Genomic DNA, 1,116,126 nt, shown 5'->3' on the forward strand with positions numbered 1-1,116,126 from the left:
TCAGCTGGAATTAAGCTCCTTACAAAATCGGCAGTTTTCCTTCTCCAGAGATGAAATCTAAAGTCTAATAGCTAAATCAGCCAGACTACGGGAGTCTAGTGGTTTGTAAACAAACCATTAGCTGTTCTTAATTATACATCAATAGATCATGTTTATTTCTGCAGTATAAAATTCTGGTTTCCTACTGAGCAAAATAAAGAAACCTAGAAAAATTGGGATAAGATACTGGAGAACAATGGAAATGTACAAAATCAGCCTTTAAAACTCTGCAATAATCAAGGCAATCTGTCTATATGGTATGGATGTGCCTAAAGCATATATTTGAGAAGCATCTTGGCACTCTAAAAAAAAAATCCCACAAGTGTTGGGTTCCAATCTCAACAAAACTGCTTGTGTAGGGCCGGGGATTTAGCCCAGTGGTTCCGTAGTCTGCCTCCCAAGCACAAGGACCCGAGTTCGATCTCTGGTACCAAAAAACAACAACAAAAAAAAACTGCTTGTGTGACCTTAAGCAATTAACCTCTGACACCCATTCTTCGATGTTTACAAAGTAGTCCCACCACATAAAATTGGCATGAGAATTAAATGAAATAAATTACATAAAACAGCAGCCACAGTATTATAGCACATAACCAACAAATGTATGTGATAATGATTTTTGGCCTGTATTACTGACCATAATGCCTGATGACACAGCGATTATCTCTAAAACTCAAAAATCTGTGATGGTTTTTATTTTTTGGTACTGGGGATCGAACTGGGGTCCTTATGGAGCAGCGGAACCACTGAGCTAAATCCCCAGCCCTGTGGTGGTTTTTAATGCTATTATCCCCAATTTACAAGTAAGAAAACTGAAGTTAAATATTTTATCCAACATTCCATAGCTAGTTAAGTGGTACAACACAACATCTTAATCACTCCACTGCTGATGTGGTTCTCACACTGTCACCATAATCTCAAGAGTAGACAGCAACCACTGTCCTCATCTCCTTACATGGCAGCAGACTCCTACAACCGCACAACCAACAGCCAGAGCCTAACAGGGTCAGGTCACAACGCCAAAGCCAGGGTTCAGCCCAGGAGACAGTGGCTCTCTGCATTATGGTAATAACCCTACAAACACTGAAGGATGTCCCTTTTGCAGAAGAAAGGTGGGTATGTCTGAAAAATAGATGACATGTGATCTATGTTAAGACTTTCTTACAATTACTGTCAACAGGGATGGGGATTTAGCTCAGTGGTACCCTGCCTGCCTCACAAGCAAGCACAAGGACCCGAGTGCATTCCATGTACAAAAAAAAATTTTTATACATATAAAGTTACCTGAAAATATCAGTAACAACTTTATCCAACTTCTATGAAATCTGTGAGAAAATGTCAGTTCTAATCAGAAGGAGAAGATATTTTGATAGTTCTGTTACTGTATCCTGTGGTATGTTTCTAGTTTAATGAATGAGGTCATTTAAATAGAAAACTATAGATTATAATTTTACATTTCTTTGCAAATCATTCAGTGTTTCCTGCAAGTCATTCCCTATCTTTTGAATAAGAAAAGACTACCATCTATGAAGGGCAGGGCCTGCATATAAGGCAGGGCAAGGCACCCAGATACTGAAAGTACTGCACCTACCCTTGTATTTATTTCCTGCTGTCTTCTGGAAAATTAAAGAGAAGCAAGCCAGTCAAACAGTTAATACTGCCATAACATGATCAAACAAAAAATTGAAGACCAACATTAAATTGTCTCTACAATTACCTTTACACTGTCTGGATTCAGTTAAAGAAACACAGCCTGTTCTGCCATGCGAGGGCACAATGAAAAGATGGCCATTTACAGACCAGGAAGTGGCCCTCAGGGACGCTCCATCTGCCTCCACCTTGATCCTGATTTCTCTGCCTCCAAACTGTGGGAATCAGTTTCTGTTGTTTGTAAGTCACTCTGGTCTACAATTCTGTACAGCAACGAATGGACTAAGATAAAGGCTAATGAGACAGGCAACCGGACAAGACGCTTTCTCAGGTAACAAAATACAAGGCTGAAATGTCAGTGGTCAAGTAGCAGAAAGAGCCAAAGTAGTCAAAGGGCATCATTTAAACACTGCAGTTTACCTCTTCCTGAAGTTATTAAGCAGCCTTGACTTTTTAGTTTCAGAAGTTTAAAAAAATTCTCTTTTGCCTGGGATTTAGCTCAGTGGCACTGCGCCTGCCTTGCAAGCACGAGGTCCTGAGTTCGATCCCCAGGACCGGGAAAAAAAAAAATTCTAGAAAATATCTTTGTTGCCTGATGACTTACAAAAAAAAACAAAAAAACAATGAGGGCTAGTGATGTAGCTCTGTGGGAGCTTCCACAGCACATGTGCGAAGTATGAGGGCTGGGGTTTGCTCCCACACACACACACAAGCTAGAGGAAGAACTGAAATGAAAAAGCACTATATATCATTTGTATGCCTGAACAAGCCTGTTAAATTCTACAATAGACTGGCATAAAACTATGATTCTTGGACTGCTGAGATTTTGGGGGTTTGTTTTGTTGTTGTTGTTTAGCGGCGGAACTGGGGATTGAGCCCAAGGCATTCGCACTGAGCTACATCCCCAGCCCTTTTTTATTTTTCATTTTGAGACAAGGTTTCACACTGTTACCTAAACTGGGCTCAAACTTTCCTCTACCTCAACCTCCCCGAGTTCTGGGACTACAGGCACATGCCATCACATCTGGCTCAAGACTGAGTCATTTTTAGCTACATTAACTGAGCATATACTGTGTGTGTACTATGTACTTCGTAAGACGTGACCTCAGCCCTGCATAGTCATCCATCCTGAATGGACACTTGCAAGTAGAGCACAAATAATCCAGTAAGGTCTAGCAAAATGCCCGATGTAAAGATCCTTCCCTAGCTTCAGTTTTTATACCTGTTTCCTTTTTGTTAGCCTGCAGTTTTCCTCAGGACTTGGATGCCGCATTTTGAAAAGGCTTACAAAAATACCGTGAATCTGCACTAGCTTTAAAAGTTTCTTTCTATTAGTACTCGCTTACACAACCCGCACTCCTTCTGCAGGGTTGGTGCTGTATGTTGAACATCTCCACCCCTCCCTCTCCCTTTGCTTTAAAATATTAAAAGCAAGTCTTACCATCATAATCATTATAAAATGAAATTCTACAATGTTGTATTTAGAGTGGTTATGAATTTGTCAGTTCAATCTTTTAAAAGGGCTGCATTTCCACAAATTTTATTCAGTGATTTTTGGCTTTAAAGAATGTTAATGTCACTGGGTGGCACAGCACCTGCCTGGCAAGTGTGAGCCCCTGAGTTTGTTTCCAGGTACAAAAAAAAGAATGTTAGTATCAGGTTTCTTCTAAAGCCCCTAAAATCTGTCCTCAGAATTCTCAGTGGTTTTTGTCAATACTACAATTAAGAACAATGAGGACTAGGAAAAGTCATAAAAGTAGTAAAATAATCAGGAGGACATCAAGATAATGAGTTAGGATATTTTACCATCCCACCCTGAAATATCTGTTAATATCTGATGTTTGATATCAGTGCAGAGGTTTGAATAGCACAAGGCGGAGACCTTCAATCACGTTAAGTAGCTTTCCTCTAAATTCTTACTTTTTTACTGTCATTCTGAGAGCACAAAGCATTTTCACCAGCATGTTAATTCATCTCCAGCCGAATGCTCCACCACCTCCAAGAATCTGCGGAGGAGGAAAAAGCAATCCTGCACTAGTTTCATTAAAACCAGAGCTGGCACAATAAATCAGTCAATTCTGGTTATTCATGGTGGTTCTGTGCTACAAAAGTGCCACAGACACTGAATGAGCAAACACAGAAATTCAGGGTTAAGTTCCTACAAGCCTCGGATCAAACATCTTCAGCCTACCCACACATATCCTTGTTTGCTGTGTTTCCACCTTACTCAGTGTGTATCACTGAACCCTACCTAAAGAGTTTACATAGGAGCACTTCCAGAAACCAGGCAGCCCTCAGCTCTGCACTTGGGAGCCCTGGGGGGCCGTCACCTCCAAAGAGGACAGTAGGCAAGGACAGCAGTGCAGACTGGGAGCGGGAACGGGAAGGCGGCATCAACTTGTTAACCTCAGCAGGAGAGTGCACCTCAGGCCAGAGGGTCTGGAAGCAACAGGAGTTCTGATTTGGATTACAAATAAAATCACAGAGAGCAGAAGAGCCTGTAAACACGAAACACACAAGACAATGCCGATCAACTGTGCTTACACTGTAACCCTAAATTCTACTTACATTTCCAAATTTCTCACTACAAAGTTACAGGGGCTGGGTAATCCCAGCACTCTGAGATGCTGCCAAAGGAGGGCAAGGACCCTGTCTCAAAATAAAAAATAAAACAGGCTGGGTTGAAGCTCAGTGTCAAGGCCCTGGGTTTCAATTCCGAGGGAAGGGAAGGAGAGGGAGATAAAGAGAAGGGCAGGGGCGAAAAATACATGTTGTGAGGGAAAATAGTAAGATCTTTTCTGGGTGATGGGGCTGAGACAGGTCTCACTCTGTAGCTCAGGCTGACCCTGAACTCACTACAAAGCCCACGCTGCCTTCAGGCTCACAGTGAACCTCCTGCCTCAGGCTCACCAATGCTAAGATTACAGACTGCAATAATAACATCTTTTACAGGAAAAAGGTTGGACCCTTTACCCAAAAAAAATACACACAAGACAATCAAATGTGACTCTATTCTCTTGCCTAGGAAAACTGACACATTGACAGAGCCGGTTTCAACACATGCGTGTCTGGAATCCATGCTAAGCACAAACACACTGAAGCATTCTGCAGTGCAGAGCAATCCGCAGCAGCAAGGCTTCCAGAGACGGACCCCACTCCACCTGTGCACAAACTTTTCTGGCCAGCCCCTCATTCTCTAAGTGCGCCGTGGCATCGCTACATCAGAGAAAGCTTTCCCCAGCACCAATAATACTCCCCCGCGCCCCCGGACTGCATCTTCCTAAACTACCCAGGCTGAGCTCCAACTTGCAACTCTCCTGCCTCAGTCAGCCTCCAATTGCCAACTTTTTGAACTTCCTGACTGTCACCCCTTGCCTCCACACAACCAATCTCTATCTCCTTTTCCTTACTTTCAGTTTTCCTCACAGCACTCACTCATCACCACATGACATACAGGTTAGGCTGAGTCACTTTATCTTCCCTTTTTTCTCTTGGTAATGGGGACTGCACCCCAGGCCTAGCAGCCACTACACTGAGCTACCCAACCCCCTGAAACTGACACTTCTGTAAGTCAAACACAGTCACAGAGCAGCAGTTTAATAATAAGCAATTTCAGCTCAACCGGGACACTCTTCTTCACTTTTATACTCCAATGCCTAGGCTAGTACTTGGCGTCCAATACATATTTCTCATTAAATGAATAAAAATCATCACATAAAATATAATAATCTAGATACCTCCAAAATATAAAGTGCAAATGCAGCTTACTGTGTTTCAACAACCATTTAGCATTCCAGTATATTCTCTTTCATTCATTTATTTTTCTTTCTTTTTTTGTGTTACTGGAAACGGAACTCAGACCTTCACACTGAGCTACATCCTTCCTGCTCCCTGTAACCTTTCTATTTTTCATTTTGAGACAAAGTCTCTGTAAGTCTCTAAATTGACAGGCTGGGCTAGAACTTGGAATCCTCCCGTCTCAGCTTCCCAGAGTGCTGGGATGAAAGGCGTGTACTACCACATACAGCTCTCCTATTCTTCTTTCTATGCACATGTTAACATCTGATAGCACTTTGCTCCTATTTAACAAGCCACATGACCAAGGTTTTAAAATTGTTAGAGCCAAAGCCAGGCGTGGTGGCGCACACCTGTAATCCCAGCACTCAGGAAGCCGAGATGGGAAGATCCCCCAAGTCCATGGCAAAGTCTGGGCTACACAGTGAGTTCAAGGCTACCTTGAACTATATAGCCAGATCCGGTCTCAATAGACCAAAAAAAAAAAAATTTGTTAGAGCCATATAAAATCTTATGCATAGTACCTAAATTAACTATTCCCATTCTGTTAAAACATCTGGACTGCTTCTGATACTTAACTCTTATAAAAAAATGTGAATGTCTTGTCACTGATTATTTATAGTGTATTTATTGGATCACAGGATAGAAGCTATTTTTAGGTACTGGAAGGACATTGTCAGATTGCTTTTAAAATAAAGTTGCATTTAGAAGGCTGAGGCAGGAGGATCACAAACTCACAGCCAGCCTGGGCAATTTAGAAATACTCTATATAAATGAATAAATAAATAAATAAGAAGAAGAAGGGTGGAAGGGAGGGGAGAGAAATGAAGGAAAAAAAGAAAAAGACGTAACATGTACAGGTACAAATTCCCTATGATGAATGTTATTATGTATACCTAAAATGTACCAATAAAATAAAATAATTTTAATATTCAATAAATAAATAAGTAGGCCTGGGGATGCAGCTCAGTGGTAGAGCTGCTCATCTAGTGGCAGGCATGAAGCCTCAGGCCTTGATGTCAGTACCACAGAAGCTGCACCTATTAATCAAACTTCTAATTCATTTTTTTAAAAGATTATGCAAAAACTTCATTAAACTATGCCTATGGCACATATTTTGCAAAGTTAGGAAGTTTATAATATGCCTTACTAATTTGCTATCACTCAGTATTGCTGTGTTTCAACAACATTAGCAACGAAAAAGCATTTTAAATTTAGGTTAAGTAATTTGTATTTTCCATGAATTTTTTTCGAATAAAGCAAGTCGGTTCTTAAAATTTAAAATGTCTAATTTGATACTTAGATTGAAAAAGAAAAAAACTCCCTTTCCATGGCATGAGTATGGGGCCAGAGGTTTCCCATTTTAAAAGATTTCCGCAGATCTTAAAAGTCACATCTGATCACTCGAGCAGAAAGATCAGGAAACGCTGCCTTTTGAACTAATATTAATATCTTCAGGTATCCTGGGAAAGCGTGATCTATGCTGTTTAGTTATAAAACCCCTTCAGTGCAAATTCTCTTTTTTGTCTGTTAAATGGGAAATTAAAATGGCTTGCTGTGGAGGAAAAGTCACACCTGAAGATGGCAGGCCATGGAGCAGAAATCACTTAGGAACTGTAACAAGATGGATTTTGCTAGTGACTACTAAAGGCTACAGGACAATCACAAATGCTCATTTTTAAGTGTTTCAATTTATGCAAGGAAAATTTCTTATCTGAAAAATCAGAGCATCTGGACAGTGAGGTCGCAGTGTTTATTGAGAAACACACAGTGCCAGATGCTGAATACCTAATTTATCCTGCATAAAAACTGCCACCCCTCTTTGCCCCACTGTTTTGAGGGCATAGCAAAGAAAACCTGCAGTGTAAACAATTATTTACCATGGACCTGGGGCTGGACCTGCAGGTGCCCATGGCTAACCTGCAGCAGGACAAAGCTTGGCACCTCTGCCTGCAGTTTATACCCAGCTCCTTGACCACCTTAAAATCTAGAGTGCAAGGACCCGAGTTTGAACCCCGGTACCAAAAAAAAAAGTTCCAAAAAAAAAATCTGGAGTGAGATCATGCTCAGCTCTGTATGGAAGCATGGTCACTGAGGAAGGAGTGTGGGTCTAAAAACTACTGCACAAGGTCCGTCAGCCCTAAACGTACCCGGCTCATCACATCACCCTCCAGACTGAGGTCACCGAGATGAGGATTGGCAAGAACACTAGGTGCCAGCTTTCACAACGCCAGCTCCAGACACTGCCCTAAATCTCAAGGCCCTCTCCCCCCAGCACATGCACCCCAGGAGGGAGCATTAACCCTGGGAAGGGACCCAGGCAGAAGCCCTCTTCTCACTACAGGAGGCGAATTGTCCCCTTAGGCAATGCTGGCTCTCCTAGAACCTCACAGAACCAGTCCTGAGATAAGGATCCAGCAGCCCATGCTTGATCAGCCATGCAAACCCCCAACTCTTGCCGCTGTTCCCCCTCTGTAACACCCCAAAGCTTCTGCAACCCCTCAAAAACAGCTCCAAACCTCTTTATCCATCCTCCCAGCTCAGGCTCACAGCTCAGAGCTCTTTTCCTCCCTGCTCCTCATGGGATGGGATGAGTGTGTCCAACCCTGGTCTACTGGAAGCCCCAGAGCCAGGGATTTTGCCCTATTTGTCCTGGGTAAGTGTCATCCAGGTACCTTCTAGAAGTTTCAAGCTATCCTATTAACACAGCCCGGATTTCCAGCTTAGCATCGAACACATCGCTGAGGTTCTTTATGTATCTTTCTCTAACAATGTCCCTTTTTTATCAGTGTGTACGTCAAAGATAGTGAGGTAGGAGAGAAGAAATAAAGACAGGTAGAAAGAGGACAAGGAAAATTTAAAATTGAACTTTGAAGAAAAATTGCCGCTTCCAGACACAAAGTTTCTCAAGCCCTTTCCTCTTCCAGGAAACTCACACCCCCAAAATCCAAAGGGTCCCAGACGTGCTAACCTGTACCTTGGGCTCTGGGCCCGTGGTTCCCGCTAAGTGACACTTCCTCCTCCCACAGCCTCTACAATCGATTTAGCTCAGTGGTTCTGCCGCCTGCCTTACAAGCAGAAGGACCCAAGTTCAATACCCGGTACCAAACAAAAAAAAAGGAAGCAGCCATGAGCGGCAGAGCTCAGCCCCACACAGAGAACTGGTTTGCGTCCTGACGCAGACTGCACAGAGGTGACGCCAGGGCAGGAACACACACCCTAGGTCAGTCACCCATGGCGAAGCACCTCATCCCCACACATATGCCCCCTCCAGGTCACATCACAAGGCGCTTCTCCCGAGGGCCCGTACTCTATTTCGAGTGCAACGCACTTCAAATTTCTGCCTAATAAATCCCTTTATGCTTCTTACTGAGGCACCCAGAAAATGTTTCCAAAACAGGAGTCAGCAAACTTGAAGCTTCATACTATGAGTAGGGTGGGTTTAGGACCCTATCTGGTGACAGTAGCATAAAACTTCTGCAGAGCCAGGCATGGTGCTGCACTTAGGAGGATGAGGCAGGAAGGAAGGAAGATCAGGCTTCAAGGCCAGACTGCCTCAATACATTCATAATGCTGTGCAACCAAGGCCACCATTAAGAGGCAGAATTCTTGTCATTCTGTAAAACTGAAATTCTGGACCTATTAAATAACCCTATCTCCCTCTCCCGAGTCCCTGACAACCACCACTCTACTTTCTGTCTCAAAATACTTCATATATGCCTGGGATGTAGCTCAGCGCCTGCCTGGAAATGGTGAGGTCCTGAGTTCAATTCCTAGTACCAAAAAAAAAAAATACTTCATCTAAACGGAAGCATAAAACACTTGTGTTTTTGTGACTACTTTTTTCACTCAGCATAACATGTTCAAGGTTCTTCATGTTACAACATATGTCTGCATTTCCTTCCTTTTAAAAGCTGAGTAATATTCCACTGTATGGACATACCACATATTGCTTATCTTCCAAAGGACACAGGTTGTTTCCACATTTTAACTATTGTGAATGTTCTGTTCTGAACAGGGTGTATAAATATCTTTTCAAGATCCTGCTTTCAGTTGTTTTTTTTTTTTTGAGGCAGGGTCTCACTATGTAGTTTTGGCTGGCCTTGTACTCACTATGTAGACCAGCCTGGCCTCAAACTCATGGCACTCTTCCTGCCTCAGCCTCCCAAGTGCTGGGACTACAGGCACACACCACCACACCTGGCCTACCCCATTATTTTAAACTCCATCCCCAGTACAATTTCTCCTTACCCCTCAAAGTTGTCTACCATTCTGCACTGATTTCTATTTCATCAATTTACAACTAGAAATACCTGATCTAATAGGAATCATGCATTTATGAATACATAATATACACAAACTCATACTCTTCACTTACAAAAGTTTTTCTGGAGAAATTCAAGAATCCAAATTCCATAATATCCTAAGTATGTTTATTGCTCTCAACTGTCATTATTAAACTGAACTTTGTTTTACACAAAAAAAGAATCACTGGATATCCTTTATTTAAAAAACCACCCAGGGCCAGGAATTTAGCTCAGTGGTTTCACCACCTGCTGCGCAAGCACAAGGACCCGAGTTCGATCCCTGGTACCAAAAAAATAATAATAATAAAATAAAATAAAAAACCAGCCAGAAAACCATACATTCAACAATGGCACAGAAAACCCAGTAAGTTAGCTGGGCATGGTGGCACACAACTGTGATCTCAGCACTCGGGAGGCTGAGGCAGGAAGATTGCTGTAAATTAAGGCCAGCCTGGGCTACAGTGAACTCCAGGCCAATCTTGGACTACACAGCGAGACCCCGTGTCTCAAGAAAACTCAAGAAATTTTCAATATAATGACTGGAAGGCCCTTCTGAGATTACACAAGCCTGAAGATAGACCCTTCCTGGCTTCTGGACACTCAGTCTACCCTGTCACAGAAGGAAATGAATAGGTCACTGTCCATCTACATCTGCTTACAAAAAACAAAAAAGCTGGGCCGGGGATTAGCTCAGTGGCACTGCGCATGCCTCAAAAGCGTAAGGTCCTGAGTTCGATCCCCCATACCAAAGAAAAAAAAGCCTCTCTGAGGAGACATTCCTTTTTATAAAAGAGAAAAGGGTACCAATCTTGAATCATCATCATATGAATAAAATGAGGTGACTATAGAATGCCTAGCATAAACAGGCACTCAAAATTTCAGTTTCCTTTTTCCAAATTAGTGGAATTTCTTAAATCATAAGGTACTCTGCTTTCCATGTTTTGAGTGTGGTTTACATTGTTAAGATATTTTTAAGGATGAAGAAAAAACCGTATGGAAAGGTAGAAAATTTGAATATATGCTTCAGTGACTGGAATTTTAAAAATCACTGTATATAACAAGCTAGCCAAAGAAACATAACCTAGAGACATTCAACAACATAACTAGCCTAAACTCTTAAAAACTGTTAAGATGAAGAAATCTGAGGAGCTATTCTAGAATAAAGACTAGAGCGCCGGGGATTTAGCTCAGTGGTGCCACCACCTGCCTTCCAAGCGCAAGGTCCTGAGTTAGATCCCCGGTACCAAAAAAAAAAAAAAATCAGAATAAAGACTAGAGACATGTTCATTAAATGTAATGTATGAGTTGGGTGTGGTGGCACATGTCTGTAATTCCAGGTACTAAGGAGGCTGAAGCAGGAGGATCTTGAGTTCCATGCCAGCAAGGGCAACATAGCAAGATCCCTTTCTCAACAACAACAAAAAGCAATGCATGGTCCTCGATTTTAAAAAACTGTAAAACTAATTATTAGGATAACAAAATCTAATGTTAATATTGTATTTCCTGATTTTGATCATTGTAACTATAGTTAAGAAAATATACTATTTCTTAGGGAAAACAGTCCAGCAGTACCTGGATTCAATTCTGTCCTGTGGAATAACTCATAACAGCTTTCATTACCTGCAAATAGCTACCTCTCCCTTCCTCCTTCCTCCCTACCAAGTCCTCCCTCTCCACAACAAGAGCTCTCAATTCCTCCCACGGGTGTCAAACACACTTCCTCTCTAGTTACTGTCCTCTTGGTACATCCAGTTTCCGTTTTTTAAGTGTGGCTTCCAGAAGCCAGACCAACATCATGAATGTTTTAGCTCACATGGAATCTATATCCCTTATTAATCTAGAACCCTGTTAGTGCAGTCTGATACTTTGTGTTTGCTTTTTTTTTCAGCAACTCATAATGTTGGATGTCTGAGATTGCCTAAAACCAAACTACCTATCCAGCTATTTTTCTTCCAAAATATAAATTTCTCTTCTCAGCCCACCCATTAAATCCCTCCAAAGCTTTGGACCATTGTCATTCCTTCCTTGCTTTCAAACTCCCACTTTTAACCACCTCCACTTCCTTCTACCTCAGAGACAAGATCTTTTTTCAAGTCTCTTCACCTCCATTTCTCATGCACTGTGGCTCCTCTGCTCTTCCCAAAAGTGCACACGTCCCTTTCTTTCTTTCTGTTTTTTTTGTACTGGGGATCGAACTCAGGACCTTGCACTTTCGAGTCAGGCGAGGTGCCAGTGAGCTAAATCCCCAGCCCTCACATGTCCGTTTCTAATGCTTACTCTGCCTCAATCTTCACCCAAACTTCAGACGCAGACCAGAGTCTCCTGAGAAATCTACTTGTCCCCAAACTACCTTGTACTCAACAACTACAAACCTCTAGCCACTTTTGTCCTGCCCTCTCCCAAGTTATCTCCCTTCTATCAACAAACTCAGTAACAAATACCTACTCACCCAAACTCAAAAACTTAAAAAAGATATTTAAACTCTTTCCTTTTTCTAACAATACAATCAACAAAACTCTGATTATCTCCACAAGGCTCTGGAAAGAACTGTTCTCTTTCAACCTATTTAAACAAGTGTAACTCCTTACTCTCCAAGCCCCAGTTCAATGATCCGTCAGAATTAACTCTTTTCCTGCATTCCTATAATGCTTAATTCTTCTACTTCTGCATCCTATGGTTTGATGTGTCAATATTCACTACTTGACTACAAGCACCTTGATTTCTTACTGAAGAAAATGTGGCTCATATAACTTTTTCTGTCTGAACTCCACACTTTTAAATAAATCTATATTTTACACAACTCACACTATAGGTTCCTGCCAGCACTCCGAAAGTCATTTTAGTCGTCTATCCTCACCAGCTGAGCTGTTGTATAAGCAAAACATTAACGAAAAAATTAAGGACCAGGGATTTAGCTCAGTGGTCCTGTCTGCCTCAAAAGCACAAGGTCCCGAGTTTGATCCCCAGTACCAAAAAAATAAAATAAAATAAAATGGGGAAAACAAATAAACTTTGCAGATACAGTGGACCCTCAAGTTATGACCAGCCTGACATACGAACAAACCAGAAGATTCATCTGCCTCTTGATATTTATAGCGTGTACCCAGATAAATATCCAGATCTCAGCTGTGTTGACTTCCAACCTGAGTTACAACCAGCCCTCAAGAACCGATCGAGTTCACAAGTAAAGGATCCACTGTATTTCTCTCAGTCTGACACTGAGCCTTTCTTAACAGTACTTAGGAAAAGGTATTGGACTGGGATTACAGCTCAGTGGTGGAGCAGGTGCTTATTAGCACGTACCCAGCCCCTGGTCTGATCCTGGGCAGTATTAAAAAGGACAAAGAAAACACAAAGAAAAAAAAGTTACTGTACACTTATTAATGTAATGTTCTTAATGTTGGTGACCTACACTGTATCTCTGTCTCACCTCTTAGGATGTAACTAAGAAAATGATCTCCAAAACTACTCTTTTCTTTTGTAGAAATAAAATTTGTCTGTTTCTGGCCTTCTGGCATACCATGAGTCACTACAAATTAATAAAAGTTATTAATACCTCTTAGTTCCTTCATGTCATTAAAATGATGTACATTACAACCTGTGACATTAGAAAGATAGGTAGAAAATGGAGTCTTAGAATCTAATTAAGTGGTGAAACAACCTGGGTGAGGCTTACAGAACTTGACCGGGAATGGAGTTAAAAAGCAATTAAAAGATAATTATGACAGACCTGAACTTGAACTCAAAAAAAAAAAAACAGTGACTTAAGGCAGTCATGGTGGCACGCACTGGTAGTCCCAGACCTCTGGAGGCTGCAGTCAGGAGAATCACTAATTTGAGCCCCCCTGGGCAACGCAGCGAGATCCTGTTTCAAAATTTAAAAATGGGCCAGGTACGTAGTTCAGTGTGAAAGCCCTGAGTTTAATCCCCAGTACTGCAAACACACAAACAAAAAGGGCTGGCGGTGCAAGACCCTGGGTTCAATAAAGGCCACTGTCTTGGAGTCACTGCTAGGGTTTTGCCGCGTCCACCTGTGATAGGAGAAAAAACTACGTGGACAAAAAAGCAGCTTCCAAGGCCAATGTCCAGCTGCTCATAAACTGTCACAGGAATCTCAACAAAACTGCGCCTTAGGTCCTGTCTGACCCCCAGAACCAACTAGTAGTGTTTAATACTGAAGTATATCAAACCCATAATAACCCATAATGTTAATGTTGATATGCTAAGTTTATAACTATTATTTAAGTTCATTGAAAGTTCAAGGGAATTTTAACAGGTTAGCCTTGTAACTCTAAATGTGAAGTAGAAATTCAATTCAGGCTTATGATATTAAATTTAAAAGTGCATGTGTATTTGCTTTGCTTAACACTACTGAAAAGTATTTAAGATTTGTGACTCACTATATTTACAAGTTTTATTAACTAAATTTAAAATTGCTAATATTAGTCAATTTTAAGTCAATAAAGGATGAGCAAAAAATAAGTTTTAAGTAGTTGGGAAAATTTTGTTGAAATTTAACATTTACTCCACAACGCAAATAAAGTGCTTAAAAATAAAGCAGCATATTAAACGTCTAAATGCAGGGGGTATAATTAAACTGCAGGAGTAGGACTAGTATTTTCCCAGTGCGCAACCTTTTGCTCCCAAGCACTTTACCGTAAGAACTCATGCATGTGACAAACACTGAGCATCCACAGGCAACAGGCACTAATGCAGGCCCTAAGAACTAAAGCAGGGGAGGAAAAAATCCCACCTATGTGGGTCTCATCTTCTAACAATAGGAGACAAACAGCAGGTCTGACAACTGCTATCTCAAAAAGCAATCCACAGAAAGTGAAGGAAGGTGTTCTTTCAGGAGGCTTAAGGAAGGTCACACCTGTGTGCCCAACTCAGGTGGAAGTTAATTAATACCCCTCGGAAAAAGCTCTTCTAGATGGGGTAATGCTGGAACCTGAGAAGTGAGCAAGGAAGCCATGCAAACAGCTGAGCAGAGTACTCTTGGAAAAGAAAACAAGTTCAAAGCCCATTTTACTTGCAAAGGATATTGTAAGGGCTATTTAATCTGTTCAATGAGAACCACTAGGCTATTAATCAAAGTCTTCCTCACTCAGAAAAAGTGTTCTTACTTTACATTAAATTTGCTAGATTAATAGAGTAAAATAAATTCAGCCCAGCACAAGGACACATGCTTGTAAAGCACATACTCAAGAGGCTGAGGTAGGAGGATCAATTTCAAGTTCGAAGCTGGCCTGAGTAACTTAGCAAGACCCTGTCTTAAAAAATGAGGGCCGGGGATTTGGCTCAGTGGTTTTGTCGCCTGCCTGAGCAAGCGCAAGGACCCAAGTTCGATCCCCAGTACCAAAAAAAAAAAAATTTAAGGACCTATATAGTTGAATTGGAAAGTGATTTCAAGACCAGCCTGTACTATATGCTAGACCCTGTCTCAAAACAAATTTTACGAGATTTCTATTTTGTTTGTTTTGGTACCGGGGATCAAACTTGGGACCTTGGGCTTTCAAAGCAGGCAACAGAACCACTGAGCTAAATCCCCAGCCCCTGAAATTTCTTTCTTTTTTTTTTTTTTTTGGTACCGGGCATCGAACTCGGGTCCTTGCGCCTGCACAGCAGGCGGCGAAACCACTGAGCTAAATCCCCGTCCCCTGAGATTTCTATTTTTAAAGACCAAAGTATGAAGTAGGTGGATCGCCATGAGTTCAAAGCTGGCCTGAACTGCATAGCAAGACCCTATTAAAAAAAAAAAAAATTAAAATTAAAATAAATAAAAACCTACGTATTAGCCAATGTGGTAGAGCGTGAATATAATCCCAGCTACTCAGCATACTGGAACAGGAGGATCCAAAGTTGTAGCATAGCCTGGGCAGTTGAGGGAGACCCTGCCTAAACATAAAACAAAAAGGGCTGCCAATGTAACTAAAAGGTAGAGTGATTGCCTAGCATTTGTAGGGCAGCCTGGGTGTAATCTCAGCACCACACACCAAAGTGTGTGGGGCGGGGAACCCTACGTATTCAAACCACAACTATTTCCAGTTCTAACTGTCCCTGAGAATATAAGCCCTTGAAGAAAATTCAAATGTCACTGTGAATTAGGATCCAAGAAATGTACTGTATTGGAAAACAACTGATAATATAGTGCTGGTACAAGGAAGGATTCATATTCACACAAGTGGTCTGAAAATAGCACCTCAGTCTCCAAAAGCAGAATGGGTACCAAGGTTCAAATCCCAAAGCCTGCATCTAGCACCTGTGAGGCTCATCAAGCTACTTAACCTCTGCTTCAATTTGCTAAACTGTAGACCCCGTTACAGGGGTGGAGTGAAGAAAACTGATACTGAGCACACTATTTAGCACAAGGCAAATCTTCAGTAAACTTTTTTAGTATTACTGTACTTTTAAATAGTTTTAAAATCATCTAACATACGCTGTTGCAATCTTCAATATACATTTAAACTACCCAGGAATCCAGTAAAATGATATGCTGTCATTCGGGAGATCTGGGTGGGGCATAAAATTTACATTTCTAATAAGCTCCTAGGTAGGCCTCAAGGAACAATGCCTTTGAGCACAAGGGATAGTTCTCTCAAACTCCCACAAACATCAGAATTTCCTGAAGGGCTACTGAAAACATGTTTCTGGATCCCATCTCCAGAACTCGCCTTTGTAACAAGTTCCTGAGGGCCACCATGCTGTGATGCCCAGACCATGTAATGACTAATATTGAAGGTTCTCAGTCAGGCTGTGTGCCCAAATCACTCTGGTGTGTTAATTTTTTCATGCAGGTCCCCAAGTAGTGGCTCTTGAAGTGTGATCTCCTGACCTAATAAATAAATCTGACTTTTGGGTTCTACCCCTACTGAAACTCTAGGTGAGGAACCCAGAAATCCAGGTAAAAGAATCCTTCTAAATCAGTGATGGCGAACCCTTTAGAGCTTTCAATGATAAAGCTTGATGGCCATGTGGCATGAATGCCATAGGTTTGCCACCACTGTGTGATTATGAAGCATGGTAAACTTTGAGAACCACTACCTTATAGTTACAAACGAATGAAAATTTTCTTGGTCAAAGTCTGCTAACTACAAAAAGAAAAGTTCTTACCTATTTACGTGGCAAAGGTCAATCTAAAAAAATGCACTAACCAGTTCAACAGGTATGAGTAGTATTTATTCAAATTGATAAGTAACTCTCTAACCATTAGAACTGGCAGTTACTCTCTCTTCCATTGAGATAATGGTCCCCTAAAATGTCCTGCCAATTCAGACTTTTAAAATCTCTACACAAAAAGGAAAATTATTAGGCTAAACTTTGCATATCATTTAGTTTCCATGTAAACTCAGCAAATAAAACTTGAGTTGGAAGTATGGGACTCCAAAATACACGTTTCTGTTAAATTATTCTTGAACAAAATCACTAATTTCCATAGCTATAGACTTCTTATAATATTCTGGCCGTAACAATTAATTACCAACTGAAAGTAACCAAAATTCACTTATAAAGCAAATTAAGTGTAATACCCAGACTCATCCTAATAGTTTATAACAGAGCTGGGCAAGGGGACAGAAGCTTGTAACCTGGGAGGCAAAGTCCGGAGTGAGCCAACCTGGGCAACGCAGAGACATCCCTTGCTAAGTCTCAAAACAAAAAAAAAAAAGGCTATGGGGTGTAACTCAGTGCAAAGACCCTGGGTTCAATCCCCAGCACTACAAAAAAGATTTATGTGAAAGAAAAATTCTATGCAGAAATACAGCAATGAAACTTTCAGACTAGCTTTAACATTAAGAGAAATATGGAAAAAAAATATGGAGAATTTCAAGAAACTGTATTTACACTTAAAGCTAGCTTGACAGGGATACTAATTAAATAAGGTTCTTAGCTGATTCTCTATTTTGTAGGAGGCTACCACTTGATTTTTTTTTTTTTTTTTTTGGTACCAGGGATCAAACTCTGGTCCATGAGCTTGCAAGGCAGGAGACAGAATCACTGAGCTAAATCCCCGGCCCCCTACCATTTGATTTAAATCTGCACAGCACAATGTGTTACAATACTGTTCATAAATACAAATGCTATGAAAGCTAACTGGTTTAAACCTAAGCTGGGATTTGTCTTGGTTGAGTGGGCCTCAATTTCTTCGAAATAACAGAGTACTACAGGGTATTATAAAAATTAGGAGAAATCATTGCTTAAGGAATTCAAAGAATGAAAAGAAAGCTACCAAGTCATAAAATCAAAGTCCAAAAAGGCATTAACCTGGTCAAGAATGTTGTATAAAAGTTTTCAAAACAAATATTTTAAATGAGAGGAAAAAATTAAGCAGCTGAAGAATGGTTATAAGCCATCAAGAAAAGAAACTAAGGGTTATCTTTGATGTCCCCTCCTCAGAGTTCTTGAAAACTATTAATGCCATGAGAAAAATGTCTAAGTCAAAATGTTGAGATTTCTAGGTATGAATCTAGAACTTCTCAGGTTACTAGAGAAAAATATAAGACGGCAGTTAAATCTAACAAACAAAAAGGACAAGACACAGAGTCGTCTCACTAAATGATTCTAGGTTGGAAAGCAAAAAAAATTATTATCTGCAGTCCTAGACATCAAAATAGTAGTTCCCAGGACAGGGCTGGGGGAAGAGGGGAGAGAGAGTCTGGGATTTTGATAATGTTGCTTCTGAATGATTATTCTACTAATATGTTTACATTGTGAAAATTCTCCGAGCTGTATACTTACAATTTCATCACATTTTCACATTTTTTAAAAAACCAGGGAAGGAAAGAAAATTTCCCCCCAAGGAAAGAAACACTACCACAAAAGCAACATAAAAATTTATATTTAAAGGGCAAAGTTCAGATAAGAATTATAGTTTGGGAAAGGGGGTGAAGACTTAATATAGGAAAGTCAGGGGCCGGGGATTTAGCTCAGTGGGTCCGCCGCTTGCCTTGCAAGCGCAAGGACCCGAGTTCAATCCCCAGTACCAAAAAAAAAAGTCATACACACTTCTTCAAGGTTGTCAACAGGTACAATCTCACAAACATCTTTTTCAGGAGAAATAATCTTGGTAATTCTAGAATAGAACCAAGGCAACTAAAATCATTCTTTCACTTTATTTATGAAATGCATAAACCTGCTTTCTAATGGGAAAGTGTGTAAAAATACCAGAATCTATTTCCCTTGAACTTCTGGCCAATTAAAAAAAATAATACCTAGTAAGGAGGGTAAAACATGTCAGAATGTAATCAACTATTTCTTGAACCACTTATGTGACATTTCCCACAAGCAACTCATTCCTATGTGGTGGCAGAATGCTAATAGAGGCAAAAGGTACAAATTGGGTTCCAATCCCTTTAAATATCATCATAAACCAAGATATACGGAAATTTCATTGTATCCAGTTTTCCATCTGTAATTCCCTTTAGGTGACCACCAAGCACAGGACACATGTTATTTCAATATTATTATTTCACATTCACACAGTTACTTATATCTGGCCTTTCTTACCAGTTTTAATGTAATCATAACAATCTGTAAACAACAGAAAATGTTAGTCATTATTTAATAAAATAATAGATTTGGAGCCATCAGTTTTTGTAATATAAGTATAGTATCTTTTTACCAATTCAAACAATGACTTTCAAAAAGATAATAAACAACCACTTTCAATATGGAAACTGCTCCTCTTGGCATGAATGCCTAATACCTAAAATTTCTTATGCTATTCCCTATTAAATTCCAGTAAATACAACATATTGTCACTTTTTTGGGGGGAGGTGGTTCTTTTGGTTTTTCGCTATGTATCCCAGGCTGGCCTCAAACTCATGGCATCCTCCTGCCTCAACCCCATCCAGTGCTGGGATTACAGGCATGCGCCACCACACCCAGCCAAACTGTCCTTCTTAACATCAGAAAAAGTATTAAGAATCCTACAATGTCACTTTTTCTAGACACCCAATTGTGAATTACTGCTTAATAAAGGAAACACTCTAAATTGGGAACTCAATCCTAATGCTACAAAATCTTCTGAAGTCATTCTCATTGCAGCCTCTAGTACTATACATATAAGTAGTTTATATTTTTGTATCTATTCAAGAAAGAACAAAATTGCTACTAAATTCTGACATGTGGGAAACATTTCTTTTTTTCTCTTTTTGGTGCTGGGGACTGAACTCAGGGCATTGCACATGCTAAACACACACGGCAACGCTAAGCCACACCACCCCCCAGCCAAGAGTAAGTTTTGGTTTGTAAGAAAAGAAATTATAAAACATTGGTTTGTAAAGAATGTGCTTTATTTCCTCAATTTATAAGTGCTCTTTAAAATCAATACGGAAACATCCACCAAAAAAAGAGAAAACCAAGGCAAACATATTAAACACATTATAAGAATAATCTAAAGGAAATATTTTTGTAAAGTTCAGGATAAAAATAAACAATGTAAAATATAAACACTTAACATGTAAAAATGAAACATTAACAAAACAATGGGAAAATAAAGCATTAATTAATAGCATTGGAACAACTACCAATTTGGAGAAAAACGTTTAGATTCTCATTTTGCACTGATGCATGATGAGGTAAAAAGTTAAATTTATTTAAATCTAACTTAGAAAAAAAGTGTTAAATCAGCATTATTTTTTACATTTCTAGGAGATTTCATAAGATTAACACAACAAAAGTATATTAAAATATTTGATCACACTGGTTTTTAAGTTGTCTTTAAAAATTCACAAATACATCTATTATGCATAATGTTTCACTTTAGTAGTAATCAAAGAAATAAAATGGTAAAATGTGTCCTATGCTTTCATTTTTCTAAGCAATATTGACAAGATATAGAGCAACAACCCACTCCAATAAGAGCATAAACAGAACTCCTCAATAAATACGCTGGCAGTGTGTTTAACAGACTTTAAAATGAACCTAAAAAGTCATTTCTAACAATATATACTTGAAGGAGGATATATACTGGATACTTTATGTATGTTCTCCCCATTATTCACATTCTAAAATAGTGGGATAATAGGATACATCTGCATGAAGAAACATACACTTTTTTTTTTGGTTATTTGCAACAGGGTCTCACTAAATTTCAAGATGGTCTTCAACTATGTAGCTCCAGCTGGCCTCAAACTCTCAGGAATCTCCTGCCTCAGCCTCCCAAGTGCTGTGATTACAGGTATGCACCACCATGCCTGGCTCATACAACCATTTATAATAATGGTTATTATGCCTCATGAGAACAGGAAATTGTTATCTAACATTAGCTTTAAAAGGAGAACATTAAAATAAATGTTTTATCTGCAGGTGTATAAAAAATTTATTTTAGGGCCAGGGATTTAGCTCAGTGGTACTGCCACCTGCCTCACAAGTGCAAGGTCCTGAGTTTGATCCCCATTACCAAAAAAAAATTATTTTAAAATAGTGGAAGAAATATATCAAAATTCTAATAAAGGTTATATTAATTCCCATGATTCAAAGGCCTCAAGTCAGCCTTTAAAATCACTGCAATATATACATACACTTTATACCTGGGCCAAGTACTGCTTATCATCACCCCACCCATGAAGGGAACATACAGCAAAGCAGCAAACAAACTCACTACAAAATGAAATATTCCTCACCTCCAGAAACCTAGCTGGGCTGAGGATAGAGACTTAGTTTCAGGGTTCAGAATGACAGAACTAAATCCTAGAGACAGGTCATTTCCTAATTCTAATTAATTATCTGCTTTACTAATTCCTTCATAAACAAATGTGCTAATGTTTAGGTAACTGGTAATGTATTACTGACTGCAAAATATAAGAGCCTTGTATGGGAGGTAATCCCTTGTAATATTAGATAAAAGCAATAAAATAAAGGAAATTCCATACATACTAACACCATTTTTATTTGGAATCATCAGATAAGGAGCTCTATAAGTCAAATTTTCCAGAAAACGGGAACTTACTGCCATAACAAAGCTTTAAATGTTTACTTGCATAACAATCTTTTCAAAAGACACCAATTTCATACTTCCTTAAACACAAAACCTAGACTAAAATTTTACTTACGATTGAGGTTACCACTATGACACAATAACCGCAAAATTATCCTATACAATTGTTGATTCCCTTTGGAATTATTGATTATAGAAGCACATGTCTTCATGTAATAGTTTTAAAACTCTATTCTACAGCTTCACCTACTTTTTAATAATTATTTTTTTCTGGAAACAAGAGAGCATTTCTGTATGTGTTTCTAACTCCAATGGTCAACACTGTAGATTTTCACTGTAGATTTGAGAGGATAAACTCAAGTCTGAGGCCAGCCTGGGCTACACTGTGAGTTCAAGGCCAATCTGAACTACACACCCAGACCTTTTTCAGGAAAGAAGACGGTATCACCTCCTGATGCCACACCATCTTCGTCTGTGTAAGTTTCTCATGTCCACATAACAATGAATGTGACAACTGCATTTCACTGAACGCTGGCCTCTCACTCGGCAATCAATGTGTGACTACTTGGGTTAGTTACTCTGAAGGCTGAGACCTCTCTGTATGTGCAGGATCTCTGCTATGCTTCAAAAGACAGAGATCACTCAACCTCAATAAATGTTAGATGGACTTCTGACTCAACTTACAAATATATTCTCAAAAACATAGTGATAACCACATAGTAATGACAAAGGAGCAGTTCAATTCATCGTGCAGGGATATTCCACTCAGGGAAAGCCACTGAACTTGTCTCTGACAAGACAAAAAATTACCCACATAAATGAGACACAACATCTGAAAAGAAAGAAAGAACAAAATTGAGGACAGGTTCAAACAAAAGAAACAAAAGAGCCGAGGGCATTTGTGCATGGATTTAGAAGACTTAGAGGACTCCAGGAAATATTTATTCACAGTGTTTTGAGTGGCTGTCAGAGTACAGAAGTAGAGTACAGAAATTGGCCCCATAGGGTAAATGACACCTATACTGCACACTGCTATAGAAACCAGTTTTCTAGCAATTACTTCTTATAGGTAAATTCCAACTGAATTTTTCCAAGAAAAAATTTCAAGTACCATACAGTGTACTTTCGTGGATATTTCTAGCCAAGTAATTCACTATAATTTCTTTGGATACTGATTCAAAAAGTAACCAGTAAAATGTGTATTCTTGATGTAATTAATAAGGAACATAATTACTATACTGTATAGCTTACAAAGTTACAAGTTCTTTTTTTTTTTTTTTTTGGTACCAGGGATCGAACTTGGGTCCTTGCACTTGCGTAGCTGGCGGCAAAACCACTGAGCTAAATCCCCAGCCCAGGTTACAAGTTCTTAAGCAATGATGTTACACTTTCAAGGAAAAAATTCAACTGAGGACAAATCAGTATTACATTATCTCTCATTACTTCAATGACAGTTGAGAAAAAGAAAACAAATTTTGTTGGTTAAGTTTTGCTCAGACAAACTCAGACTATGTAAAATACTTTTTCTCTGCTTCCTTGGACTTTTGCAACATATTTCTACCCTTAGAACCTCAAATTAATGTCTATAAAATTTACACCTGGAAATTTCCAAAACCCACTACCAAAAATATTTATAGAAGAAAAGTTGAGTTGGGAGTGGCAGCGCCTACCCGTAGTCCCAACACTCTCGGAGGCTAAGAAGTATGAAAGATTCATGCCCAGCCTGGGAACTTGACTTAATGAGAGCCTGTGTCAAAAAATGTAAAATAGGACTGGGGTTTTAGCTCAGTGTGAAGGCCCTGGGTTCAATTCCCAGTATGCCTCCCTCAACACACACAAAGCTTTAAGAGGAAGGAACATTATTCCATACATTAGATGCACACAGTGGACCACCAAAGGCCTAAATACTATGCTAAACTTATGCAGATACTTTTGCAAAGGCCACAGTATAAGTATGACCTTCAAATCCATTGCCATGTTCACAATTTCCGTAATAAAATATACTTAACTTGGGCAGGGGATTTAGCTCAGAGGCACCCCACCTACCTTACAAGTGCAAGGTCCTGAGCTTGATCCCCAGTACAGAAAAAAAAAAAAAATACACACACACACAAACTCTTAATGTCATTTAACAGAATGGCTCTACCTAAATAAATAATTCACCAAGTTTCAATTATTAAATTTCAATCGCTGACTTTTAGTACTGGTACTACAAAGTAATTTGGGGGATAGCCTGTAGAACCGCCTAAAAAAATTATTTTAAGAAAAACTTGCTTCTCATACTCTTTCCAAATTCTGGTCAAGTAACCCTGCAACCTTTAAGAGCCTGCCTAGGGCCGGATATTTAGCTCCGTGGTTCTGGTGCCTGCCTCACAAGCGTTAAGGTCCCGAGTTTGATCCCCAGTACCAAGATAAAAATAAAAAATGAGAGCCTGGGGCTGGGGATTTAGCTCAGTGGTTCCGGCACCTGCCTGGCAAGTGCAAGGTCCTGAGTTCAATCCCCAGTACCAAAAAAAAAAAAATAAGAGCCTGCCTGTCTTGGCTGATGGCTCTTGCCTGTCCATCTGCATTCCTCTCTTTTCTCAGCAGCTACAATTCCATTTTAGTGTCAACCAGTGTTCCAGACCTTCTTTCCTCTTTCCCACATTACACCTCTCAGCACTCCAATTCCTCAACATTCCCAGCTGATTGCACTATCACAACAAACACTGCCCAAAGAGTAAACTTTTTTTTTTACATGCTGGTAAGTTTCAAGAGGGGGAAAAAAAAAAACCACCAAAAACAATCATAAAATGATACCTACTTATCAACTTCACTTGAGTAGACTTGTGTTTGTATTAAATGCTAAAATAATGACCTTTGCTCAGTTGAGTTTAATAAATTGCAGGATCAAACTATTGCTTATATTGAGCTGATAAGCTTTTTTTTTTTTTTTTTTTGGCTTTTTGAGACTAGGCCTAGCAGTAATAGTCCGGGCTGGCCTCCAATTCATGAGCTGATAAACTTTTAAAACTTACGGAGAACCCCTAGATTCATACTTGAGTTACTTTAGAATATAAGTAATAAACAGGGCATGGTGGTGCCTGTAATCTCAGCACTTGGAAGGCTGAGGCAGGAGGATCCCAGAAAGCTCAGGCTAGCCTGGGCTGCATAGTGAGTTCAAGGCTGGCCTGGACTACATAGTCATAGTGAAACCCTGCATCAAAAAACCAAAACAAGGGCCAAGGATTTAGTTCAGGGGTACCGTACCTGCCTCGAAAGTGCAAGGTCCTGAGTTCGACCTCTGGTACCAAAAAAAAAAAAAAAAAAGACTGTAAGTAATATAATATATAAAAGTAAACACAAAACATAAACAATATACTGTAAATTTCACCCCAGCATGCTGGCACACTTGTAATTTTAGCACTCTGAGAAGGCTGAAGCAGAAGGATCACAAGTTCAAGTTCCACTTGGACAACTTAGGGAGACTCAAACAATAAGAAAAGGGCTAGGGATACAGCTCAGTGCAAGGCCCTGAGTTCAATTCCCAGTGCACAAAAATAAATAAATCTCAGTGATAAAACAATTTTTTAAACCTTTGTTTCACATGGACTTTTTGTGCAAAACTACCAACACACTAAATAATTTCCACTTCAAAAATAATAGCACGTCACTAGAGATATTTTCCCTTATTAAGTATGTCACCTAAAAATCTGCACAAACAAATCCAAGCAAGCAGGCGTACATCATTTCTGGTAACAGGAACACAGCACTAAGTAAAAATTTAATGGAGTGGAAAACCTGCCAATTGTTCATGCTGTGGGAATATAACATACAACAGACCTTCACTTTGTTCCCTTCATTAAAAACAGAACAACAAAAAAAGCTAAAACGTGTAAGCTATCTGCAGAGTAGTTTCTTAATGGGCAGAGATCTAAAACTGAAAGTAACTTGGTGGTAGCAATGTAACAGGGAGTGTTTTACTCTATGTACCTGTCTGTAGTTAAGTGTGAAGGTAAATAATACATACTACTGTAGTTTTTAAAAAACTATGAATGAATTACTTAGCTATCTGATTAGTTGTGCAATTAACTCACCTCAAATACTAAATAAAACCCAAACACTGATGAAAGACACGAAAAAACAAAGGTATATGGTAAATTCATTTGTGAAAATATATTAGAGCCAGAGAAAAATTAATTTGACTTCAAACTCATTTATGAAAAAATAAGCCCAAACTTTGATGCCAAAGTTTGAGAGGTATACTTTTAAATTTTTTCCATAAAACGGTCCACTGTTACCGTCAATTTGTAACCTAGAACATCCATCCCTCAAAGATGGCAACCTCAGTAACCCGAGTAATCAGAACCCTGCTGATAACTGAGTTCATAAGCCTGTACATGATTAAAAAGCACGATTTTCTTCTGACCTCCGGAACTGTCAGATCAGAGCTGGCGGGGGTCTCCAAATACCGCTGTGCGTTAGTGTAAATGCAAAGTCAGGGTGATGGGGACGTTATCAATGGCCAAATAAATGGGAGGAAATGCTACTCAGGGGGAAGGAATGGACCGCGTCCTGTTTTAGGCGACTGGAGAAAGGTAACTGCAGCAGAAAGGGCGACCGAACGGTTAACAGATCTGGGCTACTTCAGAAGATAGCCAAGGAGAGGAACTGACGGGAATGTTTGGAAGTCAGAGGAACGGCATCCACGGGCGCCTCCCGCTGCGCCAGCCAGCGGAGGATTCGGGCCGCGGGGCGGGGTCCGTGTCGCCCCAATGGGGTCACTGTATTCCCTTCGAGATTGGGGGACGCTCACACAGCATGTCCCCCGGCCCCTCCCTAACAACTTGCCTGGTCCAAAGAGCTGCGGGTCCCAGGCCCCCGGAACCCCAAGCTCCGCCATCCAGGACAACTGCTCTGCCAACAAGGTCCCGCGAGAATCAGATGATCTCGCGATAAAAAGCCCAGAGCCTCTCGCGAGCTTCCTCTAGAAACAACATGGCGGTGGGGAAAAGTCAGTACTTGGGAACTTTAGAAAGTGCTTCCCTGACGGAGGGGAGAACGTGTTAAAACACTGAAAAAAGAAGTGCTTTCCTCCCTCTCGATAACATCCTCGTCCCCTGGTGGAGAACAGCAGCAGCAAACGTCCCTACGGCTTCCAGTGGTCACGGCTACCCAGCACAGAGCAACCCTCCAGCTCCCCAGCCGGTCACATGGGAGCCTCTGGTCGACGTGCGGGTCACGTGGGCCGCCGAGCGAGCGCGCGCCCGCCTCCCTCCTTGGAGCCCTCCCCGCCCCCCTTCGCCCGCGCGCACGTGCGCACGCACCCCCGCCCCACGTGGGGGCTTCGCCGTCGCCGCCGCGTCCAGCCCACCCCCTCCCGGCGCTCGGCTCCATGCCCGGACGGGGAGCCCACCGTCCCCGCTGTCCTCGCTTTCTTCCCCGGCCCCCGCGCCTGGCCCCCGCCACGTGCCCGAGCGCCCACTCACCTTCCGCGCGAGGCCGCACGCCACGGGCCGCTCGGGGAGGCGCCGCCGCCGTGGCCGCGCTCTGCCCCCGCCACGGCACTTGCTCCAGTGGCGGCCGCCGCAGGAAGCTCGACAACGGCGCCGCGGCGCTGCCAGGTGGGTCTCCGCCTCCCGCGCCCGCCACTTCCCGCGGCACCAGCGGCTGCTTCCGGTCCCCTCCTTCCCCCGGCCGGGACGGGCGGCGCGGGCGCGCTCACTGCACCGCCTGCTGGTGGCCCCGGCTGGTGCAACGCCCGCCTGCCGCCGTCCCTGCCCCGCGCTTGAGACCCGCGGGCGAGCACTGCCTCACCCTGCCCTGTGGCCGCCGGAGGAGCTGCGGCGGCTGGCTCGCTCCCCGCCCGCGCCCGGGTGCTCGCTGTACCCTCCAGAGAGAGCACTTCAGCCAGGCTTGGTGGTGCACACCTGTGGTCCCAGCACTCAGGAGGCTGAGATGGAAGGATCCCCGCGAGTTCGAGGCCAGCCTGAATAGCCCAGTATCCATTAATGGAAATAAACGTTTGGGTGGATGATGGTAGCACAGACCTCTTCACCCTGTGTGAGCTGCGGAAAGCTGTTGACACCGTGCACATTTTTGTGTTGAGAAAAAAAGTTTAAATAACTGCCCAAATTGGAAGTGTGGAACATATTATAGGAGCAAAAGAAGGCTTAAATAGGCTTTTTCCAGAGGTTGGCACTTGCGTTACAGCATGACTGCTAAGCAGAGACGACTTCCCAGCTGAAGGGACTTCTGGTGAGTATGGGAGCAGGAGAGAACTCCAGGGAGACCACGAGGCTTAACTTGGGGTCTTTGGAGCAAGCCGGACAGTGTTGATGGAAAAGAACAAGTTCATTATAAAGAGGGTAGCCACGCCCGCCAGTAGTGTATCCAGAGGGCAGGAGGCCCGAAGTTTTGTCACCAGCACCACAAAGAAACAAAATTTCGGGGCATGGGCACCTGTAGTCCAGCTGCGTGGGAGGACTGTGGCAAACAGACAGAGAGCAAGGCTCCCAGCTCAGGAAGTGGGCCGGGTAGTGCAGGTCGTGGGAATGTGTCCGCGTTCCCAACAGTGCGCACTGTAACAAGCACTTCGCAGGAAGTAACAGCGGACTGAGACTCAAGAGTGAGTGTGCAGGGGTTAGGCAGAGGGGGGACATTATTGCACTGCAAGAGCGACTGAAGCATAGCCCCCCACACATGATGTGGGGCTTGTTACTACTTACTGCCACCACCCAGCGCTGCCAGAAAGAAGCTGCCTTTCCCCAGGTGTACACACGGGGTGATCAAGAAAAATGAGTGCTTCATTGTATAGAATTTATTACAGTAAAAGACTTACTGCCATTAATCCCCCTCAAAATGCTCCTCTTCACCTTGAATGCACCCCATCATCCTTGCCACTTTCCGAAGCAGTTCTGGAAGTCCTCTTTTGTGAACGTCTTTACAAAGTGTGATAAAAAGTATGGTGAACGCCACCCGCCAAGTGCCATCCAAGCAAAAGACAGACTTGTAAAAGCAGATGGTGCTTCCTCATCCACCCTATTCACTGGATCTGGCGCCATGCGACTTCGGCTCTTCCCCAAAGTCAAAATGGTGCATGACACTAAGTTTCTGGCAAATTTGTCTAATAAATTAATGTCGAGGATTTCCTTTTTCAAATTTCTTCCTCCCTGTTTATTTGGGTACCACTCTATTCAGTCTTAAAAAACACTGACATTTGCCTGAAGGAGGAGTTACTATTCCCAGCAATAAGACCAAAGAGAAATTTCTCCGAGATCATGGAAATTGATTTTGTTTGGTTGTGTTTTGGAGGGTGGTGGTTGCAGTGTGGTACTGGGGATTGAACCCAGGGCCTTTACACTGAGCTACATCCCCAGCCCTGCTATTTTTTATTTTGAGACAGGGTCTCACTAAGTTGCCCAGGCTGCAGCCCTCTTGCCCCAGCTTCCCAGGGCCAGGATTTGAGGTATGAGCCACAGCACCCAACCTAGGAAAGAAACTCTTAGAGTCTGACTTAGTACAAGGAAAGATTTAAGAAACATTTCAAGTAAGGAAGAAATTGCACATTCTTCAGGTGATTTTCCATTCCCTCACGATCCTCCCCCATTTGTTTCGTTATTATCCATAGACAGGAGTCTTCTGGGTCTCAAGTGACCCCTGAAGCCTGGAGTTGAAACTGGTTTCAAACATCACAGGTTCAGGACTGCTCTGCTCATTTATAGTGAAGACTGTCTTGGAGGAGTCCCTCGGGGAATGTAGGGGCTGGGGGTACAGCCCGTGATGAGCATGTGCTTAACACCCATGAAGCCCTGGGTTTAACCACCAGCACCAAACAAGCAAAAAGGATTACTAGAATTAGAAAACCACCATTTTGTGACCTATAATGAAATAATTAATTCTGGTAAAAGTCATCAGTAGATAAAAACTTAGTTGAGAAACTAGGATATAGGATACAGAAGGCCCTGGGTTTGCCCCAGCACTGCAAAAAAAAAAAGCAATGAATTGAAAAGTTGACCAGCTGAAGGACACTGATCAGTCCTTATATCATTAAAAGTGGGACAGAGAATTGGGACTGGTGATGCATACCTAATCCCAACTATTTAGGAAGCTGAGGCAGCAGGATCACAAGTTTAGAGCCAGACTGGGCAACCTGAGACGATCTCAAAGCAAAAAAGGGATAGGGATGTACCTCAGTACTAGAATGCCCTGGACTCAATCCCTAGTACTGGGGAAAAAAAAATTTTTAATTAGGACAATTATATAATGTGTGGAAAAAAACCCATTCCCTCTTCATTCACTGGGCTGGTCAGATTGGTAGACTGTTATCCTGGTAACTCCTAGTAAACCACTCCTCATGTTATCCATACATTCATGAAGCTCCCTCCCCAAAGAAGATGGCAGCAATGGCAGTGGGTAGGGCACAGTGTCACTCACACACCTGTAATCCCAGCTATGCAGGAGGATGAGGCTGGAATCTCACAAGTTCAAGGTCAGAATGGGCAGTGTACCACAACCCTGTCTCAAGACCAGGAAAGTAATTCAGTGGTAGAAAACTTGCCTACCATATGTGAGGCCCTAGGTTCAAGCCCCAGTGGCAGGTGTCAGGTTAGGAAATGGCATGGTGCCATCTCTAGTTCTAACCTTTTAGAACCCTACAGCATTTACCTGCTTGGAACCCAGCTGCCACAGGCAAGCTATCGTGTTCAAGAGGCAGCAGCCACGTGGAGAGTCCTGGTGGGTCAGATCCTGAGAGAAAAGGCTTGAGAGATAAAGTTGGCATCTTGGCCAACGGTCAATACCAAGGCCCAGTGGTGAGGAATTTTCACTGGTCAACAGTGAAATCAGTGTTTTGTGTCAGTTAAATTTTTTTTCTTTTAATGGTAGCATTTTATTAAAGGTAGGATAAAGGCTCTGCACCTTAATCTCTGGTTGTCTTACTGCAATTGGTGCAGGCCTGCAGGGTTTGGTTTCAGCTTTTCCTCTAAATGAGGAATACTTTTACTACTGTAACAATAAGAATTTTTTAAGCCGGGGATTTAGCTCCATGGTTCCACCACTTGCCCCTCAAGTGCAAGGACCCAAGTTCAATCATTGGTACCAAAAAAAAAGAGGTTATTTTTAAAAATTGGGGGGGGGGGGTCAAGGATTTAGCTCAGTGGTGCCACTGCCTGCCCTGCAAGCGCAAGGACCCGTGTTTGATCCCCTGTACCAAAAAAAAAAAGGGCTCTGCAGAACAAATTTGGCCAAAGTAAAAGTAGGAAAAGAAGTATACCCTACAGTATGAGGGCAGCCACCACGAAAGGGAACAGGGTGGCCATGTGCCAGTTGAATTTGGAGATGCTTTGTTAGGCTATGATAGTCCAACCTGATCAGCACCATGACTTTCCTGCTGCCATATTCACAAACACCCTAACACCATGTACACAGGTCTGTGGCATAATTTCATGTGGGTGAGAGACAAAGAATTGACAGCTTAGAGGGCTTGTCTGATACATCTACGTGGGTAACTGCTCTCATAAATTACAGTGCCTTGGTCATTTTGCCAAACCTACATACTTCTGACATAAAATGATCGTCATCTGGATGGCGACTGTGGGCCTGCTGCCAGCAGTGACCAATGGGAAGCAATGTATTGGGCCGGGGATTTAGCTCAGTGGTTCCGGCGCCTGCTGCACAAGCACAAGGTCCTGACTTCCATCACTGATACCAAAAAAAGAGAAAGAAAAGCACTGTATGATTAGGCAACTGGCAGGGCATGTTGGTTCCACCAAACACTAGGGAGGGTACTCTGTAATCACTACTGCATGTACCTTGTGACTAATACGAAGTTTCACAACAACCCAAGGAAGTAGACAGCCATTTTGTAGATGAGGAAAGAGACCAGAGAACTTTTCAAGGCCACACAGTTAAGTGGCAGAGCCATATCAAGTCCAAGCAATTCACTATAGTAGACTGACTGTATTCATTACCTCTCTAGCCACTTACTTTGTGATGCAGCTTTGCAGTTCCATTTACTGAAAGTAGAATCTGTTCCTTGAATCTAAGTTCAACCATGTGTCTTGCTTTGGCCAATGAAATGTTAGTTGTGACACATATGTTGTTTGGAAAATGACTTGCTCCTCTCCCGTGACAAAAGAAAATGCCTGCGTTGGCCTGCTAAAGGACATAAGGAACAGCCCGTCTCTGTGGAAGTCACCCCAGATCAGCCAAACCCAAGACAAGCCCAGGAAGGGTTATTAGATGCACTGAGCTCAGCTGAGATCAGCCACTGATGCCATAGACTTGGAAAATAAATTAATGTGCACGGATATCTGTTATGGCTGTGTCTAGACACTCCCACCACTCCACATGGTCACAGGTGGGGCTTTTTCAGAGGTGGATGGATCTAGAGTGTGTGACACGGATTGATTCATGGTGCAGTGCTAGGCTCAAAGGCACTAGGATTAAGGGTGTGCGTGCTGCCCACCCTAAGTAGCCTGTGAAAGGTAAAAGGGGCAGAAAGACGATGTTAAGGTCTCTTGTTGCTTTTGCTACCTTCTCCCACACCACCCTGCCTTGGAGCCGGCTGATTATGGACTGAAACCTCTTTAAACTGTGAACTAAATAAACTTTCCCCCTTTAACTTTGGGTGTCAGGTATTGTGTCTCAGCAGTGAGAGAAAAGTAACTAAGACAAAAACCTTTCCTCCTTTAACTCTGGGTGTTAAATATTTTGTCTCAGGAAGGAGAAAAGGTAACTAAGACAGTATCTCTGAGGGTAGCAAAAAGTAAATGATACACTGGATTGGGAGCCAGTACTCCTAATTACTAGTCATATTTCTGTTCAAATTGTTGAGTTTAAGGTGACAGAGCTAGTACTCAGGTACAAGCAGTCTCACTACAATATACTGACTGCACTAATTACTTAGTGTTCACACCTCCTCGCAGACACACCTTCAGTGATAGGACTACCGTGTGAGTGGACAGATCCAGCAGTTAGACAGTGGGGACTTCTACTTGGAAGAGACAATAAAGCTAGTGAAACCGAGCTGAGAATCATCTTGAAGTGGTAGTTGGAACCAGTGGAGTGAGTTCTATTAATGAAGATAATATGTATGTAGGTCAGAGTGACAGATCTAGCATCCAGAGCCAGAATGACAAAGGGAGTTAGACACAGGAGTAGGGCTCACAAAAACTTAGGCTTCAGGCCTAAAGTTGTCAGTGAGATTACTGGATTTCCTGCTTGTGAATTCTGAGAAAATCACAGGTTGTGGAGTCAAGATATATCAGAACTTGAAACTCTGACTGTATACTTGGGCAAATTAATCTCCAATATGTTTAGCACAATGGATATTTAATAAGAACTCAGTAATGGTTAAGAGTAGCAGTGTTGTTGTTATAATAGTTTTCAATTATAACCCACTTTTTCCCTAGAGAACTAGTTTCTTACCCCTTCCACTTTATCCTTCAGAATACTTCAAAATACAAATATTTTCAAACTAATCACCATCTTCCTTTGAGAGGCATAGTCGTCATCTCAAAACACAAGGAAATTACCTCTTTCTGGACAGTAACTAACCACACTATATTCTAAAGTTTGTTATGAAAATAATGATTGCTGAGCCAGGTGTGGTGGCACACTCCTGGAATCCTAGCACTTAAAAGGCTGAGGCAGGAGGATGGCCATAAACTCAAGGCCAACCTGAACTACTCAGTGAGACCATGTCTCAAAAAACCAAAAGAAAAATTGCTAGTATGTTCTGTATGAGGGAGAAAAATAAATTTGAGCAATGTAACAACAATGGAAGCCAGAAAGGAGATGGGGAAAGAGGGTGAACACTAGGGTGGAAATAAAGGATGCAGACAGGCCCAGAAATTTGTTCGTCTTTTGGTATCAGGGATCGAACTCGGGTCCTTGCGCTTAGGAGGCAGGTGGTGGAACCACTGAGCTAAATCCCTGGCTTTAGAAATTTGTACATAAAGTGAAGAAACAGGGATGGCAGACTGGTTAGAGAACAACATTTCCCTCCTAGAAGAAGGGAGAATTTAGCAAGCATGAAGGCTGGGGAAGGTCTATGAAGAGGGAAGGTTTTAGAAGCTCTGTGGCTTGGAGCATGGGTACCTGGTTTTTTCTTTTTAATATATAGGAAAGTGCAGGGCTTCAAAAGTACTCCAAATTGAATTGGTCATGGAGGTACACTCCTGTAATCTCAACACTGGGGAGGCTGGGGCAGGAGGATCACCTTGAGTTCAAGGCCAGCCTGGCCTACACAGAGAGACCCTGTCACAAAAAAAAAGAAAAAAAGAAAAGTACCACTCCAAATGAAAAAAATGACTTGGGATCAGGGAATTTAGCTCAGTAGCGCTGTGCCTGCCTCGAAAGCGCAAGGTCCTGAGTTCAATCCCTGGTGTGGGGGGTGGGGAGGATGGGGTGTGATGACTTAACCAAGGGAGAGGAAGACAGGGAAAGAGAAGGGTACCTTTTAATTTGTCAGTTACATGTTAATAAAACTTCTTTAACCTAGGAAGACAAGATGTCAAATATTAAGAGGCAGCAAGGAGAGGAAGACAAAGACACTTATATTTCAGTCTCAGTAAAATAGGGTTATAAAGTCATTCAGTGAAGCCAGGGGAAGCACACGACTTGCAAGAGCTGGTGTGATATATGCTGTCCCAGACAGCTCACAAAGGATGGCAAAAGAGGTCATTAAACATTGAGAGCTAAACAATGAAAAACTATTATATGATTACCATGTAAAGTTACACAGAAATAGTGAAATGTCTTCCCACCTCCTAAATGTTACAGTACCACCATGTAATTGTCAACATTTCACCATGTTTCTGAACAGGTCATTCTCCCATATGACTAATTTCACATTTAAGAAATTTTTTTTTTTTTGGTACTGGAGATCGAACTTAGGTCCTTGCGCTTTCGAGGCAGGCAGAGGAACCACTGAGCTAAATCCCCAGCCCAACATTCAAGAAATTTAAATGGATATACTGTTACCTAATCTATAGTCCAAGTTTAAATTTCTCCAAGTGTTCCTTATAAATTTTTCTCCCTAATCCAAGTCCCAGTCAGGGGTCACACAGTGCACTCAGCTGTCATGCTCATCTTAGCCCCCGCTCTTGGGTACTGGGGACTGAATCCAGGATCCTTGCACAGAGCTACATCCCCAGCCCTTTCTTGTTTCAGATGGGGTCTCACTGAACTTTGTATCTTCTTGGCTCAGCCTCCCAGAGTGCTAGGATTACAGGTGTGTGCCACTATGCTTGGCTCATAACACTTTTTAAGAATCCCTAGCAGGGATTCTTAAGTGTGTGCACTTTTAAAAGTTATCTTGATTTTCCCTCAAGATTTGATTCAAATTAAACATAGATAATATTGTGTACTTAGGAGTTATATGTTGAAAAGCAGAAAAAATACCACTAACTGCCAATTATGTTAGGTATATTATATATGACAGTTATATAACTATTATACTCCCATGACGGTGTGTGGCAGACATGGAGCTTTGCCATTCAGACCTCCAGGAAAGTTCGTGGGTGATCAAAATTTACAGTCAATGTTTAAATATTTTTAAAATGTTACAGTAAAGAGAAGAGCAAGCTCAAAAAGCATAACTGTGTGTCTTCATCCACCTTATTCACTGGTTCTGGCACCATGTCACTTCCAGCTCATCCCCAAAGTCCAAATGACCATGAAAGGCAAATATTGATTCAGGACACTGACACAGCCACAACACTCAACTAAAGGCACTTATGAAAGAGGATTTCTGAACTGCTTCAGAAAGTGGCAGAAACTCGTGGTGGCACAGACCTATAGTCCCAGCACTCGCGAGACCAAGGCAGGAGGATCGCTGTGAGTTCAAGGGCAGCCTAGAATACACAGCGAGACCTTATCTAAAAAAAAAAAAAAAGTAGCAAAACCCAAGGGATAAGTGTATTCAAAGGAAGGGGGAGAATCCTGAGGGGATTCGTGGCAGTGGGTCTTTTAAATACCATATTTTTCAATCACACCTCATACTTGCTGCCAGCTAAGGATGTGGATGGCTGATAGTTGTTATCTAGCTGTCAGCTCCTCCATGGTCCAGCTGAGCTCGATTTTCTTCCAGATAGCTGCTAGTCAGTGACAGAACATTTAGTGACAGTACAGATTCCTGGTCATTTCTGCCAGTGCAGGACTCCCCCGTTGAGCCTTCTTAACTCTGGATATCCTAGCAAGGCAGACAGAGGCTTTATTACATCTGCATCAGTCTGGTAACTCCTTCCTATTCATTCCTGCTTCCTTGCATTTTCTTTATTTTTAAATCTTTTCATTCATTCATTCACAGGTGTTAGGGATTGGACCAGGGCACGCATGCTCTCTGCCATGGAGCTACACTGTAAGGCACCCTCATTTCCTGTCACTGTGTTACACCACAACAAATCAAATGTACTTCTAACACCATCTCAGTATCTGCTTCCTGGAAAACCCAACCTGCAGTATTCTCATTTAAAAACTGCAAACAACTAAAAATGAAAGAATTATAAATATAATTCCAAATCATGGCCAGAAGATGATATAGTTACTAGGGATTTTTTTGGTTTTGGTCTTTTTTGTGTGTGATAACAGATGAATTTTAATTCTAGCACCTGAAGCTCTACAAGATCAGCGTTATAAACTTCATGGCACTGTTGTACACATTCAATAAAGTCACAACTATGTGATAGATACCACTTAGTATCTCATCATCAGAAATATACTTTTGAATTGTTTAAACACAATCCACAGAATTAAAAACAAAATCAGAAACCATCCACAATTATACTAAATTGTCAATCAAAGGTTTTACATGTAATACTTGATATAGCAGTCAATACCTAGTGGGGGGTCCTGACAGCGATGCAGTCTTGTCCTGCCGCTTCTCTACTAAGAAGGTTTCTCGAGTAGGGACACGACTGGCCAAAAGTGCATACAACCAGGACCAGACTGGCAAGTCAAATTTCTACCACAGTTTCTACGGTTTCCATTTTTTCTTTGTCAGTTAAAAGTGAACAGTGAGAATTAAATACTTATTTTTACATATACACAGGGTATGCTGTGAAAGCATATTTGCTTACAAACATATAAAAATACTTGTTAACTAGTTTGACAAGAAAATAATGTATAAAAGTATACAGCAAAAACATTAATCCTCTCTGACTCTGGAAAGATCAATTCCACATTTTATATTATATCAAACAGAAATACTTGAAAATGAAGACAGAAATTACTCATTCTTACCATTAGCAAGAGTGTGAAAAGCATTAAATTAAGAAACTACAGTAAAATGCCTAAGTCCAGAATGGGTCCAAATACTTGGCCACATAGAATATTATCATCTTCAAGAGGAGGAGTAATAACAAAGGCTTCATTAAGCAGTTTTTAATCCATAAATACAATAGACATTTTGGTATTTTTGGCCACTGGAAAATAAAAGCTGTAGCATCAAGAAAGGTCTGTTTGTAGATTCCATTCAGTGTATTTAAGGTTAGATAAAGTTGACATCAAAATTTTTAAGGATAGGCAAAAATTCACATTTTTTTTTTAAACTCCCTATGTTTCTATTTAGAGTAACAGTAGGCAATGATTCCAGAAGTTAAAAAGTATTTCACAACCTATGACTTAAGCTTGGCAAATAACTTCAGTTCCAAAACTGATTCATCCCTAATAAAACGTAAGCCCTTAAAAAAAGAAAAAAATGTGTCTATGTTTGTAGACAGTATTTTAAAGGAATTAGATAATCTCTGAGGCAGCCTTAGTGTTTCCTTTAAATTGATCTGGAAAGGACCATTGTATTAGCTTCATGCAAAGAATTAGCTGGCTTCTTGGTCTAAGGCTAACAGGGTGATCATTTGTCTAGGGCTAGAAAGGGGTCAACATGATGTAAACCACAAGGAGAGGAGGAGATGAGGGCTTTCCCTGGCAGTTGGCAGCTAAAACTGAAGGGATTCTTAGAAAATGACACAATGGCAGCCTTTCTTGTCTTTCTCTTTCCGTGTTGGTTCTGGTGAAAGGGGACATTCTTGCTCTTGAAATTTCCTTACAACCTGAACAAGTTCATGGAAAGCTTGATCTACATTCATCCTAATCTTTGCTGACGCCTCCATGTATGTTACCTTAAGTTGCCATGCTGTTGTCCTTCCTCCTGTGTCACCTGCCTTTGATGATCCAGGTCCGCTTTATTACCAATTAAAATCTTTGGAAACTCATCGCGATCCTTTACTCTAAGAATCTGTCTTTGAAATTTATAGATTTCTTCAAAATTGCCTCTATCTGTGACTGAAAAGACCAACAAGAAGCCTTCATATACTGTTCTCTCATCGCTCCAAATTCTTCTCGTCCAGCTGTATCCAAAATATCTACTCGGGCTGCTCTGTCATCTATCACACATTGCTTTGTATAGGAGTCCTCAATGGTTGGATCGAAATCTGTTACAAAATAGGACTAGATGAAGTGGGTGGTGAGCGCCGACCTGCCCCCGCCGCCCCCACCGTCCACCACGAGCCGGTACTTCTCCTGGACCAAGCCGATCCGCCAGTCGGCCGCAGCCATGGGGAAGCCGCGAGCCCAGCCTGGCCGCGCCGCCGCCGCTGCCCGCCCTGGGCCCGGCTCCGGAGACGTGTGCGACTGGCGACTGGCGGGCTGCTGGCGAGCGGCCGGGCGGGGAGCGCGGGGCACCGGGGGCTGCCGAGAGGGCTGGGACGCGCAGCCAAGCACCGCCCGAGGCGCGGAGGCGCAGGGTGAGCACGGGGCCAAGGCTGGTTTTGGTCTTTTTGAGACAGTCTCACTGTGTAGTTCAGGATAGCCTTGAACTCATTATGTAGTGATCCTCCTGCCTCAGCCTCCCAAGTGCTGGAGTTATAAGTGTGTGCCATGCCTGGCTGCTACTAAGATTTTAATTTAAACAAAGTGACTTCAAAAACTAATCACTTTCATATTATAAATCAATGTGCTTTTCAGCAAAGGAAACCACTAAGAGTGAAGAGAACCTACAGGATGGGAAAAATTTTTTGCCAACTACCCCTCAAACAAAGGACTAATATCTAGAGTATATAAAGAACTCAAAGAAATGAGACCTCCTAAACTTAAAGACCCAGTTAAAAAAAAAGGGCATCTGAAATACACTTCTCAGATGAAGAAATACAACCAGTAAATACACAAAAAATGTTCAACACTGCTGACCATTCGAGAAATGCAAATTAAAACAACACTGAGATTCAATCTGACTCCAGGAAGAATAGCTACCATCAAGAAATCAATAACAAATGCTAATGAGGCTGTGGGGACAATGGAACCTTCTCCATTGTTGGTGGGACTGTAAACTGATATAACCACTATGGAAATCAGTATGCAGATTCCTCAAAAAACTAAAAGGAGAAATTCCATTTGACCCAGGACTCCCCGTCTACGTACCCTCCCCAAAGAGCCATCATAGCACAGTGACGTATGCATACCCATGTTTACAGCAGTGCCATTCATAATAGCTAAATTTTGGAAACAGCCTGTATGTCCATCAACAGATGAATGTATTAAAAATGTGGTATTTACACAAAATAGAGTACTACTCTGCCATAAAAAAGGATAAACAGGGGCCGAGGATTTAGCTCAGTGGTTTTGCTGCCTGCTGCGCAAGCACAAGGACCTGAGTTCGATCCTTGGTACCAAAAAATTAAATAAATTAAATAAAAAAGGATAAACAAGTTGGATAGGAAAAGATGCACCTTGAGACCATAATGTTAACTCAGACACACGAGTTTAAATATCATATGGATTCTCTTATATGAATTTGTATAACACATACACACACACCAACAAAATAAAAGATAACGGAAAAAAAGTATTATAATCTAGTGCAGACAATGTATCTAAAAGTGTACCTTGACTTAGTACAATTGCCTTACATGATTCATATGTTGTTTGGCCCACTAATCTGATTTTCAATCTATATATATGATAATTAACTTTGCAAGGTCTTATAAGATAAATAAATGTATCTGATGCTGGAAAAATAAAGGCGAGTGGAGGGAGAGGGGCAAAAGAAGGGAACTGAAATGTGTTATGCACATGTAACAATCCCCTACAGTGAATGTAATTATTATGTATTGCAAACATGTATTAATAAAAGTAAAAAAAAAAAAAAAAAAATCAGTGCGCCCCCCCCACCACCCGGCAGGCTTCTTACTGAGCTATATCCTCGGCTCAGTCAAGTAGCTGGGATTATAGGCATGCACCACCATACCTGGATAAATTAATGTACTCTTTAGCATATTCTTTGACTACAGTTTTCCTATTTCTCAGCCTAAGAATCTCTAAGAAAATCATTCTTAGAAAAACCATTTGCTTCATCCCACGTGTCAACAAATACATAAGCCAACCTTTACTGACAAGTCTACTGGACTGCTCCCCCTTTATCACATTATGTACTTTGACAATTTTTATATAAGCATATTTTCATATGATTATATAATACCTAAGTTCTTAGGAACTAATATTCTTTACTATATATTTTATTAACTTCTTACTATTAATGAATGTGACTAGCATAAGCAGTTTCATGGGAATTCACTGGGAAACAATGTATCACACTGAGTAAGAGCATGAGTATGGAGTCACTTTGACTTAAGTTGGAGCCCCATAGCTGCCACTTTGCTGTGTGACTTGTGCAAGCCACATAAGGTACAAGGTTGTCATGAAGATTAAATGTAAGGAAAACACAGCAGTACAGTGACTGAAACAGTGTAGGTATTCAGTAAATGCTAGGCACTATTTTTTTTAAAAAAACTTTTTTGATTAAGTGCCAAGCATTACAATAAATTCTGGTGATTCAAAGACAGATCAAAAATATCACTGATTAACATTACACAATGCATACATGTATTGAACATTACATGGTATCTCACTGATATGTATATATATATATTTTTTTTTTGGTACCGAGGATCAAACTCAGGTCCTTGAGCTTGCGCAGCAGGTGGCAAAACCACTGAGCTAAATCCCCGGCCCTGATATGTATGATTTTGTTTTTGTTTCTCAGTTAACAAATCATTCAATCCTTGAAGAGAATCATAACTAAGAAGAAAACTAAACACTAATTTTTTTTGTTTGAGACAGGATCTCTCTTTACAGTTCAGGCTAGCTTTGAACTCACTATGAAGCCCAGGCAAGCTTCAAACTCATGCCAGTCCTCCTGTCTCAGCCTCCCAATGCTGGGATTATTACAGGTGTGCACCACCATGCCCGGCTTTAAAAACTACATCAACTAGGGCTGGGGATTTAGCTCAGTGGTTTCACTGCCTGCTGCACAAGCGCAAGGACCCGAGTTCGATCCCCAGTACCAAAACAAACAAACAAAAAAACTAGATCAACTAGATCTTAAATGACCAATTAATAAGCTTATAGTTTCATTAGACATCAAAACTTTACTATATCAAATTACTTATTTGCATACTTCTTAGCAAGAAATAATAAGCATCATTATTAACAAACTTTGTCTTTCACCTTTAGTGTGTCAAATAAATTTAACATTCAAGTTATACATTTTTAAACCATTTTTATTGAACTATTTTTAATATTTAGATGGCAGCAGCTGCCCCGAACTGAGACAAAGCCATCAAGAATGTTATTACATTGAATACTCAATGTAATCCAGTATGTTTTTGTACTTGGAATATAAACTTTTGACATTACATAATCAAGCAAATAGTGGTGCATACTATATAATTCAAAAAGACTTTATGTATTTCTCATTAAAAAATCATTTTGCAAGTGGCTTCAGCTTTATCAACGATTTCATCAACACATTCCACACTTCATGCTATCAAAATAAAAAGTGGTCTAAAATTAACTTTATTATTTACTGACATTAATGAATACTATTCAGGGTTATAGGAATTGAAGTTTAACATTTTATAATATAAGCGGCAATAAGTTACTGATACCTGCTAACAAATTTTACTCAATCTACATACATCCATGATACGTTCAAAAAAGACATTTTGCAAATTTCAATATGCTAGTTTATAGGCTGCAGTGCAAAAATGTGACACACTAATGTTTCCTGAGCTTTAGGAAATTAACAATTCTCTGACTACTACTCTGAATTTAAAATAGGCTCCTTGTTATACTAAGCCATGTCAAAACTATACAGTGAAATTAGGTTTCTGGAGAACTGAAATGATTGATCAGTTATGGTAGGTTAGGGAGATGAAAAAGTTTTGAAAGCAAAAATATGTACAATACTACAAAGGGTATTATGGATCTGCATGTAGTACAAAGATCAAAGATAACCTACTGGTTACCAGTTGATCACAACTGTCTCTTTCAAAAATATTACACCAAAAGACTTTATGGTAAGCTATTTAGCATTAAATAGACCAACCTCTAGTATATTATATATATATTTTAACATATTCTTCCATAATGCCCAGTAAGAAATAATAAATGTGGTAAAAGATGAAAAATCAAGAAAATGAACATGCTTTACGGAATGTTGTTGCATGGGTATTTGTCAAAGGAAGTGAAAAGGATTTCTCAATAGAACTCTCTACATCCTCAAAATTATAAAGATCGAGTTTCTACTTCAATTTTTTCTTCTGCTTGTAGAATATCAGGATCAACATGAACAACTGGAGGTCGTAGGATAACTTCAGGCCCTCCACCATATATAGACTGTAGAAAATTCCATGTTTCTTCAGAAATTTGCCCAGAATCTGCTCCTAAAATTATGTGTATGTAGAAAAAACCATGTTTACAAACCTACATATTCAAAGTGCATAAGCTTCATAATGAACCCACCAGCACAAATTCTCTAGGGACATTTGAGAAATTCTGAGACACTGCATACTACCAGCTTGTAGTGTTACAAGCTGTCATGAATGGTCTTAAAAAGTTTTGTTTTTTGAGTCAGGGTATCATTATATAGTTCAGGCTGGCCTTGAACTCACCATGTAGCCCAGGCTGGCCTGAAACTTATTGTGATCCTCCTGCCTCAGCCTTAAAAAGTTTTTTTTTTTTCTTAGCTCCTACCAACAGCCTTAAAGCTTTTTCTCAAGATTAAAAAATAAGGGGCCAGGGATTTAGCTCAGTGGTTTCTCCGCCTGCTGCACAGGCGGCAAGGACCCGAGTTCGATCCCTGGTACAAAAAGATTAAAAAATAAAAGACCAGCTGCATTCCACTGTTTGACATAATTCAAGCATGAATTTCTTCTTTCCTTCCTGTCTTTCTTTCCTTCCTTTCTTTGGCATCACTGAAATTTGGATCTAGGATATTGCACATGCTAGACAAGCATTCTACCACCGAGCTACATCCCCAGCCCAAATACATTCTTGAGCTAGGTAAGAAAGTACCAAGATGGCTAGTGATTATATGTTCCTAATGGTGAGAAATCACTAACAAATAGAGGCTTTAATACTAGGCAGTCTTACCTTGCCTGAGAAGCACATTACCACATTTAGTGACTGCAATTTTAGTGTTGTCAATAGGACCTGGAGGATCTGAATTGAAAGGAAAAAAAAAATTAACAAAATGCACTTTTTTCTTTTTTTTTTTTTTTTTACAAAATGCACTTTTAAAGTAAATATCAAAGAACTACATAATTTTGTGCCTGAAATAATAACCAGATTGTCAGCCAAATTATTATAGCCTATTCTTTTTCTTTCCAGTGCTGGGGACCAAACCCATGGTTTTGTGCATGCTAGCCAGGCACTCTATCACTGAGCCCTCTAATGCAGTGATCACGAACCTTTTAGAACTTTCAATGATAGCAAACAGCCTGCTACAGCAACAATGCCATAGGTTCACCATCACTGCTATAATGTATTCTTTTTTTTTTTTTTTTTTGGTACTGGGTATAATGTATTCTTAATATCTTTTCCAGCACTTCTTCCGTTTTGGGTCTTATCTGTCCCCAAACTGAACAAGGTAAGGCAAGAGACTTCCTCAGTCCTATTTGAAGTATAATAGAAGTGATTTTCTCATCTATCCATTTAGGAATTGCAAATCAATACGTACCTTTAATGTTATAAAAGAGCAATTACTTTGTTATTCAATAGAGAAATTACATAATTTTTAATTTGTTTCAGTACATTAAAGTACATTAAAAATAAAGTAATTACAAAATGTTAAAATACGTTCTTTCTTAATTAAAAAAGGCTTTGTTTTTCCTTTGAATACAAAAGTACAGTGAATGTTCAAAAGTTCTTGAGTAGGCACCTTATCAAAAGTTCTAAAGTAGGCACAAGGAATCTGCAATCTCATTACAGAAGGATATGCAAATTTTTAATATCTGTGTGGTCTTTTTCCCTTTGCATAATGTTTGCTTTAAAAAAACCAAGGGTTCAAATTATACATATGGCACTGCAACCTTTTTTCACATATATTATTAAATATTATCACTTAAATTCTTTTAAAAGTTCACAAAGTATTCCATTATACTGGATAAACCATAATTATTTAATTTCCCTCCTACTGCTGTATATGATATTTTAAATTTTTCAATATTTAGATCACAGACTAATTATATTCAGTTCCTTTATTCCCACTATGAATATGCTATAATAAAACAGGTTTATAAAAAACTAAAAACAGGGCCAGGGATTTAGCTCAGTGGTTCCACTGCCTGCCTTGCAAGCATAAGGCCCCGAGTTCGATCTCTGGTACCAAAAAAAAAAAAATTAAAAACCATAGAACTATAAACTAGACTATAGAATCTCTGATCTCAGAGATCTTTTTCTCTTTTGTTTACTGGTATAATCCTAAGTGCATACAGACACTCAAGAAATATTTGTCAAATGAATAAAAAAAAAGTTCGCTAAGAATTTCATTTTTTGGCTGGGGATTTAGCTCAGTGGTTCCGGGGCCTGCCTCGCAAGCACAAGGTCCTAAGTTCGATCCCCGGTACCAAAAGTAAAAATGAATAAAAAGAATTTCATTTTTCAGTTAACCACTTACCTCCATCTTTACCCTTCACAAAACTCTCCCATTCTCTAAACCACTGCATGCTGATGCAGTAAAAAGTAGCTGGAGAGTCTTCCTCTTGGAATGCTCTGTTGAGCTATGGGGGGAAAAAATTAGTTACCTAACATCTAGAACTTGTTTTGTAGCAGAACAATACAATCACTCTACTTAAGCATCTGGGTTGTTTTTGTGTGTGTGGATTTTGTTTGTTTTGGTTTTTCAAGACACAGTGGCCTTGGACTCACTATGTAGCACAGGTTGGCCTTAAACTCAGAGCAATCCTCCTGCCTCAGCCTTCCAAGTGCTAGGATCACAGGCATGTAAACTCAGCTAAGCATCTGATTAAAGCCAATTTCTCATATACACAGAATATGGTACTATAATAGAATGCATACTGATATTAGCTAAGTAATTTTAGTGTAAGGATATGTGGTAGCAGCACAAGCTGGGCGTGGTGGTGCACACCTATAATCACAGCACTCATGAGGCTGAGGCCAAACAACTGCAGTAAGGGCAGCATGTACTACATAGTAAGACCCTGTCCCCAAAATGAAAGGAAAAATTTAACAAGCTCATACAAAAGGATATAAAAAAGACTGGATAAGTGAAGATGGTCAAGGCAGTCTTCAAAACTACTCCATATAAAATGTATGAGTTACTACTCCATACATTTATAAAAAATTAAACATTCTATATCCATTATCTAGATACATCTTACTTCAATTAAGATACAATCTGCTACTACCACCACCCCACAAATAATCTTACACATGTCACTTTATGGGCAATATACATGTGCAGGCAAATTCTCCACAGTGATGGGACAAACTGACACTGTTCCATTCCCTTCTTCCAGCCCCAAGGCCTAGGGAGAGGGTATGGAATTCCAACTAAGAATAACTCTACTAAAAATGAAACTCTTCAAGGGAGTGGCCTAATAGTTAAAATGGAATCATTCCAATGTCAACTTTTGTTAACTAGATTCTCAGGGCTACCTTGATTCTCAAACTTCTGGAGGTCTGGTTATTCATTTTTATTTTCGATCAATTTCATTTTTGCTTAAGTTAGCCAGTCTGACTTCTGTTGGCAACTAAAGAAATCCCACTGATAGAAAAACTGGTATAGAAAGAGACAGCAGAACCTCAAGGAAAGGAAGGATACTTGGAATTTACCTAAATGTAATAGATTTAGGCCTAAAAGTATTTCATTTGGGCAACTGCCTGCCTGTGGCTTATAACAGCTGTGGACAAAGATAACCAAGTTCAGATTATGCCATTCCTCTAGTTAAATCTAGTCAAGACCCTGCAACTGTCCCCAAAGATCTTTGTAACAGACCAGAAGCATCTCCATGATCTGACTTTATCTTCTGTTTTCTTCCTCATTTTATTTCCAGAACTAATGAGTTGCATTGCTGCTTTTCAAGGCTATGGCACTAGCTAGTCCTTTTGTTTATAGTTATCTAAATGACACCTGCTTCACCTCCTTCAAGTCTTTGCTTAAATGTTACCTTCTCCATGGAGGCTGTCTTGACCATTCTGTTTAAAATGGCAACCTCCCACTATCCTTACTGGCTCAGTATTTTTCCTTTTCCACAGTTTCTGAACTTTTTTTTTTTGGTACCAGGGATAGAACTTGGGTCCTTGTGCTTGCAAAGCAAGCAGCGGAACCACTGAGCTAAATCCCCAGCCCTTGAACTTTTAATATGCAACATGCAATTAAATGTGATCTCTTGGAGGGCAAGGATCTTTCTGGGGGAAAAGTAACTGCTTCAACGGAGCAATGGAAGGGAGTGGAAAATACTGTGGCTGCCTCTGATGGCTTTAGAAATGAAGGCCTGCTTGGATCAAGACCTCAGATTAAGTTAGTGCTTTCCATGAGATAAAACTTGAGAGAAGTAAGATTTCTGAAAAGGTGGTGAGACTGATTCTGCCAGATGCTGAATTATAAGACCTATTAAATTCATATCATTATCAGGTTTAGACTTTCAGGACTTAATCTTTGCATCTAGATGGGGGCTTTTTAAAATTTAGTTAAACACAATCACCCCATCAAGGACATATTCTTCTCCAATTCTGGGAAATTTCCTTAGCTAAACTGTTGCTCTAAGAGTAGTTCTTCCCCTCTATTCTCTCTTCAGAAATAAATATTGGAAATACTAGATTCTACATCTACCCAATTGTGTTGAGAAACTTTTCTTCCTGCTTACCATCTGTTTATCCTTTGAACTTTATCTTAGGAGAACTCCTTCTACTCTCCATCAGTACTTATTCTGCCCCCTCCCCTTATTAATCCATTCCCCTACTGGGTTTGTTTTTAGTATGATATCCTTATTCATCTTCCTGAAAAACATTCACATTTCTGTGGCCACATTCACTCCTCTATCCAGGTGAACGTCTTTATATTTGCTGCCTGGCACAACACAGCAGGTAGAATGCAAAGGTCTTCATGGTATCTGACACTGGCAAGCTTAAAGCTTGTGCTCATGGTGTGGCCTTTGGTTTGCTTCTTCAATTTGATCCCATTTGCTTTTCCAATTTTTCAAAAACTCTACTTAATTTCCAGTTTATCAAGTATACTTATGTTTGTGCATCAGCATTACTTTTTATACTAACACACTTGCTTTGTTAAAACCAATTTGGAAAAAATAAATAAATAAATTTAATAAAATAAAGTAATTTGGGGCAATTTAAGTATAATACTACTATAAACTTTTGTTTACAGATCTTATATGAACATAAGTTGTCATTTTTCTGAGTAAATACCTAGGAATGGAAATTCTGGGTCATATGCTAAGTGTTGAATCTCTAAATTACCAAATGATTTATCATTTAGCATGTAGCGTTTTGCATTATCACCATTAATATTCATATAAGAACCCCCTACTGACTGAGACTGTGTTTCTCCAGGAGCTTATTAGCCATAACTTCTCAGGAGTAATGTCTATTCAAATCTTTCACTTATTTTTTAATTGAAATATCTGCCTACTTACTGACTTATATGAAGTCTTTATGTAGTTTGGGTAGGTATAAGTCCTTTGATGACATGCAACTCAGGATTTGGGTCTACCTTTGTAACCTACACTCATTCTTGGACTTAATGCAAATCTCATTCATTGCCATAATACCCTTACCCACACTGCTTCTGATTGTGACATTTATTTTATACCAAATAAGAAATTGGGTCATATCAATAAGATTCAGTGATCTTATCATGTGCTACCACCCTAAAACTGCTGGTCTATCAAAGACTCAATTTTTGTACCTGTTGGCAACTCTGTAGATTTGGTACTGTCCTACATAATGTGGTAAATGGTCTAAATTACAAACCAACAGGGCCAGGGATTTAGCTAAGTGGTTCTGCCGCCTGCCTGGAAAGTGCAAGGTCCTGAGTTTGATCCCCGGTACCCCCCCCCAAAAATAGAAACCAATATATGTAGTCTTTCCCATAGCCAGAATACCTGAAGCTAGGAGCCAGGTAAATGAAGTGGGAGAGCTCATCTACCACTACCTCCTAACACAGAAGCTTTGCTTCCCATATCCACAACTTTGGCCTATTCTAGTTTGGAGGATTTGGTTTCCAACGTGATATAACAATACCCTTACTGGACTGGAAATTGAGACAGCCCCTTGCCTATTTGGAGTTTCTCATGTTACTGAGCCAAGAGGCAAAGGGGGAGGGGTTATACTACTGGCTAGAATGTGTCCCAGTATAAAAGATGAACCAGATGGCTGCTATACTGTAAGAGCAAAGAGGACTGTGTCTGGAAACCAGAGATTATAACCATTGTGTTAGTTTCAGAAGGCTGCCATAACAAACTATCACAAACTTGGGGGCTGAAAAGAGCTATTTACTCTCATGGTTCTGGAGTCCAGAAATCAAAAATCAAAGTGTTAGGAGGACTGTGTTCCCTGCAGAGACTAGAGGAGATTCTGTCCCTCACCTCTTCACACTTCTGCCTTGTGGAGGCACCACTCTGGTCCTAGCCTCTGTCTTCACATGGCTTTCACTTCTTTCTCTGTGTTATCTTTCCCCTATTGGTCTCTTTAAGGGATCACTTACTGGATTCAGTGCTCTCACATAAATTCAGGATGATTTCATCTTAAAATCTCTACATATGCAAAGGCCCTTTTTCAAATAAGGTCACATCCATCAATAAGGTCAATTCACAGGAACTAGGGCATGGAAATATCTTTTTGGGAACCACCATTCTACCCACTAAGGCACTATTTACCCAGAGGTTAAAAGTTAACAGACTATAGAAATCTAATAAGTAAAAACCACATTCAGGAATGAAGGGCTGAATTACTTTCCCAGGTAGCCACAGCCGCAACCAGCTGAGGTGCTGGCTGAGAACACAGGAAATATGGAATGGGTAGTGACCAGTTGTAGACACGTATTTCTTGCCTGCTCCATGTAAACAACTGCCAATTTCTTTTCTTTTTCAGTCCATTACTATTATTAGGTATAACAGTGGTGGTTAACATAGGTTTTGTTTGTTTGGGATTTTTGTGGTGGTAAGGATTGAACCCAGGGCTTCATGGATGGTAGACAAATGCTCATCACTGAGCTCCACTCCAAACCTTAGTATTATCTAGTTTACAGATTATAAAAGAAACATTGTGACTACACTCAACCAAAGGATAAATGACCACCATTGAGAAATAGTAATGGGTGGGACTTTGGGTCTTCCCAAATTCAGGGAAAAAGTAAATGCAACATGTGCTGGCACATGAGCAAGTTGTATGAGAGGCAGAAGCAAGTTACTACTGTCTGGATGAGTGAGTCCATGTGGGTGACAGAAGCAAACTGTATGCCTTGTCAGCTAACGAGCAACATTTCCATTCATACTTCTACTCCTTTCTGTGAGAAGAAGCCCACATTTTCCAGGACCCCTTGCCAACAGTGCTCTGACTGGCCACTACCAATGACATCCGTGATTTATGGAAGGCACAAGAGAAAGAAAACCTTTTTCCTCTGCTGGCAGCAGTGAGCAGGCTTGGGACATCTGCAGTTAGCTCCAATAGTGTTTTGCCATTACCTCCAAGCATCCTCCCAAGAATCTGATTTCACTTAGCAATGTCGACAACTAAGGGCTGCATCTTGTGCCTTCTGGGCACCCTCTAAATAACCCACCTGGAATATACTGGGCATCTTAATTTGATCTGCTCAACATCTTCTCCCCTGCCTTTACTAACAGAATCTTCATCTTCTCCTGCAATGTTATTTCTCCCCGTGATGCTGCCCTACCAGGACTGTCAATTGCACGACTCTGGGGGGAACGAACGTGAGGCTGTTTTAAGCAGGTGGAGCTGTGTCACGGACAGCAGTGCCTCAAAGAGACTTCTTGCTATCCAGGTAAGTGGAACAATACTGGGCCTTGCCTATAAAAGCTGCTTTATAAGCTCTTTCACTCTGTGAGCAGACTTTCTGAAGTTTACCATCAAGGAATGCCTCATAACATATTCCCTCTGAAGAAACAAGCCATACTGATAAGCAGGGAGTCCCCAAAAGACAATGTATTTCACACAAGGACAGAAAGAGTACAGTCTGGCTATATAACATTAACAAAGACACCTAAAATTGTCCATTTTAATAAGGAAATTTCTTGTCAGTGGCAATACATAAAACAAAATTTATTTCTAATTCATAAAAATAAATACCCACAAAGGGAGAATTTAACCCACTAGAATTATAGTGAGGTCAATGACTCAATAGGGCCAACCAGTAATGTTAGGCAATGAGAACACCTCAAATCTATTAAAATGCTTTCACTCAATCATTTCATTAACATGATATAGTTCTGCTAATTGTGAGGTCCTCATCTTTATCCTACATCATTTACAATTTTAAAAGCTTTATTTTCTTTACCCGAATAAAAATTTCCAACTCGGTTTTTCTTCTTTTTTCAATTTTCTCTGCCTCAATTTGGCAAGTATGACAAATGTACAGATGGTTAACAGCTGGTCCTCCTCCATATCTAAAACATGAAAACCTCAAAATTAAAATCATGACAATCTCAAAGAAAGCTGATGTTCTACAAAATACTGTAGTTTCTAGTTTCTTAGGCAATGGCTGAACTCCCAGTAAGAATAATTCCTCATAGGAAGATTCTCAAAGTAATGTAAAAATCAAAAATTTATATAAGAACTTGATTTTAGAGTAAACAACTTTATCAATGTATTGCCTAACCTTCCTTATCTACATTTCCACTTTCTCTTATACCTACTTCTGCTACAAAATGTCAAAGGCAACAACAAAGTAAAAGAAATGATTTTTTTCAAATTAGCATACAGTAAATTTCAGTTACACATATGAAACCATAGTCAAGTTGGGGGTTTTCTTGGTACTGGAGATAGAACTCAGGACCTTGTGCTTGCAAGGCAGGCTTGCCATGCCGCTACTGAGCTAGATCCCCAGCCCAGTCAAGTTTCAATCAGATGAAACTTGCCTTTCAAGTAAGAAGCATTCAGGTATAAATTTTAATATTTGAGGCAAACAACTGGTATGGAAATTCTGATGCAAAATATTTTACAATAAAACTTAAGAGTAAGGGGCCGGGGATTTAGCTCAGTGGTTTCACCGCCTGCTGCACAAGCGCAAGGACCCGAGTTCGATCCCCAGTACCAAAAAAAAAAAAAAAAGTAAGAATATTCAATTTTGGGAGTATATACATGTAAAATTTTAGTGTTGGGCATATGATACATCTTTTGTTTTGTTTTGTTTTGTTTTGCTTTTTGAGACAGGGTCTTGCTATGTAGTACAGGGTGGCCTTGAACTCATTATGTAGTTCACACTGGCTTCAAAGTCATGGCAATCCTCCGGCCTCAGCCTCCCAAGTGCTGGAATTACAGGCATGCGCCACCACACCCCAGTACAACATCTTTTAAATAAAGTACTTTAAATTAAATAACATAGCTTGTCTTCATGGACAAATAATCAGGACATGAAAATTAGAATTATCTAGACTAGGGACACACTAGCTATATGTTCCTACTTACAGTTCAGAAGAATAAATGAACAAGAAAGGGTTGCTCTACATAAGCAACACATAGCACAAGGAGCATCTGTGAAAAAATCCAATCCCCTTCAAGCACATTTAACTGATTTTTCACAATACTGTACTATTTCATTTAAACAAACCTGCTATATAGGTTATCCCAAATGTTCTGAGGCAGCATCAAAACCAAGTCTTCAATATAATTAGCTTTTCGTGGAGGAACACCTGAAAAAAATTTAGATAGGTCTACCTTATTCTTTAATTCCTTTAAATTATGTTTCCTAAAGACGAATACTGTATATACCTTGAAATTCACATATTGAATTGCGGGGGGAGGAAAGTGGGGGGTGAAACCAGGGCCTTGTACAAACTAAGCATGTCCTTTACCACTGAGCTATATCCTAAGGCCCAGAAATATTTTTAAAGTTTAGGTTTCTATATGCAATATAGGATACCTCATCCCTTGTGGTTTCACTATACATGTAATTAATGAGAATATTGAGACTTCAACCAGAAAGTTTCATTAAAGCATTACACAAAGGTCTTGATTATTTCAGGAACAAACACTAGCACAGCCCATCATAAAGGCATAAGTTGTATTTAACAAAATGAAGGCATTTTCTTCCAGTACTGGAGATTAAACAGAGGGCCTTCATACAAAGCTGCATCCACAGCTGTTCTTTATTTTTTATTTTGAAATAAGGTTTCGCTACATTGCTAAATGGCCCAGGCTGGGCTCAAACTTAAAATCCTCCTGCCTCAACCTCCCAGAGTGCTAAGATTACTGGCATGTGCCACTGTGACTGTCCAAAATGAAGGTTCCTTATTAAATCCCAAATACATTTCCACACTTAGGAAAAGAGCCAATTATTTATTTATACAAAAGCAGTAAGAGGGCCGGGGATTTAGCTCAGTGGTTCCGGCGCCTACCTTGCAGGCACAAGGTCCTGAGTTCGATCCCCAGTACAAAAAAAAAAAAATGTTCAAAAGCACTAAGAACTGGATATAAACAGCAGCTGAAATCACTAACAATGGAATGACTCAGATAAGAATTATGTGAACAGAAGATTTACTGTACCATAATTAGTTGTTTATGCATCTGAATTTGCTATGCAATTAGAGCTTTGCCTACAGAAATAAGGTCTCTGGTATCCTTATGTTCTAACACAGCATTTCAAACAGGTACTCAATAGAGAGGCTACACACTACCCATGATTAGAAAGGCATGGCCAATTTCTGAAACCATACAGAATTAAACTCATTCAACTGGACAGCACATGGGGCAATGGGAAATAAGTGGAAGAGGAAAATTCTCAGATCTTTCCTAATTTACAAAGTAACAGCGAATTTCTTTCTCTACTTTGACAGGATTTCTTACCTCCATGAATGCAGAGAAAGTCATTATTTGAAATAGGGCCAGGTTCAGCAAAGGTCTTAAATTTATTCAGCCACTGTCGAGAAATATAAAACTGAAGGAGGCTTGGTTCCATTATGTTCAACAAATTTGATATCCTTCGTCTCTCTTTTTGTGCCTCTTCACTGCTCTTCCTATTTAAGGACAATGATTCATCAAATTCAGTATTTTTTTTTTACTACATTAGACTAGTAGGTTGATTTTTCCTCTTCCTTTTTACACCTGATCTTAACCAAAAGGCCAAGAAGCGATCCTCTTCCTTTTTAGACTTAGCATACATACTAATACTCTGGGTCTTATCAGGCCTTCATTATTTTTTTTTTATTGGATACCGGGGATAGGCCTTCATAATTCGAAGAGAAATATATGTTGTACTGCCTCTCAAATGTGTTATTCACCTCTAGGGCCAATACAGTGTCCTAACTAGTGGTGCCCATATAACTACTAGCACATGGTAAGTATCCAAATGTTTTTAAGGTCGAGCTAAACAGTTAATCTGTGTTCCTAGCTAGTGTTTCCTTTCAGAAGATATTGAAAGATTTTTATAGTAATATTTCCTTTATTAGCTATTTTAGGAAGAAATTTGATAATTGTTACTGCCTGCTTTTTAAAATTAAAACCAATCTTTCTAAAACAAAATACACCCCTTTGTCTTTCCCTTAAATGATTTAACATTTTCATGCTCTAGACAGACAAATGTCATTCTCTAGACAACCTTTTTAACTATATTTTACTCTAATGAGAATAAATAATTCTTCATCTCCACTCAGCAATCCATAACCCCAAAGAGTGAGATGTTCCTTCGCTGTGTGTAAAGCTAGTTGGTCCATGAGACAGTGACTTCGATTACCTATAGAAAAGAACATAAGCTTCTGCATTCTGTACTGTAGATTCTGAAACTTCAGTGACACTCTGATCGTCAAATTCATACCACAGATTATTTAAATTGTTTCGGCAATAGGCTATATAGTGTCCACCTATGTTTAAGGGAAAAGAAATCATTACAGTGATATAAATTAACACAAGAATGGAGTATAAACTTTTTTTTTTTTGATACCGGCGATCGAACTCAGGTCCTTGCACTTGCGGGGCAGGCGGCGGAACCACTGAGCTAAATCCCCAGCCCTGGAGTATAAACTTTTTGTATCCTCAGTGTCTACCACAGCAGATGAAATATATCAAGAGTTGTGATTTCATAAAGGACAGAAAATTTAACCTTAAAAACCCACAGGAGATTTCTAAGATTATGTTAAAGTTCTTGGTATTTAATCTTATGTAATATAATTTCCAATATTTCAAACATAATAGTAAAAACTATCCAATTTAATGAAATGGTCTGATTTTTCTTTTGCTGACATAATAATTGTACATATTTATGGGACTAGACACACCTTTATATATATAGTCACATTAGGGTAATTACCATTTCTATTTCACTAAACACAACATTTCTTTTGTGTTGGATGTCTATGTTTTTAATAACCAGCAGTAAAATCTATTTTTAAGTTTTTCATCTTATGTATTTTTTCAATCTAAGAACAAATGTCAAACCTGTATACTCACTACTTGCAGTCCCATGATGACAAATGACTGACAGAAGGTCATATGTCACAATCTGAGCTGGACTATCTTTAGCAAGAAATGGCTGAAGATCCAGGCCTTCCAGTGGAAATGAAACATGGGTGCTGATTTTGGTGGAAAACATCAGTTCATGTCTGAATCTTTTAAGGTGGATACATAAAATCTAAAAGAAAATAAAATTCAAAACCCTAATTGTTGTTACAAAACATGAAAAGCATTCAAGTAGTTACACTTAATACATTAAGATTTTAATTCAACAAGCAAGAAATCAAGGTGTTTGGTCAAAATGAAATAAAGTAAATTCTATTTGTAATTTTTAGTTAAAAATTTTCTTTAGGGGCCAGGGATTTAACTCAGTGATTCTGCTGCCTCCCTGGCAAGCACAAGGTACCAAGTTTGATCCTCAGTACCAAAAAACAAAAAAATTTTTTTCTTTAGTTTTACAGCCTAAGGGAATCTATTCATATTGAAGTATCAAGATTAAATATCAACCCTTAGTAGTCAGAAATTTATAACCTGATTCCAGGGATGTCAAAAATATGGAAACAGTGAAACAAGGTTCTTCCTAAGTTCAACGCTATTTGTTTTCTAAATTTATACCTGGCAAGATCTTACCGTGTCTGATTACTCCATGTTCAGCACGGTATACCATTAGGACCACTTACAAAACATAACCCAATTATTTTTAAAATTAAACAATCATAATTAAGTACAAATGACAACTGGTCGATAGAACCATTCCATTCTTGAATCATGGTAACAGAATTTATTACTACACTGTATTTCATTAATGGTTTACTACAGAAAATAAATTTAATTGAAGCTCATACCTCAGGAAACTTTTGTACTTTACAAAACTTCACTCCATTCCTCAACCTAAGGGTGAAAAAAAAGAGGGAAAATGTGTATTTAAATATACCACAAAAATATTTTTTAAAATGAAGATAAAAAGTATGACTACAAATGCTCACTCTGAATTATATTGCATATTTACACTTGGGAGTCCTATACTCTGCAAAACCATTTAAACCAAGATATCAGTAATACAAATTTAGGAAGTTCTGCAATTCTTTGATGAAAAAGAAATTTTTTTTAACAAACGTACTACTGTCTATTATCTGACTTTATCTTTGTAACATCCAGATATTAAATAAAACTGCATAAAGCAAAACCTAAATTTTATAAAATTTTAGTTCAGGTCAATACTGTATACTAAAACCTTTCTCTTTTTGGGGGGGGGTTACTGGGGATCGAACTCAGGACCTTGTGCTTTCGAGGCAGGCGGCAGCACTACTGAACTAAATTCCTGGCCCTTTTCTTTCTTTCTTTTTGGTACCAGAGCTCAAACTCTGGTCCTTGTGCTTGCAGGGCAGGTGGCGAACCACTGCGCTAAATCCCCAACCCTTCATTCTTTTTTTAAGACAGCATCTTGCTATGTTGTCCAGGATGGCTGCAAACTCCTGGGCTCAAGCAATCTTCTTCAGCCCCTCAAGTAGTTGGGACCACGGGCACACATCACTGTACCCAGCACAAAACCTTCTTTTTTTTTTTGTACCGGGGATCAAACTCGGGTCCTTGCGCTTGCGTAGCAGGCAGCGAAACCACTGAGCTAAATCCCCGGCCCTAAAACCTTTATTCATAATGTGGAGGGGAAAAAACCCTTGATATAAAGCACAGTTATTATTAATAATCAGTATTAATGTACACTTGACAGATCTCTACTTTGGATGTGGGAGACTACCTTCTTCACTATTTTCTCTTTTGCAGCCTGTACTGCCTTCTCCAAGGAAGGATCCCTCTCCAGGCAAACTACCTGTTCAGCTGTCAGCGAGGCCTTGAAGGACAAAATGCTGACACATTTCCGAAAATACCAAGCTGCTATTCACCTTCATTGACCAAACAGTGTGTTTTCACGTTCACTGACCAAAGTGACCTTTCTGTCATGAAAAAGACCAACAGCTGCACATCAAGGGCTCCTTGGCAAAAAATATCTGCTGCTGGGCATGGTTACACACACCTGTAATCCCAACACTCAGGAGGCTAAAACAGGAGGACTGCCGTGAATTCGAGGCCAGCCTGGGCTACAAAGTGAGCTGAAGGCCAGCCTGAAGTATATAGCTAGACTTTGTCTCAAATAAAACCAAAGGAAAAAACTGGTCTTTGGTGGGGGATGTAGCACAGTACAAGAGCACTTGCCTGGCATGTGTGAGGCCCTAGATTCAGTTCCTAGCACCATAAAAAATAAAAATTCCCCTTTATCAAGTCGTCAATCATTTTTTATGACTTACCACCAAAAGGCATTAAGTATTAATTTATTATAAGACAGAAATGGCAGCTGATAGTAGATACAAACAAAATCAGGTCCTATTCTGTCATAACAGCAGACAGCATCAGAGTTGGCATAACCTTTCTGAATTTTATGAAGATTTGAAACTACAGTACCTTGTACTTCCTGAATCTGGCCTGTTAATAACAGTAATCAGAAGAAAATGTTGCCTTATTTTAGAAAATGTTTAACACAAACTCACATAGTGCCTCAAAATACATACTTACTTACTCACTTACTTATTTATTTGTTTGTTTATTTGTTTATTTATTTATTTTTGGTACCCGGGATTGAACTCAGGACCTTGCGCTTTCAAGGCAGGCAGCAGAACCACTGAGCTAAATCCCCGGCCCAAAATACATACATTTTTTTTAACATCTTACATAAGCCTATTACATTTGTCAAAAATTTTGCCTCAAATTTGTTTTACAAAGCAATCAAATCTTTTTATAATTACTAAGACAAAGTTTTCTGGCCTGTATTTTTCTAAATGTAGTGTCATGTGTAACTCCACATGCCCAATTCATAACCAAGAAAAATACAAAATATGAAATTAAAAGCTCTGTCACTTACTTTTTACATTTTTCACAACTGTACATATTGTCACCTGCAAAGATAACAGATTAAGTCATTCATCTCAAATTAACAGCAAACTCTTTTCTTTTGGTTCTACAATTCTTTGATTTTGCCACATGCTAGCACAGTAGAACAGGGCTCACTTTTTTAGTCTAAGCTCATGAGTCATCTCATGTTTACCTTACCTAAAACACCCTCCTCCTCCCTCTACTATGAAGGGCTACCTCAAATCACATCTTTCATTTATTCACTGAACAAAATTTACTGACAGCCTGACGGTTCAAGCAAGGTACTGGATACATGAAAACAGTGAAGGACCTTAAGTGGTATGGAGGAGTTCACAGACAATTCAAGATGCAAAAATATGTCCCATTGTTTTGGTTGAGTTTTGCCTTCTTTGAATCCTGAACAGCTTTAAGCCATGTTGTCTGGTACTACAGGAATCTGTATCAATTCCTTCAGGATATGATCTTTCTTCTTGTGTTACTAATGCACAGTAGATACCAGCTTTGGGGTATATGAATAAATATGAATAAATACTATTTAAACTGCCCTAAAATTCAGTTTTAGGCTCACCCACAGCAATTCAGAGACAAAGAGATTCTGATTCTTACCTTTTAGTTCATCTCTGGCGAAGAAGGCAGCAAGACAATCTTGCAAGGTTACTACTGGACCCCAAAACCAGCTAGGGACACATGAGACAACAAACCTGAAACATTATTGACAGAAAGAAAAAGGAAGTGTTCTGCCAGTACAGCAGAAACAGCAGTTTCAGGAATCAATCAAAACAAAGAAAATAAATACATACCTCTTTACATATTCCATGAAAAAAGCTATCCAGCCTTGTGGAGCATACGCTTCCCCACATGATCCTGCTTTGACTATAGAAGTTGGATGACTCGATGAATGCAGCTTAGCAAGGTCTTCCTTGCCAGGAATTGGCAAGGACAGATCTTGAAAGGTCTCGAGGGTTACAGACACCTAAAATTGTTTTGTGTTTTAAAAATGAGATAAAAATAATCCAGTACCAACATTTATAAGGTTAGACTGTGGGTACCAAAGATCAAAGCAAGTTATAATAAGCAAAATAAGCCCAAACTCATATATAGTAATTAGTTTTATAATAATACCAGCAAAAAATTTTGCTCTGTACCAGGTACTGTTCTCACTTTAATCTTCATATAAACCTGTACGGTGCCGCTGCATGGCTCCCGATGCGTAATGGGCATTGTGGCTCTGAGAATACCCCAAACCCAGCCACTGTGGCCTGAACTCCAACTCTGGCTATGTTGCCCAGGCTGGTCTTGAAATCCTAGGCTCCAATGATCTTCCCACCTCAGCCTTCCAAGTAGCTGGGACTACAGGCTGATGACAAGTTTTTAAATGTTGCTTAAAAAGGAGAAGATACAAAACCTAGTAGGTAATTTTAAACACAGTCATGCACTATTGAGCAATGGGGAGACATTGTGACAATGTATTGTTTTAGGTGACCTCATCACTGTGCACACATCAGAGTACTCACACAAACCAAGATAGCTCTAACATCGGCAGGACAGTCTTTCTAGACCACTGTTACATATGCAGTCTGTCACTGACTAAAACATTGTTATGTAGCACATAACTGAAGCTGAAAACATTTGTGAATAGCAAATAACCTCCTTTTATGTGTGTGGTACTGGAGACTGAAACCCAGGAATGCTGGGCTACATCTCCACTCCTTTTTATTTTTCTAAATTTTGAGACAAGATCTCATTGTCTAGGGAAACCTCAAACTTGCAATCCTTGCCTCAGCCTCTGGAGAAACTGAGATTGCAAGTGTTGCACCACACTCAGCCAAAACATCTATTGGGGGGGGGGTCCCCCCAGGTATTGAACCCAGAGCTTTGCACATGCTAGGTAAGCACAGTTTACAACTGAGCTACATCCCGAGCCCCAAATAACCCACCAGACAATGACCCATTGAATGATTTAAGAGTGTAACATAGTAACTGAAAACTCAGTTTTGTCTTTGAGACATCATATTTATTAATTATATTCATTACTGCACTAAAATTAAACCATAATTTTAAAAAGCTAAGAAATTTTGACAGAAATGTTACTAAAGAATTTATTATTCTAATTTATGTCCTTGTTTTTGCCTATGAATTTGACTGTTACTATCTGAGCCCCAATGTTAACACAGGAAATATTTACAAGCCGTAAGTAAAACCAAATGTAAAAGATATGTTTATTGCCTTGTGCCCATGAACAGCTAATTTCCCAGCATACTTCATCAGCCTTGGGAAAATGTGTGCATCTTAACAATTCCTGTTGCTGGGCAACTTCTCACTTTTACTTGTAATCAAAACAGACAAAGCAGTAAGTAGTCTTTCCTGATAACTTATGTCTGTCCAAGGATGGGTCAAGATCCATCCTTTAAAAAGAATACTGCTGGCACAGTTTGTAACAGCTAAAGCTTGGAAGCAGCCCAAGTGCCCATCAATTGGAAACCGGATAAAGACGTGGTTTTTTTATAAAATGGAGTACTACTCAGCCATAAAGAACGAAAAACTAGTCATTTATAGCTAAATAGATGCATACAGAGGCCATACTCTTAAGTGAAATAAATAGGACACACATGTGTAAATACTGAATAGTTTCACTAGTGTGAGAAACTGATAGTGTAAACAAGGGTTAAAATGATTAAAATGAATAACTGATAATTTGAAATAGGAAAAAAGGTCCAAAGACGAAGGGGTGAAGGGAGGGGAAGGAGAAAGGAAAGGAGGGAAAGGAAAAACTATGAGAAAAGAAAAAAAAAAATGTAAATGATGTGTGTGTAAATAGGGAAGGGAGGAGGGGGAGAAGGGCGCACAGGGAATGGGAAAAAACTAAGAACCAAGATACATCATGTACAGGTACAAACACCCAATGATAAATGTAAATGAATTGCATACCCATAATGTACCAATAAAAGAACTTAGAAAGGGGAAAGAAAAAAAAAGAACGCTGCTGATACTTACAAAAAAGTGAATTCTGCTCCTAGCGTCAATTTATATTAATTCAAACACAAGAAATGTATGTATGACCAACAGTAGTAATAAGAAATTAAATCTTTCATATTATTTTTCAGATTAAAAAAAGTATTTGACAGAAATGTTATGTATTGTGATTCCCTCATACTCACCCTATCACAAGTCAGACACTGTACTGAACTGATGATTGTCCCATCAAAGATGTCTGAAATTACACTTCTGTATTTCTTGTGCTGTTTCTTTCTCTTTGGAGATGCAGACTGAGCTAAGATTGAAAAACAAGTGTAGAACATCTCTTAAAAGAACAAAATACTTCCATTACCATTTTTCTCTAGCATATTTAACATTAAAGATTACTATGCTGTAGAGAAATTTTCAAAATACTCTTACAGAACATTTTGTTAAACAAGTAAACCAATGAGACAAGGCTAAGAGGGTTTTGTTTTTACATGTATTTATGATTCTTGGTCACTATAAATATATGTAAAGGAAAATCAAAAAATTCAAAGGGCCCAGGATTTAGCTAAGTGGCACCGAGCCTGCCTGGCATCGAAAGGTCCTGAGTTCAACTCTTGGTATCAGAAAAAAAAAAAAGAAAGAAAAAGAAAAAATTCTGATTTAGTGCAATATTGAAATATTTTTTTCCATTGCAAAATAAGAGTATAGACTCATCACTATGACATTTATGTTCTGCAGGTCAAAAAGAGGGAAAGAGGGCCAAGGATTTAGCTCAGTGGTTCCTCAGCCTGCCTCAAAGTGCAAGGACCAGAGTTCAATCCCTGATACCAAAAACAAAAACAAAACAAAAAGAGGAAAAGAGATTAGAAAGTGAAAAGGGGAAGATTAAGATGAGATAAAGGGTTCTGTCTTGTGACTTCACAGTATTTCTGCTTTCACCGCACTTGCTTGTTTTACATACAAGTAAGGTTTTTACATGATCAAAGGATTTTTTTCTTTCTTTAGTTGGTGATACTGGGGATTGAACCCAGGGCATGTGCACTTAGCTACATCTCCAGCCCTTTTTTATTTTGACACAGCGTGTCATTAAGTCACTAAGCTGCCCAGGCTGGGCTTGAACTTGCAGTCCTCCCAGCCTCCCAGAGTATTGGAATTAAATTACAGGTTGCACCATCGTGCCTGGCTTAGGACTCTATTATTGAGAATCCTTTATGTATTTCTGGATATAAATTTTTTGTCAGCTATGTAATTTGCAAATATCTCCTTCCCCTCCTTTTGGAGACAGAGTCTCACCAGTAGTTCAAGCTGGCCTTGAACTCACTACGTATCCCAGGCTGGCCTGGAACTCCCTCTTGCCTCAGCCTCCCGAGGGCTGGGATTACAAGTGTGTGCCACCACACCTGAGTTTAAATAAACTTTTAAAATCAGTGCCATATACAAAAAAAAAAATTTTAAATCATTGTTGTATAGAATTCTACTATCATTTTTAAAGGATAAATAATATTTCATAAGTAACATTTTAAATTGTAAAATATCACAGTTGGCTTTCTAAATTAAGAACCAAAGCAAAGGAATCTGAGTGAGGAAAACTTTTTACCTTTCTTGTGTGGGGGCGCCAATCCTGGCCACAAATTGCCTGATTTAGGAGGGCTTGCTGATAAACGTGGATTAATACCATCATTTGATGGAAGGATCTGTGGTGTAGACAGTTCATTCAAATGGACATCAGTGATATATTCTGTAATAATTAAAATTTGTATTGTTACCTTAAACAGTAAAACTATTCCATATGTCCAATAATGCTAATTAAATTAAAGGCTGTTTAGCATGATATTCTGAACATAATTCACATTAATAAATGTCAGAGGAGGGCCAGGGATTTAGCTCAGTGGTTTCGCCGCCTGCTGCACAAACGCAAGGATCCAAGTTCGATCCCCAGTACAAAAAAAAAAAAAAAAAAATGTCAGAGGAGATATCTGATCAACAAGTACTGAGCAAAATAACAGTCATTTGCCACCTAGGAATCCATTTGATGTTTATAACACATTACTGTTGTAAGCAATTCTGGAAGTAAGCAGTGGACATAAACCCAAAAAAGGTATTATTTGTCCTAATTTAGGAGTCTTAAAAATAATATCCAGGGCTGGGGATTTAACTCAGTGGTTCTACCACCTGCCTCTCAAGCGCAAGGTCCTGAGTTCAATCCCCAGTACCAAAACAAACAAACAAAAAAACATCCAGAGTGCTGGCTTCAGGAACATATGTATTGACAAATACACACAGGAGTTTATTATTTTCTTATTTACTTACAGATGAAGTTGCCATGTGGCCTGGGCTACTTAAGTCAAATCCTCTGGCCTCAGCCTAATGAGTGCTGGCTGGGGCACCGTCTGCCCTCCACACCTGGCTCTGCTCCCTTTTCTAGTCTTTTTTTTTTTTTGGTACCAGGGATTGAACTTGGGACCTTGTGCTTGCGCGGCAGGCACTAGAACCACTGAGCTAAATCCCCAGCTGCTCCCTTTTCTTTCCATTCTCTTTGCAGTGCCAGGGATTAAACCCAGAACCTCTCACATGCTTCAACTGCTCTGCCACTAAGCTAACTCCCCAGCCTAGGCATTTTGGGTTTTTTTTAAGTAAAAGAAAGAGATTTTTCTCCCACGCTAACATATAAATCAGGGCCAGAGATTCAGCTCAGTGGTTCTGCCGCTTGCCTCACAAGCACAAGGACCCGAGTTCGATCCCCATACCGAAAAAAAAAAACAAACCAGAAATCAAAGTCAAACAGGAAATTCAGGCATAAAGTAATTATAAATATCCTTACTCTACTGTGACAAAAAGGAAATACAAACCTCTTCATAAGGAAAAGATTTTTATAGAACTAAATTATGAAATGAATCAAGCAAATAAGTTCCATGAGAGCTATTTTGATCATGTGTTGTTGGATCCCTAGTACCTAACATGTAATCCAAAGCAAGACGTTACACTCAAGAAGTATTTGAATAGAAAAAAAAAACTGTTCATAAAAGACCCTGAAACAGAAAGAATATTTGTAATCCTATTGGGAAGCTAAGGCAGAAGCATTACCACAAGTTCAAGGCCAGCCTGGGATACATAGTGAGTTCAAGGCCAGGCTGAACTACATAGCAAGACCCTGCCTCAAAAAAAACAAAACCAACAAAACAAACAAAAATCACATAAGTTGAATCTCTGATGGTCTAATTTTATGTACTCTGAAGAATGAAATAGCAGATTAAGGTAACTCTTAAAGCAATTTATATGTTTGTGTGTGTAACGTAAATAATTTAACTATCTTTTATTTGTCTACTTGCTCTTTCTCAAAGGACCTGACCAGGATTATGGCATAATCTCTAATAACAGGGTTCATTAAACTGCTACACGAAATACATCTGATGCAATTCCAATGACAGCAATCTGAATCTAACAGTATACTGTATAGAGTAAGAAAATTGCAATTTGAGTTATTTTTGCTTTTCCCCAAAGTCACAACAGAATTTAAAACAAAATGGAAAATTCTGGGGTCTAATTTGCTAGACTTTTTTTTTAATTTTTAAAATTTTTTATTACCACGTTTGCACTAATGATTACATTCCTCATGGGGAGTTAATACCTGCACATAACACAAATTAATTTTTTACTTTCCCTGCCCCTCTTCTCCCTCTTCCTTTCCTCCATCTCTTGGTCCTTTTATCTTTAAAAGACTTTTGATGAATTTTTAGTTCAAAGAGGATGAATTTCTTATATAATTAAATGACCTATAAAATTCTTATCCTCATATTCCATAATTTTAAGATACATGCAAATATTGCTAAACTATAAGTGTATTAATTAGAAATTCCAAAAATAACAATGACTTAAGCACTCACTGTCTACAAATGAAATACTATCATTTTCATGATCAAATGAAGAAATAGTCACCTGAGGCTCTGCCATGTATCTGCACTTTGACAGTTTCCTGGTTGTTCAAGTCCACTGTTTCAGACACAGAGTCTCTGTCTTTATCTAATTCTCCTTCAGAATTTACTTTATTCATCTTACTACACATCTTCTCTTTTTGCCAATCTTTTGATATTTCGGAATTGTTCTCATCTTGAATTAACATTGTTGTTTCATTATTATCTTCAGAAAAGCCTCTGGGGCCATTTTCATTCTCCGCTTTATCACTGTTGCTACAAGATTCACAGGACTGGAAATCCACATCTGACTGGCTCTTGTCATCTTCCATGGTCTCCTCAGCGGTTATGGTTTGAGGATTCTCCTCTACTTCCATGACCTGCTCTTTCAGTTCTTCGTGGAGCAGATCCATTAAACATCGAAGGAATTCTTGAGCATCCTAATATATCAACAACATGTTACCACTTCATCATACATGTACGTAGGAACCAAGGAAAAACAGAAAAAATGTGGTCTTCAATTGATTCATAAATGTACTGCATTACATGGAAATACCAGTTTGTAAACATAAGACACTACAGCAGTGATGGCAAACCTTTTAGAGCTTTCAACAATATAGCAGCCAACTGCAGCATGCATGCCATAGGTTCACCACCACTGCACTAGAGAGACTGGACACACTAAGTTCTAAAACATTATATGATTAAGGGCAGGCATGGAGGCGCACAACTGTATATTCCCGGGGACTTGAGAGGCTAAGATAGGAGATTCACAAGTTCAAGCCCACAGGGCAACAGAGTAAAACCCTGCCTCAAAATTTTAAAAAAGAGGTCTGGGGATGTAGCTCAGTGGTAGAGGGGTTGCCTTAGCACACATGAGGACCTGGCTTCAATCTCCAGTATCACAAAAAAGTTATGCAAATAAAACAAAAGTTTTAATAAAATGAAAATAATCTGAATGTCAGCTTTTATTAGTGCCATTAATAAGATAGAGAGATAATATACTGAATTAGCCTCATGTGACAATCAGAATTCAGAGAGATGTCCAACACTCAAATACTACAGTATATCAGTTTGGCTTAAATTAAAGCTTTATCCATTCTTAAAGAAGAGTCCATTATCTAACTGAAGTGCTATTGAAAAAAAACTCCTAAGCCCAGCTGGGCATGGTGGCACACGCCTGTGATCCCAGCACCCCGGAGGGTGAGACAGGAGGACTGCCGAGAGTTCGAAGCCAGCCTGGGCTACACAGTGAGTTCAAGACCAGCCTCGACTATATAGGAAGACCCTGTATCAGGGCTAGGGATTTAGATCAGTGGTTCCGGTGCCTGCCTCACAAGCACAAAGTCCTGAGTTCGATCCCTGGTACCAAAAAAAAAGAAACAAAGAAACAACAACAACAAAAACCAAATTCTTGAGCCTTAAATCAAAGCACTAAATTATAATCCTTGGAGTCCCAGAACTTTACATGGGATAAAAACGAACAGGGGTTGGAATGTAGCTCAGTGGTTGAGCACTTACTTGCCTAACATGCTCCAGTCCCTACATTTGATCCCCAGCAACAAATACACATACACACACACACACACACACACACACACACACACACACACACACAGAGTGGGGAGTAGGTAAAGATTTAAAAAGAGTATCATAAAAAAAATTTTTTTAAGAAAATCATGTGTAAGGACAGGTATAAGCACTAAAGACAGCATATAGGACAGGTGTGGTGGTGCACACCTGTAATCTCAGCACTTAGGAGGTTGAGGCAGGAGGATCGCTGTGAGTTTAAGGCCAGGCTGGGCTATATATAGCGAGTTCAAGGCCAAGTGAAGTACATAGCAAGACCCTGTCTCAAAAACCACCAAAAATAAATAAATAATAAATATATAAAACTACAACAACCAAAGGCTGGAAGTATAGCTCAGAGGATAGCACTTAACTAGTGTGCACAAGGCCCTGCATTCCCCAGCCAGACCAAAAACCCCAAAACACCAACACTCAAAACCTGTAACAACTGTAACTACCATGTGATACCAATTGCCAAAAAAATGAGAAAACAAAGACAGAACAATGAGCTGCACTAGAAAGTCCCGACAGCTTGGCCCGAGGCTCCGTGGAGGAGCACTTGCCCAGCATTCACCCAGTCCTGGGTTCAAACCCATGGCGATACCAAAAATGGGAAGAAGAGAAAGAAAGACGTCTTAGATATATACAATTTAGTACAATGTCTTAACTGTGAAAAAAAATTGGGATATTGTAATTCAAAATAAATGCCTCATGTGTTGAAGAATTTTAAAATGAAAGCAAAAAATACTGGAAATACAGGTGAAAACTTACTTGATCTCTGGATGTGGAACTCATAACTAGGGACACTAGAATGAATATATAGTACATATTTACCTACCTTCGAAGTTTCTAGAAAAATATATGTAAAACTTAAATTGTAAAAACATAAATATGTATGATAAAGGATTATTATTCTCACTAATGACACAAGGAGTAATGAATATTTATAGATGCACAAATAAAGGATAACAGCATTTTCCAAATTTATTAAAGATTATTAAGATAATGGGTAAAAAACTATACACTGACCTGCTGACAATACCCCCGAAACATTGGATTTACAGTTTTAATTCCTTGAAACAGATTAGTAGGCACAACAGACCCTGGCCTGAGGAAGAAAACATTTTTTAAAACAAATTTTTGTAATTTTTTTGATCTTAAAAACAATTCAAAGTGATAAACTGAAAAGTGTTCATGTTTCAAAAACATCATTCCAAACTACCCACTATACATTCCAGAGGCTCACAAAACGCCTTATCACTGATGTTTTATTGCTCTCCCCTCAATAATCATGCTCCACTGTATGGTCTTCCAAAAATACAACTTTGTGAATAGTTCTATAACAAAATTAATATATTATAACAAATAATTATTAGCCTAATAAGTTTTACAACAAACAAACACAAACAGAAAGACATTCATAAGGGCTCCCATGGTCTGGCTTTCGCTTTGTGAGAACAGCACTCCTGCAGGAAACTCAAAAACGTCAGGAACAACAGCTGACGCAGTTTAAACATCTCCAGACCACTAAGTCCTGTGTCTCTAAATTTCTATGACTCCTTCATTTCAACACTGTTTCAAATGCAGTACGCCAAATTTAACTGAATCAGCTCAATCTGTCTCTCTTCCACTTTCTTCCAGCTCCACAAGGCTACATCTTTTTAATATTTATATCATTTACTTAACAATAAAAAGATGAATACATTAAGTACATACCTGCTTTTATGCCACAATTCTGTCATCAGTTTGAGATAACTTTTACAAATGGCTGGCTTCTTATCTGTTCTAGCTAATCCTCCACAGTCAAGAAAAAACTGTGTCAACGGTGGGCTAATTTAGAAAACAGAAAAAGAGTGGAATCAAAGCTTAACACTGATTGACTTCTAGTCGTTCATGAGCCGTGAGCACATACATTCCTGCACCTGGTCTTTGCTGCTCCCTTTACAACTTCACATTTATTTTTTCATATCCTTAACAAGCTCAATGCAGTCAAATCAGATTTGGCCAGGCCAGATCAGAGTCCTCTGCACTTTCAGATCCAGTTACACCTTTCACACTCTCTTGGGACCATGTGTCCCTCTCATTCTCTAAACAGACCTTCTCCTGACCAGAGCACTGTGTAATGGCCTTCTCTGCTTTTCCTCTTTACCTCTCTAGCAAGTCCATTTCCCTTTTTATTGTTCTTTCTGCTCTTGTACATCAAAATACAAGGGTGGCTCTGGACTTGATCCTATACCTTGCCCTACCTTCCAAGTATGCTCCTTTCCATAGCTAACCTTAAAATCCCACCCATATGCTAGTGATGGCCAAATTTATATGTCAAACATCTTATCTAAACTCCATCTGTATCAGGTGCCCAAATTGATGGCTGTTCCAAATTTAACATGTTCAAAATTTAACTTTCAATGAACCTGCTCCTCCTCCCCTCTAATTCTAGTACATGGTACTGGTAACCGCCGGTGGCTCAAATCAACAATTTATATTTCTTGCCTACAATTCTATGACAGTCACCTATCTGGTATTCAAACTTCCATTCTCTTCTCCCTCCAATTCACTATCCACATAATAACCACAGTGATCTTTTTAAAAATGTAAGCTGGATTATTTAGCTGCCCTGTTGTAAAAACACACCCTGATGATGAAGACCTACACCCTTCATATGGCCTACGTGACCTGTGCCCACACCATTCACTCCCATGATGACCATATTCCCAGTACACAGTTTCTTCTAATTCCTCCAATGCCTCATGCTCCTTCCTGCCCACGGCTGCTTACAAAAAGTACTCATCTTTCTGCTGAGATGTTCCCCCTGCCCTCATCACCACCTCCTACTCATTCTTCAAGTTTCAGACTAAATGTCATTTCTTCAAAGAAATGATCTTTGATCATTAAATAAAAATTGGATTCCTTTTTTGCATAGGGTTATAGAACATAACCTACCTGGAACCTAAGAAGTTTGATGGTAAAGTATTAATAGAGATTACCTCAATAAAAATATCTAAGTAAAAAGAAGTACGAATATATTTAGTCTCCAACCACTGCTCTAAAATTCAATTTAGTAGAAAGGGCAATGTCAAAGTCAATGATTCTGAATTCCTGAGTAAATACACCTAAACTTAGGAGTAATACCCTATCTAATTGGTATGATAAAAAAGAAATCTGAACGTGTTATTAGAGTTTATTGACAGGGCCGGGGATTTAGCTCAGTGGTTCTGCCGCCTGCCTCAAAAGCGCAAGGTCCCAAGTTCAATCCTCGGTACCAAAAAAAAGATAGTCCACTGACAAAAAAATTTTTTTTCAGAGGCCTTCAAACCAAAAGTACCTTGAAGAATTAATTATCTCAAGCTCTTCATTTTCTGTATGTAAAAGTAACTTGCCCAAAGACACACAACTATCTACCATTTAAGCCAAGAGCAACATCTAAGAAAATTATAGACACATATACAATGACCCCTTAGGAGTAATAATGGATTATGTCCCTAACCCAGATTCTTTTGTGTTTGGGGTTTTTTTTTGTTTTGGGGGGGGGGGTTTGGAACTAGAGATTGAACTCGGGTCCTTGTGCTTGCAAGGCAGGCAGCAGATTGTTTTTGCTTTTGAAACAGTGTCTTGCTATGTATTTCAGGCTGATCTTCAACTCACTATGTAAACCAAGCTGGCTTCAAACTTGTAGTAATCCTCCTGCCTCAGCCTCCTGAGTACTGGGATTATAAGCATGTGCCACCATGCCCAGCCTAACCCAGATTCTTGCCTTCTCTACTTTGGAAGTCAACTACTGTAATCACATCATTTTCAGCTCAAAAAGTGACCTTAAAAATATATAAACAAAAAATTAAATTCTTTACTTACCAATTAGAAAGAGCCTGTAAAGCTGCATTCATGTAACAAGTATTTCCAATATTTTTCAAACCTGTAAGTCCTACCAAGAAAAAAATATGTCATCATTTAATACAAAAATGACTCAATTTTCTGGGAGTTTGTTAAGTATTATAATTCCAAAACTACGTTAACAATTGTGACCCGGTGTGGTGGGACATGCCTTTAATCCCAACTACTTCTGAAGCAGAGGCAAGAGGACTGCAAGTTGGTGGCCAGCCTTGGCAACTTTGCAAGGCCTTGTCTCAAAAATAAAAACAAAAAGGGGCATTTGCCTAGCATTCACGAGACCCTGGATACAAGCCCAAAGCCCCCCCCCACACACACACACACACAAAGTACATGAAAATATGTGTACAGCTTGATGGTGAAACAAGTGCTTACCATGCACAAGACCCTGGGTTCAAGCCCTAGCCCAAAGAAAAAAAAATACAGGGCCGGGGATTTAGCTCAGTGGTTTCGCCGCCTGCTGCGCAAGCACAAGGACCCAAATTCGATCCCCAGTACCAAAAAAAAAAAAACCAGAAAAAGAAATACAAAATAGCAACTTAACTCAGAAAGGTCACACTTTCAATCACCAAATTTTTGAGCGTTAGATAAATTCAAGAACTAGTTAGTTCAGGGATGGAGCTGTAGCTCAGTGGTCAGAGCATATTCAAGGCAGAGTCTGATCCCTAGACCACAAAATAAAATAACTAAATAAATAAATACATACATACCAAGGATTAGTTCAACCTCTGAGATTTACAGAACAACCTTTCCTAATTTGGGGGGGGGAGGGTACTGGGGATCAAACTTAGGACCTTGTGCTTGCAAGGCAGGCACAGCACCACTGAGCTAAACCCCTGGCCCCAATCTTTCTTAATTTTAACTAAGAACAAGTATTTTTAAAGAGCACTAGTTGAGACATATTTCTCATGATAACTAATGTTTAATTATTGTAAGAAAACAGTTTGGTGACAACACAAAAAACTCCTACCCTGACAAATAACACACCGGCATCCTTTCCTTCCTATTTCAATATAGTACACTGAATACTTGCCACTCTGACCCATAAGAAACTGTTGACATTCCAACTACATATCATCAACTTCCTATGAGACAAGCTAATACTATAAAGGAGCCACTGGACAATTTTTCTCTCTTCTATACATTCTCAAATTCACTTTCATCACTTTACTGCATCACTGAACAAAAAGACAGAGTAGGGGGATGTGGCCCACAACTGTAATCCCAGACACTAGAGAGTGAGGCAGGAATATCACAAGTTCAAGTCCAGCCTGGGCAACTTAGCAAGATCCTGTCTCAAAATAAAAAATAAAACGGGCTGGGAACACAGCTCAGTAGTAGAGGGCCCCAACGTCCAACCTCCAGTACTGAGAGAAAAAAGATGAAAAACAAACATTTCAGAAATAAAATTAGGAAGCTCTCTGAATTTGGAACAAAACAAAATCTAAATATACACCCTTCTGCAGTGCTGAGGATAAAACCCTGGGCTTGACACATGCTAAGCAAGTACTCTTATCACTGAGCTACATCCACTGCCCAGAAACTGTAAACTTTTAAGAAAACACATCTTAATAACACCTGCCAGTAAGTCTTCAATTAAATAAATACTCTAGGCTAAATTAAACTAAAAATATAAATATATATAAAGTATATTATCCCTAGTAATTGTTAATTTTATATCAAAGTATTAATTCCCAGATATTTAACATAGTAAATATATACCCACTATCAATTATAAAACAGAAAGTTTAAAGTTTATGCTGGGAAGGAAGGAGATGAAAAAAGAATTAAGATAGGCAGGGGATTTAGCTCAGTGGTGCCGCACCTGCCTGGCAAGTGCAAGGTCCTGAGTTTGATCCCTGGTACCGGAAAAAAATAAAGAATTAAGATGTGTTATGTACATGTACCAACTACCAATGAGCAATGTGATCATTACGTGCTGCAAACGTACTAATAAATATTGAGAAAAATAAAGTTTATACTAAGAACTGTGGAAAATCCTAACAGACTGGTTCTCAGCATGGGGGCTGAGAATGAGGGAGCCATAGCAAAGCAGAGGTGTACGAGAATTGAGAATTAAGAATCAGCAAATTCTTTCTCCAAATGAACGTGGTCCTCAGAAACTGCTAAGGGCAGACTTTATTACCCTCCCCTCCCTCTGTCACTGACAGATGCACGTGAACGGGTAGAGAACCACAGTCCAAGTAGATCTCCGACGTCAAACTGAGCAAAAGGCCAGAAGGCTCAGCTGCTACAGAGTGATTAGGATCCAAGTTTGGTACAGTGACACCAGAGAAACTGTAAGTTTGCTTCACCTGAAAATACAATTAAACTGGGTCCGATTTCTAATTTTTCTGCTTTTGTTATTATTATCTCCATTCCCTTTCATCTCTAGATTCAGAAATTTTCACATTACATCATTTCCTGAAGAAATGGGCAGTACCAAACAAAGGAGTGTTTACACAGAATTAATTTACCTCTTGCCTTAAGTTCATCTTCTTCTTCCACTTCTATATCCAGATCATCAAATACAGCAACCAAAGGAGTTTTCAATGTTGTATTACTAGGTATTTTAAAATCCTTAATACCAAAAAAAACAGCAACTTAACTCAGAAAAGTCACACTTTCAATCACCAAATTTTTGAGCTTTAGTTTTTAAAAAAACTTTAAAATTATATAATATCTATACTATAAAAAGTAGTTATCGATTATTAATAGATGTTATTTTAATAGTACAACCCTAAGAATTTGTGGTGTTAGCAATTATTGTATTTACTAGCATATCATCTTGGCTTTATCAATATATGTACTAAATAAAAAGCCACTTTTTACAACTGACTTTTCTGAATTTAAACTCAACAACTATCAAATTCAGTGATACCACATCTCAGCAATCTTTTTTTTGGTTCAATTGATTAGTGTATATTACTTATACAGAATAATAATTATACAGAATGAGTATCACTGTGAATTTATTTCTTTAAAAAGTGATACTAGGGAGTTTGATCTCCAAACCAAAAAAAACAAAAAACAAAAGAACAAAAAGGGATGCTAGGGCCAGGGATTTAGCTCAGTGGTTCTGCCACCTGCCTCACAAGCGCAAGGTCCCGAGTTCAATCTCCGGTACCAAAAAAAAGTGATCCTAGCTTGGCATGGTGCCACACGACTAAATTCCCAGCACTTGGGCGGCTGAGGCAGGAGGACTGTAGTGAGTTCAAGGCCAGCCTGGACTATACAGCAAGAGTCTGTCTTAAAAAAACTTAATTAAGGGGACTGGGAATGTAGCTCAGTGGTTCTGGCACCTGCCTCGCAAGTGCAAGATCCCAAGTTCTTTCCCCAGTACCAAAAAAAAAAACTTAATTTAAAAAAAAGTGATGTTAAAACTTTTGCCCTTGTACATCTGCTCCTTACATAGCTGAACTTTTAGTTAGCACATCACACTTTTGTTAATATAAGAGCATTAAAAATATTATTTTCATACTGTTAAGACTTTCAAAAACTACTAAACACATTTGTGGATAATAAGCATCAGTGGGAGAAATGGTAATGGTGATTACTAACTAGAGCCATTCAACTGTGAAGTCAGAAATCCAACTAATATTCCTTGTCTAAAATCTAGTTTGCCTTATGTTATAGAGCACTTTTTGGAGCTTATAATACTTTTGAGTCCCATAAAAAATGGAAAAAAAGTATATTGGAAATACTAAAAGCTCTGGAATCTCAGAAAGAAAATATTATGGAAAGATATTTTATAATCTGATGCCTTTAACTTGGTACTTGAAAAATATAAATATCGATTCCAGGAAGCACAGAGTCTGTGTGAAGATGCCCCTTGAAGCACACCCCAGAGTCCAATCCAGGCTTCTGGCTTTTTAAAAATACCAGTGAACAATCTGACACTGGTCGTACTCATGGTGTGTTCAACCTAAGCCTTTAAGAGCAATGCTCGGATGCAGAGGCAATGCTTTCCCTGTGTGACACTGGCCATCACTCCACGCTCCTGAGCCCTTCTGCCACCCTGCGCGTTAGAGCCACCTGTCGCTCCCCACAGCCACGCTGACCATAAGACCTTGGGCTTGGCCTCCACCTTAAATTATATAGTGTATGAGCCAAGCAAAGTTATTGTTACACATGTCCAGGATCGGAAATGTGCTATGAAGATTATAGAAAAATACAAATGGGTGTCAAAGAACAAGTATAGAAATACAACGTGATTTTTATAACACACGAAGAAAACTTCATTTTTAATTAAATCTGAACAAATCCTCAGAATAAGTTAGCAGCTAGCTATGCTAATTTCATTTTTTGTCCTATTTTTATTTGACTAGAAATTTCTGAAAATTAAGTGACCAATCTTACAAACTTACATATGTATTATGAGTCTCTTGCTCCAACAAAAAAAAGATCTTTAAGACTGATGCTAAGTTTTATTATATTCTATCTGGTTTTCAATAATTAGTAAATGTTCACAGTAATACAAATGGGAGTGACAGGAATGGAGGAGAAAAGGATGCTGAATTAGTATCTGCCATTCCCTATCAAAGAAGGCCCACCACCTCTTCAAGACTCAGATTTGCTAAAAAAAGATAAATACTATTTAAACTATTTTTTATAAAAGCTTTTAAAATTCACAGGTGCTTTTTCATCTCTAGATGGGGGGCTTCAATCTCACCTTAATCCATCACTCTGAAGAGCAGGAGCGACACATTACAAAAATGTTTTAAGTATAGGTAGGTAAAGCAGGATTCCTTTTTAAATTTCAATTACATGAAAAAATTCTGAAATTATTACCAAATATTTGATATTTTAACTGAGTTTAGATTACCTGGACAGTGTTTTCTTGTATTTGCTGTTGTCTTACATGAGGCAATGAAGGCTGAGTTCCTAATTTTCTGTCCAAAAATACTTCTTTGCTGCAAGCATAACACCATACTCGAAGAGTAGTAAGGTTCACAGTTAAATAATGCTTTGTCTCCTGTATAATTTCATAGGAGAAAGAAAAGAACCAAAATTGAATATACTTGCTAGAGATTTAGCTCAGTGGTTCCACCACCTGCCTCGAAAGCACAAGGTCCTGAGTTCGATCCCTGGTACAAAAAAAAAAACTGAAATAAATATACTTAAAATATTTCTTGAAAAAAATCAGATAACTACTAGCTTTTGATGAATAACAATATACTCAAAAGAGCCAATCTAGAACAATAAAAACATTTCTTTAAAGACTGCTAAAGTATAGTGAATACACAGTATCTAAGCCTGCTCTCAAAGTTACTCTAGTCCTTTTCCCCCCACTATTCATACACAAAGATAAATGTAAGAGTTTAAGACTGCTCTGCAATAAGCAAACAAATATAAGATATCAGTGGGGATGAGGAAGCCCGAGGGTAAAGCACTTGACTAGTATTGTGAGAGCCTGGGTTTCATACCCACCTCTACCAAAAAGACAGAAAAATAATGAACAGCAATAACTATTCTAGAAAACTAGAATGGCAAAAGAACACAGATGAAATTAGTCAAAGCATAGAACAGCTCAAGAAATAGGGAATGTATGGTCCAGGCTACATAAACCTCCACCCTTTCTCAACCAGAGTTCTGAGAAAGGATTTATCCCTGCAGAAAGTGACTGTTTTGCAATTCTCCTGAGGGTGACATACACACCAAATACTATTCTAGATGAACAGAGAAGCAAAGCATGTGCAGTCATGCCTTAGAGCCTTGGATATCTGGGCTTAATTAATTATCTTGAGGAATCCTGGTTGAGAATAGTAAGTGCTGTAGAGATAGCAATGTGCATTTTAAAACAGTTCACTTGAGAAACTTAGCTTAGAATAAAAATTTACCAAATACTACAGAAGATGCATGCCAGAGTTACATGGAAAGCACCAAACAACCAGAGCAAAGTAGAAAGGGAACTCCAGCTAGGATGATGTGCAGTAAAAGGCGACACGGTATGAAATGGAATATATTAGCTTCGACATGTCATGAGCATAAACATCTACTCTCTCACCCCTATAACCTCCTAATACTCCAGCTATCACCTCCCCACACCTGGATATATGCTACTTCCCCTGCATCTCTCAGTACTAGGGACAGAACCTTAGCACTAAGCACTGAACTACACATCCCCAGCCTCTTTTACTTAGAGATAGGGTCTCACTAAGTTCCTAAAGTCCCTAAAGTCTCACTAAGAGCCCAGGCTAGGCTCAAATTTGCAATCTTCCTGCCTCAGCTCCCCAGAGTGTTGGAACTGAAGGTATGCACCATGCCCAGCTGGATGTATGCTTCTTAAATCAGTATTGCAGCAGGGCATGGTGGCACACACCTGTAATCTCAGCGCTTGGGAGGCTCAGACAGGAAGATCACCATGCATTCAAGGCCAGCTTGGACTACATAGTGACACCCTGTCTCAAAAAAACAAAAAGACAAACAAAAATTTAAATCAGAATTTGAATTAATGTTTTGTTGGCTTTCCCTTTCCCTCAGGACATCTTTAAAAGTTGTTTTGCAGGGCATGGGGTATACAGTCCAGTGGAACAGCACATACCTAGCATGTACAAAGCCCTAGGATCACTAGGGTTCAATACTCAGAAGCAAAAATAAAATAAAATAATTGTCTTTCATTCTACAGTTATCTCAAAATATGATATGTTTTTTTAAAGTCTCGGCAATACAGAGAGAGAGGAGGGAGAAAGTGGAAAAAAGGGGACAGGAGGGGAACATAAAAAGTCTTCAGATGTATTATATACATGTACCAAATCCCAATGAATGTAATCATTCATACTGTGAACACGGACTAACAAAAATTTAAATTAAAAAAAAAAGCCACATGCCTATAATCTCACCCCTCAGGAGTCTGAGGCAGGAGGATCACCATGAGTTGGAGGCCAGCCTGGGTTACTACACAGTAGTTCAAAGTCAGCCTGAACTACATAGAGAAAATCTGTCTCACAAAAATAAATGAATAAATTTATTATTAATGAACGAATTTAAAATTATATACATACCTGAGAGTGTACAGTGCTGTGATCTACTTGTGACTCACCACAGCCAACATACGAACATCTATTCTGTAAATAATTATACAAGAAAAAATATTTTATAACATCTAAATTAATAGTAGCATTAAAATTACATTTACAAAAAAAATTACATTTACAAATGTTCGATTACATGTTTAATGATTAAATACTTTCGATACTTAAGACACAAAATAAAGCCAGAATACAGCTGACTAAAGCTCAAAGTTATGTCACCTCCAATAAAAGGCAAGCATAAAATATCTCAGTGATTTAGTAAAACTCTGCAATAGCACTGTAAGTTAAAAATCCTTCCAAAGTTTGAAGTTTAATTTTTTGTTATCAATAACGATGTTTTAAAAGTATGCTCATTTACGAAATTCTCTTAATTATCAAACATTTCTTTAGTTATCATTTGTGATAGTTAATCTTGTCAGCCAGCTTAAATGTCACCTAGGAGATGAGTAAAGCACACCTGTGGGTATGTCTGGGAAGTCATAGAAATGTGACCTAGGGACTGTGCCTGGCCCTGGCCCTTTCCTCTCCAGAACTCTTCCCCAGTGCTCCACTTCCCAGCCACCATGAAGTGAGCAGTTTCACTGTGCCCTGCCCTTCCACCACCATGCTTCTCCCTTGAAGCCACCAACCATGGAAGTTCCTCAAACAGTGAGCCAAAATAAACCACTCCTTTAATTTGTGAGTGTCAGGAATTGTCAAAGCAACAAGAAAGCTGTCCAATACAACATTTTTCAGATCTAAACTTACAATAACAAGTTTTTCAGACCAAAAAAAAAAAAAATCATATAAATATATATATATATATATATACATATATATACCTCCAGGCATGCCCAAAGATTTGGTCCTCTGACTTTACAATCCTGACAAGTACCCTATAAAAAGAAATTTTAAAAAGATAACATTTTGTTATATTGACATAGGCAAACTATACAATTCACAGGTAATATCATGTACTGTAAAAATTGGGACCCATGAATTTAGGGTACTTTTTTATAATTTATAAAAAAATACTTATTTAGGAAATATAATTTAAGGAAGACTATATCTTACATGTGATTTTTGTATCAAATCTTCTTTTGTTATTTCACCAACTGAATCCAAATGTGGACAATGATTTCGAAAAGTTGACATTTTGTTAGAATGTCTTTCCTGTTTCTCAAGGCTTCCCAAATGAGGTAATACCTACAGGAAAAGTAATTCCCAAAAATTAATTAGAAAATGCTTATATAACTCACATTGAAAACCCTCAAAAACTGTGAAACTAGGAACGAGGGCAGGGCAAGAGAAATGAGGAGGGGTGAAAATGACCAAAGCACGTTATGTGTAAGTACACCTCTGCCAGAATGAAACCCACTAATCTATATAACCAATATGCAGTAATAAAAACAGGTGTGAAACAAAAGAAGATACTAACACACTAAAAATAATTAGGAATGAAAGATACAATAAGGATAATTCAAGTTTACCAGTCTGCCTTGCAAATGTGTATTTTCAAAACATACGTAGGTGAGTTTCATAATTAAATTCATTTGAACATCAAAAATTTCTCTACCAAATAAACATTTTATTAAAATTGACACTAATAAACAAAAGTTTAGTTTTCCATATCCTTTGCTATTTCTCTCCCACTTCACTTTTTATAGATACGTAAAAAGGGAAAAATTCAAGTTATTCAACTTTGAAGTATTCTTATCCTCTTTTTCTTTTAAAAATTAATCCTTAGAGGGAGCCAGAGATTTAGCTCAGTGGTTCCACTGCCTGCCTCGCAAGTGCAAGGTCCCGAGTTCAATCCCTGGTACCAAAAAAAAAAAAAAAAAAAAAATTAATCCTTAGGCTGAAATAGGAACTGGAAATTCACACTAACAGCAGCCCCTACTGACAACACAAATGAAATCATCTGGTGTCCTGCAGTGTACAAGGAGAGGCACTTCCTCTCAGCTTTCGCAGCAGACAGTACTGACACTCAGGGCTAGGCCTCCCTGTCATGGGGATCACTGCAGGGCGTGCAGCAGCATTCCTGCCTCTACCCACAGAAGCTGAACCACCACCACCACTGTGAGAACAAATGTCCCTAACAGAATTCAACTGTGTCTTCGGGGATCAAAAATCTCCCCAGACTGAGAACCCCAGTGTCAGGATCTTTCCAACCCTGAGGTCAGTACAATTATTAACTTCATTTGCACACGATAAGCTAAGCAATACCAAGTTGACTGAGTCTACCTGTTTGGTTCAGCTAAAGTGACTGATTTTCAATTAACAGGCTTGAGCCTAACTCAGTATTTCTCAATCATCCTTTGATTGTACAATCTTAGTAACAGGACTTTTGCGCCTTTGATTCATATTTGGGTCTGAGAACACTACTGGGAAAAAGTTAAGGCACTTACTAAGATACAATGAAAACAGTTAAGTTTGACATTCAAAGACACTGTAAATTTAATTTCTTTTATGATTTATAAAGTATTCATTAAACCCCATCGGTGTATGTAATAAGATGCTGTAATGAAAACTCCTGTTATCCTACAGCCTACATTTTTACCTTTTAAATCCACTACAATAAATTAGCTGAAACAAGAACATGTTGTAAACACATTTTTTTTTTTACAAAAAAGATGATGCAAAATCAAATCAAATGATCAACCCACTACTACACGACAATGTAAAAATATACCAGGAACAACTATAGAGTTAATACTAGAAGCATTTTCTAAATGTTATATTACTATATAATATTAAATAAATCATACTTCAGACTTTCCAGACATGAAGTTAAATTAAAATATGGGTTAATGTTTCTATTTATTCACATCTGGGCGAAGGTTTGGTGATCTTTTTCACCCATCTCTCACCTATCACTCTCTTTTGGTTACAGATCTTTGCTCTTTTACCCAGTTACTTTCACTATCAGCCAAGATGGAATAACAGGATCCAGATTTACCCTCTTACCTTAACTAAAAAGCAGACAAAATATATAAAGCAATGGTTTTTGGACACTGGACAACAGGGAGTCCATAAAGACCAGAGGTGAGCCCTCTGACTGCCTGACTCAGCCTTGAGAGGATTTCTAGGCCACAGTGCAGCAACACACACACACTTTGGCGGTCTCTCAGTTGGTAATGACTCCAGGGCATGCAGAATCATTAGGCATACTAACAGAACAGAGCTGCATACGTGATAAGCAACCTCTAGAAATCTACAGCATGCTACCATTAAGCATTCATTTTACTGAGTCCTGGTCATACGTGTGATTAAACTTCTCCAAGGCAGAACAAGAACGAGAGGGAAGGAACAGACAGGTAAGGCAAATCTCATGGCCATACACAGACAGGGCTGTGTGTTCCCCGCAGCCAGAATTGAGAGATTTTATAAAACAGAGGGAACAGAGTACTCAGAGGGTATTGCCTCAGTAGGAATAAAAGAACTAGTCCTACACTGAAGGCTCCCTTTGTTCTGCCATGTGAGTGTGTGTATGGGAACAGGGGCTTAGGGGGTACTGCGGATTGAATCCCAGGACCTTTACACTAAGCTACATCCTCAGCCCTTCTCTTTTAAAATTTTTTGAGACAAGGTCTTGTTGAATTGATGAATTGCCCAAGCTGGGCTCAAACTCTTGTTCCTCCTGCCTCACCCTTTTATAAAAGCTCAAAAAGAAGCTGGGTGGGATACACGCCTGTAATCCCTGCACTTGGGTGGTTAAGGCAGGAGGATGAGATCTGAGGCTAGCCTACACTACCTGAGAGATCCTGTCTCAAAAAACAAAACAGCTCAAAAAGATGTCTTCAAAGAATCAAACTATTCCCAAGGAACTGTATCTCAGAACAAAGCTTAAGTATATTTAAAGAAATGAAAGAATTTTGTTCCTGATATCCAATAAAAAATTATAGTCACAAGAAGGAAAATTTGATCCACAATAAGAAGAAAAAGAAGATACTCACAAATTATACATAATAAAGCATACTCATGTTAAGGAGAGACATGGAATATTGAAAAAAACAAATCGAAAAAAAAAGAAAAAAAATCAAATATCTAGAGATTAAAAAACAATGTCTAAGGTGATAAATACAGCAGATGAGATTAACAGCAGATTAGACAACACAAAAGAATAAAGCACTTGCAGACATGGTAAAAGGAACCATCCCAAATGAAACACAAACAGACGACTGATGTTACCCAGCACATTTCTCGGCAGGACTTCTCCCAGGCGACCCTCAGGGAGCCACTGCACCAGGCCATTTGAAAGAAGAATGTCACCCAGAAAGGCCTACAGTCCATCGGGAAGACCGTGTGTGACTGTGGGATTGGGCACGACCCTTCAACTGTCCTGTGGCATGAAAAGGACCCCAAGAGCTGCCCCAACATTAAAGCACCATGCCGTCCAATTCTCTGGGCACAGAAAGGCTCTTGAACGTGGTAGGCACATTTAAGAGCCAGTCCCACACCTTTCTCCCTTTGGTGAAACTCTGCAGCAATGCTGTGACCTTTCACAGCTGTGCTTCCAACTTCCTGGAGCTGACCGTGGCAGGAGGATCCAGTACCCATTGAGATGTCTGCGCTCTGAATCCTGACGCCCACATCCTAGAGACTAAGGCAGCATCAAGGATGGAGCATGTTCTCTACTCCCAGGACCGTACACAAATAGCCCCCACCACGCAATCAGCAGGTTCGACAAGAAGTTTCTCTATGATGAAACTGAGGCAGAGATGAATCTGTTTTGATCCAATTCATTTACAAGCTTGTAGGCCAGATTGTCTCATGTAAGGTTATGGCAAGTATAGCAGGAAGATTGGGTTTTTTTCCCCTTGGTGTTTTGAGACAGGTCTCACTATATAGCTCAGCCTAGCCTTGAACTCACTGTGTAGCCCAGGTGGAAGACTGCTTCATTGCTTCTTGATAAACAGTTTAAGATCCAAAGGCAACAATCAGGGAGCCATGACCCACCTCCCACCATCTAACCACGAGGAGAAGCTTCTGAAGCAGAGTTACCTCCAACTTCTGAGCAGGTCGACAGACCTCAACCATCTGATTACACAGCATGTCTCAGCAGCCATGTATGTCTCTAGAACTGGCAACTGGACAATTTGAAAGTGAAGACCTGACATCAATAGTTGAGCTGGCCGACCTCTTGGAAATCAACCGCATGACCCACAAGCTATTGAACAAGAACCTGACACTGGACAGCTTTGATACCAATCACAACATGTCAGTGCTCTATGTGAGAGTCATCCTTCGTGTTCCTGGGAGCTCAACTATGACTACTCTCCTGCCCAACTACTGCTACTGTGGCTCCACCAGCTGGTTTGTTTGAATGGTATTACCATTTAGTTGAAAATTTGAAAGAGATAACCTAATGAAGGACCTAAATATCTACATGGATCCAAGGCTTTGAATCTGACCTGTTCCAGCATTTATGGCAGCTACTGAAACTTCGTGGGGTTTCCACATTTTTATCTGCTGACTACTTGGCTACCAGAGTACCACTATGGTCAAAGAAGACCTGCTGAAGGTTGTCAAGAGCTTGCTACAAGGTACAATCCTGCAGTATGTGAAGACATTAATGAAGGTAGTCCCCAAGATCTGCTGCCTGCCTTGGCATAAGTACATCTCTCCCAGCATCCTGGAGTTCTTTCACCACCTGCTGAAGGACACTGTAAAGTACCCAGAGATGAAGACTGTGCTCCTAGAAATGACGGAAGTGGGGCCTGCCATCCCTTTCTGCTTGCTCATCAAACAGAGCTTGTGTTTAGAAGTACATATGTGATATGTTACATGCCGCCCCTTTCCAGAACATCTTGTTGCAAGTCCATGTGAAAGACGAAGACAGACTTGATTCCAAAATGAAACTGCCTCTTGTCCCACTGACTGAAAGCCTGGGGACACCGCCACAAACTGAAATTCTAAGAGAAGGGGGTCTTACTGACCAAGGAGTATCTCTGTTGTCCTGTTTGAGGTCATCCTGACATAGATCTGGCCCTTTCTAGATGGGCCTCTGCCCAGCAATGTGCTCGTGCATGTGGATGAGTGTGTGCAGTTACACAGGTTGTGGAGTGCCGTGGAGTTTATGACATTCCTTTGTGTCACACAAGTTTATAGGTGAGCAGTGTTTTGGTGATGGGCTCCAATGGGCTGGGTGCACGATCACTGTATTTCTTGGGCAGCAACAGCACTTTGCGCGCTGGATTTCTGCTACCATCTACTCAAGGGCCAAAAGCACAAGGGAAAAGATGAGACTATCAAAAAATGTGACTTTGAAGCAAATGCTGGAGAGGATTTGCAAGCTCCAGTTTCTCAATGATCACCATCCTGGACAAGAAAACCTCAAAGCCAGGTAATGGGGAGAGCACACATGTGGAAGGAGCACCATCCACCAGTCTCTGGCCAGCAGTGGGTTAGGGACGGCAGAAGGACCTCTGGTGGTACCGATTTCTTTCTGTAAACTGTTTTGTGAGATTTTTTCAGGAACTATTTCTCAGTACCTCTACTTGTTCAAGGGGGTATGTTTCTATCTGAAAGTTTATTCTATAAAATTGACTTATTTTTCTGGGCTAAAATTGTATATGATTTTGATAATTAGGAGGTTTGAGAATACTGGCTGCTGTTACCACCACATTCTTAAAAAATTATTTTCAGGCTGGGTATGGTGGTGTGCACTTGTAATACCAGCACTCAGGAGGCTGAGGCAGGAGAATCACTGCAAGTTCAACATCAGTTTGAACTACATAGCAAGACCGTCTCAAAAAAAAAAAAAAAGACCGAAAAATTTTTTTTTGGTACCAGGGATCGAACTTGGGTCTTTGCGCTTGTGAGGCAGCCAGCAGGACCACTGAGCTAAATCCCCAGGCCTATTTTCAGTTTTTCTGAGGAAGGTTCCAGCACTACCTGTATCATAAAATGCTGCTGAGTCATTCATTTCTCCTTAAAAAAAGCTTACTACCTGGTAATGGTTTTAAAATTCTACATCAACTACCATTAACCTGCTGTTTTGTTTTGCTTGTTTGTTGTACCGGAGAGCAAACTCAGGTCGTTGCGCTTGCGGGGCAGGCAGCAGAACCACTGAGCTAAATCCCTGGACCTGTTTGTTTTTTGATACAGAGCCTCACTATGTAGTTTAGGCTGGCCCTGAACCCACTATGTAGCCAAGGCTGGCCTCAAAACAAAGATGATCTTCGTGCCTCAGCCTCCCGAGTGTGAGTATTGAGATTACAGGCATGTATCTTCAAGCCCTGCTTTCAGATGGTCTTTTATGACAATCTTTTTTTTTTTAAACAAAGAATGGAATTTATTCAGAACTTAATGAGGGTCCGGGGATTTAGCTCAGTGGTCCCACTGCCTGCCTCGAAAGCACAAGGTCCCGAGTTCGATCCCAGATACGAAAAAAAAAAGAACTAAACTAGAGCTTCCATTTGACCCAGCTATTCCTCTTCTTGGTATCTTCCCAAAAGAATTAAAAGCATCATATCACAGCAATATATCCACACCAATGTTTATAGCGGCACAGTTTGTAATAGCTAAATTTGGATAAAGCCCAAATGCCCATCAACTGACGAGTGGATAAAGAAGATGTAGGGGTTTTTTTAATACAATTGAATACTACTCTGCCATAAAGAAGGATGAGCTTCAGACATTTCTAGCTAAATGGATAGACCTTGAGACCATATACTCTTAAGTAAAATAAATTGGACACACATGTTTAAATACCACATTGTTTCTCTAGTGTGAGAAACTGAATGTAGAAATAAGGACTGAGATGTATAATGGATGTTGGGAAATGGAAAGAAAGTGTTCAAATGGGAAGGGGAACAAGGGAGGAGGGAGAGAGGGAGGAAGGGACAAGAAAAAAGTGAAAACAGAAAAATGGAAACAAAGCTTTTGTACATAGGGAGGGGAGGGGGGTTGGAGAGATGGGGTAAAATAAAACTTACTAATTAAAAAAAGAATGTAGGGGCCAGGGATTTAGCTCAGTGGTTCCACCGCCTGCCTTGCAAGTACAAGGTCCCGAGTTCAATCCCTGGTACCAAAAAAATAAAAATAAAAATAGAATGTATAATAGTTGCATTAACCACCTTTCTGTTGCTGGTACAAAACATGTGACACAACTTAAAGGAAGGGAAGTTTATTTTGGCTCATAGTTTCAGGGGTTCAGTCTGTGGTTAGCTGGCTTAAAGGAAGAAGCATTATGGCAGAGGACGCTCAGCTCAGAGCAGTCAGAAGCAGAAAGCCGAAGATTGAGAGGAAGGTGCCAGGGACCAGATGTGTTCCCCAAATGTGACAGCTTGTATCCACATGTCCCCACAAAGCCTTTCTGGAGGTGGCTGGATATAGGGTGTGTGATGCTGGGATTAAGGGTATGATGCTGGGATTAAAGGATGAGTCCACTAATGGGTTTAGCATAGTTTGGGGTATGGGTAACAGGAAAGCCCAGCCTGGGTGTGGTGCTGCCTGGATGGCATGTAAAGGGAGGCTTCGGTGCTGCTTCTGCTGTCCCTCTGCCATGCCACTCTTCCTTGGAGCCAGCCAACTAGGGACTGAAACCTCTACAAACTATGAGCTACAATAAACTTTTCCTCCTTTAAAAAAAAAAAAAAAAAGAACTTAATGGACAGAAGGGTCAGAAGCCGGTCTCAGCCAGCAGCAACACAGGATTCCTAGACTCCTGAAACAAAAAGGGGCTTATATACTACACTAGAGAGAGGTATGACTCAAAAAATAAATAAACAAAAAAATTTTGAAGAAATACATATGTATATATATAGGGCCGGGGATTTAGCTCAGTGGCCCCACACCTGCCTCACAAGTGCAAGGTCCTGAATTCGATCCCCAGTACCAAAAAAAAGAAATAATAATAATAATTAGATATATAGAGAGAAATTTTGTATTTCTAGAGGGAAATGAGACTGATCTTGTTGGTAGCATTTTTATTTATATTTATATATTTATTTATAGAGCAAAGTATGTGTTTCTCAGAATGCACTGAGTAGCTCTGAATCTTCAATAGTGGACAGCAGGGTTCTTTTTTATAATGATGATCTGTTCATAAATTATATGAAATCAGCTGTGAAAACATCTGTTACACTGCCTTTTTCAAGGACAAATCTCTCATCACCTTTTCAATCCTTCAGTGGGAATTAATCAATTCAAGTTTTTATTCTTTGGGTCAATTTTACTATTTTGCTGTAACATCATCTATTTCCCCTGGAAATTTCCTTTGGCATCACAGTGTTACATGTATATTCACAAAAAGATATGAGTAAGATTCTGTTGCTCTCTCTTGTATTTGAAGGTATATGGTGTTATTCCTAATCTTGTGTATTTTTAATCCATTTTTTTCCTTCTATGAGGTTTATTAGTTCATTGATCTTTGCAAAGAAACAGCTTTGGGATTTATTTTACCTTTCCTCTATTATTATTTTTGTTCTGTTCTGTTTCCAATTCCAGAGTTTTATCTTTAATCTTCATGCCCTACTTGGTTTGGGTTTTATTCTCCTAATCCCAGAAGATGAGTAATGAGAGCTCTTTTTAATTTATTTACTAAAACTACATTTCTGAGCCAAATAAACCAACCAAACAAAAAACTATACATTTCAGTGCCACATGCCTAAAGTCCCAGCTACTCAAGAGGCTAAGGCAAGGAAATTACCAACAGTTTCAGCTTACACCTTGGTCCTACCAGTTCAACTAATCTGACTGGTCCAAGGGTACAGGGTGCTTATTATGCTTTAGAATTATTTTAATAGTAAAAATGCAATATAATAACCTTATGGCTTATCTTTCCATATTTATAATGAAGAAATATTGCTACCCAATAACTATAAAGAAATCAACTAATGGATATATCAGTGAAGAATGAAATAACAAGCAAAAAATTTTAAGTCAATCCATAGTTTATGGACACTTTTGACCTACGAGATATAACAAATCTTTTTTTTTTTTTTGGTACCGGGGATAGAACTCAGGTCCTTGCGCTTGCGGGGCAGGAGGGAGAACCACTGAGCTAAATCCTCAGCCCTGTACCATGGATTTTAATGAACTCACTACATAGCCCACCACATCTGGCTTCATTGACCCGTAATAGTCTGATTAAATCAATGTGGTGGGGCACATCTATAATCCCAGCACTCAGAAGTCTTGAGGCAGGAGGACTGCCACAAGTTCGAGGCCAGCCTGGGCTACCTAGTGAGTTCAAAGCCAACCTGAACTGAATAGCAAGAGCCTGTCTCAAAAAAGAAAGAAAAGTCTAATTAATAAGAGCTTTACATCCATTAAAAGAACTATATAGTCTCCTAGATGATTTTGGGTTTGTTTTTTTTGGGGGGGGTGGTTTGAGACAGCGTCTTGCTTTGTAATTCAGACTGCCCTTGAACTCACTATGTAGCCCAGGCTGGCTTCAAACTCTTGGCTCCTAGGTGATTTCTCTATGGGCAAACTGCTCTGTTCAAGAATCTATTCTTAACACTGCCATAGTTAATTATGCTAAAGGACAGCTCTAAAACGGCCACCTCTACTCCACATAAAATCCTTTGAGATTTATAAACATTAATTCGCATTTCCTACCAAAAATATCTGTCCATTAATAAAAAAAAAAAATCTGCGGAGGATTTAGCTGTGATTCTGCTGCTGCCTGCCTTGAAAACACAAGGTCCCAAGTTCTATGCCCGGTACCAAAAAGAAGAAAAAAAAACCTATCCAGTGAATGATAAAATATGGTCAATTCTTATCTAGGTGAAATAATTGTGGCACACATTAGAGAAAGGACAAAAATATGAATGAATGAATGAATAAAAAGGCTCAAATATGCTGATGGTAATTTCCACCTTATTGCTGTGTAAGACCAAGGGTTAATAACAACACACTATCATCAAGGACAGTTATTAAAAACACCTACGTAGGGCCAGGGATTTAGCTCAGTGGTTCTGCTGCCTGCCTCTCAAGGGCAAGATCCTGAGTTCAATCCCCAGTACCAAAAAAAAACACCTATGTAGACCACATAGAAACACAGAAATGTATGCAACCACCATATTAAAATGAAAAGCACTTTTTAAAAAAACTGTCAACCTTTTTTGTTTACTGGACTAAAATATTAGTAATGCAATATAATATTAGTAATGAAACTTTATTTATCTAAATAACAACACCAAAAATATTTAAAATTCTTCATGCCTATAATCCCAGCACTCAGGAGAGGCTGCGGCAGGAGGATGGCCACAAGTTGAAGGCCAGCTTGAGCTACATAATGAGTTCAAGGCCAGCCTGAACTACAAAGTGAGACTCTGTCTCAAATTAATTAATTAATTAATTAATTAAATTTTTTTTTCAAGATTTTATAAACAGTTACGAACTATAAGAAATGGTCTTTTTCTTCAATACGTATTTTCACTATACCACTGTCTTTCAGGACTGCTGAGCCCTGGAAGTACAGAGACTGACAGAATAGAGACTAATATAACAATACAGGAGACTAACTTACAATCAAGTATGGGAATGTATTATCCAAGTTGGTGGCACTGTTCAAATCTCCCCTACTCTCCCTTGTGAATGACTCGTCATTAGCGCTCCACTCTATTGCCACTAATTCTTTCCCTCCTGAAACACCTAATTTGGAAGCCAATCAATGATCAACTGTCAAGTACTCTATCACAGACTTTCAAACCTCAGCATCATCTTCGATTTCGTCCTTACTTCCTGTCAGCTGCAAAACTCCTCTACTTTTTTCACTTCTTTTCAACTTCTAGGTCACCTGCTAAATCGGGGCCTTAATTTCTCATCTGGATCATTCAATGAGAAAGCCTGTTAGCAGACACGGTTGCTACCTGGCCTCCTGCCCCTGTGCTCCCCTCAGTTTTGACTTGTAGCTGGTATGCACAGCTTCCCACTTCACACAGTGCTCAGCTTCTCAGCTAAGTTCTCCAGCCCCTCTGAAGCTTGCCTGATCCTACCCAGGGCAGCTGGGGAGTTTGGGGAGCATTTAAGGGGAAATCTCAATCAGTGGGGGATAAGGGGAGGAAGAAAAACACCAGAGCTCTGTTAGGATAATTCTGAGGCAGTTACACAAAATTTCCACACCATTAACCCTTCAATTGCCCATCTACTGTTGGCTTTTTCCTTCCTGTGACTCTACTCAACTCATTCCTTCACTTATGCTTCCTGGCACATTTTACCTACACCCATGTTGTCATCTTTTTTTGTTTGTTTTTTGAGACAGGTTCTCACTATTTAGCCCAGTCTGGCCTCAAACTCAGTGATCCTCCTGCCTCAGCCTCTTAAGTGCAAGGATTACAGTCATGCACCACCATGCCTGTCTCCTATTCTCTCCCTATGATCTGAGTTTAAGATACACTTCAGAGAGCCCCCAGACAGCAATGCTGTCTGCTACATACACGTATTGAAATATCACAATAAACCCCACAATATGCACCATTAATTCATGTTAATAAAAGTAATGTTGCCAGGATCTAGCTTAACCTAAAGCCACCCAAGTAATCTTGCAGTCTCTATTCCAGTTAAAGTTCATTTTGCATGGAATTAGTATGAGAAAATGAAAAAATAGGGAGGGGTGGAGGGGTTGAAGGGAGGGCAGGGGAATGGGGAAATAATAAGAAGCAAGATAGATTACGTAAAGGTACAAATTTCCAATGATGAATGTCATTATACTGTATATACCTAAAATGTAATGATAAAATTAATTTTTTAAATACTTAAAAAAAAGAATAAAGTTCATTTTGCATTCATATGAACCCCATACCTCTTCTGACCAAATACTTTCAATGCAGTCTTTCATAATTTGTCTTCTCTATTAATCATAAATCACTATCAGACAAATTCTTCCACTGATCCTTTCTGAAATATAATTTGTACCTTTCCAGAAACCCATTTTCATCAATCACACTAGAAATGTGCTCCAGGTCAGTGGTGTGGGGGAGGGCAGGGCCTGGGGATAAACAAACAAGAGGGATGGTGTCCTCCAGCAATCACCTGTTGAGCATCTTTCAGGCCTCTTTTACCTCATACCACCATCTCCACCAAGCCCCAACCACCACAAACAGCTCCCTCACCTAACTCTTAAAGAATTTAACACCCTAAGGCACTTACTGTAGTTGTTTAGAAAAAAAAAACAATAAACAGGGCCAGGGATTTAGCTCAGCGGTGCTGCTGCCTGCCTCAAAAGCACAAGGTCCTGAATTCGATCCCTGACACCCAAATAAATAAACGAAACTATCCTACTTGACTACAAGTCAATTCCACACAGAATTCATGCAGGCCTTCCTACAGACAGTGAAACCAACTGTATTTTGATCAGACTCTGCAACATTCCTGCTTAGCAAAATGCTCTGGCAATCACACACGGACTTTAAAAAACTTTTAAAACTACACTAAAGAGAAATGAGCATGGCAGCTCACGCCTGTAATCCCAGCACTTGGGAGGCTGAGGCAGGAGGATCGATGAGCATTCAAGGCCAGTCTTAGCTACATAGTGAGGCCATGTCTCAAAACAACAAAAAGAAAAAGAAAATTTAAATAAAACTACAGAGCTGTTACTTACTTGGGGGGGGGTACTGGGGATCGAACTGGGGCCCTACTCTTTTCTTAACAATGACAATTTACATTTCTCACCAAAAATTTTTCAGCATTTTACATAATTCATTTGGTTGCAGAGTCAGGTCTGTCCTGTTATAGGTCATGCACTCCAATCTTTTTTTTGTACCAGGAATGGAACTCAGGGCCTCGCACTTGCCAGGCAGGCGCTGTACTGCTGAGCTGCATCCCTGGCCCACTCTCATCTTAACCTATCTGAATTTAAATTTGTATCAAAGGCTGCTTTGGCAACATTATTTCAGGCTATAAGGAAATTCTGATTCTTACACAATCTTGAAATGGGGAAAGACTTTATTCCTGGCATTCCTTGGAGGACTGGTATGAAGATCAAATAAGATTATGCAGGAGAAAGGTCACTGAAAACTCTAATGGCAATACAGAAATGTAAGAATTACAATCTCCTTAACTCCAAATTTTAGCTCACCTATTTACTATTACTATTAAACTGCAGTTATGTAAAAACATGTTTATTGGTAGGTTATAAAGAGTGCAAAAAAGAAAATCAAAATCAAGAGTTCAAAATTAAGTTAAAATTGCCAATAAACTAGATCAAAAATAAGAACCAATCTTAAGTAGAGTATCCCTCCTGCACACAGCAGGTCGACTATTTCATTTCAGGAATATTTTTGTACTGTCTTTTTACCAATCCTGCCAAAGTAAATGAAATAACTTAAAACTGCCAGGACAGAATAACTATTCCTTTTTCTTAAAATTGACTCTGTCTTTCAATAAGATTGCTATCTTTCCCTTTATCTGAATTAACGGTATGAATTCACGAACAGTATCTGTACGGAGTTCAAATCAAATAGCCTAAGATCAAATGATCTGATCAGACCTTCCAGAGGATACAAGTGTATCGAGAAATGGAACTAGGTTGGCCTCATTACTTTTAGTAACAGATTTTACTTAAAAGAAAAATAATCCGGTGATTTCAGAATTCCACATTTCTCCGAAGAAGTCTGGCGATCCCTGTAGGAAAATTCACCCTCATTTAGTCTCTAAGGTCCTCCAAGAATGCACGTTCTAGCTCAACTTTCCAGGCCCAATCCTGACTATAGGGGGTGAACCTCAAAAATACTTAAATTAACACAGAACATCTAGAAAAAAGTAAATCTTATTGTCCAACAGCTCAACTTGCACATGTAAATATCCAAATGAAGAGCGAAAAATATGTGAGAGTAAAGGTGTGGGAAACCAGAGTCCGCAAATTCAGTCAGAGCAAAAGCTGCGGGTGGACAGACAGCAGGACCGGACTGAAACTGAACATCGATCAAAGAAAATTTCCAGGGGCGATGACACCTCGGTTTTCCAGTGCTTGACAATGAATAACGGGGCCGCCCAACCGTGCCGCAAAGCGAAGGAGAGCGCGCGGCCGTCGCACTGCGGGCCATCCGGCGTCTACGGCCCAAGGACCCGGGTCCCCGTACGCGTCCCGGGGACCCCGCCTCAGCCCCACCCAGCCCCCAGCCCCATGTCGCTTCTGCAGCGCTCACGCTGAGGAGCTGCGGCCTTCGTTCCCCGCCCTCCGCGCGCGCCCTCTGCTACCCCGGACCAAAAGAGCCGAGGCCGCCGCAGCCCCGGCGTACTGAGCGGCACGGCGCCTGCCTGACGGACGCGGGCGAGTAGCCGCCGCCTCACCTCCTCGGCCTCTCCCGCGGGCCCCGCCAGCGCGGCCCACCGTGGCCTGCGGCCGAGGCGCCACAAACTCCGCTCTGCTCTCCTGGCCTGGGAGAGGAGGCGAGTAGCGCCAGGGGCGCCGGAAAACGGGTCCGCGGCACTGCCCGCAGGGTCCCCGCCTCCGGAGCCGGCCACTTCCCGCAGCAGCCCCAGCTGCTTCCGGTGTCTCAAAGGCCGCCGCAGGCGTCTCGGGAAGGCGAGGCGAGGCGGGGCGGGGCGGGGCGGGGAGGGGAGGGGCCTCCGAGCCAGGCCAGACGCGAAGCGGGGCTGCGCTCGCCGCCCGCCTGCGCAGGTGGCCAGCTGTAACCCGGCCTTCCAGATACAAGGGTTTAAGGCTTAGAGCATTTTTAGTTTTCACGCTATTTTCTCGTTCTTCTAACAGTCGCACTCTAACCAGGTCCTTTTTTCAATGCTTTACAGATTGTATTTTAAGATTGGCTACTGAAAGGCATCAGGTTTCCGACCTTGTGCAAGATTTAGCTCAGTTCAGCTCTGTAATCCCTCCTCTTCAGGACCTAGATTCTCTGGAAGCAATTGTTTCTTTTTTCTATATATGCAAAGAAGAAAGTCATCTCTACCATTTTTCCCTAAGCCAAAATCAAGAAGATCAAATGACATATTTATTGAAACCTTAGTATCGGCTTGGAGCCTAGAACACTGGGAGAGACTTGCCTTCTTATTGTGTAACTTAGAATGCATGCGATTGATTTTAGAATGTATGAATAAAAACCGTCAGGCTAACAGTTTTATTGCCAGTTGCAATCTGATTACTTGACTCCTTGTTGTCAATATGGGTGCCTGTGTCCAAGTCCTGTCCAAGACGTTCAGACTCCGTAAGGAACAGATGGAAACCATAGGCGCATCTACTTATGTTTATTTTTACGGTAAAAGTGAAAGAAGCTGCAATGATACAACATTCTTTGTAGGGCCCCACAAATGAACGCCCGCTCTGGGTGCACGGAGACAGGATGGAGGTTTTATAGTTTGGCTGGTACTCCAGGTGTCACCACTTTTCTCTTGTTTTTCAGCCTATTTCAAAATCTTGCATTTTGCATGTTACAAGCAATATAACTTTTTTTTATTTTAATAAGCACCGAAATGTTTTAAATAATTATACAATGCTGAGTTCCTCTTAGAAATAAGGGCATATAGGACTGTGGGTTTAGCTCAGTGGCCTGCCTTGCAAGTGCAAGGTCCTAAGTTCAATCCCCAGTACCGCAAAAAAGAAAGAAAGGAGGGAGGGAGGGAGGGAGGAGAAAGGAAGGTATATCATGAAAAGCATCTGTTCCTTGATGTCTTACAGCAAAGTACTGAAGAACTCTGTGGCCTAAATCGGTTTTATAGATTTGCTTGAAAAATGACAAGTGTTCTAAATTTAATTTTCTGACTTGTGATGTGGAGTGAAGGATTAAAGGAGTAGGAAACCATGATGGTTAGCAATAAGCTACCTAACAAAAAAATAATTTTAATGCATATATTTAGTCTGGCTTCAGAGAAAAGGGCATGGAGGAATTAACTAGGAGTTGAACCCCAGGGCCTTTGCACTGAGCTACATCTTCAGCTCTTTCTAAAGTCACTAGGCTCAAATTTGCAGTCCTCTTGTTTCAGCCTCCTGGAATGCTAAGATGACTGTGCATCATCACATCCACTAAAAGGAACATTTTTTTAATGAGTAAGAAACTACAATGGACGCTTGACTTACGAACTCAATTGGTTCCCAGGGCCTGGTCATAACTCAAGTTGATTGAAAGTCAATACAGCTGAGATCTGGATGTTTACCTGGGTATGAGCTATAGATAACAAGAGGCAAATGAATCTCCCATTATCCCAAGTTGTTTGTATGTCAGGCCGATCATACGTCAGGCCGGTCGTGACTTGAGGGTCCACTGTAATTGCATTTGAAAGACCTGTGTATTGGAGAGAACATTTTGAAAAATGGAGCTTGGAAATGTTTCCATCATTAAGCAATTTTGCTGCCAAATATTGTGTCACCTATCAAACTCATTTCTCCATCAAAAGACTACTAAGAAATGAAATGTCAAGCTGGAAAAGAGAAGCTATTTGAAACATATGTAACTGATGAAGGGCTCATATGTATATAAGCTACAGGTATTTTTGTTTTGTTTTATTTTGTTGGGGCAGGGTCTTGCTATGGAGTTCAAGCTGGCCTTGAACTCACTTTGTATCCCAGGCTAGCCTGGAATTCACACACAATCCTTCTGCCTCACCCTCCCTAGAGCACTGGGATTACCGGTGTGCGCCACCATTCCCACCAAGATATATGTATTTCTTTTTTTTTGGTACTGGGGATCGAAAGCAAGACCTTGAGCTTGCGAGGCAGGCGGCAGCACCACTGAGCTAAATCCCCAGCCAGAATATATGTCTTTCCACAAGTAAGAAAACAACAACAAAAATCAAAAACAAAACAAACAAAAAAAGAAAACAAACAGGAAAAGTCATCTCTGGGAATTCTGCATTGAAAATGTATCAGAGAAATGCCTACCTTACAGTGCTCTGAAACATGCAGTCCTCCCTCCTCCGGCCTGCGTGTCCTGGAGGGGCTCAGGGCACCTTCAGTGGCTGTTCAAAGCAGCCAAGACGGACACCTCTCCCGAGGATGTAGGCCCAGGTCACCTTCCTGCAGGGGAACAGTCCTCACCAAGCAAATGCCTCTGACCCAGTGCAGGCCTCTGCCACAGATCCTCACCATCCCCTTTCTCAGCTGCGCACTTGCTTTGAACACTCTATCCTCACTCCACAACACTTCATCCTTTCTCAACACTATCTCCTGATGGACTATCAGGGAATGCACTATCATTGAGAAATGAACCAACAGCTCTTCCTCTCAGAGGGAAGAGCTTCATTCCACGGTGCGCAGGCTCCTGAGCTGCAGTAGAATTCTAGAGGGGCCATTTGTGGAAAATATGATGGGAACTGTACGTCCCAGAGTCATGCATCGGACTAGATCCTGAAGGCTCTCCGAAATCAGGGAGAAGAAAAAGTGGAAGAAATAAAGGGAAGGAAGATAGGGAAGAGAAAAGGGGAAGTAGAAAGAGGGAGAATGGCTGGGCATGGTGCCGAATGCCTGTAGTCATAGCACCCCAGAGGAGGCGGAGGCATGAGGATCATCTTGAGTTCAAGGCCAGCCTGGGAATACATACCAAGACTGTGTCTCACGAAAAAAAGAAGGAAGGAGAGAAAGAGGATGGAAGGAAGATAATTGAGTGGTTATATCAAAACAAATACCTTTTTTTTTTTTGGTACTGGGGATCAAACTCAGGACCTTGCGCTTTTCGAGGCAGGCGCCAGAACCACTGAGCTAAATCCCCGGCCCTCAAAGTACACATTTTTAAAGAGGGGGTCCTTAGGGTGGAGCTTAGTGGTAGAGCTTGTGCTTAGCACATGGAAGAACCTAGATTAAATCCCCAGTACCATCAAAAAATCTTTTAAAACTGAATAAAAAAATAAGAGACTGAGTCTTGCTGTGTTGTTCAGGCTGGGCCCAAACCTCTGAGTTCAAGGAATCATCCTTCCTCAGCTTCCTAGCTGGGATGACAGGTGCACACCACTGGGCCTGCTCAAAATAAGAATTTTTTTTTTTTTTGGTACCTGGGATCAAACTCAGGTCCTTGCGCTTGCGAGGCAGGCGCCAGAACCACTGAGCTAAATCCAAGGCCCCAGAATATGAATTTTGATGCTGAGACATTTTGATCTGCATTTGATTGTCCTGCCCTAGCTTCCTGAGTGCTGGAATTATGGATGTGTGCCACCACACCCAGTTTGGGGGAGGGGGTGAAGCATGCAATGGTTTCTCAGGGTCCTGAAAATCTCTGAGGATCCCTTTCTGCTCCTAGAACAAAAATCTTAGGCAGAGGCTTTAGCTTTTCCAGTCTCACCACATAATTTATAAGCCCTCCAGTCCTGTTCCAGTAATAAATAAATGGTCTCCTCCCCATAAAAATAATCCTGAGCGCATGCTTGTAATCCCAGTGCTCTGGAAGGCAGAGGCAGGAGGATCACAAGTTTGAACCCAGACTGGGCAACATAGCGACTTAGTGAGACCCTGTCTCAAAATTTAAAAATTCAAGCTGGATGTAGTGGCACACATCTACCCATAATCCCAGGACCTGGGAGGCTGAGCCAGGACAATGGCTGTAAATTTAAGGGCATCCTGGGCTATTCAATGAATTCAAGACCTGCCTGGAATATGTAGTGAGACCCTGTCTTAACAACACAAAACAACTTTGGCCAGGGATTTAGCTCATTGGTTTTGCTGCCTGCTGCACAAGCTCAAGGACCTGAGTTCCATCCCCAGTACCAAAACAAAAACAAAAAAACTCAAAAAACCAAAAATAAAACTAAAGAGTTTGAAAAGGGCTGAGGAGGTAGCTCACCATAAAGGCCTCAGGTTCAATCCCCAGTACCAGACCAAAAAAAAAAAAATCTTGTCCAATACCATGTCAAAAATCCCATTCTTGTATAGTTCAAAAATTCTTGCCCACCTTTTAGTCCTATTCTATCTTTTCCTTGATGCTTTTCATTTTGTGCTCCTACAGGGCTGAGGAAGAGAACAATAGAAAGGATCGTTCCAGGCTAGAGCAGTTTTAGCCTGGTGACAGCCCCTGAGTGTCACCACTGTGAGAACCCAGCCTTTCTCTGTTCTAGTATCTGCAGGTGTCACCAGGGAGCCCTCACCCTCAGGTGTCCCTTGGCTCAGCGACCTAAGTGACCTAACTTCTGGCCGGTTGCCTCTGACCACACCTCATCCTCTGCTTCTCCAGGACCATCTGTAGGTTGTGGTCATCATGAGGTGAGAGATTAGGGCTGGGACAACCAAAATGACTGCTCCGCCCTGAGCACTGCCTGGGGAACCCAGCAGAAAGTATTCTTTTCAGTCTCTTCTTTGAATCCAGTGCTGTTGCAGGGACCATCAGAAAAGTGGTTTTCAAACCTTCCTGGACCTCAGGAAGCCAAGCAAGACCTTAACATCCAGGAGGTTTTTGGTAGAACAACTGTTCCAATCCCCTGTGTGTATGAGGGTGAAGCCAATCCAAATTTGGGATACCGAAGACCTTCATCCCGGGTGCGGTGAGTCTGTTCACCCTCCTGCTCTCAGCCAGTAGAGTGCACCTCTTTTCCAGCTTCAATAAACGTACACCTTTGCTACCTTTCCCGTGTGTCTTGTCCAACTCTTTGTTCAGGACACTGAGAACCTGGGAAGAGCCCCCACGGGACCCTGCATCCAGTGACAACCTCATTCATGCCAGCAGTCTTGCTGGCCAGGACTCCCTGGACCCCCACCTCAACTCATCCTCCACCCCTGAGCTCCTCCCCCAGCCCAAAGCCTCTCTTAGGACACCCAGGCTGGCTGAATCATAGGGTCTTCCTTGGTCCGGTGAGATCATACACATCTTTTTAAAAAATTTTTATTGGTACATTTTAGGTATACAATATAATGACATTCATCATTGGAGATTTGTACCTTTACATAATATATATTTTTTTACTTTATTAAAATACTGAGTTTATTTCACATGTATATTTTTGTCTCCCCACCATCTCCATGTCTGACCATCAATACTACTATGTCCTAAGATAACATTCCATACATACTTAAATCCAAGCAAAAGGTGGAGTTCCATCTTTAAAAACTAAACAGGCATTTTGGACAACACATTATGGCAATGGAACCTGGGCAATATTTATCAAACACAGTAGGGAAAGTTTTCACTTTGCATTATAAAAAGGATAGCCAGATATCAACTACTACAAAAATGAAATAAGATGGAAAGTTTTAACAAACTGTTTAAATTGTTTTGGTTTTTTTTGGTATAGGGGATTGAACTTAGGTCCTTGTGTTTGCGCATCAGGCGGCGAAACCACTGAGCTAAGTCCCCAGCCCTTAAATTGTTTTCTTAGAGAGACTTTGTCCACTGCCAGAGATCTTGAATAGCCTCCTGGTCAGTCACCTGGAAGCAATGCTTCACATAATTGATGAACTTGGCTTCTACTTTGGAAAGAGAACCACTCTTTTCTATACTTGTTTGTATTTTTGCTTTAATATCGTCTACAAAACTAGGTCCTTTGGGCATTTTAGGAGTCTTTTCTTGTTTTTTGAACAATTCTTGACCTTTTGATCTTGGTGTTGATGGTTTTGAGTCTTTTCCATTCTGGTTTGATTTCTGTGCATTTTTGGCTAGAGTATCTTGTATCGATTTCACTGGTGCTTTCTCCTCAGCTTCCTCATCATCAAAATCATCATCATTGTCACTGTCGTCATCATCTTCAGCAGCAGCTAGTTTTACTTTTGTTTTTTTTTTTTTTGGTACCAGGGATTGAACTCGGGTCCTTGTGCTTGCACAGGAGGCAGCCAAACCACTGAGCTAAATCCCCGGCCCTAGTTTTACTTTTTTTGTGGAATCTTGCTACCACTTCCAGGGGCAGATAGCTTTCCAAATATACTTAAGAGTTTTACATCCTCTTCCTCCTCCTCATCTGATTCTGCATCTTCCTCCACAGCTGCTAAGTGCTGTCCACTAATATGCATAGGCCCTGAACTATGCCTCAACCTTATGACAACAGGTGATGTAATTTCAAAGCCCCCAAGGGAAACCATTGGCTACAGACATTTTCAAAGTTGCTAGTGTTACTTTAATTGGACTGCCTTCATAATTCATTGCCTCTGCTTCCACAATGTGCAATTCATCCTTTCCACCAGCCCCTAAACTGACCATTTTTAATGACAACTGGTGCTTATTTTCATCATTATCCACCTTAAAATGATAATCTTTGTCGGCCTTTAGTTCACAACCAAAAAGATAGTTCTGGAGACTCCATGGGGCTCATGACCATATCCATCAAATGTTCCATGGAGTGGCAGCACGCTTTTAGGTGGGAGGGAACGTGGACGGAAATAAACAGCTACTGCCCCAGAGAACAGACATGCAGGATGGAATCACGCCAGGGCTACATACTCTATCTTGATTCTTATTTTTCCCCATTCCCCTGCCCTCCCTTTAACCCCTCCATCCCTCCCTATTTACAAAGACTTTGTTTCCGTTTTTTCATTTTCTCATATGAATTTCATTCCCCTCTTTCCTTTCCCCTAGCCCTCCCACTTCCCCTTTCCCTTTGCACCTTTTCTTCCTATTTCACATTATCTATTATACCTTTTAGTCCTTATTTACACTTTCAGTTTCTCACACCAGAGAAACTATTCAGGATTTACACATGTGTTCTGTTTAAGATCATACACATCTTGACTACACATATGAAATGTGGGCTGTTCCCAATCAGCCCTGTGTGCATTTCCTCCTCAGGGGCAGCTTTGGTCTCTTGGGACTTTTCAGATGAGACTCAGTTCTAAGTTTCATCTCTCTAAAATTGTAATAGTCATGTATCACTCTTTTTTTTTCCAAAATGGTCCTTTCGAAGCTCCTTGGGCTTGGCTTGAGTGGAGGGGGAAGTATTGTACCTATTTTTCCACCCTCACGGTGGTAGCTTAATTTGGGTATGGAAAGGAAATATTGGCCACTGACATTTGAGGCCCCTGCCAAAAATCTCTTACCATATGTTCACTCTTAAAATAATGGTTCGGGTAACTGTAGCTCAGGGTTTCTCAAAAATGACACTATTGACATTTTGAACTGAAAAAGTATTTGCTGTGGGCCAAGGTTGCTGTATATTGTAGGGTCCTGTGAATGTTTAGCAGAATCATTGGCCTTTACTCACTGCATGCTTCCCCCAGGAATGACAAACAGAAATGTCTCCAAACATTATGAAATGTCCCCCTAGGGAGCAAAATTGTTTGAGAATAATTGTTTTAGCTTAGGTTAGTGCTTCTCAAACTTTTTTCTGATTATTAGATCAGTCTGTTTAGAAGCTAACAGATCAATAGACAAGGGTACTTGCCTTTGGAGGTTTCCAGCAGGGATATCTGCCTTGGGATCTTGTAGCCACTTGAAGCTCATCCATTAGGTGTAGCATAGCAGTCACGATGCTCTGCCTTTGGGCTGAAAAAAAAGATTTTTTTGACTCATGGAATCCAAGGAAGGAATAGGACAATCAGGGACACAAACATTGGTAGGAATCCCTCGTGATTTCTTCCCTACGCATTTTTGTATTTTGCCATCTTGCAGTTTTATTTCAAAAAAGTAAAGTTCTTAGTTAAGAAAAAAAATCCCAGAGATTGGCTTTATTGTCTTCACTTGGGTTGCATGCTTGCCCAAGAATGTTAGAGCAGAGGGGCAGGGGCACGGAAGACTGGACTGCTCCATTGACTGTTAAGAAGATAAATGCTTTGGGCCAGGGATTTAGCTCAGTGGTTCCGCCACCTGCCTTGCAAGTGTAAGGTCCAGAGTTTGATCCCTGGTACCAAAAAAAAAAAAACAAAGAAGATAAATGCTTCCATTATCATAGATATTTGACAGCTTAAATAGCCAATACTGGTTTAAAGGCTGAGTAAGAAAATTCCTATGGGCCAGAGAGAAAAGAACACTTTTGGCAAAAAAAAACAACACAGGCAAAGACACATCAGCAAGGGAGAATATGCCACAGTTGGGAACCTATGAGATGATATTGCTGGACTAGAGAGCCAGGGATGGGGGAAAGCAGATCATGAGTGACTTTACATGCTAAGCAGTTTTCCTTCTGAGGGCCATGAAGAACTTTGAGAAAGGAAGCATCATGCTAAGATCTGTATATTGGTTACTTGGATGGCAGGAGTAGAGGCAGACTGTTGTAGAACCCAGACAAGGGAAGGTAAGGGGGTAGCAGGGGAGACAGCAATGAGAGCCATCAAGAAGACAGAGCTGGGGTGGGGGATTTAGCTCAGTGGTTCCACTGCCTGCCTGCCTTGCAAGTGCAAGGACCGAGTTTGATCCCTGGTTAGCTCGGTGGCACCAGGTGTGCCTCGAAAGCGCAAGGTCCTGAGTTCAATCCCCAGTACTGCAAAAAAAAAAAAAAAGAAGACAGAGTTGATAGACTTCCAACTGACTGTGACTGTGTGAGCTTAGCAAGGCTCCTATGCCCAGATCCTCTTCATTCTTACCCAGATTGTTCTCATCTTTCTTTAATATATTTCTCTGACTAGTCTCAGTCTCCTCCAGTTCAATGCCATACTTCCAAACATTACTCTTTTTAAAACACAAATTCAATCAGGTAACTCCTCCTTACTCCCAAGTTTTTTTGTTTGTTTTGTTTTTCTCACAAAAGGTCTAGGATGAGGGAAGTGAAATGTCTCAAAGGTCTAAGACCCCTAGGAACTACAGAGAATTTCTTCAAATCTCGCACTTTAGGCACCTTGCTTGCTCCATCTGGGTCTCTTAATGGCCTTACTTTCATCCAAATTTATTCTTCTTATCTTTTCTTTTCTTATACTTAAACACCCTTTCCTTAACCAAATCTGCATCCCTTTTCCTGAAAGGCCTTTTTGCCTTTTGTCTTCTCTTTCTGCCTCTCTCTCCTACTCTCTTTGGAAGCCCCTCTGGGGTTGCCCTTTTTCTTGGAAACGAATTCTACTCTTTCTTGAAGGAATATCAGAGGAAGCCTTTTTTTGGCTTTTCCAGGCTGTGTGGGCTTTTCTTTGTACTATGTTCTCTCTTTATTTTTTTCCCAATTTTTATGTTTTTAGTGGTCCATGTCTGCAGTGCATAATGATTGCATTCCTTGTGGGAGGCAGTCGGTCCACGTACATAACACATCTTGATGCTTGTTTCATCCCTTCTCTCTCCCTCCCTCCATCTCCTGGTCCCCTTCCCTTTTGAAAGAGATCTATCTCCTTATTTCCCATTATATATCTTTTATTTTGCTCTTTATTTACACTTTGGGTTTCTCACATAAAAGAAACCATGTGATATTTAAGCTTGTGTGTCTGATTTATTTCACTTGACATTATGGTCTCAAGGTGCATCCATTTACCTACCAATCCTATTGTGTACTACAACATGCTCTCCAGGGATGCTATTATTGGTGATTATACAGTACCTTATAATGTCATTATTTTGTACTTTTCTGTTTCCTATACCAACCTGTGGGCAGGGAATTTTTTTTTTTTACTCAACCTAGTATTTCCTTCATTTAGCACAGTGCATGACACAATGTAAAGAAGTGAACAAATTGGTAACATTATTGAAAAAGATAAATGGGAAAATTTGGAAAAAGTTAAGATATATTTTCTAACTCAGAGAGACAGTAATTGCCTTCTTGTAGTTTTTAAAATCTCTATTATTTGGGCTGGGGATTTAGCTCAGTGGCACTACACCTGCCTCACAAGTGTAAGGTCCTGAGTTCGATCTCTGGTACCAAAAAAATCTCTATTATTTGCTGATTACATATTCATGATGCCTGGTTCAAAAAAAAATCTCCATCATTCAAATACAGCAGATGCAACTTTTCTCAAATTACATTTATTTATTTACTTTATTCTGAGACAGGGGGCCTTGCTATGCTATCCAGGCTGGCCCAAACACTGCGGCTTAAGCTATCCTCTTAAGATGTGCCAGATGGTGGGGGCTCCTCTGCCTACTAGGGAGGAGGCCCTGGCTGCCTGAATGTTAAACTGACTCGGTGTCTCTTTGCCATTCATCCTTGTCTGTGTCCGCTGTGTCCTTGTCCCCCCTTCCCTTCTGGGAGAACAAAGTATTGGCTCTAGGTCCCAGAACTAAGCCAGCCTGGTGGGTTGGCTACAGCTGGGGCCCCAACGTAGGGCTCAGATCCCCAGCTCAGCTACACTTGGGAAGGTCACAAGATTATTTGGAAGTACAAAATATGGTTCTGCCACCTACCTCACAGGGGAAAGGTCCTAAGTTCGATCCCTGGTGCCAAAAAAACCCCAAAAACACTTGCTTCCGTAAAGTTTAATTTAAATTGGGCCGAGGATTTAGCTCAGTGGCTTCACCGCCTGCTGCGCAAGCGCAAGGCCCCGAGTTTGATCCCCAGTGTCAAAAAAAGAGAACACTTGTTTCTGTAAAGTTTAACTTAGATTTTTTTTTTTAACTTAGATTTTTTTTGAGGGGGTGGGTACTGGCTTGCGCTTGTGCAGCAGGCAGCGAAACCACTGAGCTAAATCCCTGGCCCCAGTTTAACTTAAATTTTATTGTTCTTTATATTAACTTTTTTTTTGGCACCAGGGATCAAACTTGGTACCTTGCACTTGCGAGGCAGGCAGCAGAACCACTGAGCTAAATCCCAGGCCCTTCAAAGCTTTTATTTACCTGGCTTTTACTAGAAATATGTCTCTGTTGTTTATTTACTTTACTTTTTATTTGTATTTTGTTTTATGGGTTTTTTTGGTGGCGGGGGGGGGGGGGGTGGTGAACTCAGGACCTTTTGCTTGCAAGGCAGGTGGCAGCACTACTGAGCTAAATCCCGGCCTAATTTTTTTTTTGGTACCGGGGATCAAACTCAGGATCTTGCACTTTTTAGGCAGACAGTGGAACCACTGAACTACATCCCCAGCCCCTCTATTTTTGTTTTTTGAGGCAAAATCTTGGTATGTAGTTCAGGCTATCCTTGAACTCACTATGTAGCCCAGGTTGGCCTCCAACTTTCAGCGATCCTCCTGTCTCAGCCTCCTAAGTACTGGAATTATAAACCTGGGCCACCACACCCAGCTAGCAGGCCAGCATTTTCACATCTGCTGAGGCTGTGCAGTGAAAGCATGGTCTAGAGCAGTAGTGGCAAAACTATGGCATGCATATGTTTAAGATAAAAGACATTAATGTAGAGTTGTTTTTCTAAACTAAAACCTTAGTATTCAGGTTTAATGGCAGTGTGGGCACTTTATGACAAGTAAGTGGCTTTCGGGCTACAGCTTGGGCACTCGTCTCTAAAAGGTTTACCATCTCTGGTCTAGAGCATTTTCTGGCTTAGATCTCCAGCTCTTACCACTTCCATAAACTTTATAAGTCTCTATTTATTAATCTAAAAAAACAGAGGCTGGGAATGTTGAGTGCTTGCCTAGCATGTGTGAGGCTCTGAGTTGATCCCCAGTATGGCAAAAGAAGAAAGATAAAAAAGAAATGGCAGTAAGAATTTGTTTTGGTAACAGCTTTATTGGGATATGATTACATGTCAAAAAGTTCACTGATTTACAGTGGACATCTCAATGGTTGTTAGTATATTCATTTTTGTACAACCACCCCTACAATCCAGGCTCAGAATCTTTTCACCACCCCCAAAAGAAGCACTGTACCCTTTAACAGTCATTTACATTTCCTTCCATTCTCCACCCCCAGGCAGCCATGAATTTATTTCCTGTGTATGGATTGGCTTTTTATGGACATTTAGAATCTGACAGTATGTTGTCTTTTGTGACTAAATGTATTTAGCATAATGTTGTCAAGATTTTCCCATATTATAGCATTTTCTTTTTTATGGTCAACTGATGGACATTTTGGTTATTTTTACTTTTTGGCTATTAAGAATAATGCTGCTATGCATATTCATGTACAAGTTTTTATGTAGATGTCTATTTTCATTTTTCTTGGATTCTACCTATGAGTGGGATTTCTGGGCCATATGGCCACTCTATGTTTAATTTTTTTTCTTTTTGGTACTGAAACTAGGACCTTATATATGCTAGGCAAGTGCTATACAAGTGAGCTGCCAATCCTTTTATTTTTCTGAGATAGAGTCTTGCTAAGTTGCACAAGCTGGCCTTGAACATGCAATCCTTCTGCATCTGCCTTCCCAGTAGCTGAGATTATGGCAAGCTATGTTTAACATTTTTGTGGAACTGAATCTGCATTTTTTTTTGAGATGGGCCCTAGCTATGTAGTTCAGGCTGGCCTTGAACTCACTATGTAGCCCACGTTGGCTTTGAACTTGAGACGACACTCCTCCCTCAGCCTCTGGAGTGCTGGGCAAACAGGCATGAGCCATTATGCCTAGCCCAAATCTGAATTATTTAGATGCATGTATGGATCACCGTGCTCTGAATAGGTGTTCTAAATTAGTGTATGGAACCATCCTCTAAATTCTAGAGGTCTTGGTTGGCTAAGCTCTAACTTGTAGAGTGGTCCTGTAAACACACTTACTTTGGGTGGATGATGAGAGAAAAAAGACACAACTAGGGAGGAAGCACCAAAGAGGAGATTGGGAAAATAAAAATGGCCTTATAAATTCCAGGTTCTTCAAGTCTTAAAGAGCTCCATTTCAAAATATTTTCATGTAGAACTCATTCTGTGCATATTTAGTTATTATCCATCTAGTAATATCACGTTGGTATTCCCATTCTGCCTATATTCCATTGTGCCTAAATGAGAATTTTGAAAACAAAGAATTGTTCATTCTTTTTCCTTTGATAGGAATCGTAACACATGCTCTCATGTTGTAGTTATCCTTACAAAATTATTTTGACTTTTCACCTAATTATGCTGTAAGACCGAGGGCCTTACCAAAGGCTCCGAGGAGCTGGAGTGGAGCACACCCGGGAAGGAACACACCGGCCAAGTTGGGAAACAGACCTTTATTAGTCTGGCCAGACAGCACTCCCGAAGCAGAATAGCTTAGAGAGGCACCTGGCTCAGAGTCCGAGGTTGTTTTATAGGGGGTTAAGGGGGGGGGGGGTTAACATGTGGATTCACAGAAAAAAAGAACAAAGGTTAGTGGCTCACTGTCACATGCTGATGGTCAGCAGACATCCTGACTAACAGTTACGACCACCCTGTTTACAGATTGTCCTATAGATACTGGGCCCCGGGACATTTGGATTTAGGGCAAACAGATGGCTGAGCAATCTCGCCCTATTACTGATTGTCCATTGTCCCGAGGCAAACACACTCCAACCATCAAATTTACAACAGGACCTAGGGGAGTAATTAACTTTTGAATCACACAGTCCCACAATGCTTAGCCACTATGATTCTTAAATCTTTAATCTGTGATGGTGTACGTTTAAGAGTGCATGTACAAGCAGGAGCTCAAAGGTTTTTGTTTTTTTCCTCTCCACTCTCATTTGTTTACTGTGTTTGTGTATTAAACAGAACCTGAGTGCACTACCTTCCTAACACCTCCTAATTGGCCATTGTCACTACAGCTAAAGAGGAAATGAATAATAAATGCACCATTTGTGTGGGTGTGTACAAGCATTTTAACTTCATTCTTTTGAGTGCTGAGGGTCTAGGGTAGAACTTTTTAAAAAATTCTTTTATTGGTACATTTTAGGTATACAACACATTGACATTTCTTATTGGGAACTTGTACCTTTATATGATGCATCTTGGTTCTTATTTTTTCCCCATTCCTAGCTGTCCCTTCCCTATTTACAAAGACTTTGTTTCCATTTTTTCCATCTATGGTAGAATTTTTGTTGTTGTTGTTTTGTATTTGTCCTGGGGATAGAACCCAGTGCTTCATGGTTAGTAACCACACACTTTGTCACTGAGCTACATTACCAGCCTAGAAGTTCTTAATATGGGATCCATGATTGGTTTCTGGGGTTTGAAACTGTACGTGTGTACGTGTGTGTGTGTGTGTGTGAATAATGTATGGATGTCTGTGTGCATTTTTCTGGGGAAAGACTAGTTTTCAATAGATTCGTATAACGGTCCTCTAATGCTGGAAAGTTACCGACTTTGTTACTAGTCCTTCACAGTTTTGCAAAAGGATACAATCCTAGTTCTTACATTCACCAGGCAAAGCCTGAGCCTCGTACCCTAAACAAAAATGGCGGAAGGTGCTTCCCACGCAGCCCCTCACGCAGAAAGGCTAAGAGGCCCCCTCCGCTTTCCCTTCACCTTCCCGCACCTGACCCCGGAAGGACTCCGCCTCCTATAGCCGGGCCCCGCCGCTCAGAGCCAGGCTGCGGCAGGGAAGGCAGGCTTGGGCAAGCGGCGCCTTGCCTGGGCCGACAGGTACCCGGAAGAGAGGGCGGACCGTGGCGGGCTGTGGGGGGGGGGGTCAGGGCGGAGGCCGCGGGGCGAGGAGGGCGGTAAGCGGGCTGCAGCGCTCGTCCTCGCGGTTTGGACTCTGGGGGGCCGGCGGCGCCGGGTGAGTGAGGCCGGCCGGGGAGCACCGAGTCGGGTGGGCGCGGCGCGGCTCGGAGCCGAGGGAGGGACGGCGGCCGGGCAGGGCCCTTTCAGGTCGGCTCGGGAGAAGGCGCGGAGGCGGGCCCTTCGGGGCCGTGTGTGGAGGATGCATCCGGGCAGGTGCTGTTAGGATTGCGGCAGCGGGGACCTTTTGTGAGCTAAATGGTTAGGTGCGCAGTACTTTCTGGAGGGAGCGCTCCAAGACCCAGTGTTTCCGCACAGACCACGGGGACCTTTATTATTTGGTTATTTTTAAGTAAGAATTTTTTGCTACCTTTGAAGTGTCTCCTCAGAGTTCAGTTGTACAGATTTATGCTTCGCGTCAAATTTTCTTGGTATTTCAGACTTTCTTCGTTGGGTTAGTCAAAATTGTAGAATAGAATTTTAGGGTGTTAAACATACAAATTCTGTTTATGACACTTATTAACTCCCCAGTGGTTGGAATAGAAAGAATCGGGGAAAACGGCACAATACAATATTTTGGTAATACTTTAGACTCTTTTACAATTCTGAATAATCTTAAGTACCGCCAAAAATATTTGTCTTAAAAATGTTTTTTTATTAGTACATATTTGCAGTACTTAGTGATTACACTCGTCGTGGGGCGTTGGCACATGGACCTAACACAGCTTAATTCTTTTTACGTCCTCTTTCTCCTCTCTTTCCATCTCTTGGTCCTTTTCTCATTTAAAATCCTTAAGAGAACTATTGAAAAAAACTGAAGGGTTCGTTTTATTTTCTTTCTCCTCTGCTTAAAGTCTTGTAATGCTTTATTATGGAGAAAATTTGATCTGCTCTAAGCCATTTTCTTTCTTTTTTATTGTACAATAACTTACATTACCAAAATTATTTAATTAGTAAAATTTTTTCTCAGTGTCAGAAGTTGTCAATTTTTAGGGCAGAAGAATAAAAGTGCTCTGCTCTTTTACTCTAGTATTTAAAAAATGTATTATGTGGACCCCGGGGATTTAGCTCAGTGGTGCCGCCACCTGCCCCCGCCAGCGCAAGGACCCGACTTCGATCCCCGGTACCAAAATAAAAAAAACAAAAAAATGTATTATATGTAGGCAGTTATTTTACAAAATAGCAAATGTTACAGAAATAGATAATGAAAGCAGTGGTTCCTTGCCAGGCCTCCCACCACCCCCAGTATTATTTCTCAACAGGAACATTTTTCACTGGTTTAATGGTTTGTTCATGGTTTTCTCTTTATTTCTCAAAATGGTGTTGTGTCTGTATCACCATTTGTTGGTTGGAATAAGTATACTTCAGTTAGAATGCATTCTACAGAGTTGAAAAGTTGTAGTTAGAAAAGGAGTGGGGCACGAAGTTTAGCAGTGTCATTGTGAGGATTAAGATAGGTATCAGCAGTAGTGACCCTAACCCCAAGAGCTGTTACTGTGTCTTATTTGAAAGGTAACCACTATGAAATTAGTGGTTTTGGCACTTTCTGAAAAAAGGTGGGTATTAATGGAAGGGAATAGCCTACTGCAGTGTAGGAAGAAAAAAAAAAGTACAGGGATACATGCAATAGGACAGAACAAAGAACCCAAGGAAACTATAATGGAAAAAATTTTCATGGGGATTGTTAGTAATTTTTATTTACTTCTTGAAATTATATACCACTATCTCAATTTGGATTGTTTAAATGTTCTAGCTTCCTCTGTCATTCACCAGAGAGAGTTCTTGATCCATCCATCCCTCCCTCCCTTCTTTCCTTTCTTCCTTCTGTTTGTTTGAGACAGGGTCTTGAGCTGTAGTTCAGATTGGACTTGAACTCATTATGTAGCTGGGGCTGGTCTCGAACTTTCAGTGATCCTGCCTCAGTGCTGGGATTACATGTGTGCGGCAGCATATCTGGCATTGATGCTTTTCTTTTTTTTTTTCTTTGGGGGGGGTACTGGGGATCGAACTCAGGACCTTGTGCTTTTGAGGCAGGCGTTGGCACCGCTGAGCTAAATCCCCAGCCCTTGATGCTTTTCTTGATGAATGAAATTTTCATTCTTCAGGACCCTTTACTTTTATGTTCACCAGGCTACCTTTTGACTCACTAGTTCAGCTTACCACAATCTTTTATTTCAGAGAGGGTATGTTTGGTATAGTGTATATAAGTATTTTAGTCACTAGATAGTATATTTCTTAGTTATAAGTGAATAAATTGGTAAAGTGATTTATGTATTACTATGTGAATCTCTTTTTTTTTTTTCTGGTGTCGGAGATTGAACTCAGGACCTTGCGCTTGCCAGGCAGGTGCAGTGCCACTGAGCTACATGCCCAGGCTGTGTACCTATTTTGTGTGTGCACATGGCTGTGAGTTTTAGGGTTTATAAAACAGAGACCCAGACCCTGAAGTGTCATGTTTCATGACGAGTCTACTACCTTAAGGACCTCTCAGAGTGACGCCTGCTTCCTTTGTAAATACCTGCACTTTTGTGGCAGAGTGCAGTGGCATATATACCTTTAGTCTTCAGCCAGCCTGGATAACATAGGGAGACTCTGTGTCTTAAAAAAAAAAAAGTTTAAATACTTGTCTCTCTTTTTTTTTTTTTTTTAGTTTCAAGAGAAATAGCATGCATTAAACCCTGTCACATGAAACAGCAGGAGAATCTGAAGCTCAGTTACTGAATTCTGACTTTCCTTTCTAGCTCCAGAAGTCTGTTCCAGATCCCATTCAGCAACCCCCCCCCACTCCTGTTAACATGCAAGAAATCTGTGGGAAGATTTTAAATTACTACCTATCTGAAAGCAATAAATACATTGAACCAGAAAAGAGAGAATCTAGAACCTGCAATTTTCTAAGGAAAATTTACTCCCTGAACTCAGTTTTAATTTAGTTCATTTTCATCACTTTCAGGCTGTTTGGTTAAGAGCAAGTGTAAATAATAGTTCATTTTCTCGTTTATTGCTTTGATGATTAATAAATACAGTTTCAGCTCAAGTATAATATCATGAATACACAAAAAACCATAGTTTAAATTTTACTTTGTATCTTCCACTGGTAAAATAACCAGAAATCTTTGTGACTAATAAGTTTTTATGTTTTGTTTAGTGGAGAGTTGAGGAAGAGTCATGTCAGAAGAAATAGTAAGCGAATCACAGTTTTCCTTGAAGACGGCTGCACTCAAAGTGTTTGATCTTCCTCTGTCTTGGTACTATTCTCTCTGTCAGGTAAGCAAAAGAAGCAAATGTGAAGTTGGATAATGAGTTGATTGAGCATGTTTAGTTGATAGAGTTTCAGTTTCAGCTGAGGGATTGATCATTTGGTTGATTGGTATTGGGAATTGGACACAGGACCTTACACAGGCTAAGCAGGTGCCCTACCACTGAATTATGCCTCCCAGGCCTGGAGGTTTTTTTTTCCTTTTGGTACTGGGGATCGAACTCAGGACCTTGCGCTTGCCAGGTAGGTGCTGTGCCGCTGAGCTAAATTCCCAGCCCTTGGAGGTTTCTATATGGTACAGTCAGAATATTTACAAAAACTGTTGGTTTTTATTGTTTCCTGGGTTAAAACTAAAAATGTTACATTTACAGTTTGTAAAGGGACTGTATTAAAATTTGTTTTCCTGGGCTGGGGATTTAGCTCAATGGTTTTGCCGCCTGCTGCACAAGCACAAGGACCCAAGTTCAGTCCCTGGTACCAAAAAACAAATTTGTTTTCCTATCTTAAGCGAACTTACATGGTCCATTACAATTATTTTCAGTGAATTGCATTATTCTGAAAGACTTGTTCTCACTGTTATGACCCTTTTAATTGTATTGTGGTAAAACTGTATACAACATCAAGTTGACCATTTTGACCATTTTCTAGTTCAGTAGCATTCAGAAAATGCATGTTGTTGTGCAGCCAATCTCCAGAACTTTTTTCATCTTGCAAAACTCAAACTCTGTAGTCATTTGTCAGCAATCCCCAGACATCTCCCCAGCCCCTGGCATCTCCATTCCTTCTCTCCCTGTGAATCTCACTGGGAGCCTTACCCCTGGGACCATACAGGGTTATCTATTTGTGACTCACTTATTGTACTTAGCATAACATCCTCAAGGTTCATCCACATTGTAGCATATGTCAGGATTTCTTTTACTTTAAGAGTAGAATTAATATTCCATTGTATAAATAGACCACATTTTCCTTATGTGTTTACCATTGATGGACCCTTGTGTTGCTTCCACATTTTAGCTATTATGAATAATGCTGCTGTGAACATGGATGTATACATTTTAACACTCTGCTTTCAATTCTCATGGCTATATACTGGAATAGAATTGCCGTTTTCTACTTCTCAAGGAACTCCCTTGGTATTTTTCTACAGCTGCTATGGATTTCTACAACAGTGCACAATTTTTCCACATCTTACCAATGCTTGGGGTTTTCTATTTTATTAATAGTAGCCATCCTGATGGGCTGAAGTGAGATCTCATTGTAGTTTTCATTTACATTTCTGTGATGCTTAGTGAGGCTGAGCATATTTTCGTGTTCCGATTGGCTGTTTGCTTATCTTTTTTGGAGAAATGTCTGTGTCCTTTACCCATTTTTAATTGGGTTTTATTGTTGATTTTTAGGAATTCCTATGTATTATATATATTGATCTCTGTCAGACACATGATTTCTGCTGAGTGTGGTGACGCACGCCTGGAAGCTCACCACTTGGGAGGCTAAGGCGGAGGATTGCCGTGAGTTTGGGCCAACTTCAGCTACAGAGTATGTTCAAGGCCAGCCTGAAATACATAGGACGACCCTGTCTCAAAAAAAGAAAAAAAAAACCGCATGATATCCAAATATTTTTTCCCATTTTGTGGGTTGCTTCTTTGTGGGTTATTTATAATATCATTTGATGTTCAAAATTTTTAAAATTTCAAGCCTAGTTTGTGTACTCGTTTGTTGTCTGTGACTTTGATATCATATCTAAGAAATCATTGCCAAATCCAGTGTTGTAAAGTTTGTAGTCTTATTCAGGTCCTTATTTTGAGTTCATTTTTTCTACCTTTATTGTTTTGTGTGTAAATATCCAATTTTCCCAGGATCATTGTTGAAGGCTTCTTTTCCTTGTAAATGGTTTTGCACCCTTGTCAAAATCCTTTGACTGTATGTGTGAAGGCTTGTTTCTGGGCTCCCTGTCATATTCTGTTGATGCATATATCTGTCAGCAGGGTTATTTATTTCGTTGATTGTCTTTGACATGAAACTATGTTGAATGTGGTCAAAAGTTTTCTTTTTCCTGTTTCTCTTCTTTTCTTTTCTTTTTTTCCATGTGTGTGGTACTAGAAATTGAACCCAGGGCCTTCATGTCGAGTTGCCTAGGCTGGGCTTGAGCTTATGATTGTCCTGTCTCAGCCTCTCAGAATATTGGAATTATAGGGGGTGCGCCTGTAGGGGTGCACCACCATGCATGGCTGTCAGATGCTTTTTTTTAATCAGTGGAAATGATCATGTGGTTTTATTTTCTTCATTCTGTTAATGTGGTATATTACATTGGTCAGTTTTATGTTGAATCATCCTTGCATTCCAGGAATAAATTTCACTTAGTCATAGTCTGTAATCCTTTTAATTTGCTGCTCATGAATGTGTGTTTTGCATCAGCATTCATAAGGGATATTGGCCTGCAGTTTTCTTGAATCTTTTTTTTTTTTTTTTATAGTACTGAGGATTGAACCCAGGGACACCTACCACTGAGCTATATCCCCAGCCTTTTCTTACATTTTGTTTTTTATTTTGAGATAGTGTCCTTAACTACTGAGGTTGGCCTTGAACTTGAGAGCCTCCTTCCTCAGCCTTCTGAGGAGCTGGCATACAGGTGCACCGCTGTGCTGGCTTTTGTCATAATTACTTATGCTTGGGCATCGGGAAATTGTTGGCTTTGTAGAATGAGTTAGGAAGTGTGCAAGTGTGAGAAAGAATAGTTCTTTTTCCTTTTTCTTTTTCTTGCTTTTTTAGCAGACAGGGTCTCGGTATGCATTCTAGGCTGGCCTTGAACTCCAAATCCTGCTGCCCCAGCCTCCTGAATGCTGGGATTACAGGTGTGCACCACCATGCCTGTCTTTTCTTTCATTTTTTTAAGAAACTGTTCTATTAATTCTTTAAATGTTTAATACAATTCAGGCAAGTCCAGGGCTTTTCTTTGTTGTGAGACTATTGATTATTGATTTAATTCCTTTTTAGTTATAGGTCTGCTTAGATTTTCTTTTTTGTTGTTCTATTAGTACATGTTTGCAGTACATGGCAATTTACAGTCATTTTAGGGAGTGAGTACATAGTACAGCTTCTTTTTTAAAAAACTCCTTCTCCTTCCCTCTCCCTCTGCTTAGATTTTCCTTTCATGATGTGGTCTTGTTAGGTTTTGTGTTTCTAGGAATTTATCCATTTACTCTAAGACTTAGAATGGCAAACCTATGACACCCACGCCGCACTGGGCTATTTGTATCATTAAAAGGTTCACCATTGCTGCTCTGTTATCTAAGTTATTGGCATACCATTGTTCATGGTACTCTTCTATAGTCCTTTTCATTTCTGTAGAATCAGTAGTAATGTCCTTACCTTCATTTTAGATTTTTAAAATTTTAAGTCTTTTTTAGTTCAGCTGTTTGTCACTTCTGTTGATCTTTTCAAAAAACCAACTTTTTGGATTTCTTTCTTTGTCTTTTGTTTTTTGAGACAGGGTCTCGCTGTTAGTTCAGACTGCCCTCAAACTTGCAGTGATCCTCCTGCCTCATCCTAAGTGCTGGGATTAAAGACATGGGCCGACATACCCGGCTGATAAGCCTTTTCTTATCACTCCTTCCCCTACTCTTCCTACCTTCTAATAACTACCATTCTACTCTCAACTTCTATGGGATCATCTTTGTTTAGAGTGTACATATTTTTAGACTGGCATATTTCACTTAATGTAATGATTTTCAGTTTCACCCATTACCACAAATGACAGGATTTCATTCTTTTTATGGCTAAATAATGTTCTGTTGTGCGTATATGTACTACATTTTATTCATCCATTGATAGACCCATTTCTTTTTGTAAATAGTGCTACAATAAACAAGGGAGTTTATTGCAGGTGTTTCTTTATACTTATTTATTTCCTTTGGATGTATACCCAGGAGTGAGATTGCTAGATCATGTGTTAATTCTGTTTTGGGTATTTTCAAGAACCTCTGTACTGGTTTCCATAAAGGCTGTATTTACATTCCCCTCAACCGTGTGCAAGGGTTCCCTTTCCTCAGCTTCCTTACTGGCATTTATCTTTTGTCGTTTTGATAATAGCCATTCTTACTGGGATGAGGTAATATTTTATTGTGGTTTTGTTTGTTGCTGTTTGTGTTGCTGGGGATTGAATCCAGGGCCTCCTCATGCATGCTAGGCTAGCACTCCACCACTGAGCTACACCAGCTCCTCTTTACGGTTTGACTTGCGTTTCTCTGACGATTAGTGAGATAGAGCATTTTTTCCTATACCTATCAGCCATTTGTGTGTCTTCTATTGGGAATATCCATTCAGGTTGATGGTCTTTTATTTTTGGTGATGGTTGAGAGTTGAACCCAGGGTTTTTGCACCCTGCCAATGAGCTATACCCCACTATTGTCCATTTTTGAACAAAGAATTTGATTCTTTTTCATTCTTTCTTTATTTCTTTCTTTTTTTTTTTTTTGCTTGCTACTGAGGTTTTTTTTTTTTTTGGTACTGGGGATCAAACTTGGGTCCTTGCGCTTGCGAGGCATGTGGCGGAACCCCTGAGCTAAATCCCCGGCCCACTACTGAGTTTTTGAGTCCGTTATGTATTCTGGATATTGAGCTCTTGTCAGATGTTAGCTTTCAAGTATCTTCTCCCATTCTGTAGGTTGTCTTTTCCTTGTGATGTTGTTTCCTTTGCTGTGCAGAAGCTTGTTTTTGCTTGGTTTGTGCTTTTGGGGTTTTGTCCAAAAAACCATCACCCATTTCAGAGTCCTAAAGCATTCCCCTATGTTTTCTCCTAGTCATTTTATAGTTTCAGGTTAAAATGGATTAAATCTGTACCTACTGATTTTTGTAACTGCTAAGAGATGGGGGCCTAGTCTCATTCTTCTGAATGTTGGATACATGACTTACCCTGCACTGTTTATTGAAAATACTGCTTTTCTCCAATGTGTGTTCCTAGCACCTTCGTGAAAATCAGTTGACTCTGGATGAGTGGATTTAGGTTCTCTGTGCTGTTGGTCTTTGTGTGTCAACCTTTTTGCCAGTGCCTTGCTGTTTTGATGATTTCAGCTTTGCAGTGTACTTAGTGTGATGCCTATTGCTTTGTTCCTTTTGCTCAAGTTTGCTTGGGCTATATGAGTTTTTGTTTCCATAGAATTTTTTTTTTCATTGTTTATTGGTACATTTTAGATATACAATACAGTTACATTCATCATTGGGACCTTGTACCTTTACATGATGTATCTTGGTTCTCATTTTTTCCCCTTCCCCTGGCCATCCTTCCCTATTTATAAAGACTTTGTTTTCATTTTTTCCTTTTCTCATATTTTTTCTTTTCCCTTCTTTTCTTTCCCCTACCCCTCCCATTTCCCCTAGTCCTTTAGACCTTTTCGTTCTATTTCATAATATCAATTATACATTTTGATCCTTATTTATACTTTTAGTTTTTCACACCAGAGAAACTATTCGGTATTTACACATGTGTGTGTCCATAGAAATTTCAGGATTGTTTTTCTAGTTCTGTGAAGAATTGGTCATTGGTCTTTTCATTGGGAATGTATTCTCTGTATCTACTCTCTGCATCTACTCTGTAGATTGCTGAGTGTTTTAGCAGTATTTGTTTGTTCAGTCAGTGAACCATGGTACATTTTTTCATTTTTATGTTTACATGTATCCTCTTCAAATTATTTAAATCAGTGTTTTGTGAGTTTCATTTCAGAGATCTTTTACCGCTTTGGTTAAATTTATTCCTAGTTTGTTTTTTTTTCCATAACTATCATAAATTGAATTACTTTCTTTATTTCTAATTCGGTTTTAGTATATGCCAAAGAGAGCACTCTTCATTTCTATTACAGATAATCGGCTATTGATGTATACCAAGACTACAGATTTTTATATTTTGACTTTTGTACCCTGAATCTTTACTAAATTTAATATTCTAATATTTTTGGTGGAGTCTTTGAGGTTTTGTATATATATATGTAAATATATATATGTACATGATCATGTCATCTGCAAACAGTGATAATCTGACTTCCTCTTTTCCAATTTGGATGCCCTTTATTTCTTTCTCTTGTGTAATCACTCTGGCTAGAACTTCTGTGTTGAACAAAAAGTGATGAAAATGGTACCCTTATCTTGTTCCAGATCTTTAAAAGCTTTCAGTTCAGTATAATGTGAGCTGTTGGGTAAATACCTACGGCCTTTGTTACATTGAGATACATTCCTTAAAAACATTGTTCAGTGTTTGGGCTTTTTGTTCGATCTGGTTTTCTGAGACTGGGTCTTGCTGTGTAGTTCAGGTTGGCTTTGAACTCACTATGCAGCCCAGACTGGCCTCCAGCTCATGGGGATCCTCCTGCATCAGCCTCCTGAGTTCATGGCAGGGTCTTTAGGTCATTGAGGGGATGGATACCTTTGAAGCAGATGTGGGACCAACTTGTGCTTGTTGTCTTTCCTTTCCTGGCCATGAGGCAGTGGGGTTGCTCCACCATGTTCTGCCTGGTGATGCGTGGCCTCACCCAGAGCAGTAGGGCCATGGTCACGGACAGACACGCCTGTGTCTTTTCTCTTTATGCCTCGATTGTCTTGGGTGTTGCTGTAACAGTGGAAGCAAACAGGCCTCTTTGGGAATCTAGCTAAAGGTTTGTAAGTTTTATCTTTTTTGGAGAACCAACTTTCTTCCATTGATCTTTTATATTTTTTTAGTCTGTTTCATTTATTTTTGTTCTGATTTTTGTTTTTTTCCTCCTAATTTGGAGTTTGGTTTATTCCTGTTTTTCTAATTTCTTGAAATATGGCCATAGCTTTTTTTAAATGAGTTTCTTCTGTTTTTTCATATAGGCATTGGTTTCTATAAACTTTTTCTTTGTGCTGCTTTTGCAATATCCCATAGGTTTTGATGTTTGTTCCCATTTTTGTTTGTTTCAAGAAATTTTTAAATTTCCTCCTTAGTTACTTCCTTGATCCATTAGTTGTTTAAGAGTAAGCTAATTCATATGTATTTGAGGTTTTGTGTGTGGGGGGGTGGGGGGGTACTGCAGATTGAACACGGGCTTTGCACTGAGCTACATCTCCAGCCCATTTTTATTTTTCATTTTGAGAAAGGGTCTCACTATGTTGCCTAGGCTGGGCTCAAATGTATGATTCTCCAGATACAGGAAAAATATAACCCCAACCTGCTAGATGTCAGATGTGCCAAGTTCATGTCCCCTGAATATTGGAGAATGAATTCCAAGGGGAAAGAAGGTTAAGAGTAGAAAGGTTTATTATGGGGAAGCTCCTGAGAGCCAGGAGGGGTCCGAAGTGGGTGGCTACCAAGGCCCTTTGTCAGTGGTAATTCACACAGCAAAATCAAATGGGGGTACAGCATGGGCCAAATTGCTGTCTTTAGGGTTACAAGTATAGCTAGTTAGCGAACGCTGATCCAATAGGGAAACAAGTCACATAGCAAAGGTATATGGAAAGATCAAAGGCATTCTTGGATAGGGAGGGGAAGATGGGTCCAGGTGTTCTGCTGATGCCTCGTGTCACGCACCACCAGAGCAGGTGGTGCTAATTACAGTACAGTCTCAAGCTGCTGTTTAGCTTGCAGGCCTGGCCATTGCATCTCCATCCTGAGGCCTCCTCTTCAGATTTGCCTCCAACCACAATTCTGAGGTCTGTTTTTGTGCAGACTTCCTTGAGGGCCCAGTCCTTCTCTGACTGTATTTCTATTTAGCTGCCTATAATACTCCTGCTTCAGTCTCCCAGAGAGCTGGGATTATAGGAGTGTATTATCATGTGTTACAGGTTTTCTGCTTACTGATTAGTACTTTTATTGGATTGTGGTCAGAAAAGATACTTGATGTGATTTTATTTTTTAAAAAATTCAAGCCAGGTGTGGTGGCACTCAAGAGGCTGAGACAGGAAGATTGCCACCAGTTTGAGGTATGTAGTTCAAGGCCAGCCTGAACTACATAGTGAGATCCTGTCTCAAAGTCCTCCCCCCAAAAAATAGTTTGTTGAGATTTGTTTTGTAGCTTTTCTCTTTTTTAAAAATAAATTTTGTTTTATTTTATCCCATTTCCCCCTCAACACCCTCCCCTCCTTATGTACAAAAGCTTTGTTTCCTTTTTTTCCTTCTATTTTCACTTTTTTTCTTGTCCATTCCTTCCTCCTTCCTCCCTTGTTCTCCTTCCCTTTTGAACACTTTCTTCCTATTTCCTGACATCTGTTACACATTTCAGTTGTTTTGTAGCTTTTCACGTGATCTGTCCTAGAGAATGTTCCACGTGCCCATGAGAGGGATGTGTGTTCTGCCGTTGGGCGAAGGTTCTATAGATGTCTTTTAGTTCCTTTTGGTCTGGGGTACAATTTAATGCTACTGTTTCCTTGTTGATTTTCTGTCTGGATGATCTGGATTTAAGAAAAGTGGATTGGCTCAGTGGTTTCGCCGCCTGCTGCACAAGCTCAAGGACCTGAGTTCGATCCCTAGTACCAAAAAAAAAAAAAGAAAAGAAAAGTGGAGAACTTGGCCATTTGTCTGGCATTATTTGTGCTGTAAGGTGGTGGTGACACTTTCCCCAGCTCTCGGTATCCCCGCCTGTTAGCTCTGTTTGATGGTTTCACCACTTCGCAGGTGAATGTGGTGGCATTGTCTGCCCCGAGTGAAGGTTAATGGCCTCTTGGAGTGTCAGTGCGCACCCTTGTGTACTGTGTCTGTCACACTGGATTTGATCCTTACCAGGGACTCTCTCCGCTGTCGTTGAACTGCTTGCAGGCAGCAGCCCCGGCCTGAGCTGTCCTGGTCAGAGGCATGCAGTGCTGTGTGTGCTCCTGAGTACAGTGAGGTCGTAGTACTTGCAGTAATTATTTGTTGAATGATTTATGAATAAAATGGCTTATTTATGTGGTACTTAGAAATTAATTTCCAGATATTAACAAAATAGCTTAGTTTAAAAGTCTGATGTAATGATTTCTAGAATTAAAAATCTTTCCATGACTAAGAAGACTTGGTTACATTAATTGTTATTGCTCAAAAAAATGTTCATGGAATTGAATTGATTTGTTCTCCCATTTTGGGTGGTAACATTGTTTGCTTGAGAACTTCAGAACACTGACTAATAAATTATGAGATTTATTTTATTTTATATATTTATTTATTTAAATTATTACATTTATTGAGTAGCCAGCACCTGTAACCCCAGCACTTGGGAGCCTGACGCAGGAGGATCCCTGTGAGTTCAAGACCAGCCCGGACTACATAGTGAAACCTTGTCTCAAAAAACTGAAAAAAAAACAACAACCCCAAAACCAAAAAACCATTTATTGAGAGCTGGGGATCAAAACCAGGGCCTCATGCATACTATGCAGGTGCTTTATCTCTGAGCTACACCCCTGGGGCAATTATTATGTTTAAAAATTTTCTTTAAACAAAAATCAAACTAGGGTATCATTGAAAGAGTAAATTTATAGTATCTTGGAAATACTTGCAAATAAGGTAGATTAGAAATAAATCGTTTTTATGCTTTTATTTTCAGTGAACAAAGTGAAAAAGATTTTTTTAAAAAAACTAAATGTGTCTTTTCCAGATCAAATTTTCACCAGTAGCTAAAAAGGTGTTTGTGGTAACTGCAGTGAGTGCCATATCTGTAATTTTTCTGGCCCATCATTTTAAAAGAAGACGTGGGAAGAAGAAAGGAAAGATATTACCATGGGAACCAGAACACCTCCTGCTTGAATATGCTAAAAGAGCAGCATCAGATAAAGGTATGTGGAAATAGCCGAGTTAAGTCTACAAAAGAAATTATATGTAAAAATCATAGCTGGAGTACAGTGGTTTCAGTGTTTTAGTCTCCAAAACTTTTCTTCCCTGTCATTTAACTCACATATAATAACATTTTAGAAGCCAGGCATGGTGCATGCCTGTAGTCCCAGCACTCTGGGTAGCTGAGGCAGGAGGATCGCCTCGTAGTTCAGAGATTTAGCAAGAATCTGTCTCAAAAAATAAAAAAAGTGTCGGGGGGCTGGGGATTTAGTGCAGTGGTTCTGACACCTGCCTCACAAGCACAAGGTCCCGAGTTCGATCCCCAGTACCAAAAAAAAAAAAGTGTTGGGGTTTAGCTCAGTGTGAAGGCCTTGGGTTCAATCCCAGTACTGCAAAAAGAAACCAATACTAAAACCAAAAAACCCCTAATAAACACATTTTAGAAAGATTAGCACATACAGACAAGGCAACAGAAAAAATCATTTGAAATTCTGCCCAGAAATAATTCCTGATAATACTTTTTTTTTTTTCAGTACCGGGGATTGAACTCAGGACCTTGTGCTTGTGAGGCAGGTGCGGTGCCACTGACTAAATCCCCAGCCCTCTTGATAATACTTTTGATATATATCTGTCTGTTTATATTTACATTTAAATTACCATATTAAAATATAAAATTTGATATATGTAAATAAACATATATATATTTTTTGAGACAGTCTCGCTATGTAGTTCACACTGGCTTTGAACTCACTATGTAGCTCAGATTGACCTCAGACTCACAGCCAAGCTCCTGCCTCAGCCTCCCTAGTGTTGCAATTATAGGTGTGCAACACCACACCCAGCTTTATGTATAAAATATGTGGTCCCGTATTTTATAGCCTGCTTTTATTTTATTTTTTTGGTACTGGGGATCGAACATGGGACCATGCGCTTGTGCGGCAGGCGCCAGAACCACTGAGCTAAATCCCCAGCCCCTGCTTTTATGCAACATACTTTTTTTTTTGGTACCGGTAATCTTACTCCGATCCTTGTGCTTGCGAGGCAGGCAGCAGAACCACTGAGCTAAATCCCCAGCTAACCTGCTTTTAATATATTTGACAATATACAAGAATGTCTTTTTAGGTCAATAAATATGTATCTGTGTTATCATTTTTAATATGTGATTAGTGTTAAAATTGTACACATGTTCCCTAATTTATTTAAACATTTCCCTTTGTTTCATTGAGGATATTTGTGTTTTTCTTGTTTTGCATGTATTTGTCTATTTCCTTAGTATCTAATGTCCTAGAAGAATTTCTGGCCTTTTAAAGGGTTTATTTGGGAGGCTGAGGCAGGAGGATTGCTGTGAGTTTGAGGCCATCCTGGGCTACATAGTGAGTTCAAGGCCAGCCTCAAAAAAAAGCTGTAATTTTTGTTAGAGATACATATTGCTGAGTTGTAGCAATAAAAATAATTTCTTAAGCATGCCAGATGTTTTAGTGGCCTCTCCCCCATTCCTGAGGATTAAAACCAGTTCCTCCTACAGAGCTACATTCCCAAACCTTTTCGTTTTTTTATTTGGGGACAGGGTCTTGCTATGTTGCCCAGACTGGTGTCTCTAATTACAGCTGTATGCACCTGCGCCCAGCTTCTTTTTTTTTGGTACCAGGGATCGAACTTGGGTCCTTGTGCTTGCGCAGCAGGCGGCAAAACCACTGAGCTAAATCCCTGGCCCCCAGCTTCTTTTTTTTATTATTTAATTTATGGTACACTTTTGTAATTCAAATTGTTTTTTTTGGTACTCGGGACCTTGTGCTTGTGAGGCATGTGGTGGAACCACTGAGCTAAATCCCCAGCCCTGCAATTCATTTTCAATCAGTGACTATACATGCGAAGTACAATACGTTATAGTAATAATTGCTGTCATTTACAGATATTTTATTGGGTCTCAACGAAGTGCTATATGTAGTGCCTTATTTAACTTTTTCTGCAGTTCTGTGAATTAGGACTACAGTTTTATGTTATTCCTATTTTATCCAAAAAGAAATTTGAAATATGTAAAAGTTAAATGAATAACTGAAGGCCATATAATTGAACTTGAATCCAGGAGGGTCTTAACTGGTTTGTTAAGAAATACTAAGACATGATGTCTAACCTAGAAGAATGTATAGATGGGTAGAGGAAACAATATAAAAAACTAAATATGCCTTGTAGTCTCAGCGCCCTGGGAGTGTGAGGGCGGAGGATCCCAAGAGCCCAGCCTGGGCAGCTTAGTGACTTAGCAATACCCTGTTTCAAACACCAACAACAACGACAACGACAAACCCTACCTAAGTACAATATAATGCAGTATGGATAAGGATTAGATGTATTTCAGGAAAAGAAGTGGTTATATTTTAAATTTATAATTTGAAGGTTCATAGTTGTCAATATTTTTATGCTGATTACTACAGACGATTCCAAACCATCCTGGTTAATCAGGTGAATGTTTTACTTTTCATTGCAGAAGGGGATTTTAGCAGTGTTAAAAACATGAGAGGTGTAGTTTTTATTGTTACATTTAATAATTATGCAATTGAAAAGTTATTTTAAAAATCAGAAGCTTTCAATGAATGTAATATAAACTTGTAGTTTTGTGTGAAGTTTTTCACTGGAATTATTGATACTTTTAATATGTTTGTTTAAAAGGTTCAAGTTGTTCCAGTAGTAGACAGAATTTGACCTTGTCTTTAAGTTCTGCCAAAGACAAAGGATCTCAGTCTTGCAACTTTGCCATTGGAGGACTTTTCAGTAAATACTCAGGTTCTGCACAGAGTTTGGGCTCTGTAAGTAAAAAATATATTACTACTTTTCTTATTTTTTTTATTTTTCTCTTGTTGACTATTAGCTAAAGTGTCACACACCTGTAACTTAGTACTGAAAGAACCTTCAGAAATCATCCAGTTGAGTTTGTTCTTCAGGCAAGTAAGTTTTGCTTGGTTCCCAGTGCTCTGAGTGACTGTAGAGTCCCTGGGTTCTGTGAGGTGGCTCTGGTGTGGCAGTGCTGTGTCCAGACTAGATCTGTGCAGTACAGCAGCTCGGTGCCGGAGCCGGACTTGTGCTTGGTCCGTGAGGCTGTGTAGGTCAAGGCACCTGCCTTTCTAAAGCCAAACGTGGTTCCTCAGCTCCTTTGCAGCATTCTTCGGGTAGTAACTGGTGAGCCAGAGGCCTCCCTTCTTCAGCTTAATATAATACTGACTGACAAGTGAGGAAGGAAGTTCGTATTTGTTTAATTCCAATAGAGTCTAATTAATTTTAAAAAATAGGTAGGACACGCACTTGCCCCTTAGTACAGAACAGGCGAAATAATACACATTGAAAAATGTGTCCTTCGTCCACTCAGTCCTGGAGTGAACACCAACAGTTTCTTATGTATATTTCTAGAAAGTACAGTACACACTACTATCAGCATGTGTGTTCATCTTCTCCTGCTAGTTTGCACAACTCCATGCTCTGTTCTGAACCTTGCTTCTGTATTTCACTGGAATATATAGCTTCCTATTCTGTAATACCTAAAACTGTGCTTCATCTTTTTTTTATTTAAAGAAATGGGCCAGAAGGGCCGGGGATTTAGCTCAGTGGTTCCACCACCTGCCTCGCAAGCGCAAGGTCCTGAGTTTGATCCCCAGTAACAAAAAAAAAAAAAAAGAAAAGAAATGGGATCTCATTATGTTGCCCAAGCTGGCCCTGAAGTCCTGGGCTCAACTGACCTTCCTAGTTCAGCCTCCTCCTTTAGTTGGGGCTATAACCAGATTATCATGTCCATCATAAATATACTAAATTTTTCAGGCATTTCCAGGGTAAGAACATCTAGATAGGGCCAGGGATTTAGCTCAGTGGTTCTGCCACCTGCCTCGCCAGCGCAAGGACCTGAGTTTGATCCCCAGTACTGAAAAAAAAAGAACATCTAGATAAAGGTCTGCAGACTTCAGTTCTGTGAAACGGAACAGAATAATGAAGAGTATACCTAGTCTATAATCTAGATTTCCTCAGTCAGAGAGCTGCCTATTTAGAATATTCTCAAAGGAAAGTTGAAGCTGTTTTTTTTTTGTTTTTTTTTTTTGGTTGTTTATTGATTTATTTTTGAGACAAGGTCTTGCCACTTACTTCAGGCTGGCCTTGAATTTGCTGCCATCCTCCTGCCTCAGCCTTCTGAGTACTGGGACTCCAGGTGTGCACCACCACACCCGAATTCTCTCTGCCTGGTTTTTCTCTCTCAAGCAGTACCATAGATGCCTACCTTAGGTTCACGCAGCAGCAATAGTAAGGAGGGAACATGGCCCATAAAACTTGGTAACTGGATTTGAAGGACATGGGAAGAGATATGCTGATGATGACTTCTGTTTTTGAGAAATTATGGGAGTGGAAGTAATGTTAAGTGAGCTTGGAGGAGGGGGAGTTTTTCCTGTGGGAAGAAGCTGAGGTCCTTTTATGATAGAGTCAGTTTGAGATCCCAGGAGAAGAGCAAAGTAGAATTACTGGTAGGCAAATGAAATGGCTCTAGGTTTTCCAAAAGAAAACATAACTAGAATGAGGGATTTGGTAGTCATCTGCATCGGCTTAGTGAGTGAACCTTGTTAGGGAAGGACTTGTATGACAGACACTTTGAATTATCATTTAGCAGCTGGGGATTTAGTTCAGTGGTTCGGCCGCCTGCCTTGCAAGCACAAGGACCCGAGTTCGATCTCTGGTACCAAAAAAAAAAAAAATTATCATTTAGCTGAGTTGGCCTGGCCCGCATAGCTGGGTGTGGTGGTGCATGCCTGTAATCCCAGCACTCAGGAGGCAGGATTGCTGTGAGTTTGAGGCCAGTCTGGGCTATAGAGAGTTCAAGGCCAGCCTGAACTACAGGGCAAGATCCTATCTTTAAAAAAAAAAAAAAAAAGAAAAAAGAGAAAGTAAGAAAGAAAAAGAAAAAAGTTCTAAAAGCAGAATAAGATTACTGCCGGATTTTTGATTGAGAAAACCAATTTATGTTCAAAATACTGTTCTACTTGTGTATTTTTACCAGTTACCCATTTTTTTGAGAGGGGGTACCGGGAATCGAACTTGGGACCTTGTGCTTCTGTGGCAGGTGGCGGAAACACTAAGCTAAATCCCTGGCCCCTATCTTTTGTATTTTTGATCAGACTTGGAATTCTTAGGGTCATAGACGTCTAATTTGAATGAAATCAGAATTATACAAGGTGTAAATCGCATGGGTTGTTTTTCTAAGAATAGGATTTATATATGTAAATGGTAAATATAAAAGATCACAACACACTGTTTAAGAGAAGCTTTGAAATAACGTCTGTCAATCTTCATTTTAGGTCCAGAGTGTTAATTCTTGTCACAGCTGTGCTTGTGGCAACTCTAACTCCTGGGACAAAGCAGATGAAGATGATGTTAAACTTGTTAATATTCCTGTGACCACTCCTGAGAACTTGTACTTAATGGGTAGGAATACTGTGATAATGTTTTAAGATATTGTGATCATATTTAATTTGAAAGTAAGAAAAGTGAATTGTTCTAAGAAAAGCAGCTATGATTTTAAATGGTTTTTACATCTGTTGAATCAGCCTATGCAATACATAATACAATACTAGTTGTATTAGTTTTCTGAGGGTGCTGTAACAAATTACCATAAACATGGCTGCTTCAGACAACAAAAATTATTCACTCAGAGTTTGGAAGGCCAGAAGTCTGAGCTCATTATGACTGACCTAGAGTCAGATGTCAGTACCTGTTGTGTGTATGCTGCCTGTTCCTTTGGAGGTGAGGGGAGATGTTCCTTGCCTCCTCCAGCTCCTGCTGGCTGCTACCATTCCTTGTCTTGTGGCCACATCACTCCATCTCTGTCTTGGTTTTCATAGTATATTCTTCTCTGTGCATATCCAATCTTCCTGCACCTCTCTCTTCTGAGGACACTAGTAATTAGATTTAGGGTCCATTAGATAATCCAGAACAGTCTCTGGGTAGGAGCCCTATGGGTCACCTAGACTAATCACTCATTTCTTGTAATTCCCTTTACAAAATTGATGGCATTAAAAAGATTGGTGACAGGGCCGGGGATTTAGCTCAGTGGTTTCACTACCTGCTGCGCAAGCACAAGGACTCAAGTTCCATCCCCGGTACCAAAAAAAAAAAAAGATTGGTGAAATATGTTTGACTTCCTGTTATAAAACTGATAATGTGTGGTAGTCTGAGTCATGTTCTGTAGTGACACAGTGTACTTCCCAAGGAAGCAACTTTTATCTTTGGGCAAGTCTGCTGTTAGGTAATTTTTCCTGTGTTCATCCAAAATAATTAGATGGATAGAGAGAGGACAGTAAGAGAAGAAAGGATGAAGAAATTGGAGCTGTGCAGAAAGGAGGGTGGATATAATTGTCCTTTAATAGAATAATGGGTAAAATTGTCTTGTAAAAGCATAATTTTTTAGGATGAAAATTGAAAGGAGGCCGAGTTTGATCCCTGGTACAAAAAAAAAAAAAAAAAAAAATTGTAAAGAGGTTCTTCACCACAGAAAATCAATAAGAAAGAAAGGCCTACATTGCATATGAAAATTTTTGTTTAGAGTCCTAGATTCCACAGATAATTGAAGAAATAATGACTTTAGGGAAGATGTATTCTTACGTACTGTATCCTAAAAACATTTTGAGAATGTCTTGAATCCAGATTCTTGAGCAGCTTTTTAAAGACCTTTTTCTTTTATATGTGTAGAAAATTTGAAGTTATAGTATGTTTTGATTTTGTTTGAAGTACTTAATTTTAATAAGCTTTTTCTTTCTCACTTGGAGAAAAAAGAGTTATAGTCACTTTCTTTTTGCCCATAAAAAAAATTTTCTCTAAGAAAGGATATGAAATTCCTGCTTGGACTATAGCCAACCGTTTATGGGTATCTTGGAGATTTTTAATTCTGGCCAACCAATTTATTCATCTAAATCAGCAAATTGAGACAGTGGTGGTTTAGGGCACCATTTTTTTGTTTGTTTGTTTTTTGAGACAGAGTTTTATTATGTAGCTTCAGCTAGCTTTGAACTCACTCACTATGTAGCCCAGGCTGGCCTCAAACTCAAAGCAATCCCTGCCTCAGCCTCCTGAGTGCTGGGATTACAGGCGTTCGTCTCCATACCTGGTGATAAACAGTTCATTTGGACTTCTATACTACTTTCAGGTTTACTGTTTCCTTCTGAGAATTTACAAGCCTGATAGAAGTTGTAGTGTTTTTTCTATTTAGAGGGACATTTTGAAATATAATTATGATTATAAAAACCATTAATCTTGAACTTTTGATGAATTAATAATGTTCTAGAAAAGTTCTAAGTACTATTTGCATTTGAATTACTTTTAAAATAAAAAAGAAGACATATTGACCATTTTCTCTCTGAGTTTTGGTGGACTAGAACTGTAGGCCCAGAGGCCGGGGATTTAGCTCAGTGGCTCCGCCGCCTGCCTCGAAAGCGCAAGGTCCCTTTAGTCCCCGGTACCAAAAAAAAAAAAAACTCCAAAATTCCAGACTCCAGGTAATTTTATTTTGGCATTGGTTTTCCTTATTTATAATTGTTCTGTTCTTAATTCCTAGGTATGGAATTGTTCGAAGAGGCGTTGCGTCGATGGGAACAAGCTCTAACCTTCCGCAACAGACAGGCTGAAGAGGACACCTGTGCTTCCATTAAACTGGGTGCAGGAGATGCCATTGCTGAGGAGAGTGTGGATGTAAGGGGGACTCACTGCGAGTCATGTTCTTATTGGGAGAATCAAACTGTGTTCAGTATTAATGTAGTGTCCTTGATTTCTCTGACATTTGGTAGATGTTTTCTTTTTTTTTCCCTTTGGCCTATGTGAAGGGCTCTTGGGTATTTTCTGTTCAGTTATTCATCATTATCTACTTATTGTGCGTATTCTGGAAGTTTTTATCAGTGCTGGGGATTGAACCCAAGGATCACTAAGCTACACCCTCACTCCCTCTCCCCCTATTTTTAGAGACAGGATCTTACTCAGTTGCCAAGGCTGGCCTTAAACTTTCGATCTCCTGCCTTGGCCTACTAAGTCGCTGGGGTTACAGGTGTGTGCCACCATGCCCAGCCTTACGAATTTTTGAAAAACCTGTTTTGTGCTTTGGGTTTCCTTAAGTATTGTTATATTCGTAAAAGTCACAGAGGCAGAACTGGACTGGTCCTTATTGATTATTTCAGTAGACTGCTAATTGGCAAACTTGGGAATGCACCTTGAGGGCTTGCTGAAACTCAGAGTTGGGGCCTCCACACCTAGGTTTGTGATTCATTAGGCTGTGGCCACCCGAGAGAACTGCATTTTTTTTTTTTTCTACCAGGGATTGAACTTGGGTCCTTGCACTTGTGAGGCAGGCAGCAGAACCACTGAGCTAAATCCCTGGCCCAAGAACTGCATTTCTAATGTCCCCAGATGACAGTGATGCCTCTGGCCTGGGGACCTTCCTCTGAGAAGCCCTGAGCTAGTCTGACTCCTTAATTTACACATGAACTGGATCCTGAGAACAGAGACCCAGACCTCCTAACTTCTATTATGATACTCTTCTCTTTCCCTGCCTTTTACTTAAAAGCAAACATTTTCTGTTTGAAATTTTAGCATTGCTATACATAACTTCTTCTCTTCATAGGACATTATCAGTACTGAATTCATCCATAAACTTGAAGCTCTGCTGCAGAGAGCATACCGTCTCCAGGAGGAGTTTGAAGCTACCCTTGGGGGATCTGATCCTGATTCCCTTGCCAGTGATACTGGTAAGATGGACTTATATTTTCATTTTCTTTTTTTTTGGTACTGGGGATCGAGCTCAGGACCTTGCGCTTGTGAGGCAGGTGGTGGCACACTGAGCTAAATCCCTGGCCCCCATATTTTCGTTTTCTTGTACAGATGTTTTTATAAAATGTATGATTTTCATCTTTTATTTTCTTGAAATCATTTGCTTCAGGGTCTTATGTATTAATATATCTGATATATTTTATAGAATAGCCAAGAGAAAAAAGTTCTATTGTATCTATTTTTCTTTCAGTTTTATTTTTCAAGTGAACATAATTACTTTAAGGTACAAATTCAAGCAATCATCATTAATAGGACTGTGACTTTATTATTATTATTATTATTATTTTGATGTTTTGAGACAGGATCTCACTGTGTAGCCCAGGCTGGCCTTGAACTCATAGCAATCCTCCTGCCTCCACCTACCCAGTCCTGGGGTTACAGGCATATGCCACCACACCCAGCAATGTGACATTATTTTAAAAATATATTCTACATGAAAAAATCTCAGTTAGTATTAGAGAGTGTCTTAGTGACTTTGCTTATCACTGAGGCAGAGTATTCACCACCCACAATTTAAAGGAGGAGAGATTTATTTTAGCTCATGTTCTTTGTCCATTGTTGGCTGGCTCCGGGGCAGGAAGGCATGGAGGAAGGGCCTGGCAGAGAAAAGCTGCTTACCTCCTAGAAGCTCGTCAGCAGAGAGTGAAGGGAGGAGCGGGTGGGAGAGAGGCCCTTCCAGGTCCTACCCCAGGGATTCTGCTCTGAGCAGGCCCTCTCCTCACAGCCAGTCAGCCCTGTCACCCCATGGGGGGTCCTGCCCAGAGCCCGGCCTCGAAGCACAGGAGGCTCTTGGGGAGTGTTTTTGTTCTAAACCGTAACAGAGGGAGAAAAATTAAACAGTAATATAAAAATGGGGAGAGATCCACTGCCTCAGAAATGTTTATGTAGTTTGAGCTCCATTTTAATTGGAGGATAGCTTTTGAGGTAAATAGACAACACAAACATTATTATATACTTTTTTTTTTTTTTTTTTTGGCTTTTTGAAAGGGGATCTCACTATTCAGGCTGGCTTCAAACTCATGGTGATCCTCCTGCCTCAGCCTCCCAAGTTCTGGGATTACAGGTGTGTGCCACTGCACCTGGCTTATATACCATTATTTTTATTTCCTATTTTATTTTATTTTTTTTTGGTACCAGGGATCGAACTTGGGTCCTTGCACTTGTGCAGCCTGTGGTGAAACCACTGAGCTAAATCCCTGGCCCTTATTTCCTATTTTATTTTATTATTATTTTTTTGGGTACTGGGGATTGAACTCAGGTCCCTGAGCTTGTGAGGCAGGTGGTGGAACCACTGAGCTAAATCCCTGGCCCTCTTATTTCCTATTTTAAAGAGAAAAGAACTTGGAGGAAACTTCTTCAATGAAATCTTTAAAAAAAAGTTTTTATACTAATATATAGTCACAATTTATAGCAATTATACATCATGGGAAGTCGGTACGTGTGCATAACACATCTTAATTCTTTTTACTTTCCTTTTCAAAGACATTTGTTTTGTTCTGTTTTTGTGGTACCGGGGATTGAACTTGGGACCTTGTGCTTGCAAAGCAGGCGGCCAAACCACTGAGCTTAATCCCCAGCCCAAGGAAGGATTGGGCTGGGGATTTAGCTCATTGGCACTGTGTCTGCCTTGCAAGCACAAGGTTCTGAGTTCGATCTCTGGTACCAAAAAAAAAAAAAAAGGCTTAATTAAATTGTTCTTCGACTTCTATAAATATCCCCAAACAGTGAAATAAGACAAAAATCACATTTTTTAAAAATCAACAATAGTTTAAATCTAGCTGAGTGTAGTGGCCTCTACCTATAATCCTAGCTATACTAGGGAGGCTGAAGCAAGAGGATCACAAAGTTGAGGCCAACGTGGTCAATTTCTTGAGACCCTGTATCAAAATAATTTTTTTAAATGATTTTTTTTTTTTTGAGACAAGGTCTCACTGTGCAGTGCAAGCTGGCCTTGAATTCACTAGGTAGCCCAGTCTAGCCTTGAGCTCATGGTGATCCTCCTGCCTCAGCCTGCCGAGTACTGGGTTTAGGAGCATGTGGCACCATGCCTGGCATACTTTCCATTAACTTTGGTCTTTGCTTTCTCATAATATTATTGTCACCAAGTATTATTTATGTGATCAGTATTTTTAATAGTTTCTCATATTAGCATATGCTTTGATATATCTAGGAAATTTCAGGCAAATTCCACAAAAAAAAAAAGTTGGCAATACTCATGTCAAAAAATACAATTTCCTGCCATCCCAGCACTCAGGAGGGTGAGATACTAAGATCTCCCTCCAGTTCAAGGCCAGCCTGGGCTACATAGCAAGACTGCCTCAGAAAAAAGGGAAAAAATGTATAATTTAAAATCTTATATTTATATTTATTTTTGTATAATTTTCTGATTTTCATTAGAATGTTATTTCTGTTAGTAAGAGAACAGAGAAGAATTTTAAGAGAAATGCAAAATGGAACAATTGGAAAAGATAGGAGAGGGACAAAGAAAGGTACGGAGAAAAAGAAGTAGGAAAAAATTGGAAATACAAGGAGAGGCAGAGGAGCCGGCCCTTTGTCTTTCTCTGTGAGCGCTTCCCCTGTACTGTGCCCATCGCTTGTTGCTCCCAGCCTTGTGTTGAGGAGCACGCGGAGCCCCTGCGGCTGGTCTTGGAACACGTGTCTGCCTTGGGTTTGCTTCCATTGCGCATGCCCAGAATTTCTCTTCTTCCACGGCCTTTCTTAGAGATGGCACGATCTGTCTCTGGTTTTTCAGGATATGAAGGCTTCTTGGCTGCTACTCCACAGCCTCTGCTTAGGTTCACATTGCTTTCTGGACAAGAAGAGCTCTGTGCCCAGGCTTCATTTTTGAGGTCTCTAGGTTGTTTCTGAGGAAATTACCATCAGTTTGGAACTCTAATAAATAGGACTTTTAGAATGGGACCCAATGTACGCAGCCCACATGTCAAGTTAGCCAGGGGTGGAGTGAGTCCTGCCCTCCCTGTCTTACATGGTAGTCCCTGGCTCCCAGCCGCTCACTTTCCTTGCAGCCATGCAGTGCCTTGGCCTCCTATTGCCCGGAGGCTCCTGGTGACATAAAGCTGTTTGTTTTGTTCCTTCTCAGGATTGTTTGGGTATTGTATGTTTCCATTTTTGAACTTGTACATTGAAAGAGCCGACTCTGTGGCCAAGATTCTAGTAAGGGAGTGGCTCTATTGGTTTGTTTGGTTTTTTTTGGTACCGGGAATCGAACTCAGGACCTTGCACTTTCCAGGGAGGTGCAGCACCACTGGGCTATGTCCCCAGCCCTATCCCCAGCTCTATCATATCTGTTACTTGATATTAATCAAAATGGCTTAAAATTCAGTTAACGTTCCTCATTCTCTAAATTCAAATTCATTTTGTACATTTAATTTATGTTTCTGAGAGGCAGTTTATAGTTAGTCCTAAGTTAAGGGAGCCTAACAAATGCCTTAAAAGGCTCAGGATTGAATTTAAACTAAGTCCTGGAGTGGGCATGCCTGGTGGCGCCTGCCTGGAACACTGCCAGCACTTGGCAGGCTGAGGCGGGAGGATCACTGTGAGTTTGAGACCAGCTGAACTACATAGTGAGACCCTGTCTCAGAACAACAACAACAATAATAATAAGTATTGATCTCATTCAATGAATACTTTGTTGCTTTGAAATATGCTTTGTCTTATTTGATGAAATTAGATTTTTCTCTTAAGAACTTGATAGAGGGCCAAGTAATTTATTGTACATTAAAAATATGCTTTAAAAAAGCTAGACAGGGCCGGGGATTTAACTCAGTGGTTTTGGCACTTGCTGCACAAGCGCAAGGACCCAAGTTTGATCCCCGGTACCAAAAAAAAAAAGCCGGCATATTAGTGCATGCCTGTAATCCCAGCCCTCAGGAGGCTGAGGCAGGAGGATCACTGTGAGTTCAAGGCCAGTCTTGGCTACATAGTGAATTCATGGCCAGCCTGGGCTACTACAGAGTGAGACCCTGTCTTTAAAAAATTTTTTGTTTTGTTTGTTTGTTTGTTTTGGCACTTGGGATTGAACTCGGGTTCTTGAGCTTGTGCAGCAGACAGTGAAAACCCTGAGCTAAATCCCCGGCCCTTTAAGAAAAATTTTTTAATTAATTAGGATTTTTTTTTTAAATGGATTAGGTTTTTGTTTTTTGTTTTTTGGTTTTTTTTGGAACCAGGGATTGAACTCGGGACCTTCTGCTTTTGAGGCAGGCTGCAGAACCACTGAGCTAAATCCCTGGCCCAGATGAATTAGGTTTTAAGGAATGAGTTCCTCCCATAAAATGTAAGTACCCCATATTTTGTAATTCATTTTTTACCCTGTTTTTTGCTTGTATTTCCTTAACCATTCTGAATTAGCAAATGATTGTTAGATATATTGCTAAGTTTTTGTGCACCAAAACTTTACTCCTGGCTTAATCAATAGTTATTTGTTCCATTCCTCTTTATTATAGAGTCAATCACAAATAAATGAAGGGCTGGGGATTTAGCTCAGTGGTTCTGCCACCTGCTTTGCAAGCAGAAGGTCTGTAGTTTGATCCCGGTACCAAAAAACAACAACAACAAACAAATAAATGAAGACTTGAATTAGTTTCCTAGTTAATGAGCGTTTACTCGCTGGCGAGAAGGCTCGGTGTGAATCATCACTAGAGGGCAGCACAGTTCATCTGCGCTTCAGGTCCCTGTGCCTCTTGCATCCTGTGCCGCTGCCCTAGCCCTGGGAGTTAAGTTTAGCTCAGCACGTTTTCTGGCTGGTTTTGTACATACCTGCTACTGTAACTCAGTGTGATTGAGAGCGTGAAGGGTATTCACAGGCTGCAAGGGACATCAGTGTAAATTTCCATTGCTGTATTGTTGTTCTAGCTAATTGCACCCAGAGGTATCCGGTTTACTTGTAGATTCTGTTTTTCATAATGTTGTTAAATTACAGGTGTTAAGTTGTAATTTTATTATTGTATTTTTGAAGATGCAACCAAACCCCTCCCTTATGATCTCAGTTATAGATAGTAAAGCTTAGTAGTTAGCATCACCAGCTTTGCAGCCAAACAAACATGGCTTCAAATCCCACCTCTGCCCCTCACTAACTGAGACCATGAGCAAGACTTGGCCTTTCTTAGAGCCACTTTCTTCATCTGTACAGTGCAGGAGTGTGGTAGGCCAACTTTGTTCAACTGTGTGTTGTATTTAGCATAGACTTGTTATCTTCATTAGTGAAATTATATTCCAGGAAATGATTTAAAAATTACATGGCTTAAAGGCTGGGGATTTAGCTCAGTGGGACCATGCCTGCTTTGCAAACATAAGGTTCTGAGTTCAATCCCTGGTACTGGAAAAAAAAAAATTACATGGTTTAAGCTAGTTAGAGGTAGCCTGTTCATAACTTGTTTTACAATGAAACTGTTCAGTCATGGTCTCCACACTGGATTTTTATACTTGGAATTAATTTGATTTTTCTCACATTATGGTAGTAAAATACATTTGCATTGATTGAAACAAGATATTTTAACCATGGTTAAAGTTATTTATTTGGGAAAGTAAACATTGCTCTTAAATCTACTTCTGCTGTGTGTTAGAAAAATAGGTAACATCTGGAAGGTTTGAAAAAGTGATTATTCTAGATATAGGTAAGATTATTGGCTTTCCTTGGGAAGAAAATGTTTGAGAAGGGGAACAAAGAGGAGGGGAGGAAAGAAGGGATGAAAGAAAAAATGGAAATACAGCTTTTGTAAACAAGGAGGGGAAGAGAGGTTGAAGGGGGGAAAGGGGAATGGGAAAAAAAGCAGCAGTATCATGTATGGGTACAAATTTCCTATGATGAATGTTATCATTATGTATATCTAAAATGTACCAAAAATTCAATCCCTGGGACCAAAAAAAAGAAAAAAAAAAAGAATAAAATAAAATAAAATGTACCAAAAAAAAATCATTGGCTTTCCTTGCTCCCTGATCTTTCCATGCATGGAAGAAAGCAAACTGATACAGTAGTGGATCTGTCCTCTCGGCCAGGGTGTCCCATCCATTAGTGACCTCTGTCCATTCCATCTCCCTCGATTCCGATCCCCTTGTCTGCGCTTCTGTACCTGTGTTCAGCCTCGCTGGCTCCTGTATGGACTCCTTCTCCCAGCTGCATCTGCACCTCATCCTGGAGGTGCCTTCTTGTTGTACAACTCTCAGTGTTGTACAACGGTGAGACTACTTTTCTGACCTTTTAATTTATTTTTTTCTGTTTCCCCCACACTCCAGCCAAATAGAACAAAATCTCCTGAACTGAAATTTTTCCTTAATATTTTAGTTGTGTAATCAACTCTGGGTGTTTAGTAAGTTTTCAGTCTGTGTCTCTTTGATTCTGGTGATGCTGTTTCTTTGCCTGGTCCAGCATGTGCTGAACTTTTGCTTGCTTTCTGTTGCTTGGAGAACACAGTTTCATCCAAAGCTGCTTCTTCATCTATTTGCATTTCAAGCCAGAGGGAGTCTCACACCCTCTCTTTTCCTTCATAATGGTACTTGGTGGTTTTGGAGCACCTTTCAGAGACTCCTCTGCCTCTGGGCACTGAATAAATTGAGAACACAAAAAGTCATCTTTTTAAAATTATAAAATAATATTCTTTTTGGGCTTTTCTTAGTACCTGGATTGGACAATGTGGTAAGGCTTCCGATGACTTCTTCCTGTCAAAAAAGTTCTCTGGAGGGCCAGGGATTTAGCTCAGTGGTTCCACCACCTGTCTTGAAAGCGGAAGGACCCGAGTTCGATCCCTGGTACCAAAAAAAAAAAAAAAAAAAGTTCTCTGGAACTGAGGATTTAGCTCAGTGGTTCTGCCGCCTGGCTCGCAAGTGCAAGGTCCCGAGTTCAATCCCTGGTACCAAAAAGGAAAAAAAAAACTTCTCTGGAGAAGAGCTGGGAATGCAGAGCAAATTCCTAGCTGCTCCCCAGCCAGCTAGCTGTGTAGGGTCCGCACCTGCCCTGCAGACCCTGGCAGCTCCCTGAGACCCAGAACAGCAGTGTTGGGGCTGCAGAGCCAGGCCTTTCTCCAGAGGACTGAGAGTGAGCGAGCGAGCACTAGTCCACACCCAGGGCCACCCATGAACATTTTCCTCCAATTCTGCACCTCCTCAGTGGCACTCAGGTTCTCAGCATTGACTGAGCTATTCTCCCAAGGGAGGAACAGATGAGCAGGTGAACGGAGAACTTGGAACGTCCCTCAGCATAACCTTTTGGAGGATCGGGTGGAAGTGCCCTGGCTAATAGTGGGGTGGGGGCGGGCGGTTCATACCCTTCCTCAGTAGCATCGATTACTCTCGCAGTACACTGTATTATCTCTGTATGTACTCACCCTCTGACACTGCTCTCAGGTATGGTAGTGACACTAGTCCTTTCCAGGCTCTTACTGTCCAGGTCAAAGAATTGGGTGGAACAGTCAATAAAAGTGAAAGTTCACTTAGGGCAAAAGATGAAGACAAAGAAGTCCAAAAGAAGTGCTCAGGGAGAAAAAGTGCTCTGAAAAGAAGGGCTATGTAGCGTGAGTGTGGGGCAGTTAAAGTAGGAGGAGAAGTCCGCCCTGCAGAGTGAGGGCTGCTGCTGGGAAGGCTCACAGCAGCCACTGGGGTTGTGGCCAGTGCCTCTTACATCCCCCTTGTGACGTCAGCTTTGAGCTAGCCCAGCAGAAACCCATTTGATCTGGTGCCAGAAGGCTGACATCAGGCGCAGGGCTCGGCTTATGCTCGTGAAGATACCGTGCCAGAAGAATTGAAGACAGGGCTCGCTGATGGGTGTCCGGTGCGGGGCTTGGGGCTGTGGCTCTGCGCCCGTCTCTGTCTCTGGTTAACAAGTCTCTGCAGTGGACAGGTCCCGCCCAGTTGTATAACCCCTTTGCCTTGCCCTAGGCTCCTGCCTCAATACCAGACCTTAAACTCCTTGGGGATAGAAGACATAGTTTTTCTGTTTTTCAGTGCCTCATAATATTGCTTCCACGAAGTATAGACATTAATAGGTTTGTAGGTCTCACCACAAGTACCACAATCACCTTTGTGGTTTTTAAACAACATGGATTCCTAGGCTTTGATCCAGGTCTGCTAAAATCACAGCTTTGGAGTTGATGCTATGAAGCAGTTGTATTTCTTTTTTTTTTTTTTGGCACCGGGGATCGAACTTGGGTCCTTGCGCCTGCACAGCAGGCCTCGAAACCACTGAGCTAAATCCCTGCCAGGGATGTATTTCTTAGTTGAATAGCTGTTTCTCATAGCATCTCTGCTTCTAAGGCCTTTCAAGTAATATTTGAATAATAGATATGTGGATGGGTGATTGGTTAGATAGGTAAGGTGGTGACATAAAGATTTTTTACAGTAAGTTTAAGTATGGGCTGGGGATTTAGCTTAGTGGCACTGCACCTGCCTCACAAGCGCAAGGTCCTAAGTTCGATCCCCAGTACCCCCCAAAATTAAAAAAAGTTTAAATTTGTGTCATAATTTTAGTTTATTATTAAACATAGAACATTTTTTTTAGTGAAGTAGAAATTTAGACAAAACTTATTTAAAGAGTATAGGTAAAATATAGTGCATGGTTAAACTATTGGTGCTTTACTTTTTTTTTTGTACCGGGGATCGAACTCGGGTCCTTGTGCTTTCAAGGCAGGTAACGGAACTACTGAGCTAAATCCCCAGCCCCTTGGTGCTTTACTTTCTTCCCTCTTTTCCTCTTTGTAAGGTTTCTTGGTGGTATTTGGCCTTGTTTTTTCTGTAAGTTCCCATGCTTTTCTGGCTGGATGGTACTGTATGTGCCTGTCACTCCCGCTAGTTCAGAGGCTGAGGCCAGGCCCAAGAGTTTGAGCCGGGCCTGGGCAACTTAGCAAGACCTCATCTAAAGAGCTTCCATGCCTTTCCTTCTCTGCAAACATAGAGAAAAGTATGCAGAATATATTTTAAAGTTTTATCAAATACTAATATTTTTCCACGTATGCTTTAGATTTTTAAAACAAAGAACTATGTTATTACAGATATAGTTGAAGATATCTATGCACATTTATCTAATTCTGTTTCTTTGGCTGTCATAAACCTCTGTGTGTGTGTGTGCTTGTGTTCCAGTGAACATTCTTCCATGTATTTCCTTGTGCACATTTACAAATTTTCCTCTAGGACAGGTTTTTAAAAAATTTTATTAGTACATTTTAGGTATACAATATAATGACATTCATCATTTGAGATTTGTACCTTTACATGATGTATCTTGATTCTTATTCTTTCCCCATTCCCCTGCCCTCCCTCCACCCTTTCCTTCCTCCTTATTTACAAGGGCTTTGTTTCAATTTTTTCATTTTCTCATATTTATTCCTTTCCCTTCTTTCCTTTCCCCTACCCCTCCCACTTCCCCTTCCCCTTTGGACCTTTCCTTCCTATTTCACATTATCTATTATACCTTTTAGTCCTTATTTACACTTTCAGTTTCTCATACCAGAGAAACTATTGGTATCTACACGGGTGTCCTGTTTATGTCACTTAGGAGTATGGCCTCATGTGCATCCTAGGACAGGTTTGCACACTTAATGGGAGTTGAGTCAGAGACCAAGAAGTGACAGGACATTTTTAAAACATTAGTAATGGCCCATTGGTGGTCATGAAATCACTTTCAAGGGTTGCAGCTGACATTAAAATAAACACACATAGTACATATCTGTCTGAGTAAATACACATGCAGCACCTGTGTACGAGTGCACACACACCCAGACATGCATACATACACTTGTTTTATAAATGAAATTTGTTCCATTTCTATTCTACTGACATGTAGCCATTGAGTTTTGAAATGCGGGTAAGCTAGAGTGAGGAACACTGAAGAGGATCAGTGTCTAGAGCATTTGCTCCAGATTAAACTCCCGTCAGCAGTGTGTGAGTTACTTCTGTTTTCATTGGGTTAGGGTGTGTCCGATTGTAGCAGGATTTACACTATATTGTTTAGAAGATGTAAAGATCATTTTAAAATATTTTCTTTAGGGAGTTTTGTTTTGTTTTTGTTTTTTGGTACCAGGGATCAAACTCAGGACCTTGCAGGGCCGGGAATTTAGCTCAGTGATTCTACTGCCTGCCTTGCCAGCACAAGGTCCTGAGTTTGATCCCTGGCACCAAAAAAAATAAATAAATAAAATAAAATAAAATAAAACTCAGGACCTTCTGTTGGTGAGGCAGGCGGTGGCACCACTGAGCTAAATCTCCAGCCCTCTTTAGGGAGTTTTTATTTTTATTTATTTATTTATTTTTTGGTACCGTGGATTAAACTAAGGTCCTTGCACTTGCACAGAGGGAGTTTTTAAGTTTTGGATTTCATGTTTACATCTCCAAAAATGTTTTTAACATTTGGGTAGCCAGCTGCCTCAGCACACTTACTAAGTAATATGTCCTTTTCTTATGGATTTGAAATACCGCTTTGTGATATGTTTCTTCTCTTTGTATGCTTGTGTAGTCCAGGCTGGTCTTGAACTCACTATATATTCCAGGCTGGCCTTGAACTAACTCATGGTGATCCTCCTGTCTCAGCCTCCTGAGTGCTGGGATTACAGATGTGCACCACCATGCCTGGTTCTGGGCTTACTTTAAAAGATATAATGCTGTTGTAATCTGCTTGTCCATTCCTGCATTGGTTTCACTGCGCTTTTGTTATTATAGCTTTATAATAAATCTTAACACCTGCCACAGTGAGTCCATTCACTGTGTTCTTTTTTGAAAGACTGCCTGGACTATTCTTAGCCTTTGCCTTTCCATGGGAAGTTTAAGACAGCTTGTCACGTTTCATGAAGCACTGTCTTGGGATTTGATTATTAGGTTACATTTACAGCTCAGCTATGGGAGAATTTATATTTTCCTAATAACCTTTCTAGTTAAGAACATGATATGGTCCTTTATGTATTTCATGCTGCTTTCTAATCTTCTGTAGTTAGGGCTATATACATGTATTTTCCTAAATCCCTTATTATTTCATTATCATTGTAAATGTTATCTCCTTAAAATTTATAACTTTTATCGATAGTACCTAAAATGATGTTGTTTTTACATTTGAATATTAATCTTGTGAACTCTTACTAGTTTTACCAGTAATTTGTCTTGGGTTCTTTCAGAATTTTTATATAGACTGCCTATTGTCTGTGACTGATAGCATGTTTATTTTTACTTTGTTTCTCCCCTATCTTATCTTATCTCTGGGTAGATTCTTATAGTCTCTAAAAAAGGAAGACCATAAGTTAGTTGGCCTGGCACACAGAATCAGAGACTGTCTGCGTGGCACTAGCCTCCTGCTAAGGTAAAGGAGTGTTAACGATAGGAGACACATGAAGCTGGGCTGTTGTTGCACACCTGTCACCCCAGCACTCTAGGAGGCTGAGGGAGGAAGATCACAAGTTTGAGCCTAGCCTGGGCAACTCAGCAACTCAGCGAGACCCTGCCACAAAATAAAAAATGCAAAAAAGGACTGGGGATTTACTTAGTATGAGTTCAGTCCCTTCTCTCTCTCTCTCTCTCTCTCTCTCTCAACGAAGACCACTAAGGCAAGAAAAGCTTAAAAATCAACCTACAGGGCCTGGGATTTAGCTCAGTGGTTTTGCCACCTGCTGTGCAAGCTCAAGGACCTGAGTTCGATCCCCGGTACCAAAAAAAAAAAAAAATCAACTTCAGTGAAATAAAGGTGAAGACCTTGTCTTCCAGTTACTTATGGTCTGATTGGCTAGTTAAGACATATTCTTATGAGAGCAGTTAGAAAGCAAAACAGGTTAATATATTCTTCAGTATCCAGCTATTTATAGAAGCCTGAGCTACCTCTATGAAACAGGAGATTCTTTTCCTCCCTATTTCTGCTTACCTCACAAATAAAAGTTGCCTGTTTAAGAGCCTAAGATAAGAACTTGAAAGTAAACCGATCTGGTTAGGACTGATCTGGTTAGATCTGGTTAGTTAATATTGTGGTTATCTGCTGCTATTTTTTGCTGAAGTTAAGATTTGTGAAGTTCATCTGGAGACCCAGATATTAATGAATATCAGATAAGAAATGTAGTGTTTTTGTGCATGATAATTTTTTAAGCTTTGAAAAATGGCTGTAAGTAGTTGGTAGATTCAAAAATGTTTGTTTTGTTACTCTGATACAAAATATCCATCTATGCTATATATACATGAATAAAATTTTCATATATACCAAGTATCATGCAATGAAAGGACATGTATTCTAATTCTAAGAATTTTCTGTTGTCAGAATTACTTTGGTAGAAATTAGACTTCAGTTGATCACAACAGCTAACATGAGATTGGTGGCATATGGGATAGAAACCTGACACCAAAGAGTAATTTATACTTTAGGAGACCTTTGCTAGTGACATATGTCCATAGAGTGTATTTTATGTGTTTGTTGTGTGGGGTATATGTCATTACATGGTTTGGTAGTTTATTTTACTAACAGTAATATAGAACATTGAGGAATTATGATTTCCCTTTGTGTGTGTGTGTGTGTGTGTGTGTGTGTGTGTGTGTGTGATTCTAGGTAGTGAATCTAGGGCCTTATGCATGCTAGGCAAATGCCCTAATGCTGAGCTACTTTCCCAGGCCCAGGTTTGTTTTTTACTCACTTAGGCTATTTGGGTAGAACCAAATTACTGAGTTTAATACCAGTTTAAAAATAAACATGATTAATAACAGATGGAGCTTGCTTGCAGTTTCTTGGGGACATTATTTAGCTGGTATGGTTTATGTGAATGAAGTTCAAGTTTATTAATCTATACTTTAGTTTTTTTCTAAAAGTAATTAACCTTCATATTTTGTGTGCATACATTTTCTGTACAGAATAGTATGTGTTTGCATTAGAAGTATTAGCAGGAAACTCTGAAGCCGTAAGTTTGATAAATGTCGTTTTTTTTGGCTGAAGCAAAGAACTTTGAGATTCTTTTATACTGATGTGTAGGAACAAATTTAGACCTTAAAAACAAACCAGGAATTTTTATAGCTTAAGAGCATTGCCTTACATATTTCAGATATGAGGCCTCTTCATAACCTTTTTTTTTTTTTTTTTTTTTAACAAAATGAACTCCTAGATTCTTAGGCTGGAATATTTATTTAGCAAACATCTAATTTCTTAGGATATGTCAAACAGTATAAAGCACTGGAGGGAAAACAATGAAAATCTCACTTCTGCTTTTAAACAATTAGAGTCTAGTACATAATAGACATTAAAAATTATATACCACAGAAGAATAATTACATAATAGTGTGTTTATAAAGTTCTGTGGAAACAATAAAGAAAAACATGTGGTTATTCGTGGGAATCCTCAGGGATGGTTTCACAGGAGTGACACTTGAGACAAAGGGTCAGTCCACCAGGAAGACAGCTGAGGACGTTCAGGCCGAGGGGATAACATGGGTAGGGCACAGCCTGCGGCAGCCTGTGAAGCAAGATGTGGCTGGATATGTTGTCGTGAGAACAGAATATACAGGGGAGTGGTCGGAAATGAATCTAGAAAGGTGCAGGAGATAGCTCGTGAAGGGCCTTGCTTCATACCATTAGGCAAAGGGGAGCCACGAAGGCTGTAAGAAAGTCCTAATTGAGATTCTGGAAGGTGGCTACTACATCTGTCTTTCTTGTTCATTTTTGTATAATAGTATTTTGAGTCAGTGAGATATCCTCTAGGGGAAAATTAGAGGTTTTTCCAGCCTAGTACTGACTGCACAGATTCTGTGGCAGAGAATAGGAAAAGCTCAGAAGTGGGGCCCCTGACTGCTAGAGAGACAGTGCTGTTCTCTTGGCAAGCAACCAGATAGAACATTTAGACAGACTGAGTGGACTTGGCTGCAAGACGAGTACCCGGGCCTCTCGCCTGCAGTAGATACCAGCCCAGAGTTGATGACCTTGTCCTCTTCTTTTCCTGCAGAATCACTGTGGTAAGAAGATAAACTGCGTGAGGGTTTATTTTTAGAGAGTGATATCAATTATAAGCTTAAGTTATATACTCAGATCTCTAAATATACAGAGTAAAAATTGCACAACATAGGAGAAATTTGGCTTAGTAATTTCTTCCCAAGTGGTAAGGCTTGTAATCTTTGCGCCACTGGAGCTCCTGTAATCTTAATTTTGAAGAACATATATTACCCCAAACGAAGCCTAACTGAAGTTATTTATGCAGGTCAAAATAGACAAGAGTACAGTGAAAATTCCTGGGTCCCAGAAACAGAGGGGATTCCTGAAGTGTTACTTCGTGTGTTTCCTATCCCAGTTACATCTTACTGCTTGGATCTCGATCTCGCCCCTCCCTCCACTCCTCTGTCCCCACTCACACTCCTTCTTCCCTGCCTTCTTTCCAGGACTTCACTGGCCCATACAGGGCCTTTGTGGGATGTAGAAAAAGGCACACGTGGGATTCTTAGAAGGGCGCTTTGATAAGAAAATATACGCACTAGGAAGATGCAGACGTCGTATCTGGCCTGGATTCGTTCCCCCTGGCCCAGGGCACTTTGTGCACTATACAGAGTGACCGCTTGTGCCTGGTGGTTCTCTCAAAGTCTCTGTAACAGCAGAACAAATCTTAATTACATCTTGTTCCAGTCCCAACTTTCTTCTCCTTTAAAAAAATGTAAAAAAAAGCTGTTCTTCATCTAAAATGTGAGTGGCCCCCTTCCTTTTTCTCTCCGTTACTCAGCCTACATTGGCAGCTGTGCTTCCCAGTTGAGAGTCACAGTTGTCATGTTGGCCAGTCACAGTGAAGGAAAGTTTTGATAAATGAGGAAAGCCAGGGACAGCTGTTGTGCAAGCCTCCTTTCAGGGCTCGTCTCCACGGCAGGCTGTGTGGGGCCACCGTCCATGTGGTGAGCCTGTGAGCCGCCCACATCCACAGCTGGCCGGCCTTGTGCTCTGGTGCCTGATTGCCACCCTGGGCAGCACTGAGGCACGCTGCGGAAAATTGAGAAAGTATATCACAGCTTAGTTCTTTCACTTACTGAAAGTGTTTTCCATTTTTGTATTCAATCTTGGTTTTTCAAACTCTGCTGGGTTTTTTTTGGGTTTTTTTCCTGTTTTTTGGTACCAGGGATTGAACTCAGGACCTTGCACTTGCGTGGCAGGCACCAGAACCACTGAGCTAAATCTCTGGCCTTGGTTGTTTTTTTGTTAATTGAAAAAAAATTATTCACAACGTGGGTAGGCAGATTGGCATACAAAATATGATTAGCATAATTTTGTAGACTCCTTTAAACAGATTACAGCGGAGTGTTTGCAAGATCATTGTTGGCACAGAAGCGTGTCCATTTTTAATAAAACCTTAGAAAGGACAAGGTTCCAAATTGTGTTGAAACTGCTGCAGAGTAGCGGCTGACATAGAAGTCAGACGACACTATGACATCTGGCAGCTCCCCCTTCTTGGCGGTGATAGGAAGTCTGCAGTGGACAGCCTGCTTTTTTTAAAGAGTGGCATCTTTGGAATCTCCACTAGAGTCTGCTGAGGTTAAAATAGACCCAATGCCTGTTCAGTGACAGAAAATAGAATGTGCCTCAGGATGGCAAAAGTGAGACACAAGACCCACTTGGATTGGTCTGTGGAAATAGATCCAAGCATGCAGTTCTAAGTTCCAGGGCTAAAGTATCTTCTGGTTTTCTTTTTTTTCTTTTTCTTTCTTTCTTTTTTTTAAGCTGTTAAAGCAAATCCTTCTTTGGGAAAGACTTAACATGTGAATTATGAGGTTGTGAAAGAGGGAGGAAGGCTTGAATCCAGTCAGATTTCTAGCCTAAAATATATGACAAATTTAGTTAAAGTAAACATTACAGTTTCAGAGTTCTTCCAAAGAAGAACATTGTTTATATCTATGCATGAATGTTTTAAAAGTTCTGGGTGATTGCAACAGGTCAAGAAATATTTTAAAAAATTGTAGATTTACTTATTTTAAAAGGTCCCCCCCCAAAAAAACCCCCAGTTTTACTGAGAGCCAGTGTGGTTAACTATATGATTTATGGTGTATTTTATTTTTATTATTTTTATTTTATTTTATTTTGGGAGGTTACCGGGGATCGAACTCGGGTCCTTGCACTTGTGAAGCAGGCGGTGGAACCACTGAGCTAAATCCCGAGCCCAATGGTGCATTTTAATTAAACATCCAATTTCTGGAAAGCTTTCTCTTAGATATTATCTAAAGCTTAGTTATCATTCATTAAAAAACATGTACTGTATACTTCAGGTTTAGAAAATAGTATCCGAAGTTTAATTAATTTAGGTTTGAATAGTAGAAATGTAGGAAATGTAACAGCTCTGAACACAAATCCAAGTCGTATTAAAGGCAGAATGACCCAGAAGAAAGAAATGACGGTCTCTTTAGGGATTTTCATGTCCTGGGGATGGTCTGTTTGTAGTAACAAGTAACACATCTTAGTTTATATGAACCAGCATTTGTTTGTAGTATGTTCGATATTACAACAACAATAGGAATTATTAGAAAAGAAGAAAAGAAAATCCCCAAGCCAAGTTGCTTCAGGGCAGCAGTACCCCGGTTTTTTGTATTATACATTCAGGCAGTAGTTACATAATACAACATATATTAACGCATCTAATCCTCACAGTTTTATGAGTTAGGGCTTATTCCAGTTTTACAAACGTCGACCAGAGAAGATAAACTTTCCCAAGGTCACGCAGCTAAGAAGTAGTAGTCAGAATATGAATCCCAGCTGTCTGATTCATACTTTCAACAACTTTGCTATCCTGCCTTCCATAGAAGCAACAAAGTAGATAAGTTTTGGAGAATGCTTACAGGGCATAATACTGTGGCTGAATGTTTTAAAAGGAGTATGCATCATTGAGGCAATACTCTTAAGTGAAATAAATAGGACACACATGTATAAATACCGAATAGTTTCTCTGGTGTGAGAAACTGAAAGTGTAAATAAGGACTAAATGTATAATAGGTCATGTGAAATAGGAAGAAAAGGGGCAAAGGGGAAGGAAGTGGGAGGGCTAGGGGAAAGGATAGAAGGGAATGGGATTAATATGAGAAAATGGAAAAATAGGAACAAAGTCTTTGTAAATAGGGAGGACTGGAGGGGTTGAAGGGAGGGCTGGGCAAGGGTGAAAAAGAAGAACCAAGAGAGACTATGTAAAGGTGCAAATTTCCAATGATGAATGTCATTATATTGTATACCTAAAATGTACCAATGATTAGAATGAATAATCAATAATGTAAAATAGGAAGAAAAGGTCCAAAGGGTAGGGGTAGTGGGAGGGGCAGGGGAAAGGAAAGAAGGGAAAGGAAAAATGATGAGAAATGGAAAAAATGGAAATAAAGTCTTTGTAAATAGGGAAGGGTGGAGGGCGTGAAGGGAGGGCTAGGAATGGGGAAAAAATAAGAACCAAGATGCATTATGTAAAGGTACAGTTCCCAATGAGAAATGTAATTGTGTTGTATACCTACAATGTACCAATAAAAGAATTTAATACAAAAAAATAAAAAATAAAAAAAATAAAAGGATTGTGCATTTCTGGATCGCATGAAGTACAGTGATCTGTCACATACTCTTGTGTAACACTCACATAGATCATAATATAAAACATTCCCAACTCCCACAGAGCTAACTTCTGTCCTGATGCTGATGCTAATTGTTTTCCAGCTTTTCTAAAGAATTTTACTAACAAAGTGTATAACCCTGACCTGATCACTGTAGTTTAGTCTGGATGTGTTTGAGCTTTGTGTAAATGAAGTCATATGTCTAGTTCTTCACTTATTATATTGTGAGATTTGTATTGCTTACGGGTTGCTGTGTTTTAGCGATTCTTCTAGTTGTATTGTGTTTCATTGTATGAACATGGTACATAGTTTGTATGTTCTCTGGTAGATAGCAGGTTTTAGTTTTTTCAGTTTGGGAATATTATAAACAGTATGGTTGGGAACATTCTTATGCATTAAGCACACATTTTTGTAAAACATATCCAAGGGTGGAATTGCCAGGCCTTAGAGAACATAATCTTGAATTTTTGTAGATAAAGCCAAACTTTCCAGATTTGTTCTACCAATTAATGTTTCCACAGTGGTGAGACTTTCCATTGCTGTACATCTTTAAAAAGAACAATAGCCATTTTTTTCCAATTTTAACCATTCTGGTAGGTGCATAGTACTATATCACTCTGGTTTTAGCCTTTTTTTACCACTAAGAAATACTTAGTACACAGTTTCTGAAAATACTAAGACAAAACCTTTGGTTTTCAAATATTTATTCTGTCCCTGTCTTTCAGTATTGCAACCAAGATTGATATGTTTTAGAAAGAGTATTTTAAATTTTAATTGGGTACGCAGAAAGCAGTTAGTTTAGGATATTGCCCAAGATTCTTTTTTTTAAAATACTTTTTATTGGCTTATGTGAAAAACAGATGTGTTATTTCTCTTCATAATTATTAAGCTGCCATTCCAGAAATCATAACAGTTACTGAAATAAAAGGTACAGTCTGTGGTTTATGAAGTTGGACTTAATGAGTAAATCTTTCTAGTTCCTCTGGAATTGAGCCATTTTTCTTTGTTGGATTGTGTGTGTGTGTGTTCTTTTTAAAAATAAAGTGCAGCCATTGAAACTGGTCTGGATGACGTTGAATGGCTGGTTACTGTTGATTGAAGTAGAACAGACTTAGCCGCTCAAGGGTAATGTCTGAAAGGTAAAGTGACACAAGATAAATGTGTTCTAAGCTGAAAATAGCAAAAGGCCAGTGGAACCAAGAGTTAATTGACTTGTATATTTAGTCCCACTTTAAATTTGCTTTAGGATAATAAAAATTTACTATGGTTTCTTTTCTGCACAAGTAATAGAAATAATGAAAAATAACTAGGAAATTAAAAAATTAGGCTTTGATAGTTATAAATGCTGATTAAATTTTTAAAATAATCTTAAAGTGTATGTGTGTATATTTTTTAAAAGTCTCATGTATATAGAAAAGAGAATTATGGAAATTTTTACCCATAACTGAGTATCCAAAGGTACCAGTTTTCTAGCTGTTTATAAGTATAAAATAGTCATGTTGTTTTATTCTCTAGTTTGTGGAAACTACATTTCTTTCTTTTTTTTTTCCATATGGTACTCGAACTCAGGACCTTGCACTTGCCAGGCAGGTGTGGTTCCACTGAGCTAAATCCCCAGCTCAGAAAACTAAATTTCTACAATATTTTTTGTTTGTTTGTTTGCTACAGTAGTTTTGAAATACAATAATTTAACCTCAGTACAACCATTTTGTCCCATGAATATTCATTTAGTGGTAGAAGGAGTTTTTTTCCTGTATGAAGGTTTCACTGTCTTGCCCAGTCTGGCTGAAACTCCTGGGCTCAAGTGATCCTCCTGCCTCTGCCTCCCACATTCCTGGGACTGCAGCTGTGTGCCACCGTGTCTGGCTTTGTAGTAGGACTTTAAGCTGAAAAGTTAGGTCCTGTGCTTTAAAAAAATTGAGCCGGTGTGGTCTTGCAACCCTGTAATCCCGGCACTCAGGAGACTGAAGTAGGAGGATTGCCACGAGTTCGAGGCCAGCCTGGGCTACCCAGTGAATTCAAGACCAGCTAAAACTACATAGCAAGACATTGTCTCAAAAAACCAAAAAAATAAAGAAAAAAGAATGTAAACTTCATGTGAAATCAATTATAATTGAACTTAGAAGGTAAATAGTTAAAATGTAGAATCTTGTCTCACCAAAAATAAAGTGAGGGGGTGGGGATTTAGCTCAATGGCACTGTGCCTGGCTCGCAAGCACAAGGTCTTCAGTTCAATCCCTGGTACCAAAAACCATAAAGTATATGCTACATGTGTGGTTATTTTTGATACTTAGAGGGAATAAATTTTGTACCAGTTGTGGCTTATTTTCTGTTCTGCTTGTCTTAGAACTTGAAAAAAAAAATCAGTTGCATAACTTTTTAATTTAAACTAAATTAATGGTTTGAATTTAAAATAAAGTAAAAGCTGCACTTCCTTTTCCAGTCACAGATGTGATATTTTCTGCTACTTAAGGATTGAAAGAGAACTTGAGAGATTTCTGGTAAAAGTGAATTTTATTTATGGAAGAATGATGGAGTAGAAGTTTTGATAAATGAAAGCCAACATGATTTTAAGTTTCTATTTAAAGACAATAAAATGTCTGACAAATTTCACAGATTGAGAATCAAAATAAGAAAAAGCAACATATATTTCATTCTATGCTTTCTGTACCTGTGATAAATTTTGGTTTCCTTTTGTTTGTGTTTTAAAAATTTTTATACTTGTGATAAATTTTGAAATACATCAGTTGTTTGCTACAGTATAATTAATCAGTGGGTATTTGAAAATTTAATGTCATCAATTAGATTCTTTCTTTTTTTCTTTGTTTTGGTACTGGGGATCAAACTCAGGTCCTTGTGCTTGCAAGGCAGGCAGCGGAACCACTGAGCTAAATCCCCGGCCCTAGATTCTTGATAATAGTATGTGAAGATTTTCATGCCTACATTCAAATGCTGTACATTGCTAATAGGTAGCCTGTCTTTGGCCAGGTAAATCATTTCCAAAATATTTAAGCTTTTCTGCCCTTTTAAGGTCACTGGACCAGTTGTAGTTGGCCTTCAAGCAGAATAAGTATTAAGGACCTAGATCTGATCCTATTCGGGTGTTCAGCATTTTGTTTTGCTTTGTTTTTTTTTTTTGTAGTACCGAAGATTGAACACTGAGGTACTTCCCTGCCCTTTTTGTTTTTTGAGACAGGGTCTCACTAAGTTGCTAGGTTGCACAGGCTGGACTTGAACTTGCAGTCTTCTTGCCTTGCTGCCCCAGAGTGCTGGGATTGCAGCTGTACACCGCTACGCCTGGCTTTGGGTGTTGAGTTTTTTTTGTTTCTTTGTTTTTGTGCTAGGGATTGAACTCAGGACCTTGCACTTGCGAGGCAGGCACGGTGCCACTGAGCTAAATCCCTGGGCCTGGGTGTTCAGTTTTTAAAGTAGGCCTTAAAGCCTGAAGAATACTTAAATTAGTTTTGCTATATGCTGATTTTACCATGTATGGTAGATAATTTAACTTAAGAGTTATGATATACTTGAAGCCCCTTTAATATAAAATTAAGTTTAATCTTGTTTTCGTGTTAAAAGTGATGTCTGGGGCCAGGGATTTAGCTCAGTGGTTTCACTGCCTGCCTCGCAAGCGCAAGGACCTGAGTTTGATCCCTGGTACCAAAAACAAAACAAAAGAAAAGTGACATCTGTGTTACAGTACTTTCACCACTGCTTGTGCTACTTCAGAATCAGGCGATAGCTGTACTTGGAGAGTATTGTTGGGTTCAGTCCCTTGAGGCATTACTATTTTCCTTTAGATCTTTGTACTCTAAATAAATAAAGACTGTGGTAGGTGGGACACAAACTATAGAAAGTGAAATATGGCAGAGACAAGGAAAATCCCTCTCTGAACTTTCCACCTTTTTTCACTTTTAAGATAAAGATACGGATACCACAGTGAAGGGAAACACGGATGACTTTGGCCTCCGAGATACCTTGAGCATTGCGTCAACTGACTCCTTTGCTTCAGCAGCAGAGGTAGGACCTGTCTGCTCCTATGAGAATTTCTCTTTCATTCTACGTAGTGCACTACAGTTTTTGCCATTGTGCTCTAACTTAGTTCCACTGCCATCTGTTTAGCATGCCCCTGTGGTGGGTGCCAGGACACCCCATGAGCGCTACCTGCTCCTGTGCTCACACAGATGCTGCAGCCTCTTTAATGAGGGGGCCACGTAAACACCTCCCCTGGATGGGCTCTGCCAGATGAGGCACAGAAGCGTTATCTTTTAGTTTTGTTTTGGTTTTTTGAGACAAGGTCTCACTATATAGTTCAGGCTGGCCTTGAACTTACTGTGTAGCCAGGGTGGCCTCAACTCACACTGAACCTCCTGCCTCAGCCTCCTGAGTGCTGGGATTACAGCCATACGCCACCATACCTGGCAGAAGTATTTTCTTGATGGAAAGCAATTTCATCTTATATCAAAAAGTTTCAGTGTTCAGAATCTTTAGTTCACAGATGTTACTTCTACATCTTTGTTTCAAGAAAATAATCTGATTAAAAAATTATATGTAATGATATTCATTGTGGCAGTTTAATAATAAAAAACTAAACACAGTCCAATGCCAAGTTACAGACATATGTAATTTGAAATGTTATAGAACAATAAACATGTTTTTAGTAAATTTTAATGACATGAGAACATGATGAAATAAGAGTGTATGCTTTGTGATTTTGAGAAAAACATGCTATATAAGCATGTGGGTAGAGGAAAAAACTGAGTATAAATACACTAATGTGCAAACAGTGGCAATCACTTTTACCGGAAAGCTGTTTCTTTCTTTCTTTTTTTTTTTGGTATGGGAATTGAACTCGGGACCTTGTGCTTACAAGCCAGGTGGCGGGACCACTAAGCTAAATCCCCAGAAACCTGTTTCTTCTTACTTTTACTATTTAATACAGACAAGTCCAAAGTAGTTTTTATGGAGAAGAATTTCTGTTCCCTTTGCGTTTTTTCCCAGTGAGAGAAACAATATACATAAAACCACAAGGCTCTAAAGTTTCTACTACTCACATTTAATAAAATACTTTGGGGGCTAGGCTATAACTCAGGTAGAATGCTTACCTAGCATACACAAAGCCCTGGGTTCAATCCTCAGCAAGTAAAAAAAGAAAAAACAATTGCAGTATTCATTCATTGGATTCACTTTAAAGTTGTTGTTTAAATGAAAAAGGTTTAAGATATTTAAAAAAATTCTCATAGAAGAGAAAATACATGAATATACAGAAGGATGCAATATCCAAGAAATGTCCTAGGAATAGAGTATAATTAATGTATGGTGTCAAAACATGAATGTTCCAGGATAAATTCTTTTATGTAATAAATGTTAAATCTTTTAAAATTATATTTACTATATATGAAACACTTAAAATCAAGAAAACTATTTTTCTTTTGCAGTACTGAGGATTGAATCCAGGGCTTCATATGTGCCAGGCAAATGCTCTACTACTGGTATACATCCTCAGGCCTCAAGAATACTATTTTAGCCAGGTGTGGTGGCACATGCCTGTAATTACAGGACTCGGGAGGCTGAGGCAGGAGGAGGAGGATCACTATGAGTTCTAGGCTAGCCTGGGCTACATAGTGAGTTCAAGGCCAGACTGAACTACATAGTGAACTACATATTTTGTCTCCAAAAATAAAAAGAAATACTATTTTAATGGAGAAAGTTATTAAGAAAACAAGATCAGAAGTCTTTGAGAAGTTAACATTTCTGACCACATGAGAGCAATTTTAGAAATAGAAAGATTTCTTGAGGCTAGAATGTGGTGGCCCTTGTCTTTATTTTGAGACAGGATTTCAAATTAAAAAAAGCTTGGGATATACCTCAGTACGAAGGTACTGGGTTCCAACCCTAGTACAGAAAAAACCAACAGAGCAAAGATATCTTGCCTGTTTAGATGAAAACAGGTACAGCTGTAAGCTTTTCTCAAGCTAGGTTAATTATTTGTGAAAGTGATTAACAAGATTTTCCCATGTAACTTTGCCAAACATTGATTTGGAACCATAGTTGAAAAATTTTTTTATGTTTTTAAATATAATGGCTTTATTGAGATATAATTCATATGCCATAAAATATATCCTTTTAAAGTATACAGTTCAGTGTTTTGTAGTGTATTCATGGAATTGTACAGCCAAGGGTGCTTTTAAATTCCAGAACATTTTTATTACTTCAAAAATAAACTGCTGCCCGTTACCACTCACTCTCCAGTCCTTCTACCCTTGACCCTTGGAAGCCAGTAGACTCCTTTCAGACTCTGTGAATTTATTTGCCATATTCTGGAATGGAGACATACAATGTGTGATATTCTGTGTTTGGCTTTGTTTCACTTAGCATAGTATTTTCCTACAAGTTCTAAAAAGTCTTTTTAAAAACTAATAGGCATTGGATCAAGGATTTAGCTCAGTGCCACTGCACCTGCCTCTCAAGCACAAAGTCCTGAGTTAGATCCCCATACCAAAGAAAGAAAAAAAAAAAAAAGGAACTGAGGATGTAGCTCAGTGGGAAGACCCTGGGTTTAATCTCCATTACCTCAGCCACACTTCCCCCCCTCATATCTTTTCCAGGTTCTGGTAACCACTACTCTTTTCTCTACCCCCCCCCCCCCCGGCCGATCAAGCTCAGGAGCTTGCACTTGCCAGGCAGGCGCTTCATCACTGAGCTACATCCCAGGCCCTCTTTTTTTTCTATGAGATCAACTTTGTAGCTGCTAGGCATAAGTGAGAATATCATATATAGATAGATATAGATATAGATATAGATATCTGCTCCTTTGGGGGAAAATAATTTAGAAATATAGGAAACTTCAAGTTTCAACTAGCAAAAGAACAAATAAGAAAACCCTTTTTCATGGTAAATTGCATGTCTTCATATCTGGCATTAAACCATACTATTTTTTTGTTTGTTTTTTGGGATTTTTTGAGACAGGGTTTCACGTGTGGTTCAGGCTATCCTTGAACACACGACAGTCCTCCTGCCTCAGTATCCCTAATACTGAGTGCTGGGACTACAAGCATGCGCCACTATGCCTGACATAAACAATATTATTGACTTCTACTTCCAAAGTAACATCTCAGCTCTAGTTGTTAATCTTTTCTGAAACCTTTAAAAAAGTATCTGAGAATTTTATTGAAAAATTCAGGGCCAGCCTGAAATACACAGCTCAGTAGTTTTTTTGTATAGTCAACTTGTGTAACCAAGTGTAAAGTGAGCTTGAACTAAATAGTGAAATCCTACCTTTTAAAAAAAGGGTAGAGGGCTGGGGATTTAGCTCAGTGGTTCCGCCACCTGCCTCATAAGCCACAAGGGTCCTGAGTTCCGTCCCGAGTTCAATCCCTGGCACCAAAAAAAAAAAATTCTTCCAACTCCAGTGGACAAATATCGCAATTTAAAAATGGCCAAAGGGTTTGAATAGACATTGCTCCAAAGAAAATACACAAATGTCCAATAAGATGAAAAATCTTCAGTTCACATTCTCTAGGGTCGGTATAATCAAAAAGATGGGGGCTGGTGATACAGCTCAATTTAGACTGTTTACCTAACGTGTTAAGGCCCTGGTTTCAATTCCCAGTACTGAGAAAGAAAAATACATAATATAATCTGTAATCCCAGCTCTTGGGAGGCTGAGGCAGGAAGACTACAAACTTCATATAAGCTAGGGCAATATACCAAGGTCCTGCCTGAAAATAAAAAGGCTGGAGATACAGCTAAGTGTTGTCTGGGTTCAATCCCTAGCACTGAAAAGCAAAACAAAACAATGAAAAACGAAAGATGGATGTTAACAGTTGTTGTTGATATTGTGTAAAATTTGAATTCTCATATGTTGCTGGCAGTGTGGGGAAATGGGCAGCCATTTTGCAAAGCAGTCTTGGTAGTTCCTCAAAAAGTAACACGGAGTTGCCATCTGACCCTCCTATTCCTAGATGAATGTCAGAATTGAAAACGTGTCTGCGCAAGAACTTGTGCACAAGGGCCCATAGTAGCCGTATTTGTGATAGCCCAAAGCCTCTCCACTTGTGAGGAGTACACAGATGTGGTCCATCCACACACTGGAATTTAGACACGAATTTGGAATTTCAGCTGTGGACACAAATGAAATGCTCTGGTGTGTGCTATATCACAGAGGGGCTTTGAAAACATTTTCCTGAGTGAATGCAGCCAAACACAAAGGCCCCACAGTGTTTCATTTCCACAGTAGGACACACCATAGAACCTGCAAGCAGACAGTGGTTTCCAGGAATTGGGGAAAAGGGTGAACTTGGGGTGACTGCTAACGCATAGGGTTATCTTGGAGGAGTGATAAAAATGTTCCAGAATTAGAATGCAGCGTTGGTTGCACAACTCTGATTATACAAAAAAACCACTGAGCTATGTATTTCGAAAGGGTAGATTTTATGGTATGGGAGTATCTCAATAAAACTATTATTAAAGGGCTGGGGATTTAGCTCAGTGGTTTTGCAGCCTGCTGTGTAAGCACAAGGACCTGAGTTAGATCCCCGGTACCAAAAAAAACCAAACTGTTATTAAAAATATAGTGTGTCATTGAATGGATAACTTATTAGAAATGAAGTTACTGTAGAAAAATTTTGTTTAGCTGGCTACAAAACAAGATACAGTGTTTGCAGTTTTTTTGGGTTTTTTGGGGGGTTTTTTGTATTAAATTCTTTTATTGGTACATTGTAGGTATACAACACAATTACATTTCTCATTGGGAATTGTACCTTTACATAATGCATCTTGGTTCTTATTTTTTCCCCATTCCTAGCCCTCCCTTCACGCCCTCCACCCTTCCCTATTTACAAAGACTTTATTTCCATTTTTTCCATTTCTCATCATTTTTTCCTTTCCCTTCTTTCCTTTCCCCTGCCCCTCCCACTACCCTTACCCCTTTGGACTTTTTCTTCCTATTTTACATTACCGATTATTCATTCTAATCATTGGTACATTTTAGGTATACAATATAATGACATTCATCATTGGAAATTTGCACCTTTACATAGTCTCTCTTGGTTCTTCTTTTTCACCCTTGGCCAGCCCTCCCTTCAACCCCTCCAGTCCTCCCTATTTACAAAGACTTTGTTCCTATTTTTCCATTTTCTCATATTAATCCCATTCCCTTCTATCCTTTCCCCTAGCCCTCCCACTTCCTTCCCCTTTGCCCCTTTTCTTCCTATTTCACATGACCTATTATACATTTAGTCCTTATTTACACTTTCAGTTTCTCACACCAGAGAAACTATTCGGTATTTATACATGTGTGTCCTATTTATTTCACTTAAGAGTATCACCTCAATGTGCATCCACTTAGCTATAAATGTCTCTAATTTCTCATTTTTTATGGCTGAGTAGTACTCCATTTTATAAAAAAACCACATTTTCTTTATCCAGTCTCCAGTTGATGGGCATTTGGGCTGTTTCCAAGTTTTAGCTATTACAAACTGTGCTGCAATGAACATGGGTGCACATATATCACTGTGGTATGATTCTTTTAACTCTTTGGGGAAGATCCCCAGCAGTGGAATAGTGGGGTCAAATGGGACTTCCAGTCCTAGTTCTTTGAGGTATCTCCATACTGATTTCCACAGTGCTTACACGAGTCTACACTCCCACCAGCAGTGCAGCAGGGTTCCTCTTTCCCCACAGCCCCGCCAGCATTTATTATTGGTTGATTTCATGATAGCAGCCATTTTTTCTGGAGTGAAGTGGAATCTCAGCGTTTTTTTCATTTGCATCTCTTGAATGACCAGTGATGATGAACATTTTTTCATGTATTTATTTGCTATTTCTACTTCTTTGTGTGAGAAATGTCTGTTCATTTCAGATGCCCATTTTTGGATTGGGTCTTTAAATTTGGGAGGTCTGATCTTTTTAAATTCTTTATAGATTCGAGATGGTAGACGTTTGTCTGAGGAAGAGCAGGTGATTTTTTCCCACATTGTGGGTTGTCTCTTCACACTGCTGGTGGTTTCTCTTGCTGTGCAGAAGCTTTTTAATAAGAAGAGATCCCATTTGTTGATTGTTTGTGCTAGTTCACGGGCAACTGAGGTTTTGTGCATAAAATCTTTTCCTACGCCGATGTCTTCAAGGGTTCTACCTAACCTCTGTTCCAACTGGTTCAGAGTTTCTATTTTAATATTTAGATCTTTAATCCATTTTGATTTTAGTTTAGTGCATGGTGAGAGATATAGGTCTAGTTTTAATGTTTGGCAAGTTGAAGCCCAATTTTTCCAGCACCATTTATTAAAGAGGCTATCTTTCCTCCAGTGAGGGTGTTTGGCTCCTTTATCGAAGATGAGATGGCTGAGTGTGTCTGGCGTTGTTTCTGCATCTTCTAATCTGTTCCACTGGTCCTCAAGTCTTGTTTCTTTGCCAGTACCATGCTGTTTTTATCACAGTAGCTTTGTAGTAGAGTTGCAGGTTGGGGATTGTGATAGACCCTGCCATGTCTCTGTTACCTAGAATTGCTTTTGTTATTCTGGGTCTCTTCTTGCTCCAAATGAATTTTTGGATTGTTTTCTCGAGGTCTATGAAGTATGCTGCTGGGATCTCAATTGGAATTGCATTAAATCTATATAGCAGTTTTGGAAGTATGGCCATTTTCACTATATTAATCCTTCCTACCCAGGAGCAGGGGATGTCTGTCCATTTTCTGATATCATCTCCAATCTCCCTTTTCAGAGTGCCATAGTTTTCAGAGAAAAGGGCTTTGATTTCTTTCGTTAGGATGATTCCTAGGTATTTCAGTTTTTTGGATGCTATTGTGAAAGGAATTATTTTCCCTATTTCTCTCTCAGTGAGTCTGTCATTCGTGTAGAGGAAAGCTATTGATTTTTGTGTGATGACCTTGTAACCAGCTACTTGACTGAATTTGGTTTTTAAGTCTAGAAGACTTTTGGTGGAGTTCTGTGGGTCTTCTATATAGAGTATCATTGTCATCTGCAAATAATGACAATTTGACTTCTTCATTTCCTATCTTTATTCTTTTTATTTCTTTCTCTTGTCTAATTGCTGTGGCTAATGTTTCCAAAACTATATTGAACAAGAGTGGTGATGGTGGACATCCTTGTCTTGTTCCTGATTTTAGTGTGAAGGATTTCAGTTTTTGACCATTTAGTACGATACTGGCTGTTGGTTTTTCACAGATGGCTTCTATCAGTTTGAGGTAGAGACCATCTTTTCCAATTTTTTTAGAGTTTTTATCATAAATGCATGTTGGATTTTGTCAAATGCTTTTTCTGCATCTATGGAGATAATCATACGGTTTTTGTCCTTGGCTCTATTAATATAGTATATTACATTGATTGATTTGCATATGTTGAACCATCCCTGCATCCCTGGGATGAATCCCACTTGATCAGGGTGTATGATCTTCTTGATGATCTTCTGCATTGTTTGCCGGTATCTTATTAAGGAATTTTGCATCTGTGTTCATTAGTGAGATTGGCCTATAGTTCTTCTTTTCAGTTGGGTCTTTCTCTGCTTTGGGGATCAAGGTGATGCTTGCTTCCAGGAATGAATTTGGGAGTATTGCTCCCTTTCAATTTCATTGAAGAGTTTAAACAGTAGTGGCAGCAGTTCCTCTCTAAATGTCTTGTAGAATTCAGCAGTGAAGCCATCAGGGCCTGAGCTTTTCTTAGTTGATAAGTTATAATTACATTTTCAGTTTCATTGGTTGATATTGGGTTGTTCAGAATTTTTAGGTCTTCTTTGTTCAACTTTGGTAATTCATATGTATTTAGGAATCCGTCCATTTCTTCTGTGTTGTCCATCTTATTGGCGTATAGGTTCTGGAAGTAGGTATTGATGATCCTCTGGATTTCTGCTGGGGCTGTTGTAATTTCACCCTTTTCATTCCTAATTGTATGGATTTGGGTCTTTTCTTTCCTTTTTCTGATAAGGTTGGCTAAGGGTTTGTCAATTTTGTTGATTCTTTCGAAGAACCAACTCTTGGCTTCATTGATTTTCTTTTTTTTTTGTACTGTTCTCTTGGTCTCCATTGGATTGGTGTCTCCTCTGATCTTTATAATTTCCTCCCTTGTATGAGCTTTGGGGTTGTCCTGCTCTTCTTTTTCTAGAAGCTTGAGGTTCAGCATCAGGTTGTTTAATTGGGCTCGCTCTGTTTTCCTAATATGCATATTCACTGCTATGAATTTCCCTTGTAAGACTGCTTTCACTGTGTCCCATAGATTCCGATATGTTGAATTGTCATTGTCATTTAATTGAAGGAACTGTCTGATTTCTTCTTTAATTTCCTCTGTGACCCACTGGTTATTCAGAAGTGTGTTGTTCAATTTCCACGTGTTTATGAAATTTTTTGAGTTTCTTTTGCTATGGATCTCCAATTTCATCGCACTATGGTCTGATAATATACAGGGGATAACTTCAGTTCCTTTGCACTTACTTAAACCTGTTCTATGAGTGAGTGTGTGGTCTATTTTGGAGAATGACCCATGTGCAGCTGAGAAGAATGTATATTCTGATTTTGTGGCGTGGAAGACTCTGTAAACATCTGTTAAGTTCATTTGTTCAAGAGTTCAATTGAGTTCTAGTATTTCATTACTTATTTTTAGTCCAGTTGATCTATCTATTTCTGACAGTGGGGTGTTGAGGTCCCCCACTACAATTGTATTAGTGCACAGATGACTTTTCATGTCCATTAGTATTTGTTTTATATAGTTGGGCGCACTAGTGTTTGGTGCATAGATATTTATGATTGTCATCTCTTCCTCTTGGATTCTTCCCTTTACAAGGATGTAGTGTCCTTCTTTGTCTCTCTTAATCAGTGTTGGTTTGAAATCTACTTGATCTGCCAAGAGGATAGCTACTCCTGCTTTTTTGGGGGTTCCCGTCGCATGTAGTATTGTTTTCCACCCTTTAACTTTCAGTCTGTGAGTTTCATTTTGAATTAAGTGTTTCTTGTATGCAGCATATTGTTGGGTTTTGGTTCTTGACCCATTCTGCCAGTCTATTTCTTTTGATTGGTGAATTGAGACCATTAACGTTGATGGTTATAACTGAAACATATTGACTTGTCATTGCCATGACTTTTTCTTTTTGTTGGGTTCTCCCCCTTTCCATTTAATTTCTTGTCGTGCCAGATGGGTTCATTCTGCTTTGCTTCCTGGGGCTGTGATCCTCAATGTCTGTTCCTAGGATATTGTGTAAAATTCTTTGGAGTGCTGGTTTGGTATTCACAAAGTTCCTAAGGTGCTCTTTGTCATGAAAGTATCTTATTTCTCCATCCATTTTGAAAGACAGTTTTGCAGGGCACATCAATCTGCGTTGGAGGCTGTTTTCCTTTAGGGCTTAGAATATGTCACTCCAAGGTCTTCTTGCCTTGATGGTTTGTGTTGAGAAGTCTGCTGTGATTCTGATGGGCTTTCCTTTGTATGTGATTTGTTTCTTTTCTCTGACTGCTTGGAGAATTTTGTTCTTCTGTTGTGTTTCTGGAATCTTAACAATTATATGCCTATGTGTAGATTTGTTTTGATCAAGGCTATTTGGAGTTGTATATGCCTCACTTATCTGTATGTCAAGCTCTTTTCCCCTGCTTGGGAAGTTTTCTGCCCTTATTTCTGTGAAGAATTTTTTTATGTCATCTGCACTCTCCTATTTCTTCATTGACTCCAATCAGTCTTATGTTATTCTTCTTTGCATCATCTAGCAGCTGCTGGATTGATTTCTCATGTTCCCTTATAATTTTGAAGCAATTTTTCTTTTCCTGGTCATTAATTGCAATCTTATCTTCTGTATCTGAAATTCTGTCCTCACATTGGCTCATTCTGCTGTGTAGACTTTCAGTGGAGTTTTTCATGTCCTGGAAATCTATTTGCATCTGTTTTATGGATTCCATTTGTTTCTTATGTTGGGATTCCATCATGTTCCTGAGCTCCTCTCTAGATTTATTAATCATGTCTTGCACTAGGAGCAGAATTTCTCCTGTTATCTGAGAAATTATTTCTGATTTCATTTTTTCCAGATCCCCTTTTGTTGCCAGTTCAGTGGGTCGAGGTGGTTGAGTATCAGAGTGTTTCATCTCATTTCCCTTTTGGGTTGCTGTAGGTGATCTGGAAGTCTGGTTTTGGGACTTATTTACGTGTTTTCTCATTTCGACTGGGGGCAGTGGGTGCTGTTGGTGCCTGCACGGATTACCTCCTCTGAGCTGGGAGAGGTGGGACAGGGGCCGGGAGCAGCAGTAGGGATGGTGACCCAAAAGCCCTTTCCTCTGGGCTGGGAGCAGCGGGAGGGATGGTGGCCCAGAAGCCCCTTCCTCTGGACCAGGAGCAGTGGGACGATGGATCAGAAGCCCCTACCTCTGGGCCGGGAACAGTGGGACTCAGTACCTTTCTGGTGGTCTGGAGTCCTCTGCGTCTTTGTAGTGTGGAATCAGGTGGCTGCCTGTCTGTAGCAGGGTGATTTGGTGTCTTCCGCGCGACTCAGGACCTCGGTAGGGCGTGCACAGACCTGCCTGTCTGCAGCGGGCTGATTCGGCGTGTGTTCCATGCGACTGGGGACCTCAGTAGGGTCTGCAGTTGTTTGTAAGGTTCTGTTAGAGGACTGGAATCCTAGCCAGGCGTGGTGGTGCAGGCCTGGAGTCCCAGCACTCAGGGCTGAGGGGAAGCAAGAGGATCATGAGTTCAAGGCCAGCCTGGACCTCAGAGCAAGGTCTTGTCTATTCTTAGGGCTGCTCTACTAGCCAGAGGAGCTGGCTATACAGAGATTATACCAAGAACAGTCTGACAAAGGTTAATCAAAGCTACAGATAAGATGGAATAGCTAAATTGAGCTTATTTTCATGATTTTTTAGAAAGTTTTGCTTAATGAGTTAATACTACTAAGTACTCCGTGGATGATAACCTCCCCCTATGCTTCCTCTTCAGCTCTTCTTACTGATGAACAATAAGATGATTGCTGTTTTGTGCACCCTGTGGATTTAAGTAGTTGGATTACAAATGAACTAAGCTTGTTACAAAGTTCTCTTTTGAACAAGTGGATTCTGACCTAAAAAGAAGTTAGGTTTTATTTGCGCCAGAATGGTAATGGATGATTTTTATGGTTTTGTCCAATTTCATGAGTCTTGATAATAGGGAGATACTATGACAGGCTCCTGCCAGCGTAGTCTGTGTTAACTCAACGCATTCTTAGCTTGCAGAACACGGAGAAGCACGGCAGACCTACAGCCTGGAGTCTTTCTGCCGCTGCCCATTTTATGAAGAAGCCATGCATTTAGTTGAAGAAGGAAAAATTCACTCCAGAGTGCTGAGGTACCATGCCAGTTTTGCTTATGGTCGTGAAACATAGTGAGGTGCTGTTGCTATGTTTGTGTGATACTGATTAAATTGTGTTTATGAGAATAGGGGAAATATGGTTTTGGTCTGAGTAAAAAAGAAAACATTTGTACGTATTCTGCGAGGATGGAGTAGACATATGTTTTCTATTAAGGTCTTGCGATTAAACCTTTTGTGAGTCCAGATTTGCAGTAGGGTGGATCCTGAGTGAAGTTTAACAGTTGTCTCCTGTTTATTACACAGAACTGAAATGTTGGAATGCCTTGGAGACAGCGACTTTCTTGCCAAGCTTCATTGTATTCGACAGGCTTTTCAGGTATTTTTACCCCGAGTGGCCTTCCTTCCTGCTCATCTCCATCCTTCTGTGTGAGCCCTGCCCAGGACCTGGACAGCACCTTGCCTTTGTACCCCCGGTGCCTAAGTGCATTGCCCTCCTGCTACTTTGTCTCCATTTGTCATTGTCCTTTCCTGTGGCTTCCCAAGGCCCCCACACTTTGTCAAAAACAGGATATTTTGGGGCGGAGGATTTAGCTCAGTGGCATTGAAACTGCCTTGCATGCACAAGGTCCTGAGTTTGATCTCTGGTACAAAAAAACAACAATATTTTGATGTTACAGGTGTGTAAAAATGGCTGCTTAAAAATCTTCTTTGTAAAAAAAAAAATCTTCTTTGTTATTAGTGTGTAATTTAGTTTTTGTTTTAATTTGAGAAAAACAAAAGTTATTGATTTCCTTTAAAAAGGAAATAAATGTGTTTTATGTTTTGGTGCTATATAAAATTTATTTTAGGTTTTCTAATTATGTTAAGCAGATTTAAATTTAAAATCACTTCCTTTTAATTTTTTATTATAAGTTTGAGGCTCTTTATACTTTAATGAATTTGTGCTTTCTCTGTGATCCGCCAGTTGACATAGCACTGCATGTGGTGCAGACTGTTTTCGAGATTTATGTGTAGATGTGCTATAAAGCTGGCCAGCCGATCAGATGCCTGTACCTATCTTTTTACTTCTGTTTGAAAATGGATTTTTTTTAGGTAATTCTTTCAGAAACATCCAACAGGATATTCCTGGCTGAGAGTGGAAGGAAAATTTTATCAGCTTTAATTGTCAAAGCACGAAAGGTACACTTGTTTTGTTAGCAAGTCTTTTATTGTTTTGGCTTAACTGAAGGCTAAAATGCATTACATTTTTAATAGTTGAAAAAGTTTGAGTAGATAGCTACAAAGAGCATTGATTTCTTCTTAGGTTTCTTTTCTGTATATAAAGTCCACACCCTTTGAGGCAATTGCTTCTCATAAATTATTCACAATATGCCATGAAATCTGTGAATGTCATGGTGAGAATCCATCACTAGCATCACTGTTACTGTAACCACCTCCGTTACACTGCTGTCACCTCCCTGAACCTTGTTGGGGAAGAGGGTTACAGGTCACAGTGGGATCAGAAATCTGGAATACAAACTGAGCTGCCTCTTAGTCACCTTCATGGGTCTGACAGAAGTAGAAGCAAGGGCAGGAGCTCGATTCAGGCTGTGGGGACCCACTTTACTTTATGCAAGTTTGGTCCAGATGATGAGAACAAAACAGGTCTTCCCGGAGCCATCCATGCACCTGGTTTTCCAGTCCAGACCCTTGAACCTCAGTTCTCTCATTCATACAATGGTATTAGTGTTATTTCAGAGAGTGTTAAGATGACTAAGTGATAAATGGGAAAGGAACTTAAAGTCTGAAGTAGTAAAAGGTTGTAGTAAGGACTCACAATTCCCACCATAAAGCTTACACTGCTTTCTTGGCTTTCCTGGGCAGACAAACCCAGGGATGGGAGTCGGTCCTTGCAGGGAGCATCAGAAGCGTCCCTAGGGGACTGTGGATGTAGCTCAGCAGCACTGCGCCTGCCTCCCATGCACAAAGTCCTGAGTTCGATTCCCAGTGGGGCAGGAGAGATTGTCTCTGGTGTGTGTGGTGCCAGGTCTCACTGAAGGACTGGCCTACACAGGGGACTATCAGAGTCATCGTTTGCTGTGACCTCTGCTAATGTTCTTGGCTTCTGCAATATATGGGAACAACAAAAGAGTAAATGAAAGAAGTTTGGTATATCTCGAAAATGTATTCTGATTCACTTACTTACCTGAGAGAATACAGTCCAGCAAACTTACCTGGAGAATAACTTACTTTTTATAAAATTGAGTTAAGAATGAAAATTTGTTTTTTTCTGCAGAATCCAAAGAAGTTTGAAGATGTTTTTGATGAAATGATACATTTTTTAGAGCAGACTGATCACTGGGATAGTACTGAAATGGAACTTGCTGCTAGAGGGGTAATTCAAAATTTTTTATAGTATTTATTCCCTTTAGTTGCACATATTTACATGAGTTGAGGCCATTGTTTCTTTGTCTTGTTAAATGACAGTAAAACAAATTGTGAGCCAGGTGTGGTGGCACATGCTTGTAATCCCAGCACTCAAGAGGCTGAGGAAGGAGGATTGCTGTGAGTTCAAGGCCAGCCTGAACTGCACAGTGAGACCCTGTCTCAAAAAAGAAATAAAAAATGTGTGGTAGTAGGGGCAATGGTTGTCTGATGGTCACAAAAAGTAGAAGCTAGACTCTTACATTGGGTGAGTTGTTAGAAATAATTTCTTTTAATCCTTCCTTCCCTTTGTCACCTTTCCCTCCCTCTCCCTGGCCTCCCTTCACTCCATCCAGAAGTCAGTTGGAAGCAGTAATGGTGCCACGCAGGGACAGCAGGCAGCTCCGAGAAGTGCGGGATGGGTTACGTGCACAGAATTGAACGATTTACTGAGAAAAATCAAAGCTAGATTCTGTCAGTGAAGGGAGCTATAAAATAAGGGTTGGAATTAGAGCTTTCAGTGTGAATTCTGAATGTTGTGAATATATGTATACTCATAGAAGTAAATACAAATAGAAAGGTCTGCATGTGTGTGGATGTACATCCTGGCTGTGCTCATGAAGAGGGTCTGGAGCAGCCCCACTATAAAAGGACTTACTCCCAGCAGAGATCCTGGCTTTCCAGCTCCCCTCCACTGACAGGAACTGGGACTCTGGACGAGTGGCAGTGTCAGCTTGGGGGCAGGAAAACATGGGAGTGAGCTGGAGCCTGCTGTAAGCCTAGGGAGTATGTGCACGGTGGGGAGGCATTCGGCAGAGCATGAAGTGGGTGCAGATACCCAGAGCCCAGTGACTCGGTGAATGGAATCAGTTTCCCTCAGCTCTTCAGGCCAGGAACCCAAGCTCATCCTCCATCCTTGCCTGTCCTCATTCCCATTTTCATACTCATTTTTAAGTTTGGTTATTTCATCTCCTAAATATCTTAATTTCTTCAACTTCCCCTATCCCTACTGCCTCTTTTTGGGCCTCAGTATCTATTACCTTTCCCCGCCCACATCAGTACCTTTCTGTCCCCACTCCCACCACTCCTGGCTTCACTCTCCCCCCTCTGCACTTTACTCATTGTGCTGTGGCAACATGATTGTTTCCTGATGTGTCTCTCTACCTTCACGTCCTCTTACCCCTCACTTACTTCCTCTTGTCTATCCCTTCTACTCTCATGTCTTCTTTTAGATTCCACATATTAGTGAAAACATATGATACTTATCTGAGTCTGGCTTACTTTGCCTAACATGATGATCTCCAGTTCCATCCATTTTTCTGCAGTTGGCATAATTTTGCTTACTTTTATAGCTTTGTATATACCAAGGAGTGGTGTAGTTGGATCACAAGGTAGTTCTATTTTTAGTTTTCTGAGGAATCGCCCTACCAGTATTCCTACTGATTTACATTCCTACTAGAAGTGTATGAAGTTTCCTTTTCCCCTGCATCCTTGCCAGCATTTATTGTGTGTGTGTGTGTGTGTGTGTGTGTGTGTATGTACTTGATAGCCGTTCTGACTCTGGTGAGGTGAAATCTCAATGTAGTTTTGATTTGTAGTTCCCCATTGGCTAAAAATGTTAGAACAGTTTTTCATATACTCAGTTGGCCATTTCTCCTTCCTTTGAGAAGTGCCTGTTTCATTCATGTGCCCATTTATTGATCGTGTTATTTGGGGGTTCTCTCCCTTCCTTTCTTTGTTAAATTCTTTATATATTCTAGGCATTAATCCTCTGTCAGAAGGATAGCTAGCAAAGATTTTTCTCCAATTCTATGGGCTGTCTCTTCACTCTTTTTTTTTTTTGGTACTGGGGATCGAACTCAGGTCCTTGCACTTGCACAGCAGGTGACAAAACCACTGAGCTAAATCCCCGGCCCTGTCTCTTCACTCTTGATTGTTTCCTTTGTTGTTCAGAACTTTTTAATATGATGTAAGCCTGCCCATTTGTTGATTCTTGCTATTATTTCCTGTGCTATCAGGAAGTCTTTGCCTGGCCTGTGACTTCAAATGCTTCCCCTATGTTTTCTTCTGGCAGTTTCAAAGTTTTAGGTCTTTAAAGTCTTTGATCAATTTTGAATTGATTTTTGTGTGAAGTGAGGAAGCTCTAGTTTAGATATTCTACATATAGATATCCAGTTTTCCCAGCACCATTTATTAAAGAGGCTGTCTTTTCTCAAATGTATGTTACCAAGAATTAGATGGTGTAGTTCCATTGATTTGTTTCTGTGTCCTCTATTCTATTCCAGTTGTCTCTGTGCCCGTTTTTCTGCCAGTACCATGCTTTTTTGTTGTGAGTTCATAGTATATTTTGAAACTGGGATGCCTCCAGGATTGTTCTTCTTGTTCAGGATTTCTTTGGCTATTCTAGGTCTTTAGTGTTTCCATATGAATTTTGGGATTGTTTTTTCTAGTTACTTGAAAAATGCCATTGGTGTTTTAATAGGAATTGCATTGAATCTGTTACTTTGAGTGATAGGTCCATTTTAACAACATGAATTCTGCTGATCCATGAACATGAGCAGTCTTTTCATCTTTTAGTGTCTTCTTGAATTTCTTTCTTCATTGTTCTGTACTTTTCATTGTAGAGGTCTTTCACTTGGGGTTAGGTTGATTCTCAGGTTTTATTTTTTTAAGCTATTACAAATGGTATTATTTTCCTGATTTCTGTCTCATTCTGCAGTTGTTGGATGGAATCTTCTGTAACCACCTGTTAAATCCATTTGATGTATGGCATAGTTTAATTCTATGTGTCTGTTGTTTTTGTTTTTGTTTTTTTGTCAGATCGTCTTTTTATTGAGATATCTTCTTTTGGGCTGGGGCATCTATTGGTTTTTTGTTTGGATGACCTTATCTATTGTAAGAGTGGAGTATTAAGGCACTCACTATAATTGTATTGGGGTCTATGTCTAGTAGTGTTTGTTTTATGAAATCGGGTATAACAGTGTTCAGTGTATATATTTTTATATCTTAGTGGATTGCTTCCTTTACCAATATGTACTGGCCTTTTTTTGTCTTTTTGACTAATTTTGTCATCTTTGTTATATACGGGTGTAGCATGGAATACTGTTTTACATCCCTTTGCTCTCTCCATCTGTGCATGATTGTGGTGATGAGGTATGTTTCTTGGAGACTGAAAAAGGTTGGGCCTTTTTAAAAATCCAGTCTGCCAGCCTGTTTTGATTTTTTTTGGTACCAGGGATCGAATTCAAAACCTTGTGCTTGCGAGGTAGGTGATGGAACCACTGAGCTAAATCTCTGGCCCCTGTCTGTGGTTTTTTTTTTTTTGGTACCAGAGATGGAACTCGAGTCTTTACGCTTGTGGGGCAGGTGGCAGAACTACTGAGCTAAATCCCCAGCCCTGTCTGTTTTTTTTTTTTTTTTTTTAACTGGGGATCGAACTCTGGTCTTTCTGCTTGCAGGGCAGGTGGCAGAACCACTGAGCTAAATCCCCGGCCCCTGTCTGTGTTTTTTAATTAGAGAATTAAGACCATTTACATTCAGAGTTAATGTAAAAAGATAGATACTAATTCCTGTTATTTGTTGTTTTTTTCCTAATTCTCATTTGCTTATCTACTCCTCCTCTTCTGTATGTAGAATTCCTTTAAGTATCTTCTGCAGTGCTGGCTTAGTGGTCATAAATTCCTTGCATGCTTATTTGGAAGGTCTTTATTTCTCCCTCAATACTGAAGGATAGCTTTGCTGGATATAGTAATTTGTCTTGGCACTTACTTTCTTTTGGGGCTTGAAATTCATTATTTCATGGTCTCCTGGCTTTTTAGAGTTTCAGTGGAGGAATCTGTAGTTATTCTGACAAGTACATCATTACAAGTGATTTGCTGTTTCTCTCTTGGAGTTTTCAATAGTCTTTCCTTATTTTGTACTCTTGACCTTTTAACTGTAACTTGATGTGGGAAGGGTGTTTTCTGGTCATGCCTGTTTGAGGTTCTAAGTGCCTCGTGTACCTAGATGTCCATATATTTCCCAAGGTTTGAGACATTTTCTGGTGTTATTTCACTGAGTAGATCCATCCATCCATCCATCCACATCCATCCTTCCTTCCTCTCTTCCTTCCTCCCTTCTACACTAAAATTTTGTAGGTTTGGTCTTTTAATAGTGTCTCAGAGATCTTGGATATTTTGTTCCTCTTCTCTGACAACTTTTTCTTTATTATGCTCTGTTTGTAATAATTCATCAGCCTTGTCTTCAAGCTCAGAATTCTGTCTTCTGTTTTATCCAGTCCATTGATTAGGGGTTTCCCAGAGTTCTTAATCTGACTTAATGATCTTTTAACTTCCAAGATTCCTGTTCAGTTCTTTTTAAGAATGGCTTATCTCTTTGTTAAATTCCTCCATGTTTTTCATTGCCTTCCTTAATTTATTCAGCTGTTTATTTATATCCTGTTTGAAGTCACCAGTCCTTCTAAAGTCAGTTGCTTTGCATTGTTTCTCTTGCATTTCATCTATTTTGACAGCTTGTCTTTAGTAACTGAGGCGTGTGGACTTTGAAGGCCTCACCTTGCCTTGTTTGTGTTAGGATTTGCGCATCTCTCAGGGCGGATACCTCCTCCACTTTTATGCAAGCTGCTTATTAGTGACCAGCCTTCTTTTGAGGGCTTTGTCCCCAGAACCACGCAGAGAGGAGAAAAGAAACTGCAGTGATGATGATGAAACCAGGGCAAGCCAGATAGTGACATATGGCAGTGACCAGTTAAAAGCAGCAACTATGCCACTCTTAGCACAGAAAAGAAATGGCAGTAATAACATAAAGTAAAAGGCCAAATAGGAATAAAGATTAAAAGCAATAAAAAAAAATAAAGGAAGGGGTGGGAAAAGCAAAAAATGAAAGAGGCACTTTGCTGACGATATGATACTTTACACAGAAGACTCAAAAGACTCTGCCAGAAGACTTCTAGACTTAATTGACAAATTCAGTAGAGTAGCTGGATACAAGGTCAACACTCAAAAAACAATAGCCTTCTTGTACACAAATAACAGACTCATTGAGAGAGAAATTAGGGAAACAATTCCTTTTACAATAGCATCCAAAAAAATGAAATATCTAGGAATCAATCCAACAAAGGAAGCAAAAGACCTCTACATTGAGAACTACAGCACTCTGAAAAAAGATCGAAGAGGATATAAGAAAATGGAAAGAGAGGTCTGCAGACGCCCTACTGAGGTCGCGAGTCATGTGGAACAGGAGCCCTGGCAACAATCCACTGGACACACATGCCCCCAACCCCACCCTCGCTCCTCTGTACAGCCACCTGTTTCCACACTACAAAGACGTAGAGGACACCGGACGACGAGACCACGGTACTGAGTTCTGCCGCTCCCGCCCCAGAGGTAGGGGCTTCTGAGTCGCCATCCCACTGCTCCTGGTCCAGAGGAAGGGGCTTCCCGGCCACCATCCCTCCCGCTGCTCCCAGCCCAGAGGAAAGGGCCTTTGGGCCACCTTCTGTCCTGCTACTCCTGGCCCAGAGGAAGGGGCTTCTGGGCCACCATCCCTCCCGCTGCTCCCAGCCCAGAGGTAGGGGCTTCTGAGCTGCCGTTCCACTGCTCCTGGTCCAGAGGAAGGGGCTTTCCGGCCACCATCCCTCCCGCTGCTCCCGGCCCCTGTCCCACCTCTCCCAGCTCAGAGGAGGTAATCCGTGCAGGCACCAACAGCACCCACCGCCCCCAGCCGAAATGAGAAAACACGTAATACAAGTCTCAAAACCAGACTTCCAGATCACCTACAGCAACCCAAAAGGGAAATGAGATGGAACACTCTGATACTCAACCACCTCGACCCACTGAACTGGCAACAAAAGGGGATCTGGAAAAAATGAAATCAGAAATAATTTCTCAGATAACAGGAGAAATTCTGCTCCTAGTGCAAGACATGATTAATAAATCTAGAGAGGAGCTCAGGAACATGATGGAATCCCAACATAAGAAACAAATGGAATCCATAAAACAGATGCAAATAGATTTCCAGGACATGAAAAACTCCACTGAAAGTCTACACAGCAGAATGAGCCAATGTGAGGACAGAATTTCAGATACAGAAGATAAGATTGCAATTAATGACCAGGAAAAGAAAAATTGCTTCAAAATTATAAGGGAACATGAGAAATCAATCCAGCAGCTGCTAGATGATGCAAAGAAGAATAACATAAGACTGATTGGAGTCAATGAAGAAATAGGAGAGTGCAGATGACATAAAAAAATTCTTCACAGAAATAAGGGCAGAAAACTTCCCAAGCAGGGGAAAAGAGCTTGACATACAGATAAGTGAGGCATATACAACTCCAAATAGCCTTAATCAAAAAAATCTACACATAGGCATATAATTGTTAAGATTCTTGAAACTCAACAGAAGAACAAAATTCTATAAGCAGTTAGAGAAAAGAAACAAATCACATACAAAGGAAAGCCCATCAGAATCACAGCAGACTTCTCAACACAAACCATCAAGGCAAGAAGACCTTGGAGTGACATATTCCAAGCCCTAAAGGAAAACAGCCTCCAACGCAGATTGATGTACCCTGCAAAACTGTCTTTCAAAATGGATGGAGAAATAAGATACTTTCATGACAAAGAGCACCTTAGGAACTTTGTGAATACCAAACCAGCACTCCAAAGAATTTTACACAATATCCTAGGAACAGACATTGAGGATCACAACCCCAGGAAGCAAAGCAGAATGGACCCATCTGGCACGACAAGAAATTAAATGGAAAGGGGGAGAACCCAACAAAAAGAAAAAGTCATGGCAATGACAAGTCAATATGTTTCAGTTATAACCATCAACGTTAATGGTCTCAATTCACCAATCAAAAGAAATAGACTGGCAGAATGGGTCAAGAACCAAAACCCAACAATATGCTGCATACAAGAAACACTTAATTCAAAATGAAACTCACAGACTGAAAGTTAAAGGGTGGAAAACAATACTACATGCGACGGGAACCCCCAAAAAAGTAGGAGTAGCTATCCTCTTGGCAGATCAAGTAGATTTCAAACCAACACTGATTAAGAGAGACAAAGAAAGACACTACATCCTTGTAAAGGGAAGAATCCAAGAGGAAGAGATGACAATCATAAATATCTATGCACCAAACACTAGTGCGCCCAACTATATAAAACAAATACTAATGGACATGAAAAGTCATCTGTGCACTAATACAATTGTAGTGGGGGACCTCAACACCCCACTGTCAGAAATAGATAGATCAACTGGACTAAAAATAAGTAATGAAATACTAAAACTCCATCGAACTCTTGAACAAATGAACTTAACAGATGTTTACAGAGTCTTCCACGCCACAAAATCAGAATACACATTCTTCTCAGCTGCACATGGGTCATTCTCCAAAACAGACCACATACTCACACATAGAACATGTTTAAGTAAGTGCAAAGGAATTGAAGTTATCCCCTGTATATTATCAGACCATAGTGCGATGAAATTGGAGATCCATAGCAAAAAGAAACTCAAAAAATTTCATAAACACATGGAAATTGAACAACACACTTCTGAATAACCAGTGGGTCACAGAGGAAATTAAAGAAGAAATCAGACAGTTCCTTCAATTAAATGACAATGACAATTCAACATATTGGAATCTATGGGACACAATGAAAGCAGTCTTACGAGGGAGATTCATAGCAGTGAATACGTATATTAGGAAAACAGAGCAAGCCCAATTAAACAACCTGATGCTGCACCTCAAGCTTCTAGAAAAAGAAGAGCAGGACATCCCCAAAGCTCATACAAGGGAGGAAATTATAAAGATCAGAGGAGAAATCAATGCAATGAAGACTAAGGGAACAGTACAAAAAAATCAATGAAACCAAGAGTTGGTTCTTCAAAAGAATCAACAAAATTGACAAACCCTTAGCCAACCTTATCAGAAAAAGGAAAGAAAAGACCCAAATCCATGCAATTAGGAATGAAAAGGGTGAAACTACAACAGCCCCAGCAGAAATCCAGAGGATCATCAATACCTACTTCCAGAACCTAAATGCTAATGAGATGGACAACACAGAAGAAATGGACAGATTCCTAGATACATATGAATTACCAAACTTGAACGAAGAACTAAAAATTCTGAACAACCCAATATCAACCAATGAAATTTTAAATGTAATTAAAAACTTATCAACTAAGAAAAGCCCTGGCCCTGATGGCTTCACTGCTGAATTCTACAAGACATTTAGAGAGGAACTGCTGCCACTACTGTTTAAACTCTTCAATGAAATTGAAAGGGAAGCAATACTCCCAAATTCATTCCTGGAAGCAAGCGTCACCTTGATCCCCAAAGCAGAGAAAGACCCAACCGAAAAGAAGAACTATAGGCCAATCTCACTAATGAACATAGATGCAAAAATCCTTAATAAGATACTGGCAAACAATGCAGAAGATCATCAAGAAGATCATACACCCTGATCAAGTGGGATTCATCCCAGGGATGCAGAGATGGTTCAACATATGCAAATCAATCAATGTAATACACTATATCAATAGAGCCAAGGACAAAAACCGTATGATTATCTCCATAGATGCAGAAAAAGCATTTGACAAAATCCAACATGCATTTATGATAAAAGCTCTAAAAAAATTGGAATAGATGGTCTCTTACTCAAACTGATAGAAGCCATCTATGAAAAACCAACAGCCAGTATCGTACTAAATGGTCAAAAACTGAAATCCTTCACAGTAAAATCAGGAACAAGACAAGGATGTCCACTATCACCACTCTTGTTCAATATAGTTTTGGAAACATTAGCCACAGCAATTAGACAAGAGAAAGAAATAAAAGGAATAAAGATAGGAAATGAAGAAGTCAAATTGTCATTATTTGCAGATGACATGATACTTTATATAGAAGACCCACAGAACTCCACCAAAAGTCTTCTAGACTTAAAAACCAAATTCAGTCAAATAGCTGGTTACAAGGTCATCACACAAAAGTCAATAGCTTTCCTCTACACGAATGACAGACTCACTGAGAGAGAAATAGGGCAAATAATTCCTTTCACAGTAGCATCCAAAAAACTGAAATACCTAGGAATCAACCTAATGAAAGAAATCAAAGACCTCTTCTCTGAAAACTATAGCACTCTGAAAAGAGAGATTGAAGATGATATCAGAAAATGGACAGACATCCCCTGCTCCTTGGGTAGGAAGGATTAATATAGTGAAAATAGCCATACTTTCAAAACTGCTATATAGATTTAATGCAGTTCCAATTGAGATCCCAGCAGCATACTTCATGGACCTTGAGAACACAATACAAAAATTCATTTGGAACAAGAAGAGACCCAGAATAGCAAAAGCATTCTAGGTAACAGAGACATGGCAGGGTCTATCACAATCCCCAACCTGCAACTCTACTACAAAGCTACTGTGATAAAAACAGCATGGTACTGGCAAAGAAACAAGACTTGAGGACCAGTGGAACAGATTAGAAGATGCAGAAACAACTCCAGACACACTCAGCCATCTCATCTTCGATAAAGGAGCCAAACACCCTCACTGGAGGAAAGATAGCCTCTTTAATAAATGGTGCTGGAAAAATTGGGCTTCAACTTGCCAAAGATTAAAACTAGACCTGTATCTCTCACCATTCACTAAACTAAAATCAAAATGGATTAAAGATCTAAATATTAAAATAGAAACTCTGAACCAGTTGGAATAGAGGTTAGGTAGAACTCTTGAAGACATCGGTGTAGGAAAAGATTTTATGAACAAAACCTCAGTTGCCCGTGAAGTAACACAAACAATCAACAAATGGGATCTCTTCTTATTAAAAGCCTTCAGCACAGCAAGAGAAACCACCAGCAGTGTGAAGAAACAACCCACAATGTGGGAAAAATCTTCACCTGCTCTTCCTCAGACAAAGGTCTACTATCTCGAATCTATAAAGAACTTAAAAAGATCAGACCTCCCAGATTTAAAGACCCAATCCGAAAATGGGCATCTGAAATGAACAGACATTTCTCACACAAAGAAGTAGAAATAGCAAATAAATACATGAAAAAATGTTGAACATTACTGGTCATTCAAGAGATGCAAATGAAAACAACACTGAGATTCCACTTCACTCCAGAAAGAATGGCTGCTATCATGAAATCCACCAATAACAAATGCTGGCGGGGCTGTGGGGAAAGAGGAACCCTGCTGCACTGCTGGTGGGAGTGTAGACTGGTGCAAGCACTGTGGAAATCAGTATGGAGATACCTCAAAGAACTAGGACTGGAAGTCCCATTTGACCCCACTATTCCACTGCTGGGGATCTTCCCCAAAGAGTTAAAAGAATCATACCACAGTGATATATGTGCGCCCATGTTCATAGCAGCACAGTTTGTGATAGCTAAAACTTGGAAACAGCCCAAATGCCCATCAACAGGAGACTAGATAAAGAAAATGTGGTTTTTTTATAAAATGGAGTACTACTCAGCCATAAAAAATGAGAAATTAGAGACATTTATAGCTAAGTGTATGCACATTGAGGTGATACTCTTAAGTGAAATAAATAGGACACACATGAATAAATACCGAATAGTTTCTCTGGTGTGAAAAACTGAAAGTGCAAATCAGTACTAAAATGTATAGTAGGTAATGTGAAATAGGAAGAAAAGGGGCAAAGGGGAAGGAAGTGGGAGGGCTAGGGGAAAGGATAGAAGGGAATGGGATTAATCGGAGAAAACGGAAAAATAGGAACAAAATCTTTGTAAATAGGAATGGAGGGGATGAAGGGCGGGCTGGGCAAGGGTGAAAAGGAAGAACCAAGAGAGACTATGTAAAGGTGCAAATTTCCAATGATGAATGTCATTATATTGTATAACTAAAATGTACCAATGATTAGAATGAATAATCGATAATGCAGAATAGGAAGAAAAGGTCCAAAGGGGTAGGGGTAGTGGGAGGGGCAGGGGAAAGGAAAGAAGGGAAGGGAAAAATGATGAGAAATGGAAAAAATGGAAATAAAGTCTTTGTAAATAGGGAAGGGTGGAGGGGTTGAAGGGAAGGCTAGGAATGGGGAAAAAATAAGAACCAAGATGCATCATGTAAAGGTACAATATGAGAAATGTAATTGTGTTGTATACCTAAAATATACCAGTAAAAGAATTTAACAAACGACAAAAAAGAAAATGGAAAGACATCCCTTGTTCCTGGGTAGGAAGAACCGATATAGTGAAAATGGCCATACTTCCAAAACTGCTATACGGATTCAATGCAATCCCGATTGAAATTGCAACAATATACTTCACGGAACTAAGGAAAACAATCCAAAAATTGTTTTGGAACCATAAGAGACCTAGAATAGCAAAAGCAATTCTAAGCAACATGGCTGGGGGTATCACAATCCCCAACATGAAGCTATACTACACGGCTACTATGATAAAATCAGCATGTTATTGGCAAAAGAACAGACCTGAGGATCAGTGGAATAGATTAGTAAATGCAGAAACAACTCCAGACATACTCAGCCACCTCATCTTTGACAAAGGAGTCAACCACCATCATTGGAGGAAAGATAGCCTATTTAATAAATGGTGTTGGAAAAACTGGATTTCAACCTGCCAAAAATTAAAACTAGACCCATATCTATCACCATGCACTAAACTAAGATCTAAGTGGATTAAAGATCTAAATATTAAAACAGAAACACTAAACTTGCTGGAATATAAGTTAGGTAGAACTGTTGAAGACATTGGCATAGGAAAAGACTTTATGAACAAAACCTCATTAGCATGGGAACTAGCAGAAAGAATCAACAACTGGGATCTCATCTTATTAAAAAGCTTCTGCACTGCAAGAGCAACCACCAACAGAGCTAAGAGACATCCTACAATCTGGGAAAAAAATTTTAGCAGCTGTACCTCAGACAAAAGTCTACTATCTAGAATATACAAAGAATTGAAAAAAGTCAGACCCCCCGCAAATTTAAAGACCCAATTCAAAAATGGGCATCTGAAATAAACAGACATTTCTTAGACAAAGGAGTAAAAGCAGCAAATAAATATATGAAAAAATGTTCAACATCACTGGTCATTCGAGAGATGCAGATGAAAACAACACTTGAGGGCCGGGGATTTAGCTCAGTGGTTTCACCACCTGCTGTGTAAGCGCAAGGACCTGAGTTCGATCCCTGGTACCAAAAAAAAAGAAAACAACACTTGAGATTCCACCTCACCCCAGAAAGAATGGCTGCTATCAAGAAATTAACCGATAACAAATGCTGGTGGGGCTGTGGGGAGAAAGGAACCCTTCTCCGTTGTTGGTGGGAGTGTAGACTGGTGCAACCACTATGGAAATCAGTGTGGAGATACCTCAAAAAACTCAGGCTAGAGGTCCCATTTGATCCAGCTATTCATTCCCCTGCTGGGTGTTTTCCCAAAAGAGTTAAAAGAATCATACCACAGAGATATATGTCTACCCATATTTATAGCGGCACAGTTCGTAATAATTTAAGCTTGAAAACAGCCCAAGTGGGGCCGTGGATTTAGCTCAGTGGTTTTGCCGCCTGCTGCGCAAGCGCAAGGACCCAAGTTCGATCCCCGGTACCAAAAAAAAAAACAGCCCAAGTGCCCATCAACTGGAAACTAGATAAAGAAGATGTGGTTTTTGTAATAAAATGAAGTACTACTCAGCCGTAAAGAATGAGAAACTAGAGACATTTATAGCTAAATGGATGCACATTGAGGCAGTACTCTTAAGTGAAATAAACAGGACACACGTGTAAATCCGAATAGTTTCTCTAATGTGAGAAACTGAAAGTGTAAAAAAGGATTAAAATGAGTAATAGATAATTTGAAATAGGAAGAAAAGTTTCAAAGGGGTAGAAGTGGGAGGGGAAGGAGAAAGGAAAAATTAGGAGAAAAGAAAAAAATGGAAACAAGGTCTATTTAAATAGGGAAGAGGGGAAGGGCACACAGGGAATGGGGAAAAAATAAGAACCAAGATCCATGATGTACAGGTACAGGCATCCAATGATAAATGTAAATGTATTATATACCTAAAATGTACCAATAAAAGAACTTAAGCAAAAAAAAAAGTGGAAGAGGCAAGATTACACAAAAGGAAGATGAGAAAAGAGAAAAAATCCAATTAAAGAATAAAAAAGTAAATACAAGTAGAGAAAAGTAAGAGGAAAAGTAGAAAAAGAAAAAAGAAAAGAATAAGAAATGAGCCAGCTATCATAACTTTCTATGAGAGCCCACGCTGTGTTTCCCACAGCAAGTTTATCTTTGCTCTCTCCCTCTTTTTCTATTTACTCGGTCCAAACTCACTCTGCAGAGCCAGTTTGTCTCTCTCTCTCTCTTCATTTTTGCTTTCTTTAATAAATTTTGCCGCTGTTTTTTGCTCCAAAAAAAAAAAAGAGCCTGGAAAGTCCCTGCACACGAGGCGATTGGTGCAGTTTCCATGCAGCACTGGCATCCTGGAGCCAGGTGTGCTGGGCCCCGTGTGAGCTGAGCTCTGCCTGTCTTGTGGGCAGGTGACACTGTGACCACCTTGGGGCTGTGCTCCTCCAGAGGCGGATTAAGGTTGGTTCCCTTCTGTGCGGGAGCTGCTGCTGTCCCCAGCTGGCCCCAGCCGTGCCCCTCTCCGTGCAGAAGCCCTGTCCACGCTCCTGGGGGTCCCAAGCAGGACGCAGATTGGGGAACCCTGTGCTGGGTTCTGAGCTGGACAGGGCAGCGATGGGAACCAGGAAAGCTCCAGGGCCTGACTCCATCATCCCCCAGCCACCCCAGAAAACCCACGCAGCAGACCTGGCTTCTCACTGAGCCCCACAGCCAGGTGCCCCCCTGCGTGAACTTGCTGGTTTTGACTGATCTTCCCCGGTCCGAAGCAGCCTCTCTGTCCAGTCATGTGGCAGTGTCACCAGGGACCCTGAGGTGCAGTGATTCTGCAACTTCTAATCACCATGTACAGTAGCTCAGCCTCAAATGGTAAACTCCTCTCGGGACAGCTTCTGTCACACTGCTCGAAGGCATGGTGAGGGCATTTCCTCTCCAAAGCCCGCCCTGGAGCAGTCACTTCCAGAGCCAGTCCCCATGCTGGACTCCTGGCTTGCAGGAGCCCCAGCTTTCTCCTGCAGTGCAACGCAGCTGCAGCTGCTGTTCCTCATTCAGTGCCAGCTCTCAGGCTCAGCCAGTGCTTGGGGATCAGCTGGGAGGCAGACTGCTCCCTGCTTGTCTCTGCATTGCCTTTCTGTCTCTGTACTTTTTAGCTTTTTCTCACCTCTTGATTCCCTGAGCTCTTTCTCTCTTCTCAGAATGTAGTTGCTCCTTTCCTATTTTTAGCTTTTCACTTGCAGAGGATTCTTTTTTTGTTGTTGTTTTGTTTTTGTTTTTGGTACTGGGGATCAAACTCGGGTCCTTGCACTTGCACAGCAGGCGGTGAAACCACTGAGCTAAATCCCCGGCCCTGCAGAGGATTCTTCTGTTCCACCATCTTACCTGAAACTCCCGGGTCTTCCCACTGAGTTACAGCCCCTACCATCTTTTCTTTTTCTTTATTATTTTGAATCAGAGTATTGCTAGATTTCCCAGGCTGGGCTTGAACTTGCACTCATCTTGCTTGCCTGAGGATGGGTGGATTATAGGTGCGTGCCACCACACTTGACTCAACATCTCCCATCCATCACAGCCCCGTCCCCACACCACAGGTGGAGTTGACGTAGAGCCCTGGACCCTGGCCATCCATCCCTGAAGGAGCTGGCCCTCTCTCCTCGTCTCTGACCACTCTTCTGTGCCTTCTGGTAGCGGAGGCTACAGCTCACTTTCAGTTTACCACCTTGCGTCCTCCTTACCTGAAGCTCGTGACCGCCATTTCCTCACTGGGCACCTCAGTCCCTAACGAAAGTCCCTCTGACTACCACTTCCTGTCCCTGGCTTGCGTTAATCCGAGTTTGTAATTGGGTACTTGTGGGATTGGTTTGTGTTGTGTGGAAGCCTGAGGACCTGCTTCAGCTTGGCAGGCACAGCATGTGGGAGAGGGGTTAGGGCGGGGCGGATGGACAGTAACCAGTACTGTAATGGAGCGGAGGGCCAAATGGAGAGTGAGGAGAGAGAATTCACTGTGTTGGGATCTGGGACAGAGCCCCTATCGTGTGAACTGAACTGCCTAGTAGTGAGTTTTCAGATTTATCTCCTGTTCCTCTTGTTCTATCAGAAATATAATCTGATTTAACTGAAAAAAAAAACACCTTACTGTTATAAAATATGAAGCCTTGGTCAGATTTTATTTCAGCTCTCTATAATAATAATTTGTTTTTAATTCACAATTTAATGCAGGTGAAAAATCTAAATTTTTATGATGTTGTTCTGGATTTTATATTAATGGATTCCTTTGAAGATTTAGAAAATCCGCCCACGTCCATACAGAATGTAGTAAATAATCGCTGGCTAAACTCTTCCTTCAAAGAAACTGTAAGTGGTGATTTACCTTTCTTAGCCATTTAAATTTGATGAAAAGTGGTCAGAACTGGGCTGATTAATGAGATTTACACATTCTGTATTCTCCCTGTGGAATGACTGGTGTGGGAACCAGACTCATTCTCTGGCATTGGGGTCAGATATGTACAATTTCTGACACTTTTTTTTTGGTACCAGGGATCGAACTCAGGACCTTTTGCTTGCAAGGCAGGTGCTGTGCCTCCGAGCTAAATCCCCAACCCAGCTTCTGACACTTTGGTGTGAATTCTCCTTTTGGCCAACCAACCCTTGTCCTGTAGAACTGTTTCCTCAGATCTCTACAGAAATTTAGATTCAGATTAATTCAGGCCTAACAAAAAACCAACTACAACAGAACTGGCTGAAATATAGCAGTTACGGTTTTGTAAAAATGGCAATCTGTATTCTTAAGAAGAAAGTACAGAAATTCATGTTTCTAAATACTGTCAAAAATTAGGAGAGAAAAGATAGGTGCAAAAATACGACTGGTGTAAACTGTACTTTATACTTGTAATGTTTTCAGTTTTTCAGTTTCTATTTCTTTTGGTACTGGGGGTCGAACTCAGGACCTTGCATTTTCGAGGCAGGCGCCAGAACCACTGAGCTAAATCCCCAGCCCAGTTTCTATTTCTTTTTATGTTGAAATCTGTTTGACACTGGTTTTTGTTGCACCTTACAAGTGTGCACCTAGAAATAGTGAGGTGTAGGTATCATGTTTAAATGAAATTTGAATGCCTTTTAAAAAAGCTCTATCTGGGCGAGGTGGCACATACCTGAAATCCCAGCACCCAGGAGGCTGAGACAGGAGAATTGCCGTGAATTTGAGGCCAGCCTGGGCTACATAGTGAGTTTAAGGCCAGCTTGAATTACAGAGTCAAAAAAGTGCTTGTTCCTCATGTCTGTAACTGATCAGAGTTGAGTCATATGAGAATAGGGTTATGTCTCTTCAGGATCTTCTGAAGAAATTTTGCTTTTTTGTCCTGTCATGCTTGTAATTTCTTAGATCTTGAATAAAAGTCTTCACTCAATCCACAGATATTTCAGCGATACTATTCTTGAAGGAAAAATACTACTTTATCTTTATTATTATGCAGAGCACATATATTTGTGTATTCTACATGGGTATATTTTCACTTTTTCCCCATAATAATAGAGCTTAAGAACTCTTGAGAATTGCATAGCAACTGACAAGATCCTTGGTACTAAAATTCAGCCTTTTTCCCTTAATGGCTTTGTATTTAATTTTAAAATGTATATAACTGAAGCATCTTTTCATTACAAACAATGTAAGGAGCCAGGGCCAGGGATTTAGCTCAGTGACACCGTGCCTGTCTCTAAAGTGCAAGGTCCTGAGTTTGATTTCCGGTACCCACCCCCCAAAATAGTTGAACAAACAATATAAGGAGCTGGGACTAGTTTTTATTGGTAGTTAATAGCTTGAACTTTTTAGAACCATAATCTGAATTAGAGTAAAAAACACTTTTTTTTTCTAAGTGCAGCATTTCTGTAGCTGTGAAGTTAATGGTGCTTTTCTCCTCTGCATGTGCTTAGGCTGTGGCTTCCAGTTGTTGGTCCGTGCTGAAACAAAAAAGGCAGCAGATGCAGGTAAGGGACTGTCTATGTCTGCTTTTCACTGTGCACTGTGTTGCTGTAACACAACACCGGAGTCTAGGTAATTTGGCAGGAAAGAAGTTTACTAAAGGCTGGGAAGTCCAGGATCTGCCCGCTGCCTCAGGAAGGAAAGGAGGGCAGGACACTGGGACACCCTTGCTTCTGGTCTGGCTGGTGCAGAGCAGAGCGCCTTTGCTGGGGAAAAGCTCTAGGAGTTCCCAGTTCCGGGGTTCCTCATGAGCCAGGCATCCCCCCAGGTGCCGCCTCTGGCCCTGCTGCCTCAGAGACCTGGTGGGGCCTATGGAAGTGTGCCTTTCAGCTTGCCCTCTCTGAACTCCCAGCACAGAGGAGTATTTAGAACTTTAACGACTGCTGAGCATCTTAGACTAGAATAACTTGGGTGCATTCCTGATGAGTTCAGCCTTCACTAACCAGCTACGTGTAATTTGGGGCAGGTTGTTTAACCTCTCGCTTGTCACATACTTAAAGTGATGTTAATGTGACCTACTTTTGCAGGAATGTGTTAGCAAATTAAACCGGACCTGTGTATTGTCTGGAATGTAATGAGTCCCCATGAAATGGTAACTGCATCTGTTTTTTGCTGCTGCTGTTGTTGAGACTGGGTCTTACTGTGTATCCCAGGCTGGCCTTGAACTCCTGCCTCAGCTTCTGCAGTTCTGAGGTTACAGATATGCTGTCACCATGCCCAGCCATTTATCTTTTTTTTTTTGTACCAGGGATCAAACTCAGGACCTTGCGCTTATGAGGCAGGTGGCAGAACCACTGAGCTAAAACCGGGGCCCATTTATTTTTTTTAAGTGAGGTTTAAAAGATTGCCCTGGAGACTATAAAATAGAAACTAATCCCCCCAAAGACAGAACTCTAAGGCATGGAGGTCCACAGTAAGTGCTTTTTGACAGAACCTGAAAGTCAGAAAGTTACTGATAAACTTAGTTTCCTAAGACACAAATATATGTACTAGGAGTTCATAGGAGGAGGTAATTATACAACTAAATGTTTAAATAATACTAGATTTCTTTCTTTCTTTCTTTCTTTTTGGTACCAGGGATCAAACTCGGGACCTTGCGCTTGCTCGGCAGGCACCGGAACCGCTGGGCTAAAGCCCGGCCCTAGATTTCTTTCTTAAATGCTAGGTTTCTAAGCATAATTTAGTGCTTAAACTTGTTTTAGTATTTTTCAATTAATACACTTAAGTGATTGAGTCAAACTTTTAAATAGTTGGAACCATGAGAGCTGTAAGACTCCTGAAAATGATGTGGCTCGGGGACACTAATGCTGTCATTGCTGGGTTCCAAGACTACGATTGTTGAAGTAGATCCTGAGTATCCCTGATTTGTTTTTTTTTTTTTTTGGTACCAGGGATTGAACTCGGGACCTTGCGCTTGCGAGGCAGGCACCGGAACCACTGAGCTAAATCCCCGGCCTGAGTATCCCTAATTTGAAAATAAAAAATCTGAGATGCTCTAAAACCCAAAAGGTTTTGAGAGTCAGTCTGACGAGTGGAGAATTTCACACTGAACTTCATAGGCTGCTGCTCAGTCAGAACGATGGTGCACCAGAAGTAGTGCAGTGTCCTCAGGCTGTGTGTGTAAGGTGTGCATGAAATATGACTGAGTCTCGGGTTGTAGACTGGGACCTCATCCCCAAGATGTGTCATTGTGTATATGCAAATATTTCAACATTAGAAAACAGATCTGAAATACTTTGGGCCCTGAGCATTTTGGATAAGGTGTATTTCTTTTTTTTTTTTTTTGGTATCAGGGATCGAACTCAGGTCCTTGCGCTTGCGCAGCAGGCAGCGAAACCACTGAGCTAAATCCCCAGCCCAAGGTGTATTTCTATGCAGTGAAAAATGCCCTTAAAGAAATAATGTTTCAGGTAGGCGTGGTTGCCTATAATCTCAGCACTCGGGGAGGCTGAGGCAAGAGAAGCACAAGCGCAGCTTCATAAGTCCAGCTCGGGCAGCTTAGTGAATTTGGAAGACCATGTCTCAAAATAAAAAATTAAAAAGGGTTGGGGATTTAACTTAATGTAAAGGCCCTGGGTTCAATCCAGTACTGGCCAAAATATCAGCACACCTGAAACTGTTGGCTGGGATATGAAATCTACATAAAAACAGTCTTTGACTCTTAAAAGTTACTTGTGCATTTATTAAATTTTTGAATAGGCTGGCTCATGAGTGACCCTTGGTCTGGCCTCAGAAAAAGTTGGTCATAGCCAGGCATGGTAGTGCATGTCTATAATTCTAGCACTCTGGGAGGCTGAGGCAGGAGGATCAAAAGTTCAAGGGGCAACTTGGCAGTTTAGCAATATCCTGTCTCAAACAATTTTAAAAGGTTGGCGATATAGCTTAGGGTCAGGATCCTGGGTTCAATCTCCAGTACTGAGGGAGGGGTCATATCATGGGCAACAATCTCAATTTCTCTCCTAGAGAAAGAAGTATAAGAAGATAGAAATAACCAGATTCTCTTTACTTCCTAACAGATCCCAGATGGGTTCTTTGCCCATTTTTATGCCATTTGTGAGCACATAAGCCCTGTCCTGGCCTGGGGCTTTTTGGGACCTAGAAATTCTCTCTATGACTTATGTTGTTTCTTTAAGGTATGTTCATCATTGAATCATTGCTTTTTTTTTTCTAAATCAAAAAGTGGACAAGGGTTTATCCTGTTTTATTTTTGATTCTGTAGAAGAAAGAATGTTATTTTAAAATGTTATTTAGCCAGGTGTGGTGCATGCCTGTAATCCTACCACTCAGGAGGCTGAGGCAGGCGGATTGCCATGGATTGCCATGAGTTTGAGGCCAAGATGGGCTACATAGTAAGTTTGGGGCCAGCCTGAACTACATAGCGAGACCCTGTCTCAAAAAAAAAAAAAAATTTATAAAAGTCACCTAAGTCCATTGTTTAAATGCCGGTATTAAATTAGTGGCATTTCATAACACCTCTGCCACTGTACCTGACCGGTGCTCTGGGTTGATTTTGTGCCTTGTTCTAGAGTATTTAGTGTAGGTGCCTACCGGGCAAGCACCTCCACCCTGTCAGCTCTGTGCTGGTCTTCATGGTCTTGCTATGCACAGTTGTTCTTTAAGCCTGGACACTCGCACGCATGGCACTACAGAAACAAGCCCCGGCTCAGTGAGACGCAGACGGGAGCCTAGAGCGGTGTCCAAATGTCAGGAGTTGGTTTTCCAAACCCAAGTTACAGCTCACTGCAAAACTGGTGAGTGACGTGCCAGGCAGACTTAAGGTAATAGTGTAGCTTTGAGCTGAGGTCAAGGAGCAAGTAGGAGTAAATGTGACTGGGCCCGGGATTTAGCTCCGCGGTGCTGCCACCTGCCTCACAAGCAAAGGTCCCGAGTTCGATCCCTGGTACCAAAAAAAAGAGTAAACATGACTGAGTCTGAGTCTGAAAGTTCCATGACTCACTGTGCAATGTACTTTTGAAAATCACAAATGGCTGAGTGTGCCGTTGAGGGATTGTTGCCTTTTCTGTGGCCCAGAAGTGACTGAGCACATGCTGGGGCCAAGGCTCCGACGACTCCTGGTTCCGTCTGGAGGGTCTGCGGAGGATGCGGAGTGCAGCCTTCTGCTCGTCGACACTGTTTGTAGCAGACGGGATGAAGAGCTCCTGCGTCTGCTGTTCAGAAGGCCCCTTCCATGCCACCGTATTGCAGGGCTTTGGTGCTGAAGACTTGCCGCTCGCTCAAAATGAGTTTCAGCATAAGACCGACTTACTGATACAAACACTACGATCTTCGCTGCTTTGAGAGTGGGGATTATTTGTATTTTTCCTGTTTTCGCCCAGAGCATGCGCCTTTCAGAGGTTTCTGTGCTGAGGAAAGGACCTGCTGCTCGGGTGCGGGAGCGGGGCTGGAGTGGGGCTGGAGTGGGGCTGGAGTGGGGCTGGCACGGTGCTGCAGTGCGCTCGGTTACAGGTGCACCTCGGTCACAGAGGTGGTGATTATTATTACTAATTATTATTACTATTTTAGCATCAGGTCAGCCCTGAGTGGTAAAGAGGGCGGGTGGGATTGTCCCTCTCTTTACAGAAAGAAAATTTTAAAGATGAGTCCCGAAAAGGTGTAAAAAATCTTGCTCAAGATGGTTTTCTGCCCGCCGAGAGGCCCACGTTGGCCGACCGTGCAGTTGGTCAGAGATCGGTCCTGGGGCACCTCGCTCGGGCTAACAAACGCTGTCTGCTGTGCTCCTTTCCAGAGCCAAGTCCTCTTCTTCCTGAAGGACATCTTTGACTTCGAGAAGGTGCGCTACTCCAGCGCAGAGATGCTGGCCGAGGACCTGCTGCAGCTGCTCCTGCGCCGCACCGAGCTGCTGCTCGCTTGCCTGGGCGCCGACGGCCTGCGCCTCCCCAGCGGCTGCGCGGGCGGCCGCGGCCACCTGGTGTCCCCGGGGCTGCTGCAGGCCAAGGTGCAGTGAGGGCCCCGGCGCGGCTGAGGCGAGGAAGCCTGTGGAGAAACGCGCGGTTTGGGCAACGGCATCGCCTCGGGCTCGGGAGGCGGACAGCCAGCCGGGAGTGACCTCTGCGGGGCAGCAGAACTTGGTGGACGAGCCGTGTCCCGGTCCTCTCTCATCGCGGAGTGTCTGACGCGGGCATGCGGCTGTTTCCTCGGATGGACGCGGCCCCCGGACTGACTCCCGGGCCGGGCCACGGTGCTGCCTGAGCTGCTTTCCACCCACCCGAGCGAGCGAGCGAGCGAGCGAGCTTCACTTGCGGTGTAAGTAGATTTAGGCAGTCGTGGTGTCGCTGTGTACTGCTTAGCTATTGTTTGTGCACTTATTTATGTATTTGCATCAAAGTAATCGGAAAACAGTACTGTTGTGAATCATTTAAATGGACAGACACTGAGAAGTTCACAGTTTACAACTTTAGTTTTCAAAATCTGTTAACTCTTGGTCCTGTAAGTCACACTAAAGAGACCCGAGTACTTTATCTTTTTATATAATCTTGTCTCTTGAATGAATATTGACCTAAAATATAACATTTGTTTACCAAGAAAGGCAGTTAAAGTTTTACCCTTTTTGAGTGAAGTTTGAGACCGGCTCCCAGCATCTGAAGATAGTAAATGTAAAGACACCAAAATCCTTTCTCCTTTGTCCCCCCCCAGAATGGTCCCTTAGCTGTCCCCACGGGGGTCAGCGCCCTGGGAGTTTGGCACATTATGCCCGCGTTTTAGGGAAGGCTTTTGTTTTCGCCTCTGATAGAGAACAAAATATTTTTAATGATAAAGTATATTTTGTGTCCTTACAATGAGTGTATGAACGAATGGGTTTTCTCATGAGAGTCCTCACGAGTTAGATACTTCGAGCTGCGTGAATTCTGCTTCTAAATCAGATCCTACTTGTGTAAAGTGACGGACTCAGTGTGATGATGGGTTAGATTTGTCCATTTTGCTCCTTATGTCGGCTTTATTCATTTTAGAAGTGAGTGACACAGAAGGATCTAAAAAGCATTTTTTAAAATGCATTTTTAGGCCGGGGATTTAGCTCAGTGGTGCCGCTGCCTGCCTTGGAAGCGCAAGGACCCAAGTTCGATCCCTGTACCCTAAAAAATACATTTTTAGATTGAAGTGCCTAGTTTCAGATTAATGAACAGAATAGGAAAAGTGAAAAAAGGCGTCCTTTTTAAGATTCTAAGTTTTATGTATGTGCCACAATTACATGAAGTGACTACAAGGTATAACTTTGAGAATCATTGTAGAGTTTTGAATGTACTGTGTAGATTAGAATATTACAAATATGAAGCATTACTCTTAATTATTTTAGAATATAAAGCTCTGTGACGTTTTCTTATTATTTGTTCTGCTTTGTTTCGTTGGTTTGTTGTTTTGGTTTTTTTTTTGAGACAGGGTCTCACTAAGTAGTTCAGGCTGGTCTCAAACTCTTGGTGATCCTCCTGCCTCAGCCTCCCTAGTGCTGGGATTACAGGAATGCACTACCACACCGGGCCCTGACTTTCCTTATACAGTGTAGTTAACAATTGCCTGTTCAGTTCTCACTGATGGAGGAGTGTGATTAGAAGAACCAAAATGAAACATCCCATTATGTAATGTTTTGGTTTTTGTTAGCTGTTTTGACCTTGTTGAAATGTCACTGGCCTAGACTGAAACACACACACACACACACACACACACACACACTCCCACCACCATGTAGGCAGGACACTCACTGCTAATATTAGTTTACTCACTTTAGGGCTAAATGTTTTATGCTGTGGTTTTATAAACAAAGGTATGAGTAAACTTCATTTTTTTATTTGAGAAAGATACTGTTTGAAGTCACTTGAAGAATTGCACTATTTAATAATGCTGCTACTACTACTTAAGATAACTCTGGGGAATTTGTTTCATCAGATAAATGACTTTCTAGAAGGTGGATTTTTATTTTGTATTTCTTTTTTCTTTTCTCTTAATTTCTAGGGTTTTTTTGTTTTTTGTGGGTTTTTTTCGAGACAAGGCCTCACTATATAGTCCATGCTAGGCTGGCCTTGAACTCACTCTGTAGCCCAACTGGCCTTGAACTCAGAGTGATCCTCCTGCCTCAGCCTCCCGAGTGCTGGGATCACGGGTGTGTACCACCATGCCCAGTTTATGGTGATTTTTTTTTTTAAGGAAACATCTTCCTGAAAAGAACATCTCTGACTGCAGAAGGGTACTTGAAACATACCAGTTTTCATTTGGCTTAAAAAGTTGGATTAAACAACAAACGCAGTGCTTTACAAAGTACAAATGATTAAACTCAACCAGAGCTTTAGGCCATCGGGCCCTCGCCAACCTGGGGAAGGCAGTGCCTCATCTCGGGAGGAAAAAGCGAAGGCTCAGGTGATTCATGGCCGGCATTTCCTTTTCCTGTTTTCGTTCTCTGCCCTTTTGTGTACTCACAAAGTAGGTCTCCTTCCCAATGGTTAACAGTATGTTTATCAACTGTCAAAATGGAACTGACTTCATAAAAAGAAACTAAGCCTTCCGTATTGTTGGAGTCAGCTCCAAAGAATGATATTCTCCAAGAATAGTATTCTACATTTGCATTCACTTACTGTGAGCCTATTTGTGGAATTATCTGACTGTCAAAAGTATTTACAAATGTTTTCTTGCCTTACGATGTAACCTTTTCTACATAATTTCCAAATGAATGTGAGTGTGTCATTTCTTGAGGCCTAGGAAATAGAAATGCCAAAGTAATAGTTAATATCCTTCCCGGGACCTTTCACAACCAGAAATCTAAGTTACGTTTGTCGTTCACTTTTATTTTGATGTGAACAGGTGTTCAGAAATCAGTTGGGATGGAAATTTCAGAGTATTGTAAGAATTAGGCTGAATTCAGATCTTTTGTTTTTTATTTGGATTAATCAGATTAAGAAATACGTATGTGAGATGTAAAACTTTATATAGAGTATGTCATAAACGGAAATAAGGACACCCCCCTTACCTTGTTCCTAATGACTAGTATATTGTGTTATTGTTTTGTTTAATTTTAGAACAACCATGTTTTAGCTGCACTTGGCTGTGTCAGTAAATACAGTATCTTTTTCTTAAAATGTAAGGACTGAACTCATTAATTTATGTAAAAGTAAAACACTACAGTAGCAGAAAATATAGCACTGGTTCCATAGCCAAAATAAGCACTATAACTTGGATGTATTTCTATTATTGCCAAATAAAAAAGCAATGGTACATCTATATTGGTGATCTATGGCTTTGTTTATTTTATTTTATTTTCTTGAGACAGAGACTCACTGTGTAGTTAAGGCTGGCTTTGAACTCACGATCCTCCTGCCTCAGCCTCCCGTGTGCTGGGATCACAGGCGTGCGCCACCATACCCACTTTATACCGCATGTTTTAAACAATGACAATGCGTCTATCTGTCTAAGCGGGAAGCTGTAATTGTTCCCCTTCGGCCCTTCGCTCTGAGAGTTCTGGGTCACAGAAGACGCCATGTCCGTCTGCAGCCTGAAGTCGCAGAGTGCTGCTTGGGTGTGGGAGCTGGATATGGCTCTTTGTGACCGACTCAGGAGAAAGGCTAGTGCAGTGTGGCTGAAGCATGAGCCGGGGCCGGGCGCAGCCTCCCTCGTCCCCCCTCGCTAAGTGCACAGACCACTCGGCCTGCGGCAGGAGGCAGAAAGGGTCCCCTGGATTTAATTTGGGTCTGCAGAGCAGTCGGCTTAGGAGCAATTCACTGCGTATTATCTAGATAAATGTATACTTGTTGGCCTTTTTTTTTTTTTTTTGGTGGTGCTGGGGCTCGAACCCAGAGTGCTGTGCTTCTCTAAAATGTTCTACCACTGAGCAACACACCCAGCTCCTTCTGTTTTTTTAATTGATGGTGGGGGGGGGTGTCTCACTATGTAGCCCTGGCTAGTGTTGAACTTGTAATCCTCCTGCCTCAGCCTCCCAAGTGCTGGGATTGTAGGTGTGCATGTGCCGCCATGCCTGGCTTAGCAAGCCCCCCCCTTTTTCGAAACAGGGTCTCACTATGTAGGTCCGGGTGGCCTGAAACTCATGGTGATCCTCCTGCCTCAGCCTCCTGAGTGCTGGGATCACAGGTGTGCACCAGGTCATGCCCAACTTAGGCTCCTTTTTAAAATGTTTTCAATTAAACATATAAACTACAGTATATTATTTCATGTGCAGATCATGTGACATGAGGTTGAGTCTTTGCCCGTCTGGATAAAGGGCTGAGAGGAGCAGAGTGGGGACCTAGCTGAGCATCTGCCATCACGCTTGCTGTCCCCTGCACTGTGAGGCTCTGAACTAACCCCACCCTTGACCCCCCTGCACCCGCTGCATGTCCACAGGGCTGGCTGCACAGGGCCCGGGTCAGCCAGCCACCCCCTCCACCCATGTCCCCTCCCCAAGCTCATCCTTCCTGGCCCGGCCCTGCTTCCCTCGAGCCTGGCTCCTGCTGGCTCTGATTGGGCTGCACACCCTGGCCTGTGGGCCAGCTGAGCACGGAGAAGAACCCCATGCTCTCTTTCCTGGAGTCAGCACAGGGAAGAACAGAGCCGAGCTTTCTTCTGTGACACTTTCTACTCTTACCTAAAAGCCACAGTAAAGCCTCTGACATCAAACCCTGCCTGGACGCGGTGCTGTGAGTTGTTTGTTCCGCCCGGCCCTGAGCCAGCTGCTTGTAGCCACCGCAGTGCTTGGACTAGAGCAGTGCCCCAGATGCCCCATCCACGCTGGACTCTGCGCCCCGGAACCCAGAAGGGCGCAGTGCGCTGTGGCAGAAGATGGGGTACAGATGTAGGTCACAAGTCAGCGCCCTCCTCTCCGCTCCCCTCCCCTGGCTGCAGACTGGGGCTCAAGTCGCCCTGCTGGCCGCTGGGGACCCAGATGTGGCGGCGCCCCTGGCTCCCAGCAGCTTGGGCACACGGGCCAGCCCTGACCCGGGAGAGGACTGCACAGACTCGAAAACCAGAAGGTGATGCTTTGTCTTCTTGCTGGCCAGATACTGCGGCAGGGAGTTAGATGATGTAGATGTTTTGATTTTGCATGAATAAGTGTACGTTCTTTGGCCAGTCTTTTGATATGGCATCAAAGCTTTTAGCTGGAGTATTCACTTGCTATTTCAAGATGGCTTTGTTACTGTAACTAAACCCGTATGGCATCATCTGGGATTTTAAGACCCTTCATGTTTTAAAAGAGAAGAAACTGGCTGGGCATGGTGGTGCACACCTGTGACTACAGCACTGTGGGAGGCTGAGGCAGGAGGGTCACAAGTTTGGGCCCAGCCCAGGGAATTTAGCAAGACCCTGACTGTCATGGCTTGTGTCTAGATGTCTGCAGAGGCTCATGTGGTCCTAGGTGGGGCTTTTCCAAGGTGGCTGGATCTAGGGTGTGTGCTCCTGGGGTCAAGGATGTGATGCTGGGATTGATTCACCTTGTGATGCTAAGATTAAGGCTGCCCCACCCTGGGTGTGAGATAAGGGACAGAGAGGGCCACTGCTTGTCACTTGTCATTTGCTCCTGCTTCCTTGCTGCTTCACTCTTTTGCTGCACCCTGCCTTCTGCCCACCATGAACTGTTTCTCCTCTGCGATGCCCCTCTGCCATGCCACCCTGCCTGAAGCAGCTGACTATGGACTGAACCTCTACAAACTGTGAGCCAATTAAACCTTTCCTCCTTTAACTTTGGGTGTCAGAAAAGTAACTAGTAACTGTCTCAAAAAGAGGTGTAGGGTTGAGAATGTAGCTCAGTGCTCAGGGTTCAACCTCCAGTGCCAAGAAAGAAAGACGGGAGGGAGGGACTCAGGTATATGAAAAACAGCCAGTCCAGATTGTTAGAAATGTGTGCCCCATTTTTCACATTTGTCTCCCCACACCCTATCCTGATGGTAGTTTTTGTGGGCTATTTGGCTTTATCATGTCTTTTCAGAGCATTCAATTTAGCTTTTATAAAAACTACAATTTTCATTTTTCTGTTTCTGTGTATTGCTTCTGGGATGTTGAAGGAGGTTGTCGTGGGCATAGTGCACCCGTCCAGCAAGGCGAGCCCTGGGTTTGAATCCTGGCGCTGTTGGGGAAAAGCGCTGATGGGGCTCAGAGCCGGTCGGAGCCTGCGGTGGGTGTTTACGGGCACGACAGGACAGAACTGCCCTTGGGCCCAGGCCTGGGAGCAGCTACAGAGGCCCAGCTGCCGCTCCCCAGTTGCCATCAGAGTCCCGCCCAAAGCGAACCCAGAACTGGCTGAGCCTGGCAGTGTCGCCCCTTCCGGGTCACCACATGCGCTGTCTGCAGTTGGCGTCGGGGCTCGGATGTGGGGGGTTGACGAGTTGGCCCCTTGGTACTGGGGTGCCCACCAGAGCTCCTCAGCAGAGCCTGGCTCAGGCTGGCACCTGCTCTTGGGCCCAGAATTGTGAACCAAATAAACCTCCCAACGTGAGCCAGCCTCCTGCTTGCTTGCTTGTTTTTGTGACAGTGTCACTGTGTAGCCCAGGCTGTCGGCAAACTCAGGTCACCCTCCTGCCTCAGCCTCCTAGTGCTGGGATTATGTGCAAGCCCCACCCGGTCCCCTGCCAGCCTGGGGGATTTTGTGACAGTAACAAAAGAGGCAAGTGCGGAGAGGGCTTCACTTTCCTCAAGAATCCCTCCTGCTAGGCCTTCTCTGCACCGCCCCCCTTCCTGGTCCTGAAGCCCCAGCAGGCTCTGCTCCCTGTCTCCTGATCTCCGGCACAGCCTGGAGCACCGCACGGCTCACTCACTGTTCTCCCACTGGAGGGCACTCGTGAGCGGGATCCTCGCTGTTGCGGGGACCTTGGTAGGTGACACTGACGTCCCCTGAATGAGAAGACCCAACCCCACAGCTGGGGAGCCTGGGGGGACCAGCGGGGCGGTTACAGACCACATGAGGAGGAGGGCCGAGGGCACCTAGGGTGGACGCGCCTTGGGAGGAAGTGACACGGAAGCGGGGAGTCGGGGAGGGAGGCAGAGGGAGTCTGTGCAGGGGAGTGGGTTGTGCAAAGGCCCTGCGGCCAGGATGAGCCAGCCAGGGCAAGGGACTGAAAGCCGCGTGCTGGGAGAGACCCTGTCTGGCGCTCCGCCTCCAAGCTAGGTGAGCGGCCTGGTCCACAGCGGAGGAGAGTGGCTGCCACTCACAGGCCTTCTCCCAGGGGACAGGCTGGGCACAGCGGAGGGCCGGCCAGGAGGACCAGGCCTTCTGGGAGCTCAGCCGGGCCTGGCCGCCCACAGTGACCTGCGGTGTGGTAGGCGGCGGGTGGCGGGCGGGGGCCTCTCGGGTGGGCGCCTTCCCGAGCTTAGAAGTGGGGGTTTGCTATGAGTTAAGAAAAGGTGAAGCTGGGCGTGACGAGGACGCAGACCCCGAATCCCAGCGCGCTAGAGGCCGAGGCAGGAGGCTCACAGGTTCGAGTCCAGGCTGGGCAAGTTCGCCACTTAGGGAAACCCGGCCTCAAAATATAAACGGGCTGGGGGGGGACAAAGGGCCTGGGCTTGGTCCCCAGTGACACACACACACCCCGAAGGTGGAAGTTAATACAGAAAAGTCCCTCCTCCTCCACCTGCAACTTTTCTGTCAAATCTTCCGTGGCCTAGAAGGGGGGAGCCGCAGGCAGGTGTTGCCTGGGCGGCCCGCTGCTGTCCCGGCGGGGGCCAGGCCGCCCGGGCACTGCTTTGGCGCGGGTAGTGCAGGAGCGCGCTCCAGGGCCGGGCGGCGGGGCGGGCGGGACAGCTGCGCGAGGAGTCAGGAATGCGCGGCCGGCGGCGCCGGGACTTTTATGGAAGCACGGCCGGCGCGGCCTGGGCGCTCGGCTCGGCTCGGCTCGGCTCGGCGGACTCGGCGGCGGGTGAGGCGGCGCCCGGGGTCGGGGGCTCAGAGCCGGCGTGGCTGCACCCGCTGGGAGGGAAGGAACCGCGCGGAGAGGTCGGTGGCTTTGCGGGGACTGAGGTGTTCGTTTCGCGTTTGTTAAAGGTCGCGGGGACGGGGAGTCGGGGAGAGGCCGGGAGCAGCGGGACCCGGGGACCGAACCCCGGCCGGAGGGGAGCAGCCGGGCCGGGGACCGAACCCCGGCCGGGCCGGCACCGCCGGTTTCCTTTGGGACGAAGCCAACTGAACTGTTCATGCCGTCTCAGTCGCACGGCATTAAGTGGACCACACAATTTTCCCTTTCGGGATTGCCTACCCTTTCACTGGTTAAATTGCTGCGATTAATCAGTCAAGATAATCGTTTTTGAAATTCTTTTGCCTTTCCGGGTATTGGCAAGAAAAGAAACGTATGATTTATCAAATGAAGGAAAGAAATTTTAGGGAAAGAGATCTCTAGTATAAATGAACTTTGATTATTTATTGTAGCTGATTTCAGTTTCGTCTTCCTTGGCACCAGTTTCTGAAAGTACCTTATTTTTGTTTTTTTGCCCCGGTACCGGGAATTGAACTCAGGACCTTGGGCTTGCAGGTCAGGCGTGGCACCACTGAGCTAAATCCCTGGGCTGGTGTCTTACGTTTTGACTGATGCTTCTAAAGAATAATTTTTTTCCTGAGGAATAATTTCAAGAAAAATGTGTGTAATTCTTGTTTTATGAACAACAACTTGCCTAAAGAACTGTGAGCAAAAATCACAACAAATTCTTTTAAATCCACTTTTCCACATTAGTTACTGATATAATGCACTTTTTATAAATTTAAATTCATTTTCAATTGAAATGTAGTGAGTAGCAATAATTCCTGTGCACCTTAAAATGGAATCTGTGCTATTTTTGAAAATTTGACATGTAAGGCTGATCCTTGTCAAATGTATGTCATCGTGAGGTGACTATATTTAGCATCAACAAAGGAATGCATTATCTAGGTTTCTGAACAGTACTTTTCTCCTGAAATTTCTCTTGAAGTTTTTAGGTTAGAATTTCATCTGTGAACAAAATGAAAACTAAATATGTATATTTGGAAGGGATTGGGGATTTAGAGTGCATAGAACCCAAGTGGCTTGAAATGGTATATGTACTTCATCTATGAAAAAAACCCAAAAAACTACCTGGTATCTTTGAAACACCCTACAGGAATAAAAAGTGTTGCTGAAATAAATACGTAAGAGCTGTATATGTCTAAAGAGAGAAAATCCAGTGAATATAGAAAAGTGCGATGGGCCAGGGATTTAGCTTAGTGGTTCCGCTGCCTGCCTCAAAAGTGGAAGGACCCGAGGTTGATCCCCGGTCCAAAAAAAAAAAAAGAAAAGTGCGTAGCAGATAGGCAGCTCTAAAAGGTCAACAGGAAAGAGAGCTTTGGGCGAATTTTGTAATTATGTAGGCCATGCACACAGCCTGGTAGTTTATAATTCAGAGGGAAAATGACTTTCAACATTCGTAACTATTTCATGTTTCTGCTCCTGTTTCATCAGTCTGTGTCCCCATCACCTTGTAGCTGCTGTCGGGTTTTCTGGTTTTATAATATATGTTACAGGCCTCACACCCGCTCGAGAGGGTTACTCAGATTTAAGCTGGTGGCGTAGTTGCTGGCGACCTTGTCCGTGGGATGGCTGCAGGGCCATGCCGCTCATCCAGAGCCCGCCTCCCTGTCTCCGTGGCTGGATCGACACGTTGACACACTGTGTTTTATTTAGAGTTTAAACCGTGGATACTAGAGAAGGTGTTCTCCTATTAAGGTAGGCCCATTCACCAAGTTGCTAAATTGCCCAGGCTGAGCTCAAACTTTTGATCCTCCTGCCTCAGCTTCCCAGAGTGCTAGGCTCACAGGCCACACCCCGTGAGCACTTGGATGTTAAATGTAGCCATCCTAGGTTAGCAATTGTTCTTGGATCCTGTGCCTTGGGAGAGGAAGAGTTAGCATTCATCGACAGTTTGTTGATCCACCCTGGAAGGGATCTAGATCTCTATCAGTAACCAAAACAAATCAAGAATTTCACTTTCGGGGTAGAGAAAGCCTAGGGGAGATATTTCAGGTAAACAAGTCTGTCCTGGGAGCTCATTCCCTTTGCATTTGAGAAGTGTTCAGGAGCCTTTCCAGATGCCCAGAGCTTGGCCAGGAAGAGGAATGAATCACAGTGCTGACTTCCTTCTGCCTCCTGCCCCTGATCTGTTGGAGCAGGAGGCCTGGGCTGCTGTTGGGCTCTGTCCCCAGCTCTGTCCCCTGTGCTGCCCTTGTGGCGACACCACAGCCCTCTGCTTGGGCGGCTTCTGACTCCGAAAGCCCAGGTTTCTGACTGTCCCTGATGCTCAGCTGAGCGTGAGCCCTCCCGTGCCCGTCCAATTATTAGCTCAGTCACTTCAGGCGGCCTTTTGTAGGCAGCAGTCATTTCTTACCGGGGCTCATTTTGGGTCCCACAGTTTTACTGCTGCCCCTTCATCCCCTGGCTCCAACACGAGTGCAGCTTGTCCTGCTGTGTGTGTTCGTGGTGCTATGTGGGACGCAGCAGCTTTCACGTGGGGGGGCCTTGGAGTGGCCAGAGCGCTGTGTAAAGTACATGTGAACGCAGTGTCATGCAGTCACTTCAGGAGAATGTCAGGCAGACCAAAAGTAAGAGTCTTGGGCCGGGGATTAACTCAGTGGTTCTGCTGCCTGCCTGGCAAGCACAAGGTCCCGAGTACCAAAAAAAAAAAAAAAAAAGTAAGACTCGATTTTCAGTGAGAAATGGTGTATTGGTAGGAGCAAAAAGTCTATTTCCAATAAGTAAAATAGGATCTGATTTCATATTTTTGTGTTGTGATGAGGCTTTGGCAGGTTTTATAGCATAATTCTCTTTTTTTTTTTGGTACCCGGGATCGAACTCAGGACCTTGTGCTTGCCAGGCAGGCGCCAGAACCACTGCGCTAAATCCCCACCCCATAGCATAATTCTTAAACTATAGAGTTGCAGCCTTCATTAATTAACTATAATAAAGCTAAATATTTACATTTATGTTTCCTGCGCGACAATAAAAATTTAGGTTCACCTTTTATGAAGCTCAGAGCAATTTTGTTGTTTGTTCCGAAGGCAGTAAGAGTTGACATTCACTTGTGGCATAGAGTTAGTTAAGAGTTGCAGTTAAACCTGTCTTACAAGTTGAGACAAAGCCGGCTTGAGTTCAGTGTCATGTGCATTGAGAGCTAGCTGTCTGTTCTCCCCAGGAAAAAGCTAAGGTTTCATACAGCGAAGCAGTTGCTGTAGGTGGTAAAGAGCTGTGCTCCCAAATTCTTTTCTTGATTCCAGCATTACTTGCTACTCTTGAAATATTTTAATTACATATCTAAAACGTGAAGGGAAATTAAATTTAGAAAAATTAGAGGTTAAACATAGGTCTGCTGCAATTCTAGAGCGGAAGCATGACCATGTGTATTTTGGGAAGGATTTGCCGTGGGCGGGGCTGAGTGGGAGAGCACGTGTTGGGGTTCGTGGGGCCCGGAGTCCCTTCCCGAACACGGGGAGATTTGCTACATTGTTATATTCCCCAATGAAATTTAGGTATGTTCTTATATGGTAGTTTGAGCTCCGTATCTTAAGACAGTATCCAACCTGGAAATTTTTTTATCCCAGAAACATAATTTATCAAGTCATTAAGTCATTTTCAAACACTTCTTGAGGTCTATTTCATAATTACTATCCCATTTGACACCAACATCGGTATCGCCATAGGGCATATTATTTTATATATGTAATGTCTTATGTTAATTATGGTAGTGATAGAATGACTAAAAGTCAGGAGGCCTGGAGTCTAGTTCTTTGCTTTGCTACTCAGCAGCTTATAACCTTCACTAAGTCCCTGAATATCTTTGTGCCCCTCGTTTCTTCCATGGTAAATAAAAGGGTTGGACTATGTGACTTGGAAGAACCTTAGAAAATAAGTCCTAGGGCTGGGGATTTAGCTCAGTGGTGCCACACCTGCCTCTAAAGCTCAAGGTCCTGAGTTTGATCCCCGGTACCGGAAAGAAAAAAAAGAGAAAATAAATTCTAAAACTCTGTGATTCCTGATCCGTGTGTAACTCGACTCAAGACCTAGTTCTGACAGGCAGTCGGACCTGAACTCGTTTTCTGCCTCAGACGTGCTTCTCAATTGGATCTGGGCTGGCAGGCGGCCATTTGCCCGCCCCAGAAGCCCCGGGCTCATCTAGGCAGTGCCGCCTTCCCTCCTCACCTCCATCCCTGCTGACCACCCTGGTCACAGCCCCGGGGGCACAGCACCCCGTGGCGTGGCCGTGTGAGTGTCCCTGTCCCGGAGGAGAGAGGGCCTGTGTCTTTTGATTCTCTTTTATCTCCCACAGCCGAGGACAGTGCCTGGCACAGAGTAGGAGCTTAATAAATGCTTGTGAAATGAATAATGGGTCGCTATGTCCTGTCAGCTCCACTTCTCAAATGTCTCTTCTAGCTTTTTGTTTCTGATGCTGCTGTCCTATTTCTGTCCCTTGTCTTCTCTGGGCAAGATCACTGTACTTATCCTCTTGCTCGCCTTCGCCCACCTCATTTCCAGGCTCTGCACTGTTAGAAGCCAGTCCTCCCTCCCTCCCTGAAGGGTGTACCTGATTAAGGCCTGCTTCTGCTAAAAACAAATCTTTTCCTGACCTGCTGTTGCCTGCAGTCTCAAGTCTGAACTGTCTAAAATGTGGCATCAGGCTGGGGATTTAGCTCAGTGGTTGGGCCACCTGCCTTCGCAAGCGCAAGGTCCCGAGTTCCATCTCCGGTACCCAAAAAAGAAATTACGGCATGAGACCTGCCCAGTCTGTGCCCAGCTTGTCTTTCCGGTTTGGCTGCTGCTTCTCTTGCGTGCACGCCCTCACCCCGGTGTACGTCCTCACGCTTTCTCCCCCTGTCTTCCTCTCTTCCGCAGCCCAGCCCCCTCATCCACACCAGATCCTTCCCTTGTTTCCAGTAAACACCGCGATTCCCTCCCCCACTTCCTGCCTGGACCTGGAATTCGTTGCGGGCCCGTCAACTTCTCCCGCCAACCATACTTGGTTTCCAGGGCTGTCTTTTCCTCGGATTTGTTCAAAGAGGGATAAAGTTCGGCAGGCAGGAGATTCTCTGTCTTGTAAACATGGACCTAATCTGTCACATACGGAGAAAATGTGACTCTTCTGATAAACCATGTACAGGCCATCATAATATTGCAGTATTCCTTCTGAACCCCGTGACGGACCCTTGGTCGTCTGAGTGTAACGTGGATACTGTTATGCTGGAAAGGTCTTCCTAAGTCTTCTTTGCTGTGACCAAACTCTGGCCGATGGACCATCTGTTCACCTTGCCGTAAGCATCGGTCAGCGTTTTCTCTCTAATCTTAATCTTCTTTCATGCGTGTGCGTGCTGGGCACTGAAGCTGGGCCTTGCACTTGGCAAGCCCACTTTCGGACACTGCCGGCCCGGCCCGCTTATTCTAGATGACCTTCCAGCGGGCTGGAGGAAGCGCACTGGGCGGTGCTTCTGTCGCTGCCCGCCCCCCCCGCCCCCCCTCAAAGGCGGTCAGGGACCGTGGGCCTCTGCTGCTCAGAGGAGAAAGTCACTTAACTCTACATCCGGAAGGGACGAGACTCCAGATAGAAACCTGTAGGAATTAAACTGTTAAACCAGTTTTTGCCGGGTGTGGCCCCAGCACATGGGAGGCCGAGGCAGGAGGATCACTGCGAGTTCTGGGCCAGTCTGGTCTACACAATAAGTTCAAGAGCAGCCTGAACAACATAGTGCCTGTCTCAAAAAAACAAAACACTTTTCATTTCTCATTCTAAAATATAGTGAGAAGTGCTTAGTCTAACCCCTGCCTTTCCAGTGTGAGAACTGACTTGTTTGACAGGAAGTTCATTTCCATAATTCAGCAAATCTCCAAATGTGACCTAGAGTCTCTGGGACTCCCCAGCACCCTTTCGGGGTCAATGCGGTTCCTCCTTCTCTAGCTACTTAGCTGCATGAGGTTGTATTTTCTTTGTAGAGACTTCAATCAGAACAACAGATCCCAATAGCTTGAATGTGGAAGCAGATATGAGAATGTATGTCTTTTTTTGGTACTACAGATCAAACTCAGATCATTGCGCTTGTGAGGCCAGCGGCAGAAAGAATGTATTCTTTTATCAAGCCAGATATAAAGACATTAAAAAAAATAAAACAGTGACACTTCTTATTTTTATTTTGGAAAAGAGTTATTTTTTTTAAATTTTTATGTTGATAACGGGTTCTTATTTTAAATGACTTAGTATATACTTGAACATTTTCTGTTTTCTTTTTTTTTGTGGTACCGGGGATTGAACTCAGCACCTTGCACTTTCGAGGCAGGTGGCAGAATCACTGAGCTAAATCCCTGGCTCAAAAGTATGAACTTCAGCATTCAACATTTTTTTTTTTGGTACTGGCACTCGAACTCGTGACCTTCTGATTGCAAAGCAAGCAGTGGAAACATTGAGCTCAATCCCTGGCCCTGTTTTAATTACTAATACATATCTATAGATATAATTTATATAAACAAAAGTTACTTAGGGTCCTCCATAACAGGGCCACACTTTTGCCCTGGGCCTGAAGAGTTTGAGATCCAGGTGTATATTTCATAGGCTTTCTTCCAATAGGGGCATTTTCTTATGTGGTTATATACTTTCACATGTTAGCTAAATAAAGCATTCTGTAAACTAAAAATGTAAGCCTTCTGTTTTTTGGCAATCTTCTTTTTTTTTGGTACCGGGGATCAAACTCAGGACCTTGCACTTGCCAGGCAGGTGCAGCGTCACTGAGCTACAACCCCGGCCCTGGCAATTATCTTTTATCGCGGGTAGTCTTGAGCTCTATAGGAAGAGAGGTTTGACCCCACCGAGGCTGCCAGGCCCAGCTGAGCTTGGTCGACAGCGGGGTGGGAACCTCAAGGGCCTGGAGGGCAGCAGACAGAGGGCCAATTCCTTCTCTAAAGAACTGTGGGCCCGGGGATTTAGCTCAGTGGTTTCGCTGCCTGCTGTGCAAGCGCAAGGACCTGAGTTCGATCCCTGGTACCAAAAAAAAAAAAAAAAAAAAGAAAGAAAGGATAGCGTGCAAATGTGCACTGGGATTCTCAAAGAAAGAAAACTGTCAATGCGAGTACTCTGGATTTTGGAGTTTCTCACTTTGTAAGATTATTAATGGAAATTATAGTAAGATGTGAATAGTAACTATAACTGAGGGCTCTGGTGAGGATAATGTGAGGAATTAGAGGAGGAGCTGGTGCCACTGTGCTGAAGAAAGGCAAATTCTATATAAATTTATGGACTTGCCAGTGAATTGGTGGCTGATAGTGTGCATAGGCAGGAAAGTGAGAGAGCAGATGAAATGTGAGTTCGAGGCCAGCCTGGGCTACATAGTGGGACCCTGGCTTAAAACACCAAACCAAACCAAACCAACCCAACCCAACCCAAATATTATTGAGGCATGATTGTTGTACCAAAAGCTGAACCTATTTAATGTACAATACCTGGGATTTGAGAGTGTTTCCAAGAGAAAAAATGAAATATTTCTGTAAATATTCCACGGGTTGGGCTGGGGATTTAGCTCAGTGGTTTCGCCTCCTGCTGTGCAAGCTCAAGGACTGGAGTTCGATCCCCAGTACCAAAAAAAAATATTCAACGGGTAATTTGAAAACATAATGTGGACAGTTTCTTAAGAGAATAAAAGTTGAATTAAAAGAACAGAGCATCCTTTACTCTTCTCAGTTTTTTTGTGGATACTGGAAGGGTTTCAGAGTTTGTTTTCAACTGTAACTTAAGTGCTGTAGTCTGGCAGGGAGCAGGAAGTAGCCCGGTGCGGCAGCGAGAGAAGGGCCATGCGCGGATGGAGGGTGGAAGTCACTGACCTTAGGCATCTAATGAAGGTCGGAGTGCAGCATGTGCCGCCTGCCAGTCTATCTCAGGTCTCATGTTCGAGCCTTGCCAGTGTTGTTCAACAGTGTGCTAGACCACTTCAAAATGCAGTCCAAAAGCTTTTGTTGAGAGATTTCGCCAAGAGGCCATTAACAACACGCAAATAGATGGCTAGGGGTGTGGCTTGTGGTAGAGCACTTGCCGAGCCTGTGCAAAGCCCCTGGGTTCAACCGCTAGTACTGTAAAATCAGTCAACAAAACAGCCATAAGAATAGGGACCGCTTCTGTCTGTTCAGTACTGTGTTTCTCAATGCCTGGCACATAGTAGATGCTTAACAAACGTTGATGGAATGAATGGCATGTTCAGTTTATATCATGTTCCTTCATGGCAGTAACCATGACAGCTGGATGTTATATCCACACAGTCTTTAACCATTCACAGAGCTTCACCTGGGAGTTGGAAGGCTTCACAGTTAGCATATAATGATTCCACAGGTCTCCTATGGCTCTGCACATGCTAGGTGCTATGGATACGAGGGTATACAGAAATAGTCTTCACTCAAAGACCTCAAATTCTGGGGAGGAGGTGGTCAGGAGGGCGGGGTGGCACTGTAGATGGTGCCCTGGGCTCTGCAAACGGGAGAGGGCTGTGCCTGGCCTAGTCACGCAGAGTCACAGGATACTTCCTGGGGCCAGCGACAACTTATCCGAGAACTAAAAAGTGACTAGGAGTTAGCTAAGGGGCAAGGGGATGAGAAGATCATTAAGCTAATGCAGCTGGGGAGGCTGTCATGGCAGGACTTTGGCAGGAGGGATGTGGGAGGGAGGGCTAAAGAGAGGAGGGTGAGGAGGTAACTGGAGCTACAGAGTGCATTAAGTCACTGGAGAAAAATTAGAGTGGGAAGGAAAGGACAAGGGCTGAAATCTGGGGCAGACACCCTGAGCAGTGAAAAAAGGCAGACGGACGGGATGGCCGGGGACAGGAAAGAATGGTGAAACGGCTGGAGAAGGACCCGAGCAGGAAGACAGGCAGGCTGTCATATGTAGGGGACAGGAGGACAGAACTGCCCATCTGATCGGGCAGGACAGCAAGAAGAGCAGTCGGGGCCGGGAATGTAGCTCAGTAGCGCTGTGGCCGTCTGGAAAGCACAAGGTCTTGAGTTCTAGTCCCTGTACTGGAAAAAGAAAGAGAGATAGGAAGGAAGGAGGAAGGAAGGAAGGAAAATAGTCACAAAAGGGACAGGGATTTAGCTCGGTGGTTCCACTGCCTGCCTCGAAAGCACAAGGTTACTGAGTTGTTGGTTTTTTTTGGTACCGGGGATCGAACTCGGGTTCTTGAGCTTGCAAGGCAGGCTGCGGAACCACTGAGCTAAATCCCCGGCCCAAGATTACTGAGTTTGATCCCCAGTACCAAAAAAAAAAAAAGTCACAAAAGGTAACTGTCTTATCTAATGGCTGACTAAACAGAACCTCATTGAGTTTCATGTCTCAACTCCAAAGGTCCTCCTCCACCACTGTCTTCGTGTGTGTGTGTGTGTGTGTGTGTGTGTGTGTTTTACTGGAGATTAAACCCAGGGTCTTCACACTGAGCTACATCTCCAGCCCTTTTTTATTTTTTATTTTGAGATGAGTGGTCCGTGGGCCCTGCCCTGGCTGGCTAGAGCGAGGGAGGGAGGCTGGCAGGAGGCCGGGGTGTGAGCATGGTGGGCCCACAGGAGGCGGGAGGGAGGCCCGTGCTGCAGGGGGCCCAGCGACTGTGCGCGCCGGGAACTGGGGGCCGCCAGTGCGGAGCCGGCGGAGCTGGGAGTAAGGAGAGCGACCCGCGCAGGCCTGCAGGAGGCGCCGCTGTGCGTGAAGCTGTTTCTGCCTTCCAGCGGGGAGGCTTGCAGAATAACTGGCAGGTTTCCGCAGCGTTGGGCTGGACGCTGGACTGGGACCTGCTCACGGGGCCTGTGCTCAGGAGGGCTCGGGTGGCTCCCCCGTGACCCCGAGTTCTCTCCGGCGACAGTGAGGCCGAGTCCCAAATCACTCCGGCTTCCTAGCTTGCGGTCTCCCGCTCGGACCCGCGCTCCTGCTTCAGGGATTTTCTCACAGTGATAAAAAGCAATGGACTAATACACGTTCAACCAACAAATGTGAATGTGTTTAGATCTGGCAAGAGATGTGAAGTCCTGCATATCGCAAAGCAGGAAAGATCTTGGAGAGAAGCTCCAGGAGGCGTGGAGGAGTGAGGAGGCAGGGTTCGGGCACGAGAGGAGTGTTACGGACCTGGCAGTTCTCCCTAAGTCCACGTGCAGGTTCAGTGCGACTGCGATAAAGAAAAAAACCCTCATAAATTGTTTCTTTGACCTTGACCAACAGAGTTTATGTGGAGAGGGGAAAGATCCAGAATAACCAGCACGGTTTTGAGGGAGCACGAAGACAACAGACACTAGGAGTTTAAGATGTCCAGCAGGTTACGCGCCGAGACCGCGGGAGGCCTGAGGCCATGGGACGTTCCATCCCTCTCCTCTCCATGCTACCTTCTTTCCCATACACAGTGCCTTTGAGAAAACTCCATTTACAAAGTAGATACAGTTCGAGATGAACAGCAATACTAAATAATAAATAGGACAATTAGTGTGGTGGCTGGTGCACATCTGTAATCCCAGCACTCGGGAGGCTGAGGCAGGAGGATCACCATGAATTTGTGGCCAGCCTGGGCTAAATAGTGAGTTGAAGGCCTGCCTGAACTGCATAACGAGACCCTGTCTCAAAAAACCTAAACAAGTAAGTAAATAAAGCGATCATAACAGCATACTTAATAGAAGTTCAGGGAATGTGATCTCGCAAATATCTTACTGTACGACAGCGCCCCCTTGTGGTGACGAGCGATGACTCCAGTGCCCATGTGATTGATGGAGCCGGAGTAAGGTGGGAGCTGAGGCCGCGCAGGGCCCTCACAAGGGTTGGCTGCACAGGGCGCTCGACTGATAACCCCAGTCTGATAACCGCGACAGCCGCGGATGACCCTGGGAGTCCCGACAGGGAGCTCGGAGGTGACTCACAAGTGGGCAGTGCAGTTGGGGAGCAGTGTTCTCCCAGCAAAGGCTGCTGGACAACGGTACAGCCACACTGGAAAGAGAAAAATTCTAGGCGCAGCTTCCCTTCCTCACGGAATCCACCCCAGAGGAGACCACGGGCAGATGTAAACCCGGACGGGTAAACTCCTGAGGGGCAACAGGAAGAGCGAGATGACCTCGGGTCTGGAGCTGACGCTTTAGTTATGACACAGAAGGCCCAGCCCATGGAACGCAAGCGGGACTTCTGTAAAAGTGAGGAGAATGAACTGCCAGTGAGAGAGGAAGACAGAGGGAGAGAGGGGAGGGAAGGGGAGGGGGGGGAGAGAATAGGCCGGGATACAGTATTTGCAAAGGACGTATCAGAGCAAGGACCTTTACCCAAAATATACAAGGACGTTCTTTTTTGGGGGGGGGTACTGGGGATCGAACTCGGGGCCTTGTGCTTGTGCAGCAGGCGGCAAAACCACCGAGCTAAATCCCCGGTCCCGAAAAACATTTTTAGAATAGGGATATGCTTAAAGTGAAGGCCCTGGGTTTGGTCTGCAGTGTCTCTCTCTCTCTCTCTCTCTCTCTCTCTCTCTCACACACACACACACACACACACACACACACACACACACACACACCCCACACTGAGATACCACTGTCCACTTGGAAGAACGGGCAAAATCAAGAAGACTGACATCAAGTGCGAGTAGCATGTGGAGCAAGTGATTCGCATCCATGCTGGGGGACGCACACTTTTATAGCCACCTTGGAAGATAGTTTGCTGGTCTCTTGAAATCTAAATGACCTCCTACCATGTGGCCCAGTAATCATGCCTCCTGGTAGTTACGCTGAGGGAATTGAGATGTTACGTCCATAAAAAACCTACACATGGCTATGTACAGTTGCCAAAACTTGGAAGCAACCAGCGTGTTCGGTAGATGAGTGGGGAAATAAACTGGTGCATTTAGACCAGATAATGGAATATTATCCAGTATTAAAAGTAGGTGAGTCAACAAGCCACACGAAGACTGGAAGGAACTGGAATGCACCTCACTAAGTGAGAGAAGCCAGCTGAGGCCGCAGCTTCCTGGTAAAGTGTGAGCTTAGGGTTCAACAGGCCTTGCATTTGATCCAAGCACAAAGAAGGAAGCGAATCTGCAGGGGGCTACACTGAGGGCCTGGAAGAGGCAAGTAAAGGAATCTGCAGTTGTTACTGGGCACATGGCACAGGAAGGGCGAGGGGGACACGGAGGGCTTGGGAGCAGCAGAATCCCTGGCACTGCATGCACCCCACTCCCGCAGTGCGATCGGAGCTTGGACTCTGGGCGGTAAGGACGGTCCTTCTCAGATGTGCTGTCTGGGTACTGGTAACCAGGAGGCCGTGCTCGCGGGGTGGGGTACGTATGGGCTTTCACGCAGATGCGTGACTTGCCTCAGTGTTTCGGGGACCTCGAACTGCTCTACAAATAAGGTCTATTCAAACAGCTGCCTGGAGACCCAGCTACCCGGGAGGCAGAGACAGGAGGCTCAGCGGAGCCCAGGATTTTGAGACCAGCCTAGGCAACATAGTGAGACCCCAACCTCAAAAAATTAACTATAAAATAGTAGACCCAGTGGTCATGAATGAAATACTGAAATTAAAAGGCAGACATAATAAAAATTGATTTTTAAAAGCAAAGTCCAGTTATATGCTGTGTCTAAGAGAAATTCTTAATCTATAAAAACAGAAATAAGTTGAAAGTAAATGGATAGAAAATTGTACACCAAACTGTAGACCTAGGAAAGTTGGTATGGTTATTTTAATATTAGATAACTTCAAGACAATGAAGTAAGAAGAGGGAAATTTCTTTCTTCCTTCCTTTCTTCCCTCCTTCCTTTTTGTTTTTGAGACGTCTCACTCCGTAATTCAGGCTGGCCTTGAACTCACTACATAGCCCAGGCTGGCTTCAAACTCACAGTGATCCTCCTGCCTCAGCTTCCTGAGTGCTGTGATTATAGGTTGCATCACCTTGCCGGGTGAGGAGGGAAATTTCATACCGATGAAAGGATCAATTCCAAAAGAAAATGCTGCAATCATGTGTATATGTTTAAAAGAAAACCTGAAATTACAAAAAACAAAATGATGAAATTAAAGGGAGAGACAGAAAATTCTTGGTAGGTGAAGACTGATAGAAGGTCTAAAAACATGATCATCCACCTTAATCTATTTGATATTTTTTGGGCTAATACATCAGATATTTACAGAATACACACCCTTTCAACCTGCTATGTTTGCCCAGGGATCTCTAACACCATGGACCTGTGTTGCCTGTACCCTGACTCTTGGGAAAAGGTGCTGAAGGTTATCACAGTTTTGTTACTTGCTTGCATTATTTAGGAGAAATTCAATGCTGTTTCTATTGACAGAAATGCATAACATTTTAAAGTGGGGTCATTAAAATTCTTATAAAATACTTAAATTTATTTTGCAGGTGCAAAAATATATAAAGCATCATCAGCCTAAAACCACACAGAGCAAACATGAATGATATTTCCCAAAAGGCTGAGGTAAGTCTCAAAAACTTTAAAAAAAGAAAAAAAGGGCTGGGGATTTAGCTCAGTGGTTCCACTGCCAGCTTCCCAAGCACAGGGACCCGAGTTCAATCCCTGATACCAAAAAAAAAACAAAACAGAGGGAAATGGAAGCTTGACTGTAGCATCGCTGAAGGGCACTCATTTGATGGCAAGCTCATGATTAACAATGTAATGTGAGATGAAAAGGAGAAGAGATACGAACCACAGGCTGAGCTTGGGTCAGTATTTTCATTTGGAGTCCAGGAAGCATGATTACTAAGCTTGTGAGTGGAGTGGGGTGGACATAATGCCTGGCTGCTTCAGCAGAATTTTAAATGTCTTGGTGAGTCTTAGAAGTTATTCTCAGTGCTAAAAAAGCAAAACAAAACAGATACGACCTACACTCACAGGAGAAAAAGATAATGATTCTTCTGTGAGGAGCCTTCTTTTAATAGCTGTAAAAATGTTTCTCTTAGCTTTTTCTTTGGTTCTTTGCTGTAGTTACTGAGAATTTTTACATGAGCTCAGTTACAGATATCCTAACATGACAAAGTTTAAAAAAACCTCAGCTTGGGAGGCTGAGACAGGAGGATGCCTCGAGTTTGAGGCCAGCCTCGACTACATAGCAAGGCCCTGTCTCAAAAACAAAATCAAATTTATAAAATAAGACAAAACACCACATATTTTACTGAAGTTAGTCTTAGTAACTTCTAAGCAAGTGATGTCAGATCTGAATCTTTAATAATGAAGGAGGAAAATAAAATATAAGTTGTTTTCTCATTAGATTTCAGTTTTTGATTTTTATATTCTATTGTTGAGTGGAATGCTACCCATAAAATGGGACTTCTCTCCTAAAGAAGAATTTTATGTTGATGCAATTTCTTCTATTTTCTGTAATTTCATGTTCTATGCTGGAGTTGTAGAGATTACCTAATCAGGTTGCAGTGGTTAAAATAAAGGTTTCAAGCTCATTTCTTTTTCTGTTTCAATAAGTACTTTTATATTGCTTATCTTCACCTAATTTTCTTCCTATCTTTTAAAAATCTTTCTTCTCTTTATTTTCTTCTAACGAAGATTCTGCTTTCTTCATCTAAACCTGTCCCCAAATCCTATGTGCCCAAACTTGGCAAGGGGGACGTGAAGGATAAGTTTGAAGCCATGCAGAAAGCCAGGGAAGAAAGAAACCAAAGGCGATCTAGAGACGAAAAGCAGAGAAGAAAAGAACAATATATTAGAGAGAGAGAATGGAACAGGAGAAAGCAGGAGGTTATTTTATTTTATTCTCGTGCTAACTTTCATTTTCACTTTTACCGTACACTTTATTTAATGTTATTGTTTAATATTCACAGTAACATTTCCTGTTTACTAGAACTGCAGGGTTTCTCTGTATCTGTAAGCTCATTTGTGGCCTGCATACTTAGTAGCCCTCCTTATCTGCGGTTTTACTCTCTACCCTTTCAGTCACCTGCAGTCAGTCTTGGTCTGAAAAGATTAAATGGACTGACTATTCAAGAAGTAAACAGCGCAGAGATTTTAAATACCTTTGCTTACACATACGGGTACAATCATTCTACTTTATAATTCGTGGCTGTTACGCTCTTTCTGAGCCTGTTTATAAATTACATTTCCAGGGCTCGGACTCTTCAGCTGCAGCCCCACTGGGGTGCGGGGAGGCATCCCCTGCAGATGACAGGGCCGCGGTCGGTTGCAGGGTTTAGCCTAACTGGGGGCCTGTGCTCACCCTGACTTATCTAACTGTCTAGATTAAGGACATGCTTGCTTCTGATGAGGAGGAAGAAGTGTCTTCTAAAGCAGAAAAGGCCTATGTCCCGAAGCTAACAGGTAAAAGAACCCAGAGGGGAAAATTATGAATGAAATTGCAAAAGAAACAGCAAAATATCAAATGTTTTTTCATGTACTCTTAGGTACTGTGAAAGGTAAATTTGCTGAAATGGAGAAGCAAAGACAAGAGGAACAAAGGAAGAGAACAGAGGAGGAACGGAGACGCAGGATCGAGCAGGATATGTTAGAAAAGAGGAAAATACAGCGTGAATTAGCAAAAAGGGCTGAGCAGGTACATATGCAATGTTAAGTTGCTATTTGCTTCTGAAACTAATTTTCCTCAGGAAAACTAATCAGTATGTTTCTTAATTAAATACTTTAATGTAACATAAACCTAGTAATAGCAGCTAACCTAAAAACAGTATTTTAAGGGCTGGGGATTTAGCTTAGTGGTGCTACTGCCTTGCCTCGCAAGTGCAAGGTCCCGAGTTTGATCCCCGGTACCAAAAAAAAACCCCACCAGTATCTTAAGTAAAAATATTTAAATATTCAAATCTTCTAGTCCTTAATATTAACATTCATTTTGAAGTGAAGTTTTACCAGAAAATAAAATTATAATATATGAGAATTATTATAAATTATAAACATATATAGGTAACATAATTATTTTATTAAAAATTACAAAATAAGAGAATAAAATATATAATTTAAATATATGGTGTTTGGCAGAAAATAGTGCATTTGTACATGAGATTAGTCTACTTTAAGTTTTTTGTTTTTAATTCTTTTATTAGCACATATTAATATATAGACTATATAGAGAATAAAAGGACTATGCCATTTTCATACATGCATATAACATACTTGGATGATAGCCTCTCTCCCACTGCCCTCCCTTTTTTTGAGACAGGGTCTTGCTGTGTAGCCCAGGGTGGCCTGGAACTTGCAGTGATCCTCCTGCCTCAGCCTCCTGAGTACTGGATTATGGGCGTGCACCACCATGCCCAGCTACTTCTTTAAATTTTGTATCCTTTTTTTTTTTTTAATTTTGTATCCTTTTGCAGCACCGAAAGACTTTCAAAGCCAATTCAACCTCAAGAATAGAATATATAGGCAGTGGTTTTTCAAAAAAAGTGTGTGAGCCAGGTGTAGTGGCACATGCCTGTGCTTCCAGCCCTCGGGAGGCTGGGGCAGGAAGATCATCGAGTTCAAGGTCAGGCTGTACTACAAAGCAAGACCTTGTCCCCAAAAAAGAAAGAAAGATTTTAAAAATTGTGTGTGTGTGTTGAAGAAACGGGTTTGAATATGATGAAGACATAGGATTTTCAGAGAGTGATGGAAACAAAATCTGATCCTAAAAATAACTTGGTTACTCTAAGCTACTCTTTTTTTATTCTAAAAAAGAATTTAGTTACTCCAAATATCTGCTAACATGGCAGGGGCCAGAGAACCCTGGTTAATAAAATGTTGGGGCTGTTAAATTATGGGTATGTAGGCAGAGTATTAGAAATACTTTCATCTTGTAAATATGTGAAGTTTAATTTTAAATCTAAGTATATTTTCCACTCCGATATAATATAATCCACAGTATCTTTGAAGATAAGGAGTAGAAGCTGGCAAAGATAGTCAAGAGAGTCTTAATGTTTGTTTACAAAGTCCAGTTGTACAAATCCACAAGCAAGAATGCTACAAAAGGGAGCTGGGGATTTAGCTCAGTGGCACCGCCTCTTCCTTGCAAGCACAAGGTTCTGAGTTCTATCCCCGGTCCAAAAAAACCCCCAAAACAAAACCCTCCCTGGGATTTCTGCGTTTGGGGGTTGGGGCGAGGGAGTAGCTGCCAAGATTAGCACCGGTTCTAGGGTTGTAGGATCTAGGCCAGGGTTGGCGCACCCCTGTAATCCCAGGACTCTGGAGGATCACAGCCGCGAGTTCGAGGCCAAAACAAAAAAATTCTAGGCTCTTATGATGAATTAAAATTGGATATGACTTGTATATTGGATGTTAGAATGAAAATTTTGAGGAAAAATCTTGATATTATCTGGTGATCTTTAAAGATAGTCTGATGGGCAAAATTAAAGCCCATCAACTTAGAAAAGGAGAAGTTATAGGTGGGGGAAAGGATCTTGAAATGAGAGGGGTCAAAAGAAACCGACTTGGGAAGAAACAAAGGAGTTTTCTTTCCGCGAGTTACAGGGAGAGGAGGGAGTCGCTCTTCAGCGCTGGCTTCCGGAAGGCGGAAGGCGGAAGGCGACGGCGCAACTGACCTGAAGGAAGACCTGTTCTCTGTGAAGGCGCGGGCACCGCGGCCCCTTCCACACCTGCATCTTTTTCCTTGTTTACTGAAGAAAATTATTTTATCTTTTGCCCCTTGGGTAATAGTTTAAAATGAGCAAAAGAAAAAAACTCCAGATACACCCGAGCACCGAGCACCTTGTCTTTAGCTAAGGAAGACGGGGTGTGGGGTGTGGGGGGGTGTGGTGGCCACAAGGAAAAAGGAGTCAGGACCCGAACATTTGCATTTCTCTTTCCTGTGCTCTCAAAGTCTGGATCTTTTTTTGGTACCGGGGATCGAACTCCGGACCTTGTGCTCGCGAGGCAGGTGCGGTGGCACTGTGCTAAATCCCCAGCCCAGTCTGGATCTTTTTATTGAGAACTTAATGTAATTTTTATAGGAGTTGACAGTATGGTTTTTTTGGTACCGGGGATCGAACTCAGGACCTTGTGCTTGCGAGGCGGGCGGCGGCACCACTGAGCTAAATCCCTGGCCCAGTTGACAGTATTTTTAGAAGGCAAGTTATTTTTAAATTATTTTACTGTAGATTTGTTAAATTTTTTCTTTGTATAATACATCATTCAATAAAACCTTTACCATTTACATGGCAAATCAGTGTTAACAAGTAATTCTGTAACAAAGGAAATTATCCTGAATGAAATTATTATTATTATTATTTTGTTTTTTTGAAACAGGGTCTCACTGTGTAGTTCAGGCTGGCCTTGAACTCACTCTGTAGCCCAGGCTGGCCTCAAATTTGCAGCAATCCTCCTGCCTCAGCCTCCCAAGTGCTAGGATTACAGGTGTGCACCACCACAGCCGGCTTCTGAATGAAATTATTAAAAATAAATTATTAAAGTATAAAGTAGACTTTTAAAAATAAATGATTTGCTCAGAATAATTTATTTATTAATATACTGGGTATGTGAATAAAATGTCTTATTTCTTCCATGACAGAGAATATAGGAAAGAAAAGTCAGATGAGAGGCAGGTCCTTACACAGCCTGCTTCCTAATGTAGGGCATAGTACAGCAGGATTCCCTTAAGGTGCACGAGGAGCAAACTACTTCCAAACTCACTAATATTATAAATAATTAAAGCAATTAAAAATTTGAAGCTTTACTTTTTTTTTGGTACCAGGAATCTCTACGTGCCCACCCAGCCCATGAAGTTTTACTTTATTGTTCCTACTTTCCTCTTGCTTATGTTTTGTTTTTCTAAGATATCAAACACTGCAGTATTTAAAGCAGACATCTTCTTTCAGTTATTACCATGGAAAGCACACTGGCCTGCCTCTCAGGCAAGCCAATATGTTTCCTAAGAGGAACGGCCCAAGTGAGCGCTGAGTGATCAGTCGATTGTCTCCACTGAGCTATGTCCCCAGTCCTTTAAAACCTTTTTAAATTTTTTTTTTAAATTTTGAGTCAATGTCTTATTAAATTGCTCAGGCTAGCCTCAAACTTGCAATCCTCCTGCTTCAGCCTCCCAAGCTCCTGGAATTACAGGCATATACCACTGTGCCCAGTGAGTTCTCTTTTTAAAAAAAATTTTTCTTTTTTTTTGGTACTGGGGATTGAATTCTGGTCCTTGAGCTTGTGAGGCAGGTGGTGGAACCACTGAGCTAAATCCCCAGCCCCAAAATTTTAAAAATAAATTTTATTCTATTTTATCCCCTTCCCCTATCAAGCCCCTCCCCTCCCTATGTACAAAAGCTGTTTCCATTTTTTTCCTTCAGAATTCTCACTTTCGTTTTCTTTTTTGGTACCGGGGATCGAACTCCGGTCCTTGCGCAGCAGGCGGCAAAACCACTGAGTAGTTCTCACTTTTTAAATGAGTCTTTCCTTTTTAAATCTGTTCAAAATACAGAGAAAACACTATGAATTCCAGAATTCTTTTCCCTTCTAAATTAGCCTACACATTATACCACATTATTGTGTCACTTATATTTTTGCCCTATATTTATGTTGTAAATATAATCATGACAAATATTTGATTGCTAATGATCAATTTTCCTTTTGTTGGGGCAGGGGCAAATAATGGAAGAATGTTTCTGTGCATTCAGTTTAAACTGCTAATTAAATTAACAATTGCTGGTGGTAAGCTCACAGCCAGGTCAGAGTCTGGTCCATTATTCAATTTCCAGATTTACAAAGGTAGGCATTATCTTAATTTTCTCTTAACATGCTGTTCCCTGGATATTGACCTCAAGATGCAAAAATTTAAGGTTTAATTTCCATTTAAAAGAACATTCGGCTAATCTGGAACAACATAAAATATTTCCAAAATTACATATTTGAAAATTTACCATAAGTCACAGCTAAATTACTTTTCAGTTGTATGTTTAAAACCAAGAAGCAGAAATTCAATGTAACGTAATGATTTGAAATTCTCATTCAATAGATTGAGGACATAAACAATACGGCAACTGAATCAGGATCCGAGGTAAACAGATGTTTCCTTTCATGAAGCACTCACCTCCAACTATCTGATTCGCACATTATCTTGTAATCTAAGAAAATTAGAAGGGCTTCTATTTACCTCATTTTATATAACAGTAGCTACATAAAAGAAATCTGTTTTTCAAAGGCAAGGTTATACTTTTGTACTTTCAAACTCTAAAGCTTAGTGTTTTTAAGGGAAAATGTTTTGCTCTCATAGTTGGATTAGAAAAGCAAGTCTCAGTTTGGGATACTCTGCCAAGACTATATATTTCTTGAATTCTTACTAACAGTTGAGATTGTTGAAAGCTAACATTTAAAAGACAGTTTTCATTATTTGTCTTTTTCTCCTCAGCGCTCCTGATAGTTTATGTTTTGGTTTTTACATGCTAGTAGACAGGGCAGTGTGTATTACTACGTAACAACATTCACGTTTCGGTTATACCTTTTCATCTAACAGAGCAAGTTAAAAATCAAACAATTTGATGGTGTGCCTAAAACTACAGCCACATAAATTGGAAATGTTTAAGGACATGTATTACATTTTAGAATTTTCTTATTTTTGAGAAAAGTTGGAAGGAATAATAGATTATGTGGTAGGGCTAACTGAAATCAATTAAAAATATTTTAATAGACAAAATACTAAAGATTTTTATATTGTAAATGTTTAGTCAATCAGTTGGGTATCTCATGGGGTTTTTAAGAAATTAAACACTAGCTTAATCAAGTATTTTAAAACCTACATAAAGAATCATACGAAGAAACTTTTTTGTGTGTTTTTTTTGGTTTTTTTGGTGCCAAGGATGGAACTCAGGACCTTGTGCTTGCAAGGCAGGCGCGGGAACCACTGAGCTAAATCCCCGGCCCTTTTTCATGTGTTTAAGCTAAATGTGTCCACCATCAAGTTGACTTTGAGTCCATTCATGTGCATACCAGCTGTGTGGGATTCAGGCGATTCAGCCTGCCGATGTCACTTCTGCTTTGTTATCTGATTAGTTAATAACTCCACTTTTTAGGGAATGGAATGCTTCTCCAACCTTGTCAGCAATGGATTTCAATAAGTTTAACTAACAATGCACACTGACTTTCAAGAAAGATATCTAAAAGTAATTAGTAGAAAACTCTAATTTTTTTGTTTTTCATAGTAACATTCATGGCAATGTAATGAAACTCACCATTGATGGAGGTAAAGTTCCCCAAGACCTGAATTTTTACTAAGATATAAGCTAATTATCTGTCTTATACAATAGGAAGGGGATGACTCACTACTAATAACAGTGATACCTGTCAAATCATACAAAACATCGGGAAAAATGAGGAATTTTGAGGATCTAGAAAAAGAGCGAGAGAAAAAAGAAAGGCTAACCTGTGAAGAAGATAAAATACGATATGAAGAGCAGCAGTGCTCTCTCAAGGAAGCAAAGTGTCTTTCATTGGTCATGGTAATTTTTTTGTTTAAAAGAACAAATTAAAATAGTTTAGTTAACAGCATTTCCCTTTATGGCTGATAGGTAGATCTCATGTTTTCTTAGGATGATGAAATGGAAAACGAGGCAAAAAAAGAATCACCTTTTCCTGGAAAACTGAAATTGACTTTTGAAGAACTGGAGCGACAAAGACAAGAAAACCGAAAGAAGCAAGCAGAAGAGGAAGCCAGGCAGCGTTTAGAAGAAGAGAAGCGAGCCTTTGAAGAAGCCAGGCGGCAGATGGTAAGGAATGTACTACTTACTTTATATTAATTAGGGAAGCTGGCTAGCTTCAGAGATGGGTCATTACCAGGCATTCAAGGCTGATTTGGAAACTATATATATATATTCAACATATAAAAGGCATCTGTAATGTTTTCATGTTTCAACTTTGGGGCATTTTATATCTAATATGCTTTGAATTTTTATTTTATACTGTTACTATATATGTTTGCAAAGTAGTGACTCAGTAAACCTAGTTTCTTTTCTGTAGTTCAGTCTGTAGTATATTTAGTGTCATAGTTGCAGGACATTTTCAAGTCTCACTACGAGTGTATATTTGGTTTCAGTGCAGTTTGCAAATATTAGAACATTAAAATAAGAGTGTACTGAGGAATATGCACTTTACCCAATAAAGTGTGCGGTGTGTGTGTACGTGTGCGTAATGTGGTTAAGAGCACAGACGAGGGAGCTATACTGCTTGGATTCGGGCGTCAACTGTTTATTGATTGGATAATTAGAGGCAAATTATTTAAACTCTGTATGTCTTGGTTTCATTGCTAAAATGATGAAAATAATAGTGCTGGCATTTCCTAAATGCTTTAAAATGTTAACTAGTCATAGTATGGCGTTAACAGATTTATCAATAAAAAAATCAAACTGATGCAAGCGCAAGGACCCGAGTTCCATCCCTGGTACCAAAAAACAAAAAACAAACAAAACAAAACAAAAAAATCAAATTGAAGGGCTGGGGATTTAGCTCAGTGGTTCTGTCGCCTGCCTCATAAGCAAGGTCCCGAGTTTGATCCCCAGTACCAAAAAAAAAAAAATCAAATTGAAATAAAAAATACTGGTTCCCAATCGCATTTGAAGAATTTTGAAAATGGAACATCTGTAATTTTAAAAATTACCACAACTTTCTTAATTGGTTTTCATCAGTGATAGTCTAAGGATTATATCTCAAAAATCTTAATACATGAATGGATAAAGAAGTTTGCATGGCCGGGGATTTAGCTCAGTGGCACCCTGCCTGCCTTGCAAGCGCAAGGTCCTGAATTTAGTCCCTGGTACTGCAAAAAAAAAAAAAAAAAAGTAAGAAGTTTGGTATTTATAATACAATGGAGTACTACTCTGCCATAAAGAAGGATAAATTTGAGTTATTTGTAGGATCCACTTTGAGACCATAATGTTAAATGAAATAAATCAGACACACAAGCTTAAATATCACATGGTCTCTCTTATATGAGAAACCCAAAGTATAAATAAAGAGCAAAATAAAAGATAGATAATGGGAAATAAGGAGATAGATCTCTTGCAAAAGGGAAGGGGACCAGAAGATGGAGGGAGGAGTAAAAAGAATTCAGATGGGTTATGTCCATGCACCAACCCCTCACAAGGAATGCACCCATTATGTACTGCAAATGTAGACTCATAAAAATGAAAATTAAAAAAAGATTCTTACTCTTGTGGAGCAGTTTAGGGAGGAGGTAGATGCTGAATAAATAGGTAAATGCCTAGGTTCAAAAACATTTTAAAATTTTCTAGACATTTACTGAAAATGTTACTACTTTTTTATATAGTCACATAACTACACATTTTATATATTGCTGGTAGTTAACTTAAACAGAAATATAATAACCAAATAATACATTTCAATTAATATTTAAACTAATTAAAAAATGAAATAAAATCATGAAATTTGAAGTTTTTGTTTGGTTTTGGTGGGCATGGGGATTGAATCCAAGGCTTCACAAATAGGTAAGCACTCTACTACCGAAGTACAAAGCAGCCCAGAATTTGAATTTTCTATAAAATAGTTCCAGGTAATAATCTGATCACTATGACGAAAGTGTCATAGTTCACAGTGAAAAAAATTCTTTAAAAATTAAAAAAAGAGAACTTTAAAAGGCTCTATGTAGGTACACCTAAGCATCAATTTAGGTACACACACACACACACACACACACACACTTTGAGTTAATGTTCAGTATGACCCCTTCAAGTTTTTTGAAATATTTCATTTTGTTTAAAACGTGACTTGATGGAGAAGTTCTATCTAACTTGAGTATATCTCTATTTGGAATTTTTTCCATTTTAAATATTTTATCTTATGTAGAATGCTTTTCCTATAGTAAAAGGGAAGGGGATTTGGCTGGGTACATTAAGGGACAGCAACAGTCCTGTGTGCAGCAGGATTCTGTGCCTTGTGAGTGACAGCTCATTCCCCTCGTTAATGAACCTCAGTTCTCAGGAACGAATTGTTTCTTTGAGTAGGTAAGCGAAGAGGAGGAACATGAAGACACAGAAAGAAATTTTAAAGAGTACCGCCCTGGTAAACTCAAACTCAGTTTTGAGGAAATGGAAAGGCAACGGAGAGGAGAGGAGAAAAGGAAAGCAGAAGAGGCAGCCAGGAGGAGGATAGAGGAAGAAAAGAAGGCATTTGCTGAAGCAAGGAGAAGCATGGTGAGCACCAACCCACAGGCGTCTGGCCTGGGCTCTGGGCTCAGGAAGCACCAGGCTGGGGCAGGTGTCCTGTTATTTCTAGGACCTGGCTGAGCAGGGGTGGCGAGTAGGTTCTAGTTTCCCGTGGGACAGCACTGCTCACTGTTGGTGCAGTTTCCAGTTGAGCTGCCGTGCCTGGGTGAGGGGGACGCTGCCTTCCTTCTTTTCAAGGCAGGGTTTCTAGGGCCCAGTACCTAAGCAGGGAGCTCCCCACTCTCACTCCCACTCCTCGTCCTGTCTGGCCTCTCCTCCCTACCTCTGTCACACCGTGGCCCTCACCTCCTTCCTCCTTCATTCTTTCTTTTCAATTTTCATCCCGTCCAGTGTGCAGTAAGCAAGGAGTCATTTAATAGCTAACCCTCCAACATGCTGGCCCGTGGTGCCTGGATGCTGACACCCAGCTGACACCAGTGACACTTTCTGTATCACTGACAGCATTTTCAGGTCATGTGACACACGAACCCTGCCTCCTTTTCTTGTTACATTTTAACTGACTTCATGGTAACCTGTTTCTCTTCCTCTGCCTGGCCAAGCTTTAAACGCATATCCAAGGGTTTATTTGGCCTAATCAGCCACCGAAGGGCTCAGTGGGTGCCAGAAACACAGTTTCTCATTCATGCCTGTAAATGAGGATATTAATATTAACTTTCATAAAGTTATAGGATTAAATAAATTAGTACATGTAAACTGCTTATAACTGTACCTGGAAGCGCTAAGTAAATATGAATTATATTATTTAAAATTATCTTGGCAGCAAATAAATCAGTACAATAAAATTGTAGTATTTGATTATGAAAAGCTCATGATGGGCTATTTATTCAGAAATCTTGACTTAACTGAAATGTTCTATTTTAATTACCAGAATGGAGATTCATTTTAATCCATTAAAATGTTCTCAATATTAATGAAATATTAATATATAATTCAAATTACTCATAAAAGCAAAGTATTTCAAAGCAAAGTTTATTGGAATGGAGAATAGTTATCATTTCTTCTATAACCACAAAATATGTCTTACATTTTCTAATAATTCTTCCCTTACACTTTTACATTTCCTAATAATTCCTCCTTTATTACCTTTGAACAGAATTTTTGATCTGGTTATTAGTTCAGTTTGAAACCTTTCTATTCAAGTAATTCCAGTGGGTATAGGAAATATTTCCTTTTGGGCCAGGGATTTAGCGCAGTGGTTCTGCCGCCTGCCTTGCAAGCAAAAGGTCCCAAGTTCGATCCCCAGTACAAAAAAAAAAATTCCCTTTTTAGTATGTAGAAGGTAAAAGTGATAATTATTTTAAAAAGGTAGTAGATGATGACTCCCCAGAGATATATAAAACAATCTCTCAAGAATCTCTTACACCGGGAAAACTGGAAATTAATTTTGAAGAGTTATTAAAACAAAAAATGGAAGAAGAAAAACGACGAACAGAAGAGGAACGAAAGCATAAACTAGAAATGGAAAAACAGGAATTTGAACAACTAAGACAAGAAATGGGAGAGGTAAGATTTTAAGAAATATCCATTTATGCCATTTATAGTTAAGCGATTTATATGGTCTGACAGTAACCTTGTACTATTATTCATGTAAAGATATTCAACATACTCCTGAGATCTAGACTTGCTACAGGCTTCAGCAGTTACAGGTGTCTCCAAGTCTGCTACAACTCTACTCCTTTCCTGCTAGCTTGAAAAATATAGAAAGGGAGGTGAGACGATAGCTCCGTGGCAGAGCTCTTGTCTAGCATGTGTGAGGTGCTGGGTTCGATCCCAAGCATGTATCTCACACAAATACATATATATATATATTTTTTTTTTCTACATCAAAATACATCAAGTATCAAATGAGGTACTAAGCAGTCAAGTACCAAGGTATGTATAGGAATATATGCATATAAGTTTGCAAGTGATGGAGATATTATAGTTTAAGTAAATATTTCTTCCTCTATAGCTCAAAATTGTGTACAGGCACACCATGATTATGAACTGTACTTAATATACTCATTTATACAAATTTTCCTTGAAATAGGCATACTGCTAATTTAATTAAAATAAAACTCCAGGAGTACCATGGATTTTTTTTTTTTTTTTTGGTACCGGGGATTGAACTCGGGACCTGCACTTGCGAGGTAGGCAGTGGAACCACTGAGCGAAATCCCTGGCCCTGTACCATGGATTTTAATAAGCTCATCAGTTTGGCAAGGCTTTGGGGGCTGGTGACTGTACCCAGGGCCTTGTGCACATCAAGCACACAGTCTACCACTAGGCTTTACTGACAAGTACTTGAATCATTTTATTTTACTAATTATTCTATACAGAACCCTGATGTTGAATTGTCTAGTGTTGAAATGAATTCAGTACACACATGTACAGGACCAGTCACATGGGCATACAGCTCCTGCACCCACAAGAACCCATGCTCAGAGGGCACTGTGTGGCAATGCTCTGAGGTCACCACCTTGGAAGGCTAACTGTCCTTGATGATGGGTGTTCTAAGTAAAAGCTGATTGGTCAGGGGAGTATGTGATTGGGCACTGGATCCCTGGCTCACCTACATCTCCTGCTATTCCAGTGGGTTCTCAGTGGCCTCCTTCCCACAGCCTTGCCTAACCTTCTTCCCATGTCTGGACACTGTTATCTTCTGTGGGTTCAGACTTTGCAGCAGCAGAGAGGAAGGGAGAAGACTCTGGCAGGGCAGGGATGGGGTCAGGGTCCAGCACACAACCCCCCCCCCCCCTTGGGGCAAGGTGAGCAGTGACTGTCCTGGCCTCAGAGTGGCAGTGCCATGGTCTGCTTGGCAGGCAACATGGTGGTGGGCTGTTCTTACCAATTTCTCCTGATCTACAAACTGCACGAGTCTCTGAACAGGGGCTGCGGTCTCTTGGAAGTTGCTTGTTTGTCACAGGTTGGGGCAGGAGGCTGTGGAAAGGAGTTTTACTTCCCTATCCTGGCTGTAACCTAGCTTGCAATGATAATATAATCACCATATGGATAGAAATGTATAAATTTACTATAGCAAAGTCTTTCCTTCCTTCACCTCCCCCAAATTTAGTAATACTTATTTCATGAGGGAAGCTGGAAATGAATAGTCTAATTGTCTGTGGAAACTCAGTTCTAGGAAAATGCAGGAATTTACCAGATTATAGTTCTAATATTAGCTTGAGTATTAATAGTGATGTCTAACCTTATAAGATTACCATAAAACGAAAGGAGAAATTTGGAGGTACTCTGCCTCTAGTTATTGATGAAGAAAGTCATGCCCAGTGGGTTGAACACTGAGGTGAAAGGCCACACACACATCATCAAAACTGAAATTCGTGTCTTAATACTAGCCTGGTATTCTCGCAGTTCTACTTCTTTCCCTTAATAAAACTCTTCCTATAATTCTTAGTAAACATTAATTTTGCCAAGCACATTTTAATCTTAGCAAATTCTGGAAATGTTAGAGAATTGTAGCTATGCTTCCTGACCAAAAATATTTAAAATGGAATATTTTCTAGTTTTAAATATGTTGCACCAGGGCAATTAGTTTTAGTTTTAAATATGTTGCACCACGGATTTAGCTCAGTGGTTTCGCCACCTGCTGCACAAATGAAAGGTCCTGAGTTTGATCCCTGGTACCAAAAAAAAAAAAAAAAAAAAAAAAAAAAAAAAAAGTTGCACTTTTTTTTTTTTTCTCTGGTACCAGGGATTGAAGTCAGGACCTTGCACTTGCAGAGCAGGTGTGATGCCACTGAGCTAAATCCTCAGCCCTGTCACACCACTATTAGATTTGGACATTATCTTTTTTTTTGTTCCAGGGATCGAACTCGGGTCATTGCGCTTTCGAGGCAGGCGGCAAAACCACTGAGCTAAATCCCTGGCCCAGATTTGGACATTATCTTTAGGGAAGAGATTAAGCTTCACATAAGAAATGGTGCACGCTTTTTATTGTACAAACTATAGTCCCCTCCCCTTTCTGCATTTTCAACCAGTCTCAAAATACTCAATGGAAAATTTCAGCAGTAAACAACTCACAGGTTTATACTGTAGGACTGTACACCGTCCCATGTAGTGTGATGCCATTTCTTGCTGTCCCCCTCCATCCTGCCGGAACACGAGTCCTCCCTTGGTCCAGCACATCTGTGCTGTTACACTACCTGCCCATTAGTCACTTCTCTGTCATCAGATTGATGTCACAGGAGAGCAGGGCTTGTGTTCAGGTAACCGCACAACAGCACTGAGGGTAGTATTTTGAATATGCCAGGCAGAAGCTGGAAAGGCTTCCGTAAATGAAATGGTGAAAGTTCTGGATTTAATAAGAAAACGAGCAGGGCATGGTGGTGCACCCCTGTAATTTCAGCACTCAGGAGGCAGAGCGAGGAGGATCACCATGAGTTCGAGATCAGCCTGAACTACACAGTCAGTTCAAGATCAGCCCACTACACAGGAGACCCTACCCCCAACAAACAAACAGATAAACAAAACAAAACAAAAACCCAAAGCAAAACAAAACAATCTGTATGCTGGGGTTGCTAAGATCTACAGGTAGAATGAGTAGTAAAGAAACAGCACATATAGGATTATCTATTGGGTGCCTTGAAAAATCTACTCTGTGGATAAGGAAAGAACTATGGAATTTGGGCACAGCCAACATAAAAATCTTAATTTCTTGAAGGAAGAGGAAGAAAGTGAAACTTTTGAGCTGAGCAGAGAATATGAAGAATTAATCAAATTGAAAAGAAGTGGCTCTATTCAAGCTAAAAACCTAAAAAGCAAGTTTGAAAAAATTGGACAGTTGTCTGAAAGAGAAGTACAGAAAAAGATAGAAGAGGAACGAGCAAAGAGGAGAGCAACTGACCTTGAAATTAAAGAGCGAGAAGCAGAAAACTTCCATGAGGTACATTACTCTCATATTTAACAGTTATAGCACAGTGGTAATGAATTTAACAAACATTGGCTTTGGAATGTTTTAGTACTTACAATTAATCACTGGAAATATAATACTCTGGAAATTAGCAAGATCACATTAAGACCTGAAGAAATTTTGTCAGACTTTCCCACTCTAGCATTGTTTCAAAGTGAGATTTATCATATAATGAACATCAAATAGTTCAGTCTAAGCAAATGTGGTTCAAAAACATTTACTGTGATATTTTAGCTGATTCAGTAAAACCATTGTATGTTCAAGTCTAACTCCAGTGACTATTCATACTAATGTTTGTGTTTTACTGGTGAAGTCCACAAAGCCCTTAGGACCTGCTTGACATCACAGCAGTAGTTGAGTGGGAACAGCCTTAATCGGAATTCGGAGGACTCAAATTTGAACCAATTTCGTATGTAAAATAGAGAGGCAAGCATTGTGATGTTGCCAGTTAAGGAGTACGTCCATGGCTAGAAGCACTGGTTTCAGTGAGATCTAGAATTTATTTTCTGCCAGAATTGCCATTCTATAGTATTTAACAGCATCTGACCTATATTCTAAAAATACATTAAAAAAATACATTTTTATCAAACCTTCAACTAGCAAGGAGGTGTGGGAAGTTGGGAGGGCTTTCAGAGGGGACTGAAAAAGTGGGCAGAATGAACATGTTATGTGCACACCATTGGGACCAGAAGCAACTCATTAAGGTAAGCACGTGCAAAGAGTGAAACAAGCTGCATGTGGCGGTGCAGCCTGTAGTATCGGCTCTCTGGGAGTGCTGGCAGGAGCATTCCAAGTTCAAGCCCAGCCCCAGCAATTTAGTGACTTAGCAAGAGCCGTTAACTCAAAGTAAAAAACAAAAGAAGGGAAGGGGATGTAGCTCAGTGTCAAGGCCTGAGATTCAATCCTCAGCACTGGAAAACCACCAGTCAGGTAATAAAGATGCAAGCACAGGTGAGATGATCATTCATGAAGGTCTCAAGACAGTACGTGAAGGGACTTTTAAAACGTGGGTTACCAGATGTGGTGGCATGCCTGGGAGGCTGAGGCAGGAAGGTTTAGCAAGAGCCTGACTGAAAATAAAAATAGAAAGCATTGGGGATATAGCTCAGTGCAAAGCCCTGGGCTCAATTACCAGTACTGCAAACAAAACAAGAAAACTTGCTGACACTCAGTGTGGCCTGATTGCTGGCTGTGCTCCAGGGACTGGTCCGTACATGGGGTCGCCTTGGGGACCAAGCTCGAAATCCCTGCTCACACAGTGCTTAGAATCTAAAGATGGGCAGAGCCGGAGCGTGGTTGCAATGACAGCTAGAAATTAACAAAGCAGGGTGAGGTAGAGCTTGTAACTTCTCCTGTGTTGGGCCCTTAGTTGTTCTGGGGACAGATGAGTGATATGCTTGAAAACAACTGTTAGAATCAAAAAACCATTAGGGATCAAACTGGATGGAGTCATTTTGCCAAGGTGAGGTTTTTGGTTTTTTGGTACTGGGATCAAACTCGGGACCTTGCACTTGTGAGGCAGGCACAGTGCCACTAAGCTAAATCCCAGCCCTTTTGTTTTTTGAGGGTCTTGCTGTGTCACTCAGGCTTTCCTTGAACTCACGATGTAGCCCAAGGTGGCCTCAAACTTGCAGTGATCCTCCTGCCTCAGCCTCACAAGTGTTGGGATCAAAGACACCATCACACCTGGCTAAGGTGAGGTTTAACAGGGCCAAGAAAAAGGGCACTTAAGCCGAATGGGAAGGCTGCATAAAGGGATATATTCAATTGAGGGGACGATGTGAGTCAGCAGAGGTGGCACATTTTTCTGGGGAGCAGACTGTAGGTCCAAAGAGTGTAAGGCAACAATCATAGAATAATGGCTGATGGGTGACAAAGATGCAGAAGTAGGTTGTGGTTGGTGAAGGGCCTAGCCTTGCAGGGCTATGACCTGGGCACCAATGTTATTCAAAAATTTTAGTAGGACAGGAAAGTATTTATTAAAGAGTTCTGGGATCTTGATGAACAAGACAGGCAGGAAGGTATGAAGTTGGGGGCATGGGAGAAAGCTTTTAACAACACTTGAGTAAAAGATTCCTTCTGGGTAGATGGGTAGTTGCTGCAGAGCATGATGTTACACCAAGATTATCGAGAAACCAGATAAATTCTAGAGAAATCAGTCCTGGAAAGGCGTGGTGAATAAACTGTTTTGGATACTGCACAGGCAGTCTGTCAAACGTAAGTCCTGAGCTTAGATCAGAGGCAAGATCTCAATTTCTTTTGTTTATGGATTGTAGCTTAAAGTGGTAGACAAAGCATGTAGAAAGAATTATAGGTGGAAGTGAATAAAGGCCTGGACACCACCAGTATTTTAGTGGCTAGATGCTACAAGATCAGTTAAAATGAAGCCTTTAGAGATTAAATGAATCAGAAGATAAAGTTCCATCAGCATGGAGTTTTTTTGGGAGGGTTAAAGGTACTGGAAGCACAAGAGCAGGCACACTGTTCCTACAGAGTATGGAGGTAAATTAGGAATAAATAAGGCTGGGTGGGGTGGCACATTCCTGTGATCCCAGCACTCGGGAGCCAGAGGCAGGAGGATTGCTCCAATTTCAAGGCCAGCCTGAGCTACAGTAAGTTCAAGGCTGCCCTGAACTGCATAGCGAGACCCTGTCTCAAAAACAAACGGAAAAAAAATAAAAACAAAAACCAAACAAACAGGGGCAACCCATGTCCGGTCCCCCTTCTTAGACAGAAGCTTTCTTTCACTCAATAAATTTTTCCTCCTCTTAAAACAATCAAAGGCTAAATAAGGTAGCCAGGTGAGTTGTCTGCCAGCTCTCATACATGACAGCAGGGCACAAGTGAAATCCTCTAACCCATCAGGATGTCCCGGATGGAGTTTGCCCAAGGATGCCCAAATCCCTTCATCTGACTTTCCCCAGAAAGGTCATTGGGACAGGCTTTAAAACCTTGTTAGAGTAGTTGCGGTAGAGAGCAGCCAACTTCCTGAGCAGGTCCTCCCACTAGCAGTAATTTTTTTTTTTTTTTTGTACTGGTGATCGAACTCGGGACCTTGTGCTTTCGAGGCAGACACCAGAACCACTGAGCTAAATCCCCGCCCCTACACTAGCAGTAATTTGAATCCCTACAGAAATTCCATTCGTCTGATCATCTAGTTTCCTTTAGAAAATATCAGTATTTAACATGTCTTCAAATTGTTTATATTCTATAATTCAATAAAAAATTTTTTGAAACAAGGTTTTGCTAAGCTTCTAAGTAGCCCAGGCTAGGTCTGAACTTGAGCTCCTCCTGCCTCAGTCTCTCAGTGAGGGGTGATTTCAGGCCTGTACCACCTGCCTAAAAGTTTCTTTGCTTCAGTCTCAGAGTTGTATGGATTGGGCTCAAACTCCTGATCCTCCTGCCTTGGCCTCCCAGACAGCATCAGGCCTGACTTGTTCATGTAACTTCCTCCAATTAAAAAATTTCATTGCAGTGCCTGTAGTGCTGAACCCAAACCACTTACTTACTTGGGTTTTAAACCAATCAAATGCTTTAGACTGTGTTTGACTTTATAGTTAAGTCTTTCTAGTATACTCCGAAACCATGACGTATCCTGCAGGTCACCTCAAAGATAAATGCGTGTCTGCCTTCAGTATTTGCCGGGGCAATCAGTGCCCTACAAATAACGGGCCTGGAGAGCAACAGTTCTCTCCATTCCCCAGGACGCTGTAGGCCCAGACGCTAACTCAGCTTTTCGGGGATTCAAGGGGCCTCGTATTTAACTGGCTGCTCACATGCTTTCTCCCTTTAGCAAATGAATTTTCAGACTCAAATTTCTCTTGTTCTAAGTGCACATTTGAGGCAGCTAAATGTGCAATTCTGAATTTGCAAATTTTTATGCTAAAATCTTAAAAGTCCCAGTTATTAAATGGGACTCTGTCAGAATAGCGGTTATTTATAGGACTGAAATAAGCAACACATATTTCTTAGTCTTATCTTCTAAGTGTAACAGTTAACACATAAGTGCAGTCACATAGCTTTTTTTTGGTACCAGGGATCGAACTCAGGTCCTTGCGCTTGTGCAGTAGGCGGCGAAACTGCTGAGCTAAACCCCTGGCAAGTCAGTTTTTACCACGTGAAAATGGCAGATACACTCTACCATCCGGCATCTGCCTGTGCCTGATGTTCCAGGATTTCCTTACATGAACTCTGCAAAACTTCCCAACTTTCTACTCCTTTCATTGGATCATGAGTACAAAACCTCTCACTACTGCAAAACGCCACACAAATTAAGGTTTTCTTATATAACTAACCTGTCTTATTCCACCATTTCCCTTTAGTTGGATCTGGTACCCTAAAGCAGTTTCTCCACATAAACGCTAAGACTTTGAGACAGACACACAAAAACCTAAGTACAGTAGTCTGGAAACAAGTCAGACCACACTATTTTTGAAACATGAATTACTGTACCTGACCACCACTCTGCTGCTTTCTGTACAGGGACTTAACCCAGGAGCTCACACTCTCTACCACTAAGCTACATCCCCACCCGTTTTATAAAAATTTTGAGCAAAGATCTTACCAAGTTGCTCAGACCGGCATTAAACTTGGGATCCTGCCTCAGCCAAGGCAGGAGTTACAAGGGTGCACCCCACACCTGGGCTGTAACTCCTCCTGATGCCCATCGGGGGATGTCACACCACCAGCCTGCCTGACAGTTGCTTCTGCTCTTCACTCACTCTTTCACCTCCCCACATTCTAGATATTGCCTTTCATTTCTAGGATACACATGTAAGAATGAAGAAAAATCATAAAGTGAGAAAGAAGTTACATTTTTCATAATAGGGTGAAGTATGGAGTCTTTTGTGAATTTCAACTGTTAAGAGCTACAGTACTTGTTGCCGCACACCCCCCCCCCGATTATCTAGTATGATCAAAAACAATCAATCCATTTACTGGGCAGTTATGTGATCTTTACATTGGGAGAAAAAGACCACAATTAGGTGTCTCCCAGCCTGAAGAACAGCACAAAACATGTTCATTTTTTGGTGCCTACAGTGACAGAACTATTAACATTTTAGTTCTGGGTTTTCAGAAAACAATTGTTAACCTTGGTCCACTTTCTTAAAGGAAGAAGATGTTGATGTAAAGCCTGCAAAAAAAAGCGAGGCTCCATTTACTCATAAAGTGAATATGAAAGCGAGATTTGAACGGATGGCTAAGGCAAGAGAAGAAGAAGAGCAGAGAAGAATTGAGGAACAAAAGTTACTAAGAATGCAGTTTGAGCAAAAAGAAATTGATGCAGCACTACAGAAGGTACCAGTACCAGGCTTATTTTCCAATAAATGTGCTTAAAAACCAGTTACATGAAGAACTTTAAATGTTTTAATAGCTTTCAAGTCACTAGAATGTTCAGTACTCTGTAGTTAGTATGTTCTTTACTTTTACCTTCAAAATCCAATTACAAAATCTGTGCTCTGCTAACACTGTGATGATCATAAATGCCAACCTGAATGTGCTTATTTTAATACAGAAAAGGGAAGAGGAGGAGGAAGAGGAGGGTAGCATCATGAGTGGCTCTACTATTGAAGATGAAGAGCAAACCAGATCAGGAGCTCCATGGTTCAAGAAGCCACTAAAAAACACATCAGTTGTAGACAGTGAGCCAGTCAGATTTACTGTGAAAGTAACAGGAGAACCCAAACCAGAAATTACATGGTGGTTTGAAGGAGAGATACTGCAGGATGGAGAAGACTACCAATACATTGAAAGAGGAGAAACGTACTGCCTCTTTTTACCAGAAACTTTCCCGGAAGATGGAGGGGAGTACATGTGTAAAGCAGTCAATAATAAAGGCTCTGCAGCTAGTAGCTGTATTCTTACCATTGAAAGTAAGAATTAATCAGTCTTTTCATCTTCTGCTCTATTTATAATGTGTTTTTCCTTCAAAAATAACTCTTCTTCTCCTTCTCTTTTTAGCTGACGACTACTAGGCTTCCTTCTCCCCTTGGAACTTTCTCTCTCCCCAACTTTCTTACTACTTAGTATTATCCATCTTTTCTGTGGCGGGGTCCAAAAAGGAAACCAGAAGGGCCATATGTTGACTTACTTCCTTTTCCTAACAGTTTTCAAAACAGAAGCTTATCTAAAGAATGCCTTCTTTTCCAAACGAGCATCACCTTTATCACCATATTCTGCAGAAGTCAATAAAATGTATCTGAACGGGATGGGAAATTTAGTCCATTATTCTATCAAAAATGGATACAAAAACCATGTATTTCCCCTAAGTTTTATATCAATTCTATTTTTAAAAGTATACATTATTTTGCATGAAAGAATGTCATTTATGAACTTTTATGGCTAAAATTAGTCCAAAATAGCTAAGGCAATGAATTTGGAACCTACAAATTTGAGTGGACTTTTTTTTTCATAGTAGTACATAATTTTGATTGTGATAGTTTCAGTCTTTTTGAAGCAGATATAGAGGGGAAAAAGTATCATTCTTTTCATGGGAAAAAGATAGCATGGATAGAAACAAAATTAAAGTAAGATGTTTAAGAAACTGCCAGACAAAATTTGATAGAAACCAGTGTTCTGAATATTTAACATGTACTATTCAAATATGCAATATATAAAGCCACACAACAAGCTTTTGTGATCTTGTCTGAACAAATTATACTTTAATGAGAAAACTATGTATTAATAGTTTATGCAGGAGAAAAGATTTTCAACATCACCGAAGGTTTCAAGATCTAAGAGGATTAGACTCAGAAGTGGCCCAATTAAAAATAAATTTAAAACCCTAGTCTTTAAAATAAGTTTGTAAATAAGTAGCTATTATGTTCTCTTATCAAGTTGTTTTATATTTTAACTTTCTAAAAGACAATTTTATTTTACAATGTGAAGCCATAATAAAGTAACTTCTGTATTAAAGGGGAAAAAAATGGTTCTTTCCTCAAAGACTTGTGTAATCAAATGCTTATCCTTCATGGTTTCTCAGTTTGTAAACCTTTAAGGGGAAGTATAAGGCAGAAAAAAACTTTTTAGTGGGTATTTATGTATCAAAGACACAAAGTACTCATGATATTTGTCAATGTACATTTATTTTTTTATTGAGACCATAATGAATACAAAATCACAGCAATCACGTATCCTTTACATACAGCGTCATTAAAGCAAAGTCTAAACCACAGTTTGTAAAGTATTCAATTTACCTCAAGTCCAAGCTGCATCTCCCTAAGACACTGTTCCCATCACAGTAGCCATTTTAAGCCAATCTTCTTTTTACACACGGGTAGTTTCTGTAGAGAACACTTTTCTCAGGACGAAAATGCATTGAGCATGCATAAGAAAAGAATATATATTCGGCAAATACATTTAACTGTTTCTTTAGGGGGTATTACCAAAGAAAATAAAACCCCGGGTTTTGCTTTGTAAAAGCACCAATTAAAAAATCCCTCAAAAGTTTGTTGTGGTAAGAAAAGTCAAGTGACTGATTAAACAAAAAGGTTATTTTCAGAGTCAAAATTATCTTTAAGTATTGTTAAAATGCATTTTAAAATGAGGCAGAATTTGCAGACAGAGAACAAAAGTAAGACATCTTCACTGATGGCTAAACTCTGTATCATTATTCTAGACAAGAGATAACTTTCCAGATAGAACTGGTTCTATTGGCAGAGTATTCAAACAAATTGTGTTACCACTTTTTAATATACTAATTCCTTCTGAAGGTACTCTATTTCTACTGGAACTTTCCCTTATTAATTATCTACCAAGATGTTTAAGGATGTATTTTACAGTGTTAATAAACAACTAGAACCAAATCACTAGTTTTAATATTAAAACTATTTTCATTAAAAAGCAAAACTATACTTTCTCATTTCTAAAAGAAACAAATGATAGAAGTATTATCACCACACTAAGATGTCTTTTAAAAAGTTCTCAAATTTTTGCTTAAGTGCTAAATCAAATAAATCAGTTTAACTTCAATCTAAACTAAACATTATTTTTCCACCACCCCTGCACATACACTGCATTCAAGTCAACTGGCTCACCTTTTCGGCTTTCCATGTATTTCAAGGTTAAGATTAGCGCCATTTAAAAAAAATGCTCGTAGTACCAGTGAAGGCTTATGATAACGAACTAAAAAAAAAATCTCAGGAGATATAAACAATGCCCAAATACCTATTAGCATTCATCTATATTCTTTAATAAAAATGCAAACTACAACTACTTAGAACTTGACAAGCTCTTAAGGCCCTTTACTGCTGTCAATTTTCACATACCTAGCATTGATCATCAAAACACACAAACACATAAATGTGGTGCAGTAACTATATAACTTAAGAAATTTAACAGTTCATGGGACATTAAAAATCAACCAAATAGCACTTTAAAAGGAAAAGTGATCAAAAGCAGGTACATTACACCCTATACCATATTATGTATGGGAATACATTTCATATTTCTCAATGACTTGCCAATTTTACCTTCTACATGAGCCCTTCTATGGTCCATGCTCATCGGCTCACCAATGGCATACACTCAAAGGATTCCTCTTTATGGGTAACTATCTCAGGACCTGATTTTATGAGCTATGATTTGGTGCTTGCAGCATCTTCAGCACTGTGTGTGAAAATGAAGGCAGTATTTTTGAATATTTTTCTTTGTTTTAGAGATAAGCAGGAATTTTAAAAGGATCAGCACATTTTAGAAATCGAATAAACAAAACTGCTATGATGCTGCTTTAATACATTCATCTTAACTCAAAATATGTACCAGTTAAAATCATCTACAACACACAAACATTTTAAACTGGCAAAAAAATAAAATAAATGCAGCGACAGTTATTAAATTATTGTAAGTCAGAAAAATACTGGTTGCTACACAGATTATGAAAGGTTATTTGCTATACAGTTAACATTTCACTGATGCACAAGCCTTTTATCAAAACGTACTGCCAGTATTCCTTATAATTTTTCCTTTTTCAGCATATAACAGAATTATCTAAGAAAAATCATAGTGAAATTGACCCACAATGTTCTTACTGAATTATTATAGCTTAAGAATAAGAAAAAATGAATCATAGCTTTGCAGGTAAAGAAAATGTCCTGTCAATCAAATAAAGCGACTGTGAAGGCTGTTGAAGTTTCTGACCAAATTATTTCCTAAATCTTGACAACTATGTAACTGTCCTTTAACTGTAACACTTCTGTACTTTTGGGAAAAATACAAAAAGATCTGGATGTAGTTCAGTTACAGCAGCAAGCTACTCATTATTTTCTTGCTTTAATTAAAAATAAAATAAAAAACATTACCCAGAAATGTAAACAGTTGCGTGAACAACTTAACAGACTTTCCACTAAAATGGTAGCATAAATAACAAAATACATTTTGGGGAAGCAATAGCAGATTGCTTTTGAGTACACAACCACAAAAACCTCACAGGGACAACATTAATGTACTGAAATATTTATTTATATATGTCCTTAGGTTGTGCTTACCTGTTGCTTTTTGCAGCAGAACCTAAGGTGGAAGGTCTGGGAAGGCACTGTGAAGTATAAATAATTGCACTGTTCGCAATTAATAAAGATTTTAAACCTTAAACGAATCAAAATCAACAGCCTCCAATTTGTGAGTTATGATACTGAACTAACTGAACTATTTCTTCAGTTTAACTAATAAATGCACCACTTTCCTAAGTCATCTACATAACAGTATCATGCAAAATACTGAAATTGTTCATGTCAATACCCTACTCTTAAAGATAATAGGTAACTCCTTAACTATTAAACTTCAAACTAGAACTACATACCCAGATCTAAATAAAGGTAAGGGAAGTCACTCTAGGTTACATAAAACAATCAACATTTCAAAATATCTACAATGAACTGTACTGCTATTTTCCACCCTACAGGTAATCTCAACATTTATGTCCTCCTTTAAAGTATATTTGAAACAACGAATGGTGCTCCCCACCAATGACAGAACTAATATAGTACTTATGAATGGTGTTAAAAAGTGCTACATTGCTTATCTGCAAACAGAAAACCACATCTGCCTTAAACATTTCAAGTTTTTCATATTAATATATAAGATATGCATATTTTACACTGAAAAACAATATTTTAGGAGCACCAGTAATACTATTCAACTTTGTTAATGATCAGTTTTCTTTAGCTATAGCTAAAGCATTATCAAAAATACTTACCCATTAAGCTCACTTTAAAAAAAATACAGAACTATGTATTATTATTCTACATTACGAAGCAGTTATGGTTTTCCAAGATATCAGCACTGTATTCCAACATAATAGTCACACAAAATAGGCATTTGCATTATGTGGAACATTGACAAAAAGATACTGTTGCAGTTCATCAATTTGTCATTCTGATGTACTTACAGTGCAATGCTCCTTGAAGGAACACAATCAAGGATGATACACAGCACAGTCCTCCTCACCCCTACAGAGCTAGTTCTATACTGGCTGGATCAAACCTGCACTTCAACAGACAATGGCAAGACAGACTGTATTTGCACGTAGTCTAATATATTAATATGCAAGAGCCAACAAATATGCAAAGAGTAAAACAATGGATTTCAACAAAATATCAGAACTTCAGCATGAGTGTTAAAGAGTAATAAAATGATTTCAAGTACATAAAAAAATTAACTTGATTTAATGACTGGACTTGTGCATTTACAAAACAAAGCTTATCTATACTGCAAAAAGGAAAAAAAGAAAAAAAGCTTGAACGTTTCCATACCCCAATTATGTTTCAATGGCAGATGCAATGTAGCTATACTTTTTGCATGCTATTCACTTTTCTATCCTACATTTAGAAAGAAACACTGATATTATTATATACATTGAAAGAGTTGCTTTACATGAAAAAAAAACTTATTAGACTATTCAAATTCACTATCTGAAAACTGTTTAAAATCAGTTATGCTGAAACAGTCTTGGAAATCAAGTAATTATCAAATTAAAACAGAAAGGTTAACTGTTATAGCAGCAGTACAGGTCTGCAACAGTGGTCAGGTATAAAAGGAAATGTCACTGTTAATGCAATGGAAGTATGCCAGAAGATCACTGTACACACATGCAGTTTTAATCAAACAGAAGGAAAAAAATGACGATATCAGGATTACTTGTGCTGAAATAGCCAAATACAACAAATGGAAAAGTCTTCCAATCTACCACTATACTGCAAGGGGGAAAAACATGCCAGTGTTTAAAAACTCAGTAATTCATGGGGAAAGCTTATATATTTGTGTATATGTATCTTAATTATAATTGCTAAGAAATTATGAATCCTTTAGCCACATATCCAACTTACCGACACAGGAGGTTTCATATCATTTATTGTAAAGCACAAAACAGGCATTTTAAAAGTGAAAGTATACATTGAAAAAGTACATTTATATCACAAAGCATTGACCACATAATAGTTGCAAATACATTTGCTGGAATGTGTACATCTACACTAGGTACTAAAAACAAACCAATTTTCATTTCTACACAGAAATATTAACCTCCTATCAGTAGTGATAGATATTTTGTACATTTTCAAAAAAAAAAAAAAAAAGAAAACAAAAAAACACTACTTTAAACCAAAAACAAAATTAAGATCTTCATCAAGTCGTCTGCATCCATATATTTAACAAAGGTTTTTCCCCCACACAATGAAGCAAATACTGTATTGTCCACTTCTTATTATTGGCCCTGTGCAGAAGAGATACATAAGAAATACACAAAAAGTTAAAGAAAATCCTTTAAACGGAGGTAACTCAGGAGTGAATCCTTTAAGAAAGAAAAACTGGTTAATATAAATGGTGGTGGCTTCTTGCATGATTTGCAAATCCCTGGGGGGAAGAAAATTTATTTTTAAAATCAAAGGCATTGTAGAAATATTCAGCACTCAGATGCCAGAAAGCATTATAAAAACAAACATAAAACCCAAACAACACACCACAATACTTCATTTAGTTATACTTTGCCAGATGAAAATTTAAAAGGTGAACATGTTCCCAAACAGACAGACAGTACACATGCAGGAAGCATGACTGGAGTAAAAGACCAACAGCTTAGCAAATGCACAATACCTGAGGTGCAGGCGGGTGCTGCGGCATGCCCTGGGGACTTGTTTGAGCATAGTAGGCGGCCTGCTGTCTATAGTACTCAGCCCAGGCTGCGCTGTAATCAGGCTGGCCACCGGGGGGCGCACCAGCAGGCGCAGGAACCGCTTGACCTGTGAGAAAACAGAACTATTGCTGTAACCACAGTTAAAAGCCCAAGAGAATCTCATTTCTATAAACACAATACCTTGCTTCCTGTAATATTCCTCCCAAGACTTTGAATAATCTTGTGCCTACCCTAGTTGACCTTAAAAAAACCCTAAATTTTAATACAAAATTTTATCTGAAGTACAGCTTGTGACAAAAGCACAGAGGGGATAACAACTGTTCTTGTTTACCTATAAAACTACCCTGAACTTAAAAAAACAAAGAAGAATATTCTTTTTGCCTTGTGTTAATTATAAATTTGAGTTCTAGGGTATTACTATTAATAAAACCAAAACCTTGGCAAAGTCCCCACAGCTTTAAAGAAAAGGTTCAGGCATAATCCTCAGCTCAGTTCCAGAGGGCTTCAGTAGCCTGGAAACTCTCAGATGGTGCCCTGGCAGTGATGAACAGGAGAGAAAGATGGGAAGAAATCCTTTATTTTTTTGTCTCTTAGCCATTTGGATTGATTGTAAACTACTGGTCTTAAACTACAAGTTCTCAATAGTGAACTACAAAAGAACCTCTAGCAAAAACAAACAGAAAAGACCAAAGAGTGATGAGTAAAGACTTGATGTGTTTTAAACCACAACACAATTCTTACGTGACATAAGGAACACGATCAAGGAAACAAAACTCTGCTTCCGTGGGGTCTTTTTCTAAGCAAGGTGACTTTCCTAAATTGTGAGACTACAAAGAGATACAACCACTAAATACAATGCATAATCACTAACTGGGCTCTGAATTGAAATTAAGGGAGGGCCGGGGATTTAGCTCAGTGGTTCTGGCACCTGCCTTGCAAGCGCCAAGGTCCAGAGTTCGTTCCCCGATACCAAAAAATAAATAAATAAAATAAAGGGATCTTTACACAAATAACTACATATAACATTTTCCTGACACATATGAGTATTTAAACCTAGTCTCTTGTGTGGAGGGTGGTTTCAGAACAAGCTGCCTGCAACATTCTCTGTAACAGGCTTCATGCACATAAAGGACTTACGGCAAATTTTTAAAAAATGGTGGAGTGTTTGCTTTTATATTATTCCAATTTTTGAAGGCATTAAAAAAAAATCAAAGCAAAAAGAGAGCATGAGCTTTTTATTTAGCTCCTTTACATGAATACCTGGCTCTATGACCTGATTAAGGACAAAAAACTGGAGCACAGACATCCTGGAAGCTATTTCTATGTTTACTGCCAACAAGGGAACTTTATAATTTCAAAAAGTAGCCTATTACTATTAGAAAACTGGTCACAGAATAACAGCAACCAAGGGAATAAACATTTTAGATTTATGACTATTAACTTTAAAAACTTTTAAGAGGGGCAACACAGAGCAAAATTTCATATACTACCAACCCCCCTCAGATTTTCTTCCAAAAAACTCTTCCCAAGAGGAACTGTATTTAACATTTTGATCTTATGAGGAGATACACATCAAGCAAATCTGAAACAAGTTTCAACAGGTTGAAAAGTTGAACACCCAGTAGCAAGAGCAACAGACTGCACAGCAGAGCCTCTCACAAACTGCACACTGGTTAACAAAGCCACAACCTCCACTTCAGAGGAATGAAAGGAACTGAACCTCATTTTAAGATACACTCATCTTAGAGGCAAAATGACAATACAGGCCAAGATGGCAGGAACAGGCACATGAAAACTCGTCAGATTCAATGTTACCTAAAACACACACGCACCCCACTTTCAAATATGCCCACTGAAAGCTAAAGTCAACACACTGTATCTCCAAGAAAAACAAACGTGGTAATAAAAGTAACCAACACATGTCATTTCAATCTTAAATACGTATGTCTTTTTTTTTTTTGGTACTGGGGATTGAACTCAGGTCCTTGAGCTTGTGAGGCAGGCAGTGGAACCACTGAGCTAAATCTCTGGCCCTTCAATCTTAAATAGATGTCCAAGGAAAACTCATCCAAAAAACAGCCTCTTTTAACAAATGGTACTGGGAAAACTGGTTTTCTACATGCTCACCCTGTATGAAAATTCAAATTGAACGGACCCAAGACCTAGATAAAGACTCACCCTTCCAAGAGGCAAACAAATGGAACAGACATTTCCCAAAAGTACAAATGGGCAAGGGTTATGTGAAAATTATTCAACACCTTTGGCCAACAGGGAAATGTAAATCAAAACTACTTTCAGGAACACCATTTAGCCACAAAAAGGGGAAAAAAGTCATTTACCAGAAAGAGGATGGAACTAGAGACCATTGTGCTAAGTGAAATGAACCAGAGTGAGAAAACAATCACATTTTCTCTTTTAAGAAAACAAACAAGCAAACAAATGGAGAGATGCCAGGAAACCAGATGGCAAACTTTTGGAGAGAGTGGTGGGGAGGAAAGGGAAAAGAGGGGTAATGGGATTTAAAACAATCGGGATGTTAAATGAAACCAACTAAAAAAATACAACAAACTACTTTGACATTCCATCTCACCCTAATCAAAATGGTTATCAACATGATGGGGAGGGGTTCCCTACACTGCTGGTTGTAAACTAGTAAATTAGTATGGAAACCAGTGTGCAGACTACTTAAACTAAAACTAGGCCAGGCAAGGGGTGCTACATGCCTGTAATCCCAGCACTTGGGAGGCTGAGGCAGGAGGACTGAGTTGAGTGTGAGTCCATCCTGGGCTACATAGCAAGACCCTGTCTCAAAAATTTAAACAAACCAAACCAACAACAAAAAAACTACCCTCAAGCCCCCAACATAAACAAACAAAAACTAGAAATACCATTTAATGCAGCTATACCACTTCTGGGTATACTCCCAAAAGAATTAAGACAGCCTACTGCAGTGTTACCTAAATACTCATGTTTGTAACATCATGAATCATAATAGCTAAGCAGTGGAAATAACCTAGACATTGTCAACAGATGACTGGATAGAGAAAATGTGGTGTTAGAATCACAATGGAATATTATTCAGCCATAAAGAATAACACCATGTCACCTGCAGGAAAATGGTCGGACCTGGATACCATCATGTGAAGTGAAATAAGCCTGATACACAAAGTCAAATATCACACTTTTTCACTTACTTGAGAAACGAAATGAATGAATGAAGTAGGAGGGAGGAAAAGGAGGAGGTTAATGTATTAAAAATACATCAAGATGTCATATGTACACATTATTTCCCAAAATGAACCTCATCATTCTATTACTAACATGCACTAATTAGAGAAAATCATTCACCCTTACACACTCACTCCACTTTTCCAATCCCAAAGTCCAAGTGTGACAGATTTTGCCAAGCTGAAAGCAAAAAGGCCTTCTGCTTAGTCTAACAGAGACCTGGCTCTCTACCTCTCCTGCCTCCTGGTCCTTTCAGGCATGTGTGTATCTCAGTCATTCCTCTCCCTAGTTACTGATCCATTGGTTTCTTTTTCCTGGGGGTAAGGGAGTAGGGGGAATGGAAATATTGAATCCAGGGCCTTGCACTGAGCTACACCCCCAGCCCCTTTTAAAATTTTGAGACGTGGTTTTGCTATGTTGCCCAGGCTGGCACTGAACTTGCAATCCTCCTGGGTTGCTGGTATTATGGGCACATGTACTGGACCTGGCTAGTTAACTATTCTCATGCCAGAACTTAGCCTGTACTTCAGTAGAACACTATCTACTATTTACGTACAGCTTACCAACAGATACAATTTTACTTTAACTTCACTCAGTAGATAAAAGACTTGTCCTACAGTTCACCTGTAACATTCTATCTGGCTTGACTATATCATCATACAAAATCATCTCTCCATACACCTGCATCTTTTTCCACAGCCGATCGTTCTCTCTTCCTTCAGACTGAAGGTACCAATGCTGAACACTGTAAAGGCCCTCTTGAAGTCAAACTTTTCTCACAATGTCTTCACTTAGCCTCCTCCAGACAGGAACTTCCTCTCTTTGCTTTGAAACCTTCTCTTATGGGTGTCTACAGATCGAAAAGTTCCTTTTATCTAGCTTCAAAAACACCCACTTCCAGATAGCTGCAATTCCTTGTATGGCTTAAAATTCCTTTAACTATCTAGAATCTGATCTGTAAGAATTTCTCAAGCTGGGCATGGTGGTGCAAGCCTGTCATCTCAGCACTCAGCTGGCCGAGGCAGGAGAATCACCAGGAGTTTGATGCCAGGCTTGACGAGTGAGTTCAAGGCCAGCCTGGAATCTGGGCTACATAGTAGTGAGACCCTGTCTCAGAAAAAAAACCAACACACCCCACACCAAAACCTAGAAAATTTTAGAATTGTTTCAGAAAACGAAACTAAAGACTTATCCACTATTAAGTAAACAACTGCAGCTTTACAGTCCGCTAATGGAGTTTTCTGTTATTAACAGAAGTTGAAATTAGGATTCAAAAGCTCTGACAGTGAGACTTTACACACACTGGTGAACTGCACATAAATGGTAGATGACGTCTATGCTGGGTGGGAAATTAAGAATCAGGAAATGCTAGTCAGGCCACTGGAAAGAGTAAGTGGATCTGCAAAGAAAAGCCTTTTTATTTCCCAATTTTATTACTCCTTTTTTTCCTTCCATTTAAGATACGTGAAAAATGAACCATATTAGTTTTATGCTTTAAAGTCTCTTATTTGTGGTTATCCCAAAAAGGTCCTGAGAACGAGAAAAAATTAGTTAAGCAAATCACAAAAAAGAACTTTTATAGAAAATTGTGTAGCTACCATACTATGAAAAATGTTTATTAAACACCTGAATTATCTCACATGACCTCCTTAAGATTTATATATGAGAAAATTTCCCACCCAGTCCACTTTGCTCATAAAACCAACAGGTCATCACTGTGGTACTACAGAAAAACACAACAGGAAAGACAGTGGAGGACAATCTTCAAATGTATGTACTTATTCCTATGCCATCTTTTCACATAAAGGAACTATGACATTAGGCAACTACCTTAGATTAGGATTTTGGAGAACAGCTGGCAGGGAAACCGGTTGTAAAGGAAAAGGCAAATGAAAATGTCTACCTTGAATAAAAATCAGAATATAACATACCCACTCATTTTGGGCCGTGTGAAATGTGAAAGAACTAAACAAAAAAAAATTACCACTCATGGTATAAAGAAATAAAAGGCTTTAATAAGGCACAGAAGCCAAACTATTCCATAATGATTACCTGTGTTAATCACCAGGCCTTTGTTTTTACCCATTTAATGACAGTAGAAACATATTTGGCATATATTATATATTGTAAAAATACAAGTTGGAGCTAATGTGCTTTAATACACTCAATTCTAAAAATGCTGATTCTATTTCATTAATGTTAAAGGTGGCTACAGGTCCTGACCACTGTGTTGCAAGGGTATGATTTTTGATAGCATCCTTGTTCAAAAGCATTGCAGTTCAGACAATAAAGTATAGATATCCTAAGCATACTGTTTTTCGCCCCCAGAGAGAAGTTTTTATTTGCTTTTAGAGATTTATTTTTTGACATAATAGAATTTTTTTAGTTTCCTTTTTGCCCAAGTATACTATTTTGAGGTTAAAGTTAAATCATTTTAGAAATTTAGCTGCTGTGAGAAAAAGCCTGAGAAAAATTAGGTCACTAAAACAAAGTTATGTTAGGAATAAAACGGAACACGACTTATCTAGAAGGCCACTGTAATTGCTTTCTTTAAACAGAAATCAACTTCGGAGAAATCTTTTATCACAAAGGATAAATACTTTAACATACAAAAAAAAGATTATCATCATCCTGAAAACTTCTTTTGGTGCAAACCTAGACATGTGCTTTGGCAGAGAACAGTGAAATTTACACTGAGAATCTTAAGTTGACTATCTTAGGACAAAAATTCTACCATTTTCTATGCCAGTGAAGATGGGCAAGTTTATCCAGTTTTTATTTTTGACAACTGGCCATGGTATGTGCTACTGTTAAATGAGTATGAGCAAAAGCATCTGAAAAATTTGTATCTGTCTAGAAGAATATTGAGTCCCACATGATCCTTTGAAAATACAAATAAATCTGGAAGACAGGCTTGGGACTCAAGACTCTTGAGAAGTAAAATTCTGATTCTGTCACTCAGTAGTTGTGTGACGTGTTTCTCAATCCACGAGTCAACTATCAGTGAAGGTAGAGCTCTTTTGTTTCACATAGCAATTTGTAGTAATATGGCTGCAAATTACTTAACTGTAGCCTCCTGTGGGGCAGGGCTCCTAGCTGTTATGCTCATAATCGCATCCTCAGTATCCATCACTATTCTAGGCATGCAGTGTATTCTATAAATGTTAATACATGTTTTTTGTTGTTTAGCTCTTTTACATTTTACATGGCCCAAAATGAGTGGGTATGTCAAGTTCTAATTTTTATTTAAGGTAGACATTTCTACTTGGCTTTTCATTTACAACCGTTTCCCTACCAGCTGTTCTCTAAAATCCTAATCTAAGGGCTCTCCTAGGTGACTGGTTCTTTCTCATATACAGCATTCAAGTGTTATTAACTCTAACTGTAGATTGCTTACCTGTTTTTGCACCAAAAATGATACCACACAGTGGTGCTCAGTGCTCTAAAATTTAACCTTATGCCATTACTGTTAGTAATACAGTAACTGTCTCTGATGGGAGTATAGTAATAGTGAATGTCATATATGCTAGTGGGGAAATTTCTAGTTTCAAATGACAAGTGGATTTCCTTGTTATAAAACCAAAAATTTAAGAATTATTATTTATAATGGTCTTGGTATACCTAAAAGTCCAGTGATTTTAGAATGTAATTTCAGTCAGTTACTGTCCTCAATATTATAAAATTAAATGGATTGATGTCACCGAAGCAAGTCAAAACATAGTGCAAATATGCTTTTATCAAAACCTCTAACTCCTAATGTGTATTTATTAACTGCTTCCATTTAATTTTTAAGTATATGTACACACACATACACAACATACCCATTTTCTTGTAGTATTCTTCCCAGGCCTTGGTATAATCCACCTGTCCAGCTGGAGCTGGATTCTGTTGATCTCCTTATTTAAGAAAAACAAAACAAGATTAAAGATTTTCAAAGGCAATGTGGGGCCTCCTGTCTTGAGTGTAGGAGTTGGGCGTGGCTCCTATGGGCAGAAGTAGGGGAGGTGCTGTGTGGCACTGGCGTCCCTCCTGGTGCGAAAGACACAGACAGTGGGGGTGCAAAAGCCATGAAGAGAGAACATGGGTTACATCGAGTCTGTAAGTGAATCAAAGTCAGAGAAGGACATACACTGAGAATACGAGCTTCTCACCATTTAAGTAAAAAAGGGGAAAAGGCAAGTAAGTTTGCTTTCATTTTGTGGTGCCATGCACACAGTAGGCAAGCACTCTACCACTGAGCTACATCCTCAGTGCAAAGAACTTTTAAGTGCTAGAATGGTGTTGGATGAACATAAAGGTTTCAAAATATAGCACAGTACACATAAACATAAATATATATGCATGCATGCCCATACAGACATGGGCATTTAAGTCTTTTTATGTGAGTGGGTACACATGTAGTACTGATTATATGTAAATATATGGTATTTCCTAGTTAGTCCACTGAAAGGAGCTAGAAACTATTATACTTCAGCAGTAACAAAGATACTTAGTTTGGTTTCTAAACAACATCCTCCACTAAAAGTAAGTCAGGAGCCAGGCACATGCCTGTAAATCCCAGCACTCTAGCAGCCTGGGCAGGAGGATCACAAATTCAAGTTCAGCCAGGGCAACTTGGAGACCTGGAGAGATGCTGCCTCAAAAAAAAAAAAAAAAAACAAAAAAAAAAACGGCTAGGACTGTAGCTCAGCGAAAAGGTCCTGGGTTCAATCCCCAGTACCACAACAACACATTAAAACAAACAAAAATAACGCAACAAAAAGTCCTTAATGTGCCAGACAGTAAGAAATTGCTTTAAAAATGACAGGCATTTCAAAAGGATACAGGAGTCACCTTGAAGATAGTCTTGACTGGTCAAATCTAGAACAATCTGATTACTAAAGTAATAAAAAGCTTAAAAATACAACCTATTGTACAAAAACAGGGATCCATACTGATTCAAAGAATTAAACAGATGAAAATGAAAGCTCTTCCTTATATAAAATATCAATTAATAAATGTACAATGAGGGATATGGAAAATTAACACAATTGGGATTTAATATGGCCGGAGTTAGATTAATGAAGACTAAGGCTGATAGGTACGTAAGTTGGATGAACAGGATAATGCATCATCTCAGTCTAATGTTCCAGAAAATACTTATTAATTTTAGAGACAATGGTGATATTACACAGTACAAAAACTTGGCAGACAACAATTAATGATCAAGGTTATTATCTCCAGGGACAGAATATTTAAACATTTTCTAACTGCTGATATACAAGGAGTATATCATGATTTCTGAGTTTTTCCTGCCAAGTAAGCATTACTGCCTGATCATTAAAAAAAAAGTCAAACAGGCAGGTGCAGGGATGCACACCTGTAATCCCAGCTACTAGGGAGGCGAAGGAAGGACCACTTGAGGCCAGGTGTTCAGAGACAAGCCTGGGAAACAATGGGAGACTTGTGCAAAGAAAAGGTTGGAGAGACCATGGCTGATAATCACCTAACAAAACAAAAGGTCTGTAATCTTTATAAAATGGAAGAGAAAAAAAATACAGAAACTATTCCAGATTGGAATAAATCGAGATTTAACCAACCTGACAACTAAATGTTACCAGATAGGACCCTGAATCAAGGGGGGAAAAAAAATACTGAGATGACTGGTGAATTCAAGGGCCGCGTGCTGGGACAGTAAAGAGCAGTGTTGATGAAGTCATGTGGAGGCTGTACGACAGTGATGTATTTGTTGAAGAAATACATAAGCATATTTAAGGATAGCATGGCATTATGCCTTCAATTTAGTTTTCAATGATTCTTTTCAGAAAAGATAATGGGTATGGGCACACACATCTGTTAAGAGCGGGTAATCGTGGAAATGAGGGTAAAACACTAACGGCTGGGCCAGCTGGGTCTTCCTGGTATTATTCTCACAACTTTTTATTTTTTTGAAATTGTATGCTGGGAATCAAAGCCAGGCCCTAAAGCATGCTAGTGCTCTGCCATTGAGCTGAATTTCCAGCTCTGTTCTTACAACATCTATAAAGTTAGAAAAGGCTGCTTACTGAATGCCAGAAGTTTTAGGTACTATACAGGGATGTACTTCCTATATAATTCTAAACACAAACTCAGGCTTTTGAATAAAAAATAAAAATTTCAGTTACCACAGTTACCTTGTCCATTCGTCTGGGTTGGAGTTGGTGCGCCTGTAGGTGCTGCAGGTGGTGGCTGTGCTTGTTGTTGATAATAGTGAGCATAATAAGCAGCCCAAGCTGCTGAATTTGGATCCGTTCCTGCCTTGGCTAAAATTAATAAACACAATTCAATGTTTGCATCTGAAGCCTATAACCTCTCACAAACATACACTGGGCTTTCTGACAAACATAACCAAAAATTTGCCACCAAACAAATAAATGAAAACTTTAAATTTTGCTAATATTTTCATTGTCACCAATGGCATTTATAGAAAACTGAGGTCCAGGCAAAGACTTTCCTAGTAGCAAAACTAGTGAGCAGCAGAAGTAGGATATGAATGGAAGATTGTTTAAATCCAGTGCTCTGCCTCAAACCATCCTGGGCCACTGTTTTTTTTTTTCTAACCTGATTTATTTAGGGGCTAATTTGTGAAAGAAACAAATTTCAGAACTATGAACTTTGTCCTGCTTGTTTTCAAGTAAGAGACTAGAAACCTTAGAAACAAAAAGCAGCTACATCTCATCCTATTACAAATTTGCTGCCCTTCATTTTATTTCACTGTAGTTGTCCTAACCTTGATATTACTGCCCTATTTGAAATGCATTTCTTTTCTAGACCCTTAGTACAGCCTATCATTCAACATCTTTGGTTTCTTTTCTAGTACAGCCTCATGTCTCCCTCCTGTCAGTATCTTCCCATTAAGCCTTGCACTACTCAGAAGCCAGCATGTCCAAGGCTGGGCCTCGGGTCATGCTCAGTTCCCTCTGCATGTTGCACATCTTCACTCAGCCCCCAGAAATCAACTGATTATGACAGTTTGAGACCTCTTGGTCAGAAAGCCTAAGTCTTATTATGAACCTGTCCTTTATAACAGAAGTCACATAATAATAAACTCTTATCTTTAGCTTGTATCCCCAAAGAAAGTGTAACTTCCTCAGCAACAGAGTCTACATGTGCGATCTGCTTAGGCTTCATTCCAAGCAGACAGTAATTCCTAGCCGCTTAATAAAGATTAGTGAACTTGGGGGGGGGGGGATGACACGGCGCCAAGTATTTCTAGAAAAAGACAATCATAAAGTGATACAATCAAAGGTGGTCTTAAATTACCCTCCAAACCTTTTTCAATTGTTCAATGTACTGCTTTTCTATGTAGGATATCTATCTATCTATCAGCAGTATCATCTGTATATTAATACTTTGCTAGGTATAATATCTGTATAGAGAAATTAAGATACAAAATGTGTGTGTGTGTGCGCGCACGATGGAGACTGAACCCAGAGCACTGAGCTCCAGCTCCAGACCTTTTTTATTTTATCTTGAGACAATCTTACTAAATTGCCAGGGTTGGCCTTGAATTTGCAATCCTGCCTCAATGGCCTGAGAAGCTGGGATTACAGTTGCTTGTCACTGTAACTGGCAGCTAGAACTGAAGAATACTTATGCTCCTTCGTGTTTACACTGTACGAGAAAACTAGTTTCACAGTTACATATAACATGTACAGAGAACTTACTACGTATTTACTCAACAGAGTATTTATTCGTTTATTACCAATTTGTAGAGAAAACAGGGCTAGAAGGATTAAAAAACTTTGATATCTCTGAGTTGAATTACAGGACTGGGAATGATCTAGGCCTGCTTGAGGTGTAAATTCTCTACTATATAACTCGATCACTAATTCTTTTCATGGAGACAGATCCCAGAGATTTAGTAACCGAGACAGTGCTCCTAAATACAATCCAGGGCATCTCGGTTCCCAATATAAATCTCCCTCTTAACCTGTTCAAACTTGACTCTCACATTCCTTTGCTGTATCATGCCACCTTAATTAACCAAGAGGGAAAGAAAACCCTTTTCATTCTTCAAATGGACTTTTAAATTGTTACAGAGCGAGTATTTGATGCTTCTTCTATACCCTATAGGCCGTCACAGTATTGCTTGCACTGGAAATGCATTCTTTTGCTATGAAACATGGAATCATCTGTATATACCCAGATGTTAAGACAACTTACGCTGTATATTTAATTTAAATGAATGGACACTTGTTATTTGGTGACTGTCCTCCTTGGTCATCACACAGAGCAAATTGTCTAGGAAAGTGGATTATTTTAGAATATAAGATCATATTTAAACACCAAATTTTTAACCAAATTCAGTTAAGACAATTTCATGTAAATCAGTTACTTGGGTTATTTAAAAAAAAAAAAAAGCTATGTGTAGAAAGTAATCCACAACTCAGAATACCTTCTTTGAAATGCCTCCAGTGAAAGAGTACTCAACAGGTAGATAGGTTAAAATGGGGAATCATTTATAAATTAGTTGGTTTCAAAAGAATGTCTTTTTGACCAAGGTGGGGAAAAAAACTACAGGGTCTGCGATGATAATAGAATATATACATATTCCAATTTTAATAGAGAAAACAGTTAATTAAATACATTTTAGAGTTCCAGTTCCACAAATGAATCTGATTTTAATGTATGAAGTCTTATTAAGAGTATGAGAACAGACAGTTTGCATTTTACTTAAAAACTAGGGAGTGTAGGGTAGGGGATTTAAGCTCAGTGGTGCTGTTGCCTGCCTCGCAAGCAAAAGGTCCCAAGTTTCATCCCTGATACCAAAACAAACAACCCCCCACCAAAAAACAAAAAAAACTAGGGAGTGTAAATCCCAAGAATTTAACATTGTTAGAAACTTAACCTAAGACACTGTACTTCTGTAGCTTTTTGGACTTTGCTGTATCAATTTTAAAGTAGAGAAAGCTAGAAAACAGTTCCATAAAAGCAGAGATCACATCTGTATAATGGAAGCAGTGCCTAACACTACTGAAAGAGTAAAAGAAAATAGACAATATAAAAATGTAAAATCAACAAGAAGAAATTTAAGAAGGGACACACAAATGTTAAGTATTTTTACCTGGATCAGGAGGAGCCTGTTGCTGCCAATGTGGATATGCATTCCCCCACCCCTGGGGAGCATATGGGGCTGGAGGACCACTGGGGGAAAAAAAGCAATATTAAAAACAGTATTTACCACAAGTTGGAATCTTTGTTGAAAACGAAGGAACCAAACCAGGAACTTACTGAGGAGCTGGGCCAGGTGGTCCTGGATTATAAGGTGCAGGATTGTACGGTCCCATTGGAGTTCCAGGCCCTGGAGGCCCAGGAGGCCCATGGGGGCCTGGGACACCATGGGGCCCATGGGGTACAGGTGGCCCTAAAGGATTTACAGGGCCCTGTAAAAAACAAGACAATATAAAAATCACAAAAACAGTCTTGTTCAAACAACTCAAAGGCCAAATAATCTTCCATTTTATCCTGTTATAATCACAAGTAACAAACTTTAGATTTTTTCTCACTCACGTTGCAAAAAAAATTTTAAATGCCCGAGACATGAATAATATATTAAACAAGTGAATGCAAAAATTGATATACTTCCTTTAGTTTGTTTTATTCAGCTACTACTATCTTTCTCGCTCCGTTAAACTTTACATTTACAGTCCTTTATCATCTTACTCATGGAAACTTAATCAGGTCCTGTCCGTTAGCTCTTCTCTCTCCATCTACTCTACCTCTAAAGTCAGAAAACCATCTTGATGATATATTCCCCAAAATGTTTAGGTCCTGTATTATAAACTGGCTAGACTCCATCTGTAATGTAACAATTAGTTCTCTCTCAAATTGGAGTCTACCTCATAATCTTTTTATATCTCTTGCTGGAATCTCATTTTTATCAATAATTCAAATTATTCTTTTTTGGTGCTGGGGATCGAACTCAGGACCTCAAACTCGTGAAGCAGGTGGCAGAACCACTGAGCTAAGTCCCCTGACCTATTATTCTTTTTTTATCATAATTTTCTAAGAAAAATGAAAATTCTCTTTGTGACTGATACAACATAACAGGATTATTTTAATATCCTTATCATGCCACATTAAAATTAACATTTAGCTGACTCTCCTCTGGTAAACCAACCTGTAAAGACCATTAGTCAGCTGTTCTGGAACACTCTTTTCTTGCAGGTATAACCAATTCATGTGACATTTTGGACAAAATGCATAAAAGCTGTATTTATTTGGTTGTCAACTTTCTCATTATAAAATAAGCTAAGTTTCATGACTTTCAGATTATTTTATTAACTGGTGTCATTTAAGTTTTCAGGTGCTGTCATCTCTCACTTTTTACTATTCACAACACATTCTTTCCATACAAAGAGTATAATTTTAAAAAGCAAAATCGTCAGGGATTTAGCTCAGTGGTTTCACTGCCTGCTGTGCAAGTGCAAAGACCTGAGTTTGATCCCCCATACCAAAAACAAAAACAACAACAACAAAAAGCAAAATACACATGTAACACATTCATTTATTCCCTACAACTCTATGAAGTAGGTACTGTTTTCTTTACTTTACAGGAGGAAACTGTGGCAGAGAATAAGTAACTTCTCTTACTTCTCCATAGTCAGTATGACCCACAGAATTGTGAACCCAAGTAGCCAGACTCTAGAACTCATGTTTTTAAGAAAAAAATGTTTACTGGTACAAAAGGATATAAAAATGGTATGTATTAACAAACGACCAACATACCTATTATGTAGTGCTTAGATCAAGTAGTCCATGGTCTAAACTGCTTACTGTGTTTCTTCATGCCTCTTAGGCTAATAAAAAACTGTAATGTGCTATTTCCTTTTCAGCTTTGGCCATCATCTTCTGGAATTACTGAGTTCACATTTTTTAAACAATTATACTCGTCACTAACAAAGAAGTTACCTATTTTTGTCTTCTCAAGTAGACGAAGACTTTTTTTGCACTTCAGTCACACATGGGAAACACGAAGGAAAACCTTCTCAATAACTTCTATTTATTAGCAGTAATTTGAGATGCTTGCTCCCTTTCATCTCATATTAAGTTTTCATTGTAGAAGAACACGGTAAAACATGATTTGCCTCATCAGCACGGCCAAGAGTTCTCATACTTTTTTGTCTCATCACAAGAAAACTTTCCAAAACTGACTGTGCATACAAATCACCTGGTTCATCTTTGTAAAATTAGATGCCAGGCTCTACTTCAGACGTTCTGAATCAGGACTGCCTAGGCGTACTATGTGTAGGGATGGGAAAGATCCAACTAGTTTGTTTTTTAAAATCCCCAGAGAATCGAGAGCCTGTCCAAAAGCCAGAATTTATACATTTCTACTGCAGCATGAGAGATGTTTCTGATTCATATTTTTTGTCTGAATAGGGATGAGTAAGGAGTATAGCTAAGACCTTAACATATATTCAATTCCTCTAATTCTTTCAACCCTCTACTTAATCCTAACGCCATGTCTGCAGGTAATGCGACCATCTCTTATCTACACGAACCCAAATCTCTAACTCCACACTTAATTATGTTATTTTTACTGTTAGACATCTTTCCTGTGTTGTATGTATCCATTATGTCATAAAGTCCGTAATTTCTGACTAGAAATTACTATGGTATATGTGAACTAAAGCCTTATTTAAGGAGGGGTCTGTGGTAGAAATTAAATGTTAGACATTTAAAGCATACTCACACCAATCTTTTCTTCTATGAGTTGCCGAGCGTAGTCTATTTGCTGGGGAGTACCACGAATTGTAAATAGCTTCATGTTAGGGTCTGCATTAGGTGGAGGATTTCTCTGAAGCTCTATTCTGGCACCAGATTGTTGGCTTATGCTTTTTATGGTCTCACCTCCTAAAAAATTCAGAAGAGAGTTATTTCCCTGAAGTTTCAAAGGATGTAGGAGGTACTATCCAAAAGAAAAGTTATAATTTAATGGGCCTTAAAAAAAAGTTTGGACAGCATCCTGACAATATTCCATTACAATTTTGTGCACTGAAAATTTCAAATTACATGAAGCAGGTCGTATTTCTTTTAAAATACATTAAAGATTACTTAAAATTACACACAGCTTAATAGGGGCAACTTTCCAAAATATTTACTTTAAATAAATTATTTTTGCATGTAAAAGACTAACAGATTTTTAAGGGATGGGGATTTAGTTCAGCAGTGCTGCATCTGCCACATAAGCACAAGGTCAATACCCAGTACCAGAAAAAAAAAAAAAAAAGAAAACAAACACAAAACCCCCCAAACAAACAGATTTTTAAACATGCAAAAAAATTTTAAAATACGCAATTCAGGAAAAAGCAAATCTACAGTCAGGTGTGGTGGCATATACTTGTAAGCCAGCACTCAGGAAGCTGAGGCAGGAGGATCATAAATTCAAGCCCAACCTGGGCAACTTAGTGACATAGTAAGAACTGGTCTCAAAATAAAAAGGGATAGAGATAGAGCTCAGTGTAAAGGTACTAGGTTCAATCCTCATTAACACAACCCTCCAAAAAGAAAGAGACTGAGAGATATTTCAAAGAAAAACTTATTTGTGAGTCAAAAACTTCTTATAACTATTAACTCTTGGTTCCCTTTAAGAATCCAATGATATTCAAATCTCACTCTTTTACTTCATTTTAGTTTTTACGTATAAGATACATAAGAACTCTCTCTTATCTAAGTACATACAGCCAAAGAAAAATCACTGCCACTTGTTTTTAACACCAACAGAAAGTGTCTAGAAAAAGTGTTAAACATTACGAGTTTAAAATACAAGCTGGGTGCAGTGGTGCATGCCTATAATACCAGCACTCAGGAGGCTGAGGCAGGAGGATCATCTTGAGTTCCAGACCACCCAAGGTAGTTCACCCAGGGCGCCCTGGGCTACATAGTGAGTGTGAGGCCAGCCAGAACTACATAGTGAGACCCTGTCACAAAAAACAACCCCCCCGCCCCAAGTTTAAAATACATTGCCTTTTCCTATGATTAATCCAGTCTTCCCAGTTGGCACAATGAAATTAAATTCCTGTAGTCCGCCCGGTGGCCCCATGTTCCAGTTGCCTTGACCTCTACCTCTTCCTCGACCACCAGGTCCAGGTCCACCAGGATTACCAGCCTAAGGAGGGAAGAGACAAGTTGGCATGGAAATAAACTCTTCTTTCCATCACAAAATTAATGTCTATTTGCACCTGGGAGGCTGAGGAAGGAGAACCACTGCAAGCTTGAGGGCAGCCTGGGCTACAGTGAGTCCAAGGCCAGCCTAAACTACACATCACAGTAAGACCTTGTTTCAAAAAGAAAAAGAAGTCTACTTTTCTCAACTCTTCAAATTCCTGAACTAGAAATTTAGAGACAACTTCAGAGATTACTCGATGAAAACAATGAGCAAGTAATAACATGCATTTTCAGGGTGGCAGGGTCTCGTTATGTAGCTCAGGCTGGTCTTGAACTCCTAGCGATCCTCCTGCCTCAGCCTGCCAAGTGCTGGGATTACAGGCATGCACGTCTGGCTACACATGCATTTTTTAAAAAAGTGCATAGCCAATATAGATAGGGCACATATGTAGAAATTCTTTTTTTTGATACCAGAGATCGAGCTCAGGACCTTGAGCTTTTGAGGCAGGCGGTGGAACCACTGAGCTAAATCCCCAGCCCATATGTAGCAATTCTTAATGCTCCAAGCTGTCTACCTTAAAGCAATTACAACTTTCTGTCACTAATGACACATTATCCAACAGACTAATGTAAAAGTACAAGGGAGGCACTTTCAGACTTGATTAAAGAAAAATACTTTTCCAATGGAGGGAAGTATGTTATGTATCAAACCTGAACACTTCGAAGAAGATCTGTGATAATTTCTGCAGCATGTTGACATCGATCTGGAGGTCCGGTTATTTGAGCTATTCTATCAGGTGTTGTTCCATCATCTTTAAAATGAAGAAACAAATCGGATTAATTAAATAGTAAATGTGTACCAAAACTAACTGCTACCAATACTTACAAGATTAAATATATGTACTGACCTGGCTTAAACTGAATTCGAACACCAGCATCATTTTGTATTTTTTTAATCATCTCTCCATTTCTTCCTATTACAATGCCAACAGCAAATCTTGGAATGGGGACCTTATGAAAATAAGACTAAGTATTAAGAAAGTCATGTTGCAAAAAATCTATATCACATCATATAAGTATTTACAATTCTAAATGTTACTCTATTTTATCAAATAGAGTAACATGATAAAAAAACATTCCAAAACAGAAAGAAAGAGTATGCAGTGTGAAAGCTCTCATCTCAAACAGGAAAAACATTATTATCTTTATGGATTAGCATACAACCATTTGACTGGGTGCTTTTACTTACATCTATCCCTTCATTTCCTCCTATTCTTGACCCATACTCATTTCGAACTTCTCTGAAACCACCTTGATCACGAATTAACTCTAACACCATTTCCTTGGCTTGCTAAAGTAGAAAAAGTCAATTTAGAAAGTATACCTCAAAACCTTTTTAATTATTCATGCATGTTTTGTTTGCCCAAATACATCCAACCCCTTTTATGAAGGATAAAGTGAAGTTTACTTGAACTTTGTATGGGTCTCCTGTAATCCTAAGAGGTTTGTCAGCACCAGTGTTCTGAGGCCCATCTTGAATCATAACCATTTTAACTCCGGCCCGTTCCTGTTAAAATTCATAAAAATCATGCATTAACAAAAGGGGAGAAGAAAACTGGTTTCAAAGTAGACTAAAAGCAATCATTTTATGGCGTAATACCTGCAGCTGTTTAATAGTCTCTCCTCCCTTTCCAATAACTAATCCTGCCTTGCTAGCTGGAATCATGATTTCTTGAACTGCATTTCCAGGTCCATCGCCATGATGAAAGCCAGGGGCTGGTCTGCCCTTTTCGACAATCTGGTCCAGTAACCGTTTTGCTGATCTGTTAACAATATTCAAAGAATAAAGTTTAACACACCCAGGCTTATCTAAACAGAAAAATATCAAATAACATAGTCCAGTAACCCTCCTTTCCTTGTTTCAGAGTAGGTGCTTAAAGCTACTTTAAACAGTACCCTCAGTAACTGGTTTGGTGGAACACGTGGGGTAGGATGCTGGTCAACCAGGAGAGCCTTTGATCACTGATGGTGCTTTTACTTTTAGCCATAAGAAAATGATCTAGGATCCAAGACTGAGATTATGCAATACATTTTCTAGATATACAATTTTTTTCTTTGAGAAAAGTCGAAACTTTCCCAAGAAAGAACATTAATTCTTTATTTCAGAATAAAGCTGATTCCTCCAATAAGTGAATGATTTGCTTATTTTTCTGCAGTGCTGGGGATTGAACCCAAGGTTTCAGGCATGCTAAACATGTTCTCTGTTACTCTGAGCTACCACTGCAGGCCCTGTTTGTGTTTTTAAACCATTTTGCTCACTCATACCTAGCTTAAATGTAAAAATAACACACCATAACATGTTATAAAGAAAAACAAAAACAATCAGACAGTGTATGTGTGAACAAGTGAAAGGATGTTAAAGATATAACAGGCTTTACTGACAGACATGTGAGCTAGGAACTGAAGCAAGTGACTGTTTGGAAACTAGGTTTGGAAACATTACAGTGAGAAAAAAGCAAGCGCAAAGGACTTAAATGGGCATGCTTGGTGTGCTGAAATACCAGAAAATACCAAAGGGCTAGAACAGAGTAAGTTGAAAGAAGGATGCTAAAAAACTAATTGGGGAGGGGCTGGGGATTTAGCTCAGTGGTTTCACCGCCTGCTGCGCAAGCCCAAGGACCCAAGTTCAATCCCTGGTACCAAAAAAAAACAACAAAAAACTAATTGGGGACGTATTGGGGGATTTTAAATATAGTGACAATAACTGACTTATGCTTTTAAAATACCACAACTGCCACAATACTATAATAATAAACTACCTTGGGGCAAGTGTAAAAAGGATGAGACATGTTGCAATAATACAGACACATGCCGTAGATTTAATACAGAAAGTGGCAAGATCAGGATAGACTGAAGGAACTGTGAAAAGAAAAATAACCAAGAGCTGTTTATGGATAAGGCACAAGAGAAAAAGTATCAAAACAGTTTTTGTAAAGTGAGATGAAAAGAATGAGTAAAAGAGAAAGTAGCTTAAAAAAAGAAAGTAGCTCAGACATGTGGTAGAAATCAAGAATTCTGCTTTTAATGATCTAAACTTGGATATTTGGACCTGGATATGTGGTTCAGTGGTACAGAGCATGCTCAACATGTGTGAAACCCTGAATTCAATCCCCACCACTACAAAAACGAAGTCAGGGATATCTAAAATACATTCAAGTGGAGATACTGGGTATAGCTGGATATGGCTAAACAATAGTCTGTGACCTTGAAAAGAGAAATTTCAATGGCTGGTTAGAATAAAAGCCTGACTGGTATGAATTCAAGAGAAAATGAACACATGAGATGATAGCCACCTTTTAAAAGAATTTTATTGGGTGCATAAGTAGAATGTGGGGTTCAAGGTTTTTGTTACGATATTCTCAAACATGTTTATATACTATTAGAAACTGCCTGTAAAAGAAAGAAAAATTAGTAACACAGGAGATGACTTAACCTATTGGAATAGGAAGGGCTGGCCTTAGGCACATGAACAGAGAAGTCAATTACATCTGTGTTTCATGGGTAAAGAGAACAAATGAAACTTTATAAGTTTTACTGGTGGAGAAGGTAGAACAGTTTATCTTTTGCTTCTATGTTTTCAGTAAATAAAGTGGGAAAGAAAAGGTTAAATGCTCAGGATTTAGAAATGGGAAGGTGATAATTGTTTTTAATAATTCTGTGTTTTATGGCTCAGATGAAGAAAGGCATAGACATTGAAAAGGTGAAAATTTTTCAGTAGTGGGGATAACGACAATGGTGTAGAAGCAGTAATGAAGAGCAAAGTTCAGTCTTCACATAATTACTATTAAGTAAACTTAAGATTTTCATACTTACTGGACAGATTCAGGTGTTCCAGTTAACATACAAGACCTTTCTGGAAGGCCACCACTGTCTATAATAAAACGGAAGAAAATTTAGGTCAAGAAAAGATGAACAATTAGGAACTTATAAAATATGCAAGGTTTCCATTCACTTTGAAAGTATCAAGAGAATAATGTTACCAGGAGCTATCTGTATTTTGCATCCAGATTCCTGTTGAATGCGTGAGATTTGTTCACCTCCTCTGCCAATTACTAGCCAAAGAGAAAAAAAAAATTTGCTAAAAGATTATAGAGTATACTTTGATTATATTTTCAAAACTTTCAAAAAGGTTACTTACTAAAGCCAACCATTCCATCTGGAACTTTGTATTCTTCTGTCATCACAGATCTGCTAAGAAATAACAGAAACTAATATTGTCCCTCTAAGAAAGGTAATTTGCATATAATCTAAGCTATGGAAGTCTAATGTCTCCTAGCTTAAACTAAGGTACAAGGCACATATCCATGGTCAAAATATGGCTTTATTACTTAAGGTCTGTGAATTCATGATTTTATGAATTTTAAATAAGGTGACACATGTCAAGGGAGGAGAGCTGGTGCATTCAACAGTCTCACAGCACAGGCTGCAAATCAGTGCTCAGGGAATGTCATCCCTGAAATAATAACTAGAATTAGTTATTCTAATTGATTTTAGTTCTTCTAAAACATGGGTAATTTCATTTATCTCTTCAAATTACAAACATATCTCACTCAAAAAGAAAAATGCATCATCTTCCCAAGTGGAGGAAATTAATCACATATATAAAACAGACACATTCACTACATACTAACTCTGCATGTGTACATATAGCTCAACTAAGACTTGGAAAGTACTTTTTGTTTTGTTTTTTTGGTACTAGGGATTGAACTCGGGACCCTGTGTTTTCGAGGCAGGCGGTGGAACCACTGAGCTAAATCCCTGGCCCTGGAAAGTACTTTTTAAAAGAGCATACCTTTGCTGCTGGTGCATCGGTGGTAACTGTGATCCAAAAGCTACCAAAAATTAAAACAAAAACACAAAGTTTAGGTTTACTTATATATTTAACAACACAATCACATCAAGCATTCTAAAATCTCCCCAATGCGTGGACAACATGTTGGAGAGAATAAGATTTTACATAGACGATTTCAATCATCACCGATAGCAGTGAGGAAGCCAGTGAAAGGGCAAGTACATTAGCAATGGCACAGGACAAAACACTTTCCTTTTGTAAGTGGTACAAGCATAGATTAAGAACTGGAATAAATAAAATCTGCAATAATTCAGCAGTCCATCTTTATATATATCCAGCCATAACTAAAGAGAAAGATTATTTTTTAAAAAAAGAGAAGAGAAAGGTATATATTTACAAAGAAATTCAAGTAGGTCTGGTAGCACACTCCTGTTATCCCAGTAAGTGTTAGGCAGAGGCAGGAAGATTGCTACCAGTTCCATGCCAATCTGGACAACACAGCAAGACCTTATCCCAAAAAAACCAGAAGCACCTCACCAATAATAAGAACAAAACCTCAATACTAAAATTCCATTATTTAACTTTTAACACAGCTTAAAATACTTACAATCATTTTGAGGAGCAACTTTCTTAGCATCTGGTTGATCTGCAAAATTAAGAATCTTTTAATGTTTTGGCCAATAAGAACACAAAGCTTCCCTCACTCAAGCAAGAATATCAACATAAACATGTATTAAAATGTGACGAAATGGTTTATCACTTGAACCAAAATTGCCACAACTTTCAACCCCAACCCATAATCTAAAGGAAAAACTATATTCTTTCATTCTGTTCCTATTTAAAAGATGCACAGACACTCGAATTCTTTTTATCAAATCATTGACCTTAATGGACATTCAGCATTTTAGAATGATACAAGGCAAAGTATCTAGCTCCATGATTAGCAAATTATCACAGACGAAAGGCTAATGATGCTTCCACTGTGGAACTGAGACTTATGGGGAGAGGTGTCTATCAAAATGTAAAAATCTGACATGTAAAAAGCTGAGTGTATCTAACCGTGACCACAAATCTATACCAAAACAAACAAATAAATAAATCACATTACAAGACAGTCTCAATCTAAACTATTCTATTATTCCTAAATAAAACATTTCACTGCGTAAAACTTCAGTAGAAAACACTCAAGGCAACTACATGACTACTTCATCTAAATCCATTACACAGGTGAATACAATGCAGACAACCTAGATAGGACTGAAGTACTAGATTCTCCCCCCTTCAAACTTAAATGATTAAACATGATTGTTGTGCAGCAAAAATTCAGACACACAATCCAAGAGATATCTGTGTCCATAAGAATCCAATGGTTTATTTCACGTTTACATACTAAACACAGGTAATAAATAAAAATTCCTGCCTTTAAAAGGAGAGGGCATTCCCTCCCAGTGTGTTGTACTGCTCGGACTTGTCCAAGAGCCATCTACACATAAAATAAAAAGAATACATTACATACAACATCTGAAGCATCATTAGCTCATTTTTTCTTTGTATATTAAAAACCTCACTGTAAATATAAAAGGCACTTAAATAAAAGGAAACCTAATACTCCTGAATAAAAAGCTACAAATACATTCTATAGACTTGGTCACAATCCTTTTTTAAAAAAGGGCAAAAAGGCATCAAACTTCACACATCAAACCTAAAACAAAAAAAAATGTACACTTCTAAGTTCAGAAGCTTCAACAATTATTTTTAAAATACAAAGCACTATAAATCCACTGTTTTAATCCACATATTTTAAGATAAACCTGAAACACAAAATACTAAAACAAATAACATAAAAATGCTATAATCTGCAACAAAATACACTGGTGGCAAACTATAGCAACTGTAACCTTTAAAGTTAAATCTAAAATAGCAACATAATGAAAACAATAAAGATTTGTTCATCTATGAGGAATCCCAATGAAGTGTTTTCTAAACAACTGTATTTTTTGTATTGTTTTCTGTATGATTATATAACAAGAAGTCTGTGCAAAGTGTCAATATGGCACCATCCTAAAGGAGGGAAAATAAGCTGTTTTCTAAGGCAAAACTTTCTGGTTAACTCAAATTTAACTTACCTTATCTATGTCTCCCCTCTCTTTTCCTTTCGAGGCTACTATAAACCTTATATTTATTAGGAACCTTACAATAAAAATGTTTCAATAAAAACATTGAAAGTTACTTCACCTAAACATTGTATAAAACAATAAAAATTACTCATAGGTATAACTTACCTCCATCTTCTAAAGGCCTTTTTTGTCCCCCATAACCATAGTCATTTGAATTCAATGATGTACCAGCATCACCCCCAATTTTTGCTGCAATCTTAAGAAAACAAAAACACATTACCATTAAGGATAGCAACACAAACTAGTGTATAGTATTCAATATTACATTCCCTCATTTATTTTATTATATATGCTAAATATTTACTATCACATAAAAAATTCACTTGTTAGACACAACTAAAATGACAGTTCAATTTATTACTATCACTAAGTACTTCAAGGAGTTAACAATCATGGTCTGAAATTAAACCCTGGTCATCCTTATAACAATCAGTAAAGAAGTAATCAATTAGTAATCTTTAGTAAAGAAACTAGTTTTGAAGAAAATCTGCATCTTGATTCTATCTTTCCATGGCTCTTTCCCAAGACTAATGAAAAGGTATGTGTGGGAGCATCTTCTGGGACTCATTTAGGACATGCTGAGTTAAAATGTGTGGCCCACATTATATTTCTACTGTACAATGGTATTCTAAAGATCCATGAAGGAGAATGAGGAGCTCTAAGAATATCAGCAACAGAACCCTAATTCTATTTAATTCACTTTACTCTTACATGATTTTTTAAGAATAGCAAATAATTGTTTGCACTCAACTAAACACACACCGTATGGGAAATACCAGGTTCAAGTTACAAATTGGGCACAACCAGTAGAAATTTATTCCATTTTTTTCTATGAAAAGGGAAATGGAATGTTACTGACAAGGGCCAACCTCTACACCATGTTTTACATTCTCTAGCAAAGATGTGTGATGGGCTCATTAACATCTTTCAAGTTTGAGTGTGTCTGAAATCATCCATTTAAAAAAACTAAAATTAGCCTGGCATGGTGGCCCCTACCTGTAATACCAGCACTTGGGAGGCTAAGGCAGAAGTACAATGAGTTCAAGGCCAGCCTGAACTATGTAACAAGACCTTGTCTCAAAATGAATGACTGAATAAAAAACTTCTGGTGACTGCAACCCTACCACCACCCTGCTGTGGAACTGCCCCAACTGCTTCATACTTTTAATACAATCAAGAACCTGGAAAGGTTAAGAATATATTCAGACTTCTAGTGTTAAATCAAATATGGATTACTTAAACCCAGTATGTATCAGACCTCATACACCAATTATACTTCCCAAGTTCTTAGATTTCCCTTTTCTTCATCTATAAATGTGAACAGCTACCATATTATTATTATTAGCATATTATTGAACTGCTTGGTTTAAAAGGTACACAATTTGATTTTCTGGACTATGTATTTTGGCGAATCTGACTTTCCTTAACCATCTTTTTTTTTTTTTTGAGACAGGGCCCCACTATGTAGTTCAGGCTGGCAATTCTGCTTCAGCCTCCCAAGTGCTGGGATTACAGGTGTGTGCCACCACACCCAGCTCTTAACCATCTTTGAATTTAAACTACCTTATCAATTAACTTACTTTCATCTTTGGGCATATAGTTCAATCTTACATCTTTCTTCCTAATCACGCTGAAAATACCATTTTCTCAACCTAGACCTCAAAATACATATTTAGCACTTAAATTCTTCCTTAGGAATTTAAAAACACTGTCTTGAGGCTGGGTGTGCTGGCCCATGCCCATAGGATCACCAACAGTTTCAGAGCAGCCTGAACTACACATAGTGAGATACTGTCTCAAAACAAAACTGCCCAAGACTGACAGGCATGGATCCTAAAGTACTTCAGGCCAGAGAAAACAGTACTTCTAAAAACAGAAAAATAGTTTAGGCTATAACTATCTTCTGGGGTTAACTTTCATAAATGGTGTTTGCAGAAATGCACTCTTAATTCCAAGGAACTTCCATAGCCATAGAGAAAGGACACATACTTATACTTTACTTATTGAACAACTCTGTAACTATACAAATGAAAGATGATACTTAGTTCATCCAAAAGAAACAGTAATATCTCAAAAACTGAGAACTGACACGAAGACATTACAAAAGAACTTTTAGTAAAAATATAAATTTTGAGGGCTGGGGATTTAAGCTTAGTAGTGCCCCACCTGCCTCACAAGCACAAGGTCCTGAGTTCAATCCCTGGTACCCTCCCAAATTATATATATATCATACATTTGATTATCAAACCTCTGAGATCAGTAGAAAATACATTTTCTAGGTTACTATACATAGGATTCATTTAGGAGAAAATTCCTAAAAATCAACTTCCCAATATTCTTTTTTGTTTTGTTTGTTTGTTGAGACAGAGACTCACTATGCAGTCCAGGCTGGCCTCGAATTTGCAATGATCCTCCTGCCTCAGCCTCCTGCGTGCTGGGAAAACAAGGGCACCACCACGCCCTGCTTCCCAATATTCTTATTAGATTATTAGACATGCATTGAGTGTGGGCAACTTATTTAATTTGATTTCAATCTACAAAAACAAAACCTTCCATTTAGACCCCGCTCTACTTTTGAGTAAATATTTTTTGTGCTTTCATTTTCTTTTGTTGGCATTTTCCACCTTCTTCACTGACTATTCCTCAAATCTAGGAAACCATACCATTGATAGAAGTTTTTCTTTTTTAAGAGCTGATTCTCAGAATGTAATTAAACTACTTAAACGCCAAAAGTCTATTTTCTAATTTTTTGTTCACCATCTGCTTCCCTTTGGCCAGGGGAGAGGGGGAGTTGTGAATGATTCTCTGCTTTCTACAGCCTTTTGTCCTTGTCAAATTTTCTTAAGCATTTTGTGCCTCAAATAGAACATCTGCACAAATGGGGATAATAGTTTCTAAACCTACCTTGTAAAATGGCTGTGACAATTAAACGAATTGACAAGATATGCTTAATACACAGCCCAATATGTAGTATATCCTAAACTGCTAATTATAAGCAAATCAGCATATTATACCGAATACCTTTCAACTCTAAATCAATGTCCACAAGATTTCAGATACGTGTATTTGATTTTTTTTTCATCCTGATCAAAAATAAAAGTTATTCTACTTGGGGCCCAACAAGTCACACAACCATTCTCTGTATCCCTGACACAGGCTTACATAAAGCATTTTTGAATAATATAAAATGATTTCAAACATTTTTTCATGTTTATTTTCAAAATAAAATTTCATCACTACTGGCCCTGGTCTATCTACTTAGATCAATCTGTACCTTTTTTCACCAAACTTTCCATCATATTTCCCCCATTCAACACTGTGTTCTTGGATTCTGGTCATCCAAACATCCCCATACCTTTGCACAGGCTGCTGCTTTTCTCTACAGGCCAAACTTTCATTTTCATTTCACTTCATTTTCATTTCATTGTGCCTTGCAAAAATGTCACCGGTCAGGGAGTTAGGGACCCCTTCCCTGGTATCCTGTACAGTGCCTGACACACAGCAGAAATGCTGTAAATGTTTACAGAACAAGTGGATGAATTAAATGTTCATATTATGTCTATTCCCTTATTAAAGCATTTATCTGGTAATTCTGTTCATTTGCATTTGATTCCCTTACTATATCACAGGTTCCTGGAAACCAAGAATCCAATTCAAGTGTGTTAAAAAAACCCCTCCAGTATCTATGTACGGTGTGTGGCACAAAATAATTAAATATGCTACTTTAATATAAAACTGGTAAGTTTCCCAACTCAATTGAATAAAAGGGACTCAGTTTCTGTCAATTACATGACTGTTTCCACTGCTACTGTGTGTGTTCAAAAGTTTTAAAACAGAGAAGAAAAAATACAAAACTAGTATTAATGATGATCTTCTGTGACTATTTGGAATAGAATCAAGAACAGGACTGACAACACATTACTGCAGATTTAATGAATTTTGACTTTTGGTTCACTGATACTTTAGTTGTATTGGAGGGGAAAAGTTAAAGGAAATGAACTAAAATAATTGAAACTGGTTTCTAATGACCATTTGCTTAAAATATCTAGCACATAATACAATACGCAGTGTCATAATGAGAATTAAAGGCTTTTACTTGCTCTTCCGTACAAGTCAATACCAACCTCACACATTTTAAAACTGCAAGCCTATCAAAGAACTACCTTAAAAAGGTTAACTTCAAATTAAGTAATCTTTTCATTCCCTAAAGTACAAGGATCTTTACGATTTTTGGTTTGAAGAGCCTTATCTGGGAAAGGAGTGCCTTTAGGGCAAATGCACGCACCTACGTAATACAAAGAGGTCTGGTCAGTTTACGACTCCGAACTGAGAGGCAGATTCAAATTGAAACCCCGAGTATAATGGGCCTGAGGCCATTTTGAGAAAGACGAGGGAAGGACGGGCAGAAAATGACATGCGAAGCCCTCCCTGAGGAAGGCTGCTCTCTGAAGCCTCTCGGTTGCAGATGTGAAGGTTAACGTGGTCCAGCACTTCTTTGATATGAGTGTGTGTGGGGGGGGGAGGTAAAAGAAGCTGGAAAAGCTGCTTTAATCACAAATCCCTGCCCTTTCTACAGTTGCCGGACACACATCCTAGTTCTTCCTTAAACCCATTACCAGAACCTTCCATACTACCCTGCAATTCCACGCGCGCTTTAGACTACGAAAGAGGGTGTTCCTTCTACGCCAAGAGGGAGCTCGGCTAACTTCCTGGACAGGCGTTGATGCTGCAGAAGTGGAGGCAGACTTACGCTAGTTGGGATCCCAAGGCCAAGAACATAAACCTAAACTGGTTTCTCACCGCTATCACCAACGCGGGGAAACGTGACTCTGCTCACATTTCAGCCCAGAAGCGCACCTCGTTCCTGTTCCTCAAGCGCTACAGGGAAGCGGCCTACACTGCCGGCGGCCAATTACCGTGAGCTTTCGGAGCCCGCCGCGCGGTCCACACTTACCTGCCGGGCTCTCTGTAGCGCATCTTTGAAAGCATCGTTAACTCCTCCACCACCGCCGCCACCGCCACCACCACCAGCGGAGCCAGAGGAAGGTGGAGGCACTGTTGAATAGTCAGCCATGGCCGTAGTATGGGAGCCGCCGCCGCTTCACAGGGATCTCCTTCCAGCTAACTGCTAAGAAAGGAAGAAAATGGCGGCCGTCGAGGCTCTATCACATTCTTGCGCGACCATCGTGCCGTAAAGAGGCGGAGACTGAGCGATGGAAATCCCGCGATGTTTCTGAGGCAACACGTTTCTGAGGGGGGTGGGGCTGAGAAAGAAGAAGAGGCAGAAAGTGTCGCGAGAGTTGAGTTGAACCTCCCGCGAGAGTAGGGTTGTTCTTGGCGCCTCCTCTCCGCGCGTGGTTTGGGTGAGGCTGGGTGGTTGTTCTTTGGGCTTGGGGGGTGAGACCGAGGCGGCGACCCGATTGGGGTTGGGTTGCAGAGAGCTGGAAGACAAAGGAATGGTTGTTTCTTAGCGGTCGGGATTGCAGGAAGGGTTTTCCGCGGAGGCCATTGCGCGTGTCCATGGGGAAGGGCTCGACGCCGACGGGGTGACGACAGCGCGGCTGTCTCGAGGGCGCCTCGGCCGGGAGAAGCGCGCCGGGCGCCCCGGGGAGACGTTCCCGAAAACGTCGTCCTGACGTAGAGGGAACCCGGCGCAGTGTCCAGGGTAGTAAAGTGCCCCTGTATTTTACTTCTGCCCGATTTCTTACCAACTTCTTACACTAGTGGGGATGAAGTTAGACTGAAGGTATTTTAGTTCCAAGTTTTATTTAAAATGTGGGTGAGCTGGATGTGCCAGTGTGACTGCCTTTTGAAAACACTATTGTTCCTAAAACAGACTCGGGAACGGTATTAGGTGTCCCTGGCATCCGTTTCTTGACCAAAGCTAACTTTGTCCCTCGGTAGCTTTCCTATGCACCTGTGGGTACTCATATAATGTAGTGCCCTGAGTTATCATCGCTGGACCAGATGATTTTGTGGGCGATTTCTATTAACTACTGTGGTTGTCGAATAATTTCAAGCCTCACCGAGCGTTATATGTAAATCTGGATTGGCAGTAGTAGTTCCAGGAACGAGTAAGGTGCTTTAGAAGTCTTATTCTGCTCAGACTTAAGTATAGCAAGCGAATCCACCCCCCTCACATTCTTTCCATTTAGTTGAAGAATGAGGTAAAATTAACTTTACCAACTTTGTAGCGAGTTTGTCTTCTGTGAATTAGTCTAAAAAAATACTTTGCCCTTTGCTAGTCCTGGAGAGAATGAGAGAAATGTGTGTTCCAGGCTTCCGTCTTCCTGATCGCCTCTAAAACTACCGTGTCCACTTGTTTTAAACCCAAAATAACTCAGTTAACTAAACAGTTCCATGCATGTAGGTACAAGTGGGCCATGATTTTCCGCTAAGCAGCTTTTCTTGACTTGCCTTTTTGTAGCTCTGGTCATTTTTTCAGTATTCTTAGTTGTCCTTTTATATTTTTGTGGAAATTGTATTTGGAAAAGCAGAAAGTAAATCAGGCTACAGATTTAATTGTAGCAGTGTATAGAAACGTAAAAGCAGTGTTGGGTGGTATTGCTAAATAGAAAATTTTCAGTTATATTTTGAGAAAGTCTGCCCAACAAATGGCGTTTATTAACCAGTAACTGATTTTTAAAGTATTTTATTAGACTTCACCTATCAGACCCTTGAGCAACATAAGTTACCACCGTGATATAATTTACCACCAAAACTTTATTGCAGATATACTGTAGCTTACTTTAGATTTCTCTAAATATTGAAAGTAAGGACTTCCATTTCCAGGTTTTTTGTTGTTGGGGTCTTTGGTTTTTTGTAGATGCCTGTGTAAGTATGGGTATTCTGGAATGTCTTAGTACTGTGCATTCTAGCATATTTAGCAGCATCCTTGGCCTCTGCTGGCAGATGCCAGTAGCACTTCTCCACTTCCCCCTGACAAGAAGTGTCCTCAGACACTGCACATGAGCTTTGGAGGGGGGTGTTACCTCTGGAGAAGCACTGGTCAGCCTTGATTTCGGTCACTGCCTCTGTCAGGAACACCTGTTGATCATATTACCAGTGTATGTTCTAAATTCCATTGCTTTCCATACCCCCTGCTCCCATCGTAAGACCAGATTGCCATCACTTTACTTCTGGGCTTGCTTTTTTTTTTAAACTAGTATATGTTTGAGATACAGAGTAATTACATGTCTTGGGCAATTGCATTCTAGTTAGTTTCTCTGCTTCAACCCTTACGTGTCTACAATGTACTTTAAAAAAAAATTTAAAAATTATGAGGCATATGAGTCAGGTGTTAGTGCAAGCCTGTAATCCCAGCATTTGGGAGGAGGAGGCAGGAGGATTGCTGTGAGTACAAGGACAGCCTGAACTAGATGGTGAGACTCTATCTCAAAAATAGCAAAAGAAAAAAAATCTCCCCAAGGGCCGGGGATTTAGCTCAGTGGTTCTGCTACCTGCCCTGCCAGCACAAGGTCCTGAGTTCGATCCCCAGTATCAAAAATAAATAATAGTGATGAAAACAAGTATTAATATAACTCATTATTTTAAAAAAAAATCCCCCTAGACAATGAAAAATTATGACATTTTGTATGGAAAAGTATATAATACAAAGTTTCACGTAACACCCATGTATCCACTCAACAGGAATATTCTCCAAAGGATATACCATTTTCTGTCCTCCTTTGAAGCCCAAAAGTTCCTCTTCCTGATGGCATTACACTGAATTCCTCATACAAAAGCTTAATAATTGGTGTGAAAGCAAATCAGGTCTCACTTATGTATTCCCAATTGCACTTTAAATTTTATTTCCTAGAATGGCCCGAGGGCCCCACATAACCAGGCCAGTGTTCTCTGATATTCTTCAGCTATTTGTCCACCGTGCTGTCCAAGATCTTCCTGCCTCTGAGACTTTAGACACTGACTTTTCCTCTCTGTAGGATGTGCCTAAAGATTTCACACCTACTATTTTTCAGATGTTACTTCCTGAGACCACTGATCACTCTGGTTGTGTCGTTCTGCAGTCAGTATCTGATTGCCATATTTTCTTCATAGAATTTATCTGAAATTATCTTATGTTCTATGTGTTTACTTTTTCATGTTTCTCTTAGAATGTAAACTCCTAGAGAGCAGAAACTCTCCACCCTTATCAGTCCCTCACACATAGTCTTGGCACTGAAGGTGTTTGTTGAATGAATAAATTTTTTTAAAAAAATCTCAGACAAGTGGTTTAGTTTGTGTCTCAGATTTCTCATCCACTTAGAGGTCATAACTTGTTTTGCTGTCCTCCAATGATGCATCTCTAAGCTCTTCAAAATGGTAAAGTGCTATGCAAATAGGAATTGGTACTCTTATGTAATGGATCTTCTAGTATTTCGTATATGTGCTGCTGAAGCGAGCACATCTTCTAGTATTTCGTGACCAGGAAAAGATGTAGTATATTTTAAATAGTTACATTCAAATAGTCTTAATAAAACAGGATCCTGAAGCATTAACTGAATTGTGGGAAAACTGGTGACATAAGCTAAATATGTGTTCATAGTTCATGAGCTCTTCGTCAAAGCCATTTATACTCTTGATTACTGTAGTTTAAAACTGATCAAATCAAACTTCATGACTAAGTTTATCCCAGAGGTTCTAGATTTAAGTGACGCACTTGCCCTTTGGTAAATCACACCTTTTACCAGCATATTACAAAAAGAGGGCAGTTTAATCTTTTGAAAAGTAGCGAAGAATAAAAGATTAAAAAATTTGTATTTTTAAACAGCAATTTTGGTTTCCTTTTAAATAGTTGCTGTGGAAATTTCTTGTCTGATTTAAATGTCAACTTTGTACTATCTTGGTCATGACAGTTGATTCCAGCGTTTTACCACCCTTGGCTTTCCTATCTGTTCATAACAGTAGAGCCCTGGGCCTTTCCACATTTTTGTCATGAGCTGACCTCTCCTGTTTCTCTGTTGCATGGAAATTCCCAGTTTTTTCCAGAAAGCCTGTCCAGAACTCTTAACTGGGTGCTCCTGTTCATTCTCATGTACCGTATGATAGTAATTATAGCAGAGTATTTGCTGTTCACTTAGAATTCCCACTAGATTATAGGATCCATGACAATAAAAGCTGTGCCTTTGTCTTCACTGGGTGTAACCCATGGAAACATAATGGGCACTCTTCTTTATATGGATTAATTCATTTGTTCTCATAACAGGCTTTATAAGATCCATATTAGTATCTCCATTTTGCTGAGGTGTAGAGATGTTCACTTGCCCAAGGTCATGTTTTAGTGTCGGAGCTGCAGTTTGAACTTAGGCAGCCTGATTTGAAAGAATGGAATTGTCTCTAAAAAGGTAATGAAAATGTACAGTGGTACCTCAGTTCACAAATTTAATTTTTTCTGTGATTTTTGGAAAAGATGGCCACATGTGTATCTGTGGAAAAGATGGCCTTGGTCATGTTTGTCATCCTATGCAGAGTTTGCAAACAAAAACAATTTTGCCAAATGCTTCTGTTTGCGAACCAAATTGTTTACAAACAAGTGTTTGTGAACTGAGGTACCACTTTCTCTTTGTAATTTCTAGGGTATGGTTTACAACTTAGTATTTTTTAATTTGAGTTTTAAAAATATTTGCATTCGTTTTTTGGAGACTTAGACCAAAATGCCTTATGAGATGGAAGCTTTCTCTCTCTCTCTCTCTGTCTCTCTTTTGGTACTGGGGATTGAACCAAGGGGTTTGAGACTGAGCTACATCTGTAGCTAGTTTCTTTTTGGTGGGAGGGGTTTTTAAAAAATTTTGAGACGGGCTGGGGATTTAGCTCAGTGGTTTCGCCACCTGCTTCGTAAGTGTGAGGACACGAGTTCAATCCCTAGTACCAAAAAAAAAAAAAGAAAAAGATAATTATTTGGGACCGGGGATTTAGCTCAGTAGTTCTGCTGCCTGCCTCACAAGCACAAGGTCCTGAGTTTGATCCCCAGTACCAAAAAAAAAAGAATTGAGACAGGGTCTTGATAAGTTATCCAAGCATGCCTTGAACTTGGGGCCATCCTGTCTCAGCTTCCCAGGAGTGTGCCACCACACTTGGCTGAGAAGGCATCTCTTTTCGCATGATAATATTATTAATAATTGCTCTTACATATTTTAAAGAACTCAAATACTGTGTAACACGATGTAATCTTGTGTCCTCTACTGTTAGTTGCATTGAGTGGGTTAGTAATATGCCTAATGTATGTAGTGCTTTAGAGCATATGTTATATACAGACAAATATATGCAGTCTGTTCTTCATGTCTGTGACTTCCACATCTGTGGATTAAACAAACCACAGATTATAAATATTCAGGAAAAAATGATACTTGTGTTAAATATGTACAGACTTTTTTCCTTATCATTATTCCCTAAATAATAAATTTACATAGCATTTACAATGTATTAGGTATTATAAGTAACCTAGAGACAACTGAAAGTATATGGGAGGGACTGGATATGTGGCTCAGAGGTAGAGCATATGCTCAGCATGTGTGAGGCCTTGAGTTCAATCCGCAGCATCAAAAGGAAGAGACAGGGTAGGATGTGTGTAGGTTATATACAAGTACAATACCATTTTATATAGACCCTAGGATTTCAGTATCTGAAAGGGGCCTTGTAAACAGTCCCTTAGATACAGAGGGATGTCTGTATATATTTGGTGATAGCGTTATTTTTCAGATATCTTGTCAGGGGGTTTATGTGTTTGTAGTCCACATCACAGCCAGGGATAGGATTGAATAAATTTCCCCTTGCTTTACCACACAGCATGTATGATAGTGTTTGTTTGCACATCAGATTTCTTTACAAAATAGTCCATCTGCCAAAGAAGTATATCAAGAGTTTTTAGATTAGATTCTTAGAATCTTGAGTAAAATTCTTTAGTCTTATATTTTGGAACAGTTAATGCTTGTAACAAAATTTCTTTGAAAACATAACACCTTTTCTCTTTGATAGAGAACCTCTTCAGTGAAGGAAAACACTGTATCTAAAGGGTAGCTAAAGTGTCATTCCAAAAGTACAGTGTTTTCCAGATCTTTCTCCTTTATTTTTTATTTTTGTGGTATAGGGGATTGAATCTAGAGCCTCGCACATGAAGGCAAGCACTGAGCTGTATAACCAGCCCCTGTGATTCAGACTTAATGAGAAAAAACATTTACTGTATCATACAAAGAGCCCCTTTTAATGTATATGTAGTGTTTGGCTAGCTGCACACAGCTGTTGGCAGGATCTGTCTTTACTCAGGATCATAGGAGATATTACAGCATCATAAAGTATGTAGGAATTGTCAAGTGTGAAAAGTTTGAGCTCTCTGCCCCATTGGTAGGACTTAACACTCCCAGCTTCTCAGTACTGAAGGTGGTAATGCTAGAGGGAAAATGTGGGACCCTTGAAGCATCTCTTAAAAAACTGGCCTCACCACCTAGTTCATGAGTGACTTTAGCCAATTGTGTAGCATACTTGCCAAAAGTAATTTATAATAGAACTATTTGTAGAATCATAATGTACTTCTTTAACTAAGATTTAAAAATATTTAAGATGTGAGTTAGCATCTGGCTCCCAAGTTTTTGTATTTTTATAACAGAAATGTATCAAAATAATTTATTTTTAATTTGTCTTATTCCCCAAATGTCTTTCTAAACCTGTATATGCAGAAAAACAAAATATCTGAAACAAACACATTTTTTTCTCATTCTCTCTTCACTTTGCTGTCAGAATCATTTATTTTTTCCTTCTCTACTTGGATCATATATTCATATTTTATATATAATGCATAGATATATCAGTTCCTTTTACTCTTTATATTATACTAATCTTTTTAATTTTTAGCCAAATGAAAATCCATATTTTAAAGGGGAACTCATTTTTAGGGGCCTCAGGGAACACTTTTCTGGCATGTACCAGACCCTTGTCTTGATCTCCTGCACCACAGTTTGTTTTTTGACACAAAGTCTCACTGTGTAGCCCAGGCTGGCCTCAAACTCAAACTCAATGGCAGTCCTCCTGCCTCAGCCTCCTGAGTACTGGGATTACAGGCATGTGCCTCTCTCTCTTTTTGTTTTTCTCTTCTTTCTTTCTTTTTGAAATTAAGCGTTGTGGTTGATTGTTTTGCTCATCAAAGTCCCTGAGTTTATCCCTCGTGCTGAAAAAAAAGATACTTAATAAAAATCTGTGTTATTAAACTTTCCTCACTGGCTATCATGCACATATCTGTAATCCCAGCCACTTTGAAGGCTGAGGCAAAAGGGTTGGTCGCAGTTTTGAGGCCAACCTGAACAATTTAGTCAGACTCTGTCTTAAAATAAGAAATTAGAAAAGGCTGGAGATACAGCCCAGTGGTAGAGCACTTACGGCACATGGTCCTGGGTTCAATTCCTAGAGCCACAAAAAATAAAATACAAATTATGTTTCCCAGCTAGACTGTAGTAAATGTTCTGAACACAAGCATTTTGTCTTTTGCTTTTCTCCCTCTTCTGTTTAAGAGGGCTGTTCAAGAAGTAGGCCTTACTCTGGCTTTTCTCACTATGGTTTAGTGCTTTTATCTTGGTAGAAACTTAATAGATACCAAGTTAAGGCCTTTATTATCTTCTAATCATTTTCCTACAAAATTAGAACTCAACAAATTGTAGACTATATGGGTATGAATGTTGGGGGCATTTGAGGCAGGTGGCACCGAAAGGCAGCTTCAGTCACACTTGCCTGGAATTTAAGTCTTGGGAAAACCTCAGAGAACACTGAGCCCATTTCTTTTCATTTTGTAGTGGAGAAGAGCCAGAATGCCTGGGGTCCTTGTGTAAAATGACAAGACTAATTGCACAGCCAAGGCCAAATGCCTAATCCCGTGTCCTTTATTTCATGAAACAGCAGTGTTTAAATTAAATTTTAGGTGGAGGTTTTTTCCTTAATAAGGTACAAAGGCAAAAAGAATCTGCAGAACCGAAGGGATCTTGACTTTTCTAACAAGGACATCTACCTCTACTTACATTTTTCTTTGGAAATATGCTATTGGAAGACCGAGAATCTTTACCAGTGAAAGCCTTAGCTGAAGATGAGTGGGTATGAGATTTGAGACTCACTTGGGATGACAGTTCTGTTGTGTTTTAGTGGAACTTTGCTTCTCTGCTGACATTTCTGTGTCTATTTATAGCAGTGATCTCTTTGGAATTCACTTTCTGATTCTGTTTGTTCTTTTATGATGCTTCATATCAACTAATATTCTCAATTAATTTTAAGAAATATATTTGAAAGGAACATGTACTTGAGGGGAAAAAAGGTATTAAATATTTTGAAGAAGCATCTGAAGTTACTATTTTCATATGATTTACCATAATCATTGTTTATGCTATGTTATCTAATCGTAGCAATTAGGTTTCTGTTTGTTGTTTATTTTTTAAATTTGGAAATATATGAAGTCCAGGCCTGTGGCACACACTTTTAATTCCAGCTCAGGAGGCTGAAACAAGATGATTGTGAGTTGTGAGGCCAGTCTGGGTTATTTATTGAGGCCCTGGGTTTGATCCTCAGTTCCACACAAATAAGTAAGTAAATATAGGTGAGCTTAAAGGAAACTCCCTTCATCTTGGGCAGGTATTTTTGATTCTTAAAAATTTTACTCCTGAACTGTGTACTTTAATAGAGAAAAAAATCAAGAGATTTTGATTGAAGCCTTTAAATAGTAAACTCTTAAGGGCAAGAGCTATCTTAGTCACCTTTGATATTAATGTGATTCCTGACATCTAACAAATACTTACTAATCTGTTCATTTATTCTGCGGTGTTAGTAAATACAGTAAACAGATACCTCATAGGGTATGTTCTAGTGAGTGGAGGAATATATTCATTAGTCACTTTGTAAGAATTTTCTATTCACTTTCAGACTTTTTTTTTTTAACTTTCAGACTTTTTTGCGTCAGTCTAGAAAATAATAGTCTAGTTTATTAAGCAATCGATCGAAGTCAGAATGGGAAAAGCTGACCAATCATAGAGATTATTTATTCATTAAATACTTCTTAGTGTAAGGTAAGTTATTTGAAATAATGAATGCTAGTCATTGCCATCTTAAGTCACTCTCATTGTGTTCTGTGTGCAATCCTGAGCAAAGGCCTTAGGCCGATGGCTAGGTCACCACAGGGACCCTTATCTCAGATCAGCCATCACTGAGTGTCTCTGACAGTGCTGCCCGAGACACTACACACCCAAGTTCTAGTTGTTTCTGAGCTTATTGTCCTTCATGCCAGAACGTGAACACCTTAGGGCCCCGTCTGTTTTAGTCAGCACTGAATCTCAAATGCATAAAATACTGAGTGTCTCGTAGTAGGTGTTAGTGAATTAGTACATTAATCCTGGACCACTCCAAACACAAGTCCTCCTTACGGCCACAGCCTGTATCTCTGTCCTTCACCCAGACTTCAGTAGTAAAAATCTTCAGCTCTGCTGTTCTCACAGGAAGACCTCTGTCAGGTCAGCTTGTTCACTAACGTGCTCTATTTGTTTCTCTACTCTAAACACTTCCCTCCCCTTCCATCTCTGTTATTTCCTGGCTTTACTTTCTGTCAGTCACCTCACAGATTCTGAACTCCCTTTTCCCTCCCTATCATTTGTATCCACTCTTTTGTTTTTTTGGTACTGGGGATCGAACTTGGGACTTTGTGCTTTCGAGGCAGGCACTGAGCTAAATCCCCGGCTCCATTTGTATCCACTCTTAATTCGAAGCTATTAATCAGTTCAAATAGACCTGGAGTCAGATGAGCTTCAGTTCACCTTTGGCCACTTAAGTAACCTTGGCAAGTTATTTAACCCTTTTTTGGGTCCCTTTGGTCTTTGGTAATCTAAACATTACAAAAATTAAATGATTGTATCCAGATACTTTTGACATAAATAATGAAAACTCTTATTAGGTTATTTAAATAATAACAAAAAAATCCAGGTTTGGAGTTGCCCTAGGCTGGTTGAGGTATCTGTTTTCTTCATCTTTGCCCTCTGCCATCCTCAGCTTATTGGTTGTGCTTCCCTAAGACTACTTAGTGGTTGCCGCAGTCCAGCTGCTCTGCATGAGTGATAAGTAGAGGAAAATGTTCCTTCTACCAACATACCTGGTAGGTCCCTTCGTTCCTACCCTTACTAGCAATCAGATGAACCCTGTCTTGACCGGGGTGGCAGTGGTCCTGGGGATTAAATCTAGGCCCTTTTCACTGAGCTGCATCCCAAGCCCTTTAAAAGTTTTGATATTGTTCTAAGTCCCTAAATTGCCCTGCCTTAAACTTTTGATCCTCCTGCCTCAGCCTTCCAGAATGCTGGGATTACAGATGTGCACCACCACACCTAGTTTCAAACTTGCTTTTGAATAATTAAGATTCATCTCCCGGGGTAAGGGAGAGGCCCCACTTTGCTAGTAATAGTTATTATTACAACTACATTTGTGAATGCTAGGACTCAGTCCTTTGACTTAAAAAAAAAAAATCATTCATTCTAGTAACTTCCTTTAGTCTTGTGGTTTTTAAAGATCACCTCCACTGTATTCACTGTATTTTGCTTTTTGTCTGGACTGCTTCTATGAATATCAGGCTCTTATCCAACTGCCTACCAGACATATCCATGCATCTTAATATTTCCGGTATTGAACTCCAAACTGTCTCCACCCCACCCCCATTTTAATAATGGCAATCCTGTTCTTTCAGTTTGCTGAACCTGAAAAACCCCGGTGTCATTATTGATTTCTTTCATACCCCATGTCTGATTCATCAGGAAATCCCACTGATTATGTCTTTAAAGTCTGTCTGGAAGTCGACCACTTCGTACCAGCTCCACTGCTGCGTCATGGTCCCTACCCGAGCGACTGCCGTGCATTCTGCCTGTTCTCTCCCCTGTCCTCACCATCCGTCCCCACTCTGTGCTGAACGTGGAAGTCAGTGGCTTTTCATTTTCCTTCAGGCCTTGTTCAGAGGGGGAGGGGGGAAAAATAGGATCCCTCAGGAAGGTTACCACTCAGTGGGCAAGGCTTAGCAGTCAGGTATGTACGGAAGTCAGAACACAGCGGATCTGTGGGGAAAAGTGGGTCAGGAGAACCTAACCCAGCAGCACAGCTGAAGCCCGAGTCTGAAAGCAAGGCAGGTAAAAGGCCCCTGGAGTAGGGGAAAGGGGGATGGATGTACCTCCTTACACACATTGCACTTGGTCTGTCCATAGCATGCTCTGTCAAAGGCACAACCTCTGATGCCTGTGTATGAATATTGCTGCTGCTCAAAAACAGTGTTTAAACGGATCCCAGGTCGTTTAGATTCTTATCGTAGTACTGGCACATCATTATACAGTTGATCCCCACTTCTCGCTAATTCTGTATCTGCAAAGTTGCCTGCTTACTGAAATTTGTGTTTTGGTTTTTTTTTTTGGTATCCGGGATCAAACTCGGGACCTTGTGCTTGTGAGGCAGGCAGCGGAACCACTGAGCTAAATCCCTGGCCCTGAAATTTGTTTTTATCTCCAAATCATTAAAAGTGCTGTTGAGGGCATTTGCAGATGAGTTGTGCAAAGTAGCCATTCGAGTTTTTCTTTTTTTTTTTTTTGGTACTGGGGATCAAACTCGGGACCTTGTGCTTGCAAGGCAGGCGGCAGAACCACTGAGCTAAATCCCTGGCCCTCGAGTTTTACAGACCAGCTGAAGTTGAGCAAGGTAGCTCTTTTTTTTTTGAGACAGGGTTCAGGGTGGCCTTAAACTTACTGTGTAGCCCAGGCTGGCCTTGAAGTTGCTGCAGTCTTCCAGCTTCAGCCTCCTGAGTACCAGGATTACAGCTGTGAGCCTGATGTCACTCCAGGCACTCTTTGCTTTCTTATTTTAGTTGTTCTACTTTAAACAAGTCTATTCATTTTCGACATGTTTTTTGCATTTTTGTACTTTTGCTGGTGACTTCACTATTTTGGTTAATATTCCTAAGTGCAAGAAGGCCATGATGTGCTCTTACGAGGAAAAGATGTGTTAGATAAGCTTGTCAAGTGTCAGTCACAGTGCTCTTGACCAGAGTTAATAACCTGCATAAATCAGTATGTGTGAAATCAGGGTTTTTGGTTTGTTTGTTTGAGACAGGGTCTCACTATGTAACTCAGCTGGGCTTGAACTCACTACGAAGTCCAAGCTGGCTTTGAACTTACGGGGAGCTTCCTGCCTCAGTCTCCCAAGTGCTGGGACTGCAGGCGTACACCACCATGCCCAGCTGAAATAAGGTGCATAGGAGAAATTAAATTATTATATTGGTTGGCTGGTGAAAATGTAACCAGAAGCTGGCAGGAACCAAACTTGTATTTGTAAGACAACAAATCCCTAGAAGGTATAATGATTCAGAATTTGCTAATTCAGCATGTACTGCAATTTTATGGAATGAAACTATGGAAAATAAGGAGAATCGACTACTTTCAGGGTAAATTTGATTTTGGGAAATGGCCAAAGTCATTTATGGCCAGTACTGTCAAGTTAAATGGGAATGATCAAGCTGAGCAAAGCAGCACGATTATTCTTTTTTTTTTTTGGTACCGGGGATTGAACTTGGATCCTTGCGCTTGCAAGTCAGGTGGCGGAACCACTGAGCTAAATGCCCGGCCCTGCAGCATGATTATTAAGCAGTCTTTCTCAGCCCTTCATGATACGTGGACTCCCTTTTGATAAACGTCTTACCTCATACCCCACATATTCTCATACAGTCCCCTTGACAGGCATGTGGAGGTTGAAAATCAGTGTACAAGTTTTATTTTATCATGAGCCAAGCAGAAAGATGTTGGTTTTTTATTTTTATGAGCATTTAGTGAAAACTAGAGTGTTACATTTTTTTCCAGATCAATAAACTTTCGTTGTGTTTAGTGCTTTTTATGACTACCCTGTCCTTCTATCAGGAATAATTTGGACAGCTGAGCATAGTGACCCCACCTGTAATCCCAGCTACACAGACAGCTAAGGAAGGGGCATCACAAGTTTGTGGCCATCCTGGGCAATTTAGAGAGACCCTGTCTCAAAATACAAAATTTTAAAAGGATTGAGGATACGTCTCAGTGGCAGAGTGCTTGCCTAGTAAGGCCCTGAGTTCAATCCAGTGATGGAAAAAAAATCTTTATAAAGCAGGGATTGGTAAGCATACCTTGTTGAGATAAGGCTTTGTAGGTCATATAGTCTCCACTGCAACTACTACACTCTCCCATTGTGTGTTGAAAGTAGCAGTAGACAGTAAGTATTCTCTATATCTTGATAGTATAAACCTCTCAACAGCCAGAGACTATGCCTTATACTATTTTATCCTTCATGCCACAGATGATGGCATTACACAGTAGGGCCTCAGTAAGGGTTGCCTTAAGACCCTGGTGTGGTGTAAATAATAAAAAGGCTTGAGTGTGTAGGCCCTGGTAGCACATTAGCAATGCAGAAAGCCCTGGGTTCAATCTCCAGTAATGCAAAAGGAAAAAGAAAAGAATTCTATTTTGTAGATGAAGAATTGAATATATCTTATAATACCACAACATAGAATATTATTTTATAATGAACTTTTATATAAAAATGACCTAGGCTGGGGATTTAGCTCAGTGGGGCTGCCGCCTGCCTCATAAGCATAAGTGCAAGGTTCTGAGTTTGATTCCTGGTACCAAAACAAAAACAAAAACCTTCCCTTTAGAGTTCAGTTGTTAAGACTTTATTTCCCCTAAGCACATTTGTGAGGGGTGTGTGATGTAATTAAATTCATAGGCTGAGATTTCTGAGGAATTGGATCATTAGCACTGGTGATTAGGAGCAATCACTAGACCTGCACTATCCATTGTAGCAGCCACATGAGGCTGCTAAGCTCCTGAAAAGTAGCTCTCTGAATTGAGAAGCTGTGTAAGTATAAAATACAGATGGGATTTCTAAGATTTAGTGCCCCCAAAAGAATGTTAAGTATCTCATGAATAATTTGTGTATTATTTACATATTGCAATGATAATATCTTGAATCTACTGGGTTAAATAACATTCTTAAAATTTCATGTTTCTTTTTAAAAATGTGTATTCTATACATATTTAAGATATATATGCCTTGCATTTGTAGCTTGTTTTATATTTCTGTTGGATGGTACTACCCTAATTATATGATCTTTTGATATACTATGTTATAATCAAGTATTAGTTTATCAAGATCCATGTAAAACAACCTAGAAATTCTATATAAGCTATTGGCTAATTCAATATTAAATGTTAGTTTAAAGAGCTCTTTATTTTAAATGATTCCAAAATGCTAGGAAATTATGCTTACTGTCTTTTCTAATTCTAGTAAGCTTTTCAGTGACTTCTTGTGGCAAAGAGTAATAAAGAAGGGCTAGCTAGTACTTGAAAATTTTATTAGAATACATTTTAATATCATCACAGAATAAATCAATTATGCCTCTCAAAAAGGAAATTTATTTTAAAAAAATACTTCTGACCCTTGAGTGTTTCCAGATAACTCTAGTAGTTTTTATAAACATTTCAGAGCAATTTTATTTATTTTATTTATTTATTTATTTATTTATTTATTTATTTTTTCTTTGGTACCAGGGATCGAACTCGGGTCCTTGCGCGTGCGAGGCAGGCGCCGGAACCACTGATCTAAATCCCCAGCCCTAGCAATTTTATTTTTACTTTATTTCTTTAAAGGCACATACTTTTAAATTTTTTGAATTTAATTTAAAATCTTTTCTGAAGACCATTAAAGCAAAATTAAGTATATGTTTATTTTTGAAACTAAATATATATATTTTAATAGAAGATAAAATGCAGACTTTTCAGAAAATAAATATTTCATTCTTTTTTCACAGATTAGTAAAAGTCTCCACTGTACTATTTAATAATGATCATATTGATCCATATTGACCTTATTCTATTCCCAATTACTATATTTGTGTATTTAATAACTTTTATCTGAACTGTTTCATTTGTTGTATACATAATCATGTTTGTCTTTGAATTTTTTTTTTTTTAGGATAAATTTCCAGGTGTGATGTGTCTAGAACTTCTAAAATTATACTTAATGGCTTTTAATAGCTGCTGTTGCAGTTTGAAGGAATTGTTTACAAAGCTATAAGTGTGTAAGTATCCACTCATTTTTTTTTCCTTAGTGCTGGGGATCGAACTCAGGACGATTGCCAGGCAGGCGCAGCACCACTGAGCTATATCCCCAGCCCGGTATCCACTCATTTTTAGCAAAACCTACCCAGACTGTTCTATTATTTAATAGTCTTAAGTCAAGATTATGTTCGCTTATTGACTCTGAATGTCCAAGTTGAGGTGGATCCTTGCTTTTCAACTTTACCACTATGATTCTTTGGTGTGTGTATGACATTTTAATAAATGTAAAAGTACTTTTTCACCCTTCTTTATGTCTAGTGAGCCACATTTCTTTCCATCTATGAATATATCATATAATGCATTTCTCATGAATGTGAATAACCTAGTCTTTGAATTCTAAAATGATTTAATATGTTATCTCCTGATAATATTTCTAGTTCTTTGAAAATGATTGAATCAGGTAAGTATTTTTTTTCTTCCAGAATTACTCACCAGAAGAATTCCAGGTTTTTCATACATACTATTGTCAGTATTCCTTTGATAATGAACTGCCTTAAAAATTAATTCATATTGGATGACTTTTTACTATGTCTTTACTTGGAATACTATTCCTTGAAGTGAATTCCAACTTTTAAAAGTGAAGTCTTATGGTGATTGTCAGTATTAACATTTTTCTTTAAGATTTTGGACTTGGAAAAAAAAAGATTTTGGACTTGAAAAGTATCTTTTGACTTTGAGTATTCCTTGCTAAGACTAAAAATCATACTAACTAGCCTCTAACCTAAAATAGGATAAGTAGATCTTAGAAATTTTTAATACCAAGGTGTTTTTATTTATTTTTTATTTTTTTATTTTTTGGTACTGGGGATCGAACTCAGGACCCTTCACTTTCCAGGCAGGTGGGGGTGCCACTGAGCTAAATCCCTGGCCCCCAAGTTGTTTTTAAAGTAGAGAGTTGCCCAGCCTGGTGGTACACGTCTGTAATCCCAGCACTCTGGAGGCTGAGGCAGGAGGATTGCTGGGAGTTCGAGGTCAGCCTGGGCTACATAGTGAGTTCAAGGTCAGTCTGAACTACCTAGTTGAGGCACTGTCTCAAAACAAAAACAAACAAGCAAAAAAGTAGAGCTTTGAGAAAACTCCAAAACCATAGCTGTTAGAGTATGCAAAGAAGAGCCATTTAGGAGGAGATGCTGAATCATCATCACCAAGGTCTGTGGAGTAGGTGGCCCTGGTTTTTTTGGTACCATGGAACGAACTCAGGACCTTGCGCTTTGGAGGCAGGCGCTGGAACCATTGAGCTAAATCCCCAGCCCTGGCCCTGTTTTTTGAAAGGTTAACATGATCATCACCTTTTCTTTATATTTTAAGCATACATGTCCAGTTCTCATAAAAATTGTTTTCAAGTTTATAGATACTTAAGGTATTTAAGTACAGAGTAGACTGAGTACAGTTCTTTGGACTCATTTTATTAATCCATCTTTTCAATATTGTGTTAAGATTGGGGGCTGGAGTGTAGCTCAGTGGTAGCTCATACCTGCCATGCAAGAATGAGGCCCTGGATTTTATCCTCAGCCCCACAAAAATAAAAGCAAGAAACCCAGGAATGGGACCAGTTTTGAAAAGATGAGAAAGCCACAGAGGAGATAAAAGATGAGTTACACACATCAAAGATGTGCCTCAGAAATATTCAGAATATGTTGCATTAGAAAAAGCCCGCATGCCAGGGATTTAGCTCAGTGGTTCCACCATCTGCCTCAAAAGTGCAAGGTCCCCAGTTTGATCCCTGGTACCAGAAAGAAAAAACCAACATCAATAGGTATATAAATATAAATGTTGTCATTTAAACTTACTAAGAAAGCCTGGGTGTGCAAAAGCAACATGGTCAAGCAAGGCTGTGTCCATCCTGAAGGCTGATGGTGACAAAGAGCTGAGATTGAACGGTTCCAAAGCAATGTCTGAAGACACTTAACTGACCTTGACAGCTAGCAAGAGGTTAATTTTGATTGACATGGGTCTCACTTTAACTTGGCCTTAAACACCCAGTAGAAAAGTATAACGAAAATATTAAGTCATGACTATAATAATAAAGTTAAATATAAAAAGGGGCTCCCATCACTGACCCCTTCTGGCAGTTTCCAGCTACACTAGTAGCTGACCACTGTTAGGGTTCATTAAAAAACTATTTGCCTGGTTTCGCCACCTGCTGTGCAAGCACGAGGACCAGTGTTTGATCCCAGGTACAAAAATATGGTAAAAGGCTGGGGATTTAGCTCGCTCGATCCCTGGTACACACACACACACACAGACACGCACAAAACTATGGTAAAAAAAATCTTTGAAAAGCGGGGTGGGCAGGCAACCCACTTTCTGGTCCCCTTTCTGTCTTTCTTAGAAGCTATCTTTCAATACATTTTTTCTACTCTTAAAAAAAAAAAAAAAGAAAGGTAAGTGTGGTGTGCAGGCCTCCATGGGAGGCTGAGGCAGGGGGATGGGGTTGAGTTCCAGCCCAGACTACATGGTGAGTTCAAGGCCAGACTGAACTACAGTGGACCCTCAAGTTATGACCAGACTGACAGACAACTTGGGGTAACTAGGTTAATGGAATGGAAGATTCATCTGCCTCTTATTCTCTATAGTGGTACCCAGATCTCAGCTGTATTGACTTCCAACCAACTTGAGTTACAAACGGCCGTCAAGAACTGATTGAGTTCATAAGTCAAGGGTCCACCATCTCAAAAATAAAAATAAAATAAATAATATAAAACTTTGTTCATAAAAAATACAAAACTGTGGGGCTAGGGATTTAGTTCAGTGGCTCTGAGCCTGCCTGGCAAGCATAAGGTCCTGAGTTCAATTCCTGGTACCAGCTCTCCCCAAACACAAAACTAGTCCAGTGTGGTGGGACATGCCTATGATCCCAGCACTTAGGAGGCTGGGGCAGGAGGATTGCCATAGTTCCAGGCTAGCCTGAGCTACATAGCGAGACCCTATCTCAAAACAAAACAAAACAACCCAAGAACCAAAACAAAAGACCTACAGCAAATAACCATAAATATTTCTAGAAAATAGATTAGAAGGAAATATACTAACATTTAACAGATATTATTTAAAATGGTATCGCAAGATTTTTTTTGTTTGCCAAAATCTGTCCATATCTATCTATACATGTATATCTGTACATATATATACAGATATATATTATACAGAAAATGTATTTTAAAAGAAAAAATATTTTTCAAATAGCATATCCAGACTTTTAGCTGATCCAGTTAAGATCTTATAAGTAACATGAGTATTATTACCTGCATCTGATATTTTTTTCCTAATTTTTCTGCAATACAAAATTTCTTTTAAGTAGTGGCCCTAAAAGCTGGGGTTTGGGTAGGGTAAGGTCTCATTCTATTTCATTTGAAGTTACTATATTCAGGTACTAAGGTTTTTTTTACAAATTTAGTTTGTAAGAACCCTTATATCTTGTATACTACAAAAACTATTTTAAATAATATTCAAGTCTATTTAAAAATGCTATTTTTTTTTTTTAGCACCGGGGATCGAACTCGGGTCCTTTTGCTTGCGAGGCAGGCGGTGGAACCTCTGAGCTAAATCCCCGGCCCTATCAGCTATTTTTACATTTTATGGTAGCCTTTTTACAATGTGAAATTGGTATATTAACTTCCTGATTAGTAGACTCCAGAAATTTTGAAAATGACACATTATTTGAAAAATTAATCAATTTCTTAGATTTTACAATTGAATAATTTGAAGTTAAAATACGTAAAATAAGTTTAAGCCACTTTTACTTGTATAATAACTTGATAACATTTTAACATAGGCTGCTTAATGATTGTATTTGTTGCTTTTTCAACTAGAATGGAGTAAATAAACACGTATTTACGACATTTTTTTTTTTTTGACATTATGTTTTGAAATATTGGTTAGATCCACTTGGGCTAGTAAGTGTGCCACAGAAATGGGAGGCCAGAAGGAAAATGAATAGTTAACCGTGGAGGAGGAGAAAACAGCCCAGCGCTTTGACTAGAGGCAGCTGGGAAAGTGACGTCCTGAGCCTTCGCTGTTCTAGAAAGTGCGGAGACACGTAGTGGAAGGGGCGGGCCGGAGGCCGGCGCCGGTGCGGCGTGTATTTATCTGTAGGCGAGCTGCTGCGGAAGGAATTACAGTAAACACGGAGGCGCTGTCTGCCTGCTTCCCTGAGACAGCCGGCTGAATTGCTGGTTTGCTTTAACTTTTAAAATACCCAGCTGGGTTTCTTTTCCTTAGACTCATTGTATTGCTAAGACTAGGGCCGCTGTTTTCTTTTACAAAGGGAGAGCAACTGAAGTTCGTTTCAAGGCATTCGAAATGGGGAAAGACTATTACGGCATTTTGGGAATTGAGAAAGGAGCCTCCGATGAAGATATTAAAAAGGCTTACCGAAAACAAGCCCTCAGATTTCATCCGGACAAGAACAAATCTCCTCAGGCAGAGGAAAAATTTAAAGAGGTCGCAGAAGCTTATGAAGTATTGAGTGATCCCAAAAAGAGAGAAATATATGATCAGTTTGGGGAAGAAGGTAAGTATTCAGTGCATATCTTTCTGACTCTTCAGCTCTGCCTTTATTTACTTTTTTTTGCTTTCTTTCGCAGGCTTCTGGTTGTCATTAGATTCTCAGAGATGTTACAGATAGATAGTAGATGAAAACAAAATTTCATCCCTAGTTAGATGAATGAGAATTGCATAGCTGTGAATGAAAGTTTGCCTTTTGGGGAGGATTTAGCATTTTGAATTGTACATATTCCACCATCAAACTTGTGACGCAAACATTGTATATTTTTAGAGAAATCTTGAATTCCCACACCCATTAATGAATTGTGTCAAAAAGTCTTATGCAACCTGTTTTGTTTTCTAAAGAAATTTCTGCCAGAATAAAGAGCCTTCAATCATTTAAAATCTTAAGAATGGCAGTTCAATTCTGGGTAGTTCACATTTTATTCTCAAAAGCAAAAAGAAGTTTTTTGCCTTTCTCTGTTAGAGCAAGGCTGGTTTAGACTGAACAGGACAGAGTCGTCTGTCTTAGAAGCAGAAGGCGCAGGCATTCAGCTTTTAGTTGTTTTTGGCATTCTGCCTAGAGAGGAAAGAATTTTCCTGATGTCATAAAATACCAGAACAAGTTTTTAGTTTAATTGTAAACAGTAATTGTGTGCCAAGAAAATGAGATCTCAGAAATACAGTTTTTGACCTAAAATGGCCACCTTGTTAGAATAATTACTGATTTTCTTTTAGGTAAGTGTTTATTTTAAAAATTTACTATCTAGGTGTAGAGGAAAGCAGGACGACCTCCCTTCTCTCTCCCTGCCATACTTTGTTTCTTGCATTGTAAAATCAGAAATTAGTGAACACAGTAAATGGGGGTAATTTAAGACTCTTTTATCATTCTGGATATAAATTAGAGCTGTCCACCATCTCCATATAAACGCAGCTGGAAAGTAAGACTATTCGGATAGCTAATTAACAAGAACAACAGCCAAACCCTTTGATTCCTATAGTTCCTGGGGTTTTCAAATTTTAAAATCAGATCCAAGGTACTTTGCTCAGAATGTCTTAAGTCACTGTAGCTATGAAAACTTTTTTGCTAGCCCTTTGCTTTCTTTATTTTCAAAAATTGAAGCTTCTGCAGCTGCTTGTTGGTATGCGGATCTGGATCTGCAGTGTCAGGTTCCTAGGGTCAATACTGACAGGGCAGACAGTGGCAGTTCCACTGTCCCTATGGCCACGCTACTCAGAATACCGTGATTAGGCCTATGTCCAAGACTGAGCAATTCTGACATACCACTACTATTTTTCTCTTTTTTTTTTCTTGGTTCCGGGGATTGAACTCAGGACCTTGCACTTTCGAGGCAGGTGCGGTGCCACTGAGCTAAATCCCTGGCCCATTACTATTATTTCTTCATGAGGTGGGTTTTAAAAAAAAATTTTGTAAATTCTCATAGAAAAGCAGATATCCACTGCTTTAAATCTAAAGTATTTGGCCATAGCCCATTGATTGCTCAAGTTTATCTGTGACTCAGTTATTGGATTCAGGTTTATTAAGGATGTTTGTCTTCTGAATTTCCAAGTCACCAAATGATGCATTTTTCTTGGTTTTAATGTTATTATTATTATTTTTTGTTCTGTTTTTTGGTACCGGGGATCGAACTCGGGTCCTTGCGCTTGTGCAGCAGGTGGCGAAACCACTGAGCTAAATCCCTGGCCCAATGTTATTTTAAAAAAAAAAAATTGTTAGTACATGTTTGCAGTACATGATGATTACATTCATTATGGGGAGTTGGTACATGTACATAACATGTCTTCGTTCTTTTTATGTCCCCTCCCCCTCTGTCATTATTATTATTTTATTATTATTTGTGGTACTGGAGATGGAACCCCGGGGAGCTTTGCCACATTCAGGTAGAGTTTGGATAAGTGGCCGAGGCAGCACTCAAACTTGAGATCTTCCCGCCTCAGCCTCCTAAATTGCTGCGATTACAGGCACACATGCCACCATGCCCAGCTCATGAAAATCCCCTTTAGGAGCTGGGGGTGTTGCTCAGTGGTGGAGCACTTGCCTAGCATGCACAAAGTCCTGGGTTCAATTCTCAGCTTCTCCCAAAGAAGAAGAAAAGAAAAAAATCCTTTGGTACTGTTGTCAGAGTGAGGGAAAGCTTTTTTCTCTTTGCTTTTTGTTCTGTCTCTGCCTGCAAGTAACGAAACATTGAGTTTTAAGACTGTGAGGATACTTAATTTACCTGACATACTTATTTTTTCTTCAGTTAGTAAAGTCTTGGAGCTGGGACAGTGGAAATAAGAAACTATAAACTGAGAAGTTTATGAGCTGATGCTAAATTTATGTATTTAGGAATTAAGAGAGCCACTGGTGTAGTCTATTCATATTCTGAAAATCTCTCCTCTCTGCAATTTAAGATATTTGGTTTTTTAAAAAGTGACAAAAATAGAGATGTTAACCAGGGCTATGGTGCATGCCTGTAATCCTAGCTCTCTGGGAGCCTGAGGCAGGAGGATCACAAATTCTAGCCCAGCTTGGACAACTCAGTGATTTAGTAAGAACCATCTCAACATAAAAAATAAAAGCACTTCAAGATGTACTTCAGAGAGGAGACTCTAAGTTCAGTCCCTAGTACAAATAAGTATCTGACCTGGCAATTCTAGTTCTAGGAATCTATGTAAAATAGAAATGAAAATATATGCCCATATAAAGACAGGTTCACAGCAACATTATTTGTTATGGCCCCAAGTTGAAAATAATTCCAAGTACCTTCAATTGGTGTGGATAAACAAAATTCATGTGCAGCAATGGGTACTGTTTAGCAATTTAAAGGACCAATTTCGTGACATGCTGCAGCGTGGATGAAACTCAAAAAGCAGGCTGAATGAAAGAAGCCAGATATAGAAGATTTCATTTTATATGATTCCATATACACGAAAGGAATGAAAATGCCAAATGTATAGAAAAAGGCCACAAATTTTGCTTGCCTAGCACTGGAGGTAGGAATAGGGATTCTCTACAAATAGGATTGGAGAATTTTTTGGAATGATAGAAATGTTCCTTTAATGCATTGTGATGATGGCACAACTGTAAATTTACCACATTTGAGCTGTATATTTACAAATGGTTAATTTTGTGGTATGGGATAAGTATTTTTTTAAAAAAAGAAATTTTGCCAAGTGTAATGGTGTACACCTGTAATCCCAGCACTCAGGAGGCTGAGGCAGGAGGTTCTGTGAGTTCAAGGTCAGGTTGGGCTAAATAATGAGACTCTGTCTCAAAACTGAGCAATTAAAAAAACCAACTAAACAATAAAAGAAAGAAAGATAAAATAAAATTTTTCTCCATAGTTGAATCTTTAAATTAAAAAAAAAACCACAACTACAAAAATTTAAAATTGGATTTTGAACCACTTTCTCCCCTAATGTTTTAGATTTAGTTCTGAATGTTTCAGTAGAAGTGAACAGAAGTTTGTATTACAAGATTAATAAAAAAAAAAAAGGGCTGGGGATTTAGCTCAGTGGTGCTGCTGCCTGCCTCACAAGTGCAAGGTCTGGAGTTCAATCCCCAGTGGCAAAAAAAAAAAGGAAAAAAAATAACACATCCTCATTTATTCTAGTTCTGTAACATTTCTTTTTCTTTATGTCTTCTTTGTATTGTTTATTGCCTATAGATTACTCAGTATGTTACTCAAATATTGAAAGGTAGTGTGATTATGATCAAAATTATATTTAGTGTATTAATCATTATGCTAGTTTGCTGTTTTTGTTCTTTAATTTACATATCTCTTTATTTACTATGTCCTAAAAATATATGTCAATTGGATTTTGTGGATTAAAACTGAAGAATTTAATTGTTCTGTACTCGAAGTCTTGGTATAATCTGGACTTTTACATATTAGATCTCCCGAAAGTAAGTTGTTAAAGTACTGCCATTCTTTGAAGTCCTAGTTCTCCAGCGTTTCTCCTTGGATGAACTTTTAGTCCCATTAGTAGCAAATGAAAGTCATTGTTATGGGTACTATTCCAAACACATATTTGCTTTTGGATTGCAAGTTGGTTGGTTGATTAGTTTTTAAATAACAGCAGTCCATGATGAAGAGCCATGATTGGTGACATGCTTGTTACAATTCAAGTGCTAGGTGATGCAAGTGATTCTTGTGTAATAATTTATGGTATAATAATGACATGAAATTGATAGGATTTTCTCAGTCATTAGAGTAGCTACATTCTGAAAGCTACACATTTGACTGCTTAATGTCTAGGGAAACCTCAAAGCTGAATTGGCGGCTTTTTGTCAGCTTTGATAAAGACAAAGTCAAAAAAAAAACCTTAGGGGCCAGGATTTAGCTCAGTGGTTCCGCCGACTGCCTTGACAGTGCAAGGTCCCGAGTTCAATCCCCGGCACCCCCCCCCCCCAAAAAAAGACAAAGTCACTTCAGACTGTGAATCTTCCCACAGACTCTGTAACCCTGAAAGTGCTACCATTTTGGCAGAGGGAAGAGGTTTTAGGGAAAAGGCAAACCCATGATGTAATAACTTAAAATGTTATTCTTTCTTTTCATGAAGTCATTATGGGTCCAAAGCATTTTTTCTTTTTATCTTGTAGAGGATTAGAGTGCACAAGCTGATTTACTCAGCTTACTCATCCATCTCTCCCTCTTTATTTACTTATTTAATTATTTTTTGTGGTGCTGGGATTTGAACCCAGGGCCTCATGCATGCTAGCATGCTAGGCAAGCACTCGACTCTGACCCAAACCCCATTTCTTTTCGATTCTTCCTTTTCTTTCTTTTTTTGGGGGGGAGGTTACCAGAGATTGAACTCAGGACCTTCCGCTTGTGAGGTAGGTGGCAGAACCACTGAGCTAAATCCCCGGCCCCTCTTTCTCTTTTCTTTATCATTTCTTTCTTCCAATTCACTTAACTCTGATAAGTTATTCTACACTATGAAATCTGTGGGATAAAGGATAAACTGATTGCAATGATTTAAGTATGGCCTTGAATTGTATGTGTATTCTGTCATTTTAAAAAATCTGTCATTAGCCTTTTAGCATTTGGAGCTATACTTGTCCTACTAAAATTTATAAAAGGGAGCTACATATTAAAAGTTCTTATCCTGCTTGTATTTAGCATTCAGTTTCTACAAAGAATTTCCCTAAATGTATTTAGATATATCTTTCAATATATGTTTTGATGATTTTCAGACTATTAGGTTTCTCTTGGTCTCTTCAGATTTTTATTCATGGAGGAAGGTAAAAATTTAGACATCAGTTGAGCCTTTGTGAGATGATATAGAATACATACATATATTTTCCATGGGAGAAGCCAAATGGAAGAATAAGAAATATGCACAACTCTCTTTGAAAGCACGAGGAGAATTTCTAGTGGAATTTTAAATAACTAAATCTATTTGTATGCATACGTGATTACATTTTGCATTGCTTTGTTCTGCCTTCTCTGTACTGATACTCAAAGATACCTCTTTCTAATTTGATGTAGGACTTTAAGAATTAATTGATTCTCTTCACTCAGTATTCATCGATGCCTGTCATTTTCAGTCCTGTATGCATGAGCATTGCAAAAATGAATGAAATATATTTCCTGCCCTGAGACTGTTCCCTGTATAAAAGAATATACATTGGCATATAACAGTTGCCCAGCTTAAACTTTCCATTGCTCAGATCTTTATTATCCTGTTTCCTTGGTTAAGGATTCCCATCAGGCTTCCCCAGAAACTTTGCTTCTTCCTTGTCAGTACTGATCCCGTAAAAGATCACTCTGCTATTCTCTTGTGGATTTTAGTAGAGTCCTTGGGCACATAGTTGAAATGCTATTGTGGATATATATAGAAGACCTTCGTGAGTTGTATGTTACTTACTTGAGTCTTTGAGCAAAGGGCTACTGTACCTGTCTGAAATGGATTGCCCACAATAGACAGAAATAACCTTTCCAAAGGCCCTACCGGGCAGGAGGATTTACAGCTCTTGGTTTCAGTCTTGTTTTTATATGCTTCGAATTAATGCTATCATGTGGTTTACTTAGATAAACAGTTTTGGTATTTTGGATGGGAATAACAATTTTAGTGGTCTCAAAAACATTTTTCATAGAGTGTCCTTAGTATGATTTGTTCACTGTCTGCCATGGAAAGAGTTCTATTTTAATTTCCCCCCCAGTTTTGGGGCTTAAACCCAGGGCCTCACACATGCTAGACAAGTGCTCTGCCACTGAACTATATCCCCGTCCCATTGTCTATTTTTACTCTGATACAGGGTCTTGCTAACTTGCCCAGGCTGGCCTCTGCCTTCTGGCCCTCCTGCTCAGTTTCCCAATTAGCTGGAATTATTTTCATTCTTTGGTAAAAGATGTCCTGAAATAAAACTATGCATATGGATTACACAGTATTGGTCGTGCTTATTGATTATAATGGTACTTAAAGTTTTGCTTTGATTACTGAGGGCTTTCACCTGACTTTTGTGCTGCTGTTCTCACTTGGCATACTTTTTTTTGTTAGTTTTGTTTTTGAGACAGGATTTTGCTATATATATGTAGTTAAGTCTGGGCTTGAAGTCTGGGTAGCCCAAACTGGTCTCAAACTCCTGCCTCAGCCTCCTGAGTGCTGGGATTATAGGCCTGCACCACTATGCCCAACTTTACCTGGCATATTTAAAAAATTTAAATTTATGTGCTTTAGTATATCTGACCAGCAGTTTATGAGATAAGAAATTCTCAATTTTATCTTATTTTTTCTTCTGTGAAACAAAGGTTCAGGAATAAATAATAATAATTATGTATGTTCTATGCTGGGGATCAAACCCAGCATGTGCTAAGCAAGTGGTCAACCACTGAGCTACATCCCTAGCCCGGGAATAAATTATTAAAGCTTAAAATTTAGAAAACTAAAAATTCAATTTGATGGAATTGTCAGAAGTTATGTAGCTGTTCCGTTTTTATTTTATTTTATTTTATTTTATTACTCAGTGGCATGGGAAGGGTTTAGGCAGAGATTTTAGGATGCACTCAGGAGTGGAGTATGGGTGCACGGAGAAGTGAGACACAGCTGTTCTGTATTTAATTACAATGACATTTCTGGTCACTAACAAATTTCAAACTAAATAGGCCAATCTTTTTAGTAATAAGGCTGTTTTCTTTTGTTCTGTTTTGCTTTTTGAGACAGGGTCTTACTGTGTAGTCCAGGCCAGCCTAGAACTTAACTGTGTAACCCAGACTGGCCTTGAACTCACAGTGATCCCCCTGCCTCAGCCTCCTGAGTACTGGACTTCCAAGCATGTGCCACCATGCCTGGCTCTGCAGTACAGTTTTGAAAGTCTTACCTGTCAATGAGATGCAAGCTTCTTTCTAATCATCCTTATTTCCTCACGTAGGGTTGAAAGGAGGAGCAGGAGGTACCGATGGACAAGGAGGTACCTTCCGGTACACTTTTCATGGTGATCCTCACGCTACATTTGCAGCATTTTTTGGAGGTTCCAACCCCTTTGAAATTTTCTTTGGAAGACGGATGGGTGGTGGCAGAGATTCTGAAGAGATGGAAATAGATGGAGATCCCTTCAGTGCCTTTGGATTCAGCATGAATGGGTATCCGAGAGACCGGAATTCTGTGGGGCCATCCCGTCTTAAACAAGACCCCCCCGTTATTCACGAACTTCGAGTCTCACTGGAGGAAATATACAGCGGTTGCACCAAACGAATGAAAATTTCTCGAAAAAGATTAAACCCTGATGGAAGGAGTTACAGATCTGAGGACAAAATTCTCACCATTGAGATCAAAAAAGGGTGGAAAGAAGGCACCAAAATTACTTTTCCAAGGGAAGGAGATGAAACACCAAATAGTATTCCAGCAGACATTGTTTTCATTATTAAAGACAAAGATCACCCAAAGTTCAAAAGAGATGGATCAAATATAATTTATACTGCTAAAATTAGTTTACGGGAGGTAAGTTAGAAGTTTATGATTTTTTTTTTAAACAGTTCAAAGTTTGAGAATAATTGAGATCATTTTGGTCCCAGTACCTCTAATCATTTGGTTTACCTTTCTTTCTTTTTTAAATTTATGATTCTGGGGCCAAACGACTTATGCACCTGAGTGACCTAAGGAATTAGCTACATGATAGCTAACATTATTCAGTGCTTGCCACACAGCATTTTAATTCTCATAGCTATACTCTTGATGTAAGTGGTGCCTTGGTTCACAAATTTGGTTCTCTCTACAATTCTGGTTGCCAACTGAACTGGATGAGAACCGAATCAAAATTCCCTGCAAGGTCAACATTGAACCTAACCACTGAATTTAATTCAGTTCTCATCCAATTAGTTTTGTGACCAGAACATGGAAAGAACCAAGTTCATGAAACAAGGTACCACCATACAACTACTGTTATATCTCTTTCATGGCTAACAGTGGTTTCCTAAGTTTAAGTTACTTATGTTAACTACTTAAATGTCAGTGCAAATTGGGTTACATTCTACTGTTTTAGAATTGTGGTCTATGAGATTGGTGATTTCATCCGTGTAGATCATTTATAAAATTTGCTCTGAAATTATTAATTTGGAGTAGTGATTATATTACAAAAAGCATTAAAATAATTGATATTAAATAAGTTATAAATTTATAATAATGTTACTAACACAATAGTACTCGAGTTCTCATTTGCACTATTGCACACTGGACTGTAACCCATAAAATGTGACCATGTGAGTTCCCTGCTTAAAATGCTCAAATGACTGCATGGCCTCTACCATAAAGGCCAAACTTTAGCTCAAAATTAAAGATCACTGGGCCGGGGATTTAGCTCAGTGGTTTTGCCGCCTGCTGCGTAAGTGCAAGGACCTGAGTTCGATCACCAGTACCAAAAAAGAAAAAAAAAGAATTAAAGATCATTTCAAATCTAATTTCTACCTAAAAATGTATTCTCTTTCCCTGATTTTGCTTGGTTGTTATCTTGTCTACTTCTGCCATCGTGTGAGCTCTGCTCCATGGAGCTGTTGTTCTTCTGCTTGCCCTTACACCTGCTGTGGGTCTAAGGCTTGGCTCAGAACTTGCGCTCCCAGAAGCTAAGGGGACAATGTGGGGTGCCCTTTCTCTCACAAAAGACCTGTCACACCTCTGTGACCCCACTGCGCTATACTGCCAGGGCACACGTATGCTCCTGGGAATGCCTTGTGCATCCCTGGGATGGGGTCCTTCTGTGGTTCAACAGGAAGTGCGTGGCATGGTGACACTCAGTAAACATTTGCTAACCAAAGTGCGTCTGTCCGTTCTTCCCAGTTCTAAGTTTCTCTGTTTTCTGCCAACCCATTTCCTGCATTTTGAATATTACAAGAGCAGCTTCACATTACCTATTTCATTCTAGGGCATCCTTTCCTTTTTCCTCTCTTTCCTGTCTTTTGTAATATTTCTGATTATGCATGTTCTGAACAGTTTTATAAGTGTTACTATTCTTTGGAAATTAAAATTTTACCTTAGTGCCAGGGATTTAGCTCAGTGGTTCCGCCGCCTGCCTTGCAAGTGCAAGGTCCCGAGTTCGATCCCTGGTACCAAAAAAACAAAAAACAAAAAACCCAGAAAAAATAAATTTTACCTTAGTGGCATCCTTTACCACCTGGTAATACTTTTAATTAGATTTTTAAGTTTTGGAGTTTGTTAATTTTATTTGGTCCCTTTTAGGCATTGTGTGGCTGCTCAATTAATGTGCCAACAATGGATGGAAGAAATATACCTATGTCGATAAATGATATTGTGAAACCTGGAATGAGGAGAAGAATCATTGGATATGGGCTGCCATTTCCAAAAAATCCTGACCAGCGTGGTGACCTTCTAATAGAATTTGATGTGTGCTTCCCAGATACTATATCTTCATCATCCAAAGAAGTTCTTAGGAAACATCTTCCTGCCTCATAGAATAAAGAACTTTGTTACCCATATTTTGATAAGGCACTGAAAATATAAAAGGACTGACAGTTTACTGATGTAGATGTGAATTCTGTATAAAGATGTGTAAATTCTTTTGAGGGTTCATTAAATTGCATGAATAGAGACGGGTCAAATAAATAGGCAAAGGGATTTTTACAGACAGAGATGAAGAGTAAAACCACTCACTGTATTTTATTTCATTTCTCCCAAATCAGAAATTCTTAGTATTTTGCTTATGTGTAAAAGTTGGTTTTGTGGTGTCCATAGATAAGTTTTGAATAAAGTAGTAGACAATCCAAGTACTTTATTTCTTATATCTTCTCAGTATAAGTTCCCATTTGTAATGGAAATTAACAATTCTAAACTAAATTTTACATGTCATATGAACTTCTAGAAGAGAATAAAAGCCAAAGCCATTTGGAAATGCAGTTATTAGATTTGATCACCTCCTGAAGTGCTACTTCAGGGCTAGTACCAATAAAAGAATAAACTAAGAACATGTTTCACCATTGGACTTATTAAGAAATGTGATAGCATACTTTAAAAACATAGTTGTAATGTTCTTAATGCAGACTTTTTCTTTGTAAAAAGTAAGTGAATGGCTGTTTATCTCCTGTGGAAATCCCAATTGCCTGAATTACTGATATTTTAGAAATAGACTGTTTTTAAAATACCATATGTAATTTTATGCAAGTTGACTATATATCTTGAACTTAATAAATTATAGGCTCATTTTGTTGTCCACTAGTTTAAACTAATTTGTTTAATAATAAATGTGTTTTCAGAGAAAATACTGTTATTTGAAATTAATTTTCCAATTATACATTCTTCTACAACTTGCTCATAATATGCTATATGTAACCTTATATAATTTCCCTAAAAAGAATAAACTACCACTATGGTGTTAAACCAAAATATGGGGAAAATAAACACTAACTGCTGCTTATGGATAATGTTGCTACTACTTGTTATGCATATAAATATTTTACTTTTTCATATGTATAGATTGCATTTCTTAGGTGTTTTAATTTTTTAAATATATTTACGTTTAAAGAAATTATTTTGTCTTCTCTTTTATAACTATTGAGAATTATATTATTAAACAATGTTTGGTTAAACAATTTTTAGAATTTTATAAACACACACACACTTGTGTACTAGATCCTTATACCTTTTAGTAGAATAGGTAATGTAGGCATATACCTTACAGTTTTATTGAGATAGAATTCACATGCCATTTTGATTTTCCCCTTTCTTTCCCTTCCTCCCTCCCTCCCTCTCTTTCTCTCCCTTCTCCCTTCTCCCTTCTCTCTCTGTCTTGTGCTAAAGAGTGAGCCCAGGATTGAACACATGCTAAGCACATACTTTCCCACTGCCCTGCACCTCCTGCCCCTTAGTTTGCCCTTGTGAAGTGGACAACTCTGTGGTTGTAGTGTTCACAGCTGTGCGGTCATTGCCATTAGTTCCACAATATTTTCATCACCCCAGAAAAACCCCACATCCATGAGCAATTACTCTCATTCTTTCCTTCTTCCATCTCCTGACAAACACTAATCTATTTATCTGATGGATCTACTCATTCTGGATATTTCGCATCAATGGAATTAATATGTGGCGCTTTTTTTTTGTACTGGGGGTCAAACTCAAGACCTTGTGCTTTTGAGGCAGGCGGCAGCACCACTGAACTAAATCCCCGGCCCTATGTGGCTTTTTTTTGTCTTGTCATTTCACACGATCTTTTTTTTTTTTTTTTTTTTTTTGGTACTGGGGATCAAACTCGGGTCCTTGCGCCTGTGCAGCAGGCAGTGAAACCACTGAGCTAAATCCCTGGCCCCCACACAACCTTTTTTAAAAATACATTTTATAGGGGTCGGCTCTTGGTCTTCCGTGGACTCAGCTGTAGAGGTCTTGATCACCAAGCGGTCAGTGAGGACATAAGCCGGGTGGAACAGGGCTCCGTCCCATCTGTGCCCCACCCATGCCCCACATCCCAGTGACCAGCTTAGCTGCTAGGGTACCTGCAGCCCCCACCCCCACCTCTGACCTGGCTGTGCCGGTACCTGGTTCCACACTACAGAGGCACAGGGGTTCATAAAGGCCATTGTCCTGAGCTCCAGAAGATAGAGGAGAAATGAACAACAGAAAGAGGGCCTCTCTCAGGCTCCTTGATGAAAACTGAAGCCCACTGGAAAAGTGAAGAGAATCTCTGCAATAAAGACACACCAGACCACCGTACTTGGTAACTTGGAGGTATCATCACCTTCCATCGGAACCTGGACTATCTTCAGGGGAAAGGCAGCTGGAACTTGCAATAGAACCTTGCAGAGTTCAACCCTACAGGAGGACAGGGAGCTCAACTTGGGACTTGCAGCCAGAAATCTGTCTGAATCTCACAGGTCTGCTGCTGGCTTGCTGAGGCTCATTGACTTATATCTGCACAGTGCTGCCCACATTGTCTATTGTGACAGCAGAGACATACCCTGAAGGAGGCCCTTCATTTTCATTTTTTATGTTATTTTAAAAAAATTTTTTGATCTTATTTTTAATTTTTATTTTTTCTACTCTTTTCAAATTTTTCTTTTTTCTTCTGTTTTTCTTTTCTTCTCCACCCCCCCACCCCCCCATATTCTTCATCTCCCTTCTTGTTCCTGTCTGGCCCTAATTTGGATTTCTTCTTTCTTCTTTGTTTTTCTTTTCTTCTCTTTTGTTTTAAAGGAAAGTAAATACAGTTTCTAATCTCCTTATTGCGGTTAGGTTGTTCTGTTCTTGCCTTTTTTCTTTCATTCTGTCTTTTCCTCTTGTCTTCAACAGTTTCTTAGAGTTTGCGTGATCATCCTGTGTCCTCTGGGTTCACTGCTAACCTTTCTCTATCCTTCTACCTATCTATCCCTCCTTCCCAACTCCTAACTCCCCATCCCAAAGGGTAAAGTTGCTATATTGACGAGTTTATTCACTATAAACATATGTTGGGCTGATCCTCAATTTTGATTTAATTCACACAGTTAAAGGTGATAGATTAATAACTACCACAAATTGTCATTTTCTAAGCTGTGCTTGATGCTATGGTGTTGCTGATGGTATCACTTGGGCTAAGGTGTTGTGATTGATCTAATCAGTTGTCCTTTCTGGTATAATGAAAATGAGATAGCCTCAGAGTCATTAGAGACTCAAAATGTAAAGACCAGATGTATTTGGAAGACACCTCTGAGAAGCAATCATTCCATAAGGTTTCTAAATACATCAACAAAGATACCTACAATAAGCAATTTCAAAGTATCAACCCAGGCATTAAACCAAGGACAGTACCAAAAACAAACAATGAGAAGACATTTAAGCAAGGCACAAACCCTGACTTCCACTCCACCAAAGGCAAATTCTGAGGGAAATGAGGTGAAAAAGTGATAATCAACCACCTGGACATCCTGAACTGATAGCACAGGAAGTAACAAAACAGATGAATGAGGCTCTAGAAAAAGTCAAAACAAATAATTTCCCAGATAACTACAGAGATGGTGAGCAGAGTGAAAGACATGATTAGAGGCTCTAGAACAAAAATAGCTAAAAAAATAGATGAGCTCAGAATCATGCAGGAAGCCATGAATGCCCAGCATAAGAAAGAAATGGAAACCATGATCACCAAACATAGGAAAGAAATGGAATCCATGAAACAGATTCAGATATCCAGGAGATTAAAAACTCCACTGAAAGAATTAACAGCAGATTGAGTGAATGTGAAGATAGAATATCAGATATAGAATACAGGATTGGGATTAGTGACCATGAAAACAGAGATTTCTTAAAAATAGTAAGGGACCATGAGAAATCAATCCAGAAGCTGCTAGATGATGCAAAGAAGAATAACATAAGACTGATAGGAGTCCACGAAAAAGCAGGAGACAGTACAAATGACATAAAAAAACTGTTCACAGAAGTAATAGTAGAAAACTTCCCAGATAGAGGTAGAAAATTGGACATACAGATAAGTGAGGCATATAGAACTCCAACTAGCCATGATCCAAAAAAAAATCTACACTTAGACATATAATAGTCAAGATCTCAGAAACCCAACAGAAGAACAAAATCCTACAGCCACTTAGAGAAAAGAAACAAATCACATACAAAGGAAAGAAAATCAGAATCATGGCAGTCAAGGAGAGCCTCAAGGAGAAACTCTCAAGTCAAGGAGAGACTGGAGTGAAGTATTTCAAGCCTTAAAAGAAAATAACTTCCAACCTAGACTGTTGTATCCTTCAAAATTATCTTTCAAAATTGATGGTGAAATTAGATACTTCCATGACAAAGAACACCTGAGAAATTTCACAAACACTAAACCAGCACTCCAAACAATTCTAAACAATATCTTAGAAAAAGACAATGAAGATCACAACTCCATGAGGCCCAAAAGAGGGAAGCTACCAGGCAAAGCAAGAAACTAAAGGGAAAGTGGGAAAAATAAAAAATAAAACAGCCAACAACACTAAAACATCATGACAAGGATAAGTCAATATCTGTCAAATATAACCATCAATGTTAATGGCCTCAATTCACCAATCAAAAGAAATAGACTGGGGCCGAGGATTTAGCTCAGTGGTTCCGGGGCCTGCTTTGCAAGCGCAAGGTGCTGAGTTTGATCCCTGGTACCAAAAAACCAAAAAAAACCCAACCAACCAACCAACCAAACAAAAGAAATAGACTGGGAGAATGGATTAAGAAGCAAAATCCAACAATATGATATATATAAGAAACACACCTAACTCAAAAAGAAATTCATAGACTGAAAATAAAAGGATGGAAAACAGTTTTCCATGTGACAGGAACCCAGAAAAAAGCAGGGGTAGCAATCTTATTTGCAGACAAAATAGATTTCAAACCAAAACTAATTAAGAGAGACAAAGATGGTCATTACATCCTTGTGAAGGGAGCAATCCAAGAGGAAGAGGTGACAATCCTAAATATATATGCACCAAATACGAATGCCCCCAACTATACAAAACAAATATTAATGGACATGAAAAACCAAATAAGCACTAATACAATTGTAGTGGGGGACCTCAATACCCCACTGTCACAAATACACAGATCATCTAGACAAAAAATTAACAACAAAATTCTAGAACTGAACCAAGCTATTGAACAAATGGACTTAATAGATGTTTACAGAGCGTTCTACCGGACAAAATCAGAATATGCATTCTTTTCGGGTGCACATGGGTCATTCTCCAAAATAGACCACATGCTTGCTCATAGAACATGTCTAAGTAAATGGAAAAGAATCAAACTTACCCCCTGTATATTATCAGAATATAGTGCAATAAAATTGGAGATCAATAGCATAAGAAACCACAAAACCCCCACAAACATAAGGAAACTGAATAACACTGTCCTGAACAACCAATGCATCACAGAGGAAATTAAAGAAGAAATTAGACAATTTCTACAAGTAAATGATAATGCCATTACAACATACAGGACTCTATGGGACACAATGAAAGCAGCTCTATGAGGGAAATTCATAGCAGTGAATGCCCATATTAGGAAAACAGAGAGCTCAAATAAACAACCTAATGAAGAACCTCAAACTCCTAGAAAAAGAAGAGCATGACAAACCCAAAGCTCATACAAGAGAGAAAATTATAAAGATCAGGGCAGAAATTAATGCAATGGAGACTAAGAGAACAATACAAAAAAAATCAATGAATCAAAGAGTTGGTTTTTCAAAGAATAAATAAAATCAATAAACCTTTAGCCAATCTTATCAAAAAAGGAAAGAAAAGGCTCAAATCCATGGAATTGAGAATGAAAAAGATGAAGTCAGAACAGACCCATCAGAAATCCAGAGGATCATCAATACCTACTTCAAGAACCTGTACTCTAATAAAATGGAAAACACAGAAGAAATGGACAGATTCCTAGATACATATGAATTGCCAAAATTAAATAAAGAAGATACAAAAATTCTAAACACCCCAATTATAACAAGTGAAATTGAAAATGTAATTAAAAATTAACCAACAAAGAAAAGCCCAGGTCTTGAAGGCTTTACTGCTGAATTCTACAAGCTATTTAGAGAAGAACTATTGCCATTACTCTTTAAAGTCATCAGTGAAATTGAAAGGGAAGCAAGGCTTCCAAATTCATTCTTGGAAGCAAGTGTGACTTTGATTCCAAAACCAGGGAAAGACTCAACCCAAAAAGAGAACTACAGGCCAATCTCCCTAATGAACATAGATGCAAAAATCCTCAACAAGACACTGGCAAACGGAATACAGAGGGTCATCAAGAAAATCATACACCCTGACCAAGTCAGATTTATCCCAGGGATGCAAGGATGGTTCAACATATGTAAATCAATAAATGTAATGCATTATATTAACAGAGCCAAGGACAAAAACCAATGATCATCTCAAAAGATGCACAAAAGGCATTTGACAAAATTCAACACCTATTCATGATAAAAACCCTACAGAAAATTGGAATAGAAGGTCTTTATCTCAACTTGATAAAGGCTATCTATGAAAAACCAACAGCCAACAACATACTAATTGGTCAAAAACTGAAAACTTTCACACTACACTTGATCTTAGCCAAAAGGCCGAGAAGCAATTGAAAACTTTCACACTAAAATCAGACACAAGACAAGGATGCCCACTATCACCACTCCTGTTCAATACAGTTCTGGAAACATTATCCAAAGCAATTTGAAAAGAGAGAGAAAAGGAATAAAGATAAAAAAGGAAGAAGTTAAACTGTCATTATTTGCTGATCATATGATATTTTACATAGAAGACCCAAAAAACTCCACCAAAAGACTTCTACACTTAATTGACAGAATCAGTAGAGTAGCTGGATATAAGGTCAACACTCAAAAAACAATAGCCTTCTTGTACATAAATAACAGACTCACTGAGAGAGAAATTAGGGAAACAATTCCTTTCACAATAGCATCCAAAAAAATGAAATATCTCCCCTGCCACCATCCCAAGCTCCTAGGGTAGAGAAGGTGAGCTGGTCCCAGCACCTGGAAGGAAGCTCCCCTGCTGCCATCCCATGCTCCTAGGACAGAAAAGCTGAGCCAGTCCCAGCACCTGGAAGGAAGCTCCCCTGCTGCCATTCCAAGATCCTAGGGCAGAGAAGCTGAGCCACGCAGGCGCCAGAAGCACCCCCCCACCCGCCATGGAAATGAGAAGACACATAAACAAGCCTCAAAAACAGACTTCTGGATCACCTACAGCAACCCCAAATGGAAACGAGATGAAACAATCTGATACTCAACTACCTGGACCCTCTAAACTAAAAGAGAATCTGGGAAAAATGAAATCAGAAATAATTACTCAGATAACAGCAAAGATTGTGCTCATGGTGCAAGACATGATTAATAAATCTAGAGAGGCCACAGATAAAATAAAGGATCTGAGGAACATGATGGAATTCCAACATAGGAAACAAATGGAATCCATAAAACAGATGCAAACAGATTTCCAGGAGATTAAAAACTCCATCGAAAGCCTGCGCAGCAGAATGAACCAATGTGAGAATTGAATTTCAGATATAGAAGAAAAGATTGCAATTAGTGAGGAGGAAAAGAAAAATTGCTTTAAAATTGTAAAGGAACACGAGAAATCAATCCAGCAGCTGCTAGACAATGCAAAGAAGAATAACATAAGACTGATTGGAGTCAATGAAGAAAGAGGAGAGAGTGCAGATGACATAAAGAAACTCTTCACAGAAGTGATGGCAGAAAACTTCCCAAGGAGGGGAAAAGAACTTGACATACAGATAAGTGAGGCATATAGGACTCCAGCTAGCCTTGATCAAAAAAAATCTACACATAGGCATATAATAGTTAGGATTCCAGAAATCCAACAGAAGAATAAAATTCTACAAGCAGTGAGAGCAAAGAAACAAATCACATACAAAGGAAAGCCCATCAGAATCACAGTAGACTTCTCAATGCAAATCCTCAAGGCAAGAAGAACTTGGAGTGATGTATTTCAAGCCCTAAAGGAAAACAGCCTCCAACCCAGATTGATGTACCCTGCAAAACTATCTTTCAAAATTGATGGAGAAATAAGATACTTTCATGACAAAGAGCACCTCAGGAACTTCATAAATATCAAACCGGCACTCCCCAAAATTTTAGACAATACCCTAGGAAAAGACAATGAGGATCACAACCCCAGGAAGCCCAGCAGAATGAATCCATTGGGCATGGCAAATTAAACGCAAAAGCAGAGAATCCAACAAAAAGAAAAAGTCATGACAAGGCTTTTAAAACTTTTAACTTCATCTCCCTGATGAGTGTATAATTCAATTGTTATTGTACTAATTAGTGTTTTCCTGATTCTAGAGTTGCACACCTTTCCTTGTGCTATACTGGCTATTTATCATCTTCTTATGTCTACTTTTTAATTGGGTTGTCTATTAATGAGGTCTAAGAATTCTTTATGTATTCTGGTCATAGGTTATATGCATTGTAAATATGGTCTGTTTAAGGACTACTTTTCATTTTAATGATGTCATTTAAAGTTCTAAATTTTGATGGAATCTCATTTATCAATTTTTTTCTTTTATACATCATGTTTTTTGTATTCTAGGTAGTTCTTGCCTACCCTGAATTCATAAACATTTTCCCATATAATTTCTTCTTAAAATTTTATACTTTTAGGATTTCATATTTAAGTTCATAGATCCCTTCAAGTTATTTTCATGTATGGAAATAAAGGGTTGAGGTTAATTTTTTATATACCGATACCAGGTGTTCTAGTGCTGTTTGCCAAAAACACTATGTCTTCCTCGGCTCTTGAATTGAGTATTCTATAAAATGCTAATGTTAAATAATCTTTCAAAACTCAGTGGACCATATATGTGTGGTTCTATGTCTAGATTCTCTGTTTTATTCCAATGATCTATATGTCTTTCCTTACACCAACACTGACTTGATTACTGTAGCTTTAGAAGAAGTCTTAAAATTAGGTACTAAACGTCTTCCAACACTGTTTTTGTTTTTTGGGGTTTTGTTTTTGTTTTTGTTTGTGCTTTTTTTAACTTTTCTAGGTCCTTTGTACTCCTACATAACTTTTAAATTTTGGGCCAGGGATTTAGCTCAGTGGTTTCGCCCCTGCCTCAAAAGCGCAAGGACCGGAGTTTGATCCCCTCCCCCCAAAAAAGAAATGTTAAATTTCAATATCCAATTCTTCATTTATAGCAAGTATACACCACAGACCTGAATTTTTATATATACCTTGTGTCTTCTAATCCTGCTAAATTCAAATACAAGTTCTAGGGGCTCCTAGAGATTTCTTAGTATTTTATCTGTAGATGATCATTTCATCTACATATAAAGATTTTGCTTCTACCTTGCCAATCCTATCCTAATTGTGTTATTTTATTGCCAGACTATTTTGGTGGGGCCTAGGTTTCAAAGTTTAATGGACAGATAAAGAGTAAGCATATCTGCCCTTGTTCCCCACTTTAAGGGGAAAGCATTGTATCCATTCATATAAGGCATTCTTGCTGGAAGTATGGAGTACATGTCTTTAATCTGTTGAGAAGGTTCTGCTCTACTTCTAGTCTCCTGATAGCTTTTACTATGAACAGCTGTGGAATTTAGTCCAATACTTTTCCTCCAACTAGTGACAGGATCATATGGCTTTTTCCTTTACTCTGTTAAAACAATGACTTTTGGGGGTGGATCTTCCATTGCAGAACCAACATTGCCATCCCTATAACAAAACCACTTTCTACATCCTGCCAGATCTGACTTCTAATAGTTTGTTTTGTTAAACAAATTTATATCTATGTTCACACTTTTTTCTTACATTATCTTTATCCAGTTTTAGGATAGCACAATGCTGATTTCCTAAAATGAAGGGAGAAGTGTTCCTTCTTTTTTCCTGCTTTAATTGTTTGATATAATTTATCAGTTAAAATGTATATGAGCCTGCTGTTGTCATATAGGTAGGTTTTCAAGCTAGGAATATACTTTCTTTAATAGGTGCTATTCAAATTTTATATTTCCTCCAGAGTTAGTTTCATTAATTTGTCTTCCAAGTTACTTCTTATAAGTTGTGAAATTTATTTCATAAAGATTTTTGTAATATGCTTTCTATATCCTTTTAAATTCTGTAAAATCTGTGGTAATTTCTCCTAGATCTTGATATTGTAATTAAAAAAATGTGTAATTGATATTGTGTAGCAGGAAGAAAAGGTCTAAAGGAGCAGGGGAAATGGGAGGGGTAGGGGAAAGGAAAAAAGGGAAAAGAAAAAATATGAGAAAAAGAAAAAAATGGAAACAAATTCTTTGCAAATAGGGAAGGGTGGAGGGGGTGAAGGGAGAGCAGGGGAAGGGGAAAAAAAATAAGAACCAAGATACTCATGTAATGGTACAAGATCCCAATGATGAATGTAACTGTATTTTATACATAAAATGTACCAATAAACTCAATGAAAAAAAATGAAATATCTAGGAATCAATCCAACAAAAGAAGCAAAAGACCTCTACATTGAGAACTACAGCACTCTGAAAAAGGAGATCAAAGAGGATATAAGAAAATGGAAAGACATCCCTTGTTCCTGGGTAGGAAGAACCAATATAGCAAATATGGCCACACTTCCAAAACTGCTATATAGATTTAATGCAATGCCGATTGAAATTCCAACAATACATTTCACCGAACAAGAGAAACCAATCTAAAAATTCATTTGGAACAAGAAGAGACCTACAATAGCAAAAGCAATTCTAAGCAACAGAGACAAGGCAGGGGGTAACACAATCCCCAACTTGAAACTATACTATAAAGCTACTGTGATAAAAACAGCATGGTCCCAGCAAAGATACAGACCTGAGGATCAGTGGAATAGGTTAGAAGATGCAATAACAACTCCAGACATGCTCAGCCACCTCATCTTTGACAAAGGAGCCAACCACCCTCTTTGGAGGAAAGATAGCCTCTTTAATAAATGGTGTTGGAAAAACTGGATTTCAACCTGCCAAAGATTAAATCTAGATCCATAACTATCACCATGCACTAAACTAAGATCGAAGTGGATTAAAGATCTAAATATTAAAACAGAAACACTAAGTTAGGTAGAACTCTCGAAGACATTCACATAGGAAAATACTTTATGAACAAAACCTCAGTAGCATGGGAATTAACACAAATAATCAACAACTATCAACAACTGGGATCTCAGCTTATTAAAAAGCTTCTGCACTGCAAGAGAAACTACCAACAGAACTAAGAGACAACCTAAAATGTGGGAAAAATTTTTTACCAGGTATACTTTTGACAAAGGACTACTATCTAGAATATATAAAGAACTTAAAAAAATCAGACCCCCCAAATTTATTTTTTTAAAAATTCTTTTATTGGTACATTTTAGGTATACAATACATTTACATTTATCATTTGGTGCTTGTACCTGTACATGATGTATCTTGGTTCTTATTTTTTCCCCATTCCCTGTCCTTCCTTCACCCTCTCCACCCTTCCCTATTTACATAGATTTTGTTTCCATTTTTTTTCTTTTCTCATATTTTTTCCTTTCCCTTCTTCCCTTTCCCCTTCCCCTCCCACCACTCCTACCCCTTTGGACCTTTTCTTCCTATTTCAAATTATCAATTATTCATTTTAATCTTTTTAATCCTTATTTACACTTTCAGTTTCTCACACTAGAGAAACTATTCGGTATTTACACGTGTGTCCTATTTATTTCACTTAAGAGTATGGTTCAATATGCATCCATTTAGCTATAAATATCTCTAGTTTCTCATTCTTTATGGCTGAGTAGTACCCCATTTCATTAAAAAGAAACACATCATCTTTATCCAGTTACCAGTTGATGGGCACTTGGGCTGTTTTCAAGCTTTAGCTATCGCAAACGGTGCTGCTATAAACATGGGTGCACATATATTGCTGTGGTTTGATTCTTTTAATTCTTTTGAGAAGATACCCAGCAGGGGAATAGCTGGGTCAAATGGGACCTCCAGCCCTAGTTCTTTGAGGTATCTCCATACTGATACCCACAGTGGTTGCACCAGTCTGCACTACCACCAACAATGGAGAAGGGTTCCTTTCTCTCCACACCCCCGTCAGCATTTGCTATTGGTTGATTTCTTGATAGCAGCCATACTTTCTGGGGTGAGGTGGAATCTCAGTGTTGTTTTCATCTGCATCTCTTGAATGACCAGTGATGTTGAACATTTTTTCATATATTTATTTGCTGCTTTTACTTCTTTGAGAAATGTCTGTTCATTTCAGATGCCCATTTTTGAATTGGAGAACCCTCGAATTTAAAGACCCAATTCAAAAACAAAATGACAACAAAACAGTGTACTGTAGTCTTAGAGGGTACTGATTGGCCCTAGCATGTTTTTAGTTGCCCCTATTTTATTTATTGATGTTGAATTAATAGTAAATTTTAAATTCATCTTATTTAAATCACGAGAGTACTTTTATTTTAAACTTTATCTTCCTTTCAGCCTTTCTGAGCTGAATTGCATAGCTGTTCTTGCATAACTGTAAGTTTTGAAGGACTACAGCTCCTGAGAGGCGAAGTACTCAATATTTATCTGTCATTCCTACAAGAAAAACCACCAGCCGCTGATGTGGAGAAGAACCTAGAGCAAGGTCACTGACTGCTTGCTAGCAGGAGCGTTTTGTTCAACAGGAGCATCTTGCTTGGCCGGCTGGGCAGTTTCTCAACCACTTGTTAATTAGGCTGTTTCCAGGCCAGGCAGGTCGGGTTACACAGAGGTGCTCAGTGGTGGCTCTGGCTCCTCCCGCCTTGGCCTCCCCTCCAACAGCGTCTGGTTAGGTGACCCGGACTCCAGCTCCTCACTCTTGCCTATTATTAGCCTTTCTTGGAAGCAAGTTGGTGAAAATGCTCCTGCTTGTTTATTTTTAGGAAATTGTCACTTGAATGGTTACCATGGATAGAATGAAATTAATATATGTGGTTGGACTCAGTAGATGGCTTAGAAGTGACTACTCTCCTCTTATTTCAAGGACTATTAATGTCTTGGAGGCTAAATAAATGGTATGCTTGGCCAGGGATGGAGCTCAGCAGCACTGTGCCTGCCTGGCAGGCATGAGGTCCCGAGTTCCATCCCCCATACAAAAACAAACAAACAAACAAACACCAATGACAAACAAATCGTATCCTTAATCTTGTTTTTTTTGGTCTTTGGACAGGTCATTTAACCTAAAATTTAGTTTCATATATATATTTTTCATTAAGTTTATTGGTACATTTTAGGTATACAATACAGTTACAGTCATCATTGGGATCTTGTACCTTTACATGATGCATCTTGGTTCTTATTTTTTCCCAATTCCTCTGCCTTCCCTTCACCCCTTCTACCCTTCCCTATTTACAAAGACTTTGTTTCCATTTTTTCCTTTTCTCATATTTTTTCTTTTCCCTTCTTTCCTTTCCCCTACCCCTCCCACTTCCCCTATTCCTTTAGATGTTTTCTTCCTATTTCACAATATCAATTATACATTTTGATCCTTATTTACACTTTTAGTTTTTCACACCAGAGAAACTATTTGACATTTATACATGTGGTTCCTATTTATTTCACTTAAGAGTATGGTCTCAATGTGCATCCATTTAGCTAGTTTCTCATTCTTTATGGGAGAATACTACTCTATTTTATAAAAAAAACCCCACATCCTCTTTATCCTGCCTCCAGTTGATGGGGAAGTGGGCTGCTTTCAAGTTTTAGCTATTACAAACTATGCCACTATAAACATGGGTGTGCATATGTATCACTGTGGTATGATGCTTTTCATTCTTTTGGGAAGATACCCAGCAGAGGAATAGCTGGGTCAAATGGGACCTCTAGCCCTAGTTCTTTGAGGTATCTCCATATTGATTTCCACAGTGGCTGCACCAGTCTGCACTCTCACCAACAATGAAGAAGGGTTCCTTTTTCCCCACAATCCTGTCAGCATTTGTTATTGGTTGATATCTTGATAGCAGCCATTCTTTCTGGGGTGAGGTAGAATCTTAGTGTTGTTTTCATTTGCATCTCTCGAATGACCAGTGATGTTGAACATTTTTTCATATGTTTATTTGCTGCTTTTACTTCTTTGTCTGAGAAATGTCTGTTCATTTCAGATGCCCATTTTTTAATCAGGTCCTTAAATTTGGGGGGTCTGACTTCTTCTTTATATATTCTAGATAGTAGCCCTTTGTCTGAGGTGCAGCTGCTAAAAGTTTTTTCCCAGATTGTAGGTTGTCTCTTAGCTCTGTTGGTGGTTTCTCTTGCAGTGCAGAAGTTTTTGAATAAGATGAGATCCCAGTTGTTGATTCTTTGTGCTAGTTCCCGTGCTACTGAGGTTTTGTTCATAGTCTTTTCCTATGCCAATGTCTTTGAGAGTTCTACCTAACTTATCTTCCAGCAAGTTTAGTGTTTCTGTTTTAATATTTAGATTTTTAATCCACTTCAATTTTAGTTTAGTGCATGGTGATAGGTATGAGTCTAGTTTTAATCTTTGGCAGGTTGAAATCCAGTTTTTCCAACTCCATTTGTTAAATAGGCTATCTTTCTTCCACTGAGGATGATTGGCTCCTTTGTCAAAGATGAGGTGGCTGAGTATGTCTGGAGTTGTTTCTGCATTCCACTGAGCCTTAGGTCTGTTTTTTTGCCATTACCATGCTGGGTTTTGTTTGTTTGTTTGTTTGTTTTGGTACCGGGGATCGAACTCTGGTCTTTGCACTTGCGCAACAGGCAGTGAAACCAATGAGCTAAATCCCTGGCCCACCATGCTGTTTCTTAACACAGTAACTTCATAGTATAGTTTCAAGTTGGGGAGTGTGATACCCTCTTCCATGTCTCTGTTGTGTAGAATTGCTTTTGCTATTCTAGGTCTCTTCTTGTTCCAAATGAATTTTTTGGATTGTTTTCTCTTGTTCTGTGAAATATACTTTTGGGATTTCAATCGGGATTGTTTTGAATCTGTATAGCAGTTTTGGAAGTATGGCCATTTTTACTATATTGGTTCTTCCTACCCAGGAACAGGGGATGTTTTTCCATTTTCTTATATCCTCTTCGATCTCTTTTTTCAGAATGCTGTAGTTCTCAATGTAGAGGTCTTTTGCTTCCTTTGTTGGATCGATTCCTAGATATTTCATTTTTTGGGTGCTATTGTGAAAGGAATTGTTTCCCTAATTTCTCTCTCAATGAGTCTGCTATTTGTGTATAAGAAGGCTATTGATTTTTGAGTGTTGACTTTGTATCCAGCTACCCTACTGAATCTGTCAATTCAGTGTAGAAGTCTTTCGGCGGAGTTTTTTGGGACTTCTATGTAAAGTATCATATCGTCAGCAAATAATGACAGTTTAACTTCTTCCTTTCTTATCTTTATTCCTTTTCTTTCTCTTTTCTAATTGCTTTGGCTAGTGTTTCCAGAACTGTATTGAACAGGAGTGGTGATAGTGGGCATCCTTGTCTTGTTTCTGATTTTAGTGTGAAAGTTTTCAGTTTTTGACCAATAAGTATGATGTTGGCTGTTGGTTTTTCATAGATAGCCTTTATCAAGTTGAGATAAAGACCTTCTATTCCAATTTTCTGTAGGATTTTTATCATGAATAGGTGTTGAATTTTGTCAAATGCCTTTTATGCGTCTATTGAGATGATCATTGGTTTTTGTCCTTGGCTCTGTTAATATAGTGTATTACATTTATTGATTTATGAATATTGAACCATCCTTGCATCCCTGGGATAAATATGACTTGGTCAGGGGGTATGATTTTCTTGATGACCCTCTGTATTCTTTTTGCCAGTATCTCGTTGAGGAGATTGGCCTGTAGTTCTCTTTTTCTCTTAATCTTAAAAACAATTTTTACTGAGTCACATATAATGGTTTTTTTTTTTTGGTACCAGGGATCGAACTCGGGTCCTTGTGCTTGCACAGCAGGCAGTGAAACCACTGAGCTAATCCCGGCCCTTATAATGTTGTATAGTCTGTCTGGCTTCATATATACATAAGTGTGTTATACACACATATAATTCCTCTTGATGGAAAATAGGGGAAGAAAAAACTGTGACTTGTTACTTTTTAATAACGGCTAACTAGAAGGCCAAGGCAGGAGGATTGCTGTGAGTTTGAGGCCAGCTTGGGCTACACAGTGAGGTCAAGGGCAGCCTGGACTACACAGGGAGACCCTGTCTCAAAACAAACAAACAAGGCTGCCTGTGGTGCTGCTCACACCATGTAACCCAGTACTCTGGAAGTCAGGGGGAGGGTGTGTGTATTCCAGCCCAGCCTGCTTTTTAAAATTAGTACATGTTTGTGATACACAATGCTTATATTCATTGTGGGAGTCCATACAAGTACGTGGCACATTTTAATTATTTTTCCATTCCCTTCCCTTCTCTCCTCCCACCTCCCTCCATCTCTAGGTCCCCTTTCCATCTGAGAAAGATGTATCTCCCCACTTCTTATTATCTATCTTTTATTTTACTTTATATATAATTTGTGTTTCTCATATAAGAGAAGCCATATGATATTTAAGCTTGTGTGTCTGATTCATTTCACTTAATATTATGGTCTCAAGGTGCATCCATTTTCTCACACATGAGTCAAGTTTATCCTTCTTTATAGCAGAGTAGTGCTGTACTACATGTAAATACCACAATTTCTTTATCCATTCATCCATAGATTTTATATATATATATATATATATATATATATATATGCTGCTTCTAAGATTTAGCTATTATGAGTTGTGCTGTTATGAACATGGGTATGCATGGATTATAGTAATATGATGTCTTTAACTCTTTCCCGAAGCCACCTACAGGGGAATAGCTGGGTCAAATGGGATTTCTAGCTTTACTTTAGCAATGGGCTGAATTGTTCTGTGGAAGCCTCTGGTGTGGCTGACTTGGGCATGCCACAGGGGACCTGGTTGTGAGTGGGGTTTTTTTGGTACCGGGGATCAAACTCAGGACCTTGCACTTGTGAGGTAGGCGCTGGAACCACTGAGCTAAAAGACCATCTCTTTCCCACAGGTTAAACTCTACTAACTGTTGACTGATTGTTCTGCTGTTTCAGCAATGCTTGGGCCAGAAATTACTCCACAAACAGCACCTTTGGGGTCCTTTGAAAGGATGATTCTGAAAATTCGGAGGTTTGCTGAGACTTACCTCGGGAGCCAGGCTCCTCCCAGCGCCCCAAGTCTCCTCCTGCCACCCTGCATGGAACCCCTGCCCGGGGCTAGGGCAAGGGCTCATGGGCCCTGGAAATCCCTAAGTCCCACTGACGGGGTAAAGAAGGGGTTCCCGCCCTCCTAGATGCACCAGAACTGTTACTCAGCCACAGGTAGGCAGGAGGGGAATGCCCTGTCCAGAAGTTGGCCTTTTGGCTGGATTCTAATTCCCCCTGCTGGACACATGGCCTGGGCAGCATTGAGCGCTCCCTACTGAGTTGGAGGGATGCAAGGTTTCTTTTTTTTAAGGTACTGGACAATGAACCCAAGGCCTTCACACCAAGCTACATCCCAGTTCATTTATAATTTTTTTAGATTTTGACAGAGGGTCTCACTAAATTGCTGAGGCTGGGCTCACATTTCTGTTTTGTTTCATTTTGAGACAGGGTCTCCTTAGGCTGGCCTTGAACTCAACATGTAGCCCAGGCTGGTGTGGAACTCAAGGTGATCCTCCTGCCTCAGCTTGCCAGAGTAGCGGGATTACAGGCCTGCACCACCATGCCCAGCTGTGGAATGGGTCTCTGTTCAGATACTGTAGTCTACCATTGTTCTTATCAAATTTCAGGGAGTTTCTAGAATGTTTCCTCATTTGCTGTTTGCCTTTGGGACTATTTCCAGAGACTACTTTGATTCATTCATTCATTCATTCATTCATTTTTTGTGTCAGGGCCTCCCACATGCCAAGCATGTGCTTCATCCCAGCCCTATTTCCAGAGGTTTCAAATGGTTGCTTTTAAAAATAATCCTCACCAGTTTCACTCCAGAGTGTATCTGCAGAGCTCCTCAAACTGCCTTATACCTGAGCCTCATAAAAAGTAAATGCTAACATAAAAATTTGCTTTTTGAAGGGGTGATAGTCCTATATAATATTTTTTAGTTGTTCATATTTATGTAATTACTCTGCCTGTGTTAGTAATAATGTGTTCTAACAAACGTCTTTGGAGAAAGAAAATCAATATATATCTTTTTTATGAATAATTTTTTGCTCACTTTTGAAGGGTTAAGTTGAAATGATTAAATTGCATGCTAATCTAACAGTCCTGGAGAGCTGTGTACTTAAAATATGACCCATTTAAGAAGGAAGGCAACGTGATTTGTTGGAAAAAATAGTAATAGCAATCAGGTTTGCCAGTAACTAATATTTGTTACCTTAGGCAGAAGCTTTTCCTCATTGGTAAAATTAAAAATTTCATAAGATGATCTTTAATTCCTACATAGCTTCAAAATATTATATTCTAATAAGAATTAAAAATAGTGATTTTTAAAGAAAAATTAAAATTGAAGCCTTAGGATGTGGATCAGTGGTAGAATGTTTGCATAACAAAGGCCCTGGGTTCAATCCCCAGCTCTGCCACATGCCTGTAATCCCAGCACTCAAGAGGCTGAGGCAGGAGGATCACAAGTTTGAGACTAGCCTGGGCTACATAGTAAGACTCTGTCTCAAGAAACAAAAACAAAAAAAGTTCCATAAATAATTGGAATTTATGATAACTGATAAAGGTTTTTATTTAAAAAGCTATTATAAATCAAAGTAAAATAAAATTGACTTACTTTATTAAACCCCTTTTTTTTCAGTAGGAGGGGGATCAAACTCAGGACCTTTACATTAAACTACATCTTGAGCCCTCATTTTCATTTTTTATTTTATTTTATTTTATCTCACTAAATTGCTAAATTGCCCAGGATGGGCTTGAATTTGGAATCCTCCTGCTTCAGCCTCCTGGAGGGCTGGGATTATAGATGTGTACCACCACGTCCAATGTTTTTTTTTTTTTTACAACTCTTTGGCAGTAAGAATATATTTTACACTGTCATCTTACTGTTTACATTGTGTGTGAATTGTATATACTGTATTAGTTTGAACCATAAGAAATTGCAGACATTCAGTTTTTTCTATAAAAATGACAATATGAAATTAATATTTGATTATTTTTTCAGTTCTAGGGGTTGAGGTCAGCATTTCACATGTGCCAGGCAAAGTGTTCTACCCTGAGCTACATCTTCAGCCCAGATTATCTGATTTTTTTGACCTATGAAAATGATAATTTCATATGTATCTATGTACTTGAAATGAAAGTTTCATAAAACAATACCTATCCTGAGCAACTCTCATAGTTTTCATTTTATTCTGGTTCAATCATCTCTCTCTCTCTCTCTTTCTTTCTTTCTTTCTTGAAACAGCATCTCCCTATGTAGTTCAGGCTGGTCTTGAACTCACAGAGATCCTCCTGCCTCAACTTCCCCAAGTGGTGGGATTACAGGTGTGCACCACCATGTCCAGCTATTTTTTCTGATCGTGTTATGTTTGATGATCTACATTTGTGAAATAGCTCTACACTTTGAAAAACTCTCTAGGTATTTTTATAAGGACATAAATGTAACAATCGTTAAAGTTTAAAATGTCCCCCCCCCTTTTTTTTTGGTAGTGGGGATTGAACTCGGGTCCTTGCACTTGTGAGGCAGGTGGGGAACCACTGAGCTAAATCCCTGGCCCGTTTAAAATTTAAAATGATTGTCAATTTGTTTAAATTCTTATTAAAACTATTAACTGAAAGGTTTTTACTTATTATTTGATTATGGGAACAGCAATAGACAGAGCTAATTTTTGGCCATGAGACAAAGACTATTATTTTAATTTATAGATGAAGTTTATTCTCTTCAACATAAAGTAATTATGGATAGAATAGCAGATATGTATTAAATTTGGTACATTTGAAGCCCACATCAGCTGTCACAATAGCACTCAGAACTTCTTCAAAGTCTGTTATATATTATTTTAGCAAGCCTATATTAGTAACATTTTCTAAAAATTACATTTACAAACCACAGACTTTATGAAGATTTTACAGAGATGTGTGTTTCTAATAAACATCCAAATGTTTTAAAATGGGTGTGGTGGTGCACACCTGTAATCCCAGCACTCAGGAGGCTGAGGCAGGAGGATCACCGTGAGTTCAAGGCCAGCCTGGGGTACATAGTGAGTTCAAGGCCAGCCTGAACTACACAGTGAGACCGTCTCATCAAAACCAAAAAAAATTTTTTTGAATTAAGTGGTATATGTACATACATATATATAAATATAAATACATATGACATATATATTTTCCCCCAAAGTCAAAATATCTGAAAATGTTTTCAGAAAACTGAAAGGTGCTTTTTAAAGAAAAAAAATTAGATACTGGTTGATTAAATGTATTTGAAAGATACTAGATCTGTTAGGTAAATTATTATACACAGGAAGCACTTATAAGAGGGGATTTTTTATTTGTTTTTGAGACAAGGACTCACTATGGAGTCCAGGCTGGCCTTGAACTCACAGTGATCCTCCTGCCTCAGCCTCCCAAGTGCTGGGATCACAGGCATGCGGCACCAGGCCTGGCTCTGTATGTGGTTATTATAAAGAAGTCTGCTTCCTTTTATTTCCCATTCAGAACACAGAAATAAATCCTGGCTTCACTGATCACATTATTACCCCTTGTAAAGGCATTAGGAATCCTAGTTGCAGACTTTGGCTATGAGAATTTATCCATTGATTGTAATTACACATTTAGAAACAAGCTGATGAGACTGAGTGTCTGCAGCTTCTGGCTGAGCAGAGAAGCGCAGGATCTAGCAGGAAGGAGCAGAGGTCCTGGGAAGACCTGGGGCTTCTCGAGGGAAGAGCCCTGGGAGGTGCTCTGAGCTCTGCGTGTGACCCTGCCCCCCCCCCCCCCACTGCCTGCAGGGTGCCTGCCAACGTGGGGGGCAGTGCCCCAAGCTGCAGGTGCTGATAACCACAGTGGGCAGAAGCCTGGGTGGCAGGAGGAGTGAAAAGCAAGCCCGGGACAGACTAGGAGCTCTTGAGTTTTCAGTCTTCCTCCTCTTTCCTTCCTGAAGCCCTTGGGCCAGTGAATCACTTTTCCCAGTGAGGCTGCTCACTAAGGATTTAAGTTAAATCTCTGAAAAGGCGTTGGAATGGATGAGCAGCAAGCCAGAAGGGCCAGCGAGCTCAGGGGTGACTGGGATTCTGTGGCCTTGGGGTCACAGCCTCCTGAGCACCGAACTCACTGATTCAGCTAAGCCTTTATCTGCCTTAGCAGCTGCAGATGGAGGGGTTGGAAGGGAACAAGCAGACCAGGCCTGGGCTTCCGCTTCTTCACCAGCTTGGCCTGAGTTGGGCCTGGTGTGGCCTGGGTCACTTCTGTTTAACAACAAATACCTTATTCCGTGTTTCACCCTTTAGATTTGGCTGAACCAAGTACCACTCAGTCCCCAGGAGGAGCTGTGGCTGCAGAATCACTTGGCGTCCCTCGAGGGGGTGCTTGGTTGCCACCAGAACCCATTAGTGAATGCGGAGCAGGTTTTCAAAGGGACCATGGTTGTTGGCAGAAAGGCTATGCTCTTCCTCCAAAATACTAATGCACCCTAGTTCTTCCACTAGCCTTGGGATCCAAAATATTCCCCAGAAAGGTGTGTTGTGTTGAAGGCTTGGGTTCTGATGGAGTTTGGGGAAGTGATTAGATAATGAGGGAATAATAATTTGGTGGCATTATTGGAAGTAATGGAAATTTAGGAGCTGGCCTAGCTGGAGGAAGTAGGGGATGGGGGAGTGGGGGGAATGCCTGGTTTATCTTTTCTCAAGGTCTTTCCCTGGCCCTCTGCTTCCTGCCACCATGAGGTGAGCAGCCTTCCTCTCCCATGCCCTTCCGCCATGATACTTCTGCTGTGGAACCAGCCAACCATGGACTGAAATGAAACGGTGAGCCAAAGTAAACCTTCCTTTCTTTCAATTGTCTTTCTCAAGTATTTTTCACAGAGACAAAAAACTGATTTAACAGTATTGAGATTTGTCAGTGGCTCTATAGAACTATGTTTGCCACAATACCTCAGGTACCCTTGAGCTGAAATTTTGAAAAACGAACAGGGCGTCTCCTAGGCTGCCATGTTGGAAAGTGCTTGCCTGGAGTGCTGAGAGCAAAGGGTGCAGTGCATGGGAAACGCCTGCACTTCCCCAGGGTTAAATATAGAACTGGATTGGGGAGCGAGACTGAGGAATAGGTGGGGGCCAGCGGTGTTCGCCCACTCTCTCAAGGTGTTTGTGTTTTATTTTACCAGCCAGGGGGTCCCAAACCTTAGTGTGCCTCAGAGTCGCCCGGAGGCTTGCTGAGCCGTGGACAGTGGGGCCTGAGAACCGACACGAATAAAAGTTAGCAGATGATGCCGATGCTGCTGGTCTAGGAAGCACACTTTGCCACAACTGCTACAAGCAACGGGAAATAAACAATGTTAAACAGGAAATAACACAGACAGGTCCAAGTTTACTGAGTGTTACGGTTTGGGTCTAGATGTCCGGCCAAAGCCTCACGTGGTCATAGGCTGGATCTAGAGTGTGTGAAGCTGGAATTGATTCATGATGCAATGCTAGGCTCAAGGGCACTAGGATTAAGGGTGTGAGTGCTACCACCCTAAGTAGTCTGCATAAGATAAAAGGGGCAGGGAGACACTGTTAAAACCTCTCCTGTTACCTTTGCTGCCTCGTGTCCCCCAAGTTGTTTCTCCTCTACCTTGCCTGTTTGCCATCCCTGTCTTGGAGCCAGCCGACTACGGACTGAAACCTCTATGAGCTGTAAGGCAAATAAACCCCTTCCCTTTTAACTTTGGGTGTCGGGTGTTTTGCCTCAGCAAGAGAAAAGTAATAACACACTAAGGTTCCTCACAGGCAGGGGAGTGGCAGGTGGATGGGAAACAGCGGAGAAGAATGGAGGCCGATAGGAAACAATGTGGCAGAGTTAGGAGACTAAAGGGCTTGAGTTAAAGTTAGCAATAAAATGGGGGAATGGGGGAAAAATAGCTCATTTCAATAAGTGTTTGGCGCTAAATGTCTTATACCATACCTAAATACTCTGTCTTGATTTTTGAAATTTCTTTGCAGTACCGACGATTCAACCCAAGGCCTTCACATTGAGCTACATCCCCAGCCCTTTTCCGCTCGGTGATCTGCTGTGGGCATTAACGACATCATCGGTTATTGTAAACTACTAAAAATAAATCCAAACTTCTTCCTAGTACTTATGGACATTTATAATCTGGTTACCAACCTGCTTTTTCAGATTAATTTATTAAAATTTTTTAAATTTAAAATTTATTTTTGTGCAGTACAGGGGATTGGACCGTCACACTGCTTTTTCAGATTTATATAATGAAACTGCGGAGCCGGGTGTGGTGGTGCACACCTGTGATCCCAGCATTCTAGGAGGCTGAGGCAGGAGGATTGCAAGTTCGAGCCCAGCCTGGGCCATAGTGATTTAGTGCTGGGAATGCAGCTCAATGTGATGGTCCTGGGTTCAATCGCTAGGCTGACAAAAACCAAAAACATCTCCAGGCACATTTGCAAAATAAGCCATGAAATTTATGTTTTACCTCTGGGGAAAGAAAGGCACCACAATTTTTCTCTTTGTGCAGTTCTTACTTGACTTCTGTGTCAAAATTAAGGCATAGCTCACACGTGAGACAACCTGGTTTCCAAGCTTTTCCTCATCCTGTTTATTTTCTTCTAGAGTTTATAATCTGCCTTGTATAGATTAGGCATTCTTGAAAGTTGACTGTTTTTGGGGGGGTTGTCTTGAAGACTGAAATTGAACCTGGAGCCTTTGCACTGAGCTACGTCATCAAGACAGGGTCTGGTAATTTGCTAACTTGTTCAGTTTGTGAATCCTCCTGCCTCAGCCCTCCCAGAGTGCTGGGATGATAAATGTGTGCCACCATGGCCAGCGAAAGTTGACTTTTGCCCCCAGAATCTAGGTCAGTCCTGATATGAAACAATTTTTCCTTTAGTGTTTGTTGGGTTGAATTTATGCTAAATAAATAGTAAATGCTTTATGGAATTTTTAAACACTTTTACTTAAGAAAAGTGTTCAAGGAGGCAGATAATACAAAATGTTTTTGTAACAAAATAAAGTGGAACAATTTGAGTAGAATGTTCTGAATTAAAGAAGCATTAAATACAATGTATTATGAAGATTGATTATTTTCCAGTTTATAACTTGAAAAACTCATTTGCCAAGTAACTATACTTCCGGACCTGATTTAATAAACAGATAAAAATGTGATTAGCATATCAATTATTGAAATTTCTTCTTATACTTTTAAATGAGTGGATTGCAAGTGTCTTAAACATTTTTCTTATAACTAATACTCACTATTTAAACCAACTTTTCTGAATCCAAAACGTTTGGAATATACTGTTCTGATTCCTGATCTTGATGTTGTTGTTTGTTGTTTTAATTATTTATTTATTTTTGGTACCAGGGATGGAACTCGGGACCTTGTGCGTGGCAGACGGATGTTGCACTGCTGAGCTACATCCCTGGCCCTTGATGTTGTTGTTTGTTTTTTAGGAGAGTCTCAATATGTATTCTAGGGTGGCCTTGAACTCACTATGTAGCCCAGGTTGGCACTGAACTTGCAGCAATCCTCCTGCCTCAGCCTCCTAAGTGCGGGGTTCACAGGTATGTATCACTGTGCTTGGCCTGATTTCTTATAGTGAGTAACTTGTACACCATGTTCAGATGGCCTTTTTAAAAAATAGTATAACATTTGTTGGTACATTTTAGGCATACAAATAATAACACTCATCACAGTGAATCTGTACCTATGCATGGTGCATCCCACCCCTTTTTTCCATGCTCCCCCCAACCCCTTCCCGCCATGTACAGAAGCTTTGTTTCCATTTTTTTCCTTCTATTTTCACTTTTTTTCTTGTCCCTTCCTTCCTCCCTCCTCCCTTTTCCCCTCCCCATTTGAACGCTTTCTTCCCATTTATCTCAGTCCTTATTTCCACTTTCAGTTTCTCACACTAGAGAAAGAATGCAATATTTAAACAAGTGTGTCCGATTTATTTCACTTAAGAGTAAGGTCTCAAGGTCCATCCATTTAGCTATAAATGTCTGAAGCTCGTCCTTCTTTATGGCAGAGTAGTATTCCATTGTATAAAAAAGCAAAATCTTCTTTATCCACTTGTTGATTGACAGGCATTTGGGCTGTTTCCAAGATTTAGCTATTACAAACTGTGCTGCTATAAACATGGGTGCACATATTGTTGTTTGTTTTTTGTGGTGGGGGGATGGAACTCAGGACCTTGTGCTTGCAAGGCAGGCGGGGGAACCACTGAGCTAAATCCCTGGCCCCAGATGCTTTTAATTCTTTTGGGAAGATACCGAGAAGAGGAATAACTGGGTCAGATGGAACCTCTAGTTTTTGCTTTTTGAGAAATCTCCACACTGATTTCCACAGCGGTTACATGAGTCTACACTCCCACCAGCAGTGGAGCAGGGTTCCTTTTTCCCCACAGCCCCTCCAGCATTTGTTATTGGTTGATTTTGTGGGGTTTTTTTGGTACCGGGGATTGAATTCAGGACCTTGTGCTTTCGAGGCAGGCGGCGGAACCACTGAGCTAAATCCCTGGCTGTTACTGGTTGATTTCTCTTTTTTTTGGTTGATTTCTTGATAGCAGCCATTCTTTCTGGAGTGAAATGGAATCTCCGTGTTGTTTTGATTTGCATTTCAGGACTAGTGATACTGAACATTTTTTCATACATTTATTTATTTTTTTGGTACTTTGGGATTGAACTTGGGTCCTTGCACTTGTGAGGCAGGTGGCAGAACCACTGAGCTAAGTCACCAGCCACTTCATATATTTATTTGCTGTTTCTACTTCTTCATCAGAGAAGTGTCTTTTTATTTCAGATGGCCATTTTTGGATTGGGTCTTTAAATTGGGGGAGTCTTATTTTTTTGAGTTCTTTATATGTTCTAGATAATAGTCCTTTGGTGAATAGCTGATACATTTTTTTCCATTTTTTCTCTTCACTCTTTAGTAAAGCTTTTTAATAAGATGAGGTCCCAGTTGTCGATTCTTTGTAGTATTTCCCATGCAGTTTGGGTTTTGTTCATGAAGTCCTTGCCTACTCCTAAGACCTTAAGCGTTCTACCTATTCTCTCTTCCATCAGATTTAGTGTTTCTGTCTTAGTATTTAGCACTTTCACTTTTAGGTTAGTGTGTGGTGAAAGATATGGGTCTAGTTTCAATCTTTGGCATGTGGAAAGCCAGTTTTTTCAGCACCATATATTAAAGAGGCTACCTTTCTTCCACTGAAGGTGTGTGGCTCCTTTGTCAAAGATGAGGTGGCTGAGTATGTCTGGAGTTGTTTCTGCATCTTCTAGTCTTCCACTGATCCTTAGGTCTGTTCTTTTGCCAGTAGCATGCTGGTTTTTTGGTACCAGTGATCAAACTCAGGACCTTGCACCCTTATCATGTTGTTTTTATCACAGTAGCTTTGTAGTATAATTTCAGGCCAGAAATTGTGATTCCCCCTGCCTTGCCTTTGTTGTCCAGAATAGAGATGGCCTGTTTTCAGAGTTGAAGAGTACAGTGAAATATGACATGTGAACACCATTTCCAAGCGCAGAACGTGTATTTGATTCTAAAGATACTACAGGATCTTGGCATATGTAATTTTCATATGAATGTGTATTATGCAGGAAGAACCAACTCTTTCCTTCTTTTCTCCCCTCTCTGGCCCTCCCCCTTCCTTCTCCCCGCTTTATTTCCAGTGCTGGAGATTGAATCCAGGGCCTTGCACATGCTAGGCAAGTACTCCAACACTGACCTACATACCCACTCCCTTTTTAAAAATTTCTCACTTTGAGCCAGGCCCTCATTGGGTTGCCCAAACTGGCCTTGAACTTATTTATGATCCTCCTCCCTCAGTCTCCCAAGTGCTGAGATTACAGGCATCCACCACCACAATAACTAATATTTCTTAATCATTTACTATGTGCTAGCTACTTTCTCACTTGATCTACAAATCCTCATATTATCCATATGATGTAAAAACCTTTAAGTACAAAATATTAGCCAAGGGAGGCTGAAAGAATTATTCAAGATCAAAGTCAAGTACTATGAAACAACACGATGACTTCAGAGAGTTCTCCTAATCCAAATTCATGTTTTTATTTGGTATTCTGAACAATTTACCTAAATTATAATCATTGTGGAAAGTATAAGAAGTGATGCATCTTTGAACAGATCCTATAATTTTCCCTTATTACAGGACCCTCCCCTCCAACACTTTTTGGGAAATAAAGTCTCGCTATGTAGTTCAGACTGGCCTTGAACTCACTATGTAGCCCAGGCTGGCTTTGAACTCACAGTGATCCTCCTGCCTCAGCCTACCAAGTACTGGGAATACAGGTGTGCACCACCACACCGGCATGATTTTTTCCTTTTTAAAAAAAGTATATAAACTCACCTTTTAAATTTGTTTAGTTGACTTGGGAAAGAAAAGTAGAAAGCAGGGTGCTTACCTAGCTTCCATTTGGAGTTTCAGGTTGCCCACAGCCAGCATTCTCTTCATCGTACTTGGCAGATACTCCTTGAGTTCTGCCTCTGTCAAAATGACAGCAAAACTTGAATTCTGTTATCTTGAATTACTGAGGTTATATTATAAGGGTGAGTTTTTAGGTCAAATTCTATTTTTAAAAACTTACTGGGTAAATTCAGTGTTCTAAAATTAATTACCAAATGTAGCAGAGTATTTTTGGGTAACACTGGTATAGTTTTCCCAGTGAAACCATGGAACCAAACGAAAAATATTTGGCCATATTTGAGAGCCTGTCGTGTGCATTTATTTCAAGTTTCTAGTGGACCAGTGGAGGAAATCATCTCGCCTCCAGCTAATGACCCTCAGGTGTTGCCAGGGTTTTAGTTTTTCTAGCAAATCCATAAGAATCCAGCTCAGATTTCATATTTTTGGCCTCTCACGTAATTATTTAAAAATTTCTACTCTACTATTGTTTCTTTTTTGTCATCACTATATCTTGACCTTAAAATAACTGTAATAAATATTTTCAGAAGTTGTACTTTTTTTTTTTTGATATCGAGGATTGAACCCAGAACCTTTGCACTGAGCTACATCCCCAGCCCTTTCAAAAACTTCTATTTTTAAATTTTTTTAAAATTTATGTTTTATGTTTTGGATACCGGGGATTGAACTTGGGTCCTTGCGCTTGCGAGGCAGGTGGCGGAACCACTGAGATAAATCCCCGGCCCTATTTTTTTACTTTTGAGATTAGATCTCACTAAATTGCCCAAGATGGGCTTCTACTTGTGATGTTCCTGCCTCAGTCACCCAGAGTGCTGGGATTATGGGCCACCATGCCTGGCAGGTTGTTCTTTTTATTTTTTAATTAATCGATTTATTGTTTTGAGATAGGATCTCACTATGGAAGGTTATTCTTATGGCCTGGAAGGTTATTCTTTTTATAGAAAATATTTATTTTACTTGATCTACTGTTTTGGGCCTGTATAAAGGAGATTATTTGCCCAACTCTAAAAGAGTCATCGAAGGCTCATCAAAGGTGTGATCGAAAAATGTGATGAATGTTTAAATTTTCAAAAATTTTATTACAGTAAAAGACACGCTGGCATCAGTCCCCTCAGAATTCCCTCCATCACTTTCAACACATTCCTCCCATCATTCTTGCCACCTTCTGGAGCAGTTCTGGACGTCCTCTTTCCAGAGTATCTTTAGTTGTGCTATCACAGATGCCATGCTGTCTTGAGTCCATTCAAAGCATTTCCCTTTCATGGTCATTTTGACTTTGGGGAGGAGCCAGGAGTCACAAGGAGCCAGATCCAGTGAATGAGGTGGGTGAGGGCCCACAGCAAAGTCTTCATGAGCTGGCCTTTCCGCTGGATGGCACTTGACAGCAGCACTCACTGTATTTATCATAAAACCGGTCATGAAAGAGGCTTCCAGAACTGCTTCAGAAAGTGATGAGGACAATGGCATAAGTGTGCTAGAAGTGAGGCGAAGTATTTTGAGGGGGGTTAAGGGTAACATGTCTTTTACTGTAATACATTTAAAAAATTTAAACATTCACTGTATATTCTGATCACCCCTTGTGTGCATACCATGACTATTTTCAGTTTGTTTACAGATCTTGAATGATTAGAACATGTGACCTTTAACTGAGTGTGGTGATGAAAGCCTATAATCCCAGCACACAGGAGGCTGAGGCAGGAGTATTGCCAGGAGTTTGAGGCCAGCCTGGGCTACATAGTGAGTTCAAGGCCAGCCTGAACTGCATAGTGAGACTCTGTATTACAAGCAAAGGAAAGCAAAACAAAGATACGTGGCCTTTTGAGTGTTGCTGCTCTCTAAGCCTCCTGTAGCTTTTCCATGTTTATGTTATGGTCAGATTAGTTTATTGCTCACATTTGTTCTCGCCTCCTTAGTGTTTTACTTACTGTGGCCTTGGAGGCTCAGAGTAGTTTGGACTTCCGGCCAGCACATCGCTGCCGGTCTGCACGGATGGGCTGCTCGGGACACGCAGCAGGGGCTCAGTGCCTGGAAAGCACCATTTGTTCTTACTGGCTGTGACCTTCATTCTTCACACTGGCGCTTTGTCTACCTTTTCTCTCTCTGTTTTCCAGTTTCCCATTCCCAGTTATTTTAATGATTTTTTTCTGTGTCAGCCAGGAGTTCTTTCCTCCCCCGTTTGCCATCTTCAGTGGCTCATCGTTGCCACGAAACTCTACACACCCTATATTTAGTCCCAAGAAAACTATGCAGGTTTAATGAATCTTGTGCTTAATTTCTCCGGAGGATTTGCTTACTGGACACATACGGGGCTGAGGGGAGACCGGGGAGAGAGGGGTGTGAGTCTTCCTAACGTTACACACTGTAATTACAGAGACATTTGCTGGGAAGAGTGTTAAAAAATCCATCTTATGATTCATTTGATGGCTATGTTTTTTCTTGTTTGTTTGTCTTGAGGCAGGGTCTCACTATGTAGTTCATGTTGGCCTTGAACTCACTGCAATCCTCCTGCCTCAGCCTCCCAAGTGCCAGGATTATAGATGTGTGCCACCACACTTGGCCTACCCGTTCTTTTTTTGTTTTTTTTGGTACCGGGGATCAAACTTGGGTCTTTGTGCTTGTGCAGCAGGCGGCCAAACCACTGAGCTAAATCCCCAGCCCCCTGTTTTCTTATAAACAAGCTAATACTGCTTTTGCCAGATGTGTAAGGTTGTACTATTAATTTAATTTTAGAATTTTAAAAACAACCATCTTGTATTTGATTTTACAGTTGATAGTTTAATGCTATTAGAAACACCAAACACTAGTGAATAGAAATCTTGTACATTGACACCCTGGGTTGAACTATTAAATCTAGGTGTAAAGGGAAGACCTAACACTTTTTTCTCTGCCACAGTGCTGGGGATCGAACCCAGGGCCTCACGCATGCTAGGCAAGTGCTCTACTGCTGAGCTTTACTCCTAGACAGTATTTTTGATTAACTGTATTTAATTCATTGTCATAGGTAGTAGCGAAGGTCAATTTATGTTATCCTGTCATATTTAGTGATATCCATTACACATATACCACTATGTGAGACTCTCAACAGGATACCAGAGAGGAATAGGAACTGATTTCTACCATCAGGAACTGTCTAGCTGGATTTAACAACCTGCCATGTATGAAAAAAGTCAGGGTATATGCCAATACCAAGCTTTGTTGTAAAGAACTGGTTTTTTGTTTGTTTTTGTGTTTTTTGAGACAGGATCTCTAGCTCAGGCTGGACTTGAACTCATGGCAATCCTGCTGCTTCAGCCTCTCGAGTGCTGGGATTACAGGTGTGCACCACCATGCGTGGGCACCAGCACATGTGGCCTGATTTCACATTTAGAGTTCTCTGACTCATCAGAGTTCTAGCCTGGAATTCAGGGACATGGGAAGAAACGTGTCTCCAGAGGCCTGCAATGAGCCCTTTCTTTTCCTACACTGCTATGTCTTGTGAACCTCTCTCTCCACTTTGCACTGAAGGCTGGCACAGGAGTGCTGGCTGCCTGGTGCCTGGGAAAGCTATGCAGAGTCCAGGAGCAGGCTGGGGACCATGTGGACTCCTGCCCTGTGGACTCACCATCTGGGACTCTGTGAGACTGAAGGAGGACGGAGCAGGAACCTCTTCTGCCTGGGGATATGGATAATAATTGGCCAAGGTATTTATTTCCCCAGATGATTTTTTTTTTTTGGGTACCATGGATTGAACTTCGGACCTTCCACTTTTGAGGCAGGCGGCATAACCACTGAGCTAAATCCCCAGCCCCCCAATCCCTTTATTAAACCATCACTACATACCTTAATTTTGGTGAACCATTTATCTCCTCCTGCGATCTCTCCATGCAGTTGATTCTTTCAGTAAAGTATTACATCAAAGGTGAACTTGCTGTAGGTCTTGTGGAACACTTTCACTTGCTAGGCAAGGAAAAAATAAGACTTAGAAATTTAAAAGATTTCAAAGAATACAAAAGCCAAAATTACCACTCTTGCTAATAGTTTCACCATTTTCTTTTGATATTTTGACACAGCTCAAAAGCATTCTGGAGATTTTTCTTAATTTTACATCCTCCTGTATCCCCTCATATATTCCCATACATTGGTAATGTACCTGTCATGTACCTTATGATGTCACTTTTCTTCCTACTTTTTTTTAACCAAACTTCTCTGAGGTTTTGTTGTTGTTTGGTGTTAGAGATGGAATCTTGAGCATTACAGATGCTGGGAAAATGCTTTGCCACTGAGTTACACTCCAAACCCTTTTTATTTTGAGACATGATCTTGCTAACCTGACCCCTGACTAGCTTCAAACTTGCCATCCTTCTGTCTGAGCCTCCAAAGTAGCTGGGAATACAGGCATATGTCACTGAGCCAGGAGATGAGGGCAGGGCCTGTCAATCACAGAGATCCAGGAGACATGCACCCAAGCCCTGCACCTGGAACCAATCAGAAAGTGCTATCTTCAATTCTTATCTCGAGAACTCAAGCGGCTTTTGGATAGGACAGCCTAGATCTGACCTCAGCCTGAGGAATGGAGGATACAAATATGGCCGCCATGAAGCTCTTGGCTCTCAGCCTGTAGAGGGCCCTACTGTGTCTACATTTAATTGGTCCACACTCTGCAGAGGATGTTTCTTTTCCTACCTTTAATAAATGTCAAAATCAAAATAATCACACTTATTTTGTCCAATCTTTGTTCAGGACGAGGACCTAGAAGAATCTCTAAACAGAGTCCCCAGCACCCCAAAACCTGGTAACACCAACCACTCCCGCCTCGCTCTGAGCTCTTTATTTACACAAATCTTTCACTAGACCAGAATGCGCCATTTCCATAGATTTTTCTTTACTCTCTCATTAGCCCAAGACAAGGTAATTCCATTTGGTGCAGTAGCAATCACAGCTCCACGTCAAACTCAAGCCCGAGACCCTGGGCAGCGTCAGACTCGCTCCTTTGCACGAATCAGAATGTTTGCAGTGTTCTTTTGCTGTCACAGAAACACCAAACATAAATTTTAAAGTTCTCCTAAAGAATTCACAGACTCTTCTCTCCTCCCCCAGGATATCTGCTAACCTGAACCAAGAAACATGTATTTGAGGACCGAACTGATGGGAGCGAGGGGGGAAAGGAAGAAGGTGGGTGTGGCGACCCAGGGGCATCGGACCTGGCCCCTGAGTGCGCAGGGTTCGCCCACTTCTGCCCGAACACAGACAGCAAACAGCATCCATTCAGGAGAAAGGGACAGGTCAGGCTTGCTGGGTCTCAGTTTGAGCTTCCTGTACAACACTCCCTTCCCTTTGGATGGAGCTGTCCATCTGTGACCAATAGTGTAGGCAAAGCCAAGACAGACGATGCCTCGATGCATCATTCAGAGAGAACACGTGGCCTGAGAAGAGACAGCCAGGGAAGTGGCCTTGGTGACCACACCTCCTGGAGAGTCACGGGGAGTGAAGGTGTGTGGAGTAAGGGTAAGGAAGCCAAAAGAGGGAAAAAATTCAAAAACGAAATAGTCATTGCGGTCAGGCACACCTAGGAGTTCAAGTTAGATAAAGACTGAGAAGTTAGTTATATTTGGGGATTAAGAGGTACTGTTTAAGCCGAGCATGGTGGTGAATACCTATAATCCTACCACTCTGGGAGGCTGAGACAGGAGGATTGCAAATTCAATCTTAGCCCGGGCAATTTAGCAACTTAGTGAGACCCTGTCTCAAAATAAAAAAGGGCTGAGGCCGTAGCTCAGTGCAAAGGCCCTGAGTTCATCCCCTGTATGGCAAATAAAAAAAGAAAAGAAAAAAAGAGGCATTGTCCACGGCAAGCACAATTTCAGTAGAGTGCCAGGGCAAAATCTAATCATGTGGAGTCCAAAAGCAAAGAGGTGAGGAAGTGCAAGCTCATAACGCAAGACTTGCTTTGTTGTGTTTGTGTGGGGGGGGAGCCAGAGGGAACGGGTGAGGGTAGAGGACTTGAAAATAGCAGAATAATGTTAACCATCTGTGGCACCAAGTGGGACGGAAGAAGAGTCAATAATAGGTCGTTTAAAAATAGAGATCTTTCGGGGCATGGTGGTGCATGCCTGTGATCCCAGAACCTGGGAGGCTGAGGTAGGAGGATCTTCGTGAGTTTGAGGCCAGCCTGGGCTACACAGTGAGACCCTGACTAAAAAACCCATAAAAAACAAAACCGAAACAAAACAGATCCTTCAGGAGTGGAGGGATGAGCTCAAGGGCTAAATGTAGGTTATTATTATTATTATTGGTACCGGGGATCGAACTTGGGTCCTTGAGCTTGTCAAGGGCTAACTGAAGGATTTCTCCTGAGGTGGATAGAGCGGCAGACCGCTGTGAGAACTCAGGGAGCTCCACCTCACTGGGAGAGGTCTCCGTGTTCCCTGTGGGAAAGGAGGCGGGTTCCTCCCAAGCAAGAGAAAGGCAGGGGTGGCACAAATGACTTGGGAGTGTTGGACCCGGGAGAGAAGGCTGCCTAGCCGGAAGCAGGAAAGGAGCCTGGAGAGGTGCTGGGCCTGTTTGTGACTGACTTCCACTAGACTAAGGCAGGGCCCACCCTCTGAGTGGGCGTGACCCACCAATCAGGAGATCACAGGCGGAACAGGGTTTCCAAGGCTTCAACCTGGGACCAATCAGAAAGGGCTATCTTTCTGGTGCAAAGTCGCATAGGTTTTGGATAGGCTGGACTAGATCTGACCTCATCCTGGAGAATGAGGGCTACAAAAGACTGCAGCTTTTGACCGCGTGGCCTCTGTGATCTTGCTTTGTGTGGCTGGCTCTCACGATGCAGAGTGTTCTTCCTTTCCTAGCCTTAATACATGTAAAACCTCCCTACCTTTTGTAGTTCTTGTCCAGTTCTTTTCTCAGGACACCAAGGACCTGGAAAGAGGCTACAGAACCCGAGAATCCGGTAACATGACTGCGACACTGTCACCAGTCAGGGTCCGAGGAAGTTCCTGAAGCTGAGGAGGGGAACCGAACCCACCCTTTTGGTAGGATAGGTTTGCAGGCTCACTGACTGCCATCACAAAGTGTTCAGTAAGAGGCACAGGAAGGATTTGTTTGGCAGAAATCGACAGGTACACACTCAAAGAGATAGTGTATTGGGCTGCAAGACAGAGCCGCTTATTTCCCCGGAACTGGGACCATTTATGCTTCTCCTGAGGGATAGAGACCCTGGGAAAAGGTGGCCCACCCCCTAGAGGGTGCTGGCCCACTTCACAGGTTGGGCCAGGGTTTTTTTTTTTAATGAATAATTTAAGTGTTCTTTGAATGCTCTCAATTCCTTTATCATAGGATCAGGTTCCTGCTCTTTACTTTTTCAATTAAGCTAATTTATGGACTTTTAGTATTCCTGAGGAATTTGGGGTGTGAGGTGGGTTTAGAGGGAAAGAGGCCTAAGTTTCATAAGGGAATGGGGCCATGGATCGCCTTGGGGGATTGCAGGCGGCTCCCCGAAGCTCCAGTTCCTTTTTTTGTTGCTGTTTTGAGGCAGGATGTTGCTATGTAGCCCGGGTTGGCCTTCAACTCTCAGCCATCCTCCTGCCTCAGCCTCTTAGTACCGGGATTACAGGCGTGTGCCACGATGCTGGACTTAGCTGCAGACTTTTTAAAAGTACAATTTTTGGTTATTATTTCCTAGCCTCCTCCTACCTATCTTTTTTTTCTTCTCACCTACCTCAGCACCAATTCCAAGTTCGCCGGTTCTGCCTCCCCTTGGGGCCTGCAGGGTGTAGGTGCGGGAAGGCAGGGACAGGTCGAGTTGTGGTTATACTGTATCTCCAACAGGGAGAGGCAGCTTCGCAAAGGGGAAGGATACCGAGAGACGACGGAGGGAGGAGGGAGGGGAAGCGGGACGTAAAGAGAATTGAGATGTTTTGTCAGTGTACCAACTCTCCACGAGGCATGTAAACATTACTGCCAACACGTACCAATAAAAATTAAAAAAATCTCTGTCTCCAAAGGTCCAGACCTTGGGACACAAAAGGCGCGTGGACCAGTCGCGCGTGAGTGCCTGCACGGATTTCTGGAGCGCACAGGGCCCGGGCTGCCGTTCAGCACCCACCGCCCTCCCCGCCCTCACGGAAGCCCAGCCTTGAGGACGAGGAGCGGGCGGGAGCTGGGGCCGGACCAGCAGGTTGCAGAGCCGCCCGGGCACGGAGGGAGCTGCCCGGGGCCGTTGGCCGGGACCTTCGCCCCGGGAGAGGAGGCGGGCGGACCGGGTCCTCCCACTGTCGCGGAGGCGGCCCTGCCATTGGCCGCGGGCGCTTTACCTGCGGGAGCCCGGCGTAAAGTCCGCGGCGCAGGTGGCCCGGGCGGCGCAGGTGGCCCCACGCCCTCGGCCAGGCAGGATGCCCCTGGGGCGGCTCAGGAGGAAGAAGGCCAAGGGCAAGGAGGCCGCCCGGCTGGTGGGGGCCGAGCCGCCCACAGCGCCCGCGCCGCCCGCACCCCCCACGCCACCCGCGCTCGTTTTCCACGCGCAGCTGGCGCACGGCAGCGCCACGGGCCGCGTGCAGGGCTTCACCAGCGTCGCCGAGCTGTACGCGCAGATCGGGGCCGCCTTCGACCTCCCGCCCTCCGAGGTGAGGCCAGGGTCGGGCGGGCTAGGGGTCCGAACTGCCGAACCCGGGCGCGCAGGGCGTGGCTCCCGCGAGGCGACGGGAGGCGAAAGGGTGAATCCCAGTCTCGGGGCTGCGAGATCCCGGCTCGGCTCGGGAAGCGGGGCAGGCGGCATTTCGGGGCTCGCTCGGGGGATCCCTGGTGCCGCCGTCCGAGCCGAGCGCCCTCCCTACCCAGGACCCTGCGGGGCGAGGAGCGCCCGGACCCACCAGGACTTCGCCTTCCCGCGTTTTCTGCCTCTGTCCGGGGTTGGGGTGGGGGGCGGGGGGCCCCTCCAGGGCCCAGAGCGAGGCCCGCCGCGACCTCCCCCACTTCCAGCGTCAACACCAGAAGCCCGGGTGGGGGCGGCTGTCTCCTGGGAGTTTAGAAAGCTGAGCCATTGATCCAGGGGAAATATTTTAGAGACTAGAGTCAGAGTTGACTAGCTGTCTTCATGAGAGATAAGCTTTAGCTCTTAGATCCTGTGCTTGAAACAGAGATTGGGAAATTTACTTAGGTTGCACGCCTGGAGTTGGGGTTGGACGCAGGTGTGATCACTGAGCGAAGTTTAGGACTTCTGTGTGGCCGGTTCCTGGTCACCCCAGAGCTCGGACTGCAAGCACAGGTGGGAGAAGTCCGCTCAAGAAACTGTTCGGCCCGCATTTCTAGGGAAAGTCCAGGATTTCGTGCCCTGGATTCCCAGGAGTGCAGAGTGGCCTTGGCGTGTCTTAGGGTGGCATCCGGATGTCTGTGTTTTAGTTTTTAAATCAGTTGTTTATCAGATTCGTTCCAGCGAAAGTGGGTCAAGGCAGCATTCCAAGAAGAGCTGAAAGAGAGCTTAAAGTATAACCTTTTATTCTTTCAGGGATCCCAGGTACTAAAGAGCAAATCACAAACTCATTTTGTGCATTATTTATATTGACATAGGGTAGTACTAATAATACTTTGTATAGGACTTTTCAATTGAAAAAGCACTTTTTTTTCCCAATTAGAAAAGCACCTTTGAAGGAATAAGCACTTCTGATCTTCTCTAAACGAGGTAGATGGTACGTTAATGAGATGAACTCGAATGTAACTCGAATAAACTCGATTCTAGCTGCATGGCTGTGAACAAATTTATCGACCTTGCTTCAGCCTCTGAGAAAGTATTATTATTAATGTCTTTGCGTCACAGAGAGGTTGCTGAGGCTTTGGGATTCAGGACTCCTTCAAAATTACACATAGTGGCATGGTCTGGATTTAAACCCACCCCCTCCCTCTCTTCCATGCAAATTCTATGAAGCTGTGTTGCTTCCCAGTTTTTCCAGTCTTTCAGTAATGTCAAGGTTTTCAGTTTCCACATGCTGACTTGGAAGATAAAATTCCAGGATAATGAAATCAGGTGTTTTGATGCACCATATCAAAGTTCATAAGCACTTTTTATAGCCCCAATATGTGTACATAGTGCATTCATGCAGGTTTTCTATCTGGATTAAAAAGAGTTAATAAGTATATGCAGGATAAAGTATCGGTCATCGTTACATAGTATGTCTTAAATGTCTCAGAAGTTGACTTTGAAACAAAAATTAGTTGTGAAAATCCAGTTCACACCAGGGAGATTCCATCCCCTACTCCATTGTCCCAGCCAGGGGAATAAAGGTGCATGTAGTTTTTGAGCTGTGTGTACGTAGGGGAATACAGAGTTCCTCCACGAGCAGTGAATGGATGCTTAACTCTAGAGTTAGCTTGGAAGTTCTGACTTTTCTCCAAGAGCTAGCTGCAGGGATATAAATAGGATACCATGGGAGATACACACTTCACCAGGAAACAGCAAAGGACTTAGTGTCAGGTGGAAGAGATTCAGGTGGACTTCCGGGGACCAATAATGTGCCCACAGCCCTGCAAGGTATGTGGTTAACAGTGTGGTCCTTTCATCCCTACTGGGATTCTTTTCATTTTATAGTTGGGCTAATTGAAGACTTGAGAAATTAAGCAACTTGTCCAGAATCACTGGGTCATAAGTTTGGAGAGCCAGGATTTTTGTTTTGAGACAGGGTTTCTTGATGTAGTCAGAGTGGTTTTGAACTCACTGTGTATCCCAGCTGTCCTCAAACTTGTAGTGATCTTCCTGCCTCAGCCTCCTGAGTGCTGGGATTATAGGCATTCATCACCACATCCAGCTTTGGAAACATTGCTTTTTAAACAAATTGGTTTTTCTAATAAACCACAAAAAAATGTGTTGCCTCAAAAAGATACTGTTGTGAATCTGACAGTTTGGATATCACTATCACCTATTTCATGGTCCCTGAAGGATGAAGATTTCTTTTCTTTTTTTTTTTCTGGTACTGGGGATTGAACTCAGGACTTTGAGCTTGTGAGGCAGGCACGGTGCCACTGAGCTAAATCTCCAACCCCCCAGAAGGATGAAGTTAATGAAGTCTCCGATCACTTCAGATTTGATAGCCGGGCGTGAAAGGCATACCTGTAATCCCTGTACTTCGGAGGTTGAGGCAGGAAGATCTGAGTTTGAGGCCAGTCTGGGGTACATAGTGAGTGTAAGCCAGCCTGAATTACCTGGCAAGACCCTATCTCAAAAAAAAAAGATTTGCTGCATTGAAACAGATGGTGGATTATGCAAGAAGCCCTTGTATTTGAAGTCTTTTTTTCAAAACAACTAAATGAGCAATTTAGTAAAAAGAAAAAGACAGTAAATTAATCTCTCTAAAAACAGCTCATAAAGCAAACTCAGGGACACTTTTTCAGAAAATTGAATACCATCTTTTAAAACCTTCAGGTTACATAAAGAGTTGAGTCATTTATGACTATAGCTTTGAGATGTTGAGCACAGTCATAAATGCTGTTGAAGAGGCCTTTTGAACATCTGACTACTGTAATTGTTTGGCAAGCAGTCTGTGCTATGACATGCTCTAACTTAAACCTTTAGTGTAAGAAAAGACTGTACCACCACCTGCCTCACAAGTGCAAGGACCCGAGTTCGATCCCCAGTACCAAAAAAAACACAAAAAAACAACAATGTAGGAAGACAGTGGGTTTGAAAGCTTTTTAAAGAAATAATCAGCAGCTTTTCAGGTGCAGGAACTAGAAACTCAGACTCACTTTCTTTATGCAGTTCAGCAATTACTTTCTTTGACTTGGCTATTATAGGTCGAGTGTGCTTTGTGACTGAAAGTGTTTTGGATTTCACATTTTTCTTGATTTTGGAACATTTGCAGATAAACAATGAAATGTCTTGGAGGTAGGACCCAGGTCCAAACACAGAATTCCTTTAGGTTTTATATGTACCTTATTCATGTAACCTGAAGGTAATATTTTCAATATATTTTTTTTTTTTTGGTACTGGGGATCGAACCCAGGTCCTCAGTTTGCGAGGCAGGCGGTGGAACCACTGAGCTAAATCCCTGGCCCTCAATATGTTTTTAGAAGCCTGCATTGTGACTGCCACCCACCATATGGGGTCAGGTGTGGAATTTTTTTTTCTTTTACTTATGGTCTTACGTCAGGACGCAGAAAGTTTTAGATTTCTGGGCATGGTGGCACATGCCTGTAATCCCAACACTCGGGAGGCCAAGGCAGGAGGATTACTGTGAATTTGAGGCCAGTCTGAGCTGCATGGTGAGTTCAAGGCCAGCCTGGACTACATACATAGTAAGACCCTGCCTCAAAAAAAAGAAAAAAGTTTTGGATTTTGGAGCATTTTGAATTTTGGATTAGAAATGTTCTACTTGTATCAGTGTGTGTGTGTGGTAATAGATACCAAATAATTCATTGAATGAATAAATGAATCATTTCAGTGATTCATTCTGTCTCTTGCCATATGGACATTTAAGCATTGCATTTGGGAAGTAGAAAAAGCAGGTGTTGTTGTTTTGAGAGAGGGTCTCACTATGTTATGTAGGCTGGTCTTGAATTCCTGGGTCCAGAATCCCCATGCTTCAGCTTCCTGAGTAGCTGGGATGACAGACAACCACCACTCTGCCTGGCAAGAAATGTGGCTTTTAAAGCTTAACACCCTGTACCCACAAGCACGCCAGGCTAGTATTTCTCTTAAAACCAACCAGCCAGCCAACCAGCCTTCATTCTGAGGAGTGCCTGTTCACAGCACTCAGTGCCTGCGCTCACCATGGGAGTTGGTGCCTCCCCGCCCCTTCCTCCCGCTACCCCATCTCTTGCCGGCCTTCTCACTTACCCTTCTCTGGTGCTAACTGTGCTGTCCCCTCTGCTCCTTCGCGCCATAGTAACCTCCTCCTCCTCCTCCTCCTCCGAGCTGCTGTCTCCAGTGAGATGTGGTTTTATCTCAGAGCCTCTCTGACTTCCCCATCTCGCTGGGAACAAAAGCCTAGTCCTGGGGGCCCTGTACCCTCTGCAGCCTCACTGTCCCTTCTGCCCCAGCCACGCTGGCCCCTGCTGGCCTTGAGCACTGGAGCCTGTGCCAGCCAGAACCTCCTTCTCAGAACCTGCTCTCACCTCTGCTCCGAGGGCCCGTGAGTCTAGAGCACAGTACTGTTCGTCTCCCTGCCATGCTAACATCCTGGGGAGATGGCTTCATTTGTTTACTGTCTGTGCCCCCCACCCCATCACTAGAACATCAGCTCCTCAAAGGCGAGAGTTTTTGTCTTTTTGTTTTCCTGATGTAGCTCCACCCTGACATAGGGGCCTACAGCTGTACCTGGAACACCCTTGGGGATGTGTTATGTAGGGTGCCGACTCCCCGCAAGGGATGTAGACCTTATCTACTACTAATAAAAAAGAAAGAAAAAATTAGTTGAGTAAAATAATCCTCCCAAATTCATTATGCAATGTTCTGTATCTTTAGTGTGAAGGTTTTTGGGGGACAGAACTGAGGATTGAATCAGCGCCTTTGCGATGAGTGACATCCCAGCTCTGTTTTTTATTTTGAGACAGGTTCTCACTAAATCACTAAGTTTTCACATTGTCCAGGCTTAGCTAAAACTCTGGATCCTCCTGCCTCAGCCTCCCAGAGGGCTGGGATTACAGGAATGCACCACCATACCCGGCTTTGAGTGCAAAGCTTTCATGATGATTCTAGTACTGTTACCTCACGTAGGTGTTAACTTTTTTATATTTTACGGGGGAAGAGACTCACTTTGAGAGAGGGAGTGAGGAACACCACTGATATCTTTTAAGATTTGTTAAATGGTTGCACATAGGAAGTGTACAGCAGTGTTTGGTAGGTGCACGGTGAGGTGACTGTGGGAGCCGTGCTGACTGGAAGCTCTGAGGCCTGGGTTCCGTGTCGACTGGAGCAGCAGCAGCATTGCTTCCTGTTGAGTCACAGAGCTGGCTCGGCCTGTGAGGCTTCCTGGAAACCGCTCTGCTCGCTGGCCCCACCTGGGCCTCAGTACCCGGTATTCACCGGGCACTCTGAGGATGGAGCTGCTCCTCAGCAGCGCAGGTGCCTGGCGGCTGAAGGCCTGTTCTCCTGGTTCACAGAGCAACATCAGGAAGAACAGAGGAGTTCATGGACTTGGCTGGAGCGATCCCCAGCAGTACCCGGAAAAACAAACACCTCACCCCCCAAAAAGAGGGCCTTGGGAGTTGGGCCATTTTGTTTTTGAGACAGGGTCTCACTGTGTTGTCCAGCTGGCCTCAGACTCACTGTGTGGCCCAGTCTGGCCTTGGACTTGCAGTGATCCTCCTGCCTCAGCCTCTGGAGTGTAAGGTTTTAAAATAGAAGCTATACAGGGTCCAGGGATTTAGCTCAGTGGTGCTGCTGCCTGCCTCACATGTGCAAGGTCTTGAGGTTGATAGCCAGTACCAAAAAAAAAATCAGACTTCAACTTCCTAAAATAGAAGCTACACATATTAATTAGGTCTCTTCAATCTTATCCTTCATCAGAAAATTTTAATCTATGGACTTTGTACCAGATGGACACTTCCTGAATCGGTGACACACCAGCAGGCTGGGTACCATGGGTGGACCTGTAATTCTTTCTAGTAGCACTTGTTTGCAGTACATAATGATTACATTTATTGTGGGGAGTTGGTGCAAGGACATAGCAGATTTTAATTCTTTTTTTCTTTAATCCCTTACTCCTCTCTGCCCTCCCTGCTCCTTCCAACTCTTGGTCTCTTTCCCATTTGCAGAAGTTCTATTTTCATCATTTTCTCCTCCTTCAATTATTTTTTCCATTCCTTTTCCCTTCCCTCCCTGTTCTTCCCTCTATCTCTTGTCCCCTCATCCATTTGAAAAAGATCTCTCTACTTCCTATTGATCTATCCTTTGTTTTGCCCCCATATATGTATATTTGAGTTTCTCACATAAGAGAAACCATGAGATATGTAAGCTTGTGTGTCTGATTTATTTCACTTAACATTACGGTCTCAGGGTGCATCCATTTACCTACAAATACCTCAAGTTCATTCTTCTTTATGGCAGAATAGTACTCCATGGTGTATAAATACCACATTTTCTTTATCCGTTCATCTGCCCATAGGCATATAGGCTGTTTTCAAGATTTAGCTATTATGAATTGTGCTGCTATAAACATGGGTGTGCATGGATCACTTAGTATGATGTCTTTAACTCTTCTGAGAAGGTACCTAGAAAGGGAACTGCTGGATCAAATGGTATATCTAGTTTCAGTCTTTTGAGGAACCTTCATACTGAGTCCCATAGTGGTTGTACTAGTTTACATTCCCACCAACAATGCTGCAAGTTTTAATAGCTTCCCTGAGAGTCTCAGGTGGCCAGGCTGTCACCCAGGGGGACCTATGTGTCTGGGAGCTCCTGGATTGTCAAAAGAAGAGTTCCAAGGTCCTCTCCTGCTCGAATGCTCCGTCAGAGCTTGGGAATTCACCTGAAGTATTTGAGTGTATCTTGATGTACAGGAAATTGAAGGATTTACAAAGGCTATGGTAACAGTGCTCCATGGGTGGGTGGGCCATTGAAATCCTGGAAATGGTAGAGAATCGGTGTCGTAGTTACTTTTCTGTTGTTGCTGAGACAAAAATACCTGGCACTCAAGTTAAAGGCTTATTGAGCTCACAGTTTATAGAGATTTCAGTCCATATCAGCTGGCTCCAAGGCAGGGAGGATGGCAGAGGGGCATCACAGAGGAGAAACAGTTCATGGTGGGCAGAAGGTAGCAAAGCAACAAGGGGCAACTACAGCTCTTTCCACCCCTTATATCTTATACAGGCTACTTAGGGCGGGTCGCACTTACACCCTGAACCCTAGCACCCTTGATCCTAGCATTGCACCATGAATCAATCCATGTTATATACTCTAGATCCAGCCACCTCTGAGAAAGCCCCACCTATGACTGCATTTGGGGAGACATCTAGACACAGCCATAACATTCCACCCTTGGACCCCCAAAGACTCACGAATATCCCTTTATGTAAAACGCAGTCAGTCCATCTCTAAGAGTTGCCAAAGTCCTGACATTTTCAGCATTGCTGAAAGTCCAAGTCCCAAGTCTCCTCTGAGATTTAAGGCAAACTCAGCTGCAAGCCCCTGTACAAATGAAAAGTCAAACCCTTCCAACATTCAGTGGCACAAGACAGACACCCGGTGTAATTTAAACACTCATTTAGGGCTCACTTGTTTCTTGTTAGAGAAGTGCTGGACCAAGAGCTTAAAACCGAAGTGCGAATCACACCTTCTGTCAATTAGAGATAAGTAAAAAATGAAGATAAAATGTTTCTGAATTCAACGAACTATCAGAAAATAGAATTCCATGCATATAATTCAATAAGGCACAGTAATATAAACTTGCCATACAAATGTGTTAGAATTTACAATGTGTTTTCTGCTTTTCTGACATCAGATCTAAAGCATGGTGATTTGGCATGGTGGTGTAGTTGCCCCAGAGCTTTTTGGTTGTAGGCAGCTTCCTACAGTCTGCTCCTCCCCTAGCATGTCTCGCCCCCTGACTTCCTCTCAGTATCAAGCTCTTCCGCTTCTGTCCAACGTGGGCTTCTCCGTCAGTGAGGGGTCCATGACATTGGACCAGTGCCACCTGAGGAAGCGATCACTCTCTGCCTCTGTGTTTCATGCACGCTCTGAAGCTCCTAGAAGAAAGGACTCTGTATAAAACAGAAGCCAACAGTGGGAGCCATAGTAAATTACATTATATATATATATATATATATATTGTTTTTTTTTTTTTTTTTTTTTTTTCACTACCGGAGATTGAACTCAGGACCTTGCACTTGCGAGGCAGGCATGGTGCCACTGAGCTAAATCCCCGGCAATGACATTATATTTTACTTCTTTTTTTTTTTTGGTACCGGGGATCGAACTCCAGTCCTTGTGCTTGTGCAGCAGGTGGCGAAACCACTGAGCTAAATCCCCGGCCTAATGACATTATATTTTAATGGAAAAGGTAACATGTGCACTTGGTAAAAATTCCAAAATATGTGGGTCACCCGGAGCCACAGTTCCCTCATTCTTTTCCCCAGAAGCATTTGCTATGGCCACTTTCTTGACTGTCCTTCCAGAAAATTCTCCGAGAGTTTAAGTATGTGTATATATATGTGTGACAGTATTACCCTCCCCCATACCTTTATTTTTGTTTGTTTTGTTTTGTGTTTTGAGACAGGGTCTCGCTATGTAGCTCAGGCTGGCTTTGAACTTGCTGCAATCCTCCTGCCCCAGCCTCCTGAGTTCTAGAGTTACAGGAGTGAGCCATCACGCTTCGCTCCAAAAGTTATTTTTGAAACTAACCGTTCAAAGCAATATAATAAACACTTTTAGGGCAGATGCTTACCAAGATAGAGTAAAGAGGACACCATATGAAGGTTTATGAGCATTGAGATCCAAGAAGAATGTTTGCTTGTTAGAAACATCTCACCCTCCGCTCGTAGTGCCTACAAGGCTTAACTCAACAGAAAGTGTGCTTGCCATGTGTATGAGAATCTCCCTGGAGATGAAGCACATGCAGAGGGACTGTCCAACTTTTTTTTTTTAATGGCTGAAATCCAGGCTTTCCATCTCAGTCTGTAAAAGTCACAGGCTCCTACATTACAGTGTTACAGTGTCCTTGACGGATGCATAGTGACAGAGTTAAGGAAGTAGCAGTTGTGTGATCACTGCTAATGCTAAGACCTCTGTGATCCAGGGCCAGGGCCACAGACGACTGAGCCTAGCAGTGGGCTCTGGTGTGGCTTGGCTACTAGGTACTGATTCTTGGTACTTCCTTTCTCATTGTCTGTGTTTCCTGCCTGGATTTCCTGTCCCTGAATAAAGAGGGCAGGGAGGGAATCGAGTATCTGCATCTCCACTTATCTGTGCAATCTCACCTGAAGGGGCCATTCTTGCCAGAACCCCAGGCCCTCTATCCTCTAAAGATGAGGTGACTGGAGCGCAGGGGACAAGTGGATCACCCAGGTCACAGAGCCCAGAGGGACGACTTTGACCCTAGTCGGTCTGAATCTGACCCACTGTCTCTCCCTTACACAAGTGACTCTTAACTTCACACCCAGAGTTCCCCTCTAATAACCAGTGCAACATGACAGCACCTTTACTACTTCGAAACTAAGCTTACAACATTGCCTATCTGTAAGCATCATTTACAACACAACGTAGTCCTTCATTCTAGTATTAGAAACTTGTAGATTTCAATGTTTCAACATTTGGGAAAACTATCCTAGAAGACATAATGAAGCAGTCAGTTAGTTGCTCGTGCCGATTTACAATGAAAAATTTGGATTCAAAAATAGTGAAAACAGGACAGTATTCAACTGAACATTGGTGCTTCTTTTATTTTAATTTGGGACATTTTCATCCCTGGTTACTGGGCATTAAACCAGGGCCTTCACACTGAGCTATATCCCCAACTTTTAAAAAAAAATTTGGATTTTGAGACAGTCTTGTTAAATTGCCTAGGCTGGGCTTGAACTTGTGACCCTCCTGCTTCAACCTCCCAGAGTGCTGGGATTATAGGCCTGCACCACCACATCTGGCTAATATGTGACATTTTGAAATAATGGATAAGTAACATTTGTAAGTGTTCTTAGAATTACTGTAATGTGGCAACAACAGGAGCAGACTGTTTAATGTTAAAAATCCAAGTCCCGTGGTTCCACCACCTGCCCCGCAAGCGCAAGGTCCCAAGTTCGATCCCCAGTACCAGAAAAAAAAAAAAAAAAAATCCAAGTCCTATAAGCAGCACTGCTGGCTGTGACTTGATTTTCTGAAATTACAAACAACTCTTGGTAAGGTTCAACATAAAAAAGCACAATTTTCCCTTGACTTATGTGGTAATTGCAGTCCAGGAAGTTTCAGAAGAAAAACTACTTTACCTCTAACACAGAATCAGGGTCGAGTTATATCTAGCGGTAGGTAGTGTTTTCTGTCTTCTGGCACTTGTGTCTGGTAGAACATTTGAAATTCAAGTGGAATGAAAGGCAGTTCCTCACGGGCACCACCACCCACGTGGGACCTTTGATCACAGGCCAGTGCTTCCTTCACAGGCCAGTGGTGTCTCACAATCACCGTAAAAGCCAAAAAGCCTCACGCATCTCAGCCTGTTCCTTTAGTGTCACCCTGCCTCCTGCCCTAGCAGCTTGCTTCCTACCTGGTCGCTGGCTGTTAGACAGGAGGTGGCATGCCTGTATTCTTATCTCGCTGTTTAGGGTCAGTCTTAGGACTGTGGTATGCAGGGGGGCCGTGGTTGGTAGGTTTGTGATGCCCCAGGCTTTTTCAGTGTCCTGTGGCTCTGGGGAGGTGCACAGCATCCTGTGGCGGAGCGGGGTCAGGTCGGGTGGCAGAGAGGTGGGGCTCCGGGAAGGTGTGTCCTAGGGAGGGTAGCATGTGTGGGCTTGATGTTGGAGATGCTACCTCGTGGCCAAACATTCCTCACAGGTAACACCTGCCGTTGGCATCATTGTGAGAATGAAATGAAACAGCGTCAGTCAAGAAAAGAAAAGATGTGGAACGATCCTGATGTTTGCAATTTTTGCTTGTTCTATTCTAGACCTGTGCAATTTTCATTCTTCTACTCTTTGCCTATACCCAGAGAATAAGGAAGGCAAATTTAAAAGCACATCTCTATACCTGGTCCTCAGACTTAAACTCTGAGAGTGGATTTCTGTGTTGTAGTAACCAGTTTGGACTCTTCTGCTGAGGGCTTCCTCAGTACACTTCAGTGCAAACCTAATCAACTGCTTGAGGCACCCAAGTGAGACTCAGTGAAGTTTCAGAAATATTAAATATGCCAGATTTGTCTTTGCATTCATCTGTCCTTATTTCCCTAAACCAAAAATAGCTTTAACAATACCCGTCCTCTTTCACATGGGATTTCTAGGCACGCAGAGTACCTATGGCAGAATTTGTCTCAGCGTACAACTCTGATACTCTGCTTCCTTCTCCCATTGCACATGTAGAGCTGACTTACACCTCTCCCCACATTTTCAGTTTCCTAGGATCTTGGTAATCATGTACCAGTCCTGGGCACTGGGATTTTCTCCCACCAAGCCCAGAATCAGGGCACGTGGGGAAGGTTATTTCAGGAACCGAGCATGGAGGAGGAACTGAACCTCTGCCATTCCTCAACATTGAATCCTGACTTCCTTTTATCCCACTCAGCACCCTAAAATGAGGGTATGCTTCTTTGAATCAGGAAATGCAGTGTAAACAGGTGATCAGATATTTCTATTCCAAACCCGGACACTTCAGGCAATGAAAGGCATAGCGCTGAGCATTACTCTGGGACACCAACTGTCTTCATCACTATCCCAATCATTGGCTTACTGCCTGCCAGAAAAGGAGCGGGAAGAAACACCGGAGGTGAGAAAGCGTGCTACACACTTGGCTCTTTGCACACGCAGTGTGTGAGCCTCTGCAGGCGGGAAGGAAAGCTCTCAGAGTAGGTATGCAGGAGGCTTAGGCAGGCTGCGGGTGGCCATCAGAACAGAAGCAGGAAGTGGTACTGCTTGCCATTACCCGCCCTGGAGGCAGGGGACAGGGACGCCTGGTCCTGCTCTGACTGAGCGACACATTCCTGGAGCTGAGGACGGAACCTCCAGGTCACCTGCCAGCTTTTCCGGGAGCCTCCTGACCCTGCTCGGGCCTCTGCTCTCTTCTCTGCCCCAGTGCCAGGAGCCTCTGGGCCGAGTGGCCCTGATGTTGGCAAGCAGAGGGCGGGCGTCAGCCTGAGGGGAGGGCTCACTGTGTATTTCCACTGATCAGCTCTAGGCTGGGTGTGTTTTCTTATGCTCTCTAACTGCCTTTTGTTTTTGTGTTTTGAGATAAGGTATCCCTGTGCAGTTCAGGCTCCACCGCTTCCCTTGAATTCTTTGTCACCCCCCATGTAGGTAACGTTAAAATACTACACGCGCTTTAGACATTTCACGGAAAGGTTTGTAAATCAGCATCCTGGGCTAATAGGAACACAAATCCTATGCCAAAAAAATGTGAAAGCTTTAAGAATCCTTCTGTGATTGAATGGGCATCTTGTACAAATTGTGGATGGGTGCGTTGGTGTATACCTGAAATCCCAGCACTCGGGAGGCTGAGGCAGGAGGATCAATGTGAGTTCAAGGCCAGCCTGAGCCACACAGCGAGACCCTGTCTTAAAAAAAAAACAAATTGCATTTGTGTATTTGTTTGGTTAACGAGAAAGCTTAATTCACGTATCTCTTTGCTAATAATTACAGTTTATAATATTTGTTATGTTTTATAAACCACTGTGCTGTTCCAGGGTGTCAGATAGTTCCTGTTCCACACTGTCCTTGGCTGTTTAGGTTTTGTGCCATCTTTAATATCATAGAAGGAAGCTTTAAAGAAGACAAGTGGTTCAGAAAGCTGGAAAATTTGAGACAGCACCTGACGAAGAGGAATAGCAGTGATTTATGATGCCTTTAAAATTGGCGTGTAACCTTGTAGCATTATTAGACCAGGATAAGTTCACATATCTCTCTGCCTGCAAGAATATTGCGGGAAAGGGTGATATATATAGCTCTAGACATTTGATTTATCTCACTTGTTGGTTTAGTGTCTGGGTTGTGACCACAAAGGCAAGACAAAATCCTGTCTGTATTCCTTTAACCTTTTTTTGTGTGTGTCTCAAGAATTGCTTGGTGATTTTGATTTTCTTAGATACATAGTTGCCTTGTTTAGATTTCATTAGAGAAAAATGTTCTTTTGATTATTCTGGGAAATCATTGGGTAGATTAAAAATATAAACTTGCCTGTGTCTTGTTGGGATAGAATTCTTTTGCCATACAATTTTAGTTATTAAAAACACTGAGAAAAAAGAAGTTGTACCAGAGAAGAAAGAGTACAAAGAGTGATTCACCTTTTATTTAAGGCTTAGCACTGCTGACCGAGGGCAGCTAATTTAGAAGTGAGTCATTTATAGAAAGTTCTGCCCAGTTCGAGGGAGGGCTTTGTTCAATACCCTCATGGACTCTAAATAAAGCACACAGTATTGGGTTTCCACATATGTGTCTCATGGCCAGTTTTCTGTCTTTGCCAAGCTGTGACACCCGTTTCTGGATGATAGGAGCTACTGACAAGGTTAAGGCGGAGGCACTGTATGCATGAAATGATATATAGTTTAGAGTAAATCTTAGAAAGTGAGCCCATGTATTATACTGGGAGGATAATAAGCACGAGGTTTAAAATGACCGTTTATAATACAAATTTTTTTGGTACAGGGAATCGAACTCAGGACCTTGTGGTTAGCAGGCAGGCATGGTGCCACTGAGCTACATCCCCAGCCTAAAAAATTTTTACACTGGAAGAAATATTTTAAAAATTATTTATTCAAGTTAAACAAGAATGCAGTTTGTTTTGCTTGTTTTGTTTTTTGAGACAGGGTCTCACTATGTAGTTCAGGAGGCTGACTCTGAACTCACTGTGTAGCCCAGGCTAGCCTCAAACTTGCAGTAATACTCCTGCCTCAGCCTCTCAAATGCTGGAATTACAGGCATGTGCCACCATGCCTGGCTATCTTTGCTATTTTGCTATTTGATCAACCATCTAATATTTTTGAATTTTAGAGTTCATTTACAAATGGCTCACTTTAGCAAGCTGTCTTACTCTTTTCAGGAAGTGGGTGATTCATTAAATGAACACTGCATTTGGTCTGTACACAGCATAAGACTTTATCATCTGCCCTCTGGGAGCTTCCGGTTCAAAGCTGAATCCACGTTTACATCCCAGCTACAGCATCATGGGTTAGGAAAAGCTCCCCAGGCCTGGGATGTAGCTCAGAGGTAGAGTGCATGCATAGCACATGTCAGGCCCTGCCCTGCAGGGGAAACCAGAACCCTGAAGTCTGACTCCTTGTTATGAGTCTGTCCAGAACTGGCTGTGTGACCTGAGACAAATTACTTCCTGGGTCTGAGCTGATTTTCTGGTCTGCACAAGGCTTAGCGATGGTTGCCCACATGCCTGGCTCATGAGGATTAGCTGAGTGAGTGCTAGAAGTGACCAGTGCCTTAACAGTACCTAGTACACCAGTACTAGGTGTGAGAGAAGCACTGCAGGGAAAAGAGCTTGTAGAATTTGTTTTGTTTTGTTTGAGATGGTCTCGCTGTGTTAGCCCAGGCTGGCCTCAGACTCGAACTGATCCCCTGTCTCAGCTTCCTGAGTCCCGGGATCATATGAATACACCACAATGCCCAGTAAAAAGAGTTTGTAGGGGCCAGGGATTTAGCTCAGTGGTTCCGCTGCCTGCCTCGCAAGTGGAAAGACCGGAGTTCGATCCCCAGTACCAAAAAAAAAAAATTTGTAATTGGACAACACTTATAGCGCACCAAATACTTCTTTATGTGACGCTACACAAACCATTTTCTCTCTGTAAATCATTATCTTCTAAGGTACAAGAAAATAGGAAGCAGCTGGCCTGTCACCCCAGCACTCTAGGAGGCTGAAACAGGAGGATCACAAGTTGGAGCCCAGCCTGGACAACTTAGCAAGACCATGCCTCAAAATGAAATGGCTGGAGATGCAGCTTAGCGGAAGAGTATGTGCTTAGCACATGCAAGACCTGGGTTTGATCTCCAGCACCAAAATAAACAAGCAAACCAAAACCAAAACAAACATCTAAACAAACCAACAAACACAAATGGAGGTTGAATATATCTTATCTGAAATGCTCAGAACCAGAAATGTTTGGGTTTCTAGGTTTTGCTTGTTTGGATTTTGGAATACTTGCATGTACAAAATGAGTGTCGTTGGACCCAAGTCTGAGCACAGAAGTCACTTACATTGCATAAACACTTAATACACTGAGCCTGAAAGTAGTTTTTCTGTTTTTTGGTTTTTTTTTGGTACCGGGGATCAAACTCAGGTCCTTCCGCTTGTGCAGGAGGCAGCGAAAGCACTGAGCTAAATCCCTGGCATCCTGAAAGTAGTTTTATACTGTATGTATATCTTTCTTTCTCTCTCTCTTTTCTTTCTTTCTTTCTTTCTTTCTTTCGTTCTTTCTTTCTTTCTTTCTTTCTTTCATTCCTTCTTTCCTCCTTTCCTCCTTTCCTCCTTTCCTCCTTTCCTCCTTCCTTCCTTCCTTCTTTTCTTTCTTTGAGACAGGGTCTCACTATGTACCCCAGGCTGGCCTCGAACTTAAGGCAATCCTCCTGCCTTAGCCTCCCGAGAGCTGGAAGAGTTTTGGGTAATGTAATTTTGTCCCTAATACCTGGCACTGGCTCAACCTTTTTGTTCAAGTATTCAGGTTAAGTGAGTAATCTTTTCCTTCCAAAAAATTGTTCTACTTTCAGGTTGTTTTAATTCCTGTTATTTTAAGGGCAGTTAGCTAGATGGAGGTAAAATAATGTATTTTATTTCTCTTGAAATGTAGATAATAAGAATAGTCCAGATAAAACCTTAGTCACAAACAAGGGAAATACCAGTCTAAGTGTTTTCTTATCTGTAAAATGTGTCATAATTCCTCATGAAAGTAAGCTTCAGTTAATTATCCGGTTTATTATGATGCAGTTCCTTTTTTATTTTCCATAATGATTGGCTGATATTTCTGTAATGCTGATTTGAGATGAAGCATACAAGTCAGTTCGTGGGAAGACTGGACTGTAGCAAACTGGTCATGTAAAACATTTACGAGGACCGCTCTTCAGGGGAGCACACGACGGGACTGGTCCAGCTGCTTGCATTCAAAGTCACATCCACAGGTGGTGAAATTCCATCAGCACAAGCCTGTCATTTTTTCCCAGATATCTTTGGAACATAGAATCTTTGGCCATGTCAGCTTTGCTAAAGGACAACATTAAACAAGAGAAAGTTGGAAATGAACCTCCTGGAGCTTTAAAAATGATTGTGATGTGTTTTTGGAGAGATCTGTTAACATGCTGTATTCATGGACGTGGATATCTTTGGATGTACTATGGATAATTATTTTGCACAACCCAAAAAGCATATTTGTCAAAGCACGATGGTGTCATTAGAGAGGAAAAGCAGAATTAATTTGTGTTTGTGGCTCTGTTCAGACTGCTGGCACCCTTGCTGTAGGAGTTTCAGAGATGCACCGTCAGCCATTGTGTGTCTGGGTTTAGATGCCCCCACCCCCAAGCCTCATGCGGTCCCAGGTGGGGCTTTTTCAGAGTGGCTGGATCTAGGGTGTGTGCTGCTGGTTTTAAGGGTGTGTGATTACTAAATCAGTCCACTGATTGGTTTGGCACCGCCCAATCCCGGTAGCCTGGATACAATATAAGGGACAGAAGGGGGTTGTTTTGCCCTTGTTTGCTTTTGCTGTCTTCTTCGTACAATGACCTGTTTCTCCTCTGCGATGCCCCTCAGCCATGTGCCACTCTGCCTGGGAGCCAGCTGATTATGGACTGAAACCTCTACAAACTGAGCTAAATAAACCTTTCCTCCATTAAAGTTGGATGTTGGATATGTGGTCTCAGCAATTAGAAAAGTAACCAGGACAACTGTGTAATAAAATCATGAAGAAAGTAAGCAATTAAAATATACACGACAAGAAAGAAGACCTTGTGTGAGTTATCTGTCAACAAAAAAGTTGGTGGATAATATAACTTACAGGGGAAAATGAAATTTATCCTGGCTATGATATTACAAAGGGAGCAAAATCTACTGTCTTCTGCAGAAGTCATGCAATTTAAGAAGCTCCCTGGCATGGTGGCGTACACCTGTAATCCCAGAACTCAGGAGGCTGAGGCAGGAGACTCACCATGAGGTCGAGGCCAGCTTGGGCTACACAGTGAGTTCAAGACCACCATGAACTACATAGTGAGACCTTGTCTCAAAAAACCAACCAACCAAACAAAAAAGATCTTGTAGAAAAGATGGTGCCAGCCATCAAGGATGTGGCTTACTCCATTTCTTTGGTTTGCTGTTCTAGGCTTTGGTGTCTTCCCCAGGGGGCAGGAAGGTGGTGGCGCTTGGTGGAGAAGGCAACATCTGCAGAAGACAAGATCCTTCTCCTTAGGAGGGAAAAAGTCTTTCCCAAGGCTTCCTGGGTGTGCTCTTCCCAGGTCGTGTTGGCCAGAGCTGGGCCGTGCCTGCTCTGACCTCACCAGGACACGAGTTACCCCAAGGCTGAGGCTGAGAGAGGGTGGGGTTGCTTGCCTCCTGGGCGGGTGTGTGTGTGTGTGTGTGTGGGGGCTATCAGAGGTCTGGGGCGGGGACGACGGACGACAGCAGAGCAGCAGCTGCTGTCTTTAGAGGAGATCAGCCCGGAAGTGCTGCCTGCTCCTGCCAGTGTCCCCAGCTCACACGGGTGTCTGTGTGCAGGAGGCGGGAAGGGAACAGGATGAGGCAGGGCGAGAATGGAGGACCCGTGGAAATTTTTTCTTCCTTGGCCTCGACTGGATTATGAATCTTTCTGAAGTGGTTTAGACCTAACCACGGTTCAGTCTCCATGGAACCGAGGGTGGGCTCAGTGCCACCCGGGCTACCATGGGGCTTAAGGTGAAGAAGGACAAGTTTGAGACACTTTTTTTGGCAGTGCTGCAATTTGAACCCAGGATCTCGTTCGTGCTGGGCAAAGACTCTACCATGGAGCTATACCTCAGCCGGCAGAAGGAGTTTTCACAGAGAAATTAGACAGTAAGGTAGATCCCTACCTGTACACGTGTGTAAGCAGTGTGGAGTGGTGAGCCCACTCCAGCTGTGTGCAATCTCCTCCTCAGTATGCAGAAGATGGAGACAGCATTACCCAAGTGATAGTACCAGAAAATTAGCCTTCATTGGATGGGGAAGATTTTGTTTGTTTGTTTGTTTGGAGACAGGGTCTCTCTGTGTAGTTTAGGCTCTTGAACTCACTATGTAGCCCAGGCTGGCCTGGAACTTGCAGTGATCCTCCTGCCTCAGCCTCCTGAGTGCTAGGATTCCATGTGTGCACCATCATACCCAGACTGGTTTAGGGTCAGGTTCAAAGTAAGGGATATTTGGTCAAGGAAATGACATGGTCCGGTACATAGCAATGGGGAAATCAAAGTATAAAATTGGCAAAGGCAAGAGAATCTACACTTGGACTGCACAGTGTCGTAGCCCCTAGCCAAATACAGACACTGCAGTTTGACCAACTAGTTCAAACTGAGATCAGACATAAAGTAATTACACACCAGATTTTAAAAACTCAACACCAAAGCTGGATGTGGTAGTGTACACCTGTAATCCCAGCAATCAGAAGGCCGAGGCAGGAGGATTGCTGTGAGTTCCAGGCTAGCCCAAGCTACATAGTGAATTATTTAAAAAATTTTTTTTCTTTTTTGAGGCAAGGTCTTGCTGTGTAGTTCAGGGCTGGTCTTGAACTCACTGTGTAGCCCAAGCTGGCCTTGAATTTATGGCAATCCTCCTACCTCAGACTCCCAAGTGCTGGGATTATAGGCATGTGCCACCACCCTGGCCTACAGGAGTGGAATAGCAGCAAGCATTCCATCTCTCATGGGAACAGGTGATGGTGATGGTGATCTAGATGTTTCACAATCTAGATACTGCAGAATGTGTCATGGATTTCACCCTACAGCGAGAAACATAATGCAAGTTACCTGTTGCACAATGCCTTGCCATGAATTTACTTTCCTAGCTCTTCTGATTTACTCTGCCAGTCTAGGAAAAACACTTACATATTGCATTTAGTGCCTTTTGTCCAACACACTCACACTTTCCCTTTTATTTATTCACATTTGGTGATGGGAATGGAACCCAGGGTTCATGCTAAGCAAGCGCCGTCCTCCCAGCCCTGTTTCCATTTCACAGGGAGCACTCGCTGTGTTGTCAGAATTTCCTCAGCCACAAAAGGAGGTTGAGAAGACCTGGTGTGCAGGTGTGTCAGGTTAGATGGGCAGGTAAACGGGTCCTTTAAATGCTGTTCAGGTATAGACTGAGCAAAGCACGGGGTTAGGTGTCATGGGGGGTGACCGAGCTGTTCCCACTCAGTGGGAGAGAACGACAGATGCATGTGATAGAGCGGATGGACCCAGGCCGGGTGACTCTGTGCACGCAGAGCAGGCCGAGGGGGCCATTCCAGCCGCTGTCACATGGGAGCTGCAGACAGGGTGGGGTGAGGGGCTGGGTGGGCCAGTGAGGTCCTGGTTGGGGGCTGAGTGGAGACAGGGAAGGTCACGGTGTGAATTCGAGTTTCCCTCTGATACAAACAGTCATGACTTTAATATGTTAGGGCCAGCTCGATGCTGTCTACTGTACTCTGTGGAGCATGCCCTGGCCAGGAGTTCCTCGTGTGCAGGAGCTGTGACATCTACCTGTGCACACCTAGTGTCCTGCCCAGAACTGTGCAAAGAGCAGGCATCCAGGAGTGTTCACGTGTGGATAAATCAGCACGGTCTGCATTTAGAAGGCAGTGAGTGTATCACTTTTTTTAAGTACTAGGGATTGAATCTAGTGCGTTTACACGGAGCTATATCTCTAGTCCTTTTTAAAATTTTGAGATAGGGTCTCTCTGAGTTGCTAAATTGCCCAGGTTGGACCTGAACTTGAAATCCTCCTGCCTCAGCCTCGTAGAATTCTGGGATGACAGGCATGCACCATCACGTGTGGCTGTCACTTTATTTTATTTTTAGCCCAAAGTACATTACCTATGAAGATGTGTTTGAATTTCTAGTGTCTTTGTCACACACTTAGAGATAAGTTGGCTGATAGTCATGCACCATGAGTGAGGGGTAGGTTCTTAAATCTTGCTTGAAGAACTGATCTGAAGTCTTGCAGCTTCGGTTCCTTGCTGCCTCGCTCACAGCGCCCATCTGTGTTCTGCAGGCTCCCAGCACAGCTGCCCACGGGCCCACTCCTGGGGTGAGGTGGGCTGGGGTCGGGGAGATCCCGTCTGCCCGGTTATGGCCGCCTGTGCAGACCAGACGGGACCTTCTGCAGGGAGCAGCACGCTGGAGAAGGCTCTGAGCGAAGAGCAAACGAAAGAGCGGAAGCTGAGGAGGCGGAGTAACCAACGGGAAGCTCAGTTTGCTTGGGATTTCCTTCTGTCCTTTGACACTGTCATCGCGTGTTGATCTTTTATTTCCTGTTTCACTGCCAAATTGCTTCTCTGTTAGTATTTGGGATATACTGTGAACATGACTGACAGACATTGAAAAACAAGGGGGAAACTACGTTTGTTATTTCTCTTACTCACTTGCCATATTTTGAGAAAGGACATCAGGAAAGCTGTTTTCCCTGAACAGTCACTTTCCCTTCTAGGCATTCATAATTACTTTCGCCGTGGACTGATTATGCCATTGATTTTACAGTCAGAAGTAGAAACCATTCTTGGCTTAACATTTTTTACCCCCTGGGACTAATACAGCTTTTACACGGGGGAATACCACACAGGGCCGGGGATTTAGCACAGTGGTTCCGCTGCCTGCCTTGCAAGTGCAAGGTTCTGAGTTCTATCCCTGGTACCAAAAAAAACCAAACAAACCCCAAAACAAACCACATTGACTACAAAGCTGAATATATTTTACCCATGCAGGAACACAGCTAAATTAAAGGCTCACTGAAGGTCAGGATGATAAGAGGAAAAGGCGGGGCACTACAGCCTACCCTCACGGCAGCCTCTATTCATTATTCTGTACCCAGGCCTTTTCCTTGTCGTCTCTGAGATTTGCCTGAGCTCCAAGCCTTTCCTTGGGCTTTATTTTCTGAATCTCTTCTAGTTGAGACACATTTTGACAGGTCCTAAAAAGGCCATTGGTTTTGAGCTTCCTGAGGGTCGCGGACGTGTTAAGGCTCTGGTTCTGGTGGGAATTAGGACCGTGAAGAATTCAGACACAAAGACAGGGCTGGGGGACAGTGCTGACGTGAGACTTGGGGATGACGAAGGTACTGTGGTTTGGCCATAGTATGAGTGTCCCCCAAGGGTCCTTTGTGATCACAGGGTGGCACTGTCAGGGGGTGGTAGAACCTTTGGGAGGTCTTTAGGTCACTGGTGGCCTGCCCTTTGTTACAGTTGTATCTAGATGTCTCCCAAAGCCTCATGGGCTCATGGTGGGGCTTGTGGAAGGAAGGTGACTGGATTGTAGGGGCAGGTAGCTGACTTCCTGTGGGAAGGTGGGGCCTGGTGGGACAGTCGAGTCTCTGTGGGCGTGACCTGGAATACAGTACCATATCTTCCTTCCTGGCTCCTCCCTTGACCCTCTGCTTCCTGTCCCCCATGACTTGAGCAGCTCTCCTCCACCATACCCCTCTGCTGTGCTGTCCTGTCTTGGAGCTCACAGACCATGAGCCAAGGCAAACCTCTCTTCCTATATGTTGTGAGTCTAGGATGTTGTGTTCCAGGGAGGAGGAAAGTAACTAAGATACCCTTGCAAGGGATTGTGGGATCCCAGATTCTCTCTCTGACTTCCTGTTTGGCCACACCATGACATCCTGCCACTGGCTGCCTTCACTAGAGACTAAACAGAAGGGGCCAGTGGGTTGTGGACTCAGACCCTCCAAAACTGTGAGCTAAATAACCTTTCCTCTTTATAAATTAGCTGCTTCTGGTATTTCATTGTGGTAATGAAAAGCTGACTAATCCAGAGGGTTGGCAATATTGGTGGTGAACATTACTTGATAATAAAGAAGAGTGAAAAAACCTCTGTTAAGCTGTTTGGACATAGCCATATTAAAATTACTTCTTTGGTTTGGTACTCAATAAATATTTAGTGCATTTTTTTTTTTGACTAGCGACATGTTTTTAACCTTCTCCTTTTCTATACTTTTGAGTAGCACTGCAAATTTTAGTAAAGGAGTCATATTTCTGAAGGAAAATGAGGTCAAATAGAGATTTGGCAAACAAAGTCTTTTCAAAATGTTCATGCAGTTCTCTACTGTATAGTTACCTTTTTGGTTATCTTCCCTGTGAATTCAGACAGGTTGCTTTAATTCCACTTAGACCTCAGTTCCTCCTTTTCAAAATTAGGAATTGTATTTGTTAGTCTTTCAGGTCCCTTTTAGCTCTAAAACATTTTCCTTTTACAATATCATCCACTGATTAAATTAGTGTTTTGATAAATAAAATTTTTCTTTTGTAAAAAAATGTATTTAAACTGGGTGCGGTGGTGCATGTCTGCAATCCCAGTACTCTGGGGAGGCTGAGGCAGGCAGATAGCTAGTTTGATCCTAGCCTGGCAATTTAGTAAGATCCTCTCTCAAAATTAAAAAAAAAAGGGGTGGGGTGGGGTGGGGTGGGTGGGCTGAGGAAGTAGCTCACTGTGAAGGCCCTGGGTTCAGTCCTCAGGGCTGAAGAAAAAAATTATCAGTTTTAGCATATAGGCTTGCTATGTTTTCACTGTAGTGTGTACATCATGTAGACCTTTAGGAATATAATCTTAGATTTCAGCATAGTAAACACTGGTTCACAAAAGTTAAACCACTCAGAAGTTTATGAGACCTTTTGGACCTTTTTTTCTGTTTCCTCCAAATTTGCTTTATGTAATTAGGTAGCTATAAATTAATGAACAGAAATTTAGGCAAGATTCATGTAACAATTTAACAGAAGCTAATAATCCAATTTCTTTCCATTTTTTCCAAATTTATCCTTGAGTTACTCCATCATGGGACTGATAAGGAAATCAACTAACATGGGTTATACATACATATGAATGTCAAATAAGTACTTATGACATACTAAATTCTCCTATAATGCAATTATGAAGAGCCTTCCAGAAACTTGCCTTGAATATATAGAAGTGTTAAAGTCAGATATTCAACTCAACATAAAATAATAAGAAACGAGGGCTGGGGATTTAGCTCAGTGGTGCTGTGGCTGCCTTGCAAGCACAAGGTCCTGAGTTTGATCCCGGGCACCCACCCCCAAAAAGAAAGAAATGTTTGTTAGGTGGAGACTACTTCTCTTTTTGCTAATGAAACATTTTTAGCTGTAATATCACTGAGCTGAAGAAATAAGTCACCATTGAGTACCTAAGGAAAAATTAATACATGGCCAAGTGGATAAAACATCACTACCAGATTTTTATGAGACCACCTCCACCTCTAACACTTCAGAAGCTTAGAGATTCAGAATACTCTTACATTAACTGCAAGAAAAATCAAGTGAAATTCCTTTTTTGAGATCACAACTATGAAGTAATGTGGTTATACAAATTTTGCATTTGTGTGCAAAACATGAAACACATTTATCTTCATTTCCTACTTAGTCTTATGTAGTTTAGGCTGGCTTTGAACTCTCTATGTAGCCCAGGTTGGCCTGGAATTCACAGTGATCCTCCTGCCTCAGCCTCTCGAGTGCTGGGATCACAGGTGTGCGCCACCATGCCTGGCGAGACTGGACTTTGACAAGTCCTGGCTTTGGGACTTCAGAAGAATTACCTTATGTTGCTGAGGCTCAGTTTCCTCTCTGTGACATGGGAATAGCGATGTATTTTGTAAAGTTACTGTGAGGATGTAAATTGCTTAACACAGAACCTGTCTTATATGAAACGTTCAGTGCCTATTACCTAATATCACTATAGGAAAATATGCCTCAGATTCTATCCAACCAACAGCATACACTTCGTTATTGGTGCCCATTTTGCATTAATTTTACAGTGTGTTGGATTCCATCATGGCACATTTATACATGCCTGCCACGTATCTACATGGTTCCCACCCACTCTGTTACCCTCCCTGTGCCCTCCTTCCGCTCTCCTTATTCTCTTCCTCTTGTGTAATAGTAGCCTCTTTTCTACATTCATGCCATCTTTTCTTTTCTTTCCTTCTTTTGGTGTTTTTAGATTCCACATACTAGAGAAAACACGGTACTTGTCTTTCTGCACCTGGCTTATTTCACTTAACATGATCTCCAGTTCCATCTGTTTTCCTGCAAAAGACAAAGTTTCCTTCTTTTTTTTTTTTGGTACCGGGGATTGAACTCAGGTCCTTGAGCTTGTGTAGCAGGCGGTGAAACCACTGAGCTAAATCCCTGGCCCCCAAGTTTCCTTCTTCTTTATGGTCGAGCAGTACTCCATGGTGTATAGAGGCACATTTTCTTTATCCAGTCCTCTGTTGGGCACCATGGTGAGCTCCATATCTTGGCGAGTGTGAATTGTGCCACAGTAACCCAGCCATGCGGGTGAGCCTGTAGTGTGCTCCCTTCTACCCTTTGGGTGTACACCGAGGAGTGGAAGCTGGATCATTTGGCCATTTTGGTTTTAGTTTCTGAGAAACCTCCACATTGATTTCCATAGTGGCCCAACTAATTTCCATTTGCACCAGCTGTGTAGAAGGGTTCCTTTATCCTTACCAGCATTTATTGTTTTTTGTATTCTTGATGGAGTGAGATGGACTCTCAGTGTAAGTTTGGATTTGCATTTCCTACAAGCACATTTATGATTTGCATTTCCACACAAACACAGTTTGTGATGTGTACTTTTGTGCCACAAACCGAGGAGTCTTTCACTTAATAACTTTTTTTGAATAAATTAACGATCAGATGTTTTCCTAATGGAAACTGACCTAAAATACTTCTTTATTTTTGCAGATCTTGTATTGCACTTTAAACACACCTAAAATTGACATGCAGAGACTCCTAGGAGGGCAGCTAGGTCTTGAAGATTTCATATTTGCCCATGTGAAAGGACTAAAAAAAGAAGTGAATGTGTATAAATCCGAGGATTCACTTGGACTCACCATTACAGATAACGGTGTTGGCTGTGCTTTTATCAAGGTAAGTTCAAAACAAAACAAAACCAAACAAAACAAACAAAAGAGACAGGTTAGCCTAAATGAGGATGACCCTTGAGAAAAGATACAGGGTCAAAGAGAGCTCAGGGAAGCATGAATTGCTCATGTTTCACTTTCATTTAAAAAATATTCAAAGACATCATCTCTTGTTTACCCTTTTTTTTTGGTACTGGTGATCGAACTTGGGGATTGAACTCGGGTCCCTGCGCTTGTGCAGCAGGTGGCAAAACCACTGAGCCAAATCCCTGGCCCCTCCTGTTTACTCTTTTGTTGAATTTCTTTGCTTCGGTTTAAACTTCCTCTAGAATGTTGAACTTACTGAGAAGGAAAGACTCCCAGCCCTACCCGTTTTCCAGGTCTGTGATGAGTATCTGCCGACTCCCCGCTGAGCTTTGGGGCCCTGGCTTTACTTCCAGCCAGAGATCTCTGGCTTCCTTCTTTACCTCTTGAAAAGTGCTCTTCAGCATGGCCTGAGCTGGATAATTTCTGTAGCTAGTTACCAAGAGTAACGGATTGTTGCACAGGCAAGAGAAAGAAGTTGGGAGTGGTATGAAGGAGCAGGAAAAAAAAAAAGACTTTCCTTAGAAATAGTTCGGTTGTAATGAGTACAGTTGGCCTCGGTGGCTGCAGCCCCCTGGATGCTGTAGTCTTGCATATAAATGGCATGGTGTTTTGCATGTGACCTATATGGCCCCTCCTGTGTACTTTATTTCCTCTCTAGACTGCCTACAATACCTAACAAAATGTAAAGTTCTGTCAGTAGTTGTTGCACTGTATTTTGGGGGGAGTGATGATAAAAAGAAATTTGTACATGTTCAGTACAGATGCAGTTTTTTTCCTTTTTAAAAAATTGTGTTTTTGAGACAGAGTCTTGCTATGTAGCCCAGTCTGGCCTTGAATTCATGGTGATCCTCCAGCCTCAGCCTCCTGTGTGCTGGGATTACAGGCCCGAGCCACCACACCGGCTTGAGGCATGGCGAATTTTTAGTGTACAGTTTCGTGAATGTTTATACACCAGCATGCGTCTGCCACCTAGATGGATGGAAATTGGACTAGTGCCAACTGGAAGTCTCCCTTGAGCCCTTTCCCGGTCAATATTCTTCCACCCGAAAAGTAGCCACCTTTTGACCTCTTCACTGTTAGCTCACTCTCGAAGTTCTCATAATCGTACCTCATGTTCTCTTCCATTCTGCTCAACATGATGTCTGTGAGATTTGCCCACAGCAGGCAATCTAAGCAACCTGTCTTACAGTTGTAAAAACAGGATCAGGAAGCTTAAGCTTGTCCCAGGTTCTACTGCTGGGCAAGCCCAGGATTTGAACCCAGGAACTCTGGCTCCAGAGCCAGCTGCTCACATGCCCTGAGCTCAGCTGGTGATAGTGTCATGTAACACAGTATGTTGATTGCCTTTATTTTATCCAAACCCTGATTACTAGCTCATCATCATTTGTGAAGTTCTCCTCTTAGCTGGAAACGGTACTTCAACTCCCCATTCCACAGAATGGCTATTTTTAGCTGTGTAAGAGATAGGGCTGTGCGAAGGCTGAGTGGGTGACCAAATGGAAAATTCGAGCGCTGGAAACGTCATGTGTGGTTGTCCAAGGGAAGCTCAGGACCTGAGGCGCAGGAGCAGTGCCTCTGTCCACAGAGACAGGCTTGGGAGTTTTGCAGACATGCGGAGCTTTTAGATGTTAGCCTCAGATGTTCTGAGCTTGGGTTTCTATTTTTTTTTTAAATGCCTTGTCATACTGGCCCAGAGTACTAGTCACCAGTCCTGTGGCCACAGAGGACCTGGTAACAAAGAAGAAAGTGGGCCAGGTGTGGTAGCCACATGTCTGTGATCCTAGCACTCTGGGAGGCTGAAGCAGGAGGATCCCAAGTTTGAACTCAGATGGGGCAATTAAGTGACTTAGTGAGTCCCTGTCTTAAAATAAAAAATAAAAGAAGGGCATGAGGGCATGCAAAGGCCCTGGGTTCAATCTCCAGTAAAACACACACACACACACACACACACACACACAAACACACAAACACAGAATGGAGCATAATCCAGCTGACATACGGTTCACTTTAAAAGAGAGATTCATATCATATGTATATATGGTTGATAAAATGTTTTAAAAATTGGGAGAATAATTTCAAACAAATAGAAAAATTATACTGATAATATAGAACTCTTGTAAACCAGGGGTGGCGTTGCACACCTGTAATCCCAGCACTCAGGAGGCTGAGGCAAGAGGATCGCTGTGAGTTTGAGAAATATGTTCTCATATATTTCTAACATTTTGCTTATTCAGTTGTCCGCACTGAGACTCAGCAGGGCTGGAAATGCAGGATGTTGAAGGGGCACAGGATTTTAGGGTAGAGATGAGGATATATAAGCAGAGGCCTGCAAAGCCAGAACAGAAGGAATGGTTTCAGACACAGGTAATGTATCCGATCTAAAGGCTGCGATATCAAGGAACAGTTTCAGTAGAAGTAAGGAAATGGAAAGTTGGAAGGTAGAAGTTGTCAAAAAAAGAAATTTCAAAGCTGGGCATAGGGGTGCACACCTGTAATTCCAGCACCTGAGGGGGCTGAGGCAGGAGGATCACCATGACTTGGAGTCCAGCCTGGGCTACATAGTGAGACCCTGTCTGAAAAAATAAAATGAAACCAAAAAAGTTTTCAAAGTTCAGCTGGGTGTGATGGTGCATGTCTGTCATGCCAGCACTCTGGGAGGCTGAAGCAGGAGGATCACAAGTAGATGCCCAACCTGGGCAACCTAGCCGCTAAAAAATACAAAAAAGATCAGGGATGTAGCTTAGCTTGACGGCCCTGGGTCCCATCTTTGGGACTGCAAAAAGGAAATTTGAGAGTTCACAGGTGATTGGTCATTTTGGGTGGATATAATGCAGAACTGCACTTGGGACCAGAGACCTTGGGCTCTATGTCTGCTTTTATTTTTTCAGTACTAGGGATTGAACCCAGGGTCTTCACACTGAGCTACATCCCTATCCCTTTTAAACATTTTTAAAATTTTGAGACAAGACTTTACTAAGTTGTGGAGGCGGGGCTCAAATTTAATGATCCTCCTGCCTCAGCCTCCCTGAGTGCTGTTTACTGACAGGTATTACTCTTTTCTTAATTTTTAAAATTTATAATTATATTACCTCTGAGACCCAAATCTGTTGTTTATTAGCCGTGCTATCTTGGCCAAGCTGTATGATCTTTGTATCTTGGTTTTGTCACCCAAATGGGAACAGCGAATATTGTTCTCACTGACTTATTGTGAGGACTACCTGAGGGTTGTAGAAATATGAGTTTATTATGATGAGTGTCATTTGAGAACAGTGTTGGAAAGCTCAGCAGTGCAGATCTCAAAGTTGTTGAACATGATGGCAGGACACGCAGCTGTAACACTGCCAGGTGTGTGTGCGAGACTATTATAGGTGGCACCCACCTATAATCCCAGCACTCGGGAGGCTGAGCCAGGAGGATCACTTTGAGTTTCAGGCCAGTCTGGGCTACATAGTGAGTTTTAAAACCAGACTGAACTACACAGCAAGACTCTGTCTCAAAAACAAACAAATCGCAAAACAAAACAAAAAAACAACCTTGAGTCTGCTGCTTAAGATGTAGGATGGGTGGCATGCCACCCTACAGCGTCCCAGATGTCTGTGATGAGAAGGGAGAGTTCTTCGTACAGGGTGAATGAAGTGGAAGGCGCTATGATTGCGAGCCCTGTGTTTAACAATGTAAACCCTGCCTTCCAAAAAAAAAAAAAAAAAAGTCTTTGCCTTGGTAGCATTAGTCTCCAAGCCCAAGAAAGTTCCTAAGGGTGAAGGAGAACAGTATCATGCCTCTCTTTTATTTCCCCCTCTTGGTTATCTGCACCTGAGTAGCACTTTTACCAATTTCAGGAACTGATGCCCAGCTACTGCATGATGGTCAGTGTGTACTAGATTTCAGGATCTATTACACTGCTGCCTCATCCTTTATTCTACCCATGTAGGGGGCCAAGGGTCCAGGTACTCAAATAATCAGTGGCTTCTATAATCACTAATAATCAGCTTGGCTTTCATATCTGGTCCATCTTCTGCTACTCTTCTCCAAGTGTCTCATGTTTGTTGTCCTTTCTGGTTATCCCAGATCCTTCTCTGCTGCCTCTGACACCTGCACTTCCTTCAGGTTGCTCCCGGTCGCCTGGATTCTTTGCTGCTGCTCTGCCTTCTTCCTCTATCCGGGTACTGATAGCTCCTCCTCCTTCCAGGTACTCATCCTTCCTCCTCCATCTGGGCCACTCTGGTGTTGGCCTTTCCAGCTATGTGCATGTGTACATTCGACAAGACTGCTGATCCTCTGACCTTCCATTCACTGATTAGAGTCATAGGTAGCTTTTAATATTTTAAATAAAATTATAGCACCAAATCTTAAAAACTAAAAGGAACATGTAGTAGGACACTGGGATTTGTATATTTGAGCAAAGGAAAACATAGTTTCAAGATAAATTAGCACAAAGATGTAAAAAGTCAGTTAAATATAGACCTTCAAATTTTTTAGCAGCTTAAACACAGTTATATAACAGAATAATTAATAGGTATTTTTGGTTAGACTCTAATCTTTTTAAAATCTTGTTTATTTTTATGTGGCCACTTAGAAACTAGTTTTGTTGCGTGGTATGTTGTGGTTACCATTGTTTCTGTTAGCTGTGTGTGCGAAGCTAACATGTATTTCTAATGAAACAATGCCAGTCAGATTATGGAACTTCTGGTTTCTTTGTTTCATAGTTAACTACTTATAATATTAGGGAGCTGTTTAAATTGGTACTGTATTATTTACTTATAGCCTGCTAGTAGTTGCTATAACAGCATGGCAATTTTTTGTTTTGTTTTGTTTTTTTGGTGTTAAGATCTTGCTATTCCAGGCTGGCTTGAATCTGCAGCAACCTTCTTGCCCCAGCCTCCTGAGTGCTGGGATTACAGGCATGCACCACCACACCTGGCTAGTATTCTTTAAAATTGAGAATTAAAAAAAAATCTATTTTGAGTTTTGGTATATAAGAATACAATTTAGGGCCGGGGGTAGAGCACTTGCCTGGCATGCATGAGTCCCTATCATTGAAAAAAAGAAAAAAATATATATATTTAAAAAATTTAAAAAGTAAAAATCCCCAATCTTCTCAGATTCATCTTTTACAGCTTTTATGCTGGGGTAATGAGCTCAGTTTCTCCCAACTCTGAGACACAATGATCCATGGATTACTCTGTGGATTACTTAGTGGATTATGGGTGAGGGTGGTGTATGTGTGCTTAGGGCACCACAGCGGCAGCCTCTAATAGGTCTGTGCTTCATCCCCATGAAAAGCTCGTCCTCCTGAGGCCCCTGGCCTTCATTCCCTTCCTCAGCACCGTGGAAGAACTTGTCCACTTGCAGGGCTGTTACAATTGGGGCTGCTGTCCCTAAAACCCTTTCATCTTAGAGATTTTAGACCTCATTTGAGGCTCAGCACAACAGATGCACTGTAGAGAAGTAAGAGTGAAGAAAGACCAGCTTCAAGTTTCTTACATTCTCCTCATCTAAAATATATTATGAAAAACTATCATATAAAATCACCCTTACTCCCAAAATGTTAGACATACTGTCTGTTATTTGTTATCAGTCTTAGGAAAGATCATACCCTTTTGGGGAGGCTGAAGAGAAGCTTGTAGTAATTTCGAGGCCAGCCTGGACAACTTAGTGAAACCTTGTCCTGAAACCAAAAGGGTGGGCTGGGGATGCAGCTCAGCGTTAGAGCATTTACCTAGCATGCACGAGGCCCTGGGTTCAATCCTCTAGCACTAATTAAAACAAAACCATACCATTCTTTGCGTCTTTGCAGGTGTGTAACTAAGGTTTAAAAAGTGTCGTCTGTGGAAAAAGCTCCAGCGTAGATGCATGATGTTTCCCTAGTGTGCCTCATGTTGAAGTGACCCAGCAAGCGTTTATAGTGGGTTTTCCATGCAGGCTGCTTGCTAGGCACAGGACTCACAATGGTGAAGAAGGCCATCACTTTCCCAAGGGCATTACCGTTTAGAAATGGAGAGTGGGAGGGAAATGAACATTGCACTGTGGGGTGCTGAATCGGGGAAACCACTTGATTTTCCCAAGCTTCCATCTTTCTGACCAGTGATGCTTTATGGAAGTGGGTAGGGTAAAGTGCATAACAAATGTGAAGTGTTTGGCTTGGAGGTCAGTACAGCATAAATAGGACAAAGTACAGTACAGGATGAGAGTGGCATCTTACCCAGTCTTGGGGATGTAAGTTGGGGAGGTCAGGAAAAGCTTCTCAAGGAAGAGGTGACCATGAGGTATCAGAGTTCTGAATGATAAGGAAGATGAATGCTTGGAGTAAGATGGCTGTTCTTTGTTGCTTGTCTTTTATTATTATTATTATTATTATTATTATTATTTTGGTACTGGGATTGAATTCAGGGCTTTGTGCATACTGGGCAAGCACTCTATCATTGTACTACAGCCCAGTCCTTTTTTATTTTATTTTGAGATAGGGTCTTGCTAAGTTGCCCAGGCAGCCCTTGAAATTATGATCCTCCTGCTTCAATCTCCTGAGCAGCTGGGATTACCGGTGCATGCTGCCACACCCTGCTTTGACCTAATATTAAAGTGCATCGTTAATATGTCAATATGTTGTATGTTATAGCTCAAGAACACGAAAGGTAATGTTACATAGCTCTGTTTTTGTATTATCATTAATTTTCTTTCTTTCTTCCAGAGAATTAAAAGTGGTAGCATTATTGACTCAGTTAAGACAATCTGTGTGGGAGATCATATTGAATCCATAAACGGAGAAAATATAGTTGGACGCCGTCACTATGAGGTTGCTAAGAAGTTAAAGGAATTAAAAAAGGAGGAACTCTTTACTCTGAAGTTAATAGAACCTAAGAAGGCATTTGGTAAGTTGTGTGTGTGTGTGTGTGTGTGTGTGTGTGTGTGTGTGTGTGTAGGGAAATGAATACTGTCATGTGTTACTGTGTGTTTTTAATATATCAATCTGTCATCTTTTTTTTTTTTTGGTACTGGGGATAGAACTCGGGACCTTGCAGCTGCAAGGTGGGTGCGGTGCCACTGAGCTAAATCTGCAGCCCCCCAATTTGTTATCTTATCTAACATATCAGTTAAGAACATAGAAAATGAGAGCGTAAGGAAAACATCTATTAAAGGAAGAAAAAAGAGAACAGATTGCCTTGTGGAGCAATGCTGCCTAAAGAGCTGTAGACTCCTAAAGCCAGATGTCTGGTGACTGCATCTGGTGCCTGGCCCAGTCTCGGAGGACAGCACGCTGCACTGTTTTCATTTTGCTGAGCAGCGAGAGTTTGGATCTCATTCTGTGAGCCATAATTGTTGTTCATGAACCTCTGCAGCAAAAATTTTAATTGTACACAGAACTGGTATTTGAAATGATTACCTAGAATGCTTTAAAGGCCTCTGTCACCCACCCTGTCCCTCCTCTGACATTTTGCATGGGTACTAAGTGACTCCTCTTGAAGTGACACCTGCATTTGCCACTCCTAACCGTGGGAGCTGTATTCCAACTGTTGTTTGAACCTCCAGGGCCCTCTCATCGATGTGAGAATGTGCCAGCCTCTCTCTCCCCAGCACTATTTTAATAAACTGGATGAAGCCTTGTGTTCATCAGAGTTAAAACGTCGTCAGCAGAATCACGCCAGGCTTGTCTGGTGACCAACCTACCCGCTCTATTTTCCCCCCTTTGCTCCCAGAACACAAGTGCTCTTTCTCGTTCAGCTCTACAGCTCTTTTCTCCAGGCACCGGATGAAATGGTGGGAGAAGGCAGTGGGCTGGGGAGTGACATTTTCTCAGCCAGTGGGTGACATATCTCAGCTACTTCTGTGGAATTAGGAGTTTTTCTCTGCTCTCATGGGATTTTGGGGTCATTTAATCGGAATGCAGTGTGGTTGCATTGTTTGTGGGAGGCAGAGTTCCACAGGAGGTGTAAGAAAAGGATGCCTTAAGCTAGGCATAGAGGCACGTGGCTGTCAGCCCAGCACTCTGTGGGGCTGAGGCAGGAGAATCTCAAATTCAAGTCCTGCCTGGACAACTTAACCAGGTCCTCTTTCAAAATAAAAAAGGGCTGGGGATCTAGCTCCATGTGAAGGCCCTGGGTTCAATCCCTAGTACCAGTGGGGGAAAAAAGGAAAGCAAAGGATGCCTATGGCAGTGCAGCCTCAGCAGAGACGCTGTCAGAACCGCCCTTGCATCAATGCACTCCCTGCTCACCGAGGACAGCCAGCGGCCTGCAGGCTCCTCTCCAGCAGCTCCCGGGCTCAGTACGGGGATTGAACCCAGGGCCTTCACACTGAGCTACATCCCCAACCTATTTTACTTTTTCAAAGAAAGAGCCTCACCAAGTTGCCCAGGTGTGAGTTGAACTTGTGGTTCCCTTGCCCCAGCCTCCCAGAGTGCTGGGATTACTGTGTAGGCATGCACCACCATGACCTTTTGAAATGGCTTTGTTTGATTGTCCAGCTCTCCAGATAGCACAGTGTATAAACTGATAAATGGTCTAATTTGATTTAGAGTCTTGGTAAATCAAAGCTATTTTCTTAGTTCAACTCCAGAAATATGGTATCTTCCTACATTTATCTCTAATATGTAATCTACTTTCCAGAGTTATCTTTTTCTATTTTTTCCTGTTGTAGGCATGTAAATCTATTTTTTTTTTTTTTTTTTGTACCTGTAAAAAGTCTCTGCATAAAGTTGCTGTTTCACCTTAACCTAGGTACCAAGTTGCTGATAGTCTGGAATATTACAGAGGCTTTGTATTTAGCTATTATTGTTCCATGATTAGATTGTTCCCTTCAATGTCAGAGACATATGCAGAAGTTTACATGCTTATGCACCTCACTGCTATTGAACCTGCTCTCTGTTGCCTCATGAGTTTAATGGACACATTTGCAAAGCACCCTGGGTAGGATTTTTCTAGTAGGGTCATGTTATTTCAGAATCTTAAATTCTGTTGGTTCTGTGGATTAGGATACCTGGCCTAAAGGGCTGATCAAAAAATATAGTATGGGGCCAGAGATTTAGCTCAGTGGTGCCACTGCCTGCCTCACAAATGTAAGGTCCCGGGTTCCATCCTTAGTACCAAAAAAAGGAGTATGCATTTAAATGAATTAGTACAGTACAAAACATATTGCTATAAATCCCCCCAAATTCTTGTCCCTTACTTCAGACACACTTATCCCATCCTTCCTGCCACTTTCTGAAGCAGTTCTGGAAGTCCTCTTTCATGAGTGTCTGTGTGAGGTATGACCAAAATACAGTGAGTGCTGGAGCTGGTGCCATCCAAGGGCAAGCCAGACTTGTAAAACATCACGGTGTGTCCTCCTCCACCTTGATCGCTGGATCTGGCACCATAAAACTTCTAGCTCTTCCCCAAGGTCAAAATGACCAGGAAAGGTAAACATTTTGAATCAATTCAGAACATGGAGGCAGCCATGACAGCACAACTAAAGACCCTCAGGAAAGACGACTTCCAGAACTGCTTCAGAAAGTGACAAGAAGGATGGGATAAATGTGTTCAAAGTTCGGGGGCAAGGGCCAGGGAATTAGCTCAGTGGTTCCATCCCCTGCCTCGAAAGCTCAAGGTCTTGAGTTCGATGTCCAGTACCAAAAAAAACCAAAGTGAGGGGGCATTTTCTAAGGGGGAATTAATGATAATATAATAAATTTTACTGTAATAAATTAAACAGTTTTAATATTACCATATTTTTTGACTGCACCGTGTACGTGCACACTCCACTCTGTGGGTTGACTCTGGGATCTGGGCCCAGCCTGGGAATTTCTCTCTCAGAGCTTTGCTGTCCTGCTCATCCTCCAGCTCTAATTCTGCTGCTTTTCTTTTTGCCTCTGGGATAAAGGCAAAGCTGACTTGTTCCTCAGCCTCTGGCTTCATCCCAGTGCTTAGCTCCTTGCTGGGAAGGGAGTATACATCAGGAGGTACTTAGGGAATCAAGCTTCCCCCAATTCTTTTGGTCCTAACCTTGTGCTTTGTTCCCTTCCTTTCTTCCTGTGTTTTCTAGCATTATCACTGACTCAGAGCCAAAAATTCAGATCTCACAGTCCTTCATGACTGTCTGACTGTGTTATCTTGGAGTCCCACGAGGGGGAAGGGCCAGTCTAAATGGGGCAGAATTTTCTCGCCATTCACATAGGCCACTTTGGCTGAAGCCAAAGCATTCTTAGGATCTTACCAGTGGCCACACACTCCAGTATTTTGACATTTTTCTGCCACCTTTCCTGAGGATTTAGCCAGGGGAGGCATAACTCAAAATACAACTGTGCATTGCTTTGCAACAGCATAATAAGGATAGTGAGTGAGCCTGACTTCTCTGTGGCCTGGGGGAATTCTTACTGCCTGCCCTCACTGCCACTTCTGCAGTGCACTTCCAGGAGTCAGTGTATATGTGAAGATTCCTAGAGAGCTGCAGAATAAACATTCTCCAAGTTAAGAGAAAGGCATCTGTTGGAAGATCCCAGGTAGGTCTCAAACAGAGAGTCAGTTAACCCTTGGCAAAGCCAGGAACCTGCAGGGATGTGTGTATCAGGAACCTCTAATGGCACCGGCTTGATGGACTCCCAGTTATTTTCTGTCTTCATGCCACTCCACTCAGGATTCCAACTCTGAGGAGAGAGAGGAACTGATTAGGTCATATGCTCATTTGGACATTGAGGAAGGCAGGCCGTATCAGTCAGTGCTTACTAAAGAAACAGATTTAATGCAAGATGTGTAAATGTATTAGGATTTACAAGGTAGGCTTACAATGGCTGCCCACAGAGTCAGGTGTGGAAGGGTGCAAAGGGCTGTCAGTGGCGATCCAAAGGATCCAGTCAAGGGTTGAAGCCCTGGAGCTCCTTGGAGTGTCCTGTGCGAGTCTGAGTCCATAGCAGGAGGCCGAGGGGTCTGCGCTGGAAGCCAGGAGACGCCATCCAAGGTGAAGGTGAAGACTGGAGCTCTTCGAAGACACAGACGCTAGCCTTCCTTGTTCATGCCCCTTTACCCCATTCAGGGTTCAAGCCTGCTGGTCGGTGCCACTCACACCCTGGGTGGGTCTCCTGTCTTCAGTACATCCCTTCAGTCACACCCAGAACTGTGCTGCTCCAGTTTAGTTGGGCGTTTCTTACTCAAATTGACACAATCAGTTAACTGTCACACAGGCTGTATGACTGATAGGCTTACCTCAAATCACACAGACTGATGAGGAGGAAATTTCCTTTCTGGCAGGAAAGGAGCAAATGTCCATCTTACAGTTTCTCCTGAGTTGTAACACCTTGTTCTGTAGGCAGAGCAGTGTCAGTTTTCTCTTGACTTCTTCCTTTCTTCCCGCTTCTCTCCTTCCCTATCTCCCTCCCTTCCTCCCTTCCTTCTTTCCTCCTTTCTTTCCTTGATCTCTTATTAGGACATGTTTGTGGTATGTAATGAATACACTGAACATGGGGAGTTGGTACATGTACATACTACATCTTAGTCCTCTTTTTCTTTCACCTCTCCTCTCTCCCATCTCCCTCCATCCCTAGACCTTCTTCCTATCTGTAAAAACATCTACTTCCCTCTTTCCTATGTTTTCCTCTTGGCTTTGAATCTGGCTTCTGCCATGTTTAAGCCAGGAGTCTAGGAGTATTGGAATAGATTTGGAGGGAGAAGGGTATTGCCAATGGCTTTGGATGTGTCCTTAGGAATTTTATTTTTCTGTTGGTAATTGAGTGCCAAGTCATAGCTGTTTGGCAGTGGACTGGGTAGAGATGATGACAGCATCAAACTTTGTTTCAGGGAAAGAGTAGAGCCATATTTTTCCGGTACTAGCCATTGGATTTGGATATGTAGTACTTCTGGGAAGATCCTTCAATTATGTAACCCTCAAATTATTTATTGAGAATCTCCTCCATTCAGATACTCTGTTAAGCACAGTGGATACTAAGACAGAAGATTAAGCTATGGTTTCTGCCTTTTGAGGTGCTCACAGTGTAGTAGGAGGTTATTGTGGTTTAATTGTGTCCTTCAGAATTGATATGTTGAAGTCTTAATCACCAGTACCTCTGAATGAGACAGTATTTGGAGACAGAAAGGGCATATAAAGGGGTAATTAAGATGAAGTCGCTGGGGTAGGCCCTCATCCAGGATGACTGGTGCACCTGCGTGAGGAAATTTGGACCCAGATGCATGTAGAACAAGCCATTTGTCCCCAGAGCACATGCTCCTTTGCAGCTTTCCAGAAGAGGCTTTGGGGCTCTGAGAGGGGAATAAAGGCCATTTAAAAATACCCTCAGAGTCCCTTGTGTTGGTCAGAGTTTAAAGCACTGTTTTTCAATGATTGAGTCTTCAACCAGTGTGTTCAGAACACAAAGTGAATAGAGTTGAAAATTTCATAGTGCTTTGTACATAGTAAGTGTAAGTATTCTTTGTTACAAATGTTTGTGAATATGTATGGGCTTTAATATAATGTGTATATTTCTTACTGTGACTCACAGCAAAAAACACTTGAAAGCCACCGGTTTAAATGACTCCCTTGTTGAAAATGTGTAGTGTTAACGGGAAATCTCTCCCATACCTAACCTGGCTTCCTGGTCAGCTGCTTTGTGATCCCAACTTTCCTTCTTCCAGCCTTACATAGGTGGCACCCTGCCCAGCCCTGACCACGCCTCAGCTGGAGTGTCTCAGTGGTGTTTTTTAGGGCATGGCTGCATGGCTCACTTCCTTTCCCCTTTTGCCAACAAAAAGGAACATGACTTCACAATGAGCTCACACTGCAGTTTGCCCTGTAAACCTACATTTCCCAAGGCTATGAAAATCCACTCTTCCATTTGAAGGACTCTTAAGACCAGACTGCTCCAACTGGTTCATGTTCCTAGGAGACCTTTTTGTTTCAGAAAAATTATTAAATCTGTGAAGCTCTCATTTGGCTTTGCTTAAATGAGTCTTGACTGGAGAATGAGCCTCATGTGTGATTGTTGCCCTTTATGGAAGTTTTTGGAAGGAGGCTTGAAATAGTTCTGTGTTTCCTCAGCGACAAAGGGAGTTGCAAGAAAAGGTTTACCTCCTAAAACATTTGTTTTGGGGTTAGAATTTTTGGTAACAGATCTGCTGTGTCTTGTTTTAGAGCCTTCATTTCCGTGCTGTGTGCCCATCAGAATAGGATGTTCAGTATGTGAAGTGCAGTTTAATCCCGTGAGTCACTCACAGCTGGAAATCTCGGACCTCATCTTCGTGATTCGGCTTCACTGATGTGCTCATTTCAAAGGCTAAGCCTACTTGACATTGGGAGATAAACTTTGGCATTTAAATTTTACATGACTTCTCAGACATACATTTCAAACATTTAAAAAGTACTTTTTATTATTCATGCCATCTCTAGCCAAAAAACAAAACAAAACAAAACAACAAAACTCAAAACCCAAACAAAACCCAGAAATGCTCTTGGTGCTCCTCATCTGCTCTGAATTGTGCTAACTCTATTGGAGACCACAAGACAAGTTCCAAACGAGACGAATATAGTGATTGAGGGTGTAGGCTCTGTGCCTTGCGTTCCTCATACAGAAAGTGACATTGATAATAGCGTTTAGGTGGTTGTGAAGCTTCAATGATTAAACCCATGGGGAAAATAAACCATAGTCCTGTCTCTGGTACATAGTAAAACTTCGGTAAAAGTTAGCTGTTGTTGCTGTAGGTTGAGCACCCCTAATCCAAAAACTTGAAGCTTTTTGAGCACCAGCCTGATGTTATAAGTGGAAAATCCCACACCTGACCTCTTGTGGTAGGTTGCAGTCAGAATACAGGTATATTAAAAATATTGTATATCTTTTCATTGTGTGTGTAAGGTATGTCTGGAGCACACATGAACATAATGTGTGTAGACTCGGGCCCCTTCCCGAGATGCCTCACTCTGCATATGCAGATGTATAGGCGATAACATCACATCTTATATCAAATAATGAAACCTCTCCATATATCATACTAGTAGCTGCCACTCACTTGTCTAAGTACTTTCCCAGTGGTGTCGTTTAATCCTCACAGCCATCCTGAAATTGAAGCACTTGCCTACAGCTCTAGTTGGTGTGGTCAATGTGTTTGCTGTCTTCAAGGAGCTTACATTTATATAAAGACCCAGATATAGTAAGAATCAAGCATGCTGTTGACAGTCATAGCTACCGTTGATTGAAGACTTAACAGAAGCCATTTGGTTTGGTAGTGATGGACACACACGCACACAGAGCTGAGCTACCTGGGTTTGATTCCTTGTCTGATGCTTATTAGCTGTGTGATCTTGGGTGTTACCTCATGTAGGTAAAGCTTAGAACAGTCCTGGACACAGTGCCCCACGGATTCAAGCCATTGGTGCAGGGACTACTGTCCTTGTGACCTGATTGAATCCTCACGCCATTCCAGTGAGAATTTTCCAGAAGAGTAAACTAAGGCCTTGGGCAGTTAAATAATTCACTAAGGGAGAGCTTGAGCACTTAACATGGTGTGTCACTGCCTCCTGCATGCCGACACTGGCTGTAATGCAGATTTAAATAAAGTTCAGCTCCTCCGATAGCTGGCTTTTCCACGACTGGGAGGGTTCTAGGGCTCAGAGAGCCATGTGAGTCTGTGATGTGCAACCTCAGCCCTCTGTGTCCTGGGAGGGGGACAGCAAGGCGTCTAGAACAAAACCCAGACGGAATTTCTTGCCAGCTGTGCAGCCCGTGGATGGGGGCTCAAAGGTAGAGATTCAATTTGACATTCCTTATATCTGGAATTGTGGAGCTAAATTTAAAACCCATGACGGAAATTTAAATGGGTATCTAGAGAGGGGCAAGATGTAGGTAGGCTGGGCTTGGTGAGAGAGTCCTGGAGAAAATTGCACTTGAACCTGGCCTTGGGGGATGGGAAGGGAGTTATATAAAAAGGAAGTTTCCCCGGGGAAGGGCTCAGGATGGTGAGGAGCCCAGTTCTGCAGGCATGCTAGCAAATTGGGCTGCAAGGGCAGCTTAGGGCCATATTAAGAAAAGCACTGAGAACTAGATAGGGAATATGAGTTTGTTTTAGAGGGTGATGGGGAATCATTTAGATTTGAGATCTGAAGAGTGACACGATGAAACTGATTTGGGGGAACTAAGCCTCAAAGATCAATGTGACTGTATTTGAGTATGCACAAGCATTGTAAATGCTGTCACAAAGTGCCTCGAAGATGGTACTGTAAGATGCTATTGTAAGAGTCCGGGGAAGTGACAGTGGCTGGTGCTAGGGGCAGCAGTGGGAATTCCAAGGAAAGAAAAAGGCCTGAGCAGTACTGTGAAGGCAGAAGTGGGAAGAGGAGGTGGCCTGAGGACACTTAGGTGAATGGGAGAGGGGAGAAGCTGCAGAAGCAGATGCTATTCCCCAGATTCCCATCCTAGAGCCTGGGATAGCAATGATGCTATATAATTGGGGATGAAGCAGTTGGGATATGGAGATGGCTTTGGGTAAAGAGTGAGAAGTTCAGTTTTAAATGTATTTTTTAAAAAATCTGACAGGGGTGCTTACTTTCCTGTATTTATTTGGTCAAGGTTTAAAGTGCTTACCATGACAAATTTAGGAGTGGTAGAACATGTCACTTAATCATCCTTTTAGGAAGGAGTGTTCTGGGCTTCTCATATCTCCCCAGACACCGGTCTGACATTTGTTACAAAGACCTTTGGGGAAAAGACAAGGGAAGAGCCAGGTGGGTGGGGTGTGGGTGTGGCGGGTTTTTAGGTGGGCACTGAGTCAAACTGAGAAACGCATTTTCAATGTAAGACCCTGCTGGATACATAAATGTGCACTATTTCAGTCCCAGTTGTAAGCTGTCATTAAAAAAGTTTTATTAAATGTGTATTAAAAGTGAAATTATTAGGATCTCTAATGCTAAGAACTTTATATACACTGTTACTAAGACACTTATCCTGAACAGTGATTAATTTCTTATAACTATAATGTATTTGAAGGAGCATTTGGGGATTGGCAGGCAGCTTAGGTATCTGTTTTTAAATGTAGTAACTGAAATATCAGTGTGGGGTAAAGGGATCAAAAATGATCCAAATATAAGTGGCTTCTTTAATGAGTTTAATATTATGAGTATAATGTGATATATTAGAAAAGCAGCAATGTGTCAATAGGAATTCTACCAGAGTATTTTTACAATGGAAATTTTCATATATTTATAGGAAAAGGAGTCTGACAAATTATGCTCAAAATTATGATTGGAGTGTGTTCTTAGAAAAAAATTAAACAGATAAGCAATTCCATTCATATATTGAAAAATGTGATGTATTAAGTGAAAAGATTACAAAACAATGTACAGTAATAACCCATTTTTTTAAAAGCAGTCTTTAAATATAGAAAACCAATTTGTAGTGTTATGTATATCACAGTGTTAGCCACTTATCTTTAGGTGGTTTATGCGTGACTTTTTGTTTTTGTGAGACAGGGTCTCGCTATGTAGTTCAGCCTGGCCTTGAGCTCACTATGCAGCCCAGGCTGGTCTTGAACTCATGGCGAACCTTTTACCTCAGCCTCCCGAGTGCTGGGATCACAGTCGTGTGCCACCACACCTGGCCATAACTTTTTTTCTGCAGGCCTTTTGTAATTTTAAAACTTTAAGTATAAAATGAACATATTAACTTTAATAACCAGAAAGCAATTATTATAACAAAAGAAGGCTAGCACCCTAGGAAATGGAAAAAACATAATCATTTTATATAGAGTGGCTTTATGGTTTCAACTCTGACTCTCCTCATTGAATTTTTTTTTTTTTTTATGTTAGAAGTGGTTCCAATGCTAGAAATGTGATAGAATATTATATTCTATAACGTCTTTAGATTGCCAAGATCTGTTTGGGCAACTACTTAACTTTTTAAAGTCTAGGAGGAAAATATGTGTAATAAACCAGTAATAAAGGTAGATAGTAACTTTTATTTCTTGAGTTCTTGTGATAAAATTATATTACAGAGTGAAATAAGTAAAAAAATAAAAATAGTTTAGCTATCATTCTTTCTAAAGATTGATACTTTATTTTCTTACATTTAGAGTCTAGAGATTTGTAATTTTTTTTTTTTTTGTAACACACATCTTCCCCTGGATTGAAAGGATGAACCTTTCCCAAGAGAGGCACTTGAAGGGTTACCTGGAGTTTCAGGGAGTTAGGAGTAACAGGCTTGGGGTTTCCTCACATGACACCTTAACTAAAGAACAAGAAAGTTTCAGGCAGTTTTCCACTTCCGGGACTTGCCACGCAATTGCACCAAGGGAACAATGCGGAGTCCGCTTTGCGTTCTTGTGGGTTGTTCACGCGCTGCCACCCTTTGGATCCAACAGCTGCTATTATCATGCAAGTGGCCTCAGCATTCAGCTCCTTTCCTTGCTTTTCGTCGGTCCTAGAACCTGGCTAGTTGTATTTTTTTAAGCCTAAAGAAGTCTGAGACATGACAGAGACAGGACGCATGGGAAATGGGAACTGCACAGTGAACATTTTAGAGTCTGGGACACAAGCTAGATTTTGCCCACCATTCTAGCAGCTTCCATGTAACCTGGGCTGGGTGTAGGAAGGGAAGCACAGGGACTCTTTATGTACAGTGTCATTTGTGGCTGTCCAAGCAGTTAGTCTTTCGGATGGTTGCTTCACTCGCTTGGTAGAATTCTGTATCTGTGAGGTATCTTTCAGCCGGAGACAGTGGGGACTCTTCCAAACTGGCTGAAGCAGAAAATGGAATCTTATAAATCCGTAGTCCACGAGTGGTGCTGGCCATAGCAGACCTCTCAGAAAGTCCTGAGACTCACTCTGACCTCCTGACTTTAGTTGTGCGCCCACCTCTGGAACCAATGCTGTGATGCAAGGGATTGATTGGCGTGGCCCATTCCTGGGTCCCATCCCTGAAGCTGGGAGTGGCTAGCTTTCCCTGAACTACATTAATCCTTAATGACCACTGGGTACTGGGGAGATGAGCAAGTAATGTCTGTTACCAATGGCAACTCATAATTTTTAATAGAGTACACAGTTAAATCGTGGCTCTGGGGTAGACCTGCCTAGCTTTTTATTCCAGCTCTCCTTACTCACCAGCTGTTTGTCACCCTGGAGGAATTTAATTTTTCTAAGCCTCAGTTTTCTCAATCAAAAAATCAGGATTATAACGATACCTATCTCTTGTTAGTGTTGTGAGAATTAAGAGCATATAAAGAATCCTCTGTTACCTAGGATATATTAAATGCTCAGATAAAAAAAAATTCTCTTTAAGCCAGGTGTGGTGGCGTAGGCCTCTCATTCCTGCACTCTGGGAGGCCGAGGCAGGAGGGTAACAAGTGTGAGCCCAGCCTGGGTGACTTAGTAAGACCTTGTATCAAAAAGAAAAAGTAAAGAAAGGGCTGTGGAAGTAGCTCTGTGTGAAGGACAGGGTTCAATTCCCAGTACCACAAAAGGACAAACAAAAACAAAAGCAAAATCAAGGAACAACTGTAAGTTGATTTTCCCCAAACAATTTATGTTACTATCCCTAGCTGAATTATAGTGCTCGTTTGGAGTCACACTGTAAGAATAACACTAGTATAAACACAGCGTATATGCTTGATAATACTCATTTGAGAGTTTGTTTGAAAATGAGTTACAGACCCAGGTAAGTGGTTGATGCTAAGTATCTGTGTTTTGTAGAATTGAGTCTCTTTCCAAGATTTAAAATTTCCAAGATTTAAATCACACACTTTAAAAAAAGTTGGCAATGAATTTTAACAGATCTGAAAATACTGCACATCTAAGAAATAAGTATGTGGCTCACGTGTCCTGGGTCCCTGCCCATGTGCTGAGAACTCCCCGTCTCCAGCCTCGCCTAGGACAGTCGGCCTTTGCACCTCGTCCTTTGATCTGGTGCCACACATACTAAGCTCTCAGGTATCCGGAGGGAAAGGCATTTCAAGTGACTCATCCTTGGGAGGGCTGGAGCACTAGTGACCCGAGAGTCACCCAGCTGGGAAGGGCTCTGAAGCTTTCCACTCCTCACTTGTGGGCTCTGACCTTGCTGCAGCTGTGCCCTGACCACTTCCCTCTCCCCCGTCTCCCTCCTGTTCTCCCACTTAGTGTTGCTGTCTCTCCTTTGGTGTTGTGTCTCTGCTTGGAGATCACTTTGCCCAGGAAGTCTCAGGCCCATGAGGATGGAGCGTGGAGGCCTGTGTGGAGCTCTGACACCTCCGGACAAAGTGGTTAAGAGCATGGACTTTGGAATCAGAGCAGTGGCGTTCACACCCCTGTGCCTCTGTCTGTGAACTGTGTGAGTTGGGCAGGTGAGACAGCAGCCACTTGCAGCTTTGTTTAAGCACTCCACGGGCTGATGTGTGGTTTCCAAGCTGTGTGAAATCACTTCTCTCTGCAGGGATTAACAAACCTAGATGGTGACATCCGCTGCTTGTGAACTTGGTTAGTGTGAATCAGTCCCTGAGAGACAGATCAGCCTTTCGAACTCTGAGAAGCAGGCCTCGAGGTGCTGCCAGGTCCTGCCCGAGTCCCCGCCTGGTCCCCGTTTAGTGTTTCTTGTGGTCCTCTGTCACTTGAGATGGAAATACAGAAACTGAGTGTTGAGTTTGGTGCATTGCTGCGTGGTTGGGAGGGGCCGTATGTTTCCTTTTCAGCAAGGTACTGGTGATGTATCTGTCATTTGCACACCAGGTGCCATACAACTTTCATAGAGGGGACACAGGATTTCAGTGTTCTCTAGCCCCTCACTGCTCCTGGGAGTCCGATGGAGCAGCAGGAAGGTCATCTACAGTCTCTGCCCTGCTCCCAACGGAAGGGAGAAATCTTGTTTCATGGAAGAGAGAGATAAAACTGAATGAAAAAGAGACCTTTGCCCCTGGAATTTGAAGTGATATATTTTTGAACATTTGAAGAGGGACCTTTGCATACTTCTCATTGTCAGAGAGAAAACCAATGTAAATGGTTTTGGTTGGGAGAGAGGAGAAGCTGAGGAGAATTTTTCTCTCTCTCGGTTGAAATGCAGCAGCAGCGTTCTATTAATATGAGCTCTATTTCATTAAGAAAAACCCAAAAACAAACCAGATACAGTATATGAAATGATAAATGTTTAGATATTTTTCCAGTCTCCTAGAGTCATGTTGGCCACACCTACCACCACCACCACCACCACCACCACCACCACCACCACCACCACCACCACCACCACCACCATCATCACCATCATCATCATCGTCGTCATCGTCGTCATCATCATCTTCATCATCTTCATCATCTTCATTTTGTGATTCGCTTTGATGGAGGCATTCCAGTGCAGCCAACCTAGTTTTGCTAGCAATAACTGCTCATTTCCCACTCATTTCGTCAGTTCCTGTATTTCTAAATTAAATCACATAGAGTGAAAGATATGATCTCCACAAGAAGGTTTGGGGACAAACAGGACTTCTTGGAGACTCAGCTGCAGCCGGCACGCCCTGGGTGGTGCGTCCCAGCCCTCCGTGGCCTATGTAGGGCAGGCGGCCACACACTCCCCAGGTGGGGAAGCGGGTGGCTCAGCCGGCTGCGGGCTGGGTGCCAGCGTCCCGGGTGGGCCTCCTTTGAGTTGATCACAGGGAGTAGGGTGCGGGCGGGACTGGCTTAGGCAGGCGGGCTCACGAGAGCAGGCCAGATGTTCACTTCAAAATCTTCAGAACATTCCCCAAACACAGAATCTGTTTCCCTCTGCGGGTGAGCAGGACCGTCCCGCCTGCTTTCATGTCTAAACAGGTCGACTTCTGTACCGGAACCGTGCAGCCACCTGGCTTCTATTTGCTTAGAGGTGAAAACTGCCTTTCCGGGGTCATCCAAGCCGGGATGGAAAATGTAACTTCTGCTTTGGTGCCACCAAGCGGTCACTTTGGGAATGCCACTTTCAAGAAGATGGCTTGCCCAACGCATAGGGACTGAAGCAGTCTGCGAGGAGAGTTGAGCCTATAGCTCTGTGGTGAGCCCTTGCCTAGCATGCGCAGAGGCCCTGGGTTCAATTCCAGTCCAGCATCTGGGTCCTTAGCTTTGTAAATATTAGAAACCTAGTTTTTCAGTGCATTTGGGGTGGTTCGGTTTTCCAGGGATAGCTCACGCTCACAAAACTTACAAGGGACACTCGATAAGTCAAAATGCCAATAGGTTGCTTTACAATTGGAAACATGCGTTTCCAATTGTTGTGGAGCAGTTTATTTCTACCTGTAGGAAATGTTTTGGGAAGACAGATTACGCTGAGTAGATTCTTTGGTGAGGTTGTGGTGTGTTCTCGCGCATGCGTGCTGTTTAATGTTAATACTCGTGAGCCGAGACCGTCTTCAGCTCTTTGGGGATTTTGTGACCCTGGTGGGGGGCATTCACGTTCCTGAGAAGTGCAGAGGCCCGGATCATCCTGATGACAGAGTAACCTGATCTTTGAAATTGGCGAATTCTTTTGAAACTCTGTGCAGAGCATCTGAGAACCCTTTCTGCCCTCAGGGGCCAGAGCAACAGCAAGGCCAATACTGTAAACCTGTGGATTCAGCTTTAATCTTCTGAGAACCTGTTGGGTCATCGTGACTGGCATTTGGGTGGTCCCCAGACTCCCCATTTGCAGGTTTTTGCTTAGGGGGAGCTGGTACACTCATTGCATCAGAATTTCTTAGAATTTCACTCTCAGAGGGAAACATGTTTTATGTGTTGGTGAGTCTTTCCCTGATTGCTGGTTAAAATGAATATGCAAAATCCTTAATGACTTTGGCATAGATTCCCAATAGAAAACAGTGCGTGGCTGAATCCTGGGATTGTTATGTCAGGAAGAATTCCGATTGCATCCGAGTCTGGAGAGCCGCGCACTTGCCTCAGCACCCTGGCCTCGCATCCTTTTGGGAGCTCAGCCGCCTCAGCTCTCTGCTGCAGCTTCCTCCAGACCTGGTCCATACTACGGATGAGACAGAGCCCGCAACCGGGGGGCTCGGACCGGGGATCTTTACAGAGGTTGCAGATTGGTGACCTGTGTTTAGAATCGTACTTCTTTTATTTTTTGCCAGTATTTTTACTTCCTGGACTGAAAATTCAGGAAACGGATACAAACTCTGAGTATCTAGTTCCTTTCCCAAGCAGCGGAGCTGGCCAAGCAGGGCTGCATCCCACAGGGCGCTCAGTTCCTGGAGTGGTCTAATGAGGGCAGCCCTCGGGTTGTCCACAGAGCCACCTTCCCTTCCACGCCTTTACCTTACAGCTCAGGGTGGGGAGGTGGTGGGTGCCTTTTGGTGCACCACAAAAACAAAGCCACGGAACCAGCACGGGGAGGGGGTGTGTGTCAGGACTGGGGCTCCCTGTTCTTGTCTCTGCTGTCTCTGGGGAATCCCTTCCTTGGAGCTGCTCCTACCCGCTTTTCTTTAGGGCTCTGCCTTCCCCAGGATGTCACCTTTGAATTTGTCCCTGTGCTTCCAAGAGGCGTGGGAAGGGAGTGTGGTTGAACATATAAACTTGAGGATCACGAGACCTGGTTTTGAAAATCCCAGCTGCGCTTTTTGTAGAGTTCAGTTCTCTTATCCGTAAGATGAAGGTGATAGTGGCCGCACAGTTCGGTATGAATATTAAGTGGCACTTTGTACATAAAGGATCAAGCAGAGGGTTGATACTTAAACACTACATCAAGTGGGGCCTTGGTCTCTCTCCTCTATCAAGGCATAATTCTCTCCTTTCTCCATGGGCTGGGTGAAGCTGAACTGTCACGGAAGCTTCTGGCTACTCATACTTATTTACTCTTATAATAAAGCCAACTGTTTTATGTTTTTTTCTCCTTTTTGTAATATTCAGCCTTTCTCTTTCTCTCCTCTCTCTCCTTCCTTCCTTTCTCTCTTCCTTCCTTCCTTCCTTTCTTTCTTTACCGGGGATCGAACTCAGGACCTTGTGCTTGTGAGGCAGGCACTGTGCCACTGAGCTAAATTCCCTGGCCCCAGCCTTTCTTATCTGTACAGACCTCTCTCTCTCTCTTTCTCTCTCTCTCTTTTTTATAGACACAGCTCTATCATAGATAGTCCCATATGAGGATAAGGGATGACAGGTGAATTTATTTTGCTTTAGGTAATTCTTTAAGAAGAGATGTCTGTGCAATACTTTTGTGTACTATTGTGAAAGAAACCACATTAGCTTCCACAACAATCTGTTGGAATTCCTTCTGAATATAGATCTACCTTTTGCCTTTCATTGTATGTTTGCAGAAATAGGACCAAGATCAAAAGCTGGAAAGACGTCAGCAGAAAATATTGGTACTGCCAAAGGGACACTTCGTCTGAGGTCGAAAGGTCCTGCCACTGTGGAAGAAATGGTACGTTATGTGCATTTGGTTCTCACTCTGCTTGGAAACCTACAGTTATTCATGTTCATTAAAGCTGGAAAAGCAAAACCATAAAGTTAAATAAAATGCCATTTGTTCCCATCAAAGCATGAACTATGTAAAAAAAATTAAAATAAAGCAATCAAAGCTGAGAGTCAAGAAAAAGTTTTGGAGAATTGAGCTTCAGGTCATAGGGAAAAAAGTAACAACAGCAGGCATCTCTGGGTCTCTGCCAGCTGGGTACTGTTGGATTGTGTTTTGCTTTCCCCCACCTTCTGTGGACTTCATTTTAGTGACTGTGGAGTAACAGTAAATTTACTGGATGACCTGGTCACCTTCCTGTTCTGTACCTACTTGTTGTTCTAAATAAGTTAATCTAGAGAAGTGTTTTCTGAAAGGATAGCTGGGAAGCCTAGCAAATTGGGCCTGCTTTAAGGTAGTTAAGTTTATTGCTTGGCTTCTTTTCTTTTTTGTACCGGGGATCGAACTTGGGACCTTGTGCTTGCGAGGCAGGCAACCACTGAGCTAAATCCCCGGCCCTGTTTCTTTGTATTTTTTTTAGAATAAGATTATATATTCAATAATAATTGAAATTCATTTTTAAAGAATTGTATACAAGAGCTCTTAATTTTCTACCAGTAGCATGTAGTATCACTACTATTTGCTTTGTTAAAGGAAAAAGAATATCCCAAGAATATTAAAAGAATTAAGTGGTAATAAAAATATGACAGTCACAATTCAAATTTATTTTTATTTCTGGAGTTTTACATATTCTTTGAGTTTAAGTGATTTTAAAAACAATTGTTTTGCATAACACAATTTACAGTTGTTTGGGGGTTTGTTTGAAAGTTAAAATTTGTAGCCAAATCATTATTATTGGTTTATATTAATTATTGCAAAATCTTAAATAATCAAAGTATTCTAAATGTCAGGAAAAAAAAAAAGAAAAAAAAAAAGAAAAGGGTTTGGAGCCAGGAGTAGAGATAGGTAAGGAGCTTTTGATAATGGGAGGTTATGTTCCTGAAGTCCAGCATCCTTGGGAAATCTTAGTCATCTTGAGCTTTCTTTATCACCCCCGCCACCCCCATCACAGATCCTGAGGACTCGCCTGTAACACACCAGAGTCCTGCAGCCCTGGCCGCCTTGCCTTTTGCTGGCCCCAGGCTCCCTGGTGCCATCTTGGACTTCACAGTTGCCTGCTCAGCCTCTCTCTGCTCTCCCTCCCGCTTTCATCTGTACTCAGCCTGGCCCAGGAGTGGTCCTCTAGAAACACAAACACAAGTGAGGGGATCACTCTCCTGTTCCTGCCCTCCCGTGTCACTCCAAAGAAAGCCAGCATCCTCAGAGTCCCCAGCACCAGCTGCCTGCACATTTCTCCTCCGATCCCATCTTTCCTGCTCTTGCCTGGCTCCGTGTGCTTCAGCCACGTGGGCTTCTTCACTGTCCTCAACCTCTCCGGAAGTTTCCCTGCCTCAGGATCTTGGTTCTACTGTCGCCACCCATGGCTGGCTGCCTTGACTTCAGCTTCCTGCCCACACACAAGCTTCTCTGCCAGACCTTCTCTGGGTGTCCTGTACGCACCTCGGTTCACTCTTCCCCTCCTGCCTCCCAGTCTTCATTTTCCTCAAAGCACTGAAGACCCAAATCTTTGTTTGATTTGATCTGTTGTGTTCCTCCTCTGCTCTGTGTCTTGCTGACCGCACCTAGATACTACACGTTGAGTCAGATGAACTCGAATCTTCGCTGAGTTAATGAATAAATACTGGATTTGATTTAGCTCGAGAAAAGCAAGGGTTTCTAATTTGAGTCTGTGTAGAGATCAGCATTTGAGTGCAAAACACCAGGAGAAGAGCTAAATGGGGGCAGAAAGGGGGAGAAGAGCACAGCAGGGTTGGGGGGCAGCCTCGGGTCCCTTCTCACCTTGGAGAAGGCGGTGACGTGGTCCTGGGGCTCCTGAGGCTGGGCTCCTGCGGCCACGCACTGGCCCCTCTGGTCTCTGTGGGTGAAAACTGCCTCAGGACACCGTGTGTTTGAAGAACAAGAGGACGGGAGTTTAGAGCCCAGCTAGGGGATCATGAGAGCAGGATCCCAACCTTGTTGGTGACAGTGTCCAGCATCAGGCGTGGGCCGTCTGTGAGAGCTGACACCCACGGGCCCAGGCTGTCCTTCGGGGTGCCCGAGTCGGACTCTGAGTCGGGGAAGGAAGGACGGATGTGGAGGTGGTGGCAGCTAGGAGACCTGGCCGAGTCGAACGCATCTTGAGAAGGAGATCTGAAGAGGTCCGTGAGACAGACCAGGGCGGCACCAGCTGCCCATTCCAAAGCTTTACACTTCCGGTTGCCCAGCGCGCTGCCTGGTGTTCGGCTGAAGGCCCGTGCTGTTCCTAGACCGAATGATCAAGCCGAGGAAGAAGTGAGGAATTTGTCAGGGAATGGAAACAAAGTGAGAGGGACTGGTCGTGGGAGCTGTGCTAGCCCTGCTGTCTGCCGGAGACTCAGGAAAAGTGAGCAGACTTAAGGCAGTTTGCAGAGGAGGATGGGGGTCGGGGGGCCCCTCGCCCCTTCAGGAGCACACAGTCACCCCATAGCTGACACAGGAAGCGTTTGTCAGGCACCTGCTGCATGGTAGGTTCAGGGGTGGAAAAGAGCAGTTTAAGATCTCTCTGGGGAGGTAGGAAAGATTCAGAAATAAACATCCCCAAATCCACCCTATTTGCATAGCCTGTTTAATTAAACAGGTCACTTAAAAGTAGCTCATCATGAAAGTGAAAAGCTGGTTGGGTGCTAATATTAAATATGATACAAATGACTTGCAATCTTGTTTCAAACACTGAAGGATTTGAAGGATTTATTGGATTTGAAACTGAGGCTGCTCCACTTGCATACCCTGAACTCGATTCACTGCATTTTTTGATCTGGGGCCAGGCCAGGTGTTGGTGACACAAAAATGAATAAAGACCTTGATCCTCCTCTAAGGGAAGAGAGGGATGAAAAGGAGCTTGATAGAAAGAGGTTTCCGGATACGTAGTGTCACAGAGATGGGGTTGATGAACTGGTGGGGAGAGCAAGCAGGTTGTGAGTTTCCCTCCCAAAGAAATAAACGATGGTGCTGGTTGGAGGTGGGGAGAGAAGTGGCCCAGACACAAAACCACCGTGGGCTGGGGGAGCTGGTAAGGTGTCCACACGACTGGGTGTGGGGTGGCAGGGGGACCAGGGAATAGGCTGGGTGGGTGTGAAAGGCCCGTGGGTCACTGGGAGTCAGGTAGGAATGGCGGGGGGAGCCTCACCGTCAGTCTTGAGTTTTTGGAAAATTCCTTGGTTCCAGGGATGGGTTGTTGGGCAGGAGGGGTTGGGAAGGTGATACTAGGGAGGCAAAGTGAGAAACCTCTGCCCGTAAGGAAAAACGAGGACTAGACCCAGGCTTACAGCTGTGGTGGAGAAGAGGCCATAGCTAGACCATGAGCTTGTGCGGGAGGTAGAATGGTAAGGGGTGGTGGTCCGTGCAGGAGGAGCGCTGATTCGTGGAACCACTCACAGCACGGCTGGGTTACACCTGAGGGCCTTGGCACGGCCCGGCGCTGGACAAGATACGTAAACTGCAGCGAAGCCAAGAACGATGTATACATCTATTATTATCATTCCGTTCTTGTACATAAAAATGTAGGGCCGGGGATTTAGCTCAGTGGTTCCACTGCCTGCCTCACAAGTGCAAGGCCCCAAGTTTGATCCCCGGTACCCCCCCCCCCCCCAAAAAAGTGAAGGCCTGGGAATATAGCTTAGTGGTGAGTGCTTGCCTCATATGTACGCGGCCCTGGATTCCATAATTGAAAAAACAACAAAAGAAAAGGGAGACGATTGTATTGATATCCTCAAGGATAAAAAATAAATTTTTATGTGTCATAAAATACGTGATTAAAATAGATAATTTTAATGCATTTTGAGGATATAAACAAACATATAATTATGATAACATTACAAGTAGTGTGGGATTCTCACAATTTAACAGTTTAGTTCTGCATTTGGACCCATCCGTGGGTATTAAACACCTTTGGGCAATTCCTTGGTAGCTATGAAGTCATTCAAAGCCAAGCACTGAAATAATGTGGACATAGAACAGGACTTAACAAACACAAAACCAGGATTTTCAAAGAATATCAAAATATACCCAATCATTTTTTAAAATTGAAATTTCCTAACAATAGTTCCAGGAAATGTTTTAGTATCACTAGTATATGAAACCAAAACTACTTAAAAATATTTCACCATTAACTTCTTCCTTATAAAATTTCCTTTTTTGGGGTGTTTTTATAATAAACTTGATATATTAATTTGGTAATACATGTAATTTATGAAAAATACGTATAGTAAAGTTAAAAAATAATAAGAGTGGATATTGATCTGAAATGAACAGACATTTCTCAGGCAAAGAAGTAAAAGCAACAAATAAACATATGAAAAAATTCAACATCACTGGTCATCCGAGAGATGCAGATGAAAACAACACTGAGATTCCACCTCACACCAGAAAGAATGGCTGCTCTCAAAAAATCAACCAATAACAAATGCTGGTGGGGGTGTGGAGAGAAAGGAACCCTTCTCCATTGTTGGTGGGAGTGCAGACTGGTGCAACCACTATGGAAATCAGTGTGGAGACACCTCAAAGAACTAGGGCTAGAGGTCCCATTTGATCCAGCTATTCCTCTACTGGGTATCTTCCCAAAAGAATTAAAAGAATCATATGCACCCATATTTATAGCAGCACAGTTTGTAATAGCTAAAACTTGGAAACAGCCCAATTGCCCATCAACTGGAGATTGGATAAAGAAGATGTGGTTTTTTTTTTTTTTAATAAAATGGAGTACTACTCAGCCATAAAGAATGAGAAACTGGAGACATTTGTAGCTAAGTGGATGCACATTGAGGCGATACTCTTAAGTGAAATAAATAGGACACACGTGTAAATACTGAATAGTTTCTCTGGTGTGAAAAACTAAAAGTGTAAATAAGAATCAAAATGTATAATTGATATTGTGAAATAGGAAGAAAATATCTAAAGGAGTAGGGGAAGTGGGAGGGGTAGGGGAAAGGAGAGAAGGGAAAAGAAAAAAATATGAGAAAAGGAAAAACATGGAAACAAAGTCTTTGTAAATAGGGAGGGGTGGAAGAGGTGAAGGGAGGGTAGGGGAATGGGGAAAAAACAAAATAAGAACCAAGATACATCATGTACAGGTACAAGATCTCAATGATGAGTGTAACTGTATTGTAGACCTAAAATGGACCAATAAACTAAATGGAGAAAAAAAAAAGAGTGGATATTGAGACGATCCATCAAGAGTTTGGAGATTTGGCCTATGCAATGAAGACCACAGTTCTAGTTCTTCTGTTGGAGCACGGGACGCCTTCAGTCTCATCGTGATTGTCATCATGAAGGCATTGCCTCCTTGCCGTCCCCTGCAACCTTGGCTGTGTACACTCATCTCAGCTCAAAGCTTAGCTGACGCCTGCTCATTCCTGAAAACCCAGCTCTTAAGCCACTTCCTTTCTGAAGTCTTCCCTGAGTCTTCGAGATACAAATTTACCTCCTGCCCCGTGGCGGCTCTGTACCTTTCACATCCTTTAAAATTGTTACAGTCATTTATTTTTACATCTGTCTCCCCATTTCGATACTTAGCTTCTTGGGAACTGAGTTCCTGGCTTTCTTTTTTTGAGTCCACAATGTTTGATGCTGACACTAAAAGTAAGATTTGCCTTATTGATGTATATTTAGTTAGACAGCTCATTCTACATAGATTTACACTAAAATGAGCTGAAGTCTGTCACCACAAACTGGCTCTAGGTCCAGTTTCCCCCTAGGTGTGCCCTGATGACCAAGAAGTTTCATTATAAAAATGTAACATCTTATTTCTCTTTTCTTTGATAAAGCCTTCTGAAACCAAAGCAAAGGCGATTGAAAAGATTGATGATCTTCTTGAATTGTATATGGGAATTCGAGATATTGATTTAGGTAAGACTATCCTGTTTGATTTTTTAAAAATTTGTATTTATTTTAAAATATTTTATTAGCACACGTTTGCAGCGCATAATGATGACATCATCTGGGGAGTTGGTGCAGGGGCAGCACAGTTACTCCCCTCCCTTGGTCCCTTGGTCTCCTTTAGTTTTGTTTTATAGATTTAAAAATATGTGAAAATAATTTCATAGAAGACACATATGAATGTTTTTATTGTCTGATGTAGCGCATTTACACTGTTTAAATTGTGCACTTTTACGATATGATATGAAAGTTAGGCACCATTTACTAGGTTTACTGAAACCTTCTGAACAAAGAATCAGAAATACGGCGAAAAAGGACGCAACGTGACGGGTGACTGCTAAGGACGTGGGGCAGCTGAACTCCTGTGTGCTTCTTAGGGTTATCATTAGGACGTCAAGGTCTTGATTTATCAATTAAGACTCTGCCAGTTGCAAATGACTAAAAGCAAAACAAACAGAAACCCTGACTCCACCTGGTTTCAGGGAAAAAAGGAGATGTCTTGGTTCCTAGAACCATGGTGTCCAGAGCTCATCTTGTCCTGAGGAACGGCTGGCTCAGTGCTGTCCTGGAAGGCACCTTCTCTGCCCTCAGGCCCCGTGGGTCCCCTGAGGGAGCCGAAATGACGACCACAGTGCTGTCTTCGTGCCTGCTGGACAGCAAGCACGGTGGGGCAAGGGGAGGTCTTTTCCAAGTCTCTCAGACAAAAGGCCCAAGATTGGCTCTGACAGCCACTCCTGGGGACAGGGACCGATGTGGGTGGTCTGGGCCTCGGGCTCTGCCTCTGGGCTGAGAGTGATGAGTCGCAGGGGCAGGGTCAGGGCTTCGGAGAGGCCTGGCTCAGCTGCCGCCTGCAGGGGAAGGCAGGGGGTTTGGGCCTGCATGGGTGCTGCACGTGTGTACACCAGAGCACGTGTGCTACGTGTGTGTGCATCTGAATCAGGTACTTATAACATTTTTTAAGTCAAGGACTTGCCTGTTTCCCTGCTGATTTTACCTGCTGTCAGGTAGAGTCTTTTTTTAGGGAATCAGCTGAATCTGCTAGGCAAGCGCCCTAACTCTGAGCTGCACCCCAAGACACCAGTTAGTGGTAGTTCAAGCTCATTCTTCCATTTTGTGTTTCCACTCATCTCCCATTTTCCTTAAGGAATTGTCAAAAGACAACATTAAAACAAATTTAGTTTAAGTTCATGGTTGGTCTGTACTCGCCGTTCTGGAGCTGGGTAACTCGAGGTTTGTAAAATAGGATGGGCGTTTGGACAGTTTGGGGTTTGGCTGTTACCTCTCCTGATCTGGAAGGTCAGGTAACAGGTGCGCGTTGGCTTGGCGAGGTGCAACTTCAGCACGACTGGCCCTGTTTTGCTTTGGTCTTTTGGGTCTCCGCAGAGCTAAGTCCACAGCGGTGGCCTCCTATCCATTTTCCTTAGTAAAGTTTATGCTTATATGTTTCTTGCCTGAACTTTTAAAATAAAATTTCTACACTGGAATGGACAGTTGAGGTCTCTAATGAAAAAATATCGATATTCTGGTTCTTTCCTTAAAGAAAAAGTATCAAACTTGCATATGCTAGGTCTTTGCTTCATGCAGACGAGAAGAGAATCGTGAGATGATTCTGTGGCTATGCAGTGTCTTACAACTTCTCTCCCCAGTGCTTTTGAATTTAGGCACATACTGGGATTTACATAAGTGACCTGGGCCTGGGACCGGTGTGCAGATGCCTATAAAAATGAGGATAAAGCGAATTCAGAAGTGCTAGTGCTCTTAAACTCAGATTAACCAGGTAGTACTTGTTGGACAGATAATGTAATTCATCTCCATTCAGTTGAGAAGTTTACACATAGTATAACTATAGGAATATTATAAGACTCAGGGATAACTTAGCAATTGCTGGATCTTGATGAGCTCAAATTTAAGAGAACCACGATTTTCAAAGGTGGGAACTTAGTGAACTGTAGGACTCAGTTTTAGGTACAGGCCTTATAATTGCTTACATTTAAATTGGAAATAATGAAATTAGTTTTTCCCTTTTGTTATTAAAAACATATGTATGTACAGGGTAGAGTGCTGGATAAATGTGCAAATTATTGTAAATGAATAAAGAAATAGTTCTTTAAGAATGAAGTTTCTAATGCACTCATATTCTGGGCATTAACTGTTCCTCACAAATCCTTCTGAATTAACCAGCAATCTCTTTGTAAGGTTACTTAATTATTAGTGTCAAATCCCTCCAGTTGACATGAAGCCATTACCATTATACTTGATTAGCAGCATGATTAGTGACTTAGGCAGGTGGGGTGTAAGGGATTAGTTGAAGAGTGTCACCTGCTATTAAATTAGGAATTTGTATTATTCAGACGTGATTAGCAAGAAATGTAAATCAAAATGTAAGTCTGATTTAACAGACAAATGAATAATTTACCTGTATGACTAGTTTTCTTGGCTTTCTGAAATGTTATTTTTAAATGCAAATTACATTGATATATTTAGTGTAAATGTATATAAAACATTAAAAATCATGTAGATGTGAAATTACTTAAAATAGCACACTATGCCCCATATGGACTAGGATATATTCATTATTCGTAAATGGAATATAATGCAAAAGAATTTTTGGTAGGAAGTGGCTCTGTAGGAAGTGCTTCATTTTGGTTGTAAAGTTGTGCTTTGTGAATTTTCAACCAAACCAATGTCAGTTTAAGTTGCCTTGGGATGTTATCTGTGGGGGAAAAATAGGTTCTGGAAGATGAGTCTATAAGGTCTTATATGGCTTGGTCCAACTTCCTAGGAGGGTGACCTGTAGTTTTCCTTGGGAATATTTAATGCAACTGTATAAGTTTATGTATAACTACAGTGATTTCTGATGATATCAGTTTAGGAGTTTAGAGATTATACTAGTAGCAGTTTCAGAATTTTAGAAGTTGTAATTAATCAGGGGATTCAGAAGTGTGTGGAAAGGAAATTTGGAGGGTAGTTTTTCAGTCTTTTTCTTATAGAACCAGATAATTAAAAAAAAAGTGAATGAATGATGGCTTAGTAATGACAATTACATTTCTTCCAAGGGTCATGTTTTTTTTTTTTTTTCAGTGAATGCAAAACAGTACACATTGCAAAGAGTTGTCTTTCCTAGATACTCTCCTGAGAAATATATTCTGCATCTGCTGTGTTTTTGTTGTTTGACTCATCCGAGTGTTCTTTCAATGGACTGATATTTATGAAATCTCAGGGAATGTAAGTGAGGAAGACCTTCCATGGAGTGAGACACAGCTACAGATTTCATGGTTAGCCATAGTGAGGACTGGTCCTTATCTAAATCCTGATGTTTGCCATTTTGGAGGTTTGAAAACAGATTCAGAGAAGTTTGTAACTTGCCCAGGCAGTGAACAAGTGAAAAGCTAAGATTTAATTCTGACCTTGATACCAAGGTTTTAAACCCTGGAGTAATTTTTTATCTCTAAATTACTTAAAAACTTAAATGGCAATTATGTATTGGTCTATATCACCAAAATAGGTTTTTTATTAATAATAATTTAAAGAGTAGTTCAGAGGTGATGATATGAACCATTCTCACAATGGTCACTAGAGGTCAGCACTTAGCTGCTATATGTGGCATAAAAATTTAGTGGAATTGTTTTTGTCAGATTGTATTCAAGGATTAATTTTTCCCCGCCCTGGTACTTGAGACTGAACCCAAGACCTTCTCACTGAGATACATCCCCCGTCTTTTTTTATTTTTTGAGACAGGGTTTTGCTAAGTCATTATGTTGTCCAGCCTGGGCTTGAATTTGCAACCCTCCTGCCTCTGCATCCCAGTGTGCTGGGATTATAGGTGTGTGCCATCACACCTGGATAAGTATTATATATTATTATAGTATATTGCAGATCTACTACAGCCGACAGATAAAAATCGTATAAGTAGCTATCTTATGTTAATGTGATATAACTTTCTAAATCATTACTTTATTTTATCAAAGTTTCTTTGGCTTTTCTCTTAAATCAGATATTTCTTTTATCAAAAAAAAGAAAAATTTATGCATTCATTTCTTCTTCAAGGATGTTTAAAAACTATGTTTATACTCTGTGCATTAGCAAAAATTCATAACATGTTCCTGTGTGTTTGATTCTTAATTTCTTTTTGAACTTGTTCAGCAAATTTCTGGCTTAAAAAAAAGACTATGGGACACTGTATTACACAGTATTTCCAATACATTTTTTTTTTTTTTTTTTTTGAGACAGGGTCTCACTGTGTAGTTCAGCCTGGCCTTGAACTCGCTATGTAGCTCAGGCTGGCCATGAATTCTAAGCAATCCTCCTGCCTCAGCTTCCAGAGTTCTGAGATTACAGGCGTGCACCACCACACCTAGTTCTTCAACACAATTTTGAAGTTGCCTGATTGGTATTTTTTTCTTGCTGTTAGAAGATTGAGTTCTTACCAAGCCTTTAATAGCAGACCCCAGCATGGCACTTTCCCCGGAGTAAACCCTGGGAAGTGTTTGAGAGGCACTGAAGACCTAAATTCACAGGGAGTGTGAGTTCTAATTTAACTGCTTTGAAGTTTTAGCTTTGGGGCAAATTATTACCCTTTGAGCCTTAATTTCCACATCTGTAAAAGGGACATAATGAAAACAACAGCGTAGGGCTGCCCAAGCATCAAACTAAATAATATGAATAAAGAAAGCCCCCCTCTGGGCCGGGGATTTAGCTCAGTGGTTCCGCCTCCCGCCCTGCAAGCACAAGGACCTGAGTTCGATTCCCGGTACCAACCCCCCCCCCCCCAAAACAAAAGAAAGAAAGTCCCTCTCACGTCATGCTGGGCGATCATTCTCATCAATGATCAGTAATAATTATTACTAGTTTTTTAAAAATTTCAACACTGTAAAATTTTAATCTTGCTTAGTTCAAGTCTTCAGTCCCCAATGATTACATTGTCGTGGACGCAACACCTCATAATTCATTTTCCTCTTGCACCACTGTCCACCCTCCCGGTGAGGACAGTCGTGGCGTGGACGGGATGGGCGGGAGTGGATGGCTTGGATCTGACCAGCTGCGGGCCGCACCGAGCCCGGGAGTTGGCTTCCTTCGGCGCTGCAGCAGCGTGAGCGCATGCGTGACAGGGTGCACTGTAACAGCAGGATTGCCGCGTGGGCATCCTAAGCCGGGTTTTCCTCTGCAGGCGGCCAGAAACCCGGACCCGAGACCACAACCTAGGGCAGCCCAGGTCTCAGTGCGGTGTGAGTGGGCTTGGGACACCAGGCAGTGCAGCTGCTCAACGCCCAGAGGCATAGACACCTCTGTACTGGGGTGTGTGTGTGTGTGTGTGTGTGTGTGTGTGTGTGTGTGTAAGGGGAGGAAGGAGAAAGGAGGCATTTTGATCGATTCGGGGTCCAACAGTGAAAACCGACATTTCTGACATTGTTTCTTTCAGCATTTAAGAGCCTCAGGTACTCTGCTAGTTTTTCCCTCTGAATGCTCTACACCAGGGGTGGCGAACCTATGGCATGCAGAGCTCTGTGTCGCTCTCAAGCCAAGTTGCCCTAGCAGCTGAGCATTGAATATTCAGGTTTAATTGCATTGGTGGCACTTTGTGATAAATAAATGGGTTTTGGGTTGCACTTTGGGCACTCATCTCTATAAGGTTTGCTATCACTGCACTATACATTTTCCTAGCCTTTTAGCTATGTACCTCTTATTTATTCCTCTATTAAATTTCTCCACATATCTCAGCCGTAAGTCAGTATAGCTGTTAGGTAATTGTCTCTGTAAATGCTATTTGTAGGGCTTATAAGAAATAGCTAAAACACAGATTAGAAAAAATTCTGAACGCCAGTCTTTCATTAGCCATACTTAATATTTAAGTGTGGCTGCTTTTCTTTTACATCCTAGCTATGGGACCAGAGTTCTGGGCTTCACTTTCCCTGATGCTGGCTAACTGTGGCAATGCAAACAGTAATCAAGTTTAATTACAAAGTCCCTTCTGTCCCTACCTGTCCACCAGCATTTGCATGAGGGAGGCTGGGCCGGAGGAGGGGGCTGGGCTGTCATCATGTTCAGCAGGTCCTGGACAGGTCCCCAAGTCCCATGTTCTGGGGAGGCGGGGGACTCAGATGATCCTCCAGTACTGTGGGGGATACTGAGGAATACTGTTAGATACAGGCAGCTTCCTGAGTGCTTGGTCTGTCTCTGACTGTCTGTCTCTGTCTCTCTCTCTGGTTTTTCTGACACTATGTAGTTCAGGCTGGGCTTGAACTGATGGACATCCTCCTGCCTCACCCTCCTCAGTGCTGGGATTACAGGCCACCACATCTAGCAGTCTCTTTTCTGACAATGTGAAAATGCAGTCTGGGGCCAGCTTTCCTCTTTTTGGAGGCTATAATTGTATGTAATTATATGCTGAAAGAGGTGAAGTACTCCTTGTAAACATTAAGGATTGCTGAATGGCTTAGGAAATACCGGAATCAACCTTGGGGCCATGAGCATACGGAGTCAATATTACGAGTCAGGCATAGTTTAACTGTGTCAAACAGCACTGAATTCCGAATGAAATTGCACTTAAAAGGAATTTTTTTCTCTCCAGTTTGAATTTTTCTACCACATTTTAAAGTTTGCTGCATATTCCTCCCAATATTTTAGTGTGGTAGTTTTTAAACATGTTGCACAGTTGAAGGACTTTCTGATGAAAACCTTTCCACCTGTCATCTAGGTTCTGCTGTTAATGTTTTGCTAGGAGGTTGGCAGCATGGCTCAGTGGTACAGCACTTGCCTAGCATGCACGGGGCTCCGTTTCCGTCCCCAGCACAAGAAAAAATTTTGAAAAATGTAATTGGTTTATCTCCTACATCTCCATTTATTGGTACTATGTAGAGATTTAAAAAAAATTTTTTTTTATTTTTGGAATTTTCTTTAATATTTTCAGATTGCAGTTGGCCACAGGTAACTGAAAACTAGGAAATAAAAACCATAGATAATGTGGAATTACTATACCTTTTTATTCAACCCTGAGTCTAACTTTTGAGCCTTAAAAAATATTTTGTGATCACACAGTGATAACCTGGGTCTAACTCCAAATCTATGGGGATTTTACTTGTTTTTTTTTTCTTTTTGTAAACAGATCCATGGAAGTGAAAGGTCCTCTGCCATTATCATATAGTAATCCCCTTCTTTTTTTTATTTTTAAATCAATTTTATTGGTATACTTTAGGTATACAATTCGTTTACATTTATCATTGGGTGTTTGTTCCTGTACATGATGTATCTTGGTTCTTATTTTTTTCCCCATTAACTGTGCGCCCTTCACCCCCTCCACCCTTCCCTATTTACATAGATTTCATTTCCATTTTTTTTTCTTTTCTCGTAGTTTTTCCTTTCCCTCTTTTCGTTTCCCCTTCCCCTTCCTTCACTCCTTCATCTTTGGACCTTTTTTCCTATTTCAAATTATCAATTATTCATTTTAATCATTTTAACTCTTGTTTACACTCTCAGTTTCTCACACTAGAGAAACTATTCGGTATTTACACATGTGTGTCCTATTTATTTCACTTAAGAGTATGGCCTCAATATGCATCCATTTAGCTATAAATGACTCTAGTTTTTCGTTCTTTATGGCTGAGAAGTACTCCATTTTATAAAAAAACAATATTTTCTTTATCCAGTTTCCAGTTGATGGGCACTTGGGCTGCTTCCAAGCTTTAGCTATTACAAACTGTGCTGCTGTAAACGTAGGTGCACATATATTGCTGTGGTATGATTCTTTTGATTCTTTTGGGAAGATACCCAGCAGGGGAATAGCTGGGTCAAATGGGACCTCTAGTCCTAGTTCTTTGAGGTTTCTCCATACTGACTTCCACAGTGGTTGCACCAGTCTGCACTCCCACCAGCAATGGAGAAGGGTTCCTTTCTCCCCACAACCCCACCAGCATTTGTTCTTGGTTGATTTCTTGATAGCAGCCATTCTTTCTGGGGTGAGGTGGAATCTCAGAGTTGTTTTCATCTGCATCTCTCGAATGACCAGTGATGTTGAACATTTTTTCATATATTTGTTTGCTGCTTTTACTTCTTTGTCTGAGAAATGTCTGTTCATTTCAGATGCCCATTTTTGAGTTGGGTCTTTGAATTTGGGGGGTCTGATTTTTTTCAATTCTTTATATATTCTAGATAGTAGGCCTTTGTCTGAGGTATAGCTGCTAAAAATTTTTTCCCGTGTAGTAGGTTGTCTGTTAGCTCTGTTGATGGTTTCTTTTGCAGTACAGAAGCTTTTTAATAAGATGAGATCCCAGTTGTTGATTCTTTCTGCTAGTTCCCGAGCTGCTGAGGTTTTGTTCATAAAGTCTTTTCCTATGCCAATGTCTTCAAGAGTTCTACCTAACTTATCTTCCAGCATGTTTAGTGTTTCTGTCTTAATATTTATATCTTTAATCCACTTCATCTTAGTTTAGTGCATGGTGATAGGCACGGGTCTAGTTTTAATCTTTGGCAGGTTGAAATCCAGTTTTTCCAACACCATTTATTAAATAGGCTATCTTTCCTCCAATGATGGTGGTTGGATCCTTTGTCAAAGATGAGGTGGCTGAGCATGTCTGGAGTTGTTCCTGGATCTTCTAATCTATTCCACTGATCCTCAGGTCTGTTCCTTTGCCAGTACCAGGCTGATTTTATCACAGTAGCTTTGTAGTATAATTTCAAGATGGGGATTGTGATACCCCCAGCCATGTCTCTGTTGCTTAGAATTGCTTTAGCTATTCTAGGTCTCTTCTGGTTCCAAATGAATTTTTGGATTGTTTTCTCTAGTTCTGTGAAGTATATTGTTGGAATTTCAATCAGCATTGCATTGAGTCTATGTAGTAGTTTTGGAAGTATGACCATTTTCACTATATTGGTTCTTCCTACCCAGGAGCAAGGGATGTCTTTACATTTTCTTACATCCTCTTCGATCTCTTTTTTCAGAGTGCTGTAGTTTTCAGTGTAGAGGTCTTTTGCTTCCTTTGTTAGATTGATTCCTAGATATTTCATTTTTTTTGATGCTATTGTAAAAGGAATTGTTTCCCTAATTTCTCTCTCAGTGAGTCTGTTATTTGTGTATAAGAAGGCTATTGTTTTTGAGTGTTGACCTTGTATCCAGCTACTGTACTGAATCTGTCAATTAAGTCTAGAAGTCTTCTGGCGGAGTTTTTTGGGACTTCTATGTAAAGTATCATATCGTCAGCAAATAATGACAGCTTAACTTCTTTTCCTATCTTTATTCCTTTTATTTCTTTCTCTTTTCTAATTGCTGTGGCTAATGTTTCCAGAACAATATTGAACAGGAGTGGTGATAGTGGGCATCCTTGTCTTGTTCCTGATTTTAGCATGAAAGTTTTCAGCTTTTGACCATTTAGTATGATGTTGGCTGTTGGTTTTTCATAGATAGCCTTAATCAGGTTAAGATAAAGACCTTCTATTCCAATTTTCTGTAGGGTTTTAATCATGAATGGGTGCTGGATTTTGTCGAATGCTTTTTCTGCATCTATTGAGTTGATCATATGGTTTTTGTCCTTGACTCTGTTAATATGGTGTATTACATTTATTAATTTATGAATGTTGAACCATCCTTGCATCCCTGGGATAAATCCAACTTGGTCAGGGTATATGATCTTCTTGATGACCCTCTGTATTCTGTTTGTCAGTATCTTGTTGAGGATTTTTGCATTAGTGAGATTGGCCTGTAGTTCTCTTTTTGGGTTGGGTCTTTCCCTGGTTTTGGAATCAAAGTAACACTTGCTTCCAGGAATGAATTTGGAAGTATTGCTTCCCTTTCAATTTCCTTGATGAGTTTAAAGAGTAATGGCATTAGTTCTTCTTTAAATGTCTTGCAAAATTCAACAGTGAATCCATCTGGACCTGGGCTTTTCTTTGTTGGTAAATATTTTATTACATTTTCAATTTCACTCATTGTAATTGGAGTGTTTAGAATTTCTCCATCTTCTTCATTTAACTTTGGCAATTTGTATGTATCTAGGAATCTGTCCATTTCTTCTGTGTTTTCCATTTTATTGGAGTAGAGGTTCTCAAAGTAGGTATTGATGATCCCCTGGATTTCTGTTGGATCTGTTGTGACTTCACCTTTTTCATTCTTAATTTTCTTTCCTTTTTTTGATAAGGTTGGCTAAAGGTTTATTGATTTTATTTATTCTTTCAAAAAACCAACTCTTTGATTCATTGATTTTTTTTTGTATTGTTCTCTTAGTCTCCATTGCATTGATTTCTGCCCTGATCTTTGAAATTTCCTCTCTTGTACGAGCTTTGGATTCGTTATGCTCTTCTTTTTCTAGGAGCTTGAGGTTCTGCATTAGGTTATTTATCTGAGTTTTCTCTGTTTTCCTAATGTGGGCATTCACTGCTATGAACTTCCCACGTAGAACTGCTTTCATTGTGTCCCATAGATTCCTGTATGTTGTACTGGCATTTTCATTTACTTGTAGAAACTGTTTAATTTCTTCTTTAATTACTTCTGTGACCCATTGGTTGTTCAAGAGGGTGTTATTCAGTTTCCATGTGTTTGTTGGGGTTTTGTGGTTTCTTACGTTATTGATCTCCAATTTTATTGCACTATGGTCTGGTATTATACAGGGGATAACTTCTGTTCTTTTACATTTACTTAGGTATGTCCTATGAGCTAGCATGTGGTGTATTCTGGAGAATGACCTGTGTGCAGCCGAAAAGAATGTGTATTCCGATTTTGTGGGGTGGAACACTCTGTAAACATCTATTAAGTCCATCTGTTCAATAGCTTGGTTCAATTCTAGAATTTCCTTGTTAACTTTTTGCCTAGATGATCTGTCTATTTGTGATAGTGGGGTACTGAGGTCCCCCACTATAATTGTGTTAGTGCTTATTTGGTTTTTCATGTCTATTAATATTTGTTTTGTATAGTTGGGGGCATTGGTATTTGGTGCATATATATTTAGGATTGTCATCTCTTCCTCTTGGATTGTTCCCTTCACAAGGATGCAGTGACCCTCCTTGTCTCTCTTAATTAGTTTTGGTTTGAAATCTACTTTGTCTGCAAATAAGATTGCTACCCCTGCTTTCTTCTGGGTTCCTGTGGCGTGGAGAACTGTTTCCCATCCTTTTACTTTCAGTCTATGAGTTTCTTTTTGAGTTAGGTGTGTTTCTTGTATATAGCATATTGTCACATTTTCCTTTTTAATCCATTCTGCCAGTCTGTCTCTTTTGATTGGTGAATCGAGGCCATTAACATAGAGAGTTATAATGGATAGATATTGATTTATTTTTGTCATGATGTTTTACTTTTGTTGGCTCTTTTATTTCTTATTTTTTCCCCCTTTCCCTTTAGTGTCTTACCTTGCCTGGTGGCTTCTCTCTGTTGGGCCTCATGAGGTTGTGGCCTTCATTGCTTTTTTCTAGGATATTGTTTGGAATTGCTTGTAGTGCTGGTTTGGTGTTCATGAAATTTCTCAGGTGTTCTTTGTCGTGGAAGTATCTAATTTCCCCATCAATTTTGAAAGATAATTTTGCAGGATACAACAGCCTAGGTTGGAAGTTATTTTCTTCTCCTTGATTTACGGGTTTGTGTTGAGAAATCTGCTGTGATTCTGATGGGCTTTCCTTTGTAGGTGATTTGTTTCTTTTCTCTAACTGCTTGTAGGATTTTGTTTTTCTGTTGGGTTTCTGGGATCTTGACTATTATATGTCTAGATGTAGATTTTTTGTTTTTTGGTACCAGGGATCGAACTCAGGACCTTGTGCTTGCGAGGCAGGCGACGGCACCACTGAGCTAAATCCCCGGCCCCTGTAGATTTTTTTGATCATGGCTAGTTGGAGTTCTGTATGCCTCACTTATCTGTATGTCCAATTCTCTACCTCTGTCTGGGAAGTTTTCCACTATTACTTCTGTGAACAGTTTTTTTTTATGTCAATTGTGCTTTCTCCTGTTTTTTCATGGACTCCTATCAGGCTTATGATATTCTTCTTTGCATCGTGTAGCAGTTATTGGATTCATTTCTTGTGGTCCCTTACTATTTTTAAGAAATCTCTATTTTCATGGTCTCTAACCGCAATTCTGTCTTCTATATCTGATATTCTATCTTCAGATTCCCTTATTCTGCTGTGGATACTTTCAATGGAGTTTTTGATCCCCTGAATATCTGCTGAATCTGTTTCATGGATTCCATTTCTTTCTTATGTTGGGCGATCATAGTTTCCATTTCTTTCTTATGCTGGGTATTCATGGCTTCCAGCATGTTTCTGAGCTCATCTATTTTTTTATCTGTTCCTGTTCTGGATTCTCTAATCATGTCTTTCACTCTGCTCACCATCTCTGTAGATATCTGGGAGATTATTTCTGCTTTGAATTTTTCTAGAGCCTCATTCATCTATTTTGTTATTTCCTGTGCTATCAGTGCAGGGTGTCCAGGTGGTTGGTTATGGGACTTTTCCATCTCATTTCCCCCAGGATTTACCCTTGGTGGGGTGGAAGTCTGAGTTTGTGCCTTGCTTAAATGTCTTCTCATTTTTGTTTTTGGTACTGTTCTTGGTTTAACTCCTGGGTTGTTAGCTTGAAATTGCTTATTGTAGGTATCTTTGTTGCTTGTAATTAGAACCCTTATGGAATGATTGCTTCTCAGAGGTGTCTTCCAGATATAGCTGGTCTTTAAGTTTTGAGTCTCTAATGACTCTAAGGCTATCTCATTTTCCTTATACTAGGAAGGTTCATTGACTAGATCAATAGCAACACCTGAGCCCAAGTGATACAGTCAGCAGCACCATTGCATCAAGTACATCTTAGAAAATGACATTTTGTGGTAGTTATTAATCTGTCACCTTTAGCTGCGTGAATTAAATCAAGATCGAGGACCAACCCAACATATAGTGAATAAACTCTTCAATATAAGAACTTTACCCTTTGGGATGGGGAGTTAGAAGGGGTTGGGGAGGGAGGGATAGATGGGAAGAAGGATAGGGGAAGGTTAGCAGTGTGGCCAGAGGACACAGGTGAGAAGGAAAAAGAGAATACTAGGAAAATAAAGAAGAACTCTGAATGAGGACCAAAACAGGGACAAAAAGGGAGATGAACAATATGGGAGAGCAAGAGAGTCAGTGTAAGAGAGAGAGAAAGGAAAGAGAAAAGAAAGAAGAAAAGAAAAGAAAAGAAAAAAAAATGGAGAAAAAAACAAATATTTGCAAAGAGTAGGAAAAAGAATTAAAGATAAGAGGAGCAAAAGAAAAGAAAAGAGAAAAAAACCCAAACTAATAATACTAATTTTGGGAATAAAAAAAAACAATGAAGATGTAGGGCCTCCTTCAGGGTATGTCTCTGCTGTCACAATAGACAACGTGGGCAGCAGTGTGCAGCTGTAAGTCAATGAGTCTCAGCAAGCTAGTCGCAGACCCATGAGATTCAGGCAGATTTCTGGCTGCAAGTTTCAAGTTGAGAGCTCCGTGTCCTCCTGTAGGGTTGAACTCTGCAGAGTTGTATTGCAGGTTCCAGCTGCCCTTTCCCTGAAGATAGACCCAGTCCTGATGGGAGGTGAAGATGACTCCAACGTACCCTGTACAGTGGTCTGGTGGTCCGGTGTCCTCTGCATCTTTGTAGTGTGGAACCAGGTGGCTGTACAGAGAAGAGGCCTGAGGAGCGGGGTGGGGGTGGGGTGGGGGTGTGTGTGTCCTGTGGATTGCTGCTGGGCACGGGCTGATTGGGCGTGTTCCGCATGACTCGCGACCTCGGTAGGGCATCCGCAGACCTGCCTGTTTGCAGCGGGCTCCATGTAGAGATTTTTGTAAATTTTTTAAATATTGTAATTGTGATTCTAATAGAAAGTTTCCATATCGCTTTTTCAGTAAATAGTAAGATAAAAATATTTTCCCAAGTTATTACAAATTACTCATAAACATTATTTAAATTGATTTAAAAATACTTCTTCAAGTATTTTAAATATTTCTTCATACTAGAGGTAACTTGAAGATCCTACATTTTAGTTTTTTTTTTTTTTAGCTTTTTAAAATACTTAGATATATCTGTGCTAAATTCTTTCCTGTTTTTAAGATTTTATTTTATTTTCTGTGGAATGGATTGAAGCCAGCTCTGTTACTGTTGAATTACATCCCCAGCCGAAGATTCTTTTGTTGTTTCTTTTTTTTTCCTTTTGAGCCAGGGTCTTGCTCCTTGAGACAAGGAGCTGGCACGACAGGCCTACCCCACCATGCCTCACTCATTGCTAATTTGTTATTATTGATGGATGTCAGTTTCTCATTCAGCTTGGGGCTGTTTCCCTTGCTCTGTAGTCGAGGCTGACTTGGAATGATGTAGTTCAGGCTGGCCTTGAACTCACTGTGCAGCTTAACATGGCCTCGAACTCATGGCCATCTGCCTGCCTCAGCCTCCCTGATGCTGGGATTGCAGGTGTGCGCCACCACACCCAGTTTTGACTTGGGTTCTATATCAAAGAAATCTCATCGTGTATGTACAGATATTCCAAAATCTGAAAAAAAAAATTGAAATCTGAAGTACTTTTGGCCCAGGCATCTTGGATAAAGGATGCTCAGCCTGTATGTTGCTGGCATCCACGACTCCAGTTCCATGGCTGTCTCAGCGCTGTGGCTGCTCCTCTGTCCCCTCCCCACGCACATCCGTGCCCACCAGTTTTGCTGGCCCTCGATGCCCTTCTAACCTTGCAAGAGTGTTGCTCCGAGTCCCAGCTCACCCTCCCGCAGCCCACTGCTCTCCTGCAGGACCTGTCTCGAGCTTCCTTCCAGGCCCCGCCCGTTAGAGGGAAGGGGAGTGGCTCTTACCTGCTCCTAAGAGCCCAGTGGATTTAGCCAAGAAACCAGACCTTGAGACTCATCCAGAAAAGTCACACAAGCTTCGATTAGTTCAGCCTTGACCTGGGAGGAAAGGAGCACTGGACCTTGGTCCTGGGCTCTGGTCTTTCCCTTTGACCTGAGGTTCTTCGCTCAAGTCCCCATCATAGCTGGGAGCAGGGGATGTAGTGGACGCGGTGGACTCTTTCCTGGCGAGGCTGCAGCAGAGGTTTCTCTCGCTGTATCCTGTCCACCCCAGGGAGGCTGGAGAGTCCCAACTGGTGGCTCCCGGCTGGGGAGAGGACGGGGGACAGCTGCAAACCTGGTGCAGTTGACAAACTGTCGAAACACATCTTTGCTACCTTGATAAGTGAGCCTGGGTATCTTACTGTTTTAATTGAACCCGGAAATACACATACGATCCGCATGAATGTTACCTTGGAAGATCATTTCCTGCTGCTATTATTCTCAGTCCTCCGATTGGTATCTCAATTATGATTAATTTTTAAACACTGTTGTTGACAGCTACCACAATGTTTGAAACTGGGAAGGACAAAGGAAATCCGGATGAATTTGCTGTCGCACTTGACGAGACTCTTGGAGACTTTGCATTCCCGGACGAGTTCGTCTTTGATGTTTGGGGAGCCGTCGGTGATGCCAGACAGGGGTGATTTTGACATGGATGGTCCAGCTCTGAAGAAATGAACCATTGTTCTTAAAAAAAACACAACTCCTTAAGAACTCCTTTAGACAACTTTATGAACTCTGGTTTAATTTTCTGTGTATGGAATACATTCTTTGAAATATAATTTTAATTTCTGGAGGCTTCTTAATGCAGTTGCTCATGTGGTATGGTTCAGATAAATTGCCTAAAGTATCAGTTTTAATATTCATTCAAAAGCCTTTAAAAGGAAAATTTTCAACAATTTTTTTTTTTTGTACCAGAGATCGAACTCAGGACCTTGCGCCTGCTAGGCAGGTATGGTGCCACTGAGCTAAATCCCCAGCCCTAAAAGGAAAATTTAAGGAGTATTTCCACACAGATGATTTTGCTCCCCATGAACACACCTGGGCTTTGTTTTCTACATTAAGTAATTGATTGGAATAGCTTTATAATTTTTTGTTTTTTGCAAAATCTTAATGTAATAAAAATTAGAATTGGAGTATGGTTTATCTCATAACATCTTAATTTTGTTATATTAGCTTGAGTAGAATATTTCAGAAAAAGAAATATGAATTACACATTTATTAAAAAAGCATTTTTTTTAATCCACCGAGTAAGGAAAAGAGGATTCCTTTGGCTTTTTTAATGACATATGTTCTCTCTTTGTAAAAAAAAAAAAGATCTGTTTTTTGTTTCTTTGTGATTGCTCTTAAAACTTGTGATTGAAATCTGTTATATTGTGTGTGTAATTATGTATGTGTATGCATACATATGTTTGTGTGTGTGTAAGGATAAAAAAGAGGCAATTAGGGTAGGACCATTTGTTTCATTTTTTGCAGCTCTTAAAATATTATTTCTTTTTTTCATTCAATGCTTCTTTTATATTATCCTTCATAAGCACTCCAGGGAAGGTTTTGTAGTCTTTGCAGCATTTTTCTTTTGAAAGATACTTACTTTTGAAAATTATTTTGAAAGATATTTTCTTTGGAAAGAAAATAACTGTGTTTGAAGATTTTTTGGGGGGGGACTTAAGCAGTAATCCTTTTCAGCTTTCTAAACTGTAGAGGAGATATTATCAGAAATAGATTTGCCCCCAGTGGAAATAAAGGAGGAAAGGAGAATGAGAAAATGTATTAGTGTATTAGTTTAGAGTTCTAACACACTCCCTCTAATCCTTACATTATCAAGAAAGCTGAGGGTAAGTGATAGTCTTATCACTCTTATTTGACATTTTACTGGTGCAAGAGAAATAGAAATGAATGGTTTCAACGTATATCATTTAATAAGGCAAAGCACAGTGCGACCAAGCATTCTTTTTTTTTTTTTCCAAAACACGTTTAAGTTTTATTGAAAATGATAAAATACAGAAACACCAGATTCTCATTTTAAAGTAAAACTGATAGCATCTCCCAGAACTTTTCTAGCACTGCACCCATTCTTGTCACTATTAGAAAAAAGTTCCAAATCCAAAATAATAAATGGACCTGCTGGTAAACATTTTTTTCATGGTTCCAAGCCCTACCCTAATTACTTTTCTAAATTTTATATTTGTAGCTTTTCAAGAATGGGTAGCAGTTAAAAAAAATGATTAATATTTGTGAGAACTGGGCTTACTTTATTCATATTAATTAGAAACAAACCACACATAAGCCTACTCAAACTCAGAGAAAATATACATTTGTTCATTAAAGCTCACCTGCTTTAGATAATTTTTTCTTTACACATATTAAGCCAATGTTTGTTCCATGCTGCAAAAACTGTACAAAATGAAACCTTAAGGCAAGCAAACAAACAAAAAGACGTTGGTACTCTAGAGATGGCTTAGATGAATAAGCACCACAAGGATGAGGAAAATTTTGTATAAACGTATGCCAGAAGACAAAGTAGTCCAAAAAGGAACATTAAACATTTACTTTCCTGCAGAAATAATGATCTTGTCAGATAACCCCTGGAACAAATGGGGGATTTTGGATTGTAATAAACAAGACTCCTAATTCTGCCCTATATTTATCCACCATATCAGTTTTATTTTAGGGCTCTCTTTTCCTTTTTATAGTATAGACCCCTGATCAGAGGCCAACAATTTCTACAGAAAATAGAAGATCCCTTAGTGTGCTATGGGTCTTTCTTTGGAAAGCTGCCATCTCCCTTTCCTCTACGACATTGGGACTAAACCCAAACTCTAGGCAGTCCCGTTACGTTTTTGAGTTGTACTAAAACTTTTTAGCACAAAGACTTCTTTAAGGGTACAAACTTTATATGTTGGTCCCATTAAACAATGACCTCAAGGCAGTTTTTCAAATGGCATGAATCAAACACTTGTACATTTCAACCATGTTGAAATCCCCCCCATTTGTTACAGATGATATAGAATCACATATCTATTAATTGGACTGTTCTCCAGGCTGTTGTTTGTGCTTTTTTCATTTCTATCTGGATAGTCAGGAAAAGATTTAATGTTTAATATTTAAACAAAATATTTAATGTCTATACAGTAAAATTATTCAAACTTCAAACCAGTATTGAATCCAGTTGGAAACCAGCTAATAGTTTCTTAATCTCAGACTTAGAGATGAATGTAAACTGTATTCTGTTGAAATGTGCGAGTGTTCTTCTAAAGTGTTAGGTGAAAAACGCTATATGCTGCCACAGTAATCAGAAGTGATAACCTGTAAGAGATGTGTTCTAGGAAATCGGGAGGAATGCCATTTTCCTGCTGGGTTATTGCTTAGATAGCTCTGTTTTCTGGTAAAACTTTACTTTTACTGCTATCCACTCCCCTGCCACATAAGCCTAACCTGATATTCTTTGATGACTTTGAAACTGTCCACAATGTGTAACAAAAGTGCCTTATAGAATATGGGTGGTTTTCTAGCTCAGGCTGTAATTTGTTGGTACTTGTGGTTTTCTTTTGGATATTCCAAAATACCTGTTGAATGTTAATGTCACCTCTCTTAGACATAAAAACAGAGCTGATGGGTTCAGGAATGGAAAATTATTGGATGATTTAGGAGGCCCATAGAAATATTTCAGTTTAAGAAACAATAAAAATAAAAAATTTTGGCATTAGGATTTGAAATGTTTCATGTTTTTATTATTAATTAATATTTTTTGAGACAAGTCCCTCTTCTGTTGTCCAGGCTGGTCTTGAACTTGCAGGCTCAAGTGATCCTCCAACTTCAGTCTCCCAAGGAGCTGGCATGACAGCTCTACCCCACCAGGCCTCGCTCATTGGTAATTTGTTATTATTGATGGATGTCAGTTTCTCATTTTGGGGGGCATGCATGAAGATGGAAGCTCGGTGCTGTTTCCCTGTGGATTATGGGATGTCGCCTTTACAGTGACATTTCTAGAACTTTGACATGTAGAGAACCAGTATCCGTGTCCAGCTGTAACTGTTTTTGTCTGTAAGCGTCTAGCAGGCCATTGTCATTACCAAGATGCAGCTGACCCAGGTGCTTCGTGTACTGATAGCTTTTCCTTGAAATGTCCTTATCTCTTGCCTCCATTGCTAAACTGATAATGAGGTTAGTTTCTTGTCATTTTCTTCCTATACCTGAAAAAACATATATTTGTGAACTCTGTGCTGTTTTGCAACTCACAGTGCAGGAAAAGGAGCAAGGTCAATTCTGAGTTCAATCGTGAGTGTGACAGTCATGTACACTCCTGCTGCTATCATGACACAAATCAGTTTTTAAAAAACATACCATTCTATTGGCACCACTAAGTTTTCAAGACTCATGTTCTGTGCTGTTTTTTTTTATTGGTTCATGATTTCCTTCCATTCAGACAGTATCTTCTTTCAGGAGCTCCTAAGAGCACACCATGCATTTTCTTGGACTGTGGCAGAAAATGCAGAAGATGATTAAAGCTTGGGTTTGGTGGGTCCTGATCAAATTCTCATGATTACAGATAGCCATATGTTGGGCTTCTGTGATGTTTCAAAAATGCAGTTACATAATTTTATGATGTAAAACTCTTTACAAATTCAATTACAAAAGCAGTTATCTGTTAGCCCTGGTTTGGAGCTGCTGCGTCCAATATTGTTATGTGACAGGTAACTAAAAAGAGATAATTGAGTTTCCCAAATGTTATATGATGTGCAATATATTCCCCTCTAACTCGAGCAAATATTTTTCCAAAGGCAGCTTCCCTCATTGGGTCCCATGTTATTGCCAGTGCTTCCCATGTCTAGAGAGTTCCTGGTCTCTTGTAGTTTCCATTGCCTGTCAGCCCAGCAAAATGAATTTCACCTGCAATTTCAACATAAGGGTTCTTCTAACTAGAGCACAGCTATCCAGCAAAGATGTGAAAGGTCGATCACATCACAGCCCTTGCATTCTCTGTGACATCTAAAGCTCCGCGAATCCCAGTAGCATGGCTGCTCTGCTGGTGCACAGACGAGGTCAGAAGGCCAGCTAAGTGTTTTGCCTCGACAGTTAGTGACTAGAGGTAGGACATGCTGTGCACTCAGTGCTAAGTGCCATACCCCGTGTACACTGCGTTCATATCTTGGCACAGATTGAAGGAGACGTCAGAGTAATCATGAGGCCTTACGCACGTCGTGGTTGTAAGATGTGCAAAGTGGCACGGCCTGTCTTCGCATTATTACCTGAAAACTGAGTTCTAAGCAATGGCACCCGGTTATTATCTGCTGAAGGTGGAAGTTGGGTGTGACACCCTTATTTCAGCTGGAGACAGTGAGACTCTAAGGCTTAGGATATTTTCCATGGCCATAGATGTTTTTCCAGAAGTAACAAAAAGGAAGAATTAAGCAAATATTTCCAAAGGTGGTTTTGAGTAAATATTTTACATTTTGAGCTATTTGTGCCATACAGTATTGACTATTTACAGGCAAAATATTCTACTGTTCTGGGGAAAATATATTTTTTTTAATAAAAGTCATAGAATATTACCTTAAAATACTTTTTGAGATTGAATTTTGGGAATATTGATGTGTGAAATTGTAAATTATATTTTGATACTGTTCCAGAATACATTATTTCCTGTATGCCTACTTGGAAATGTGTAGATTTAGTCATGTGTTGATCAAAAAGCAAATTATTTTTAAAAAAGCAAATTATTTGTTAACCTATAATTTTGTAACATTTCTTACATTTAAAATATGCCTCCTTAAATAAATTTTTTTTTTGTGAAAAAAGGGATGAATATTTTGTCATTAGAAAGGTTTGGAGTTTTATTAATTCTAGACTTTTAAATATTGTCTGTATAAATAAAATGAATAACACTGTGATTATTCAGGGCTTTATATTTTAAACATTTTTGGTATAGTTTTTTTCTTATTTTGTGCAAGGCATAACCTCTCCATTGTCATAAGCTGTTTCAGTTGTAAGATAGAGGTTTACTCAGGGTACCTTTCTCTTTTATTCCTTCATTCAACAAATTTCATTAGAGAAGTTTCTAAACAGTCGTGTGGAGAAGTAGGTAGAAGAACTGTCACTGCATAGTTTGTAGGTAGATACATCTTTGGGAATTATTATCTTCTTCATGTACTTTGAAGGCAATATCAGAGCTGTTAGAAATCCATAAAAATGCACCCTTGTTTCAAACATTTGGAGGCTTTTTCCAGGAAGCTGCCCATCCTCTAAGCGATTCTAGTGGAGGTGACTCATAGATCATTATTTTGAAATCTCCAAAGGCCATGGCTAAGCACTAGGGTGAAAGATTCACGAGCCCAGGCTGGATCAAGGCAAGCAGAGACATAAAGGAGATTTCTGTTACAGGCAGAGAAGTGTACATGGCTGTCAGGTAATGTGGAAAAGAACTATAGGTGATAGTAGGGCTTTTAAAAAATTTACAATGTAGCTGATTTAAAAAATATACTTTGGTGGGCCGGGGATTTAGCTCTGTGGTTTCGCCACCTGCTGCGCAAGTGCAAGGACCCAAGTTTGATCCCCAGTACCGGAAAAAAAAAATATATATATATATATATACACACACACACACACCTTGGTGTGCTGGAAGAATTTGTTGCCTTAGTGAAGTAGGCTTCTTGACTGACAATCTGTGGATTAATTCATATGATGACTTTGCCTCGGTTTACATGTGGTGTTTGATGCTTACCAATGATACAAACAAACACTTGCTGTTTACTTACCCTTGTTAGGTATTTTATCCTCTGCTATTTTTCAGGTGCAGACCCTCTGGAACAATGGTTTCCTAAGAACACATTTGCTTTTAGTAGAATAGAATTGTCATGCATGATAAGAAAATTGGCCTCTCCATGGCAGCAATTTCAGTGGCTGCTATCATTTAATTGTGGAAAAGCCAAGCTTATAAAGATGCTGCATGAATTCTCCTTGCATGATTTTCTCTTAATGAGCATCCCTTCAAGTAGAGGGTAGGTATTGAACCTCTTTTATGCTTTATCATCTTATGTGTCCTCGGAATATATGTGGGAAATAATTTTCATGAATTTTGAAAATTACAGGTTAATGAATAAAGTTAGCCTTGGAAGGTGGTTTCTCTAAAAGTTAGAATTTCTATCCCCGTGTGGTTCAGATGGGTTGTTATATACATAATTTAATTTGTTTTAATGGCTTTCCAGAGAAGAGTAAACAGAAATATAAAAATGAAATAAACCAAAGTCTCTGTTTCCCATAAAACAAAACACTCTCTTTTGCAGTGGCACTGGAGGACAACGAGGTAATAGTCTTCTGTTTGGAAGGAGTGGTGAAGAATCGTGAGCTTGCTTAGCCACAGGGGAAGGGTGCGGGCACACCGTAGCCATCCCTGCAGGGCCCTCCCTCCTGGGCGTCCCTGCCTGGCTGGCTGTCTTCTCTCCATCCTACTCCACCATCTTTTCTTTGGTGACTCTTCCACTCCTGTGGCTGAAACATCCTTGTCTTAATGGCCCCCAAATTCCAATCTCCTGTTCAACCCTTTCTCAGGGCTCCAGACTGAGATGTTTGGCTTCTGTTTTGAGCTCTCCGCTTCGTGTCTCAAAACTTCCATGTCCAGGATGAAGCCTTAGCTTTTTCTCGAGAGTCCTATTTTCCTCAGTTTTCTCTGACAGGGAGTGGCATCGGAATTCACCCCACTGTTCCTTCATCTGCTTCCCTCATCAAATTCACCAGCGGGTCCTTTTCTCCCAATGCCGTGGTGTCTTTACAGTTTCTCTGTCACCTCTTAATCCACACCTGTACCTCACCTGAGTCACTGCACCAGCCTGCATGGGCCCCCTTCTGGCCTTGCCCTCCTCCAACTCAGGGTGCAGGGTGATCAGAGTATTCTGGAAATATCTGTGGCAGGAAAACAGGAATGTCTCCCTTTTTCCTTCTTTGGAGGTGCCTGATACTAAGGCTTTCTGTCATCAAGGGCAGGCATCAGTGTTTGCATAATTCACCTTCTGCTGCTAAAGGGCGTGCAGAGTCTGGTGTGAGAGGTGGAAGGAAGAGGAGGCAGAAAGGACAACGTTTGCCTGTGTAGATGAGAGGCTATAAAGAAGTGCACGTGTGTGTGCATGTGCGTGTGTGTGTGTGTGTGTGTGTGTGTGTGTGTGTGTTGGGGAAGGGTAGAGAGAGTGGTGTCTTCAGATGTCAAATCAGGAAGGATGGTGTCTTGTTTCCCCATAGACACTTTGTGGCGAGCTGAAATGTTTAGACTCAGGAACAAAGCCTTCTGCAGATTTCCAATCTCAGCAAGGCACAGAAGCAGCCAGACCCATGGAGAGGAGTGCTTGATCTCAGTATCTGCAGGGCCCCCAGGGCGATGGAAACCACAGGACCAGTGTCTGCGTGGAAGACAGCTACTCCCTGGCTGCCTCGCTTCAGCCCAACCACGCTCTCACCCGATGATGGTGTGAGAGAGACACACATTCAATAGAAAGTGCACTTCAGATCTTCAGTTTGGGTCTTTTCTGTGGAAAGAAATATGTGGTATCATACTCTCTCAGGATGCTGGGCAACAGTGAAAAGCCACTGCTCGGGCAGCCACACCATCAAGCGAGTAAACAACTGGTGTTCTGCAGGGAGCTCTATTGCTAAGCTATGACATTGGGTAGGTTGGGTGTATTAAATGCAATTTAAACTAAACTTGCAAGGTTTTGAATTTATGACAGGTTTATGAAGACATAACCTCACTATAAGTTAAGGAGCATCGGAATATATGTATATATACACACATGCACACACATATGTAAATATGAGGAGATTTATTATAGGATTGGCCCATGTGGTCATGGAGGGGGAGAGGTCCCCAATCTGCTGTCTACAATTTGGAGAACCAGGAAATCTGGTTCTGCTTGGGTCCAAAGGCCTGAGCATGGGGGCAGAATGGGGTGAGGGGAGTCTCGGTCTGATTCTCAAAGACAGAGCTGGGAACACTGGTGTCTGAGGGCAGGTGAGGACGGCTGTCCTAGCTCCAGAGAGACTTTGCCCTTGCTCTGCTTCTTGTTCCATTTGGCTCTCAGTGGATTGAATGAGTCCATCCCACTTTTGCTGTCCTCAGTTCAATCTAAAAGCTGATTTCTTCTGGAAACACCTTTCCAGCCACACCCAGAAATAGCCAGGATTTACCAGCCACCTGAGCGGCCCGTGGCCCAGTCGAGTTGATATAAAATTAGCTGTAAGAAGCTGGGAAGGGAAGGCCTGACTCACTGATCAGAGTTGTGCAGCAGTCAGTGCCAGTGTGTCCTCCCTCCGCTGTGTTCCTATCATCTCTGTCAAGGATTTTGTTAAAAGTTTTGCCTGTCACCGACTAGCAGGAGGCTCACCCATCAACCCAGACCTTTCTGGCTGATCCCTGTGGACGCCCCATTGCCAGCTCTCCTTTTGCAGTGACAGCTCCACATGCCTCAGCCTTTATGAACAGACTGGTCCTTGGGACATCTCTGCCCCTGTACTCAAGGAGGCTGATGTGACTTCGCAGGAGGCCCCTGGCCCGGACAAGCACAGATGATGCTTCCTGTTCCACATCAGTGAGATCTACCACTCCCTCCACACCCTTTCCAGAGGCCTCCAGAACCCTGCCCACCTCCCTGCCATACACGCTAGCTCTGTGCTCTTGTTCTGTTGACTTTTCTTTCCCTTTGAAGCTCTTACCTTTCTTGGAGATTTGTCCCTGGCTATTTTCTCTGCCTTGAAACCCTTTATCTTATTTATATAGCCTGGTTCTTGTCATCCTGCAGCTATTCAAATGCCACCTCTTTGGAGGAGCATCTCATAGACTTTCTGTATTCTGTTTTCTGTAGTCTTGATCTCGGCCCTCATTTCCATTGTAACTCGTCACTCTTTGACATAGCTTATTAGGATGCTTTTATTCTACATTATTCTCCACTTTATCTGCTTCTGGGGGATGGGGTCATTTCTGTCTTTCTCATCATTGCATTTCCAGCACTTAACATGAGCCTGGTATACACTAAACTCTAAAATAAGTAATTATTGATGAGGAATGTCAGCACATACTTTCTGCTTACTGTGTGCCAGGGAAGGGTCACTTCCCCTAATCTATAGCAAGCCCTTGACATAAGTAATGATTGCCCCCACTTTAAAGAGGAAGAAACAGGTCTTGAGGAATTAAATCACTTGCTCTAGGGCACATATTTGGTTAGTGGCAAAGACAAGATTTGAACCCAGTTTTGAGTTTAAATCCTGAGCTCTTGCCAAAGCCGATTTGGTTAATAGTTTACCAGAATAACATAAAATGTACTAGTCACTTAAGTCAAGAAAGTTGTGCAGGGGACAGAAGCCCAGAGAGGAAGGTTATAGATTCAATTCATTGTTCTCTGCTAGTGTGAGGGAACAGCCCCCAGAGGCCAGGCCAAGAAGCAGATGGAAGTGGCTAAGAGATCAATCTTAAGATAGAAACCATACACTGATGGATTCGAGTGGCTCCCGGGTTAAAGAAATTAAAATTACTGATAACTGAGTCTGGATTTTTTATGCTAAGTGTGGTCACGGGCATAGGAAATTCTTGCTGGAATGGCTTATAAAAAAAGATTAAGAGCAGAAAGGTCCCTACCATTTCTTGGAGAATGAAGACTGGCCTTAGAAACCATTCAAAACTTCTTCCAGTTAAAGTGATTTCTGGTTTAATCGATTTGGGTTGGGCTGTGGGTATTTTGCTTTCTGGACTCATTATTGTTTATGGGTCAAAAAACTAGTAAGGGCAATTGCTGTGTACATTTGGCTTTTTGTTTGGGCAGTATGAGAGAGAAACTTTTAACTGGAAGTGGTGTGTATCAAATGTCCTTTGTGCCATTTACTCTCTGAAGGTGGTGTTAGCATTTGAGGTTCCTTGGGCCATGGAATTTTAGCATCAACTGCTTTAAAAACATGGAGATACTTACGTTCTGGGGAATGAATTGGGAAGTTATATTGCTCCAGAAGGCCCGTTTCTGGAGTAAAACTCTAATTCATATGCCAAAGGAGTGAGTTTATAGAGATGATTATAAATTCCCTTAATATACTCTGTACTCAGTTTTTTGCCTATGCATAAATTGGTCAAGTTCATCATATTAATTTGTGAGTTAATTAACAGGGAATACTTATAAGGCTTCCCTCAATATTAAAAACAGAATAATAAGACTATTTGTAATTGTGTTGATAAAAAAAAATCAATCATGCTCTTTTCCAGAGGACAAAACATTCACTTATAATGGGGATGTGTTTGAGTTTCAATTTAAGAGAAGTCTAGGGAAATTCTGAAGTAGGAAGGGAGACTGAATAAAGACGATGGCATTTTCAAGAGTGAGCATTCTAAATTTCTCTGGAGTACAGTATGTCTATGTTTGTTCTTTTAAAACTTTTTGCTTTTTGTTTTTTTGGTACCGCGGATCAAACTGGGGACCTTGCTGTTGCAAGGCAGTCGGCGGAACCACTGAGCTAAATCCCCAGCCCCTTTTTAAGCTTTTTGATAAACGTCACTTGTAATTTTGGCTTAATCTTCTAAGATGGGTTAACTATGTTCCAGAAAGTAGTGGTCTAAGGCTCATTTCGCTGATTAAAAGGAGGTCCCTACACTCTCACAGATAAATCACCCAGTGTGGCCCAAGTGAATTGAGTAATGCACTCATCCGTGGTTCTACCTCTGCGGACCAGTAGGTGGCGCTATCTGCCTTGGCTGTCCCTCGAGTCTACCTCTTGCGAACCTGAACAGCAAGTCAGGGGTTTGTTATATTCCTGTATCCTTTCTGATTTGTCTATTCTGTGTTTTGAACTCTTCTGTGATCTCACTGAGTCAGTCCCTTGACAGATAACTTCTTTTCCGAATCTTGGGGATTGTGTTATGGCTCCGGAGGGTATTCGGGATGAATGACTAATTCTACCAAACCAACCAATGTTCTAGGCCTGAGAGGCAAAGAAATGACCGAGGGCCAAAGTGCTGCAGAGGCGATTATGGTTAATATTTTGTGAAAGCTGTAAATGATTTCATACCAAACATAAAATTAAATAGGTACATTAAAAGCTTTAAGACAATTCAAGACTCTAAAACTTTTTTTTTTTTAAATTAAATTATCTTATTGGTACATTGTAGGTATACAACACAATTACATTTCTCATTGGGAATTGTACCTTTACATAATGCATTTTGGTTCTTATTTTTTCCCCATTACTAGCCCTCCCTTCACGTCCTCCACCCTTCCCTATTTACAAAGACTTTATTTCCATTTTTTTCATTTCTCATCATTTTTCCTTTCTCTTCTTTCCTTTCCCCTGCCCCTCCCACTACCCGTACCCCTTTGGACCTTTTCTTCCTATTTTGCATTATCGATTATTCATTCTAATCATTGGTACATTTTAGGTATACAATATAATGACATTTATCATTGGAAATTTGCACCTTTCCATAATCTCTCTTGGTTCTTATTTTTCACCCTTGCCCAGCCCTCCCTTCAACCCCTCCAGTCCTCCCTATTTACAAAGATTTTGTTCCTATTTTTCCATTTTCTCATATTAATCCCATTCCCTTCTATCCTTTCCCCTAGCCCTCCCACTTCCTTCCCCTTTGCCCCTTTTCTTCCTATTTCACATGACCTATTATACATTTAGTCCTTATTTACACTTTCAGTTTCTCACACCAGAGAAACTATTTGGAATTTATTCATGTGTGTCCTATTTATTTCACTTAAGAGTATCACCTCAATGTGCATCCACTTAGCTATAAATGTCTCTAATTTCTCATTTTTTTATGGCTGAGGAGTACTCCATTTTATAAAAAAACCACATGTTCTTTATCCAGTCTCCTGTTGATGGGCATTTGGGCTGTTTCCAAGTTTTAGCTATTACAAACTGCGCTGCTATGAACATGGGTGCACATATATCACTGTGGTATGATTCTTTTAATTCTTTGGGGAAGATCTCCAGCAGTGGAATAGCGGGGTCAAATGGGACTTCCAGTCCTAGTTCTTTGAGGTATCTCCATGCTGATTTCCACAGTGGTTGCACCAGTCGACACTCCCACCAGCAGTGGAGCAGGGTTCCTCTTTCCCCACAGCCCTGCCAGCATTTGTTATTGGTTGATTTCATGATAGCAGCCATTCTTTCTGGAGTGAAGTGGAATCTCAGCATTGTTTTCATTTGTATCTCTCGAATGACCAGTGATGTTGAACATTTTTTCATGTATTTATTTGCTGTTTCTACTTCTTTATCTGAGAAATGTCTGTTCATTTCAGATGCCCATTTTTGGATTGGGGCTTTAAATTTGGGAGGTCTGATCTTTTTAAGTTCTTTATAGATTCGAGATAGTAGAACATTGTCTGAGGAAGAGCAGGTGAAGATTTTTCCCACATTGTGGGTTGTTTCTTCACACTGCTGGTGGTTTCTCTTGCTGTGCAGAAGCCTTTTAATAAGAAGAGATCCCACTTGTTGATTGTTTGTACTAGTTCATGGGCAACTGAGGTTTTGTTCATAAAATCTTTTCCTACACCTATGTCTTCAAGGGTTCTACCTAACCTCTGTTCCAACTGGTTCAGAGTTTCTATTTTAATATTTAGATCTTTAATCCATTTTGATTTTAGTTTAGTGCATGGTGAGAGATATAGGTCTAGTTTCAATCTTTGGCAAGTTGAAGCCCAATTTTTCCAGCACTATTTATTAAAGAGGCTATCTTTCCTCCAGTGAGGGTGTTTGGCTCCTTCATCGAAGATGAGATGGCTGAGTGTGTCTGGCATTGTTTCTGCATCTTCTAATCTGTTCCACTGGTCCTCAAGTCTGTTTCTTTGCCAGTACCATGCTGTTTTTATCACAGTAGCTTTGTAGTAGAGTTGCAGGTTGGGGATTGTGATACCCCCTGCCATGTCTCTGTTACCTAGAATTGCTTTTGCTCTTCTGGGTCTCTTCTTGTTCCAAATGAATTTTTGGATTGTTTTCTCAAGGTCCATGAAGTATGCTGCTGGGATCTCAATTGGAATTGCATTAAATCTATGTAGCAGTTTTGGAAGTATGGCCATTTTCACTATATTAATCCTTCCTACCCAGGAGCAGGGGATGTCCGTCCATTTTCTGATATCATCTTCAATCTCTCTTTTCAGAGTGCCATAGTTTTCAGAGAAGAGGTCTTTGATATCTTTCGTTAGGTTGATTCCTAGGTATTTCAGTTTTTGGATGCTATTGTGAAAGGAATTATTTTCCCTATTTGTCTCTCAGTGAGTCTGTCATTGGTGTAGAGGAAAGCTATTGAGTTTTGTGTGTTGACCTTGTAACCAGCTACTTGACTGAATTTGGTTATTAAGTCTAGAAGACTTTTGGTGGAGTTCTTGGGGTCTTCTATATAGAGTATCATGTCATCTGCAAATAATGACAATTTGACTTCTTCATTACCTATCTTTATTTCTTTTGTTTCTTTCTCTTGTTTAATTGCTGTGGCTAATGTTTCCAGAACTATATTGAACAAGAGTGGTGATAGTGGACATCCTTGTCTTGTTCCTGATTTAAGTGTGAAAGATTTCAGTTTTTGACCATTTAGCATGATATTGGCTGTTGGTTTTTCATAGATGGCTTTTATCAGTTTGAGGTAGAGACCATCTATTCCAATTTTTTTAGGGTTTTTATCATAAATGTGTGTTGGATTTTGTCAAATGTTTTTTCTGCATCTATGGAGATAATCATATGGTTTTTGTCCTTGGCTCTATTGATATAGTGTATTACATTGATTGATTTTCATATATTGAACCATCCCTGCATCCCTGGGATGAATCCCACTTGATCAGGGTGTATGATCTTCTTGATGATCTTCTGCATTCTATTTGCCATTATCTTATTAAGGATTTTTGCATCTATGTTCATTAGTGAGATTGGCCTATACTTCTCTTTCAGTTGGGTCTTTCTCTGCTTTGGGGATCAAGGTGATGCTTGCTTCCAGGAATGAATTTGGGAGTATTGCTTCCCTTTCAATTTCATTGAAGAGTTTAAACAGTAGTGGCAGCAGTTCCTCTCTAAATGTCTTGTAGAATTCAGCAGTGAAGCCATCAGGGCCCAGGCTTTTCTTAGTTGATAAGTTTTAGATTACATTTTCAATTTCATTGGTTGATATTGGGTTGTTCAGAATTTTTAGGTCTTCTTCATTCAACTTTGGTAATTCATATGTATCTAGGAATCTGTCCATTTCTTCTGTGTTGTCCATCTTATTGGCGTATAGGTTCTGGAAGTAGGTATTGATGATCCTCTGGATTTCTGCTGGGTCTGTTGTAATTTCACCCTTTTCATTCCTAATTGCATGGATTTGGGCCTTTTCTTTCCTTTTTCTGACAAGGTTGGCTAAAGGTTTGTCAATTTTGTTGATTCTTTCGAAGAACCAACTCTTGGCTTCATTGATTTTTTTGTATCATTCTCTTAGTCTCCATTGGATTGATGTCTCCTCTGATCTTTATAATTTCCTCCCTGTATGAGCTTTGGGGTTGTCCTGTTCTTCTTTTTCTAGAAGCTTGAGGTTCAGCATCAGGTTGTTTAATTGGGATCGTTCTGTTTTCCTAATATGCATATTCACTGCTATGAATTTCCCTCGTAAGACTGCTTTCATTGTGTCCCATAGATTCTGATATGTTGTATTGTCATTGTGATTTAATTGAAGGAACTGTCTGATTTCTTCTTTAATTTCCTCTGTGACCCATTGGTTATTCAAAAGTGTGTTGTTCAATTTCCACGTGGTTATGAAATTTTTTGAGTTTCTTTTGCTATGGATCTCCAATTTCATCGCCCTATGGTGTGATAATATACAAGGGATAACTTCAATTCCTTTGCACTCACTTAAACATGTTCTATGTGTGAGTATGTGGTCTATTTTTGAGAATGACCCATGTGCAGCTGAGAAGAATGTGTATTCTGATTTTGTGGGGTGGAAGACTCTGTAAACATCTGTTAAGTTCATTTGTTCAAGAGTTCAATTGAGTTCTAGTATTTCATTACTTATTTTTAGTGTAGTTGATCTATCTATTTGTGACAGTGGGGTGTTGAGGTCCCCCACTACAATTGTATTAGTGCATATATGACTTTTCATGTCCGTTAGTATTTGTTTTATATAGTTGGCCACACTAGTGTTTGATGCATAGATATTTATGATTATCATCTCTTCCTCTTGGATTCTTCCCTTTACAAGGATGTAGTGTCCTTCTTCGTCTCTCTTAATCAGTGTTGGTTTGAAATCTACTTGATCTGCAAAGAGGATAGCTACTCCTGCTTTTTTTCGGGTTCCTGTCACATGGAGTGTTGTTTTCCACCCTTTAACTTTCAGCCTATGAGTTTCCTTTTGAATGCAGTGTGTTTCTTGTATGCAGCATATTGTTGGATTTTGCTTCTTGACCCATTCTGCCAGTCTATTTCTTTTGATTGGTGAATTGAGACCATTAACATTGATGGTTATAACTGAAAGGTATTGACTTGTCATTGCCATGACTTTTTCTTTTTGTTGTGTTCTCCCCATTTACATTTAATTTCTTGTCATGCCAGATGGGTTCATTCTGCTTTGCTTCCTGAGGTTGTGATCCTCAATGTCTGTTCCTAGGATATTGTGTAAAATTCTTTGGAGTGTGGGTTTGGTATTCACAAAGTTCCTAAGGTGCTCTTTGTCATGAAAGTATCTTATTTCTCCATCTATTTTGAAAGATAGTTTTGCAGGGTACATACATCAATCTGGGTTGGAGGCTGTTTTGTTTTAGGGCTTGGAATATGTCACTCCAAGCTCTTCTTGCCTTGATGGTTTGTGTTGAGAAGTCTGCTGTGATTCTGATGGGCTTTCATTTGTATGTGATTTGTTTCTTTTCTCTAACTGCTTGTAGAACTTTGTTCTTCTGTTGAGTTTCTGGAATCTTAACAATTATATGCCTATGTGTAGATTTTTTTTGATCAAGGCTATTTGGAGTCCTATATGCCTCACTTATCTGTATGTCAAGCTCTTTTCCCCTGCTTGGGAAGTTTTCCTCCATTACTTCTGTGAAGAGATTTTTTATGTCAACTCCACTCTCTCCTGTTTCTTCATTGAGCCCAATCAGTCTTATGTTATTCTTCTTTGCATCATCTAGCAGCTGCTGGATTGATTTCTCATGTTCCCTTATAATTTTGAAGCAATTTTTCTTTTCCTGGTCACTAATTGCAATCTCATCTTCTAAATCTGAAATTCTGTCCTCACATTGGCTCATTCTGCTGTGTAGACTTTCAGTGGAGTTTTTAATGTCCTGGTAATCTATTTGCATCTGTTTTATGGATTCCATTTGTTTCTCATGTTGGGATTCCATCATGTTCCTGAGCTCCTCTCTAGATTTATTAATCATGTCTTGCACTAGGGGCACAATTTCTCCTGTTATCTGAGAAATTATTTCTGATTTCATTTTTGCCAGATCCCCTTTTGTTGCCAGTTCAGTGGGTCCAGGTAGTTGAGTATCAGAGTGTTCCATCTCATTTCCCTTTTGGGTTGCTGTAGGTGATCTGAAAGTGTGGTTTTGAGACTTATTAATGTGTTTTCACATTTTGACTGGGGCAGGGTGCTGTTAGCACCTGCATGGATTACCTCCTCTGAGCTGGGAGAGGTGGGACAGGGGCCGGGAGCAGCGGTAGCGATGGTGACCCAAAAGCCCTTTCCTTTGGGCTGGGAGCCGCGGGAGGGATGGTGGCCGGGAAGCCCCTTCCTCTGGACCAGGAGCAGTGGGATGGTAGCTCAGAAGCCCCTACCTCTGGGCTGGGAGTGGTGGCAGGGATGGTGGCCCGGAAGCCCCTTCCTCTGGGCCAGGAGCAGCAGGACAGAAGGTGGCCCAAAAGCCCTTTCCTCTGGGCTGGGAGCAGCAGGAGGGATGGTGAACGGGAAGCCCCTTCCTCTGGATCAGGAGCAGTGGGACAGCAGCTCAGAAGCCCCTATCTCTGGGCTGGGAGCAGCGGAAGTCAGTAACTTGGTCTGGTGGTCTGGTGTCCTCTGCCTCTTTGTAGTGTGGAACCAGGTGGCTGCCTGTGTGCAGTGGGGTGATTTGGCATCTTCCGCGTGACTCGGTACCTTGGTAGGGCGTGCACAGACCTGCCTGTCTGCAGCGGGCTGATTCAGCATGTTCAGTGCCACTTGGTACCTCGGTAGGGCGTGGGCAGACCTGCCTGTCTGCAGTGGGGTGATTTGGCCTAAAACTTTTAAATGAGATTCAAGCAAACACTTAATTGGGAATGAAATTGTTCTTTGCTTGATTAAATAACCCAAATTGAGCTTCTTTACATTTAATAGTCAATATTATGTAGATAATTCATATTATGAAAAGACTTTTAGGTTAGAATTCTGACCAGACCTTGATTTATATATATTGTTTCAACAGCTGTCAGTTGAACTTTTTCTTCTTTATGAAGATTTTCACATTTAAGTAATTTACCAACATTTTGGGCTATGGCACTGTATTAATACAAGATAGTTTCCCTTTATTAATTGTATGCTATTTGTCACCTGATGCTGCTTGGGACACTCATTAGTTGAAGTTAAATGACATTTGTTAGAAGCAAGAGTTTTAAAAGTTGGAGTTGTTATAGTGTCCTATAATTATAGCGATATACAACTGCTTCCTTAGAGACCATACTTGCCAGCTTGTGGTCCAGGACTTGTAGGAATCATTTCCTGATGCTGTCTGAGGTAGAGTTGCCCAGTTTCCATCCAGAAGGTCTTCTCTGGGCTTTAGAACTGGTGGTAGTCTAACAGAGGCTCCAAAGCCATAGCAGGGGTGGAAAAGCAAAGGGCAAGTAGCACCAGTGACTTCTGGAGAATTTCCCCTTCCTGTACCAATGGGAAGTCCTGTCATGAGCATTCATCTTATTTTAAACGTCTGGATTCTTAGTGTTGCTTAGCTAATAAGGATTTCATAGTCTCTAGAGCTTAGTAATTGGCTCTAGGAGTAGCACAGACAATTAGGTAGTGAAGGTTGGGCATGGAATTATTGTTAGATTCACTAACATTGCTGATTTGTGGCTGATTTTTACACCACTGTTTGTTTTCTCTGTCCACAGTGTTTTATTAGGTATGGCATGTTCATCCTAATTGAAACCAAATATCCCTGCCAAATTTAGACTTGAATTTTAGTAGCCTGTGAGAGACTGGGTCTTCCTCATTGACTGTTGCAGTGACCCATCTGTGGGGTTCTTTTCTGTGGTTCGGAGGACTGTGACTCATTGCTGTCAATGTACAGTCTCCACTTTGAGCGTCGGTATCCTTGCTTTTGAAAGAGGGCTCTGCTCCTGATGGTTCCTGGACCCCTGAATTTTATAGAGTTATCCTAGTAGTCAGGATTCACTTCCAGAGAATAGAATTGCCATTTTAATCAGAAAGGCGTTTTTGGTATAGGTTGTTGAGTAGGCTGTGGACTTGCTAGAGGGACTCAAGAGAAGCCCAGCTGGGCTGCTAGAGTGGCTGCTGTGTCCAGGAAGCCGCTTCTCCTCATTTGGGGCCAACTCAGGAGATACCACACTGCTCTGACTGCACTGCATGAGCAACGCCTCGTGAGCACTTCTCCCAAGACTCCCTCTGCTCTCCTTCAAGTCTTTTGAGCACGTGATTGGCAGCGCTTAAATTATATCCAGAACCTAAGCCTGCAAGGAGACCTAGGAAAGGTAGCTTAACTTTTTCATCTTTTTGGGCATGATGTATAAGGGCAAAACAAAGGATTAGAATAAATGGTGAGTATGCCAATCCACATTGTTTTTTTTTTTTGCAATTACCAATCATCTGTCTTTAAGTCAGACCAACTTCAGTTTACTTTCCAAATTGGTAAAAATCCATCCATCTCACTTTTTTTTTTTTTTTAACTTGGGTGATACCTAAAAAGCAGACAGGCAGAACATATTACTATAGGTTTGTACATTTCTTCCCCTTGTCTATGCTTCCAGGCCTCTACTTTTAAATGAAGTCAGTCCTTCAGTGAATGGCTAACATCTTTTGTTGAGGGTTATGTGAAAGTTGAAGCTAAGTAACTATTCGTTATAAGGTAAAGCAATACCACTTAAGCAGACACCAATGCTTTAAGACAAAGTCATCTATGTGAGAAGATTTTATTTTTGAACACATGGAGTAGATGTGAACGTCAAAGAACCATTGAGGAACTTGCTGGCACAACCCTGTCTGCATTTCTCTCTCTGGTGACATGGCTGATATCACGGCTGTTTTTGGTTTGGGTTTCAGTGAGTGGACAACCATCTGCTGTGTTTTTGCGAGGCAGGCGCTGGAACCACTGAACTAAATCCCTGGGCCTGCTGTATTTTGTTTCCATTGTATTTTACTTGCCTTATTGGGTGATTAAAAAGTTCTGATTTTCTTACAAGAAAATCCTTTGTTTCTCTACAAATGGAGGTCATGAGAAAGCATTGTGTAGGCTAATTTCATTACTATAGGGTATCTCAGTGCAAAGGATAGAGGGAAATCATATTAAGGAACTAATAGGCTATTAACCGATCTAGATGAGCAAGTGGCTGTGTTGCTTCCCTCTTGCTCTTGTTAACCCGTCTTCCCGATGAATTACATATTTATTTACCAAATTAGATTTTAGAAGCAATGCTGCATGATAGTGATATTTGCCTTTATTTACTCTAAGAGCTTGATGCTTATTCTCCTTCAGTTATTTTAGTCACTGACTTTTTTTTTGGTACCAGGGGATCGAACTTGGGACCTTGTGCTTACGAGGCAGGCGGCGGAACCACTGAGCTAAATCCCTGGCCCATGATGTTTATTAATGATTGCTCACTTCCAGACAGACATAGAGTTTTTCAAAAGCTGGTGGAGAGGTTTCTGAATATGTAGGCTGCTAGCTAGCAGGGAGTTCCTGATTAGCCCTCTCCTGCCTTTAAATCAACCTGAAGTATACTGAAAACCAGAATATTAGCAACAATCTGCCTTACTTGAGAAGGAGTTTTCTTTACCAACAAACTTGAGATAAAATGTGTCATTTTGGGGAAAAATTACTAAAATACATTCAATAAGAGTAGAAAATTTGAATAGTTCAATAGCCGTGGAGGAATTTTTCCTGTGCACAGATAGTTAGAAAAGGTGAATTTTTTTTGTTTTGGAAGAAAGTATTTCCTTTTCTGGAGAAACTGTTGCAGAGAATAGAGACATCATGCAAAAATTTCATTAGTTAATTTACAAATGTAGCATGGTGGTGATGCATACTTTGGTAAGCTGTGAGTAGTTCAACAGAGATTTAGCCCAAAGATGGTCACTGGGTGGAAGGGCATTAAAACACTGTATTCAGAAAGCATTTTTTTTTTGGTACGGGGGATCAAACTAAGGACCTTGCATTTCTGAGACAGGTGTCCCGAACTACTGAGCTACATCCCCGGCCCCAGCAGGCATTTAATGCCATGAGAAAATGTACCATGTTTAGTGACAAGGGAGGATATATAAATTCATATTTAGCAGAATCCCTTTGTATGTGTAAAAATATAAAAGTAAGATAATATAAAAATTAACAGTAAAACCTGGGTAGTACACTTATTGACTTAGTGTTTTGTGCTTTTGTCTGTTTTCTAAATTCTCTAGAATTATTACTTATTAGTGGTCTAATCAGAAAAGGTATATTATTAAAAGACAGTGACAACAAAAAGACAGTGACTAAAGTGGAGGCACAAAGAATGTCATAAAATTGATATTGTTTATGAAAAATCATTGGCTAGGCAATTTCACACAGCTAACTTTGTCCTCAGTAAGCTTTAAAAAATTTCCTCCTTTAAGTTTTACTTTTCTCCACTTTCTACTTAGTTTCTTAAAATTAAAATTTTTGTATGCAAATGAGTTTTACTCACTAGAAGCAGTGGAAGATATTTAATTGTCAATATAGCATCATTTTAAGGCAATATTTTAGTGTTGATGGGCTTTCTGCCTTAATTTTTATTTTTTCCACAATGTGACAGCATGAAAGATTAGCTCAGAGAATTGAATAGCAAGTAATTTTACTTATATCAAAAGTTTAATGCGTGTAAACATAAATTCAATAGAGTAATTAGAAAATCTGTTGGAGGTTTAAAAACTGATTTAATACAGCAAACAGGGAGATTTTATATCCTAACTTGGAATTTTTTTTCCCAGCTAAGAAGTTGAATCTAAAGAGTTTGTCCTTTTTACATGAAAGGGATAGAATGACCTATAAAGACACACACACACACACACACACACACTCACACACACACACACCCAGCAAAAAAAAAAAAATTTCCGTAAAAAATGATGATTTTTATACTATTTGTTTTACCCAAAACATAAAGTATAAAACAGAAAACTTGTTTTTTGTTATATTCATTTCTGTAAACTTATACACTATGGAGGAAGGGATAGTGAAGGATGTAAAAGAGGAGAATTGATTCTAGGAAGTTTGGAGACTTTCTAGAAGGCCTTTGGAAAGAATGATGGGGTATGTGGACTTTGAAGACGGTCCCCGCTTCTGGCTCTCACGCCCTATGTGACTTCTCCCTGGGCTGTACCTCTGGCCTTGATAACTCAGTTCCAGTCAGCAGAATATGGCAGAGGCGATTGTGATTAAGGTTACAAAATATTGTGACTTCTGTCTTGCTGGAAGTCTCTCCCCGTTGTCTTCCTGGCTCACACGCTTTGGTGAAGCCAGCTGACACATAGGGAAGGTATAGTGTCCAGGAACTGAGAGCCACCTCTGGCCACCAGCCCACAAGGAGCTGAGGTGCCCAGTCCCACAGCGTGTGGGGAACTGACTGCTGTGAACACTCAGCACTTGGCCCTTCCCCATGAAAACTCTGGTGAGACTGTAGACCCTGGTCAACTCCTCAGTGAAAAGATCATGAAGCATAGGACCCTGACTCATTGCCCCTGAAACTGAGATGATAAATGTGTGTTGTTTCAAGCTACTGAATTTTGGGGTTACTTATTATGCAACAATATAAAATAATACAGGTTTATTCAGAACGAGGCAAGAACAAATTCAAAGACCATACAAAAGATGCTTATACTGAAGATTACAGAAAATATTTCAACTTTTATTTTTCATGGTATTTTTAATTGATAATAGTGATTGTATCTTCTTTTTATAATTATTTTAAGTTTATTTAATAAAATGCTACTTTTTAATAAAAGCAAATATATAACAGCTCAAGGTAAAAATCAAACTCACATTAATTTTACCACTCAAATATAACTACAGTTATTACTTTGGTGTACATTTTTCTGTTTCCCTTTGTCTCTCTTTTTTTCCCTAGGATTATATTCGTATAGTATTTTGTATCCTGTTTTCTAACCACACATTATAGACATTTCCCCTTTCATGTTCTTCCACAACTTTTAAATGGCTGCATGGTTGCCAGTTGTAATATGTTACAATTTATTTAACCAAATCTCTAGTATTAGATGCCTAATGCTACATTTAAATATGTACATAGGATTTGGACAGTCCCAGAATATTATGTGATGACAGTTGTGGTTTGTTCCAGCTTTGCTTTATCTCAGAGATGTAGATGATAGCTTTTAGAGGATGTACATTTTAAAGCCGGCTCACAGGCACACTCGATATTACTCTCCAGAAATCCTCACCAGGGCCATTTTTGAGGTGTGTTAGATGAAAGGGCTCAGACAAACGAACCAAGGGACTGGCTTGTGGTAGCAGGTTTGGGAAATGTTAAGCATCCTTATCATTTACTCAAAGTCTCAGAGGATGTCTTGTGAAACTGAGCTGGTAGAATGCTGCAGCAAAATGTTAAAATGAGACACTCGGCCCCATGTACCGTAGCAGAGCTGTAAGAACGAAGCAGCTGACCTGTGTCTGGGACAGAAGTTCCACCAAACCCTCAGAGGCACATGTTTGGGACCAGGGTTCTCATCACTGGACAGAGGAGTAGTCCAGGTGGTATTTGTCAGCCCTTTCCTTTCCTTAATCTTGTCATTTTATTTGCTAAGTTGCATAAAGTTTCCAATAGATGCTTAAACATTAAAAAGGATGTCTCTCAGAATTTCTCGAAGGACTATCTTCCTAAACATTTCATTTTGTACTTTGCTGGCTTCTGGCAAGCCATATTTATATTCTCATTGAAAGTATGTAACATTGCCAGCAACTTAAAAGTGTTAAATTCAGCGTTTCTTCCCTCATGTTCAAGTAATTTCTTTTAACATAAGAAATGAATTAATATGGATGGTCACACACCTAATGATGTGTTTTGCCCCAGAATCCAGAAGATACATTAACGCCTCATGTAGTCCTAAATTTCTGTGATTTTGACTTCATTAGCAAGAGTGGTTAGAAAAATTACTGGGTGACACCTAACCCCAGGGTTAATAATTTTCATTTTTCACTGAACACAGCTCATATTAATGAAGTCTTCCTTTCTACACCTGCTTCCCAGTAAGCAGACGCCATGTCTACCCAATTGACCTTGCTGATCCCTTTATCTAGAATATTGGAATTTAAAGGCCCTCCAGGCACGTTTTGCAGATACAAAATCTGAACCTCTTATGCTGGGCCAGCAATTTTCTCTTCTTCTGAAAGCTTTGAGAAGGCTTTCATTGGTGCTCCATATGGGTCACTGGCGACAATTTTGGGTTTCTTCCCAGGAAAGGTAGTATATGAAGTTTCTTATCTCTTTCTAATTATATATCTGTGTGAGAATTTTTGTGGCTTTGAACGAGTGTCTGACCTATTTGATTGCATAAAGCAAAGCGGACCTGACACAAATCTTTGTGTGTTTCAGGAAGGATTTCTCAACCAGACAAGGAAAGCCTAAATATTTAAAGGCTGTAGAAACAAGTATCAAAAAAGGAAAGTATTAGACAAATATTATCTCTCCCTAATTAACCTAGAAAAGTTGCTAGCTCTGAAGGAAGAAGAACAGGTTGGTTGGAGACTCATGAGCGCTCTTAATGCTCCAGGTTTTGGTGTGCAGGGCTGTCATCAGAGGAAGGCAAGTGTTTCTTGAACTACATGACTGTCTCAGGCCTTGGCAATTTGTCTCACAGAATACAGAGGTCTTGGAGTCTCAGCTTCTGATTTTCTCAAAATATCCACTCTTTTAGCTACAAAAAATTCACTGGGCATTTATTGTTAGGTCTGCTTCAGACCTCATGTTGGGCACATAAATATGTGATTTCTGCTCTCAAGGAAGCCCAACCTTGAGCCTTGGTCCTAACTTTAATCCTCAGCTCTGGACCGGAGGATAGGATATTATTAGTGTTCTAGACCTCACCCTCACAGCCCAAGGGTTTGATTGTTAAAAAAAATTTGACGATTTATTTCTTTGTTTTTTGAAACAGGGTCTTGCTATGTGGTTCAGGCTGGCCTTCAACTCACAGCAATCCTCCTGCTTCAGCCTCCAGAGTACTGGGATTACAGGCGTGTGTCATCATGCCCAATTTAAATTTGATATTTTATTAGTTGATGTTTGTAACCTTTCTGCCTCCTCAGTACTCATTCAGACATTTTTTCCCTTATCTCTGTCTATTCGGTAAATGTCAAGGTAAGATACTTAATAAGTTAAAAAAAATCACAATAGAACTTAACTCTGAAAGAGTCAATGTCACATATGTATCTTGGTAAACCTAGGCATTCCCTGAGGACTTAGTCATAGAAGATCTACGTTTGAAGTCTAATGTAGTGAAATGTGGACTTCCAGTTACTGAGTACAAAAATAAGAGACACAAGTGGAGATGATGTCCTTAATTGCTCTAAAGGGAATTATTATATATTTGGGACTAAAGTGTCCTTTTAAATTCCCGACAGATAGTTACTATAAGGATAAGAAAGCATTGAAAGGTTCATGTTAAAATGTAATGCATGTGACATTTACATTTTCTAGCTGTGAGCTCGGCAGTTCTGGGCCTCAGTTTCCCCGTCTTTATTATCGGGATGGTAACATTAACTTCAGCGTGGGGTTGTTGTGAGGCTTAAATGAGGTGAGGCAAGGAAAGGAAAGGAAAGCAGCTTTGGTGGAAGCTCTGGCCCCTTCCCGGCCGGGCTTCCCTGTGAGCCGCGTCCCAGTACCGCAGCGGTGCAGGCACAGAGGCCGCAGGGCTCAGGCCAGCTTCCTTCCCCACCCAGGCCAGCAGCTTTGCCTTCTTCCACTCCGTACCAGTCAGAGGGTCACGAGGGCTCTGAAATGGTGCCGCTTGGTTCTTGTCGTATAAAGACTTTTTAAAAAGTAAAAAGAAATTTATATTATTCCATCAACTAAGAAAAAAATAATGCAAAAAACCTCCTAATACTTCAGAAATATTATTAAGTGATTTATACAGGAAACGAAGATATTGCCTGAGGTCCCCGCATCCCTCAGGATCAGATTAAATTTGGCTTGAATTCCGTTTCCAGGGCCCCGAACAGGTAAAGTGCTACTTGTGTTTCTTTCAGTTTCCTACTCTTCAGTTCCTCATGTTTTTGCTTTACACTTACTATTTTGCTGTCAAGGATGAGCCCCGGATCACAACATTTATTTATTTATTTATTATTATTATTATTTAAAATAAATTTTATTTTATTGGTACATTTTAGGAGCACAATATAATGAGATTCATCATTGGAAATTTGCACCTTTACATAATCTCTCTTGGTTCTTATTTTTCCCCCTTCCCCTGCCCTCCCTTCAACCCCTCCAGCCCTCCCTATTTACAGAGACTTTGTTTCCATTTTTCCATTTTCTCATATTAATTCCATCCCCTTCTTTCCTATCCCCTACCCCTCCCACTTCCCCTTTGCCCTTTTTCTTCCTATTTCACATTATCTATTATACCTTTTAGTCCTTATTTATGCTTTCAGTTTCTCACACTAGAGAAACTATTCAGTATTTACACATGTGTGGATCACAACATTTAACCACATGCAGGACTGTACGATTGTGGTAACTTTACTGAAGATCCAGGTGTCCTTCATCCCCAGGTGGCCTTAGGCCGTGTTGCTGGCTCTGCCCCTCTGTCTCTTCCACACTCAGGTCCTGCCATGACCCCCTCCATGGGTGGGGCCACCGTGGGGTAGGGGCCTGTCCTCTCCTGATGCTTCTCTGAAAAGGTATATCTGCGAGGTCCTGGCTGGCTTCCCCAGTCCATATCTACCCTTACTCGTGAGTAAAGTGTGTATGCGTTTGTGTCAGGTATTGTTACGTATGTGTTATGCAGAATCATTGGTACACTCCATACATGCAGCTCGATGTGTATATTTAAGGTTTCCTTCTAGTAATTGCAGTGGCCAAAAGGCCTCAGAACCTAACAGATTGGGTAACATTCCCACAAAAATCTCTATTATCAATCAGTCTCACAGAATTGAAAGTTTAAATCCAGGGATTTACTTTCTTTTCATTCTTGTCTGGTTTCATCTATTAGTTAATAAAAGCCTAAAGATGACCCCACTTAGAAAAAAACTTGTACATATTTTATTTGCCCTGAATTTGTCTCCATTTGGACTTCAAGCATACATCTTCTTTTATTATATTCCAGATCTTAGTGAACAAATTTGGCATGCTTTAATATTTTATAGACATTGATCTTTCCTACTTTTGGCTTTGACCGTCTCTGCTGAAGAATGCTGATTTGTCCCTGAGTGCTATCTTCTAGCTCTCTTCCAGTACGTGTGGGAACATTACAGAGAGTCAATATTTCTTTCCACCTGGCTGCCCTCATGTCAATACCATTTGCTAATGGTATTGATATTAGAAAGGGAGGCAACTGCCCACTTTTTCATTGATGGATTGTGTAGGAGAGAATGCTGACATGATATTTTAAAGGTCAATAGAGATTCTTTATAACAGATTATTTTGCAGTAAAGAAGACTTGGAGATTTCAATCTCTTCTAGCCAGTAAGCTAAGGTATTGGCTGAATGTTCAGTCTTAGTTGTGTGATACATCTAGGCACCGTCTGCATCCAGGTAACATTGCCCTGTTTTTACTTTCTCTTTTCATGACCAGAGAATTCTCTCACAAAATTACCTCCTCCCTCAAGAAAACATCATCCATCACTCAACAATTGAGTGCTGGACCAAAGAATGAATTGCAGTGATTACTGATGTGTGTAGGAGCTGGGGTCCCAGGACTTGGAGTTTAGGTTTAAATTTCTGACTTTCAGAAAATACTTAGTGAACATCTGCCATGTAATTGCAAGGTTCTGTACTTGGTACTGGGAGCATGAAAAAGGAATAGAAACACTCCTGGGCCCTAGGCCCTTATTGCTTTGGAAACTGACAAGACCCACAAGTCAGAAAATGCCAGTGACACAAAGCAAAGAACTTCCTGAGATTCAAAGAGAACCAATGGGTCTACAAAGAAGGGAAATACTGCAACCCACCGGAACCAGGGAGGACTTCCCTGGTGAAATGTTAGTGGCACCTTAAACGGTGGCCAGCATGGGGCAGGGAAAATAATTCAAGACGGGGCAAAGCTCGGAGGTGGAAAAATATAGGACAGGTATGAGAGCAAGTGATTATGTGAAGACAAATAGTGGAATTTCAGTCTCCAAAGGTAGATTGGGTCCAGGCAAGAAGAATCTTCAGTATCAGGCTAAGAAGCTTCAGTTGTCCCTGCCTCTCTGGCAACCCCATAGACCTAGGGAGTCCTGTGTCCCGATGCATCCTGGGTAACCTGCTTAGGTGCCTAACTCTTGGGTTAGTCTGAGAATGACTTGAAATCCTGGCCAATCATTTATTAATCTTTCTATCTAGGTATCTATTAAACACCTGTCACATGGAAGGAGCTTGATAAAGCTGGCTTTGAGGCCCCATTTCATGTTTTGTGTTGTTAGGTGAATACCAGTCCTTACCTGAAAACATTTCACACATTCACACACACACCCCAGAGTTTCACAAAGAAGCAGATTTTAAAACTCTAGGTTTTCTCCTAAGGTTTATTTCTTATTTCCTTAATGAATTTGGCAAGATCCATTCTGACATCAGTCATAGCTTTAACAAATTGCAAAAGCTGTTGTCAGCGTGGCAGTTGCATATTTCATATTCTCAATTTTAAGGGGCAACCTACGTAGAAGATTTGGATTCTCATTTGCTTCAGAAAAGGCAGATTAGTGGTTTTAAACTGGAAAAAAAATCTTTTTTTGATGGTTCCCATTTTCTATAAAGTCTGAATGTTTGCATAGCATTTAAGACCTCAGAATGGCTCAAATGAACATATTTTTTTAAGTTCATCATCTTCTTCGACACTTTCTCTTGTGCCTGAATTTCAGCCAGAGGAGAACTCCTTGTCCTTCTCAGGCTCTATCATGAATTTCAACCCTCTTATCTCTGCTGGAGCTATTCTTTCTGCTCGTATATTGATTAAGGTAACTTGTGATAGTAACAGACAAACTTCCAATCCTTAGGTGCTTAATACGATTAAAGATTATTGAGTTTTTGTTTAGGTAATGATCAACTGAAGACTCATCTAGAGAGTGGCCTTTGTCCACATCTCTAGGGACCTGGGCTCCTCCAGTCTGTGGCCCTGTCCCCTCTACGACATGATGCCTAAGGTTGTCCCAGTCATCTCTAGTCTAGCTGGTTAGAAGGGAAATGGCAGTGAGGGTCATGAGTCAGATGCAGCACAGAGAAGCAGTAAGTGGCTGATGTCACTTTTGCCCACATTCCATTGGTCAGAAATGAGATGGCTGGCATGCCAGCCACAAGGAAGCTTGGGAAGTGTTTTGTAGCACAAGGACCAGGAAGAAAAGGAAATGGTTTCTGGGAACTATCTAGTCAACATCCTCCACCATGTTTCCTTCTGGTCACATGTAATCTACCCATTCTTCTACTTTTACGTAGAATATGCGTACTCTTCCCATGGGAGACAAACCAAAGACCCAAGAGGAAACCCACCGACTATAGGGAACAGGGAAAGGGGATGTTACTAGAACCTCTGCAGTTAAATCCTAGTCTCCTGTGAGCCACGGCAGTACACAGCGAATTACAGGAAAGGTAAAAAAATGAGACTGAGAAGAAGCTGAGCTTTGGGCCTGATCAGTGCTGCTCTGGGTGGCAAAGACAAAAGCCCCCAGTTTACTGCACCTTTTATTCAGTACATTGGAAGAAACAAAGTGTAACAAATGACTTGCAGAGAGTTCAGTACATCCTGCTTAAATAAGTTGTAACAATCCAAGAACAAGGAGGAACTGAGTAGGTGTGTTTGTTCCTCCTAGGATGTTTTCAGCTCCCAGGATGTTTCTTGTCCTGGAGAATCACAGACAGCATCACCAGATCATTGAAATCTCAGTTGTGACCGGAGACCAAAATGCAATTATGTCTTGGAATTCCATAGCTGGGTTGTAGGCAGGGGAACTAGGCTAACCAAATGATTTTTCCCTAAAATTATGTAGCATTGCTCCCGACAGCCGACCACAGAGTCAGTGCAGCAGCACAAAGTCTAGGGTCCCTGGAGGCACACAGTCTTCTCCAAGGCATCTGGATAGGGCTTCTTGTGGGGGCCTGCAACTAAACAGACAAACCATTCGTTCCTTCTCCTCTCAACACAGTGGTGGAACAGAGGCAGGATGGGCATGATGGGATGCTCTTTTGGAGTAGAGAAGAGGAGAAGACACTCAGTGATGACTGGTTTCTAGAAAGAGGAATCCCACTGAGCAGGCCCTGTGAGTGGGGAAGTTCCTTGAGATTCTGACTCTCTTCTCTGGGAGGAGCCCACTTGCCCAAGGCCCTCGCACCTCCACATCTGAAGAGAATAGTTGGCACATTTTTGTTAAAGGCCATGCAACTCTCACAGCCAGCTTTGTGCCTACTGAAGTGCAGAGTCCTGAGGGTTGCTTTAATAGTTCAAAGCCTCAGCTTAGGCTCATGGTTATCTCGTGCACAGTTTACTCAGAAATGTAGGAAGTGTCTGATCTGTTGGCTTACAGTCAGCTCCAAGTGCCCATACATATATTCAGTGTTTCGCTGGGTCTCATTCTGAAGTCTCATCTTAAACTTTGCTTCCTTTCTGATATGCTGTTCTTTCTCATTTAGGGGTGGCTACCCTGAGATCAGTAGGTTTGGTGGAAAGGCCATGCCTTTCGTGTAATTTTTGCATTAGAAAGGTATTAAAAACTCTTAAAATTTTAATTTTAATTGACATGCAATAATTGTACGTATTTGTGGTTAGTGTTCTATTTTGATATATGTATATAATGTGTAATGATCAAATCTGAGTAATTAGCATATCCATCATTTCCAACATTTATGTTTTTTTTTTTTTGAGACAAGGTCTCACTCTGTAGTCCAGGCTGGCCTTGAACTCACTATGTAGCCCAGGCTGGCCTCAGACTAATGGTGATCCTCCTACTTCAGCTTCCTGAGTGCTGGGACTACAGGCATGCATGATCATGCCTGGTATTTATCATTTCTTTATGGTGATAGTATTCAAAAATTCTTTCATATATATATGTATGTATATATACATACATATATAGTTAAGTATTTCTAGAATTCTGAAATTTAATGATATGAAAATTAATTTAATGGTGTGAAAATGAATGATGTGATAGACTTTAAAGTATTATTTTTTTTTCTTTTTGTATATCCTTTTATTGTTACATTTCAGGTGTACAATATAATGACATTCATCGTTGGAGATATGCACCTTTACATACTCTCTTGGTTCAAGTATCATTATTTTTAATATGAATGGAATTTCTCTAAACAGAAAAAATAACTAGGGGGATTTTTGTCAAGCATTGATTACTGTAATTTGTTCAATATTCATTTCTTTAAGTCCTCTTATAAAAATATTATTGAATAGAAGGGGCTTCTGAGCCACGGTCCCACTGCTCCAGGCCCTGATGAAGGGGCTTCTGGGCCACCATCCAGCCCGCCACTCCTGGCCCAGAAGAAGGGGCATTTGGGCCGCCATCTGTCCTGCCACTCCTGGCCGAGAGGAAGGGGCTTTTGAGGCGCTGTCCCACCACTCCTGGCCCAGAGGAAGGGGCTTCTGGGCCACTGTCCATCCCTCCCCTCCTGGCCCCTGTCCCACCTCTCCCAGTTCAGAGGAGGTGAGCTGTGTGGGCGTCAACAGCACTGCCCCCCCGACCAGTCGAAATGAGAAGACACGTAAATAAGTCTCAAAACCAGACTTCCAGATCACCTACAGCAACTCCAAAGGGAAATGAGACGGAACACTGATACTCAACTCAATGAGGAAGATGATGGAATCCCAACATAGGAAACAAATGGAATCCATAAAACAGATGCAAATAGATTTCCAGGAGATTAAAAACTCCATTGCAAGCTTATCCAGCAGAATGAGCCAATGTGAGGACAGAATTTCAGATATAGAAGATAAGATTGCAATTAATGATCAGGAAAAGAAAAATTGCTTCAAAATTGTAAAGGAACATGAGAAATCAATCCAGCAGCTGCTAGATGATGCAAAGAAGAATAACATAAGACTGATTGGAGTCAAAGATGAAACAGGAGAGAGTGGAGTTGACATAAAAAATCTCTTCACAGAAGTAATGGCAGAAAACTTCCCAAGCAGAGGAAAAGAGCTTGACATACAGATAAGTGAGGCATATAGGACTCCAAATAGCCTTGATCAAAAAAAATCTACACATAGGCATGTAACTGTTAAGATTCCAGAAGCTCAACAGAAGAAGAGAGCTCTACAAGCAGTTAGAGAAAAGAAACAAATCACATACAAAGGGCAGCCCATCAGAATGACAGCAGACTTCTCAACACAAACCATCAAGGCAAGAAGAGCTTGGAGTGACATATTCCAAGCCCTAAAACAAAACAGTCTCCAACCCAGATTGATGTGCCCTGCAAAACTATCTTTCAAAATGGATGGAGAAATAAGATACTTTCATGACAAAGAGCACCTTAGAAACTTCGTGAATACCAAACCAGCACTCCAAAGAATTTTACACAATATCCTAGGAACAGACATTGAGGATCACAACCCCAGGAAGCAAAGCAGAATGAACCCATCTGGTGCGACAAGAAATTAAATGTAAAGGGGGAGAACACAACAAAAAGAAAAAGTCATGGCAATGACAAGTCAATACCTTTCAGTTATAACCATCAATGTTAATGGTCTCAATTCACCAATCAAAAGAAATAGACTGGCAGAATGAGTCAAGAAGCAAAATCCAACAATATGCTGCATACAAGAAATACACTTAATTCAAAATGAAACTCATAGAGTGAAAGTTAAAGGGTGGAAAACAATACTCCATGTGACGGGAACCCGAAAAAAGCAGGAGTAGCTATCCTCTTTGCAGATCAAGTAGATTTCAAACCAACACTGATTAAGAGAGATGAAGAAGGACACTACATCCTTGTAAAGGGAAGAATCCAAGAGGAAGAGATGACAATCATAAATATCTATGCACCAAACACTAGTGCGCCCAACTATATAAAACAAATACTAATGGACATGAAAAGTCATATATGCACTAATACAGTTGTAGTGGGGGACCTCAACACCCCACTGTTACAAATAGATAGATCAACTGGACTAAAAATAAGTAATGAAATACTAGAACTCAATCGAACTCTTGAACAAATGAACTTAACAGATACTAACAGAGTCTTCCACCCCACAAAATCAGAATACACATTCTTCTCAGCTGCACATGGGTCGTTCTCCAAAACAGACCACATTCTCGCTCATAGAATATGTTTAAGTAAGTGCAAAGGAATTGAAGTTATCCCTTGTATATTATCAGACCATAGTGTGATGAAATTGGAGATCCATAGCAAAAGAAACTGGAAAAATGTCATAAACACATGGAAATTGAACAACACACTTCTGAATAACCAATGGGTCACAGAGGAAGTTAAAGAAGAAATCAGACAGTTCCTTCAATTAAATGACAATGACAATACAACATATCGGAATCTATGGGACACAATGAAAGCAGTCTTACGAGGGAAATTCATAGCAGTAAATATGCATATTAGGAAAACAGAGCGAGCCCAATTAAACAACCTGATGCTGAACCTCAAGCTTCTACAAAAAGAAGAGCAGGGTAAACTCAAAGCTCACACAAGGGAGGAAATTATAAAGATTAGAGGAGAAATCAATGCAATGGAGACTAAGAGAATGATACAAAAAATCAATGAAGCCAAGAGTTGGTTCTTTGAAAGAATCAACAAAATTGACAAACCCTTAGCCAACCTTATCAGAAAAGGGAAAGAAAAGACCCAAATCCATGTAATTAGGAATGAAAATTGTGAAATTACAACAGACCCAGCAGAAATCCAGAGGATCATCAATACCTACTTCCAGAACCTATAAGCCAATAAGATGGACAACACAGAAGAAATGGACAGATTCCTAAATACATATGAATTACCAAAGTTGAACGAAGACCTAAAAATTTAAACAACTCAATATCAACTAATGAAATTGAAAATGTAATTAAAAACTTATCAACTAAGAAAAGCCCGGGCCCTGATGGCTTCACTGTTGAATTCTACAAACATTTAGAGAGGAACTACTGCCACTACTGTTTAAACTCTTCAATGAAATTGAAAGGGAAGCAACACTCCCAAATTCATTCCTGGAAGCAAGCGTCACCTTGATCGCGAAAGCAGAGAAAGACCCAACTGAAAAGGAGAACTATAGGCCAATCTCACTATTGAACATAGATGCAAAAATCCTTAATAAGATGCTGGCAAACAGAATGCAGAAGATCATCAAGAAGATCATACACCCTGATCAAGTGGGATTCATTCCAGGGATGCAGGGATGGTTCAACATATGCAAATCAATCAATGTAATACACTATATCAATAGAACCAAGGACAAAAACCATATGATTATCTCCATAGACACAGAAAAAAACATTTGACAAAATCCAACACGCATTTATGATAAAAATCCTAAAAAAGTTGGAATAGATGGTCTCTACCTCAAACTGATAAAAGCCATCTATGAAAAACCAACAGCCAGTATCGTACTAAATGGTCAAAAACTGAAATACTTCACACTAAAATCAGGAACAAGAGAAAGATGTCCACTATTCACCACTTTTGTTCAATATAGTTCTGGAAACATTAGCCACAGCAATTAGACAAGAGAAAGAAATAAAAGGAATAAAAATAGGAAATGAAGAAGTCAAATTGTCATTATTTGCAGATGACATGATACTCTATATAGAAGACCCCAAGAACTCCACCAAAAGTCTTCTAGACTTAATAACCAAATTCAGTCAAGTAGCTGGTTACAAGGTTAACACACAAAAATCAATAGCTTTCCTCTACACCAATGACAGACTCACTGAGAGAGAAATAGGGAAAATAATTCCTTTCACAAGAGCATCCAAAAAACTGAAATACCTAGGAATCAACCTAACGAAAGATATCAAAGGCCTCTTCTCTGAAAACTATAGCACTCTGAAAAAAGAAATTGAAGATGATATCAGAAAATGGACAGACATCCCCTGCTCTTGGGCAGGAAGGATTAATATAGTGAAAATGGCCATACTTCCAAAACTGCTATATAGATTCAGTGCAATTCCAATTGAGATCCCAGCAGCATACTTCATGGACCTTGAGAAAACAATCCAGAAATTCATTTGGAACCAGAAGAGAATCAGAATAGCAAAAGCAATTCTAGGTAACAGAGAAATGGCAGGGGGTATCACAATCCCTAACTTGCAACTATTCTAGAAAGCAACTGTGATAAAAATAGCATGGTACTGGCAAAGAAACAGACTTGAGGACCAGTGGAACAGGTTAGAAGATACAGAAACAACACCAGACACACTCAGCCATCTCATCTTCGATAAAGGAGCCAAACACCCTCACTGGAGGAAAGATAGCCTCTTTGATAAATGGTGCTGGAAAAATTGGGTTTCAACTTGCCAAAGATTTAAACCAGACCTATATCTCTCACCATGCACTAAACTAAAATCAAAATGGATTAAAGATCTAAATATTAAAATAGAAATGCTGAACTGGCTGGAATAGAGGTTAGGTAGAACTCTTGAAGACATCAGTGTAGGAAAAGATTTTATGAACAAAACCTCAGTTTCCTGTGAACTAGCACAAACAATCAACAAGTGGGATCTCTTCTTATTAAAAGGCTTCTGTACAGCAAGAGAAACCACCAGCAGCGTGAAGAGACAACCCACAATGTGGGAAAAAATCTTCACCTGCTCGTCCTCGGACAAAGGTCTACTATCTCAAATCTATAAAGAACTTAAAAAGATCAGACCTTCCAAATTTAAAGACCCAATCCAAAAATGGGCATCTGAAATGAACAGACATTTCTCACACAAAGAAGTAGAAATAGCAAATAAATGCATGAAAAAATGTTCAACATCACTGGTCATTCAAGAGATGCAAATGAAAACAATGCTGAGATTCCACCTCATTCCAGAAAGAATGGTTGCTTTCAAGAAATCAACCAGTCACAAACGCTGGCAGGGATGTGGGGAAAGAGCAACCCTGCTCCACTTCTGGTGGGTGTGTAGACTGGTGCAAGCACTGTGGAAATCAGTATGGAGATACCTCAAAGAACTAGGACTGGAAGTCCCATTTGACCCGGCTATTCCCCTGCTGAGTATCTTCCCCAAAGAATTAAAAGAATCATAGCACAGTGATATATGTGCACCCATGTTCATAGCAGCACAGTCTGTAATAGCTAAAACTTGGAAACAGCCCAAATGCCCATCAACAGGAGACTGGATAAAGAACATGTGGTTTTTAAAAATAAAATGGAGTATTACTCAGCCATAAAAAATCAGAAATTAGAGACATTTATAGCTAAATGAATGCACATTGCGGCGATACTCTTAAGTGAAATAAATAGGACACACATGTATAAATACCGAATAGTTTCTCTGGTGTGAGAAACTGAAAGTGTAAATAAAGACTAAATGTATAATAGGGCATGTGAAACAGGAAGAAAAGGGGCAAAGGGGAAGGAAGTGGGAGGGGTAGGGGAAAGGGAAGCAGGGAATGGAATTAATATGAGAAAATGAAAAAATGGAAGCAAAATCTTTGTAAATAGGGAGGGATGAAGGGGGTGAAGGGTGTGCTGGGCAATGGTGAAAAATAAGAACCAAGAGAGATTATGTAAAGGTGCAAATTTCCAATGATGAATGTCATTATATTGTATACCTAAAATGTACCAATGATTAGAATGAATAATCGATAATGCAAAATAGGAAGAAAAGGTCCAAAGGGGTAGGGGTAGTGGGAGGGGCAGGGGAAAGGAATGCAGGGAAAGGAAAAATGATGAGAAATGGAAAAAATGGAAATAAAGTCTTTGTAAATAGGGAAGGGTGGAGGGCGTGAAGGGAGGGCTAGGAATAGGGAAAAAATAATAACCAAGATGCATCATGTAAAGGTACAATTCCCAGTGAGAAATGTAAATGAGTTGTATACCTAAAATGTACCAATAAAAGAATTTAAGTTAAAAAATTATTGAATAATCCATAATAAGTTCTTTAAGTACATTCTGTTTGTTAGTGGTCAACTTTACTACTTGGGACTATAAAGTTGTTCTTTAGCAAATTCTGGATCAACATCTTGGAAACTATGTGTTAATTATATGAAATCTGGAGTTCCAGTGTTTTCATGTGTACCCTGCCTCAGTAGTTTTTTCCCTTAAATTCTTTTACTGGTAAATTTTAGGTACACAGTACATTTACATTTATCATTCGGTGCTTGTACCTGTACATGATGTACCTTAGTTCTTATTTTTCCCCCCATTACCTGTGAGCCCTTCACCCCCTCCACCCTTCCCTATGTACATAGATTTTGTTTCCATTTTTTTCTTTTCTCATAATTTTTCCTTTCCCTTCTTTCCTTTCTGCTTCCCTTCCCAGCACCCCTACACCTTTGGACCTTTTCCTATTTCAAATAATCAATTATTTGGGCCGAGGATTTAGCTCAGTGGTTCCGGGGCCTGCCTTGAAAGCGCAAGGACCAGAGTTCGATCACCGGTACCAAAAAAAAAAAATCAATTATTCATTTTAATCATTTTCATCCTTATTTACACTTTCAGTTTCTCACACTAGAGAAACTATTCGATATTTACACATGTGTGTCCTATTCATATCACTTAAGAGTATGGCCTCAATATGCATCCATTTAACTATAAATGTCTCTAGTTTCTCATTCTTTATGGCTGAGTAGTACTCCATTTTATAAAAAATCCACATCTTCTTTATCCAGTTTCCAGTTGATGGGCACTTGGGCTGTTTCCAAACCTTAGCTATTACAAACTGTGCTGCTATGAACATGGGTGCACATATATCGCTGTGGTATGATTCTTTTAATTCTTTGGGGAAGATACCCAGCAGGGGATTAGCTGGGTCAAATGGGACCTCCAGCCCTAGTTCTTTGAGGTGTCTCCATACTGACTTCCACAGTGGTTGCACCAGTCTGCTCTCCCACCAGCAATGGAGAAGGGTTCCTTTCTCTCCACAGCCCTGCCAGCATTTGTTATTGTTTGACTTGTTAGCAGCCATTCTTTCTGGTGTGGAATCTCAGTGCTGGTTTCATCTGCATCTCTCGAATGACCAGTGATGTTGAACATTTTTTCATATATTTATTTGCTGTTTTTGCTTCTTTGTCTGAGAAATGTCTTCATTTCGGATGCCCATTTTTGAATTGGGTCTTTGAATTTGGGGGGGTCTGATTTTTTTCAATTCTTTATATATTCTACATAGTAGGCCTTTTCTGAGGTATAGCTGCTAAAAATTTCTTCCCATATTGTAGGTTTGCTCTTAGCTCTGTTGGAAGTTTCTTTTGCAGTGCAGAAGCTTTTTAATAGGATGAGATCCCAGTTGTTGATTCTTTGTGTTAGCTCCCGTGCTACTGAAGTTTTGTTCATAAAGTCTTTCCTATGCCAATGTCTCCAAGAGTTCTACCTAACTTATCTTCCAGCAAGTTTACTGTTTCTGTCTTAATATTTAGCTCTTTAATCCACTTCAGTCTTAGTTTAGTGCATGGTGATAGGTATGGGTCTAGTTTTAATCTTTGGCAGGTTAAAATCCAGTTTTTCCAACACCGTTTATTGAACAGGCTATCTTTTCTCCAATGAGGGTGATTGGCTCCTTTGTCAAAGATGAAGTGACTGAGTATGTCTCAAGTTGTTTCTGCATCTTCTAGTCTATTCCACTGATCCTTGGGTCTGTTTCTTTGCCAGTACCGTGCTGTTTTTAATCACAGTAACTTTGTAGTATAGTTTCAAGTTGGGGATTGTGATACCCCCAGCCATGTCTCTATTGCCCAGAATTGCTTTTGCTATTCTAGGTTTCTTCTGCTTCCAAATGAATTTTTGAATTGTTTTCTCTAGTTCTGTGAAGTATATTATTGGAATTTCAATCGGTATTGCATTAAATCTATATAGTAGTTTTGGAAGTATGACCATTTTCACTATATTGAGTCTTCCTACCCAGGAACAAGGGCTATCTTTCCATTTTCTTATATCCCCTTCGATCTTCAGAGTGCTGTAGTTTTCAGTGTAGAGGTCTTTTGCTTCCTTTGTTAGGGTGATTCCTAGATATTTCATTTTTTTAGATGCTATTGTAAAATGAATTATTTCCCAAATTTCTCTCTCAATGGGTCTGCTATTTGCATATAAGAAGGCTATTGTTTTTTGAGTGTTGACCTTATATCCAGCTACTCTACTGAATCTGTCAATTAGGTCTAGAAGGCTTTTGACCGAGTTTTTTGGGTCCTCTATGTAAAGTATCATATCATCAGCAAATAATGACAGTTTAACTTCTTCCTTTCCTATCTTTATTCCTTTTATTTCTTTCTCTTGTCTAATTGCTACGGCTAATGTTTCCAGAACAATATTGAATAGGAGTGGTGATAATGGGCATCCTTGTCTTGTTCCTGATTTTAGCGTGAAAGTTTTCAGCTTTTGACTATTTAGTATGATATTGGCTGTTGGTTTTTCATAGATAGTCTTAATCAGGTTGAGATAAAGACCTTCTATTCCAATTTTCTGTAGCATTTTTATCACCAGCACCATTTATTAAAGAGGCTATCTTTCCTCCAGTGAGGATGCTAGGCTCCTTAGTGGATGATGAGGTGGCTGAGTATTGTCTGGAGTTGTTTCTGCATCTTCTAATCTATTCACTGGTTCTGAGGTCTGTATCTTTGCCAGTACCATGCTGTTTTTATCACAGCAGCTTTGTAGCATAGTTTCAAGTTGGGGATTGTGATAGCCCCTGCCATGTCTCTGTTGCTTAGAATTGCTTTTGCTATTCTAGGTCTCTTCTTGCTCCAAATGAATTTTTGGACTTTTTTCTCAAAGTCTATGAAGTATATAGCTGGAATTTCAATTGGGATTGCATTGAATCTGTATAGCAGTTTTGGAAGCATGGCCATTTTCACTATGTTGATTCTACCTATGCATGAGCAAGAGTTGTCTTTCCATTTTTGATATCACCTTCAATCTCTCTTTTCAGAGTGCTCTATTTTTGAGAGAAGAGGTCTTTGATTTCTTTTGTTAGGTTGATTCCTAGATATTTCAGTTTTTTGGATGCAATTGTGAAAGGAATTGTTTGCCCTATTTCTCTCTCAGTGAGTCTGTTGTTATGTAGAGGAATGCTATTCATTTTTGTGTTGACCTTGTAACCAGATCCTCTACTGAATTTGGTTATTAAGTCTAGAAGACTTTTTGTGGCATTCTTGGGGTCTTCTACAGAGAGTAATATGTCATCTGCAAATAATGACAATTTGATTTCTTCATTTCCTATTTTTATTCCTTTTATTTCTTTCTCTTGAATAATTGCTATGGCTAATATAAACTATATTGAACAGGAGTGGTGATAGTGGACATCCTTGTCTTGTTTCTGATTTTAGTGTGAAGGATTTCAGTTTTAGACCATTTAGTATGAATATTGGCTGTTGGTTTTCCATGGTTGGCCTTGATCAGATTGAGGTAGAGACTGTCTATTCCAATTTTTTGTAGGGTTTTTATCTTAAATGTGTGTTTTATTTTGTCAAATGCTTTTTCTGCATCTATTGAGATGATCATTTGGTTTTTATCCTTGGCTCTATTGATGTAGTGTATTCCATTGATTGATTTGTGTATGTTGAACCACCCCTGCAATCCTGGGATAATCCCACTTGGTGAGGGTATATGACCTTCTTGATGATCTTCTGCATTCTATTTGCCAGTATCTTATTAAGGATTTTTGCATCTATGTTCATTAGCGAGGTTAGCCTATAGTTCTCTTTTTTGGTTGGGTCTTTCTCTGCTTTGAAGATCAAGGTGATGCTTGCTTCCAGGAATGAATTTGGGAGTATTTCTTCCCTTTCTATTTCATTGAAGAGTTTAAATAGTAGTGGCAGTAGTTTTTCTCTTCCAATATCTTGTATAATTCAGCAGTGAAGACAGCAGGACCCGGGCTTTTTTTAGTTGCTAAGTTTTTAATTACATTTTCAATTTCTCTGATTGATATTGGATTGTTTAGAATTTTTAGGTCTTCTTTGTTCAGCTTTGGTAATTCATACATATCTAGGAATCTGTCCATTTCTCCTGTATTTTCCATCTTACTGGCATATAGGTTCTTAAAGTAGGTATTGATGATCCTCTGGATTTCTGCTGAGTCCATTGTAATTTCACCCTTTTCATTCCTTATTGCATGGATTTGGGCATTTTCTTTCCTTTTTCTGATAAGGTTGACTAAGGGTTTGTCAATTTTGTTGATTCTTTCGAAGAACCAACTCTTGGCTTCATTGAGTTTTTGTATTACTCTCTTAGTCTCCACTGAATTGATTTCTCCTCTGATCTTTATGATTTCCTCCCTTGTATTAGCTTTAGGTTTGTCCTGCTCTTCTTTTTGTAGAAGCTTGAGGTTCAGCATCAGGTTGTTTAATTGGGCTCGTTCTGTTTTCCTAATATGCGTATTCACTGCTATGAATTTCCCTCGTAAGACTGCTTTCATTATGTCCCATAGATTCTGATATGTTGCATTGTCATTGTCATTTAATTGAAGGAACTGTCTGATTTCTTCTTTAATTTCCTCTGTGACCCATTGGTTATTCAGAAGTGTGTTGTTCAATTTCCATGTGTTTATGAAATTCTTGAGGTTTCTTTTGCTATTGATCTCCAATTTCATCACACTATGATCTGATAATATACAGTAAGTGCAAAGGAACATGTTCTATGAGCAAGTATGTAGTCTATTTTTGAGAATGACCCCTGTGCAGCTGAAAAGAATGTGTATTCTAATTTTGTGGGGTGAAATGCTCTGTAAACATCTGTTAAGTTCTTTTGTTCAAGAGTTTGATTGGGTTCTAATATTTCATCATTTATTTTTTGTCTAGTTGATCTATCTATTTGTGACAGTGGGGTATTGAGGTCCCCCACTACTATTGAATTAGTGCTTGTTTGATTTTTCATGTCTGTTAGTATTTGTTTTATATAGTTTTGTGTACTAGTGTTTGGTGCATAGATATTTATGATTGTCATCTCTTCATGTTGGATTGTTCCCTTTACAAGGATGTAGTATCCTTCTTTGTCTCTCTTAATCAGTGTTGTTTTGAAATCCACTTGATCTGCAAAGAAGATAGCTACTCCTGCCTTTTTTCGGGTTCCTGTTGCATGGAGTATTGTTTTCCACCCTTTAACTTTCAATCTATGAGTTTCATTTTGAATTAAGTGTATTTCTTGTATGCAGAATATTGTTGGATCTTGCTTCTTGACCCTTTCTGCCAGTCTATTTCTTTTGATTGGTGAGTTGAGACCATTAACATTGATGATTACAATTGATACGTATTGTCTTGCCATCGTCATGACTTTTTCTTTTTGTTGGATTCTCCCCCTTTGCGTTTAATTTCTTGTCATGGCCAATGGGTGCATTCTTCTGGGTTTCCTGGGGTTGTGATCCTCATGGTCTTTTCCTAAGATATTGTCTAAAATTTTTTGGAGTGATGGTTTGGTATTCATGAAGTTCCTAAAGTGCTCTTTGCCATGCAAGTATTTTATTTCCCCATCAATTTTGAAAGATAGTTTTGCAGGGTACATCAATCTGGGTTGGAGGCTATTTTCCTTTAGGGCTTGAAATACATCACTCCAAGCTCTTCTTGCCTTGAGGGTTTGTGTTGAGACGTCTGCTGTGATTCTGATGGACTTTCCTTTGTATGTGATTTGTTTCTTTTCTTTAACTGGTTGTAGAATTTTGTTCTCCTGTTGTGTTTCTGGAATCTTACCATTATATGCCTATGTGTAGATTTTGTTTTGTTCATGGCTAGTTGGAGTCCTATATGCCTCCTTTATCTGTATGTCAAGTTCTTTTCCCCTGCTTTTGAAGTTTTCTGCCATCACTTCTGTGAACAGTTTTTTAAATGTTGTCTGCACTCCCTCCTGTTTCTTCACTGACTCCAATCTGTTATTCTTCTCTGCATCGTCTAGCAGCTGCTGGATTGTTTTCTCATGGTCCCTTACTATTTTGAAGTAATTTTTCTTTTTCCTGGTCACCAATCGCAGTCTTATCTTTTATATCTGAAATCCTGTCCTCACATTGGCTCATTCTGCTGTGTAATCTTTCAATGGAGTTTTTAATCTCCTGGAAATCTGTTTGTATCTGTTTTATGGATTCCATTTGTTTCCTATGTTGGGATTCCATCATGTTCCTTAGATCCTCTATTTTTTTTAATCTGTGTCCTCTGTAGATTTATTAATCATGTCTTGCATTATGGGCACAATCTCTGCTGTTATCTGAGAAATTATTTCTGATTTCTTTTTTTCCAGATCCTCTTTTGTTGCCAGTTCAGGGAGTCCAGGTGGTTGAATATCAGAGTGTTCCATCTCCTTTCCCTTTGGGGTTGCCTTAGGTGTTCTGGAAGCCTGGTTTTGAGACTTGTTTAGTTTTCTTCTGATTTCAACCTATGCAGCCTGCTGTGCTTTTGTTGAGGCAACTTTTTGCTTACCCAGTGGTCCACAATTCTCAGTAACCTACAGAGCTGTTTTTCTGTGCTGCTTAGCAGTACACTAAATCCTGGGTTCAGAAAAGTGGCTTTCTGGATCCCTGAGCTGACTTGTCTGGGCATGCTTCTTGCTGGGGACCGAGCACACTTGGGATGGTATCTAGGTGTGCCTCTCACTGCGGTCCCTGTGTAGCTGTTGTCTGGGAAGGCCTTTGGCTGGGGGCTGTGCACCCCAGTTCCTGTTGTGTAAGCAAGGTTCTGGCTAGTGTCTCATGCACTTACCAATGTTATTGGGGTAAACATCTGGTTGTTGGTTGTGTGCCTGTGCAGCTCTTTTCTAGGTGGGCCTTTGGCTTGGGCCTGTGTGCCCCTGCCTCTGGGGTCAGGGCAGAGCCCTGGCTGGGATCTGCTTGCAGCCATGTTGTTCTGGCCCATACCACTGCTCCCCTAAGAAAGGTGGTCTGGTGTGCCTTTATTGCAGAGATTTTCTTCACTTTTCCAGTGGGCTTCAATTTTCATCAAGGAGCCTCAGAGAGGCCCTCATTCTGTTGTTCACTTCTGCTCTATCTTTTGGAGCTCAGAACAATGCCCTTTATGACCCCTGCAATTCTGCAATGTGGATCTAGGTAATGGTTTGGCACATCTGTGGGGTGAGGGAGGTGCTGCTGGCATGTGAAAGGCTCACCTCCTGGGTGCTGGGGGGGGGGCTCTGCTCCTCAGCACTCAGGGTTGGTGGTACAGTTGCCTGAGAGCTGTATGTGGTTTTTAAAAGACAATGCTATTGCACACTTAACTGACTATAGTAAAGTGCAGTAGTGGTGAACCTACAGTATGCATCCTGCAGTCAGATGTTTGTATCATTGAAACCTCTAAAAGGTTCACCATCATCACTGTTATAGTATAAACATAACTTTTATATGCAGTGGAAGCCAAAAATTTGTGTGACACATTTTATTAGCATATTTACTTTTTTGGTTGAGATCTGGCACCAAACCTAAGATATCTCTCTCTGGTGCATGCCTGTATTTGTTTTATCAGGTTTTGAGATAAGGCTATTGGAATATGATTATAATTTGTGGCTTTGTTTACTTTCCTTGTAGTTCTATCAGTTTTGTTTTATGACTTGTGTCCTATTATTAGGTGCATAAACTTTGATAGTTATTATGTCCTTTGAGGAACTGACACATTTATTGTTAAGAAGTGAGCATTTTTGCCCTTGGTAATATTGTTGGCTGTGAATTCTACTGTGTTTGATGTTAGTAGAGTCACTTTTTAAAATTAGTGTTGTTCCTTATATTTTCTCCCATCCTTTTACTTTTAATTATCAATCTAAAAAAGAAACTCAGAGAGAAGGCCTCTCCAGATCAAGTAAGTTATAAAGAATATGCAGAGAATTGCAATCCCAAGATGTGCATATTATGATGAATCATAGGTGTATCTGGAGAGGCTGGGGTGTAGGGAAGCTTTTAAAGGTAAATGAAATACATGTAAGCTGCTTTGAAGCACAATTCACTAGCCACAGATCACCGTAGGAGCTGGTATCACTCCTTGGCAGAGAGCCACCACTGGGCCAGTGTGCTTGTGAGAGCAGCTGACGCTTCCTCATCTGGCAGTTCTGTATCTGAAGTCTGGTGTGAATTTCACAGGGCTAAAAGCAAGGCGGCAGCAGGACTACATCCCTTTCTGAAAGTTCTAGGAGACGATCAGTTTCCCTATTTTTGGCTTGTAGGAGCTGCTGGCATTCCTTGGCTCGTGTCCTTTTCCATCTTCAAGCCCTGATGTCTGCATGGGTCATTTTTTTTTTTTTGGTACCGGGAATCGAACTCTGGTCCTTGTACTTTCGAGGCAGGCGGTAGAACCACTAAGCTAAATCCCCGGCCTGTGCATGGGTCATTTTCATGCTGCTATCTCTCTGCCACTTGCGCTTCCCTCTCTACCCTGGAGATTGCATTGCCTCCATCCAAACAGTTCAGGATAATCTCCTCCCTCCAGAGTCAGAGTAAGGCTGATTACAACCTTAATTCCAAATACAACCTTAGCTCCCCTTTGCTGTGTAACCTGACATTTACAGGCTTCAAGGATTAGGATGTGGGCATTTTTGGGAGGTCATTTCTCTGTCTGCCACAAGAAATTGAATACTTGGGTTGGATTTGTGGAGAATACTCTTCTGTCTTATCTCAGAATTCTCTATGTTGGGTCAACATTGGCAACACTGGCTGGTCTCACATTACAGAACCAAGACTTTAAGAGTACCTACATGTAGCATGTCACCACAACCACAGCACACATTTTATTTCTATCATCTCTTTTAATCTATAAAAATCTTGTGATATGGTTACTGTGCCCATTTTATATGTGAAGATATGTAAGCCCAGGGAGGTTAAGGAGTGGATCCAAACTCACTCAGGTACAGAATGTAGCTTGATTTGCTCCATAAGAAATTACTTTAAACTTAGCAGCCCAAATCAACTCCTGTTTATTAGCTCATAATTTGTTAATTCAGAAGCCTGGTCACTGAGAGGCTAGTTTCTCGGCTTATGTTCTCCTAAGTCTGATGTGTGGGTGTTGGTTGAATTGCATTTATTTGTGGAGGCTCAAGGGATGAGTCAGCCTCCAACATCATTCTTGTTGTTGGTGAATTCCTTGTGGTTGTAGGACTGAAGCCCCTGTGTTGCTGGCTGATACCTGGGACTGCTTTTGATTTCTAGAAATCACCTGCATTTTTATTTATTTATTTTTTGTCACTTGGATCCCTTCATTTTCAAAGCCAGCAGCAGAGCCTCTCTCTTATGTTGAATCCCTGTCATACTTCACGTCTCTTTTGCCAGGGAGAACCTCATCTTTTTAAAGGTTCACTAGATTAGGTCTGGTCCTAAGGAGAATCTCTCTTTCTAAGGCCAATGGTAACATGAATATAAAACAATTAGGGAAATGATATCTCATTATATTTGTAAGTCCTGCCCACACTCAGAGTTATACAGGGCTCAAGTCACAGAGGCTTATGTCAGAATTGTGCTCCCTGCACAAAGATAAGGCCAGGCTTTGAAATCATGTATATCAGATTCTAAAGCTTGTGGTTTTTCACTAGCAGCTTTTTCTCTGGTAGGCTGCTTGTGAAGACAAAGATTTTTGTTGCTTCTCAACATAAACAGAACTATGAAAGTGAGTGTCTGCCTAGCTCTGTTGGTAGAGCATGAGACTCTTAAAACCTTGGAAGGATTCTTCCTTATCTTACGTTATGGCTTGCATCTAGATGTCTCCCCAGAGCCTCAAGCAGTCATAGGAGGGGCTTCTCAGAGGTGGCTGGATCTAGGGTGTGTGATGCTGGGAATAAGGATGCAATGCTAGGATTAAGGGAGTGAGTGCTACCTGCCCTAAGAGTGGGTAGCCTGGATAAGGTATAACGGACATAAAGAAGGTCATTGCTTGTTGCTTGTCACTTGTTGCTTGCTGCTTGCTGCCTTCTGCCAGCTCTGCTTTGCCATGGACTGTTTCTGCTCTACCATGCCCCTCTGTCATGCCACCCTGTTTTGGAGCCAGCCAAATATGAACTGAAACCTTTACAGACTATGAGCTAAATAAAACTTTCCTCCTTTAACTTTGGGTGTCGGGTATTTTGTCTCAGTAAAGAGAAAAGTAACTAAGAGATCTTACTAATGTCCATGTAACACAGAATTCCTGGAGGTATCAGTAATAAAATAATTAGTAAATAATGATGCCTACTAATCACCATTTTTAAAATTTGATATTATTTTGGAGGTTCTGGCTAATGTAATAGTATATAAAACAGAAATTAGAGACATGCTCAACAAGATGATATCATTGTATTCAGAAAATGTTATTGTGTACCTGGAAATTCCAAGAAAAATAAGGCATATATAATAAGGATTAGAAAATGAACATTTAGTAAAGTGGATAGACATATCTACAGTATTAATAATTAGATAAAAATGTAACAGAAGGCATCTCACTGCTTCAGAAGATATAAAAATAGTTTAAAGAATTAATGGAACTTGCATGAAATATAGTAATTCTTGTGAGAATAATAAAGAAGATAAATAATTAAGAGATATGCATTATTCCTTGACTAGTGTACTGAAACTAGGAAGATACACATTTTTGGAAAATAATTTATGTATTTATTATAAATTTAAAAAATCACAATTGAAGTTTTGGAAACAAAAAATATTGCCTTGGTCGTAAAGTGGATACATCAAAGGAATTCAATAGATAAAATTGAAACTGGTTTCAGAAAAGAAGAACTTAGTATATGTTAATGTGAAGGTTAAGAGTCAATTTTCAGGGAATAATTATCAAAGGATTTTGAAAGACTAACTTCTTGAATTTTTACTGTTATTTAAACTATGGCTATGATAATAAAAACATTTTGGTTGTATTAGTCAGGAGCAGTCAATGTTAGTTGCTATAACAGACCATCTCCAAATCTCTGTGGTCCAACACTATGAAGGTTTATTTCTAGCACATATCATAATCCAATGCAAGAATCACAAAAAATGAAACTTCTCCAAGAAGTGACTTAAGGGATCTGGGTTCCTTCCACTGTGTGAATTTAACATCTTGGAGTCCTTAACTTCTGGGAACAGGGAGTAGTACACAGATGAGAACAGAGTAAAGGAAGAAAAGGGAAGGTTTTGTGGGACATGTTGTCTTTCTCTTCTGCCTGTATTCCATTGGTCAGAACTGGCTTGCATGACCTTGAACTTAACTGCAAAGGAGACTGGGAAATGCAGTATTTCTGTGTTTTCAGGAAAGGTGTTGAAAGTAATGAACATCTAGGCAGTCTGCCACTGCCATTGATTTACTACTTCATTAAGAGTTACTCATTAACTCTTAAAACCCTTGCGGAACAAATAGGGACTTTACAATTTGGATTTTACCAATCTTTTTTATAGATTTATTTTTCTCCTTTTGTACCCTCCCCTAACTCACTCCCCGCATTCCAACAAAATGATGTATGTGCTCTGTTCCCTGAGTACCTTTCATGCCTGTATGGGTTTTGTAACTTAGCTAAAGTGCAACTCTGTCTTTCAGAACCAACTTCCATGTGTGGCTCTGCTTCTGGGCTGGCCACAGAGGTTTGGAAGGTGTAAGAGTTGCATCAGGCGCCATGCTCAGGAGGGCAGTGCAGGGCTCAGGGCTGGCTTTCCTGGTAGGTTTGGGGTGGCCTTTGGCCCCACAGATCCTCCCCTCTTGCTAGGTTTTCCTGTTCAACTTCTTTAAGCTCTGGGCTAGGAACGAGTGCATTCTGTGGTGAAGGATAGATACACCTGGACTCTTAGAGACAGATGCTGGTTCCAGTTTCTTTGTTCCAACTTGGCTGCAAAGGTTCTTGTTTGTCTTCACAGGTCATGGTTTGTACTTACTGCCCTGTGATTTATGTCTGTTTTATTTTTTCATCTGCCAGACCCACTGACCCTTAGTGACCTCACTTTGGTCACTGGACACAGAGGCAACTGCCTTCCCTTGCGTTCTTCACCAACTCCCATTTTCAGCATCTGTGGTGACTTTTCCTGATTCTTTATCCTTCTCCTTTTGTGCTTTTACTTCTCTAATTTCTTCTATAATGGGGTAATGTGATTCTCTATGTTAAATCTCTTACTCCATACCTATCATAGTGATTTTGCTTGCCCAGTTGAGGCCTATCTAATAGAATGTCTCTTTGTCTTTGTGAGTGTGGCTTCCTCTACCCGAAAAGCCTTTCTCTTCCTTTCTCTGTTGGATTGTGTTCCTGGTTCAACCCAGGATTTCTCAAATGTGGCTGTGGTCTTAGTGTGACACTAATCCTCTGAAATTCTAGAGGACTCTTGAACAGACTTCTGTTAAGAACTTCTGCTGTTTTCTATCTCTACTAGTGTCATTGTATCTCCAAATCCTAACACAACATTATGCTCATAAAAGGTACTTAAAATGTGTAGAATAAACAAATGGGAAAACATAAATATTTTTAAAGAACTATTTAAAAACAATCTTGAATTTTTATCTGTCAGGAAAAGTAGATTTAATTGGAGAAAATAGCTTTCTTTAGTAACAGTCTTAAATTTCTAACCTTGAGGATAAGTAGATTGAGTTAGAGAAAATATAGTAATAGTATTGTTCTTAGCGTTGTTGAGCAAACATACAATGGTTTACTGATTTTTTTTTTTTGTGCTATTGGTTATCAAACCCAGGGCCTTGCCCATGCTAGGCCAGCACTCCTATTATAGAAGTATATCCCATGCCCAAATTTACAGAATTTTAATGACTTATTTGGGATTATGTACATCATTAAGACCCAGGTCTCTTAACTCCCAGTATTTCCAGCAAGCTAAGGATTTTGGTGTATATCCTAAAAGGGATTCTGGGAAAGTTAATATTTAAAGAGTGAGAGTAAGATTAAAAACAGCTTAGTAATAATGTAGAAAAAAATCTTTAACATTATAAAAACTGCCCTACTTTAAGAAAATGTAAAAAATATTGAAATAACATGCATTCTTGTTAGGCAGATATAGTGACTCTAGCCTTTATTTTGTATTGGGGCTTGAACCTAGAAGCATTCTACCACTGAGGTACATTCCTAGCCCTTTTTATAGGGAACCTCTCTTTCCATATATCTTTGAGACAGGATTTTGGTAAGTTGCTTAGACTGACTTCAGACTTGTGATCTTCTTAACTCAGGTTCCTAAGTAGCTGAGATTATAGATGTGTGCTACCATGCCTGGATCTACTGTTAATTCTTGTCACCCATCCATCCATTTATTTATCATATATTTGTTGAGTACCTGTTACAGGCTTTGTGCTGGGTATTAAACAGATGGATAGGAAAGACATTTTCACTCTAGGAGTTTGGGTGAGGGATGAAACACACACACAAAATGTACAATAATGGGTAGAGGTATGTGTTCTTTATTGTTATGGGTGGCACCATCCTCACCATTCTAATATCTTTCCTCAATTACAGTGACCCAAGCCTGGAAACTACATTTCCCAGACTCCCTTAAGAACACGGTTCTGGCTGGAGTTTGCTAGTGATGAGCACTCAGCTGAGATTTAGAAGGCAGGCGGGCAGGAGTAGCCATTGTTTTAAGGCAGGCTTGCAGTCATCAATGTATGGCAGATATGGGTTTCCCCCTGGCTATTGAGCATCCTCTTGAGGTTATGGGCTTGCCTATTTCTTTCTTGCAGGTGTCTCTGGAATCCCTGAACTTAGAGTTGTCCAGACACGACATTCTAGACCTCTGATCCCTAGCCTTCTATCAATGGCGTAAACCTCTATTTCCTTATATTAACCTTTTTCTTTCTAAAAATTCAAATGTGGCTTCTGTTTTTATAACACACCCTGAAGGACACAGGATAATAAAAGTTTCCAGTGTCTGAGAGCACTGTGTTCATAGCCCTGCGGCTGTGGCATTCCATGGTTTGGTCACTGTGATAGCTAGGAGGGTCTGAGCAGACAGTCCCTAGTAATGCCGGATCATGAAGGACAAAGTGTATCATTTGGGTGGACCTAGGATGTAAAGTGCTTCTCCTGAGATTGGGATCTACTAAGGGATATGTTTTGCTTCTGTCTTTATCCACAAAATTTTATCCCAACTACTGGGAACATTTATTTCTTGATAATGACAAATCCTCACACTTTTTCCTATGTATACAGAAATTGTGGAATAGGTTTTAGCTAATATAATGCAACAACAAGAGGCCTTTAATTATAATATCCAAAAAGTAATGTGAATTAAAAATGCTTAATTTTTTAAAAAAGAGAACTGATCAAAGATTAAAATAAAGGAAATTTTTATATAAACTAAAGTCAGAGGAAAGTCAGAGCTAGAGTGGCAAGGGGGAAGGTTTAGACCTTGAGGATAATGAAGTGAGATAACATCTTTTTTGACTAGGACCTGGGATCTTAGCACACACAGTGAGGAGATGAGGACTTTACAAAGCTGGGGACATGGTCTGAGATCACTGCATGGAGCAAGAACTACTTATCCTGTAGAAGGTCCAGAACCAGATAGCTCACTGGCCCAGCAGAGCTGGGAGTAGCATCTTGATTTTTCACTTCTGTGAGGGTGCCAAATTAAAAAATCAATATATACCCTGATAGAGAAATTGAATTCCAGCAGAGAGAAATGGGAAATTGTTCTCCAAAGATGATCAGGGGTTATCCGTGTGACTCCCACAGAAATAACCCTGCTGAGTATAAAAAATTATGGAGCACATGGTTAAACAAACTCACCATGAAGAATCAGAAGATATACCAAGAGAATCAAATCCACAAGAGTTGGAGATAATAAAGCAATCTGAAACAGACATTATAATTAGTATATTTAATATTTGTAAGGATTTAAAGGAAGAAACCAAGCCCATAAGAGAAGAATGAAAGTATGAAAAATCAATCAGGTGATTGAAAAAAGAACTGAGCAGAACCTCTGGAAATAGGATACAGAGACATCAAAATCAAAATTCAATAATTAGTTTTAATGACAAATTAGACCTAGTCAAATAGAACATTAATGAAGTGGAAGATTTGATTTGAGAAAATTATTCACAATATAATATAAAGAGAAGAGATGTAAAAACCTAAAAAAAAGAATAAACTGAAAAATTTCTTCACATATCTAATAGAATTAAGAAGAATAGAATGAGGGTGAGACAATATGTGAATACAAATAGCTGATAAGGGGCCAGGGATTCAGCTCAGTGGTGCTGCTGCCTGCCTCACAAGCACAAGGTCTTGAGTTTGATCCCCGGTACCTCCCCAAAAAATCATTAAAAAAAAGCTGTTAATTTTCCAGATTTGGAGAAGGATACACATTTTTAGATGAAAGAAAACTATTGTTCAGATAAAGATAAGTGGAGCCAAATCAAACATTCAAGAGTCTGTAGGTTAAAGACAAGGAAAAATCTTAAAGCCTTACAGAGAGGAGATAGAGTAGTTATCAAAAAAAGACAGATTCAGGGTGACTTCTCCTCAGCATTAATTGACGGAATATTATCTTCAGGAGAAGCAAGAGGTGCCAACCTTGACTTCTATATATTCAGCTAAACTGAAATCTAACAAAGTGTCTTGCACAGTGGTGTAGAGACCTCCAGAAAACCAGATGTAAGGGTGCCAAAGCCTGCCCTGAATTGCCTTGAAGTAATGCTCAGCGATAACATTCTAGTTTGAGTCACTCAGATTTAAGGACATGTTCTGTTGAGGGGTTACTGCATCCCGCAGATGACTCAGAGCTGGAGTGGGTGGGTAGTTGGAGAAAGTCCTCTCAAAATCAGATCCATTCCCAGTGGGTAGAGGGTGAGGTTTCCTTAAATGGAAGAGGAGCGTTCTCTTGAGATGTGAAGACAGGAGAGTAAGATTAGAAACTGGGGCTGGGTTGTGACCAGTGGTACACACTGTGATAGGCTCTAGGTTTTCAGTGATTCCCCATGGATTTTAGTGTCAGTATTAGTTCCCATATGGTGAAGAAGATTTGCCTCCACATTATAGTTTCCTTTGGCTAGACCTAATCTGTTAGGAAAATCTGAACCCTCAGTAGGATGGGCCAGTACAAGGATGTGTGCTCCCCACTCCCCCTGCCTCCTTTGTGCTGAGGCCCCTTGGAAGCAGTGGCGTGCTGCCCGGGGCTGTGACTGGCAGCCTCACAGGGGGCTTGGAGCAGAGTCGAGGAGCAATTGCTGAGTGGAAAGCTCTGCTCATGGGTGGACCTGAGACGAATGCCCGCTTTCCTGAATGAAAGGAAGTGGCTCTGAAGGGCCATCAACATTTTAAAAATGATGAACTTTTTTTAAAATGAAAAAAACCGACTTTATAATCTGGTATTTGCATATTACCTTCCAGCTATAGCCGACTTGCACATTCCTAATAAAAATGCAATCATGTTTTTATGCCATTTTGCCTTTTGTGTGATCTAGGCTTGAATTTTAGTTATATTAGTCAGGAGTAGTGTGGCACTAGGAAAATTATACGATTTTCTTTTCTTTCTTTCTCTCTCTCTCTCTCTGTCTGTCTTTCTTTCTTTCTCCCTCTTTCTTTCTCTCTTCCTTCCTTCCTTCCTTCCTTCCTTTCTTCCTTCTTTCTTTCCCCTCCCTCCCTTCCTCCCTTCCTCCTTTCTTTGTAAAATAGGGTGCACGGGCAATAATAGTTCCACAAAAATATCTTACCGAGGTGCTAATTTCTGGGTACAGAAAGGTAAGCACAGACGATATGTCCCCTGCCTCCTGGGCTTCCAGCCTAATTAGGAGCAGGAGACTGGAGACAGTGGCTTAAGGGCCCAACTGTGATAGACTGTGCTGAAGAGCAGAGGTTCACGGTCTTCAGCCAGCCTGAGATAGAGGGATTAGATTGGGTTGGGCGATCAGGGTACCTTCCCTGAAGTAATGAAGCTTGAGACGAAAGCTGAAGAATAAGATGCATTTGAAGAGCCGAGGAAGAATGTGCTGGCCCACAGAACAGAATGTGATGGCTGTGTGGTGGGAGGGAGCACGCTGTGTGCGGTGGCTTAGAGGCCAGCGTGGTCAGACAGTAGATATGCATGTATAGAACCAGAAAGCCCCCCTGAGCCTGGAGAACATGCTGGCTTTGGAGAGGGAGCTGGTGTGGATCAGGGAGACCATGAGGAAGCATTGGAGTTCTCTCCAGAAGAAGATGGTGTCGTGGTGAGAATGGTAGGGACAGAGAGAAGTGAGTAAATTCAAGAGATATTTAGGAAGGAGGAGCACAGAATTATGGTAGGCTGGATAAAGGGGATGAGAAACAAGGATTTCATGAAATCTTCTTGTGAGTGAGTCACATATTGTAATATAGCCAACAATGTAGTAAGAAATGGCAGCCAGTTATACAACCTAACCCACTCTAGAAATTTTCTTTTTGTTTTCCATTAAGTTTATTGGTAGATTTTAGGTATACAATATGATGTCGTTCATCATAGGGAAATTGTACCTGTACATGACATATCCTGGTTCTTGTTTTTCCCCATTCCCCTTCCTTTCCTTCACCCCCTCCCAAATTACAAAAAGTTTATTTCTATTTTTTCCTTCTTTTCTCATATTTCTCTCTTCCCTTCTTTCCTTTTCCCCACCCCTCCCTACTTCCCCTTCCCTTTTGAGCCTTTTCTTCCTATTTTACATTGTCTATTATGCATTTTGGTCCTCATTTACACTTTCAGTTTCTCAAACCAGAGAAACTATTCAGGATTTACACATGTGTGTTGTAATTATTTCACTTTAGAGTATGGCCTCAATGTGCATCCATTTAGCTATAAATGTCTCTAGATTATCATTCTTTGTGGGTGAGTAGTACTCCATTGTATACAAAAACCACATCTTCTTTATCCAGTCTCCAGTTGATGGGGATTTGGGCTGTTTCAAAGTTTTAGCTATCACAAACTGTGCTGCTGTAACATGGGTGTGCATATATCATTGTGGTGTGATTCTTTTAATTCTTTTGGGAAGATACCCAGCAGGGAAATAACTGGGTCAAATGGGACTTCCAGTCCTAGTTCTTTGAGGTATCTCCATACTGATTTCCACAGTGATTGCACCAGTCTGCACTCCCACCAACAATGGAGAAGGGTTTGTTTCTCTCCACAGCCCCACCAGCATTTGTTGTTGGTTGATTTCTTTTTTTGGTACTGGGGATCAAACTTGGGACCTTGCACTTGTGAGGCAGGTGGCAGCACCACTGAACTAAATCCCCAGCCCTTGTTGGTTGATTTCTTGACAGCAACCATTTTTTTTGGAGTGAGATGGAATCTCAGTGTTGCTTTCATGGGCATCTGTCGAATGACCAGTGATGTTGAACATTTTTTTCATATGTTTATTTGCTGCTTCTACTTCTTCATCTGAGAAATGTCTGATCATTTCAGCCATTTTTGAATTGGGTCTTTAAATTTGAGGTGATTGATTTTTTTTTAAAGTCCTTTGTATATTCTAGATAATAGTCCTTTGTCTGAGGAACAGCTAGTAAAATTTTTTCCCATATTGTAGTTGTCTCTTCATTCTATCTGTGCAGAAGCTTTTTTTTTTTTGTGCTGGGGATCGAACTCAGGACCTTGTGCTTGCAAGACTGGTGAGCTAAATCCCCAGCCCTGAGAAGCTTTTTAATAAGATGAGATCCCAGTTGTTGACTCTGTGCTAGTTCCTGTGCACCTGAGGTTTTGTTCATAAAGTCTTCTCCTGCATCAATGTCTTCAAGAGTTTTACCTAAGTATCTTCCAGCCGGTTTAGTGTTTCTATTTTAATATTTAGATCTTTAATCTATTTGAATTTTAGTTTAGTTCATGGTGAAAGATATGAATCTAATTTTAATCTTTGGCAAGTTGAAACCCAGTTTTTCCAGCACCATATATTTTTATTTATTTTTAAAAATTTAATTTTATTGGTACATTTTAGGTATACAATATAATGACATTCATCATTGGAAATTTGCACCTTTAAATAATCTCTCTTGGTTCTTATTTTTTCCCCTTCCCCTTCCCTCCCTTCAACACATCCATCCCTCCCTATGTACATTTTTTTTTTTTTTGGTACCGGGGATTGAATTTGGGTCCTTGCATTTGCAAGGCAGGTGACGGAACCACTGAGCTAAATCCCTGGCCCTTATCCTTCCCTATTTACAAAGACTTTGGTTCCATTTTTTCATTTTCTCATATTAATTCCATTCCCTTCTTTCCTTTCTCCTACCCCTCCCACTTCTCCTTTGCCCCTTTTCTTCCCATTTCACATTTTCTATTATACCTTTTAGTCCTTATTTACACTTTCAGTTTCTCACACTAGAGAAACTATTTGGTATTTACACATGTGTGTCCTATTTATTTCACTTAAGAGTATTGTCCCAATATGCTTTCATTTAGCTATAAATATCTCTAGTTTTTCATTTTTTATGGGTGAGTAGTACTCCATTTTATAAAAAAACCACATTTTCTTTTTCCAGTCTCCTGTTGATGGGCATTTGGGCTGTTTCCAAGTTCTAGCTATTACAGACTGTGCTGCTATGAACATGGGTGCACATATATCACTGTGGTATGATTCTCTTAATTCTTTGGGGAAGATCTCCAGCAGTGGAATAGCGGGGTCAAATGGGACTTCCAGTCCTAGTTCTTTGAGGTATCTCCATACTGATTTCCACAATGCTTGCACCAGTCTACACTCCCACCAGCAGTGGAGCAGGGTTCCTCTTTCCCCACAGCCCCGCCAGCATTTGTTATTGGTTGATTTCATGATAGCAGCCATTCTTTCTGGGGAGAGGTATAATCTCAGTGTTGTTTTCATTTGCAACTCTCAAGTGACCAGTGATGTTGAACTTTTTTTCATATGTTTATTTGCTATTTCTACTTCTTTGTGTGAGAAATGTCTGTTCATTTCAGATGCCCATTTTTGGATTGGGTCCTTAAATTTGGGAGGTCTAATTTTTAAAAATTCTTTATAGATTCTAGATAGTAGACCTTTGTCTGAGGAACAGCAGGTGAAAATTTTTTCCCAGATTGTGAGTTGTCTCTTCACACTGTCAGTGGTTTCTCTTGCTGTGCAGAAGGTTTTTAATAAGAAGTGATCCCACTTGTTGATTGTTTGTGCTAGGTCTTGGGCACCTGAGGTTTTGTTCATAAAATCTTTTTCTACACCAATGTCTTCAAGAGTTCTACCTAACCTCTTTTTCAGCTGGTTCACCATTTCTGTATTAATATTTAAGTCTTTAATCCATTTCAATTTTAGTTTAGGCCAGCACCATTTATTAAAGAGGCTGTCTTTCCTCCAGTAAGAGTGTTTGACACCTTTGTCAAAGATGTGGTGGCTTTGTATGTCTGGATTTGTTTCGGTGTCTTCTAATCTGTTCCATTGATCCTTGGGTCTGTTTCTTTTGCAGTACCATGCTGTTTTTATCACAATAGCTTTGTAGTATAGTTTCAAGCTGGGGATTGGTATACACCCTGACTTATTTTTGTTGCCTAGAATTGCTTTTGCTATTCTGGGTCTCTTCTGGTTCCAAATGAATTTTTGGATTGTTTTCTCTAGTTCTGTGAAATATGGTGTTGGGATTTCAAACAGGATTGCATTGAATCTATATGGCAGTTTTGGAAGAATGACCATTTTCACTATATTGGTTCTTCCTACCCAAGAGCAAGGGATGTATTTCCATTTTCTGATATCCTCTTTGATCTCTTTTTTCAGAGTGCTGTAGTTTTCAACATAGAGATCTTTTACTTCTTTCATTAGGTTGATTCCTAGATATTTCATTTTTTTGGATGCTATTGTGAAAGGAATTGTTTCGCCAATTTCTCTCTCAGTGAGTCTGTTGTTCATGTACAAGAAGGCTATTGACTTTTGAGTATTGACCTTGTATCCAGCTACTCCACTGAATCTGGTTATTAAGTCTAGAAGTCTTTTGGCAGAGTTTTTTTGGGTCTTCTACATAGAGTATCATGTCATCTGGAAATAATGACAACTTAATTTCTTTTTTTTTTTAAATTTATGAACTGTTTATTTCCGGGATCCCCATTTAATATTTTCAAACTGAGGTGGGCTGCAGGTTTATACCACAGAACATGAAATCACAGATGCGGGGGACTGCTGTACTCCAACCACTTCTGACTCCTGTGTATCCTAGGAGTTGGGAAGTGGGATGAGAGACGGCTGCTACAATACAACCCAGACCCAGAAAGCTGCTTACAGGGGACATCCCTTTCCAAAGACCTGAAAGACTCCCTGTGCGCACCACCTTCAAGAGTACAGTCAACATCCCAATGCGTCCGGACCCATGGTCTGAGGGCTGGAGAGTCTGCAGGCGCATTTTAAGGAGATCCGGAGGCTGGAAAAGTAGGGTGGAACAGGTGCCACTGATGCAGCCACACAGGAAAGCCTTTATCACCGGATGTAACGAGTTCACCGTGGCTCCAACGTCCTGCGGAGGCAGCAGTGCGGCCCAAGCCTCTGAATCATGGGCGAGGAGGCGGTGAGGAGGCGGCGAGAGCGCGGGGCCCGCCTGGCGCCGGTGGAGGGCAGGGAGGCGCCCCCGGGTGCGCAGAGGGCAGGGTCCTGCCCGGAAGCTACTCCGGCCCCTCGCCCCTGTCGCCGGCCAGGCCGTCCTGACCTCCTGCCATTCCCGCAGCCTGGACGCTGCGCCGGAGCACAGCGCTTCTGACAACTTAATTTCTTCCTTTCCTGTTCCTTTTATTTCTTTGTTTAACAGTTGTCACTAATGTTTCCAGAACTATATTGACCAGGAGTGATGATAGTGGACATCCTTGTCTTGTTCCTGATTTTAGTGTGAAAGATTTCAGGTTTTGACTGTTTAGTATGGGTATTGGTTTTTCATATATGGCTTTTATCAGGTTGGGATAAAGTCCATCTATTCCAATTTCCTGCAGGTTTTTTATTTTTTATTATTATTTTTTTTTATCATGAATGGGTGTTGGATTTTGTCAAACACTTTTTCTCCATCTATTGAGATGATTGTATGGTTTTTGCCCTTGACTCTCTTAATATAGTGTATTACATTTACTTATTCATGTATGTTGATCCCTTCTTTCATCCCTGGGACAAATTGAACTTGGTCAGGGTGTATGGTCTTGATGATCTTCTGTATTCTATTTGCCAGTATCTTTTTGAAGATTATTGCATCTACATTCATTAGGGAGATTGGCCTGTAGTTCTCTTTTTTGGTTGGATCTTTCTCTGCTTTCAGAATCAAAGTGATGCTTGCTTCCAGAAATGAATTTAGGAGTATTGCTTCCCTTTCAATTTCATTCAAGAGTTTGAGAAGTATTTGGATTAGCTCTTTCCCAAATTTCTGTAGGGTTCAGCAGTAAATCCATTAGGACCTGGGCTTTTCTTTGTTGGTAAGTTTTCAATTACATTTTCAATTTCATTGAATTTTAGTTTAGTGCATGGTGAGAGATACAGGTCTAGTTTTAATCTTTGGCAAATTGAAGCCCAATTTTTCCAGCATCATTTATTAAAGAGGTTATCTTTCCTTCAGTGAGGGTGTTTGGCTTCTTTATCAAAGATGAGATGGCAGAGTGTGTCTGGTGTTGTTTCTGTATCTTCTAATCTGTTCCACTGGTCCTCAAGTCTGTTTCTTTGCCAGAACCATGGTGTTTTTATCACAGTAGCTTTGTAGTATAGTTGCAGGTTGGGGATTGTGATACCCCCTGCCATGTCTCTGTTACCTAGAATTGCTTTTGCTATTCTGAGTCTCTTCTTGCTCCAAATGAATTTTTGGATTGTTTTCTCAAGGTTCATGAAGTATGCTGCTGGGATCTCAATTGGAATTGCATTAAATCTATATAGCAGTTCTGGAAGTATGGCCATTTTCACTATATTAATCCTTCCTACCCAGGAGCAGGGGATGTCTATCCATTTTCTAATATCTTCAATCTGTCTTTTCAGAGTGCCATAGTTTTCAGAGAAGAGGTCTTTGATTTCTTTCGTTAGGTTGATTCCTAGGAATTTCAGTTTTTTGGATGCTATTGTGAAAGGAATTATTTTCCCTATTTCTCTCTCAGTGAGTCTGTCATTTGTATAGAGGAAAGCTATTGATTTTTGTGTGATGACCTTGTAACCAGCTACTTGGCTGAATTTGGTTATTAAGTCTAGAAGACTTTTGGTGGAGTTCTTGGGGTCTTCTATATAGAGTATCATGTCATCTGCAAATAATGACAATTTGACTTCTTCATTACCTATCTTTATTTCTTTTATTTCTTTCTCTTGTCTAATTGCTGTGGCTAATGTTTCCAGAACTATATTGAACAAGAGTGGTGATAGTGGACATCCTTGTCTTGTTCCTGATTTTAGTGTGAAGGGTTTCAGTTTTTGACCATTTAGCATGATATTGGCTGTTGGTTTTTCATAGATGGCTTCTATCAGTTTGAGGTAGAGACCATTTATTCCAATTTTTTGTAGGGTTTTTATCATAAGTGCATGTTGGATTTTTTCAAATGCTTTTTCTGCGTCTATGGAGATAATCATATGGTTTTTGTCCTTGGCTCTATTGATATAGTGTATTACACTGATTGATTTTCATATATTGAACCATCCCTGCATCCCTGGGATGAATCCCACTTGATCAGGGTATATGATCTTCTTGATGATCTTCTGCATTCTGTTTGACAGCATCTTATTAAGGATTTTTGCATCTATGTGCATTAGTGAGATTGGCTTATAGTTCTCCTTTTTCAGTTGGGTCTTTCTCTGCTTTGGGGATCAAGGTGACGCTTGCTTCCAGGAATGAATTTGGGAGTATTGCTTCCATTTCAATTTCATTGAAGAGTTTAAACAGTAGCGGCAGCAGTTCCTCTCTAAATGTCTTGTAGAATTCGGCAGTGAAGCCATCAGGGACCGGGCTTTTCTTAGTTGATAAGTTTTTGGTTACATTTTCAATTTCATTGGTTGATATTGGGTTGTTCAGAAGTTTTAGGTGTTCTTCGTTCAACTTTGGTAATTCATATATATCTAGGAATCTGTCCATTTCTTCTGTGTTGTCCATCTTATTGGCGTATAGGTTCTGGAAGTAGGTATTGATGATCCTCTGGATTTCTGCTGGGTCTGTTGTTATTTCACCCTTTTCATTCCTAATTGCATGGATTTGGGCCTTTTCCTTCCTTTTTCTGACAAGGTTGGCTAAAGGTTTGTGAATTTTGTTGATTCTTTCAAAGAACCAACTCTTGGCTTCATTGATTTTTTGTATTGTTCTCTTAGTCTCCATTGCGTTGATTTCTCCTCTGATCTTTATAATTTTCTCCCTTGTAGGAGCTTTTCGGTTGTCCTCCTCTTCTTTTTCTAGAAGCTTGAGGTTCAGCATCAGGTTGTTTAATTGGGATCGTTCTGTTTTCCTAATATGCATATTCACTGCTATGAATTTCCCTCGTAAGACTGCTTTCATTGTGTCCCATAGATTCTGATATGTTGTATTGTCATTGTGATTTAATTGAAGGAACTGTCTGATTTCTTCTTTAATTTCCTCTGTGACCCATTGGTTATTCAGAAGTGTGTTGTTCAATTTCCACGTGGTTATGAAATTTTTTGAGTTTCTTTTGCTATGGATCTCCAGTTTCACCACATTATGGTCTGATAATATACAGGGGGTAACTTCAATTCCTTTGCACTTACTTAAACATGTTCTGTGTGTGCGTATGTGGTCTATTTTGGAGAATGACCCATGTGCAGCTGAGAAGAATGTGTATTCTGATTTTGTGGGGTGGAAGACTCTGTAAACATCTGTTAAGTTCATTTGTTCAAGAGTTCGATTGAGTTCTAGTATTTCATTACTTATTTTTAGTGTAGTTGATCTATCTATTTGTGACAGTGGGGTGTTGAGGTCCCCCACTACAATTGTATTAGTGCATATGTGACTTTTCATGTCCGTTAGTGTTTGTTTTATATACTTGGGTGCACTAGTGTTTGGTGCATAGATATTTATGATTGTCATCTCTTCCTCTTGGATTCTTCCCTTTACAAGGATGTAGTGTCCTTCTTCATCTCTCTTAATCAGTGTTGGTTTGAAATCTACTTGATCTGCAAAGAGGATAGCTACTCCTGCTTTTTTTTGGTTCCTGTCACATGGAGTATTGTTTTCCACCCTTTAACTTTCTGTCTATGAGTTTCCTTTTGAATGCAGTGTGTTTCTTATATGCAGCATATTGTTGGATTTTGGTTCTTGACCCATTCTGCCAGTCTATTTCTTTTGATTGGTGAATTGAGACCATTAACATTGATGGTTATAACTGAAAGGTATTGACTTGTTATTGCCATGACTTTTTCTTTTTGTTGGGTTCTCCCCCTTTACATTTAATTTCTTGTCACACCAGATGGGTTCATTCTGCTTTTCTTCCTGGGGTTGCGATCCTCAATGTCTGTTCCTAGGATACTGTGTAAAATTCTTTGGAGTGCTGGTTTGGTATTCACGAAGTTCCTAAGGTGCTCTTTGTCATGAAAGTATCTTATTTCTCCATCCATTTTGAAAGATAGTTTTGCAGGGTACATCAATCTGGGTTGGAGGCTGTTTTGTTTTAGGGCTTGGAATATGTCACTCCAAGGTCTTCTTGCCTTGATGGTTTGTGTTGAGAAGTCTGCTGTGATTCTGATGGGCTTTCCTTTGTATGTGATTTGTTTCTTTTCTCTGACTGCTTGTAGAACTTTGTTCTTCTGTTGTGTTTCTGGAATCTTAACAATTATATGCCTATGTGTAGATTTGTTTTGATCGAGGCTATTTGGAGTCCTATATGCCTCACTTATCTGTATGTCAAGCTCTTTTCCCCTGGTTGGAAAGTTGTCTGCCATTATTTCTGTGAAGAGATTTTTTATTTCATCTCCACTCTCCCCCATTTCTTCATTGAGCCCAATCAGTCTTATGTTATTCTTCTTTGCATCATCTAGCAGCTGCTGGATTGATTTCTCATGTTCCCTTATAATTTTGAAGCAATTTTTCTTTTCCTGGTCACTAATTGCAATCTTATCTTCTATATCTGAAATTCTGTCCTCACATTGGCTCATTCTGCTGTGTAGACTTTCAAGAGAGTTTTTCATGTTCTGGAAATCTATTTGCATCTGTTTTATGGATTCCATTTGTTTCTCATGTTGGAATTCCATCATGTTCTTGAGCTCCTCTCTAGATTTATTAATCATGTCTTGCACTAGGGGCACAATTTCTCCTGTTATCTGAGAAATTATTTCTGATTTCATTTCTTCCAGATCCCCTTTTGTTGCCAGTTCAGTGGGTCTAGGTGGTTGAGTATCAGAGTGTTCCATCTCATTTCCCTTTGGGGTTGGTGTAGGTGATCTAGAAGTCTGGTTTTGAGACTTATTTATGTGTTTTCTCAGTTTGACTGGGGCGGGGGGTTGTTAGTGCCTGAACGGATTACTTCCCCTGAGCTGGGAGAGGTGGGATAGGGGCTGGGAGCAGCAGTAAGGATGGTGACCCAAAAGCCCTTTCCTGTGGGCTGGGAGCAACGGGAGAGACGATGGCCGGGAAGCCCCTTCCTCTGGACCAGGAGCAGTGGGATGGCAGCTCAGAAGCCCCTTCGTCTGGGCCAGGAGCAGCGGGACAGAAGGTGGCCCAAAAGCCCTTTCCTCTGGGCTGGGAGCAGCGGGAGGGATGGTGAGCGGGAAGCCCTTCCTCTGGACCAGGAGCAGTGGGACGACGGCTCAGAAGCCCCTACCTCTGGGCCGGGAGCAGCGGGACTCAGTACCTTGGTCTGGTGGTCTAGTGTCCTCTTCCTCTTTGTAGTGTGGAACCAGGTGGCTGTCTGTGTGCAGTGGGGTGATTCGGCGTCTTCTGCGGGACTCGGGACCTCAGTAGGGTGTGCACATACCTGCCTGTCTGCAGTGGGCTGATTCAATGTGTTCTGTGCCACTTGGGACCTCGGTAGGGCGTGGGCAGACCTGCCTGTCTGCAGCGGGGTGATTTGGTGTCTTCCGCGCCACTTGGGACCTCGGTAGGGCGTCAACGATTTTTGTAATATGCTTTCTATATCCTTTTAAATTCTGTAAATTGTGTGGTAATGTCCCCTAGATCTTAATATTGTAATTTAAAAGATGTATAACTGATATTGTGTAACAGGAAGAAAATGTCTAAAAGACCAGGGGAATTGGGAAGGGTAGGGGAAGGGAAAAAAGGGAAAGGAAAAAATATGAAAAGAGGAAAAGAATGGAAACAAGGTCTTTGCAAATAGGGAAGGGTGGAGGGGGTGAAGGGAGGGCAAGGGAAGGGGATAAAAATAAGAACCAAGATACTCATGTAATGGTACAAGATCCCAATGATGAATGTAACTGTATTTTTTTTGTTATTATTTTTGTAACTGAATTTTATACCAAAAATGTACCAATGAACTTAATGGGGAAAAAAAGAAAGAGCTCTGGGGGGGGGATAGAGAGAGAGAAGGAGAGGGAAATGTCAGAAATGGGGGTAGAGGACACGGAAAGATCATGCAAACTTTGGGAAACTGGTGAAGATAGGAGGAAAAGAGTGAAGGAAGGAACAAGAAGAAGTACAGAGCAACCTAACAGCAGCAGGAAGACTAGAAACTGTATTCACTGTCCTATAAAAATAGGAGAGATTGAGAAGAGGAGAAGAAAATCCCCAAATAGGACAGAAACAGGAAGAAGAAAGGAGAGAGATGAAGAAGAAGAAAGGAGAAGAAAGAAAGAGAGAGAGAGAGAGAGAAACAGGGGGCCCTTCAGGGCCCACCTCTGCTGTTACTGGTAGACAACATGAGGGGCAGTGTGCAGATCGAAGCCACTGAGATTCAGGCTGGTTTCTGGCTGCAAGGCCTGAGTTGAGCTCCCTGACCTCTTGCAGGATTGACCTCTGCAAGGCTCTACTGCAGGTTGGAGCTGCCCTTCCCCTGAAGCGAGGCTGGGTTCCTGTAGGGGGTGCTGATCCCACCAACTTACCAACTGCTGCAGTCCTCAGACTTTCTTCACTCTCCTAGCGGGCTTCAATGTTCATCAACAAGTCTCAGAGAGGCTTTCTCTCTGCTGTTCACTGCTGCTCTATCTTCTTGAACTCCTAACAATGGTCTTTATGGCACCTGGTGCCTCTGCTGCCCTATCTGGATCCCTGTGCAGTCCAAGGTATAGTCTGGGTTGGGCCTCCTTGCAGCATGGTCCAGTGCAGGGGCTTAGAAAATTTTTTTTTGAGGAAGGTGATTTGGGAAAAGGGTGACTTCAACATGTATAGTCATTAAATTTTCTGAAATGGTTGCAGAATTAATTTAAAAAATACAACAAGCCTCAGCTTCAGAACATGCAAAGAACCACTTAAGAAGTCTCATGGGCATTGAAGTCAGTTATAGTATCAGAATGATTAAGGTTTTCTCAATAAAGTAATTTATGCTGGTAGGAAAAATGAATTGCAGTGATGTTTGATTGCAATGAAATCTACCTTAATTAAAACTCACTGAGAACTACTAGAGAGGGATGGTTTGTTTAGAATTAATGAGTGTAATGGAGGAGGTATGTTAGGTAGAGGACTCACTTGATAAAGGACATAAGGATATTGTAGATTTTGAGTCACTGAGCAAATATTTTTTGAGCTTTTTCAAACTGCTACACGTAGATATAGTGATGAATGAGATAATAAAGTTCCTAGCCTCCTGTGCAGGAGAGGGTAAAGCAAACACATTCAGGACTACATCTTTGTAAAGAAAAGTGAATGCTTTGAAGGCAGGGAAGGTGCAATAATAGAGAGCCACACGGGAGGCTGGCTTCCCATTTCATGGGTAGGGCAGTTCTCTTCAAGAGAGTCACACTCTTAGGCTGGGACCTGAAGGATGAGGAGGCAGCCAGCCCAGGGATGTCAGGGACCCTGGAGCATAGGGAGAGCAGGGTTTGCCATGGGAAAGAGCAGGTGTGTTTGGTGAACCGAAAAAAGGTCAGTGTGCCTGGAATGTTTGAGTGAGTGGACTTTTTTTTAATGTCTGGCAATAAATCAAGGCAATCAGACGGTTTAGGAGAAGAATTGGAGGACAAGAGGCAAATCATAGTTAACTTAAAGCTCAATTCAGGAGCCCAGACTTATATATTAAAATACTGGCTCATTGTTCAACATTGTTTTTCTTCCGCATGTAAATTTTGTCTACACTCTTATCTGCCATTTGATCAGGGAAACAGTTAAATACTTTCTCTAGGTAAGCATTAGAAGATTATCAGAAAGTGAAAATGCTTTCTCTGGTTAATCTTGTTCAGTCATCTGATCATGGGAGAACATTTTGTGTTGTACAGTAATTTGCATGCTAGTCACTTCTGACTTGGATTATTTTATATTCACAACAGCTAATGAGATAGTTTGTGTGCTTGAAAAAGCAAGGTGGGAAAATCTATTACAATTTTATAACTGACTCTTGGTTCTTGTGTAGGTCTCTTTAAGTAGTGTTATTTAAAAATTATATATCAGAGCTTCATATTTATGGAGATTTTCCTAATTATTTTGAATCTTTCCATGATGCATTAAAACTGCTGCATGGGAAGAGGATCTGGGGATGAGGGGAGAAGGGAGGGTGAGGAGAAGAAGGGGAAGTAAAAATGATTAAGATTCAATAAGTATGTGATATATAACAATTCCCCAAAGTGAATTTTATTATTATGTATTGGAAATACAGAGTCTGCCAACAAATGTATGCACACTTCAGGAAAAGAAAAATAATGTGATTTTTTTTCAGCAGATGGCGTTACTCTTATACGGGGGACCCTAGAGGATGTCATATATCACAGAAAACTCACTGCACTGCCGGCCCTTAGAGAAGAAATTGAAAATGCATGTGCAGCAGTCTCAGTGACCAAGGTTACCTAAGCGGTTCGCCATACTAGTAAATGTGTGGGAGCTCATGGCCACCACTTTGAGCACCTCTTGTAATTGTAGAGGCCAGAGGTAACTAACTTATATTAATCTCAGGATGTCTCAATGAATTTAGTATTAAAATAATTATGCAAGTTTTTCTTTTCCTAATTTAAGTAAAAAAATAAAATGTTGCACACTCATTTAAGCCAAGCGATTATATTTTGCATTACTCGATCTGTCTTAAATATCATCAAATTTATTTGACCAAAGGGTTATTTTTCTTATTTTCTTGCCCTTTTTTAGTTTTGGTGTCATTTATTCTGAAGATATATTTTTCATTATTTCCAGAGTGTTCATTAGGTGTACATGGTAGGGCCCATTGAGAGATCACTGTGGTATGGCTCAGTGGTGTAGAGAAAATGACACTGGCCTTGGCATTGGAGTTGGATAACCTGGATGAGAATTCCAACCCCACTAGTTATTCAGAGATAAGGTCTTTGGTTAGTTACATACATTTCAAATCTTATTTTTATTACCTGTAAAATGGAGATGATAATATCTCCCTTGTAGGCCTGGCAGGATTAAATAATTCTATCTATCTATTGATTATCTATCTATCTATCTATCTATCAATCATCTATCTGTCTATCATCTACTTATATCACAGCATAGTGCCTACTACTTGGCGAATGCTCAGCTGTGAGTGTGGTCTTTGCAGACCAAGTAGAACTTAGAATTGTATTTCAAATCAGAGAAATAGATTTACACTGGCTCTTCTATGTTTTTTACTGTGTTCCTTTCTGTCCAAGGACATTCATTTATCCCTTGGGCTAGAAGAAAGGGTTTTGAGTAGAAAAAGCTTGGTTATGGCCAGGAGGGAGAAGCAGAAACCTGCAATACCTTTATCAGAAGGCTCTGCAGCTGGATTGGCCAGCATTTAATCTAAAGGCTACTATCTTAGGGAAGAAACTGTGGTTGGATGCTAAAAAGCATAACCCAGTGATATAGATTAAAAAATTCCAAGTTATTTATTTAAAAAATATTGATTGAGAAACTTTCATGGGTCAGGTAATACACCAAGCACTGGGTTCACCAAAGTGAGGGGCTGGGCCCCATGAGCTTAAGATGTAGAGAAAGAGCCTCCTAATGATGCTACAGTGTGCCATGTACTTTTATCATGGAGCTAAGCAAGGGAAGAGTGCAGCGACCTGAGCGTGTGAAGGTCAGAGTCCAAGAAAGCCACACCTGAGCCAAGAATGAAATGACAATTTTAACAATCAATGAACAGGAAGGTAAACTGTGGCTCAAGTGGTTCTGAATGGCTTCTGAATGACTCTTGCTTCTGGTCCTTAGGACAAAGACCAAAAGCAGGCAAGACAATGAGGTTGGTTCTGATAGTCCCCATGAGGGGCTCTCTGGAGGACCATGCATTGCTCAAAGAGCAGAGATGCTGCCTGATACACCAGAACTGAAACCTTGGCCTGGCCTTTGTTGACTTAAATCAGACATTGTTTAAATGGTGCCAATGACTTGAAATAGTTAATATATAAACATCTACCATGTGGAGCTGAGAGCAAGATAAGATTTGCCTTCAGAGAAATAAAAATTTCTGCTATTTTATGGGATGGAAGAAATGGCAATGAACTACTTTCTTTTTTACTCTAGAAATTCTAGTGTATTAGTGTGTTTGGGAACATTTTTGAAACTTGGCTAAGTATTCTAAATCTTAACTGGAAGTCTCCTCCCAGTTGTTGATGGTGGGGAGCCTTGGACGAATAGGAAATTCATTGATTCTGTTCTCCTTTCCCAGCAATGTTTGGCTGTACAGATGTGGCACACATATGCTCTCCAGCTGTGGATGTGCAAGAGGGTATATAATCCACCTGTGGGATGTGGAGGATCAGTCATAAGTTTGGTTCTGGCTATTGTCATTCTATTCAACTTTTCTTTAAAATGCACTCTCAGGAGACTCATTTCTGTGATCATCTGGGGAAAGATGCAGCTGAGAAGGTAATGGTATTTACTAGGAACCAGAGGTAGTTTCCATTTTCTCTGCAGCCAAGGCTTGACAGGTTGATTTCCTAGTCAGAATTCACTTGACAATGAACAGTAACACTAACTTGGTTTATATTGTAATTTCAGAATTACCACATTCTAAAATTTTCCCAAGTATCATAATTCTGGGAAAGTGAGGATTTGGATAAGAAATAATTTATTTCTTACTATAGTTTATTCCTACCTACAGTTCTTATAACTTCCTATTCTTATATTTTATAGACATCACAAGTAAAAATCTGCAAATTATAAAGTAATGCAGAAGGTACTCACAAATTAAAGTAAAATTTGTACACATAACTTAAAAAGCCAAGGGATTTAACAATCACCATTTATTGGATAGAGAAGTCTGTTTTCTGGCTTGTTGTTTTAAGCCACTAAGTTTTGGGGGGATTTGTTTATAAAAGATACTGGAAACTATGGATTAAATAGCACCTGGTTCATGATGGATAACTGTGTTCTTGGTCAAGCATTTCACCCCAGCTGAGCCCGATAGCATGCCGGGAGCTATTCTTTAAAGGTGAAACTTTGAAATTATCAGAAGAGGATAGGATCTGTGGTGTGACTCTTTTATCATGCCTTTCCAGAGTCTCCATACCACCTCTTTATTTACTGTAGACACTTGGACTTTTCTTGGATTTGCTTGTCTTGAGGAGCTAGAGGCATGTGGAGTTCATCCAAGCTAGGTCTTCTGCAGAGACTCTCCCAGCTCTGGCTCCACCCATACTAGGTGCCTTAGGAATATTAGGCAAATGGGTCAGAGGGGCACATACCAATGAAGTATTGGTTGCCTCCAACACTTCAAGCAATGTGAATGCTTTCCTGGGCTTATAATTTATACTCCCATCGGCATTTTATGAGAACTCCCAGTCCTTTACATCCTTCCTCATGCTTATTATTGTCATAATTTTTAGTTTGCTAATCCTTTGGGTATAAAGTAGAAACCCCACTGTGATGTTAATGGATTTGTCAATTACTAATGAAATTGAGCATCACTTTACAAGTTTAGTAGCAATTTTGTTTCCTTTTATTTGAAACATCTGTTTATGAATATTACTTTTCTTTCTAATGGACTGTTTGTCTTTCTTACAGTTTTGGTTTTTTTTGGTTCTAGGAATCGAACTCCGGACCTTGCGCTTGCGAGGCAGGTGGAGGAACCACTGAGCTAAATCCCCAGCCCTCTTATAGTTAATTTTCATATTATTTATGTATTTTCAATAGAATCCTCATTTGATTTCCTCTTTTTTTTTGACTTGAGAAAATAAAATGGTGATTACAGCGAAGAAGATACTCTTGTCAAGGGTCTTCCTTGTATTTACCTGGCTGCAACTTCCCTTCTCTATTTACTTCCTGATTTGTTGAGGAAATTAGCAATCTTTCCCCAGGACTTTGTCACCTCATTTTTTCTTGCCTGTACTGTTTGAGCACTAGGGGTGAGAAGGGAGTGAGGGTGAAAGGAGAGTAATAAATGCTGATTCCTGTTATCTTTTTCTTTGTCCAGTCACCGTTCCAAATGTTGTGTTGAAGTTGTGTCCCTTTGTTTGCTGCTAGTTTTTAATATTTATGTGGTGCTGTTTTAGGGTGTGCTAAGACCTGTGTTCTGGCTTTATTTTGTCGTTTTCTTTTGAAAATCTCTTGAACTGTTTTTTTTTTTTCTTTTTGATACTGGGTATTGAACTTGGGACCTTGTGCTTGAGAGGCAGGTAGCAGAACCACTGAGCGAAATCCCTGGCTCTTGGACTGTTTTTAAGGCTGCCCTCTATGTTGATTTTAAATTGATTTCTTCAAGGTGCCTATGTTGAAGGAAAGAGATTACTTGATCCTTGGCTGTTTCTTTAGTGTGTCCTTGCCTACTCATGCAGAGCACCAACAGAAGATGGTGGGATGGAAATGGATGTCACATGTCACAAACTTGGCTGTATAAAAATGAAACTTTTCTCTCCCCATAAGTGAAATTTCCTTGCTTGAACCCCTATTCCATTTGAGGCAGAAATCTTAATCTAACCCTAAAAAAGAAGCTCAAGCATTTCTGACATATTTCTTACATAGTTTAGGTTTAAACTCAGTCAAATTTATGATTTTTAATACTGCCCCTTTCTTGCTGCTGGAGTTGGTGCTAAGCTTGGCTTAGGGGTGAGGTACAAATGGCATCTCAAATAGGTGGGAGATTTCTGTATTTCTGTTAAAAGTAGTGTGATAGTTGTGATGACGAGTTGAATGGATTAAGAAATGCCTATTGGGTTAGTGGATCACAGTTCTGGATGTGTGTGGATGATTGACATGTAAGCCACAAACTGAGGAGGGAAGACCCATCCTAGATGTGGGTGGCACCAACCAATAGGCTTGTAGCTTGGATGGAATAAAAAGGGAAAGAAGAAGGAAGTCTTCTCACTTTACTTCTTTGAAGGAGCTGCAGTCTTTGCCACTGCCTTTGGATATTTGTCTCCAGTTCCTTCAGGTTTGCAGGGCAGATTCTTTAGCCTTCTAACACAGATCCTTCAGCTTTCTGACCTGGACTTCCCCTGAACTCTACAGTGTGCTCCAGGGTGTTGACTTACAACTGGATTCTCCAACTCTCCAAGGGATAGACAGCCATTTCGCATTTTCCACCCTTGATTCCGATTTGCCTATATTTTTCTCATGTTCTGAGACTTTGGAGGAGACTGAGATTAAGAGAGGTGGATTAATCTGGTGGAGGAAATTTCTAAGGAAACTCAATCTTCAGACTGTAGCATGACTACTGCTTCTTACTTTTAGCAAGATCTACTGTCAGACCCTCACTGGAGGAAAGATAGACTATTTAATAAATAGTTTTGGAAAAACTGGATTTCAACCTGTCAAAGATTAAAACTAGACCCCTATCTTTCACCATGCACTAAACTAAAATTGAAATGGATTAAAGATCTAAATATTAAAACAGAAACATTAAACTTGCTGGAAGATAGGTTAGGTAGAACTGTTGAAGATATTGGCATAGGAAAAGACTTTATGAACAAAACCTCAGTAGCACAGGAACTAGCACAAATAATCAACAACCGGGATCTCATCTTATTAAACAGCTTCTGCACTGCAAGAGAAACCACCAACAGAGCTAAGAGACATCCTACAATGTGGGAAAATTTTTTTAGCAGCTGTACTTCAGACAAAGGACTACTATCTAGAATATATAAAGAAATGAAAAAAATCAGACCCCCCAAATTTAAAGACCAAATTCAAAAATGAGCATCTGAAATAAAGAAGTAAAAGCAGAAAATAAATATATGAAAAAATGTTCAACATCACTGGTCATTCAAGAGATGCAGATGAAAACAACACTGAGATTCCACCTCACCCCAGAAAAAAAGGATGCCATCAAGAATGTTGGCAGGGCTGTGGGGAGAAAAGAACACTTCTCCATTGTTGATGGGAATGCAGGCTGGTCCAACCACTATGAAAATCAGTATGGAGATACCTCAAAGAACTATGACTAGAGGTCCCATTTGACTCAGCTGGGTATCTTCCCAAAAGAAGTAAAAGAATCATACCACAGTGATATATGTGCACCCATGTTTATAGTGGCACAGTTTGTAATAGCTAAAGCTTGGAAATAGCCTAAGTGCCCATCAACTGGAAACTGGATAAAGAAAGTGTTTTTTTTTTTTAATAAAATGGAGTACTACTCAGCCATAACGAATGAGAAGCTAGAGACATTTATAGTTAAATGGATGCATATTGAGGCTATACTCTTAAGTGAAATAAATAGGACAGACGTGTAAATACCAGATAGTTTCTCTATGGTGAGAAACTGGAAGTGTAATAAGGATTTAAATGATTAAAACAAATAATTGATAATTTGAAATAGGAAGAAAAGGTCCAAAGCAGTAAGGGAAGTGGGAGAGGAAGGGGAAAGGAAAGAAGGGAAAGGAAAAATTATGAGAAAAGAAAAAAATGGAAACAAAGTCTTTGTAAATAGGGAAGTGTGGAGGGGGTGAAGGGAAAACAGGGAATGGGGAAAAAATAAGAACCAAGATACATCATGTACAGGTACAAGTACCCAATGATAAATATAAATGTATTGTATACCTAAAATGTACCAATAAAAGAATTTAAGGAAAAAAAAAAGATCTACTGTCAGAAACAGGAGAAAAAAGTCCATTTAAAAATTTCAATTTTGCTGAGGATTTAGCTCAGTGGTTCTGCTGCCTGCCTCGCAAGTGTAAGGTCCCGAGTTCAATCCCCAGTACCAAAAAAAACCCAATTTTTTTTCAGTTTTGACAGAAAGAAAATGCCTTCAAAGATAGAGCAAAGTTTGGTTGCTGAAAAGATTAGCATTAAAAACAAGCCAAGTACTTTGGATCATGACAATAGGAAAAATACCTTAAGGGAGTCTCAGGAATTTAAAAGATTCCATCTTTCACCAACTCATTGGTGGAAAAGTGAAAGACTTTGCTTTAAGAGAGCCCCAGGGGATCATGCTCAGAAAGGCAGCTGACAGCTGTCTAGGGAATTTGTTTCCTAGGGTTTGGTTTACAGTTGTCAGCTATCCAGACACTCTGAGCTCTCTGCAGCCCTGATTCAAGAGGGCCTGGCTGTTGCTTGAGCTGGCAACAGACCTCGGCATCTTCTATGTGGTACTGGTTTTACAGGCATGCAGAATACAAGCATGGATTCAGCATGGCTTCCACCCAGATTGCAGGGCTGGGAGGGCAGACAGTGTGTCACTGAGAGGGCAGTGCATACAGCTGTGTGGGTGAAGGCAAAAGTACAGTGGAGACCCTAAAGCCAAGAACAAGGAAAGTTTGTGGGAAGCTGTAAGGAGTGAGCAAAGTCAGCCCAAGAGAGAGGCCATGGGGGCTAAAACCACCATCAATGCTATAGGAGTGGTGCTACCTAAGTCCTTTGGAGTTCACATCGCACCATGACTAGCCCCATATGTTAGACATGAACCTACAGGATTTAATGTTTGCCCTGCTTGGGTTCAGTCTTGCTTTGGTTTCACTGGTTTCTATCCTCTATTCTTTTTTTTGGAATGGGAATGTTTACCTTGTGCCATTGTATATTAGTGGTGTTTAACTTTCTTTTGATTTTTTACAGGGATTTACAACTGGGTTTTCCTTAGGTCTCAGAAGAGACTTTGGATTTAGACTTTTCAGCAATGCTAGAACTGTTAGGATTTTAGCAACTCTTAGAGATGGACTAAATGCATTTTGCATAAAGGGATGCACGAGTCTTTGGGGGGCTGTGGGTATAATGTTGTGGTTTATATCTGATATCCCCCCAAAGCCTCATGTGCTCATAAGTGGGGCTTTTGGAAGGTGTTTGGATTATGAGGGCATTATAGCTGACTTGCTGTTCAGAGGCAGGGGGGTCTGTCAGAAGGGTCAGGTCAATGAGGTATGACCTGGAAGGGCAGGCCTGTCTCCCAGCTTCTCCCTTCACTCTTTCTGTCTGCTATGTCATGAGAAGTTCTTTTCCACCATGTGCCTCTGCCATGGTGCCCTGCCTCAAATCCAGCTGACTTTGAACTGAAACGTGAACAAAAATAAACCATTCCTCCTCAAAGGTGGGGGTATTGTGTCTCAGCAATGAGGAAAATGACTAGGACACCCTCTTACTTCCAAGCTCAGGGCTCACTTGATTAGATCATGGCCATCTAAGACAGTATCATTTCATAATAACTCAAAGGCAAGTGATTAGGCACCTTAATCAAACCTTGTAATTCTCTTCACCTTTGTCATATAGCTTAAATAGAGTTGTAAAATGTCATCATAGTCACAAGACCTGCCCACATTCAAGAGAAGACACCAGGGGACAGGAATCTCGGGACCATCTCAGCACTGCTGACACCACTGTGGTACCCTCCGAGTTCTCTCTTTCTGCTGATGTCTGTGTCTCCCTTGAAGTTGGGGGTCTGGGAATTTGGATGCTTTTCTGTGCCACTCAAGCACTGAGAAGATATTCTGGGCCCTTGCCAGCCCTGTCATGCAGGTCACTTTCCCTCTCCGTGGTTAGGTTATAGGAGCTGTAGAGGGAGAGTCTTCTCATACACACAGCATTGAAGGGAGGAGACACCCTGTCTGCACTCCCTGTGTGAGGTGGGCAAAGAACAGGACCCATCTTCTGCTTTCCTTCCAAAATCTTGCCACATCCTCTAATTCATTAAGGTTTGTTTTCCCAGAGGATGGGTGAGGGATGGAGGGCAGACCTATATAGTTTTCCAACTCTCTTGCTTATGTCAGTACCTCAGCCCTGGAATCTTAGAAGCTAAAAGTTAATTTTATTTTGGTTTGCACTTCAACTATGGTCTAGCTTTTCTGGGGGCAACAGAGGCCAGGATTAAAATGAAGGTGGAGCTACAGGGTGAGCAAAGATTGTGCAGTGCTGGCTTACCTCTTTCTCTTCTGTTATTTATGGGTTGATACTTATAGAACCTGCTACAATAATTTCCAAAACATTGTGGGTTTTCTGAATCATCCTGAAATTGGGTCAGTTTCATGTTAATTTTTATGCCTCATCTACTGTATTTTTAATCTATGAACATCTCTCCCTTCTCAGAGCAGGTGGGAAACCCCAGAGAAGGGAAAATTGAAACACCTCTAGAAATTAGCAAAATGTTAATTAAGTTTCCCTTTGCCAAGGTAAGAGCAAAGCTTGGCAGTGTTTCAGAGACAATAAAGGACTGGTGCTTGTACTAATTAAGAGTATTACTGAAGTGAAATAATTGAAAGTCAATATAAACCTCAAAGCTTAGCAAATATATGGAGGTGCTGGGTTGAAATAAAAATGGTCAATAGCAAATATCTAAGAGCAGTTGCTATTTCTCATCTGAATAGTTCTGTTAGGGTAATTTTACACTCGGCTACTAACCACTATTTCCCTCCATCCCAACACTCAATACTCAGGTTTGATTGTCATGTAAACAATTTGCTAATCCATGGCATTAACATAACTCATGGAAAAATCTCAAAGGAAAACACTGTAAACTTGTTTGGTCTGCTTCCTCAACACCAGATGGGGACATTCTCAGCTTGCTACTACTTCCAAGGGCACTGCATTTCCTTTTCCATTTTTCTGTCTTCCTGACTGTTTTCTTCATATTCTTTCATCTAATTTCCAAAAGTGTAATTTTGTCCAGGCAAATCTTTCTCATTTCCACATAACTGATTTTGGAGCACCCATTTCTTTCTAATTTTTAAACTACTTTCTTTGCTTTACCTGGATACTATTACTTTTCTATTGAGGAGCAGATTTTTGTCTTTGTATCTTTAGCATTTAACATGAACACTGGGAATAGAGTAGCTGCTCAAATATTTTTGAAAGTGCAAGCTCCTCAATGAAATATCAGTCCACTCACCTCTCTGTCTCTCTCCCCTACTAGACATATCCATTTGATGGCAAAGACCTATCTTGTTTAACTTTGGATCCTGACTACATAACACATCACCTGGCATGTAGAAGAGTCTCAAGCAAAGTTTACTAAATAGATGGATAATTATGAAGAGTTTACTATTGGATCTTAGGATACTCTAAAAGAATACTAAGTTTTGATATTATAATTTCAGAATATACTACTACAGAAGTCAGTAGGAAAGGTTGCCAAGTTGATATTTGGAGAATCAGTGGAAATTGGGTAGAAGAGGGATGCAATGAGGAATATTTTAAAAGGAATTACAGGTGAGTGTTTCTTAGGGAATCTTCACAAAGTCTGACATATTTCTGATTCAAAATTGAGAGCAAATACATCCTTTCTCTTCCTTGGGATGTAAAATGAACTTTAAATGCCTTCTTGAAAATCATTATGAAATCTTTTCAACCAAATGGCCACAGGGAATTGAAATCTGAGTTGCCATTTGAGTCAGACAGTTGGCATAACTTCCACGGGTAGTACTATTTGTGCCACTGCTGATTTGGTAACTACCTCAGAGCACATCCCATTCATTCCCAGGGTGGACCTTACATTACTTCAGCCAAATAGGAACAAAGAAATGATGAAGAACAGAGTTCATTTCTTACTCAGTGATGTGCTCAGCCTTGAAATAAGATGATTATATTTTCTTCTATCTATGCTTCTCTCAACTTTCTGAAAGAACTTCATTCTTCTACTTTTGCCCATAGTTTCCTATACCTATTAATTATTTTGATATAATAATTTCCTCTGCCATGTTGAACCTTATGAATCTAATTTTCTCAGACATTTCTAGATGAACTAAGGCAATAATTAATTTGAGTCTACATGTGCCATATTTTTATTCTCTTCAATTCAGACATTCAAAGTGCTTACAACGTATTTCAGATTCTTTGAGTGTTATGCAATGGGAAGGTTTTAGAATCAGAGGTCTTTGTTGCTATAAAATGTGAAGCTTCACGTATATTTATTCTTAAAAGTTTTTTATTAGTGTATGTTAATCTTACTTTATGATGGGATTTATTTTAGGAAGATATTTAACATATCTTAATTTCATTGCCACTTCACCCTTCTTCTTTCCTCCTACCTCCTGCTTGTTCCTGTCCCTGTCACCAGAAGTCTACTTCCTGATTTTCTGTCTTCTCTCCTTCATTTAAATTATTTATTTATTAATTTCTGCATCTTTTAGTTTTCTCATGTAAGAGAAGTCATGTGAAATTTGACTTTCTGAGTCTGGGTAGTGTCACTTAACATGATGGTTTCTAGTTTCATCTCCTTTCCTGCAATTGATGTGATTTCATCCTTCTTTATGGCTGAATAATATCCCATTGTATAATATATACTACATTTTGTTTATCCATTCATCTGTGGTTGGGGATCCAAGCTGTCTTCACAGCTTAGCTATTGTGAATTGCACTGCTATAAATATATTCATACATATAAATATACATGCATAGGGATATGCATGTATCCCTGTGGTATGCAATCCTTAATTTTTGGGGGAATATGCCTAAGAGTGGTACAGCTGAATCAAATGATATTTCTATGTTTAGTCTGTTGAGGAATCTCTATACTGATTTCCATAGTGGTTGTACTAGTTTACATTCTCACCAACAAGGCAGGAGGGATTATTTTCCCTCTTATTCTTACCATTACTCATTTTTTCTATTTTTGATGATAACCATTCTAAGTGTGATGAAATAGTATCTCCGTGTAGTTTTACTTTGCATTTCTCTGATGCTAGAGATATTGAACATTTTAAAATTTACTTTTTTCAATTTTTATTTTTTATTATTTCATGTTTAGGGTGGGAGTTGTACATAACACATATTAATTCTTTTTTCATCCCCTTTCCCTCCCCTCCCTTTCCCCTTCTTCTATATCTTGGTCCTCTTCCCTTTTGCAAAAGATCTATCTCCCTATTTCCTATTATCTGTCTTTTATTTTGCTGTTTATTTATATTTGGAGTTTCTCATATAAGAGAAATTGTTTGATATTTAAGCTTTTGATTTATTTCATTTAACATTGTGATCTCAAGATGCATTCATTTTTCCATAAATGAGTCAGGTTATTCTTCTTTATAGTAGAGTAATACTTCATTGTGTGTAAATACCACACTTTCTTTATCCACTAATTTGTTCATAAACATATGGGCTGCTTCCAAGATTTAACTGTTATAAATTGTGCTGCCATAAACATGGGTATGCCTGCATACCTGTAATATATAACCTTAAATCTGGTCTATTTTGGAGTTGAGGTATTGAAAAGAAAGTGTATTCTGCTGTTGTTGAGTGAAACACTATAGATATTGGTTAAGTTCACTTGGTCTATAATATAGTTTCTTTATCAATTTATTTTGTCTAGTGAACCTATTTGTGATAGTGGGGCATTAAAGTCATACACTAAGATTGTATTGTATTTATTTTTTTAATGTCAACTAGTGTTTGTTTTCTGAAATTGGGTACATTGACATTCAGTGCACATATATTTATAATTGTTATTTCTTCTTTGTGAATTCTTCCCATTACCAATATGTAGTGGGTTTTGTCTTTTCTGACCAGTTTTGGGTTGAAATCTACCTTGTTGAATATGAATATAGCTACTCCTGCTTGCTTTTGTGTTCTAGCAGTTTGAAGTATCATTTTCTATCCTTTCACTTTCAATTTGTGTATGTCTTTGCCGATGAGGCGTGTTTCTTGCAGGCAACATATGGATGGGTTGTTCAATTTTATCTAATCTGCCCATTTAACTAGAGAGGTGAGACTATAGCGTTATTACTATAAGAAGTGTACTAATACCTGTCATTTTTTTGTTTTCTTCCTTTTTGTTGTTTATTTACTTTTTTATTAGTACATATTTGCAGTACATAATGACTACAATTATTGTGGGGAGTTGATACATGTACTTGATACATCTTAATTATTTTTTTCTTGTTTATTGTTTATTTTCTCTCTCAGTGAGCTTTACTGTTTCCCTTTGTTTCAGAATTATTGTCTTCTTGATTTGTGTTTAGGATTCCCTTAAGTAGTTTCTGCAGTCTTAGCTTGATGGTCATGAATTTTTTCATACTTATCATGGAAGGTCTTTATTTTTCCTTTTTTTTTTTTTTTTTTTTTTTGGTGCTGGGGATCGAACTCGGGTCCTTGCGCTTGCGCAGCAGGTGATGAAGCCACTGAGCTAAATCCCCGGCCCTTTCCTTTGATTTTGAAAAATAGTTTTGCAGAATACAGTAATGTGGGCTGAAAATTATTTTCTTTTAGTGTTTGGAAAATTTTATTCCAAGCCCTCCTGTCCATTAAGGTTTCTGTTGAGAAATCTGCTATTATTCTGATGGATTTGCTCTTATAAAAGTTCTCTAAAAAGAGATAGGTTTTCTCTCTAAAAGATTTTATTTCTTATTTGTTCTGAATTTCTGGCATTTTGACCACAGTATGTTGTGTGTGGGGATTCTTTTCTGGTAGTGTCCATTTGGGGTTCCAAATATCTTCTTTTCCTGGGTATAGATCTCATTCCCTTGTTTTGGGAAAATTCCTGCTATAATTTCAGTGAGCAGACTTTTTAGCCATTAGCCTGCCACTTCTAGTCCAATAAGCCCTAAGTTATGTTTTTTGGATTTGTCCAAAAAACAGTTGCATAGTCTCTCTGTACTTCTTGTTCTTTTTTCTTTCATCCTGTCTGAATGTTCTAGCACTTCTACACTGTCTTCAACTCCTGATATTCTTTCTTCTGACTATTCTAGTCTACTGCTTAGACTTTTAATTGAGTCTTCAAATTTGACTTATTGAAGTTTCCACGTAGAGGATTTCTGCTTGGTTCTTTTTCAGAACTTTGTATTTTTACTAGTGTTTCATATCCTGCATTATCTCCCTTAATTCAGTAAGCTGTTTATTTATATCTTCTTTGATTTCATTGGTCATTTTTAACTATCAGTATTTTAAATTCTTTGTCTCGAATTCCATTCACTGCAGTATCTGTGGAATCAGGTTTTGGGGAGTTTTGTATTTTGGGAGGCATTTTTAAATCTTGTATTTTCATTTTAGTAGTGCTTCTGTATTGAGGTTTGTAGAACATTTGGATAGAACCCCACTGACATGTGGGGTTCTTTTTTGTTAGTGACTTTCTCTCTGTGTCCTAGAATGTTGGTATGTTTCCTTGCAAAAATTTCTACTCAGTCTGCTGTGGGCACTAGGTTCAGCCCAGCCCTTAATACTGCTTTGAGAGGAGTGAGCATCTACTAGTAATATAAATACTTGAGAAGCTAACCATAGATGATCTGATCCTGAAGCACTTGATGGAAAAGGTTCTACTATTTCACTAGCCCAGAGTATGACATAGAGAGTAATATGGCATAGTAGGCTAGAGCAAATTAAGCCTTGATGATATTCACAGTGTTTCAAATAGTATACAGGTACAGGAGAGGAAGATATAGCAGGAATAAAAAAGAAAAGTAAAAAATACAAAATTAAATAATAGAATAAAGAAGGAAAAAAGGAAAGGGGAGGAGAGTAGAAATAGATATGTGGAAGGAAGTAAAGAGAGTAGAGAAAGGAAGGGACTATATCTAGGAGGTGAGAGAGGAGAAAGGGAGATAGTATCCAGTTACCAATCAAAGAGTCAAACAAATTTAGGTATTTCTAAGGAGGGACCATTGGTGTGGGAATACACAGCAAAACAAGGTAGGGTGTTACAGAGTGAAAGCAGAAATGAATACAGCTATACCCATATATACATGTACTAAGAGATAAGCTCTTGGCATACAAAACCCATTACATGTACAGAGAGAGAGAGAGAGAGAGAGAGAGAGAGAGAGAGAGAGAGAGAGAGAAAGCAACTGTCCTGTTGTGTTGATTGGGACAAGTGTCCTGTGCAGATGTTTGCAGCCTGTCTCTGGCCCACTGTGTTCAGTGGCCTCTTGCAATCTCAGGGTCAGTGGCGGGACATTTGCTCTGTCCCTTCAGTGGGTCTAATTTCTGGTGCTCCCAGCCAGCCACAACCTTGCTGGATGGTTCACCTGTCCTCTCTCCACCCCAAACTCCCTGGTCACTCACCTGGCTTCCCCAGATCCCCTTGATTTCAGTGGCACCTGGGTCAGGGAGGAGGCTGTTTCTCTCAGCACCCACGAGTCCTAGTGCCACAGACCTCTGAAGTTTTCTTTGGTACTTGTTTTTCTTTGTGCCTAGTGCCAGGGAAGTGGGAGTCAGAGCCAAGATAGTCTGGTCATTGCTTGCTGCTTGTAGCTCAGACTCTGTCCCCTGAGAATCACTCTGTCTCTGGATCTGCCCTGGGGACAGAGCTGTGAACAGGGAAGTGCTTTCCTGTGACTGACTCAGACTCCAGGCTGTGTCCTGGCAGGGACAGTTTGCTGTCAATGAAACTGGGGGCAGGGCCCAGCACCTGCCCTGGCTTATCCCCCTGAATGTTTTTGTGCAACTCCCAGAATGACCTGTGCCAGAAGCAGTGCTCAGATTGGGAAGTGCCTTCCTTCTCATTCTAGCTTTCCTTCTTCTCTTTCATTTGTCATCGGCTATCCTGTTCCAGTTGTTTTCCAGTGGCTTATGTTTCTACCACCTCACGGGCCACCCACTGACTGACCCTGGTGCCGGTCTTGGAGCTGTCTGTGAGGGCTGCTTCCTCTACACTTTGTGATGTTCTCCTGAGTCTATTTCTTGCTATCTCCTGATTGGCAGATGTGGAAAATAATTATGTCACAGGAGTCCCTTGAGATTTAATTAAGCTAAAAGGCCTTCTAAATAAGTGATAATAATTTTTTCTCAATAAAACACTTCAATTAAACCTTAAAGCTTAATATGATTCTCTGATGTTACTTCTGAAGAGCCCAGTTAATGACTAGCACTAGCATCAGTAATTTTTTGCATCAGGCTTAGCATTAGGAATAATTAGCAATGAAGAATTACAATTTTGTGACATTCAAATTAATATTCTAGCGATTTAACTTTATTACTTGCAAATTACTTTAGGAGTAATAAAAAAGAAAGTAACAATATGTATTTAATATAATATTGTATTTTACCGACAAGGAGAGGGTTATTGACTAAGGAGCCGACTGACTTGCAGAAGATCATACAAATGGTTGGGCTGGGGATTTAGCTCAGTGTTGCTGTGATTGCCTTGCAAGTGCAAGGTCATGAGTTTAATCCCTGGTACTGCAAAAAAAAAATCATGCAAATGGTTAATGGCAGGTCTGGAGAATTTCAGGCATTTCTGGTTGATGGCTAATACACTGTATCTAGTGTTTCTCAGTTTTATTCTATTTCCATTGTTCAGTCTCTATCTTACTTCAGACCCTTATTCACTTGGACTACATCCAAATGGCCACAGGAAACCTCTGTCTCCAGGTTGTTCTTTGCTCCAGCCCATCTTCCATGGTGTGGTCAGATGAATCAGACTGCTCAAACATGTCTAGCAGTTGCCTAGTGTCCACTAAGTTAACTCTACACTTCTTGGCTGGTGTTCAGTTTCTTTTACAATAGAGCCTCAGGCTCATAATTCACTAAGAAGCACTCAGTGGATGCCTGCTCCATCTCAGGCACTTGTCTAGATGTGGGAAGGTGACAGTGAACTAAGAGCACAGCCCCTGTGCCCCCTGAGCTTGCATTCTAGTTCAGTGGTCCCCAGAGCGTGGTCAGGGAGCCTCGAGGTCTTTGAGACCCAGTCAGGGTGTCTGTCAAGTCAAAATTATTTTCATAATAATCCCTAGATGTCACTTCACTCTTATTTTATTGTTTCATGTTTTATTGAGCCCCTGTCTCACTGTTATTCCAGGCTCGCTTTGAGCTCATTCTGTAATCTAGGCTGGCCTTGAACTCAAGGTAATCTTCCTGCTTCAGTCCCCTGAGTCCCGGAATTACAGGCTTGCACCACCACACCCAGCTATTTTATTGTTCTAATATATATACAATGGAAATTTCCAGAGGCTGCCTGACATGTCCTATCACAATCAGATTAAATGTAGAAGGCCAGGCAAGAAACCAACCTTGTGAGGATGGTCGTCAGCTTCAGTGTCTGTCTTCTGACACTCCAGACATTAAGGAGAACCACAAAAATGTAAAGCATTGCCACTCCTCTAGTTATTTTGTTTGAAAAGTACTTTTTTTTTTTTTCCATGAAAAGATATCTGATGGTTAATTTTAGGTGCCAATTGGCCTGGTAAAGGGGTACCAGAGAGCGGGTAAAGCCTCGTTCCTGGGTATGTCTGTGCTGTGTTCCATAGCAGACTGGAATTGAAATCACAGGGCTAAGTAAGGAAGATGCCCTCTCCAATGTGGGCAAGCACCACCCAGTCCATGAAGGACACAGAGGGAATGAAAGGGTGGGGAAAAGTCAGTCCTCTCTTCCGGAGCTAGAATATATGTTTTCTCCTGCACTCGAGTATGAGAACTTCAAGTGTTTGAGCTCAGGGATTCCAGGACTTAAAATATCAGCTCTCCTGGTTCTCTGGCCTTAAAAAAATTAAAAAAATCAATTCATTAATTATCTTCCAGAAGAGTTTTCACTACATTGCCCAGGTTGGTCCTGAACTCCTGGGCTCAAGTGATCCTTCTGCCTCAGCCTCTGAAGGAGTTGGAACTTCAAGTGTGCACCTTCATGTTGGGCTCTCAGGCCTTTTGACTCAGACAGAATTAGGCCACCAGCTTCCCTGTCTCTCTCTGGTTCTGCTCTGTCCCTAAAGCTATTAGTTCTGACCTTGACTAATATGTTATATACATTAACATATAATATGCTTATTTTTATTGTTTTAAAATTTAAACACTTCTCAACTTAAATTTCTAGTACAGTAAGTATTCATGAAAAAGCTTTTTGAGGTTCTTAATTTCTGAGAATGTAGGTGGGTCCTGAAACAAAAAATTTATGAGCTCCTGTTTTAGTTATGCTAGAAAATAGACAAGATACAGCCGGTTTGTTATACTGTCAGAAAGTGACAAAGGTCAGGTAAATGACAAAGACCATCAAAGAAGATGCAGCAGGATAAGGAAACAGATCAATTGGGTGATCAGTAAAGACTGCTATCTGCACCCTCTCCCTTGGTTAAACTGAATCTGAGCACAGTTCATGGTTTCTGAGTCCACGCTTTTGTGATGCTGTTACCTCAGCCTGGTTTGCCCCTCTTCCCGTTTTCATCCATCAAAATTCTATTCTTCTTCCAGGGCCCATTGCAACGTCAACTGAACCATGATCCCTTCCCTCATTTGCTTCTAACAGAAGTGATTTATCTCCCTTTCATTCTTCCCATTTTCAAGATAACATTTTGTTTGATTTCTCTTGGGAAACTCATAATCTCCTTTGTGCAGATTTATAGTTATGTGTATACTACTCACATCGTGTCAAGTTTATGATTTTACTGCTTAAAGCTGGGAAATTCTTCTTACTTCTCTTGAATATTGAGCTTTCTCTGTATCAATGATCCTGAGGTTCAGCAGTAACATAAAATCTCCAAACTGCAGTGGTTTCATTGAACAGAAGTGTGTCTCAGAAGGTCCACTTCGGGAGTAGAGACTCTTCCTCTAAAAGTTCTTGGGGGTGCAGGCTCTATTCCTTCTAGGTCACTGTTCACTCATCCCAAGAGGGTAGTCCTTAACTTCAAAATGGTGGCATCTTTGTTTGAGGAAGAAGAAAGAAGGGAAAGACAATGATAAGGCAGCTTACAGTATGTACCAGATCTCTCCATGGAGCTATCTCCATTGCCATAGCAATGATTTGTTGGATAATGAGTACAGTGAAAACTTTATTCATTATATATTTGCTTCTTGTCTTTAAGGGAAGTATTAGAAATGATTAAGGAACTGTACTGTCTACTCAGACTGGGCTATTTCAAGTTTCATACACGGATCAGTTGCTAGGAAGAGAAGACTTTTCTCTTAGACTTTTTGGCTTGTTGTTGTCACTTTATCTTCCCCTGCTCACCTTCTCCATGGCCATAAAGACTTCTCTGAATTCTTCCTCACTGGAACTTCCCCCAAGCCTTCCTGTGTCACAGGATGTCCTTGTCCTCACCTTCTCTAGCTGCAGCACCACCAAGAAAAATTCCTCTCCAGAGGAACTGCTGGTGGCAAGATCAAGTTGTTAGGTCTGCATATATGTTCCACATAAAAGCAGATACGAGAACACATGTAATTTTAAGGTACTATAGATATTGGCATTAAACCCCTGCTGTTTGCTTTGCTTCCCAATTCCATCGTGTACAGATCTTTGTCAATGATAAAGCCTACCTGTAGTTTTGAGTCTGGGTCTTTTATTTCCATGAAATATTTCACTGGGATCTGTAGCAGCATCCTCTGCACACCTCTGTGTTCTCTTCCACACTTTCCCAAACAGACTCTTGACTATTTTGAGAAAATAATGACTTCTCCACAAGAAAAGCTTGAGATTTCTTTCTTTCTTTTTTTTTTTAAAAATCAGGCTGGGCGTATCAATACTTCTTGAAATACTGAAAAAAATTTCCATTTTGTTGGGACATTCCTGGCAAGAACTGACATGACAATATGTATTTCACTGATATAGTAAGAAAATGTCAATGTGTAACTGACTTCACACTCTAAACATTGCTTGATATGTAATATAAATATCCAGACATTACAGATTGTCTGTTAACAAACATAGACCAACTATCACAAACCAAGCAAAGCCAAAAACCTTTATGTTTGAGTCTGCTTTTGCTAATAAGTCCTGTGATTGATAAGGCAGTTGGTTAAGTCAGTGTCTGATTACAAACTGGTTAACAATTCACATCAGAGAAATTCACTGGCCAATTTTGGAAGGGGCACAGACAGCTGTAGCACTATTTTGCTTATCGGTTTCTGTCCTTGTTTTCACCAGCAGTATGGATGTGACTGTTTTGCCTGACTTGTGAACCACTCTTGGGCAGTAAGCCACCTGGTGAACAACATACCAGTATTTTACATTTTTCAGGTTCAGTTTCAGTGAGGAGTATTGTATATTTAAAGTAAGAAAATACAGATTTTAAGAATCCACAGATTTGGCATTTTTGTGATATTAACGACCTCCCCAATAACTATTCTAATCTCCAGATCGCCTCCCCATGCTGCACACGTAACGGAGCCCTTTCATCAGCCACTGACTGCACCATTCCTCTCCACCTGCCGTTAGCCAGCTTGGTCCTTAACTAAGGGAAGCAGTGTGGCTGCCATTCTCTTAATGCTTTGGATCTGAGCTCTGATCAGTGTGTAGAAAAGCTTGAGATTTCTGCATGACTGAATTTGTATTTAAGCCAGTCCATTTGGTCATATTAACAACTCCATGGGCTGAAAATATAGAAACTTAGGGTTTCAGGATGTTGGGAGTTAACCCAGAGGCTAATTCTCTGAAAAAAAAAAAAAGAATATTAAGAGGAATCTGTTAGAAATGGCCTTCATTGTGTGCATTGTTAAATAAATTTGTTGTTTGTACATGTTTTTATTTCCTTTGGAGTATATATTTCTTGAGAATTAGAGCTATGCCTGATGGATGATTTTTAGTTATACAGTGAAACAAAATTGCCAATGACTGAGATAAACTAAGACAGTGATGATGACATGAGATTTGTTTTAAGATGGCACAAGATTTTCACAAAGAAATGAACATTGCATAAGAATCCATTCATTCATTCATGACTGGGCAAGGACTTACTGAGCACCGACCCAGTGCCCAGCTCTGTGGTAGATATTAGAAGACAGTGGTGAGCAGAACAGACACAGTTTTTGTCCTTAGGGTACTTTAATCTGAAAGAGAAAGAAAAACAAAGAAGTAATAACTATAAAGTAGGGTAAGTGCTTTTGTGGAAGCACAGATTGCTAGAGAAGTCGAGGGAGGCCTTTAACTTTGAGCTTTTATGGAACTTCCCCATGCAAATCCCTCATTTGAGTCTTGCCAAGGCCTGTGGAATTAGAGCAGGGATTATTCTCATTGACAGATGAGGACTAAAGCACAGAAAGATGAACAAGATCCAAGATCCTATAGACCCAGCCCCAGTCTTGTGGCTCCTGGGCAGAGTGAGCCGTGTGGCTCACTGCATCTGCTCCCAGTCTCTGCACTGCCCTCACTCCCAACTCACAGGTCCCACTGGCGTCAATTAATTCATTCTTGGCTGCCACGAAAGGCCTGGAAGCTATGGCAGTGTTCTGGCTAGCGTGGCAGCAGTATTCATGCTAGGAGCAGCCTTTGAAAGGAGGAAAGAGGCCAGGGGATCTTTTGGGTGGACACAGAAACCATGGAAGCTGAGCCATGAAGTCTTGTTTGGATGAACCACCACGCAGCAGTCTGCTCCACAGTCTGTTTCCCTAGTTAGTGGAAGTCGGAGAGAAAACATTCAAAGGTCCAGAGTTCATTCTGTGCTATGTTCAGCATCACAGAGTTGAATAGTTTTCTGCTGCGTGGGAGAAAAGTTTCCCTTCTTGCTTTGTGTACCCAATTGCATGTTATTCCCTGATTATTCCAGAAAAACTCTTTCAACTTATATGTTTTAAAATCTGTTGTAAATTTCCAAGTGCTATTATAGCCTCAAGTGATAAGAAGCCCTGGCAAAGATGAGGAGGTAGAGACAGTTTCTTGCCTCGATTTGTAATGCTGTAGAAAGATCATGGAACTTTGGAATCAATCTGTGTTATCTCAGCATTTTCATGTTTCTCTTTTTCCCTTCCCTTCTTCCTTCCTTCCTTCCTTCCTTCCTTCCTTCCTTCCTTCCTTCTACCTTCCTTTCTTTCTTCTTTCCTTCCCACTGATTAAACCAGGGTCTTCACACTGATCTAATCCCCCAGCCTTTCAGCCTTTTTTATTTTTTATTTTGAAACAGGGTCTCACTAAGTTGTCTAGGCTAGGATTGAATTTGTGATCCTCCTGCCTCAGCCTCCCCAGTAGCTGATATTACAGAAATGTGCTACCATGCCTGGCTACCGTTTTCATTTTCTGGTTGTGTAAATTTGGGAAATACAAGAGTTCCTTGAGCTTCAGTTTCTTCACAGGATAGCTGAGAGGATGAAAGGAAAGGCATATAATACCATGTGACTTGTGGCTGGCACACAATTGGCCCTCAGTAAATGGGGAACGTGATGGATAAAGTCTCGCTCTTCTTTCTGGGAACTTTGTGCAGACTTTAGTTTCTCTTGGCTAACTGTTCTGGCAATACCAGTTCTTCTGGACATTTACTATTATTATAAATTTCTTATATTTTGTTCCCCCCAATTAAGGATTATTTTAGGATTACTTAATCTACAAATACTCAGTCATATTAATTTATGGGGAGATAGGAAATAAGTATCAGGGCCAGGCATGACAAGCATTAATGAGCAGTGTAAACAATGGGTACCATGGGATTTAAGATAAAGAAAATGTGACCATGGGTTGCAATTTTTGAGGACTTGGTATAGTCAATAATTTACACTTAGGTGAACTAGCTGGGGAGGACTGGAGCCTGCAACCAAACTTGACTAGGGAAGTGAGAGGATGACATGATCTTAAGTGTGGGCAAAACGTGGCAGCCTCATGATGATGAACATAGGTCAGATTCCTAGAAAGTAACTGGCAGATGGTCAAAAGAAGGTATCAGGATGTCCCCAAAATAGGCAAATCCCAGTGATAGAAACCTTGAGGATGTTAATTTTCAAAAGCTGAGTCAGACGGCCATGCACATGGTAGGCCTTCAGCTGTCTGATTTATACCTCCTTTGGCAGGAGATTTGGGGAATTTGACCAGCAGTGAAGGTTTTAGGATCTAAGAGCGTGGTGATGCTGCTAATAGTAGTGGGGTGAAATATAGACAGTAGAGGACCCTAAGATTAAGTGCAATGATTTTAGGACAATGTTTTTCAAAGCTTGTGGATGACCTGCTTCAAAATCACCTAGGAGGCTTGAAATAAATACAGGTAGACTATCTGGGGATGGATCCTGAGGGTAACTATTTAAAATAGGATCCCCAGGGGAACCTTATGTACCGCAAAGTTAAAGAGCCCTGGAGAATTCATATTTGAAGCCAGAGTTCAGAGCCAGGTTAGAGTCCTGAAGCAAGAGATTCTGTGAAGTTGCTTTTCCTCATTTCATGAAGAGTGGTTTGCAGAAAGCCTGGTTACACTGGAAGGAAATTTGGAAATATGTCTTTTGTTTTGGGAGTGGGTTTGGGTGGTTTCAGGATGGAAAGAGAGTTGAGTTTTTTGGAGAAGGAATCAAGGCAGAAAGAATCCCAGAGAGAAGAAATGGGGCAGGGAGACACTGGACACTGTGTCAGATATGTTGGGATATTTGTAACAGATATATGTAATATTTGTTGTCTGTGTACTTACATTCTTTCCATCTAGACTTTCTGAGGCTAGATGGCTTTCTGAGTGCTGGGAGCATACATTCTTCAGCCGTATTTCTTTTGCACTGAATATAGGACCTGAGGAAAAATGGTTTCCAAATACTAAATGAATTAATGAATACAAGACTGTATGAATAGTGGCCAGGGTGATTTGAAGTTGAGCTCAAGAATCTAGGCCTGAGTTAACCTTAGAGGCTCTGAACTCAGCTCCCACTTGGTCCTCAGAGTTGTTTGATCTAGGGCTGCATTTACAGTTTTGGAGTTGGAGAGAGGCAGGAACCAGGATGGCTCAATAAAGACCAGTATGCTTGGTCAAGCTTTTCTCTACAGCTAAGGCAGGAACGGCTTTCAGTGAAGAGTAGCAATTATGAAATGAGTACAACTCGGGAGGTAGTCTCAGAGGTCTAGTCGGGGAGAGCACGAACGAATCAGGGGATGTGAGTTTCCGGATCGTGGATCATGTTAACAAAGCAGAGTTTATCCTATGGCCATTACGTTTTTCTCTGAGCAGTGGAATTATACAACTTGACTTATTCTCTTAGAAAGAGAATTTGGGCCAGAGCTTAGAGACCTGGAGGAGGAGAGAGGCTGGTAGGAATCTGGAAGGAAACAAAAGTTCAAGTAAGCTCACTGCTGGTGAGGTAATGTCTTAAGATAAGCACTCTGCATAGTGAGCTGTTTTTTTCTTTTTTAATAGACTCTACCTTACCTGAAATAGGTGTGACGTTTTGTTTTAAATTATTTTTTTTGTACGGGGGATCAAACTCAGGACCTCCCGCTTGTGAGGAAGGCAGTGGAACCACTGAGCTAAATCCTTGGCCCTTGTTTTAAATTCTTTAAAAAATTATTATAATTTTTAACTCATATTAACTGTACAAATTAATGTGTTTCACTGGGACATTTCCATACATGCACATAATTGAGCTTTGATCATATCCACTTTTCTTCTCTTACCCTTCTTCCTTCTCTCCTGAACCCTGAACCTCTCCAGACCCTAATAGCCCCTCTTCTACTTTCACATCATCTTTTTTATTTGTATTGTTTTAGTTTCTACATATGAGAGGAACATGCAATATTTAGCTGTTTGTGTTTGGCTTATTTTCCTTAACATGATGTCTTCTTATGCCACCCATTTTCCTGCAAAATGCAGGATTTCATTATTTTTATGGCAGAATAATACCCTGATATATATCTATATGTCTGATATATCTATATCCTAATATCTATCATCTATAACTTTTTTTGTCTATTCATCTGTTGATGGGAATCTAAGCCAATTCCCTATCTTGGTAATCTCATTTGTATGCTGACTTCATTTCTTTTCTATATATACCCGTGGATGGTATAGCTGGATCACATGTAGGTCTATTTTTAGTCTTCTGAAGAACCATTAGACTATTTTCCATAGTGGCTGTAATAATTCAATGGACAGATTTGCCAGGCCTCTGGGAAGGATACTTTGGATTGTCCAATGACCATTCTTCCTACATCCACAGCTGGCTTTGATCTGCCCTGAAAATGAAATACAGTTTTATGACCAGGCCAGGTTCATAGGCTTCATAGCCCAGGTTACTCTGTGATATTTAAAATCTATTCTGATATTTTTGTAGAAAGAACACTTAACATGCGACCTACCCTTTTAACATATTTTTAAGTATGCAATACAATATTGTTAACTATAGACACAATGATCATGCATAGTTGAAACTTCACATCTGTTGAGTTGTGACTCCATTTCTTCATCCTACACCTCACCCCTTGGCAACCACCATTCTATTCTCTGCTTCTGTGAGTTTGACTTTTTTAGTTACTCACATAAGTGGAATCATGCAGTATTTGTTTTTGTTTGTTTGTTCATTTGTTTTGATTTTTGAGGCAAGATTTCCCTATATAGTTTAGGCTGGCCTTGAACTCACTATGTAGCCCAGGATGGCTTTGAACTAACAACAATCCTCCTACCTCAGCCTCTCAAGTGCTGGGATTGCAGACATGCATCCCCACACCCAGAATTCATCCTGAAATAGAAGTACCATATGATCCAGCAACTTCACTTCTGGGCATTTATCCAGAACAATTGAAATCAAGATTTCTAAGAAATACTGGCACTCTCATGTTCATTGCAGCACTACTCACGATAGCTAAGAGGTGGGAGCAACCCAACCTAGATATCCTTTCACAGAGAGTGGCTAAAGAAAATGTGGTATATACCTATAATGGAATATTATTCAGATTCATAAAAAGGAAATCCTGCCATATGTGACAACATGGATGAAACCTGACAATGCCATGCTCTGTGATTTAAAAAAGATAATCAGAGTGAGCCCTTTCTCTATATATCCTGAAGAGTGGCTCCTCAAATCAAAACCATTCTAATGAGCACTCTCTAACAGGTCTCAAGCACACAGGTTGTTGAGAACAGAACCAATGTCTTGTCTTAAGTGATGCTCAGTCCTGGAACCAGGACTTATAAGCCTAATTCTTGTTACTATTTGGATTCTTATTATCAAAGTCCTTGATCACATTTTCTCACATCTGAGGAAAGCCTATGCTTTCAGGGTTAATATAAATCCACTATTAGAAAGTTCTGTGAATTAAAAAATTAAAAATATAATACACTTCTCTCTTTTCCAATTTTTTAGCTCCTTTCCTACCTACGTCCTTCTTCACCAACCTAGCAAAATACTCTCCCTGTCAATAAACTCTATGTTTATTGAATAACAGAAATGACAAATCATATGGTCTGATTCTCACCCTGATTGTGTAGTAATAACATACCAGAAGGATTAGATCTGAAATAAAAACACCTGAGTAATGTTCTTTTCAATGGCACTAACTAGATGGGTATCCTGGGGCAAATGACCTCACTTTTCTGTGCCTTCATTGCTGTAACATGAGAAAACTGGACAAGGTTCTAACACTGCAGTATTAACCCTAAAAATTGGGGGTTCTTTACAACAGCCATGACATAGGTTTCCAGAGAAGTGGAAAAACTTAAGTGTGACTTGGGAAAAGTCTACTTGTGTAACAGGTATTTGTCCATTGCTTTTGGGGATATATTTCTTAGTTTCTTCAGCAGCCTTGGATTTTTGTTTTTAACATTATGTTATATTTGGTTCAGCTATGCAGCTGGGTAGAATGAATAACATATCCGGTTCCAGAGGTAGATCCTGATTGGTTTAAACCAACTAGTGTTTCCCATTCCCTGAGTGTGGCAGTTATTTCCAAGATGGCATTTGGCCCAGCTTAGTCACTGAGGGGGGAGGAAATTCTTTGCTGGCAACCTGGATGTTCTTGGGAAAGAGGCTTCTTGTCTTATTGGAGCTGGCTGAAGAGCTTCTCTTCTGGGGTGAAGAAGGAAGAAGGAAGTGACTCCTGGAATCATGGCTGCCTTGAGGGAAGCCAAGGCTGGCACGTTGTCATTAGAGTTGACAACTACTTAGGTGATCATAAAGCTTAAGTGCTGAGCCACCACACACAAGAACTTTCTCTCCTTAGAGATGTTACCTAATGTTCTTCTTACAGTTTAGAATTTAGGGTTACAAAATAAATTTGCTTCCTTCAATCAACTGCTTAATTTATCAGATGTCTCATGAATACATGCAAGGACCTCTGGCCTCATGAGGTTTAGTATTTAGTAGGATAACTGATATATGCAAATTGATAATGATGACAGAGTTGAGACTGTGAGAGCAGAAATATAGGGAGTTGTGAGAAAACAGCAAGGGGTCCTACTCTAGATCACCATAAGGAAAACCTCTTTGAGCAAGTGATGTTTAAGCTGATGTGAAGAATGTGTAGGTGTAGTCAGATGAAGACTGGGAGACGAACAGTCCATCCCATGCAATGACCTAATGGCTGCAGGGAGCAGGGACCTGGGAGGACCTGAGTGGAGTTGAGAATGGACCACGTCTGGCTCAAGGTCATGAGGGCCCCGTCCTGGTTTTGTTCATCTGTGTGTCTGTCTGCTCTACTCTCTCTACTTCTCTCCAGCTGCTCACCATTGGCTTTTAAAACACTCTGATGCTGCAAAACAATATGAAAATAGGCACTGTTTGTTCCCAGACTGGTTCCAACTCTACCTTGGTAGCAATTTGTTTTTCCTGGTAAAGCGAATGCTTTCTTAATTACAGGTTGGATTTTTGGTCACTCTGACTTTTTGTAAATTGTCACTGTTTTTCAATCAGCTCCTAAATTTTCAAAATTTAGGAATGCAGGAGGACAGGTGCAGGCTCTGCTGGCCTCATGTGCAACTGGCTTTCCCTTGGCAAACAGCTGCCAGTGGGGCTCATGCTGCAGCCTTCCTCTGTGGCCTTGCTTGGCTGCCAGAGTGCAGACCCCTCAGTACCCTCCCCACTGTGAGTATCTGCCCTTAGAGATGTGCAGCAGCTCTGCTCTCATTTCTCCCAGGAGTTCTTCATGCTCAAAATCAAAACCAGCCCATGAGGCATAAACTGAAGTCCTTTGTCCCCTCTTGCACTTGCTGTGTGCCCCCAGGGCTAGCTCATTCCTCTGCTTTCTCTCACTCTAAAGGGTTGAGCAGTGATTGCTTCCCGCAGTGGAGCATGAGCTCTACAGCTTTTGTTCCAAGCTCTACTTCTTGCACCAATCTGTGCCTGGCACACATGACATATGAACATCTGTTGAATGACTCTGTCCTACCTTTGAAGGTCCCATTCCATATTCCACTCTTTGCCACCTTTTCCTTGCATTTTTCCTAGGCCTGAAGTTCTGTGGTAGAATATCTGCTTACTTGAATTATGTTGTCTTGTCTGGTGGTGCTTTGCCCATCACATTCTCAAGGGATTCGGGTATCTGGAAAGAAGGCAAAGTGGCATCTGGCCAGTGACTCACTAATGACCTTGAAGATTTTATTTAGATGAGAGCTGTTTGGTTTATTCAGAATCCATCAGGAATGATTCTTATCTGGAAAAAATAACTTTTTAACACATGCTTACTATGTACTGTACTGGTTGCCTTACATGTTCTCCTTAATCAACAACAAGACTGTGAGATCAGGATTAGTATCTAAATCTTTCAGGTGAGAAAGGCACAGACTAGTTAAGAAAACTGAAGTTCACACAGGCAATCCATCTTGGTGCTGGGATTTGGATCCTGGTCTTGCTATCTGTAATGCATGTACACCAACCATAGGATGCACCTGTAACCTATTTAGATTTCCTCTTAAGGGATTCAATTATATATTTGTACCAATTCCTTGACCTTGAAGGAGGCAAAGTGCATTGTTTTCATTGGTTTCTGAGGCCAGAGGTCATCCTGACTTGTACACATCCTTCAGTGATATCGTATATCTGTAGCGATGACAAGTACAAATTTTAGATACTAGAGGATGGTAAATATAGTTTTATATTAAAGGTCATTGGAATAGGTGCCAACAATTTAATTGGTCAGGGCTGGGGATTAGTTCAGTGGTTCTGCCACCTGCCTTGAAAGTGGAAGGTCCTGAGTTTGATCCCTGGTACCAAAAAAACGAAAAACAAACCCAAAAACAATTTAATTGGTCAGATATACACAGAATGCTTGTTAGTACAATTAATGCTTATTTGAAACAATGTAGATTTCTTTAAAAAAATTTTTTTTAAAGCATATTTTAACCTAATTTTTTTTTTTTGATACCTAGATTGAACACGGGACCTTGCGCTTTTGAGGCAGGCAGCGGCACCATTGAGCTAAATCCTTGGCCCTGAAGCAATGTAGATTTCAAAACAATGTAGAACAAAAGTTGTCAAAGTTCAGAATGCATAGAAAAGAGAGCTTATAAAAATTCAGAATTTTGATCTTTACTCCTAGAGATTCTGACGTAGGCAATCCAAATTCTTTGTAAGTTTACTCAGGTCATTTTGAGGTTGATGGTACTTAGATTTAAGAAATATTTGTCTATTTTTATTTCTGTTGGGGTTTATATTTTAATGTTCCCCAAGGGCCTCATGTGCTCATCGGGTGGGTGTTTTGGAAGTGGATTGGAGTATGCAATTTACTGCTTCCTGCTCAGCTTACCCCTGAGTTGCTGTCAGGAGGCGGGGCTAGTGGGAGGACGGGTCACTGGTGGGATGGTCTGGAAGGGTTTATCTCCTTCCCCTGCTCCTCCCTTCACTTCTCTCTGCTTCCTGTCCATGGATCTGTGAGCAGCTCTCCCCCACCATGCCCCTCTGCTTCGCTGTCCTGCCTTGAAACCACTGCAAACTGTGAACCAAATAAACCTCTCCTCCTTTAGGCTGTGGGTGTTGGGTATTGTGTCTCAACAAGAAAGTGACTAAGGCACTTAATATAATGAAATAACCGAGGCAGGATAACTTGATAAAGAAAAAGGATTTATTTATCTCACAGTTTTTGAAGTTTTAAAAGTCAAAGGTCCCCATAGTCTTCACAGTTCAGCCCCTGGCGAGAGCCTCCCAGCAGGTGGCCTGACATCACGGCAGGAGAGTGTGGGAGGGACAGTGATTGAGGGGGCTTAACAACTTGCTCTCATGCGAACTCACTCAGGGACTTGTGGGAAGCTACCTCGAGCCCTTCTGAGGGCAGGGAGCCCCAAGACCTAAGCACCTCTCATTGGGTCCTACCTGCTAAAGGTTCCATGGACACCTCAAAGAACTAGGACTGGAGGTCCCATAGGCCTAGCTATCCCCTGCTGGGTATCTTGCCCAAAGAATTAAAAGAATCATACCACAGCGATATATATGTACCCATGTTCATAACAACACAGTTTGTAATAGCTAAAGCTTGGAAACAGCCCAATGCCCATCAACTGGAGACTGGATAAAGAAAATGTGGTTTAAGAAAAAAATAAAATAGAATACTAGTCAGCCATAAAAAATGAGAAATTAGAGACATTTGTAGCTAAATGGATGCACATTGGGACCATACCCTTAAGTGAAATAAACAGGACACAAGTGTAAATACTGAATAGTTTCTCTGGTGTGAGAAATTGAAAGTGTAAATAAGGAATAAAAGGTATAGTAGATAATGTGAAATAGGAAGAAAAGGGGCAAAGGAGAAGGGGCAGTGGGAGGGGTAGGGAATAGGAAAGAAGGGGATGGAATTAATGTGAGAAAATGAAAAAATGGAATCAAAGTCTTTGTAAATCAGGAGGGATGGAGGGGTTGAAGGGAGGACAGAGGAATGGGGAAAAATAAGAACCAAGAGAGATTATATAAAGGTACAAATTTCCAATGATGAATGTCATTATACTGTATTCCTAAAATGTACCAATAAAATTAATTTAAAAAAAAGACTCAAAGGAACCCCAAAGGTTCCATGATACCTTTCAACACTGTCCCTCTGGGGAACGCAGCTTCCAATACACAGATTCTTGGGGGACAAACCATCTCTAAACCTATGTTGTCCAGGCTGGTCTTGAACTTTCTACCCTCTTGCTTCAGCTACTGTTGATTAGCCCTCAGGATAGGGAGCTAAAATTCTTTAGTAAGGTGTTGTACAAGAATATGTGTGTATGTGTGTGTGTGTGTGTGCACGTGCACACATGTGTGTGTGTTGATGTGGGTTGTGGTGGACATACATAAAGTATAATGATACTGATGTCTAGGAAGAGATCAAGGTGCCTTAACTACTGTAGACCATGAATTTACACTTGGGGAAGGGACTTGTTGAACAGGTTATTTGAGCTACCACTGAAGTGCTTTCTGACCTAGCCAATGGGGGTAGATTTTCTTAAATTATTGAGAAGATTGTCCTGTAGCAAACTAAGAGAGTAAAGCTATCCTTTACGGGTGATTTATTAAAGAATGGAGAGGTCAAGATCATACTTCACAGACATAAAGAGACACAACAGTGGTGGAAAGAGAATTCTCCTTTATATTCGTGACAGCAGTGGGGTCAACCAAAGGCTGGTGGGGCAATAGTGAGAGGCTAGAAAGAGCCGCAGTGAAGGGCATCCATGTCATTGAGGCAGCTTAGTGAGCAAGACAGGGCTGCCTCAGCAGGAGCTGGTGGGTTTTGCAGAGGATGATTTTGGCTGCAATGTTAGGAAGAAGCTAGGGCTTGGGTTCTTTACGATTTCTCTTGCTGATAGCTTAAGCCCTCTTAGGCCAGGGTCATGTAGTGCTTACTATGAGCTAAGTCCTTATCTAAGTCCTTCATATTTATGACTTCAAGGTTAAGTCATTTGTCACAGAGGACCTAGTGAGTGGCAGGCGTGGAACTTGAATGTGGGCAGGTTCAGGGTCAGTGTGCATAACTCCCGGGCTCTATGACGTCTCTAGTGTGCCAATGAACTTTCCCTGTTCCAGATGTGCAGGTCATGGAGCCGAGACCATGGCCAGTTGCTTCTCAAGTGCAGTGTGGTGAGAGGAGGGGATCACTAGAAACCTCTGCTGGGAAAAGAAAGCTCAAAGGACTTTCCTTGCTCAAGTGGCATCCACAGGAGTTATTTCAGACTTGCTTACTTGAATGAAGAATAAAAAAATTGCGCTTCTAATGGTTTGAGGGTGTTGAGTCAAGCTTTTGTGACTGAGAGATCTTGGAAAATAGTTTATCAAGCCATTTGGATGTTAGCCAAAGGGGGAAGGAGGGGCCCTGGGACCAGTTCTCTAAGCCACCAGGAGCATGGCCAGGTAGCAGTGGGAAAGATGACTACGCTGGAGCCAGTAAGCAGGGGTGTTTTATAGAAGAATTATGGGGAGAATAAATGTAAATTGTTTGCACTGAACCTACACTGGCTGTAGACAAGAGGGTATGACAAGGTGGAGTGGGCCAAGTCCTGGGAAGGGAGGTTACTTCATGGAGTTTGTGCTACTTTTTGGGTTCCTTGATTTCAAAAGCAGAATGTAGTGAGGCCTTGAGGAGCAACCTACAGCCCACAGGAAAGGAATTTTTCTTCTGTTTCTGTGTTGATTAGCTTAATGATGTTAAAGTGGTCTCTTATTCCTTTCCTCCCTCCCCCGTCTGGCCTATAACTTAATTCAGAACATCTCAGAATTCACTCCTTCTGAGTGGCATCATCTTTTTATGAGTGTACACTTGAACAACTCATTCTAATGACAAAATCCAGAGATCACTTTTGTCATAAGTGGAACTACATAGTATAGTCTGATAAAATGGAGCCTTTTGATTCAGAGTCAGAAAAGCATTTCATAAAAAACAAAACAACCCATACAAGTAAACGATAATGCCAGTACAACATACAGATATCTATGGGACACAATGAAAGCAGTTCTACATGGGAAATTCATAGCAGTGAATGCCCGTATTAGAAAACCAGAGAGACCTCAAATAAATAACCTAATGCAGAACCTCAAGCTCCTAGAAGAAGAAGAGCAGGGGAAGCCCAAAGCTCGTACAAGAGAGGAAATTATAAAGATCAGAGCAGAAATCAATGCGATGGAGACTAAGAGGACGATACAAAAAAATCAATGAATCAAAGAGTTGGTTTTTCAAAAGAATAAATAAAATCGATAAACCTTTAGCCAACTTTATCAAAAAAAAGGAAAGAAAAGACTCAAAACCATGCAATTTAGAACAAAAAAGGTGAAGTCACAACAGACCCAGCAGAAATCCAGGGGATCATCAATACCTACTTTCAGAAACTGTACTCTAATAAAATGGAAAACACAGAAGAAATGGACAGATTCTCAGATACATACAAATTGCCAAAGTTCAATGAAGAAGATATAGAAATTTGAAACACCCCAATTACAATGAGTGAAATTAAAAATATAATAAAAAATTTACCAACAAAGAAAAGCCCAGGTCCTGATGGCTTCACTGCTGAATTCTATAAGACATTTAAAGAAGAACTATTGCCTTTACTCTTTAAACTCATCAAGGAAATTGAAAGGGAAGCAAGGCTTCCAAATTCATTTCTGGAAGCAAGTGTTACTTTGATTCCAAAACCAGGGAAAGACCAAACCCAAAAAGAGAACTACAGGCCAATCTCCCTAATGAACATAGATGCAAAAATCCTCAACAAGATACTGGCAAACAGAATACAGAGGGTCATCAAGAAGATCATACACCCTGACCAAGTTGGGTTTATCCCAGGGATGCAAGGATGGTTCAACATTTGTAAATCAATAAATGTAATACACTATATTAACAGAGTCAAGGACAAAAACCTTGATCATCTCAATAGATGAAGAAAGGCATTTGACAAAATCCAACACCCATTCACGATAAAAACCTTACAGAAAATTGGAATAGAAGGTCTTTATCTCAACGTGATTAAGGCTATCTATGAAAAACCAACAGCCAACATCATACTAAATGGTCAAAAACTGAAAACTTTCATGTTAAGATCAGGAACAAGACAAAGATGTCCACTATCATCACTCCTGTTCAATATAGTTCTGGAAACATTAGCTACAGCAATTACAAAAGAGAAAGAAATAAAAGGAGGGCCAGGGATTTAGCTCAGTGGTGGTGCCTCCTGCCTTGCAAGCACAAGGTCCTGAGTTCGACCCCCCAGTATCAAAAAAAAAAAAAGAAATAAAAGGAATAAACATAGTAAAGGAAGAAGTTAACCTGTCATTATTTGCTGCGATATAATACTTTACATAGAAGATCCAAAAAACTCCACCAAAGAATTCTAGACTTAATTGACAGATTCAGTAGAGTATCTGGATACAAGGTCAACATTCAAAAAACAATAGCCTTCTTATACACAAATAACAGGCTCACTGAGAGAGAAATTAGGGAAATAATTCCTTTTTGCAGTAGCATCCAAAAAATGAAACATCTAGGAATCAATCTAACAAAGGAAGCAAAAGACCTCTACACTGAAAACTACAGCACTCTGAAAAAAGAGATCAAAGAGGATATAAGAAAATGGAAAGACATTCCTTGCTCTTGGGTAGGAAGAACCAATATAGTGAAAATGGCCATACTTCCAAAACAACTATATAGATTTAATGCAATGCTGATTGAAATTCCAACAATATACTTCACAGAACTAGAGAAAACAATCCAAAAATTCATCTGGAACCAGAAGAGACTTAGAAAATAGCAAAAGCAATTCTAAACAGAGACATGGCAGGGGGTATCACAATCCTCAACTTGAAACTATACTGCAAAGCTACTGTGATAAAAACAACATGGTACTGGCAAAAAAACAGACCCGAGGATCAGTGGAATAGATTAGAAGACCCAGAAACAACTCCAGACGTACTCAGCCACCTCATCTTTGACAAGGGAGCCAACCACCCTCATTGGAGGAAAGATAGCCTATTTAATAAATGGTGTTGGAAAAACTGGATTTCAACCTGCCAAAGATTAAAACTAGATCCATATCTATCACCATGCACTAAACTAAGATTGAAGTGGATTAAAGATCTAAATATTAAAACAGAAACATTAAACATGCTGGAAGATAAGTTGGGTAGAACTCTTGAAGATGTTCGCATAGGAAAGGACTTTATAAACAAAACCTCAGTAGCACGGGAATGAGCAGAAAGAATCAACAACTGGGATCTCATCTTATTCAAAAGCTTCTGCACTGCAAGAGAAACCACCAACAGAGCTAACAGACAACCTACAATGTGGGAAAAAATTTTTAGCAGCTGTACCTCAGTCAAAGGCCTACTATGTGGAATATATAAAGAACTGAAAAAAATCAGACCCCCTAAATTCAAAGACCCAATTCAAAAATGGGCATCTGAAATAAACATATTTCTCAGACAAAGAAGTAAAAGCAGCAAATAAACATATGAAAAAATGTTCAACATCACTGGTCATTGAGAGATGCAGATGAAAACAACACTGAGATTCCACCTCACCCCAGAAAGAATGGCTGCTATCAAGAAATCATCCAATAACAAATGCTGGCGGGGGTGTGGAGAGAAAGGAATCTTTCTCCATTGTTGGTGGGAGTGCAGACTGGTGCAACCACTGTGGGAATCAGTATGGAGATACCTCAAAGAACTAGGACTAAGAGGTCCCATTTGACCCAGGTATTCTCCTGCTGGGTATCTCCCCAAAATAATTAAAAGAATCGTACCACAGAGATATATGTGCACCCATGTTTATTGCAACACAGTTTGTAATAGCTAAAGCTTGGAAACAGCCCAAGTGCCCATCAACTGGAAACTGAATAAAGAAGATGTGGTTTTTTCTTTTTCTTTTTTTAAAAAATAAAATGGAGTACTACTCAGCCATAAAGAATGAGAAACTGGAGACATTCATAGCTAAATGGATACATATTGAGGCCGTACTCTTAAGTGAAATAAATAGGAACCACGTGTGTAAATAAGGAATAGTTTCTCTAGTGTGAGAGACTGGAAGTGTAAATAAAGGTTAAAATGATTAAAATGAATAATTGATAATTTGAAATAGGAAGAAAAGGTCCAAAGACGTAGGGGTGGTGGGAGGGGAAGGGAAAAGGAAAGAATGGAAAGGAAAAATTATGAGAAAAGAAAAAAAAATGGAAACAAAGTATGTAAATAGGGAAGGGTGGAGGGGTGAAGGGTGCACAGGTAATGGGGAAAAAACAAGAACCAAGATACATCATGTACAGGTACAAGGACCCAATGATAAATGTAAACATATTGTATACCTAAAATGTACCAATAAAAGAATCTAAGAAAAAACAAAACAAAACAAACAATCCAAACAGTGTTTTGTCAAAAACCAAAAATATATAGACCCCTGAGAGTCTGCTTCTCCTTAGCTCCAGTAGGTTCTGATTGGAAAAAAAAGCCCCACATTCTGCTTGACTTACCTGATTTATATTACTTTTTTGGAGCAGACATTTTTTATTAACTGACTGAATCATAAAAACACCATGGAAGATGCCTTAGTTCATCCTTCTAATAAGCCTGTTGAGCTGGTCTTCCCTGTTTCCAGCATCTCCACCTTCCACTAAATGGGTGATCTTTTTCCTCATTCCACCTTGCAGAGAAGATAATTTGAAGGGCCACAGAAAGTTATTTGCCTCCTTGGAGCATTTTCCAACAGTATAGATCTCATGAATCAGATCCTCCATGCAGATGATGCCATATTTACCAAGAGATCGAGCAGTCAATGAATTATCTGTCAAGGTGATTCACTTCTGATTGATTTTGCCGTAGCCATGGTTGTATATCAGTTCATTGACCGACTTCACGTTTGGCTACCCCCATGCAATATGTGGTCCTACAATTCTCGGCATGTTAATTGAAGCCCAGTTGAGCTTAACAAAGGTGCCATTGAAGATTTGGTGAAGGGAAAGAAGCTGCAACACCTTTCGGACCTTTGGACTCACGCCATTGATGCCCCTGACCTGGATGCAAATGCTAATTTGGATTCTGTAGGTACATAGAAGTTGCCAGTTTTTCTTACCATCCTAGCCATTCGAATCTCAATTCTGTACATACTCATATGATAGTACCTGGCTTTTTCATAGATGAACTTCCTTCTTGCCTTTTGAAGTATCTTTTGGACAAACTTCTTTCTCAGGTGCTTTACCTTCAGCTCTGTGAAGTCTTTGCTTTTTCTTACAGAGTTCAGGTTCAGCAGGAACCTGCTTTTCTTGGACACCCTCCAAGATTCCATCTGGGAAAGAGCGACTTACCTGATTTAATATGACATTAGCAGTTCACCACGAACCACCTCTATTCTGCTTCTGCCTTGGAGAACACAGGTTCCACTGAGGGAAAAAACAAGCTGTTTACCTACATTTCTTTATTATGAAAGCTGTCTAACATGGACTCCTTTCCCTTTCACTAAAGAAAATAGGATACAGTACCAGGAGCCGGTTCTCGAGGCTTGGGAACGTGAGCACCAAGCCATCAGGCAAGCAATGTTCAAGAGATAATGAAAGAGCAACCGCATGAATGGTGGTCACAGCGGTGCACTGGCCCCGTCTGGCCGAGTGGTCCTCCCTCCGTCCAGGTCTGGTTCCCCAACCCCTCTAGGACACTTCCTCCACCCCCAGGGGCCCTCCTCCCTTCTGCCCAGGGTTAGTGGGTCCATCTGAAAGACACAGAAACAATGCAGTTATGTGGAGGGATGTAAATCGTATCGGGATAATGATGCATATCATTTATTTGTACAGTCCTTAGTATAGAAAACAGATCTTGGCATAAAATCAGGCGGATTAAAGAAAACTGCTTTCTCTCATCAGATTTGGTTTTGGAAAAGAAGTCAGAAGTGAAAACAAATTTGTAGCAAGATAAATAATTGTGTGCTGGATTCATTGCCAGAAGGAACTGTTGAAACCATAGGACGTTTACTGTGTCAGGGGCACACGTGGTTTCCAAGTGGTTTCTTGCCACTTTGGCCTTCAGTCAGCCTTGCTATTTTCCGCTGAGGGACGCCTGACTGTCTCTACCGCAGCCCTGGGTCTCAGCAGGAGCCCAGGGCTGACCTGCTGGGTTCTGCCTGTCCTTGAGCGGGGATGAGTATCTTGGTGGGTGTGGAAGAAGTGGGGAAGATTCGCAGGGGTATCTTATTTGTTGTAAGAGCTCTAATTTTAGCGTGGCTTCTCGTCCTGGAGGGAAGATTGCTTCGGAATTTACAGAGAGTGTGTGTGAGTGTGTGGGGCCCGCACCCGTCAAGTTACTGTTTTGTACATCCCACCCTTTGGTCTGAAATGGAAACTCGTTTATTGGGATTTGAGGACTCATGCTGCCGGTGATATGTGGAAATGCCGCAAGTAGGAGAAGACCTACGTGTGCAGTGTGTTCTTCCTTCTCGGATGCTCTTTGCTTTTGAGAAGCCTGGGACGGAGCTGGCTGAGAGGCAGATCTCTAAAGGCTCTCCCTGTGCTCAGCGATATCATCTTGTAAGCAAGCATTGGAGCAGTGATCAGCTTCTAACGAGGCTCTGGAGAAAAGATGTAAACCCCAATAAGACGAGGCCTACCTGCTTTGTGGATCAGAAAACAGCTCAGGACTCAGGCAGCAGCTGCTCTTTTTTATTTTGGGAAATTTTATATAATCATACTAATGAAAAAAGAGCCTTATTCTGAACAGAAAACAAGAAATACAGCTGGGACAGTTTCCTATCCTATTTCCTGGTATCAGGTAGTAATCGTGGCTCCATCCCCCAAAGCAGGGCTGCCCTCCTGGGGTGATGCATATATGGTGGAGGTAAGAGGTACTGGTAGCAGATGGAGGCCTGGCTCTGCTCCTGCCAAAAGTGGAAGCTCACAGAGCGAAGGCAGTCAGCCCTGCATAGCTGGTTCTGTGTCCCAGCTGGGGTGGGTGGGTGCAGCGGGGTCTGGAACCAGTCCTCACAGGTCCCAGGGAATGGCTGGATCCATTTTCTTCTGCTCATCTCTTCTAGCTGCCCATAAGGTTGTCAGATGGTTTTGGAATTGAGTAGCTGAGAACGAGCCCCTGAGATAAGACTCAGTGAGGAGAGTGATTGAAGGGGCCAGGTAGGGCTAATGGATTTGATCACAGTGTGAGAGAGGAGCCAGTGAAGCATCAGGACATCAGAATCTTTGGCAAGTGATTGCTGGTAATCAAACTGAACTTCCTTCTTGTGGATCTTGGTCTATGTTTCGGCCCCCTGAGGTATGAAGCTCAGGGACTGCCCTTTGCCCTAGATGGACCTGCTGTTTTGGCTGCTACTTCCCTCTGGCATTGCTCAGTGTAATTTCAGTCACAAGGAAAAGAGCTACAAGTAGGCCCTGGTGGGAGACCCAAAGACAAACGTGTTTTCTCAGTTCTCAGTTCACACGCCCACCTTTGTGAGTCACTCAAGGGAATGTCAGCTGCAATCTGCTGGACAGCTAGGAGCCTTCTAAGTGCTGTTTGAGCATGAGCTCTTGCTGTTGTGTAGCACTGCCCCTCTTGCTTTGGCCCTCTCCTGATTTCCTGGTTAGGTTTCATGCTTCCTGTTCCCTTGCCCTCTTCAGAGGTCACTGTGATTAATCATCCTCAGGCAAAGCCTGGATCATGTCACCTCATGTCCCCAGCTCTGCAGAGGCTCCCAAGGGCTCAATGAATGGAATTCATGCCACTTGCATGCCAGTCCTGGCCTGCTCCACCATGCCCTGCTTACTTCTCCAGGCCCGCACTGGTGCTCCTCTGTGGGATGTTCCTGCTGTGCCCATTGCCCTGCTCTGGGGTCAGGGAGGTAACAACTACAGTTGTTTCACCCCAGCTCTCTGACTCTCTGGCTCTTTACCTGGAGGTTTTTCCTTCCCTCTGTGCTTTTCGGTCCTTGACTTTGGCAGTGACTGAGTCTTGTTCCTCTACGTAGGTCCCAGCTCATATCCAGGTTCTCCTCTTCCCCTTTCATAGGATTCTTCTTTCTTTTTGCCTTCAGACCCATGGGGGTGAGTGGCTGCTATTACTGGTCCCTGTTGGCATCATCACCCCAAGGTGGACACTCTTCCCTTGCCCCCTCTTTCATCTCTTCCTGAAATCTTGACTCTCCCTCCTGTTCTCTTGCACAGAACCACTCGCTATTTTCTTGCTTGTTTCATCCATTCCTTCAGGCTTGGAGGGTCCCATTTAGGGCAGTATCCAATGCTTCAGTCTATTCTGCTAAACAGTTGTGAAGTCCTTAAGTATTTCTAGTGGTGGGAACTGACTGCCCATACGGCAATAATATTCAGTCGTTTAACCCATGCTTGAAGATTTCTGCAGTGTATTATGTGCCAAATGCACATGAATTTGGGTAGCCTTTTCCTTTAAGAGGCTCAAGACAGTGAGGAGATCAATGTATGGGAAAGGAAAGGGGTAACAAAGTGACAAGGAATGCTTTAGAAACATCCACAAGGGCTACAAAAGCATGCAAAGTCTTGGGAGTCAGGAGAATCTTCCCAGATAGGGCAAAGGCATCATGAGATGTGGAGAGTGAGTGAATGTTTCTAAAGCAAATGGACAGACCAGAGGGCAGGAGCAGGATGGGCACACGCACTGGGAGTTAAGAGAGCTGATGTCCTTCTGTCCCACCACCCTAGCCCAGAGGAAGGGGCTTCTGGGCTATGATCCATCCTGCCTCTGGTGGCGCATAGGTAGGATCTTCTGAGCTGCTGTCCCACTGCTCCTGGTCCAGATGAAGGAGCTTCCCAGCCACCATCCCTCCCACTGCTCCCAGCCCAGAGGAAAGGGCTTTTGGGCCACCTTCTGTCAGGCCACTCCCAGCCCAGAGGAAGGGGCTTCCTGGCCATCATCCCACCTGCTGCTCCTGGCACCTGTCCCACCTCTCCCAGCTCAGAAGAGGTAATCCATGCAGGCGCCAATCTGCCCCCCCCCCCCGCAGTCAAAATGAGAAAACACATAAATAAGTCTCAAAACCAGACTTCCAGATCACCTACAGCAACCCTGAAGGGAAATGAGATGGAACACTCTGATACTCAACCACCTGGACCCACTGAACTGGCAACAAAAGGGAATCTGGAAAAAATGAAATCAGAAATAATTTCTCAGATAACAGCAGAGATTGTGCTCCTAGTGCAAGACATGATTAATAAATCTAGAGAGGAGCTCAGGAACATGATGGAATCCCAACATGAGAAACAAATGGAATCCATAAAACAGATGCAAATAGATTTCCAGGACATGAAAAACTCCATTGAAAGTCTACACAGCAGAATGAGCCAATGTGAGGACAGAATTTCAGATATAGAAGATAAGATTGCAATTAGTGACCAGGAAAAGAAAAATTGCTTCAAAATTATAAGGGGACATGAGAAATCAATCCAGCAGCTGCTAGATGATGCAAAGAAGAATAACATAAGACTGATCGGGCTCAATGAAGAAACAGGAGAGAGTGCAGATGACATAAAAACCTGTTCACAGAAGTAATGGCAGAAAACTTCCCAAGCAGGGGAAAAGAACTTGACATAAAGATAAATGAGGCATATAGGACTCCAAATAGCCTTGATAAAAAAACATAGGCATATAATTGTTAAGATTCCAGAAACACAACAGAAGAACAAAGTTCTAAAAGCAGTCAGAGAAAAGAAACAAATCACATACAAAGGAAAGCCCATGAGAATCACAGCAGACTTCTCAACACAAACCATCAAGGCAAGGAGGGCTTGGAGTGACATATTCCAAGCCCTAAAAGAAAACAGCCTCCAACCCAGATTGATGTACCCTGCAAAACTATCTTTCAAAACTGATGGAGAAATAAGATACTTTCATGACAAAGAGCACCTTAGGAACTTCGTGAATACCAAACCAGCACTCGAAAGAATTTTACACAATATCCTAGGAACAGACATTGAGGATCACAACCCCAGGAAGCAAAGCAGAATGAACCCATCCGGTGTGACAAGAAATTAAATGTAAAGGGGGAGAATCCAACAAAAAGAAATGACAAATCAATGCATTTCAGTTATAACCATCAATGTTAATGGTCTCAATTCACCAATCAAAAGAAATAGATTGGCAGAATGGGTCAAGAAGCAAAATCCAACAATATGCTGCATACAAGAAACACACTTAATTCAAAATGAAACTCACAGACTGAAAGTTAAAGGGTGGAAAACAATACTCCATGTGACGGGAACCTGAAAAAAAGCAGGAGTAGCTATCCTCTTTGCAGATCAAGTAGATTTCAAGCCAACACTGATTAAGAGAGACGAAGAAGGACACTACATCCTTGCAAAGGGAACAGTCCAACATGAAGAGATGACAATCATAAATATCTATGCACCAAACACTAGTGCACCCAAGTATATAAAACAAATACTAATGGACATGAAAAGTCATCTATGCACTAATACAATTGTAGTGGGGGACCTCAACACCCCACTGTCACAAATAGATAGATCAACTAGACAAAAAATAAGCAAAGAAATATTAGAACTCAATTGAACTCTTGAACAAATGAACTTAACAGATGTTTACAGAGTCTTCCACCCCACAAAATCAGAATACACATTCTTCTCAGCTGCACATGGGTCATTCTCCAAAATAGACCACATACTCACACATAGAACATGTTTAAGTAAGTGCAAAGGAATTGAAGTTATCCCCTGTATATTATCAGACCATAGTGCAATGAAATTGGAGATCCATAGCAAAAGAAACTCAAAGAATTTCATAAATACGTGGAAATTGAACAACACACTTTTGAATAACCAATGGGTCACAGAGGAAATTAAAGAAGAAATCAGACCGTTCCTTCAATTAAGTGACAATGACAATACAACATATCGGAATCTATGGGACACAATGAAAGCAGTCTTACGAGGGAAATTCATAGCAGTGGATACTCATATTAGGAAAACAGAATGAGCCCAATTAAACAACCTGATGCTGAACCTCAAGCTTCTAGAAAAAGAAGAGCATGACAAACCCAGAGCTCACACAAGGGAGGAAATTATAAAGATCAGAGGAGAAATCAACGCAATGGAGACTAAGAGAATGATACAAAAAATCAATGAAGCCAAGAGTTGGTTCTTCGAAAGAATCAACAAAATTGACAAACCCTTAGCCAACCTTATCAGAAAAAGGAAAGAAAAGGCCCAAATCCATGCAATTAGGAATGAAAAGGGTGAAAATACAACAGACCCAGCAGAAATCCAGAGGATCATCAATACCTACTTCCAGAACCTATACGTCAATAAGATGGACAATACAGAAGAAATGGACAGATACCTAGATACATATGAATTACCAACCAAGGTAGAATGAAGAAGACCTAAAAATTCTGAACAACCCAATATCAACCAATGAAATTGAAAATGTAATTAAAAACTTATCAACTAAGAAAAGTCTGGGTCCTGATGGCTTCACTGATGAATTCTCCAAGACATTTAGAGAGGAACTGCTACCACTACTGTTTAAACTCTTCAATAAAATTGAAAGGGAAGCAATACTCCCAAATTATTCCTGGAAGCAAGCATCACCTTGATCCCCAAAGCAGAGAAAGACCCAACTGAAAGAGAAGTATAGGCCAATCTCACTAATGAACATAGATGCAAAAATCCTTAATAAGATAATGGCAAATAGAATGCAGAAGATCATCAAGAAGATCATACACCCTGATCAAGTGGGATTCATCCCAGGGATGCAGGGATGGTTCAATATATGAAAATCAATCAATGTAATACACTATATCAATAGAGCCAAGGACAAAAACCGTATGATTATCTCCATAGATGCAGAAAAAGCATTTGACAAAATCCAACACACATTTGTGATAAAAACCCTAAAAAAATTGGAGTAGATGGTCTCTACCTCAAACTGATAAAAGCCGTCTATGAAAAACCAGCAGCCAATATCATACTAAGTGGTCAAAAACTGAAATCCTTCAGACTAAAATGAGGAAGAAGACAAGGATGTCCACTATCACCACTTTTGTTCAATATAGTTTTGGAAACATTAGCCACAGCAATTAGACAAGAGAAAGAAAAGGAATAAAGATAGGAAATGAAGAAGTCAAATTGTCATTATTTGTAGATGACATGATACTCTATATAGAAGACCCCAAGAACTCCACCAAAAGTCTTCTAGACTTAATAACCAAATTCAGCCAAGTAGCTGGTTACAAGGTCATCACACAAAAATCAATAGCTTTCCTCTATACAAATGACAGACTCACTGAGAGAGAAATAGGGAAAATAATTCCTTTCACAATAGCATCCAAAAAACTGAAATTCCTAGGAATCATCCTAACGAAAGAAATCAAAGACCTCTTCTCTGAAAACTATGGCACTCTGAAAAGAGAGATTGAAGATGATATCAGAAAATGGACAGACATTCCCTGCTCCTGGGTAGGAAGGATTACTATAGTGAAAATGGCCATACTTCCAAAACTGCTATATAGATTTAATGCAATTCCAATTGAGATCCCAGCAGCATACTTCACGGACCTTGAGAAAACAATCCAAAAATTCATTTGAAGCAAGAAGAGACCCAGAATAGCAAAAGCAATTCTAGTTAACAGAGACACGGCAGGGGGTATCACAATCCCCAACTTACAACTATTCTACAAAGCAACTGTGATAAAAATAGCATGGTACTGGCAAAAAAACAGACCTGAGGACCAGTGGAACAGATTAGAAGATGCAGAAACAACGCCAGACACACTCAGCCACCTCATCTTCGACAAAGGAGCCAAACACCCTCACTGGAGGAAAGATAGCCTCTTTAATAAATGGTGCTGGAAAAATTGGGTTTCAACTTGCCAAAGAATTAAACCAGACCTATATCTCCCACCATGCACTAAACTAAAATCAAAAATGGATTAAAGATCTAAATATTAAAATAGAAACGGTGAACTGGCTGGAATAGATGTTAGGTAGAACTCTTGAAGACATCAGTGTAGGAAAAGATTTTATGAACAAAACCTCAGTTTCCTGTGAACTAGCACAAACAATCAACAAGTGGGATCTCTTCTTATTAAAAGGCTTCTGGACAACAAGAGAAACCACCAGCAGTGTGAAGAGACAACCCACAATGTGGGAAAAAATCTTCACCTGCTCTTCCTCAGACAAAGGTCTACTATCTCAAATCTATAAAGAACTTAAAAAGATCAGACCTCCCAAATTTAAAGATCCAATTGAAAAATGGGCATCTGAAATGAACAGACATTTCTCACACAAAGAAGTAGAAATAGCAAATAAATACATGAAAAAATGTTCAACATCACTGGTCATTCAAGAGATGCAAATGAAAACAATGCTGAGATTCCACTTCACTCCAGCAAGAATGGCTGCTATCATGAAGTCAACCAGTAACAAATGATGGTGGGGCTGTGGGGAAAGAGGAACCCTGCTCCACTGCTGGTGGGAGTGTAGACTCATGCAAGCACTGTGGAAATCAGTATGGAGATACCTCAAAGAACTAGGACTGCAAGTCCCATTTGACCCTGCTATTCCACTGCTGGGGATCTTCCCCAAAGAATTAAAAGAATCATACCACAGTGATATATGTGCACCCATGTTCATAGCAGCACAGTTTGTAATAGCTAAAACTTGGAAACAGCCCAAATTTCCATCAACTGGAGACTGGATAAAGAAAATGTGTTTTTTTTAAATAAAATGGAGTACTACTCAGCCATCAAAAATGAGAAATTAGAGACATTTATAGCTAAGTGGATGGACATTGAGGCGATACTCTTAAGTGGAATGAATAGGACACACATGTATAAATACTGAATAGTTTCTCTGGTGTGAGAAACTGAAAGTGTAAATAAGGACTAAATGTATAATAGGTCATGTGAAATAGGAAGAAAAGGGGCAAAGGGGAAGGAAGTGGGAGGGGTAGGGGAAAGGATAGAATGGAAAAATGGGAACAAAATCTTTGTAAATAGGGAGGACTGGAGGGGTTGAAGGGAGGGCTGGGCAAGGGTGAAAAATAAGAACCAAGATGGATTATGTAAAGGTGCAAATTTCCAATGATGAATGTCATTATATTGTATACCTAAAATATACCAATGATTAGAATGAATAATCGATAATGCAAATTAGGAATAAAAGGTCCCAAGGGGTAGGGGTCGTGGGAGGGGCAGGGGAAAGGAACGAAGGGAAAGGAAAAATGCTGAGAAATGGAAAAAATGGAAATAAAGTCTTTGTAAATAGGGAAGGGTGGAGGTCGTGAAGGGAGGGCTAGGAATGGGGAAAAAATAAGAACCAAGATGCATCATGTAAAGGTACAATTCCCAATGAGAAATGTAACTGTGTTGTATACCTACAATGTACCAATAAAAGAATTTAACAAATAAAAAAGAGAGAGAGCCGAAGTGGCTGGGAAGTGATGAGTAGGTGTGGCTGGCAGGTCGGGAGAGTGCTGGGACAGGCAGTCTCCCTCACGTGCATTCAAACATCCGTGGGGGCGGCACCTGTGAGGAATGAGTCTAAGGAGTCTTGCCCCGGAAGACAGGTGTCCCCTGTCTTAAAGACACAGATATGCATTTATGACTTTTTAGTGGTGCAGAAGCTTAATTAGCAAGTGGTGGAGTCAGATTCCAAGCCAGGCAGTCTGAGTCCAGACCCTGAGCATGAAAACGCTGTGCAGCAGGGGTGGTTCCTCATGTGCTAGCCTGTGAATACTCTGCTTGAGGAAGAATGTCCAGGGATGGATGTCTCCCGTGGTCCACAGGGCATTCTTGAAATGAGAGGGAGAGAGAGAGAGAGAGAGAGAGAGAGAAAGCGCACGCACATGGACTTCATGCAGTCATGTCTTACAGGTAATGATCCATCCACAGTTAACCTATGCAACTGAGTCAACTATTACTCCTTCTTTGCTGCCTAATCTTTACTTTTTAAAAATATAATTTTTTGACCTCTTAGACTAGTTTAGGATCCTTGCTGAATGAAATGTGATCAAAATATACAATGAATGTTTAAATTAAAAAAAATTACAGTAAAAGTCACATTGCCATTAATCTCCTCTACAGTGCACTTTGCTTTGAACACATTTATCATTCCTGCCACTTTCTGAAGCAGTTCTGGAAGTCTTCTTTCATGAGTGTATTTACAAGGTGTAATAAAAAATACAGTAAATGCTGCTATTCAGCCAAAAGGCAGGCTTGTAAAAACATCACCATGTATTTTTAATCCACCTAAATCACAAGATCTGGTATGGTGTGACTTCTTGCTTGTCCCCAAAGTCAAAATGATTATGAAAGATAGCATTTTCAATTGATTCAGGACATTGAGATAGCCATAGAACTGCTTCAGAAAGTGGTAAGAATGATGGGATAAGTGTGTTTAAAGTAAAGGGAGCATTTTAAGGGGGATTAATAGCAATGTGTAGTTTATTGTCGTACATTAAAAAATTAACCATTCACTGTATATTTTGATCACACCTTATTTACCGACAGAGCACTCCCTTACTTTCTCAAGTAGCATACTCGTCACAGTTTATTGTAGATGTTTCCTTCCTAGTCTCTGTCTTCTCTGACAGAATCTTAAGTTCCATATGGACATAGGCCTCACCTTTTTTTTTTAGTGCAAAAGATACAGTAATTTTATTATATGAAATTTCTCCTGTGTGCTAAAACTTAATTTACAAGACATAATAGTTGCATAATGGAGAGGAAATATGGTGGAATTAATTATTTTTATTACCAAAGAGTAGAACAATAGGTAGTGGGACTGTAAGCACTCAAGAGTCCTCTGTATTTATGATTGTTATATTACTGCTCAAACAAAATATACTACCATTCTTTATAATATAATTGCCTGCTGATTCATCTCTTAAAAATAAAGTCTACTTCTTCTTTTTCCATGAAAGCTTCTGCAGACTGACAAATGTGCATTCTATCTATTAAAACCAGGGATCCTCCTCACCTTTGGAGATCACCACTTAAGGAAAATGCACTCATATACAGATCTAAATCTTTATTTGAGGGAGCAGTTGGAGTCCATTTACCACTTTTTGAATATTGTACCTTTAAAAGTTTGTCTTTAATATAAGCTTTGAAAAACAAAAAACAAGAAAAAATATCTATGGCGAATTACATTTCATTTTGATTCTGATTGGATGGCAATAAAATACAAAAAAGTATTTGGTGTAGTGTCACTTTTTCCTATGGAATTACTCAACGTTAGTTTTCTGCTCTTAGATGATTGAGTGACAAAAATGTTTTAAATTGTTAAAAACACTTTTAAGTCTTTCACTTAGTATTTAGTAAGGCAAAAATGAATTAAAAACTATAAAAAGCTTTAAAAATGAAGTCCTACAAATTTGGTTCTCACAGTAATTTCATTAACAGATGAGTTAAGTATAGATACAATGCATCCAATACTCTCATAACTACAGTAAAAAAAATCTCTAGTAGCATTTTCTATCCCATTAAGTTTATTGGTACATTTAGGTATATATTATGATCAGATTCATCACTGGGAATTTATACCCGTACATGACATATCTTGGTTCTTGTTTTTCCCCATCCCCCTTCCTTCCCTTCCACCCCTCCACCCCTCCCTATTTATAAAAACTTTGTTTCCATTTTCCCTTCTTTTCTCATATTTTTCCTTCCCTCTTTCCTTTCCCTCACCTCTTCTAGTAGCATTTATAGATCATGAAATCCTTAATGCCATATATGTTCAGAACATGTTCACACAGCGCCAATACCTCTCCTTCTCCATGAAGAAGAACATCTGTTGAAAATAAAAAATACCAACAAAACAATGGAAACCCATTTCATTTCATGGCACCCAAGGGTATGACACAAAATATTGGCTTAAAGAGGTGGAATAAAAGGAAAAAGAAAACTGGAGTCTTCATTCTTTGTCCCTTTTATTCAGTAGGAGACTTTCCCCTCCTTATTTTCATTGCCAGACATGGCAAGGAGTGATTACAGCCAACTGTCATTAAACGTTTGTCTGCAGTGTATACCCCTTTACCACTGACCCCAAATGGACTCATTTTGTGTGCTTTTGTTCTTTTCTGTGACATACCACCACCGAGACTGGATGGAAGGGGCAAGGGTAAGAGCGATGGGAGGGGGACAGTCCAGGAGGCCAGAGAGGAGGAATGCTACCAGCCCCAGTGAGAATGAGCTATGTTTAATTTAAAAAGGGCAGGCTGGGGATTTAGCTCAGTGGTTCTGTCGCTTGTCTGGCAAGCATAAGAACCTGAGTTCGATCCCTGGTACCAAAAAAAAAGGCAAAGGGTGTACCCCACAAATGATACAGTAATGAGGTCACACAATTAAATCCCACAGCATGACTGAAGGCGTTCACTGTGTTTGATGTCATCACAATGGAAAGCACAAAAAGTGGAGTAAATCCATGTTGACACAGTCCCATCTAGTCCATTAGGCAAAATGGTGCAGGAAGTCATTTAAATTAAAAGTGCCCTACCCTTACCTAAATGGCTAGCAGACATGGAGAACACAGTGAAGAAACCACAGAGCTTTCTCCATGTAGCTGTAAACATGTGCTGTTGAATGGCACACTGTCAGACACTGGAAGGGGTGTCGCATGGACCTCTCTTATAGGTACGAATGCTAGATTCACCTATCTCAACAAAGCAGGAAGTGGCTAGGAATGCCAATCCTAACTCACTTTGTCTTGAAATACATACAGATAGATTATAGTAGCTATTAGCAATGATGTTTTCCTTGGGGTGCCAGGCTGTATGAAGGATTTTCTTGTTGAAATCTAGGCTGTCAACACTTACTTCATCTTTCTTTTGCTTGCTGTTGCACAGACTTTGCATGGCTTCAAAACCATGCGAGGTTTATTGTTTTCTTGTGATGCTTCTAGGATTATATCTCGCTTTGTGTTCCTGTCGAACATTTTGAAGAAATTAGTGTAAGATCCAGCCATGACAAGACTGTCAGATCTATTCCAACAACATTTAAATTTGTCAAATATGCAGTCATTTTCATACAGTGAACAGAGTTTACTTCGGAGATATTGGTGCAACTGGTATAAAAATATGGAATGTTTCACAAATTTGCGTGTCATCCTTGTGAAGGGGCCACGCTAACCTTCTCTGTCTCCATTCCAGTTTTAGTGTATGTGCTGCCTAAGCGAGCACTGGAGGCATACTCTTGGTTGCCGTGGAACTCTTTTTCCCTAGCCTTCAGTTTTGAGTGAGCACTTGTTTTTCTTGTTTGTTATTGTGTCTATTCCTCCTTGACCCCAAAGGTCACGGCTATCTTGATTTCTAACAGCACTGATGAATTTTTGTCTGTTTTGAACTTAAATGGAATGAAACAGTATGTACTGATGGTGTTTGGTTTCTTTTGTTCAATCTATTGTTTACATTAATTTAAATCTATGCTGTTTCCTACTAGAATTTGAGGATGGTCCCAAGATTTCCCACCTCTTCCTCTAGTCAACATGCTCCACTTAATCCTCCAAACTAGCAGTTTGATGGATTTTCCTCCCATGATTAATTTATGTGATACAGCACAATTGACTTTAGAAAAGGAGATTATCAAGGTGGGCCTGAACTAATTTCTCAGGCCCTACTGCTTTTTTCATGGTGTTGGGAATTTATGAGGCTTTTAAAGCAAAGTCTTCATTGGCTGGCAGCAGCTAGCAAGAAACTGGGAACTTTGTCCTACAAGAACAAGGAACTGAATTCTGCAAACAACAAGCATGAACTTAGAGGTGGACTTTCCCCCCAGAGCCTTCAGCCAAGAGATAGCCTGGCCAACGCACTGATTTCAGCTTTGTAAAATCTGGAGTAAAAATCCAGCCATGCCATGCTGGATGTCTGACTTACAGACTGTGTACTAGTAAGTGGTATTTTTTAAAAGTCATTAAATTTGTTGTAGTTTGTTATTTATCAATAGAAAAATAATATGTTTCCTCTAACACTTCATTGGATTGTAGGTAGTAATTCGATGAAGCAGGTTGCTTCATTATATAAAGTTTTTGTAGCTATGTTATTACAGACAACTCATCAAAAGGTTATGTTGCTTAAAACTTGAGAGTTTGTGGATGTTTTCCTAAGGTTGCTTTATGGTGATGAACTTTTTTGATACTGCTTTATCAAACTTTAAGAATAAAATGATTTTATCATAGAGGTGTGGCTTTCCTTCTCTCAGACTATTAGCTTGGTGGCCAAGAGTGGTGTGCTAAGCCCATGATGTAGAAATACTGACGCTCAGGGATCATCAGGCAGTGGTTTGAAATCTGGCTCTGTCATTATTAATTGTGTGCCATGGACAAGTTACTTGCCCCTTACAAACCTCCACTCTTTATCTGTGAGGCTTGGACATGGATATGTAAAGTGCGATTCAACTTCTTCATACTCTCTCCTTTTATCCTTGTTCCATTGTCTTCTTTTAAAAGATACCATTAAACAGAGACATAAAAGTAAAAAAAAAAAAGCCTTTTGGGTTTCATCATTGGTTTCTCTTGTGAATTCACTCGTCTATAAGGCTATACTTGGTACTGTACTATAAGGAACATTGATAATTTCCAGCCTTAAGGAAGTTGACATTCAAGAGAAGACAGGATGAGTGCCCCTATAACATCTCATTTTGGTGCATCCTTAGTATCCTCTTTTGCTGATTCAAGGGTGTGGTTCCTTCAGGAAGTGGGAATGTTCTGTATTTTATAAGAACAGTGAAGTAATCTTTCCACTGTGACCCATCCTTTGAAGGGAGAACAGGAATGGGAGGGAGGGATATGTATTTTTTAAAAGTGGAGGCACATGAGAGGCAGCCCTCCCTGGTGGACAGGAATGTTGCTTTAATAGAGCACATAAGCACAACATTCATGACTGCTTTGTAGAATGGAAAAATCAATGACTAGACAGGAAAAGAACCCCATCATCAGGCCCAAATACCACGGCTTGTGTCTGTTGCTCAGAAGAACCATAGGCTTGAAGGAGGAGATGCTGGAGACGCTTAGGTTTTGCCCCCTCCCAAACTAAGAACACAAACAACAAAAACTTCAATTTTATTTTTTTCTAATTGTTTCCCAAAACACACAGATGAAAGACAGTCTTGTGTGGTTGAATTTGGCTGCCCTTGTATAAAATTTTACAAAACTTAGGAGATCTATTTTTTTCCTTCTAGAAACCAATGGAATTCTAAAGCTTCACTTGGGAACTGTGTTTGAATTTTGAATGCTGATGTGTGTTTTGCCTTAATTTTCCATCAACACAGATGTTGACTTCAGAGTGACAATCATTTTGGATGCTTTCTGGATTTTTATCTAAGTTTTTCACAGGAATATTGTCTTGTATTATTATGTCCTAGGACAGCTGCTGGTGTCTTTTACACTTTTTGGAAAGTTCTTTAGCTTTTTAAAAAGTTTTTTCTTATGAAGGTTTAAGCGGAGGGGTGGGATCATTTTGTTTGTGCTGGAATCTCTTCTCTTTGCAAGGTTCATAGTCAACTGTAGTTCAGGGACAGGGAAGAGCAGGATGTAGAGCTCTTATTGGTGAAATTGTGCTAGAGATTGCCACCCTGGTAAGCGGGGATGGAGTTTAAACAATAAAGTGCCATTCTTGTTTCACAACAGAGAGAAGGAGGTTAGCCTCCAACAAAGGACTTTGTTTTAGTATCAGAGGATCACGAATTCGCACATCTAACTTACAGTGAACAAAACAGTTACACCTTTTACTCTGTAGAGCTTTCAACACTAAGTAAATCAAGTACAATGAATACTGTAGTAACTGCCTTATTCGATGCAATATAATACAGGATCACAGTATACTCATAGGTATTTTTATCTTTCTGTTTTCTCTATTCTCTTTGCATCAAACTAGAGTGAGAGAAAAGATCTTCACCTAGGGCTGAAATTCAGAGTTATTTGAAGTGAGATTGGTAGGCACTTTAGGGAAAGGCTTTTCGAAAGATTTGGAACAACTAATAGCTTCCTGAAAACTTCATCCTGGCATGCTTGTTTTTTGCTTCTCTTTCCCCTATAGATGTTTCCCTGTTGCAATTTCTTAGTCTTTCAGACTCAAAGCTGGCTCCATGAATGTCTGTACGCCATTTGTTCTAAGCAGTTTAAGAAGCAATGCGCGTGTGCCTAGCTTACTTTATAGTTTTCTAACTTTGTTGCGATATAGCTGACAAAATTTGTTCATATTCAATGTGTATAATGTAATATTTTGGTACACATATCAGAAAAGGATTACCAAAACTGAGCTAATGAGCACATGTATCATCTCACAGTTACCTCTTTTGTTCTGGTGAAAGTACTCAATATCTTTCAGTTTCAAGTACCCAGTACATGACAATTAACGATAGTTACCATGCTGTGCATTGAACCCCCAGAACTTGTTCATCTTGTTGCTCCAACTTTATACCATGTCATCAGCACCTCTCCATGTTGCTACTCCCACCGCTCTTTCACTCTGTTCCTATGACTTTGACTTTTTAAGATTCCACATGTAAATGAGAACGTGCAATATTTGTCTTTCTGTGTCCTAGTTCACATTATCAATGCCTTCTAGGTTCATCTCTTTTGTCACCAATGGTAGGATTTTCTTCTTCTTTTAAAGGGTGAGTGGTATTCCATTGTAATGAGCATACCTGTTAGTTGAAGACTTCAGACATCCTAAAGCTAAAATTGAAGTTTGAAATAATGAATAACATAAAATATAGACTCTTCCTCCAATGCCCTCTACACTGGAACAAAAGGAAATCCTTTATATAGCTTGAAAAAAATTACTTAATTAAAATGCTGCCCCCTTAGAGAGTGATAACATATGAAATTCATTACGAGTCTGAAAATATGGGTGTGGTGAGGAAGTCATCATGAAATTGTGGATGATTTCAGGTAAGTTTCTGAAGTTGGTCACATGAACTATGGCCCATCAAGAATGACAGGTAGCATGTCATCAGCTAAGGACCCCCAGAGCAGAATGTCTTATCCACCAGAGTACTTTTTAAATCAAAACTTTGTGACTTTTGATGCTTCCAAATGTAGGTAGAACATGAAATAAGGATAGATTGCTTGGAATTATGCCAGCGTTTTTGAAGATACAGAACATGTGGTGTAATACCCCATTGTGTGTCTAACTTGACATCTTGAGATTTTGATGGATTTTCTGTCTCAATGTCAGTAAAGTTTTCAGAGGAAAGTAACCTGATCAGGGTCTTTGTTCTGTATATCTTATGGTGACTCCAAAGAGATTGTTTGATAACAGCCTGTTTTTAATACAATTATTTCTAAAATTTTATTGGTTTCTTGTCTTGCTTCATCAACTTTGAGATTTTGGACACCAAGAGTCGTTGGTTAGAAGCCAGTGCTATCATGTAGATGAGTTTTGAGGGCTGGCCAGGAATTTATCAAACTGACAGGCAGCTGGATTTAGTGGAAAAAGTCATGACTTATATCAAGGAGTTCTGGATTGAAACTTGGCTTTTCTTTTTAGTATCTGAGTGACTTTGGGGAAGTTACTAAAGTACCATATTGTACTTCAGTTTCTTCACTTCAGATGCAGAGGTAATAACTACTTTGTAAGGCTGCAGAAACTTTCTGTTCAATAGGCTTTTGTGAGAGGAAGTTGAAGAGTTGAAATGTTTTTGTTCAGAAGTGGCACATTGTTATTACAGAAAAATTAGGAAACATAGACAAACACAAAAAAGAATAAAAAATACTCCATAATCCCTTTTTAGTGACTAATATTTTTCCCATTTATATCTTTAGTGTACATTAGTGTAAATCATCTAGGCGTTAAGTATTCTAGAGAATCAATTTTAATGATAAGCATATTTCACTATGTGAGTGCATCAGAATTATTAATCCTGCATTGGGTTTGTCTGCTTCTTGCCATTGCAAACATCCTTGTGTGTGCATTTTTGTGTATATGCAGTTATTTACCTAGAATAAATATTAGAAATGGAATCACTGGGTCAAAATATGTGCCTTTTAAAGGTTTTGAATAGGATTTAATTATTTTATTAAAATATGCAAAAATGCACATTCCTACTATGAATGTATGGGAGTACTCATTATTCATTCCCATTTCTAATCTTTGAGAGGCAAAAGTGGCATATTATTCGACTTCACATTTTTCAACTACTAGTGAAATTAAATTTTATTTATTGGTGTGATTTGCACTTTGAATTGCCTTTGTATGCCCTTTATCTTTCTGTTGGCATGCTTGAAATGTTTTTTTTTTCTTTTTTAATCTTAAAATTTAGATGAGCTTCTTTTGTATATCAGAAAGTCTGACCTACTGTCTGGAAATTGTTTTTATCTGCCATTCTCCTGGCAGTACAAATTGAATTTGAAGAAGTTTTATATTGCTATCAAGTCAGAATTTTCTAATTAGAAACAACATTCTGTCTGCCTTTAAAGATCTTTACAATCTAAGAGTAGCTAAAGATTTACTTGTATTTTCCTGTATTTGGGAGTAAGAGGATTGTTGGTTATTATGTAGTAATTTCTTCAAGTACACAACTGGGTATGGTTTGTCAGTGTTATATCATTTGTCACTAGTTATGATTTTATGCTTATCTTCTCATTACTTATTTCTTTTAGTACTTTTTTCATTTTTGGCTAGTGTTTCCAAAATTTAAAAATAATATCACTAGCAGGGCTTTTTTTCTTACTACTGATATTAAGATGAGAATGTCTTTATTTTCTGTTAGATTTGATATAGTTCTTGTCTTTGAATAGATACTCTTTCTTCTAGTTTTCTAAGGTTTTTTAAAAATGTGGAATGGATGTTGAATATGGTTAAAGGGCATTGACTTCTATTAATGAAGGATAAAATAAGGTAAAGGCAAAATCATGAATGGGACAATGATACTGACAAAATTGACAGGATACTGATAAAAGATATAATCCACAGAAAAGATTTGACTATCATGAACATTTATACACAACTCTCCTCATGATATAAAACACAAATACTTACTGCAATCTGATGAGAAATCAACAGATTCACAATCCATTAGGTAAAAGCAGAATATTTAAGATAGTAAATATATATGGGATTAAAAAAGTCTTGTTGGACCACTGTTTTTTGTGGGAATAGGCCTTACTTTGGTATATTAGTCAGCTTTTTATCCTTGGGACCAAATACCTGGATACACAACTTGAAGGAGGAAAGGTTTATTCTGGATCATGGTTTCAGAGGTCTTGGTCCGTGGTTGTCTGGCTCCAAGGCAGAAATGGCATGGCAGAAGGGCCTGGCAGAGGAAAGCTCCTCAACTCATGGCAGCCAGGAAGCACAGAGAGACAGCCGGAAGAGCCAGAGAGCAAGGGACCAAGGACCAGACTTGGTCCCTAAAGTCGCATTCCCATGACCCGCCCCCCTGACACACCCACAAGTGCACTCTGGTTATCTCCTAGGCATCTCTCAAGCCAATCAAATGACGATCAAGATTAATTGTCACATTTGTTATGGCTAATTATTTTAAAAATATAATAAAGACAATAAAAACAGATGAAAAGAAGATCTTATAGTACATTTCTCACATTTCTGAAAGTTGAATTGCTATATTAAGACAAGTGCTTTTCAAAAAATATAATGAGTTTGAGTGGCCAGTATGTTTTAGAATTTTTTATCCTATATTGGTTAAGATTATTTTCTCTCTCAGAAATGAACTAGCTTTGTAAAATGAATTGGTTGAATTCCTTTCATCTTGTATAGCTCCAGATCAGCATAATTAACAGAGGGGTGACTGATTTCTGAGGACTTGAAAGAACTTAGTGGGGCTGGAAAGTTCTAAGGGTGCCTCTTGGCAGGGTGTATAGAGGGCGTTCGTTTACAGAGCTTTTCAGTATCAAGTCTTAGTTGAAGATCAATTCTCAATACAAGATAAAGGCAATAGAGAAAATACAAAAGATTGAGTTGGAACTGATAATGCCAGGTGTTTTAGTATACTTCTCTTGCTCTAACCAAATACCCAAGACTGGATACTTTATGAAGAACAGAACTTTACTTGGCTCATGATTTTGGAGGCTCGGAAATCCAAGAGTATGGTGTTGGCATCTGCTCAGTATCTGCCAGGGCCTTCATAACATGGTGGAGGGCATCACATGGTGAGACAGAGCAAGCAGTCAGCGTAGTTCTCGCTTTCTCTTTTTACAAAGCCACTAATGCCATCATAGGCCCCAGCCTCATGACCCTATCTAACCCCAATTACCTCCCACCTATAAGTACCATTAACATGCATCTGGAGATCAAGTTTCAGCACTTGAACTTTGGAGGGACACATTCAAACCATAGTACCAGGGTTTAACCTGAAATAAAATTCCTCACCCCCATCCTTGTTCCTAAATCCAGGCTATCAGTTTCCTTTTCTGTCCTTTGCTTCTTTTTCATAACAATGGGAAGAAATGCACCTCTCCTTCTATTTTTTCCTGTTCTTAGACAAACAAAACTAAGAAGTGAATATAGTAGAAGTTGCTAACTGAAAAGAATAATTTCAACTGTCACACTACCCTTACATATGATAGGTGGAGCAGAGCTGTCCTTAAGAAGATGGCTCTTGAGAGCTGAACCTCCCTCACCTGTAAAACCAGACTCTACCACACTTACATCCTGACTTTGAGGATTAGCTGACATGAATATTAGCTAGTATTTCAGCACTGTGTCTGGGACACTGGAAATACTAGTGATAATAATATAGCTATTGTGAATATTATTATCATGATTTAATAACTATCACTAAATTTAGCTGCTTTATGGCCCATAGGGCCATCAACAGATGAATGGATAAAGAAAATGTGATATTTACTCACCATAGAGTACTATTCTGAAATAAAGAAAGATAAACTTGAGTCATTTGTAGGAAAACATGCACCTTGTGACCATAATGTTAAGTGCAATAAATTAGACACACAAGCTTACATATCACATTGTTTCTCTGATATGAGAAATCAAAAGTAAAAACAGACAACAAAATAAAAGATAGATAATAGAAAGTAGGGAGATAGATTGTTCTCAAAGGGGAAGGGATCAAGAGATGGAGGAAAGGAAAAGGAGGGAGGGAAGGAAAGAATAAGGGATGCAAAAAGGAATTGAGATGTGCTATGTACATGTGCCAACTCCACACAAAGAATGTAAGCATTATGTACTGCAGACATGCACAAAAAAGGAGAAGGAGGTCAAGGAATGGGGGCAGGGGAGAGGGAGTGGAGAGAGAGAGGGAGGAAAGGGAAAGGGGATGAGAAGAATTAAGACGTGTTGTGTATATGTAGCAACTTCTCACAAGGAATGTAATATTATGTACTACACACATGTACTAATAAACTAAAGTAATAAAAAATAAATGTAGATGCTTCATAGCAGCATTTTTTCTTGAGAATGGATGTTGGGGGATAGGGAGCAAAGGGTTATCTTGAGTTCCTGCTTGAGGTTGGCACACCCCAGGATAGTTTTGTCTGTATCTTAGGTCTCCTAGTAGAAATGTCCTCCAGTGTCTGTGTCTCAGCTTGTCAGCATCTCTAGGCTGTCTTCCCTTCATTAGAACTATCTTTCTTTTCTCTGACTCCTGTACCTGAATAATACTTAATAATTTAGTAACATTCACATTTTAATAATATTCACATTTATTAATATTCACATTTATTGAGCTTTTACCATGTGCCAAGTCGATGTGGGTGTAATCATGTTCTATAACCTTCACAATAACCACTGGCATTTTACATTTTACAACATGTTACTGCACTTGGCTTTCTGGTAGACCTTAAGATTTTCAAGCATATCTTAGGGACACTTACATTCCCAGAACTAGCACTTAGACAGGCTCTCCATGACAGTTGACCTGTGACACTCCTTCTCTCACAGGGGCACATTTCTGTTTCCTGGAGATGTCGTTTCCTTCTATTTGCTTGTCACTGCTTGTTCCTGGCCCCCTAGCACTTTCCCTGTGTCTTCCCCCTCTTCAGTGCTTTCTCTTTTGCTAGAAGTCTTGCCCCAGCCTGGCAGAGTGCCCATGGTGAGCACCAAGGCTGGTGGGTTGCGGGCAGAGTGAATAAGACAGAGTAATAACCACAGCAGAGATGTGATCTAAGTTTCAGCTGTGAGTGTGCTTTCCTACTGTGTGTTTGCACACTATTTCATTGGACTTGAAAACTCTTCCTTCAGGGATCAGCCCTAGTTGTCACCATTCCCCCGCCTCATCCAAGTGTCTTCAACATGCCACCCATGTTTCTGTCACAGCACTGACTATTCTCTACTGGCTTGATTTCTCCTGTCCGTGCCCCTCCCTGTCCACTCCTTGAGACCAACCACCATGCTGTGATCTGAATGCAACTCTGTGACTCTAGTACAACCACAGTGTGCTGCATATAACCAGTGCTCTGAAAATACTAAGTCAACAGAAAGAAAGTGTTCATGCTGATGGGTCCCCAAGTACTGTTTAGAGTAGGAAAAGTGTGGATTAAATAAATGTTTGTGGACTCCTTGGGATTCTAATCCCCAGGTGCAACATGTTTCAGGGGAAATACTTCCAGGATGCTCACATTTATTTTCAGCTAATAAAACAGTCAGATTACTCCTAAATTTTGAAGGACCCATTGTACTCTTCTCAGGCTGGCATGATTCCTCTTCTGCTTAGTGGAAGTCATATGCCCATGGGAGAGAATCTGGCTGCCTTTGGATAGAAGATGCTAGAGCAACGCTAATAAATTTCAAAGTGCATATACTTTGTATGTGCAATAGCTTATTCCTGTAATTTGGAGTTCTGAATGCTAGTGAGGCTCCAAAGGTGGAGAACATTCTTCAGTCATTTCCACATAGTCCTGAGCTGGTGCCAAGCTTGGAACCTTTAAATGTCTCAAACAACACCCGGCGAGTTTGGGAAGCAAACCTATTCAACTTGTTAGTATCATTTTACAATGTTAATAGCTTGTGATTTTCCAATATGGGGAAGTGGGAATTGAGAATCAGTAGTTGTCTTATTTTCTTTTAAAGTGCATCTTCGTTTTTGTTTTCCGTAAGTGTGAAGTTTTTCAGCAATGATATACCACTGGTAAGTTCAATTTAATCAAAATTTCCCAGATCTTTCTCACTGAGAGGTGAATCAATAGGTTTTCTGATGGAACATCTGTACATTTTCAAGTGTGAGGTATACAATCAATGCCCTTCTGGTGGGCAATCAACATTCTGTGAGATTTTTCAGAAGTAATTATATTTCTTTTGTCATGTTTTACAATCTGTCTTCAACATCTATTTTGAATAGGAAGATTTTTTTTTTTTTTTGTACTGGGGATGGAACTTGGGACCTTGCGCTTTCCAGGCAGATAGCAGAATCACGGAGCTAAATCCCCAGCCCTTCAACATCTATTTTGAACCTCACCTTTTTTGTTCTTATTTGCATGTTGGGTCTCAGTGACATAGCACTGGACGTGCTCCTGGAAGTCTCACACACAATGGCTCCAACAAAATTGTTATGTAGAAGGGACATAAGGCAGGCAGCATGGCTGGAAATCAGGACTAAGCCTTTGCTGTGATGACAAGTTCACCATTTATCCTTTATATATAGAGAAGGTGGACATTTGCACATAGAAGGATAGTGACTCTGGCTGACAAGCAGCATATTCCAGATGATCCCCGGAATTATCTCTGACTCATCTTTTTCTCTTCTATGTCCAATCTTTTAGCTGATTTGTTGACTCCTCCCTTAAATATATCCACAATTACATTCTTTCTTTTCACCTTTGTAGCTACCACCTTCATCCAAGCTGCCAGCATCTCTTACTGAGGTCATTGCAATAACCTAACTAATCTCCCTACTTGACCCCTTTGCTCCCACAATCTGTCTCCAGTAGACCTTTCAAGCCTCATCTCTTGTTCTCGCACAGTTGTCCATATGATCCTGTTAAAACAGAAGATGGATCATGTCATTACTCTGCAGAAAATTCCATGAGAGCGTCCTATTTTCACTCAGATTAAAATCTCCAGTCCTTAACTTGGCTGGAAAGGTCCTATACCACCAAAATGTCTGTTACCTGTCAAGTCTCTCCTTGTTTCCCTGGCTCACTCTATTCTAATCATACTGACTTTCTTTCTGTTCTTTGAACATGACTGAAATGTCCATGGCCATTGCATATCCTTTCCCTTCATCTGGACTGTATTTCCTCTGTTTACCCACTGGTATCCCTCTACTTCTGGCACAAGGTTCAGTGGTTTACTCACCCTGCTATTTGACCTTGCTCATGGTTCCCCACTTCCAGAAACTATTCTCTTGTCTTCTGGACACATCTTCTTGGAACTGTTGGTTTCTGTTTGAGTCTTCATTTTGATCTTCTCTTTCACCAATTCAGAACAAATGTTCACCACTTAACTTCCAATCTGTCCATTTCCAGTCCTCCAGAATTCTTGGTACCCATTATTTTTTGAGAAATGTTTTCCTCTTTGAGGCTTTTAGTTACCATGTACATGCTTGTAAGCTCCCAAATTTCTATCTTCAGACCAGTTCTCTTACCTATCATTCAGATACCTATGTTCTATTATCTACTTAATATCTCCATCTAGATGCCCCATGGGCACCTCAAAATCAACATGTTTAGAAAGGAAGTCACTTTCTTCATTAAATGACCCCCTCTTCTTCTTCTATACTGTGGATGGAACTGAGGGATTCATTCATGTTGGACAAGTGCCCAAGCTACATCCTTAGCCCTAAATGGGTTCTTCTGTCCTTGTTCCCTATTGCAGTTGGTGGCGCCATCTAGGTTCCCGGGGTTAGAAATTATTCTTGACTCCTCCTCCCCTTCACTCAACTTCAGAAAAAGTTGATTAATTATCAACTTTTGCTGGCTGTACTTTCCAAATAGTTTTCAGACTTGTTTCTTCCTTGTCATATTTATTACTTATAATGGGCAACCAAATTGTGGTCCCCCAAAGATGTTTACATCCAAATCCCTGGAAATTGTGAATGTTACCTTATATGGAAAAAATCGGGTTTGCAGACAAAATTACAAAAAACAGTTTTTGTAATTAAGTTAAAGATCTCGATATGAGATTTCCCCTGGGTTATCTGGATACACCCTAAGTCCAATGACAAATGTTCTTATAAGAGAAAGGCAGAGGGAGAATTGTGACAGACAGAAGAGAAGACACCCACAGAGATTGGGGGGGGGAGGGAGGGAGGGAGAGAGAGAGAGAGAGAGAGAAGGCAATGTGAGGATAAAGAGAAAGGCAGAGATTGGAGGGATGTGGCCACAAGCCAAGGAAGACAAGGAATGCAGATGGCCACCCAAAGTAGGAAGAGTGAGAAGGGTTCTCCTATATATGCTCCCCAGTGGGGCCCCAGGCAACATCCTTGATTGGCAACTTCCTTGATTTTGGACTTCTGGTTTCCAGAAATATGAAACTGAGAGACAATGTGTTTCTCTTGTTTTAAACCATTTTGTTTGTGGTAATTTGTTGGGGTGAGCCACAAGAACCTAATACACTATCTTTGTTAGTTGAGATCCTTATTGTCCTTGTTCTGTATCAGTAGAAAGATTCCTGATGGTCTGTCTGTCTCTAGTCTTAGCCTGCTTAAGTTAGTAGGTAGAGTCAGTACACTATTTGGCCTTGGCCTCTCCATATTTAAATCTGTCTAATTCCCTAAACTGATGACAGACTTCCTCTTCCCCTGTAGCTTCAATGGCTTGCTCAGCCTGGCATCTTTTACACACCCTAGCCTTACCCCCCTTTCTTACTCATTAGTCCTGCAAATCCCTAATGTAGACTAACCTATCTATCCACTTTCTTTTCTATATTTAGGCTATTGGAAAACCTCATATAATTACCTAGAGTTTTGCTTCTATGTATCTGTGATCCCCAATCCTAAATGGACCTTCAAATTTGATTGATATTCTGGCTGGCTCCCTCTCCTAATAGTCCTCAGTGACTATTTCAAATCTTCATCATTGTCCTCAAAGCAATATTTTGTATGGCTTCTGCCAAAATTAATGGTCATCTTGTCCTTCTTGAGAGACACTTCAGGGTTCTCAGGGATCAAATTCCATAACTTCCCATTAAGTTTCACAACTTCATCTCAGGTTTCTTCCAGTTTCTGAGAAAGACACATCCCCTCATTTCCTTCCACACTGTTGATTTTCTTAATCTCCTCTGGGACTCAATTTATTATTTACTTTCCTGTTACATTTCTAGCTCTGTCTACAGGCTCCTTCCCTAGTGCCAACATAGTCCTTGTTTTAAACAACATCAAGTCCTCAACACTTTAAAAATTATATGACCTGAACTGATAACATCAGAACAGATTTGTTACCTTGCTCTAATCTTGTACTGTCTTTTGACCTGGCTGAATTTCTACCCCACATAAATCTTGTTTATCTTTGAGGACTGGATGCCTGCAGGCCACAAGTTCCTCTTCAGGTGAACTACTCAGAATAGGTTGGATCTAAGATGGCTGCCAGTGTGACAGCCAGACAATTTCTGACCTCATTTTAATCTCATCTTCATGCTAAATGATGCCCTCTTCTGTGGCAAAATGGTGACAGGAAAGAACGATAAAAAGAGAGAAAAGAGGAGGTGTCTGAATTCCTGGAAAATCTCTAACCATTCCTAGTAATGATAAAGATATTCCTCCTCTTTATTAGCCTACCTCTCCTTCATTTCTTTCATCTATATCTATAAACAAGGGTTAGGAAGTTGATTTTCAAGTTTCTTTCCAATTTTGACTCTTGACAAGAAATGAAAGTATCCTTCAATCAATATTTGGACTTGTGATTGGTTCCACTATTCTGAAAGGGAAAAAAGACTTATTTTAGGATCAAAAATTGAGATAAAAACCTTTTAAGAATGACAGTGTCAGTTCCACTGCTCCCAGCCCAGAGGTAGGGGCTTCTGGTTCGCCATTCCTCCATTCCCAGCTCAGAGGAAGGGGCTTCTGGGCTGCCATTCCACTGCTCCCAGCACAGAGGAGGTGAACTGTGCTGGCGCCAACAGTACTACCCCCCCACCCCGAGATGAGAAGACATGTAAACAGGTCTCAAAACCAGACTTCCAGATCACCTACAGCAACCCCAAAGGAAAAGGAGATGGAACACTCTGATACACAGCCACCTGGACTCCTTGAACTGGCAACAAAAGAGGATCTGGAAAAAATGAAATCAGAAATAATTTCTCTGATAATGGCAGAGATTATGCCCATAATGCAGGACATGACTAATAAAGCTAGAGAGGACACAGATTAAAAAAATAGAGGAGTTGAGCAACATGATGGAATCCCAACATAGGAAACAAATGGAATCCATAAAACAGATACATACAGATTTCCAGGAGATTAAAAACTCCACTGAAACTCTACACAGCAGAATGAGCCAGTGTGAGGACACAATTTCAGATATAGAAGATAAGATTGCAATTAGTGACCAGGAAAAGAAAAATTGCTTCAAAATAGTAAGGGACCATGAGAAATCAATCCAGCACTGCTAGATGATGCAAAGAAGAATAACATAAGACTGATTGGAGTCAACGAAGAAACAGGAGAGAGTGCAGATGACATCAAAAAATGGTTCACAGAAGTAATGGCAGAAAACTTGCCAAGCAGGGGAAAAGAGCTTGACATACAGATAAGTGAGGCATATAGGACTCCAAATAGCCTTGATCAAAAAAAAATCTACACATAGGCATGTAATTGTTAAGATTCCAGGAACCCAACAGAAGAACAGAGTTCTACAAGCAGTTAGAGAAAAGAAACAAATCACATACAAAGGAAAGCCCATCAGAATCACAGCAGACTTCTCAACACAAACCCTCAAGGCAAGAAGAGCTTGGAGTGACTTATTCCAAGCCCTAAAGGAAAACAGCCTCCAACTCAGATTGATGTATCCTGCAAAACTATCTTTCAAAATTGATGGAGAAATAAGATACATTCATGACAAAGAGCACCTCAGGAACTTCATGAATACCAAACCAGCACTCCAAAAATTTTAGATAATATCCTGGGAGCAGAAAATGAGGATCACAACCCCAGGAAGCACAGCAGAATGAATCCATTGGGCACAACAAGAAATTAAATGTAAAGGGGGAGAATCCAACAAAAAGAAAAAGTCATGAACTTCATCTCCATAATGAGTGCATAATTCAATCTTGTTATTGTACTGATTAGTATTTTTCTGATTCTAGTGTTACACACCTTTCCTTGTGCTATAGTGGCTATTTATTATCTTCTTGTGTCTACTTTTTAATTGGGTTGTCTATTAATGACCTGCAAGAGTTCTTTATATATTCTGATCATAGGTTATATGCATTATAAATATGGTCTGTTTAAGAACTACTTTCCATCTTCTTAATGATGTCATTTAAAGCTCTAAATTTTGATGGAATCTCATTTATCAATTTTTTTCTTTTATGCATCATGTTTTTTATATCCTAGGAAATTCTTGCCTATACTAAATTCATAAACATTTTCCCTTATAATTTCTCCTTAAAGTTTTATAGTTTTAGTCTTTCATATTGAGGTTCATAGATCCTTTCAAGTTATTTTTATGTATGGAAATAAAAGGTTGAGGTTAATTTTTTATATAAGGATGCCAGGTGTTCTAGTGCCATTTGCTGAAAATACTATCTTTTCCTTTGCTCTTGAATCAAGTTTATGTTCTATAAAATCTTAATGTTAAATAATCTTTCAAAACTCAGCAGACCATATATGTGTGGTTCTATTTCTAGATTCTCTGTTTTATTCCAACTATCTATATGTCTTTCCTTATACCAACACTGTCTTGATTATTGTTCCTTTAGAGGAAGTCTTAAAATTATGTACTAAATGTCTTCCAACACTGTTTTCTTTTTCTTTTTACTTTCCTAGGTCCTTTGTACTCCTAGTAATTTTTAAATTTCAATATCTAATTCTTCATTTATAGCAAGTATACATAGACCTGAATTTTTATATATACCTTGTGTTTTCTAATCCTGCTAAATGCAAATACAAGTTCTAGGGGCTCCTTGAGATTTCTTAGTATTTTCTCTGTAGATGATCATTTCATCTATATATAAAGATTTTACTTCTACCTTGCCAATCCTATCCTAATTGTGTCATTTTATTGCCAGACTATTTTGGTTTGGGCCTGTGTTTCAAAGTTTAATGGACAGATGAAGAATAGGCATATCTGCTCTTGTTCCCCACCTTAGGGAGAAAGCATTGTATTTTCTCCATTCATATAAGGCATTTTTGCTGGCAGTATGGAGTACATGTCTTTGATCTGTTGAGAAGGTTCTGTTCTACTTCTAGGCTCCTGATAGCTTTTACCATGAACAGCTGTAGAATTTAGTCCAATGCTTTTTCTCCAACTACTGACAGGATCATATGGCTTTTTCTTTCTGCTTTAAATATTTGATATAATTTATCAGTTAAAATGTATATGAGCCTGTTGTTGTCATATAGGTAGGTTTTCAAGCTAGGAATATACTTTCTTTAATAAGTGCTATTCAATTTTTTTATTTCCTCCAGAGTCAGTTTCATTAATTTGTCTTCCAAGGTACTTCTTAGAAGTTGTCCAATTTATTTCAAAAAAGATTTTTGTAATATGCTTTCTATATCCTTTTAAATTCTGTAAAATCTGTAGTAATGTTTTCTAGATCTTGATATTGTAATTTTAAAAATGTATAATTGATATTGTGTAATAGGAAAAAAAGGTCTAAAGGAGTAGGGGAAGTGGAAGGGGTAGGGGAAAGGAAAGAAGGGAAAAGAAAAAATATGAGAAAAGGAAAAAATGGAAACAAAGTCTTTGCAAATAGGGAAGAGTGGAGGGGGTGAAGGGAGTGCAGGGGAAGGTGAAAAACATGAGAAAGAAGATACTCATGTAAAGGTACACGATCCCAATGATGAATGTAACTGTATTTTATACCTAAAATGTACCAATAAACGTAATAAAAAAAAAGAATGACAGTGTCACCTTTATGTTTAGATTTTTAACTGGGGAAAACCAAGAGAAAGCATAAATTATACACAATTCTAATTTCCCTTTCTCTACTTCTTGATTTTCAAATTTTTGTGTCACTTCCTTCATTTTCTGTCACTACTTGGAAGTTCAGTCATATACTCTTTGCTCCTATTAAAATTGGATTCCATTTTAGAAGTATATTTTCCTGGAGCTGGGTGTGGTAAACAAAACAATGGCCCCCACAGAACCGGTGAATATGTTACCTTCTCCCAGGAACCTGAGAATGTTGCCTACATGGCAAAAAAGGTACTTTGCAAATGTGATTAAGCCTTGAGAGGGGGAGATTATGTTGGAGTATGTGGGTGGGCCCAATGTAACCATAGGTTCTTTGACCAGTAAGGCATCTGGGTAAGAGCAAGAGGGTGGAGGAGATGTGAAGATGGAAGCAGCCATGCCATTGTTGGGAGGAGCCACAAGCCAAAGAGTGGGCAAGCCCCAGAAGCTGGAGAAGCAGGGACAGACTCTGCCCCATAGCCTCCAGAAGGAACACAGCTCTACTGATACTTAGATTTTAGCTGCTAAGATTTTTGTTTGGATTTCTCCAGAACTGCATGATAACACATTTGTGATTTCCTAGACCACTAACTTTGTGCTAATTTGTTAAAGTAACAGTAGGAAACCAGAACAATGGGCTCTTAGTAAAAAACATATAATTTCCATGCCTTCAACCTAGAATTTAGCAATGAATGATTTCAAGTCCTATGCAGTGAGCGCTGTAGCTTTAAGATGCTAGACTGGATCACTGAAGCAGCTGAGGGCTTAATTACCCAGAAGCCACAGTGACTGACTCATTGTTGATTGGACTTTATCTTGGACTCCCCTCCCCCACCTAGATTTCCTTCTGTGTTGCCTGGTCTCTGGTCCTGACCTGTACCAGATTTTGCACCCTGACTTAGTAACTCTTGGAATCCTCTATTTTTTCTCTACCTGGTTTGGAGTGTGAACAGCTATCGATACTTTCTGGCTTCAGCCTCCTTGCCAGTGTAATAAGACCCTGGGTTTATGCAAATATGCCCTCAACTCTTGGTGCTCTGTTGGCATCAACTTACCCAGTCACCAATTGGGACAGGGTTCAGATGCACTGTTTTCTGTTTGGCTGTACAGTTGTACCTAAGTGTTTGGCTCTGTTTGCTATTTAGACAGTAATTTGTTGAATAGGTACTCTGTGCCCAGGTCAGGATAGAAATTAGATATGGATAGATGAATAAATCATGGCCCATATCCTCAAGGAGTTTATTGTCTGGGGAGAGAGAGGCAGAGAGAGAGAGAGAGAGAATAGAAATATGCATCACTGTTTTTGCTGAAGAGGTTCTCTTTCTTCTTTTTTCTCTTTCTCCCTCTGCCCTCCCTTCCTCCTTCTCTTCCTCCTTTCTTTCTGTCTCTCTCTCTCTTTTTCAAGTACCAGGAGTGAGGAAGTTTCCTAAAGGAGGAGACGCCTGAGCAGAAACTTACAAAGAATGAGTAGCACTTATCCAGGCAGTGGCCGGGAAGTATATATGGCGGATGGTGTGAATGGGAGAAAAAGCACATAGTGATGGATGCTCAGAGGAAAAGGGATACACTGAGCAAAAGCACAGGGAATTAAAGGAGTGTGCAAGGAGCATGCAGGTGAATGTTATTGGAGTATTGAGGGTGAAGCAGAGATTTGGGGGAGAGAAGGTTGAAAAGGTAGATGGGGCCATACCACCAAGAATCTTGCATGCACTGGACAGGAGCTGCAACCCTAGCATTCTGCCTGTTCATCTTTACAGTAAGTGAAAACCATTCATCAATGCTATTCAACACCCTGAGGATCAGTTGTGAGCAAGAAGACAAATGTGCTGCCCACTTGGAACCCAGTGTAGCAGGGGAGACAGCCAATGTGGTAAGCACAATGACAGAAGGTGTTGGGGCAGCTCAGTAACTGGGGTGAGGATTTCACAAGGCTTCCCTGAAGATAGAACCTCTGAGCTGAGTTTTGATAGATGAGTTTACCCAACCTTGTTAAGAGGGGGGCTCTCTCTGGCCCACAACCTCAGGGACTCTTATTGACTAGATCTAGAGCAGACATCAAATCTGTACATCACACAGCCTGGTAGCTGGTTCTCATGCAGGTGGATTCATAGACCTTTTTTTTTGCTTCCACTAAATGGGTCTCAGATGTTAGACTTCTCTATATCCTGAGGTAGCAGTCTCAATCCATGAGTAGCCTGATTAAGATGTTGTAACGCTGGTGGTACTTAAGAAAAACATTGTCGCAATAACTTATTGTTCTACCTACGTGTGCATTGCTCTTGGATGACTCAGAGGGAAATTTTGGATGGGATATGGTTAGAAGAGGTTTGGGAAAGTTCTCTTCCAAAGGTCGAGTGAGATGAGAACTTGCTTTCACAGATGCCTGGCGTGGATGAAGCATCCTTTCCTTAGTTCCTCCACTGGCTTCCATCAACTTCCCACCCCCCATCCCCACTGCTTTTCAAGGAAATGAAACTACTTAAACCTTAGGCAGAAATTTGGACTGAGGATAGCTCCAATTCCTGTTTGGAAAGAGCTTCTTTGCCGTACTTGTCATACTAAATCATAGCTAAATCAGTTACTTAGTTTTTATTTTTTATTCTAAGATACAGGATAGTATGATGGAAACTATATAAAATTTGAAGTCAGGCTTATCAGTGAGTATTTACCAACCTTTTAAGTACCGACTTGCTCGACCTGCTCAGAAAAAAAGATAAAAAGATCCTTCCTGTTCCATATAAGTTTACAGGTCCACAATTTGGTTGAGGAAATAGATAATTTTAATAATAATGTTACAAGTGAAATGATAGAACTCATTCGTGGGGACAATAGATGACACATTTATCCAAGCCTCCTCTCTTTGCACTGGGAGGGTGTGAAGAAATTAGCTTGAAAAGGAAGATGAAGTTAGTTGCATTTCATTTCCATCTCTTACACTTTGTGTTGCATTTCTTTTGTGTCTTACCAAGGTCTTGGAATGGTCTGCACACCGCAGGTTAGCGGTCTCATAGAATCACTGTTTACATATCTTCATTAACTTCTTATTTGGCTGGAATGAAAACATTACTTAGTCTCGGGTTGGATGACTTAAATCAGCAGTTCTCCCAGGGTTTCTTACTGGATCATGTTCAAAGCAGAATATGTTTATTTACAAGAGTCTTGTCCTTTGAGGTGACACCCAATCATTTGTTAGCCTTGTTTGCAGTCTCCTCAGGGCACAGTTGGTTGGGTTGGGAGGCAGCGTGGGCAGGGTGGACAACCACAGACCTCAGGGTCATCTGTGCACCCTTGTAACCGTCAGAGAATGGTCAGATGACCTTGCTTAGTTCAACAACCACTGTCTCTCCCCCTTCACCCTCTGTGACCACTTTTCTTTTGATGGTTATGGACATATTTACCAACCCCTATGAAAACCCAGACCCTAAGAAAATGCATGTGATTAGACAGACATGATTATGTAAAGATTATTAAAATGATTATGAAAAGATTAGAGGTATTTCCCACTACTCTCTTGTCTAATAAATAGTATCCTCAGTCTAAGCAAATCTCTCCCTGCAAAGATTTCTTTATGCAGAAAAGAAGCTAAGTTGATGCACATTATAAAGTTCTTAGAAAGGAAGGGATGGCTGTGTGGAGAGAAGAAAACAATTCTTTGGGCGGTGGAGGAGTGATTGAAGAGCAGTTTTGCCTGGAAGTTTTGAGGAAAGAGTTGTTGGCCTATCTGTAGGAAAGGAGCAAGGTGGGCAAGAGAATAAAAGGATTTTCATCAGTGCCTTTAAACATTATGTGTTTGAATCTTTTTGAATAATATATTAAAACACGGGGTTTCCCAATTATTTTTATTTTTGCTATTTCACTGTGCTCCTTGAATGTGACAGGTCTTGAAATTAAGTCACACTATGGGTATATATGCAGCCTCAAAAAATCCTATAAATCCAGCACTGGGGAAATTGTGAAACATTCCCACTTAGCTTACCTGTGGGCTCCAGGTTGAGTACTGTATTTATTTTGGTAACCTGAATAGATATTTCTCAAAGGAAGATATAAAAATGAACAAATATATGAAGAAATGCTTAACATCACTAATCATCATAGAAATGCAAATAAAAATCACAGTTTTCATCTCATCACAATTAGAATGGCTGCTATCAAACAGATAAGACAAAAACAAACCAAAATGAGAGAGCAAACAAATAAACAACAATAAAACATAGAAACAAACCTGGTTACGTTGGAGAGAAAGCAGAACTCTTCTGTACCATTGGTGGGAATGTAAATTAACCCAGCCATTATGGAAGACAATATGGAGGTTCCTCAAACACTAGAAATAGAATTGCTGTATAATCCAGGAGTCTCACTCCTGGATATGCATATGAAGGAAATGAAATCAGAGACATCTGCACTTTCATGTTTATTTTAGCACTATTCACAACAGCCAAGGCATGGAATCAAAGAGTTCATGGACTGATGAATGGGTAAAGAAAATGTGATTTTATATATATATACACAGTGGAATATTATGCTGCCATAAAAGAGTGAAGTCCTGTCATTTGCAGCAATATGGATGGAATGGAAGGACATTATATTAAGCTAAATAAGTCAGGAACAGAAAGACAAATATTGTATGTTCTCATGAACTTTAAGTTCTTACTTCTATGTAGAAGCTAAAGAGTAGCCCATAGAATTGTGATTATCACAGCCTGGAAAGCATGTGAGGGTGGGGGAATAAAAAAAGAAAGGTTAATGGGGTCAGGGGTGTAATTAGATAGGAGAAATAACTTTCTAATGTTTTAGAGCACACTAGGACAACTATGGCTGAGAACAATTACTTGTATATTTTAAAATAGCTAGTGGAGAGACTTTAAGTGGTTCCAATACCAAGACATGAGACCTATCTATATGTCAATTACTCCAATCTGATCATCACATACTGTATATGTGTACTAAAATTTCACACTGTATCCCATAGATATGTGCAACTATTATGTGTCAATTAAAAATAAAAATGTATTAATGTACTTTAAGAAAGTCTGTTTTGATGTCTAGATTATTGAAATAATTTCTGCTCCTATCCCTCTATTCACTTTTCTCCATTTTTTCATATACTGTTGCCACATTGCTCTTAAAATATACATTGGTCTACGTTATTTTCTTGCTTAAGTGCTTTTCATGGGCTTCCTGTTTGCACAAGAGTTATGGGCTTCATCATGTTTCCTCAGATTCATACTGACTCCCAGTATGTCTGGATATATGTGAGGACAGGATCTTTAAAGAGACCATTATATTAAAATGAGGTTATCAGCGCAGATCCTAATCCAATATGACTACTGTCTTTATAAGAAGAAATTAGGACGCAGACAGGTACAAAGGAAAGACCAGGTAGGCACAGGGAGAAGGTGGCCATTTTCAAGCCAAAGAGAAAGGCCTCAGAGAAAATCAGCCTTAGATTCATGAGAAAGTAAATTTCTGTTGTCAAAGCCACCCAGTCTTGGCCTTTGGTTATGATGACCTAGCACACTAACACTGTTTATGTCTCCCCCTACCTTTCTTTTTACAAAGTATTATGATGAGCTCTTGCCTATACTTTTCTTGTTCTTTAAACTTGATCCACCATGCTCTTCTAGAAATTCCTCGGTGAAAGGACTTTTTGGATGGTGCAGAGTTTTTGTGTTCAAGGTTCCCTGTGTCTGAGGTCATCGTTCCCTGATGCCTTCTTTTGTCCTTCAGGTCTCAGTTTAAGCATCACTGCCACTGGTTTCAATTCTCCTGTCCCGTTATGAGCATAGGCTGCCTGTGTTGCATGCTTGTGAATCTTCACCTTGCTTCCTTGTTTGATTTTTCCCTAATGCTTGACATAGCCTGCATTAGTATGGTCCCAGTAGAATGTTAGTCAAATAGAGGCAGAGAATGATTTGGTTTTGTTCACCCTTATAATCTCACGTGGGGTCATAGTTCTTAACAAATAGTTACTCAGTGAATGTAGTGGGGGCCTAAAGGCCATCTTTGTTGGATTGGTGCCATCCTTCACTGGAAACAGTTTTGCCAATGTGACCAGATGCCTCCATTTTCTGTCCCAACAGATGGTTGTACTCACTGCTCCCTGGGCGGCTCGAGACCTCTGTCTCCTTCTTTGGCTTCTGCTGCATCCACGCTCCGGACTCTTCCCCACCCCTAAATCCCCTTCTCAGTCTGTTTTATTTCCTTTCCTCTCATCCTTCTCTTGAGTTGTATGTTTTTTTTTTCCCTCTAAGATTTATCTGACATTTTTTCCCTCTTGGCTTTTAAATACAATGGTTCTTCAAGGTTTGATCTAAGGCCCACTTTGTCTGACTCTTTAGTTCGTCTGAAATGCAAATGGAGTCTTGCCCTCATGAGCGTCTATGGCCTGGACTTCAGTGGACGTTTAAGGCACAGGAAGAACTTAAACTTCAACAAGTCCAAGACAGAACTGATGATTTTCTTTCAAAGCTGGTTTCTTTTTCAATGTTTTTTGTTTGTTTGTTTCAATCTACAATCCAACTAGCTGTGAAAACTGCCTCATTCATGTTTCCAATATATGATTAAAACTCCTTTGGATGTGATTGCCTAAATACCCTCCAGATTTTCCATATCCCTCTCCATTTTCACCACTCCCACCAAGCCCAAGTTACCAGCCCTCTTCTAGAATCTTCACTGCAGGTATCTCCTGCACTTCATTGCTAGGTTCCAGTGGTGCCTCACAGCCTGTCAGATAATAGCTGCATTTTGGTAAATCTTAAAGCTCAGTGGAAGACAGACTGATCAAGACAAAGGGGATAAACAACTTGTTTTTCTATTGTCTTCCCTAAAATGACCACAGTTAAGAATTTACAGGATAGGCTTTTTGGAAACTGGCTGATCTCATAAACTGAACTACTGCTGAACAGTTACTTCTACTGTAGTAAAGAAACTGTTACTCCAAATGCCCCACTTTTCCCACCTCAGGATTAGGGGTTCAGTTGTTAGCTTTCTACTTGCCAACATCCTTAGAATTTTGCTCCTGATGGGCACAAGCTTATTTCCTTTACTACTAGTGTTATGTGGTACACACATTCTTTTGGTAAAAGATAAAATTCTTTTAGCTTCTCATATTTATCTGGTATTAGTGATTTTTGATTAGATCAACCATTGGCCAATCTCTGCTTATATTAGAAACTGCTTTCTGGGTCATTTTCCCTATGTGATTGGTAGATCTTTGAGGGCAAGAGTATTTTCTTCATTTTCCATCCAATCCTTTTTCTTGGCAGTTAGTTCTTAATTGCAACTTGACATGTTGTGTTGTAGCTGGGACTCTGCTGGTTAGCAGCCTGATGTAACTGGTATGGGTTGACCTAGTTAGAGCTGCTGGGGTTTGAACAAACACAGCCTTTTTTCCCCTGACTTGTTATCCAGGCCACTTATCCCACTCAGCCACTCATCACACACTGCATTCATGATCTCTGCAATCCCCTCTCTTCCCCTCTTATTTCTCATCCACAATGGGTGCTGAAGACAACCTGATGAATAAATACCAAGGATTTCTGTGAATTCCTCATCTACCTCTTGTGAAGGTTTTCAAAATTTCCTGTCACTGTCATTTCTCCTTTAGGATTTAAGCCTTACCTAAGAAGGCCCAAATGAAGCTGGGTACCATAGCATATCCCTGCAGTCCCAGTTATTCTGCAGGCTGAGACAGGAGGATCAGATGAGCCCAAGAACTCAAGGCCAGTCTGGATAATCTAGCAAAACATGGTCTTGGACCAACCAACCAACCCCAGAAGGTCCAAATGAAAATCCTTTACCTGGAAGAGACCTTGCTGTCATTCAATAGTAGAACTTAGGCCTTATAAAAAAAGTACAGTTTGAAACAGGGCCACTTTGATAAGAGAGAGAAAGACGGTGGACTAAAAAAGCTCAAAGTTTGGGGAGTCCTTCCTCAAGACAATAGGCTGCAATATTCTGCCAATGGGAGTCTAGCACTGAGGAAGATTAAGATATTTAAGGAGAGAAGACAGCTGTTGCCAAAGACCAATCACAAGTTTGAAGGTTTTGCTTAGGGAGCCCTGTTTGTCCTGTCCACAGTGAAGTTTGTATCTGTAATAATACCATGAGTGTGGTGAAAATGTACTCCCTAAATGCAGGGTCACTCAGTGGCCTAGGACTTTACTAGTGGCCAAGTGTGTATTTTATTCTCCATTTTAGGAACTCATATAAAACAGGATCAAGGTCATCCTGGAGATAATCAAACAAAAGCAGAAAATACTCTAGTTGTCAGTTTATTGGACACTCATAAACCAAAAACTTACTTGCTTTGCTGTGTGTGGTGCAGAACAGACAAATAATAGTAATAGTTTGCACTTCGTGGTTTATAAAACACATTTATGTGCATCTTTTCATTATTCCAATAAAGCTGGTAGGTCAGTGTTAATCCCCAGTTATAGATCGGGGTGGAGGGGCTTAGAGAAGGTATTTGAGTTGCATGAATTTATGTGCCTGGTAAATGGTGAAAGTTCAGACCAGACCCAGATCTCTGGGGTAGAGGAGCTTTTCTGTGTGGCCTTCTGTGGAACCCGCTTCTTGTGACATTTGCCAGGACAGTGGCTCAGGCTCGGTTCCACAGGGTGTTGGGTTGCCTTGCCCTTCAGACCTGCACATTTTCAGAAATGACTTCCTGCACTTTGTTTTGACCTTGTCAAACTTAGTTGCACAAACAGAGGTTTCAAAGGCTTGCACCGATGGAGAAAGTAAATTATGGCTTCTATTTCTCAAATCTGGTGATCATGAAGGTTTTCATGGCCATAGCTGAGGTTATGATGTTTACATATTGTCCTTGTCTGGGGACAGAAACAGATCAGAGTGCTGAGAGATATTTATGCTGCTTGTAGAAATTTGAAGCCCTACAATTGTCTTGAACATGTTATGCCTTTGGGGTTCCTGTATTCATGGAAAGAATTACCCAAGGGAGCATCCAGCATCCTTAGGTTGAAATGTGACTGTTGCCAGCAGCACTTTCTAGGGTGCTCCATGATTGTGTGGGTGTCCTTTACCACAGCCTCAGTGTGGGGCCTACTCTTCTTGCTTCAAGTGATTATTGTTATTACTAGTTATCAGTAATGGATGCTACTTATTAGTGTCATCTGTACCGCATACAGTGTTACACACTATATGTGCAAGGAGTGATTGAAAAATACAGTGCATGTTCAGATTAAAAGAATATATTACGGTAAAAGACATTGCCATCAATCCCCCTTAAAATCCTCCCCCTCTCTTTGAACACATGTATCCCATCGTTCTTGCCACTTTCTGAAGCAGTTCTGGAAGTGCTTTTCATGAGTGTCTTCACAAGGTGTGATAAAAATTGCAATGAATGCTGCTGCTGAATGGCGTCCAACAAAAAGACAGGCTTGTAAAAATATTACAAGGTGTCCTCATCCACCTTGATCACTGGATCTGGCACCATGCAACTTCTAGCCTTTCATTAAGGTCAAAATGACGATGAAAGGTAAACATTTTGAATCAATTCAGGACGTGGGAACAGCCCCGACAGTGCAACCAGAGACATAAAAGAGGCCTTCCAGAACTGCTTCAGAAAGTGGCAAGAACAATGGGATAAGTAAAGTGTGTTTGAAGTGAGGGGGATTCATGGCAATGTGTCTTTTATTGTCATAATTAAAAAAAATTAAACAAACACTATATTTTCAGGTGTACCTCATATTATCTCCAATTCTAATATCTGCCATATAAAATAGGCATTGTGATTTCCACTTTACTGATAATGGGACCAGAGAGGCTAAACGACTTACATAAGTTCTAAAATCAAGTAAGTTATAACTTGATTAGTTTCATTGTTCTATCTAAAATTTTTCTAATGGACGATTCTATAAAAAGTTTAAAAAAATTTGCAGAATCATTAATTCTACTTGAATACAGTGATGATAAGTTATTGACCTTCCCTAGTGAATGTGCCTACTTGGGGGGCCTCTCTCAGCCTGTTACTATTCCCCAGCCCCTCTGCTGCAGGGCCGTCTACCCATGTGTGTCTGGTGACCTGGGATGGGGCTGTTTCTTTGGCAGAGCCAACTGTGGAGGGGCAAGCAGGACAGTCCTGGGGAGCTCTGACCTGGCATAGGCCTCTTTGAGCACCCCATTGTGGTTAGTTGGATTTTTTTCTTTCCTCCATTGCTCCTTTATCAATGAATTAAAATATTCATCATGCATCTGCTAACAGGTAGATTTGGACCTAAAATGTTTGTCTCAGAGAATGTCCTTCAGGGAGGCTTTCATGCCCTTTAAATTAGAGTCTTAGAGGTTTTTGCAATAACTGCTAGCCTGCTTTCCTACGTGAGTAATTCCTCTCAGGAAGTGACTGGAGTCTCTGGGAATATCTGGCTCATGCACCATCAGCACAGCTGGGCCCAGGAAAGTTGTGTTCGCAATGCAGCTGTGCTGGAGAGGACTTGATCTGCAGTGAGAAGCCTGGCTTGGACTCTGGCCCTCCCAGGGAACCAGCTGTGTGACCTAACCTACACGCAGAGTCACCTATTGTACTACAGCCTTGATTTCCTTAATTTGAACTTGCATAGGTAACCCAAATTTTGGCTGCGTACATGATGGAACACAAATTCCTACCATTCTTAGAGCAGCCCTTAAAAAACATCTAAATGAAGTATCTTGATTTCCTAACTAACACACTATGACATGTTAGTGCTGTTTTATTCCCCCCTCATCATACTAGGGATGGAACCCAGTGCTCATATTTTCTAGGCAATTGTTCTACCCTAGAGCTACTTCCTGGGCCCATTGCCAGTATTTCCTTTTATTGTGGAGTGAATGGGAGAACTTAGATTTCTCCCCATACAGATTATGAAGAAGCCTGCTTCTGTCTTGTTCCCCTGTTAGAATTTTCTAAAAACATCAATAATACCAAATAATCTGTGCTGCAGATGTATTTCATGAATGTTTGGAGGGAATGGAGAGTGTGTGTGGGTGGTTACATCTCAATATAAAGAGCTTAGAAACCGAACATTAGACTTCATCACACTCATTCTCTGGCCATCTCCACCCACTTGTGTCTCTTCAGGTCCCTGTTACCAGCTCTGTGGCTCCCACTGCTTTTGTCTCCCAGCCTCTTCCTTCTTTATGTCACATCAGAGTGGCCCACATTTTTGTTTTCCCCAACCAGCAGAGGAAGACAACATTGTTTTGTTCATTTACTATGAAGGCCAATGAAACTCTTCTCCGTTTAAACCTCTCCTTTCTAGGATTTGTCCCAGGTTGGAAGTGGTGAGCCTTATCTTTTAGAACCAGACAAGTTCTCTAAGGTGTTTTCCAAAGAGAAAACATTTACAATGTATGGGAGAAGTTTTTTGTTATTGTTTGATTTCATAGCAATTGGTTTCCTTCATGAAAATATCCTTGCTCCTCTCCCTAGAGTCTGTGATCCACACAGCAAGCAGAGTAATCATTTTGCATGCAAGTGAGATTCTCCTCTTTTCCGTAAAACTCTTCAGAGCTTAGGACAAATTCGAAGTCCCGGACGCAGTCTTCAGGGCCCTAAGTGCTGCTGCTGCTGACCTGTTGGGACTCTTTCCTCCCTGTGCTCCAGTGGCTTTTTGGGACCTGCCAAGATCCTTACCCCACAGGGTCTTTGTAGCTCCTTCACTTCCTGTAGGACTCCGCTGAAATGTCTCATTGTCAGGGAGCCTGTGACTGCTCCGTGAAACTGTATCCCTCCACTAGTCTTTGTACTTCTTTCATTCAATTGTGTGTACAATTATAAGGTTACTTTTGCCTCCCTGTACCTCAATGAAAGCCCCATGAGGGCAGAGTTTCATTACTTTCCTGGCTTCCTGCTCTTCCCATATTTCCTACAAAATGTGTGTTACACACAGTAAGCCTCCCTATCTTGTTGGATGAGTGAATGTATGCAGGTGCAGGTATTTCTTGAGCACTTACATGTGCCTAAATCTGTCGTTTCTGTCTCTGCAGATTGCACTGTGAGGGTTTGTCAGGCAGAGATCCTCCCTGAAACACAGAGCACCCCTCAAGTGCAAAGTGTTGTTACTTCATGTTCCCCATCTTCTTTCTCCATCCTGCTAGGTGTTTCAGAGACCCATTGCAGTGTCTCAGGAGTTCCTAAACCCTCTCGGTGGTGGACCAGATGGTACTTTACATTTCATGGGCCATGCTGGCCCTATCTCAGGTGTGCAGAAACAGCCATGGTTAGGACATAAAGGAGCAAGAATGGCTGTTCCAAAAAGCTCTGGGCCACAGCCACTATGTCCTGACCCCTTTGGAAGAATAAAGTACTTTCTTCACAAATCAAGTCCAAATTGCACAGTGCGATACCTTTCCTACCACAGTTGACATTTTTGGGGGATCCCGAGGGAGAAGAATCATTGACTGGTAGAGGGATTTGGAGAATAAGTGCAATGTCAGAAGGAAGATCACTCTGAAGGAAAGGGAATTTTTCCAGTCAACCTTGAATTTGATTTAGTATGTTGGAATAGCGCCCACCCTGTTTATCAGTAAGAGAGTGGTCAATCTAAAGAGATTGGAAATGCAAAACAGAGGGGACAACAGCTAAGTCATTGACCTTCCAAGTTCAAAGTGGCAAGCAGAGTAAGCACTTCTTTCCTGATCAGGTTTGATGCATTGAGTTGTGATGACCTGCACCAGGTGACAGCTGTAGGGCTCCAATTACCAGCCCTGTCACACAAGCCACAGGGAGGGTATCTCTTAACTACCACCCCAGTGCTGCAAGGGTGCAGCTCAGGTCAGGTTCAAGTTCCAAATCATTCACCTTCTGGCTTATTTTTCAGGGCTTTTAGTGCCAGTGAAAGCTGCATTTTATGAGCATGCTTGGTAACACTGCTGAATTTCTGGATCTGCAGACTAGCTCAAACTTTTGTACCAGGAGAAAAACTGCATTAATTTAATTGTTGGGTCACAGGGGGTCAACGTGTCCCATATGTTCACTGTCTTATGCCAACTCTGTTAATTTGAAACATACTGATATCCGGCAGGGCCAGAACAAATTTTTGGTCACTCAATCTGTATGTGGATATGTGTAGCATTTCCTTCATTAACAAAAAATGTGAAGGGGAAAAAGAACTGATGAATCAGAGTATTTCACAAAACCGAGTTTCCACATATAGGTTACAGAGAAAATGGGCCTCATTAGTAAGATGCTCTTGTGTTTTGCTGACCAAAATTAAAAACATATTTACAAAATGTTCCATCACTTTAACAGGATTCCAAGTTCATTCTGGACTCTGTTACTACTTTTTAAAATTTAGCATTTGCTTTCTTGGATGATAAAAGCAGCGCTTAAGATGATGTCACCTGGTGAAACTTTGAACACGAGTGTCACTTTAGTGATTTGATTTCTTTGGTTTGACAGACTGGATTTTCTTATCACAAAGCTAAGTGAAAACACAGCTCAGAGGCACACATCCGGTAAGAGGCAAACAGAGCAGAAAGCTGTGCCATGAAGGAAAATATAGTTTGGAACAATGTCTGGTCCAGTCGTAGTGGAAAATGGGCAAAGATGGAAGGGCCATTGTATGGAACAAAACTCCTTTTTCAGCTTAGATGAAATTAATGATTCCAAAGAGCTACAAAGTTATCTTGTGGCTTGATCTTTTCTCTTTGACACGTCACATTAGTTTTTTACCAAGAGAAAAACATTTAAAACTTTAATGCTTGGAAAATAAACTTCTATGTATAATAATGCCAGGATTACAGATATATACACTTCAAATGGGACTTTATCTGTTTCACAGAGCATTCACCACTTTTCAAGTTGTTTCTACTTCTTTTCCATCCTGTCTTTCCACTCCTTCCTTTTCCCTTCCCTTTTTCCCCTTCTCTCTTTTTTCTTCTTTTTCCCTCTTGAACTTGTTATTAAACACAGGGACATTAGACAAGTACAAAAGACAAACACATAGTTTTAAAGTGAGATTTTAATGTAACTGGGCAATCCACATTGCAGAGATTAAATGCAAAGCCAAATAGCTCAATTAAGATGAACACATGTCCTTCCTACTTCTAAAACTAGAGGTATTATGTAAAACCCTGACTGTTTTTTCCTTTGACATCCAAGTTAGCTCTATTATGTTAGTATCAGCAGATGGGTTTAATTTGAGTAATTTTTCACTTTGGACTACTTCATTCCTTTTCCTGGGAGCCAAAAATGAGAGTGAGCTCATAGAAGGAATTGCATAAATGCTGCTCATTAGGGTTATTTAAGACCTTGAGTAGATATGCTCAGATGATGATAAAAATTAGGAAATAAGCAATAATTAAACAGTATAAAAAACTCTACCACATCTCTTTTCCATATATCTGGATATTACAAGGAGAGCTAACTAATATATATTTTGACTAATATATGATTTATCAAAACTTAATTTTAGCTACAGTTAACATTTCAAATTATATATATATTTTAAGTAATGTTATTTCTGATTTTGATTTAGAGATTTAATAGCATTTTAAATTTTTACTATTTATTTTATCTGATCAACCTTTGAGACATGTTGCCCCTTCTTTATGGAAATAGTCCCCAAAGATTAATTGTGATAGTGGACCAGCAGGAATGAAGTGAGAACTGGAAACCATACAGAGAGCCAACTACTGGATGGTGACCCTGAGAACATTCTGTGTGAATCTGCCTCACTTATTTTAGAATGAAAATGAGGTAGTAACATCTCCACTCCAGTTTTAATCAAATGAAAACATTCAGAATAGCTAAAAAATGACATTTTTGTCACAGTTACAGAAGATAACGTACTACTAAAAGTTATAATCAAGAAAAGTCAATATACTATCATCCTTTCTCAAAGCAAAGAAAAATAGTTTCAGTTATAGTTTCCATATTGGAAATGATGCATTGAATCATACTGCTATGAAATTTGGAGATAGCCATGGTAGATGTTACTCCTGTGCACTGGCATCTGTTTCTCACCCCATTCCCTGGCACTGTGGGAGGAACAGCTATCTCTGCTCCCGTGATGCTGGGTATGGCCATGTGACCTGCTATTGCCAACGAAACATGAGGAGAGGGGGCATCTGGGTGGAAACACCGGAGTTGAGAATGCTTCCCTAGCTGTCTTTCTTTCCCTTTGGCAGCGGTGTGGAGGGAGTGAGATGACATTCAACTGAGGCAGCTGAGTGCCCAGCAAACATATGGAGGCCAGCTGCCCTGGAGACTGTTTTGGACCAGTGATGGACTCTGGTTGAGCAAGAAATAAATTTATTATTTTAAGTCTCTGAAATTTTGGAACTGTTTGTTACTGCAGCAGTCTAATCTGTCCTGACCAATTCAAGATGAAAGTGAATGGACTGAAGAAACACAGCTTCTAGCCCCAAATCTGTTGTGGGGACAAACCGTAAGATTAGCCTCTTGAGTGGCTTTAGACAACAGCTGGGAGCTGTATGATCTGAATTACTTGGGACAGGGACTCCCTCTTCCCTCAAGACACAAGCTGTGGCTGACATCTGCTTCCCTCAGCAAGTGGTCCTCCTTGGGTGTCCCTGGAGCCTCCTCTCCAGCTGCCATTTGTGCTCACACTGCCTGTGCCTGAGCCCAAGGTTTGTTTCTCCATGCTGCTCCTTTGAAAAGGGTGAGGGCCCACACCAGGAGTGCAACGACCTGGTACACTGGATTCTGCTCCAGCCCATGAGTGCCATAGAAGGCTGCAAGAAAATGACCCCTGAGACTCCTCTGGCCCTTGGCCTGTGACTTCCAACCTGCTTCCAGAGTGACATTTGCTGATGTTTTCTTGAGCCTATTGCCAGTCTCTTATCTCAGTTAAAATTATAATCCTAACAACAGAGTTGTGAGATAGATAACCTTCTCCCTTTTCCAAAAAAGGTATCTCAGCACTTAGCTGAGTTGGCACAGGTTGTAATTGGTAGTACAGGAATCAGATACTAGCTACCCAACTCAAACCTGAGATACTTTGCCCAGAAGGACACCTGGCTTCTTCCCTCATTTTAGAGCTTTGAGCCTTTTTCCTCATGTGTAAGATACAAGTGAACTAATTAAAAGGACCAAGAAAAGCAGTGGGATTGGAAATGTTGCTGTGTATTACAAATTAGATTACCTGACTGTTCTTCAGCAGATGTAAATAAACAGTTAAGTTTCTTCAAGTTAATTTTTTAGAGTTGGCTACAGACAGTTGCTGTGTTAGTTACCTTCCATTGCTGTCACAAAATAACTGAGATTAGCAATTTAACAAGAAGACAGGTTTATTTTAGCTCGGTTGTGGAGGTTTCAGTCTATGGTTGGTTGGTCCTGTTGCTTTTAAGGCCAAGCATCATTGTGGGAGCATATGGCAGAGCAAGCTGCTCAGCTCATGGCAGACAAGAAGCAAAGTATCGCGAGGAAGAGACTGGTATCCCATGATCCCTTTCGAGGACATACCCTCAACCTAAAACCTCCTGCTAAGCCCTGCCTCTTTTTTTTTCCTCAATAACACTGGTTTTTACTTGCAAACATCACTTAAAAGTAACAGATGTTGTGCTCACTTCGGCAGCACATATACTAAAAGTAACAGATGTCAAGAAACAGTTTCAAATAGTATATAAATTTTCATTATATATCTACAATACAAAGTGTTTTCTTTGAACAAAGTTCACATCATACACCTTATAGGAAATAATTAAAATATTATATATATAAAGTCCAATAAATAAAATTATCTTTTCAGATCTTATATCTTCTCCTTAAAATCTCCAGATATTCTTGTGATGTTTCTGAAATTAGATCTTGGCCTGATTTATTAGCAGACCTTGTGGGAGAAACTTTAAAGCATCCAGACTCAAGTTCAGCAGTAGTTTCTCTTACTTCTCTAGTCATACTTTTTTCCAACTCTTGCCACATTTCTTTTTCTGCTTTCTCTGTTTCATACTGATATATTCTTTATTTTAAATGATTACATTCATCGATTAACTCTTTATTTCTGTCTTCCAGTGTGAGAGTTTGTTTTCTACTCTCACCTGGAAGTTTCTTCACAATACCATGAAACTGGTCTTGCATATTAATTAGTATTCTTTCTTTATCATCAACTCTGTTGTGAGCATCATCCAACTGCTGTCGAAGAAATGCATTTTCACTTTGTAGTTGAGATAATCTCTCTTCTATAGATTCTCGCTTTCCCATATATTTATTCACTTTCCCTTGTTCATCCTGATACATGTGTTCAGTTTTCTTCATTTGACACTGTATTTGCTTTAGGTCTCTTTGTACCTGTTCTAAAACTGAAGTATTTTTTTTACGAGCATCTCTTATATTATGGAGCTCTATGTCTAGGCTATTGAATTTTCTTTCAGCTTGAGAAAGCTGTTGAGAAAGCATCTCATTGTTACCTTTTAGGTTAGGTCTGTCAAAATTCAGCTTGTCCTGTAAATGAACCCACTCATCCCTTGCTCTCTGGAAAGCAAGTTCCACATCTCTTTTTGATGTCTGACTTTCATCATAATCGTGTATAGCAGCAGCCAGTCTGGAATGCTATGATTCAATTTTTGTTTCTAGTCTTTCCTTGATTCATTTTTCATTCTTCAGTTTAGAATTTAGCATTGTATTTTCTACTGTGAGACTATTAAGCTGTCCATTACATTGCAGTATTCTTTCCTCATTCAGTTTCATTGTCCTTTGTAGGTCAGCATTCTTTTCATGTGCAATTTCAGTATCTTCCAGATATTTCTTTTCCTTTACCTGGTTCTGATTTTCTATTGCATCTATTTCTAGTCTTAACCTGGAAATTTCGTCCTGCAACCTGTGTTTTTTATGCAATAGATCTTCTTGACTAACAGAAACCTCAGGACTCATATTCTCTCTGCACTTTCTATCTCCTTTTGTTCACAAAAATGATTTGCCAGAATCCCATATCGTAACATTCTGGAATTCTGTTCTTGAGGAAGTTGCCTCAAGGTGTCATTTTGTTCCTCTAAAACCAGATTCAATTTAATTCTTACAGTCTTCAGTTCAATATCTAGTGTTGTAAGAGAAATTCCAAGTTGGTGTTTTGCTTCAACTACTTGATAATATTGCTCTTCTTTTTTTCTTAAACTGTTCTTTATTTTTTTCATAAAACTTATCACTTCTTCTCTTCTCTTCTTGTTGTAAAGGAAATCTAAAATTGCCAAGTTCTCCTCGATGTAGTTTCACACATTTTACCTGTGATTTCACTTCTTTTGTTTCTGTTAGTTCCTTCTGTAGTGTTCTAACCTTATTTTCCAATTTTTCAGTTTTCCCTATAAGCAGTTCATCATGATCTTTTTAAAGTTCTATTGATGCTGCATATGAATGTAACACCTCCCATATTTTTAATACACTAACAGAACTGCGCGGGTGGAGAGAGAGGTCCCTGGCTGCCTGGAGCCCAGCTCAGTCCAACCCGCACTACACCCACTGGCTCCCCGCTGGAGGGTGAGGACCCCTAAGCCCTGCCTCTTAAAGATCTCCACCATCTTTCAATAGCACCAAACTGGAGGACCGAGCCCTTTAACACATGATCTTTTTGAGGGTGCTCCAGACCTAAATGACAGCAATTTTAATCTATCAGAATTCTAACCAGAGCCATGCGGTTAGTGCTGCCATGCAGTTATCCTTGTTTTGAGCCAAGATCTCAAATCTAAGCCAACCCAGTCATCTTTGAAGTTTCATGTTCATCCCAATACTGTTGTGAGCTTACCGCTTTCAACTCGTACCAGTCTTGCTTCCATCTCTAACAACTTTTGCGTTTGTGTCTTTTGGAAATATCTTTTTTTCTGTGAAATCCTTGCTCTGTCTGGAACACCTCTACAATATACTATCTCTATTATTTGTTTAAAGAGAAACCTTACTTTCTCATAGGAATATGCTTCATCTTCAAGGCCTCCCAGGCTGAGTACAATAATTTTGATTTTATAGATAACATAAGAGATAGTGTGTATGTGTGTCCCTGAATAGATTAACTGCAGCACAAATGCACCCCCAAATTTGGTTCAGATATAAAGAAATTCATTTCTTGCTTACTTTACAATACTGAGTAGATAAGGAAACTTTGTGATGGATATGTTAATATTTCAAGCAAAAAACAAAACCAAAAACACAAAACAAAACTGATTATGGAGTTGGGCTTCTTTTTGCTCTTGCAAAATCTTTGGCCTGTTGAACACAGCAGCTCAGACAGCTGAATTATTTGTCCTAGGCCAATAAACATAGCAACTGTACTGATTGAATCTTTAATGCTGGCATTGATAAACAAGGCAGCTCTGTTGGCTTCATTCCCAGGCTCTGCCCCACCAACCACTCTGGCTACACAGATCTTGTTAGCCACAAGCACTTCTCTGGCCTTGATGATCATTTTGGCTGCATTCCTTGATCTAGACCTGCATTTATCATATTAACTCAAACCTACCAGATTCTCAATCCTGGCCCCACTAACCATGTGAGTTATGCCAGACATATTGTCACCTATTTTCCAAAATTTAAACTACTATACTGGGTCAAGACATGATAGATCCATTATGCTGAGATTTGAACTTATCTTTTGAGATGCATAAAACAAAAAGTATCAGATACAGACAATTTGCAGCATGGTCTACAAAATCAGGCATTATAATAAATCTTCTATTATATATAGTTATTGTTTATGTTGCCTTATTGAATATATTTCTGATCACAGAGAACTTCCTTATAGATTAGATGTTTCTGAGAACTGAATCCTCCATTCATAATTTTAACCAGTTAATGATTAGAAAAAAATCCTACAAACTAGCTTCTGGTACTGTACATTTCTTTTTTTAAAATTTTATTTTATTGGTACATTTTAGGTATACAATATAATGACATTCATCATTGGAAATTTGCACCTTTACATAATCTCTCTTGGTTCATTTTTTTCCCTTCCCCTTCCCTCCCTTCAACCTCTCCATCCCTCCCTATTTACAAAGACTTTGTTTCTATTTTTTCATTTTCTCATATTAATTCCATTCCCTTCTTTCCTTTCCCCTACCCCTCCCACTTCCCCTTACCCTTTGCCCCTTTTATTCCTATTTCACATTATCTATTATACCTTTTAGTCCTTATTTACACTTTCAGTTTCTCACACAAGAGAAACTATTTGGTATTTACACATGTGTGTTGTATTTATTTCACTTAAGAGTATGGTCTCAATATGCATCCATTTAGAAATAAATGTCTCTAATTTCTCATTTTTTATGGCTGAGTAGTATTCCATTTTATAAAAAAACACATTTTCTTTATCCAATCTCCAGCTGATGGGCATTTGGGCTGTTTCCAAGTTTTAGCTATTACAAACTGTGCTGCTATGAACATGGGCACACATATATCATTGTGGTATGATTCTTTTAATTCTTTGGGGAAGATCCCCAGCAGTGGAATAGCGGGGTCAAATGGGACTTCCAGTCCTAGTTCTTTGAGGTATCTCCATACTGATTTCCACAGTGGTTGAACCAGTCTGAACTCCCACCAGCAGTGGAGCAGGCTTCCTCTTTCCCCACAAGCCCACCAGCATTTGTTATTGGTTGATTTCTTGATAGCAGCCATTCTTTCTGGGGTGAGGTGGAATCTCAGCATTGTTTTCATTTGCATTTCTTGAATGACCAGTGATGTTGAACATTTTTTCCTATGTTTATTCTGGCACTGTACATTTCAAACCTCAGTTTTCTCTATTCTCCACATCCTTCTGGTGATGGGAGTTACGGGACATGTTTCTATCACAATGTGGCCAGTGACTGGTACCTTAGTGTCATGATACTTATTAGGTTGACACAGTGGGCTATAGGAGTATTTCTGCTCTGCATTAAAAGAAATACTTGATGATACGTGGAAGTGAATGGAGACTACTTACATGTAACCCTTTAAATCTCCAGTAACTAGATCTCCAATTCAATGTTCCTTTAACTGGATTCCAAAAGATAGGGAACATATTTTACTTTTTTTTTCAGGTTTCATTTTACTGTTCTTTCCTTTTGTCCCACTATTGCCAAGGTCCCCATCAAATAGGCAGTGTGCTGATGTTTTAACAAGGTTCAAAGGAGGAGTGTCTCCCACAGTGGCAAGAAAACCCAGTCATCATACCTTATATCTTACTTTTATAAAATTCTTGTATGTTTTATAAAAATGATTCACCCTGGGAGCACATTAGAAGTTTATCCTTCTTTGCTTAAATCACCTCTCCTGGCATCAGCAAAGGAGACTGAGAAGGTTAGGGGTCTTAGGACTGAGAAGGTTAGGGGTAAATAAGGGCATAGGAAGGGAAATGATAGTGAAAAAAGAATTGAGAGTTTCAGGGAAGAACTAGCTATCAGTACCATAATACACAAAAAAACCAAACAAGGAAAGATTGGAAAGAATCCGGTAGATATAAGGTCATTGCTCTTGTCATTGGACAAAGGCAGATATTCTATTAGTTTGTATTTTCTCTCTCATCTAGAATGGTTCCCGAAACCTACAGGAATAGGGATGATCATGCTATTTGCTGTAAAAAAGAATTAGATGTTTTAAGGTGCAAGAGATTTCATGAATTCTGGCTATTAAGAAAACATTCTAAAACTTTTGGGAAGTAATTCTATGTTTATTATTAATATGTGTTTACAGTACATAATGTTTACATTCTTTGCATGGAGCTGGTCCAAGTACATAACATGTCTTAATTCCTCCCCCCTCCCTCCCCCTCCTTCCGTGTCTTGATCCTGTTTCCATCTGAGAAAGATCTATCTCCCTACTCCCTATTATTTTTTATTTTGCTCTTTATTTATAATTTGGGTCTCTCAAAAAACCCAATGTTATTTCACTTAACATCATGCCCTCGTTTTCCTGGAAATGACTCAAGTTTATTTTTTGTTATGACAGAATAGTACTCCATGGTGTGTAAATACTACATTCTCTTTATCAATTCACCTGTTGATGGACATATAGGTTGCTTCCAAGATTATTTTACATTGTTGGTGGAAATGTAAACTAGTACAACCACTGTAGAAAACAGTGTGTCCACACCCTATTGAGGTCCCCAGTCGCACGGAACACACGCCGCATCAGCCCGCTGCAGACAGGCAGGTCTGTGCATGCCCTACCGAGGTCCTGAGTCATGCGGAAGACACTGAATCACCCCGCTGCAGACAGGCAGCCACCTGATTACACACTACAAAGATGCAGAGGACACCAGACCACCAGACCAAGGTACTGAGTCCCACTGTTCCCGGCCCAGAGGTAGGGGCTTCTGAGCCATCGTCCCACTGCTCCTGATCCAGAGGAAGGGGCTTCCCGGTCACCATCCCTCCCACTGCTCCCAGCCCAGAGGAAAGGGCTTTTGGGCCACCTTCTGTCCCGCTGCTCCTGGCCCAGAGGAAGGGGCTTCTGAGCCACCATCCCACTGCTCCTGGTCCAGAGGAAGGACTTTCCCAGCCACCATCCCTCTGGCTGCTCCCAGCCCACAGGAAAGGGCTTTTGGGTCACCATCCCTACTAATTCTCCTGGCCCCTGTCCCACCTCACGCAGCTCAGAGGAGGTAATCCGTGCAGGTGCTAAAAGCCTCCTGCCCCAGTAGAAATGAGAAAACACATAAACAAGTCTCAAAACCAGACTTCCAGATCACATACACCAACCCCAAAGGGAAATGAGATGGAACACTCTGATACTCAAACACCTGGACCCACTGAACTGGCAACAAAAGGGGATCTGGAAAAAATGAAATCAGAAATAATTTCTCAGATAACAGGAGAAGTTGTACCCCTAGTGCAAGACATGATTAATAAATCTAGAGAGGAGCTCTGGAACATGATGGAATCCAAACATAAGAAACAAATGGAATCCATAAAACAGATGCAAATAGATTTCCAGAACATGAAACACTCCACTGAAAGTCTACACAGTAGAATGAACCAGTGTGAGGACAGAATTTCAGATATAGAAGATAAGATTGCAATTAATGATGAGGAAAAGAAAAATTGTTGCAAAATTACAAGGGAACAGGAGAAATCAATCCAGCAGCTGCTAGATGATGCAAAGAAGAATAACATAAGACTGATTGGAGTCAATGAAGAAACAGGAGAGAGTGGAGATGACATAAAAAATCTCTTCACAAAAATAATGGCAGAAAACTTCCCAAGCAGGGGAAAAGAACTTGACATACAGATAAGTGAGGCATATAGGACTCCAAATAGCCTCGATCATAAAAAATCTACACATAGGCATATAATTGTTAAGATTCCAGAAACACAACAGAAGAACAAAGTTCTCCAAGCAGTCAGAGAAAAGAAACAAATCACATACAAAGGAAAGCCCATCAGAATCACAGCAGACTTCTCAACACAAACCATCAAGGCAAGAAGACCTTGGAGTGACATATTCCAAGCCCTAAAACAAAACAGCCTCCAACCCAGATTGCTGTACCCTGCAAAACTATCTTTCAAAATGGATGGAGAAATAAGATACTTTCATGACAAAGAACACCTTAGGAACTTCGTGAATACCAAACCAGCACTCCAAAGCATTTTACACAATATCCTAGGAACAGACATTGAGGATCACAACCTCAGGAAGCAAAGCAGAATGAACCCATCTGGCATGACAAGAAATTAAATGTAAAGGGGGAGAACCCAACAAAAAGAAAAAGTCATGGCAATGACAAGTCAATATGTTTCAGTTATAACCATCGATGTTAATGGTCTCAATTCACCAATCAAAAGAAATAGACTGTCAGAATGGGTCAAGAAGCAAAATCCAACAATATGCTGCATACAAGAAACACACTTCATTCAAAAGGAAACTCATAGACTGAAAGTTAAAGGGTGGAAAACAATACTGCATGTGACAGGAACCTGAAAAAAAGCAGGAATAGCTATCCTCTTTGCAGATCAAGTAGATTTCAAACCAACACTGATTAAGAGAGATGAAGAAGAACACTACATCCTTGTAAAGGGAAGAATCCAACAGGAAGAGATGACAATCATAAATATCTATGTACCAAACACTAATGCACCCAACTATATAAAACAAATACTAACAGACATGAAAAGTCATATATGCACTAATACAACTGTAGTGGGGGACCTCAACACCCCACTGTCACAAATAGATAGATCAACTGGACTAAAAATAAGTAAGGAAATACTACAATTCAATTGAACTCTTGAACAAATGAACTTAACAGATGTTTACAGAGTCTTCCACCCCACAAAATAAGAATACACATTCTTCTCAGCTGCACATGGGTCACTCTTCAAAATAGACCACATACTCACACATAGAACATGTTTAAGTAAGTGCAAAGGAATTGAAGTTATCCCTTGTATATTATCACACCATAGTGCGATGAAATTGGAGATCCATAGCAAAAGAAACTCAAAAAATTTCATAAACGTAGAAATTGAACAACACACTTTTGAATAACCAATGGGTCACAGAGGAAATTAAAGAAGAAATCAGACAGTTCCTTCAATTAAATGACAATGACAATACAACATATCGGAATCTATGGGACACAATGAAAGCAGTCTTACGAGGGAAAATCATAGTAGTGAATATGCATATTAGGAAAACAGAATGAGCCCAATTAAACTACCTGATGCTGAACCTCAAGCTTCTAGAAAAAGAAGAGCAGGACAACTCCAAAGCTCATACAAGGGAGGAAATTGTAAAGATCAGAGGAGAAATTAATGCAATGGAGACTAAGAGAATGATACAAAAAATCAATGAAGCCAAGAGTTGGTTCTTCGAAAGAATCAACAAAATTGACAAACCTTTAGCCAACCTTGTCAGAAAAGGGAAAGAAAAGGCCCAAATCCATGCAATTAGGAATGAAAAGGGTGAAATGACAACAGACCCAGCAGAAATCCAGAGGATCATCAATACTTACTTCCAAAACCTATAAGCCAATAAGATGGAAAACACAGAAGAAATGGACAGATTCCTAGATACATATGAATTACCAAAGTTGAACGAAGAAGACCTAAAAATTCTGAACAACCCGATATCAACCAATGAAATTGAAAATGTAATTAAAAACTTATCAACTAAGAAAAGCTCAGGCCCTGATGGCTTCACTGCTGAATTCTACAAGACATTTAGAGAGGAACTGCTGCTGCTACTGTTTAAACTCTTCAGTGAAATTGACCATTTAGCATGATATTGGCTGGTGGCTTTTCATAGATGGCTTCTATCAGTTTGATGCAGAGACCATCTATTCCAATTTTTTGTAGGGTTTTTATCATAAATGCATGTTGGATTTTTCAAATGCTTTTTCTGCGTCTATGGAGATAGTCATATGGCTTTTGTCCTTGGCTCTATTGATATAGTGTATTACATTAATTGATTTTTGTATATTGAACCTTCCCTGCATCCCTGGGATGAATCCCTCTTGATCAGGGTGTATGATCTTGATGATCTTCTGCATTCTGTTTGCCATTATCTTATTAAGGATTTTTGCATCTATGTTCATTAGTGAGCTTGGCCTATAGTTCTCTTTTTCGGTTGGGTCTTTCTCTGCTTTGGGGATCAAGGTGATGCTTGCTTCCAGGAATGAATTGGGAGTATTGCTTCCCTTTCAGTTTCATTGAAGAGTTTAAACAGTAGTGGCAGCAGTTCCTCTCTAAATGTCTTGTAGAATTCAGCAGTGAAGCCATCAGGGCCTGAGCTTTTCTTAGTTGATAACTTTTTAATTACATTTTCAATTTCATAGGTTGATATTGGGTTATTCAGAGTTTTTAGGTCTTCTTCATTCAACTTTGGTAATTCATATGTATCTAGGTATCTGTCCATTTCTTATGTGTTGTCCATTTTATTGGCGTATAGGTTCTGGAAGCAGGTATTGATGATCCTCTGGATTTCTGCTGGGTCTGTTGTCATTTCACCCTTTTCATTCCTAATTGCATGGATTTGGGCCTTTTCTTTCCCTTTTCTGACAAGGTTGGCTAAAGGTTTGTCAATTTTGTTGATTCTTTCGAAGAACCAACTCTTGGCTTCATTGATTTTTTGTATCATTCTCTTAGTCTCCATTGCATTGATTTCTCCTCTGATCTTTATAATTTCCTCCCTTGTATGAGCTTTGGAGTTGTCCTGCTCTTCTTTTTCTAGAAGCTTGAGGTTCAGCATCAGGTAGTTTAATTGGGCTCATTCTGTTTTCCTAATATGCATATTCACTACTATGATTTTCCCTCGTAAGACTGCTTTCATTGTGTCCCATAGATTCCGATATGTTGTATTGTCATTGTCATTTAATTGAAGGAACTGTCTGATTTCTTCTTTAATTTCCTCTGTGACCCATTGGTTATTCAAAAGTGTGTTGTTCAATTTCTACGTTTATGAAATTTTTTGAGTTTCTTTTGCTATGGATCTCCAATTTCATCGCACTATGGTGTGATAATATACAAGGGATAACTTCAATTCCTTTGCACTTACTTAAACATGTTCCATGTGTGAGTATGTGGTCTATTTTGAAGAGTGACCCATGTGCAGCTGAGAAGAATGTGTATTCTTATTTTGTGGGGTGGAAGACTCTGTAAACATCTGTTAAGTTCATTTGTTCAAGAGTTCAATTGAATTGTAGTATTTCCTTACTTATTTTTAGTCCAGTTGATCTATCTATTTGTGACAGTGGGGTGTTGAGGTCCCCCACTACAGTTGTATTAGTGCATATATGACTTTTCATGTCTGTTAGTATTTGTTTTATATAGTTGGGTGCATTAGTGTTTGGTACATAGATATTTATGATTGTCATCTCTTCCTGTTGGATTCTTCCCTTTACAAGGATGTAGTGTTCTTCTTCATCTCTCTTAATCAGTGTTGGTTTGAAATCTACTTGATCTGCAAAGAGGATAGCTATTCCTGCTTTTTTTCAGGTTCCTGTCACATGCAGTATTGTTTTCCACCCTTTAACTTTCAGTCTATGAGTTTCCTTTTGAATGAAGTGTGTTTCTTGTATGCAGCATATTGTTGGATTTTGCTTCTTGACCCATTCTGACAGTCTATTTCTTTTGATTGGTGAATTGAGACCATTAACATCGATGGTTATAACTGAAACATATTGACTTGTCATTGCCATGACTTTTTCTTTTTGTTGGGTTCTCCCCCTTTACATTTAATTTCTTGTCATGCCAGATGGGTTCATTCTGCTTTGCTTCCTGAGGTTGTGATCCTCAATGTCTGTTCCTAGGATATTGTGTAAAATGCTTTGGAGTGCTGGTTTGGTATTCACAAAGTTCCTAAGGTGTTCTTTGTCATGAAAGTATCTTATTTCTCCATCCATTTTGAAAGATAGTTTTGCAGGGTACAGCAATCTGGGTTGGAGGCTGTTTTGTTTTAGGGCTTGGAATATGTCACTCCAAGGTCTTCTTGCCTTGATGGTTTGTGTTGAGAAGTCTGCTGTGATTCTGATGGGCTTTCCTTTGTATGTGATTTGTTTCTTTTCTCTGACTGCTTGGAGAACTTTGTTCTTCTGTTGTGTTTCTGGAATCTTAACAATTATATGCCTATGTGTAGATTTTTTATGATCGAGGCTATTTGGAGTCCTATATGCCTCACTTATCTGTATGTCAAGTTCTTTTCCCCTGCTTGGGAAGTTTTCTGCCATTATTTTTGTGAAGAGATTTTTTATGTCATCTCCACTCTCTCCTGTTTCTTCATTGACTCCAATCAGTCTTATGTTATTCTTCTTTGCATCATCTAGCAGCTGCTGGATTGATTTCTCCTGTTCCCTTGTAATTTTGCAACAATTTTTCTTTTCCTCATCATTAATTGCAATCTTATCTTCTATATCTGAAATTCTGTCCTCACATTGGTTCATTCTACTGTGTAGACTTTCAGTGGAGTGTTTCATGTTCTGGAAATCTATTTGCATCTGTTTTATGGATTCCATTTGTTTCTTATGTTTGGATTCCATCATGTTCCAGAGCTCCTCTCTAGATTTATTAATCATGTCTTGCACTAGGGGTACAACTTCTCCTGTTATCTGAGAAATTATTTCTGATTTCATTTTTTCCAGATCCCCTTTTGTTGCCAGTTCAGTGGGTCCAGGTGGCTGAGTATCAGATTGTTCCATCTCATTTCCCTTTGGAGTTGCTGTAGGTGATCTGGAAGTCTGGTTTTGAGACTTATTCATGTGTTTTCTTATTTCAAGTGTGTGTGTGTGGGTGCTGTTGGCTTCTGCACAGATTACCTCCTCTGAGCTGGGAGAGGTGGGACAGGGGCCAGGAGCAGCGGTAAGGATGGTGGCTCAAAAGCCCTTTCCTGTGGGCTGGGAGCAGTGGGAGGGATGGTGTCTGGGAAGCCCCTTCCTTTGGTCCAGGAGCAGTGGGATGGCAGCTCAGCAGCCCCTACCTCTGGGCCAGGAGCAGTGGGAAGGATGGTGGCCCAGAAGCCCCTTCCTCTGGGCCAGGAGTGGTGGGATAGCAGGCGGCCCAAAAGACCTATCCCCTGGGATGGGAGCAGCAGGAGGGATGGTGACTGGGAAGCCCCTTCCTCTGGACCAGGAGAAGTGGGATTTTGGCTCAGAAGCCCCTACCTCTGGGCTGGGAGCAGCAGGACTCAGTATTGTAGTCTGGTGGTCCAGAGTCCTCTGTGTCTTTGTAGTGTGGAACCAGGTGTCTGTACAGAGGAGTGGGGGTGGGGGTCTAGTGGATTTTTGCCAGGGTGCAGGCTGATTCTGCGTGTTCTGCGAGATTCAAGAACTCGGTAGGGCATGCACAGACCTGCCTGTCTGCAGCGGCCGTTGCACGTCTTCCTCTAGACACAGGACCTCTGTAGAGCGTGCACAGATCTGCCTGTCTGCAGTGGGCTGATTTGGCATGTTCTGCATGACTCGGGACCTCGGTAGGGCATGCACAGACCTGCCTGTCTGTAGCGGGCTGATTCAGCATCTTCCACGCGACTCCTTCCTTACATTATTGATCTCCAATTTTATTGTACCATGGTCTGATAATATACAGAGTGTAACTTCAATTCTTTTCCATTTACTTAGACATGTTCTATGAGCTAGCATGTGGTCTGTTTTGGAGAATGACTGGTGTGTAGCTGAAAAGAATGTGTATTGTGATTTTGTGGGGTGGAACACTCTGTAAACATCTATTAAGTCCATTTGTTCAATAGCTTGGTCCAGTTCTAGAATTTTGTTGTTATTTTTTTGTCTAGATGATCTGTCTATTTGTGATAGTGGGGTATTGAGGTCTCCCACTACAATTGCATTAGTGCTTATTTGGTTTTTCATTTCCATTAATATTTGTTTTGTATAGTTGGGGGCATTCATATTTGATGCATATATATTTATGATTGTCATCTCTTCCTCTTGGATTGTTCCCTTCACAAGGATGTTGTGACCATCTTTGTCTCTTTTAATTAGTTTTGGTTTGAAATCTACTTTGTCTGCAAATAAGATTGCTACCCCTGCTTTTTTCTGGGTTCCTGTGGAATTTAGAAGTGTTTTCCATCCTTTTACTTACAGTCTATGAATTTTTTTTGAGTTAGGTGTGTTTCTTGCATACAGCATATTGCTGGATTTTCCTTCTTAATCCATTCTGTCAGTCTATTTCTTTTGATTGATGAATTGAAGCCATTAACATTGATAGTTATAACTGATAGATATTGACTCATCCTTGTTATGCTGTTTTGCTGTTGTTGGCTCATTTCTTAATTTTTTTCCCCTTTCCCTTTAGTTTCTTACCTTTCCTGGTGGCTTCCCTCTGTTGGGCCTCATGAAGTTGTGACCTTCATTGTGTTTTTCTAGGATATTGCTTAGGACTGTTTGGAGTGCTGGTTTGGTGTTCATGAAATTTCTCAGTTGTTCTTTGTCATGGAAGTATCTAATTTCCCCATCGATTTTGAAAGATAATTTTGCAGGATACAACAGTCTAGGTTGGTAGTTGTTTTCTTTTAGGGCTTGAAATACTTCACTCCAGGCTCTCCTTGATTTGAGGGTTTGTGTTGAGAAGTCTGCTGTGATTCTGATGGGCTTTCCTTTGTAGGTGATTTGTTTCTTTTCTCTAACTTCCTGTAGGATTTTGTTCTGCTTTTGGGTTTCTGGGATCTTGACTATTATATGTCTAGATGTAGATTTTTTTTGGATCTACAAAAAAATGGCTAGTTGGAGTTCTGTATGCCACAGTTATCTGTATGTCTAATTCTCTACCTCTGTCTGGGAAGTTTTCCTCTATTACTTCTGTGAACAGTTTTTTATGTCAATTGTACTTTCTCCTGTTTTTTCGTGGACTCCTATCAGTCTTATGTTATTCTTCTTTGCATCATCTAGCAGCTGCTGGATTGATTTCTCATGGTCCCTTACTATTTTGAAGAGATCTCTGTTTTCATGGTCCTTACCCGCAATCCTGTCTTCTATATCTGATATTCTATCTTCAGATTCCCTTAATCTGCTCTGTATGCTTTCAATGGAGTTTTTAATCTCCTGAATATCTATTTGAATCTGTTTCATGGATTCCATTTCTTTCTTGTGTTGGGTGATCATGATTTCCATTTCTTTCTTATGCTAGGGATTCACGGCTTCCAGCATGTTTCTGAGTTCCTCTATTTTTTTTTATTTGTTTCTGTTCTAGAGCCTCTAATCATGTCTTTCACTCTGCTCACCATCTCTGTAGTTATCTGGGAGATTATTTCTGTTTTGAATTTATCTAAAGCCTCATTCATCTGTTTTGTTATTTCCTGTGGTATCAATTCTGGTTGTCCAGGTGGTGGATTATCAGACTTTTCCACCTTGTTTCCCCCAGAAGTTGCCTTTTGTAGGGTGGAAGTCTGATTTTGTGCCTTATTTAAATATCTTCTCATTTTTGTTTTTGGTACTGTCCTCGGTTTAGTTTCTGGGTTGATATTTTGAAGTTGCTTATTGTAAGTATCTTTGTTGATGTATTTAGAACACTTATGGAATGATTACTTCTCAGAGTTGTCTTCCAGATATAGCTGTTCTTTAGGTTTTGAGTTTCTAATGGCACTGAGGCTGTCTCATTTTCATTATACCAGGAAGGACAACTGATTAGATCACTCACAACACCTTAATCCAAGTGATACAATTAACAACACAATAACATCAAGTACCTCTTAGAAAAATGAAAATTTGTGGTAATTATTAATCTATTATCTTTAACTGTGTGAATTAAATAAAAATCAACACATGTTTATGGTGAATAAACTTCAATATAATAACTTTACCCTTCGGGATGGGGAGTTAGAAGGAGTTGGGGAGGCAGGAATAGGTAAGTAGAAGGATAGGGGAAGGTTAGCAGTGAGGCCAGAACACAGGCAAGAGAAGGAAATAGAAGAAAAGAAAGATAAAGAAGAAATATGAATTAGGGCCAGAACAGGAACACAAGGGAAATGAAGAACAATGTGGGACAGCAAGGGAGTGAAGGAGAGAGAGAGAGAGAGAGAGAGAGAGAGAGAGAGAGAGAGAGAGAGAGAGAGAGAGAGAGAAAAGAGAAAATTAAGAAAAAGGAGAAAGATGAAAATTTTAAAAGAGTAGCAAAGAAGAAAAAAATTAAAAATAAGAGCCAAAAAATGGTAATTTTGAAAATAACAAATAAAAGTTAAAAATGAAGGGCCTACTTCAGGGTATGTCTGTGCTGTTACAATAGACAATGTTTGCAACAGTGTGCTGTTATAAGTCAATGAGTCTCAGTAAGCCAGTCACCGACCCATGAGATTCAGGCAGATTTCTGGCTGCAAGTCCCAAGTTGAGCTCCCTGTCGTCCTGCAGGGTTGAACTGTTCAAGGTTCTATTGCAGATTCCAGCTGCCTTTCCCCTGAAGATAGTCCAGGTTCTGATGGGAGGTGATGATCCCTCCAACTTACCAAGCACGGTGGTCTGGTGTGCCTTTATTGCAGAGATTCTCTTCACTTTTCCAGTGGGCTTCAGTTTTTATCAGGGAGCCTGAGAGAGGGCCTCTCTCTGTTGGTCACTTGTGCAGCTCAGGACAATGGCCTTTATGCCCCCCTGTGCCTCTGTAGTGTGGGTCCAAGTAGCTGCATGGCCAAGAGGCCAGAGGCGGGGGGTGGAGGGGGACTGTTGTTGTAGGTGCCCAGGCAGCTGAACTTGTGGCTGGTGAGCATGCCCGGGGAATCCTCACCAGCTAGGTGTCCAGCTAGGTCTCTGGCTAGGTCTCCAGCTAGGTCTCCTGCTTGCAAGTGGGCCTGGCTCCATTTATATTATTTGATTTTTTTTCTCTTGATTGTGGGTGATATATTACTATTAATTTTTAATTTGGTTCCAGACTTCTTTTATGTTGTTAGTTGCTAGATTTTTAAACATTTCTTTAAATATCATTGGGTTTTCCCCTGGCATATGGTTACCTGGAATCAATTTGGTCTTTCTGTTGCTTACTTTAAAGCATTTACAAGGCAGTTCAAGAGTAGTATTTAGTATAGATCTAATTTAGTCTCACTATTAAGGCAATTTTCTTCTGAGGACTTTACCCAGTGCCCTGGTATTAGGATGTCTTTCCATTCTGGCTGATGGAAACACAAAATATTCCCAGCCCTGTGTGAGTTCAGAGAATTGTTTGGTCTACTGGTTCTTTGCCTGGCCTGGGGCAGTCTCCTCTTGTGCAAGCCAAGATAGTCACATTGTAATGGTCAAGACTGGAGGCAACCCTTCTGCACTCTCTTGGTACAGCTCCCTTCTCTTTAATATTCTTTCCCACATTTTGTAGTTTCCTTGTCTTCCCTGTACATTCATCTCTGTTTCTTCACCCATCAGTACCACTGATTTCTGATAGCTACCTCCTCTCTGTCTGTAGCCTGGCAATTCTTCTAGGCAGTAAGTAGGACTCATCTCATTGTTTCTGTTTTCCTAGGGATCAAGTCTCAAGCTGCTTGGTGTATAGTGTCTGAAAACTTCCTCTTTTCATGTATTTTGCTTGGTCTTCTAGTTGTGTAAGGTTGGAGTCGAAATTGTCTATAAGAATCCACTTTGGCTGGAAGTGAGATTTCTCAACACATTGATTTCTGATTGATGGCTAAAAGTAATATGTTTCTCCACAAATACCTTTGAAATTTATTGCTTCCTAAATTCAGAAATAAAGGGCTGGCATGAAAACAACTTGCTTTCTACCTCTTTCCAGATCTATACCTTCCACTAGGAGAGTAATTTTCTTTTCATTATAAGTGATTTTTCCTTTTCTTAAAGGATGATATAGTTTTTGGGATGAGCGGCAGAAAAGCTAAGTGAAAGAGGAAGAATCCAGTTTTGATAGTCTCTGGCTTCTTAAAAGAAATCTCTGTGATCAATGATTAACTTTTCCTGCAAAGTCTACATTGATCATAAAATGTGTTGATAAACAAATGCAGACCTCTGAGGTTATCCAGCTATTGCCCTCCCGTGTTATTAAAAATCTATTAAAAACAAACAGTGCATCCTATCAAATGTGAAGTCAGTTTCATTTTATGTGCTTATGATGAATGTACTGCAGTGAAATGTAAATCACAACCCAGCAGCTTTCTAATGACTGTTGTCATGCTGTTCTTTGTACAAGAATTCTGCCTCTTGTTGACTCTAGAGTAAGGAGTGAGAGGTTCTGAGTAGCAGTCTCTGTTCAAGGTACAAACATTGCTGGTCTGTGCTTTGACTGTGGAGGAAAACATCATTAAAGATCAAAGTCTAAGAATACTCATATAGAACATTATTTATATTGCATCATTTTAGAATGAAATATAATGGAATACAGTCAAAATATACTTAAAATGTAATTTTGAAGAAATGTGACTAGAATGTTAGAAAAAGTTTGAAATTCACTGAGGAATCATGACAAAGGAATGGCATATTAGCCAGCTACACAAATTTATTCTTTATTTGTAAATTGTATATTGAGAGTTCAATATGTGTGAAGTATTGTGCTGATATTGGGAAATTAATATTAACCAACCAACCCTACTTCCTGAAAGGGAAATGACTTAAATTTTATCACCCATGGAAGTATTTATTTAATATTAAACAGTGTATTGCTTCCCCCTTGATTTACAGAACAATATAGGACATGGTAATTCCTCATTGTGTAATAAAAACTGACCTTCAAGGTTCTGTTTTCACCTACAGTATTATTTTTTTAGCCTCCCAAAAAGAAGGATTTTTCCCTGCACTAGCTATGCTCATTAAAATTTAGGGTTTCTTGTAATGTGCAATAAAAGCTACATTATATAATTCTATTTTCTTTGTTTTAAGGTACAAGGTGTCCTTGCCTATTGTTTGGCATGGTTTTTCTGTGCTGTGTTAAATGCCATTTCTAGCCTGGCTTTAACTGTGTCTTGATCTCATCTCTGGCTGTCCAGTTTTGACCCATAATTTTCTTCTTCAACTGTCTGTCTGGTTGGCTTTTCCAATTTGAGACATAGCTCAATTAAACTCTTTTGGCTCTTTAACCTTCTGCATCACTTCCCAGTCAATGATTTGCACTTCTGGCACAGAATTTTCTTTGGGTGACTGTCCTGGGAGTGATGACTCAGGACTCCTTCCTCTACCCCACCCATCACCAGTCTTCCGCACAACCCTGAGGAGACATGGACCTATTCCTGGAGAGGTTGCAGCAAGAACTAGGTAATGCCTCTAGCTTCTCTCTTCCAAAAGGGCTTTAGTACTTACCAAAGTCACTCATGGTCTTATTTTGCATTACAGCTCTTGACATCATGGAGCCACATCCATTGGATTTATCCAAGGCCTCACAGCCTGACATAGAGTGAAGAAGAAAATCTCAACTCACTGTAGTAGACAATCTCAGCTTATTTTAGTTTAGCCTCATCATTTTCAAAACATCAGATTCCACTTAAAAATCAATCTTTCTTTAAGCACAGTCTTTAAACCTCACATCGATTTAGTACTCTGATTAATTAAAAGAGTGAAAAATGCTAGTTTAGCTCTCTTACTAATTTTCTTAGATCTTCTAACTAATGAAATAAGTAGGGAGAATTGAATTATGAAAGACCTCATTAAGATAAATTAACAATGATTAGTATACTGATACTAATCATGGAATTGATTAGTCTTAAGGATGAATAGTTATCTTCCTAAAGAAGGTGGGATGGGGAATTATAGGAAGACATACATATGACTTGCTGTGAGTAAGAAAGAATAATCCCTGACCTCCTAGAATGAAATGATTTTGCTGTCCCTAGGTTTTGCCTTAAAAATGAGCTTGAGTGTTGTATAAAACCCTAAAATATATGTTACTACTAAGCATGTTCTAAATTATTTATAATTTAGTACAATTATCACCTTAGGAAAATGTTCCATGATAATTGTGTGATTTTTTTGTAGCTTTGGCATATTATCAATATCACCATTAGAATTAGAATTCATTTTGAGAAGCTTTGACAAGCACTTAAGAACATGGGTTATGCAATTAGAGTGAACTAGTTTGGATACTGACTCTACTTCTTACTAAGTAGGCCTGTTACTAAATCTCTTTCAACTTTAGTTCCTCTTAGTATGAACTGGAATTCTTGGCAATGGAAATAAGGTTATATATATCTAACACTTTACTGAGAACCTGTTTCGGTATACCACTCTGTTCATGAATGGAGGTTACGTAGACTTTCTGAAGTCAGAGAAGCTGTCTGCCTGATTCTTCTTTGTATATTCAGCACAAGACTTGGCACCTAGGGAGGAACACAACAAATAGTTATTGACTTAATAAAACAAGTGCTCAGTGTTTAGTGATTCCAAGACAGATTATTTTAATGTGTACACAAAGAGAAGCTTAAAACAGTGTCAGGAATACACTAGTCCTATATAAATATTTCTCAGTTGCCTGATTGAGCAAGTGACTTCACTTAGTGTTTATCCTTAGAAAGTAAGGATCAAATTGGATGTGAACTGGTTAAATCTAAGTGTGTGGTTTAGGTTGAGAAATGCCTAAAAACATCGATGTATAAAATTATACAACACAGATATAGAGATAATGTGTGAAGGGCCTTATAACCATTGTTCAGGTCAAGAAGCAGAACTTTCCCAGCCTGTCAGGAGGCTCCCCACCCCCATATGCCACATCTCAGTCACAGTTTCTGTCGCTCTCTTTAAGAAGCCACTTATGTAACCATTTAATCGTTCCCTTCTTTAGTGTTCTGTCTCTGAGGTGCACTTCTAGGTAAGTCTTGCCAAATTAAAAATATGGATGTGTTTTTGAGCCTCTTTTAGTCTGCTTGTTCCTCTTTCATTCCGACATCTCCCCTTACAAGTTATCTTTTGGAGAACTCCTTTGACCTCTAGAATTTCCCACTGTTGGGAGTTTACTGATTTCATGGTAAATTTACTGTGTAGTTCAGCTTATTTCTTTGTTCCTGTATTTCTTTGTAAATTGGCAGCTGTATTCAGAGCAGTGATCAGACTGAAATGCTAACCTTTAGCAAAATGATTAGGTGGTGCTGATTTTTTCATCAGAAGGTACATTATATCTAATTTTGATTCACCTTGATGTTAGCAGCTGTTGATGCTGAATGTCTTTATTTATTCAAAAGAATACAATTCAGTAATTGCATTTTCATCTCATAACTGGAATACCTTTATAAGGAAAGGCTTCTCCCCCACAACTATTTGGTTGCCCCAGGTTCAATTTATATAAGAAAGGATAAATCCTTAGGTCTCATATCAAGGCTGAATTCCCCTTTGGAATAATTATAACCACTATTTGAAATAATAAATTAGTTCTCTATCATTTTACAAGTTCAAAATTTATTATGGACCCTGAACTTAAAAATATTTAGTAAGTTTCAGCCCATTGCAATTCTTTTCTCTCCTGAAGCTTAACTGTCCCATTTTTGACAAGTAGGATCTTCTTCAAATTGGTACTTGAGTGCTGTTGATATTGTCCTTGCTGTCTTATAGGTCAAGATAGTTCATGTTCTTTATGTACATTTCCTGCTCCAGATTCAGAATTAACAATTTCTTGAAGGGACCAGCTTCTTTTAGTGGGAACCAATGGCCTTAATAGGAACTTCACCTCAGTCTTGATCAATTTCTAGGATTTTTCACAAAACAATTAAGAAACACGAATCATTATGTATTTATGTATATATGTATACAGATTCATGTTTTTTATTAAAATAAAATGTATCATGGGACTGTTTCAGGTTCAGTGCTTGTTTTTTGTCTCAGCATTTTGCTTGAGACAGAGTAAAGAAGCTGGTTAATAATATGCTAGATGAGGCTGGAAGCACTTGGCTAAATAACAAATCCCAGGGACTTCAAACACCTGAAATAACAACACATAGTCACCAGTAATATGTGCGTAATGCTATCAATGGGACAGCTTTCCTATGCTCTTGAAACTTCCAAGTGTTCAAGCAGAAAATATAGGAAAACTACAAGAATATTACAGTAGGCTGTCCTTTAGTTTTACAGTTCAAGTTAACCTGTATTTTTATAACAGTATTATATATGCTGTAATATTCAATAAATAGCAGTTTTGTGAGCTCTGTGGATGCCTGGTTGTCCTTTCATTCCCAGTATCTAGTATAACAGCATTGGCAGGTGCATAGTGGGTGCTTAGCATTTGTAAGATGAATAAGTGTTATTGCTGGTAATATACCAATGAGTGAATTGGTGGGAAAATTGTACTTTCTTGGCCCCATCGTAAGAACATTATTTGCAGGCATTAACATTTTATGGAGTCTGCCTGACCTACAACAATAGTCATTTAGAGCTATTAAAACTCATGAGAGTCTTAGCCTAAGAAATAATATTAAGAGGTTCTTAATATTATCATCAGTGTCTGTAATTTCCCTAAATTTAGTCTGTGAATTGTATCTTGTATGGTTCATTACATAATAAAGATTCATTTGGTAAAATAGATGATAGAAATGTGTCTTAAGACTGGCAGTAATTAGATATTAAAAGACAATGTTGATGAATAAATTTTGTTAATCATGATGAAGTTAGAGCTGGAATTGCTAACATCTTAAAATTTTCATTAAATGACTGTTAACTCCTAAAAGGGTAGTCACTGTGTGAAACCAGGCAAAATTAGACCATCAGTCACCACAAGATGTTTTACAGATTATTTTAATCCCCTACTTTTTTAGATAGGGGCAGATTTTTTTTTTAGCTATGTAACTAAATTATTCAACATTAGTTAACCATCTCACTATTTTCCTTTGGCTGGGAGGATATTTCTTTGTTCTTACTTGATAATTTCTGAAAGTCTAGTGCTCTTACAAAATGACACACTTTCATATCTGATAAAACAGAAAAAGGGGAGCAAATGGGGAATAAATGGTACCTTCACTGTATGTACATGCTGAGAGGAGAAAGTTAACTTTTTCCATTTGTCTTTTCACCTAAATGCTGCCTGTGGTGAGCTTGCATCGACTGTGGGCCAGATGTCTGTTTTGGCATTCAAATTGAAGCACAGGTGCTTTTCTGCTTAAGAATCCAGAATTTAATTACCTAACCAGAGTCCTATGTTTCTTTAAGTTTATGTATATTAAAATAACTTTGAACTTAATAAGGTCACATTAACAACCCAAACTCAAAGCATTTATTCTAATCTCAAGTGGATCTGCTGTAGGCAACACTTGGCTAGTGTTTTATCTGAGCTGTACACTGTTAGGAAAAGTTGAATTATACCCCAATGTTAAAAATTATAAATTAAAAACATTTACCACAAGTACGTTCTGGCATCTTCTGAAACATCAGGCTATTTGGCAACACTGGAGCCACGTTGTTGGATCACAGCTATTGACTGGAGGCGAATGTTGGTGTTACTCTAGACCCTGCCTCCTCTTATGGTCTCTGATACTGAGACAGAGTGTCAGTCACAATTGATTAGGAGAAAAATGAAATGTACACTTGTCTCTAGGATCGGTGGTGAAGTAAAAAAATACACCAAGAAGTCTACACATATCAAGCAAAATGGGAAAGAGCAAGACAATTATTTTATGTATGCACGTGAGAGAAAAATGTTCTATTCCTTTAATATTCAAAGTTCATCAGTTTTGAAAGAATACAACTAGAAGAAGTCATTGGGAAACAAACCATTACAGGGTTATGATTGATATAAAGTAAAGGTAACTGATAAAAAAAAATACAACCCCAAAGATCTGATCAAGGGACTGAAATTTCAATATGGTTTGCTTTGGAATGTAAATAAATATGTGAAGATGATTTAAAATTTAATTGTGTTAATGGAAAAAAAACTGATCAGGGACCAAATCTTTTTGCAGATGGTAGATTTATAAGATTATCTAATGAGTACAGTAGAAATTGTGTCCTAAAGACTGGGAAGCATTAATAGATGTGAACCTATCTAGAAATACTTGTTTCTTAGTGTGTTAAAGTTATGCTTGAGAGTATCTGTAGTTTATAAAATTGTAGTTGATGAAAACAGATATAAATAATATCACCCAGTAATTTATATTTATCTTGGAACTGATAAAAATAACAATTTAGATGTGATTGAAGAATCTTTTGATATGGTTTCCACCTATTTATTTTATTTAATAATACTCTTTAAAAATTTAATATAAAATAGTCAAACTTAGGTACACAATGAGACTTCTGTAATGGTCATTTAAAAAGCACTAATTTATATAATACTGAAAAATTTAAATTAAGGTGACAAGAGTTTACGAGAATATGTGACTAATTTATGTACATTCATTTACAGCATCTACTAGGATTTAAAAGATGAGTATGGTATGTGCCATGGAATGAATATACTTTCCTCATTCAAACCATGGGCAGTGAGTACAATGAGTCAGATCCTGAACTTATGGTCAGCTAAAGGTGAGGTGCCTTAGTTGTGAAATGGAGTTGAAAAGATTTATTTGGCTCTTTGAATGTTTTTCCTATATGTTTAATTACAGAAGAAATAATTATACACAAAGAATAATGGCACAACACCTATACCTTTACAATCTAGCTTAAAAGAATATACGGATTTGCTTTGTCCCCCAAAGATTCATGTACTGGAAGCTTGGTATCCAGTGTGTTGTTGGGACCTTTAAGGGATGTGTCACAAGGGAAGGTGATTAGAAGTCACCAGGGACCATCTTGGAAGGAATTAATGTCATTGCAGGATCAGATTAATCTCCATGAGAATGGGTTGTTATAAAGTAAAGTTATCCCACATACTTGGCCCTTTCTACATGTAGCTGTTTCCCTTTCTGCCATGTTGTGACCAGCCAGAGGGCCCTTGACAGATGCCATGTGTGGACTTTCCAGCCACCAGAATTGTGAGTCAAATAAATCTTGTCTTTAGGAGGTACCTAGCCTTAGCTGTTTTGTTTAATCAACACAAAAGGGACTAAACACATGCACACACACAAAACACACATACATACACACACACATATATATGATGTATGATGTGTGTATTAGTGCTCTAGGACAGAATCAATAAAAGATTTTAGAAATAAAATTAAATATATATTGCTTTGGAAAACTTCAAGCAGGGTATACTAATGATTTTCTTGTTCAATTTCTTCATGGCTTTGTGTATAAATACTATGGAGACATGGTCATTAAATAATGCTTGGCAAAAAGCTAACAAATATTAAATTCCTAGAATAGGATTAGAGTTTATTGTTTTTGGAAAGGAAGAAGTAAAGACAATGTACTTAGATTGCTCTCAGGAATCAAGGTTTGTAAGACATTTATTTTCTTTTTCAACACAGTGGTTAGGTTGTATTAACTATCTTGGGACCAGTTTTGCTCAACTTTCATAAATATTCTGGTAATAACTGTGTCAGCACCAGGAATTTCTAGCAAAATAGCCTTGTTTCTTTTCCAGAGATATTAAAACAGATTGATTTATGTTTTATACTTTTGATTCAGAAGATTCCAAATTATTGGTGTATCAATACTTGATATTAGATAGCCCCCCCAGTGCCAAGGAGGTGAGCTGCGCAGGCAGCACCCACCCTGCTTGGCTGTGGGGAGCCATTACCTGGATCCACACCACAGAGTTGCATGGGTCATAAAGGACATTGTTCTGAGCTTGAGAAGATAGAGCAGACATGAACAACAGAAAGAGGGCCTCTCTGAGGCTCCTTGATGAAAATTAAAACCCACTGGAAGAGTGAAGAAAATCTCTGCAATAAAGGCACACCAGACCACCTTAGTTGGAGGATCAGGAGTGTGGACCAGACCAGCATGGCTGCAAGCAGATCCCAGCCAGGGCTCCACCCGACCCCAGAGACTGGGGCAAACTAGCCCAAGCCAAGGGCCTGCCTGGAAAAGAGCTGCACAGGCACACAAGCAACAGCCAGAGGTTCACCCCAATACCATCAGTAAGGGAAACAAGATGGAAGAATCTGATACTCAATCACCTGGACTCCCTGAACTGGCAACAAAAGAGGATCTGGAAAAAATGAAATCAGAAATAATTTTTCAGATAATAGCAGAGATTGTGCCCATAGTGCAAGACATGATTAATAACTCTAGAGCAGACAGATTAAAAAAAATAGAGGAGCTGAGGAACATGATGGAATTGCAGCACAGGAAACAAATGGAAACCATAAAACAAATGCAAACAGATTTCCAGGAGATTAAAAACTCCATTGAAAGTCTACACAGCAGAATGAACGAATGTGAGGACAGAATCTCTGATATAGAAGATAAGATTGGAATTAGTGACCAGGAAAAGAAAAATTGCTTCAAAGTTGTAAGGGACCATGAGAAATCCATCTAGCCACTGCTAGATAGTGCAAAGAAGAATGACATAAGACTGATCAGAGTCAATGAAGAAACAGGAGAGAGTGCAGACAACATAAAAAGAACTGTTCACAGAAGTGATGGCAGAAAACTTCCCAACCAGGGGAAAAGAACTTGACATACAGATAAGTGAGGCATATAGGACTCCACCTAGTCATGATAAAAAAAAAATCTACACATAGGCATATAATAGTTAAGATTCCAGAAACCCAACAGAAGAACAAAATACTACAAGCAGTTAGAGAAAAGAAACAAATAACTTACAAAGGAAAGCCCATCAGAATCACAGCAGACTTCTCAATGCAAACCCTCAAGGCATGAAGAACATGGAGTGACGTATTTCAAGCCCTAAAGGAAAACAGCCAACTCAGATTGATGTACCCTGCAAAACTATCTTTCAAAATCGATGGAGAAATAAGGTACTTTCATGACAAAGAGCACCTTAGGAACTTCATGAATACCAAACCAGCACTCCAAAAAATTTTAAACAATATCCTTGGGAAAGACGAGAATCATAACCCCAGGAAGCCCAGCAGAATGAATCCACTGAGCACGACAAGAAATTAAACGTAAAGGGAGAGAATCCAACAAAAAGAAAAAGTTATGACAAGGATAAGTCAATATGTATCAGTTATAACCATCAATGTTAATGATCTCATCTCACTAATAAAAAGAAATAGACTGGCAGAATGGGTCAAGAAGCAAGATCTAACAATATGCTGCATACAAGAAGCACACTTAATTAAAAAAGAAACTCATAGACTGAAAGTTAAAGGGTGGAAAACAATACTCCATGCAACAGGAACCTGAAAAAAAACAGGAGTAGCTATCATCTTTGTAGATCAAGTGGATTTCAAACCAAAATCTGAAACACTTCTGGTCCCAGGAATTTAAGATAAGGGATAATCAACTTGTACGTACAAATCTATTATGAGCATGTGTTTTCATTTCTCTTAAGTAAAAACTTGAGAACAGAACTGTTGGATCTTAACAGTAATACAAGAAATTTCTATATTGTTTTCCAAAATGGTTTTATCATTTTACATTCACATTAGCAGTATTAGAAAGTTCTAACTGGTTCACACCTAAGCTGATATTTGCTGTTTTAAAACTTTTAACTTAATCTCCCTAATGAGTGTATAATACGATGTTATTGTTGTACTGATTAGTATTTTTCTGATTCTAGTGTTGCACACATTTTCTTGTGCTTTACTGGCTATTTATCATCTTCTTGTGTCTACTTTTTAATTGGGTTGTCTATTAATGAGCTGTGAGAGTTCTTCATATATTCTGGTCATAGGTTATATCCATTATAAATATGTTCTGTTTAAGGACTACTTTTCATTTTCTTGATGATGTCCTTTAAAGTGATAAATTTTGACGGAATCTCATTTATCAATTTTTTTCTTTTGCACATCATGTTTTTTGTATCCTAGGAAATTCTTGCCTACCCTAAATTCATGAACATTTTTCCCTTATAATTTTTTCTTAAAGTTTTATAGTTTTAGCCTTTCATATTTAGGTTCATACATCCTTTCAAGTTATTTTTATGTATGGAAATAAAGGGTTGAGGTTAATCTTTTTCATATGGATACCAGGTGTTCTAGTACCATTTGTTGAAAACACTATCTTTTCCTCTGCTCTTGAGTTGAGTTTATGTTCTATAAAACGTTAATGTTAAATAATCTTTCAAACTCAGTGGACCATATATGTGTGGTTCTATACTAGATTCTCTGTTTTGTTCCATTGATCTATATGTCTTTTCTTACACCGACTTTGCCTTGATTACTGTAGCTTTAGAGGAAGTCTTAAAATTAGGTATTAAATGTCTTCCAACACTGTTATTTGTTTTTCTTTTTACTTTTCTAGGTCCTTTGTATTCCTACATAACTTTTAAATTTCAATATCCAATTCTTCATTTATAGCAAGTATACATAGACCTGAATTTTTATATATACCTTGTGTTTTCTAATCCTGCTAAATTCAAACACAAGCTCCAGGGGCTCCTAGAGATTTCATTTTTTTCCCATTAAGTTTACTGGTACATTTTACATATAAAATACAGTTATATTCATCATTGGGATCTTGCACCTTTACATGAGTATCTTGGTTCTTATTTTTTTCCCCTTCCCCTGCACTGCCTTCACCCCCTCCACCCTTCTCTATTTGCAAAGACTTTGTTTCCATTTTTTTCCTTTTCTCATATTTTTTCTTTTCCCTTCTTTCCTTTTCCCTACCCCTCCCACTTCCTCTACTCCTTTAGAACTTTTCTTCCTATTACACAGTATCAATTATACATTTTTAAAGTTATAATATCAAGATTTAGAAGACATTACCACAGATTTTACAGAATTTAAAAGGATATAGAAAGCATATTACAAAAATCTTTTTTGAAATAAATTGGACAACTTCTAAGAAGTACCTTGGAAGACAAATTAATGAAACTGACTCTGGAGGAAATAAAAATTTGAATAGCACCTATTAAAGAAAGTATATTCCTAGCTTGAAAACTTACCTATACGATAACAACAGGCTCATATACATTTTAGCTGATAAATTATATCAAATATTTAAAGCAGAAAGAAAAAGCCATATGATCCTATCAGTAGTGGAGAAAAAGTATTGGACTAAATTCTACAGCTTTTCATGGTAAAAGCTATCAGGAGACTAGAAGTAGAACCAAACCTTCTCAACAGATAAGCTATGTACTCCATACTTCCAACAAAAATGCCTTATATGAATGGAGAAGATACAAAACTTTCTCCCTAAGGTGGGGAACAAGGGCAGATATGCCTATTCTTCATCTGTCCATTAAACTTTGAAACATAGGCCCAAGCCAAAATAGTCTGGCAATAAAATGACACAATTAGGATAGGATTGGAAAGGTAGAAGTAAAATCTTTATATGAAGATGAAATTATCATCTACAGAGAAAATACTAAGAAATCTCGAGGAGCCCCTAGAACTTGTATTTGCATTTAGCAGGATTAGAAAACACAAGATATATATAAAAATTCAGGTCTATGTATACTTGCTATAAATGAAGAATTGGATATTGAAATTTAAATGTTATGTAGGAGTACAAAGGACCTAGAAAAGTAAAAGGAAAAAGAAAACAGTGTTGGAAGACATTTAATACCTAATTTTAAGACTCCCTCTAAAGCTACAGTAATCGAGACAATGTTGGTGTAAGGAAAGACACATAGATCATTGGAATAAAACAGAGAATCTAGTATAGAACCACACATATATGGTCCACTGAGTTTGAAAGATTATTTAACATTAACATTTTATAGAACATAAACTCAACTCAAGAGCAGAGGAAAAGATAGTGTTTCCAGCAAATGCCACTAGTACACCTGGTATGCACATATAAGAAATTAACCTCAACCCTTTATTTCCATACATAAAAATAACTTGAAAGGATCTATGAACCTCAATATGGAAGACTAAATCTATAAAACTTTAAGAAGAAATTATAAGCAAAATGTTTATGAATTTAAGGTAGGCAAGAATTTCCTAGGATATAAAAAACATGATGAATAAAAGAAAAAAATTGATAAATGAGATTCCATCAAAATTTATCACTTTAAAGGACATCATCAAGAAAATGAAAAGTAGTCCTTAAACAGAACATATTTATAATGGATATAACCTATGACTAGAATATATAAAGAACTCTTACAGGTCATTAATAGACAACCCAATTAAAAAGTAGACACAAGAAGATGATAAATAGCCAGTAAAGCACAAGGAAAGGTGTGCAACACTAGAATCAGAAAAATACTAATCAGTACAATAACAAGATTGAATTATACACTCATTAGGGAGATGAAGTTCATGACTTTTTCTTTTTGTTGGATTCTCCCTCTTTACATTTAATTTCTTGTTGTGCCTGATGTATTCATTCTGCTGTGCTTCCTGGCATTGTGATCCTCATTTTCTGCTCCTAGGATACTATCTAAAATTTTTTGGAGTGCTGGTTTGGTATTCATGACGTTCCTAAGGTGCTCTTTGTCATGAATGTATCTTATTTCTCCATCAATTTTGAAAGATAGTTTTGCAGGGTACATCAATCTGGGTTGGAGGCTGTTTTCCTTTAGGGCTTGGAATATGTCACTCCAAGCTCTGCTTGCCTTGAGAGTTTTTGTTGAGAAATCTCCTGTGATTCTGATGGGCTTTCCTTTGTATGTGATTTGTTTCTTTTCTTTAACTGCTTGTAGAACTCTGTTCTTCTGTTGGGTTTCTGGAATCTTAACAATTATATGCCTATGTGTAGATTTTTTTTTTTTTGATCATGGCTATTTGGAGTCCCATATGCCTCACTTATCTGTATGTCAAGTTCTTTTCCCCTGCTTGGGAAGTTTTTTGCCATTACTTCTGTGAACAGTTTTTTTTTTATGTCATCTGCACTCTCTCCTGTTTCTTTGTTGACTCCAATCAGTCTTATGTCATTCTTCTTTGCATCATCTAGCAGCTACTGGATTAATTTCTCATAGTCCCTTACAATTTTGAAGCAATTTTTCTTTTCCTGGTCACTAATTGCAATCTTATCTTCTATATCTGAAATTGTGTCCTCTCATTGGCTCATTCTGCTGTGTAGAGTTTCAATGGAGGTTTTAATCTCTTGGAAATCTGTTTGTATCTGTTTTATGGATTCCATTTGTTCCGTATGTTGAGATTCCATCATGTTCCTCAGCTCCTCTATTTTTTTTTTATCTGTGTCCTCTCTAGATTTATTAATTATATCTTGGACTATGGGCACAATCTCTGCTGTTATCAGAGGTAATTATTTCTGATTTCATTTTTTCCAGATCCTCTCTTTTTGCCAGTTCAGGGAGTCCAGGTGATTGAGTATCAGAGTGTTCCATCTCATTTCCCTTTGGGGTTGCTGTAATGATCTGGAAGTTTTTTTTTTTTGGTACTGGAGATCAAACTTGGGTCCTTGCACTTGCAGGGCAGGTGGAGGAACCACTGAGCTAAATCCCTGTTCCCTGGATGTCTGTTTTTGAGACTTGTTTATGTGTCTTCTCATTTCGACTGGGGGAGGGGGGTGGGCGGGTTTGCTGTTGATGCCCACCCGGCTCACCTCCTCTGGGCTGGGAGCAGTGGAAAGGTGGCCTGAAAGCCCCTTCCTCTGGGCTGGGAGTGGTGGAACCCTAGAAATTTCTTAGTATTTTCTCTGTAGATGATCATTTCATCTTCATATAAAGATTTTACTCCCACCTCACCAATTCTATGCTCTTAGTTTATTTTTATTGCCAGACTATTTTGGTTTGGGCCTAGGTTTCAAAGTTTAATGAACAGAGGAAGAGTAGGCATATCTGCCCTTGTTCCCCACCTGAAGGAGAAAACATTGTATCTTTTCCATTCATATAAAACATTTTTGCTGCAAGTATGGAGTACATTTCTTATCTGTTGAGAAGGTTCAGTTCTACTTCTAGTCTCCTGATAGCTTTTACCATGAAAAGCTGTAGAATTTAGTCCAATACTTTTTCTCCAACTAGCGACAGGATCATATGGCTTTTTCCTTTCCTCTCTTAAAATGATGACTTATGGGGGTGGACCATCCAATGTTGAACCAACACTGCCATCTCTATAATAAAACCAGTTTCTGCATACTGCCAGATCTGACTTCTAAGAGTTTGTTCTGTTAAACAAATTTCTATCTATATTCATACTTTTTTCTTCTATTATCTTTATCCAGTTTTAGGATTAGCACAATGTTGATTTCCTAAAGCGAGGGGAGAACTGTTCCTTCTTTTTTCTGCTTTAAATGTTTGATATATTTCATCAGTTAAAATGTATATGAGCCTGTTGTTGTCATATAGGTAGGTTTTCAAGCTAGGAATGTACTTTATTTAATAGGTGCTATTCAAATTTTATATTTCTTCCAGAGTCAGTTTCATTAATTTGTCTTCCAAGGTACCTCATAGAAACTGTTAAATTTATTTCAAAAATTTTTTTGTAATATGCTTTCTATGTCCTTTTAAATTCTGTAAAATATGTGGTAATGCCCTCTAAATCTTGAAATTATAAGTTAAAAAAATGTATAACTGATATTGTGCAATAGGAAGAAAAGGTCTAAAGGAGTAGGGGAAGTGGGAGGGGTACGGGAAAGGAAAGAAGGGAAAAGAAAAAATGTAAGAAAAGAAAAATAAATGGAAACAAAGTCCTTGTAAATAAGGAAGGGTCGAGGGGATAAAGGGAGGGCAGGGGAATGGGGAAAAATTAAGAACCAAGATATATCATGTAAAGGTACAAGATCTCAATGATGAATATAACTGTATTTTATACCTAAAATGTACCAATAAACTAAATGGACAAAAACCTTGATATTCTTTTTGATATCAAAGGGAAAAAATAATATAATAAGAATTTATGTATTTTTGACATTAGAATTTTCAAATGTCCTTTTGTTCCTGAATCTTCCTAAATCTTGGCCTATTTATTGTGAACTATGTGACCCACCTTGGATAACTTGCTTAAGGACATGAAAAACTCTCAATTTTCTCATTTAGAAAATGGACAGACAGTAGTCAGTAAGTGCACCTGATTCATAACAATGCTGTCAGGATTAAATAAGGGACTCACATAAAATATTACATATATTTCCTGGCACATGAACATGATTTTTGTTATTGTTTTTACTGGAATTGTAGTTGAACTAGCATGGAGTTGAGGTACCTGGAAGTAAAGAGAAAAAGACATTAAAAGGTCAGTGTGATAAGTGGCAGGCAGGTAGACCCTGAAGTCATCCAGGATGAAGGCAGAGGAGGAGCAGTATACTGCCAGTTGACTGGCAGTATCTTTGCTGAACCATCCAGGGGTGGATAAAAAGCTGTGTGGTGTATTGAAGAGGGATCATAAGAGGGACATGATCCTTAAAGGACAGAGAATTTTTGTTTGCTGGAAGAAGGGAAAGGATCTGAACAACAACCTCCAGGATCAAGAAAATGCTGATCCAAACCCATAAGCCTGATATATGGGAGAATGCCTGTTCATCCCCAGAGAGGCTGCGGAGGAGGCTGTGTACTTGGGGTGCCTCCAGAATTCAGCTAAAGCAAAGAGTTGGAAGGGATAAGGATGTTGCAAAGCTCTGAGAGGAGTTTTTCTAAGACAAAACAAATAGGGCTTAGAGAGAAGGGAGCAATATAATTGGTGAATGGAAAGAAGGCCAAAGCAAAATGAGGATGGGAGTGTGGCAGAGGAGAGCTGACAGGAGGGAATTGTATTTTGGATGATGATCAAGAAAAATAAGGCTGTGAAGCACTAGGCTTCCAGAATGAATTATGTTTTGGGTTCCTATGAAGATGTAGAAATAAACCTGAAGAAATGATGAGCTATACAATGAGGGGTGAGGCAAGTTTGTGGGGTTTGGTGGCCACAGTCTCGAGGGCAGGCTGCCAGTGGCAGAGGGAGGAAGGAGGGGAATTTCTTGGATGTGTTCTTGCTTTGTCTCCATTTCCTTGGGACAATCAATGTCTACCTTTCACTACAGAAATTGCCAGCAAAGACTACAGGAAATAACAGAGCAGCAAAAAGCTCTGCCATGGTGGGATGACTGAAAGCAGCCATGGAGTGGCTAGGTGCCCTTGGATCTAGATCCCTTTTCCCTCCAAAGACCCAGAGATGATGGGGTGGCACAGTGGGAAGGCGACCGCTGGTGGTATTGCTTCTTTCCAACTCTTAAGGATGGAAACCCTCATCAGAGGAATTTCCTAGTAGAATGCTGTCAATAGTTTTATATGCCTGTGGCTATTGATCTTCCCTCTTTTTATTCCCTCTCATTTAACTCACTGGGATTGACAGAGCCAGGCCTTCTAGCTGTTCTCGTTACACAATACTGAACAGAGTAACAGCTGCTGCCTTCCAGAAGCGCACAATGTAAAACAAAATAAAACACAGGAGACTCTGAGGAAAAATGGTTTTATATGCCAATAAATGTTTTTGGCATAAAATTGTTGATGATGTTTTCTCATTAGCCTTTTAATGTCTATAGGATATGTTACTGTGATAACCACTTTTCAGTCCCCATAGTGGTAGATTGTATTCCTCTTGTTTTTCATTATCTCCCTCCTCTTTATGAGAGTAACTCAGGGTTTATCAGCTTAGTTGGTGTTTTCAAAAAGCTGTATTTTGGCTTTTTTTTTCCTTCTTTTGTCTTTTTTTTTCTATATTTTTGATCTCTGCTCTTCATTTATTGTCTTACTTTGCCTTACTTTCAGTTTTACTATTATTCTATCTTCTGTCACAGAATCTTAGATAATTGATTTTAGACCTTTATATCTCTTACGATACTTTTTATAGATAGCCCTCTCAACCTTTGCTAGTCGCTGCCTTATAGTCAATGACAGTTCAAAATATGTTATGACAGTTATGTGAACATTTCTGTTCTGCTGCCATTCCTTGGCCAGGCCTTACTGGCTTACATTTGAGAAATCTTCCACATGTCTCAGAGGGAAGACTCTTCACTCTTCTCTCTTGACTTGAGCCATTAACATACCATGTCTATGTATTTGGTGAATGCCTTTGGGAAAAAAGGATATGGCTGGATTCATATTTGTCTGTATCTAAGACTCCTTTGATCCTAATTCTTCACATACACAATGGTGACTTGGTTCATGAATACTTTTGTTTGTGAACAATTTGGTTCACAAACAGAAGTGTTTGGCAAAATTTTGTTTTTGTTTGAGAACTTTTGTTTTGTTTGTTCTGTTGCAAACTGCATTGGGTGATGAACATGACAGCAGCCGTCTCTCTCACATGAACATGAACATGGCTGTCTTTTCCACAACTGTGGAACAAATTAAGTTCATGAACTGAGGCACCACTGTACTATATGTGCAATTAAATGTTTGTTAAAAGTTTAACTGGCTCATCAGTTATCTATCATCGTGTAACAAACAAAAGAGTGACTTGGCTTAAAAACATCAACATTGTTAGGGGTTGTGTCTCAATTCTCCCTAAAACCTCATGTGATCATAGGTGCGTTCTTTGGGAGATGATTGGATTATAGGGTATTATAGCTGAGTTGCTGTTAGGACATGAGGGCTGGTCAGAAGAGGCAGGTCATTGGGTGGGGGAGACCTTGGCTCTCTGCTTCCTGGCCTCCATGAAATGAAGAACTTTTCCTCTGCCATGCCATCTTGTCTTGGAGTCAGCTGGCTATAGATTGAATATGAGCCAAAATAAACCTCTTCTCCCTTAAGTTGTAGTATTTTATGCCAGTAATGAGAAAAATGACTAAGATAGATTTTAGTACCAGCGAAGTTGAGTTGTTGCTGTGATGCCACCTGACCATGTGGTTCACAAGCCTTTGGAAATGGTTCATGGGAGGAGTTTGGAAAGGTTTAGGGTTGCTGGCCCAGAAGAAGCCCTATAATTCTGTAAGCTGAGTTCAATGGGAGATTCTGGTTGGAGCTCAGAGGACCAGAATGCTGATAGAAATCCAGACAGTAAAGACCAGGCTCAGAAAGTTTCAGTTGTTTTAACTGGGAACAAGAACTCTATTGGCATCTGGACTCCAGACCATATGTGTTTTGTTCTGGCAGAAAATATGTCTACATTTTGCTCATATCCTGAGACTTTGTAGGTGACTGAGATTTAGGGTGGTGGACTAATTAATCTGGTGGAGGAAATTCCAAGGCAGCCCAACATTCAGTCTGTAGCATGAGTATGGTTGAAGGGTTTCAGCTAGCTTTACAATGAGAATTAAGAGCAAATGGCACAGCTGAGTGATTTCAAAAGTTTTGAATTTTATGAGAAAGGAAGCTCCTATAAGGTTGGGCCTATAAAACTGGAGTGGAGGAGAGCTTGGTTGCTGAAAAGACTAGCATTAAAAAAAAGCCAACCAATAACAAATGCTGGTGGGGCCATGGGGAAAGAGGAACACTGCTCCACTGCTGGTGGGAGTGTAGACTGGTGCAACCACTGTGAAATCGGTGTGGAGATACCGCAAAGAACTAGGACTGGAAGTCCCATTTGACCCCGCTATTCCACTGCTGGGTATCTTCCCCAAAGAATTAAAAGAATCATACCACAGTGATATATGTGCACCCATGTTCATAGAAGCACAGTTCGTAATAGCTACTTGGAAACAGCCCAAATACTCATCAACTGGAGATTGGATAAAGAAAATGTGGATTTTTTTATAAAATGGAGTACTACTCAGCCATAAAAAACGAGAAATTAGAGACATTTATTGCTAAATGGATGCACATTGAGGCCATACTCTTAAGTGAAATAAATAGGACACACATGTGTAAATACCGAATAGTTTCTCTAGTGTGAGAAACTGAAACTGTAAATAAGGACTAAAAGGTATAATAGATAATGTGAAATAGGAAGAAAAGGGGCAAAGGGGAAGTGGGAGGGGTGGGGGGAAAGGAAAGAAGGGAATGGAATTAATATGAGAAAATGAAAAAAAGGAAACAAAGTCTTTGTAAATAGGGAGGGATGGAGGGGTTGAAGGGAGGGCAGGGGAAGGGGGAAAAAATAAGAACCAAGAGAGTATGTAAAGGTGGATATCTCCAATGATGAATGTCAGTATATTGTACACCTAAAATGTACCAATAAAAGGATATACAAAAAAAAAGCCAAGTAATGTACAACAGGACAATAGGAAGGATGCCTTGAGGGCATGTGAAGAAGCAGCAGCCTCATTCTTTGTTGGCTCAAAGTTGCCAAGGTGAAGACTTTGTGGTGAGAAGACAGCCCCAGGACGTTGTGCCCTAGAATGGCCACTTAAGGGATTGGTTCACAGTGCTCAGCCATCCCGGCATTCAGAGACCCCTGCAGCAGTGAGCCAAGCTGTGAGAGTGAAGCTGAAAGTGCAGTGGAGGGAGTTCAAGAAGTCAGGAACCTGGATCATCTGAGGAAAGCCATAAGGCATGAGCAAAGCTAGTGCAAGAAAGGCCATGTGGGCTACAACCATGGGCGATATCTTAGCTGTGGGGTCACCCAAGACTTTTGGAGTTCACATCTCCCTTTACCTTGCCCTGTGTGCTGGACATGTTGCTACAGGATTTAATGTTTGCCCTGTTGGATTTTGGCCTTGGTTTGGTCCCCTTGATTGCTATCCCCTTGTTTCTTCCTTTTAGAATGGGAATGTTTATTCCCTACCATTGTGTGTTGGCAGTGTTTAAGTTTTTCTTGATATTTATAGCTAAGATTTTGCCTTAGTGTCAGGAAATTTTGAACGTAGACTTTTCAGCAATGCTGAAACTGTTTAGGACTTTGACAACTCTTAGAGATGGACTAAATGCATTTTGCATAAAGAAATGCACATGGGTATTTTGGAGGCCAGGGGCAGACTGTTATGGCTTGTATCCAGATGTCACCCAAGAGCCTCGTGTGATCACAGGGAGGACTTTTGTAAAGTAATTGAATTATAGGGGTTTTATAGTTGGCTTGGTTTTAGGAGGTGGGACCTGGTCAGGAGAGGTCGGTCACTGTGGATGTGACCCAAAAGGTTACATCTCCCTTCCCAGGTCCTCCTTTGTTCCTCTACTTCCTGTCTGCCCTGAGGTGAGCAGCTTTTCCTCCACCATGTTTCTATGCCATGCCATTCTGCTTTGGAGCCAGCCTACTGAAGCCAAGAGATAGAGGAATTTATGCAGATAGGGCACAGGTCCTGAATAGTTAATTTAAAGTAAACTAAAAGTCAGGGCCTAAGTAAACTAGCATACCAAAACAGACTATGGGGCCTAATGAAATGCGAGAGACAAAAGAACAGGTCCATAACCAAATGGAAGGAAGTAAAATACAAATGAAGCAGCCTGCTTTTCAGATCGCAAGGACCTATCTGCAACCAGGACCATCCCTGCTTTCTGTTAAATACACTGGTCCCCAAAACTATATAAAAACACAATAAACTGATACATCTACAATATCCTTAGGACCACCCCTTTTCTTTTATTTTTCTAATAAACACGAATTTGGCCATTTCCTACCACTTGCTGTTTGCTGTTTTGTTGGTTTCAATCTTCATTGCCCTGAAATAAAGACCCGAGAGCAAGATCAGGTTATAGATTGAAATATGAGCCCAAATTAATCTTTCTTTCCTTAAGTTGTGGTGTCAGGTATTTTGAATCAGCAATGAGAAAATGACTAAGACAAACACTCATCATGATTCTGAGAGATTGGTTGGGATAACTAACGTGGTTGAATTCAGATGGTAGCTGAGCTGGGTTGGAAGTTCCAAGATGGCCTCTTGTGTGTTTAAGGCCTTCATTTTCTTCATATTCATATGATGTTTTATCTTCCAGGGCTCCTCTGTATGACTTCTGAATCTAGATGTATAATCTGAACTTCCTTATATCATAGCTGCTAATTCTAATAGAGAGCATTCCAAAAGCCAATGTGTGAACAGTTCTCAAGGGTCTGCATGCATCACTATTCTGCCTTAACTAAAGCAAGTCACATTTTTTTAACTGTATATCCTTTTATTGGTACATTTTAGGTATACAATATAGTGACATTCATCATTGGAAATTTGCACCTTTACATAATCTCTCTTGGTTCTTATTTTTTCCCCATTCCCCTGCCCTCCCTTCAACCTCTCCACCCCTCCCTATTTACAAAGACTTCATTTCCTTTTTTTCATTTTCTCACATTAATTTCATTCCCTTCTTTCCTTTACCCTACCCTTCCCACTTCCCCTTCCCCTTTGCCCCTTTTCATCCTATTACACATTATCTATTATATTTTTTAGTCCTTATTTACACTTTCAGCCTCTCACACTAGAGAAACTATTTGGTATTTACACGTGTGCCTTATTTATTTCACTTAAGAGTATGGTCTCAATATGCATCCATTTAGAAATAAATGTCTCTAATTTCTCATTTTTTACGGCTGAGTAGTATTCCATTTTATAAAAAAACACATTTTCTTTATCCAATCTCCAGCTGATGGGCATTTGGGCTGTTTCCAAGTTTTAGCTATTACAAACTGTGCTGCTATGAACATGGGTGCACATATATCACTGTGGTATGATTCTTTTAATTCTTTGGGGAAGATCCCCAGCAGGGGAATAGCAAAGTTAAATGGGACTTCCAGTCCTAGTTCTTTGAGGTATCTCCATACTGATTTCCCCAGTGATTGCACCAGTCTGCACTCCCAACAATGGAGCAGCGTTCTTCTTTCCCCACAGTCCAGCCAGCATTTGTTATTGGTAGATTTCTTGATAGTAGCTATTCTTTCTGGGGTGAGGTGGAATCTGAGCATTGTTTTCGTTTGCATCTCTCAAATGACCAGTGATATTGAACATTTTTTCATATGTTTGTTGGCTATTTCCGATTCTTTGTTGGAGAAGTGTCTGTTCATTTCAGATGCCCATTTTTGGATTGGGTCTTTAAGTTTGAGAGGTCTGATTTTTTAAAGTTTTTTATAGATTTGAGATAGTAGACCTTTGTCTGAGGGACCACTGGTGAAAATTTTTTCCCACATTATGGGTTGTCTCTTTGCATTGCTGGTGGTTTCTCAAGCAAGTCGCATTTTAACTTAAGAAGGTTGGTTTTTGTGGGCCACCAGAGTAAGTTTTTCCTATTTTCTTGAGATCTATGGTGCATTCTTCTTTCTTCTGCCATTCATCAAGGGATGAAAACAACTATTGGTATGTACTCTCTTGGAAAGAGATATATTTTTCTTATATGGTCCTTTTATCTTTCTTTGTGTTTTCAGCTATCTGATTAGTATAGAAACAAAAAGAAGAGCTATGATTTTGTACATTCTCTATTTATTTTTAGGGTTAGGATGTGAACCAAAATCTCCTACAACTTTTTGTAACCAAACCTTAAGTAGGACCAATGACCACTATTTATATCTCGTACTTTCTGACCTCTATCTAATACTTTAAGACCTATAAATTTCCTGCTTAAGCTAAGTAGGTGATCTCATCTACTGATGGTGCAGAGGAAACAGTCAATAGAGGAGGCTTTACGTCAACTTCGTGTTACCAGATCTATAAATGCAGCTAATATAATCCAATGTTATATAAATAAGCAAATATACCTTATTTCCTTACCACTAAAGGGTAACTTTAACTGGAAATCTCTCAAGTTCTACTTTATTTGCACTATTTCTACTTTGTCCTCAATTTCTCTCTAGATAGTTTTTGTCTGGATAGTCTCTAGTTAATTAAACCTGTGCTGGGAACCATTCCTTGGTGTTCCTGTTACAGTTGGTGCTTTCTTCCTCATTGATGTTATGAAATGGATTGCATTTACCTGTGTCTAATCTGTCCCCACCTCAGCGCGCACACACACACACACACACACACACACACACACACGGCCATGCTTTCCATGATGCAGCAACTCTGGCTCTACCAACATTTCTATCCCCAGCATCAAATACAGTGTTGAATACACAGTGTGTACAATTACTGTGTTAAATGAATGGGCATGCAAATAACATATCTCTCATTAAAATTAGATATATACATACATTTATATATATGACAGACAGTAAACTGAAAAACAAATACCATTTGAAACAGTATATGAAACAGATATATTAAGAATTTAAAATATGCATTCATATATTTATTAGCAACATACAATAAGATAAGAAATCATATAAATAAGAGCCAGTGGAAATGATCCAGAATACAGAATGTGATATTGAAATATAGTGCTTAGGAGTTGGGCTATCAGCAAGGATGTGGCAGAGAAATGAGTGGAGAAGATAAGGTTGAGGAACTTATATAGAGGGAGCAGGATAGAACACAGAAGGGAAAAGTGCAGTAAAGTCTAAGTGATATGAAAGGTGGAAATGTAGTATACATGTCCAGTTGATAGGATTTATAAAAGAAGAGGATAAATATTTGAAGAATAGTGTTAGTTTCTCATTATTAAAAAGAAAGATCTCAACATGAGATCATACAGGACTAAATAAGAGAGATAAGAAAATTTCCACGTCCAGATCTTAAATAGTGAAATTTGGGAACACTAAAGATAGAGGGAAAATTCTAAAAGCTTCATGAAAGATTAGTTTTCCACAAAGGAAAATGAACTGAATTGATATACATTTTCCGACATCAACATTAGCTATCATAAAACAATGAAGTAGTTCTTTTAAGTTTTTGAAGGAAAATAACTTTGAACTAGATTTAAAAGAAAATCCAGCTAATACAATGAACCAGAGTTAAGTATCTAAATAATATTAATAATGGCCTACAAGAAGAAAATTAAAGAGTTATAACAGTGAGCTAAACCACTTATGTTGACAGAGCAAGGTAAAAAGGTTGATAACTTGAATGAATCAGTAAGGATAAATAAACAACTCTTTTATTAAGAACCATGACAATAAAAATGAATATTTGCATTTTAAATTAGTGGAATAAAAGTGATTTTATCCAAAAAAGGGAAAAGCGGAAATACAAAAAATAGAAAATTTGAAATAAGTTGGGTAAATCTGAATAGAAAATAAATACCTATTTAAGCTCATCAATTAAAAATATAAAATCTTAGATTAAGAAAACACAGTCCAAGAATATATGTTCTATATCAGATACATTTAAAATAAAAGACCAAGTAGATTGAGAACAAAAAGACGAAAACCAAATATTGCAGCCATCTGAGTCAGAATAAAGCTAAGGTAAATATCTTAATAATTAACAAACTGATACAGGTGAAAGGGAAGCCAAATAAAGAAAATATAATTACATAAATACAGATGTACTTAAAATTTCACATTATAAAATAACAAAACTTTAGGGAGAAATAAAAATTACAAGTTATAATTTTAGTACATATCCCTTAGAAATGATAAATTAGTTAAAAATCTATTTGAAAAGCCTAACAATGGAATGAATAATCTTATTTTATTAAATATACTGAAGATAATACACTCATTGAGCAAAGTTCAGTCTTAACTAAAAAAACTATTACAAAATATGTCAATAAATCTCAAATTTTTAATAATAGCTATGCTCTTTGATCTCAATTTGTTAATTAAAAATCACTAAAATATAGCTTAAAATGAAACAAAAACATTCTAAAGCCCACTATATATTTGGAAATTGTACAACATATTACAAAATAACTCTTGGATTAGAAAGGAAACAATGGAGGAAATTTAAGAAACACTTAAAACTCACTGGTAGTGAAAAAATTGCATGTTTATGAGGCCTGATATTTAGCAAAGTGCTAAATAAGTAGTAACTTCTTGGGAAATTTACAGGTTTAGATAAAGCCAGTAGGGAATAAGAGATTTTAAAAAAGACAAATTAGCATTCAATTCAGTAAGTGGAAAAAAGATCAAAGGAACAAACTCAAGAAATAAACTATAAGGACATAACAGAGATGAAATAAATAAATAAAACATAAGAAATATAACTAGAAAAATTTCTGAAATAAAATTTGTTTCCTTGAGAAGTTTGACAATCTAATTATACCTTGGACAATACTGAGGGGAGAAAGAGTTACAGAGACACAGAACAAAGAAAGGTACATGTGAAACCTCCATCTCTCTATTCATGTGCCTGTTGTGGAAGAGAGATTGTCTGAGATGCACAGAATAGTTCATCCTGTTCATCTAATTATTAAAATTCTCTGCTAATGTTGCTCTTCAATCAGCAGTCATAGGGGGACATTTGAAAATACGTATCTTTCTATGTATCTTTCTGATCTTTCATAGAATTTCCAGTAGTGTTTCCTGTAAATGTATATTGCTGCCTTTGCCAATTGAAAGAAAACTGCTTTACACCTTTACTAGCAAGTAGAGTGGTGCTTTGGTTCATGAACTTAATTTGTTCCACAAGTCTGGTCATTAACTGAATTGGTTGTGATTTGAATCAAATTTCACCATAAGGTTCAATGCCATCAGGTGTGGAGTTTGCCAATGGAAGCAAAATTTTGCTGAATGAACTGAGGAATCACTTTATAAAGAAAAAAATAATCTGACAGATCAGTAGTTAATTCCAGAGGTTTTACTGATTGGCTTCAGTAAACAAACGATATCTAGGAAAGCAATTAGGTTTGAAGTCACTGAGTAAGTTCATGAAAATGTATTGCTATTTTCATGAAGACGTCTGACTTCTGTACAGATTGAATGGGGATGGATAGAAATCACTATCTGTGTATCCTTCAAGTCCTTTATGATGTAATTAATTTCTGCATCTCCTCCAGATATAGCAATATGAAAATTAACACAGTAGCTGCTGGTTTTATGTCCCCGAGTTACCTAGACAGTTTTGATGGACACTGCCTTTAAGGCTGAATCTCATTTTTTTTTTTTGCTGCCATTCAACATTTGTGTATTGAATGGCTTCTCTGTCAGCAGTGTGATGATGTCTGCTTTGATCTGAGATGAGGAAAAAGAGAGAAAGATTTGGGCAGACTCTTACTACCCTCTTGAGGTGATGATTTTACAACACTTACACTTTCTTCACATGGTTCCTGATAAAGGCAGAGACTCTAAGAACTTTCCACTAACCAGATCCCTGACCATCTGATGAATTCAATTCTGGGAGTTATGGGAAGTTGAAAATAAATACACACTAAAGAAAAGTCACACTGAAATCTCACATTATGCCCACAGGTCTCAGCCTTTTCTCCATGACTCATATGTGTACATTTCCATCTGACTTTTCTCACCTTTTAGGGGAGTTTGGCAACTTTATTCTAGAAATTTTTGTGAGCCAAGATAGTTTGATGGGGTAATTTATACCCAATAAAGCCTCCTCAGATGTGACTAGAAGCTCAGTTAAGAATGTTGAGCACCAGGTTTGAAGAATTCCTTTCCCTCCTGACCCAGGCCAGTCTAGTATGTTTTGCTGAAACATCCATGCTTCCCTACTCTTCAGATATCTATAAGAAGGACAAACTCTTTGTTTGAAGATAAAATCCCAAATCACATGAGCCTATCATTTTCACTTTACCACATTTTTCTTTTTAAATTGTCAAGACTCCAACCTCTTCCTTCGCTTTCTTTTAAGTTAACCTATAATGCCATCATTTCAACTGGGATTCAGCCGCTCTTGACTATAAACCCTTGCATCCCCAGAATACATCCTTGCCTCATCTCTCCACAGGCTTCATTGGTCCCAGCCTTTTCTCCAGGACTCACATCTATACATTTCCATCTGACTTTTCTCACCTTTTTGGGGAGTTTGGGGACTTTACTCCAGGTTATCTGACATTGTACATGGGTCTACTCTCAATATAAAAATATCATTCATTCAATTAATCTAGGTTGGCAGCCACTGAGCAAATAGCACCCTCTGCTCCCCCACACTATGTGCAGTGTTTCTTGGTTTCTTGAAGGCCAAGATAGAAATCAGTTCTTTTTGTTTCTTACCTTAGCTTCTTTAGTCACAGGGCTTTTAGCATTTTGACTTACAGAGTCATGACCACTTCTATTACTCATGTCAAATCTTTTTGTTTTAAAGATACATTTTGTGTCAGGGTTTTCAACTCTTAATATTCGTTGTTTGAAGTTGATGCCTTTATTTCTAAGTAAATGAGGCAATATTGGATAAGCACCATAACAACTAATGAATTTTAATTCCAAGTTGTAAAAACTGTTGCCAACTTGATGCAGGTTAATTTAGGGGCCTTCAGAGGTGAGTTTGGATTTCAGTGCTTAAAAATGTTCACTATAAAATGGAATAAATCTATTATCATTTTCTCATTCCTCAGGTGACACTGTCACCTCTAGCTTTGGTACTTAAGATATGGCTCATAAAATTTATAGGTATAAGACTAATTGACTTTTAAACTTTTTGAGAGGGGCACCTTTAGAAAAGCATCTAATTGGAGTTGAGAAATGTAGATCTAACCCAAGTGATGCAATCTAAGGCCTCAATATGAAATTTTAATAACAAGCCAATCATTATATTCACACTTACTTATATGACATTTTAGATATGAGTCACTCAGAGACAAAAGGCATTAGGCAAAGAAACATTCTCAAAAGGTGATTGTGGATTAGGGTATACCTTCTTACAGGAGTGGGGGTAAATGTGATAATCTATGAACATGAGTCTTAAAATGTTTTTAAACATGGTACTGGAACAGAAATCTGGAATAGCTAGTTTACAGCTACAGAGAGAGTGCTTGCTTTGGCATCACATGCTAAAATTGGAATGATACGGAGAAGATTAACATGGCTTCCATGCAAGAACGACACACAAATTTGTGAAATGTTTCATATTTGGGTGTGGTGGTGCACACCTATAATTCCAGCACTCTGGGAGGCTGAGGCAGGAGAATTATAAGTCAACCTAAGCCTAGGGAAGTTCAAGACTCAAAAAAAAAATTGCTGGGGATGCAGCTTAGTGGTGGAGCATGTGATTACTATGTTCAAGGGTCTGGGTTCAGGCTCTAATTTTACAGGATGAACAAACACAAAAACAATCAATCATCAATCAATCAATCAAACAAAACAAAGAGACAATAAAACAGAAAGACAGGGTTCCTTTTCCACAAAACATATTCCTGGAGTTAGGCCCTATGACTATAAACAGGATCAGCTAGAGTACAGACAGAGCTCATCAGAACTCTTGCATTTTAGTTGGACTCCTTCCTGCCCTCATAGTGTCACAGACCAAGTCATAGTCACAGACCAAGTTGCTCTTGATAACCTTGGATCAATACCCTACTATCTCCCTTATCTCTCAGTTTATTGGACAAGGAATCCAACGTGGCCAGGAGGCAGTCTCAGCTTTTACTTTCATGGAATAATTGACGTGTCACTTAGTAGAAGCACTTCTCTTTGGGAAGTCAGATCTCTAAACCAGCAAGGCTGAAGAAATGGAAAATAAAATTTTTCTAGTGTATCATTAGAGATAATGGTGAGAACAGTCATTTCCATCCCTTGATGTTTGGACTCATGAATCATATCCATGGGAAGAACAGGATCATATAGGGGTATGTTAGCCAGCATTCCACCTCTGTGACAAAATACTTGAGATAATCAAGTTAAAAGAAGAAAAGATTTGCTGTGGTTCACAGTTTACAAGGTTTAGTCCATGGTCCATAGGCCTCATTGCTTTTGAACTAGTAGCAAGGCAGTACATTATGGTGAGGGAGGATGTTTAGCTCATGGTGTCTGGGTGTAAATATCATATTGTTTCTTTGGTGTGAGAAACTGAAAGTATAAATAAGGACCACAATGTGTAATAGATACTTTGAAATAGGAAGAAAATGTTCAAATGGGAAGGGGAACAAGGGAGGTGGGAGAGGGAAAGGAAGGAAAGGAAAATGAAAACAAGAAAAGAAAGGTAAAATGGAAACAAAGCTCTTGTAAATAAGAAGGGGAAAAGGGGATGAAGGGAGGGGAGGGGAATGGGAAAAAAATAAGAAAATAAAAAGCTAGGAAGAGTCTGGGATCCCAATATCCCTTTCAAGAATATGTTCCCAATGACCTGACTTCCTCCTACCTGGCTCTACCTGGTAATGGTTCTGCCACCTCTCAACAGTAGCTGAGTAGTGATCAAGCCTTTAACACAAGGGCCTTTGGGGAACATTTCAAACCATAGTAAGTATTCATTGCTTTGAAGAAATGCTACATCACATGAGAGCCACAAAAGGCTACCATTTAGCTTGTACCTAACTGCCTTCAAAAGACCATCCCACAGCCCCATCAGGCCACCAGCTTTAGAGTGAGGGGGCAAATGTAAGACTGTTGAGTCCTGTAAGCATAAGCCCACTGCCATACTTCATTTACTGTAAAATGAGTTCCATGGCTAGAGGCAATGCTGTGTGGAGTACAATGATGATGAATAAAACATTTTTTAAACCCGTGGATTGGCAAAATCATTGAGGGTCAGAAGGGCAAATTTATATTCAGAGAGCTTATTCTAGTGAGACAAAATTCTGGCCTTTCCTTGATAGAATTACTTCAAGGCAATTAGCTGACTACCAAGTAGTTGGTTAGTGCCCCCAGTGAATGGTAACACACAGAGGGCTTAGTATTCGCCTCTGCTGTTGGTGGGTTTGGGATTTCTGCAGCTGTTGTAGGTAAACAGGCTTTGGTGAATGAGAGTCCATATTGTTGAGTTCATGTAAAAACTTCATTGTTTTGTTGATGTGTTTGCTGCGGGGAAAGAGATTGCCTGAGATTGTTCTTTGTTGAGCGTTCATAGGGGACACAAATACTTTACATCTGGTGCCCATTTTCACACCCCTCCAATGCCTTATTCACGTTTTATCTAATTGTATTTCTTTCACATTAGGACTGTAAAATTGGCTCTGCCACTTGACAGACAACTGCTGATTGTCTTCACTAACAGGTATAGGGATAAAGGCATTTAATCAGTACCTGCATACTGAAGATGTACTGATTTGCTACGGTAAGGGAACAATACCCACAATAGCAGTAGAATGTGGAGTCTCCACTTGATTAAGCTAATAAAAACACATCATCATTTTCCGAGATCCATCTGCTTCTGTATGGGTCACATTGCAGGAGTTGAATGGGGACGTGGAAAGACTCACTACCTGTGAGTCCTTTAAAATACAAACAGCCTTTCCAGACATTCAGTATTATTTTTAGGCATTCATTTATTTTTTGGAGCATAATATCTCTCATTTCATGGGACAGAGATCCAATGGCGGAATTCTCTAAGTTTCTGATAATTTGTTAAACTACAGATCACAGCATGGCTTGGAAACCCACAGGGCTGCAGAATAATAAGTCCCAAGACCAAACTCCATTAATCACTTGATGTATTTTAGCCCCCCAGTCCCTTACTGGTAGACCTCAATGACATTTGGAATCTCCAGGAATTGATGCTGATAGAGAGCCAGTGTCCAATAATCCTGTGAAAAATCTGATATTTCTCCTTAATCATAGGTCCATTTGGAGAAGTTTAAGAGGAATATTTACAGTGCCGATTTTAGAAGTGTAGCAAGGTCTTTCCTTAAGGGGTCCTGGCTCACCTGACATATATGCAGAGGTCATATATAGTTTTTATTTGGATAGATAGAACCCAGGACCTCAAACATGCTAGGCAAGTGCTATACCTATAAGCTACATCCCTAGCTATAAATATATATGACATATAAAAAAGTGTTATCGAGATATATATCATAAAGGTCATAATTTAAAGAGTACACAGTTCAATGGTTTTAGTATTTGTAGAATTACACAATGCCACCATAATCTAATATCAAAGCATTTCATCTCCTCCAAAGAAGGCTTATATCTATTGGTGAGTAATCTTGATTACCCTCTCATTTTTGCCTTCACTGTCTTTAGCCTTGGGCAAACACTAACCTGTTTTGTATTCTATAGATTTGTCTATTTGGGGCATCTCAAATAAATGTGGTAATGCAATGTGCAGTTTTTTGTGACTGATTTCTTTCACTGGACATAATATGTTTTGAGATTCATCCATGTTTTAGTTTTCAACACTTCAATTTTTTATTGCCAGTTACCATTCTACTGAATAAATACATGTTTTTTTTCACCAGTTGAGGATATTTAGGATCTTTCTATTTCATGGCTCTTATTAATAATTCTGCTTTGGACCTTCATGTACATGTGTTTTATGTGGGCCTTTGTTTCACTGTTCTTCAAAAGACACCATCAAAAAAGTGAAAATACTCGGCACCATGGCTATGCTTGGAAAATGGCCTTGCTGTGGAAAATAGCCTTTCCACATAAAAGTTCCAGGGGCCAGAGCTGAGGTCTGGAAAAGAGGCTGAAAATAGAATGGGGATAACAATGGAAAATTAGATCAAAAGTCAGAGCATAAACTACCCAAATCACTGCTGACAGCTACACTATGCAGGTACAGGGGGATCTTCAGGGGACACGGAAAAGGCTAACACAGGCCACAAAGAAATCTACTCTTGAAACAGAGCAATATGGAACTGGACCTATAATTTAATGCTTTTTTTGCACTGCATGCCAGATCTAGGAACATCAGCCAATTCCAGGGAAGATTCAAAAGAACAGTGTTACACACACTATACTCAAACTGCCAAAATCCACAATCAAAAGAAAATCGTGAAAGCAATAGGAGAAAAACAGATTACATAACAGAAGACATCTCATCAGAAACTGGCAAGCCAGAACATAGTGAAAGGATATACTCATAGGACTGAAGGAAAAAACTGACAGTTAAGAATCATATATCCAGCGAAGCTAAACTGCAAAGGGAGAGTGAAATGAATACATTTTTATGTAAACAAAAACTAAGAAAATTTAGAGCCCACAGATTTGCACTATAAGAAATGCTAAAGGAAAAATACTTCAGAGAGCAACTTGAATCTACAGAAAGAAATAAAAAGTCATCCAAGTGGCAAAGCTACAAAATATAATATTAGGAACATATAACATCAGAATGAGATGAGTAGCCAGATTGTTAGTTATCAATTGCATAGCACTATAGCTAACAACTGAAGATGCATATTGTTTTCAATTGCTGATAAAATGATCATGAAGAAAGATTATAGGATGGATTTTATACAATATATTCTCTGGGAAAATGGAATTAAGTTACAAATCATCAAGTCTAGAAAAGACTCAAATATCAGGAAATTAGACAACTCAGTGTGTGTGTGTGTGCGCATGTATGTGTGTGTTTGAATACACACTAGGGACAGAATCCAGCACCTCACGCATGTAAGGAAGTACTTTACCACAAAGCTAGGCTAACCCTTAAACAATTTACATTTAAACAAATCTGGATCAAAGAAAAATTATAAAGAAAATTATTCAATATTTTGAACCAATGATAATAAAAGCATAACACATTAACATTTTGGGATACAGCTAAACCAGTAGTTACAAGGGAATTTTAGTCAGTAAATGCTTATGTTAAAAGGAGCTTTGATCAGGATATTGATATCATTTAGTGTGGCTATTTACTTAGAAGTGGAACTGTCAGATCATACAGCAGTTTTAATGTTAATATTTTGAGAAACCTCCATACTATTTTCAATAATGGCAATGCAAATTGACATTTTCACTAAGCAAATACAAGGGGTTCCCTTTTGTCAGCCCTCTCACTGACATCTGTTATCTCTTGTCTGGGTTTTGTTTCTTTTTTTGGTGGTACTAGAGATTGAACCTAGGTCCTTTGCACTGAACTATATCCCTAGGTCTTTTTAAAATTCTTTATTTTGAGAGAAGATATTGGTAAATGGCTAAATTTCTTAGGTTGGGCTCAAATTTGTGATCTTCCTGCTTTGGCAACCCACAGTGCTGGCATTACAGGTGCAAGCCACCACACCCAGCTTCTTTTGTCTTTTTGATAGTAGCCAGCCCAACAGGTGTGGCACAATATTTTACTGTGGTTTTGATTTGCATTTTCTTATGATTAGTGATGTTGAGCCCCTTTTGTGTACTTATTGGCCATTTATATGTCTTCCTTGAAAAATGTCTATTCAAGTTCTGTTCCCATTTTAATTGTGATTTTTTTTTTGGCTACTGAGCTGTTTGAGTTCTTTAAATTTTTTGGATATTAACCTTTTATCATATATACTGTTTGCAAATATTTTCTTGCATTGTGTAGATTGTTTTTCAATTTTCTTGGTTGTCTCCTTTGCTGTGCAGAAACTTTTTGGTTTTATGTAGTTCTGTTTGGTTATTTTTCTATTAGAAGCTAGAAAAGAATAGCCAATTACACTCTAAGCAAAAAGAAAGGAGATAATAAATATCAAGCCATATGTCAATAAAACTGAAAATATAAAACAAAAGAAAATAAAGGAAACTAAATTTCCTCTTTGAAGAGAATATTAAAATTGAAAACCTCTAACCAGCCTGGCCAGAAAAAAAATCATAAATTGCCAGTAGCAGGCATGAAAGAAAGGAAATCACTACTGATCTTACAGACATTGTGAACGACTTTATACCGATACACTAGAAACTTAGGATAAATAAGCAAATCCATTGAAATTAAAAACCCCACAATCTTGGAGAAAATATTTGTGAATCACATCTCTGATAATGTACTTGTCAAATATACAAAGATACAAATAATATAGAAATAGCTCTTATATTTATTTTAATAATAACAAAATAAATAATTGAATTTAAAAGTGGGAGAAGGATTAGAATAGACATTTCTCCAAAGAAGATATGTCAATGGCTATTAAGCACATGGAAAGATGCTCAACATTGTTAGTCATTAGGGGGATGCAAATTTAATCCACAGTGAGATACCCCTTCATGCCCACTCTGAAGGCAGTAATACGAAAGACCGTAACAGATGTCGACAGAAATGAAAACCCGGACACATTTCTGGTGAGAGAGCTTTCTACTGATGTGCTGTAACATTGCTAGGACTGTACTCTACAGAGTGCAGCTTCTTGAGAAAACAGCATGACATTTCCTTGAAATGTTAAACATAGAGTTAATATCTGACCCAGAAATTTCACTCCTCAGTGTGTTAGTATTTAATCAAGATAGCTCTTTGAGTGACCTGTTTGGTCTTTCTTTCAATGCCTCTTGAGATCAATTGAGTTCAAGGAAAGTGGTTTCAGCCCTAGAGGCCTGTTTTAAATGTCAATTATATGAAGGCTAAAAATTTGGAAATTTGTAAAGTATTAATAAAAAAGATGAAGAAAAGTAGTTGTTTTTTATACTGACTCCAGTGGGATATGAGATTCTGTAATGTACATATTTACTGGCACTAGATTATAATAGAAGTCAAAACTATGTAATAGCAATAGTGTCATTGAGTATAGAAACTGGTATGTGTCTTTCAGGGACAAAATCCCTCTGCAAAGAGAGGTGAATTTCAAGATTACTTTATGAGTGAGCAAGTGTTCTTTTTGACATTTCAGATATTTCTTTCTGTGGTTTTCATAATTGTCTCCATTTTTGGAGGTTGCATTCCATAACACCAGTAAATATTTTTATGTAAAAACTAAAAATTAAAAATTAATTATTAGAGTCAAATAGTTATTCTAACTATTTGTTTTGTTGGAGGGGATACTAAATTAATGAAAAATAATCATATATATATTTAATGTTGTATATTTAGATGTTCTCATAAATCATTATGGTTTATATATAGATATTCTCGCACATGAGGTTTTGGAAAAACCATAGGTTGGGCTTTGGAAAAGTGATTGAATAACAGGAACATTATAGCTAAATGTGTTGCTAACAGATTCTCTACTTACAAATGAAGACATGCTTTAGCTTTGCAACAGCTCTTATGTGAAATTTAACAGAATGTCTTAGATTTAAAATTAATTGGAGAATGTTTTTATTTGTTTAATGAAGCAATATATTTTGTAATGAGATTCTAGTTCACAGTTATTTCTTTAAAATGTTTGTTGACAGAAATTAGCTAATAATAAATAACCACACATAGAAAAAGACTGGTCAGCTCAGCATATGGATTCACTGAAGAGCTCTCTAGAAAAAGATGAAGTTTTATAAAATTCTCAGGTACTACTTGAGATATTGTAGAAATGAGATACAAGAGAAAAAAGAACTTATTCTTAAATTAACCCAAGACAAAAAAATTTTCTGTGAAATTCTTTGGAATAGTGATATAGAAATATTTCTCTCAAAGAAGGGCATCAGTAGAAAATGTAAGGTGATGGAATGGTTAATATGTGTTACCCAAAGTGCAATATGTAACCATTAAGAATACACTTTTTGCTATTATCTGTTTTTTTCTTTGCAAGAGAGACATTTTTTGGTCTATATTTTGCACTCTGAGTAACTATTTTTAAAATTATGTTACACAGTGTATTAAATATTGTTATTCTCTTGTTATGAAATTTTATTTTTTTTCATAAAAATGTTAAAGTTTGTTAAAATACATTGTCCAAAGCAAATGTGTAATACTAGGCATCTAATTTTTTACTTTTTTTGGGGGGGGGAGGACAAGGTCTCGCTTTGTAGTTCAGGCTGGCCCTGAACTCACTATGTAGCTCACTCAGGCTGACCTTGAACTCAAGGCAATCCTCCTGCCTCTGCCTCCCTAGTACTAGGATTACAGGCATGAGCCACCATGCCTGGCTTATTTTGAGATTTATTTTTTAGATTTATTTTTATTCTGAGATTTATTTTTTAGGAAATAAATCTCAAAGTCATCTAGATTCTATTAAACTGAAATTGCTCACGCAAATTCTATATACAGAAATGCATGTATTTATTCCAAAAATAGATCTATTAATCCTTATCTAACCCACTCTACTTCTTTCCCTCTATATTTCTTCCTTTTCATTCATTCTTCCTTATTACTCATCATCCCCCCTCTTTGCCTTCCCCTTCCCTCTGGTCCCCTCTTCTCTCCTTTCCCTCCTGTCTTTATTTTGCTCTACTTCTTTTTTTTAGTTCCATTTCTGTCTATGTCTCTCCCTTTCACCTGTTCTTTCTTCTTCTGTATTTTCTTACTTTCTCCTTTTCTTCTCCTCTTGTTCTTTTCTGCCTTGACCTCAACCTTTTCATCTCCCATTCTTCACTCACCTTTCTCTCCCATTTGTTATTCTTTCTCACCTTTCTTTTCCTTTTCTCTCCAGTTATCTTCTGTCTTTATTTGTGCTGATAATGCTCCTGGGACTCTATTTTATGAGGAAGCCTGATCCACCCGCTTATAGAAGTTTTACTGGAGAAAGTGCAAGAGGATGAATAAAGCAGAGGTGACTTTCCTGAGGACAAATATGCCTCCTAAGACAAAAATCTTTCCAGTGGATAGAGTTGAGAACACAGACTTAGTCCAAATGCCTGTAACTTCATATTTAGAGAGAACTGTGTAATTCTTACAAATTTTGAACATGAAATTTTAAATATTTTGATAGTGATAAAATGAAGTAAAAATGTTCAGGACAGTAGGGGAGGGATCTCAAAAAGTGAGTTTTTTTCAATATTTTTTCCATTTTCTTTCACCAGTGCTAATCTTCAGAATCCATTGCTAAGCTATTGCTGCTCCAAGTTCATCAACATATTCAAGTGGCTTGCTTGTGTTTTTCTTTCTCTTACCTACAGCTCCTCTGTCCTTTTTCTCACTCTTCATTGCTTAGCTATTAATTCATTTCTTGCAGTCTGAATTAACTTCATCAAATAAGTGGATTTCTCCTGACATTGTGATTCCATAACTATTTGCACATACATTTTTTTTACAGTGCTAATTGTAAGTAGTCTCTCAAAATTGGAACTATGTCTTCTACATTTTTTTCCAGAGTGGACAAATCATGAAGGAAAGAACTCATATTCATCCATTCACATGTATGTATGGAGCACTTACTATATATAGGAACTGGGAGAGGCATCAAATCTACATTTGTACAAGGAAGTCAGGAGATAATTTTTTTCTCAAAACTAGTGACTTAAGTGGTATCACATTTTTTTCTTGAAATACTCCACCTAGATCTCAGTGAAATAGCCCCTTTGTTTATTAACTGTTCTTTTCTTATGTTCTTCTTTTCCCTAGAATTCATGTTTTAGTCTATATACTCTGGGGACAGAGGATAAGCTCAGCCATAATACAACCGTGAGTCAGTGTCCCTGGGCCAGATTTGGTGGCAATTCAGGATACATTTTTCTCATAGGAGACTCCTTGATTCCCTAACATAGACTTCTGTCAGGTCCACCATACACAAATGAGTTCTAAACACATCCTGAACTGTCCATATCTTTCCCAAAATTAGGAAAGTCTTTTGCTGTTATTTCATTGAATAGGTTTCTTATGCCCTCAGACTCTCCCCTTTCTCCTTCAGGTACTCCAAAAATGCAGATATTTGTTCATTTAATGGTGCTGTAAATGTATTGAATGTTTTCTTCATTCTTTCTTCTTTTTTCTTCGATCTGATTGGTATATTTCAAACGATGGGCCTTCAAGTTGAATATTCTTTCTTCCACTTGATCTGGTCTATATTTTTTTATTTGACTAATTGGATGTTTTATTTCCAAGATTTTTTTGTACTAGGTATTGAACTCAGGACATTGCACTTGTGAGGCAGGCATGGTGCCACCGAGCTAAATCCCTGGCTCATTTCCAAGATTTTTGTTTGGCTCTTTTTCAAAATCTTTATCTTTTTGTTGAATTTCTTTTTCATGTCTTGTATGGTCTTTCTAATTCTGTTTAACTGTCTATATTCTCTTGGATCTCATTGCGCTTTTAAAATAATCATTCTTTAAAGTTCTTTATCCAGCATTTCATTCATATTGATTTCTTTGGGATCTGTTGCTAGAGAGTTATGTTGTTCTTTTGGAGGTGTCACGTTACCTCGTCTTTTCATATTTCTTGCTCCTATGTGGAAATTTGTGCATCTAGTAGCCCAGTTGTTTCATTTTTAAGAAGTTGCCTTCTTAGTAGGTGTCTTTTCACTGAAAATGTGTCTTGGGGTGCTGATTTGGTAAGCAATTTTGGCTTTGTTTCCAATAAAGCAGTGTATTGCAGTCTCTCTGTAGCTTCTTTGGCTGTAATTAATGACTTGGGCATAGTACACACTGTAACAGGGTCTAAGAGACCCACCATCTCCGAAGGCCATGCGGAAATGGGAACACTATTGGCTCAGACACGTGTGACGCAGGCACAGTGGGTGTGGGGTGCTTACTATGTTGCTCCTTCTGGAATGGGAGTGGTGTCCTCCATTCAATAAGGGAGTTTCCTTAGGTGCTATTGATGCTAGCTCTGCTACTAGCAAAGGTCTCTGGTACTGGCAGCCCCAGCAGTGGTGAGGGGCCTGAGAGATCTTTCCTCTGACTGAGCAATGGTCAGGTCTAGTGGTGGGCACGACAGAACCTCTTCTGTGGCACTCAAGTCCGTCTCCAGGGGCACTGTGTGGTCATATGTGGCGCAGGGGCAGAGTGCCAGCAGTAACCACATAGATGGGTGGCAGTGGGAACTGCAGCATTCTCCTCTGTCCTGTCACTGACAATGTGCTTGCTCCTGGTGGAACAATGGTATCTCTCTTGGTCCCTTCAGTGGCAGCTCCCACTTAGGGTGAGGCAGAAGCTGTAGGCAGCTTTTCTCCTGACCCCTTGGGCACCTGGGAGCAAGGTGGTGAGTGGAGCCATGGCCTTGCTCCTGGGCCCCTGTGCACACTCTTGTGGGCAAAGAAGCCGCAGTGTTGGCAGCAGTTTCCTGAGCTTGGCTGGTGCTGGCGGGAGATAATGGTGGTGGGAATTATGTGGGCCTTCAGTCCTGGTGCTGGCTTGTGTCCTCACATGGAGTCAAAGGACAAGCACCCTGATCTTCTGCTTCTCAAGAACAGTGCCCTCCGTCCCTCCTCCCTTGTGTCAACATCTGTCCTCTACAGTGTAGGGCACCTAATGGACTTGGGTCACAGTCACTCTGCCTGATTAGGTTGGTTTATAAGGCAGCTGCACTCTGAGCCAGTGCACGGAAATGTCTGTGAGGATCCTAGAGATGGGAATATTCAGGGGTATCTGACCTGAGAGCAGCTCAAATTCAGAGGACAGGTCACTTCCCAAGGTGGATCCTATCTACTGCAGCTCAGGAAGATAACTGGGAGGTGATGTGAGGTTCTTTGCCAAAGCAGTTACCATCCAGCTTGCTTAGCTAATTGGGCGGCAAGCCTGTGCGGACTGTGAGACTTTGCAATAGCAAGGATTGCTGAAATCTACTGACAGAGTTTGCTGGGAAGGGGAGACTCCCTCCCCCTCAATGGGGTGGCAGTTGCTGGAGTGTTTTGTTTCTCTTTCTATGCAGTTGTCCCCAGGGCCTGACTCTTACAAGGTTTTCCTCTCTCTCTTGCTTTTTTCCAGTGTTGTCCTGAGGTTGTTCACCCCCAAATACATCTATGTGCGTTTTGCTTTGGCTCTTTATGGAGGAGGAGGTGAGTGATGCACTCCTCTCTTTAGCCATCTTGAATCTCCTGGAATGTAAGTTTTTAATTATGTGAAAGCTGGAAAACTAGGTTAGAGATTTCTCCTTATTCTCTACATGGAATGAAAGGAAGAAATGAAGCATAGTATATTAGATTATTTAACCCATTTTTTTCTTCCTTCCTTCCTCCCTTCCTTCCTTCTTCCTGTCTGTCTTTCTTCCTTCTACAGAGTCACAAACAGAGGCACAAAGTGGCTAGGTAACTAAGTTGGTTACCCACTTCACTAGTACAGAGCTGGGACTAGCTCCAGATCTCTTGATTCTTCATCTAGTGAACTTCATAGATAATGTGGTTTTCAAGTAGAAGATAAAATGTAAGGTAGCATACTTATATAATTAAAGATCAACAATAAACTGGTTAAGAAGATAAATGTCACAAGTTCCTATTCAAGGGAAAGAAATGCCTTTAATTCTTATTTAACCCCACAGATATTCTTCAGGTTGGCTCCCTTTCCAGTTTGGATTGGATTTAATGATCAACTGTTATCCTCAGCCATCATCTTCAATTCCCTTAAGACATTTACTGTCAGTCTCACCCCTTTCCCCACCCTAGCTAGAGATCAATGATCTGTTTTCTTGATTAATGCTTCTGAGTTTCTGAGAAGTTCTTCGGAAAGTTGCAAAACCATGTTGGTGATGTCCTTATTGGTGCATGCATTCTAAGCTCACGGAGGCCTCCAGTGATGGTTAACAATTCTTTTATTCATCCATAGCAGGGTCCTTTTCTAGTTAGATTCTGTAAACCATTTCTTTTCTCAGTCTTCAGCGTTGTCCTTGGCATTTAGCTGATCAGGTGGTGTTTCCTCCATAGCTCAGAACATCCAGAGCATAAACTGAGCATTCCTGCCGGGTTTTCCCTACTCATACCTGAAATTAAATATATGTTCTCATCTTTCTTTCCTTCCTTAGAGAAAGCATGGGAGTGGGCAAGCAGAGGCTCGAGTCAGACTGAGCATCTCAGTACACAGGACACAGGTCAGCAGGGCTATTCTGTGGTTACTGTTTATATTATTGTGATTGACTAAGAAAGAAAGTGCTCTACTCTTTCCACAGTTAGCTCTATCCCTCTCTTCTAGGGCTTTTTTTCTCTTTCTTTTTTAAATTTTTATTTTCTCTTCTAGGGTTTTGAGCAATAATTAATCAACTCTTCAATTTTGTCTTCTTTTTAGTTTAAAAGTATGCACAATTGTTCTGTACCCTCAAAAGGTTGAACACAGACTCTTAGTTTGTCTTTTTTTTTTTTTTTTTTTGGTATGGGGGATCGAACTCGGGAACTTGAGCTTGAGAGGCAGGCGCTGGAAACAGTGAGCTAAATCCCTAGCCCTCTTAGTTTGTCTTTGACTGTAACCCTTGTCTCAAACTTGAAATTTATCTTATTCTGGTTCTCACCATTATTACATAAAGCTGGTAACTTAAAGTAGCTCTGAACTGCCAATGGAATCCAAGGTTAGAATTCATGGTTGGGTGAGGTAGTTGTTAAAATAAACCAACTCCAAGATGCTATGTTTCTATAACTAAAGATATGATGTATTACTGACTCCTTAGTAAAAAAAAAAAAGAGTCCTTATGACAACTATTTCTGTGTTTCTTGTGGGGCACATTTGCAGATTTGAAATGAGAAAAATGTCATGGACCTCCACAGCGTTCAACTTTAATAGGTCTGGGGAAGAAGACCCATTCAGCTTGAGCCCAAGCTGGTCACACATAAGACCGTGTTATGGACAAAACAGTTACTTTGTTCACATGGAAACATAGTGATATCCAGGCCCTTTCAGATCTCGAAGTACAGAAATTTCTTTAAGTGAATGAAAAACATTTTCTTGAACAAGTCACAATCTCACAGAAAAGTTACAAGTGCAGCACACGGAAGTTGTTACCGAATCACTGAGAGCAATTTACCATCCTAAGGCCCCACCACTTCTCAATTCTTAGAATTCTCTCCAGACATAACCTCATCATGTCACTAAAAAGTCAACACCAATATATTGCCACCATCAAGACTTTGGTGTTTATTTGGATTTCATCAACTGGCTCATTCACAGAAAGATCCAGCCCAGAATCACATATTGTACTTAAAGTCATGTCACTTTAATGTCCTGCATTCTGAATTAGCTCCTCAGCCTTGGCTTGACTTTTAAACTCTGGACAATGAAATTACTTAATTAATGTTTTTTTTTTTTTTTTGATACAAGTCTTCCTATGTAGCTGAAGCTGGCCTTGAAATCACTACGTAGCTCAGCCTGGTCTCAAACTTGCAGCGAGCCTCCTGCTTCAGCTTCCCAAGTGCTGGGATTACAAGTGTGTGCCACCATGCTCGGCTCTTGATGCTGAAATTTATAGGCCAGTTGTTTTGTAGAATGCACTTCAATTTAGATTTGTATAATATTTACACATGATTGGATTTAGATAATGGGTCTCAGTGCCTCTCTTAGTTTGGTCATGGTTGCCCACTTCCCTATAATTAGTGATTTTCTTTTGATCACTTAGTTTAGGCGGTATCTGTCAACTTTTTCTGTAAAGTTATTCTTTTAGTCACTATAACTAATAAGTTTTCTGTGGGAATGTAGTTTCAAACTACGTAAATATCCTATTGCTCAACAAACTTTTAATTTTTCCATTTGTATCAGTATGGCTTCATGGTTTCCAATTTTTCCTCAATGGATTGATCGTACTAAGCCCTTACTATCGTTAGGTTGATGCTTGAATTGTCACCTATTTGGTCAGTGTGAGTCCTTTTAAGTAAGTTCTTGAATTTTTGACATGTCTCTATCATTGTTTGAGTACTTCTTTGCTTTTTGGCACATGGAATTCCTGCCCATCTTAGAATCAGTCATTTCCTTGGTTCCTTTTACTGGGGGTAGAGTATTTAAAGCTAAGATCTGTGTACTAGCTGTACTCATTGATACTGAAACATTGCTGCTCCTGGACCCTCTCAGTGGACAGATATATCTATATCTATACCTATATAATCTATATCTGTATCTTTATATGTGGCATATGTAGACTATATTCATATTTTGATGTATTTCTAGATAATGAAAACGATACCCTTACAGAGATACCTTTCATTCTAACTCAATACCATGTGGTTCATTCTATTCTCTCTTTCCTTATTTTTATAGTCTTTCTTTGACAGTAAAATCTTCTTGTCCTCCTTACCCTATTAGATTTTGATACCCACATCAACCTGCCCTTCTGAGTAGCTCCCCTCCTAACCCTCAAAGGGCTCTGAGCTCCTTTTCAGGGCTACCATGACTGTAAAACCTCTCCTGCTAATGGCTTTAGAACTGAATTGTACAGGAAAGAAAGAGAAGGGAAAGATAAGTGGATAACTGTACCCTTTGGAATTCATCCTTGCTATGGTTTGGGTCTAGATGTCCCTCCAAAGCCTCATGCAGTGGCTGAATCTAGAGTGTGTGATGCTGGGATTAAGGGTGTTTGACGACTAAACTAGTACACTGACTGGTTTGGCACTGCTCTAATCCCAGTAGTCTGAATAAGTTAAAAGGGGCAGAAAGATGCTATTAAATTCTCTTGTTGCTTTGCTACTGTCTGTTTTCCATGAACAGGTGGTTCCTCTGCCACCCTGTCTTGGAGCCAGCCTATTATGGACTGAAACCTCTATGAACTGTAAGCCAAATAAATGCTTTTCCCTTTAACTTTGGGTGTTGGGTATTTTGTCTCAGCAATGAGGAAAAATCACTGACACAGAGATTTGGTACCAGAGAAGTGGAGTTGTTGCTGTGACATTACCTGGCCATGTGGCTCAAGAGCCTTTGGAACTGGTTTGTGGGAAGGGGAAGAGTTAGGAAAGAGTTCAGAGATGCTGGCTGAAGAAGTAAAGCTGGAATGCTTTAGGCTGTTTTGTATGGGAAGTTCTGGTCAGAGCTCAGAAGGCCAGAAAGTTGGTAAAGACCAGGTTTGGGAGGTTTCTGCTAGGAAGAAGGACTGCATTGGCTGCTGGACTCCAGACAATGTGTGTTATGGCTTGGCAGAAAGTTTGTCTGCATTTTGCTCGAGTCCAGAGACTGCCTGAGATTGAGATTAAGGGTTGTGGACTAATTAATCTGGCAGAAGAAATTTCAAGGCAGGCTAATGTTGAGACCATGGCATGGCTGCCGTTGGGGGCTTTTAGTTAGATCTGTGTTGAGAATGAAGAGGAAAGAAGCCCATCAGAATGATTGAAAATGTTTTGAATTTGGCCAGAAAGGAAGCCCCAGTAAAACTGGGGACTGCAAAGATAGAGTAGAAGAGATCTTGACTGCTGAGAAGGAACGGAATAGAAAAGTCGACCTGAGAGCATCACAGGAAGCAGCAGGACTCCACACTTTGCAGCCTCAGAGTTGCAAAGGTGAAAAAAATTGCTTTGAGAAGAGATCTCCAGGGTACCATGTTCAAGAATGGTGGTGGCCTAGAGAATGTGTTCCTCAGAATTGGATTCAGAGCGCTCAGCAATCCAGGTGCTCGAGCCCTACAGCCAAGAGAGAGGAAAAACTGGCTGCTACTGCTCTAGCTGGCAGCTGACCTTGGTATCATCCACGTAGTTTTAGGCCCATGCAGAGTTGTGGGGTCAGAAGGCTTCCACCCAGGTTTCAGGAGAAGGCCTGGGAGGCCAGGCAGTGCCCCTGAGAGGGCACGGTGTGAAGCTGTGAGTGTGAAGCCGAAGGTGCAGTGGAGACCTCAGAAGTTTGGAGAAGCCAGGAGCATGGATCCTCTGAGGAAAGCTGCAGGAGGGAGCAGAGCCAGAAGAAGAAAGAAGCTGTGGGAGCTACCACCACTGGTAGTGCCATAGGGGCGAAGCCACCCAAGCCCTTTGGAGTTCACACCTTGTCAGATTGCTGGGGATGCTCGCAGTGCAACTGTGGGATTTAATGTTTGCCCTGATGGATTTTGGACTTGTTTCCCTCCCATTCCTTTGTATCTCCCTGTTTGCAACCTTTGGAATGGTAATGTTTATCTTGTGGCATTGTATGTATGAAGTGTTTGACTTTCTTTTCATTGTATAAGGGCTTGCTGCTAAGAATTTGCCTTAAATCTCAGAGGAGACTTGGGACTTGGACTTTTCACCAGTGGTGAAATTGTTACAACTTTGGCAACTCTTAGAGATGAACTAAATACCTTTTGCATAAAGGAATGTGGATGAGTCTTGGGAGGGCCAGGGGCTATGGTTTGGGTCTAGATGTCCCTGCAAAGCAGTAGCTGAATCTAGAGTGTGTGATGCTGGGATTAAGGGTGTGTGACTACTAAACTAGTACACTGACTGGCTTGGCACTGCTCTAATCCTGGTAGTCTGAATAAGATAAAAGGGGCAGAAAGACGTTGTTGAATTCTCTTGTTGCTTTGCTACTGTCTGTTCTCCATGAACTGTTTCTTCTCTGCCACCCTGCCTTGGAGCCAGCTTATTATGGACTGAAACTTCTAAGAACAAAATAAACTCTTTCCCCTTAACTTTGGGCACTGGGTATTTTGTCTCAGCAAAGAGAGAAAAGTAACTAAAACAATCCCTAATCCTAGTTTTTGACTCAGTTCCCAACCACCCACAGGCCATCTTGCCAGCTCATCAAGTCATTTGTTTTGCCAGTTCATCCTGGCTTCTTACTGATTCCTGCTTGTGATTCGCTTGACCTGATCTGGACCCATTAAAACATGCCTGCAGCCCACCCTTCCAAGGCCACATCCCAGTGTCCACTCCAGGCTGCTGACTGCCAGTTCAGGTTCAGGTTTCCTCTGATTCAAGTTGCTTCTGCAGCAAGGCTGACCACTCCTAGGAGAAGAAGATAGAGTGAGTGCAGGGTGGTTGTTGGAACTCCAGATGTGGAAGAAGTTATCCCAGGAAAACGTGAAGAAGAAAGAAGAGAAAATCAAAGAATATCTTGGGAAGAGTGTTTATGTGTTTATATTGAGAGACAAGAAGAGGCAAAAAACCCACCAAAAATTAGAGAGGAGATATCTTGGACTAAGTGATAGCCTGAAAAAATTGAGGTAGTTGTTCTAGGTGACTAACTTCTTTTGAGGGATAATTTGACTCAATGTTGTCTATTTGAATGGGAAGAGTAGCAGTATTACTATGAAGCTACAGTAAACTGAGAAATATGACATTATAGAATGACTTGTTACAGTAAGAATGAGTCAGTAGGCTGAGTCAACTCGAGTGATTCTTGTATGCAACCTGTGAGATCATCTGACAACCATTATGCCTGGCTTTGGGGTTCAGGGTCAGCTAAAGAGAGGCTTACCTCTTCTATTTTAGTTATATTTTGGGGTGGATTGCTGGCTCTGACAGGAATAGTCTTAGAATTTATGACAAAAAGGCTTGGGAAGAGAGCCCTTATTCAGATGGGTACAAACAGGTACCCATCTATCTGGAAACAAGGGTAGTATGCGTGTTCATCTTACTCCCAACCACATATCCAGCATCTGACAGTGCCTGGCATTTTAAACATGTTCTGTGAGTACCTGGCAATTGAATGAATGGAGGTTGGTTGGTATTTTTTTTTCTTTTTTATGGTACAAGGTATTGAACTCAGAACCGTGTGCTTTCGAGGCAGGCGCAGTACCACTGAGCTAAACCTCTGGCCCCAGGTTGGTATGTTTTTGAGAAGCAATTCTCTGGTGCTGAGAGAAGCCACTTCAGAAGTTTATTTTTTGGGCATCTGGCCCTGAATGAGACAAGGACAGGGAGGAGGGGACTGCATTCCAGAAGGATGATTTTTACAAATGTATGGGCTCTTTTGGTCCACAGAAACTAGTTAGAGATCTGCACTATCCATATGAAGTGTGTACTATGATAACCAATTCACATGGTTAGATTCTTACTGTGTACTTCTCCATTTTTGCTGTAACAAAGTATAAAATCTGTACAGTTCTGGGGCTCCAAAGTCCAGAGTGTGTGTAAATGTGTGTGGGGGGGCCTGCATTGCCTCCAGGACTCTAGGGAGAGTGCGTTCCTGTGTATCCTTCTCAGCTTCAGGAGGCCACTGAACTTTGGTTTATAGCCTCATTCCCGCATCATCATCAGGGATAACTGGTCAAGTCTTTCTCATCAGGTCTTCTCTTTGTTCCCTTTCTCTCTCTGAGTTAAAGATCTCCCTATGTTGACTAAGTTGGCCTCAAACTTCCAGGCTTAAGTAATCCTCCTGTCTCAGCCTCCTGAATAGCTAGGACCACAAGTATGCTATCATGCCTGGTTTTGTCCTGATTCTTGTGCCTTGACCTTCTTCTTGTGGGCCTTTGTGATAACACTGGGCCTACTTAGATAATCGAGGAAAATCTTCCATTTTAAGATTAGCCAGTTAGGGCTGAGGATTTAGCTCAGTGGTTCCACTGCCTGCGCAAGGTCCTGAGTTCGATCCCCAGTACCAAAAAAGAAAAAAAAGAAATATTGACTGATTAACAATCTTATCTCTCACCTAGGTCCTTCATTTCTGCTCATCATATTTTATTTTTTTGTTAAATTCTTTTATTGGTACATTGTAGGTATACAACACAATTACATTTCTCATTGGGAATTGTACCTTTACATAATGCATCTTGGTTCTTATTTTTTCCCCATTCCTAGCCCTCCCTTCACCCCCTCCACCCTTCCCTATTTACAAAGACTTTATTTCCATTTTTTTTGATTTCTCAGCATTTTTTCTTTCCCTTCTTTCCTTTCCTCTGCCCCTCCCACTACCCCTACCCCTTTGGACCTTTTCTTCCTATTGTGCATTATCGATTATTCATTCTAATCATTGGTACATTTAAGGTATACAATATAATGACATTCATCATTGGAAATTTGCATCTTTACATAATCTCTCTTGGTTCTTATTTTTCACACTTGCCCAGCCCTCCCTTCAACCCCTCCAGTCCTCCCTATTTACAAAGATTTTGTTCCTATTTTTCCATTTTCTCATATTACTCCCATTCTCTTCTATCCTTTCCCCCAGCCCTCCCACTTCCTTCCCCTTTGCCCCTTTTCTTCCTATTTCACATTACCTCTTAGACATTTAGTCCTTATTTACACTTTCAGTTTCTCACACCAGAGAAACTACTCAGTATTTATACGTGTGTCCTATTCATTCCACTTAAGAGTATCACCTCAATGTGCATCCACTTAGCTATAAATGTCTCTAATTTCTCATTTTTGATGGCTGAGTAGTACTCCATTTTATAAAAAAACCCCACATTTTCTTTATCCAGTCTCCAGTTGATGGACATTTGGGCTGTTTCCAAGTTTTAGCTATCACAAACTGTGCTGCTATGAACATGGGCGCACATATATCACTATGGTATGATTCTTTTAATTCTTTGGGGAAGATCCCCAGCAGTGGACTAGTGGGGTCAAATGGGACTTCCAGTCCTAGTTCTTTGAGGTATCTCCATACTGATTTCCACAGTGCTTCCACCAGTCTACACTCCCACCAGCAGTGGAGCAGGGTTCCTCTTTCCCCACAGCCCCGCCAGCATTGGTTATTGGTTGATTTCATGATAGCAGCCATTCTTTCTGGAGTGAAGTGGAATCTCAGCATTGTTTTCATTTGCATTTCTAAAATGACCAGTGATGTTGAACATTTTTTCATGTATTTATTTGCTATTTCTACTTCTTTGTGTGAGAAATGTCTGTTCATTTCAGTTGCCCATTTTTGGATTGGGGCTTTAAATTTGGGAGGTCTGATCTTTTCAAGTTCTTTATAGACTTGAGATAGTAGACCTTTGTCTGAGGAAGAGCAGGTGAAGATTTTTTCCCACATTGTGGGTTGTCTCTTCACACTGCTGGTGGTTTCTCTTGGTGTGCAGAAGCTTTTTAATAAGAAGAGATCCCACTTGTTGATTGTTTGTGCTAGTTCATGGGCAACTGAGGTTTTGTTCATAAAATCTTTTCCTACACCAATGTCTTCAAGAGTTCTACCTAACCTCTCTTCCAACTGGTTCAGAGTTTCTATTTTAATATTTAGATCTTTAATCCATTTTGATTTTAGTTTAGTGCATAGTGAGAGATATAGGTCTAGTTTTAATCTTTGGAAAGTTGAATCCCAATTTTTCCAGCACCATTTATTAAAGAGGCTATCTTTCCTCCAGTGAGGGTGTTTGGCTCCTTTATAGAAGATGAGTTGCCTGAGTGTGTCTGGTGTTGTTTCTGCATCTTCTAATCTGTTCCACTGGTCCTCAGGTCTGTTTCTTTGCCAGTACCATGCTGTTTTTTTAATCACAGTAGCTTTGTAGTATAGCTGCAGGTTGGGGATTGTGATACTCCCTGCCATGTCTCTGTTGCTTAGAATTGCTTTTGCTATTCTGGGTCTCTTCTTGTTCCAAATGAATTTTTGGATTGTTTTCTCAAGGTCTGTGAAGTATGCTGCTGGGATCTCAATTGGAATTACATTAAATCTATATAGCAGTTTTGGAAGTATGGCCATTTTCACTATGTTAATCTTTCCTACCCAGGAGCAGGGGATGTCTGTCCATTTTCTGATATCATCCTCAATCTCTCTTTTCAGGGTGTCATAGTTTTCAGAGAAGAGGTCTTTGATTTCTTTCATTAGGTTGATTCCTAGGTATTTCAGTTTTTTGGATGCTATTGTGAAAGGAATTATTTGCCCTATTTGTCTCTCAGTGAGTCTGTCATTGGTGGAGAGGAAAGCTATTGATTTTTGTGTGTTGACCTTGTAACCAGCTACTTGACTGAATTTGGTTATTAAGTCTAGAAGACTTTTGGTGGAGTTCTTGGGGTCTTCTACATAGAGTATCATGTCATCTGCAAATAATGACAATTTGACTTCTTCATTACCTATCTTTATTCCTTTCATTTCTTTCTCTTGTCTGATTGCCATGGCTAATGTTTCCAGAACTATATTGAACAAGAGTGGTGATAGTGGACCCCCTTGTCTTGTTCTTGATTTTAGTGTGAAGGGTTTCAGTTTTTGACCATTTAGTATGATATTTGCTGTTGGTTTTTCATAGATGACTTTTATCAGTTTGAGGTAGAGACCATCTATTCCTATTTTTTGTAGGGTTTTCTTTTTTATCATAAATGCATGTTGGATTTTGTCAAATGCTTTTTCTGCATCTATGGAGATAATCATATGGTTTTTGTCCTTGGCTCTATTGATATAGTGTACTACATTGGTTGATTTGCTTATATTGAACCATCCCTGCATCCCTGGGATGAATCCCACTTGATTAGGGTGTATGATCTTCTTGATGATCTTCTGCATTCTGTTTGCCAGTATCTTATTAAGAATTTTTGCATCTATGTTCATTAGTGAGATTGGCCTGTAGTTGTCTTTGTTGGTTGGGTCATTCTCTGCTTTGGGGATCAAGGTGATGCTTGCTTCCAGGAATGAATTTGGGAGTATTGCTTCCCTTTCAATTTCATTAAAGAGTTTAAACAGTAGTGGCAGCAGTTCCTCTCTAAATGTCTTGTAGAATTCAGCAGTGAAGCCATGAGTGCCCAGGCTTTTCTTAGGTGATAAGTTTTTAATTACATTTTCAATTTCATTGGTTGATATTGGGTTGTTCAGAATTTTTAGGTCTTCTTCGTTCAACTTTGGTAATTCATATATATCTTGGAATTTGTCCATTTCTTCTGTGTTGTCCATCTTATTGACTTATAGGTTCTGGAAGTAGGTATTAATGATCCTCTAGATTTCTGCTGGGTCTGCTATAATTTCACACTTTTCATTCCTAATTGCATGGATTTGGGCCTTTTCTTTCCTTTTTCTGACAAGGTTGGCTAAAGGTTTGTGAATTTTGTTGATTCTTTCAAAGAACCAACTCTTGGCTTCATTGATTTTTTTGTATCATTCTCTTAGTCTCCATTGCATTGATTTCTCCTCTGATCTTTATAATTTCCTCCCTTGTGTGGGCTTTGGGTTTGGCCTGCTCTTCTTTTTCTAGAAGCTTGAGATTCAGCATCAGGTTGTTTAATTGGTCTCGTTCTGTTTTCCTAATATGCATATGCACTGCTATGAATTTCCCTCGTAAGACAGCTTTCATTGTGTCCCATAGACTCTGATATGTTGTATTGTCATTGTCATTTAATTGAAGGAGCTGCCTGATTTTTTCTTTAATTTCCTCTGTGACCCAGTGGTTATTCAGAAGTGTGTTGTTCAATTTCCACGTTTATGAAATTTTTTGAGTTTCTTTTCCTATGGATCTCCAATTTCATCGCACTATGGTCTGATAATATACAAGGGATAACTTCAATTCCTTTGCACTTACTTAAACATGTTCTATGTGTGAGTATGAGGTCTATTTTAGAGAATGGCTTATGTGCAGCTGAGAAGAATGTGTATTCTGATTTTATGGGGTGGAAGACTTTGTAAACATCTGTTAAACTCATTTGTTGAAGAGTTCAATTGAGTCCTAGTATTTCATTACTTATTTTTAGTCTAGTTGATCTATCTATTTGTGACAATGGGGTGTTGAGGTCCCCCACTACAGTTGTATTAGTGCATGTGTGACTTTTCATGTCTGTTAGTATTTGTTTTATATAGTTGGGTGCACTAGTGTTTGATGCATAGATATTTATGATTATCATCTCTTCCTCTTGGATTCTTCCCTTTACAAGGATGTAGTGTCCTTCTTCATCTCTGTTAATCAGTGTTGGTTTGAAATCTACTTGATCTGCAAAGAGGTTAGCTACTCCTGCTTTTTTTTGAGTTCCTGTCACATGCAGTATTGTTTTCCACCTTTTAACTTTCAGTCTATGAGTTCACTTTTGAATAAAGTGTGTTTCTTGTATGCAGCATATTGTTGGATTTTGCCTCTTGACCCATTCTGCCAGTCTATTTCTTTTGATTGGTGAATTGAGACCATTAACATTGATGGTTATAACTGAAACATATTGACTTGTCATTGCCATGACTTTCTTTTTGTTGGGTTCTCCCTCTTTACATTTAAACTCTTGTCATGCCAGATGGGTTCATTCTGCTTTGCTTCCTGGGGTTGTGATCCTCAATGCCTGTTCCTAGGATATTGTGTAAAATTCTTTGGAGTGCTGGTTTGGTATTCATGAAGTTTCTAAGGTGCTCTTTGTCATGAAAGTATCTTATTTCTGCATCAAATTTGAAAGATAGTTTTGCAGGGTACCTCAATCTGGGTTGGAGGCTATTTTCTTTTAGGGCTTGGAATATGTCACTCCAAGGTCTTCTTGCCTTGATGGTTTGTGTTGAGAAGTCTGCTGTGATTCTGATGGGCTTTCCTTTGTATGTGATTTGTTTCTTTTCTCTAACTGCTTGTAGAACTTTGTTCTTCTGTTGAGTTTCTGGAATCTTAACAATTATATGCCTATGTGTAGATGTTTTTTGATCAAAGCTATTTGGAGTCCTATATGCCTCATTTATCTGTATGTCAAGCTCTTTTCTCCTGCTTGGTAAGTTTTCTGCCATTACTTCTGTGAAGAGATTTTTTATGTCATCTGCACTCTCTCCTCTTTCTTCATTGAGTCCAATCAGTCTTATGTTATTCTTCTTTGCATCATCTAGCAGCTGCTGGATTGATTTCTTATGGTCCCTTATAATTTTGAAGCAATTTTTCTTTTCCTGATCATTAATTGCAATCTTATCTTCTATATCTGAAATTCTGTCCTCACATTGGCTCATTCTGCTGTGTAGACTTTCAGTGGAATTTTTCATGTCCTGGAAATCTATTTGCATCTGTTTTGTGGATTCCATTTGTTTCCTATTTTGGGATTCCATCATGTTCCTGAGCTCCTCTCTAGATTTATTAATCATGTCTTGCACTAGGGGCACAATTTCTCCTGTTATCTGAGAAATTATTTCTGATTTCATTTTTTCCAGATCCCCTTTTGTTGCCAGTTCAGTGGGTCCAGGTGGTTGAGTATCAGAGTGTTCCATCTCATTTCCCTTTGGGGTTGCTATAGGTGATCTGAAAGTCTGGTTTTGAGACTTATTTACATATTTTCCATTTCGACTCGGTGGGGGGTGGGGGCTGTTGGTGCCTGCAGGGATTACCTCCTCTGAGCTGGAAGAGGTCGGACAGGGCCAGGAGCAGAGGTAGGGATGGTGGCCCAAAACCCCTTTCTTCTGGGCTGAGAGCAGCAGGAGTGCTGGTGGCCCAGAAGCCCCTTCCTCTGGACCAGGAGCAGTGCGAAGGTGGCTCAGGACCCCCTACCTCTGGGGCAGGAGTGGCGGGACTCAGTACCATGGTCTGGTGGTCTGGTGTCCTCTGCATCTTTGTAGTGTGGAACCAGGTGGTTGTACAGAGGAGCGGGGTGGGGTGTGTGTCCAGTGGATTGTTGCTGGGTCGTGGGCTGATTCTGGGTGTTCCACGTGACTCAGGACCTTGGTAGGGCGTGCGCAGACCTGCCTGTCTGCAGCGGACTGATTCATGTCTGCAGTGGACTGATTCATGTGTTCCACGTGACTCGGGACCTCAGTAGGGCCTCTAATCATCATATAATATGTTTATAAATCCTGAGGATTAGGATGTGGACATCTTTGGGTGCCATTACTGTGCCTAGCACATTCACCAACATATTTTTAAATGTAAATTTGGAATAGAAATTATGCAAGTGTAAATAGAGTCCCATGCATATGCTATTGCTCAAATTCATATTCATAACTGCCTAGCTCATTTGAAAAAAGCCACCATGTTCTGGTGAAAATAGTGGAAAAAGAAAAAAACCAAACAGAAAGAAAAGTTTTTGAAATTAGTTTTATAGAGGTATCTCCTGTGTTATCAAAGTTTGTGGCTGTTTACTTTTTTCTGCTAGAGCTTCTATGGTGGAAGGTTTGTTTTCTTTTATTTTCTCATATGTTGTACAATAAATGAATGGAAGCATTTTAAATATTGACAGTTGTTATAATGACATAAGAAAAAAGTCTCTATTGTCTCCAAGATTTAATGCACTTTTTGAACCTTGCTTTGTAATTGACAGTGTGCTAGGTGCTAGGGGAAAATGTAAATTGCAAGGAAAATAGACATCTTAGCAACAATCCAAGGCTCCAGATATTTCACCACGTAGTGGGAGTTGCTGATGCATGCAAATGTTGTCCATCCTATAAAAGGTTGGGTTGTATGGAGCGCACAGGGAAAGCAGAAGCTGACTTCCTGGGGGCTGCTCAGGGAGAGCATCCCAGAGGGTCTGACTAGTGACCTGGCACTTGTTTGGAAGGGGATCAGCGAGGCAGAGAGCTGGGTCCACTGTATTCCAGGCAGATGGGAAATCACAGGCAAAGGCAGCCAAATGGGAGAGAGCTCACATGAGTATTTGAACAGAAGCAAAAGGATGTCTCAACAATGAAAACACCATTTTGTTTCTTTAAAAATGCCAACAAATGAAGGAGAAAGTCTTATTTAGGCCTTATATATACTACATACCATCAGTTTTATGTAAATTAATAAAAACATTCAAACAGTACACATACATCAAATAAATATAGAACAGTGGTGGTTCTAGCATAAATGATTGGTGAATTTTACCACTGATTGGCTATATGACACAGGACAAGTTAATTTCTGGTAAAACAAAAGGGCTGGGATAGATGGATTTTAAGGTTTGTTCTAGCCTAACATTCTCCAATGTGAAACAAACAAGTAGACTCCACAGTTTCTCTTTTTGACTGAGAAGTCTGACAAAATTAATCAAATCATTTAGCCTGGTTCCTGTGTGTGGAAGCAAACAGAGACACTGTTCATCATTTCCATATGGCCTATTGGTAGCCACCATAAGGCAGTTTGCCTGGAAACTTCTCCTCAAAGTATTGCAGAGAATAGTGAATTGAAACAGTATGTTGCAATGAAACATATGCTAGGGTGGCTTTCAAATTGTGTGAAAATTTGATTTATTGTGTCCTCTGTTCCACTTTCATCCTTCCTCAGATATCAGAATGCCTTCACGCAGACAAAGACTCTGTCAAATGTACTTTATCCTATTTGGATTTGCTTTTCTCTTTGTCTCCCAGGAGTACATGAGAAGGGAAGAGTAAGTGGTTCTTTGAAATCCGGTATCTCTTCACATGTGCCATATTTTCCTACATTTTAGCTCTTAGCTGCCCCCTTTTCCTTACTTCATGATGGCTTCTTGACAAGCTCTTGTGGCTTTTTGACTTTCATGCTTGTAAGCTGTGTAGAAAATTCCTACTGGGAACCTTGGACAAAGGCTGTCATGTCACTACTGCCTCCAAAGGAAGAGTAAATCTCAGAGTCATGGTGATAACTGGAGGGATAGTTTCAGGAGAGGTTGGTCTATGATTTTTCTTTCACTGAAACACATAAAATATAATTTAGTGAAAGTCCAGAAATGTGTCCACTGTTAATAAACAATGGCTTTTCACAGTTACTGTTTATCATTGCATGTGGTGTTAGTAATAGAACATGACTTCATTGTTGTGAATGAGAAGGATGGTTTAATTTGATGGTTTCCAAAGATATGTGGCTGTTGTAAATCTATTGTTGTTGCAAACGAACCTAGGCTAATTTCATGACACTCTGTTTTTAGTTTTTTATTTTGGGTAATTAATAATTGCTGCTGAAAAATTTCAGCTGGGTAAAGGTTAACTATTTACCTCAAGTTTTGCTGTAAGGTTGTTTGAAATATGCTTTAATTCCAGCTGGGCCACACAAGTAGATGCTTGTCAAACCCTTGTGAGCTAGCAGGCACACAATACTTCATAGCTACAGTGGTGATGAAGATTTTTTTTGTATTCTGACATCACCTTGCAAGAATGGTTCTCTCAAGACAGACATAACATTTTATTTTCTCTATTTCTTTATTTTTTATTTGGCAAGCAGCAATATCATGTTTGCCATTTTGATGTAGATACAATTGATAGGTTACCTGTCATATTATAATATTTAAGATTTTATGTTCTTTAAGATACATTAAAAAACCCCACATCAACTGCAAATGTGAAGGGGAGAAAAGTATGGTACTCAACAGATTTTTCAGATTCCAGGAACACTTTGCCCACTCTTTGATAAAGTTTAAAAAATGTCATGATGACATGATCTTGAAATATCTCTAGCCATTTTCTCTAACTCTCATGATGCAGCCCTTGTGACACCCTAAACAGCAGAAAAACAGGGGTTGCCAAATGACCAAATTGTGGAGGCAAGGGCTGCTTCTCACACAGGAATGCACTGGAAGAGATGCCGAGGATCTTCTGGCACCCACAAGGCAGCAGGCGAGATCATGCAATGCAGTTATCCTTATCCACAGAGGATTGGCTGCATTCATAATATAATAACATTTGAGAGGCAAGATTCTGCTTCTCTTATGGTTGCTATTAGACAATCAGAAATCCGCTAATAAGTGGACCCAGGACCATTTAAGGATCAAGACAAAGATATCATCTTACATGGTTGAGGCTAGAAGTCCCACTGGATTCTTATACTCTGCTCATGCCAAGGCAGAGAATATCTAAAATATTTGGGTCAATACCTTATATCTTGAATACTTTAAACTCACCACATGCAAATGCTAATTACCAAGTCCTCGATTTCATTAATGCAGTTCTCTTTTGACATGAATTATGCTAACTAATAAAATGTCTGTTGATGAGAAATGATATTGGTAACAAAACCACTTGCAGGAGCTTCCTCAAGAGTGGGCTTCACAGCATGCCCTACCGAGGTCCTGAGTTATGCAGAAGATGCCAAATCACCCACTGCAGACAGGCAGGTGTGCCCATGGCCTACCGAGGTCCTGAGTAACACGGAAGACACCAAATCACCCCACTGCAGACAGGAAGCCACCTGGTTCCACACTACAAAGATGCAGAGGACACCAGACCACCAGACCACCAGACCAAGGTACCGAGTCCTGCTGCTCCTGGCCCAGAGGTAGGGGCTTCTGAGCCACAGTCCCACTGCTCCTGGTCCAGAGGAAGGGGCTTCCAGTCACCATCCCTCCCGCTGCTCCCAGCCCAGAGGAAAGGGCTTTTGGGTCACCTTCTGTCCTGCTGCTCCTGGTCCAGAGGAAGGGGCTTCCAGGCCACCATCCCTCCCACCGCTCCCGGCACACAGGAAAGGGCTTTTGAGCCACCATCCCTACCGCTGCTCCCAGCCTCTGTCCCACCTCTCCCAGATCAGAGGAGGTAATCCGTGCAGGCTCTAACAGTCCCCCACCCCAGTTGAAATGAGAAAACACGTAAATAAGTCTCAAAACCAGACTTCTAGATCACATACACCAACCCCAAAGGGAAATGAGATGGAACACTGATACTCAACCACCTGGACCCACTGAACTGGCAACAAAAGGGGATCTGGAAAAAATGAAATCAGAAATAATTTCTCAGATAACAGGAGAAATTGTGCCCCTAGTGCAAGACATGATTAATAAATCTAGAGAGGAGCTCAGGAACATGATGGAATCCCAACATAAGAAACAAATGGAATCCATAAAACAGATGCAAATAGATTTCCAGGACATGAAAAACTCCATTGAAAGTCTACACAGCAGAATGAGCCAATGTAAGGACAGAATCTCAGATATAGAAGATAAGATTGCAATTAGTGACCAGGAAAAGAAAAATTGCTTCAAAATTATAAGGGAACATGAGAAATCAATCCAGCAGCTGCTAGATGATGCAAAGAAGAATAACATAAGACTGATTGGGCTCAATGAAGAAAGAGGAGAGAGTGCAGATGACATAAAAAAATCTCTTCACAGAAATAATGGCAGAAAACTTCCCAAGCAGGAGAAAAGAGCTTGACATACAGATAAATGAGGCATATAGGAATCCAAATAGCCTTGATCAAGAAACATCTACACATAGGCATATAATTGTTAAGATTCCAGAAACTCAACAGAAGAACAAAGTTCTACAAGCAGTTAGAGAAAAGAAACAAATCACATACAAAGGAAAGCCCATCAGAATCACAGCAGACTTCTCAACACAAACCATCAAGGCAAGAAGACCTTGGAGTGACATATTCCAAGCCCTAAAAGAAAATAGCCTCCAATCCAGATTGAGGTACCCTGCAAAACTATCTTTCAAAATAGATGGAGAAATAAGATACTTTCATGACAAAGAGCACCTTAGGAACTTCGTGAATACCAAACCAGAACTCCAAAGAATTTTACACAGTATCCTAGGAACAGACATTGAGGATCACAACCCCAGGAAGCAAAGCAGAATGAACCCATCTGGCATGACAAGAATTTAAATGTAAAGGGGGAGAACACAACAAAAAGAAAAAGTCATGGCAATGACAAGTCAATACGTTTCAGTTATAACCATCAATGTTAATGGTCTCAATTCACCAATCAAAAGAAATAAACTGGCAGAATGAGTCAAGAAGCAAAATCCAACAATATGCTGCATACAAGAAACACATTTCATTCAAAAGGAAACTCATAGACTGAAAGTTATAAGGTGGAAAACAATACTGCATGTGACAGGAACCCAAAAAAAAGCAGGAGTAGCTATCCTCTTTGCAGATCAAGTAGATTTCAAACCAACACTGATTAAGAGAGACAAAGAAGGACACTACATCCTTGTAAAGGGAAAAATCCAAGAGGAAGAGATGACAATCATAAATATCTATGCACCAAACACTAGTGTGCCCAATTATATAAAACAAATACTAACAGACATGAAAAATCATATATGCACTAATACAATTGTAGTGGGGGACCTCAACACCCCACTGTCACAAATAGGTAGATCAACTAGACAAAAATAAGTAAGGAAATACTACAATTCAATTGAACTCTTGAACAAATGAACTTAAAAGATGTTTACAAAGTCTTCCACCCCATAAAATCAGAATACACATTCTTCTCAGCTGCACATGGTTCATTCTCCAAAATAGACCACATACTCACACATAGAACATGTTTAAGTGAGTGCAAAGGAATTGAAGTTATCCCCTGTATATTATCAGACCATAGTGCAATGAAATTGGAGATCCATAGCAAAAGAAACTCAAAGAATTTCATAAACGTGGAAATTGAACAACACACTTCTGAATAACCAATGGGTCACAGAGGAAATTAAAGAAGAAATCAGACAGTTCCTTCAATTAAATGACAATGACAATACAACATATCAGAGTCTATGGGACACAATGAAAGCTGTCTTACAAGGGAAATTCATAGCAGTGAATATGCATATTAGGAAAACAGAGCGAGACCAATTAAACCACCTGATGCTGAATCTGAAGCTTCTACAAGAAGAAGAGCAGGACAGCCCCAAAGCTCATACAAGGGAGGAAATTATAAAGATCAGAGGAGAAATCAATGCAATGGAGACTAAGAGAATGATACAAAAAAATCAATGAAGCCAGCAGTTGGTTCTTTGAAAGAATCAACAAAATTGACAAACTTTTAGCCAACCTTGTCAGAAAAAGGAAAGAAAAGGCCCAAATCCATGCAATTAGGAATGAAAAGTGTGAAATTATAGCAGACCCAGCAGAAATCTAGAGGATCATTAATACCTACTTCCAGAACCTATAAGTCAATAAGATGGACAACACAGAAGAAATGGACAAATTCCAAGATATATATGAATTACCAAAGTTGAACGAAGAAGACCTAAAAATTCTGAACAACCCAATATCAACCAATGAAATTGAAAATGTAATTAAAAACTTATCACCTAAGAAAAGCCTGGGCACTCATGGCTTCACTGCTGAATTCTACAAGACATTTAGAGAGGAACTGCTGCCACTACTGTTTAAACTCTTTAATGAAATTGAAAGGGAAGCAATACTCCCAAATTCATTCCTGGAAGCAAGCATCACCTTGATCCCCAAAGCAGAGAATGACCCAACCAACAAAGACAACTACAGGCCAATCTCACTAATGAACATAGATGCAAAAATTCTTAATAAGATACTGGCAAACAGAATGCAGAAGATCATCAAGAAGATCATACACCCTGATCAAGTGGGATTCATCCCAGGGATGCAGGGATGGTTCAATATAAGCAAATCAACCAATGTAGTACACTATATCAATAGAGCCAAGGACAAAAACCATATGATTATCTCCATAGATGCAGAAAAAGCATTTGACAAAATCCAACATGCATTTATGATAAAAAAGAAAACCCTACAAAAAATAGGAATAGATGGTCTCTACCTCAAACTGATAAAAGTCATCTATGAAAAACCAACAGCAAATATCATACTAAATGGTCAAAAACTGAAACCCTTCACACTAAAATCAAGAACAAGACAAGGGGGTCCACTATCACCACTCTTGTTCAATATAGTTCTGGAAACATTAGCCATGGCAATCAGACAAGAGAAAGAAATGAAAGGAATAAAGATAGGTAATGAAGAAGTCAAATTGTCATTATTTGCAGATGACATGATACTCTATGTAGAAGACCCCAAGAACTCCACCAAAAGTCTTCTAGACTTAATAACCAAATTCAGTCAAGTAGCTGGTTACAAGGTCAACACACAAAAATCAATAGCTTTCCTCTCCACCAATGACAGACTCACTGAGAGACAAATAGGGCAAATAATTCCTTTCACAATAGCATCCAAAAAACTGAAATACCTAGGAATCAACCTAATGAAAGAGATCAAAGACCTCTTCTCTGAAAACTATGACACCCTGAAAAGAGAGATTGAGGATGATATCAGAAAATGGACAGACATCCCCTGCTCCTGGGTAGGAAAGATTAACATAGTGAAAATGGCCATACTTCCAAAACTGCTATATAGATTTAATGTAATTCCAATTGAGATCCCAGCAGCATACTTCACAGACCTTGAGAAAACAATCCAAAAATTCATTTGGAACAAGAAGAGACCCAGAATAGCAAAAGCAATTCTAAGCAACAGAGACATGGCAGGGAGTATCACAATCCCCAACCTGCAGCTATACTACAAAGCTACTGTGATTAAAAAAACAGCATGGTACTGGCAAAGAAACAGACCTGAGGACCAGTGGAACAGATTAGAAGATGCAGAAACAACACCAGACACACTCAGGCAACTCATCTTCGATAAAGGAGCCAAACACCCTCACTGGAGGAAAGATAGCCTCTTTAATAAATGGTGCTGGAAAAATTGGGATTCAACTTTCCAAAGATTAAAACTAGACCTATATCTCTCACTATGCACTAAACTAAAATCAAAATGGATTAAAGATCTAAATATTAAAATAGAAACTCTGAACCAGTTGGAAGAGAGGTTAGGTAGAACTCTTGAAGACATTGGTGTAGGAAAAGATTTTATGAACAAAACCTCAGTTGCCCATGAACTAGCACAAACAATCAACAAGTGGGATCTCTTCTTATTAAAAGGCTTCTGCACAGCAAGAGAAACCACCAGTGGTGTGAAGAGACAACCCACAATGTTGGAAAAAATCTTCACCTGCTCTTCCTCAGACAAAGGTCTACTATCTTGAGTCTATAAAGAATTTAAAAAGATCAGACCTCCCAAATTTAAAGCCCCAATCCAAAAATGGGCATCTGAAATGAACAGACATTTCTCACACAAAGAAGTAGAAATAGCAAATAAATACATGAAAAAATGTTCAACATCACTCGTCATTTTAGAGATGCAAATGAAAACAATGCTGAGATTCCACTTCACTCCAGAAAGAATGGCTGCTATCATGAAATCAACCAATAACCAATGCTGGCGGGGCTGTGGGGAAAGAGATACCCTGCTCCATTGCTGGTGGGAGTGTAGACTGGTGGAAGCACTGTGAAAATTAGTATGGAGATACCTCAAAGAACTAGGACTGGAAGTCCCATTTGACCCCACTATTCCACTGCTGGTGATCTTCCCCAAAGAATTAAAAGAATCATCCCACAGTGATATATGTTTGCCCATGTTCATAGCAGCACAGTTTGTAATAGCTAAAACTTGGAAACAGCCCAAATGCCCATCAACAGGAGACTGGAGAAAGAAAATGTGGTTTTTTAATAAAACTGAGTACTACTTAGCCATAAAAAATGAGAAATTAGAGACATTTATAGCTAAGTGGATGCACATTGAGGCGATACTCTTAAGTGGAATGAATAGGACACATGTATAAATACTGAGTAGTTTCTCTGGTGTGAGAAACTGAAAGTGTAAATAAGGACTAAATGTATAATAGGTCATGTGAAATAGGAAGAAAAGGGGCAAAGGGGAAGGAAGTGGGAGGGCTAAGGGAAAGGATAGAAGAGAATGGGATTAATATGAGAAAATGGAAAAATAGGAACAAAACCTTTGTAAATAGGGAGGGATGGAGGGGTTGAAGTGAGCGCTTGGGAAGGGTCAAAAAAAAGAACCAAGAGCGAATATGTAAAGGTGCAAATTTCCAATGATGAATGTCATTATATTGTATACCTTAAATGTACCAATGATTAGAATGAATAATCGATAATGTAAAATAGGAAGAAAAGATCCAAAGGGGTAGGGGTAATGGTAGAGGCAGGGGAAAGGAAAGAAGGGAAAGGAAAAATGCTGAGAAATCGAAAAAAATGGAAATAAATCTTTGTAAATAGGGAAGGGTGGAGGGGGTGAATGGAGGGCTAGTAATGGGGAAAAAATAAGAACCAAGATGCATCATTGAAAGGTACAAGTTCCCAATGAGAAATGTTATTGTGTTGTATACCTACAATGTTCCAATAAAAGAATTTAATAAAAAAAAAAAAGAGTGGTCTTCACATATGCAGCTTGTTGACCTATGAAGCACAAATTCCTGATTAGAGCGTCTAATTTGACCTGGCTTATAGCTTGACCTAAGAAATGACCACACCAGGCCACCTTGTCTATATTGAAGTCCTTTAAAGAAAATTATAAACAATTATCCAATATTAGCCTCTGTGCTGCTTTCCTATTGCTGTTATAACAAATTACCACTAACAATCAGTGGGTTGAACAATACAAATTTCTTACATGTGTTAGCCACTTTCCTGTCACTGGGCCAAAATACCTAATATCCACAACGTAAAAGAGGAGAGGTTTTTTTGGTCACAGTTTCAGTCCATGGTTGCCTGGTTCCAAGGAGAAACAGGATGGCAGAGGAGTGTTGTGGAGGAAAGGTGCTCAACCCATGGCAGCCAGGAAGCAGAGAGAGAAGGGAGGATCTGAGGACAGGAATACACTTTTCCATGCTACATCCCAGTGAACCACCTCCAACCAGGCTCTGCATCCTAACAGCACATTCAGCTACTGATGTCATGAGTGGATGAATCCACTGATGAGTACAGACTGTCCATGATCCAGTGGCCTCCCAAACACAGGAGGCATTTGGAGAACATTTTAGATCTAAGCCATGACATTATCTTACAGTTCTGGAGGTCAACCAAAATGGTCTCACTTAGCTAAAATTGAGGTATTGGCAGGGCTGTGTTCTTTCTGGAGGTGACAGAGGAGAATTGTTTCTTTGCTCTTCTCAGTTTCTAAATGCCACTCTCATTCCTAGGTCCATGGCTTCTTTCTCAATCTTCAAAGCCAGCAGTGATGGGGGAAGTCTTTCTCATGCTGCATCACTCTGGTTCCCTGCTTTCATCATCCCATCCTTCTTTGTCTCTTCTAACCCGCCCTGTTCTCCTATGCGGTCTCTTCTAGTTACATTGGGCCTACCTTGATTATCCAGAATAATTGCCACATCTCAAAATCCTTAACAATCACATGTGTAAAGTTCCTTTTGCAGTTCTGTGCATTGGGGCACAGACACATTTAGGGAGCCACGCTTTGCCTAGGATAATTTTCCTTAAGGATAATATTCCTTAAGGATAATTTTAAATAGATTTCAATTATGGAGTTTTTTAGTAGAAATATAAAAGATAAGAGCTTTGGACTTGAAAGATCATGACGTGAATCTTGGTTCCTTAAGGAACAAGTTGTCAGCCATGGGAATGGAAAATGGAACAATAGATATATTCCTTGCAGAGTTATCATGAAGAGGATATGACATAATGGATCAAAAGGAGCTAGTCTCAATCCTTGGCTTGCAGGAAACATAAAATATAAGTTAACTAAAGGCAGTTATCATAAATACAATTTTAAGGCTATAAAGGCCTTCAGAGGTCATTGTGGTCAGTGATTTTCCACTTTTTTCAGCAGCAAAACTACTTTTCAGTAGCCCCCCTAAAAGCTTCTACAGCACTATATGAACTTCAGTCTATAGAAAAACAAAAGCAATGGATGAATCCTGTAGGTGTTATGTTTCTTCTTTCTTCCTTTCCTTCTCCTCCTCTTCCTTTTCCTCTTGGTCCTCCTTTTCTTTACCCTTTCCTCTTCCTCATCTTTTCAGAAGACTCTGCTGAGAGCCTATGTCTCTATAGTCTTTGCTTAAAAGCAAAGATCTAGTCCAGTCTCTCAGTTTAACATGGAGGAAAGCGGCACAGGGAGAATAGTGACTTTTCAAGGTTACAGAAGTGCTTTATGGAAGAACAGGTATCAGAATTCACTGCTGGCAAGTTTTAGTGGACCGGTTTTCTTCCTATATCACACTGAAGATGGGTAGGGTAGAGTGACCAGAATGCTGTTACAACAATAAAGAGTTTTAGAAAGTTTAGTTGAAGCAAAATATCCTTAATGATGACAAACGTCCAAAGAGCCTTCCCTCACCACAGAATCTGATCTTGTATATTGCAAAAACAATACTCAGAAGTACAGGATCTGGCGCTTCATCAACACCACATAAAAGGAATGTTGTTTGTGAAAGTACTAGATTAGAAACAGCTTCTCCTGAGCAGAACAGTATTGCAAATTTTGTTTGAAGCTGAGGGTTCTCCACAAAGATTTAGGGTTTTCAACTTAGGTTCAGGGAGCTGGGCTCTATGACAGTCTTGGAACACACTGATAGGCCATGGCAAGTCACAGCAAAGCAGAGGATGGCGGTCTTGTGCTACCCAAATGGGCTTGGTAAGGCCAGATGTCTTTATTTTCAACTTCTCTTTTGACTCAGAGAATGCTTTCTATCAGGTATCTGAGGTGTTACAAAAGAGACAGCATAAACTGCCTGCCAAATTATGCTATAAAAACAATTTTCGTCCAGCATAACCCTGAAACACAAAACTTCTTCGCTTTGATATTAAAAAAAATTGACAGTTCAAAAAATAGTCTGGCCCTTGTGTGATATTAACATAGAACTAATAGGGTATTAGTTTTAAACAGTGTCATTTATTGTAGGATATTTTGTCTAATTCCTTAATTCCTTTGGAATGCATATAAACATGCACACCAAATTGTGTGCTTTTCATGGTCATACTTACTGTGATATCTTCGGATTGAACTTTATGAATGCAAGGAAAAATGTGTCTATTATATGGACAATAAATTCAGATCACAGTAAAAGCTCACAGCCAAAGGGCTTAGCTCGGGTGATCTGAAGGCACACAGATCAATTTTGGAAGCTTTAGTAAGAAGGCTAAGGGTGAGTAAATTTCCTTGGCAGAAGAACTGTCTTGTTTAGTAAAAAATAAAAACACAGAAGCATCATGTATCCCAGACTACTCGTTTGAATGTTTGAATCTACTTTTCCCTCTGACTGATTATATTGCTTGTGCCACTTGTACCTGGTGAATTGTGTGGGTGAGGAGGCTCCTGAGAAACTTGAGACTAGGTTTTAAAAAATCATTTACCACTAAAAAAAATCATTTACCAATTTATCAATATTGATTTATTAAAAAGGAGCCATCTGGCATAATAATATAATAGCAAAAACACAGTTTAGCTAGACTTGGGTTGAAGTTCTACATTTAGTTCTTAGTCACATAACAACTCTAGGAAAGTTCTCTTATCAACAAGATAATCATACATGATTTGTCTAGTTTTGAAGATTAAAGTGACATTCTAATGTGAAATGTTTTATGAAATATTACAAAAATGTTAGTTTTTGTTATGTTAGACATCTGTCACAGTAAGATAATATGCTCTTTTGTTAGCCAACGTATTCATTTCCATTTCTCTCTATATTGTTCAGTAGAAAGTTAACAGTTATGGGATGGTAATGATAAAAGGTTGTTCTCATTCCTATGTGTGTGGTCTGCTTCAAGTTTCTTCTTGTTGTTGCCTCTTCTTTCTAGAATATCTGAGTTAAACTTTCATGTGCAATATTTTACTCTTATTTAATCATCCCAAAGTTACAAAGTTTCTTCACTTTTTTTTTGGTACTGGGGCTCGAACACAGGACCTTGTGCTTGTGAGGCTGGCTTGGCGCCACTGAGCTACATCCCTGGCCCTTCTTTATTTCTTTTTGGCACAAAAATCTCTACTCATCTACACCTTGACATTGATTTTTGAATTTTGTCTGTCTCTTTGGAACCTTTTTCTTTTGTATTTCTTTCTTGAAGTGTTTCCTTTATCCTCAGCTGACTTGGGATAATAATTCTAGGTGGATATGGAACAGAATTAAAAATCCTTCCAAGTAAAGATATGAAACAGTTTATTATAGAAATAAACATCAGTAGGGATTGTTTATAGTAATTCCTCTAAGAAAATAATCAGTAGGAAACTATTCATAAATTAGTTATGTCTCAGATATGTCTAAAAGCATGGCTAATATTAAAAATATGCTTGATATTATAACACAGGAGAATAAAGAGGAGAAAATTATACCCAATGGATTGAAACTAAAAATTAGGAATTTATGTTGGATAAGATAATGAGAGAAGAGCCATTTTATACATAAAATACCTATGTGGAAATCCACTGTAAGGTTGACACATATCATTCAAAATTATGATTAAAATAAGAATGAGAAGATCATAGAGGAACTATAATTTAAGATCATATTAAGATACTGTGTGAACAGACAGAATGTCATAGTCAGGAAAGCTTTGACCATCAAGACATGTTGGGAGTTTTCTTAGGATACATCAAGAGCATTTAAGGAAGAATGTTCAACTTGTGTTGCTGATGTTCTCATTTCCCAATGAATAAGAGGATGATCTAGTTAATGAGGTGAAGGAGAAACTGTGACAAAGTGATCTTGGAATCTTAGCATCTCTGGCTTCATAAGGTAAACTTTGGTTATAAGAGAAGTGAGTGCTTCAAGACACATTAAAGAAGATAATATGGGTAGATCACTTAATATAAAGTTTTGCATAAATACTGACAAATTACTTATTAGGCCTCCAATTTATAGAGTGTATATGATAATAGTTTTACTAGATCTTAGATTTTAACAAAATCAATATATTATATGTTTAACAAAACAAAGTACTTTTCTAGTTTGTTAAATATAAAATATTTTACTTAAATTTACATCTTTCTAATTATTACTAAGAATGGACTTTTAGAAAAACATGTTTATTGGTTCCCTTTCTTTTTCTTTCATCTTCCTTTTCTTGAACTTTATACATTTTCCATTGTTATGTCTATATCAAACAATTTAAAATAATTATATAAAGTATCAAATACTGTACTTGTGAAGAGATTAATTAATGCAAATATTTTTTAAAGCTTGGCATTTGTTTAAAATTTTGTTTGTATGGTATTTTTTGATGTCCAGAATTTTTGATTTTTCAAGTATGCAATTCTCCTTCATGATTTCTGCCTTTTGGTGCCATACTTACAAAGACTTGTGTCTGTCACTTTCCTCTAGAAAAACCTTAACTTATACAGAAAATTGGTACTGAGAAGGAGAGTTGTTGCTGTGACTGTATCTGACTATATGGTTTAGAAGCCTTGGAAATGGCATGTGGGAGGAGTTTAGAAAGTTTTGGAGATGTTGGCTAGAGAAGCCTTAACATGCTATAAAATTAGAGCCTGATGAGTGATTCTTGTAAGAGCTTAGAAGACTAGAACGCTGATAGGAATGCAGAGAGTAAAGGTTAGATTCAGGAGGTTTCAGTTAGGAACAAGGACTCTATTAGCATTTGGGCTGGAGGGTAAATGTGTTATATTCTGGCAGAAAATGTGTCCGAATTTTTTCCACTTCCTGAGAATTTGCAGGAAACAGATTAAGGGTAGTTGTCTAATTACTCTGTCAAAAATTTCAAGATAGTCCAACATTTCTGCTGTGTCATAGGTACTGCTGGTTGTTTTTAGCCAGATTTATAGTGAAAATTGGGGGGAAAAGGCAGAGAAGAACAATTTGAAAATCTTAAGTTTTGGCCCAGAAGGAACTATCTGAAAAGTTGGGGCTGAAGGGAATATGACTGCTAAAGAGATTAGTGCCATTGAAAAGAAACCAAGAACTCTGTACAGGGACAAGAATAAAGATGCCTGGGAGGCATCTCAGTAATCAGCAATACCTTACCCACTGCAGGGTGAAGAATACGAAAGTATTAATCTTTCTTTTGGGAAAAGAGTCTCTGGGATCAATGCTTGGAAAGGGCATTTTAGGGAAATAATTCCTCAGGATTCATTTCACTGTGCTCAGCCATCCAGGCCCCCCAGAAGCCTCTGCAGCCATGGACCAAGGGGCCTTGCCTACTACTTCTGCTGAAAGCAGACATTGGCATCATCCATGTGATGCTGGTTTTACTGGTAATGCAAAAGTTATGGGCTTATGGTGGCTTCCACCCAGATTTCAAAGATAGTCCTGAAAGGGTAAGAAAGGAATCCATGAGAGGGAAGTGCATGAAGCTGTCTGTGGGAATGAAGCCAAAGGCATACTGGCCACTTCATGAAGTTGGAGATTTAAGGAATGTGGAATGTATGCTGAGGAAAGCTGCCGGCCATGAATGGAGCCAGCCCAAGAGAAAGCCTGGACTGCAAGACTGTAGGAGTAGGGGTGCCCAATCCTGGTTGAACTCACATTTTACCAGTGTTCCTCAGATGCCAGATATGGAGCTATAGGATTTAATGTTTTCCCTTCTGGGTTTTGGTCTTGCTTTGGTTCAATTCTTTGTCCTCCATTCCTCTCTTTTGGAATGAAAATGTTTACTTTGTGCTATGTTACATTGGGATTAAATAACTTGCTTTTAATTTTTATACAAGTTCACAGCTGTACAAGTTCTGAGCCTTCAGTCTCAGAAGATGCTTGGATTTTTGAAAAATTCTGGAACTGTTGAAACTTTGGGGAAGGGGTTATTTTGTTTCTATTTGTACTTGGAGTAGTTTTATTGTGTTACACAGTATTATGAAGTTTCTATTGCTTTATTTAGAGATTATGTATAGTTTAAGGGGGTGTGTTTGGGTAATAGAGGTGGGATGTGGTGAACAGGGTGGAGGGTCAACTTGATTGGCTTAGGGATCTGTCCCAGGGGTTGGTGGAGCATACTTCTAGGTATGGAGCAGACAGACATTTTGCAGATTACAGACTGATGAGCTTGGTTTCAATCTCAGGAAAATTTCTAGTACCATATGTACTGTTGAAATGGTGCTTGGTGTGATTATTATGATTGTGGATTCACTAAACACATCTCATATCAGGTTATATTAATGTGTTATTTTATTGAAAGTTTGAATGGATAAATGTTCTGTATGTGTGTTTCTCACCACATCTTTACAGATATGGTGGATAAATGTGTTGGATTTTGTAAAATTAGATGAATGTGTATCCATTGGATAGGACTTGGGGGGACCTGGAGGTGTGTGGTTTTGGGTTTATGATTCCTTGCCCCTTCTGGTCTGGTACTCTTCTGATGCTCTGCTTCCCAGCTGCTATGAACTAAGAAAATTTTCTCGGCCACCCTCTTCTGCCATGATGCCTCTTCCTAGGAGCCAATCATGGACTGAAAGCGGGGTCAACTATACCATTCATCCTTTCAGTTGTGTGTGTCAGGTATTGTGTCTCAGTGATAAGAAAGCTGACAAACATAGATCGTCTCTTTCACTTTAAAAATAAATATTCATATATATGTATAAAGTGCAATGTTTGTGAGTATTAGAGAAAGCAGTGTTTTTTTGGTTTTTTTGGTACTGAGGATCAAACTCGGGTCCTTGCGCTTGCGCAGCAGGTGGCGAAACCACTCAGCTAAATCCCCGGCCCTAGAAAGCAGTGTTTTTTCAACTGTCTTTTTGTTTTTAACACTTTTTTATAAAGGAAAAAATATTTTAGAGTAGAAATATAAAGCGTATATTGCAGAAAGAAAACAATTTCAGGAAGAGTGAAGAAACTGCCTAAGTGATTCCTAGTTGTTTTGTCTTAATGAATTAGGTTCTAGAATTCTGAGACAATCAGCAAAAGAATTAGGAAAAAATCCCAATTTTAGTTTTCTTTGAACAGTCTTGGAAGAACTAGAGCAGAAAGGATGACAACGAATAAATGTGGCATTAATTTTAAAAAAGGGAAAGAGACATTTTGGAGATTACAGGCTGATGAGCTTGGTGTCAATCTCAGGAAAATTTCTAGTACTGTATGTATTGTTGAAATTATACTTGGTATGATTGTTGTGACTGTGGATTCACTAAAAATATCTCATATCAGCTTAATGTGTTCTTTTATTGAAATTTTAAATAGATAAACATTCTGTATGTGTGTTTCTCACCCCATCCTTACAGATATGGTGGATAAATGTGTTGGATTTTGTAAAATTAGGCAAATGTGTATCTGTTGGATAGACAGACTATACCCACAGCATCTATAAATGGATTGAGTCCAAGGGAAATAATGTCAAAATTCTTCCACTAGTTTTAGGCTTTTCAAATTTACCAGTGTCTGCAGGATATATACTTTATACTTAACCGAATTTGTATTAGGAAAGTCAGTAGGAATATGGTATGTTAATTAATTATCATAAAATGAAGTATAGGCAAGATCTGAGATGGAGTATAACAATAATAAATGTAAATTATATATTTTCTCCAAGTAAGTTGTATAACTACTAGTTTGAAGAAATATGTAGATGTTCATCTAAAAATTACTTAGAATATGTCAGCAACATTAATGTGAGTCAACATATAGTCATCAGGGAAAACCAGCTCTATTATTTGTTGCATGGAAAAGATTGTGGTGGCCAGAATGATGGGAAGTAGTAGTCATATTTCAGATAATATTGGTCACATTGCACATGAAGTGCTATGGTGCCAAGTATTAAACACACAAAATGAGAAATTGGTGAATTGTGAAGGGAAAATGACCAGGGTGGGGAAACTAGAAAGTATGCCATAGAACAATGGTTGAAGACTCATGAAAAGAGAATGCTCAGAAGAAATATGAGAGTAGTCTTCATCTATTCACTATCATCTGGTAAATGTGGAATTAGTTCCAATGGAAGAAACTTATAAGGTGATAGTTTTCATTTGAATATAAAGAATTTTGTGGAGCTTATTTGTAGAACAAGTATTTAAGTACAAGCTAGGCAATTGCTCATCCAGGAATGGTACAAAGGGCTGAATAGTTTGTCTAGCTGACCCTTTCAAATCTGAGATTCTAACTTAATAAATATTTTAGCACACAAGGACATTGAAAGGCATCCATTAAACCATCTGGCTTCATCTAACAAGAAGGCAGGTTGTGTTTATAACACATCATCCTAGGCAGGGGACTCTGAGTGAATTCAACAAAAGTTGTCCTGGAACCAGCCTTTACTGCCTAGATGTTTGGGTTACAGGGTAAACTTTTAGTCTTTTGCTGCTGGTCCTAAAACCACATTCAATTGAAAGATGACCAATAGAAACCAAGTTTTCACTTGAAGATGTAAGTGAAGAAAAGGGCTTTCTTAATAGAACTCCAATGGTAAAACAGATAATACTGAGAATCAAGAAATGGGATCACATCAAATTGAAAATCTTCTGCATAGCAAAGGAAAAAAACATCAGACTGTAGAGACAACTTATGGCATTGGAAAAAATTTTTTCCAGCTATTCCTTAGACAGAAGACTAACATCTAGAACATATAAGGAACTCAAAAAATTAGGTTTCCTCCATCTATGAAAAACCAACAGCCAATATCATACTAAATGATCAAAAACTGAAATCCTTCACAACAAAATCAAGAACAGGACAAGGATATCCACTGTCACCACTCTTGTTCAATATAGTTTTGGAAACATTAGCCATGGCAAGTACACAAGAGAAAGAAATAAAAGGAATAAAGATAGGAAATGAAGAAGTCAAATTGTCATTATTGCAGATGACATGATACTCTATATAGAAGACCCCAAGAATTCCACCAAATGTCTTCTAGACTTAATAATCAAATTCATTAAGGTAGCTGGATACAAGGTCAAACCACAAAAATCAACAGCTTTCCTCTACACAAACAACAGGCTCAATGAGACAGAAATAGGGCAAACAATTCCTTTCACAATAGCATCCAAACAACTGAAATGCCTAGGAATCAACCTAACAAAAGAAATCAAAGACCTCTTCTCTGAAAACTAGAGCACTCTGAAAAGAGATATTGAAGACAATATCAGAAAATGGAAAAACATCCCTTGCTCCTGGGTAGGATCAACATAGTGAAAATGGCCATACTTCCAAAACTGCTATATAGATTCAACGCAATCCCAGTTGAAATCCCAGCAGCACACATCATGGACCTTGAGAAAACAATCCAAAAATTCATTTGGAACAAGAAGAGACCTAGAATAGCAAAAGAAATTCTAGGCAACAGAGACATGGCAGGGGGTATCACAACCCCCAACTTGAAATGATACTACAAAGCTACTGTGATAAAAACAGCATGGTACTGCCAAAGAAACAGACCTGAGGACCAGTGGAACAGATTAGAAGATGAAAAAACAACCCTGGACACACTCAGCCACCTCATCTTCGACAAAGGAGCCAAACACCCTCACTGGAAGAAAGATAGCCTCTTTAACAAATGGTGCCAGAAAAATTGGGTTTCAACTTGCCAAACATTAAAACTAGACCTATATCTCTTGCTGTGCACTAAACTGAAATCAAAATGGATTAAAGGTGTAACTATTAAAACAGAAACGCTGAACTGGGTGGAACAGAGGTTAGATAGAACTCTTGAAGACATTGGTGTAGGAAAAGATTTTATGAACAAAACCTCAGATGCCCATGAACTAGCACAATCAACAAGTGGGATCTCTTCTTATTAAAAAGCTTCTGCACAGAAAGAGAAACCACCAGCAATGTGAAGAGACAACCCACAATGAGGGAAAAAATTTTCACCTGCTGTTCCTCAGACAAAAGTCTACTATCTAGAATCTATAAGGAATTTTTAAAAAATCAGACCTCCCAAGTTTAAAGACCCAATCCAAAAATAGGCATCTGAAATGAACAGATATTTCTCAGACAAAGAAGTAGAAATAGGAAATAAACATGAAAAAATGTCCAACATCATTGGTCATTTGAGAGATGCAAATGAAAACAACCCTGAGATTCCACCTCACCCGAGAAAGAATGGATGCTATCATGAAATCAACCAATAACAAATGCTAGCAGGGCTGTGGGGAAAGAAGAACACTGCTCCACTGCTGGTGAGAGTGTCTACTGGTGCAACCACTGTGGAAATCAGTATAGAGATACCTCAAAGAACTAGGACTGGAAGTCTCATTTGACCCAGCTATTCTCCTGGTGGATATCTTTCCCAAAGAATTAAAAGAATCATACCACAGTGATATATGTGCACCCATGTTCATAGCAGCACAGTTAGTGATAGCTAAAACTTGGAAGTAGCCCAATTTCCCATCAACTGGAGACTGGATAAAGAAAATGTGTGTTTTTTAAATAAAATGGAGTACTACTCAGCCATAGAAAATGAGAAATTAGAGACATTTGTAGCTAAAATGGATGCATATTGAGGCGATACTCTTAAGTGAAATAAATAGGACACACATGTGTAAATACCAAATAGTTTCTCTAGCGTGAGAAACTGAAAGTGTAAATAAGGATTAAAAAGTATAACAGATAATGTGAAAAAGGAAGAAAAGGGGCAAAGGGGAAGAGGAAGTGGGAGTGGTAGGAGAAAGAGAAGAAAGGAATGGAATTAATATGAGAAAATGAAAAAATGGAAACAAAGTCTTTATAAATAGGGAGGGATGGAGGAATTGAAGGGAGGGCAGGGGAATGGGAAAAAATAATGTTGATTACATATAAATGATGTGAGATGAACTGAGAGTTTGTATGTTTGTATTAATTTAATTCTGTTTACCCAAGGACCAATAAAATAATCATTAAATAAAAAAAATTAGATTTCCTAAATGAAAGTCCCACTCAGAAAATGGGCAACAAAAATGAGTAGACTCTTCTCAAATAAAGAAGTACAGATGGCCAATAAATATATGAAAAATTGTTCTACATCACTGGCCATTATAGAAATGCAAACTAAAACTGCACTGAGATATCTTCTTACTCCAGAAAGGATGGCTAGCATCAAGAAATCAAACAATAAATGCTGGCAAAGAAGCAGGGAAAAAGGAACTCTTCTACACTGTTGGTGGGAATGTAAAAAGTACAACCACTATGGAAATCAATGTGGAGATTCCTCAAAAAACTAAAAATAGAAATTCCATTTGACCCAGCTAGTCGACTCTCTTCTAGGTATATTCTTGAAAGAGTTAAAGTCATCACATTACAGGGATACATGAATATCTATGTTCATAGCAGCACAATTTATAAAACTAAATCTTGAAATGACCTGTTTGTCCATCAGTGGATGAGTAGATAAAGACAATGTGGTATTCATACACAGTAGAGTACTATTCTGCCATCAAGAAAGATAAACTCGAGGCATTTTTAGATAAATGAATCCACCTTGAGAGCATTATAGTAAGTGAAATAAGTCAAGTGACAAGCTTAAATATTGCATGGTTTTTCTTATATGAGAAACTAAAATATATCTCTATCTATCTATCTATCTATTGAATTAGAAAATAGATAAATAAGAAGTAGGGAGATGTTTTCAAATGGATGGGAAACAAGATTGAGGGAAGAAAAGGGAAGGGAGGAAAAGGAGATAAAAAAGAATTGAAGGAAAAAAGTAAAGTAGAGCTTTTGCAAATGGGAAGGGGACCCAGATTTTGAAGGAATAGGGTGGAGGGGAGGAATAGTGGACAAGAAAAAAATTAAGATATATTATGTATGTATACCAACCCCTATCATACATGGAATAATTATGTATGGCAAACATGTACTGAAAAATGGATATTTCCTAGGATCAGTGATGTCTAGGTACCTTTAAAGAGTATTGGTTAATTAAATGTTCCTTTCAGAAAATTTGGAAAGAACATAAAAAAAAGAAACTCAAATGATCATATGGGAGCCTGTTATACGTCTTACAGAAGTAGATAATGGTAGGGGCTGTGAAGTACTATAAATAGACCCTATACTCAAAAATATACTTGTGATAACTGGTGTTTTAAGATCCTGGAGAGTGTTAGAAGACATTGTAATACTTAGCACAATTTTCGATGGAGCAACATTTTGGATTCTGTAGGCGAAACTGTCGATACCTACTAAAGACCATTCTACTTTTAGTAACAAGAGATTACACATTTGGATAGCTTCCTTGTATTTTCCAGCTTCCCTCACATTCAGTGGTTGGGTATACTCATGTGGCCATGTTGTCTCCAATGGGATGTGAGCCGAACTGAGAGGTAACCCCTCCGTCTTGGATTTGAATGAGAAAAAGCAGAAACAAAAACCAAACTTCTTTTCAGTTTGAATCACTGTATTCTGTACTTGGATCTACTTAGACTTTTGGTTAAGGTAGTGTTTTAGGTTACAAATGTATGACAAAAAAAGGGGAAATGTATTTAAAATACTACAAACGTATACCTTGAAACAAAACAAGTGGAAATTAGAACAGAGAACATGTGAATACGAAAAAAGAAACAATTAGGAATCTTGAAAATAAAAATGTAATTATTAAAAGGAAAACTCTACAGAAAAGGTAAAATATACATTTGTCTTAGATGATAAGAAAAATGATGAGTTTAAAAATATAAAAAAGAAATGTAAGAGAAATGAAAGAATTAGTGACATGAACATACATCTATCTGAGAAGAGTTTCAGAAGAAGATAATAGTATTGATGGTGGAGAGGCATTAGAGAACTAATGAGTAGGTGAGATATGAGGAAAGACATTAGTCTTTACTCTGAAAGGGCTCTCTGAATTCCAAATAGGGCAATAGGGACAAATAGGTACTTTGTTATGCAAGCACTAGAACACTATATAGAGAAAGGCTTAGGAACTATCAGAAGAGAAGATAAAAGAAGAAAAGAAGAGAAAAGAAAGTTTACTCGCAAAGGAGCAAAAACCAGATCACTGGCAGATTTCTCACCAGCAATAAGAGATTTGCAGGTGACAATCGAGTAATGTTTCTAAAGAACCGAGAGAAAATAGCTGTTAATCTAAACTTTATTTAGCATAGCTATCACTGATGGTAGTCACAGACACTTGTTATACCTTAATAGTAGAAAAGTGAACCTAGAGAAAAGATACAGGACACAAGAATTTATAGTGATGATAGAATTTCCTAAAAAATAATTAATGACTGTGAAAACAGGTATATATTAAAATGTGAAAATTTTGTAAATAATAATACAATGTGAAAGAAATGCAGTGAATAGTTGTATCATATTCAGTTCTTGTTTAAGTGATGGACATACTAAATAGGTCTAATTTTTCAATGACAATTTATAGTGTGTTAATTGAATAACTTAGCTGTTGAAACTCAGTAGTTCAGTGTAGTTTATATTTTTCTTTATTTTAGCCACCCATTGGTTGAAATAGCACAGTTCTGAATGTAGCAAGCAAGATGTAGCAAGATGCTCAATGTAGCAAGGTGCTCTTACAAGCATGTTTTATACATGTGCATTTAAATATGTACAATAGTCCTCCTTAGCAGTGGGGGAGACATTGCAAGATTCCTAGGAAATGCCTGAGGCTGAACATAGTACTGAATCCTATATACTGTATGCTATATTTTCCCCTGTTATTCATACATGCTTATGACAAAGTTTCATTTATAAATTAGGCACAGTAAGAGATAACAATAATAAAAGAGAAAAATTTTAACATTATACTATAATAAAATTGCCAACATCACTACTCTTGTGCTTTGGGCATATTATTAAGTAAAATAAGGGTTTCTTGAACACAAGCATTGCACAATATGATCACTGAATCTGATAGCCAACATGACTTGACTACCAAGTGACTAGCGGGGGAGTAGAGGATACACTGGAGACCCTGGATACAGGTATAATTCATGTCTAGAGATGGATAGAGCCAAATTTCACACTATATATAGTACTGTGCAACTTAAAATGTATAAATTGTTCATTTCTGGAATTTTCCATTTAATATATTTTGGATCACAGCTGATTTAGGTGAACTGAAACTACAGAAAGTAAAGTCTTGGGTAATGGGAAACCATAGTGTTTTATTACAGGCATTCCACTGTCAACTCAGTTTATTTTTTGATAACTTTAATTCAAATTGGTGGGTAAAATAGGTGGCAGCATTGTCTTTGTTCCAAGTTATTATTCAGTGACACAGGTTGACAAATGCTTTATCTTCAACATAAACCTTCTAAAGACCCCCAGGGGCGGACATACAATGACTGTGGTGAAGTTAATAGGGATGGAAGTTTCAGTGGCCCATGCCTGGGAGAGGCTGGCCTTCCTCACATCTGCACACACCCCACGGCTTCACTGGAGCTCAGCTATGTGGCCATACCTAGTGGATCTGAGGAGGGGGTGGGAAATACAGTTTAGCTGTGTGCTCAGGGGAGAAGGGGAGTGGGATTTAGGACTAGTTAGCCAGTCTCTGTCACAAATACATATTCTAACAGTTAAAAGTAAAAGAATAAAGTTACAACCTATAATTTCCAGGGTACAGAATTAAAAAAAGGAAGACATTTTTATTCAACCATTAGAAGGGGAAAAATTAAAGAAAGAGGATGGCAAACAGAAAATGCAAGAAGGTGGTAGAAATCACTCCAAATATGTCATTTATCATAATAAATATAAATATGTTAAACCCACCCATTAATTCCATGTGGCTGGATTAAAAAAGCCAGCTCTATATGGTGGACAGATTATACAAACACATAAAGAAAGTTTTAAAATTAAAGGCATGAAAAAAAGATGTAGTGAACCAACACAAATAAAAATAACTTGGGTAGCAATATATATATTATATAAAAATTGAGGCAATTATTTATAAGGATGAATAAAAATCTTAAATAATTTCACTATTCTATTTAAAGGATCATAATACTCTAAAACTGTTTTATCTCTTCTTTTTCACCCCCTGCACCTTTCTCTATTTACAAAGATCTTGTTTCCGTGTTTTTCCTTTTTTCATATTTTTTTCTTTTTTTGGTACCGGGGATCAAACTTTGGACCTTGTGCTTGCAAGGCAGGTGGCAGAGTGGTTGCACCAGTATTATCTCTTTATGTATTTTCCTTGATGTAGATTATCTCTGAAAATTTAGAGATCTCTAGGAAGAAAGGGAAACCACCCTTGTAGAAATTTTCTTCTATTGAAAAATGTTCCCAGGTTTCATTCTTTCCATACTTGCGTCAATAAACATTATTACCTATGAAAAGTGAATGCTAAACAGAAGCTAAGAACTCATGAAATGGAAATCCCTACCTATCCTTTCATTTTTCATATTTAATTAATCCCTTGGCTCTGGTTGGAATAAAGTGGATCCAATTTTTTAAAAATTAAATATTTCTAAGAATAAATAATGTGTTTTGCTCACAATAACAAAATTGAATATCTAAGTGCAATACAAAGACATTCAGTCAGGGGTAAATTCCAGGTTTGTGTTTAAAAAGCATCAATGGAAAAGTTCTGGAGAAAAGCCACTTTTTTGTTTCTGCATAAGATCACTGCTTTCTTGGGGATAATTTTAAGCTATGTTTAAATATGGATGTTATTCCTTTTACTAAGTAGTTCAGTTACAAATTCTTCTTGAGCTCTTACAGTATGCCAACCACTGTTAAGAACTAGGCATAGAAAAATTATGAGGCCTGGGTTTTACTTTCCAGACATGGGCAAACCAATATGGGAGACAGACAAGTACACATTACAGGGTGACTGGGGAAATGCCATGACAGAGGAAACTGATGGTGCTGTGTCACTGTGGCAGAGAGGCAATGTTTCTACAGGCAGAAATCAAACAGGCAGTTGAACAAATTTACCAGATTAGATTGATTCTGGTCAGCTTGCTATTGATACTTGAATTGATAACTAAGAAAGCAAGCAAAGAGGGCCTTGGGAAAATGTCTAGGAAGCTGCTCATACAAATCTAAGCCTCCTCTGAAGGAACCCCTCCATCAGTGGACTTTTCTGAAGGCTTCAGCTGCAAATGGCAAACAGGCATCTTGAGAACCAGTTGACCAGAACATGTGAGCCTCTCTTCAGTTACTTAGCTTAGTCATTGTTTCTAATGTTTTGAGGTCTCAGAGAGCCATGTGAGTCAATGAACCACATATAACCAAGGACAGAAGGTTCTGGCTGAAGGCTGCTTTTTTTCTTTCTCAGTATTAAAGCAAAAAAAGATGATGGGTCAGGATTTTAAAGATCAGAGAAAGATGGATATATAATGATAGACTGTTTCTTCATTTCATCTAGGGGCTAAAATATTTTTACTCCAACCTTTATCTACTTTCAAAAATGCTTTTCTAATGTGAAATGTGCTCATTCTGCTTGAAATCTCTTTCAGTTATTTATTGTTGTGTAACAAATCATACCAAAATACTGTGGCTTAAAACAACACTGTCCCTTTTGCTTACAAATCTGCATTTGGGCAGGACCTGCTGAGGATGGCTGTTCTTGATTGTCTTCTTTTCCATGTGATGTCATCTGAGGAGCTTTGACTGGAGCTGGGAGATTCACTTTCAAGATGGGAGCGAACTGTTGTTGGCTATGGAACGCTGCTGGAGGCTTTGAGCCTCTCCGTTGGGATGCTTGAGTTTTCTCAATCATGGTAGCTGGGTTCTAGGAGCAAGTGTTCCAAGCCAGTTTAATAAGCCCTAGGCCCAGAAACCATTTCCATAATCTATTGTTGAAAGTAGTTACATTCACATTCAAGAGCCCATTCACATTCAAGAGGAGGGGCTGTAAACTCTAACTTTTTAGGTGATGAGGGTCAAAGAATTTGTGAATATCTTTAATCTTCTATAAAGGGACAAATCTACTCTTATTTCTGTCATGTTTAAGCACTGTGAAAGTCTTGGAGCCAAACATAGTGGGAGATGAACTCAAAGGATGAATCCAGAAGCAGTAGGTGAATGTATCCCTGCAACTTGCCTGACTGTCCTTCCCGTGGAATGCTACAGCTTTCGCTACTTTTTAAAATTAAATTTATTGGTACATTTTAGATATACAATATAATGACATTCATCATTGGAAATTTGCACCTTTACATAATCTCTCTTGGTTCTTATTTTTTCCCCATTCCCCTGCCCTCCCTTCAACCCTCCATCCCTCCCTATTTACAAAGATTTTGTTTCCATTTTTTCATTTTCTCATATTAATTCCATTCCCTTCTTTCCCTTCCCTTCCCTGTCCCATTTCCTCTTTGCCCCTTTTCTTCCTATTTCACATTATCTGTTATACTTTTTAGTCCTTATTTACACTTTCAGTTTCTCACACTATTCAGTATTTACACATATGTGTCCTATTTATTTCACTTAAGAGTATTGCCTCAATATGCATCCATTTAACTACAAATGTCTCTAATTTCTCATTTTCTATGGCTGAGTAGCACTCTATTTTATTAAAAAAACACATTTTCTTTAGCCAGTCTCCAGTTGATGGGCAACTGGGCTGCTTCCAAGTTTTAGCTATTACAAATTGTGCTGCTATGACCATGGGTACACATTTATGACTGTGGTATGATTCTTTTAATTCTTTGGGGAAGATACCCAGCGGGGGAATACCTGGGTCAAATAGGACTTCCAGTTCTAGTCCTTTGAGTTATCTCCACACCGATTTCACAGTGGTTGCACCAGTCTACACTTCCACCAGCAGTGGAGCAGTGTTCTTCTCTCTGCACAGGCCAACCACCATTTGTTTTTGGTTGATTTCATAAAACAGCCATTCTTTCTGGGATGAGGTAGAATCTCAGTGTTGTTTTCATTTGCATCTCTCAAATGACCAGGGATGTTGAACATTTTTTCATGTATTTATTTCCTATTTCTACTTCTTTGTCTGAGAAATGTCTGTTCATTTCAGATGCACATTTTTGGATTGGGTCTTTAAATTTGGAAGGTCTGACTTTTTAAAGTTCTTAATAGATTCGAGATAGTAGACCTTTGTCTGAGGAACAGCAGGTAAAAATTTTTCCCACATTGTAGGTTGTCTCTTCACACTGTTGGTAGTTTCTCTTGCTGTGCAGAAGCTTTATAATAAGAAGAGATCCCACTTGTTGATTGTTTGTGCTAGTTCATGGGCATCTGAGATTTCGTTCATGAAATCTTTTCCTACACCAATGTCTTCAACAGTCCTACCTAACAGCTGGTTCAGTGTTTCTGTTTTAATATTTAGATCTTTAATCCATTTTGATTTCAGTTTAGTGCATGGTGAGAGATATAGGTCTAGTTTTAATCTTTGGCAAGTTGAAACCCAATTTTTCCATCACCATTTATTAAAGAGACTATCTTTCCTCCAGAGAGGGTGTTTGGCTCCTTTGTCGAAGATGAGGTGGCTGAGTGTGTCCAGGATTGTTTTTTCATCTTCTAATCTGTTCCACTGGTCCTCAGGTCTGTTTCTTTGCCAGTACCATGCTGTTTTTATCACAGTAGCTTTAGAGTATAGTTTCAAGTTTGGGGTTGTGATACCCCTGCCATGTCTCTGTTGCCTAAAATTGCTTTTGCTATTCTGGGTCTTTTCTTCTTCCAAATGAATTTTTGGATTGTTTTCTCAAGGTCTGTGAAGTATGCTGCTGGGATTTCAATTGGGATTGCATTGAAACTATATGACAGTCTTGGAAGGATGGCCATTTTCACTATGTTGATCCTTCCTACCCAGGAGCAAGGGATGTCTTTCCATTTTCTGATATCATCTTCAAACTCTCTTTTCAGAGTGCTCTAGTTTTCAGAGAAGAGGTCTTTGATTTCTTTCGTTAGGTTGATTCCTAGGTGTTTCAGTTTTTTGGATGCTATTGTGAAAGGAATTATTTGCCCTATTTCTCTCTCAATGAGTCTGTTGTTCATGTAGAGGAAAGCTATTGATTTTCGTGTGTTGACCTTGTATCCAGCTACTTTACTGAATTTGGTTATTAAGTGTAGAAGGCTTTTGGTGGAATTCTTGGGGTCTTCTATATAGAGTATCATGTCATCTGCAAATAATGACAATTTGACTTCTTTGTTTTCTATCTTTATTCCTTTTCTCTCTCTCTTTCTTCTTTCTTTCTTTCTTTCTTTCTTTCTTTCTTTCTTTCTTTCTTTCTTTCTTTCTTTCTTTCTTTCTTTCTTTCCTTCTGAGTAGGGAAAATTTATTGAGAGAAAGAAAGCTTCTAAGAGAGACAGCAGGGGGTCCAGAAAGTGGGTTTCCCCTCCTTTTATTTCTTTCTCTTGTTTAATTGCTGTGGCTAATGTTTCCAAAACTATGCTGAAGAGGAGTGGTGATAGTGGACATCCTTGTCTTGTTCCTGATTTTAGTGTGAAGGATATTAGTTTTTGACCATATAGTATGACATTGGCTGCTGGTTTTTCATGGATGGCTTTTATCAGATTGAGGTAGAGATGGTCTATTCCAATTTTTTGTAGGGTTTTTATCATAAATGTATGTTGGCTTTTGTCATGTGCTTTTTCTGCATATATTGAGATGATCATATGGTTTTTGTCCTTGGCTTTTTTGATATAGTGTATTACATTTATTGATTTGCATATGTTGAACCATCCTTGCATCCCTGGGATGAATCCCACTTGGTTAGGGAGTATGATCTTGATGATCTTCTGCATTCTATTTGCCAGTATCTTATTAAGGATTTTTGCATCTATGTTCATTAGTGAGATTGGCCTATAGTTCTCCTTATTGGTTGGGTCTTTCTCTGCTTTAGGGATCAAGGTGATGCTTGCTTCCGGGAATGAACTTGGGAGTGTTGCTTCCCTTTCAATTTCATTGAAGAGTTTAAACAGTAGTGGCAGCAGTTCCTCTCTAAATGTCTTGCAGAATTCAGCAGTGAAGCCATCAGGACTTGGGGTTTTTTAGTTGGTAAGTTTTAAATTACGTTTTCAATTTCACTGATTTATATTGGGTCATTTAGAATTTTTAGGTCTTCTTCATTCAACATTGGTAATTCATGCATATCTAGGAATCTCTCAAATTTTTCTGTGTTTTCCATCTTATTGGCGTAGAGGTTCTGGAAGTAGGTATTGATGATCCTCTGTATTGCTGCTGGGTCTGTTGTAATTTCACCCTTTTCATTCCTAATTGCATGGATTTGGGCCTTTTCTTTCCTTTTGCTGATAAGGTTGGGTAAGGCTTTGTCAATTTTGTTGATTCTTTCGAAGAACCAACTCTGGGCTTCATTGATTTTTTGTATCATTCTCTTAGTCTCCATTGCATTGATTTCTCCTCTGATCTTTGTAATTTCCTCCCCTGCATGAGCGTTGGGTTTCTCCTGCTCTTCTTTTTCTAGAAGCTTGAGGTTAGCATCAGGTTGTTAATTGGGCATGCTCTGCTTTCCTATTATGAGTATCCACTGCTATGAATTTCCCTCCTAAGACTGCTTTCATTGTGTCCCATAGATTCTGATATGTTGTATTGTTATTGTCATTTAATTGAAGGAATTGTCTGATTTCTTCTTTAATTTCCTCTGTGACCTATTGGTTATTCAGAAGTGTGTTGTTCAATTTCCATGTGTTTATGAAATTCTTGTGGTTTCTTTTGCTACTGATCTCCAATTTCATCGCACTATAGTCTGATAATATACAAGGGATAACTTCAATTCCTTTGCACTTACTTAAACATGTTCTATGAGCAAGTGTGTCATCTATTTTGGAGAATGACCTGTGTACAGCTGAAAAGCATGTGTATTCTGATTTTGTGGGGTGGAACACTCTGTAAACATCTATTAAATTCATTTGTTCAAAAGTTTGATTGAGTTCTAGTATTTCATTGCTTATTTTTTGTCTAGTTGATCTATTTATTTGTGTCAATGGAGTATTGAGGTCCCCCATTGCTATTGTATTAGCTTATTTGATTTTTCTTGTCCATTAGTATTTATTTCATATAGTTCAGTGCACTAGTGTTTGGTGCATATATGTTTATGATTGTCACCTCTTCCTCTTGGATTGTTGCCTTTACAGGGATGTAGTGTCCTTCTTTGTCTCTTTTAATCAGTGTTGGTTTGAAATCCACTTGATCTGCAAAGAGGATAGGTACTCCTTCTTTTTGGGGGGTTCCTGTCCCATGGAGTGCTGTTTTCCACCCTTTAACTTTCAGTGTATGAGTTTCTTTTTGAATTAAGTGTTTTTCTTGTATGCAGCATATTGTTGGATCTTGCTTCTTGACCCATTCTGCCAGCCTATTTCTTTTGACTTCTGAATTAAGACCATTAACATTGATGGTTATAACTTATACGTAGTGACTTATCCTTGTCATGATTTTTTCTCTCTTTTTTTTGCTTGACTTTTTCTTTTTTCTGGATTCTCCCTCTTTGCATTTAATTTCCTGTCATTCCCCAATGGATTCATTCTGCTGAGCTTCCTGGGGTTGTGATTCTTTTCCTAGAATATTATCTAAAAGTTTTTGGAGTGCTGGTTTGGTATTCATGAAGTTTCTAAGGTGCTCTTTGTCATGAAGATATCTTATTTCTCCATCAATTTTGAAAGATAACTTTGCAGTGTACATCAATCTGGATTGGAGGCTGTTTTCCTTTAGGGCTTGCAATATGTCACTCCAAGTTCTTCTTACCTTGAGAGTTTGCATTGCAAAGTTTGCTGTGATTCTGATGGGCTTTCCTTTGTATGTGATTTGTTTCTTTTCTCTAACTTCTTGTAGAATTTTGTTCTTCTCTTGGGTTTCTGGAATCTTAACTATTATATACCTATGTGTAGATTTTTTTTTTTGATCAAGGCTATTTGGAGTCCTATATGCCTCACTTATCTGTATGTCATGTTCTCTTCCCTTGCTTGGGTAGTTTTGTGCCACCACTTCTGTGAACAGTTTTTTTAATGTTGTCCGCACTCTCTTCTGTTTCTTCATTGACTCAGATCAGTCTTATGTTATTCTTCTTTGCATCATCTAGCAGCTGCTGGATTGATTTCTCATGTTCCCTTACTATTTTAAAGCAATTTTTCTTTTCCTGGTCACTAATTGCAATCTTATCTTCTATATCTGAAATTCTGTCCTCACAGTGGCTCATTCTGCTGTGTAGACTTTCAATGGAATTTTTAATCTTCTGGAAATCTATTTGCATCTGTTTTATGGATTCCATTTGTTTCCTATGTTGGGATTCCATCTTGTTCCTCAGCTCCTCTATTTTTCTATCTGTGTCCTCTCTAGATTTATTAATCATGTCTCACACTATGGGTGCAATCTCTGCTTTTACCTGAGAAATTATTTTTGATTTCATTTTTTCTGTATCCTCTTTTGTTGCCAGTTCAGGGATTCCAGGTGATTATGTATCAGATTGTTCCATCTCCTTTCCCTTTGGGGTTACTTTAGGTGATCTGGAAGTCTGGTTTTGATACTTGTTTATATGGCTTGGCCTTTCAAGCAGGGAGGGGGGTGGGGGTGTGATGTGGTGTGCTGTTGGTTCTTGTGCAGCTCACCTCCTCAGCATTGGGCAGGACTGTACTCCTCTGCTCTGGGGCAATGGTATGGCAGCCTGAAGGGCTCAGCTGCTTGGCACTGGAGGCCTGTGCTCCTCTGCTAGCTTTTGCTACTACAGGGATGTAGAAGTAGAGGTGGGGGATAGGAATAATTCCTTTTAAGTCAATTTCAGTGCACTCATTGTTCTAGAAGTTGTTGCTTTTTCCTTTGTGTATCTTCCCAGGCTTTTCCAGGTTTACTCTAGAATCCAGTTTTGTTCTCCCCTATTTATTGCTCTCTGCTCATTTTCCAAACTGATGATTACTTTTCCTCCATTTCTTTAGTTCACATGATTGACTCTATTGTTTTTTCTTTTCTTATATCATATCTCCTCATAGTTACTTCTCTATAATTTAAATAAACTACAGATGTGGTGAAATTTTTTGTCTACCAAATTTGACTGTTTAACTACATGTAGAGAAGGCAAGTAATTGACTTAAAATGCTTTATCACAGGGAAATGTCAAATGGAAATACTTTCTTACTTTGAGCCAAATGCATTTCTTGTTAGATCATTTATCAGGCAACTGATACTCCAGTGATATTTGAAAACATTAAACATACTTTCAGTTGTTCATTTGTATCTTGGCGTTCCTTGTCAGCTTCAAATTTATGAAGAAATTAAGGTCTTGGTTAAGTACATCAGAGTTCTTACCCACATGAGTATCTTAAATGAGTCTAACCTTAAAATCAGACTAATTGCTCTAAAATTAATCTAAATACAAATCACTTTAAAACACTGAATAATTACCTTAAAACTTTTCATCAATAATACATTTAGTTTTGTGTACTTATTTTGGTCTTAGTTTATCAAAGCTACTGTGTGATTCATTTCTAAAGAAGAAAAATGTAATTTTCCTTCTTTCTCCATTTTCTTCACTTTTTTCCCCTGAAATGACAAATATCACAAAAGCAAAAAGATAACAAGGTTGTTTCACGTCATTATGTGGTGCAAGTCATGTTCTGGAAGTACATGTTCTTATTTTCTTGCTACTTGTGTTCAAAATGGAAACCTTTCCATTAGTCTCAGAGTTAGGATACCCCTATTAGATAAAACCACACCTATTAGTTTTCTCTTATTGCCCTCCATGGCACAGAGGGACACACTTGATTGGCTGAATGGGAGAACAAGTATCTCTGGTTCAATCTATTCCATAGATCAACAATTGGAGCTGGAGCTGGGTATTGATTAGAATTTCTATGTAACTTTCTATAATAGGCAAAGTTCAACATTTCTGTCACTAAATAAAGCCATGATATTAGAACATAGAAAAATTCATGTTTAAAATCATATATCTTCTTAAATTTCATGAACAAGATATGTTTTTTTTTTTCCATTGGGAATTGTACCTTTATATAATGCATCTTGGTTCTTATTTTTTCCCCATTACTAGCCCTCCCTTCACGCCCTCCACCCTTCTCTATTTACAAAGACTTTATTTCCATATTTTCCATTTCTCATCATTTTTTCCTTTCCCTTCTTTCCTTTCCCCTGTGCCTCCCACTGCCTCTACCCCTTTGGACCTTTTCTTCCTATTTTACATTATCGATTATTCATTCTAATCATTGGTACATTTTAGGTATACAATATAATGACATTCATCATTGGAAATTTGCACCTTTACATAGTCTCTCTTGGTTCTTGTTTTTCACCTTTGCCCAGCCCTCCCTTCAACCCCTCCAGTCCTCCCTATTTACAAAGATTTTGTTCCTATTTTTCCATTTTCTCATATTAATCCCATTCCCTTCTATCCTTTCCCTTAGCTCTCCCACTTCCTTCCCCTTTGCCCCTTTTCTTCCTATTTCACATGACCTATTATACATTCAGTCCTTATTTACACTTTCAGTTTCTCACACCAGAGAAACTATTCAGTATTTACACATCTGTGTCCTATTTATTTCACTTAAGAGTATTGCCTTAATGTGCATCCACTTAGCTATAAATGTCTCTAATTTCTCATTTTTTATGGCTGAGCAGTACTCCATTTTATAAAAAATCACATTTTCTTTATCCAGTCTCCAGTTGATGGGCATTTGGGCTGTTTCCAAGTTTTAGCTATTACAAACTGTGCTGCTATGAACATGGGCACACATATATCACTGTGGTATGATTCTTTTAATTCTTTGGGGAAGATCCCCAGCAGTGGAATAGCAGGGTCAAATGGGACTTCCAGTCCTAGTTCTTTGAGGTATCTCCATACTGATTTCCACAGTGGTTGCACCAGTCGACACTCCCACCAGCAGTGGAGCAGGGTTCCGCTTTCCCCACAGCCCCATCAGCATTTGTTACTGGTTGATTTCATGATAGCAGCCATTCTTTCTGGAGTGAAGTGGAATCTCAGCATTGTTTTCATTTGCATCTGTCGAATAACCAGTGACGTTGAACATTTTTTCATGTATTTATTTGCTATTTCTACTTCTTTGTCTGAGAAATGTCTGTTCATTTCAGATGCCCATTTTTGGGTTGGGTCTTTAAAGTTGGGAGATCTGATCTTTTTAAGTTCTTTATAGATTCGAGATAGTAGACCTTTGTCTGAGGAAGAGCAGGTGAAGATTTTTTCCCACACTGTGGGTTGTCTCTTCACACTGCTGGTGGTTTCTCTTGTTGTGCAGAAGCCTTTTAATAAGAGATCCCACTTGTTGATTGTTTGTGCTAGTTCACGGGCAACTGAGGTTTTGTTCATAAAATCCTTTCCTACACCGATGTCTTCAAGGGTTCTACCTAACCTCTGTTCCAACTGGTTCAGAGTTTCTATTTTAATATTTAGATCTTTAATCTATTTTGATTTTAGTTTAGTGCATGGTGAGAGATATAGGTCTAGTTTTAATCTTTGGCAAGTTGAAACCCAATTTTTCCAGCACCATTTATTAAAGAGGCTATCTTTCCTCCAGTGAGGGTGTTTGACTCCTTTGTCGAAGATGAGATGGCTGAGTGTGTCTGGTGTTGTTTCTGCATCTTCTGATCTGTTCCACTGGTCCTCAAGCCTGTTTATTTGCCAGTACCATGCTGTTTTTATCACAGTAGCTTTGTAGCAGAGTTGCAGGTTGGGGATTGTGATACCCCTTGCCATGTGTCTGTTACCTAGAATTGCTTTTGCTATTCTGGGTCTCTTCTTATTCCAAATGAATTTTTGGATTGTTTTCTTAAGGTCTATGAAGTATGCTGCTGGGATCTCAATTGAAATTGCTTTGAATCTATATAGCAGTTTTTGAAGTATGGCCATTTTCACTATATTAATCCTTCCTACCCAGGAGCAGGGGATGTCTGTCCATTTTCTGATATCATCTTCAATCTCTCTTTTCAGAGTGCCATAGTTTTCAGAGAAGAGGTCTTTGATTTCTTTCGTTAGGATGATTCCTAGGTATTTCAGTTTTTTGGATGCTATTGTGAAAGGAATTATTTGCCCTATTTCTCTCTCAGTGAGTCTGTCATTGGTGGAGAGGAAAGCTATTGATTTTTGTGTGTTGACCTTGTAACCAGCTACTTGACTGAATTTGGTTATAAAGTCTAGAAGACTTTTGGTGGAGTTCTTGGGGTCTTCTATATAGAGTATCATGTCATCTGCAAATAATGACAGTTTGACTTCTTCATTTCCTATCTTTATTCCTTTTATTTCTTTCTCTTGTCTAATTGCTGTGGCTAATGTTTCCAGAACTATATTGAACAAGAGAAGTGATAGTGGACATCCTTGTCTTGTTCCTGATTTTAGTGTGAAAGATTTCAGTTTTTGACCATTTAGTAGGATATTGGCTGTTGGTTTTTCATAGATGGCTTCTATCAGTTTGAGGTAGAGAGCATCTATTCCAATTTTTTGTAGGGTTTTTATCATAAATGCATGTTGGATTTTGTCAAATGCTTTTTCTGCATCTATGGAGATAATTACATGGTTTTTGTCCTTGGCTCTATTGATATAGTGTATTACATTAATTGATTTTCGTATATTGAACCATCCCTGCATCCCTGGGATGAATCCTACTTGATCAGGGTGTATGATCTTCTTGATGATCTTCTGTATTCTGTTTGCCAGTATCTTATTAAGGATTTTTGCATCTATGTTCATTAGTGAGCTTGGCCTATAGTTCTCTTTTTCAGTTGGGTCTTTCTCTGCTTTGGGGATCAAGGTGATGCTTGCTTCCAGGAATGAATTTGGGAGTATTGCTTCTCTTTCAATTTCATTGAAGAGTTTAAACAATAGCGGCAGCAGTTCCTCTCTAAATGTCTTGTAGAATTCAGCAGTGAAGCCATCAGGGCCTGGGCTTTTCTTAGTTGATAAGTGTTTAATTACGTTTTCAATTTCATTGGTTGATATTGGGTTGTTCAGAATTTTTAGGTCTTCTTCATTCAACTTTGGTAATTCATATGTATCTAGGAATCTGTCCATTTCTTCTGTGTTGTCTATCTTATTGACTTATAGGTTCTGGATGTAGGTATTGATGATCCTCTGGATTTCTGCTGGGTCTGTTGTAGTTTCACCCTTTTCATTCCTAATTGCATGGATTTGGGCCTTTTCTTTCCTTTTTCTGATAAGGTTGACTAAAGGTTTATCAATTTTGTTGATTCTTTCAAAGAACCAACTCTTGGCTTCATTGATTTTTTTTGTATCATTCTCTTAGTCTCCATTGCATTGATTTCTCCTCTGATCTTTATAATTTCCTCCCTTGTATGAGCTTTGGGGTTGTCTTGCTCTTCTTTTTCTAGAAGCTTGAGGTTCAGCATCAGCTTGTTTAATTGGGCTTGCTCTGTTTTCCTAATATGCATATTCACTGCTATGAATTTTCCTCGTAAGACTGCTTTCATTGTGTCCCATAGATTCTGATATGTTGTATTGTTGTTGTCATTTAATTGAAGGAACTGTCTGATTTCTTCTTTAATTTCCTCTGTGACCCATTGGTTATTCAGAAATGTGTTGTTCAATTTCCATGTGTTTATGAAATTTTTTGAGTTTCTTTTGCTATGGATCTCCAATTTCATCGCACTGTGGTCTGATCATATACAGGGCATAACTTCAATTCCTTTGCACTTATTTAAACATGTTCTATGTGTGAGTGTGTGGTCTATTTTGGAGAATGACCCATGTGCAGCTGAGAAGAATGTGTATTCTTATTTTGTGGGGTGGAAGACTCTGTAAACATCTGTTAGGTTCATTTGTTCAAGAGTTGGATTGAGTTCTAGTATTTCATTGCTTATTTTTAGTCTAGTTGATCAATCTATTTGTGACAGTGGGGTGTTGAGGTCCCCCACTACAATTGTATTAGTGCATATATGATTTTTCATGTCTGTTAGTATTTGTTTTATATAATTGGGCACACTAGTGTTTGGTGCATAGATATTTATGATTGTCATCTCTTCCTCTTGGATTCTTCCCTTTACAAGGATGTAGTGTCCTTCTTCATCTCTCTTAATTAGTGTTGGTTTGAAATCTACTTGATCTGCAAAGAGGATAGCTGCTCCTGCTTTTTTTTGGGTCCCTGTCCCATGGAGTATTGTTTTCCACCCTTTAACTTTCAGTCTATGAGTTTCCTTTTGAATGAAGTGTGTTTCTTGTATGCAGCATATTGTTGGATTTTGCTTCTTGACCCATTCTGCCAGTCTATTTCTTTTGATTGGTGAATTGAGACCATTAACTTTGATGGTTATAACTGAAACGTATTGACTTGTCATTGCCATGACCTTTTCTTTTTGTTGGGTTCTCCCCCTTTACATTTAATTTCTTGTCATGCCAGATGGGTTCATTCTGCTTTGCTTCCTGGGGTTGTGATCCTCTATGCCTGTTCCTAGGATATTGTGTAAAATTCTTTGGAGTGCTGGTTTGGTATTCATGAAGTTCCTAAGGTGCTCTTTGTCACGAAAGTATCTTATTTCTGCATCCATTTTGAAAGATAGTTTTGCAGGGTACCTCAATCTGGGTTGGAGGCTGTTTTGTTTTAGGGCTTGGAATATGTCACTCCAAGGTCTTCTTGCCTTGATGGTTTGTGTTGAGAAGTCTGCTGTGATTCTGATGGGCTTTCCTTTGTATGTGATTTGTTTCTTTTCTCTGAGTGTTTGGAGAACTTTGTTCTTCTGTTGTGTTTCTGGAATCTTAACAATTATATGCCTATGTGTAGATTTTTTTTTGATCAAAGCTATTTGGAGTCCTATATGCCTCACTTTTCGTATGTCACGCTCTTTTCCCCTGCTTGGGAAGTTTTCTGCCATTATTTCTGTGAAGAGATTTTTTTGTGTCATCTGCACTCTCTCCTGTTTCTTCATTGAGCCCAATCAGTCTTATGTTATTCTTTTTTGCATCGTCTAGCAGCTGCTGGTTTGATTTCTCATGTTCCCTTATACTTTTGAAGCAATTTTTCTTTTCCTGGTCACTAATTGCAATCTTATCTTCTATATCTGAAATTCTGTCCTCACATTGGCTCATTCTGCTGTGTAGACTTTCAATGGAGTTTTTCAGGTCCTGGAAATCTATTTGCATCTGTTTTATGGATTCCATTTGTTTCTTATGTTGGGATTCCATCATGTTCCTGAGCTCCTCTCTAGATTTATTAATCATGTCTTGCACTAAGGGCACAATTTCTCCTGTTATCTGAGAAATTATTTCTGATTTCATTTTTTCCAGATCCCATTTTGTTGCCAGTTCAGTGGATCCAGGTGGTTGAGTATCAGAGGGTTCCATCTCATTTCCCTGTGGGGTTACTGTAGGTGATCTGGAAGTCTGGTTTTGAGACTTATTTATGTGTTTTCTCATTTTGACTGGGGCAGGGGGCTGGTAGAGCCTGCACGGATTACCTCCTCTGATCTGGGAGAGGTGGGACAGAGGCTGGGAGCAGAGGTAGGGATGGTGGCTCAAAAACCCTTTCCTGTGTGCCGGGAGCGGTGGGAGGGATGGTGGCCTGGAAGCCCGTTCCTCTGGGCCAGGAGCAGCGGGACAGAAGGTGGCCCAAAAGCCCTTTCCTCTGGGCTGGGAGCAGCGGGAGGGATGGTGACTGGAAGCCCCTTCCTCTGCACCAGGAGCAGTGGGACGACAGCTCTGAAGCCCCTACCTCTGGGCCGAGTACAGTGGGACTCAGTACCTTGGTCTGGTGGTCTGGTGTCCTCTGCACCTTGGTAATGTGGAATCAGGTGGCTGCCTGTCTGCAGTGGGGTGATTCGGCGTGTGTTCCGCGAGACTGGGGACCTCGGCAGGGAGTGGGCAGACCCGCCTGTCTGCAGCGGGGTGATTAGGAGTCTTCCAAGTGACTAACAAGATATGGTTTTTGCAAATATATGGAAGTTGTGATTGGGGAGAGCAACATTCATTCACTTACTTAGCAAGCATTATGAAGCACATATTTGAGGTAGTTTAGGGATCTCAAACTCTTCCAGTAAATAATAACCTCTTTCTCGAGCAGGTTCTGAACACATTTGTCCAATTGTCAAATATTGATTGGCTGCCTGTTGTACACTGTTCACTGTCCTAGAAGCTGGGGTACAATTTCTGAACAAAACACCCACAAGTTCTTAGTTATGTGATGTTTACATCCTACTAAGAATAGCTAGAACATAAAAGATTATTTTTGTCTGTAACAGGTTAGTGGAAGAAATAATGAGTGTGCAGCTGAGATTATCAGTCATTTAAGTCTTGGTATTAGAATTCTCACCCATTCCCAGGCAATGATAGACTGAGACAGACCTCCTCATGGAGGTAGGGCCTGTGCCATAATGAAGAAAGTGGGGAAAATGCTCAGTTATTCCCCAGCTCATTAGTCTGATAAATGATCCCTTCTCCTGGGATGAACTGGGTAAGAGGAGAAGAGAAAGTGAAGTTTTAAGGAGTGTTAAAGATGTTATGGATATTAGAGATGTGTCCTTTCAAGTGCAATTACTGAAAAATTGGTTTATAATTACTCATAATGGACTGTAGGAAACAAGGGGCAGCACTTCTACTCCATGGAATCACAGAGACAGTAGCAATATTCAATACAACACCTATTTCTCATGGTTAACTCAAATCTGCAATGTTAGCAAGTAGCTATGATAAATATTATGATAATGTATTGTGCTGAGCATCAACAGGGAATACAGACATTACAAAGATGCACTCTTTCTCTCAAGGAGATTTTGTCTAGTAGGGACCACAGACAGATACTTACCAATGACAGAGCTATAGGGGAGTTTGGAAAGGGTGTCTCTGAGAAATATTTCAGCAATAGGAATTTTGGATGCTTCCTATAGGAATGCTTTTGCTTTAGGCCTCGAAGTTCCAGATGAAATGTTATCTCTTCCATAGAGCCTTCTTTAATTCTTGCAGAAGAAATCACTGTCCTCTGCCTCTAAACTTCTGTAACAACTTAACTATTGCATCTTATTGTGCTTGTTATTTTTATGTCTCATCTATTAGGTCATTGCAATGAATCTATTATTTCTTCTTTATACCATAAACTATCAAAGCAAGGAAACATGTCTCATATGTAATCAGTATTCAAGAAGTGTTTCTCAAGTAACTAAGCCATAAACCCACAATGGAGACAATCTGCTGAAGTCTCTACTGATATCTTGCTTCTATATATTTTATTTCCTCAATGGAAGTGTCACTGATGCCTTGCCCTGTGGATGAGTACCACACAGAACGCAGTTCCCTCAATCATCTATCTGACTTTGCATTTGAATGTCCATTTCATTATCTGCATTGTTTATTTTCTTGGTATTTGTTATTTGTGGCTTTCTTATAGCATAGGGAGTCATTTTTACCAGAATAATTATCTAGATTTAGATCAAGAGGGAGACAGATAAGAGCTGTTATGTTTTTGCAGCTGTTTTCTATGAACATCTAAGGCATAGGGAACTACATTATGCTTTTTCAATTCTTGTTTTTTAATTTATGGCCCTTTCTGAGACTTTTATGAGCTATGAATAATTTGAATAGAACAAATATAATGAGAAACAGATTATAATAGTCCAACTAAGTTTTGTAGAAAAAAAAATCTGTAGCTGTTCCTTCCAAATTTTAATGTCTATCACCATTCAAATAACTGTGAAGAGTTTGTGGCAGTATTTACTCAGTGGCCCCAAATAACAGACTAGCAATATATGAATGGCAATCTAGGATTCCAAAGGATTCTAAGTTTTCAAGAGCTTAAATGTGTGACAAAAGATTTGGCAAGACCAATAACCAATGCCACCAAATGTAGAAATGCTGAAAACCTCATTTTCACGCTAACGTTCTGACTGGCTTGGCCATCTTCACAAGCGTGGCTCTGGTCTGAGCTGGCAAATCTTCTTCCAGTTTCTCTTTACATGAAGTTCAGTGTTTCAGTTGTGTGGTTTGGCTCTTGTTGACCTGCATTTAAAGTTTTGGGTTGAAACTCTATGAGTCTGAGGCCATGAGAATTGAATCTGATGAAAGGCCATATTGGGGGAAGTTCAGTTATTTCTTTTCAAGTTCCACAGCCCTTTGGTATCTAATTACTGCTCTGCTGGATGTAGTCTCCTATTCCGCTGTTTACTCACTACTCTGGAGTGCTTGTTAAAGAGATTTTTAATTTGTTATATATGTGTAGTCTTTTAAAAGGATGCTTTTGTTATCTGTGTCCCCATGATATGGAACTCAAATACTATTTTCAAAAGCAAAGTGAATATTTTCTAAGTGAATTAGGAATCCTGGATAATTCCTAGGGACATTTAGAAAATATTATTGTGGATATTATTGACTAGATAGTAAAATTTAATGGGTCTGTGGTTTGAGGACATTAAATTGCTCCAACTAATAAGCACAAAAAATGGCAAATCAAGAATTCCAAGTGATCCCCAGACCTCTTACATTTATGATTCTATTTAAGATAACTCATGTTAACTGCAGTTGGATGTTTCTTAGAGCAGTGGTTCTTGACTAGGGAGTGATTTTGGTTCCCTTAATCCAGGGGACCATTGCAGTGTCTGGGAACAGTTTGATGATTACTTCTGGGGTGGGGGTGGGGATGGCAGTGACAGTGGTGTGCCTCAAGATGCATCTAGTGCGTGGAGGCTGGGATATTGCTTCACATCCTGCAGTGTGCAGAACAGTCTCTTCTGCCACACCAAAATTTACTTGGTCCAAAATGTCAATATGGCCCAGTTGAGAAACCCGAGTTATGGTGGTTTGGGCAACTTGATTGTGAGATCCACTCAGGGAATTGGTGGAGACACTTCTTAGTGTCAGGGTGAGTCGTGGAGATGTGGCCTTGGGGTCTATGTCTGGTCTCTTGGCCCTTCCTCTGGCACTGTGCTCTTGCTTTGTTTCCTGGCCACCACACACTAAGCATCTTTGCTCTGCGGTCCCTACCCCCACCATATTTTTTTTTTGGTACTGGGGATCGAACTCAGGTCCTTGCGGTTGTGAGGCAGGTGGCAGAACCACTGAGCTAAATCCCCAGCCTTCCTACAATATTTTTGCCTTGATGCCATCCAATGATGGACTGAATCATCTGAAACTGAGGCAAATTGAACCTTTCTTCCTTTAAATTGTGAATATCTGGTGTTGTGTCTCAGTGATGGGAAAGCTGCATAATATGCTGGTCTAGAGATAGCTATGAAGTGATCCTGATAGTTGTTCTTAATGGGTTTTTAGATTGAATGGGGAGAACAGGTAGGGGGTTAGGAAGGGAGGAGAGAAACTTTGCTATAACAGTCATTAGATCAAACATTTTTCAACGTAAACATATATGTCTATGTTTCTTCTGAGTTCAAAGAAACTTACACAGAATCTGTGAAGGGTAAGAAATCTACCAAGGGTGACAATCACTAAGTTGAGAACAGGCATTTCAGGACTTGGGTCTCAGACTACACATTCCTTGTTGCCCAGAGAGATGCCCTTCTGATATGTATTCATGCCCTTTGAATGTATTCTGTAACATTTGGTGCAAATTTTGGAGCACTTACAATGAGTTAGACACTGCAGCGGCTCTGTTGGATTTTAAATGCTTGTGTCTTAATGATGGATACACTGTACATGTCTACCTATATGTGGCACTATGGCAGGTAAAGAGGTGAGCGAAGATCTGAATAGATCCACCTTGTTAGCTGCATTAAGGAAGGTTAACACACCACGACTCTTGTCTCTTACATCTTCCCTCTCCTTGTTATTCCCACTGCCATCTCCCATGTTTTGTCTATTCCCTTTCATCTACTACTAGAGTTCTAGCCTCCTCTTTGGTCTTCCATTTCTGTTTCTGCAACCTGACTTGTTTGGATTAGTCTTTATACAACCTTTGTCCCTGCCAGAACCACCTGCCATACCCTCCTACCTTACATATTCTCACTTGTCCTGTCCCCTTTGCAAGGAAAATCCCCACTTCTTCCATTACTATTTGGGCTGTAAATATCAGGTCAAATGCACTGCCTCCAGATTTCGTCAGCTGCAAGTTCTTCACCTCTTCTGATTTTCCTTGCTCTGAGTTTCTCTTTTTCTTCTTATGATATAAAGTATTTTTGTTCTTGATTCATAAAGTAAGTATTGTTTCTTCAGGAAAAAAAATGAAAGAAACTCCTGTATGGTGTGAACCTTCTCAAACTTCAAGAGGTGAACACGTCATCTGAAATCTTATAAAAACTGAGTTCTGATTCAATAGGGCTGGGTGAGGGCTGACATTCTACTTTTCTAATAGTTTTTCAGCTTCATGTTGCTGCTGATCCATGAACTATTGTATGAGTTACTAGTGTGTACAAGACTTGGAACAATGCCTTATTACCAAAAAGAATAATCGTTGCATAAGCTTGCTGCAGATTAGATGTAAGCAATTAGCAGATATCATTGTGTAAAACAAATCTTTTATGATTTGAATATTACACCTTTGGGTTCCATTTTTGGATCTGTCACTTCCTGGCTGTGTGTTCCTCTACCTGTCAGTTGATTTCATTAAACTCTAGCTTCATCATCTGGAAAATGAAGGTCTTGATGTCCCTTCAATCTCTGCTGCTTCTGGGTGGGCACAGCTCTTGCTTGTAACTTGCTTTCTGATCACTCAGTGCTCCCAAAGCCACCAGCTCTCTAGAAGGAAATCTAGATCTTGGTTCCAAACTCCCTCTCAGTCATGAGCAATGACTTTATCTTGCTACAAGGTGCACTTAGGCGATTGCAACCTCCTTTACTAAACTTTATCAAGTTTCAGGTGATCTTCTGCTCTGCAGTTTGGTTTTTCTTAGTTACCTGGTGGGACTATAGCCTGACTTCAGAATTCTGTTCCCTACTTGTGGCTCAGGACTGGCTCTGCTCCACTTATTTTGTGTTACATAAGGAGATCTCTCTGCTCTTATGCTGAGTCATCAGCTGTCTGCATTTCTCCAACTCTTGGTCCACCCTCAAGTAGATTTCTGTATTGTTTTAAGCCCTAATAAAATTTGAAGATATTAATTTATTATTTCAGTATGTGTTTGAATGTTTACTGAGAGACTGAACTATACTTTGTTTATATCCAGTTAGTTTTATCCATTTCTTTAACTCTTTGTTTCCTGAGGTTTATATTGGTTACAACATTATTTATGTCTTAATGATTATGTGTTTAAAAGGATTAATGATTATGGAAGTTCTCTTTGAGCAAAGTGCTCAAATGATGTCATTATTTTGTATTATAATGTATATAGATATACACAAAAATGGATAATAAATGAATAATTTAATCTATTTCTTGACTTTGTGTAAGTGTAAAAAGATATCTCTAAAGACTCAAAGGAGGAAATATTCAATAATAAATTTTTCATCTAGCATGATCAGTACATTAAGGTTGGTTTTGTACATAGATGAAGCATCACTTGATGGAGCTCTGTGTGCTTTTACCTGAGGTAGTCTTCCTGGATTAGCTGTCACAGTACTCAAAGTAGCCACTAGCAGGGAGATTTAAAAAAAACAACAACCTCATTAGTTCCTGGCTAAAAAGTGTTCTTAGAAATAGGAGGTTTATTATGAACTATTAATTCCTTTAAGGGGTGTGATTATCAAGTGCATTGCTATCATTTTGAGAATGAGGGTCCAAAAGGGAAGAAACAACAAACACAAGGCAAGGAAATCTTCAGATAGGAAAGAGAGGAAAACTGTCTTAGAGAATGAACTTCAGTGTTCAGGTTGGCAGGCAGGAGGGGAGGCCTTTGAAACTGTGCTGGTTTAATAGTGAAGCATGGTTTGTTTTACAGAGGGAGGAAGTGAAAACTAAGGGGACATTTTGGGAAAGGGTTTCCTGAGTCAATGTAGGCTTTCATAGTGAAAGATCTTAATCTGGGTGGTTTACACAACATGATCTTATTTCTTACAGCTCTGGATTCAGGTTCAAGACTTGACTGGCATCTAATTAGACTCTGGTGAGGGATATCTTCTTGGCGTTTTGGCTGCCTTCTTGGTCATGGGGTGTGTGTGTGTGTGTGTGTGTGTGTGTGTGTGTGTGTAAGAGAGAGAGAAGAAAGGAGAGAGATATTATTCATTCATTCTTGTCTTTTCTTGTAACTGCATCAATCTCATCACGAGGGCCTCACCATCAAGACCTCATCCATACCTACTAATCTCCCAAAGGCTCAGTTTTTAAATACCATGCTATTGGTATACATTAAAGTATTGTTAGGCATCACATTGTTAAGGAGTCAATATATAAATGGGGGGGTTATTGGTCCATAACAGTGTTATCACAGGACATGCTACAAATGGTTTACTCCTCCCATTTTCTGCTTCCAAACTTTCCTCCAAATATTGAAGTACTGTACTTCTGAACTAAAGGCTCAGATTCCTTTAATTCTTCACTGTTCACACTGTGTAACTTACACTTAAATGTAGAAGTATTTGAATAATCAAACCAATAAAAGACACCCAAATGTGTCCCAATATGGAGATCTTACCATTCATCATATTCTTCCAGATACCTTTCAGTTGTCACCTCATTTGTTGCTGGGGCTGATGGGAATTGTCTGAGCTTTTGTGAATGGCTCATTATCTTCCTTTGGTTGATATACCTGTGTTTCCTGTGCAGGGAATAAGCTGTGACTTAAATTTGCACTTAGCATATTTGAGATACTGTTGCATAGCCATAAATCTGAATGTGGATGAAATAGTTCAATGTCAGCAGCTTCAGAAGGAGCACTTTATTCTTGCCATACCCTGGGTGAGCCAGGATGCTCAATGAAGCAAAATTACTTCATTATGTAGGAGGATTAATCTCAGTGACCATCTCCTTGTCTAGATCACCTCCAAATGCGGTCTGTGTGAAGGCCATTTAGATGTAATACCACTGCACTTTGTAGTTTAATGTTGAATTACAAATAGGTGAAATTTTCCTTCATTTGGTTTGAGGATTTGGTTCCATTTCAATTGCAGAGTTTGCTGTGGGTAGATGTCTTAGTTACTTTCTTGTTGCTGGGACACAATACCCAACACCCATAACTTATGGGAGGAAAGGTTTATTTTGCTTCACAGTTTGTACATGTTTCAGTCCATACCACTGACTCTAAGGCAGGGAAACATGGCAGAGGAGAAAGAGCTCATGGTATGGCAGGCAGGAAGCCAAGAGAGGGGTCAAGGAAGGAGGAAGGATCCAGACCATGCCCACAGTGACCCACCTCTTTCCATGAGGCTTCACCTCCCAACATCATAGCCAGTTACTAACCCATCAGCAGACTAATCAGTGAAAAGCATGACACATTCAAGACCCAGTCACCTCCCACCCCATGTACAAGTGCATGGGGCTTAAGGGGAAATCTAGACATAAATCACAACATTGGATGTGGTAAGTTACAAGATATAAGTTACAAGATATTAAATTTATATTGCAAATACAAATCCTATGAACAGGGTAATGATATCTGTTGGATTGTTTTCCAAAAGTTTTCTGCTCTTCTTTATTTTATATCAATAATCATCAAAATCATCCAGCTATAGTATTTAGACCAAATTATTTTCTTGTGTTGTGCTATGGTTTAGATCCAAAATGTCATCCCCAAAGTCTTATTTATTTGGAACTGGAACTTATGGAAAGTGATTGTATTGTGAAGGTGGTATGCTCATCAGTGGATTGATCCATTGATGAGTCTATATCTAAATGTGGTATGAGGAGGTGGGGCCTGGTTAGAAGAGGTGGATCATTGAGGGGCTGACTTTGGAGGGTATATTTTCCTCTTTGGCTACTCTGGTTCTTGGCTAACATAAGGTGAGCAGCTTTTTTCTACTATGATCTTCTACCATGATGTTTCTGCCTTGGAGCCAACCAACCATGGACTGAATCCTATGAACTGTGAGCCAAATTAAACCTCTCTTCTTTTAAATTGTGAGTATTCAGTATTGTGTCCACCAACAGGAAAGCTGACTAATACATCTGGATAACAGAGGAATTAACTAGTGTAAGTTTGCTATTTTCTCTCTCTAGTACTTTGTATAAAGAATGCATTATTCACAACTCAATGTCTTGTAGTCTGACCCAATAATTCATATTTTAAGATTCATATTTTTGCTACATAATATTTTACTCATCTGATTTAGCTCTTTTGTCATGTATCCAAACTAAAAAATTTATTGCCACACTGTTAGGGTTTTGGGACCTAGTAGAAAGCAGCTAGGTCATTGTGGGTGTGCCCTTAAAGGGGGTTTTGGAACTTAATCCTTCCTGTCTCTCTATTTGCCTGTTACCATGAGGCGAACAGACCTCCTCTCCCCACCATGACACATCATGCGACAGGTCCAAAGCAACAAAGGCAGAGGACAATGGACTGAAACCTCTGAAATTATGAGCTGAAATAAACCTTTCCTTTTTACAAGTTGTTTATCTCAGATATTTTGCCACAGTGGCTGAAAGCTGGCTAACACTCACAAATGCTATTTTTTCTTGACTATTTCCAAGCGTAACAGAAACACATTTCACAAAATTATATTTGTACATTTTTGCAACTCTTACAATATATCAACATATGTTAAATATATTCAACTTTGTAAGAAAGATATACAGAATCTTATGCAAGAGTTAATCAAATCTTGATAGTAATAAGAAAAGCAAATGATTAATTACCAACAGAAGGTGCTAAAAAGTATAGTAAGTTTCTACTATAGGCTAAGCTCTTCATATACATTTTGAAAAATTCTTAGATAATCTTGCAAAGCAAGTTTTTACTTTCTATGTCAAGAATAAGATGCAAAAAGGGTGTAAAAAACCTATCTCCTACATCACACTACTAAGAAGCTGATCAGATTTGAATTAGAAGTTACTCATTCTGAAGTTCAAATTTCTCCTTGTTTCATTATTCCATATTGCTTTTGCCTATGCAGAATGGGAGAAATTGAAAGCATCTCAGATATTTTTAATTTATGAAGTCTTTGTTTCAGAGTATAAAAGTATCTTATGTAGTAACAGATAATTGTAGATGATAAAACTAAAGCTGAGAAGTGGTGAGTGACATTTACAAAAGCAAATAGATTCCACAGTGCCCTAACCAACTAAATGTTCTCATTGTACTATCTTAAAAATGGTCATCGACTTTAAGTGACAGCCTTAAAAGAAAGGTACTTTGGTGAATGGAAATAATTGTAAAAGTGGTAGCAGTGGCCCATATGGAATTAATACTTAATAGGTTCCAGGCAGTGAGTTTGTGTCTTTTCATATGCTACTCATTTCTCACAATAACCTGGCAGGTGGGTGGGACTTTCTAGATAAAGGATGGAAGAAGATATCTGAGACCCCAAATTTCAACTCTTCAGCTTTCTCCTACATTTAGTTCCTCAGGATGGGGGAACAGGCCAGGAAAATGCCGTTTTTACATATAACCAGGACTTTAGCTCTAAATCCAAAAATCATCTCCTTCCCTAGTTTGGGTTGGACAAGTATGGAGAATTGAAGGATACCTTTATCTTTTTCTTCCATGGCCAAAAGCAGAGTTGACCTAAGCCATTTAGGCCAAGCCCTCATTTTCCAGGTCCTGACTTTATTGTCATCAGCCTTCTAAGATTCTATATTACCTTCCCAAGTCTGCATGGCTGAGGTAAGACTAAATAATAATGGTAATCATAATTAATTTTAAAAATATGCCAAACTGTCCTAAGTGCTTTGTATGTATTAATTCTAACATCACAGTAATAGCACAAGGCAGGTTTTAGTATTATTCCCCATTTTTTGGGTGAGGAAATGAATGTGTAGAGAGATTGAATAATTTGCTCAAAGTCACAAATAATATGGAAGGCAGAAGCTGAAAAAGATGCAACTTCTAAGTGAAAATTTATTTTATTCCTCTCACTAAAATCTCTGTCATCTACTACAGAAGACCCATTTGAATTTTGAGAATTCAAGATCAGAACTTTCTCTTAGGGAGAGAATCACTTTGAGCCCTTCAGGTGTTTATACAGCTGGTGGGCTGTGCAGTGAGAATGTTCAGCATTTTTTGTTTTGCTACTGCATGATGCTGCAAAATGAGAGAGCAAGAGGAGAGGATTTTCTTTGCTTGATATTTAAGTCTGAAGTTGCAACAGCTGGTGGAGAAATTCCAGTTCTAAAAATCAATTTATAATGGAAAATGTATGCACAAGATAAAGGTAGAAGTTCTTGTTTGAGGTTTAAACTATGCTTGTGGTTGTGAATGGCTTTATGGAGGGCAACCCCCAGCCACATCACTTATACCTTCTCCTGCAGCCTTCTTTTGCTGCTCTTGCTGTCGTTCTCTATTCTGTAGGCCTCTAAATAACTAGAATTCTGTTCCACCCACACAGAAGAACAAAGTCTTCAGTCTCTCAGCTTCAGATGCATGTTCTCCTACTAAATTTTCATTGAGTAAATTATTTCTTCTATCGTTTGGATGTTGAAATGTCCCCAAAGTGCCTTGTGGAAAAGGCTTGTTTTCCAGGAGGGAGTTATGAGAAATATTATGAACTTTAGGAGGTGGAGCCCAGTGGGACATCCGCAGGTCCTGCAACCTTCCCCTTGTGGGTGTTGAGGGACCCTGGCCCATTCCTGTCTCGCTCCACTTCCTGGCTCATGAGGTGAGTGGTTTGTCGTGCCCTACACTGCTGTGATGTGCTGCTCTCAAACAATGAGGTCATTTTATTTTGGACTGGGATCTGAGGAATCGTGAGGCAAAATAAACTCCTGTGTAAATTAATCGCCTCAGGTATTTTTTAGTAGTGATGGGTAGCTGAGAAGTACATTTTTTCTATTATCAGCAATAAATTAAGATTCATTTACAATGTTGTGCAATAATCACCACTCTGTGGCTTCGTAACATTTTCATCACCCCAGCAGGGAACTCTGCATTGGGCAGTCACTCACCATTTTCTACTCTTCCCAGCTCCTGGGAACCACTACTCTGTCTTATGGATTTTCTCATTCTAAATATTTCACATAAATTAATCAAACAATAGGCAGCCTTTGCATCTAGCTTTACTTAGCAGGATGGTTTTGAGGTTTGTCTATGTTGTAACATAAATGGCACTTTATACCTTTTCACTGTTGATAGCAGTCCACTGTATGTCACCTACCACATTTTGTTTAATTATTTATTAATAGGTGGGCACGTGGATTAGTTCTACCTTTCGCTATTGTGAATAGTGTTATATAACTATTCATGTATATATTTTTGTTTTAGTTCTCTTGGGTATAAACTCAAGACTGGATTTACTGGGTCATACTGTAATTCCATGTTTAATGCACTGAGGAACCACTAAACTGTTTTCCACAGCAGCTGTACCATTTTACATTCTTACCAGAAATGTTTGAGGTCTCCAATTTCTTCTTCTCTCCCCAACATTTGTTATTTTCCATTTATTTGATTACAGCCCTTCTAGTGTGTGTGAAATGGTATCTTGTGTGGTTTTGGCTTGAATTTCCCTAATGACTAATAACAATAAGCATCTTTTCATGTATTTCTTGGCTAATTTTGCATCTTCTTTGGAGAAATGTATATCCAATGACTTTGTCTTTTTGAAAATTGGGTTGTTTCTTTTTTGTTACTGATTTGTAAGTGTTCTTCATATATTCCATATATGGGTCCTTCTTATATATATGATCGACACATATTTTCCATTTTGTGATTTTTTTACTCTCCTGATAGTACCCTTTTATAAACAAAAGTTTTTAATTTTGCAGGAGTTCAATAACTTATTTTTCTTTCTTTGCACTTTTGGTGTCATATCCAGGAAAATATTGCCAAATTCAAGGTAATAAAGATTTATCCTATGTTTTCTTTTATGATTATTATGTTTAAATAAAGTTTTAAATATAGCTAAGGTTTTAGTTCTTAAACTTAGGTCTTTGATTCATTTTTAGTTCATTTTTGTTTAAGTCATTCTTTTCCATCTTCTTGTCTCAACACCTTTTGTTGGAGGCTCTTCTTTCCTTATTGAATGATCTTGGCAGCCAGATCAAGAATCCATTGACTGTAGATATGAATGCTATTTCTGGACTCACAATTCTATTATATTGATTGATATGGATAGCCTATGCCAGTATGCTAGCTATTTTGATTACTGTGACTCTGTAGCATATGGCTTTGAAGCAAGTTTTGAAATTGGGTGATGATACTGTCTTTAATTTTTACTTTCTGTCACTGAATAAATTAGCCTCTCTTGAAATTCTATTTTCCTTTCCTTCTTTTATTGTATGTATGTCACGGGGCCACAAAACTGTTAGTAGCTTTCCGAGAGAGGTCTTTAAGTAAGTGCAATGAAGAGAAAGGGAACACGTGTGATATTACAGTTCTCTGTGCTCCAGATTTTTGAGTTAAAATCAGATACAGTGGGAATTTTATATTTATACATGCATAGTTTTTGTTCATGTGTATTTATGCAGCCATGCTGTTATTTCTTTAAGATAGGGTTTTTGAAGAGTAATGGCTGAATCATTGAACATGCATTCTTAACAATGTGACAGGACTTCCAACATATTGTTATCACTTTTTACTTGGATGAAGGATACAAGAAAGACTAATGGCAATGCCAACAATGGTGTCTTAAAGGATTTTATACAGAGAACACCAGGTTATTGAGTAATGAAACAAACATCGGCAGCAGCAATGTAGCAGTCAATTCCATATGGTGTTATTTAAATTCACATATGATAATTGCAGCCACACTTTTGTTCATGTTGTTTCCTCTCTTGTGGTTTCACTTTCTGGTGAATGATGATTTACCAGAAGTCTCCAGGGAAATCTCCTCTCAATCTCCAGACACTCTTTCCTTTTCCTCCAGCCTCACTCCAGAACACAGATACCTGGCCCTGTGGTCTTCCTTCCTCTGCCCTCTAGACTTTAGTGATGTCTATCATAACACTTCCTTTTTTGAGTTTGCTGCAGTTATTTGTACTTAAAAATATATTTCTTATTTGTCTTTGCGTTCCCAGTTGTATTCCCATTTATACATAAATGAATAAAATAGTAATGAATAAGACTTTTCCAAGAATGGAAAGTAAATAGAGTTGAAAATGTACATAAGATTACTATCACTGATAGTAAGTAATAAGATCATTATAAATTATGCTAAAAACAATGACTATAATTGATAGTTAAATAGTATCTTATTTGAGTATATTTGTAAAAAAGGGAGATGTTTGGCTCTTTCAGGGGTGGATGTAGCCTACAACATTGTTGTTTTCACAGAGTAGAAAGGTTACTGAAGAAAACAGTATTAGCCAACAAACAAATAAAGGATTATTTCTTAAGAGAAGACTTTAGGAATACACAAAGACAAAGCTTAAAAACATCAAGATTACTGATAATTTACCACTGTGGTGAAAAGAATGAGGCAGATTTAATTGTAGTATTGAAGTAAACTTTAGTAGAAATGGAGCAGAGAAACAGTTAAAAATTTCTAATAGTTATATATTTTTATAAAATATCCTTCTTTATTGATTCTGTGTACAACCACAATTATGCAAAATAGGCTCTATATTGTTCTCCTTAGTTCTTTTATAAATCTACTTATCTAAATCAACATAAATGATGTGGCTTGCTTATATATTTACTAATAAACTGACATTATTATTGATCTATATTTTTCAGACAATCTTCTCATTTACACTACCTAACTCTTTGGCTGCCTTGGCATAGCTGCCACCATTGCTGGTGCTGGATGTTAATGGTCTGTGTGAAGCTTGTTAGAGTTTCTTCATACTTCAATGAGGAGGTCAGCTGGCACAGTGGGCACCGGGATGGGCAAAGAGAGCTTTTTTCAAACAGACCATATCTGGGAGGCAAAGTTGTTCATCACTTTCCATCTCATTGAAGCTCAGGAAAATTATAAAATGGCAATAGAGAGGAGATAAAATTTTAATTCCAAAATCCAATATTAATGTAGAAAATGATTACATGGGGTTGTACAAAGTAAAGTCTTCTTTAAATCCAAAAAGTCAAAAATAGTATCAAATTTGCCAGCTTTCAATGGAGTCGTAGTTGCACTGATTTCATTTGCTGAGGATGGTAGTATTCACTAAGACTCACACACAACAAGCCCTCTGACATGCTGAGACAGCTCCTGGCTCTGGACCTGCTACTGCGTTAATTTACAATGCAATCTTATTAATATGGCCACATCCCGGAGACAGAAACAATCCTTCTGCTGCCTCTTTTAACTATCTGAAGTGCTACTTGTTTGTGTATATATATCAGATGGTGAGGGCTGAGCCAACTTAACATGCTGTTTGCTCTCTCAAGCACCTGTGAAGTTTGGCTCAACAAATCATGCTGATCTCCCCTAAGTATTCTGGATTCCTTGACAATGATGTAGTTTGGTGTTCTCATTAAATAGAATTTTTTTGGACACATAAATGCAGTTTTATTACCATTGACCTATTTATGATCTTCTAAGAGTTCCACGTAGTAACTCAAAAGTTTGGAATTCACTGTGGAATTAAAGAACTCCTAACCACCCAAATTACTCAAGATTGCTCAAGTTGTTGAAGACAGAGCAAGCTTATGGAGGGAATATTGGGTACGGGTGCAGGGTTGGGGCAAGGTAACATAGACTGAGCAGAATTTCCTTGGAATGAGTTGGAGTGGTTACACAAAGGAAGATAGACTAAACATATTTAGTGTTCAATAAATAGTGTTGGTTGAATGAATTACATTTTTTGCTCTTAAAGCAATTCTGCGTGTAATTTTATATAAATTTAGAGGGAAGGAATAGAAAAAATAGGGCATGTTATTGCAATAATACAAAGGATCATTGCTTTTGCATTTAAGAGTAATATCATACCACCAGTTGTGACATCTTTTGCTTTACTTAATATTCATTTTCTTGGTATACTTAGATATCTCTGGGACAAAGGTTGCTCTATCTGTATTATAATTTAAAACCCATATTATAATTTTACAGATTCATAGTAACAATTGAATGAAAAAGCAATAAATCACTGGGATTACCAAGATTTAGATATTAATGATGTTAAATGAGACGATTTCATGTTGATTCCTTTTTCTGTTATACTCTAATGATAATTTAACAGTGGATAATGGAAATTATCTGTTGCTATGTTAAACATCTATCTACACTGATCTTGTTACTTTGGATACTTCATCTGCATAGCGTTCAGTAAGTATTAGTTTACTTGATGGCTAGGGTAGGATAATTTATTAGGATATCAAAGCCTAAATTATTAAACAACTGGAAGTGACTTAGAGAAGTTAATAGTTTCCTTTACATTTTCTTCCCAAAATGTTCTTTGGAAGCCCTTTATTTTAGCAGAAATTCCAAGACCTCATCTGAACTTATTAGAAGTCTTTGAAGCAAGTGTGCTACAGATCAACTATGAAACAGACAAAGTCTTAATATGAAATGCCTTAGAAGCTATAGTTTTTGTTTTACTTAAGAAAATATTTTATTTAGGAAAGAGTTCTCACTAGGATAATGAGTCATCATTTTTCTTGGATGATGAAAATATTCTGGACTTAGTGTCAATTGTCACAAAACTGTGTGAATATACACAGGGCCAGGGATTTAGCTCAGTGCTTCCACCACCTGCTTCACAAGCGCAAGGTCCTAAGTTCGACCCCCGGCACCAAAACAAAACAAAACAAAACTCTGCGTGGATATAGAGAAAAACTATGGAATTGTACTTGAAATGGTGAATTTTATGGTATGTGAAGTATCACTCAATAAGACTGAGTAATAACATGATGATATAGGGGACAAATCTGAGAATAGTGTCATGTGTTGAAACATTAATGGTGAAAGCAATGCATTAGTTGAGTAAGATTCAAATTTCATGCTATTTCAGGGTTTTCTTATCAATTTCAGTGAAGAAAGAGATTATTAAGATTAAAGTCATGTGATATTTAAGAAACTATTAGAGGAGGTACTTTTATTTATGGTATTTCAATGTTGTTCAAATTAAATATTACAGTCTCATAGTTGAGTTACCTTGTATTATAATATATCACCAAACTCTAGAAACCAGAAGTTTTGACATTTTTATTGTAAAGTTTCTATTTACTAACCATAATGGAAAAATGCTTTGTAAAAAGTTGCATAATTTGGAGTTATAGTATCTTTGATGATATTAGCTAAGGAGGATTGTTCATTAAAGATAAAAACCCTTATAGTTCATAGAAATACATAGATGTTTAAGAGGACCATGAAGAATGCTAATTAACTTTTTAAAAAAGTTTGGTGAGAAAATAAAAAAATAATCATTGTGTATACTTTAAAGGCCCAAGACATAGTTTGAAAACGTGTTGTCCGAGTTGGAAATGTAGAGACATCTGGTCTTGAAGTCTAGTCCTGGCACCGTATCTAGGTTGTGCTCTCGGGAAAGTAATGTGAATGCTTTTTGGTACATTTCTTGTATATTGAGATGAGGACATTGGATGATCAATACAATTCTCATTCTGTGTAAAATTCTACAACTTTAATTAATACAGAGGCAATGATAGTCAAATAATTCTCAAGTTGCATCTAGGTCACTTAGCTAGAAAAATAAACCCAGAAGTCGAATGATTGAACAGCTATAACCACTTTTAGAAACATTAAAGTTAAGAGGCACTCAGGCTCCTGTAAAAGTTTCATTTGGCAGTTTAATACTTGAGGCCTTTTAAAAATCAAAATTGGAATTAAGAAAATATTAGTATTTTTATGTCTCACATTTTAACTGCCTAGGTAGCACAATAAATACTTCAAGCAATAGCTCAGAAATTGTATCCTTGAATGCTAATGTTAAAGTAGGTTAAATTCATTCATTTAGTAAATATTTACTGAGCACCTACTATAAGTGAGGCACAATTCTAGCCCTTGACAGCCTTGGTTTTGTGGAGTTTGCGGTCTAGTGGTGGGCACAGCCTTAAATGATAAACATAAAAAATAAGTAAATTATGTTTTATATTAGAAGTGATAGTCATGGAAAAAGACAAAAGTAGAGTGATAAATGGTAATTTTATTACCTTATTTGTGGATAAGGTGCATTATTAAATAAGTACTTTTATGCAGATAGTATTTGGTTATAGCCTTAGAGTATAGAGTTAATATGCTCATTCACTCATTAATTAATAGAATACTTACTGAGCATCCACTGTATTCTAGTCTTATCTCAGCAGCTAAGAAAAAAGGATTATGGACCTTGGTCAGGTGGAACTTCCATTTAAATGCTGGAGACACATGTTAAGTAAAGCCACAGGTACATCTGCAATTATACATTACATTTGGTGTTGCAAAAGAGAAGAACAGGAAGCTACCCTGTCCCATGGAAAGGATAGGGGACACAGTGACATGGCCTTGTGGAACACAGTATGTGGACAGGAAGTAGGCTGAAAGCCTCATGGAGCAGAAAGTGCCCTAGACATGGAAATAGAAATATGAGCTGTAAGAATTCAGATGTGAAGTTTTACTTGTTTATGAAATGTTGGAGTAGACACAGCACAGGACGGCTTGATTTAGGAGAAGTCATTTGAAATTTGTTCACTTGCAGGATGGGTCAGTATATCACCTTTCTTTACCCAGAATTCCTCCTATGCCTGTGATGAAGAGTGTGATTTCCCCAGTGGCCCTAAGACCAGCTAGAGGGAGGAAAGGGATTATGAGACCTTCTGGTACTCAGTCGAAGCAGGTGCCTGGGACTCAGTGCTTATAGGGTAGAGGCTAAACTCTGAACTTTGCTCTTCTCTTCAGAAAATGGCAATGGTAACAGAAATGGGACATCATTAGATGAAGTTTGTTTTTGCTGTATCACCAGTGATTAACACAGTGTCTGGTATATGTTGCACACTTAATAAATAGCCCTTCAATTAATAAATATATTTGTGTAGAATGTTGGAGAGTTGCTGGTTTTACATTTTACTTCTGAATTCTGACAGCTCAGTGCCTTCTTTTCTGTAAAAATAATTGACCTATGGTGAGGTCCCATAAAAAAGGAAAAAAAATTCTTTAAAAAAATGTCTTTTTCCACTACTTTCTATTAGGAGAACTGGAAGAATCTAAGTTCTTGCTCTCTAGGGTCTCATAAGGAATATAAATGGCTGAACAGATGTGGAAGGTTCTGGAACACTGTAAACACTTGGGCCCACAGTGCGTCTGAGGGTTTCTCTGATCATTCATGGTGGTGTTGGGGGTTCTAGACAGGAAAACTTAGATCTCCAGCATGTGTCAGTTTATTTGTTTCTCTAGAACCAAGAAACTTCCCCCCCCCCCCCATTAACTTTATTGGTACATTTTAGGTATAAAGTACAGTTACATTCATCATTGGGATCTTGTACCATTACGTGAGTATCTTGGTTCTTATTTTTTTTCCCCTTCCCTTACTCTCCCTTCACGCCCTCCACCCTTCCCTATTTGCAAAGACCTTGTTTCCAGTTTTTTTTCTCTTTTCATATTTTTTCCTTTCCCTTTTTTCCCTTCCCCTACCCCTCCCAATTCCCCTGCTCTTTTAGAGCATTTGTTCCTGTTACACAATATCAGTTATACATTTTTTTTTTTTTTTTGGTACCAGGGATCGAACTCGGGTCCTTGCGCTTGCACAGTAGGTGGCGAAACCACTGAGCTAAATCCCCGGCCCCAGTTATACATTTTTAAAATTACAATATTAAGATCTAGGAGACATTACCACAGATTTTACAGAATTTAAAAGGATATGGAAAGCATATTACAAAAATCTTTTTTGAAATAAATTTGACAACTTTTAAGAAGTACCTTGGAAGACAAATTAATGAAACTAACTCTGGAGGAAATATAAAATTTGAAAAGCACCTATTAAAGAAAGTATATCCCTACCTTAAAAACCTACCTATATGACAACAGCAGGCTCCTAAACATTTTAACTGATAAATTATATCAAAAAATTAAAGCAGAAAAAAGAAGGAACACTTCTCCCCTCATTTTAGGAACTCAATGTTGTGCTAATCCTAAAACTGGTTAAAGATAATAGAAGAAAAAAGTATGAACATAGACAGAAATTTGTTTAACAAAACAAACTATTAGAAGTCAGATCTGGTAGGATGTAGAAAGTGGTTTTGTTATAGGGAAGGCAGTGTTGGTTCAGCATTGGAAGATCCACCCCCAAAAGTCATCATTTTAACAGAGGAAAGGAGAAAGCCATATGATCCTGTCACTAGTTGGAGAAAGAGTATTGGACTAAATTCTACAGCTAGAACCAAGAAACTTCATTTAAAGCCTCCTAAAGGGTATTGTTTTAAAATTCTCTTTACAATGTGTAAAACTCTTTGTGAGTCTATTTGAAATTATATTTTCCTCTTTCCTTAGTCCTCTTCAAGTTTTTGAGGGATCTAGAAAACTGTGGCTGACTGTGCTTGAATCTTTGTTTTTGCTTATATAATTCATAAGAGCTGTTCTGCTGCAGTTTGGCATAGTTTTGTGTTATTGTCAGTCTGTACTTATGTAATACTGTAAAATGGGAAAGAGCTTTCTAGCCACTTATTAGAGAAGCCTCTGTTTTCATTGACAAATAGTTTGAAGAGACTGTTCATCATACAGATCTACTTGCTTTATGGTTTCAGCGAAAACACTAGAGAGTTTGCAGACACTAAAAAGATGGTTCAGTACACTGTGTTTTTCTTTTTTTTTGCACTTTATTAAATTCTTTTATTGGAACATTGTAGATATACAACAGAATTACATTTCTCATTGGGAACTTGTACCTTTACATAATGCATCTTGGTTCTTACTTTTTCCCCATTCCTAGCCCTCCCTTCACGCCCTCCACCCTTCCCTATTTACAAAGACTTTATTTCCATTTTTTCCATTTCTCATCATTTTTCCTTTCCCTTCTTTCCTTTCCTCTGGCCCTCCCACTACCCCTACCCCTTTGGACCTTTTCTCCCTATTTTGCATTATCGATTATTCATTCTAATCATTGGTACATTTTAGGTATACAATATAATGACATTCATCATTGGAAATTTTCACCTTTACATAGTCTCTCTTGGTTCTTATTTTTCACCCTTGCCCAGCCCTCCCTTCAACTCCTCCATTCCTCCCTGTGTTTTTCAGTGCAATAATTCTTCTTTTGGATATGAGGTCATGATATTTTCAGAACTCTTGCTGAAAAATAGGCTCTTTTGTATGCATGCTTTTACTGGACAGAAGAAGGATGTAGAGATCATACTAGAGGACTTGATCAAGACTAGACACAAAATGATAAAATTTCTTTCTAAGTCAAGTATCTGGTTAAATCTCAGAAGGTTCTAGAATTATTGAGGAATTGTTTCTCAAGACAGCCCTCTAGGACCTATCAGAACAGCCAGTATTAAAGTCTTGTGGACAAACCCGAGTACAAACCTCTGTTCCAGTTTCCTACCAGCTGACTAGATGAGGGAAAGAGTAGAAAAAAATAAATTGCTAGCATTGGACTTTTTAGTTTGACCTTGGACAGTCAGTCTGTTTGAAGACCGTAAGGCTGAATTTTCTCAATTGCAAAAGAAAAATGATGTTGACTCTCTTGAAAAGCCCTTGGTTCAATTTACACAAATAGATAAATGTGATGTGACACATCAACAGAATGAAATAAAACCATACGAACATCTCAATAGCTGCATAAAATGCATTTGAGAAAAATCAACATCTTTTCATGATAAAAACTCTGAGCAAATTAGGTATAGAAGGAACATAACTCAACTTAAAAAAGGCCATATATAATAAGCCAACAGCTAACATAATACTGAATGGGGATAAGCTGAAAGATTTTTTTTTCTCAAAAATCTGGAACAAGATGAAGCTCTCTACTTCCATCACTTTTATTTGACATAGTAATAGAAGTCCTAGGCAAAGCAGTCAGGCAAAAGAAAAATAAATAGAAAAAGGGGCAGTCAAATTGTCACTCTGAACATGGTGTGATCTTTTAAAATATAATTTTTATTATTGCCTACTAATTTTACAAAATCCTGTGTTTCAGTGTGATGTTTTCATACATTCATATAACATTTTGATTGTGCCTATTCACAAACAGCGTGACCTTATTTATAGACAACCTCAAAGACTCCATCAAAAAACTGTCAGAAATAATAAATGCATTTAGCAAAGTTACATGATATAAGATCAATATACAAAAATTGGTAGCATAACTACACAGCAAAAATGAATTATCTGAACTAAATATTTTAAGAGAGCAGTTCTATTTACAGTAACTACCCAAAATACCTAGGAATAAATTTAACTAAAAAAATGAAAGATTTCTATAACATAAACTATAAAACATTGATAAAAGGAGAGGATACAAAAAATGGAAGACATTCTATGTTAATGGATTAGAAGAGTAAATATGTTAAAATGCACATACTGCGCGAATGATCTATAGATTCAATACAATACCTATCAAATACCAAAGTTATTCTCACTAGAATTAGGAAAACAATAATTCTAAAATGCATTATGGAATAAACAAAACAAAACAAAAATCCAAATAGCCAAACCCATCTTAAACAAAAAAGACCAAAGAAAGAGGCATTATACTACCTGTCTTGAAAATATACCACAAATCTGTAGTAATCCAAACATCATGGTATCGCACAAAAACAGACCAGTGGAGTGGAATAGAGAGCCTGGGAATAAACTCACCCATCTACAGCCAATGAACTTTTGACAAGAGTGCTAAGAACATGTGTTGGAGAAAGGAAAGCCTTTTTAAGAAATGGTACTGGAAAAATGGAATATCCACATGCAGAAGAAAGAAAAAAGAATGCTGTCTCACCAGTTATAAAAATCAACTCAAAATGATTTAAATACTCAAGGGTGACCTGAAACTATGATACTGCTAGAAGAAAACATAAAAGAAATGTGTCGGAATATTAGCATGATTTTTTAAGGAGGATCCAGAAGCACAGGAAACAAAAACAAAAATAAATGGATTGCATGAAACTAAAAAAGCTACTGCTCAGCAAAGGAAACAACCAACACAATGAAAAGACAATCTACAGAATAGAAGAAATTATTTTCAAACTACACTTGTGACAAGGAGTTAATATCCAGAATATATAAAATACTCATGAAGCACAATAGCAAAAATCAAATAACCTGATTAAAAATAGGCAATACACTTAAAATAATTTTTCAAAAGAAGATACACAAATGACCAATAAGTATATGAAAAAATGCTCAATATAACTAACCATCAGAGAAATGCCAATCAAAACCACAATGAGCGCCAGGGTTTTAGCTCAGTGGTGCCGCCGCCTGCCCTGCAAGCACAAGGACTCGAGTTCTATCTGGAGTACCAAACAAAACAAAATAAAACAAAAGAAAACAAAACCCACAATGAGCTATCACTTCATCCTAGTAAGAATGGTAAGAAGACAAAAGATAAAATGCTCTGGTGAGGACATGGAGAAAAGGAACCATGTGCACACTGTTGGTGGGAATGTAAATGAGTATAGCCATAGGAAAAACAGTTTGGAGATTCCTCAAATATTAAAAATAGCACTACCGTATGATCTAGCCACCTTGCTTCTGGCTATATATCTAAAGGAAATAGATCAGCATGTCAATGAGACATCTCCACTTGCATCTTTATTGCAGCACCATTCACAACAAGTTAGAAATGAGGAAAACCTGTATCCCTCAACTGATGAATAGAGAAAGCAAATGCATGTACACGATGGTGTACTATTCAGCCATAAGAGGAATGAAATTCATTTGAAGCGTTCTGGAGATGATTATATAAAGTGAAATAAACCAGGTGCAGAAAAATAGTACTGAATGATTTCATTCATATGTGAAATGCAAACATTTTATCTCAAAGAAGTTGTGAGTGGAATGGTGGTTTACTAGAGGCTGGGGAGAAAGGGGTGGAGAAAGGTTGCTCAATGATTATTAAATTACAGTTAGAGAGGAACATCAAGTTTTGGTGCGCTGTTGTTCTGCAGACTTATCACAGATAGTAATAATGTACTATGCATTTAAAAAAATCTAGAAGAAAGGAGCTTGAATGTTTTCACCATATAGATAGTATACAATGTACACGTGTGTAAATATCATATGACATCTGCATAATTTTTATGTTTTTATGAGCCTGTTAAAATAAATCTAAAAAGTTAATTTTTATGAGGCTTTAATCAGATAAAGCCCAAACAAAACAGTACACATTTGTCCAATAGTTTCTTTCTCTCTTTTCTTGTCTTATCACATAGCTCGCAAAGAAATAGCAGTAACATGGGGCTGGGGATTAAGCTCAGTGGTTCCACCGCCTGCCTCGCAAGCAAAAGGACCGGAGTTCGATCCCCCGGTACCATAAAAAAAAAAGAAAGAAATAGCAGTAACATAAAAGCTAAATGGGCAGAGATCTGAAAATAATTTCTGTAATGGCTAAATGTGGTGATGTTTGTAAATTTCATTTCTTTAAATGTTGCTAAAAATAAAGAAAAATATTTTGGAGGCCACTATACAAAACAACCTGTGATTAATTGAAAACAACAAAGTCCCTTAGGAATCTCTTTAGAAAGCTTGTATTAAACAAAGCTCAAAATGGCGCTGCACTTTGTCATTAATTTACTACCAGTAATTAACTGCATTTAAACAGAGTTTCCCATGATAAATGGCTGGTTGACAGACAATCACAGGAAAAGTATATCTCAGAGTGGCACTGCCAATGATATGAATTGTGGGAATGGATGGTCCATTGAATTACATCATCATGGACACTTTTAAGGTCACCATAAAGACATATTTTTCTGTCTTTAAGATGCTGTGAATTATTTGAGGACTTTATACTGCTTGGGAGAGTTGTAATGCACATAAAGGTAAGGTTTTTGTTTGCAGTAGAATTTATGGAAAGTTTGGCCCTTTCATGGTTCACTATGGTGGATTTATCCGGTCTGGCTAGTTGGGTATATAACCCTTTCCTTCTTCATTTTTTTAACGGGCATCCTGTACAGAGTTTGTGTTCAACCAAGAGTAATGCTCTTCCAAATAAGAAAAAGTACCTTTCTTTGGTCTTGCGTGTGAAAAGCTCTGCTCCTTTGCTAAAATTAATAAACAAGTCACTATGAAAATCAACAAGCCAGCAAGGCAACTCTGTGCTATGGCAGGAAGAAGGAAGTGACTGAGTGTTTCAGATTTGTCAATGGGAGAAGCAGCAATGAATTCTAGGCAGCTCTGTAGATGAATGAGACTGGTGAAACAGACTTTTGAGGAGGCAGAAATTGGGTACAAGTACATTAAGTGCGTCGGGCATGTCACTCCCAATTCTTGGTTTTTTTCCCATTAAATTTATTGGTACATTTTAGGTATAAAATACAGTTCCATTCATCATTGAGATCTTGTACCTTTACATGATGTATCTTGGTTCTTATTTTTCCCCCTTCCCCTGCCCTCCCTTCACTCCCTCCACCCTTCCCTATTTGCAGAGACTTTGTTTCCATTTTTTCCTTTTCTCATATGTTTTCATTTCCCTTCTTTCCTTTCCCCTACCCCTCCCACTTCCCCTACTCCTTTAGACCTTTTCTTCCTATTACACATTATTAATTATACATTTTGATCCTTATTTACACTTTTAATTTTTTACACCAGGGAAACTAATTGTTATTTACACATGCATGTCCTATGAATTTCACTGAAGAGTATGGCCTCAAAGTGCATCCACTTAGCTACAAATTCTGAAAGGCAGAAGTCTGTTCCTAAAAAAGGAAGGTAAACTTAGTTTTGTCAATCAGCCCACAAAAGAAAAAAATTATATATACATGAAAAAATTATATGCATAATTTATTGATTATATATATATAGTCAATAGAATACTATATATATGGTCAATAAATTTCTCACTGACTCATTTTAGGCTTGTTTGATTTTGTCGCCTTTATCTTACTATTAGATTTGTTGAGATAGAAACTATATCTTCATACACACAATTGTTTATTGAGTACTGGGGACATAGTAAATACTCAATAAATATTTTTAAAAAGTGGGCCAGGGGTTTAGCTTTTAGTGGCACCGTGCCTTTCTTGCAAGTGAAAGGTCCAGAGTTAGATCCCCAGTAACAAAAAAATATTTTAAAAAGTAATCAGAGAGGCTGAATGGAGTTGCTGTCATATAGAATTCAAGGAGGTTCCTCAAAGAGGAAATGGAGACCTGAACTTACCCCACTCACAAGGTGAGTTGTAGATTTTTTGTTGACTTCCACAAGGTAGGTTGCACATTCGCTGAAAAGGAATTTTCAATCTGCACCAGCGAGAAGCATAAAGAGGTTTATTAGGCAGAATTTTAAAAATACACAGAGAATACAGTGCAGGCACTGAAGAGAGGTGCAGTATGGTGTGGGGCCGGGGATTTCTATGTGGTCTGGGGGTGTTCTCAATATGGGTGATCTAGGATGGGTATCCATTTGGTGGGCAAGGCTAGAATGCAAACATTTGCATCTGTTTGAAGTTCAGATGTGCTTCCCTCTTCATAGTGCTTCCTTGAGGAAAGAACTTCTCCAAGGACACAGAGAGCTGAAATAAATTATGAGCTAGATCTAGGTATAGTTCAAGCTTTGAGGTTTAGAAGACTGATATCCAGTGGGATAGAGAGGTAGTGAAAGGTTGACTGACATGAATTTTCATTCTTACACTTCCTAAGCTAAGTGAGTTGTTTCCACTTCTATTACTTGGCTCATCTATATGAAGTTTTACCTTGTACACTCATGCACTGGTAGCAAAGCAGAGTACATTCCTATAACAGGAGTAAGGACTATAAGAAGACACAGGACTGGGGGAGAAATCAGTCCTTGAGTCTTTTATGGTTAATGATGACTCAACTGTGACTATGCCCACAAAAAATTATGCAGAGAACTTCCATTTATCCTAAAGGAACCTGTTTGGTCATTTGCTAAATTTTCATTATCTATTTGAGATTTCTTTTTTTTTTTGAGGAATTAGCAGAAACCATGTATCTTTAAAACCTCATCTATTCACATATTCAGAAAGTCTATTCTCAAGGGACAAAAAACCCCCACAAAAAACAACCAAGGTTATTTTAGTTAAGGGCCAAGAAAAGCTTGTAAGATGTCATTGCTGTAACTGGGTTTGGTAGGGTCGTGTTGGTAGTGAGGGTGTGTGTCCCAACAGGTGGGGCTGAGCCAAGTGTAGAGGAAAGTGTAACACAGTGATCATGGTGAGGACCACACAAGTGGGGCAGATAATAAGGCCTGCAGAGGGAGAGACTGGAGCCAACAGGGCAATCATGAAAGACTTCACAAGAGTAAGCAATGGCTTGGACAAGTTTAACAAGTAGAGGTAAAGTGAGAAATGAGCAAAGTGTTTGAGAGAGAAAAAATGGAGTGGCCTTGTCTGTCGCCTACTCTTGTCTTGGTCATCAACTGAGTAAGTATGTTGATGGTAGTGTGTGGTTGGCCCACTGTGATTATTATCTTTTATTTATACACTGTGAATTTCAAAGCTTAGTTGATGTAATTTCCCTATAATTATGAAGGTCTAGAAGTGGTTTGTGGTCTTTTGGAAGGGCAAGATTTTCCAGAAAAGATAGCGGTGAGATATGCAGATTTGGAAAGTACTAGGCAAACTTTTTTTTTTCTTTTGGATTCTAAGTAATGCCTTTCACTTAACTGACCGATCTGGGAAGACGGTTGTTATTCTATCTCAGACTGTGGATTCTGCTACTTGAACCTCATCCTGCAGAAGTCATGTTGTAGGATGAATTCTTGTCAGAGTCAAAGAAAACAAGACCTCACATTACATCTTCTTGTTCTCCTCCCCTTCTTTTTTGTACTCTTCCTCCTTCTCCCTCCTTCTTTTCCTCCTCCTCCTCCCCAAATGAGTTGGGAGACAGGGTAAAATTAGCTCAACTTAGACATTTCACATTGTGTACATATTTCAAAGCAACATACTGCATCTGAAAAATGCATACAATTTTATCTGTTCATTAAAAATAAAGAGAAACAATACTTAACAAAAAATAAAAATAAAAACTTACTCTGTTAGAAAACATGAAGTTCTACAGATTTCAGTACGTAACTATTTAAAATGTCTTTACGTACTAAAAAGACAAATATTAAAAGATAAACTGGAAAACTAAGACAAATATGATAAAGTAACATTATTCTTTATCTATAGCTAATGTTATAGATCACAAACCCATCTTGCTAAAAAAACAAAGGAGCATAATTAAAGTGTGTGAAGCGATGATCTTAAGTATTTAAAATATAAAAAAAAAACCTGAAAGAAAACATATGAAAATGTTAATTCTAGTTAGGGTACTATGAATGTTTCTATTTGTAAAAAGTGTACACATTTTCAACTTTCTATTGAGTTTCCTGAACTCTTAGTGTATTACTTATATTTCTGTACTCACTTTAAAGGAAATTGTCATTTGTTTATTTATGGACTCTATTTTAATGTGTGTAAATTATGTGCTCAGTAAAAAAATCATTAGAAATTCTAAATATCCTACTGCTGAATGTGCCATAGTCTCTTTTACTTTCAGAATATAATGAACTACAGAAACACTAGGGCAAATTCTGCTTACTTTCACATGCACTCTGCTGATCGCGCTGGGAGAGAGGCAGCTGCAATATGCGGACTTAGGAGAATCTACTCGGGAGTAAGAACACTTGTGTTTATTTATACCCAGATCTTTCAATTGAACTAGCAACTAGTTGAACTAGTTGCTTTCAGGTAGCTTCTTAAACTCTTCATGCCTGGGCACTAACTCGTTTTTTTGGGGGGGAGGGGTTGAGGGAGATTTATTTCTTTTAGAGCAGTTTTAAGTTCACAGAAAATGGAAATGTCTCTAATTTTTGTTTCTATACTTTTGAAAGCAGTAGAGTTTAGTATTTCTATATCATCAAATCTCCTGATCTTTGGGATTTTTTACCCTTGTTTTTATAATTAGAGCACTTTCCCTAGATTCTGTCAGTTAAATATATCTCTGATGGTTTGTGGCTTCAATGTTTAGATACCTTGAGAATACATCTGGAATTTATTTTGATAAACAATGTGAAAATTAAACTTAATCCTCTTTCTCAATATTTAAATAATTGCCCAGGACTGTTATAAATAATCCAGTCTTTCTCCATTTGTAATTTTCTGTATCCTTCCTGTCTGTCTATTCATTTTTCTATCTATTGATTGATTGATACATATAGATATTGGGAATTTGATGTGCATAATTTTTTATTATCCTTACAATAAATTGAACTTATTTTTCCAGAGTATACAGTCCTACCCTGTTGATTTATAGTACTTGATATCCACTTATGGTTTGCAAATAAAGGTAATTGTTCAAGGTTAAATTTGCTCTTCCATTACCTGACATAGCCAATTCAGCTACATCACCTCACCTCATGATTATTACCTAATTTAAGTGTCAGTGCAAAGGGAGAGGTAATCGCTTCGTGGTTGTTTGTAAATTCTTAGATGATGCCCTGCTATCTAAGAATATAGGGTGAAGTAGATTTCCCTTTCCACTGTTGTAGTTTTCTTTTTTTCTCTCTTCCCTTCTTTCCCTCTCTCTTCCCTTCCTTCTTTTCTTTACCCCCTCCTCCTTTCTTCTCTCCTTTTCTTTCTTCTTTTCATGCCTGAGTTCCTTCTTTTGTTACGTAATTTATTATATGCTTAAGAAGTGAATATATCAACAGGCAATCTATACTTCCATCTATACTCAATCCCTTTTAATATGGATTAGAACATGGCTCAGGGTCCACTCAATGTGGCAAACTTAAAGAATTTGAGCCTCTTTCTCAGCCCGTTTCCTTATCTGTAAAATAAGTATAAATATGCATACCTGAGATCTAATAACTTAATATATAACATGCTGGGAATTTGGCTCAGCACCATTAAGCTCTCAATAAATTATAGATATGGTATTGGTAAGCCAAATTTCTCAAATAAATTGAGAATCCAATGAGAAGATTCTTGTTGATTCCTGGTGTGGAAGGGAGGGTACAGACACATTGCTGGTCATGTACTGGATCTGAAGCTCCATTCTCTGTTGGCACTAGAATCTGGTGATATTGGGTAATTGAATTCAGCAGTTGTGATCTTTAATTTCTGAACTGCTGGAGAGATACTTAATAAGAGTTAAAAATGATTTTTATTCAGTCACATAATCATGTGGGAATTGGTTGATATTTTTTATTGTAAATTGTCTTAATAATTGAAATATTATTGAAAATATTTATTAAAGCACCAATGGAAGACACTGGAGCTAATATGACCGAATTGCTAATGATGAAATTGAGGGATTTGTTAGAAAGAAAACCTTGGGGATATTTCTTGCTTTCCTTTTTTTCTATGGAATTTTTATGATATTTTGCTCTTATTTTCTCGTATTTAACATGTCTCTGCTTGAGTATTAGAAGTGTCTTTACTAACCAACCTCAGACTTTTTTCCCTGGCATTGAATTTTGTATTTTTTCTCCGGAATGGATTGTTCTTCATTTCAGAAGCAGCTCTTGGATTACTGAGTTTTATGTGTTTACAAATTATCTTATTTACTTAACAAATTAATTGCCTTCTGGGCCCAGCTATTTTAGGACATAATGAGTCTTAACACCATTTGCGAGTTTGTCCCATAATATATTTGGTTGTGTTTATACATGTTAATAAATTTGACTGAATTGAGCAAAAACAATTAGGTTTCATTATTCTACATAATGATGAATAACTGGTTTGACGGCATTTTCAAAGTTTGGCTGAGGAATTTAGTCCTGAGTAAATAACCTATAAGGATTGTTAACTTACACAAACATTCTACTAGACCTTTAAAATTGTTTATAAATGTTTAATATAAAGTGATATTTGCCTTTGCACCTTAATCTCTCTGACATTGCTAGTAAAGTTTAGAACTTAATTTGTAATACACCACCTAAAACACTTGTTTTTCTTTCAAGTGTATAGAAAGACACGTGCTTTATTGTTAGACTTTGAACACATTTAGACACATTGTCATTAAGAGTTGTTCAAAGGGGTAGGGGAGGTGGGAGGGAAAGGGGAAAGGAAAGAAGGGAAAGGAAAAATTATGAGAAAAGAAAAAAATGGAAATGAAATCTATGTAAATAGGGAAGGGTGGAGGGGGTGAAGGGTGCACAGGTAATGGGGAAAAAATAAGAACCAAGATACATCATGCACAGGTATGAACACCCAATGATGAATGCAAATGTATTGCATACCTAAAATGTACCAATAAAAGAATTTAAGAAAAATAAAAAGAGTTATTCAAGGAATATGACAGTCTTGTATTAAGCAAACTTTAACTTGAGTTGTGCTAAATGATTTATTTTGGACTATTTTTAATGTACGGTAAGTGGAAACTTGTATTACTTATGATTGTTTTCATAAATATTTTTTCCTTAAATTTAATATTTTCATCACAATTTAGAAATTCAAGCGTTATGCTTATTAATTTCCAGAAGCTCCTCAGGTTAATAGCAGTCTTCCCCAATTGTCTGGTTAGCTGACTGGTCACACTACTTCACAGTGCACATACCAGTAAAAACCTATGCATGTCTTTTGTGGGATGATTATTTTATTTTTCAGAGATTGACTTACCTGTTTTACAAATTCAGGTCAAGATGAAATGTGTCAAAAATAAATGGGACACTTTTACTTCTGGGCATTTTCTGAGCCCATCTGAACAGGCCGCCTTGTGAATACCTTTTGTGCAGCCCAGTTCACAAGGATTTATTGAGCTGCTCATATATATCAGAAGATGCACCAGCCCTTGGGAATACAATGATGATGAAAGCATAAATAAGTGAGTGGGGCTAGATATGCAGCAGTCAGAGCTGATGAGGTTCAAGTACATCTGTGAACATCTCCACAACAAATAACACATTCCAATAACAGTGAAATGAATTCCACAAATACTTATGAAGCCCTGTACTAAGCCCTGTATTCAACAAGACAGAGCAGTAACTGAGACATGCACACTTCTTGGCCTCTTGAAACAAAGTACTTAAGGGACACATATTTGGCATTAAATGTAAGGCTCTTTGCAATTATCTCCAATTTGTTTTGGTTACTGCTGTTGGGTTGAATTTTCTGAGGGAAAAAAATCAGATTGTGGCACTTTTCTTGCTTAAAAAATGGAGTAGTATTTTCATTGTCAAATATGATTCTAATAAAATTCCTTAGTGTTTGGTTTTTGACTTAATTAATTTTCTTGTTTCTCTTCTTTTGTGTCAGAGGCTGTGTCCAAACAACAGAGTACTTGTTGATACCCAAACATATCATGTGCTTTCAGGCCTCTGTCTTTGCTCACATGATTTCTTTACTAAGAAGATCCTATCCCTTCATTCTACACACATCTGCCACACTTGTCTTTGGCACACTCCTGCTCACTTGTCTATTATCTCTTTGCAGCATCATTCACTGCTTCGATGTACAAGATCTCATTATAAAATGAAAGCTACCTTGCCTAGCATTTGGGGAGAATAGAATTGTGTACAGTGCATTGCCAAGGAATCTGAAGTTCAGATCTATGTTGTGCTTGTTTCAAGATGATTAAAGTACTGGTATTAGGATTATCTTATCATTCTTGACTCTTTCCATTTATATATATGTTCTGCTATTTGTTCACATGAAAAATTACAGAATTACTTTATATAAAATTGTGGTCAGATCACAAGTGGAACCCAAGCTGTGGCATCTACACTAGGTTCAATAAAATAGGATTCTGCTATGTAATCCTCCCTCCCAGGTTAAGCATGAGCTGGTCGTCATGGTGATGCTTGTGCTCTGAGCCCTGTCATATATTATAGTGCTGCTGGTCACTCTTTGGCTGTAGTCCATGGTCCTGTGGGCTCCAGATGTGGGTTGTGGTTTCTGCCATTGCTGCTGCCCAGTTTCTCTTTCCTTGACCCTAGGGCTGCTCGCTGTCCATGTCTCCACTTCTGCCACTACTGGGGCAGCAACGTCAGTAGCCCAGTTGTCAAAACTGGGAAATATCCTTCCTCTGGGTATAAGAGTTTGGATCCACACAAGGTAACCTGAGGACACGATAGGCCCTCATCCCTTCAGAACTCAAAGTCATCACTCTCTCATAGTGGTCATCTTAGGGGGATGTTGTCCTGATTTAGGTGGGAATTTCTTATCCAGGCTATGGCTACTATTTGTTATTCTTAGTGAATTAATCTTGAACCTTACATCCATAGTCTACTTCATTATTTTTCCAAGGGTATTTAAAGGTTTGATATTTTTCTTTTTCTTTTTATTTCACCCAGCCTTTATTAAGCACATGTTATGCTTCAGGCACTGGACTAGACTGGAGAGTGTTCCATGGAATATCACAAAGGTGCAGGGCTATCCCCTTTAGCCCTCTGTTGCAGATGAAGTGTGGGGGGCGTGTAGGATCTAAGAGTTGAATAGCTTGCCCATGGTAACCAAGGCACTAAGTGGCAGAACTAGAATTGAAATTCAGGTCTGTCTGATCCCAGAGCCTGAGTTCGAGTCTCCTGTCCCATGCTGCTTCTCAGTATAGACGCCACCATAATCTAGAGTCACTTAAGACTTCAGAGAATTCATCAGGCAAGAGCTATGTTACTTTAAAACTGGCATTTAAGAATTTACTGGGAGATCATTCCCACTATTGCCACAGTGTCAGTAAAACTGTAAGTTTTGTAAGACATAGTCAATGCCAATAAAAGTCAGCTCCCTGTGCATATTTAAGTTTTGTTTTCTTCTTTACTATAAATATAGGAGAAAGAAAGAGTAGTTTTTACAACTCAATTTTCTAAGTGACTTAGACATCCTTGGGGGCTTCTTATTTTCTCTATTTTCTCGAGCCCTCTAAGGATTAACATGTTAAGAATTACGATTATTTTTTCCAGATGTTGAAGTTTTGATTGCAAGTAGAATAGGAGCAGCTAAGTTGTGGTGAAGCTGGCATTGTCCAGTGGAAAATATTCAGACACAACCACAAAGACTTGCCAAGTCTCTTGCAATGTTTTATTTTTATTGATATGTATTTGGCTCAATCAGCTCTGCTTGAGGTTTTGGGGCTGATTAGAATGACTATGCAAAAGAACTCTGGGTGTATTCTTCCCATCCCACTGGGATTCCCGAGTATTGAGCAGATTAATGATAGACATTTAGGTATGGGATGGAACAAAATGTATGCCATCAATGAATATGTTAAGTATCTTAAGAAATTAATTTGAAAAGTAAACAAGAAATTGGAAAGAAATTCTGAGTGTTTAAATGAATAGTTGCTTCCAACATTGCCACTACATAATTTTACAAAATTATGAATTCACTATTAAATTATATTAATTTTCTAAATTTATTTTTTGCTTTAAAGAATATTCAAGTCTTGTTAATTTTTGTATGATTTGGAGATATCTGGTCTTTTTATTTCCTTTTCTCTGCAGAAACTTTTAGCTCGATATAATCTCATTTGTCTAGTTTTGCTTCTGTTGTCTGCACTTTTGAGGAAATATCCAAGATATTCTGCCCAGTCCAATATCATGAAATGTTTCCTTTAAGTTTTCTCCTAGTATTTCCTAGTTTTAGGTTTCACACTTGTCTTTAATCCATTTTGAGTTGATTTTTGTACAAGCTGTGAGATAGAGTCTAGTTTCATTCTTCTGCATGTGAATATCCTACTTTTCCAGGACCACTTATTGGCTCCCCTTTTTCCAATGTATTTTTGCTGCCTTTGATGAAGATCAATTAGCTGTGAATGTATGGATTATTTCCAGGGTCTCTCTTCTTTTTCATTGGTCCATGTATCTATTTTTATGCCAGTACCATGCTGTTTTGGTTACTGTAGCTTTTAATATACTTTAAAATTTGGGAGCATGATTGGTGACTATAGTTAACAATAATGTATTATATATTTCATAATACCTAGATAGGACTTTGAAGGTTCTTCAAAGAAATGATAAGTATTTGAAGTGGTGGATGAACTAATTATCCTGTTTTGATCATTACAAAGTATATATGAATATCAAAAGAGCACATTGAACCCCATATATATGTACAATTACTATGTATCAATTAAAAATATTTCACCTGCTGAATTAATTTGCAAGTATAGAAACTGACCTGCAAGTGGCATTTTTTTAAAACTATGATTCTATTCCTGTTTTTTAGTAAAAGATATTACCATAGTCTCTTTTTTCTGTAGGAGTACATCTGTTACCCAATTTTGGTCTGGTTTCTAAAGTTGCCTTAGTCTTTCAAACCATGATAGAAGGCAAGTATGACAAGATGGTAGGTTTGTGTTGAGCACTCGCCAGAGAGGGAAACCACTACCTGAGATTCCTGCATTTTGCAGGCACCCCCCATTTCTGTTCTAGAAGAGGGAAAATGAAAGAAAGAAAGGAACTATATATTTTTAGTCCAAACCTTAAATTGTCAAAGTGATGTTTTTGTCATTCTAAAATCACCTTCAGTTCTTCTAGTATTGGGAAGTAATTCTGTGTAACAAGATAAAAATTACAGGGTTTTTATTTTTTTGCATAGTTGTTAGCAAATCTCAGACAGCGTTTTGAAATTTCTAGGAATTCTGGATTCCAGAAGAAAGAGTGATTTGAAACCTAATTTTATAAAATTAATTTTACTAATGAAAATGTTCCAGTTGAGGCTGTATGATCAATGGAAATATGACACAAACAGACCTAGGTCTGAGTCCTGGTTCTGTCACTTGGTAACCCTATAAACTGACCAGACTATTTTGTTCATGGAGCCTCAGTTTCCTCATCTGTAAAGTGATGAAACAAATGCAAACCTTCAAGAATTATTATGAGAAATTCATGTATATAAATTTAGGCCAGAGAGAATGTCTCAAAAATTGGAAAATATTTAAAAGTATCTCAGGAAAGTTGATATTATATAGGTTAAATTTACACTGTGAAGCATACTAGTCACATAAGGCAAAAGGCTAATTCTTTGCACCATAAAATGTGGATTGCCATGGCTGTAAATGGTAACATTTAATAGCTATCATCTATTGAGTTCTTACTCTGTAATGGTATTGTACAACAACCATAACATCACGTAATCTTCAAAACTATTTGGAGGGATGGTTTATTTGATCCCAAACCATGAAATTTAATTTATCTGAAATTTAAAAAAATGTTATATAATCAATTTTGTTATATGAACATAGTCATGGATTTTTATAAAAATATATTAAACTAATTCAATGGTCCTCACATATGTTAGGTATAATGGTTCTAGTTAATTAGGAAAAAAACACAGGAAAAATATGGTTGTGAACAGACTTTTCAATGTTTATTCACTTTAAAAACAAGTGTATCTTTTGATAAGATAGATCATGGGTCTGCCTATCAAGTGTCCTAGTTCTGAGAATGATGAACTGAATGATGTTAGCAATGCCAAGCTCCACGAAGAAGCCAGAAGTTGCTTCTTCTGCTCATTGCCAAGCACAATTGCTTGAAATAGGGACTTATTACACCAGATACTTAATAATACCAGAATAAAATGTGTTCAGTAAATACATTGGCTTTAATAGGGAAAAAATATGCCTTTAAATAACCTTAAAATAATTTTCTCATTGATAAATTTAAAGCCTTCAAAAATGTATTTGAACTTAAATAGCTTTTCAACTATTCTGAATCTCCTAAATAAACATTTTATTTGTCATTGTTTTAACTTTTAATATGTTTTTAAATGTGAGAAAATACATTCATAAGGAAATCTTGTATCTAAATCTTATATATGGTTATATGAAACTGGCAATATCGTCGGTAGCCAAAAAAAGGAATAAAATTTCCAGCATTTCAGTAAGCTCCGATTTTGAGTATAATTTTTTTCTGTTTCTGTTTCTAGACTGTAGTCAGAGTAAAATAATAAAGGCAATAAAAATAGCTAATATAATGCAGTGCTTATCATGTTCTAAACCCTGCAAGTTTCTTTGTTTACATTATAGTTCTTAATCTTCCCAATAGCCTTGTCAGGTAAGTATTGCTGTCCTTACAAAGGAGGAAACTGAGTCACGGAAGTCAAATGACTTCCCCAAGGTCACACAATCAGAAGTGGCAGGAACCAGATCAGAGCCTGCCTCTCTCTGCTCGCACATCCCACAATTCTGCTTGTGTTGAGCCAAGAGTTCAGCCTGGGCTTGGTGGGCAGAGTGCCTGCTGGACTTGGTCTTTGTGAAGTACAGAGTTGGGTCCTTGGTCAATATATTAAACCCAGCTAGCAAAATGGTAACTGTTTCTCTCTAAAGTGCCCAGAATTATATGCTCTGTCAAAAGAGATACTGTGTCTCAAGAGAATCAGATGAAAGATTGTCCACATTAAAATGAAATGGATGTGTTCAAACAAAATGATACAAACCAGACAAAACAAATTCAGCTAAAAATTTAAGTGGATTAAAAAAGCAGGAGTTATTACACAGGTCCAGCAGAGTAGGGAGGAACCTTATAGATTGTGAAGTTTGTATCTTGATTTAACCTTGTTGCTCAGTGTTAGGAGTTCTTAAAGAATACAATTGTTCAGTTATTTGCTCCTTGTGTGACTAGATCTAACTATGAAGCAAACATAGTTTAGACTCTAAAATAGCACCTAAAATGCATAAACTATCTTACTCTTAATTAGTGCAAAATTCTTGCTCCATCTTCCTTATTCTAAATGTATCTCTGTGAAATCAAGGACATTTAAATGCAAAAATGCTTTGCATGCAACATTAGGTTGTGATTTTTATTATACTAAAGCAAACATTAACATCAAAAGGACTACACAATAACAGTGATATAGGACCTCATTCCTGGCATTTAGAATGTCTCCTTTCATATTACATTACCTTTTATACTACAATATATTTTAAATTAAAAAACAGAATAGGGCAGAGAGAAAATTCTATTTGTTAGCAATATGAAAATTAGTGCAATTTTTTTATTAGGGCAATTTTGACAAGCCCAAGGATAGCAGTAACCCCGCATCCATGGGGGATGCATTCCAAGACCCCCAGTAGATTCCTGAAGCCAAGAATAGTATTGCACCTTATATTCAGGTGTCCATTCATACCTGTAGAGATTGGTTCCAGGTCCCCTGTGAATACTGAAATCCATGACTATTCAAATCTCTCATATAAAACAGTGTAGAATTTGAATATAAACTACGCACTGCCCTTCATATATATTAAACAGTCTTCAGATTACTTATCATACCTGATAAAATGTAAATAATTACTATACTGCATTGTTTGGCGAAGAAAAAAGTCTATGTATGTTCAGTACAGATGCAATTAAAAATACATTTAATCTTTAGTAGTTTGAATCTGTGGATGTGGGAGCCATGGTTATGAAAGGCTAAGTGCACAAATACTAGAATTGATCTGATAATGCAGATGGCTATTAAGTGACTAATGGCCATGTAGGGCATACAGTGTGGATGCACTGGACAACGGGATAATGAATGGGTTGGAATTGGAAGAAATTTAATCACGCTATTCAGAACCACACAAAATTTAAAGTTTAAGAACTGTTTATTTTTCTCATTCTGTAGCAATGCCTTCAATAGCATTTAAGATGTTAAAACATTCCCAAAACTCTCAGAGTATTCATGCAGATTCACTTGCTTCAAAAGCTGCACAAACGTGTGGCATAAATAATATGTGTTGAACATAGCTACTGAGCCTTGGTCTGTTAGTTGAATGAGTGCAGTTGTGTTCAGCAGTAAACATACAACCTCTGTATCAGGATGCATCTTGCCATATGCTGTGGATGCCCTGGAGAGTTGACTATGATCAGAAGAACCTCGAATGGTGTGTTGTTTTGCTTATAATATTTTCTCATGGAGCGAAACAGTTCAAAAGCTTAACCTTGGCATAGTGGGCACATACCTGTAATCCTAGCTATTCAGGAGGATGAGAAGGATTGAAAGTATGGGCAACTTAGTGAGACAAGATCTCAAAATTACATATATCTATATCTCTGTATCTGTATTTATCTAGCTCAGTGGTAGAGTGCTTGCCTAACAGATGTGAGGCCCTGGTTTTACTTCCCAACACATTAAAAAAGCAGTCTTTGAACAAATCTGTTGTCGCCTAGACTTTGTTCTAATGATAATTGGGAAATCTATGTTTGCTCACATTCTTACATTCTTGAATCCTTGAGTGTTGTTTGAGTGCGAAATTAGGAAAGGCTTTAATTTGGGTGGGGGCATATTTCCACCCAATAGCATTATGTAGTCTCCAATGCTTTGAATCCTGGTGTTGTCTTGGACTCTTGATGAATATATGTATACTCTGGTATATGTTTTGAGAACAAGCACATTTTACTGACATAAAACACTTATTCTGATGAATATTTTTCATCTAAATTATTCTATGTAGTGCTTCCTTAAAAGCTTGTCACCTTCAGCATTGACACTTGGTACTTCCCACTAACTTTCTTTACATTATAAAAATTGCAATCACTTTTGAAGTGTTGAGACCATCCATGACTTTCCTTTTTTTGGTACCAGGGATTGAACTCAGGTTCTTGTGCTTGCGCAGCAGGTGGCAAAATCACTGAGCTAAATCTCTGGCCCAAAGCTTTGTGCATCAAAAGTCTTTTTTTTTTTTTTTTTTTGAGGTACTGGAGATCAAACTCAGGACCTTGCACTTTCGAGGCAGGCAGCGGCACCACTAAGCTAAATCCATGACTTTCTATAAACATCATTTGCATGTACATAATGTCTTGGCACACTATTTCAAGGTTTTAAAAAAACTTTTGCCTTGGTCTTCCTGATCAATAAGCTAAGAGGTGTGCCTTTCTGTATATGGTCTTCCATGTGTGTGACAAATAGATTTTTCCTTATCATAAATTGGCCTAGCTCTTTTTTCATGATGGGAATGGATTTAACTGAAGCTGATGATTTCCTGGAGCCAGTGATTTGCTTCTTATCCTTTAAGATCGTCAAGATCAACGATGATTGCAAATGTTTTAACTTCTTCAGTGGCCATTACCAAGTTATTGTTTTCACTCTGGGAAATTATCTTGGATTTCATTTCAAGAGTAATTGCCTTCCTAGCCTTCTTTCTCACCAGAAGCTGAAGAGGAACAGAGAAAAAGTACATGTTTTGTAGACCTGATGGGATGCCAAGATACAAAGTACCATATCCAAAAAATGCTAGTGACACTGTTCATTGATGATCCACCTTGTGATTGTGTGGCAGACTGGGAACTGTTGTTGTTCCCCCTCCATAGCATCATATGAAAGTACTGTACTGCATATTGATAACTTAGGAAAATGTCAAAATTCAAAATTATAGTTTCTACTGAATGCACATAGCTTTCACAAGGTCATAAAGTTGAAAATTGAAAATTGAACCATTATAAATGGGGGACTCTTCAATTAGCTAAACCTACTTTTCTTGTCTTGTATTTTTGTACCTTTATTTTTGAGATAATGTGCCTGGAATCAATAATCTTGTATGTTTTCTGTACTAGTACTAAAGAAAATCCAAATCAAGTAGAACAGCCAAAAGAATGTACAGTATTTTAATAACTATTCTGTCAAAAATGGCACCTATGTTTATTTGGCTATCTGATCCTCAGACAGCTAAATAGATTTATTATCTTTCCAAAATAAGCACAAAGCAAAAAAACAAAATCACCCTGAGGCTTAGCAAAAGCATGAGACGTCCAGCCTAATAGGTAATTGTTTTGGAAACTTATGTTTCTAAAACGGGGGTGGAGGGAGTGCAAAATGCAAAGCCATCTCAACCATAGCTAATTAAAAACAGTTGGTGAATGAGCTGAATTCCAGCTCTTGAGATGACTGATGTAGAACTCAGACATCCAAATAAGTGTCTATTTCTTCATTTATGTGGGCATTTTATTTTTTCCAGACAACTACTCATAGGATAGTAGCATCCAGAAGGCTATTCTCTGAGACAAGTGGACAATTGGCACTTTAAGGCAATAGTGTTCTCAGAAAAACAAATAAAAATCAATCAACCAGCAAAAAAAAAATACTTTTGCCCAAAAGATGTTACTAAACACTATTTCGTTTTTTCTTCAAGGACTGGCTTACATAATTAAGTGTAATCATTTATTTAAAAAAATAATTCAACTAATTTTACTGAAGTAGAGTAACAGTGCTGACAAGGGAGAGGGAAAGCAACAGGCTGATGGGCAGAAGAAGAAATTGCTAAAGATGTTTCTAGAGGACAGTTTATTAATACTATCAAAATTCTTCATGTATGTACATGTTTTTGTCTCTGAGATTTGTTTTAGATAATTATTTAAAGATGTAATCAAGAGGAGGTGAGCCACACCCAGGGCCCAGGAGGAGGCTTCCGGGCCAACATACCACCACAGCCCCCAGCATAGAGGAGGTGAGCTGCATGGGAGCCAACAGCACAACCACCGCATCCACCCCCACCCCCCGAAATAAGAAGACATGTAAATAAGTCTCAAAACCAGACTTCCAGATCACCTAAAGCAACCTCAAAGGGAAATGAGACGGAACACTCTGATACTCAATTACCTGAATTCCCTGAACTGGCGATGAAAGAGGATCTGGAAAAAATGAAATCAGAAATAATTTCTCAGATAATAACAGAGATTGTGCCCATAGTGCAAGACATGATTAATAAATCTAGAGAGGAGACAGATAAAAAAATAGAGGAGCTGAGGAACATGATGGAATCCCAACATAGGAAAGAAATGGAATCCATAAAATAGATGCAAATAGATTTCTAGGAGATTAAAAACTCCATTGAAAGTCTACGCAGAAGAATGAGCCATTGTGAGGACAGAATCTCAGATTTAGAAGCTAAGATTGCAATTAGTGACCAGGAAAAGAAAAATTTCTTTAAAATTGTAAAGGACCATGAGAAATCAATCCAGCAGCTGCTAGACCATGCAAAGAAGAATAACGAAAGACTGATTGGAGTCAATGAAGTAACAGGAGAGAGTACAGATGAGATAAAAAAAAACTGTTCACAGATGTAATGGCCGAAAACTTCCCAAGCAGGGGAAAAGAACTTGACATACAGATAATCAAGGCATATAGGACTCCAGCTAACCTTGATCAAAAAACATCTACACACAGGCACACAATAGTTAAGATTCCAGAAACCCAACAGAAGAACAAAATTCTATAAGCAGTTAGAGAAAAGAAACAAATCACATGCAAATGAAAGCCCATCAAAATCACAGCAGACGTCACAATGTAAACCCTCAAGGCAAGAAGAGCTTGGAGTGACATATTGCAAGCCCTAAAGGAAAATAACCTCCAACCCAGATAGATGTACCCTGCAAAACTATCTTTCAAAGTTGATAGAGAAATAAGATACTTTCATGACAAAGAGCACCTGAGGAACTTCATGAATACCAAACCAGCACTCCAAAAAATTTTAGACAATATCCTAGGAAAAGACAATGAGGATCACAACCCCAGGAAGCCCAGCAGAATAAATCCACTGGGCATGACAATAAATTAAATGTAAAGGGGGAGAATCCTACAAAAAGAAAAAGTCATACAAAGATGTCAGTACATATCAGTTATAACCATCAATGTTAATTGTCTCAATTCACCAATCTAGAGAAATAGACTGGGAGAATGTGTCAAGAAGCAAGATCCAACAATATGCTGCATACAAGTAACAAATTTAATTCGAAAAGAAACTCATAGACTGAAAGTTAAAGGGTGGAAAACAATACTCCATGTGACAGGAACCTGAAAAAAGAAAGCAGGATTAGCTATCCTCTTTGCAGGTCAAGTGGATTTCAAATGAAAATCTGAAACACTCTGGTCCCAAGAATTTCACATAAGGGATAGTCAACTTGTATGGACAAATCTATTGTGAACATGTGTTTTCATTCCTCATAAGTAAAAACTTAAGAACAGAACTGTTGGTTCTTAACAGTAATACAAGAAATCTCTATATTGTTTTCCAAAATGGTTTTTGTCATTTTACAGTCACATTAGTAGTATTAGACAGTTCTACGTGATTCACACCTAAGTTGACATTTGTTCTTTTAAGACTTTTAACTTCATCTCCCTAATGAGTGCATAATATGATCTTGTTATTGTACTGATTAATATTTTTCTGATTCTAGTGTTGCACACCTTTCCTTGTGCTGTACTGGCTATTTATCATCTTCTTGTGTCTACTTTTTAATTGGGTTGTCTATTAATGAGCTGTAAGAGTTCTTTATATATTCTGGTCTTAGATTATATGTATTATAAATATGTTCTGTTTAAGGACTACTTTTCATTTTCTTTTATTTTTCTTAAATTCTTTTATTGGTACATTTTAGATATACAAGACATTTACATTTATCATTGCGTGCTTGTATCTGTAAATGATGTATCTTGGTTCTTATTTTTTCCCCATTACCTGTGCTCCCTTCACTCCTCCACCCTTCCCATTTACATAGATTTTGTTTCCATTTTTTTTCTTTCCTCATAATTTTTCCTTTCCATTCTTTCCTTTCCCCATCTCCTGCCATTACCCCTACCCCTTTGGACTTTTTCTTATTTCAAAGCAACAATTATTAATTATTAAACCTTTTAATCCTTATTTACACTGTCATTTTCTCACACCAGAGAAACTATTTGGTATTTACACATGTGTTTCCTACCTTTTCATTTTCTTAACGATGTCATCTAAATTTCTAAATTTTGATAGAATCTCATTTATCAATTTCTTTCTTTTTTACATCAAGATTTTTGTATCCTAGGAAATTCTTGCCTACTATAAATCCATGAACATTTTCCCTTGTAATTTCTTCTTAAAGTTTTATATTTTAGTCTTTCATATTTAGGTTCATAGTTCCTTTCATTATTTTTATATATGGAAATAAAGGGTTGAGGTTAATTTTTTACATATGGATACCATGTTTTCTAGTACCTTTTGCTGAAAGCACTATCTTTTCCTCTGCTCTTGAATTGAGTTTATGTTCTATAAAATGTTAATGTTAAATAATCTTTCAAAACTCAGTGGACCGTGTATGTGTGGTTCTATTTCTAGATTCTCTCTTTTATTCCATTAATCTAGGTGTCTTTCCTTACACCAACACTGCGTTGATTACAGTGGCTTTAGAGGACGTCTTAAACGTAGGTACTAAATGTCTTCCAACACTGTTTTCTTTTTCTTTTTACTTTTCTAGGTCCTTTGTGCTCCCACATAGCTTTTAAATTTCAATATTCAATTCTTCATTTATAGCAAGTATACATAGATCTGAAATTTTATATATACCTTGTGTTTCTGCTAAATTCAAATACAAGTTCTAGAGATTTCTTAGTATTTTCTCTGTAGATGATCATTTCATCTACATATAAAGATTTTACTTCTGAGTCACGCAGAACACGCCGAATGAGCCTACTGCAGACAGGCTGGTCTGTGCATGCCCTACTGAGGTCCTGAGTCGCACAGAAGACACCAAATCAACCCACTGCAGACAGGCAGGTCTGCCCATGCCCTACCGAGGTCCCAGGTCACACAGAAGATGCCGAATCACCCTGCTGCAGACAGGCGGCCACCTGGTTCCACACTACAAAGAGGCAGAGGACACCAGACCACCAGAACAAAGTACTGAGTCCCACTGCTCCCGGCCCAGAGGTAGGGGCTTCTGAGCCACCGTCCCACTGCTCCTGGTCCAGAGGAAGGGGCTTCGCGGTCACCATCCCTCCCGGTGCACCCAGCCCAGAGGAAGGGGCTTTTGGGCCACCTTCTGTCCTGCTGCTTCTGGCCCAGAGAAAGGGGCTTCCAGGCCACCATCCCTCCCACAGCTCCCAGCCCAGAGGTAGGGGCTTCTGAGCTGCCATCCCACTGCTCCAGGTCCAGAGGAAGGGGATTCCTGGAGACCATCCCTCCCGCTGCTCCCAGCCCACAGGAAAGGGCTTTTGGGCCACCATCCCTACCGCTGCTCCTGGCCCCTGTCCCACCTCTCCCAGCTCAGAGGAGGTAATCTGTGCAGGTGCTAACAGCCCCCTGCCCCAGTCAAAATGAGAAAACACGTAAATAAGACTCAAAACCAGACTTCCAGATCACCTACAGCAACCCCAAAGGGAAATGAGATGGAACACTCTGATACTCAACTACCTGGACTCACTGAACTGGCAACAAAAGGGGATCTGGAAAAAATGAAATCAGAAATAATTTCTCAGATAACAGGAGAAATTGTGCCCCTAGTGCAAGACATGATTAATAAATCTAGAGAGGAGCTCAGGAACATGATGGAATCCCAACATAGGAAACAAATGGAATCCATAAAACAGATGCAAATAGATTTCCAGGACATTAAAAACTCCACTGAAAGTCTACACAGCAGAATGAGCCAATGTGAGGACAGAATTTCAGATATAGAAGATAAGATTGCAATTAGTGACCAGGAAAAGAAAAATGGCATCAAAATTATAAGGGAACATGAGAAATCAATCCAGCAGCTGCTAGATGATGCAAAGAAGAATAACATAAGACTGATTGGGCTCAATGAAGAAACAGAAGAGAGTGGAGATGTCATAAAAAATCTCTTCACAGAAATAATGGCAGAAAACTTCCCAAGCAGGGGAAAAGAGCTTGACATACAGATAAGTGAGGCATATAGGACTCCAAATAGACTTGATCAAAAACATCTACACATAGGCATATAATTGTTAAGATTCCAGAAACACAACAGAAGAACAAAGTTCTACAAGCAGTTAGAGAAAAGAAACAAATCACATACAAAGGAAAGCCCATCAGAATCACAGCAGACTTCACAATGTAAAGCCTCAAGGCAAGAAGAGTTTGGAGTGACATATTGCAAGCCCTAAAGAAAAACAACCTCCAACCCAGATAGATGTACCCTGCAAAACTATCTTTCAAAGTTGATAGAGAAATAAGATACTTTCATGACAAAGAGCACCTTACAAACTTCGTGAATACCAAACCAGCACTCCAAAGAATTTTACACAATATCCTAGGAACAGACATTGAGGATCACAACCCCAGGAAGCAAAGCAGAATGAACCCATCTGGCATGACAAGAAATTAAATGTAAAGGGGGAGAACAAAACAAAAAGAAAAAGTCATGGCAATGACAAGTCAATACCTTTCAGTTATAACCATCAAGGTTAATGGTCTCAATTCACCAATCAAAAGAAATAGACTGGTAGAATGGGTTAAGAAGCAAAATCCAACAATATGCTGCATACAAGAAACACACTTCATTCAAAAGGAAACTCATAGACTGAAAGTTAAAGGGTGGAAAACAATACTCCATGTGACAGGAACCTGAAAAAAAGCAGGAGCAGCTATCCTCTTTGCAGATCAAGTAGATTTCAAACCAACACTGATTAAGAGAGATGAAGAAGGACACTACATCCTTGTAAAGGGAAGAATCCAAGAGGAAGAGATGACAATCATAAATATCTATGCACCAAACACTAGTGCACCCAACTCTATACAACAAATACTAACAGACATGAAAAATCATATATGCACTAATACAATTGTAGTGGGGGACCTCAACACCCCACTGTCACAAATAAATAGATCAACTAGACTAAAAATAAGTAATGAAATACTAGAACTCAATTGAACTCTTGAACAAATGAACTTAACAGATGTTTACAAAGTCTTCCACCCCACAAAATCAGAACACACATTCTTCTCAGCTGCACATGGGTCATTCTCCAAAATAGACCACATACTCACACATAGGACATGTTTAAGTAAGTGCAAAGGAATTGAAGTTATCCCCTGTATATTATCAGACCATAGGGCGATGAAATTGGAGATCCATAGCAAAAGAAACTCAAAAAATTTCATAAACACATGGAAATTGAACAACACACTTCTGAATAACCAATGAGTCACAGAGGAAATTAAAGAAGAAATCAGACAGTTCCTTCAATTAAATGACAATGACAATACAACATATCGGAATCTATGGGACACAATGAAAGCTGTCTTACAAGGGAAATTCATAGCAGTGAATATGCATATTAGGAAAACAGAGCGAGCCCAATTAAACAACCTGATGCTGAACCTCAAGCTTCTAGAAAAAGAAGAGCAGGACAACCCCAAAGCTCATACAAGGGAAGAAATTACAAAGATCAGAGGAGAAATCAATGCAATGGAGACTAAGAGAACAATACAAAAAATCAATGAAGCCAAGAGTTGGTTCTTTGAAAGAATCAACAAAATTGATAAACCTTTAGCCAACCTTATCAGAAAAAGGAAAGAAAAGGCCCAAATCCATGCAATTAGGAATGAAAAGTGTGAAATTACAGCAGACCCAGCAGAAATGTAGAGGATCATTAATACCTACTTCCAGAACCTATACGTCAATAAGATGGACAACACAGAAGAAATGGACAAATTCCAAGATATATATGAATTACCAAAGTTGAACGAAGAAGACCTAAAAATTCTGAACAACCCAATATCAACCAATGAAATTGAAAATGTAATTAAAAACTTATCAACTAAGAAAAGCCCGGGCCCTGATGGCTTCACTGCTGAATTCTACAAGACATTTAGAGAGTGTCTGCTTCACTGCTGCCACTACTGTTTAAACTCTTCAATGAAATTGAAAGGGAAGCAATACTCCCAAAGTCATTCCTGGAAGCAAGCATCTCCTTGATCCCCAAAGCAGAGAAAGACCCAACTGAAAAGGAGAACTATAGGCCAATCTCACTAATGAACATAGATGCAAAAATCCTTAATAAGATACTGGCAAACAGAATGCAGAAGATCATCAAGAAGATCATACACCCTGATCAAGTGGGATTCATCCCAGGGATGCAGGGATGGTTCAATATATGAAAATCAATCAATGTAATACACTATATCAATAGAGCCAAGGACAAAAACCATATGATTATCTCTATAGATGCAGAAAAAGCATTTGACAAAATCCAACATGCATTTATGATAAAAACTCTACAAAAAATTGGAATAGATGGTCTCTACCTCAAACTGATAGAAGCCATCTATGAAAAACCAACAGCCAATATCCTACTAAATGGTCAAAAACTGAAATCCTTCACACTAAAATCAGGAACAAGACAAGGATGTCCACTATCACCACTCTTGTTCAATATAGTTCTGGAAACATTAGCCATGGCAATTAGACAAGAGAAAGAAATAAAAGGAATAAAGATAGGAAATGAAGAAGTCAAATTGTCATTATTTGCAGATGACGTGGTATTCCATATAGAAGACCCCAAGAACTCCACCAAAAGTCTTCTAGACTTAATAGCGAAATTCAGTCAAGTAGCTGGTTACAAGGCCAACACACAAAAATCAATAGCTTTCCTCTCCACCAATGACAGACTCTCTGAAAAAGAAATAGGGCAAATAATTCCTTTCACAATAGCATCCAAAAAACTGAAATACCTAGGAATCAACCTAATGAAAGAAATCAAAGACCTCTTCTCTGAAAACTGTGGCACTCTGAAAAGAGAGATTGAAGATGATATCAGAACATGGACAGACATCCCCTGCTCCTGGGTAGGAAGGATTAATATAGTGAAAATGGCCATACTTCAAAAACTGCTATATAGATTTAATGCCATTCCAATTGAGTTCCCAGCAGCATACTTCATGAACCTGGAGAAAACAATCCAAAAATTCATTTGGACAAGAAGACACCCAGAATAGCAAAAGCAACTCTAGGTAACAGAGACATGGCAGGGTCTATCACAATCCCCAACCTGCAACTCTACTACAAAGCTACTGTGATAAAAACAGCATGGTACTGGCAAAGAAACAGACCTGAGGACTAGTGGAACAGATTAGAAGATGCAGAAACAATGCCAGACACACTCAGCCATCTCCTCTTCGATAAAGGAGCCAAACACCCTCACTGGAGGAAAGATAGCCTCTTTAATATATGGTGCTGGAAAAATTGGGCTTCAACTTGCCAAAGAATGAAACTAGACCTATATCTCTCACCATGCACTAAACTAAAATCAAAATGGATTAAAGATCTAAATATTAAAATAGAAACTCTGAACCAGTTGGAACAGAGGTTAGGTAGAACTCTTGAAGACATAGGTGTAGGAAAAGATTTTATGAACAAAACCTCAGTTGCCTGTGAGCTAGCACAAACAATCAGCAAGTGGGATCTCTTCTTATTAAAAGGCTTCTGCACAGCAAGAGAAACCACCAGCAGTGTGAAGAGACAACCCACAATGTGGGAAAAAATCTTCACCTGCTCTTCCTCAGACAAAGGTCTACTATCTCGAATCTATAAAAAACTTGAAAAGATCAGACCTCCCAAATTTAAAGACTCAATCCAAAAATGGGCATCTGAAATGAACAGACATTTCTCAGACAAAGAAGTAGAAATAGCAAATAAACACATGAAAAAATGTTCAACATCACTGGTCATTTGAGAGATGCAAGTGATAACAATGCTGAGATTCTACTTCACTCCAGAAAGAATGGCTGCTATCATGAAATCCACCAATAACAAATGTTGGCAGGGCTGTGGGAAAAGAGGAACGCTGCTCCACTTCTGGTGGGAGTGTAGACTGATGCAACCACTGTGCAAATCAGTATGGTGATACCTAAAGAACTAGGACTGGAAATCCCATTTGACCCTGCTATTCCACTGCTGGGGATCTTCCCCAAAGAGTTAAAAGAATCATACCACAGTGATATATGTGCGCCTATGTTCATAGCAGCACAGTTTGTAATAGCTAAAACTTGGAAACAGCCCAAATGCCCATTAACTGGAGACTGGATAAAGAAAATGTGTTTTGTTTTTTTTTATAAAATAAAGTACTACTCAGCCATAAAAAATGAGAAATTAGAGACATTTATAGCTAAGTGGATGCACATTGAGGTGATACTCTTAAGTGAAATAAATAGGATATACATGTATAAATACTGAATAGTTTTTCTGGTGTGAGACACTGAAAGTGTAAAAAAGGACTAAAATATATAATAGGTAATGTGAAATAGGAAGAAAAGGGGCAAAGGGGAAGGAAGTGGGAGGGCTAGGGGAAAGGATAGAAGGGAATGGGATTAATATGAGAAAATGGAAAAATAGGAACAAAATCTTTGTAAATAGGGAGGACTGGAGGGGTTGAAGGGAGGGCTGGGCAAGGGTGAAAAATAAGAACCAAGAGAGATTATGTAAAGGTGCAAATTTCCAATGATGAATGTCATTATATTGTATACCTAAAATGTACCAATGATTAGAATGAATAATCGATAATGTAAAGTAGGAAGAAAAGGTCCAAAGGGGTCGGGGTGGTGGGAGGGGTAGCGAGAGGGGCAGGGGAAAGGAAAGAAGGGAAAGGAAAAATGATGAGAAATGGAAAAAATGGAAATAAAGTCTTTGTAAATAAGGAAGTGTGGAGGGCATGAAGAGAGGGCTAGGAATGGGGAAAAAGTAAGAACCAAGATGCATTATGTAAAGGTACAATTCCCAATGAGAAATGTAATTGTGTTGTATACCTACAATGTACCAATAAAAGAATTTTTTTTTAAAAAAAGAAAAGATTTTACTTCTATCTTGCCAATCCTATCCTAATTGTGTAATTTTATTGCCAGCGTATTTTCGTTTGGGCCTATATTTCAAAGTTTAATGGACAGATGAACGGTAGGCACATCTGCCCTTGTTCCCCACCTTAGGGAGAGAGAGCACTGTATCTTTTCCTTCATATAAGGCATTTTTTTGCTGGAAGTATGGAGTACAGGGCTTATCTGTTGAAAAGGTTCCGTTCTACTTCTAGTCTCTTGATAGCTTTTACCATGAACAGCTGTAGAATTTAGTCCAATATTTTTTCTGCAAATACTGACAGGATCATATGGTGTTTTCCTTTCCTTTCTTAAAATGATGACTTTGGTGGTGGACCTTCCAATGCTGAACCAACATTTCCATCCCTATAATAAAGCCACTTTCTACATCCTGCCAGATCTGACTTCTAATAGTTTGTTTTGTTAAACAAATTTTTTATCTATGTTCATACTTTTTTCTTCTATTATCTTTATCCAGTTTTAGGATTAGCACAATTTGATTTCCTAAAATGAGGGGAGAAGTGTTCCTTCTTTCTTCTGCTTTAAATATTTGATATAATTTACCAATTAAAATGTATATGAGCCTGTTGTCATTTAGGTAGGTTTTTAAGCTAGGAATATACTTTCTTCAATAGGTGCTATTCAAATTTTATATTTTCTCCAGAGTCAATTTCATTAATTTTTCTTCCAAGGTACTTCTTAGAAGTTGTCAAATTTATTTCAAAGAAGATTTTTGTAAAAAATCTTTATATGCTCTCTATTTTGTTTTAAATTCTGTAAAATCTGTGGTAATGTCCTCCAAAGTTTGATATTGTAATTTAAAAAATGTATAATTGTTGTTGTGTAATAGGAAGAAAAGGTCTCAAAGAGTAGGGGAAGTGGGAGGGGAAAGGAAAGAAGGGAAAAGAAAAAATATGAGAAAAGGAAAAATAATACAAACAAAGTCTTTGCAAATAGGGAAGAGTGGAGGGGGTTAAGGGAGGGCAGGGGAATGGGAAAAAAAAAAGAACCAAGATACATCATGTAAAGGTACAAGATCCCAATGATGAATGTAACTGTATTTTATACCTAAAATGTACCAATAAAGTTAATGGACAAAAAAAGAAATAATCAGATGTGGGTACAGTTTCTATATATCAACAAAAATAGTTTTTGTACTTAAAAATAGTTCTATTTAAAAGACACATTTATGCAAAAAATACTCTACAATGTGATACTGAAGAAGATGTATTTATACACAAAAATACTCTACAATTAGGTTCTCAAAATTCTTCTCTTGACAAAAGAAATAATCATAATATTTTAATTTGTTGCTAACATGGAAAGAATCAGACCAAAGAAAATGTATACAGTAGTATTTTGAACTAAAATCAAAGGTGAAGGTGTACGTGTATGCTTGGTATGCACAAGGACCCGAGTTCAATCCCTAGCATTGCAAATGAAATAAATTAAAAACAAAATGAATATGCTCCACAGAGGGAGTTGATAATTGCAAACTACAACAGGAAAAAATAATTAATATTGCTAATGAAAAAAATTGCCTTTTTCTGTAATGTGTAATAAACCCCATGATGGAATTTGAAGCAGGAGTTGGGACAGCAGAACTTTCTGAGTTGACTTAAAGGTGTGAATATATCTGTGTAGTTATTGGGCACAGACTCATATTTGGAGTGGCCCAAATTTAGGTAATGTTTGAGAATTATATTTTGTATCAGGTCATGGATTAGACTGAGAATATTTTTCTACATGAAAATTCTCCACTGATGAGTCTATCATCACAGACATTAAACCAAGATTTAATTTTAGTACATTGTAGGATTTTGTGCTCTGTAAATTAGGTCATCAGTGCTCCCCACTGTATACTACTTTAGGCTATGTATTTGGGGCTGCTGTTTTGTCTGGGTATCTTCTGCCTCTTTAATGACACATCTTTAAAGCCACACATTTCACAAGCTGTATATCTGGTGCTGAATAGACCTATGTGATGCCAGTTTCTGTTTCAAATCCAGCTTGAATACAGAATGATGATGCTGCGGAGGGTTTCAGTTGGTAAACAAAGATGTGCTCTCCTGGTGGATTTTGACATTCAGAACCATCTTTGCAATTCGCTGTATTCTTACTTTTCGGCCGCTACTCTCTGTGCACCATCTGAAAAACTATCAGCCAGAATGGAGGCAGCTGGATAGCTTACTAAGAAGTGGCCAGTCAGTGAACAATAAAGTCAAATTTGTTTTACAAACATTGTTAGGTAGCTTGCAGCTTGTTTTGAGACAGCTGCTTTTATCTTTTTCTAATGAACTGAAAGTTCTGCCAATTCAGTATGTTTATATTGTTGATGTCAAAGAAAACTGTAATTTAAAGGAAATAGATAGTTTTTTTTTCTAAGCCAAGTATGCGTGACCAAGGCCTGGAAACATAGATTCAAGTTACCTGAAGGACATATCTGAAGTGAAAGAGGTTACGTAAACTTTTATAGCCAAAAACAGAGAAAGTCATAAACCAATACATTCAACAAATAGTTTGGTGGGGGTATTAGGTAGGTGGGCTGCCGCAAAGTGGAAATAATAGAATAAATGAAATAAGTGGAAATTCCTTTCATTAGGTTACAGATGTTATCTTCTAGTATTTAGGGTTGGCTGAGGCTAGTGGTTTGCTCAGCTTAACAATACATTCCAGGAGGTTTACCTAATTGTCATGAGAACGGTGGATACAAAAGTTAAAAACGTAAATTATTAGTATTCTTCTAATGGGCCTAAAGTAGCCCAAAATAATTTGGCTCCAACCTGCAACATTCCATTTCTCCACACAGTCATGACGTTCTACTCAGCAAAGGTCAAGTAGTCTGCAGCATCCTCAATAGAGATGTGGTTCCTTCAGTTAACTTTGCAGTTGTACTGTTGGCCAAGTGCCACTCTGTGTGCAGAGGTCAGACGTGGTTTAATGTTCCAGGGATCTAGGAAAGCTCATTCCTAAGATCTGTCAAAGATGAGGCTGAGTAGGTGGGAAGGAAATCTGAAGGAGAAAGAGTTGTTTTAACTGAGTAAGAAATCCTTGAATCATATGCATGTTACCAGCCATTGTTATGGTGTAGATCTAAAATATTCCTGCCTCAGACCCATCAATGTTGGGTCTGGAGACTAATTGCTTTTGTGGATTTTGGATATAGAGTCAACCCAAAATCTTTGGGTATCCTGTATGACAGTTAATGGAGGAGAAGTGATGCTAAGGTATGCAGAAGTCTGTGTGAGCCATAAGGCTTCCCAGAGTCTTCTGGGTCTGATGGCAGTATTTGCATCATTTGTAATTTTGAGTTTACCAAGTTTTTCTTATAAACTGAAGTTCACGTGGGTGAAAGGTATGGCTGGATCTCAAATTATAGGGTATCCAACAAGACACATGGCTGTCAGGATGGATATGCTGTGGCAGGAAACATAGGCAGTTGCAATAAATTAACAGTTAGATCTAGGAACTTGCCATATCATATAATATCCAATTTCAATAGCTCCACTGTAATTGAAAGCACTGGGGCAACATTATTAAGAGTTATACTTATGCAGAAGTTTGATAAGTATTGTTACAGAAGTTTAAAAAGGAAAACACAAAACGAAGAAGAGCAAAACAAACCCAGTTTTGTATAATAGTTTGGAACCAAGAAATACAGTTTTCAACAGTAATACCAAAATTTGCCAAAGATTAAGAAAAATCAGTTTATAAAATGATTTTAGATTTTTTTTAAGATGATGAGGTCTCACTACATAGTCCCTGCTAGCCTCAAATTAGCAATATATCCCTAAGCTAGCCTTGAACTTACTGTCCTCCTGACTCAGCCTTCTTTATTGCCCCAACTCCTTTTATTTGTAGAGTCATTTGAAGGATACTTCTATTCCACCATCTCTACTTAATACACAATTTTAGTTTTATCAGAAAAATGTATGTGAAAGAAGAATAAAAACTTGGATGGCAAAATACCTAGAATAGCCATAGTTAAAGATTTGGTGACAATTCACAATTGAAAAAGCAATTTAGTTTTGCTGTTGAACATAATAATTTAACCTTAGAAATAAGACTGATAATATATAATAAGATACATCAGATTCTACAATATATCAGTAATACATTTATATTAAAATAAGCATATTATATATCCTTTGCATTTTGAGGGACCCTTTGGAGATTGTAAAGTTAGTTCTAGACCAAAAATACTTAATTTAGAATTTAAAAAACACATGAAAGATTTAAAATCATTAAATAAGATTATTATGAATTAAAACAAAGATAATAAAAATATGTTAAGACACAAAGTACAAGAAATGATATAATCTTTTTTCTTTGATTTTTAGTAGTTATCTAAAAAGTGAAGAAAAACCTCTTACAATTTCTTGTTAAGAGTGCTTCAGTGTTCCAGGTACTGGATTTTGAGTGTGAACAGATGGACTTGGATTTGTTAAGTGGATTTGAGTCACATGTTCATATGATTAAGCTAAAGATTTTCACTTACAAAACTTATGTAGGATGAGTACCAAAATTTTCAGGTGAAGTAGATTACATATAGCTTAGTTTCTTAAAAGCCTCTTTTGACTTTTTCCCATTTCTAAGCCTCAAATCTAGAAGTTAATATAGACGTTTACATTTTAGCTAGAACAGGCTGAAATGACAAACCTCCAGGGAATTTCAATAACAAAATTACCTTAATATAAGAAAAGAGAATTAGCAGAAGAAAAAAATTGATGAGAGCTAAAAAGCTAAAAATTCTTTAAATGTTCACAGTATAATTGCAATTTAAAGTTTATCCTCAAGGTGTTTACAAGAAATTTTTAAATTGGGCTTGCTGATCAAACAAATTATTAGACTAGTTTTGTAGAACCAAAAGTGATTTCACCAGACAAGGCCATAAGATGTTGCTGTGAACTCAATTATATTGAATAGTGTAGGATAATTCCTTGTCAGGGAAGAGTGAAACAGCCCTGGGATTCACCACCAAAGCTGATTTTAGGAATTCCAGGGGAAGTTTATCTTGAAGAATTGGAATTAAATTCTTCCCAGTGATGTTTGCAGGATCCCTTTTCAGACCATTTCTCTCTTGGTTCTAAAGAATATTAGGATCAAGAAGTACTACAAAAGAAATTGTTATGGTTTGTGTCTAGATGTCCCCCCAAAGCCTCATGTGGTCACAGGTGGCTTTTTCAGAGGTGGCTGGATCTAGAGTGTGTGATGCTGGGATTAAAAGCATGTAATTACTAAACCAGTACACTGACTGGTTTGGCACCACCCTAATCCCGGTAGTCTGGATAGGATAAAAGGGCAGAAAGAAGCTGTTAAGGTCTCTTGTTGCTTTTGCTACCTTGTGGGTGCCATGAACTGTTCTTCTCTGTGATGCCTCTATGCCATGTGTCACTCTGCCCTGGAGCCAGCTGATTATGGACTGAAAGCTCTATGAACTGTAAGCTAAATAAAACCTTCCCTTTTTAACTTTGGGTGTTGAATATTTTGTTTCAGCAACAAGAGAAAAGTAAATAAAACAGAATTGATCTTTTTCTTTTCATGAATTCAAAGTTGAAAGTTACCCAATTTTAAAGGATGAAATGCAATAAGCTGAATATGGAGATTTGATTGACATTTCCCATGGCTTCAAAATTTAGACATGGCTGATCAGGGATATGTACTAGCACTAGCTTTCCTGTGGCTGGGACACAATACACAACACACACAGTTGAAAAAAAGGAGAGGTTTAATTTGGCTCATGGTTTCAGGAGATTCAATTCATGGTCATCCGAGTCCAGTGAAGAGACATTATGAACGAAGGGGATGGTGGAGCAAAGATGCTTAGATGATGGCACTGAGAAGCACAGAGGAATGGGCAAAGGACCAAAAATTCATGACTCAAAGTCATGCCTCATGGTCCCTGGCACCCCCAGAAAAGTGTGCTTCTCTAATCCGCTAGGCATTTCTCGGTCCAGTGCAGCTGACACTTCGGGATTAATGGTCACAATCCTTATTACACTTACTTCTGTGTTGCACCTAGAATCAGACTCAGGATCCTGACAGTGAAGACCAAACCAAGGTTTTCTTTTCATTTTTTTTCTTATTGCCCAAGATATCTAGTTTAGCATACAAGAAAGGCCAGTTAAGAATATAAAATATTCCTCATTGAGAGACACATGAAGATAAGTCATCTTTAATCAAACGTTCTCATTTTTCCCTGAAGATTGCAACCTTTGATGTTAACTGATGTGATTTATGTTTTGGATTGATTTATGTACTACTTATGGGAGGAGAGTCTTCAATTTCACTGAGAAGTTGATTTCTCCCAATTTGTCTCCCAATTTTTCTGCAGGTTTATCCTGCACATATTATAGAATGTGATAGGGCTCAAGACACTTCATATGTGTGCTTTCTAAGATGAGCTGAAAAAGTTTCTTCTGACACATTAATGAGATATATTATTTTGGGATTTTTCCCTATTGAGGGCATTGTATATCCCAGGGAGTCACTATTGACACCTCCACAATCACTGAATTGTACCCTTTCAGGATGGCAGAAAAAATGATTTTATCTTCAGAGTCTTTATGAGCAAACACAAATAGAATTTCTATTAAGAAAGAGGGGACAGGTTGCAATAACCTGGAGAGGAGATGAATAAATAAAAAGACAAATTTCATTTATTTATTTTTAAATTTAGATAATGGAGAACTGGTAGGTGAAAATGACAAAACTAGCAAACAAATTCAGACAAATATTCTGAAAGAACAACAGGATATCCAGATACCAACAACCAGCTCAAAATAAACTGAAGAATTGTCATCCAAGGCAGAGAAGGCCTGGGTCTCTGGAAAGACTTGCCAACGTCTCCTGAGGAGGCCGCATTGTCAGAGGTAGAAAGGGGCCCACGTGGTGTCTGGCAATGATCTGGGTGACCCCATTGATGATCTGGGGGCACCGACGTTGGGTGCCAAAACTGTTGATGTGAAATAACAACTATTTTAAAAGAAGGAAACAAGAAATAGTTTATTCTGAGGTCAGTATCAGTGACCAAGGCCCAAGAACATGGATTCAAGTGACACTGAATCATGTGCTCTGAAGTGGAAGCAGTTACATGGACTTTTATTGCCAAAGAACAAGGAAAAATCATAACTCAACGTATTTAACAAATATATTGGTGGAGGCACTATGTAGGTAGGCTACAGCAAAGTAGGGACATGGTTTCTAAAGTTTTCAGATGTTGTAGCATCCTTAGCTTTAGGAGTGGTGCAGGCTGGTGGTCTGCTTTTCATCAGACTCGATGGCAAATGCTAAGCTTCACAGTAGATTCTGAAGAGTTTACCTCATAGTCACGAGAATGGTAGGTCAGATACAAAGGTTGAAATCTAATGGCTATTTTTTCTGATAGCCCGAGACAGTTTTGGCTCTCAATCTGCAACATTCCATCTTTCCACAATCATGGTGTTTCGCTCAGCCAAGGTCAGGCGTTCTGCATGATCTTTAATATAGATGCTGCTTCTTTGGAGAACGTTAGCTTTACACTTTCAGTGTGTTTATTTATAAAAAGTATTTTGCTTTGAAGCAGCCTTTCAAATTTACAGAAAAAATTGCCAGAAGAGTATAAAGAACTTTTCCTCCATTCTTGATGCTCTGTCACTCCTGGATACTTCATTGTTTTATTTCCTACCAGTGAGGATAGTCTTTGAATGAGCCACTATAAAACCAGCCAAATTGGGAAATTCACATTCACATATTATCACCATCTAATCCTGAAACACCACTCAAATTTTGTGAATTATCTGAAAAATTCCCTTTATAGCAAAAAGACCCCTGTCAAAGCTACTCTCAGATGTTGTGTGTGACATTTTATTCTTCTTCAACATTTCCTTTTCCTTGACTTTCCTTGACTTTTCATGAAAATTACAGGGTAGCAATTTTGTAGAACGTACTCAATGTGTGTTTGCTTTATGTTTTCTATTGATTAGCCTCAGTTTATACGTCTTTAGCAGGAGTATCACATCACTGTACAGGGTTCTCACTGTATACCATCATGATTTGTATTTTTCTCATTACTGATAATGATCTCTTTGACTTTTTGATAAGGGAAGTGTCTGCCAGCTTCTTTGTAATTAGTAAATATTTTGTAGAGAGGGACATTGAGACTAGCTAGACATTGCTCCCTTCATCAAAGTAATTTGTTTACTTCAGTATGGACTCATGTATTTCTACTTTTCAAAGAATTTTAATCTACTTCTATAATTATTTATTTTGAAGCTTAAATTTGCTCTCCTAGTTGATTGAGGAAATCTTCTGGCAACTCCTAAGTCCTTTTGTCATACCTTTTTGTGCTTTGAGCACTTCCTTTCTTTCTGGCACAATAAGAAGTTCACTTGTCCTTCCCCTCCATTAGCCCTGGAACTGTCAATTTTTACCAGGATCTTTGGCTAGAAAATAGCATTCTAAAACTCAAATCTTGGCTTTAGGTGAGATTATTGTTACTGTAGTGTTACTGGCTCGAAGGCCCTTAAAGCAGAACTATATCTGTCTGTCTGTCTATAAATATATATTCAAACACATATTTACACTTGTATTTATGTTGAAACTATGAGCTCAGAGAAGTGTCTCTAATTGCAGTTCAATACCAGAGGGATCATTCTGATTTTTTCCCTTTCCATATTTGTAATTTCTCATTTCAGTATCCATATTCCTATTTCTCAACAGCTGTGAGAAATATATGTTGCAATATGATCAGTAGATTTTTTTATTCTCTCAACTCCTCTGCTTCCATTGAAGACATTCTACTTGTATTATTATTATAATTATTATTATTATTTTTGGTACCAGGGATCGAATTCGGGTCCTTGCGCTTGCGCAGCAGGCGGGGAAACCACTGAGCTAAATCCCCGGCCCTTCTACTTGTATTATTTAGGCATGGATATGTGGGTGCCATCCTCGTGTTGCTTGGGAGCAAGGCTTCTCGAGGAGCTGTACCTTATGCATGGAGACTCTTCCCACCCCATATGCCTCTGACACCCTACACTTGGGCATGAAGTGATGTAGAGAATCAAGCAATCAATTGATTTTGTCAGACCATCATATCAAAATAATTATCTAGTAAAACAAGCTATGACTATTTATTTAGAAAACTATTTTAAGCTTTCAGTAAATTATATGGCTCTAATATGATTTTTTTTTTTTGTTAGAGAACTGGACTCTACTCTGAAGATGATTTAGCTTTTATTGAGCATCATATTAGTAATCAACTGTTGGACCATTTAGTATTCAACATAATGAGAAGTTACTGAACTATTTGAAGAAAATAGTATGATTATACATCAAAAACAGGTTATTTATTGAAGTAATTATAAGGTTCTAAAGAAATGAATGATAAAGCCACCACTTATTTTTAAAAAAATAAGATCATGTTCATATTTTGTTTCTTAGGGCTGGAGATTTAGCTCAGTGGTTCCGCTGCCTGTCTCGCAAGCACAAGGTCCCGAATTCGATCCCTGGTACCAAAAAAAAAAAAAGCAAAACATTTTGTTTTTCAGTTTAGTAAACTAATTTGTATCTTAGAAAAAGGGGTAGAATTTTAAAGAGTTAAACTAAAACATGAAAGAATAGAAAAGATTTTAGACTACTAAAGGAATAAATCAATATAGGGAAAAAGAAGTATGACATTATGTGCAATTATATTTTGAATGAATTATAGTTTCTATTTCATTAATATAATATTTATTAAAATTTATAATATTGTTCATTTATTTAATTATAATAACAGCATTGCTGCAGTTCCTTTGGTTTAAATCTCAAATGTATTACCATGTTTTAGTGCCTAGCACAGTGTAGTATACATATAGACACAATGTTTCTTGAGTTTTGATAAAGGTACATTATATGGCAGCAATTCAGTAGCTGTGCGTCACACTGAAGGCTGAAATTTGAAAATATGTGGCAGAAGCTTGTTCTCTCTCAAAAAAATTTCAATTTTAAAATGCTATCAGCATGTGAAATCTGTATTTTTAAGTATAAAGTTAGAGTATGACATGGCTTAGAAGAAATAAAACCATTTTTCTAAAATTAATATCGTTCTTTACTGAAGTTTAAACTGAGAATGCAAATATGCTAGTATAACACAAGAAACCTTCTAATCTAATGCGTGTTACGATTCTAGGGGAAGTAAAGAACAGTTAGGGACTCCCCCAGCCCAGGAAGTTCAGTACCCAGGATGTAAATCTCAGAGCCATCAGTGAGACAGATCGAAGATTTGTCTCAGCATTCTGAGTCTACGGGTTCTCTAGCGGACAAGTTTGTCTATGTTGTGAGTTTGTGACCAAGAATTCAGTGTTGCATGGAAAAGAAAACAATGAGAACAAAAACACTTAAATAACAAGGCATTTTCAGTAGTGTTCTACCAACTCCTTACAGGAAAAGCTCCAGTTTGTTGGTCAGAGAAGAACTCTTACTTCCTCTCTGGGTGTTTTATTCAGTTTCTAACCAACTTAACTACTGTATGTAGTTCATCTTTGCATTAAAAAGGGCATATAGATGGTCATGTATCCTTCTTAAGGCTTTAAACAAACTGGATATTAAAAGAATTATTGAAAAGGGGAGGGGAAGAGAAGGATTTAAGAAAAAACAAGCCCACTCACCTTTCTTTATGAGAAGTGGCACTTTATAGGAGAGGGCCCCTTTTTTTCCTCTCCAAAGACACCCAAAGAAGGATAGACATCTACTGGAATGTGAGGTGACTCAGTTCATTTGTCTTTAATCTTTACAAATTAGCCTTGCTGGTTTGGGGTTGTAAAAGGATAGAAAAAGTTAGTTTCATGCAGTGGAAAACCAGGGACCTACTCTTCATCACTGCCTCTTAGTGACACAAGAGCTGGCCACAAACAGGATGAACAGAGATTATCAAGACCAAAAGAAGTGCAATGTTTAGTAACTAAATAGCTACAGACACATTTTACTTTTGTTATGCACACAAGGAACTTAGTACATTATCCACAGTGGGGGTGAGAACTAAGTTATGAGTGTTTATTATGTGCCAAGTCCCAGGGTAGATATTTTACTAAAATGATTTCCTCAACTCTACAATACCCCTGAAGTTATTACAGAGTGTACCTATGGAGTTTTCACAGGTTTGTTGTGAGGATTAAATGAAATAAAATAAGTGGTACCTGGTACATTAAATTCTCACAATGACCCTGTAGTTAGAGAGGTTAAGGCGACCCAGCCTATGTCACACAGCTTCGAAGCAGCCAGAGAGCACTGAACTTGTGGCCCTTACTCCTGCGGCCGCTGACCGACTGTGAGAGTGTTCTGTAGATAATTACCTGTGTGCCTGTAATAGGAGAGATCTGGGGCCAGAAATTCCAAGTAAAAGTGCATTATTGTTAAACTCTATTCTGAGAATAATTTATAGTTACTTGGGAGAGTGTGTTTTAATACCTATTTTACGCTTAAAGTACAATGCTTTGCTAACTGCTTCATTTCCTCTTTGCAAGCTGCATACTGCAAGTAGTTGTTTCCCACTGACAAGGTATTTCTAAGTACATACGTAAGATTAATGGTGAAGAAACTTGGTATCTCCAACTTTGTGTAAGGAAATAAATGTGACACCTCTTTGGTGAATTTTATAACCTTATGATGATAATTTAATTTCTCTAAAGCTTCTTAGGTGGAAGCCTTTAAATGGTCTTGATCTGATACACAGGTAGAAGAGTGAGTTGACTTTAGTGTTCATGGAGATGTCAGGGCTGTAATTTTTAGTCCTCACATACACTTGTAATAATTTTGGTTGCAGGAGTATGCACAAATATGAGATAAAATTATAAAGAATTTAAGAATGAAAAATACTGAGACAGAAGAATAGGTTAAGGAGTTAAACTCTAGTACAGTTGGAATAGAAAAAATTTTCATCAGATCAACAGAATATTAAAGGGATAAAATATTAATGTAAGAAGAAAGTTATGTTAAATTAAGTCTTCAAATGAAATGTACATTTTTTGATTAGTGTTGGTATTTATATTACAAAGAGGCAAAGAATCTCTTTAAATGATCAAAGTCTGTATGATTCTTCCAGTGTTTCAGGAGGAAAGATGAAAAAGATTTTTCTATGTTAAATGTTTAAAGGTTAATTTTTCAATTGTGGTGTGTGTGTGTGTGTGTGTGTGTGTGTGTGTGAGAGAGAGAGAGAGAGGAGAAAATGGAGTGGAAGGAGTGCAAAAATATTTTAATTAATTCTCTTGATTAAATCTTGTTGTATCAAATTAACCAGTAAACAATGGCTTATTGTCTTGTTTACCAAATTAATATATTTATAGTATTGTCAGCAATAATATGGTGCTATATGGCTAGTTCTTTATTTAGTTATTATATACTTTTGCCTATTCTTATCAGATGCCGAAGCTGACGCTTTCTAGGGGCTTAAATTCTTTGCACTAAATTATTACATTAAATGCACATAATATTTTTCACCAGTAACATGTTTTGAAAAGGAAATAAAAGGATAACAAAAATAAAGATAATGGGTCAGCAAGAAAACTTCCCAGTTTTTTATCTTTGTATTACTAGGAAAAACCATGGTGATTCCTTATATTTGTAATTAAAAAAAAACCAAAGTGATAGCTTTCGTATTTTAATTATTTTTGAGGCATCAGGGTAGAAAGGAGAAGCAGCTTTAAATGAATTTAAGGAAAAAAGGAATTGCTTATTTATAGGAAAAGACTTTAAAAGATTATTAAAATGCCTCTGTAGAAATCAAGTATTTCTTACAAAATTATAATTACTTGTATATAAAAATTAGAAACATATGAAGTACATTTCACATAGAATGTACATGACTTTAAAAAGTCAAATGTAAAAAGGTACTTGGAGAAGTTTATTTGGGGTTTGGTAAAACGCAAAACATGTTTTGGGTTTGGTAAAGCCACAGATGTTTGAAAAATATTTTGAAATAATCACCAAACCCCAAATGTTCCTAAGTTAGACCATTCCATAGAAGCTTTTATTGTGATGATTGATCACTTATTTTCTTTTCCTAGAGAAAACATTCCACTTTTAACAAATTCAAGGAAGATCAAATTTTCTTTTTTCCAGTGATTTGCTGTAATTTGAAAAACCAATAATTTAACAGGCATGTTGTTTGCTCATTTAAAAAAATCTGCCACAACACTATTATTGCAGTTGAGTTACAGTGTTCAGAAACTGGCCTCTCTCCATTCATGGCTCATGTTTTCTCTTAAAGTTTGAAGAGAACTGGAGAGTTCTCACCCATCTGTTGATCTTTCTCTTGCTCTCTCATCTCTTCCTCCTTTTGTATTTAAATTTTTTAAAGTATATCTCAATAATAGTATTTGATTTCATGTTGGGAATTGCAAAGTAGGCAAATATCAAGCATAGCCTCCTTCCATTTAATCTATTTCAATACACTACTGTGGAGACTCTGAAAGGATTTTCATCAAAGTTTACCTTGTGGGTGTCCAATACTACCCTAAGGAGATGAGCATTGTAAATGTCTCAAATTATTTCATTACAGTCGTGCACATTACTGTATTGGTAAAGAAACGTGGTCTCTTGGTCAGTTTTATGCTAATCAACTGTGGCCAGGGAATGGGAGTTCAGCTGGTATCATTTCACCCTATATCCAGGCTTTTTATTTTGAACAAAGAATTGATCAGGGCACACAGAAGTAGTAAGAAAGTCAGAAATTTATCAAAGGAAGATACACTCCATGGAGTGGGAGTGGGCAGGTGGGAAAACTCAAAAGTGAGTTTGATTTAGAGTGGCTCTATCTGTTTTAGGTTGGAGGTTAAAGTACACTTTGGAGAGTTCCAAGGGGGCAGGATCTAGAGACAGCAATGGTAATAATGAAAGTATGCCCTCCAGAGCAGAGAGTGGACATCTCAGACGAAGTACAAATGGCCAATAAATACACGAAAAAAGATTCAACATTGCTGACCATTTGAGAAATGCAAATTAAAACAAGACTGAGATTGTCTCACTCCAGAAAGAAGCGGTATCATCAAGAACTCACCCAATACTAAATACTGGCAAGGCCATCTGGAGAAAGGAACTCTTCCACATTGTTGGTGGGACTAGAAACTGATACAGTCACTGTGGAAATCACTATGAAGATTCCTCAAAAGACTAAAGGTAGAAATTCTCTTTGACCCAGTTATTCCCCTTTTAGGTTCCTTCCCAAAAGAGTTAAAGACATCATATCACAGTGATGTATGCATACCCATGTTCATAGAAATGTAATCCATAATAGATAAATCTTAGAAACAGCCTATCAACAGATAAATGGGTAAAAAATGTGGTATTTATACACAATGTAGTACTTCTCTACCATGAAAAGGATAAACTTGAGTCATTTATAGGAAAATAGATGCACCTTGAGAATACAATGTTAAGTGAAGTAACTCAGACACACAAGCTTAAATATCACATGGTTTCTTTTATATAAAAAACTCTTTCTCTCTCTCTCTTTGGGGCAAGATGGCTATGTCTGTGTTTGTGTAAGGAAGATGGCCATGGTCATGTCTGTCAAATGGAAGCAAAATTTTGCTGAACAATTTTCTTTGTGAACTGAATTCTTTGCAAGCAGAAGCATTTGTGAACCAAGGTTTTAAGGCACTGTATATAAAAAGTATGAAATAAAAGACAGATAATAGGAACAAAGAGAAATAAAGATATTGTAATCCAATGTGGATAATGTATCTAAAAGTGTACCTTGACTTAGTACAATTGTCTTACATGTTTTATATGTTCTTTGGCCTACTAGTCTGATTTTCAGTCTGTATATGATAATTAACTTTATAAGGTCTTGTAAGTAAATGAATGTGATGGAAGAAAAATAAAAGGAGAATGGAGGGAGGGGAGAAAAAGAAGGAAACTGTGTTATGTAATGTATCAATTCCCTACAGTGAATATAATCATTATATACTACAAATGTGTACTAATATAAGTTACAAAAAAGAAAAACTCTTTGTACTTCACACTTGGTCAAATCTATTAGAACAATCTTTCTAAACTATGTTGAATAACAGATACTTCTTTGTATTAGCTACTCTACTGTCTTTTTTTTTTATATACCAGGGATCGAACTTGGGTTCTTGCGCTTGCGCAGCAGGCAGTGAAACTACTGAGCTAAATCCCTGGCGCTACTCTACTGTCTTAAAACTAAATTGCCCTTGTAGATTCGATATAGTAGACCTTTGTCTGAGGAAGAGCAGGTGAAGATTTTTTCCCACATTGTGGGTTGTCTCTTCACACTGCTGGTGGTTTCTCTTGCTGTGCAGAAGCCTTTTAATAAGAAGAGATCCCACTTGTTGATTGTTTGTGCTAGCTCACAGGCAACTGAGGTTTTGTTCATAAAATCTTTTCCTACACCAATGTCTTCAAGAGTTCTACCTAACCTCTGTTCCAACTGGTTCAGAGTTTCTATTTTAATATTTAGATCTTTAATCCATTTTGATTTTAGTTTAGTGCATGGTGAGAGATATAGGTCTAGTTTTAATCTTTGGCAAGTTGAAGCCCAATTTTTCCAGCACCATTTATTAAAGAGGCTATCTTTCCTCCAGTGAGGGTGTTTGGCTTCTTTATCAAAGATGAGATGGCTGAGTGTGTCTGGCGTTGTTTCTGCATCTTCTAATCTGTTCCACTGGTCCTCAGGTCTGTTTCTTTGCCAGTACCATGCTGTTTTTATCACAGTAGCTTTGTAGTAGAGTTGCAGGTTGGGGATTGTGATAGACCCTGCCATGTCTCTGTTACCTAGAATTGCTTTTGCTATTCTGGGTCTCTTCTTCTTCCAAATGAATTTTTGAATTGTTTTCTCAAGGTCCATGAAGTATGCTGCTGGGATCTCAATTGGAATTGCATTGAATCTATATAGCAGTTTTTGAAGTATGGCCATTTTCATTATATTAATCCTTCCTACCCAGGAGCAGGGAATGTCTGTCCATTTTCTGATATCATCTTCAATCTCTCTTTTCAGAGTGCCATAGTTTTCAGAGAACTTAAAAAGATCAGACCTCCCAAATTTAAAGACCCAATCCCAAAATGGGCATCTGAAATGAACAGACATTTCTCAGACAAAGAAGTAAAAGCAGCAAACAAATACACTAAAAAGTGTTCAACATCACTGGTCCTTCAAGAGATGCAGATGAAAACAACGCTGAGATTCCACCTCACTCCAGAAAGAATGGCTGCTATTATGAAATCCACCAATAACAAATGCTGGCGGGGCTGTGGGGAAAGAGGAACCCTGCTCCACTGCTGGTGGGAGTGTAGACTGGTGCAACCACTGTGGAAATCAGTATGGAGATACCTCAAAGAACTAGGACTGGAAGTCCCATTTGACCCTGCTATTCCACTGCTGGGGATCTTCCCCAAAGAATTAAAAGAATCATACTACAGTGATATATGTGCGCCCATGTTCATAGCAGCACAGTTTGTGATAGCTCAAACTTGGAAACAGCCCAAATGCCCATCAACTGGAGACTGGATAAAGAAAATGTGGTTTTGTAAAATAAAATGGAGTACTACTCAGCCATCAAAAATGAGAAATTAGAGACATTTATAGCTAAGTGGATGCACATTGAGGCAATACTCTTAAGTGAAATAAATAGGACACACATGTATAAATACTGAATAGTTTCTCTAGTGTGAGAAACTGAAAGTGTAAAAAAGGACTAAAATGTATAATAGATAATGTGAAATAGGAAGAAAAGGGTCAAAGGGGAAGGAAGTGGGAGGGCTAGGGGAAAGGATAGAAGGGAATGGGATTAATATGAGAAAATGGAAAAATAGGAACAAAATCTTTGTAAATAGGGAGGATTGGAGGGGTTGAAGGGAGGGCTGGGCAAGGGTGAAAAATAAGAACCAAGAGAGACTATGTAAAGGTGCAAATTTCCAATGATGAATGTCATTATATTGTATACCTAAAATGTATCAATGATTAGAATGAATAATCGAAAATGTAAAATAGGAAGAAAAGGTGCAAAGGGGTAGGGGTAGTGGGAGGAGCAGGGGAAAGGAAAGAAGGGAAAGGAAAAATGATGAGAAATGGAAAAAATGGAAATAAAGTCTTTGTAAATAGGGACGGGTGGAGGGGGTGAAGAGAGGGCTAGGAATGGGGAAAAAATAAGAACCAAGATGGAGTTAGGCAGAAATAGCATGGCTGGTGGATCCTGAGAGGGGAGGTCAAAAGAGCAATGCTAATGATATTAAAGTGACCCTGGGGTTACCTGCTGCTACTCTGAAGCAGTTAGAGCCCATAGACTCAGGCTCATGCCAAATGTTACGGAAATGTGGTAAAGGCAGGGGTGTATTTTTTAGGCTCACGTTAGGATGTTAAGGAAATATGCTGAGGGCGGGGCCATGTTTTTAGTCTTACATTGATGTTAAAAGAAATATAGTGAGAGCAGGGTGTGCCCGTAGGCTCCCAGAGCCAGAAGGCATCTTGCCTGTCATGAGTCTAGGCCAGGATGTTTCCCACACTGTCTCTTGCCTCAATACTGTATATTCATGACCTCTGGCAGCCATTCCTTAATCATGTGAGTGGGATTCTTGTGGGCCTGAGGTATTCAGATAAGAAGGCACTGGGGATAAATTACTCACTACCACTTCTCACATTTAACTTTTAATTTTCTTGTTAAAGAAAATTAGAATTCTGGGGATTTATCTCTGGTTCCGCTGCCTGCCTTGCAGGCACAAGGACCGGAGTTCAATCCCCAGTACCAAAGAAAAAAAGAAAATTAGACTCTTTCTTTCTTTCTTTCTTTTTTGTACCTGGGATCGAACTCAGACCTTACACTTGTGAGGCAGGTGGCAGTACCACTGAGCTAAGTCCCTGGCCCAGACTATTTATTTATATTTATTTGTTTGAAATAATAGACTTTAATGTAGGTTTTATTAAATATTGTGACAGATTGGTAGGAGATGTGTAAAAAGGAAGGAAATGTACACTGCTGGCTTTTGCATCACATTTTTTGTGTAATCACACAGACTGCATAAAAAATCTTGTGCTAAAATTTTGTGCATGCTTGAGTACTCCTCATTGGAATGTTCCAATACTCTTGTTGAAGGAAGGACATTCATTATTCATTCAGTTCCTTGAATAAACAGTTAATTGAATGCCTAGACAGGTACTAGGAGCTCACAGTTCATTTAAGAAGACTTAGATTAAAAAATATTATAGTACATTGTGCTAAGTACAATAACAGAAGTATGTACTAGGAACAATGGTGGCTCAAAGAATGGAAAAATGTGATAATTTTCTATGGATTCAGGGAAGCCACAGAGAATGTAAAAGAATTCTGCTAGGAAAAGAAAGAGAAAACAGAGTACCTTAGGCAAAAGAAATACGATCTGAAGCATGGATTTGAGACAATAGTGAAGAAATTCCAGACAAGAGCCTGAGTCTAAAGAGGTGGGAGTAGTTCATTGCTGTTCTCTCTCTCTAACTCTTTCTCTCTCCTATCTTGGCTAGATTAGTATTTCTCCCTCTATACCTTTCCAGGGTAACTTTATTTGAATCTTCAGTGCTGTTTAGCAATCACCTCCTGTTTCTCTAGTCTACTCTCTCTTCTACCCTTCTGGACAATTATTTAATTACTCCTCTCCCTTCAGTTTTTTGACATTTCTCCTTTCATTTTGCCTTTAAGCTGATGATCCTGCTTTCTACATTACTAAAAAATTAGAAGCATTCTGCAGAGAACTTCCCAAGCTCCTGTTTCATCTTTCCATGTATTTACAACTGCACATACAGGCCTGTGTTCTCCCACTATGGATGAAAGTCCATGCTCCTATCTAAACTGGCTTCTCCATGTGCACAGGGGTTAGCATCCTATTCCTAAACTTGAATATGATTTTTTGTCCTTACTCAGAGTTTTTAGGTATTTGTCTATGTCACTGGTAGTAGGTTTCAATATCATTTTGCAATTTCTAGGAATGCTACATTTTTAGGTACTTAATTTCTGCTTCCATCTCTATAGATTTGTTTTTTTGACTGTATTTGGCTTCATTTAATTGTTTTATATTAGCTTTTTTAGGAGAATGGTGAGTTAACTTGGGTCTGATATTTCTCATTTTATGATAAGTATGTTTGGGGTTATATAAATTTTATTGCACATCCCTTGGTGAAGTCTTACTGTTGAGTTGATTTCCATTTAACCTGAATTATTTAGAAAGGATTTAAAAAATTGCAAGTGAATAACTGGATGGTGGGTGTATAGAGGTGTCTGTTAATATGGTCTAGTTTTGAACATTACCTTCATTATTTCTGTTTTCTGAATTTATTATGATTTCCTTTTTGGTTTACTATACAAATTATTTCAAGGCAATTTATACTATTTGAAAAAAGTTGCAAAATTTTATATATTAATTAAGTTATCAAGTTATTCAAATCCTCTGCTACCTTATTTAAATTAATTTTTCTCTACTCGATCTGACAACTATTCTAGAGGGTCATGGTTCTTTTTCCCAGCACTCTTACTTTTTCCTAGTAACTGATAAGTGGTTTACTCCTTTTAGCCTTATATTTAATATTATAGCACCGACAGCATATAAACCATGCAGAAGTTTGGAGGCCATGGAAAGAGGTTGAATTTCATTTGAAGGATGGGAAGTTTTTGATACAAGCTAAGCACCATCGATAAGATTTATATTTAATTGCATTACTCTGCATGTTGTATGAAACATGAAGATACACAAAAGTAGAAACAGGGAGACTGATAAGGATGGAAAGAAGGAGAAGAAAGGATCATTAATGATTTATATTGGAAATAGGATCAAATTTACAAATAAATTTGACCAAAAGGATTGAGAATGAAAACAATTAAGGGACAGAAATTTTCAAATACTAGTTTGGTGACAAGAAGGTACAGAATTATAATGGAATATTAAAAGCACCATTAATGCTGTTTTTATGTGTGTGTATTAGTAAAGTCAGTGATTGTTAGTAAAAAGTCAGTAAAGTTAATTATTAGTAAAGTTAATATATGTATATACATATGCACACAAATACAAACATTATATATCTTACATATAAGATTTATATGTATGTATACATTTCTAGAGTGCTTTGTAGTTTGTTATTCTGGTAGTAAATCATTCATGGGGATTTTGGGAAGCAATGCAGTACAATATCAAGTATGAATCTCAGGAATTTGGCTGAAGTAGACTCATGGAAAACTGTGATAAAATTAAAAGGTCTGGAAAAAAGAGGAAGGGAAGGGAGGATGTAAAAATTCACAGATTTATTTAATAAAGACTTTATGATTTTGCTTGACGTAGGAGAAAGGACATATTACAGTACAATGATCTCTGAAACAGCCTAATGCTGAAGGAAATTCTTTTTCAAGACATAGGAATGGAAATAAAACACTCAATTGCACACCTCTTGAAATCCAACTTGAAATGTCAAGACTTACAAATTGTTGTACTTTTAACAGTGCATAATATTTTATATGTACATGTCCATAAGGTATGTATATATAGTTGATAAAATATATGATTTTGAAGTAATTAGATGAATGAATAAAAACTGGTTAGTGTTGTCATTTTAACTTCACAGTTTTAAAACTGCCTGGAAAATAAAGCAGATTTGAGTGCTTAAAATAGGTTTATAGTAGCCTTATAAATATTTTTTTCCACTGACTCACATAGAAATATCAGCAAATACAGTCTAGATTGTACTAAGCATCAGTGGTTAGGTTCATCACTTGGGTCAGTGGAGTTACCACGTGGGCTTAGTTGGTTGAGAACAGAGACAAATGTTATATTTGGCGCCATCTTGCCATTGCGTTTGAGAAATAGGAGCAATGGGTGCCTTCTTGCTGGACTAATTAACAATTCAGACATCATAAATGTTTGTTTTTGGACACCAAATGAAGTTATTCAGGCAATTAAAGTTGTTTCCATTTGAGATAAACATTTCTGAATTTGTTGTCTGACTTAACTCTTGTTTGTTGAATGAATGAGTCAGTTAACTCCCTAATCTATACTTTACCAAGGGCTATGTAGCTTGCCTTATCAAATGGTAGTTAAAAGCATTGAGTTTAAGAATTAGACTTAGTTTCAAATCCCAACTCTGGCATTTCATAGCTGTATGGCAAGTTTCTTTCTCTAAACCTGGTTTTCATGTATGAAATAGGAACAATAAAAGTACTGCTTCATAACGTCCTGAGAAAATCAAATGGATGAATGCCATAAAGCAACACTCCTAAAAGCCGCTTTTAGAACTAGAACTAAAGCTAGAAAATTATCTACAATCAGGCCAATATTTCTTTTAATTTGTCACCTTGACTTTAGCTTTATTAGTGCCAGTCCATTTTAGAGCACTCAAATCCTAAGTGTATAGCTTGATAAATTATCACAGAATAATATCCAATTCAAGAAGTAGAATGTAAGTACTATAGAGATGTTGTGATGAAAACTGCTACCAACTTGGCCGACAAACTAAATTTCAGAAAGTACATAAGTAGTACAGTGGCACACTTTGCTCAGAGTCAGTGGCAACAAACCCTCTACTCTGGCTACCCTGGCTGCTATCACCCTCTTTGAGGTGATGAAGGAAGAATCAAGACTGTGGTCGTTAAACTTGAGTGTGTCAGTTGGCTTGGGAGCCTCCTGAAGGATTAGTGGAGCACACTTCCTGGTGTATCTGTGTTGCTCATGGAGATGTAACCATGGGGGTCTACATCTGGTCCCTGCCTCCTTTTTCTCTGTCACTGATCTACTCCTATGTTTCCCTGCCACCATGAAATAAACTTCTTCTCCACACCCTTCCACCATCGTGTGTCTGTCTTGGAGCTGGCCTACCATGGATTGAAACCCTTGAAACTGGGCCAAATTAAATCTCTCCTTCTTTAAGCTGTGGATGTCAAGTTGTTTGTCCCAGTGATGAACAGCTGACCAATAGGAATGGTTGTCACACTGTCATGGCACACCATCATACCATGGCACAACATTTGGGAAGTTCTGACATAAACTATAGTTTTGTGTTAATGCATTTCTTCCCATTTATTAATATCTATTGTACATTTTGGTCCTTATTTACACTTTCAGTTTCTCACACCAGAGAAACCATGTGATTTTTGAACATATGTGTCCAATTTATTTCACTTAAGAGTATGGTCTCAAGGTGCATCAATTTAGCTAGAAATGTCTCAAGCTTATTCTATTCTACGGCAGAGTATATTCCACTGTATATTTAAAAAACCCTATATCTTCTTTATCCATTCATCAGTTGATGGGCATTTGATTGTTTCCAAGATTTAGCTATTACAAACTGTGCCACTATAAACATGGGTGTGCATATATTGCTGTGGTGTAAGATGTTAATTCTTTTGGGAAGACACCAAGAAGGGAAATAGCTGGGTTGAATGAAACCTGTAGTTTTAGTTTTGTGAGAAATCTCCACACTGATTTCCATATTGATTGCACTAGTCTACACTCTCACCAATAGTGGAGAAGGGTTCCTTTTCCCCCACAGCCCTGCCAGCATCTGTTATTGGATATTTTCTTGGAAATAGTCATTCTTTCTGGAGTGAGATGGAAACTCAGCATTGTTTTAATTTGCATCTCTCGAATGACCAGTGATGTTGAGCATTTTTTCATGTATTCATTTGCTATTTCTACTTCTTCATCTGAGAAGTGTGTATTCATTTCAGATGCCCATTTTTGAATTGGGTCTTAAATTTGAATGATCTCATTTTTTTTGAGCTCTTTATATATTCTTTTTTTTTTTTTGGTAATGGGGATTGAAGTCAAGACCTTGCACTTGCGAGGCAGGCGTGGTGCCACTGAGCTAAATCCCGATCCCATATATTCTAGATAATAGTCCTTTGTCTGAGGAACAGCTGGAAAAGATTTTTCCCACACTGTGAGTTGTCTCTTCACTCTGTTGATGGTTTCTCTTTCTGTGCAAAAGCTTTTTAATAAGATGAGATCCCAGCTGTTGATTCTTTGTGATAGTTCCTGTTTCTCAGTTGGTTTTGTTCATAAAGTCTTCGCCTACAACTAATGTATTCAAGAGTTCTACTTAATCTATCTTCCGGAAGATTAAGCATTTCTGTTTTAATGTTAGATCTTTGATCCATTTCAATTTTAGTTTAGTGCATGGTGAAAGATATGGGTCTAGTTTTAGTCTTCAGCAAGTAGAAACTCAGTTTTTCCAGCACTATATATTAAAGAGGCTACCTTTTCCCCAGTGAAGATGTTTGGCTCCTTTGTCAAAAATAAGGCGGCTGAGTATGTTTAGAGTTGTTTCTGCATCTTCTAATCTGTTCCACTGATCCTTGGATCTGGAGTTCTTATGTATCCCAGCATCTTTTTCTTCTCTTAAACTCATCCTAGGATTTACACTGTGAAATCTCACTTCTACTCTGAAACTGATGGCTGAGTATGTTTGGAGTTGTTTCCATTTCCTCAGGTCTGTTCCCCGCCCCCAGTATCATGCTATTTTTTTCACAGTAGCTTTGTAGTATAATTTTAAGTCAAGGATTGTGATTCCCCCTGCCTTGCCTTTGTTGCCTAGAATTACTTTTGCTATTCTAGGTCTCTTCTGGTTCCAAATGAATTTTAGGATTGTTTTTTCTAATTCTGTGAGATATGCTATTGGTATTTTGATCAGGATTGCAATAAATCTGTATAAAAGTTTTGGAAGTACAGCCATTTTCACTATATTGGTTCTTTCTACCCAAGAACAAGGAATATCTTTCCATTTTCTGATATCCTCTTTGATCTCCTTTTTCAGAAAATTATAGTTTTCAATGTAAGATCTTTTACTTCATTTTTAGATTGATTTCTAGGTATTTCACTTTTTTGAATGTTATTGTGAAAGGAGTTGTTTCCCTAATTTCTCTCTCAGTGAAATTGTTATTTGTGGACAGGAATGTTATGGATTTTTTTTTGTTAAATTCTTTTATTTACATTTTAGTTATACAACACGATTACATTTCTCACTGGGAATTGTACCTTTGCATAATGCATCTTGGTTCTTATTTTTTCCCCATTCCTAGCCCTTCCTTCACACCCTCCACCTTTCCCTATTTACAAAGACTTTATTTCCATTTTTTCCATTTCTCATCATTTTTCCTTTCCCTTCTTTCCTTTCCCCTGCCCCTCCCACTACCCCTATCCCTTTGGATCTTTTCTTCCTATTTTACATTATCGATTATTTATTCTAATCATTGGTACATTTAAGGTATACAATATAATAACATTCATCATTGGAAATTTGCACCTTTCCATAATCTCTCTTGGTTCTTCTTTTTCACCCTTGCCCAGCCCTCCCTTCAGCCCCTCCATTCCTCCCTATTTACAAAGATTTTGTTTCTATTTTTCCATTTTCTCATATTAATCCCATTCCCTTCTATCCTTTCCCCTAGCCCTCCCACTTCCTTCTCCTTTGCCCCTTTTCTTCCTATTTCAGGAATGTTATGGATTTTTGAGTGTTGACTTTGTATCTAGATATGCTACTGAATTTGGTTATTAAATCTCAAAATCTTTTGGTGAATTTTTGGGGACTTCTAAGTAAACTATCATGTCATATGCGAATAATGATAATTTAACTTTTTTCTTTCCTATCTGTATTCCTTTTATTTCTTCCTCTTGTCTAATTGCTCTGGCTAATGTTTCCAAAACTATATTGAATTGGAGTGGTGACAGTGGACATTCTTGTCTTGTTCCTGATTTTGGAGTGAAAGCTTTCATTTTTCGTCCATTTAGTATGATGTTGGCTATTTGTTTGTTTGTTATAGATGGCTTTTATCTGATTGAAATAAAGACTATCTATTCCAATTTTCTGTAGAATTTTTTTTTAATCATGAATGGATGTTTGACTTTGTCAAATGCTTTTTCTGCATCTCTTGAGATGATCATGTGGTTTTTGTCCTTGACTTTGTTAATATGGTGTATTACATTTATTGATTTGCATATGTGAACCATCCTTGGATCCCTGGGATGAATACTACTTGGCCATGGTATATAATCTTCTTGATGATTTTCTACATTCTGTTTGCTAGTATTTTATTGAAGATTTTTGCTTATATGTTCATTAGGGAAATTTGCCTATAATTCTCTTTTTTGGTTGGATCTTTCTCTGGTTTTGGTATCAGGGTAACACTTGCTTCCAGGAATGCATGTGATAATTTTAATTCCTTTGCATTTATTTAAGCATGTACTATGAGCTAGTATGTGGTCTATTTTGGAGAATGTCCCATTTATAGCTGAGAAGAATGTGTATTCTGGTGTTGTGGGGTGGAACACTCTGTTGACATCTACTAAATCCATTTGTTCAAAAGTTTGGTTCAGTTCTGATATTCCATTGTTTATTTTTTTTGTCTAGTTAATCTATTTGTGACAGTAGAGCATTGACATTCCCCATTACGATTGTATTAGTGATTATTTGATTTTTCTTGCTTGTTAATATTTGTTTTATATAGTTTGGTGAACAGGTATTTGGTGCATATATATTTATGATTGTTATCTCTTTCTCTTGGGTTGTTTCAGGATGTAGTGACCTTTGTCTTAATCGGTCTTGGCTTGATATCCACTTTATCTGCAAATAGAATAGCTACCTCTGCTTTTTCCAAGTTCCTGTTGCATGATGAGCTGTTTTTCATCCCATGACTTTCAACCTATGAATTTCTTTTTGGGTTACATGTGTTTCTTGTATGCAGCATATTGTTGGCTCTTGCTTCTTGCTTCATTCTAGTTATTCATCCTGTTTCTTTTGATTGGTGGATTAACATTGATGGTTATAACTGATATGTATTGAATTTTCCTTGTCATGATATTTTCCTATTGTTGGTTCCATTTTTTTCCCTTTTGTTTAATTGCTAGCCTCCCCATACCTTCACTTTCAATCTAGATGCATCCTTAGAGGTGAAGTGAGTTTCTTGTAGGTGACATATGGTTAGGTCATTTTTATAAAATCCATTTTGTCACTCCATATCTTTTAAGTCAATCGGAGAATTTAACATATTTACATGTAAGAAAATTATTAATAGTTAAGGTCTTACTACTCCCATTTTGCTATATTGAACCCTCAAGTTACAACTGGTCTGACATACAAACAACTCGGGTTAACTAGGTTAATGGAAGATTCATCTGCCTCTTGTTATCTATAGTGTCTACCCTGGTAAACATCCAGATCTCAGCTGTATTGACTTACAGTCAACTTGAGTTATAACCAGGTTTGGGAACCAATCGAGTTTGTAAGTCAATGATCCACTGTACTTATTTTCTAGTTTTATTACAGTTTTTTAATTCTTTTCCCCTTTTATAATGTTATTTCATGTGTAAGTGATTTTTCAATTGCAGTGTGTTTCAATCCTTCTTATTATTTTGTTGTGTCTATTATAGATTTTTGGTTTGTAGTAACAGAGAGGCTTACAAAAAATTTTTTATAATAAAAAGCTATTCTTGAGTGATATCAATTTAACATTGATTTTGAAGAAAAAACAGAAAAGGCAAAGAAATACGAATGACAAACTCTGCACATGTCCTCCATTTCTTCTTGAATTTTGGATTTTTGATGTCCCATTTTACATCACTTTACAATGCTTATATCTTAAAATATTAATGTAGTTATTACTTTTTCTATTTTTCATCTTACTAGGATGTAAGTGAATTATGCACCATGCTTATAAATGAGAGCATTCTGAATTTGTACATTTTATTTAAAAATCTTACAATTTATTTATTGAAAATCTATTATTCAAATTAGCTATTTCTATAGCACGGACACTGTTCTGGGTGCTGAAAATACAGTAGGGAACAAAATCAACAAAAATACCTCACCTACTCTTTTCCTTTTTTGCATATTTTGTACATTAGTACATGTTTGCAGTACATAATGTTTATAGTCCTTGTGTGGAGTTGGTACATGAATATAATACATATTAATTCCTTTTCTCATCTTTTCCTCCCCTCCCATCCTTCTCTCCATCTGTTGATCCCTTTTCCATCTCAGAAAGATCTATCTCCCTACTTCCCATTATCTATGTTTTATTTTGCTCTTTATTTATGCTTTGGGATGCTCATATAAGAGAAACCATGTGATATTTAAGCTTGTGTGTCTGATTTATTTCACTTAATGTTATGGTCTAAAGTGCATCCATTTTCCTACAATGACTCAATTTTATCTTTTTTTACTACTAATGGACTAGTACTCCATTGTGTATAAACACCACATTTTCTCTATCTATTCATCTGGCTCCTTTCAGAATTTAGCTGTTATAAATTGTGATGCTATAAACATGGGCATGCATGTATATCTGTAATACAATGACTAACTTTTCAGGAAGATATTTAGAAGGGGACTAGCTTGGTCAAGTGAAATTCTACTTTTGGTTTTTTGAGGAATCTCCATACCGATTTCCATAGTGGTTATATTATTTTACATTCCCAACAACAATGTAGAAGGATTCCTTTTTTTCCGCATCTTTGTCAACATTTGTTATTATTTGATTTCTTGAAGGTAGCCATTTTTTCTGAGGTAAAAATGGAATCTCAGTGTTGCTTTAATTTGAATTTCTCTAATGGCCAGCAATGTTGAATATTTTTTCATATTTTTATTGGTCATTTGTACTTCTTCTGAGAAGTGTCTATTCATTTTGGGGGTCCATTTTTTGACCTGGTCCTTTATTTTGAGTAGTCTTAATTTTTCTTGAGTTCTTTATGTATTCTAAATGTTAGTCTTTTGTCTGAGGAATAGCTGGCAAAAAATTTCTCCATGCATATAGGCTGTCAAGGAGATACAGACTATCCTGTATACTTTTTATAAGTCAATTTATGCCTTCAGATGTTTTCTTCTCTCTCTTTAGTGTCTCTTTTGGTTTGAGGAATTGACTTTGTTACGTTTTTTCCCATTAAGTTTATTGGTACATTTTCGGTATAAAATATAGCTACATTCATCATTGGGATCTTGTACCTTTACATGAGTCTCTTGGTTCTTATTTTTTTCCCCTTCCCTAGCCCTCCCTTCACCCCCTCCTCCCTTCCCTGTTTGCAAAGACCTTGTTTCCAGTTTTTTTCCTCTTTTCATATTTTTTCCTTTCCCTTTTTTCCCTTCCCCTACCCCTCCCAATTCCCCTGGTCTTTTAGACCTTTTCTTCCTGTTACACAATATCAGTTATACATTTTTAAAATTACAATATTAAGATCTAGGAGACATTATCACAGATTTTACAGAATTTAAAAGGATACAGAAAGCATATTACAAAAATCTTTTTTGAAATAAATTTGACAACTTCTAAGAAGTAACTTGGAAGACAAATTAATGAAACTAACTCTGGAGGAAATATAAAATTTGAATAGCACCTATTAAAGAAAGTATATTCCTAGCTTGAAAACATACCTATATGACAGCAGCAGGCTCATAAACATTTTAACTGATACATTATATCAAACAATTAAAGCAGAAAAAGGAAGGAACACTTCTCCCCTCATTTTAGGAACTCAACATTGCGCTACTCCTAAACCTGGATAAAGATAATAGAAGAAAAAAGTATGAACATAGATAGAAATTTGTTTAACAAAACAAACTATTAGAAGTCAGATCTGGCAGGATGTAGAAAGTGGTTTTGCTATAGGGATGGCAGTGTTGGTTCAGCATTGGAAGATCCACCCCCAAAAGTCATCATTTAAACAGAGGAAAGGAAAAAGCCATATGATCCTGTCACTAGTTGGAGAAAAAGTATTGGACTAGATTCTACAGCTGTTCATGGTAAAAGCTATCAGGAGACTAGAAGTAGAATAGAGCCTTCTCTACAGATTAAAGACATGTACTCCATACTTCCAATGAGAATGCCTTATATAAATGGAGAAGATGCAATGCTTTCTCCTTAAGGTGGGGAACAAGGGCAGATATGCTTACTCTTTATCTGTCCATTAAACTTTGAAACCTAGTCCCACCAAAATAGTCTGGCAGTAAAATGACACAACTAGGATAAGATTGGCATGGCAGAAGCAAAATCTTTGTATGTAGATGAAATGATCATCTACAGAGAAAATACTAAGAAATCTCTAGGAGCCCCTAGAACTTGTACTTGAATTTAGCAGGATTAGAAAACACAAAGTATATATAAAAATTCAGGTCTGTGTATATACTTGCTATAAATGAAGACTTGGATATTGAAATTTAAAAGTTATGTAGGAGTACAAAGGACCTAGAAAAGTTAAAAACAAAAACAAAAAACAAAAACAGTGTTGGAAGACATTTAGTACCTAATTTTAAGACTTCTTCTAAAGCTACAGTAATCAAGGCAGTGTTGGTGTAAGGAAAGACATATAGATCATTTGAATAAAACAGAGAATCTAGAAATAGAACCACACATATGTGGTCCACTGAGTTTTGAAAGATTATTCAACATTGGCATTTTATAGGATATAAACTCTATTCAAGAGCCGAGGAAGAGATAGTGTTTTCAGCAAATAACACTAGAACACCTGGTATCCGTATATAAAAAATTAACCTCAACCCTTTTTTTCCATACATGAAAATAACTTGAAGGGATCTATGAACCTAAATAAGAAAGCCTAGAAGTATAAAATTTTAAGAAGAAATTATAAGGGAAAATATTTATGAATTCAGGGCAGGCAAGAACTACCTAGGATACAAAATACATGATGTATAAAAGAAAAAAATTGATAAATGGGATTCCATCAAAATTTAGAACTTTAAATGACATCATTAAAATGAAAAGTAGTCCTTAAACAGACCATATTTACAATTCATATAACCTATAACCAGAATATATAAAGAATTCTTAGAGCTCATTAATAGACAACCCAATTAAAATGGAGACATAAGAAGATGATAAATAGCCAGTGTAGCACAAGGAATGGTGTGCAACTCTAGAATCAGAAAAATACTAATCAGTACAATAATAAGATTGAATTATACACTCATTAGGGAGATGAAGTCAAAAGTTTTAAAAGCCTTGTCATGACCTTTTCTTTTTGTTGGATTCTCCCCCTTTGTGTTTAATTTGTCACACCCAATGGATTCATTCTGCTGGGTTTCCTGGAGTTGTGATCCTCACTGTCTTTTCCTAGGGTATTGTCTAAAATTCTTGGAGTGCTAGTTTGGTATTCATGAAGTTCCTGAGGTGCTCTTTGTCATGAAAGTATCTTATTTCTCCATCCATTTTGAAAGATAGTTTTGCAGGGTACATCAATCTGGGTTGGAGGCTATTTTCCTTTAGGGCTTGAAATACATCACTCCAAGCTCTTCTTGCCTTGAGGGTTTGCATTGAGAAGTCTGCTGTGATTCTAATGGGCTTTCCTTTGTATGTGATTTGTTTCTTTTCTCTCACTGCTTGTAGAATTTTATTCTTCTTTTGGATTTCTGGAATCCTAACTATTATATGCCTATGTGTAGATTTTTTTTGATTAAGGCTAGCTGGAGTCCTATATGCCTCAGTTATCTGTATGTCAAGTTCTTTCCCCCTCCTTGGGAAGTTTTCTGCCATCACTTCTGTGAACAGTTTTTTTATGTCATCTGCACTCTCTCCTCTTTCTTCATTGACTCCAATCAGTCTTATGTTATTGTTCTTTGCATCATCTAGCAGCTGCTGCATTGATTTCTTGTGTGCCCTTACAATTTTAAAGCAATTTTTCTTTTCCTCCTCACTAATTGCAATCTTATCTTCTATATGTGAAATTCTATCCTCACATTGGTTCATTCTGCTGTGCAGACTTTCAATGGAGTTTTTAATGTCTTGGAAGTCTGTTTGTATCTGTTTTATGGATTCCATTTGTTTCCTATGTTGGGATTCCTTCATGTTCCTCAGATCCTCTGTTTTTTTATCTGTGTCCTCTCTAGATTTACTAATCATGTCTTGCATCATGAGCAAAATCTTTGCTGTTATTTGAGTAATTATTTCTGATTTCATTTTTCCCAGATCCTCTTTTGTTGCCAGTTCAGAGAGTCCAGGTGTTTTGAGTATCAGAGTTTTCCATCTCGTTTCCCTTTGGGGTTGCTGTAGGTGATCCAGAAGTCTGTTTTTGAGATTTGTTTATGTGTCTTCTCATTTCCATGGGAGGGGGTGCTTCTGGTGCCCGTGCGGGTCACCTTCTCTGCCCTAGGAGCCTGGGATGGAGGTGGGAAGCTTCCAGGTGCTGGGACCGGCTGAGCTTCTCTGCCCTAGGAGACTTTGTTACTTTTTGTAAGATGGTTTTACTGGCAATAAATTCTTTCTGCTTTTGACTACAAAAATATTTATATCTCCTTTATTTATTTGTAAAAGGTAGTGAGATATTCTTGACTACATTTTTCCCTTTAGCACTGTGAAATTATTCTGTTTCCCTCTGGCCTGTAAAATTTCTGCTGAGAAGTATGCTGTCAGGTGTCTGGGACACTTTCATATGACGTTTGTTCCTCTTTTTTTGCTGCTTTGAGAATGTTTCTTTGTCTTTACCTTTGAGAGCCTGATCATAATATGCCTTGAGGTAGACCTAATTGAATTGAATCTGACTGGTGACCTTTGACTTTCTTTTAGTTAGTTTTTAATCTTTCTCTATGTTTGTGGGATTTTCTTTTATTATCTGTTTGATAAAACTTTCTACACCTGTGGCATTGTCAAATCCTACTCCAAGCCCAATGCCTTGCATATTTGCTCTCCTAATGCTGGCCCTAACTTTGTATAAACTTTCTTCATTCTTTTTCATTATTTCTATTTTTTCACATCCTTGTGTATTTTCAAACAGCCTGTCTTGAAGTCTGCTAGTTCTTTTTTGTTTCATCTCTTCTGCTATTGATATTTTCTATCCCATTTTTAATTAGTGTGCTTTTCAGCTCAAGGATTTCTATTTGATTTTTAAAAATTCTTTTGATCTCTCTGTCAAGTTTTTCTGGTATTGTATTGAATCATTTTTCTGTGTTTTCTTGAAGTTCATTGAATTAAAAAAATTATTCCTTAGGAACTCTGAGTGTTCACACATACTGGTTGCTACAGGCTTGATTTCTGTTGTGTGATTTTTGTCTGTTAGGTAAAGTCATGGTTTCCCAATAGTTTACAGTACGTGTTGGCATACAAAATTGTCTATGCACTGAAAGATTAGTTACTTATTCCTGTAATCATAATATGGCTTTGCTTGTACCTGTCTTTCCAGAAATTCTAAGCAGATTGTTTAATTTCTCTGGGACTTTAGTCCCTTCTATTTTAACTTTAGATGGTGCCCTAAGTCCAAAATTACAATATGTGTGTTGTCACTATTTAAGCACTAGAGGGTGCCCCTCCAAAAAAAGTTTATTCCAAATTGGCATATTCTTCAAAATGAACTTGAGAGAGTGTTAAAAAGTAATTCACACTTGCAAACTTCCACTTGGGGCCATAGTAGGCTCAGATGTCTCATCCATCATTATTACCTGTTGTCAAGTGTCATAAGATTTCACCTGACTGTGGGCTTCACAATGGAGAGACTTGTCCCAGGCCCCAGTACTCTTAGTACTTACCTCCCTTTTCTTGCCCTAAGTGGATGATTACTGCTTGTGTTCATTTTTTAGGTTGGGGAGTGGTAGAGTGAGCAGATTGTTGGTCACCAAGGCTGACACCAAACTAGGTTGCACCAGGGTCTCACTGCTGCAGATTTGCATAACCTTGGGCATTAGTCCCAGGCCTATTCCACAGCTGGTGGTGATGCAGGCTGAACATGAGACTTTCTTATGAGGGCACAGATCTTCTCCTCATGCTGGGGCAGGTTCAGAGACTCTGCTTGGAGGTAGGAGATCCTTGAATTATGCCTAGTACTGAGCCTCATTTTGGTGGGCTTGACACTGAGTTCCAAGTCAAAGGCCTACACTTTCTTTATGTCCTCCCCTCTCTCCCCTCCCTGACCTGCAGGTGAAGTCCTGTTCTGTGCTCTATTGCCTGACTTGTGGTGGAGACAGTCTATTGACTACCTGGCCACCATGTGCCCAGAAGCTCAGTCTGTGGGCACTGGTCTGGGACAGGGGGTGTGGGGCTCTGCCCTGTACTGGCTTTCATTGTAGTGTGCCTGGTACTAGGATTCAACCCTAAGGGCTGGACTTAATTTCCTTTTATTCCCCCAAGCAGAAAGCATATTTTCCCATGCTGCCATTGCTTGGAGTTGGGTGATGTAGGCAAATCTTTCCTTCCTATCTTCTTTAATTCATTTTTCTTACTATGCTAAAACCAGGTAATGTGGTCTATCATTTGTTTTTCTTAGCTCTTGTGAAGATATGTTGGTGTGTGAATAATTTAAATTGTTGCTTCTGTAGAGAGATAGAGGGTCTTACTGAGCTTACTCTGCCTCTATCTAATGCCATCAGTTTAAACTTGTAAGGTCTCCATTTGTCATTAATATGTTTTTTTTTTTTTTGCGGTACTGGGGACCCTAATATGTGTTTTTTAATAATAACAACAACAAAAAACATTTTTCAGGAATCGTGTATATTTTCAGATCCTTCTTTGATAAACTTTCAAATAGAAACTCTATTTCTTCTCTTTTTAATAAGGAAAATGTCAGTGAGACTCAAGTCTTTACCTGAAATCTTTGCCAAGCCAGATCAGAGTAGTTCAACACTTGTTTTTCCCCACAAGCCCTGTGTAGAGGGAGAACAGGCCGAGTCAGTGCTGGCCTTCTGCCCTGCACAGCAGGCTGTTGTAGCTGCTGACAACAATGTGACTTAGGTGATCCTCCTTGACTGAGTCTTTGGAGCTCTGATTCTTTTTCTTCTTCTGAATCATTTTTTCTGCTTTCCTGGGTTTGGAAATGATGATGGTAGAGGACTAGAGTTAATTTTTCATGATATCCCCTTCCTGAAAGATATCTAGAATTTAAGTGTTATCTTTCATGTAATGTCTTAAGTATCATAAAAATGCCAGGAATGAAATTTTAGTGTGATGAATCCTAAAATTGGTCTTCAATGATTTTGGAAAGAAAATGCTGGTAGACCAAAGTAATACCACATTCATAGTTAACAGTGGTTAAAATCTTTTTCTAAATTATTACTTGATTTAAAAGAAAATGTATTTGTTTGGGCCATCGGTTGTTACCGCTAATTGATAACTGGCTAATTCATCTGGACCAATTTCCATCTAGCCTGTAACTTCATAGGGAGTACACATATGCATACATGAATACAAAGTCTGTTTTTGAACTTAGATCTCTAGAATTCATTAGGAGAAACAAAAGTTTTCAGTGTATAAATATAGCTTTTCATAATATTTTAAAATAAAATGTTTTTGCGAACTTATTAACAACATTCAGATACTTTATTCAAACAAGCATTCAATCTAATAGTAAAATATCTTCTCTAGACTATTATTTTGAAATTTTATTTCTATTTTTCTAATGCTATTAAGGAGTCTTACTATTTAGTTACATTTTATTGGACTCTGGAGAATATATATTTTAAAATGTACTTAGTATGTTTAAAAAGCTCATACTTTACATTGGGAGAAATGTAACTATAACCATATGTAGCAGCACAACTAATTATTGGATATGCATTTAACTCCTTCAAATTTATAATTTTAACAGACACCATTTGCTTTGCATTATTAATATTAATAAGTACACATGTTTATAAGTGAACATTTTTATAAGGCTCGTTCTCATTGACTTTCACTACTCTGAGAAGTACATGTTTTGTCCTTCAATAGACTTTAGGAACTGATGCAACAGGATAAAAAAGGAAACATTAGGCAATATATTTAATGGTACATGTGGTTGTAATACATGTTTCCTCTTATTGTTAATCAAAGTAACAATACATATCTATTGAACATTTACTAAGTGTGAAATTTATTTATTCCCTAAAATAACCCTGTAAGATAGGGATGTGCTCTGCTTGAACAGTGCTGGAATTTGAGTGAAAGACCAGTAGATTTTAAGTATCTAGCTGCTCTTTTGTCCATCCCAGGTAACATCATTCTGTTGTTGAAGTGATCTCCATAAACCAAGATATGCAGAATTCCAACAGAACCTGTCTGGGAGTATGTAATTTTTGGTTTATACAATGTATTATATACTTTATTTGAAAATAATTGATTTAGAGTCAAATGAATTAGTGAGGTACATGTAAAGTACTTGAGTCAGTCCTTGGATCCATAGTAAGTGCTCAAAATTGTTGATTATTTCTGAAAGTTCAAGCATGCTGATGACAAAGTAGTTGAAAACAGGAAATGAAAAAAGGGAATGTCAAGAATTTTCAAAATGTACAACACTCTGTGAAAACCACTGTTAAATATCTGATAGATAATTGAGAGAAATAAAGAGATACATAATGGGATATTGTCATTGTTATTGTTAATCAAAAGCATGTAATCAAGGCAATGGAACAAAACAGAAGGCAAAACTGTATTCCTAATGCTGCTCTTAATTACAGAGTTAGTGGGGAGAATAAGGCAATGGCCCTGTTTGTGAGGTGCCCAAGTGAGTCCAACAGAATCTGTCAGATTTAATTGATGTTACTTGATTTTCATTCATTAATTTTAATGAATTCCTTTTACTGAACTGTTGCTAGACACAGAACCACATACAGTATTTGTTTTGAATGTGAAGTGTGTGTTGCAGCAGAGAAGTATTAAAACCACTTAATCATAAATGACAATGCACCTTTTAGTCACAGCTCTCCCAGCCATGAACACTTATCGACACCTCCCTTACCCCAACGATGCAATGCGTCACTCACAGGATTCTTTCTCCACAGAAGTCCTGTGAGGTAGGTATTGCTGCCCATATTCAATTGCTTTGAATGCATTACATAATTTACTCTTTGCAATGATACTACTGGCTAAGTTTTATCTCTGTTGAGAGATGAGAAAACTGAGGCTTACAGAGGTTAAATAGGGGATCTAGTTTTGAAACCCAGATCTTTATGATTCTCCATTCAGAGTTGTTCATCTGTCACCTTGACTTTTGCCCAATAAAGCTGATTTTGCACTTTTAACCTCCTGAACTGTAAAGGAACACATTTATTTTAAGCTACTGCATTAGTGGTAATTTGTTATAGCAGCCATGAGAAACTCAAACTTTCATAGAGATTTCATTGTGGAGGAAGAGATAGAGTAAATAATAATTGTAGTCAACCAACCAGCCAACCAATCAATCATATAATGTAGGAGAAGGTAATTAGTGATACAGAATAAAATAGAAAGTAGTGCGGGGTAAGGGGGACAGAGAGAGCTTGATTTGTGCAGTGGTGTTTGGAAAGGATTTGGGGAACAGTTTATATTGTAAATAGGGGGTCAGAATGGGCCTCGTGATGACTAAGGTGAGAAGGAGACCAGAAAAAAGATGAGGAGTAACTACAGTACTGATCATGTAGGTCATTGCAGGCTACTCTTCTACTGCTGGGAAGAAAAAAAAAATCATTTTAAAGATAATAAATATCTTGTCAGTTCAGTAAAATAACTTTCAACTGAAATAAAGTTACTGACAGAAACAACCACATACGGACATCTACTACGTGAGGTGCAAAACACCAGATGGTTGGGAGAATGCAATCAGTCAATGGCTGATGTGTATGAAATGAGAGTTTTCCGCAGCTTTATTAAAATAGTGTTTTAGATATTTAACATTTTTTTGTATTAAATTCTTTTATTGGTACATTGTAGGTATACAACACAATTACATTTCTCATTGGGAATTGTACCTTTATATAATGCATTAGATACTTAACATTTTTAATCGAATCATAATTGTACATATTTATGGGTGCAGTGTGATACTTTGTTATGTGATACCCTTCGTTAGGGTAACTAGGATTTCTGTCATCTGAAATATTTATCATTTCTTTGTGTTAGGAAAATTTTCTGTTTTGAGATATAGAGTAAATTGTTACTATATTTACCCTACTGAGCTATATACTACACTGGAACTTATTTCTCCTTGCTAGCTGTAGTTTGGAGAGCAGATGGATAATAGTTTTCCATAGTTTTTTGAGTGTAATAGATAAGAAATCTATTGAAAGCTAAATAAGTTTTTTTCTGATATCACTTTCCATTTTATAAATTTTTGAGTATTTTAAACTTAAACTTTCATAGTTTTACTGAAACAATTTATTAATTTTTTTCTTTTTTAGCATATAGTTTGGAATTATAGAACCCACACCTAATGCTGTCTATATCTGGATTTGGTGCATTTGAAACTCCGACCGATTCCATAGATGAAGTAGGGGTATCAAAAACTGACCCACCTGCCTCACAAGCGCAAGGTCCCAAGTTCCATCCCCAGTACAAAAACAAAACAAAACAAAACACCAAAAAAACCCAGTGACTAATAGCCGACTGGGTCAGCTGCAGGCCTGTGCTGCCGAACACCCTGGAATGACTGCAGGGAGCAGACGTCCCGCAAGTGGGAGGCACAGCACACAGCGGGGGGCAGGGCAGTCCTGGCTCACTGTGAGTTCCGAGTACCTTCAGCCTTTTAGCAGCAGCAATGCTTTCCCAATGAGCTTTGCGTTCCACACCCTGGATGTGGTTAAATTCTAAAATCACCTGCAGATGTGGTACATTCAGGTTTGCTTTCTTTTCATATTTGAATTATGTTTACTTTGCCAGTTTTATCAAAGACATCTTGCTCACTCTAGTTTTGCCTATGTAATCTGTGGCAAAGTCAAGAGACAATCTAGAGCATATAGAATATTGTTCAAGCTAAGTGAATATATTTAAATAAGTGAACAAACCAGTGTAAGAATTAGCTAGAAATGTCTGTTATTCACTTGTAGTTTTTGCAGATGCTTGGGTCCATTCTGGTATTAAATGGAAGTGTATCAATACCCTGGGCCGTCAGCCAAGGGGATCAGAACAGACCTGTGTACTGAGTCTTAGACACCTGAATGTCTGGTGAACTGAGTCTTCCACTCATCCCAGTACATCCATACACTGTGTACAGGTGTGCTTGTCTCTTGGTTTCTTACTCTGTGCTAGAGATTCTTGTGTGCCTGATGCGGTGTTTGGGATATTATTCCATTTGGCTGGTGCCCTGCCCACTTGAATGATGTATAGGATGACCAGTTCCATTTAGCGGACCTTGAAATAGGATCGGGGTTGTATTATTCCATAAACACACACACATATATTAGATAGAGATGTATTTTATTATATGTGATATATAGAGAGGTAAGATTTATTTTTTAGTTTTTTCCCACTTATTCATTGAGACATTTTATGGAGCACAATACAGTACATAATTTTATATGTATATAAAATTTAATGATCAAATTGGGGCAGTAAGCACTTCCATCTCCCCAAACATGACACAGTTCCAGATACTGGGAAGTTTTGTATTCTTCTTTTCTAGTTATTTTTAAATGTACTATGGATTGTTGTAACTAGTACTTACCCTACTTTACTTTAGAAAATCAGAGCTAATTTCTTCTTTCTACATTTTGGTGCTGCTTACTTAACTTATTTCTATGTTGTCTCCCTCATCTTCCCAGTCTCTAAGGACCCTTTTCCACACTGTTCTTCTGTAAGATTGACTAGTTAGTTTCCACAGTGAATGTGGTATTTGTTGACCTGCGTCTTATTTGACTTAATATTGTGCCCTTCAGTAGCATTCATGTTGCTGCAAATGACAAAATTCTGTTAGAGTTTATGGCTTAATAATATTCCATTGTGATTTGACTTAGTTACTTTAGGTCACTTATTCACAGTACCTGACACCCACACTTAAAGGAAGAAAGGTTTATTTTGACTCATGGTTTGCAGAGATTTCAGTCCATACTTGGCTGTCTCCAAGGCAGCTGACATGGCAGAGGAGAATATCAGAGGAGAAACAGCTCACGGCATGGCAATGAAGCAGAGAGAGAGAGAGCAAAAGAGGAAAGGGGAAGATATACCTTTTCAGGCCACACCCAGGGACTCTCCTTCTCCAATCAGGCTTTTCCTCTCAAAATCACATTTACTTATAAACTCATCATCAGTGGACTAATCTACTGATTTTCATTGGTGATGAGTTTGCTGATAAATATTATTCCCTCATGAATCCAGTCACCTCCCAAGAGCTCCATCTATGAGCACATGAGGCTTTGGGGTTCATCTAGATATAAACCATAACATGCATATATAGTGTACCACTTTCTTTATCCATTTGTCCATTGATGAGCGCTGTGTATATCTTGTGTATTGTGAATAATGCTGCTTTGACATGGGAGTGCAGCTATCTCTTTGATGTATTTTATTTTCCTTGGATATATACCCAGTAGTGGGATTGCCAGATCATATTTTTAGAAGCACATGTATTTTTCATTTTTTTAAAGGAAAGAGATATTTATTATAAAGAACTGGTTCATACTGTTGATGAGGCTGACCACTACAAAATTTGCAGCACACGGCAGGCTGGAAACTGTTGTTGTAGTTAAAGGCCACAAGTTTTCTGCTGGCAGAATTTCCTCTCCCTCAAATAGAGTCAGTCTTTTATTCTATTCAGGCCTTCAACTGATTGGGTGCAGCCTACCCTCATTATGGAGACAATCTGCTCCATCCAAAGTCCACCAACTTAAATGTAAGCTTTATACAAAAAATCTCTTAAAACAAACATCCAGAATAATATTTGACCAAATATCTGGGCACTATGGCCCAGCCAAATTGACACATAAGATTGATGATCACAGGGGTAGAATCGGAATGATATTTAGGGTTATTTAGCCAAAGGATCAGTACTCAATAAACAGGCATGCATACATGTGTGTGTATGCTGCAATTATTTTCTTCTTGATATTTTAGTATTTGGAAAAGTCTTTGTACAGTCTTTCTTAGTTTAGCTATGCATAGAGAGTTCTTTTTGTGTGGCAAGTAGAGCAATGAGATGAATTTCACTTCAGGACTAGTGTGAAGTATTAACAATAATGACTTTAGAGGGTCCCAAGCAAAACTGAAGGTCAGAGATGGACCCAGGGATATTTTATCACCTCCATCCATTCACTCCCACCTTCTCTCATGAGACCCTCTTCATTACACCAATGGTTAAACTAAGTCCAGGTTCCCAATACCTTAATGTACATTCTGTAGTGTTTTGCATTATTTTGAATTCATTATTGCACTAACTATACTTGGGAATAGCATTATATCAGATCTGTCTGATTACTAAAAAACTCCACTGCATACCCACTTACAGAAACATTTAATAGATATCCATGCCCTTAAGTGATTAATAATGAGCAGAGATAATGACCTAATACTATACATATCCATAATGCAAGATACAGAGTACTAACTTCTGAAGAAAGAAAAATTAATTCTGTAAGGCATTCAGAGCAAGTGAAGTGTTCCGGTTTGGAATAAGATAGGTACAGGAACATTTGAGGAAGTTTTGATTGAGGAGATGATGGTTGAATAGCGATTTAAAGTATGGGGAGAATTTACATGAAAAAAGTTGAAGTAAGGGCTTTTCAGGAAGACAAAATAGTGGGAGTGCAGATTTTTTTTGTTCGATTTTAATTTTTTAGTAGCACATGGTTGCAGTACATAGTGATCATGTTCCTTGTGGGAAACTGGTACATGTACATAACATATTTTAATTCTTTTTTCATTCTCTCCCTCCCTCATCTCTTGGTCCTCTTTGCATTTGCAAAAGATCTATTTCCCTATTTCCTAGTATCTATCTTTATTTTGTTGTTTAATATATTTTTATTTTGGGCTTCTCACATAAGAGAAACCATGCAGTATTTAAGTTTGTGTGTCTAATTTATTTCATATAACATTATAGTCTCAAGTGCACCCATTTTCTTACAAATGACTCAAGTGTATTCTTTGTGACAGAGTAGCACTCAGTTGTGTATGCATACCATATTTTCTTTATCCATTTATCTGCTGATGAACATGTAGGTTTGGGGAGCCCAGGTTCTGAGGAAGAAAATCTACAGTGTATTGGGAAGACAGTAAGTTAAAGTGAAGGTCAAATGAAGGTGAAACGTAGAAGACAGGAACAGACTGAACAAGTCTTGCTAGTTTTACAGAGACTGAGTTTTTTAACTTGATGATTAATTGGAAGTTACTAAAGGATTTTAAATCCAATATATTTTTTTGGAATGTTTTTTATTGCTTAATTTCAACTAATAAATATTAATTGAGATTAAGTAACAATTATTAACTAAAGAAATAGTGTGTGGTATGATTTAAAGTAGAAAGGAAGACGAAAGAGGCAGATGAGACAGGAGACTATTATACTTAGTTACGTGAATAGTAAAGCTCTGTCTCAGGATTCTAAGTGAAATTGAAGGGGAGTAGACTGATGGGAGAATGTCTTAGACTTTGAATGTCTCCCAAAGGCCCATGTGTTGAAGTCTTGGCCCAGAGTCCATGGTGCTCATGGGAGGTGGATGAGCCATTAGACGATAGAATCTAGTAGAAGGCAGTTAGATCATAGATGATACGTCCTTAAAAGAGATTTTGAAACCCTAGCCCCTCCTCTTTTTTTCTCTGTGCCTCTTGGCTGCCATGAGGTGAGCAGGTTGCATGACCCACATTCCACACCATGAAGTGGTACCTTACCATGGGCCCAAATCAACAGAGCCAATAGACCATGGACTGGGACCTCTGAAACTGTGAGTCAAAATAATCTTTTCTTCTTTTTAAGTACCAGATACTTTGTTACAGTAATTGAAAGTTAAGTAGCACATCTAGAATCACTTGAACTTGGGAACCTAGGTTCAAATAATTTACATAGTAGAAGAAATGTATGGTGGTTACTTTTATATGTCAACTTTGAGAATATTTTTGTATGAGATTAACATTTCAATTGGTGAACTCTGGGTAGAGCAGACTGACCTTGATGTGGGTGAGTCTCATTCAGTCAGTTGAAGGCCCAATTGAAGTAACAGGATCAGCCTCCACCAGCCAGAAGAAATTGTCCAGGAGGCTACCGTCAGAGTGGAACTGGAAGTGGCCTGGGTCTCTGCCTGCTGGCCATTTGTCTGCAAACGTATTGTTGGTTTTGCAAGTAGGTCTTGAGCCTGCTGGACTTGCTACCCTCATGGATTCCTTATACTAAGTCACAGACACACACACATACACACACACACACACAGACACACACCTTTTTGTTTCTGTTTCCCTGGGGAACTCTGACTAATGAAGACTCTTAAAGACCCTTGTAGCCTATCCATTTATCTTGTTTTTCTACTCTTTGTTTCTTTTTCATGTTGCTCTCTGGTGTGTAGATGAGATGTTTGAATACAGATTGACCAAGTGACTTATCCTGGTGACTGAATTGGAATGTGGATGTGTTGAGGGGTAGGGAGAAAGGGGGAGTTAATAATAATATTGACCAATATATTGACCTGCTGGAATCCTTGTATTGTTCAAAGGAATAGACATGAAGTAGAAGGAATAGACATGAAGTAGACAGAAGTATGTACATATTTTATTTTATTTATTTTTAAAGAGCAATAAAATTTATTAGGGAATAGGAATGGGGAATAGGAATGTGGAGTAAGAATAGCTCCTGAGAGGCAGGAGGGGTCCCAAATGGGTTGCCCTGTACATACTTTAAAGTTTTACACTTATTTAATTGTGTTTAAACCATCAACTGTGGTAGAGATATACAGAAATTATTAGATAAGTCAGAGAGGTGTTCTGAAAACAGAGGCATTTCTGTTTGATCATTATCCTATTGATAATAAAAGTATGATTATATGAAAGAACAAACTTCCACATGTGTGAAAAAATTTCCATTTGTCAGACACAACATTCAGATAGTAGTTTTGTTCTCTGTTGGTAATGATGGGCTGTAATTGATATTTTCACAAGACAAGATCCTCTTATTGTCAGAGAGATCACAGAAAGTGAAAAAAAATTTAACACTCAAAAAATACATGACAATACAGTACTTTTGATTTTTACTTTGATTTTTGAAAATTTACAATAAAAGAAACAATGTCATTCATGGTAGAGTAAGTTATCACCAGCTTTTAGAAAATAAGGTATGCTTCTTCAGCTGTAGCTAGATATGAAATATATGGAGAATGTGAGTAGTTCTAAAATCCAAGCTGAAAATGACTTTTCCCCGCAAATATTTTTCTGCTTCATGCTTTGGATAATTTGAGAGTAACATTTTTTTGGTTTATATTTATTCATGGTATGCTACAATTTGGATCACAAATGTCCCTAAAGGCCTGGTGGAAGGAAGTTAGGTCCCCTAGGGGCCTCCCCTTGAAGTGGATTTTGGAACTCTGGCCCTTTCCTGTCTCTCTTTGCCTTCTGGCTATCATGAAATTAATGGTTTCCTCTGCTACACAGTGATAGTCAGTTTTGACAAAATACCTGAGATAATCAACTTATAAGTAGCAAAGATTTATTCTGATTCATGACTTCAGAGGTGTCAGTCCATGGTTGCTTGGGCTGTTGCTTTGGGCCTGAGGTGAGGCTGAACATCATGAGGAGGAGTGTGTGGTGGAGCAAAGCTATTTACTGCATGGTGCCTGTGAAGCGGGTGGGGAGAGATCCTAGTATCCCCTTCACAGTCTGGCAACCAAACCTTTACCACGTGAGCCTTTGGAGACTGCCATATCAAAACTACAGCACAAACACTCTCACTGTGATGTACTGCCTTGCTACAGGCTCAAAAGCTACCAAGCCAATAGATCATGGACTGAAACCTCTGAAACCATAAGCCACAATGAAATTTTCTTCCTTACAAGTTATCTCAGATGTTTTGTCACTGTGATGGAAAACTGACTAGCACTTCCTATAGCTTTTGCTCTCTACTTTTTATATTGTTGAGAGAGTTATTCAGACAAAAAATATACAAATGTACCTAGTTATTTGACACACATGAATGAGTACCAACAAAAGAAGTATGGTAAGTTTTATGGAAGACTCAAATATAAAGAGGACACAGTCTACTTCTCAGTTTAACCGTAGGGGATTTTTAGTGTCATAGGAGAGGAGAAATTGCTCTGGGTGTTTATATTAACCAAATATTTATCATGTTATCCAAGAGGAACCATGATAAGAGATATGTAGATGTCTAAGACCCACTTGCTATATTCAAGGTCTGAAAAGCAAGAGAGAAATCCCAAAAGCAAGAAAAAAATGTACTGTTAAGTGTATTAAAATATTGAGGCTGGTTTTTTTGTAGTCTCTCTTTTGACTAGTTATGGCATTTTATATTTGATCTTTTTATGTACTAAGTAAATGAAATAAAAATATTAAGTTATTAGCATGAGTTTTATCGTTCATATTTATATGTGCAATGCCAATTTAAATGCAAATAGAACATTTGATTTGGTTGTGGAATCATCAAAATTACCCAATTTGTATTTTGTGGCTTTCCTCTGGGGGTGAATCTGACTGGACAGAAGAGAAAATATTAAGCCAGAAGCAGGAAAGTTCAAAGGAGGAATAGGGGATCCTCCTAGGCATGGAGCTCTCAGTACTCATGGGTCCAGTACAGACCCTCACAGCCAGCCAAGGTGATTGAGTTATTTGAGCCAAACTCAGTGATTAGGCTGCATTTGTGCTTCTTTGGGCATGTTGGCTACAATTCTCCCACCAGCCAAGGGATTTATATGTTGCATCCATCCAGGAACCCAGGTGGGTGAAGGAATTGAGCTAGTTATCTCCCATTTCCCTAGGTTCAATGCCCTAACCTATGGTAGACAGACAACCCTAAAGATCTTTAAACTTTTGTGCCAGAGCCTAAATGAGGGTGAATGTGAGGCTTCTCATCCTCCACGTCTCACCTGGAATAGGGAATGGACCTACCATACTCTGTCCCAAGGTGCCACAAGGTGTCCAAGCTCAAGATGAAGCTCTTCCCTGGTGAAGAGTGACAACACTCATGGAGCCTTGGCAGTGGTGGTAAGGGAGAAATTGAAGAGGGGTGTTGGTGGGTGGGGAATGGGTAGATGAGATTTTGTTCCAGGGAGGCTTCCCAGGGAGGAAGGTGTATGAATCATGGGGAGTATGTTAGCTACTTTTCTTTCACTGCTGATACAAAATACCCGACACCCAAAGTTAAAGGTGGAAAGGGTTTATTTAGCTCAAAGTTCATAGAGGTTTCAGTCCACAGTCGTCTGGCTCCAAGACAGAGATGGCAAATAGGCATTGCAGAGGAGAAACAACATGGCATGCACAAGGTAGCAAAGGCAACAAGGGAAACTTACCAATGTCTTCCTGCCCCTTTTATCTTATTTAGATTACTTAGGGTTCCTTCGGGCCTAGCCCCAGCATGAATCAATCACACTGTAGATTTAACCACCTCTGGAAAAGCAGGTGGCTTTGGGGGACATCTAAACACAAGCCATAATATAGAGGTTCCCAGCCCCTGGCACACGTTCTATTGTTCCAGTGAACTTTACTTATAAAACACCAATTCAAAGTCAAGATGGTGGCTGCAGCACATTGACCCATCTGATGTCTAGCCTTGTGGCACTGCATTGGTTGATAGTTCAAGAAGACATTTTTTTTTTTTGTATCGGGGATTGAACTCGGGACCTTGAGCTTTCGAGGAAGGTGCCAGAACCACTGAGCTAAATCCCCAGCCCCTAAGAAGACATTTTAACTGTAAAGTTCAACTCTTTTGATATTATTGTTTCCACAGCTGTGATAACTTCATCTTTCGAGAAAGCTGTTTTATTTCTGCACTGAGAAGAAAAATGAGCCTATCACTATTTCTCTTAAATTTTCTTTACTTGAATTGTAGTTTGAAATGAATTTTAATGGTGTTTAAAGAAGTGATTTTCCTTACTATTTCAGGGATAGTCTCATAGTCTTTCATTGATCATTGTGTTTTCAGATTTCCGTTGGATTTAAATGCTCATGTTTTGAAGCTTCAGTAATGTTAAATTCATGAGAAAGTTGCAAGTATTGATTGCAATTTATTGATTGTCAGCAGCCCAAAAATCAGGAATCAGAGGACCTCAAAAATCACTTAACTACACAAAAATGTGCCATGGCATGCCAATACTCAGACAACTGCAAGATTCAGGGTCAGGGGAGGCTTGGATGCTTATCGTCTTTAGTGAGGCAGTATGGGCCAAGGTTCAAGGACCTGGGAGCTGTGCATACGTGAGACTCAGCTCCTCCTGTATGGCGAAGTGATTTAACCCCCCAATCTTTCTTTGCTGCAGTTGCTTATACCAAATGGGGATTACGGTTTTGCATTTTTCATCGTGTTGTGAGAGTTAATTGTTGAATGATATAGGAGAAGTGTTTAGCATAGTACTGAAGATATAGTCAGTGATCAATAGAGGGAAACATCATAACGCTTAATATGTAAGCATGAGCACAAAGAGGGAAGGAGCCAAAGTCGGGGCAGCAATGATCCAGTTTTGCCACCCTGCTACAGAGGGCTCAGTACCCTCTCTGTGATGCTGTGTGACCCCATCTGGTCTATTACTTTCTGTGCTACAGAAACTTACTTCCTCTGGGCATGGTGGCCACACCTGTAATCCCAGCACTCTAGGAGGCCAGGGCAAGTAGATGGGGAATTTGAGGCCATACTGGACAGTTCAGTGATGTAGTGAGACGCTGCCTCAAGATAAAAGACTATAAAGGGCTGAGGAGGTAGGTAGCTCAGTGCAAAGGCCCTGGGCTCAGCCCCCCGAAGCACAAACCAACAAAATTAAAAACAAACAAAAAAATAAAACACAAACTCTTATCGGTTACTTTTACCTTTTTTCAAACACTTACGACCTATATCCCACCTGCCATTAACACAATGGCATTAAAACAATCTAATCGGGTAGAGTGAATTTTTTCTTAGTTGGATCTAGATATGCATGTCAGATATTAAAGACAGATAAGTCAAGAAAATAAAATTTCAAAAAAGCAAATGGAAATCTGAGAAAAGATGAAGGTGAAATAGGAAGGTAAAAGGAGTAAGTGTTAACAAGAAGGTGCAAGACACTCCGCACTGTGCATTTCATAAGGGCAAAACTGGGCCTATCTCACCTCCGCATCATCAATCTTCTTTGCATAATGCCTTGCTCACCTTAAAAGTTCAATACATTTGTAGAGTAAGTGGTGAATAGCTATGACCACCAAGGGCTCTGGAGGGAGGGACCAGGATCAGGGTTCCAGATGAAGGAGAAGTACGGCTAGGTGAGAGGTTTAAGAGGGTCTGCACTGTCCCCTTGTTCCCTGAATGAAGTAGAAGGAGATCAACACCTAACAGTGTGGTCGTGTTGTGAGCAATGCTACATAATTTTAGGGTAAAATCATTTGGTTAGCCTAGTTCTCTTGCCTACAGCCCAGCTATGGAATTCCAGGACATAACTCCATTTTGGCCTCCGGTCACAACTGAGACCTCAATGATCTGGTGATGCTGTGATTCTCCAGGACGAGAAACATCCTGGGAGCTGAAAACATCCTGGGAGGAACAAACATCTACTCAGTTCCTCATTGTTCTTGGACTGTTACCATCTTGTTTACGCGGATGTACTGAACTCTCTGCAAGTCATTTGTTACATTTGTTTCTCCCGATGTACTGAATAAAACGTGCGGTAAACTGGGGGCTTTCCTCTTTGCCACCCAAAGCTCAGCTTCTTGTCAGTGTCATTTTTCTACCTTTCCTGTAATTCGCCTTGTGCTGCCATGGCTCGCAGGAGACTAGGACTTAACTGCAGAGGTTCTAGTAACGTCCCCTTCCCCTGTTCCCTACATGGTCGTATCTCTCTTTCACTGCGGCTGTGTGATCTTGAGCAAATCAGTTATGCTGGCCATTCATGTGCCTGGTGAAGCAGCCTATCTCACTGCCAGGCACAGGGGAGGAGACAGGAAAATGTGCTGTTTCTATTTATCTTCTCCCAATCTTTCCTTTCTCTCCACCACCCAGATTTTCTATTTTGCTCCTGTCACAAAGAGTTAACAAACGCCACTGCTGGTATGGGGTATTGTGAAACAATGTTGGTGGATTATTGCAAAACCTGCCGCAAAGCAAAACAATATAAACATGTCCTTCTGGTGGTAGAGGTAGCAGCTGCGACCTTGTACATAAAGGACAGCGCTTTATGTTTTATTAAATCCAGAGGCAGTGTAAAGACCCAGTAAGATATGGGTTTTGTGGGCAGACAGACTTGGTTTTGTCACATGTGCTTGACATCTTAGCCAGCTCAAAATTACTTCACTTCCTTGTGCCCGGGGTTCCACATCTGTAACGTATCTACTTCATTTGTTCATTCATTCATTTTTTTCCTTCATTCACGAGCACCTACCATACTGCAAGTATGTGAAGGTGCTAGTAAAGCAATGATGGTCACTGACTGGCAGCTGGCATGGGGTACAGAAATCACACTCAGTTGTGGGGTGCTCATCCCTGAGGACTAAATAGGACTCAGTTGATTCCTCTGGAGTCAGGGGAATATTGCTAAAAATGGGGGGAACCAGGAGTGTGAAGGAACACAGGTTTTAAGAGCTAAGGATCAGCTGAAGCATAAAGGCTAGGAACCAGTTAAGCCTAGGTGGAAAAGTATTAGGAAGGGGTTCAGAAGCCACGTTAAATAGGTCAGAGTTTATCCTATGATGGACAAGAGAGCTCCCCAATGGTACATCCCAGTGGGGCTAGAGTTCAGCAGGACCCACTGAACATAACCTACTTTCCAAAAGATTTACAGTGCACATTAGTATTAGTCTTTCTGTGATGATGAATTCATTTTAACATTTGTATAACTGCTTTCCAAAATCTAAATAATATTAAAAATATATATTACTCTCTTATGAACTGAGATTCCAGAGAACTTTCTTGGGGGAAATGATAAGAAATGGGAAGCCATTTCAGAGTTGTAAAATGGGACAAACATACCAGAATTTGCATTTTATAAGGATACAATAACATCTACCATATACAGGGCTTCAGGTACTCTTCAAAGTTCTTAGCTAATTTAGTTCTCTTAACAAGTGTAGGAGGTGGGTAGTATTAATTTTTGTATAGTTAAAATGAGGAAACCAAGGCATAAAGCAATTTGATCATTTTCTAAAGTTACAGAACTGGTTATAAGTGGAAAAGCCTGAGTGTGACCTCACGTAGTTAGTTTTAGCACTGCAAACAGCAGGTCAGTCTGTCTGCCTAGGAGCATAAATTACCATCAAGTAAGACTGGAGACAATTAGGAGTCGTCGATGATGCTATAACTCAGGTAAGGGACGGACTTCATACATTGTGTGTTTGGAGGTTAGAGATTATAATGAGATAGCATATTAGAGAGTAGTCGAGGAGTGCTAGTTTTCCCATGCACATATGGAAATTTAATATGTGAAAGGTATGTATTGTGGACTAGTGGGGGAAGACAGGATGTGTAAGTTTGCCAGAATAAAGTATCACAGATGGGTGGATTAAGGAACAGAGTTTTATTGTCTCACAATATAGACGCTGGAAGTCTGAAATTAAGGCTCTAACAGTTTGGCTTCCTCTGAGAGCTGTGAGGGAGGATCTATTTGAGGCTTCTAGAGCTTCTTGGTTTATAGATGGTCATGTTAATGTTTATGTTTTATTTGTCTTGTATCCATGTCTGTCTCCAAATTCTTCTTTTTATAAGGACAACAATCATATCAGACAAAGGCCTATGTAATGATCTCATTTAAACTTGATTACCTCTGTAAAGATTATCTTCAAATAAGTTGCATTCTGAGGTACTGGACATTAGCTGTTTGACATGAATTTTGGGGGAAAACTCAATCCATAATAGAGGGATTATTTAATAATGACCCTCAAAAATTACTTATCCTCATGGAGAAAAAACCTGTATTCTTACCGTATGTCACATCAAGAATCATTATATGAAAGGTTAAAGACTTATATGTAAATGGCAAAAAATTGTAAAAATATCTGGAAAATGGTAAATATTTAGAAAATATATAGTAGAACATCTTTATAATCTAAGGTCTGGAAAGGTTTTCAAAATACAACACTGAAAATGCTAAAATACCACACAAAAGATGAGATTTAAAATATTTAATATTGGTTACAGTAAAATTAAGACCTGTAAAAAAAGACAGTGTAAAGAAAATGAAAAGAAAAAAAAAGAAAATGAAAAGGCAATTGTGATTTGGAAAAAAAAAAGTATAACACACAATTTGTATCTAGAAGATTTGTACCTAGAAGTCTTAATAAATTACTAATGAGAAGACAATCTAGTGAAAAAAATTGGGTAAAAGAGATTGAAGAGATGAAGAGACATTTCATGGAAGAAGAAACATGGATGCAAAAGAAAATGTAATTTAAATCCACAATGGGATGTCATTTTACAACCACTTTGTTGGTAAAAATTAAAAAGCTATACAATTGCTAGCATTGTCATAAAAACAGGTGAAAGGGGACTCAAATACAGAGCTTGGGGGAATGTGAACTGCTATAACTGTTTAGCATTATCTTTCGAAGTTAGGCATTCTCATGTCCTATGACTCAAAAATTTCACCCTAGGTGCATAACCTAGAGAAACTCCTATCAAAGGTGAATAATTAAAGACTGTTTGTGATAGAATACTTCATAAAATTGGGACAATAACCCAGACAGCTATAGATGAGTGATATTTCAAGCTTTGGATACCCAAATTGTATTAGTCAGTTTTCCTGTTGCTGGGACACAACACCTGACACCCACAACTGGAAGAAAGAGAGTTTAATGTGGCTTACCATTTCAGGGGATTCATTCTGTGTTTGGCTGGCTCCAAACAGAGACATCATGGAAGAAAAGCATGGCAGCAAAGCTGCTTCATTCACGGTGTCCAGGAAGCAGAGCAGAGGACCAGGGCCAGAGAAGAGGGAGTGTGGGGCCCTACATAGCCCACAAGGCTGCACCTCCCAGGTACACCCAGACACACCCAGCAGGGGGTCTCACTAATTCCCTAGGTAGCTCCCAAGCGAATCTGAAACAATTCAGTTTAAACATAATACAAATATAGCACTTGATGAGTAAATTACTATGGTATATATCAATATACATACTCTTTAAAAATCTTGCATGAAAACAAGCAAGTTGTAGAACAAGGCAATTTAAATAATATTGAATCATCTGTTTGCTTAGTCCACACAGCTTTGTCTCTGCCTCCTCCAAACACTACTGGTAAAAGCTAAGATCTCAGTGAATTTCTTGAATAGATGTAAAAGTGAGTAGATCTAGTAGAGTGTCTACTTCTAAGAAGTAATGATACAATTGCACTGCTTTTCAGGAGGGTTGATCAACCTCCCCCCTAGTTTTTTGTCTGTTCCCTTCATCTGCTGATTCTCCAATTCTCAAAGGTTATCTCTGGGGCTCTGAATAAGGAATCAGATTTAGGCTGCATAAGGCCAGAAACAATGTGTATATGTGTGATTTTCTAAAAGGGAGATAATTGTTCATTCTTCCTTACAGATTAGCACTTTTATCTACTACTAATAAAATATTCTATGTGGAGGAGATAACAAGCAGGTGTTTTAGAAAATTTTATTAATACTCAGGTAGAATAGTCTTTTTTTTGTATTAAATTCTTTTATCGGTACATTTTAGGTATACAACACAGTTACATTTCTCATTGGGAATTGTACCTTTACATAATGCATCTTGGTTCTTATTTTTTCCCCATTCCTAGCCCTCCCTTCACCCCCTCCACCCGTCCCTATTTACAAAGACTTTATTTCCATTTTTTCCATTTCTCATCATTTTTCCTTTCCCTTCTTTCCTTTCCCTTGCCCCTCCCACTACCCCTACCCCTTTGGACCTTTTCTTCCTACTTTACATTATCGATTATTCATTCTAATCATTGGTACATTTTAGGTATACAATATAATGACATTCATCATTGGAAATTTGCACCTTTCCATAATCTCTCTTGGTTCTTATTTTTCACCCTTGCCCAGCCCTCCCTTCAACCCCTCCAGTCCTCCCTATTTACAAAGACTTTGTCCCTATTTTTCCATTTTCTCATATTAATCCCATTCCCTTCTATCCTTTCCCCTAGCCCTCCCACTTCCTTCCCCTTTGCCCCTTTTCTTCCTATTTCACATTACCTCTTAGACATTTAGTCCTTATTTACACTTTCAGTTTGTCACACCAGAGAAACTATTCAGTATTTACACATGTGTGTCCTATTTATTTCACTTAAGAGTATCGCCTCAATGTGCATCCACTTAGCTATAAATGTCTCTAATTTCTCATTTTTGATGGCTGAGTAGTACTCCATTTTATAAAAAAACCACATTTTCTTTATCCAGTCTCCAGTTGATGGGCATTTGGGCTGTTTCCAAGTTTTAGCTATTACAAACTGTGCTGCTATGAACATGGGTGCACATATATCACTGTGGTATGATTCTTTTAATTCTTTGGGGAAGATCCCCAGCAGTGGAATAGTGGGGTCAAATGGGACTTGCAGTCCTAGTTCTTTGAGGTATCTCCATACTGATTTCCACAGTGCTTCCACCAGTCTACACTCCCACCAGCAGTGGAGCAGGGTTCCTCTTTCCCTACAGCCCCACCAGCATTGGTTATTGGTTGATTTCATGATAGCAGCCATTCTTTCTGGAGTGAAGTGGAATCTCAGCATTGTTTTCATTTGCATCTCTCGAATGACCAGTGATGTTGAACATTTTTTCATGTATTTATTTGCTATTTCTACTTCTTTGTCTGAGAAATGTCTGTTCATTTCAGATGCCCATTTTTGGATTGGGTCTTTAAATTTGGGAGGGCTGATCTTTTTAAGTTCTTTATAGATTTGAGATAGTAGACCTTTGTCTGAAGAAGAGCAGGTGAAGATTTTTTCCCACATTGTGAGTTGTCTCTTCACACTCCTGCTGGTTTCTCTTGGTGTGCAGAAGCTTTTTAATAAGAAGAGATCCCATTTGTTGATTGTTTGTGCTAGTTCACAGGCAACTGAGGTTTTGTTCATAAAATCTTTTCCTGCACCGATGTCTTCAAGGGTTCTACCTAACCTCTGTTCCAACTGGTTCAGAGTTTCTATTTTAATATTTAGATCTTTAATCCATTTTGATTTTAGTTTAGTGCATGGTGAGAGATACAGGTCTAGTTTTAATCTTTGGCAAGTTGGAGCCCCATTTTTCCAGCACCATTTATTAAAGAGGCTATCTTTCCTCCAGTGAGGGTGTTTGGCTCCTTTGTCGAAAGGAGATGGCTGAGTGTGTCTGGCGTTGTTTCTGCATCTTCTAATCTGTTCCACTGGTCCTCAGATCTGTTGTTTTGTCAGTACCATGCTGTTTTTATTACACTAGCTTTGTAGCACAGCTGCAGGTTGGGGATTGTGATACCCTCTGCCATGTCTCTGTTACCTAGAATTGCTTTTGCTATTCTGGGTCTCTTCCTGCTCCAAATGAATTTTTGGATTGTTTTCTCAAGGTCTATGAAGTATGCTGCTGGGATCTCAATTGGAATTGCATTAAATCTATATAGCAGTTTTGGAAGTATGGCCATTTTCACTATATTAATCCTTCCTACCCAGGAGCAGGGGATGCCTGTCCATTTTCTGATATCATCTTCAATCTCTCTTTTCAGGGTGCCATAGTTTTCAGAGAAGAGGTCTTTGATTTCTTTCGTTAGGATGATTCTTAGGTATTTCCGTTTTTTGGATGCTATTGTGAAAGGAATTATTTGCCCTATTTCTCTCTCAGTGAGTCTGTCATTGGTGTAGAGGAAAGCTATTGATTTTTGTGTGTTGACCTTGTAACCAGTTACTTGACTGAATTTGGTTATTAAGTCTAGAAGACTTTTGGTGGAGTTCTTGGGGTCTTCTATATAGAGTATCATGTCATCTGCAATTAATGACAATTTGACTTCTTCATTTCCTGTCTTTATTCCTTTTATTTCTTTCTCTTGTCTAATTGCCATGGCTAATGTTTCCAGAACTATATTGAACAAGAGTGGTGATAGTGGACATCCTTGTCTTGTTCCTGATTTTAGTGTGAAAGATTTCAGTTTTTGACCATTTAGTAGGATATTGGCTGTTGGTTTTTCATAGATGGCTTCTATCAGTTTGAGGTAGAGACCATCTATTCCAATTTTCTGTAGGGTTTTTATCATAAATGCATGTTGGATTTTGTCAAATGCTTTTTCTGTGTCTATGGAGATAATCATATGGTTTTTGTCCTTGGCTCTATTGATATAGTGTATTACATTAATTGATTTTCACATTTTGAACCATCCCTGCATCCCTGGGATGAATCCCACTTGATCAGGGTGTATGATCTTCTTGATGATCTTCTGCATTCTGTTTGCCAGTATCTTATTAAGGATTTTTGCATCTATGTTCATTAGTGAGATTGGCCTATAGTTCTCTTTTTCAGTTGGGTCTTTCTCTGCTTTGGGGATCAAGGTGATGCTTGCTTCCAGGAATGAATTTGGGAGTATTGCTTACCTTTCAATTTCACTGAAGAGTTTAAACAGTAGTGGCAGCAGTTCCTCTCTAAATGTCTTGTAGAATTCAGCAGTGAAGCCATCAGGACCTGGGCTTTTCTTAGTTGATAAGTTTTTAATTACATTTTCAATTTCATTGGTTGATATTGGGTTGTTCAGAATTTTTAGGTCTTCTTCATTCAACTTTGGTAATTCATATGTATCTAGGAATCTGTCCATTTCTTCTGTGTTGCCCATCTTATTGGCTTATAGGTTCTGGAAGCAGGTATTGATGTTCCTCTGGATTTCTCCTGGGTCTGTTGTCATTTCACCCTTTTCATTCCTAATTGCATGGATTTGGGCCTTTTCTTTCCTTTTCCTGACAAGGTTGGCTAAAGGTTTGTCAATTTTGTTGATTCTTTCGAAGAACCAACTCTTGGCTTCATTGATTTTTTGTATCATTCTCTTAGTCTCCATTGCATTGATTTCTCCTCTGATCTTTATAATTTCCTCCCTTGTAGGAGCTTTTCGGTTTTCCTGCTCTTCTTTTTCTAGAAGCTTGAGGTTCAGCATCAGGTTGTTTAATTGGGATCGTTCTGTTTTCCTAATATGAGTATTCACTGCTATGAATTTCCCTTGTAAGACAGCTTTCATTGTGTCCCATAGATTCCGATATGTTGTATTGTCATTGTCATTTAATTGAAGGAACTGTCTGATTTCTTCTTTAATTTCCTCTGTGACCCATTGGTTATTCAGAAGTGTGTTGTTCAATTTCCATGTGTTTATGAAATTTTTTGAGTTTCTTTTGCTATGGATCTCCAATTTCATTGCACTATGGTCTGATAATGTACAGGGGACAACTTCAGTTCCTTTGCACTTACTTAAACATGTTCTATGTGTGAGTATGAGGTCTATTTTGGAGAATGACCCATGTGCAGCTGAGAAGAATGTGTATTCTGATTTTGTGGGGTGGAAGACTCTGTAAATGTCTGTTCATTTGTTCAAGAGTTCGATTGAGTTCTAGTATTTCATTACTTATTTTTAGTCTAGTTGATCTATCTATTTGTGACAGTGGGGTGCTGAGGTCCCCCACTACAATTGTATTAGTGCATATATGACTTTTCATGTCCATTAGTATTTGTTTTATATCGTTGGGCACACTAGTGTTTGGTGCATAGATATTTATGATTGTCATCTCTTCCTCTTGGATTCTTCCCTTTACAAGGATGTAGTGTCCTTCTTCATCTCTCTTAATCAGTACTGGTTTGAAATCTACTTGATCTGCCAAGAGGATAGCTACTCCTGCTTTTTTTCGGGTTCCTGTCACATGCAATATTGTTTTCCACCCTCTAACTTTCAGTCTATGAGTTTCCTTTTGAATGAAGTGTGTTTCTTGTATGCAGCATATTGTTGGATTTTGCTTCTTGACCCATTCTGCCAGTCTATTTCTTTTGATTGGTGAATTGAGAACATTAACATTGATGGTTATAACTGAAAGGTATTGACTTGTCATTGCCATGACTTTTTCTTTTTGTTGGGTTCTCCCCCTTTACGTTTAATTTCTTGTCATGCCAGATGGGTTCATTCTGCTTTGCTTCCTGGGGTTGTGATCCTCAATGTCTGTTCCTAGGATATTGTGTAAAATTCTTTGGAGTGCTGGTTTGGTATTCACAAAGTTTCTAAGGTGCTCTTTGTCATGAAAGAATCTTATTTCTCCATCCATTTTGAAAGATAGTTTTGCAGGGTACCTCAATCTGGGTTGGAGGCTGTTTTGTTTTAGGGCTTGGAATATGTCACTCCAAGGTCTTCTTGCCTTGATGGTTTGTGTTGAGAAGTCTGCTGTGATTCTGATGGGCTTTCCTTTGTATGTGATTTGTTTCTTTTCTCTGACTGCTTGTAGAACTTTGTTCTTCTGTTGTGTTTCTGGAATCTTAACAATTATATGCCTATGTGTAGATTTTTTTTGATCAAGGCTATTTGGAGTCCTATATGCCTCACTTTTCTGTATGTCAAGTTCTTTTCCCCTGCTTGGGAAGTTTTCTGCCATTATTTCTGTGAAGAGATTTTTTATGTCATCTCCACTCTCTCCTGTTTCTTCATTGAGCCCAATCAGTCTTATGTTATTCCTTTTTGCATCATCTAGCAGCTGCTGGATTGATTTCTCCTGTTCCCTTATAATTTTGAAGCAATTTTTCTTTTCCTGGTCACTAATTGCAATCTCATCTTCTATATCTGAAATTCTGTCCTCACATTGGCTCATTCTGCTGTGTAGACTTTCAGTGGAGTTTTTCATCTCCTGGAAATCTATTTGCATCTGTTTTATGGATTCCATTTGTTTCCTATGTTGGGATTCCATCATGTTCCTGAGCTCCTCTCTAGATTTATTAATCATGTCTTGCACTAGGGGCACAATTTCTCCTGTTATCTGAGAAATTATTTCTGATTTCATTTTTTCCAGATCCCCTTTTGTTGCCAGTTCAGTGGGTCCAGGTGGTTGAGTATCAGAATGTTCCATCTCATTTCCCTTTGGGGTTGCTGTAGGTGATCTGGAAGTCTGGTTTTGAGACTTATTTATGTGTTTTCTCATTTCGACTGGGGCGGGGGCTGTTAGCACCTGCACGGATTACCTCCTCTGAGCTGGGTGAGGTGGGACAGGGGCCATGGGCAGTGATAGGGATGGTGACCCAAAAGCCCTTTACTGTGGGCTGGGAGCAGCCGGAACGATGGTGGCTGGGAAAGTCCTTCCTCTGGACCAGGAGCAGTGGGATGGTGGCTCAGAAGCCCCTTCTTCTGGGCCAGGAGCAGCGGGACAGAAGGTGGCCCAAAAGCCCTTTCCTTTGGGCTGGGAGCAGTGGGAGGGATGGTGACCGGGAAGCCCCTTCCTCTGGACCAGGAGCAGTGGGACGGTGGCTCAGAAGCCCCTACCTCTGGGCCGGGAACAGTGGGACTCAGTACCTTGGTCTGGTGGTCTGGTGTCCTCTGCTTCTTTGTAGTGTGGAATCAGGTGGCTGCCTGTTTGCAGCGGGGTGATTCGGCATCTTCTGCAGGACTCAGGACCTCGTTAGGGCATGCACAGACCTGCCTGTCTGCAGCGGGCTGATTCGGTGTGTTCCACGGGACTGGGGGCCTTGGTAGGGTGTTGGCAGACCTGCCTGTCTGCAGTGAGGTCAGAATAGTCTTAATTAGGGAATGGAATCTAAATGAACATTTTAATTATCTTTGTAAAACAGATTTTAAAACTGGTTATATAGTACTTTGAAAAAGAAATTAATATTGTTTTGAATATATTATATGATGAATGTTCTGATTTGACGTTGAATTAATGATAATTTCTTTACTTTCTTGTTTTTTTTTTTCTTTTCTTTTCCCTACCCAGTAGTTAAAGGAGCTGAAGTTAGCGGGGTGCTCCAATGAGAGCCTGAGAGTTTCAGAAATGCAGAGCTACAATACTGGAAATGCTGATTGTTGACACTTACTAATTTAAATATTTGGTGAGTGGTCAGGTCTTGTCCTGGGGGAGGAGGGAGAGATGAACAAGACTTCCATAGGAATTCATTTCAGTGGGGGAGAGACATAAGCAAACTAATAATTTCAACGTACTGTGATTAATTGCTATTAATCATTAAAAGAAATAGTAGTGCCCTGTGTCATTCACATTTTGAGTGTGACTTATTACACAGTTCTTTGGATATTGGCCATCCAGGGGTAAGATTTCCCTGCCAACCAAAACATTTGATTAACCAAAACATTCAATTCTCTGACCATATCCCAGCAATTGTTTATTTTACAAATTATGATCATATCAATTAAAAAAAAATCTCAATACCTACCACAGTAGAAAACAGTGCAATTGTGCTTTTCTACAGTTAATAGGTAATTTATTTTATGTCATGTTTGCATTTTATGATCCTTTCCAATTTCCAGGAATTTGAGGCTCCTTGTGACTCAAGAATGAAGAAGTGGAATTTATTTCTATGTGGCATTAGTTTTTCATGTAAGGTGGTAGCAACATTTTACTAAAATATAAAGAGCAAAAGTCAGTAATAGATTCACATAGAGTTTAACAGGAAAAAATGAGACAAAGTCAATAGGAAAGGATCAGTGTAATATTAATGAAAAAGCAATTATGGTATAAATGGCTAAAATCACATCATTAATAAAGTGAACAGTTCTTATCAAAAATTGATCTCCACAAAATTTGTCAGATGCACATCTCTTTGGGTATACTTATCACCAGAAATTCTCTCACCAGTCCATGAACTTCTGTAACCGTGAAGAGGTTAGTAATCTTTTATCTGTAAGTGCTCTTCAAGAATGTACAGGGGTGATCTAAAAGTACGGTGAATGTTTAAATTAAAAAAAAATTATTACAGTAAAAGACACATTGGTTTTAATCCAAGTCTAAATACTTCCTCACCCCCTGGCTTCTAGTACACTTATCTCATCATCCTTGCCACATTCTGAAGCAGTTCTGGAAGTCCTCTTTCGTGAGTGTCTTTGGGAGATATGATAAAAAATACAGTGAATGCGGCTGGTTAGTGCCATCCAACGGAAAGGTAGGAGCGGAAAAACTTTGCGCTGTGTCCTCATTCACCTAATTCACGGGCTTGCACATCGTGTGACTTTTAGCTCTTCCCCAAAGTCAAAATGACCATGAAAAGTAAATGTTTTGAATCGATTCTGGACCTCGAGGCAGCCACTCATGAAAAAGGCCCTTCAGAACTGCTTCACAAAGTGGCACGAACGAGGGCATAAGTGCATTCGAAGCTAGGCGAAGTGTTATGGGGGGGGGGAGGATAAAGGCAATGTGTCTTTTACTGTAAAACATTTTTAAATTTAAACACACACTGTACTTTTCAGTCCCACTTCGTATCTTTCCCTTCTCATTCTGTAGGCAGCTGGAAAGAGTCCAGCTGTCCGAGGGAGGGTGGACCCTGAGGCTGTGTTTCCATTCACAACAGTTGGCCAGAACACCTGTTTTTCACCCCCTGGGGATACCTGTCTGAAGTTCTCCTTCAAACACCAGGCCTCTCTCTACCTGGTTTCTTTGTGCCTGAAGGGGTGGATTTGAACTGAGTTCAGTCTCCAAGCTCCATCTGACAACCCAACACTCACTAGCTGGACTTTTCTCCCCCTTCCGTCTGGAAGCCTCAGAAATGGCCCCTTTCGCTTGACCACGAGTTTAATTAAAACAAAGCTACCCGCAGCTGATGTGGCTGTGGGAAGGCAGCTCTGCTGAGCACCGGACGGCCGTGGCCTCTGAGCTTGGTGCCCTAGTCCCTCCTGTGGCGCGCTGGGCCGGTGGAAAAGGGGGCGGAGAGGAGAGAGCAGAGGAAGGGGCGGAGGTCACCCAAGCCCTGCATCCCGCCCAGGCGGCAAACGCGACTAGGTGCGGCTGATCGGAGGGGCGGCGGCGGCCGGCGGGCTGCGCCTTAGGGAAGGAGAGCGCGGCGGAGGAGACGGCGGCGGGAGCGAGCGGTGCCCGGCAGAGCGGGCGCTGCGCTGGGGACCCGGGCGGCGCTGCGCGGGACTGAGCGCCATGGCGCACGGAGCGGCGCGCTCCAGGCTCCGCCGACAGCCCAGCCGGCGGCCGCGGACCTCGAGGTACCACCTTCCCCGCTGCCAGGTCCCCTCGCGTCAGCTTGTGGATGCTCAGCTCGACCCTGCTTGAAGCAGCCCACCCCGCCAGACGCCCGGCGGTAACTGCCGCGGGCTGCGCTTGGAGACAAGTTTGGAGCACACGCCTGGGCTGCTGAGGCCTGTAGAGGGAGAGGGTCAGAGGGCTGACCCCGTTCCGACCTTGAGCTGGGCCTTGGGGAAGCAGTAGAGCCGGGGTCAGAGGAGGGAAGCGGGCACAGCGCGAGATCTACATCTCTCCCAGCGCCCTCCGCGGGCGTCCCTCACCCGGGCGGCGCTGGCCTTTGGCGCCCCCCAGGGTGGGAGGGAAACAGCCTTTGGCGTTTGAGTAATGGCAGAAAGTTTGAGCCACTCAGTAGGGTTAGGGAGGATGTTGCAAGCAGATGCCTGGGGCCGAGGATTAGGAACCGGCGAAAGTCAGTGAGTAAGACCTGGGGTGGCGGCTCCCTCGGAGCGGCCCAGCGGCTCCACTCGGGCCGGGTGGTGCAGCAGGGTTGGCGCCCGATCCAAGCAGCTCCAGGAGTGGTGGCCACGGTACTGTGTATCTAGCGTCTGTGACTGAAGCCTCCGCTCCCTAGGGAAAGAGCAACAAATGAATACTTCGCACTGGATGTTGCTGCCCCGAAGCTGTATTTTAGCACAGGCGCTGCCCGAGCGAGCTCACCGGAGCTGTGATTTAACCCCGTCTCTGCAGTCGTCCCCGGGTGAGCGCGGACCGCCTCTTCCGCATCACCAACCGGCCTCTCTGCACAGGTGGGGGCCGCACCAGGATCCTTCCTTCCCACGTTCTCACCGCTCTGCCTTCTGTGGGTCGGTGGCGTGTGGTTTACTGCTGTGTGATTTAGGTTTTAGGGACAAATTGAGAAACGCTCTGTTTAACATCAGGGAGTTTGCTGGTCCCCCTCCCTCCCTAGGTTTAGGGAAGATCGCTATCTGCGTGACAGGCAGGTGGTTCACTGAGGAAATAATCTGCAGTTTGGGGACAAAGCCCATCAGAGAAAAGAAAAAAGAAATTAAAAAGTGGGTTTAGTTAAATAGATTGTTCTGCTTTCAACAACTTTAATGGATTTAAATCTAATCTTATTACTGACCTTATAACCCCTACAGGTTTTAAGCTGTCAGTGAAGTGTCAGAAGGTCACTTAGGAGGCAGCTGTTTGTAGAAGGAGGTTAACCAAGAGGTCTCAATTTTGGCACCTTTTTATCTTGGAAAGGAAACGAAGCCTAGGCTGATGGGCGCTGCTGTCAGTATGACGCAACCTTGCTCATGATAGGCTGGACAAATCGGACCCCACCACAGCATGCCGGACACTTCAGTCTATTAAATATCACACGGCCAGAAGTTTGGCGTTCATAATTCCTCTCTCCTTATCCCACAGATGCCTGGACTGCGAGCCTGCACAGCTGTGAAACGGCGATGACTTGAGGGACCAGCGGTTATCTCCACAACGATGTCCATGAACAACTCCAAGCAGCCAGCGTCTCCTGCAACGGCGCTTCTTTCGAACACAACCTGCCAGACGGAAAACCGGCTTTCGGTGTTTTTTTCAATCATCTTCATGACAGTGGGGATCTTATCAAACAGCCTGGCCATCGCCATTCTCATGAAGGCGTACCAGAGGTTTAGACAGAAGTCCAAGGCGTCGTTTCTGCTTTTGGCTAGCGGGCTGGTCGTCACAGACTTCTTTGGCCATCTCATCAACGGAGCCATAGCAGTGTTTGTATATGCATCTGATAAAGACTGGATCCGCTTTGATCAGTCAAACATCCTTTGCAGTATTTTTGGTATCAGCATGGTGTTCTCTGGCTTGTGCCCACTTTTTCTAGGCAGTGTGATGGCCATTGAGCGGTGTATTGGTGTCACCAGACCGATATTTCATTCCACAAAAATTACATCCAAACATGTGAAAATGATGCTGAGTGGAGTGTGCCTGTTTGCTGTTTTTATAGCTTTGCTGCCCATTCTTGGGCACAAAGAGTATAAAATTCAAGCTACAAGGACCTGGTGTTTCTACAACACCGAAGACATTGAAGACTGGGAAGATAGATTTTATCTCCTACTTTTTTCTTTTCTGGGCCTCTTAGCCCTTGGTGTTTCATTCTTTTGCAATGCCATCACAGGAATTACACTCTTAAGAGTTAAATTTAAAAGCCAGCATCACAGACAAGGCAGGTCTCACCATTTCGAAATGGTCATCCAGCTCCTGGCTATCATGTGTGTTTCCTGCATTTGCTGGAGCCCATTTCTGGTAAGAGCCTAAAGTTTTGACAGTTTCTACTTTCCTGGGTTTATCCATGCTCAATATAAGGTTGTTAATTCTTTTTCTTTTAAATGTTGGCATTTCTTCCTACTCAAAACTGCTTTCAGCACTCAGCTCTGTTTTAGAGTTAAGTTATGTATGATATACATAGTTATTTTCAACAGGCCAGGAACTGAAAGAAATATGTTGCTAAACAGTTCTAAGAATCATGTTATCTCCTTGGATTCACAGTAGCGTACAGTATTTTTTAACAGAAGTAACATATTTTTTATTACACTGAATATGATTAATTTCTAAAATTTAAAAAAGACCAACTATCCTATACATTGGATCAGAATCCAGTAAGTTTTGGTAGAAAGTGATACAGACTTTTAATTTGTGGAGAATGCATAGTAGCTATTGGGTCCTTCTAAACATGTAATGACTGGTCTCAACTTGCATAACACAGTGATGAACTGAGATAGGTGGACAGTTTAGGTGAGCTCTGTGGGTAACTAAAGTGAAGAAATCACTTTTGCACTAACCCAAGAACAGTGCTGACCATCCAGGGAGGAGTATGTTTGGCAGGAGGGCCAGAGGCTCTTCATTTCTTTCTTTCATTCCTTTAAAAAAATTTAGCCAGCAGCTGTATGTGGTAGGTTAGTATTTAAATTTGGAAATGAAATCTAAGTTTAAAGAATCAGCTGCAAACACAAGTAATTTGTATTATTTTCTAGCTAGAAGACAAAATCATACTTATGAGAGATAATAGGACCTCAACTCCTCCCCAAATTTTACTTTATGATGGAAAGAGTGACAGAGAAAAAGTCTTTCTGTAGGGAGCAAGTGACAGTGAAGATTGCTTTCATTCCTTTCTCTGCAGCTTTGGGGTATTGGGCTGATAATGCCATATGTGAGATAATGACATATGTTATACATACAAATGAAAGAGTGAAGCAATAGGAGACATGAGACAGATAGGAGCAAGCAGAGGTCGTGCTGTTCTTGCCTTTCGTGGTAGCATGAAGGTGCTTGTGAGTGAGGCGCTTGTCCTGGGCTCCTAACAAGCTCATTGTCCAAGTTGTGGGCAGTGCAGGTTTGCTAAATAATCCAGATGATCTTGAGACACATAAAATTTTCAAGGACTGCTACTGCAGACAGATTGTAAATTAGAATGGATTTTATTTTACAAAAAGACTTCTACTTTGCAAATACTTTATTTCTATTCATTTCATTGCCTCCCAGTTTGAATGTAGGTCTCAACTGTCAAATTATTTAAAATTTCCTTTGTTGTTGTTCCTGAATTGGCTGGATTATCAGGACCCATTCAATGACAAGTTAACATCTTCGGGGGTGTGACAATTATGAGTTTAGGAGATGCTGGCTGGGATCACTTAAAAAATCTGATCTGTGCTAATAGGGTAGTTGTTTGAACTGCAGAAAAGGGAGGAGCTCTAACATTTGGAATCACATCAGTGTTCACATTTGGAGAGTTTAATTTTTACCACTTGGCAAAAGGAATTGCTTGAGGGGAACGCTTCTGTTTTTCCTAATCAGGTTCTGAAATAAAGTAGTCTTTCATAATAAAAAATGAGCTGGAGTGAGTTGAAATTAACTGGGGGATTGTGAGGGGAATTATGAAAAGTAGTGACTGAAAATGTTTGCAGACTTTTAAAATGAAGGTCCAAGCTCGGAAGGAAACCTTAAAACAATGAGCAAGTGCATTAAATGAGAGAAAAGTAATCCAGACAACTGAGGTATTGACCTATGCTTTGTGTTTATTTGTTCTGAGGCCTCTTAAAATTTGTTTTGTTTTGGCTTTTGACTAGGAGAACTAGGAGTGATTGACTACTGTTAGACTTTGAGAGAAAGGAAACATTCAGACTCTTGGCACAGTATTTTAAATTATACGTTCTCTCATTTCCTTTCCTGAATTTTTGTTTGCCTTAATTGTTAGAATAGGTCTTACAATTTAATTCATAATTTGAACATATTTTCTAGTGGAAAGAGTTCCAGGTTCCTGGAAACTTTTCTGAGTTCTGTTTTCTCTTTGGGTTATTGGTACTTTTTTGACACCCCTGTACCAATGCTTCTAAATGTTTTTTTTTTTGGTACCGGGGATCGAACTCAGATCCTCCCACTTGCAAGGCAGGTGGCAGAACCACTGAGCTAAATGCCCGGTCTCCTAAATGGTTTTAAGTGTGAGAGTTATCTTTGTGTTAAATGCATAGTAGGTGCATCATAGTACTCTTTATTGGACTGACATTTTGAGTCTTTTCAAGCATTCTTTGTATCCCATTTCTTTTGTGGAGAACTTGGGACTTAATGGCAATTTCTGACTGAAAGATGTGTAACTTTTGTGGTCTGAATATAATTTCCTTGGGGATTCAGTTAAGGTCATCAGATGTGTAAATGTAACCATAGTAAAAATCTCAGGCTAGAAAATATCAAAATGACACCTGCTACTAACACTTCTCCTTTTTCTCCCAAGTGTCTAGGAGGATTTGCATAGATATTAGTGACTGAGTCATCATTTTCCTACCTATCTTGCATTTTAAGAGTGTCTTACATTTAAGATACCTCTGAAGCCACTTTGTTAGATTCCCATAGATAACACTGTATAAGGTGTAAGATAATGGTGACAGCTCCCAAGCCAATGCACTACTTTACCCCTTGCCTTCTCCCTATGATTAATAAATGAATGATTGGATTTGTACTGTGGGGGGCATGGATGGACATCTACACATGTTGTTTTGCCTGTGTTTACTGTCATTTTCAAGCTTCGAATTAAAACAAACACAGAGATATATACATTTAAATTAGGAAATGAGTAAGGTGCACATGTTGATGCCCATGTTTAATAGGACACAGGTCATCAAAACATCAATAATGACATAATTTCTGAAACTATTTAAATTTATAACTATTTTAATCATTTTGCAGGTTGAGTTTTAACCAATACAAAGGTAAATTAGTTTTGTTTGAACTCTCTATGTTAGACTTTAAACGTTCTTGAGTACTTTTAGGCTTATAGAGAAATGGGTGGGGAGCATAGCTCACATGTAACCCCCCACCCCATACATCACTCTTCATATTAACATTTGCTACAATTGAGGAGACAAAATGCCAATCCATTGCTATTAACTAAAGTCTGTTTACATTAAACTTCTCTTTGTGTTGTGCATTCCATGGGTTTTGACAAATGTATAATGACACACGTCCATCATTATCATATCATGCAGAATAGTTTCACTGCCCTAAAACCCCTCTGTGGCTTTTAAAATTGTAGTGTTTTATTTTCCCAAAGATGGGAAATGTGCTTTTCTTCCTCCAGAAATTGAGATTTAGAAATGTAGCTCAAACATTATATTTGCTTAAAATCTAACATTAGTGACTTAAAAATTTTTACAATGTCTGCATTTCACACTTGTAAACATAGTTAACTGAAATAAATTGATTTAGTTATAATCCATACAGAAAACTTTATGAAACAAGGATAGGCATTTAGCTTATAGTTCCATTTAGAAAAAAGTTAACTTCAAAAGACAAATAGCAATTACAAAATCATCTGCATACTTCCTAGGTAAACTGCTTCTTCTAAATAAATAATCTTGATGAAATCCTTTTGATTTCTCTATTGTGTGTGTAATGGGAGGAAATATTGACAAGAACTTTCAAGAAATATTTAAAAAATATTTTGTTTCTGCCTTTATTCATGCAATGATTCTTTTTAATGATCCCTTTCTATAATATATGGCTTTAGGAGGAATTTTATTCCTGCTATGAGTATTTTGCCAGTATGGTAGAGCAATAAATACTTGTTGACTGGTTGACTGTAACATAAGTAGTATGAATGTCAAGAGATCGGAAATGATTGACTAGAATATGGATTCTGAGTGATGTAGGTAAGAGTTTAATGGTAATTTTTAATCTGTGTCTTAAGTCAGGAACTGTAGTCTTATAAACTATTAAACTTCAGCAGACTTCTAGAAGGCTGTATGTTTGTTTTGCCCTGTCTTCAGGGATAGAGGATCATTTTGATGGGGAAAAATATAAAATATTTGAAGAATAAAATTATTCCTTATGTCATGGAATTTACCCAAGAAATACGTTCTCTTGCACGTACAGAGTTCAAGTTTGAATTTTCTAAGGTAGTTACTCTTATGCTAATATATTTAATCAGTGTAGTTAAACATCATTTGGTCACTAGGGTGATTATCACATCCTGATCAAAGAATTGGAGAGTTAATTCAGCTTTGACTGAAATTGCTAAAATTATAGGCATCATAATGACCAGGTCCTGGACAGCTAATGTCAAATGATGGAGCAACAGGACATCACAGAATATATTGATTATTATGTGAAGATTGTATCCTCTGAAAGATGACTCTCATCTTTACATTTAAAACAAATAATGGGAATCTATGAATGTGTCTGTGCACTTACCTCAAGACCAAAAAGATGAGGAATGGGTGTCTATATATATATTTTACATGAATAGAAATTATGGAAAATGTATAAATGTACAAATAAATATGTATGTATGTATATGTGCATGTATGTATGTAAATATGTATGTGTATGTGTAGAGTGTACATCCATATATAAAAGTATATATATAGTATTTATGTATAAACATAAGAGTACACATTTATATATGTACTCATACAGTTGTTAAATATTTTCCAAATTTAAAAATTGGATCTGATTACACCAAGTATGAGGGATACTAATGTGCTGTATTCCATAATTAAAGATAGAACGGACTCTTCTGTAGCTTCATATCAACTCCCAGAAAGAATGTCATTTTTGGTTTATTGGATTGCTACTAATATTAGCAACAATGTTGTGTGCATTGTTCGTGCTGGTTTTCACTGTGGAGTCGAGTGTCCTTTGCTTGGATGGCAGAAACAGCAGTCAAGTTGCCAGGATACAGGACCTTATGTCATCTGGGTTCTGCTTCCATGAAGTCCTTAAACTGCAGATATGTGCTACCTGGAGTTCATACCGGAAGAGAAGGGGCATAGAGAGAGAAGGTAGTTTCAATGGTGACATTGGCTGCGGTCTGCAGTTGGGTGGGTATGGAGGGCATCAGTGATAGGACTGGCAGAGGGTTGGTTCTGGATATTTGGGAGCTCACTCCCGTCTCAGCCCTGGTGCTCTCTTGCTGGGCACATTCTTCCCCTGACATTGCTGTGCTTCATTTCTCCCTCACTCTTTCCTGGTTGCTCTAATGTCTCCGCCGCTATTTAGGCCACCTTCAAAAGTTCCCTTTCTCTTGTTCTGTCTTCCCTTCCTTTCTTTACCTCATAGCACCTAGTGACATTTAGTAGCATAGTACCCACTTCTCGGTTTACCTGGCTCTTGTTTGGCTTTGGTCCCTAGTGTGTAGGCTCCTTGAGGGAGGAGACCTTGCTGATGGCTGCAATCCTAGGTCCTAGCCCAGTGCCAGGCACACAGTTGATGTCCGGAAGTATTTGCTAGATGAATTTCCTGTAGAGAATGGCTCATTCAGCAACTATACTTGCTTCTACTTTACTCTGCAGGTAAAATCAGGACCTGGTTGGTAGACCCTGGGAATATTTTTTAATACTTCCAATTTATGACTGGGATTGGAAATCTGCAAGAGGGGGAGTCTTTTTTTTTGTTTTAAAATTTAATTTTACTGATACATAAGGATAACATTCATCATAGGAAACTTGTACTTGTATATCACATATCTTAATTCTTTTTACTCATTCCCCTCCCTTCCCTTCAGTTCTTCTTCCCTTATTTACAAAAACTTTGTCTCCATTTTTCCTTCTATTATTTTCCCTTTACCTTCCTTCTCTTCCCTTCTCCCCATAAATATAATTTTTAGATTACTTGCCTGTGAACATGCTGCCCATCCACGTTACTCTGTGCATGCGTGCGTGCATGTGTGTGTGCGTCACCTGAGCACTATCGAGGGGCAGGGGAAGTAGTCCAAGCAACAGGCCCTAGAGCTGGAGGTGCCCGCACACGTTACGAGGAGACAGCGCCACTGTCCACCGTCTGTTCGTGGTGTCCACTGGGCCTGGGGGAAAGGGCGGCTCACGTGTTTATATATAAACTGACCGCGACTGTCATTCTGGTTTAGATCTCAAATGGGCCCCAAGCCTCAGGGGTGGACGGTGACTGGACCACAGTGCACTGTGCTTACCAGTGGATTCACCCATGGGGAAGTTTAGCCTCGTGAGAGGCGTCGCTGGGGCGTGGTCCGAGGGGCGTGGCCTGAAGGGCAACTCCCTCCCCGGCTCCACCCTCTTCCTTGTTTCCTGTTTCCTGTTTCCGGACCACCATGCCTTGAGCAGCTTCTTTTATTTTTTTCTCAGTACCGGGGATCCGACTCAGGACCTTGCACTTTCGAGGCAGGTGCGGCACCACTGAGCTAAATCTCAGGCCCTAAGAAGGGAAGTCTTTATTCAAAGGTTCCCTATGGAGAATCTTTGAGCTTCCCAAGTTTGAATCTGAGACTAGAAATTAAGAATTATTTTCAGTGTCTCAAATTTTGCAGGTAAACTAGATGATATTTATTTTTACAATATTGCAATAATTTGTTTGGATGTCCTTTCCTATGTTAGTCTCAAGGGTCCTTGGAAGCAAGATCCAGTGTGTTGGTTGAATGAATAAACTAGAGAACCAATTACTGAATGGGAAATGTTGAGGCAAAGGAAAATGATAGGCAATGGAAATTTCGATTAACTCTGGCCCATAGTTTTTAGCGCTGCCTTTTCCTCTACAGTCACCTTTTTTCATAGTATCTTTCTATTTTATTGGTGCTTTATCTCTGAGGGAATCATGTCAGGGGACAAGCATAGAAAATTACTTTGAATAAATACTTCCAGATATTGCATGTTCAGTGTTATAAAGTGAACTAACTCTCTGGGTTAAATGTTGAAATTTGTCTGAAAAATGAGCTTGCTAATGTCACATCTTCCCTAGCAGATTGAACAAATATCTATGCCTCAACTTGTCAGTAAGATTAAATGATTAAACAGGCTTTATATTAACAAATGCTTAATTATTAGGAAGATCTGATGGGCCTTTTGAAAGGACACTGCAGCACCCCACCCAGATTGCCCTTTGGGTGGGGCTTGAGGGGGATTTCTGTTTCTTGACTAATGCCATTTTGTGTCAGGGATGGGTGAATGTCCCTTGCCTCAAGTGTGACACTTCTGAAGGGCCAGTATGCTTTAGAGCTTAGTGCGCATCAACTGAGGAACTCTGCGTCTCCCAATCCTGTTCCCCTTCCCACCTTATGCTCTCCCAAAAGCTCCCTGAATGCAGATCTCTGTCTCAGAACCTATTTCCTGCAGCATCTGCCTTAGGACAGAGACCTAGCAGTCCATTTGTGAATATCTCATTTAGATACAAAACATAAGCACATAGGTTTAGATAATGATTACATAAATTGTTGCTGTGATGCATAAGGAATTAAACTCATTTGAGCAGCCTATCTTTGCCCTCCTGGAAATGTATAGTGTAGAACTGTTCCAGAGCAAAATAAATTAAAAAAAGACACTGCTAAGGCTGAGAAATTACACAAAAATCTCTTGCTTGAAATGAGCATGGTGGTCTGAAATAGTTTGTTATTTTAAGATCATTTATTCTTGGCAAAACATGGCTTCCTGTTTTTTTAAGGAGAAAGTCATAAAAATGCCCAAAGATGTCATAGATGCAGACAAGGCACTTATACAATATTACTTGAATGATTTACATGTAAATGACTGAGAAATATGTGGATTAAATTTATGCCCTCATGGGTATGAAAGTCTTCTGGTTTAATGTGTTTGGGGCTTTTTACTAAGCTCTAACACAGTTGAGAAACAATTCAAGGTGCTGATGTGCCCCGAGTCTCTGTGAGTTGCTGGTATTAATTTTATCTGCTTAAACCAATCCCTACAGGACACTGTAAGGACACATGTAAATGCATTCCATTTTGTATATACTTTTGGAAGACTTTTTAGCTGCACCATTTCTATCTGGTACATCAATGTGATTTACTGAAACTCGGAGAGAACTTTATCCAATAGGAGAAATTCAATTTTTTGACCTTTGTAAATACACCTTTCAAAGCTTGTGTGAACTTGTCACTCTGTCTATACCCTGTCCTGCGTGTAAGGGTGCGGTGGAGTGGATATAGTTGTGGTTTGTTCAGACAGGGAGGTGGTTTTCCTCACCACTCATCAACTATTGAATCCTCAAATACAATTCAGACTATGTGGAGTGCTGACATGGAGACTGGCTGTGGTATGATGGTGAAGGAGACAGAGACAATTGGATCGTATAAAAGCAATTATTTTAGGTTTGGTACGGTGTCCCAAATCAAGCCTTCCCTTCAAAATAATGTTCATCCTCTGGGAACAGACTGGGAACATGAATCTCAGCTATGACCTTGGAGTTACTCTGATTTTGCCTGTCTGTAAACTGATTATCACAATAGTACTCAGATGTATTATCAGATTAAAGGATTTGATTTCTTGAGAGTCTCATAACAAAGTGATTGGGACATAGTAAATGCACTGCAAAATCTAAAAATACTCAATCTGTTGCTATTATTGCTGTTCACGATCTCAGTGAAAAGCAATTATTTGTGTTTAGTTCTGCTGTTTTCCAGTTTCTCCACCTTAAGGAGTGGTTTCCATGGAAAAAAAGGGATAAAGTTTATAGCTTCAGAAAACTTTCTGGACATTCCAATTTGAAGTTTCAAGTTATTGTTTATTTCATTATCTCATCAGAAGTAAAGCTATGACCTGCTAATCTTTTGCATATTGTTCTAGTTCAAATATTCTGTTAACTAGTAATTATAATTCTAATATCTTATAAGGTATTCATGTAAACAACTGGAATCAGGCTAAAATTAGCAAAACTGATGAGGTCATTAGTTATAAGGTATTGTTCTTGGAGTTGTAAGTGGTATGAGGGAATAAAAGAGAAAGCTCTCTTCCTAAGCAGTTTGTAAGTTAGGTGAAGCAAAAGATGTAAGACATTAGTTCTTGGACAGGTAATACACTGTAGTGGTTTAGAGTCTGGGTTCAACCCCAGTCACGGTCATGTGACTGCATTAGTCTGTGCTTGTATTTTGTCAAATGTAAAATAGGTATTGTAATAGTACCTATTTTATATAAGGGGCGATCAAAAGATACAGTGAATGTATAATTTAAAAATGTTATTACAATAAAGACACATTATTATTCATCCCCTGAAAACATTCTTCTCATTGCTTTGAACACACTTATCCCCTCACTCTTGCTTTTTCTGAAGCAGTTCTGGAAGTCCTCTTTTCCCAGTGTCTTTACTTGTGCTGTCATGGCTGCCTCTATGTCCTGAATTAATTAAAAATGTTTACCTTTCCTGGTAGTTTTGACTTCAGGGAAAAACCAGAAGCTGTATGTTGCCAAACTGGTGAATAAGGTGGATGAGGACACACCATAATATTTTTATTTGATAGAAATTGCCATAAACATATTGAAGCGATTCAGGACACTGAGGTAGACATGAAAGGACACTCACAAAAGAAGACTTCCAGTAGTGCTTCAGAAAGTGGCAAGAACAATGGGATAAGTATATTCAAAGCAGGTGGAAATGCTTTGAGGGAAGTTAATGGAAATTCTTTGAGGGAAGTCTTTTACTGTACTGAATTTAAAAAATTTAAATACACACTATATTTTTTGATCAGCCCTTGTAAGTTTGTTGTGAGGACTAAATAGATTAATATATACAAAGCACTTAAAATAGTGTCTGACATATATTAAATATCATATGATTCAGTTATTATATTATTTTTGTTTCTATTAAATAAAAATCACTCATTAATAATTGCCCATGGATAATTTTGTCAATGAGATGATCAAATGCACTTTAAATTTCCTTAGTAAATGAATAAGAATAGTGTCAGAAACATGCTGTCACTTCCACTTTGATGATTCACCAGTAATTATTTGTTAATTGACTTGACATTGGGCACTTACCATGCAACAGACACTGTTGTAGATGCTAGAATAACAATCACTATGGTTTATATGTTTGTAATGCTTATGGACTTAAACAACAATACTTACAGAAAATGAAAAGACCTGTAGGAAATCGAAACAGAAATATTCTGTTGTATTTTTGTTGTAACAGAATGACATGTAATTGTGAGGTTTGTGGATGAGATTATTTTTGACAATTTCTAAAGGGAAAATATCAGTAGGATATCATGTGGAAAGAAAAATTACTTGAAGTAAATATGATCCAAAATTAAGTAATATACATTATAAAAACAAAGAGAAAGAAGATAATATATATACTTCCTAGAGATAGAAAAGTGTAATAAATGAGAAAAACTCTTTAGCATTTGGGCCATTAACAAGGTTAGACATTAACAAGGTTAGAATACAGCAGATTGTAATTAACTAATATTAAAAGCCAAAAGATTTTTTAAGTAATAACACATGAGTTGTAGAAAAATTAAATCAGACAGTAAATATTTAATAATTAAGTTAGCATTTTGCACTATCTTTTGATAAGTAAAGCGACACAGGATATGGGAGATAAATTGGTGCTGAAATGAAGCATTATAAAAGCCATTAACTCCTTCTAAGAATGTAGGTTAAGAAAGTTAGAAAGGACAAAACAGATGAAGTTAAATTGTTGTCAACTTTAATAAGAAATTTTGAAAATAAAAACATTCATTTATGTTTTAATTACTCACTCATTAATTTACTCACTGAGCTATTCTTTCGTTGGAGTTACTGAGGAAAAGGCTGGATTTCTCCCCAGGTAGGATAAAGGATAGAGGCTGAGGCACGACCTGGGAAATACTTCCAAGACAAATTCTAAGAATCATGCTTTCCAGCACTTTCATTTTACCCATGACCTCTGCCCTCTCATCTCTGACCTCTGCATGCATCCTCCTTTTTCTTCTCTTTCCTTTTCCTATGGGTGAATATAACAGTGTCTGTTTTCCTGGTACTGGGGAACGGGTCACGGATTTGAGTACTCAGCAATAGTAAAGGTGCTCAGGTAGAACTCAAAGGTGCATGAGTAAGTACTCAAAACCTACATTTATTTTTTTAAATATAAAATTTATTTATTTATTTATTTTCTTAAATTCTTTTATTGGTACATTGTAGGTATACAACACAATTACATTTTTCATTGGGAACTTGTACCTTTACATGATGCATCTTGGTTCTTATTTTTTTCCCGTTCCTAGCCCTCCCTTCACCCCCTCCACCGTTCCCTATTTACAAAGACTTTATTTCCATTTTTTCCATTTCTCATCATTTTTCCTTTCCTTTCTTTCCTTTCCTCTGCCCCTTCCACTACCCGTACCCCTTTGGACCTTTTCTTCCTATTTTGCATTATCGATTATTCATTCTAATCATTGGTACATTTTAGGTATACAATATAATGACATTCATCATTGGAAATTTGCACCTTTCCATAATCTCTCTTGGTTCTTATTTTTCACCCTTGCCCAGCCCTCCCTTCAACCCCTCCAGTCCTCCCTATTTACAAAGATTTTGTTCCTATTTTTCCATTTTCTCCTATTAATTCCATTCCCTTCTTTCCTTTCCCCTACCCCTCCCACTTCCTTCCCCTTTGCCTCCTTTCTTCCTATTTCACATTATCTATTATACGTTTTAGTCCTTATTTACACTTTCAGTTTCTCACACCAGAGAAACTATTCAGTATTTATACATGTGTGTCCTATTTATTTCACTTAAGAGTATTGCTTCAATGTGCATCCACTTAGCTATAAATGTCTCTAATTTCTCATTTTTTATGGCCGACATTGTTGTAGCAGTAGCAGCAACAGTGCTTGTTGTTATTACATATTCCTTTATTTTGCTTCTTGGATTTATGTGCGTAGTTGGGGACTTGAAAACAGAAGGGAAGATAAAAAAATCACATGAATGGTTGACAGACAGATTGCAGAAGTGGGGGATGCAAGAGGAGGATCAAAACAGTGAAGGCCAGAGGGAGGTGGCCAAGTAGGGTGGAGAGAGGGATTTTCATGTTTCAGGACTCGGTGGCGAGGTAAGGCCCCCTTTCATTTCCACAAACATCTTCCCATTAGTGAGGAATATTACATTTCATGTATCATATTTTCCATACTTAAAAAGAGACAATGTTTTCTTTAGCTATAAAATTTCTTGTTAAAAGACAGCAGGCTACAAATTAAATTAAAAACAAATCTTCCAAATTCCACTATCCATTATCCACAGATAACCATTATTAGCATTCTCACCTAATAGAGAAAAGATATTATTTTGAGCCTTTGGGTGATAAACATTTTTTATTACATTTCCCAGACATTACCTCCTTTTTAAATTTGTAAATGTGTGGCTGTTTGTATATTTCTAAATAATTTTCAAGAGCTCTTTGGATGGCAAAGAACAGATAACTCTGACACCTAAAAATAATTTTAAAATCAATTGTAAAAGGAATTGTTTCCCAGGGTTCATTGCTTGTCTTTTAATTTAGTGCTTTAATTTATAAGTAGGAAATCAATAATTACTTTTATAGCTACTGTCTTCTGTTTCATGTTTAAATCTTTTCTTAGGAAAAAAAGATATATCAGTATTCATCTCTTTTTCCCTTCTGGCATATCTATCCTTTCACTTTTTGTATTTATGATTTTAATACATTTGTAGCTTCTTTTAGTTTGATTTGAAAGTTAATAATCTGAATTTTACTTTGAATTGGTATTGAATGGTCTTCCTGCAACTGTTTTAAATTCCACCTTTATTACATATGAAATTTTATTGCACTTGGTTCTGTGTATACCCTCTACCTTTTCCTATTTGTCTATCTTTCTTAGACACTGAATACACATTTTGTAATTTTCTTCCTAATAAGTTCTTTTCATCAGTTGTATTCCAAGATTTTGAAGTTTTTGTTTCTACTGTAAATAAACTTTCTTTCATTTGTTATACAAGTATATAAAATTAATCTTGATGTATTAATTTTTTATTGTCATGAAGTTTACACAACATAAAATCCATCATTTTAATCATTCTTAATTGTACAGTTCAATGACTTTTAGTACATTCACAATGTTGTATAACCACCACCACTATTTTGTACAGAATATTTTCATCACACTAAAAGCACAACTTATACCCATGAAGCAGTCATTCCCCAGCTCCTTGAGCTTGGGGCAACCACTGTCTGTCTCTAAGGATTCAGCTCTTCTGGATATTTCATATAAACAGAACCTTAAAATATGCAGGCTTTTATGTCTGGCTTCTTTCCCTTCACATACGCTGTTTAATTCATGCATGTTGTAGAATGTATCAGGGCATTACTCCTTTCTGTGGTTAAATAATATTCATTGGTATGGATGTGTTATGTTTTGTTTATTCACTAACTGTTGGAAGTTTGAATTGTTTCCACCTTTTGGCCATTGTGAGTATTGCTACTATAAACATTTGTGTACAAATTTTTGTTTGAGCACTTATTTTCAGTTCCTTCAGGTATACAACTAGGAGTGGAATCACTGGGTCATGTAGCAATTTTGTGTTTACTTTTTTCAAGGAACTGCCAAACTTTTTCACAGTGACTGCTCCATATTGCATTCTTAGCAGGAATGGATGAAGGTTTTAATTGCTCCACATTTTCACTAACACTAGTTATTTTCTGGTGCTCTTTTTATTTATTTTTATTGTATCTGCCCTACTGGATGTCACGTGGAACTTAGTTTAGTTCTAATTTACATTTTGTTAATGACCAATGATAATGAGAATCTTTTTGTGAGGTTGGCTATTTTTATAAATTTTTGAGGAATTTTATTATTAATTTTGTGCTCAAACAATTTATCCTTGTCTATAATTTTCTGGCTTTATTTTAATCTACTTTTAATACTACAGTTATGCTAGTTTTTAAACCTGAGGAATTTTTTTTCAATGTATTAGAAAAATTTAAGTAACCTAAATATCAGCTGCTTGATGATGATTTGGCATCACTTCAACATGTGTTTCTTGATATATCTTTAGGGTTTTTTGGCTACTCTTTTATTTAAATTTTCTATTTTTATTCCTATTTTCAATTATGGGCAGATTCTCAGTATAAAAATTTACTCCTTAATTTATACCTCAAAAAATTGACTATAGTGCATTAAAGTATGAGATCCTTTATATTTCTTGCTGGTAATTCCAACATCTTTGTTTATGTTCAATCTTGCTTGGTCTTATTTCCTTTTGAGTGACCTGAATTTTCTTTCTTCTTTATTAAGTATTATTGAATTGTAGCTTAGACATTGAGAATGTTACATTAGAGAGACTGTGCATTCTCATATATTTCTCTGAAGAGTCTTCACATTACACTTTAAAAGGAAATTAATTTGACCAGTGTCAAACTGCAAAGTATCTTGGGCCTCAGTTCAGTTAAATTTTTTTATTCTTACCTAGGCTTTGTGAGGTCTGCCCTATGCATGCATAGTTCGAGGGTCAGCCAGAGATTTGTGAGACTTTATGTACAACATTTGGGATTTCCCTGTCTGGCTTTCTTATTTACAGGAGAACTCTGCCCTCTGGGTCTTCAGGCTTGGAAAACTGTGGGTTCACTCTCTGAGTTCTAGCTACTTCTCATGGCATAAAATATGGTGCTATCGAAACAGATATGAAAGGGGAAACTCTTCCAAGCATGGAATTTCCTCAAGAATTTGCCTGCTTTTGGTTGCTCTCCAGTGTTTTCATGTAGTATGATTTTAAAAAATATTCCCAGAGTGTGAAATGCTATTTGGGGTGGAGGTTGATTTCATAGAAGCTTTTTGGGCCATACTGGAATGGGACACCTTACTTGGATTTAGATTCAAATTGTTATTTTTTCCCCCCCTGAGATTCATGTCTTCATTTTCTGATATTATTTCTGCCATTAAAGTTCCATGAAGATATAGTCTATATCCATTGTGCTAGTCATTGTATTTGCAGAGTACAGCAGTACATTTCACATAATGAGAAATTAATAAAATTTGCTAAATGTTGGAGGAAATAAGTTTCATAACCATGCCATAAGCAATGAATAATTATGTAGATATGACATTTTGTTTTTATTGGCTTTGTAATTTCTTTTTGATCATATTCTTCCGATTCTAATGCTTATTATTTTGATTGATTTCTAGATTTGCTGACGTGTAAAATTAGACTTTTAATGTGAAGAGGAAGGAAAAAGCTTGCTTTCAAATTATATGTTTGAAAACTTATTTTTCTTGGTTTTTGGTTTTGTTGGTTAGTGAATTCTTGCATCTAAATCATATCCTCCCAAGGACTTTGTCAATAGTTTGTCTACTTTATTTTCTGCTTTTATTTCTATAAAGAAGAAATCTAAATTCAATATAATTATTTTCCTTTCTGAATGGTTGCTTGGAGGATTATACTTGAAATTTCTTTTAGTGTGGGAATACTTTCGTTACTCTTTGTAGTAAGGTCACCCTTTTAATCTGATTTTTTTTTTCCCTTTTTTTCCTCCTGTTTGTTTGTCTAGTTACCTTGTACTTACCTTATGAAATGCATATCATGAGAATGTCAGAGCTTGTTGATTTATTATTTACGATACTTACCTTTTCTTGGATCATATTTGTCTTTTTATTCTTTTCTACTAATAATTCTTCAAAAGTTGCCTAGGGAAATTTGGTATCTGTTTTTTATTGCATTCTTTATATGTATTTTGAAATCTGTTAATGGTACTTTTCCTCTGGTCTGTAGCTGGAAACTTCATGGTTTTGCCGAATAGCCTCTTTCCAAAAGTAGTATTGCAGTCCATAGCTGCCAGGTACACTGCCCTCTTGATTCATTACACATGAAGAGTGTGGAGCAACTGTGACTCCCTTTGCTGCTCCATGAACAGCCTGGGAATGAGTAATTGTCCCCCAAAGAGCCTGGCAGCTCCAGCTTAAACATCAAAGAAATTATATGTTCAAGTGCTCCCCTGTTCTCCATCTCTGACCCCTTCTAGACTCTGCTCTTCCTTTGCCAAAGTTGGCAGGCTTATGTGGGGTTTCTAATTTGATGATTCCAATGAGAATTTGGGCAGGAAGAAAGCAAAATGTGAAGTTGTCTCACCTTCTTGAACCAGAGAGGTCATCATTATTTTAAAACTTGTATTTCTTAATAATATTCTGTATAAATTATAAAATCTGCATTTAAAATGGAAAATTAATGTAATTTATGCCTTTTCCATCATTTTGTTTTAAGATAGTGAAATGAGTGATGTAATTAATTCTTTTTATTGAGTTGAATTTTAAAAGATGAGATGTTTTGGTGCTTACACATACTTAAGAAACATAGAATGCCATTTTGTTTAATGGTTTTTTTTTTCTTTTATTGTTTTTGGTGCCGGGAAATCTAACCCAGGTCCTAGGCAAACATTATTCCACTGAGCTATACTCCCGTCCCTTAGTGCCTTTCTTAAAAATGGACTGCAGTGTCATGACTTCATCCAAACACAATAAAAATGACATTCTTTCCTTTTTTCCTTATGCCTTCAGTGTCTCTTGGTTGTCTCCATAGTTTTGACACTTAAAAACAAAACAAAAAAATGTGAAGATCGACTTTCCTGTTTTTGCTCTGCTGCCTGTATCCTGGTAGATGTTTTAGTTCTGTTAGTTTAGAAAGTATGGAATTAAATTGGAAGGAGTCTGGACTGATGCACATGGATAAATTCCCAGTGTGGAGAGAGGATCCATTCTGCCCAGTGCCATGAGATTGGTGATGACCCTGGTGGTCCTCAGTACCTGTGACTTGGCCGCCCTGTTCCAAGGTTTGGTTTGGAATTTCTCAATACCTGTGCATTAGGGAGAAACTTCTGAGAATTTTCCTTCAAACTAGCATGCCTGCAGGTCTGCAAAAATTAGAAATGCTCATTTTTGAAAAAGTTAGATTGGAATTGCATATAGAAAGAAAGAACTGCATGAATGCCTTCTTATTCCCCACTTCCTAATAGGAAAGCTTGTTCTGTATTGTAACAAAAAGCAACTGGTATCTCTCTGACTATATTCATTGCAGTGAACAGAGAATTAGTTTCTGATACATTTTAATCTTCATGTCGTTTTATGATAACTTTTTTTGTGACTGAAAATTTCCATATTTCCCCCTATACTACCTCTGAATTAGGAAAGTTCCTCAAATACCAAAAAATTAAAAAGTTATGGCCTTTATACACTTGTAGAATAGGTTTTGAAGCTAATATGGGATGTGTGGTGATTCTTTTGAAGTGGAGAAAAAAGGCAACTAAGATCGACTCTTATTTTAAGAGAATGTAAAGAACTGCTCCTCCAAGTCAGGAAAATAAAGATAAAAACAACCAAACAAACAAACGGAACAAGCAGAACCCAAATAATTTTAACTGCATGGCACTTGGAGGACTTTGCTTTTTCATGCTTCTCTCGAAACGTCAAGGCCAGCCTGCTAAGGGCTTCCGTAGATAGTGGAGGGGACAGCAGTCTGTCTGGCAGTAATTCCGTCATGTGCTCTTGACCTTCTCCTAATTACCCACTTCAGGTTTGTCTAGATTAAGCTACATGGTCATAATGCAAAGCCAGTCTGATTCTTTAGACAGTTTTCGATTGATGCAGATGTCCACATGGTCCATTGGGGAAGCCATTTTATGTGGGTCTGTAACGGTGAACGCAGAACTTGTTTTACTGAGACGGTGCCCTCATCCCAACTGTCTCCCCTGAGTACAATTTGACATTAAGACATCTTAATGTTACTGGAGATGTGACACTTTCCTCTTGGAATTCTTGGTTTACTTCACTTACCAAAAACTCAAGTTGATAGCATTTCAAGTTCATATCATTTCACCTCATCATCTGCTAAATAGTATGAAGAGATAAGCAGCGATCACTGGAAGTTGGTGCTTCACAGTGATTTCTGAATGACTTCCTGTGCTTTGGACCCTGAGCAACGTCACGGAACCCAAAAAATCCCTGGCGTATGTTCAGCCACTCTCCACCCCCAGACCAGAGCTCTCTCCACAGGTCTCCGCTTGCAGCGTGACCATCTCGCCTTTGGAATTAACTCACTTTTCCTCACTGAAGACCACTGTGATCTGCGGGAAATAGCTGGGAGCGTTTTAGTATTGGATCAAGGGAAAAGTCCGGCTTTAGTTTTCTGTACTCAGTGATAGCTCTGCACCACCCAGTGTAGGGAAAAGATTAGCATACTATCATGACTTTAAGTACAAGTAAATACAGTTTACTAAATAACACTTTTACATTAAAATCAGAACATTCCTATGTGAGTGCTAATTAAGCTACTAAACATTTTTTCCATACGAAATTGCTTCAAATCCAGTGTTTCATAAGTAAAATGCCCAAACTTCATGAAATGTAGTCAAATGTATATGTGGCTGGTGGCCCAAATGCCATCTCCTTCAGAAGAATGTTACTGTAGTACATTGTCCCCATTCAAATCTGTTTTGTTTTACTTAGAGGAATTACACTTCTGAGATTTTCAGTTTGTCATCAGATATTTATATTTGTAATATTCTCAGTGAAACCTATTCTGTGATCCTCGCTTGCATGTGTCTCTTTTTCTATAGATTAAATAGAGCAGCTAAGTCTATGTACTCATAATTGGCACTGCTTGTTCGGTGACTGTCTCATCTGTCCAGTGAGCGTGGAGTTCCTCAGTGATGGAGCCAAGTTCATGTGTTTCTACTCTGTACCAGTGCCTGGTACGCTGCTTGGAAAGGTGCAAGGAAAATGCAGCTCATCTGTTAGATTCTTTTAATCACAGATGAAATTAGTCAATTAAACAATATCCTTATGCTGACGGTTATTAAGGACATATGGATGTCACATAAGGCTTTTATTTTTTAAATGTTATGTTTTGAAAAAAGTTGTAAAAATTTTTGAACTATAATAACTGCCATTATGATGGTAATTTTAGATTTAAGGCTTTTTCTTAGCAGTTTTATTTCATAGTAAGATAATTAATTAGCCAAAAAATCCACATGCACGGCTTCTACTGTGGGCCACACTGGGCTCAGAGTGCTTTACAGTTGTTAACTCTTGGAATCCTCACATACTTTCCCTTGGATGTCTTCAGACCTGGAAAAGATTCATGAGTATATGTTTGGAGAGTTTGTTCAGAAGATATAATGATGTAATACTTGACCTTGTTTGCATTTAGCATCATGAGCAGTTGCACAACATGATTAGCCACATTTTACATCTGAAATTACATTTAGGCATAGTTATCTAACATTCAATCATAGTTAAAGTTAAAATTCTTTAGCTGTAAGCTAACATTCTTCTGACATGATGTAAAGAAAATGCAAAGATATGAAGTTGACTGTGATTTGTGGAGAAAGATAAGCTGATTAAAATAAGGATATTTTTGTACTCTTGTTAATGTGGGTAGAGGCCTGATTGAGGGTAATATTTGAGTAAACTTGGTAAAAAAGCTGCCTCCAATAATTATTTTTTCAGAAAATAATTTTTGCCTCTCTTCTCCCTTCCAAAGGATTGATAATTTCCTTAGTTTCCTACATTCCTCTGTCCCCAACCTAAATTGGCCCTAATTTATATTTGTAAATTTTAAACTTCCAAATCAAGATTAGGCAGCTCTGATAGTAGGCATTGAGTATTGAAATTAGTACTGATTTTATGCAAGCTCTCCCCCACCCAGGAAGTGATTTTACTCTTCTCTTCTGTCACTGGAAGGTGAAAGCATCATTGCAGAAGAGAGAAATAATTGCTGACTGTCTCAGGGAGCTGTTAGGCTTTGATTAAAACCAGAGTATGTCATGGGGTGCCTGCGTCAGAATTTTGATTATAACAAAGCAAACTTTTATCTTGACAATATGTTCATTTCTCACTGAGCAACTTGTTTATCATCCCCAATATCTTGCAAAATTTGATGGTTTTATTATCAGTACATTGCTGTGTGCACCCATACCCAGATATATTTGTGGATGGAAGACACCATAGTCCTTGATTTTTGGAGAGAGCTAAACATATGGCCTTAGTGAGAATCACTATAAAAAATTAAAACATAGAACATAAATGTGACTGTTAATCCTGATGCGTCAACTTCATTGGATTAAGAAATGCCTAGCCGATTAGTAGAGCACCCTCCTCAGTGAGTCTGGGTGGGTCATGCAGGTGTGGCCCTGGGTGCCATGCATGATCTTTTGGCTGTTGGTCTCCTGTCCTCTTCCCCCACTCTGCTTACCGGTTACCATGAACTGAGCAGCTGTGCTCCTCCATGCCTTTCTGTTGTGAGGTTTCTGCGTGAGAGCCTGTTGACTATGGACTAAATTTCCTGGAACTGTGAGCTAAATTAAACTTTTCCTCCTTTCAGTTGTGGTTGTCAGATATTGTATCTCAGTGAGGGTAAAGCCAACTAATACAACAAATATATTTGGAAATATTTGTATATATATTCAGTAAATACATTTCTTAGTGCATCCCATTCAGATAGTTTCAACATGCTAGGACTATGGTGTTGGACCAGATTGGTAATATCTCTTCTCTCATGAGGTTATATTCTTTTGCAGGTGGGGTTTGCAGAGGGTAGGGTGGTTTGGAGAGGGATAGATCACAAGTAAACAACTTAAAGGCTGATTTCAAAGAGTGATAGCTAGTGTGACTGGAGGTTGGGACAGGGCTATTTTAGGTGGATAGGAATGGCCTCATGATGAGCTTAGCCCTGCACTTCCTAAAGAAGCCAGTCATGGGAAGATTCTGGGGCAGGATGGTCTGGCAGAGGAAAGAGCCAGCACAGAGGCCCAGTGATAGAGATAAGCTTCTTGTAATGGGGACAAACAAAGACCATTACCCAGAGCAAGGAGAGCTCAGGTGAAAGTGGTAGGATTAGAAGATGCAGAAGGCAGGAGTCACATTGTCTAGGACCTGAAAACTTCCTTGAAAGGCACTGGAGAGTTTCTTAACAAAGGGTAAATATGATTTGATGCATGATTTAAAAAGATCACTTTGAGTGGAAGACTAGATTCTAATGGAATGGGATAGAGCAGGAAGTTGGGTTTGTTTTCCTGAAAATTTCCTTTGATGCATAAACAACAAATAAATTACTCTTCTTGAACTTGTATCGGGAAGTAAGGTAAATAATAACTGTTATATAAATAATAACTGTTAAATAAAAATTAGTTTGTAACATAAGAAACATTTTCAAAATAATCTTCCTAAAGACTTAAAATACAATTACATTTTGTGGCAAAATGTTAGAGGAACTAAAACTATTTGGTTCATATCTCAGTATACGTTCTCTGCTAGTTTAGCAAAGGGCATTTTAATGAGCATTTTTCATCGATATAATGTAGTTATAAATCTGTATTTTTCTTTTATTTGATATGGAATTACTTGGCTCCCTTTCAACTCTATTATTATTTTGCTTATGGTTTTCACAGCTGTATATACACAAAAAATAGGAACTCTGTGTTTTAGTTAGAAATAGTTTGGTGTTTCTTGACCCCAACAAAACTAGCTTTGAGGTACTCTAATAATCAGTACAAAAGAGAAATGTTTCAGCATTATTACATTTGTGATTATGGTATGAATGGCACTCATGTACATCAGTTTATAGAACAGCATGTATTACATGCCAGATGGACCACAGGGTAGGACATGGTTAGACAGACCTGGTTTCGGGATTGGTCTAGGGTTGACTCTGGAATTTAAAAGCCATCTTTTTGGGTCAGGGATGTGTCTCAGCAGTAGAATGGTTGCATAACATGCAAAAGGCCTTGGGTTCAACACCTATCACTACCCCTCCCTCAAAAAAACAAAAACCCTCCAAGTTCTACATTTTTTAATACCATAGCTCTTACCATTTAAACTGCAGAACTTTTCTACAAGGATTTAAATATTTTAAAATTTGAGCTCCCTATGGAAGCAAATATTTCTGGGGAGGAAAAAAGAGATGGTCTTATAATTAGTTAGCTGCATCAAATTCTGATGTGAGAAGAAGCTGTGATTCTTGAGTCAAGGTGTCTATTTTTTGGCTTCTTTTACTAGGAAAAAAGGATCAGATTCATTCCCAGTAAATGAATTCCTAGTGAGTGAATTCCCAAGACCCTTTGACTTGGACGACTGGTTGGGTTTACTACTTTGGTTCTGCATTCACCTACCAAATACTTATCAGCCACCTATATATGCAGAGATATCTTGTTTTTATGTTGTTTATATCAATGAGTAACTTCATCAGTGGTTATTCCACAACATGTGACTACCCTGAAACTATCTCCATGAGACCTAAAACCTAATCTCCTCAGTCCATACTTGAACCTCTATTTCTAATTAGGTGAGTTCCTGTGTCCTGTTGTGTTTCTCACTACCTGACTTTGAACGTACTAGTCACATGTCCTTTGTCAAATTATTAAGAGGCTATGTAGGACCATCAGTTTTATAACCCACAAAAGGTGGATAATAATTGACCATAAAACTGTTTTAATTAGGTAACAAGAGTTTTTGTGTGATATCTGGTAAGTATCCAATAATTGTGCTACATGATTATTAGCAGTGCTGTGACCCTGATTCTATATGGCATTGTAGTAAAACTCAGTGAAAACTTGGAAAACACTTATTGAATGCCCACCATGGACATCTTCACATGTGCTACTTGAGTATGTACACATGGCTAAAATGAGGTCCTAACCACAGAGCAAATTGTGGTTTCTTTAAGGAGGCATGAATAGGACTAGCTCTGTTACAAAAGAACCTGTGAGTCAGTGTCCATGGCCTTCCAGAGAGCAGCTTTGCAGAGAAACTTCATCTATCATTAGTTTCTGGCAAGTTCTTGACCAAAGCCCTGAGTGTGGGCTCATTGTGGTCTCAGGTGGTCTTTGGTTGGAGTGGGATGAGTGTGAGTCCAATTATGTGACTGGTTCTTCGTCTAGTAATGCAATTCTTGTCTTTTGATTTAATTGTTGACTTATAAACTTTCTTTTTCCTTTTATTTTTTGAGTTAAATGACCTCATCCTTTCCTATTTATTTCATTTCCATAAACTTGTAGTAAATGCCAGGATAGGTTTATACCACCTCTTTCTTTCCATGATATGCTTCTTAATATAAATATTTTCAATCAGGTCAATTTTTCTCTAAGGTGCCAAACAGGCACCATTGTGGACTTCTGCAGTTCTGGTCGAGAGGGGTTTTGGATTTCATATCTGTCACTGGTTAACCAGAGAAATCTGGAAGTTAGTCCACACCATCTTTTTTATTAAGTCATTTACCTGAATACAAAGCCTCATTTCTTTTTATCACCTCTTGGTTATTTCTGGGACAAGTCATATTCTTTTATGTGCAGCCAGTTTTGTGGTATTATTTTCAAAAACCTCTCAATAATAAAACATCTTCCACATAACTACAGGGGAAGGAGTTGGCTTTTTGGTACTGCAAATAATACCACAAAACTTGGTGGCTTGGTGGAAAAAATAACAATGAATTAATACACTGGAAAGAGTGTAGTGAAATTGGAACTGCAGTTTACAGTCTTGAAAGAAAGAAATTTCCTGAGTATTTGCTGACAGTCTCCTCAGGGCAGGAAGCAGCCATGGTGGTCATTTCAGATGCTTTCCTGGGATTACTTACACCTTCCTTAGTGATAGAGTGACTTATTAATGCACTTTTGGGATGATTTGCCTTCAGTTTGGGATGAGTCATACAGAATGTAGAGAGGGTGTCTCTGTTGTCTATCTTAAATGTGTTCGTGAAGTGAAAATAATCAGACTTTTTAAGTAGCGTTTCAGGTTTATTTGCAAACCACTCTGGTGAACTTGTCAAGGTCTTTATTAAATATGTTGGCGTGCTTTAATTGCTATCTTTTGATTACTCTTTGGGGTCTGAGGATCAAGTTCCATGAGGGATTTTCAATCTTATAATTTCATAATTTGAAGGCAGATAATGGCACAGTACTCTGTGTTGACTATGTTGGCACAATTCTCAGTTCAAGCAGGGAGAAGTGCTCTGCACAGGATTTACCCTCTTTCTCAGGCAGGATAGAGTGGTCGGGATGTGGCCATGAAGGCTAGTCACCTTTCCTACTTTCCCATTCTCCAACTCTGTAGACACGCTCTTCTCCCATCCACCCACCTGTGGCTTTTGTCCTTTGGAGCATCTCTTAAATGAGATGTCTTGCCTTCCTGATGTAATTGTGCTGCTCTCTTCCCTGACAGCAGGAAAAGTAACTCATTGAGAGAAATACTTCATGGAGAAAGTGGACGGTTAATGTTTGTCTCTCCCCACAATTTTAAGGAGAGAAGTATAATAATCAATGAACAGCTATAAGGTGCAAGGGTCTTGTTCCACTGATACATCCCAGTATGGCTAAGCTATTTGTTTATTGCCTTTGCCATTAGGATTGATGAATACCAATGTTATCAATATTTTAAATATGACCACTGACATGGTATATTGTTATGAAAAAGTAACATGTTCATTATATAAGATTTGAAAATAAGTTAAAATTTTAAGTCCTTTTGAAATTCCAGTGTATTTCTCAATTAGGTAAACTTCTAGATCATTTATAATGTGTATGATATTTTAATAGTATTTTAATGCTGTTGTTGGCATTGTTAGTATAGAGAAGAACTTTCATTTCTTAACCTGGTCATTGTTATGGTTTGGATACTGAATGTCCTCCAGAGATCCATATGTGCAGGCTTGATCTTCAAGGTGGTGCTGCTCGGAATGACAGACCTCCTTTGGAAGGTGGGGCCTAGGGGGAGGTCAGTAGGCTATCAGAGAGTGTGTCCTTGGACAGTCGTTCTTGTGGCGCTCTTTGTTACTTCCTGCAAGAGGATTATTACAAAAGCTTGAGTTTGACTACACCTTCTCTCTGCTTCTGGTTCAAGGTGCAGCCACTTGGTTGCTGTCACTCATGCAGTTGTCACTGTCATCCATTTGTCATGAGGTGATGTAGCAAGGAGTGGCCTCTGTGTTTGCACTCTGCTAGTTTGACTTCTAGCTTCCAAAATTGTGAGCTAAATAAACCTTTTCTCTTTATAAAGTAGCTGCCTCAGGCATTTCGTTGTAGAAGGGCAAAGATGACTAGTACAGTTGTGCATATATTTAGCAACATGGTGGACTCTATAATTGATTTGAAATATTTATTGATTCTAATCTTATCTCTAGGTTTCAAAAGTTTGTCTCTTTTCTTCTAATTCTTTTTTTGAGGTTTTAAAATGTTGTCTTTTTAAATTATAATTTATTTTTAAAATTTTATTGGTACATTTTAGACATACATAATGATCACATTCATCAATGGAATTTATACCCTGTACCTGATATATCTTGATTCTTTTTTTCACTGTTCCCCTCCCCTCTCTTCAACCCCTCTTTCTTTCATTATTTACAAAAGGTTTGTTTCCATTTTTCCCTTCTATTATTTTTTCTTGTCCATTTCTTCCTTTCCCCCTCTCCTCTCCCTTGTTCTTCTTCCCATTTGAGCATTTTCTTCCCATTTCCCAATAATTCATCTATTTTTTTCTTCTCAAAGTATTGGCAAGAAATGATGGTATGATGTTAGTGTGTTAAGTAGCAATAGTAATAGCAGGCATCTTTCTCTGATTCCAGATTTTCGAATTCATCTACATTTTTTTCAGTTAAGCGCAATGACAGTTATATATTTTTGATACACAATTCCACTAAGTTCCCTGATTTTCATTCCCTTGTAAAACCACACTTATTTTCTATTTCTGTGTAATGAATTCCTACAAGCTCAGCAGCGTGAGACAACTTTGTATTGTCTCACAGTTCCATAGGTCAGGAGTGTGGGTGGGTTTAACTGGGTTCTCTGCTCAGGGTCCCATAAGGCTGAGATCAAGGTAAGAGTAGGGCTGGGCTCTTACTCTGAGGCTGTGGATCTGGGGTACCCATTTCCTGACTGCATGTCAGCTGGGGGCTGCACTCTGCCATTGAATAACCTTTATCACTTCACATGTGGACAAACCACAGAATGTTCAGGGAATCATCCTTGTACTGGGCATCTCTCTGCTTCTCAGGCTACCGGATGGAGAATTTTATCTGCCTTTAAAGGTGCCTAAGTGATTAGATTAGGCCCCCTTGATAATCTCACTCTCATGAGGTCAAAAGTGCCACGCAATATAATTGTGGGAGTTTTATCTCATTGTATTCACAGGTCCAATGAATTAGATGGAATATCTTTGTATGGTCATTTTAGGAATTTTGCCTACTAGAAGTACATCCCCAGCCTCTTTTCAGTACTGTTACATTTTTATTTATATATTTTTTTAATGTTTTTCTCAAGTATATTGTTATAGCTTGGATCTTGAATGTCCCCTAAAAGTCTGTGTTAGAGGTTGCTCTCCAACCTGTGGTGTTGTTGGGAGGTGGTGGAACTTTTAGGAAGTGGGACCTGGTGGCAGGAAGTTTGCTGGAGGATGCCCCTGAAGGGGATATTGGGACTGCTGACTCTACACTATCCATTTTTGCTTCTTGGCTACCATGACTTGAGCAATTTCTTCTGCCACACACTTCCACCATATTGCACTGTGCTGCCACAGGCCCCAAAGTGACGTGGTCAAGCAATTGTGGACTGAAACCTTTGAAACCATGAACCAAAATAAACCTGTCCTCAGTTTAAGTTGATTATCTCAGGTACTTTGTCATAGCAGTGGAAAGCTAACACATATATATATGTGTATTAGAATGGTTCTATTAATAATTTGACACTGGCAGCCACATTATCACTACTATTTGACCATAGGCAAATTAATGAAGTTCTTTTTGTGTCTTTTCCCATGTCATTAAAATAAAGATATTGGTGGTACTTATTGCAGAAAGTATGTAGCAATTATGGAGTAAGTTTTAGTGACTGTAATAATTCTTCTATTGATCAAATGGAAATACTAATATTTTTAAATCTTTATTGTTTTAAGTACATTATAAAAATGTTCTCTTACCGGTAGTCATTCTTAGGCCACATCATTTTGAGAACTGCAAACTATTCCAATGTGAAGGTATAGTATAATGTATTCTAACCATTTCCTGATTGTTGAAAGTTGCTTCATACTTTTTTATTTTATAAACAACACTGACATAAACAACCTCTGAAGTTTTATGCACTGATCTTATTTAATTCTTTATAATAAATTAATGGACATGGATAGTTTCAAGGAGAATTACTTTATGAAGTTTTGTGAAATATTTTGCCAAATTGCTTTACAGAAAAATTAAACAATTAAAACAAATTTGTGTATTTCCTCCTCCCTAAAATCTCACTTACTTTTAAAAATACTTTATATATTATAGAATAATGTCTGTAGAGAATGAGTCTTAAATGATTGGTTTCAATTCGGATCTCCTGGGGAACTGGTCACCAACAGAAGTCTAAGTCTAAGTAATCATGCATGTGAGTCTCAGGTTTTGGGGAAAGGAAAATGTGAAAAACAAGTATGAATACCTTTGGCCTTACCAGTCTTTACCACAAACCACAGATTTCAGCCACAGTGGGAGCAGATGTAATTTATTTTACCAACTGTGGGTTTTAGATAAGACAAAATGCTTTGAAAAAGATGGTTAGAGAGAAATTTGGCAAACAGTACTTTTTTCCAGAAATGACATTAACCTAACAACTGAACAAGGTATGATCGAAAACTATAGTGAATATTTAAATTTAGAAAATGTATTTCAGAAAAAGACACGTTGCCAGTAATCCTTCTTACAATACAGTGATCCCCTTCTCTTCCTCTTTGTGTCTCTAGTTCATTGTCATGACTGCCACATGTCCTGAATCCTCTCAAAATGTTTACCTTTCATGGTCAATTTGACTTTGGGGGAGCCAGAAGGGCTTGGTGGAAGAACTGGTGAATAAGTTGAGGCAAGGACACTGTAATGTTTTTAGAAGCCTGTTTTTTCTTTGGATGGTACTTGGCAGTGGCATTCACTGTATTTTTGATCACATCTCAGACAAAAGAGGACTTCCTAAACTGTTTCAGAAAGTAGTAAGAATGATGGGGGAAGTGTATTAGATGTGAGGGGACTATTGCGAGAAGGGCTAATGGCAATGTACCTTTTACTATAATAAATTTGAAAAATTTCAACATTCACTGTATATTTTGATCAACCCTTGTGTACTTCATTGTGACATTGTTTTTATTTAAAAATTACAGTCTTGTGATTTAAAAGAACCGTGGAAATCTATTTAAAAGTTTAAATGGCATTAAGGGAACATGTTTTCACACTATAGTAAAATTCTTTGATTTTTAGACAATGATCGAGAGTCTGTTTTAACCTCAACTAACAAAAAACTTATGTGGTCTTTTGATTATCATTATTACATAAATACACCAGTAAATGGCAGCCTTTCTGAGTTCTTAATAAATATAAAAATGCCATTGTAATTACATCACTGAAATCATACCAAGGAGAGAGATTAGTGCCATGGTTATACTACTCTTTCAAGGCACCAGTATACCACTTCAGTAGCCCAGTCTATGATCAAAAAGAGAAAAAAATATCCCCTCAGAAAAGAACTACAATCCTTTAGCTCTGTTTTTTATTGTGTTTTAATATTATAAACTCAGGAGGTTGATGAATATTAGTTATTCATTTATTTACAAGATGATGAGCCATTGAAGCAAGTCCAGTTTTCTGCATTACAGAGAAGACTGTATACAGATTGACTATCAGACACTCACTATATGCCCAGCACAGTGTCAGATGAGAGTCACGGTTTTAGAGTCCATGGACTCTAACTTCTTTTCTTTCATTCATTTATTCCTTTAGTATGCATGCACATATGTATGTATGCATGCATGCATGCATGTATGTATTATGTTTTTGGTATTTATTGAGTGCCTCTTATATACCCAACATTGAACATGTGTACTTGGGTGTGTGTATCTTCAAAATATTCTTTTCTTCACAGAGTTGATAGTTTAATGAAACCATGGAATATGTTTCTGAAATAGTTGAAGAAGGAACAATACATAGCAATGTGACAAGAGAAAAAACCCGAAGAAAGATAGCCATTGTCCTAGATTACTTCAAAGAAGAGATGGATTTGAAACTGAACTTTGTACTTAGTATTTTAGACCGTGAGATAGCATGCCTATTCACAGTGCTGAAAATTACATGGTAGACGGTGAATTTGAGCAAAGATTTCAGCCAGAAGATTATTATCCAGAAAATGCTACATTATATTTTGACTTATAACTAAGGAATATAAATTTCAGTTTGCTACTGAAGAAAAATTAAAAGTGTCACTATATAATGTCAAAGAATTTAGTTCCAGGAGTGAAAAACAAAAACAAAAAATAAAACTCAATCTGTCTTATCTTTGCAACCAAATAGATTGATTCAAGTACCATAATGAAATGGAACTACTTTGAATTAAATTGGCTGGATAATTAGCAAGTGTATATTGATTGAAGTGTGTATTGATTTCATTTTAAATAGTACTTGTATTGTTCTTTGAGGTTAAAGGAATATTGGATGTGATCCTGGCCCAGCATTTTCCTATCTATGTGTTCTGTTGTCTCAGTTGTTTGTAAAGAGAATCTAATAATACTTATCCATAACATTGCTGACAGCCTTTACCTGTGGTCTTCAGGCTCAGGCTAGCTTTTCATTCCCTTTTCTTTGTGACGGTATCATGCTGTTCCCCAGGCTGGTCTCAAACTCCTGCACTCAAGTCATCCTCCTACCTCAGTTTCCCAAATGCTGAAATTACAGGTGTGCCACACTGCGTGGCTTAGGTTAGCAAACATTTCTGTGTACCTTTTATTTTAAGGGACTCTCATTTCATGAAAAGTTCCCATTCAGTGAAGCACTATTGGTCAAGAGCTTAGAAAATGCTTCATGAAATCTTTTCAAACTATGGTAATAATAAACCAACTGGGCCAGTTGGAAATTTCTTTCTGGAAAGACATAATGTGTTTCAGGACAGATGGTTTATTGAAGCACCTTACTGGGACAGTCTGCTTTTGCTATAAAAAGAGTGTTGTAAGCATCAAAGTAGTCATCTGATCCTGAAACAATGCACTTCTAATAATGTTACTAATAATGTTACTAACTTCCAATTAGTTGTTTTCTCTTTAATTTATAGATGAGCTTCTAATAAGTACTTTCAGCTTTTTTGGATTAAGGTGATGGATATGTCATTGCTAATATTTAGAGTATAACTAATAATTTTAGCCTAATTGTGGTTTAGTGGAGATAATCATAATTGGAAAGTCATAATTTTCAATGCTATTAAAGCATAAAACAAAATGCCTCAAATTCCTTTTTCAATAAGGCAGTGTATATATACAAAAATATATTTTTATGTGCATGTTTTCTTCTTCTAAAACTTAAAATGTTTGCCTTTAAAATTTTTTAATTATTACAAAAGAATAGAAATGATGGAATAAGGTTAGAAGTTAGAGTAACATAAGTTTGAATTAAAAAAAATAATAAAAACAACAAGATCCAAAGGAAAAACCTAAAGGATGAGAGGAGGTATTCTACTGAAATAATAATCATGCCATTTGTTGTAGAGTAGATATGAAGAAGGAAAAAAGCAGATACTGAGCATTGTCTTATTCTGCTGCCTTACAACTGTTTGTTAATAATTTTTTAAGTACTTGATCATTCTGGGGCAGAAGACTCGTTTCTGCCCTGTTATCATTTTGACAGCCATGCCTCTGATGAGATCCCTTTGTTTTATGGTGCTCAACTCCCCTGACTTACCTGTCAGTTCTGTTTATTGTTACAGGCACAAGAGATGTGGAGCAACACATTTATTAACATTGGTCCTTGACTTGAAAAGAAGATATTAGTAAAAGTATATGAATAGAAATACTAGATGGAGAGAGGGCTAGAATCAGCCAGGAAGACAACTAGATCTAGGCAGACAGAAATAGAAATGTAGAGTTTAACATGAGATCTGCTAATGCCAAGGAGGCTAATACGTGAATCTTTACCCAACGGCTCCCACTATTTGAATCTTGACACCACATTTTAGTTGGGTGACTTTGGACAAATTAACCTCTTCATGCCTTGACTTCAACTTCTTAATATAGAGCTAATACCACTTCTCTCACAGTTGGTAGCAGGATTAAAGAAGAAATAGATGCTAACATAGTAAGTACATATGGAACATAGTAAGTACGCAGCTATTATATTTTAATCATCTTGTTTGTAAATATGGCATGTTACCACTAGTTCTCTTACTGGGAATAATGCAGTGGAGGATCGGGGGCTTTGAAGCTGGACAGACTTGGGTTTAAATTTTGCTTCTCCCTCTTCAGTGATGTAGACTTGAGATAGTTAACATCTCTGTGATTTGGTTTTGTTTTGGCCCATATCAGAAAAATAGTAACTACCCCTGGAGGGTTTCTGAAGGTGAAATGGATTAAAATATATAAAGGGACAACATAACTTTTCCTTCTTTTCACCTTCCTTGAAGGCACATTCTGGTGAGATATTTTGCCACTTTTCATTCGACTCATAACTTCCTCAAGTTGGTGTGAAAGGGTGAAATATTTAAAATATTAAGTATTAAAATATTAGGGTTTGGGATGGTCTTATTCCAAAAGGAGCAGTAGTCCTATTATGCATTGGTGGCGAACCTATGCATGTGTGCTGCAGCAGAGTCTTTGTTTCATTAAAAGGTTTGCCATCAGTGCTATGGTGTGTCCTGCTTTCTCATTTCTGTACAAGTGTCAAAGTTTGTAGGCAGAGACAGGAATGTGCTGTCAGCTGGGCCATCAGTTAATCCTCTATCAGCAAATCAAGCAAGAAAAAAATGAATCTTTCCAAGTATTTCTATTTTGCAGTACTGGTGTATATTTTGAGGATGGGCAACATTTCACAGCTATTCTAGAGCTATGATGTAGAAAATATCATATACCATTGTCCCCTTTCTTCCTGTTGTAATATTTTGGTCTTATCTCTGAATCATTCACCATGTGTAAATTACTGTCTTAATTTTAATGCATATTCAACAAATGAGGAATGATTGAAATGCTATTACCCTCTGTAATTAACAGATATGGAAAAAGTTCATATTTGAAAAGATACATCCTGTCAGAGTCTCTATGTTTCAGTTTTTTAGAAGCATATTTTTATAGAGTTGTACAAGTATAAACTTTTTTGTGTGGAAGTCTCTTATAGTCACTGTTGTTAGGGTAAACATTCTATATCTAAAAATAAAAGCTACAGATGTAAATCCCCACAAAATACTTAATTAGAAAATAACCAATTGAATTGAAATGCAGCCAGTATTTTATATAATATGCCTTTCTCAAATTTCCACTGAAGTTAACTTAAAATGATATATGTCATTTGCAAATATTCAAAGGTGCTGTGTCATTTCAAAATCCATCTTTTATGCATGGTTCTTCAGTCAGTAGATACCCAAATTAACACAGAGATTAAACTCTGAACACAAAGACCTCATGGGATACTCCTTTGGCAAAGCCTCCGGATGAATCATTTTTATTATACAATGAAACAGGCCTGTAATTACATCTTTACAATTGGTGCTACACTCTATGGTTATTTAAGTGGCAGACTTAAATATTAATCTTTGGATGGTGAAGTTTTAAGGGATAGCACCTTGTAAATCAGCAAACTGTACTGTGCACATATTCATTCCTTGAAGAAACTGTCCTTGAATTAGTCCTTTTCAATGTTGACTAAAGAAGAAAGAATGGTCTACTTTTTGGAGTTAGAGGAACTGTGCGTGGTAACACTTGTTTCAGTGACTATGTGAGAATCATGTATAATTATCATAGACATTGTTCATATGAAAATAGATGATGATAATATCCTAAGATGTGTTTTGGTTTCTAAGAAGTTGGACATTTCACCAGAAAGGAATTTGATTACATATTCACTTAAAATTCCTTTTAAAAAGTTCTGCTAAGGAAAAATTCAACCTGTAGTACAATAATCATAAATTCAGGTAGTCAAGCCTGATTAAAGTGTTTATGTGCTAGAAAAATTTCAAAAACATATGCTTTTTTGTAATTACTTCTATGATTATGTATAAGTAAACAGTCCTGGCTATAGCACCTTTTATTCATTATCATTATTGTTTCTGTTGTTTTTGAGAGATGGGGTCTCATTATGTCACAGAAGCTTGTCTCAGATGCATAGTTCACCACAGCCTCCTCAGGACCTAAGGCAGCAGGCATGTGCCACCGTGCTCAACCTAACACCTGTTATATATCTTTATAATGCTATATGCAGCATTATAATTGTTTGCTTTCTTACTGCTCTCTCCTCATAGGGACATTATTCAGTTCTTTCAACAAATACTGCCTACCCGAGTGTGTGCCCCCGGAACACAGAGTACCAGTCATATAAAACATGCACTTTCAAGATGATATTTTAGTGTCAGAGACAAGAATAAAAACTAGCAAAATATATCATTAGGTAGGTTCTCTAAATATCCATTTCTGTGACATTGTCATCTAGCACACTGGTTGAACATAGGAGACCGTCAAAAACTACTCACTGCTAGATTGATGTTCTTTTATGAATATACAAAGGAATGGAAGCACATTTCTTCAGTATACCATTGCTTTTTAATTTGTAAACACCATGGATGTCCTCATTCTGGTGAACAGGTGTACAGACATAGAGTAGAGGAGGTTGAATAATTTCCAGAATAAAGCTTTCGTAACCACGTATCCTATTATCTATGTGTAAAGTAGCCTGGCAGATTGACTAATTGTGGTGAATTTAACAGCTGATGTAATTGGATTATGTGGCCCAAGTGGGTGGATATTTTATTATATCATCTATCTGTTTTGCCCTTTGAAACTTTGTAATGCATATAAACTCACATTCCTGTATATCTCTGTCTTCAGTGGTTTCTCTCTTATCTTTGTAGTGAGTACCTTAGGGACATCAGGTTAGTTAATTGATTTTAATGGATCATCAGACCACTTGTTCCTGTGCATTTCTCAGTTATGATTATAATAGTTAACCTAGATGAGCAACTGCAATGTGTAATAGAAGACATTTTAGAAAGTAACATATATTCTTCCAGTTCCGTGATGGGTGGCTCTTGGAAACTAGATGAAAAGTATGTGTTTGATGAGGATCTGCACATAGCTGTCTGGAATGCAAGTTGGGTGGGCCGGGCTGGGCAGAGAAGAATGCTCATGAGCCTTATGAAGTGACTGTCATCAGGCTCCAGGCAAAATGACTCCAAAATGTGTTTGTCAGCTGTTTGCAGACATTCTTTCTGGCTGCAGTTCTCACACATATCCTACCAATTTTATCAGAGCTAAGTTTACCAGGCAATTCTGTGGCTTCCTCAGTACCACTTGACTTACATACACATAGATATGCTTAAATAGTCTACATGAGTTCTTTGGTAAAATAGTGTAGTTTCACAAATTACTTGGGGAAAAAAATAACTTGCAGAGAACAATGTATGGTCAAGCAAAAATTTCGAAGTTAGACACAAACCAAAGGAGATAATCAAAATCCTCTGCATTTCTGCTATCTAAAGTTAATCAGTGAAAGTACCAATACACACTCTGGTCATTTTTTCTCTATACAAAAGTAACTTTTTTCCCCCAAATTGAGATTACAGCATTAATATAGCTTGATAATTTGTTCTTGAAAATGTTGACAATCACAAACACTAATACCTGCATATTTTTTCATTATGGGAAATTACCATAGGTATTCCTGAATTATCAGTAATGTGCTGTTATCAATAACATACTCCAGATATTTTTTGTACAGGAATATTTCACCTATGTTTTTATTGGTGGACAAATAATAAGTCCCTCTCCAAGCTGGTCTCTGGAGCAACTGGTCTTCATGGCTGGGGCTGGCAGTTAAAGGAGGGAGAGAATGGTTATGAAGGCCAGGGCACCGCAATAGTGTTCTGGAGGGAAATTGTGTCCTGGGCTCCTGCAATAGAGGGCAGCATGTTTTTTCACAGCTAGTGACCACTTCCTGTTTACAGAACAAAGAAAGGAATCAGATAAGTGCATGCTTCTCAGGGTAACTGAGATATTTCAAATTGGCCCATCCCTAAAACAAGGCCAGCACTGCCAGGTGATTACACTGAGCGTCTTTGTTCCCATATTCACAGAGCAGTCTCAGCTAGGCTAAGGTATATTCCCAGGAATATACTGAGTCATTTAGAAAATGCATTCATTTCATGCTTGTTAAGTAAGAGAAATATTTGTCTTCAAACAAAAACTATTGTAGCAAACAGATTAAGAATTCTACAGTGGCTGCTTTGTTTCATTGTAAATCCAATGCCTAGCACATTGCCTGGCACATAGCAGATAATTGAGTACAGAGAAACATAAAGTGAAAACATCTCAGTCTGACTGCCAATTAAATCTTGGCTCTGATTTCTTTGTGTGAGAAACTGGGCCCAATAGGTATATTTCTTTAAACTTATTGGATAATTTAGGGAACTGTGTATCAGACCCAGGTGCTGCTGTGCAGGAAATACGATTTTGATTTTTGATTTTTAGCTACAGAATACTTAGGCCTCTAGTTTAATTCATTATTTTCCCAGGGAATGGACCCTGGAGGTGGGAAGGATAACCATTTCCCAAAGGATTTGTCTGGTCTGCAAAATCTGCTTTCTTTTAAGTGGCAACAAACCACCGCGGACTGCAGCAGATGTTGCTGTACTGAAACTTTTAGAAACATTTCACACCTCGAAATAGGAGACCCTTGTGACGAGTGGTTAGAAGTGTCTCTGCTGATTAGGTATTCTTCTCAAAATAGTCTCAAGGAATAAAAATAACATAATTGAATTCATCCATGAACTTACTGAGTACATTTTAGGTGTCAGCTTTGTATTTATTATTAGAAAAATAAAGAAAAACAAAAGATTCTCATAAATGTTGTGACACGAGTAAATATTATGCATTATTGTAAGCAATGGAACTGGGGGTGGACAGGGAGACACTGCCAATTCATTTTGGGAAGATGGGAAAAGTTATATGGGGGTGAAACAATGATCATGCGGAGTTTTAAGGATGAACAGGAGATGTCAGGCAGAAAAAGTGTTAAAACAATGAGAGTTACACAAGCCAAAGCTCAGAAAGGCCATGGTACATCTGGGACAAGAGAGGCCTTCACCAGAGGTTGGAGCATAGGGTATTTGGAGAGAAGTGATGTTACAAAGGCGAACTTTCAGATGCATCATCAAGGAGACAGCTGAGGAGTTTATACTTTGTTGTATTGACAGTGAATGTTTTGATAAATAATATTTATCTTCTAGTTAAAGATATCAGTGCAAATAAAGGCATCTCTGAAAATAGTCTTGATTTTCTTTTCACTTGGAATTTAGGTTTTGTTATATCAATTTTTTATCTTGGTGATACAATGGTTCAAATATCATTTAGTGTTTCAGTTTAACCTTCTGTTCACTTATGCTTTATTTGCTTTTATAGCCAAGGTGTTTTCAAAGCTCCTTTATTTGTCTTTTCTGCAACTATTTGAAAGTCAAGGGTGGGCTTTGTGATTTGACTCATTTATCCTGTAATTAGGATCATTTATGGAACTAATTGTATGACATGATCTCTTTGCAATCATAAGGTATCAGGAAATGGACAGAGGAGACCAAGATATATATTGTTATTTTTAAGTCACAATGATAATACAGAGGTGAATTCATTTCTACAAAGTTCTTAGAGTTATTTGCATATTTTTGAGAATATTTTAGCCAATTTAAGATTAGAGGGAGAGATATAGAAAGAAAATGTAAAATTAAAGACATTGGAATCATTGTAGCTAACAAGCAGAAAATTCTAAAGGTAGTATTATATTATAGAACAATGTCATATACCACGTTCAAATTAATATCAAATGTTCTAAATTCATTTTGAAAAGTTGTTTTCCGTTATTTACTTACTTAAATATACTTTTGGTTTTTCATTGAGATATGCATTTGTTTGTTGGCTTTGAGATTGTTATTCCCAGAGTATGAGAGGTCTGTTACTGATGCAATGTGTGTTCTCCCTTGAGCCATTCTATTTATGTACATCCGACTTACTATAGAAGCTATCATTTTTGCAGTTCTGATGTCAGTTTGAATTCACAGGATTTAAATGTCTCTATCAGCAATTCTGATATAACTAATTTATTTTTGTCAGCATTTTGCAAAATAACGTAACCGTGGAAAGTGGAATAAATGTGATGCACGTAGCAGGTTAAATTAAAGAACTACAGTGCAGGACTGAAAACAAATCTGTACTCAACGGATTTCGCTCTTTTGTTTGTTTTCTAGGTAACAATGGCCAGCATTGGAATCAATGCAGATAATTCTCTAGAGACCTGTGAAACAACACTTTTTGCTCTCCGAATGGCAACTTGGAATCAAATCCTAGATCCCTGGGTATACATTCTTCTCCGGAAGGCTGTCCTTAAGAATCTGTACAAGCTTGCCCGGCGCTGTTGTGGGGTGCATGTGATCAGCTTACATATCTGGGAGCTGAGCTCTATTAAAAATTCCTTAAAGGTTGCTGCTATTTCTGAGTCACCAGTTGCAGAGAAAGGAAGTCAGCAAGCACCTAGTTTAGTAGGACAGTAAGTCAGTGTAGGGCTAGAACAAAATTAAGAATAATTTGTGCAATATTTCAGTTAATTAGATAAAGATATGTAGTCTAACTGGAAAATTCAGACCTCAGCATGTAATTTGGGAATACTTTTTGTTGGATTCAGCTTTTTAAACTTGTTAAGTTAGCTGCATGACTGTGCACTTTTCCTTCTTTGTCAACTGGACGTAGAATGAGATAATGCTATGAGAGTCAAATAGACAATAATTTTGAGTTTATCTGTGTGACTCATTCTTTTGGAATAAATGAATCTGTTAAGGTCTACTGCACTTAATGGCCAGTGTATCAGAAAACGCCTTATGGTACCTGCACAGTGAAATGGCTATTTTGAGATCACTGCTCCACAGCCACTCCTTATTCCACATAAACTAGACTCATTGAAGTAGAGCACTGCCAGTTTTTGGTTCTGGTCTGTTTTACCAATCATTATGTAGCCTCAATCAGTGTATATGCATGGTTATGACATCTGAGGTTCACTGTAGCTTGCAGGTGTAGCTGACAGGTCTTTTCCTCTTGCAAACCTCTTTAGAATGAGCCTATTCTTGTCATACTTGACAAATATGACTGCTTGCACTTATCATAAGGAAAGTCAATTTTTGTTTGAAAGATTTTTTCGCCAAATCATAGATTTTCAGTTTTCAAACAGTCTCCTTTTTGTCTGGAAATTTTAGTGTACTGATCTACAATAATTTTAGAGAAATGAAAGTTTTCTCTTAACAGATACAACTTGTACAATATTAGTTTCTAAAAAGCTCTGCCATGCTTAAACCCCAGTGATGTGCGCAAAGAACGTAGGCTAACGATGCTTTACTGTGAGCCATCATTTCTGTGTCAGAGAATAAAAAAGTTCATATCATTTAATATTCACAATCTGCAGTTAGTGTGTTTCTGATTTACAAATACACACACACACACACACACACACACACACACACAGATCAGAGAATTGTGTTGAGAGCAAGTTCACCAAATCAGTAAGATTGCATCTTGTAATGCTTATGCTACCAGCATCAAGGGGGACGATTGGAAATTAGACATTCATTTTGGAATCACTTTAATTGTTAATCAGAAATTGAGGGAAAATAATGTCCCTGCACATTTCCCAGTAATTCACTTTTCTTTTGCTTCTTAGTATAGTTCTACCCACATTCTGATTCATTGGGTAGAATGTGTTAGTGTGCATTCAAAATGTCCTGGGTCTGTCAGAGGTTAGGCTAGGTAGGTCTGCTTTATAGTACGGAAATACATTTCTATGAAAACTTTCCCACTTTCATTAAGTTAGATCCATTTAAAAATTAATTTCCCCTCTGAGACTGATTTCAGACTTTCAAGGAAATCTCTGAATTTCAACTAAACTTAAAACAATATTTTCATATATTCATGCTTTAGGTTGTTAGTTTACATTGGAATTGTTAATTTTGGGGAATTTTGGTAAATTCTCATTCATAAATTAAAAGAAATTAAGCAAATAGCCTCAGTGAAGATTTAAAGCAATTATTGTTTTCAGTGAGTTTAAAGAAGAAACACATATATTGGCACATGATATTTTTAAGACCAGTAAATGATTAATCACATAACTTTAGTTTATTCTCCTATAAATAGCACATAATAGATCCTAGATGAATACTTGCCAAATGTAATTATAGACAGGAATTTCCTGGTGCAAATTGGACACGGAATTGCAAAGCTTTTGCACATTTTTAACTTAAGCTGACAGTTACATATTGATTATTGTAGTGTATATATGTATATATGTATGTGTGTGCATGTATGTGTATATAATGCATATTTCTAAACAAAGCCATTTTAGTTTGTGACTGCTGTTAAATTGTATAAATGTTCTCATGTGTCTCAAGAGCACTTTAAGCCAAGAAGAACTTTCAGACATTCCATTTACTTTCAGACCAGGTATTTATTTCCTGCAGCTGCTTAAGTGTGGTGGTATTCTGTGAAATAAAGCACAAGGAACCAAATCTCTGTCCTTGCCCGTCACATTGGATAAAAACCCGCAATGAACATTTTCATGTGCTTTGAGTAGGGAGAGGCACTGAGAAGAAACTCATTTGCAGGCTACAGGCCTTTTCTGGGGAGCCTGATCCAGTGGCAGAGGTGTCAGTCTGTTGCCACAGTGTCATCCTAGCCATGTGGTCTGCACTGAAGAAATCTTGTGGGCCATTACCTTGTGTGGGATGCAAATATTTGCGACAAAGGAGTCACTCTGCATGTTCTAAAAAGCTATCTATATTATCTGGGCATAGCTTTAGGGCAATCAAATTGGTTTTAAGGTGGTGTGAAATGCACCAAGTAGACATTGAAAATTGAAAAAAAATACTAAAAGAATGTGTGTTTATATTGTTTTAGGCTTTTTTACCCCAAAGAAAACAAGAAAGTGAACACAACTTTGTGCATATCTCACTTTAGAATTTTGTTTCTGTTATTAAAAATTCCACATATAATTTGCAGTTTACTACATAATGACCAATAGAGAGTCCACCAATAACTTCCATAAATGTTCCAAATGGAAATATATTTGTTCTGATTTTTGGAAGTGAATAGTACAAAACATTTTAACAGATTCACCAGTTTGATTGAATGAAGCTCTGTTTTAAAATTCACAGATACATCTTCAGTGTAACTGAGTATCTCTTTGCATTGGGTAAAGTAGTGCACGTGCAGTTTCACATACTATGCAGCATAGGATTTCTGGAGATTACGTTCTAGGCAAGTGCTAAACATGTCACGGATATTTTTAGTGTCTGCATTTAAAAAATGAGATAAAATTGCATATGGGCTTTAGGATTATGAATACAAAGACAGAGAATGCGGACTCATAATTAGCTGTGGGTACATCCAAAAACATCAGGATTTTTATGATGGGTTCAGTTAGGTGATAGAAAAATGCCCTTTAAAATTTTTTTCTAGAGATAGAAAGTTGCTTTTATCTGGATAGCTAAAGTGGAAAATTCCTAAATAGTAATACACACACATATGGATATATTTGTGTTATGTAACAAGTTGTCCTGTTTGTTCACATTAGTACTTAAAAAGATAAACCTGCTTTAGTTTTGGGCCTAATTTGAGCTTAGAACCTAAGTAAGAGCACTTGTTAAACATATATGGTGAGCTGTTGTGAAAACTGTTGCTAGCTTTACCTATACCACCATTGCTCCAAATTAACTGTTCAGGATCAGAGTGTAAAGACCGGGAATGTATATTTTCTTGCTCCCTCATCTGGGTGTTAGAATTTATCACCTGGTAAATAATGTTGGACTTCAACTTGTTTTTGACACACTTTAGTAAAACATGAAGTGTATTCTTTGTTATGTGAATAAGTGTATTTTGTGCTTTTCTCTATATAAAAGATTAAGTAATGATGTGTATATGTTGTTGCTTGTATTGGTATGCAATTTATGTAATTTTAGTGCTTTGACTAGCTTGAAGCATCAAATGATTTTATAATAAATGTGGACTGACATTTATCCAGAGTGGTTATTTTAGAAAGGTCTTATAAAACTTGGAAATCCCGAAGCTGAACTCCTATTTTTATTTGCTGTTAGATGGGAAGCATTTTGCTATGTATTCCCGGACAGTCTTCTGTGACATTTATGTTTCTTTGACCCATGCCTCATTTTGCCTAGGCAGGTTGTAATTCAGATCTGATAATTTTCAAAATCTAGTGGCCTAGGGATGGTTAGAATAGCCTAGAGATGCCTATGATAACTAAAAAACCCCCAAACCTCAGTGCTGTAAACCTCATATTATATCTTACCTGTGGATCCTGTCCATTGAGAAGGTGAGCTCATGTCATTATAATCACTTCCGAGAACTCCAGTGACAAGATAGCCACCATTAGACTTGCTATCCTCCATGCCAGAGGGAAAAATACAAGATCCTGGTGAATCACGCATGGGGCCATAGAGCATCTGCCTGAGGAGGGGACACTCATTTACTCACACTTCTCAGTTCAAAGCAAGCAAAATGGGTCCACTAACTTCAAGGGAGCAGGCAAGTGCACCCTGGGATACACAGGAGAGCTGACAATACTAACAATTTCGACCTACAGTTAAAAAATATTTTTTATTCACTCTTGTTTTTAAGCAGGAACCTTTTGTTTGAAGTTTTTTTTTAAAAAAAATTTAGAAGCATCCTGACATGAAAACACTTAGGATTCCCTCTTGATAAGTACTGAGAAAAATGTTCCTATAATCTCTAAAGATAAGGCAGAATGAATGCTACAGTGCTGTTTATAATGAGTAGAAATTCTAGATTCTAACAGTAGTACAGAATAAAATGCAGAAAACAAAACTTTCTATAAAATGCCCACACATTGCCTATTGCAGCAATATCTTAAATGATTGCTTTTCTAATAAGTAAAAATGAGTGTAGTTCTGCCTTTGTGCTTCTAGTTTCCTTATGATAGAATGTATTTACCCTGGCATGCCTCCTGTCCCTGAATCCTGTCAGGCTGTCAGAAAACCCGAATAGTATGATAGCACTAGTGCAAGATGAAAGTACATTTCTTTCCTTTTCCTTTCCTCCAAGTGGGACTAGTCCCTTCATTTTGGACTCAAACATAGCTGGGCATAAAGTAAATCAGAAACTTGGTTAAAATGAAGTCTTTGCAGTCATATATATATATAGGTTTTTTTTTTTGGTACCGGGGATCAAACTTGGGTCCTTGTACTTTGAGGGCAGCCTGCAGAACCGCTGAGCTAAATCTCCAGCCCATAAGCTCCTGTATTTCAAGTGCCCTGTTCTAAGTTTCTGTAGGGAGTAACTGCAGGTTTTCTGGCAGAGCTGCTCTGCCCTGCATAAATATCAAGCAATATGGGCAAGATGTGATCTGCAATTATGAGAAAGTAGTATTAAGGTTTCCATCTATAAAAATTTTAAATTTGCTGGTGACATATTTACAGTTAAAAATCTAGATAGAATAATGAAACTTTTGCTTTTAGTAATCTATTCATAACAAAGCAGGAGCAAAATTATTGAAATCTGAAGAAAACATATTTTAGATTTGCAATGCACTTTAAAGTTTTGATTTAAAGTTGTAAACTCAGTCTTAGGATTTCATATTTAATTTCATTTGAATTTTCTAAACACCGGACTTGTAAAACCCTAAATTAACAACTTATGGTGCTATTGTAGTGTCAAGCTTCTCATGCTAAATGAAGCATTCTACACTAATAGATACATAATTTTAGTTAAAAGTGAGATAAACTTGAGTCATTTACAGTAAAATGGATGCACCTTCACACTACAATATTAAGTGAAATAAATCAGACACGCGAGCTTAAATATCACATGGTTTCTCTAAAGAAACCCAAATTCTAAATATAGAGCAAAATGAAGGATAGATAGTAGGAAGCAAGGCTATAGATCTTTCCAAATGGGGAGGGGATCAAGAGATGAAAGGGGAAAAGAGGGAGAGGAGATAAAAGGAATTAAGATGTGTTATGTGTGTGTACCAGGTCCCCACAGGAACGTAAACATAACGTATTGCAAGCATGGGCTAATAAAAAACTAAAACGAGGAAAAAAGTGAGATTGGTACCGGGGATCAAACTCGGGTCCTTGTGCTTGCGCAGCAGGTGGCGAAACCACTGAGCTAAATCCCTGGCCAAAAAGTGAGATTGTACTAGACATACTTCTGTGACGTTCTGCTTCAGCAGTCTATATGAAAATTATTTTTAATATCTGGATAGTATATAATATAAATATACCATAATTTAAATAATTTTCCTATTGAGGGAGAATGTTTTATATTTCTAGTTAGTTTCCTCTTTTCAAATAAGGCAGTTTCACTAAATACGTCCTTATGAGTTTATTATCGTGGTTTGTGGAATTGTGGGATTAAGACAAGCTCATTTACAGCGCTGTCATGTACTGCTAGAGTATATAATGTGTACTACCATTCTGTTCTAAAAGAAAATGCCCAATTCCTGATGTCACCTACTGTGTATTTTAGCAGACTTTGTCCAAAGTAAGTAATGTTTAAACCATACATTTTGTTTGTATTTCCAATTGCTCATGAAGTTGAACATCTTTTTTCTTTGTTGTGCATTTGCTCTTCTCTGATTTCTCTTTCCAGATCTTTTTGCTATCAATATATTAATGTTTTTCTTATTGACTGTTGGAAGGCTATCCATGTTATGGATATTAACACTTTATTTGCCCATGTTATGAATATTTTTCATCCAGGCTGCCATTTATTTTGCACTGAGGGTGTCTTTCAGTGTAATAGAGTTTTACATTTTTGCCAAGCAGAGTATCTTTTTTGTATTCTTTGATTTGTTTCTTGTTTAGAAAGAGTTTTTCCTTCCTCAAAGATTATAAACATAATTGCCTTACCCTTTTCTACTATTTGAGTTTTACTTATCTTTATTTTTTTTAGTTTTCATGGAACTTATACTTTTGTGTCTCATGTCACATTAGAGACATAAGCTTTTTTTTCCCCAAATGGATAGGCAATTCCCAGTCCCATTTTTTTTGGTAAAGTTTTATTCTTAACATCTTATCTTGGGTAGATTTTCATTAGAATTTTTGAATTTTTGAACTTAGCTTATCTGGCTTCCATTATTAACCCAGATAGAAAACTCTAGTTTAGATCACAAAATAATAAAAGTAGTATTTTTAGTGTTTTATAGTGACACTCAGACTTATCACCAGTTTTTTTTATACAGATGATAATTATGTAATACTATTTTCTCTTTTTGCCAGTTGTCTGCTATGACCAACAGCATAGAGTTTCCAGGAGGTAACTCAAGCAGTTGGAAGACATATTAGCTGGCTAGAGCTGCCAAGACAAAGTGCCATAGTCGGCATGATTTAGAAGAACAGAAGTTCTCCCCCTTAATGTTATAGATTCCAGAAGTGTGGGATGAAGGCATGGTTAGAATTGCTTTCTCCTGAGGCCTTTCTCCTGAACATAGATGGCTATGTTCTTCCTTTGTCCTTATATGGTCTTTCCTTGGTGTGTGTCTATGCCTCCCCTTTGGTAAGAAAAGCAGTCACGGGACTACAGCTCATTCTAATGGGATTATTTACCCTTCATTCCCTTTATAATGACCCTACTGACAAAAACAATCACATTCTAAGGAACTAGAGATTTGGACCTCAGTGTATGAATTTTGGAGGAACACAATTCAGTCTGTGACAAAAGTACAGAAAGCAATATTGAGATAAAGGTATAGTTACTGATCCACACAGGAATTGAAGCTATTCACTGAGTTCTCAATCACTAACATGCATCCCTTTTATTTACATGAAGGATTTATGAAATCACATTGCTGGGCCCCAAGCCAGTGGCTGATTAGTAGTCTGGGATGTAGCTAGAGAATTCTTATTTTTAACAGGGACCCAGATAAAGGTCCCAGGCAATGCTATCTAAGGAATACACTCTGGGTTGACCTAAACTAGACTGAGCAGACACAGCATGGAGTAAAGCATAAAAAGAACCAGCATACAATGAACCATTATTTTAGTACTGCACCATTATTTTAGTACTGGCAATTTCATTCTTATCCTAATTTCTTCCCCAACTTCAAACAGATGGGATCTGAAAAATACATGCAAAAAAGTGACCGAAAAGTACAGGGTGATACACACTGACAATAAAAACAACTGTATACACACACACACACAAGCAGACATATGTGAACTTAGGTTTAGCTAATCTCACATCTCTTAATAGTTTCAAGAAGATTTTTCTCAAAATGTAGAAGGCAACATTTCCACAGTCCGTGAGAATATTGCTTATATTTTAGGCCTCTATCCAAAGCTTTGCTTTCTTTTCACTCCTCTCCTCTCCCCTCTTCTCTTCTCCTCCTTCCTCTTTTTCTTCTCTTCATTTTTCTTCTCTTTTCTCTACTTCTTTCCTTTCTTTTTTTTTTTAAGAAAGAGTTCAAGGCCATTTGGATTAGTTCTACATTTTCCTCTTGATACTTCCAGTGTTTATAATCTGTGATCCTGGTATTTTCCACTCTTGTTTGAGTCCAGTTGGTGGGTTTTAAAATAATTTCCTCCTCTAGTAAAATAAATCTTTAATCAGTTCTTGGCTTTCCAGGGGTAAACTGGGTATTTATTTTCCAAATAAAATATAATGTTGATACATTTTTCTTGGAGAAGTAAATTATTATAATGGATTTTATTAAAAACAATTAGATTGGCAGTTGATAATAAATAAACCAAAGCAAAATAAAAATTCTTGCACACAAAATCCCATTCTAAAGGCATTAAAAAAACACAATATCTTTTATATAAATCCGAGCAAATGCTATTTCTAAGAAAATAAAAGAAATGGTACAGAAACAAATGCCCACACTGAGCTTGGTATGACACAGTTCCAATAGAAACCTTCCTCTCTCTTCTAAGGAGATTATGTCATTGGTCACTATGAGTCATATAAAGAATATAACATAGGCAAAGGTAACAATGTTTTAAGTAGTCATTTCATTCTGAAGTCTCAGTGCCAAATATACTAATTTATAAACTTGAACTATCAGAAGAGGTGTAAATAGAACTAGGAGACAGTTTTCTTAAGATTGTGACACTTGTCAAACTTTATGAGTCTGGTCTTTGTAAGACTGGTGACTGACAATCTCACAAAGATACTCAAAAGAAAATGAAAACTAGAGAGCTCAAAAATGTCCTGAGCATTAAAAAAGTTGAAATTTGAAGTCATTCACAGCTATTTGCTTTTGAAATTGTGATTAGGCAGATATTAAAATTGTCCTTTAGTGCTGCATTGAAAATGCCTTATGAAATAATGATAGCATTTCCTATGATGGAGAATTCTCTAGATCTAGTTATGGCTTCCAAATGTTTCTGACTTGTGCCACATGACCCCCAGCCCTTATTAATCCACTAATTAAAACTTGTAATGAACAGGAAGAGTCTCAAGAAGAAATCTGTGTTCCAAGGTCCCAAGGTGAAAAGGAGTTAGATTTGTGTAGTGCTGTAATGACATAATCTACCTATATAATCAACTAGATTTTGGCTTTTATGTTCCCTAAACATGTTCTGATCTCATCCTCTATTTCTATCAGTAGGTTGTTTAGTTCAATTTGAAGTTAAGTCCATTTGGGCTTATGTCTTACTAAAATATAAATATATTGTGGATCAGCTTGCTTTTTCCAGAAGAACCTACAATGGACTATGGTTGATTCAGAATTAAAACAGCAGTGCAGTCTGATTCACGAAATCAACACCAACTACTTAGCCTATAGGCCAGCATTGCTATAATTTACCTATACATTTGTTTAGTAACTTTCCAAATTCCTCATTTGTGGAAGAGGGAAAGCACAAGGGAGCAGGGAGAAGGATTTTAATGTGTATAGTCTCAGCAGAAAAATCTCTGCAGGGTTTTAAGAATGGAAGATGATCTACTCATATCATCATATTATAGTATTGCCTTTGAAAATCTTTTATGTCTCATAAACATTATCAGTAATTCTTTATAAGATTATAACCATATGCATTACAGTAATTCTTTATAAGATTATAACTATTAGAAAGTCAGCATTTCTATTGTAATTCTGAGTAAATTTTGCTAGTAAGAGATTTAAAAATATCAGCACTGAGATACAGCCTGTAACTAGATTTCTACTTGATTAATGTTCTTTTCTTAAAATAGATCTAAGCATAATTCTTTGGTCTGATGTTGAAGAGATGGCAGGTGGTTGTTGAGTATCAACATGTAAGCTTCTTATTTTTGTTTTTTACTGCATTAACCACTGAAGACCAAGTTTTATCATGTTTTACTTGATGTGCAACAGTCTAGCTGGGGATTTTTCCTACCACTTTGACCCTTCACATTGAGTTTGGAATTTTCTTCCTGAAAAATAATTGACTATTTTACTTACTTTTAAGATATTTTCTTTTTGCACTGCCTACAGGATCAGGTCCAAACTATTCATCATGACAAACAAAACCTCTTATTGTTACCTTTTATTTAGTGGATCTTTTCTGTAGAGCCCAAGCAGTCTCTAAGCCATCTTCTCTTCCCTGAGATTTCTCATCTCTTTTTTCATTATCAGGGCTGTTTACCAGTAGCCACTCTTGTATTCTGAGACTAACTGGACTTGACCACAGGCCTCTTAATTACATTGTGACAATCAGATTCTCTTATCTGAAATTTCAGATTCATAAGCTTACCAATTGTCTACTTTAACCTTTATGGTGGTATGATTATACCATTATATTCTTGTGTCATTTTAAATAGACAAAAAGCACACTTGCAGAGGTTACTTTCTGAAAAGCATAAGGAGAGGATTAAAATGTTAGTTTCCTAGAACTCAAGCTGTATTGCTTCCATGAAAAAATTTTTATAAGGTGGTATACTGAAGTGCCCTTAAACTGCATAATTTATAGGGCTTGATATTAAAACTATTATTAAAAGTTCCATTTGTGTGATTTTATTTGAAAGTTCTTAAAGGACTCTATTTGTAGTATATATTCTAAATACTGTTCAGTAAGTTTCTTGTTTTTCTAGAAATATGCTTAACCATTTTTAATCTGCATTCTAAGTATATTTTAATAAGGGAATAAATGGGATGGATGCATATTTTTAAAATGAATGTTTATTTTAAGTTGATAATTGTCTTTAAGAAATTTTTGAGCATTAAAGTAACTTATTAAATAGATGCTCATGTACTTCTATACAAATTTTAGGGGGACAGCTGGGAAAGGGGGATATATGTAGTAAGGGAAGGAGTGGAGGAATACATTTTTTGCATCAATTCACTACTTGCATTATACTTGATGCACATTTCTAATTCTTAAAAATTATTATTATCATTATTTAGTAAAAATATTGTTGTCACTATTTAATAAAAGATGATAAAATATATGGTGAATGTTTAAATTTAAAAAAATTATTACAGAAAAGACACATTGTCATTAATCCCCCCAAAATATTTCCCCTCATTTTACACACACTTATCCCTCATTTTACACACACTTCCCCTCATTTTACACACACATTTTCTACTTTCTGAAGCAGTTCTGGAAAGTCCCTTTTTTTAAGAATATATATGAGCTGTGACCAAAAATATGGTGAATGCTACTGTTCAATACCATCCAACAGAAAGGTACGCCTGTAAAAACATTATCGTGTGCCCTTATCCACCTTATTTACCAGATTTGGCACCATGTGACTTCTGGCTTGTCCTCAAAGTTGAAATGGCTGTGAAAGGTAAACATTTTTAATTGCTTCAGTGTACCAAGGCAGCCATGACAGCGAAACTAAAGACACTAATGAAAGAAGACTTCTGGAATTGCTTCAGAAAGTGGCAAGAATGATGAGAGCAATGTGTTCTACATGAGGGTGAGTATTTTGAGGGGGATTAATGGCAATAACTTTTAGTGCAACAAATTTTAAAATGTAAACACTCACCATGTTTTTTCATCATACGTTGTATAATGAAACTGAGGTAAAGAAAAACATCTTGTAGATTTCCAAGAGGCTTTCACATTTGTCATATCATAATTTTGGTATTAAATAGGTTAGGAACCTTCCAGGCTGCCATACCACCACCCTGGGCATAGAGTAGCAGAGCTGCTTCCAGCACAGAGGAGGTGCACCTTCCAGGTTGCTATACCACTGCCCTGAGTGCAGAGGAGCAGAGCTGCCCCCAGTGCAGAGGAGGTGAACCTTCTGGACTGGCATACCACTGTCCCAAGTGCTGAGGAGGTGAGCTGCACAGGCATCAGCAGCACACATCCTCTTCCCACACCCGTTGAAATGAGAAGACATACAAAGAAGTCTCAAAACCAGACTTTCAGATCACCTAAGGCAACCCCAAAGGGAAAGGAGATGGAACAATCTGATACTCAACCACCTGGACTCCCTGAACTGGCAAAAAAGAGGATTTGGAAAAAATGAAATCGGAAATAATTTCTCAGATAATAGCAGAGATTATATCCATAGTGCAAGACATGATTAATAAATCTAGAGAGGACACAGATAGAAAAATAGAGGAGCTGAGGAACATGATGGAAGCCCAACATAGGAAACAAATGGAATCCATAAAACAGATACAAACAGATTTCCAAGACATTAAAAACTCCATTGAAAGATTACACAGCAGAATGAGCCAATGTGAGGACAGAATTTCAGATATAAAAGATAAGATTGCGAATGGTGACCAGGAAAAAGAAAAATTACTTCAAAATAGTAAGGGACCATGAGAAATTAATCCAACAGCTGCTAGACAATGCAAAGAAGAATAACATAAGACTGATTGGAGTCAAGGAAGAAAAAGGAGAGAGTGCTGATGACATAAAAAAACTGTTCACAGAAGTGATGCCAGAAAACTTCCCAAGGAGGGGAAAAAAACTTGACATACAGATAAGTGAGGCATATAGGACTCCAACTAGCCATGATCAAAAAAATCTACACATAGGCATATGATTGTTAAGACTCCAGGAATCCAACAGAAAAACAAAATTGTACAAGCAGTTAGAGAAAAGAAACAGATCACCTACAAAGGAAAGCCCATCAGAATCACAACAGACTTCTCAACACAAACCCTCAAGTCAAGGAGAGCCTGGAGTGAAGTATTTCAAGCCCTAAAAGAGAACAACTTCCAACCTAAACTGTTGTATCCTGCAAAATTATCTTTCAAAATTGATGGGGAAATTAGATACTTCCACAACAAAGAACACTTGAGAAATTTCATGAACACCAAACCAGCACTACAAGCAATTCTAAGCAAGATCCTAGAAAAAGACAATGAAGGTCACAACTCCATGAGGCCCAACAGAGGGAAACCACTAGGCAAGGTAAGATGCTAAAGGGAAAGGGAGGGGAAGAAATAAAATAGCCAACAAAAGTAAAACATCATGACAAGGATGAATCAATATCTATCAATTATAACCATCAATATTAATGGCCTCAATTGACCAATCAAAAGAAATAGACTGGCAGGATGAATTAAGAAGCAAAATCTAACGATATGCTGTATACGAGAAACACACCAAACTCAAACAGAAATTCATAGACTGAAAGTAAAAGGATGGAAAATAGCTCTCCAAGTGACAGGAAACCAGAAAAAAGCAGGGATAGCAATCTTATTTTCAGACAAAGTAGATTTCAAACCAAAACTAATTAAGAGAGACAAAGATGGTCATTACATCCTTGTGAAAGGAACAATCCAAGAGGAAGAGATGGCAATCCTAAATATATATGCACCAAATACGAATGCCTCCAAATATACAAAACAAATATTAATGGACATGAAAAACCAAATAAACACTAACACAATTCTAGTGGGGGCCCTCAATACTCCAATATCACAAATAGATAGATCATCTAGATAAAAAGTTAACAAGGAAATTCTAGAACTCAACCAAGTCATTGAACAAATGGACTTAATAGATGTTTACAGAGTGTTCCACCCCACAAAATCGGGATACACTTTCTTTTTGGCTGCACATGGGTCATTCTCCAGAATAGACCACATGCTAGCTTATAGGACATTTCTAAGTAAATGTAAAAGAATTGAAATTATCCCCTGTATATTATCAGACCATAGTGCAATAAAATTGGAGATCAATAACATAAGAAACTGCAAAACCCCCACAAACACATGGAAACTGAATAACACCCTTTTGAACAACCAATGGGTCACAGAGGAAATTAAAGAAGAAATTAAACAATTTCTATAAGTAATTGAAAATGGCAGTACAACATACAGGAATCTATGGGACACAATGAAAGCAGTTCTACGTGAGAAATTCTAGCAGTGAAAACCCATATTAGGAAAACAGAGAAAACTCAGATAAATAACCTAATGCAGAACCTCAAGCTCCTAGAAAATGATGAGCATAACAAATCCAAAGCTCGTACAAGAGAGGAAATTATAAAGATCAGAGCAGAAATCAATGCAATGCAGACTAAGAGAACAATACAAAAAAATTAATGAATCAAAGAGTTGGTTCTTTGAAAGAATAAATAAAATCGATAAACCTTTAGCCAATCTTATCAAAAAAAGGAAAGAAAAGGTACAAATATATGCAATTAAGAATGAAAAAGGCAAAGTCATAACAGATGCAACAGAAATCCAGAGGATCATCAGTACCTACTTTGAGAACCTGTACTCCAATAAAATGGAAAATACAGAAGAAATGGGCAGATTCTTAGATACATATGAATTGCCAAAGTTAAATGAGGAAGATATAGAAATTCTAAACACCCCAATTACAATGAGTGAAATTGAAAATATAATAAAAAATTTAGCAACAAAGAAAAGCCCAGGTCCTTATGGCTTCACTGCTGAATTCTACAAGACATTTAAAGAAGAACTATCGCCATTACTCTTTAAACTCATCAAGGAAATTGAAAGGGAAGCAATACTTCCAAATTCATTCCTGGAAGCAAGTGTTACTTTGATTCCACAACCAGGGAAAGACCTGACCAAAAAAGAGAACTACAGGCCAATCTCACTAATGCAAAAATCCTCAACAAGAGTAGCAGGGAAGTGGCAAGATCCCTACAGAGTATGAAACACCAAGATAGGGCCATAGAGAGGAGAGTGAGTCACCCTGCCTCTCTTACACTGTCTTTCCTGCCCAGGTAGGTCCAGAGCCAAGAAAAATTTCTCCTGAAAGGTAAAAGGTAATCCAGAGGCCCTGTGGTCCTCACTGCCACTGAAGATGACTGCACAGAGGATTCCTGCAGCCCTCACAGACCCGGTCAGCCTGAAGAGCTGTCCAGAGTTCAGGTGGCTGTATCACCAGAGTAGGAGCCTACACTATACCCCACCTGCCCTCTGTGACCTAAGCTGCTATAGCTTGGTGCCATCTTGAGAATGGATCCACCTTAATGTGTGCCCTGCCCTGGGAGCGGTAGCTACAATGTATCTCCATTATTGAGATTGTACCTTCAATTCCTGTGCTCACATGGGTGGCTCAAGCACTACTAGCCTGGCTACTCAGAGCCTGGGTCCAGAAGAAATGTCAAAATCTCAGCCTCCAAATCCATTTGGTGCTCAATCTGCCAGGGAAAAGGTAGATTTACACAGAAGGAAAGCCCAAAGACTCACATGCCCCCAAGCCCAGCCCAGCAGTCAGAGAAGTGGTGGCTCTTCCCCACACCCAGTGAGCCAGCTGCATAGCCAGAGAGCTTATAGCAACCTGTGAATCTGAATCAAGCTTGGTAGCCAGCTAGGCAGCACTCCCACTGTCAACAAAAGTAGGGTGTAAGCACCTAGAGCCTATGTCACCAGCATAATTGCAAACAGAGCTGACAAGGGTTAAATCTGAAGAAATTGTACAGAGAACATTTTATCGAGTCTATCCAGAATCACACCTAGCATACTTTACTCAAACAAAACTCTAGTTTCTATGAGGAAAAGTGTCTTTCTAGGGGGAAAACAAGACAAAACAAAAAGAAACAAAATCAACCTCATAAAATCAGAAAAGGCAACTGTTACATGAGATGTGCATATATCAATGTAGGGACATAGAAACAAGAATAAGGAATATAAAAAATGCTATGATTCTCCAGTAACAGGCACAAAAAATAAATTTTTTGAAATACCTGGAAAGAAATTCAAAACAGTAATCTTAAGGAGGTTGAGCAAGACATGAGAATACAAACGATTCAAAAAAATACATTCATGAAATATTCATTATCTGAGTGAGAAATTGAATAAATATATCATAAAAAAGAACTAAACAGAGCCTTGCAGGAGAGCCATATCAACAGACTGGATGACAAGGAAGAAGTTTTGAATTAGAAGGCAGATGTTTTGAGTGAACTCAGAGGAAAAAGAAAAGAATGAAAAAGAGTGAAGAAATCTTACAAAGATCCATGGGACATCAGTAAACAAATAAATATTCATGATACATGAGTTCCAGAGGGAGATGAAACAGAGACAGGCACAGGAACAAAATAATAGGTGAAAATTTTGCCAGTCTTGGGAGAGATATTGGCACACATGTTTACAAAGCACAAAGAACCTCAGTTAAACTCAATTTAAAATACCTCTCCAAAGTACATTATAATCAAGCTATTAAAAGTTTAATAGGATTCTGAAAGTAGCAAGAGAAAAATATGAAGTTATATTTAAAGAAATTACCACTACACTAAGAACAGATTTCTCAGTAGAAACACTGGAGGCCAGGAGACAAGAGGATATATTCAGAATGCTAAAAAACAAAACAAAAGAAAAACCCCTACCACCCAAGAATGCTATAACCAACAAACATATTCTTCAGAGATGAAGGAGAAGTGTTTCTCAGATAAACAAAAACCACTAGACTGGCCTCACAAGAAATGCTTAAAGAAGTCTTATATCTAGAAATGAAAACGTGATTATCTATCATAATGAAAGCACACAGAAGTAGAAAACTCATTGATACAAAAAAAAGGAAACCATGAAGATCAGTAACAATGAAAGAAAGGAGAAAGATTATATAAAAATGAAAAAAACAAAAAGCCAAGGCAAAGCAAGCAAACAAAATAACAAGGAGAAAACAATTAACAAAATAACAGAGGTAGGCTGTTACCTATCAGTAATAACCTTGAATGCAAGTAGAATACCTCCCCCAATAAAAGATACAAACCAACTTAATAAAAACAAATGAGCACACACTCAAAAATTCACACAAGGCTCAAATATATACTACCTACAAATAACTTACCTCACTGATAAAAGCACACAGACAAAAAGTGAAGTATTGGAAAAAGATATTCCATGAAAATGAGAACAAAAAGTGAGAAGGGGCAGATTTACTCATATAAGAAAAAATCCTTTAAGTCAAAAGCTACAGAAAGAGACCAAAAAGTTATTAAATAATAATAAATGTATTGATTCAACAAGAGTATATAGTAATTATAAACTTAAATGCACTTGACAGTAGACAACCCACAAATATAAAGCAAATATTATTAGATCTAAGTGGAAAAATAGACTCCAATACAACAATACCAGGTAATATGGTTTGTGTCTAGATGTCCCCTCAAGGGACTTTTTCAGAGGCGGCTGAATCTAGAGTGTGTGATGCTGGGATTAACAGCGTGGGATTACTAAATCAGTGCACTAATTTGTTTGGCACTGCCCTAATCCTGGTAGTCTGGATAGGATAAAAGGGGGAGAAAGACACTACCTCCTGGTCTCCACGAACTGTTTCTCATGGCGACACCCCTCTGCCATGTGCCACTCAGCCTTGGAGCCAGCTGATTATGGACTGAAAGCTCTACAAACTGTGAGGTAAATAAACCCTTTTCCCTTTAACTTTGGGTGTTGGATGTTTTGTCTCAGCAAGGAGAGAAAAGTAACTAAGACAGCAGGGGATTGCAGTATTTCACTTTTATCAATAAAGAGATCATCTAAGCAGAAAATGAATAAAGAGATGTTGGAGTTAAACCATGCTAAACCAAATGTACCATTTATAGAACATTTCACTTGGCAGTTGGAGAATGTCTATTCTTCTCATCAGCACATGGACTATTCTCTAAACCAAATATTAGGTCACAAAACAAGCTTTAAAAAAACAAAACTAATACATTTTCTCTAACTGTAAAGGAATTAAAACTAGAAATCAATAAGAGGAACTGTGGAAATTCTATAAATACATGGAAATTAAACAGCATGCTGTTGAACAACCAATGGATTAGTGAAAAATTAAGAAAACATTTACAAATTTCTTGAAACAAATGAAAATAAAAATACAGCATTCCCAAACCTACAGGATATAGTCCTAAGAAGAAAATTTGCAGTAATAAATGCCTACATCAAAAAGTGGGAAAATTTCAAATAGAAAATCTTATTCAAGGTACTCAACCAAGAACCTGTCAAATCTATAATTAGTTGAAGAAATGAAAGTGTGTTCATCATTGTTATTGCAGCAAAAAATGTGTGGTGGAGCAAAGCTGCTCTGCTTACATCACGGTGGTGGGAGAGAGAGAGAGAGAGAGAGAGAGAGAGAGAGAGAGAAAGCGCGAATCAAAATATACCCTTCAAGGATCAGCCACCAGTAATGGACTACCTCTAAGCAGGTGCCACCTCTTAAAGTTTCCACCACTTCCCAGTAGCCCATTAACCTGGGAATTCATCAGTGTAGATGGGGTCAAAGTTCTCCAGATCCAATCACCTCACAAAGGCCCCGCCTCTGAACACTGCTGCACTGGGAACCAGATCTTTGACATGTGAACTTTTGGGGAACATTTCAGATGCAAATGACACAGAATAGAGAGGTGTATGAGGAGGGACCAAAGGGGGTAAAAGGGACCAAAACTGGTAGGCTAGGCCTGCCCAGTACTCATAAGTGTGCTAGGAACTGAGTGACATGCTAACAGGGTCACCATGTTTACCTAAGGTTCATGGCATTATTGACTCTCCAGTGTAGCATTTAAGTTTTAATATTTTCTACTGCACATGTTTGCTGTCAATACTGGAGGCCCAGGAAAATTTGCTTTGTTGCAGATCACAGCAGCGAGACTTCCAAAGATAGAGTTTACAATGGTCTCCTTCAGCCAGTGATGTGTATCCACTTCTGTGTAGAACAGAAAAAAAAAATTCAGTGCAAAGGCCCCTGGTATTGCAAATGAAATGTTGAGAAAAATTGAAAAAGATCTATATTATAACCCATGTAATACATACGTGATATTTATAGATTAGGATACTTAACATTACAAAAAGCTCATTCTTTAAAATTGGCATTAAATTCTGCAACTGCTACCAAATTTCATCTGAATTTTTTGATCTGATTCTTAAATTTCTACGGAAAGGAAAAGGATCTAGAATTGTCACTGAAATCTGGAAAAAGAAAAGAAAAATTGGAAGACACTGTCTGATTTCAACTTTACCTTCAAACTTACTATATAAAGCTACTATAAAGCACAAAATGTGTTTTTGACATAAGCATAGATCAGTGGAAAAAATAATAGTCTATGGATAAACTCACTTTGCTGGTATACTGTCACAAGTCTGCTAAAAGAAGCTACAAGGAATTGAAGTAACACAGGAGAGAGAAAAGTGATAACTTGTCTTTGTAGAGTTCCTTAAATGTAGGAAATGAGACAATGCATTAAAAAGCTTGGTATAGTGTCTGGCATACTGGAATACACTACACACTCAATGAGTACTTACTTTTTTCACTTACTTTTTCATATGTGGTCTTATTTTATCATCACAAGAATTATGTATATTTGTATATATATTTTTGGTACCATGGATCAAACTCAGGACCATTTGCCTTCAAGGCAGGCACGATGCCAGTGAGCTAAATCCCTGGCCCTGGTGATAATATTTTTACTAATGTTCTACAAATGCAGGCCTAAGAAGGTAAAAATGATACTAAACTTATTTGATATTGAACTTGATTTTAATTTGTATACATTTGTTTGCCCAACGTGTATAATGCAGAAAATATTAGTTTATCAGCTCTGATACTCTAATTACCTTATAATCAAGATTCCTATTACCACAGTTATTTAGAATAAATACTGAATTTAAATTGGAAAGACCAATTCAGTGCAAGAGCAAAACCTTTGAAATGATTACATTGACTAGTTGCATCTATTTCAAAGCTTAAAATACAGAAAATATCAGCTATTTCAAATTCTGTGTACTACTTTAATAATAGGGTGAACAGGCGATACTTTGAATTCTTATCTCAGGTTAGAGCTGTGTAGATAGTTTTATATGAGAAACAATGCTAATATTCATATAGAGAAAACTGTAGTATGTTGATCTTGTAGAGATTTTATGATACTTATTCATTCCATAAATACTGTTCAAGTATTAACTGTAGTTGCATCTATCTTCGATTGAATTTGTCTAAATAAGCATTTTCGATTCATTAGATTTGCAGAGTTCAGAGTAGGTTTCAATTTATGCTTTCCCTCTACATATTCTTGTGCTTATTGCTTTTTGTGTCATTAAATTCCCAGACTAAAACTAAAGCAGTCACTTCAGCAACAGAAGACAGAGAGCAGAGAGCATTACTCAGTAGCCCAAGGAAACAATGTTGTTGTTCCACTACTTTGTTAATGGAACTTGTCATGCTGACAACAGTAATGAAATTCGTATCTGGGGAGGTTTTTAAAAGCATATGATTGATATATTTTGATCAGGAATGGTTTGGCAAAGACTAGTCTTGAAAAGAGAGGTGGTTTCTCTGAATTAGGAGGATCTTTTATTTGGCATTTTACAGTAATGGGTGGTAGGTTTTCTCATCATGTTGCTTGTTTGATCACTAGACAAAATTTTATGTCTTCTGACTTCAAAAATCTAGGGAAGCTTAAAAGAAGGGAGGAGCCCATAAAAAGCACAATTTGTTTTATTGTTTAATGACATGACCAATTACTTTCTTGTTTCTATTTTGGTTTTAGATAATATCCAGCAGATTGTAAATGATAATAGTTTGCATACCACTTTCTACTTTGTAAGCCTCAGGAAAGGCCGTGGAGCTTCAGAACTTAATGAAATAATGCAGTTTCTTTGAAGAATCTTAAAAGAACATTCCTTGTGTGGGAGGAGTGAGGGTTGAGAGGTTTGATGTTCTTTTTTACCCTCAGCCTTGCCACTTACAGTCTTCCATCTGCATTTGTGGGTTCTGTGTCCATGGAATCTTACTTTTGTCGTTCAACCAAGGAGGAAGCCTTTAGGAAAGAAATGTGTCTGCACTAAACACATAAAGACATTTTTCTTGACATTATTCCTTAAAAATATAGTATGGGGCCGGGGACTTAGCTCAGTGGTTTCGCCGCCTGCTGTGCAAGCTCAAGGACCCAAGTTCAATCCCTGGTACAAAAAAAAAAAAAAAAAAAAAAAAAAAAAAAATATATATATATATATATATATATATATATAGTATGAAACTATTTGTATAACATTTGTACTATATTAAGTGTTATAAGTAATTTATAGATAGTTTAAAATATCCTGGAAGATGTATGTACTGGTAGGTAGGCTATAATACAATTACTATGCCATTTAATGGAAGGGGTGAAGGGAGGTCAGGGGAATGGGGAAAAAATAAGAACCAAGATATGTCATGTAAATGTACAAGATCCCAATGATGAATGTAACTGTATTGTATACCTAAAGTGTTCCAATAAAGTAATGAAAAAAATATAAGACATATGAATATTCACAGATTTTAGTATTCATAGAAGTTCCAGAACAAATCTCCCACGAATACCCAGGGACACTTTATAATAGTTAAAACAAATCATTATGTTAGCAAAATATTTTTCAAAGTCCTAACATGGTTGTTGTCATTTCAAGGATAATATTTCATACCTACAGTAACAATAATTCATACAGTAACAATATTTCATATATACAGTAACAATAAAAAGCTTCTTGTTTGTATTATATAGTATTCATGATTTTAGCCATGCTTCTCATTAGATTGCTAGATTAATTCATTTCGTAGCACTGTAACATGATATTCTTTCACTTAAAAAATACATACTTCATTCTTTAGAAATTTGTACATTTGTACATTCCCTTTGTTGGTCACTTAAGAATGAAATTATTTCTTAAAAAATGCTATTTATGTGTTCTTTAGAGATTAGAATCAGAAAAAACAAGTAGAAATACATTAGATATTTTATTAAATCATATTTAAAAGGAATTTCATATGTTGTGAAGGTAGCTTTCAAAGTGTTTATTTTGTCTGAAATATTAAGATATTAAAGGTAAATATTAAATGATGAATGTAAATATATTTTAAAGTATGATTTCTAACTTAAAATTTTACATCATTATTGACAAGAACATCTTTTGAAGATCAGTGTAAAAGATCAACAAAAGAGGTAATTCCAGAAATGATAACATGTTTATCATGTTATCTAACTCGTAGGCTAAACTGTGTGAGGTAAGAAAAGTTGATTAATTATGGCTTCATGGATTTTTACTTTATTCAGATTGTGAATAGTAAATATTGCTTAAAGGACTGATATAAAATTTAGCAATAGACAAACACATCTAATTTTCATTTGATTCAAAATATTTTCAAGAAAAACTTATCTATTAATATGTTAAATTTTTTAATCAACCAAAACAATTCTGAACGAATGATTTTTCCACTGTGTTTAATATCAACTTAAAATACTCACCAGTCAGATGAAATTGGATGAGCTTCTGTTTTTAGTATCAGAGAATAAATGAATGTAAACTCTTAGAAGTGTTCACATTATTTTTGCCTTTGTAATCAAAGTGTACCAATGTGTCAGACAAAAATCCACTTTTGGCTTTAAAATTCCATATCTGGACAGTATTGTTAAAATTAGTTGTCAAATTTTATTTTTATTGTGTATATTACAATGTTTGACATATTTCTACACAGACATAAAAGTATATATGCATATATTCATGTATATGTATGTGTACTAAAATAGCTACCAAGCAAATTAACACAGCCATTATCACACACTTTTTTTTGTGTGTGTGGTACAAGTACTTAAAATCTGCCTTCTTAGTAAATTTCCATTACATAATATAATATTAATGATTTTAATCAGGTTGCACATCAGGCATCTAGATTAATTCATTTTACAACAGTGTAACTTTGTATTCTTTCAGCTAAGTTTCCAATTCTTACCTTCCCTTGCTCCTGGCCATCACAGCTCTACTCTGTCTCTATACATTTGACTTAGGTTGCATATATTTGAGACCATACAGTATTTTTCTGTCTATGCCTGGCTTATTTCTCTTTGTATAACATCCTCCAGTTTCATCACATTATTGCATATGTGTTACATAAATACCACAATTTCTTTATCCATTCATTGTTGGTGGACAGTTATTTACATAAATCAGCTATTGTGGATAATGCTGCAAGGCATATGGGAGTGCAGATATCTATACAAGATACTGAATACATTTCTTTTGGATATACCTAGAGAGGGCTAACTGAATCTTATGGTAGTTCTATTTTCAATTTTTTGAGATACTTCCGTACTGTTTCCCATAGTGGTTGCACCAATTTACATTTCCACCAACAATGGACAAGGGTACATACACTTTTCTCCATATCCTTGCCAAAACTTGTGTTTATCTTTTTGATCACAGCTTCCTACCATGTAGGATGATGTGGTATCTCATTATGGTTTGGATTTATATTTCCCTGATGATTAGCAATGTTGAGTACCTTTTCTTATATCTATTGGCCATTTGTGTGATCTTGTTTTTCCCCATACAGTTGTGTGAGTTAGTTGTATTGTTGGCTATTAAATTATTATCAGACAACTGGTTTGCAAGTATTTTTTTCCCTATTCTTAGGCTGATTTTTCATTTTGTTGATTGTTTCCTTTGCTGTATAGGTGCTTTGCTGAGGTTGTCTCACTTGACTATTTTGCTTGTCTTTCTGGTGCCTTTGGTGTGTCATCCAAAAAAGTCCTGCCGGAGCCACTGTCAGTGAAATTTTCCCCCATATTTTTGATACATTTTGAATTGATTTTTTCATGTGGTGTAATATACAGGTGCAATTTGATTGTTTTGAATGTGGATGCACAGTTTTCCCAACACCATTAATTGAAGATATTATTGTTTTCCTGTTGTACACCTTGGTGTCGGAAATTAGTTGACCATATATGTTTGGGTTTATTCTGGATTCTCTATTCTATTTGCTATGCAGACTATTTCCATGTTTATGGAAAATAGTTTAAAGAATACTATATTGTGTGTAGTTAAAAATCTGCCTTAAAATTGAATTCTATAAACCTTTGAAAAGTAATTTGTTATATTGTTTAAATAACTTTACTGTCAAAAATTCCTTCTTAATGGAAATCATTCATGTGTGTATTAGGTGGTTCACCAGTCTCTACATGGACTCTTCTACAGATAGAGATTGCCTACAGGAGGTCCAAACTGAAATACCCAATTATCTACTCAGCTTTTCTATTTCAATACCTAGCATTTTAATTACACCCAAACTGGCCTTGATTTCCCACTTGTCCCCACAATCCTGCCCACCCCAAGACTTCTTTATCTTAACTAATGATACCTGTTGGTCTTCAGTTATTTAGGCTAAATTATCCTTGATCTCATAACCTTCTTTAAGTTCCTGAGAAAATAGTATCAGTTTTTTTTCTTCAAATTATATCAGTTTCTCACCCAGTGCCCAGATACTGGTTTCTTTTTTTTTTTTTTTGGTACCGGGGATCGAACTCGGGTCCTTGCGCTTGCCCAGCAGGCGGCGAAACCACTGAGCTAAATCTCCTGCCCAATAATTAAGGTTCACTTTTTTTTTTTTTCTTTTTTCGTGCAGGGGATCGAATTCGGGACCTTGCGCTTGCGAGGCCGGCGCCTGAACCACTGAGCTAATTCCCCGGGCCAAGATACTGGTTTCTTTATGCCATTTTTGTGTAAAAGTATACATGCGCTTCTTGAAGAAATGTGTGTTTCTCTGGTTAGAGGAGGGAAAACAAGGTGAGCCAGCAGTATCCTGTAGTGACAGAAGCTAGGAGAGTGCTTACAAACAAAACCTGGGGCCATGTCGCAGAAATGCAGGCACGAGCCTGAAGGAGCTCACAGTGGCCAAAGCTGGAACAATTTGTGCAACTCATAAAAGATGTAGTTTTGCATTATAACCTAAAGACAAAATAAATAGCTGTAAGTCCTTACTGATATGAATAAATAAATGGAGAAAAGAAGTATATATTTCTTCTCTTATTTAATAACTACAACATTACACTGGGGTAATAATTTATGGAAATATTCTCCATTCCTGAAGGGCTGAGAGCGGAGGCCAGTGACTTTTCGGTGTGTTTATGTTCTTTATTGTCTTCACAACTTTATGAACATCAGAGTGCTAGATTGTTTATCTTTTTAAACTTTCCTCATGGATTGATGCAGTATTGTTCCCTGGATGCTCTAGCAATTCAACTTTTCTTCGTTTTACTTTAGTTTACTCAGCTACAACAGAGTGTCACGTCTCCTTTTTTTAACTAAACAACAATCTATAAACCTGAGGTTTTAGCACACATTTCTCCCCCAAGTAATTCTATAGCTTACTTATCTAACCAGAATCAATTGTTTCTAGAGAAACTATTAAAAAATTTGAAAATTTTTCAATGTCATGTAATATCAATAACTGCTATGAATTGAGTGCTATTGATTGTGTCCCTCCCAAGTTCATATATTGAAACCTTAATTGCCAGAGTGATGGTAAAAGGAAAAAGACGTGGGACTTTCAGGAGGTAACCAGGGTTAGATGGGCTCATAAGGGTAGAGCTCTTAGGGTTAGTGCCTTCATGAGAAGAGATGACAGAGGCTGTCTCTGCTCTCTGCCCTGGGAGGGCACAAAGAGGAGAAAGCCACCTACAAATCAAGAATCAGTGCCTTGCCAGACACCTTAACATTGGACTTCTCAGCCTCTAGAATTATAAGAAATAAACTGTGTCATTTAAGCCATCAATTCTATAGTAATTTGTTACAGCACCCTGAATGGATTATGATAAAGTCATTAAAATAAGGAGTGTTAAGGGCCGGAGATTTAGCCCAGTGGTTCTGCCGCCTGACTCACAAGTGCAAGGACCCGAGTTTGATCCCTGGTACCAAAAAATAAAAAAAAGGAGTGTTAATATGAAGTCCAAAACTGCGCAAGAAAGGTGAGTAATTCTAGGGGAAGCCAAGGAAATGCAGAACTGAGACAGTGTCTTGGTCATTCAGGCCAAGATAACCACTTCCATTTCAGTTATATGAAAAGTTCAACTGAAAGTGAGTTCCTGAGGAAAAGGATAATCTTATTTTCTTTCAAATTTGTTTTTTTGTTGTTGTTAAATTCTTTTATTGGTACATTGTAGGTATACAACACAATTACATTTCTCATTGGGAATTGTACCTTCACATAATGCATCTTGGTTCTTATTTTTTCCCCATTCCTAGCCCTCCCTTCACACCCTCCACCCTTCCTTATTTGCAAAGACTTTATTTCCATTTTTTCCATTTCTCATCATTTGTCCTTTCCCTTCTTTCCTTTCCCCTGCCCCTCCCACTACCCCTACCCCTTTGGACCTTTTCTTCCTATTTTACATTTTCGATTATTCATTCTAATCATTGGTACATTTTAGGTATACAATATAATGACATTCATCATTGGAAATTTGCACCTTTACATAGTCTCTCTTAGTTCTTATTTTTCACCCTTGCCCAGCCCTCCCTTCAACCCCTCCAGTCCTCCCTATTTACAAAGATTTTGTTCCTATTTTACCATTTTCTCATATTACTCCCATTCCCTTCTTTCCTTTCCCCTAGCCCTCCCACTTCCTTCCCCTTTGCCCCTTTTCTTCCTATTTCACATTAGCTCTTAGACATTTTAGTCCTTATTTACACTTTCAGTTTCTCACACCAGAGAAACTATTCAGTATTTATACATGTGTGCCCTATTTATTTCACTTAAGAGTATCGCCTCAATGTGCATCCACTTAGCTATAAATGTCTCTAATTTCTCATTTTTGATGGCTGAGTAGTACTTCATTTTATAAAAAAACCACATTTTCTTCATCCAGTCTCCAGTTGATGGGCATTTGGGCTGTTTCCAAGTTTTAGCTATCACAAACTGTGCTGCTATGAACATGGGCGCACACGTATCAATGTGGTATGATTCTTTTAATTCTTTGGGGGAGATCCCCAGCAGTGGAATAGTGGTGTCAAATGGGACTTCCAGTCCTAGTTCTTTGCGGTATCTCCATACTGATTTCCACAGTGGTTGCACCAGTCTACACTCCCACCAGCAGTGGAGCAGGGTTCCTCTTTCCCCACAGCCCCGCCATCATTTGCTATTGGTTGATTTCATGATAGCAGCCATTCTTTCTGGAGTGAGGTGGAATCTCAGTGTTGTTTTCATCTGCATCTCTCGAAAGACCAGTGACGTTGAACATTTTTTCATGTATTTATTTGCTATTTCTACTTCTTTGTCTGAGAAATGTCTGTTCATTTCAGATACCCATTTTCGGATTGGGTCTTTAAATTTGGGAGGTCTGATCTTTTTAAGTTCTTTATAGATTCTAGATAGTAGACCTTTGTCTGAGGAAAAGCAGGTGAAGATTTTTTCCCTCATTGTGGGTTTTCTCTTCACACTGTTGGGGGTTTCTCTTGGTGTGCAGAAGCTTTTTAATAAGAAGGGTTCCCACTTGTTGATTGTTTGTGCTAGTTCATGGGCAACTGAGGTTTTGTTCATAAAATCTTTTCCTACACTGATGTCTTCAAGAGTTCTACCTAACCTCTGTTCCAACTGGTTCAGAGTTTCTATTTTAATATTTAGATCTTTAATCCATTTTGATTTTAGTTTAGTGCATGGTGAGAGATATAGGTCTAGTTTTAATCTTTGGCAAGTTGAAGCCCAATTTTTCCAGCACCATTTATTAAAGAGGCTATCTTTCCTCCAGTGAGGGTGTTTGGCTCCTTTATCGAAGAGGAGATGGCTGAGTGTGTCTGGCATTGTTTCTGCATCTTCTAATCTGTTCCACTGGTCCTCAGGTCTGTTTCTTTGCCAGTGCCATGCTGTTTTTATCACAGTAGATTTGTAGTAGAATTGCTGGTTGGAGACAGTGATACCATGTCTCTGTTACCTAGAATTGCTTTTGCTATTCTGGGTGTCTTCTTCTTCCAAATGAATTTTTGGATTGTTTTCTCAAGGTCCATGAAGTATGCTGCTGGGATCTCAATTGGAATGGCATTAAATCTATGTAGCAGTTTTGGAAGTATGGGCATTTTCACTATATTAATCCTTCCTACCCAGGAGCAGGGGATGTCTGTCCATTTTCTGATATCATCTTCAATCTCTCTTTTCAGAGTGCTATAGTTTTCAGAGAAGAGGTCTTTGATTTCATTTGTTAGGTTGATTCCTAGGTATTTCCGTTTTTTGGATGCTATTGTGAAAGGAATTATTTGCCCTATTTCTCTCTCAGTGGGTCTGTCATTTGTGTAGAGGAGAGCTATTGATTTTTGTGTGTTGACTTTGGAACCAGCTACTTGACTGAATTTGGTTATTAAGTCTAGAAGACTTTTGGTGTAGTTCTTGGGGTGTTCTATATAGAGTATCATGTCATCTGCAAATAATGACAATTTGACTTCTTCATGACCTATCTTTATTCCTTTTATTTCTTTCTCTTGTCTAATTGCTCTGGCTAATGTTTCCAGAACTATATTGAACAAGAATGATGATAATGGACATCCTTGTCTTTTTCCTGATTTTAGTGAGAAGGATTTCAGTTTTTGACCTTTTAGTATGATATTGGCTGTTGGTTTTTCATAGATGGCTTCTATCAGTTTGAGGTAGAGACCATCTATTCTGATTTTTTGTAGGGCTTTTATCATAAATGCATGTTGGATTTTGTCAAATGCTTTTTCTGCATCTATGGAGATAATCATATGGTTTTTGTCCTTGGCTCTATTGATATAGTGTATTACATTAATTGATTTTTGTATATTGAACCATCCCTGCATCCTTGGGAAGAATCCCAGTTGATCAGGGTGTATGATCTTCTTGTTGATATTCTGCATTCTATTCCGCAGTATCTTATTAAGGATTTTTGCATCTATGTTCATTAGTGAGATTGGCCTATAGTTCTCTTTTTAGGTTGGGTCTTTCTCTGCTTTGGGGATCAAGGTGATGCTTGCTTCCAGGAATGACTTTGGGAGTATTGCTTCCCTTTCATTTTCATTGAAGAGTTTAAACAGTAGTGGCAGTAGTTCCTCTCTAAATGTCTTGTAGAATTCAGCAGTGAAGCCATCAGGGCCTGGGCTTTTCTTAGTTGATAAGTTTTTAATTACATTTTCAATTTCATTGGTTGATATTGGGTTGTTCAGAATTTTTAGGTCTTCTTCGTTCAACTTTGGTAATTCATATGTATCTAGGAATCTGTCCATTTCTTCTGTGTTGTCCATCTTATTGGCGTATAGGTTGTGGAAGTAGGTATTGATGATCCTCTGGATTTCTCCTGGGTCTGTTGTCATTTCACCCTTTTCATTCCTAATTATATGGATTTGGTCCTTTTCTTTCCTTTTTCTGATAAGGTTGGCTAAGGGTTTGTCAATTTTGTTGATTCTTTCAAAGAACCAACTCTTGGCTTCATTGATTTTTTGTATCATTCTCTTAGTCTCCATTGCATTGATTTCTCCTCTGATCTTTATAATGTCCTCCCTTGTATGAGCTTTGGGTTTGTCCTGCTCTTCTTTTTCTAGAAGCTTCAAGTTCAGCATCAGGTTGTTTAATTGGACTCATTCTGTTTTCCTAATATGTGTATTCACTGCTGTGTATTTCCCTCATAAGACTGCTTTCATTGTGTCCCATAGATTCTGATATGTTGTATTGTTATTGTCATTTAATTGAAGGCATTGTCTGATTTCTTCTTTAATTTCCTCTGTGACCCGTTGGTTACTCAGAAATGTGCTGTTCAATTTCCAAGTGTTTATGAAATTTTTTGAGTTTCTTTTGCTATGGATCTCCAATTTCATCGCCCTATGGCGTGATAATATACAGGGGATAACTTCAGTTCCTTTGCACTTGCTTAAACATTTTCTATGTGTGAGTATGTGGTCTATTTTGGAGAATGACCCATGTGCAGCTGAGAAGAATGTGTATTCTGATTTTGTGGGGTGGAAGACTCTGTAAACATCTGTTAAGTTAATTTGTCCAAGAGTTCGATTGAGTTCTAGTATTTCATTACTTATTTTTTGTCTAGTTGATGTATCTATTTGTGACAGCGGGGTTGTTGAGGTCTCCTACTACAATTGTATTAGTGCATATATGACTTTTCATGTCTGTTATTATTTGTTTTATATAGTTGGGTGCACTAGTGTTTGGTGCATAGATATTTATGATTGTCATCTCTTCTTCTTGGATTCTTCCCTTTACAAGGATGTAGTGTCCTTCTTTGTCTCTTTTAATCAGTGTTGGTTTGAAATCTACTTGATCTGCAAAGAGGATAGCTACTCCTGCTTTTTTTTTGGTTCTCGTCACATGGAGTATTGTTTTCCACCCTTTAACTTTCGCTCTATGAGTTTCCTTTTGAATTAAGTGTGTTTCTTGTATGCAGCATATTGTTGGATTTTGCTTCTTGACCCATTCTGCCAGTCTATTTCTTTTGATTGGTAAATTGAGACCATTAACGTTGATGGTTATAAGTGAAACATATTGACTTGTCGTTACCATGACTTTTTCTTTTTTTTGGGTTCTCCCCCTTTACCTTTAATTTCTTGTCATGCCAGATGGGTTCATTCTGCCTTGCTTCCTGGGATTGTGATCCTCAATGTCTTTTCCTAGGATATTGTGTAAAATTCTTTGGAGTGCTGGTTTGGTATTCATGAAGTTCCTAAGGTACTCTTTGTCATGAAAGTATCTTACTTCTCCATCAATTTTGAAAGATAGTTTGCAGGGCATATCAATCTGGGTTGGAGGCTGTTTTCCTTTAGGACTTGGAATATGTCACTCCAAGGTCTTCTTGCCTTGATGGTTTGTGTTGAGAAGTCTTCTGTGATTCTGATGGGCTTTCCTTTGTATGTGATTTGTTTCTTTTCTCTGACTACTTGTAGAACTTTGTTCTTCTGTTGAGTTTCTGGAATCTTAACAATTTTAGGCCTATGTGTAGATTTTTTTTGATCAAGCCTATTTGGAGTCCTATATGTCTCACTTATCTGTATGTCAAGCTCTTTTCCCCTGCTTGGGAAGTTTTCTGCCATTATATCTGTGAAGAGATTTTTTTATGACATCTCCACTCTCTCCTGTTTCTTCATTGAGCCCAATCAGTCTTATGTTATTCTTCTTTGCATCATCTAGCAGCTGCCAGATTGATTTCTCGTGTTCCTTATAATTTTGATGCCATTTTTCTTTTCCTGGTCGCTAATTGCAATCTTATCTTCTGTATCTGAAATTCTGTCCTCACATTGGCTCTTTCTGCTGTGTAGACTTTCAAGAGAGTTTTTCATCTCCTGGAAATCTATTTGCATTTGTTTTATGGATTCCATTTGTTTCCTATGTTGGGATTCCATCATGTTTCTGAGCTCCTCTCTAGATTTATTAATCATGTTTAATTAAATTGTGCACTAGGAGCACAATTTCTCCTGTTATCTGAGAAATTATTTCTGATTTCATTTCTTCCAGATCCCTTTTTGTTGCCAGTTCAGTGGGTCCAGGTGGTTGAGTTTCAGAGTGTTCCATCTCATTTCTCTTTGGGGTTGCTGTAGGTGATCTGGAAGTCTGGTTTTGAGACTTATTTACATGTTTTCTCATTTCAACTTGGGGGGGCGGGGTGGTGCTGTTGACGGCTATGTGGATCACCTCCTCTGAGCTGGGAGAGTTGGCACAGGGGCCGAGAGCGGCGGTAGGGATGGTGACCCAGGAGCCCCTTCCTCTAGGCTGGGAGTCGTGGGACTGAAGCCTGGTAGCAGCAGGAGTGATGGTGGCTGGGAAGCCCCTTCCTCTGGACCAGGAGCAGTGGGAAAGCAGCTCAAAAGCCCCTATCTCTGGGCTGCGAGTGGCAGGAGGGATGGTGGTCCAGAAGCCCCTTCCTCTGGGCCAGGAGTGGCGTGACAGAAGGCAGCCCAAAAGTCCTTTCCTCTAGGCTGGGAGCAGAGGGAGGGATGGTGGCCAGGAAGCCCCTTCCTCTGGACCAGGAGCAGTGGGACGGTGGCTCAGGAGCCCCTACCTCTGAGCCGGGAGTGGCAGGAGGGATGGTGGTCCAGAAGCCTCTTCCTCTGGGCCAGGAGCTGTGGTACAGAAGGCAGCCCAAAAGTCCTTTCCTCTGGGCTGGGAGCAGAGGGAGGGATGGTGGCCAGGAAGCCCCTTCCTCTGGACCAGGAGCAATGGTCAAATTTGTTTTTATAATTTATTCCTACTCTATGGTTGAAGCAGAGTGCTTTCATTCCTGGATGAATTACAGGTTTAAGAAGACTTGATCACTACCTAGCAAATATGGTCAAATATTCAACTCCAAAGAAATAGTCATGCCCTTTTATATTATCCATTAAAATGATAATTCAACTGGAAATCTGGAAAATTGGCTTTCTATGAACTTAGTTCATTAAAAGATATATAAGACAGCAGAAAAGTCTCAGACTTTTCAGATAGAACATATAACTAAAAATCACTACAGCTAGTTATGTACGTATTTGGAAGTTATCTAGGCTCATCAAACAAATCAAAGATTTATGAGGCTAATTTAAATGTCCTATTGGAAATGAAGTTTATGATTCTTAGTTTTTGGGGCTTTTTTTGGTAATGGGAATTGAACTCGGGACCTTGCACTTGCAAGGTGGACGCTGGAACCACTGATCTAAATCCCTGATCTGAAGCTTATGATTCTTAGAAAATTTAATTAAACAAAAATTTGGATGTAAAGGCATAAAGATTGAAAATTGCTGTTTGCTGTATAAATATAAAGAGATGAATGGTGCTATATTGAATTAGAGGTAAGAACTAGATGGCAAAGATGCAGATATTTGTTCATTACATTTAAGCTATTTTAATATCACTGCTAATTTCTTTAAGAGGAGAAAAATCATGTAGATTAAATTTCTGAATGATAGTACATTGAACACACTCACTATTTCAGTTATGCCAGAAAAGCTTATAGGATTTGTGGAGAATAGTGGAGATACACTTACAAATAGAAAATTGGAAAGGAAGAAATAAAGCTGTCATTATTTTTAGATGATGTAAATATCTATGAAAATTTAAAAAACTACAATGTTTGCAGACTTAGCAATGTTATAAGATATGAGGTTTACACAAAAAATCAATCATATTTCTATATAACAGCAGCAGACAATTAGAGTTTGAAATGAAAAAGAATATACCACTTATAATAGAACCAACAAAACATTACATAGAAATCCAAAAAGGTTTGGACAGGATCTGTTTGCTGAAGATTATGAATGACAATGAAATAAACTTTAAAAGATATAAATCAGTGCAGAGATACTTTGTGTTCATAGATTGGAAGAGTCAACATTAAGACATTAAATCTTCCCAATTTGATCTATAGGTTTAGTATAATCCCAATCAAAATTCTGGTAAGTTATTTTACATACAGTTGATTTTAAATTTATATGAAGAGGCAGTGAATTAGAATATGAAACAGTTCTGCAGAACAAACTTGAAGGACATCACATAGTCTGATGTTTGGTCTTAATATAAATCTGTAGTAATGAAGACCAAGTGGTATGTTAGAAGATAGAAATGTCTATAGGGCTAGTTTTGGCTGGTTCTCAGAATTCCTAGGCTTAGTTTAATGCTTTGTCATTATAGTCTTAAAATTCTTAATAATTTTTGAGAATGGAGCATTGGATTTCATTTTTCAATAGGCTCTACAAATAATGTAGGTTGTTTTACATGTTGTAGACACAAACAAATACAATTATGCTGATTTTTGACAAAGGTGTAAACATAACAAATAGTATTATAACAATTGGACACATGAATAAGAAAATGAACCTTGATACATACTTCCAACTTTTACAAGAACTAGCTCAAAGTGGATGATAGATATAAACATAAAATTATAACTTATTATTTCTAAAAGAATGCGTAGGAGAAACTCCATTTGGATACTTTTTTGTTTTGCTATGTTTTGGATATGACACCAAAGAAAGATTGATAAATTGGACTTATGTCATATAAAAGATACCTCCCTGCCTCAGGAAAAGCCACTGTGAAGAGAACAAAAAGACGAGAGAGAAAGTATTTTCAAATTATGTATTATTAAGGACTTGTGTCTAGGTCCTGGACATGTTAAATACTCTTAAAAATGAACAATAAGAAAACAACATCTTAATTAAAAAATAGTGTGTATGCATCAAGTTCCTTTCTAGTTCACATATAAACCTTAAATATTTCATTTTAGAAAAAAATTTATCAGGTGAAGGCTGCGGTGCACTGGATGTTTATAGTTGTGCTTTGTAGTAGTTTGCATACTTTGGTTTTTACCTCAAAATTTTTGGTATATTTGCTTTCCACTTCTATCATTTGTACTTGACATATTTATGCAATATGTATTTCTTCCTGTTACAAGAGTAAAATTGGTGGGGTTTCCATAAGAAAATACTACAGGCTTAAAAAATAGAAATTTATGTTTTTTCATGGTTCTGGAGACTGAAAGTATAAGATCAAAGTGTTAGCAGTGTCAGTCTCTTCTAAGGTTTCTCTCCTGGGCATGTGGATGGCTGCTTTCTGCCATATCCTCCCATGGTCTTCCCTCTATGTCTGCATCCATGTTTCCTCTACTTATAAGGACTTGTCATATTGAATTCTGGACCACCTTAAAATTTACTTTTAACTTATTTATCTATTTAAAGACTGTCCTTCCAAATGCAGCTGCATTCTAAGATAACGAAGGACTTTGACATGTGAAATCTGAGAGGTAGGGTGTACAATTTAGATTTAGCAATAAGCTCATTGTACTTTGAGATGGCACTTAGGAAGAGATGGTACAGTTCTCCTCCACTCAGACTTCTTCACAGTCATAGCAAGCTGCAGACCATAACAGCATGTGTGTAGCAGAAGTGGCAAGAGAACGACAGCAGAGACAGTGCTATACGTTCATTGAGTGAACATAGTGGCCAATTACATTTTTCTTGCATTTAATAGTGGAAACTGAGTTACACTGAATGAAATGTAGACTGAATCCTCTAGGGCTAGCATCTAAAACCTTGGAGTTAAAGGAAAACTATGAACTTGCAACAGAGACCAGAAGGTGGAGAATCAGCATTCATCAGTACTCTCTTGCATGATTCTATATCTTTCTCCCAAAAATGCTGAGGGGATATTATTGCTGGGAAATCCTCAGAGCTTTTTGCTATCCTTTTGCCAGTAAGTACTAAATTTTTTTTCTGTGAGATTTGAAGAGAGGCTCATAGGAATTGTCTATCAAGACTATCCTCAGATTCATGGAGGTTTTAATGAACAAATTGCAAATGAATGAAACCTCAATCTGTTGGTAGAGGAAAAAATTAGTTCAAGATATAACATTTTATTATGTGATGATTTTATGTCATTTTAATTCACCTTTTTATTCATTAAGTTTATTGGTACATTTTAGGTATACAATATGATGACATTCATCATTGGGAATTTGAACCTTTACATGATATATCTTGGTTCTTATGTATTTCCCCATTCTCCTGTCCTCCCTTCAACCCCTCCACCCCTCCCTATTTACAAAGACTTTGTTTCCATTTTTTTCTTTTCCTCATATTCCTTTCCCTTCTAAAGAAAAAAATTAAAGACCTCTACTCTGCAAACTACAGCACTGTGAAAAAAAGAGATCAAAGAGGATATCAGAAAATGGAAAGACATCCCTTGCTCCTGGATAGGAAGAACGAATATAGTGAAAATGGCCATACTTCCAAAACTGCTATGTATATTTAATGCCATCTCAATTGAAATTCCAAGAGCATACTTCACAGACCTCAAGAAAATAATTCAAAAATTCATTTGAAACAAGAGACATAGAATAGCAAAAGCAATACTAGGCAACAAAGGCAAGGTAAAGGGTATCACAATCCCCAACTTAAAACTTTATTACAAAGCTACTGTGATGAAAAAAGAAAAACAGCATGGTACTGGCAAAGAAACAGACCTGAAGATCATTGGAACAGATTAGAAGATGCAGAAACAATGCCAGACACACTCAGGCAACTCATCTTTGACAAAGGAGCCAATCACCCTCACTGGAGGAAAGATAGCCTCTTTAATAAATGGTGCTGGAAAAATTGGGTTTCAACGTGCCAAAGATTAAAACTAGACCTATATCTCTCACCATGCACTAAACTAAAATCAAAATGTATCAAAGATCTAAATATTAAAACAGAAACACTGAACTGGCTGGAACAGAGGTTAGGTAGAACTCTTGAAGACATTGGTGTAGGAAAAGATTTTATGAACAAAACCTCAGTTGCCCGTGAACTAGCACAAACAATCAACAAGTGGGATTTCTTCTTATTAAAAAGCTTCTGCACAGCAGGAGAGACCACCAACAGCATGAAGAGACAACCCACAATGTTGGAAAAAGTTTTTTACCAGCTGTTCCTCAGACAAAGGTCTACTATCTAGAATATATAAAGAATTTTAAAAAATCAGACCTTCCAAATTTAAAGACCCAGTCTAAAAATGGTCATCTGAAATGAACTGACATTTCTCAGACAAAGAAGTGGAAATAGCAAAGAAACATATGAAAAAATGTTCAACATCACTGGTCATTCGAGAGATGCAAACGAAAACAACACTGAGATTCCACCTCACTCCAGAAAGAATGGTTGCTATCATGAAATCAACCAATAACAAATGCTGGTGAGGCTGTAGGGAAAAGGGAACCCTTCTCCACTGTGGGCAGGAGTGTAGACTCCTGCAACCACTGTGGAAATAAATAGGTATGGAGATACTTCAAAAAACTAGTAGAAGTCCTATTTGACCCAGCTATTCTCCTGCTTGGTATCTTCCCAAAAGAATTAAAAGAATCATACCACAGTGATATGTGTGCAGCCATGTTAACAGTGGCACAGTTTGTAATAACTTAAACTTGGAAACAGCCCAATTGCCCATCAACTGGAGACTGGATAAAGAAAATGTGGGGGTTTTTTGGTACTAGGAATCAAACTCGGGACCTTGTACTTGCGAGCCAGGCTGTGGAACCACTGAGCTAAATTCCCAGCCCTTGTGTTTTTTAAAAAAACAAAATGGAGTACTCCTCAGCCATAAAAAATGAGAAACTAGAGACATTTATTGCTAAATGGATGCACATTGAGGCCATACTAGTAAGTGAAATAAATAGGACACACGTGTAAATACCGAATAGTTTCTCTGGTGTGAGAAACTGAAAGCGTAAATAAGGATTAAGATGTACAATAAATAATGTGAAATAGGAAGAAATGGTCCAAAGGGGAAGGGGAAGTGGGAGGGATAGGGGGAAGGAAAGAAGGGTAAGGATTAATTCACATTTTAAAAACAGATTTCTGTAAAATTGGGCCCTGATTTTTAAAAAATGACATTGCAGTGCAAAGTATTATGGCGTGAGAAGGGCATGCACTATGATTATTTACATTTTAGAGATGAGGAAAGTGAGGTATGTGAAGTGTCATGCAGCTTTGCACTGCTGCAAGGAGGTAAGGTCCCCGCAGAGGTGCTCTCAAGACCCATAGCATGCTACCTCTCATTGCTACAAGATGTGGTTCCTCTGTCAGTGAAATCTTACAGCTGTTTACAAATCAACAACTGCACTCTTGTGGCTATAAAACTCCCTGGCACCCTTTACAAGAACAGCAATAATAACAACACAAGTCTTGTGATTAATCATTTTGTGCAAACCACCCTAGCTTCAAATTGCTTTTCAGTGATTCATTATGCATGAAGAACTGTGGTATACAGTTTGAGTTTTAACAGTTTGAAGTAACTTTCCTCCAGATGCATCTGGAGAGGCTCGGTTTTCTTTTCCTGCAAAATACTTCATTTCTGCTTTCTCAGCATGACTTTCTATCGTTCATATGCATTCAAAACAAACAGGCATCTTAGAATTGCCATATAAAACTGATTATCACAATGGTAATTCAAATACAGTATGAAGCCCCAGAGATATATCAATTTAAACATTTTAAAAGTTTATATGAAGACATCTCTCTAATTTAGATGAAGTAATTAACCTAATGTAATTTGGATGTAAATAAGTCTCAGTAGCAGAGTACTCTGGCAACTTTCATGTATTCATCAAATATGTATTCCCCTATTTTTTGGCATGCATTGCTTTAGATACTTGGAATATATTACAGAAAATAATTTAGATTCCAACTTTTTTTTTTTTTTTGTACCGGGGATTGAACTCGGGTCCTTGCGCTTCCACAGCAGGCGCCAAAACTTCTAAACTAAATCCCCAGCCCCATAGATTCCAACTTTAAAAGAGCAAACTGTGAATATTTTCCTTAGTGAATAAATACAATCACTTCTCCACTGGGAGAAGTTTGAGCACACCAACTCTGAATTTTATTCTGCAAGGATGTCAACGACATAGTATACTCATGTAGCGGGATGTCTTGGGGAGCATTATGCTATGGTGGGCCAATACTCCTGGTCACCTCTGGCCTTTGGGAAGATAAATCACCTTTGAGGCACAAAAGATATTTTCTCCCTGGGAAGAAGTGTCAAAGATCACTGCCTCCATAAAGATAATGAAGGTCTACTCTTCAGAAAGTGTTAGGAAATCAACCTTTTATATGTCTGTACAAATGAGAAAACCAGAAGGTTGTTCTCCCATGAAGCAAACCTAGAAATAGAACTTCTGGTTTCAAAGACCTGGTCTGTATCAGAGGTATTCTTTTACCTAGGAAAGAGAATGGAATAAACTTGTGTATATTTTTCCAGATGGGGAAATCAAATAATATTGATTTCCTGTGAATCAAAAGAGAAAGATCATGACCATGAACTACAGAAGTGTCAGACACCTGAGCCAATTGATTTCTGTAGATACCAGGGACTCTAAAGAACAGTGTGTGTATGGCAGAAGGAACTGGACATTAAGATTTTATCTTGGGACCAACTAAGGCTCCCTCAGGATGTGAAGTTAGGTACTAAATCATTCTTCTTCCAGCGACCATGTCTGCTTATGCTAGAGTGACGTCAAGGGAGCACTATGAACTTGCAACACAGAAGGTGGAGAATCAACGCTCACCAGTACCGCTGCAGCATTGAAGAGCAGGAAGAATAAATAGTAGCTGACCAATAATGGACACCAAGAGAGGAAAGAAGTTCTACACATCTCCTGGGTTCTCTAAAAATTAAGAGAGCATGGAAGAGCAGGCCAGGGGAGTGATGTATGAAATGCAGCTCACAAAACTATTAAGGAACTACCTATCAGTTTATAAAAGGAAATCAAGCTGTCATTTATTTAGAAAAATTCAAAAAATATGTTACCTATAATTTCAGGAAGTTTTGGGTACTTTAACCAGTTAATATTTTAAAAGGAAGGAGAAAACCTAGGATTTGTTAAATCACTTCCAAGTACCAAATACTGTACTCAACAATTTGATCTCCATAAATTTTTACCAAATGATTATTCTTGCTTGCAACTGTTTAATTTGTTTTATATTTGCTATCATTTGTTTTAGACCCTGGCCCAGGGTGAAGAGATTTTTCATCCATCCACCCATTACCAGTCATCTATCTTCCTATTTTCATAATCGTCACATAGATATTTATGTGTATGCACCATGAACAGTATATAGTGTGATCTTCCTCAAAGGTCCATGTGTTGAAGGCATAGTTCCCAGCCTAAGGCACTGTTGGGAGCTGGTGGAACTGTTAGCAGGTGGGGCCTACTATAAGAAGGTCACTGTGAGTGTAACCTTGAAGGAAATCTTGGTACCTCAGTTCCCTCCTGTTTCTTTCTGTTTTCTGGCTGCCATGAGGTGAACATGCCTCTTCTGCCACATGCTCCTGCCATGATATACTGTGCCAACACAGGCCAAGCAAGAGGGTCAAGGGACCACAGACTGAAACCTCTGAAACCATGAGCCAAAATGAACCTTTGTCTTTTACTAAGTTGATTATCTCAGGCATATTTGTCACAGTGATGGAAAGCTGTTAACATATGTATTACAATGGACTGGAGTTATAACTTTCTCTTTGCTCAGTAGTTGGACTTCTCATAACCCAAACCTTCCAGAACATAGTCATAGAGTCAAAAATATGTGAACATATTATTTCAATTAGTGAATAAAGAAGATTATACTTTCCCAGTTTTAATTCTACAACAGTCTTGAAAGTTAGGACTTCCTAATACATTAAGTAGAGCCTGCTGCAGACAGACAGGTCTGTGCACACCCTACCGAGGTCCAGAGTCACGTGGAAGACACCGAATCACCCAGCTGCAGACAGGCAGCCACCTGGTTCCACACTACAAAGACACAGAGGACACCAGACCACCAGACCAAGGTACTGAGTCCTGCTGCTCCCAGCCCAGAGGTAGGGGCATCTGAGCTGCCCTCCCACTGCTCCTGGTCCAGAGGAAGGGGCTTACTGGTCACCATCCCTCCTGCTGCTCCCAGTCCACAGGAAAGGGCTTTTGGGTCACCATCGCTCCCGCTGCTCCCAGTCCACAGGAAAGGGCTTTTGGGTCACCATCCCTACTGCTGCTCCCAGCCCCTGTCCCACCTCTCCCAGCTCAGAGGAGGTAATCCGTGCAGGCACTAACAGCTCCCCTCTGTTGAAATAAGAAAACATGTAAATAAGTCTCAAAACCAGACTTCCAGATCACCTACAGCAACCCCAAAGGGAAATGAGATGGAACACTCTGAAACTCAACCACCTGGACCCACTGAACTGGCAACAAAAAGGGATCTGGAAGAAAAGAAATCAGAAATAATTTCTCAGATAACAGCAGAGATTGTGCTCCTAGTGCAAGACATGATTAATAAATCTAGAGAGGAGCTCAGGAACATGATGGAATCCCAACATAGGAAACAAATGGAATGCATAAAACAGATGCAAATAGATTTCCAGGAGATGAAAAACTCTCTTGAAAGTCTACACAGCAGAATGAGCCAATGTGAGGACAGAATTTCAGATATAGAAGATAAGATTGTAATTAGTGACCAGGAAAAGAAAAATGGCATCAAAATTATAAGGGAACATGAGAAATCAATCCAGCAGCTGCTAGATGATGCAAAGAAGAATAACATAAGACTGATTGGGCTCAATGAAGAAACAGGAGAGAGTGGAGATGACATAAAAAATCTCTTCACAGATATAATGGCAGAAAACTTCCCAAGCAGGGGAAAAGAGCTTGACATACAGATAAGTGAGGCATATAGGACTCCAAATAGCCTTGATCAAAATACGCCTAAAATTGTTAAGATTCCAGAAACTCAACAGAAGAACAAAGTTCTACAAGCAGTTAGAGAAAAGAAACAAATCACATACAAAGGAAAGCCCATCAGAATCACAGAAGACTTCTCAACACAAACCATCAAGGCAAGAAGACCTTGGAGTGACATATTCCAAGTCCTAAAGGAAAACAGCCTCCAACCCAGATTGATGTACCCTGCAAAACTATCTTTCAAAATGGATGGAGAAATAAGATTCTTTCATGACAAAGAGCACCTTAGGAACTTTGTGAATACCAAACCAGCACTCCAAAGAATTTTACACAATATCCTAGGAACAGACATTGAGGATCACAACCCCAGGAAGCAAAGCAGAATGAACCCATCTGGCATGACAAGAAATTAAAGGTAAAGGGGGAGAACCCAACAAAAAGAAAACGTCATGGCAATGACAAGTCAATACCTTTCAGTTATAACCATCAATGTTAATGGTCTCAATTCACCAATCAAAAGAAATAGACTGGCAGAATGGGTCAAGAAGCAAAATCCAACAATATGCTGCATACAAGAAACACACTTCATTCAAAAGGGAACTCATAGACTGAAAGTTAAAGGGTGGAAAACAATACTCCATGTGACAGGAACCCGACAAAAAGCAGAAGTAGCTATCCTCTTTGCAGATCATGAAGATTTCAAACCAGTACTGATTAAGAGAGACGAAGAAGGACACTACATTCTTGTAAAGGGAAGAATCCAAGAGGAAGAGATGACAATCATAAATATCTATGCACCAAACACGAGTGCACCCAACTATATAAAACAAATACTAATGGACATGAAAAGTCATCTATGCACTAATACAATTGTAGTGGGGGACCTCAACACCCCATTGTCACAAATAGATAGATCAACTAGACTAAAAATAAGTAATGAAATACTAGAACTCAATCGAACTCTTGAACAAATGAACTTAACAGATGTTTACAGAGTCTTCCACCCCACAAAATCAGAATACACATTCTTCTCAGCTGCACATGGGTCATTCTCCAAAATAGACCACATACTCACACACAGAACATGTTTAAGTAAGTGCAAAGGAATTAAAGTTATCCCCTGTATATTATCAGACCATAGTGTGATGAAATTGGAGATCCATAGCAAAAGAAACTCAAAAAATTTCATAAACACATGGAAATTGAACAACACACTTCTGAATAACCAATGGGTCACAGAGGAAATTAAAGAAATCAGACAATTCCTTCAATTAAATGACAATGACAATACAACATATTGGAATCTATGGGACACAATGAAAGCAGTCTTATGAGGGAAATTCATAGCAGTGAATATGCATATTAGGAAAACAGAACGAGACCAATTAAACAACCTGATGCTGAACCTCAAGTTTCTAGAAAAAGAAGAGCAGGACAACCCCAAAGCTCATACAAGGGAGGACATTATAAAGATCAGGACAGAAATCAATGCAATGGAGACTAAGAGAATGATACAAAAAATCAATGAAGCCAAGAGTTAGTTCTTCAAAAGAATCAACAAAATTGACAAACCTTTAGCCAACCTTGTCAGGAAAAGGAAAGAAAAGGCCAAATCCATGCAATTAGGAATGAAAAGGGTGAAATGACAACAGACCCAGGAGAAATCCAGAGGATCATCAATACCTACTTCCACAACCTATAAGTCAATAAGATGGACAACACAGAAGAAATGGACAGATTCCTAGATACATATGAATTACCAAAGTTGAACGAAGAAGACCTAAAAATTCTGAACAACCCAATATCAACCAATGAAATTGAAAATGTAATTAAAAACTTATCAACTAAGAAAAGCCCAGGCCCTGATGGCTTCACTGCTGAATTCTACAAGACATTTAGAGAGGAACTACTGCCACTACTGTTTAAACTCTTCAGTGAAATTGAAAGGTAAGCAATACTCCCAAATTCATTCCTGGAAGCAAGCATCACCTTGATCCCCAAAGCAGAGAAAGACCCAACCTAAAAAGAGAACTATAGGCCAATCTCACTAATGAACATAGATGCAAAAATCCTTAATAAGATACTGGCAAACAGAATGCAGAAGATCATCAAGAAGATCATACACCCTGATCAAGTGGGATTCATCCCAGGGATGCAGGGATGGTTCAATATACGAAAATCAATCGATGTAATACACTATATCAATAGAGGCAAGGACAAAAACCATATGATTATCTCCATAGAGGCAGAAAAAGCATTTGACAAAATCCAACATGCATTTATGATAAAAGCCCTACAAAAAATCAGAATAGATGGTCTCTACCTCAAACTGATAGAAGCCATCTATGAAAAACCAACAGCCAATATCCTACTAAATGGTCAAAACTTGAAATCCTTCACACTAAAATCAGGAACAAGACAAGGATGTCCACTATCACCACTCTTGTTCAATATAGTTCTGGAAACATTAGCCACGGCAATTAGACAAGAGAAAGGAATAAAAGGAATAAAGATAGGAAATGAAGAAGTCAAATTGTCATTAATTGCAGATGACATGATACTCTATATAGAAGACCCCAAGAACTACACCAAAAGTCTTCTAGATTTAATAGCCAAATTTAGTCAAGTAGCTGGTTACAAGGTCAACACACAAAAATCAATAGCTTTCCTCTCCACCAATGACAGACTCACTGAGAGAGAAATAGGGCAAATAATTCCTTTCACAATAGCATCCAAAAAACTGAAATACCTAGGAATCAACCTAACAAATGAAATCAAAGACCTCTTCTCTGAAAACTATAGCACTCTGAAAAGAGACATGGAAGATGATATTAGAAAATGGACAGACATCCCCTGCTCCTGGGTAGGAAGGATTAATATAGTGAAAATGCTCATACTTCCAAAACTGCTACATAGATTTAATGCCATTCCAATTGAGATCCCAGGAGCATACTTCATAGACCTTGAGAAAACAATCCAAAAATTCATTTGGAAGAAGAAGAGACCCAGAATAGCAAAAGCAGTTCTAGGTAACAGAGACATGGCAGGGGGTATCACTGTCTCCAACCAGCAATTCTACTACAAAGCTACTGTGATTAAAAACAGCATGGTACTGGCAAAGAAACAGACCTGAGGACCAGTGGAACAGATTAGAAGATGCAGAAACAACGCCAGACACACTCAGCCATCTCCTCTTCGATAAAGGAGCCAAACACCCTCACTGGAGGAAAGATAGCCTCTTTAATATATGGTGCTGGAAAAATTGGGCTTCAACTTGCCAAAGATTAAAACTAGACCTATATCTCTCACCATGCACTAAACTAAAATCAAAATGGATTAAAGATCTAAATATTAAAATAGAAACTCTGAACCAGTTGGAACAGAGGTTAGGTAGAACTCTTGAAGACATCAGTGTAGGAAAAGATTTTATGAACAAAACCTCAGTTGCCCATGAACTAGCACAAACAATCAACAAGTGGGAACCCTTCTTATTAAAAAGCTTCTGCACACCAAGAGAAACCCCCAACAGTGTGAAGAGAAAACCCACAATGAGGGAAAAAATCTTCACCTGCTTTTCCTCAGACAAAGGTCTACTATCTAGAATCTATAAAGAACTTAAAAAGATCAGACCTCCCAAATTTAAAGACCCAATCCGAAAATGGGTATCTGAAATGAACAGACATTTCTCAGACAAAGAAGTAGAAATAGCAAATAAATACATGAAAAAATGTTCAACATCACTGGTCTTTCGAGAGATGCAGATGAAAACAACACTGAGATTCCACCTCACTCCAGAAAGAATGGCTGCTATCATGAAATCAACCAATAGCAAATGATGGCGGGGCTGTGGGGAAAGAGGAACCCTGCTCCACTGCTGGTGGGAGTGTAGACTGATGCAACCACTGTGGAAATCAGTATGGAGATACCTCAAAGAACTAGGACTGGAAGTCCCATTTGACACCACTATTCCACTGCTGGGGATCTCCCCCAAAGAATTAAAAGAATCATACCACATTGATACGTGTGCGCCCATGTTCATAGCAGCACAGTTTGTGATAGCTAAAACTTGGAAACAGCCCAAATGCCCATCAACTGGAGACTGGATGAAGAAAATGTGGTTTTTTTAATAAAATGAAGTACTACTCAGCCATCAAAAATGAGAAATTAGAGACATTTATAGCTAAGTGGGTGCACATTGAGGCGATACTCTTAAGTGAAATAAATAGGACACACATGAATAAATTTCGAATAGTTTCTCTGGTGTGAGACACTGAAAGTGTAAAAAAGGACTAAATGTCTAAGAGGTGATGTGAAATAGGAAGAAAAGGGGCAAAGGGGAAGGAAGTGGGAGGGCTAGGGGAAAGGAAAGAAGGGAATGGGAGTAATATGAGAAAATGGAAAAATAGGAACAAAATCTTTGTAAATAGGGAGGACTGGAGGGGTTGAAGGGAGGGCTGGGCAAGGGTGAAAAATAAGAACCAAGAGAGACTATGTAAAGGTGCAAATTTCCAATGATGAATGTCATTATATTGTATACCTAAAATGTACCAATGATTAGAATGAATAATCGAAAATGTAAAATAGGAAGAAAAGGTCCAAAGGGGTAGGGGTAGTGGGAGGGGCAGGGGAAAGGAAAGAAGGGAAAGGACAAATGATGAGAAATGGAAAAAATGGAAATAAAGTCTTTGCAAATAAGGAAGGGTGGAGGGTGTGAAGGGAGGGCTAGGAATGGGGAAAAAATAAGAACCAAGATGCATTATGTAAAGGTACAATTCCCAATGAGAAATGTAATTGTGTTGTATGCCTACAATGTACCAATAAAAGAATTAAAAAAAAAAAAGAAGTAATTTAGGTGGGTTTGAACCCTACTGTTTGTATGGTTGCAAAGAGTGTGGTTACAAAATCATTGCTGTCTAATAAAGATTTATGAAAGGGGTGGCCTTAAATCTGAATTCTTTTTAAAAGAACAATCACATTTACCAACAAAGTCCTCCTGATAGGTTTCTCTGCTGCCCTGAACTGTCCTTCTTGCTGTCCCTCAAACAAGTCATTTTATTATCTTCATGGCTCAGCCTTCTTCCGGGAAATGCTTCTTACTCGGCGGCTCTTTAAGTGACTGGCCCTCTTTTGTAAAATCAGATTTCCCATGAAATGTCCCCATGGCAGAGGTGCTGTATCACATTACCAAACAGGAATTTACTTCACAGGGTTCTGGAGGCTGGGAAGTCCAAGGTCAAGGTGCCTGTCTGTTGAATGTCTGCTTCCTGCTGCATAGCTGTCCTCTCTCTGTTCTCACTTGGTTGAGAGCTGAGGTAGCTCTTCGGAGTCTCTTCCTCATGGTGCTAATTCCACTTGTGAGTTCTTTGCCTTCATGACTTTGTCACCTCCCAAGTCCCCACCGGTGACTACTTTAACCGTGGGGATTGGGTTTCATATTATAAATTTTAGGGAGGACATAAAATTCAGTGTTTAGAAACCATTCTAATACCCCATCCACTCCTCTCATGTCCTTACTGCACAAAATAGCACATGCTTTGGAAATGTTCATTTATGTAAAGGTATAGTATGCAAATTCTCATTCAGAAAGACTGTGTTTGGTATAGTAATTCTAAAGCAAATATAAGTAGCTCAGAAAACTTTCATTCTTTTAGCATTCAACAGTTTTAGCGATTCTTATTTTTAAACTAATATGTACCAGGTGACCTGTTCAGAACAGTCAGCCTGTGTGTGTGTGTGTGTGTGCACACACATGTCACACACATGTGAGCTGGTGTGAGTGATAAAGGTGATGTAGGGTAAAATGACAGAAAGAAAAACAGGTTATAGCAAGATAAATACAAGGGAACTGATTTTCAGTTTTGTATGTTTGAAGTACTAGATGAATATGTGGGATAATTATTGGCTAGAAATTGTTCAGTGGCTTTTTCTACTAACTGTCCTTTTAAGTTTGTTAAACCTTTGTAGGTTAGGGCGCTTGGTTATTGGAAATCCACAGTAAATATTTTGCAGATGGGTTTATTTAACTTATGTATGCTTCATAACTAATATTCCAATAAATACATTCAAATTTTTACATTCTAGTCGAATAAAATATACATCACTTAACAGAGTCATGTTCTAAAAGCTTTTATAAATAATATTCATCTCAGTGCTAAAGTGATGTATGCAAGTAGTTCCATTAAACTAGTTCCTAGATTATAAATATATGTTAAGAACTGCTATTATGATATACCAGTGCTGTATCTAGAAAATTTTGAGATACCAGATACTTTTCATGTATTTGAGAAGGAAAAAAAAAAGCTTCAAAGTCTACCTCTGTTGAAATATTTTGCTCTACAGAAGATTGTGGAAAGGAAATATGATACCTTTCCATTGTAATTGCAATTATTAATAGCTGTGTACTTTGTGTCAAGGAAATCTTTCTACTATGTAATTTGTACCTTTTATTTCATTTCATTTTTAATTTTTCAAGAAAAGATCTTGCTTTATAGTCTGGCCAGCCTTGAACTCACTATGTTGATCAGGCTGACACTGAACTCATGATCTTCCTGCCTCAGCCTCCAGCTGCTGGAATTCAGGCCTATACAGTAACAACATGCACAGCTGCACTTATTATTTTTAATCTTTTTGTATTGTTGAGTCTCAGTGGAAAATAGAATTCCACTCACCTGGTTCGACTGAAAAGACTTTAACAAAGGTACAGATAGGAGAAAGGGACTGACACATGATGCTGGGGTGCCTAGAGCCCAGCAATAGTTACAAATCATTATGAGTTGAGAGAGTTTGACAGGACAAGGAAAATGTCATCAGAGTCGGATGAAGCTGGAGTCGTGGAGAGGTATACCCAACAAGAGCTGAAGTCCTAGACATATTCAGCCACTGCCTGAAGGTCATGGTGCAAGGGGAAAAGGGCAGGTTGGGGAGAGTGAAAGAGATGAGTAATCCAGCTTCTGGCTTTTCCTTCTCTGTGATTTTCTGTTGGCCCCTTGCAATAGGCTATACAAGTGAGGGACAATATGGGTGTGGTCTGTTTCACTCTACTGGTGTCACACCACAAGTACACTAGCGGAAGACTGGATAGATGCAGTCCATTGGTGTTAGCCTATGGGGACACAGACTAAGGCAGAGAAAGTGGGACAATGATCAGTCATCACAAGGATAAAAATTATGTTATAAATATGAAGACACCGGGCTCAGAAGTTAAGGAGGCTGGCATACATAGAATTTATATGGTAACTCACACTCCATTCTTTCCTCAGTAGCATTAGAACTAATTAGCTTTTCCCAAGAGAGAATAGTGCAAGGCTAGCATGCAGTTGAGATGGACAAGAGTGGACAATAGAATAGAAAGGCAAAAACACTGAAAGTGAATTCCAGAAAAAAGACCAGATAAAGAAAAGATTTACCCTGAGGTAAAGTCAATCATTTCATGAAATCAATGTAATCTTATTATGGCTCATTCAAAAATTGATTTATGGAATTTAGAAACAATTGGGCTTTAGAATAAATCGGATGCTAAATATGTAAGGATATGTTAAAGGTCACCTGTACTCAGCAGGTCACCAGATAACCTCTCATATACTATCAGCCCATGGTCAGCGTGAACTCATTGAATGACAACATGAACACCATATAATCATCTTTGTGTTCTCATTGCCTCAGATAGTTCCTGAAACACCATAGATGCTTAAAAATATTTGTAGAACAAATGAAGGTGAATATATTAATTGTTAGAAGCATAAACTGTAGAAAAAATGACCGGATTTTACTCAAATTTTGCAATTTATGTGACTTACTGCAAGTTTCCCAACTTTTAATTTATTTTCCATAGATTCGAGAAAATAGCAACCCTCACAGGGTGGTTTAGAATAACAAATGAATGAATAAAAATAACATCCATAAAATGAAGAAGTGTGTTAATCTTCCCTGTTGCTTAGCAACATTTTCATTGATTTACAAAGGATATTTTGGTGATACGCTTCTTTTAAAAGGCAACCTAAAATCAGTGACACAGGTGATTAAAAATGAAAGAATGATGAAGAATAAAAGGCAAGTAAGAACAAAGAGCAAATCAACCATATTAAATTTCAAAGAAAGGATAATGTAGGACAAACTATTAAACAGGATGATTTTATATCAGTAAGTGTGGATCACAATAACATTAATCATGAATCATTTTATCACAAAATATAACTTTGAAATATTTCCTGTAAAAAGGTGTTAGAAGTAGACAGATGACAAGATAGAAATAATGATTGTGGACTATTATAAAACACTCAAGTAATGAAACACATTATTGTATACCCAAAGGCCAAATATTTCAATAATAAAATCGATATTTTAAAAATTGTATCTTAAAAATAAATTATTAAGAACATGCACCAAAATCATTACTGGACTTAAAATGATATCCAAACTAAATTTTACACTTTTTAGAGAAAATAAAAATGAGGCTATGCCATACCAAAAGACAACATATATCCAAAAAGGTACTCAGGAGCAGGTTCAAGACCTGAACTATTTAAATCCTTTAAGCAAGTGAAATTTAAAATGATTGAATCAAGCATTTAACCACTGAACTTTGAAAACAAACAGCAAAATAAATTGTGAAAACACTATGCACTAATGAGAAAATTCTAGAAGAAAAGAAATACAATCTAACTCCAAAATCTCAGAGGAAGTGTATAAAGCCCAATGTGATACACTAAGGAATCTGAGAACAATTAAGAAATGGGCTTCCTATCACTTAAGAAGGATGATGTCTGTATCAAAAGAGTATAGAGCAAATAAAAAATTAGTTATTTAAAAATAGATAAAAGAAGAAAATTGATAAATTTGAAAACTGCTTGTTAGGAAAGCTCAATAGTACAGTGATTTTGAAAAGCATGCCAACTATAATTGAGATAAAGGAATAATGAGAAAGAAGATATTTTAACACACCTATATTAGTTTTTAAAATTAAGAAAATACTACACACATTTTCATGTTAGTAATATTTAAAAATAAGATAGAGTTGGTTATTACTAATTATTCCATTTTCTCATATCACAACCTACTTTGTATGAATACAGTAGTATTTAACTAGAATATTATAATAGTGTGGGTTGAACTAGATTTCAGAATCTAGAATCTATTACTTTTCTCAAAACATTGTTTATTATTTAGTAGTTTTGTCTCTATTTCTTTTCTTTAATAAAAGTTTTATCTTATTTATATATCTATATATGTATCTATATGATAATCTATTGTCTATCTTTAACCTCTTTTTTCATAGAATGTTATACATATAAACCTGCTAATATTTTTAAAGTTCTTTCAAAGTTGTGGGAAGTTGTTTATTAGTTGTTAGAGCGGAGAAAATTCGGGGTTTTGTTGTTAGCACTCAAATATGTACTTATTTTGTAACATAACAAAGCTTCAGCACAAAGCCATTTGGCTTTATAGCTTTCCCCAGACACATTATACCTCAGTGTCTCAGCAGGATATGTTGGTTACAACAAAAGTTCTCAATAAAATGCCCATGCTTCATTGAAACTCATTTTTACTAAGACTATATGTAATGGAAGGCAAATCATAACTTCTTAATATTTCCAATGAACTCACTGGGCATAAAGTTAGGGCAATGTAATAGAGCCCTAGCTAAGGAGCAGGCTGTGTACATTAGTCAAAACAACATCTATTGGCCCCTGGTCCCTGTACTCTGTTCTTCAAAACAGGTGTTCAATTTTTCTGAACTAGTCACCCTGTATAAATTGTAATGTAATATCATCTTCATGCGAAATACTGATCTTTTCTTCCCTCTTAATAAATATTTGCTAGTTCCTTTCAGTATGTCCTAATTTTAAAATCCATATATTAAAGCTACACATTAATCATTAAGCTGTGACAACTGAATGATCAATATTCCTTTCATAAGAACAGAAAACAATGGAAATTTGAAACCCATATTGGGTATTATTAATTTAACAACACCTGGTATGAATTAATTTGTCCTTGACTTTGTAGAAAGCATGAAACTCATTAATTTACATAATATAAACACCTGTTCTTTGATTTATTCGGGATCAGGCACATTATTTAAACTTTTTGGAACCAATTTTTCATATATAAAGTGAGAATGACATTACTTATCTCTTAGGGTTGCTCAATATTTTAGTAAATAACAATAATATGTAACACATTAATATAACACCCATTTGCTTTGGTGACATCTAAACTGTTGCAACTGTCTCCTCAGTCTAGGAGAAGATCAGAATAGAAATAATAGGGAAAGCTTTACCAAGGCATAGGGAAGAATCTTTCCCCAGGTACACACATGTGTAGACGCGTGGGCTGTTAGGAAAATTTGTCACAGGAGACTGGGGTGGGTGTAGTCCAAGATGAGTATAGTAGAGTTCTGGTAGAACTTGGGCCTGATGAATTTTGAATCACCCCAAAAGCCACGAGAGGTCACCAGACTGTTTTACCAGGGAAACTTACATAAGCTTTGAAATTTAGAAAGACTCTTCTCATAGCAGTAAGCAGAATGTGCTATAGGAAATGTTACTCCTGTCTAGCTGAGGACCCTTGATAAGCCCGCTGGTGACCCCAGCAACCACAGTGGCAGTGACATTAGAGAGGAAGGACAGAACAGAGAGCTAATACTTAGAAGGCAGATTACCAGAACTCAGTAACAATTATATTTAGAGGGCCAGGAGAGAAGAAGAATAAAGTTTGATTCCAGACATACCAAGTTAGGTAAATTTGGTGAAACAATGAAAATGGATGGCATTTCCGAAATCCAAATGATGTGTTCTGAGTACAATTGCTATTAATAGGCAGAATAACAGATACAAATGATTCTTTTAAAATAAATAATGAGGAGGGCTGGGGATTTAGCTCAGTGGTTTCGCCGCCTGCTGCGCAAGTGCAAGGACCCGAGTTCGATCCCTGGTACAAAAAAAAAAAAATGAGGAATAGCATTTTTCAGAGATAGTGCATAGACACTGTGTCAGGTGTGTTGGATCTTGTGGCTTCATGAAAATGTTTCATTGCGGCAGTATCATTTGCAAATCGTATTCTGCTATACGTAAAAGAAAATCAATGAACAAAGGTTAATTAAAAAGGTGGTATTCCTTCCTACTAGAAAGGTGGTATTCCTTCCCACTAGAAAGCTAAAGGGAGTTTCAAGCTTTTTGCTCTGCCATTATTAGACTGTGGGTTTTCCTAATGTTTTTGCCTCATGCAAAGCAAGATGATTGTCCCACTACTGGCCATTTAGCTATTTCCTAAAGCGTGGCTGAGGAATGCAAGGGCGGCCATGCTCTCTATCATGCAACCTGGTTACCCTTGCGTGACTGTAACCAGGATGCACGTCTTAACACTTTGGGAGAAGGCTAAAAGTAATTAGTGAATTCCAGTAGTTTCTCTGTGTATCAGGAACTGGAATAGGGAAATAGGAAGAAACTAAGTTGATCAGCGGCTTGAGGAAAAGTGGACGTGCTGATTGAGGGTTAGTGGCAGAAGGCTGGAGTGCGCTGCAGAGAAAGTTGCTGTGGGAGGGATGAGAAGGTGACTAGATTTGTAGACCTGCTCTGGTTGTTGAGAGAATTTCTGGTGCCATGAGGGTCAGGGTCAACAGCATGGTGTGTCTCCTTCCTGCAGAGGCTGAGAGCTTGACTTTTCTTGAATTTCATTAACAACTAACCATGTGCCTAGGATTCCTACTTTCCTCATTTTCATTCACTTTTTACCAATTAGATCCTCATTAATTGAAATAGCTTGAGTAATACTCTGTACTTTGCAAGAAGATCCACACATACAACCATACACACACACACACACACACACACAAAAAACCAACACAGGATTTGTTCATTGTTCCTTGAGTATTCTCTCTATAATCTAGGCAATGATTTAAAGCCAAATTTAATAGCTAATAAAGTACAATTGATGAAATCATGGAAGCAATACCTATAAATTTAAGACAAGTAATGAAATCATTTTGAAAGTTAATGAGTTGGCTAATTCTCATCCAGGTTAATTACTTTATATAGAAAAAACAGCTGATATTTATATTTTGAAAAATGATAGCAAGAGCAATGAAGTATAAAAATTAATTTCTAAGTATTTTGAAATTTTAAATGAAGTTGAGTCAAATGTAGTCAAATGAATGTAATGTTACATTAGCAAAAGTATTGAGAATTTGTAGAGTATAAATGTCTGTAAAATAGAAGTACAAAGCATCATAAGGGTTCACAAACTGATTTACTGTGTTGAGAAAAAAATAACATAAAGTTTACAAGTGCTGAAATATATGGTCTATATGCAAACTGAATTTTCCTAGATATATGTCAGACTATATTTCATCAATCCTAGACAGAAAACTAGAAATGATGTTGAGTCAAAAATAATTTTAGTGATTAGATTTGAAAAATTTAGAGATTGAAAACAAAATATGCTTAGATATAACATTGTCACTGCACATATGGAGGTGCCAGAGATTTGACACCAGAAAGTAGATTTGTAAATGATATCTTAAAGGTACTGCCTAGCACGTAGACTGAAGCCTACAATCCAGTGATTATGATGATGTCATTCTTTTGCTCACTGTGACCATCCATATGTGAGCTCCTATCCTATTGTGTTCAGCTTGCAGATTTTCCATTCCAATTGGATTCAACCCTGGCCTGATATAAACATTAGAAAAATTCTGTTGGACAATGAAAAAAGGTTTTCAAAAATGAGCTCAAAGGCAGAGAGAGAGAGAGAGAGAGAGAGAGAGAGAGAGAGAGAGAGAGAGAGAGGCAGGAGGGGAAGACAAGTATTTATGACTGTCATCACACTAATCAGCAGCATACTTGCAAAATATCTGTGTGACTGTAGTTCCAAGTTCCATGTCCTTCATTAGATGGAAGCTATATGAGAACAGGGACCATATTTATTTTGTTTTCAATGCTTAGCTGAGTAGCAAGGCATATAAGACATAAAGATTCAGTAACTTAATAAAAATGAAAGAGCTTTAATTGTCCTCTACCCAACCATGCAACATGTTATCAGCTGTTACTTCTTTATTTCTTGACCTTGTGGAGTAGAATTTAAATTTATTGGAGTCTAGTACAAGGTAGTAAAAACTATACAAATAATACATATAAAGAAAGACTTTAAAATTTGACTTTCTAGAAACAGTAAAAATTAAATTTTAACCACATTATTTCAATTTTTTAGTCAAGTTTCTTGGAGGTTATCAGCAGATTTGATAAGCTAACATTTTGATCACTTGCTATGGTGGATGTCTGAGATGGGATTCATATTTGTAGATTAGAGCAAATAGAGCTTTATGACACTAAAGATTCCTATACAACTGCTCCTGGCTCCAAAGAATTATTTTAAATATACCATGGTACTTCCTACAACACAAGTTTATCACTGAATTGACAATTAGACTTCAAAAAAATAAGAGAAACATTTATATATACACATTTCCTTTATCTTTCTTTATCTTTCAATTTTTGTACACTGGTAGAAAGCAATGTTTATTAATCCAGTGAAAATTGACTGCTTTCCTTTAATTTCAAGAATTAAATGATTTCATGACCATTTTTAAGAGGGAAAAATTATTTATGATTTTAAAAATATTTGTTACTTAGTGGGATTTATGTGTTGCCTCAGCCCAGTGCATAAGTTGAAATCCTTACTCTCAAGGTATTAGGAAGCCCGGCTTTTGGGGAGTGATTAGGCCACAGGCCTAGAGCCTTGACTATTAGATTAGTGTCCTTATAAAAGGGCCCAAGAAAGACTCCTGATCCCTCTGCCATGCGAGATCAGAGTGAGAAGATGTCTCTTTTGGAGGAATTGTCCCTGATTAAATGACAAATTGAGCTATGGTTGTCCCAGTGTCCAGACAGGTGAGGGATACATTTTGTTGTTTTCAAGCTATCCAGTGTATGGTATTCTGTTACAGTACTTTCAAGACACTGAGACATTTGTAGACCCAAATGTTTGTAAAGATGGCAGTGTATTTCCCCACAATCTCTCTCCCTCCACTTCTACCTCTCCTCTTTGTTCCTCCCTTTCTCCCCTTTGCATTATTCCCCACTCTAAGGTTAAAATGTGATTTTTTAAAAGTAATTTTTTAAAACCAAAAAATGCAGTCTTCTGATGGGAATGGTATTTAAGTGGTGTCCAATTCCAGTCTAGGTAAATCTCCATTTATTTTGCCAAACTGGTTTGGCTACTAGGATTGATTTGACCTGACAGATTAGTGAGAAATACAAATATAAGACAAGCAAACAATGGTTATATGCCTTATAAAAATAGTCAAGTTTTAGTCTTTGAGCTGCCTTAAAGGTGTTTCTTAAATAACATGTTGTTTATATAATATCTCTTTAGGTAACTTGTTTTATATAAATATTAGCATTGGATTAGGCAGTTCAAAAGTGGAGAAGTAGCAATTCCTGATACCTGACAGTTTACTACTCTGGAAAGAGAAATGAGGTAAGTATACCATGTAGAAGGCAGATATTAAACTGCAATGTTTTAAGCAGTGGCTACTTAGGATCATGTTAGATTGTGGGGCTGGAGGTACACTCCTTATCTGTGTATAACCTGGGATGTGCTTTCTTTTAGTTTTCAAAAAGGAACTTAAGAGTAGAGAGAGAAGAAGGGAAGATAAATCAAGAAGCAGAGAGAATTTTAAGGAGCTCTTGACTATTCCTTTATCTCAGATGCAACGGCAAAAGACCACATGGCTGTTTAACACCTAACGTTTTGGATTCCCCTGCCAATTCTTTCCTATTGGTTTAGAAGATGTCACCTCCAGATATGTTTGCTTCAACCAAATGTTTAGGGGTGGTGTTTGCTAGGTTTTTTGTTTTATTCTTCCCGCCAGGTCCATATACAAAACTCCTGCAAGTTCTTCTGGCTTTTCTTCCAAAGTATTTTTTTGTCTATCATTCTTTTTTATCCTGGACACCACTGCTATAGCCCTATCTATCAAAACCCATTTGGATTAAGTTTCGCTTTCATCCACACTGCACTCTCCCTGGCCCATTTTCTTCCCAGCATTCACAGTGATGTACCTGGAATTCAATGAAAACTCCTTGATGTGGCTTGTAAGTTTACATCTTGCCTGGTCTTTATCAACCTTGCCTACCTCATCTCATACTTCTCTCCTGATTGCTCTCTCTATACTTGGGCTGTCTTCCTTCTCCCCGACATGCTTGCCACTGCCTCAGAGGCATTGCTGTCTTCTCTTCCAGAATCCCCTCTTTTGATTCATTCCCATGCTAGTTCCTTATTCAAGTTTCAACCCAAATGATCCTTCCTCAAAAAACTTCCTGATAGCCCTATTTAAAATATTATTTCTCCCTGTAATTGTCTACCACATGAACTTGTTTTGATTACCTTGAGAACTTTTATCTTGCTAATTTATTCATTTACTGGTTTATTTTTAATTTTTCGTCCACTAAAATTACAGCCTCATAAAAAGCAATAACTGTCCACCACATTAAAAGCCCCCATCCCTAGTATTTAGAAAGTGTCTAGCACTTTTAGCCACTCCATATGTGTTTGGTGAATGAATGAACTTACAGTGGAAAATAATGATCATCAGGTACAATCATAAATTGGCCAAAACTAAATTTTGTCAGAAAAGTATAATTTTTATTTTAAGTTGCTAGAACTAAAAATGTGAGCAATGCTATTGACATGGTATGTATGAATTTTGGGAAAAGAAAAATATATTATAAGATATGTGTGTATAAGATAAAATAACTAGGCCTATTTGCCTAATTAATTATAAATTAACTTTACAATTATTTAGATTCAAATTTCTCTGTTCTTAAATATATTATTGGGCCAGGGATTTATCTCAGTGGTTCCGCTGCCTGCCTTAAATATATTATTTCTCAAACTCGAGTGGAATGAATATATTTCTCTAACTGGAGTTGAATGTTTGTGATAGGATCTAGCTGATAAGAATACTTCACTTGCCTTAATAGAAGTTTATACTTTGTCCAAACAGAGAAATTTGGTCCCAAGATGTACAGTAAGAACAAAGGCTAGAAATTACAAGAGGTAAATTTGAATATTAAATTAAGATGCATTTTCTAGCAAGCAGGTAACAGTTTTTGCAGAAAGAATGTTCCAATATTTGTCAGATGTCCATTTTCAGGTTTGTTGAATCAGAGCTTCATGTATTGTAATATACATATGCATATACATATATACACATATATGCATATACATTATACAGATGAAGGCTTTTTTAAAGCAGAGTATGCCTAATGGACTTTAAGTGATAAATAGATAAAATGCATCAAACACCGCCAAGAAAATTTTGAAAACATAGTCATTGTCAATAAAGAAGTGCAACAAGAGAACCCCCTTGTGGCAGAGGAACATTTCCAAATGAGGACTTAAATTAGAATTTAGATTTCATCTTAGACCTAGTATATGTAAATTATATATATGTTAATTATAACATAGTCACTAGTTTGATGAGACCATATTTGGTTTGTTTGCTTTTCTCTCTTTTTAAGAGCTATTGGAGTGTAAGATACACAGAACAGTTTACAAATCATAATCGTACCACTCAATGAATAATTGCAGATGGAGCACTCCTGTGTAACCAACACCCAGGTCAAGCACAAGAGTATTCCTACCATTCAGAAAATTCCCCTTGTCTAGACTTTGATTCACTTCTCTGGAAGGGCTACCACTATTCTGATATTTAACCCTGGAGATAGATTTTGACTATGCTTGAACATTAATAAATGATATGTAGCATACACTCTTTTTGCATTTGGTTCCTTTCACTTAACATTATGTTTATAGGTTTCATATATTTGTATTGCATGGAAATGCAGTTCATTTATTCTCACTACTCCACTTGGTGAATATACCTTTTTATATTTATTTGTTCTCTTATTAATGAGCAATTGTGTAGCTTTCAGTTTGGGATTATTACAAATAGCATTGTTATGAACAGTTTTGCATATGTCTTACAATGAACATATATATGATTTCAGAAAAACAGGTCTAGGTTCACACACGTTCAGCTTTCACTGATGTTGCCCACTTATTTAAAAGTTGTACTGATTTTTACTTCCACATCTAGAATTTCTGTCATGCTTCCTTCTAGCTAATACTTGATTGGCCTCTCTGATTTTAATTATTTTGGTGGGTGAAGAGTGATAGCTCATTGTGGCTTTATTCTCTTGATGACTGACAAACTTGAGTGATTTGGATAAATCCATTTGTTATTCATGAAATACACAGTTTTAAATTTTGTGTCTATCTTGATTTTTATGTGTCCATTAAATATTCTGGGTATGAGTTCTCTGTTGAGTACTAAATACACTCTCCAACTTAGTTGAATATGTTTTTATTTCCAGTCATACGTCTTTTGATAAGCATTTATTAATTGCAATATTTTTACTTTATTGTATTTTATGGTTAGGACTTTTTGCATCTTAAGAATGCTTTGCCTACTTGAAGGTCCAGAAATGTTTTCATATATTTTTATTCTACAGTGTGCTTATTTTGTTTTTCACACTTAGGTTTGCAATCCATATGGAGCTTTGGGGGGTATTTGTGAAGTATGGGTCAAAGTTAATTCTTCTCAGTCTGTCAGCTAACCCAAGTCAAACGTCGGATGCACCATCCTTTCTCTTCTGTACTCCAGTACTGCTTGTCACTGAGCAGGTGACTGTGTTTGTACATTCTCTGCCTATGAACTCAATTGGCCATTTTGTCTGTCTTTGCTTCAATAACACACTGTTTTTATTGTCTTTGTCTAGTCATGTCGCTATAATAAAACATAAACAGAGTAGTTTTAAATGATTGAAGTATATCTCTTGCAGTTCTGCAGGCTCTGGAGTCCAAGATCAAGGACAGATTCAGTGTCTGGTGAGGGCCACATTTTGGTACACATATGCACCTTCTAGCTGTGTCCTCACATGGTGGCAGAGGAAGGCAGCTCTGTGGAACCTCTCATTAGGGCATTGATCCCATTCGTGAGGACCTGGCCTCATTTCCAAATATCATCACAGTGGGGATTCAGTTTCAACATGAATTTTGAGGAACTCAAATATTCAGACAGTGTACTTATTTATGATGGTTTTATAATAATAGATTTCCCAATTTTCTTCTTCCCCCTCTTCCTTCTCCTCCTTTTCTTCTACACAAGTTATCAAATTACTTTCTCTCAGTTCCAAACTTATTTTTATAACCTAGGACCTGAAAATGAAAAGGCCCTTTAAATGTTTTCCCTTTGTCAGCTGTTGTGAAGCTAAACTTTGTCAGTAGAGGGCAGTGGAGAGACGTTTCGAGAGAAAGGTTTTGCTCCCTGGTTCTATAGGTTCTGTAGTGTGCTTGGGTCAGGGTCCTGCCGCGTGCACAACTGTGCTGGTACCAACCCCTTGACCAGCAAGACCCAGCAGCCTCTAGCTTTCTCCAATATCTCCCTAAAGGTGGTTTTGTAGTACCGTGACTCCACTGAGAGACCACCCTGGGATCAGCTTTTCCCAGCATCCTAGAAGGTGATTTCCAGGAATTTCCTCGGGTGCACAACCACCCCAGGTCCTTTCCTGCCATTTAGCACACCCTGACTCTACCCAACTTCTGGATGTCAGCTTCGCCAGGACACTGAGGAGTGTTCTCTATCATCACAAGGAGAAGGCTAGATCTTGTATGTGCTGCCTACTGACTTTTTGTTTTTGTTTCCTCATTACTACAGCCTCTTGTTATTGTAATTCTTTATATTATGTTTTCTCAGTTCAAATTGCTATATAATTTCTGTATTCAGGCTAAAATAACACCTTAAAATGATTTGATTAGGGCAAGAATACTTAACACAAGATTTGATTTCTCAATAGATTTTAAAGTATACAATACAGAATTGTTGTCTATAGGCACAATTAGTACAGCAAAACTCCAGAAAAACTGAAACACGTGGAAGGTCCTGAAGGCAGAGTGCTGTCTCTTGCTTCACTTGATTTTACTTCATGCCTCAGTATAAAATTTGGTTTGCTACCAGGCCTTTTACTAGTGCCAAAGATTGGGTAAAGTCCTTTCTCCTGGTTCCTTGGGAATCTTGTTTCTTCTCTTCTTACGGCACCCAGCAACCACATGTCACTGTGAGTGTATGTATGTCTGAGTAAACAGCACTCCCTTCCTGGGCACTGTTTTATGCCACTCCCCATTATCTTTCCCCAGGGTCTGGACCAGGGCTGAGGGAGTGAATGTGTAAATGGGAAAATGAACTGTGCAGTGCCTTACCGTTTCAGAAAAAAACTGGACCACCATCTATTTGTTCCAATGAAGGAAGTCTTGGTTCGGAACATTGTAGGGAAAAGGAGTCTATAAATAGGGAAAAAATAGAATAAGGGTTTCATTAGGCTTTCTCGCTAATTCTGACTAGGAAGAGTTAAAACTTTACTAGACAAATTCCTTTGGGAGCAATTAGAAGAAATTTGCGTCAAAGGATTTGAGGGAGAACTGACAGAGCACAAAGGAAGCCAGGTACTCAAAACCAGGATAGCTGACCTTCTCCACTTCCAATAAAATGCCAAGATGGCAAAAGAGGGAGAGGGCTACCTAACTGAAAGCTCTTATTCAGTGTATGAAAATGTATATTCATATATTCACACTTATGCGTGTGTGTGCACACACACATACACACACATATACTCATTCTAGGGTCATTATTTTGCTGCACTAGATACACATCACTAACTCCAGGCAGCCTTGTATATAAAGCTCCTCCTAATCAACCTGTAAATCACAGAGATGAAGCCTTGCTAAGGACAAATAGACAGGAGGAAATCAAACAAAGTGCACAAAAGGAATGTGCACATAGGCAATGGCACCTGAGTTAGGGTCTTGTGGCCTGGGACTCATACAAGACAGCACAGGGAGCCAACTAGGTTGTGACAAGTTCCAAGTATACACCTGGGAGGGTGGATCCTTGTCACCCAATAAAAGAAGCCGGGGACAAAGGCCCATGGGTATCTATCTGTACTCCCTGCCCTCACCTCATGTGGGGCAGCTTTCTTTCTTCTGTTTTTTCCTCCTTACAAATAAATATTTTCCTTTTTAAAAACTCCATCCCTTTAATTCATTACTGGTGCTGACTTTAAGATGCCAGTTAGCTGCTCATCCCAGCAGAGCAGCAACTCTTACCCTAGGTGTAACAAAATCAACCACCTCCACTGTCTTATCAGACAAATGACTTTGGGGAAAGTTGCTTAATGTCTTTAAACTGTGTTTTTGTATTTTGAGAAACGGTGATCTTCATGGTGTTTACTTGATGAGGTTTATCTGAGGAGAAATTAGGAAAAGGCAGGTAGTTGTGCAGTATTAAGTACATAGTTAAATGTACAAGAAATGTTAGCTATTAGCTTTACCGTAATTTTTTATTAGTAATTGCCACTTTGTAGATGCCTATTTGTGTGCTACTCAGAGAACCACAATTTTTTTCATAGGTTCAGGAGGAATTCTTTTTTTTCCTCCTGCTATTCAGTTTCTTAGCTGTATGAGAAGAAAGTAGACTGCTTCCTTTTCTTTGAGAGGATTTTAGGGTGAAATTGTTGCTAATGATCATAACTTTCTCTTTATTTACTCTTTTATTTAATGAAGAATGCACACACTGAAAGCTATTAAAGTCTAGTGCAATCTTTACACATGTCTAGCAGATTTTAAATATGCTTTGCTCTGCTAGAATAGATTTTTTTCTTAGAAACAAAAGCATTACATATAAAGTTGAAGTAATCTATTAAGCTTTTCTGTAGTCATTTTTTTGTCTTCCCTTCCTTCCCAGAGAAGATTATCTGTGTTTTATAACAATTTTTATGCTTGTTTGTATGCTATTGTTTGTGCATATATATATTTATATACGCATATCATACGAAGTCAACTTGCTTTTTTCATTCCGTTATTTGAGCTTTGTTCATGTCGATACAAATGCTGGTTCTAGCCTACTGCTGTCTAGTAATTCACTGTATGAATTGACAAGATTTGTATGCCCAATCTTCAAATGACATCATGAATAGACTTTTCTCCAAATTCTATATGCCCATCAGAATGATGCTGATATTCTTGAATGTCCATATTGTGATTAGCCATTGAGATTGCTGGACTTTAGTGGTGATGTGAAATGATATAATTACTGGGTAATTTACAGTTTCGTGTTGCAGGAATTGTTGAGCTTGTTTTTCTTGGTTATGGCCCATTTGAGTTAGCTCATCTGTGAATTTCCTCTTCATTTACTTTGACTAGTTTTCTGCCATGTTTTTTTTTGGTACTGGGGCTCGAACTCGGGACCTTGAGCTTGCAAGGCAGGCAATGGAACCACTGAGTTAAATCCTCGGCTGCCATGTTCTTTTTTTTGGATAATCTTTGTAGAATATATGATATAAATAATTTCTTTCAATGTGTAGCTTAGTCTTAATTGTTTTTGTTGTAAAAAAGTTTGAAGTTTTAGGGCAATCAAGTTTATTTTCCTTTCTCTTATGATTTGTATTTTTGATATCTTACTTTAGAAATCTATCTTCATGCAAAAGTCATAAAGATATTGTACAGTATTTCTTTCTAGAATTTTTAATGTTTAGTTCTTCACACCAACTGAGACTTGAATGAGGAGATTATGAGAATGATATGATTTATTTAAAAAAGTTACTATGGATTTGATCATTTGTAGTTAAGACTGAGAACCATCAGTTATATCAACTTTGTGTTTGTTTTACAACTTTAACTACTTCCTGCTTTACCTCATGCATGTTTCTCTCTAATATAACATCTCCGCACATAAACTTGACCTTAAGCTTTGTCTCCTAAAGGATCCAGTCTACAAAAATTGGTCAGTAACAAGGCTCTTTACTTATTTTAGTGTCACTATAACATCCTAATTATTATAATATCCCCTGTCTCTGCTTGTTATTCTTCCATACTATTAAAGAATAGGTATTCTTTTGTTCTTACGTCATTTAAACTTTAGCATCATCTTGTTATAATTAATACAAAGAATGAGTTTGCCTTGATTTTAAAGATAAAATTTGGAGGAAATGATTATTTTTGAGAAGACTCTTTTTACACACTTTGGTGAAACAGCTTTGTTCTTTTTCTTCAAGATTTCTTAGACTGTCTGAGATCTATTGCAGCTCCATATGCATTTTGTAGATTTTTTCCTTTTTTGCATGAAAAATGACACTGGAATTTTGACAAGGATTATAATGAATCTGCATATTGCATTGGCAAGTATGGATATTTTAACAATATTAATTCTTCCTATCTAAGAACACAGAATATCTTTGCATGTATTTGTGTTGTCTAATTTTTTTCATTGCTATGTTACGGTTTTCAGTGCAAAGATTTTTACATTTTTGGATACAGTTACTCTGTATTATTTTATTTTTATGATGTAAATGGTTTTGTTTCCTTGATTTTTTTATAGTTTGTTTTTAGTATATAAATGCAACTGATTTTTATGTGTTGATTTTGTATTCTGAAAATTTACTGAATTTATTTCTCATTTCTAGCAATTTTTGGTAAAGTCTAAGATTTTTCTATAAAATGAAGTCACCAGGAAACAGAAACAACTTTACTTCTTACTGTCCTGTATGGATGATTGTTGCTTCTTTTTCTTCCCTAATTGTTTGGCTAGGACTTCCAGTACTACATTGAATACAAGTGTTGAGACAGGGCATCCTTATCTTATTACTGATATTACAGAAAAAGTTTTCGACTTTTCACCATTGAGTATAATGTTAGGTATGGCCTTGGCTTATGTGGCCTTCATTTTGTTGGGTACATTCCTTTAATATGTAATTTTAAAGTTTTAATCATGAAAGGATGTTGAATATTTTCAAATTTCTTTTCTGCATCTATTGAGAGGATTACGTTTTTTTTTTGTCTTTTATTCTACTTATGTGATCACCACATTTATTGATTTGTGTATGCTGAACTATTCTTGTACCTCAAGGGTTGTAAAGTGTTTTAGTTTGTATTCTGTTGGTATACCAAAATTCCTGAGGGTGGGAAATTTATAAATTAAAAATTTATTTAGCTCACAGTTTTGGAGACTGAAAGTCCAAGATCAGTCAAAACTCCACTGGTTTTGTCTTCTGTGAGTCATCCCAGTTGCAGGAGTACATGTAGAAGAGGAGGATCACATGGCAAGACAGAAAGCCAGAGAAGGATTTGGGGACCAGGCTTGCTCTTTAAAAAATTTGCTTTAATGAAAGCTGACTTCTTCTTCAAAATCAAGACAATTCCTTTGGACAGAAGTGTACTCAATGACTTAAATACTTTTAACTAGACCCCACCTTTTAAAAGTCTTTTCCATTCTGCATTTGAGCACATCTATTGTACTTTTCTCATTTTGTTATATAGTTTTTGTTCTATGATTTCCATTTGGTTTTTTCACATGTCTTATTTCTTTACTGAGATTTTTCCACTTTTCATTTTTTCACACATTCTCTCTGTTAATCATTTCTCTGATTGTTGATTTAAAATCCCAATAAAATAATTCTTATATCTTTGTTATCTGATTAGTGTCAGGATCTTCTGATTAGTTTTACTCATTCAAGTAGAGAATTTCCTGGGATATTGTGTAAGAAATGACCATGTTTTATCTTGGATATTGTAGATTTCATGCAAAAAGACTCTTGGTCTTGCTGACTTCGCATTCAAGCAGACTTCTTTTGATACCAAGAGGGTTCTACATGAAGCTTTGGTTGACACCACTGGGAAAAGGGCACATTGTACCTGTTTCATAAGTGGCCACTATTGACATCACAAGGTCTAGGAGCCTCTTTAAGCCTGGGAAAGTGGTAGTTAATGTTTCAGCATGTCATTTAACCTTCTTAGAAACTGATAGGATCAGAGAAGAGCACCTTATTATTGATAATTGTGGTGGAAGTCCAAAATTTCCAGTACGCTGCACTGACACTATTGAGGTGGATATTATTAACACAGTGCAGGTATGGCTCTCTACTTGTTCTCTGACATGACATTGACAAGGGGTAAGGACTGAGTTGGGGAAATGAAAGGTACATGCATGGATAGAGCTGATGTTATTTCTGTAGTGTCTGAGTAGTGTGACTATTGTCTGAAAGTAATCTGTCATACTAGGTTGTCCTTTTCTCATGCTTTGTGTAGAAAGGACAGATTTTTTTTTCTTCTTTTTCTTTCTCTGTTTTCCCCCCAGCCCAAATTGGCTTTTCTTGGTTGTGGGCTTCTCCAGCAGTGAATATGAGGCACATGAAGTGAAAAGAAGACCGAGGGAACCCCCCTCTGTATTATTTCTTACTTCTCAAGCTTCTAGCTATTTTGCCTTTTTCTTTCCACCTTTTAGTTTCTATGTAATGCCCAGAGTTTTAGCTGCACTCAGTGGAAAAAAGGGAAATGTGTAGCTACTCCCTTAGGTCCAAGCCTGGAAGTCTTCTCATTGAAATTTCAAAACTTTTATCATAAAGAATTGTTTGAACATTTACATGTTACAGCCTCATGATTTAGTGTATCCATAGAGTTACCAGATTTTGGGGTGCTGGAGTCTTCTTATGGAGGTTCTTTCTGTCCTGAGCAAAGAATTGGTTAAGACAAGCACACTTAGTAGCAAAGTTTTACATTTATTAAAGATAGGAAAGAAAACAAGTTCTGCAGAGTGAATTTGGGCCAAATGAAAGTAGGAAAATAAGTGCACTCTACAGGAAAGAGTGGGCCACCGTGAAGGGACACAGCAGCAGAGAGCTCAGTAGTGACAGTCCTCTGGTATCCCCCACTCCAGGCTGATGTCAGGTCTAGGCTCTCCTATCCCAAACTGCTAGAGTTCCCTCAAGAAGTCCACATGCAGGGCTTTGGGAACTGCTCTGCACATGTGTCCTGGTCTCCTTGTACAGCCAGTTCAGCCATGATCTAGGGGCCAGTCTCAAAACTAGCTATAGGTAGGTTCTGGAAAAAGCCATGCCATTTAATGTACAACTGTACATTAAACTGTACATTAAACAACTGTAAAACTTGGTCCTACTGTCTAATTGTATCTAGATTTTTTCAATAATCACAAACTTTGACACTGAGAAAGTTCAGAGCACTGAGCTGAGTGTGATAGAACACAGTTGTAATCCCTGGCAGTTGAGCCAGGAAGATTGTAAGTTTGAGCTCAGCCTGGACAATGTAGCAATTTAGTGAGACCCTATACTCAAAAAAAAGGCATGGGATGTAATTCATGTAATTCAGTGAAAAGGTGCTAGATTGAATCCCAGTACTAAGCAATAATATAAACTAAAATAAACAAATAAATATCACTGAACTTTAGTCTCTCCTAAAACATGGACAATAAATTTTATGTTTGAAGTTAATAAACTATGTATAAAGTTAATAAACTGCTATAAACATTTGTGTAATGAACATCAGATATGCTAAATGGTAGTATTTATGTATAAATGAGTATTTGACAGCTCTAAAATTATGGTGGATTTGAGATAAAACCAAGTTAGAGAAGTACTAACATTTCAAATGAGTTTTTTCAAGAACACATGGCTACACACTATGCTGAGTGGCAGTGCTTAATGAAACTATTAGATGATACATTAATTTTAAAAGAAAAGAAATGCACTGTAACAGAAGTTGAAAAATATTATACATGTCAATGGAGAACTGCCCTGTAACAGAGCTGAGGTGATAATTGGCCAACTTTGCTAGCTATCCATCTGGAACTTCAGTGATGGAACATCATTGAATAATTGGAATCAGAAACACAGATTTTTCTAAGGGGCAAATACTAGAAGCTCTGGTAGAAGAGTCTCAGGGAATCCTTGACTGGTATTTAGAAATCTCCATTTTAGAATAAATTTTTTTGTGCAGGGGAAAAAGTTGTTAGCAAAGCAAAAACTTGATACATTTAGAAGCTAAGTATAATTTACTTATGCAATCTTTATAGTTTGAGGGTTAGGCTGTAGGTCATACGAAATCAGTGCTTTTGTTTTGATAAACTGTCACACACAGTACTCCTCATTTTCTGTCTTTCTTGTCCTTCTTTTTGATTGCCAGGATGTAATGGCTGATTACCTTTCCTCCTTGATCGTTTTAAGACATAATATTTGAATGGGGGAGAAGATTATTGCAATTTAATTCAATTTTAATTGTGCTTAAAAGTGATCTCTCGTGTTGAAGGAAAAAGATAGTTTCTCCTTTAGAAGAACTTTATGCTTCTATATTGAGATTTATTGGGAATATTCCATTGTTGAATTCATAAAGTCACCTTATAGAAAGTGGCTTTCCCACATATTTAATTACTTTGTTGACATATTGCTATTTATTAGATAAAATAACTGATTTATCTATTTGAAACAGGAATAGTCAATGTGGCCTTGCTTACTAAAATGAATTGTGAAAAAGTTCTTCAAGACAAATTTTTAAACATGATGAGGCATATGAGTTCTCAAAGCTAGCTAGAAAATGAATGCTCTTTGTATCAGATATCTAGTAATAGCGTCACAACGATACTCTCTGTGTGTTTGTGCTTACACAATATATTCATAGATGAATAAAGAATTAGATCAATTGACTGGTTAGTTCAAGTTTATACCTCATATTACAACAACTATCTGAATTATAATTACATTCTGAAGAGAATTTATCAAACCATTTTTTTCAGTTTCTTGACTTGTATTTAAAATTCAAATCATACACAAATGCTTCTTTAATATATTTTTCACAGGTAATGAATGTCAATAAAATGTTAGGCATCCCTGTTTCTAATATCTTAATGTTTGGAAATTATGCTTTGGAGAAGGAGCTAGACTCTATAAAGGATAGTCTGATCCGCTCCGTACTGAGGCGGATGCTGAGGGCTGCAGATAACTTCTTAGTGGATTTGCTTCCTCATAAAACTGGTAAAATGATTCATAATTTCTCCTGTTATAAAGATCTGTTGCCTTTTGAAAAACCCTAAGCTATACCTGAGTTGGGTAGCCGGGGACAATTTGTCCAGTCCTGACAGCTGTGTCAAGATAAAGGCTTCATTGCTGCTCTTCTTTATTTTATTTTTCAGGTGATGATTAGAAATGTTCGATATCTTCCTGTGACATTGACATTAGATGTCTTGATTCTAACACTTCTCAAACTTGGATTGGGACTCTCAGATTTGGGTCAGTTTGTTGATGCTCCCTTCAGACCATACTTTTGCTCATGTTTCTGTCCTTGACCAGTCCTCAAGATCCAGAGAAGTGACGGCCTGAGATATGTCCTTCAACACACCATCTGCCATAATTCTGTAATTTACAATTTAGTTTCTGTGACATCTTTCTCAACACTCTCTCATGCAAAATCAATTACTCCCTTACTTTTTCTTCTATAGCACTTTATGTATTCTATAGGAAACCATGAAAAATGAAAATGATTCTGATGTCCTCTTGGTAGCTGTCTTAGTTACTTTTCTTGTTGCTGAGAAAAATTACCTGATACACACAACTTAAAGAAAGAAAGGTTTATTTTGGCTCACAGTTGACAGAGGTTTAGTCCAAAGTCAGTTGGCTCCAAGGTAGGGTGGCATGGCAGGGGACATGGCAGAGGATATACAGCTCATGTCCTGGCAGGCAGGAAGCAGAGCAAGATCACAGGAGGAGGAGGGGGATATACTCTTACAGGCTGTGCCCAAAGTGACCCATCTCTTCCTACCAGACTTTAGGTCCCAACATCACACCCAGCTATAAGCCTGTCAGTGGACGAATCCAGTGATGAGTATCACATACTCATGATCCAGTCACCTTCCAAAAGCCCCACCTATGAGTGCATGAGGCTTGGGGGACATCCAGATAAACTACAACAGTAGTTGTCAAAATTAAGACTATTAATAATGAAAAAATCCCACAAGATAGTTTTCAATTATTTCTTCATAATGAAAATTTTTAAGTGTTTTTCAAGGAAATATGTTTTGGTTCAACAGTTACCTATCTTCTATTAATCTAAGTTACTTTTAATCAAAATTATCCTCTTCTGAGAATTTCTGGAGAATTAGGACAGCAAGAATTCCTTAGGGTTATACCTAGAAAAGTGAATTTTCCTAAAGTGAGGCTAGAGGAGAAGTTGTGCTCACATGAATGTCCAGGAGCCCTGATTGAGTAGAAGCGATGGGTGTTAAAATGATATAGAAAGAGAATCCTCACGAAAATTGATGAGTAGAGCCAGGAGTAGATATTGAGGGCAAAATTAGAGTGACAACCAGAATAGTTAGGATATGGATGTAGAAAAAACAGATCAAAATGTAAGGTGTGATTTTCTTCATGTAATCCAAAGAAAAAACAAGCCATGGACATTGTTTTTTGGGAGAGATTGAAGGTGGTTAAAGATGCACCATCATCTTCACCAACTATAGGGTTTTAACTCACTCATCCCTGTGATGAAGCTAGAAAATCTTCTGGGCAGAAGGCAGGGCTTCTTGAGTAGCATGGAATAGCCCTGTGAAGGAGATGGAGACTCTGAGAAGAAAAGTAGGATGCAACCCTCTGCTCTACTTCCTTTCCCATCTCACTTCAAAAACTCAGTCTGTTTCAGGCTCCAGGACAAGAGAAGCTGTGTAAGTAAAACTGCAAAAGGAGATTGCAGTAGCAGGCATGCAGTTGGAGAGGTCCACTAACAAGTTGTGCCAAACAATGATGTGCAGATATAGTTTACAATTTTTAAGTAATTGAGTTTTTGCATGTTCCATGACAATTTCTGTTGGACTGAGATTTTTAAAATGCAAGGAAACATGCACATAAGCTTCTGAGCTCATTCATTTTCCATTCTGAATTCCAATATAATCATACTACTGCAATTTAAAAAATTATATTAATGTAGATGTATTTACCCACCCTGGAGGAGATTGGGTTAGGCCATACAGATAATCAGTGTTAGATTTATATAGAGAGGATTGTGAAATCTCCATGACTGAAAAGGACAAGGAGAAAGAAAGGTAATTAATCTGCATCATAGGACTTTAGATTGTTTCAAATGGATACCACATGTAGCTAGACAATGTTTTAACATAGCAATTTTTATACTTCTTTTCTGCCCTTCTGTATACATGGTTCTTTTCTCATTTCCCCAAATCATTTACATTGTTCTCCTGAAAATTAAGATTGTTTAAACCAGGGAGTAAGAAAAAAATGAACCAGAAATAATGTTCACATTTCTAAACTTCCTCCGTAGACCTTTTGGAGGCATAGAATTTACAGAGTAATCATGGACTAAAATGGTAAGAGAGAGGGAACTATCTACCCTTTCCATTTCTGGAGAGACAGAATGACAGTCATCCATCCTGGGCAGAGAGAGGGGAAAAAATTGGATATAGCTGTGGTAGAAGGAGGAAAGAGGAGCAGAACTGGAGAGAACAAGGGGAAGAAAGAGCACAGTCAACACAGGGAGACTTCTGAAGAGTGTATGACAGGGTCAAGGCTAGGCTGCTTTGTGGAAGCCAGGCAACATTTAGAAGTCTTCATCCCCATTTGAGAAATCCCACAAATAACTTGGTAGATGAATGTTTGCCAGTTTTGTTGATGTGGCCAGAATTTTCCATTAATAGTGGCCTGACTGTCGTGTATAGCTTATACAACAGAAGTATCTACTCCTGTCTTGAAATTTAACAGAGGCTATATGAACAGCTGAAATATATCCTTTATCTAGACTTAGGACACTCAAAATAAAGTTGCTGGACACTGAGGGGACCAGTGGAGAGTCCAAACATTAGTCCTTATGTGGAATGTAGCACTCAACTGAACTCAAATGGAACATTTATGTATTCTTGAGTTTCAAGGAAAAGAGAGCTGTGAGTGTCAAATTCTTGAAGGGGCTAATTTATTTAAATGACATCATTTTATGTTTGAGAATATGCTGTACAATCATGAGAAAGGGTTACCTAAATTATTGGAGTATTTGGAGGCAGGTTTGAAACTATATCTTGAGAAATGTCAATTCTACAACATTTCTCAAAAGAATATGAATTAAGCATAGACGAACAGATGATATCTCCTCCCATACCCATGTCTTATTCCTTATTTAAAGAGCTAGATTTTATTTCAGTTTGATTGATGTCACTGGGGACTTTTCAAATTTGTTTCCAAACTTGTTATTGAACAAATGTTTCCCATGCCCGTGTTAGACCCTTAGGTTTGAGTTTTTGAGAGTGTCTTCAAAATGGAGACTCACGTATTCCATTGAGGCTGTCAGCAGTAGAATCTGACTGTTGAAGGTGTTCACACAGTGATGACATTGTGTTTAACATCTGCTGATCTCCAAAGCCCTATATGTGTCACCTGGTTTTCTGTGCTTGATACTACTGCATCCCTGTTGCAGCCTTTCTGAGATCTTCTCATGGTTCTCTGCTGGGATCAGCTTAAACCCTTCCTCATCACTAGAAGCCTATAAAGCAGTGAGTCATGCTGAGAAAAAACCAAACCACCTATACCCTTAAACTGGTTACTAGTATGCCACAAGGCCCTTACCAGTGAACACAAAAATATAGCAAAATAAAACTGCTCAGTCTTGAAAATTCATTATGATTCAGAAAGGAAGCCACTTTTGTTTTGCTTCTTAGCAACAAGTTGCATACTGTACAATATAAACTTTGTGGAGAAAGTTTTTCTGCAGTGTTTATTTCTTTGTTGTAGCACAGATACAATCTCTACCCCTAGTACTTTCCAGGATTTCAACTGCAGGAAGCTAGGACTACTACCAAACTCTCTCTATTCTCAATTAGGCAAGACCATCCCTCTCAAGTTCACAGGTCTTCAGAAAACAATGTAGGTCAGGGGACTTTGAAAGAGCCTCATTGTTCCATACAGTTGATCAGTTCTTCGTTCTTTGCTTGGCTCTAGGATCACTCACTCTTCTCAAGTTGCACACCTATCTTCTGAGTCTTCTTGGATAAACCTTTGTAATAACTATGACTTCTGAAATGGAGAGGAAGGGCAGAGCTTGGTCCATAAAACTGCTCTGGTATTAGTCAGCTTTCCTTTTGCTGGGACACAAACCTGACACCTGCATTTTAAAGTAGAGATTTATTTTGGCTCACAGTTTCAGAGGCTTCAGTCTAGGTTTTGCTGGCTCCAAAACAGAAATATCATGGTGGAAGAGTGTTTCACGGAGGCTCGAAAGGAAAGCACAGGGGAAGAGCGCCAGAGAGAGGAAGGGGCTGGGACCAGATAAGGTCCTCAAAGTCATGGTCCCCATAAAGCATTTATTCTAATTAAGCCCCACCCCCTAATTGCCATTCAGCTATGGGCTCATTAATGGGTTAACCCATTAATGCTCTCACAATCCAATAACCTTTGCAGGAGCCTCGTAATCCAGACAAGTTGACAATAAAGTTTAACTGGAGCAGCTGTTATTGAAATTTGTTCTTCATTTTAATTGTATATGTTTCCTGATGACTCTCAAACTTAGTATCTTTCCCTAGTTTTGGATCTCATATATGAACCACCTATCTTACTTACAGATTTCAGTGAAAGGCAGAATATTTGGGTTTCCCTCAAGAAATTTCCTAATATTCTCTCTCAACTGATGGTGACATTATTTATGCCGTGCTCAAGCAAAAAGTCATTAGAATAATACTAAATTCTCTCCTTCATCTTCTTTTCTAGTCCAACCACCCCATACTCAGTCTGGTAATAAATTCTCTTCACTTTCTCTTATGCATAAAAGATATCCTGAAGTATGAATACTTTATATTACTGGACATCCACATTCCAGTTTCCTTTCTGGGCCTGGCAAGTAAGTTAAATTTTGCTAGAAGCAATCAGGGATAAAGCAAGAGAGGATCTGTGTAGACAACAGAGAACTGGAACATGGATGTCCAACAACAAAGTATTCATACTCAAAAATTTTAAAAAAGAAATTGTATTGGCCTCACAAAACATATGTGTAGGTTGTAGCCTATGTATAGGACACAAGTTTATGACCTTTAGCAAAGTGAAGTCAGAAAAGGAGTTGTAGTCTGAAGTGAACACAATTTGGTCTCATAAATCTGCTGTGTGGAAGAGGAATTGTAGAGGGCAGAAGCAGAAATGCAGTAGGATCAAGTAAAAATGAGCATGTTAGCTTGAAATAAACTGATAAAGAGATCAAAAGAAGTGGATGAATTTGAGATGTATAATGACAGCACTGTTTTGCATCTCCAAATACAGAAGATGGTTGAGTTTTTCAGAAAAAAAAAACTTAGATCAGTAAGCTGTTGTATCTTTTCTCTGATTGCAATTTCTTGATTTTCCTGGTATTGCTTTTATCTGATTTTATTAGCTGGATCAGCTTATGCACATTCGTTGGAGGAAGTTGGCACACTGTCAACTGGGCTGGACTTCCTGAGTTTCAGTTTCCTGAGTCTCAGAGGCTGAGATACTGAAGAATTTTCCCCTCACATTTTGTGCCTGCTTAGCTACCTAGACAGAGCAGCTATCCATGGCTCCAATCCTTGAATGGATTCTTCCAAGAGGTAAATGATTGGTTGCTTTCTGCTTTTCTTAGTTATTTGTAGACAAAAGTCTTTTTAGAAAAAAATTAAAAGAAGTAATCATTTTGAATGAGAAGTTAGGTTATGGATTTTCTTGCTACCTATGTTTACTCATTTCCAGTTTCATGCAGAGTAAAGGAGAACGATAATTGCAAGATTTGGGAGCTTTTTAAAAAGTACATATCTGTTGCTCAGTACTTAATGGAAAATATGTTGGATTTCCCATTAGATTGAGAAGTATGGCAGGGAGGCCTTGACTGACAGGGTTTCAAGAAAAGAGCCTGCAAAATTATTTTGGAGCAAAGCATTTTAGTCTTCTCTATAAGGCCAGTATCCATGGATTCTCTGAAGAAAACGTTTTAGAGATGCTACACCTAAGGACCAACTATAACAGTGGTATACAATACAATCATGTTACTGGCATCTACATGTAAGAGAGTTACCAGCAAGAGAAGGCAGAGTATGTCATGGTCTTTGCACTTCAAGAGACTGAAATCTCCACGTGTAAAACAGGATTACACTTACCATTTGAATTGTTTTTGGACTTTAAGACAAGATTTCTGTTTTTACTTGAATTCATGCTAGATCTACACCACAAAAATGTGCCTGTGAGCACTAATAAATGTGAAAAACTTCAAATTTCTGGGGTTTATAGTGGTTCCATTCAAGAGTGTGAAGTTTTTCATTGTGAAGGTAGATTTCCCAGAATCAGATAATGCTACAGAGAGTGCTTCCCTGAATGTTTGCTGGCTTTGAGCTAAACCATCTCTTCTCAGGAAAAGTGACTTTTTTCTTCACCTTATCTCTGGATAGATGGCCCACATTGAAACCTGACCTCAAATTGTCTGTAAGTCACAACCATTTAACATAAGAGCTATTTGCTCTTGGCAAAATTTTAAGGGTATCACAAGGTAAACTATAAGCATTATGCTTTTCAGTAGATCTGTAAGAAATTATCGTGCATAATTAAACTGTAACTTTAGGGCAACCTCCCTCTCCCTCTCTCTTTCACTATAGTCCGTGGCAGCCACCATTTTAAACATCTCCTTTTATGAGTTTGACTATTTTAGATTGTTCACAGAAGTAAGATCATGAGTATCTGTCTTATGGTCCTCAGCTTACTTCACTCATGATAATATCCTTCATTTTCACACACATTGTTACAAATGACAGGATTCCTTCTTTTTAAAGGTGTAATGATGCTTTCCACTATATCAAAAGACTGTAATTAATTCACTTATTTCCCTACTAAAGGACATTGAAATTGTTGTTGTAAACAAAGCTCCTGTATATCTTTTATGCATATAAGGTTGTGCACAGAAATACTTAATGATGATTTACCGGAAGTGAAATTGCAGCTTAAAATTGTGTACATTTGCATTTGAATAGAAGCTTTCCAGAAAGCTCAATTGTCTATACCATCTCTACTGATATTATAAAAATGCCTATTTGCCTCTATCCTTGACAATCTTTGACAATGTCAAACTTTAGAATATTTGCTGTTTTGATGATTACAGGATAGTTTCTCATTTTTGGTTTTGTTTATTCCTGATCACTAAGAAGTCTATGCACATTTGTCACTTGTGTTTTTTAATGAAATATTTAGTGCTACCCACTTAGAAGAGCTGCTGGGAATAATGTTTCCTGAGAATTTGCATGTACCAAATTAATTGCCTGGGCTCATTATACATACTTGAATGGTTATCAATGTAAATAATTCTTATATCATATTTTATTTTGAGGAGTACTGTGATTCTACCCTGTGTTGATATTGCAGCAGAAAACCTAAGGCCACATTTATTTATTATTACTTTTCATTTCTTTGTTTCCCTTTGTCTGATTTGATCATTTTTTCCTCACTGGTCCAAACATTTAAAAACAAATTTTTTGGGTTGAAATCTGGTAAGTTGAATTGAATATGTCATGATGTTGGGCATCTTGGAATCTTTAAATAAACTTTTTATTGAAATAAGACATAAATAGAGAAGTGCTTAATAGATGATTGTAAAATTGGCACACTTTTACCAATGGGGCATTTTCCTATAGTCACTGCTCAGATGAAGAATTAGATTATCATTATTTCAAAAGACTCCTTTATGGCTATTTCTAGTTATTACCAAGCAAAGGTAACCATTATGGCATCACATCAACATTATTCACATTTCTTATGTTTGAATGTTAGATATGTAGAACCATACTGAATGGTGCACTCTGCTGTGTCTGGCTTCTTTATTCAATATTACATTTGTAAAACTGAACTAAAATTAAGAATTGGATTGAAAAATATGACTTCTACAAATCCGATGTCTTGCTCCATATCAAACTGTGTTAATAATTTCAAAGATAATGGCAATGAAAAACCTCAGAGAAGGAAGAAAGAATACTGGGATAATCCGTGGCTCTCTAGACCTGATCCTTCTTTTTCAAATCCTTTCCTGTGTAGGCTTCATTGAGAAATCCTGGGCCAGTGTCTCTCTAAGGACCTTGAGATCTGCCTGTATACAGGAGACAGATCTTGAAGGCTGTGTAGAGGAGACTGAGCCTTCAACTGACCAATCTGAGTTACAACTAGCCCTTGGGAACAAATTGAGTTCGTAAGTCAAGGGTTCACTGTATGCTTTTAAAGTTGCCTTTCTCCCCTTAGCATTATGGGACTTATCCCACTAGGAAGGGGAGGGGAGGCAACCTCCTGCCCTTTATTCTGTGTGATTTCTTGGGGATGGGTGAGAACAAAGGCTGTGCACAGCAGATGTAGTCTCTGGACACATTCCTGACAGCTACCAGGTAAGATCTGACTGATCATGGAGAAATCATAATTGATTTTTAAAATGTTTACAACCTCAGACTCTAGCTTAGTGCATTGGCATTTTAAAAAACTATACATACTTAAATTCCTCTGTTTCTATTGGAAAATGTATTTCACAAAGAATAGGAATATCCAAAGGAATCTTCTTTCATAGTTGTTATAATGGCTACGAGTGCTATTTGACCTTTAACATTTTGGCCATATAATATAGAGATTCACATAGATAGATTTTCTTACGTAATAGAAAATCCGAGGGCAAGCATCCTGGGGCCAGTGTGGCAGCTTTCTGAGGTTATAAATATCAAAATTCCGAGTTTTTGTGTACCTCAACACGAGGTGCTGTGGGCTGAATGTGTCCACTTCACGGTTCACATGTTGAAGCCCTCATCATCAAGGCAATGGTATTTGGAAGTGGTGCTCTTACAGCAGCCCCACCTAAGAAAGATACCTGGCTTTCATCCTTATGCTGTCAAGGTGTTTATGGCAAGCATTGTCTAGGTAAGAGGAAGAGAGACCAAAAACCCTGTCATCTATCTATCTATCTATCTATCTATCTATCTATCTATCTATCTATCTATCGTCTATCTATCTATGTTTTAAAGTTTTGGTAATTTTCAATTTTTGCATGTCCTTTTAGGTATTGAATTAATCATAATTTACCTTGTACTAAATGAATAGTCAATCATGTCAACACTGTTCCCTGAATGCCTTTTGTGTCTTTTCCTTACCAAATTATGTGTATGGGTCTGTTTTCGTATTCTCTGGTTTGTTCTATTGATGTACTTCTCTATCCCTGTGATATCATTTACATTGCCAAATTGTTGAATTTTTAAAATTACCATAGCAACCAATTATTTCTTGATGAGTCATTGGACAAGTCACAATTATTGCATTCATTTCTCACTTTTTCTTGACAGTTTCACATGTCCTTTGGGAAGTGAACTTGCTTGTGATTTGTTTGTGCTTGGTTTGTTGTTGTTTAGATTGAAATTTTTAACTTTTCATGTTGAAAGTTAATTTACATCCTTACATACCCTGTATTTTTATTCAGAATAAGACTTAAACTTCTGTTCATGCAAATTTCTTTCATTCCTCAATATAATGTTGTCTTGTAGGTGCTGAAAATTTTGTTCTTAAATATTCTTCTTTTTAAAAAGAACTTTTTATTATAGAGTATTTAAAACTTATGAAAAAGCAGACAAAATAGATTAATGAATTCCCATGTACTCAGTTTCAAAATTTTTTACTTATATCTATTCTTGTTTCATCTGTGTGTCCGCATCTTCTCCTCTCCTGTATTATTTTACAGTGAAAAAATCATAACAGCTCATTCATAGTTGAATATACTATTTATATTCATACAAATACATAGAGGCACAGTTACCATTCCTTAAGCCTTGCCATGATGTCATTATCATTCTAATGTACAATTTTCCTTGCTCTATGAAATACTACTCAATTTTCAAATTTCTAATTGCTCTATAAGCATAATGCATGATTAAGACTCTGCTGTATACATAGTGTTGTGTCCTAGCAGGTAGAAGTACACTGTGTTGGATTTTCTTTTCTTAGATTGGTATTTATTAATGTTCAATGTCTAGGTTCACTTACTTATTAGAGGATGAATAGTGGCTTTCTATTTTCATCAGTCTTCATAATTTCATATATGAAAGACTATCTTCCACTCATCCACTGTTTATTTAGTGGTACATATAGTGTACAAAGGAAAAACAGACAATATGCTTGATTTTTGTCCATTTTATGAACTTTTGAAATAAGTTGTTTCCTTCTGCAATAGTGACCAGCTATTAATTTTTTATCATTATGAATCCAATATGAAATGAATATATTTGATGATTTTCAATTCATTGTAGGTTTTCTCTCTCCTAATCTACAGAGAAAGGCTGTATAATTTAGGACTTGAGTCTTTCTGACACGAATCCAAAGCTTTCTACTCTATTCTGTGATTTCCGGTATAAATAGATATACTAGCCTCATCTTGTGTATTTCCTGTTCCCAATTTTGAATTAGTTATTCATCAAGGAGTTTTGATTTGGGTCATTAAGACTGTCATTGTTACCTTGTTGGTCATCGTTTCTCTTTTCAGTAGATAACATTAGGAAATACATGGTTAATGACAAAATATATTAGAAATTCATATGGAAAGTTCTTATTCAAATTCAAGCCTGGAGAGATTTTACTTAATCTCTTCTGTCTTTCATCTTTCTCCCAAACTCAGATTTGTTATTCTCAAGAACACTAGAGATGACAGAATCTCACCTTACAATTCATTTGCTTTATGTCACATAATACTGATAATAGTCTCAGAATAAAAACTCTATGGGTAACATGAAGAATCTCATCATAATTATATTTAATATCATTTAGTATAATCACAACCTTAGAATTTTAGCAGATTTTTATAATGTAGTTGACATGTTTCATATAGTCTTACAGGGATAATAAGTAGTTGTGTTTTACCTCTCCCCAGAAAGAATGGCTGGTATCATGAAATCAACCAATAGCAAATGCTGGTGGGGCTGTGGGGAAAAAGAAACCCTTCTCTACTGTTGAGGGGAGTGTAGATTGATGCAACCACTGTGGAAATCAGTATGGAAATACCTCAAAGAACTAGGACTAGAGGTCTCCTTTGTCCCAACTATTCCCCTACTGGGTATCTTTCCGAAAGAATTAAAAGAATAATACCACAGTGATGTATTGCACACATGGTTATAGCGCCACAGTTTGTAATAGCTAGAACTTGGAAGCAGCTCAATTGCCCATCAGCTGGAGACTGGATAAAGAAAATGTGTTTTTTTAAAAAAATAAAAAATGAAGCACAACTCAGCCATTAAGAATGAGAAATTAGAAACATTTATAGCTAAATGGATGCACATTGAGGCGATACTCTTAAGTGAAATAAACAGGACAGGCATGTATGAATACCAAATAGATTCTCCAGTGTGAGAAACTTAAAGTGTAAATAAGGATCAAAAGGTATAATAGATAATGTGAAATAGGAAGAAAAGGCCTAAAGGGGAAGAGGAAGTGGGAGGGGTAGGGGAAAGGAAAGAACAGCATGGAATTAATATGAGAATAGGAAAAAATGGGAACAAAGTCTTTGTAAATAGGGAGGGGTGGGGGTGGGGTTGAAGGGAGGGGAGGGGAAGGGGGGAAAATAAGAACCAAGAAGAGATTATGCAAAAGTACAAATTTCCAATGATGAATGTCATAGTATTGTATATCTAAAATGTAGCAATACAATTAATTCAAAAAAAGAAATAGTTTCTTTCTGTAGTTACCTGAGTGCAAAAAGTCCTTTGTTTAATCGATGGATTTATTTTTAAAATTTAATTTTGTTTTATATTCATGTCCATCATTTGTATGATTCTAAAAAATGTACAAAATAAAGAATATCAAAAGAATTTTGTCTTCTTTCCCTGACCCTTCAAATACATTTCTTTTCTCTTCCTGTAGGTAGTCATATAAAATTTATTATTTATTTCCTTCTTAATATATAAGAAAGTACACATAGTTTTGTGGTTTCCTCTTATCTTAAATAAATAACATAACATTATACATCTTATTGATATATTGGACTTTGGCTGCTAAAAATAGTTCTGAAGTCAATGGCCTTGTATATATATTAGTTTATATTTTTGACACTATGTCTGTGGGACAAATTGCGGTAGTGCAATTGTTAGTTCAAGAGTAAAGATGTTTACTCCATCGTGAAGCCTTTTTCTCCATTTTGCCTGTTGATACTGGCTTTCTTTCTGAATGCTCTTTGTTCACAGTGCTTCTTTAGTCTGAAACTTTTTCTTCTATATCCTTATCTCCTTCATGAGACTCCCTCTCTATAGACCTCAGATTACAAGACCTTCTCTCACAGCAGCCTTATTGGACTAGGAGAAAGGACTGCCAACTACTAGAATATTGTGTTTTCTCCACCAGATTGTTAATCTCATAAATTTATACTGGTCTATTGTGATCACTATTTTGCTCACTTTCATGGGACCTGGTACATAGCGTCAGCTCTTCAATATTTGCTGACTTAATACATTACTTTATGTGAACATTACAGCTGAATTCCACGAAACCAATCACATGAAGCCACAAAGATCATATTCATTCCACATTGTTGAAGGACAGATCCATTGTGTCGCATTTGTGTTTGATGATAACTATTGAATTAATTCTCTGATGAGATGGTGGCAAAGGTCAGGAGAATTTGAAGATAGATGATAAAACATATTGAGTTTCATTCCACTTGACTAGAATTTATTGTCCAATGTTTTAGGGTAGGATGAAGGACTTAGGTAATTGCAAATTTAAATCTTTCCTGTCTCAGGACCCTGGTTAAATCCAGTTGAGCTCCTAATAGCTGTGATAGTGATTTAAACTCACTGTACCTCAAATTCCAAATCAATCAATAAAATTAATCTCATAATAGCAGCTACCTCAGAGATTTGTATAAGGATTAAACACATATATAAAACATTTATATATATACATATGGATTGATCAAAATATATCATGTTTGTTTAATAAAAATTGTAACAGTGAAAGGCATATTGCCATTAATCTCCCTCAAAATGCTCATCCTCCTTTTGAACCCACAGATTTCGTCTTTCTTGCCTCTTGTTGAAGTAGTTCTGGAAATTTTCTTTCATGGGTGTCTTAAAAGGTGTGATAAGAACCACAGTGAAGGCTGCTTCCCAGGGCCATCCAACAGAAAGGCCGGCTCCTGAAAACAACTCGGTGCATCCTCATTCACCTTATTCACTACTGGATCTGGCAATGTATGACTTCTGGCTCTGCCCTAAAGTCAAAATGACCTTGAAAAGTAAATATCCGGAATCAATTCAGGACACTGAGGTAGTATGACAGCATAACTAAAAGACATCCATAAAAGAGGATTTGTAGAATTGTTTCAAAAAGTGGCAAGAACACTGGAATGGTGAGATAAGTGTGTTCCAAGATGGACTATTTGGGGTGGTGGCTAATGGCAAGTTGTCTTGTACTCTAATTATTTTTAAATTTAAACATTTACTGTATTTTTGACCATCCCTTGTGGGCACGTGCATGTGTGTGCATGTGTGTGCGTGTTTGTGCTTGTGTGTGTGTGTGATGTGTGTGTGAAGTAGTAGACCCTGACCACCACTGCCTCTCCATCTAGGCATATGAAGCTGTTATCGCTTCTCAGCCTTTTGGGTAAGATCAAGTGCATATGAAGCTGTTGACAAGTGGTCATAGACTTCCCTGGGCTCTTAAAGGATTAGAAGGTAGGAAGGATTACTTTAGCAAGAAAAAAGAAGCAGGAAAGGAAAACGTTTGGTAGGGAGAGATAGAAGAAAGCTTTGGAGAAGGTAAACTAGGTCAGGGAGTGACAGTGCCCCACTCTGATTTTCTTGGTCGTATTCATTTGGAGCCGGAAAGAGCCAGTTCATCACAAATTTGATTAAGTAAGGGACAGGGAGTGATTGACTTACCCGCTCAGTGAAAATGAAAATCTAGCAAAGATGGTGTGCAGGGAGGTGCTTCTTAACATTGCAAAATAGGAACAGTTTATTTGTGACGCTCTGATACTTTCTGCTTCCTTCTCAAGGTCTGTTCTCCCTCATTCTTTTAGTCACTTTAATGGTTTACCCAGAGCTCCACTCCAGCCGTGTGTTGGTTTCCATACTGACTGTAGAGCAGGGATCCTTTCAACCAGTCTATTCTTGTTTGCAGGAGATCCACTTGTACATCTGTTTATTTGCTTTATATCAGCTATTTCTGCATACTGTTAAATTTAGAATATTGTATTTGCCTTTGATGTTTGTTCCTAGGGAAATCTAATAATAGGATCTGGTTATTTTCTTTTACTAATTTATGTTTATTATATTTGTGAAAAATAATTGTTTTGATTCTGCTGAAACCCCTTTTGAACATGGACACTGTCTTACCACAGACAATGTTTGTACTTCTCCAGACTCAGTGATAATAGTTTTTTTTTTTCGCTTAAATTCTTTTATTGTTGCATTTTAAGTGTACAATATGTTTAAATTTGTCATTGGGTGCTTGTACCTGTACATGATGTGTCTTGGTTCTTATATTTCCCCATTCCCTGCCCTCCCTTCACCCTCTACACCCTTGCCTATTTACAAAGACTTTGTTTCCATTTTTTCCTTTTTTCATAATTTTTCCTTTCCCCTTCCCCTTCCACTTCCCCTCCCTCTTTGGACCTTTTCTTCCTATTTCAAATTATCAATTATTCATTTTAATCCTTCCAGTCCTTATTTACTCTTTCAGTTTCTCACAGTAGACAAACTATTCTGTATTTACACATGTGTGTCCTATTAATTTCACTTAAGAGTATCCCCTCAATATGCATCCATTTAGCTATAAATGTCTCTAGTTTCTCGTTCTTTATGGCTGAGTAGTACTCCATTTTATATAAAAAAACACATCTTCTTTATGCAGTTTCCAGTTGATGGGGACTTGGGCTGTTTCTAAGCTTTAGCTATTATGAACTGTGCTACTATAAATGTGAGTGCACATATATTGCTGTGGTATGATTCTTTTAATTCTTTTGGGAAGATACCCAGCAGGGGAATAGCTGGGTCAAATGGGACCTCTTTTACAGTACAAAAATGGTCACGTTTGGGACATTGAGACTGAATAGGAAGGAAGTGCAAAAGATCTGCAAAACACAAGAGAGGAAAAGTCTGTTAGAGATGGAAAGACAAAATATGTCTCCTCATTGTCAACTATTTATGCCACAGAAAGAAATGATAGAACTTGAAAGAAGAAATGAAACTAAAAATTCCAATAGTGGTCAATAATTCTAATAATTCTATGGATGGTGTTGACAGAGTTGACCAACATCTGACAAGCTATCCTGAAATCAACAGGAGAGGAAAAATATTATTTATGCACCTTCTGGACTAAACAAAATGGAACTTGTTTGTTATTTATTGAAAACAAGGGGATTCAAAAAGTCATTTACAATTTAGATTAAGTCCAGTAGATCAAATAATTGAAAAATACAAGATAGTGAAATGTCAACCAAGATGTCCATCATCAACACCTTCACCATTACTTTTAGTGGGTAGACATTTTATTGAAATTATAACATCCACAGAAAAAAAGAAAGGCCAACAGTGTGAAGTGTGTTGTTCAAAGAAAGACAATAATGCAAAAAGAATTTGGAAAGAGACTAGATACTACTGTCCAGGTTGTAACCCTGCATTATGTTTGAATGTTTTAAGATATACCATACACAGAAAAATTATTGAATAATTTGATAAAATTGTTGTTTTTGTATTTCCTGTTATATTATAAAAGTGTACAAAAATATGCATATTTTGGTCATCTTGTATTTAAATAATTGGACTGGTAGGTGGTTAATAGAACCTTTTGGACTTTCTCTGGTCTCCACCCAAACAGCACTGTTAAGACAGAGTATACTAAATCAGTTAGTGACACTGCTAAATAAATTTTAATTAGCTCCTCCAAAAACTGCTTTCAACCTAAGTTTCATTTCTTTCCATGGAAGAGGATGAAGGGAGCTTCTCATGTTGAAGAAACGCCAGTTGCCATGATTAGTCCAGGGGAGTTATTTTGAGGGTGGATTTTGGGGAACTTCTCAAATCTAACATTGCCCTGTGGATAGTCTATTGCATCACTGTCTGTTTAACTTAGAACTGGTGATGCTGTCTGTAGGAAAAACTTGGTGTGTTTGTTTGATACAGGCATGGTCCATGTGGCTTTGTCATTCATGTGGATATTGACTGGGTATACAGAACGACCCTCTACACATATACAGCTGTAAACCTGTGATGCTCAAGGTAATTAATATTTTTTATAAACACATTCTCTATCACTATAATCACATGATATTACTGTTTTAAAAAGTAAACAAAGATAGATATCTTTACTTCTGAGTTTAAGAATTAAAATAATTGCCTAGATGATTAGGACTCATTCCTCAAGTTTTAAAAATTAAATATACAGACTGGGATTTAGCTCAGTGGTTCTGGTGCCTGCCAGCCTTGAAAGCACAAGGACCTGAATTCAATCCCCGGTACAAAAAAAATTATATATACATATGGATATATATCTTTATACTGACACTAACAGCTAAGTTCATCCATTACAATTTAATCCAGTTAGGTTCAATTTAACAAATATTTATGGATTACCTTGAAAGCTAGTATGATAGTTTCTGATCAGACATACTGATGATAAAATTCCCTTGCATAGAAAAGCTTATAGTTTCATAGAAGGGAGCGAGGGGATGGGGATAAGAAAAAGTTGACAAAAGCATGTATTAAATGTGATAAATATCATGAAATGACTAAAAATAAAATGCCTTATAAATTTAGAATGGTACAGGTGACGATTTCATTAATGAGGTGCCAAAGGGAAATGGATTTCAAGGAGGAGCACTTTAGGAAGTGAGGAGACAAAGTGGAAAAATTCAGGATGTGGAAGCAGCATAAATCAATATAGTCATAGAGAAAAAGGCAGCGCGTCTGAGATGCGTGTAGTTGCTCAGTTTATTGGGGGGCTGGATTTTTGTTGGGGGCAATTAAATGAAAAATGAACGTTTGCAGGAAGTGATGTTAGTTTTTGCAATGTGAGGAGTGAGTGTGTTTGAAAGGGTAGCAATATAGCCAGTTAAACTTCACAAAAAGTTCATCTGTTTGCAGTATGGCAGATTGGAGGTGGAAACACCATTTGCAAGAATGTAATGATGGCTAATATACCCTGGGAGATAAATATGTAATGGCTTTCTCATTCAATCCTGATAACAATCCTATAAGATGGATACTATCATTATTATCTTTTGTAGATGAGAGAACAAAAGCATACAGAATAAAATATTTGCAGTGTTTATGGACAGTGCTAAGATATTACAGAGCAATAATGTGAACCCAGAAAGTCTAACTCTAGAGATAAATTAGTCTAAGCAAGAACTAAACATTAAATTAGCCTAATAAAACCAACTTATCCTGAGAATAACTTTTTAAAGTTAATTTTATTGGTACACTTTCTATACACATACTGTATATTCATCATAGGGAATTTGTACCCGTACATGGTATATCTTGATTTTTCTTTTTTTCCCAATCCCCTCCCTTCCCTTCAGCCCCTTTTCCCCTCCTTATTTACAAAAGTTTTGTTTTCATTTTTTCCTTCTTTTCTTACTCTTTTCTTTTCCCTTCCCTCTTTCCCCCTTCTCCTCTCCCTAGTTCCCCTTTCCTTTTGAACATTTTCTTCCTATTTCACATTATCTATTAAACATTTTGGTCCTTATTTACCCTTTCAGTTTCTCATACTAGAGAGACAATGTGATATTTACACATGCGTGTCTGATTTATTTCACTTAAAAACATCATACTACAACAATATATGCACACCCATGTTTATAGCAGCACAATTTATAATAGCTAAATCTTAGAAACAACCCAAATGCCCATCAATCAGTGAATGGATAAAAAAGAGGTGGTTTTTTATACAATGGAGTACTACTCAGCCATAAAGAAGGAAAACATGAGACATTTAAAGCTAAATGGATGCACCTTGAGACCGTACTCTTAACTGAGAACAACTTTTAAAACAAAATAATTATGAACTCTAGTATATTAAAATATTTCAATTTCATGGTAGTTTTAACATCAGTATGGTTGCCTTTTATTTCTAATTCATTTTGAGTCTACTATATGTATTTTAAATAGCAACAGGGACATCAGGGTTTCACATGGGAAGTTCTTCAAGAAGGTACTTCTTGAGGTCAAACCTTCATTTTTTCCCCAATGGGAATATTGTTTTCATAAATGGTATTGACATAAAATATTTTTCACTTTTTTGAGTTTTGGGTTTTAATTTCTCTCTTGCAGCTACAGGCAGTCCATAGAACACTTGGAATTTGCTTTTTCTGACATTTTTGTAGTCAGCAATTATGTCTCAGAGCGGGCACCGGATCCTGAAAAAGACATTCTGACTCTCTCTGCTGCGAGACAGACACTGTGGGCTGCAGATGACTTTGAAGAGGGCTCCGCCACTCAATACCAGGTGGATGCATTTGGGGAAAAGATCCATGGTGTCAGCTGCTTGACTACTTCCTGCCTGGATCTATTGCATGCCTGAAATTCTTTGTCTTTTGGGGGACCGCTGCTCTGTGATTGTAATGGTCTGTAGCCCTTTGGCTGGATGTCTTTCTTCCCTCACATTTCTCGCCTTCCCTCCTCCCGAGTATATCCTGAAAGATCTACAATAGTTCTCTTTCTCCTTTCCTTTGATAAAGATGGAATGTTTCAAGTGATCCACCCCCGGGGTCATTCCCACTGTCGGAAAATCCCACACTGCATCTGTCCTTGGCCTCTTATCTCAGAATGTGCTTCTTTGCTTCAGATCTAGAACTGGATTGGACCAGGAGGGCTTCTTAGGAGGTGTGATTTTTATTTGTCCCTTCCTTTGGACCTTGCGCTTCCATGTTTTTAAACTTTTTGGACTCTTCTCTCCCTTCTCTTTCCCTTTTCATGTATTCCTAACTAGTGTCTTTCATATTTTCAGTCTGATAATTTGACTTTATGCATATTCCCTGTTATCAACCTGCACATAGAAAGTATTGCACTATTACAGTAAAAGATTAGACAGACGTTCCAGTGTTAATATGCAAATCTTATTTTAGTTCTTGGAAAATCAATTTAGAATATCGTATCTATTTCTCTCTTACTCTAAAATTGCTGGGAAAATCTCTTCCCTTTAAGATTGCTGTCTCGAGCCTACCATCTTGATTTTCAATCTTTTCTCTTCCTCATGCTCCATGTGCTACTAAAGTCAGGATGGATTTAGACCTCAGTGACCCAAGTTACTTTTCAGGCTAGTAGCTTTCCCCTTAATAACGCACTGACCATTTTTTTCTCTTTTGTCAGCCTGAAGAATAATTGAATTATCAAGTGTGCAAAAGAAGAAAATAAATATGTGAACTCTCAACATATTAATTTTTGTCTCACCATAGAACAATGAAACAGAGAAAGGAGAAAACACTGGAAGAGAATTGGCTAAGATTACAGGGATATATTTTATTTATGTCAAGGATGAAGATGCATATACAAAAGCACACTATTTCTAACACCCAGGAACAACATGATTTGCATAGATCCTTACATGAAATTTCAGGAAGAAATGGACCTCATTTATTGGACTACTGCAAAGATGAATTGGCCACAGAAGACAGTAAATCTCATTTTGGAAAAGTTATCCTTACTATTGAAGGCTTCTATCAATATCTATAAAACAAGAAAGTAATTTTGAATAAAGAAGGAATAAAATAGTGGAAAAATAATATAAAAACACTTGTATATTCATGTTAAAAATACTCTGCAGAGAGAATTCCAACTCCTTACATATTGATGTAGATCTCGGTGGTCTTCAGTGTTTTAGTGTTTCTGTTTCTGTGTATCAAGTATTCTTGAAATTGCTTTAATAAGAATTATATTACCCCAGGGATAGGTAGAAATTATATATTGACAAGTTCAGCATGGGAAATGTTCCTTCCACTAATTTTAGAATCTATAGAGGAATTACCCATTGGTCAATTTTCTTAGAGAAGGATACAGAATTCAAAATAAGCGAGAATTTTCTCAGGAGACTTGAAGCAGACCAGTTACATGTTGTTGGTAATGAGGAAACAGAATTGCTGAGATGTAATAAGCTCAGAGTTTGAGGGTGATGGGGACAGAGGAGGCACATGACTAGCTGTGTGTTAAAGATAAAGGCCTTCTGGAGAAGATGGCTTCCTTGTCTAAGGTTATCCACAGATACTCAGTCTTATCTGTCATGACTATACACATCCTGAATGTGACAAAAATAAACAAAGCAAACAAACAAAGCAGTCACTAAGCAAGTTCTCATTGACTGAGCATCATGTTCTGTGCTCTAATGCAATCTTGCTCCATGCCTCAACACAGCAAACTCAGCATCTTCTTATGAGCTTATCAAGGTTCAAGCAATCACTATTGCACAACACCAGAAAAAACTGGAACACTGTTGTATGCTTTATAGCCTGAGGTTATTTCATAATGTTAATGGGTAAGTCTATAACTTTTTTGTGGGCCAACTAACTGTTGTATCAAGCTTTTTGTCTTTTACTGGTTTAGGTAGTAGTCCATCCGGAATTGACTTTTGTTTATAGTGTGAAGAAGGAATTCAGGAAAGATGTGAGGTATTTAGATATCATTTTCATTTGACTAATTTTGAAGAGTAATAAACATTCTAGGATAGGATTATACTGTAGTTCAATTTTCATATATGATTTAAAAATAAGAAGCAACATCACGAAGAAGTTATTTTTATCCTAAAATTTACATAGTAGTGTAAAGGATTAAAGCTAACCAAGACATTCTTGAAGAACAATAAAGTAGAAAAATAGACATGTATCAGAGACCCCTGCAGCAGATCCCATCTTCTGCTTGGTGTTACAATGCATGATGAGAAGACTTAGAGACAGAATTAGAGAAACAGAGACAGGGAACTGGGATGATCAGCTCTTGTGCAAGCAAAGGCTTGAGAAAGCCATAGCCCTGGCCAGCCAAAACAATCAATATTTATTGGTGACACAATCATTGGTTAAATTGGGGTGAGGGGACTATGTGTGGTTGCTATAGATGTGTTGCTGAGGCAGGCAAGGCTTGTAAAAGAAGAGACAAAGCATTCTTGTGTTAGTTTGGGAATGGTATTTGGGTAAGAGTCACTTTGACCTCACTGTGTGTTATCTCATAGGCTTTGGTCAGACTTACTTCTTCAACTAAGCCAATTGTGGGGTTAATTCTTTACAGCCTGCATTGTTTGCAGCATTCTTTGTGCAGAATCAATGGGGCGGTTTGCCACAGGTGTGGAAAGATATATGAATGAAGAGAATGTTAATTGGTTTGTACTAATAAATCAGTGGAAATGAACAGACTCAGGCACATTTGGACATTTGCTATATGATAAGGATAGTGTTGCAGATGAGTAGAAAACAGTAAACTATTCATAGGTGGTGCTAAGTCTATTGATCACTCTCATGGAAAAATGAACTGAATCCCTTCCTCACACCATAAATGAAACTGAAAGTGTAAATGAGAATCAGAGTGTATAATAGATAATATGAAATAGGAAGAAAAGGTCCAAAGGGGAAAGGAAGAGGGAGGGGTAGAGGAAAAGAAAGATAGGAAAGGAATAAATATGAGAAAAGGAAAAACCAGAAACAAATTCTTTGTAAATAGAAAGGGATGGAATGGTTGAAGGGAGGGCAGGGGAATGGGGAAAAAATAAGAAGCAAGATATATCATGTAAATGTACAAATTCCCAGTGATGAATGTCATCACATTGTACACCTAAAATGTATCAATAAAATTAATGAATAAAAAAGTGAATTTCAGGTGGACTACTATCTAAATGCTATAAGGTTTTTAGGAGATAAAATAGAATGACACCTTTATAACTTGGGGAAAAGAAAATTTTATTACATCATTTTTTAAAGTAAGACACAAAAACTTAACTATGAAAGACTAAAAACAACTACATAGATTCCTAAAAGTCCCGAAGAAAATTAAGTTAGAAAAAGGGACAAAAATTTTGAACAATCACTTTGTAAAAGAGAAAATTCAAATCTGCATTAATGGATAAAAGATACTTTATTCATTAGTAATAAAATAAACAAATTAAAGCAGTTTTGTTTTTTACATTTTTGTGATTTGATTTAATTAACATACCATAAGCTGCATGTACTCAAAGTATCAGATTTGATGGCTTTTGATGTATGACTACTGTGAAAGTATCGTGCCAGTTAAGGATACAAACATTTCTGTCTTCCCTCAAATGCTAATGGTGCTCTTGTAATCCATTCTTTCCATTTCTCTTGCTCTTTCAGTCCTTAAGCAACAACTTACAAGTTGTGTGTTGTCACTCTAAGTTGTTGGGTTTTAAAAAATTTTAAATGTAAGTGGGATCATTCAGAATGTATTCTTTCATGTCTGATTTCCTTTACTAAGAGATAAGATGTGAAATTCATTTATGTTTTTGTGTGTATCAATTGTTCCTTCCTTTTTGTCATGGAATATTATCCCATTACATGCATTTACTAGTTTCTTTATTCATAGGCCTGTTAACTGAATAAGATGAATGAGGTGACTAAGATGATGGGGATACAGTTATCTTTGTACAAGCCTACCTTTGCATTGGATGGGACTTGGCAGCAGCATTCACCCTACTTTTGATCCTATCTTGTAAAGATACTCACAAAAGAAGACTTCTGGAACTGGTTCAGAAAATGGCAACAACAATGTGTAAATGTGTTCAAAGCAGACAAAGAGCATTTGTATTGTTTCCAATAATGTTGGAGCTGGGCATTTAGCTCAGTGGTGCCACCGCCTGCCTCCAAAGTGCAAAGTCCTGAGTTTGATCCCTATAAAAAAAAAAGAAAGAAATCAATAAAGTTGGAGATGTGCAGCCTCAATGAGCCAGCAATTTGACTCTTTAGTCATATATACTAGGATTTTTATATGCACACCAAAATATACGTATAAAAATGTTTGCAGTACAGTGTTAGTGATAGTTCTAAGCTAGAAATAACCCACTTGCTCATCAATAGAAGAACAGCTAATAAACTGTTGGCTATTATGTAGAGCATTTCATTTCACCTAGCACTGAACACTAAAGATTTATCATTGCACACTATAGTATAGATCAATGTTATAATGTTGAGCAAAAGGAGAAATACATGAATAAATTAATATATTATGAATAAATGTATGTAAAAATTACAAAATTTCTAAATTTTAGACACTTATAAAAGACGAATAATGCTTATAAAAATGAAGATGGTGGTTCTCTTTCATGGAAACGGATTGTGAAGAGGGGGGCTCAACTGCTATTTCTGCAAGGGGTAAAAGTGTCTTTGGGACAGAGTGGTGTGAAATCTTTAATATCATACACAAAATTTGGTATTAGACAAAGTTGGGTCTGCATTCATATTCTGTCTCAGCATTTGTGATCTTTTAAGTCTCTAATTTCCTCACTTGGCAAATGAAGATGATATCAGTGTTTATTCACAAGTGTGTTGTAAAAATGAAATTAGATCATTACAAGGGCTGATCAAAAGATGAGGTGTGTTTAAATTAAAAAATATTACTGTAAAAGACACATTGCCAATAACCCCCTAAAATACTCCTTTGCTTCAAACACACTTACCCTGTTGTTGTTGCCACTTTCTGAAGCAGTTCTGGAAGCCCTCTTTTATGTCATTACAAGGTGGGATAAATGGGCTGAATGCTCCTGCCAAATGACATCAATGGAAAGGTCGTCCTGTTAAAAGCCAACTGTGTATCCCTGTCCATCTTAGCTGAATCAGGCACAGTCAACTTCTAGATCTTTTCCAAAGCCAAAATGACCGTGAAAGGTAAGCATTTTGAATTGATTCAAGACATGGAGGCAGCTGCAAAATGCATATAAAGACGCTTATAAAAGAGGACTTCCAAAAGTGTTCCAGAAAGTGGGAAGAACAATGGAATAAGTGTGTTAAAATTGAGGGAAATATTTTGAGGGAGATTACTGTCTTACTGTAATTAGTTTAAAAAAATTTATACATTCACCATATATTTTGGTCACACCTCATACATAAGCACATTATCAGTGTCTGTATGTAGAAACACAAAACGGTGCCAACAGATATTGCCAATTCTATATAACAAGAAACCATTAGCTTACTATGTCTTGTTACAGCGAATTTAATTTTTTTGTACCTGAAAACAGAGTTGCTACTTCACAAGAAAATGAGTCTGAAAGTTGAATAATCAGCTGAAAAATTAGGGTATTTTGTCTTGCATATGTAATTTTAAAGAAAATATACCTCTGGTTTAAAGAATGCACTATTTTTCAAATAAACTGAAAATTTAAAGCAGCAATAAAATCTTATTAGATGTCTTGGTCAAGTCTGCCCTCTAGTGGCCAATGCTCTATAAACTGGAGAAATGATGGAATTTTGAAATTTGAATAAAAACTGCTAAGGCATCTAACTTTTTACAAAATGTGTTAAACAGAAGCACTTAAAAATCTATCATGTTATAAAATATATGCCATAGTTAATGGAAAATAATTTGTTCTTGGTGTTGAATATGTGAAAGTATTTGGAATTGTGTTCTGTGTTAAATTTTCTTATTTCTGGCATTGTATCAAACTTACTATTCACAAGCATTTGCACTTTAAGTTAACATTAATATATCCTATTTTAGCATGTTCATCAACCTTAAGAATAGAAATATAAGTTCACAACACTCAGGGCTTATCATGATCAACAAACACATAAGCTGAGTACTTTTGCCTTTTATAAATATGATTCCCAGTTAAAATCCTTTGGATAGATGCTGAATTTTTGAAGCCACTCAATATGTGAAGGCAATTTGAAAAAAAGTTGTGGAGCAGAACATTCTGCTTCAAATGCTATTTCCTTCCAGTTTTTAGTTTTAGCTCATTATTAATCTATAGAAACAAAGAGTTTCCAAAGCGGTTATTATAGCACATTGCTGTGAAAACATACCAGTATGCCCTTATTTCTTGCAAACATTATTCATAGATATTAACAATGGATTCCTCTGAGCTATATAGAATTAATCCACCCTTCTTATGGTGCCATATTAGTCATGGTTCTCTAGTGAGATAGAGCCAATTGGGATGTATAAATCTATGATTTACTGATAGATAAGTAGATCGATAGAGAAATATAGATCAATGAGAGGATTTATTGGTGGAATTTGGTTACACAATCATGAAGGCTAATGTCTGACAATATGTTGTTTGCAAGCTTCAAGATCCAAAGACCGCTTTATGTGGGCATAGTTTCTGCACATAATAGATGTTCAATGATATTGGGGGAATTAAATAAAGTGATTAGAAAACATATAAAAGCTGATAAGATGCAACCCTGATGCATTAAAAACTAATCGAGAGCAACAGCAAAAATGGTTATTTTTAAATGTAAAGGACTGAAGTGGGAAAAGGTAGAGAAGATGGACCTGAAGCCATGAGCCCCCATTCTTCATGACCATCTGTATTCATGAGACTTCAGGCAGAAATCAGAAGCCACCCCAGGTCTTTGAAGCACAGGTACTGTGAGATAGGAAGTTGCTCTGCAGAGGATGAGACACTGAGGTGGTAAATCAAGCGTAGAGAATCGCAGCAAAGGTCAGCCAAACTGGACAGCTAGGGGAACGGTGGGAGGGGTGGCATCACCAGAACCATGAAGCCGCAGCTCTTCAGAGGGAGTTGAAACCAGAGCAGGGTCTTCCAAGTAAGAAGGGAAACTGCAGAGGGAGGCTCTGCCCAGCAAAGCTGCAACCTTGGAGTCTCAGCACTGCTGCTGTTGAGTGAGGCAGGCCAGACACACCTTCCACACCCTTGTGTCTCTGCCTCTGCCCCCTGCCTCTAACCAGTGTCTCCCACTGGTCAAAACCAAGCACAAACCAGCTGCAGTGAGAGCCTGGAAAAAGCATCTGTGATACAGATGGGAATTGGATGGAAGCCTGAGAAATAGATCTGGAGGTGAAAGTGCTGCTCACCACCCTATAATCCCTGTTCTTCCCAATTTACATTCCAACCTGTGGGTCTTTTCTCCATTTCTAAACACAACAGGGATGTGATGCCTCTGAACCCTTCTTATACAGCTCCTGTAGCCTAGGACACAATCTATGTGTTTTTCCTATTAGAGTTAGTTCTAATCATTCGAAAACCAACTTCAATGGTACCTCATTATATAACTTTCCTGGCATCATCAGTTATTCCATCTATATTCCTTCATTTTGATAATACTGCTTAGGTACCAGTAATTTTTGCTTTCCAGTACAGTAATTTATGTATATGTTGTGTTCTACTAATATTAAATATAGTTTGGAATGTTGCTTTGACTAGAAATCTCCATAGTTCAATACTATTTTTAGTGCAAAAATGTGGCATTATTGTATTATTACAACCAAAAATGGGGTTCTGAGAAAGAAAGATCACCAATACCATGGGAGTAGGACTTGTTTTTGCTCAGGGTTTTGCAATTTAAAGGTTTTTGGTGTTTGAGATTATATCATCATCAATAAAAAGTAGGACATCTAGCACAATGTCCCCTAGATGCCCTTTTATTTTTTGTTCCTAAGACTGCTGCCAAGTCAAGTAGACCCTGGGAGTAGACAGAAACTGGAGTCCCTGGACAAGTATATTAGTTAGGGTTCTCTAGAAAATACATGCATAATTTTGCAAGGGAATTTATTATGCAGGGATTCAAAATCAGAGGCAGGGGAATCTTCCATGCTGTCTGCGGGGTCAGAGACAGATGATCCAGTAGCTGCTCAGCCTGAGAAGATGGAGGCTGCAGAAAAAAAATATCAAGAAAGCAGCACCAATCCAAGATTGAAGGCCTGGAAGCTCACTGAAGAGTCACTGGTGCAAGTCTGCATTGGGAGGCTGAGGAAACTAGAGACCAATGACCTAAGGCAATGGTGAAGATGAGCTCTTCCGACATGGAGACACTTCCTTCTTTGCTTTTTCATTCCATCCAAGCTACAAGCCCTTTGGTTGGTACCATTCACATCTGGGGTGGGTCTTCTTCCCTGTGTTTGCTGGCCTACATGTCATTTATCCACAGTCACATCCGGAACTGTGTTTTATTCATCTGCCAGACACTTCTTATTCTGGTCAAGAATTGGGACAATGTATCACAATTAACAGTCACAGTGACTATTACCTGAAGGACACTGGGAACTGGAAAAAGTAATATTATCTGCAGAATATTATTTGCCTTTCTGCCCATATGCTGTCAGCTATTTCTCAAAATGCTGGTCATACAATGGAACAGACCAAGTAAGGATGTCACTGTTGTGTAGGTCAACCTGTGAAACCCCTCCCTGTGGTACCTGGGTGCTGTGGAGAGAGTAAGTGCTATTAGTCTAGTTGGCCTCTGCTGGGCACTCCAGGACCCTCCATTAAACACTTGTCCAGCTTGTCCCTGCTGGACCTGTTGAGGGAGGCTGTTGCTGAGTAGGCACCCTTGTAGACTTGCCAAAGGATGCTCTTGTGGAATGCCTGTTGCTTAGGGGATTTGCCCAGGGCCATTGTTGTCAAGTATGCACCATTTGAGGATTTGCCAAGCCATGTGTTTGAAGAGTTTGCACCTTCCAAGTAGTGCTGTTGGACCCCTACGCATTCTGCTTGGACCCTTCTCTGTTAGTATCAATGAACCCTATCCTCCCTTATTAATAAGTGTTAATAAATCTTGTGTCTCGCAGGCCACCTCTGAGATTCTTTTTTTCTTCATTCTCCCAGCAACCTACTCTACTGCCCTGCCACAGCTACAGCACATCAAATCCTTCATATTGAATTATCACTTTGAAAATGTTTGCTGTAAACATTGCCATTTGCTTTCTTAGCAATAGTCTATTAGCAAGACTATGAAGAACAGGAGAAAGTGTCTTTCTAAAGTTTTCTTTTTCTTTTTTTAACGTGACAGTGAATTTTTCAAAATCTTGCCTTTTAAGACTTTGGTTTGAAAATAAAATATAAGATATACAGTGGACTCCCAAAATTCTCAGGGGTTACAATTCACCTGCAAATTGTGAAAAACCACGAATTCCAGATACGGTCAGAAAAATGCCTATTTTTATAGTTTAAACCCTAAATATGGTATGTCTCTCACAGTTATGTAACTTAATAAAACACTATATTAATAAAGCCTTAGAAGGTGCAGGATCTTTGGCGGCATCTTACGGATCTTAGGGGTTTAAAAAGAAGGAAACCGAGGGCACTGGAGACAGCTAGAGCACCCTGTTATAATGCTGGTGCCTGCGGTGGGTTAGAGGGCGGTGGCCAATCAGCAGCAAGGAGAAATGAATGACGCCCTCGGATTGGCTACTTGTAAACCTCTCCCCAGGGAGGATATTTGCAGTTTCCACAAAATTGCGGGGTTTCTACAAATAATTATTAGGTCCTAGAAAAATCTGCGAATGACTGAGGCCACAAACTCTGATCTGCGACTGGGGGGTGGGGTGGGGGGTGGGTTTCTGTATATTAAGATCATGTTAAAAATAACAGGCAATTAAAAGATGTGGGAGCTCCTTGGGGATTGATCTAAATGTAGCAGGAAAAATAAATGACATTTTGTTCCATCTGAGAAATTTCACTGTTAGAAAAGACACGTGACCTGTTGGGAAATTGACTACTGAAGCATGCGCTATTTACAGACTAGATCATTGAATTCCAGATGTTTTCAGATAATCTGGGCACTGAGTTTTTCTCCAAACCTCACTATCTGAGTGAGTGAAGAAGCAAGGAATATGAGTTGAAATGTTAGAGAACATGCACACATGAACACATGCAAACAAGCACGCACATATTCATGCCCGTTTTTGCCTGCATTTATGTACAGCAGAGTGAAGTTTTCCTTAAAGAAGTTTAACCCTAGGTAAACTCTCTGGGTTCCTCAGAACCTTTTTTTTTTTTTTTTTTTTTTTTTTAACCTACTAGTCCTTTTCCCCAGAGGTGCACAGAGCTGCTTTCTGACTCCAGTGTCCCCTAAGCGACTTCTTTCTCACTGGTGGTGACAATGCTGAGGGTTGAAGTTGTCAGATTCAGTCCCAAAGTGCCATGTCTCACAATCCCGCTCTCAGAAGCTACCTTTTAGTTACTGTTGGTGATTTCTGCCCCCCCAGCACAACACTATGCCGGGAAGAGTCACTGTGAAAAGCTGGTGTACACTGAGGTCCAAGGCTGTGGGCAGCTTCCCATGCCTGAGCTGTTCTGCCTCCTCCCACAGTCCAGGGACTATGACAGATGCTGCCTTTCTCTGGACTCTAGGAAGGACTTCTCTTAGCTCAGAGATAGTAGGAAAAGGACTTTCTCCCTAAGGCATGGGGAAGTTGAAGCCACAGTGGGTATTAAAATTTTGCCTCCTCTCTTTGGAGAGGCCAATCACTGGTGAAAGTGGAATTTGTTTAAAAATAAGCACATTGAATTGTTTAGAAGATTGTTTTTCCTCTTGTGAATACAGAGGAGGGTTCTACTTCACTTTCAAGACTAGGCAACAGTCGGTAAAATGTCATAGCCAGTCTATTTTTTTTACAAGTGATATGGAGCCTGATACATAAGTACAAATACTAGGGTTGGTCTGGATCTGTAGACATAACTTCAGACTACATATTTTCCAGCATGGCAACACATTTTCCAGAATTCTGGGGAGAGATAATTCACCTGTGCAATAGCATTTATTATTGAGCATCTACGGACATGGGCTATGCAAATGCCTTAGGGAGGACAGTTCTACACAAGGTTTGGTTCCAGTGATGACTGGGGTGGTCTTTTTAGGGATATGGATTGGGGTTATTGAAGTCCCAGTTTAGATTAAAATGGTGCAGTCTAATTACATCCTATTAATGCCATGAACATGCACATCAGTACACAGGACTCTGTTAGTTGTTTGGCAATCATGATAACTTTCTAGAAACTTGAAATAACTCTGTAGTTTTTAAAAACATAGGACTCTAGCCTCTGGGTGTTTGAGACTCAGTCCTTTAATGTTCCAATTTTGCTTCTTCTCCAGGAATATTTTGTTTTTAAAATACTTGGCACTCATCTGAGCTACATTTTCTTTGCATTCCATATGCACAGAAAATATGCTTATCCTGAAAATCATGTAAACGGTATATTATACGAATGGACTTCTATTTGTATTTAAGAAAATTGATCCCTTCCATCCCTCATGATTGCCATTCATTGTGCAAGGCATTTTCCCACATTCTAAAGTTTAAGTGAGGTAGCATTAAAATGAGACTCTGGAAGCCTGGTTTCAAGATTTTGCTCTATTGATGTCATCCTGGGATTAGAAGTTATGTTATTTCTGTAAGACTTAGATTTTTTATTTGTAAAATAAGGAGCTTGGACTTCATAAGCTGATTTCTCAGATGTGAAATTCTGTGCTACAAATAAGAAAAACTAGATATAAATATGTGCAAATATGGGATAGGCTGTTAAAAACTCTGTGAAGTATGAATTTCTAACATGAAATTTCTATCCAGTGAAGTGCTAAATGTTATAACTATTTTGAAAATATCTTTGATGAGCTGGTAGTGGAAGAAATACTTAAAAAGAGACTTTGGCAAACTGTAAGTTATAAACTATCTTCCTGTGACTTTTATCTCACCTTCTAGTTTTTCATTTACAAGTTTTATCACAATTTGTAGCCAAGTAGAACCAAAGAAGGGTATAAAATCAGTCATGTTCATTCTGCCTTCATATATCATTTAAAACTACCAAATGCACCTAATATCTGTAAGTGACCCCAGGATGTCATTTGTGGGCTCAAAAGACAAGACTGTATGTACAGAAAAGTGAGAACACCATTTCATTTCTTCAGCCAGTTTAAGTTTATGTGATCAGACAGCAACAAGGTCACAGCTGGCATGGAGGCTTGGGCAGTGGCGGGGGAAGGGAGAATGACAGACCCTGTGCATAGGAAGAAAGACAAATAGTGAGATAGCAAAAAGACGGATAGGCCAGGAACATGACTGCACTAAAAATCATCGCAGTGTGAGTCTGGGAGCTTCATCGGTGATTGGTGATCAGGTTGATGGCTAGGGGGCTCTGTTTAGCTGCTAATTTCATATTTTTTCCTGTTTGCTATTAGTCACAAAATGAATCAGCTGCAGCAAGAGCCAGTACAAGCCATAAACCTGCAATGTATTAACTATTTTATTTTCCCTATAGAACATTGATTATTGTTTTTCTTTAATGACGGCTATGAATACGTTGTAGAAATTTAGAATAATATACAGGATTATAAGACAGTCTCACAAGGGCTTATTGCAACCCATACGTTCTTCTCAGTGGTTATTAATTAATTTACATGGCACCTAAGTGTAACCAAATCCCCCACTAAAATCAAAGACAAGGAAAGCTATTAATGCATAGTAAAACTAATTTAAAATATCTAAAAAGTATATTATTTATTTCATTCTTCCAAGTGCCTGCCAAAAATTACGTGGACACCTAAATATATAGAGAATCAGGTAGAATCTTAGGTATATAAGTCATGGGGAAAAAGGGGCTCTATCTCTGGGAAATCTTCCTAAAAGCACAACTTTTAAAAGGCTCAAAAGAGTGACTCATGGTCATAATTAGTTACTTCCTCATTTGAGCTGCGAAAATGTATCAGAAAGGTCACGATTAAGGCAAAATCATGTATTTGGATTTTTTGGGAAATTTGTCCTCCCATAATTTAACATCTCTCTCCTTCATTCCTGGTTATTCTACCCCTTTACACTGAGCATTTCTGTTGGATCTTTTCCTTTCACATCCTGCAAAATAATAATGCAAATGTAGGCTTTTGCTTCTATTGTGGTTATCACCAGAATTTTCTCCTGTAGTTTGCGTGTACTGAAATATACTGATTCATTTTCAAATGGCAAAGTAAACTTGCATTCCTGGATCAAATTCAATTTGATCACAGTGTACTGTATTATACACACACACACACACACACACACACACACACACACACACTGAATTTGATGTGTTAGCTATTTGTTCAGAAATTTTGGTCAATGTTCATGAGGAATATTGTCTTTAAATTTCTTTTATGTTTTTCTTTGACAGACTTTAATACCAAACTTGCAATGGCCTCAAAATACAAATTTGGAAATCTTTCTGATTTATCTATTTGCTGAATAGAAGTACCTAAGATGTTTAGAAAGATTCACCTGGGAATGGAATTTTCTTTGTGGATGGCCTTTTTCTTCATGTTTTAAATTCTTAATAGGTTTTATTTTTGTCTTCAGTGCTGGGGATTGAACGTAGGCCCTTGTGTATGTCAGGTGAGTGAGTGCTCTAACACTGAGTCATATCTGCAGCTCTGAATAGCTCTGAATAACTTATTAAGGCATAATTAATATGTAATAAAATGTAACATTTTAGTTCTACAGTTTGAAGCATTTTAACAGTTATATACTATTGCACAACTTCTACCACTTGTGTGAGTTTTCTGTCACTGCAAGAAATAGCTAAGACACATCAATTTACAAAGAGAAAAGGCTTAATTGGCTTCTAGTTTTGGAGGGTTCAGTCCATTGTTGATTGGCTTCATACTTTGGGGCTGTGATGAAGCAGTAGCGCACAGTGAAAGTGTGTGGCAGAGCAAACGTCTCACCTTGTGGTCAGGAAGCAAAAGAGAGGTAGAGGAAGAGACCAGGGTTCCACAGATCCCTTTGAGAAAAAGCCTCCAATGACCTAGAACTTCCTGTGAGTCCCCACCTGTTAAAGTTTCCCCCAACAGCTCCCAGCTGAGGACCAACCCTTTAACACAAGAGGCCTTGAGGGCCACTTAAGCTTACTCCATAACATTTTCTCATACTTCACCAAAGTCAGTTCTCTCTTAACCCCAGCCAGCAGTAATTAGTGATCTAATTTTTTTCATTACAGCTTTGCTTTTCAAGAATTTCTTATGAAGCAATTATTTAGCTATAGGCAACAGCGACAGGGGACATTATTAGAACCCCTGCAGTGGATCCTGGTCTCCTGTGAGCCATGACAGCACAAGGTGAATTAAAGAATTAAGACAGAAAACAAAACTTAGAGAAGAAGCTGGGTTCTGGCCTGATCAATGCTACTCTGAACAGCAAAGATGAAAGCACCCCGAGATTGCAGCTATTTATTGGGTTCATAGGGAGTAACAGATGACTCAGAGAGTGGTGATAATCCTAAATTGACAAGGATCTTATAATTAGAGGAAATTTCAGCTGTCTTGGATGGTGGTGGTAATCCTAGGAGCATGAGGATCTTATGCTGATGAGGATTTTATGTTGATTAGGATGGTAAAATGAGCAAAAATGTTCTTACAACAGTAGGTGGGATGAGTTAAACTGATAAGGAATTTGTCCCTCCCCGGGTGAAACCTTTCTACTCAGTCCTGAAAGACCCAGGATGTCTTCAACTGATGTAATCATGCCCTTGAGCATCACAGTGTCATGGGAACATTGAAGTCTAGGCTGTGATGGAGGCAAAATGGAGTTATGTTTCGGCTTGTCATAGCCAGTGTGCTGGTAAGAAGACTAGGCCTCATATAGGCCTAATAATAATTTAATTGTGAAATGATTTTCCCCCAAATTATGTAGAATGGCTCCCAACATTTAGTATGTTGTCTATGCAAGTTTTTGAAAATTTTCCTGCAAAAATCAAGGCATTAGCATTCGATATTGCTGATTTACTCTATTATATATATTTTTTCTATTCAACTGACATGTGCTCTTATCTTTATTATTTATTTCCTTTTTACTTTTGTGGGGTTTAATTTACAACTATTTTTCTAGCTTCTTGTGGTGGACATCAGATTGTTATTTTTTCAGCCTTTTTTTTTAATGCATTCACTTAAAGCTATAATCTTCCATCATTCATGCACTTAACCTGCATCCAAGAAATTTAAATATATCATGCTTGTCATTCAGTCTTAAGTACATTCTAATTTCTATTGTGATTGATTCCTTAGAATTTCATATCAATTTCCAAATGTTACAAAGTATTAAAGCAAGAGTATTAAAATCTCCAAGGATAAATGTGACTTTTTCTGTTCTTATAAGACAGCTTGCCAATTTTTGCCTCATAATGTGAAACTTTATTATTAGAAACATGTAAATTTAGGATTTCTATGTCATGTTAAGTCTTTCATTATAATTAAATACCTGTCTTTACTTCTAATACGTTTCTTTGAACTTAAAATCTACTTTATGTTAGTACCATTGTACTACATTGTTTTGTTTAATGTCTGTAATATTAGTATGTTCAGCTTTTCTACATTATTACTTTTAAGGAATGCTTTTTGTAAACAAGAATATAACTGAGTTTTAAAAAACCCTACTTGACAAAGTCTTTGTTTATTAATCAGAAGATTTCATCTGCTTACATTTAATGTAATTATTATGTGAATGTTTGGTCTATTATTTAATAATTTTTTACTTCATCCGTTCTTTGTTTCCCATTTCCCTCTCTTTAGCCTTATTTTGGACTATTTTAGTTATTTGTCTTCTCCATAGTTAGCTGTTTGATGCGACTTTTATGTTCTCTCTTTTGTGTAATTTTGAAGGTTACATTCACTGTGGACTTGTGAGTGTGTACCACAGATGAGTACTCTATCAACTCCATGGATGATGTAAGAAACTTAGAATGGTTGAGCTTCATTTAGCTCTCTTTCATCCACACCCACGTTATGGTCTTCAGTTGTCATATATTTTAATTCCACATATTTGGTAAACCTCGTATGATATCACATGGTTATTATTCATTTCAATTACCCAAATTACAATAAATTGCTTCTTTATTTCTAATAAAGTTCTTCAAGTAATTCTTCAATCTCATTCATTTTTTAATATCCTATTCTGTCTTCTTTTACGTTTAATTCATCCTATGGGACATAGTATATTCTTAACAAGCAATTATTTTCTTAATTCAAATGACAGAGAAAAGAAAATCCAGAAAGGAAGAAATAAAATAAGCAAGTGGTGAGGACACGTTGGAAAGGGAAAATCACAGTAAAATAAATAACCATAGCAACAGATTCTCAGCATGTAGGATAATTTTCTGTTTGTAGTCTGAATCTTGCCTATGTTCCATAAATCCATCTTGTTTATTATATTCTGCAGGATTTTAAGGATTCCTTTTGCTCCATGAATCACCAAAATCTTGCTAAACTGTGTTGCATTATCAATTCTTTATGGGCCAATTCTTTTATCCTAATATTGGAATGAAGGTTTAGCTTTGTGATTCATTGTTTTTTTAAACTTCACCATGTGTGAGTCTATTCCTCTATTGGAATATTGTCAGTTTTATTTTATCTACGAAAGTATTTGTTGCAGAGTTTCTGGAGTTTTTTACTATATTCATTAATCAAAACCGGCACTACCTATGCCTCACTTATAGCAAAGCCTGCTTTTAAGAAATCATCCAATCTCACTCTGAAGTTGCTACTTCCAATTTTGAGAAAACTAACATTCTATGGTTACTAAGAAACAGAAAGCAATAGTGAAGAGGGAAAGTTAGAGGTAACTGAGTTCTAGTATTTTGTCTTGAAGCACAGAATCTGCCCAGAAGCATGATAGAAAGGGCAATCAAGGGCACCCAGCGATAATTCAGACCCAAATAGTCATCACAGGTTCATAATTCTCTCAATAGTGTTTCACCTTCTAAAGATCTACTTGGGAAAAAATTTGGCTCTTATGTAGGTCATAGTTTGACTCTACCATGGCGTACAATTGTGTTATTTACTACTGTTAAGTGTATTTTTTTGCATTCAATGAAAATGAACTTTATGTTATAAAGATGTCTCTCAGGTTTTCCAACCTGAGGTCACTTTTGTTCAAGTGAAGCAGACAGATCTATCATTTGGCAGTCCTAGTAGAAAAAATATTTAAGACTATTTTAGAAAGAGAAGGAAAATATTTCCACTTTGGTGTAAAGGAAGAAGCTTGCATCAGAACAAACTTCCTGTTTTGGAAGAAATAATAAAAAGTAGATACAAATTTTTAAAAACTAAATAAAAAATGTATTTGAAGCATGGAAGAGGATCCAAAGCAACCAGAAAGAAGAAAAAGTACACTAAGGTGACCTCTTCTTTTTCTGCATCTTTTATGCCTTGAGACACTTGCTGATTAACAGTCTTGAAGATTAAAATCTAAACAAAAGCAGAAGCTTATAGCTTGTTCTAATCCCAGTTGGCTAGTGATACATAGAAATTCAAAGACAGCAAGAAAGTTCCTAATTTACAGGTAAGGTCCTGAAGAAAAGGAAGTGATTGAGACATGAACTTAGCTTTCTGCTTGGCATTTGTCCTCATACTATATTGTAAAATGAATTAGAATTCTACTTTGAAGAATCTGTGTTCTGTGGCTATACCTAAAGCTTTCCAACTCTGTTGGAATTAGCCTTCACAGAAATAAATCAGACATACAAGCTTGAATACCGGTAGTATGGTATCTCTCATTGGAGTAAGGTGAAGTACATATTAAGAAAAATAAAGGGAGGGTAGAAGAAGACGAGGGGATGGATCTCTTGCAGATGGGAAGGGGTCCAGGGGACCAAGGGTGAGGGGCGAGGGGAGGGGATGGGGAAATAGGTAGAGTGAAGGCGTGCCCAGTACAGCATCCTAATAACCTCAATGAATGTGGACATTATATGCCATAAACATGAGCTAAGATTAATAATATCAACAAGCATGAAAAGGAGGAAAGGGGAATTAGAGGAGGGAGGGAAAGGGATTTTAAAAAAAAGAAACAGGCCTATTATGTACATCTACCAAGTCCTCAAGACAACTATAAAATGCTCATACTGCAAACATGTACTAATACATTTTAGAAAATAATAAAGTGAACTAGCAACTTAAAAAAAGATGTACAAAGGAAGTATCTAGTTACACCTTGGCATCTTTTTCAAGGTGAGCCTTGGAAACAGCAAGAAAGAATTTGAAGTCTTGAGACCAGCATCTATGATGAAAGCATTAAATAGACAAGGAAGAAATATCCCTGGATTTCCTGGGATGAGGGGCTGGGTTTCTCCTAGTTTCCTAGGAAACTCACTCATTAGGGTGTCTGGCTGTTGATGCTACTAAAGATTAGATAATGTAGTGCCTCACCTCTCGTTCATCACTTTGACCTCAGGGTGGAGGTCAGTATTTTTTCTTTTTCTGGACAGGGCCAGTTAGGCAGTATGCTTTGCTGTGTGGGCCACATAGTCTCTGTCACAAATACTCGGCTCTGTTATTGAAAGCAGCCAGAGACAAGAATAAATAAATGGGCGTGTCTGTGTCTCAGTGAAATGTTATTCTTGGGGGCTGAGATGGAAATTTCATATAATTTTTATGTACTATCATTTAATATCTTTCTTTTGATATTGTTCTTCACTTGAAATATAAGAAGCATTCTTTATTCACAATCTGTACAAACACAAGTTGGGGAGTAGGTTTGGCCCACAGCTATAGCTTTCTGACCCCTACCTGAGGGCCCCAACTTCCCCTTGATGTTCAGAGGTCTCAGGTGGCTGAGAACTCTCTCTATAACAAAAGTATTATGGTCAGATGGGATTTTGCAGAAATATTTGGAGACAATCTGTTTCTGGAATTAACTTCAGCTGCTTAATAGCCTCATCGTCAAGAAAGAGAAGAAGTCTTGTCAGTTTTGTCGTTATTCTCAGCATTTCCTCTGGAAATAATTTGCTTTTCTTTTCTCTTTCAGAGCAATAGACTGTAAACACAAATGAGAAATGATTCAATATTACTCAGTGTTCTGTTGAGAAGGCAATGTAGAAAGAGAATTTTTTGGTTGTCATTGAAATTTTTTATTTGTTAAAGAATGATTTCTGCGCAATAGGTATAAGACCTGATTGGAGTCCTGTCGGCATTCGGAGGGATCATTAGTAATGAAGTATGGTGCTGGTGGCCTGAATGGAATAACATTAAAAGTATTGAAATTCTTGTCTCTTGGTGAGTCAAACCAGAGGATAGTCTGATAAACAAAGAAGTCAAAAGTAAAAATCAGTGGAAATGGCAATAAAATAGTCAGTACACATAGAGTATAATTGCTGTATTTCAAAAATTTTCATTAAAGTTTTAAAAAGCTTATAAATCTGTCCCCAAGCTAATAATACATTTATGAAAATGTTTTCAATTCAATGGAAAGTGTTCCACGTGCATTTTAGGTGGACAGAAAGACAGCTCCATTGTAAGGCAGGTCTTGAGCTTTGGGAAACTAGAATCAAGCCTACTGTTTACAGCAAATTTCAAAGTGGTTTTCTTGCATCTATCAGAAACTATATTCTCTTTTTCCTTAAAAGTGTTCTCTTAACAAAGGGACTTGGCAGATTTCACTACAAGAAAAATTTGGAACATACCAGTATGAGGGCAAGAGGTTGCTTCAGGGAAGTTATCTTTAGCAAGAAATTGAGTAATCAAGAGAGAAAACTGTTTGCTCCTAAATAACTTTCAAATTGTACAAGTCAAACAGCACAAGTGAGTTTTGGAAAGACAAGTAATTGAAAGGACCAGTAGATGGCATGAATAAGTCACGGTAGACTCAGGTTTCATAAAAGTAAAAAAGGACAGCTTCGCAGCTCTTTAGTTAGATGTCTACCTTGTCTGAGCTTGTGCTATTTGCTTCTCTAATCCTAACACCCTGAGTTACTACTGTGAATTTAGTCCAAGCTGAAGAAGTATTCCATGAGCACAAGGACCAAAAACTCCAGGAAATGAAGAGGTCAGGAAAGAGTTTTATCCACTATCATTTTTCTTCTTGTGTTCCCATATGATTTTTCTTCTTACCTCCCTCTTCATTTCTTCTTTCTTTCCATGGTTCTTCAGATACAAATATCCAAAGTACTTAAACTCTTGGATTACTATCAGCATTGTTTGCGGACCCCATTCTAGTTTCATTTGTTTTATCTTTTCCTGAACCTTCAAATTTATCTCCTCCATGGGTATTCACCCTAATGTATTTAATATTTACCTTTGATAGTATATGTACACTTATAAAGTATATAGTGCTTTGTGCATGTATGTATTTTTAAGGTTCAAGAATAGTGTTATGGTTTTTATTTGTTTCATTTTAAAAAAAATCAACACTTGGATTCTAAGAAATGTTCAAGAGACAATTACTTCTAACTACTGTCAATTATCATGGGATAGTATATACACACATGACAGTTGAACTGGTTACTATTTTAGTCATGGACGAGAGTGGCCTTGGTTTTGGGGGATAATCATTTACTTGTTTCATTTCTTACAGCATTGTCAGACTTTAGAAAAGGAATACATTTTGTAAAATGGCTTTTGAAAATTTGACAAACAGTAAATAAGGCTGAAAAAAACCAACGTGTGTGTGTGTGTATGTGTGTGTGTGTGTGTGTGTTGGGAAAAGCATTCTTAGTCTTTAACCCTTCACTATAGATCTGCTCTATTCTTTTAAGCCTCTTATAGGGATTTTATGATTCTCATTAATACTAATTTTTCTTTTATAACAAGCATAAATATGAAAACCAAGGAGATAACGATGTATATTTCACTTTTAAGTATTTTCTTTCTTGTTCTAACAATGTATTTTGAAGAAAGAACAGAAGGGAGAATGTTATTAAATTAAAATAACTGGTTAGTGATTTGTAACTAACATAGTGGCTGTAATCTGGTTTATTTCTATGATCTGTGGATGCTCTTTGACTTATAATGGGGCTACCATTTTGATAAACCAATCACAAGTTAAAATATTACAGGCATTTAATACACCTGTCTTACCACAGTACCACAGTTTCCTGTAGAGTATTGGTTGTTCACTTTCATGATTGCATGACTGAATGAGAGCTGTGAGTCCCTGCTACAACCCAGAATCATGACAGTAGCACAGTGTATCTTGCTATTCCAGGAAAAGGTCAAAATTCAAAATCTGAAGTAACATCTCTAGTGTGTGTAGCTTTCACATCATCATAGAGTCAAAAAGTTGAAAGATCAAAAGGTGATACTTGTTATGGAAAGTGAGTACATATTCTGTAGCATTGAACAACACGCCAGTGAAACATCTTTGTGGGACAGGCCGGCAGAAGACTGGAAGATCAGGAGTGACCAACTTTTTCTTTAGAGGCTGTGATGAACTGCACTGTGTCCCATCAAAATTCATGTTGAAGTTCCAACCTTCCGTGTGAGTGATGATATTGGAGAAAGGGTCTTTAAAACGTGATTAAGGTGAAATGAAGACACACAAGAGGAGCCCTGAGTCAATAGTCATTAAAGGAAGAAGAGATGCTAGAACTCCTGCTAGTTGAGCACACAGGAAGGAGCTTCTCTTCTGCAAGCCAAGAAGAGAACACCCACCGGAATCTGACTATACTGACGCTCTGACCTTGGACTTTTAGCCTGCAGGACTGTGAAAAAACAAATTTTTCTTGTTTAAACTACCCCGTTCATGCTGTTTTGTTTTGGTAACCTGTTTTGTTTTGGTAACCTGAGCCATTGTAAAGGCTCAGGTAATAAATATTTTTGACTGGTATCTACAACCAGTATTTCAAAGCTTATTCTGGAAAGCCTTTCTCAGAAGTTAATGGTTGACTGAGAAATCAATCACCAGCTAATTGTGCGAAATGCAAGGTTTTTCTTAGCAGAGTGAAAGTAAAAGCAAACACCTTAGGTGGTGGAGGCCCAAGTAAGAGACTATTGCAAACTTGAGACACTGATCCTGTGAAGACTTCATAGATTCCCAATATTTAAATGCAGAATCATCAGGATTTGTTGATGGAGTGAAAGTGGAAAGCAAAGGAAGCATAGGAATGACACACATTTTTTTTTTCCAGCAACCATAGGAATATGGTGCAGTCCGCTCAGATAGGGGAAATTAGAGAAGAATGGGGGATAGTTTTTGAAAAGGAGGCAAGAGATTATTCAGGGGAAATGGCAGAGAAGATGCTCAAGGCAGGAATGAGCAGTGAAAAGAAAAGAAGAAGGCCCTGGATTCAGCTTTGGGACACTCTGAGGCTGACGAGAGGAGGAGGAGCCATAGAAGGGCAGCAAGAAGATGCCGTTTGGGAGCCGGGGATAACATGTTTTGGATGCTGCTGAGAGGCTGTGAGGGATGAGGACAGAGCAGTGGTCACTGGATTTGGCAATGGCAAGAGCAGTTTCTCTGAAAGAAAGTGATGGAAGTCCTGCAGGTCAGTGTTGAGAAAAGAGTGAGGATATGGACTTGGAGAGGAAGAAGATTAGACCTAAACTCATCTAGTAAGACCTGAGACTAAAGGACATTTCTGCTGCTTGCTAACTGAGCCTTCTGGGAAAAAGTACTTCATTTCTTTGTGTTTTAGTTTTCTCCTCTTTGTAAAATGAGGATAAAAATGAAACACTGCACCCGAGGGTTGTTATGAGGATTATTAAGTGGGATAGTGTAGGCACAGTGCATAATGCACATAATAACATAATAGACACCGTCCAGGTATCATTTCCTTTTCCTACCACATTGTCTTCATTTGACTCACTCTTTCTTCTTGGTAATGAACATTTCCAATGTAAAGAGCTGCAGATGACCTTTCCATTTGCCAGAAACTGTGGTGTGGGTGGATGAAACCGAGGAAGAAAAAGACTTCCTTGCCCTAGTTTGTTCACCTGTGCATGATATCCAATAAGCATAGCTGTTCTTGGTCCCCACAGGCTACCCATGTGGGTGATTGAAAGGATAGTTGCAATCTAGTTGTAAAAACTCTTTTGGGGAGCTATCAGAAAGTTTTGATCAAAGGGGCACATCCCTATAGCCTGTGAACAGTCATATTACAGGTGTAAGCCAAAGATGATTTTTACCCATAAAAGCAAGATTGGCATTAAGCAGTGGTGCTGAGAAGCTCTAGGAGCCCTGGGGAACATTGCTATCTGATTTCTTTGCATTCACAGTCATCATGACAATAGAAAGTAGGGTGAGAGGAGCCAATGCTGGCCCTCTTTGAGGCTTCCACAGTGTTGCTTCCCTAAGAGATTCTATTTCAAGCAGGTCAGACTGGGGCTCACAGTCTCGGAAAAAGGGAGTTATTCCAACTGAGGGACCTGCCACATTCAATCTGCCTCCTTCTAAACATGTCTCCTTATTTCTTTCTCTTTTCCCATTCCTGACCTGACCTGTCATTAGACAAAAATATTGTCTTTGAACTTCATAATTGGAAAATGCTTTACTGATTAAAATATTTGTTTGTGTAATAAAGACAATAATAATAACTATTTACATCGACCCCAATGCACTATATATCACAATTCTGCCAAGTAGAACTCAAAACAACTGAGCTATTAAATCCTGATAAGTGATACTGGAAAAGACTGCTCAGCCTTAACTATAGTGATACTACCAGCAGTGCTATAATTGTAATTTCTTCTTTCAATAAAGACCATAATTTGCCATTGATTTTTATGTAAAACCCCACTGACTTCAGTGGGAATTCCTTATGCATAGCACAGTGAAAATACAGCCTGTGTTATTGCTTTAAATGTTTCTAAAACATTAAACTTATTCTTTAAAAAAAATACCATATGATTTGGTGCCATATCATATACATTTTCATTTCACTCTTTATATTTCATTTTCTGTGAGTGTACATAAAATTACAATTCTACTTAGAATGTTTATTATTTATTGGAAAAAGCTGGCTAATAATCATATTCCTAAGAGAAAAATAACATAGGTTGTGTCTGTTTGAAGGTAGAGTTAAGAGAACAATCCTCACATTTCATGCCACATTTTGTTCTGTTTTGTTACTGTTTATGTTAGTCTTTGTATGTTTTGTATTTGATAACATCTGAGTTCTGCAAATCTCTGGGAGAGGTAGAGACATGGTAGAAAGGGAGGAATTTCCTTTTCATCCTAGTTGGCCACTCATAGTTCCAGTTCCAGTCACTCTTTCACTCCCTCTGCTCCCTGCTCCTCTTCCAAACACAGACCACACATCCATTCGCCTTCTATTACACAGGCATAGCAGGATTTATGTCAGGCATGCACAGTACCAAAATATCACCATGAACATCGTGTGTCCGTCATGCTTTTGGTCTGCTATCACTTGCCATCAAAACTGTGAAGCTGGAAGAGGAAGTTGTTAGGTCTCTACTCAGTATTTCTCATGAGGGTTACTGTTGACATACAGTTGGATACAGTGAGATACCATTGAGAGCACTGGACACTCCCACCTTGCTACTGAAAGGCTAAAGCAAGAATGATCTTTACTGTGGGCGGGGGGGGGGGGCTCACCTCATCTCTGGTGCTTACGGAGTATTTTGTAAGAAGATCCTGGAGATCATTGTGGGCTGTGGATTCTACTTTTAGGAGTGGAGTTTGCTCCAGGAAACACAGTTCTTTTTTGCTTAAGATTTTTAATGTAAAGCATGTTCAGGTAACTGGTTTCATGGACATGAATCAGTCTGCGTGAATAGGGTGTTGTAGCTCTACTATTGCCTCCCCCAGCAAACTCACTATTACAAGCTTTGGGTTAAGAATCAAATGATGCCCGTGGGTCCTGTATGATGAGCTTCTGCTGGTTACAAAACCAACTGGAAATCTGGATGCCAGACAATAACTGAAGGCTGCCCACGTGCTCATGGGATGGGCAGATGTAGAGTGAATACAACTAGATGGCTCCACTTCAAATTGCAGATCCAGCTGGAATTTGTCCCTCCCTAAGGACTGAGCACTGAACAGCTCCAACTGTTTATTCTGGGCCCAGGATGAAGGGGCAGCAGCTGCTCTGAGGATGCTCTTCTGATGATGATAATCAGCAGCATAAGACAGCAAAACTGATTCTTGCTCCCAAGCACCTGCCAATCCTCTCTTTGTGGGACATCCATTAATGACCTGTTGAGCAAAGCAAGCTGTGTTTCTTTCCTGACGTCAGGGTGTGGGAAGAAAAAAAATATCTTTTCCATCAAGGAGGGGCAGGAGAGTTCAGTAACTGTGAACTATAAGAGTAAAAATAGAACTTATTTTTCTAGGTATTTGTTTCCATTTTACATGTTGGTACCTCTAGAAAGAAAGACTTCAACAGAATAAACACTTTAGGGAAGATCCATGAATTATGGAGACGAGATAAGGGGAATGGATGAAAAATAAAGTTATCAAAGTGGTCAGTAAAGTAGATACTATGGAAAGGATCCTTGGACTGCTTTGGTAGTTTCTTTTCCTTTTTGAAAATCTCATTGATCGACTTGATGATATTTATGGACTAGGGAAAACATGAGAGCCAATGGTATTGGGATCCAAACAGAATAAATGCATGTGAGAAACCTGAAGTAGAATCTCTGAGGAAAATATTTCTATCCCATTTAATGTAATTTTGCTTTATCAGAAATAGTACTATAGCCGACATTAATATTCACAGACTAGAGAAAGATTTGAGCAAAAATATAACTTATTTTACTATAATTAACCTTAGGCTCTGTTTCAAGCTAGAATCACTTTTCCTGATGGCAGGAAATGTATATTTTCCTCTTACTCTTACAGGTAATTTCAGTCAAATTCAGGATATTTTTTTCACTGCCAGTTTAAACTAAGGGGAAATCAAGATGTCTACTCTCTTTTTTCTTCACTTTGATCATAATTCTCAGAACTGGGACAGTGACCTGATGTTGTGGGGTCAGTGGTTGGAGGAGCCTACTCTGTGCTGGCATCTGCCAAACAGTCAACCACTTGTTGGATCTTCAGGGGGGTCTTTCCTGCATGGGTCTGGGTTTGGAATCCAAGACTACAGTATTAGTCTGTGGATGGATTCTCCATCCTGGCTCTGAGGATCCTTCGAAGGCAGTACAGGAGAAATGAGAAGCAAACAGAAAGTTCTGGCAGTTCATAGCGTCCTGCTGGGGCATGCTGGGGCTCTGCGAAGGTCTCAAGGTTTCCTCCTGGGCATTTCTATGCAGCTCCTCACCCCAGCAGGGTAGCAAGGTACATATTTCTCTTTTGCTTAGATTTAGATCTGTCTTTCTGAGGGACTTAAAGGCTAGAAGACAAGACACGGATGGGCCACCTGGACCAGTAGGGCCTTTTCTGCTTTAAATCTTCCTTCTCCAAAGCCTGAATGATCTTTTTAAAATTGAGCTTTGAGGCAGGAGAAAAAATATCTCCCTACATTATTTTAAATATTTCTAATCTCACTTCATGGATTTACTAGAGGAATGAATTTTGTGACCCTTTAAGCCAAGAGTATGACCTTTTTTCTACACTACTTCTCACCTTGAGCACGACAAAAAAGGAAGAGAATAGTACTGCCAATTAATATCTCACCATCTTAGCAGTTTTAGGAGATGAGGAAGTCATACTTCAACAAGAATGGTTTATCATGATAAGACGCTGGTGTTTTCAAGTATTTTCACATCATCTCATTTAATTCTCACAGTGGCACTCTGGGGCTGGGCTCATCTGCAGATGTGGAGTGTGGATATTTTTTATCATTTAATGAGTTGTGTCTCCTGGGATTGCTGCTTGAGCATGGTTAGGAAATACAGGTATACATGCAGCTGAAGCTACCTTGGGGAAAATGCTGCGCCTTTTCAAACATAATTCTCATTCTATTTGTAAATCTCAAATTGCTAAATAGTAGTGAGTATTTCTTGAGGCTTTGCCAGATGTACAGAAAGATGCTGTTAATCATAGATATTTAGCCTCTCTCAGAAAGCTTCAAGGAATCTACATAAAAGGCACAGCAAGTTAAGTTTACAGCAATGCTATCTTTTCTTCTTGTGCTTGCCGAGTATATTAACTCATACAATGGTGTGTCCCAGCTGAGCTTGAGCCTGGATTTGGAGTTGCTGGTCAGCTAGTACGTTGGCCTGGGCATCCTGAAGTCCATTTTGTATGAGTCAATGTGCAGAGGGAGCTTCATAAAAGCCCAAAGCCCAAAGGGTATGGGGCGGGGAGGGAGGGAGAGAAAGAGCACACTACAATAAGACAAAGCAGTAAAATGAAAAGAATCATTTACAGGGTAGTGGGTATACTACCTAGTCTTGCCCCTTTGACTGGTTTGGAGCCTCAGAGAGAGCTGTAATTAAAATTTAAAGGAGATTTATCAGAAAAAACCTTGGTGAGACTCCACTTTGGGTCCCAGGTGATAAAATATGAAGAACAGAGAGAGGGTTTTTAAAAAAAAGTTTTGGATTTCTGCCTGTAGTAGCCTGGCTTCATCTTAGCCACTATTCATGAGATATGATTGTGAGTACAGACTAATAACTGTTCTAAAGTCCATTCTGGGTACAGCCTCCTGCATTGGTAAAAATGCTGAAAGGGCTGCTGGAACAATGAACAGAAAAATGTCTCACAGGCTCAGAATAAATCATAGCAGGGTACAAGCTTATTAGAGTTTCATGGAAAGCGAAGCACGTCATTCTCTTTCAACAAATGGTGGTGTTTACTAGAATTTAGTTTAAATCGTGTCTTCATAATATATTAACCACGTGACCTTAGCCCAGTAGCAACATGATCAGTTCCTATGGCTCAGCTTACTCATCTATAACACAGTAAAAATAAGAATACATAGCATATTGTTTTCTTAGTGTTTAGCAGACAAATATAGGAAATACATAAACTATGAGTTTGGGGGAAGTGTAGCCCCATATTGCTGTAGGTGTGAAGAATTGGAAATATTCCTTCTTCCCCACACTTCTTCCTTCCCTCTCTCTTTTCTTTCTTCCTTCCTTCTTTGAAACTATCATCTTCTACAATTTATTTATTTTTTATTTTTTCCATTAAGTTTATTGGTACATTTTAGGTATACAATACAGTTACATTCACCACTGGGATCTTGTACCTTACATGATGCATCTTGGTTCTTATTTTTTCCCCATTCCCCTACCCTCCCTTCACCACTTCCATCCTTCCCTATTTACAAAGACTTTGTTTCCATTTTTTTCCTTTTCTCATACTTTTTGCTTTTCCCTTCTCTCCTTTCCCCTACCCCTCCCACTTCCCCTACTCCTTCGGACGTTTTCTTCCTAAATTAAAGATATTAGAAATTTCTCTTAACTATCTTTGCAGCTTGTATGTAAATCTAAAATTATTCAAAACAAAAAGGATATTTAGATAGATAGATAGATAGAAAATAAACTTAAGAAATATTGGTAAAGTTTAGAGAGAGAGAGAGACCATTCTGGACCAAATGCAAACAAACTTAGTTGATCAATAAATTGTAGAAGAGAAGACCCAAAAACCTCTGCCAAAAGACTTCTAGACTTAATTGACAGATTCAGTAGAGTAGCTGGATGCAAGGTCAACACTCAAAAATCAATAGCCTTCTTATACACAAATAACAGACTCACTGAGAGAGAAATGAGGGAAACAATTCCTTTCACAATGGCATCCAAACAACTGAAATATCTAGGAATCAATCTAATGAAGGAAGCAAAAGACTTCTACATTGAGAACTACAACACTCTGAAAAAGAGATCAAAGAGGTTATAAGAAAATGGAAAGACATTCTCTGCTCCTGGGTAGGAAGAATCAATATAGTGAAAATGGCCATACTTACAAAACTGCTATACAGATACAATGCAATCCCAATTGAAATCCCAACAGTGTATTTCATAGAACTAGAAAAAACAATTCAAAAATTCATTTTCTTCACATTAACAGTTATACATTTTGATCCTTGTTTACACTTTTAGTTTTTCACACCAGCGAAACTATTTGGTATTTACATGTATGTGTCCTATTTATTTCACTTAAGAGTATGGTCTCGATGTGCATCCACTTAAGTATAAATGTTTCTAGTTTCTCATTCTTTATGGCCGAGTAGTACTCCATTTTATAAAAAAAAGAAAACCACATCTTTATCCAGTTGATGGACAATTGGGCTGTTTCCAAGTTTTAGCTATTAAAAACTGTGCCACTATAAACATGGGTGAGCACATATCACTGTGGTATGATTCTTTTCATTCTTTTGGGAAGATACCCAGCAGAGGAATAGCTGGATCAAATGGGACTTCTATTCCTAGTTGTTTGACATATCTCCATACTGATTTCTACAGTGGTTCCACTATTCTGCCCTCCCCCAACAATGAAAAAGGGTTCCTTTCTCCCCACAACCCCGCCAGCATTTATTGGTTGATTTCTTGATAGCAGCCATTCTTTCTGCTGTGAAGTGGAATGTCAGCTTTGTTTGCATTTGCATCTCTTGAATAACCAGTGATTTGGAACATGTTTTCATATGTTTATTTGCTTTTACTTCTTTGTCTGCAAAATGTCTGTTCATTTCAATTGCCCACTTTTGAATTGGGTCTTTATATTTGAGGGAGTCTGATTTTTTTTTTTTTAGTTCTTTATATATTCTAGATAGTAGACTTTTGTCTGAGGTACAGCTGGTAAAAATTTTTTCCACATTGTTAGTTGTCTCTTAGCTTTGTTGGTGGTTTCTCTTGCAGTGCAGAAGCTTTTTAATAAGACGAGATCTCAGTTGTTGACTCTTTGTGCTAGTTCCCATGCTACTGAGGATTTGTTCATAGGCTTTTCCTATGCCAATGTCTTCAAGAGTTACCTAACTTATCTTCCAGCAAGTTCAGTGTTTCTATTTTAATATTTAGATCTTTAATCCACTTGGAGTTTAGTTTAGTGCATGGTGAAAGATAGGGGCCTAGTTTTAATCTTTGGCAAGCTGAAATCCAGTTTTTCCAACACCATTTATTAAAGAGGCTATCTTTCTTCCAGTGAGGATGGTTGGCTCCTTTGTCAAAGATGAGGTAGCTGACTATGTCTGGAGTTGTGTCTGCATCTTCTAATCTATTCCACTGATCCTCAGGTCTATTTCTTTGCCAGTACCATTCTGTTTTTTATCACAATGGCTTTGAAGCATATTTGAAGTTGGGGATTGTGTCAAGGGGTACCTTGCCATGTCTCTCTTGCCTAAAATGGTTTTTTGCTATTCTAGGTCTCTTCTCATTCCAAATGGATTTTTGGACTATTTTCTCTAGTTCTGTGAAATACACTGTTGGGATTTCAATTGGGATTGCATTGTATCTGTATAGCAGTTTTGGAAGTATGGCCATTTCCACTATATTGGTTCTTCCTACCCAGGAACAGAGAATATCTTTCCATTTTCTTATATCCTCCTCAATCTCTTTTTTTAGACTGTTGTAGTTCTCAATGTAGAGGTCTTTTGCTTCCTTCATTAGATTGATTCCAGGATATTTCAGTTGTTTGGATGCCATTGTGAAAGGAATTGTTTCCCTCATTTCTCTCTCAGTGAGTCTGTTATTTGTGTACAAGAAGGCTATTGATTTTTGAGTGTTGACCTTGCATCCAGCTACTCTACTGAATCTGTCAATTAAGTCTAGAAGTCTTTTGGCAGAGGTTTTTGGGTCTTCTCTTCTACAATTTATTGATCAACTAAGTTTGTTTGCATTGGTCCAGAATGGTCTATCTCTCTCTGAACTTTATCAATATTTCTTAAGTTTATTTTCTTCTATCTATCTACCTATCTATCTATCTATCTAAATATCCTTTTTGTTTTGGAATAATTTTAGATTTACATACAAGCTGCAAAGATAGTTAAGAGAAATTTCTAATATCTTTAATCCATCTTTTAAAGTCTATGTCTTGTCTAACCATGGCATATTTTTCAAAACTAAGAAATTAACATTAATATTTTGCTATGAACTAAAGACTCTATTTGGATTCTATTGTTTTCCCCAGTGGTGTTAGTTTCTGTTTCATGATACCATATTGTGCTTAGTTATTTCCATTTTTTAAAGATAAAAAGATCTTCAGAAAATATCAAGCTTCATAAGCTTAAAACCAAACATTGATGTAATTTGTTTATAATACAATGGTTTTGATAAATAAGGCAATGCAGTAACAAAATGAGAAAGTTTCTATTTCTAAATCCCATCGATAATAGTATCCTAATAATAAAATTGTATGAATATATTATGTGCTGACTCCTTTTTATATTTTACAATATTAGAGGAAATGAGCAGAACAAGCCCAGAAAATAGAACTGTGTATTCAGCCAGGACATTTTTTTAGTTAATCTTCAGGAGAGATATGATATGTAGTATCAATATTATTTATTATCTGCAGTCATTTAAGTGTTTGGATTTCAGTTTAATTAGATATAAATGTTCTTTCTTAGTTTTCATTTTTATAACTACTGAATACTAAAAATAACATACAAATTATCTCATTATCAAACTTTGGCTTTGATTTCATTTTTAGTACTTGGATACTGATGACCTTGGTAAAGTTACTTAACTCTCTTCTGTTTACATTTGTTCATACAAAAAGAAAGAGGTTGGTATAGATGGTCTCTAAGGTCTAATTAATTCTAGAAGTCCATTGCCCATGTTTTATTTTTCATCTTTATTTTTCAATGACAACTCAATGTGGTAGGTAAATCGTATGGCCCAGTGAGGTTAAATGTTTCATCTGGTTCACCACATGTGTAAGTGGCAGACTCTAAGACGCAATAGTCTTAGGATGGGAAGGCCAGTGTGTTTTCCATCCCATGGAGTTGTCCTCTGTTTAAGGAGGCCAACACGAGGAAATACATACACATATCTCATTAGAGATGAAAAGACACATTTATTTTAAAAACCTAAAGGAGCTCTGGATTACTGTATAGCAGCAATTTTGCTTCATATCCCCCAAGATCTGAAATATTACTATTTTTATCATTTAAGGTTATTCCTATGACTTCCTTTATGTTGAAAAGGAATTTTGTATCAAACTCAGATTCTCAAAAGCTTTGGCAGTTGGTGACCTAGAAAAAGACACCATATGACTATCTTTTTGGAAGGGGAAACTAAAGATTAGAGAATTAAATTAAAAGCCTTGGACACTCTCATGCAAAAGAACAGCACTTCACCACTGATGAGCTGGCATGTCGCTGGGTTTATGCTGTGTAATTGCTAATGCCCTTTCGAGCATGGTGGTGGTCTCGCCTCAACATTGTAGTTGCAAAGTATTACATGGTTAACTGCTTCTTCCTATACTTTCCCTCAAAGTTACATATGCAATGGTAAGTCTCTCCTATTACTGAGAAAACAAGATGCTAAATGTGTTTTCAAATGCCCCTGGTTTTGACTCTCCATTTTTCACAAAAACAAATGAAGATCTAAATTCTGTGGCCTGTGGGGGATGCACTTGGCTTTCATTATGGCTGGTTTACTAGGCATCCATGCAAACACACCTTTTTTTAATAAAGATCTGTGGTCCATCACAAGGCAATGGCACTAATGAGCCTTCCAAACAACTAGGATCACATTTTTAATAAGGACTGGAAAGTGAAACCAGCAGTTTCTTGCCTGTCAGAATGAAAAAAGAATGTGAGTCACACACAAAGGCCTTGCCTTATGTAAATTGGTACTTGCCTTTCCAAATGACATTTTTTTTTTTTTTTTTTGCTAGCAAGTATACATAGATGCTTTAACAAACACTGGAGAGAGTTGTGTAGTCTGCTGGTACACAAAAATAATCCTGAAGTACCTGAAGGGGAAGTGGAAGCTGCTGTTGCATTTTTTGTCTTTCTAAAGTCTCCCTTACCCTCCAAACAAACCATAATTTACACTGTAAGGATGCTATTACCATTTCAAGCATTCTGTAGCGTTCCATACTGGAACGAATCAGACCTAACTTAATCTGATAGTTGTTTATCAATAGAATAGAGCTTGAAAAAATACAGGGGTAGGGGACACTGAAAAGTTAAGAGATCATTTTTTTCTGAGTGAAAAATAGTCGGTCAGTATGGACCACATTGCCAGTACCCAATTTAACCTTCATTTTGAAGACAGAGTTTTGATCTTAGTTTAAGAAATGCTCTGGACAAACTGTGCCAGAGAAATGTGATTTGGATTCCTAACATGTCATATAGTGGGTATGAACTCTTCGAACTGACAAATGGAGAAGAATATTAAAAGAAACAAAGGCAGGGTCAAACTGTTTTAGAGCTCAGGAACGAGCATTATGTCCAGTTACTGCTAATCAAAATATCATCTTTGTAGAACAAAACGTCTGTGAATGCTTCAGGATAACTCTAACCAGTCTCAATTACTCACGTGTATTATACTTTAAGATGAGTTCCTGGGTTAGAAGGAAACAGCTGCTATGTCCCTTTCTTCTGTGCTGGGAAACATGAAAGAAAAAGAATGAGTGCAGTATTATTAGTAGGCTAAATATGAAATACTTTATACAATGAAATATTAAACTAGCCATCTCTTGTTTCTTTTCATCTGAGCATGATTTAAAAAGAGGATAATATTACATTTTTGTATTGGAAGGAGTTGAATTTCTGGATAATCTTATCCTCAGCTTGATTGCTTTATTGATAAGAAAGGAGGACTTAGGAATGTATATTTTATAAGTAATGCATTCATCAAGCCCAGACTGTACAAAATACATTAGGCTTTATGTGAATTGCGCTGGATTTATCTTTCTTTTAGGGCATATTTTAAAAGTATTTTACTGCATCTATTATAACCCCTCTACAGCTGGGGTTACTCCATGGTAATAGTGGCTGAGCACCTCACAGCAACTTGGTAAGATGCTTTCAAGGGGGTATAAAGGCCGCTCCAGCGTGCACAATCAATAACCAGTGTCGCTCATCTCCCTCTCTCCCTCTTTCTCCTTGAACAATGCTTCTTTTTCACCTGTAATCTTCTAGTCAGTCAGGTTCACTGACAGATCTGTGAAGAAAATGAAATGATTATAAATTAATAGCGGGAGAAATAAACAGATCTAAAAATGGTTCGTAGAGTTGAAGTCAAACGTCTGTCAGACAAAAGTAGCATCAAGCTTAAGAGTGTGTTGCGTTCTCTGACAAAGTGAAGCACACTCCTGATTGTTTTTTGTTGAATGAAAACAACCTTCTGCAGCCAACTGGAGTTGGCTTCCACGACCAGCCTTAAAAAAAAGACTGTTGTGGAAATTATCACCAGCCACCTGTTCTCCCTTAATCACCGCCTGCATATTAGCTAATATATTAGCTCTAAATTTGTTTTAAGTTCATTCCTAAGGATAAACCCTTTGGAGCTTTTTCAGAGTTTTATAAACTTTTAATTAAAATTTCCCATATATTCTCAAATCTGGCATAGCATTTGTCAGTTTTAGCATTAACCTGACCACACGGCTTGATCATCTGCAGCGTGAATAAACCATATCGCTTAATGCTGAAATAATCTAAATGGAATAATATGATTCAGCCTCCCAATAAAAATTCTTAGCTGTTTGCAGGTTTATGATGGTATAGTGAAGAGTATTCGAGCTTCCATGTGGATTAAGTTTACGTAATGAGAAAGTACAAAGATTCCCTAATTTTTCTTTTGGCTTTGTTATTTATGAGAAGTATATTGCATCTGAAGAAAGTTGAAATCAATCCCAATTATATCATAAATATGAGTCCAAAACTCCAGCATCAACTATCCATTGAATCAAACTACGTTAAAATTATTTTAGAATTACTTATACCTTTCTGACCAATCTGACCCAAAGGTTTCAAAATACCTTAACATATCAATTACCCCAATGTAATATGTTTTATGCAATTAAATATCGAGAAAAAGATGACTGGGAAGCATTGGATCTGATCACCACATTAAGTCATTTTATCTCTGATTACTCCCTACTGCCCTTTAGTGAAAATTCAGGCTTCATTGGCATAGGGTCTTTCTGTATTCTAGATTTGATCAGTAGAGTGCATGTCCCACTGAGGGAGGGAAGATAAGATATTTCCAAACTGATGGCTTTCTTCTCGACCTTTCTAATAATTCTCATGGAGACAGGTGTTTGTAAGCCTGCAGCACATTTCCAGTGCTTTCAATTGCACAGGGGCCAAGACTGCTTCGCTTACTGTTCTGCATTCATTGCTGCCTTAGTGACCAGCACATGTCAGCATTTAAAAATATCTTAAGAGAGCCAGGGAATTAGTTTAGTGGTTCTGCCACCTGCCTCACAAGTGCAAGGACCCGAGTTCAATCCCCAGTAGCAAAAACAAATAAAAATATCTTAAGAACTGTATGAGCACAAGTGTGGACTATGTGGTTGTTCTTTGCCATATTTGCTCAAATGAGGGTGATTGTGTAGAGAAGTGGATATCCCTGTGATGCTGACTGTATGACAACCCCAAAGCTTAGTGGTTTAAAAGATCTTTGTTTTGCTTACGTCACAAATATTAGCAGAATGATGGGTTTTGTGAGATAGCTCATTTTGTTTGCAATCATCATAGTGGATTCCATGCCACAGTTCATGGTTGTATGCTGGACTCTTCTGAAGATTTATGACTCACCTATCCGAAGCCTTGCTGAGGAAGACTCATAAGCCTGAGAACTAGGACAGCTGAGGTTTCTTGAGCATCTTTATCTCAAAGTGGTCTCTGTGGCATCAAAGTTTCTGTATTAGTCTAGTTTTTCATTACTGTAACAAAATACACTAGGCAGACTCCTTTATAAAAAGATATCAATTGCACAGGTTTAGAGGCTAAATGTCCAAGGATGGGTAGCCCCATGGACTTGGCCCCTGATGAGGGGCTCATGATGGTGGCTCTTGGTGAGAGCTTGTATAGGAGCAAGTAATCGAATCACCACATGGGGAGCCAGAGAGCAATATAGAGGTCAGGCTTGCTGTTACAACTCAATCTTGTGAGGGCTGGGGGTCCCTTGAGAGCCACCTTAATCCCCTAGTGACCTCAGGACCTTCCACCAGGCCTCACCTCTTGAAGAGTCCACATCATCTTCCAACACTGCCACTGTTGAGACCAAGTTCCCAACACACGAACCCTTGGGTCAAACCACATCAAGATCATCGCACTTTCATTATAGCTAGACTTCTTACAGAGTGACTTGGATCTTTAAATGTGTGTGTGTCTCATGAAGAGATGAAAGCTTACCTTGGCAAGCCAATGGCAATGTTCTGCTATGCTCTTTTGGTGGAGGCAGTTACAAAGGTCCACCAAAGTAAAAAAGGAAGACATATGCAACTGAGGAATGGCACATTGTAAGAAGTACTATATATGGGAACAGCCATTTTTGGAAAAGTACAATCTGTTACAATTCTCAACCTCATGCTGCTATTTTACTTGTAAAGCATAGGATGATTCTTATTCAGAAAACTACATATAATTCCTTTTTTCTAGGAATGACAATTTATAAAGACTTAAGTCAATAATAATCTCATTTTCACAAGATGATTTTGGACACAAATTAATGTGAATTTCTCATTTTATTTATAAGGAGATGCAAAATTTTACATTTTACTAGACCCTTTTCTTTAAATTTTAACTTTTGAAAAATTCTAGTTCTTAGAAGGATGGGGAAAATGGAATGAAACCATTCCTATTATATTTGCTTATTATCTGAAGAATATGTGATATAAAAACATGAAATATAATATTTGTCATCTAAGGTATTATGTGAGGTGAGATATAACGTATACCCTGGCATTATGGCCAGAACTATAAAGAAGAGATGAAACAAGTGAAAAGTCAAGATCAAGACAAAACTAGAATGAAAAGTTAGCTATTGAGTGGTGCCAAAAGGCCCAAAGAGGAATGGCAGCTATTAGGAAGCTAAGGTATGAAAATGGATGATTACTAAAGTACTGATAAATATTTGTTGTGTAAAATAAGAATGGACTGAAGTTCATGTTACTATGATAAATTCTGTAGGCTATTTTCATTTTGCATAAGAGATAGTATTATATGGGAATAGCACTGGTGAAAGAATTATGAGGCATCAGTTTGTGTAATGATTTTATTATTACCTGGATGTGAGGTCTCGATCAAATTGCTAAACATGTTAAGGCTTAATGTACTGAGGCACATATGACTGCCAACAAACCTTCCAGTTCTCATGTTTAGTGATATGGCAGTTCAGAAAATTCATCATAACTCTTATTCATCAATAAAACAAGTTAATTAAAAAAGAATGGAATTTAAAATATGAATGATCATTTCTCATGTTTTTCAAGTAAAAATCATGTTTTTGTTGAGAGATGACCTTCATCTTTTTTTTTTTTCTGGTACCAGGGATCGAACTTTGGTCCTTCCACTTGCGAGGCAGGCAGCAGAACCACTGAGCTAAATCCCTGGCTCCTTTGTTTTTAAATATCTCTAACACTTAATGTGTTCTTGGCATGCAGCTGAAGGTTAAGAAGTATATGTGAAGGAGCTAATGATGACACTAATTTACACAAACATGAAGAAAACATAGGGTAACATTTAAAGTCAGAAAGGATAAAATTTAAATCTTTATTAATCAGGATATCATCCCATACCTTATTGATTTACATTGTACATGCAATAAAATGTAGAGAATATTTACTATCACCTTTGTACATTCATAATCATATCCCTTTCTTCATTCATTTAGTTAAGACCTTTCTAAACTAGCATTTGCCATCATCTCTGCTTAGATCCATGATTCTCACCCGACTTAACAGCACAGCAACCATTAAATTCACCTCTGTGTTTTTAGGAAGGGTCATGGATCACTCTTGTGACTTTCTTTCGCTAAAAAACACTGGGTTACCACTTCTTTTTGCATCATATGCATATGGCTGATTCCCACTCTTTTTTTGGAGATTTAGCAGATGGTTATTACTAATATAATCATAAATTTTAGAATTTCCTCGTTTTTGGTGATTATGAAGAAACACAGATGGTCAATACCAGTAAGAATAGACATATCTGAGAAGTATAAGGTGCATTAAAATTTTAAACGAATGTTATCTGGTGCTATAATTTGGGTAGATAGGAACAGATTTCCTTTTTGTTGCACATAAAAACCTAACATGTTAATATGAACCTGTTAAGTCCTCAGGAAAATTTTTTTTAGAATTTTACAGCATTAAACATAACATCCTACATAGTTAATATATTAAAACAAACCTGTAAATAAACTACTATATTTAAATAATGAACTTTCATTTTCAAGATAAGCTTATTTAAAAATAAAAAATCCATAAAATTTTAAGAGCTCTTACTATCTTACAAGTTATAATATGTGGCTTAAGTAACTAGCTTCAAATCCTCTTTGGTAGAAGGTAATAAAAATATATCAAATCTCATATTCAGAATCACCTATCAGTATCAGCATGATATTCAAAATTAAATGGTTATTTAATGATATAAAATGCATTTTTATATTCTAAAACAAGAGGATGTATTTTCATAGACAGTAATATTTTCAACAAATTAAATAGTTGTCATTATGCTTTTGTCATTTGAGACAAAACCTGGAGGAAAGGAGATTATAAATTAGATCAGATTTTGCTAAAAGGAAATACAAATGCTGTTTCTGCAGAGAAGCATTAATGAATATATTTATAGCCTGGAAAGAAAGAAGTTTTAATTTCATATACTGTTACAAAATTAAGCTCCTTATTTTTTAAAATGAAGACATATTGCAAGTTTCATTTTTATTTTATGAAATTTATAAATTAATCACAAATGTCTTAAAACCAAGAGAAAATAGCATGTCACCTGTAGTCTAAAATGAGGAATGTAGTTGGTTAAGAGGAAACTTTCTAGGAGAGGAGATAATGAGCTCACCAAAAGACACCTGGAAATTAGCCAAAGGCGCAATATCATTGCAGAATCTAAGCGTTTGGGGAGTTGAGCATAAAGAGGAATTGGCTCTAGAGGAAATACATACTTTTCTTAGGCATTTAATAAGGTACACATATCACTCCACATTCATTGGATTAATGCATGTTCTTTACCAAAGGATAATGAGCAAATTGACATTTATTGACATTGTCCAGTCTGATCAAAATGTTATGTCATGAAAGTTGTAGGGCCAGTTAACTGGATGCGAAGTCAAGGACTAGATTTATCCTACTACTCACACAGCAAGTAGGTGCCCAGGGCATGCTCACATAGGAAGCAGGTTAAAATGATAGTAAGCAAGGAGCAGCAAACATGAACCTTCTTTGTGGTCACTGGGCGTCCTCATTTCAGGTAAATTTATCTACCAAGCACAGGATGAGATTATGCTGAGGAACAAGTGAGAGCCTTACTTGTGGATACCTGGATGAAAAGAATATTTGTTATTTAAATGTCTAAGCCTGGTGTGGTGGCATAGACCTGTAATCCCAGCACTCAGGAGGCTGAGGCAGGAAGATTGCCTCTAGCTGGAGGCCAGCTTTGACTACATATTGAGTTCAAGGCCAGCCTGGGCTGCATAGTGAGACCTTGTCTCAAAAAACAAAAGCAAAAGCAAACCCAAAAATAAATGTCTCTTTATTTATATTCTGCCTCCAGAAAAGATTTGAAAGATGGCTAAAAAACACATATCAGAAAATAATGGAAAATTAAATTAAGAAGAAGGTCTTAAAACCAAGAAGTTATAAGTAAGACTAAATTGATGAGATCATAATAAAATTTACTCAGTCTGTTAGCAATGAAATAATTGCTTCAATCTAACCTCAGATTTAGCTGTAAATTTCCAGAGGATCAAAATGAAAAAGGAAACACAAGCACTATAACATTGATTATCACACTACCCAACACAAGAGTAGTAGATACATCATCATCCAAATAAACTGAAAATATAAGCTCTTCTTTGATAGAAAATTTACAACCCTGCTTTTTATCACTGAAACTGTAACTGTATTCCACTTCTCCCACAGAATTTGATCCTAATTCAAACTCTTCCTAAGTATCTAAAAACCACTTACTGCAACAAAAACAGGCAAATAGTTTTATTTATTTTTTGAATTCCTTTGACTAAATATTTTAAATGTAGAAACTTTCTACTAACTTGAGATTTTATAATAAATATTTAGATTTTGGATCAATTATATCTATAGGTCTAACTTTGGTGAATAACTGTTAAGGATAGAAAGTAGATTTTCTAATGAATCATTTTAAGGTGAGTGAAGGAAGGATACATTGAGAGGATGGGAGAAGGACAATTGTGAAAGAGGAGGTAAGAAATAGCAACTTGGGACCACAATGCTCTCAGATCAGATTTAGGGAGAAACATGTAAGTTACAGATCTGAAAACTGATTCCTTTGTGCACATAGTAATTTTGGGAAATCTTTAGATGTCAGTGTTGTAAATGTCTCCTTTTGCACCTTTCTGATAGTGACACATAATCAAATGGGGCAGAAGATGCACACACTTACCTGTCCTAAGTGGCTGATAGGATTCTAGGTACACACACATATGCAGGTGTGAGACTTCTTAATGGAATCCTGAAATAATAATGTTCAGTAAGTGTTAGTGATGCACTTAATTTTGTTTACACTTACTAATTTTATAAAGAGCATAGTTACTAGTAGGGTCCTTTAATCATGTGAAAAATGAGTTTTTGGCATTGTGTGTCTTTTATTAGTAAGGATGAAAGAAAAGACTTGCCTCCTGGATCAACCAGTGGCTCTGCAGGAGGACGTCATCATAGGCGAACTGAATCTGAGGATAAAACTTTGAAAATTAGTAAGCTGCCATGATGGATAGTCTTCGTGGTTTTCTGACAATCCTGTATAAATATCATCCTTTTAAAAAATAGAGCAATTTGGCTCTAAGGTTTAGTTTCTGTGTTTCCATTTTGCTCTGATCTCTCGCTAGTACACTGATGTCAGGCAACACTAAAGCAAAATAATGATCAAGGGAAGATTTTCCTAAAGTCCAGTGAGCTTTGGGTTTCCCAGCTTACAGGTCTCCAATAGCTTTTGGGTGAGCCTCTTGGAGTTCCAAATTTATGCACAGTTTGATGCCTAGCTTAGAATTCAGCAACAAACTCAAGGAGGTTTGTTGTACTCTTTCTCTTCATAGCTACCTCCTTTCTAATTCTCTGCCCATCAAAGTTAAGTTACCTCAACTTCCCTTAACCCCTATCTCTGACTCCCCAGTTTTGTGAGTCTGCTCTGGTCTGTAGTGTTCTTCTTTGCTGGCAGCGCCTTTAGTAAAACAGCTTGTGTGATAATATGGTCAATATTGTTCTGTTAGGGTTCACAGTCCTGTCTTTCTGTGTGTAATGTTTGCACACAGCTGTCTCATGTAAGTTTCTGGTGGAATGGCAAGTCTGGTACAGTACTTCTTTCTCTAGTAGGGATCTGTCAAGCAAGTCAAATAAAACTGGCTTGTGCCTTGCCTATCTTTACTGTTTTAGCAATTTATTTTTATCATGTTTTAAAAATATATTAGTTGGTGACAGACGGGAAATAAAAAGAACTGCTTTTAAACACAATAGTTTAAACTTCAATGCGGATACAAATCACCTGGGGATCTTGTTAAAATTCAGATTCAAGTTCAGCAGATCTGAGGTTCTAATGATCTTTCCCAGGACAGCAGCTGCAGGACTGTGCTTTGTGTAGCGATGCTTGGTGCCCAGACATTGACATTTACTTTCATGTTCTTCCTAAGCACTCCTTACCATCAAAGTAGCATTGTCGAAGCAGCAAAGTCAATGAAGAAGTGTTGTGACAGCCCAGGTGAGGAAAGAGACACTTATCTCTTTTCTTCTCCTTTCTCTCTGCATTATGCCTGGAGGACTTGGTCTGAAAGGAAGACTGGGAAGAGATGAACCAGAGGAAGTTCCAGTCCTACCTTGACCTCCACCAAAAGGTCAAGTTCCCCATCAAGGCTTAACTGTGGCAAATGGTCAGCAGCATAGGAAACCCTGAAAACGTTAGAAATGAAACCTTTGCAAGCTGAAAGTGACAGGATGGCCCAAAAGGACATCAAACCACAGGAAGACTACATGGAATGTAACTAAAAGCCATGATTAGAGAAAAGTTATTTCATATTTATATTTCTTAACATTAAGACCATCCAACAAAGCAGTTATGTATATACAATATTGGTTTTGAGAAGTGTTCAAGCACACTTTAAAGTTTGCATAAAAATGAAATAAATTATTCATAAATTAGTTTAAAAAGTTGTGTTTATATAATTAAAACAAAATATTTTCTTAAACTAAAACACATAATTTTTAAAGTAGAGCCTAGTCACCATTTTATTCTCTTATAATCCACTCAAGGTGGTTGTTTGCTTCATTTATAATGTGTTTACTCTCTTGAATTCAACTTGTTTAGCTTGCAAGCGATTTGGAGAAATGGCAAAATCTAAGTAAGGGGCAACATACAATGTAAGGCTGATTAACTCTATAAAGAGAAAAGTTATTTTGTGATACTGCATAGGAAGTAGGATTGGATGATTTTGTAGATGCATAAATTGAATTACAATTATTGCCAAAGGCAAGTAGTAGCTATTAGAGAACACAACAAAAAAAGTAACCAAACCAGACACACTGCCAGTGTTTTTAATGGGTGTATCAACTGTCCGTGGAGATGTTGCTGAAAAATAACTTGATGAGATTCTGTTTTGCTGTGCTTCAGACAAAAGAGCCATTAAGATGCTTATTCAGTGACTTAGAGAACAGTGCATGTTTTGAAGGTTATGGGAGCTAATTCATAAAAACTTATGAACAAGCATGGGTACACACACACGCACATGGAAACTTATGCACTGTTCAGACTTTTATATTCAACGCGGAATATTGTTCATTAGCTTTCATTCAGAAAACTGTATTCTTTAAAAACTTCCCATGGAGAATTTGGCTTCTCTTTTATAATTCTTATATTCAAAGCATTTTTTCAACTTTCTTTTATGAAAAATAGAAATGACAACTAATGTTTTGTTAAGATGAATCTACTCTGCACTTTGACGCAACTTCAACTCTACCTCCTCCATGAGGTGTTTTGGCCACTCTAGCATAAAATGATCTATTCATCCATCATTTAAACTTATTAGTCTTTTATATATATATATCACTTATTTTTCATTTAAACACTGTTTAGCATCAGTAACTATTTGTCCTTGTGTTGTTTTCCTGAGTAGCTGTTCCAGGGCAAGAAACTTCTCATTTTGGTTGGGATGAAAGTAGTTTTCATTAGATTCTGTATCCAGAAAGTCTTGAAAAGTAACCACTACTATTGTTGAGCTTTGAATATGCACCGAATAGTTATCTTACTCTCATTTAATACTTTAATCAATTCTTATGGTATCTCTGTGAGGTAGCATTTCCCCATGTATAAGATGAAGCTGAGGCTCGGAGAGATAAAATAACTTTCTGAAGTCATGCACTGTGTTAGAATCTAGGTCTAGCTCCAAAGTTTTATCCCCATGAGATTAGTCTTTCTGGTACTTTCTATGTGTAGGTCAGACTCTAGACCGGCTGTCAGATTCTAGGTCCAGCCCTGCTTCTAACTGGCCCATCAATTTTTCACTGGCCACTTCATCAACTTTAGTCTCCTCTGCTATAAAGCAAACATCCATCTGTAAATCTGTAGGACCCACACATATGTGTGCATAAGAATTAAACTGTATGTTCCACAATATCTACTGGCCAATTTCTTATGTATATTTCTATCACTAATTCTCCTCAATCCTTTACAAAGCATATAATATTATATTTGTTTTATAACTGGTTTAAGTGAGAGCTAAGGAAGTTAAGTAAATAGTCCAAGTATACTCAGCCTGAAAATGATGGAACTGGATTTGAACCTAAGAGTATCTGGCTCTAAATTTATTTTCTTAACTTCAGGACAGGAGGAAAACTATTGTTGGGTTAATATTGACACAGAAAATCATTTTTCTATTTGGAGAGTAAGGATGGACACCATCAATGCTCAATGGCTCAGGTTAGTTTCACTTTTGAAAATATTCTACCTGTTCAGAATTTGTACCTTAAGGCAGCAGTTAATTGTGTCAAAGTAGTTGTAATAAAAGATGTGAATTTACAAATATATCTGCCTATAGACACATTGTAATTTTTTTTTTTTGGTACCAAGGATCAAACTTGGGTCCTTGTGCTTGCGAGCCAGGAGGCAGAACCACTGAGCTAAATCCCTGGCCCAGGCATACTGTAATTTTTATAGCCTTGAAGATTCAGCAAAGTGTAGACAATAATTCACATATCTACTTCAGGCAAATAAAATAAAGATGCCTTTGAAGGCATTACAAAATTTAAGTTTTCCAGTTTACAGCTAATATTATTAGGTACTTAAAAAGTATTAACATGTTTAATATGGCCTCTTAAAGACATGTATTCAAGAAATCTTTAATTTTATATTCTCTTGCCCTTTAAATTTAACTTTTTAAAACTGCAAGATTTATTTTTTTATAGCAGGTAATGACTCAGGGATGGATTTGGATATTGTTATTGTTTGTCTGTTTTAATCACCCTAATATGGCATGTGACCTGCCACTTCCCCTAAGTGGTCCTCATTTCATTATAGTGTATTACATCTGAATTCATGGTAGTGAGCTGCATTTATGCTGCTGTTAAAACTGAAGACTCAGAAAACCAATTTCCTGTGTAGGAGGGAAGAATGAACAAAACCATAACTATTTATCCCAGGATGTGTCCCAGTGCAATTTTCACATTAAATTAAATCTTCAAAATCTGCAAATAGTGCCAGAAACTTTTTGGCTTCATATTATACAGCAGTTAAGATTCTTTTCTTTTTTGTAAAAGTAAGTTCACAAATCAGCTAATTACAAGGAGGTTATTATTGTTTGCCTTTAGGTGGATATGCTTTATTTAGCACTGAGGTGGTTCTACGAAAGAACTTTCTTAAAAATTTATGTACAAAAATTTTCTCTAGCACATGAAGGTCATCCTAGCTGCAAATGTAACTTCATCAGAAAGGTCTTCGGTACACTTGATAAATAGGGAATGTGCTTATTTCAATTTCTCCCTAGATTCCGATGGCAGTATTCTCCTCAACGTGATATTAAATGTACAAAGTGAAGAACTAAAGCAAAACCAGCCTTTAACATTGTGAAATCTAAGTAACTTCTCTACTATATTTTGCCAGTGTCTATGTAACCCAAGGGTCCATTCAGATCTACATGGTAGTGTAATAGGAATAATCTGAAAAGTGTATAGTTCTTAAGGACCACTAAAGACCCTTACAAAGCAAAAGGCTGAATTCCTCATGCAAGACATGTTGAGAAAACACTTTTGATACCTTGAAATCAGATAGATCCAGTCACATTAGTTCAATCTGGAAAAATGTTGAGTGCAAATTCTGAAATCAACCATCCAGTGTCTGCATGAGTCAAGCCTAACCATGAGCAAAACTTTGGCTATAATTTATCTCTTGTGAAATGCATACACAGTGAATTTTATGAGAAATTGAACATAGTTCTGTAGTATTCTGCTTCTAGATCAATGTACAGCTAGTCCTTGACTTAAAATAGTTTGCTTAATGATTTTCTGACTTCTCATACAGTGATGTGAAAATAATATGTGTTTCATAGAAACTACTCCACACTTTGAGTTTGGATCTTTCATCAAGCTAGTGATATGAGGTATAATACTTGTGACACTGGATGGTGTAAGTTGGCCACTGCTTCTAGCCAGTCACATGATCACAATGTAGAAATAGCTGGTATTCTACAGTGCACCATGTTGCTAATCTATGATGTTTAGTAAGTTAGGTGTATTCAATGCATTTTGACTTATGATATTTTCAACTTCTGGTGGGTTTTATTCGAACATCACCTAATAGGTTGAGGAGCATCTTATGAGACTCCTGGAACATGTCAGCATTAACTGGTCTCTTACAGTTCTATATCACCTTATTTGTATTACAGTGGGACTTGAGGATATGAAAATCTATCACATAGTGAGTTGATTCTACAATTTTCCAGCGATGAATCCATTAGCTTGATATAATTCTAATACCCATAGATAAAATTATGCATTCTTAATTCATTTTCAAAAGCATGAAAAGTTTAATCTTCACCAAGAGTTAGCTTAGTAAACAATATTCAAATGAAAGTTACTTAAGGGATGGAGCCATATCTTGAATTAATATAGCTGATCCTATAAAGTAGGCTCTTGGCAATTGCATTGATTACATTTTTTTTTTTTGTATCGGGATCGAACTTGGGTCCTTGCGCTTGCAGGGCAGGGGGCAGAACCACTGAACTAAATCCCCAGCCCACATTGATTTCATTTTACTGGGAGTGATTTTGAGACATTAAAAAGTAATGGAATATTTCATTTCCTTTACACACTTGGAGACATCAAAAAAGGACAAAGATATTTAGCTATAGTGCATAAAATAGTAATACTCTGTAGCCACAGTTGAATATTTCTGTACATTTTCAGTTTGCATTTTTGCAGAAAATGTATCAACAATCAAAATATATTCTTTTGTGTTCGTTTTGTTCTTTTTCTTTTACTCTTTATTTTTCTTCCCCCATTAACTTTATTGGTACATTTTAGGTATAAAATACAGTTACATTCATCATTGGGATCTTGTACCTTTACATGAGTTTCTTGGTTCTTATTTTTTTCCCCCTCCCTTGCCCTCCCTTCACCCCCTCCACCCTTCACTATTTGCAAAGAACTCGTTTCCATGTTTTTCCTCTTCTCATATTTTTTCCTTTCCCTTTTTTTTCCCTTCTCCTACCCCTCCCAATTCCCCTGGTCTTTTAGACCTTTTCTTCCTGTTACACAATATCAGTTATACATTTTTAAAATTACAATATCAAGATCTAGGAGACATTACCACAGATTTTACAGAATTTAACAGGATATAGAAAGCATATTACAAAAATCTTTTTTGAAATAAATTTGACAACTTCTAAGAAGTACCTTGGAAGACAAATTAATGAAACTAACTCTGGAGGAAATATAAAATTTGAATAGCACCTATTGAAGAAAGTATATTCCTAGCTTGAAAACCTACCTATATGACAACAGCAGGCTCATAAACATTTTAACTGATAAATTATATCAAACAATTAAAGCAGAAAAAAGAAGGAACACTTCTCCCCTCATTTTAGGAACTCAACATTGTGCTAATCCTAAAACTGGATAAAGATAATAGAAGAAAAAGTATGAACATAGATAGAAATTTGTTTAACAAAACAAACTCTTAGAAGTCAGATCTGGCAGGATGTAGAAGGTGCTTTTATTATAAGAATGGCAGTGTTGGTTCAACATTGGAAGATCCAGCCCTAAAAGTCATCATTTTAACAGAGGAAAGGAGAAAGCCATATGATCCTGTCACTAGTTGGAGAAACAGTATTGGACTAAATTCTACAGCTGTTCATGGTAAAAGCTATCAGGAGACTAGAAGTAGAACAGAACCTTCTCAACAGATCAAAGACATGTACTCCATATTTCCAATAAAAACTCCTTCTATGAATGGAGACGATACAATGTTTCTCTCTAAAGTGGGGAACAAGGGCATATATGCCTACTCTTCATCTGTCCATTAGACTTTGAAACATAGGTCTAAACCAAAATAGTCTGGCAATAAAATGACACAACTAGGATAGGATTGGCATGGCAGAAGCAAAATCTTTATATGTAGATGAAATGATCATCTACAGAGAAAATACTAAGAAATCTCTAGGAGCCCCTAGAACTTGTACTTGAATTTAGCAGGATTACAAAACACAAGGTATATATAAAAATTCAGGTCTGTGTATACTTGCTATAAATGAAGAATTGGGTACTGAAATTTAAAAGTTATGTAGGAGTACAAAGGACCCAGAAAAGCCAAAAAACAAAAACAAAAATAGTGTTGGAAGACGTTTAGCACCCAATTTTAAGACTTCTCCTAAAGCTACAGTAATCAAGGCAGTGTTGGTGTAAGGAAAGACATATAGATCATTGGAATAAAACAGAGAATCTAGAAATAGAACCACACATATACGGCCCACTGAGTTTTGAAAGATTATTTAACATTAGCATTTTATAGAATATAAACTCGATTCAAGAACCGAGGAAGAGATAGTGGCTTCAGCAAATGGCACTAGAACACCTGGTATCTGTATATAAAAAATTAACCTCAGGGCTGGGGATTTAGCTCAGTGGTTCCAGTGCCTGCCTCACAAGCTCAAGGACCCAAGTTCGATCCCCAGTACTAAAAAAAAAAAAAAATTAACCTCAACCCTTTTTTGTCCACACATGAAAATAACTTGAAGGGATCTATGAACCTAAATAAGAAAGCCTAAAAGTATAAAACTTTAAGAAGAAATTATAAGGGAAAATATTTATGAATTCAGGGTAGGCAAGAACTACCTAGGATACAAAAAACATGATGTATAAAAGAAAAAAAAATTGATAAATGAGATTCCATAAAAATTTAGAACTTTAAATGACATCATTAAAATGAAAAGTAGACCTTAAACAGGCCATAGCTACAATACATATAACCTGTGATCAGAATATATAAAGAATTCTTAGAGCTCATTAATAGACAACCCAAATAAAATGTAGACATAAGAAGATGATGAATAGCCAGTATAGCACAAGGAATGGTGTGCAACTCTAGAATCAGAAAAATACTAATCAGTACAATAATAAGATTGAATTATACACTCATTAAGGAGATGAAGCTAAAAGTTTTAAAAGCCTTGTTATGACTTTTTCTTTTTGTTGGATTCTCCCCCTTTGCGTTTAATTTGTTACACCCAATGGATTCATTCTGCTGGGTTTCCTGGGGTTGTGATCCTCATTGTCTTTTCCTAAGGTATTGTCTAAAATGTTTTGGAGTGCCGGTTTGGTATTCATGAAGTTCCCGAGGTATTCTTTATCATGAAAATATCTTATTTCTCCATCAATTTTGAAAGATAGTTTTGCAGGGTGCATCAATCTGGGTTGGAGGCTGTTTTCCTTTAGGGCTTGAAATACATCACTCCAAGCTCTTCTTGCCTTAAGGGTTTGCATTGAGAAGTCTGCTGTGATTCTGATGGGCTTTCCTTTGTATGTGATTTGTTTCTTTTCTCTCACTGCTTGTAGAAGTTTGTTCTTCTGTTGGATTTCTGGAATCCTAACTATTATATGCCTATGTGTAGATTTTTTTTTGATTAAGGCTAGCTGGAGTCCTATATGCCTCACTTATCTGTATGTCAATTCTTTTCCCCTGCTTGGGAAGTTTTCTGCCATCACTTCTGTGAACAGTTTTTTTATGTCATCTGCACTCTCTCCTCTTTCTTCATTGACTCCAATCAGTCTTATGTTATTCTTCTTTGCATCGTCTAGCAGCTTCTGGATTGATTTCTCATGTTCCCTTACAATTTTAAAGCAATTTTTCTTTCCTCTTCACTAATTGCAACTTATTTTCTATGTGTGAAATTCTATCCTCACATTGGTTCATTCTGCTGCGCAGACTTTTGATGGAGTTTTTAATCTCTTGGAAATCTGTTTATATCTGTTTTATGGATTCCATTTGTTTCCTATGTTGTTCCTATATTTTCCATCATGTTCCTCAGATCCTGTATTTTTTTAATCTGTCTCCTCTCTAGATTTATTAATCATGTCTTGCACCACGAGCACAATCTTTGCTGTTATCTGAGTAATTATTTCTGATTTCATTTTTCCCAGATCCTCTTTTGTTGCCAGTTCCGAGAGTCCAGGTGGTTGAGTATCAGAGTGTTCCATCTCGTTTCCCTTTGAGGTTGCTCTAGGTGATCTGAAAGTCTGTTTTTGAGGCTTGTTTATGTGTCTTCTCATTTCCATGGGGCGGGGGGGATGTGCTTCTGGGGCCCACGCAGCTCACCTTCTCTGCCCTAGGAGCTTGGGATGGCAGCAGGGGAGCTTCCTTCTGGGTGCTGGGACCAGCTGAGCTTCACTGTCCTAGGAGCCTGGGATGGAGGCAGGGAGCTTCCTTCCGGGTCTACTCTTTAGTTTTTATAAAAAGAAACAAGTAACTGTCAGCAGGCTTTGGGTATTGCACTCTGGGAGAATAAATTTCTAACTGTGGTCAATATATTTCCTAGTGTGTTAGGTTAATTGCTCATTTACATTGTTTAATCTAGAAAATTAATTTCTCCAAGATTGCTTCTATTTTATTAAGTTATTTAAAAATCGAAAAAGGAAAACCTCATGTATAGAAAATTTCTATTTAAGGTGTATTTTCTGTATACAAGACAGTAACTAGAACAATGTTGGCTAGCCCAGTAGTTTTTTCTGTACTTGGACCATAGCAGCGAGAAGTCTCTTTATCCTTCTAATGTTAGAATTAATCATAGTCACTACTTTTAATTCTTTGTTTGGACTCTTAGTTCAATTGCTTCTTAGAGACAAAGAAATCTCTAAGTTTTTACATACATACATACATACATGTATGCACACACCCACATGCATACACACATGTACATGTACATGCATACATATTTTATTAAACCAAACAAGTAGTAATGGATCAGTTGGTTTAGGAACAATTTCTTTCTTGTAAAACCATGTAAAGTCCCTAAGATCATAGCAAAGAAGACTGTCTCCTAGTCATTCATTTATAATACTGAATGTCTTCTATGTGCTACTTGTGGTTCTAGTTACTACAGATAAGGGGATAAAAGACAAAGTATCTGTATTTTAGTAAGAGACACAAATTAATAAATAGGCAAAAATAAATGTAACTTCAGGAGAAGGTGAATCCTACTTGAAAAGCAGAATAAGGGGATAGAGAGTGACCCCTGGTTGGGAGAAATGGCCAAAGACAATCCCCTAGAAGCAGTGACATTGGGTAGTTATGGATGAAATGAAGGAGCTAGGGGAATAAGAATATTCTGGGTACAGGAGACAGAAAGTGCTATAAAGAGACAAGGAGGGAAGAGGCATTGTGTACTGAAGAGCCAGCAGAGTACTCTCTTTGTATACTTGGGGATCTGTAAAAGTCAAGTGGGCCTTGAGTACAGTGGCTAAAGTGTGAAGATGGAGCAGCAGTGGTGTATTAGGGGTGCCACAGCCCAGCATGACATTGAGGAGAAGGGCATGAGGATCTTTTCATACTCCAGGAGAAAGTGTGTGGCTGGGACAGTGTTGGCACTCATGGAAGCAATGAGAAATGTTCCAGCTTTCAAAAATAATTTAAAGTAGATCTAAAGCATAAAGAGAGAAAAATGAATAGCAGTCATATTAACTGAGGCAAGAAAGGATACGAGTGATGTTCTTTTGTTTTGTTTTCAGGAAACATCAAATTTTTATTTCGTTTATGTTAAGTGTGGAAAGCTTGTTCAACATTACAGATGCTAAGTAGGTATTGGCTAGTTGTGCGTGGAGTTCTGGAAAAAGGTTGCGACCGGGGGTATAAACTTAGGAGTCATCTGCCTATTGTGTGGCGTATGACTCTTATGACTAGATGTGATTATCAAGGAAGGCAGTGGAATAGAAAGAAGCCTGAGAATTGTGACGAGACATCCTAAAGTTGGACAAGCATAAAAAGAGGAGAAACCAATAATAATACTTCATATTGTGGGGACTAATGTCTAATCACTCTGACTTAGCTCATATAGTGCATCAGAAAGCTATTTTGCCTAAAGATTCAACTTTTAACTATTATGAGTGGAAGAAAAGAATTCTCTATAACTTACCTTTAAAGGAATTGTAGAGGAAGAAATTTTCAAAGGCAGATGGAGTGAATGCCATAAGATGAATAATGAAAACAATTCTCTCTCTTCATCCCCGTGCTAAAGATTGAGACTTAACTTTTTACTATATTCCATGATTGGGAAGTAATTCCTGACAGTTATTATTTGAAACTTCTATATAAAAATATTTAAGCTAAGTTTTGAAGAACTGAATATATTTTTAATTTCTACTTTGAATTCAGCCATTCTTAATGAATTCTCATTTTCTTTCTAATAGTAAAGTAAAAGAATTCCTTCAAGGGACTGGAATAGATTGAATTATAAATCCTATTTCTGATGTTCACATAGGCAGTTCCCTGCTCATTTTTCAGGGTAATGTCTTAATGGGACTTTTTCTTCTATAGGTATAGTAAACAATGCAAATGCTCCAAGCAAATAGTCTAAAGAGACATCTACAGTTGGCAGTACTCTTTGATAAGATTGCCTTAGGAACAGGAAAGAGCATTTAAAAATATGAAAGAAACCCTGTTGTTACATTAGGTGGAGTTATTTTCTTACCATTGAGTTTGCCCTTCATTTACCTGAGAGTTGTTTACAAAGGTTGAGAGGGCTGACATATTTCTCTGTTATTTAATTCTTTGTTTATGAACTAGTATAATCAAACAAGAATGTACACAGCATGAAGAGAGGTAAACAACCCCATTTCTTTGTTATCACAGTTTATAAAATTACAGAATTTCTCAGGAGGTTTGTTTGTATTATTGCTTGGTGCACAGCATTTTCACATTAACTAAGAAACAGATTCACTTTCAGAGATTCAGTAAGCATATTTGACAATTATTTCCTCAAGAGTGTCTAGAACCAAATAAGAGGAATTGTAAATCTCTCCCATTATTTTGAATTCATTTAAAAAATTTTTAAATCCGAACAGCCACTGACCCACACTAGCCTTGTTTTGCTTATTTGTTTGTGGTCAGTGCATTCTTAGTAACTAAAGCATGTGCACCTAGCACAATGTTCTGTAGAGATGCTACGTTTGAAGCATACCTGTGTTTGGAAGCCAAAGGAAGAGGTTCAGTTAAGATGTTGCTCCTCTTTATTCTTGAGGAAGGTAAAATATTTGAAACCTTAGAATCTGCAGGAAGTACTATCTATGTCTTGGGATTTGACTCCATGGAACTCATGAAAGCTAAGCTAATACTAAATTACTGTGTGGGTCCTTTTCAAACTTGTGCTCATTTTGGTATCCTGGAGCTAATTTTCAGTGTGCTGAATCTTTGATTCCTAGGAAAATTACATTAATCTATTTGTTATATGCATACCCTGTTCTATAAATGGTGAAAGACCAGACTAAGGATTATTGTTAGTGTTTTTTTTTTGACCAGGGATCAAACTTGGGTCCTTGCGCTTGCAAGGCAAGCAACGGAACCACTGAGCTAAATCCCTGGCCCTATTGTTCGTGTTATTAACACAACACAGATGAAACATTACATACATGGGCCTCATATGACACTCTGCTTGCTTTCACAGTTAACCATGAATATCTTTTTCATTTTTTTTTTTACAGTGGGAAATTTCATTATTTAACATAAGGCTGAATATTATCATGAATCAACTGGAAAAACTTAATGGCTGACTGAATAAATGTCCCTCACATAAAATCCAAAATAGGTATTCTTGATTGACGGGCATGACTGCTTACCCTGATTTATCAATTTGATTGGATTAATAAATGTCCAGAAGATTGGTGGGATACATTTCTCGGTGTGTCTGGGTGGGTCATGGAGGTGCAATCTTGGATTGCATCTCTTTCTGGTCCCTCACCCCTTCCTCTTTGGTGCTATTCTTTTATTCTGCTTCCAGGCCACCATGGACTAAGCATTTTCACTCCTCCATTTCTTTTACCATGTTTCTACCTGGGAGTAAGGTGATCAGGGACTCAATCCCCTGAAATTGAGAGCCACATAAGGTCTTTCCTCCTTTCAATTGTGAGTATTGGGTATTGTGGCTTAGTTATGAGAAAGCAGACCAATCCAAAATTTTCCCATCTTGGTGCTTTGTCTTCATTTAAATTCATACATCCACGCATTCCCTCTTACCTTTTGTTCATGGATAGGTAAAGAGAAGGTGGAAAAGGTTCATTCCTTGATCAATTCAGCTGAGAAATGTTGCACATTATTTCTGCCTACAAATTCCTGAGAACCAATCACATAGTTAACAGTGATATGCTAAGAAGCTTAGGAAATGCAGCCCATCATTTGGCAGTCATTTTGGAAAGAACTTTACACAATGGAAGGAAAACCCTAGTTTTCCTTCAGACTTTCCTGGCTCAATCATTTTTTTTTTTTTTGGTACTGGGGATTGAACTCCGATCCTTGCTCTTGTGAGGCAGGCGGCGGAACCACTGAGCTAAATCCCCAGCCTGTGACTCAATCATTTTTTGGCATATGTTAAAGTGATAGTTTTCCATTCAGAGTAATTTATTAAGTGTTTAGCATTAAAAATTAAAATATATGAAAAACTCGATAAGAAGAACATCAAAGCAAGAAGATATTTTTGAAGAGAGAGATCCCCCCCTTTTTTGAAAGAGAGTATTTAATTTTAGGGCTAGTTCAGGATCGATTTCCAAGTGATTTTATCCATACAAATGTTCACCTGAGAACCAAAGTCAGATTAATCAAGAGATAATATCTTGTGAACTGTGCTTTTAATTGATTGGAATGGGGAACAGTGTTCATTTCTAGACTTTTATTTTCAGTTTGTGTGTGAATTCTGGCTTCTAGGTGAAATTTACTCTATTGATCTTGGGACTGTTCACTAGACATAGAATAAAATGCAATGTAAATATTCCTGGGCAATAAATACTACTCTCATTTATGATTTAGCCTAGGAAAAGGATCTTGAAAGCATGGTACTCAGGATAGATGCCTGAGGAATGACAGAATCTGGAGGACTTGATGATATGCTAGGGAGTAAAGAAGGATTCCAGCTAAGACTTGTAGCTACTTTGTGCTGAGTGTCAGCTTTAAATGGCACTGATTAATTTGGAATACAGTGAACAAGTGTCTGAACATACAGAGAAGCTACTGTCTTATTCTCTCAACGTATTTCTTACATGCCTTCTGTTTATAGGCACTTAACTAGAAGCTGGAATAGTGAGGAAAATGTGATGACTTTTTTTCTGTTTGGGAAGTTTATAATTTAGTACAACTAAAATTAAATTAATTATATTGATAAGTTGAGTCAATAACACTGATAATAGTTAAATGGATCAATGATATTGATAGTTTCAGTTTCATTTGAAATATTTTCACTTTCAGTGATGCATTTTAATTTATATGGGCAATAGTCATAGATTGTTCATTGATATATACATATATAGTTTAGAAGTCCAGTAAAAAGCAACACAGTGGTATACCTAAGGCCCAGGATAATATCTGTTTGGTATGTAATAAGTATTCAATCAATGATACTAATGGATGAACAAATACATAGCCCCAGGGAGAGACCAGTAGATTCCAGTTGTAACTGCAATTCTGCCAGTGACTATGTGTGTGACTTAGTTTCTTGATCTATAAAATGGCATAAAAATACCCTTTCTACCCTTCTTATAGTGTATTCCATGTGTAGGAACAAGATTGCAGACATAAAATCTGTGAATATTATAATATCCAATAAAAAGCCCAAATGGAATACATTCTTATTTGACTAAGACATTTCCATATTTCATTTTAGAAATATGTTTTCTGATTGCACATTTCAGGAAAGCAAAAATACTTTTTAAAAAAATTTAACTATATTATCAACAGACAAATATATCCTGTGATAACTTAGAAATTAGCATCTCATAGAAATGCAGCCTTTAAGAAAGGGCATGGGGTCCAGAAATACCTCAGTGTATTATGTTGCACCTCTTTCCCATTGATGGACAGATGCTTACTGAGATACACCCTTGATTCATCCTTTCTCGACCTGGAATTCATAAGAGAGAGAAGGCAATGGAGCAACAGACTGAGAAAGAGGACACAATGGAGATGAAAGAGGCATGTTTTATTCAAAGTTCAATATTCATTTATTTTGAGGTAGAGATGTCTGTGTTGTGACTCATGCATGCTGTGAAAAAATGCCAAGTGTCTTGATAACTAATGTTGGTAAGGAAAAATTCACCAAGAGGGGGCAGAAGCTCATGAAATGCTAATTGTTGAATTCAAGAGTGAGAATCAATTTTAGATTCTCATGTTTTTCGAACATACCAAAGGACTTAATATTTTGGTATAAAAATCTATATATTCTGCAAGTAATGATAAACACTTCTCTTTACTACACTGCATTTCTGAGGTTTTCTATTCTTTCTTACTTCTTTGGCTTCTCCACTTTGTTTCTGTCTTTACACTGCCCCCTCATCTTCCCTTTAAGCCTTTAAACAACATTTCATTCCTTTACTTAAAAAAAAATGTGTATGAGATCTTTTTACCATAAATCTTAAACCAGAGAACAATAATTCCTTCAATACTCAACCTTTAATGAATTATTTTTTTCACAGTATCAGAAAGATCATAAAGAGACAGTACATTGACCTTGCCTTAGAAGATATGATGAACAATATATCCTGAATGTGAATGGAGGAACCTTTTTACAAAGTTTAAAGAGCAAATGCTTGAGCTTAGTTATGGACTAGATGCTTACAAGAGATACAAGGCAGTTTAGTTTGATGACAGTGGATCAAATTAATCCTGCAAAATGACAAAGGCAAACACTGGAGACCTCCAATTTGGAATGTCTTGGAATGAAAGCTTAACAAGAAGTCATTGTTGCATAAGGATAAAAGCCAAAAGTCTTGTAGAAAATAAATTACCAGAGATAAATTTTTTATGTCAGATTAGTTTTTCTAAAAATTAGTTTGGACCTTTCTCTTGAAAAGAAATAATTGATTTAACTAATAGGACTTTTTCTTCATCTCAAGATAAATGATTTCAAAAGAAAAAGTGAGGAAAACTAAAAAAAAAAGAGCAATCGCAGATGACAAACAATAATTTCAATAACTTTTGTGTTTGAATACAAAAATTGAGCTAGCAAAACTTTATCCTTCTTCCATTTGCAATTCAAACACAGAAAATAATGTGACTTTAATAGGCAAGACAAATTCAAATTTACTTGGAAATTTCTAAATTACTTACAGAAAATCAAGGAAAAGACCTAGAAGTAAAGGAAAAATGTGTCCAATAATTAGTAGAACTATAATTGACTCAAAGAATATTATTGAATGGAATCTTTTCAACACCTTAAATATATCTTGATGTAAAATGCAGTCCTGTTGAAAATTTTCAAAAGAGGGTTTGGCTCTATATTAAGAAATTTGTATATAATAAATGAATAAATGAATTTAATATGTTTGTATTAGCTAGTTTTGAAAGAAAGTAACTATAGCCAAAATCGTAGATTGTGCAATTTGCATATTTTGAGTATGGTAAATGTAGCCATGGAGAATACATTTTTTTAAAAAAGCAACCGTGCTGCTTGCTCTTTTAAATTGCTCTGCTGCATTTTGAAGAGTTTTAAAAATGGGTACTTGGTGTGTGTAAAACAGCAACTGTTGCTCATTCTGTCTTTGCATCTACTCCACAGAAGAGATGTTTTGAAAAGGAATACATTAGGAATACATCAAAATGCATAATGCAATGAAATAAGTTTTACTGTTTTTAAAAAAACTCATTCCAAACATTTTTGTCTACCCTGCTGAATAAAATAATTTCACAAAACCTTCATGGTCACCTATCATGGTGGCCAGTTTCATAGTTTCATCCAGGCAATTTACATGTAACAGAAAATAAGACAGATTTTAATGAACAGGCTATGCCACATTGGAAAAATGGGAGGGTTTGGGTTAAAAATAAATACACTAAAACTATTTGTAAGAATGTGACATGACTGAGTTGGTTAGGAAGACCACTTCTTCAGACTATTTGTTCTTTTCTCATCTTTTCTCTATATCACAAGAATTCAAGAATATCATTTTCACTAGTAAAACATCAATAGAAAATTTGAATCTCAAAGATGAATTGGGAGACTTCCTTTGGAAATTTGAAAAATCTTCAAACTAAAATATTTCAAGTTTAGGAACTTACAATTAGTCAATGATCATAAAGCTGGGTGTCAAAGAAGCTCTGAAAAATTTGACAAAAACTGAATATACAATTATTTTATATTATTAATACACCTAAACTCATGCATTATGAACATTTTACAGGTCCTGTTCACTTTATCTCTTGTATTCAAATATATGAATACTTAAATGTATGTTTATTATATGTAACATATATTTGCAAAATAATACAAACACTGGTGAACTCATCAACCAACTAAAGAAATAAAATATTAACATGACTTGTATCTGATCACATACACATTAATATCCCATACTTCTGCATTTCCACCAAACTCCTGTACTTGTTTCTTCACACACACACACACACACACACACACACACACAATATTGCATATATGTATGTTTGCATGTACACACAAATACATAATTTTTTGACATGTATATGTAAGTCAAAGGTAATTTATAGCCTAGTTTTCTTGTGTTGAGATTTATAAAAATAATCAGACACATAAGCTTAAGTATTTCATGGTTAATCTTATATGAGAAACAAAAAAATATATATATATAAATTTAGAGAGAAAGAGGGACAGAGAGAGAGAGAGAGAGAGAGAGAGAGAGAGAGAGAGAGAGAGAGAGAGAATATAGAAATAGGAAGTAGGGGGAAGTTCAAATAATTTCCCAAATTCTTTATTCTGTTATTTCAAAAACATGTTAATATATGTGCTAGTTTCATTTATACTACTAATTTCTCTTGATTCACTGAAAAGGAAGTTTTGTACCATTATCTTTTTCTCTTTTTCTAAGAGAGAGTCATTTTTGTCTATGACTTGTACTCTGAGTAACATTTTGGCCATCCTTTTAGGATTTTTGGCACACAGCCTATTAACTTTTGCTATTCTCTAATTATTTTGTTATGAAATCTTGTTTATATTTTCGGAGAAGTAAGAAGAGTGGTTTTTAATATTTTCTTTATTAATATCTACTTACATTACACTAAAAACATTTTTATGTTTTATCTATGTTTACAAGACTTTTCTATTAAACTTTACCTTTTGTGATGCACTCATATTTTTAAATAGTTGTGTTTTTATTTCTCATATTTTATTTGCTTTGTAAAATTTGATTCCGTAAATATAACACCATTAACTAATACAACAATATCAGATACAGCTTCCATATATTCTTATTCGTAATGCAGTTATAAATAATTTTATATGTATCTTTTTAAAGATATGTTCAAGAGTGTTCCTAGGATTCACACATAAAGACAGAATTATTGGTTTGTGTGACAGTTAAGATGGAGGGTCAAATTGATAAATTTGGGGATGCACCTGGGGGGTGGGGGAGCACATTTAGGGGTGTGTCTGGGTGGTTCATGGATGTATGGCCTTGAGGTTTGTTCTTGGCCCCTTGCCACTTCCTCTCTGGTGCTTTTCCCCTGCTCTGCTTCCTGGTCATGATGAATGAAGCATCTTCGCTCTATCATGTTGTTTTTGCCTTGGGGCCAAACACCATGGGTCATCATAAACCATGAGCCAAATTAAACCTCTCTTGCTTTAAATTGTGGGTGTTGGGTATTGTGTCACAGCAATAGGAAAGCTGACTAATACAGAAAATTGGAACCAGAGAAGTGGTGTCATGGCTGGTACTGTACCTGAGTTTGTTTAAGAGGCTTTGGAAATGATTTGTAGAGCATATTTGGAAAGGCTTGGAGATGGAGACTTGAGAAATCTTAGAATATTATGAGCAGAGCTCAGAAGACCAGAATGCTGATAACATTATAGACAACAAAGGCTGGGCTCAGAAGGTTTCAGCTGGGAGCAAACACTTCATTGCCAACTGAACTAGGGGCCATGTGTGTTACAGTCTAGCAAAAAAATCTGTCTACATCATGCCCATGTCACATGACACTGTGGGAGACTGAGATACTATATATCATGTAGTGATCTTATAACAAGCCACCCTCTTAAAATCATACTATTTCTAGCAACTTGTCTTCTGATAATTCAGGATAGTTTCTGTGGTCAATCAGATAATCTATGAATGGTAATAGCTTTAATTACTCTTTGGTACTTCTACCTGTAATTTAGGTTGTTTTATTTACTGTCCTGGAAAGGGTCCTCAATAAAAGGATTAATAGTATCTTTGATGTGTTATGGTTTAGATTTAAAATGGCTGCCTAAGCCTCATATGTTGGATGCTGATTGGATTATGGGGGCACCATAGCTGACTTGCTGTTGGGAGCAGGTTCTGGTCAAAATAGGCAGCCCACTGGTGCTGTGACCTGGAAGGAAGTATTGCCCTCCTGGGTTCTTCCCATTGTTCTCTGCTTCCTGGCTACCATAAACTGTTTTCTTTTGCCAGACCCTTCCACCATACTGTTCCTGCCTTGGAGCCAGCTGACTGGGGCCTGAAACTGTGAGCTAAATTGTGGATATCAGGAAGGAAATATATTTAATAATATACCGCTGAGAATATATTTATGGTAGATTCTTGGTACATATGCTCTCTTATGTTAAGCACTGCTATTTTATTTTTAATTGTCTATTGTTTCATTACAGGAAGAGATGTTGAGTTTTATGATTTCCACATCTCTTCAGAGAGGTGCTTTGTCCTCTTTAATCTATTCATGTGTTCTTGTTTATATTTTGAATGCTAAAGCACATTTGCATTCGTAAGATAAGCCCAACTAAGGGCTGGTACATATTTAAAATATTATTTTGGATTCAGTTTGTAAATCTGTTTTGAAACTTTTATTTCCATATTTATAAATGAGATAAAGCTATGATTTTTCTTGCTAAAATTGTTTTTTTTCTGATTCATAAATGATATCAATATTTCTAGTTCTCAGCTCTTGAATTCACTATACAGAATTTTCCCACACTGCACTAGTGAACAATATCTTAATTCTTTACTCCAGTGCATTTTCTTATTCTATAGCATTCAAAAGTTTTGTGTTTGGACAATTTTGATATTTGAAGGTACCAAATATTTGATTAATCTAAAGAAATCAATGCGTATTCAGCATGCATTATGCCCACTCTTTTCTTGTAACCTATAAAGGACCATTAATTTATGCTTATTAATGAACAACACAAGAATGATTATTGTATCAGTTTCAGATTTTGCAAACTAAGTACTGTAGGCATGTGGTAGTTTGAATATATGAATGTTAAATCAGCAATACTATGTGAACTGTCTACTATTTTATTTATGTTTTCCTTCTATTTTTTTGCAGCAGTTTTGTATATGATCCAATTCCCAGATTCTTGCTCTAGCCATCTGGACTTCTGTTGTTAAATCTGCCTACCCTTAAATATTCTCATAAAGACTAATTCACCCTAAGGTCTGAGAATTTTTTTATGTCAGAAGGCTCTCAGTATAAATTGTTATTATTTCTAGCTTTCACCAGACCACTGTATTTGCCAAATAAATATTAATGATTAGGCCTAAAAACTTTAAAATAGAAGAAAATTGAAACTACCAGCTTCATAATACAATAAGTTGTTTAAATAAATTAATTCTGTTCCTCACACTATGGAATTGTTAGTTGTTTAGCTGAAATTCAAATTTTCTTGCATATCTTGTATTTTTATTTGCTAAATCTCACAATTTTGTACTTAAGGAGATTAAAGTGAAAAAAACACCCCAAAATTTCGTAGAAGCAGTTTATAATTTTAAAGTAACACTTAGCTTGCCTGACTAGATCTAGTAATTACTTCGAGTGTTTAACAACTGTGCTAGTCAGTCACAAACAAGAGAGCAACACAAGTCAATGTGGGATAGTTTGTGTACAGATTTAAATAGAATGTTGGACAATTTTTGGTGTGTGGTATGTATTCTGCATATAAAATGGGAAAATGTAAGTAAATAAAAACAAATTAGAAGAAAAAAGAGTTGCTGGTATTTGGTCAGTGTCTTCTCTCATGACAATGATGAGAAAGTGAAGATTTCTCCCAAGAGTCTGGGTCCAAGTTCACCTGGAACACTAACTCGAGATGATCGTGACACTGATGAGTATATTTAAAGGTGGATATCTGTGAAGGAAGAAGGCAGTTCCACCACACACCAGACTCAGGAATTCAGGACCAGAAAATAGCTTGATTAAAAGGAGGGGAAACAGCTGGATTTTTTTTTGGTTACTCCACGTTGTTACCAAAGCCCAACTCCTTATTTCCTCTTTCTGTGCTCTGATAAGAAATGGTGGAATATTTCAAAAGGAGTATTGATAAATGCTGCTCTTGCTGGTAAAGTCTCAGCTTCTGAGAAATTTATTTTTCAAGAAAAAATTTTTAAAAATCCCATTCCCATAAACAAACATAATTATATTCCAAAGAACAATTCCAAATAACTTTAAGGCTGTCTTGGGAATTTATTTAAACCAACCGGAAAAGTCACATAATGACTAAAGTCATTTTTCAAATGTCCATGGGCTGAATATGCAAATGACATAATTATTTCAGATTTGGTAAAAATCATCTACATCCCAATAAGATTCCCTGACCCTGAGTTTAACTCTCATTTATGAAAGCTAAAGCTAAAGCAAAGCAAAGCAAAGCAAAACAAAAACACAATGTGTAAAAGTTATCAATATTAAATTTATTTTAATATGCAGGTATGTCCATTTCTAAAACAATATGTAAGATAAAATGCATAATACATTGATTTAAATATTTTTTCTTACTAATGTGTTTAATTAAAAAGGGCAAGTTGTCTGAAAATTGAATTCCAGTCCAGTTTCAATAATTAGTTATGTTGATAGATGATTAAGCTTTAGTTTTTGGCTTGCAGAATATGTTTCAGTCTGATAGTATTAATGTGAATTCTAAATATAAAGTACCCTTCCTGATAAATAGCAAGTGTCTCACTTTTCAAAGTCATTCATGTGTTTTGGCAATTATGTCATTTGTTATGTCAAATATATATGTTTTTTATTCACTTAATTGGGTTTTGTTATTATATGTATTTTTTCCAGATTGTACAATTATTTCTTCTTTGCCTTCAATGATCAAATATGTGAATATATCAAAATATCAAATATAGCTAATATGTGACTACCAATATATTAAATTATCTTTCTTTAATTTTTATTTTTTACTAGTACATGTTTATATGATTGCCTTCCTCATGGGAGTTGGTACATCTACAGAACACATCTTAATTTCTTTATTTTTTTCTTGATCACGTTCCCTTCTTCTCCCTCCCTCCATCTCTGGTTTATAAGTAGCATGGCTTGTAAAAAACTTAATTTACAGGTAAGTAATATTCCTATGTATGTTAGTCAACTCTGCATTGCTGTGACAAACAAAGGGAGGAAAGACTTATTTTGGCTCATGGTTTCAGAAGTTTTAGTCCATGGTCCCTTGGCCAGGTTACTTTTAGGCCTGTGGTGAGGGAGTAGATGAGGGGAGAGAGCACTGAAGAGGGAATTGTTTACCTCATGGAAAGCTGGAAGGACAAGAGTAGGGGACAAGGAGGAGAAAGGGGGGCGGGACCAGATATCAGAGACAAAATCATATCATTTAAGGACACACCTCCAGTGACCTAGTTCTTCTAATTAAGCCCACCTTCTAAAGTTTTTACTACCTCTCTCTAGCCCATTAAACTATTGTTCTATCCATAGATTAATCCACTGATGAACTTGGAGCTCCTATGAGCCAGTTTAAGACCCCATCTCTGAATTCTGCTGCATGGAAGATCAAGCTTTCAACCCATGAGTCTTTGGTGAATATTTCAGATCCAAACCATAACATTCTAATATGCATCACTTTTTCTGGGAATAAATTTGTCAATGCAAAGCATTATTGAGCACGAAACATTTGTTTAACTTTTGATTCTAGCAATGTGAAAAAAATGTCTATGAGTCTAGGAGTGTTTTTTGTTAATATATTATAATAAAGGATGGAAAGAAATCTTCATCTTCTTTTTCAATTCACCACTGGGGAGGTCTGAAGGTCCATGTATTGATTACTAGTAATTTATTTGATATTTAATAAATTCTTTGTGGTCTGCTATGTATGTTGTGTCCTCAAAGGTCTTACCTATTTATTTGGAAGGCAAGACAAACTTATGATAAGTAAAAGTTGTACATTTAATTGTATTAAATGAAAGCACATTATATATGAGGTGTTAAAACCTGAAACGATGTAGAACAGACAAGTGAAGAATAAAGTACTTATAATGTGCTATCTGGGAAACAGAGATAATGAGGGCAAAAGGACTTAGACCAAGTCATCAAAGGAAGTTCCTCAGAGGAGACAGGACTTGCGCAAGAGGAGGAAAGCATAGTTCATGGAAGAGGAATGTCCCTAGTTGAGCAGCCTCAATCCCTAGGAATCATCTGCACACCTCTTCATCTCCGTGGCCTTCCTTCACATCCACTCATCTGTCCAGCACAGTAGTTCATGTCACTTGTGCGATCTACTTCTTCTCACTTTCATGGCCAGCACTCTAGAATAGCCCTTTTACCTCAGCCAGAAGCCTCAAAATCTTCAACCCTGCCTCCTTGCCTCCTCTGGGCTCTGTCTCTCCTTCCAACATTGCTTATTAATATTCTTAAAGCACAGTTAAAACCAGGTCTCTCTGTATTGTGTTACAAATTGAAAGCAAATTCTTTAATTCTGGAATTTTGTACTCCACCTAGCAGGGCCACACCCTCTTCCTGGGTTTACTATGTACTATTTCCCTGCACATGTGTTCCGTGCTGGTGTCTGGGGCTCTTTGTGATTAGTGAGAAGCAGTAGTAGCCTATGCTTTGAACGTAATCAGATGTCAAGGATTTCCATGTCTTAAATCATATAATCCTCACAATAATTCTATGAGGTAGTTACCTTAGTTATCGTATTTATAGACGGGGAAAAACCCCACAACTAACAAAGCAAAAATTAACACAACCAAAAAATTAAGATACGAAATTAAAAATTCCTCCAAGTTCATGGAAGCAGAAGCTGGCACTGTTGGGATTTGCACCTCAGCAGGCTGATCCCAAGCCTGCAAATTTAATCACTGTTAACTCAAAGTATTGCATAATCTGTATTATTCTTCCCATTCTTGGTTTCTCTGTATAGCAAAGCTTTCCTCCACCATTAGGACTTGTTTTCCCTCACCCTTCTCCTCCTCCTCCTCCTCCTCATGGTCCTGCTCCTTTCTCTGGGGCTGGGGATTGAACCCATGGTCTTCTGCATACTAGGCAAATGCTTTACCATTGAGTTACAGCCCAAGCCTAAGACTTGTTTTCCTTACTGAACTCCTACTCATCCTTTACAGTTGATTGCAAAATGCCATAACCTTTTCTTATGCCCATACATATCTTCCTTGTGTATACACAAAGCTATTCAATAAAATTTTAGTTCACTCTTTTTAGCTATTTAATATATCTTATTTATGTAATTGTAATCTTTGAATTTATATGCATTAGGAGATTATTAGCTTCTTGACTATGTCTTATCTTGCTTATTATTCATCCAACTGTGAATTTATTCCCTCAGTCATCCAACTTTCTGCCACTGTATTAATTTCTGCACAACATGAAATAAGACAAAACTTTTAACTTAAAAAACATTTTAATGTGGAAAGTAATTACCTTAAAAAATTACAACCCAGTGGGCTTAGTGCAATTGCATAGGTACAAACACGGCAAAACCAAAAGGTAAGCTTCACCTTGCTGGGGTAGGGGATGCAGAAGACAAAACAAACCTTCTGGGAGAAGTTGATACTCAGTTGAGGTTTTAGCATTGAATTGAGTGGTAAAGAAATGACTAAATGTTCCGCCGTGTGTCAAACCATGCCCCTGCACATAGTAGGTGCATTAGAAACATACTTAGAATGTAATCAAGTTGAAGTGGCTCCACACATATTCCTCATTGTCATTCATATGTTCTGCTACCCTGCAGACTCAGTGAGAATGAGTTTGAAGCCATTGATCAGAAAAAAATTTCATAGAAATGAAAAGTTTCAGCTTTTTGTGAAGTTCTCCATCAAGCAATTTTGTACTTGCACATCATGTTTAATAGTTTGGCAAATATTATGGGCTTTGTAGCCTTTATTTTCTTTAAAAGCTCTCTCTCTCTCTCTTTTAGAGATTGGTAGATAAATACGTGATAGTACTCCATGCAGAGTGAGCAGAACAGAACATTCAAGGATAAATCCTAATAAGCAGAGGGGATAAAAGAATTTTTTAAAAAAATCAACTTGCATTTCAGGTGGTTTGTCTGGGAAAAAAAGGAATAGAAATGGCTTTACTTAGTCCATTCAATAATTCAAATTACTGGAGAACAGTAGTGGTGCAGTCTCCAGGCAGAAAAATTCTTTTATTTATTTTAAAAAATAATTTAGTATGCCAATGGTCTATTTCTATCACCTAATGAAAGCTGGAGATCAATTCTTCCCTGGTGAGCACTGAGATCTGGGTGAATGCAGCTGCAACCCAGGTGACACATGTCAATACCTGTGGAATTACACAGGACAGTAAAAATAGGAAGCCAGGTCAGCTATGGTGTATTAACATTAAAACCATTATAAAGATATGAGAGAATGTGTGCTCCCTATCATCTTTACCCCAGAAAAAATATGATAGATATTTTGAGTCTAAATGCACTCACATCCTTTTTTTTTTTTTTACAATACTGGGGGGAAACTGAGTGTCTATAATATTAAATGTATGTGTACAATTTTTGCTTGAAATTTATTTAAATAACTTTTAAAACAAAGTATTAAAGCAAAAGAACAGTATTTTCCATGGCATATGCCCACATTTGTGCTTTAGTCATAACAACCTCATTTTCCAAAGGTTTATTTACATAAGTGCTTTCTCTGTAAATGTCACATTAGAAAAAAATATACACAGTCACATAACCTTTTAAATCAACTACTGCTGGCAAAATGAATGGAGGAGACCAAAGAAATGTGCCAAAAGTGGTTTGGAAATTTAGTTAGCCTTAATGCTGTTTATAAAATTCATTTTAACTTTGATGCCTGATTACATTGTGACACTTTTTCAAGGTTCCATCTGGTGCTGTAAGTATAGTGGGAAATCTGTGCTGAAAAGAGTTTGGGAGGTGTCGAGTCCATGGCCTCATGGGGGTCCTGGACTTGGCTTTTCAGGTGGATGAGGTACTTGTGAGTGATTAAAATCTCGTGAACTTGACCTTAGCTCTTCATCTTGTGAACAGGAGGTGTGATTTTCCAGAGTAGTCTGCTATGTGCCATGTTAGGCCCTTTTTAGTGGATGTTAACGAGAACAAAAGAATCTGCACTTTACATGGTGAAAAGCCTTGTCGTTTGACAGACTATTTTTCTCTTTCTAAATGCATTATTTAATGGAGCTGATGATATCTACCAGTTATTTTGATCTCTGTAGAAAGGCTATACACATAGTGCTGGAATGATAGCCGTTAACTTCTTAGTGGCGAAGAGAAATTTTAATGAGTAATTCATATCATTTTCTTAATTTACAAACTCACTTTTATAATTTGGGCATCATATTTTTCCAATTCATTTGGTATAAATCTTTTCTTTGATTTAGCTTGTTACTAGAGACCCATAGTTATAATCAAAGGACCAAACAAATTCATTTCTTCTATTTATGTTCTGCACTGTATTTATGGATGCTTTACTTTACAAATCTAAACGTTTAAAATTGAGATCAATAGCAGAAAAACTTACTTCAGTCACTTTTAATGTTGACTTTCTGAGGGTAATTAAAGAAAATTCTGCCTATCTTATAGCCTTTCTTTTTCTTAACCCCCTGGGCCAAATCCTTCCCCTAGATTACACTACCATCTGTTTTCATTTGTTTGGTATTTGGCTACAATTGTTTCACAGGGTATATTTTGAATAATAATTAATAGAAGTAAATCAAACCATTCAGAAAAATAATTTTCATATGTGGAATAGCAAAACCAGATGAAAATATGTCTGCAAATATCCAGTTAATTTTTGAAGTTAAGGAGTAGGGATTTTGCCTTGTGGCCTTGATCAAGGTCAATAGGACTCATGTGGGCAAGTTTTGGCAAAGTGCTCCAAAAATTCTATCCCCTAAAAATATCGAAGGAAACTGGAGCCAGGTTAAAAAAGTCAAGAAAACACAGGGGCATTAAAGAAAGAAAACCTCAGAAACTCAAATTTTGTAAAGCTAGAATAACAGGGTATATTAAATCATTCGGTATTTTTGGCAGTATAGAGGAGGTAAAATTTTATACTCCAGAGCAACCATGACTAATTCTTCTACCTGCTGCTCCCTGGGTTTCTATATTTTTCATTGATATTTTCTTTCCTTGGCTTTGCTGACTACAGCCTTCCCCTCTTGGGGAAGAGTGATGAGGAGTCCAATTTTTTATTTTTCAATATGGTCTAAAAATCTCATCTAAATGCTGATCTCACTGTGGAATCAATGGAGTCTGAGCCCCCTGAAGAAGTATTTAACTAAATGAGAAGCAGCTTGTAGGAACATGAGAAGGAGACCATTTTGTCATGTTAATGTACATTTCAAATCTAAATGTAAAACATGATGGACAATAAAGGCAAAATTGTTTGACAAAGACTATAATACAAAGAAACATTATGCCTAGAATTTATTTAGTTCATTGTCACAAACATCTCAATTAGATGAAAGGGGTAATAAGAAGAAGTAAATATTAATACTATTAAATATTTAGTTGCTTAGATGTAGCATAATTCAGTACTTACATTAACCCTTAATGAACAAGTAGTATAAAAAGGCCTATAATTTTTGTCTATGATTAGAAAGAACATTTTCAGAATCATGAATAGTGCATCTTACTACATCATATAATACAGGGTTTTATTTCCTATGTCTTGTAAAAGGATGATCATTTATAGTAGTCAGAAACCTGGCCATCCCCAAGAACGTTTCCCTTGTAGATCTGTCTAGTGTAGTTGCTCATTCTCTAGGGAGTCTAGCTTAGCCTAGGTCTTTAAAATTCAAACAAAAGTTTTCAATGTAAACTAGAGATATTTGCTACCCCATCTGTATCCTTCTTTTGAGCATTAACATTAATGTAAAGTCACACAAATACAAAAATGTGAAATGTCATTTATATTGAGGCATTTATTGAGGACTTTGGTTCCTATCTCATAGTCCTCCTTATCTTTCCATCTTCTATTATTCTGTGTGATTTCAGGATACAGATCCCCCAAATAACCTAAGTCTCATTGTTGCTTATTTATACTATGATTCTTGCTTACATTTCTCTGCAGCAGTGATCTCATAGCCATATCCTGAACTTTGCTCTCCCCTGAAATTGAGCTTCCCCATAGTAGAAGTAGAGAACTTAAACTCTATTGTCTCCAGTTTTGAATACAGTATCATTTCTTTCCAGACATCCCTGCACACCTGGTTTTTGATTTTGTTGAAACTTTCAGCCTCTTGACATCCAACTATTTCCCCAAACTCCAGGCTTGTTTTAGGCATTCGTTCCTTTTCTAATCACACAGTTCATCACTTCAGGGCTCCTTTGGCTAACAACCTCAAACCCTTTGTCTTTTTCCTTTCTGTGTCCTCCTTTATAATCTCCTTGCAAATTTAAAAATACAAAAACCTACCTTCTGTTTTCCTGTGCTTGTGTATAACCAGAGACAATAAAAACTTCAACAGTTGTTCTCTCATTTATTTTAGCAACTATCTTGATCCTTCCATTGCACACAAAGCACCTGACCTTGCTTCCCCTGCAGTCTTAGTCTCCTGCAACCCTGACTTTCAAGGAGGGAAGGATAGAAAATAGTGGCTAAATTTGTATACTTTTCCTATATCTATGTCTAACTCTACAGTCTTTGATTCCTCATTCTCTTAGGAAACAGAATAATTCCAAATCTGAATTTAAAGCCTGTCTTTTCCAAGATTTTTGCATTACATTAGTTCATTAATCCTGTCTTCTTTTTTGTCCCTTCAACTTCTTCCTATTTGCCCTTCTCCATTGGCATTAAGACGTACAAAAATATAAAGAAACCAAAAATATATCTTCACATTACACACTACCTTATACATTGCCCATTTATCTTTGTATTTAGCCCCCTGTGTTAGGCTTGCCTTGGTCAGTGAAACAGACGCACAGCAATATTGAGTATTTTGTCCAGTATCATTTGCTGTCATAGAGAATCAACCCATTTCAAGTCTTTAGATATGTTCTATTCTGTTTTATGAATTACCTTTTCACATGTAAATTTTAACATGAAAAGATATACCCCTTATTCATTGTATCGATCACAGCTTTTAACCCAATACTTTACAAATAATAAGTATTCTATGTATTTTCCAATGAAGTACTGTATAGAAGCAATAGACTTTATGACAGCAATCTCCATTTCTTGATTATACATGAAAATTCTACTTGGATACTGCTGTCCTTTAAGGAAATGAAGCAATACTCATGAGATTAGCTGCCTTTGTTCTGAAATATTATTTTTTCATTCAGTTTATAATTATGTACAACTATAATTGCCTTGCACATAGATTAAAGGGATAGAACAATGCTTATATGACTTTTATTCATACCATGGGCAAATCATCTGATATTTTTAACTCAGAGAAGAGGAATGTTTTATTTATTATTTTTTAAAAAAACTCTACTATGTAGACACAAATCTGATGTTAGCAAGTGAGTTAACCCATCTACAATGTGAAAATTCTATGTTAGACTCTGAGTTTCAACCATGCTAAAATAATCACAATGATTTGGTGCTTTAAACAGTGTTCACACAAGATCAATTCAAGCAAACTACATTTGTGATGTCCTGACAGAAGTGTAACAGGAACTCCTTTTTACAGCAACCCAATGGCAGTTGGCAGGATTTTTTTCACCATTTGAAAGAGCAATGGTTAATATCACTGAACTATGAAACCATACTGCTGACTCTTAATGACCTTCTTGACTGCTAAGAGAATTCTCTGGGGCCCTCCAAAGGGTTGAAATTGTATATAAAGAAAGAAATATCTGAAGTTCTAAGAGTATATCATCAACTACTGGAGAAAGTGCTTCCAGTGGTCATAAAAACCACTAGGTTATGCAGATAAAACAATTTTATTTGAAAAAAACCTCATCTCATGTATCAAAGTATCTAAAAGGAGATAGAAAAAAACACTATACATTTTTCAATTTTTCTCTTCCATTCAGAATAAATATTTGTCAAGTACATTGAAGTCCTTTTCCCAAAGGACTTTGCATTTACACCTTTGACAATATAATTTGTGGATATTGCTTTTTAGTCATATTATGAGTGTCGCTTTTTGGCAAAATCACACTACAGTAACATAATTCTCACATAAAGTATGATAGTTCAAAAGTAATTTTTCTGCTTTTCTATTGTTTTGCTATTTTTGGATATAATAGCTCCTAAATACCCTGTGTTAAGTCTGATTGGATGATTTTTAGTAAGTTCTTTTGGCTTGTAAGTACGCATCTCTGTCTGTTTTAGAGCATAGTTATATCAAAAGATTTAAGGCCAAGCGCCAAGGAGCAGAGCTTCCCCCAGCACTGAGGAGGTGAACCTTCAGGGCCACCGTACCACCACCCCCAGCACAGAGGAGCCAGCAGCACACATCCCCCCCCCCGCCCCACCCCAGTTGAAATGAGAAGACACGTAAAAAAGTCTCAGAACTGGACTTCCAGATCACCTAAAGCAACCCCAAATAGAAACAAAATGGAACACTCAGATACTCAACAACCTGGACTCCCTGAACTGGCAACAAAAGAGGATCTGGAAAAAATGAAATCAGAAATAATTTCTCAGATAACAGCAGAGATTGTGCCCATAGTGCGTGACATGATTAATAAATCTAGAAAGGACACAGATAAAAAATTAGAGGAGCTGAGGAACATGATGGAATCCAACACAGGAAACAAATGGAATCCATAAAACAGATGTACAGATTTCCAGGAGATTAAAAACTCTGAAAGTTTGCAAAGAAGAATGAGCCAATGTGAAGACAGAATTTCAGATATAGAAGATAAGATTGCAATTAGTGACCAGGAAAAGAAAAATTTCTTTAAAATAGTAAGGGACCATGAGAAATCAATGCAGCAGCTGCTAGATGATGCAAAAAAGAATAACATAAGACTGATCCAAATCCAGGAAAAAACAGGAGACAGTGCAGATGACATAAAAAACTGTTCACAGAAGTGATGGCAGAAGACTTCCCAAGCAGGGGAAAAGAACTTGACATACAAATAAGCGAGGCATATAGGATTCCAACTAGCCTTGATAAAAAAAAAAATGTACACATAGGCATATAATAGTAAAGATTCCAGAAACCCAAACAGAAGAACAAAATTCTACAAGCAGTTAGAGAAAAGAAACAAATCACATACGAAGGAGAGCCCATCAGAATCACAGCAGACTTCTCAATGCAAACCTTCAAGGCAAGAAGAGCTTGGAGAGACTTATTTTAAGCCCTAAAGGAAAACAGCCTCCAACCCAGATTGATGTACCCTGAAAAACTATCTTTCAAAATTGATGGAGAAATAAGATACTTTCATGATGAAGAACGCCTTATGAACTTCATGAATACCAAACCAGCACTCCAAAAAATTTTGGACAATATTCTAGGAAAAGACATTGAGGATCACAATCCCAAGAAGCCCCACAGAATGAATCCATTGGGGATGACAAGAAATTAAATCCAAAGGGAGAGAATTCAACATAAAGAAAAAGTCATGACAATGATAAGTCAATACATATCAGTTATAATCATCAATGTTAGTGGTCTCAACTCACCAATAAAAGAAATAGACTGGCAGTATGGGTCAAGAAGCAAGATCCAACAATATGCTGAATAAAAGAAACATACTTAATTCAAAAAGAAACTCATAGACTGAAAGTTAAAGCATGGAAAACAATACTCCATGTGACAGGAATCCCCCCAAAAGAAGTAGCTATCCTCTTTGCAGATCAAATGGTTTTCAAACCAACACTGATTAAGAGAGGCAAAGAAGGACACTACATCCTTGTAAAGGAAACAATCCAAGAGGCAGAGATGACATATATGCACCAAACACTAATGTGCCCAACTGTATAAAACAAATACTAAGGGACATGAAAAATCATATAAGTACTAATATAATAGTAGTGGAGGACCTCAATACCCCACTGTCACAAATAGATAGATCAACTAGACAAAAAATAAGCAAAGAAATATTAGAACTCAAACTCTTGAACAAATGAACTTAACAGATGTTTACAGAGTGTTCCACCCCACAAAATCAGAATACACATTCTTCTCAGCTGCATACAGGTTGTTCTCTAAAATAGACCACATACTCACTCATAGAACATGTTTAAGTAAGTGCAAAGGAATTGAAGTTATCCCCTATATATTATCAGACCATAGTGTGATGGAATTGGAGATCCATAGCAAAAGAAACCCTCAAGAATTTCATAAACTCATGGAAATTGAACAACACACTTCTGAATAACTGATGGGTCACAGAGGAAATTAAAGAAGAAATCAGACAGGTCCTACAGTTAAATGACAATGACAATACAACATATCGGAATCTATGGGACATAATGAAAGCAGACTTACGAGGTAAATTCATAATAGTGAATACTCATATTAGGAAAACAGAGCAATCCCAATTAAACATCCTGATGCTGAACCTCAAGTGTCTAGAAAAAGAAGAGCAGGAGAAACCCAAAGCTCATACAAGGGAAGAAATTATAAAGATCAGAGCAGAAATCAATGCGATGTTACAAAGAGAATGCTAAGAGAATGATACAAAATATCAATGAAGCCAAGAGTTGGTTCTTCAAAAGAATAAACAAAATTGACAAACACTTAGCCAACCGTATCAGGAAAACAAAGAGAAGTCCCAAATCCATGCAATTAGGAATGAAAAGGATGAAATTACAATGGACCCAGTAGAAATCCAGAGGATCATCAATACCTCCTTCAAGAACCTATATGCCAATAAGATGGAAAACACAGAAGAAATGGACAGATTCCTAGATAGGTATGAATTGCCAAAGTTGAATGAAGAAGACCTAAAAATTCTAAACAACCCAGTATCAATCAATGAAATTGAAAACATAATTAAAAACTTACCAACTAAGAAAAGCCTGGGTCCTGATGGCTTCACTGATGAATCCTACAAGACATTTAGAGAGGTAATACTGTCTCTACTCTTTAAACTCTTCAGTGAAATTGAAAGGGAAGCATTCCAAATTCATTCCTGGAAGCAGACATCACCTTGATTCCCAAAGCAGAGAAAGACCCAATTGAAAAAGAGAACTACAGGCCAATCTCACTAATGAACATAGATGCAAAAATCCTTAATAGGATACTGGCAAATAGAATGCAGAAAATCAACGGGAAGATCATACACCCTGACCAAGTCGGATTCATCCCAGGGATGCAGGGATGGTTCAACATAGGCAAATCAAACAATGTAATAAACTATATCAATAGAGCCAAGGACAAAAGCCATACAATCATCTCAATAGATGCAGAAGAAACATTTGAAAAAATCCAACATTCATTTATGATAAAACCATACAAAAATTTGGAATAGACAGTCTCTACCTCAATCTGATAAAAGCCTTCTGTGAAAAACCAATAGCCAATATCATACTAAATGATAAAAAATGGAAATCCTTCACACTAAAATCAGGAACAAGACAAGGATGTCCACTATCACTACTCCTGTTCAATATAGTTTTGGAAACATTAGCCACAGTAATTAGATAAGAGAAAGTAATGCAAGGAATAAAGATAGGAAATGAAGAAGTCAAATTGTTATTATTTGCAGATGACATGATACTCTATATAGAAGACTCCAAGAACTACACTAAAAGTCTTCTAGACTTAATAACCAAATTCAGTCAAGTAGCTGGTTACAAGGTCAACACACAAAAATCAATGGCTTTTCTTACACCAACAGCAGAGACTCACTGAGACAGAAATAGGGCGAACAATTCCTTTCACAATAGCGTCCAAGGAACTGAAATACCTAGGAATCAACCTAACAAAAGAAATCAAAGACCTCTTCTCTGAAAACTGGAGCACTCTGTAAAGAGAGATTGAAGATGATGTCAGAAAATGGAAAGACATCCCTTGCTCCTGGGTAGGAAGAATCAACATAGTGAAAATGGCCATACTTCCAAAGCTGCTATATAGATTCAATGCAATCCCAGCAGCATACTTCACAGAAGAAAAAAAATCCAAAAATTCATTTGGAATAAGAAGAGACCTAGAAAAAAGCAATATGGTAGGGGGTATCACAACCCCCAACTTGAAACTATATTACAAAGCTACTGTGATAAAAATGGCACAGTACTGGCAAAGAAACAGACCCGAGGAACAGATTAGAAGATACAGAAACAACTCCAGACACACTCAGCCACCTCATCTTCTACAAAGGACCTAAAAACTCTCACTGGAGGAAAGAAAGCCTCATTAAATGGTGGTGCTGAAAAAATTGGGTTTCAACTTCCCAAAGATTAAAACTAGAGATATATCTCTCACCATGCACTAAACTAAAATCAAAATGGATTAAAGATCTAAATATTAAAAAGGAAACACTGAACCAGCTAGAACAGAGGTTAGGTAGAACTCTTGAAGACATTGGTGTAGGAAAAGATTTTATGAATAAAACCTCAGTTGCCCGTGAGCTAGCACAAACAATCAACAAGTAGGATCTCTTTTTACTAAAAAAAAGCTTCTGTACTGCAAGAGAAACCAACAGTGTGAAGAGACAACCCACAATGTGGGAAAAAATCATCACCTGCTGTTCCTCAGACAAAGGTCTACTATCTAGAATCTATAAAGAACTGAAAAAAAGAGACCTCCCAAATTCAAAGACCCAGTGCAAAAGTGGGCATCTGAAATGAAAAGACATTTCTCAGACAAAGACGTAGGAATAGCAAATAAATATATGAAAAAATGTTCAACATCCCTGGTCATTCAAGAGATGGAAGTGAAAACAATGCTGAGATTCCACCTCACTCCAGAAAGAACGGCTGCTATCATGAAATAAACCAGTAACAAATGGTGGTGGGGCTGTGGGGAAAGAGGATCTCTGCTCCACTGCTGGTGGGAGTGCAGACTGGTGAAACCATTGTGGAAATCAGTATGGAGATATCTCAAAGAACTAGGACTGGAAGCTCCCTTTGACCAGGTATTCCCCTGCTGAGTATCTTCCCCAAAGAATTAAAAGAATCATACCACAGTGATATATGTACACCCATGTTCATAGCAGCACAATTTGTAATAGCTAAAACTTGGAAGCAGCCCAATTGCCCATCACCTGGAGCTTGGATAAAGAAAATAAAGTACTTTTAAAAATAAAATAGAGTGCTTTTCAGCCATAAAAAATGAGAAATTAGAGACATTTATAGATAAATGCATGCATATTGAGTTGATACATTTAAGTGAAATAAATAGGACACACGTGTAAATACCAAATAGTTTCTCTGGTGTGAGAAACTGAAAGTGTAAATAAGGACTAAAAGGTATAATAGATAATGTGAAATAGGAAGGAAAGAGCAAAGTGGAAGGGGAAGTTGGAGGCATAGGGGAAAGGAAAGAAAGGAATGGAATTAATATGAGAAAATGAAAAAATGGAAACAAAGTCTTTGTAAATAGGGAGGGATGGAGGGGTTGAAGGGAGGGCAGGGGAAGGGGAAAAAAATAAGAACCAAGAGAGATTATACCTAAAATGTACCTAAAATTAATTTTTAAAATTTCATCAACATTTTAATAGGTCTTGGCTATCCTAAGAGAAATAATTTAAAACAAATATATTAATAGTGTCCTGATGGAAAATTGATGGTACCTGTGTTAGAATTTGATGGTACCTGTGTTATATATGGAGTAATGTTCGCGGGCTTTTCCTGTCATAAAAGAATGTAAAGACAGAAAGAAACACACATAAGCACAAATGTGTTTGGGTTTTATAACCACCATGTGTAGTTTGAATCAGTTTAGTAATTGCTGAATGTGACATACAGTATAATATGAGAAATGCTGGAAATCCCAACCATAAAACTTATGTCGTTTAACCATCATAAGCAGAACACTGTGCATTTTTGTCCTATTAACGTCTGTAATTTGAAGCCCCTTGTTCATTTCATGGCAATTATGACATTTTTCCAATTGCACTCATCAGATCATCCTCATTGCTTCATATTCTTCAGTATCAGCCCAGGAGAGGTATTAATAAGGAGTCATTAAATGTGAGGTGACAGGAAGATCAGAAAATTCAACGGATGATTCTCCTTTGTTATCAGTTTGGGAAAACTGATGAAGGTATTGGAAAGAACGAGGCCAGATGGTGAAATATTTTATCAAAGACTAAATTAGAGGGAGTTTGTGTTATATATCCAGTAATACTAAAAGACTAGAAATAAAATTACAGTAAGATCACATTTAATTTCAGAAATATTTGCCCATTTTAGGGTATTTTTCTTTGAACTTATCCCTCTCTGTGTTGGTAAAATGGCAAGAAGAGATATGGTTTCATATGTGATCATTGTGATTTGAATTAGATTAATAGCTTGTTCCATCAGGACCGAGAGAGATTACATGGCAGATATAGAATGATTTATCTTACATTAGGGACATTTGTGCTGGATTTTTACTTGAAAGTCCTTAGCTGTCTGATATGGTCTTAGCTCTTCTTCCTTCCTCCTGATAATTCTATGAATGTTTTAATTTGAAATTTATTCACTTCGTAATAAATAGGTCCATTTGGAGAAAAATCCCACTTACCCCAAATGTCTTGTATTCACCCAATTATATTTCACAGGATTCCATTTCAAGGAGGAGTGTTGGATCCATTATAATAAATATGTATAATGTCAAAAAAAAAAGGATTTGATGTGGCAGAACAAGTAAACCCTGACTACAAAGACTTTGGCAAAATTTACCAGTTATTGATCTGTGTCAAAACATTTTTATTTATATTTGTTTCTAATTTAGACAACTGAATATTTCTTAGAGTGCCCAGTAAGTATTCTCTCCATCCCAACAACACCTTTAGAATTTGATGTTACCTAAGTTATTACAGTATTTATTGGTACAAGAGGAAATTGATCTGATAAACATAGTTACATTGAAGTATAAAGGATTTGTGTTGTTATTCTTCCCTAAATCGTAGTTAAATAACACATTTTAAAAGTCCTAGCAGAAGATTAATTAAAAGAATAAAAACATTCTAATAACAGAAGAATTTTCTAGACATCAGGAGTCAACTAGTTATTTAATTTCAATATACAGTAAACATTCCTGTGCTTGTGCCTAAAACTTGTGTTGATGTCTCCTATCTTTTTGAGTATCAATTATTTCTCATATATGGTTACTGGTGTTTTAAACTATGAGATATAAACTAGAATTTAAGAAAATTGTCACATCATTATTTCTTCTGAGTCTTTACTAATCTCTCTGTCTAGAATAATGAATTTTTTTCTTTTCAGGTTATGTTCTTTCTCACAATCCAAATAGAAACATATTTCTTCCAGCTTATCAACTAATTTCTTCACTGTATCAGGTGAGACATATAGTAAACAATCAGCTGAAAAATTAGTAAGAGGTATCGATAGTAATTTTAAAACAAAAGCCTAACTAATACTTCTAAGACTAACCCTAAAGATTAAGACTATAGATAACTGACCAAGGTTAATGCTGTCATCTATATCCCCTTGCTACTATTGGATCAATATTAGCTAAGCAGCTATACTTTTAATCTTGTTAGTTCATTATAGTTTTGACCCACGTTGTACCCACCTCATGATTTTGCTCTATAAAACTCTTTTTCAGAGAAGAGGCCTTGTTGGCAACCCACGTGGGACCCTCCTGTCTCTCAGGAGCTATTCCCATACCCCATACCTATTCCCCAATAAATTTTTCTACTCTTAGAAAAATATAAAACAAAAGTCTATGTCATTCTTTGAAGAGAGTCCGACCCAGATCTCTGGTATTTGAAAATAACACTGATTTATTAGTCTCAAGAGAAATGAATGCAACACAATATAATACATTTTGTGTATAAAAAAGACATTGTTTCATTTGGCTATTGATGGGATTCTAGAATACTATGGCCAAATATGGATCCTGGCATTTGAGAAAACAGCAAAAGCAGGGAGACTACTCTTACCTTACTACTGTAAAATAATTTACAAAGGAAAGTAAAATTATAATTCTCATATAGATATATAAGATAAAGCTTATTACATATTTTGTTTAACTTATTAAGAAAGTTATTCCAAGTTATTAAAAAGAGGAGTTAAAGAAGCACAATCATTTGGAATTGTAGAAGTTGAAATAAATGCCCAAAAGGCAGCAAATCCAACTTTCTCAGGCAGAATAAGAGATTGTCTTTGCTCAGAATTTACTTGTATGTCAGTAAATAAAAATTTTGTGAAATTGCTGCCAGAGAATTTGAATCAGACAACAAAGGAGGATGTGTCATAGACAATGCATAGGTTTCCGTTGAAGAACAAAGATTTCTCTACACTGTCTAGACATTATGAGATGAGTAAGCTGCCCCTGGGCTGGGCTCTCATCTCTGATAGTTCGAACGCTAGTAGAACAACAGCAGCTCAGCTGAAAATCTAGAGATATATTCTGGAACTGAATTTACCATCCTGGCAGATGCGTTTCCAACATGGATTAATCTGGGAAGCTGTTGTAGTTACTCCCCCTGCAGCTTCTTCCACATAGGATAGTGTAGCTTAGGTATCTGCAGAATAACCTATGCTGCTAAAGAGCAATGGAAGATCATGGGGAGGTCATTAGGGACAGACAGTGCCAACAACTACAACAATAACAACAAAACAGCTCAGAGTCTGCAATGGGCAACTACATTATACCTTATTTTAGACTATCATATCTTTTCAGCTTACTGATTCGAGCCTTTCACTGCCTTTGGTCTATTTTATAATGCTACAAGTTTTAGATAAATATTAGCAATGAGAAATAATACTTGACAATAAACATGTACAAAAATTGTGTCTGATGGAGATTCAACTGATTACTCTTTCCACCTTCTTAGTACTCTCATGAAAAAAGTGAATTTCAAGTTATTTATAAATTTATTTCACATCCATTTATACCATATACATTTTACTTCTCTGATTTCTCTTTGAAATAGCTATAACTTCTCATCTATTACCTCATTATGTTAGAGACTTAAATTTTTTCAAATATGCTTATTTGATATTGCTGTGTTAAACATGCAGATATTTAAAAATCTGTCATGTAACATCACAAAAACATTGAAGCCTTCTCTTCTGAAAGAATTGTTGATGATCCGCATTGGCTGGGTCACATTACAAAAATAGGAATACACTGAAGCAAATCAAATATAATTTGATTACTTCTAATTTAATTTGATTTAATTTCTTAAATTAGTATTCGCTAGCTTTAGGACTACAAACCAAATATTTGGTTAATAGAGCATTCATTAGATGAAAAGCATAATATGCTTATCATTATACTTGGGAAAATAACTTGTCTTCATCATATATTATATTTTATATGAAGAAAAAAGATATTTATTTCAAAAGCAACATACAGTAGTTCAAATCAACATACTTATGTAGGTTTTCTAGAGGCATTTTAAATTTTAAAAAAGACAAACTGTTGTTCAGGTTAGAGATCTTATATGTAGTTCTTTGAAATTTTTATACATAACTATTTCATAATTACAAGATACATTTTAGATTTGTATATAAACAATAGTAAATTATCACTGTTCCTCTTGAGTACTTCCAAGGAACAATGTTTTTTGGTGGTACTGGAAATCGAACCCAGGGCCTTAGCACATACTAGCCAAGAGCTTTACTGCTGAGCTGCATCTCCGGCCCAGCAATATCTTCTTACAAAAAGGAAAAAAAATTTAAGCCTGTAGTCATACTTAGATATAGATATTTTGCAGTTGCTCATGTGACTCCCTCAGCCATCATTAGCACCAAAGAGTTATTCACAATCAAGAGAAAATATTTACCATTGGAAAACATGTTGACATAGAGGAATGATCTACTTAGCTATTAAATTTAGGAAGATAAGACTACACATGCAGACATCTAATTTGAGGAGATATCTTCATACTCAATTGCAACTGTTTGAAAATCCTTTTAGGAAGTACTTATATTCACAACTACCTTGTCTAGATATCAGAAAGTAGTTTTTAAAGCCCTCTAACATTAAGCAATTTCTTATGGCTTTTCTTAGGGGAACATATACTTTTAATTAATTTGGATTGATAATAACATTTGTGCATATTTATGAGAAACAATGCGGCATTTTGATTCATGTATACATTGGGTATTGATCAACTCAAGGTAATTAGCATATCTAGCACATTAAACTTTCATCATTTCTTCATGATGAGTACATTCAAAATCCTCTCTTCTATTCTGAGATGCATAATGTGATATTGCTAATTACATTCACCTTAATGTGCCACAGAGCGCCAGAACTTACATGTCTTCTATCAGACTCTGACATTGTACCTATTGATGAACCTCTCCTCCTTCTCAGTCCCTCCTACTCTCTCAGTCACCATTGTCAATCACCATTCTGTGACCAACTTCTATGTGAGGTCACGTTTCTAGATTCCACTATGTGTGAGACTAGATGGCCCAGCTATAATCAACTTATTTCAATTAACATAATGTCCTGCATCCCATCCATATTTGTCACAAATGGCAGGATTTCTTGCTTTTTTTCATGTCTGAATAGTATTCCAAGGAATATATCTACCATATTTTAAAAAATCTATTTGTTGATTTGTTGATTTGTTGTTTAGGTTGATTCCATATTCTGGCTAATGTTAATATTGATGCAATAAACATGGGAGTGTAAGTGTGTCTTCCATGTGCTCATTTCATTTCCTTTGGATAAATAGCCTTACTGATCATATCATTGCTCTATTTCAGTTTTTTTTTTTTTTGGCTTAAATTCTTTTATTGGTACATTTTAGGTATACAATACATTTACATTTATCATGGGGGACTTGTACCTGTACATGATGTATCTTGGTTCTTATTTTTTCCCCATTCTCTGTCCTCCCTTCACCACCTACACCCTTCCCTATTTACAAAGACTTCATTTCCATTTTTTCCTTTTCTCATAATTTTTCCTTTCCCTTCTTGCCTTTCCCTTTCCCCTCCCACTTCCTCTAGCCCTTTTGGACCTTTTCTTCCTATTTCAATTTATCAATTATTCATATTAATCATTTTAATTCTTATTTACACTTTCAGTTTCTCACAGTAGAGAAACTATTTGGTATTTACACATGTGTGTCCTATTTATTTCACTTAAGAATGTGCCTCAATATGCATCCATTTAGCTATAAATATCTCTAGTTTCTCATTCTTTATGGCTGAGTAGTATTCCATTTTATTAAAAAAACACATTTTCTTTATCCAGTTTCCTGTTGATGGGCACTTGGGCTGTTTTCAAGCTTTTGCTATTACAAACTGTGCCTCTATAAACATGGGCACACATATATCACTGTGGTATAATTCTTTTATTTCCTTGGGGAAGATACCCAGCAGGGGAATAACTGGGTCAAATGTGACCTCTAGTCCTGGTTCTTTGAGGTATCTCCATACTGAGTTCCACAGTGGTTGCACCAGTCTGCACTCCCACCAGCAATGGAGAAGAGTTCCTTTCTCCCCATACCCCTTCCAGCATTTGTTATTGGTTGATTTCTTGATAGCAGCCATTCTTTCTGGGGTGAGGTGGAATCTCAGTGTTGTCTTCATCTGTATCTCTTAAATGCCAGTGATGTTGAACATTTTTTCATTAGCTTATTAGTTGCTTTTACTTCTTTGTCTGAGAAATATGTTCATTTCAGATGCCCATTTTTGAATTGGGTCTTTAAACTTGGGGGCCTGATTTTTTTCAGTTCTTTATATATTCTAGATAGTAGACTTTTGTCTGAGGTACAGCTGCTAAAAATTTTTTCCCACCTTGTGGGTTGTCTCTTAGCTCTGTTAGTGGTTTCTCTTGCAGTGCAGAAGCTTTTTAATAAGATGAGATCTCAGTTGTTGATTCTTTGTGCTGGTTCCCATGCTACTGAGGTTTTGTTCATAAAGTCTTTTCCTATGCCAGTGTCTTCAAGTGTTCTACCTAACTTGTCCTCGAGCAAGTTTAGAATTTCTGTTTTAATATTTAGATCTTTAATCCACTTCGATCTTAGTTTAGGGCATGGTGATAGGTATATGTCTAGTTTTAATTTCTGACAGGTTGAAATCCAGTTTTTCCAACACCATTTATTAAATAGACTATCTTTCCTTCAATGAGGGTAATTGGCTCCTTTGTCAAAGATGAGGTAGCTGAGTATGTCTGGAATTGTTTCTGCATCTTCTAATCTATTCTACTGATTCTCAAGTCTGTTTTTTTTTTTTTGCCAGCACTACATTATTTTTATCACAGTAGTTTTGTAGTATAGTTGCAGGTTGGGGATTGTGATACTCCCTGTGATGTCTCTGTTGCCTAGAATTGCTTTTGCTATCATAGGTCTCTTCTAGTTCCAAATGAATTTTTGGATTGTTTTCTCTAGTTCTGTGAAATATATTGTTAGAATTTCAACCGGAAATGCATTTAATCTATATAGCAGTTTTGGAAGTATGGCCATTTTCACTATATTGGTTCTTCATACCCAGGAACAAGGGATATCTTTCCATTTTCTTATATCCTATTTGATCTCTTTTTTCAGAGTGCTGTAGGATTCAACATAGAGGTCTTTTGCTTCCTTTGTTAGATTGTTTCCTAGATATTTCATTTTTTGGGATACTTTTGTGAAAGAAATTGTTTCCCTAATTTCTCTCTCAGTGAGTCTGTTATTTGTGTACAAGAAGGCTATTGATTTTTGAGTGTTGACCTTGTATCTAGCTACTCTACTGAATCTGTGAATTAAGTCTGGAAGTCTTTTGGTGGAGTTTTTTTGGTCTTCTATGTAAAGTATCATATTGTCAGCAAATAATGACAGTTTAAATTCTTTTTTTCCTATTTTTATTCCTTTTATTCCGTTCTCCTTTCTAATTGCTGTGGCTAATGTTCCTAGAACTGTATTTAACAGGAGTGATGATAGTGGGCATCCTTGTCTTATTCCTGATTTTAGCGTGAAGGTTTTCAGTTTTTGAACATTTAGTATGATGTTGGCTGATGGTTTTTCATAGACAGCCTTAATCTGCTTGAGATAAAGAGCTTCTATTCCAATTTTCTGTAGGTTTTTTTTTTTTTATCATGAATGGGAGTTGGATTTTGTCAAATGCTTTTTCTGCGCCTATTGAGATGATCATATGATTTTTGTCCTTGGCTCTGTTAATATAGTGTATTACATTTATAGGTTTACATATGTTGAACCATCTTTGCATCCTTGGGATAAATCCGACTTGGTCAGGGTGTATGATCTTCTTGATGACCCTCTGTATTCTGTTTGCCAGTATCTTGGTGAGCATTTTTGCATCTATATTCATTAGGGAGATTGGCCTGTAGTTCTCTTCTTTGGTTGGATCTTTCCCTGGTTTTGGAGTCAAAGTAACACTTGCTTCCAGGAATGAATTTGCAAGTATTGCTTCCCTTTCAATTTCATTGATGAGTTTAAAGAGTAATGTCAATAGTTCTTCTTTAAATGTCTTATAGAATTCAGCAGTGAAGCCATCAGGACCTAATTTTTTCTTTCTTGGTAAATTTTTTATTACATTTTCAATTTCACTCCTTGTAATTGTCGTGTTTAGAATTTCTATATCTTCTTCATTTAACTTTGGCAATTCATATGTATCTAGGAATCTGTCCATTGCTTCTGTGTTTTACAGTTTTATTAGAGTACAGCTTCTCAAAGTAGATATTGATGATGCTCTGGATTTATGCTGAATCTATTATGACTTCACTGTTTTCATTCTTAAGTGCATGGATTTAAGCCTTTTCTTTCCTTTTTTTGATAAGGTTGGCTAAAGGTTTATTGATTTTATTTTTTCTTTCAAAAAACCAACTCTTTGATTCATTGATTTTTTTTGTCTCATTCTCCTAGTCTGCATTGCACTGATTTGTGCTCTGATCTTTATAATCTCCTCTCTTGTATGAGCTTTGGGTTTGTTATGTTCTTCTTTTTCTAGGAGCTTGAGGTTCTGCATTAGGTTGTTTATTTTAGTTCTCTCTGTTTTCCTAATATGGGCATTCACTGTTATGAATTTCCCTCATAGAACTGCTTTCATTGTGTCCCATAGATTCCTGTATGTTCTACTGGCATTATCATTTACTTGTAGAAACTGTCTATTTTCTTCTTTAATTTCCTCTGTGACCCATTGGTTGTTTGGGAAGGTGTTATTCAATTTTCATGTGTTTGTGGGTGTTTTATGGTTTCTTATGCTATTGATCTCCTTTTTTATTGCACTATGGTCTGATAATATACAGGGGCTAACTTCAATTCTTTTACATTTACTTAGACATGTCCTGTTAGCTATCATGTGGTCTATTGGGAGAATGAACCATGTGCAACCGAAAAGAATGCGTATTCTGATTTTGTGGGTGTGGAACACTCTGTAAACATCTATTAAGTCCATTTGTTCAATAGCTTGGTTCAGTTCTTGAATTTCATTAATTTTTTGTCTAGATGATCTGTCTATTTGTGATAGTGGGGTATTGAGGTCTGCTACTACAATTGCATTAGTGCTTATTTGGTTTTTCATGTCCATTAATATTTGTTTTGTATAGCTGGGGGCATTTGTATTTGGTGCATATATATTTATGTTTGTCATCTCTTCCTCTTGGATTGTTCCTTTCACAAGGATGTAATGACCATCTTTGTCTCTTTTAATTAGTTTTGGTTCAAAATGTACTTTGTCTGCAAATAAGATTGCCACACCTGCTTTTTTCTGGGTTCCTGTCACATGCAGAACTGTTTTCCATCCTTTTACTTTCAGTCTATGAATTTCTTTTAGAGTTAGGTATGTTTCTTGTATACAGCATATTGTTGGATTTTGCTTCTTAATCCATTCTTCCAGTCTATTTCTTTTGATTGGTAAGTTGAGGCCATTAACATTAATGCTTATAATTGATAGATATTGACTCATCCTTGTCATGATATTTTATTGTTGTTGGTTCTTTTATTTTTTGTTTTTCCCCCCTTTCCCTTTAATTTCTTGCCTTGCTTGGTGGCTTCCCTCTGTTGAGGCTCATGGAGTTGTGATCTTCATTGTCTTTTTCTAGAATATTGATTAGAATTGTTTGGAATGCTGGTTTGGTGTTCATGAAATTTCTCAGGTGTTCTTTGTCATGGAAGTATCTAATTTCTCCATCAATTTTAAGAGATAATTTTGCAGGATACAACAGTCTAGGTTGGAAGTTATTTTTTTGTAGGGCTTGAAATACTTCACTCCTGGGTCTCCTTGACTTGAGGGTTTGTGTTGAGAAATCTGCTGTGATTCTTATGGGCTTTCCTTTGTAGGTGATTTGTTTCTTTTCTCTAATTGCTTGTAGGATTTTGTTCTTCTGTTGGATTTCTGGGATCTTGACTCTCATATGTCTAGGTGTAGATTTTTTTTGATCATGGCTAGTTGGAGTTCTATATGCCTCACTTATCTGTATGTCCAATTCTCTACCTCTTTCTGGGAAATTTTCACTATTACTTTTGTGAACAGTTTTTTTATGTCATTTGTTCTTTCTCCTGCTTTTTCTTGGACTCCTATTAATCTTATGTTATTGTTCTAGCATCTGCTGGATTGATTTCTCATGGTCCCTTACTATTTTTAAGAAATCTCTATTTTCATGGTCATTAGCTACAATCTTGTCTTCTGTATCTGTTATTCTATCTTTACATTACCTTAATCTACTGTGAATACTTTCAGTAGAGTTTGTTTTAATCTCATGGATATCTGTTTTAATCTGTTTTATGGATTCCATTTCTTTCTTATGTTGGGTGATCATGGTTTCCATTTCTTTCTTATGCTGGGCATTCATGGCTTCCAGCATGGTTTTGAGCTCATCTATTTTTTTTTTATCTGTTTCTGTTCTAGGGCCTCTAATCATGTCTTTCACTCTGCCCACCATCTCTGTAGTTATCTGGGAGATTTTTTTCTGTTTTGTATTTTTTAGAGCCTCATTCATCTGTTTTGTTACTTCCTGTGGTATCAGTTCAGGGTGTCCAGGTGGTTGATTATCAGGCTTTTCCACCTTGTTTTCCCCAGAATTTGCTTTTGGTGGGGTGGAAGTCTGAGTTTGTGCCTTGCTTAAATGTCTTCTCAGTTTTGTTTTTGGTACTGTCCTTGGTTTAATTCCTGGGTTGATACTTCAAAATTGCTTATTGTCAGTTTTTTTTGTTGCTTGTATTTAGAACCCTTATGGAATGATTGCTTCTCAGAGGTGTCTTCCAAATGTAGCTGGTCTTTAGATTTTGAGTCTCTAATGACTGAGGGTATCTAATTTTCATTATATCAGGAAGGACAACTGATTAGACCAATCACAACACCTTAGCCCAAGTGATACAATTAGCAACACCATAGCATCAAGCACAGCTTAGAAAATGACAATTTGTGATAGTTATTAATCTATCACCTTTAACTGTATGAATTAAATCAAAATCGAGGACCAGCCCAATGTATGTTTATAGTGAATAAACTCTTCAATATAGCAACTTTACCCTTCAGGATGGGGAGTTAGAAGTAGTTGGGGAGGGAGGGATAGATAGGTAGAAGGATAGGGAAAGGTTAGCAGTGAGGCCAGAGGACACAGGAAGATCACACAAACTCTAAGAAACTGTTGAATACAAGAGGAAAAGACAGAATGAAAGAACAAAGATGAAAACAGAACAACCTAACAACAATAGGGAGGCTAGAAACTGTATTTACTTTCCTTTAAAACTAATGACATTAGAGAGAAAGACAAAGAGAAGAAAAGAAAAATAAAGAAGAAGTATGAATTAGGGCCAGAACAGGAACAAAAATGGAGATGAAGAACAATGTGGGATAGCAAGAGAGTGAGTGACAGAAAGAAAAGAGAATTGAAAGAAAAAAGAGAGAAAAATAAAAATTTCAAAAGAGTAGAAAAAGACAAAATAAAAATTAAAAATTAAAAATTAGAGCAAAAAAATAATAATTTTGAAAATAACAAATAAAAAATGAAAATGAAGGGCCTCCTTCAGGATATGTCTCTGCTGTCACAATAGACAACGTGAGCAGCACTGTGCAGATATAAGTCAATTTGTCTCAGCAAGCCAGTCACAGACCCGTGAGATTCATGCAGATTTCTGACTGCAAGTCCCAAGTTGAGCTCCCTGTCATCCTGCAGGGTTGAACTCTGCAAGGTTCTATTGCAGGTTCCAGCTGCTTTTCTGCTGAAGATAGTCCAGGTTCTGATGTGAGGTGATGATACCTCCAAGTTACCAAGTACGGTGGTCTGGTGTGCCTTTATTGCAGAGATTCTCTTCACTTTTCCAATGGGCTTCAGTTTTCATCAGGGAGCCTGAGAGAGGCCCTCTTTCTGTTGTCCTCTTTTGCTCTATCTTCTGGAGCTCAGGACAATGGCCTTTATGACCCCCTGTGCCTCTGTAGTTTGGAACCAGGTAGTGGCACAGCCAGGAGGCCAGGGGCAGGGTGGGAGGCCCTGGGATGGAGAGGGGCTACATGTGGCCTGCTGAGGTCCCCACTATCTGCTGGCTGGTCCCTGGTGGGCAGGGCATGACTCTATTTCAGTTTTTGAGGGTAAATCCATACTCTTTGCTAACACAAGTATACTAGTTTCCATTCTTTCCCATAGTATATGACTTACTTTTTTTCTGAATCTTCTCCAGCATTTGTAAATTTTTGTCTTCTTGAGAGTAGCCACTCTAACCAGGGAGAGGGAAGTACAATCTTACAATATCGAATGTTCTTGTGGCTTGAAATCAAAGGGATTTCATATCTGTTCACTTGGACTCCTCAAGCAAATTATTTGGTGGATTCAAGATCAGAAATTTATTTTCTCATAGTTCTGAAGGCTGGAAAATCCAAGATCAAGGGCTGGCAAATTCAGTTTCTGGTGAGGGGACTTTTCCTGGCTTGTGATGCGCCCACACATAGCCTTTCCTCAGTGGATGTGAAGAGAAAGCCAAGTATAGGTTCTCTAGTGTTTCTTTCATAAAGACACAATTCCCATCAGATCACAATACCACTCTTGTGGTATCATTTAACATTGGATTTCATTAGAGACCCAAACACAACTGGAAGTTAGCATTGCAACATATTCTTCAGGAATACATTCAGTACAAAATGGAATATATAGTTCAATCTGTTAATATCTTTTGGTTCTTTTGTAATACGTTAGACAATGAATTAGTCAATATGGCTAACATTTGTATGCTAGCACACTTACCTTGTAGCGAAACCATATCCAACTACATGAAAACATCTTTAGTGCAAATATGACGCTTTTACAGTCTGTTAATGAAATATATTTCCACAGTACAGTGTCACTATGAATTCACCTTTTTATTCAGTTTGGATTAGGATCTCCTGTTTGAGTAAAAGTGTAATATTCACTTAACTTAATACTTTTTTTAAAAAATGTGTATCTGTTCCTATTTCCTTGGTTTTGTCCCCAAACCATTTGAAGAATACTTTTAGTGAAAATTAGAATGGGATTTTGATAACACAACAGAATTTATTATAACAAGGCAGAAATTGGTAAAGAATTTAGTGTCATGAGACATCTGTCAACAGTCTGACTATTCTCTGAAAGATGTGCTACTCAGAACCTGTAGAGACGCATTGTAGTATAGACTAATAGGCTGTATGACTTCCAGAGTGAAATGATATTGTGATGTATTTGTACAGATATTACATTTTAAACTTCTCCCCAAGGTTTGCATGTGGATTCACTGAGTCATCGTATCACAGAACCCTAACCCACTAGCCTCTCTCAGAGTTCTAGTTTCAATTGGTCGTAATGGGAAATGCAATGATTTCTCGCAAGACCTTCTCCCCCAACTTCTTTTTTGGCACAAAGATTTATATTAAGGCATAAATGAGAAAAAAAGTAAGCCCATGACCCTAATGACAAGAGCTATGTTTGATCATTGCTGGAAATTGCTTCTTACTTTTAACAATTCTAAAGATTGACGGGGGTAGCCAGGAAAGGAGTAAGGGTTCAAAAAAGAAACTGTGGGGGATTGTCCCAATTCCACCTAAGGAATGGAAACACTATGTTCTCAAACACGTACTGATAAAATAAAATTTTAAAACATTATAAAGTAAAAATACATGAGTTTTAAAATTCTGTACTTTTTGTGCACAATGCACGTGTGTGTGTGTGTGTGTGTTTGTGTTTTCAATACTGAGGACTGAACCCTGGTCCTTTGCATGAAGCTACATACATTTTTATATTTGTTTTTTGATACAAGGTCTCCCTAAGTCAGTAAATTGCCTAAGCTGGGCTTGAACTTTCTATCCTCCTGCCTCAGGCTCCCAGAGTGCTGAGATTGCAGGTGTGTGGCACCACATCTGGCTCTAACTGTATTTTTTTAAGATTCTCTTTCAATGTCTGTCAGGTTCCTATGGGTATCATATATGGCTATTGTTTCTGTGCTCTGCTTGCTATTTCTTTTTGTTGAAGTGAGGACTAAATTCTGTTGTTTGGCCTATGACTTAAAGAGAAGAATCATGTTAATGGGTTTGCCAATGGTCTCAAAATGCCACATTCTCATTCAGGGTTTTGAAAACATTTCAGGAGCTTCCCTTCCTCATTGCTTTCTCAGAAACTGATGGTTAAGGCTATTTTCATAGTCATTCTCCTGACTTTGGAAAATGCTCTCTTGAGATCTGAGAAATTGTATGGTCTCTGTTGCCTTTTGGCAGGCTTCCCATGCTGCTTCTATTATTAGGACTATTTACAAAGGGAATACATAAATTGCCCATCTGCAGATCCTATTAGGAGGGCATTCCTATGCAAATGTTATTTATTGGGAGCTGATCACTAAGAATCATAAGTAAAATAGTTGGTGTAGACCCAGCTAGTCTCATGTTTGTAATTATCATACTCAGCCATATAAATCACAGTTATATGCAGGCAGAGACCCATGAACGCAATTTCCCAGTTACATCATTAAAATTCAGAAGGGAGATTTTAGAAAAGACAGACATGAATTTACATTCCAACTTCACCACATGTGAGTTTAACCTTGGGAAAGTTGACCTACATGAACTTCTTTTTCTTTGTTGGAAGCTGATAAAATTAGAGGTTTTTCTATGTGATCACCTAGTAGAGTTCCTTACAAATCAGAAGACAGGGAAGTGTTAGCATTATTGAGTTTTAAAATGTATGAATGTGGAGCCAGGCTACTACTTGATCTTTATAAAGGTAATTATTATGATAGAAATTATAGTCTCTAGTTATGTATGACTTTGTAAGAAATATAAACATTATTTTATTTTTTATGAGAAATTTGAAACTCTTAAGAGTTTCAATATATTTATATTTAAAATATGTACTCCTATATCAATTGTGAAATTAGAATGCAAGAAGGCAAAAGTCGAGGTGTAGGGACCAGTTAAAAGACTAATTTGAGAAGTATTTACTCAATGATAAGAAATAGGATAGGAAATAGGGATTATAGAGTACATATCAAAAGATAATTTCCAAGTTTTTGGCTAAAGTACCTACTGGTCTTTGTTGTTATTTACTAAGGAGTAAAACAAGAAGGCAAAATTAGGTTCGTGGATAATGTGAATTCAGAATTTTTAAAATAGGTGAATAATTGGTATACAATAAAATCTACAAGTCCCAGTTTGATGTGTTTTGACTATTGTATGCACTAGTGTTATTAGAATGGGAAATAATACAAAGAAAAATCTCACATATGTACATATTTAGATGATTCTGTCATGTTTCTTTCCAGTCAATTTCAAGCCCTCTTACCAGGCAATGATTTTCTGACTTCTATTACCATGGCTTGGTTTTATGAATTCTCAAATTTATTGTATATAAATTGAAGTATGCTGAATGTATTCTTTTGTGTTTGTACTTTTTAGTTTAACAAAATATTTTTTGAGATTGTGTGTATTGGTATTCATTATTTTACACTGCCAAATAGTACTCCCTTGTGTGAAATTATCTCAGACAGGACAGGTTATTTCCTGGGTTTGGCTGATGTGAATAAAACTGCTATGAAGGCACCACCTTCTTTGTAGTACTAGCAATTGTACACAGTAGGACCTTGGTTGGCACTGAAGTACATGGTTAGCCATTATTTATTTTTTTAAATTTTGAGGCAGGGTCTCACTAGCTATGAATATTTTTATACAAGGCTTCTTGGAGATACAAATTTTCATTTCTTTAATCTTAATACATAAGAACATAATTACTGTGCTATGGAGTAGGTGTATCTTCTATTTTAATATGAAGCTGGCGGATGATTCTCAAGTGATTTCATTTCGTACTCGATAACAAAGTATGAGAATTCCAGTCACTCCACATTCTACCCTGTGATTCGCTTACTAGTTTATTTATATATTTATCATTCCAACAGGTGTGAGAGAAATTTCTTTGTATTTATTTTAATTTGAATTTCCCTGGCTGCAAATGATGGTGAATTCCTTTTCTTGTGCTTATTTTGCATTCGAATATCTTGTTTTGGGAACTGTCTGTTGAAATAAAGTATCCACTTAAAAAATCCTGAGTTAATCATTTACTGTTTACTCTCAGAGTGCTATACATTCTAGATATAAATATTTTATCGTATTTGACCTGCGAATCTTTTTCCCAGCCTGTGGGTTATCTACTATTATCATTATTTATTTTTTTTGGTACCAGGATCGAACTTGGGACCTTGCACTCTAGAGGCAGGTGATGGAACCATGGAGCTAAATCCCCAGCCCTTTATCTATTAATTTTTGAACTCAAATCTTTGCATGAGCACACATTTCTAGTTAACAAATTTTACTTCACTTCAGATTTGTGTTTTTTTTTCTGTTCTAAGAAATTTTTGCTTGCTCTAAGGCTGTGGAAACATACAACTAAACAACCTTTCTATTTTCAATGTATTTAGGCATTGATCAGAAATGTGAGTCTATTTCTGAATTTTTTATTCTCGTTTTTGACTCCTGTTTTTATCTTGTACCAACACCAAGCTAGCTTAGTTATTGTAGCTTTGTTGACTGCTATGTTATAAGTTTGTTTAACTGCAACTCTTTATATTTTTAAAAGATCTTTTCAAATATTTGAAATTCTTTGCATTTCCATAAATTTTAGAATCTTCTTACAAATTATACTAGGAGTCTCTGGGATTTTGTTATGGGCTAAGTTGAATCCATAGGACAATTGGAAAGAACAGACATTTAAAAATACTGAGCCTTTCAACCCATAATTATGACAAGTATATTCCTTTATTTAGATCTTCTGATAGTGTTTAATATTAATAGTAAATATAAATACAGTTGAGTTTTCTATGCTTATATTGTATCCTGTAGTTGTGATCAACTCATTATTTTTTTTTTATTTTTTATTTTTTGGTACCAGGGATCGAACTTAGGACCTTGTGCTTGCGAAGCAGGCGCAGGAACCCCTGAGCTAAATCCCCAGCCCATCATTAATCTTTGTCATTTTTGTGTACTCTACATAACAATTATATTATCTTCAAATAATGACAATTTTATTTATTTTGTAGCTCATATGTTTTTTATTTATTGTTAAACTTTTTTTCTGTATTACTTTGGCTAGAACATTTGGTTCAGTGCTGGATAGGAGTGATAGAGGTGGCTGGATGTGTAGTTCAGCAGTAGAGAGCTTGTGTGCTATAAATTTGAGGCCCTAGGTTCCATCCTCAGCTTTACACATACACACACAAACACTCACAGGAATATCTGGCCTTGTGCTTCCTATCTTAGAAGAATGGCATAATATTCCATCATAAATGAGGAATTAGTAATTAGAGATTAGATATTTCATAAATTCTTTTTACTTGATTGTAAAAGTTTGCTTCTATTCTTAATTTGGTAATTTTTAAAAACTATGAATGATTGTTGCATATTGCCAAATATTTTCTCTGTATTTCTGATAGTCATGTGGCTTTCTATTTTATTGTATTAATGTATTGTGCTACATTAATTTTTATTTATCTCTTTTTATACTTTAGTTTTAATTGGCAAATAATAATAGTATATATTTATGGGGTTAAATGGAAACATTTGGATTAAATTTGGCTAACTTAAAAATTTATCACTTCACATATTTTTGTGGTGAAATTATTTAAAAATTTTCAGCAAGTTTTGAAATATATGATGTATTATTTTATTATAAATACATTCTTTACAAAAAATCACTAAAATTTAATTGTCATAAAATTTTGCATCCTTTATTCATCCTCTCCCTTTTTCTCCTCTGACCCATTCTATAAATCTGTGATAGGAATTGTTATACTCTTTACTTTTCTGAGCTTAACCTTTAGATTCCACATATAAATGGGATCATGTTGTGTTTGTCTTTATCTACCTGTCTTATTTTCCTTCAAAAGAGGTCCTCCACGTTCATCTATTCTGTTACAAATAACAAGACCCTCTCCCTTTTTAGGTTGCATAAGCAAATATACACTGTATTTTCTTTATTCATTCTTCCACTGATGAACATCTAGGTTGCTTCTACATCTTTACTAATGCGAGTAATGTGGCAATGAGCAAAGGAATGCAGATGCAGTATTTGACACTTGGATTCCAGTTCCTTTGGATAGACACCCAGAAGTAGGATTGTTGAATAGTGAGGTGATTCTGTTTTCGGGTATCTGAGGAATGTCCATACTGTTTTTCTTGTAGTTATATTAATTCATATACTTCCAATAGTGCTCAGGGATTCTCATTTCTCCACACCATTGTCAATATGTCACCTTCTATCCTTTCGGAAAGAATTGTTCTAACAGATGTGAGATAACATTGCACTGTGGTTTTAATTTTCACTTTCTTGCTGATTAATGATGTTGAGCATTTTAAAATTATTTTTATTCGGACATGTTTGCAGCGCACAATAATTACATTCCTTGTAGAGCGTTGGTATGCGTGCATAACACATTCCAATTCTCCCTTCCTCCTCTCCCTTCCTTCTCCTCCCTCCATTTCTTCTTCCCCTCCCCTTTACAAACTCTGGATTTTCCTGTTTCGTATTATGTATCTTTATTTTACACTTTCACTTATTTATACATTGGGGTTCTCACATAAGAGAAGCCATCCAGCATGTAAGTTTGGGTGTCTGATTTATTGTATTGAACCCTATGTTCTCAAGGTGCATCCATTTTCTCACAAATAACTCAAATTTATTGGTATTTATGGCAGAGTAGTACTCCATTATGTATAAATACATTTTTGTTATCCAATCATCTGTTGATGAAAATATAGGTGGCCTCCAGGAATTGTGCTGCTGTCAAAATAGTTATGCAAGTATCATTGTAATATGATGTCTTGGACTCTTTTGGGAAGATTCCTAGAAGAGAAATAGCTGAGTCAAATGGAATTTCTATTTTCAGGAATCTTCCTACCAATTTCCATAGTGATTGCACTAGTTTATATCACTACCAACAGTGTAGAAGGTTTCCTTTTCCCCTAAACCCTTGTCAACATTTGTTGTAATTTGATTTTTTAATGATAGCCATTTTTGGTGGAGTAACATGAAATCTCAGTGTTGTTTTAATTTGCATTTTTCTAATGGCTAGAGATGTTGAACATTTCCCATGTATTTATTAGTTATTTGTATGTCTTCTGAGAAATGTCTATTCATTTCAGCTGCCTGGTTTTGGTTGGGACTTTTATCTTGAGAATCCTAATTTTTTTACTTTTTGATATATGCATTCTAGATATTAGTACACTATCTGATGAGTAGCTGAAAAAAATGTTTTCCCTCAATCTCTAGCATGTCTCTTTACTTTGTTGCTTGTTTTCTTTGTTGTGCTTATAAAATACATTTACGTACATTGTTGAGATCTTGTACCATTACATGAGTATCTTGGTTCTTATTTTTTTCCCCTTCCCCTGCCTTCCCTTCACCCCCTCCAGCCTTTCCTATTTGCAAAGAATTTGTTTCCATTTTTTCCTTTTCTCATATTTTTTCTTTTCCCTTCTTTCCATTCCCCTACCCCTCCCACTTCCCCTGTTCCTTTAGACCTTTTCTTCCTATTACACAATATTAAGTACATGTTTTAAAAATTACAATATCAAAATCTAGGAGACATTACCACAGATTTTATAGAATTTAAAAGGATATAGAAAGCATATTACAAAAATCTTTTTTGAAATAAATTTGACAACTTCTAAGAAGTACCTTGGAGGACAAATTAATGAAACTAACTCTGGAGGAAATATAAAATGTGAATAGCACCTATTAAAGAAAGTGTATTCCTAGCTTGAAAACCTACCTATATGACAATAACAAGCTCATATACATTTTAACTGGTAAATTATATCAAACATTTAAAGCAGAAAAAAGAAGGAACACTTCTCCCCACATTTTAGGAAATCAACATTGTGCTAATCCTAAAACTGGATAAAGATGATAAAAGAAAAAAGTATGAACATAGATAGAAATTTGTTTAGCAAAACAAACTATTTAGAAGTCAGATCTGGCAGTATGTAGAAAGTGGTTTTATTATAGGGATGGCAGTGTTGGTTCAGCATTGGAAGATCCACCCCCAAAAGTCATCATTTAAACAGAGGAAAGGAAAAAGCCATATGATACTATCACTAGTTGGAGAAAAAGTATTGGACTAAATTCTACAGCTGTTCATGGTAAAAGCTATCAGGAGACTAGAAGTAGAACAGAACCTTCTCAACAGATCAAAGTCATGTACTCCATCCATACTTCCAGCAAAAATGCCTTACATGAATGGAGAGATACAATGCTTTCTCTTTAAGGTGGGGAACAAGGGCAGATATGCCTACTCTTCATCCGTCCATTAAACTTTGAAACATAGGCCTAAACCAAAGTAGTCTGGCAATAAAATGACACAATTAGGATAGGATTGACAAGGTAGAAGCAAAGTCTTTATGTGTAGATAAAATGATCATCTGCAGAGATAACTCAATACTATTTTTTTGTACCACTGGAGTTCTGTTCAGAAAGTCCTTGACTGTACCTATGTCTTAAAGAGTTTTGTTATTTTACCTTCAGGAGATTAAGCGTTTCTGTTTTAATATTTAGATCTTTGATCCATTTTAACTTGAGTACATAGTGAGAGATAGATTCAGTCATCTGCATGAGGATAGCCAGTTTCCCCAGCACCATTTGTTAAAGAGATTATCTTTCCTCCAGCATATGATTTTGGCCCCTTTGACAAAGATTGAGTAGCTGAATGTGCCTAGGATTGTTTCTGCAGCCTCTGTTATGTTCATGATGTAGGATCTTTTTTGGCGAAATGTTGCATTCTGTTTGCCAGTATCTTGTTGAGGAATTTTGTAACTGTGTCCATTAAAGGGATTGGGCTATAGTTCTCTTTTTTTTTTCAGTTGGCTTTTTGTCACATTTTGAAATTAGAGTAATGGTAGCTTCCAGGAATGACTTTGGAATACTCCTTCCATTTTAATTTTATTAAAGCATTAAAGTACAGTATTGGCATGAGAACCTTCTTGAAGTTCTTGTAGAATTCAGCAGTGAATCCGTCAGGTCCTGCGCTTTTCTTAGTTAGTAGAAATTTATTACTGTTTCAATTTCACTGCCTGTTATTACATTATTAGGGGGTTTTTATGTCTTATTTGTTCAGGTTTAATATGTATCTATTAATATGTATCTAAGAATTTATCTAATTTTTCTGGATTCTGTAATTTATTGAAATATAGGTTTTAAAGGCAGTTACTAATAATCTGAATTTTTGTGGGTTTCATTGTGATTTTACCTTCTCATTTCTAATTGTTTTGATTTGGATCTTTTTGGTAAGATTAGGTAAGGTTTGTGTATTTTGTTTATTTTTCAAGGAATCAGCTCTGCATTTCATTGATTCTTTGTAGTGATTTGTCTCAATTTTATTAATTTCTATTCTAGTATTTATAATTTCCTTCCTTCAGTAGATTTGAATTTGGACTGTCCTTGTTTTTCTAGGAAATTGAGGTGCATCCTTAAGTTAATTATTTGGGCTTTCTCTGTTTTTCTTTTTTTTTTTCTTAAATTCTTTTATTGGTACATTTTAGGTATACAATACATTTACATTTATCTTTGGGTGCTTGTACCTGTACATGTTGTATCTTGGTTCTCATTTTTTCCCCATTACCTGTGCATCCTTCATCCCTAAACCCTTCCCTATTTACATACTTCATTTCCATTTTTTAAAAATTTTCTCATAATTTTTCCTTTCCATTCTTTCCTTTCCCCTTCCCCTCCCACCACCCCTACCCCTTTGGACCTTTTCCTATTTCAAAGTATCAATTATTAGTTATTAATCCTTTTAGTCCTCATTTACACTCTCAGTTTCTCACACTAGAGAAACTATTCGGTATTTACACGTGTGTCTTATTTATTTCACTTAAGAATATGGCCTCAATATGCATCCATTTAGCTATAAATGACTCTAGTTTCTCTTCTTTATGGCTGAGTTGTACTCCATTTTATAAAAAAAACACATCTTCTTTATTCAGTTTCCAGTTGATGGGCACTTGGGCTATTTCCAAGCTTTAGCTATTACAAACTGTGCTGCAATAAACATGGGTACACATATATTTCTGTGGTATGATTCTTTTAATTCTTTTGGGAAAATACCCAGCAGGGAAATAGCTGGGTGAAATGGGACCTCCAGCCCTAGTTCTTTGAGGTATCTCCACACTGATTTCCACAGTGGTTGCACCAGTCTGCACTCCCACCAACAATGGAGAAGGGTTCCTTTCTCTCCACATACCCACCAGCATTTGTTATTGGTTGATTTCTTGATAGCAGCCATTCTTTCTGGGGTGAGGTGGAATCTCAGTGTTGTTTTCATCTGCATCTCTCAAGTGACCAGTGATGTTGAACTTTTTTTCACATTTGCTGCTTTTACTTCTTTGTCTGAGAAATATCTGTTCATTTCAGATGCCCATTTTTGAATTGGGTCTTTGAATTTGGGGGGTCTGAGTTTTTTCAGTTCTTTATACATTCTAGATAGTAGTCCTTTGTCTGAGGTACAGCTGCTAAAAATTTCTTCCCACATTGTAGGTTGTCTCTTAGCTCTGTTGGTGGTTCCTCTTGCAAAGAAAGCAGAAGCTTTCTAATAAGATGAGATCCCACTTGCTCTTTGTGCTAGTTCTCATGCTACTGAGGTTTTGTTCATAAAGTCTTTTCCTATGCCAATATCTTCAAGAGTTCTACCTAACTTATCTTCCAGCAAGTTTAGTGTTTCTGTTTTAATATTTAGATCTTTAATCCACTTAGATCTCAGTTTAGTGCATGGTGATAGATATGGGTCTAGTTTTAATCTCTGACAGGTTGAAATCCAGTTTTTCCAACACCATTTATTAAATAGGCTATTTTTCTTCCAATGAGGGTGGTTGGCTCCTTTGTCAAAGATGAGGTGGATGAGCATGTCTGAAGTTGTTTTGCATCTTCTAATCTACTCCACTGATCCTCTGGTCTGTTTATTGCCAGTACCATGCTGTTTTTATCACGGTAGCTTTGTAGTATAGCTTCAAGTTGGGTATTGTGATACCCCTAGCCATGTCTTGGTTGCCCAGAATTGCTTTTGCTATTCTAGGTCTCTTCTGGTTCCAAATGAATTTTTGGATTGTTTTCTCTAGCTCTGTGAAGTATATTGTTGGCATTTCAATCGACATTACATTAAATCTAAATAGCAGTTTTGGAAGTATGGCCATTTTCACTATATTGATTCTTCCTACCCAGGAACAAGGGATGTCTTTCCATTTTCTTATATCCTCCTTGATCTACTTTTTCAGGGTGCTTGTAGTTTTCAGCATAGAGGTCTTTTGCTTCCTACGATAGATTGATTCCTAGATATTTCATTTTTTTGGAAGCTATTATAAAAGGAATTGTTTCCCTAATTTCTCTCTCAGTGAGTCTGTTATTTGTGTATAAGAAGGCTATTGTTTTTTGAGTGTTGACCTTATATCCAGCTACTTTACTGAATCTGTCAATTAAGTCCAGAAGTCTTTTGGTAGAGTTTTTTGGGTCTTCTGTGTAAAGTATCATATCATCAGCAAATAATGGCAGTCTAACTTCTTCTTTTCCTGTCTTTATTCCTTTTATTTCTTCCTCTTGTCTAATTGCCATGACTAATGTTTCCAGAACTATATTGAACAGGAGTGATGATAGTGGGCATCCTTGTCTTGTTCCTGATTTTAGCGTGAAAGTTTTCAGTTTTTGACCATTTAGTATGATGTTGGCTGTTGGTTATTCACAGATGGCCTTAATTAGATTGAGATAAAGACCTCCTATTCCAATTTTCTGTAGGGTTTTTAATCGTGAATGGGTGTTGGATTTTGTCAAATGCCTTTTCTGCATCTATTGAGATGATCATATGGTTTTTGTCCTTGATTTTGTTAATATAGTGTATTACATTTATTGATTTACATATGTTGAACCATCCTTGCATCCCTGGGATAAATCCGACTTGGTCAAAGTATATGATCTTCTTGATAACATTCTGTATTCTATTTGCCAGTATCTTGTTGAGGATTTTTGCATCTATGTTCATGAGGGAGATTGGCCTGTAGTTCTCTTTTCGGGTTGGGTCTTTCCCTGGTTTTGGAATCAAAGTAACACTTGCTTCCAGGAATGAATTTGGAAGCCTTGCTTCCCTTTCAATTTCCTTGGTGAGTTTCAAGATTAATGGCATTAGTTCTTCTTTAAATGTCTTGTAGAATTCAGCAGTGAAGCCATCAGGACCTGGGCTTTTCTTTGTTGGTAAATTTTCTATTACATTTTCAATTTCACTCATTGTAATTGGGGTGTTTAGAATTTCTATGTCTTCTTCATTTAACTCTGGCAATTCATATGTATCTAAGAATCTGTCCATTTTTTCTGTGTTTCCCATTTCATTAGAGTTCAGGTTCTTAAAGTAGGTATTGATGATACTCTGGATTTCTGCTGGTTCTGTTGTGACTTCCCCTTTTTCATTCTTAATTGCATGGATTTGAGTCTTTTCTTTCCTTTTTTTGATAAGGTTGGATAAATGTTTATCAATTTTATTTATTCTTTCAAAAAACTCTTTGATTCATTAATTTTTTGTATCATTCTCTTAGTTTCCATTGCATTGATTTCTGCTCTGATCTTTATAATTTCCTCTCTTGTGCAGGCTTTGGGTTTGTTATTCTCTTCTTTTTCTAGGAGTTTGAGGTTCTGCATTAGATTATTTATCTGAGTCTCTATGTTTTCCTAATATGGGTATTCACTGCTATGAATTTCCCACATAGAACTGCTTTCATTGTGTCCCATAGATTCCTAAATGTTGTACTGGCATCATCATTTACTTGTAGAAACTGTCTAATTTCTTCTTTAATTACTTCTGTGACCCATTGGTTGTTCAGGAAGGTGTTATTCAATTTCCAGGTGTTTGTGGGAGTTGTGCAGTTTCTCATGTTATTGATCTCCAATTTTATTGCACTGTGGTCTGATAATATACAGGGGGTAATTTCAATTCTTTTGTATTGACTTAGACATGTCCTGTGAGCTAGCATGTGGTCTATTTTAGAGAATGACCAGTGTGCAGCTGAAAAGAATGTGTATTCTGATTTTGTGGGGTGGAACACTCTATAAATATCTGTTACGTCCATTTCTTCAATAACTTGGTTCAGTTCTAGAATTTCGTTGTTAATTTTTTTGTCTAGATGATCTGTCTATTTGTGATAGTGGGGTATTGAGGTCCCCCACTACAGCTGTATTAGTGCTTATTTAGTTTTTCATGTCCATTAACATTTGTTTTGTATAGTTGGCGGCATTTGTATTTGGTGCATATATATTTAGGATTGCCATCTCTTCCTTTGGAGTGTTCCCTTCATAAGGATGTAATGACCATCTTTGTCTCTCTTAATTAGTTTTGGTTTGAAATCTACTTTGTCTGCAAATAAGATTGCTACCTCTGCTTTTTTCTGTGTTCCTGTCTCATGGAGAGCCATTTTCCATCCTTTTACTTTCAGCCTATGAATTTCTTTTTGAGTTAGATGTGTTTCTTGTGTACAGCATATTGCTGGATTTTGCTTCTTAATCCATTCTGTCAGTCTACTTCTTTTGATTGGTGAATTGAGGCTATTAACATTGATAGTTATAACTGATAGATACTGACTCATCCTTGTCATGATGTTTTACTCTTGTTGGCTCTTATTTCTTTTTCCCCCTTTCCCTTTAGTTTCTTACCTTGCCTGGTGGCTTCCCTCTGTTGGGCCTCATGGAGTTGTGACCTTCTTTGCCTTTTTCTAGGATCTTGCTTAGAATTGTTTGGAGTGCTGGTTTGGTGTTCATGAAGTTTCTCAGGTGTTCTTTGTCATGGAAGTATCTAATTTCCCCATCAATTTTGAAAGATAATTTTGCAGGATACAACAGTCTAGGTTGGAAGTTGTTCTCTTTTAGGGCTTGAAATACTTCACTCCAGGCTCTCCTTGATTTGAGGGTTTGTGTTGAGAAGTCTGCCATGATTCTGATGGGCTTTCCTTTATAGGTGATTTGTTTGTTTTCTCTAACTGCCTGTAGGATTTTGTTCTTCTGTTGGGTTTGTGGGATCTTGACTATTATATGTCTAGGTGTAGTTTTTTTTGATCGTGGCTGGGTGGAGTTCTATATGCCTCACTTATCAGTATGTCCAATTCTCCACCTCTGTCTGGGAAGTTTTCTACTATTACTTCTGTGAACAGTTTTTTATGTCAATTATACTTTCTCCTGTTTTTTTATGGACTCCTATCAGTCTTATGTTATTCTTCTTTGCATCATCTAGCAGCTGCTGAATTGATTTCTCATGGTCCCATACTATTTTTAAGAAATCTCTGTTTTCATGGCTCTTCACTGCAATCCTGTCTTCTATATCTGATATTCTATCTTCAGATTCTCTTAATCTGTTCTGCATGCTTTCAATGGAGTTTTTAATCTCCTGAATATCTGTTTGAATCTGTTTCATGGATTCCATTTCTTTCTTATGTTGGGCGATCATGGTTTCCATTTCTTTCTTATGCTGGGTATTCATGGCTTCCACCATGTTTCTGAGCTCATCTAGTTTTTTTTCTTTTTTTTTTTATCAGTTTCTGTTCTAGAGCCTCTAATCATGTCTTTCACTCTGCTCACCATCTCTGTAGTTATCTGGGAGATTATTTCTGCTTTGAATTTATCTAGAGCCTCATTCTTCTGTTTTGTTAAGTCCTGTGCTATCAGTTCAGGGTGTCCAGGTGGTTGATTATCAAACTTTTCCACCTCATTTCCCCCAGAAATTGCCTTTTGTAGGGTGGAAGTCTGGGTTTGTGACTTGCTTAAATGCCTTCTCATTTTTGTTTTTGGTACTGTCCCTGGTTTAGTTCCTGGGTTGATATTACGAAGTTGTTTATTGTAAGAATCTTTGTTGGTCTATTTAATACCCTTATGGAATGATTGCTCCTCAAAGGTGTCTTCCAGATATAGCTGGTCTTTAGGTTTTGAGTCTCTAATGACTCTGAGGCTATCTCATTTTCAATTATACCAGAAAGGAAAACTGATTCGATCAATCATGACATCTTAGCCCAAGTCATACCATCAGCAACACCATAGCATCAAATACCTCTTAAAGAATGACAATTTGTGGTAGTTATTAAACTATCACCTTTAAAATATAAAGGGCCTCCTTCAAGGTGTATCTTTGTGGTCACAACAGACAACGTGAGCAGCAGTGTGCAGTTATAAGTCAATGAGTCTCAGTAAGCTAGTCACAGACCCGTGAGATTCAGGCAGATTTCTGGTTGCAAGTCCCAAGTTGAGCTCCCTGTCCTCCTGCAGGGTTGCACTCTGCAAGTTTCTACTGCAGGTTTCAGCTGCTTTTTCCCTGAAGAAAGTCCAGTTTCTGATGGGAGCTGATAATCCCTCCAACTTACCAATCATGGTGGTCTGGTGTGCCTTTATGGCAGAGATTTCCCTTACTTTTCCAGTGGGCTTGTTTTCCTCAGGGAGCCTGAGACAGGGGCTCTCTCTGTTGTTCACTTGTGGTGCTCAGGACAATGGCTTTTATGTCCCCCTGTGCCTCTGCAGTGTGTAACCAAGTAGCTGCACAACCAAAAGGCCAGAGGCCGGTGGGGGGGGGAGTATTGTTGGAGGCACCCGCGTGGCCCAGCTGTCAGCTGTTGGGCCTGCCTGGTGTGTGTGTGGGGTCCTCCTCACCCTGTCCTGGTGGCTGGTGGAAAGCTGGTGGAGCAAGCAGGAGCAAGCAGGTCCTGGTCAGCCTGCAACTGCTCAGCCCCACTCCTTTCTCTGTTTTTCTGATGTAGGCATTTACAGCTATAACTTTACCTTTTATGACTCCTTTCATCGTGTCTCATAGGTCCTAATACATTGTACTGACATTACCATTTGATTCTAGGAACACTGTAATTTCTTCTTTTACTTCTTCTGAGATCCATCAATTATTTAAGAATATATTGTTTAATTTCCATATGTTTGCATAATTACTGTGGTTTTTTGCTATTTATTTGTAGTTTCTTTGCATTGTGATTTGATAAGATGTATGGGTTGTTCTGATTCTTTTGTATTTACATAAACATGCCTTACAGGCTAGTATGTGTTCTATTTTGGAGAATCTGTGTCTTTTGATTGGAGAATTGAGACAATTCACATTGAGAGTTATTATTGAAAGGTATTCACTTGTTCCTGTCATTGGACTATTTTCCTTTTGCTGATTCTTTATTTTTCCCTCTGTTTAATTGCTTGCCATGGGTGATATATTTATTCCATTACAATTTCAGTATTGTTGGCTTCATTGCTTATTTCTATGGTATCCTTGAGAAGTTTTGGAGTTTTTTGGTGGTCATGAATTAATTAATGTTTTCTTTTCATGGAAAGACTTTATTTCTCCATCAGTTTTGAAAGATAGTATTGCAGAACATATTAGTCTGAGTAGGAAGTTGTTTTCTTTTAGGGTTTGAAACACTTCACTCCAGGGTCTTCTGTCCTTCAATGTTTGTGCTGAGAAATATGTTGCAATCCTCATGAGTTTACCTTTATAAGTGATTTGTTACTCTTCTCTAACAGTTTTTAAGATTCTGTACCTGTGCTGGACTTCTGGGATTTTGACTATGATGAGTTGTGAAGAAGTTCTTTTGTGATCATGGCTATTTGGCTCTCTATAAGCCCCACTTACCTACATGTTAAATCCTTCCCCTGTATTTGGGAAGTTTTTTGCTGTTACATCTGTAAACAGGCTTTTAAAAATGCCATTTGTGTTGTATTCTGATTTTTCCATTTTTCCTATTTGCCCTTCAAAGCCTAGTGTTCCACTTTTGAAATATCTATAAAAATGAAACAACACATTTTCTTTTCAAATTTGCGTTCCTTGAATTTTTTTCAGGTAACATATGAATTTCATGTGAAAATTTAAAAATTGCAATCTTTTGCATAATTGGGTTAATTTTAGCTCAGACTTCTTTGTATCATCTTCTAACTGTTAGATCTATTTTTCATGTCCTTTTGTTTTTAAGGTATCCATTGTGCATGGTCACTTGCATTAGGCTTGTCTTCTAGTTCTGATATTGTTCTCGTATTGGTCATGTCTGCAGCTCATATTTTCGATTGAATTTTTAGTTTCCTGGATTTCTACTAGGTACATTTTCATGGATGCTTATCTCTGCTAAATTGATAATTCATGCTTTGTATTATTTTTGTTTAGCTCAGATAGCTTTCTGTTAGTGCCTTTTACAACATTGCTGCATTTTGTTATTTATCTGTTTTGTTATAACTTCATTGAGTTCACTGAGCACTTTATCGATCTGTTTATTTGCCTTCTCTTTTGTCAGTTTGTATAATCCAGCTAAAATTATCTTTTGATTTCTTCTCCATCAAATCTCTATGAATTAGCTTTAGGGGAAATTGGGAGTTTTTGGAGGGATTTTGTTGCCTTCTCTTCCCATGTTTCCATTTTTTTTTTTTAATCCTGAGGTTTGGAGATTGATTATAGTGGAAAAATTTTGTTGCTATTATGGACATCTCTTTAGTTAGTGTCTGCTTTTCAGTGATACACTCTGAGTGTGCATAATTATAGGGCTTTGCCTCTGTCCCAATATCCAACTGCCTCTGTTAATTTGGGAGAGGAGAGTACAGTATAACTGATCTAGTACCTAGCTCTCTGGAAATGAACTACAGTATTTTGGGTGACACAAAGACAAATCAGATATTGGCATACAATAAATATCAGTTGATAGCAAGAACTATGCCACACTGACAATAGCAAGGAAATTGGCAACAATGATAGACTCGAAGACCAACTGCATATTGAAGTAAGAGCCAATAAAAGTTACCACTATACCATCCTTAACCATGGAAAAGAGATCTATACTTATTATAAAGACTCAAGAACAACCCAAATATCAACATACAGTAAATACCTACTAAATGCAACAACTATACCACCATTAAAAATTGCAAAGAATTCAACAGCAATAAAATAGGGTTAACTAAATGAATCAACTAAAGATTAATAAAGCTTAATGATTATACTAGGTGACTCTAAAATGGAAGGGATAGGAACAGGAAAATGAAAGAAGTAGAGTTTGGAAAATTAAAAAAAAGAAAATGAGGAAGAGAGAAAAGTGAAATAAAGGATTCTTTTAAAGCATAAAATAAAATTAGTAGAATTATATAGAAGAAATGGGAAAGAACAAATAAAAAGATTAAAAAATAGTAAAATAAGAAAAACTGATAAGAAAAAAAGAACCATCCCTCAACACAAAACAATGAAGAAAAGCAAAGAAATGAATCCTAAAAAAATTCCTCCATGTTTTTGGATGAGTGATTTCTTCCCAGGTCTGCAATAGTAGAAACTACCAGATATGCTAGAAGGATATGAGTTACTACTAAGACTTACTTTGGTTCCACACTCACGTTATTTCCTGCTTATCATGAGCATTTAAAAATACATCTGGTATCTGCATTTCTTCTAAGGAGAACTATATTTTTAGGTCCTTGCTTTCTCCATTTTCTTATTGGATTAGGTTTTCTTGGCATTAAGTTCTTCACATTTTTTATAATAAGCCCTTATCAAATGCATTTTTTACAAATATTTTCTCCCAATCTGTGAATTTTCTCTTCATCTTAGTTTTCTTTTGCTATGCAGAGCTTCCTAGTTTGATGCAACACTTCTTATTTAGTTTTGTTTTTGTTGCTCATGCTTTTGAGGTCTTATCCAAGAAATCTTTACCCATTTCAATGTAGAACATTTTCTTTATACTTTATTTTAGCAGTTTTATTGTTTTCTGCCTTACATTTAAGTATTTAATCCATTTAAGTTGCTTTTTTGTTTATGGTGTGGGATAAGAATTTAATTTCTTTCTTCTGTTTGTGGATATCCATACTCAGCACCATGTATGGAAGAGATTGTCTTTTCTGTGTTGTATATTCTTGGCACCTTTTGTGAAAATCAATTAACCATAAACATCTGGGCCTATTTCTAGCCTCTCCAGTTGGTAACACTAGTTAATGTGTCTGTTTTTATGCCAGTTCCAAGCTAGTTTTATTACAATAAGTTTTTAACTGATTTTGAAGTCAGGAAGTGTGATGCTTTTGACACTGTTCTTTTTTGCTCAAGATTGCTTGGCTATTTAAAATCCTTTGTGATTCCATACAAATTTTACGGTAATTTCTATGAAAAATAACATTAGAGGATTCATAGAATTGGGTTAAATCTATAGATTGGGTAGTATGGAAATTTTAATACTATCTCTTCCAATAAAGGATAGTGAGTGACTTTTCATTTGTTTTATGTCTATAATTTCTTTTGTTAATGATTCATAATTTTCAGTCTCATTCATTGTACTTTATCTGTTTAAGTTTTTTTTAATCTTCTTCATTCAGTTTTGTGGGGTCACATGTGTCTAAAAATTTTTCTATTTCTTTTAGGTTCTCCAATTTATTAGAATATATGTTTTCAAAGTACAGTAGTCTCTAATCATTTTATTTGTTGATTGGGCTATTTAATTTTTTTTTTTGGTGTTAAGCTTTTTGAGTTAATATTAATCCTCCCCCAGAAAAATAGTTGGTAAAATTTCTCCCATTCCATAGGCTATCTCTTTAATTTACTAGTTGTTTCCACTGGCATGTAGAAATTTTTTAATTTGATGTGGGCACATTTGTTGATTCTTGCTATTATTTCTTGTGCTATTGGTACTTTATTCAGGAAGTTGCAGTTTGTGCCTCTGGATTTCAAGGGTGTCTGTTGTAACATACCCTTTCTCATCTCTAATTATATTGATTGTATCTTTTTTGTTGTTGTTGTTTGCCTAAGGGTTTATCAATCTTTTGTTTTTGTACCAGGGATCGAACTTGGGACCTTGCGCTTGCAAGGCAGGCGGTGGAACAACTGAGCTAAATCCCCAGCCCAGGGTTTATCAATCTGACTTGTCTTTTCAAGAATCAACTCTATTTTATTAACCCTATGTATCATTCTTTTAGTCTCATTAATTTCAATTCTGATTTTTATTATTTCTTTTCTTCTAGTGGATGTGGTTTGTTTTGTTCTTATATTTCTGAGTCTTTGAGATGCACAATTAGGTTAGTTATTAATCTCTCTAACTTTTGATGTGGGCACTCATAGCTATGAACTTTCCTCTTCAAACTGATTTTGCTGTGTACCAGAAATTCTGATATTTGTTCGTATTTCCATTTTCATTGAATTGTAGAAAGTTTTAAATTTCCTTCTTGGTTTCTTCAATGACACATTAATTATTCAAAAGTGAATTTTTCAATGTTCATGTGTTTATGTAGTATCTGGAGTTTTTCCAGTAGCTTATTTCATTCTGTTATGATGTAATAAGATACCAAAAATTGGCCTAAAATATTATATGTTTTGGAGAATATTCCATGAGCTGCTGACAAGAATATGTTTCCTGTAGTTGTTGGATGGAATGCTCTGTAGACATCTGTTAAGTCTACTTAATCTATGGAGTAGTTTTACTCAGATGTTTTTTAGGTGATTTTTTTGTTTGTTTGTTTGGATGACCTTTCCATTGGTTAAAGTTGAGTTTTGAAGTTACTCTTACTATATTGGGACATATGTGTCCCTTTGTGTTTATGTTTGTTTTATGAAATTGGCTGCACAAATGCTAAATAGTACATATATATGCAGGTATAAATTTATAATTGTTATATTTTCTTGATGTCTTTGTCTTATCTGAGTAGTTTGTCTTGAAGTCTGCTTTGTCAGATATGAGTATAGCTCCTTCTGCTTGCTTTTGGGTTTCATTGTGTGGACTATTGTTTTCCATCCTTTCACTTTTCAGTCTGTGTGTGTCTTTGCTAGTGTTTTTTGCAGGCTGTAAGGAGTTGGGTTTTGTTTTTTAATCTAATCTTACAGCCTGTGTCTTTTAATTGGAGAATTAATACCCCTTAGATTTAGCATTATAGAGATATGTTGGAATTCCCATCATTTTGTTGTTTTTCTAAATTTTGATAATTTCCTAAGAAATTTTATTATTGACTTAAAGTCTTTAGTCATTATTGATCTAGTCAGATTTTATATTTCTTCTTGATTCAATCTTTGTAGGTTGCATTTTGAGGTACAATTGTTCAGTCTCTTTTGATGCTGTATGGTACCAGTGTGAAATTTCTTGTTTTTCATTTCTGATTTTTGAGTCTCTTATTTTTCTTAATCTACCTAGCCTATGTTGATTTGTTTAAACAAAAACTTAGTTTCAGTGATATTTTCTATTGTTTTTAGCTTCTATTTCACTTTTATACTCCAATCTTTATTATTTTCTTCCTTTTCCTGATTATGGATTTAGTTTTTATATTTTGTAGTTTCTTGAATTTTAATGTGAGGTTGTTCATTTGAGATCTTTCTCCTTTTCTGATACAGGTATTTATTCCTATAAACTTCCCTCTTGGAGTTGTTTTTCTGCATCCCTTATGTTTTCGTATGTAGTATTTATATTTTCACTTACCTCAAGAAATCTTCAGCTTTCTCTTTTAATGTTTTATTTATCCTATTGGTTGTTCAAGAACATGTTTTCTAATTTCTATGTATTTGTGAAATTTCCAAAAATTATCCTTTTAGTGATATCTTGTTTCATTCCATTATGGCTAGATAATATTCTTGATGTGGTTTCAGCCATCTTACTTTTGTTAAGACTTATTTTGTATCCTACCTGATAATCTATTCTGAACAATGTTCTATGTATATTTGAGAAGAATGTGTCTTGGTCCTATTGGATGAAATACTGTGTATTTGTCTATTAGGTACTTTTGATCTAAGGATTGTTGATTCTTTGTTGATTTCCCTTCTGGATAATATGTCCATATTATCAAAAGTGGATTAGTGAAGTCTCCCACTGTTATTTTGAAGTCTATCTTAGCTTTCAGATCTATAAGGTTTGCTTTACATATTTAGGTGTTCTTATGTTGTATATTTAAAATTATTATAACTCTCAATGAATTAACTCCTTTATGGTAATAAAAAGACCTTCTTTGTTTCTTTTTATAGTTTTTAACTTAAAGTCTATTTTATCTGATATTAGTATAGCTTCCCTTGCTTTCTTTTAGTTATCATTATCTGGAATATCTGTTCACATCCCTTGAGTCTATATGTATTCTTTGATTTTATTTTTTATTAGTACATTAGTAGTATATAATGATTACAGTTATCATGGGGCATTGGTACATATACATAATATATCTTAATCATTTTATTCTCTTGTTTTTTTTCATCCCCTGTCCTCTTCTTTCTCCCTGTTCCTTCCAACCTCGATCCACTTCACACTTGATAAAGCTCTATTTTGATCATTTTTTCTCCTTCAGTTGTTTTCTTTTTTTCTATTCCCTCTCCCACTTCCTCTATCTTTCCTTCCCTCATCCATTTGAAAACATCTCTCTATTTCCCATTTATCTATCTTTTATTTTGATCTATCCTCTTTCTTTCTTTCTTTCTTTCTTTCTTTCTTTCTTTCTTTCTTTCTTTCTTTCTGAGGGTTGAGACAGGGTCTTGCTATGTAGTTCAGGCTGGCCCTGAACTTGTGGTGATCCTCCTGGCTCAGCCTCTCAAGTCTGGGATTACAGGTGTGCACCACCGTACTTGGCTATATATTTCTTATATAAGGGAGATCATGCAATATTTAAACTGTGTGTCTGATTTATTTCACTTAATGTTATGGTCTCAAGCTGCATCCTTTTACTGATGAATGCCTAAAGTTTATCTGTCCTTATGGCAGATTAGTACTCCATTGTTTATATATACCACATTTTCTTTATCCACACCTCTGTTGATAGGCATATAGGTTCTTTCCAAGATGTAGCTATTATAAATTGCTCTGCTATAAACATGGGTATGCATGTACCCCCATAATATGCCATCTTAAATTCTTTCAGAAAGATACCTAGAAGGGGAACAGTTGGGTCAAATGAAACTTCAAGTTTTAGTTTTTTGTTTGTTTGGGATTTTTGAGGAATCTTTACACAGATTTCCATAGTGGCTGTACTGGTTTACATTCCCATCAACAGTACAGAAGACTTCCTTTATCTCTACAGCCTTGCCAGCATTTGTTATTGTTTGATTTCTTGACAATAGCCAATCTTTCTGGAATAAGATGATATCTCAATACTGTTTTAATTTATGTATTTCTCTAACAGCTAGTGATGTTCAGTATTTTTAAAATGTATTTTTTAACCATTTATACCTCCTGTTCTGAGAAGTGTCTGCTCATAAGGTTAAAATGAATCTCTTATAAGCGAAGTATATTGGATTTTTTTTCCTTTTAGCTACTCTGAAATTTGGTGAATGATGAAAAAGATATGTTACTGTGGTATATTTTGACAGTCTACCAAATAGTATTTTGATACTAAATAGTATTTTAAAAGAGGCAAAAGCAACATAAGAAAAAGAGGTTACCTAACTCAGTCTGAATTAGGGAAGGAAGGATTAACATTTAACCTCAGATCAGAAGAATGAGTAAAATTTGGCTAAGTAAAAAAAAAAAAATTGGCTAAGTCAGTGGCCAGACTGTCTCCCTCACTGGGTCTGTCAAGTTTGAACCAGTCAGCCCTTGAAGGGTAGGGGATGCCTGCTTCTCACAGACTAAACAATAATTCACTCTATTCCCAGCATTCATGGAATCTGTATTTGAAAACTTACTTTTGCAAGCATAAATATATTTTAAATTTCCAAATCAATGCTCATAGAACATATGCTGCCATCTACAGACATGCACAGAGCACTGGAAAACTCATTACTTAATATGCATGTTCCTAGCTAAGGTCAAGCAATGTGATGCTCTTCCATCTTGTATCACAGCTGATGTGCTGTGAACAAGTGTCCTCTGCATGGTCTACTTAGTGCCACATTTTCTGCATTTTTCTCTTTTCATTGGTAAGTTCGCTGTTTAAAATGGTCCCCAAGCATAGTCTTGAAGCACTGTCCAGTGTTTCTAAGTATAAGAAGGCTGTGACTTGCCTATGGAGAAAATATATGCTATGTTAAATTTAATTCAGGCATGACCTGTCCATGAGTTCAGTGTTAATCAATTAACAGTATACATTGCCCAGGGTGCTAGACATGGAACTATGGGATTAAGTTTGTCTTGCTGAAGTTTAGTCTTGCTTTGTCCCATTCCTTGCTATCCCCCTTTTTCTACCTTTTGGAATGGCAATGTCTATTCTGTGCCAATGTATGTTGGAAATGTTTAACTTTCTTTTCATTATTACAGGGGCTCCCAGCTAAGAGTTTGCCTTAAATCTCAGAGCAGACTTTGGATTTGAACTTTTCAGTAATGCTGAAAGTTTTTGGGACTTTGGCAATTCTTAGAGATGGACTAAGTGCATTTTGCATGAATGGATTCACATGAGATTTGGAAACCAGGGCATGTTATAGCTTATATCTAGATGGCCCAGCAAGCCTCATGTACTCATAGGTGGGGCTTTTGTGAGGTTACTAGGTCATGGGTGTGTGATACTCATCACTGGCTTAGTCCACTAATTGATTTGCAGCTGTGTGTAATGTTGGTAGAGGTGGGTCACTGTGGGTGTAGCCTGGAAGGGTATATAACCCTCCTCTTCCCCTTATCTCTTTATGCTTCTTGTCTGTCATGACTTGAGCTCTTTCTCCTCTGCCATTCCCTTCCTTCATGCCACCCTGCCTTGGAGCCAGCTGACTATGGACTGAAACCTCTACAAACTGTGAGCCAAATAAACCTTTCCTCTTTTAAATTGTGGGTGTCAGGTACTGTGTCTCAGCAAAGCGAAGGTAACTAAAATGCTTGGCCACATCTAATACTTTCCTATTTAACTTTGATTTTAGGATCTCTTAGTAGTGTGTTGGAAAACAATATACCAGTATCAGAGGATACCTGTTTCATGGAGTAATGGTGCAAAGAACTCATTTTAAAAGATTAACCAAACAATGTTACGCTGGATATGTGGAAAACAAATATGTAGACAACCAAAGAGCTCTCTGTTTAGTTAGTATCCTCCTTGGTTACAATATTCTTGCATAAGACTTGTTATGTCTGTTAATGATCATTATTTAAACTACAGAAAAAAATTTTCATAATGCTAGTTAACACACAGGTAAAAGGTAAGCCATTAGCAGAAGATTAAATTGTTGGCTTCATATTAGAAAAATCCACATAGTTTGTTAAAAGGTTCCAGATTGTGTGTAAAAATAGAAAACAGCTGAATTGGTCACAGACATACTGCTGGGGTTAGATGAATAGCAACTGCAAAACCATTCTGAGATGCAAAAGCAGCATTTTAGCCTCACTATAATGACTGTGAGTCTCACCTCCCTTGCAGTTCTAGCCTTTGTCTTGTTGCCAGATCAGCTGTTAAGTTACCGTTATTGGAAGCCAAGTTGGAACTAGCTGTGTTGATATAGAAAGACATTTGGGAAGTTCACGTGGGTCACTCTCGGGAATGGCACCTTAAATAGTTTAGGAGTAATTGTCATGACATTCAGTTGTGTGATATAAATATCAATACTTATAATAACATATTTAAAATATCTTACCAGAAGAATTAAATATTTATTTAACACTGAAAGGAAAGAAAGGAAAGGAAAAAACATGAAAAAAGGAAAAAGTGGAAATAAAGTCTTTGTAAATAGGGAAGGGTGGAGGGGTTGAAGGGAGGGCAGAGGAATGGGGAAAAAATAAGAACCAAGATACATCATGTAAAGGTACAAATTCTCAATGATGAATGTCATCATATTGTATACCTAAAATGTACCAATAAACTTAATGAATAAAAAAATTATTGAACACTTATAAACCTGTTAATCTCAGAGGCAACACTGATTCTGATGTGGCCTTTTTGAAGGAGGGATATAAAAAAAAATCAAGGGATTATTTGAGCCAGAAGAAGTATAAGGGGAAAACATTTATATTTTCTAAATGTAACAGAATATATATATATATATATATTTATGTATGTTAAACTATCAGGATTCTTTTTTTGTTTTACTAATAGTTAAAGATTTTGGAGTTTGAGTACAGCAATGGGTAATTTGACATTCACATTCTTTGGGTCTTCAATTTGGCCGTCAAAATCACAGAAGTCTCATCTGAAATTTGGTTCTACTTAGATTCAAAGCCACAATCCTTGCCTTTATCTTGGAAAGAGAGAAAGAAGTTGATCAAGTGCTCTAAAGATTCAACACTCTTCCAACCCTGCTTTTGTTCCCCAAGGAACAGTTTATAATGAAATGAAATAAGCCCTTTCTGAGCATATCTAAATCATGCCAACAAAATACAAATGATAATATAAAGTGTCTCAATGTGAAATAAAGAGTGTCTTACTGTCTCATTATTACTATCACGGTTACCTTAATTATTTGAAAAATGAGTGCCTAAAGTTAACAGGGCCATTTCCAGAGAGATTGCTGTTCAAGAATGAATTATCTTTCACTCAATTTCAGTAATTTATATAAAGCGTTCTTATTTTTTTAAATGTGTATTTTTCTTGTTCATGATCAATTTCTTTTGAAAACTTTTCATGCTTTTCTATATTCAGAACAATATATTATTTTTACTATTGACATAAATTTCTCCAACATGGCATCCAGAATACTGAAATTTAACAGCTATGACAAATTGTGTTAACAGAGACTTGGTGACTTTAAAGGAAAGAACAAAGTACTTTTGACCAGTCGTCATTTTATTCTGTCACTATACCTGAACTAATCCTTGAGACAGTATTATACTTTTGATTTTGGATGGGAAAAATAGAGTCAATAAATTTGTACATAACATTTATTTCAATTTTACTTGTTTTCTATCTTCAAACTGTCCCTACTTATAGATAATAAGTAAAAATATTTTAAGGAATATTTTCCATAAGAAGAATGTAATTAGCTAAAACACACAAATAATACAATTTCTCTGTAAGATAAAATTCTGGATACAGATAACACGGAATCATATATTCAAAAAGTAGTTTTGAAGACATACTATGTGTCAAGTAGTGTAACTTAGATACAGTTTTGAGCAAAACCACTACAATTACTGTTTTTTAAAAGCCTAGTAAGAAAGAGAGACATAGAATCAAACATTTATACACAGAATGTACTGTGGACTTCATACACAGAGAAGTACTATGGAAATAAATGGGAGAATCCATCCCAGTCTAGAGATGGAGTAGTGTTATAGACTGACTTACATTTCCCTTAACAAATATATACTGGAGTTTTAACCCCGAGTGTGATGGTATTTGGAGATAGAGCCTTTAAAAGGTAAGTAAGGTAAAATGAGGCCATAAAGTTGGAGCCCTTTCTTAGCCACATTCTTCTTCATTGAAACAAAGTACCCAAGACCCACAACATAAAGCAGGAAAGGTTTATTTTGTCTCACATTTATGGTTCATGATCAGCTGGTTCCAAGGAAGGATGGCATGACAGGAGGGGCATAGCAGAGGAGAGCTGCTCGCGGCACTGCCTCTGGAAAGCAAAGGGAATCAAAGGAGGAGCCATGAAGGGATACAACATTTTGTGTCATGCCCACAGTGACTCTCTTCTTCCCACCAGGCCCTGCCTCCTACCAGGAAGTCGGCCATATCACCCTCATAATCCAATCATCTCCCAGAAGTCCCTTTTATGAGCTCATGAGGCTCTCATCTAGGTAGAAATCCTTTATCAACATCTAGGTAGAAACCCTACATCTACATTAGGCAGAAACCCTACATCTACATCTAGGTAGAAACTCTTCATCTACATCTAGGTAGAAACTCTAATTTGGCCTTAATGCCAAAGAGCTGATATTATTACAAGAAGAGGAAGAGACACTAGAGCTCTTTTTCTCCCCATGGCCATGCATAGAAAATACACCAAATGAGTAAACAGTGAGAAGGCATCATCTGCCAGATGAGAAGAGAGATTTCACCAAAAGCCAAATGTGCTGATACATTGATCTTGGTTTTCCAGGTCTTGGGAAAGAAGAATTTCTATTGTTTAAACCATCCATCTATGGTATTTTGTTTTGACATCTGGAATAGCCTCACATGGGTATCACGAAGTGGGATGCTACTACAACAAATACCTAAAAATGGGAAGTAGCTTTGAAACTGTGCATGGAGTTGGGGCTGGAAGTATTTGATGTATATGCTAGAAAAATCCTAGATTGCCCTGAAGGTACTTCATTGGTGAAAATATGGACTTCTTCGCAATTCTGATGAGAGCTCTAAAAGAAAAGTGACGAATGTGGAGAGATCTTTTATTGCCTTAGAGAGTTCATACTTCTCAATGACTCTGTAGAAATATGAACACTAATGGTATCCCTGAACCAGACAAAATTGAGAAAAATGTCATTGAAACCTGAAGGAAAGGTGATTCTTGTTATAGAATGGCATAGAACTCGGCTAAATTGGGTCTTAGGGAAGGTAGCATTGTGAGAGGTATTATTTATTTGGATATTTAGCAAAGGAGGTTTGTAAGCAAAGTGTTGAGTATGTTTCCTGGTTTCTCTTTATTGTTTATGATGAAATGTAAAAGGGCAGAGATAATCTAAAGGAATTATGAAGCAAAACCTAAGCAGAACTTGGAGATGCAAAAAATTCTCAACCTGTCTCCATTTCAAAGATGAGAAAGCATGTTCTGGAGAGAACACCACGATGTGACTAGATGGTCATTCCATAAAGAGTTAAGATGTGGTTTTAATCAACAATCTCATCTCAGTCAGATACACAATAGGAATTTTGCCAGCAAAGACAATGATACGTGAAACTGAGAACAGTAGAAAAAAATACACAAAGGGATGGAAAGTTGTTAAACTTCTGGAATTCTAAAGAATGGGACAACAGAAGTATCTGTTTTGAATGTGTGATATCCTTTAAGGAAACAAAGCATGATCCTGAAGATAAATGAATGGTCATCAGAGACTCTACCCTCACCACATCCCAAAAGGAAAGGCTTTTCCTCTTTGGTTTCAGAGAGCAGAGCCACTTCCTGTAGATCAACCGGCTGGATGCTCTTTCTGCTCCACAGAGCCGTGAGATTCAAAGCCTCGAAGGCCCATAGAATTTGTCTCACTATGTTTTGCAGTTGTTGGGACCCCTCACTCTTTTCACTCTTTTGCCTTTCCTTTGGAATGGACATTCTGTCTTATGCCAATCCTGTTGCTGTATTTTAGAAGGACATAAACTTGCATAAAGCTGTCTGGTTTCACGGTATCACAGCTGGAGAGGAATTCTGTCTTAGAATGAATAAAAACTCAAGTCTCATACCTGATTACAATGATATTCTCAGGAGATTTGGCTTGGAATTGATGCTGCAATGCCAGGTTAAGAGTTTTGGGGCTGCTTGCATGGGGGTAAATGTGTTTTGAATGTTAGAAGAACTTTGAATTTGGGGGTCGGTGGGCAGAATGTTAGGGACTGAATTATGTTTCCTCTCAATTCTTATATTGAAACTCTGATCTCTCCCTGATGGCGTTTGGAGATAGAGCCTCTAAGGGGGCAATTAAGGTTAAATGAAGTCATAAGAGTTGCGTTCAAGTCTGTTAGGACTAGTGTTTTTATAAAAAGAAAAGAGCACACTGCAGCTCCTTCTCTAGTCATGAGTACACATAGAGGAAAGAGAATATGAAGATAAACAAGCAAGTGACATTTATAAGCTAAGGAGAGAGGTCTTACCAGAAACCATCATTGTCAGAACTGTGATCTTGAAGGTCCAGTCTCAAGAACTCTGAAAAGATGGATTTCTGATAGGTAAACCATTGAATCTATAGTATTTGCTATGGCAGCCTGAGAGGCAGAACATGTTCTGAAAGACAAGGGATCATATTCTGCCTCTTAACATTAAAGTGCACGAAGTCTGACAGAATTCTTTTATCCATTCCTCAACAAATACTTATTATAAATCTGTTATACTAAAGATAGGTCAGGACATATTTTGATGATACAAATCATAGGTAGACATTGTCTTCCTGGGGTGTGCAACTTTATGGGTCATCTACACAGCAAACAAATGCCACAGCTCTAAAGTTATAATTATATGTTAGGTTGAATTCAGCGAAAAGAAAGTTGAGGATTTTAGTGGAAAAGTTAATGGGTTGTTGAGTAAGTAGGAGGCATTGTGCAGTGGGAGGTGACGAATGCTTACACGGCAGAGGGAAAGATGATAAGAGGAAGGAAAATATTGAATAGAGCTTGAAAGTGAGTGAGAATTCAGCAAAGGCTCAGCAGAGGAGATGGCCCGAGAACAGAGTAAGCTTTGATACACTGGAGAAACCAGAAAGAGGACCTGTACTTGGGGAGTGCAGTGAACAAGAAAATAAAGAGCTGTGAGATGAAAACTGGATAGGAGGCAAGACTCAGATCAGGAGAACATCATGAATAGAATGTACACATGAGTTATGGCTTGAATGTGTTTCTCATAGTTCATTTGGTTGAAACTTAATCCCCAAATTCATATGTTAATGGTATTTGGAAGTGGAACCTTTGAATAAACATTAGGTCATAGAGGCTTCACTCTTATTAGTGGATTAAGCCACTGTCACTCAATGGATTAATGAATTATCAAGGAAATGGCTTAGTTAAAAAAGGGGAGGGCTCTCTAGCATATTTATTCTCTCTAATCATGTGATGCCTTTTGCCATGATATGATGCAAAAAAAAAATAAAATAAAATAAAAAAGGCTTTAAACAGGGCCATGCAGATGTTAGACTGTTACTTTTGGCCTTTCCAGACTCTAGATTCATGAAATAAATAAAACTTTTTTTAATGATTTATCCAGCTTGTTGTGTTCATTTGCAGCAATGGAGAATAGACTAAGATGAAATGTTAGTACAGAGAGGAGACACTGCAGAACAGAAAACAGGAAAGCACCTGCCTAATCTAGAATTTAAGAAAATCACCAAGGCTGCTGAATTGAGAATGATATGCAGTCATACAAAGGATGGCTAGGGGAATGAGAAGACAGGGGAAGATAAGTGATTGGGGCAGTTCGCATATTGGCAGAAATGAAGGATGAATGATCTCTGTCTTGTTCAACATTTGCTTTGGAATCTTTTTTGATACCTTACCTTCAAGATCTTAAAACACAGCTGAAGAAAAGCATTCCATCCTGACTCATCCTGCTTTATATTCATGTAACCTCCAAGAAAACATTTAGAGCTTCCTGGAAACCCTGCTGCATTTCTTTAGTCCATTATTTTTTTTCATTATCCTATATCAAGAATTAGTAAACTATATAGCTTGTGAGCCAAATAAAGCTTTCAGCCTGTTTATGAACGGAAAACGTTATTGAAACACAACCATGGTCATTTGTTTATGTGCGACCTATGCCTCTTTTAATACTATACTGCAGTCACAGTTTGTAATAGCTCAAACTTGGAAACAGCCCAATTGCCCATCAACTGGAGACTGGATAAAAAAGATGTGGCTTTAAAAAAAAAGCAAACAGAGTATTACTCAGCCATAAAGAATGAGAAACTAGAGTCATTTATAGCTAAATGGATGCACATTGAGGCCATATTCCTAAGTGAAATAAATGGGACACACACGTGTAAATATGGAGTAGTGTGAACCTGAAAGTGTAAATAAGGATCAAAATGTATAATTGATAATGTGAAAGAGGATGAAAAGGTCTAAAGGGGAAGAGGAAGTGGGAAGAGTAGGGAGAGGAAAGAAAGGAAAGGAAAAAATATGAGAAAAGGGAAAAATGGAAGCAAAGTCTTTGTAAATAGGGAGGGGTGGAGGGGTTGAAGGGAGGGCAGGGGAATGGGGAAAAAATAAGAACCAAGACATACCATGTAAAGGTACAAATTCCCAATGATGAATGTCATCATAATGTATTCCTAAAATGTGCCTATAAAATTAATGAAAAAAATTTTAAAAAATAATACTATACTGCAGAACCTGAACAGCTGGGACAGACTGTCCACCACAAATCCCAAAATATTTACTATCTGTACTTCCCAGAAGTTTGTTGATCTTGTCTTAGATGGCTGTTACATATATTTTCTGTCCAAAAAACTTCAACTCTTTTTCCCTTCTTTACTATCAGCTAATAATCTTAGCTTTTGTTTCAAAATGAGAATGGAAGAAAGCATAGGAAAAATTTCACATTTTTCTGACATCAAGTATGTTACACTCTTACCTATCTCCCAGCATATACTTTGCCTTTTCACTTAAGGAATTGCTTCAGTAATCTCTCCCTCCCTCTTTTCCGCCCCCTTTCTTTTTCATTCAGTTTTTCTTTAGGAATGCGTCACTTCTATATCCCTTAAAATAAATCTCTTCTGTTTTTGACATCCCAGCTTTCCATTCAGCTACTACTCAATTTTCTTCTGTTCTATTCCTTTATGAACTCCTCATAATTGATGAGAATTTTTTCAAAGAGTTACCTATACTTATGTTCTCTATTTCCACTTCTTTCATTCTGTCATAAAATGGTTCCACCCCCACCTGCACATCCAGCTGCTGAGTTCATTAGTGGACGAACTCACTGATGAGTACAGCTTCTCCATGATTCAGTGGCCTTCCCCAAACCCTGCTTCCTGAGCACATGGGAGTTTTGGGGCCTTCTAGATCTAAGCCTAGCTTATATCTAGATGTACCCCAAATCCTTAGGCTCTGCTGGGAGGAGAGGCCTGATGGGAAAAATAGGTCCCCAGGGGAATGGTCCAGAAGGCTGTATTTCTGCTTGTGCTCCTCCCTTCACTCTGCTTCTTGGGTGACATGAGGTGAGCAGCTTTTCTCCCCTGGACCATTCCACCATACTGCTTCTGCCTGGAGTGAGCAGGCCATGCAAGGATGAAAACTGCTAAAACATGAGCCAAAATAAAACTCTCTTCCTTTAAGTTGCAGATGTCAGACATTGTGTCTCAGGAATGAGACAGTGACTAAGATAGTGTACAAACTACCCATGTCATAAATGAATGGATACCACTAAAGTTTCAAAAGACATTAACATATAAACTGCTATTATGAAACATTTATAATACTAAATTGAAAATTATATGAAACAAACAGATTTCATGAAACAAAATTTCCCAAACACAATAGAAAGCAAAAATTATTAATATTACTACATTAAACATTTTACTTTCAAGTTTGCATCCTTATGACAATGAAAACTTGATGTCCATCTGTCCTCACTAGTAAGTGCTAAAAGACATAAAACAGATCTTGCTTAAATTTTTCCAGAGAAAAGAAAAAAAAGGGAACATTTTCCACTTTTTCTCACATTTCACATTTCCACTTAGTAATTGTACCAAGATTTCGCAGGGACATTGGAAGAAAGGAAGATCTCATTCTTAACTATTAAAGTGAAAACTCCTAACAAAATATTAAAAAATTGAACCTAATATATAAAATAGATAATACATAAAGACAAATTGAGTTTCTTCCAGAAGGGAAAGGTTAATTTTAAATTTGAAAAACATTGTAGTCTATCTCATTATTAAGATAACAAAGAAAATATGTTTGATTACTTAAACAGACGCAGAAAACAGATTTGCATTTAATAACCTTGACACTCATTTGTGATTTTAAAAATCGTTAAAAACTTGGATATAGAAAACCTTTTATTCATATGAAATAAATCTATCTCAAATTTCATAAATAATGATGAAACATTGAATGCTAATCACCAAGAATGGGAATGAACCAAAGATATACTATGTCACCACTTGTATTTGTACTCACTGTGAACACTAAAATGGGCCAAAAAAAGGGAATTATATGTATTAGTCAGGAAGAAATAAAAATGATCAAACTTATGGAGGAAATGGTTGAGAACATAAAAATGTAAGATAAAAAATACAGCAAGTTTGCTGGTTACAAAATTCTCTACACAAAAGTCATTTAAGGAAAATAGACAAATCTCCCATGAAGAATTTCAATTTTTTGTCCAAATAAATTATGCGGATAGTTCATTATAGAGTGTACGAATATTTCAACTCCTTAAAGTGTTGGATATCATAGTGATTTCTCTTCAAAGAGTATAAAAAAGAAATGTGGGAAAAGACCAACGTTACAGTGGAAAAATAACCTGAAAACTCTACTTCAGCCTAACTATCCAGGTCCACATCAATAGTCACAAATGTTGCAATATTGTCTTAGAGAAGACGTGTTGAAAATGGCATTTTATCTCTCTGGAATCCTCCTCACAACCATTACCCCACTCTACACATGACAAACATCAGGCAAGTTCCAGTAGATGATGTGATGGTCAATCCTAATTGTCAACTTCTTTGACTTGAGAGATTTCTAGGAGCTTAGTAAAGGCACTTCTGCGTGTGTCTGGGCTGGTCATGGGTGTGACCTTGGGACTATCTCTAGTAGCTGGCCCTTGCCTCTCTGTGTCTTCCCCTGCTTTCTGCTTCTCAGATACCATGAGCTAAGCAGTTTTCTTTCACCACACCTTCCAGGATCATGTTTCTGCCTTGGATCCAGCTAAGCATGGACTGAAATCACAGGACAAAGCAAACCTTTTCTTCTCCAAGTTGTATAAGTCCAATATTTTGCTCTAGCAATAGGAAGCTTGCTAATATTGACAGTGTTCCACAATAAAGTTTACCAGTATATCTTAAGGCTCTGAAGTTCATCAAAAACAAGAGAAGGCTGAAAAACTGCCACAGCCAAGAAGAGCTGAAAGGTACAAAACATTCATTGTGTCCAAGATAGGATCTGGGAATGGCAAAGGGACATCAGACTGTGCAACTCTTAATAAACTATGAACTTTACTTAATAATTTGTACTAATTTTGATTTTCAATTTTAATAAATGTACTATGCTAATGAATATATATATATTAATAACAGAAAACTGTATGGAGTTTATGGGAACATTTTTTATAGTGTCTACTCAGTTTATAAATCTGAAACTGTGCTAAAAAGAAAGAATATTAATAGAAATCAGTTATGGTTCTCTACACAAGCAGCATCAGTGAAAAGATAAATAAAATAGCAAAAGTATCATCAGGATATCTTATTCCTAGATATCTATCTAGGAATAAGTCTTATTAAAAATGTGTGAGCTCTTTATACAGAAAACTATAAAACATTACTGAAAGACATTGAAAGTGATTTATGTAAATCAAAAGGTGTACTTGTTGGTGTATTGGAATATTTAGTGCCACAAAGATGTCCATTCTTTATAAATTGACTGATTGGTTCAACACAAGTGGATTCAAAACTGTGCTCCATGCAACAGGAACCTGAAAATAAGCAGGAGTAGCTATCCTATTTGCAGCCAAAATGGATTTCAAACCAAAGCTAATTAAGAGAGACAAAGAAGGACACTACATCCTTGTAAAGGGAGCAATCCAAGAGGAAGAGATGACAATCATAAATATATATGCAGCAAATACTAGTGCACCCAACTACATAAAACAAATATTAACAGACATGAAGAATCAAATAAGCACTAATACTATAGTAATGGGGGACTTCAGTACCCCACTGTCACAAATAGATCAACTAGACAAAAATTAACAACTAAATACTAGAACTCAATCAAATTCATGAATAAATGGACTTAACAGATGTTTATGGAGTGTTCCACCCCACAGAATCAGAATACACATTGTTTTCAGCTGCACACGGGTCATTCTCTAAAACAGACCACATACTTGCTCATAGAACATGTTTAAGTAAATGTGAAGGAATTGAAATTATCCCCTTTCTATTATCAGACCATAGTGCGATGAAATTGGGGATCAATAGCAAAAGAAACCACAAGAACTTCATAAACACATGGAAATTGAACAATATGCTGCTGATGAACCACTGGGTCACAGAAGAAATTAAAGAAGAAATTAGACTGCTTTTAAAATTAAATGACAATGCCAGTGCAGCGTATCAGAATCTATGGGACACAATGAAAACAGTCAAAACCCTAGTAGATCTTTTGACATTAAAAAAATTATATAAAACATTGCAAAGTGCTAAGTTTCTAGAATCATGAAGGCAATCTTGAAAAAACAAAGTTAGAGGACTTGCAATATCAAATACCAAAAATTATCATAAAATAGTTAATTTAAAAATAAAATTTTTGGAGTGACCAAATGCTCCTTATTAGTGAAATGTATAAATAAATTGTGATATTCTATAGTTCCATACTAAATAACATAGCAAAAATCAAATAATGCTACATCTGACAATCAAGTTGAACTCACAGTCATATTATGAATGAAGAAAGCCAGGGACAAAAGATTCTACACTATTTATTATGCTTTTTTACACAAATATCAAAATCAATGAAACCTAAGTTATGGTAATGGGAAATCAAGATATTGTTTAAATTTGGGTTCTTCATTAATGGGGTGCAGAGAGACACAATGAGGCTCCCCATATGCACATGTGTCTCTCACAACCCACAGTTTTATTCAGCAGACAGAAGGAGCTTTAAAAACTGCAAACTGCTGTTATGTGTAACAACAGTTGATATGGATGGTGGTGGGAAAGTTGTGTTCTAGTGATACAGGTTTAAATCATAGGGAAAAGAAAATATGAGCCAAACATATTGTACACATTCAAGCTGCAACTTGACATTCGAATGTCTTGTGAGGATATGAGTGTAATATATGGGACATATTCTTGGACATAAGTTTGAAAGTGATGTAACTTTGAAACAGAAGGAATCAAAAGAACATAGTTTTTTAAAACTCTATGTGGGTAATAAAGATCTAGGTGAAGTCTTAAATAGATAATTTAGAGGAAAATATGAATTGCCATTATGAGTAAAAATCAAGGTTAAAATTAAGCAAAAGAAAACAATAAAATTGAGAATTTGAAGCTTTATAAAAGAAACCCCTGAAAGTTACCAGTCACAGTTGTGTTCACAAAGAAATCCCCACAAACCTTTAAAGATAAAGTCCACAGAACTATAATGAAACTTCCAAATTATTTTCTAGTTCAGTATAACACATTCAGAACAATGAAACATGGAGCACAAAATAAGTGCCAGAGCTAATGCAATGGCATAATGCACTGGTGTAAGCTCTGAACCTCAGGGGAAGTGTTTTAAAGACCTAACCAAGGTCATCTGTCATCACTACAATTAAATAACCTTGTCCTGGAATTACTGGCCAGTGAAATTATAAGGAAACACAAAAAGGAGGACAGATGTTAGAAAGTAGAAACAAATCTTATCATTATTTTAAGACCATAAGACAACATTTCTAGAAAAACTTTTAATCGTTAAGAAATCCAGTAAAATGGTTGAAGTTTTGAAAAGAAACCTCCTATATAAGCAATAACCAGTTAGAAATTTAGAACTAGCAAAATCTACAAAAAAATTAAACATCCCAGAACAAATTCATTAAAAATTGTACGGGACTTATGTGAAGGAAACCTTAAACATACATTTAAAAAAAAAAGTCTCTTTTTATCTAGCAATTTTTGCTAATGGCAATTGACTCAAGATGTGAATACAAATAAGTTTACATATCTACAAACGTACACATAATCATATACCTATATCTGTAACAAAAAACACAAACATGCCACCAAAAGCTATGCTTTTGTAGGGAACCTAAGTGTCAATCAGAAGGAAATTTGATTTGGAGCTCAGGCCCAGAGTAAACACTAAATGAAAGGGGAAGCAATAGGATTTCTTACTTAGAGCTGTTGTGGAGATTAAGTGAATAACACTATGCAAAACATTTAGTACAATGCCCAGTGCAAAGTAAGTGTTTTCTAAATTCACAATAATTGAAGGAAGAGAATACAGTAGATCTGTGTTGCTAAGATGAAATCTCTCTAAGAAATGGTATCATATGAAAATGCAAATAGAATAATGAACCTTTTCATAAAACTATTATATAGTACAACTGCATGTATATATGTTGATACATAGAGATATGTGCAAGTATTTAAAATTAATATTTTTTCTGGAGAAAGATATCGTATTTATCAACTCTGATTATCTTTTGAAGAGTATTTAGAATTGGTATAAAAGGAAAAAAGTCCTCTACTTTTCATTCTGTATCTTTTTAGAATTTTCCACTTATTTATGAGCATATTTTAATTTCTAGAAGCCATAGTGAAATTCTTAAATATAAGGAAAATAAATTATATGTTAATTTTATGTTTTAAACAGCCTAGGTATATGAGTGATATTGTACTAATTTACATACTCTGGGGAGATTATAGAATGACAAATGTAAAAATAGAAAAAAATATTTTAAGGAAAAAGCTGAATGTGATAGGTAATTTTGACTAACTTATGCTTTTATGAGCAGATGAAGAAATTACTACTAATATACCTTAGTGAGAAAATTGGTAGATGCTCTAGATTGCTTGTAGTAGAACTTCAGCAGAGATATTGGTGGGAAAATAATCTAATTAACATGTATTTTTAAAGAAAAGCAAGAGATATGTGCAATACTTACTGTGGCTATGACTAATGTTCACATTCAGCAAACCGTAGTTCCATTTTCTCACCCTATCTCTGTCACCTAAGTCAAACACAGCTCATACTGGTGCAAGAAAATAATAAATTTGGTAACTGATATTTTTAAGGGGGAATGCCATTAGAAAGAATACTGTTGGAAAATGATAAATTTTTTTGGAGGTTTTATGGGGGTATGATGGTATTGACACCATCTTTGTTAAGAATTCCAAATGGGTATCCACAAAATGTTGGCAATCTAAACATTTTCTAAACCTGATACAGGGGCAGGAAGTATAAAGGAGCCCTGAGATTCTCGTTGAGCAATTTGATGATGAGCTCATTGAACAATCTTAGTTGACTTTGTAATAGTGGTTAAGAGCAGAAAGAAAACCAACATACATGAAGGAGAACATTAGCCCTAGAGGAAGTCTGTAAGGCTGTCTGTCAGAGCTCTGACCCATTTCATGTGGAGGATTTATGACTGACACAGAAATATTGAGCCTGTATTGAACCCTGAACACTTTCTTCTTAGAAAAAAAGACTTTTTGAAGAAGCTATTCTTGTATATGGATATTATATACAGATTTAGGTGCAGGTAATGACATGAAATATATTTTTTCATAAAGCACTATATTACTATGTGATCCTCCATCTTCTCCCCAAGTTAAGTAATATTGCTTTTATGATGAAGAGATTGAGGGAATTATTTTCATAGACGTCTCCACTATATAGAATTTAGAGTGAAGACATAGTCTAATGAAAGATGGTAAATGTTAATGCCAGCATGTGATAAGGATATAATTTTTCTCTGATGAATAATACATGTAGTATGAGTCCTTGAAATACAAAACCAGAAAACTATATTAATTAAGTTAAATATCAAGAAGCATTGAATTGCTTGCTTTGCATTTGTTTTCTGCTTTTGAAATGAGTTGATTAAATAATCTGAGGTTATAGAATTTTGGTACAATTGAATTGATCTTGGAATGAACTGCTGTGCATTCAAAATTATGCTGTATTGTCTCCCTGAGCACAAAGCAGAAGAAATCCCTCAAGCTCAAGGTTGGCTTGAGCCGAGAATTACCTGGCAAAAATGAAATGGAATTTAGGCAGCTGTATTAAAAAAAAAAAAAAGTCTTAGTTACATTCTGCATGAGTAAGCAAAACATATGATTAAACTTAATTATTTCTCCAAAGCTTGAAAAAGTTGTAGAGGAAGGTAATTTCAGCTTTCAAATTAGATATATTTACATATTTTCTTTTCCTAATAAGACTGGATTTTAGATCTGTGCCAGTGATTTCCACTTTACTTTCCGTTTACTTCCCAGCTCTTCTAAGCACTGTTGTGGCAGTACACTAGGAATATGCTTTCATGTTCGGAATCATAATTCATCGCTTTCTGGAACTCAGCTTCTGAAAAATAAAATACAGCTCTAGAATTACAAGCATATTCAATTCTATTTAGTGAAATATGAGGAATAGCTTTAAATAGTGGATGTGCTTTTGTTTCCCCGAAGAACACATGCAAATGTGAAAACCATAGTTACATTAAAGTGTTTACAGAATTTATCCTATACTTTAGATTTCATCATGAAAACACTATATATCATGGATACTAATACAATGTGATCCAGTAATTAGTTGAAATAATACAATCATTGAATCCATGAACAGCCCCAGAAGTTGAAAACACTGCAATTAAAGAATCATTCATTTTCTCCACTACATTGCAATGCCATTTGTTTTTGTAAAATGTCCATTTTGTCAATTTTGTCTTCCTTTAATTGATACTCTGCATTTTAAGAAGCACATGAAAATAGTTTATTTCATTATTATTAATACACTGAAAAATTTCCTGTAGATCTATTTGTTTTTCATAGAAGATGCTGAAGCTTTTGTGTTTATAAATATTCTCAAAATCAATAATCCGTCTAATGTGTTATCCATCACGCAGTCTTCAGAAAATTGGTCAAAAATTTACATTTATTCGCAAACCCATGTGACAAAAAGAAGAAATAAAATAGACCATTTTATTTTAACATGATATTTTCTGTGAATATGTTAAGTTCACTTTAGAAAGAAATATTTAGCCCAGTGATTATTTTGGAATTGAACTCTATATGATGCATATTTTCAGAGTCAATATAGATCTACAATCACAGGCAAGGCAGATGTCTTCTTACTTTAATCAGATTATTTGTTCCACTTTTATCTGAATAGTAAATCTATCTATAATATTAATATTTTAAAAAGTTTCCATTCAGTCATCTAATACTCTAATATTAGAATATTTGAGAGGCTCAAAATGAAGAAAATATACTTTTATTCTAATAGTGTTTTATAATGTAACAAATGACTATTAAATCTACATGTTATTAACAGGACAATTTACTTCTGTGGTTTTCAGATTGCAGACTACATTTGATTCTCATGGTGTCCTGGGAGGGTAGTAGACAATAAACAAACATGACAGCACATATTATTAAACACTTGGCTCCAGCCAGGTGATGTACCATGAGTTAACCTGCTTTATCTCATTTATTTCTTTCAATAACACAATGACACAAACAGTTTTTTACACTCAATTCACAGATGCTGAAACTGAGACACATAACAATTAAGCAACAATATTAATGCTATTCAATTAATAAATAACAAAGCAATAATAATGGAAGGTGTGCTTACTGTTTCCTTGTGAAAATGAAATTAAACGCAAAAGATGAGTTTTTTGGGAAAATTCTCAGCAAGTAGGTAGGAAAATCACAAAGATCTAGTTTTCTAACTCTAAATCTTACACTATTTCTGATACACTATATAGTTTTTGTCTTAAAATAGATATTATGCTCTTTGTTTTATAAACTGAACTTGAATTTCATAGGAAATTGCAACTCATATGACATAAAGTAAGATGATGTGGACCTGTTCTTTTCAGCCTAATTTAAATAAAATTTTATAGTAACCATAACTCTTCATTCTATAGTGAATTAAAAATATCATTTGTGGAGTATTTCATATGGCTTCACATACTTCTAATTTTTTTGTATGTTATTTCATTTACTGATCATTGAAAATCTGTGAAGGAAATATAAGTAATTCATTTTATTTAAAGAAATGTAAATATTGATTAAAAATTAAAGTTCAAATGGCCAATTCTAAAGAAAAAATCGAGTTACAGAGTTTCCTAATGAAAACCTAACTTACTATTCTATAAAAACTCTAAAGTGTATTAAAAAATTATATACAATAAGTTAACATAACTTGAACTTAAAAATTATTGACATTAATTGTTTTTTGTAGAAAGTTTTATATATCACATTCTGTTGTGAAGCCAACTGGGCCTAAGTTTTCTTTGTTGGGAGATTTTTAATTACTACTGCAATATCTTTGTGTTGTACTGGTCTATTCAGCTTTCTATTTCTTCATGATTCCATGTGAATAGGTTAAATTTTTCTAGGAATTTATCTATTTCATGTACATTTAAAATTTTGTAAAATGTAATTGCTCCTAATAGTCCCTCTTGATCCCCTTAGCAGATACTGAGAGTTGTTTACTATTATTCTGATTAAGCTCTTACTTTCTATTTATGTAAGTTGAAATGTATTTTTATAAATAATTGATTTTTCACATAGCTGTGCAGTGTATGAAATAAGCCTGCTGAATCTTGTTTTGTCTCATATCTTCTTGAAACCGAGTGGAGAAGAAAGTAGATGATTCTCAACTAAGAAAGGGAGTTAGAGGTTCTAGTTACTCTTCCCACTGGACACAGATGATGAGAAGGGCATTCTAACACTCATTGGGTCCCTACAGAAACTGGATCCAGCCTTTTCCAGTCAAAAAGGAATAGACCTTCCATCTGTGAGTTTCATTACCTGTAGTAGCAGCGTTCTGGACAATGTGAGGGAACGTGAACCTAGGAGCCCCTACAGGCCTGAAGATGGTGGTTAATTCCTTTACCTTACAGGACAGCAAGGCACACTTTGACTCTTAAGGAATATGGCACCAGGCCAGCAATTGTGCTACTTACTTCGAAAGTAACACACCAAAAGTGAGTCACTCATCTTTTAAAAATGTTTCATTAGAAGCCAATTGTCCTTTTATTTATAGGCTAGTGTTTTTACCTAAATCTATACTCTTATGATGTCATCATTTTATATAATCCAACTTAATAACTAAAGTTTAATAGAGAAGACAGTTTTGTGACCAAAGAAAGAATGCCTCATATCAAAGTGATGATTCCTTGATAATATATGAGACTTTTTTGTGCTACTTCAGATCCCCTTGGATTCACCTGTCAGTCCATCCAGATTTAAAAGTAGGTGCAATTTGCCAAAACCTCAGCTCTGTGCGACACCCCTCACCTCCTGTCCCAGGGCTTGTCTGCTGACACCATGATGTGAGATTGCACAAGTTCTCCCTGGGTTCTCACATATGTGCCACCCAGTGTGGGAAACAATGCCCTCATGGGACAACTGTTTGACAAATGAGAAGGGAGCTGGTAAATAAATCTTTTTTCACTTTTGCCAATCTAAAACCAAAACAAATCAAATAAAAAACAATAGAAAGTCTCCAAAAATAATGATATTTATTTAGGTATAACATTAATGGGATCATGTCGTGCTATAGTAAACTTTGAGTGGATTGTGAGGTCCTGGTAAAGGAAAGTTTTTAAAGACAAAAGTCAGGATTACATAGATATTTTAAAACAATGAGCTTTGGCCATAATAATCATAAGAAAGGCATCAGCCTCAGGTTGAACAGATAGCTGCTGGGCAGATGTTCTTGTAGAAGGACTTTGTATAAAGTTATGGTGGCCTGTGGTTCTAAAGAGTCTTTTGTGACAGTTACTACCAGACTTTCACGTATATGAACCCTTCCATCATGTCCTTCTGGCTTTTTTACTTTTTTTCCTGGTAGTGGTTGACACAAGTGACTCCATTTTGATTCTGACAACTTTCACACTTTCTTCATTCACACCTCCCCACACCAGGCTTCCTGAGATATAAATATCAAGTATCCTTCCTAGAGGACAACTGAGCCAGATTGAGGCACCATCTTGATAACACAGCCTTCTGTGCTTTATTTTACTTGGGTCTCATTTCTTTTTCTTCAGCTTGGGTTAATAAAAATGTAGCACAAAGTTCTTTGCCTCAGGACCTGTTTTCTGCTAATCCCTGGGTAAGACAATTGGTGCCAGATAAAGTGTTATCATAGCATATATTGGCTTCTTCATTACTAAGAAGACTATGTGTAGTTAATTAGAATGAGCTATAGGAAAAACAGGAAGTGATAGAATTTCTGATTGTTGTGATTTTAAGAATCACATGGGTCTATGACAGTTTTAAAAATTATAATTGTAAAAGGGGTTAGCTTCTGTTAACTTCATCAGAAAACTTGGATAATAAATGATAGGCTCAGTCAATCAATTGCCAACTGATGGTATGTTATGAAAACCAAAGGACTTCTATGACAGGTTTTAAAGACAGTCTCATCTATTGTAACTAAAATAATTATGAATCACAGAGCTTCAAAAAGCACTGAATATAGGTCTTCAAATGGATTTTTATGTCAAAGTCAGGGAACCAACTGAAAAAGCATAGGACACTGAATCCAGGGATGGTGATGTTTCAGTTTCAATTTCAATTTTTGAAATTCCAAATATACTTGACTACTCTAAACTAGCCAATAACATCTATCTCCCTGTTCCTAGAGATGAGACTCTTAGATACCTCCATGCCCCAGGTGACTTGCAAAGTGACATTATTCTCCCTAACATCTGGCCTCATCATTTTTCATTTCTTCCAGGTAGATAACCAAGATCAGGTCTCAACAGAGTTTGAGAGGGAAAATACAGTACATGTTACAGGAAGAAATAGTTTAGATGAAGTCATAGTAGGACTACATCAACATGTACCAGAAGAAAACGGGAGGGTGAGTGGGGGTGGATTTTGAGGGTATCAGATCAGGTGGAGAAGAATAGAAGGCTGGATATGAAAGGACTTATCCCAGGGACCTTCACTCATGAATCAGGTTTTAATGTCTGGTTAGGACTCTTGGAGCTGATCTTAACAGTCTGTTAGTTTGTCTTTGGGAAACTTAGGCATGATGATAGCCTAATGTAAGTTGAGAAGTGTCGGGATTTCCTTGGCACAGTGTTGAGGAAGGAGTCTAGGCTCAAGAAAAAGAAATGTTAGAATGATATTTACCTAGTAAAAACTGAGAACCACCATCTGAGTGTTTATAAAGGCATTAAGGAAAGCACTGGTAATGTGGGCATGCAGCATCCATGGAAAGCCTAGTAGTAGATTGGTGGAGCTGCTGATATGGACTATGATAATTCAGGAATGGCAAAGGGCATATTGTGATACTAACCATCAGAGTTACGGTCAATTTAATTATCAAAATGGGCAATAAGGCTATCATTTGAATCTGAATACCTTGACCTGCAGGTGCCTTAACCACTAGTGATGATTAATAAACTATGTTGATTCTAAAAGATATAAAATGGCTTATTAGGATGTACTTAATATCTGTTAGAACTTTCATATTAGTTCTTGATCTGTGGAATATCATGACAGAAAGAAGAGTTTGGTCATTTGCCTTCCTCTTTTACCCAAACAAGATAGTAAATCAGAAGAAATAGCATATATCAAAAGGGGTTTCAGAGATTAGTGCTGTCATCAAACACTAAAACCTGCAGATACGGTCATCACAGTCTTATTCCAATTCTTTTTCACTGGTGCGACCCCATAAAACTAAGCTGATTATAGTAGATAATAGTGAATGGCTGTAAAGGTAGTAGGTAGTAACCTCAATTTCAGCTTCTAGGTCAAATACAGTATCTTTACTAGAAAATATTCACACAGTCTTTAGCACTTAGTATATATTTATAAATCTAATGAATATATTATTCTCCATTGCCAAGGACTTTATAGCAAATCGTATGGTAGAAACAAAAATAATATATACTTTGTTTTCTTGCCTCCAGGTTTATTTTGACAGTCACATTTGTTAACATAATATAATCCTCAGAGGCTTCAATTTCCTTTGTTTTTCTGGAAAACTTCCTACTAATGACATCATAGCACTAGAAACTGGTGCTCAAGAAGCACGACTTCCTCAGAATCCCTACTGTATAATAAAAATATACAGGAACAGTTGTCCTACTAAAACAGTCAAATAGCATGATGCAACTTTAGCTACTATGCCAAGTTGGGATGAATATCCTGGGGTGTTGTCCTCGAAGATATAGTATAAATGTATACCAATGACCTAAAATGGTATTAGTGTTGTCAATGGTTTATATACACAGCTCTGGGAATCAAGGTCTAGAAGTGGGCAGTCCGTCTTATATCACTTCGGTGTTTTACTTACAAAATTTGTGAAACAATTGCCACATTCGAGGTTCTGGCTTACAAGGAGGGACATTTCTCCTAGAGATACAAAGAATATTCTACCAAAATTGTATCTATTATATGGCCAGTTTGAATTCTTCAATGTCAGTTACCAAATGAGTAGAAAAATATTCATTCTAGTAACTATCTTGATTATCATGAAAAATTAATGTTGTTACTTCAACATGGTTCGGTTGATTAGGTGTAATTCTGGAAGCCATTCTTGATATATTTATCCTCAGTAATAATAACAAGTAGGTTATTGGAGCAACCACGATCTAGGAAGAACATGTAAGTCACATGCTTTTAGGTATCTCTCTGTGCTAAGGTTGGGTTTCACACTCTTAAGCAGTTACCCAAGACCGGCTTGGTCAGTGGCCATAGAAGGGCTTGTGGCTGCTTCATTAACCCTCCGCCTTCGAATTTCTTCAGATTCTATCTGGCCTGTACTTTGAAGATCTTTCTGCAAATTATTAAACTTGTATCACTTCTGGGAAGAATAAAGATCATTATATTGGGGCCCACATTTATATTTTGGGATTAGTGATAATAGAGGCTACAAGTGTATCTGGCAAATATTCAGCCGAAGGTTGATGAAAATATGTTAATAAATTCTTCCTTTCTCCTAAAAGGTATTATGACATCAGATAATATTTCCCCAAGATTGATTATTCCCTGCTCTTAGCAATCATCTTGAAAATTATGGAATTTTTTAGAGTGTCATCTTGTCTAAGTTCAACATTTCCCAAAATTGCCTTCCCACTATATTTCTAGTTAGGATAGGATTTATTCTGATATTTTATATACTTACACTTCTATATACTCACACACACATATAATATATATCATATTATATAGCATTTATACTTACATACATGTATAATATATTTACATATAAATATTAATGATTATATACAAATTCTATCAGTTATTGAAGTAGGCATATTAAAATCTCCAACTATAATGGTAAGTCTGTTGCTTTCACTTCCTTAATTTTGTAAGCCTTACTTTTATGTATTTAAAGCCATTATTAGGTACATACACACTTGTAATTATTATGCATTTCTAATAAATTGATACATTTTTAATTTTAGCAATTCTGATAGGTATATAATTTTAATCTCATTGTGATTTTAATTCATATTTTCCTAAAGACTAACTATGCTGAACATTTTCTCATGTGTTTATTTATCCTATGTATGTCTTTGCTTAAATGTCTGTCATGCCTTTGCACATTTTTTAATTGGATTAGTTCTTCTTTTTTAATTTTATCTGACCTACGTCTTAGCAAATGTCTTGTGATTCTCCTTGTAACATATCAAGACAGGTAATCTTGTGAAGAACTGTTACAAGACTTTCTCATCTACCTCTATAACTTCTGTGAAGCTTCCTGTCCAGCAGGAGGTTTCCACAAGGTTATTTATCATTCCTCTCTCTCATTATGATGTGGGAGTTCCCACCTCATGCTACCACTGCCACCCTGACATAGGAGACTGGTGCAGGGCTTGAAAGCACTACTTAAATGCATTGTAGAGATGGCTTTTCCACAGTACAATGATGCACAAATTGTGTGTCATCTTGCTCTTCACATTCTGTGTCACTCTGTGATATTAGAAGCAGAGGGACCTGAAGTCATGCTGAATTTGCTTTTGCTTTAATTGTCATAAACTGTCAAAATCCATTTAGGTCCATCATCTTTTCTGACTTACCAACAGAAATATGCTAAACCAGCTTAGCAGCTGCCACCATACTCGTAAGAATTCAGGAACTACTTGGCAACTTCATAACAGTGGATTAACGTACCCAAATACCATTTCTTTTATCCACAATCATATTTTCTTAACTTTTCTCCCTTCCCATAAACTTGATCTCTGTAAATCTCTGTTCTACACTGAAATGAAATTGGTGTCTCCCCATCTAAAATCTTCCAAAGGAAGATAAAGTCAACCATTTTACCACAACTTACAATGACTTCCATGATTTTACTTTTGACTACCTTTGTCATCTCATTTTTTGCTACTTTCCTCCTTAAAGGGTAAGCTCTAGTGAAATAGAAAATATTCTCTGTTTTTGAACTCAGCTGATTCAGAGTCCAGAGTGCTAACCATTGCACCATGGAACCCAACTTATTCTCTCTTTTTGAGTTGAAACACATATGTCAAGTTTTAAGAATTGACAATGTTTAATCTGTAACAATCCTGAACACAAAATATGGCAAGATCTGAGGATAAGACAGCATTAACACTGCAGTCTTGCCTTAATCATTTTTGCCTTAATTAGATGAATGTGTATATGTAAAATATATCCAGTAATCCATGATTTGCACCTACATATACTATACTTGCCTTGTATTAATGAATGACAGAAAACTCTAAATCCAAACCCATACCTTAGTCCCCTTCTCTTGTATTTTTGGAAAAACAATGAAGTGTGAATTAATTTAATTTTATACAATTTCAAGAGTAATTATAATGCTGAGCTGATTTTGAAGTATTTTTATTGAGCAATATATGTAACATTATCATATGGCTCTAGGCGTAATTAGGACCTGTTAGAGCTAACATTTTGCTTCTGTATTGAAGCAGAACTTTTTTAAAAAAAAGAAAAACAAGTCTCCCCAACCTTAAACAGTTCCTCCTCAGACTTCCCCCATCCCTATGGCTATTGTTAACTTTTTCATCTAAGTAAGATTTTATGACCCCTCACTTCTATGAAATCCCATTTTTTCCATCAAGATATGGTAATTTACAAAAGTGTAACTTGATTAACTGCCTTGTACTGCTTCTGGAAATTTACTTGCCCACCCACCAGTTTCACACCAGTAGGAACACCAGTTCTTTTGGCCAAATGTATGAAACTAGAGCCTTTTCTTTGAGGCTAAGCCTTTGGATATGAATCTGCTGGGGTGGTGCACAAATAAATAAATATTCCTGTTTCATCTATTGGTCTCTCTGATCTCTTAAATTTTGCAACATTCCTTTTAAACCACAAAGGAACTGGAAATAACAATCTTGCTGTCTCCTTTGCCTGCAGGCCCAGGGACCCCAAGCTGGGAGAGACCCTGAGACCCCTGGTGCCACCATGTGAGACTTAAACTTGGAGAGGTAATTGGCCCTTCTGGATCCTATCACCTTCTCCTGTCAGAGCAATGGAATCTAAAGGGCTACAGAATGATTCTGGAAGGGTATGCTAAAGGATGGCAGTAAGGTTTTGGGGCTTGAGGCAGTTTTCATCCCATAAAGATGGAAGGCGAGCTTTATCACCTCTTGGGGTGTACTGAGCAGTCTGGCTCAGATTTTATTAGATGAAAACCTAGAAACAAACCCAATTCATGAATGCGAGTGTGAGTCACAGCAAGAATGGCTTGTAAAAGGTGTACCAAGTAATACAGCCCAGGTAAGTTCGGACAGAACTACACCCAAGTCAGGAAAGGGAATTGAAAATGACGAGGTGTATGATTGTGCATGAATGAGAAGAGTGAATTGTGTGGGGCTCCAGGTCTCTTAGTGTAGAGCATATGCCCTGAACAAGTGTGGGACCAGCCAGGGTAACAGAGGATATGCGAGGGAAACTGTTGAAACCCACCCTATAAGAGTGTATGTTAAAGTCCTTTGAGAAAGGCTACATGGGGGACTACAGAGTAAAGCTGACTCCCCAGAGTTTGAGAACTCTTTGTGAAATTGATTGGCCTTCCTTTGATGTTGGCTGGCCCACCAAAGGGACAATAGATAGGGAAACAATTGGGCATGTATATCAGGTGATGACCACAGATGGAGGACAGCTAGCACATCCAAACCAATTCCCTTACACCAACTCATGGCTGAATATAGTCCAGACTTGACCTGCATGGCTAGAGCCCTGTCTGTCAGCATATTGCAAAACACTCATGGCCTAAGATGACCCTAAAACAAAAGTGAAAGAGGAATCAGCTCTGCAGGGAACCTCAGGAACAAAGAAAAGGCAGCAAAAAAGAGCAGGAAAAACTGGTTCTACAAGAGCTTCCAGAGGAGGCAGAGATTCCTCCTTCCATCCCAATCTATCCTCCCTTTTCAAGTCCAGCCCATGAGGAAGTAGGATCAGATGACCATGAGTCTCAGACATCACTCCAGAGGGAAAAATTGGAACCATTGATGCAGGTGGGAAATGAGGAAGGCCCAAATGATCAAAGGAGACACCTCTGATATGGCCATGCAAGGGCTTTGCAGATACCTTTTAAGGAAAGTAGGAGGCCTAACTTATCATTTTATGAATGGCCAAATCCAAGGAGGACAATGGAGCTTCATTTACCAACCCTTCTCAATCACTGACCTCCTTAACTGGAATAACTGGAAACGCTACTCCCTCTTTTACAATGAGACCACATACCTTTATAGATTTGATGCAATCTGTCTTTCAGATATGTAATCCATTGTCGTCTAATTGCAAACAGCCTCTCCTGAGGCTGCTTAACACAGAGGAGTGCCAGAGAATGACCCAAGCAGCTCTCTGCTGGTTAGAAAACAAGGCACCAGCAGACATGTTCAAAAATATGCTCAGGACCAATTCCCTGAGGCAGATGCCCCTCATTGAGACCCAAATCACGTGGCTCAGTTACAGTGGTAACTGTAGTGGTATGTAGAGGCTCTTTTCCAAGGTATAAAGGAAGGCAGAAAGTGAGCAATCAATATGGAAAAGATCTCAGAAATACTTAAGGGAATTGTTGAAAGACCCAGGCAGTTTTATGAGAGGCTACGTGAGGCATTCCAGCTCTACACTCTATTTAATCCTGAGGCCCCTGAGAATCAAACCATGGTAAATGCTGCCTTTGTGAGACAGGCTCAGGGAGACATAAGGTGAAAACTATGGAAGCTAGAAGGTTTTTGCTGGTATGAATGTGACCCAGTATTTAGAGGTGGCCACCAAGGTGTACATTAACTATGACCAGGAGGCCAAATGGGAAACCAATTGGAGGCTCAAAAAGAAAATGGATCTGTTGGTAGTGGTGCTCATGGGGAGGAGAATGGATGCTGTGAGAGTGTGGGGTTCAGATGTAGACAGGGCCAAACCTGGCAAAGACCCAAGAATCAGCTAAGGCTAGATTGAGATCAATGCATGTGATGCAAAAAGAGGGGACACTGGAAAAATAAATGCCCAGAAAATGATAGAGGAGATGACAAGAATTATAAAACTAAGAAATCACCTGTTAAAGGCTACCACTCCTAAAAGTGGCTAGATGCTGACCTTATCAGACTGGCAGGAACTAAAGGTTATAAGATTAGGCAAGACTAGGTTCCATCCCCTTAGGTCCCCAGGAGCCCAGGGTCACAGTGAAAGTGGGTTTCCAATTGATGGACTTCATGGCAAATAGTGTGACTGAACATTCATTAGTGACACAACCCATTGGGCTGTTAGCCAGAAACCATGTGACTCTTGTTGGGGTCACTGGGGTCACAGAAAAGAGACAGAGACCATTTTGCCAGCCTAAAAGGTGTGTCATAGGGGGACAAGAGGTCCAACATAAATTCCTATGTCTTCCAAACTGCCCAGTTCACCTGCTAGGAAGAGAGCTGCTCCAAAAACTGAAGCCCCAAAGTGCCTTTGGTTCACAAGGAAATATGACTTTAAATCTGACTCATCAAGGGGCCACAGTGTTAACTCTTACCATCCCACAAGCTGAAGAGTGGAGAATGAATTTGGAAAGATCACCAAAAGCTGAGAATAGATGAGCTACATGGGCTTCCTGGTAGTATGGGGGTATGGGCCAAAGATATCCCACTTGGGCTGGCTGTAAGTCAAACACCAGTGATGGTGGGACTAAAACTGGGGGCAATTCCAGTTTGAGTCTGCCAATACTCCCATTCTTGAAAAGCCATACAAGGCATTCAGAGACATTTAAAACAGCTTCTAGAACATTAAATCTTGGCTAGATGGCAGTCATTTTGGCATTTTGGCTTTTGCCAGTATGAAAACTGGGAACTAATGAATATAGACCAGTATAGGACTTGTGTGCTGTGCATCAGGCCACTGAAACCATACACCCAACAGTACCAAATCTGTACATATGCATGGGACTCATCCCAGCCACATGCTGCCTGGTTTATTTACTTGGACTTAAAAGATGACTTTTTCTGTCTCTGCTTTGCACAAGCCACTCAGCCCATCTTTGGATTTCAATGGGAGGATCCTGTCATGGGCGTAATGGAATAGCTCACCTGGACTAAGCTTCCCTAAGGATTCAAGAGCTCTTCTGTGATCTTTAGAGAGGCACTGACTACTAACCTCAAAGCTTTCATCACACCAGAGGAAAACTACACCTTGCTTCAGTATGTAGAGGACCTCCTTCTGGCAGCTTTAACTTGTGAGGACTGCTATCAAGGAACTAAAGACCTTCTTCATCTACTTTGAAAGGCTATATATAGGGTGTCTAAGAAAAAGGCAAAAATCTACCCCCAAAGGTCAGATATTTAGGCTTCATAATAACACAAGGGGAGGATCAACTGGGCATTGAACAGAAACAGGCTGTCTGTGGTCTCCTAATCAAAATCATCTCAACCAGATAAGAGAGTTTGGCAGGGGGGCAGTGGGATTCTGTTATATCTGAATCCCGTATTTCTCATTTATAGCTAAGGCCTATATGAAGCTACCAAGGCTGGGAAAAGGAGCTCCTTCTCTGCGAAGCTGACCAGAAGAGAGCATTTAAGCAACTCAAAGAGGCCCTAACTTAGGCCCCAGCTTTAAGACTTCCAGATATAACCAAGTCTTTCTTCCTATATGTCTACATAAGGATAGGAGTGGCCATAGGAATCCTAACTCAAGTCATGGAATCCTGGCATCACCCAGTGGCATACTTGTTGAAACAATTAGACTTGCTGCCACTTCCCTGTTGAAACAGGAGGCTGACAAGCTTACATCAGGGCAACACCTGATCTTTCGAGCACTGCACTCAGTTATAACTTTAATGGACCAGAGAAGGGAGCATTGGTTATCAAATCTGAGGATGACTCAGTATCAGAGTCTCCTATGCAAATATCCTCGCATAACTCTAGAGACAGTAAACATTCTTAACATGACTACTTTGCTCTCAGTTGAACTGGGAGCACACCTTCATGACTATGTGGAAACCATGGGCGAACTATTTTTGAGCTGAGATCCCACAGATCAATCCCTTGGAGGCTCAGATGTTGAATACTTCACAGATGGAAGCAATTTTATAATAGAAGGAGTATGATGGGCAAGATATGTAGTGGTGATGCTAGACTCTGTGATGGAGGCTCAGCTTCTGCCTACTAGAACCTCAGCCCAGAAGGCAGAGCTGATAGCCTTGACAAGGGCGCTTTTGTTAGCAAGACAAAAAGGCTAACATCTACATAGATTCCAAATATGCTTTTGATATCTTACATGTTCATGGATCTATATATTGGAAGACAGGGCTCCTAACTGCTGGGGGGAAAATAAAGTACAAAAAAGAAATTTTACAGCTCCTAGATGCTATATGGACCCTGAAAAAAGTGACCACTATATACAGTGCAGTGGACACCAATGGACTGGAACATTGCAAGCCAGAAGAAGCCAAAAGATAGACAGAGAAGCAAAATGGGGTGCTATGGCAGCCCTACAACCTGAAAGAAGGTCCCTGGCCATGTCCCTCATCCCAGAGCCTCCTCTCTGGAGATCTCAAGTTACTCTTCAGACAAAAAAGCCTGGTTTTCCTGAGAAATTGTAAATTATATAAAGGATGATAGAAATTCTCCAATAGAAACTGGCCATCCCTGAAGTAGGAAAAAATGACACTAGAGATGTTACTGGGCCATCATTTCTGTGTGCTGTGTCTCACTGACATCACATAGCTGTTTGTGAGTAATGCTCAAAACAACCCAAGGAAAAGGCCCACCTTGCCCCTGAGTATTCAAGAGATAGGTGCTACCCCTTGTGAGGACTTGCTTATGAACTTCACTGAACTGTCTCGAGTGGGAAGCTATCAATATATGTTGGTTCTTGTCTGCACCTTGTCTGGATGGGTTGAAGCTTTTCCCACCCAAACAGAAAAGGCACAAAAAGTGACAAAGATACTGTTAAGGGACATCATCCCAAGATTCGGACTGCCCCTGACCTTGGGGTCAGACAGTGGACTGGCATGGTCCAGGGACTGTAACAGATGTTAAAAATAAAATAAAAACTACACAGAGTATGCTGGCCACAGAGCTCAGGAAAAGCAGAGTAGATAAACTGGGCACTCAAACAATTGTTAAAAAAATATTGCCAAAAAACCCACTTGAGATGGGATAAGGTTCTGCCCATGGTCCTCCTCTGAGTCAGGTGTTCCCCCACTATATAAACTGTGTATCCCACTTGTGAGATCTTGTTTGGCTAGCTCCCCTTAATTATAGTTCAAATCAAGGTGATCTCTGTGAACTAAGGAAACTGACCATGAAAAGGCAGATGCAGGCTCTGGGAATAGCCATCCAAGATATTCATGGCTGAATACAAGAGAGAATGCCCATAACTCTGACAGACCCAATACACCCCTTCAAACGCAAGGACTTTCTTTGGGTCAAGAAATGGAATCCAATCACCCTGGGACCCATATGGAATGGCCCTCATACAATAATCTTGTCCATCCCCACTGCTGTTAAAGTTGCAGGAATTGTGCTTTGGATCCACCACAGTTGGCTAGAACTGGCAGCCCAAGACAAATGGATCAGGTAGCAAGATCATTTGAACTGGCTGATCCTACAGTAAAACTGAGCCATCACTGAAAATGGCAGCGCTGCTCCAGTCATCTTGGCAGCTGACTACTCTAAGCACAGCAGAAGCCTGAGGAAATAGCAGCCTTCCTCTGATCACTGCTGAAGCTGACCAGTCCATGCATGGCCAGTTTGAAGATCAACATAGAGTTACAATGACAGCATAAGTCTCTTTTCCTTATATATTCTATCACTTTGGCCCTGTTAGGAGAGAAATCCCTGTATGTATGCTCCCACTGCATCCACACTGCATGATCAGGGAGCATGATAAGAACTCTTCTGTATCATAACTATTACAAATTTTCATGACACAGCAGGGAACCACTTTTCTTTAACTCTAAGAAACTAATGAAGCCTCTGTAAATATTTTCTAAATATTTTTAGTACATTATATATAATATATAAAAACCCAAAGAAAAATAGAATTATCAATGATTTTTTTCTCTCAAACTGTTTCTCATAAGTTTCTCACTAGGAAACTTATGATATTGTTCCATACAAGTAAAACAGTCACAAGGAGAGAAATTTAGAGCTTAAGATGCTATTTTATCACTTGTGAGGGAAAATATGATATTCTTCCCTTAGTGATAAGGAAAGCTGACACTTGTGAATTACCCATTTTAATACATTTAATGTGCATCTGGTACTTGGCAAGGTTGGTAGAAGTAAAAGAAGAGTGAACAGACTATAAATGTGTAAAGATGAATGCAGGGTACTTTGAATTGCAAAATCCCTTACATATGAAATGAAAACACATTTTAATTTACATGTTAGAAATACTGTTTTCACATTGGTATTATTTATTTCAAATATATTCTAATGGAGTCAGGTGAATGGTTGCTGAAATTCGACAGATATTCCTGCATACTTCCCCTACAGTAACCATGGTACTGAGTTATGGTTTAGTGAAACTATTATAGACTGCTAAGTTAGGTAGAAATATTTTAGGTATTATTATAGGTATTATTCTAGGTATATTATAGCCAGACAGGGCTAGACCCTTGATGGAGTCAGTACAGAGAAGAGAACACATCAAATCTGTGGCTGGAGACACATCTGAAGAAGATTAAGGTCACAATGGGCAGATTTATATACTTCCTTAAGGGATAAATGGAAGCTTAAGATTATTGATACGACCCTTTGAGATTTCCCATATTAATAAACCATTATCTCATTAGGGGTGGACAATTCTTTCTTACCCACTAAGACTAAAACTACTAAGACTAAGACTATAGATTATCAACCAAGGCTAATGATGTCATCCATATGCCATTGCTACTAATGAATCAATATTATCCAAGCAGCTATACTTTTAATCTTATTGGTTGATTTTAATTTTAACTTATGTTGTATCCACTTCATGACTTTGCTCTATAAAACTTTCTCAGAGAAGTGGGCTCACTGGCAACCCATTTGGGACCCCTCCTTTTTCTCAGGATCTATTCCTATTCCCCATTCCTATTCCTCAATAAATTTTCCTTCTCTTAGGAAAATTTGTTTTTCCTTAGAATTCATCCTTTGACTTCAGGGAACACAAACCCAGTGTATCTGACATCTAGCAGGTTGGGAGTTACACATTTTTCCCCTATTTCAAAACCACTTTCATATATCATTTAAGGACAAAGACGAGATTAAAAAAATTGCTTCCAAGTCACCACAGTAAATTTTCACCAAAACAATCAGTTGGCAGCTATGATAGATGATGCTATTTTTTATCTTGACTTCTGAATATAACCTCATTAGAATGGAAATGGGTTTATACCATATCCCTAAGTATATGTATTCTATTTTAGTATTCTTTATCCTTGAGTTATATTTCTTAATATTAGTATTTTCAGAGTTTGTATGCAATTGCTCAAAACAACCAGTTCTTTTAATATTTGCTTTGTCTTTTCTATTTTGATATTTAGAGTCATTGATACAAAGTCAGAGACATTTTTACGAAGTGTCTGGTACTTAAACTGTTATTGTGTGGGGATAAAGGTAACTTACAGAATTTTTAATGTCTACAATTAATTCTTCATGCTCTCTTCAAATTCTATGTACGTTTTTCCAATTCCATAAACCACTCATGAGCTTAAATTGTAGTTAAATTTTTTAAGTGACAGCTTACACATTAAGGAAATAATTACATGACCACAATGCATACCAGTCCTTTTTAGTAGACAATGTGGCATTAATTACATGCACATATTTTTCTCATTTAACTTTTGAGAAAATATTTTAAGAAAAGGGTATTGGTAATCATCATGTCAGAAGCCAAACTGTAACAGTAATCAACTAACTTAGTGTTTGTATTTTAAAATAAATGCCTTGTCTAGAGTGAATGTTCCTGATTGCAATCTACCAAGAGGTTCATCAGGCTCTCTTCTCAAAGCTCTCTGCTAAACGGCTGCATTTCAGTTTCATGGTTAAGATAATTTTACCTTGTGGTCAAGTTTTAATGTCAAAAATTCAAATCATAGCATAAAACACAATGAACCATACTTATATTCTACAGAATTTTCTCTTGAAATATAACAATGTTGCATACTTTCTGTGTTATCATGAAAATATGAGAATATGGAATCCTTATTTCTCATCTAGTCATTTTTCATTAAAATTTGAACACAGAAAAAGCAAATTGGGATGTTTGTTCTGACTTAGTTGATTTGTAACTTCACCAAAACATACCTTAGGTTTTTCTTCTATACTATGAGACAAGATCATCCATAAGATTTATTTAGTCTTCACATGTTATAATTCAATACTATTGAAGAATTTGAGTATGTAGTAAAAATTTAAAGTTAATACCATAAAATTTGGTGCTAATTATCAGATAATTTTAAAATGAAATTCTGAAAACCTTTGTGTGGCTGTAACAAAACCAGTGCTACTTTTAAAAATTTAAATGGCAATGGTCTCATAAGTTACATTTTCATTAAATAGTAATAAAACACCACTTCTATAGTAGTACATTTTAAAGTGAAAGATATAATTTGATTTATCTGAAGGATTTGATATGTCACAAAGATTTATTTTTTTGGGTGGTAACTTTATGTTATTTTTCTACCTAGAGTTGATATTTATAGAACATAATAACATTTTGGAGTGGTGACAATACACAAGTCAGTAGTAGAATGTCATTAGATGTGATGTGTAGAATGTGATGGGTTCTTTTTCCATCTCCATGTCACTGTGACACATGGTCAAGATGATATTAGGTCACAACAGAGATAAGCAATTCAACACCAAAAGAACTCTGTATAGTAAATCAAAACTCCTTGTGCTAATTCAAATAGAAAACTTGATTCTTCTCTAGAATCTCTAATCATGTAAAACTAAGATGGCTTTAGAAGAGAAATTATTCTTGAATCTGATCATAAAATGCCAATCATTGCTTACTTCAAACACATTCAAGTATTGTTTGGCTCATGCCACATAAATTTTTTTATTTTGTTATTTTTGTTTACATTTTTTCACATTTTTATTTCAAATATCATTCAATGGAGCAATGACCTCGGGTTTTGATATGGCATAATAAATTGCTTCTGCCTTTATCCATGCTGAGTTAAAGTTGAAGTGGAATATCTCTGTGGACTTACGAGAGATTATGCCCTCTTGTGTATCAAAAAGACAAGGAGATGTATAATGCAACTGAAAGAGGAAAGATGCCAAATGGGTAGCAGAGATTGGGCACTAATAAAAAATAAAAATAATGACTAAAATCAATATTAGATGAGATAATGATTGATTTTTTGAGAAATTTATGTGATTGTATAATCGAAAAATCATTATGCACAGTAAGTAGGAGAAATGAAAAGATGATAAAAATTTGTAGTGATATTTTGTAGTGAAATGACTATATCATGCCAAAGCAAAAACAAATAAGAAACACACACTATATTTTTAAAGAGCCACAAATTACCTTGAAATGACCAATAATTATACTGATAACAGCTGTCTCAAGAGTAACACAATAAAACAGACAATAGTGGAGAATGACTTGTAAATGTGAAAAGGATGTATATACTCAACTCACCAATTTCTTTTTTTTATGAATGAGGGAAAAGAAAAGTCACTTGCAGGCAAAAACCTTTTATTATCATCACAACCTTATGAAAAGAACTTGCAAATGATATGCATATTTTAGCAAGAAGAAAAACAATCCTGAAAGAATTCTAATGTGTAAGAAGAAATGATATATTGGTCAGTTTTCCATTGCTGGACCAAATGCAGACACCCACATTTAAAAGAGAAAATAATTTATTTGGTACTGTTTCAAAGGTTTCAGTCCATGTCTGGCTGATTCCAAGGCAGAAATATCATGATGGAAGGATGTGGCAGAGCAAGGCTTTTCAGTCCATGGTGGCCAGCAAGCAGGTCAGGGGAACTGCACCAGAGGGGAGTGGGTGGGGGACCACGTATAGTGCTGAAGGTCACACCCCCCTCACCCACCCAGACACACCTAGGAGTCTGCTTTGTTTGCTCCCTAGGTGGCTCCCAAGTCAATCAAGTTGACAATTAAGCTTAATTATCACAAGTGGCAAGCAAATAAAATGGTAAACATATGAGTAAATATCTATTCATGTAAATCCTATGAAATAATAATATTAATGTCTAATTAGAAGTAGATAATACCACATAAATTGGACTGTATAAAACATTCTAAGATCACAGTATTTGAAAAGAGAAGTGATATACTGATTATATTTAGATTTTTAAAAATGAAGTCCTTATGATGAAGTTGTGAAGATAACTCACGAATGGAAATAAAGCTCGGCCTGGTGGTGTACCCTTGTAATCCCAGCGATCTGGGAGTCTGAGGTATGAGGACCACAATTTCCAGCCTACTTTGGTCATTCTAAGGACTTAGTGAGGCTATCTCAGGAAAAAAAATAAAAAATGAGCTGAAAATGGCCTTGGGTTCAATTTCCAGGAAAGAAAAAAAGAAAGAAAGAAAGAAAGAGAGAGAGAAAGAGAGAGAGAAGGAAAGAAAATAGCAAATTGAAAAACTCATTTAAAAGTGGAAACAGAAAAATTATACACAGAAAAGAAGGGTAATAGGAAACCTAAAGTAAAATGATGTAACAAGGCCCAATATTTTGGTAACTGCAATAAATGTATGTGGATTGAATCTTTCTTTCATCATACAGAAATACAAGAGGATGGAAGACATATAATGGTGGATATAAGGCAAAACGAAACTATATTAAAAATATAGATGTTATGAGAAAAATGATAAACTTTAAAAAAGAAAATTGTTAGATACAAAGGGAGTCACTATATAATGATGACATTAGTTTACTAGGAAGGTATACTAATTTTTATTTATATATAGCTAATATCTGAAGTGAACACTGATTAAACCAAATGATATTTGAATAATACATTTATCAAACTTTATTTAATAATACATATTTATCAAGCCAATATTTACAGAATGTAAATCCTCTTTCAGCCAGGCAATAGTTACATTTTTAAGCAAATTTATTTATGTAATACAGAACAATGTTTTTTTTTTAACCACAATTCATAATACGAATTTAAAACAAATTAGAAATCAGTTATAGAAAGATAGTTAAGAAAATCTCATAGGGGCCGGGGATTTAGCTCAGCGGTTTTGCCGCCTGCTACGCAAGTGCAAAGACCTGAGTTCGATCCCCGGTACAAAAAAAAAAAAAAAGAAAGAAAGAAAACCTCATAGTTTTACCCACTTTGTATTCACCTCGTGATTTTGCCCTATAAAACATTCTCAGAGAAATGATCTAGATGGCAGTTCACTTCCAGGTCCCCTCCTGTCTCTCAGGAGCTATTCCTATTCCCCAATAAACCTTTCCTATTCTTAACCTCCTTTGTCTTTTGGAATTCATTCTTCGATTTCAGTGGACAGGAACTCAGCACATCCAACATCTAGCAGTTGGGAGTTGTATTTCTCCGAGATCAATTGAGGACCTGCTTTTGGGATCCATATCTTGTCCCTGGCCCTTTCTTATCTCTCTTTTTCCTTTTGGACACTATGAAAGAAGCAGCCTCCTCTGCCACACACTCCCAGGACTCTGATGTTCCACCTTGCTTTAGACTGATATCAACAGAGCCAGGTGACCTTGAGGCAAAAACCAGGAGTCAAATAAACCATTCTTCCTTTAAATTGTTAATTCTGAGGTACTTTGTCTCAGGAACAGAAAGCTAACACAGAATGAGAGTAAAAAGAATGTAAAAAATGAAAACGGATATAGCAGAGATTTAAAAGATAGTAAAAGAACATACGTTATGAACAGAGATGTATGCCAACACATCTGAAAACACATGGAGTGGGCAAACTTCCTAGGGAAATGACTTACCATAACCTGCTCAGGAAGAAGTAGGAACACAGAGAAATCTTAGGAATATTATGTAAGTTAAACCAGTTAAGTATATTGAAGAGTATCTCTCTAAAGAGATCACAAAACATTTACAAGCAAATTCTGTCATTTATGTAGATGAATTATGTCTCATCTTGAACAAGTTACTTAAAGAATAAAAGCAGTGAGAATATGCTTTTATAAGAAATGTACAACAATCACTAGCATGCCTTTAGTAATAATAAATATAACAAAATATGCAGGTTAACAAAATATGAGGTTCAATTTACGAACCTCCTATAATCCTGACTCTAAACTACATAAAGCAAAAGAAAATTATACTTGGGAAATAGATGAAATTCAAGCCAGCCCATAGAGGAAATTAGACAGATAGGGCACAGGTTCTGAAGAGTTAACCTAAAATAAGTTAAAAATCAAGGCTTAAGTGAGTTAACATACCAAAGGGCCCAAATAATTAGGCAAACTGACCATCCAGCTGGGCATAATGGAATGCAAGGGACAAAGAAAGGGTCCTTAACCAAATGAGAGACCTTGAAGAAAACAAAATGCAAAAGAAGAAGCTTGCTTTCTGGAAATCAAAGGCCTACCTGTAGCCAGAAGCATCCCTGCCTTTTGTCAGGTACATGGTCCCCAAAACTGTATAAAAGGCCAACATACTTAAACATCTATGGTTTTTCTTACCCCTCTCAGACAAGCAGGGGGCTCTTTTCTTTTATTCTTTCTAATAAACACAAATGTGGCCATTCCCTACCATTTGCTGCTTGCTGTTTTGTTAGCTTTAGTCTTCCTAGACCCAAAACAAGGATCCTAGAGCTAGAAGGATCCAATTACAAAATGATAAAAAAAAAATACTGAAGCAGAATACAGCAACATAGAAAATATCAAGACCCGAAAATCATGTTTGATTTAAATACACATTCTATATTATTTACTTATTAAAAGATTAAAAGATAAACTTTCTATTCTTTTCATAAAAATATTTGATAAAATTAAACATCCATAATAAAAATTACAACAACCTAATATCAGATTGGATCTTCTCCCATATCATTATAAATAATTTCAACAGTGATAAAATATTAGAAATATTCCTTTAGACCCATTATCACTTCTAATAAATCATAGTGAAGATCTTAGTGTAGAAAAAACATAAAAGGCACAGGATTGAAAACTCACAAATTTAATTAAGATCATCTAAATAGAATGATGGAACAAAACCTATATACTGAGAAACAAATGAAATGAATAAGATCTTGTAATACATTTTTCTAGAAATAAGAAATGTACAACAATCACTAGCATGCCTTTAGTAATAATAAATATAACAAAATATGCATATGTCATTTATGCAGAAAATTAATGAAATATAGACTCCATAGGAAATGTTATTTATTTCTAAATTTATCAAGAGAATAATACAGTTCCAGTAAAAAAACTCAAATAAGATTTTTAATAAAATATGACAAGCTGACTTAAAATATATGGATAAGCAAGAAAATGAGAATTTCCAATTGTACTCCTGTGGAAGCGATCCAGGAAGAAAAATTGTTCATGAATGTAGTATGAAGTAAATAGATAGCTCAGGAAAAAAATAAAAATAAAGAAACAAACTCAAGCATACACTGAAGATTTCTATGTGACAGAAGCGACTTTGCATAGGTCTTTTATGTATGGACCATTTAGTAAGTAATTTAAGATAATGTGGTAACATATAGAAAAATCAGCAGTACATTTGGATCTCATTTGATGAACTCAAATTAGAAACTTGATGATCATATTGTTATAGAGAAATAATACAGATGCAAATGCTAATGAATTATAAAGATAATAGGAATGATTAATAGATTCAAGAGAATTTTTGAAAAAGCAATTAAATAAATGAACTGCTTTACTTAATCTTATGAAGGGGTGGAAAGAATCTAAGAGAATATCCAATTTAGAAAAGAACAGAAGATATTAAGTTGCATTGTGTTAAACAATAAGAATTTGCTGCAGACTTCACCGATTTCCCCTGGTGGTAAACTCAGGCCAGGAAGCGATGCTTCAGTGTGACCAGATCCTTGCAGCAGTATACTGAAGGGTTGCCCTGGAAAAAGACTTTCTACCAAGTCTGTCAGATAGGGTCTGCGAGGCTTGAAGAATACACATCTCTTTTTCAAACCATATTTGTTTCTAATAATAGAAATCCAGGACACAGCAATGGAAATCAAATCAATTAATATGTGTTTAATGCAAACATATTATGCAAAAAAAAGTTTGGTTAATTTTTAAATGATCTTGTTAGCCTTCATCCTCTGCTATATTTCTCATAAAACCTCTTTATACAAGATTATATAAAACCCTTTTATATTTATAGTTAAAAAGTTAATCAGCTGCTCTTATGAATAATTCCATAGACCTATGTATTTAGTCTTGAAAACAAGACCTGGAGACTCTCATTTGTTTATGAGGCTCTGCCCACCTACTCATTCTAGATGCTCTTTTCAGGGGTGAATAGAAGACAAATAATTCTTAGAGAATTGGTGAGGTCATAAGAAATTTCCAGTAAAAAACAGTTGCTGACAATTCACCTTTTATTAACTGTATAAACTGCATAATGTCCAATCCATAAACAACTATACTATAACTTGAAAAATTAAAAGTAAAAATGGTAATAGTATGGGAAGAAAATAAAGTTTTCAGTGAAGAAAAGCAAGTCCATTTACCTTCATCTATAATGGCCGAATTGAGAAGAAAGAAATAAGACTTCCACACATCTTCATTCTTTTGCTAAAATAGTTTGTCACAACAATTTTTATGATGAGAAAGAGAGATTTAATCAAGTAAATATAATTATGTTAAATTCAAACTGAATATATCTCAGAATGCAGAATTCATCACTCTATGGTTTAGGACCACAATAAATATAGCCCTTCCACATAATATAGAGATTATTTCAGTTTTACTAGATAGAATATACACTTTTAATGTAAGCATTAATGGTCTTGTCAGCCTTTGTGGAAACCATGGTTAATATAACATTTTAAAAAATCAATATAATTCCTTACATTCCTAAAGAAGAAGGCAGGTATAATAGTTAAGAAACAATTTGTGTAAATGAAGTAAGATGTCATGAAAATTGACTGAAGGCAATGCCACTGGAGTTGGTTTTTTGTCAAGTTATGAGATCTGGTGAAATAAGAAATGAGGAATTCCTATTTTAGCATGGATAGAATGCAGTACCTTATATGCCAGAAGAAGAGAGGATTTCAACAGAAGAATGTGAATTATTAATATTAAATATTTCAGAGAGATGGGTCAGAATAAAAACTAAGAATTTGATGATTTTGTTTTATAACATATCAAGAACAGTGTGAGTAGAAGATGAATTACAGGATAAGGGTGTGGGGGGAAGATATTGTAATCCAATGTGGACAATGTCTCTAAAAATGTACTTTGACGTAGTACAATTGTCTTACATTTTTTATATGTTATTTGGCCTATTACTCTGGTTTTCAATCTGCATATATGATAATTAACTTTATAAGGTCTTATAAGATAAATAAATGAATCTGATGTGGAAAAATGAAACAGAGGTGGAGGGAGTGGGGAAAAAGAAGGGAATTGATAAGTGTTATGTACATGTACCAATCCCCTACAATGAATGTACTACAAAATGTACTAATAAAATTTTTTAAAAAAGAATCTAAGGAGTGAACTGTAAAAGGAAATCACAGGCATCATAAAACTTAAGAAAATGCTAGATCAGAGTAAAGAAATACAACAAAATAAACATTACTTAAAGAAATTGTGACAAGGGTCTAGTACAAAATGAAAGTCCAAAGTTATTTTCAGATCTTGAAAAGATTATAGCCAGAAAAATTTTTGTTTGGGATTTTGAATATGTGACTTGATTCTTACTTCTTCCACTTATTACAGTGAAAAGACATAAAGGATCGGTTTGTTAATTAATGCTATAGAAGTCTGTGTTAAAGTTTGGTTGAAGATACCGACTTGTATTTTTTCCTTGTACTGTAGCATAAATTCTCAAGCAGAAGAGCTAGTCAGCTTCAGCACTCTCGTTTAGGGCAGATAGCTGTGCGTCAATGAGATTTCTGCAGCATAAGAAGAGAAAAAGGAAAGAAAATGGAGAACAGGACCAAAGAGAGAAAGCAAGCTACCTAAATGTACCAAGAAATGCACCTCTATGAGTGAAGAGAGATGGGCTGAGGACACAGAAGTTTCTGGCACGTAAACGCTTTGCTTCTCTTGGATTCACACTTGAACCAGAAAGCTCAGGTGCACAGGGCTCCTCAGGAAGGCTTTCCGAGTGCTGCCAAGGGCCCTCCTTTCCCAGCTACCATGCTCTGTAGCCCTGACATTGAATTCTGCTTCTCCGTGCACCTTCTTACAGCCAGAAACTATCAATTAAGTTCTGCCTATGCTGATTCTGAAATAGGACTAGAATAATACATTCATTAATTCCAAGGTCACACTGCCCTTCAGGCCAAAAATGTATGATTTTTACCTCAAGTCAAAGTATTCCAGTCATATAGCCTAATAGAGACCAACAGATATTGGGTAATACACACAAATAAACATCTTCCAAATATTCTAAATAGTACAGTGTTCTATTAACATGGGCTAATTTTGAACAATATAAATCCTTGGCACTCAATTTCCAGGAAGAAATTTGACTCTAAATGTAAGAATTTGAAATTAAATTTTAAAGGAATTTAAATTCAAAATTTTTGCCTCTCAAGAGAGATGGGAATCCTACAATATCTGTCTGGCCTGGTTTGTCTTCCTCTTTAAGGAGTGATATTTCTTTTACATATCAAAAGTTGAATTTATTACTTTGACTTGAGTTGTGTGTGTTTCAACATTTTTAAAGAAGTGTCAAAGGTAACAAATATATATGAAGACTTACCTGTGAAAAAATTGAAAGAACAGAATGAATTCTGAATTCCTGAGCTTTTGATGTGTTATATGTCTTAGTTGACATTGCTGGTTCCTGCCAGAGATTTTGTAAAATTGAGAGAAGTAAAGTTACATACACATGAAAAAAAAGGTGGCTGGGAATTTAGCTCAGTGGTTCCAGTGCCTGCCTCGCAAGCGCAAGGTCCCGAGTTCGATCCCTGGTACCAAAAAAAAAAAAGGAAAGAGAAAACATTTTTAGTTTTATCAAGATGCCAGTAAATCTCTGTTATTTGTTTTAGGTCTCTGATCTGTGGAGTTTAATTTAGTTCATTTTGAGAACTGACTCATGAAAAAGTTGAGGTCTATATTTACTGTATTTGGGGATTGAGGTGTAGCTATTCATTATACGCATTTCATGCTGTCTCACAGAAAGGGCACTTGAGACATCTTTGTCTTCTAGCATATTTTAGTGTGTACATACCAGATAATGACATTCTCTTTTTAGTTTTCATTGCTATTAAGGTATAATTGACAAACTAATATTGTATGTATGCAAGATACACAACATGGTGACTTCTGTGTGTGTGACAGATGAGGGTACTTGAGGTAGTATACTCTCGAGCAATTTCAATGCAGTGATAAAGCATTATTAACTACAGTCAACAGGAGATTCTTAAATTACCATTTTCTTATTTTTTATGTGTTTGTTTTTTTGAGACAGGATCTCACTATTTGCCCAGGCTGGTCTCCAAAGAGTCAACTCAACTGATCTTTCTGCCTGCTAGGACTACAGGTGAGCACCACCACACCCTGTTGCGACATTTTTTAATCTAAGTGTAACATGTGTTCAGAAAAATAGAGAATGTTATGTGTTGAGTTTGATACATGTTCACTAAGTGAAACCAGTGTATAGCCAACACTCAGATTAAGACCTAGAATACATAAACACCACAGAAGCCTCACTCAGGTGAGAATTTATTAATTTACCCGTTACTTTATCAATCTTTTATTCATGAAAAAAAATCACATATTTTATCATCATTCTTGTGATTTGCATATTTTCTCTGTTGAAGTTATTTTGTGCTTTTTAAATTTTAAAAACATTTAGGATAAGATCTAGCAAATAATTTTTTAGGTATACAATACAGTATTTTTAAATATAGGCATTATGTTGAACAGCCAACCTTTAAAACTTATCCCTCTTCCATAATTGAAACTGTGTTCAGTTGCTAATAGTTCCCATTTCCCCCAGTGGCAGGCCCTAGCAATGACCTTTATATTCTCTGTTTCTGAGTCTGATTATTTTAGATCTCTCATAAAAGCAGAATCACACAGTATTCTTCTCTTCATGATTGGCTTATTCCATTAACATTATGTTCCCCAGATTCATCAGTGTTGCATATGGCAGGCTTTTGTTCTTTTTATAAAGCTGAATAGTATTCTATTGTATGTATGCAACATATTTAAAAAATTTATTCATCTGATAATAACTGTTTCCGTATCTTAGGTATTATAAAAAATGCTGCAATGAACATAGGAATGCAAATGTCTCTTTGATATTATGATTTCAAGTTTTTGATATTCATACACACAAATCTATCTATCTATCTGTCTGTCTATCTATGAACCTAGGAGTGGAGGTTCTGGATCACATGGTAGTTCTATTTCTATTCTTTTGAGGAATTCTCCACACTACTTTTCATAGTGTTTGCACAATTTTACATTCACACAAATAGTGCACAAAGATTCCTATGTATACACATCACATTATATATAAATGTTACATATATATAGGTGTATGTGTGTGTTAATGTTTACATATTACATACAAATACAAATAACTGCACTTTATGGTATTTTCTCTTGAACAGAAGGTGTTAATGCAAAGAAGTCCAATAATCAATCTTTTATTTTTTTAGTTAGTACATTTTTTATAGTTGATGGTTTTTATGTCCTTTTGGGAATGAGGCTCTGTAATAGATCAGTGGACTAACATGTGGGAAGCCCTTGGTTTGATCTCTAGCATTACAAAAAAAAAAAAAAGAAAAAGAAAAAAGAAAACAGAACTCTTTGTGTAGTCCAAGGTCATGAAGATGTGCCTTAATAACATATTAATCTTAAAGTTTTCTTCTTGTCTGACCTTTCACATTTAAATCCATGATTCATATGGAACTTGATTTTTGTATTTTCTGAGATTTATTTTTTCTCATGTAGCTCTCTGATTGATTCAGCATGATTCATTGAAAAAGCTAACTTCTCCACTATGTTGCATTGATTGGTGCCATAAATCAGGTGATCATAAACATATAGGTTTGTTTCTGTACTCTACCCTGTTACAATTGGTCTATTTGTCTATCCATGTGTAATGCTACAGATACAACAGAATTTATAATTTACAAACACATACACAGAGATACACAGACATATATGCATAGACATATACACATTCATTTCATTAATGAATTGTTGAATTTTTCTGCATCTATTGATGTTATGTTATGTTTTTAGTCTTTCTATTACCTGGTTGAATTGCATAGGTAGATTTACAGTTGTTATCTTTGAATTTTTTGAAATAAACCCAGATTGCTATGGTATGCTCTTTTTATTTGTACTTAACTTCAAGTTTTAGAATTTTAAAAATCTATGCTTGTTAGTGAAATTAGACATAATATTTCCCTTTTTGTAATCTCCTGTAAAATTTGGCATCAAGATTATGTGGACTTGATAAACTAGTCAAGAAGTAATTTCTTTTTATTCTGTGAAAATTTGAGGAGAACATTAGAATCTTTTAAAAATTTTTGATAAAATTCATTGGAGAACTCATCTGGAAATGTGTTTGTTTACTTTTTTTGGTGTGTGGTCTGCATGGAGATTTTAAATTATGGATTCAATTTCTCTAGTAGAAAAGAACATTTAGGCATGGAAAATTTCTTTTCCCCAGAAATTTGTCATTCTCAACTAAATTTTCAGGCAAGAGGTTGTTCATAAAATCTTCTTATTTTTACTTTAATGTCTGTAAGATCTGTAGCAATGTTTTCTTTGCATTGCTAATACTTTTAAATTTATTCTTTTGTTCTTGATCAGTTCTTTTATCAATTTTATTTCTCAAATCAAATAATCGACATTGATTTTGTTAATTTTCTAGGTTATATTTGTCTTTAATTTATTCACTTCTGCTCTTATTCTCACTTTCTATGTTTGGGTTAGGAATAGAACCTATAGAACCCCAGAAAATATAGGTTGTGGTTAATAATTAACCTTGTCTTTTTAGGAGAGAAGGTTTTAACTCCGGGAATGGAATTTGGGTAAGAGTCACTCTGACCTCAGCACATAGACTTTGGGTGGACTCTCTTCTCAAAACAAGGCGATTATGGGGTTAACTCTTTACAGCCTGCACTGCTCACAGCCTGCTTTGGGCATAATCAATAGGGTGGTCCCCCATAGGAAGGATTCGAAGCACCCTGTTATGGTTAATAATACTGACAAAATTGATTATATAAGAATAATGAGAGAAAGAGATGATTTAAATGTATTTCTTCACTGCATTGTATAACTTCAATGTGCCAACTGTAATATTTGCCATGTGGTATTTCCACAAGAGATAAAATGCACAGACTAAAATTTGGATAGTTTATCTAGGGAAAACCAAATAGCTATGTTTTAAAATGTTGAATTTAAATATGATTTCATTTTAATTGACTGGTATTTATTCCTATTGTATTAATATTTTGCTTGTTTCATTTTTACATTTTTTTTCATATTCATGTAAGCCCTGTTCAATGCCTGCCTTAAGTAAAGTTGTTCCTTTAGAAATATTTGCATGTATATTTATTCCTTCAATGGTTTGTTTTTCTTGCTATTATATATTCATTATATGTTAATGATTGTGCTTAGGACTTTCACCTATATTAACTTCTGTATCACTTAGCACTTCAAATAAAGTATTATTTATTTCCATTCTGGAGATTCAGGTCCAAAATTTAATGATATTTACTATCTAAGTGAAGCATGTAGGAAATTCCTTCTTGCAATACAAACTAAGGGTTATATTTAATGCATCAGCAGTGCATTTCATGTTTATAAAACACTTTTCAAAAAGATATCACTTAAACCCCAGAAGAACACTATACATTTCTTTTTATAGAAACACAAAGGGCTTTTAAAAATCCTGATAAATTTAACTTAACTATTTTGTGCTACAATTGTGACCGTCACTCACATTTCCTACAAATTGAACTAGTGGTTTTTCAGTTGCTTCATATGAGTCATCAGTGACTCTAGTGAGGTTTAAATTGCTAAGAAAAAAGTAAAAATATTTATAGACATACTAAGCTATTACTCCCCAAGATCAAGATTATTGTCCAAGACACTGAAAAATAATTCTACTTTAGACATGACTACTTTTCATAAAGCTGGTACCTTTCTCTAGGATACCAGTCTGGTGATGAGATTGAGAAAAGGTACAATTAGAAGAAGAGAGAAATCATAGAGAGTATTGGAAATGTATAGCCATGGAAGCATCACTAGCAGTAATAATAATAGCCCATTTTAAGAAAATTAATTTAAATGAAACACTAATATTCATATCTTTGAAGGGAGTAGCTAAGTGATCCAATGGCAGGGAATGCAATAGCAAATCAATTGATTCAAAATAAAATAAACGTATTCCAGGGAAAGGTGGCTTGATTGACATTTCATTGTTATTTGAATATTATCAGTGTGTTATGGTGTGGATCTGAAATGTCTCCAAGGATCATGTGTTAAGGCTTGATCGCCAACTTAGCAGTCGGTGTTCTGAGGTGGAGCCTAGGTAGGTGATTAGCTTGTGAGGATGCTGACCTTATCAATGGATTAATTCATGGCTGAACAGAGGATTGGGAGGTGGAGCTAGGTTGGAGGTAGTAGGTCTCTGGGATGCACCTTTGAAGGGTGTGCTTTGTCTGGGGCCCTTTTCTCTCTTCATCTTTCTCTCTGTTCTGGTCACTATGAAATGAGCAGCTTTGCAAAAAGCTCAGGTCTTGATGGTTTCACTGTTGAATTCTGCCAGACATTTAAAGAAGAACTATCACCATTACTCTTTAAACTCATCAGTGAAACTGAAAGGGAAGCAATACTTCCAAATTCATGCCTGGAAGCAAGTGTTACTTTAATTCCAAAACCAGGGAAAGAACCAACCAAAAAAGAAAATTACAGGCCAATCTCCCTAATGAACATAGATGCAAAAGTCCTCAACAAGATACTGGCAAACAGAATGCAGAGGGTCATCAAGAAGATCATACACACTGACCAAGTCGGATTTATCCCAGGGATGCAAGGATGGTTCAACATTCATAAATCAATAAATGTAATACACTATATTAACAGAGCCAAGGACAAAAACCATATGGTCATCTCAATAGATGCAGAAAAAGTATTTGAGAAAATCCAGCAACCGTTCATGATAAAAACCCTATAGAAAGTTGAAATAGAAGGTCCTTTATCTCAACCTGATTAAGTCTATCTATGAAAAACCAACAGCCAATATCATATTAAATGGTCAAAAACTGAAAACTTTCATGCCAAAGTCAGGAACAAGACAAGGATGCCCACTATCACCACTCCTGTTCAATATAGTTCTGGAAACATTAGCCACAGCAATTAGACAAGAGAAAGAAATAAAAGGAATAAAGATAGGAAGGAAGAATTTAAACTGTCATTATTTGCTGATGATATGATACTTTACATAGATGACCCAAAAGACTCCACCAAAAGACTTGTAGACTTAGTTGACAGATTCAGTAGAGTAGCTGGATACAAGGTCAACACTCAGAAAACTATAGCCTTCTTGTACACACATAACAGATTCACTGAGAGAGAAATTAGGGAAACAATTACTTTTACAATAGCACCCAAAAAAATGAAATATCTAGGAATCAATCTAACAAAGGAAGCAAAAGGCCTCTACACTGAAAACTACAGCACTCTGAAAAAAGAGATTGAAGAGAATATAAGAAAATGGAAAGACATCCCTTGTTCCTGAGTAGGAAGAACCAATATAGTGAAAATAGCCATACTTCCAAAAACTACTATATAGATTTAATGCATTGCCGATTGAAATTCCAACAATATACTTCACAGAACTAGAGAAAACAATCCAAAAATTCATTTGGAACCAGGAGAGACCTAGAATAGCAAAAGCAATTCTAGGCAATAGAGACATGGCAAGGAGTATCACAATCCCTGACTTGAAACTATACTACAAAGCTAATGTGATAAGAACAGCATGGGACTGGCAAAGAAACAGATCTGAGGATCAGTGGAATAGATTTGAAGATGCAGAAACAACTCCAGACCTACTCAGCCAACTCATCTTTCACAAAGGAGCCGACCACTCTCATTGGAGGAAAAATAGCCTATTTAATAAATGGTGTTGGAAAAACTGAATTTCAACCTGCCAAAGGTTAAAACTAGACCCATATCTATCACCATGCACTAAACTAAGATCAAAGTGGATTAAAGGTCTAAATATTAAAACAGAAACACTAGGCTGACAGGTAGGTCTGTGCACGCCCTACCAAGGTCCAAAAATGTAAAATAGGAAGAAAAGGTCCAAAGGGGTAGGGGTAGTGGGAGGGGCAGGGGAAAGGAAAGAAGGGAAAGAAAAATGATGAGAAATGGAAAAAATGGAAATAAAGTCTTTGTAAATAGGGAAGGGTGGAGGGCGTGAAGGGAGGGCTAGGAATGGGGAAAAATAAGAACCAAGATGCATTATGTAAAGGTACAATTCCCAATGAGAAATGTAATTGTGTTGTATACCTACAATGTACCAATAAAAGAAAAAAAACAACAGAAACACTAAACTTACTGGAAGATAAATTAGGTAGAACTCTTGAGGACATTGACGTAGGAAAAGACTTTATGAACAAAACCTCAGTAGCATGAGAACTAGCACAAAGAACAATGGGATCTCATCTTCTTAAAAAGCTTCTGCACTGTTAGAGGAACCACCAACATAGCTAAGAGACATCCTACAATGTGGGAAAAAAATTTTAGCAGCTGTACCTCAGACAAAGGACTACTATCTAGAATATATAAAGAAGTGAAAAAAATCAGATCCCATAAATTTAAAGACCCAATTCAAAAATGGGCATGTGAAATGAACAGACATTTCTCAGACAAAGAAGTAAAAGCAGCAAATAAGCATATGAAAAATTGTTCAACATCACTGATTTTTTGAGAGATGCAGATGAAAACAACACTGAGATTGTACCTTACCCCAGAAAGAATGGCTGCCATCAAAAAATCAACCAATAACTAATGCTGGTGGGGGTGTGGGGAGAAAGGAACCCTTCTCCATTGTTGGTGGGAATGTAGATTGGTGCAAACACTGTGGAAATCAGTATGGAGAAACCTCAAAGAACTAGGACTAGAGGTCCCATTTGAGCCAGCTATTCCCCTACTTGTTATCTTCCCCAAAGAATTAAAAGTATCATACCACAGTGATACATATGCACCCATGTTTATAGCGGCACAGTTTGTAACAGCTAAAGCTTGGAAACAGCCCAAGTGCCCATCAACTTGAAACTGGATAAAGAAGATGTTTTTTTTTTTAATAAAATGGAGTACTACTCAGCCATAAAGAATGAGAAGCTAGAGACATTTATAGCTAAATGGATGCATATTGAAGCCATACTCTTAAGTGAAATAAATAGGACATGTGTAAATACTGAATAGTTTCTCTGGTGTGAGAAACTGAAAGTGTCAATAAGGATTAAAATGATTAAAATGAATAATTGATCATTTGAAATAGGAAGAAAAGGTCCAAAGGGGTAGGGGAAGTGGGAGGGGAAGGGGAAGTGGGAGGGGCATGGGAAAGGAAAGAAGGGAAAGGAAAATTTATGAGAAAATGAAAAAATAGAAACAAGGTCTTTGTAAATAGGGAAGGGTGTAGTGGGTGGAGGGAGGACAAGGAATGGGGAAAAAATAAGAACCAAGATATATCATGTACAGGTAAAAGTACCCAATGGTGACAAGACCAAATGAATATGGAATGAAACCTGAAACTCTGAGCCAAAGTAAATCTTTCTTCCTTCAATGTGATTTCCTCAGGTATTTTGTCACAATGAAAGAAAGCTGGCTAACAAAGTGGTTTTTCTTATATTTTATTTCTCTGCTTTGTGAAGAAACTAGATTTTATATGGCTGCAGAACAACTGTATTATATATTTTTTTCAGTTTATCACTTATTTCATAGTTCTAACCTACTTGCAATTGTTGTATCTGTTTTTTGCATCTCTAGGAACTGATGATTTTTCCCATTTACTCCCTCCCACACAGATACTCTGTTCCTATGAAAGCACATCATTTTGTATTCATCATTATTAGTTCTTGTTTAAATATGGAAAATTTTACTGAAGATCTACAGAAAGTGCAGTGATTCTGATTAAATGCTAACAGATACTCATCTGATATCATGCTTATATTTCACTTTATTTAGATCCAACCTGTGAATATCTCATTTTCTGATTCATTTATTAAAAATTCAGTTAAATCACTTGGTTTCTTTTGCTAAAATTTTCCCCAAATTTAAATTCTCAGTCAGGACATCTGCAAATATTTCCAACATACATTCAGCATTGAAGCCTTAACTTCATTGGTATTGCACTGGCTTAAACTATTACCTTCTTCCCCTTAGTTTACTGCCACGATCTCACAATTGATCTTCCTACATCTCTCTCTGTACTTAAAGCCCAGTGAACCAAATGGCTCACTTGTTTACCTCTTTCAGGGTTCTGTAAAAATGTCACTTCTCACATGGAGTGCAACATAAAAACCTTACTTAAAAATGAAACTTTCCCACTCACTCCCCTTCATTTCTATTTTCTTCTTTCCCATTTGATTATCACTTATTTAATCTAATATATGCATGATAATTATATTGTCTGGGTTTGACCACTGTTCGAATCTATAGACTTGGAATAATGCTTGGCCTATGGAAGACTCATTAAATATTTGTTGCAAGGATGAATGAATATATGAAGGAATGTTGTGGAGGACATAATATACCATTTAATAAGATAAATCAACTATATGAAGCTTAGAGAGATAGACTGATGACAAAGAACAGGAATGTAGATAGTGCAAGTGATTCGGCCCACTCCATTCCATTTAACAAGGATCTACCCCAGAATTAGAATAAGATGGTATAAGAAACTATATTCTGTATGTTGTCTCAGTGGCTTTTTTCACTCTGTGAAAATGGTGTCATGCTGAGTGGGATTAGTCTTCCCTTTTAAGGTATATTTTTTTACATTCATGGACTTAAATGCAAGCCCAGTGAGCTCATGAGAAGCTCAATTAAAGAAAGCGATCGATTCCAAAGCCAAGGGAAAAAAAGAGTGTGTCAGATAGATACATCAAGAAAAGCCACAAGAGTATCTAACATGTACTTGGTAAGTAGTCTTTGACCATGCATTTAACCTTACAAGTTCACTGTAGAATTTAACTACTATATAGGTTGAGCTCTACTGTCATTAGTTATCTGTATCTATGTTTTTATCTATATCTATATCTATGTCTTTGTCTATATCTATATCAGCATCTATCTGTCTCTATAAATGTAATTGAAATGAAAAACTGCATAGGAAAGACACACTGGGTGTGTTATGAGAAGATGCTTTCCCCATACCATACATTTCCCCCATATATCTCAATGAATATGTATCTTGTATTTTCCCTACATTTGCACCCCCCTTCTTGTTGCCCTATTCTTCTGTTTGGTAGAATTCTTCTTCTCTTTGAGATTCAGCACAAGCACACTTTGGACAGAGGACCCTTTGCTGAACTAGTCTTCTTTAGCAATCTTTCAACTGTCCACTATATTATGATAGTTGGTAATCTTTTTTTCTCACTTTCAGTCTGTACAGTGCTGATTTTACATATTTGCCTGATTGCTCTCATTGGACTCTTGCAAATTTCTTGTATTTGCAATTTTTGCATTTATCTGCTTATTGATTTATTTAGCAGTATCCTCACTCTTAGTGATTGCCATGTGTTAGGTGCTCAATGAAAATTTACCAGATAATAGGGATTAGGACAAATGGATTTAGGTCTAGGTCTGACTTAGCACTGATCTAACTTAAAAATGGCTCAACAAGGTGCCTTTTTAGAACAGAGAATTCATTTGCTTTATAAGTAAATCCTTTCTTGGTTGGATTACTGTATGAGCTGGAAAATAAAATAATGTAGAGAAATCTATTGAAAGTTCATTAATTGCAAAATATTTTTATTACCTTAACCTCCAAAGTAAGAGAAAAAGAAAGACAAGGAAGTCCTTTCTCAATGTTCCTCTTCTTTTTCCCTCTGCTTCATTTCTCATTTTCTTTTTTCATTCCTTATTTCCATCTTTTCTTTCATCTCTCCCTTTCTTCTCTTTCTTCCTTTTAAGTAAAATTCTGCAAATAAAGTCTTCCAGGAAATTACTTAATTTTCTAATGCAAATCTCCTATGTACAGTGAAATATTATAATTGCAAGCCCCTGAAAATGCACCATGATATTTTAAGCCAAAATTTGAGGCCCATACAGTCCCACCTTTCTCCTCAACTCAACGAGTACATTTTCCTTTCCAACAGATTTTAAGTCTCCAAGGAGACCTCACTTGGAATTTTCGTGTCTTTGTTTAATCGGATTCAATGAGAAGCTCTGACCTTTGCCTGGAGAAAGGATGGGAGAACAGGGATACAAGAGTATGCATCATTGTTCTTTCATAAACACGTATATTGAGGATAAGTTATTTTGATGCATATATATGAACATAATAAATACTTGAACTGTCAGTAGAACAAGTTCTGACTTTTTTCATTCTTCTGGGAATTCGATCAGTTAGCAAAAATTACATTGGCTACACTAAATCTGAATTTTAAAAATTCAATAAAATCTAGAAACAGACATCATAATGATAAGTTGTTGTTTTATAAGGAAGCCCTTTAACTCCATTTATATTATTCTTTGTAATTAAGTAGAATATAGAGCAAAACTTTATAGTTTCTTGTCTTACCTACCCGTATGTGTTATATTCTTTTTCCATTGTTTACAGAGTCGGGGAGACAACGTTTAATACCTTTCTCTATCACTTTACTTTCTCTCCCCATCCACCTCTTTCTTTTTAAAGAAAAGGTCTCACTATGTAGTTCAGGTTGGTCTTGAACTCACTGTGTAGCCCAGGCTGACCTTGAATTGGTGGTGATCTTCCTGCTTCAGCCTCCTGAGTGCTGGATTAAAGATGTATACCATCACACCTCCTGGAAACATTCTCTCTTTTTTTAAAAGAAGAATATTCCAGAGGCAACTGGCAAGGATATAATAAATTAATACATATAATTATTATTGTTTCAGAAATGTCTTTTTTTCTTGAGAAATTATCCAAAGTAGGAGCATTTAGAATGATCTCTTAAACAATATATGGCAGGTTTAAGATTATTTAAAAACTAATTATCAATTCAAAATTAAAAAAAGTTTCAGCCTTTTTTTGGTCCAGTCAAAAGACATTTTCTAGCATTTTATTTTAGGTCTGCAGATGTCCCATGGCTTTTGAGAGACTTTCCTTATGATTTACTGTCTCATATCTGGAAAGAAAGAGGAAATGAACCAATAATAAGTCTGTATTGCATGTTATTATTATTATTATTTATTAAAATAGTACCAACTTATTGTGTTACTTCAGGTTGTAAGTTTTGCAGATCCTCTAAGTGATGAGGACCCACATAGGACAGGAAGCATAGAAGATTTTACAGGTCTCATGAAGCACTACAATAGTAAATGGTAGTTCTGGCATTGAATTCAAATTCACTAAAAAAAAAATCCTCAGAAATTAGTTAATTTACTACTAAAGTATTTGATAAAGTTTTCTTTTTATATCGAGCCATGGATTGATCTGTGGTTGGGTCTCTTTAGCTCTTTTGTCAAATCCTTTACAATGAGTATAACCAAGGGAATGTAATCAAAAGCAGCAAGGCTTCTTCTTGATGACATCATATCCTGGCAGAGACTGGGGAAAATCCTGCAGCAGTTGCTGGCACTGACTGACTTTCATTTCAACACTGTGTGATGGGGATGGTTTTCATAACTGCCAATTTTTTTCATGATAAACTCTTCAATAATCAACAAAAGGGCTGGGGATTTAGCTCAGTTGTTCTGCTGCCTGTCTCGCAAGCACAAGGTCACGAGTTCGATCCTTGGTACCAAAAATAAATCAACACAAAACAAACGCAATAGTTGAAGCAATTGTTTCAGTGATATTTTCCTTTTTTCTTAAAGGAGCTTTATTGAAAATTTAAAAGATTGTTTGGGGGAATGATTTATTTTATGTTTAGGCTATCCTTTGGAGTTTGTAACTTTAGGGTTAGGCTATTATAACTTGTCTACATCTAGGGAAATCTTGAAATAGGTGAGCTAAGTGTCTAGTTGACCTTTCAAACTAATACTTCCAGTTCAGTAACATTATTTGGTAAGTTTTCCCTGTTCTCATCTTTTTCAAGAAAACACCAATGCCCTCTTCAATTGTTGGGACTGTCTAGTGGAATAGACAGACTTTTCTTTTTGCAGCATGCAAACCCTCATACCATTCTTCTTTGGTCTCAGGAGAAAAAAAGACACAGATTCCTGAACAAAGTAGGTAAAAGGTCTCAGCAGTGCCAGCTACAGCATTATAAGTTCATGCTCTATTTTCGTATTCTCCTCGAATCTTCAGTGTGCTTTTGGTGTAGGTGGAAATAGAATGTATAATATATATAGTGTGAATATATATATATATTCACACTATATATATTTATAGTGAGTTGGCTTTTAGTGGTTTTAAATCTGGGTTTAGTTAAAAAGAAGTCAGTGTTTACCAAAAAGCATGTAGCCTTTTAAATTAAATTAAATTAAATTAGTATGCATCTTTCATTCTCTTACTAATGATATTAATAGTTAGGATCTATGTTTTCTCCACTTCATAAAAAATGCATTGAAAGATTGATTTGAGAAAATTTATATAGCAACAGCTGTGTAATTTGAATTACAGCAATTTCTTGAAAGAATCTCTGCCTTATTTCTCTTGGTCACCCCAGTGCCTAGAAACTTTCTGGCACATTGTAGATGTATAACTAATGATTCATTAATAAATGAATAGATAAAGAAATAAATGAAATTAAAAGACTCTTAGTTTTTGCTCATCCCCTTTTATTACAGTGCCTTTAACTAGAGACCTATTTTGAGACTACATTTTTCTTTTGGTACTGGGAATCAAACTCAGGACCTTGAGCTTGCGAGGCAGGGGTTGGAACCACTGAGCTAAACCCCTGGCCCCTTGAGACTACATGTTTGCCAGTGGAATTTACCATCGCGAGTCCTGGAAGATACTGCTGGGGCTGTCAAGTGCAGATTCATAATGGTGCATCCAGTTTAAAATTACTTAGTTGCTGAGAACCAGTGTAGATTTCACACCTTTATCTTATTATTGTCCTCCATGAAGAAACATGTGCTTCCTAAATAAACATAACTATCGCCATAGCTTAAATTAAATCTAATTCTGGCTTCTATATTTTCTCTTACTGAGTATTCCTTTCCTCGCTCACTTAAACTTATGTCCAGACATCCAACACATTCCAAACTGACACTTTGTCCTGACCAGGTGAACCAAAAATTGCTGTTTTATTAGTAAATGAATGGATAAAATATCCGCATTTCAAAACATTGACAAAAGCAAGTAAGTATTAAAGGAAATGTGGTAAATACACCATGAAATCTCCATGGCAGTATATATCGTAAATTACGTTCTGCAAAGTTTGAGACTTGTTTCATTTTGGGGCATTCATATGTTCACAACTGTCGCTGCTGCCAACCAAAATGACAGCTGCAAGCTCATTCATGAACTTGACCCAAGGCAAAGAGAAATCCCTAGAGATGATCTAAACAAGGAGTGAGTAGAGGAGAAAATATTTGCAGACATGAGGTGCTATTGCCCATTACATTTGTTCAAATTGCTACTGGGTCCTTAGAGAAGTGACCGAAATGGTGCCTGGTGCTGGCTGATAATTTGAAAGAATGTAAGTTGAGATTAGGAAGGGACAGTTTAAGGTCCACATGGCAGATATCTTTGAACTAGCATGGTGTATTTTTTCACCTAGAAACAAACAAACAAAAGAACCTGCATTGAAATGTTAATAGAAAACCTTAAACTTCTGGAAAATTGGCCTGTCTGTCAGACTTCAAAATATGATGTAGGTAAGGGGTTTTGCTTGCCTCAGGGAGATGAAGAACTACAGGGCTTAACTAATGAGATTTCATGGAAATAGATGGATTCAAAAGACAATAATCACTCTAATATTTTTACCTCCTTTAATAGTTAGAGATCAAAGAAGTTACCTATCCATGTACACATGTTCCTGTGGTCCTTTCACATGATTTTGAATGCTAGTGAAAGATAAACATCCAGAGAGAAACGTGTATTTTTAGTCCACTTTTCCTGGTACCCAATAGCCAATATCTGTGGGAGTCAGGGGTGAGAAGGAGAAGACAGACACATCAGAGACGTGAGGAAAGAAAGAAAGAGTGGTAGCTCTGAATTTGCCATTTAGTATAATAGTGAGGTTTAGCGTTAACACTTATTAAACAACTTTAAAGATATTTGAAAAGGTACAAGGGATATTGTATGCATTATCCATGTATTTACCACCCAGTTCAATACCTTGTAAGTACAGTTAAATCTCTTCAAACCTTCTCTGCATGCAACATGCATCTCCTCTAGAAGCAACCATTATCCTGAAATTGTTATTTAGCACTTTCATGAATTTTTATGGTCTTCTATTTATTCATGTAGCCCTAAGTAATACATAGGAGGTGAGACAGAAATAAATATGATCAATGTTTTAATAAAAATATTATAGTAAAAAACACTTTGCCATTAATTCCCCTCAAAATATGCCCCCTCATTTTGAACACACTCATTCCATTGTGCTTGCCACTTTGTGAAGCAATTCTGGAAGTCCTCTTCTATGACTGTCTTTAGGAGATGTGATCACAAATGCAGTGAATTCTGCTGCCTGTCGAGTGACATCTAATGGAAATGCAGGCTCATAAAAGCATGATGGTGTGTCCTCATTCACCTTATTCACCAGATCTGGCATCATGTGACTTCTGGCTCTCCCCCACAGTAAAAAACACTATGAAAGGTAAATGTTTTGAATTGACTCAAGACATTAAGCTGGTGAATGTTTAAAAATTTAAATGTTTACCATATTTTTAATCACACTTCATAGTGCTTTTTTCAGTATTTACCTTTATATAATTGGTTTCATCTGGCAACTTCATTTTTCATCTGACATCATGACATTTCTCCATATTTCTTCATGTCCTCTACGATATGAATATGCTGATATTTATTTATTTTCCTCTTAACAGATAGTTAAATGGTTTCTTCCTTCCCTTCCCTTTACTCCTCTTCCCTTACCTTCAACCCTTTTTCCCCTCTCTAGCTGCACCTCTTTATCCATTGCCCCTCTCTCCATCCATGTTCCTCCCTCTTTGTCTCCCTTTCTCTCTCTTGTTAACAAACAGTATTATTTTACACATTATCCAAGGGATTATGTCAATTCCCAATCCTACCAGCAGCAGTGTATATGCATTCCTGATGCTCCCTTTCTTTGTGAACACTTGATTGTAAATATCTTTAAAAATATTTACCAATTCAATTATCATAAAATGATGCTTCATTGGGACCCTAACTAATTTTTTTTCTTGCTATTAGTGAAACGAAGCTTCATTTAATGTTTCTTGGCCTATCCTGTGAATTGCATATGCATTGTGTTTATTTTTTATTATTTTAAGGAGTTCAAAAATTTATTATAGTTATAAGTACAGCATATTATGCATAAATATAACTTCTTTACAATCCAAAGGGTCTTTCTACTTTTGTGCTGCGTTTTAATAACAGTAATTTTAAATTTTAATGCAGTAAATATGAAACAAATTCATTGTCCATCTTCTCATTCTTATTAGGTTCTTTACATGCAGAGACCTATGTCTGGCTGAATCTACAATCTTTTTACTCTCTCCCTCCTTATGGATCAGTCCCTTGCATATAACTTTGGTTATTTTGTCCTCCATTTGTTGCTGTTGTTGTTGATTTTCTACAAGGAAGGGAAACCAGGGCCTTTGCATAAGCTACATCCCCAGCCTTTTAAGATTTTTTAAGATTTTTGAGATAGGCTCTTGCTAAGTGGCTAGATTGCCCAGCATAGGGGTAAGCTTTCAATCCTCCTGCCTCAGCCTCCCAGAGTGTTGGGATTACAGGGATGTGTCACCACAGCCAGCTACCTTGCTCTTATTGCATAAGTCTAAAAAAATCCCGAGCTCTGAAGGCATCTAGCTCTCTGGTCTCTGTGTCTACACCTGGATTTCTGTTTGATTTGGAGAAACATACACAGCCATTGTGAAGGGCCTACTGGAATTCTTCATCCTTTTTTTCTGCTGCTGTTGTAGGCAACTACTTCATACTTATTTTCCAAAAACAATCAATACTTTACAGTACATGATTACATTCATCACAGGGAGCTGGTATAGATAATATAACACATCTTAATTCTTTTTATGTTCCCTTCCCCTCTCCTCCTTCCTCCTCCCTTCATCTCTTAGTTCTTGTCCATTTTACAAAAGATCTCTCTTCCCAAACTTAAAGCATCCTCTTACTCATCTTCACTTGGAGTATGACTGCTTATTTTACTTACTAAAGAAACAGACACAATTGGAGTAAAAATCACATGGTTCCTTATTCACATTACACAATTAACTTCAGTAGTGCCTATAGACTAACTCCTGAAACCATACTGTGCTCCTATGGACAGCATAACCATTGTTGTGTACTTGATTCCCTTCTGTTTCATCTTCTCAGTCATCTGTCCAGCAATTCTCTCCTTTTCCTTTTGTGCACAATTTTTCCTTTCTACCAGATCCTTGCTATCAGCACATAGAGAGGTTATAATTTTTCATATCTTTATGAAGTCACTTTTTCTTGTACTTCCTTTCTTGCAAACAACCCTCTAGACCCTGTTTTTCAGGTATTTTTCTAACAAAACTACTTGCAGAAGCTGTATATAATTGTTGTCTCCAATTATGTTTTATCCTACACTTTCAGAACTTCTTTTTTTAAACAAAAACTCAAACACACAAAAAGAAAGAATATGAAATAATATATGAAATCCCACATTCTTATGATCCAGCTTTAATAATCATTAACATTTGCTATATGGCTTCATGTCTACATCTACCCTTTTTCTCTTTTTGAGCTGAAGTCTATAAAATCAAATTGCAGACAGTCATATGTACTTTTTTGCTTTTACTACTTTAACTGGTGTTGTTGTCAAGGTCAACTCCGACATTCAGCTATGGTGGCTGATTTTGTTTGTCACCTCAATGAGGCTAAGAGATGGCCAGATAGCTGGTGAACTATCACTTTTGGATGCATCTGTGAGGATGTTTCTGGAAGGATCTGTAGTCTAAAGAAAATCCACACTTGCCAACATGAGCGGGCTTCATCCAGTCTACTGAGGGTTCAGATAGAACAAAAATGTGGATGGAGGAAGGGTGAATTCTCTTCATTCTTGACCTGGATGTTCATCTTCTCCTGCTTTTGGGTAGTTAAGCTCCCAAGTCTTGGGTCTTTGGATTCTGACTTATATCACTGTGCCCCACCCCCTCATCCTCAGGATTTTGGAATGAGAAGGAATTATGCTACTGGTTTCCTGGGCCTCCTGTGTCTTCAGATGACATATGATGGGACTTCTCAGTTTCTATAAACTTGTTAGCCAGTCCCTGTGGGAAATATTTTTATCTTTCTAACTACCTGCCTTTATCCTACTGGTTCTGGAAGATCCTAAGGAGCTGGCTCATTAGCACCTGCTGAAACATGTCCTGCAGGTGCCTCCCTGATGAGTCCCGATGCTCTGGTGTTCCTTCGAGTGCACTGGGCCTCTTCTTCAGTGTTCTTTGTTGATCTTTCTAAAGATCCTAAGCAAATGGCTTTGTTGTGGGTAGCCTCTGATTGGATATAACCAAGAAAAATACATCTTTTGCTTTGACCAAGGGAACCATGGTCCCAGGATGTGACTGTCGAAGACACTGGATTCCCAGCTCACTGTTTGCAATGGTGGTCCACTGTGGGAAGGGGAAGCAAGCTCTAAGAATGAAGACAACTGCAACCAGAGGAGAATTTGAGATACCATCAGCTGTGGAAGTCAGCCTTGCATGATGCCTTTGGTGAGAGGGAAACTCTGACAAGGACTTTGTTATGAACAAAGGGTGAAAAAGCTCTGGAGATCATTGTAAATGTTTATGTGGAGAGAGAATTCCAGAAAGAATGGAACTATCTATTAAGATAAAGGGACGGTGGCTTTAAGGTAGCATAATCTAAGTATAAATACAAATGGTTCTCCCTTTGCCAACTGGCTAGTGAGGCATGAGGAGGTTCTTAGTTATCCATAAACCATAGGAGGCTGTGTCAAGGTGGTTAATAGCTCAAAAGTGGATGTGAGACTTGCTAGATTTAAAGCCTGATTTCAATATTCACTAGTTTTGTATCTTTAGAAAGGTTAATGAGTTCCTAAACCTCTTCATCTACAAAGTTGATGTACAATAGTGCCTAACTCCTGATGTTGTCAGATCTAGAATCCCAGATTATTTGTTAAGCACTCAATATGGTCCCTAGCCCCTGGTTTATACTATATACATATTTAGATAAAACCCAAACAAATGGAAGACCACAAGCAAAGTTATAATTGTATTTCCAAAAAATAAAATAAGAGTCTGAAGCCAAGCAGGACGAAACCCTCCTCTAATTCTCAGGACTCTGGAGGCTGAGGTAGGAGGGTAATAAGTTGACAATTTAGTGAGAACTTGTCTTAAAATACTAGGCAGGGGTCTGGGGAACTAGGATTCCTGCCTCCACTCTGGGAGGAATACAGAAGTGAGGCAGAGAGGTGAGACTGGCTCAAAACCAGAGGTCCTTCAGATGGAGAATGAAGAAGTCAGGTCCCTGGAAGAAAGAGGAAGTCAGAAAGTAAAGTAGTGGGAAGCAGAGGTTTATTTATAATATTTTGAAGGAGAGGACAAAGCTGCCCAGGGGTAGAGAGAGCTCAAATGAGCTTCTCAACAGGGCTCTTCAGTCTGCCCGTACTTATAGAGGTAAATTGGTTCCCAAAACTGTCAGTGATTGGTGTATTCTAGGCCAATCCAGGTCTTAGCCTTGGTTGGGGGGTGAGCTGTTGCTGGGGCAAGCTATGGGTCTGTCATGGGGTCTAGGAGCATCAGCAAATGCATGCAAGCTGTCCCCTAAAAATAACTGTTCCACACTTGCAAAGGTTTCACAAAGGGCAACTTCCAATAAGCAAGTGGTCATTTCTATAACCATCTGCCACATCAGCCGTGCCACGTTAGACCCCTCATGCCCTATATTCCTGTTTATCTCTCCTTGTAACTGAGCCTATAGTAGCTCAGTGTAAAGTCCCTCAGCTCCATTCCCAGTCCTAGAAAAAAAAGAGCGACAAGGGTGTGAGAGGTATGAGGGGTATGATTTCTCCACTCCATGAGCATTGAGGATCTCGTGAGGCATAATTTCCTCATTGCAGTCTTAAATCAATAAGCTCCAGAAATAGGTGAGCCAATCAGAGAAGGCATTTGTTTCTGTTTTCCTCAGTTATTCGAAAGATTTACTACTGGACCATTGCTTGGACTGATGGCCATCATGAGCATTCTCTCTTCAAGATAAAACATACACATAGTCCTATGGCCTAATGGTTGACCCACAGGGTTCTGTCCAGGTCTCTCCTCTGAGGATGCTTAGGTCACTGCTAGGCACTGAGGAGCAGTAGTGTAAAGATACAAGAAATTTTCGATGGCATGAGCCAGAAGGGGTCTCTGTTTTATGAGATTGTTTGTTAGAGAAAATAAATGTGAGAATCCTAATAGTAATCACATTGTAAGCTCTTGATATTAGGAAGTTGCATTTCTTAAATAATTTTCCTCTGCTAGTCTCTAAGATATTCAGCATCAATCAAATACCCAGCACCATTGACAAATGCTTCAAGAATGCAGCGGGGCATGATGGCCAAGCCTCCTTGCTCTGGAGACTCATCACTCATATTCAAATCCCAGTTGCTGCACTTACTGGCTGTGTCACTGTGGGCAGAGTCCACGCTTCAGTTCCATCATCTGTTAAGTGGGAATAATAACAGTTCCAGCTCCACAGGATGGTTGTGAAGATTCAGTGAGTTCATACAAGTGAAACCCCCAGAACACTGCCTGGTGGGTAGTAAGTGACAATAATAGATGTTAACTGCTATTATTAATATAATGAACAAAACACCAGAAAAAGAAATAGTAGGAGAAAAAAATGTCACAGAAGATACAGCAAGAAAGTGACAAAGTTGCAATTCTGAAAATGTTCTGATAGAAGTCATTTCTCCACTAATTATCACTACCATTGTCTCCAGTGGGACCATAGGTAAGAAAAGGCTAGAGTAAAACTTCTAATGTAAGTCATGAAAGTTAAAGCTAGGAGCTCATGAAAAATTTCCTGCCTAGATTATGTTCTGAGTTAGAGCAGTCAACTCTTTTGAAAATCTATCAGCTTGGAATCTAAAGTAGTGTCCTAACTGTGGCCTGCAATGTTCTACTTGCCTGGTGAACTCTCCAAGCTTAGCCCCTTTCTTACCACCAGCACCTCTTATCTTACTGTAGCCTTTTCTTTTCCTCAGATACTCGAAATCTATACTCAGTTCAGCCCTGATGTTTGCAGCTGAAATTGCACTGAAATGCTTCAGCATGTACTTCCGTTGGCTCTCTTCTGCTCACTCAGGTCCTGACTCCATGATGCCTTTCAGAGTTTCTGTGATGAGATACACCAGAGGCCCCAGAAGACTAGTCAATTTCTGTCTTGTTACCTTGTTCTCTGTTCTTGTTTGTACTCATCACAGTGTAAAATCATCTTCATGTGCTTATTCGTGTAATGAAAGCATGGACTTTCTCTCAACTAAAATGTTTCTTCTGTTCCTAGAATAGCACATGCCACATAGTAGAACAATAGCTATTTGTTAGATGGATGAAAACATTCTGGATTTTGAGCAGAATGGGGCTGGAACCTTTAAGAATATGTTCAGAGCCTGCAGCTGAATGGGGCTGACAAAGTTAGGGACAGACCCCCACCTATCTTGAGCAGCAGTGCAGGGGGTATGATGTCCTCTGCTGCAGCCTCAGTGACCAGTGACCTCCTGGTTCAAAGCTTACACTGGACACTCTTAGTGGGCATGGACTGAACACATGCCAAAGCTGCATCAAGAAAGCTCTCCCTAGTGAAACTTGTTTGGTTACTTAAGATAGTGCTTGGAGACAAAAAGGATTGTTTGTTTTCAGCAGGGAGACAGCAATTTTGCTTTCCAGGTGGCTTATGATTGTGACCCACGTGCTGACAGTAATAGAACAGAGGGTGCAGAGAGCCTGCTGCCCACACCAGCACTAGCGGGAGAAGGGCCTGCATGTGGCCAGTTCCACGAAGGAAGACATGCTCTGGACTCTTCTGGGTCCCAGGCCCCTCAGACCCAGGTCAGTGTCGTCTTTGTGATGCTGACACTAAGTTCTAGTTGTTGGATAAATCACAGGAAGTGATTCTTAATGACTTGGAAAACAGTAACTGTTTTTCTGCCCTCTTTTTTTTTTCTTGTAGACAAACAGCAGTTTGAAACTTTTCATTTATTTTGTTTTTAGAGTGACGAATTTATGTTTGGTGGGGGTAGTTTTCTGAGGGCAAGGAATAATTTAAAACTCGTTTTATTTGTGCTACTCTGTTGTAACTCATCACGTTCCTGCGTTTCTTCCCAACCCCCCCCACCCTCAGAAGCTACTGTCTGTTTATCTGTAGGACACACACCCATGAATAGAATTCCTGGCTGCAGTAATGTCCCAGAGATGTTTACTTTCTTGTATTCTGTGGGGAAACTAAGCTCATTCTTAGCTGGTTTATTGAATTCCTACCATCCACACCATGTCTACTTTGAATAGAATTTATTTTTCATGAGTGAAAATAAGTCATAAAAACCAGGCGTGGTAATGCACACCTGTAATCCTAGCACTTGGGAGGCTGAAGCAGGAGGATCAAGTTCAAGACCAGCCTGTGGTGCATAGTGAGTTCAAGAACAGCCTGAACTACATAGGAAGATCCTGCTCCAAGAACAAAACAAAACGAAAGTCATAAAGGTCCTTCCCTGTAAGCTAAATGCCTTCCTGGGCAAGGTTCAAAGCTCCTTAGCTAGGTGGCCTCTGGTCATTTTCTCAGTGTTCCAGTTCTTGAGGGATTCAGTAGGTGGCAGTGTTTCCAGGGAAAGTGGTTCTATTTGTGTGCTTCCTTGAGCCTGCGGTTACTCTGAAGGCTGCACCTCGGTTAGGAGGCACAGCAGATCCTTCAGGCTGGTACTGCTCTGTCCTGGGGGAAGCTCACAAATAAAGAACTTCCCTCACCAGGAGAACAGTTTCAGCTACTAATGTCTTGCCATTTTCTAAGTGACGATCTTAAAACTATAATAAGAGGCATTTACGTACAAATTTGTAGTTTTTATTTTTAATAACTACAAAAATCCTATGTAACAATTACAAAAAGAAATCTTAGGAAAAATTCCTAACAGGCATTATTAGCATATCTTAGTGTGATTAGCATGTTAGTACTTCAGATAAATCAGAAGTTTGCCATGCCCTAGCTTCTTTTCCTTGTAATCATTACAGTTCGCACTTTCCCTCCAAATCTGAGGTGCTACATAAGAGCTTTTGCTATTGGTATATTTGGTGATTGGTTGCATTTTGGGTAGAGTTGGGAGGAAGGAGTTTATTCCTATCCAGGAGTTCCAGATTCCCTGGCTCTGAATTTTCCACTAAGGGAGAACACAGGCTTTCCCTACTGTGGATGCTTTTCAGCCACCTCTCTGAAGCCCTCAGTTTGGTGATGGTTGGGCTTGCATTTTACCAGCCAGGTCCAGAATCCATAAAGTAGAAATGGTGGAATGAACAAATACCAAATGAACTTAGAAACCAGGAGTGGAAAATGAAGCTAAAGAATAGAGATCAACTCATGTCTAGAGTAATTCAACAAATCAAGGATTGGGGAGATTTAGGGACTGATAGGGTGAGGCATTTTATATTGGGTTAAGTGATCAAACTAGAGGCATTTTACATTGGGTTAAGTGATCTAACTCTTTAGTGGCCACCAACATACTGGCTTACGCTGATGAAATATTTTTGGTTATTATTTTGCATTGGGTCTATTCTGTAAATACTTTCAAGTAATACATTTCAACCACTGTTTTTTCTACTCTTTTTCTGCTCACTAAAATCTTTCATGTAGGTGCCGGAACAATATGTAAACAGTAAGATTTTTTAAAAAATTAAAAGCCATAGAACTTGTCATGTTTTCCATTTTAAAATAATTTATTGAAACAAGATAATATGAATAAAACCCCACAGCCACCAAAAAAAAAAAAAAGTTAGGGACAGACATCTGCAAGCTTTCTCACTTACAAGATAACCTTTCCTGTCCATATATGAGCTCTTTGGGTTCACCTAAAAAGGGGGAGTGCAAATCTGTAAGCCTCCACATATAATTTGGACCAAATTTGATATGTTTATATCCAACTTTTCTCCTCTTTCAATTTATAGTTCAAAATACAAGACTAAGCAAGATTTAAAAGGTGAATAAAAAAGGGAGACGAAGAATCTGAGACTGGTTTCAGTTTTACTTGAAAATTTTTTAGAATTTTGTTAATTTCAAATTAATGGATAACAGATTGATTATTCAACAATGATGCAGAGAAAACTAGTTAGCATTTGGGGGGCAAAATGTAATGAAAATCCATACCTCACTGAAATCAATTTCAGACAGAGCAATGAATTTCATATTAAAAAGTAAAATTCTGACAATAGTTGAAGAAAATAGGAGTGAATATTTTAAAATCTTTGATAGAAGACAACTTTCTAGGAGTGATATAAAGCCAGAAACTATGAAGGAATTGCTTGGCAAAGCTGTCTACAAAATCATTAAAAATCTCTGTAAAGAATAATAAGTATCACAAATAAAATTGAGACATAAAAACCTAGAAAAAAATATTTACAAAGTAGAGATATATTTACACACACAACACTCAGGCAGACCTGGCAGAGACATGGACATACATACATGCACACATTCACACATCTCTTCCAATTCAGTAAGAGGATCCTAGCCGTCTTAACGCAGATGGTATTCATGGCTCAGCCATTAGTCTCTCACTTCTTCCTCATTTCCTATTTGCCAGTGCAGCAGAGTTCCCCACATAAAGGCTGAGCTGTCCTCAGAAACATTCTTTGCGGCATCCTTGAATCTGGACCAAAAGCATGACACTCCATCATGGTCACTGGGATCTGAGTTGTAGCATTTGGCTGTCCTGGGAAGCATTTGCTCTCTAATTAAAACAAGCTTTATTATAAGAAATATTCCTCACATTTTTTCCTTCTTTGTCATATCCACCTGGAAACAGTATTTTGTTCCATTTGAAGGATAAGCTAGAAGTTCCAAGCTTGGAGATCGCGTTTGCATGGTAAGGAATTCAACCTCATGTTTATTTTGAGAAGTAATTAATCATGCAAAATGTTGAACAGGATTTCATACTTCATCATTTTTTCTAATGGCCATCTCAGCTTTCTTTTGTACCCCAGAAGCCTAGGCTGGTCACATCTATCAACAATATTTACAGTTTTCAAAAATCATGAACATTTCTAGTATTTGAATTAATTATCATTAAGAAAGCTAAGCAGATGAGTCTACCATTTGTGGATCTGCTGTGTCAGCCCATACTGTGTGTTTAGTTGACAGTTTCTGAGTTTTCTGGTAGCCACGCCACATAATATGCAGTGTTTGGGGCCTGAGTGGGGCCGAGCGGTTGCAGCCTGAGTGGGACCTGCATCCTCTGGTTTGGTCCACCAGCTTGTGACCAAGACAGGCTTGTGACCAAGACAGGGTGAGGAGGACCACCCCAGGCATGCCCACCAGTTGCCAGCTTGGCCGAGTGGGGCCGAGTGTGGGCAGAGTAGGGGCAGAGTAGGGTCAAGCGGTTGAAGCCTGACTGGGACCTGCTTCCTCTGGCTTGCTCCACCAGCTTGAGACCAAGACATGGTGAGGAGGACCGCCCAGGGCATGCCCACCAGCAGCCAGCTTGGCCACCCTGGCGCCTCCAACAGTAGCCCCCCGCCCCCCCGCCTCTGGCCTTCTGGCTGTGCAGCTACTTGGTTACACACTGCAGAGGCACAGGGGGACATAAAAGCCATTATCCTGAGCACCAGAAGTGAACAATAGAGACAACACCTGTCTCAGGCTCTCTGATGAAAACAAGCTCACTGGAAAAGTGAAGAGAATCTCTGCAATAAAGGCACACCAGACCACCATGCTTGGTAAGTTGGAGGGATCATCAGCTCCCATCGGAACCTGGACTTCATGGGAAAGGCAGCTGAAACCTGCAATAGAACCTTGAAGAGTACAACCCTGCAGGAGGACAGGGAGCTCAACTTGGGACTTGCAGCCAGAAATCTGCCTGAATCTCATGGGTCTGGGACTAGCTTACTGAGACTCATTGACTTATAACTACACACTGCTGCCCACGTTGTCTATTGTGACAGCAGAGACATACTCTGAAGGAAGCCCTTTATTTTTAAAGGTGATAGATTAATAACTGCCACAAATTGTCATTCTCTAAGATGTATTTGATGCTATGGTGTTGCTGATTGTATCACTTGGGCTAAGGTGTTGTGATTCATCTAATCAGTTGTCCTTCCTAGTATAATGAAAATGAGATAGCCTCAGAGCCATTAGAGACTCAAAACCTAAAGACCAGCTATATCTGGAAGACACTTCTGAGAAGCAATCATTCCATCAGGGTTTTAAATACATCAACAAAGATACTTACAATAAACAACTTCTAAATATCAACCCAGGAACTAAACCAAGGACAGTACCAAAAACAAAAATGAGAAGGCATTTAAGCAAGTCACAAACTCAGACTTCCACCCCAAAAAGGGTAATTCTCGGGGAAATGAGGTGGAAAAGTCTGATAATCAACCACCTGGACACCCTGAACTGATAGCACAGGAAGTAACAAAACAGATGAATGAGGCTCTAGAAAAATTCAAAGCAGAAATAATCTCCCAGATAACTACAGAGATGGTGAGCAGAGTGAAAGACATGATTAGAAGCTCTAGAACAGAAACTGATACAAAACTAGATGAGCTCAGAAACATGCTGGAAGCCATGAATGCCCAGCATAAGAAAGAAATGGAATCCACGAAACAGACTCAAACAGATATTCAGGAGATTAAAAACTTCACTGAAAGCATGCAGAGCAGATTAAGAGAATCTGAAGAGAGAATATCAGATATAGAGGACAGAATTGCAGTGAAGGATCATGAAAACAGAGATTTCTTAAAAACAGTAAGGGACCATGAGAAATCAATTCAGTAGCTGCTAGATGATGCAAAGAAGAATAACATAAGACTGACAGGAGTCCATGAAAACACATGAGAAAGTACAATTGACATAAAAACACTATTCACAGAAGTAATAGTAGAAAGCTTCCATACAGAGGTGGAGAATTGGACATACAGATAAGTGAGGCATATAGAACTCCACCTAGCCACGATCAAAAAAAATCTACACCTAGACATACAATAGTCAAGATCCCAGAAACTCAACAGAAGAACAAAATCCTACAGGCAGTTAGAGAAAAGAAACAAATCACCTATAAAGGAAAGCCCATCAGAATAATGGGAGACTTCTCAACACAAAACCTCAAATCAAGGAGCGCCTGGATTGAAGTATTTCAAGCCCTAAAGGAAAATAACTTCCGAATCAGCCTGCTGCAGACAGGCAGGTCTGCCCACGCACTACCAAGGTCCCCAGTTACACGGAACACGCCGAATCAGCCCGCTGCAGACAGGCAGGTCTGTACACGCCCTACCGAGGTCCCAAATCATGTGGAACACACCAAATCACCCCACTGCAGACAGGCAGCTACCTGGTTCCACACTACAAAGATGCAGAGGACACAAGACCACCAGACCAAGGTACTGAGTCCAGCTGCTCCAGGCCCAGAGGTAGGGGTTTCTGAGCTGCCATCCCACTGCTCCTGGTCCAGAGGAAGGGGCTTCCCGGCCACCATCTCTCCTGCTGCTCCCAGCCCACAGGAAAGGGCTTTTGGGTCACCATCCCTACCGTTGCTCCTGGCCCCTGTCCCACCTCTCCCAGCTCAGAGGAGGTAATCCATGCAGGTGCGAACAGCCCCCCGCCCAAGTTGAAATGAGAAAACACATAAATAAGTCTCAAAACCAGACTTCCAGATCACCTACAACCCCAAAGGGAAATGAGATGGAACACTCTGATACTCAACCACCTGGACCCACTGAACTGGCAACAAAAGGGGATCTGGAAAAAATGAAATCACAAATAATTTCTCAGATAATAGGAGAAATTGTGCTCCTAGTGCAAGACATGATTAATAAATCTAGAGAGAAGCTCAGGAACATGATCGAATCCCAACATAGGAAACAAATGGAATCCATAAAACAGATGCAAATAGATTTCCAGGACATGAAAAACTCCATCGAAAGTCTAAACAGCAGAATGAGCCAATGTGAGGACAGAATTTCAGATATAGAAGACAAGATTGCAATTAGTGACCAGGAAAAGAAAAATTGCTTCAAAATTATAAGGGAACAGGAGAAATCAATCCAGCAGCTGCTAGATGATGCAAAGAAGAATAACATAAGACTGATTGGGCTCAATGAAGAAACAGGAGAGAGTGGAGATGACATAAAAAAATCTTTTCACAGAAATAATGGCAGAAAACTTCCCAAGTAGGGAAAAAGAGCTTGACATACAGATAAGTGAGGCATATGGGACTCCAGATAGCCTTGATCAAAAAAAAATCTACACATAGGCATATAATTGTTAAGATTCCAGAAACTCAACAGAAGAACAAAGATCTACAAGCAGTGAGAGAAAAGAAACAAATCACATACAAAGGAAAGCCCATCAGAATCACAGCAGACTTCTCAACACAAACCATCAAGGCAAGAAGAGCTTGGAGTGACATATTCCAAGCCCTAAAAGAAAACAGCCTCCAACCCAGATTGAGGTACCCTGCAAAACTATCTTTCAAAATGGATGGAGAAATAAGATACTTTCATGACAAAGAGCACCTTAGGAACTTTGTGAATACCAAACCAGCACTCCAAAGAATTTTACACAATATCCTAGGAACAGACATTGAGGATCACAACACCAGGAAGCAAAGCAGAATGAACCCATCTGGCACGACAAGAAATTAAATGTAAAGGTGGAGAACTCAACAAAAAGAAAAAGTCATGGCAATGACAAGTCAATATGTTTCAGTTATAACCATCAATGTTAATGGTCTCCATTCACCAATCAAAAGAAATAGACTGGCAGAATGGGTCAAGAAGCAAAATCCAACAATATGCTACATACGAGAAACACACTTAATTCAAAAGGAAACTCATAGGCTGAAAGTTAAAGGGTGGAAAACAATACTACATGAGACAGGAACCCGAAAAAAAGCAGGAGTAGCTATCCTCTTTGCAGATCAAGTAGATTTCAAACCAATACTGATTAAGAGGGACAAAGAAGGACACTACATCCTTGTAAAGGGAACAATCCAAGAGGAAGAGAGGACAATCATAAATATCTATGCACCAAACACTAGTGCACCCAACTATACAAAACAAATACTAACAGACATGAAAAGTCATATATGCACCAATACAATTGTAGCGGGGGACCTCAGCACCCCACTGTCACAAATAAATAGATCAACTAGACTAAAAATAAGTAATGAAATACTAGAACTCAATCGAACTCTTGAACAAATGAACTTAACAGATGTTTACAGAGTCTTCCACCCCGCAAAATCAGAATACACATTCTTCTCAGCTGCACATGGGTCATTCTCCAAAATAGACCACATACTCACACATAGGACATGTTTAAGTAAGTGCAAAGGAATTGAAGTTATCCCCTGTATATTATCAGACCATAGTGTGATGAAATTGGAGATCCATAACAAAAGAAACTCAAAAAATTTCATAACCACGTGGAAATTGAACAACACACTTCTGAATAACCAATGGGTCACAGAGGAAATTAAAGGAGAAATCAGACAGTTCCTTCAATTAAATGACAATGACAATACAACATATCGGAATCTGTGGGACACAATGAAAGCAGTCTTACGAGGGAAATTCATAGCAGTGAATATGCATATTAGGAAAACAGAACGAGCCCAATTAAACAACCTGATGCTGAACCTCAAGCTTCTAGAAAAAGAACAGCAGGACAAACCCAAAGCTCATACAAGGGAGGAAATTATAAAGATCAGAGGAGAAATCAATGCAATGGAGACTAAGAGAACAATACAAAAAATCAATGAAGCCAAGAGTTTGTTCTTCAAAAGAATCAACAAAATTGACAAACCTTTAGCCAACCTTGTCAGAAAAAGGAAAGAACAGGCCCAAATCCATGCAATTAGGAATGAAAAGGGTGAAATGACAACAGACTCAGCAGAAATCCAGAGGATCATCAATACCTACTTCCAGAACCAAGATGGGCAACACAGAAGAAATGGACAGATTCCTAGATACATATGAATTACCAAAGTTGAACGAAGAAGACCTAAAAATTCTGAACAAGCCAATATCAACCAATGAAATTGAAAATGTTATTAAAAACTTATCAACTAAGAAAAGCCCAGGCCCTGATGGCTTCACTGCTGAATTCTACAAGACATTTAGAGAGGAACTGCTGCCACTACTGTTTAAACTCTTCAATGAAATCGAAAGGGAAGCAATACTCCCAAATTCATTCCTGGAAGCAAGCATCACCTTGATCCCCAAAGCAGAGAAAGACCCAGCTGAAAAAGAGAACCATAGACCAATCTCACTAATGAACATAGATGCAAAAATCCTTAATAAGATAATGGCAAATAGAATGCAGAAGATCATCAAGAAGATCATACACCCTGATCAAGTGAGATTCATCCCAGGGATGCAGGGATGGTTCAATATATGAAAGTCAATCAATGTAATACAGTATATCAATAGAGCCAAGGACAAAAACCATGTGATTATCTCCATAGATGCAGAAAAAGCATTTGACAAAATCCAACATGCATTTATGATAAAAACCCTACAAAAAATTAGAATACATGGTCTCTACCTCAAACTGATAGAAGCCATCTATGAAAAACCAACAGCCAATATCATGCTAAATGTTCAAAAACTGAAATCCTTCACACTAAAATCAGGAACAAGACAAGGATGTCCACTATCACCACTCCTGTTCAATATAGTTCTGGAAACATTAGCCATGGCAATTAGACAAGAGGAAGAAATAAAAGGAATAAAGATAGGAAATGAAGAAGTCAAATTGTCATTATTTGCGGATGACATGATACTGTATATAGAAGACCCCAAGAAGTCCACCAAAAGTCTTCTAGACTTAATAACCAAATTCAGTCAAGTAGCTGGTTACAAGATCAACACACAAACATCAATAGCTTTCCTCTACACGAATGACAGACTCACTGGGAGAGAAATAGGGCAAATAATTCCTTTCACAACAACATCCAAAAATCTGAAATACCTAGGTATCAACCTAATGAAAGAAATCAAAGACCTCTTCTCTGAAAACTATGGCACTCTGAAAAGAGAGATTGAGGATGATATCAGAAAATGAACAGACATCCCCTGCTCCTGGGTAGGAAGGATTAATATAGTGAAAATGACCATACTTCCAAAACTGCTATATAGATTTAATGCAATTCAAATTGAGATCCCAGCAGCATACTTCAAGGACCTTGAGAAAACAATCCAGAAATTCATTTGGAACAAGAAGAGACCCAGAATAGCAAAAGCAATTCTAGGTAACAGAGGCATGGCAGGGGGTATCACAATCCTCAACCTGCAACTATACTACAGAGCTACTGTGATATAACAGCATGGTACTGGCAAAGAAACAGACCTGAGGACCAGTGGAACAGATTAGAAGACGCAGAAACAATGCCAGACACACTCAGCCATCTCATCTTAGATAAAGGAGCCAAACACCCTCACTGGAGGAAAGATAGCCTCTTTAATAAATGGTGCTGGAAAAATTGGGTTTCAACTTGCCAAAGATTAAAGCTAGACCTGTATCTCTTGCCATGCACTAAACCAAAATCAAAATGGATTAAAGATCTAAATATTAAAATAGAAACTCTGAACCAGTTGGAACAGAGGTTAGGTAGAACCCTTGAAGACATCTGTGTAGGAAAAGATTTTATGAACAAAACCTCAGTTACCCATGAACTAGCACAAACAATCAACAAATGGGATCTCTTCTTATTAAAAGGCTTCTGCACAGCAAGAGAAACCACCAACAGTGTGAAGAGACAACCCACAATGCAGGAAAAAATCTTCACCTGCTCTTCCTCAGACAAAGGTCTACTATCTCGAATCTATAAAGAACTTAAAAAGATCAGACCTCCCAAATTTAAAGACCCAATCCAAAAATGGGCATCTGAAATGAACAGATATTTCTCAGACAAAGAAGTAGAAATAAATAAATACATGAAAAAATGTTCAACATCACTGGTCATTTGAGAGATGCAAATGAAAACAATGCTGAGATTCCACTTCACTCCAGAAAGAATGGCTGCTATCATGAAATCAACCAATAACCAATGCTGGCGGGGCTGTAGGGAAAGAGGAACCCTGCTCCACTGCTGGTGGGAGTATAGACTGATGCAACCACTGTGGAAATCAGTATGGAGATACCTCAAAGAACTAGGACTGGAAGTCCCATTTGACCCCACTATTCCACTGCTGGAGATCTTCCCCAAAGAATTAAAAGAATCATACCACAGTGATATATGTGCACCCATGTTCATAGCAGCACAGTTTGCAATAGCTAAATTTGGAAACAGCCCAAATGCCCATCAACTGGAGACTGGATAGGGAAAATGTATTTTTTTTTATAAAATGGAGTACTACACAGCCATCAAAAATGAGAAATTAGAGACATTTATAGCTAAGTGGATGCACATTGAGGTGATACTCTTAAGTGAAATAAATAGGACACACATGTATAAATACCAAATAGTTTCTCTGGTGTGAGAAACTGAAAGGGTAAATAAGGACTAAAAGTACAATAGGTAATGTGAAATAGGAAGAAAAGGGGCAAAGGGGAAGGAAGTGGGAGGGCTAGGAGAAAGGATAGAAGGGAATGGGATTATTATGAGAAAATGGAAAAATAGGAAAAAAATCTTTGTAAATAGGGAGGACTGGAGGGGTTGAAGGGAGGGCTGGGCAAGGGTGAAAAATAAGAACCAAGAGAGATTATGTAAAGGTGCAAATTTCCAATGATGAATGTCATTATATTGTATACCTAAAATGTACCAATGATTAGAATGAATAATTGATAATGCAAAATAGGAAGAAAAGGTCCAAAGGGGTAGGGCTAGTGGGAGGGTCAGGGGAAAGGAAAGAAGGGAAAGAAAAATGATGAGAAATGGAAAAAATGGAAATAAAGTCTTTGTAAATAGGGAAGGGTGGAGGGTGTGAAGGGAGGGCTAGGAATGGGGAAAAAATAAGAACCAAGATGCATTATGTAAAGGTACAATTCCCAATGAGAAATGTAATTGTGTTGTATACCTAAAATGTACCAATAAAAGAATTTAACAACAACAACAAAAAAGCTTCTGCACTGCAAGAGGAACCACCAACAGAGCTAAGAGACAACCTACAATGTGGGAAGAAATTTTTACCAGCTATACCTCAGACAAAGGACTACTATCTAGAATATATAAAGAAGTGAAAAAAATCAGACCCCCCAAATTTAAAGACCCAATTCAAAAATGGGCATGTGAATTGAACAGACATTTCTCAGGCAAAGAAGTAAAAGCAGCAAATAAACATATGAAAAAATGTTCAACGTCACTGGTTATTCGAGAGATGCAGATGAAAACAACACTGAGATTCCACTTCACCCCAGAAAGAATGGCTGCTATCAATAAATCAACCAATAACAAATGCGGGCGGGGGTGCGGAGAGAAAGGAACCCTTCTCCATTGTTGGTGGGAGTGTGGACTGGGGGACCACTATGGAAATCAGTGTGGAGATACCTCAAAGTACTAGGGCTGGAGGTCCTATTTGACTCAGGTATTCTCCTGCTAGGTATTTTCCCAAAAGAATTAAAAGAATCATACCACAGCGATATATGTGCACCCATGTTTGTAGTGGCACAGTTTGTAATAGCTAAAGCTAGGAAACAGCCCAAGTGCCCATCAACTGGAAACTGGATAAAGAAGATGTGGATTTTTTATCAAATGGAGTACTACTCAGCCATAAAGAATGAGAAACTAGTCATTTATAGCTAAATGGATGCATATTGAGGCCATACTCTTAAGTGAAGTATAGGACACACATGTGGAAATACTGAATAGTTTCTCAAGTGTTAGAAACTGAGAGTGTAAGTAAGGATTAAAAGGATTAATAACTAATAATTGATACTGAAATAGGAAAAGGTCCAAAGGGGTAGGGGTGGTGGGAGGAGATGCAGAAAGGAAAGAATGGAAATGAAAAATTATGAGAAAAGAAAAAATAATGGAAACGAAGTCTACGTAAATAGGGAAGGGTGGAAGGGTGAAGGGTGCACAGATAGTGGGGAAAAAATAAGAACCAAGGTACATCATGTACAGGTACAAGCACCCAGTGATAAATGTAAACATATTGCATACCTAAAATGTACCAGTAAAAGTATTTAAGCAAAAAAAAAAATAATGCAATTTTCAGGAGATCTGGGGTCCCTGTCAGACAGGCCATCTGATTAAATGTCCAATGTCCTCAGCCAGACTGCTGTATTAACTCCATACGGTGCGGATTCCTGTGTTGATCAAGTAAAGATCTGACTGCTTCCCAGGCCACCTGTGCTCAATGCCCCACGGTCTCCATGATGCTCTGCACTGCTGTGGGCCTGGACCGCACACCTGCCCCTCTTACACCAGTTTCCATTTTCCATGTCCTCTGAAGTTGCTTCTCTGTCACTGGTGAACTCTATCGTGCCTTCAACTTCTCATCTCAGTGTTTCTCTCTCCTTTTTTTTTTTTGGTACCTGGTATCATCGTACTCGAGTCCTTGCTCTTCTGAGGCAGGCAGTGGAACCACTGAGCTACATCCCCGGCCCTGTGTTCATCTTTTTAACTGAGCACTGCTGCCTTTCTGAGGACACCATTGGTGCCTTTTCTGTCTTTTTTTTTTTTTTTTTACCCTGGACATAACTCATGACCAAGAATTAGGCTTTGATATCTTTGGAGTCTATTTACAGATCTCCACCATTGTTCCTTCTAACCCATTACTTTCCACGCTCAGGAAAAAAAACCTATGAATTTGTTTAGTTCAAGCCATTCTGTAGAAGACTGTTGCCCACTTCATATGGTTCAGAGCTCACAGAAGACCCTGGGTGGGGGGGCTTCTGGTGTTCTCACGACTGTCTTTCATTCTCTTTCACAATCTGCTTTCACTTCGCTTTGATAATCTGGGCGAGGGTTCATTCCTAACATCATACTATCACCAGCAATTTTTTTCCTGTAAAAATAAGTAATTCAAGACCTGCACTCTTTACCATCTCCTCATATATGCTCAGCTTACTTATCCAACTACTCTTTTTGCAAGTGCTCAACACCACCTGTATTGCTTGTCCCTTCTTGTTCATTCATTCCTTTGTATGCTAACAATTACGTTTCATTCCTCTTCAACAAGATCAAATTCCATGATTCACCACTTTGACAACATTCTTACTACTACCTTAAATTTCTTTTCTTTGCTTTTTTCCCATTATGTTCATTTGGAAGTGTCCCAAATTCAGATCATCTTGACTGTTTAATTTTTTTCCTGCTTCACTGCATTAACCATTAGGGTTCTAGTATCATGCCCTCTTTTTCTCTCCCTCCTCAAAGTTTCTCTCAAACTTCTCAATGTAATTGTCTAAAATTTTCCATTTCCTTCCTTCCAATTTACTCCTTAATTTAGTCCTGTCAGAATTTTGACCTCATCCTTCCTCCAAAACAATATTTGGTAAAACCACAAATGTCTCCATCTTCCTAAATCTTTCAGACAATTATTAGTAATTTATTTGAACTTTCAGCAGAATGTTGCTCTTTTGACTCAACCTTCTTGAAATGATCTCTCTTATTGGTTTCTATGTCATAACATGTTTTACTTCATTCTTCTCTAGTCACTTATTCTGTTTCTTTTCAGGGGTTCATTCTTCTCCAGTTACCCAATAAACAGCATGACTGAGAATGAGTTCTAGGTAGTCTTCTCTTCTCATTTTACACTGTATGCTATACCTTTTATTACTAGGTTCAATGTGGTATCTGTCAGAACTATTATTATAGAAAAGGATAATTAAAGGAAAGTTTTTATTTTTTACAACTACTGTATACAACTGTATAAAATGGCATTTTTTTCCTTAAAAGAAAAGCCACTTTAAATTCTGTCAGTTTGCAATATGACTGTAACTTATTTATTTATTTTTTTTATTGTACCGGAGATAGAACTCCGGACCTTGCATTTGTGAGGCATGTAGCGGCACCACTGAGCTAAATCCCCAGCTGTAACTCATGATTTAAAACTTCATAGGCACAAAATGCTCTTTTGTTTAAGATAATGTTTAATGATCAATATATAAAGAAAATTATACATATTCTACAGGCAGAAAATATCTAAAATATTGTTGCTCCACTTCCCTTCAAAGCCTGTAAGTCTTTTTGTCTGAGTACGTGTCTAATTCTTTTCACTCAAGAAAAATTTGCTTCTGAGCCATTTCATATTTGAAGCACTGGAGCTGGTTGATTCTTTGTTAATCTATTTTAAAAGATTTTTTTAAAATGTCATAACAAAACAAGGTAGAGTGCTTTTGGGATATAGTAAAACAGAGTGGAAATTAATATAGTAATATCTCAGGGAAACTTGGGAGTCCACAAAAAGAGCACCACCTCCTGGTGTTTGCTCTACACTCGTGTGTGTGTGTGTGTGTGTGTGTGTGTGTGTGTGTGTGTACGTGCAACTTCATGTACATAAGGGAGTGATGAGAGCCAGAAAAGATGATGACCAGCACCAGATGGGGATGAAAATAGATAAAATTTAGGAATTTACAAATTTTTTCTTGGGGGTGAGAACTTTCGCCACTGCTTGGAGAATTTCTTCATATGTAGAAGGAAAAGTAAGCCTGAAATCCCTGTACTTGGGAAAGTGAATCAGGAGGATCACAAATTTGAATCCAGCCTGGGCCACATAGTGAGATTCTTTCTCAAAACAAAACAAAATAAATCTTTTTTATGGTGCTCAGGACCAAACTCTGACTTCATGTATGCTGAGTACCTGCTCTCATTTTAGCTAGCTCAAACACTGTGAAACCAGTAAAACTCTTCAGTTGATACTTGTTAATCTGAATAGGACTTTGCTTGATACTTGATTGGTTAGGGTATGAGGAAGAAAGAGAGAGGGAAGGTGAGAGGGAGGGAAGGAGAGAGAGAGAAGTGAAAGCAGATTGTAGGGCAAGTCTTCTATCACAATGCATGAATTGATTTGAGCCTACACCTGTAGAATGGTAAGAACTACAACCATAAGCAATATTTTTGTTGTTAGATTTAAGTAAATTTGAGTACAAATAATTCTTTTTTTATGGTCCAGGTAGAACAATGCTGTTTTTCTGCACTTTGCCTGGAGCATGGTCCCATTAGAGCCCCACAGATAGTGACTACAAACATTTGGGAATTGGATATTGATTTGCTCATCAGGCTACTTTTAACTGGGAGTTATGAAAGTACCTTTAAAATCTTAATTTATCAATGCTCTACAATGATTGTAATCAGTATGTACTACTAATAAAAATAAATTTTAAAAATTAAAAAAGTGGCACTGTACAACTGTTCACGAAAGAAGTATCTCTAGGCTATGGACGTGGACAAAAAGATACAAACCAGAGAAAATGCACAAACATGACAGACACAGCATGGCAATTTTTGCTTACAAGGTGATCTACTTTGGGTTTTCTCATTTTCAGCCATTTCCAGAAATATCTGTAGGAGACCTAGGGAGAGTTGCCACAGCTAGAACAAAAGAAAGAGGAGTAGGAATGGAACTCAAAGGCATTATCAATTAGGCTTCATAGGTTGATGAAGCATCATTAGTGCCCGTTGGATCATAAGGCTAGGCAAAAGTATATCATCATGCTCTCTTACATTCAATAGTGATGTGTGATGTGTAACTAAAAGAGATGTGTGTAGACACACCCACTGAGTGTTAGCCAACTGTTCATACCTTGTCCTAAACCAATTTCAAATAGAGATAGTTTGAGCCCTGTCTACTATTCTCCAGCCATATGATTTCAGGGCAGGGCAATTTGCTTTCATAAGGTACATTAATGGAAATAGAACTCATTTTAATGCACGGCTAATGCACATCAGGAAAGTATATTCCATATTCCTATCTGTAGAGTGCAGGCTTCTCAGTGTTACTGTATCCTCAGGATGTATGTGTGGAGTCACCACTAGTATTTAATAGAAACTGGGCATGTGCATCAAGAAGATAATATTACAGTACTCGAGAATGTGGAAAGAGCTATATAATATTAGGGCTTTTCTTGTGGAATAGACATAAAAATGATTGAAATCCTGGTTTCAGAAAAAAATGTACTTTTAAATGTCTTCTTTGGTGGTATTTACAGAAACAGCTTTTATTCTTTTACCAATAGCTTCTCTAACTGTTGAAAAAAATAAATGATCTCAGCAGGATTTAATATAATATATAAACCCTTAGCCTGAAATTGTTCCAGGAACTCCTTTTTTTTTTTTTTGGTACCAGGGATCGAATTCAGGACCTTGCGCTTGGAAGGCAGTTGGCAGCACCACTGAGCTAAATCCCTGGCCTCAGGCACTCTTCAAGTACAATAACATTTGCTTGGGATCTGGAAGAGAGGTCAAAATGGCCTACCTAAGATTTGCTTTAAATTGACAGAATTAAAAGAGTTTTTTGTGTGTCTTTGTGCACGTATTTATATATGTTTGTGTGAATTAATTCTATACAACATTGAGATATGGAGGTAAAATATGATCTAATTTAAATAAAAAATGTTTCATTTTCTAAATTCTGATTTGCTCAGCATATGTCTTTTCATAGTTGTTGACTTATCAAAAGAAGTATGTTTCAAGTGTTTCTTCTTAAAATTCCCTTTTTATGTTTCCAGCAAGATAAAACATAATTTATGTTAAAAACATTTTAATAAAGCCCGTGATTGATGAAAATGAAGAGATTTAAAACATTCTAATTACCTTCCATAATCATCACTAAGCCTGATATGATGAAGCTTAGTGGCCTCCATTTCATTTTAAAAGTCACACATACCCCCGATCCTCATATTCAAATTAAATAAGCACTCCATGGACTGTATTTACAATGCTCTATTTCTTTAGCTGAGGCAGTGGGTGGAAGACCTGCCCTGGAAGATCTTAAAAGCTTAATGTCCCCATGCTGAACTACATGTGGGATAGTTCAAAACCCCCACCTGAGAAGACATGGCCTTTCAGACCTTATGTCTTTAGAGACTCCATGCACTTTGTTAGAAGCTGTATTGTTAGATTCAGATAAATTAACACTTGCTTCTGCCGAGGATTGTGTCTTTGCATTTTATTTTATGCCGAGCTCAAGGTAATTACATTTTTAAAATTTAATTTTCTTTCTCAAATACCATGTGTGCTGTTTTGATTGTGATGTTGTGAGGGAATTTCATTTCTAAAAACGTCAATCTTATTATTATTTAAATCTATTTAAATTGCACAGTCTCCTGTTACACTGGAGTTCCTTATAGTAAATCATAAATAGATGTGACCTTGGCTATTTGTAGTTCCATGACTTTTGAAGTAATTCATTTTAAATACTTGTTATTTTCATATACACACTATAAGCAATTATCTTGGAATGCTTTTTAAAAAATTGTCTACAAAAATAAACTAAGTACTAAATATTACCAAAATCATTTGTATCAGTCCCAACCCTATGTATTCTTCCTATGGTTATTCCCATACATTTTCTTCTTTTTTATCCTTACTTTAAAAAACAAAATAAGACAAAACCTCAAAAACTTTCTTTCCTTTGATTAGTTACTGTTTTTTTCTTCATTTTTAACATCGTTTTCTTTTTTAAATTATAAATATTAGTGGAGTTTTCAGCTAATTGTTTCTTGGTTTAGGAAAGGTAAATTCATTTAACTTTGGCATCTCTTGCTTACAAAGATTTTTCCAGGAGGTGGCACTAAAGCACTGTGAAAAAGTTGAGTCACAACTATTGATTTTAAAATGTCACCTGGAAAAAAAATCTCTGAGGGGTCATGAGGTTGCTACATGTAAAGAAGCTAGGTTTGCAAACAAAGAGCATTTTGAGTTTGGAAAATCTTAACATTGCATAGATTTAAACTCCTACCAATAGTTTAGTTAAACCTTTTGTCTACAAAAGAAATCAATATTGTGGAAATAGGAGTTTGTATGAATATGCAACTGTGTTGGGGAGAATTAATTGAGACAATCTTTGTCTCCAAAGGGTTTGCTAAGTGTTGTATAAAATATTATGTTAAATCTGTATAAAATCAGAATTAAAAATTTATTTATTAGTATCCATATGGTTATGTTCTCATTTTGGCACCAGGGAATTGGAGCGCATACTCTAACTCCTATTAGTGTTAATGGGAATTATATGTGTAAATCCCCAAGTCCCAGTGCACAGAGATGAAAATCTCCACAAAGATTTGAAATCTCTGTTTGTGCTGCCTTTGGTTATGAAGAAACTAGAAGTATGGTGGCTGTTCTTACATCTTTAAACTTAGTAGGGTAAGTTGCACCTGAAACAACAGAGCCTGGAGTGTTTTTATTCCAGTTAAACATTCTGTTTTGTGTGATGATCAACTCAGAGCCAAAAGCTAGAGAGGTTTCTAGGATTGCCAACTCTCAGTCCTGGATGTCAGCCACCCCTAAAGAGCTACTACAGCTGTTCCCATAGTAGCAAAGGTTGCTCCTGGGTCTAGCTTCCAAGAACAAAAAATCTTCTTTTTAATGCCAGTGCTAGCATGTGAGAAAAGGCAGAGTTTTGGTCTACTTCCTGACCCTTACCTGGCAGCTTCTTCACTTCACACAGTGGCACTGCTCAGTCTCATTGGTGCCCATTGCTCCCAGATCCTTGGAACCCTACCTACACTTGAAGCTGTACAGTGGCCCAGTAGAAGTGAGGTCTTTTCATAATGCCCCAGGCCCAGGCAGCAAGCAGCAAATGTGGGTTACACAGCAGCAAACAGCAGTTCTTGATTGACAGTACTGCTTTGGCACCGAACCAGGAAAGTGAAGAGAGAATTTTGACAGCTGGGAGATTCCCTGCACTGCAGCCCTGGAAGATTTTTCTGTGTCAGAAAAGAATCCTTGCATCCAAGAATGCAAGGAGCTAGCCAGTCTTTTTCTCAGCTGACTATCTTTCTTGGCTTTCATTTCCTGAGCTGTGCCCTGCTAAATGACTAATAAGTAAGATTGCTAGAAGATTCTGTGTGGTCTCCATGCAGCTGCATTCTCTGTCTGCTTGGTCTGAAGATTTTCTGGCCTTAGTTAGAAGCTCTTGAGAACTTACTTCCAGTAGCTGGAGACTTCAGTTTTCTGTCAATGGATAAACTGATTAGCCAAAATTTATTGAATGGATCCGATGTGGCCAGCAGTCTTTCACTCTGATTATATGAGGGAAAAGGTGAAAGATTCCCATTCTTTTCTATTTTTTTCAAGCCTCTTGATTCTGACTAATTGGCTTTGAAAGGAAATAACCTTTTATTTCCTTTTCTCTTGCTGGGTTGGCTATATCAACCATTGTTGGCATTATTTGCTGTATTCGCCAAGGTAATAATCGTCACATATCTGTCTAGCCTTCATGTTTAATGAGTAAGTTTTACAAGGCATGACTGTAGACTGTGCATTCTGGATAGGCAATTCCATTTGGATTTAGGAAAAAGATGAAAAAGAGTCTTATACGTTCACCTGGAAATTCACTCTCCTTTGTATCTTCCAGGTTTTTAATTTCTAAAATAAAAGAAAATATTTTCTTTCCTGCCTTTTCCACTTCATGCTCAAGACATAATGGAAAACTGTAACAGCAGCACCATGTGTTTAGTAATGATTTGCTTCACTGATAGAGCAAATTGGCTGTTGACGATGGTTGACTGCAACTGACATTGCCTAATAGGGAAAAGAGGCATTTTATTGATTATAAGACAAAAGCACCAAAATTGAGTTTTGTCCCTTTAACTTTTATTGACTATAAAATGGTGACCTTGCATCCCTTAAGTTTGAGTTTAGTCTGATATTACAATTACATTTACTTTCTTTCTATTCATGTTCTTTAAAAGGGAATATAAATTTATTCATAGAAAAAAAAAACATACCTCTTCTTAACAGGCACTTTCCCCAAGAATATTTACATATTCCCACATGCAAAGAAAAGCTCAAAGAAAGAGACACATATACTTTAATTTTTAGGTCACTGTTGAATTTTTTGATTTGATGTCATTGCCTCCAAGTTGAATATAAAAAGTGTTTCTTTAGCACAGGATCCTGAATCCATATTTCATTTACCATATTTAAATCTTTAATCCTCTAACACTGCTTCAAGTAACAATCCACTTACTAGATTCCAGCTTCAGGTCACCATTCAACGAGAAGTGACAGGCAGTGAAATCAGAAGGACTCACTGGCAGGTAGATAATGGATGTCAAAGAAAGCCTGCATGACTCATGAGCAGCTAGAGTTTATAAATTATCCAGTAAACAAATATTTTCTGAGCACTGCACTAGGCAGTGACTGAAATAATCACCATTCTCAGAAAGTTGTCACTGTTCTCAAGGGGCTCATGGTCTAGCAAGGCAGGTTGATAGAGAGCAACTACAGGAGCTAATAACTGCCATAAACCTAGTGATTCTAAATGTCACAGACTTGCTAAGAACCTGATATTCACCATGTTGCTAATCTTCAAAACCACCTCATGAAATACATATTATGATCTCATTTTTATCAGTGAGACAATTAAGTCTCAGCGAGGTTGCGTCACATGGCTAAGGTGTACCTCATTAAAGGACAAAGGCATGGGTTTAACCTAGGATTGGCACATGCCTCAGCTGGAGCCCCTTCTCTACATCTTGCTTGTTCCTTCCCTGGGGAATGCAAATGATCACATTTTCTTCCAGGAACACTGAAGGAAACAGGTAAGAAGGCTTCACAGAGAAGGCATTGCTTGGGACTGGGGAATAAAGTTTCTTGGCATTTTTCATTGGCTAATTAAAAAAGAAGTGTTGGAGTGATGCTAGGTAGTTTATATTTTATTCCATTTCAAGTTGGGAAAATACCTTGCTTCAAAGCTTTGTTTTTGTATGTATTTTTTGTGGGGTGGATCACATTGTAGGCAATTTGGAGGAAATGTTTATAGTTGTACAGGCTGAGAATCTGGTCCTTCCCCAACACATATTTTAACATATAGCAAAACAGTCACAATATAGTCCTGCTGTTCACCAAGCAAAGCCTGATTCTGGGACATATACACAGGAGTGTAACTATAGGAAACTTGAATTAATCCTCTCATGGTCCTCACAGCATTTGCAAGGCTTTCATGAGAGCCTCATGTTTACAACTGGCTGAAGCAATTTAAACAAGATATGTGGAAAATGAGAGAATTCAGAGGGGAAGAGTCAAGAATGGTGTAGCGATTCCTCAGTCTGCTTCATGTAAGAAGCAATTCAACGAACATTCATGTGTAAGGTTCCACAGGACAGACACTGTCCAAGCTGGCTGGATCCACATCTGTTTTACTAATTAACAGGTCTGCAGTTCTTAGCCCTGGTCTGGATACATAGGAGTGCCTCAGACCATCTGTCAGGAATTGGACAAATGGCCCTTGAATCTGGTAAGGATGCAAAAATTAAAGAAAGCCTGCAATTCAAAGAACAAGATATAAATAGATACAGTGAATTTGCCAAAGAGAAGGAAAGGATCCATCCAGACTAGGTTATCACTGAAGATGTTATGGAGAAGAAACATGTCAGTTATCTGAGTGGAGAGCTGTCTACAGGGTGATGTGAAAATTGGGATTTCTGCTCCTGGGCTCAATCTGTGAAATGGCATAAAGATAGGATAGTTTAGGGCCATGTTTGTGAAAGGCATGCTAGTAGCTCTTGATGTAAAGTTTATGGAAATGAACAAGATGAGAAATTAAGGTGATCTCAGGCTATGAAAGGTTGAGTGTTAGGTTAAGAACTTTATTCTTTAGACAGCATAGAAAATTAGAACTAAAATTTATCAAACTAGGTTAAGATCAAGTTTCATAGTGAGTAAATATGCAACTTTCAAACATAACCTTACTTAATTTTCAAAACTATACTGAAGCTTAGGGAGTTTAAGTAAAATTTCTAAGGTCACATATCTTAACAGGATACCATAATATTGAGTGAAATAAATCAGACACATGAGCTTAAATATAGCATAGCTTCTCTTGTATGAGTAATCTAAATTATAAATAAAGACCAAATTAAAAGATAGGTAATAGGAAGTAGAAGATAGATCTTTCTCAAGTGGGAAGGTGATCAAGGGAAAGGGGAACGAAGGGGAGGGAAACCAGATTAAAAAAGGAATTAAGTTGTGTTATGTGTGTTCAACATCTTCACACAAGGAGTGTAAATATTTATGTAAACATAAACTGCAAACATATACTAATAAAAAAAAAATCTTTCTGAATCTAGATCTGCCTGCCCTAGATCCAGAATTATTAGCTATTAAACTAAACTCCATTAATTATCAAAAGTTTTTGGAGGGAGAAGTGGTACAATTGGAACCATATTGTGAGTTAGAAAGATGCATTAAAAATATGGGAAAGTAGAAGTAAAAAATCTAGTAAGATTACTGTGATGTTCCAAGTAAAATATCGTTTAGAACATACTGGTAAAAATGGGCCTTGAAGTGAAAAAAAGGTCCAGGATTTAAAGCAGGGTCAAAGGTAATCTATCAATGACTCGGTTTAAATATAGGAGTGTAGTTATCTTTAGTGCTATTAGTGAAATAATTCAGGTTTTTTTTTTTCTCTCTTTTTGGATGCACTAAATGTATCATCTGCCCTGTGTTTGGGTAGGGTCATATGGTTAATTTGCAATAATGGGATTTATGTAACAGTGAAGTGTGTTACTTCTTGCCTGAGAATTTAATCATCAATGTAGGACTGCTCAGAGTTCTCTCTTTTCTCCATAGTTGCGACAACTTCTCTTTCAGCTTGGTCCTTGAGAGCCCACAAGGAACAGAGACTTGTTTACATACAAGGAACCTGTGAATAACGAAGAAGCCTCAGCTGCTGCAAACCATGGTCCAGTTTCATATTTTACTCCGATAAACCTAACAGCTGTCTTAGTTACTTTTCTTTCCTTGCTAAGACAAAATACCCGACACACAAAGGGAGGAAAAGCTTATTTAGCTCACCATTTGTAGAGCTTTCAGTCCATAATCAGCTGGTCCCAAGGCAGGGTGGATGGCAGAGGGGCATCATAGAGGGGAAACAGCTTGTCTGGGGCAGAAGGTAGCAGATGTCAAGGGGCAACCATGGCCTTTATATCTTATCCAGGCTAACCACCCTTAGGGCAGGCAGCACTCACACTCTTAACCCTCATGCCCTGGATCCTGGCATTGCACCAGGAATAGATCCCAGCATCAGACACTGTAGATCCAGCTACCTCTGAAAAAGCCCCACCTGTGACCACATGAGGCTTTAGGGGGCCATCTAGACACAGGCTAGAACAACAGGCAATGAGGGAACTAGCCAAGACTTACTAAGAGCTTACTATGTGTTATGCACTTTTCAAGAGTTATTTTAATTAGTTCTTAGAAGGAATCAATTAAATAGACACAATTTTTATTCCTGTGTTTAGATGAGGACATGAGATGCCTCATCCTTAATAGAGGTGGCTAAGGATTAGCCAAATACTCAAGTCAGGATTTGAATACAAACAATTGTTTTCTACTGTACATATCCTTATATATCAATATCTCCTTCCATGATGTTTCCTTGTCAGAATATTTGGGACAAGGTTGTATGTGATTAGTAGAGAGAAAAAGAGTAGGGATTTCGAATTTGTGTTGAGAAGTGAATACATTTTTGAATATTTTTAGATAGGATTGGAACTTTGAGTAGCAGAACTCTGGGGGGGCTTTACATAAATTTAACATTTGGGAAAAAACATCAAAGCTAGTGTGATGGGAGACTGTCTCCCCAAAGATGTTCACATTGTTACCCCTCAATGTTTACATGACAAAAGATTTTGCAGTTGTGATCAAGCAAAAACCTTGAGATGGGGGATTTTCCTGGATTTTCTGAGTATGTTACAAGAAATCACAGAAAGGATAAGAGAAAGAAGAAGGAAATGATGAAAGCAGCAAAAAATATTTTTAGAGTCAGAGAGAAAGCTGACGATTCCACACTGCTGGCTTTGAAGGTGAAAGAGGGGGCTAGGACCCAAGAAAGCAGGCAACCTGTAGAAGCCAGAAAAGGCAAGGAAACAAACTCTCCTACAGAGCCCACAGAAGGAATGCAGCTTGGTCAACCCTCTTTTTGCCTTGTGCTCTCAGGATCCATGAGGTAGTAAAAATCTATTGTTTTAAGCTATTAAGTGTGAGGCAATTTATTACAGTGGAAACTAATAGGAAAGTAACATATCAACAATAGTAGATTTAGAAGTTCATCTACAGAGACTTGATAATTGATGATGAGAAGGGCTAAAAACTGAGTGTACGACAATTATAAATTATCTTCAAGAGGAGGCCAAGGAAAGAAGACAGGCAACTCTAGCACAGAAAATAGGTTTGCAAATGGAGAGGGCAAACTGGGCTAGTTGTAGATCTGCTGTGAAGTTAGTGCTACTCATCCTGAAAGGAATTGTGAAATTGATTCATATTCAGTGATAAAATTAAGACCTGAGAACCTAAAACATGCTTGTATGAAGGTCTTACCCTTATGAAGTTCAGTGATGATAGTAATACTTAAAATAACCGCCAACACCTTATTGACAATTGATCATATGTTGAATAGTGCTCTAAGTATTTTATATGTATTAATATTTTAAACATACATCAGACATCCACATGTGTACCTTTAAATTTAGTTTTGTAGATGAGGCAATTATTTTGTGACGAAGCAGAATTTTAAGAGCTAAGAACCAGGCTCTTCAGTATAGACTCTTCACTCTTTCGCCCAGTATAGATTAATAGCTAAGAGAACAGCCAAATAGTAAAACTAATTGGACTTTAATTTCCTGTTAATCCACTTAGCAAATGTGCATAACATAAATCAAAATTATTCTCGTAGAGTTTCCTTTTTCTTGTTTTCAAAATAAGTAATCAAAGAGTACTGCTTTTTTCTTATGCAACCATGAGCTATATTATTCTGGACCGTACTTGTTGCAGATGATGGAAACTCAATTTAGAAAAGCTTAAACTACCTTCTCATCCTACTAAAATGGGAAAGGTGGACTTACTAGAAATATCTCGAGTGGCTCCTAGCATGGTAAAAAGGAGTAGGAATTCTCAGGGACAGTGGACATCTAAATATGTATGCAAAGTCCAGCAATTCAAGCATCGTCAAGTCTTTTTTTCTGCCAGTCTTTCATTGCTGCTTCTACAAGCATGTAAAATTTATCTTATCGTTCAGAAGAGCATCTCCTTCTATTTAGTGGAGCAGGGTGGCTTGGACTTCATAGGCTCTTTTCTACCAGCTTCATGAGTATATGCCCAGGGATATTTCCTTCCATTCTTCCACTGGCCTCCCCAAACAGCCATATTGGTCTCTGCTCTTTCTTGAATCTGCCAAGCTTTCTACTGTCTTAAGTTCCCTACTGAAATTCTCCACTCCAAGATAATAATAATTGCCAATTATAAAGTATTTGTTATATTTAGGCATTATCCTATGGACTTTATGTATAAATTATCTCATTTAATAATCAGCATTAAACCTCTGAGGAAGATACTATTTTTATTCTCTACTCAAACTAATTCATGGAAAGGTATCTGTTATGGTTTAGTTCTAAAATGTCCCCTAAAAGTTTGGACGATGACTGGATCATAGGAGCACTATACTTATTTGTGGATTAATCCATTAATATGTTCACCACTGAAGGTGCTGTTAGGAGGTGGACATTGTTTGGAAGAGGTTGGACATTGCTAAGAAGTGGGGTATGATCTGGGAGGGTATATTTTTGTCACTGTTTCTTCCCTCTCTCTCAGCTTCCTGAGCCACAGGGTAAACAGCTTTCTTCCACCATGCCCTTCTGCCATGTCATTCTTTCGGCCTTGGAGCCAATCAACCATGGACTAAATCCTCTGAAACATGAGTCAAATAAACCTCTCCTCCTTTCAAATGCATGTGTCAGGTATTTTGTCTTAGCAACAGAAAAGTGACTAATACAATATCTTACTCAGTATAACATAGTTAACCAGTAACAGCCAGATTCAAGCCCTGCAATTTGGCTATAGAGTTTGTCTTTATATCATCATTCTTTTGTTTTTTCAAAACCATTCAAATGGTGCCACCTCAAAGACTTGACCACCCTATCTAAGATAATATCTCTGCCATTCTTTATCATTCTCCCATTACTCTTTTTCTTCTGTGCATCTACCAGTACTTGGCATTATACTATATATTTATCGGTTGTTGTCTGTATTCGACACTAGCACATAAATTCTATGAGAACAGAGACTTTATCTGTTTGCTTCACTATCTGGCCGAAGGTAACATTCAAATATTGGTTGGATGAATGAAATGGCTGAGTTTTTTGCACGCTTACTGTTTGCCAAGCATTATTCTAGACATTTGACCTACATCTGAGATCCTGGCTTGTTTTGCAATTCACATTAGATGAGGATTTGGAAAGAAGAAAGTAAACTGTAGTTCTAAAATAAAAGTAAATTTTTCAGTACATGTGAGAGTGATAAATTCCATGAAACAATAAAAAAGTAGAGTAGTGAAAAAGAATATAAGGAATGCTGCTGATGTAGGTGGTTTCCAGTTTTAAATTAAAACCTGAAGGTGAGAGGGTGAAATGTGTGGGTATGGGGGTAAAGATTGAGAACATGCAGCAAATGCAATAGCCAGGAGGCTGGGGCTTGAGTGGGGAGTTCTTGCTACTGTGGTTGAGTGAAGTAAGGAGGAAGTTAGAGTAGCAGTTTAGGTGAATAAGGTAAGCAGCATGGAAAGAAGACAGAACTGTGCACCAAATGCCTTGAGACTCATTGTGAGCATTGAGTATTGGAACAGAAAAGCGACAGGATGTCACTGAATGAATAAAGGAATGAATGATCATAAAAAGAAAACTATATTATTCTAGGTCCAGTTTAAACAAAAATAAAGTCCTGGAAATGAGTCTATTTCTGAGCAAATTCCAAGACCAAGACTAGAAACCTAGGTTGCAAGAATAGCTCAAATTTGCTCAGTTGTCCACTTCTCAAGTATATATATATCATATATATATCATATATATAATCATATATGATATATATATATATATATATCACTGTGGGTTTATGCTTTTGTAACATTTAGTTAGGAAGAAAAAAATAGTTTCCAAAGCCAAGAGTGGGATCTCAGATATGGCTGGGAACAGTAGATAGCAAGGGAGACAAACAATAAATTCTAATTAAATTATAATGCTCTTTTAGTCATTGGAAAACATTCTATTTGCACTTGTGGTATCAACTTTAGACTATCTTTCATTAAACTCACTGTTCCAAGTACTGGGGACATAAAATTAATTGACCAAGACATGCCCTCAAGAAGCTCACATTCTAGTGAGACAAAATATAAACAAATCACATTAATACAATGTGCTCCCTACAGAATAGAGATGCATCGCCTGCTATGTGGACATGCTGGATAGGGCACTTAGCTCATTTTCACACATCAGAGTTTTCTATGACATTGTCCATGAATTGCATGTATCAAAATCTCCTGAGGGAGATATTTATTAAAATACAGACATGCGGGCCCATCCCAAACCTACCGAATCAAAATCTCTGGAGACAAGGCTTAAAAACCCTCTATTCTAACAAGACTCCGAGTGATTATTGTCCACATGAAAATTTGAGATTTTCTGCTGCATATTCCTTCTTTCCTCCATTGCTTCCTGGTAATAACACTGAGGACAAAACCAGCTGCAGTGAGCAGGTTTCCAGCTCAGCAGTCACGGGGACTTCAGACAGTAGTTGCTCTGTCACAAGGTGCTCAGACCTGAAAACTCAGAACTGAAAATATAACAACACAGCCCTCAAGCTACACTTCAGGTTTTAAGCCAATGCTGTGGTTGTCTGTGATTTAGAACTTAAATATTACTGTGGATGAAATCCTTCATTATTTTTGTATTGTTCATTGTGACTTAATTATTTTGGAAAACACTAGACATTTAGGAAAGTCACCCTCTGCCTCCTGATAATGCCAACTAGAGTTTTTCTCAGGGTCAAACAAACACATATGCAAGTTGACCTGATTACTTGACTGGGGTTTAGTGTTTCACTCAATACATTCTTCATATTAAGAAAAAATAAGAAGGAAAAAGCAACTATTCTTCCCTCTCTTTCATTAACATTTTAGATATAGCCCTTGCTTGTTTCTCCTTACAAAGTATTTAGATATGGAAGTAAATCAGGGAACATCCTTCTAAGAAAGCCATTCTAGTGAATCCAGGCTTCTGCTACAGCTCAACCCTGTCATCCAGGCCTCTCCAGTCTTGTTTCTTAGGGTCGCACATTCATGTCTATACCTATGCTCATTTCCATTGCTATAGTCTCTAACTCTCAAGTTCTGAAATCCACTTCCCTTCGATATATTCCTCATAGTTTCTTCTGTCTTCCCTTAACCAGCTCTAAGATTTGGCAGGGCTACCAGATAAATATTCTTAACCTACCACTTTTCTTTCATAATGTCAGTGTATTAGGCTTATTGAGCCAAAGAATAGAGTTCTATGTTAACTGCATTAAGCACAAGAGGATTATTGGAAGCATCTGTCTGTTTCTTAGTCTCCCTTATGGTCTATGTCAGTGGTGGTGAACCTGTCACATGCGTGCCACAGCGGGCACACAGAGCCCTCTCTGTTGGCACATGAGCCAGGTCACCCCATATCACCCCAGCAGCTGAGCATCGGATAACAGTGCACCAGGAGCAGTGTTGGCACTTGGCAATAAATCAGTGGGTTTTAGGTTACAGTTTGGGCACTTGGACTCTAAAACTTTTGCCATCACTGATCTGTGTGGTTTCATGATGTGCTGTTATCTACAAGTGTCCCCTTAGTAACTCTTATTTCCACTTGAGCAGTGCTTTATGCAGCCTAGCTGATTGGCTGAAATAAAAATCACCATCATTGGACAACCCATTTGAGACCCTTCCTGGCTCCCAAGAGCTGTTCTTATTCCCCATTCCTATTCCTCGTCCTATTCCCCAATAAATTTTCCTATTCTTAAAAAAAGAAATAAACAAATGCAGGAATTAACAAAAAATCACCATCATTAGTATTGTGCAGATGGCTGTTTTTCATTGGTTTGGATAGCCACTTTGATCCAGTTAGTTGTGAACTCAGCACAAAGAACTATCTTTTTTTTTTTTTTTTGGTAGGAGGGATCAAATTTGGGACCTTGTGCTTGCAAGGGAGGTGACACTACTGAGCTAAATCCCAGGCCTTCAAAGAACTATCTTTACTTCCTGAATAGGAGGCTCTGGATGAGGACATTTATAACTTTCTAGCTCAAGAATATAAAATGAATCTCTAGTAAGCCCATAAAATGTTCACTTTCTCTCCTTGGATTATAGTTTCTGAAATGATATTAGATTTTCCTAAATCTTCAATTTTATTATTGACTACTCTCCCACTTGCATTCACTGCTATAATTATTCAGCTTTTCTTTCAGTTGCTCCCACATATGATACATGTTCTCCTGTCTATAACCTGACCCATAATGCTTATTCTCCCCAAACAGAGCACCTGGTTAATTTAATGTATTAAAACCTTCTAAAATGAGCCTCAGCTCACTCATTCTGCCAGAATCAGCTTAATCTTCTTTATTGAATTTTCCCAGGGATTTTTGTTCCTTGTTTATTCTTCATTTTCTCATTCTTTTTGAATATTATAAATATTGCCTTGTTAAGCATGTATCATTTTTATGTTCTTTATTTAATGTGTTTTTTACATAATACTTTCTACTTTTAGTAACTATTGGGTTCATTGTAGCAGTATGGGCTCATACTGTGCTCTTTATGTATTAGAACAATGTATTGTTGTGGTGGGTGGCATAGTACGTCTATCCCAGCTCTGGACAAATAATCATGCTCTAATAATCCTTATACTATAAACAGCATAAACAATTGCTAAACAGGAAATCCCTTGAGTTATTGTTGCAAGGGTGATAATCAGTAATACTGTTCAATCAATAGGAAACTTATTTTCAGCACTAATTCCCATCAATGAGTAATTCTTTTATCAAAGAAAGAGAATTTTTTTTTCCTAATTAATGCATGTCAAAAAAGTAAAAGTTCTTTTCAAAGCACAAACACAAAGAAATTTCCTTGAATGAACTGGAGGACTTGAATGAATTAGAGGAAAACAAACAGGGAGAGAAAGACATGTAAAGGTAGAGAAAATGGCTTGAACAAAACATGCTAACAGGGATGCGATCTGGAGTGCAGTCCATTGAAGCAGAGGTTTTATGCAGGTGGGTAACTTCCTGCCTGGAATGGTTAAGACCTCGAGGACACAAGCTTATCTCTCTGTACAACTCATCTTCCATGGTGGATGGCAGATTTAGTATGTCCTCATTAAACATTTGTTGAAAGATGGCTCAGGTTAAAATGAACAGGAAAAATGTTTAGAAAATGAAGAAAAGGCACTCCTTACAACCTATTGAAAGAATGTAGAGCACCCACAAAAATAAATTTATATGAAAGAAAATGTGTACATGCCATTTAATATTGTGACTGCATTGCCTAGTAATGATAGCCAACAGATTACTTGTGAACAAGCAACCACAAAGACTTAGAAATGAAGCCACTGAAACTAACAGGCAGTTCTAGCACTGAATGCCATGGGGTGAAATTTCTACTGGCCACACAAAATAGGATCTATAGATATATAAAAAGCATGTAAAAAGGAAACCAGGTTCAAAGGTTTCTAAAAGTTGAAAATAATTTTCTTTTGACCTTCTGTGACAGCCAAGCTTAATTAGAAACTTCATTGGCTTGGAAGCTCCCTATGGGACTGTCTGGGTTATGAAGGCATGATCTTGGGTACTATAGCTCCCCCCGTCCCTGTACTCTTTGGCAGTGTTCCTTTGTTTTGCTTTCTGGCCATGAAGTGACCAACTTTCTTCCAGCATGCCTGCCTGCCATGATATTCCTGCCTTGGAGCCAGCCAACCATGGACTGAATCCTCTGAAACTGTGAGCTAAATAAACCTCTTCTTCAAGCTGTGGGTGTCAGGTAATTTGTCTCAGCAATGGCAAAGCTGACTAGTTCACCTTACTTACAGAGGTTTCTTACCAAGCGAGTAAAGTGACATCATAACTCATGCTGTTGTATTTGAAGATGTTTTATTAATTTGTTTCCATGTTTTCTACATGGGAATTTCTCATCCCGGGGAACACATTGTATTCTTTCCTGATGAACTTGTTTGATTAAATGTTATCTTATGTTAAAAGATTGTCTCTTGAGTATTTGTATGCTTGGGTGACAGAATTAGGTGGGTCTTACTCAGGTCAGAGTTTTTCGAAGCACAGGCATTGGAAATTCAGTTTAAATTACCACATGTCAAAAGGGAGCTTATTGACTTGAATAACTTGGAAGTCAAGACTGGATTTTGGTTGTGTACATTAGAGTCTGAGCTGTCATGATGTTACTAGATCTTCTCTTCAACTTTACTTCCTGCAGTATATTTGAAGATTTTTCTGCTCTAGATGAGCTTCTCACATGAGGTTAGCTAATAAAGCTACTTGAAGTTACAGTTTTCCATGTTTAGCTTAATAAAATCAGAGAAAATAGACATTGTGTCTCTGACCTTTGTCTTCAGAAAGGACTCTGATTAGCTCTGCAAGACACAAGGCTCCTAAGAACCAGTTGCAGAAGTACTAACTTTTATTATTAGCCCCAGTCTTGGTTGTGTCTCTTCCTTCACTGTTTCCTTCACTCCCAGTGGCCAAGGTGCACTGGACAACACATGCAGCAGCACTACAAGATTTTATATGTTGAAGGGAGCAGTCTCAGAAAAGAAAAAAAAAGTTGAGGATGGTCACTCAACATATAGCTACAATTATTTGACCTAATAGGGAGATTATGCTTCTAGATTAAGGAAATAATGAGGTAAGCAGCACACAGCTTGATGTAGATTGCCATCCTAACAAGACATATTTTTGCCTTGTGCTACTTTGTAAGATTGTATTTTGCCAAGATGGCTGCAACTAAGCTCCTTTGCCATATACTTTTCTATAATATGTCCTTACCACTTTCTCAACAATAAATGAGTCTCACTCATCTCATCCCTTCCTCACCCAAATCTGGGTTATACAGTATGGACTATGGCACAAGTGATACTGCAAGATATTGGAAGCTAAATTAGAAGGAATTTGTGCCCTGGACATTCATTCTAGGAACTTGGGAGCCATACTGGTAGAAAGAAGTCCAAGACACATTGCTTGGCCACAAAGAGATACTCAATTGACAGTCCTCGCTAAACCCTGCTTTTGAGTCATATCAGCCAGGCACTGGCCATGAGAGTGACTCATAATTTTGGAAATTATTCTGGAGCCTGATCTTTTTAAGCACTCATTTATTTGTGTCATTGCTATCTGAGGCTCCCCACATAAAATACAAAGGGGAGGCCCCACCTCTGTATCCTGGTTGAATCTGAACCCCTCAAACAAGTACACGTACTAAAACAGTGGTTGCTTCATGTTATTAAGTTTGGGTTGGCGTATTGTGCAGCAGTAGATCACTAGATCATGTCCCTTGCTCTCAGTTTTATGAGTCCAGTCTCAGTTTTATGGATGACAGAAAATGTACCTCTGATATTTGAAACAATTGCTCTAGATAAGAAGCACAGAGCCTGAAAATAATTCGTAAAAGAATTCATCTGGTTTTCTTCACTAAGATCTGTAATATTATTAACAATAATTTAAAAGGGTGAATTCTTTGAGGATGTGAAGCCAATGCAGGATGTTAATTAATGAAGGGAAATGTAAAATAAAACACAGAAATAGAGAGTTCAGTAAGCAGCACCTACTTGGGAAAATAATAAAAAATTAACTTGGTTGAAATCTATGGAAGAGAGTAGAAAGTAGTTTCAAAGAGACAATTTTGGGGAGTTTTACATGCTTTGCTGATAAGTTTAGGTTTAGATAATGTCTGAGAGGAAAGTGTTACTTTTTTCTGCTTGAAAGTTTTGTATAAAATATATTAAAAGACATTGTTATGGTGAGCACGTCAGTAATGATAGAGTGAAGAGTCCAGATGGGAAGAAAGTGTAACAGTCCCATTGTGGAGGGACTAGAGTGTCAGCGAACATGAACAGCATTCTGTGAATACAGACATGATGGAAGAAAAATGAGTTAATTTGTGGTCAGTCAGAATTAAGGATAATCATAACTTTTTAAATCCTATAGATAAATAATTTCCATAAAATTCCTAAGTCTGACTACATTGCTAGTGAGTAGCTGCTAGGAAAAGAAGCTTATTTTTAGGGAATTTCAATGCTATTTGTGTGAAGTGTGGTTTTCAAAAATAATAGTAGAAATAAAGACATTTTTGTATGATATAATTTTGGTCTTAGGCTTTTCATATCAGTTTATCTATTAGCTGGTGTTATGGCTTGGGTCTAGGTGTCCCCCCAAAGACTCTTGGGTCATAGGGGGGGCTTTTCAGAGGTGACTCTATCTAGAGTGTGTGATGATGGAATCAAGGGTGTAGTCAATTAGTCTACTGACTGGTTTGGCTTAGTTTTGGGTAGGATTAAGGGTGCCTCGCCCTGGGTGTGAGCGCTATAAGGGATAGAAAGAGGGTCTCTCTTTGTCACTCATTGCTTGCTTGGTTTTGCTGTCCTTTGCCTACCATGAACTGTTTCACTTCTGGGATAGCTCTCTGTCATGCCACCCTACTGTGGAACCAGCCAATTATGAACTGAAACCTCTACAAACTATGAGCTAAATAAACCTTTTCTCCCTTAACTTGTGGGAGTTGGGTATTTTTTCTCAGCAATAAGAAAAATAACTAAGACAGAATTTGGTACCAGAGAAGTTGCTATGGTATCAGAGTTGCTGCTGTGACTGTACCTGACCATGTGGTTCAGGAGCCTTTGGAATTGGCTTGTGGAAGGAGTTTGGAAAGTTTTGGAGATGTGATCAGGCTCAGGAGATTTAGGCTGGGAAAAGGACTATATTGGCTATTGGACTCCAGACAATGTGTGTTATGCCATGGGACAAAGTTTGTCTATATTTTGCCCATGTCCAGATGCTTTGGCTGATACTCAGATTAGGGACAGCTGACTAATTAATCTGGCAAAAGAAATTTCAAAGCAGTCTAATGTTGAGGTGGTGGCATGACTACTGTTGAAGGCTTTCAGCCAGATCTGTGTAGAAAGTCAAGAGAAAAGAGGCCAGCAGAATGATTTAAAACATTGTGAGTTTGGCCAGAAAGGAAGCACCAGTAAAGCCATGTACTGCAAAGAGAGAGCAGAAGAAATCTTGATTTCTGAGAAGGAACAAGAGAATAGAAAAGATGGCCTGAGAGCATCACAAGAACCAGCAGAATTCCACCTTTTAGAGACTCAAAAGTGCAAAAGTGAAAGACATTGCCTTGAGAAGAGAGCCCCAGAGCACCATGTTTCAGAATAGCAATGGCATAGGGAAGTTGTTCCTTGAGATTTGGGTCATAGGGACTTGACCTCTACAGCCAAGAGAGAAGGAAGACTGGCTATTGCTCCAGCTGGCATCAGACTTCGGCATCATCCAGGTGGTGCTGGTTTTAGGTACATAAAGCACGTAAGAGTTGTGGGGTCAGAAGGCTTCCACCCAGATTTCAGAAGGCCTGGGAGGCCAGGCAGGGCCCCTGAGAGGGCACGGTGTGAAGCTGTGAGTGTGAAGCCGAAGGTGCAGTGGAGACCCCAGAAGTTTGGAGAAGCCTGGAACATGGGTCATCTGAGGAAAACTGCAAGGGAGGAGCAGGGCCGGTCCAAGAAAGAAGCCATGGGAGCTATAACCACAACCACTAGCAGTGCCATTGGGGTGGGACCACCCAAGCCCTTTGAAATTCACATCTTTCCACAGATTGCCTTGGATGTTGTAAATGAAACTGTGGGATATAATGTTTGCCCTGATTGATTTTGGACTAGCTTTGGTCCCATTGCTTTGTATTCCCCTATTTGTATCTTTTGGAATGAGAATGTATATCTTGAGCTATTGAGTGTTGGAAGTCTTTATCTTTCTTTGCATTTGTATAAAGGATCACAGGTAAGAGTTTGCCTTAAATCTCAGAGGAGACTTTGGACTTGGTATTTTCAGCAATGCTGAAACTGTTAGGACTTTTACAACTCTTAGAGATGGACTAAATGCTTTTTGCATAAAGAAATGTGCATGAGTCTTGTTTGGGAGGCAGTGGTGGAATGTTACGGTTTATATGGAGATGTTCCCCCAAAGCCTCATGAGGTCATAGGTGGGGCTTTTCAAAGGTGGCTGGATCTGGAGTTGTGATTCTGGGATCAAGGGTATGTGATTACTAAACTAGTCCAGTGATTGGTTTGGCATAGTTCTGGGTAGGATTAAAGGTGCCCCACCCTGAGTGTGAGCCTAAATAAGGTAAAAGGGACAGAAAGAGGGTCTCTTCTTGTTGCTTCTTGCTTGTCACTTGTCACTTGCTTGCTGCTGGCTGCCTTCTGCCTGCCCTGCTTTGCCATGAACTGTTTCACCTCTGCAATGCCCCTCTGTCATGCCACCCTCCCTGGAGACAACCATCTGTGGCTGAAGCCTCTATGAACTGTGAGCCAAAATAAACTTTTCCTCCTTTAACTTTGAGTATCGAGTATTTTGTCTCAGCAACAAGAAAAAGTAACTAAGACATCTGGTTTGACCAGATTAATAAAATGTATTGTGTATACCAGAGTGAGCTTTTGATTTAGGACTTTAAAATTCCAGTGACTAGCTATTAGATCATTGACAGACAACATTGTTAGAACTTAGTTTCACAATGGGAAGATATTGATGAACTATTTCACTGATTTCATGAAAGAATTTAATGAATATTCTAAAATGGTATACATATCCAAGATTGCTAATATGAAACTATACAGTTAGTTTTGGAGGACTCACAAGAATAGATTAGAATATTTCAGTTATATGAAAGGAGTTGCTTCTAAAGGTAGAGTCCTGAAGGGTATACATATTGGGCTGGTGTTTGGATTTTATCAAAGGCTGTCAAGAAATATTCAACTCCAGAGTGAATATTAAGAAACACCATCATATGTTGAGACAGATCCATTTTATAAGGAAAGGAGTCAGAAATGAGTATGGAGCTAACAAGTCATAAATGGAAATTGTGCTGAATCCAAAGGTGATAAATGGGGAATTGATGAAGATCGGAGAATCAGATTTATGTAGACTGAAATATGAAGTCAGAGGGATATCAGAAGGGTCGATGACACAATATGATCAACTTGCTTATCTGTGGGGATTCCATCCTAAGGGAATAATTGAACATTCTCAGATGTGAGTACTTAACTATTAAGAGCTACATCTTCTTTATTTTCTTAATTCTCAAGATTGCTATACCTAATACTTTGTAATAGTTATATGCTTCTGTCACATTCTGCTTTATACCTTGGGATCCCTTAACTTTCTAAATAATTATTTAAAAATTTGCATATATTAAGTTCACTTTCTATGTTATAAATTCCTATAAGTTTTGACAAATCCACACTCTCATGTATCCATCATCTCAGTATCATACAGAGTAGTTTCACTGCACTAAAATACTGTAATGTGTTTCACCTATTCATAGATCATCTTTCTACTCTCCTCTAATAACCACTGATCTCTTTACTGTCTTTAAAATTTTGCCTTTTCCAGAATTTTATATGCATGGAATTATATATTGTCTTTTTGGATTAGCTTTGTTCAGTTAACAATATACTCTTAAGGCTTGGCCATGGGCCTGTGTGGCTTCATAGAGCATTGCTTTTAACCACTGAAAAGCATTTCATTGTGTGGATGTCCTGTGGTTTGTTTATCCGTTCACCTATGGAAAGACATGTTGGTGATTATGAATAAAGCTTTTATAAAGATTCACGTGCAGGTTTGTGTAGACATTAATTTTCAAATCAGTTGGCTAAATATATAGGAGCACAATTACTGGGTCATACGGTGAGACTGTATTTAACTTTGTAAGAAGCTGCCAAACAGTCTTCCAGAGTGGAGGCATTGCATTTCCACCAGCAACCAATGAGAATCTCTATTGTTCTGCATTCCTGACAGGGATTGATATTGTCAGTTGTTCTGATTTTAGTCATTCTAATCATCATATGGTGCTTTTTCATTTTACACTTCCTTAATGATAAATGATATTGAGCAACTTTTCATATGCTTATTTGCAGTGTGCCTATCATATTTGGTGTGGTGTCCAGATCTTTTGCCTATTATTAAATTGGTTTTTTTAAAAAATTGTAGAGTTTTAGCATTCTTTGGACATTTTAGATACAAGTCCTCTATCAGATATGTGATTTGAAAATATTTTCTCCTATTGTGTGACTTGTTTTTTATTCTCATGACTAGGTAATTTAGACAATAGAGGTTTTCAATTTTAATAAAGTCCAACTTATAAATTTTTTCTTTCATGGATTATATTTTTTGTTATATTTAAAAACTTGTCAAATTCAAGATTATATACATATTTCTTCTATCTTCTATGTTTTCTCCCTGATATGTTATGTTATGGCTTAACATTTTATATTTAGGTATATAATGCATTTTTGAGTTAATTTTTATGTAGGGTGGTGAGGTGTAAGGTGTCCATAGGATTTTGTTGCTTCTGATATTAATAAACATCCAATTGTTCCTGCATCATTTGTTGACAATACTATTCTTTCTCCATTGAATTGTCCTCATGTCTTTACTAAAATAATCAGTGAAATACGTTTGTGTGGGAGTTTTTCTGCAGTGTGGTAAGCTGTACAACTCTTACAAGATCCCCCATTTAGGACACCAACCACATGTCAAGCGGTCCCTAGAACCACCCGCATTTCACCTCCAGGCTAGCCACTGTGATTGCTAGTTTTATATGTCAACTTGGCTAGGCTATTACATTTAGACCAGATATTTAATCAACACAGATTTAGAGGTTGCTGTAAGGCTATTTTATAGATGTGTTTAACATCTACAATCAAATTACTTTAAGGAAAGGAGAGTACCTGCACCTTCAATAATGTAAATTGAACCCATCCAGCCTGTTGATCCCCAAAATAAATTATGAACTTTCTCAGAGAAGAAGAAAATTCAGCCTCAAGACTACACTAACTCCTGTCTGAGTTTCCAATCTGCTGGGCTGTCCTACAGAGTTTGGATTCGAGACTGCAGCATTAACTCCTGCTTGAGTCTCCAGCCTTCTAATCCACCTTATAAATTTTGAAGTAATCAACTATTAAAGTGTGCTGGACAATTCTTTAAATAAATATTATATATGTATATATGGGCATATATAAATATGGTATATGAAATATGTGCCTGATTATATATGCATATGTATTTGAGTATATATAAAATATGTTCGTAATCTAAATAAACCATATATATGTGTGTGTTTCTTGTGAACTTTACATAATACAGCCACAAATCCTGAGGTTCTCATCACCACTGACAGGTTTGAAAATTTACTAGAACAATAGATTCATCATTTTGGTTTTAATGTAAGAAAGTGCATGAATTGAAATCAGCTAGGGGAATAGACTCATAGGACAGAATCCAACCGGTGTCCCAACTTGAGACCTCGGACTTTTCTCTGACTGTGAAGTCATGGGCAGCATCACCTCCAGCCATAATATGTGAAAATATATATGGGATATTGTCCACCAGGTACACTCCCCTGAGCTTTTGGCATGCAGTTTTCACTGGGGCTTGATGACATACTTTAGTTTCTAGCCCTTCCAGACATCAGGCTAATACCTTTAGTCTTTAATTCCTCTGGAGGTTAGAACTACCCTGGTATGATCCAAGTCTTCCATAAATTATGGTCTTAGACTGCCTTGTGGCCAAAGACGCTTTGCAGATGAAAACTTTTTGTGAGACATTGCAGAGACACGGAGACCACCTTTTTAGTAGTTGAGGACAAAAGTCAGACCTTTCTTTGGGCAAGGTTAATTCTTTAGTACATACTACTTAATACAAGAAAAAATTGTGTGAATGTGAAATACCATCTAATGGAACTTAAAGATACTGAATATGGTAATTACAATATTTGGTGTTGCTGAAAAATACACATTTTGAAATTTTAAAGAAAATATATCTTTTCTTCTTCTACAGAAAATGGATCATAAATTATAGTGTGTCTAAGTATATTATAATACAAAGTTACCCAACTTTCCAATCAAAAGTTTAAAAATTTGTCAAGTTTTGTATTTAGGCATTTTAGATGTTGAAGCCTATCTATATTATCATGTGTATCCTTAAAAGATATCATTTGTCTTTCACACAGTCTTTCATTTACAAGTGTATTCTTCCAGTGGGGTAGCAATTCTTTATAGTTACCTGTTATTTTTGCCTGTATGATGATATTTTCATGTCTTTTTCAGCCTTGTTTTTTGTGTTTCTATCCCCTTTTAGTTTCCACTAGTTTTTGCCGCTTTTGGAATGTCACTTCTGGAAAAAATATTTAGAGAAAGCTAAAAAAGCTGTCTGTCTTCATTTCAAGCCCATTAGTGCCTTTAGTGCCACCAGAATGCAATCACTGGTTCCTTTGACTTTTAGCATATTATAGACAGTTAGCTTGCCTAAAGAAAATAGACTAATTTTTGTAGTGTTTATTTTGCTTTTATTTAAAAAATTTATTTAAAAAATTAACTTTATCGGTACACTTTGGATATAAATAATGATCATGTTCATCCTAGGGAAGTTGTACCTGTACATAATATATCTTGATTCTTCTTTTCTCCCTTTAAAACAGGGAATCATGAATGTTGGCAGAGGCAACATGATAATGTGTGCAATGTTCATAAGCTGTTGTTTGGGTGGTTTCAGAGAAAAATATTTTGAAAGTAAGATTTTCACTCTTCCCCTGTGCTCTCCAGCTGCCCCTGCTGGTGTGTAGGGTGATTATGTCTGATTCAGTAGTCTGAAATACTCTCAGCTCACTTGGAGGTGTTGCATACAAATCACCCATTAAAAGGATAGACTAGTAGAAATCACTGAATGCTGTTTTAAGATTCAGTAGATGGCTTTTCAATTTTGTCTAGCTTCAGGGGAGGCATCTCTGCAAACTGCTTTCATTGAAAGCTTCTTTCATGTCCTTATTAATTCATAAATTTATTTCTCTTAAACACAGCATCATCCTATCCTTTCCCCGTTTTGTACACTGTTGTATTGAAGCAGGGAACTGCAAGTTCTTTAATGGGAGTGGTAGCACACATATTCCTGCATCTCACATTTTGTCTTAAAAACATTCTGCAGCTAGATCTGGTCTACAGGAAATCTCGTCTTAGCAGCAACCTGCTGTAGGTCATAGCCTTTGCCTTGGTGACCATGCAAAGAGAAAGAATTCCATAGTTGCAGTGACATACTTTCGATCTCACTAAATACATCAAAGTTGGAAATGGTCTTGTATTTACAAACTTTTCTGAAATTAAATATTTATATTTTGTTATTGTAATAGCAAAAGGACAAGAAGTTGAAAATGGCAGAACTGGACATAATTAGCCTTAAAATATCTGAGTATGTGTTTATTCATTATATTGAATATTAGTTAATTTACATTGATGTAGAAGATTTAACACTATTATCAGACTTGGAATGATGAGAATTGGAATAATAATTATATATTAAAATAATACAAAATGCTTTATATACCCTCTGTAAAGTGAAAAGTAAATATTTATTTTTAAAATTATAATTTTTTTGAAACTAAATATTTACAAGTGTGATCTAAACTTGAAACTATTTTCAAGGTTATCAAGTAAGTGAAAGAAAGATATTTGTAGATTTTTACTCTAACTTCAGATTTCACATTTATAACTTTGAAAATACTATGGAGATCAAGTTATTTGTAGAGGTTCACCTAGCTAGATATTTTTCTGTATATTGATCAGGGAAGGATTTTTACTGAGTCAAACCCACCATGCTACACACAGGCAGTAGATCTCTGGGCTCTCAATCACTGAATTATTTGTTATATTTTGTAGGTAAGTCATCTTTTAGTTTACTTCTGAATAATGCTACTGACTTCCTGTTGTTACAAGAGCATCAACTATATGAAATATAGATACAAATTTAAAAAATCTATCTGGATTAAACTGTAATAGTAAAAAATATTTACCCACATCATATAACTTGAGATTTGTATAGATTTTATTGCTTTGACAGAATTGTTCTTTGATATGATTTTTTTTTCTTTGATATGATTTAACTGGTACTTAAAGACACTATAGAAAACAGTTCTGTGAGATTCATTGCTTTTTCTAATGTAAAAATATTGTTGTACTAAATATTAACCAGAGTATAAAACCTGTGGTGAGTTGTATTTAAACAATATTAATAATACTTTCCGTTCCCACATGAACTTATGGAATGTGACTTTCTCATTTCTCCATCAGGAAGTGGATTTCTTTGTCCTACCCTCTAAAACTGGATGGCTTTGTGACTGCTTTGGCATGAGTACTATGACTTCAAACCTTGGTAATAACAGGACTTTCAGCTTCTACCAGAGCAGTTTGAAATGCTTGCTTTGGGACTGCTCCCATTAAGCAACCAGAATGCATTCTGTGTGAAACCCACGTGCCATAGGGGGACCTTGAGTAGTGTTGAGCAGGCAGCTCCTTTGAGATTATAGTGAACCATCACCTCTGGAACTGTGGTCTCAGTTAACATCTGGCTGCAGCTTCATGAGACACCCAGGGCGAAAACTATGGAGACCAATCAACCAAGAGTCATAAGAGAAACAACAATATATTTTTTAAGGCACTAGGTTTTGGAGTGATTTTTTTTTATACAGCAACAACCATACTGTCTAGTTTATACTTTATTCATCTTTGTAAAATGCCTTAAATTCATTTTGTAAGGGAGTCCTGTGTACATGATTCTTAGTATGAAAGTCACATCATGTCTAAGTCAAAAGAATATGTATTAATCCACTTACCTTTTCTGAGGCTTATAATAAAAATAGAGGGATCCAAAAAAAAGACATTATATTCCTGCTTTTAAGGAAGTAGAGTTGTGGTGAGTAACAGAGAGCTTTCTAAATGAGAAGTATTATTAGGGCAAGTAGAAAAAATTGTTTTACTGTGTAATTGCTCAGCTTATTCAATTTACGCATGGAAATCTACTGGGAAAAGAAAATCATATAATGCTAGGCATGTCTTACACTTCAGCATAGAGAAAAATAGAGAACTACATTTTTAAGCTCAGAGGTATTCTTTATTAGAATGTTGGGGTATGCAGATAGTGGTGGCAGATATAACAAAATATTGAATTCTCAAATTAGTAACTAATACAATTCCTAGTTTATTTATCTCAAAAAGTTATAACATGTACTTTAGTAAACATAGAAACTAGAAATTATCTTTACACAATACCAAAGAAATCTTATTGTTCAGGAAATAATGCTGAATATTTAAATAGTGTTTATGATTGGTAAAGCCAAATGTATTTCACATAAAAGCAACAGGGACATATTAAGAAATATTTTTTCTTTTCTGTAGAAGATTCTATTATTTTTCTCAAGTATTAAGATGACTCATTTGCTTTTACCTTTAAAGATATCAGAATTGTGTTTCAAAGGAGCATAGTTTCTATAGTTTTGCATTAGACAAAAGTAAATGGAATGCCTGCAAAGTATCTTGAACAAAGGCTATAAGGTATCCAAATCATGCCAGTGTGAATTTCTCCCTTCTTTATGGAGACAGATAGATGGAAAGCTGAGAATAACAAATGCCTTTATTTATATATTTAGTGTTTAAAGAAAAGACTGTATTTTTCAAGTTTATGTAAATTCTAAAAGTATTTGTACTTAAAGAAAAATAAATGAATGCAACCTTCAAAATGAAAGGATTCATTTTAATTAATTAATTAATATTTTTTTGGTACCGGGGGGACTGAACTCGGGACCTTGCGCTTTCGAGGCAGGTAGCGGCACCACTGAGCTAAATCCCCGGCCCCAGATTCATTTTAATTTTAGTAAAATTGAGGGACATTAGCCCTTTCAGTGGTAGTTTCTATGTTTGTAAGGTTGCGTGGGGCCTGGCAGCAATGTTACTGTGAAGAACAATTCAGTGATGTTAAACATAAAATTCTGGGCTGGGGATTTAGCTCAGTGGTGCCACTGTCTGCCTCGCAAGTGCAAGGTCCTGAGTTCAATCCTTGGTACCAAAAAACAAATAAATAAAATGAAATAAAATAAAATTCTATCTGGCAGACCACCAGCTCCACAATGGGTAGCAAGGAAATTCACAGTTATAGATTTTGAGTGGGGCAGAGTAGATATTGAGGAAAGTAGATTGTGAGGTGGTAGAAAATAGAGAAAGTAAACCTGTATTTCGACTTTATCATTAGTCATTTTTGTTTTTCTTGCTGGTCTCAGAAATAAATTCAGATAAATCAATAATGTGAAAATCCTTCCTCCGTACAAGAAATTTATGTCTATTTTTTATGTGTGTTTAATTTTTACTTGTGAATGCCACCACACCTGTAGAACAGTTACTATTACCTAGCAGATGCACAATCGATAGCTCTTCATCCATGTCATAATAATTATAGCCAATCTAGGTGTACCACTTGCCATGTGCTAAGCACTATAAGGATCAGTTCCCATATGCTAAGTGATTAAATTTTCACAGTGCTATGAGGTAGGTACTGTTGTTTTCTTTACTACACAAGAAACTGGCTCGCCAGGCTAAAGTTACAGAACTAGCTATAATGGAAGGAGAATTCCACCAGGGCAGTCTGACCACAGCCTTACTGAGGCCACAGCACCGCACTGTCTCTCTACAGTTCCAAGATGTGAGCGATGATTGTTTATTTACACATTCCTTTTGGAGAATCTGAGAAACTGATCTGAGTGGGAAGATCAAGTTGGTGAGCATTTTGGTGGTTCTGCACAGGAGTTGTAGCACTGGAGGAAAAGGAAGCACTGTTGTTTTGAATAATTACTTTGCTCACTTGGGTCACCTAAGGTCTTGCAGAAAAGCTTCCTGCGTTCGATGGAGTGAAAGATGTAGCTGTCATGATTTCCAAGTGGGCTGAAGTGACAGAATAAATGACCTCACCAGCACAGTGCTGCTCTCCAGGAGTTGAGAGGCACAGAAAAACAGGGATTTTAGGGTAATTTGAACAATGTTTGCAGTGGTGGCCACACATAGCTGTTTCTTCACAGCCGGCAGCAGAAGCAGGGAGTCTTTTTAGGGCTCTGTTCTTACCACCTAAAACTTCCAAAGCTTAACTGACTGCCAAGATAATTAACCCCCCTGCATACTGGAGGTTCTTTTAGGTCCACTTCCAATACATTAAGGGAAAAAAAGGAAAACAATCATTTTCAGGTTGAGCAGCCTGGCCCTTAGATGTTGATATATGGCAAATTGCAGCCCAATAGGAAATGAAACTACATTTCCTAAGGACAACTTTGAAAGTAACCTATTATTTTTTCTCTTATTTTTGAGTGCATACAATTATAATATACTTTATTGATTTTATTACTTACAATGCCTCAAAGTGGGAGGTTGAATTTAGAAACATTACACTGGTACTGGAAGAGATCTATTGGAGCTAAGCTAACTCTTTCTTTTATATCAATCATAGCTATCATACAAAACCATGATGTGTGACATGTGAATAAAATACCAAGTAAAATGCTCTGTACTTTCAGACTGCCCACTGATCTTAATGCGTCCTCAAGCCAACAATCTATGGTAAATAATTAAAATCCATTTCACTTAAATGAAAATGCTCAAGAAAACTTGTGGATCTCAAATCCATGGTATGATTTTTCACTGAACATTTGCAAGAAATAATAAACAACTCTTACGTGGTCAAGAGTTATTGTGTTAACTTGCTGCCACCATAACAAAATATCTGAGATAATCCACTTAAAATGAGGAAAGGTTTATTTTAGCTCACAGTTCAGAGGTTCCAGTCCATTGGTGTTGTAACTTGGGCCCTATTTTGAGACAGAACATCTTGAAAGGATGACAGGGAGCCTGTCATGGAGCAACCTGCTCAGTACATGCTACCCATAAAGCAAAAAGAAAGGGGGAGGGGTGAGAGGAAGAGAAGACCCACAATCCCCTTCAAGGATATGCCTAGCTTCCTTGCTCTGGCCTACAGCTCTCAAAGGCTCTGCCACCTCTCAATACCATCATGGGCTGGGATGAACCCTTTAACACATCGGGCTTTGACGAACACTTACTCATATCTTACATATCTTAGCAGTTTTTATTTCCCCCTGGTACCAGAGATTGAAATCAGGACCTTGTGCTTGAGTGGCAGGCGTGGTGTCACTGGGCTAAATCCCCGGCCCCTTAGAAGTTCTATTGAAGCTTGTCAACATGGGTCCAGGTCCATCATAAAAAAAAAAATAAGCTCAAGCACATTGTATTTTCAACAAGAAAATCAAGCAGTATATAGCCTGGACAATGTTATTTCTGAAAGCCATTGAAGTCTCCTACTGTATTATTGCATTGATCCAGATTGTATTCCCACTGTAGTGCTTATGGTTCATCCTTGGTACAGAATATGATTCAACCACTAAAATGAACAAATCAGCTCTCAAGTGAAAAAAAATAACTAACAGCATGTTATTATAATGAGGTCTAATGTTAATCATTTCATATGATGATATAAACAGGAAGGAAAATAGGAAGAATATACAGCAATTTGTTGAAATGAATTTCCTGCTTCAGCATGTGAGTAGGGTGGGGGATAGAAATAAATGGGAAAGGGGCAGGGAACCAAATTAGAAAGACAATCACTTCACCTAAAACATATGGTATGTATTTATTGTAAATGGCATGTGCATGTTGAAAAGATATGTTAAAATCCCATGACAAAAAAGTGTGTCATATTTCCTCTGCTTCCTAAAGAACATAATTATAAACAGAAATATTGCTCATATGCTACACAAATTTGTAGCTATGTAACATTCCCTACAGAGGCAGGAAGCTTGGGTATGAATCTAACCATTTTTACTTCCTATCTCAGCAAGTTTCTGAGAGCTTAGGTCAGGGAGCAGAGTTTACTGAGGTTTTGAGTTTTAACATTAATTCCAAAATTTCCTAGCTATGTGTCAGCTTTCTGCGGCTGTGACAAAAAGTCTGAGATAAATCCATTTAAAAGGGGCAAAGATTTATTTTGGCTGCTGGTTTCAGAGTTTCAGTCCATGCTCGCCTGATTCTATTATTTCAGGGCCTGTGGTGAGGCAGAACATGACAGAAGGGTGCAGATCATGGAGCAAATCTGCTACTACATGATGGCTGGGAGGCAAAGAGATGGAGAAGAAGGGATGAGGGTTCCTTCAAGGGCCTGCCCTGACAACCTACTTCTAGCTCGGTCTCACATCCTCAAGTTTCCACCACCTCCCAGGAGTCCATTAAGTTATGAAAACATAAATGGATCAATCCATAGATGACATCAGAGTCCTCATAATCCAAACACCTCCCCAAAGCCCCACCTGTACACCTGCAGCATTGGGTTGTATTGAAGCTCAAGATCCAAACCAAACACATTTTATATCCAAATAAAAACACTGTGACATTAGGCATTTCTCACATTAAAGAATAAGATTAGTATTGGGTATGCTTTGGTGAAATGGTTAAATGACACAATAAAATTTAGTAATAGATATCTAAATTAAATTTCAAGGAAGAAATCTTTTTCTCTAAATGCCATCAGTAAGTTATTTCTCTAATATTTGTCATCTAAATCTTAGGGATTTTAAGCATAAACACCAGATGAAGACTTCACAATGAGCTGTAAGAAGCATGCTATGATATGCATTCTGTTTTAAGTACTATGGATGTAGTGATTGGGGAAATTAGTAAGAAACAAGTTGATGAGAGAGGCTTCCTAGAGAGGGACCTTGAATGATAGGTACAATTCACATGTGAGAAGACATTCCAAGGAGCAGAAAACCTGAGATGCTCTTTCTGAATTATCTGTACTGGGCCTGTAATACTTGCTTTCCTCAAAGCTTTCATGTTGAGGAAATTAGACAAAAATGTTCATACACAAAAATGTTCGTACAAAAAAATGTTCAGTGAGGACATCTATGATGGGTACAGCAAGTCAGACAGAATATGCAGACATTTGAGAAAAGCAGTTATTGCTTACTTTTGAATGGCTAGCATTGATTTAAAAAGGGTTAAAGAAATGATGCTTCCATCAAGTTAATTTGCAAGTTCTGTTGGTTATGCCCACATGCAGATTGTGAGGTATTTGGCTATAGATTCTCTTATATTTAAAAAATATTAGTATATTGCATGTAAAAAATTTCCCAACCATAGTATCATTTATAAATCAAGATATTTTTGTTAAAGGATTATTAATTCTATAGTTTATTAGTCAGATAATTTATCTTCTAATTACATGATATTCATTCATCTCTTTATTTGAAGCCAACCTTCAGGATTGAGTTCTTTGATTCATTTGAGATCCAGTAAGTCCCTTCTCCCCATTTGTGAGTAAAAGAGGAGTTTGTAAGTTAGTACTTATTTGTCAATTTGTGGTATAATTAAGAGGTTAAAGAAATTGAGATTACATATTTGTATTTACCCCATTCACTATCATATGAAGAGTGGAATGGGAAATAACAGCCAAATGGGAAATGAAAAACTACTTTATTAGTTTGGCAAGCTGTCTTCAAATCCCTAAAGCACGTCTTCTCTTGGAAAATCTGAATTGAAGCTTAGTGTGAGCTCAAGGCTCTGTTGGTAGACTTAGTCTTCTGCTACATCTACATTTACTTGAGATTGCTGGGCTGTTCCTTCCCACCTAACTGTGTCATGTGTGTGAGATGGCATGGCAGGTTTACCTCAGAGGCCACCACAATAGATGACCTGAAGCAAAGAGGCAAAAGCTGGGTTATTTAGAGGGTTCACAGCTGTTATCACATTAAATATCTTCCACTCAGAAGATGGAAAATAGACAAAGTGCTTGCCCCTAAGGCCAAACAAAACTAAGCACAACACATTCCCTGAGTTTGGGCTAATTGCATGGCAGCGTGACAAGTATTAGAGAGGTTCCAGAAAGAGGGGTGACACAAAGGTACAGATGATTACATCTTGTGAGATTCAGGAAGGCATTACAGAGGAAGATATTAGGGAACAAGGATGTTGGACAGAGTAATGACTGTCACAGGAGCAAATTGTAAAAACAGAGAAATTGATAAACTGCAATACGTTTTAGGGAAGGTAAACAGTTTAGTTTGGTTTGACTGGAGAAACTTGAATAAGGTAAAAGGGAAAATTGAGGAAGTAAACATATATGAGACTCTCTTAAATGTCATGCTAAAGTATATAAGGTTTTTCTAATGACATCTAAGGGAAGGTGACACTGGATTTAAGGTTTTCCCTCATGATATGAATACTTGTTATCTCTAAAGTTTTCATTATATAAATATTTCCACAGCATTAGTTCCCTGTTAGTGACCTAAAACAGTATCCCTCCCTCCCTATCTGTCTGTCTGTCTGTCTATCTATCTATCTATCTATCTATCTATCTATCTATCTGTCTATCTCCTTCTATTTTACTGTTCTGAAAGTTAAGACTCTAGAATGAATAACTCTGAGCTAAAATAAACATATCTAGGGGATGACTTCCTTCTGGAGACTCTAGGGAAGAATCCATTTTCCATTTCCTTGTCTTTGTCAGCTCCTAGAGGTCTGTCAGCATTCCGTGGTTTGTGGAGTTTTCCCACTGCACAGGGAACAATAGATGGTAAAATCTGTTGTTTCGCATCACTGTGATAGTGACTCTTA

General features: G+C 38.5%; 8 protein-coding genes, 3 long non-coding RNA genes, 2 other non-coding genes and 7 pseudogenes across 52 annotated transcripts; 9 read left to right on the plus strand and 11 right to left on the minus strand.

Moving 5' to 3' along the window:
• Positions 1-28,978: 28,978 nt before the first annotated feature.
• On the minus strand, positions 28,979-41,100 carry LOC147827605 (ras-related protein R-Ras2 pseudogene; annotated as a pseudogene). The gene has a single exon (XR_015451946.1). The product of XR_015451946.1 is annotated as a ras-related protein R-Ras2 pseudogene (transcript).
• A 143-nt stretch (positions 41,101-41,243) lies between these two features.
• Usp33 (ubiquitin specific peptidase 33) lies at positions 41,244-92,381 on the minus strand. 7 transcript variants are annotated; one of them, XM_087212927.1, is made up of 24 exons: positions 92,159-92,381; positions 77,987-78,118; positions 77,755-77,808; positions 76,904-76,966; positions 74,725-74,874; positions 72,377-72,479; positions 69,864-69,933; positions 67,731-67,844; positions 67,044-67,122; positions 64,471-64,885; positions 62,132-62,272; positions 60,729-60,841; positions 58,371-58,543; positions 58,177-58,271; positions 57,560-57,593; positions 55,491-55,536; positions 54,643-54,823; positions 53,930-54,056; positions 53,044-53,213; positions 51,809-51,890; positions 50,537-50,645; positions 44,663-44,765; positions 43,138-43,206; positions 41,244-42,428 (listed from the first exon to the last, which is right to left on the minus strand). In XM_087212927.1, the coding sequence occupies exons 2-24, from the start codon at positions 78,065-78,067 to the stop codon at positions 42,271-42,273; spliced, it is 2,730 nt and encodes a 909-aa protein (XP_087069053.1). In that variant the 5' UTR covers positions 78,068-78,118; positions 92,159-92,381; the 3' UTR covers positions 41,244-42,270. The 7 variants fall into 7 exon arrangements, with proteins under 7 accessions (XP_087069053.1, XP_087069056.1, XP_087069055.1 ...); XM_087212930.1 differs by having other exon boundaries at positions 54,631-54,823; positions 92,159-92,368; XM_087212929.1 differs by having other exon boundaries at positions 58,177-58,247; positions 92,159-92,367.
• On the plus strand, positions 81,075-83,323 carry LOC101713769 (cytoplasmic FMR1-interacting protein 1 pseudogene; annotated as a pseudogene).
• Positions 92,382-98,112: 5,731 nt separating the features above from the next.
• LOC101703791 (nucleophosmin-like) lies at positions 98,113-99,327 on the minus strand (annotated as a pseudogene).
• A 7,575-nt stretch (positions 99,328-106,902) lies between these two features.
• Positions 106,903-185,708, plus strand: Miga1 (mitoguardin 1). Of its 6 annotated transcripts, none has more exons than XM_004841411.3 (16): positions 106,903-107,052; positions 110,276-110,394; positions 119,959-120,136; positions 122,802-122,938; positions 125,462-125,588; positions 127,714-127,847; positions 128,770-128,893; positions 150,403-150,503; positions 161,670-161,788; positions 162,056-162,128; positions 162,845-162,931; positions 164,028-164,126; positions 179,485-179,619; positions 181,195-181,248; positions 183,760-183,876; positions 185,490-185,708. In XM_004841411.3, exons 2-16 carry the CDS (start codon positions 110,296-110,298, stop codon positions 185,706-185,708), a joined length of 1,803 nt encoding a protein of 600 aa, XP_004841468.1. In that variant the 5' UTR covers positions 106,903-107,052; positions 110,276-110,295. The 6 variants fall into 6 exon arrangements, with proteins under 6 accessions (XP_004841468.1, XP_004841471.1, XP_087069082.1 ...); XM_004841413.3 differs by lacking the exon at positions 106,903-107,052 and adding an exon at positions 107,093-107,188; XM_087212955.1 differs by lacking the exon at positions 106,903-107,052 and adding an exon at positions 107,323-107,346.
• Positions 185,709-185,869: 161 nt separating this feature from the next.
• Positions 185,870-234,318, plus strand: Nexn (nexilin F-actin binding protein). Of its 7 annotated transcripts, none has more exons than XM_021255492.2 (14): positions 185,870-186,007; positions 207,051-207,126; positions 208,207-208,398; positions 208,896-208,974; positions 209,058-209,206; positions 213,587-213,628; positions 214,875-215,066; positions 215,157-215,333; positions 217,584-217,772; positions 219,111-219,308; positions 222,463-222,684; positions 227,824-228,009; positions 228,227-228,584; positions 228,673-234,318. In XM_021255492.2, the coding sequence occupies exons 2-14, from the start codon at positions 207,100-207,102 to the stop codon at positions 228,684-228,686; spliced, it is 2,025 nt and encodes a 674-aa protein (XP_021111151.1). In that variant the 5' UTR covers positions 185,870-186,007; positions 207,051-207,099; the 3' UTR covers positions 228,687-234,318. The 7 variants fall into 7 exon arrangements, with proteins under 7 accessions (XP_021111151.1, XP_021111153.1, XP_004841463.1 ...); XM_004841406.3 differs by lacking the exon at positions 185,870-186,007 and adding an exon at positions 193,514-193,664; XM_021255494.2 differs by lacking the exon at positions 208,207-208,398.
• Fubp1 (far upstream element binding protein 1) lies at positions 229,778-263,367 on the minus strand. 17 transcript variants are annotated; one of them, XM_087212949.1, is made up of 22 exons: positions 263,181-263,367; positions 258,332-258,422; positions 257,470-257,532; positions 256,657-256,695; positions 256,050-256,089; positions 255,396-255,445; positions 255,238-255,309; positions 255,071-255,128; positions 252,858-253,020; positions 252,666-252,764; positions 252,447-252,548; positions 252,106-252,208; positions 251,909-252,009; positions 251,057-251,198; positions 249,783-249,943; positions 247,319-247,470; positions 247,152-247,231; positions 244,219-244,347; positions 241,888-241,962; positions 234,799-234,944; positions 232,197-232,243; positions 229,778-231,318 (listed from the first exon to the last, which is right to left on the minus strand). In XM_087212949.1, the coding sequence occupies exons 1-22, from the start codon at positions 263,298-263,300 to the stop codon at positions 231,288-231,290; spliced, it is 2,064 nt and encodes a 687-aa protein (XP_087069075.1). In that variant the 5' UTR covers positions 263,301-263,367; the 3' UTR covers positions 229,778-231,287. The 17 variants fall into 17 exon arrangements, with proteins under 17 accessions (XP_087069075.1, XP_087069076.1, XP_087069064.1 ...); XM_087212950.1 differs by lacking the exon at positions 257,470-257,532; XM_087212938.1 differs by lacking the exons at positions 229,778-231,318; positions 232,197-232,243 and adding an exon at positions 234,251-234,558.
• A 40-nt stretch (positions 263,368-263,407) lies between these two features.
• Dnajb4 (DnaJ heat shock protein family (Hsp40) member B4) lies at positions 263,408-293,824 on the plus strand. 3 transcript variants are annotated; one of them, XM_004841399.4, is made up of 5 exons: positions 263,408-263,589; positions 278,213-278,318; positions 282,623-282,868; positions 290,222-290,790; positions 292,522-293,824. In XM_004841399.4, exons 3-5 carry the CDS (start codon positions 282,658-282,660, stop codon positions 292,753-292,755), a joined length of 1,014 nt encoding a protein of 337 aa, XP_004841456.1. In that variant the 5' UTR covers positions 263,408-263,589; positions 278,213-278,318; positions 282,623-282,657; the 3' UTR covers positions 292,756-293,824. The 3 variants fall into 3 exon arrangements, with proteins under 3 accessions (XP_004841456.1, XP_004841455.1, XP_087069083.1); XM_004841398.4 differs by having other exon boundaries at positions 263,548-263,972; XM_087212957.1 differs by lacking the exons at positions 263,408-263,589; positions 278,213-278,318 and having other exon boundaries at positions 282,398-282,868.
• Positions 293,825-299,211: 5,387 nt separating this feature from the next.
• On the minus strand, positions 299,212-299,371 carry LOC147827606 (U2 spliceosomal RNA; annotated as a pseudogene).
• Positions 299,372-317,428: 18,057 nt separating this feature from the next.
• LOC110348375 (uncharacterized) lies at positions 317,429-326,750 on the minus strand. Its single transcript, XR_002393580.2, has 3 exons — positions 324,170-326,750; positions 320,331-320,412; positions 317,429-319,371 (listed from the first exon to the last, which is right to left on the minus strand). It is a non-coding gene; the product is annotated as an uncharacterized LOC110348375 (long non-coding RNA).
• Positions 326,751-328,497: 1,747 nt separating this feature from the next.
• Positions 328,498-767,273, plus strand: Gipc2 (GIPC PDZ domain containing family member 2). Of its 2 annotated transcripts, none has more exons than XM_004841397.3 (6): positions 328,498-328,953; positions 353,833-354,018; positions 360,787-360,967; positions 377,273-377,379; positions 383,310-383,391; positions 398,734-401,944. In XM_004841397.3, exons 1-6 carry the CDS (start codon positions 328,723-328,725, stop codon positions 398,877-398,879), a joined length of 933 nt encoding a protein of 310 aa, XP_004841454.1. In that variant the 5' UTR covers positions 328,498-328,722; the 3' UTR covers positions 398,880-401,944. The 2 variants fall into 2 exon arrangements, with proteins under 2 accessions (XP_004841454.1, XP_087069085.1); XM_087212959.1 differs by lacking the exon at positions 398,734-401,944 and adding an exon at positions 767,118-767,273 and having other exon boundaries at positions 328,605-328,953.
• On the plus strand, positions 461,752-476,772 carry LOC147827607 (uncharacterized). Its single transcript, XR_015451947.1, has 3 exons — positions 461,752-464,437; positions 465,228-465,433; positions 467,154-476,772. It is a non-coding gene; the product is annotated as an uncharacterized LOC147827607 (long non-coding RNA).
• On the minus strand, positions 500,848-502,657 carry LOC101713413 (large ribosomal subunit protein uL30 pseudogene; annotated as a pseudogene).
• Positions 514,331-514,438, minus strand: LOC147827608 (U6 spliceosomal RNA). The gene has a single exon (XR_015452129.1). It is a non-coding gene; the product is annotated as a U6 spliceosomal RNA (small nuclear RNA).
• LOC147827609 (ankyrin repeat domain-containing protein 26 pseudogene) lies at positions 547,934-549,954 on the minus strand (annotated as a pseudogene).
• Positions 552,232-552,339, minus strand: LOC147827610 (small nucleolar RNA U13; annotated as a pseudogene).
• Positions 591,930-592,034, plus strand: LOC147827611 (U6 spliceosomal RNA). Its single transcript, XR_015452137.1, has one exon. It is a non-coding gene; the product is annotated as a U6 spliceosomal RNA (small nuclear RNA).
• Ptgfr (prostaglandin F receptor) lies at positions 767,190-808,983 on the plus strand. Its single transcript, XM_021255480.2, has 2 exons — positions 767,190-767,987; positions 805,179-808,983. Exons 1-2 carry the CDS (start codon positions 767,190-767,192, stop codon positions 805,479-805,481), a joined length of 1,101 nt encoding a protein of 366 aa, XP_021111139.2. The 3' UTR covers positions 805,482-808,983.
• On the minus strand, positions 772,543-774,287 carry LOC147827612 (uncharacterized). Its single transcript, XR_015451948.1, has 3 exons — positions 773,848-774,287; positions 773,336-773,471; positions 772,543-772,973 (listed from the first exon to the last, which is right to left on the minus strand). It is a non-coding gene; the product is annotated as an uncharacterized LOC147827612 (long non-coding RNA).
• Positions 808,984-878,598: 69,615 nt separating the features above from the next.
• Ifi44l (interferon induced protein 44 like) lies at positions 878,599-896,029 on the plus strand. 3 transcript variants are annotated; one of them, XM_087212961.1, is made up of 4 exons: positions 878,602-878,713; positions 881,175-881,325; positions 891,425-891,599; positions 892,463-896,029. In XM_087212961.1, the coding sequence occupies exons 1-4, from the start codon at positions 878,680-878,682 to the stop codon at positions 892,472-892,474; spliced, it is 372 nt and encodes a 123-aa protein (XP_087069087.1). In that variant the 5' UTR covers positions 878,602-878,679; the 3' UTR covers positions 892,475-896,029. The 3 variants fall into 3 exon arrangements, with proteins under 3 accessions (XP_021111136.1, XP_087069087.1, XP_087069086.1); XM_087212960.1 differs by having other exon boundaries at positions 892,549-896,029; XM_021255477.2 differs by lacking the exon at positions 881,175-881,325 and having other exon boundaries at positions 878,599-878,713; positions 892,549-896,029.
• The last annotated feature ends 220,097 nt before the right edge of the window (positions 896,030-1,116,126 follow it).

This window comes from Heterocephalus glaber, unplaced genomic scaffold (assembly GCF_053883595.1).
Source record: "Heterocephalus glaber isolate CG9 unplaced genomic scaffold, H.glaber_assembly_v1.0 deba00001442, whole genome shotgun sequence".
NCBI classification, from domain to species: domain Eukaryota; kingdom Metazoa; phylum Chordata; class Mammalia; order Rodentia; family Bathyergidae; genus Heterocephalus; species Heterocephalus glaber.

Bases quoted from the DNA above. Each gene is read 5' to 3' on its own strand.
- Usp33 (XM_087212930.1), bottom strand. From the start codon at position 78,067: ATGTCAACTTTTCGAAATCATTGTCCACATTTGGATTCAGTTGGTGAA. The intron at 54,824-55,490 runs GTATGAGCTTCA...ATTTTCTTTTAG, and splicing joins AAGTACAAAAGTTTCCTGAG to ATTTTATGTATCCACCTTAA. The intron at 51,891-53,043 runs GTAAGAAATCCT...AATTTTTTTCAG, and splicing joins CTTTCTCTGCATTCATGGAG to GTGTTCCTCCACGAAAAGCT.
- Gipc2 (XM_004841397.3), top strand. From the start codon at position 328,723: ATGCCCCTGGGGCGGCTCAGGAGGAAGAAGGCCAAGGGCAAGGAGGCC. The intron at 328,954-353,832 runs GTGAGGCCAGGG...TTATTTTTGCAG, and splicing joins TCGACCTCCCGCCCTCCGAG to ATCTTGTATTGCACTTTAAA. The intron at 383,392-398,733 runs GTAAGACTATCC...TGTTGTTGACAG, and splicing joins AATTCGAGATATTGATTTAG to CTACCACAATGTTTGAAACT.
- Ifi44l (XM_087212960.1), top strand. From the start codon at position 878,680: ATGGCTCCAATCCTTGAATGGATTCTTCCAAGAG. The intron at 881,326-891,424 runs GTAAGTCAAGGG...TCTCTCTTGCAG, and splicing joins CTTGGGAACAAATTGAGTTC to CTACAGGCAGTCCATAGAAC. The intron at 891,600-892,548 runs GTGGATGCATTT...GTCTCACCATAG, and splicing joins GCTCCGCCACTCAATACCAG to AACAATGAAACAGAGAAAGG.
- Miga1 (XM_004841411.3), top strand. From the start codon at position 110,296: ATGTCAGAAGAAATAGTAAGCGAATCACAGTTTTCCTTGAAGACGGCT. The intron at 125,589-127,713 runs GTAGGAATACTG...CTTAATTCCTAG, and splicing joins TGAGAACTTGTACTTAATGG to GTATGGAATTGTTCGAAGAG. The intron at 164,127-179,484 runs GTAATTCAAAAT...AATTTAATGCAG, and splicing joins TGGAACTTGCTGCTAGAGGG to GTGAAAAATCTAAATTTTTA.
- Ptgfr (XM_021255480.2), top strand. From the start codon at position 767,190: ATGTCCATGAACAACTCCAAGCAGCCAGCGTCTCCTGCAACGGCGCTT. The intron at 767,988-805,178 runs GTAAGAGCCTAA...TTTGTTTTCTAG, and splicing joins TTTGCTGGAGCCCATTTCTG to GTAACAATGGCCAGCATTGG.
- Dnajb4 (XM_004841399.4), top strand. From the start codon at position 282,658: ATGGGGAAAGACTATTACGGCATTTTGGGAATTGAGAAAGGAGCCTCC. The intron at 282,869-290,221 runs GTAAGTATTCAG...TTCCTCACGTAG, and splicing joins TGATCAGTTTGGGGAAGAAG to GGTTGAAAGGAGGAGCAGGA. The intron at 290,791-292,521 runs GTAAGTTAGAAG...GGTCCCTTTTAG, and splicing joins CTAAAATTAGTTTACGGGAG to GCATTGTGTGGCTGCTCAAT.
- Nexn (XM_021255492.2), top strand. From the start codon at position 207,100: ATGAATGATATTTCCCAAAAGGCTGAG. The intron at 217,773-219,110 runs GTGAGCACCAAC...TATTTTAAAAAG, and splicing joins CTGAAGCAAGGAGAAGCATG to GTAGTAGATGATGACTCCCC. The intron at 222,685-227,823 runs GTACATTACTCT...ACTTTCTTAAAG, and splicing joins AAGCAGAAAACTTCCATGAG to GAAGAAGATGTTGATGTAAA.
- Fubp1 (XM_087212949.1), bottom strand. From the start codon at position 263,300: ATGGCTGACTATTCAACAGTGCCTCCACCTTCCTCTGGCTCCGCTGGT. The intron at 258,423-263,180 runs GTAAGTGTGGAC...TGTTTTCTTAAG, and splicing joins CGCTACAGAGAGCCCGGCAG to ATTGCAGCAAAAATTGGGGG. The intron at 247,232-247,318 runs GTAAGTTCCTGG...TTTTTCCCCCAG, and splicing joins CCACCTGGCCCAGCTCCTCA to TGGTCCTCCAGCCCCATATG.